Genomic DNA, 895330 nt, shown 5'->3' with positions numbered 1-895330 from the left:
GAGAGCTCTCACCAGGCACGGAATTTGCCGGCACCTTAACCTTAGACCTCTCAGCCTCCAGAGCTGTGAAAAATAAATGTTTGTTGTTTAAGCCACCAGTCTGTGGTATTTTGTTCTAGCAGCCTGAACTAAGACTGAGACTTATGACACTTAGCAAATTTTTATAACACAGGCAAAACTAAATTGTAGTGCCTAGAAATGCACACTTGGTTAATCAAACCATAACAAAATGCAAGGGAGTTTTTACCCTGACAGTCAGGATAGTAGTTTTTGTTTGGAGGAGAGGGGCTGTGTTTGGGGTAGGGCATATAGAAAAGCTTGTAAGTTTGATTTCATGACCTGTGTGGCAGTTACAATGATATTTACCTAATAATATTTCATTAATAGATGTTTTTATTGTTCTATAATATAAGTTTTTTTAATGAATACAGAAAATGTAAATAAAAACAAAAAAATTGTGGGATTCAGAACTCAGGACACGTCAGAGGTAAGAGTTCTCATTTCTCCCAGGTGCTCTTTTTCTTTTTTTAAGTTTATTTATCTATTTTGAGAGAGGAAGAGAGAGAGAGAATGAGTGGGAGAGGTGGGGGGAGAGAGAGAGAGAGTCCCAGGCAGGTTCTGCACAGTGTGGAGCCCCACAAGGGTCTTGAACCCACAAACCTTGAGATCAAGACCTGAGCTAAAACAAAATCGGATGCTACACCGACTGAGCCACCCAGGCACTCTTCTTTAAAAAAATTTTTTTTCAACATTTATTTATTTTTGGGACAGAGAGAGACAGAGCATGAACGGGGGAGGGGCAGAGAGAGAGGGAGACACAGAATCGGAAACAGGCTCCAGGCTCTGAGCCATCAGCCCAGAGCCCGACGCGGGGCTCGAACTCACGGACCATGAGATCGTGACCTGGCTGAAGTCGGACGCTTAACCGACTGCGCCACCCAGGCGCCCCAGGCACTCTTCTTTAACTTCAAATTATTGCTGTCAAAAAATTATTTGTGCTTCAGGAGCACCTGGCTGGCTCAGTTGCTGGAGCATGCAATTCTTTTTTTTTTTTAATTTTTTTCAATGTTTATTTATTTTTGAGAGACAGAGACAGAGCATGAATAGGGAAGGGGCAGAGAGAGAGGGAGACACAGAATCCAAAGCAGGCTCCAGGCTCGGAGCTGTCGGGAAAGAGCCCGATGCAGGACTCGAACCCACAAACCGCAGGATCATGACCTGAGCCAAAGTTGGACGCTTAACCGACTAAGCCACCCAGGTGCCCCTGGAGCATGCAATTCTTGATATTGGGATTGTAAGATTACTTAAAAATAAAATATTGGGTATAGAGACTACTTAAAAGTAAAATATTAAAAAAAAATTATTTGTGTCTCATTAGGATATCAGAAGTGTTCTTTGAAGTTGAGAGAGCCCTGAAACAGTATCTAAGGACCTCAGCCATTAGTTGTACTTTTCCATTAACTAGCTGTGTGACCTAGGTTAAGTGACTTAACCTTCCAAAGCCTCAGTTTTTCTCTAGAAGTTCTGATTCTGTGTCTGTCTCCCAGAGTCAATAAATACTCTAGGAACACAGGAAGTGCCATATCACACAGTGCTGACATACTTTTCTCATACACAATATGCATTTAATAAATGGTCAACCTTTCCAGGATGACTGAGAAAACCAGGAGCAATTTAATTAAATCACTTGTGCAAATTATAAAAAATAACATGTTTAGAAACTGTTGTACCAGGGGCACCTGGCCGGCTCAGTTGGTAGCGTGTGTGACTCTTAATCTCAAGGTTGTGAGTTTGAGCCCCACATTGGGGGTAGAAATTACTTAAAAATGAAATCTTTAAAAAAGGCGGGGGGAAACTGTTGCACTGATTTCTCTATCTACTTATAAACTGTGTAAGAGCATATACAAATTAAGAGGCTTAATTTTCCTTGAAAACAAGGGAGGAAACTCCTCCTCTCTCTACTTCACTTCATTCTTTTCTTTCAGAATTTTTTTCTCTTCTTTCCAGCTCTTTTCAAATACATGTATATTTTTTAAAAATAAGCCTCTTGCCAGTTTTACAACTCGGGAATTTTTCTTTAAGGACCTGGGAGCCATCTCTTTGTAACAAAATCATCGCCAAGGAAGATAATGCTCAGTCGCCCAATTTCTGGGGAGGTGGACCTAACTTGTCACCTGACTCTGAATTGCAAAACCTACCTAATATAATGGATTATAGCCACTTGGCTATTGTTAAGTTAATTAAACAAACAGGCCATGAGACTGAGGTGGCTCTAATGCCTTGGTAGCCTTCCTAAGCAAATCAAAATCTAAGTCTGGTGAATGCCTGAAGGTCAGGAAATCAAAACACTAAAGACAATCACAAACAGCCAACCCAGCTTTGAGCTATAGCAAATCCAATTCCTTTCTTTGCATCTATACTTTCTGTATAAATGTTTCTCTGGGCTTCTGTCACAGAGTACTACTTCTGGTTTAACACTGCCCAATTTGGATTGATTTTTGCTCAAATAAACCCTTAAATTTTTATTTTATTTTTTCTATTTTTTAAGTAGGCTCTGCACTGTTTGTGGGGCTCAATACAGGACTTGAACTCATGACTCTTTGATCAAGACCTGAGCCGAGATCAAGAATTGGATGCTTGGAGTGCCAGGGTGGCTCTGTCGGTTAAGTGACCGACTTCGGCTCAGGTCATGATCTCACAGCTCTTGAGTTCAAGCCCTGCATCAGGCTCTGTGATGACAGCTCAGAGCCTGTAACCTGCCTTGGATTCTGCATTTCTCTCTCTCTCTCTCTCTGCCCCTCCCCTGCTTGTGCTCTCTCTCTCTCTCTCTCAAAAATGAATAAACTTAAGGACAAAAAAAGAGTTCGATGTTTAACCAACTGAGCCACTCAGGCAACCCAACTCTTTTTTTTTTAATAAAATTTTTTATGTATATTTTATTTATTTTGAGGGAGAGAGAGAGAGAGAGAAAGAGAGAACAAGCAGCAGGGGAGGGTCAGAGAGAGGGAGGGACAGAGGATCCAACGCAGGTTCTGTGCTGATAGCTCAACTCACTAACAGTAAGATCATGACCTGAGCCTAAGTCAGACACTTAACCCACTGAGCCACCCAGGCACCCCTTCCCCCACTCTTAAAATTTTTATTAAGCCTTGGTGTATCTTTTAACACTATATAAAAGGGTGAAATTTCTGTCTTTGCAACCTCTTTAGGGGATTGTCTGTGATGTGCATCACATTCTGGTTTTATGCTAATTCAGTAATAAAATTGTTACCTTTCTCTGCCTTCATGGAGAAATTTTCTGGGTTTGGAAGAGATTTTGTTTTTAATTGTTTTCCCCAACAGCTGTGATTTCATATATAAAAATTTTTTAATGTTTATTGTTGAGGGGGAGAGAGAGAGAGAGAGAGAGCACCAGCACGAACAGGGGAGGGGCAGAGAGAGAGAGAGACAGAGAATTCAAAGTAGGCTCTGAGCCCTCAGCGCAAGCCCAGCCCCACAAACCTGGAGATCATAATCTGAGCCGAAGGCAGACGACACTCAACTGACTGAGCCCCCAAGGCATCCCGTGATTTCATACATAAAACAAGCGGTCACATTGAGAATTAGAAGAAACCAAGTCCCTCTCATCATTATTTTCAATAATGAATTCCTTACTAAATTATCAGTTCCTTCCATAAACATTGACTACCCAGTTAGCTTATTCAATACCTACTATAGACCTTTCTTTATTCATATTTAATAGTAAATGTCCATAAGAGGCAAAAAAAAAAAACTCTTTCTCTCTCAAGATTTTCTGGTTTCAACTGTTCCTAATTCTCATACTCAATGTAAAGATGACAGACAGGGGCCCAGACCTTAAGGATTCTCAGTCTTATGGTGAAGGCAGACACCTAAGGGATAGTATCACAAAGGGTTCCCATAGAGATTTAGGGAGAAGGTGCTATGAGAATACAAATAGGGTATCTGCCAAGTCAACCTGGAAAACAGCAAACACTTCTGGAGAAAGTGGGATATGAGCTCAGGGTCGAAAGTAATATAATAGGTTTTATCACAGATTTAGAGAAAAGTCAAAGAAATTACACATTAGATGCTATTTCTCTAGTAAGCTTTTCATGGAGACCCTTGTTGCTAGCCCTATTCCTTTATGTCTCAATCACTCTTTTCTCTGCCCTGCTCTGAGAAAGTCTCCTCCATCAAGTGAATCTCTGTCTCTTCTGGGAAAAGTCCATTCTTTTTCCACAGAGCCTCACCTATGATATGTTATGTTTCCAAAATATCTGGGAGAATTTCCAAAGCATATTAATAGCCATGCATTTCTCACAGCCTGAATTCTTTTTTTTTTTTCTTTTTAATGTTTATTTCGTTTTGAGAGAGAGAGAGAGAGAGCATGAGCAGGGGAGAGGCAGGGTGAAAAGGAAACACAGAATCCAAAGCAGGTTCCAGGCTCTGAGCTGTCAGCACAGAGCCTGACATGGGTCCTGAACCCATGAGCCGAGCCATGAGATCATGACCTGAGCCGAAATTGGATGCTTAACCGACTGAGCCACCCAGGCACCCCTCTCACAGTCCAAATTCTTTAACCAATTACCCCCACGTTTACTATTGTTAAAAACAAGACAACAGACTGACTCTTGGTTTCAGCTCAGGTCATGATCTCATGGTTTGTGAGTTGGAGCGCCACATGGGGCTTTGTGCTGACAGTGCAGTCTGCTTGGGATTCTCTCCCTCTCTCTCTGCCCCTCCCCTGCTCGCTCTGTCTCTCTCTCAAAATAAATAAATAAAAACTTAAAAATATTTTTAATTAAAAAAAATTTAAAAAACCAAGACAACAGATCCCAAAATGGAGGTGCTTATGCAAAGCTCTACTTTACTAAACCAAGACTTAATTACAGTTCAGCATGCCCAGAAATGGAGTTTTAAACCATTCGGTCAGGATTAGCACTAGTAGCTAATCTGCCTGATTAGCACTAGTAGGTAATCTGCCTGAAAGACTCCTGCCAATCCTTGAGGAAAGTAACTGCAATACCCATTTGATTTTTTACCAGTACAACTTCCTTGTTTCTACTCTCTTTTGCTTATGAAAGTTCTTCATTTTATATAGCTCCTCGGAGTTCTTTTTCATTTTCTAGATTGGATGCTGCCTGACTCAAATAGATTTTTGCTTAAATAAACCCTTAAAAATGTTAATATATCTCAGTTTATCTTTTAACATTATCAATATGACCATTGATTAGTTTCGCCTGGTCTTGAACTTCCTATAAATGAAATCACACAGTATGCATTATCTGTGTCTGTTATAACACAATTTATTTTTTTCTTTCTCTTATTTTTTTTAAATGTGCTTTTTCTTTTTGGGGTGCTTGGGTGGCTTAGTTGGTTAAGGATCGAACTCTGGCGCAGATCATGATCTTGTGGTTTGTGAATTCAAGCCCCGCGTTAGGTTCTGTGCTGACAGCTCAGAGCTTGGAGCCTGCTTCAGATTCTGTGTCTACCTCTCTCTCTACCTCTTCCCCACTTGCAATGTGTCTCTCTCTCTCTCTGTCTCTCTCAAAAATAAATAAACATTTTTTATAATAAATAAATAAATATCAAAAAATTTTTAAATAAATATACTTTTTCTTTTAAAAATGTGTATTTTTAATTTTTGTGAATTAAAAACAATTTTAATGTTTGTTTTTGAGACAGAGGCACAGGGTATGAGTGGGGGTGGGGCAGAGAGTGAGGGAGACATAGAATCCTAAGCAGTCTCCAGCCCCTGAGCTGTCAGCACAGAACCCCATGAGGGGCTCGAATTCATGAACTATGAGATTGTGACCTGAACCCAAGTCAGATGCATAACTGACTGAGGCACCCAGGCGCCCCTAAATGTTTAATTATTTTGGGGGGTGGGTAGAGAGCAGGGGAGTGGCAGAGAGAGAGGGACAGAGGATCCGAAAGAAACCTCTGTGCCGATAGCAGACTTGGGGCTCGAACTCATGAGCCGTGAGAGATCATGACCTAAGCCTTGAACTCATGAACTGTGAGATCATGACCTGACCCAAAGTCAGATGCTTAACCAACTGAGCCACCCAGGCACCCCTTTTCTTTCTCGTATTGATGAACATTTAGGTTGTTTCCAGTCACAGCTGTTATGAATACGAATGAAGCCTTTATAAATATCATGATATATGCTTCTTGATGTACAAAACACACATAGCTCTTGGGTATATAATCAAGAATGGGATTGTGGGGTCGTAAGCTGTTTTTTTTTTTTTTTCCAGACTGAGGTTTTTTTTTTTAATTAATTAATTTTAAAAATTTAAATCCAAGTTAGTTAGCATACAGTGTAATAATGATTTCAGGAATAAAATTTAGTGATTCATCACTTATATGTAACACCCAGTGCTCATTTCAACAAGTGTCCTCCTTAATGCCCATCACCCATTTAACCCATCCTCCACCCAATGCCTCACCACAAACTCTCAGTTTGTTCTCTGTATTTAAGAGTCTCTTATGGTTTGTCTTCCTCTCAGTTTTTGCTTCCCTTGCCTATGTTCATCTGTTTGTATCTTAAATTCCACATATGAGTGAAATCATATGGTATTTGTCTTTGAGTGACTTAATTTTTAATGTTTATTCATTTCTAAATTTTTAAAAAATGTTTATTTTTGAGAGAGAGAGAGAGCGAGCAAGCTGGGGAGGGGTAGAGAGAGAGAGAGAGAGGGAGACACAGAATCTGAAGCAGGCTCCAGGCTCTGAGATTTCAGCACAGAGCCCGACACAGGGCTCACACCCGTGAAACATAAGATCATGACATGAGCCGAAGTCAGAGGCTCAACCAACTGAGCCACCCAGGTGCCCCATAATGTTTATTCATTTCTGAGAGAGAGAGAGAGAGAGAGAGAGAGAGAGCACTCGAGTGATCAGGGGAGGGGCAGAGAGAGGGGGTACAGAGGATCCAAAGTGGGATCTGCTGACAGCAGTGGGCCTGATGCAGGGCTCAAACTCACAAACCGCAAGATCATGACCTGAGCCGAAGTCAAACGCTCAACCGACTGAGCCACCCAGGTGCCCCAAGGCTGGTTATTTTAAACACAAGCTGTGGTAAATAATGTTAAACAGTTTTCCAAAATGGTTGCAACAATTCTCACCATCATTAGGAAAGTGTGAAAGTTTCAGTTATTCTGTTTCTTTGTTGATACTTGTTATTCTCAGACTTTTTTTCCCCCTTATAACTTAAACTATTTATTTTCTCTTTATTACATATACATTTATGGAAAAGGATGTTGATTATATACAAGTGTCCTCATTTACAGTCACACCATTATCATTAGTTTCTCCTTTTCTTCTTTTCTCTGTTCACTAGTACAGTCTGTAACACTGTTATGTTAACTGTGATTAATAACATTCTGAGCAAACATTGTAGTCCTTAATTTCCACTGGATCCTTGTATCTTTATTTTGAAAAATATGCATTTATAAATTTTAAGATCATTTCTATGTGTCTAATTTCCCACAGTAACAGAAGTTTTGTATTTATTTATTTTTTTTTTGGAATTTAAAAAATTTATTTATTTTTTAATTTACATCCAAGTTAGTTAGCATATAGTGCAACAATGATTTCAGGAGTAGATTCCTTAGTGCCCCTTACCCATTTAGCCCATTCTCCCTCCCACAACCCCTCCAAGCAACCCTTTGTTTGTTCTCCGTATTTAAGAGTCACTTCTGTTTTGTCCCCCTCCCTGCTTTTATATTATTTTTGCTTCCCTTCCCTTATGTTTATCTGTTTTGTATCTTAAAGTCCTCATATGAATGAAGTCATATGATAGTTGTCTTTCTCTGACTGACCAATTTCGCTTAGCATAATGCCCTCTAGTTCCATCTGCGTAGTTGCAAATGGCATGATTTCATTCTTTTTGATCGCCGAGTAATACTCCATTGTATATATATACCACATTTTCTTTATCCATTCATCCACCGATGGACATTTGGGCTCTTTCCATACATTGCCTATTGTTGATACTGCTGCTATAAACATGGGGGTGCATGTGTCCCTTTGAAACAGCATACCTGTATCTCGTGGATAAATACCTAGTAGTGCAATTGCTGGCTTGTAAGGTAGTTCTATTTTTAGTTTTTTGAGGAACCTCCATGCTTTTTTCCAGAGTGGCTGCACCAGTTTGCATTCCCATCTCAGACTTTTTTTAATTTTAGCCAGACTGGTTGGGTTGTAGAGGTATCTCATTGTTTGAATTTGCATTTCCCTGATGAGCAAGAATGTTAGTATGTCTTCAACTACTTAGTTGTCATATGGGTATACTTTTGGTGTAGTTTTTTTTGCCCATTAAAAAAAAATTGGGTCGTCTTTTTGTTATTGATTTATGGGTGTGAGTGTGGCTTGTTGTTTTGTTTAGTATTCTGGATTTAATTCTTTGTCAGATATATGTATTATAAATATCTTCCCATGGTTGGTAGTGAAGAAGCCTAGGACATTCCACCCTAAAATATACTGCTCTGGTATATTGATTATTTTGAGCTGTAGGGCACTTGAAAAACAGTAAATGCAGGGAGAGGCTTTCTCTGAACTCCCTTTATCTGCCTAGAGACAGATCCTCCAAAAGGAACTCAACTGTCATAAATCCCCTTCCTGGGAGTTTCATCGGTCAGGGAAGATTGAATCTTAACACAGAAGAGGAGACTAGAAGTCTACACCATACCCAGATACATTTTGTCACAAACTACCCTACTATCTACTACTAAGGGTTTATTCATCTTTCCTAAAACTCATTGACTCTCCCCTAAAAGTTTACATACCCCTTCAACCTTCCCCTAGTAAGATGGTATACAAGATTTCATAGGGTGGCGACTGGGTGGCTCAGTCAGTTGAGTGTCCATCTCAATTCAGGTTGAGGTCAGGTCATGATATCACGGTCTGTGAGGTTGAGCCCCATGTTGGGCTCTGTGCTGACATCTCAGAACTTGGAGCCTCCTTCCGATTCTGTGTCTCCTCTCTCTCTGCCCCTCCCCTGCTTGCTCTCTGCCTGTCTCTTTCTCTCAAAAATAATAAACATTAAAAAAAAATTTTCACAGCTCACTGCTTTTTTGGGTATACAGTCCCCCCCCCCCACCGTGATGACACTGTGATGCATATGATATTAAAATCAGTGAGTTTGTAATAAATAAATAAACAAATAAATCTGTATTCCTTTTATCCTGTTAATCTGCCTTTTGTCAGTTTATTTCATAGATGCAGTTATGAACCTACAAGGTAGAGCGGAAGACTTTCCTCTCTTACAGTAGCTTCCCTTTTTACTATCTTAATGATATCTGTTGAACTAAAGTTCTTAATTTTTTTAAAGTTCATTTATTTATTTTTGAGAGAGAGAGAGAGTGAGAGAGAGAGAGCATGCACGCAAGCAGGAGAGGGGCAGGGAGAGAGGGAGAGATAGAAAATTCCATGCAGGCTCCGCACCATTAGCACTGAGCCCAACATGAGGCTTGATCTCATGAACTTCGAGATCATGACCTGAGCCAAGATCAAGAGTTGGCCAATTAACCAACTGAGCCACCCAGGCACCCCCTAAAGTTCTTAATTTTTAGTAAAGTTCATTTTAATAATGTTTTATGGTCAGTACTTTCTTGGCCTGTTAAAAAAAAATCTTTGGCTACACCAAAGTCATTAAATCATAATCCTTCTATTTTTTTCTAGAAGCTTTATGATTTAACTTTTACATTTATTTATTTATATTATTATTAAAAAATATTTTTTGTGTTTATTTTTGAGAGAGAGAGAGAGTGTGTGTGGGGGTGGTGGGGGGGGGGAGGAAGGGGCAGAGAGAGGGGGAGGCATTGAATCCAAAGCAGGCTCCAGGATCCCAGATGTCAGCACAGAGCCCAATGCGGGGCTCAAACCCATGAACCATGAGATCATGACCTGAGTTGAAATTGGATGCTCAACTGACTGAGCCACCCAGGTACCTCTATTTACTTATATTAAATGTTTATTTATTTATTTTGAGAGAGAGAGTAGGGGAGGGGCAGAGAGGGAGAGAGAGAGAGAGAGAGAGAGAGAGAGAGAGAATCTCAAGCAGGCCCTGTGTTGTTAGTGCAGAGCCCAGTGCAGTCTTGATCTCACAAAATGGTGAGATCATGACCTGAGCTGATATTAAGAGTCAGTTGTTTGGGGCGCCTGGGTGGCGTAGTCGGTTAAGCGTCCAACTTCAGCCAGGTCACGATCTCGCGGTCCGTGAGTTCGAGCCCCGCGTCGGGCTCTGGGCGGATGGCTCAGAGCCTGGAGCCTGTTTCCGATTCTGGGTCTCCCTCTCTCTCTGCCCCTCCCCCGTTCATGCTCTGTCTCTCTCTGTCCCAAAAATAAATAAACGTTGAAAAAAAAAAAAATTAAAAAAAAAAAAAAGAGTCAGTTGTTTAACTGAGTGAGCCACTCAGGTGCCCCAATTTTTACATTTAAATCTATAATCTGTCTTAAACTAATTTTTATGCATGGTGTGAAGTACAATACAGTAAATTTTTTAACATTATTTTTTTAAGTTATTTATATGCCAAATGGAACTTGCTATCCCAAGATCAAGAGTCTCATGGTATACTGACTAAGCCATTCAGACACCCCTTTTTTAAAAATATTTTTTAAAAGTAATCCATGGTTTATTTCCATATAGATATCCAGTTGCTCCCCACCTTTATTGAAAAGACACCTTTTATTTTTATGTAAAAGAATAAATTCTTGTCCCTAGGAACTGTAAAGACTATATACATGATTTGGAAATGAAACTGCACTAAACAATGACCAAAGAAGAATCGTCCACTCTATGCCTTGTCTTTGGTCTGATCTCTCAGAAATAGAATGTTATCAGTTATATTTATTGTTGCTTGTTGCCTCACATTATTTTTATCTGTATATTCACCATAGTCTACTTTCCCTTCGACATAAATTCGGGCCCTCGTTTTCACATACTGATATGCCACATCACTGAGCCCTGGTCAGAATACTGATATTCTGCGCCATGGTGTCTTTTGACTGACATTACTCATTTGGTATGTTTCACTTTCCCCTGATTGCCACATCTCATTCATTGCTGGAGAAACTATTGTGGCTGGGTTTTTCTCTCCCACTTGGAAGATAATCCTTTATTGTCTTTATCATAAATCAAGTAACCCTGTATGTGTGGCTCTGTTCCTAGACTCTCCATTCTGTTCCATTAGGCCATTTGTCTATACTTGCAGTAATGCCACATTGTGATAAATATTGTAGCTTTATATTGAGTCTTGAAATCTGTTGTAGTAGTCAAGATTCTCCAGAGAAACAGAAACAATACAAGATGCTTATGTATAAACAAATATTTCCTATAATATCCTATTATATATATTTGACATATATGGAATTGACTCATGAACTTACAAGGTCTAGGAAGTCCCATGATCTACCACCTGGAAGCTGGAGATCCAGGAAAGTTAGTGATGCAGTTCTAGTCTGATTCCAAAGACCTGAAACACAGAAGCACTAATGGTCTAAGTTCTAGTCCCAGAGCAAGAGAAAATCAATGTTCCAGATCTAAATCAGAGTAAATTCTCTCTTCCTCCACCTGGTTGTTCTATTCAGACCTCCAATTGATTGGATGATACCCACAGTGGTGAGGGCAATCTACTTTATTTATTTATTATTATTTATTTAAATGATTTTTTTAATGTTTATTTTTGAGAGAGAGAGAGAGAGAGACAGAGTGAAAGTGGGGAATGGGCAGAGAGAGAGGGAGACACAGAATCTGAAGCAGACTACAGGCTCTAATCTGCCAGCACAGAGTCCAATGGGGGCTCAAACCCAAGAACCACAAGGTCATGACCTGAGAAGTTGGATGCTTAACCAGCTGAGCCACTCAGGTGCCCTATTTTTTATGAAAAAAAATTTTTTTAGATTTTTTTTACTTTAGAGAGAGAGGGGGTGAGAGACAGAGCAGTAGTAGGGGAGGGGCAGAGAGAGAGGGAGACACAGAACCTGAAGCAGGCTTCAGGCTCCAGCCGTCAGCACAGAGCCAGATGCAGAGCTCAAACTCAAGAACTCGTGAGATCATGACCTGACCCCAAGTCGGATTCTTAACCGACTGAGCCACCCAGTCCCCCTGAGGGCAATCTACTTTATTCATTCAACCATTTCAGGCAGAAACATTATCACAGACATAACCAGAAAGAATATGTAACCAAACATATGGGCCTGTGACCTAGATAAGTTAACACATTAAATCAATCATCTCACTGCTCACTAACAGTGCAAGTCCTCCAACTTCTTAAAGAATGTCTTGGTTAGGGGTGCCTGGGTGGCTCAGTCAGTTAAACGTCTGGCTCTGGATTTTGGCTCAGGTCATGATCTCATGGTTCATGAGTTTGAGCCCCACATTAATTTATTATAAAAAATAAAAATAAATAATAAATAATAAAATCTTTAAAAAAAAGAAAAAATGTTTTGTAGGGCCAGTAGGAAGCATAGTGCCTGTGAGGGAGTACCAAGCGATGAGACTTTAAAGCAGTGTCAGCAAACGACAGCCCATGGACCAAATCTTGCTCATTGACTGGTGTTGTACATTTTGGTCTATAAGCAAAGAATAGCTTTTACATTTTTAAGTGGTTGGGAATACAAACAAAAGAAGGATAATATTTTGTGACAGGTAAAAAATATAAAATTCAAATTTCAGTCTCTATAAATAAAGCTTTATTGAAACACAGTCATATTAATTTGTTTATATGTTATCTGTGGCTGCTTTCACCAAGTATCTTGGTTCCTAAAATTATTAACATATTACACACTTCTTTATCTTATAATATACATGAAATAGTTTCAAAATTACAATATTGAGACTAACAATAAAACTACTGCATAAAGTATAAGATTTCTTTGCAGTCCTTTTTGTGCTTGGAATATATCCCACTAATGATGTATAGTCAGAGCACTGTGTTCAAATGTCACTTATTATTGGTTTGAGTGGTTACATTTCTCTCATTTACACAGTTTCATTTATTTCAATTTATTTTCAATTTTTGCATTTTTTCCTTCGGATTTGATTCAGTTTTTGAATATATGAAACACTTCTGTGATTCAAAAGCAAAAGGTTATAAAAAGGAAAACTCAGCACTTTACATAGGTGAAATATATGGTATGTGAATTATATGTCAATAAAGCTGTTATCAAAAAAAAAGCTGTCTTTTTCCCTGAAGAATTACCCTTTTTAAAATTTTTTTATTAAAAAAATTTTTTTTTACGTTTTATTTATTTTTGAGAGAGAGGAAGAGACAGAGCACGAGTGGGGGAGGGGCAGAGAGAGGGAGACACAGAATCCGAAGCAGGCTCCAGGCTCTGAGCTGTCTGCACAGAGCCCAATGCGGGGCTCGAACCCATGAACCATGAGATCAAGACCTGAGCTGAAGTCAGTTGCTTAACCCACTGAGCCACCCAGGCGCCCCACTTTTTTTTTTTTTTTTTTTTTTAAGTAGGCTCCACACCCAGCTTGGAGCCTGACATGGGTCTTGAACTCACAACCCTGCGATCAACAACCGAGCTGAGATCAAGAGTCAATTGCTCAACCAACCGAGCCACCCAGGCACCCCAAATTACCCTTTTATTAAGTTCTAATTTACCCTTCAAGTGTTTTTTTTTTACACTATTTATTTTTGAGAGAGAGAGAGAGAGAGAGAGCACAAGTGAGGGAGGGGCAGAGAGAGAGAGGGAGACACAGAATCCGAGGCAGGCTCCAGGCTCTGAGCTGTCAGCACAGAGCCCAACGTGGGGCTCGAACTCACAAACCGCGAGATTATGACCTGAACCAAAGTCGGACACTTAAACGTTTGAGCCACCCGGGGGCCCCTACCCTTCAAGTGTTTTTTATGCAAAAACAAGCAAATATATGTACTGCATTTCTTTCACTCATTTTTTTCTTATACAAAAGCTAGCATACCATACTGTACTTTTTCCTTCCTTAACACTATCCCTAGGAGATTACCCAATATAAGTACATATAGACATCTTCAGGAGTTGCTTTTTTTTCCTGTTGTTATTTAAGTAAGCTTTATGCCCAAGGTGGGGCTTGAACTCACTACCCCAAGATCAAAGAGGATCAAGAGTCACATGCTCTACTAAGCCAGCTAAGTGCCCCTAGAATTTGTGTTTTTTTAATATAATCTTTTTTTAATCTTTATTTATTTTTGAGAGAGAGACAGCATGTGAGCAGGGGAGGAGCAGAGAGAGAGGGAGACACACAATTGGAAGCAGGCTCCAGCCTCTGAGCTGTCAGCATAGAGCCAGATGCGGGGCTTCAACTCACGAACTGTGAGATCATGACCTGAGCCGACTGAGCCACCTAGGCGCCCGGAATTTGCTTTTTTTTTTTTTTTTTAAGCAACATTTGCAATTGTGAGTTCAGACTTAATAAAACATGTAACTGTGTTACATTTCTTTGTTTTCTTAAAAAAAAAAATACCTTCAGTTGACTTCTGTTCCGTAAGTATCCCAAATTCCCAATTTGGCATTGGTTGAGGTCTTTCCGAGCAAATACATTTTTTAAAATGTTTATTTTTGAGACAGAGAGAGAGAAACAGAGAAAGAGGGAGATTGATTCCAAAGCAGCGCTGTCAGCACAGAAGCACAGAGCTCTACACGGGAAAGAGGGAGACATAGATTCCAAAGCACAGCTATCAGCACGGAGCCCTACTCTGGGCTTGAACTCATGAGCTGTGAGATCATGACCTGAGCTGAAGTCAGAGGCCTAACCAACTGAACCACCCAGGCGCTCCTGAGCAAATATTTTTAAACCAATCACTACTTTCTAGTCAATGTAAAGTTTTTAAGAAGTACTAGTAAAATGAGAGGCTTTGTAAGTACATCAGTAATAAGGTCATTCTTCTCTGAAAGATAATTTTGGGGGAAAACTTCAGTTATTTTTGAGATATATATTTTATGTTCTCCATTAGTATATATATTTTTAATTTTTTTGACATTTATTTATTTTTGAGACAGAGACAGACAGAGCATGAATGGGGGAGGGTCAGAGAGAGAGGGAGACACAGAATCCGAAACAGGCTCCAGGCTCTGAGCTGTCAGCACAGAGCCCGACGCGGGGCTCGAACTCACGGACGGCAAGATCATGACCTGAGCTGAAGTCGGACGCTCAACCGACTGAGCCACCCAGGCGCCCCTCCATTAATATTTTTTGGTGAATGTCATCATTATGCACCTATGCTGAAAACCAATATTCAATCAATTGCTAAATTTGTTGATTTCATCTCCTAAATATTTTCAAATCTATCCTGTTGCCTACCATTTCCTTCAGATCCTCATTTTCTCTAGCCTGATCTCTGTAATAACATCTGAAACTTCTTCTCAAGGCCAGAGGATTTTAATAATGCAAATCAGATTACCACCGCGCCAAGCATAAAATCCTTCAATGCCTCATCATTTAAAGATAAATTCCAAGTTCGTTGACATATATATACATACATGTATATGTGTATATAGGTATGCATATATAGCCTTTCAAGTTCTGACCCATAGCTTCCCCGCCAGCCTCATCTCACACTTCATGCTCCAGCAACAATAAACGCCTTATGGTTGCACACCCTCTACTCTTTCCGTCTACACTACCTGGAATGCTTGCCTGTCTGACTGACTTCTCCGAAACAAAGCGATTGGGAGAGAATCTGGGAAATTGGTGTTCTCCCAGAACATATTCTGCCAAATGGAGGTCTTTCCAGAAAATTTAAAAATATACGAGTCGATATGACAGTTACAAGTTATTAAAATGGACAAACAGGAGGAAACGGTTAGAGATCAAGAGGAAGATCCCCAGATCAGGTAGCAGAGGAAGTTGTTTTTGGTTTACTTCCCTACCAATCAATGGCGTAGGCCCCGCCCCCGTAGGCTAGACCCTAGGGGCACCTCTAGTTCCTGTATGTTCTATAAGACAATTCAGGTATTCTACCCTCTAAAAAGCTCTCCTGTTCCTCCTACCCCACTTTACTTGGTATCCCCTCTTCAAAGCTCTCAACAACCTGGCCTAAATTGTTTGCCTATTATGTAGGAAAGTGTCTGAGGGCAAGGAACAGTGTTTATTTATCATTATCGAGCCAGTGTCCAGCACCACGTCTAGCACGCGGTTCATACTCAACAGAATTTATAGAATAAAAGACCAAATAAATGACAGGGCCTTAGAGTTTACTTTCCCTTTCATTAAAGAGCTTCTCCCAGACTCCGCCCTTAACAGCTCCAAGCCCCGCCCCTTCCTGCAACAGCGTAGGCCCCGCCTCTTTCCCTTAAACTCCGCACCAGCTTACGCGAGTTTGGCGCCAATCGTGTTTTTTTTTTTTCGCCCTCCTAAAGGCGGGAACTAGTTCTGTGCGCCGGGACGTGCTGTACGTCTGGTCTGATTGGCCATGGGTGCTCGGTCCCGCCTCCCCGTCCTGAGTGCGTTCTGGCATTGGTGGAGATGCCTGGGAGACCTCGGTGTCCAGAAAGGAGCCCCAGCTATCTTGGGCTGGGCAGGGCGGGTAAGTTGATGTGGGGGTCCGGTCCGCTCGGGGCTCTTGGGAATAGGCTGTATGGCACGGTAGTGCTCCAAGCGGAAGCAAGCGGTTTTCGGGGAGCCCAGGCGTCGAAGAGAATCACGGAGTCGGGGAAGGGGGGGGCGCGCCTGATGTCCGGGGCCCTTAGGTAGCCGCTTTCCCGCTGCCCTCGGGTGCAGTTTCAGGGCTAGCATTCGCGTTCCTCTCTGGTCCCTCGAGAGGATCCAGGGGGGAATTGGGGTGAGAGCACGTAGGAACTACGCTTTCGACCGCTCCTCCCGCCCCTCCCCCCAAAACCAATCTTGTCTTGGAATGCACTTCTTGAGGCTTCCGGATGGGATTCTGGAGGAATGGGTCTTTCGTTAAGTGTAAGGTGATCATTGATGTTGGTTGTTTTCGCTACTCTTATACCCAGAGAAGTTATCTCCACAACGCCTAGAACCATACCTGACACATAGTTGGCCCCAACTCAGATGTTAATGTAGAATGTGCAGAATCTCAGGATTTGTGCTTCGGGGATCGGGTTGGCATTGACTGATTCTTCCCTGGTCTTTCCCAGATTCCTCCCTGGTCTTTCCCATTCTCCGCAGCTATAGCTCCAAACCTCTACCCTTCCTCAGTGCCCCTCCCCCATCTCACTCAGCGCTTCTTTGATTGGAGGACAGAGACCAGAGCAAAAATTTCCCCACCCCCACCCCAATTATCTTCTAGCATTTCTTCCCATTTCACAAGAGGTGGCCCCCTTTCAAAGAAAAAAATATATACTTTTCTCACGAATATTCTTGATTTTGTTATTTGGCTTTAAAGACAGTGGGAATCTAATCCCAAATATTCCATTTAACACCTGTTTGACCTTGGGGCAAGTTTCTTAATCATTTGTTATATGTTTCCTCAACTGTGAAACGGGAAAAAGAATAGTATATACTTCTCGGGATTTTGGGAAGATTTAAAATAATGTATTTGGAACATTTAAGGCCCTGGCACGTAGTGTTCAGTATATGTAGTGTTTGTTATTTTCTCTTTACATTTTCTTTGGGGATCTTGGTGTATTAGATTTAACCTTTCCCAGGAACCTTAAAAGACACTCTCCTCCTCCCCTGGCTTTTTCGTGTTTTCCTCTATAAATGCTTAACTTCATTCCTTCAATTTTTTTTTTTTTAAGGAAAATTTCCTTTAGACTGTCTTTAAGACATTGTCCTATCACAAAAGGCTAGGTAATCCTCCTTTCATGTGCTTTGTTCCTAAAATGATTATGAGTGAGCTTTCAACTCTTTTCTTTGATCATCATGGTTTTAAACATGTAAACCTTTGCCTTTACACTGTTTAGGTGCAACACTCCTCTGTCAGTAGTCCCTCTAATTATATATTGAGGTCCTCATTTAGGGGAAAGTGAGAGCAAATGTGAATAAAACCCCTCTTTCCAAGAGATTCTGATACATAATCCTTCCTCTTTTCCCTCCTCCCTTCTATTTTAGGAGAATCACTAGCCTTTGTGATTTCAAGACAGTAATCTCAACTCTCAATTCTACCAAGTATGTTTTGTGCTACATACTCCTGTTTCCTGTTGTCTATTAGACATCTTCACCTGGATGTCATACAGATAACTTATCATGTCTTCTTTGGTTCTCTGTTTCAGTTAAAAGCATGACTACCTTGTTACCAAAGCTAGGAACTTTGGAGTTATTGTTAATAAATTGGGGATTTCAGTAATTCAACAAATATAATTTTTTATTACCTACTAACTTGCAAGGCCCTGTCCTGAGAGCTGGTGATACAGTGGTGAACAGAACAGAGTCAGTCCTGGTCTTCATGGATCTTACATTCCAGTGGGTGAGATGGACATTTCTGTAGGAATCGCACAAAAATGTAATTATAAACTGAAAAGAGGCCGTATCGAGAAAGGACACAGTGGTATAAGAGTTTGTAACAGAGGGCCTGACATAGTGGAGAGAGAGAGTAGCCAGGGAAGGCTCAAACATTACTTAAGACAAAATACCAGCGAGGAGTTGAGTGATGGTAGAGCATTGAGGAAAGAACATTCCCTGCAGAGGCCCTGTGGTGGGAGGGAACAATTGGCATGGCCGAAGAGCTGAAAGAAGGTCAGTATGATCAAGAGTAAAGACTGCCTGCTGGGAAATGGGGAAGAAGGATACAGACTATCTCTGGAATTGTGGGCAGAGGCCAGGTCTCCCTAGACTTTGCAAGCAGAGTTGTGACAAAATTTTTAAATCTAAAATCAGCAGGAAGCACTGAAGGGTTTTAAGTAGAGGAGGGAACATGATCAGATTTGCATTTTGAAAAGATAACTCAGGCTCTGGTTTTGAAGTGGTCAAGATTGAACATTCGAATACACTTTCCATTAAATCTTTGATTCTGTCACAAATCTCAGATCTGCTTCTTATTTCCACTACTGATGACTTCGTCACCCCTCATTGTCTCCTGCACTGTTTTAATAGTCTTTATCTTTTGGTACTAATATTTTCAATACTTTTCTTGCTAGAGTTAAATTCCTGGAATGCAGATTTGATCGTGATATTCTCTTGCTTTAAAAACCTTCAGTGGTTTCTCTCATTCTCTACTGGATGAAGTCCAAGTATCTTAATCGTGTAATATATCACCTGACTTCTAAAACCTCATTTCTCTCTTGCCATTTGCAACTCTGTGGATGGAACTAGAGGGTATTATGCTAAGTGAAATTAGTCAGAGAAAGACAAATATACGACTTCACTCATATGAGGACTTTAAGATACAAAACAGATGAACATAAGGGAAGGGAAGCAAGAATAATATAAAAACAGGGAGGGAGACAAAACATAAGAGACTCTTTTTATTATTTTTTAATGTTTATTTATTATTGAGAGACAGAGACAGACAGAGTGAGCAGGGGAGGGGCAGAGAGAGAGAGGGAGACACAGTCTGAAGCAGGCTCCAGGCCCCAGCCGTCAGCACAGAGCCTGATGCGGGTCTTGAACCCATGAACTGTGAGATCATGACCTGAGCCAAAGTCGATGCTTATGCTTAACTGACTGAGCCACTCAGGCGCCCCTAAGAGACTCTTAAATATGGTGAACAAACAAAGGGTTGCTGGAGGGGTTGTGGGAGGGAGGATGGGATAAATGGGTAAGGGGCGTTAATGAATCTACTCCTGAAATCACTGTTACATTATATGCTAACTTGGATGTAAATAAAAAGATAAATTATTAAACCCCTCATTTCTCAAATTCTAATCTGTAGGTATTCACACACATACTTCCTTGTGAGCTCATAGATGTAGTGGGGAGATGGTATAGGAATTGTGTTTGCAAACGGGAACCCAGTTTCACTGAACCTTGGGATTTTGGAAACCTTGGGATAGTGAATGATGGAGCTAGAAAGGTAGGCATTAGTGTGTATCATGGTAAGGCGTTTGGGCTTTATTCAGTAGACATTGGGAAGTAATGGAAAGTTTTTGAGCAAGAAGTGATAATGAGCAGGATTGCTTCTGAAAAACGAATCCAGCAATTGTGTGTGGCATATATTTGGAGAGAGGAGGTAATTAGATAGGTATAGTGGAGCCTGAAATAAAATTCAGAAGGAAAGAACGAGGATAAATGGGAGAAACATTGTGGACTTGTATCAGAAGGCTATTAGGGAATGCTAGTGCCAGTGAAAGAAGTAGAGATGTCAGGAGGCGACAGATGTTGATGATCTCTTTTGGTTTTGGTCTTGGTGAATTGGGACTTACAGGAATGTGTTTATTAACTTTAGCATCTTATTGCTGACTGTTGGTTTGTGTTTTAGTACAAACAGTTCCTAATTTTCCAGCACTGTGAGGTGGCAGCAGAGGGGTCTATAAATCTGATCTGGTATCCCTACTTTTTGTGGCAGTATTTACTCTTTATCCCTTACCCCCTTGTGTTTGTTCATCAAGTGTTTAACACAACGTAATAAATTTTGCTTTTCAGGTATAGAAAATAAGATACTGATGTCCAGGAGTTCATTGCCTTAGTACAACATTCAAAAGCATTTTTATAAGAGCCCAATAGCATTTAGAGCTAGTTAGGTGTTATTGAAATGGTAATAACCACAGCTCTGTGAAATCCTTTCTGTGAGCTTTTCGTGGCAAATGAGATTGTAAGATAATATGTGTTAAGACACTAAGTTTGTGGTAAGTTGTTAGAGCAGCAATAGGAGACTAATGTACTCAGTCACACTATGCATATTTTATGTACTCAGTAGTCACATGTGGTTAGTGTTATATTGGACAGCTCAGATATAGGACATTTTTGTCATTATAGAAAGTTCTATTGGACAGCACTAGTCTAAAAAAGGTAGTTCTTAGGGCATCTGGCTGGCTCAGTCGGTGGAGCATGTGATTTGTGGTCTTGGGGGTTGTTAAGTTCAAGCCCCACATTGGGTGTAGAGATTAGTTAAAAATAAAATCTTTAAAAAATAAAAATTAAAAAATTAAAAAGGTAGTTCTCAAAGTGTCGTCCTTGAACTAGCAGCATGACCTGAGAACTTTTTAGAGTTGCAGATATTCATGTCTCACTCTAGACCTACAGAATCAAAAACTGGGGGAATGGGACTCATCAGTCTTATGTTCTAACTCCTTCAGGTTAGAAGTCTAAAAACATGCTGAAGTCTAAAAACAACTTTTTTTTCTTTTCTTTCCCTTTCTTCCTTTCTTCCGCTCTTTCTCTTCCCTGCCCTGCCCTGCCTGGCCCTGGCCCTGGCCCTGGGAGTGAACAGAGAAGGGGCAGAGAAAGAAGAGAGAGGGAGGATTCCAAGCAGGCTCCGCACTGACAGTGCGGAGCCTGATGCAAAGCTTGAACCCACGAACCCTGACATCATGACCTGAGCCAAAACCAAAAGTTGTATGCTTAACTGAGCTACCCAGGTGCCTCTAAGAACAACTTTAGAAAGCAAATGATTGCAATGGAGGTAGCTAAATGTAATGATGTATTTAGTATGTCAGTACAATAAGGGAATGAGGGTTGACTATGTCTCCAGAAAAGGGGGTTCTCTTTTATGGTAGCTGGGTTGGGGAGAGGATGAGCAGACCAGGCAGGGCAATAGAATGAGCAAGAGATTGTGGAGTTGAGGTTCATGGCATAATTCAGGAACTGCAAGTACAGACATTTCTGCTTTAATGTATGCATTTTTGAAAAACCTTTAGTTCTGTAACTCACCAAAACAGGGTTTATGGGAAAAATAGGGGCAGAATACTCAAAACCTGTCTACTCATGTTACTAGAGCACCAACAGGAACAATAACAATTTTAATTAAAATGTTGGCATAGTTAAGGCAAGTAAAATTCCTAATGAATATCTCAGTCAATATAGATTTTTTCTCAAGAAAGAAGAAAGATGAAATAGGCTGATGGAAGGAGGAAAAGGAAGAATTGAAGCTGTTGATTTGTGGAAACAAGAACAGAGGGACATAAACACAGGTTGCAGGTTTGATGTGAATACTGTGATGGCAGACTGGATGGCTTTGGCTTATTGCCTGGTATTTGGGTTATTTCTACCCTGACAAAGATTGAGGAAAATCATGCTTACACCCTTGCAAGACAGAGCCTGTTACTGTACTGAGACAAGAGGAAGAAAGGAGAGTGATGGGCACCTAGGGTAAGGGCATCAGTGTAGGACTAGATTCCTTCAAGAGTTGCTGCATTTAGGGGCGCCTGGGTGGCGCAGTCGGTTAAGCGTCCGACTTCAGCCAGGTCACAATCTCACGTTCCGTGAGTTCGAGCCCCGCGTCAGGCTCTGGGCTGATGGCTCAGAGCCTGGAGCCTGTTTCCGATTCTGTGTCTCCCTCTCTCTCTGCCCCTCCCCCGTTCATGCTCTGTCTCTCTCTGTCCCAAAAATAAATAAACGTTGAAAAAAAAAATTAAAAAAAAAAAAGTTGCTGCATTTAGCTGCTGTTAATGGTGCAAAACTGTAATGATCTGGGAAGAACCCTGTGTGAACCAGTATAGTTTCTGCATTACACTAACATCATTTCTCTATTTCTCAATAATGTGTGTGCTGCCTCGCATTATAGAAACATGCTTTGGTAGGGGCACCTGGATGGCTCAGTTGGTTAAGTGTCCGACTTGATTTCAGCTCAGAGCATGATCCCACGGTTCATGAATTTGAGCCCTGTGTCAAGCTCTGTGCTGACAGCATGGAGCTGGAGCCTGCTTGGGTTCTCTCTCCCCACCTCTCCCCCTCCCCCTCTCCCTGTTCTCTCAAAATAAATAAATAAATAAATAAATAAATAAATAAATAAGCATTAAAAAAATAGAAATATGCTGTGGTAGTACAGAATATCTCATGTGGCTGAATAGGGTAGGTTAGAGTAGCAGTGTGAGAAAAGTAGTGATATTTCTGGAAAGGCCTTGTAGTTCTGTGCTAGGGAAGCTTAATTCAATAATGTTGTTTTGGGTAGTTCTTAAAGGCTTTTTGACCTGGGAGTAAAACAGGTTACAAGTCAACAGATTTTGGCTTTAGTGTGGAAAGTGGTAGAAGGAAAAAGGTGTTGGTAGTATGGAAACTAGTTAGGAGACTTTGTAATAATTTAAATGAGTAATAATTATTTCTTTTTTTATTTAAAAAAAAATTTTTTTTTTCAACGTTTATTTATTTTTTTGGGACAGAGAGAGACAGAACATGAACGGGGGAGGGGCAGAGAGAGAGGGAGACACAGAATCAGAAACAGGCTCCAGGCTCCGAGCCATCAGCCCAGAGCCCGACGCGGGGCTCGAACTCACGGACCGCGAGATCGTGACCTGGCTGAAGTCGGACGCTTAACCGACTGCGCCACCCAGACGCCCCTAAATGAGTAATAATTATATTGAAAACTGGAATGACTGAGTGGAAAGGAGATGTTAAATTTGAGAGATTTAAAAATAAAATCACTAAGAATTTGTGATCACTTGAAAGTGAGTGTGGATGTAAGGGACGAATCAAAGATAATGAGAGTTTGTAGCTTGAGAATGAGTTCAGGCAGGAGATAATTGTTTATATTTCCCATATCTAGGCATCTACCCTATTTGCTTTCTTTCATTATTATGCCTTATATAAATATCCTTTTCAATCTCACTGTCTCCATCTTGGGTTATTATGTGGACTCTTATATAAGCTCCTTCCCAGTTTCTTTTCCTACACATTTGTCTTTCTAGTTCATTCCACATATTAATCTTTTCTCTTTATACCAGTGTTTCTAACTCAGAAACCTTCAGTGCTCTTGTCTTCTGAAATTTCAAGGCCAGATTCCTTAGTTGGACATTTAGTATCTTCTGTTTGACTCTAATGAAATTTGACAGTCTTATCTCCCAGTCCTCTTCTGCCTGAGGTTCATATATGCCTTCCTCCAAAGTTAATGGTGTTCTCATTTGGAATCTACCTATCTCCACTCTTCCTCCCACTCTTCCATTGATATGCAGGTCCTTCTTCTACAAACCAATCATTAGCCGTATGCATGCTTTTATTCTCCACACATCTTTGCCAACATTTGGGAGTGGATAGTGGCTACAAGAGGGCATGAGTAATACTTCTAGGGTGATGATAATGATCTGTTTCTTGATCTGGGTGGTAGTTAGATGGATGTGTGTAGGTTGTCAAAAATCATAGGACTGTATACTTATGATTGGTGGGTTTTTTTCCTATATGTTATACTTCAATAAAAAGCTTACTTCCTTTTCTCCAAAATAAAAAATGTCCTGCCTCTCCTAGGCCCTTTACATTTCAATTTAATTTTTATGGTCAACTTGTTAAGTTTGAGTGGGATTGCATTGAGTTGGGGAGAATTGCCAACTTTGATATTGAGTTTTCCTAAATATGATTGAATTATGTTTTGCCATTTATTTAGATCAGAAGCAAATTGCCTGTTTTTGTAAGTAAAGTTTTATTGGAACACAGTCAGACCTATTTGTTTACATGTCGTCTTTGGTTGCTTTTGAGCTTCAGTGGCAGGGGTAGGTGGTTGTGACAGACCAGATGGCCTGCAAGCACAAAATATTTACTTTCTGGCCTTGTAAGAAGAAAAGGTTTCCATACCCCTGATTTAGGCCTTTCTTTTTCTTTCTTTCTTTCTTTCTTTCTTTCTTTCTTTCTTTTTTTGATAATTTATTTATTTATTTTTTGAGAGAGAAAGTGCATGGGTAGGGAGAGGGACAGAGTGAGAGGAAAGAGAATCTTTTTTTTTTTTTTTTAATGTTTATTTATTTTTGAGAGAGAGAGAGAAAGGCAGGGAGACAAGCAGAGAATCCTAAGCAGGCTCTGCGCAGGGCTCAAACCGATGAACCATGGGATCATGAACTGAGCTGAAACCTAGAGTCCGATGCTTAGCTAACTGAGCCACCCAGGCACCAAGAAAGAGGGGAAGAGAGAGAGAGAGGGGGAGAGAGAGAGAATGAGAATATAATTTCTGTGTACTTAATGGTTTTGTTGTTGTAAATATCTTTTTATCAGTTACGTTTTAAAACTCTTGCGGGGTGCCTGGGTGGCTCAGATTCTCTCTCACTCCCTCTCTGCCCCTCTAACGCTCTCTCTCCCTCTTTCTCAAAATAAATAAAGTTAAAAAAAAAACACCTTAAAATTGTTTTGCTGGCATACAGGAAAGTGTTTTTGTGTGTTTATCTTACATTCAGGAACTTAAAAAAAACTCTTATTCTAATAATTTGTAGATTTTCTACATTGGTGGCCATAGTGTAAATAATGTCAGCTTTGCTTCTTTCCAGTTCTGTCTCAATTCATGCCTTACTCTTCTTTCAAACAGAAGCAAGCTTGACTTTAAAGGAGATGCTTTTGTGGTGTCATCATCATGTATGATGTTTGAGGGTTTTGTTTTGTTTTGTTTTGTAGTAGAAATATATCCTTTATCAGTTTAAAAAAGGTCCCTTAAATTTTCATAAACTCCCAAGTTTGCTAGGAGTTAATATTGAATTTATCATATGCTCTTCCTGAGCAGATGTTAGGATACACATATTTTGTCTCTAATATGAAATATACAAATATTTTTTTTACTGAGAGACCATTTGTTAGAATGGTTTTTGATTTATGGTAAAATTCAGAAGCACAGGGGTGCCTGTCTGGCTCAGGTATAGCATGTGACTCCTCATCTCAGGGTCATGAGTTCAAGCCCCACATTAGGTGTAGAGCTTACTTAAAAAAAAAAAAATCAGGAGTACAGAGAAATCTTGTTTATCATGCTACATCTCCCTCCCCAGTTTTCTCCGTTGTTAATGTCTTATTACGTGATATTAGTATGGTACATTTCCTGTAATTATGAACCAACACTGCTTTATTTTTTTGTTTTTTGGTTTTTTTTTTAATTTTTAAAAATTTTTTTCTTAATGTTTTTATTTATTTTTGAGACAGAGAGAGACAGAGCATGAGCAGGGAAGGGGCAGAGAGAGAGGGAGACACAGAATTGGAAGCAGGCTCCAGGCTCTGAGCCATCAGCACAGAGCTCGATATGGGGCTCGAACTCACAGACTGTGAGATCATGACCTGAGCCGAAGTCGGACGCTCAACTGACTGAGATTTTATTGTATTTTTAAAGATTTTATTTCAGAGACAGGGAGAGAGAGAGGGTTCATGTGGGGAAAAGGGGCAGAGGGATAGAAAGAGGATCCCAAGCAGGCTTCACGCTCAGTGTGGAGCCCGGTGTGGGGCTCATCCCGTGGGATCATAACCTGAGCCAAAATCAAGAGTTGGGACACTTAACTGACTAAACCACGCAGTTGCCCCATCTTTTTTTTTTTTTTTTTTTTTAAGTAATACCTGCCAGTAGTAAAAACTAAAACTGTAAAATGATATGCAATGAAGACTTTGATCTATTAGATTTCTGTTTAACCAAATCATTATCACCATTCTGTAAAAAACCCATTGACTGATTTTCCCTCCTCCATATGACAGTTTATTTATTTTTAAATTATTTTTATTTTTTATTTTCATTAAAAAATTTTTTTTAAATGTGTGTTTATTTTTAAGAGAGAGAGACAGAGAGCGAGTCGGAGACAGGCAGAGAGAGAGGGAGACACAGAATCTGAAGCAGGCTCCAGGCTCTGAGCTGTCAGCACAGAGCCTGACAGGGGGCTCAAACCCACGAGCCATGAGATCATGACCTGAGCCAAAGCTGGTTGCCTAACGACTGAGCCACCCAGGCTCCACTTTTATTTTTTTTAACATTTATTTATTTTTGAGAGAGAGGGGGAGACAACACGCATGCATGTGAATGGGAAAGAGGCAGACGCAGAGAAGGGAGGCAGATGATCCAAAGCAGGCTCGTCACTGTGAGCCCAGAGCCCAATGCAGGGCTCAGACTCCTGAACCTGTGAGATGGCCTGAGCTGAAATCGAGAGCTGGCTGCTTAACCAACTGACTGAGCTACCCAGGCGCCCCCATATGACAGTTTATAGCTGGTGATAAGTTACTGTTAGAAAGCCTGTGAGTTTCTGCTGTGTCAGTAGTTTTGCTTTACCAAGAGTTAGTTCTGTTATTTGACAAATATGATTATGCCATTTGTAATTATTGTACACACTATATTATAACAGTTAATCAATTCAGCTAATTGGAAAAAGTGTTGCACTGGGAAATGTGAGTAATGAACAAAACGATATACTTTAGGGGTGCCTGGGTGGCTCAGTTGGTTAAGCGTCTGACTTGATTTCTGCTCAGGTCATGATCTCACTGTTCATGGTATTGAGCCCTGAGTGAGGCTCTGTGCCAACAGCGTGGAGCCTGCTTGAGATGTTCTCTCTCTCTCTCTCTCTCTCTCTCCCTCCCTCCCTTTCTGTCCCTGCCCCACTTTCAGACGAACACTGTTTCTCTCTCTCTAAATATAAAATAAATAAACGTCTTTAAAAAAAGATATATACTTTGATTGTATTTAAAAGTAGTAACATAAATTGTATCTCTTGTGATAGAACCATGACTTTTTCTTTGAGAATGAGTCCAGTGATCAGAGTTCTGACTTCTTTCTTTCTTTTTTTTTCTTAAGTAAGCTGTATACCCAGCGTGGGGCTTGAACTCATGACCTCGAGATCAAGAGTCAAATGCTTTACCAGCTGAGCCAGGTGCCCCCTGACTTCTTTCTTGCATAAACCACACCTATAAGACATTGCTTATGATTTCCATCCCTCCCTTCCTTTCTTCTTTAATTAAAATGGAGTAAGAATTTAGATACTTGTTTTTTTCTTTTTTTCCTTTTTTAATGTTTTTATTTATTTTTGAAAGAGAGAGGAGAGAGAGAGAGAGAGAAAGAGGAAGAGGAAGAGAAAGGGAAAGACAGAGCACGAGCTGGGTAGGGGCAGAGAGAGAGGGAGACACAGAATCTGAAGCAGGCTCCAGGCCCTGAGCTGTCAGCACAGAGCCTGATGCAGGGCTCAAACTCGTGAATTGTGAGATCATGACCTGGGCTGAAGTCTGATGCTCAACCTACTGAGCCACCCAGGCGCCCCTAGATACTTGTTAATCAGTGTGAGTACAGACTAGGTTTTCTCTTCCATTATTTTGGATTATCTCACCTTCACTTGATTTGACAAGCAATCGTGTGTGTATCTTTCTGCTCACCTATGAATCTTTTCAAAGCATTCAGCTTAGTTTTTACTGGAAAAGAACTTCCTTTGGCAATATAATCTTTCATAATACTATTACTTAGAAAAATAAGGAAACCTGCATAATTGGATTTGGTAGTAAATGTGATCTGGCTATCGATAAGCCTATATCTCAGTTGGTGGGAGCAGAAATATACAGGTGCAGGTATTCTTAATGACTGTCCGTATCCACAGTGGCCATAGTTCATTGACCACAGGCATCATTCATCAGACTTTACTGGCAGAATGGAAAATGTCAGATAAGTCAGGTTTTTTTTCTTTCTTTCTTTCTTTCTTTCTTTCTTTCTTTCTTTCTTTTTTTAAGCTGTTTTGGATACTTCTGTTGCTTTTTTCTTGCTACAGATAGCACTACATTGAATTTTCCTGTATATATATTTTGTAACCATGTGCTTGTATATCTCTCAGAATGAGTTACTAGATATGATTTGTTGGGTCAAAGATTATGTGCATATAAAAACTTGATAGCTATGGTCAAATTGCCTCCATGGAGTTTGTGCAAGTATATACTTGGGTGATGTATGAGAGTATGTCTTTTGTCACATCTTTACAAACCCTAGTATGGTATCAAATTCTTTACTATTTACCTGTCTTACTCTCTTATTGGTGAAAACACGTATGTCTGGAGTTCCCCAGACTGCTCCCAGGTTTGATGATTTGCTAAGAGGACTCACAGAACTCATGTAGTTGTACTTATTTAGTATGATATTGGCTTATTTTTGTATAAAAATTAATTTGTATTTTGGTCTATTTTATAAAATTAGTATCATTTACTTTGTGACATGGTTTAGCCATAATAAGTAAGCTTAAGCTTTTGGAAAACAGTAGGCACTTTTTTTGAAGTGATGGTAGAGAGTGAACTTATTCATTGTGTCCAAATTTAAAAATTGCTGTTTTTAAAAACGATTTTTTTAAATGTTTATTTTTGAGAGAGAAAGAGAGGGAGACACAGTGCAAGCAAGGCAGGGGCAGAGAGAGAGGGAGACACAGAATCTGAAGCAGGATCCAGGCTCCGAGTTGTCAGCACCGAGCCTGATGTGGGGCTTGAACTCGTGAACTGCAAGATCACGGCCTGGGCCGAAGTAGGACACTTAACCGACTGAGCCACCCAGGTGCCCCTAAAAATTGCTTTATAACTGAAAGCTAGGTTTATTCTCTGAATTGTGAGGTTGATTTTAACAATGGAAAAATCTTTATATTTCATGCTTTAGATGGCGACTGTCAAAAGGAAATAGGATCATGGCAGCAGATGATGACAATGGTGATGGAACAAGTTTATTTGATGTCTTTTCTGGTAAGACCTGTCTTTCTGAACTGTCTTTCTAAGTGTATTTAATTGCAAAATCATTTATTCTCATTGAAAACACTATCAACTCTTTCTTCCCACACATAAATGAATTAACGTAGTAAGGTGCCTGGCAAATAGGAAATGTTTAGTAAATGTGAGCTTTCTTATTATTACAGGGCTTTTAAGCCTCTCGAATATAATGAAATTAACAACTTTGTCAATATGAGTGGTAATGATATTTATTTTTCTATCCAAAGAAATATAAAATAGGTATTTGTTACTCTTGAGTAAGTTGAATACATTATGGTCCTTTACTCCCAAATACTTAAGTGTGTATTTCATAAGAAAAACTTGGGTTTTTTAATATAAGAACAGCACAATTATCAAAATTTCAGTAAATTTAACATTGATATAATACTTTTATTTAATCTGCTATTTTTGTTCCTGTTTTACCAGGTAACCCCAACATTTTCTTTATTATTATGATTGGATTTTAATCTATCATTTTAATACTTTTAGTTTTTCTCATCTTTTTTTTTTCCTTCTGATTTTCTTACCTTCTTTCAAATGTTGAATATATTTTAGAATTTCATTCTAATTTATATATTAGCTTTTTGGGCTACAACACCTCTTTGCATTATTTTTTAGTGGCTGCTTAAGGGATTGGAGTATATACCTCTTTAACATTTTGTAGTCTACTTCCTAGTATTGTACTTTTTCACCTAAGATGTAGAATCTTGTATGTATAGTTTTATTTAACCTTCATCCATCCTTTTATGTTAAAGATGTCATAAACCTCATGATACAGAGCTTCAATTTTTACTTTATATCATTCTACGTATCTTTAAAAACTTAAGAGGAATTAAAAGAAATTAAGAAAAATTTATTATTTATATTTACTCTGTTATTTATCATTTCTAGTCCTAGTATCCTCTAATAGCTTTTCAGTATCATTTTCCTCCCCATTCTCTCTTTTCCTCTTGGACTGCAGATATACAGTATGTGAGAACTTTTGATATTACTAAGGTTACTAAGACATTTGTTGTTGTTTATTTGTTTTAAATCTTTTTCTCTCTATTCTTCAGATTGGGTAATTTTTATTGATTTACCTTCAAGTTCACTGGCTCTACTGTTAAGCACCTTCAGTGAAAATTTTTTTCTTTTTTTTTTTGCATTTGATATTGCACTTTTCAGTTTTAGGATTTTCATTCTTTGTTTGTTTTAGTTTGTTATTTTTTATTTATTTAATTTTAGTAATCTCTGCATCCATTGTGGGGCCCAAACTCATGACCCCAAAATCAAGAGTTGCACTCCACCAACTGAGGCTGCCAGGCATCCCTCATTCTTTGTTTTAATGGTTTCTGTTTCTCTGCCAAGATTTCCTATGTAGTAATTTTGGACTGCATTCTGGATGCTCAATTCTGTTATGTTCTAGAGACACTGGATTATGCTATATTGTTTTTACTTTTAGCAAGTATTTAACTTGGCTGAACTTAAACTTCTGTCTTACCTGTAGTGGATAGCAGCTAAAAATCTGTTCAGATATTTTAGCTTTATTTTAAAAAAATTTTTTTTTTCAACGTTTATTTATTTTTGGGACAGAGAGAGACAGAGCATGAACGGGGGAGGGGCAGAGAGAGAGGGAGACACAGAATCGGAAACAGGCTCCAGGCTCTGAGCCATCAGCCCAGAGCCTGACGCGGGGCTCGAACTCACGGACTGCGAGATCGTGACCTGGCTGAAGTCGGATGCTTAACCGACTGCGCCACCCAGGCGCCCCTGATATTTTAGCTTTAACTGGACATTTTGGAGTTCTCACCTTTACTTATGTAGTTTGGAGGTCACTTGGAGATTTGGGCACAAATTGGGAATATTCTTTCTGGATTTTCTTTCTTAGTTTCTTGTTGCTGTTATCATTCCCCATTTTTTTTCTGTCATTATTCAAGCTTTTAGGACCAGAGGTTTCCATCTAAGCTTTCACTGCTCATTGTGGCTCCAACTAGGGCTTATCCTTCTACAAAAAATTTTAATAAAGGGGGATAGGGAATGCATACAAGACTGTTTTCTCCTTTCAGGTGTTGTCTCCCATTCAGTTTTTGCCCTCTTTGGATTGTTTTTAAATTTTCAGATTGCCTTTTTTTTTCTTATTTAATTGAGTTATAATTATACTTATAACATCCTATTAGTTTCAGGAATACAACATAATGATTCAGTATTTGTATATATTGTGAAATGATCACCACAATGATAGTCTAGTGGCAGAGCATTTGACTACAGATAGCTTTTAATAATTTGCTTAGAGTTTATAGTTGTTATCAGCAGGAGGATTGGTCTGATAGAACCACTCTGCAATTATTGGAATTGGAACCTTCTCACAAGTTTGTTTTTGAAAGTGAGTTTTTAAGTCTAAATCTTATGTAATAGAGTCATAAATCTGTGTATTGAGATCTTTCTATTTATAAGGATGTTTAAAAATTGTAAACAATTGTGTTTTTTGGTATAAGACTAATAAAGTCTCTGTCTTTTCCTGGATTAGAAAAACTTCACTAACTGCATAAAGTCAGTTTTAATTATCTTTGATTTTCCTGCAGCTTCTCCTCTTAAAAATAATGATGAAGGTTCTTTGGACATATATGCTGGGTTGGACAGTGCTGTTTCTGGTATGTAAATTCTAAAATAAAAGTTTCATTTTCTTTGGTCAGTGTATTGGAAGTATTTATTTTGTTGTTGCCAATTTTTGGAGTAATACATAGTTCCTGAACAATTTGCCCATTCTTTGAAATGGTTATACTTAGGTAATTATTTTTTTGACCAAAGTTTGATCACTAAAACAAATTAGCACTCAGTTTTGCTATTCATCTAGGTCTTAGATTTAACTGGACCTAGAGCAGGTATATTTTGTACATTGAAATGCAGCTGCTGGTGGGGTCTATACATATATTACTGCTCATACTGTCATGGTTTACATATTAGAACTTTTGAAAAGGGTAGTTACTATAAATGTTTTCAAATGTATCAGTAAGAGGTGCCTGGGTGACTCAGTTGGTTGGACATCCAACTTTGGTTCAGGTCGTGATCTCGTGGCTTGTGAGTTCGAGCCCTGCATTGTGAGTTCGAGGCCCTGTCAGGCCTCTATGCTGACAGGTCAGAGCCTGGAGCCTGTTTCAGATTCTGATCTCCCTCTCTCTCTCTGCCCTTCCCCCATTTGTGCTTGCTCGCTTGCTGGCCCTCTCTCTCTCTCTCTCTCTCTTTGTCTCGCTCTCTCTCTCAAAAATAAACATTAAACAAACCAACAAACAAACAAATGTATCAGTAAGAGTGGTATGGAGAGAGTCTAATGACCTATCCAAATTAGAAACCTTTCCATAATCAAATCTCTCAAAGCTTTGAACAAATATGGTCCTCACATCTGATTTGTTGTCATAAGTATTTTAGGTAAATTGGCTTTCCAACCAATCAGTATAGATTTGGATGAAATGCAGGAGATGCAGAAATATATAGCCCTTTGATTTGCAGTAGACACAACATCAAAAAGCTTGACACATATTTTCTATTTTCCCCACCTTTATTGAGATATAGTTAACACGTAACATTGTGTAAGTTTAAGTATTGATTTGATACACTTATATGTTGCAAAATGATTACCACTTTAGCCTTAGCTAAATTATGTGACATAATTACCTGCATCAATTATGTGATATAATTAGCCTGCATCAATTATGTGACATAATTACCATCTCTCTTTTGTGGTGAGAACATTTAAGATCTATTCTCTTAGCAACTTTTAAGTATGTAATACACACAGTATGATTAACTATCATCACTCTGCTCTGTTTTAGATCCCTAAACCTTATTTATCTTATAGCTAGAAGTTTATATTCTGTTTTTTTAAAGTTTATTTATTTATTTATTTAAAAAATTTTTTTTAACGTTTATTTATTTTTGAGACAGAGAGAGACAGAGCATGAACGGGGGAGGGTCAGAGGGAGAGGGAGACAGAATCTGAAACAGGCTCCAGGCTCTGAGCGGTCAGCACAGAGCCCGACGCGGGGCTCGAACCCACGGACCGTGAGATCGTGACCTGAGCTGAAGTCGGCCGCTTAACCGACTGAGCCACCCAAGCGCCCCTATTTATTTATTTATTTAGAGAGAGAGCACAAGCGAGCATGAGTAGGGGAGGGGCAGAGAGAGAGAGGGAGAGAGAGAATCCCAAGTAGGCTCTTCCCTGTCAATACTGAGCCTGATGTGGGGCTAGAACTCACAAACCATGAGATCATGACCTGAGCTGAAATCAAGAGTGCTCAACCAACTGAGCCACCCAAGGGCCCCTGGAAGTTCATACTCTTTGATCAATATCTCTTCTGTCACCCCAGCCCCTGGTAACCACTGTTCTAGTCTGTTTCTATGTATTTGGCATTTTTATATTTCACATACAAGTTGGTGTCATGTGCTATTTGTCTTTCTCTTTCTGACTTATTTCAATTAGCATAATGCCTGCAAGGTCTGTCCATGTTAGTGCAAATGGCAGGAGGTCCTTCTTTCTCATGGTTGAATAATATCCTATTGTATACATATGCCACATCTCTTTTAACCATCTGTTAATGAACACTTAGGTTGTTTCCATATGTTGGCTATTATGAATAATGCTGCAGTGAACATGGGTGTGCAGATATCTCTTTGAGATCCCAGTTTGTTTTTTTTTTAAGTTTTTATTTATTTATTTTGAGAGAGAGAAAGAGAGGAAAAGAGAGAAATTGATTGGGGAAGGGGCAGAGAGAGGGGGGGACAGAGGATCTGAAGTGGGCTCTGCACTGACAGCAAAAACCCTATACGGGGCTCAAACCCATGAACTGTGAGATCATATTTATGACTCTATTACATATTAGTTTCAGGCATACAACATAATTATTCAGTATTTGTATATAATGTGAAATGATCACCATAGTAATAGTCTAGTGGTAGAGCATTTGGTTACAGATAGCTTTCTGTACACTGCAGAGAGCCTGATGCAGGGCTTGAACCCATGAACCACTTCCACTTGAGCCGAAGTTAGGTGCTTAACCAATTGAGCCACCCAGGTGCCCTAAGATCCTCTTTTTATATCCTTTGGATTAATACCCAGAGGTGGGATTACTGAATCATATTTCTATTTTTAAGTTTTTGAGGAACCTCCATAGTGTTTTCCATTGTAGCTGCACTGGTTTACATTCCCACCAATCTTGCACAAGTATTCTATTTTCTCCACATCCTTGCCAACACTTGTTATCTCATGGTTGTTTTTTGGTTTTTGTTTTTTTTTAATTGGGGAGGTCTCTGATAACAGCAGTCTTTACTGAACATTTACTTACTAAGTGTGGCAAGTGTTTGGTGCTTTTTATTTTTTACTTATTTATTTTATTGAAGTATAGTTGACATACAGTGCTATATTAGTTTCAAGTGTACAAAATAGTGATTTGACAATTCTGTACCTAATGCAGTGTTCATCATGGTAAGTGTAGTTACTATTTGTCACCATACAAAGTTATTACAATATTATTGATTATATTCCCTATTCTATAGCTTTTATCTCCTCTTTTTGGCGATAGCCATTCTAGCAGGTATAAGGTGTTATCTCATTGTGATTTTGATTTGCATTTCCCTAACAGTTAGTCAGGTTGAGCACTTTTCCATGTTCCTGTTGGCCATTTGTATGTCTTTGGGAAAATGTCTATTCAGTTTCTCTGCCCATTTTTCTGTCAGATTTTTTTTTTCTTTTGCTGTTGAGTGTATGAGTTCTTTATATATTTTGGATATTAACCCTATGTCAGATACTTAATTTGCAAATATTTTCTCCCATTCTGTGGGTTGCCTTTCACTTTGTTGATGGTTTTCTCTCCTGTGCTGCAGCTTTGTAATTTGATGTAGTCCTACTTGTTATTTTTGCTATTGTTTCCCTTGTTTTTGGTGTCAAAGCCAGAAAATCTTTGCCAAGACTGATGTCTAGGAGCTTACCCCCTTCCTTTTTTTTTTCCCTAAGACTTTTTGGGTCTCACATTTAAATCCCATTTGGAATGCAAGCTGGTGCAGCCACTCTGGAAAACAGTATGGAGGTTCCACAAAAAACTAAAAATAGAACTACCTTACGGGCCAGCAATTGTACTACTAGGCATTTATCCACGGGGTACAGGTATGCTGTTTCGATGGGACACATGCACCCTCATGTTTATAGCAGCACTATCAACAATAGCCAAAGTATGGAAAGAGCCCAAGTGTCCATTGATGGATGAATGGATAAAGAATATGTGGTATATATATACAATGGAGTATTACTTGGCAATCAAAAAGAATTTGCAACTACGTGGGTGGAAATGGAGGGTATTATGCTAAGTGAAATTAGTCAGAGAAAGACACAAATCATATGACTTCATTCATATGAGGACTTTAAGAAACAAAACAGATGAACCTAAGGGAAGGGAAACAAAAATAATATAAAAACAGGGAGGGGGACAAAACAGAAGAGACTCATAAATATGGAGAACAAACTGAGGGTTACTGGAGGGGTTGTGGAGGGAGGATGGGCTAAATGGGTAAGGGACACTAAGGAATCTACTCCTGAAATCATTGTTGATGATATATCCTAACTAATTTGGATGTAAATTTAAAAAAATTAAAAAAAAAAACCATTTGGAGTTGATTTTTGTGCATGGAGTAAGATAGGGGTCCAGTTTTCTCAATACCATTTATGGAAAGAGCTTATCTATTCCTCATTGTATATTCTTTGCTTGTCTGTCATACATAAATTTACTGTATTTATTTCTGGGTTCTGTATTCTGCTCCATTGATCTGTATATCTGTTTTTATGCCAATAGCATACAGTTTTGATTACTATAGCTTTGTATTATAATTAGAGATCAGGAAATGTGATGCCTACAGCTTTGGTCTTCTTTTTCAAGATAGCTTTTTTTTTTTTTAATTTTAAAAAAAAATTTTTTTGGGGCGCCTGGGTGGCGCAGTTGGTTAAGCGTCCGACTTCAGCCAGGTCACGATCTCGCGGTCCGTGAGTTCGAGCCCCGCATCAGGCTCTGGGCTGATGGCTCAGAGCCTGGAGCCTGTTTCCGATTCTGTCTCCCTCTCTCTGCCCCTCCCCCGTTCATGCTCTGTCTCTCTCTGTCCCAAAAATAAATAAACGTTGAAAAAAAAAAATTAAAAAAAAAAAAAATTTTTTTTTTAAGTGTTTATTTTTGAGACAGAGAGAGACAGAGCATGAACGGGGGAGGGTCAGAGAGAGAGGGAGACACAGAATCTGAAACAGGCTCCAGGCTCTGAGCGGTCAGCACAGAGCCCGACGCGGGGCTCGAACCCACAAACCGCGAGATCATGACCTGAGCCGAAGTCGGACGCTTAACCGACTGAGCCACCCAGGCGCCCCAAGATAGCTTTTTTATTTGCAGTCTTGTCATTTCATACGAATTTTAGGATTGTTATTTCTATTTCTGTGAAAAATGACATTGGAATTCTGATAGGGATTGCATTGAATCTCAAAGTACATGTTTTAATTTAAGGGCTTTTTGTATGTTTGTTTTAGACAGTGCTTCCAAATCCTGTGTACCATCCAGAAATTGTTTGGATTTATATGAAGAAATCCTGACTGAAGAAGGAACTGCAAAGGAGGCAACATATAATGATGTATGGGTTGCCAGATTTAAGGACAGAGTTATTTTAACCTTTTGTAGCTTCTGAAGTGCAGACATCAGCTTATTATTAAACATTCTGTGTTGAAGAAATAGCTCTTAGTCTAAAAGAATATTTAAGTTTCTGTCTTCAGATCTGCTTTTTAAAATCTTTTCTGAATGTTTGTCTAAATTTAGTTATAATTTGCTTGATTAAATTTAAGCGAATATATAAAACCTCAACAGGCAGTCAGTATGATAAAACATTTTATCTTTTCATGATTTGTACTAAGTTATAAAATGTCCCAAGACTTAATTCAGATGAATTTCTTTCTACCTTATTTGAATTTTAAGGTCTGGAGATTGAATGTGAAACTTAACAAGATGTGTTTTGGTTGAGACAATGTTAAAAACTAGTAGTTTTACTAAATATCTGTTAGTAGAAATAGACCTTGTCTATCCTTCGTAGGGGGTTGATTTTCTAAATTTTAAAATATTCTGAAGTGTCATATAAGCTAAGAAAATAATTTAGGATGATGCTTAATCTTTTTATATCTTACAGTTGCAAGTAGAATATGGTAAATGTCAGCTGCAAATGAAAGAGCTGATGAAAAAGTTTAAGGAAATACAGACACAGGTAGGATTATAATGAGTATTTTTGCCTCTCTGTTTTCTTTTACTGCTCCAGTCATTGAAGGGAAGTTTTATTGAGGCCCTAGGGCCTTTTGTGTTATTTTAAAATCAAAATGTAATAATTTTTTTTGTTAGAAATTAAAATGCTTAAGTGTTGGCGGTTTATAAGGAAATTCTTCTTTTTAGTGTTAAATGATATAGCAAATATGCAAAAACATGCATTATTTTCTGTGTCACTGAAAATGATATTGGAAAACTGATTTGTTAAATGGCACTGGCATAAAAATCTGTTACACTAGTTAACAAATAATAGAACATTAATGGAGATGATACCAGGTATTTTTTTGTTTTTTGTTTTTTTGTTAATTTATTTTGAGAGAGAGAACACAAGTTGGGAGGGGCAGAGAGAGAGGGAGGGAAAGAGAGGGAGAATTCTAAGCAGGCCCTGTTCTATCAGCGTGGAGCCCAATATGGGGTTTGAACCCATGAACTGTGAAATCATGGCATGAGCCGAAATCAAGAGTTGGACACTTTGAGTGACTGAGCCACCCAGGAGCCCCGATACCAGGTGTTTTAAAAGGGAATGGTTTGAGGAGCAAAGATTTAGAATGGCTGTCGGGGGAAGGTGGTGATACCTTCATATTTTTGCAAGAGTGACTTTTTTGGTGAGCATGCTGCAGAATACAGGAATGTCATGTCTTGTTTTGATTTTTATTTATTTATTTATTTATTTTTTGGTAAAGTTGTTTCTCTTCGTTTCCCTTTCCCCCCAAATAACTAGCCAATCCTAAATTCATTCTTTGTTCATTTGAGAATTAGTACATTGTTGTAAGTTAAACGTGAATTGTTAAATATAATAAAGCCTTATCGTTTTTATCTTCAGTTTTCAAGGTAATAACCCAGGCAGAACTTTTTTCTTGTTATTGTCTTTTCATTTTGAACCTGGCTTTTGTTTTTTTTAATGTTTATTTATTTTGAGAGAGAGAGTATGTGCACGCAGGTGTGTATGGGAGGGGCAGAGAGAGAGGGGGAGAGAGAATCCCAAGCAGGTTCCATGCTCAGTGCAGTGTCTTATCTCATGACTGCGAGATCACAACCTGAGCCAATATCAAGACTTGGGTGCTTAACTGACAGCCACCCAGGTGCCCCTTGATCCATGTTTTAAGTAGTTTCACTTGAAATGGCCTTTGTTTGGTGTCTGTTATCTTTGAATCTCAGCTGTATAATGAACATAATAGTACTTCTTTCTCGTAGGACTTTTTTTGGAATCACACAAGATAAAAAAAGTGATGCCTGGCTTGCAGTTAGAGCATTCAGTAAACATTAGCTGTATTATATAAGTAAAAGTTTAATAATCCTGTAGACCTATACTTTATTTATATATACTTTAAATATATTTTATGATGTTTAGAATTTCAGCTTAAAAAATGAAAACCAGTCTCTTAAGAAGAATATTTCAGCACTTATCAAAACTGCTAGAGTGGAAATAAATCGCAAGGATGAAGAAATAAATAATCTTCACCAAAGGTATAATTGAGGGGTGTGGATCTGTTTATGAATTACATGGCTGTTGATATGTGGAATATTTTAAACTTTTGAGTGGAAAGATGAAAATCATGCATTTTATTAAGTCTTTAAGGTTTTACTATGACTAATATTCTGTCTCTTTTTAAAATTTTGGTTGGGGGCAGTATTTTCCAGAGAATTTCATGTTTCCTTCCCTTGCATAGTCAAACCCCCAAAGCAGTTATCTAAACTTGCTGTCTTCATTTTATGTTTCTACTCACTCTTGACCCCCTTTCACTCTGACTTCTGCCTCCATTGGTACACCCAAAGAGCTGTCATTTTGCTCAACAGTGACTGCCTCTAAGTCTATCAAATAGTTTTGATTTCTCATTTTAACTACCCTCACACATTATATGACATAATTGACCTTTTCTTGAAAATAGTCTCTTGATTTGGCTTTCATGATTCTTAATTTTCTTCCTAACTTGAGGTTTATTCTTCTGTACTTGACTAGGTTGGAATTCTTAAAACTCAGACCTGTGTCTTTTCCTTTCTCTGTCAGTATATTCATTTGAAGTAATCTCACTCCTACTACATCAGTTCCATTTATATAGAAGTAACTACTTCACATCTATACAGAATTTTCAAAATTACCTCATTCAAAATGGAATTTATGATCAAACCTCTTCAGTTGTTTCTTACTCAGTGGGTTCTCCATCATTTATTCAGCTGGTGTAAACCAGAGACCTAGGGGTAGACTGGCCATTTAATTTATCACCCACACCAGCACCCTTTTGAGAGTAGAAGGGCATGCTATTAATAATTGCACTGAGATTACTTGGCAAACTGGGACACATAGTCACCGTGCCTAGAAGCCGTCATTGACCCTTACCTCTCTAATCATCCTTCAGACCTAATTTGTTACCATGTTCTGCTGATTTTTATGTCTTTATAATCTCTCAAATTATTCATTTCTCAATTCATTTCATCATTGTTACCTATCAACTCTCATCTGGCAGTAGTCTTTGTGCTGGTATTTCTGCATCCATTCTTACTCTTTTCCACCTCTGGTTCATCTCTTCTCAGTGTAAAAGCCCCACACAGGACACTTTTTAAACCACACTGAACATCTCACTATCATAGAATTACTCCATCCTACCCTCTTTCTTAATTAAAATACATCAATGGATTCTCATTGTTCTTAGGATAAAAGATCATAAATCTGAACGTGGCCCACAAGACTCTTCCCAATATGGTTCTAAACTACTTTTCAGGCCTTGCCTTTAGTGTTTACCTTTGCCCTAGGCATCATAGCTCTGGAATTTCTGCATTCTTTTGGTTCCTCTGATGTACCATGAGCTCTGCCTTTGCCACCTGTTTCCCATCCTCCACTTGCTAAAAACCAACCTATCCTCAGGTCTTTTTCACAGGGGTATTAGTCTGTTATTCCTCTTACACTTAGAATTTTTAAAGTCATTAATGGGGTTACTTGTTTAGTGTCTTTCTCTTTCTAATCTCCCTGTTATCTCTGTTAAGAGCTCTGTGGGTTAGAATTATCTTTTAGTATCTATCTTTTCACTAAACTGTAAGCTTCATGGGAGCAGTGACCATGTCTGTGTATCTTCACCATTTTATCAAGCACTTAGCTCAGAGTTTGGCGCATGGCAGATGGTCAATAAATGATTGACAGGTGAATGAAGGTAATTTTATATGTAGACTGTGTGATACTGTAAAGCACTTCAGGCCTTTTGGAAATGAAGATGGCTGTGTGTTTACTAAACTAAATCGCACCAGTGCAGCTAGTATGATTGCTTCCTGAAATGTTGGGGAAATTTTATACATATTTAAATCTTTTAGTGGATAGTTGTGATGTTTTAACAGGGTGGAGAGAGAAACTGGGTGAATAAATGATGAGACTTATGTCATTAGATTGATTCATGTGGTTATACCTTATCTAATAAACATTCTGCCAGTTATTTTCACTTTTTAATTGTGACCTGTATCTGGTATTCTACTGGTGTTTATCATTTGGCTGAAACCTCACGTTTAATAGAAAACATATAAATAATGTAAGGTGAAAATTTAAGAGTATAAATTCTGGAAAGTGTGTAATGTAAAGGTTTGTTTTAAATAAAACTTTTTTTTTTAAGTTTATTTATTTAACTAATCTGTACACCCAATGTGGGGCTCAAACTCATGACCCCAAGATCAAGAGTCACATTCTCTTCCAACTGAGTGAGCCAGGCTCCCCCTAAAACTTTTGATAGTATTTTATCTATCTAGTGTGCACATGCTGGGGAGGGGCAGAGAGGGAGAGAGAAAATCCTAAGCAGGCTCTGTGCTGTCAGTGCAGAGCCCGTTGTGGGGCTCGATCCCACGAACTGTGAGATCATGATCTGAGCTGATATAAAGAGCTAGATGTTTGACTGGGCCACTGAGGCACCCCCAAATTTCCCTTTTTTATAGGGATACTAGTTATAGTGGATTAGGGCTCACCCTAGTGACCTCTCTTTAACTTGATTCCCCTCTGTAAAGACCCTCTCCTCAAAGTCACATTGTAAGATACTGGGAGTTAGGACTTGAACATATGAATTTTGGGGAGAACATAACTTAACCCACTATAAGATCCATGTAAGATCTGTATATTGTTCTAGATTGTATATTTCCCATATCCTCTTTTGTTTAATTAAAATCTCCCCTTATTCTCCTGAGTCTTTTAAATTTTGGTGTTCTCTGTACATTTAGTACTGATTAGGATTAGATTTATGGAGATTTAGAGAAGTTACGGAAGTTCAGGAAAATGGACTGAGAACTAAAATGAGCTATTTGCATATTATTGTTAGGAAAACTGCCAGTTTTCTGAAACACTAATATAAAACCCTAAGACTTAGGGGCGCCTGGGTGGCGCAGTCGGTTAAGCGTCCGACTTCAGCCAGGTCACGATCTCGCGGTCCGTGGGTTCGAGCCCCGCGTCAGGCTCTGGGCTGATGGCTCGGAGCCTGGAGCCTGTTTCCGATTCTGTGTCTCCCTCTCTCTCTGCCCCTCCCCAATTCATGCTCTGTCTCTCTCTGTCCCAAAAATAAATTAAAACGTTGAAAAAAAATTAAAAAAAAAAAATAAAACCCTAAGACTTAGACTTTTTTTGGTTAAATAATAAATACACGCCATTTCCCTAAGAAAGAATCACAACTCTATATTTCTCTTTATTTTTGCATAGTATGTGGCACTTTAAGATGGCTAGTGATGCTTTGGTTTACTGTGGGATTGTATGTGAAACAGAAAACCAGGGTAGAGAGCTACGCAGAACTCTTATGATTGTGTTGTCTGGCAACATTTTACTTTTCCTTCTGTTTCAGTTGCACTAGAGTGAGGGCAAGAAAATAATGTTATTTGTTCTAAAAGAAATGAATCTGTGGTTAGTTTGGCAGTTATCCACCTGTGGTGAGGGAAGTCTGGAAGACCTTGGTAAGGCCTGGGATAGAACAGAGAGGTCCTCTAGTCTTTGTTGAACAAAGCAAATGAAAGGGAGTTCCTTGTTTTGAAAACAGGCCCATTTAGTTGGAAGCTGGTAAGCATCACTCACATCTTTATATGAAGTAAAACAGTTTTGCCAGTGTGGGGACCCCTGAATTTTAAAATGTTTTGCATGTGATTAAAATCTGGATCATTAAAAAGCAATTAACTTTGTTTTTTGTTGTGAATTTCTATCTCTCAACAGACTGTCTGAGTTCTCACATTTTCGAAATAATCACAAAACTCTAAGGACACCAGATATAGTTAAAACAAAAGATCTTAAATCCAGATCTCCCCATTTGGATGATTGTGCAAAGACTGATCTCAGAGTGAAAAGTGATGTTTCTAAAGATGTACATCATAGCACTTCACTGCCAAATCCCGAAAAGGAAGGAAAATCACATTGTGAAAAAAAGAGCACTTTGTATTTGTCTCCATTTACTGAAAAACACTGCAACAATGGCATTTGGTCACGTTCCCATTATCAGGTTGGTGAGAGTATCTCAAATGAGGATAATAGAAGAGGGAGAAAAGATATTAGACATAGCCAATATAGCAGAGGAACGGATAGAATACGGAAAGACTTAAATTCTAGTTGTGGTGATAGTGAATCAAGGAACACAGAGGCTAGTCAAAGGCTACAAGGACGTCCTGAGAAATATGGTAAAGGTGAACCAAAGGCTGAAAGTAAAAATTCAAAGTTTAAAAGTAATACAGATATGGATTATAAAAATGAACGCGTTAACTCTTGGGAAAAAGAGACCTTTAGAGAAAGGTCATATACTCGAGTAGAATCGCAAAGTGACAAAAAACTAGAAAGGCAAAGTGAAAGATCACAAACTATAAATAGAAAAGAACTTAAGTCGCAAGACAAAGAAGAAAGAAAAGTTGATCAGAAACCTAAATCCGTAGTAAAAGACCAGGATCATTGGAGAAGATCTGAACGACCATCACTTACTCATTCCAAGAATGAAATAAAATCTCATAATTCAAGTAAATACCATCTAGAAGAGAGAAGAGGAAGGGAAGATTGTAAAAGAGATAGGGGTGTAAGTAATCATAGTTTTCAAGAAGGAAGATGTCCATCCTTTTTTTCATCCAGCAGAACTCATAAACACACTGACTCCAAAGAATCTGATGCTGTGCACCAGTGGGAAAATACACCTTTAAGAGCAGAACGGCATAGGACTGAAGATAAGAGGAAAAGAGAACGAGAAAGCAAAGAAGAAAATAGGCATATAAGAAATGAAAAAAGAACACCTACAGAACATTTGCAGAAGACTAGCAAAGAAACTAAGAAAACCACTACGAATTTAAAGAGACAGAATGAGCCCAAAAGTGATAAAGGTGAAGTCTCTAACAATGAGGTTTCTGAAGGAGCGGATAATAAAGAGCCTGCAATTAAAGCTGACAGTGGTCCAAATGAAACAAAAAACAAAGACTTAAAGTTGAGTTTTATGGAAAAATTGAACTTAACCCTTTCTCCTGCTAAAAAGCAGCCTGTTTCTCAGGATAACCACCCGAAAATAACCAATATCCCCAAATCCAGTGGCATATGTGATTTGGAGTGCTTGGTTCAGGCGACAACAGTGACATGTGTTTCCTCTGTCAGTGAACATACCGCAGAGGAAACCAAATCAAAGTTATTGGAACCAAAGGATGCTCTTGCAGTTGCATCTGAACCCAGGACCAGTAATCCAGAAAGGAAAATGGAAGGAGAGAGTGTGTTGGTTAAATCTGTTGAGACTACTATGGGTTGTGATGTGCCCATTTGTGGTACAGAGACTTCCTTCTCAGCACCTGTGGAAATGGAACAAACAGAATCCTTGTTTCCATCATCAACAGAAATGGAACAAACCATTAATAGTGCCAGGGAAGCAGTTCCTGTGGTAATGGACATATTACAAACAAATGTTTCTCAAAACTTTGGCTTGGAATTGGATACTAAAAGAAATGTTGATTTAAATTCTTGTAGTGTTTCTGAAGGTATGGAGATGAAGGAGCCTTCTGCAACAAAAGTAGCTGAATCCAGTGACAGCATTTTGCAGCCTTCAGTTGAAGAAACTGAAATTTTGCCAGTAGCCCTTTCAGAAGATGGTAACCCCAAATTTGAGCCTTCTCTTGTAGATACACCATTGGATGAAAGTAAGTCTTGTCATTTGGAGCCTTGCTCACCTAAAGAGACACAAGAATCTTCACTTCAGCAGTCTGCGATAGTGGACAACAGAATGGAAATCGGTGAAACAAACTCAGTATATAATGATGATGAGAATTCAGTTTTGAGCATTGACCTCAATCACCTGAGGCCTATTCCAGAAGCCATCAGTCCTCTGAATAGTCCAGTGAGACCTGTAGCAAAAGTTCTTAGACTGGAAAGCCCATCTCAAGTTTCATTATGTAATAACAGTCATAAAGGTAATAGTTTATATTATGTTCTATAACTTTTTGTGAGATTGTAAAATATATAAGAAGAATTAGTGCTTTTTCTTTTTTGATAACATAGTTCACATATTGTTCAGACCCCTGTTAATTAGAGAGGTACATCGAGCCTTTAATCTAAATTTAGATAACTCTTATTTTTACAAACAAGGGAGTGGTAGGACAGGTTGTTTCAAATACTCTTTGCTTGCTTTCAGATATATTTTTTATTCCAAAGCCATCATCAAATGGTATAGAGTAAGTGATCCTAACATGACATAAAGATACCTGACCGGTTGGTTGATGGTTATCCAAATGACCAAACCACACCATCACTGAGTACCAACTGAGGCCAGGAAAGACATAGAATGTGATTAAGTATTAAACATTAACATACTACTAAGAAAAAAAAAGCTATTAAAAATGGTGACAAAAGACATATGACATGATTAAATATTAGGCATTAACATTCTACTAAAAAAAAAAGCTATTAAAATAATGAGTTGCCTCAGTACTTAAGTTTTTGTTATATTTAGTATGGAAATGTCAAATGACTAGAACTCAGTTGTCATGTGACTATAATACACTTTTCTCTTCCACAGATATATTTCCACCAGATTCGGCTCAATCTACCTCTAAGAGCAAGTCTGATCTCAATAAGGAAAATCAAAAGCCAGTTTGCAAATCTGACAAATTTACAGATGCAGACCACCATAAGAATTCATCTTTAGATGAATTGGAAGAAGGAGAAATTATAAGTGACAGTGAAAAATCTAAACCACAAGAAAGTTTTGAAAAAAGTGCCAAACCTAGAACTTCTACTGAAGTCCAGAATGCAAAAAGTAACCCAGGAAGTAGGAAAAGTACTATGCACTTGGGTAAAGACAGTAGGAAAACATCTATAAAAATTCATCAGACCAAAAGCAGATGGAATAATAATAGACAAAGTGAATCTAGCAGATCTTCAAAAACAGAGAGGAAAGATAAGACCATGAGTACCTCCAGCCTGGAAAAAATAGTTCCAATTATTGCTGCACCCTCTTCTGTACGAGAGATTATGCACATGTTACGAATGATAAGAAAACATGTAAGGAAAAATTATATGAAATTCAAGGTAAAATTTTCATTAATACAATTTCATAGAATTATCGAGTCAGCAATTTTGAGTTTTACATCACTAATTAAACACCTTGACTTATCCAAGATCTCAAAGTCAGTGACTACTTTACAGAATAATCTCTGTGATGTTATAGAATCCAAACTTAAGCAAGTTAAAAAGAATGGCATTGTGGATCGTTTGTTTGAACAGCAGCTACCAGATATGAAAAAAAAATTGTGGAAGTTTGTAGAAGAACAGCTGGATTATTTGTTTGGAAAGCTTAAGAAAATCTTAGGAAAGTTTTGTGATTCCATAAACTTTGGCAGTGACAGTGATGAAGGAAAACGTGAAAAGATAAATAAGGAGAAAACACAATATTCAAATTGTCAGAAGGGGAATGTGGACAACTCCAGCAAAGAAATGCTGAAAGAGAAATCCCCCAAATCGGAAGATTCTGTTAATCATAAGTCTGCACTTGGATGTAAAAAATCTGAGGAAAAACCTCAAGATAATTTCAGTATTAACACAGTAAAGCGTGACATTAAAAAAAGTTCTAACACTTGCTTTGATAACATTAAGAACTCTCAGTCTGAAGAACGCTCCTTGGAACCAAACTGTCCCAGCGTCCCAAAGCCAGGAAAAATGGAAGGCAGCACCATAGAGGATGCACAAACATCCCAGCATGCAGCTTTGAAGCCAGAACGCAGTTTCGAGATTCTTACTGAACAGCAAGCATCTAGCCTTACTTTTAATTTAGTGAGCGATGCACAGATGGGTGAAATATTCAAAAGTTTGTTACAGGGTTCTGATCTTTTGGATAACAGTGTTAATTGTAATGAAAAAAGTGAGTGGGAGTTAAAGACTCCAGAAAAACAGCTGCTGGAGAGTCTTAAGTGCGAATCTATACCAACTTGTACAACTGACGAGCTGGTTTCAGGGGTGGTTTCTCCATGTCCTAAAATGATTAGTGATGACAATTGGTCATTATTGTCATCTGAGAAAGGTCCATCTTTGTCTTCAGGACTTTCTTTGCCAGTTCATCCTGATGTGTTGGATGAAAGTTGTATGTTTGAAGTGTCCACTAATATAGCTTTGAGTAAAGATAATGGATGTAGTTCAGAAAAGAGCAAGCCCTGCATTTCCTCCATACTTCTTGAAGATCTCGCAGTCTCTTTAACAGTACCATCACCTCTGAAGTCAGATGGTCATCTCAGTTTCTTAAAGCCTGAAGTTTTGTCTAGTTCAACTCCTGAAGAAGTTATTAGTGCCCATTTTAGTGAAGATGCCTTACTTGAAGAAGAGGATGCATCTGAACAAGATATTCATTTAGCTCTGGAGTCTGATAATTCGAGCAGCAAATCAAGTTGTTCTTCATCATGGACAAGTCGGTCTGTTACTCCAGGCTTTCAGTACCACCCCAACCTACCCATGCATGCTGTCATAATGGAAAAGTCCAATGATCATTTCATTGTGAAAATACGGCGTGCTGCACCATCTACCTCCCCTAGTCTTAAACAGAATATGGTGGCTGACGAGTCACTGGCATCGTTGCCCAGAATGGAAAAAGAAGCAGATAAAGCAGTGGAGAAAGAATATGTTTCATGTCAGAATGGAGTTTTTAAATCTGTGGAGGAATTAAATTCCAACAACAATGTTGACAGCAGTAAATCAGCTCATGAAGAACAGGACTGTATGATACAAACACAGGTTCCTGATATATACGAATTTCTTAAAGATGCTTCAGGTAAAGTGAGTCATGGTAATGAAGTGGCTGATGAGTGTTTCAAGTTGCATCAAGTATGGGAACCAAAAGTACCTGAAAGCATTGAAGAATTGCCTCCAATGGAAGAAATTTCACATTCTGTTGAGGATCATCTTCCAGACACATATATAGACCTCACAAAAGATCCAGTCACTGAGACCAAAAACTTGGGGGAATTCATAGAAGTAACAGTTTTAAATATTGATCAGTTGGGATGCTCTGAAGGCAATTTGGATCAGAATGCTCAAATACTAGATGATATGCAGCCTGATACTGTAGATGCTTTCATTGATTTGACACAAGAGGTTTCAAGTGAGAGTAAAAATGAGAGTAACCATCCTGCTTTAGGTGTTGAACGCTTGGAATGTCAGGTGATATGTGTAGATGAAGATAACTGTAAGGAAGGAAAGGTGCAAGTGGCAAACGGGCCTTTGGAATGCATTGTTGAGAAAGCCTGTATCGATTTGACCTCAGAACCTCCCAGTTCATGTGAAGTAAAAAAGGATGACTTAAAACCAGAGTCGGCATCAAATTCTGATAGTTCAGTGTTGCCTGGGACTTTGGATAATGCTCCTAAAAAGAGAAAAAAACTTTCTGATCTAAATCATTCTCATAAAAAACAGAGAAAGGAAACAGACTTAACCAGTAGGGAAAAGACTAAGAAAATTACCCATGATTCTTCTGAGAATGGTGAACCTCACCGAAAGAAAGCCAGTAAGAAAAAGGCCCCTGCAGTGACTAAAGATCCCTCATCGTTGAAGTCAAGCCCAGGGATCGAGGAGCTGTCAGCAACTGCCACTTCTCCTATAAGCCTTTCTGCAAAGAATGTTATTAAAAAGAAGGGAGAAATTATAGTTTTATGGACAAGGTAAGAATCTTGAGACTTTTAAGTCACCAGGAAATTTTGAGAGGCCAGGCATCTGTTCTGTCATGTCATCATAGTTTTATCCCATCCTAAAATAAGGCAAGTGAGGACTGACTTCAAAAGTGGCCAAAGTTGGTAAAGAATGCATTCTAGAGTGCAGTCCAGCTGTAGTATAGAACAGTTTAGAGCAGTGGCTCTTAACCAGGTATGTGCATTAGCACCATGGACATAACTTTTCACTGTTCTTTTAAAATTTTTTTTTTTAACTTTTTCGGTTAAAAATTCTTTGTAAGGAACTGGTATAACCACATTTTAGAAAGGAAGAATATAACCACATTTTAGAAAGGAAGAATGACAGGTGGTGAAACGAGCAAAAAGTGCATTTGTAATTTGAGTTTTCCCCTAAACTAGGAGTTTCGAAAAAGTTTCATCAATTGGTTGTCCTCTTGACTTTCATGTAAACTTTTTAAGAAATGGAGATTTCAAGGTGACTACATTTGTGAACCATTGGACTAGAGGTTCATGCTCTCCAGACTTAACTAGAGTGCATAATGAGGGAAACTGAATCATGTTGAAATTGGTGACCAGTTTTGTTTATTTTACTTATTTAGTTTAATTTGTTTTATTCTATTTAATTAATTGCATTTAATTTTAAAAAATATATTTATTTTGATAGGGAGAACATGCATGTGCAAGTGGGGGGGGCAGAGGGAGAGAGGGAAGTGGAATGTGGGGACATGCACGTTTGGGGAACAGTTGGTGTTTGGATGCATGTGAAGTGCCTGGCTCTTTGCCCCATTTGAGAGTCCCACATCCTTTTTTTTTTTTTTTTTAAAGTTTTATTAATTGATTAATTTAGAGAGAGCACAAGTGGGGGAGGGGCAGAGAGGAGAGACAGAATCCCAGGCAGGCTCTACTCCATCAGCACAGAGCCCCATCAAACTCAACAACTATGAGACCATGACCAGAGCCAAGATCAAGAGTAGGATGCTCAAATGACTGTGCTACCCAGGCACCCCGAGAGTCCCACATTCTTTCTCCCTTGTCACCTTGAGCTTAGCTCAAGTCTCTAGAAACTGTCCCTTTGCTTTTGCTCTTAACCTCTGGTCCTGGACATGCTCAAAGGTCTAGGGGAACTGTATAGCAACCCCCTGGTAACCAGTTTTGTTTAATACCACAGTCTTCCATGCCTTCATTCCAGATAATTTATAGATGGCAGAATAGTATCTCAGAGATTATAACACGCACTGGTTCAGATCACGTAGAAAAACAAATCTGGGAATGAGAATGCCTGGATTCTATTTTACTTTTGGTTTTTCTGCTTATGAAGACTTTGATCTTGTTTGGGCCCTAATTTTAAAAGTACACATTGGGGCACCTGGGTGGCTCAGTGGGTTAAGCATCTGACTTCAGCTCATGTTATGATCTCTTGGTTTGCAGGTTCAAGCCCTGCATCTGGCTGTCTGCTGTCAGTGCAGAGCCCACTTCGGATCCTCTGTCTCCCTCTCCCTCTCTCTCTGCCCCTCCCCTGTGTGTGAACATGTGCACTTTCTCTCAAAAATAAACATTAAAAAGAAAGTACACATTAAAGGTAGATTAAGAAAAAAAAAACACCTTTAATTTTGTCATTAGAATAAATTGGTTTATTTATTTATTTTTTTTTTTAAATGTTTATTTATTTTTGAGACAGAGAGAGACAGAGCATGAACAGGGGAGGGTCAGAGAAACAGACACAGAATCTGAAACAGGCTACAGGCTCCGAGCTGTCAGCTCAGAGCCCGATGTGGGGCCCAAACTCACGGACCGCGAGATCATGACCCGAGCCGAAGTCAGATGCTCAACCAACTGAGCCACCCAGGCGCCCCTAAATTGGTTTATTTTAGAAAATTTTGGGGACCCCCAGGTGGCTCAGTTGGTTGAGCATCTGACTTCAGCTCAGGTCATAATCTCGTAGTGTGTGAGTTCCAGCCCCACGTCGGGCTTTGTGCTGATAGCTAAGAGCCTGGAGCCTGCTTCAGATTCTGTCTTTCTCTGCCTCTTCCCCACTCACACTCTGTCTCTCAAAAATGAATAAATGTTAAAAAAAATTTTTTTTTAATTTTTTGGGAAATATGTGTGAACTCAAACATTAAAATCATGCATACTATTTCTCAGAGATAATCATTGTTCATATTTTGGTATATGCAGTTTGTTTGTTTCTGTGGGCTTTTAAGAAAAATGTCACCTCCTATTTGTAGACATTAAGGCATTGGAATTTTTGTTACCTTCCTACTCTAATCTACAGAAACTAAAATAACATTTTTCTCTCTTCAGAAATGATGACCGGGAAATTTTATTGGAGTGTCAAAAAAGAGGGCCATCATTGAAAACATTTTCTTATTTAGCTGCCAAGTTGAATAAAAATCCATATCAGGTAACTACCCAATTTTTACATTTCTATAATTTTACAAGTGTTTCTACTATATTTAGATTTAACCTTTATCATGTTTAAAATACGTAGATATTATCCAATTTCTTTAAAAATTTTTTTTAATGTTTCTTTATTTTGAGAGAGAGAGAGCGCAAGTGGGGGAGAGGCAAAGAGAGAGGGAGAGAGAGAATCCCAAGCAGGCTCCACACTGTCCACGCAGAGCTGATGTGGGGCTTGATCTCCCGAACCATGAGATCATGACCTGAGCTGACATCCAGAGTTGGACACTCAACCGACTGAGCCACCCAGGGGCTCCTATTAACCATTTTCTTTAACAGTATGGCTCTTTACATAGGACTGTTAGAAACTTGGTAAGGGGCACCGGGATGGCTCAGTCAGTAGAGCATGTGACTCTTGATCTTGGGATCTTGAGTTTGAGCTCCACTTTGGGTATAGAGATTACTTAAGGAAATAAAATAAATAAATAAAATCTTGGTGATTGTGGACGTAGCTGGGAACAATCCTAATTTTTTCCTATTGTCTTACCATTTACTTATTTGATCTCATTTGTCTTATAATGATGTTTGCTTCTTTAAGAATGTTTAATATTGAACAATTAAACTAGCAATCACCTTTAGTATGAAGATATTTTATTTTTCCAAACATTATTTCATGTTTTTATTATTGAGGGCAACTTTCTTTGTCTTTAGATGTTTTGTGAAAATATTCATCACAGATAAAAAAATATATATATTGAGATGTTTGTAATTAACCGTCACTTAAAATTTTTCAGGTCTCAGAAAGATTCCAGCAGCTAATGAAGCTCTTTGAAAAGTCAAAATGCAGGTAGTTAATGGTTCTGCTACAGGACACCAGTAAAGTAAATATCTGACACTGTAACTGTGCAGTTAATGGCCTGTTAGTCACTGAAGATATGAGTAGTGGGTAGAGACATCCAGTTTAGTTTCTGCTTCAGTCACAGGTTGGAGGATGGTTGCTCGTGCAGGATTCAAAGGTTGCTTCATCCATAGAGACGTGGCTTAGAGCGAAGCCTGCTGCAGTTCAGATCAGCATGGCATCTCTCCTCAACCCTTTTTTTTTGTTTTTTTTTTGGAGTATAACCGACATATCATATTTCTTCTCAACCTTCTGATTGCTGATGAGTCTAAGATGCGGGGGGATAATCCATTTGATGATTAACAAAAAATTTTTTATAGATGAAGAAAAATAAAACATTCTTGAATAGCATACATTTCACAGGCAGTGAACTCTGTAGTCTTTGAAATTTAGTATTTTTCAAATTTTAATTAGGAGTACTAAATATTTAAAAAATTTTTTTTTTTTTCTCAACGTTTTTATTTATTTTTGGGACAGAGAGAGACAGAGCATGAACGGGGGAGGGGCAGAGAGAGAGGGAGACACAGAATCGGAAACAGGCTCCAGGCTCCGAGCCATCAGCCCAGAGCCTGACGCGGGGCTCGAACTCACGGACCGCGAGATCGTGACCTGGCTGAAGTCGGACGCTTAACCGACTGCGCCACCCAGGCGCCCCTAGGAGTACTAAATATTTTAAAATATAAAACGTACATCATTCATAAACATGAAATCCTTTGTCATCTGAATAGATGACATGATTTACCAAGTTAAATTATTAATAATGTTCACTGACATGTTTTCTTAGTTTATTTAAGCCATTCCTACAGGTTTATAATTATATAAGCCATTCCTGTACAGGCAATAATTATCAGCAGGTTTTTTTTCTCTAAGGCCTGAACCAATTGCTTAGATATTTTGGACTTTACATAAAGAAAGTTGTAAAGGTACTTAACCTATCACTGTTTTCACTGTATTTGTGTCATAATTACTTGAATGCAGAACACCCAATTTCAAATTCAGTTTAGTTCAAATTAAATTAAATCTGAAAAGAATCCATATTTGGACATAGATCTTAGTGTGAAGGGTCCTTATATTTTTGAAGTTTAAATCGACTTCTGGACCCAGTGTAAATTTTATTATCTGTGGATAACCTGTTAGTTTCAATATCTTCTCTAAGCAACTAGTTTGCTAATGAGATCTTCAGAAGATATTTAGCAGTTTACTGTGAAGTTAAAATCCTATTTACATAATTCAGAATGTAAGATTGAATAATGGAGAATTTAAATAGAAAAGCTTATTCTTTAAGAACCTTTTAAAATGGCCTGATTATTTTTCAGATTTATTGTGCTTTAAAATTTTTACTGCCTTTAAGAAATGAAACTGAGTTTTTATTTTACCTGAATGTTATGTTAAAATGTGAGTTCCATTCCCTTGTGAAGATAATATATACATTTATGAAAGAATTAACTTGTATCTGAAAGTGATGCGTATTAGTTTGAAATTTCCAAATTCCTTTACAAATCTAAAATCTTCAGTGGATTTGTTACTTGAAATTTTTTTTGCTTGCATGATAGCAAAAATAGTACGTTATTTTATTCCTATCTGTCTCTTAACTGATTTTTTTTCCATCCAAGTGCTATAGTCTCATAAGATTCTTGCCAGAATCAGAATATAGCAATAAAGTTACCAAACTGAGTCTGTAAAAAGCTAGTTCTTTATCACTGATATTACCTGAGTGAACTCATTTAAAGAACAACACCTTATAAAATGGTCATCAGAAAAATAGAATCATAACTTCAGCATTTTCTTACATTACAGATAAATTGCTGAATTCCTTGGAGTCTTGATTGATATTGCATATTTCACAGAAGCTTGGAATTCCTCATGTTTTAAATGGGGAAGTAGAGGGCAGTTTCATGGCATATTCGATTAGTAATAAAAATCTACATTTGTAATTGCTGACGCTTTAATCTCAAGTCAGCATGCTTGGCTTGTTCCAGTCATCAGTCTGATTTGCTCACTTGTTATTGGTCAAGATATTTATTTTTGAACAGAACTTGTTATTAAGATAAAAGCAACAACGAAATGGCATTGAAACCTCAAAGAAATGACTTTCTTTTCTAGATTTTTCAAAATAATTTTGTAGCATTTGAAACGATTATTTAGTTCATTTTCATCCATTTTTATTTGCTTTTCTAATTGCCTCTCATTTTGGTACATTGTAAAATAATTTAAATAGTGTATATGTAAATATGTATAATTACAGTGATGTATAATACTTTGTGTATAGGTGTGTTTGTGTGTACATACACACATAAATGGCTTTGCCTAGCCAAGGATTTTTTTTTATCTGTATAAAACTTTTTGTATAAAGTTTGTTTTCAATACCAGTAATGTATAAATAAAGCCATGTAAAGTTCTGTTATATTTTGATTAGAATGTTTCTTTTAGTGTGTTTAGATAATAATTACAAGAAAAAAAGGTAAAACTCACAGGGGATATGGGAGCTGTTTTGAAGTGGTTCTTGGTGGGGGTATGGCTGACTGAATGTCTGTGAGTAGATTCATTAGAGAAAACCAGTTGCCTTTGCCTGCTTTCTCACAGCAGGTACTAGTACAGTGAACCAGACCTCTGCTGCAGGTGTCCTCACAGATAAAATCTGGGCAGCACAAAACCCTTTTGGGTGAAGATTTGGGGAAAACAGGTAAGGACTGACGAGCTTGTGCATTATTTGTTCACTCCTCCCCCTCCAGACTTATAGGACTAATGGGTTACAGCGTAGGCCCTAGACTTTAGGAAATGCCTTAGGAAATTGCCATTTCTCCCACGGTGTCTAAAGAGGGAGCTATGGTTGAAGGGTTACTTCGTAGATAACAAACAAATAATTTACTGTGGTTTTTGTAGTGTTGGGGCTGTGCACCGTAGGGCTTTATCTTCTTCCCTGTCTTTGAACCCCCAACATAGCCCAGATTGCTGCCCTCAGCCTTTCCCCAGGGCATTCTATCACTCAGAAGAGCCCATACCATCAGGTAAGTGAGTTCACAAGCCAAAGTAAAGTGATTACCAAGAAATGCCACTGGTTCAAAAGAAAACTCAATTACATAAGATCATCAGAATCTAAAATTAAGCCTGTAAACAGAAAAAAAAGGGAAGAGTTTAGCAATGTGGTATAAGAATAAGAAATAATGAGCCAAGTTGAAATATAAAAAACATATTTAAAATAACATAAGTGGAATAAAAATTGAATGAGTATGGCTGATGAATGAGTTAGTGAGTTGGAAAGTCAAATTGAGAAATTCTCCCAGAAAGAAGCAAAAGAGAAAAAAGAAGACATGAATTCAGATTTAAGTGAGATGAAGGACAAAGTAGATGTGCCACCATTCAAGTAACAAAAGAGGTCCAGGATAAGAAAAAATTAAAGATTGAAAGGGCCGTGAAGTGCCAAACAAGAAGAAAGTACCCACATCTAGAGACATATTGATAATGAGAAAAATCTAAAAGTTACTCTTGTAAAAAATAAAAATTTTTCTTGTATAAAGGAATAAGAATCAGATTGATCTGTCTTTTCAAGAGCAAAACTGACTGTAAGAAAACCTTTTAAAGTATTGGACCTAAAGCTTTACATCCATTTAAATTGTTATTCAAATGTGAGGGCTTAATACAATCATTAAGATTTACCAATCATAAATCCACATCATAAACATTTTTTGAGAAAATGCTCAGCAACAATAAGTCCAAGAGATATTATCAGAGCTAGGCAGAAGGAGTGGTTAGATACCTGGGTAAAGTGTGACTAGGACGAGAAAGAAGAAATATCCATAATTAATTTTAGACAGTATCAACATGATGGAGGTCAAGGGACCAAGAAAATGTTAGAGTCCTTGCCTTGTTAGGATGAAGGTACAAATATAAAAACGCTGAACTTTAAAAATTAAAGTCTGGTGGGGCACCTGGGTGGCTCAGTTGGTTGAGTGACCAACTTTGGCTCAGGTCATGATCTCATGGTTTGTGTATTCAAGTCCTGCGTCTAACTGACTCTGCTGTCAGCATGGAGCCTGCTTTGGATCCTCTGTCTCCCTCTCTCTCTGCCCCTCCCCGCTCGTTCATGCATGCACTCTCAAAAATAAAAATAAACATTAAAAAAGACTAAGCTTAAAAAAAATTAAAGTGTGGCATTGAGGAAAAGTAGCTCTGTAAATTTCACAAAGTGGATACTTGTGTAACACCCATCCAGGTCAAGTATGAGAATAAAGGGGTGAAATTTTAGTAAACACTGCCAAACAGTTTTCTAAAGTGTGTTTATCCATTTATACTTCTTCAGTAGTGTGAGCTCCAGTTTCTGCACATGCTCTCTACTATGATAAGTCTTTAATCTTAGCCATTCTGGTGGAATGATACCTCCTGAATGTTTGTTGGCTATTTGAATTTCCTTTTTTGGTAAAGTCCCTGTTCAAGTCTCTGATCTCTTTTATTAATTTGTAAGAATAATTTATATATTCTGGATATGAGTTCTTTATTCTGTATGTGGAAATCCCTTTTCCCACTTTGTCGTTTGCCTTTCCTTGGATCACATATTTTTTGATGAATATACATTCTTAATTTTAATCTTTACTCTCCCACCCATCTCCTTCCATCAACCCTTACGTTGTTCTCTATCATTAAGAGTCTCTTGTGGTTTCCCTCACTTCTCTTCCTCCACCTTCCCATATCTTCATCTGTTTTGTTTCTTAAATTCCACATGAGTGAAATCATAATGGTATTAGTCTTTCTCTGATTGACTCATTTCACTTAGCATAATACATTCTAGCTCTATCCACACCACTGCAAATGGCAAGAGCTCATTCTTTTTGATGGCTGAGTAATACTGGTATTGTGTATATGTGTGTGTGTGTATATATATATATGTATGTATACGTATATATATACACATACACACACACTATCCCTTCGTTACCACCCCTTTGTTACCACCCCTTTATCCATTCATCAGTCAGTGGAGATTTGTGCTCTTTCCATAGTTTGGCTATTATTGATAATGCTGTAAACACTGGGGTGCATGTACGCCTTTGAGTGTATTTTTGTATCCTTTGAGTAAGTATCTAATAATGCAATTGCTGGACCATAGGGTAGTTCTATTTTCAGTTTCTTATCGCTCTCTTAATTACTGTAGCTTTATAATAAATTTTGATATTCAGTAGACAAGTTCCATCACTTTGTTTTCTTTCTTCACTATCCTAGTAGATATATTTGGTTCTTCACATTTCCACATACATATTAGAATCAGTTTATCAAGTTCCACAGAATCTGAATAAATTCGGGGAGAATTGACATGTTTACAGTGTTGAATTTTCCAGTCCTTGAGCATGGTATATTCCACCATTTATTGTAATTATTTAAATAATGATGTGTGTGTGCGTATAAGGCTTGTATATTTTTCATTAGATTTTTCTTAGTGTTTGATAGTATCTGATCCTGTAGTAAATGATTTAGTTTTCTTTTGGGGATACAGAAATACACTTGACTTTATACCTAGAAATTTGCTGAACTATCATATATGTGTCAAAAATTTGTAAATTCTTTTGAATCTTCTGTACAAAATCATGGTTTTCTTTCTTTATAATCTGTAAGCTTTATTTTCTACTTTTTTTTGCACTGTCAAAGACCTTTAATACAATAAAGTTTAGAATTTGATACTAGTGAACACTAAGGTAGTGAACTAGTCTTATTCCTGATCTCATAGTGAAGACTCAATATTTTATAAATATAAGGTTTCCTGTAAATTAAAAACAAAAATAAAAACGACTACAGTTTAAGGAAGTTTCCTTCTATTCCTAAGAATTAAAAAAAAATTTTTTTTATGTGTATTTATTTTTGAGAAGGAGAGAGACACAGTGTGAGCGGGGGAAGGGCAGAGAGAGAGGGAGACACAGAATCTGAAGCAGGCTTCAGGCTCTGAGCTATCAGCATAGAGCCCGATGCGGGGCTCGAACTCACAAACTGTGAGACCATGACCTGAGCCGAAGTTGGACGCTTTACCAACTGAGCTACCCAGGCGCCCCAGAATTTTTTTTTTTTTTTAAATCCTGAATGGGGGTTCCCAGGTGGCTCGGTTGGTTAAGTGTGGGATTTCTTGATTTGGGCCCAGGTCATGATTTCATGGTTCTTGAGTTCAAGCCCTGCACGGGGCTCCATATGGAACCTGCTTGGGTTTCTCTCTCCTCCCTCTCTCTCTGCCTCTCTGCCCCTCCCCCACTCACACTTGCACGTTCTCTCTCTAAAATAAATTTTTAAAAAATCATGAATGGATGTTTTATTAAAATTTTCTTTTATTTTGTAAATGTGAATTATGTTTGTTTTTTTTTAATTTTTTTTTCAACGTTTTTTATTTATTTTTGGGACAGAGAGAGACAGAGCATGAACGGGGGAGGGGCAGAGAGAGAGGGAGACACAGAATCGGAAACAGGCTCCAGGCTCCGAGCCATCAGCCCAGAGCCTGACGCGGGGCTCGAACTCACGGACCGCGAGATCGTGACCTGGCTGAAGTCGGACGCTTAACCGACTGCGCCACCCAGGCGCCCCTATGTTGATTTTTAAATACTAAACAAACCTTGTAGTCTCAGAATAAGCCTAAGTTTGGGGCACCTGGGTGGCTCAGTGGGTTAAGTGTTCGACTCTTGCTTTTGGCTCAGGTCATGATCTCACAATTGTGAGATCGAGCCTGGAGCCTGTTTGGGGTCCTCTCTCCCTCTCTCTGCCCCTGCCCTGCTCTCATGCGTGTATATGCGCATGCTCTCTCCCAAAATAAATAAACTTAAAAAAAAATCAGCCTCACTTTAATGTGATGTATTAGATCCTCTTTATATAATATTAGATTTGGTTTGCTAATGTTTTGTTTAGGATATTCTGTGGGTTTTTAATTTTTTTGTGAGATCTAAAGTATTTTCTTAATAATGCCTTCTCAGGTTTTGGTATTCAGGTTATTATGCTGGCTTCATAAAATGCATTGGAAATGTTCTTTTTTCTGTTTTCTGTGAGAGGTATATGATGAAATTGTGAAAGACATGAGCATAAACCCATTTGCTGAATGTATTTTGCTGTGAAATGAGTTTCTTGGACAGAAAATGTGTGGAATGTGATAATGGTGAACAGGTATTCCATAGTGTCATTCCAATAATTGCCTCCCCTCCATGGATAGTCAGTCTGCTATAATACACCTGCTACTTAGTAGTTGGTAGTCCCTATTTGAACTCAACTTTGACTTCGTGGTTGATAGGATAAGCCTTACACAATGGAGGTAACAAGAAAAGCTGTGGTGAGGGGAAGTCCATGTTGTTGAGCCCATACAAAGCTTGCTTTCTTGCCATATGGCCATTTTGTACATGGGTCCATTAAGTAAGCACTGAGTTTGCACGGGGAAGAGACTCATTTCCAGAATGTATTATCTTGTCCATCTCATGGAGATTCTCTTCTGCAAGGTGCCTTTTGTGAACATTCACCTGGGACACAATATTCATTCTTTGTTTACAATGTTAGAAGTCCATTCACATTGCTGCTTCCCTAAGACTTTGTCATATATGCAATTATGTTCTAAGTCTTTAACCATCCAGTCAAGCCTTTAACCACTGTCCTTGAATAGGTTCTAGCTTTGGCTCTCAAAGTGAAGGAAGGAGACAACTATATATATTGTTGTAAGTCCTATACCCTGGGGCGCCTGGGTGGCCCAGTTGGTTGAGCGACCAACCTTGGCTCAGGTCCTGATTTCACAGTTTGTGAGTTTGAGCCCCATGTCTGGCTCTGCACTGGCAGTGCAGCCTGCTTGGGATTCTCAATCTCTCCCTCTTTCTCTGCCCCTCCCCGATGTGTGCTTCCTCTCTCTCTCAAAATAAATGAGCAAACTTAAAAAAAAAAAAAAGTTCTATACTTCTTCTACCCCCCCTCCTTGGGGGAGAATTTCCCTTTTTTCCCTTTTTCATTCTGTCCTGATTTGGGTTGTAATACTATAGCGGTCTGCTTCTGGCTTGTGTTAGCATGTAATGCAGAAACACCTGGAAACCAGACCCAAATCTTTCTCCTCACCTAACTGGTTATAAGGAGCTGCACATGAAGCTATAGGTTTGGATTGAGTGAAAAGAAAGCAGGTATAGTATTACATACTAGAGTCTGAGCTACCTGCTTATGTCACTTGTATCTTTCAGACCTGCCTCAGCCTGCTTTTTTTCATCTTAATTGATGAATGCTGCATTTAGTACTTTTTGGTTGGGTGGTTCAGATAACACCCAATTAATTCTGGGCAGCTTGGGTCACCTGGTCACTTGATTTCCCATGGTCAGGCATTCAGTCTCCCACAAGGCATAGCTTTGGTATAAAACCCTGGAGGTATGCACTCTGATTGTTTCATTGAGGCTTACCAGGGACTTCATGCAACATATTAGCTATCATCTCTTTGAGTATCATCTGATTTGCTGGCATCTTGCACGACTTTTGTACTGCAACCTAAACTTGTTGCAGAGCCTTTTCTTTGTTCACCAGTGAAAGCTGACAGCTTTACAGGTTGATCATTTAGTGGGCCAAATAACACATCAAGTGGCCTCTAGAATTCATAAAAGCTTATCAAGCATTGTGGGGTTTTGTGTGTGTGTGCTTATTTTAGTGCAAAGGACAGCAACTTATCTTTCACTTTGTAAAGGCTGGACCTCCAGAAACCACTGAGGTGGCAGGCGCCTTAATTTTGGGGTGGGGGGAGTTTATATCCTGCCCTGTGGCTTGCATGTCTTATTACTAAAGCATCTACCATATTTGCTACCGCTCTCTCATCAGATCCAATCAGATTAATATTGTGGCCCAGTCTAAAGTTCTGGGAGATGTCAAGACTAGACTAGACTTCTGTGGCCTAGTTTATGGCAGAGGAGGAAAATTAATATAGCCTTCAGATAAGATGGTGACAAGTGTATTGTCTGTGATCCATTTCGAGTTAATTTTTGTGAAGGCTGTAAGCTTTATGTCTAGATTCAAAGAGGCAAAGGGAAAGGATAGCATCTAGAGAAATATAATTTAGTGTCAGTGTTCTAGTTTTCAGTTTGGTATGGGTTCATGGATATTGACTCTATTATTAGAAAATAAGTTTTGGGAGTGCCTAGGTGGCTCAGTCAGTTGAGCATCTGACTCTTGATTTCGGCTTAGGTCATGATCCCAAGGTCATGGCATCAAGCCCCACATGGGCTCTGTTGAGTATGGAGCCTGCTTGGGATTCTCTCCCTCTGCCTCTCTTCCTGGCTCGTGCACTCTCTCTCTCTCTCTCTCTCTCTCTCTCTCTCTCTCTTTCTCACTCTCAAACAAACAAATAAATAAAAACTTTAAAAGATTTCTTCCATGGAAGAATAAAGGCAGTGTGTGTGCCTTGATACAAGGATTATGACTGATTTGATTCAATGCACTTGAGGTATATTTTAAAAATTAAATGTATCTTGAGGTGCCTAAGTCCTGACATTGTGATAGGAGCTGGTGATAAAAAGATGAATCATTCTTCCTCTGAAGGAGTTCAGCTTCCCGGGAAGACAAACACCCAACTAACTGTGAGAAGTGGTATACTAGTGTTACAAGGAACAAGTTGGGGCAACATAGAGGAAGTGCTATATGATCTGATCCTTGAAGGACACCGAGGCAGAGAAGAGTTGGGGAAGGCATAGACTTAGCTTCTTGTGGGTAAATTACATATATTTAATCAAAATTTTTGTCTAGATAATACATTTATGTGGTTTAAAAATCAAGAAGGTTTGGCACAAAAACAGGCACTCAGATCAATGGAACAGAATAGAGAACCCAGAAATGGACCCACAAACATATGGCCAACTAATCTTTGACAAAGCAGGAAAGAATATCCAATGGAATAAAGACAGTCTCTTCAGCAAATGGTGCTGGGAAAACTGGACAGCGATATGCAGAAAAATGAACCTGGACCACTTTCTTACACAATACACAAAAATAAACACAAAATGTATGAAAGGCCTAAATGTAAGACAGGAAGCCATCAAAATCCTCCAGGAGAAAGCAGGCAAAGACCTCCTTGACCTTGGCCACAGCAACTTCTTAACACGTCTCTGGAGGCAAGGGAAACAAAAGCAAAAATAAGAATTGGGACCTCATCAAAATAGAAATCCTTTGCACAGCAAAGGAAACAATCAGCAAAACTAAAAGGCACCCAACGGAATGGGAGAAAATATTTGCAAATGACATATCAGATAAAGGGTTAGTATCCGAAATCTATAAAGAACTTACCAAACTCAACACCCAAAACACAAATAATCCAGTGAAGAAATGGGCAAAAGACATGAACAGATACTTCTCCAAAGAAGACATCCAGATGGCCAACCAACACATGAAAAAATGCTCAACATCACTCATCATCAGAGAAATACAAACCAAAACCACAATGAGATACCACCTCACACCTGTCAGAATGGCTAACATTTAACAACTCAGGCAACAGATGTTGGCAAGGATGCGGAGAAAGAAGATCTCTTTTGCACTGCTGGTGGGAATGCAAACTGGTGTAGCTACCTTGGAAAACAGTATAGTAGTTCCTCAAAAAATTAAAAATAGAACTACCATATGACCCAGCAATTGCACCACTAGGTATTTATCCAAGGGATACAGATAGGCTGTTTCGAAGGGGCACATTCACCCCAATGTTTAGCGGCACTATCTACAATAGCCACAGTATGGAAAGAGCCCAAATGTTCGTCGATGGATGAATGGATAAAGAAGATGTGATATATATTTACTTCAGTATTACTCAGTAATCAAAACGAATGAAATCTTGCCATTTGCAACTACATGCATGGAACTAGAAGATATTATGCTAAGTGAAATTAGGGAAAGAAAAATATTATATGAGGACTTTAAGATACAAAACAGATGAACGTAAGGGAAGGGAAGCAAAAATAATATAAAAACAGGGAGGGGGACAAAACATAAGAGACTCTTAAATATAGAGAACAAAGGGTTGCTGGAGGGATTACCCCTTGTGGGCAGTGGGGGTGGGAGAATAATAATAAATGAGAGTTTATTGTGTTTAACCATTTCTCTATTGATGGACATTCTGGCATTTCCTATCTTCTGCAAATGCAGCAGTACTGTAATGAATCACTTTGTACACATCATTCTTTACATGTGCAGGTAAATCTGTAGAACAAATTCCCATAAGGATATATAATTGAAGGCCAGGGTAGTAGGTTAAATTATGTTCACGAGCACACATCCTGGGATTGGTAGAGGACTTGCTGAAAGTGGTGAGAGTGAACTACTATGTTTATTAAGCTGTGGTGTCTCCTAAATATGAGACAGTCAGCTATGAATTTCATATATTCATTAATGTGAGGTTGACACTGTCGTAGAATGTTTTTCCAAGTGGAAGGTGGGATTTAATTTCATGCTTCTTGGGGCGCCTGGGTGGCGCAGTCGGTTAAGCATCCGACTTCAGCCAGGTCACCATCTCGCGGTCCGTGAGTTCAAGCCCCGCGTCGGGCTCTGGGCTGATGGCTCAGAGCCTGGAGCCTGTTTCCGATTCTGTGTCTCCCTCTCTGCCCCTCCCCCGTTCATGCTCTGTCTCTCTCTGTCCCAAAAATAAATAAACGTTGAAAAAAAAAATTTCATGCTTCTTAGAACTACCTTTATTTTACTTTTTTAAAAAGATTTTATTTTTTAAGTAATCTCCACACCCAATGCGGGACTTGAACGCATAGGCCGGAGACTGAGAGTTGCATGCTCTGCCTACTGAGCCAGCCAGGCGCCCCTACGGTGTTTTGAAAATCACTCACCTCGACCTTTTATTTTGCAGTTCTGTTTTTCTGTAATTGGTGTGGTTATCTTTTGGCATGGTAATACCTTTTATCTGAGGAACACCAAATTCTCTGCTAGGAACCTGATAGGTTAACCCAGTTCCTATAATTTCTCACACTTTCTTCTGGGAATCTCTTATTTTCTTATTGTAAGTTCCTCTGAATCTCAGCAGATGAGGACTTGACACAAATGAGCTTTCCTCTTCTGCTGCTGCTACCCTCTATGACTCGGAATTTCTGTTCACTGATGTTATGTCAGCCTTCCCAGTTCTAATGTTTTACAGCTGCTTACAGAAAACCAACAACCCCTCGTGGCCCTAGGGAGTGTATATCACCAGCTGTGAGTGCAGTGACATGGAAAGTATTGATACCATTGACTAGCACGGAGGCGGTAGCTAGTGGAGCTCTCATTCCAGGTGCGCCTTCCTCCATCCTGTTACGTTTGTTCTTTCTAAACTTCCTTTTCCCTTCTGTTTCTCTGAGTGTCTTGGGCCTGCCAGTGACTTCATAGATTCAACATCTCTTTTGGTGAGAGAGAAAGTTGGAACTTGAAAAAACAAAACAAAACTTGTTCTCTAAGGCACTGATTCTCATCCTTTAGTGTGCTAATTCCTGCTGAATTAGTGTGCTAATTCCTGCTGAGTCCTGTTGGGCTGGTGGGGATGAGGCAGTGCGTAGAGCTCCTCCCCCCCAGCAGCAGTGCAGGGCAGTATTACCTCTTGGGGACATTTCACATTATTACTATGAGGATATGGGAGAGTCGCTGACTTTGTGCCAATCCTCTGCTTGCTAAAACTCTTCAAGAATGATCAGATTGTTTTATCAGGGAAAAGTTTATTTTTATTTTTTTTATTTTAAAATTTATTTTTGAGAGAGTGAGTGGAGGAGGGGCAGAGAGAGAGGAAGAGAAAGAATCCCAAGCATGCTTTGCGCTGTCAGCACAGAGCCCCATGTGGGCTTCCAACTCACCAAATGTGAGATCATGACCTGAGTCGAAAGCAAAGGTCAGACACTTAACTGACTGAGCCACCCAAGTGCCCCTGCAGGAGATTTTTAAATACATCAACATAGGGTTGTGGGTTTTTTTTTTTTTTTAAACCTCACTTTCTGGTTTAAACGTTATTATCTTGAGTTAGGTAATGCATTTGCTGTTCAGATGATTCAGTATAAAAGTATTCATTCCACCTGTTCCCCAGTCACTCAGTTACCTCCCTTGAGGCAACTAACAGGAGTTTCTTGGGCGCCTGGGTGGCGCAGTCGGTTAAGCATCCGACTTCAGCCAGGTCACGATCTCGCGGTCTGTGAGTTCGAGCCCCGCATCGGGCTCTGGGCTGATGGCTCAGAGCCTGGAGCCTGTTTCACATTCTATGTCTCCCTCTCTCTCTGCCCCTCCCCCGTTCATGCTCTGTCTCTCTCTGTCCCAAAAATAAATAAACGTTGAAAAAAAAAATTAAAAAAAAAATAGGAGTTTCTTGCGTACCATTCTGAATTACTCAATACATAATGTATGATTTTAATGTTTGACTCTGACAAAATGCATTAAAGGTATTACATTCATTAGTCTTCAGGTGAATTTTAGAATTAAATGTCAAGGGCTTTTTGGGACAGTGTGCCCAGTACTATACAAATACATATATTAATACATCATGTGTTTTTGCCTCTAGTTAATTCTGGCAATTTGTACTTGAGGCTAGTGTGCGATATAGTGGAAATTTGAGCTCCTCACCTGTTTAGCCTTTATTATCCTTTTTTAAAAACTAAATATGTGAAAATAGAATAGGCGGGTGATAGGAACTATTAATAGTTTTTAAAAAATGTTTATTTTTGGGGCGCCTGGGTGGCGCAGTCGGTTAAGCGTCCGACTTCAGCCAGGTCACGATCTTGCGGTCCGTGAGTTCGAGCCCCGCGTCAGGCTCTGGGCTGATGGCTCGGAGCCTGGAGCCTGTTTCCGATTCTGTGTCTCCCTCTCTCTCTGCCCCTCCCCCGTTCATGCTCTGTCTCTCTCTGTCCCAAAAATAAATAAACGTTAAAAAAAAAATTAAAAAAAAAATAAAAAATGTTTATTTTTGAGAGAGCAAGCACACAAGTGGGGGAGGGGCAGAGAGAGGGAAGGACAGTATATCCAAAGTGGGCTGTGTGCTGGCAGCAGACAGCCCGATGTCGGTCTCAAACTCACGAACTGTGAGATCATGACCTGAGCTGAAGTTGGATGCTTAACCAACTGAGCCACCCAGCCACCCTAAATGGTTTTATATACTTTCAAAATTTAAGCAGAAAAGAGCAGGCTCAGAAATGTGCATAGGAGCTGTGATTTGAAGTCACCATTGGGTTCTAGTAACACCCTTGCTGTCACCCCTTCTAAGATGGCAGTAAGACTGTACTTGAGATGTGACTAATGTAGATGTTATGTAAGACTGGGAATTAGGAGGGGCGCCTGGGTGGTGCAGTCGGTTAAGCGTCCGACTTCAGCCAGGTCACGATCTCGCGGTCCGTGAGTTCGAGCCCTGCGTCGGGCTCTGGGCTGATGGCTCAGAGCCTGGAGCCTGTTTCCGATTCTGTGTCTCCCTCTCTCTCTGCCCCTCCCCCGTTCATGCTCTGTCTCTGTCCCAAAAAATAAATAAACGTTGAAAAAAAAAAATTAAAAAAAAAAAAAAAAAGACTGGGAATTAGGAGACCTAGTATCTGTCCACATTGGGCAAGTCATTTGACCTCTCTGGAATTCAAATACTTTCTCCAAAAAATCGGACAGAGCTTTCTAAGGCTTTCAGATTATCCACTTGGAGTTGGTTGGGGGGGCGGTGGGGATATCCTGAGCTGCCTGTTTCAGCCTAATAGAGTATTGGTAGCACGCATAATCTACAGACATGTACAGCCCCCTCTCTGGTTTATTGATCTCTTTTTGAGATGTTACTACTTGCAGCCTAGCATGATTTGTAAGAACACTTTGGGCTTGATTGTCACTCCATTTTTACTTGTTCACATTTCATGAGGCAAGACTCATCCCAGGCAGCTGTTGAATGAAATTGGACGTGACCCATTGATCTATGACATGGATTCCCAATCGGTTGGAAGAAATGCACCCAAAACTCAAATCACTGTGATCATCCACAAAAAAGATAGGAAAATTCTCATTTGTTTCACTTTTCATTTGTAAATATGATATACCAGGAGGGGCTCAGGCATGGGGTCAATTAGAGGAAAATATCACAAGAGAATTGCAAAGCCCCAGAGGACATTTTGACCTCTAGAGAGAACTAGGTTAGACTCCATTGATCAAAACTACTGTGCTCATTCTGGATCCTGCCCCACACCCAGCTGATTAGACGCTTTATATCTGCAACCAGCAGCAGTTTTTCACTAATTAGCCACTCACGGTCCAACTTTAAGGTTCTGTGAGCAGTTACTATTATTTTTGACCACCTATAAGGTAAGTGGTAAATATGTGGACTTCCTTGTTTATGAGAAATATAGGAAATCCCTGTGGGGATAGAAAGATAAGATCTGAAATCAAATTCAGGAAAGGAGCACCAGTTTTTACATGGGAGATGCTAAATTAGTATTTGATAATAAAATTCAAGAATATTTCTAGGACCTGTTTTCATTATTGACAAAAAGTAGTTACTTTTGGGAAACAGGAATATTTGTCTAAAGGATTTTGCTCTTGCATGTCAATATGCATGATTGTATTCCTGTTTTCCATGTTGGACCAGTTTTCCTTTACTTGTTATTTAAAGATAATAATTCCCAAGTTTTAAAGGGATACTGGCAATAGAAACATTAAATAGGTTAGGACTGCCAAGTAGAGGATAATTTAACAAATTGAGTTAACTTTCCCATTTCAGTGTTTTTATATAAAATAGAAGCTCTAGATATTTTTTTAAGTGCTAAAGGAATTATTATTTTTTATCTTTATTTTTTATTTTAGAGAGAGAAAGAGAGAGTGCACGAGTGGGGGAGAGGGGCAGAGGGAAAGAGAATCTTAAGCAGGTTCCATGCTCAGTGCAGAGCCTGACATGGGGCTCAATCCCCCGACCCTGGGATTATGACCTGAGCTGAAATCAAGAGTCAGATGTTCAACTGACTGAGCCACCCAGGCTCCTCAGGAATTAATTTTTAATAAAGAATAATGTCTAGTGGCGCCTGGGTGGTTCAGTCAGTTGAGTGTCCGACTTCAGCTCGGGTCGTGATCTTGCAGTTGTGGGTTCAAGCCCCATGTTGGGCTCTGTGCTGACAGCTTGGAGCCTGGAGCCTGCTTCGGATTCTGTCTCTGTCTCTGCCCCTCCCCCACTCCTGCTCTGTCTCAAAAATAAACATTTAAAAATTTTTGAAAAAAAGAATAATGTCTGTAGATTTTTAAAGGAATAATGAGAAGGCACCTGAACTCTTTAAGAGAGGATAGAACTTAGTAAATTGTTGCTTCAGCTAATAAGGCATAAGTCCAAAATTTTTAAATCTAATATTTTATTTACAAGTAGTATATGTAACTACCTTCTTAATTTTGAATTTCAAGCAATTCGCAAGCATATAGAGTAAAATAAAAGTCTCATTAATACCCCTCCCAAATTCAGAGAGGTATCTACTATTTATATTTTATTTAAAAAATGTATATATATGTATGCATATACAGGTAAATTTATATAAATGTTTACTTTGGATAAAAAATTAGTCGTACTTGCTTAGAAGAAGAGTCTTTATTCTTTTTCCTTTTTTTTCCCCCTACCCCCCTCCACTGTCATCACTTCCTAGAGACCTCCAATAACCTGTATTAACTTCCTGGTGTGTGCCCTGTATTTTTTTCAAAGTCATAAAGTCTCCGTAGTCATATAGTCATATAGTCCAAAGTCATATATATATATGTGTATATTTCTACATATATCTACTATATACACACACATATATATACATATATATATACACACACATATGTGTATATACATATATATATACACACACACCATATACATGTGCATACATATATATGTACATTTATAGGATTTTATTTTAATCTGATATAAAATCTCACATTGAATCTATCAATCAATTCATTTGGGGAGAACTGACAGCTTTACAAATACTGAGCTTTCCAATCCCTGAGCATGGTATATCCCACATTTAATTCATATAAATAGGAGTATGTGTATGTGTATTTGGCATTGTGTCTCTCCTTGAAACTCTATCCTTTGGTTTCAGTGATGGTTCTCTGTTTTCATAATCTCCCCCTGCCCCCCAACTTTCTTTGGCCATTTCTCACTTTTACTTTATTTGTATTCATTTTATTTGTATTTTATTTGTAGACGTATTCTCCTATGTTATTTTTCAGGGTTTTGTCATTGGCTCACTTTTTCTTGTCCCTGAGTGATCTCCTCTCTACCTATTCAGTGATTATTCACAAATGTTTATATTTAGTTTGTATTTTTTGTTGTTGTTTTTATTGTCTTCTAGACCCAAATGCCTTCTGGGACAGCTCCAGTTTTGCCATTCAGTTTTGCTGAGTAAAATCTAAAAATTTTTTCCAATGATGATTTCTGGCATTGATGTGCTTAAAAAAAACTTCCTCTATTTCAAGATTCTAAAACATTCTTTCATATTTTATTATAATACTTATATGGTTACCTTAAAAAAATTTTTTAATGTTTATTTTGAGAGAGACAGAGAGATGAGAGAGTTGGGTAGGGGCAGAGAGAGGGGGAGAGTATCCCAAGCCAGCTCTGTGCTGTCTGTGCCCGATGCAGGGCTCGATCCCATGAACTGTGAGATCATGACCTGAACCTAAACCAAGAGTTGGGTGCTTAACCAAATGAGCCAGACACACAGGCACCCCTATGGTTGGCGTTTTTACATTTAATACTTTATTCCACTTGGAATTTATTTTTTTGGGAGATACGTTGGGAAAATGTAATGATTCCATGTTGTGTGTGTGTGTTTAAAGAGAGAGACAGCACAAGCAGGGGAGGGGCAAAGGGAGAAGGAGAGAGAGAATCTCAAGCAGGCTCCACACACAGCTCAGAGCCCAATGATGTGGGGCTTGATCTCATAACTGTGATATTATGACCTGGGTTGAAATCAGAGGTGGATCCTTAGCTGACTGAGCCACCCAGGCGCCCCATCTCTTGTATTTTTGAGTTGATATTCATCCATTCTTTTCACGATTTGTTCATCTTATGTTAGTGAGATTCCTTACTGACCAAATACTGTGAGGGCTGGACCAGGTATATCTTGTTCACTGTTGAATTCCCTGGCATCTAGGACAATGCCTAGATGATAGTAAGATTTAGTAAATATTATTGAATGGGTGAATTATGGAAGAGAAAATTCTTTCATTATTGGTGTTTAACTTAACACTTTTCCTGTTTTTTCTTCATATCTTTCATATTGGGAAGTCTTCTACATCTTAGAAGCCTTTAATCTAACTTTTTAATCTCATTGAACTTTGAAAAACATTTTTTTTTTTTAGGGTAAACCAAATAACCTATTCATGTCAGCTCTGCTTTAATTCTTTCCTGGATCCAAGCTTGCTAGAAAAGCAGTTTATATTTACTTTTCTTCTAAGTTAGCAAAGCTTTCATGAAAACATGCTGTTCCAGATGTGGCGTTGTGGATGTAATCACATGTCTGGTACTGTTTCTGTGTCTGCTTAATCTTTACTGCTATCCTGTGCCAGTTCCAGAGGGTATATTTGGCTGATTTGTTTTCTTGCAGTGGGAGCATGGATAATATAATACATAATGAGGATTTACTTTTTTTTGTTGTATGTGTGATGATTATTCTAGTGATAAGGTCAAGAAACCGAGTTTTAAAATGGAAAGATGATTCATCCCACTATTATTTATTGATACCTTCTGTGTGCAAAGAACAAAATGCTATAGAATGTGTCCCTATCTGCAAAGAGTGTACAAGATGAGGGATGTAAGACACAGCCTTCACAAAACTCATTTTAGGCACAGTGCCAAATGAGTGGTATAAAAAATAGTGTGGGCATTTAGGAATGGGAAAAACCACTCTGACTTGGGATGGCAAGGGAAAACTTCTTGGAAAAGTTGAGACTCATGTAAGATCATGTAGGATGTCTGGTTAATGGGGCCTCTCATCTGGGCAGAGAAATGAACAAAACTTGAGATGGAATGCATTGTACAAATATGAGGGCCATTGCATATATGGAATGAGTCAACTTTGTGTCAGAGAGAAGGAAAGGATAGGCAGGAAATTGGATCAGATTGTGCAGGGTCTTGAGTTTTTTTTTTCTTCCCAAATCATATTCCTTGGAAGTATCCTATTTCATCAAGCATGGGCCATAAATAATTAGGGCTGGAAAATGCTTCATAGCTCTTCTGACATGAAAAAAGAACCTGCTTTATTAATGAGCCTGTGTCTTTATACATTATATCCATGGGTGCTATTAACTTCAGTACTTTCTGTATGTTTCAGACATTAATCTCTTACCATGGGGGATTGGAATTTACTGGGTGACATCCTAGAGGAAGTTCACTCCCACTCAACTATAGTGGGGAAAATCTGGCTCACCATTCTCTTCATTTTCCGAATGCTGGTACTGGGTGTGGCTGCTGAAGATGTCTGGGATGATGAACAGTCAGCATTTGCCTGCAACACCCAGCAGCCAGGTTGCAACAATATCTGTTATGATGATGCTTTCCCTATCTCTTTGATCAGGTTCTGGGTTTTACAGATAATCTTTGTGTCTTCTCCTTCTCTGGTGTATATGGGCCATGCACTTTATAGACTCAGGGCCTTTGAAAAGGAGAGGCAGAGGAAAAAGTCACACCTTAGAGTCCAGATGGAGAATCCAGAGCTTGAATTGGAGGAGCAACAAAGGATAGATAGAGAGCTGAAGAGATTGGAGGAGCAGAAGAGAATCCATAAAGTCCCTCTGAAAGGATGTCTGCTGCGTACTTATGTCTTACACATCTTAACGAGATCTGTGCTGGAAGTAGGGTTCATGATAGGCCAGTATGTTCTCTATGGGTTTCAAATGCACCCCCTTTACAAATGCACTCAATCTCCTTGCCCTAATGCAGTGGATTGCTTTGTATCCAGGCCCACAGAGAAGACAATTTTCATGCTCTTTATGCACAGCATTGCAGCCATCTCTTTGTTCCTTAATGTACTGGAAATATCTCATCTGGGAATCAGGAAAATCATGAGGGCACTTTATGAGAAATCTAGCAATGAGGACATTGAGGATGAAAGTGGCACTCCATTCCATTTGAAAAGATATTCGGTGGCCCAGCCTTGTATGATTTGCTCTCCCTTGCCTAAAAGAATCTCTTTACTTCAAGCCAACAATCAACAGCAAGTCTTTCAAGTCAATGTGCTGAAGTCTAAAACCACATGTGAAAGCCTACAGCCCAGGCAACTTGAAGTAGACCCTTGCTGTATTAAAAAAGAGTGGACTGAGAAGGATCAGCACAGCGGACAGCTCCATGTCCACAGCCCATGTCCCTGGGATGACAGTACTCGAATTCAGCACCAGGGACAGCAACCAGGCCATTCATTTGGCCTAGAAAATGTAAAGTCCCAGTCCTGGCTAGGTACAGAGATGGCTCCTAGACATTGCCCATCCTATGCAATAGGAACCTGGGAGCAGTCCCAGGATCTACGACCCTCAGGAGAGCCTCTTACAGAGTTGCACAGTCACTGTAGAGACAGCGATGGCAGCATGAGAGAGAGTGGGGTCTGGACAGACAGATCTCACCTGGATAGTCGCAAGGCCAGCTTTCTGTCCAGATTGCTGTCTGAAAAGGGACAGTTGCACAGTGACTCAAGAAGCTTCAGTTCTCAGAACAGCTCTTGCTTGGATCTTCTGCACCGGGAAAATAGTCCCTCGCTTCTGCCTTCTGCCACTGGGTATAGAACATCAATGGTAAGTAAGGACTGATCATAGAACTATTACAAGAGATGTTCCACTCTGGCTGCTTCTTAGTCGTCCCTTTCCAATTTCCTGGTGTGTATACGTGTGTGTTGAGAGAGAGGGAGAGGAGGTGAGGGAGGTTAATTTATAGAGAGTTGAATCCAGTCATTCAGTACATTCAGTTAAATTCAGTTCATGAAATAAAGTTACTGAACACTTACTTTATATCATTCAGTCTTGCAAGAGCTGGGTTTATAAATGGATAAAATACTGTCTCTCCCATCAAAGGGCTCAGAGTCTAAATGCGGAAGTTATACAGGTAAACATAAATGTGATCAAGTGTAAGGTGCCATGTTAGAAGGAGTGTGCAGGCAAAGGAAGGAGTGGACAATTCTTTATGAATGGGTCAGGAAAAGCTTCATTGTTGAAGTTACTTTTGAATTGAGTCTTTTTTTTTTATTGTTTTTGAATTGAGTCTTGAAAGATGTAGTGAATTTCTCCAGAACTAGGAGGACTGGGGTGCATGAAAGAAGGACATCCCAGTACAGGGAGCAGCATAGACAAAGGCTGAGAGGTGTGACACAGCAGGGATGTCTGGGGAGCTACATGTGGCTGGAGCACTGAGTGGTAGGAAGGCTATGGAGAGGGAAGGGTGGAGAAGGGTCATGGAGGCCTTGTGGGAAGGCAATGGAGAACCCATAGAGGGTGTGCAGCAGAGGAGTTAAGGGATCAGCATTACATTTTAGAAAGCTCTTTCTATCACAGTGTGGAAAATGGATCAAAAGAGAGCATTTGTAACCTTCAGCAGCCCTTGTCTTGCTAAAGAAGGAGGGTGTGCTCCATTGTTTTAATAGCTCTGGCACTTAAAGGTCATATACGAATATTTGGTGATATATTTCACAAAGACTAAAATCAATATAGTATTGATTTTAATTCTGTTCTCTGAAAAGCCAGTGTGGAATAAGCATTTCCTGGCCATTGTTAAGACATAATGGATATTTACTGTGGACTCTTCTCAGTTCTGGAAAAAGAAAAAATGACATTTGCTTTATCCACTGCTCCTAATAGCTTTAAAAGTTTTTTTTTTTTAATGTTTATTTATTTTTTTTTTTAAATTTTTTTTCAACGTTTATTTATTTTTGGGACAGAGAGAGACAGAGCATGAACGGGCGAGGGGCAGAGAGAGAGGGAGACACAGAATCGGAAACAGGCTCCAGGCTCCGAGCCATCAGCCCAGAGCCCGACGCGGGGCTCGAACTCACGGACCGGGAGATCGTGACCTGGCTGAAGTCGGACGCCCAACCGACTGCGCCACCCAGGCGCCCCTTTAATGTTTATTTTTGAGAGAGTGAGAGCAAGAGCAAGCGAGCGAGTGAGCAGGGGAGGGGCAAAGAGAGAGGAAGACAGAATACAAAGCAGGTTCCAGGCTCTGAGCTGTCAGCACAGAGCCCAATGTGGGGCCTGAACTCACGGACTGTGAGATCATGACCTGAGACGAAGTCAGGCGCTTAACTGATTCAGCCACCCAAGCACCCCATAATAGCTTTTTTCCATTAGAAAGAAATCCCCCTAGTTGAGCTCACTTGGTTGAACTTATACACTTGCTTTTTCCTGTTAATGATAATGATTAAATCTATGATGATTGAATCTCTATCCCAATTTCATATATCCTGTGAGTTTAGAGATATTTTTACCACACTAAAGCCATATCTTGAGGAGGCATCATCCTACTCAGAGTTTTCCTATAATACTTCTTTCAAGGGGCGCCTGGGTGGCACAGTCGGTTAAGCGTCCGACTTCAGCCAGGTCACGATCTCGCAGTCCGGGAGTTCGAGCCCCGCGTCAGGCTCTGGGCTGATGGCTCAGAGCCTGGAGCCTGTTTCTGATTCTGTGTCTCCCTCTCTCTCTGCCCCTTCCCCGTTCATGCTCTGTCTCTCTCTGTCCCAAAAATAAATAAACGTTGAAAAAAAAATTAAAAAAAAAAATACTTCTTTCAAACTGATATTCATTTCTTGGCAGTGACCGGCCATCTATTCAGGAGACTATGTTTAAATTTTTTTTTTTAACGTTTATTTTTTTTTTTTGAGACAGAGACAGAGCATGAACAGGGGAGGGGCAGAGAGAGAGGGAGACACAGAATCTGAAACGGGCTCCAGGCTCTGAGCTGTCAGCACAGAGCCCGACGCGGGGCTCGAACCCACGGACCGTGAGATCGTGACCTGAGCTGAAGTCAGACACTTAACCGAACTCATGGACCGTGAGATCATGACCTGAGCTGAAGTCAGATGCTTAACCGACTGAGCCACCCAGGCGTCCCCAGGAGACTATGTTTAAGATCAGAGTGTGGCTACTTGGAACCCCATAACAAACTACAGCAGGGTTCTCAGCCCTGGCCACGAGTTACAGTCATCTGGGAGCTTTAAAAAATTGTCATGCCCAGGACCCATCCAATTCCATTTAACCCAAAATCTCTGGGGTGGGGGGGATGCAGGATCAGTATTTATGTATGTATGTATATATATGTAAACTATATACATATATATGTGTGTATACATATGTAAACTGTATACAGTAAGACCTTGGATTGTGAGTAACTTGTTCTGTGAGTGTTCCACAAGATGAGCAAACATTTCCAATAAATTTTAACTTGATAAACAAGTGATGTCTTGCAATATGAGTAGTGTGTGATGCTGAATGTCACATGATCACAACTGAACCAATGGTTCTTGAAATTCACTTTGATATACAAGTGCTTTGGAGTACAAGCTTGTTTCTGGAATGAATTATGCTTGCAAACCAAGGTTGTACTGTATATGCATATATATGTGTGTGTGTGTATATATGTGTGTGTGTGTATATATGTGTGTGTGTATATATATATATATATATATATATATATATATATATATATAAACACTGATTCCAAGATCAAGAGTCACATGCTCTACTGACTGAGCCAGCCAGGTGTCCCTAGGATTAGTATTTTTTATTTTTTATTTATTTATTTATTTTTTAAAGTTTTTATTTTTATTTTTGAGACAGAGAGAGAGACAGAGTATGAACAGGGGAGGGTCAGAGAGAGGGAGACACAGAATCTGAAACAGGCTTCAGGCTCTGAGCTGTCAGCACAGAGCCCGACGCGGGGCTCGAACTCACGGACCGCGAGATCATGACCTGAGCCGAAGTCAGCCGCTTAACCGACTGAGCCACCCAGGCGCCCCGGATTAGTATTTTTTTAAACTCTCATGGTGATTGCAATGTGCAGCCAGTGTTGAAAACCACTATTTTAGAGTAACCTTGCCAGTGACTCGTGCTTCTTACCTACATTTGTGAAGTCAGCAAGACAGTTTTAATCATTTTCCCTCTCTTGTACCTGCTTCCATGTAAGAGGAACATTTGTTTTGTCAGAGAATTGAGGGAGACACGGTAGTGTTTAGTAGAGACAGATTTTCTTAATCTCTCAGATTATCTTTTGGGAGAGGCCAGCCATTTTTGTGAGTTTGGAGAAAAGATGATGAAGATGATAGGCCCCTTTCCTTTTTTGTCTTCCACTTTCTTCCCCCTTTTTTTTTTTTTAATGTTTCTGGGAATTACAAATAATGTCTTTGGACACAGAGCTTTACTACTTATGGTAACTTTCCCCCAGACCTCTTACAGGGTTGACAGGAGACTTCACTTCCCAAGTGGCAGGAAGACTTGGGGATTGAGGCCACAGCTGTCAACTCCAGAGCACGGTGGCTGACACATCATGCTTCTTGCCAACAGAGAGATCTTTAATTAGAAATTAGTGCAGCAAACAGGATTATAATCATCTAGGGTCAAAACATGGACTGTAAACTGCTTTCTACACTGTCTTAGGTCCTACATGGCAGAATTTTTAGGGCTCAGTCAGATGCATTTTGACATTTCAGAGCGAAATGACTTCTGGTAGGACCACAGTTGCTTTGTCACTTATGATGTGTCCCATAGAGGGAATTGTCCTGCAATAGAAATGCATTCTATTTTAGAAGGTTACAAAAGTCACTTGGAGGAGCCATGATTTTATGCTCTGACATTTCCCTTACTTTCACCCAACCCCACAGTTTCTTCAAGTCCAAGCTCATGGATTGCTAAATAATTTTGGTCAAGGTTGGTTTTTGGAGGATAGATTAAGCTCGGCATGGAAAGCAGACTTCCGGTCTGGCCAAGTGAGCCTGGGGAGGAGGGCTGGCTGAGTTTTAGGAACCCATGCTACCCTCTGAAAATGAGACGTTTCCTCATTGTTGAATGCAGAGATGCAATGGAGCAGTAATCCTCTTGCTGAGTTCCACATAAAATCACTAGGGAAGCTTTGAAATTTTCCCCCATAAGAATCTCTGCTGATGGAACCTGGACACCAGTATTTTTTTTAAGCTCCTAGATGATTCCAGTGTGCAGCCAGAGTTCAGAACCATGGCTATAGAGGAGGGAGGTTTTGGCATTAGGAAGAAGGTTGTCCTGTGAAGTTTTCCAATTTTCAGGGCATTCAAGTGATAAAGAGTGCTCTCCTTTTGTAGCTTCAAAAGCTGAGGATGCTTGCACTTCTTGGTCTTTCTGCCTGGGATGCACCACCCGCCTCAAGACTTGGCATGACTGATGGAGCCAGCTGTGCCAAGGCCCTGCAGAGTTCTCTTGGGCCATTATCAAGGAGGGGAGAGATAAGGGTGAGGTTGAAACAGTCAGGAGCTGATATATGGGGCTTTATAGGCCACAGAAAGGAATCTGGGTTGGATGGCAGAGGGGTGGTGGTGATCTGACACATACATTTTAAAAAACACACTTTCTGGAGAGTCTATTATAGGGCTACTATGGTCTGAATGTTTGTGCCCCCGCCCCCCCCCCCCCCAATTCATATGTTGAGACTTAATCACCAATATGATGGTATTTGGAGGTGGGGTCTTTGGGAGGTGATTAGGTCATGAAGGTAAAGCCCTCGTGATTAGGATTAGTGCCCTTATAAAAGGGGCCACAGAGAGTTCCTTATCCTATCTGCTATGTGAGGACACAGAAAAAAGACAGCTATCTATGAACCAGGAAATGGGTTTTTACGAGATAGTGAATCTGTCAGTACCTTTATCTTGGGCTTCCCAGCCTCCAAAGCTGTGGGAAATAAATAATCCACCCGGTCTACAGTATTTTGTTATAGAAGCCTGAATAGACTAAGACAAGGGGTAAGAGTACAATCAGGGAGGCCAGCTAGAGGCTTACACAATGACACAGGTGAAAGAGGCATGTGGCTCAGACCAGGGGTACCATCATTTATGGTTTGCATGGAAGAACAGTTTTTTTCTTACTTGTTGTATTTCAAATTAAAGTAATACATGCTCATTGAAAGAAATTAAAGCAATATAAAAGAACATAGAGAATAAAATAGGAACCTGACCATGTGAGGATTCATCTCTTCTCATCTAGATTCAGTTCTCACTTCTCCCTAAAGGCAACTGCTGTGAACAGCTTGGGAACACACCCCTACCTTTCTCAAGGTATTCATAATCCATCTTTGAGGACAAATATATGTCCACACATATATGTTAATTTTTAAAATATAGATGTGATCATGTAGAGATGTGGAGATGTCTTTGCAATTTGCTTTTTCTCAGTTCATGATACATCACAGGGATCTTCCCATGTCAGGATTTGTGGAAATGCCTCAGTTTTTTTTTTTTAAATGCTTATTTATTTGTGTGAGAGACAGCATGAGTAGGGGAGGGACAGAGAGAGGGAGACAGAGAATCTGAAGCAGGCTCTGAGCCATCAGTGCAGGGCCCAATATGGGGCTCGAACCCATGAACCATGAGATCATGACCTGAGCCAAAGTCAGATTCTTAACTGACTGAGCCACCCAGGTGCCCCAGAACTACCTCAGTTTTACATCACTTCATGCTTTTGTATGGTATTAATGAGCCATAAGACACTTGATGGCCAGTTAGCCATTCTAACTTTTTTTTCTCCTGCACACAATGTTGCAGTGAATGTTTCATACATATATCTTTAAGTGGAATTGTTAGTTTTAATGGGCATACATGTTTTATATTTTGATAGATGCTGAAAATTTTTGCTTAGGAAGGACCACACCAATTTATTTTCTTATCAGTACATTGGTACCTCTTTTCCCACATTCTTGTTCATACCAGCCATTATCTTTCCCCCCCACCCCTGCAATTTGATGAACTAGACATGTTCCCCTTCATTTTAATTTATATCTGTAATTACCGGTCAGGTTGTTCATGTTTATTGGTCATCTGTATTTCTACCAAGAATGATCCTTTCCTATCTTTTCTGTTGGGATATTTGTTTTTCTTCTGATTTTTAGGAGCTCTTATATGATATTATGTTAACTCTTTGTATGTATATAGAAAGATTTTCTCCCAGTCTCCTGGTCTCTTATCCCTGTTTATAGCATCTTTGAATTTTTAATATTATATTAAATCTAAAATCTCTATTACTTCTAGGTTCTTTGTGTCATTTCAGAAGGTCTTGAGGTGCTAGGGTGGCTCAGTCAGTTAAGCATCTGACTCTTGATTTCGGCTCAGGTCGTGATCTTGTGGTTATGAACTCAAGCCCTGAGTCAGGCTCCACACTGAGCATGGAGCCTGCATGGGATTCTCTCTTTCCCTCTCTCTGCCCCTCCCCTGCTCATGCTCTCTCTCTCAAAATAAATAAACATTAAAAAAGAGAGAGAAGGTCTTTTTTTTTGACTCAGCATTAACAAGGATTATTGGATGGATGTTTTGAGGATGAACTGTACTAATTTATCGAGCCCTTTGGCTGAGAAGTTTAAAAAATTTTTTTAAAAAACATTTATTCAGTTTTGAGATACAGAGAGAGACAGAGCATGAGTAGGGGAGGGGCAGAGAGAGGGGAAGACACAGAATCTGAAGCAGGATCCAGGCTCTGAGCTGTCAGCAGAGTCTGACACAGGGCTCGAACTCATGGACCGTGAGATCGTGATCTGAGCCAAAGTCAGAAGCTTAACCGACTGAGCCACCCAGGTGCCCCTGGCTGAGAAGTTTTATAGAACAATCAACAAAGCATCTAAAGAAGAGGAGGAAAGATACGCACTTCATTAAGAGCCCGATGGTGGTCTAGACACTGCCGTGGGCTTCCTTTTTGTAATTATTTCCATTTTATGGATACAGAAATAGATGACTTGCCCAAAGTCATACAATTAGGATGTGATGAAGCATAGTCCTTCGTACATAGCAGGGACATAAATTAATATTTACTGGATGAGTGAATGACCTGGAATTTTATCCTAAGCCTGTCTGACTCAACCCAAGTTCCGTCTTCTATACTTTGTTGCTACTTCTTGCTCTTTCTGCACAAGGGAGCCTAAGTGTAGCATATTTTTAGGATCAAAGATAGATTACTGCAAAATAGAATATGCCACAATGGATCACTTTCCACATTTTACAAAGTAAAAAATCTGGCTAATTGTAAAAGGGGCAAAGATGGAGCTTTGGAAAAGGTTGGCTTATAGTTTTAGACCGGGATTTTGGATAAAAACAACAACCGGAGAAGAATAAGAAGATGGCAGGTGGGATCAGAGGTTTCTGGGAATAGAAGCTCTTATGTGGGCATTCATCTCTGGGTCAACCTAGAATTGTCTTCTGCAACAGGGTTTGATTGGATCTCTGGTATCTGTGACATATACAGGGTCCCAGGTGGGTTGTCAGGACTGACTTTTACAAGCCCTTTGAGTCTATTTAGTTTTATTTGTCTTGTTTCCTCTCTCTTTCAGAACATGCTTCTAGAACTTTCGTCTATTATGAAAAAATAATTCATGCTTGGGGCCAGAAAAATGGACCAAGGACCAACCAGCATCTGCAGGAGAAAAGTTGCACCTTTGTTAGCTCAAACTGCAAGAAGAATTGTGGGAACCATCCCCTCCACAGAGACACCTGCCAGGCGATGGGTGTGTACAGGGTGCTCCCACCTGGGCCCACCTCCACAGGAGACCTCCCTTCCCTGATGGGGCTGGGATCAACCTCTATACTGCCCCACTTGGCCTCACTACCTGAGGCAGGTCTGATCTCTGGCAGGATTAGGCAGGGAGGAAGTGTGCACCCTGAGAGAAAATCCAGGGGTAAAAGCTGCTGCCACTCTGAGGGTAGAAGGATTGAGGAGCGGCTATCCTTCCCCCATCCAGCAGCCTCATAGGGCTTGTTGACCTGTTCACTGCAGAGAGCACCCCAGCTCTGCAGTGGCATAGCAGTGGCAGTTGGGACCATTGGATGGATGGATGGATGGATGGATAGATAGATAGATAGATAGATAGATAGACAGACTAGATAGACAGATTAGACTATTGGTTCTGTCTCTCTGGAGAACCCTAATACATTGTGTAACTGCCTGGGATATTGCAGAAGGGAGCCCAGCATTGGATGGGGCTGGTCTGTGTTTCTAGCCCAAATGGCTTCTGAGTCTTCTCTGTCCCCATACTTTGCAGAAGTGGAAATGAGGCGTGGAGATATGAAGAGGCATGATCTGTTCCACAGTGAGTTGGTAGAAGAGCCAGTGAAGACCAGGTGGATGAAAATGATGCTGGGGCCAAGTCCAAGTGGGTGCCATTAAGGGGCATACCATATTCCAGGTGCTTAAGACACATTATCTATACCTGTTTTATCTACAACTGTGCGAAGTTATTGTTTGCCCCCATTTTATAAACCAGAGAAGGCTCAAAGAGACTAAGTAACTTGCCCCACAGCTAAAGGTCACACAGCTAAAGTGCATGCATGCAGTGCAGCTGAATTGAAACCCAGATCCAGGTCCAGCTGTTCCAAGGCCTGGACTCCTTCCAGGAAGCTGTGAAGTCATGTTCTCTCTCTTGTCCATAACAATCAGCAGCCCCCGGGCAATGATTTATTTGCACATCCGTCTGCCCAACTAACCTGTGAAAGCTACAAGGATAAGGCCTGTGCATTTTAAGTCTCGGATGCCCAGCATGCAGCATAGTGTTGGTTGAATGAATGTATGTTTATGTATAGATGCCAAAGACAATATAGTACCCATCGCTTTAACCTCTCCAGTCTATTCCTTATTCACTAGTGTTCTGTCATGTCCTGTCAATAGGTTTATTATGAGAGATTCTTTCAGAAGAGTCTGTAGGGCAGCACTTTTTTTCTTTGATTTAAATTTCCTTTACCCTCAGAAGCCTTTATAATGTCATCAACTGTTCAGCACAAATAGAGGTTTAAAAAAAGGGGCACCTACCTGGGTGGCTCAGTTGGTTAAGCATCTGACTCTTGATCTCAGCTCAGGTCTTGATCTCAGGGTCATGAGTTCAAGCCCCAAGTTGGGCTCCACGCTGGGCATGAAGCCCACTTAGAAAAAAAAAAAAGTTAAAGGACCAGTGTAAAATGTAATGCTACCAGTAAATGCTGGTGTGTCTCTGACGGTTTCCATCTATTGCTTTAGGATGAGGATCACTGCCTCAGGGATGCACTGGTCTTCAAAGGGGGAGAATAAAATCTAGCCATGAAGAACCAGCAATGGCTTTTTTTGGCTGACTGAGCAGGCCAGTGGCAGGTATATGCTGGGATCTGTAGGAGTCAGAGGTGGTGAAAACAGAAGGTATCGTGTTCTTGAATCAAATGAAAGGAAAGACACTTGCATCATGGGATGTGGGATGAGTGGCTTTTTCCATCTCTCTGGGCCTTGATTCTTTGACAACAAGAAGTATCACATTCATTTATACCAGGAAAGCAAAGCTGCTCAATGGGGAGAATTGGAAACCCATCCCACTCTGGGCACTATCACAAGCTGATGTCAAACATCAAGTACAGTCTTGCTAGTGCATCCTAATTGAGGGGGTAGGGGTGACGGTCTGGAGAAGTAGAACTGTTTGAAAGAAGAGCCTAGTTATTTACAAACAGATACAACAAAACTGTTGGCAGCGACTGGTATAGGGGTAGTCAATCTGAGAATCCTCATTGTACCCTGGAAGTAGATATGAATCCCTTCAAAGGTGCACATTCAAAGGAAAGGAAATAATGGCTGTTGCCCATTTGGGGCAGGATGGTGTTTAAATGCTTCCCTTCTGCAACACACAATAGCTTTTTAATTCTATTTCCAACTATGATGGTCATTCCTGCCACAAGTGCAAACATCAGGGTCAAAGGTGCAAGTGGCCATCAGTTCTAAATGACCATGTTTTAAGTTTATTTATTTATTTATTTTTAGAGGTGGGGGAGAGGCAGAGAGAGAGGGAGAGAGAATCCCAAGCAGGCTCCATGCTGTCACAGTGAATCCCGACATGGGGTTTGATCTCAAGAACCATGAGATCATGACCTGAGCTGAAATCAAGAGTCGGAGGCTTAACCGACGGAGACATCCAGGCGCCGCTTAATGACCAGGTTTTCTTAACCAAATTTTGAGACAAAGATTCACCTACTTTTTCTAGAATGGATTAAATAACTTCATGTCTTCATGCAAATAACTATATTTTACCTTTCACACCTAAAATGTTACAACTGTGTTGTTTTCAGAACAGCACACATTTGCTAACCCCATTATATGCTCCCTGGAATCCCTTCCTCCTTGACTCAGTAGGGTGCCCAGGGAGTAGAATTCAGTAACCTTAAATTTCAGTTTTCCCATCTGGTGGATGGGGCAAGGCCATGTACTTCCTGAAGCTCAGATCTCAGCAGCACGGCGCTCTTCAGACATCATGAGAACATATTATTTATGTCCTGACAGCTTAGCCAGAACACGTGAGGCCAGCGTCGCTCGTGGTCATCTGGCCTGCCCTCCATTCAATACCTTGCTTTCTGTTTATATAAAAATCCAAGATTCAAAACGATCAGATATACTTTTCTAGTTGTAATGTATTTACTCCCTTAACCACAATTCTAAACTCCCTGTCTTGCTAATCATTGTATCTTGGTGTTGGTTTAATGTCCCTTTCTCTTGGCTGACTTTCATTTAGCTTTTTCTTTTAAATTAAACCTATTATTTTGAGATCCTTGTAGATTCACATGCCCTTGTAGGAAACAATACCCTTCACCCAGCCTCCCTCCAGTGGTGACATTTTGCATAGCTACCCACAACATCAAAACCAGGAAATTGCATTTAATGCCTATTATCTACTCTCACAGGCACTGGGGATCTGAGGAGTCACTTTAGCAGTATCACATGTTTTAGATTTCTAATCATATTAATCAGGTAGCAGGTAAAGGTCCAAACTAGAGGAAGTCACATGGCTTCTCTGGGAGAAAAGATTTCCTAAGGCCTCCAGCCCTGTGATCTGTAACAGGGTTCAGGGGCAGAGAAAGCCAGCCTACAATGCATAATGATATGTCTTTATTTCATCAACAGAAATGGTGTCGAGACAAAATTCAGTTAACACTAGCAATTCAACTGAGTGAAATTTTTTTTTTTGCACAATAGTGTATTTACAATGAGTAAATGAAGTTTCAATTCATTAGTTCATAGCAATGCTTTTTTTTCCCCAAAAAAGGTAAAAATTCTTAGTTACAGAGAATAAGCATCAACAGCCATTTCATTTTTACAGTAAAAACCACAACAAAAACCACAATCACTTAGAAAAAAAAAGACAAGCCTAAGAACTAGTACAATAAAATGATGCATTGAATTAAGTTACATTAATCGCATAGAATCTGTGTAAAAAGTATGTAGAAAAACACCTGATGTAACCTGTTACAGTCGTTGAGCAGTTATGAGAGGTACAGAGGGTTATACAGGTAGATATGTGTGAAACTGTCCGTATTGTTCGACCTGGGGAGGAAGAGAAGAAGGGCTGTGGCCCCTTGCATACACTGAGAAGACCCTGTTTTGAATATGGCCTCTGGAGTTTGTAAGGCATATATTAGAGGTGCACTTGTATCAGACTGGTTCTGGAACAAATTCTCCCAGGCCCTTTTGGCCTCACAAGCAAAGGTGGTGCTTGCCTTGAACGGCTGTGTCTAACCAGAGCCCAAAGTTCCCAAGTGCATTTGGAAGGTTCCTGTTCACTCACTAGAAGTGGCGGGTCTCTTGTGTCAGAGTGTGAATGACGGCATCCCAGCATTCACACGCACCCAATGCATCGTTAGGACCAGGTGGAGGTCACCCCTCTGCCTGCAGACATGTTTTGGTAGGAGACTTAGCATCATTGGTAGGAAAAACCCTCTTTGTCCAAGTCCCTTCCCTCTTTCCTCATCTACGTGTCCGTTAACCCCCCAGGAACACTTGGCACTGAATGGATGGTCTTGGTGCACTTCTGCTTCTAAGGAGGGCCACTGTTTTATCTGAGGTCAGTAAACTGGAATGAAGTGAAAGTCAGAGTTGTTTAGCCATTGCTTGATAGCGAGACGCATGCACCATGTCACAACATCAAACCAAAGCTACAAAGTGGGGCCTCTGCAACCAAGGGGTATTCTTCACAGAACGGCAGCGTCATTTTCATATTATGATTAAAATGCGTGGATATTCACTGGATATAAATATCACCTCCCAGGGTGGAGTGTAGGAAAATACTATACACTTCCTTTTCTTCGCAAGAAATGTGTTTGCACCGTCAGTTGAATAATTTATCCTCAATTTGCCACAATAGGTCCTTTCTATGTACAAATACTATCTGCACACACTATTTGTGCACAAATATATTCTATTCTACAGCATCAGTCCTTGATGCTTGGGTCAGGAGATGGCTCGGGCGGTACTGGAAACATACAGCTTGAACACAGATTGCCTCTATGCACACAGACTTCCTGCACGAAAACCAACTCCACATAGGGCACGGCACTGTGGACTGACTCGCCAAAAACTGCACCTACAACAAGATCCTCAATTTTGGGAAGAGATACTAACTCATGATAGAGTGAACAGCTTTATTCCTTAAAAAAAAAAAAAAAATTCTGTCCCTCAGTCTATTTACAGTAATTTGAGGACAAAACTTGATTCTTGCTCCCTTCCAGGTCTGCGACTCCTTCAAGACTGTAAGCGGTAGGGGAGCAGATTGAAGTCATTTATTAAGCAGCTGCTAGTTTAAATGGGGTGTAATGTAGAGGTCCAGCTAAGTGGGGTCTGAAAGCGCTTCACAGGCCTTACTCGCTCTGAGAGGGTTCTGCTACCACAGGGTGTGGAGCGGCCCATAGGGACGGGACGTTGCAGTTTCTTAAAAGGTGTATACTTTATACACCTTTGTTTCTTCTTTAATGGCAATCATAAAATATTAAAAGAGAAAGTGTAGGTATAGATCTTTTTTTTTTCTTAGAAGATTTTATTTTTAAGTAATCTCTACACCCAACATGGGGCTTAAACTTACAACCCCGAGATCAAGAGTCGCATGCTTTACTGACTGAACCAGCCAGGCGCTCCTAGACCTCTTGATAACAGCTTTGAACTTCACATTGTGCCCACTCGATGTCTGGCGGTTCTCTCATGCAAGTCCTAGAGCTGGTCCCTGGCCTCCTTTTTAAGGAGAAGTGGCAGCTGGCATTCTAATCACTAGCCTTTTTTTTTTTTTTTTTTACTTCCTCAGGAAAGCAATACAAGGATTAAATCCAAAGTCATAGTGCATCTTAAAAGCAGCATACTTTTAGAAAGACAGTTAATAAATTACTTGTACAATATACAAAATAATGTTTTATACTGCAGCATCACCTCTGACGCCTGAGTCATTGGTAGGGAACCCGGAATAGAAATAGCAGGATGGCCTAGTAAGTTTGACAGCTCTTTTGTTTTGTTTTCGCAACTGTTTTGTTCCAGAATCAGTATGTAATGAAGTTTGATTTTATTCAAGGCACCCCCAGATAACGCAGAGAAACAAACACATACAGCAAAGCACTCACCTGCCCAAAGCCTGACCAACCTGAATGAAGTGAGGTTGTCTGGACACACAAGTAGAACAAAGGTGGATCCAAGGGGAGGACTAGATCCAGGCGGATGTTAACCAGCCACAGGGCCACCTCCACCGCTCCTGCCCCAACGGCTCACGCCTACGTTTTTGGAGACCCAACTCGGCTGTGGCAGGGATCCTCCTAAGCAGGCCATGGCAGCAGGGTCCTTTATTTTTGTAAGGAAGGACCCTTAAAAGCACAATTAAATGCCACCATGCTGTGCAAACACTGTTCTTTGCTATTAACTTGCTTTTCTTTTTCATAAAAGACATGGGCCTCACTAAGGGATCCCAGGGAAAGGAGACAGGCTGGTTCTTAAAACTCCACTTGAGGCAATTTGGATTCTGGTCCCCAACTAGTCCTCCCTTTGAATCAACCCAGAAACAATTTGGATGAACACATGGTTCAGGGTAGTAAAAGACAAGACGAGTCACATAGACAATTGCACAAAGCCAGTCACTGTTTATGGTACATAGTGAACAAAATCATAACAACCTGTTAAAAATCTCTAAGAAATGGAAAGACAGTTTTCCAAGCAGTGTTTTTAACCAGACCCATTGTAGGGGTTTGATTGGGGAAGGGGGAGAAAAGCGAGGCGGGGGTGGGTGGAAGGAGGATGTGGGCTGAGTTAGGGTGGAGGGAAATAAGGAGACCCCTCCCCACCTGGAAATGGCCGTGGCACAGGTGTGTGTGTGCGGACCAAACAACAGACAGCGGGGAGACTGATGGAATGTGGTCAAGACTACCAGTTGCACATGAGTTGTCGCCAGGGTAAGTCATGCCAGCGAGCTTGTTTGGACCTGGTTATGATACTAGCAGAAAACATTCTTTTTTCAAAAGAAGAGGAGGTCACTTAAAAAAGGCAACACGAGAGTTAAACAATACTGTTGGCTGACTCCTCCACCATTAACACCTGTGGATGTATATCACCTGTGATGTATCACATGATTCACATTGAATTTAAATTCCAGCTGTCACCAGTTTTCCACAAAGGCAAACCCCACGGTGAAGCACAGAACCGTTCCACTAGGCCAAGAAATTCCAACAACCATAATAAAAATGGCAGCTCCAACGCTGAGCTTTACCAAAATCTGACTCAGACTAGCACACACACATACACACGCACATGAGAAAAAACAAAAACCCAGAGGCAGGTTTTAAAAGCGGAACTATTTTAAAAGAAAAGCCTTTTTTTTTTTTTTATCCTACCGCATGAACCAACAAATTTCTGGCATTCATACATATTTAAACATTTAGCGCTAATATTTGTACAGAAAAGAGTTAATAATACTAAAACATATGTTACTATGATTTCACTTTTCGCCTACATCATATACTAATTTCCCCTTTTACATGCAGCTTTAATATTGTCCAAACAATGGCACAAATAAAGAAACAAAGTCAACCATCTAGTCCCCACTGCCCACCACCCCATCCCCACATCAAACCTTTCAGGACTCTACCTGCAGCCAGGCTGGAGGGCCGACCGGAGGGAGGGAGCGGATTCCTCCTCCTCTTAGGCTGGCGGCAGGGTCTTGGGCACATCTTCCTGTAAACGTGGCCAGGGGCCAGCACGCCCCCAGAGCCAAGGGAAGCTGCTCTCTGTGGGTTGCAAGCCAACCAGTTTTGCAGCAAGAGAAGAAAATTATCATCAGGTGAGGGTAGGTGTGTGTGTGGTGGGGGAAGGGGATAGGGAGGGCTCCTTGGCCATACTGTATCCAAAGCCTCAGAATGAAATCTGCCTTTGGACAAGAGACGAGCAGAAAAACCTCAGAATTCAACTCAAAGCATTTGGAGAAGGGAGGGAGAAAGAAATGCTTTTGCCTGTATTAGGGACAGACCCCAGGCTTACATGTGCCCTGCTCTCTCCTACTCTGGGTGAACTGCATTAACCCAGGACGCCTGGCGCTGTGATTCAAACCCACTCAGGTGAGATGTCCTGGGAGCTGGGGCCTGGGCAAGGGAGTGGGGTGGCTGATCAGACAAATCCTTCCAAGAAATTCCTCCTGCACTGCACTTTCACGGGCAGGCAGGGGCCTGAGGATGGGTTGAAATGAATGGGACTTGCCCCCTGGGTGAGAAAATAGTTCTAACTTGATTTTTAGGAGCCAATGCCTGCTGAGTTCTGGTACAAAATCATGGGTTCCTGCTGTTTGGATGCACTTTTGAGTGGACGTCCAAACTCTCTCCCCACTTAGGAGTCTGAACATCCAGCATCAACTCTGAACTCTCTGCATTTAAACTTTGCTTCTGGGAAAGGTGGGGAGGAGGTGAAATATAAAAATATTCAAGCAGATTATTGTCTACACATCCTAGGATGAATTCATTATTTGGCAAGATTATTTTTCCTACATAATTATCACCTGAGTGCTTTTTAATTAGCTAAAATGTCTTACTTTTAAACTAAAAGCAAAGAATATACAGTATACTCGAGTTATACCGAAGTTAACAACTTCATTTAAGAAAATAGGTTTGACCCAAAACTCAGTGCAAGTGGCAAAGTTGACCATGACTGTACAGTATCTGCAAGAAAAACAAAAACAAAAAAACAACCCACAACACTCAGATGACACCATCTGACGGTGCCCAAAGCAAACCAAACAAACAAAAAAAGGGTCTGAAATAAAACCTCAAAAGAAGTTTCCAACATTGAATTCTGTTCCATAAATAAGTACAAATTGAAATTGAACTGTGAAGCAAGAAAAATGACCATGTTAACAGTTATCAAACTAGTTCTAGCATCGGAGACAAAAGAAGAGGAATGTTGGAACCTGTTTATAAATGAGAAATGAAGTTTTCCAGTTTTAGGATGAGAAAATTGAGGCATGCAGGACTTTTGCATATGGATATATATATATCTTATATATATATATTATATATAATATGTACAGTCTAGCTATAAAACTTTGATGTGTATAGAAGCTGTCTTCAATGAAAAAAATTGAACATTCAGAAGAAATTCCTGAGATAGGGTTTGTGACATGGGCCACTGAGAAAAAAAATCCGTGGTTGGGTCCTAGAGGTGTTCTAGTCTATCCCTGTTGAGACTGAAATTAACCCACAGACAGGCAGCGTCAGCACCGCCCGTCTTTCCTCGCCTGAGCAAGGGGTAGCACCATTGTGAAGGGAACTGTATATCACTCCCGCTTGAAGAGAGGAGGGAATACTCAGAAACAGTATTGCTGCTAAGAACGCTGTAGTGTGCACCAAATTCCTTCTCGGTTCTTCCAGACAACAGATGAGCAGCACCACAGGCTGACCGGAGAACACCTGGGTGGGAGAGGCGTGAGAACTGGGAGGCAGGCCGCGTCACTAGGTGTAATCTTTCCTGGGCTGTTCGTCGGTCGTACACTTATCAGTCATTTCCTGGCAGAAATCCACGGTCACCGTCTGGCTCCTGGATTCAAGAGGAGGCCCTCTCTCCGAGAAGGTTCCGGGGTCAGCGCCTTCCGGCCTCCTCCCGGAAGTACAGTTTTCCGAGGTGTTGCCGGGCACCCAGGGGGGCCCGGGGGGAGCCGCTCCCGGCTCCAGGCAGCAGGGGGCGCTTTCCCCCACCGCGCACTGGGAGGCGGCCAGGTTCTGCTCCACGCTCAAGGGCGCAGGGTTAATACTGGAGGCTGCGGGGAGGCCCACGGGTCTGAGGACGGGGCAGTACCGGTGCAGGGCCTGGATCTGCTCGGGGCTCTGGATGTCGCGGCACACTTCCTGGGAAAGGCAGGAGAAGTTGTCCAGCAGCTCCCCCATGCAGGCTTTCAGCTGGTTCCTCTCTGACAACAGCTTCTCTTTCTCACACACCTGGACAGCAGAGAGAAGAGAGGGGGCCTGATCAAGCCTGAACGGGAGGACAGAAGCCCGGTTTCTGGGGGTTTTCCAACTTTTGTTTTTGCATTTGGCATTGCAGTGTAACTCGTGAATAGCTAGGCCAGGACCTAGGCACCTATAAAATGTATATTTAAGGAGCCGGGGCTCAAGTGTCCTATCGGAGCAGCCTATCCAGATGTCCAGATGTGCTGGAAAGCCTCACACCTTGCCTGTGGCAGCTCTTCATCCCTCTCTGGGGTCTGTCCAAGTGGCCAGCAAAATCACCACCAACCAGAAAACTACAGGGAGTCAAAGTTCTGGTTTCCTGGATTTGGGGGTTTTTAGAGAATCATTTGGAAAACCCTCAGCCCCAAACTTTGGAGTTAAAAAAAAATCTCCCCCAAATGTGTTAGGTTTGCCATTTCTGAAGGTCAGAAATGGGCCAATTCCAACTTTATGACATTTTGGAAGAAGGCAAAGCTGTGGAGATGGTAAAAAGGCCAGTGGTTGCCAGGGGCTGGGGGAGGGAGAAGGATGAACAGGTGAAGCACAGAGGATTTTTAGGGCAGTGAATTTACTCAATGATATAGTCATGGTGGATACATTTGTCCCAATCTATAGAATATACAACACCAAGAATGAGTCCTGATGTAAATTATGGACTTGGGTGATTATGATGTGTCAAAATAGGTTCCTCAATTGTAAGAAATGCACTACTCTGGTGGGAGATGTTGATAAGGGGGGCTGGTGTGATGAGTGTATAGGGGCAGGGGGCAGGAGCATTCAATTGTGCTGTAAACCAAAAACTTCTCTAAAAAGGAAAGTCTCATAAAAAAAAAAACTGATGAAAAATCAACGAAAATCAACAACGAAAATCAACCATTGGCAATTTCATACGGTTCCATCAAATAACAGGCCTTCTGGCCTTTGCAGCATACAGACTGAACACAACAGATCCTCTTTAGTACAGGTGGGGACTGTGACATGGAAAGGGCAGACAGAGGCGTGGTGACTGAGCCCTAGCAGACTAGCCCATGGTTCTGAGATGCTGTCCTCAAAGAAAATCCCACACAAGCTCTTGTGTTACTAAAATTCATCATCCCATCAGAGAGATGAATTTCGCCACCAGAGGGGAGACTGGTTAAAGTTTCACTCGAACTATCTGCGTGAGGAGAGAAGATGCAAAGGTTCCAGGAGGCACACACAGTGAAAGAGATGAGGAAACTGGACATCACCACCAGATGGGAGAGAAAATGGAAGGCGGGGGGGGGGGGGGAGTGAGAGAGAGAGAGAAAGCAGGGGAGAGAAGCAAACATACAACACGGGGGCTCCGACATGGGAGCTGTACGTGCTGTAGCATGAATGCAATCTGGCAGGCAGCGTGGGCATGTGTATAGGAGACAGAGATTTACACGGGGAAAGGGCACCTGCTAAAATATTTATAAATTTATCAAGAAAACATGTTTTAAAAATGAAAAATAAACAGATGTACCAGTGCAAGTTGAGAGAAATACATTATGCAAGTTTGCAAAAGCTGAGTGGCGTGCCGGAGGCAGCATGGCGGTGGGGAGTGGGTGTGTGTGTGCGGGAGACTGGCAGGGCAGACTGGCCTGCCCCTGCCTGCCAGTGCCGTACCTGCCTCCCAGACTAGGTGAGCAGGCACGACCCCGCAGTTAGAGGGTGCCGGATAGGAAACAGAACATCCAGGAAGTCTCTTCGTGGAAAATATCTTACATTTGTGGCTGTGCAACCCGGACAGCCAGGAAGACCTGGAGGTCTGCAGAGTGGGAGGCAACACCACCCAGCCCCAGGAGGAGTGTCTCAGTCTCGATCCTGCCACATCATATTGGCCAAGCCACCAACCCCCTACTAATCTGCAAAATGTTCTGGGCCACTTTTAAGGGGAAGAAAATGAAATGCTGCTGTGACCGTGTTTTGGCTCTTCGCAGGAAAGGCAGTATAAATCAAGGCCCTGGTTACAAGCATGAAGCTCTAAGTCACAGATATACAGTGATGAGCACAGGAAACTCTCATGCGGCAGCAAAATGTAGCATATTATTTAAGAAGTTGCCAAAAAAGTGGGAGGAGAAGTAGGAGGTGCCCTCTCCATTTTTCAACTGAACAGTATTAAGCAAAGTGCTTTAGGTATCTGCCTGGTGTGTGGCTTAGACTTTATTGTTTGTTCGGTATTACACAAGTACATGGAAGGACAGAACTCTAATTACAAAAATCAGGTGTTTCTCAAACATGGGTGATGAGACTCATTCTACATAGGGCTGAATGATCATGGACATATGCCCAATGTCCTGATAAGTTGTACTGAGCAGGCTCAGCCTTGCCTGGGTCCCTCCCTAAGCCCAGTAGGCTTTCAGAAGACCCATATTCACCACCAACAATGTCTTGTCCCCTTATGTGGCTTTAATACAAATTTTTGTTGTTGTTAAAGCAACATTCAAGAAAAGTTTGAAAGAAAGAAGGAATTCATAATTCCACAATCTGGTCACAATTTCAAAGAAATTTCAGGGCAATAGACATTTCCTGAAGGCTTCACTGGGCCTGCACTGGAGACTGAGAGGTGATCCAGTCACTGTCCTTGTTGTGAGGAACCTACCATCTAGGGTGGGGGGCTGGGGAGACACACACAGACGACGCAAGACTGCGGTGATAAGCATGAAGCCAGAGGTCAGATCAGGGCTCCAGGGGTGAGTGCCCAGCCTCAGCTGGGACTCAGGGAAGGGGTTTCCTAGACACGTGGCAGTAATGTGAGTCTCAAAGGATGAAGGATGAAATTACAGAAGAAAATGGTCGAGAATCGTCCAAGGTAGAGGGGAGACAGCAGAGGCACAAACACGGAAGTACGAACATAGATGGCAGGAAGTGCGAAGAGCTTGATTTTATTAGGGGTCAAGTTCAAGGATAGGAGTGGAAGGTGATGCTGGAGATAGCTACAGACTGAACCTTGGAAAGCACCAATGTCTTGCTAAGAAGCTTGAGCTTTATTTTGTAGGTGACTTAACCACTGCACATGAGTAAATTTCCCCTGCTTGGTGGGCGTTAATTTATTTTTTATTTTATTGTATTTTTTTTTTAAAGTTTATTTATTTATTTGAGGGGCACCTGGCTGGCTCAGTCGGTTAAGTGTCTGACTTCGGCTCAGGTCATGATCTCATGGTTTGCAAATTCGAGCCCCACGTCAGGCTCTGGGCTGACAGCTCAGAACCTGGAGCCTGCTTCAGATTCTGAGTCTCCCTCTATCCCCGCCCCTCCCCCACTCATGCTCAGTCTCTCTCTCAAAAATAAATAAAACATTAAAAAAATTTTATTTGAGAGAAAGAGAATGTGCACAATAGTGGGGGAGGGGCAGAGAGACAAGAGAGAATCCCACGTAGGTTCCACATGGTCAGCGTGGAGCCTGATGAGGGGCTTGAATTCATGGACTGTGAGATAATGACCTCAGCCAAAACCAAGAGTCGGATGCTTAACTGACTAAGCCACCCAGGCACCCTGGGCGTTAATTTAAAAAAGAGAGAAAAAATACCCTGAAGTCCTTGATAACAGGTCAATATTTATTTATGCTTTTAAAATGTCTTATCTTATTCTGAGGTTCTCATTGGGACAGTGGCTTACCATGAGACAGAGGATTACTGTGTATAAAGTCTGGATCCACACTTAGATCATAACCACATCATGTGGTCTCTCTCTTCCTTAGCTTGACACAGGCACAGTACCTAAGATGTTTCCAGTATTTGGCCAGCTGAAAGGTCCAGCTAAATGAGGTTGCACTGGTTGCCTTCAAAGCTACAGTAAGGAGCCAGAGGCCACCTGGAGTTACCTCCTGAAGCTTAAGCTTGCTTACAAAGGAGAAGGGGGCACAGAGCTCCCAGTGAGGGGAGCCTGGGAGATGGGAGCTTGTTCCCTGAGATAAAATAGTCTCAGGCACAGGGAAGAGGTGCCAGCCACTTGGAGGCAGAATCACAAAATCAAGGACCCTGGGACTGCGAGGGGCTTCAGGAGATCATGTGGTGTCCTGTCTACATTCTACACTCTTCTGTGTGAGGCAGGAGAAAGCAGTGGTGTCTAGATTTGGAATCAGACAACTGGGTTTGCATTCAAGTTCTGCCACATAGTGGAGAGTGAGCACACTTCTCTGCGCCCCTCTCCTCCTCTGTAACTGGAGATAAAATAGCACCTAAGTCATTGGGTTGATGTGAAGATTAAATGTGATCATTTACAAAAATAGTTGAGAATAATACCTGGCCCACACATGCATGCAATAAATGTTAGTGACCAGTCCATGCTGAATGGAAAAAAAGAAAGGACTACCTCTATGTGTATTACTGAAGGACATAAAATACTGAAACATGATTATAGCTCTGCACAGACACACACAACTGCAGATAGAAAGCTATTCTTTTTTGTTGAGAAACTTGCTTAAAAATAAACCCAAACTTCCCCAAATTGTGATCCTTCTCTCCACTTCTCCAGCCTTCACTTCTGCAATTCTGCATCAGTCCTGGTCACTCCGGGTTGCTGATAGCAGTGAATGGGTCAACTCACCAATTTGCGGATTTCACATTCTAAATTCTGAATACAGTCCAGTTTCCTCTTGCGGCAGCGCTGGGCCGCGATGCGGTTCTTGCTGCGCCGTCGGACGTCGTGAATGAACTCTAACTGTTCTGAGGTTAGCTTGTGCATCTTAATCATCATCTGGAAATCATTCCTTGGAAGATCTGTGATTTGATCTACAGGAAAGGGAAGTTTGACCTGAAACCGAGAACAGCAGAATATGATTATGGTAACTGTATTTTAGTTTGAATTCCAGCTGGCGGAACATCAAAAAAATGGTCAAACCTCCTTTTTAAGAGGACCAAATAGTATGGAAACTACTCAAAGTAAGCAGTGATTAATTCTTTCTTGTTTCAAATATAAGTAAGATGTAATATTTAGAGTCAAACAGCACGTGAACACACAATTTATAATGTGGTTATTGTTCCTGAGGTTCTTGAAACAAACAGCACGAAAGATACTGGAAAATGTGTACTTTTTCACTGCTACAGCAATTTTACGAAAGACTCTACAGTTAGTTGAAACCTACTTCCATTGAGCCTCAGCTCAATAAAATAACAATTTACAGACAGATATCATTGAAGGAATTATCTAAAACATTTGAACGAGGACAGCATCACACACGTCAAAGATGCTGGGAAGATGAAACAACCAGTGTGGTTTTTCAGTTATAACAGCATAAGGAGGTACAGCGAGGGAACTCAGATGGGCTCCACCCTGGTGGACTAGAGTTCAAACCTGGGCTTTAGTCTTTCTACCAGCCATGAGACCTCAGGCTAGTTACCTTACTTCTCTGAGTCTCAATTTCCTCATTTTAAAGTGGGGCATGCTTTTGAGCTGCCCAAGGCTATACCAATTTGGGCCCTTTGGCCATTTTCCAAAAATTTAATGGTCATTCCATCTCACATTCTCTTTCACAGCATGTTGACCTTCCTCTATCAAGAGGTGGGATGTGTGTTCCTGCCTCTTGATCACCACAGTGCAGCCGGAGTAACAGTGTGTGGCTTGAGGCTAGGTCATAAAAGGAGCTGAGGCTTCCTCCTAGGCTTCTTAGACTGCTTTCTCCGGAGGAAACCAGCTGCCATGCCTAAAAGACTCTCAAGCCACCCTGTGGAGGGCCCAGGCCCATGTGGAGAAGAATGGAGGTCTCCAGCCAACAACCAGCATTGCCTTGTCGGTCACGTGGGTGAACCACCCAGGATGTGATTTTTCTAGGCCCACAGGAACCTTCAGATATGGAAGCCCTGGCCACAGACTTCAGCCTCATGAGGTATCCCAAATTAGAAGTGCTCAGATGGGCCACTCCTGAGTTCCTGACCCACGAAAACGGTGAGAGAAGCTAAATGATTTAAGCCAAGGAGTCTGGGGGTGATTTGTTACGCAGATAACTGATGCAGATACTGTCGGTAGCAAGATTCCAACTTCTAAACTCTTGACAAACAAAGGCAAATAAGCATTATACAAGGAGAGGACATGAGTCTCTGGAGGAATGGATCTGTGTCCTCCTTATATTCTGTTAAATGCACAGGCTTGAATCTTCCAGCAGCTTATCACTACCCTCTCCAAGATTCTTACTGATGGTGCAGGGATGTTAGGGTTCATTTCTGGTCCTGTTTCAGAAAAGGAAGGTGGCATGTTGCTTGACCAAGAGACCAAGTATCTCCTCCGGCTCAGATTCACTTAATTCTTGTTCACATTAGCGTCTGCTTTAGGTGGACCAGCAGATGGCGCTATAAACCTAAACTTTCTACAAAGGGCCAGCCCTGCGCTGTCCAGTGCAAACAAGAGATGTGATTTTTCCATTTCCAGGAGCCACATTAAAGGAAGTAAAAAGAAACATCAGAAATTAATTTTAATAGTATATTGAATTAAGCCCAATAGGCCCAAAATATATTCAACATGTAATTAATATAAGCATAATTGAGATATTTCACTTTTTTGGCACTAAATTTTCAAAACTGGAGGCATATTTTGCACTCAGAACTCGGCACATCTCTAGGGCTCGATAGCCACGTGTGGCGTGTGGCTACTGTGCTGGACGGCACAGCTCTAGAAGGTGGAACAGTCTCAAGTGAACTTGAGTCACCAGAAAAACAGGAGGGTCAGGGTTTAATTGATCAAAGTAGTTTAGGTTGAAGAAACCAACCCCTCGTTAATATTCAGGAGCTGCAGTGTTATATCTGTGTTGTTCAGGGAAGTGAGATGGAGATCCTTGATTCTGAGCTCAGGCCTTTTCTTTGATTGCATCAGATGCCGGAAGATGAGTCTAGATGCTGGCATTTATGGCTAGTTAATCCCCATGCACAAAGGCGGTCACACTACATGACTTTTCTGTGGCTGGATACAACTGCTTTGTCAGGCTGCTTCAGAACCCTGAGCCTGCCGGACGTGGCATTTGCTGAGGGCTCCCGATGGGGTCCTGATTCAACTTTCGCATGGTGAACTCTGTGTCCCATGACACCTGTAAAATTTGGGCCCAAGAAAGCAAAATCGCAACAGCTCACATTACACCACTTTCAGCCCAGCCCTGCTCTGACTGCGGAAAGGCAGGCAGCCAGGGAAAGGGCTTTGTCCATGGGTTGTGTTTGCACAGGGCTTATCATGATACGAAGAATGTTTGATTTCCTTTTATATCCTTTGGATAACAAACAGACACTCCAATCCTGGACAGTGCCTGACTCACACCGGGGTCTGCCTGGTGGGGACACGGATGTTTCCACACCAGGCAGAAGCCTTGTTTGCACAGCAGAGGCTGCCGCGCTTCGGGGCCTCGTGGAGTCCCCCCTCTGCTGACACCAAAGCCGGTCTGCTTCTGCTCTAAATCCTGTTTACTTACTTATTTCCAGAAAGAATACGTACCTACAGCTCAGGCCACAGGGAACGTCAAAGGCCTTCTAGACTAAGAGCTACTGTATTTAAAATCATCCAGACAACAAATGTAAAACACCAGGGAAACGGGACAGAGGTTGACAGGAAAAGGGAAAATCAACAATGCTCGTTTCAAAGTCCTTGAAGCAAAAGGTCCTATAGTTTCAGCGGAGCTGTTGCAACTCCGGCTGCTTTTTAAAGAGGTCAAAGGAAAAGAAAATAGTGATAGACTTTCTTCCATGTGGAAAAACAAAAAACAAACAAACAAAAAGCCAAAACCCAAACCCGACCACTCTTGTTTTTTTTTAAAAGGCTCTGTTACCCCTCAAGCAAGGGAGATCTTGCACTGTCTCCCAAGAGGGAGGTCCCCAAGCATTTTGGGAAGGCGCAGTGGTAACTTTGCCACTGATATTTGTTACTTTCGGAGTAGGAAGTAAGTTCCAAGCCAACGGGCATCTTCCCTGGGGATATAGAGCAGCCACATCCCCTTATGGAGTTGGGAGAATATATTCCACTCTCAAGCGTGCACGCACCAAACACTCCCTGAGTAGGACTCAAAAGTCAGCTAGTACCACATGGGCTTCGAAGGTTCAGACACTTCGAGAGGGCGGAGGCCCTTCTCCCTTTCTTCTGGCAAATTCTTATGACCCAAATAGGCCCGATAGGGCTTAACATCTTATTTACTGTCCCTCCACACACTTATTCTTCCAGGATTTTATTTCACTTCTCAGCAACAGTTTCATTGTCATTCACTGGACCCTCTGAAACAGTGCACAACACCCACCCTAACAAGAGGAAATGTCCTGCCAGCTCCCACCGCCACTTGTCTGAATGCTCGCTGGCCTGCACTTATTTTCAGCCTATTGCACACACAGGAGGCTAAGCATATCAGACATCTGAGGCTAAGCAGGCTGCACAGAAGGGGAGGGGCCCATGGGACTCTGGGTACTGATTTCTCATAGGTGCTGCCCATCTCCACCTCCTACCCGCACTGTGGTTCTCAGGAGAGACTCTGAAAGTCAGGGGCGGTCACTGAGTCAGCGAACCAAGGGCCCAACAGGGTAGCACGGGCCCGTGCTACGGCTTGCATCAGTCTGCTTCTGCTGATTTGCTACTCAGTCCTCTCTGCCCTCTGGAGCACAAGCAGAGGGACAGGACGGAGGACTTCCCAGCCCAACCCCTGCACTGGACTGCTAAGCAGTGACCAGAGTGCAGTCAGACCTTCTGGGGGCTCCAGTTCTCGAGATGTCAGTGAAATGGCGTGCTGCAGTGTGCTGAGGGACCTCTGGCCCCAGGGGCCGGCAAATGTGGGAAAAAGCTATGACATCTAGATGGTAAATAAAACCTAAATCCTCCTCCTCCAGGGCCTGAGCAGGGGAGCTAGGGCCCTGCGGTCCCAGCGCCTCCTCTCGCCCAACAGAAATCAACTGCTCCTCTTTTCTTTGTACCGACAACCACCCCATTCTGTGGCCCAAACCACCACCCCCTTGCTCCCATTTAAACAAAAATACCATTAAAAATTACATAAGAAATATAACTTCTTGCAGAAAATTCAAATATGGGACAGAAGAGGAGAAAAGAAATCCCACCTGCAAACAGTGACTGTCTTGCTCCCGGGGACTGCCCTGTGATCTCTGTTTTCCCTGCATCTTTATTACAGGGTTGCAGGCGGACCACAACCACCTCATCTCACCATGCCTCTCAGCACATTTCCCTGGCCTGGAGCTGCTGGGTGCTCATGGGAACTACTGGAGAGGCAGGACAGAGATGCGAAGGTTGTAGGAAAAGCTGAAAACAAGCATTTCCTCTAGAGATCCCAGCCACAGCTGGTTTGTGAATCTTTTTTCCTATCTCCTTTCTTGGCTTTACTACCAGATGTTGGGAATACAAGCTGCAGGAGTTGGATAATACTAACAGTACCCCGAGGCTCAAAGCCTTTAACACCTACGCTCTTACAAGACCCTCAGATCTCTGTACACTGTCAGGGGAGGAGGCAAGATGCCCATTGGGCTGATGATTCAGTGCTGTTGGCAGGGGGACAACCAGATCCATGCTACGCAGACGCCAGTGACAGAGTCTCCCCTCTCGGCTAAGAAATGTTTCCTGAACAATTGTCCTTCCACCCTCTATTCTCATGGTCCAGTTTCCAGAACAAACGCAGGACACCTGGGATTTAGTTGTACTGCAATTAATTAGCTGTGTGACCTCAGGCGAGCCTTTCATTCTCTCTGTCCTAAAGTTCTTTGAGGAGCTGTGAGTGACAGGAAGATAATACATGCCCTACTTAGCTTATAGGATTGCTATGAAGAATCAAATTGGATAATACATGGAGAAAGTGCTTTGAAAAGTCTGAGTCGCCTGACAAATATGAGGTATTATTAATTCTGTTTACTAGCCCTATCTTCCTTTGTCACATGGTTTCTTCTTCCAGACATAGAGTATGCTGTGCAATTACAGATGCTAGGAACATCTTTCTAGACAACACAAAAACATCGTTTTAATTAGAGATACAGCTGACTTCTATGCTGCCTAGCAAGGTTTTCTTTTAATTAAGCAGACCAATCACAGGCATTTAAAAAAAGATGCCTGAATCAATGAACCACAAGAATGACTGTAAAAATTTTACATACAACATACGTCTGGAAGTTGGCATGTGGGTGGAAATGTCAGTGTCAGATACAGGTCTTCCATTCTACTACGTGTCACACACGATTTTTCCCTGCCCCGCAAACTGCATGAAAACAAATGTACACACATTCAACTCTCACACACTTTTATCCCTCTTGAAATGAAACATGTTGATAAAGCAAGTCCAACCAATAAAAACTTTTGGCTACGCAACTAAATTGCCTTTCCAGTGCTTCCTTACCAAAACTTACAAGTAATTAGACATGTGTGTGGTATAAACCCATCTCACGAAGAAGGCTACTACCTGGAAAATGCTTGTGGCTTTTCTATAATTTTCAAATTTTAAAAATGAACCTGTGAATCAAAACAAGATACCATTTCACATCCACTAGAAGGGCTATAATAAAGAAGATGGACAATAACCAAGTGCTGCTGAAAGTGTGGAGAAATAGGAGCCTTCATACACTGTTGGCGGAAATGTAAAGTAGTGCATTTACGTTGAAAGACAGTCTGGTAGTTCCTCAGAAGGTTAAACATGTAGTTATTGTATGATTTAGCAATTCTACTGCTAGGTACATAATGAAGAGAAGTGAAAATATACGTCTGCAAAAAACCTGTACACCAATGCTCACAGTAGCATTATTGATAATGGCCGAAAAGTGGAAAGAATCCCAAATGTCCAATGTCGATCAATAGATCAACAAAGTGTGGTATATCCACAGAGTAGATTATTATTCAGCAATAAAAACGAACAAAGCCCTGATACATGATGTACCTATTGGTACATCAATGGCAAGAATGAACCTCGAAAACGTTATGTTCAGTGAAAGAAGTCAGACACAAAAGGCCACATAGTGTAAGATCCCATTGTTATATTCAGAAGAGGCAAATCTACAGAGATAGAAGGCAGATTAGTGGTTGCCTGGGGTTAAAGGGAGGACAATGAGGAGTGTCTGCTAATGGGTATAGTGTTTCTTTTTGGGGTGATGAAAATGTCCTGGAATTACAGTGATGATGGTCACAAGCCTTCGTGAATCATTAAAAATCCCTGAATTGTTCATTTTAACAGGGTAGATTTGATGGCGTGTGACTTGTAGCTCAATTAAAATAATAATTTTAATTAAATTAAAATATACCTAAATACAATTTAAACATTATAGAAATACATAGAAATAAAACGTTCCTTATACTCCTCCCCAACTTTGCCTCCTAGTTTTATCTTGTTTTCTACACTGCCTTTTTGTTTTGAGAGAGAGCAAGAGCATAAGCATAGAAGGGGGAAAGGGAGGGGGTGAGACAGAATCCCAAGCAGGCTCCCTGCGGGACTCCATCTCACCACCAGGAAATCATGACCTGGGCAGAAATCAAGAGTCAGATGCTTAACCGACTGAACCACCCAGGTGCCCCTATACTGCCTTTTTAATACTATGTAGATTCATGAAGCAAACTAGGACCTTGTTATACATATTGTTTGGTTACATTTTTAAATATGACCTGTTCATTTTTTCATCATAGGAAATAAGAAAAAAAATTCCCAAACTGACATTTTAATATAGCACACCCAAAAGTCACAAAGAAAAAGATTGAGAACTTGACTACGTGAAACTCAAAATTTTCTATACGCAAAAAGAATTGCCATAAAAATAGAAAGAAAGAGTAGGAGAAAATATGGGAAGCATGTCTAATAAAAGGTTAATATTCCTGTATTAGGGATTAGGGATCCTATAAATTGGTTTAACGACGAACACCGCGAGAGAAAAATGGGCAAATGTGTGAACCGGCAAGTCACAGGAAGGGAAATATAAATGGCACATACCCAGAAGAGAAGAGGTCAACCTCATCAGCGATCATTTTTTGCCAATCGGATCGGCAAAAATTAAAAGGACTGGTAACAGCCAGTACTGGCAAGAACAGGGGGAAAAGGATATTCATAAATTGCTGAAAGATATGTGAATTGCTACAACCTTCTGGGGAAGTAGTTAGGTAGTATTTCACAAATAAAGCACAACCTTTAACCACTTACGGGATTCTAACCGACAAAAATAAAAGCACCACTACTAAATATGTTCACAAAAATGTTTATTGCAGCAATGTTTATAAGAAGGGAAAAAACTGGAAACAACTGAAGCACTGGACTGTCTGTTGGTAGCTGACAGCTGAATAAATTGTGATTTATGGGGCCCATGGATATTAAAGAAGTATGTTTTAACCCTATGTGATTGGCGTAGAGGCACATACATAGTAGATAGCTCTGTGAGAAAAGCAAGTTGCTGAGTAATTATACAGTAAATGCCATTAAAATAAAACCCCTAGAGACAGGAATATGTGTTTGTATCCTGTTATAGGCACAGAGAAAGCCTGTTAAATTTGGTATGTTAGGGCCTGGGCATGCTGTGTTTGATTATTTCAAAAAAGAAAGTAATTTTAAAAGATGGTGGTTGAGAAAGGACAATGTTGTGCTAATTTGAGCTTTCTTCAAAGCTGGAGACAGAAAGGATGAGAGAAGTCCGTGTCGATGAGACGGCATAACTAGAACACCTTACAGGTTATAAGGAGTGCTAATACTTTTCTTCTGATCTATCATTTTTGGCTCCTTGCAGAGGTGAAGGAAGAGAGGCTGGGAAGGAGCCTGGCCCGTCAGACTGAAGCACTGGACAGGTGGCTGGCCGGAGGTGAGAACTCTTTGTTTGGTTTCTGACTGAGGTGTCTCCTTGGGGCTCAACTAGAAGAGAAGTCACCTGGACATCTCACCAGAGCAGATCAGGGCAAAATCAGACCAATAGATGTTGGCCTCTTCTGGATCAGTTCAGTTCAGGAAAACGAGTTACAATCCACATTGTGTATGACAGATTTACCTTCAATGTTATTACTGGGGAACACACTTCCACTGGGGTCAAAGTAACTCCTGGAAGCTAGTTATTAACTCAAAGAGACGCAGTCCTGCTGAGTCCCTGAGACCTAATCTCTATTCTAGGAAAACCAAAATGTCAAATTGGGAAAAACTTTAGCTGTACTCTAACAACCCTGTCTAAAATGCCCTTCTTTTTTTTTTTTTTTTTAAATTTTTTTTTTCAACGTTTATTTATTTTTGGGACAGAGAGAGACAGAGCATGAACGGGCGAGGGGCAGAGAGAGAGGGAGACACAGAATTGGAAACAGGCTCCAGGCTCTGAGCCATCAGCCCAGAGCCTGACGCGGGGCTCGAACTCACGGACCGCGAGATCGTGACCTGGCTGAAGTCGGATGCTTAACCGACTGCGCCACCGAGGCGCCCCTAAAATGCCCTTCTGAGAGGGACTAGATGTGATTCCTGAAATGGCAGTTTTGGTAAAGGTTTCTTCTTTCAGTGTTGAGAAATACAAATAATCTATTATTATTTTTTGGACAAGTCAAAATAAAAATATTTTTAAGGCGGTGGTATTTTTCTTTTTTTAAAATAAAGTTTATTTATTTTGAGAGAGAGGATAGAGCATGAACGGGGGTGAGGCAGAGAGAGAGAGAGACGGGGAGAGAGAGAATCCCAAGCAGGCTCCACACTGTCAGGGCACAGATCCAGGCAGGGCTTGATCTCGTGAACCATGAGATCATGACCTGAGCTAAGATCAAGAATCAGACACTTAACCAACTGAGCCACCCAAGCGCCCCTAGCGGTGGTATTTTTCAAGGGGACACTAATCCTGTTCATGATATTTTATAGGTTGAATGAATCATCCTTTTGATTGATTCATTTAGAGCTGAGAAGTTCTAAAGGCAGACAAGTGATGTGGCCCAAACACACAGGAAAAATACATGTGCTCTTGTTGGTGGCATTTGATTTGAAGAAGTGACTTTAAACTCTCTTTTGGGACATGAGAGAGACAAAAGGAGATTATCAGAAACTGACAGTTCCTAGAACATATGCAAATGTCAGGACAACATAACCCTTTTAGCTTCACGGTGGGGCTCCCCTTAAGGGAGCGTCAAAGACAAAGACATTTGTCCTTTTCTCGAGACACCAATCCTTGGCAAGATAAATCATTCTGCTGATGAACTGGACCCAGTGACCAGGCTTCTGCAGCAGGGGCATTTATGAACAATGTCAGGGGAAAAAAGAAAACCTCACCTCGGTTATGATCAGAGAAACAAATGAGTGAGGGAAGAGAGAGCATAAGGTTTCCCTGTTTTCACAAGAACTCAGTCCTCTCAGGTCAGGGGCACAGGCACAATCCTCCACCCCAAACCTGAGGGGATAGGTGCATTCAGACAGGAAGAGTTCCCATCTACATGTCTTTTCTAATTTTTAGCAAAATTAAATCCTTTCAGTATGTTTCTGTCTTTCTCCATTTTTCCCAGGCAGTAACAGAAGAGCAGGGACCAGGCTAGCTAGCAGGACGAGGAAGTGACCACAGGGCATCTCTGCAGTTGGCACAGGGAGCTTTGGGATCTATTTTCAAAACATGCCCTAACTAAAACCTCATGTGCTCCTTGCCAATCTCGCAGAGGCTGAATAAGCCGCACGTGGCTCTGTGAAAAGGCCCCTCACCCCGTGTGGCATTTCTGCTGTCTGGTTGGGTTAACATCCCTGCTCTACTAGGGGCTCCTATCCAGGGAGCGCAGACGCAAACCGAGGGCACTGGCCTAATGAGGACCATGCTTCATTTCCTCCTGTGGCTTTCAGATAAGCAGCTCTGAAGCGGGACTTCTCACTGGGTTTGCTCACGCTGCTGCTCCCGAGGCAGGTCTGAGACCCGGGTGGCAGTCTCAGGTTGGTTCCTTGTCAATCGGCCAGACAGTGCTAGATCATGACACGGGCTCCCTCAGACCTTTGCAGGGGCCTCTCAGGTTACGGCGGGAAAGGGGAACGTACGGGGTGTCTATTCTTTTCTCTCCTTAGCCACGTGAGTCTTGCCTACGATGTGGCTGGTGTTGTTCCTGCTCCATCCTCCAGCATTGGTAAGACGGATGGAGCCTTGGGAATTTTTATCTATGAAGCACTCTGCTTTCCGGGTGGGCAGAGACGGGTCCTCAACTCCACTACTCCTCAATATGACTTCTCATCATTTGTGGGGAGTTCGGGAAAGGGTATGTTACTCAGTTATGTGTGACTGACTACGGTGCTTCTGCGGTGACCCTGGGACCAGGATGGATGGTGAGCTGTCCGCTGCTCACCAGTGGACAAGGGATGGTCCCAGGGTCTCCTGTTGACAAGGAAAACTCAAAGGGTGCCGGGAGAGCACCTGTTACTGAGGGTCTGTCTAGTGTCAATCAGTCAGTTTTGAAAGCGATTCTATATTTTCTTTCACACTGATGGGGTGCAGGACGAAGATGAGGCTGAGGACTAGGGTATCCTTTCAAAGCAGATGGAGAAGGAGAAACGGAGGTGGAAGGGGGAGATCTGAATATCTCAAGCTTTCATGCATTATACTTAGCATTTTTTTTTTTTTTCTGAGCAGCTTGCCTCTGTTTGTTGAGTACTGAGATCTACATCAAATTTCAAGTGCCTTCTAGACAAAAGTGGTTAATTTGGAATGACTCTGAAGCATCCTGCCTCTGTGGATGGGGGAGGCAGTCCCTTTACTGGGACCTTTAATCTGGGAGTGGTGGGGCAGCAGGTAGAGTCCAGGTAAAGGACCGCAAGAGTGGACCACATGCTTGAATTTATGCGGGTTCCCTACCTCCTGGCCCCTGTCCTGCACAGGACACGACTCACTGTCTGCTTCCGAGAACGATCCGGATTCGTCGCTGGAGTTGGTTCCATAAGACTGCTCACATTTAATTTGGGGTCGGACTTGGTTGTACATTCCATCTCCCATCAGGCCTGGTTCCTGATGTTCTGTGGCAAGGAATCTGGCTCCCTGGGAACAGGGCGAGGAGGAGAACTCACAGAGAGGGAGGCTGCAGGGTGAGCCCCCACTCCCGTCCTCTGCGTAGGAATAGGAAGAGCACGAGCTGGAGGTCCTGGTCCTGGTCTCCAAGGGGGGCGAGCGAGGACAGACTTTGATTGGCACCGGGCAGCTAGTGTTGGGCCGTATCCTTCCTGGCAAATGGTCAGCCATCAGCCCACCGTGGGAGTAGGCCTGTGAGCTGGGGAGGGACTGGCCAGCCCCCACCCACAGACCCTTTGGCACCGGCTCAGAGAGGTCTTTGTCCAAACTGCTTACCCCAGAATATGAATGCACCGCAGTGCTCACTTGGTCACAAGCGCTCGAGGAGAAGATCACACTTCTCCGGTCCAGCTCTCCTTCCTGTTTACAGAGAGCCTCCAACCCAGGCCCCTTGAGGGGCGACCCCATGGTGAAGTTGGACACGTCCTTCTGGCCCAGGTGGGGCTGTCCATAACTCCCCGGGAAAGGGGTGTAGTCAGTTTTAAGGTCACCCTGAGTGATCCCCTTGTCAAAAGGGCACGCTGAACTCCTGGCAAAGTGCTGCTGAGAGGTACCGGGCAGGCCAGACAACTCCACACTTTTTGTTATGAACAGAGACCTTAAGCAGGAGGGGGAGGACACACTCCCGGATCTCTCCAGGCAGGTGGCCCCGGCAGGGGGGGCGGGGGCGGGGGCAGGGCTGGGCTGTTTCCGGTCCATTTCGACGTCCCCCGCTCTGTCCTTGATGTCAGGCTCATCTCCGGACAGGCAGAGCGCGATGCTCTCTTCCTCGTTCTCTTCACTGGGCGGCTCACTTTTAATCTGCCCCATGGCAAGCCCCGGCTTGAGGCTGTTGCCAGAGTTATCTTCACTGAATGTGCTTGCAAAACCTGAGGTACTGTGTGATGATGCATTATAGACATTCTTGGTACATGCAAGCTGGTATTTCTTGTATCTGGGGTACTGCCTTAACGCGTCCTTCTCGGAGCTCTCCTTGCTGTCGGGCGGCACATCGGACTCGGGCAGCAAAGCTTCTTCCTTCTCTGCTACTGGGATGGCAGCGGCCTCAAAGCTGATGGGGTCTGGAAGCATCTGGTCCCTGGGGCAAGCCACCTTGGCCGTGTCCGAGTCCATCGTCTCCTCCTCTTCCTCCTCCTCCTCCCCCGCGGAGTTCTCACGGTCCTCGTGCGCGCGGGGGCACGCAGCGTCCTTTCGGCACACGAAGAGGCCATCCTCGCTGTTCAGGAGCTGGGTCTGCAGGAAGCTGAAGCAGGAGTCCTCCAGGTTATGCATGCGCAGGAACTCGGCGCAGCGGATGACCTCGCGGATGTTTTCTCTGCTGAGTAATAGCTTGGCGGTGTAGGCAAACTGTAACAGCGGCCCGAAGCCCCTGGCCGTGACCTGCAAAACAAACAGGGAAATTGCCGACGTTACCATCAGCACCGCTATTGTCCCGAATCCCTCAACTGAAGCAAGATAACCAGACAGTGCTAATGTCCCAGAATAAAGACTGCAAAGGAGCAGTTAATCTCGTACTGGGTCAGCAATGATTCTGCTTCCAATAATTAGTGCCTGTCTCGTGCACGCCTGGGCTCCACTTCATCACCTGGCACACAGAATTGAAAATCACCAGGGTCAAGTGGCTAAACAAGATGACAAGGGGTTCAGTGTTTACGCTAATGAAATATCCTGGCAAAAATGCACGGTAACAATGGGAAGCCTATTAATTTCCCTCCCTGTCAGTGCTGTGGAGAGCCATTCTACATAAGGAGTGCTGTGACACTTGCTGGTCACTTGAGCCAAAGAGAGCAACAGACTTTCCTTGTCAACTGCAAAACTGGCAATATGGCCTGTTAAAAACCGAAAGTCTACAGGGGGTGAAGAACAGTGTTCCCTCACTTAAAAAGTTACAAAGTGGCATTGAAGCAATTTCTGTCTTTCTCATTCATCACGGTTCCTGGCTGGGACTTTTCAGTCATCATGTCATACCTGATCTTGCAATGATAGCAGAGATAATGACAATCCGAAGTGGTGTTCTCAACAAGAACTCAACTCCTGGCCCATAAAGAATGGGGGTTACAGAGCTACACAAATCAGCTGTCATTTATATGGTTGAAGTTTGCTGAGTGGCCCAGGACACGGGCTATTCCTTTCCTAATCATAAGCAGCCGCTTTGCCATGCAGCTGTCTTTCCCGACAAATCTTCAGAGGCTCAGCCTACTGTCAGGTGCTCCTCATTTCTTTACATTTTATAGATTGAAAATGTGCTATTTACGCACAGTTTTGCGTATGCACACACACCCATCACAGAGATTGACTTCAACAATTAGAAACGCATGGCCTAAGGCAAACTGTTTTTTCAGATGGAAGTGGGTCAAACTCGCTGGTGTTCAGGAAAGGCTTTCTCACCCTACATGCCAAACCTACATGCATCTTCTAGGTTCCTGCAAGTGCTGCTGACCCCATAGCAAGGAGAGGCAGGTCTACGGATCATGTGTACAAGTCAAATGGACACAGTAATCATGGGGTCCTTGCTGGAAGCTGTAGTAACAGTGATTGAAAGATGTCTGCTAAGGGAATAAGTGCAGAGCAAGTTGAATTGGCAAGTTCTGTAGCTGACTTCCACGTGTACTGAACTCACTGCAGCACACAGAGCCAAAACTCTGGTGAGGACTCAATCCCTTGGTCAATATTCAACTTGGACATCAGCTTCTCTGTGAGCAATCTCCAACGTCTTAGAACAAGTGATATGAGCCTCTCAGCCCCATTGCCAGAGTGAGGAGATGTCCTGGGTTGTCCAGGGCAGCACTGATTTTTATATGCTGCATTCTTTCCAGTAAGGGAAATTTCTTAGATATATAACTGAATGGGATTTAATTTTTTTATTAAAAAAATTTTTTAAATATTTATTTTTAAGAGAGAGAGGGAGACAGAATGCGAGGAGGAGAGAGGCAGAGAGAGGGAGGAAGACACAGAATCTGAAGCAGACTTCAGGCTCCAGCTGTCAGCACAGAGACTGATGTGGGGCTCCAACTCACGAATCCTGAGATTATGACCTGAGCCAAAGTTGGATGCTTAACAAACTGAGCCACCCAGGCACCCCGAGAACTTAATTATTAATAGTTTTGAAGGACTTGAAATAAAATTCCAAATTAAAAAAAAATCTGTCAGATGAGTCCAAGATATTTGGTGAATACACACACACACACACACACACACACACACAACAACAACAACAACAACAACAACACATGACCACTAGACCCACATTATAGTTCCACAAGGACAATCATTGCCATCTCACTTTTATTATACTTTATTGGTTCTGTTTCTACCATAAGACAGCAAGCTCCTTCAGATCAGGGATTGCTTCATTTCTCTTAATAACTCTGCATCTAATTAGGGTGTCTAACATAGTAAACACCTGGTAAAAGCTTGTATATTACCGGAATGTCATAAGTCTAGCTGGGCCCCTAACATACAATTACAGGTACAGAAGGTAAGAGCGCAGACTGTGTGCTGAGTGTTGTCTCAAATTACTTTTGGAGCAAGACACTGTGTGAACCAATAAACCACACCAACCAGCCGATCAAAGGTAGGCAACAGTCCTTATTTGTCCTATCTCCTAGTACTACTATTGAGAAGGAGCTTCTCTGACCTACCTTTGTGTCCTACTCAGCTGACATGGTAATAGACTCAGCAAACGTACCTACTATATTTCCTCCAGGAACCTTTCAAAGGGAGTGCAAGGCAAGGAAGTACATATTTAAAAGTAACCAAAGGAGGCGATGAATGTCACATGACCCATTTCTTCACTGTAACAGGACTTCACCACAAAGAGAAGAATGGCATGATCAAGGCAGAGTTGACCCCTTCATAAGGCAGCATTTTCTGCTCTGCTCCCAGGGAATGTGCCAGTTGCTGAATGGATAATACACGTCTCAAGTTTTGGTAGATGTGCTCAGAATATGGAAAATAGGGAAACTCACATCAGTATCATTTATATTTTTTATATAGTCCTTCTCCCTTATTGCCATTTCTTTTTTATTTTCATGCCATTGGTTTCAGTAAGTCCTGCCACTGTCCCCCACTATGGATGCTTTTAAAGACAATTCCTAGAGAAACCAGGAACACCCCTGGGGATCATTAGATGAGTCCTGGTATCACCACCTGCCACACGGCTACCAGGAGCTGGAGAAAGCCTCTCCATGCAGGGACAAGCTGATGCTTAAATGTATGCATGGGACTGAGGATGCCAATGAACAGTCTCCACATCCCAAATCAGATGGCTGATCCTTTTGGTCTTAGGAGACATGATGAGCTTGAAATGATCATCATACAGTCACAAAAGGTCATGATTGAAAACAGGATTGTAAACTGTCATTTAAGTTCAAGGTCAGAGGAAATGGTGTCCTCAGCATGAAATTTCAAGAGTCTGTAACTAGCTCCTCCCCCACAAGTTTAAATCTTGCTTTGTCATATTCAATTTTGCTGAATTTTACTCAGCTTCTGCGTGCAAGGCTTTGTCTAGTGAGTCAGAGTTACCATGTACCAAGTACCTCCTAGTGTCCAGCAGCAGGCTAGGGTTCTCATAATGCCCTGCAAGGCAGGCATGGCTGCCTCTATTTTGTAGACAAGGAAACTGAGAAGCAGAGAGGTGAAGGAATTTGTTCAAGGTCACAGAGCTGGGATTCCAACCCAAGTGCTATGAGGAATATTGGTAAGTACAAGACTAGGCCCTGTGCTTAAGAAACCTACAGTTTAGCTTTGTAGATATACCTTGACAATGGAAAGTTGATTACTATGTAACAACATCAGTCAACAAATGGAAAGACTATCACAAGATTACATGATTACTTGTCAATTGAGAAATCCCGACCAGTTAAGGAGAGAAGGTGACTGCTGAGGTCTGTGGGGATCCCCTGAACACTCATAAGCAGGACACCTGGAATGCAGTGAAATTGCCCTATATCCATTCTCGGTCAAGAGTTGCTTTGATAGGGGTGCCTGGGTGGCTCAGTCGGTTAAGTGTCTGACTGCGCGGGTCAGGTCATGATCTCACAATCTGTGAGTCTGAGCCCTGCGTCAGGCTCTGCAAGGACAGCTCAGAGTCTGGAGCCTGCTTCAGATTCTGTCTGTCTGTCTCTCTCTCTGCGCCTCCCCTGCTTGCACTCTCTCTCTCTCTCTCAAAGTAATAAATAAACAAAAAATTTTAAAAATATAAGTTGCTTTGATACAATGGGTACCTTCCAAAATGCCTGGTGTCTGTCCCAGGAGCCCATCTCTGGTCACTTCAGGCCAGCTGCAATAACTCTAGACACACAAAACAGAAAGCAAGTGCTCATCACACGTGCAGGCCAGTGCTAAACACGCAGAGGCTTTCTAACTACTGCTTTTAGCCTCCATCATCGGTAGCTTGCACCGTCTTCCCATTTTCAGGAGTCGTCTAAACTCACTCACTGTACTCAGAAAGCAAAATATCCAGGTACCAATGTAAAGCTGTGTGTCTATGAAACTGTGATCACAAGTCTGTGTTGTGATTTACTTTCTGTTTTTAATGAGTAAGGCTCTGATAATGGGAAAAAATAAGAAAGGGTGGGAAGTGGAGAATCACACACAAAACTAATGACCCATAAAAATGTTATTTAAAAAGGTAATGATCATAAAGTTAAAGCGGAATGAAGTGACTAGAAATAGCAAACCAGTTCCATTTCACTGATGGTAATGGACTGTGTTCCACTGCTCTCAGGGAAGCAGACACATCTAGGCTAAAATTCACTGGTCGGGAACGGCCTAAAGGAATGATAAACAAGTGCAAAATACAATATTACGGACACCTGGGATAACAGTCTTGCATTCTGAATGAAATATTTTGGTTGGATTGTTTTGAAGAGTCTTTTTCTACCACACTTAAGTATGTAACTGCCTGGTCCCATAATGTACAGTCCAGTATAGATGACACTGGGTCACACATTGGGGGAAGAATGGAATGTGCCATGTAGAACTAAGACGTACAAGAGGTCAGGAAGTGATACCCTTTTGTCCTCTGGTTGCTCCCAAGCAGGTGATGACCTTCTCCAGCGGCTGGCACACACAAGGCAAGTGGCATTGACCTCTGAGCCTTTGAAACAAGGTCACACTACCAAACTCCTGTGCCTGGTGTGAGTCCACAGGAGGATAATGTGTTGAAAATGTGACCCACTGAAACTATGACCCTTGACCTTTTGTTCCCATGGGTTCTGATGAGTCCTCTCTATGCTACTGATGAAAGGAGGAGGAGCTGATGGCAACTCAGCTGGCACAGGCACGTATGGGCACTGTTTGTAGAGCTCGCTCTCAGGATGCACCCTGACTGCTGCTGGACAGAGCTCCTGAACGGAAACATGTAACAGTTTCACTGCTCTGGATTACTACAGGGATCCGGCAGTTGGGCTTCAGGTGTATATGGAAAACGGGGTTTGGGAGTTTTAACGAGGCTTGGACCAGCATTCTGTACTTAAGCCATGTGTTCAAGGTCTTTTCAGTTGGTTCTGGCAGTATATACACACTGTTAGGGCACTGAGCTCATTTGCCGCAGGCTGCGGAGATCTCAGGACTGTTTTCTCTCAAGGCTGCTTGATGACAGTCTCACAAAACACGGAATCTTTTACCTTCAGCAACACCATGTATACTTCCCTGATGAGGCTGGATCTCTCACAGCAAGGCACTTGTGAAAGAAAACAACACTGGTGGGGTGCCTGGGTGGCTCAGTCAGTTAAGTGTCTGACTCTTCAACTCAGCTCAGGGTCATGAGTTCAAGCCCCGTGTTGGGCTCCATGCTGTGCACGGAGCCTACTTCAACAACAACAACAACGAAACCAACAACACTGGTGACAACTCCTCTTCCTTTCCACCCCCACACTGCACTGATACCATGGTGCAGGATGAAGACTGATTTAGTGATGAGGCATCACTTACTTCTAATCTTAATTTTCTATAATCAATATCCATATTATCATACTTTTCTCCCCAAAGCAGCATGCTATACAAGCATACTATATTCTGGATGTATTTGTTAAATTAATTAACTCCACTCTTTCAACAAAGCTTCTGGTCATTTTAGTATTAATGTAGCTAAAGACAGAGCCAAAGAAAGCAATCTTGTTTCCATTCCTAAAGGAACAACACACACAAAAATAAACATTTAAGTTGATTTACAAGTACATAATTGTTTTTTTTTCTCTAAAGAAAGTAATTATCTGTGCTAGTAAATGTGGTTTAAAAGCATAAAATAAAGTGTCTTTTCTCTTCTCTGCAGGCTTGATTTTTGGGTCTGTAGCCACAACATAAAATTCCTCTCCTATTTGTAAATCTGCCCCTGAGGTTCTCTACTTGATCATTTATTCACTTCCTATTTTTTGTTAAGTTTTTCATTCAATCATTCATTCACCAACCATTACTGGGCACTCACTGTGTACTGTGTGAGACCTGAAGGAACCAGCTTTCTGGGATTCAAATCGTAGCTCTACTATGTACCAGCTGGGTAACTTGGGCTGGTTACTTAACCTTTCTGTTCTTCAGTTTCTCCAACTGGAACACAGGGATACCAACAGTTCCTGTTTTGCAATAACACCCCTCTGGGACAGGGTCTGGCATTAACAACTATTATTGTTGCTCTTATTACAAAAATGAATAAAAACAGTTGCTTTCTCCAAGGAGCTAAGAGGGTGACCAAGGAGACAGATGTTTAATACAAATGTCACAATGTAATTTAAGTATGCAACAGCAAGTATTTAAAGGGTGCTCAGGGAAGACCAAGCTGGCGGCAGAAACTGCTAAGGGCATCAGTGTAAGCCTTCCTGGAAAAGGTGCCTTTGCCTCAGATGTTGAAGGCTGAGCTTCAGTTTATCAGAGTAAATCAAAGAATGGCATGGCTCGCTCCATCACCTCCTTCCGGCTCCTCCTCCAACGCCACTTCATCTGTGAGGCCTTTCTTGGGTCTCTGTTCACAACTGCCCTCCTCCACTCCACCACCCAAACTGGCTACATCATGATTTTCAGGAACAGTATAGGGTCCTCCTGAGCATGGGGCTCTTTGCAATTGCACAGCTTGTGTGCCCATGAATATGGCCCTGTCAACACACACACACACACACACACACACACACACACACACACACACACACCCTATCCCCTGCAGTTGAAATAGGCTCCCTGATTTCACGGGGGGGGGTTGCTGGGGAGGGAGGGGATGGTATCCAAACAGTGGAACTCTACCTGAGTTAAACTCCAAAGGCTAGCCGGCATGCCTACTGGGGTCAGCAGCCAAGATATCTTGGACTGAAATGCATGGTCAGCCTACTAAGGTACTTTTTGATTGTTTTTTTTTTAGAAAAGGGGAAGTCAGGTAGGTTCAGTGAACAAAGACCTGACTTGAGTCCTCTCATATGAGACTCTATGAGTCCCCATCATTGAGAGTTATGATCTCAAACTTGAGTGTGTTCACACAGACTTCCTGAAATTAATTCCTGGGAACTCTTGAGGAAGGATCCTACAATTACCTGCATTTTCACTAGAACTATTGCTGTCACAAGGGTTTGCAGAAACATATATCTTATAGTTTTTCCTAAACATAAACTTTTAATTAGAAAAACTTTCATGAAAGTTATTCAGAAATTGCTCAGCTCAGAACTAAATCTATGTATCTATTTATCTATCCATCCATCGATCTATCTCCATCTATGCATTTTTAAAAAAAGTTTATTTATTTTGAGAGAGAGAGAGAGAGAGAGAAAGAGAGAGAGAGAGAGAGAGAGCAGGGGAAGGACAGAGACAGGGAGAGAGTGAATCCCAAGCAGGCTCCACACTGACAGTGTATAGCCTGATGCGGGGCTTGAACTAGCAAACCATGAGATCATGACCTGAGCTGAGATCAAGAGTCGGTTGCTTAACTGACTGAGCCACCCAGGTGCCCCATCTCCATCTGTATATTAAAGTAATATTACTTTAATACAAACAGGAAAATATAAATATTTCTGATCAACTAACTTTGACTTCTATGATTCAGTTTACTTTTAGTCTGACATAAACTTATACACTGCTTATTTACTATTGTCCCTCAGCCTCATGCCAACTCTTTTTATGTTCCCGTCTGTAATGCTGTTTTTTAGGCTTCTTTGGCTGGTTGACTTATTATTGGACTCTGTCAATAGGGGGCACTGGTGGGATGTCAGAAGGTGGAAGGAAAGAAGCTGTGGTTCCTTCTATTTCTTGTTCTCTTTCCTTCCTTGGTGGTGAGTACTGGGGAGGCTGCCTCCTCGACTCCCTGCAGGAGTTTTGGGTAAGGGCTGTCTCCTCCACAGGTGCAGCTCCTGAGGCATCAGGTGCTTCTCCAGGCTTCTAGGTCTCTTTTATCCCCTCTGGCCCTAGGAGAGGTAGCTGCTTCCTATAATCATTAATCGCTGAGTTAATTCTCTTCCCCTTTCTGTTCTTCCAGTTTTCCAACACCTGTGTAACCAATTCCTTGTTTTATATCCCCTCTGTTTGAAACACCTGGCATGGTTTCTGTTTCCCTGACTCAATCCTCATCCACTTTACAGACAAGGAAGCCAAAAAAGGTGAAGCCCAGAAAGCCCAGAAAGGTGAAGGGATTTTCCCAAAGTCACACAGCTGGTCAGCCAGAGTTGAACTCAAGTATTCTGATTAGAGAGTTCAACTCTCATGCTCCTTTCCTATCTGTTGCTGTTTCTCTGAAGTGAACTAGAAAAGAAATGGTATTTCAAATGGAAAGACATTGTTGTAAATTTTGTAATTCAGTTGTATGTAGCTTATTCAAAGGAATCTGGACAACTTAGTGGTACTGCCTGGGCTATGAAGAAGGGTGAATCTCACACTTGGTTCTATTGTCATTCACGTTATTCAGATTCAGGGCCTAGATTTCTCTTGAAGAATGAAGACAATTGCTATGTTCCTCTCTTGCCCAGTGAAACTCAGTAAATTCTAGGAAGCCCTTTTATCACATAGGAATTTGATAAAACTAGCAGGCTGCGCTCAGTATCAGTCCTTGGAATCTGGAAGATATCAATGCAGGAATACCTTTCTCATGAGGATCCATGTGGCACCAAAGCTGGGTTCCAAATTAGAAAGGCAACTGATAAAACTGATGTTTAGAGAGAAAGTGGTATGTCCCCTATCTGTGTCAGTCAGCTCAGAATCATCATGGGACTATGTAACAGCTAAAACTGCCCTTTAGGTATTTCTTTGGTTATCTTAGAGTTGATGAACAGAGAAGGGGAAACAAATATTCATCACTATCTTTTCTTAGAACTGGCAACACCTTGACCCTGTGGAACCTTCATTTCAGCTGGGTGGTTCACCCTTTCTTCTCACCTCCTTCATGTGAGGCCTTAATTATTTTCTCATTCAGGTATGCATGAATATATTTCTCAGGTAAGTGACAAGCAAAATTTACACGTGATACAAATATAAGGTACTGTATTCATACTTACTCTAAAAGTATACAATGAAAACAGGAAATCTCCCTTCTGAAAGATTACATAATGAAGTTCATGGAATAATTTACAAAAAATTGAATTTCAGTATAAGTATAGATCCTAAAATAGGTATAAAATAGTAACTTTTTACATTTTTCAGTGTAAAATGAAAGTGAAAAGCATCCCACTCACTGGTAATAAAGTAGCAAAACTTGCATCTAGGTTTATAGTTTCATTTGAAAAACCGCCTCCAACAGAAAATTATTTTTTGAAAGGAGATTTTAAAAAAATTACCTAATTTCCATTTAAAATGACCTTTTCCCCATTCAAGAAACCAATGACCTTCCTTGACCAGAATTTTCTTGAGTCAGGGTTTGGTTTTACCTCCTCAACCCTTCTAGTGATTTCAAACCAACCATCAGCCACTCAATCTTCAACCAAAAAACACAAAACCTTTTTTAAGTCTTCCAATGGTGAGAGGTTTAGTCCCTCATCAGAGCCTTCTAATTGTTCCTCATATTAAGCCAAAATTCCCATCCTGGAAATCTAACCAGTTATGAGCCCTGATACCCTCCTCACTGCTCTCCTTTGGACCATCTTGAGTTTGACCACATCCCCAGCAGAGTATCTGGACTGAGTAAATACTCCAGTCACTGGTAGAGAGGACAGAACTATTACCTCCCTCAGTTCAGATCCTATTTCCAAGGAATGCTAAGATTTCATTGTCACTTATTACTTATGGTGCTCTCAATGAACATCTCTGAGCTTTTTTTTCAGTATAAAACCTGTGTCCATCTTAATGTTGCAAAATTGATTTTTTTGACCCAAGAGTATATACTTGTCTAGATATTCAGATTTATTGTCCAGATAAATTATTCTTGATACAAATTGCTCAATTTTTTAAAGATCCACTTTCTTCCCCTTTTTGAAAGTTATGTCATTTTCTGATCTCCAGACTTCTGATGCTTTTCTAGGTTCTGCAATTCTTCAAAGACTTTGACCATAACAAGCTGTACCATATCATGTCTGATTTTTTTTCTCTCATGTCTGATGTAGTTTTACTTCATCCACATTGGGAGTGTGGGTCTTTCTTTCTTTCTTTCTTCCTTTCGAAGCAGACTATTTATTTTTGAGAGAAAGAGACAGGCATAGTGAGTGGGGGAGAGGCAGAGAGAGAGGGGAGAGAATCCCAAGCAGGCTCTGCACCGTCAGTGCAGAGGCTGACATGGGGCTCGAACCCAGAAACTGTGAGATCATGACCTGAGCCAAAATCAAGAGTCAGACACTCAACCAACTGAGCCACCCAGGTGTCCCTTGGGTGTTTTCTTCATATTCATCTACCTGGGGTTTACATTTACTTCTTCAAGTTTTTCTTACTTTTCCATCTCATAGACATTCTCCTTGAAACACAATATGGAGGTAACTCTAGACCCTTTACCATCCTCAAGAGTAAAATGGTGAGCTCCATGGAGCAGCTGTTGTTTTCCTTGCCTTCTTATTCTAAACAGAAACATACAATTATTTTCCTTGTCGGTTTAAACCCACATGCCCATCAGGGGATGAACAGAAAACCAAAATATGGTATACAAATACAATGGAATATTGCAGTTTTAAAAAGGAAAGAAAGCCTGTCACATACTATAGCATGGATAAACGTTGAGGTCATTATGCTAAGTGCAATAAGCCAGTCACAAAAAGACAAATACTGTATGATTCCACTTATACAAGGTTATCTAACGTAGTAAAATTCATAGATACAGAAAATAGAATGGTGGTTACCAGGGGCTCAAGGAGAAAAGGGGTGATTATTGTTTAATGGGTACAGAGTTTCAGATATGCAAGATGACAAGAGTTCTGGAGATGTGTTTCATAGCAGTGTGAACATTTTTTTAAGTAAGGTGAATGTTTGATGGACTTTAGTAGAGTTCACTTAAAAATGGTTAAGATCGCAAATTTCATGTTGGGTTTTCCTTTTGTAATAAAGGAAAGGTCTTGAAATATTTCAGACGGTGCAAAATGTACTCTTTGACTATCATGTTCTCTAAGATCATATCTCTTTCTTTTATGGATCCTCTCATATGTGCTCCCATCAATTCCTTTTAGTTGGTCAGTATTGGACCAAAATAGCAATTCTACTCTTGTACTCTCTATCCTCTGGAAGGTGAGACCGCCAATATGGCAAATCAATAAGTACTCAGTATTCTCTTCTTAGAAGAGAATTCTGGTAACTATTCATATAGTTGAAGTTCTGCATTATGCTTCTCCTTTGCTCTAATTTTATAAACATGGAGTTCCTTCTCACAGCCCTATGTCAATGTGATATCCTTTTGCTCATTAGGTTACTAAGACATTCTATTTACCACCCTGGCAGTAATCTCCAATTCAATTTTTTAATTACTTCTGCTTCGCCCATTGATGCATAGACATTGGAGACTTTAAGTATTTCTTCTGTCTTCCCCTTCTCCTTGGTTTATCCAGTGATTCACCAGATACTTCACACTTTCACATCAATGTCAAACCTCCTTGTTTCTGCAATAATTGATGTCACAAGTTTAGCAGGATATTCATCTCCCTCCTTCTCTGAGCACCTTCAGTTTAAAGCATGAGCCTTGGGCACTGCAGGTGCTTTATAACTATTAGTTGAACTGAACTGAGCTAACCCTAGTAATGCCCACCAGGGCAAGCAGACGGTTTGAGTCCTTCCTTCACATGACAATCCATCACACATTTGAAGACATCTGTCAACCCCAGTTAGGGATTTTTTTTTCTTCAAAAACTGAAGTCATATTTTCCATCTGAAATCAAAACTGAAATAGTGACAGATCACACGCTTCTTATGGAAAATGTTATTTGTTACCTGACTACTGGCACAAGTGGGTTTATACCCCATGAATACTCCGGTAGCCATGAGGACCCAGTGCCAACAAGAGAGGACCACTGATCTTGAGTGAGGAAGGTAATTTGATCCTGACAACATGAGACACTCTGCTGCCATTTCCCCCCTTTCATTTGCAAAACAGGAATAAACCAGGACATGCTGAAGAAATCATATACTTGAAGGGCTTTTGAGACACAAACATTAAAAATTCTAAAAGATGTATATCATTTTCTCAATGACCTTCTTCACTGCCTTTGCAACGGAAGGGGGTGTTACTGTGGCTTACAGAAGGGACAAAGCTGTGGATTTTGCCTTATGGGCATGGTTTATACAACAACAGTAATAGTATTTCTACAATCTTTAGTTTCCTTCATCTAAGTCTTTAAAAAAAATTTTTTTTAATGTTTATTTTTGACAGGGAGAGAGAGAGACACACACACAGAGCATGAGCGGGGGAGGGGCGGGGAGAGAGGGAGACACAGAATCCAAAGCAGGCTCCAGGCTCTGAGCTGTCAGCACAGGGTCCGACGTGGGGCTCGAACTCACAGACCGTGAGATCATGACCGGAGCCGGAGTCAGACGCTCAACCAACTGAGCCACGTGGGCGCCCCCATCTAAGTCCTTTTTAACTAACCACCATATAACAGAAGCTGAGACACACTGACTGGGTTAACTGAGGCTCAGGGTTAATGCATACGTCAGGGCTAATGCATATATGGAAACCAGACTTTCCGCCAAAGGGACCGTGCACTGATTTTTCCTCCCTTCTCCTGTTTCTACAATGGGCTCTGCCAATGGAGAAGAGTTAATGCTGATGCAATGCAGGCACCATCTGTGCTCTGGGAGCATTTAACCAGTGGCCATCAACACAAACCCCCATATGGGAATTGGACAGTGACTGCCCTGGAGCTATGGGACTAGCAGATAGAAAGCGCAGCTCTGTAACTGTCCAGGCTGCAGAGACTGTACGACACAACACCCACACTCCTGCATAGGAGCCTGAAGTCAGGTTTGTCACTCAGCCACCTCCCCTCCATCCCCTCAGATTCAGGTCTTTTCTATACGTGATTCCTGCCATCAGGGAAGAGAATGAAGAGGGAACAAATTCGGTCCATCTCTGTGGCCACGGTGCATGTTTTGCCTGATGTGTTAGCCTCTTGCCCTGTCTTCCCTGGGACACTAGGTTGCCGGGTTGGCAAATGACATCAAAGAGGACAGGGAGCAGGCCTTTGCTGAGAAGAGCAGCGTGTCTGGGACTTCAGACGACTGGGCACGAAGGGATGGTCCTGTTTTTGACAATGGTGTCATTTCTGGCAGCGCTGCTGCTGAAGCAGGTGAGGCAGAAAGTTCCCATAGCGTCTGGTCGGTCGTGTCCAGTTTCTGTGGGGCCGAAACACACTTTTCATGCTACCTTGGGGGATGGTGAGAAAAGGAACTAAGTCATAGTTGCATCTAGAATGTGCACCATGGAGGAGTCTGTTCTGGGACATCTATTTTGAATGTGGCTTGGAGCTGTTATGAAAGACCTCCTTACTTACATCTCCTAACTAGGAAAACACCTTTCCTACTATGAATAAAGATAGCCAAACGCTCTTAAAAAGGAACTTTTGGGTTTTGACAAATACCCACGTCTCCACACCAGGTGTTCTTGGTTTGGGCTAATCAAACTACTCCTGAAGTATACGTTTAAAGAAGTGAGATAAGGCATCTACAGTACCCGGGGGTGTGCCAGTATTTTGATGGAAGTTCAGTCACTGAAGTTGGAAGTCAGAAACCTAACAAACCCTAATACAAAACAAGCCCTTTGGTTTCCTTGCATAATTACAGCCCATCCACAGCACATTACAGAGTGGTGTTGCTTTGAAAACCCCAACTAAGCTAGCAGGTGTCTGGACGGCATTGTCATTTCTTTCCTTACCAAGTGTAGGAGACAAGGGCTTAAGAATCTCTAGGTGACCATTGTGTTAAAAATACTGAGACTCAAAGCAAAAGGAAAAAAAGCCTCTCCTCTCTGTTGATACGATCTCTCCCGTCCCCTGCACCTCCAAGATCCCTCTGAATCATCAATCATAGGGAGGGAGGCTGAAGAGTCTTTGGGAGAATGTTCCTGACAGGGACTTTGTTTTAAACAGCAACCCCCTGCTTTAGAGAGCAAACTTTATTCTCTTCTGTCTGGTTTCCAGATTTTTCCCAGACTGAGTCCCCTTCCAGTCTCATTTCCAATTGTCTTCTTGAGCCAGAATGCCAGCCTTTCTCTTGCCGTCTAGCATGTGCTCAGGCTGTGCTCACTGGATGCATTCTTCACTTTGTTTTGCCAGTTCCAACTGTACCTATGATAGCTGTGAAGGACAGAGGTGGGGCTGTCCATCAATACGGAATGTAACGGCCAGGACAAACCCTTGCAAAGGAGGTGGCAATTTAACTGGACCCCATTCCCCCCAACTTGGATAATAGCTGTTGATTATAGATAACCAGTCCTGGCATTTCATCACACAAGTGCTATTTTGCATTGTTATCTAAATGTTCCATTGTGCCCATCTTGATTAGAAATCCCTGAAAGTCAGGGCAACTGGCTGGCTTAGTTGGTAGAGCATATGACTCAGTCTCAGGGTTGTGAGCTCAATCCCCACATTGGGCATGGAGCCTACTTAAAAAAAAAAAAGTAAATAAGAAAAAATAAAGGATCCATATGACCAATCACTAAAAAAAAAAAAGAAAAGAAAAAAAAAAGAGGGGCACCTGGGTGGCTCAATAGGTTGAGTGACTTTGGTTCAGGTCATGATCTCGCAGTTCATGAGTTTGAGCCCTGCATCAGGCTCTGTGCTGACAGCTCAGTACCTGGAGCCTGTTTTGGATTCTGTCTCCCTCTGTTCATGCTCTGTCTCTCTCTGCCTCTCAAAAATGAATAAAAGTAAAAGAAAAATTTAAATATAAAAAAAAAGAAATTCCTGTAAGTGAAGTACTAAGTCTTATACTTTCCATATATCATCTACATGTACTCTAATAAACTTTGTTAAATATCTGCATTATGAAGATGAGTTGGTTACTTTTTTTCTGTTTTAAAAAATTATTTTTTTAATATTTTATTTATTTTTGATTGACAGAGAGAGACAGAGCACAAGTGGGGGAGGAAAAGAGAGAGAGAAGGAGACACAGAATCTGAAGCAGGCTCTCGGCTCTGAGCTGTCAGCACAGAACCCGATGTGGGGCTTGAACTCACAAACTGCGAGATCATGACCTGAGCCAAAGTCAGACACTTAACCAACTGAGCCACCCCGGCACCCCAAGTTGGTTACTTTTTTCTAGAAGGCAACAATATTACAAAGAAGGATTAACAAAAATTCACATTTTCATGTCAATCAGATGGTATACTATTCAAAAAAGGTTAATTAATAGGAAATCATCAGATCGCAGAGAAGTGCTGGGGCCATGAGTAGTTCCGTGTATATACTAGGCATCTTGAACAACCAAAATGCCACTAAATAATCAATCCAAAAATGTTTACTTGAGCATTTGCTATGTTGGGTGCTGAGATGAACTTCAAAGAAGCAAAAAAGGATAGTTGTACCTTGGAGAAGCTCACAATGTATTATCCACAACTAGAGAATAATTAAATGCTAAACTCTACACTGTTGAAACTCTTGTGCCACAGACTTTGAGAGAAGAGGGGTGCGCATGGGCTGTCAAAGGGCAGTAAGATTGGATGGGAGCAGGCTGGAAGATGGGAGAGCATGAGACCCATGTGAGTCAGTCAACCTTTGCCCTCCAAATACTGTGGTCCTGTCAAAAACAGCCCCATAGCCTTCTAGGAAAGGAGTGCCTAGGATTTAACACTCTTCCCTACCCAAGAGAAACCGGTGCCCTCCACTCCATCTAAGTGAAACTTCAAAAGCACCTCATAAAAGGGAGCACCATGGTAGAAAAAGAAATAATCCATCAGGAAGAGGCCGACAGTACACAGGAGAAAACTGTAGAACACAACAGTGGGGCTTCAGGAGAGGACACAGACACCATCGCTGCAGGAGTGGCAGGACAGAGGGAACAAGACTGGAAGCTGGTTTGAAAATGAAGGCTGGATGTGTTCAGTGGTTGAGCAAAACTGGCTCTTCCTTGGCATACTAAGTTAGAATAACAGAAATTTAAGATTTGGGGGTGTGTGCTCTTCTAGATCGGCTTGAGAAAAAGCAAAAGCAAAATCCTCTTTTACACTAAAGTAGGAGAAATGACATATTTAGCAGGAAAGCTATTTTAGAAAGTCAAATGGGAAAAAAAAAAGAATATAAGGTAAATGGGTAAAATTATGAAGTGCCTAAGAAGCAATTGCAACGACAGAAAGATGTGGGCAGGGTCAGAGTTCAAAGGTAGCTCCAGGGGATGCTAGGAGCCAAGGAGGCCAGGTAAAGTCTGGAGTGTCGTCCTGTGAGCTCTGTGGCAGGACCTTGCACTGCCCTGTTCCCAGCCCTGTGCCCCTGATGTGAAGCACCGCCTCAGCCAGCTGTGAAGACCTTCTACGTTCTTACTCTGGGTGGGTAGAGAATACGTTGTGCCCCTCACCATGGTCACAGAGCAGATACCAGAACACTGTATCTGGCTTATGGAAGGAACAGAATGTCAAAAGGGTTTTTATTGCACCTGACCAGATAATTAGGTAATTAGCACTGTTCACTGATAGGGCACATCCTACATGCATCTGTACATCTCCAGGGAGGAATATTTTCAAAAATGTACTATCAAGTGCTTTTTATTATGTTTTTTTTTTTTTTTCTGGAGAGCATTTCATTTCTCAAAAAAGGATGCCAGGCACGTTTGTCTTCTGTGCCAGTATGGCGCTTTTTCACTTAGTCAAGCTGGACTGCAAACAACAAAGAAGTGACTCTGTTTCTGGTCCCCCGTGGATCTTACAACAAGCCCTGCAGTGCTGGTTAGCTTCTTTGTTAACATGCCAAGCCCCCACCTGGGGGGATGCCCAATTCTAGGAACATGGTCTTGCTGAAAGACAGAAAAGACCAGGAGAGGGAGCACAAGAACACAAGATATTTATATATCTGGATTGCAGGGCAAGTCACAGAAAGAGAGCAAGGCAAGGAGAAGCAAATTGCCTCAAAAAATATATGCAGAATCTGAATGGTATACTTTTTAGGGGTAAGAAGTGGGGGGATTTGAGACCTCTTATTTGTTCATCACATAGAAGAAATCTTTAGCTGATTATATTGAATGCCGACCTAAAAGGCCATTAGATTTGTTCTTGTTGTCTTCGATCATAACATTACTTTATGAACGGCTAAGTCTGTCAGCAGTTAATAACACTTTATTTATTTAGCTACCTTCCCTAGTCATTTTAGTTCACCTTCACCACACAGTGATATGGGAGCAAGTGCATCAAAATGGCAAGTGTGCAACCTCATGTAGAGACCAGTTAATCTCAGTTACATTGCAGTACTTAGCTGGGTTAAGTTTGGAGTCTGTGTCACCCAGTACAAGGTAGTGAGACCAGGCATTCCCCCCCCCCCCCGCCCCCGCCCCAGGGAATTCACTATACAGGATGCTGCTGGTGACCATCTTTGCAATGTAGGGTACAGCTCACTTTATTCCCTTAACAAACACATATTGACCACCTCCCATGGTTCTATGGAGTCTTAGGTGCTGGGAAGGTAAAACAGTGAATAAGGAGGAAAGGGTGCCTAGTCTGAGATGTTCTAGGCTGATGGGACAGAGACAAGTCAACAGGTAATTCCAGCACAGCATAAGAGCTGCAACAGAGCAAGTACAGGTGCTGGCAGAAGGGCAATCTAACTCTGAGGAAGTAAGATATAAGCTGAAGCCCAAGTGAGGATTAGCCAGGTATTTGGTGGGAACTGGTGTTGCACGTGGAAGAAAAGGAAGATGCAAAGACACATGAGAGAATCTAGCATGCAGAGCAGTGAGGCAGGAGTCCAGCTGTAGTGGGGTGCTGGGTGGCTCCAGTGACACTAGAGAGGTGAGCAGGGGGGCAGGCAGGAAAGCTGGTCTATGTCACACTGAGGAGGCTGGTTGGCAATGGAGAGCCATTGGAGTCTGCCAAGCAGGAGTACTGGGGAAATTACTCTAGCCACATCTGGGGACAACCTGGGCAGGGGGCATGTTAGTCACAGAGGTCCAGGCATCCAGCTGTGGCCTGAATGTGGGTAGTGGCGGTGGAAGGGAGGTGGAGACAGATTAGAGAGACTGTTAGGGGGATTAGCTGCCGATGTGTGAGAGCACAGGTCAACTCAAGACTAAGAATCATATACGAAGGGCCACCCTGCTTCTAACCAACCAACCAACCAACCAACCAACCAACCAACCAACCACCAACGAACCAACCAATCAACCAAAGCCATAGCTTGGATATTGGTGAAAGGAGGGTTCCAGTTGTCCACTGGGGACACCTTACCACATGACTGTTATGATAGGAATTATGTAAAGATTCAGAGGAGAAACCAACATAGTTTGGGATTCAGAGTCATAACTTATTAAGGAGGAAGTGGATCAGAATTCTGTAGCCTGGAGCTTTCTTTAAGGGAACACAATCATTGATGACAGTCAGTTGTTTTACCCACCGGATGATGTAGGATTTTTAAGAACAGCAAACTTGCCCAATAAATCATTCTGGCCTGGCAGTGAGAAAGAGGTGGAAGTTCCCACAGAATGTGAGGAGTTCTTTTCATTTTAAAAGAAAGATGAATGGAAGATAGATGAACTAATACAATGAGAAGACTTGCTGAAAATAGCTTGTCAGAGATGGAGAAAAAGCAACCTTTCTCCCACCACCTGTTCATTGATTTTTATACTAATTGTGGAGCAACCAACCATTTCTGTGGCAAGGATTTCTACCTGGGCCTCTAGAAACTTCTTCCATCACCCCCTGAGTGGACCTCAAACTTCAGAGTAGACTTTTTGACTCTGACCCTCCTCTTGTCCTCCTATAAGCAATCTTGTGATTACATTGTACCCAACTGATAATCCGGGATAATCTCCCCATCTCAAGATCCTTAACTTAATCATTTGTGCAAACTCCCCTTTGTCATGTAAGGTAACATACAAGTTTTGGGGGATCAGGACATGGACATCTTTGGAGGGCCATTATTCTGTTACCATACTGAGTTATCATAAAAAAATTTTTTTTTAATGTTTATTTTTTAAGAGACAGAGACAGAGCATGAGCAGGGGAGGGGCAGAGAGAGAGGGAGACACAGATTCCGAAGTAGGCTCCAGGCTCCCAGCTGTCAGCACAGAGCCCAACATGGGGCTTGAACTCACAAACCGTGAGATCATGACCTGAGCCGAAGTCAGATGCTTAACCGACTGAGCCATCCAGGTGCCCCCATACTGACTTATTATAAAGTCTCTATAGCCAGTTTCTTAAACACCTTGTGCCTCAAAACAGAGGCCCCAGACAAAGGCAAGTCCTATGTAAGTCAAGATGATCTAGATATTAAGATGTTTATTTGATCAAGTGGCATGAACTGAAGAATCATCAAGGGGAAGAGAGAAGAACAAAAATTTATTTACATTTCAAGTATTTTCTCTTTGCTATCATTTTATATTTCAATTTTTTTCCAGCATCTTTTTTGTTATTTCTTGCATACAGGCAAATTTCTATTGTTAGGCTCTTGGTGACTTCCGTGTGGTATAGGAAAACTATAGACAAGAGACGGAGATACTCGGGCACCTGGGTGGCTCAGTTGGTTAAGCCTCTGACTTTGGCTCAGGTCGTGATGTCAAGTTCGTGGGTTTCAGCCCCACATCGGGCTCTGTGCTGATAGCTCAGAGCTTGGGGGCTGCTTCTCATTCTGTGTCTCCCTCTCTGCCCCTCTCCCATTTGTGCTCTGTCTCTCAAAAATAAATAAACATTAAAAAAAAGGAGAGATGGAGACACTGGTTGTCTCCAATCTACAGCGGACTGGTGTGTCACCTGGGCCTCAGTTTTCCACCTGCTAAAAACACAGACGCCTGCATCTTTAATGAGTTTTCTGAGGCAAAGGATTAAGACTACCCTATAGCCTCCAGAACTGTGAGAGAATAAATGTCTTAAAAAAAAAAAAAAAAAAAGAATATGGACCCTGGAGTCAGGCTGCCTAGGCTTCTATCCAGGCTCCTTGACTTAGGAGCTGACCTTGGGACATGTTAATTAAGGTCTCTTGCTTCAGTTTCTTCATCATACAGAGAAATTAATCATAATAATAGCAATTCCATAGGGTCAATGAGTTAAACATGTAAAAAAGTGCATAGAGCAGTGCCTGGCACATAGTGAATGCTCAATAAAGGTTATTTTTTTAAACCACCATCAGCATCACTGTATTAGACACGAGGGCTATACAAAAGATAAAATATAGCCCATTTCTTTAGTGCTGGGTCAGATGAATTTTAAGACCAAGGTTTTATGATTCCCAATATATCACAGAAGAAAAAACTCCCTTGATGTTACTTCCCAAGCATCATGCTGTGTTAGCAAGATCTTTTAATATTTCTCCTTGCTGCCAATTAAGGGCACCAAGTCAAAGTTGATATGCAAAAATTACTGTTCCATTATCACCTGCTGGCCTTGCTAATAAATCTGAGCTTAATGAAGCATATGTATCTTTTTAGTAGCACCAAGTATAACCAAAACTAGAGGGATAGGAGCTCCAGCTTGTTTATAATAGTACCTTAAGAAAGCCCAGTGCATAATTGCATGCCCATAAACACAAACGCTATAATTTTCTTGGATCAAAGATCATTTTTCAAAAAGTAAGCACATACACATCTATACTCATGGTAGCTTCTGAAGCAGGTTCTACAAGGCCCAATAAGTCAGTTTTGAGAGGAGGCCTTCAAATAGCTCTCTTCCTCTTGAAATCTGAAGTGTGGAAAGTAGAGTGGATGTATGTTTTACTGGAAGAGTCAGCAACAGAAAACAGAGTACACTCATAGCTGTAGCAAGCCAGGATGAATTTATACAGTGAATTTTAAATCAGGCTCAAAATTGGCTTGTGTTATCCATTGAAAAAAATTCCATTGATTTTGGGCTTCCTGATGATGTTTTCTGGGTGAGGCAGACCTTTGACTGAGAGCCAAGCAAAGCTTCAGATGCAGACTTCTCTATTTTCAAAAGATTTTGAAGAGGCAGAAATTGCTAACAGAATTCAGGAGCAAAAATGAGTATTATATTTCTACTTGCAAGCAACTATCTTGGTATTTAACTTGACTTGATTCAGTTCTGTCCTTAGTGGCTGAAATCCTTCCACTTTATTATTACTTCTTTAGACAGCCTTTAAGAACTTCATCCCCTGCCCTTTTGTCTTTTCCCTTTTTCTGTCTTCTATTCAGATACTTCTGCAAGTGTTTATAATGGAACACAGTGTTCCATGGGAAAAAAAAAACCCAACTCTGGAAGTCCATTGATCTTTTTTGTTTCCCTGATCCTAAGATCTTTGTTATTTTGCTCAAATTATTTTCATATTTACTTGGTATAAAACCGGTGTTCAATAAATTTGGTTTCTCCCTTCGTTCTTTGCTTGGCCCCTATCTGATAACATATTTCTTCCTTTAGTCTTTGGTTTACAAACCATTTGCTAAATAATTGACTCTGAGAGCCCCCTTCAGAGTCCACATCATTTACTGGGAAACTTAGCCCAAACTGTGATAACTCTCATAAGATATCTTGGAAATGAAAAGGTTTCAGAGAAAAACAAAGTCCCACTTATCAAAAATGAAGTGCTTTTGTTCTCATTTCAGATCTGGTGGCAGAAGGGAAATACCAGCTTTCAGAGGTCCCAATGAAATATTTGACAAGATATGTGAAATGTTTTTCTTTATTTGGGCTGCCTGTTTCATAATACGGTTGATGTGTTTCACAAGAAAAACAAGGTCAATTCAATTGATCAAACATGGTTTCAGCGACAGACACACACACATACAAAAAGCTCACATTCTCCCACTTATAATGACACTGAATCTAATTTAAAACCACAAGAGCTAGGGAATTAAGAGTTAATACTTAGGCCCCCATCCTTAATTCATCCTGTCATGCCTGAGTATCACTTCTCCTATAGCAAGCAAGATCACCCACTGTTCTGAGGCCACTAGACAGAGAATGAAATCGGCTCCAACATTACTGTGTCACAACGGAGGTAATTAGGGATGAGCCTGGAGAACAAGCTTGGGTGCTCTTTGTATGTGAGAGCGGGAAGCAGGACAGGAGGAAAAGAAAGGAAGACAAAATAAGAAGAGTAAGAAAGCAGGCACATTAGCCGCGGGCAAGCTCCCGCTTGTCTTCCATTCCGTTCCTACCGAGGGCATCTTTAGGGCAGGGTGCAGGCTCTGCTCTCATTACACAGCACAGGCTATTAGCAGTCTAAATTCCCAAACAAACTTGAAAGAATATATGAACCACGATGATCAAGCTGATAAAATGCTATGGTCTAACGCTTTCTCATGCAATTGTGCATGTGGGCAGGAAAAGGGGGGGGTCTCGTCTCAGCTGAAATGCTCCTTGGTTTGCTTATTTGAGGAATGGTTTGGATTACTGCACTTTCAACAACATTATGGGTCATATACCCACTAAAATGAAACAATCAACTTTATTTCTTTTTTTTCCACACTTAATTTCCTTAACATGAATCGCTGTTTTAATTTTTAACCTGACCCAGCAGGAAATTATGTGTTTAACCCCATGTAACTTTCATTAGATTATGGAATAGAATCTTTGTTACCAAACAGAACCCATGGCACTATCTCAGGGCAACAACAAATTTAAGGAGGGAATCACCCACCCTCTTCTTCTCTGATGGCTTCTTGGTTCAGAGCAGGTAAAATTACACACAAACTAAGAAAAAGGAAATTTACAAACTTGCCTCCCTTATTTGCTACTTTACCATAAAGAGGTATGCTCTCTATTTATAAATTCATTTTTTCTTCAAGGCTTCCTTATCATATGACTAAGTCCGGCCAATAAGTAATACTCTTAGATTGTAATTTGCCTATAAACTTTTAGTGTTATGATTTTTTCATTTTCGCAATTTGGAAAATTTTATCACACAGTGAGGAATCACTATCTTGATGCTATCTGCTAATATACACAATGAACTTCCTCCTTATCCTGTTTAAAGTACACCTCTCTAAGAGAAGAATGATATCACAAAATAAGGGTTCTGCTTAGATTTATTCAGAAAATAAATACATATACTTGTTATTAGGACTTCCCAAATTTATATAAAAAAATACCTATCTGAACCTAAAACATGTGCAGAAGGTTAGCTATTATCTTAATCCTAAATTCTGCTACTGTACTTACATCACAGATGTTTTGTGCTGATAGAAGAGTCTGAGCTATTTGGATTTGCCAGCTTGGATTAATAACTACCCATCTCAAATCATTAATGGTGCTAGTTCCAGTTCAGGGATTGAAATGGGTAAAAAATTTTCATTTTATTCTTTCCTTATGAAAGGGCCCTTGGCTCTGCAATGCACTTCTTTCTAGAAAAAGTCCTTTTGAAAGGAAGAATACCAAAAACGGTGTAAGAAGCACTAGAGAAGAATAGAAATTCATTTTAAAGCAGTGTTCCATGTACAAATGCTGTCTTACAAATAGGATTATTTAATTTAAACCTTAGATCTGTCAAGCCCCATTACTTCAAATGGAGCCTGTCGCTTCTTGAGTTCATTATATATCGAGATTATATTACAATTTATGTTAGGTTAAGTCAATGCTGAGACACAGGGCGGTTACAAAAATAATTACACAGCAGTGTCAGTAAATAGAGCAAAGTCACTGCAGTGTTCGGAAAGGCAAAAAGTCATCTTGCTAAATGAGGATCCAAGCTGTCCTGTACCAAGACTGTTACTAATAAATAAAAGGCCTCTGGGAAAAGTGCTGAGCGTATGCTGGATCTATTTTCAGCTTGCATCAGCAGCTGCTGCCCCTGGGATCACATCTTTACGCATACTCTACACCATATGTAATCACTCCAGTGCTGCAACCAGTAAGATAATGAAAGAGCATGGCATAAATCTATACTTGAGTGGAATGCTAAATGAGGAAAATAATACAAAAAGGGGGGAAATAAACCACATTTTCAAGTCATTAGGAAGAAAGACTTTGACATATGAAGTGTTGCAACCATTAATAGCACTTATCATATAGAGTGGAGACAAAGAGACAAATTAATCAAACTGACAGAACTGGGACATTTTATGCTAATGCAGGCTCCTGGGTTTTAGTCTGTATTCCTCTGCGTCTGGAAAACTGATACCATTACAGGGCAGGAAATTGCATGAATAACATGCAACAGATCATAAAAATTCACACACCAAGTGCAGACACACTGCCAAAAAGCTCTGTAAAAACAAGCATGGAGACCTCAACAGAGAAATGACCAGCAAGTAATGAATGCAAATAAGTCCAGGAATATCTTCCATTCATGCACTGTAATTAACCATAGGCTTCTCGCTGATAATTATAGTGGCAAAACTGAAGCCCAGAGAGCGAACTCTTCAGCTCGCCAGAGAAGGCTGTCTGAGCCCTCATTCAAGGCTCTTTGCCGTCAGCTGGGGCAAGTGCTACTGTGAAATTTACTGGCTGGATTGTGTTAGTGTTAAAAAAATGCAAAATAAACATAAGAACATTAACTTAAGACTTTTTTTAAAAGGGAGGAGGGGAAGGAAAAATTGATAATGCAAAGAAAAGATAAGCAAAAACTTCCATGCATGTTTGTACAAGTGGCAGAAATAAAGAGAACCTAATACTGGAAATGTTTTTATGAAACACATGCTGTCCCCGACTTATAAACAGCTCCTACTTTGTGAATAAGCTGCACTTAAAAGTGAATGGCAGGCAAGTCCTCATTAAGGCTCATAGGAGAAACTGCCCTTTGTTCTCCAATCGTGAACACCCATGGCAGTTGGTAGAGATAGATCCACTGGCTCGTTAAGACCAATCGATAGAGATCTCTATCCCTCCCTGGAGGAAGCTGATGCATCCTTAATACTGCGAGAAGATGGGTTCCTTGGCTGGAACTCCAAAAAATATCTTCCCATAAAAACATAAAATGAATAGAACTTAGGTGTGGCTGACAAAGTACACCAGAACTACAATCCAACTGTATCCTCTCTGCTGGCATCCAGACTCTGTCACATTCTTCCCTCCTATTCCTATCTAATACACACCACACATTTTCCTGCCTCTAGAACTTTTCTGAAGGATGCCCTTCATTTATTTGACAAACATTAATCAAATGGCTATCATGCTGGCATTGTTCTAGATGGTCAATTTGCAGACTGAAGATATCACCACCACCAGACAGAAATCTTGCACAAGGATCTTACTGTCAAGATGAGAAGACAGACAAAAAATAATTCAGTTGCAATACAATGCCAAAGGTGCTGTGACAGAAATATAGAGAAGGTGCTACAGGCATATAATGGCAGGGGTGGGGGACACTAAACCCAAGATGGCCTTTTCCCACTTCTTGAAATCCCTAGAATGATTTACTCTTCCCTTGTACTTTAATAGCCCTTGACTTATTCCTAAAGAATTAATTTCCTTCTCTCTTTGCATGATGATAAATATCTGTTCACTGAATAAATTAAAAAAAAAAAAAGAAAGGCGATACAGATGTGAGATTTGGGAACTGATTTAGGGAACAAATCATGATTTATAACCTATTTCTAGAAAAAAATACATTCTAATTTGAAACAACTCATTTCTTAAGAAATTTTTGGAATGCAATTTACTCAAACTGCCTGTCCTAGCCTTTGTTCCTCGGACAATGGTCCACCAAAAATACAACCTGCATTTACAGGGACCAATGCATGAGACAATGGAAATGTTTCAAGCAGTGCGAACGTGAAGTGAAGATTCTTCTCATAGTCCTATAACTTGCATATTAAAAAAAAAAACAACCCTGAGTATTTCAGGGGAGGACTTCCACCCCATACTGGCCTTGGTAAAATGAAAAGTGAAAAGCACACCTGGCTCTACATATGAACACGGGGTTATGTTTGGACAAATGCAGTACTTTAGATACAACTGCCTCATAAGTACCCTAAGCTGATCTACTATTATGATTATAATCACCAGTTTAGGCTGTTCATAGTGGCAGATCTGGGAACATGACTAGCCCACAGGGGCTAACCCTTACTACCACGGTACCGATACCTAGTCTGATTGGTAACTGTCCAGAAGGAAAAGAAGGGCAGGGTGTGGTTTCTCTTTAACTGCTTTTTAGCCCTGAGGACACTTGCCTGAGAACCCAGACCTTGGATGTAACGATCACCTAACAGGACATTTACAGAACCCTGCTGGCTTCTGCTGGAAGGTGTTGAGTCTTGGACTTATACTGCTGCTTTTTCTTTTTTGTAAAGTCTGTATAACTTTTTCTTAATATAATAGGATTTTTAAACATATTATTTTCAATGTTTGCCTTTTGTATAATTTGAGCATGCTTACCCTTTTACCCTTTTATCAATACAATCAGTTGTCATACTATTGACTAGCTGACAGCTAGCAACACTATAAGGAGAGCTTAAGTTTTAGTATTTTTACTAATGGCGGGGGTTAGAGTGGGCTTAATCTTTATGTACTAGCCATAAAGAGATGTTTGAATCAGAATTCAAGTTTAAAGATGACAAGTGGTGTAAGTTCTCGTTAGTTTTATAGATGCTAATATTTTGGAAGGAAAAAAGAAATAACCCAAATGTAAGATGGAAATAATTATTTAAGCTTATTTATCATGAAAACCAGTAGGATTTCTAGTGATTCCTGTCTTTAAATATGGTTAGAAAGAGAACATGTTCCCAGTGGGGAAGAATGTTGGGGACTAAGATGGCAAAGCTTGAAAACTGATGCTTAGATTCCTGGAATTGATGAACAGTTATTTGGATTGTATACAGTTATGGCCCTTTATTTTAATAAGTATATTAAAATCTAGGGAAAAAATGATAAAAAGCTCAGAAAAGCAGTCATATTTACAAAAGCCTTAAAGAAATGGGCTTTATGTACTATGAGAAAATAATTCCAGTGGCAACTTAGTAACTATTTTCAACAGGAATCTCTTTACAAATCCTGGTTCTGAGGAACAGCATGAAATCATGACACACAGGCCAAGTTTTGAAACTTTCCTGTAAGCAGTTGTTACCTTCAGGAAGAGCCTAAGTCAACGTGATGTTATTTGATAGGGTTATACAAAGCTCTACATCTGTGGATGGTCAGCATGCATGGAATGGTGACCAACTCTTTGCTGTAATCACGGAGAGTGGAGAAAAGGAAATGGGGGTGATGGAGGGAAAGTGGTAGTCCTGGGGGACTTGAGCTGATGTAGATGTTTCTTACTATATGACTCCAGGTGCTGCAGAAGTTATGTTTGACAAGGTCAGCTCAAGGAGAAAAAGAGTCTAATTTATTGCTAAGACAGGGGCCAGAGGCAGGTGATGGAAGCATAGAGCAGGGGAGATGGGAGAAGTGTATGCAGGGCTAGAGGGGCAAGTGGGAAGTGGTCCTGGGCAAATGGGGAAGAGGAGGTGGCCACTGCATCCAAAAGGGCAGAGACAGGGTGGAAAGATAAAGAACTTCCTGGAAATAAGCACTACTGAATCATAACAAGCTACTACAAGGAGGTTGTAGTATCAGCTCTTCCAGAGGCTTTTTTGTTTTGTTTTGAATTTTGTTTTTAATTTTTTTAATGTTTATTCATTTTTGAGAGAGAGAGAGAGAGAGAGAGAGAGAGAGGAGGAGGGGCAGAGAGACAGGGAGACACAGAATCTGAAGCAGGTTCCAGGCTCTGAGCTCTCAGCACAGAGCCCAACGTGGGGCTCTAACTCACGAATCGTGCGATCATGACCTGAGCCGAAGTCAGACACTCAACTGACTGAGCCACCTAGGTGCCCCTGTTTTGTTTTTTTAATGTTAGAGATAAAAGTCTTTTTTGGATTGTTTAGGTTTCGTTTTGGATGTAGGTGGCTAGAATTTGATGACTTCTTATTTTTCTTTTTCTGGAAGGCACATATCAGAATTCTATTTTAATATAACTGTGTCTTCCAGACACATACTCAGATATAACTCCAGTCTGTGTGAATTATAATAAACATCTGAATGGAATTTTATGGATTATGAACCACGAATTTTCCTATTGCCATATCATTTCTTCCTCCCAACAACTTGGTAAGTGAAGTGTTATGATTCTCATTCTCATTTTCTATGTAACTGTGGTTTGAAGAGCTTAAGCAACTTGCCCAAGGTCATGGGGTTTAAGTCCTGAGTCCCTCCACTCCAGATCATGTGTGGATCTCCCTGTATTCCTACAGCCATTTTAACAAAGCAGCTCCAACACATTTTCTTTTTATCATTCCTCATAAAATATATTTTAAAAATTTTGATCATTGCCCATTTGCATTGAAATATGTAAATATTTCAAGCACGGGTATTGTACAATTCTACAATAGCCAGAAATGAAGACCAAGAAGTCAGGGGCCAACAGAACAGACGTTGGGCTTAGATATTCCCACCATATGGCTGACTTTCATCTAACCTTTTGGTTTGATCTTGGTCCACTTGTACATGCTGAGAGCTTCAGTTTAAACATTTGGGAAATATTCTAGATGCGTATGGGAAATCTCCATCCTCCTCCTTTAAGGGGGGACCAAAATTCTCCATAAAGGAGTATATTGATTTGAACAGGACATAATCTTTGCCTCTGTTTTATAAGGTCTCATTTTATTCACTCATTTAATAAATGTTTATTAAGTACCTACTATGTGCCAGACAACGTTAGGCTCTAGAGGGAGAATGGCAAACATGGCATGATACTTGGCACTTGTATTCTAGTCCTATACCATATTGGTTAGTCCAATATGATAGTCACTAGTCACATGTGACTATTTACATTAAAATTAGCTGAAATGAAATAAAATTTAAAAATTCAGTTTAATTAGTCACACTGGCCACATTGAGAGTGCTCAACAGCCACATGTGGCTAGTGGCTACCATATTGGACAGTGCAGTAAAACATTTTTATCATCACAGAAAATGTTATGGAACAGCACTGATCTAGAAGAATTACAAGAGACAATTAAGTCAATGATGTTTGAAAATTATGATACAATTTTAGATCTTTTCTGTCATTCTTCAGTCTTCAAAAGGAACCTCTATCTTTCTTTTCCAACAGACATGCCTTATTTCATGGCCTTATTACTTCTTGCTTAGACCATTGTAACAACCTGGTCATTGTCTCTTTTTCCTTGAATTCTTCCTTTGTATTGTCACCTGATTAATCTTTCCAATGACAATCACTTTATCGCCCTGTTTCTTGCAGAATAAAACCCAAGCCCCTCTCACATGGCATTCAGGCTCTTTATAATTGGGTTCAACTGATCTCATGCCATATGTCCTCTCTTTCTCCCACAATTTTAGCAACAGAAAATCAGATTATTGATATAAAACCTATTGTCCTCCATATCCATTCTTTGGAAGAACATCTAAATTATAAGGATATCCACAACAGCCAAATAAATAGACCTTCTTTACAACTTCACTGAGCTGAAACATGAGAAGGAAAGAAGGCAGAGGTATGTGATTACAGAATATTGACACAGAAGTGTAAATCATCTTAGCTAGTCTTGAAGACATTCTGCAACACAAAACAGTAGTCAGGTAGAGCATTATCCTCTATCCTCACCATAAGGAGGGCTACAGAAATAGGTGAGGAGGCAGTATAGATGCTTAGGAACCCAAGCCAGAGAGCTAGGGTATTTTAGAATACACAAATCAGATAACCAAGAATGTTGATTCAAAGAAACACACACAAACACTGTTTTCATCTAAATGTACTTAATACAAAAAGCTTGTTCTAATGCAAAAAGAAAATAGGCATGACCCCGTGTTTCCAATAAGATGCCATTGTGGCTTTCTCTGGGTAAAAATTGCAGAAGACAGACAGGGCTTGTGGACAGAAAAAGTACTGAAATATGAAGTGTTTCCTAAACTACAGACACTTGTGACCCACTGTCACAATTTTTAGTATTTTCTCTAATGCAACTCCCTGTCTTCCTTAAATAAATTTAGCTTAAAAAGAAACCTGTCCTAAGCAAGATTGCCTGTGTAATGTCAGGTTATACCTTTTCTAATACTTATTAAAACAAACACAATGATTCTGGAAAAAGTTCTATACCACTTGGGATCATTTCACTTCCACGTTGTGCTCCACGTATCCTATTTTGGGAAATACTTGGATTAGGAGATTCAACAATTATTCTGGCTAAGTACTGAGCTAGAAGACATTTGGACATGGCTTCTCCTACTTTCCAGTCTGAAACATGGGACTAGGACTGTGTGACACTCCCCTTGGTTGGGGGGGGGGCGTGGGCGCTCTAGAGTAAAGGAGCAAAAGGTGGTAAAATGTTGGTAGACGTGAAGTGAAGTGTTAATCACTGATCAGCAACAACATCATTATCCTTTTTGAGGCTAGTGAGAATCAATGGGCTAACATTTACAAGGAGCACAGAACTTTCCAAATGTCTATTGTCGTTATCAGTTGTTTGTAGGAAAGTAAACAACTGAGGAGGGGGCCACCCGGGCAGCCTCATTGGCACTAATGAGGCTTTAGTTCCTCAAGCTCCTGGAAGAGGCTGACAGGGTACAAGTTTGTGGGTGGTCTCAGGGGGTCCTGTTGTCATTTTCCAGCCTCTGTGGTGACAGGCTACCTCCTCTCTGTCTAGTCCAGAACTTCAGATGCTGTAGTGAGGTGGCAGCAGCTCAGTGAGGGCGGGAATGCTAAAATTCTCACCGCAAGGATGCATAGACTTCGGAACTCCTTGGCTGTGTCCCTGAAAATGGCACAGGGCTGCCTCTGGGGCCGCCGCATAAGATCACCTGAATTGGACCCTACAGGGACTCAGCTAGGCAGCGCCTCTACAGCTTGTGGCAGAGACTTATTTTTCCTGAAAAAAAAAAAAAAAAGGGAGAAAAACCTGACTCCCCAAATGAAGGAGATTTTATGTAACTCTTCTGCCATTTTTCTCTCACCTCTACAGTGTAGCTGAGCTCTTAGAAAACTGGTGTTAAAGCACTTCAGCAAGAAGCCAGGCAATTGAAAGCCCCTTCTAACAGCTGTTAATGGTTGTCGATGAGCAGGCAGGCACAGGGCTGGAAGGAAGGGAGCCAAAAATAACTCCACAGCAGTATTTTCCAGGTTTCAATAATTTCTGGTGCTGGAAAGAAGGAGCTTGAGGAACTGAAGTACAGCTCTCTGAAAACAGTGAAGAAGCTAGAGGGTTGAGGGCCATGGACTGTTGCCTACAAATCCCCGTCCTCATATAGCAGGACTTGTAAGGGCTTTCTCAGGAACCTGGTATCTGAGAAAGACTAAAACAGGAAAATGGAAAAAACAAAGTAAGGAAGACTGATGTTGGAAGTGAACTGAACTCAGCTTCTTGAGCGTTAACGTCTGGGCCATGTACTGGGGGAGTTTTGTGAGGCTGTTCCTTCTTAGTGTCTGTGTGTGTGTGTGTGTGTGTGTGTGTTAAAGTTTATTTATTTATTTTGAGAGAGAGACAGAGAGAGCAGGGGAGGTCAGAGAGAAGGAGAGGGAGAATCCCAAGCAGGCTCCGCACCACCAGCGCAGAACCCAATGTGGGGCTTGAACTCATGAACCATGAGGCCATGAACTGAGCCAAAACCACGAGTTGGACGCCCAACTGAGCCACCCAGGCACCCCTTGGTGTGTTTTTAACCTGTGTTTCATTCTGTGGGATTTACAAACCCATTCTATGGTCAAGGAGTCATTCTAGGCATATTTCTCTTTGCCCTTGATTCCTAGCCTGGATGGTGTTGCCTCCCTAATACCTTTCCATTCAACACGTTCTCTCTTTGATAGAGATTTGTAGCACTGTGGGCTTTAGGGACTCAAAGTTTTTTTTTTTTTTTTCCTAACATCCTGCCTCCATTTATGTTTTCCAATCATATCTCAATCTTATCAGCCATTTTCCCAAGAATTGTAGTCACAATACCATTATTTTTTTTGGTTTTCTTTTCTTTCCTTTCCTTTCCTTTTCTTTTCTTTTCTTTTTTTAAAAAAGATTTTATTTTTGGGGTGCCTGGGTGGCTCAGTCAGTTAAGCGTCTGACTTCAGCTCAGGTCATGATCTCCTGGTTCATGAGTTCGAATCCTGCATTGGGCTCTGTTCTGAAGTTCAGACTCTGGAGCCTGCTTTGGATTCTGTGTCTCCTTCTCTCTCTGCCCCTCCCTCACTCATGCTCTGTCTCTGTCTCTCTCAAAAATAAGTAAACATTAAAAAAACACTTTTTAAGTAATCTTTATACCCAACGTGGGGCTTGAACTCACAACCCTGAGATTAAGAGTTGCATGCTCCACCCACTGAGCCAGCCAGGTGCCCCATGGTTTTCTTTTCATTTTTATAATGTATATGCATAATGGAGGAGTCTTTTCCCTGACATTTCCCTGTCATTCAATTCAGATGTGCATGTGGCACTCTTAAATCTTTCTACCTGCTCTCTGAAAGTTTTGATACTCTTTGTGAGTAAAACTAAGTCTCTGAACAGCACTTCCCTTTGAACTGTGTACTTGATCTTTCTGGGCTTGGCAAACCATCACCCACTCAGATCCGAGACAGGAAGGTGGCAGATGATTCAAGCTTCATTAGGAACAAGTCATGCTAGAATAACTTCACTTCTGGTTTTGATAGGATTACTGCTCAGAGAATGCAGTAGAAAGAGAATTCCAGGATTTCAGCAAGGCAGCTGATATCTCTTAGGTCATTCTTTGAATAATATGAAAAAATGGGGTCTGGAAGATAGTAAAATTAAGTGATCAATAGCTCGGTGATGGATCAATGTCAACTTCAACCTGAAGGAAAGGGTGGCTATGTGACCCAAGCTTCTGTTGTCTGCTCTGTTATGTTTAAGTTTCTATATCTGACTTGGAAAAGATGTTGGTGGCAAGCTGGTAAGATACTTCAAGAGAGAGAATCAAGATCCCAAATAAAAACCACAAGTTGATATTATAGGATAAAGTATAAAGATTCACTTTAGCAAAAATAGAATCAAATCCTGCACTGGGATTAAAAAAGTCAACTTTGTAAGGACAGGATGGAAAGGTGCTGGCTTAACTGGGTGAGTCAGGACAGTGGCACAGACGCCAGGAAATTTAGCATAATCCTGGGCTACATCAAGAGATGTATAATGCATTGACAGGGTTATAGCTTTACTCTATACTGTTTAGATTACAGTGAGACTCTAGTATTTAGTCTTGGTGCTGTATGTTAAGAGCAGGCCTGACCAACAAGGATCATGATGAGCACTGAATCCAAGTGATATATGGAGCTAAGCTATTAAATTCTGAGAAAGCACGATTTATGGGACCCACATAAGAGCTATCTTTTTAAAGATTGTTTAGAAAAATGTTTATTTGTTTTGAGTGAGAGAAAGAGAGAGGCCAAGCAGGGGAGGGGCAGAGACAGAGGGAGGTAGAGAATCCCAAGCAGGCTCCGCACTGTCAGCACAGAGCCTAATGTGGAGCTTGAACCCACGAACTGTGAGATCTTGATCTGAGCCAAAATCAAGAGTTGGATGCTTAACCCACTGAGCTACCCAGGTGCCCCAAAGCTGTCTTTGGAGAGCTAATGGGCTATTATGAGGAGAAAAGATAGATTTTTTCCTCTTTAATTCCAGAGGACATAAATAAGATCACAAATAAAAATGTAAGGGAGGTAGATTTCTGCTAAAAAGGAAGGAGACTTTTCTAGTAATCACAGATGTACAAAATGGAAGCAGCTCTTGAGTGGTGGTGAGCTCCCGATTGCTGAAAGTGTTCCAGCAGAGACTGGAGAGCTACCTATGTCATTATCATAAAAGGATTCCAAATTGGATGGGAATTGGGTTAGATGACTTTTAACATGGCTTATTTTTTAACCTTTAATCCTTGGCAGTCCTCATTCCCCGCTCCCCCCTCCCCCCCCATGATAATCAAGAGGAGTTATGGTTCTTAGTATTCCTTAAATACTTCATACAAAAATTGACAAAGAAGGGTGCTTGGGTGGCTCAGTTGGTTAAGCATCTGACTTTTCATTTTGGCTCAGGTCATGATCTCACGGTTTGTGAGACTGAGCCCATGTCAGACTCTGTGCTGTCAGTGCGTAGCCTCCTTGGGCTTCTCTCCTCTCCCTCTCTCTCTCTGCCCCTCCTCTGCTCACGGTCTTGAGCTCTCTCTCTCTCTCTCAAAATAAATAAATAAACATTAAGAAAATTGACAAGGAAGAAAGACAAGGTTGATAGTAAATTCATTTACTCTGGATACCACTGCCAAAATATATGGACTTGTGAGTTGGCAAAGCAAACAAAGCTTTTTTGAACTTCCCCAAGTCTCCTATAAGTCAATGAATGCATATCCTTCAATCTACTTTAGTTTGGAATGCTGGCCTAGTCCAACCAGTCTGCTGAGATCATGAACAATTTGTAGAGAACACAGGGAGTCTTGACAGAATATAATGGAAGGCACTATTAAAAAAAATAAAGAAGTCAGTGATTTCCTAAGTATGTAAGTTTTCAGAAGCCATCATACCTATTCAACAAAAATTCAAGTGTATGGTTGCAGAACCTTGAAATTAAATAAATGCAGACTTAGCAGTCTGAGTTTCAGGCATTATTTCCAGGTATGATTTTCCCTTGCTGAATAAGTAAGCTCTTTCTATTTAGACCTGTCAGAGAAGCAAGTGTAATCAGTCACATGGACCTACAATTTTGTTTGAATGAATAGCAGCATGCCCCATCTTGTATTTTCCTGGGTTTGACATAATAACAGCCATTTAATAATACCATAAAAGTTGTACACACCCTGCCATTCTATACACCCTAAAATGGCAGGAGAAAATAGCCCGAAGCCTTTCCTCCCTCATAATCTCTGGGACAGGTTTTAGTACCGAACCAGGTAATCCTGAAATCTTTGCTAATTAGGGGAAAGAAACCAGAAGATATGACCCCAAGTAGAAGAGATGGAGGACACCAGGCAATGAAAGAAGTGAGATGACGGTAAAGGATATATTCTACAACATGGCAATAAGTACTGTGATTTACTTATGGTTGAAACTCATGGTAGATATCTCTAATTTATCAAGAATGGTCAGAACTTACAAGAGAACATAGCTCTTTACCAGCAACCTGAGGCAAAGACAAAAGAGATGCTCATGCAATGATGAGACCAACCAGGTTCCTGGAGATCACCCATTCTAGCGCCTGCTTACCTGTCTGTTTCCTGTGCCAATGCTTAGGGCTCTAATCTGGGTTGGAATTTTTTGGGTAGTTCTCCCAGGTCTGTGACCTTGCTATCTAATTAATGATTCTAACTCAAACTTTAGACACAAAGTTGAGGCGAACAATTGAACTAGGGCTTCCTGTTGTGGAGTTGGCAGTGGAGGGACCTTCTCTTGACACTGGCCTTTGATCACAGATGGCCATGCTGATACAGAGGCTGCCCCTCTAAGTTCTATTAAGATAGATCAGGAAGAAAGCCTTGGATGCTAAGATGATCATGCTCTTTCAGAAATCTTTAACTCAAAGCAAGTTACATTTTCAAATAATATCATACATTTTTTCCCCCAAAAGGATTGAAGTGAATCGTAAGATCCAAAAATAACCTTCTGACACAGACTGAGGAACCCATGGGGGCCAGACTCTATAAGACCCAGGGAATTATACAATTCAATAAGTGGTTAGAAAAGGGGCCCAAGTGTGTATGAACCATAAAAGAGGCTGAATTTCAGTGAGTTTTGGACCAAGAGACAATTGTATTTGAAGTAACAGTAGGAGCTGGAATAGAAATCTGTGCCAAGTAGAGCTGTCCTGGACTGCTGCTTGACATTAAGCCTAGCAGAGGACTACCCAGTGGGATGCTGGGTAACTCAAGGGTGATTCTGAAATCTTTTTCCTGTCATGAATGGTAAGGATGACCACAAATGGGAGACCCATGTGCCATGTGCAAGGTACTCACTCCCACCCTGCAGAGCAGTTGTATTATCCCCAGGAGCCAGGCTCAGAGGTTTAGGGACTTGCATGGGGCTAAACTGGTTGGTGTAGGAGCTGGGATTAGAACCCTAACTGTTGTTTTCAAGAGGCCACTCTCTCTACTCATCTTGCTACCTACTGCTTCATGAAATCCATGCTCTTTAATCCTGGCCAGAGCGGGAGGGTTGCCTGAGATAAAGAGAGATTCCGGGACCAGGCCTGAGGCAGACATAGGCATCCTGGATTTTCCGGTAATCCATTACATGAGCCTAAGTATTTCATCCTACTCCTTGGTCTTCTTTTTTTTTTAAGTGTTTTATTTTTTTTATTTTTGAGACAGAGAGAGACAGAGCATGAACGGGGGAGGGTCAGAGAGAGAGGGAGACACAGAATCTGAAACAGGCTCCAGGCTCTGAGCTGTCAGCACAGAGCCCGACGCGGGGCTCGAACTCATGGACTGTGAGATCATGACCTGAGCCGAAGTCGGACGCTTAACCAACTGAGCCACCTAGGCGCCCCTCCTTGGTCTTTCTTTAAAATGCATAATAGTATTAGGTCCATCGTGTGGATGAACCCCTCGAAGTAACTAATAAATATCTACAAAATGCTGGAGTGCTTACACATAGACACACAGACATACACACGATATGAGTGTGCATCTTGCAGAATCATAGGGAGGTGGGTAATAGAAACATCTATGGTTATAACATAAAAACCTTTACTCCATGGACTCTGCTTGTTTGCTATGTCCTAAGGCATTCGAGTTTTAGAACTTATATATTTTTCCCTCCATGGAAGTAATGCTGTTAATGTGGCTTTTAAAAATTGTGGTAGGGGTCCCTGGGTGGCAGAGTTGGTTGAGTTGGTGTCCAACTCTCGATTTCAGCTCAGGTCATGATCCCTGATTGAACCCTGCGTCAGGCTCTGGGCTGAGCATGGAACCTGCTTGAGATTCTCTCCTTCCCTCTCAATCTCTCTCTCTGCCCCTCCCTTGCTTGCACACACACACTCTCTCTCTCTCTCTCAAATTAAAAAAAAAATTTTTAAATTGTGGTAAAAAAACACGTACCATAAAATTTACCATAGTGATCATTTTCAAGTGTATAGTTCGGCAGTGGTAAGTATATTCATATCGTTGTGAAACAGACCTCCAGGACTTTTTAATCTTGATATCTGAAACTCCATAACCATTAAACGATTCCTCTTTCCCCTCTCTTTCCCAGGCCCTGGTAACCACCATTCTATTCTTTGAACTTGACTATTTTAGATACGTCATATACATGGACTCATACAGTGTTTGTCTTTTTGTGACTGGCTTATTCCACTAATATGGCTTTTGCAAGAAACCTAGGGAGGTGGGAAGAAAAGGCATGAAGAATGAGAGGGAAAGGGCAAATACACCTCCCCTCTGTTTCTGGTGTTGGCCAGAAAGGTCAGTGTCCTGGACTGTTCTCTGGGGCTGGTCCACAGCTGGCGGTGTGTACTCTGGCTGTGGAGAGAGGGTCCAGGCAGGGTGGGCACAAAGGCCTATCCTCTCTCCCAACGAGTGTCTACTGAGGGCCCAAGTTATTGGAGTCCCCGTTTTCAGTATACTTTCTGAAGTCCACAGAACTTCAGCAAGTTTTGAAGAAGTCTCATAAAAAGCCCTCAGCATCTTCCTGGAGGAGGAAGAATCTGAATAAATAAGGCCTCCTTATTTTAAGAGCAGCCTCTGTTGGAATCTTGGCGGGAGAGCAGAAGAGGCAATGGAATGTGAATGAATAGTTTCAAAGCTGCCAGAGCCTGCTCTTGAGGAACGAAATATGCTTAGAATGTGCGTCCCTCACGGACACAGGCGTAGGGCAGAGAAGGAAGGGAAATTTGGGTTCAAACTGAAAGGCAGTCTGTGAAATCTGGTCACATGTTGAAGGGGTCATTGGCAAAAAATGTCTGGGAACCACTGTTACACTCCGGCTGAACCTTGCAGGGCGGCTCCCACACTGTTGCCTCCCATGTCTCTGTGACTAGGGCCACATCTTCAGCACAAATTCCTCCTTTTCCCACCAAAACTGCCATCCAGCGCCCAGCACTGGGGAGGCCTCCTACAGCAGCTTCACATAGGAGCTAGACTCTTAGAGTCAGAAGACAGAATGAACTGGGAGTTAACCCTTTTGTCTGAACTGACAGCTCAACTTGCCAGTTAGGTGTATTTGTAAACAAAAAGAAATTCTCTGAAAAGATTTACACAAGGCAATCATAATTATCCTTGCACAGGCCTGCTGTGAAATTCTCAGCAGATCTTTAAGTTTTTGCCTTTTTCCTCCACCTGACTGCCGATCGTCCCCTGATCTTGCCATCCACCCACCCAAAGCCTTGTTTCCTCTCCTAAACCTGCTCCTCGGACAGACTTTGCTTCGCACCTCAGTTCCAGGCAACTCCTATCCTGGTTCTTGCAGCCAAAAACCTCAGTCATCTTGGATCCTTTTCTTTCTCTCATATCCCACTTCCAATCAGTTAGTGGGAAATTCTGGCAGCTTTGCCTTTAAAATAGAGTCAGAATCCAAACTTTTGCATTCCCTCCCTGCTACGTTCTTGGATAGAGCACCTCTTGCTTGGATTATTTCAGGAGATGCTTAACAAGTATCCCTTCCTCTGCCCTCCTCCGTTGGCAGGCCTATTCTCAAACCCAGCACCTGGAGCCATCCTTTAGAAAGATAAGCCGGACTACATCACTGTTCTAGCCAAAATCCTCCAAAACATTCCCAATTCACTGAATCAAAGCCAGTCACTTAAGTGTCCTGTCAGATGCTACGTGATCTGTCTCTTCCCAACCCCAGCTCTCGTCCTGGTCTCTGTGTGATGCTTGCTTGACGAGGCCTTTCTGAACAACTATATCTAAAATTTCAACTCCTGTCCTCATTAACTATCCCCTCCTTGCTTTATTTTACCCTGAACACTGATCACCAACTTACATATTCTTGTTTACTGTATGTAAACCCTAAAGGGAACATAAACTTTATGACGGCAGAGGGGTTTCTCCTGTATACACAATGCTCGATGCAAATCTGCTGAACAAATGGATGGCTCCTTCTGGCTATTAAGGTCTCAGCTCAAAGGCCCCCTTTTTGGGGAAGTCTTCCCTGGCCATCGTTACCTAATGCCACCTTTCCCTTGATGGCTGTCTACCATATCACCCTCTTTGTTTTGCTTCTAGCACTTACTACATTCTAAAGTTATCTTGTTTTCTTATTTGTCTTCCCTGCTAAAACGTAGGTCCACGAGAGCTCCAACTTACTCTGTCCTGTCCTTTGCTATATCCCCAGCACTAGGAACAGGGCGTGGCACAGAGCAGGTGCTCAGTGAATGCTTCCTAAATGAAGGGAGCACTTTCATGACAAAAATCAATTTTGAATTTTGAATTTTTTAATTTGAAAATTTCAATCTACAGAAAAAAATGAAAGAAATGTACATTCATATACCATTAGCATGAATCCACCAACTGTTTAATTTTGCTAGATTTGTGTGCTCTCTTCTCTGTACTATCTATGTATACACACACACACACACACATCTCTTTCTAGAACCATTTGAAAATAAATCATGACATTTCACCTCTAGATAGTTCAGCATATATTTCTTGAGAATAAGAATATTCTACATAACAAAAATACCATTTTCCTACCCAAGAAAAGTAACATTGATATAACATTATAAACTAATATTGCAGTCTGTCTATATTCAGGGTCTCTAAATTGCCCCAAGGATGTCCTTTACAGATATTTTTTTTCCAATTTGGGAGCCAAAGGTCACATATTGCATTCATCTGGGACAGTCCCTCATCATTTTTGTCTATTGTGACAGTGGTGTTTTTAAAAAGTTCAGTCCAACTGTCTTGAAGAATGTCCCACAGAGAATGTCTAGTCATAGGACCAGATGTAAAACTTAATATAACTTATTCTTTTAGTCTATGTGGTTAACTAACCAATTTAATATACAGTGAGTTCATTTTTTCTATTTCTTTAAAATTTTTAGGTTTGCAGCTTTTCATCTTTTTTGTCTAAATTTAAATTTTTTGACTATGTAAAACATTTATTTTTGGGGGGATTTTTTTAATGTTTATTTATTTTTGAGAGAGAGAGAGAGAGAGAGAGAGAGAGAGAGAGAGCACGAGTGGGGGAGGGGCAGAGAGAGAGAGGGAGACACAGAATCCAAACGTAGGCTCCAGGTTCTGAGCTGTCAGCACAGAGCCTGACGTGGAGCTCGAACCCACAAATGGAGAGATCATGACCTGAGCTCAAGTTGGATGTTTAACCAACTGAGTCACCCGGGTACCCCAACTATGTAAAACATTTAAATGGTTCAAAAGTAAATATCAAATAAAAATACACACTCAGAGAGTCATTTCCATCCCAAACCTTTTACTCTGTTTTCACCCCCTTTCTATAGGTCACCTTTTTCATAATTCCTTGTTTTTCTTTTCTTCTTCTTTTCACAAAATATGCAAATGTGTACGTGTGTATATACTTCTGAGTTATACATACACTTCTGTACATTATATATATTCTTATTTTCCATTTTTTTCTTGTACAAAAGGAATAATACTACATATACTGTATGTGCTCTTTTGCATCTTATTTTTGTTTCTAAAATATATTCTGGAAATTACTCCTTATCAGTTCATGGAGGTCTTCTTTTTTTCTTTCTCATGACTGCCTAGTACGTGGTTATGTGGTTGTACATCTGTGGATAATCTTGTGTGTGTGTTGTTTTATATTTGTACAAATCTATCATTTTTTAGTGGATTGTTAAGGACTGAATTACATCCCCCACCAAATCCACAGTTTGAAGGCCTAATCCCTAATGTGACTGTATTTGGAGATGGGGTCTTTAAGGAGATAATTAAAGTTAAATGATGTCATAAGGTGAGGACTTGATCTCATAAAAATGGTGTCCTTATAAGAAGGGACACCAGTGCTTTCTCTCTGCGCACAGAGGAAAGGCCACATGAGGATACAGTGAGAAGGTGGCCTCCTACGAGCCTCCAGCCTCCAGAACTGTGAGAAAATAAACTTCTGTTTAAGCCACCCAATCTGTGGTATTTTGTTATGGCAGCCTGAGCTAATACATGGGTATTACAAGAGTCAAATACTGGGGCACCTGGGTGGCTCAGTCGGTTAAGTGTCCAGTTTTGGCTCAGGTCATGATCTCAGGTTCATGTGTTCAAGCCCTGCGTTGGTCTCTGTGCTGATGGCTCAGAGCCTGGAGCTTGCTTCGGATTCTGTGTCTCCCACTCTCTCACTGCACCTCCCCCACTTGTGCTCGCTCTCTCTCTCTCTCTCTCTCAAATAAATAAATATTCAAAAAAAGAAGAGTTAACTATTATAGACCTCCCATGTAAACAAACTAAAGATTGATTTAAGAAAAAAATCACTTAAAAAAAAACTTTAAAAAAGAGACATTTCTGGAGGTCTCTGAGGAGGAAGTAGGGAAGGACCAGCATTCTGTTGGCCACAGAGTAGGTATCAGTATGCCTGTTAGGTAAAAGTTGTTTTAAACACCAGTGTGAGCCTTCCAGGTGCAGATCCATTAGAGCATCACTTTCTATTCTGACTCACTCTTCTGAAGTTTCAATCATACACGTATCAGTTGTCTTCCAGATTTTGGGCTTGACGTGGGGAAGGGAACTATCTTATTGCTGCTGGGCCCCCGTGAGCAGCCCCCCTGACACAAGGGAAATGTGGAGAGGAATGAAAACAGTGGAGGTTCTAGGGGCACCCAGGGGCCTAGCCTTCTCAGGGTCAGGCGGTAACTTCGTGACGTGTTCTTAATTTTAATAAAGCCCAGTTGAAGATGAAAGAAGCCTTTTACTGATTGGTTTTGTAAAACGTCATCATCCGTCTGATTAATATAAAGACATGTCCTTATCTCCAAACATTTTGACATATCCTGGAAGAAGCAACTACCTGGACATAATCTGTATACAACCAGAGCCTGATGTAAATACTAAGGTTATTGAGTGACCTCCCAAAGGATACCTTTATAGATATTTATACATGTTGGAAAATGCCTATGAAAAGACTCTCCTTTTCTTCAGTTTCAGTACTTGTACACCAGCTGACAGGAAAGGAGAGGAGACACTCCCCACATCCTCTCCTTCTTTCAGAGCTGCTCAAGATTTAACTACATGGTGAGACTTTCCTTCTCTTTCTGGGGATGCTAGGGTTAGAGACTTGGAAAACATCTGAGCTATTTCCATTTAAGATAACACTAGTAATTCCAGAGTTGTCACTCTAAAACACAGACAGGAAGGCGAGGGCATCGGTAGGTTTCAATGATCAAGGTAAATTTAAATATGAAAAAAGGTCTTAAACTTTTAATAAGAAAGAATGAGAAGAAATCAACTCTTTTTATTTATTGATTTTGGTTGATTTTCATTTAACCATTGAGACCATGAGTACAAGTTTGTTCAGCCCAAGTTAAGGACTTTAGTTTCTTAGGAGAATGCAGATCCCTGAGCTGGACAGAAGGGACCAGAAAGCCTGGGGGACAGCACTGACACTTTTATTATCTATCTACCTATCTATCTATCTATCTATCTAATGTTTATTTATTTTTGAGAGACAGAGTGTGAGTGGTGGAGGGGCAGAGAGAGAGGGAGACACAGAATCTGAAGCAGGCTCCAGGCTCTGAGCCATCAGCACAGAGCCCGACGTGGGACTTGAACTCATGGACCAGACAGCGAGATCATGACCTGAGCTGAAGTTGGATGCTCAACCGAGTGAGCCACCCAGGTGCCCCTAAAAATTTTTTTAATTAAAAAAAAATTTTCCATTTGCAACTACATGGATGGGACTAGAGGGTATTATGCTAAGCGAAATTAGTCAGAGAAAGACAAATATCATATGACTTCACTCATATGAGGACTTTAAGATACAAAACAGATGAACATAAGGGAAGGGAAGCAAAAATAATATAAAAACAGGGAGGGGGACAAAACATAAGAGACTCTTAAATATGGAGAACAAACAGAGGGTTACTGGAGGGGTTGTGGGAAGGGGGATGGGCTAAACGGGTAAGAGGCATTAAGGAATCTACCCCTGAAATCATTGTTGCACTATATGCTAACTAATTTGGATGTAAATTAAAAAAAAATAAAATAAAATAAATTTTTTGAGAGAGAGAGTGTGTGTGCATGAGTAGTGGAGAGGCAGAGGGAGAGAGAGAGAATCTTAAGCAGGCTCCATGCCCGGCACAGTGCCTGACATGGGGCTCAATCTCACAACCATGAGATCACGACCTGAGCCGAAATCAAGAGTCAGATGCTTAACTGACTGAGCCACCCAGGCGCCCCTGATTTCTATGGTTTTATCTTGATTCTTCAACTATATTAAAGCTCTTTGAAGGAAATGATCTTGCTTAATATTTTTAACTTAAGCCCCCAAAGAAGCAGCCTATGAAAGGGTCATGTGTTCCCTTCTCTGCTTCTATGAACCGTTTTACTTAAGCCACCCTGTCGTTTTGAGTATCTGCTTTAAACACACCACACAAACACACCCCAACTCCTCTGAAGGTAATTCTGTATTTCTTTGTACCTTATTCCAGTGTCTCGCGTCTTACGCTGTCCTTTAATATAGCTGAAATCCCTCACATGTAGCAGGGATACTATTTCTTCTGTTCTGTGAGTGAGAACATCTGGTCAACATTTACTGTAACAGCCTTTAGGTGGCACGAAGATCCTTTGTTAAACAGAACTTTGAAAGGTTATCGCAGTTCTATGAGCATCTTGTAAATCTGATGGATTTAACTCACCCCCAAAATCTGCAGAGTTACAAAATGTGTGCTTCAAGCATCTTTTAGTACCCTACCGGTTTCCCCAAACTCTGAAGCTTTTACCCTAAATCCTGGTGTTCTACATTCCTGATCTTCCTGCCTTCCTGTCGTAGGTCACAGTTCAATTCCTGGGCTACTATAGCTTCTTTAGGGAGAAAGAAAATTCTCACAGTCTTCAGTGTCTACTGGGAAGGAAGAAGGGCTGTGCAGACATGAAAACGGCCCTCGTGCTACTTACTGGGCACGAGGCAAGACCCTTAAGCGTCCTGTCTTTTAGTAACTTGTCTGTTCTCCCTACCCTTCTCTTTTTGTAACTAATAAGACAAAAGTAATAGATACGTTGGGGGGTGTCAGAGGCCTCTCTGGACAGATCTCTGAAGTGACTTTGCACACGTAATTCCACTGCAATCCATGTCACTTAACATGGCCCAGCGAACATGTGTGTGGCCGCTGCTCCCAGAAACCCGCTCTGCCCTACTCCGTTCTGGCTGCTGGTGCCACCTCCGTGAATGGTATCACCTCTACACTGTCTTTAGGAAGACTAACTTGTCATCTGCTTTTGCAAATAAAGAATTAAAAGAGAAATCTATAGAACAAGAATGAAGACTCAGTAATAACGAATCAGAAAAAATGAGTAGCAATAATATTTAATACTCTCCTTTAGAAAGCAGAAGATGAAATGAAATAGTTGTTACTTCAACTGTAATTGTGACCTTCTGTATCCTTCCTTTGATTTTCTTCTAAACACAGGAATCTTTTGTTGGCTAAATCCCAGCATTTTTTTTTTTTTTTTAACCCCTGGGCCAACTTTTTGGCTTGCTTGAGAACAGCTGCCGGTATTTCTTTTTGCTGCCAGTCAGTCAAAAAATGTGCTCACGTTGGAGGCCTGGCTCCGTCCCACCCAGGGTGCTGAATGCATTAACTTTTTCACACACAGTCTTTGCCAGGCTGCACACAGAAGTCCATCTCAGACAGTAAAGCTCACTGAATCATCAGCTAGCTTGGAGTTGGTGCCAATGTCGGTTAGAGAGACTGTCAACATATTTTAGGAGTCTATGTCAAAGTGATAAATTTTACTATATGCACCAAGTTAATAGGAAAAAGAACACTTCTGAAATATCAGGAAACCAAAAGTGCCATTATTTAGCGGCTCCACTCTTGAAAGCAAAAACAACCCAACCCTCCATCTAGCCTGTGATTTGGTTAAAAACCAAAACAAACAAGAATGTAAACATAAGGTATTAACTGATTACTGCCAACAATTTTATTTCACTTTCTTTGTGCTTCTAAGGGCAGCTTTTTTGTATTGACATCCACACACCACTCCAATGCCTGGATCTGATCCATTTTATTAAGAAATTCCTGAATCAATGTCCTGGTTTACAGCGTGTCCAACCAAGAATCCAGGTGTTCTCACCCTAAGAAGGGTGTCTTTCAAAAGCTGTCTGCTTGTACAACTGCACACCCAACAGAAATGTCACGGACACCCCAACAATAGAGCTGCAACCTGAAGCAGTTTGGTGACATTCCAAGTTTTTGAATGGAATGTGAATCCATTAAGATTATTAGGTAACTTTACTGATATCCTCCAATTTGTGCCAAGTGTTAAAGCTGCCAAAGAAAAGACAGAATAAAAACTGACTCTTGGATCCCAACTCTGAGTATTTTGGTATAGAAACTATATTTTCTTGTAACTCATTTAAAAAACACACCATGATTTCACTGTTTTAATTGCAATCTCAGTTTTCAGGAAGCAAAGAGAAACAAGATACATAATCGATGTTTCTCTTCCGTTCGGCTTTCAGCCTAAATGGTCCTGTGCTTTTATTGGCAAAGCAGGGCAGGTAATAACAGTGAACAAGAAACCTATTCTAAGAAGAACTGGCTCAAGTGAAGTACCACTACATCATGAGTGACTCAACCATCTCCTCAAGAGTGATTTACTCTGCAACGATGAAGCCATGCTAATTGGACAATGGCCTGCTGCCAGCTCATGTTGGCATGACCTACAATACCCTTGGCTGACTGCCATTGTGTTTCTCTAGCACACTTTTTTTTTTTTTTTTTTTTTGGTAATCTGGATGGGAAGTGGAAACAATTTTTAAAAACTCTCCCAAGTGCTATTTAACTTCTTATCATGAATTAAAAGTTTAATTAAGAACGCTGTTAAAGGCTCAGGTTCTATGATTAAATATGACAAAATAATAGTTATGATTACTGATCAAGTGAGGAACTTTACAGCTCTGAACTTTGTCTTTAAAGCTATTATTAATTTTAATTGAAATAGCTAAGAGACTCCATAATAGGGGAAAGAAAGAATTGTAAGGGACATTTAATTCATATATACAGAAGAGTTTTAAAACGAATAGGTATGCGGGTAACAATTTTATAAAATGTAATGCAAACAACTTTACTGTCAGAGGCTTTGTTTGAATCCATTAAAAAATGTTAACTACTGCGGTCATCTCATATAGCAATAAATAGGTAGAGTGAAAAGAATCCTTAAACTGGCTTTGAAATCAGGTCACTTAAAAATAATTTTTAAATATGTCTTAGTTTTTGTCAACTCAACTCCTTCTACTATGCCAAAATAGGAGCACGATTCTGCTAAGTTTCTTTAAATAGGACTTACTGGCCTCAGGATTTAAAAAATGTAAGAGGTTTGGAAACAGCTTATGCATTTCAGTTTTAAAATTAGCTATTGCTGTGGCTATTTTCACACCAGATTTCCCTCCCTCTGTATCAGCACCATTGAGCAGCCTTTGGAGATGGAATCACAATAGTATTAGCTCTTCTTTTCATGGCTTTGCTTTATTACACCCCCATTTGAGACTGAGGCCCAGATTTCAGGGCTGGAAGTCACCTTTACGTTACTATAAATAAGTTCTGCCTTCAGGCGTTTCAAAATTATCAGCATGATTCTGGGACTTGAAAACTTCTTACTTGCCAGCAAGTAGTTACCTGGAATATTTTGACTTATTATTTATTTGCTTTTTTTTTTCATCTGCTGCCAAGTCTCACTAACGCAACTTGGAAAATTGCACCACAGCTTTTAATGAGGATTCTGAGGTAAGAGCCATTTCATCAGAGAAGACTCTGCTTTCCTTTTATGGGAATAACAACACCTCCTGTTTATATAGCACCATCCTTCCAAGAAGTGTAACATACCACATTTCATTAATCTGAACAGCAGCCCCACAAGTCAAGCTGGTAACCAGTATCATTACTCCCTACAAACTCATGTTGAAATTGAGGTCATGAAATGCAACTGTTTTTTTCAAAATCCCAAGACCTTCTGAAACGGAGAGCAATAATCTGAATCTTCTGTGATTTGCTTGTGTTCCAGGCTATCAAACAGCCCTGTGGTTCTACAGCTCTTAACTGTCATCTTCTGTGAACTATTGTAATACCATTTCTGAAAAGTCCGAGAATTCATGAAGGTGAGTATGAGAAGTGAGCTCGTTCCTCTTGGTGAAATTCTACGGTTCTTCCTTTTCTTGACTGGTGTGACTCCCACGGCCTTTCTCTACCTTTAAATCCAAACATCTTTCCTCTCTTTCTGACTAGTAGGATGTATTCTGTCAGACTTCAGAGATCATTCAGTTCAACTCCATCATTTTCAGGTAAGGATGTGCCTTGCTAAGTTGAGTCTGCCCACTTGGTCGGTAGCTCCCATCCTCTTTAAAGTACCTAAGGGCATCTGTTTAGCAATTGGCCTTTATTATTAAGTTTTCTCTCTTTTGCAACATTCCCATCAGCCCAAATATTAATTAGGATGGGCTAGGCTCTGCTGAGGAAACAAACACCAAATCTTAATGACTTAACATAAGGGTTTATTTCTCATTCACGTCAGAGTCTGATTTGAGTCAGATGGATCTTCTCCAACAGTGACTCAGGGATCTGGGCTGCAGTTCCAACATCTTGGCGTTCTTAGAGTTCTTTGACACCAGTTAAATGGATGGGAAAGAACATGAAGAACTCATATCTACTTTTAACTGTCTCAGACCAGAAGGGACCCATGACTTCTACTCGTATTTCTTTCGCTGCATCTAGTTACACAGCACTCCTGATTGTAAATTTGGTCTTCCTATGTGTCCGGGAAAGAAAGGAAAATTGACTGATCATCTTTACCACAGAGTGCAAACATGCTGGCTTTCCTTCCTACTTAAAACACACACACACACACACACACACACACACACACACACCCCAAATAAAGCGTTTGACACCATTTACCTCCAGCTGCTGGCCCATTTCTCTGCTCCCTATAACTAGGAAGGCCTAAAAAACGTAGCCTGCACTAGCTTTTTCAAATTCCTCTCTTCCAATTCTCTTCAGAACATAATCACATTGGATTTTGATCCCTCTGTTCCCTCAAAATGCTCAATGAAATCACAAATGGCTTCCAGACTGCTAGGTGGTCAATTTTCAGCCTTCATCTTAGCTGACTATTGGCATCATTTGACAAAGTTGATTGCTCTCTCCTCCTTGAAATGCTTTCTTTATCTGGCTTCCAGCATACTATATATGTCTGCTTTTCCTTCTATCTTAATGCTTATTCCTTCTGGTCTACTATGCTGACTCCTCTTTCTCTCTCTGACTTCTTGATTCTAGAAAGCCCCAAGGCTCAATCCTGGGACCTCTTTTTTTTTCCTTCCCTATCTACACTGGTTCCCTTGGTGATTGTATTTTGTCTTGTGGCTTTCAATATCACCAATAATCTGGTATTAAAACTTCTATCTCTAGGCTGGAGTTGTCCCATGAATTCCAACCATGATATCCTACCGTATACTAGACATCTCTACTTTGATGTTAACACACATCTCAAACTTAATGTGTATGGAACAGAACTCCTATTCCCATTCCTACCACTTGAAACCTACTCCTTCCAGTCTTCACCAATTCCAGTTAATGGCAACTTCATTCTTTCAACAGTTCAAACCCCAAACCTTGGAGTTATCTTTAACTCCTTTCTTTTCTTTCCATCCTATATCCATTCTCTAAGGGAATCCCATTATCTCTTCCTTAAAAATATCACCAGGATCTGACATGGATCATCACTACTAGTATCACTCTGATTTAAGCCAATGTGTTGTGCCTGGGTTGTTGCCTTAGCATCTTGCTTTTGCCTTTGCCCTCTCTTTTAATCTATATTCATATAGCAGTCAGGATGATCTCCTGTGAAACCCTCCAATGGCCTCCCAACTCATTCCAAGAAAAGGTGATGTATCTAAGAGGTGCACAGCCTGGCACTGTTACTGGACAGGCCTCCTTCCACTCTACCACTTGCTTATTCTGTTACTTTGTGTAAATCATGCCAAGCCCATTCCAGCCTCTGGGCCCTTCCCTTGCTATTCCTTCTGTCTAGATCACCCAGATGTCAGCATGGCTGGCTCTCTCACCTCCTTCAAGTCTTTACTCAAAGTCATCCCCTCTAAAAAATTCCTTTTTTGACCATCTTTATCTATCTGTCTATCTATCTATCTATCTATCTATCTACTTACCCGCCTACCTATTTATCTATCTACTTATTGAGTATAGTTGACACACAATGTTACATTAGTTTCAGGTGTACAACATGATGATTCAACAAGTTCATACACTATACTACGTTCACCACAAGTGTGGCTACCATCTGTCATAATGCAATGCTATTGCAATGTCATTGTTGGCCACTATATTTAAAATTGCAGTGCTCTGACACTCCTTAACATCCTTCTGTTTTATTTTCCTTAATAGTATCTACCCAAGTACATATTATATTTATTTATTTTCCGTCTCTTTTCCTTCTCCCTCACTGGAATATAAACTCAGTTTTGTTCACTAAGTTTACCCAATAGCTAGAACAGTGCTTCCTGGTAAATAATAGGGCCCTGATAAATATTTGTTCAATGAATGAAAAGATGAGTGTGGAAACAGAAGTCCAAAGAGGCTGACTGGTTTGGTAAAGACCTTACATGAAGTTAGTGAAAAGGTTCAGACTGTGGTTTTTCCAGATCCTCAGGGCTGATGTTGCTTGAATCTAAAACTCTTTCTATTACTCTTCTTCAGAGGTTTGTCCAGGTAGTGAATGGGGTGAGGCTATAGGGCTGGCTCCGTGCTCTGGGGTGGGTGAGTGTTTTATTCTTCTTATCCTGGTCACATACCTCAATTACTGTTTCCCATCAATTCTGACCTCCCCCAAAGTTACAGTCAGACTAAGAATGCTGTTGACATCCTGTGCTATAGTGTTAAATACTTTCTGTAGTATTACACACTGAAAAGACTGTCCAAAGATAATCATGACTATCTTATTGCTTCTTTAAAAGACTGGACCTAAGCCATCCCAGATACATTAACAGCTTTCATCTCCTCTAAAAACTTTCAGACAAGAAGATTCCATAGTTTCCTTATTGTTCTCTGTACTAGGCAATACTACTGCAAGAACATTCTTTATTGTGCCCTGTGGTTAAGACTTAACAACAAATACCTTTGCTTCAGAATCCTTCTGGGTCAGTTTTCCTTTTTGTTTAGCCCTGAAAAAAATGAGATCTGCCCTAAAATGTTGAGAGGGAGGGAGATGGGGGGAGAGAGAGAGAGACTGAGAGAGAGAGAGAGAGAGAGAGAGAGAGAAGTGAAAGAGGGAGAAGGCAAAAGACAGAGATAGAAAGTGAATGAACCAAAGTTTGAGATATACTTATACCTAGGAAAGCATATGGTCTGCCTGAAAGGGCATACTGACCCCTACCCAATAGCTATTCTCTGCATGAACCTTTCCTCTTCTCTAGAGAGTGAAAAACACCATGGGTAGTAAACCCAAAGAAAAGTGGTGGCATTTTGGCAATAACCTTTTTTCCTCCCCTTGTTTTAAAAATATTTATTTATTTTTTTTACAAATAAAAATTATATATACTTAAGGTATATAATGTGACATTTATACACACACACATACACACTGTGAAATGATCACCATAATCAAGCTAATTAACATATCTGTCACCTTGCATGCTTATCATTTGTGTGTGTGTATGTGTGTACTGAGAACAATTGAGATCTATTGTCTTAGCAAATTTCAATTATATAATACATTATTATTAACTGGTCACCATGCTATATATTAGGTTTCCAGAACTTATTCATCTTATAACTGAAAGTCTGTACCCTTTGATCAATATTTCCACTTTTTCCCTCCCACCTCCCCAAGCTTCTGATAACCACCATTTACTCTCTGTTACTATCCTTTGACTTTTTTTTTTTTAGATGCCACATATAGTGAGATCCTGCAGTATTTGTCTTTCTATGTCTGGCTTTCACTTAGCATAATGTCCTCCAGGTTTACTCATGTTGCGGCAAACAGCAGGATTTCTTTCCTTTTTGAGACTGAATAAGACACACGCATACCACCTTCTCTTTATCCAGTCATCTGTCAATAGACAAGTTTTCACATCTTGACTGTTGTGAATAATGCTGCAGTGAACATGGGAGTGCAGATATCTCCTCGAGATAGTGATTATATTTCTTTAAGATATATATCCAAAAGTCGGATTGCTGGATCACATTGTAGTTCTATTTTTAGTGTTTTGAGGAACCTCCATCCTATCTTCCACAGTGGCTGCACCAATTTACATTTCCACCAGCAGTGCAAAAGGGTTCTCTTTTCTCCACATCCTCACCCATACTTGTTGCCTTTTGACTTTTTGATAATAGACCTTGGCAATAACCTCTTAACAGCCGCTCTTCCTCTGGCATTCTGGGAGGGAGCCAAGCAGCCCCATAAGGGCAGGGTTGATATGCAAACCCGCAGTGGGCTCCATGTCTTCACAGGAAGCACACCCCATCCCTGCCCTCTGTACTTGACATGCCATAAGACTGAACTTCATGACTGTGATGCCATCCAGCATGGTTGGCATCCAGCCCAAAATGGTCTCCAGGACTACAGCTAAAGAGGTGTTTGTTGAGCCAGCTTTAATACTAATGAGCAGTGGAGTAATGGCCTTGCAATGCTTGGCACATCGACCACTTTCTCTTCATCTGTAAGCACAAAATACACTTACTAATTATAAATTAAATGATCTGTTTTATTATTTAACTAAAGTACTAAGTACAATGCCTTATGTTCTACTATTTGCTGATACACATTCTTGGGTGTGTTTTTCAAAAGGGAGCCAACACTCAAGTCATGTAAACTCTAGGGACTATCTGTCATTCCATTTTTCGAAAAAAAAAAAAACAGAAAAGAAAAAGAGAAGAGCAAGACATTTCAATTACTTCTTGACTTCCAGAAGGAGACCTCTATTTTTGTTTCTCACCCTTTTATTTTAGAGGCTATACTGGGCACTGTGAGTGGCTCTAATTTGCTGGTAATCACATTGCCCATCAGGAGTCACGTTTTTGGGGTAGAACTGCACAACTGGACAACCAGAGACCAGAGCTGGCTTTGACCTAGACTGACCATGTAGAGGAGAGGGAGGGGCAGCAGTATGTATCTGGAAGTTTTGTAGTCCAAAAAAGAGCTTTCAGGCACGGCCATGAGGGGTCCCTGAGAAGCACAGAGGCTGGCTGGTCAGGAAGTGTAAGGTGGGCCGAGTGTGAACAAGGCTGGGACAGACCAGAAGTTGATTTGAACTTGGGGACAGGATTATGATGAGGTTTAAAAATTTCCAAGGAGCTAACAAAAAAAATTTTTTTTAATGTTTATTTACTTTTGACAGAAAGAGACAGAGCATGAGCAGGAGGGGCAGAGAGAGAAAGAGTCGCAGAATCTGAAGCAGGCTCCACGCTCTGAGCTGTCAGCACAGAGCCTGATGTGGGGCACGAACCCACGAACCATGAGATCATGACTTGAGACGAAGTTGGATGTTTGACTGAGCCACCCAGGTGCCCCTCAAATGTTTTTTCTTACGTTATATGAACCAAATGCCAATTAGTTCCAAGCAACTACTTTCCAAGGTAATGTTTGGGATGTTTGCTTATTCGCTACTTAATTCAAATTCTAAAGTCATTCACTGAACCAAGTGGACAATGACTATAGAGCCTGCAAGGACATTTCAGTGTGCACATAGGGAAGAAAAACAATGCTTAGCACTTGGGGCCACAGGAGGGTGCTCTGAGCAGAGGGAGCATGCGGGCTCTTTTGGAAGGAGGCGTTAGGAACAATTATAGACCCACAAAGGAAAATGCCAACTGTGGCTGGCTTGCCTGCCCTATCAGCAAGATACTCAAAGCTGGGTTACTGACAATATGAATCCATGTTTCATAGGAAGGAAAAAAAATCTAGTTATATCTGAAGGTTTCAGGTACATGAGCAACCAGAAGGTTTTAATGGTTTGGAAATGCAGATAATGTAGAAACAGCGATCATTTTCATGACTAAGAAGAAAGAAAATCAACACATAGCAAATTCCCACTTAGCTGGAATACAAACAATCAAAAAGGCCAAACAGCAGATTTTTGTGTGATGTCTATATAATGTACCTCTTGGTTTAAAGAGTCCCTAATACCAAGGAAATAAGTGATTATCAGGGATTTGATCTAAAGAAACTTAGTTATGCCATATGCATTTATATCCTGATTTCCTTTAAATTTCACTGTCTTGTTATTGTAATATGATAAATAACTCAAGGATTTCAGAGTGTAAGGAGTTTTTATAGGTAGAAACCGGAGCTCAGAGAGGTTAAGTGACGGGATCAGGATCCCATAGCTAACCAGGGGCAGGCCAGGGCTTTTGGGCACACAGTCAAGGAAGTCTCGAGATGGGGCTGTCAACGAAGAGAGACTAAATTACATAAAATATGATTTTCATTTATAAATATATTTTAATATAACCTTTTTCTTTAAAATTTTTTTTTAACATTTATTTATTTTTGAGACAGGGAGAGACAGAGCATGAATAGGGGAGGGTCAGAGAGAGAGGGAGACACAGAATCTGAAGCAGGCTCCAGGCTCTGAGCTGTTAGCACAGAGCCCGACGTGGGGCTCAAACTCACGGACCGTGAGATCATGACCTGAGCCGAAGTCGGACACTCAACTGATTGAGCCACCCAGGCGCCCCTTTAATATAAGTTTTTTTGAAAATCAGTAAAAAACATAAATGAAGTAGCTCTCAAAAAGATACAGATAATAAATAAACTATAAGCCACACCTTCTCCCCAAGACCATTCTGGATAACTGGAAGTTTCCCAAATATTTGCAGGGAAGTCCAGAGTTGGAATAAATTGCAAGGCATTCTTGGTGCCCATCTAGAGAAGAAAGAGTCTTACATTTGATGAATGCCTACTATGGGATAGAGACCATGCTGAGAAATTTTGTTTATCGTCTCACCTAATGACAGGTTAAGTGTTCACCCAATTGACCTGGATGAGGAAACTCCAGCTCAGGATCACACCATTCCTTGGCCTTCCTCCATTACTTGGTACATAAACTTCCCTCCCTACACCAGTCCCAATTACCAATTTGTCCTTTTGCTTCTAGTATTGGGATCTTTCTACTTAAGATTTCTTAGGGGTGTGAAGAGTGATACTGGAGCCTTTCATGTGGGTACATAAAAAAGAATACTAATGTGAAAATGTTGAGCGCTTATGCAATCCTTGCTATCAGCTGGCCACTCTCCTGCTCTGCAGGGTTAACAGCAGATGTTTAACAAGGGACTGGATCTGGTGACCACCCTCCCCTCCAAGCCCCCATGACTTGTTTGCATATTTGTTTCTTATGTTGAATTTGGATGCCTTTCTGTGGAGCAGGTGCTTGCTCCACTGCTTCCTAGTGTCTTATACACAACCTGCTTTTATTTATTTATATTATTTTCCAGGCCTCTGGAGGCATTTGGATTTGTGAGCCCTGGGATTTAATGCTAGTTTTACTCATTAGCACCTCACATCAGGGTCATAGGGTCTCTGGCTTCTTTCAGAGTTGCTGTGAAAAGCTGATGAGTTGCTGTGGGTCACTGCACAACCCTGGAGCTCTGTTCGCATACGCTGTGGATTTGAGTTGTACCTTGGGAAATTGTGCAGTGCACAGCCTGGCCCTAGTGTTACACACTGTGTAGATGCACAAGGAAAGATTCTGGACCTGAACACAAAGTGTAAGGCTGCTCAGTGTTACCCTTCGTCCCATGTAAATGAAGGGGAGGTACGATGATGGAGGCAGCGGGGTCCTTGGGTGGCTCAGCTGGTTGAGTGACCAACTTCGGCTCAGGTCATGATCTCATTGTTTGTGGGTTCAAGCCCCACGTCATGCTGTGCACTGACAGCATGGAGCCTGCTTTGGATTCTCTGTCTCTTTCTCTCTCTCTGCCCCTCCTCCACTTGCGCATGTGTGCGTGTGCTCTCTCTCCCTCTCTCTCAAAAACAAATAAACATCAAAAAAAAAAAAAACCCAACAGGGGGAATCAGTTGGACTATGTCCAAATTACTCCTACAAAAAAAAAATTAAAAAAAAAGACTATAGAAATAGAGGAATTGTATCCACAGTTCGAAGGGTGACCAATTTAATATTCTGTCATTATGAAGCCCATCTTTTGAGTTCGTCCAGCTTAGGCTGTCCAGCTGAATGAATGTCAACTCTCAACAGAATGAGTCCAGCTACTAGTGTCCCTAAAGTACAGACATAACTGTGCTCACTGAAGTAATTAAGAAACATGAGTAGGGTATTTTCAACAATGGTGAGAAAAGCAAGTTTACACTTCTTAGAATCCTACTATATTAACTGTGAAAATTACTGACTCCTTTAACTTTTCCCCCAAGCAAGGAATGCGCTGTGAATACTTTCATTCTTTTACTCTCAAGGGAAATCAAGTGCTCCTTCAACCATCTGAAAGAGAAAAATCATAGCCACAAGTCCCAGTGACTCAGATCGCACATCCAGGACTGTAACAAACTTTGGCTATACTACTCAAAACCTGAAGAGTAAGTGAACTAGAAACTATGAATGACTGTGACATTCAGTTCCCTTCAAGAAAGACACTCTGCTCCGATTCACGCCTCTGAGATTTTAAATGCATCACATAGAAACTGGCTACGCCACAAACCTAACAGTGTTGGTGACTTGGACATCAAGCCCTTGGGCAGGAATGTGGGCCAGGGTCCACCTTCTAGCTCCTACTTAGACAACTGTCTACAAGTCAGTAAGCCTCCACGAGCAGCCACACAAACAAAGCAAACTACTATACCTCCTCAGGCAAGCTGACCACCAAGTCATTTTTCGTCTGTCCAACCAGCGCCTGCCAGAAGTATTCACTGCATGCGGCCAGCACAGCCCGGTGGGCCCGGAACTCCTTCCTTTCCACGATCAGAGTCACGTCACAGAGAATATCCTTTTTCCGTTGGTCATTGAGGCCCAGGAGGATGTTGGTGCAGTGGACTGTGGACTCATACACATACATGGGGGAGTCAGGCTTCTCATCCACAGACATGCCGTTCACACCCTGAAAGAAAGAAAGGCTGGGTCAGCATAGCTACCTGAGTCGGATACAGAAGGTGAGAAGAACACCATGGTTCCTGTGTCTCACTGACATGAGCTAGGCAAAAGGGAGAATTGTCCATTAGCATATTCATGATCAGCATAATGAGCTCACAAAACATATCTGGAAAGTCACATTCAACAGCTGACTTTTATACTTTCCACTTACTGGATCCTTTTACTTTATGGAAAACAAAGCCAAGTCTCTTAAAACACCCCAAACATTTAAAACACATACGCACTCTAAAACTTGGTAGTTTTGATTTTGTTAGCCAACCGGAGAGGAACTTCCACATATGCATAGTCCCAATTCAAGTATTAATTGAGCTTTGTGTTAAGGGGAAATGAATCATTTTAAAGTATCTGCAATGCTCTCTTGATGAAGTACATGTAAGCTCCTAGGTTGATATTTGGCTCAGATGCCAAGCAGAATAGGTATCTGATCACAAGACACAATTTAACAAGTGAGGTAAACTGTATGTGTTCCAAAGTGTAGATATGGCCAGCTATTGCAATTGCCCTCTGCCACTTTAAGACAAAGCAGAGCGAACATCATGCTACTGTTGCGCATGAAAATCTCTTGAAAAGAATTGTGTGTCATTATCCCAGCAGACTGGATATTCATCCTGATGAAGGAAACACAATATATCACATTAAGAGTCACAATAAAGATGTATTCCACAGTGAAGATTACTTTTACAAAAGGGTTCTTTGCTGTAAGAAGTGTCCACTGATGCACTTTAAACAATAGTATCTGTAACTAATTTGCATAACATAGTTTTTCAGTAATGTCTTCTACTAGTATGGATTCCAATAAAGTTTTACTTTCTTTTTGGCTTCATTCTTATTTTAATAACTTTAACACACAATAAACTACATGTATTTATATTGGGTGGTTTGATTAAGTTTGGCATATAGCCACAACCGTGAAACCATTAATCACGATCAAGAGAGGGAACATAGCCTTCACGACCAAAAAGTCTCTTTATGCCCCTGAATAGTCCCTCCCTCCCACCTCTCTGTGGTCCACCCCCTTGAAACAACAGTTTTGCTTTTTGACACTATATATTAGTTTGCATTTTCTGTATCTTATATAAATGGAATCATACAGCTTATATTCTTTTATGTCTGGCTTCTTTGACTCAGCATAGTTATTTTGCAATTCATCCATGTTGCTGCATGCATCAAACATTTGTTCCTTTATTGCTGAGTAGCGTTCCATCGTATGGATACAGCACAATTTTTTATCCATTCATCTACTGGCAGAAATTTGGATGTTTCCAGTTTGGGGCTATTACAAACAAAGCTGCTCTGAGTTAGTGTATAAATCTTTGTATGAACATGCTTTCATTTCTCTTGTGTAAATTCCTAGGGGTAAAATGGATGGATCATTTGGTATATGTAACTCTAACTTTTTTTTAAGTTTATTTATTTAATTTGAGAGACAATGAGCAGGGGTGAGGCAGAGAGAAAGGGTGGGGGTCAGAGGATCAGAAACAGGCTCCATGCTGACAGCACAGAGACCAATGCAGGGCTCAAACTCACAAACCAAGAGATTATGACCTGAGCCGAAGTCAGTTGCTTAACCCAATGAGCCACCCAGATGCTCCTGTAAGTCTATTAAAAAGTGACTGTCCCTGTTTTATACAGTGGTTGTATCATTTTGCATTTCAACAGCAGAGTATGAGAGTTCCATCCTTGTCGCCACTTGTTATACTCAGTCTTTCTAATTTTGGCCATTCTAATAAGTATTCTGTTATATCTCTTTGTGGTTTTAATTTGTTTTCCTCTAATGACTAAAGATGCTGAGCATCTTTCATGTGCTTATTTGTCATCAATTTACCTCCTCTGGAGAGATGTCTATTCAGATTATTTGCCCATTTTCTATCGGGTTGTTTCCTTGTTACTGAGTTTTGAGCATTCATTATATATTCTGGATACAAGTCCTTTATCAGATATGTGATTTGAAAGTACTTTCTCCAAGCCTGTAGCTTGTCTTTTCTTTCTCTGAATAGTGTGTTTCAAAGAGCAGAAAGTCTTCATCTGAAGAAGACCAATCAAGCAATTTTTCTTTTATGGATCATGCTTTGGTGTCATATCTTAAAAAAAAAAAAAAAAACTTGGCTTAAACCAAGGTCACATCTTCTGTACCTAATTTATACCTAATATATATATTTTTAATTTTTTAAATGTTTTATTTATTTTTGAGAGATAGAGAGAGTCAGAGCATGAGTAGGGGAGGGGCAGAGAGAGACAGAGACACAGAATCTGAAGCAGGCTCCAGGCTCTGAGCTGTCAGCACAGAGTCGGATGTGAGATCATGACCTGAGCTGAAGTCAGACGCTTAACTGACTGAGCCACCCAGGTACCTCTATACCTAATATTTTTAATGCAATTACAAATAGTTTTGCTTTTTAGTTTAAATTCATGATTTTTCATTGCTAGTATAGAGTAATGCAAATGATTTTTGTGTATTGATCTTATATCCTGCAGCTTTGCCTAACTTATTCTCTTTCTTTCTTTCTTTCTTTCTTTCTTTCTTTCTTTCTTTCTTTCTTTTTTGGTACATAACATAGATTTTCTACATAGAAAATTATGTTATCTGTGAATGAAGACATTTTACTTCCTTTCCAATCTGAATGATTTCAACGTCTTTTTCTTGCCTTACTGCATTGTCTAGAACCTCTAGTGCAATGTTGAATAGAAGCAGTAAGAGCAAACATCCTTGCTGATGTTAGGGGAACACTTTGTCCTTTCACTGTTATTTTCGATGGTAACTATAGGTGCTTCACAGACGCCCCTATTAAGTTAAGGAAGTTTCTTTCAATTCCTAGTTTGCTGGGAATTAAAAAAAAAAGATCAGGAATGGATGGTGGATTTTGTTAACTGTGTTTTATGCATGTATTGAAGTAATCACATAGTTTTTCTTAAGATGTTAATATGAATAATATGACTGATTTGAGTATTAAATCGATCTTACATCTCTAAAATAAACTCCACTTGACCCTAATGTACTTGTCTTGCTATACATTGTTGGATTCATTTTTCTAACATTTTGCTAAGAATTTTTGCATCTATGCTCAGTAGGATATTAATCTGTAGTTTTCATATATATTTTTTTTCTTAAAAAATTAATTTATTTAAATTCAGCTTAGTTAACATACAGTGTAGTATTGGTTTCTCATATATATTTTTAATCAGGGTAATGCTGGTCTCACAAAATGAGTTGGAAAGTATTTCTTCCTCTTTAATTTTCTAGAAGAGTTCTTGTAGAATTGGTATCATTTCTTCCTTAAATATTTGGCAGAATTTACCTGTGAAGTCACCTTGACCTGGAATTTTAACTACAAATTCAATTAAAAAATTGTCATATTCATTATCAAAAAGTTGTACATAATATTTCATTATTTTCCTTTTAATATCAGAATCTATATTGATGCTCACATTTCTGATATTGGGAATTTGTGTCACCTTTCTTTTCTGATCAGTTCAGCTAGAGGTTTATACACTGAATCAATATTCAAGGAACTAGTTTTTTGTTAAGTTGATTTTCTTTATTGTTCTGTTTTCTCTAACATTGATTTCTCCTCTCATTGTTGTATCATTTCTTCTGCTTACTTTAGATTTAATTTGCTCTTCTATTTATATTACATTTATTATTTTTTTAATTTTATTTTAATTCCAGTATAGTTAACATATACTGTTACATTAGTTTCAGGTATAAAATATAGTTATTCAACAATTCTATACATTACTCAGTGCTCATCATGATAGGTGTACTCTTATCCTCTTTACCTGTCTCACCCATTCCCCCTCTGATAACCATCAGTTTGTTCTCTATAGTTAGGCATCTGTTTTTTGGTTTGTCTCTTTTTTATTTTGTTCATTTGTTTTGTTTCTTAAATTACACATATGAGTGAAATCATATGGTATTTCTTTCTCTGACTTATGTCACTTAGCATTATACTCTCTAGATCCATCCATGTTGTTGCAAATGGAAAGGTTTCATTTTTTTTTTTTTTATGGTTGAGTAGTATTTCATCACACACACACACACACCACATCTTCTTTATCCATTGATCTGTCAATGGACACTTGGGCTGCTTACATAATTTGGCTATTGTAAACAGTGCTGCAATAAACATAGGGGGGCACATATCCTTTTGAATTAGTGTTTTAGTATTCTTTCAGTAAATACCCAGTAGTGGAATTACTGGACCATATGGTAATTGTATTTTTAAATTTTTTACTAACCTCCATACTGTTTTCCACAGTGGTTATACCAGTTTGCATCCCCACCAGTAGTACATTAGGGTTTTTTTTTTTTTCCACATCCTCCCCAACACTTGCTGTTTCTTGTGTTTTTGATTTTAGCCACTCTGGCCGGTGTGAGGTGTTATTCCATTGTAGTTTTGATTTGCATTTCCCTGATGATGAGTGATGTTGAGCATCTTTTCATGTCTGTTGGCCATCTGGATGTTTTTGAATAAATGTCTGTTCGTGTCTTTGGCCCATTTTTAAATCAGATTATTTGTTTTTTGGGCGTTGAGTTTTGTAAGTTCTTTATATATTTCAGATACTAAGCCTTTATCAGATAAGTCATTTGAAAACATCTCTTATTCAGTAGATTGTCTTTTAGTGTTGTTGACTGTTTCTTTTCCTGTGCAGAAGTCTTTTATTTGGATTAGTCCCAATAGATTATTTTTGCTTTTGTTTCCCTTGCCTCAGGAGATATATCTAGAAAAATGTTGCTAAGGTTGATGCCAGAGAAATTACTGCCTGTGTTCTTTTCTAGGATTTTTATGGTTTCAGGTCTCAAATTGAGGTCCTTAATCCATTTTGAGTTTATTTTTGTGTATGGTGTAAGAAAGTGGTCCAGTTTCATTCTTTTGCATGTAGCTATTCAGTTTTCCCAATACCATCTATTGAAGAGACTTTTTCCCATTGCATATTCTTGCCTTCTTTGTCAAAGATTCATTAACCATTAATTTGCTCTTCTTTTCCTAGTTTCCAAAGGTGGAAGTTGAGATAATTAATCTGAGATCTTTCATCTTTTCTAATAAAAGCTTTAGTGCTATACATTTCACTCTAAGTAATGCTTTAGCAGCATCTCACAAATTTTGAAATGTTTTTATATTCATTAATTTTAAAAGCCTTCTAATTTTCCTTTTGATTTCTTCCTTGATGTATACATTATTTGAAAATGTTAGTTTCCAAATGTTTGAAGGAGATTTAAGATATCTTTCTCATACTGTTTTCTGATTTATTTATTTATTTATTAAAAAAATTTTTTTTAACATTTATTTTCGAGACAGAGAGAGACAGAGCATGAACGGGGGAGGGGCAGAGAGAGAGGGAGACACAGAATCGGAAGCAGGCTCCAGGCTCTGAGCCATCAGCCCAGAGCCCGACGCGGGGCTCGAAGTCACAGACCGCGAGATAGTGACCCGGGCTGAAGTCGGACGCTTAACCGACTGAGCCACCCAGGGGCCCCTGTTTTCTAATTTAATTCCCTTGTGGTCAGAGAACAAACTTTGAATGACTTCAATCCTTTTAATTTATGGACACTTGTTTTATATCCTAGAATATGGTCTATCTTGGTAAATATTCCATATGTATTTGGAAAAAAATGTGTGTTCTGCTGTTGTCTGGAGTGTTCTGTAAATGTCAACTAAGTAAAATTGTATGATAAGTATTGTTCAAATCTTCTCTACCTTTGCTAATTTTCTGTCCATGGGTTCTATCAAGATATTGAGAAGAGGCACTGAAATATCTAACTATAATTGCATATGTGCCTATCAGTTTTTGCTTCATGAAACTTAAAATCCTGTTATTAGATGCACACATGGCTAGAGTTTTTATTTTCTCTTGATGTATTTATTCCTCTACCACAAAATGACCTTTTAATTCCTGGAAATATTATTTGCTTTGAAATCTAATTTGTCTGATATTAATATAGTCATTTCAGCTTTTTCTGATTAGTGATAGCATACTATGTCTTTCTCCCTTCTTATCTTTTTTTTTTTTTTTAATTTTTTTTTTAACGTTTATTTATTTTTGAGACAGAGAGAGACAGAGCATGAACAGGGGAGGGGCAGAGAGAGAGGGAGACACAGAATCGGAAATAGGCTCCAGGCTCTGAGCCCTCAGCCCAGAGCCCGACGCGGGGCTCGAACTCACGGAACACGAGATCGTGACCTGGCTGAAGTCGGACGCTTAACCGACTGCGCCACCCAGGCGCCCCCTTCCTTATCTTTTTAACCTATTTGTGTCTTTATATTTAAAGTGTATTCCTTTCACAGTAATTTTCATCTCTGAAAACTGTGGTTGTCATCTCTAGAAATTCAGTATGGGTCTTTTTTAGATCTCCCATATCTCTACTTAAGATATTTAATCACTCATGGGGCACCTGGGTGGCTCAGTCAGTTCAGTGTCCAACTTCAGCTCAGGTCGTACTCAGGATTCATGAGTTCAAGCCCCACATCAGGCTTGCTGCTGTCACAGCACAGCCCACTTCAGATCCTCTGTCCCCCTCCCCTCTCTCTGCCCCTCCCTGGCTTGCGCTCTCTCAAAGATAAATAAAAATGTTTAAAAAAAGATATCCAATTACTCCTCTAACTTTTTGAACATTTGGAATGCTGTTATCATAACTAATTCTGTTAATTCCAACATCTGTGTCAGTTCTGGTTTAGTTCTGATTGATTGATATTTCTCTTCATTGTTAGTCATATTTCCCTGCTTTTGTGCATGCCTGGACAGTTTTGACTGAATGCCAGACATTGTGGATTTTACCTTGTTGGATGCTTGATGTTTGTGTGTTCTTATTAACATTCTTAAACTTTGTCCTTGGACTCAACCCCTTGAATTATGGGTTTTCTAGTCTGGCTGATAGGAATGTGTATTATTCCTGATCCTCTGTGAGCTCTGAGTACTGTTCCTTCTAACTGTTTTGGGTGACTGTTTTCCCATTTTTGGTATTTTTCTAACACACATATGCTAATGAGTACTCTGCAGAATATTTAAGGAAACCCTCTGTAGATCTCTGAAGTTTTCTCTCTGTGAAGCTCTCTCTTCTTTGCTACTCTGCTTTCCAAAGTATAGCCACCACACTCTCTCCAGACTATTAGTTCTGTCTCCTTAGCTCAGGAGTCAGTCAAGATCTTCTTTGGTTTCTCTTTCCCCTGTCATTGTCTGGAAACACTCTCAAAACAGTAAGCAGGGCTCAGCTTATTTTCCTTCTTTTAGAGATCAATGTCCTTTGTTGCTTTGTGTCCAATGTCTTGAAAAGCATTGTTTGATATATTTTATGTTTTTATAGTTGCTTCAGGTGGGAGTAAATTTAGAAAATCTGGTACCTGTTATTCCCTCTTGGCTGGAAGTAAAAATCCTTGATTTAGTCTTTATATTATAGGTACACCAAATATGTTACAAATAATAATTTATCACATTGCTAAACATACAGTGTAAACTTCACTTACTATAAATGAGGATTTGTAATACCTACTTACAAAAATATTTCTGCAAAAAAGAAATTTTAGTTCTTTGTATTACAATAAAAGATGAACTATCTGTAAGCTTTATTTTCTGGAATCATTTTTTGTGCAATAAGCACAGCTTTTTATTTATTATTATTTTTAAATGTTTATTTATTTTGAGAGAGCAAGCGCGAGAGAGAGTGAGCATGTGCATGCAAGGAGGGAGGGGCAGAGAAAGGGAGAGGGAGAGAATCCCAAGCAGGCTTCATGCTCAGTGCGGAGCCTGTGCAGGGCTGGATCTCACCACCATAAGATCATGACCTGAGCTGATATCAAGAGTCGGACACTTAACCAACTGAGCCACCAAGGCACCCCGAGAATAGCATTTTAAATGAGACAATTCAGTTACAATGACCATTAAGCCATGGAATAAACCTGAATTTACATGGCTTTTGTCTTTATGACTAGTTAATTGCTCCTAAATTCTTTTTTTAGTAAGAAGACAAATATTTCCTATCCTGGCTTCTTTTACATGAAATGCTTCCAGGATTTTCTTATCTCCCATATAGGGTCTCAAGTCTGATTTATTTTCTCCATTCTTAGTTCTCAAATTATTACTCTTTTTCCAATCACATTCAGTTTTCTCAATCAGTCTATGGAAATTTGTTTATTTATTTACTCATTTAAATCACAACGGCTTACATATAGCAGGCAGTATTCAAAACTAGGTGGAAAAATTAATGTTCTACAATGTAAATGTTATACTCAATTCATAAGAAGGAGGAGATTTATAAGAGATAGTTCATTTTTCCAATCCATTTGTTGTGTAATTGATATTAATGCACTTAACACCAAGAAGCCAGAAGCTTGCTATAAAGGATTCAAAGTCTTAAGCTCTTTAGTGAAACACAAAATGAAAGAAAATCCAAAGAGAAATGAAAGTGAAGTGCAGCAGAAAGAGGAATATACCAGGGATCCAGGTCTTTTCATCCGGCTCTGGCACCGACCAGCTTTGTGGATTCTGGATAAACTGTCTAAATTTCTCTGGACCTGCTTCCATATTTGTAAAATGAAAAATCTGAACTAGAGGGTCAGCAAAGTTCTTACATATCTACAATTCTAGGAGTCTTAGAGTCTATAAAATACCGTATTGGTCACACAAAGTGGGTCACTGTTATTGTAGTTGAGAGAAGCTAGCTTTCTTTGACCTTATAAAGACCATTTATATACCTTCTTTTATTGTTGTTGATGTTGCATGGCTTAAAAAAAAAAAAAAAACCTACCTCTGAAGAGGTGGTTACAGGGAATGGGGTAGACAATATGCAGGGAAAAAACAATGCCTTTTTGGAGAGAAGGAACCATAATCCCAACCCCTGCTCTCACAGGTTCCAAGTTAGGAAGGTCTGTCTGGATACACCATGATATCCCTGAATAAATGGAGGAGAACAAGTCCCTTGAGGTGAAATTATCTTTCAGAAATGGAGAATCCAAATCTAGGAAGACATTTGATGCAACATGTAGAGCTGATGCTATTAGCTCTTTCAGTTCTGGACATCTTAGCCCATAGGTTTATTCTGGGAACCATGGCTGAGTAAAGGAGTATAAACTAAAAGAATATGTCACCTGGGAACCCAAAGTGCAGTTTCACTGAGGTCCGAGTGGGGGCCTGACTGCTATAGAGCAGCACTGGGTAAGGGTCTACCCTACTAGGTGGGGAGAAGTCCTAAATAGTGGTGAAGCCAAGGCAGTGAGTGGACTCTCAGATTCCGTTTCACAAGCAAGATGGTTTCTTTCTGGCTTTAAGACAGCTGGGCAGAGGGGGCTCATGAAATGACTCAATATCCTGCTAATAGGGCAGGTTTGGGAAAATAAAGGGGTTGTAGCAATTTATGCTCCCCGAGTTAATGAAGACGCTATGAACATGAACTGCTTTTTGGGTTAAACCTTCCAGAGAGTTTTAAGACACTTAAAACAGATTAGATCTGTTCGTTAAATGGTATAATCTAAAATCTATCATTCCCAGGAAGCTGTTGCTAGACTTTAACCTGTCTGAGGATTTTCATGCTTTTATTACATTATTCCTGGATAATCCTTCCTTATGCTATGCCAGCACCACTCTCTTCCTCTTGGCCTTTACATTCCTATTGGATCTTATCACACCCCTCACTGTTGGCCCCTCTTCAAGCATAATGGAACATACTGTTTCTTCTTCTTTTAGAAATCAGTCAGCCTTTCTCATCCTCCAGTTATCATGGGTGCTCTTCTAGGAACTCCCTCCAATTTGTTTTTGACTCACCAATACCAACCTGAATTCTGTTTCTCCTATCACTGCATTATATCCCACTGAGTTTCTTTTTTTTTTCACTTGCCTTGCTAATATTAATTAAAAAACATCCCCCTGCCCCCAATGCAGCAAATCCTGAAATCTACAGCAGGACCCATGGGATCTAAGAATGAAATACTTTGTAGTGAGTAACTGAGCCCAGAATAGCATGTAGGAGTCTGACAGCCAGTCTTTACACTAAGCATTAGACAATGTGTTAAAGTGTGTAGACATTAGCTGAAATCAGATTGTAAGGAAGCTTTCCAAAGGTTCTGATTTGGGTTTTGGCTGGATCTCATTCTTCTTTCTGTAGGCCAAAAAACCCAGCTGCACATGTACATACACATATACCCCAATCATCTTATCATATGGTTCAGCAGTAAAAGTTAATTACTATTATTTTATCATAATATGCTCATTCCCTCAAAAAACTACACAGACCACAGCTCTCATCAGTCAAAGATGTAATATTAATGAATACAGACTTGCTTATTCACTTACTCATTCAGTCTTCATTCATTATTGGTTCATATTCAGAAATCAAAACATCTAACACTTAGTTCTGAAGGTTAAAAGTATAAATTGAAAAACCAAGAAGAAAAAAAAATCTACAGTGGGAAATCTGAAAAGCTAAAATTCACAAAAAAAGTAGTATGTTAGGTTTTTCAGACAACCTGTCATGTCTAGAATGGCTCAGATGAAAAGAAATGAATACACCTTGCAGGTAATGAAAAAGACCGAATTACAAACCATTTCACTTGAAATTCCAACCACATTTCCCATAGAAACAGGGCACTAAATAAATACTTTTGTGAATCAAACACTAAACTATTTAGTAATTGCTGACTAAATTCCTGCTCTTATCAAGCATGCTTTTTTAAAAAAAAGTTATTTACAATGAAACTATAAGGGTTAGTTTTTATAAAAGAAAGTTATCAAGTCTATAGAAATTTTAGAGTGCGTAGTGCCATTAAAATTACTAAGTTATTGCTTTTGGACTGGAAACACTTTTCAATCTCATCAAGACTCAAACTTCTTACTTAAAGTGGAAAGCAATCCAATTTCAGTATTTTATAATGGAAAACTGGAGTGCCTGTCATTTAATGTCTCTAATGCCTTAGATAGCTAAAGTAAGGGCCTGACATTGAGCAGCTAAAACGTTCTGTGTTCCTTATTTACTCAAACACTCCATCTGCGTGTGTGCTCGTCAGTGCCAAGGGAACTGAAATTTAAGGCTGCTGTTAGAAGGAAGCACTTGCAATTGTATCATCAAATCCTTAATAGCTCTGAATGGTTTTTGTACTTCAACATAAACTTCCATCTTCTTTGACCTTTCAGGAGGAAGTTCAATTTACTGACATAGTTTGTGACAATGGTTTTTACTGTACAGCTGAAAAAAAAAAAAAAAAGAAACCAAAAAACATAAAGAGTTTAGGGACAGTTATCATAAGCCCCAATTTTGGAGTGATTTTTGTTGATGATGTTGTTGTTTCACTCATTTTTAAAAAACAGACCAAAATAAAAAATAACCCAAGCTTTCTAAATATCTAGTAATAAAACAGTGACAACTACTTGCACGTCTGTACTTAAATGTGAACTATATGGAGAGGCAAGGTATGATACAGAGGCCGGGCTAGAAGAAGTATTGGAAGGCCGTATGTATTAACGTAAAGGTAATAAAGAATTAAAGATATTTTACACATCCGCCAAACTGGAAAGAATTACAAAGTCTGGCAATTTCAAGTGTTTGTGAAGATGTAAAACAACAGGGACTCTCATACATATGCACTGATTATGACCCAGTATTTCCATTTCCAGGTTACGCCTGAGACACTCCTGCACGTCTGTGACAGGAACTTTGTATAAGAGTGTTCACAGCAGCGTTCTTCAGCATTGCTCCCAACTGGAAACAGTATGATGTCTGTCAGTAGCTGAATGAACAAATACACTGAGGTATATTCATATATTCATATAATGGAAAGACACAAAGCAAGTTAGAGCCACATGCAACAACATGGATGAATCTCACTAATCTAATGTTGAAGACTGAGCTGGAGAAGCAACACACAAAATAATATACACAATTGGGTTCCATTTATATCAAGTTCAAAAATGGGCAAAACTTAAATATCTAGGTATACATATGTAGGTGGTAAAACTATAAAGGAAAGACTCAGAACAGAAGTTCCATTTGTGGGGAGAGAGTTATAATTGGACAGTGGTACTGGGGGGAGGGGCTCAGGGGTGCTGTCATAATGTTCTATCTCTTGACTTTGATATGCATTCACTTTGTGTTAAATTATGCATTTGTCTAATGCACTTTTCCATATCTACATTATATTTTGTAAGTAAAAAAGAAAACCCCACTCCAAATTAAAGATCGTAGGAAAGGATTAACAGTTCAAGTTACCTGCCTCACGTTCTACCACTTAATCATGAAAGCCCTAGGGTGGGCTTTGGGCTTCAAATGAAAACACATAAAATCTGCAAAAATGGGCCAAATGTGGGGATGAGGCCCTTCAGGAGAAGGTGAGAAATCTGAGGTTGGCTTTTGCTTTCGAACAGGACGCTTTTCAGAGATCTTATGTTTCATCTTCTCTTGTGAAAACCAAATCACATCAATGCACTTCCATGTCCTTATCTATAAAATGAGGAAATGGACTAGGTGACCTGCAAAGTATTTCTAGTTCTAATTTCTATGGTTCTATAAAAGTACAAAAACTTTTGGAAAAACTTCAAACATGAGCTTCTCTAACTACAGTTCTTGAGAAGGCTATTTTTGAGAAGCTAGAGATGGTCAAAATAACACAGCTGGCTGGAAGGGAGAAATGCCATCGCGTAACTTCTGGGAGTCATGAAGCAGAGAGGAAGACTTGCCCAATAATGCGATGTGCAGGACAGGTTCTCAGAGGCTGTCTTAGATATATGGCTACGGAATCAAGGGTGGGGGGTGGTTCATCAACTCCTCCTGAGTCTCCACCCAGTGATGTCACGTGAGAGAACACTGTTTAGGGCCTCAGGGAAAGCTACAGTTTGGGTTTAACAATAACATAGTACATATAGTGTCACCTCCAAAAGTAGATGAAAGAAATTACATGCTTTGGAATCAGTGGGTGAGAAGGACTCCATGCCAGGCTGTCCAAGATACGCCAATTATTGTTAGTGGAGGCTGGCCATGATGGGGGTGTGTGTATGGTTAGGGAGAAGAACGAGCAGGCAGAAAGTGTGGAATTAAGGACTGGCAGATTTGGATACGTGGCCCTGTGATCATCTACCCTGCTCCTCTTTTCTATATCTTGATGCTTGTTTTTGGTTCTTTTGAGATAGTCCCCCAGCTAAGGGTGTAGCCAAAGCCCCCATTTATTCTGCTGGGATAGGTCCTTTTCTACCCTTGACTAGTTTTCTTTTCTATCTTGTCACTTCCAGTTTGTCTCTTATACTACTTCTTTGTATCTATGTTCTCCATTTATATTCATTTCTCATACATCAATCTCTGCTTCCTATTAGCATTTGCTTCTTGCCTTATTAGGAGGTAGAGGACAGAGAGAAGTCATTTCGTTTCTACATTTTTCTTTATCAGGGCATCTGTGTGAAATATTCTCTCCCAGTATCCCCTTCCCTCCCCTTCTAGCCAGAGAATATTACCCTAGAGCTTCATGCTGCTAATGTGAGAAGAAATTATGAACAGTGATTAGGAGGCTAAATAAGGGTGGTGGAACCTATTTACTTCATTAGGTTCCTTCAGGGACAAAGCAAGGATGGGAAACTAAGAGATAAGGGTTAATACTAAAAGAATAAAGGATCCATTTGACTCAGAGCAATCTTCAGTCTGCCTGGATTCTATCAGACACCCTTCTCCATGGGGAAATCATTAGAGAGAAATGACATGCAAAGTACGCCATAAAGCATCTGAGTCAAACCAGAGGGAGGATGACTCAACGGATCATTTTACATTTTAATAGAAGGCACTGCAGATTTGTACCCAGTGCACAGTTCAACACAGGGTGCACATCCCCTCCCCAAAACTTCTCCATCGGGTGGGAGGGGAGTTCCCAGAACTGACAGAAATTATTCTGTCTTAGATAAGAACCAAGTCAAAACTCGCAACAGAGAATCAAAGACTAAGAAAAGACAACAGATAGTCAAATGCAGAAAAGAGGGGAGACTGCAAGTCTGTCTGATTCCAACTTCAGCATTACTGTCAAAACTAAGACTGTCAAAAACTGAACTCAGTAATTCGTGGACTTCCAATCTGATGAAGGGTGGGGGGAAGAAAAGGGAGTGGCAGAGGGAAGCAGGAAAGGAAGGGGGAAGAAAGGAGAAAAGAAAGAAGAGAACATCTAAGTGTTATAAGTAAAAAAAAATGCTCCTTGAATTAGCTTCAAAAGGTACTGTGTAATACTGCCAGAAGTTTACCCACCAGGTCAGTGCCCACGCTCGGCCTGGGTGTCCACACGAAGTCAAGAAACCATATTAGCGATGCCAGAGTTCCCAGCATATTTTCTGGGCTAGTTTATTGCTGGTAGGTTCTAACAAGTGCAACCTGCCAAAGGTAAATTCATCTGAAGAGGAGTCATAATGCTAGAGACTGGATTTTCAACTCTAACTCTTTCTCAAGGGGGTCAAGTCCAGATGAGGTTTGTGTCTGCCTGTACCTGAAGGGGATCTATGGTTATGTGGCTGTTCATCCCTGTGATCTTTATCAATGCTTGTCCCACTTCCTATGTGGGCACACTGTTTATGGGTGGGAAAGAAAACAGAAGTTAGTTTCCAAGCCTTAGCAGAAATACAGATTTCACAGAAAAGGTTCTTAATAAAAGGAAACTTGTTTCTTTCACGTATTAGGGTCTCTTGGACAACATGATTCTGTTCTGAAATATCATCTCTGCAGGGATGCAGGCTGGAATGGACAAAGTTTAGATTGCAAGAAGGTTCACCTGGTAACTAAAACAATCAAAACTCAGCACTCATGGCAGGCAGCATCTAATCAGGGCAGAGGAGTCCTCTGGCTCAAGGGTGATTTTGGGAAGTGCTTTGGGAAAGGTTTGCGAGTTTTCACTGAAGCCTCAACACCCTTACTCCTATTTTTTTCCATTTAAAAATGATTAAAACCATGAGACTAAGACCACTGGTCGGCAGTTTGTTAAATTCCACACCTGGTAATAAAAGCACTTGAACCATCTGTCACAATGCAGGAGACTGAATGGAGTTGGAATATTAACACACAGGTGAAATGTTCTCCAGGGAGTCTGAGGAAAAGGCAGGAGTTCAGAGGAGAGAGATGGGGGAAAGGAGTGCTTGGAGCCTTCCAAGTCCCTGTCTTGCCCTTGGCAGCATCTCAGAGTGATGATTATTGTTACCAAAAGGCAGGGACACAAATGCTTCAGGACATCAAATATGCTGTTCAAAATAGAAGTCCTATTACAGGCTTATACCACCACCAGTCACACACACCACTTGTACCCCATAGGATATGCTTCAGATAAAGCAAAGTGTACTGAAGAAGAGACTGTTTTCTAACTCACTCATTATAAACAGTCAAAACCGCACTGCAACGGGGGAGAAAATACCTTCTCTCCACATGGCCAGGAAGGGGTTTGACAAGGGCCAGCCCTTTAGCCAGGTGGTAGTGGACAAGCCCAGAGAAGCCCCCAGAATCACCAGGTGGGAAGAGACTCCTCAGCACTTTCTTGACTCTGTAGCGCACCAGTTTCCCATTTCTCCTTTTATCCCTCAGCAGAGGGGCCTCCTTTTGAGTCCTGCTCTTCCCATTCCTAGCTGTAGGGCTTTGGGTACATTAATTAGATTCTGCAATCCTTGTTTTTTCCATGTGCAAAATGGCTGTGAGGATTAGATGAGCTGAGGATACAAGGTTTTTAGGACAGCCTTTGTTTTATAGCAAACGCTCCACAAATAAAAGCTATTATGAGAGGAAAATTAATTTCTTTGTACATTATGTAAATCTGTAATTCTGCACAGGCTGAGGGGTTCTTATATTGAGGCAAACCTGACTGCGTGAGGAATGAGGCACATCTTCGTTTGCCAGATTTTTCTGCTTAAACTTGGGGAAAGGCCAATTTGCTTGACTTCCATCCATGGCCTATGAGAAAATAATAGGTCAATGTGTGGGATCTGGTGCTTTCTGGTCTTCAGCCATGACACCACTGCAGCCTTCCCTTTGTAACCTCCCACAATGACCGTGAAGGTCAAACAAGGCAATAGATCTGAGAGCTCTCAGAGAAGTACAAAGTACTTTGCTTGCATCAGGAATTATCCTCACCACCATTTGACTAATTCTACACATAATTATATCAAGAATGTCTGCTCTTATGGGCACTTAACCCTGATATATTTCTCTTTCATGCCAAGAGAAAGCATCTGGCAGATGGGGGACTTGGACTGATTCTCGTCTAATAACACTTCCAAAAGATTCTATCCCTTTATATTTGCTAAAAGTGCGTGCTTTGAATAATCCACCTTCCTATTACAGGCTTCTTCTGTTTCTCTCTCCGCTACCTTTTGCTGATGTTTCATCCAAATCAAACTCTTCCTCCATCATGAGATGCTGTGTGATGTAGTGGTGACAAACCAGTCTCTAGAGTCCGTCTGCTGGTATCTGAATACTGACTGCTACACCCCCTCAGACAAATTGTGTAAGCTCTCAGTAAGGATTCCTCATCCGCAATTCTGTTGTCATGAGGAGTAAATAATTTAAAGCACAAATATGCAAAGTGCCTAGAACAATTCTTGGAGTATAGTAAGCACTCACTAAATACTGTACATATTATGGTTTTTGGAGAGAGTATAGTGGAATGGTTGAGAATGCGGGCTGTGGAGCAGACTGTCTGGCTTTGAATCCTGACTCTGCCACTCACCTCTGGAAAACCTCTGGCAATGGGAAAAAGACAGTCTCTTCAACAACTGTTGCTGGGAAAACTGGGCAGCCACATGCAGAAGAATGAAACTGGACCACTTTCTTACACCATACACAACAATAAATTCAAAGTGGATGAAAGACCTAAATGTGAGACAGAAAACCATCAAAATCCTACAGGAGAAAACAGGCAGCAACCTCTTTGACCTCGGCTGGAGCAACTTCTTACTAGACATGCTGCCAGAGGGAAGGAAAAAAAAAGCAAAAGTGAGTTACTGGGACTTCATCGAGATGAAAAGCTTCTGCACAGCAAAGGACAACAGTCAACAAAATGTTGCCTACAGAATGGGAGAAGGTATTTGCAAATGACATATCAGATAAGCAGTGACCATCCAAAATCTTCCCAAATTCAACACCCAAAAACCAAATCATCCAGTAAAGAAATGGGCAGAAGACATGAATAGACATTTTTCCAAAGAAGACATCCAGATGGCCAACAGACACATGAAAAGGTGCTCAACATCACTCATCATCAAGGAAATACAAATCAAAACCATGAAGAGATACCACCTCACACCAGACAGAATGGTAAAATTAACAACACAAGAAACAACAGGTGTTGGCAAGGATGCGGAGAAAGGGGAACACTTTTGCACTGCTGGTAAAATGCAAACTGGTGCAGCCACTCTGGAAAATAGTATGGAGGTTCCTCAAAAAGTTAAAGATAGAACTATCCTACAACCCAGTAGCTGCACTACTAGGTATTTACCTAAAGGATACTAAAATGCTGATTTGAAGGGCACACGCACCCCAGTGTTTATAGCAGTGTTATCAACAACAGCCAAACTATGGAAAGAGCACAAATATTCATCAACTGATAAATGAATAAAGAAAATGTGGTACACAGACTCACACACACACAGACACACACAATGGAATATTACTCGGTGATCAAAAAGAATGAAATCTTGCCATTTGCAACAACGTGGATGGAATAGTGTGTATTATTCTAAGCAAAATAAGTCAGTCAAAGACAAATATCATATGATTTCACTCATGTGGTATTTAAGAAACAAAACAGATGAACACATGGGAAGGGAAAAAAAGAGAGAGAGAAAGAGAAACAAATCACAAGAGACTCTTAACCATTGAGAACAAACTGAGGGTTGATGGAGGGGGGTGGGTACGGGATGGGTTAGATGGGCGATGGGTATTAAGGAAGGTACTTGTTACCATGAGTGCTGGGTGTTGTATGTAAGTGATGAATCACTGAATCCTACTCCTGAAACCAATATTGCACTGTATGTTAACTAACTAGAATTTAAATAAAAATGAAAGAAAAAACCCTCTGGCAAGACACTAAACTTTTTTGTGCCTCAGTTTCCTGATTTGTATGAAAAGGGTATGATAAAGAGCATCTGTTTCATAGGCTGTGAGGAGTAAAACACTCCACATGATTGTTCATGAATTCATTAATTCACTCATTCAACATGCAGTAAATGTTATATAAAATTAGCTCTTCTTCATTACCATGCCAACTATTTCCATTCACCTTTCACTCCCAGACTGATAATGGCTTGTCCTTTCACATCAGTATCTTCTGCTTTCAGTCCTGCCCACATAACTCAGACTCTCTCTGCTGCCTTCCTAGCTCTTGGAATTACAACAGTTCTCAAACTGCATGGATTTAGGGTAACTGGGGTGGGGCTGGAAATCTACAGTTTAACCTCCACGGCAGCTGATCCAAGGCAGCCCTACAAACCTGGAATGTCTGCCCTGCCACTTCCAAGAACTACAGAGAGGACTACTTAAGTCTTACTTATGTACTCACTTCCTTCTCCATCTCCTTATATGTGCAAGGAAGGTAAGACATGCCTCCTATGAGACTGTCATGTGATTTCAACGTGATGGCTCACTTCCTGATCTCCCTCGGGTCGTTGCTCAGATGTTACCTTCTCAGGAAGGCCTCCTGGACCACCCTACTTAAATCCCAAGCCCAGATTCCTGCCTATACTTTTTGTTCTTCCTCCCCTGCTTTATGTTACTTTTATTTCTGCTGAGGTCTCCTTCGAACCTATTTTTTCGCACATCTTTCTATACACTCTGGAGCTGCCTGGTCTTTCTGGGCTTCCAGGTTGCCTTGCCTATCCATTTATCCACAGAAAACTCAGTCTATTGTGAGCAACGCTAATGTTAGAGGAAACTAATGATGTAGCCTACAAGACATGCAACTCAGATAATGGGAAGGTACAAAAGCTATAGGGAAAGATTGGACTGATAGACTGAAGGAAAAGCTAACATCTGCAGAGTTTCTCAGTGGAAAGGTCTTAAGTGTACTTTATTTCCAAAGCTTTCTGGGCCTAACCATTCACGAACAGTGAGACCTATTCTTTCTCTGTTGTTCTGTACAGTGTAGATTTGTACAGAGTATAATTTAGCTGTTCTATCCTGGTAACAGCCTCCTTGCTCCCACTTCTGAAAGATGGCTCTGATTTTCTGCAAGTTCACAGCCTCCCACCTCAAACTGCCAAGCCAATCATGCCTTCCCTTTCAGCAGTACCTAAGCCTCCAAGCCTTGGGGAGATTATGGCCGCACAGGACCCTTGATGGCATCCTCAGGACGACCATGTTTTTCAGAGTGTGACTGTTGCCCAGGCTTCTGTTGGTCTGGAACCATACACAGTTCTGGAGGGCTTGGGATTGAGAGAAGATGGGAAGAGGAGGTTTCTGATGTTCATTTCAAAGTCAGACAAGCAACTCTCCCTTGGAAACTACAGAAATAGGCCTTAATTCTACTTACAGTGGTGTGATGACAAAGTCCTCTTTAATAATTTAGAATTTAGAATTATAAGTCATTCGCGCCAATGCAAACCAATGTAAAAATAAACTACTCATGATTTTCCTAGGAAAAGTGGAGATACACAGCAATCCCCAGGAACAGTCCCCTGTGGATGTTTTTCTGATCAGCTTAGAAAAGCACTGATTAAAATACAGCATATGTATTATAAAGTTCCGTATCACAATCCTTCAAAATTCTTTGGAAAGAAAGATGTTCACCTGTTTAAAAAAATAAAAACAAACCGTATGTTTCTAAAGGAGACACTTTGAAAACCAACAAAAAAAAAAAAAAAAAAAAGCATCACCTTCTTTAAAAAACAAAATAAAGTGGCTCAGCAGAAGTTCACATAAAATGCCTGACAATGTTCCTTTTCAATAGAACTCAGGCTGAGTGAAAGACATTCTTGGATTCTGAGCTTTGGCTGGTTACCTAGGTTGCAAAGGATACCAAAAGAGACTCACACCAGGAATTCTTAGTTAGAATGCCAGTCAAGGAAAAGTTCATAATCCTTTCAGATTTTAAATTCGGTGTGTCTGTGAGGAGGAAAATCAGTTCGTTTTTTGGACAATTGGAAAAGAAGATTAGGCCAGACTTTGCCTATAAAGACTTTGTACACTATGGGTTATGCTCATCAAAGGTAGAAGAAAATGGCTTTTCAGGCTGTAGCCCTGTTATTCTCATTTTGAAATTGTGGTTATATGAAGACTGCTGCTTGTTTAATTAGAATGGAAATTGATACACAGGAAAACACATGAACTGTATCTAGTGTATTAACCCGGTATTCATAACCAACATCTGATTACTTAAAATTGACCAGATTTTTGAAATCTATTAAGATTTCTTAATTATTCATATGTGCTCACAGTTACTGCCTTCTTTTAAGGAAACATGAAAGGCTTAATGATTAATATAACAATTTCAAAAGCTTTTTCATACAGATTGGACTAGACTCCATGGTCTTTACAGAATGATCATTACTTGGTTAATGAACTCAGCACACTGAACATTTTTCAGCCACCTGAAACTCCCAAGTATTGTGTGAGTTTTGGGCCAATTAATTATCAATTACAACATCATAAAACATTAGCACAAAAATAGGAATAATGAAATTTAATTATATATTATTCTTCTGAGTTGCTGCAAATACTATACAAGACTGATTCTGATTAATAATTCATTCAGCAATAAAGTATCAGGAAAGATAATTATGCAGTGCCACAATTCTCACACTGATTTCTATAATTACAGATTACAACAGTGTTAGCAATTTAAAAGGTTAGAGAGCTGTGGTAATTTGCTATGTCATCCTCAGCTATATTAATGTCTCTCTTTGAGCATCAAAGATAATTGAAAATATAATAATGGACCAAATCAGATGGCTTGCCCATGCTCTTCTCACCTAAAACATCTCCAACCTAAGTACATTAGTAAAGTCAAGTCCTTGGTAATTAGCGTCTTTCATTATGTAAGTAGCCCCACAACTCATATTCGGTTTATAGTTAACTGAAAGGAGAAAATATGTAGGTGTATGTGCCAAAATATGCAAACATAGAAACATAATCTATAGAAAAGATATAACATGAACAACTACATTTGGTATATAACTCATATCTGGCTTGACTATGAGCACACATATTTATATCTGTATAATTACCCCTCAGGTAATTAGATCTGCCAAGAGACCCACATAATGGAAGTTGAGTTTCTGTCTTTGACAATACAGTTGAGTAAATAGTGCAGGAGGAGATACAAAGTTTATCCAATTGCCCTCTTTGGGTTGTTTATATATTGTGACACACCAAACTACTCTTGCCTTTGAATTCTATTATACCCTGAGAATGAAAATAGACTCATTCCTATAGGAATACTTACTCCGTTCTGCTTTAATTTCTTGGGAAAAACACCTGGCTAGCAATTGATAGTCTCCTCCTATAATCAGTATTTAAATGAAATTTTCACCTGGGGATAAGCCCAAGTAAACAAAACACACTGTTCCACAAATAGAAAAATCACTTTCTTCTTTGCATTTTTTTTTGATATTTTTGGATGAGATGCCCTCTAAGACATTGTAGCTTTCCTCTCCTGAGTGTCTTAAGTATTCAACTAGTTTCATGTCCAACTAATACGGAAAAACAGATAGAAAATTCACTGGGGCTAAAATCTTAAGCTATTATCTAAATGAGCTTCTAGCAAAGTCTTTTGTGTGTTTTGTTGGGATTGGGGGTCCCTTCCTCTATTTAGAGTTTGTCTGGATTCAAGATTTCATTAAAGCTGGCCCCAAAGTGATGATATAGGGTAAAACAAGCAAAGTTTCATTCCAATGCTAGAAGGGATTTGTAGATCATCTGATTGAATCTGTTCACTTTACAATTGTGGAAATTTAGGCTCAAAGAATTTAAAATCAATAATGTCAAGAGCACAGAACCATTTAGAGTAACAAAAACAAGAGAATGCAAGTGTTTCTGACTTCCAGGTTTCTACTATATTGTATTAAGGAACATATAATAGATGAGGAGGGGTATGGGTAAGCACTTAGAAGACAATTTTTGTTCCTAAATTAAATGCATTTATTTACATTTACTTTCCACAAGGGAGATAATTATGATATTGGGTGGGGGTGGGTAGAGGAAGAGTAATTCTAAGAGAATTCATAGAATTGTAGTTCTTCATATCTTTCTTCAAGTAAAAATAAATGGATTTCCTTTGCGTCATGAGCACAATTATAAAACAAGGCATTGTTTTTAAAGGAGCCTAATCAGCTTTCTTCCTGGGCCACGTGTAGGCGGCTGGCACAAGATCATATTGTATGATGCCACATTGAAATGTAAATGTCCTTTGCCCTTTTTCAACTATTTCCTTTTCAAAGCCTTACTCCCAAAAGGACAATAAAACAGGCTCCCTGTATATTCCTATGAATCCGTTGTTGGATTCACCAGGAGACCCCCTAGCAGGTGATACTGTTCCCTGTTTTAAGTAGTAGACATTCAAGTTTGTGACAGGAATAAAAATGGCAAGTAGACTTTGGTCCCACATGTGCAAGGTCGTGTATGGTTTTGGGTTTTGAATTTTCTAACATCTCATTATGAAAACTTTCAAACTTAACAGAAAAGTTTAAAGAATTTTATAGTGAACACCTAATACCTAACATCTAGATTATATAATTAATATTTTGCTATGCTTATCTCATTACACATCTATCTATATCCATCTCTATCTGTCTAATTCATCTTATTTTTCAATGCACATCAAAATAAATTGCAGACATCAGCACACTTTCCCCTAAACTCTAACAGGCATATCATTTGCTAGAGTTCAAGATTTGTTTAGTTTTTTTTTTCTTTTGATGTAAAATTTAACACAATGAAATGTACAAATCTTAACTGGACATCTACTGAGTTTAATAAATGGATACCTATATATTCTGAACCTCATCAACCTATAGAAGATAACCATCACCCCAGAAATATTCCCCATCCCAGCCAATTTCCTCTGCCAAAGTCAATCACTGTTCTACTAAGTTTTTTAACATAGACTAATTTTGCCTGCCTTAGAATGACTGAATTTTGAAATTGTTATTGAAGGCTTCATTTGACAGTTAAATGGTTCAGTGTTGTTCTATTTTTCTTCCTTCACTCGACAAACACTTATCGAACACATACAACAAGTCATGCACACTGGAAGCCAGTGACAACAAAATAGTTATTTCATTAAATTAGAAAAATCATTTCAATGGTGGTGAGAATTGTGGGATTAATTATACCTCAAGGGCAATTTGGATGCACAACCAAAAGGGAAGCCACACACCACACCCAGTGTCTGTTACTCATTTGGAAACTTGCTGACTCTTTGATAGAGAAATAAAACCCATCCATGCCCAGTGAAAAATGAAGGCTTTGCAGGATCCTTGGAGTAAATCTGAAAAATGAGGAGGCTTTTTACAAAAGCCCATCTTTAGACCAACATTATTGCTCTACGATGAAGATGAATGGTCACAGTGCGCCAAGCTGTATCCTATAAAGACACAGCCCCTAGTTTTATGGAACTGTAAAATCGTGAAGGAGGCTACCAAAGGAGCCAAAAAGCTCCTTGTTTATTTTCTTTTAATCTAACTACGGGTAGTCAGTGTATTAGGCCCTTATTTTCTAGTAACTGAATTATTGCTAAGGAGATGACACAATTGGTAGACACCATACTGGGCTACTTTTTTTGGTAAGAGCTCAGAAATGGCACACATCACACATCAGTCACTAAAACGGGACTAAAACATCCTTCTACAGCAACTCTTAATACTCTACATATTCTCCATGAATCTTTGTTATAGGTTGATTGTGTGCCCCTACCCTCCAAAAAGATGTGCTGAATTCCTAACCTCCGGGTACCTGAGAGTGTGACTTTATTTGGAAATAGGGTCATTGCATGTGTAATTAGTTAAGATGAGGTCATACTGGAGTAGAGGGAGCCCTAATCCAACATGACTGTTGTCTTTATACAAGGAACTCCATGTGAAGACCCTAGGTGGAGATGCAGGCAGAGATCAGAGCGATGCATCTACAAGCCAACAAATGCCAAGGATTAATGGCTGCTACCAGAAGCTAGGAAGAGGCAAGGAAGGATTCTTCCCTATAGGTTTCAGGGGGCGTAGGACCCTACTGACACCTTGAGTTTGAATTTGCAGAGTCCAGAACTGTGAGACAAGAAATTTCTGGTGTTTTAAGCCCCCCAGTTTGTGGTACTTTGTTAAACGGCAGCTCTAGGAAACGAATACAACCCTATGGAATTTTTTTCTTTTCGATACTTTTTAAAAATTGAAATATAATTTACATGCAGAAAAGTACACCAACCATAAGAGTACAGATCAATGAATTTTTCCAAGTGAAAATACTCATATAGCCACCACCCAAATCAAGAATATTATGAGCAACCCAAAAGTCTCCCTCATGCCTCACCTCAGTCATTATCTCCACCAAGACAACCACCATTCTAATTTCCTTCACCATTAGTTTTATCTCCTTTTGAAATTTAGATATGCACATATACTGTGTGTGTGTATTTATATTTAGGCATATCTGGTTTTTTTTCTTAATATTATGCTGGTAGGATTCACCTATGTTGTGTGAAACTGGTTTCTTCTGAAGACAAATTTAAAAACACAATTAAAAATTTTGTTGGTTGGTTCAAATTTCAAAAAATACAAATGGTATACAGTGAAAGTCTTAAAAATCTCCCCAGCACTGCATCCCAGCCACATGATTCCATTTCCAAAAGGCAACTAATATTTCTTGTGTACCCTTCTAGAGGGATTTTATACCTCTTAAAGCAAAGATAGATGCATTTATAGATAAATCTTTCTCTCTTTTCCTTTTTGCACAAAACTTAACATACCATACTAATATCATGCACCTTTCACTTTAAAATACATCTTGGGTGGGTGATAGGTATTAAGGAGGGCACTTGTTCTGATGAGCACTGGGTGTTATATGTAAGTGATGAATCACTGAGTTCTACTCCCGAAACCAATATTGGCACTGTATACTAACTAGAATTTAAATAAAAAAAAATAAATAAAATACATCTTGGGTAATAAACCATACTAACACATAAAAGCTTTCTCATCCTATTTTGTAGTTGCACAGTATTTGACTATAGGAATATAGTATATGTAACACACCCATACACACACACACACACACACACAAGCAATTCTCTATTGATAGCCATTTGGGTTATTTTCAATCTTATATTATTGTAAAGAAGGTTGTAATGTGTAACTTTGTAATTTTGCACATGATGGGCACATCCATATGTTTTCCCCAAAGAAGAACTGATGCATCAAAAAATATAAGCTTTTGAAATTTTGATATTGCCAAACTGTTCTCCACTGAGACTGTACTAATTTGAACTCCTACTAGCGAAGTACAAGAGTACCTTTTATGCATAGTCTTGCTAATAGATTATATGATCAAACTTAAAAATCTTCAAAATAGCATTTCATTATAGTTTTAATTTATCTTCCCTTTTTATAAATGAAGCTGGTTATGTTTCATATGTTAATAGACAGCTATTTATATTTCCTCTTCTGTAAACTATTAATAACCTTACTTCTTTTTTTTCTATTGCATTGTTGGTCTTTTTTCTTAGTGCCTTGTAGAAACTCTTTACATATTAGGGAAATTGGTCCTTTCTCTTATATCAGTTGCAAAATATGTTTCCTAGTTTGTCACTTGTCTTTTGCCTTTGTTATGGTGGTGGCTGTCTCTCAGAAAAATTCTGACTTTAAGTAATTGAAATCATTTTGTGGCTTTCCTTTTATGACTTCCTGATTTTGTATCATACTTTCACTCATGGATATAAAAAATTCCCCTTAAATTCTTTTAGCAATTCTAATTTTTTTTTAAATTTAAGCCTTTGATGTATTTAGAATTTATCTTAGTGTAATATTATCCATATCCAATATATCCATATCAATAAACTTAATTTTTCCAGACAGCTATTTAGTTATCCCAGCACCATTTATTCAACAATCTAGTTTTATCACACTGATCTGAGATGCTTATTGTAAAGTAAAATTGCAGATGTATTTAAAATTATTCCTGTATTACACTGTGTCATTGAACTATTAATACCCTAATTCAAATACATAAATATATTTGAAATATGTTTTAATATTTAAAAGGCAACTTTCTCTCATTGTTTTCTTTTTTTCATTTTTGACTATTCTTGATTAAAAATAATTTTTTTCGGGCGCCTGGGTGGCGCAGTCGGTTAAGCGTCCGACTTCAGCCAGGTCACGATCTCGCGGTCCGTGAGTTCGAGCCCCGCGTCAGGCTCTGGGCTGATGGCTCAGAGCCTGGAGCCTGTTTCCGATTCTGTGTCTCCCTCTCTCTCTGCCCCTCCCCCGTTCATGCTCTGTCTCTCTCTGTCCCAAAAATAAATAAAAAACGTTGAAAAAAAAATAAAAAAAAAAATAAAAAAAATAAATAATTTTTTTCACATAAACTTCAGCATCAGATTTTTTGGTTACAAACCATTCTGTTGGTATTTTTATTGGGATCATGTTAAATTTCTGATGCTGAGATTTTCTATCCAAGAACATAGACTGCCTTTCTATTTATTTATATCCTTTTTCCTTTGCATCTCAGGGAACTAAAGAAGCTTCATTCATTTATATAAATAAATATTTATATCTTACAGATTCTTTAAGTTAAATTCCTATATTTATATATGATATGTTTACATATATATTTATATTTACATTTGTATTTTCCATTTTTTTGCTACTGTAAATAAGATTTTTCTTGCATTATATCTTCTAACTAGCTGTTGATAGTGTATATGAATACTGTTCATTTTTACATAATAAATTGGTACTCAACCACCTTACTGAGTTGTTATTGTTTATAATAACTTTCCAGTTGATTCATAGAAATACACATACAACTATACAATTATATCATCTGCAAATTAATATAAACATTAGTTCAACCTTTTCCTTTTGGCTTTTTATGCTTCTAGCTTCTTTCTCTTGTACTGCATTGGCCAGCGCATTCAGAACAATAAACAATGTTAAAGAACAGTTATAATGAGAGAGCTCCCTTCTTTGACAATTTTTTTTAATGTTTATTTATTTTTGAGAGAGAGTGAGTGAGTGGAAGAGGGGCAGAGAGAGAGAGGGAGACACAGATCTGAAGCAGGCTCCAGGCTCTGAGATGTCAACACAGAGCCCGATGTGGGGCTTGAACTTGGGAACAGTGAGATCATGACCTAGATGGAAGTGGGACGTTTAACCACTGAGCCACCCAGGTGCCCTGAGGGGGCTCCCTTCTACTTGCTGGATGGCATGCTGCCTGATTCATGAATCATTTAATAAAGCCAATTAGATTTTTTTTAAAAAGTAAAGAAAGAACAGTTATAACAATGAATACCCTTGTCTTCATTCTTTCTGACATAATATGGCTTCTAAGTATTTCCCTATCAAACATGACAATTCTTGGTGAAATTCTTATTTTTATCATGTTAAGGAGGTGTCCATCACTTCCTAATTTATAAAGTGTTTTTTAATGAAAAATTGATATTGAATTACATCAATATCTTTGCAGCATTAATGAAGATGCTCAAATGAGTTTTTTTTAATGTTTTATTTTGAGACAGCGAGTGAGAGGTGGGAAGGGTAGGGGAGGGGCAGAAAGAGAGAGAAGGAGAGAGAATCCCAAGCAGGTTCCTGACACTGGGATCAAGCTCACAAACTGTGAGACATTGACCCGAGCTGAAATCAAGAGTAGGATGCTTAACTGACTGAGCTGCACAGGCACCCCCAAATTAGTTTTCTATAAAGATCTATTAAATTTTAAAAAATGGTAAATTATATTAATAGATTTCTCAATACTGTATCTTTCTTGCACTGCTGGAACAAACTTCATTAAGTCATGGGCACATTGTTCTTTCAAAATGCTGCTAGACCCTGTTTGCTAATATTTTATTTAGAATGTAACATTAGGGAGCACCTGGATGGCTCAGTCGGTTAAGCGTCCGACTTTGGCCCAGGTCATGATCTCACAGTTCGTGAGCTCGAGCCCCATGTCAGGCTCTGTGCTGACAGCTTGGAGCCTGGAGCCTGCTTCAGATTCTGTGTCCGCCTCTCTCTCTGCCCCTCCCCAGCTCATGCTTGCACTCTGTCTCTGTCAAAACTAAAGAAACTTAAAAGAAAAGAAAAGAAAAGAAAAGAGAAGAGAAGAGAAGAGAAGAGAAGAGAAGAGAAAAGAAAAAAGAAAAGAAAAGAATGTAACATTAGTAGTCCTCTATGGTAGTTGTTCTGATGGATTTTCCTTCTCTTTGGAAGTCAGGGTGGGCAAATTATATTATGCTTTTCATCTGGGTTTTCAAATTTATTTGTAAAAAGTTTAATGAAACAGATTTCATTGTTCCTTTTAAATATACCTTATATTCATCTCTTTTGCACTACTTGTGGGAATGCAAATTGGTGCAGGCACTCTGGGAAACAGTATGGAGGTTCCTCAAAAAATTAAAAATAGAACTACCCTACAACCCAGCAAAATTGCACTACTAGGTATTTATTCAAGGGATACAGGTGTGCTGTTTCTTTTCTTTTCTTTTTAACGTTTATTTATTATTGAGAGACAGACACAGAGCATGAGCGGAGGGGTGGGGGGTGGGGCAGAGAGGGGTAGACACAGAATCTGAAGCAGACTCCAGGCCCTGAGCTGTCAGCCCAGAGCCCGACGGGGGCTTGAGCTCACAAACTGCGAGATCATGACCTGAGCCGAAGTCGGTTGCCTAACCAACGGAGCCACCCAGGCGCCCCTAGGTGTGCTGTTCCGAAGGGGCACATGCACCTCAATGTTTATAGCAGTGCTATCGACAATAGCCAAAGTATGGAAAGAGCCCAAATGTCCACTGATGGATGAATGGATAAAGAAGATGTGGTATATATATACAATGGAGTATTACTCAGCAATAAAAAAAATGAAATCTTGCATTTCTAACTGTGTGGATAGAACTAGAGAGTACTATGCTAAGCAATATTAGTCAGAGAAAGGCAATGATCATATGACTTCACTCATATGAGGAATTTAAGATACAAACAGATGAACATAAGGGTAGGGAAGCAAAAATAATATAAAAACATGGAGGGAGACAAAACATAACAGACTCTTAAATACACAGAACTGAGGGTTGCTAGGGGTGGGGGGATGGGCTAAATGGGTAAGGGCCATTAAGGAAGACACTTGTTGGGATGAGCACTGGGTGTTCTACATTGTGGATGAATCCCTGGAATCTACTCCTGAAATCATTATTTCACTATATGCTAACTAACTTGGATGTAAATTACTTACCTTCACTGTGGATATCCACGATAACCTACCTTAATGCCAACTCATTGTACATAAAATAAAAATACTTGTTATGAAAAAAATATATATATACACCTTATATTCACCTTATTTTATTTCCCCTATTTTTACTAATCAAGTTGGCCAAAGTTTCCTCTATTCTGTTGTTTTCAAATAATATGATTTTTGCATTTATTAACTTATTTTCCAGTTTTTGAATTCATGCTTTAATTTTATTTCCTTCCTGCTGTTTTTCTTAGGTTTTACTGTTCTTTTCCTAACCTTTTGAATTGGATGCTTAATTCATCTACTTAATGTTTTTATTATTTACCAAAATAAGCACTTGTGGGCCATGACTTTCTTCTGACCATTGCTTACCTGCATCTCTTGGATACTGTAAGAGTAAGTTACTTCGATCAGGTTGGTTTTAGGTAATAGATGTTTACCTAACCACTGTATATAAAAAAAAATTTTAGGAAATTCATCATTTTATAAAAGGTGGTAGGATCATTAAAGGAACCCAGCAGTGAGTCTGTAGTAATGTGAAGAATAATTCTTTCATGGAGATGCATGGTGTATTGACCAATGCCAGCCACGGTGCTGGATACTGAGAACACAGATGCACACGAAGGGTTCTCTGTCTTTCCATTGCTAAGGGAAAAACCCCACACATGAACACATCATCACGTACCATAATGCCACAGAACCATTAAGACAAGGCATACAAATATAAAGAAGATACAAACTTTGATATTAAGATAATTTCATTCCACTACTCAAAACATGTATTAATACTCTTTAATAAGAACCCATTTTATTGATAATGACCTAAGTTGCTCTTCCAGTTTTAACTTCAAAGCTTTCACAATGACAATGTTGGGTTTTGTAGGAACATGGGTCATCGTGGGGTCAGAAGAGAAGCAGGGAGGCTTATGGGGAGGCTTCTGTAGTTGTCTAGATGAGCAATGATGATGGTCTGAACTAGGGAGGGAGTGGAGGGGATGGTGACTAGAAGCTGGATTCAGCATATAATTGGAAGGTAGAGCTGATGGGATTTGCTAACGGACTGGATGTGGAGTGTGAGAGAATGAAAAGAATTATCGACGAGTGAGAATTTCACTATAAGCAATGACATGAACTGGGTGTGTTATTTACTGAAGGGAAAACTCCAGAGGATGATGTTTGGGGGCTAGGATTAAAATTAATTATTGTTTCTTGGCAGCTCATCTATCTGAACTCATCTCATATATGTCTCCCACAAGTTGGCCATATTCAAGATCTTTGTCGACAGCTCCATGCTGTTTTATATGTTGTTTCCACACATGAAGTGTCCTTCCCTCTCTTCCCTATCTGGCAAACACCTGCTCATCCTTCAAGACTAATCTCCAATGTCAGTTCCTCCACTTACCTTCCTGACTCCTGCAGGCACAAGAGACTCTTGCTTGAGCTTCCCCAGCACCCCAGCCATATCACAATCACAGATTTGTTCATGCATCTGTCTCTGCTACCTGGGACAAGTCCTTCAATGGCAGAAGCCATGCTCTTTTTTTCCTTTTTCTTTTCCTGTAGCATAATGCCTGAAACCAAGTTGGCTGCTGTTTTAATTCACTCAATCAGTGCTGACTGAGTGCCTACCTTGTACAGTACACGATGTTATGCACTATTCTAGGTGCCTGAGGTTGCAGCAATGAGCCCAGCAAAGCTGTGTTGTCAAGGAGCTTACGTTCTATTGGGGGATACGGCAATACACAATCAAGTAGATATGTAATAAAATGTGCAATAGAGAAAAAAATAAGACAGAGGAAGACAACTGAAGGGTGAGAATTGAAAACAAAGGTCCTGTTTTAGACAGTGCAGAAATGGGAGGTCTCATTTAAGCAGACTCTAAATAAAATCTGGGAGAGAGCATTCCTGGTAAACAGCTAGCCAAAAATCTAGACTGCCTGGAGGGTAGTGGCCACAGAAGGCTGCTGAAGTAGTCGGGATAGTGAGGCTCTGCAGTTCAGGGTGGGTGTCTGGGTTTTAATCTAAGTACTACGGAAAGCCACAGCAGGCAAGGATCTGACTTACAGTTTTAAAAAGGGGACTTTGATTTCTATGCGGAAAATGGGATGTTGTGGGGTCAGACTGGAAGCAAGTTGAAAGGCTCTCAGCATCTAGGTGAGCAATGACAATGGATTCGACTAGGGAGGGAGCAGAAGAGGCGGTGACAAGTAGCTGGATTTTACACATGTGGAAGGTAGAACTGATGGACCTTGCAAATGGATTGGATGTGGGATGTGAGAGAATGTGTTAAGGATGGCTTTGAGGATTTCAGCCTAAGTAACCAGATGAATAGGGGTGTCATCTACCGAGATGGGAAACTTCAGGGGAGAATGAGGTTGGGGGGGGGATGAGGGGAGAAGAAGGGTTGCTTTGGGATGGGCTAAGTACGAGGACAGCCTTATTAGACAGGTTTTGAAGCTACCAAATAAGCAGCTGAATAGAGAACTTGAGAGTCAAAGCAGGGTTGATTCTAGAAATATAAATTTGGGAGGCATTGGAGACAGTATTTAAAAGCCACAGTACTGGGTGAGATCACCCAGGAAGAAAGCTCGTGTGGGTTGAAGGAATGAATAGCAAGTTTATGTGCAGGAAGGAAGATGTTAACAGGTTCATATAATCTGTATAGAGTTTGGATGAAGAAAGAATATATACAGGGATGACAGTGCACAGAATGAATTTTTCTGTCTAGGTGGCCAATTCAGATTTTTCCCTTGGACTCTCAGAGGAGCCTGGATCTCAAATTATTTGATGGTTAGTGGATCATAGGACTCCCTGGAGCAAGTTTCCATCATGCAGCATGTGGATAAGGTGTGTCAACCTTCAGGCTGTTTGGGAACTAAGCATCTCTCTGGGAGAGCGCCCTACTAAAGCATGAGGTGTGGGCTGCAATCCATGAGGGTGAGTCTTTCTGGAAAAAGAAGAGATTTACATATGTACACAATGTGTTTCAAATTAGAAAGGAGGGAAAAGATCGCAAATCTAACATCTGTAGACATCTTTCATGTGCAACATGTTGTTCCCACTGATGACACAGGCAGGCAACCTTCCACAATTCAGATAAAGTAATCTTTGCCATAAACCCAGGACAGGTTTTGTGGAATTTGAGATAGTTAAGTTGCATTTCTCAGAAGTCAAAAGCAGGTCAGTGGGTCCACCAAGTTCTTCTGGTTACTTCAAATATCGTATTACCCAATACCAATAGCTTCTCAGGCCCATGGGAATAAAATCACATTTAAAAACACTACAAAAGGATAATAATGTAGGAGATATCCACTGTGAAAAACCTCTTTTGCATACTTCCTAAGATCAATATTTCCTTCTAAGTACACAGTTGTGTCTATCTCTTGTTATTTTGCTTTTTAATCACAAGGCATTAAAAATTGTCATTTAAGGCTCCAGCTTCTTTTGACCTTTTTTTGATCTCCATTCAGTCCCATGGTATTCCAGGCTATTCTCACTTAAAAATTATCAACACATTGCTCATATTTGCTCCCCTACTCCACTGTGATTACAGCTATTCCTCAGTGTAATCCTCAAAATAGGAAATAAAGACCCAACATGAAATCTTATTGCTTGTGCCTTCTCAAGTATCCTATCCACATCCCAAAGAGATAAAGCATTGTTCTAGAATTATTGTTAACTGCTAGTGAAAGCCAGCCGTCTACTCTTACCTACCCAAACTACATAAATCACTGTGTTGATTTCTGGGTGTCTTGAAACAGACAAACTAAAATACTCCAAGAAGAGAAAAGTTGTGTGGAACTTTGGAAAGATAGAAAGGTTGTGATTTATGAAACCAGGAAATATTTAGTGATTGTCTACCACATGCCAGTCACTTAGGTAGGAGCTAGGTCATAAACACAAATAGCCTCTGGAGTGTAGAACATAGCGGTTAATCAGGCAAATAGATACTATGCCATAAGGGATGCTGCAGGGGTATTTCAGCATGCTATCAAGGACAGATGGGACCCTTCCCGGCAGTGACAATCTCTGAGCTGAACTCTAAATGACAAACTAGGAGTCAAGAGAATGAGGAAAGAGCAACTAAAATTTGCAAAGAAGAGTCCACTAATATTTGTGGATGTCTAACTATATTTTCCCTCCTAAGCTTGGTGCTAGGTATACAAAGATGGATATGAAGATATAGTAGCTATATTCAAACTTCTAAGGAGCAGTGTAGAAAAAAAAAAGCATCAGACTTTTCCGAGTGGCCCTATGAGTGATATCAACAGAGAAGATACCACAGAGGAGGCTTCTAGAAAGTAGGTTCAACAGGCTATTATGGATGTTTTTTCTCCTGAACTATAGCAATGAGTTTGTGAAAAAGATCACCTTTATGGGCGTTCAGAAACGGACGGAGCAGGGGAATTAGAATCTTTCACAATTGAGCTCAGGCATGATTATTAATGGGAATCAAGAAAATCTGAGTATCAGGTAACTAAGCCTTTTAATGTTAATATGAGACTATGACCCTGACCATTTTGCATCCCCAGGCAGAGATGGTCTGTACCATAACGTGTACGTTGCCAGCCTGGGGGCAGCCCTACAGTTTTATGGCTTGCTGCTTCTACTTCAGAAGCTAGAGACTCCTTAAGTCCTGGCAAAGATTCCAACACATGTTAAAGATGAAAAAAAAAAAAAAAAGATGAACAAGAACTCTACAATGGATTAAAGTCCCAGGAGAAGTAGATACTACGGAGAGAGAAGAAATATATGATACACACTACAGTAGTGACTCCATGGTGGGTACACATTGGCAGTGGGAGGAACATGTGTAGTCTGAAATAGGTTTGTGTTGCTGGTGGGGATGTACATAAAGGTGAGACAGTCCTCTAGGGAATTTGGGTTAAAAACCTCAACAGAACAATTATGTGACTGGTTTTCATACCTAATTGCAAGAATGAAGGGAAGGGTGAAGCTAAAGCATATCCTCAAGGCCAAGCAAATCGTTAGCAGAAGCCAAGCCCAAGTCTTGACCAACTAACCAAAGTAGTTCTATGATTATTATCCTCTAGGTGCCTTGAGGAAGTTCCAGGTTGGGGCAGTGGGAGAGGCCTGCAGTGTAGCTGTTTTGTGTTGGATAGGCCAGTTCCTTTCCCATTGCTGGTGAGAACCCCATGTCAGCTAGAACCACATTGGCACATCCACAGTCCACCCTACAAAAGACTCAGATAAGGCAAAGGCTTTTCCTAAGACACCCCCCTTTCCTCCTTCTGTCTCCTGGATGTCTGTGCTCCTTTGCTGACATATCTTCCCCTGCCCCCGCTCCCATTTTCCAAAATCACTTCCCCCTCCTCTCTGTTCTTCTCACTATAGTTTCCTCAGTGTGCACCTTTTTGTGTTTAGAGTTTAATTGCTTTTTGGAAAGTTGTGAGTGACTTCAAATCTCTCCTGAACTTGTCAGGAGTATTCATATTCTCACTGAATGTGAATTAAGGTAATAGATAACTGTGGACTTAAACACAGGTGGAAAAGAAAGGCCCTTTGAGTGCCTACTATATAGAGTCACACCATTAAACCCTGCAGGAAAGCTGGCCCTGAGTTCTCACTAACCATTTTAAAAACAGAACTTGGATAAAACACTGGCACCCCACTTTATTTTTTTTAAAGTTACAGGTCTCAGGGCTAGCAAACACAATCCTAGGGAACTGACTGTCAAAGGTTCTGTATGGTGTCTAATGAGTGATTCTAGGACCTCCCTTGAAAGTCTGTTGGTAAATCTCTCCTTGGTATTAAAAGATTTCACATAAAACTTGAAGCAAACAGAGCACCTGTCTAGACAGTAAGAGGGCTGACTTGTATTCCATGTTCTATTGTTGATTCTGTGTAGCCCCTAAAATCTGGTCATAGCTTCTCTGTGGCATAATCTATGAAGTAGTTATAATGGCTGAGCTAGGTTCAGGCCTAAGTCTCTGTGCTGACATGCATGTTATCACCTATTATTGGACCCTCGTTCCAGCCAGGAACCAGGTAAAGGAGAGATGTTCAGTGCGAATGTAACTTGAAAACTTCATGCTCATTTGCCATTGTTACAGTTCCTATGAAAGATCCTAAGAACTTCTGGGCAAAAGACTGAAGAAATTCAATGGTTTCTTGGGAATTGACGATTGAGGTAAACATTTCTAAAATGTGCAAATAAGTTAATTTTGAAAATCTGCTGCTCATTTGTTATAACTTCAGAGTTTCAATTTTAATTATTTTAAAAATTCCCTCTAACAAACACACTTTCTGAATGACTACTGCCTCATCATTTGGCAGCCAATTCTTGAAACCTTGGCACTCTGAGCAAGAATTATGATTATGTATCAATGTGCATCCATTGAGTTACTGTTTCACCTGGCAGGAAGATGGATATGAATTCAAGTTTTGGCTCTAACACTTACCATATCTTTAGGTTTGCAATAGTTTTTATTGATTTTTTTTTTTTTTTTGGTAAAAAGGGATAAATAATACTTAGCTTTCAGGGTGCTTGTGAGGACTATGTTAAAAACATGTAAAATGCAACACTCAAAAGTTCCTTCTGTTATTATCCATAGAATCTAGAGTGAGTACAAAATAGCTGTTGACAGCCATGAGCCCATCTGAGTGGGAAATGATGAGAATCCCAACTCCCTGTGCACCATCTCAACTTGATTCAATAACTCCTCAAACATTTACTGAGTACTTATTTTCCAAGTACTATTTTAGGTCTTGGAGATATAGTTGTACTGAACATGACAGACAAGTTCCCTGCATTCTCAAGTCTTATATCCAGTTGGGGGAGACAGATACTAAACACATAAATCGATAATAAATTATCAAGTAATGACAGTGCTATGAGAAAAGCCAAATAGGGTGATATGTTAGGGAGTCCCTAGGGGCTACGTAGGACAGTTCTTTCTGAGGTCATGGCATTTAAACTATGATCTGAATGACATGAAGGAGAGAGCCACATGAAGGTCTGTGGTAACTGATCTCAAGTGTGGTCTACAGAAACCTAAGGGATACCAAGACCCTTTCAGAAAGTCAATGAGGTCATAATATTAAGATGTTACTTGTTTTTTTCACAGGTTGGCACTGGAGCTAATGGTGCAAATATAATGGTTGGTAAAACTGCTGGTGCTTCAGCATGAAACAAGGCCGTGGCACTAACTGTACTAGTTTTCACTATCACACTCACAGTAAAATAAAATATTAGTTTCACTCAAGAATGTATTGATCAAGCAGTAAGAATTATTACTTGTATTAAATTTACATTAAATCCCAACATATCATGTTAACACTGGGTGACAAATGCGCATAAAATACATTTACTGCATACTGAGGTATGATTGTTGTCTCAGGGAAAAATATTTGTGGGGTTATCTAAGTTGCAAGTTGAACAAGCCACTTTCATAGAACACCATTTTTACTCGAAAGAATGCCTGACAAACTACGGTTATTCAGATTTAGGTATCTGGCAGATATTTTCCTGAAAATGAAAAGAAGTGAGCTGTCACTTCAAGGAAAACCACTGGTAGAATTTATTGCTAATGATACAATGCAAGGTTTTAAAAATCAGATTTTTAGAAAGTGTGTATTTGCTACTGTGAACTTGACAGCTTCCCAAAACCGAAAAACTGTTCTGATGAGATTGCTGGTAATATTAAGCTGTGATTTTTTTGGACATTGCAAAATAAAATGTGTTACCATTTTGAAGATCTGTAAAAACTTTGTTAACCAATATTTTCCGAATAACCAATCACGGTCTTAAAAAATCATGCTTTCGTAACAGATCCATTCAATATGCAAAGTAGACCAATAAATTTTAATGTAATAGAGTATGGGTCCATTGATTTGGTTTTAGATTCTGTTTTTCAACTAACCTGTAGGAAGTCACCACGTATCAATTCTGATGTAGGGTCAAAGAAGAGTATCCACAATTATTTGAAAAGGCTATTAAATGCTTTCCCAACTACAAATCTGTATGAAGCTGAAATTTTCTTCATCTAATTTAACCAAAACAACATATTACAACAGATTAAATACTGAAACAGATATTAGAATCCAAGTGTTTTCTATTATGATAGACAACAAAGAGATTTGGAAAAATGTAAAAAATGCCATTCTTCTATTTTTTTGTCTTGAAAGATATAGATTTTTCATAAATGTTTTTTAATGTTAACATGTAGTATGCTCATTATTTTAGATTAATTCTTTAAATGTTCAATTTTAACTTTTAATACAGTAAATATAGATTGATAAAACCCAAATAAACAAAAGCTCCTTAGTATTCTCAGTAATTTTTTTGAGTATTAAGAGGTCTGAGACCAAAATTTTGAAAACCTATTCATCTAGGCATGAGGCAGATTAAACAACATAGTTTTAATTTCTTTAGGTTTTACACAAATTTTATTAGATTTATTCTTAGGCACTTTAAATTTTTTGTTATTGTAAGTAACTTTTAAAAAAGTGATTTTTTTCTGTGTTACTGGTATATAAAAAGGCAACTAATTTTTGTATGTTGATCTTATATCCAGCCACTTTGCTGAACTTTCTCAAATTTTTTTTTACATCAGTCTTCTTATTAGGTCAGCAAATTATGATCCCCAGGCTAAAATTGGTTGGCCACTATTTTTGTAAATAAAATTTTATTGGAACAGAGCTACATCCATTCATTTTGTACTACAATGTCAAAGTTGAGTGACAGAGACTATATTGCCCACAGAGCCAAAAATATTTACTATATACTTTTTTCAAAACTCTGAACCCCATTCATAGAACCAACTCTGGCTCTGTTGATCCCCTATATGGTATTTTTATTTTCAATTTAATTAATTTCTGTTCTATTTATTCCTCCTCTCTTCCTTTGTCTTTTTCTACCTTCTCAAAGTTAGCTTACTAATTTTCACTTTTTTCTCTTTTGGTAAAACATTTGAGGCTACAAATTTTCCTCTAAGTACAACTTTCACTGCATCCCACAAGTTTTGATATGTACTATTTTAATTTTCATTCAATTCTAAGTATTTAAAAATTTCCATTATAATATCTTTGATCAATGAGTTATTTAGAAATGTTTTCAAATTTCCAAATATAAGGGGAAATTTGGGGGGTTTAATCTTTTAGTTATTGACTTCTAGTTTAATTGTACTATGATCATAGAATGTGGCCATTATTAGTTATTCTTGCAAATATGGTGAGACTTGTTTTGTGGCTTGGTATAAGGTCAGTTTTTTTTTTTTTTTTTTTAAATTTTTTTTTCAACGTTTATTTATTTTTGGGACAGAGAGAGACAGAGCATGAACGGGGGAGGGGCAGAGAGAGAGGGAGACACAGAATCGGAAACAGGCTCCAGGCTCCGAGCCATCAGCCCAGAGCCCGACGCGGGGCTCGAACTCACGGACCGCGAGATCGTGACCTGGCTGAAGTCGGACGCTTAACCGACTGCGCCACCCAGGCGCCCCTAAGGTCAGTTTTTATAACTCTCATGAATAATACACATATTTTAAATGCTTAGTGCAAGGTTTCTTATGTCCATGAATCAAGCTATTTAATTGTGATGTCTACGTTGTCTGTATTTTTACTATTTGTTATCTCCTTGTCCAAGCAATAACTTGGGAAAAATATGTGAAGTTTCTCTATAGTTTTATCAATTTTTGTTTTGTATATTTTGAGGCTGTTTTAGAAATGTTATACTTTTTCAACAAATTAAACTTTTATCCATATGTTCACTCTCTCTAGTGTATTTTGCTTGATATCAATAAAGCTACCTTAACTACCTTTTGATTAGTATTTGCTGAAATATATTTTTCTATCCCTTGTCTTTGTTTTTCCATGTTAGGGGTGTCTTTTCTAACACTGTATAGCTAAATTACTATTATTTTTAAAAAATTTTAATTTTACTATATCTGTCTTTTAGCAAGAAAGATTAGGCCCTTTACATAGATTGTGATTGCTAATATAGTTGCATTTGTTCTGATGATCTAACTTTTGCTATTTATCCTGCTTTTCCTATGCTTTATTTTTGTTTTTATTCTTGCTTGACTTTTTAAAAGGGGCTTGGAAGTTACATACTGTTTCTATTCTTTTAGTAGTTTCACTTGAACTCTAAAATTAGTATTATAATCTCCTTCAGAACAATAAAAGGACCTTATATTGCAAAACTCTGATATTTTCTTCCTTGCACACATGGAGTTTTACCCAGTATTTCAGTTTATCTTTTCCTCTATGTTAGACATTATCGTTTTAAACCATCAATATTTGTTTAGATTTACCTACAAGTTTACCAATTTCTTTATAATTTCTTTCTGTGTTTTAGACTTTTCTTTTGCTATCCTTGTCCTTCTTTCTGAAATATATCCTTTGAAGTTCCTTCAGTGTAAGACTACTAGTAGTAAACTTTTAGGTTTTTTCTCTTATGAAAACAGTATTTCATTCTCATTTTTGAAAGTTACTTTTCCCAAATGCATTTTATTATTCTCAGACCCTTAAAAATATCATTTCACTCTTCCTGGCTTCAATTGTCACCATAGAGAAGTCTGCTGTCAGTCTAATTATTATAACATAGAGGGTATGATCTGTGTTTTCTCTATGGCTCCTTTTAAGAGAATGTTGTCTTCAGTGATGTGCAGTCTTACTCCATTGTAAAAGGTTATGTATGCCTTTGCATTTGTCTGCTTAGTACATACTTCATCCTAAGTCTGTAGACCCACATTTTTCATCTTATTTGGAAAATTCTCAGCCATATTTTATTGTTTCACCCCCATCCTGTATATTCTTTCCCTTTGTGACCCTGAATCAGCATATGCCAGGCCTTCTTGTTCTACATTCTATATTATTAAGTTCTCTTCCTTACACTTCCATCTCCTTATCATTTGTACTCTATTGTATGAAACTACTTCAGTTTGATTTTCCAGTTCATGAATTTATCAATTATAAATGAACATATCCACTAATTTTTTTGATTTAATTTTTGTCAATTAATTTTTTTCATTTCATTTCTTTTTCAGAAGTGTCTGATGATTTTGATAGCCTACTGTTGCTGGTATTTTTGTATTCGATTTTAAAAGATGTTTTTTAAATATAGAGGTAGACTTTTTCTTTTTTTAATCTGATAATTCACACACCTAAAGTCCTTGGTGGGGAAGGGGTAATCAGTGTATTATTTGTTGCTTATGCTGACTTATACTCATGGGTTTGTTTCTTTATTTGATGATCTTTGAGAATATGTAAGATCTTAAAATGTGAAAAAAATGGAACTCAAGTTCTGCTTTTGATATGTTAATTTTGAAATGATTATCAAGCATCCCAATGGATACATCAAGTACACCACTGGATATATGAGCCTGATATTCAGGGGAGAGATCAGAGCTGGAGATATAAACTGAGGAGTCAGTACCATGAACTACTGGGAGCACATGAGGCAGCAAGCGAAAGTACAGACATAGAAAAGATGAAGTTAAGGATTGTGCCTCAGGCCATACCAATTCAGACACTTAACAGAAAAGAAGACAGCAGTGGTGACTGAAAACAAGAACAACAATCCAAAAAATGGTGCTGTCATGTAGGCCCAGAAAACAGTGAGTTTTAGGAAAAGTGAGTGGTTGACTGTGTTGGATGCTGCTGAGAAGCTGAGGAAGATGAGGCAACAAGGATGTTGGTGGCTTTGATATGAATATTTTTGGGGGAGCAGTAGGGTTAAATGAGGGAGCAGAGATAACTAATGCCTACAGATAAAAAGTTCAAGACATTTTGGGTGAATGGGAGCAGTAAAGTAGGGTAGAGGCTAGAGAAGGGTGTGGCAAAGAAGGTTTTTTTCATTGGGTGATATTAAATATTTTACATCCCAATGAGAAGATTGAGTACAAAGGGGGAAACTAATTATATGGGAGAGAAAGGAATATTTTCAGGAGCAACATTCTTGAAAAGGCCAAATGCCCGAAAGTCTTTTAAGCTGTGATGTGGAATATGTGTGTGGCATGAGTCATATACAAAACCGACAAGACAGAAAGGCTAGGACACCTATATTATATAAGGACTTGGGAACTGTTTAATCCTAATTACAGTCAAGTTCTCATAAGGGGTACTACATCCTAACTTCAAATTTACCCATGTCACAGCAACTAGTGTTAGAAACTATACAACATGTCTGATAATCATAATCCAAAAGTTGTTCGGGGTATTTATGAAAGTGGGAGATTAACTCAATCACAATAATGAAGGAGCCTTGAGAGATTTCCTAGTTTAGTCTCCTATCCACTCTAGGCAAGTGAATCCTAAAGGTCTTGGAATGGACACCTCACTGTAATATCCCTGGGGAACACTTCTAGAACTTTGTCACCATGTAATGTATCCAACAGAAATAAAAGTAAATTTCCTCTTATTTTGTGCTTAGTGGGCATAGAGTATAGCTGAACTGTTATTTTTTTTCACCAAAAAAACCCCTTAAGTATCTGAAGACAGAAATTAATTTCACTTTTTCTTCTCCAAGCTAAACAATCTTTTCCTCTTAATTTTCCTTCATAGATCTTATTTTGTATTATTTGGCTAGTCTCCCCAACATTTTTCCCTCTCTCCAACTGCTTTTTTAAAAGTGCTGTGACCAGAAATCAACAGGCTACTCAAATAAAGTCTGAGTAATCCTGAGAACAGTGGGGGGATTTCAACACGTCTCCCTTGGACAGATGAAAGGCTGAATTGACTCTGCCAAGCTTGAACACATTCCAGTTCCTGCTGATCTGGGGAGACTCTTCCACTTCCATTTTTCTTCTTTTCCCTAGCAATCTGAATAAAACAAAAATACAACCAGACATATATAGGAGAGAGTTTTTAGCACTGTTCACCTGTTCTTAAAAATAAGCTTGATACCTACATAAGTCAAAAACTGCACACACCAGTTCTTTCTAAAGTATAATAATTATTGAACTTGCCAAAAAAAAAAAAAGCTTTGTCTCTTAACTGTATATATTCCAGAGAGTGCTTCTTAAAATCCAAAAGGAAGTATTCAGATGAAGTAATTAATTAAGTGAAGTGTTGGGCAGGAAAGCTTTCTACTCTTTTGAGGCTAATGGATGGTTGAGAAACTCCTATGGGTGTGTGTGAGAGAGAGTCTGCCTGCTAATTACTACCCAAGAAAATATAAGCATCCAACAATCATTCTAATTTTTGCTAAGCAGCATGAAATATCACATTACATTACATTATGTTATGTCAAGCAACAGGATGTTCCTAGGGTAACATGATAAAACAATACAGCTGGGAAAAACAAATTGAAAGGCCAACTGATGTGCATATAATTTTGAAAAGAAAGAAAAAGGCCCACCTTGATAATTAGACTTAGAGCTAGCTGACTAAAGTGTTTTGATATCCACAGGTGATTTTAGGAAAGTAGCTATGTCTCAGCCATAAGATTTGGCTCTCTTATTTATAGTTATTTCACTGTGAAAAAGGATTGTAGCCTCTTTGAACTTTAATTTTTTCCTCTGTAAAATGGGAATAATGCAACCCATCTTCCCTCTCTTATATGACTGTTGTGAGATTCTCATACCTGGCACCATTAGGTGTTTTATGAATGTCTAGTTGGATACCTATATCTATATAAATTGGATTTAATATTTTGTATTTCACTGATTCTATGATGTATATTTTCCCACCTAATAATGTTTCAGAAATTAGGATATATCTTAAAATTGATAGTCTATTAAAATTTAATTGGTATTTATTTCTTTCTTAGTGGTATATAAAATCAATGGCCTTGAATCATTTAAATACACTTAAATCAATGGCCTCTTAGAAATATGGCAAATAAGAGTCTGAAAATGGTAAAAGTGATACCTAAATGTCAGTTATTCATTTACTCATAAAACAAGATTTTGCTAAAAGTCTCCTCTGTGCAAGGCATTCAAGGGGAAATGAAAATGAGTAAGACCTGATCTTTAATCACAAGTAGGGATGTAATGCATGAGAGGGGTAAATCAATGCCAGACAGTATGGGAAATGTACCATTTAAGATGCATTCCAAGCTCGGTACCCTGTGAGTGCAAAGGAGGAAATAACTTTCAATAAGGGTAATCAGGAAAGCAGCATGGAGGAGGTGGCAGCTACATCTGGCTTTGACAGATGAGTAGTATCTCAAAAGACACATTTGGGAACAGACACAAGGACACTCTGTGTATACTCAGAGAAGGGCAAGGGGTCTAGACAAGAAGGGGTTTAGGCACAGTGCTGGGGTGCTTCCTAAGGATATTAGAGTCTAAGCTCTATTTGATGAATGGACAAGGCTTTGGAGCAAGGAGCAAACTGATAGAAGTGGGGCATTAGGAACACCAGTTGGTTGGTGATGCTTAGGGAGAAGGGAGAGGAAGAGGCTGGAAGCAGGGGCATCTTAAATTAGTCCAGGTGTATGTTTGCAAAGTCCAGACAATGCATGGGTAGCAGAGGCAGAAAGAGGACAATGAAAGGATTGGTCATAATTAAACACTTAAGACCCTTAGAAAGAATCTAAAAGAGCATCCATTTCACACTGGACAGAAGAACACACAGAATCAATGTTTGGCTGCATGACCCTCGAGGACAGGAACTGCATGTTTTGTTCATCATTGTATGGCAGGGCCTATGGCAGTACCTGGCACACAACAGTTACACCATAACTATCAGATGTACCCCTTCCTTCAAAATTCAATTTATGAGTTTAATTCAATTCCACAAAACCACGTACTGAGTATCCACCATATATGCTCAATGTTGAACACTGGAGACAGAGGTGAAGGGGGGTGGTGGCTGGGGAGGAATGAGCTGGGTTGGTGGACTGTTTTCCCAAAATGGCTGAAATAATTTGTTCCTTTAATACAGGCTATTGGGTAGCCCCCTCTGCCCCCAACCCTGACTCTGGGCTTGGCTAGGGGATTTACTTTTACCAAAGGGACAATAGAAAATATGATGCAAGCAGAATTGAAAAATGCTTATGTACTGAAGCTTGGCCTCTCTTGCTACTTGTTGGAATCCTGACACCACCAGATAAAGAATTTCAGACTAGCCTCCTGGATAATGAGAGACCACATAAAACAGAAATGAGTATTCCAGGTGAGGCCTCCCTAGACAAACCAGCCTGCCAACCACTGGACATGTAAGTGAGGCCATCTTAGAGCAGTGTTGGCAAACCTTTACACAAAGGACCAGAAAGTAAATATTTTAGGTTTGCAGATCATATGATCTTTTGTTACAACTACTCAACGTGTGGTGCAGAAGCAGCCACAGACAATATGGGGGGTGGGTGTGTTCTAATAAAACCTATTTACAAAAGTAGTAGCAGACCTGTGGGCTATAGTTTTTGCCTACTTCTATCTTAGATTATTCAGCCCCAATCAAGCCAGTCTGGACCAGAAGTACCACCAAGTCAATTCACAGAATTGTGAGAAATCATAAATGTTTATTGTTTTAAGTCACCATGTTTGGGGGCACTTTGCTATACAGCAAATGCTAACTGAAAAAGCTGGTATAAAACATTGTTTTAAGGCGCTTAAAATCCACCTGTGGAAATAGAACCCATTTTCAGGACACACTTCAATAACAATATAAGGCAGGATGTTGAGTAAATGTCAAAGTGCGTGTTGCAGGGTAATTAGTATTATAAAGGCTTATGAAAGAGGCAAATTAATTTTGGACAGCAAATAGACTTGGGTAGATCTTAATGGATGGGTAGAATGTGACCAGCTTCCCAAACAGTTGTGTTTCTCTATCACTGACTGTCTTTGTGCTGTTTGCTTTTGTGTCTGTATACTTCAACAGACTGAGGTCCCCTTGAGGGCACAATGTGCCTTATTTTCTATTTTCTTTTTTTAATGTTTGTTTATTTATTTATTTTGAGAGAGACAGAGATGGGGGGGAGGGAGGGAGGGAGAGAGAGAGAGAGAGAGAACAGTCAGGGGAAGGGCAGAGAGAGGGAGAGAGAGAATGCCAAGCAGGCTCCACACTGTCAGTACAGAGCCCAAAATGGGGCTCAAAGTCACAACCTGTGAGATCATGACCTGCGGCAAAACCAACACTCAGACACTTAACTGAATTAGCCATCCAGGAGCCCCCTTATTTTCTATGTTCCCAGAGCCTAGTGCAGTGCTTGGTTCACAGCCAGGCTCAATGTACACTTACTGAACAAACAAATAAACTCAGAACTGGGGAGGAGGAAGGGCCTTTATGTCGAAAACCAAACCTCACAACTCAAGGGAGAGGCAGGAGTCTATGTGCTCTGTTCCAGAGAGAAAATCAGTGGTGCAAAGAGAGGATTTAGACTGAGGGGAAGCAGAAGGTACAGATGGACACATGATTCTGGAATCGGGGCAGGGAGGACAAGGCAAAGTAAAGGACCCTGAAAGCCAGGCATGGAGGTTTAAACCAAAGGTTACTGGAGCAAGGTGACCAAGTTGATATTTATGAAGATTAATTTGGTGGCAGAGAATATGGTGGAGTCTAGGTAAGGAGAACCAGGAGTGAGAAAATACACTAGTCCAGAAGTCAGTGGGGACAGTAAGCCTGTGTGATTCCATGATGAATATTCACCAAATGGAGCATATGCCTCAGTATAGACAGTAACAGAAAAAGGGGACATCTCAGGCATTTGTTCACACCACATTTACTGTGTATGCGGTATTAAGGTACATATCATGAGCACATGGAGAAACTCAGTAGATCTAGGCTGTCCTGGAACCAAGCTACGTGTAACACAGGACCTCTCCCTACTTGAGGGGAAGCATAAGACAACCCCTGTTATGAGTCAGGCTGCTGTTAGAGTGGGCAGTGTCCAGGCTTTGCAGTAACACAGACTAGGGGTTCAAAGCCTGGCTCCATCCTTACTTACTAGCTATGTGACTTTGGACAAATCATGAACATTGTTGGCTGGAGTAGAATTATAAAATTAGAAATTTTGTAGAATTATACAGTTAGAAATAAAAAGTAGAATTATAAAAAGGGCAGATGACTGCATGGTACCATGCCTCGAACAGAGTAGGCACTCACATGAACCCTAAGTCCGATAAAAGCAACATGAAGTAGGGAGCACATGAGTGGTAGAGACCAAGCGTTATAATAGTGTAGAGAAAGGAAAATCACTCTGGGCTGGAACAGTCACTCTGAATTTGAGAGTGAGAATAGCATTTTGTTTGGTAGTAAAAAATGACTATGATTTTGACAAGTAGGGGAAGGGGATGTTCTTTCCAGGAAAAGAGAGCGACATGTGGAAAGAACACAGATGAAAGGTAAAGCCCATCTGTGGAATGCAATGGAATTTAGCTTGGCTTGAGAGGTGTGAAGTGAGGCTGTAAATGTTAGTCAGGTAGTGGAGTGGCCTGAATGCCCGGGTGAGGATTTGGACATCATTCCCGTACATAATGAGGTGCTGCTGAAGGATCGCAACTAGACAAATGATGTGATCAAAGTGACATGTGAGACAGATTAAACCAAGGACAGCATGCAGAGTGGCATGGGGGTGAGAGACAAATCCAAGGACAGACATGAGGTAATGCATGCCCATTGTAGGGGGTGGCAAGAGCAATGGGGGGGGGCATGTGTAAAAGGCTATAGAGAAAGAACTGATCATGCCTGGGGAACAGTGTGGGTGGGCAGGGAGAAGGCGAGTTGAAGTTCATTATGAACCGTGAACACGGACTGATAAGATGATCTGCTTATTCATTCAGCCAAACCTCCACCGAGTTTTGTTTGCCACGTGCCATACACTGTTTCAAAGAGTGGGTATACACACATGCATAAGACATGGTCCCTTGTCTCCCATCTGGGGTCGGGGTTGGGGGGCAACAGACACACACAAATCATTTCCATAGAGTGTGATAAATGACTGGACATGAGGTGCGGACACAGTGGTGGCACACTGGGGGTTCATCAGAGAATAACACAAATATTTATGCATCAGTGAAGTTTCCAAATTCCAGTAAAGAATGGACCTATTAAGCCCAGAGTAAGTACAAGGTGAGTGGCTAAATCACTGCACTTTCAGCCTTGAAAGACCATCTGCAGGGAGGTTAGGTTAGTGGCGACCTCATATAGGAGGTGGCCTGCCAGGTGTCAGATGGATGAGATGGAGAGGGTCCAAGAGAGTGGCAAAGGCATGAGAGTGTGAAACCACAGGGTACATAGAGAAACCTCAAATCATTTGCTGTTGCCAAAGGGCAAGGTGTGCAAGTGTCCATCTATAGCCTCTGGTCTCCAGTCAAAATCCTCTGAGCCACTGGTCTCTCTTGAACACATTACACAGATTCCTACCTCTGTCTTCACTTGTTAGGTTTCTTACCTAAGTGCCCTTTCCTCGTCTCAGCTCTGGCTTGACTGGTTCATTCAGTAAACATGCATGGAACCCATGTAATATGCTAGACCCCTGGAACATAGAAATGAAGATGGAGTGGCGTGGCAGGAGATGAAACTAGAGAAACCAAAAGACGTTACAGGCTATGTTAAAGAGTTTCTAGGGGCGCCTGGGTGGCTCAGTCGGTTGAGTGTCCCACTTCGTTTCAGGTCATGATCTCACAGCTACTGAGTTTGAGCCCCGCATCGGGCTCTGTGCTGACAGCTCAGAGCCTGGAGCCTGCTTCAGATTCTGTGTCTCCCTCTCTCTCTGTCCCTAACCCACTTGCATTCTGTCTCTGTCTCTCTCAAAAATAAATAAACATTAAAAATTTTTTATAAATAAAAATAAAAATAAAAAAAAGAGTTTCTAATATATTGGTTCCTATCTGTGATTTAGAAGAATATCTCTGGCTTCATGTGGAATAGATGAAAGGGCGTGGGAAAGGCTGGAGACAAGATGGTTGGGTTGGCTGGTGCTGGACTGAAGCAGGGGACCACAAAGGACATGGTTCACAGAAGTTCAAGGTAGTATGGGCAGTCGAGGAGACTCCTTGGATGCAGAGCACGTAGGGGAAGTCTGATGGGTGGATATGGAGGGATTGTTCTTGACAGAGGGAAAAGGAGGGTGAAATTACGAGCTCCAGTCTGGACAGACTGAACATAAAATCCTTTCAGAATGTCTGGCAAGGCAGTTTCGTATCCAGCACCACTCCAGAGGGAAGTGGAGCCTGGAATAAGACATAGTCGAGTTCTCAGCATTTACATGGTAGCTAAAACTGTAGGCAGCTATGGAACACCAAACTTCAACAGGGAAGAGAGACTAAGAGGAACTGCAAAGGAGGCTGGACTAGGACGGATGCTGGAAAGAACAATTTCAAACCAGGAGTGTCTGTCTTTACACGGCAGGTGGCTTTGACTTGGAAGTCTGATGTGCATGTCTATTCTCTATGCAACTTTGAGCATAGATTGCATCCTGGAGCTTATCGTGGGTCTCTACCTCCCAAGAAGTTTGACAATTTAGGATAAAGGTTTATCAAACAAAAGGAAAGGACGGTGACAAAAGCTGATTGTTCTTTGATACTTCTTGTCTCAAGGTGATAACAACACTTAAATAATAGAAAATAAATTCTTTGCATATTTTTATCATTCCTTTTCGACATTCTATACTAATTATTGGCTTCGTGTGTTGTCTTCCTCATTAGATTATGGAGTTCCTGGGGCAAAGACTGTCCCTTACTCACCATTCTAGTCCTCAGAGTCTACCATAAGGCTTGACACACTCGCTCATTCAATAAGCAAATAATTATTAAGCACCTATGACATGCCAAGCATAGTTTGAGGCCCCAAGGACACAGGAGAGAATTTAACAAATAATTCTTCACTAGTGGAGCTTATAAATTCTAGTATAAATTCTAGTAAAGAATGTGGGAATCCAGCAAATCTAGCAATAAATATAATGTTAGTGGCTAAATCACTGTATCATGTAGGTTGCTAGGTAAAAAGAGTTTATATGATCTAACTGAACCTGCTAAAAGAGAAACCCAACTGCACACACAAACAGGAGCTCCAGAAGTCACTTTTCCTATTGCAGGGAGAGCTTTTTGAATTCTCTGTATTTGGTTTGCACTCCAAACATAAACAAAACTTTCCTTATTCTATGTTCTAGAATGTAAGACTATGTTCCCGAGGTCATCATTTGTTTGTTTTCTTCTGCGGAGTTAAAAAAAAAATTCTGAAAAGGTCCAAAATAGCCATTTATATACAGAATCAAGGTAATGAGCTTAAAAATGGGAATATTGACTTTGAGATTGAAATTAAGCACGACACAATACAGAACACACTTGCTCAAGCAAACATTCACTAAGATCTACTATTTATAAACACACCAGGCACCACTGAATATAGCAGTGATGAACTGAAAGTCCCTGTCTTCAAGGATCCTGCAATATAACAAGAGGGATAAGACAAATATAAGATACATGGTAAGACAAATCTAGGATTCTTAAATGTGTCTTGCTTTTTCTTTTCTCCTTATCCTGCTTAACAGGTTAGTTATCTCCACCAGATATGCGCTTCCTCCCAGCTCTACCTATGAAATAAATTGGCACCTGCTACCTGTGTCATAGCTATTTATGTATGTCTTATATCTTCTGCTGGACTGTGAACTCTGCTGCTAGGGACTGAGCTTTACACAACCCTGCATGGGCAGTGAAGACAGGAACAAAGTCTTATACAAAGTTAGAGGAATGGGAGTTTAAAGCTCAAATATCTTTGCATTGGTTTATGAAAAAAATACATATATTTGTGGACAAGACAAAGGTCCAGAGGACTTTCAGGAAAAAAAGGAGGAAATTATTTCTCTTTTAGGATGTTGCAAGTTTCTTTTAAATGGAATCTGGCAGGGGCTCTTGGGTGGCTCAGTCGGTTAAGCATCCGACTTCAGTTCAGGTCATGATCTCGCGGTCCATGAGTTCAAGCCCCGTGTCGGGCTCTGTGCTGACTGCTCAGAGCCTGGAGCCTGTTTCAGATTCTGTGTCTCCCTCTCTCTCTGACCCTCCCCCGTTCATGTTCTGTCTCTGTCTCAAAAATAAATAAACGTTAAAAAAAATTAAAAAAAAATAAATGGAATCTGGCAGTTGACTAAATCGCAGACAGCAAATGACCTCAAGTGTTGGGCTAAGATTTTAGAAATACATAAATATACTGTGAAATATAACTGACATTGTTATATTTCATAATGAAATTCCTTACATATCTAGCACCTTCATTTTCAAAGTGCTTTTGTATACATCTCTTCTCACTTGATTGTAAGGACAACCCCGGGGTGCACACAAGGCAGGTATTTCTCCTCCTGCCCCTCCCACGAACACCCGGAAGTCAATGGAAAGGAGTACATCAATCGGCTGCCACTGGTTGACTTGAGAACAAGAGCAATCCTCTTCCCACCAGGTCAAGGCACCCCCCCCCCAAACACTATGATCAGCAAGAGATGGGGGGGGGGAAATAGATTGTCTTTTTTTTTTTTTTTTTTTTTTTACTTTCCTTGGAAAGGAAATAATTCAGTTTTCTGATTTAAAAATTAGAAATGACTAGAGGGGTAAAGTCGCACTATTGTGCTAAATAACAAGCAATGTAGCTTAAAGGGAGAAAAATCAGAAGAAAGGTGTGTTCTAAGGGATGTGCCTAGAGAATGTGTAGCTTACATTTTGACTTCTACATAGATGAGGATAATTAGCATCACTTTCCTGTAAAGTTTATTCAAATTTCCATATGTAGTGATGTTTCCCTGGATGCTCATTGTAATCATTAAATTGCACTTACAGCATGTACCAATTTACACCCCTGGCACTACATATAATACAATTTCCTTTCTTCTTTGGCTATTTTCCTTCCTTCCTTCTTTCTCTTCCTCCATCTTGCAGCTTTTACTGTCATTCCCGCATTATTGCACTAGATCCTGTGAGGACTTCGGGGAATACAGAAATGCAGATGAAATGAGCCACTAGTCTAGTGGCTCAAATAGCAGAGGATAGAGAAGGAAGGCTGAGGGCAGGGATTCTAGCACTCACCTACTGTCTTCCCAGGACCTTATGCTGGGTTTCAGACAAGCACCTATTTCCTGAGCATTTAGTGGATGGCAGGACAGATGGATGGATGGATGGATAGATGGATGAAGGAATTGTCTGAATGTGGACAGCAGTGTTCTAATTTCTGACTCCGTAGAATGGTGGAAGGTTCCCCTCCCCTGCCCATTGCTTTTTCTGTTTCAGCAACCCCTTTCAATGGGAAAGGCTGGGAGCAAGAGAATCAAATTGGCATTCTGGAGCTCTTTATTTAGCAATTTGCTCTGTCTGAGTTAATATATGGGTTAGGTTCCCTGTGAACGACACTCTCCTAACTCTGGCAACGTCATAAAGACACTCAGCTGCTGTATGTCTGGCAAATTAATGACTACAAGCCCAAGGGATGGAGGGATGGGAAAATGTTAACATTAAAAAAAAAACCTTAAGCAAATTCAGAAGAAAATGAAACAGGCCTCACCCACCCACCCCCAGCTATATAAAACCTCTTAAACAAAATATTACAGAAAATAATACTTTAAACTTTGTGCTTATTAAAACAATCCCATCCAGAATGCAGAAAAAAAAAGACAGAAAGGGAAATTAGATGGGAAAAAGAATAAAAGAATCTTGGGAAGATATGGAAGTAGAAGAGGAAGGAAGAACAAGAAAAATTAGAGGTGGCTCCATGCTGAGATGACAGGGCAAAAGGAGAGGTTATGAGCAGTGGGTTGAGTCTCAGAGGCAGGTCAAAGAGAACCTTCTGAGGACCTGAGCAGCAGAGGTGGGTGAGGTGGGATGTCCTTTTCCGAGTCTCCCAGCTCCAGAGGGTAAAATGAGGCTGACCATTAGGAACGCCTCCTCTGTGGCAGGTGCTGTGCTTTTACACTTAGACATCCTGCTCACAGCAACCCTGCAAGGAAGGCAGTTATGCCCATTGTGTTGGGGACAACACTGAGTTCACAGGTTGTCAGTCATGGAGCTGAGGCTCTGGACAAGTACCCACCTGTGGACAGCACGTTGCTGTCCATGGAGGACTCCCTTATCTAACTTAAGCCTTAAGACAACATTGTGAAATGAACACTCTTTGTTTTGTATGGCAAGAAATGGAGACTTTGAGGCTTTGAGGGAGTCACTCACACTCACAGCTAGCAAGAGGCCAGGATGCATGTGAGCTGGGACACAACCTAGTGACCCTTCTATTTTACCATATGGACTTCCTAAGGAAGTAGACAGTTCCCTGAACAACACTCCATCGCCAATTTCAGCCTGTAACTTGTGAGTCTGTGTAGGCTGAGTACCAGACCAACAAGGTACCACATGGAGGTTGGGCTGATGTCCCACGGTCATCCTGTGACTCTGCATGGAATGGGGACTCTGAGCCTTAAAAATAACCATATGGTTATATGATGTAATAAGTCAACTACTGAGTATTTACCCAAAGAAATCAAAAGCACTCATTCAAAAAGACATGTGCACCCCTATGTTTATTGCAGCATTATGTACAATCGCCAAGATACAATCGCAACCTAAGTGTCCACTGAGAGACAAACAGGTAAGGAAGATGCGGTATATATATTTAATGGAGTATTACACAGCAATAAAAGGGATGTGATCTTGCCATTTGCGACAACACAGATGGACCTAGAGGGTATTAGGCTAAGTGAAATAAATCAGACTGAGAAAGGCAAATTCCATATGACTTCACTCAAGTGTGGCATCTAAAGACCAAAACAGGGGCACCTAGGTGGTTCAGTCAGTCAAGCATCCGACTTCGGCTCAGGTCATGATCTAGTAGTTTGTGATTTCGAGCCCCACACTGGACTCACTGCTGTCAGCACGGGGCCCACTTCAGGTCCTCTGTCCCTTTCTCTCTCTGCCCTTCCCCTGCTTGAACTCTCTTCCTCTCTCAAAAATAAACATTAAAGCAAACAAACAAAAAGCAGAATCAGATCTATAAATACAGAGAACAAACTGATGACTGCCAGAGGGAAGGAGGGTGGGAGATACAGGATTCCAATTATGGAATGAATAAGTCACAGGAATAAAAGACACAGCACAGGGAATATAGTCAATGATATTTTAATAGTGTTATATGGTGGCAGATGGTAGCTACACTTGTGGTGAGCATAGAATAATGTATAGAGAAGCTGAATCACTGTGTGATACACCTGAAACTAACATAATATTGTGTGCCAAATATACTCCAATAAAAAAGAAAAAAACAAACAACCCCCCACAATGGAACGGTTATTTGGTTTATGCTCCCAGACAGTACAGCAATCTTGTTTATAGCAGCCCCCAAATATGGCCCTAAAAGATAATGATTCTCATTCTAATAATGAGGGGGTTCACTGCTACCCAATGGGGCTACTGGTTCCACTGCCAGCTAGTTCTAGCCACAAGAAAATTACTGTTCTGAATCCAAGTCTCTTTCTCTATAACTTCTACCTTTTGGTTCTGCTTTTTCTAGAGTGACAAAGTCTTTAAACACAGCTGTTATGTCTCCCCTTCTTTTTCTCTTCTCTAGTCTAACCTTCCTCGGTTCCTTCACAAACTGGTTATAAGACACTCTCTCTGATGCCCTTTCCATTCCCGATCCCTGTTCATGAAGTATACTCAAGTTTGTCTGTTTCCCTTGCCACAGATACTATTAAAATGGTTTAAAACACAGTTAATGTGCTCTAAGGATTATGGAGTCCAATGAAATCATTACTACTCTTTCACTGCGCATGTGACTTTTACTGTCACAATTAGGAGAATGTTAGCTTTTTCAGCAACCGCTTTGTTGGGAAGAAAGATACATAAACAATCTCTTGCAGTAAGGCATGATGAGTGCTGTGAAGGAGGTGGGGACTGTCCTGTGGAATCGCAGAGAAGGAGCAGCTAATGCAGCCTGAAGGAAGCAAAGAAAGCTCTTGGAGAGGATACTGGAACGACTCAAAGTAAGAGTTAACCAGGTGGAGAGAGTGGAAGAGCTTTCCAGGTAGATGGAAAAGATTTTGCAAAGATGAGCTGGCATGAGAGAACACGGCAGCACTGCTCCCCTCCCCCGCCTCGCCGTTCCTCTTTTTTTCAATTTTTCTCTGGCTTCGCTTCCCTCTCAGATGTTCTTTTCTGTCAAGGCCTAGGATAAACTATGTTCTCTTGTTTTAAGAAGTATCCTTTGTATGGAGTTCAAAATTCTTCTTACAACACCTGTGTACCACGAGTATAAAGTGAGCGTTAAATAGCCTAAGCACTGGCAATGGTATGGTCATAAGTATTTTGAGCCTGCTCTTCTTTTCAGAGGCGGTACTTCTTTTTATCTTAAATTTTTTTTTTATTTTTATTCATTTTTGAGAGAGAGAGAGAGAGAGAGAGAGAGAGAAAGAGAGACAGAGCGGGAACAGGGGAGGGGCAGAGAGACAGAGGGAGACACAGAATCCAAAGCAGGCTCCAGGCTCCGAGCTGTCAGCACAGAGCCTGACGCAGGGCTTGAACCCACGAACCTCGAGATCACGACCTGAGCCGAAGTTGGACGCTAGCCAACTGAGCCACCCAGGCGCCCCTCAGAGACGGTACTTCTACATCAGCGGACTGTTTGATTGGGGTAGAAAAGCAAATGGCACCTCAAGTATTCAAAGGCAGCCAAGGTTCCTTCAGAGCTGTGAGGTGGACTATGGGGCTCGGGGAGACCTGCACGGGGGTCAGAGCTCTTTGCCCCTTTATCAGCTGACCTGTCTTTCTCTTCAGTGCCTCTAGCCGGCCATGTTTGAAATAAGGCATTTAAGGATCTCTAAAGTCTTGTTTCTAAGGTTATTATTCACAAACTCTTACCAAGGCTGTTTTCTCAGGCTGGAACGCAGACAGGCTAGGAACCTCACCTTGGCAGGGGAATTCAAGAAACTCAAGACGTGGTAACTCTCCCACCTGCTATTTCCTTCTGCTTGTTCCTTCTCTGCCTTCAGCCTCTCAGTCCTCCAGCCCCTCCTCTGGAAAGTGTACAGTAACTCAAGGCTCCCCTTAAACCTCTGACAGGTGAACAAAGAGAAACACCTCTCACAAATCCATAGAAGAGAGAACAGAACCTTTCATAAAGAACCCTAAACATCCCACCAGAAAGTCCCAAACAGCCCTGAAAAGTGAGAATAAAACTATCAAAAGCTGACAGAGGGTAACAAGCATTATTTCCAACCCACATTTGTCCTTCTAAAAAAAGCCAACCAACTACTGAAAAAACCCCTGAAATGTATGAAATCTAACATCGTTAACATATTTCCTGTCCTCACATAGCTTATAAAAAATGTTTCTGAGCTTTTCCCTGGCTCATTTACAATGACGAGAAGGAGCAAAAAGGAAATGCAACAGATGGGGCTACCATCTTCTCTTGCAGTGATTTATCTTTACTTGAGGTAGCTTGGGCAAGGTTTCAAACAGTTTTTAGATGTACCAATAGCTTATGCCTGGTCCAGAACAATGAAGATGAGGTTCTCTTGAAAAAAAAAAAAACACACACACAAAACAAAACTGCAGGTTATAAGCCATGTTTACTACTATCTATTTTTGTTACTTCTAAAAGAGATCACCTCAGCTTCCTCCCAAGCCTCCCTGTACTGACTCCATGAGGATCTAATCTGGTGCTGATTTAGAGCTGACAGGTGGTACATGCATAATTAAAGATGACCCAACACAGAATGCTCTCATTCCTGGCATATTATCAGACACTTAAGCAAAGCAATTATCAGTAGGCAATCTTTTCTGTCAACAGAGATAGAGATGAAACATTTCTTCAATTAAGAGGATTCTGCAAGGATGCTGTACATACATCCATCTGCAAATACTTGAAAGTCTTTACAGTTTAATAGTAAGCCAGCTCAATGGAGCACCTTTGACCAGTTAATTCGTGCTACTCCCTTCCCCGTTATCCTGGAAGGTCACATTTTAAACACCAGCATCAAAGTAGGAATTGTTCTGAGGTACTGTCAGAGATCCCGATCCAAGCTGTCACGGAGATCTCTGCGTCTTTCTGCCATAGTCCTATTGGGGTTTTGCAAATATACCAAACCTTCCTTTAAGGCTCAAAGCAAAAAAGGATAGGGTTCAAATAAAAGTAAATTCAATTAAAATTGCAATTTAAAGCAGTCTTCTTTCCTCCTCATGCTCCACCAGTGTCAAAGGATTTGAGAATTGTTATCAAGCCTTAAAACTTCATCAGGAATCTAAGTCATTTAAAGGATTTTTTTTTTCATTTTGAAGAAATAAATATTATTCAAAGGAAGAGGTGTCTTGACAAAATGATGGATTTCCTATTTCAGGTGAAGGGGGGAAGAGGCACTGCATTTCCTAATAGAGTACTGTATTTTTTTTAAAATAAATTATAGTGCATGCACTTTATATAAATGAATGCATTTTAGCTTTCCTTAGAACAGAAATTGCTTTAATGTTATAGTGAGACAAGTGATTTTCTTTTCTTTTTTTAAAGGGTAGTTTATACGTTAATGGGTTTTTTTTGAAGCCCATGTAAAAACTGCCTTCCACGAGACAGAGAAACTCACAACGTTTGTGGTGCATATTTTGCCACATTTCACAAGGGGTCTTATTGTTTAAATTCTTATATCCTGATGTCATATGTGAACAAACGACCTTATTGTTCATTTGAACACGTCTTTATAGGATCTCTGGTGGTAGAACTGGTGTTGTTGTTTGCCTTTTTTTTTTCCTCATCAAGTCAGAACAAAAGTCTCTTTTTCTGCAGCACTGGGAACTCGGGGAACACGGCTGTATGTGGCAGTGGTTGTCATTTGGAAACACCATAATGATAATGGAAGCGAAGCGCTAATGTAAATGGGGTGACTTCTGACAAGTAAATCAAGGTCTACAGGGCAGTTTCTTCTACATAGCAGACTTGAAGGTAATGTAAACTAGAAGCACTTAAAAAGACAACTAAGAATCACCCAACGAACTATTAAAGAGGCAGGTCTGCTGGGTAACCAGACCCAATTCCTTCCAAGGTGTGTTTCACTCAAAAGACACTCCATTCAGAATGTTAGGGGAAAAAAATAACCAGTAGTCTTTGGGGAAAATGTAATCAGGCAGAGAAGTGGTGATGACAGTGGCATTGTTAATGGGAGATTCACCAGGACTCAAAGCACAAGTTCATTATATTTCTCAGAACTAAGAATAGCTTCTGAATGAGTACTCACAATTCTCCACAGACCTATACCTCCTAAGGAGCTCCCCCTTCTCCCTTTCCAATTTTGATGTAGGAAAAAGAAGAGAATATAGTCAGACATGGGTAGGTAGGCAGGAACAAAGGAACCTCTACAGGATGGAGAAGCATCTAAACTAGTTCCATTCTAGATGCTGTTACACTTCTTCCATCAGGATTCAGTTCAGAAAAACTCAAAGATGTAGTTTGGGAGCACGCTGCACCAAGAGGCCAGGACAAAGAAATATGTTGCATGTGTACTACTGTGGCAAACAACAAAACACTTGTGAGTTCCCAATCGATGTCATGGATAAAAAGAAAATATGCGATATAAGGCATATACTACCATCAAAATAAACTTAAGAAAAAAGGAACAAATTCTAGTGAGTTTATTTAGGGATAGACTCTCATTTCCCATACAGCAGAGTCCTAGACTTTGTACAGCTTTAGTAAATAAAGCAAAGTCTATAAGCACAGTCTGTATGCTGAGGATAGCACATGGCACTAAGACATTTTATATCATGCTTTTTACACTGTGTTTTTATTTTAGAATCATCAACTAACATTTTTATGTAAGATGGTACCTTACATAAAACAGAACCATCTTATTGTTAACTTAGGTTTTTCCTATCCACCCTCAAAACTAGTTTCCCAAGTACCTTGGTTCTAAGTTTTATGCTCGGATGAATAAAATAAGACTGTAACTATGGCTACCAAATAAAGACTAAATCACACAGATGATAGATATGGATAGAGTATATTTCGGAAAGAATAAAAATCAAGTCTAAGGTATTATTATTGTCACCGTTACCTATTTGTGTCCTATTTCTGAAGGATTGCTTAAAACCTGTCATTTGGAAGTCTTACAGAGACATTCTGCAGAAAACGATGTGTTCTTCCTGCTAACACATGATCAGAGATGCTTATCAGGTTTATTTCACTAAGGACAAAGTATAGCATATTTAAGAAAGCCAGAATGGATGTTGTTCCAAATCTCTATCCATTGAGGAGAAGACACTTACTTTCTGGTTAAGAAGTGACCATGTTAATTCTAGAGTACCTTGAAATTGGGTTTTTCAAGAACTGGCACTGGAGGTCAAACCAGACAAAGGTGACGAGCACATCTTCAATGACTCCGAAGGCAGCAGTACAATCAATGCTCTTATTTTCTCCTCCTAATACTTCCCTAGAGATAGCCTGGCAGATGGACCAAAAAAGGGGTGGCCTCACTTCACTGCAGGGGGATGAAAGAAAATAGAAGTGAAAAAATAGTTTTTCTCCACAAACTGCACTCTAGGAATCGACTGTTCTTAACTCTGAGCTCTTTCACAAAACGAAATGCTATGCGCCAGTACACTTTGTCTCCCTTAGGGAGGGAAGGTGATGAGAGGAAACAGTGTTAGGAGAGGATTAAAGAAACATATGTTCTTATTAAAGCAGGGTTTGAAAAGAAATAATGTTACAGAGAGAATGATGATTACCTGGTAACAATGTATGCTGAATCCTCACTAAAAGAAAAGAAAGGCAAGCTTATATTGAATATCTAATGCACCCAGGTACAAATAACAAGAAAGAGAGTCTCACACCAACCAATTTATACAAATTAACTTACAGTTATTCCCTTGTGATCGACCACATAACATACACCCCAGGTAAATACGATGTGCTTTTACACGAACACATTTGTAACTTCTGTAAACTAATTAACAAAGATGAATACAAAATATCCAGGTAGAAAGGAGACCAGTGATTTCCATCCCTGCAGCCAGTTGTACTGTAATATCTTCCACTGGATGCTGACAGCCTTCTCTTCCCCTCTCTCATTCCGACACAATGCCGTCAGGTCTGTCTAAGTAATGTAATTTACTGGAGTGGAATTCCCCTGGTAGCCTGTGCGGCACTTGGTGACAGTGTCATTTATACTCCACAGTGTCGTGGCCTGACACTGATACATCAGCCTTCATCCCTCATTCACAGCAGAGCGTGCAATTTCACCTTCTGCTGTGCCCTTCTGTAGTATGCACGTACAAATTTACTCCATTCAGCCCTAATTACAAACCTTGGTTAAAATGCTCTCATTAGATTTATATTTCTCACTCCAAATGTCAATCTTATTGAAAATTCCGATTTTCCTGAGGATTCATCCATTAGCAATAAACTCTAAAGCATTCCATGACTGAGTGCATTAAACTGGCAATGCGGACATGCACTTAAAATACATCATTAGAGTAAATCTCCATTGCAAATGCTTTACATTATTCAACCAAAGGAATAATGAGCTCAGCCCAGCCAGTACCCTCAAATTGCACATGAAGGATAGGTTAAAACTGGCTGTTATCCAGGAAGAAGCACACGGTATATCAATGGGACGGATTTCAGAGTCTCCGTCACTTCTTATGAAGGTGTGGGAGGAAATCACAGTCAAAGCCTAACTTATCATCTTCTCTTGTCTATGGTCTTCACAGAAACATCAGTCTCTGGTAAAGTACAATATGGCAGGAAAAGATAATGGGGAGTGTATGTATGTGTTCATGGAGGGGACTAAAGCTATGACTGCAATGCCAAGAACTTTGTTAACTTACCCTGAATGATTTGCTCTGCCTAAAAAGCATTCTTCCATTCCATCCAACAGAAAAACTTTAAAAAGCAGCATTGTCTGGATACACTGTAAGAAGCTGGGTACCATTCTAATAAAAGACAGATCTTACTGGTGGAGTTGACCTGAGAAACATCTCCACCCCAGTCTGTTGGGTACTAACATTAAAAACCCAGGGGCGCCTGGGTGGCGCAGTCGGTTAAGCGTCCGACTTCAGCCAGGTCACGATCTCGCGGTCCGTGAGTTCGAGCCCCGCGTCAGGCTCTGGGCTGATGGCTCGGAGCCTGGAGCCTGTTTCCGATTCTGTGTCTCCCTCTCTCTCTGCTCCTCCCCCATTCATGCTCTGTCTCTCTCTGTCCCAAAAATAAATAAACGTTGGAAAAAAAAAAAAACCCAGAAGCCACAACGATAATGTTGATATGGAAATTACAAGCCAGAAGTTGTATCTGTGAATGGAATGACAGGACAGACCATAAAAAAAAATGTGGAGGAAAAAAAAAAGAAGAAGAAGAAGAACAACAACAACAAGAACAACCAACTAGCAAAATACATCAATTAAAACCTAGCTGGCACTGTTTATATCAGGACCATGTTTTAATTCCTTAGCTTATTGATCTCATTTATCACTCCTTGTCAGGTCCCAGGTGAGGCAAAGTCAAGGTACAGTCAAATTTCTTTTTTAATTTGGTAAATGAAAAAACTGCATCCCACGAAGGTCATGGAGGACGCTGAAGGAAGAGTCTGATGCCAACTCTTAGCATCTAATACTAAAGGTTAACCAAAGAAATTAAGTGATGCCTACACAATTATGATTCTATGATGAAATATACAGTATATTTACTTAAAAAAAAATAACTAAGATCTACATCCAGCATGGGGCTTGAACTCATGACCCTGAGATCAAGAGTTGCATGCTCTACTGACTGAGTCAGTCATGTGTCCCAATGTATTTATTTTTTTAATGGAAAATTTTCGTGGGCAGAAAGACTCTGAGAAGGGCAGGCATACACTCCATTAAACAGTAAATAACTTATTAAAAATAATAAAGTGAAAGAAGTGACAGTAATTGTTTTCTGCCTGTCAGTATCTGGTCATCTCTAGGACTGACCGGTAATCAGAATTATAACAGATACAATATTTTCTGTAGAGAATTACACCACCATGGAAGCTAACTGCTCCTGAAGTTTTGTCCAGTCCCACCTGAAATATTTAAAACTGCACTTGATTGGGGCGCCTGGATGGCTCAGTTGGTTGAATGTTTGACTTCAGGTCATGATCTTGCCGTTTGTGAGTTCGAGCCCCGCATCAGGCTCTGTGCTGACAGCTCAGAGCCTGGATCCTGCTTCGGATTCTGTGTCTCTCCCTCTCACTTCCCCTCCCATGCTCATGCTTTGTCTCTCAACAATAAATAAACATTAAAAAAATTTAAAAAATTAAATAAAATAAATAAAACTGCACTGGATTAAAACAGCACTCTCTCTTTCATAATGTACATCAGCAGGTACTACAATTTAACATGCACAGATGTTAGAGCTGAAATATCCATGCTTAAACAAAAAACATAGGGAGAAGGTAAAAATAACTGAATATGCTCAACACAGTACCAACCTTAAAAGGAAAGACAGGCTTACATTGTGCTGATTTAACGGCAAAATAAAGAAATGATCCCCCAGATGGCATCGGTAACCTGTGAAGAACCAAACTACTCTGTAAATGACCTGCAGCTTTCTGTTTGAGAAACACTGGACAAGAGGCTGATCGTGTGTCCATTTAATTCCAAAATCTGTACCCCAGGCATCCAGGGGAACCCCCAAATGCCCCGAAATTCTCCAGCACGTTCATATTTTACAATGGCACAAAGAAGAGTAACAACTCCATCCTTTCAATGAGTGCTGGTTTTGTACTTCATATATGGTATTTCATTTAATCTGCACAACCACCCTATGAGGTAGGTACTATCCCTGTTCCTTTTTTCAAATAAAGACATCCAGGCTTAGGAGAGGTTAAATAAACAGATCAAGGTCAGCAAGTAGCTAAGTTAAGATTTGGTCCTGAGTCCTCTTTCTCCCAAAGCTCTTGCCTTGCTTTAACCACCATGCCTCACCCTATCTGCCTCAGTTGGAGATGCCAGTGAGGAATGTGATCTGGAGTCTTCAATTTCCAGACGCTTCTGGAATGACTGCCCTCTTGACTCATCTCGTTTCGCAAATTACATCAAACTGAAAGGCTCAAAACACTTGCAGACATTCTCATTCTCTGGAAATGCCACAGCCACTCAGCCAGTGGAATGGGGACAGCACCATCACCGGGATCACCAAGGTACAAATTTCCCTGTGAACGCTGACGCCACCTCTCTTTGGTGTTTCTTCTAGCCACAAACTGGCACGTTATCACTGACTGTGGTTGCAGTAGACTCAGCAGTCAGATAAAGGGGAGTTTCTACTTGGTTAGCTGCTCCTCCAACATCTGTGTCCAAGGAGGGTCCTCCAGAGCAGGCACGCACTCATCCTTGTCCTCCCTCCCCACCGACCCCATCAGTCCACAAACAAGAGGCTTTGCTAATCTCTTGGCCACACCACTAAGAAATCCTCCCCTTCCCGTGCTGCGAGTCTTCAAGAAACAACTTTCTAACAATGAGTCAAAAAGATGATGTTTTAAAAGAGCATTTCAAACAAGGCAATTACTTTTTAAAAAAAGATTCAAGGATTCTATCACTTCTTTCAGCCTTCCATTGACACAATTTGTTTATGTATGAGTCGAGTCTTTCTTCCTTCAGAAGGGGAAAATGCTGATAAACTAGCACATGTAGACAAATAGCGCAAAAACCTGGCTGCCTCTTGCTGCTTAAACAGAGTCACATTTATTTCCCAACGCACCACTTACCAGACAGATGCAAAGATGTGGGCAAGCCAGTCATCAGAATTAACAGAGTGATTGTGCTTGCACTACATATTCTGATTTGTATGAATCTTATTTTTAGCCATGCACAAAGGGCAATAAATGGAAAATCTTATTCTAACCGCTACTTTTTCTGGGCCACCCACACTGCTCCACCTACCGCACAAGTTCACAAATGTAAAAAACCCAACGCAGGGTTTGTCCTAACAAGGGATGCAAAGAGGCTAAAACGTGTGACATTTTTTCCAGTTAGTGTTGGTACTTTCACTCTTTTTCTGTATCAGGACTTTCAGGGAAAACAACATTGACTTATCTATGGGCATTTTCCGAGACTCCACGTTGGTATGCCATTCAGCACACAGGCAGTTGTGATTCGCAAGGCACGGGCACCAACCTGCTGCGAGCCGCATGTCAACCAACCTTCAGCAAAGAAATGCACCCACAAACATTTCTGTATATTCAGGAAGGTGATACCTACAACATTTTGTTCTGAGACAATGCCAACGTCTTAAAAGTTCCTCAAATGAACAAAAATGGTATCAGACACATAAATGTTGCTAAAGCACAGCAGGCTCTCGGAAAGGATCTTACCCAAGTGAGGTCAATATTGCTGCTCCTCAGTCTGCCTTTAGTTTGCAGTTGGACAATGTTCACCGAGGCGGTTACCTCCTTGCCATCTCCCTTCCCTGTTGTGCATTCCCCTCCCTGCCTGCCCTGTCCACAGTCCCCACCGCATCTCAGGCAGCTCACCAAGCATTAACTCACACGGCTGCCACACCCGCCAAGCAGCCGATACTGAGAGACAGACACTTTGAGAGCAAACAACAAAAACACATTGACGAAGAGGATGTTTTCTAGGGGCGTAGAGAGGATAGAGATGAGAGTCTATTTTCGATGACTCTCTCCTTAGACTTTTAATGAAAAGTTAAATGATTAAGGTCCCAGGGTAGCAATTAAAATGCTTGTTCTTCTGAGCCCTCTGCAAACCTCAACAGCAAACATACGCAGGTAGTGATCAATATTTAAAAGTCAATTCAACAAAATAATTAAGACGCGAAAGGAGGCAACTCTGAGAAAGGCATCTTTCTTTACCTGTGTGCTTGCTCATTATCCAGAAACTAGAGGAAATGTTCCGTCATCCTCTGGTAGTTAACACATGCCCTGCAGAGCTAACACCTTCTTCCGATAACGCACGGTACGAGAGCAGCCCTGATGAGGTGTATCAGAAAATCTTTTTTGGGTTATAGTCCACTCTTGTCAGACCTTCTGACTAGTGCTGTAAAAACACGGGTAATTAAGTGTTACGAAAAAGTGGGTCATACACCACGGAGATACAACCACACCGCCCCCAAACTAGGCTCCAAATGACTGTGCTCTGAGAAGGTGGGAGGGGTCTGAACACAGCGAAAGCAAAACTTTTATGTGGTGAGGAGCATTTTGGTTTTCACTGGTTTAGGTTAGAGAAAGTTAATCTCAATGTCAACTACAAACCAAATAACTTTTAACGTGTTCTTGAAGTTTTATGACAAATGCTGGCTGTTAATGTAATGGGAAATTCAGATACAATGTCATAAACAGTCCAAGGGACAGTCTCAGGCTTAAATGACATGTCCATCACCGAAGAGTGAATGCTGTGTGACTCAGTGAAGCAAAGCGGTCAAACCGAAACTGAAGACAAAGAAGCAAATTCTTATTATCCACATTAGCATCTCCTTCTCCTGAGGAGGATCAAAGTACTCTATACCACTTCCCCACACCTGTAGCCAGCTTGGGCATTCAACAATCGCGGATATTTATCAAAGCACCCCTCGACTTCTGTAGCAAGAAGGCAAAATGTAGTACGTGAATTGAGCACATTCATTCATCTTTCAGTCACGAGCCACAGATATATTAATTCAATACATACGGAGTCCCGATTATAAACAAGGACACGAAGGATGGTGAAGGGATGCAGAGAGAAGAACCTAGAAGAATCTGCTTTCAAAGAACTTAAGTCTTGTATAAGAGATAAGACCTAGTCATGACCAGACCAAATACAGATCATTCTTTTAAAACAAGATCTTTTCTAGCAGCTTCTTACTATAGACTTCTTATTCTACTGACATAAGGCTTGTAGAAAACATTCCTACATTTTTCAGATGAATCTAACAATCCCCTTAATTTTTTTAAAAAGTGATTCATTTTAAAATTTTTATTGAGAGAGAGAGAGTGAGTGAGCGAGCATGAGTGGGGGAGGGACACAAGGAGAGGGACAAAGAGACTCCCAAGCAGGCTCCACTCTCAGGATGGATCCTGACGCTGGGCTCCATCCCATGACCCTGGGATCATGACCCAATCAAAATCAAGAGTCAGTCTCAACTGACTGAGCTCCCCAGGCACCCCAATCCCCTTAATTTTTTTTTAATCAGGGTTTTCTTTTAGTGCTTAAGATCCTTCCTCACCTTCGCTACATGTTAGGATTCACCCTGACCCAAAGTCCTAGCATTTCCCAAAGGGAAGCACAGAGCTATCAAGACAATCCCAGGAACTATAACACCACACCAGAGGAATTTGAAGAGAAGTCTCTTTGAAGGGGGATAAAGGATTCAACGTTGAAGGAAAAGCTCTGGTTCACAGCACAAGAAAGGATATATTTGAATCACATTTTGGTACCATCAGGTATAAAATCAGAATTTTACTGTAGAACATACTGTTTGGATTATGGCTGGGGATATGGCTAAGCAACGTTTCCCATTTCTGGCAAATTGCTATATTGTGTACTGATAACAAATTTCTTAAATAACTAGAATACAGTTAGTTGATCTAACACTAATACCATTTTACATATAATTAAATCGTTCTCTTATGATTCCAGAGGCCCATTAGGATCTTAAGGGCCTCTCAATAGTCCTTTTCATTGACAAGATGCAGAAATTAAAAAAAAAAAGTTAATACTGATTTCCACTTGATAAAGATAATGGTGTATCTACATAGGTATCTGTTCTTGTAAGAGTTGATTAATGTTATTTGTGAGAAAAAAATAAGAAACGAGGAGATCATTATCCTAGAAAATGATAGCCAAAGTCATCATTCCTAAGCTCCACCAAATTTGTGGGATGTAACCAGTCCAGAATACTGCTTGTAAATTTGGAATTATTTGATTAATTGAAAAGAGTCTGGAAAAATACACAAAAGTATGAGTTAATAGTCAGGTTTTATTCTGGGTAGCTGGATTACAGGTAATTTATTTTCTTCTTTGTTGTTTTATAAATTTTGTACAAGAAACATATTACTTTCACAATCAGGAAAATAAAGCTACTCCTGTTTTAACAAAAGGAAACAATTATTCTCTGATTCTGCTCTTCCTAGTAATTAAAAATACTTGATACACGGAACCCAGTATAATAATCTGGCCTGGCGACAAGTCAGACATGAAATACAGGAAAAATCTACTAGAAACAATAGATTACAGTTTCTAGTTAAGCTCTACAGGGACTCTAAAAATCCTCCTACACTCCAGAACTTTGCAAATACTGCTCTTTCTCATCATGATCCATGATTTGCACACTCTCCAGCTGCAGATGCCAGGGCCCTCACAATGATCAATGAGGGTGGGCAGGTGTCCTTGTAAGAGTGTGGTGCCACCACCTGGGTTAAATCACAGCTCACAGACAGGTGTCACTTTGCCAATGAAAGGTATAGTCAAAAGAGAGCACACAAATAATTTCTAAAAAGCCACAGATTGGAAATGATTAGAATTAGTTGATAAACTATTTGTGCTACAACTGATAACCACTTGGTAAAGTAGCTTCATAATATGCATGGTTGAGTTTCTTTGGAGATTCACAGAGAATACCATGTGAAATTTCTGATTTACATATTAATGTATACTACCATGCTGGTAACACTACCCCTATCTGTATGTACCACTAGTGTATATGCAGAGAATAAAAATTAATTTTGATGATGCTTTGAGCAGAACATAATCCTAACACTAAATGCTACAAATAAGTGCATCATACAATCTTTCTAAAAAAACACAAAAGAATTGGCTTCAAAACTGTTAATGCTGGGGCACCTGGGTGGATCAGTCGGTTAAGTGTCCGACTCTTGGTTTTGGGTCAGGTCATGATCTGTGGTTTGTGTGTTCAAGCCCTGCATTGGGCTTTATGCTGACAGTGGGGAGCCTGCTTGGGATTCTGTCCCTCTCCCTTTCTCTCTGCCCCTGCCCTGCTCATGCTGTCTCTGTCTCAAACAAAACAAAACAAAACAAAACAAAACAAAACAAAACAAAACAAAAACAAAAAAACTATGCCAATGGGTTCCCAATGACTATAAGAATGAAATATACATGTTCATAAAATTATTTTATAAATTACTCTTAATATCATTAATATTACCACTTTTAAATTTTTAAAAAAAAATTTTTTTTTAACGTTTATTTATTTTTGAGACAGAGAGAGACAGAGCATGAACGGGGGAGGGTCAGAGAGAGAGAGGGAGACACAGAATCGGAAGCAGGCTCCAGGCTCCAAGCCATCAGCCCAGAGCCCGACGCGGGGCTCGAACTCACGGACCGTGAGATCGTGACCTGAGCCGAAGTCGGACGCTTAACCGACTGAGCCACCCAGGCGCCCCAATATTACCACTTTTAAAGTGCTTCCAAACTTTAAAGGGTTCCAAATAATGAACATAAGGAGAATATCTGAAATTTAAACTCTGGCACTGGAAAGGTGGTAAAAGCTAAACCTTGGAGTTTTTCAAGAAGAATAAACACGGTGTGTGTGTGTATATATATATATATATATATATATATATATATATATATATATTTGTAAATCAACAGTTTTGGATTATTAATTAAGGCATGAAAATAAGTCTAATAAAACCTCTTTAACTGGACTAATTGAGGATAAGAAGATTTTCTTGTTTGTTTCAATTTTCTGGTTAATTGACAGCTAGAAAATGCTTTTTGTTGAAAATCTTTCAAAAGCAGTTTCTTTTCTTAATTATAAAACATTTAACCATTTTCAATGATTCAGCAGGTCAGTGTCATCAGTTACAGATATCCTCCAGGGTTTATTCTCCATCTTTACAAAACCGAAGCTATCTTGTTTTCTGAATCTCTATTTCTGAAAAAGGGAAGTGGGATGTGTGCAGTAGGTAGGGTGGGGTGTGCGGGAGGGGTTTGAGTGGGGGTGGGGAAGTATGAAGGTTAGTGAATTCAGGATTCTGGTTTGTTGGGTTCCAGGTAGCTAAGCCATCACTAAACATGAATTCAGTGTCTGGAACGAGGTAATCTGATTCCTAGGAGACATGAGAGCCTACAAGGAGGGCCCCCAAGGGTCTATCTTTGTTAGTATTCTCTATCTTATATCATTCCATCTGGGCGACTTGGTTTCCTGGTCTTCTCTGGGGAAAAACCGTGTCAGTGTGTCCATCTAAAAATTATGATCTCTGAACTCATGGGGCTGAATTTATTTTGATTTAATCCTATATCCATGTCATTTCAACTCAAGCTTAGGGAGCAGGTAGCCGCATGTGAATGTCAAGGATGAATGAGCACTGACTTTTCTCTCTCAGACTTGCTGCCCTGGATTTTCTTTTCTATAAAAACCTTCAATTCCAGTTTCTGATATCTTAGCAGCTGAAACCTTTGTTATTTTGCCCTGTCCTCCATCACCTTTGTCCTCTCTCCATCACCTAGAGAGTTCATTTCTAAGCAGGTTTGGAAAGTCAGGGTAGGAACAATGGGACTGATTTATACATATTGTACTTTAACTTTGATGACTTTATTGGTTATACGTTTCCCTTAAGCCAAATACCTACATATGTATGTATATGTATACAATATATAATGCATGCATGTGCATGCACACACACATAATCCCGATTATCCCGATTATTTCTTCCTTCATCCTTAAGAAGAAGTGGGAAAATTTCAGACAGAGGTTCCTGAGCTTTTTGGAACTGTGGGTCTTTACGCACTGCTCTTCAGGAATTATAAGCCCTGGTCAGACCCAAGGGCAGGGTCTGAAGGTAGTACAAGAGGTCTGAAGAAAACACGGCTACTGGGCCCCATGAGAATTTGCTAATTGTTCTCCAAGTCCAGCTTTCAAGAAACATAGAATAAAAAGCAAAATCCCCCCAAAGTAGGGCTCTAATGGACTAACCTAGTAAGTTCAGTCCTGCATATTCCCCACAGAACCGCAGGACTCACTAAGTTGATCTGTGATTTATGGGTATTACAGTGATTTGGTGATGAGGGGTAAATGAGACTTCATTTGGAGTATGTAAAATAGGCATTATAATAATTTGAGTCTCCATTGCAGGAGAATTATTTGCTATTAATTTTCTTCTACAGCTTTTCCTTTTTTCTACTAGGCTTCAATCAGTGGCTATAACATAATCAAGTCCATATTCTCTGGTTTGTGCCCCAATGTCCACCTCTACTGATGAAGACCTGTTATGTGTCACAGCTATGCATGGAGGGCCATAAGCACTATGCATTATGGTGCACTGTACTTAGACTCATTCATGAACACACAATTCAGGTGAACTGGAGCAGCCCTACTATAGGAGCACAGGTGGGTACACATTCCCTCCATCACAGTGGAACAGCTTTCCTGCATTTGTCAATGACATTTGGTAGAGATTATAGTCGTTTATGGCAAATTTCCCTGGCAGTTTCTGACAAATGTGTCCTTGCCCTGAGGGGAAACCCATCCCTAAGAGTGAAGTATATGTTCTGCAGATCCCTTATCCTTGCTCAAAGGGTGCCAGGGAAAGTGACGGGGCTGAGGAAGGTATGAGGGACACAGCCATCTATTCTTACTCCACCCTCACAAACTGTAACAGCTCCATTTAGTTATTCTGCACAGCATTCTTGGAAGGCAAGTGAGCTCCGAAATTCAGTTAAAAAATCATTAATTAACTGGGGCGCCTAAAATCATTAATTAGCTAGGTGTCCGACTTGAGCTCGGGTCATGATGTCAAGGGTCATGAGTTCAAGCCCTGCATCGGGCTCTGTGCTGAGAGTGCAGAGCCTGCTTCGGATCCTCTGCCTCCCTCCCTCTCTCTGCCCCCTCCTGCTCGTGACAGTGAGGAGCCTGCTTGAGATTCTCCTCTCTGCCCCACCCCCCCGCCCCGACACACTCTCTCTGTCTGTCCCTTCCCTGCTCACACTTTCTCTCTCTCAAAATAAATACATTTAAAAAAATCATTAATTAATTGTTACTGGGATGAAATATATATAGCATTTACCATTTTAAAGAGTATAATTCAGTAGCATTAAATTCATTCACATTGTTGTACTATCATTGCCACTATCCATCTCCAGAACTTTTTCATTTTCCCAAAGTGAAACTACCCATTTAATGCTAACTCCCTGTTCCCCTCTATTCTCAAACCCTGACATCCATCATTCTATCTTCTGGCTCTAAGTTTGACAACTCTAGGTACCTCATATAAGTGGGATCATTCGATACTCGTCCTTTTGTGTCTGACTTATCTCACTTAGTATCTTTAAAGTTCATCTCTGTTGTAGCATGTGCCAGAATTTCATATCTTTTTAGGACTGAATGATAGTCCATTGTGTGAATATAGCACATTTTCCTTATCCACTCATTTGCTGGTGGACATTTGGGTTGCTTCCACTTTTTGGCTATTGTGAATAATGCTGTAGGAACATGAATGCATAAACATATGTCCAAGTCTCTGTTTTCAGTTTCTTTATTTGTATTAAGAGAAAGAGAAAGAGAGAGACAGAGAGAGAGAATGAGAGAGAGAGAGAGAATGAGTGGGGAAGAGGCAGAGAGAGAATTCCCATGAACCATGATCCATTGAACCATGGGCCACGGGATCCCATGGTTGATCCCATGAACCATGAGATCATGACCGGAGCCGAGATTAAGGGTCAGACACTGAACCGACTGAGCCACTCAGGTGCCCCTGTCCAAGTCTGCTTTCAGCTCTTTTAGGTATATATCCAAAGGTGGAATTGCTGGATCATATGGTAATTCCATGTTCAATTTTTTTTTTAAGAACTGTCATACTGTTTGGTATTTAGGTTTTTTAAATTAACAAATAAATTAGTTTTTAATGCAGATTTAGGTTTACAGCAAAACTGAGTGGAAAGGAGAGAGGGTTCCCATACTCCTTGTCCCCACACATGCACGGCACTTTTACAGAGACGCTCTAGACAACTCGGTGACCTGAGGGCTTCACCCCAGGCTGCAGGGAGTGATTTAGGCAGGCTGTGTCAGATCTGGCAGGAGCTTCAAGCACTGAGTCACCTGAGGCGAGTCACCTGAGGTGTTGGAGCAGCCTTCTTCCTTCCCCAGGCCATGAAACTGACTGACATCAAAGGTGATCGTACAGGAAAACCTGATGTGTAAACATGGACACTCACAGGTGCCAAAGGAGGAAGGAGATTAAGGAGCATTTGATCCAACCTACTTCTTCCATATCATGGTGGAGATGCTTCGTAAACTGAAAAGCTTGCTTCCAAGGATGCTGTGCAGAATAACTAATCGGTGCGTGACAGAGATGTTACAGTTTGTGAGGGTGGAGTCAGAAGACATAATTATATCACTTACAACTCTATCAGCCCTCTTACCATCCGTGTTACCCTTTGGGCAGCCCCGAGAAGGCAGCTCTAGATTAAGTCCTTACAGAAGTCTTTCATCATCTATCACCTTTTTGCCTTATTTTTCTGATCCTGTGGTTTTTAGTTTAAATACATGCACTTACATGTACCTCCAGGATCTCTGGCTCTGCTAATGGTTAGGCAATAGATAAGCTCCGTCATTCTGTCTGCTTCAGAACCGCTTTATGAACAGTGATTATTCTCAATTTTTGAGAGTTCTAATAAAAGAACTGTGTGTTCTAAGTGCTCCTCTGAATGAACATTTACCATATCCAAGTAAAATGTTATAAATCACAATGCTTATCCACAGATTTAAAATGCCCAGAAATTTCTCATACATTTCCTGGACAGCATCACTCACACTATTTTTATCCTCACACCGACTCAATGAAACAAAAGAAAAAATGTTTAAAATTCTTACAATGAAAGCTAGAAATATACAAATGCATATATATTCATAGGCACATATGTACATTTGCATGTATGCTCACATATATCCAAATGTGCATTTGTTGAGCCAAAAGCTTCCACTTTTTTCTATTAACATGGAATAAATTGTTCTTGTCCTCAGTGGAGAGGTGATTGGCATGTTCCAAAGCCAATGCTGATCCTCAAAATGCTGATCCTCAAAATATGTCAGTCCTGAGAACTTAGAACCCCACAAGAACCTGAACTTGATGACCTGGACTATTTATTAGAGATGTGTCTCCCTTCCCACATGTGTTTTGTAAATTGAGTCCCATGTAAGTGTATGAGAAGAAAGATAATAGTATGATGATTCACTTTGAAAAGCAGCAATACATTTGTCAATCTGGGGGAAAAAAGACTTCCCTTTTGAGTGTATCTAAAACGTGATAAGCATACCGGCAAAAAGACTGTTGCTGTCATTTTAGCCTAAAAACAGCACAGTTGAGACCCTTGTTGCACTCCAAGGACAAAGAATGACCAGTATTATTGACTCTAAAGCTGGTACAGAATAACAGCATTTACTTGGCTGGACTTTCAAATGTGATGGTCCTAAGAAGACCTTCTCTCTCTCTTTTTAAAAAAAAATTTTTAATGTTTATTTACTTGTGGGGGGGGGGAGGGCAGAGAGAGAGACACACACAACATCTGAAGCAGCTCCAGGCTCCAAGCTCTCCCTCCACACACAGAGCCCAATGTGGGGCTTGAACGCACGAACCATAAGATCATGACCTGAACTGAAGTCAGATGCTTAACTGATTGAGACACCCAGGCGCCCACAATCTCTTTTCTTGAGACATGAGTCAATATGTTAAGTAAAGCACTAAATATCTTAATTTAGTGACATTTAAGAGTGAATATTTAATATATTTTTCTCCCTTTATTGTTCATCCTTTCAGTTACACGTGAATTAAAGCAGTGATTCTCAAAGCGGAGTCCCTGGACCACTCGCTTCAGCATCACCTGGAAACTTGTTTGAACAGCAACTTCCCAGCCTACCCCAAATCTACTGAATCAGAAATTCTGGGCATGAGGCCCAGGAAGTTGTACCTTAACAAGCCCTCCAGGTGATTCTGGTGCAAGTTAAAGACCCAGTGCATTAAGGAGGCACCAATATGAAGATTCTAATCCGTGCTCCCTTCCTCAGTTATCATTTTCGAGATACTCTGTTAAAAGAAAAGTAACCCATGTGGGTTTAGGCTACTTGTTATTATCATCTAAGAAAATTCTTACCATTGTTTGGTTCCAGGAAAGAAACCTCAGTCACAACTTACATGTAATTTTTCCAGGCTCTGTGCTGGCTTCGAGTCTTAGGATGCAGGGAACTGGGCGAAGGGAGAGATGAGAAGGCTACAGCAATCCATTCAGACATGGACCCCAAAGCTTTGCAGGGCAACCTTGTGACAGGTCAGTGAGTGTCCACCTGAATGGGGAGGGGGGAAGAGCTGTCCATTAGCAGAGTAAACCTCGCAGGTTAACATTTCTCCCTCCCCTCCTGCTATCCTGCCACACCGTGTCCCTCGCTTTTATGACAGAATCTGACTTGCTATGGCTCTGGCTGTTTGCCTTTTGACTACTCCACATAAACAGAACATGATAAAATGGTCCATAGTAATAATACTTGAGCTCAACCCACGGGGAAGCCCTGTTTGGTGAATATTTCCTGTAGGTAAGCGTCCCTCACTGGGAGCTCTTTGAACCCAAAAGCAGTTATGAGACCCATGTCCAATCTCATGAATGTTTCCTTTCAACAAATGAGAACACCTTGGTTTAAAAGACACATGCAGCTGCAATAACAGGAAGATACAGGAACAAAGGATACATTCGGGAATTCTGAGATGAGATGATTCTCTGATGCCTTAAATATGTTTATTCACATAATATTTAAAATTTATATTTATTAAAAAAATTTTTTTAGAGAGAGAGCATAAGCGAGGAAGAGGGACAGAGGGAGAGGGGAGAGAGAGAGAATTTTAAGCAGGTTCCATGCTCAGCATGGAGCCTGATGTGGGGCTTGATCCCATGACTCTGGGATCATGACCTGAGCCAAAATCAAGAGTCAGACGCTTAACTGACTGAGCCACCCAGGTGCCCCTAAATATGATTATTTTTAAAACATTTTTCTAATGCTAAATTGATACCAGCTGATTGCAGAACATTAGAAAAGCATAAAGAAAAAATACCAAAAAACAGACTTTTAACTACTATGAATAAAGGAGAGGGAAGGTAGGTGGGAGGGGGGTGGGGAAATAGGTGATGGGGATCAAGGAGTGCACTTGCCGTGATGAGCAACCAGTGATATACGGAAGTGCTGAATCACTATATTGTACACCTGAAACTAAGATAACTATATTTCAACTAACTGGAATTAAAATAAAATAAAATAAAATAAAATAAAATAAAATAAAATAAAATAAAATAAAATAAAATAAAATAAAGGAAAAAAAAGGATCAACTGTAGCCCTGGACCTGATAAATCACTAATGATATTTTGTTGTATAATTCCATAACCCCTTGACCGAAACTCCTGAACTTCAGAATATGTTCCTGAATTCAGAATTGTTCATTTCTAAAAACTATTTTGATGCAACTATGATTTATCACATAATATTCCATCAGGGTCTGGAGCAGCACTCCATAATCTGACATATTTTGTAATATTTTTGTAGCAAAACCAATGCATATTCCTATTAAGGTGGATAAAACAGAATCTCACATTGGTTCAGGCCAGGTTTTTCTACCAAAGAAGTTACAAAAAAACCCTTTTGATTTTTGAATGCTTTTGGATTCAGAATTGGGGATAAAAGCTTGCAGACCAGTATTCTTTTCAGATACACAAAAAAACTCAAGAGTTTTGTTTCTACTTTTCATTCAGTGTTACACAAATGTGAGTGTTTCCCCAAGTAATTAAAAACACTTCAAAAACATGCTTTTCAATGTCTATGTAATATTATATCCCACTTAGAAAAGGTTTTTTTAATGATTTCATTTTTGGAATTACATTTTTCGTTGTTGTTAATGCAAATAACACTTTGAGGGACATATTTGAGTATCAGATCGTCTGAATTTCTGAATACTTTCTTAGGTGGATCTGAGAACAAGAATTATTGGGTCAACTGGTGTAAACTTTAAGGGTCTTGATGATTTTCCAGAAAAGCCATACCAATTTACACTCCTAACACAGCATGAGTGCCTGGTTAATTTGTTTAATTACCCACATTATCATAGGCAAGGAAAAAATACACTTGCATCTCATACATCTTAACAAAGCTCTAATCAATGATAATCATACTTAGGAGATTTTATTTTTGTTTTTCTTTTTTTTTTTTTTAATTTTTTTTTTCAACGTTTATTTATTTTTGGGACAGAGAGAGACAGAGCACGAACGGGGGAGGGGCAGAGAGAGAGGGAGACACAGAATCGGAAACAGGCTCCAGGCTCTGAGCCATCAGCCCAGAGCCTGACGCGGGGCTCGAACTCCCGGACCGCGAGATCGTGACCTGGCTGAAGTCGGACGCTTAACCGACTGCGCCACCCAGGCGCCCCTATTTTTGTTTTTCTTACACAGAAGATAGTGAATAGCTCATAGTCTCTCACATAACAAAAGAGAAATGGGATTAATGTGAGTTTACCATCAACTGGAACCTCATTAGACCAGACTGAGTCAGATCTGGGCAATGGAGGAGCTGTCACTTGTCCATGGGGTCCTAAGTTTGAAAGTGGTACGGAAATAATTCACACATTATCATGAGAAGACAGACAATCATTTGCTAATTATTTGTGGGCTGATAAATTCTGCTTCCAGGCTACTGAGGACTTGTGTTTCCCTTCCTTTTGGTGTTTTTGTATTTCTTGGACATTTTGCTGCTACTCAGCATGGCTATCAGAGAACAGGAAGAGATGTGAAGACAAACTGAAATCAGACAAGCTAATAATAATGGCTAACCCTTGTGAGTGCTTAAGATGTGTCAACTCTGGTGCTGGGCACCTTGTGTGCATTACCTCGTTCAGTGTGCACTGGTATTAAAACTGGTAGCTGCAAAATTTGAAAGTATGTGCTCACTCATCAATCACTGTTCCACTCTAATAAGTTTGGAGCAGTTAGAAGTTTGGGATTTCAAAGAGTTATTCAAGCCTAGTGTCTTATTGTCACGGCTCCAAGTCTGGTTATAAACCACAGACTTTGCCTTTACCCTTTTTCGTTGTTGTTAGCACCCTCTCTAGCATCTACACAAAGCAGAGGAAATGACACAAATAAAATCCAAGAAAACTCTAGATAATAATTAATGCTTTGAAGGTCCTATACTTACAGGAGGGAGGCCGTATCTCTTAGAGTACCACAGAGAGTTGGGAGTCTGTTGTATAACACAAAACAGTGTATACACAGAAAAGACATGAGGATACACACAGGATATATACTTCAAAAAACAAACACACAGATACATTCTTCCCAAATGTGACTTCCCAAATGTGGTATATAAATTGGTAATGATAAAGTCAGGGCTCACAACCCCAAGTTCCTTTTCATTTATAGTTTTGTCTAATAATTTTTCTTTCTCTTTTCCTTTTATCCTTACAGGATAATTGGTGTAGAGAATACCACACTTTTCATATGCTAGTAAAAAAAAAATTGAAGTGATACTTCTTTGTTATATGGAATGAAATAACACCACTCTTTTCCTTGTCTATAAAGTCAATTTCTGTAGAGTAGAATATAGTATATACTGTAAAATGGCTAGGGTTCAGAGAGAGGGAGAGAGAGAGAGGAAGAAAAAAGAAAGAAAGAAAGAAAGAAAGAAAGAAAGAAAGAAAGAAAGAAAGAAAGAAAGAGAAAGAAAGAAAGAAAGAAAGAAAGAAAGAAAGAAAGAAAGAGAAAGAAAGAAAGAAAGAAAGAAAGAAAGAAAGAAAGAAAAAGAAAGGCAAAAGATTCCATTTTATTTTGGGAGTGAGTTGAATTGATCTTCTCAATAATCTTATCTAAAAGTAAGGGATGATTCTTAAAAATTATCAAAAAATCAAAAGACAAAAGATGTATCAAGAAGTGAATCATTTCCTTCACTGTGGCTTCTCTTTATAATTAAATAACATTCTCCTGACAATTAGGTGTCAAGTAAGTAGAGTGGCTCCAAAATGATTTTTCTTTGCCAGTCATATATGTGGCTAATTTTCTAAATATGCCAGGACTATAAGGTGTGAAAAATAAAGCAGTAAGAGGAAATGACCCCTCAAAGAACACACTTTGTTTTTTCCAAAATGCCTAATTGCTTGGGGGAAAATACAAAAAATAAAATAAGCTACCACTAATAACAGAAATGATTACCAGAAGCTCTTTATATACTCAAACTGCACAACCAGCATTTCTGAAGCTAATTACAAATTTGGATTCTCTCGTTTTAAAAATATACTTCGAAGCAGCCCACTTCTGTTTTAATGCTGAACCAAAGTCTGTGCAACTGGCATGTTATCAAAGTAAAAAAAATGCGTTGCTTGAACAAAGTTATCACTTTCAATGTCACTAAATCTTGAACTGCAAAATACCACAAACTAAAAACTAGTAATACCATGTGGTTATGTTATCTTACATTTACAAGAGCGTATAGTTTCCCAAGCCCTACGGGACTGAGACCTCTGGGATCACAGCAGCTTTGTTACCTTGGGGAGGCCATTCACTGCCTCTGAGCCTAACATCTTTCACGGGTTCTTGTGAGAATTAAATAGATTAAATGAGAATGTATACAAAAGGGTTTCTGCAAACTATAGGACACAATATCATTATTCTTTTTATTGGCAACTCTGTGAAGCATAAAGATATCCACCCCCATTTCATGGTTAAGGAAACTGACAGGTGGAAGATAAGGCAAAAAATAAAAAAGTACCAAGTTAGGAGACTCTCAGGTTTTATCTACAAATTGGCCACAAAATACCTGGGTAACTCTGTGACTTGCTTCTTTAGTAACAATGAATGCATAGGATGAGATGATTTTAAGGTCTTCTTGAGGCCAATGGTTCTGTGATCTGGGACTTGGCCATGGCGGTGAAAGACAGCCCTAATAATTCTTTGGGAGCAAGTCTCTCCTGGAGGCCAAGTGCAGCGCCCACCAATCTGAGGCCTCTGGAGCTGGGGTGGGGGTTTTTGAGGAGTCTCCCACTCGCAGGGATGGGACTGACATCAGCAAACTCGTTTCGCTAGATTAAGGGGAGGTTGGGGGATCCTAGGTGAATGGCCAGGGTCTCTTGGGAGTACTGGAGGAGCTTGAAACAGCAGCTCTGATTGATTGATTGATTGATTGAGTGATTGATTTGGGGGTGGGGACGGCTTCTAAATAAATTTTTATTTTTATTTACTTATTTTTTCCATTTCTAAAAGTAGGCTTTATTTCTCTATTATGAACAGTTTTTTTTAACTGTAGAACAGTACCTATTTTTATTATTATTGAAAAGGGCATCTTGCCAGCCCTCCTCCAGCCTGCATTCCTTCTTACAAACTCTCCAATTACAGATTTCTCTCTTATGATTTTCACAGTATTCCATATCCCAACCAAGGCACTGAACACATTGCATTGTTATTAGTTATTTATATGTTAGTTTTATTACCTTTTGCCATCTGAGCTCTCCCCATGAGACCATGTGCTCCAGGAGGCCAGGACTGTGCCTCTTCGTCCAGAATAGCCCAGGGACTAGCATACAGTAGGTATTCAATACATGCTTGCCAGCAGCTGTTTATTAACCAGTACAGATATTTCACACACTAACAAGTAGTGTAGACAAATAGGTATATACCACCTGAATGGTCAGTCTTGCTAACAGCCCCACTTTTGTTTGGCTTTCAGTTTCAAAGAGATAGCCACCTCTGGATTCCTACAGTGTTGGGGGGTGGGGGAGAGATGCGAAACAGCTATTTTTTTGTATTATGAGTGCACATCATGGTCACGTGGGAATTTCACTTTAAAAAGATTGGAGCCACTAACTTAGGCCTCTACTAATAATATTCTAGAAGCACTAATACAACTTTCTGTTATGTTCAATATCTGTGCTGTCCAATATGGCAGCCACCAGCCACATATTAATACTCAGTAAATGTACATGGTACAACTGGATTTTAATCCATGAGGAACTTGATTTTAATTTTAATGCATTTAAATTAAATTTAAATAGCCACATGCTATTAGTGGTCACTTTATTGGACAGTGCAGCTTTAGGCTGCCTTACATACTAGTTTTTTGGATACACTTCAGACCCCAGAAGCCCACAGGACAACACCCATTCAAGAAGTTTTTACTGACCTCCTGCTGGGTGCTGGGCACCAGTTAAGTGTTTTAAAACAATGGTGAATGAGAGCCATGGACACTTCCTGCCCTTGTGGCATCTCTTAGCTAGACTGATTTCTGAAGACCTCACAAAACCTTGAAGTGGTTCACAGGACTCTGCTTAGGAAAAGGTGGGTGAGTAGATATGGTAATGCTACACTAAGCACGAAAGCACGGCTTTTTCATTTCTTCATATTTACTGTTAGAGAAGCTGGGGAAAGTTTAAAAAGAGATATCTGAATGATTACTGTTCATTCACTTACAAGTAAAGTCACATATCCCAGATATGGGAAATTTTCTGTATGTAATTCCCTCTTGCACAAACATAAATCCACTTAAAAGCAAAAGTCAGTGGGACCTGCATTCTTAAGCCTAAGAAAAAGTAAATGGTATTTAATTACAGCAACAGTCATAAAAGCACAAGTGGATCTCGAGCTGCAAGCAGTGGGCAAAGGAACGCTGATACCAATTAGCAGTGAAATGATCAGGGTTTCTAGAAGGTACCTCTTGTATAAGTAAGGCTGATTGCATCTTTGTCTCTACAATTCAACTCTCAGCTAAGATTTTCCTAGTGGTTTTAATGGGATGTAATGAACAAAACCCTATTTGCTTTTCCCCAGGAAATTACAGGTGGAGGTATTTTTATCTACATATCTATTTTATCACAAATCTAATACCAACAACATAATTTCTAAGAAACATAAAAGTGGTTTGGTTTCGTGCTTTTCCAATTTCCAATACTGCCTCCCCTGTCCTCCTGTTGTCAATTCTTTGCTAACCACCTCTTCTTGCCTTACGGAAATTTTGAATGATACAAAGAAAAAAAAAAACAAACAAAGCATTTAGAATTGGTTTATGTTCTTGTTTGAACCTGAATCCAGGTTGGCTTAAGTTTAAAAGGACAAAGGCATCATACCCTCGGATACAGTGTTTTTAAATTGATTCTCTCCACAGTATTATCACTTGCTGAGCTGAGCGATAGATATTCAGCTGAGCTAAATATTCACTGAGCTAAATAATTCGGTTTTGCTCAGTATCCCAGTGGTGTCGTACTTGGATGATACCATCGAGGCAATCTGACCTCCTAACTTTAAAATGCCACTCTGGTGCCCTGCCCAAAGTTGGACTACTGATTTGAGGGGCTAATAAATGACTCTTACACATCCACACACACACAATGCACACTCCCATCACTTTTTCTCTCTGGATTGAGTACAAAGATAAATTACAGTGGTCAGAAAACAAAACAAGAGTTCAAAACTTAGTTCCAAAGCACAAATTTCATTTAGAGACTATCAGCGGCTAGAAAAGGTCAAATCGCAAATGTTCCACTCGTCCTATGCTGTACACAATACTAGTAAAAATTTGGTGACAGCATTAGCATTAAACATGTAAACTGAGAGTGGTTCTGGCATCCTTATTCATACTCAGAAACACTAAGTGGAGTAGTCACACACCATTTTATGGCCAGAGGGGCTTAAAAAGAAAGGGGTTAATTTTTGGAAACTACAGAGATGAATTTTTAAAAAAATCTACATTTCAAGCAATTTAAATAGTCACTTGTATAAAGCAGAAGACCTTTGAATCATAGATCTTGTGGCTTTTGTGTTTTGCTCTACTGGCATGGGAAGGTGATGCAAGGAAATGTGCTTTTTTTTCTTTTTTTTCTTGTTACAACCCAGAAAGACGCAGCCATTTCAGACAGGATGGAGAAAATTAAGATGAAAACGTCTCTGAAAGTTTCCACTTACATATTTCAGATGCTGGGACCAAGTTATTCTAGTTGGAGAATTATAACTAGAAAGTTCACTTCTTTGATATTCAAGATGAGTTTAAGTTCCCAAAATACAGTGGACTGTCCAAATTTTCACCTGAAATAATTTTGGGGTTTCTGTGGACTTTATATTATAAAAAAAGTACTGGCATCTATTTATTATTATTATTAGTAATAATAATAATAATAATAATAATAATAATAGGGGCTCCTGGATGGCTCAGTGGGTTAGGTGTCCGACTTCTACTCAGGTCATGATCTTGTGGTTCATGGGTTCTGGCCCTGCTTCAGTCTCTGTGCTGACAGCTCAGAGCCTGGAGACTGCTTTAGATTCTGTGTCTCCCTCTCTCTCTGCCCCTCCCGCACTCACATTCTCTCCCCCCTCTCAAGAATAAATAAACATTAAAATAATAATAATAATAATAATAATAATAATAATAATAAAGTTCCATTTGCTGAGAACTTCTGTGTGCTGGGAACTACACTAGGAATTTTGCAGGTATTACTAACTCATCTGTTGGATGAAAGGACCATGGCTCAGACAGGATAAATGTCTTGGCTAAGGTCACACTACTGGAGGGGATGACATGCAATGTGAATCTGTGTCTACCTGACTCTAAAGGCTCCTCCCTTCCTCTACAACACCATCATCCACTATAATTTGGGGAGATTATATCCTTCTTCCCAAAGGAAACATTATCAATTTCCCACATGCTACCAGTAAAATGTCAAAGTAACCTGATAAAGCTGTGGGTCCTACCATAATCTGATTATTTGTATAAAAAGAATTAATTAACTTGTTAGTTACATTTCACACATTAGAATTAAATTGGAATTAATTAAAATTAAATAATTTTTTTTCTACTGCAGTTTCTTTAAATAAAAGTACTACCAGGTAGCTTATTAAAAAATGACCCAGATCATTCTCTAAAGCTGAGTTAAATCATTGGATACCCGTCCTCAGTCATGGGACATGGCGGTGAAAACACTGTATGAGGAATCTCACTCTGGGTCTCAGTCTCAGAAGAGCATGACTATCCCTGGCAATACCCAAGCCGAGAAGGCCTGAAGCAGGCTACAATGTACCATTTAGGGCTCAAGTACTATATTTTCCCTCCTTATGTCAAAGATCATCCATGAAATCACACAGTCAATGATTAAGTTCATCTGCAAGAATGCAGATGGGTATGCATGTTGAGCCTGCTTCTCAACTTAGTGAAGGGCAGTTTCCTGAGAACTTGGATGGGCATCAATAGTGCCTCAACTTCTCCCAGGTTTGATACTGGGACCAGGTTTGGTCTGGGCTATCTGCCTCCTTTCCCTTGTCTGAGAACTTTGGCTCTGCCTGTGCTTCTTCTATCAGCCAGAAAAGCCTACAGAGTCCTACCCCTTTTGGGAGCTGTAAATGCCTGCTGGCCTCATCTGTCAAGGGCAGGGGTGCCCCCTGACTCCCAAGCTGCACAGGTGTCGGTGCCAGGAAGGTCTCACACAAGGCAAGGTGCTGGTGGGCTGTCCCCAAGTGAGGCTGGTGAGGTCCACACAGAGCTCACTGCGGATGTGAGGGTCACAACAAGTTTGGCCATCGGCCTTGAAGACAGGCGAGGCATATGTTGTTCAAGAGGGGTGTGATTAACCATTCTAGGAAAAGGCAAAACCACTGACCCAGTTGTTCCAGCTAAAAACCTAGGAGTTACCTTTGATTTTCCTCTCTTCCTCTCACTTCTTAACATCTAATCTATCAGCAAGTGCTGTGGATTCTACCTTCTATCTCTAATCTGTCCACCCCTCTCCATCTCTACTGCTAACACCGTCATTTCTCACCTGGCCCACTCCTACTGTGATGGTAAGTGGCTTCTGTGTTTTCAATTCCCTCTTGGCACTGAAAGTCCCCAGGATCACCCCAGATTGGGTGATGTGTAAGGAGGACTCCCAAGACTCAGCATATAGCCGTACCTATGCTTTGATTTATTATAGCCAGATCTCACCTGCTTCTAGCCTGAACCATGACTGGAGACTCTGGCCACAAACCTGCCCTTACCCTCCCCTCCAGTTGCCATCCCATACCCTCCCATAAGCCTCTTCCTCGGCCACACAGGCTCTGCTACCTGCTGCCTTTTCCTCACATGACAAACTTAGCTTCTCTCTCTGGATCTATAGTCTCTATGTTCCTGCCACCACATGCTTTATATAAAAATCATTGTGCTTAATCTCGCTGTGGTCATATACCCTTCAGTGAATCTGGGGCTGTGGCTCAGAATCCCATGGCACCCATAACCACATGGCACCATTGGAGCCAACTCTGGTCTTGTTGTGGTGTAGGCACTGCACCCAGCCTGACACCCACTGCCAGGCCCCTCATCCCAGCCCTCTGTCTTGGGCCACCTCAATCTTTTCTTCTTCTAAGCTTATGGATGATTCTCTGCAGGCTGAGGAAAAGATAAAATAGTGAGCAGAGGCCAGCGAAAGTCAGATGCTGCAGAAGCTGCTATGCCTATACACAGGGGACTGCAGTTATCTGTACAGACTGGATGCTGTTCTGCAGACCTATTTTTGTTTCTGTTTTTTCATAAAGCATGGATCAGCAGGGCTGAAAGGACCTTGGAGACCAGTGAGTTCAACCTCCTCCTTTTACTGATGAGGACACTGTGGTGTGAGGAGAGGCTGGGAAGGAGAAAGCAGCATTTACTGAGGACTTACCATCTGCTTTGGATACATGTCCCAGGTCCCACAGCCAGTGAGTGAGTGTCACAGTTGGGACTACACAGTGCTTCAGTGAGCATTTTCACCCCACATAAGCTTTCACTGATTACTTACATGCTCATATCACACAGAGGAAAGGGGTTAATATTTATCACATAAAGATACTTGGAATTCCCATCTCAAAGGTGAATGGCTTTTCCCTCTGTATCATCCAGTACATGTTTTTATTATAGCAAAATACACAAAACATAAGAGTTATCATTTATAAAAACAGAACTACCCTACGACCCGGCAATTGTACTACTAGGTATTTATCCAAAGGATACAAAAATGCTGATTTGAAGGGGCACATGCACCCCAATGTTTATAGCAGCACTATAAACAATAGCCAAATTATGGAAACAGCCCAAATGTCCATCAACTGACAAATGGATAAAGAAGATATGGTACGGGGCACTTAGGGAGTTCAGTCGGTTAAGCGTTCAACTCTTGGTCTCGGCTCAGGTCATGATCTCATGGTTCGTGAGTTTGAGCCCCACATCAGGTTCTATGCTGTCAGTGTGGAAACTGCTTGGGATTCTCTCTCTCTCCCTCTCTTTCTGGCTTTCCCCCACTTGTACTCTCTCTCTCTCTCTCTTTCTCTCTCTCTCTCTCAAAATAAATAAACTTAAAAAAAAAGATGTGGTATATAATGTATACAATGGAACACTACTCAGCGATCAAAAACGTTGAAATCTTGCCATCTCCAACAGCATGGACAGAACTAGAGTGTATTATATGCTAAGTGCAGTAAGTCAGTCAGAGAAAGGCAAATACATGATTTCCCTTGTATGTGGAATTTAAGAAAAAAAAACAGATGAATACAGGGGAAAGGAAGGAAAAATAAGATAAAAACAGAGCAGGAAGCAAACCACAAGAGCCTCTTAAATGCAGAGAACAAACTGAGGGTTGCTGGAGGGGAGGTGGCTGGGGGGGGGGATGGGCTAAATGGGTGATGGGCATTAAGGAGGGCACTTGTTGGGATGAGCACTGGGTGTTATATGTAAGTGATGAATTTGGGTTCTACTCCTGAATCCAAGATTACACTGTATGTTAATTTATTTGAATGTAAATAAATAATTTTTTTTAAAAGTTACCATTTTACCCATCTTTGTGTATAGTTCAGTGGAATGAAGTACATTAATTTTGCTGTGCAACCATCACCATTACTCATCTAATACATGAAAACAATTTTTAATGTTTATTTATTTGAGACAGAGAGAAAGTGGGGGAGGGGCAGAGAGAGAGGGAGAGAGAGAATCCAAGCAGGCTCTGCACTGTCAGATAGAGCCCTACACGGGGCTTGATCTCATGAACAATGAGATCATGACCTGAGCTGAAATCAAGAGTTGGATGCTTAACCAACTGAGCCACCCAGGCGCCCCTCATCCAATACATTTTTAAGTGTATTTTTTGAATAGTAAATTCAAAATGAGATGGATGAACGCCCCAAAACAAGACTGAAGGAAAAGACAAGTAGAAAATAAGCTTTGGGGGTTATATTTCATCTAACAAAACCTTTCATATATAGTAGGCTCTCTGTGGCATATTCTCCATGATTCTCCCAGTCTTGCAATCTGAACTGTGAGAATGCTGGCCTCCGGGTGAAAAGGTAGCCTGTTGTTTCTCTAGGTTCTCCACTAGCTGTATCTGCTCACAAAAATGTTATGCAACCCAGGAAATCACAGCCTTCCATGCTTCCTCCATAAAAGGACAAGTAAAACAGTATTTCTTGGAAAGATAGGCATTTACCAATGTGTTGCATCTAGATGGAGCTGTCTCCGCCACTCCAGTCTGCTTCTAAGCAGGGTTTAAAAGTGTTGGCACAGAGCACAAAGAACGTCCCTTAGCTATTCAGCATTTAGTTCAACTCCACAATATATTTAGCAAGACTTCTTTTTTTTTCCCCCCTTCCCTTCTTGGTTTAATGACCTCAAATGTACCAACATCCTGTCTTACCTAATCCCCTAACAAGTTCTATCAAATGCCAGGATGGAATCAGACAGCACTGCAGGCAGTGAGATCATTCACTAAGAATTCATTTTTATTCCAAAAATTAGGAGTGCCAGACCATTTAACACAATCTATCGCACAGCCAGAAAATTAGCCTGGCACTTTAAGAGAAACATCTAAACTAATTTTTTAAAACCTACTCCTGTCATAGGTCCTTTAACAAACCGATGACTTTCTCCCCATAAAAAGATGCATATACACAAAATATTTCCACAAACTGGGAAGGAGTCAAAGGATCTCCTATGAGCCTACAGACCCTAGGCAAAAATCCCCCACTGTAAATGAGCTCCAAAAAAGAATTCACTTTGTCTCCAGGCCTCTGTCTGTACTGGGTCCCTGGAGCATCCCAGAGGATTAACGTGACAATCTTTACCATTAATGTAACAATGTCTGTTTTGTATTTAATTCCTTTGCTTTTTCTCCAAAAGCATCCTTCAGCCTTTCAAACCTTCAACCCTTGGGAACAATGTGACCACCACGCTAAGCAGCAGGCCATGTGGTCTGTCCAGTCAGGGACAGGGTTTCTTCATTGGCAGCAGTATGGTGCAGTAGGAGGAGAATGAGCCTGAAGTCAGACAGACCTGAGCCCAATCCCAACTTGCTAGCTGACTGACTTTGGCCACTAATTTTAAAAAAGGCTCAATTTCCCAATATAAAATAACAAGGATGATAATACCTTTTTTTATTTTTAACTTGTAAGACTTTTTTTTATTTTTAACTACGATTGAATGAGCTGATACACACACACACACACACACACACACACACACACACGCACACACACAGTTCCTGAGACACAGAGGTGCCTAGAAAATGGTGGTTCCCATCTCCCCTCTCTAGCTTTTCATTTATGGGATTCAGCATATATTCTGCATTTTTTAAATTAATTAATTAATTAATTTAATGTTTCTTATTTTTCAGAGAGAGACAGAGAGAGAGAGAGAGAGAGAGAGAGACAGAGAGAGACAGAGCATGAGCAGGGGAGAGGTAGAGAGAGGGAGAGGGAGACACAGAATCTGAAGTAGGTGCCAGGCTCTCAGCTATCAGCACAGAGACTGATAAAGGGCTTGAACTCACGAACCGTGAGATCATGACCTGAGCTGAAGCCAAGATGCTTAACTGACTGAGCACCCAAGGTGGCTCCCATTCTGCATTACAGAAGCAACCCCTGCTGCTATCTATTTGGTAGCTGGGACCACATATGCTTGGAGTCTTAAGTATCTTTTTAACAGGTTTATTGCAATATAATTCATGCACCACAGAGTTCATAATTTTAAAGTGTATAATTCAATGGTATGTAGTATATTTACAGAGTTGTGTAACCATCACCACTGACTAATTTCAAAGCATTTCCATCATCCCAAAAAGAAACCCCATCCCATTCACAGTTATTCATTCTTCATTTCCCCTTCCCCTCAGCCCTTGGCAACCACTTATATACTTTCTGTTTCTATGGATTTGCTCATTCTGCACATTTTACATAAATGGAACCAGATACCATAGGCTTTTTCTATCTGGCTTCTTTCACTTAGTGTAATGTTTTCAAAGTTCATCCATGTTGTAGTGTGTTTCAATATTTCATTCCTTTTTATGGCTGAATAATAATCCATTGTATGTATATATCATATTTTGTTTATTCACTTATCAGTTGGTGGACATACAAGTTGTTTCCACTCTTGGGCTGGTATGAGCACTTAAGTACAGTTGATATGTGTGGACATATGTTTTGAATTCTCTTGGATATATACCTGTATGTGATGTCTAATTTAATGGATCAATTTGTCTAGGCAACGGTACACAGATATTAGTCAAATGTATCTTAATGTTGCTGGGAAGGTATTTTTTTTTTTTTTTTTACTGGAAAGTTATTTTTTATTTATTTATTTATTTATTTATTTATTTATTTATTTATTTATTTATTTTTATATGAAGTTTATTGACAAATTGGTTTCCATACAACACCCAGTGCTCATCCCAAAAGGTGCCCTCCTCAGTACCCATCACCCACCCGCCCCTCCCTCCCACCCCCCATCAACCCTCAGTTTGTTCTCAGTTTTTAGGATGATATTAATATTTAAATCATTAGATTTGAGTAAAGCAAATTCTCCTCCATAAGGTGGGTAGGCTTTATCCAATCAATTGAAGGCCTTAAGAAAAAAGACTGGCCTGACCTCTCCCAAGGAAGAGGGAATTCTGACAGTTGACTGCCTTTGGACTTGCTCTACAACATCAGCTCTCTCCTAGGTCTTCAGCCTGCCAGGCTACCTCTGAACTTTGGACTTTCCAGTCTCCGCAACTGTGAGGCGATTCCTTAAAATAAATCTTTCTGTAACAGACACATGAAAAGTTGCTCAACATCACTCATCATCAGGGAGATAGAAATCAAAACCACAATGAGATACTACCTCACACCTGTCAGAAGGGCTAAAATTAACAGCTCAGGAAACAACAGATGTCGGTGAGGATGCAGAGAAAGGGGAACGCTTTTGCATTGTTGGTAAAATGCAAACTGGTGCAGACACTCTGGAGAACAGTATGGAGTTTCCTCAAAAAGTTAAAAATAGAACTACTCTACAACTCAGCAATTGCACTACTAGGTAGTGCAAAAGATACAGAATGCCCACAGGATACACAGGATACAAAAATGCCAATTGGAAGGGGCACACGCACCCCAGTGTTTATAGTAGGACTATCAACAATAGCCTTATGGTAAGACCCCAAATGTCCATCGACTAATGAATGGATAAAGAAGATGTGGTGTATACACACACACACACACACACACACACACACACACACACACACTGGAATATTACTCAGTGATCAAAAGGAATGAAATCTTGCCATTTGTAACAATGTGGATGGAACTATTGGGTATTATGCAAAGCATAAGTCAGTCAAAGACAAATATCATACAATTTCACTCATATGTGGAATTTAAGAAACCAAACAGATGAACACAGAGGAAAGGAAGGAAAAATAATATAAAAACAGAGAGGGAGGCAAACCATAAGAGCCTCTTAAATACAGAGAATAGGAGGGTAGGTGGCTGGGGGGAGGGGGATGGACTAAATGGTGATAGGCATTAAGGAGGGCACTTGTTGGGATGAGCAGTCAGTGTTATATGTAAGTGATGAATCACTGGGTTCTACTCCTGAAACTAATACTACACTGTATGTTAACTAACTTGAATTTAAACCAAAAAAAATCTATATATACATATACTATATATATATATATATAGAGAGAGAGAGAGAGTATATATATATATATATATATATATATATATATATATATATATATCCTATTGGTTCTGCTCCTCTGGAGAACCCTGACCAATACATTGGGTCATGTGGTAACTTTATATTTAACATTTTGAGGAACTACTAAACTGCTTTTCAAAATGGCTGCACCATATTCCAATCTCACCAGCAACTGACAATGGTTCAGCTTTCTCCACATTCTCACCAACACTTATTACTATCTTCCTGTCTTTAGCTATCCTAGTGAGGGTAAAGTGGAATCTCATTGTGGTTTTGATTTGCATTTCCCTAGTGACTATGATATTAAGCACCCTTTCATGCACTTGTCGGTTATTTGTATGTATTTGCTGGAGAAATGCTTTTAATCCTTTGCCCATTATTTAATTGGGTTGTCTTTTGACTGTTAAATTGTAAGAATTCTTTATATATTTTGAAACCAATCATTGATCCAACATACAATTTGCAAATATCTTTTCCCATTTTGTGGATTACTTTTCATTTTCTTAATTTTTTTAAAGTTTATTTACATTGAGACAGAGATACAGAGAGAGAGAACACACGAGAAGGGGAAGGGACAGAGACAGAGGGACAGAGAGAATCCCAAGTAGGCTCTATGCTGTCAATGTGGAGCCTGATGTGGGGCTCCATCTCATGAATCATGATTTCATGACCTGAGCGGAAATCAGGAGTTGGATACTTACTTAACTGACTGAACCATCCAGGCACCCCTCTTAATGGTTTCTTTTGAAACACAGCAGTTTTTAATTTTACAAAGCTCAATTTATCTGTTTTTCCTTTTTTCTTTTGTGTTTTTGGTGTCATATCTAAAAACACTTTGTCTAATACAAGGTTACAAAGATTTATTCCTATTTTTTTCTGAGAGTTTTACATCTAGTTCACATTTAGTAAGAGCTCTTACATTTAGTTTTATTATATATTTTGAGTTAAAAATTTAAGGATATTTATGTTTATTCATTTTTGAGAGAGAGAGAGAGAGAGAGAGAGAGCGAGCACAAGTGGGGGAGGGGCAGAATGAGAGAGAGAGAGAGACAGAGAGAGAGAGAGGATCCCAAGCAGCCTCATGTTGTCAGCGCAGAGCCCAATGCAGGGCTCGATCCCACGATCATGAGATCTCAACCTGAGCAGAAACCAAGAGTCAGATGCTTAACCAACTGAGCCTCTCAGGTGCCCCTTGAATTAATTTTTGTGTATAGTGTAAGGTAGGGGTCCAATTTCATCCTTTTGCATGTGAATATCCAGTTGTCCCAGCACCTTTTATTGAAAAGACTATTCTTTCCCTATCAAATATTCCTGGCACCCTGGTTGAACAACTTTGACCACAAACATAAGGATTTATTTCTAGACTCTTAATTCTATTCCATTGTCCTATGACTACATTGTCTTGATTACTGTAACTTTGTAGGATTTTGAAATCACAGAGTGAGTTCTCAAACTTTGTTTTCAAGACTGTTTCAAGCTAATTTGGCTCCTTGCATTTCCATATGGATTTTTAAATTATCCTGTCAATTTCCACAAAAAAATCTAGCTGGGATTTTGATAGGGATTACATTGAATATGCATGTTGATCAGTTTGGGTAGTACTGCCATTCTAAAAATATTATGTCTTCTGATCTATGAACATTGGATGTCTTTCCATTTATTTAGTTCTTAATTTCTTCCCATAGCATTCTGTAGTTTTGTGTATAAGTCTTGCACTTCTTTTGTTAAATTTATTCCTGAATATTTCATTGTTTTGGGTGCAATTGCAAATGGAATTGTTCTTAATTTCATTTTAAGTGTTTCATTATTAGTGTACAGAAATAAAATTGATTTTTGTATATTAACCTTCTATACTGCAACCTTGTTTGTTAGTTATGTTTCTCTCTTTTTGTGGACTGGAGTCTTAAATATTTTTAAGTATTCCAAAGCACAGGTAGATCTCAGCCTATAAATTCGACCTTTAAATTGCACTGCAAAAAGAAGTCAATGCTAGTAGTCCCTCCTCCCTTGGCACTGGGTGATGTTCCTGCTTCTGGGTCATAGTCTTAGTGGCATTCCTATTCTCTGACAGACCATACAATAATTTAGGAGATAAATTCCTAGAGCTCCAGTATACACTGTGAAACATAAGCCTATTTTCCACAAAGGGTTGTTATAAAGACAAGTCAGGTTCTCAGTCTATCCCATTAGGTCTTTTTAGTGGGTATCATTAGGTAAGGATGCTACAGGGTCTAGCCTCACCATTCTCAAAGTAATAAAGTTTAAAGTTTTGTGTCAATGGGAAACCACATCCTAAAGGGGTTTCAAAGGAACCTTATAAAAGAACCGTCCTATCAGCAGAGACCTCTTATGGGTTTTCATGTAGATACTTCCTACCTACACCCTTCTACCTCGGGACAGACTCCCTATGTACATTTCTTGGAGGGACAGTGGTGGTTACTCACACAAAAACTACTAAACGTGACACAAATTAATATATATTTTTTATTCGACTATATTTGCTTCAGGTTTAAAAATTGATTTCCAGCCAACCAGCATTCAGAGACCTACTTAGCATCTTGATCCATGATTCACTGATTTAAGTATGCATTTGCCCAGAATACCCAGGCATGTGAAAGGATCAAAATATCACACTTTGATTGATTCAGAAAGTTATTTTCTACCACTACGCAGTCTGAGAATTTCTATGCAACGTCTGACTGAGTGGGGAGGTGTAAGAGAGCCAGGAGCTGCTGTGTAGAAGACCTTGTTCCTCCTCTCAGGCACCAAGATCCCAGCCCGTAAAAGCCCCAGCTCTCCAAGGCAAAACGTGTCCGTATGATGCTCCTCTGAGCATAATCTGGGTATCGGAGTCATCTTTTGAAGGGATCCTGGTATTTCGGTTTGACAAAAATCGAGAAACATTTAGAAAGAAAATCGGATTTGTGTGTAAATGAAGAATATTCCTGAAAAGAAACTCTGTTACGAAACTGAAATCTGGAGACCGCGGTGGTGCTAAGTTGAGTCATCAGTTCCCTTTACACCCTAATAATTGACGGCACTTTGATCACAATGACTGCTCTGGGTGATGCTTTTGTGTTTGCTTTTTTAAGTACTTCCTTGTGTAAACAGGTTGTCTCACTATCGTCTTGCAAACATGTTTACATTTGGGGGATCATGGGGAACATCTGTTAGAAACAGATTTCATGCTTTTCTGTCAACTTAGGGAAATCTGAATCATATTTATTGGTTAAATAAAAAAGCTCTTGGATTGTTAAATGAAGTTCTACTAAAAGGGGGCTTGATGGGATATTTTGATTGCCCTTCATATATATACTTAGAAATTTATCCTGAAAACATCCATTTGAAGTTCAAAGTCAGAAACAAGTATTAATTATTCTCCATTTTTATGGATGAGGATAGGAGATATAGAGAAGTTAAGGGGCCTGGTCAATGACTGAGAAAGTGGCAAGTGAGGGACCACACACACCACAGGCTTTTTGATTTGCGATCTTCAGAGATCAAGGGTCCTGTGATATTATTCCTCCCAAAATGTTACAATCCCTCACAATTTTATTAAGAAGATGACTTTTTCTGGAGAGGGCAAAAGAAGGGGTTGAGTGATGGGCACTAAAAGCAGTTTTTAAATTCAGGTCCCAAATTAGATACCTGGATGTTTGTGGAGAGATGGGGCATGCAGAATGGAACAGGAACAGAGGCTGAACATGAAGATTCAGGCAAAATTGGCAAAATGCTCTACTGAAATGTCGATGCTGCACATGCACCGGCCATGCCATGATGCTTCTCTTGGAGGACGTGCCAACTCTCGCCCTTAGAGTCTAGGCTGGGCCATCCACGTGCATGCACTGAGGTCCCTGCAGTGTGGGACAGTGGGACAGAGTGGGGGAGTGGGAGGAGAAGGGGCAGGAAAGAAGGGATGGGGTGTTCACAGGCTCTCCCTACACTACAATGTTCTAGCTTGGAACTCCAGGGAGCTGAAGAATTCTAAATTCAGACATAGCCTTCTGAAAGATCATAGTATCAAGGTAGATGGACAGAATATAGTTCATGCATCTAGTTAGCCCAATTTATCCTATTTTCATGTTTAGACATATGGCACATGCGTTTCATTTGTGCCTTTCCTTGTTCCTAGCCACACAAATGTTAGGGCCAGGTCTCCCTGGGGGTCATCAAGGTCTGGGCTGTGCAGTCTGCAAATCATAGGTGGGCACTTGTGGATTATACACACCTGTGTTGCAGACACTGACTGACCCTCTGGGTGAGGAAGTGGAGGTGGCTTCAAGGGGCTTTTAGAATATCAAGGTGTTGACACAAAAAGGTTTCCTTCACTGTTGTTTTGAGGAGACTATACTGAAAGAGGTTAGCCAAATCTTTTCCGATCTAGCTGCTCTGCAGCCAAATACATCAGGGTCTTGCTGTGGGCTACCTAAGCAAATCACATTTTTTTTTATTAACTTTTGTTTTTCATCTCTTGTGATTTCTTTATTTCATACATACTTTGTGACACATTTATCAGTGGCTAGTTTGAACAACTCTGTGGTACCAGTGGGAACCAAACCAACAGCAGTTAGACATGTCAAGGAAGAATCAAATGCAGCCAGGAAAAAAACGTTAGGATAATCTGTAAAAAATAATTAAGTAGCTACACATCAAATGCATAAACATGATTCATTTTAAAGGCCCACACATGTTACACCCACTTTCAGGAGTTTCCCGAAGTAATTTAAAACCATTTCATGTTGCTTCCTGTTTTTCAGTCCTTTTATCTGTTGATGGGGGTGGCAATTCTACTGTTACCAACTGAACAAGAAGAAAAGTGAAGGATGGGGCAAGTTTCCTGGTTTTAGTAATCAAAATCTGCTTCAAAAGGTCTCATTTCTAGATTTTAAATTCCAAAATTTGGGGCTCTGAGCCACAAAGGAATTAAGATTTATCATGCGTTATAACCATAGATTGCACCAACACTTTCTGCTGGTGTTAATAAACTTCTTGCATCAACCTTGCACTACCTGTTCTCTCCAAAGCTCCCCACCAAAGCAACAGATCTTCCGAGGAGAGAAGACAGGACAGAGGCTTACTGGTCCTGGTGTGTGGTCAGCACATTTCTCTGTTCTTCCTCCGGATAAGGACTGACCTTTTCACATTTTGAAGCTAAAGTTTCAGGAACATTAGACTGTTTCAAAGATATTTGTCCCATAAAATTATCCTCAGGTACCAACAGCAGAAGCTCTGGAGAAGTGGCCACCTCATCTTATTTGATTTTAATAGCTCATTATTTTAATCAAGTAGATGATTAATGAAAAGCTACTCCATTACTCTCCATGAAGGAAATACCTACAAATACCACAGCAGGATGAGAGGCATTTTGGGGTTGTCTAATACAACCCAGCCTGAAGGATTTGACCACCAAGTGGTTGATTCTGGTTCTGACCTTCAGTGAGAAGAAAGGTACTGTCTCCTAAGCAGCCAAGACAATTTTGGAGAAGTATATGCACAATTATCATTACATATATCATTAGAGAGTTCTCTCTTAGGCAAATATGTCTCCTGATAGCCTAAAAACACTGGTCTGCCCTCTAGAGAAGTGAGAGGAAGGATAACACTCATACATGTGTTAGGAAGCAACCATGATTCCATTTCTTTCTTTCTTTTTTTTTTAAGAGAGAGAGAGAGAAAGAGACAGAGAGAGAGCAAGCACACATGTACATGCAAGCAGGGGAGGGGCAAAGGGAGAGGAACAGAGAGAATCTCAAGCAGGCAGTGCAGAGCCTGACATGGGGCTCGATTTTTTGCACAGACTATATGATCATGACCTAAGCTGAAATCAAGATTTGGACACTTAACCACCTAGGTGCTCCTGGCTCCATTTCTTTTCACCCCAAGTCTTTTTTTCTGGGTAATTGTTTCCAGTTCCTTCAAATTTCACTTGGGATATGATTTCAAGTTCTCTATCATTGTCTTGGGCCACTGTCCTTAGAAAAAGGAAGCTCTAAATTGAAAAATAAGCATTTAAATTTACCACCACGGAACAGACAACGATACATTTGCCAACTTACCCATCAAAATATGACCTCAAATATAGCATAATTTTAATAGTGAGGGGCAGACAGGGTTATCTATCAAATTCTTAGTCCTACCATACAAATCAGGATTTCTGCTATGCAGTGTCCTGCCCATGGGGCGTGAGGACTGACACAAGTTCCAGCCTCATAACGAAACCAGACACAGTTCACTTCCTTTTTTTCTGAAACTACCCCCTCACCTGGGGGATGTCTTGAGATGACACAGAGTTAGTCATGTATCACTAACCTGAGATACTGGAGGGAATGATTGATACTCATTATCATTAACAATAATAATATTTAAAATACCATCCTAGGAAGATGGACAGCATTTGCTTGGGATGGAATAGAGCCCTGACCAAGCTTACTTGCTCCAGCTGCTAATTCCTGCAGTCTCAAAAAAAAAAAAAAAAAAAAAAAAAAAGGGCCTTTAAACTCCAGAGATGTTTCCTCTTATAACTGGAATAACAAGGAAAGGTTGAGGTGTCCAATTAGATGGGTGGACACTGGGCTACAGTCCTATGGCTTATTACTGAAAATAAATCACCAAGAAATCACAAAGTACTCTCTGTCCAATCCCCACCATGCCCCCAGGCTTTTGGGAGACAGCCTGACTACTGGAGATCAGAGAGAGGAGGCCAATCCAATCCACGGCCTGGCTGTTAACAATAGATAGGCTGGGGCAACAGATAATGTCTGCCATTTCTCCAGATGAGTGGGGAAAAAACAAAAAAACAAATCAGTGCAAAAAAAAATCTCCAAAGAAATGTAGAACCTAGACCCTTCTGGTCTCAGAGGCCCCCCCACCCACCAAGAAATGTCTTCAGTTTTGACTGTGTTCTATTGCTAACCTTTGTATTAAGGACATAGGGATGATTTGCCCCATTCTTGAGCTTCCTGTTTACTCTTCCTCCTATCAGGAATCCATCACTATTCTTGCACTCTGGATCCTATCCTCCCCTCCTCACCTAAGGAATTTGTTCCTGCATTTATCCTTACTCTCCTTGTGACATCGATTTCTCTCTCTCTCTCTCTCTCTCTCTCCTGGGCCATTGGCTTGCAAACCTGTTCAATAACTCCCATTTTATTTTATTTTAGAGAAAGAGCGCAAGTGGGGGAGGGGGCAGAGGGAGAGAGGGAGATTCTCAAGCCGACTCCACATGTGGAGCCTGATATGGGGCTCGATCCCATGACCCTGGGATCATGACCTGAGTGGAGATCAAGAGTCAGATGCTCAACTGACTGAACCACCCAGGTGCCCCCTAATATCTATCCATTTTAAAATCCCTCTTTGATTCACTGACCTCTCCAGATACTACTTCCTTTCTCTGCCGCTGTTTCAAAAGAAGACACTCAAAGGGGTTGTCTAGACTTGCTGCTGTTATTTTCTCATTTCTCACTCTCTCCTTAACCTGTTGCAAGTAGGTTCTGTGTTATTTCAGAGAAACTGCTTGTATAGAGGTTACCAGTTATTCCACCTTCCCAACTCTATGCTCAACTGTCTCTTCTCATCTTACGTGACTTCTCAGCATCATTTGACGCAGCTGTCTACTTCCTCCATGAAATGACTTCTTCCCATGGCGTCAAGTGGCATCACATTGTCTTGGCTTCTCACCTGCCTCATCTGCGACTCCTTCCCAGGCTCCTTGGCTGGCTCCCTCACTAAATGTTAGTGTGTTCCAGGCTTCTAACCTTGGACTTTACCTCTTCTTTAACTACCCTCACTCCCAGGCCTATGGCTTTTGTAACCTATATGCAGAGGGCTCCCAAATTTATTATATTCTTGCTCTCACCTCTTCCTTGATTTCCATATCCAGTTACCCACGCAGCATTTGAACTATATAACCAAGGCGCATCTCAAACACAACATGGCCAAAAGAAAGTTCTTGTTACTACCCTCCCTACCTCACTCTGTTGCTTGAAACCTTTCCTTTAGACTTCGTACTGTTCTGAGCATAGACTCTGAGGTCCTTACTCTGGTCTTCTGGGCCCTGGCCTGGCCTCTTCCTCATTTGTATCCATTCTTTTTCCTTTCCCTTCTCCAGACACTTTAGCTTGTGGGCCATTCCTCAATCCATATACTGTCTGCTTTGGCACTTTTGCATTTTTTTTTTTGCCTCAGCCTAGAAGACCCTTTTCCCAGGTCTTAGCATGGTAAGGTTCTTCTTTCCATTCAGGTCTTAGCTCCATGTCAAGTACTACCTGACTGACCTATCTGTATATGCTTCCCTATACATCATCTTCTTCCTCACAATGCTCCATTTTACTACCTTCATTCTTCGCTCTCTGAAATTATTTAAAAAAATTTTTTTACGTTTATTTATTTTTGAGAGACAGAAAGAGACAGAGCACAAGTGGGGGAGGGGCAGAGATAGAAGGAGACAAAGAATCCGAAGCAGGCTCTAGGCTCTGAACTGTCAGCACAGAGGCCGATGCAGGGCTCGAACTCACAAACTGTGAGATCATGACCTGAGCTGAAGTCGGATGCTTAACTGACTGAGCCACCTAGGCGTCTCTGAAATTATTTTTTAATGTTTATTTTTTTATTTTGAGAGAGAGAGAGGAGAGAGAGAGAGAGAGAGAGAGAGAGAGCGCATGAGCAAGGGAGGGACAGAGAGGGAGACAGAGAATCCCAAGCAGGCTCCATGCTGTCAGCACAGAGCCCAATGTGGGGCTCAATCTCATGAACCATAAGATCATGACCTGAGCTAAAATCAAGAGTTGGATGCTTAACTGACTGAGCCACTCAGGTGCTCCACTCTCCGAAATTATTTTGTTTATTAATAGGATTTCTGGTTTATAATTTATATTCCTGAAACAATGTGAATCTCCACAAAAGCACGAGTCTTGTTTCTTACACGTCACTATATTCCTGTATGCCATGTAGGGCAGTACCTGGAATACAGCAGGTGATTAATTAATATCTGCTGAATGGGTGCAAGCATGCGTGAGGAACAATGGGTGGTATGATGCTATGCAGGAAAGCCCTCTCCAGATTGCAAAACATCATGTACATGTAAGAGAAATAACAAGCTGTGACTAGGAATACTCTGCCTTCCCAGGTAAGTCATTGATGACATTATCACTCTATGAATGTTTGACATCTTGACTCCATTTCTGCAGATGAAGCAAGGTAAGAGTCCAAGCTCTCACTGTTTCTCACCAGTCCCTAAATTAGTCTCCCTGCCACCAGTCTTTTCCTCTCTGGGCTATCTTCTACAATGTAGGTAATCTTTCAACATGGAAACCTGATCATGTCACTTCCTGGCTTCCCACCAATTTTAGGATAAAGATTGAATATGGCGCCAAGGCTGCTCATGATCAGGATGCCACTCCGTCTCCAGCCCCATCTTTCACCAGTCCTTCTTACCCCACTCTATGCCCTAGGTGTCCTGAACTTCAGTTCTTTGAAAGCATCAGGCATTGGTTCTTCAGCATTCACGCAGTCATTTCCTCCTCTTCCTGCCCCCTTAACCTGGAAAACTCACTCTTGGGGTATAAGATTAGAGAGCACTTCCTCTGGGAACCTTTGCCAGTCCTCTCTGTCTGGGTTAGGTGTACCTCTTCTGTAATGCTACAGTATATTATACACTTCAGCAATCACAGACTTTGTCATTTCTGTGATGACTGCTCATTTATGTGTCTCCTCCAGCAACTGTAAGCTCCTCAAGGGCAAGGACTATGATCTCCAGTCCATCACTGTGCCCTAGCACCTAAAATGTTACTTAAGACACAACAGGTACTCAATAACAATTATGGAATTAATGAAAAAATGAACTAATGCGTGAATCATTCTCCTTTGTACAAACATGTGACATGACTGCATACAAAACGTGAAAACTTTATTTACGTGTAAGACTTTATGTGACACTTGTAAGCTTGCATGTCCATACGACATTTGAGAACTTTTACTGACATGCTGTGGAAACTGAATTTGTACCTGTAATGCAGATGCAGCTATATCTAATGGTGGTGATTAAGTCAAGATCCTTCCAGGGTCTCCTATGGGCCCAACCCTTACTGCCTTTACTTAATTATGTTAGTTTCAATCAACAACTAAAATATGAAGACTTAATGAAGAATATAAATAAGAATAATCCACACATATCAAAAATCAACTTAAGCAAATTAACCTCCAAAATTCATTTAAAATATGGTACACATTATAAACATGCTTAATGATAGTCCAGCCTACCACTGGATTTGTGATGTAGGCTTACTGAGCCATCAATTTAAATTAAAAAGCCTTAAATTTGGATATACAGAATAGATGAACAGCTGCAGAACAACCTTCTAAAAATATATAATATTACCCAGCAGATGAAAAGGCAATTATTTATTGAATATATTCAGAATTTGATATTATCCAATAACTGCAAAAATTATTAGAAAGATATAATTAACATTTACTGAAGATTCTTGGTGAGTAAAATGTTTTAAATAAAACATATTTAATAGTTCTTAGTTACTGGCAAAAGCAATCTCTTAAAATATAATGCTCATTCACCTTAAAAAGGAAACTACTAACTTGGACATTTCCAGATAATTTTGAAGACCCAAAATAAAAATGCCCAGATGTGTATGTGTGTGTGTGTGTGTGTGTGTGTGTGTGTGTGTGTGATAATATATATGATTTGACTATCACTGAAACACTAAGTCTGTCAAAATCAGGGAGTTGCTCATCTTGGTTTATATTATTTGTCACACTCTATGACTAGATAAATAAGTCTTGTTCAGGTCTGGGAACATTACGGACCCATGAAAGCTAGCAAAACACTAGATAGACACAAGATAAAGAGTCAGAACACCTGACTCTAACCACAACTGTACCTTTTGCAAGCTATGTGACCTATCTCTCTCATTCATTCATTTACCTATTCCAGGTATTGGGGATGCCAGCGAAACAAGAAAAATAAGCCCTGCATAGAGCTCATTCAGTAAGACCTCACCAGCACCTTAAAAATAGGGTGGAGGGACAGGGGCGCCTGGGTGGTTCAGTCGGTTGAATGTCCGACTTTGGCTCAGGTCATGATCTCGCAGTTTGTGAGTTCAGGACCCGTGTTGGGCTCTGTGCTGACAGCTCGGAGCCTGCAGCCTGCTTCGAATTCTGTGTCTTCCTCCCTCTCTGCCCCTCCTCTGCTTATTCTCTGCCTCTCTCTGTCTCTCAAAAAATAAATAAATGTTAAAAACATATTTTTTAAATAAAAAAATAAATAGGGTGGGGGGAGGACCACAAAGATGGCAAGGAATTTAAACCAAACATCACTATAGAAAGTCCATGGTGGGTACCATTTGCATGGAGTGGACAGTCTTTGGTTCTGTCTCTTTATTCATAGAACAAGAAAAGAAATATCTGCTTTCTCTACCTCAGTAAGGATCAAACTCTGTGAGCACTTATTTATTTTATTTTTTTAAAAATTACATTTATTTATTTTTGAGAGACAGTCTGTGACTGGGAGAGGGGCAGAGAGAGGGGGAGACACAGAATTTGAAGCGGGCTCCAGGCTCTGAGCTGTCAGCACAGAGCCCGATGCGGGGCCTGAATCCACGAACTGAGATCATGACCTGAGCCAAAGTCGGACACTTAACTGACTGAGCCACCCAGGAGCCCCTGTGAGTACTTATTATATTGTACATATTTAAAATTAAGAGAAAAGAACACTGCCTTATCAGAATAAACTATTAGGGAAACCAATCTCTTAAGTTCAGTTTTCTCAGAGCAAAGATTGCCTATTTCACAATATCTTCATTGATGTATTTATTGGCCCTTCAGAAGGAGCCAAGTATTTCCATAACTATAAGCCTCCTTCAAATATCTTGAGTCTTGGTGAAGATCTTAATATCCCTAAGTGGGTCCCTATGTTTGGCAGGACCCTTTAAGTCATTTAAAAACTACTTGCTTTTAGAAGTGGTTTTTACTGATGAGTTCTTGGAGGGGTTCAGAATATAACCTGTAGAAAGTCTCTTAACTGATGAACCTGTATCCAGGGAACTGCACGCTTAAACTGTTAATGCCAGCTGCATTTGTTATGATAATTACATAATTTAATTAAATATCATGTTGGCCAATGAAATAGGAGTGTTGAAATAAAAATAAAGTTATTTATCTGAAAATTTAGTGAAATAAAAGGCACTTAAGGAGCGAGTTGCTGAAGGAAATTTGTTATTGAATTAGATATGAATAAGACAACTATGAAAGATTGGGGAAATAATAAAAATTTTAAGTGGTTTTGCACTCAGACTGTGTTGCAAGTATCTTAAAAACTTCTTTCAATTTAAAGACACTGAAAACGGAAATCATGCAATTATGTGCATGAAAGATGACAGAGAATTACAACCAACAGACCCAAACTCTAAGAAAGGGCCTTGAGCTCACAGCAAATTATTGGCAAATAACTGCATTTGTGGCTTTACATTAAATACATTATTTAGATTTAGAATATGCAGTATCTTTTTATTTTTTTTTTTAATTTTTTTTTTCAACGTTTTTTTAATTTATTTTTGGGACAGAGAGAGACAGAGCATGAACGGGGGAGGGGCAGAGAGAGAGGGAGACACAGAATCGGAAACAGGCTCCAGGCTCCGAGCCATCAGCCCAGAGCCTGACGCGGGGCTCAAACTCACGGACCACGAGATCGTGACCTGGCTGATGTCGGACGCTTAACCGACTGCGCCACCCAGGCACCCTGCAGTATCTTTTTAAAAAAAATGTTTCTTTAACTGATTTTTCAATTAACCAGAAAATATCTGGTCCCAGTCAAGTTAGCTAAGAGAGACTGTACAACCAGCCATGGACCCTGGGAATCTCTAGGAATATGGAGTTTCTTCTTTTTTCTGATATTTAATTGTCTAACTTTCCTCAACAGTCATTCACTGCTTATTTAATTAAAATATTATTTAATTAAAAAACATACATATATATGTATGTATGTATGTATCTCTATATATATGTATACGTATGTGTGTGTGTATATATATATACATATATATATATATATATATATATATATATACACATACATACATATCCTGGAGCAAACAGCCTTTATGTATTTTAAGGGAAGAAAAGAAAGTCAAATGTTTTCATTCACATATAAATTGCTTACATAGTTATTTTGCCTTGTGCCTCAATTTCTGGTATGAGGATACCTACTTATTTGTAAAACTGGGTTAATTGGGGTTTAATTAACATGAATCTCCCAAGTAATAAAAGCTGGACCTTTCTAATGTATAGGTTCATTCCAGGGCAGCAGAACCCTACCATGAGTGAATGAGGTTTCCTTTAATTAATCTGGTTCTCCTCCTGTATGTTTTGGGAAATGACACAAGTCCAGGCAAAGCACATCATGGGCCAAATGCACATCTCTGCCTGGACCCTAAAGAAACTGTGACTCAAAGCATTTCACTGGGGATGCCCAGGGGTTGTGCATGACCAGACACTGGCCAAGCAATTTTGAGAAACCTCCTCCTCAAATGAAAAGACACTGTGAGAAACCTGTAGCATGTACTGAACAAGAATCGAGTCAGTCAAACACCAAGAAAGATAGGTTTGTGTCAGTCTCGGTATCAGACACACTTCACCCTCCCTTCCCAGAACAATAGCTACAACCAAAAAAAGGTTTACAGGAAGAGACTGCTTGAAAGCAGTAAGATGGGATGGCATGGCTAGGCTCATGTTAGCCTTTACTTTATCTTTCTCCCTGCGGGCTAGGATGGGGAAGACTGGCCCTGACCTTGTTCAAAGGCCAGTCAAACACAGCCATTAGACTTATGGTGATACTTCTCTAAAATTTCTACTTAGCCATTAGTTTTTTTTTTTTTTAATGTTTATTTTTGAGAGAGAGGGAGAGAGACAGACTGTGAATGAGGGAGGGGCAGAGAGAGAGGGAGACACAGAATCTGAAGCAGGCTCCAGACTGTGATCTGTCAGCATAGAGCCCGATGCAGGGCTCAAACTCAGGAGCCATGAGATCATGACCTGAGCCAAAGCTGGGACATTTTAACTGACTGAGCCACCCAGGCACCCTCCCTTGCCATTAGTTTTATTCCTCAGTAAACATATCTAATTTCTGCATCCCAGAAAAGTCTGGGTAAAGAATGAATGTTAGATCATACATCCACCAGTGCACAGGCAAGAAGTATGAATGTGATCGGAGAGAATGTTGGGTTTGCTTGGCTCTCCCAGGCCCTCTGATGGCTGGAAGACTGCTAGACAAGAAGGGGACCCTCCAGGACCAAATCCTGAGCTCCACAGTGCAGCTGCACTGCTAGTGTAGACACTGACTGCCTATGGCAACCGTTCAATTTTTTTCATGGAAGAACTTCCTAGAGCTATACCTAAAAAAGGGAACTAAAATAAAAAACTCAACCTCAGAACAAAATAAAATAATCAAGAATGTTCTGCTTAACTTCAAAATGGTTGTTGAACTTCCTAAAGGAGTAGTGAATTGAACTGTGGTCCCCAGAGAAGATACATCTTAGTTCTAGCTCCCAGGTGAATGTGACCTTATTTAGAAGAAGGGTCTTTGAAGATAATGATTATGTTGAGGATCCTGAGATTAAATCATCCCAGATTAATAGGGCGGACCCTAAATCCAAGGACAAGTATCTTTATAAGAGACAAGAGCAGACACAAGAGGCAGCCAGGTGACAATGGAGACTGAGTTGGAGGGTATGCAGTCACACACCATGCAAGCCCCAGAGCCATCCCAGAAGCTAGAAAAGGCCAGGAGGGAATCTCCCCTAAAGCCTTAGAGAAAAGTGGGACACCTTAATTTTAGTCTTCTGGTTTCCAGAACTGTGAGAGGAGAAACTTCTGTTTATTCACCAAGTTTGTGGTGAGTTTTTACAGTAGCCCTAGGAAAATACAGAAGGCTGGGTAGAACAGCATATCAGGAGACTGGAGGAAAACTTCAAGAAACATCTACTGAAAACAGAAGTCTTATGTGTGCAAACCAGTATCATCCCCCAGCCCCTAAAGCATGATGATTCTGAGAGAAGAACGGAGCAGGAGAGAAGGTAGAAACCTCTTCTAAATGCACACATGGGCCCCAAATCTGATGTATGAGAATCTGAAGGCTGGATCAGGGCCCAAACCTAGTTTGTGTCAAAATTACCTGGGGAACTTTAACCCCCAAAATGCTGACTTCTCCACTTAAGGGTGGTTGAATCAGAATCTCTGGGGATCATGCCCAAGAATCTGTGTTTTTCAAAAGTTTTTCATGTGATTCTGATGATCCATCCTCCTTAAAAATGACAGTCCTAGGTGGTCTGCCTCTCCCTTAAAAGTTTGAGAAGTAAATCTGAAGTCAACTTCTTTTAAAAAGACATGTTTTTAACAGGATAGTTATTACTTAAAAGCCAGTCCTATTGCTTATGTAAAGCTGATATAGATGCATGATATACAGAAAAGCACAAAGATGAAAACAAAATCATCCAGATTCATCATGTTGTGGAACATTCCATGCATTTATTCTGAGCATATTTATTCGCACACAGGTGTATGTATAACGTTCAACCCTGCATCTGAAACTTCGGCCCATGGACGAGCAATATTGGAAATACTGGGGAAACAGCTAATGGTTCAGGATCTCAGATCCTACCCAGGTCCTCCTGAGTAGTAATCTGCATTTGCATGTAAGCATTTGACAAACACTGGTTTAATATAACTCAAAACATACTACATTCCTTGTTCTGTAACTTGCTTTTTTCACACAAGAAACAGCTGTAAACATCTGTCCTTGGCAATGTAGAGAGCTATATGGATCTTTCTTAATGGATACATGGTGCTCCTTTATGTACCAGAGTTTATATAATCAGTCCCCTCTCGACGATCATTTCTATTTACCTTTTTTTTTTCACCATTGCAAACATCACTGACATAAGAATCCTTGAGAATATACCTTTCTGTTTTTTCATTATTATTTTTGGGTAAATCCCTAGATGTGTATTTCACAAGTCAGATGATGTGCATATTCATAATTCCAGGATGCCTTCCCACAATACTGCATCCACAGACTACACATCAATGCTGGCTTCCTGACACCCTTCCCAACACAGGAGCTTTCCCAATAATTCTAACCTTTGCCTATCTGATAGTTAAACATGACAACTCAGTGATATTTTTTTTCCTGCATTTTTCTAAAACCTATCAAAAAGCTGAATATCTTTTCATACGTTTATTGGCCATCTGTCTTTCTCCCTTTGTGATCTGTCCAGAGTAATTCTGGTGGTTTAAAATAACAGTTATGGAAGAATCTGCAGAATTACATAGTTTAGAAATACAGTTTAATCACAATGAAAAGATGAAGAAGAAAAAAATAAGGAAGGGAGAAGAAAATGTGCCATAAAAAAGGATAATCAAAAGATTAGTTTGTGTGTTTATTTATAGACACTGGTTAAAGCAATCCAGTGATTAGGCAAATTAATGCAGCTGTGATGATGGCAGTTCTGGGATCAGCCCCCACATCCTTTTCAGCTGATGCCACCTGTCATTTAAGTATTTTGCATTTGCCTTTTATGTTACATACATTTCGTGATGATTCCCATTTTAAAAACATCATTAGTTAACTCTTTGGAGTCTGGCATGATATGGATTCCTTTCTAGTATCTCTTTTACCATCAGGCAGGGTAGAGCTAACCTCCCTCCCAGGCAGGCAGGACAAACAGTGTGTTTGCCTCTGAAAGAGAACAACCCTCCCCCAATGTTCACTTTTTAGGAGAGAACAGTTGAATTCATTTCACTGGGTATAAAACTGGTTCACTGCTCAGAACCAACTGAAGAAATGGGGGTCAGCCACAGTATACTGGCTGGACTTCGGTACCACACGTTTCCCATGCCTCATTCTGCAGGGTGCGCGCTGTCCTCACACTTCCTGAGTAACCCCAGACGTGGTCTGACACTGAGGCATCCTTCACGGGCTCAATACCCGGCGTGCAGACCCTCTTTACCTAAGTAGTGGCAGGCTCTTCTCATAGGACCCCTGGAAATCTCTTTCAAACTGAGGATAATGCTGCAGGGCTGACAACCCACCGCATCCACCCCTGCCTTCCTCTGTTGCTACAACTTCATCTGTGAATGGAGACAAATCAGTCACCTTCATCTACTGGGCATTTTCCACCTAGAGCAAGAGCACTGTACCAGGTGCCGAGGAGGGAGGCCTGCAGAGAAATGATGAAGACAAGGGAGAGAGAAAGTCTCCAGCCTCTGTTTTTCAGCGTGTGGGGTGTGAACAGGCTGAACAAAGTCTTATTCAACACACTTCAGGATGTTACAAGTGGGCCTCATTATAAAGTCTGAAGAAAGGAATTTTAGGATAAAAAGATAAGCACGACCTTTTAGAGCAGGTCCTACGTAAACATACAAAGCACATAAACCTTGGGGAACGTGCAGGCTAAAATAGATTTCAGTAGCTGCTGGAATGGGAATGTTATGCACAATAGATTCTTACAGGTTTTAAAGGGACAGGAAACTCTGGAACCCATCTTTAAAAATGTGGGTCAGAGTCAAGGAAGCACATTGTTACAATGTCGTAAAATAATCCTCAGTGCTACAGTCAGATACCAAACAGCAGGGAGGAGAGGCCTTGGGTCTGCGGCAGGTGTGGAGAGGTGTAGACTTTAATATTTGGACACGGATGCAGAGGAAAAAGAATGGAGACCTTTAAGCAAAAAGAAACAAAAAGGTGAAAATGAACCTATCGATTTATCTATATAGATAGATATATACACAGTTTCTCTTGAACAACATGGGGGTGAAGGACACTGACCCCCCATAGAGTCGAAAATCCATGTGTAACTTCTGACTTCCCCAAAACTTAACTACTAACAGCCTCCTGTTGACGGGAAGCCTTACTGATAACACAAATAGTCAATGAGCACACATTTTGCATATTATATGCTATACTCTTACAGTAGAGTAAAGCTAGAGGAAAGAAAACATTATTATGAAAATCATAAGGAATAGAAAATACACTTACAGTACTGTACTGTATGTATTAAAAAAACCCCAAGACATGTGTAAGTGGACCCCTGCAATTCAAACCCATGTTGTTCAAGCATCAGTTGTGTATGTGTATCTCAACCTGAGTGAAGCGAGTGGCTGTTTTAACTGTGTGAATAAAATTCAATTGGATATTCAACCTCACAGCAATAAAATGTAAAGAAAGTAGTAAAAGAAATAATAGGAGTAAAAGAAGTATCTCACGTCGGTGTGTTTGGCACATGTGTGGAGTGTCTTTGTGTCTTGCTTTTAATGGTGATATCTTCTTTAGAAGTGACAAGGACCATACCTTCTAGAACCAAATCTAAAATAGTAAGAAGTAGCCAAATGCCTGGTGGTTTAGATGCACAAACACATTAAAGCCATCACATCCCGTCTGACTGAAAAGCTCACAGTGGAGTGGTCCAGAGAAAAGGCAAAATCACAAAATGGGTGTGGCAGCAAATTCCTCATACTTCAGCCAACCTGACTTGTCAGGGAGGAGGCATCTTCTGTTTCGTTCCCCCCTTAGAGTGGGGACAGCAAGCTGTCGACAACTCCTACTGTACAAAGAGTTGTTCACACTGCAAAAGTGTTTACTGCTTACAAGTGATGCTCAAAATTAATTCACAGCAGCAGCACCAGCAGAAAGCTTTGACAGACTGTCTTATGTGTTGACACAGTTATAAGTTCTTAGATAAAAAAAGTAACACACTTTCCCTCTTTTCCAGCCCATACACATCAAAGTTGCTCTTAACAGAGAACAAGAAACGTGTCTGAGATCGTGAATGCCATCCTGCAGGTGAGATTTCCGGTTCTGGGGTTCATGGATTTGGGCGTGAGAAGAATGCGGATCCCGGTTTTGAGGGGAAGTGAGGTGGTGAGCTTCTCACCCAGCCTCAGCTACAACTGGTCACAGTGGTTGTTTTTCCTTCAAGAGTACTTCCCTCTAGGGCAAGCCTCAGGCGCCATGGTGGGAATTGGGGGTAGAGCTGTTTGTATACCTCCTCAGGAGCAAAAACGTTGCTAGTCTAACAGCTTTCACAAGACACAAATAATTCATCTCCTTATTCCTTTTAAAACAGCAACCCTTTACTTACTACGGCTTCGGGGAAGCTAGGATGATATGACTTGCTTGCTCTGAAATGATTTATACTAAAAAGTCAGAAAGGATGCAATGTTATTTAATGATCCCAAGTCACTTGAGATAATTAGGGTGAAACAAAACAAAAAAAAAAAAAAAAAAAAAAAGAAGCCAGGTGGGATAGCAAATATTTGGCCTTCTCTTAAAAAGGTTCCACAAACTCACTGACTCAGCTCAGCTCTGTACTGGATTGCTGGGTAGAGAAGGTGTTGTGTTCAGAGATTTCCTATTGAGCAGAGTGTCCCCTCCATGAAAGCCACATTCCTTGGAAAGTGAAGATTACTATTTAACACTGTAGCTGTGCTTCCCAGGATCAGAATTTGCCATTCATGTCACAACTGGGCAGTGCAAGAGCTTTCTTTTGGAAGGCTATATTTAAGTAACTATTGAAAATAGTATAGTGCTCATAGTATAGTGCTTTGGAGGAAAACTGTGAATCAGGCAAATTCTCTGACTTCCCATGGACTTCTTCACATGAGCCCCCCCCCCCCATCTTCACTCACATTGGCCATGATCCCACAGGTGCTGGAAGAGCTTTTCTGGTTTTGCCCTCACCCCTTCCCTGGCCCATAATTCCCCCTCCCTCTCCTTCCTTATTCATCACTAAACTCCCCTTTCTTTTGGTGTTAGAGGACAGAATTCAAATACAAATGACTGGTGCTATGGGGTAGTCAACCTCACAAGGTGCTAAGAGTTTATCAGAGTGCACTGTGAGTTGGTAGAATGAGAGGCAATGAGTAGGCTTTGAACACCGAGGCACTAAGGGATAGTGGAGTGCCCTTAAAATCTGGGATTCAGGAAGTCTGCTTTACCTGCAGAGCCCTGAGCCCAGTATTCAGGTGTTCAGCTGCAGCCTGCAGGAGACTCAACCTGACCAAGAAAGCCATGTATTAGTAAGCACTGGTCCTGCCAATGATGGCGATAGTGATACAGCACTAACATTGACGGAGCCTTTCCCTTGTGTTGGGTATCACATTATGTGCTTTTAAATTTTTTTTTTCAACGTTTATTTATTTTTGGGACAGAGAGAGACAGAGCATGAACGGGGGAGGGGCAGCGAGAGAAGGAGACACAGAATCGGAAACAGGCTCCAGGCTCCGAGCCATCAGCCCAGAGCCTGACGCGGGGCTCGAACTCACGGACCGCGAGATCGTGACCTGGCTGAAGTCGGACGCTTAACCGACTGCGCCACCCAGGCGCCCCTATGTGCTTTTATATATGTGGTCTCATCTAATACTCAATAAGCCTGAGAATGAGTGCTTTGTTGTTCCCATTTACCCAGGTGGTAACTGAGGCTTAAAGAGGTTAGGTAACTTGCTTCAGGTTTAACAGCTAACAAAAAATGGCAGAACTGGAATTGAAAGCCAACTAAGTCTGGAGTAAGTGCCCTTCTATTACCTTCAGCGGTTTCCTCCCAATGTAAACCATCTACTGCAAACAACCAGCACAGGCCAACACCCCCGGTTTACCACAGTGGAACAGTAAGAGAACGACAGGCCACACTGAAGATGCAAAAGGCTTTTCTCGTGTGAATGTGGTGGAGGAAGAAGAACATGGAATTAGAATGCAGGTGGATCCGGTTAGAATCCCGGCCCCGCCTATGACCTAGGGTAAGTCGCTGACGTTAGTTTTCCCCTCCATAAAATTAATCTGATACTACCTGGTTCGAAGAGTTATTTGTGAGTCTTGAATAAGGTAATACACATGAAAACTGTTTTCGGAAGCATAAACTGTTAAATGTTATTTATTACTGTTAATGTGGTCTTTTAATAGGAAGAACAGTTCCTGAGAACAGAAGATCGACCTTCATGTAGGTGCCAGCTAGCGTGACCTCACAAATCCAGAAGTTTCTCAGGATGATGACTGGGGAAAAAGGAGTGGAAGCAGGCTATATTATGCTGGCATTTACCAGTAATAATGAAGTTTGACCCTAAAAACAACACATGAAGATGGATTCTGTAATGTATGACAAACGGTAACGTTCAGTGAATTCAGGGTAGGTGACCCTTTCCACATTCACAGCCTGCTTCAAGACCTGTGTGTCAGCAGCTGAACTAGAAAATGGGGTGCCATTTTCTTACTGGTGATTGCACGTACGCCTTTGTACACTGCAGACTGGGTTCAAAAGAAAGGGTCACCTTTGTGCAGTTGACTCCTCATTTTGTAACAATTCCAAAATGCAGTAGCTTCTCCCAAAGTATTTCAAAGACACCAACCTGCTGAGACCCAGGGGCATCCATCAGGGTAACAAACTTTCTTCTTCTAATGGCCTCCATCTCAGTGAATACTTTTGAATAGATAGGTGAGCTCCATAAGGACTGTCTGTGGTTATTAATCTAACCCTTTGTTATGGAGAGTCTCAATCCTTTTTCTACACATGAGCTCACCCTTCAAACCACCACATTCGTGACCATTTTTGGGAGGGTTGAACTAAAGTTTAAAGCATTATGTCATTGTAAACAAATAATCACATGTAGCGTGAGTCTGTGGAAAATACAGCATTTCGCTTTTGTGGTGTTGGTTCCACTACAAGAACAGGGAACCCAAATGATGAGGTCAGTGGGCCAGCTGCCACACAAAAGAGAACGCCAAGTCCATGGACACAGAGCAAGCTGCCTTCGTTCACAACTAAAAAATAAAGCTCATTATTCTTACACCAGCCGACGAAAGTGACTGCTTTCCTAAATTGAATGGAAATAGAGCTTCAGAGCCTGCTTCTCCTTGGCATTACACATTCTTGCCAGGAGGTCAAGAGGGCTGTTCCCCTTGCTGATCATGACATGATCACATCCAGGGTTGTTTCATTTAGACAATATCTAGGCACATTTCTGGCTAATAAAAAGTAAGTGAAAACGTGCTACCACAACTCAGCAGCAAGAATGGGGGCAACAGAATGGTAGGTGTTAAGAGACGAAGTTGTTTAAATCCTAGACATCTCACCCAGTCAAAGAGGGTAAACTACACACTTCTGCCAAGTGGCTGTGACTTCCAGTTGTAAGCAATGGGTGGACAGGTATGTATACTGCTTTGTGGGTCTTTGTCTTTGTCTATTTTGGCCTAAGGCAGAACATTATTCCTCCAGCATGCAATAGAGCTGGTCAGGACCCCTGCATCATTTTTTCTAGCAAATCTAATGGAAGCATTAGAACGAGCCTGGGTTATATTCTAGCCATACTTTTTACCTTCCTATGTCCACCAACCATTCTCTTGGGTGTCCAGGCTTAGAGCCCTTGGGTCTTCTCTGATTTCTATTTCTTTTGTTCAGTCCTGACACTATCAGTATTCATATTCAGTACTCACCAAAGTCTCCCCAATTACTCATTTGATATGTGCCTAGACTTTATCGCTATTCTCTATTCCTACTGTCACCATTTTTGTTCAGGGTCCTCCTCCAGGCCCCCTCTACCCATGGCTACACCATCACAAGAACTTCCTGACGATGTTGTGCCTTTGGTTTCTGCCCTCACCAAGCTGTCAAGGACATCACCACCAATTCATAGCAATGGCCTTCCAAGGCTTATAGGGGGCATGTTAAAAACTCAGCTTGTAAGGGAGCATGGGTGGCTCGGTCAGTTGAGTGTCCGACTCTTGATTTCAGCTCAGGTCATGAGCTGGTCATGGTCGTGAGATCGGGCCCTACATCAGGCTCTGCACTGACAGCACAAAGCCTGCTTGGGATTCTCTCTCTCCCTCTCTCTCTCTGACCCTCCCTTTAAAAAGAAAGAAAAGATTCTCCATTTCTGCCCTGCACAACCTCCCTGCACCCACACTCATGCCTTTGCACACAACCTTTTCCCTTCTAAAATGCCCCTTTTTCCTTCTGTCTGGCTATGCACCGTGGCCCAAGTAAAGCACATTACATATCTAGGAAGATAGCTCTGGCCACTCCAGGAGAACTTGTGGCCCTGGATCTAGAATGCTCACTTGATGATAAGCACTGTACCTCCCTGTGACCTCTTTTATAATATTTATTGCTTTTACTGCTATTCAAACATAAATCGGTTAATTTGTCTCTTCAATTAGACTTATCATGGCTCCCAGAAGACTGTTTTCTACTTCTTTGTATCACCTCTGCCCACCCCATCCTTTGTCCTTCTCCTCCTCCTACTTCACAACCCATGTAGCAATTGCAAAAATAAGGACTTCTTTTTATCTATGTCCTAAGGAGAAATCAGGAAGGGAACCTAAATGAAATGCAAGAATGAACTCAGCAGAGACGTAACTGGCCCTTTCTGGGTGGATGACACAACAGAATTGAATCAACCCTAAATAAATTAAGTGCAACTGCTGTCAGCAAATCTGCATCACTGCCAAATACCCTCACCTATGTTAAACTTGGTAATAACTCTGGGGTTGAGATATTTCAGGATGTAAGGGAGAGAGAGGAAGAAATAAAATAATTCCTCTACAGAAATGAATCCCCCCCCCCAAATGCTTTAAATACATGCCTTCATTTCTTAACCTATTTTTATTTAGAAATATTTCACACTGTACAACATTTTTTTTCTTATGATGCACATCACTGCCCTGTTTGGGGTTACTATCAGTCTGGGCATGGAGAGAGATGAGAGCAGTTCTTTCACAAAAGGATGGAGAGGGAGGAGTCTTTTCTGGTTGAGGGGGTTCAATGAGACAAGAGTAAACCTGGAACAACTGGTGGAGCTGGGATCACAGGATGTACACTGCAAGCGGTCAGGGCTCTGAGGTCCCATTTCTCCGGGACAGCAATATTATGCAGCAGGATAGGCAGTGCACGGGAGAATATGGGAATGGCAACCATCTCCAGAATGGTGGCCTCCAGAGTGAAGTATTTTATGTCACAGAGTCCAGATTTTCTTAACAAAAAGGAGTGGGAATGGGTTGCTGGATGAGTTGGTATTTATGTCTAAAGTGGAAGCTGTGCGCCCTGATGGAATCGAAGCCTTGTGCAAAGAACTGGTGTTTTTTTTTTTGGTCAAGGCCCTGGAGGGAGAGGAAAAGGGTGGGCCAATTTCTTCCCATCAGCCTAGTTGGGAGAGCCCCGTGGAGACTTGGGACCTTGGATTTCTAATAGTTAGTTATCGGGATATTTGGTAGATACAGACACAGAACAGATGGTATGAAATGTGTCTAGAGATTTACACCTTGAGAATAATTTCAACAGCATCTTTATTTCTGAATCATTTGTCTCCTTTCCCAATGGAGAGCATGGTGTTATAACACTATTGCCTCTAAGGTGGCATGCTGCATCCACCTTTTTCCAAAAATGAGAATAAAATTAAGGAATAAAGTCTACGAAAGCAGACTTGTCTTCCTTCAAAGTAGTTTTCTCATCCTACAAAACTTTTCTTTATCATTGCTGTCATTGTCCTTCAATCCAACACAACCAAATAAAACAGAATCTCTGCCTTCTTCTTCATAAACACGGAAGCTCTGCTCCCTCCTGTCACCTCTACCCACGCATCTAGGGAATCTACAACAGGAGTTCAGAAAGTGATGCCACTTCTGCACCAATGATCCTGGGCTACAAATGTCCCCCAAGTTTTACAGAATGTTTGATGTTGATCAGAATTCTGGTCACCATCTTTAAAACAGAGGGTTCAATGCTGTGATCAAAATTACCAGAAGCCTTGTATTCTCTCACATCAACCCTCCTCCCATTTAGTCCCTCACTCAGTAAGCATTTATGTGCCGATTGAGGATTCATGGCCAGTGGAGCACTGATGATGCACAGCCTCAGGACAGGCTCCCACATCTTCCACTGCCCCTGGTGTCTGAGCCCCTGCACTAGCGCTTCTAATCTTTACTACTGCCCACAGACCCTTCCCAACTTCCAGCCTGGCTGCTCCTTGCCTTCCACTGCTCTATTGCTTCTCTTCTCTCCCATCACTTCGCCCAAGCTTCTTGATTTCTCCAAGACGACTCTTCCACAGCCATCACTCTTAAAGAGGGGCCTCCTTTCCTGTGACCAGTCAGGTCCTGTGAGCATAATCCCAACCCCAGGCTGTAACTCCACAATACATTTCTGCTGTTGCTAAGGCTGTGCTTCTTCACTTCCAGAGATACCTACTCTTCTTCCTCCCTTACTTTCTCTCTCTCTCTCCCTCCCTCTCTCTTTTCTTCCTTCTCTTTCTTTCTCTCCTTCCTTCCTTCCTTCCTTCCTTCCTTCCTTCCTTCCTTCCTTCCTTCCTTCTTCCTCTTTCAGGGTTAGTTCTACTGCAGATAAATAGGACTGTTAAAGGAGGTAAGGGTTATGTGCACTGTTATGTGGCTGTGCGGAAAGAGCCTGGCTTTGGAGTCAGACAGATCTGGTTTCAAATCCTGATCACAACCACAGTAATAGTGGTAGTAACTTTGACAATTCATTTAACTCTTCTTGGCCTCAACTGTCACATACGCAAAATGAGGATAGCAATCTTACCCCATTTGTTTGTTCTGATAAGGATTCAATGTATAAAATGCCTTATACATAGAATGCACCCTAGAAATGTTCCTTCTCTGACCCACTCCTTCCCTCCTCTCTATATAGATGTTACAGAAGATGGCTAATAAGTAGGAACGAGAGGGGACATCCATGGTAAAATTAAGCAAAGCCTATAATAATTAGCAGAATAGTGGACAGTATTACTAAGGCTAGTTAGTCTATTATAAAAATCTAGAAATTAAGATTTGTGTTTTTTTAAACAAAGTAACAAACTTAGTTCTACAGGAGCAACAAACAGCAGAAGAAAGGGGCCGCTAAATGTGAACTCCACAGCCAGGCCCTACCACGAAATGAGCACTAAGGATGTTATTATATATATTTTTTTATCTTTTTTTTTTTTTTTTTTTTGGAGAGATGGAGACAGACAGAGTGCTCGTTGGGGAGGGGCAGAGAGAGGGAGACACAGAATCTGAAACAGGCTCCAGGAGCTGAGCTGTCAGCACAGAGCCTGACTCAGGGTTCGAACCCACAAACCGTGAGATCATGACCTGAGCTGAAGTCGGACACTTAACCTACTGAGCCACCCAGGCGCCGCTGTTATTATATTTTTTAAGTGTCCTACAAAGAAACAGGATATAAGGAAACCAGTGTGTGAGAAAGACTTGGCCTTATGAACAGAGCTGACAAATATGCAAAAACCTCGACCAGATTCCCATTTTAAAAAGGAACTTGCAGAGTGACTAAACGCATTCTGAAAGTGAGGCTGTTTCTGTGTGCCCAGGCACCCTGGGAACCTCGTGCGGTGCGACACGCAAAATATCTGCGTGAATGAGGCCACGAAGAGAACAATGTGCCACAGGCTGAACAAAGACTGGGCCTGTCTGGCCTCCACGTGCCGTCTTTAAACCCAAGACATAGTATCACCTAAGGAATACTCACACTAACATGCCATTCAATTCTTCCACTGCAAGGCAAGTGAAGTAAAGGACGCAGTGCGGCTGTCTCTAAACTATATGCTGTCTCAGAGGTGAACCTGACTCCTTGCAAATACCTCAGCAGAACGTTCAGATGTTATTGCTGGAGTGAGGAGAAGCATGTGTGTCTGAGTGAAACATGATGGCTTTCAACTGTTTAAAGATGCCACCAATCTGGTAGCTTGAACTTCAAAGAACAAATTCTGAAAAAGTTGGAAATCAGGGTGGGGTAAGTAGAACTGCATCTAAACCATTTCTTTGCTCTTTTCCAGAAAAACAATGAGAACCATGGGGCGCCTGGGTGGCGCAGTTGGTTAAGCATCCGACTTCAGCCAGGTCACGATCTCGTGGTCCGTGAGTTCGAGCCCCGCGTCAGGCTCTGGGCTGATGGCTCAGAGCCTGGAGCCTGTTTCCGATTCTGTGTCTCCCTCTCTCTCTGCCCCTCCCCCGTTCATGCTCTGTCTTTCTCTGTCCCAGAAATAAAATAAACGTTGAAAAAAAAAAAATTAAAAAAAAAAAAAAAAACAACAATGAGAACCAAAGCAGGCTCCAGTCTCTTCTCCCAATTTTTACTACTTGCCACACTTTTGAAAATATCTTCTACATAGTTCTGTCTCTGGACAAACAGATTTTTATTCAAGTTTGTGGTTAAACGCTACTCCATGAGCTCATTTTTCTATGATTTGTTGGACATTTTAATGTGGCTTTTACCGAGAACAGTTTAAAGAGAATTATCTTTGAGAAGCCTGTGGGATTCTGTAATTCTCTGGTGTTCTTCCCGATCAGGATGATTTATTCCAAGACAGTTCTAAACCAGGAAAGACTTGATGCCCAGATTTCTAATAAGCTTGGCTGCTGTCTTGCAAATCCAGGAAGTGTAGGACAGTGGGAAGGGCAAATGGGTCTAGGCTTAAATCTATTCTGTGTAGTCATCTCCCTGAGAGGTGACTATAAAATGTAAGAGGTGGTGATGACTTCTCAGATTCTCCAGCCCTAATATCTATGATGTTACGATGTCTACTCATACTGCATATATACATATGCAATGAAGCCCAGGATATGCTTTCTCATAATCAAAGGCTCATTCTAGATTTAATCAAAGAGACAAATGAGAGAAACATGGACATGAACAGGGTGGTGAGAGTCAGTTTAAGTCACCAGGGACATACAAAAAGTATAATAATGGGTAGGGGAAAAAAAGATCTATAAAAGTCTTTACCTTGAAAATCCTTGAAAAATCACTACCATAGCTTGGAGACTATATGCCAATATGAATAATTTAGATGAATTCATTAAATACACTAAAGGACACTTCCTAGTAGCTAGAACACATTAAACTAAGAAAACATTTCTAGGCTCACCCCTCCAGCTCCAACAAGTCCTTGCCACTAAATAATAACCCTGAACAGCTCTATCAGGAAGTGAAACATACAAGCTGAAGTAGGACATAGTAAACACAATACCTATATCCCACTTCAATGTCTGTATTAATTGATACACCACATGTTTTAACAATAAGAAAGCAAGGGTGGGGGACCGCCTGGGTGGGTCAGTAGGTGAAGCGTCTGACTCTTGATTTTGGCTCAAGTCATGATCTCACAGTTCATGAGTTCGAGTTCCACGCTGGGCTCTGAGCTGACAGTGTGGAGCCTGCTGGGGATTCTCTATCCTTCTCTCTCTGCCCCTCCCCTGCCCTCTCTGTCAAAATAAATAAGTAAACAGGAAACTTTTTTAAAAAGCAAGGGTGGGAAGAATGGTGGGGTGAAATAAACCCTGCCAACTTCAAGTAGGATGAACCTGGGGGCCAGTTTCGGATTTTGAAGGAATACGCTTTCTGCTCCACCAGCTTTCCCTACACACACTTTAACAAGGTGAATCAACAGGATATGTCAACTCTACATCCCCATCCGCTTTTAAGGTGACTTCACTGAAAAAGAGGCACCAAAGGCCTTTATTGCTAGTCACCAGGTAAAGTCTGTTTACATTTATTCTATATGTCCATGGCTGAGATCTGGAGTCATCTGATCTTATAACTTTTCTCCACCCTTTCTGTTTTTTCTCTCTGTCCTCTTATATATTCCTTGCCAAGTTTCTCATAATTAAGTTTTATAATACTTAATGTTTCATGTAAAATGCTGTGTGCCTCTTGCACTGTTGGTGGGAATGCAAACTGGTGCAGCTGCTCTGGAAAACAGTGTGGAGGTTTCTCAAAAAACTAACAATAGATCTACCCTCTGACCCAGCAATAAAACTGCTAGGAATTTACCCAAAGGATACGGGAGTGCTGATTCATAGGGGCACATGTACCCCAATGCTTACAGCAGCACTTTCAACAATAGCCAAAATCATGGAGAGAGCCTAAATGTCCATCGACTGATGAATGGATAAAGAAGATGTGGTTATATATACAATGGAATACTACTGGGCAATGAGAAAGAATGAAATCATGCAGCAACGTGGATGGAACTGGAAGATATTAAGCTGAATGAAATAAGTCAGTCAGAGAAGGACAGATTCAAATGTTTTCACTCATATGTGGATCTTGAGAAACTTAACAGAAGACCTTGGGGGAAGGGATGGAGAAAGATAGATACAAACAGAGATGGAGGGAGGCAAACCATAAAAGACTCTTAAATACAGAGAACAAACTGAGGGTGCATGGGGGAGTGGGGGAAAGGGGGAAATGAGTTATCGGCATTGAGGAGGGCACTTGTTGGGATGAGCACTGGGCGTTGTATGTAAGCCAATTTGACAGTAAAGTATATTTTTAAAAAATGCTGTGTGCCTTGAACTGTGCGGTGAAAGAGCTGGATAAACCTAACAAATATGCAGAAGTGCTATAAGAAAGAAACGTGAGGGTGAGGGTGGAGAAATGCAGCCTGCAGCTTACTGACATCCACAGTGACAGGTCCCGTGAAGATGCTCAGGCGTATTGTGTGGGGCTCAGTTACTAACTGCTGCCTCATGCTCCAGGATGCTGCTGCCTGACCTGCTTTCTGACAGAGCAGAACTTGCTGTTAGTTCTGTGTATGATCATTACTCCTTTTTTTTTTCCTGGGAGAAAGAGGGGGGAGGAAGGGAATGCTCAAGAAGCCAACAGGCCTCAACTAGTATTTGTAAGGAAACATGGGAAATGTGGTTGTGTAACGCAGTGTTCTGATGATGTCCTTATGTTCCACATGAACATCACTTGCCTTACTTTCACACTGGTGGGGATCCTCTGAATTTGTCATTTAGTTAATGAGATAGGGAAAAAGAAAATGCATGTAGGAAACAGAATAGGAAGATAGGAGGCCATAAGATTGGTAAGATCATTGTTTTAGACAGGCTTCAATCAGACTCCAGGTGATAGAGATCCCCCAAACAAGAAATAAAACAAGTTTATTTCTCTTTCCTATTAAAGAAGCTCAGGGCAAGCAGTCGAGGACTGTATGGATGTTTCTTATTCATCAGGACCCATGCTCTTTTCAGCTTTCTATCGGTCTTATCAGGTGGTACCCCCTCCTCTAAGTCCAAAATGGTATTGGTGCTCCAGCCCTCACACTTATGTTCCAGGGAATAAGATGGAGAAAGGGATGAAGAAGGGTGTAGCTCATCCCTTTTAAGACTTCCTAGAAGCACACACACACACACACACACACACACACACTCCTCTGTACATCTCATTGGCTATAATGTAGCCACATGGTCAGGGAGGCTGGGGAACATGCTTTTTAGCTAGCAGCAATGTGGCTTTTTTGGCTAGCAAATCAACTATAAAAGGGATTGTGTTAATTGGTGAGCAAGGAGATGGCTTTCTGGTGGCAAATAATCAGCTTCTCTGACAAAATGAAGGCTTTGCAAGCTTCCTTATTTTCTGAGGCTACATAATATGAAGATTAGCAACATACAACAGATAGAAAGATAAAAAGCACTACTGTAGTGAAGTAATAGTATTCTGCATTTAAGAAAAATTATATGACTCTCTACGTCATAAGACTCAGTGGAATCTTCAAATGATTTAATGTCATTCACAGGGAAGGGGTAATATATCCCACGGTGCTGCAGAGACACCTCACTGAGCCCAATAGTAGCAAAAATTTTTAATCAATAGGTTTGGACAATGCAATAGACATAAACCCTCTGACCTGTATTTAATACTAATCCAGTGGCATAGCTCATGAGGAAGGAGAGAGACAGAACAAACATCTTGGACAGCAATAAAATAATCTTGCTAAAGAGTTACTCAGAATTAATTAAGACACTGTCACAAGGGGACAATAATGGAGTAATTCCCTAAGATGTGATGAAAAGTATTACTGATTGGTGCAATCTGGAAATTTACATTAAATACCTTAAGATTCTAAAAGGCTCTCTGATCCAGCAAATCTATTTCTGGAAATTTAACTTAAGAAAAATAGCCATGGATATACCCAGAGACTTATCTATGCAGACATTCATCAAAGTTATTTATAACAGTAAGTGGGGAAAAAACCCTCTTTAATATCTAATAAAAGAGGACCAGTTAAATAAATGCTGGTCCATTCATTCTAATGGAGCAATCACAAATGAGATGGTTAAGAAAATTGTCACAGAAAAGCCATAAAGTAAAAAAAAAAAAAACAAAAAACAGTTACAAAACAAAACATACAGTGTGATCCTGTTTTCTATTTAAAAACCAAAGTATGTATATTACAGGCATGTCTGAATTAAGGTAGCCTCAAGTAAAAGATCTCCTATTTTACTAATGAGAATACAAAAACAAAAATATCAAAGTTTTGCTGACTTGACTTTATAAACTTTCACTCCATATTCGTATTTCAACTTATATTCATGCAAAGTAATAGATCAATGTGTAAATTTTTTGCAATCATATTTTATGAAGAAAATGTTATCCAGATGTTTCACTTTTATGTCCAATGTCCTCATTATTGTTAGACTCCCTTTTGAGTCACATAACACCTGTGATTGCGACAGTATCTGACTTTGCATGTGATGCTGTCACTGGGAAGTTGATCCCCAGTGAGAAATAACCATTTGCATCATATTAGGAAAGATGGTGTTATGATTTGATCTGTATGTGATCTTCACTATGTAACTACTTACTGTGTTACTTTTAAAAGTGCTCTTTAAAAAGACTTGTTCTTGATGGCATCCAAACCAGGCTGTGAGGTCATGCTTTTAGGGAGAATGGCAAAATTTCTGTTGAACTTCACCATCTATTTTTAGAGCAATTCCATCAGATGACTTCTACAAGGACCTAAAATTTACACTGACTGAGGTGATTTCAGCATAATGAATCTTTGTCCAAATTATACTTTGTTGTTCAAAATAAAATCATAGAGAGAATGTCTATAACTGGAGAAAACTTGTATGGGTTTGATCATAAGATGACACCCATTTTTATAATGGATAATATGTGGCCCAATGAAAGCTCTTTCTTGCCTTATATTCAAATGTATTTCATGTATACACAGAGAAAAAGAGACCAGAAGGACAATTTCCATAATAATGTCTGCAGTGGTTACTGCTGCTAAGGAGATTACTCCAGGAGATTTAAACTCTCTTCTGTTTACTTCCCTTTATTTTCTAAAGTTTCTTTGATGAATGAGAATAACTGTCATAATTAGAAAATAGTATTAAGAATAAAAAAGAAGTTGGAGTACCTGGGTGGCTCAGTCAGTTAAGCATCCAACTCTTGGTTTTGGCTCAGGTCATGATCTCATGGTTTGTGGGTTTGAGCCCCACATTGGGCTCCATGCTAACAGCACGGAGCCTGCTTGGGATTCTCTCTCTCCCTCTCTCTGCTCCTCCTCTGCTCACTCTGTCTCTTTCAAAAATAAATAAAAACTTAAAAAAAAAAAGAATAATTTTTTTATGTTTTTATTTTATTTTTGAGAGAGAGAAAGAGCATAAGCAGGGGAGGGGCAGAGAAAGAGGAAAACACAGAATGTGAAGCATGCTCCAGGCTCTGAGCTGTCAGCACAGAGCCCAACACGGGGCTTGAACCCATGAGCTGTGAGATCATGACCTGAGCTGAAGTCAGACACTCAACCAACTGAGCCACCCAGGCGCTTACCCACCCCTCCCCTCCCCGCCCCCCCCCCCCCAGAAAAAAAGAATAAAAAAGAAGCAAAGGAAGACACTATATAAATAACACACAGGGCATGAGCAGAGACAGGCTAAGCCAGCCATGGGGTGTGAGTTCAGCTCAAAAACAATTCCCTATTGGCCTGAAATTTGTCACTCCTTAGAGTGACAGCTAGCTAGCTGCAAGTTAGTTAAAATGTAGATGTGTTTTCTAGAAAGGTAACTCATCCATCTACTATTCCTCCCACCCCCCCTTCACAGCAGATTCATTTATCAGATTCGTTTCCATGCCTGGAGACAGTCCACAGGGAATGAGTCAGTGACAGGGACAGGTCAGTTTAATGTGAAGAAAGACAATCAAGAAGGTCACCCCTCCTCTCCTCTCCTACTCCCCACAAAGTTCTGATGGCAAGGGACTGGCTCATCTCAGAAACTGAGATGGTACAAGGAAGGGTAATAGCCGTAGCACGTAGAGGCAGTGTAACCTGCAGTTAAGCATGCAACCTCTGGAGCCTGCCTCCCCGGCTCACATCCCACCTCTCCCCATCATCAGGTATGCTACCTTGGGAAACTTACTTATTCTCTCTGTGACTCAGTTTCCTCATCTGTGGGGTAACTGTATCTATTTCGTTAGGTTTCTGTGAGTCCTAAGTAGTAAGTACGTGTAAAGCACTTGGTAGGAGTTTGATAAATGTTGGTCATCATTACATGCCAGGAGCCACACCAAGTGCTTAGACCATGATTATCTCAGTCAATTGTCACAACAATCCTGCTCAGTACATACAACAGTGTCTGTTTTACAGATGCAGAAACTGAAGCACTGGGAAATGAAGTGAATTGTAAAAGTCTGAATAGCTAGTAAATGGGGGAGTATGACTTTTTTAAAAGTGGCAGTCATCCTGCCTCCTCCCAGCCTCATCCTGGACACGAACTATGCCAGCAGTTCCTTTCAGTTTTCTTCTCACACCGACCCTGTGGTTGGACCCTCCTCAACTGTCTCCCAGGCTCCCTTTCCCAAGTTTCTCCCTACTCGAGAGGACATCCTATGCAGGGCAGGGCGGCCAGAGGGCCCTTCTAAACCCAGACCTGATGTAATTTCACCGCTCAAAAACGAATGCAGTCTCCCTGCCCCTCTGACCAACAGGAAAAAGGCCAAAGCCTTCAATTCTTTCACAGTGTGGCCCCATTTGTGCTTTCTAGAATCACCTGTCCAACACTTCCCTCTGCAGCATCCTGATGCTGTTCCTGTGAGCCCCCCTGGGACTTCCACATCTTCTCCCTTTGCTCATACTCTGTCTGGAACGTGCTTATCCTAGACCTTTTTTTTTTTTTTTTAATCCTTTATTAAACAGCTGAAATGTCACTCCCTTTAATACACCCTGACTGAAGGCTAACACCATTGGCTGATTAACAAATACTTACTAAGAAGCTACTATGTCTCAGGCACTGTCTCTGGAACTTTGGATACAACAGTGAATAAAACCTCGGTCCTCACCCTTCCCAATGCTCATAATCTCTCACTCCTCAGCATGCCCCCGGTGACATGCTATGGCTTTAATATACACTTTACAGAACTGTTTCCTCTGTACAATGTGAGTCTTTAGAGAAAGGGACCCTGTCTTCTCTAGCTTTATATATTTTGTGTCTAGCAAAGAGCTTGGCACTGTAAGCATTTATTAAACATTGGATCGATGAATGTTTTCTCCTCAAATCTTCATGCTAGAAAATACTCACCTGTAACTACTTCGTGAGCAACTGTTCTCTTTGGAAATATGGAGATGGTTCCTCTACAGATAATATTTTCCCCTTCATTAAAAAAATTATGCCTATGGTTTGCCTTTTGTAAAAACCCCATTTGTTACTTGTATACAACACAAGGAAAGGTCTATGTATTTAGTTCTGGATTCCTGGGACTTTGTACAGTGTGAGTATTCAGTAGGCACTCAGTAAATGTTTGTTGAAGGAATGGAATGGAGGAAGGCAGGTAGGTAGGTAGGGAGGAAGGCAGGTAGGTAGGTAGGTAGGAAGGGAAGGAGGGAGAGGAAAATGAGAGTTTGGGTGCCTAAAGAAGAGCTGAAAGTGAAACACTATTATCCCTGAGGTAAATAAGGCACAGCCAGCTGCTAGCAAACATGGGTCTGACCCCAAAGGGAGAAAGCAGTGCTGGCCAGGAAAGGGAGATCCTGGCTGGGCCTGCTGCACCTGGGGCAGGTTTCATTCACTCCTCAGGTTAAGGGGACACCACTGTTCTGGAATGACAGGCCTGAGATATTTAAATCCTGACTAGGTGAGTAAACTCCTGGAGGAAAGCAATAAAACCAAATTTCTTACAAATTCTCTAGAAGCAAGCATAAATAAATCAGGAATCCTCTCTGACATGCTCCATTTGGTGAGTTGAGTCTTCTATTCACCTACAATGCAGGTGAGCAAACACAGGCTTTTGAAAAGAAACAGAAACAAACTCATGTTGAAACTTCCCAGAGAGCCATCATCCTTGATTTTAAAGCCAATAACCAACCAGGGTTCTTACCAACCTACAAATAAAGATGAGAGTAGGAACACTCTTGTAGACTGAATCCCCCATAAAAGGAGCGTACCATCCAGAGATCACGACCTCTCTCCACTGCTCCCTCAACTGCCCCCTACTCCCCATCCCAAACCCAACGCACACTGAGGTTACAGTGATGATTCAAGGTGCAGATTCAGGGGAAGAAGAGATTAAATCAGACGATGTATGTGGGAGTGACAAGAGCATGCTGCCTGACACATAGTGGGTCCTCTTTAAATGTTTCTAACATAAAATAAAAAAGGCAGCAAGGGAAAGAACAGCTCATCTAATCTATACTTGGAATTTCTCAAATTACTCATAAGAGCACTTTAAAAATTCCAGAAAGACAGAGTATGCAACCCCTGTCAAAATAGTATTAAGTGCTAAAACACAGACAAAGATAGGTAATTAACAGCTACTAGCTTAGACGAAAATGTCTGCAATCTTGTTTAAGTGCTTGGGTGATAGAAAGCATTAGGAGATAAACTTAGGAAGATGTGGAGGCTGGGGAGTGGAAAGAAAAGGTGTTTAAAAACTAGCACGCAGTCAGTTTTTTACAAAACTAGTTCACACAAAAAACTCACATGCAAGACACTTAAAAACACAATCAGACCTCCCTCAGAATGATGGAAACATGCTTGACAAGGTTTTTTGAAGGTGTCTAGAGGGTCCCTTTCTGTAGGTATATATCCTTTAAAAACATCAGGGAATGACATTCTCCTAAATATGACTGATGTGCCAGGACTTTAAATAAAATCATTCATATTAAAATATATGACTTCATCATTAAGTCTCCCTCTGATTAATCTGGACCTTTTGATCCACTCAGCTGTAAGGGACGACAACCCCAAGAAAGAGGGATATCAACTTCCAAAAGGAGTCAATGGATTTGCATAGAGAGGCAAAACAGTTGGGTTTAAGCAAGAAGAAAAAAAGGGAGTGTAGAAGGTTGCTGGGGAGAAATAGGTGGAAAATGACAAGGTTCTTGAGCAAGTGGCTAAACCATTTTGTGACCTGTTCTCTTTGACCTCCAACAAATTTTCAGTTGTGGAATCAGGAACAAATTATACCTGAATAAGACTTATGTACACAGAAGGAGAAGGAGAATTCCAAAAAGTTGAAAGGTAAAGGATTTTTTTTTTTTTTAAAGATTCAATTTAGGGAGAGTGAATTTGGGGTTAAATTTTACTGTGATGGAAACAATATTCTCCTATCACTGTGTATGAATGACCAAGGAAGACCCACAGAAACACAGAAGTGATGCCTATAACACCACGCTCAACTCCCAATCATAGTACACTGATCCACATCATGACTCTGTGTGGGTGGAGGGAGGTGATCCTTGTTTTCCAATGGTATCTGCCATCAAGGACTAAAGTTGATGGTTTTATACTGAGGCACTGAATCTGTCATTGCAAGGGTGTGACAGTCTTCTAGAATGAGATATAAAGACAGAAGTGTCTAAAAGGGCTCTAACTACCCCATGATCCAAAGCTGATGGTCCACACTTCCTAAACCCTGTTCTAAACTCGATGGTCATACATACTTAAAGAGGCAAGTGGTCTCAACACAGAAAGAAATAGAAAACGGAAAAATTAGCAGATGAATTATTTCAACTTGAACAATTAAACACCTTCATATTTCCAGGGAAATCATTTTTGAGTTCTTTTGTTGTTTTTTAAGCACCTGGGATAGATAGTGCATTGAGATTTACCAGAAGACTGGATCATGTTACATTTACCACCTGTCTCATAATCTGAGAGTGACCAAAAAAGAAGGATGTATAAAATGAGTTCAAAAAAGTGGTTTGAGAATGAAGATGTAAAAATTTCAGAATTCAAAGGCAATGACAGTAGAAGAAATAAAAAGGGGCTGATATCAGAAGATAGAAGTCAAAGCAAACACACCATAAGCTTGTTCCCAGGCTCACATTTCAACTGTGCCTTTAAAAGAAAAAGAAACAAAAAACAACAACAAAAAAAGAATTTTTCCCGAAAGGGTAGAATACGGCAGAAATAGTAAATACCAAACCCCGAAAAAAGAGGAAGTTAGTCCCTTACATAGAAATGGGTGGCGTGCTTTATGTGATATTAAAAATTGCCATAACAAGAATGGGCAGTAATAAAAATAAATTATTTCCCTTTTTGCAAAGCATGTGAGGGTAGGAAATTGACCCAAACTGCCAGAGAAATGAGGAAGCACCCTTTTCACACTGTCCTCAGAATGCTATTTCATAATTTATCCCATCCCTCAGATGCCCTTTCTCGGCCACGTCCCTGCTCTCTGCTCTTCAGCTGTCCTCTCACCAAGCTCCTCAATTAAATTACCTCACATTTTTCTCTGATCTGCTGTTCACAGCTTGTCACATCACTATACCATAAGCCTCCCCACAAGCTGCTGAAACAGGACACGAAGAGAGCCGCTCCTTTCTCCCTTCAGCTGCTCCCTGGTGTCCTGGATCCTGTGCTCTAACTGCAGTTTCATTGTCCAGAGGGAGCATGCGCGTATCTGCAAGACTCTTGCCACAGACCCACAGACTCCTCCGCTAAGGAGCATATGTATTCACAGCCCTAAAAAGAATCATGAAATGTGGCATGATCAACCTACTGAAGCAACAACCTATGTCCATACAGTTGATTTGAAATAATATCAATCATGCTTGTCCTCATCCGGTTGGGGAAGAGAATGGGCAATTTTCTTCTGAGCACTTGGAATGATCAGAATCAAGCCGTGTAGTTATCACAAGTGCTCAGCTTTTTATCTTTTCATTTCTGCAAAATAAGTATAATGGTTAATCCTTTGAGTCTGTGAGACATCGTTCACAAAACAGTATTTCAAAAAAATTTTATGAAATATTCCATGTAGAATAGCATGAATTATCCAGAACAGTGATACAAAGAACCTATGTACCAAATTAAAGCATTAAATCAAAAGGCCAATAACCGAGAAAAGAGAAAATATTGTTGCAAAATGAGTTGAGATTAAAGAGAGAGAGAGAGACACAGATGAGATTCTCCAGGTTGATGAGGCAGAAGTGCAAAAAGGCTCTTCCCAGAGGGTCAACACTTCAAAGAAACAGTACATTGATTTAAAGATGGTAATTTAGATGAGGCAGAGGAAGCTAACATAGCCAATAAATAAGAGGAATCCCACATGAGCCAGGGAGACACCCTATTTCAAGGAGAGTTTGAAAACACAGGAAAATTGGAACCGGATGCACACATGAGTAGAAAAAAAGTGCCATTTTTTTCTCTTTTCCTCTCATTTCTCCCCTCAAGTAGGACTACTGGTCTGATTAAGAACCAGGTGGTCAAGGGCGCCTGGCTGGCTCAGTCGGTTAAGCGTCCGACTTCGGCTCAGGTCACGATCTCGAGGTCCGTGAGTTCGAGCCCCTCGTCAGGCTCTGGGCTGATGGCTCGGAGCCTGGAGCCTGCTTCCGATTCTGTGTCTCCCTCTCTCTCTGCCCCTCCCCCGTTCATGCTCTGTCTCTCTCTGTCTCAAAAATAAATAAATGTTAAAAAAAAAATTAAAAAAAAAAAAAAAGAACCAGGTGGTCAAAGCCTCATGTACCGTGCCTGAGGGGAGGAGATAAATAGATCCATCCTTTTTGAAGAATAGTTTGACAATATGGTACCAAAAACTTAAAAAATGTTCATGCCTTTTGATCTGGTAATTCCATTTCAAGGATGTGTGAAAAGTTATGTGTGTGAGGATGCCATTTGCTGCTCTCTTTATAATCTTCTGCTTTGTTTATACTAGTGGAAAAAAGCAGAAACAATCTCGATGTCCAGTGATAATACATCCATATGTGGCCTTCTAGACAGACATGTGAAATGATGCTGTAGAGGGATATTTGAGGATAGGAAAATATTCAGGAAATTATGCCATTTAAGAAGGATGTTTACCAAAAAGTAGAAGTGTAATAATTGTTTTACACACACACACACACACACACACACACACACACACACACACACTGAGGATTGGAAGATACATTCAGGATGCACACAGTAGGGATGGTAATATTATGAGTGCTGTCATTTTTTATTATATGCTTCTTTTTGAAAATATCTTTAATAAAAATATAGTAATTTCTGATAAAGAGAAAAAGCAATAAATTTTTTTTTAAGGAACAAAATCGGGGATGGTCTTGTGTATAGAATCCTATCAAATGCCAGGGCTATCAGGGCCTTGAGCTCCCTGAGTCACTCTCTTAACTTGACAGTTGAGAAACCAAATATACATATAGAACAGGAAGGTTCTGACCTCAGAAACACTCAGGAAAGGAATTAAGGCAGTCACAGCAAGAGAAAGAAAACAGCCGGCTGAAGACTGCTCCAACAGGTCTGAGTAGGTAAGTACAAAGAATCGATAAGCATGTTTGATTTGGGAGTGGCGGCTGTTCAAGAGAGTTGAGAGTCCCAAGGGATGCTTGGTTTTGGAACAATAATGAATGGGAACTTAAAGAAATGAGGAGATATGGTAAAGAGTAGGGGACTAACATTTTCCCAGCACCTCCATGTAAAAGGCTCATGTTAACTCATGTAATCCTCTAACTCAGAAAATGCCAGCACTCCCATTTCATAGATCAGGACACTGAAGTTAAAATAACTTGCATTGGCCATGGATGTAGCAACTAACAGAGCTATTATTTGCTCTGAGGATGGATTCCCAAGTCCTTCCTCATTTTACTGTGCTACTCATTGTCTCCTTTATTTTATCTCCTGAGAGAAAGACCTCGATTCGTGCTACTTATTAACTGAGGCAGTGGGAGTTTCAATGGCATCAAAATCTCAACTGGCTGAGTCAATAACATGGGGGATGCGCACAGCAAGCCCAGAACAAACTAACCATTCAAAGTGATATATTCATGAAACTCGGAAGGCCACCTCCCCCTGAGCCATGGCAATGGAGTGGAGAGAAAGAGTGGTATTTCAAAATTCCTATTTCTGGACATATAGGCACCTGAATGTCTTTTAATCCTGCTTTTACAGATATCAAGAAAATTGTGCTCCTTTCCTTCCAATACACCCCTCAGAGTTCCCATTGTGCTGTCCTTGAACTACCAGGAGTCTGCAGTTGCAGCACTAACAGTGACCTTATATAACAGCAGCGCTAGCCTGGCTATTATTTGGAGGAGAACATATCAGCAGGCACTGCAGTACCTTCCCTCTTTTGGCCTGGGAAATGGACAGCAGACAGTACAGATTCCATTAAATGGGAGATCTTGTCCACCTATTAGCTACTCACAGAAACCAGGACATGATCACTCTCTTTCAAGCCCTGAAGTACTTTCCTCAATGCAGGGTGAGTGAAAACATTAGGTCTTCTCATCCTTGTCTTATTGCTTTGATCATCTCAGAAGGGTTTTATTAGGACAGGCTTCTCCACAGTTATCCCTGACCACAGTGATCGATAACCAAGCCTACAGGCTTAGTTAAAAGTAAGTCATGTTAGTAACAGTCTTTTTTTTTTTTATTAAAAGAATATAATTTTGCAACCCCTTGCATGTTAATTATTTAGTACTTTTAGCCTTGGGTGATACTTCTAAATGGTAGCTACTAGCCACACGTGACTATTCAAATTTAAATTAAATGAAGCTAAAAATTTAGTTTCTCAGTCACACTAGCCACACTACAGGTGCTCGATAGCCTCATATCATTAGCAGCTACTGTATTAGATGGCACAGACATAAAACATTTCCACAACTGCAGAAAGTGCTACTGAACAAGGCTGCCACAGAGCAATGGGCAAACAAACTCAGAAACACTTAACTGAGTTCTTATGAGCCAGGCACTGTTCTAAATTTTTTGAATGTACTAGCTCATTTACTACTCACAATGATTCCACGAGTGACATGACTTATTACTGTCCCCATATCACAGATGATGAAACTGAGGCACGCAGTGATTAAACGATCTCTGATTCCTCTCTCTCCCACTGTATCCAAAGCATCAGAACTTTTCTGTGCAGTGTCTCTCATACTCACGGCAGAGTCTGTCATCACAGATGCGATACTCATGTAGGTTTTTATTGGACAATTGCTATACTCTCCTAACTGGTCTCCTTGTTTCAACTATCCTTCTCCATCATCGGCAGGATCAAATAATTAAAAGTTATTTTGTAGCAGATAAACCCTCAATGAAGTCCCCTGAATTAAGGTCAAATTCTTCAAAGCTGTTTTCAAGTTGCCTACAATATGGTTGCACTTTTTCCTTCTAACCTTATCCTTATTTAATATCTAACACTACCAATAACTATGGCCATGACGTTGGTGCAAGTCTGCTGAGAAGCAGATGCTAACACAGGATTAGATATGCAAGACGTTTCTTGAAGAAGGGAGCAAGACTGGGCCAGGAGAGCCTGTAGACTGAGATGTAAGTCCAGCCCTGTGGAGGAGAGGAAGAAGGAAGGGGGATAGGGTGGGAAGCATCTCAGAGTGCAGCACACTGCCAAGAAAGGTTTGGCTATGCCAGTGGGGAATCTGTGAGCCAAAGCTGGTCAGCGGAGGACCCCAGGTCTTGCTGGAATGGGCAAGCCTTAGCATCTTCACTGTGCACAATCACCAGGGGGGATATTCTGACCCATTCTGGTTATGTATTTTATTTCATTTTATTTATTTTTAAAATCTTTTTCAACTTTTATTTATTTGTTTTGAGAGAGAGATAGAGAGTAAGCAGGGGACAGGCAGAGAGAGAGGGAGACAGAGAATCCCAAGCAGGCTGTTCCTCGCTGCGCAGAGCCCAATGCAGGGCTTAAACTCATGAACTGTGAGATCATGACCTGAGCCAAAACCAAGAGTCGGACACTCAACTGACTGAGCCACCCAGGTGCCCCTGATTATGTATTTTAATTAGTTTGGAGTTACCTTATTCCTGTCATCAGACAGTAAGGGCCCTAAGGGCAGGGACCATGTTTTTCAGTTTTATTTTCCCTTTGGTGACTAGCACAATGTCTTGTACATACAGTGGGCACCAACAGAGGGTGTACTCTGAATTCTACACAGTGCTCCAATTTCAGCTTTCTTAGAGTCCTTCTGTTTTAAACAAATACTTATGTCATCTTGTATTTCTTAAATGCATTTTTTTCTACATCTTTATAGTTCAGAGAATTCAAATATCAGCCAACCTTGGTGAATTAATTCTTTTATGACTTGCTAATTACTTTGTCCTTTTCCTGCTCAAAGCCTACACTGAATTACTTCAACTTCACCTCCGAAGGGGACTAAAAAATTGCTGAACATAATTTGCACTTTACACGATAAAGTTACTAATGGCATTTTAGCAAGAACACCCATTATTTTCTCTGCAGCAATACATCAGCATTTCATCTGTTATAAATTGCTTGGTCAGCATCAAATGGCTTCAGAATAAATCTTTCTCCTTTCTGCCCCTGCTGTCTATGATAAAGAAAAGAGGCAGAAGGTAACCCTGTGTTCTGCATTCCCAGGCATATCATTTTCATGCTGCACGACTCTAATTTATGTCTAGTGATAAACCTCTTATAGTCCTATGCTGGCTGATGCTCACACATGTTCAAGTACACACAGGAAGAGCAGGTAACTCTTCAACATGAACACCAAAATGAAGGGGCTTCCAGGTGAAGGGTTTAGGGACCATGCACTGTAGAATTTTGATGCCTATTACAGATTTTGGTAACAGGGCAGCTGTAAAAAGAAACAGCAATATTCAAATAATTAGACTATTTTTTTTCAGCCTCACCTCCAGATATGGTTATAAATACCACAGTCATTAGATGGGACACAGAGTTATCTCTTTAAGATTAGGCTATTCTAGGAGAGCATGGGTGGCTCAATCGGTTAAGCGTCCCACTTCAGCTCAGGTCATGATCTTGCGGTTCATGAGTTAGAGCCCTGTGTCGGTCTCTGTGCGGACAGCTCAGAGCCTGGAGCCTGTTTCAGATTCTGCATCTCCCTCACTCTCTGCCCCTCCCCCGCTCACACTCTGTTTCTGTCTCTCTCTCTCAAAAAGAAATCATCATTAAAAATTTTTTTAAAAAAAGATTAGGCTATTCTGTCTTCACATTTCTGAGAAATATACCTAATAAGTTCTACTTTTTAAAAATCTCGTGCATCAAAATTTTCTCAACTCTATGATGTATCCGTTTTTGTACTTCTGAACATAGGCAATATCACAAAGTAGATGCCTACCTAATAAATATTTAAGTGAATGAGTTAATAGATGAATGCTTTTCATTTAGTCTGCTGAAGTCACATTAGTTAACAGTATTATTCATTCATCAAAACTAAATACTACTGTGTCATCTACAGTTATTATAAGCTAGTCCCTCTTCTCTATTTTAAATTATACCGATATTTGAGAGTTATGCTTACTGTCAGTTACAGTACTCACATTTCAAATATATGGAGGACTTTACGAATGTTATTATGAATAATGGTGATTAGTTGCTTTTAATACCGTAAGCAGAGTGAGAAAAAATAGACATAAGCTACAGCAGGAGAGATTTAAGTTAGACAAGAGTGTTCTGGCATCAAATCTAATTAAACACTAACGTGGATTATTGAGGGAAGTAATGAAATTTTCCTTCTTGGAAGTCTTTAAAAATAAGTTGGAACCTCATCAATGCATACATCATTAAATAAGCTCCCATATAAAGATGGAAGGATTGGTTTCAATGTTCTCTGAATGACAGGTATGTTTATTAAGGGTATATATAAAATAGTATAAATTTCTGTAGTATGGGCATTCATATAAAATCCTAGTATCAATTTATAATCAAAGACATGAATCAGGTACCAAAGAAGTGACTTCTGGTTCTAGTCCCTCATTCCACATGTGACTTTGGGGCAAGCCATTTTTACCTCTAAGATAAAGATTCTTTTCCAATTAAATAGAATAATCCTAATTCTAAGTATATATTCTTCAAAATAAATTACATAAGATCTTGTTGGGTAAGTTATATTCAAATAAATAAGCAGTAGGGATATTTGATTCCTACAACTTAAGGTTATTTAAGAGTAGGTACTTAGAATTAGGACTATTCTATTTAATTGGAAAAGAATCTTAGAGGTAAAAATCATTTGCCCCAAAGTCACATGAGGAATGAGGGACTAGAACCAGAAGTCACTTCTTTGGTACCTGGTTCATGTCTTTGATTATGAATCCTCATTCTATTGTCCTGAAGTAAATTATACTGTATATATAAAGAACAATGTTTAGCATACTGACAACAATTAGAAAAGAACTACTAATAGATAAACTTTAGATTATGGCAATTAAGTGATTAGCAACCTGACACAGGATTTATCTTTAAAATCCAGGTGCTTTAATGTATTTATACCAATCTTCTCTATGCCGATATTCTTATTGTATAACTTTATTATTATACCACAGGTGAATCTATCATTTTAAGATTCCCAGGCACAAGGCACTGAGCAAATGAAAACTAACACTCCCTTCATGTTATAGAATTTAGAGTACAATCCTTTCTTTTTTTTTTTTTTAATTTTTTTAACGTTTATTTATTTTTGAGATAGAGACAGAGCATGAATGGGGGAGGGTCAGAGAGAAAGGAAGACACAGAATCTGAAACAGGCTCCAGGCTCTGAGCAGTCAGCACAGAGCCTGACGCGAGGCTTGAACTCACAGACCGTGAGATCATGACCTGAGCCGAAGTTGGATGCTTAACCGACTGAGCCACCCAGGCGCCCCTAGAGTACAATCCTTTCTTAACCATTGGAGTATATTTTCCTCTTCAAGGTTGACAACTTTTGAAAAAATCATGGTACAGACTATGCAATTTATGTTTAAAATGTTGCCACTGCTTTTGTGTTAGGATTCATATTATGAGCAAATTCACATATATTGCCTTTTTTACTGCTTGGATATTGATCTATTTTGACTGTGGTCATCAGAGGCCATATCGCCTAAAAGGAACATATAATTCCATTCTCTGCTTTATTTTTAATTTTTTTTAGTTTGCTTATTTATTTTGAGAGAGAGAGAGAGAGAGGGAGAGAATACATGAGTGAGTGGGGGAGGGGCAGAGAGAGAGGGAGATGGAGAATCCTAAGCAAGTTCCACACTGTCAGCACAGAGCCCTACGTGGGGCTCAATCCCACAACCACAAGATCACAACCTTACTCGATATATCAAGAGTCTGATGCTTACTCAACTGAGCCACCCAGGTGTCCCTGTCTCTTTTAAAATAGAGACTTTGGGCTACAACATGTTTTTCCCAACAGCTCACCTCATCACTCAGAGATACCAATACAAAAGCAGTATTTCAGGTGGGAGTGCGGAAGGAAATAACCAGAGTTATTTGCAGGGTACAATCAAAGGTTCCAGTGGCAGAAATGTGCTACAAGTTGGGAGAATGTGAGTTACAAAGCATACAGAGAATGAGTAACAGTGAAATGGATAAAATGAACTCATGGGGAACAATTAGATAAGGATAAAAGGTATAGAAGTGGAAGAGCCCAACCATGTCAAAAGGACCAACTTTTAGGAGAAGGGCAGTCAATCATGTCTTTAAGAACATCAGAGGTGGAAGCCATGTTGAAGGTCATATGGAGACTAATCTCCCTTTACAAATGAGGAAATAGGCCTAATGAGAGTATGTGACTTTCTCAAAGTCATCTTATCCTAGGAAATGACAAATGCACCACACAATTCAGAATAATGAGTGGCAGTTTCAGAGCCAAAGACTTTGCACTGAGCCAGGGCTGCCTGTCCCCTCGGGGAGGACTGTCTCTCCAAGTGCCCTAGCCTTGTTCCTATGGATCACCACATTTTATTTTATTTTTATTTTATTTTATTTTTTTTAAGTTTTTTTTTTTTTAATTTTTCTAATGTTTATTTATTCTTGAGACAGAGACAGAGCGCGAACAGGGGAGGGGCAGAGAGACAGGGAGACACAGAATCTGAAATAGACTCCAGGCTGTGAGCTGTCAGCACAGAGCCCGATGTGGGGCTCGAACCCACGAACTGTGAGATCATGACCTGAGCCGAAGTCGGACGCTCAACCAACTGAGCCACCCAGGCGCCCCAGGATCACCACATTTTAAATCTAGTGAGTGATGGGGAATGATAGGCAAAGAACAAAAGGACATCTGCCAATGCTCAGAATGTATTCAGTCTGATGGTTCCAGTCCACCTTTTGACTAGCACTGTCCTAGTCAGTTCTGGACAGGAGGTGAAACAAGTGTTATTTTGACATGGTTCTGCCTATGGAGAGAGACCCACTGAGAGTCTGTAGTCGACAGGCTCAGACGATGGGAAGAGCCATGCCAGCCCCTCTCAAGGCTCAGCTACTTCACGGAGAAAACAAAGGCAGCATGCAGGAAAGGGGAGGTCAGATGAGCGGCCAGGGAGAGGGCACATACATGCAAAAGTCCCGAATTTGGAGGAGGATCATCCACACTTCAGATGCACAGCAGACATGAGGAAGGGGGCAGTGCACAAGGAGATCACACACAATGCTATTCTGGGAAGGGTTCTCTGTGATCTGTAACTTATATGGATATAATAAACTCCATGCCTGAGACACAAAAGCCCCAAACAACCACCACCAAAACACAAAACATGTGTTTAAAGGGGAAAATTACCCACAATGTTGGTTTTTTCCACATGGCTGGACCAGGAGGGTTGCAAAATCCATCATTGTTAGTGGCCAGAAAGCCAACCAGGGGAGCCCTCTTAGAACTTTTAAAGGGAAACATTTTGGATGAACCTCTTGGTCTTACAAGAAAGACAGCTAGTTATATTTAACTATAAACACATGGCAGTAGGTGTCAGAGATATGCTCCATTTGAAAACTATATAAAATAAATGCTATTTTTGGAAAAGGAAACTAAACTAAGAATAGATAACCTGAGACTGCCAGACAGGGGCTAGTGCACCTGGCTGTGCTTTCTCGAGCATTTAGCACTTAGATTTAGCCTTCGGCTGAACTGCTCTCACTTCAGCAATCTTTAATTTATGCAGATGATTCATTTGCAATATTAAATCATTACAACACTGTAACAACAACAACAACAAAAACAACAAGACACTAGAAATAGAGGAGGCCTGCTCTGACCACCTAATGTAAACCTGCAAACTTTCTCCATTGTGAAACAGACATTCCTCTTATTTTGCTCTACTTTTTTCTTCTTTTTAAAGCAATTCTCATCTTCTTTTTTTTTTTCTTTTGTAATTTTCATCTTCTAACATACTATAATTTTATTTGTTTAGTGCTTACTTTCTGTTCTCCAACAGGATATAAGCTCCAAGAGGGCAGGAATTTTTGTCATGTTGCTCATAGATGTATTCTATGCACCCAGAACGATGTGTGGCACACAGTGGGTGTGCAAAAATGCTGGCTGACGAATCAGAACAAGAACAAGACGTGCATGAATTGTAAATACTGTATAAAGCCCTTTTTCTCAGATGACAATGAAGCTGCCTCATTAGTAACTAGGAAGAATATATATTTTTCAATAGAAATCACCAAAATTAAAAAAATTCAAATTCAGAGGTTAGTGGGGGTATTCTGCTATCAGAAGAAGGAGGTGATTCACTCTAAAGATTCCAGGGGGAAGTGACCCCAGCATACTTGGGGCCAAGCTGATGACATGCTCCTGCATATCTTTGGGTATATAGAGGGGAACTGAGGTAAGTACTGAGCAGTGGGAAAAGATAACTCACAAGAGTTTGTCTTTGGTAGATATATATATATAAGTTGTTTTTTTTTTTTTTTTTTTTTTTTTTTTTTTTTGAGAAAGAGACAGAGAGCGAGTGAGCAGGGGAGCAGAGAGAGGGACAGACAGAATCCCAAGCAGGCTCCACACCATCAGTGCAGAGCCAATGCGGGGCTTGAACTCACAAACCATGAAATCATGACCTGAGCTGAGATTGAGTCAGACACTTAACTAACTGAGCCACCCACGTGGCCTGGTGGCTTTATAATATTAATACTTTTTTTTTTATGGCACTTGACTGGGCATAAGTAATACTTTCACAGTATCTCCCTCTATTTTGAGGCAGCCAAGACTATTTTCTGAACCTTGGAGAGTGTACTTGCCCACTACCAAAGTGGACCATTTGTTGCTCGGTTTAAGAAAGCATGTACAAATTCAGTACTTTTTCCACATGGCATGGATAAAAGTATTACTCTCAAAGATTGCTTAACTAGCTGCCCACCTCCTGTGTTTTATTACCAGGGGAGCATTGTACAGAAATGAGTGATTGCTTGGTCTTCACTGCCAAAGTGCCAGGAGATCAAGTAAATAATGAGAGAACGCCAAAGTCTCTGCTACCAAACAGACAGGAACTTCAGGTGGTATTTATTTAAGACCCTGTATTTCTTAGGTTATGGTGGGGGTCTATGAAAAAGAAAGGTAGCAGACACGTAGCCTAGATTTACAGGGATTATTCAAAGCTCTACCTTAGCAAAAAACCAAAAACACAACAACAAAAAATACTAAGAAACAAACAAAACTCCCCTCCTGTATAGAAACTATTCCATAACCATGGAGGAGGGGTCTAAAACACAACTCACCAAAACGTAGAAAAGACACAGAATGCATGGAGTGGGCAGGTCTTGAGAATCCTATCCCCTCACAAAGAGAAACTGTGCAGTATCCAGAGAGAAGAGATGGTATGGTAGCTGGGGAGAATTAGCAACCAAAGGGGATGAATCAGCTCAGCGTCTGAAAACACCTACAGGTTCTGTCAAACCTGCCCGCAGTCTTCAAGAGCTTCAAGGCTCACAAACAGGAAACTGCTGGGTATGACTTAATCTGACTCTCAACCTCCTCAGAGAAGAGCTTGCCCAAAAAGTTATGAACAGAGTGCGGAGCCAAAAGGTGAGAGGTGAAGAAGAATGTGAGTTCAAGTTCAGAGTATGGGGCATTTAGGTTCTCAATTCTCAAAGCATAGAGGAGTTATTTGGGATTTCAGCATTGCGTTCAAAACTGGTCAGCATCTCTACGAGCAGCCCAATGCTTTATAGAAATGAGGAGAACGAAAATTCAATTACAAAGGGACTTGTGAAGACGTGAGTTGAAGTCGTTCATTTATTCATCTGTTCATTTACTCAAGACATTCTGTATTAGAATATTTTCAGGAACAGAAAACTGAATTGACCTAAACAAATAAGAGGATTTATTATCTCACACAACAGAGTTGCATGGAGGTAGAACTGTCCCAGGACTGGTTTATTTATAGCACCTCAGCAACATCATTAAGCACCCAGGTTCTTTCCATCTTTCTGTCTATTTTGATTTGGTTAGAGTAACCAAAAATTTACCCCCTGGATCAAGAACTGGAGTTGGGGCCTGGGCCAGCTGCCCTAGAGCAGCTGGAGGAAAGTAAATACTTCAACCAAGTCAGGGTTGTGCTAGAAAGAAAGGGGCTAATGGCCACTGGGTGGGCCCCAGAGATATCTGTAGAAGGTCACTCAACAATATTCACTAAAAACCTACTATGTGTCCATTCCTGCACTGGTCACTGGAAACATGGAAAAAAGGAACTACCTGCCCATAGGAGTTTAGAGACTAATTGGTGAGACAAACATTAATGAAATAAACATGAAAATAAAGACAAAACAACAACAGCAGTAGTGTTATCCTGAAAAGGCACATGGTGCCAATGAAAGCATAATCGGGGGACCTAGGTTAATGAGGGGGAGAGGAGGAGTCCCTGAAGAAGGGAAACTGGAGCTGTTGGGATAGGGGATGGAGAAACATTTCAGGCAGAGGGAACAAATGGAGTGGCCAAGTGGAAGGAGTGAATATGGCACATTCAAAAACCATCCCCAGATGGAGAACAGACAGAGGGTGAGTTTGGAGCAAGATGATGCTGAAAAGGTTCACAGGAGCCAGACTATATGAGTTACATACAATGGAAGAAAATGTTAACAAATTCATATTTTTAAAAAGTTGATTTATTTCGAGAGAGAGAGCGAGAGTGAGAAGGGGAGGAGGGACAAAGAGAACAGAAGAGAAAGAATCCCAGGCAGGCCCCACACCATCAGCATAGAGCCCTACACGGGGCTTGATCCCACAAACCATGAGATCATGACCTGAGCCGAAATCAAGAGTTAGACGCTTAACCAACTGAGCCACCCAGGCACCCCAAAAATTCATATTTTTATTTTAAAAAACCTTTTTAATGTTTATATTTATTTTTGAGACAGACAGAGACAGAGCATGAGTAGGGGAGGGGCAGAGAGAGAGGGAGACACAGAATCCGAAGCAGGCTCCAGGCTCCAAGCTGTCAGCACAGAGCCCAACGCGGGGCTCGAACTCGTCAACCACAAGATCACGACCTAAGCCGAAGTCGGACGCTCAACCGACTGAGCTACCCAGGCGCCCCAACAAATTCATATTTTTAAACTTTCAAAATCTTAGACTTTTTGTTCACATCAAGTTTGACACAAAACAGGGCTCTAAAATGTACTACTACCCAGATGCTCTGAGAATATTAAATGGCCATCCCTTGTCCTTTCAAAATGAATACTTCTAGTCACTTCACATAAAAGTATCCCATAGGAAGAAAGGCTGGGCACAGGGGTGGGGAGGCAAGGCATGGGAGACCTGGAACCTGGGTTGAAAGATGAAGCCACACAGTTGTAACTGATTGGAAAAGGAAGGAAATAATTGAAGAGGCCAAGTTGGGAAAAGTATGTGGAGGAAGGCTGTGACTCTCAGATAGGGTCGAATGGGATCAGGGACCTGCCCATAGGAGTTCCTCGTGTACAGTAACAAGATAGGGTGCTTGAGCTGGGGGGTGCGGAAGGCTCAGAAGCACAGTGAAAGGAGGGACCCTGAGGAGGGGCAATCTTACCCCAGACCCGGCCTCACACCTTTGGGTGTTAACTCGCTCTATATTCTGGGGAGGTAACAAGAGTGAGACTGCAATATTCAGTGTGCTTCTGTGCTTTTTGGGGTGTGCCTGCTTACTTAGCAAGAGATTACACAGAAATTACTCAAGGTAAAGTGCACAGAGTCCTCTCTCAGCAAATGAGAATATGCTTTAGGAATAAACAACACTACCACTTCCTTACGGGGCAAAAAAATATTACCTCTTAAACTGGTTTCTTATCACTACAAACTAACTCATAATCTCTCAATAGCTGAGTATAAATGGTCTAATTAACCATCTTTTGCCCTTCAAACACTTGAGGATTTCCAAGGTGACTAACCACGCATTTCTTCTACCACATGGATGAGCATGTAACTGAAAGGATTCGCATCCTCCAAAGCAGACATTTAAAGTGTGACAAAGCCATCTCAGAGAAAGTTGGCCCTTTTGAAATGAGATAACTAATTATCCGGTGAAAAGGCAGTCTCTTCCCACTGGAAATCAGCTACGTGGTCGAGGAGAATGAAAGGCATGGACCATGGCAAATCAGATCTTTAAAAATGGTAAACAAAATAAGCCATAGAACAATTAACACATGTGGGAAAACACAAAACACCACCAGCCACACAGTTGATTTGGTTTTAAGAAAACTGAGTCTGTGTTTTAGAAAGAAAAAAGAAAAGAGTGAAAATACGTAAAAGTAAAAAATAAATCAGTAAGTAAATGAAACAAAACACCCTAAAAACACAACTAAAAGCCAAGTAAAACTCATACACACAGACCTTCACAGACTACACAAATTACTTTGTCTGAATCATCTACAAACTTAGGAAACAGTCCTTATACATGTATTTTATCCTTCAGGAATACAGCCCATGTCTCCTCTGGAATCTTGACTGCTAACACACACAAGGCAGTGAACCATGGAGACGGTCTTCCTTTCAAAATAAGGACACAGCTTATTTTCTCCAGATCAGATGTAGCTGTGACTGAGAACCTATGCATGCTGTAGAGACAGAGAGAAAAGGAAATGGATGGTGAAAGCAAATTTAATTCAGTGAGCTAGCAACATCATAATGCACAAAGCTGGGAAGGGGAGAGAGGTGGAGACACACACAGTGCCTACCTTGTTCCTTTCTAGTTTTACCAAATTGCATTATATATTTATGACTTTTACCCTAAAAAGCATGAAAAATTGACAATAAAAGGTTATCTGAATGGAACATTGGTCTTTGGTTAAAGTGTCCGGCACAAAAAGAATCAAATTTTTTTCAACGAGCCTTCAAACAAAGTGTACATACTCTTGACATCTGCTGATGAGCTATGGTTTCCTCTTCTTCAAAACTCAAAGCTTCTCTAAATTAAACATAAGCTTGTTTTGGGTATCTGTAAAATATATGTGGATAAAATTCAAAGTTTTAGAAAGGGAGTTGCCATAGAAACACACAACTCCCTAAAAGAGCAATCCGTTGCCTCTTAAGGGAACCCATCATCATAGATATTTATTGAGTGCTGCAGACAATGCATAAAGGACAGTTGGAATACACACACTGGACAAGTACACAAATTAAATAAGTCAAGTGCTTTAAGTAAGGGATGATGAGCCTGTTTGTATGTGTGTGGTGGGAGGAAGTATCATGTGAGCTGAACCCTGTGGTACAGCTGAAATGTAGCCATCATAAGAAGATTTATTTAAAACACAATTCTGTAACAAGCTGGGCATTGCACCCAGTTATCACTATGGACTGTTTTCTGTGAATTCTTTTAAAACGTGGATGTAAGTACTTGAAGTAGCACTTACAAAAATAGCCTTATTTTTACTAGCAGAGTAGACTCAAGCTAAAAATAAATTAAATGGGAGTTTCATACTGCAGACTTAAAAAACATAGTATCAGTATACCTAAGACCACCTCTTTATCAGAAGCTTCTGTGCAGCATTCCAAAAAGGCCACCTGATTTCCAGCCAGATTACTGTTCTTCAGACTTGGTCTTGAGACAAAGGTACCTCATGGAGATAACCTCTAAGCTGGAGTCTTGAATCAAAACCACTATTGGTCCTTAGAGAAGGATTTCTGCTCTCAGACTTTTGCCAGAAAAGGCCAAATTATCACACAGCCCTTTGACAATGGGATGGTCCTAACTGGGAGGAAACAAAATAAGTATTTTTTGAGGGGCTGTATTCCCAAAATACCTGCAATGAAAGTCTGGGATTAAAAAAAAGTTCAAGCCAGGTAAGTAATTATTTGTATGAAAATGTGATCTTTTCTTCAGTTCAATTTCTTTCAAGGTGACATATATACAACACCCTGGGCTTTGGGAGAATTCTCCAGTGGGGACTGAAAAGGAAGTATCTGGTGGCAGTGGAGAGTCACATGGGGACTTCCAATAGATATTCTCCATCTACAAGAGAAGGGAAGGGTCTCCATGCTGTAGCTGTTTGATAAACATACCACAGCAGCCTTTTGACTTCTGGTATAAGTAAAAGTGGCTTTTTGGTGCTATATTTTGAAGGCAACAGGTAAAGGCAATGAAGTGGTAAGTATTTACAATACAGATTTAATATTTCTAAAACAAAATTTCTGAGATTTTCTGCTTTAAGCAGGATCATCCTGCTTAACATCTTGTCTTACTAATCTTTACTTCAATTTTGAAGAGTAAAGTGTGAATGCCTAGAAAAATCCAGTCACCTTTTCAGAATCAGCTATCTAAACACTACCTTTTCAAACAGCTTTAATCTAGAGGGCTATTTTATTTGAGAGAGAGAGAGAGAGAGAGAGAGAGAGAGCCCGATGAAGAGCCCGATGTGGAGCTCGATCCCACGATCCTGAGATCATGACCTGAGCCAGAATCAAGAGTCAGAGGCTCAACTGAGTGAGCCACCCAGGTGCCCCTAGAGTGCTATTTTAATAAGAATGTTTATAAAATTATAAAATTGAATTGTTTAAAAATTTTATTCATCAAGATTAAAGGTATCTGCATTTAAAAAAAGGTAATACATTCAGAAACAGTATACACATTACCATGATGTGAAATTACAAAAAATCGCAGACATTCATGGTAACTCAGGAATGAGCCTTTCCATGCAGCTTAGTTTCCCAGAGAGCTGATGGGCTCCAGAGTTTTCTTAAAATAGAAGTATTTCCAAAATGTACCACATATCTTTGTGCATCCAACATCAGAACTAAGTGCATGATATACCTTTTTTTCTTGATAACTTAGGATTGAAAATACCAGCCCATATGTAGAAGTTGAATATAGTTCTTCAAAATGTAATACATATGTGGTTGTAGATGAAAATATATGTGCTGAGGACCATGGAACAGGAAGGATTCCATTTGACCCCCAAATCTGTCCTCTCAAAAAAAATTCCTGATATCAACTTCTATTCTGATCATTTGCCTCTCCTCACAGAGGTAGGGTGTAAGCTATGCAGTGCAGTATGACTTTCTGGGGGTGTACGGTGTTGTTTGGAAAAGCTAGTTAGTGAAACAAAGTCTAAAGAGGTTTCCTGACAAATGGTTTTTCTGTTCTCTAGGCGGACATCTGCTTGGATGTTGTTATTGGCTACCTATGACTTTGGCTGGAGCTTCAGCCTATAGTGGCGCTCAAGAGCTGTGGGCAGGTATGACCTTCCCCAGCTTTCTCACAGGCACTTTCAGTTACTCAATGGTTTCTTCAACGGTTGGGGAAGGGGAACACCCTTGACCAGTTCACAAATCTGAGTTCCCATGGTTGGGAGTTCTCCAATGCTTCACTTCTTTTTGCTGGAAAGAAAACAAAAAAAACAAAAAAACAAAAAACAAAACCTGTTGGTAGAAAAAAATTGGCACAATCCCTTTGAAAGAGCAATTTGGAGTGCTCTCTCTCTGGATATCAAAGCATAGGAAAGTACAAATTATTTCACTCAGCAAATTGCTTTCTAGGAATCTAGCCTAAGGAAATCATATAAACAACATGTAAACTTTGGATATGTAAACAAAGGACATGCGCAAAGAGGTTGACAGTACCATTGATTATAAAAATAAAGTTTTGAGATGCCTGGGTACGTCAGTCGGTTAAGAGTCCGACTTCAGCTTAGGTCATGATCTCATAGTTCATGAATTTGAGCCCCATGGGCTCTCTGCTGTCAGCTCAGAGCCCACTTCGGATCATCTGTCTCCCTCTCTTTCTGCCCCTCCCCCGCTTTTGCTCTCTCTCTCTCTCTCTCTCTCTCTCTCTCTCAAAAATTAAGATTAAAAAAATAAAAAAAAACATTTTGCTAAGCTTCTAGAAACCTAGTGTATTGCTTAATAAAATAATAAGAGTCAAGCAACAGGAGACTATTCTGCCATTAAGATTTTAAAATAACAATGTGACCTACATTAATTGAAACAAAGATTTCCACCATATATTGTTAAGTGAAAAATAAAAGATTTCACAAATACATATGGTATACATAGGAAAAATTCTGGAAGGATATATATTAGAGATTCCCAAACTATTCTGGAAGCTAGTAGAGTCTCAGTAATTTTTTTGATAGTGCCTCCAGACCAAAATAAATATCTAACAGTGCTGTCTGTTAAGTAGTTAGGTCCAAACAACTTAAGTATTTATGTCTTAATGACTTAGTAGCTATTTGAAAAAAATAACACACATAAGTTAAAAGAAAAGTATTTTTTTTCCTTTTTAAATAACCTTCTAATAACTTATTAATAGAATGTGTGCACCTGTTGAGCCATGCACAACTTCAGATCTTGGAATCAGGTTGAATACCATTTCCCTCATTTCCTGTTTCATATTGGTTTTCACATGGTACTCACTTTTTACCATTAAAAAGTTAGCAACCATTGAAAATTCACTTTTGCAAAGATATGATGTCATCAGAAGGAATGCAGTATGATCTTTAATGTTGAAACTATGAATTACCTCCAATGGTATTGGACAGATGCATTTCCCTTGATGCAAAATAACCTGCAGCAACCTCATGAATTTGCTGTGGTGCCCCAGAGCACCTTGGCATGCAGCTTGGGAACTGCAGATATATAACAATATTAACAGCTGCTTTCTCTCGGGTTACGGGTGATTTTTTTTAAAAAAAGATTTTCTGAACCTTTTCCCAATAAACATCTGTTACTTTTTGCAATGAGAAAAACCATTAAAAGGATTGACATATTTTCAGAAGTTTTTTCCCCCCTTTGGCTTAAACACAAACATTTATCTCTTACTATTCTGGAGGCTAAAAAGTCCAAGATCAAGGCCCCAGCTGATTAGGTATCTGATGAAGAGCCCTTCCTGGTTCACAGACAGCTGTCTTCTTGCTGTGAAAGCTTTCTGTTCTAAAAAAAAGATGGATATTCTATTCTCCTCAATTTTTTACTCTTAGAAAAGTCTGGGCATAAACAACATTAAAAATTGAAAGTATTGATTGGAAATAACCTAAGTGTCCCTTGATAGATGAATGGATAAACGTGTGGTATATATATACAATGGAATGTTACTCAGCCATAAAAAGAAGTAAATCTTGCCATTTGAGACCACATGGATAGACCTTGAGAGCATTATGCTAAGTGAAGTAAGTCAGATAGAGAAAGACAAATATATGATTTCACTTATATGTGGAATCTAAACCCTGTTTCTCTTTCTTTCTTTTTTTTAGTAGGTTCTATGCCCAATGTGGGGCTTGAACTCCTGACTCTGAGATCGAGTCACACTCTCTACTGACTGAGCTAGCCAGGCGCCCCCTCTAAAAAACAAAACAAATGAACAAACAAAACAAAACTCATAGATACAGGGAACAGATTGGTGAGGGAAAGAGGTGGTGGGGTAGGTGAAATGGGTGAAGGGAGTCAGTTACATGGCAACAGATGGTGACTAGACTTATTGTGGTGATTACTTTATATACAAAAATTGAATTATTATATTGCACATTTGAAACTAATTTCTTGTATACTAATTTTACCTCAATTAAAAAAAAAAACTACATGACAGGTACAACAAGACCTTAAAAAAAGCAAGAAAATCTTGGATGATGCTTTAATGATAGAAAACTCACTCCTGAATAACTTTCTGCAATAACTCTTACTATTCTGAATCCTTCCTTGATACTTGCACAGATAGGACTGATGAAGTCACCGGTGTCAGGACACTGACCCAGACATTCACCCTACTTCCTGTGGGTAGTCACTACAATTGTTTAACAATAGACTCTCTGTCCCTCAGCTGATGTGCCTATAACACAGCATGGTCACGCCATTGTGGGAACTGAGCTGCAAATGGTCCTTTGCTCTTGGTCTGCAGGGCTTCAGTCTCTGGATTAATGGTGTTCCTTTTAACACAGTGCCTGCTGATATTCACCCTGGTATCCCCTGCCACTGTCTTTAAAGGTCTCTACTACTCTCTTTGTTCCCTTCTGGTTATTTCTGCCCAGTCTGTCAGTTTTGGCACTAACGAAATGAATGGCCTTTTATAACTTCACCAATTGGGACTTTAAGAACCAACAGAGTAGTATAACAGATATTTAGCTTTCTTTGTAGTTAGTTGTTGGTGTTTTGTCTGTTTTATCCCTTGTGGGGGTTGGTGGAGACAAAGGAACATTTTCGCGTTTAAATTGTTTTAAATATTTATTTATTTTTGAGGTGGGAAGCAGAAAGAGGGAGACACAGAATTTGAAGCAGGCTCTAGGCTCCGAGCTGTCAGCACAGAGCCTGACACGGGCTTGAAACCACTAACTGTGAAATCAAGACTTGAGTTGAAGTTAGACACCCAACTGACTGAGCCACTCCTGAGCCTCAGGAAAATTTTCTAATTTCAAGCTATTGTTAAAACCTGAGGATTTTTAAAGTTTGGTGTTGAAGTTTTATTGTGGTCAATATTTTCTAATCATTTACTTTGTTACTATAGAAATGCCCATGGAATTATTAAAAACCATTTATTTTTCCGATCTAGCAATGTCTACAAATGCATATGTCAATTTCAACTTAACCTTTACAAATTTAAGTTAGAATTAACAATGCTGCAGTAGTAGGATATTTGAAGTAACTATCTGCATGAACTTTAATTGGAATGCCCCCAAGAGTCTTAAATATATTTGTTAAAAAATGAAGAATAGGATCTTCCAATCCTTTACTTGTCTAATTACTCCCTACAGTACTTGCCACATTATAACATACCATATACTTTGCCTATTTATCTTGTTAATGGTCTCTGTCCTCCAACAAGAATGTAAGCTCAACAAGAGTAGGAATTTTTGTCTATTTCAATCACTGATCTATCTCCACCACCCAAAATAGTCTGGCAAAATGTAGGCGCTCAACAAGTAGTTACTAAAAAGTAAGTGAACGAGTGACTAATTCTTAAAGACCTTTTAAAACTCCATTTTAGAGGGCCACAGATGAGAAAAATATTTTTAAATGAACATTAATGTTTATGGAAAACAACTACTGCTTTTTTGTGTAGGTGAAAATCAAAGTCAACCTTTGATTACAGTAAAATCCACAAATTACAAGGATTTAGCCAATTTTTTATTGCTTTCCTGTGGGAAACATTTTAACTTTCAAGTAAAGAGACATTTTGATTGTCGAAGTATGGCAAGTGCACGTAGAATACCTAAAAATGCTGAGGTGAATTAAAAACATTGTTTAAAAATCACAGCTAAACTTTGAGAAAGTAATAGTAATTGCTAAAGGTCAAAAATGATAAGAAGACTAGAAGCTAGGAAGATACGTACTCTGGAGACATAAGCCAATCCTTGGTGGGGGTTTTAAGAGACAAAAAGTCTATGGGACAGGAGACAAGCCTAATGCTCACACCCTTGAAAGGTAAAAATCCTCAGTGGTTAAGTTAAAAAAAAATATCTCCCAGGAACAGAAGAAAGGATAAGCCTTAGTGATGGGAATGGAGGGACAAAGGAAAAAGTTTCCTCAAAAAATTCTACGCCAAGGGGTGCCAGGGTGGCTCAGGTGGTTAAGCATCCGACGCTTGGTTTTGGCTTAGGTCATGATCTCAGGTTTTGTGGGTTTGAGCCTCAGGCTCTATGCTGACAGTGTGGAGCCTACTTGGGATTCTGTCTCTCCCTCTCTCTCTGCCCCGCCCCTGTTCGTTTTCTCTCTTTATCTCTCTCTCACTAAATAAATAAATATACAAATTAGTTAATTTATTAATTAATTAAAAAAAGAAAATTCCAAGCCTGGTCTTGTACTGTTTGGGATCAGAACTTCTACGTACTTTCTTAAACACAAACATTTAGGGTAGGAAAGTCGTAGAGAGACAGTGCCCTCGAACACATGACAGAAGCAAATGCAAAGGCTCTCTAGAATAATGAACTTTAGGGGCGCCTGGGTGGCGCAGTCGGTTAAGCGTCCGACTTCAGCCAGGTCACGATCTCGCGGTCCGTGAGTTCGAGCCCCGCTCAGACTCTGGGCTGATGGCTCAGAGCCTGGAGCCTGTTTCCGATTCTGTGTCTCCCTCTCTCTCTGCCCCTCCCCCGTTCATGCTCTGTCTCTCTCTGTCCCAAAAATAAATAAACGTTGAAAAAAAAAATTTAGAATAATGAACTTTAAATCCAAGTGTCAAAGGATTTTCATACGTGGAGTTCCAAGTAATCAAGTTCACAATAAAAAAATCACAAAACACACAAACAAGAAAGCTGTCATGAACAAGAGTAAGAAACAAACTGCAGAGTCAAGCCCTCGAAAGTTATAGATGTTGGATGTATAAGATACAGAATATAAAACAGATATGTTTAATATGTTTAAACAAAGACAGGATCTTAAAATATGAAAAAAGAAATAACATAACAAAAATAACTAGGCAGATTTGGGAAAGAACCAAAAATAACTTCTAGAAATGAAATATAACAACCGTAATTAGATATTCAATGGGTGAGTCCAATACCAAATTAGATACAGCTGAAAAAGAGTTCATGATTTGGTAGACAGATAAAAAGAAATTAAATGTAATCTTGTACAGAGATTGAAAAAAGATGAAGATATGAAAAAAAGATGAAAAGTTATGGAGCACAGAGTATGAAGGAAAATACAGAGAATGAGGGAAAGGCCGCGTTAGAAGTGATTATACTTATTTCATATCTGAAATGAATATAATATTGTATGTCAACTATACCTCAATGAATGATAATAAAATAAACTTTGCCTGAAAAACAAAAAAAAATGATTATAATTTAGACTTTCTAGAACTAGCAATCATTAAATTCAGGAAGCCAAAGGAATCCCAAGGGTGATAAAAAAAAATTCTCACCCAAATAGTGCCTGGTAAAAACTCCAGAACACCATCATCAAAAAAGATCTTCAGAACAGCCAGAGGAAACAGCAGATTACCAAGTACCTACAAGTGCGTGATAATTAGATTGAAAGCTGATATCTCAATAGAAGAAGAAAAATCTGGGGAAGATATATTTACAACACAGACATAAAATAATACTAAACATGGAACTGTATACTTAGCAAAACTAACTTTCACAAAAAAGGCAAATAAAGGCATTTTTGGCTAACAAAAAATAAGTTTATTTCCAAACAGCATTCACTATGAGAACTTCTAAATGACATACTTCAGAGAAAAGCAAGAGATCTGAGGGAAAGAGGGAATGGTGAGCAAATAGTAAACATATGACTAAACTGAAATAAATATGGACTGTATAAAACAAATGCTGACTGTATACAAACTGTAATAACATCTAATATAAAAATGAGATGAAACTGGAAACTGGATAACAATGTATATTAGGTTAAAAAAGAATGATTAGAATTAAAGAAGTCTAAGATTCCTGAGTGGTTTGGGAGAAGAGGAAGATACTGCGTAGTGTAAGCCTTCATTAAGTTAAATGGGATGCTCACATCTCCAGGGTAAGCACTGAAAGAGAACAGTGTGTACAATTGCCAAACTAGAAGGAGAAATAATATGGAATTACAAAAACAAAAACAAAGCAAATCTCATTCAACCCAAATTACAGCAATAAAGAAAAAACAGAGCGCAGAAAAAGTAGGACAAAGAGAAAGCAAAAAGATGGTCAAAATGAATACAAATGCATTATTATTTTTTGTTTGACTGAAAATGCAAATGTGACTGATGCAACCTACTAAACAATAGAAATGTACTACATTTTCTAGTTAAAAGACAAAGACTGTCTGATTGAATTAAAAAACAGAAAACATGTTCACATAAGCACTTGAATATGAATGCTCATAGCAGCCCTATTCATAATAGCCCCAAATTGAAAAACTAAAATCTCCATCAACTGGTGAGTGGTGAAACAAACTGTGGTATATCCATGTAATGGAATGATACTCAAAAATAAAAAAGAATCAAATATTGATACATGTTACAACATGGATGAATCTCAAAAGCATGACGCTAAATGAAAGAAGAGAAATACCAAAGACTACCTACTGTATGATCCCATTTATATGACATTCTAGAGGAGATAATACTGTAGTGATAAAAGCAGCTCAGTGGTTTCTTGGGGCCAGACATGAGGGAAAGAACCTGACTGCAAAAGGGCATGAGCAACTTTCTGGTGTGATGGAAATGATCTGTATCTTTATTGTGGTGGTGGTTTCATGACTATATACACTTATCAAAATTCATCAAACTGTACACTTAAAATGTGTGAGTTTTTATTGTATATAAATTATATCTTAACATAGGTAATAGGAATCCAGTTATGTGATTTACAAAAGACAAATCTAAAACCTTTTGTGTCCATGGAAAAAGCAAGTTGGAGAAAAACAGTAGGCAAATACGAACCCAGAAATCTGGTTTAGCTAAATTAAACCCATACAAAATTAATTTTGGGCAAAGACATTAAATGGGTCATGACATATTAATAAATATATTTAATTCACCAGGAAGATATAATAATATATGCCTCACGACATCTTCAAAACACATTAAACTTAAAATTCGCAGAATTGTGATGAAAAACTAAACAGAGGACAATTTTATTTGTAAATAAAAATGCAAAAATCTTGAACAAAATATTAGCAATTGAAATCCAGAAATTTATAAACAAGAATAAGATGTCTAAGTTTGAGTTATTCCCATGATGCAAGGTTTTTTCAATATCAGTTATTCTTCACATTAGCAAATTAAAGAAGTAGAAAACACATGACTATCTTGAGATACAGAAAAAACATTCAATAAAATGTAACAACTATTCATGATTAAAACTCTTAGTAAACAAGGAATAGAAAGAAACTTCTTCAGTTGGGTAGGGTATCACAAAACAATCCTTTAGCAAACATACGCAAGGACAAACTTTTGAGTAATTGCCTGTAAGGTCCGTGAAAAGGTAAAATTTGCTATTATCACTTTTACTTAACAGTGAAGATTCTAGCTAGGTATTCAATAAAATAAAATCTAACATTACATAGATTGGAAAGGAAAAAAAACCTCAAAGCTATCATTTCTTATTGATGACATAAATCTAGGTAGAAAACCCTAAGGAATCTACAAATTATTTTTATTAATAAGGAAGCCAATAAGGTTACCATATACACGATAAAACTCGGCACTTTAACAGTGAAATGGCTAAATAAATTGTCATATAATAAGTACAAAAAATATGATACAACAATAAAAATGAATGAATTAAGTTATACACATCAATATGGACGAATCTGAGAACATAATATTTTGGCAGGAGCAAGTCACAAGATAATCAGTATAATTCCATTTATGTAAAGGTTAAAATAGTACGTATATTGTTTAGGGTATATTCATATGTAGTAAAACTTGGGAAAGGCAAGATAGTGGTTATCTCAAAATCTAAGAAAGTGGTTGAGAAGAGAAGAATGTGATCTAGGAGAGAGATACATATAAGCCTAAATAGTAGTGATGATGTTCTTGAGAGAAGTAGAAGAAATGTGGATGTCTCCTTCACTTTATTGTTTAAAATGTACCAATAAGAAAAACAAAAAACAAAAAATCAACGAGCTATATAGTCCCTTCTGTATGGATGGGGTACTTTTTTTTTTTTTTAAGTTTATTTATTTATTTTGAGAGAGAGAGAGAGAAAGAGTGAGAGCGAAAGCACAGACATGCGCGAGCAGGGGAGGGGCAGAGACAGAGGGAGAGAATTCCAAGTAGGATCCGTGCTGTCAGCGCACAGCCCTACGTGGGGCTCTGTCTCACGAACTGTGAGATCATGACCTGAGCCGAAATCAAGAGCTGGGATGCTTAACCGTCGGAGCAACCTAGGCGCCCCAAACGGTATACTTCTTATTTTTTTTTATTTTTTTTTAACGTTTATTTATTTTTGAGACAGAGAGAGACAGAGCATGAACGGGGGAGGGTCAGAGAGAGAGGGAGACACAGAATCTGAAGCAGGCTCCAGGCTCTGAGCTGTGAGCACAGAGCCCGACGCGGGGCTCGAACTCACAAACTGTGAGATCATGACCTGAGCTGAAGTCGGCCAGTTAACCGACTGAGCCACCCAGGCGCCCCCCAAACGGTATACTTCTTAATTTAAAGAAGTAAATGAACCTGAGCAAACTCTGTCAAAATGTGTAAAGTATTGTGATACTATTTCAGGAAAACGTAAGCATTTAGGAAACAATTTTCCTATAGCTAAATTTTAAAATTAATATTTATTACTTTTTCTTACTCATTATAGGAAAGTTTAGAGTCCTCATTCATATAACGATTTTCCTCATACACTGAAGTCATAAGAAGCTCTCTTGGTAGGGTTTTTATTTTCTGGATTGGCTATTTTAGTTTGTTTTTAATTTTAACTAAGGTATAATTGACATACAACATTATATTAGTTGCAAGTATACAACGTAAGGTTTGATATATATATTGTGAAGTGACCACCATTCTCTTGATAGGTTTTAAAGGTACATAAGCAAAATCACTGTGTTTTCATAACTGTCTGTATTAGACAAAACAAAAAACAACAAACGAACAAATGATAAGGAAAGAACATTCAGTAAGAAATGCCCAAAAGGGTTGAGTTCTTACATTAAAAAACAACTTTTCGGGGCGCCTGGGTGGCGCAGTCGGTTAAGCGTCCGACTTCAGCCAGGTCACGATCTCGCAGTCCGTGAGTTCGAGCCCCGCGTCGGGCTCTGGGCTGATGGCTCAGAGCCTGGAGCCTGTTTCCGATTCTGTGTCTCCCTCTCTCTGCCCCTCCCCCGTTCATGCTCTGTCTCTCTCTGTCCCAAAAACTAAATAAATGTTGAAGAAAAAAAAAAATTAAAAAAAAAAAAAAACAACTTTTCAGTGGAAAAGACCTAATCTCTTTGTTTAGAAGTTAATTCTTGCAAAGAGAAATTTTGCTCAGGCAAAAAGAATGAGCTGATCAGTGTCTGAAAAAGTTGAAAACATTTTCCTTTCTCATAAAAAAAGTTGCCAATATAATTAAAATAATATTGATGACCCAGCTATCTGGATACCCTACACAAAATATCTCAAATGGTATTCATTACCTACCCTTCCAAAACAGGGTTTTAAAATATTATTTAAATCTGGGTTAGTTAACATATAGTGTAATAATGGTTTCGGGAGTAGAATTTAGTGATTCATCACTTACATATAAGTGCTTATCCCAACAAGTGCTCTCCTTAATGCCCAGCACCCATTTAACCCATCCCCTCCCCCAAATCAGTCTTGGGTGGCAGGATCCAGTCACCCAAGCCAGACTCAATGCTCTCATTAATTATACCAGTCCTCATGCTCCCCCTCCTCCAATACTTCTTCCACCTGTCCACTGAGCAATCTTTACAGAACATAAATATTACATTATTTCCCAGCTTAGAAACCTTTCAGTATTGACCTACACTCACACCAAATAGCTTCCAAGCCACTTAGAAGATGGCCCCCCATCTGGCTTTTCTTTGTATGTACTTTACACCACAGCATTGTAAACCAATTGCAAGTCTACGTCAGTATTCACATGTTAATGTTAAAATATTATTTCATGCGTCTATACGTTAGCATGCTGTATGTTCTTTTCTTGAAAAATTCCTGCCGGCCTGAAAATTATTATTCACCTTCAAAAATCTGTGAGACATCTCTATTCTGAAGGCTTCCCAAATCACTCTAGTCTGCACTCCTTATGTACCTCATTGCTATCATTTCACTGAACACACACTGCTTTATTCATCTGTATTTATTTATGTCTGTCTTGCTAACTACACTGCAAGCTACATGAGTACAGGGATGGTACCTTATTTTCCTTGAAGTCTCCTGTGTGCACAGCACAGCACCTGGCCCATAAAGAGCTATCATCTATTGTATGCTAGACTCTGCACCAAACTTTTCACATGTTACCACACTGACTTCCCACAACAATTCAGTGAACTATCTATTACCATCCTTTTTTAAGCAAACAAGTAAACTGAGACTTAGGGTTTACATCACCAGGATCTTCCAGTTAGTAAGTGGTGGGATTCCAATTAGAACTTGGGTCTCTTGGGCGCCACTGCCTCCATTAACATCTTGTAACTCTGGTTGAGATGCAATGCATAAAATGTGAAACAGGTCATATGAGATCTCACGCAACTTACGCCCTGAGTTAGAGGCTGTAAAGGTTATGCAGAATACTGGAGGAGGCATCAGAACCCCAGGATTCTCTGGTTCTCCCACTGATTAAGTGTGACTCAGCTATCCTAGGCTTTCTCTGGACCACACTTTCCTCACAGGGGGGGATTCCACCCGTAACAGATTTGACATGACATTGTTACAATACTCTAAAGCTGATGAGAAAGTCTTCTGGGTTATAAATCTAGGTACTCTTTCTAGTCACACAGGCCTCGAAACACCTCTTACTTTTTCGAAAAACTGTTTCTGAAGAAAGAATGCCAGAAGCCATTTTGGGTAGGGTCAGGAAATGTTCGCTCTTGTTCTCAGGCCACACCAGGCACCTGTACTCTCCCTTTCCACAAGTGCCGTGGACCAGAATAGTAGTATGCCAGCAGTAAGTCAACCAAAGACACACTTTCTGTAACCACGCTTCTCCGAAGAGAAAATGAACAGCCCTGTGTTTAAGTACTGTGCTGGGTGTGATACCAGTAGAACCTCCACCCTCCTTCCTGGGGAAATGCAAAGTTAGCTGTGGCCTTTTCACAAACCTCGAAGAGGATGAAATGTCAGCTGTAACTGAATTTCCTGGTTTCATTCCACTTACCTTGCCACCTTACTATTATCTGCAATGACATGTTGGATATTAATACACTACGTCTAAGCACCATCCCTCACTCAGACATCGTGTTACAAACAGCCAAGTTCTACAGCTGTTCCTGCTAGAAACAAAAAGATTCTTAGCATTTTTGAAGGGAAAAAATCTGTTTGTTCACAGATGTCTCCTGAGCCACATTTCTGTGGCTTGTCTATGAGCTATATAGTTAGTAAAAACTAACTACTCTTGTCCTCCTATTTACACACACTATTGGTTTTAAGTAACCACTCCTTCCCATCTCCTAAAAAAGACAGCTAAGAAACCAATGTTCACTTGGAGGAAGAGAAACCAAAAATTCTTTTTGCTGTTCCTCTCAATCAAACCCTTGCAGGAACAAAAGTATTCACTGTGGTTTATACACTTGTCACTCAAAAAAAATGGTACCTATAAATGCCGTGAGCCCTCCTATAATTTCACTTTTACTTAAGGAGTTGCACTGTATCAATGCTTGATTTGGGCACAAAATGCAGAGCAGCTGATTGGCATTTTGGCAACAGTATAGACGAAAGCTATGAAAAAAAAAAAAAAAAACACATCCCACCCCTTGTGTTCCTGGGAGACATTGCTAAACTCTAGTATGTTTCTATAAGCAGGGTCAGCCGGGCTCCATATGGGGGCTGGACCACACATGCACATGCATGTTCCAAGCCTTGCTCTGAGCTCTGTGCTATGATAAGGAGGGCACATTTATAACCCCCTAATATAGCCTTAGGAAGTAGGTATATTCGCCCCTATTTTACAGATAAGGAAACGGAGTGCTATGTGACCTGCCCGGAATCATAGTTAAGCTTGTGAAACTGGAATTTGAGCAGTCAGGATTCTAACAGAGAAGAAGTTCTTTAAGGGCACAAGGAAACAATGTTCATTCTTTCACAACCTTTTAAGTACACTCTATTGTGTGCTTTTAATTTTTTTTTTTTTTTAAGTATCAGGCGAAACTGATCATTGATGAAATGTAACCATCAAATCTTAATAAAGATTTCAATGATCAAACAAGTAACCCCAAACTAAAATCAAGACATTACAAATGTCAAACTAACTAACTAACTAAACTAAATAAAAGTATGTCCCTTAAAAGGGTCTGGGGGTGCAAATATTTAGGAAATAAATGTATTTCAACTACTGCCCTCTCCTGGTGGCATAACTAACCAAAGGTATGTGTCCTTTTCATAATTCAATCAATTTAGAAGATTTTCATTTAACTCATCTATCAAAACCAAAATTTAGGTAGAGAAAGGCTGTAAGGCTCTTCTTCAGGATGGGACTTGGTTCTAGACTATAGTCAAGAACTTTCTACCTGGGTAACTATCAGAAACCATTCAGCTTCTCTGTGCCTCTATTTTCTTATCAGTAAAGTGGGAACAATAATATGTACTCTATGTACCTCAAAGGTCATTGTGAGTATCACATAAGATAATGCATGTGAGTTTTCAAATATAGTTGACCCTTGAGCAACACGGGTTTGAACTGTGTGGGTCCACTTTTGCACAGATTTTTTTTTTTAATGTTTATTTATTTTTTGAGAGACAGAGACAGAGCATGAGCTGGGGAGGGGACAGGACGGTGGGTGGGGAGTCACAGATTCCGAAGCAGACTCCAGGCTCTGAGCTGTCAACACAGAGCCCGACGCGGGGCTCAAACTCATGAACCACGAGATCGTGACCTGAGCTGAAGTCGGACGCTTAACTGACTGAGCCACCCAGGCGCCCCTATGATTTTCTTAATAACATTTTCTTTTCTCTGGCTTACTTTATTGTAAGAATGCAGTATATAATACATATAACATACAAAATATGTGTTCATCAACTACTTATATTATTGGTACAGTTTCCAGTTAACAGTAGGCTATTAGTAGTTAAGTTTTTGGGGAGTCAAAAGTTACATGTAGAGTTCTGACTGCATGGGGGAGGGGCTGGTGCCCCATGTTGTTCAAGGATCAACTGTACTCTAAGTGTACAACCTAAGGCATTAAAAAAAAAAAAACTAACGCCATTTACAGACACATACATTAAAATTAAAATTACATTGAGTTTTTAATCCTGCAGTTCCCTTCCTGGGAACCAGTGCTAAGAATTACCAGTACTTGTTTGCAAGGACATGTACAATGATATTTATGGCTACGGTGTTGACAATGGCAAAACGGGGGGGTGGGGACCAAGGTAAACATTCATCTATAACCTATGAAATAAATTATAATATAGAAAATTATGCAGCCACTAAAAAGAATGAATTAGAGCTTTATCAGTGGAATGAAGAGATTTCAACAAGGTTTTTTTTTAAGGAATGCAAGATATAAAAAGAAATGTAACAGGGAGTCCCAAACATCTTGGTGCATTTTTAAACTTCAGCAATTTCAGAAGCATAAATGCTATATATTTACAAAAACAACATTTGAGAGATTAATCATTTATAATTTCAAAATGTCGATGTTTCTTACTAAAATTCAACATAACAGAAGCTGCTGTGCACAAAAAAATTAAGAATAAAATGTGCTATTCAGAATTTACAAAAGTAAGTGTAAAATAAATATAATTATTCAAGTGTTTCTTTTGTAAGTGTATAGCAATTACAATTCTGAAGTTATTAAAACTGCAGTGATGCTGTGAGAATGCCCATATAACACGTTTTCATTTTTATTAAACAAAATAACAATCTTCCCCACCCCACCCCCACTCTCACACGTGTGCTGTGTGTTTCTATGATTGTACATTTTTATAGGTGATTATACAAAAATGGGAAAAAATATGGAAGACTACCCAGGCAGTTAAAGTGGAAAAAAGGGGGAAAAAAATGAGAGTGATCCAGGCAAAAAGAAAAAGAAAGAAAGAAAGAAAGAAAGAAAGAAAGAAAGAAAGAAAGAAAAGTTAAAAAAAAAGGGAAGTAAAAACTATACAGTATATGCTATCTTTACACTTAGGCACTTGCAGACAATCATTTGTATTACAGAGATATATAAAATTACACTTTTTATTTTTAAAGGGAAGAAATTTGCCCCAAGTCCCACACTAAGTAAACAGGAGGAGAGCCTGAACTTGTATCTAAGTCTCTCTGACCATGAGCCTGGGCTTTGAACCACTTTAACCCAAACGGCTAACAGGGTGAGTACACTCTGAACTACCATGACTGTGGATCACACTGGCAAGATTCAACCAGCCCTGTGACTGGCAGCTTTAAGATGGGGCTGCAGGGGCATCTGGGTGGCTCAGTCACTTGACTGAGCATCTGACTCAGTCAAGCATCTGACTCTTGATTTCAGCTTGGGTCATGATCCCAGGGTGGTGGGACAGAGCCCCACATCGGACTCTGTGCTGAGTACAGAGCCTGCTTAAGATTCTCTCTCTCTCCCTCTGTTCCTCCCATGATCTCTCTCGCTCTCTTTAAAAAAACAAACTAACAAAAAGATGGGGTTCCAGACCATTACTCGTGGACGTCTGGAGCTCTTTTCAAAACAACTGTTTTTCCTTCAAACTTCTCATTTCTAGTACAGCATGATTGATGCTGTAGACAGAGCTTAGTTACAAGTCTTTTGGTTGAGGCTGATAGCAGCCCTCTGTTTCATAGATACATAATTTTAATCACCACTGCTATGAAAATTCTTATTGATCTGTTCATCTTTGAGTCAAAGACACCTTTTTTTTTTTTCCTGTCTTAAATAAATTAGAGGTGGAAACATGTTGACAATCTCTGAGCAAGCAATGCACTTCCCCCCTCTAGGCCTGTCACACACGGGTCCCTCTCCCTGGAAGCCCCTTCCTCTTTTTCTCTGCCTGGGAAACTCCTCTGCAGTCTTCCTTCAAGATGTAGCTCAAGTGCCACTTCCTGCATCAAGGTTTTCCTGCACTTCCTAGGCAGAACCCGCTTCACCTCTGCACACCCACACTGGTTCGGATAGGCATCTCTCAGCACTTCTTACCTCTGCTTTGATTGTGATGTTAGAGGCTGACCTTCCCATTGGACTCCCAGGAGTACAGTGTCTTATTTATCTCTATACCATTTCTCAACCTCACCTTGTCCTAGTGCTTGGTGAGCATGGAGTTTGGCATATCGAAGGCCTTCAATAAAACATCGGTTCCGCGGAACCGTGAGACTGGGAGTTTATTAATTCACAAGGTGAACGAATAATAGATCCAAGACACAGGCAAATCAACATGTAAACTTCTATGTACAAGGCCAAGAATCTTGCCTTTAAATAATATCTAACTAAATCTTTACTAGGGAAGATGATACAACTCATACAGGTATATCTTCATCCTTGCCTCTTCCCAACTCAGGAACAGCAGGATAAGCTACCCAAAGTTCCAAAAATCCTTTCAAATGTTGGCTTTAAGTAATCTCTGCACCCAAACGTGGGGCTCAAGCTTACAACCCCAAGATCAACAGTCGCATGCTCTACCAACTGAGCCAGCCAGGCGCTCCCCCAAGTGTGAGATTATATACGGAAATAATAATGGGGGACATTTTACTTTTCAAACACTTTGAGAATGCATTTTCAAATATTTCGAATGCATTTGCTTTCAGACACATTATCTGATCTGTGGTATGAAGCAAACAGCAAATCAATTACCCTGATGTATGTTTACATTGATACTGATTTTGCAGTAGATCATTTTTCGTGGAGTTTGTGACTTGATTACATGTCCATATCAAAAAATGCTCACTGTATGACCCTGTAAGAAACAAGATCTGTGACACGTGAACATCCTAATAATACCTCTATGTCTTATTTCAATAGACTTAAGCGAGCCAAAAAGTTTTAACAGAATGTAATAATTCTTGTCAATAAACATGAACAGTACCCAGTTAAGAAAATGGTCATTTATTTGTTCCTACTGCCACCACTGAAAGCAGGAAAAGCATGTGGTTAACCCATTTTCAGTCGTCCTTAGGTCTGAGAAGGATAAGTTCAAACAGAGGAAACTGATGTACTGAAGTTAACTCATTCTACTCTGCAACTTATCCTGACCAACTCCTGGGGCTCTGTGAGCTGCCCGTAATCAAGGATGTTTGGCTGAATTCTGCTAGCTGTCAAGGTTTACTAAGCTGAACCAGTTAATGAGTGATGGCTAGTTTTCATTCCAAGACTTCACATCATCCATGAAGCAATTAAGCCTGTACCTCATGGTCTCCCACAGGAGTTGCAAAGTTGCCTTAGTCTCCTGAGAAACTAAATTCAGTGTATTTGGAGGGAAAAAAACCTATTTAATCATGAGAGGTGGCAGAAAACGCCTTCCCTCAGTGTCTGTGTTAGGAGAGGAATGTTGCCAATTTCTTTTTTTCCCCCTCCATGTTACTTGTATAGCTATTGCTTCTCGTTTTACCTGTCTTTTTGAAATTATAAAGGGCTCCTATGAGTTGTTTATATGAAACCAAGTACCCCGACCCACAGGCAAGGTATTCCTGGAACTGCTGAAACAGCAAGCAAGATAATGATATCATTTTAGCAAGTGCCAGGCAAAAAAGCTCTGATTAACCACTGAAACATGCTCAGTGGAGATATTTGTAAATAGAACGAATGTCACTTTAACATCTCCTCTGTATCCGGGCTCCCCCCTTCCTGGTATGCTGTTATTGTGAGTATTTCCTCTTTTGATTCCTGCATATAAGGAAGGTTGTTTGATGTAAGGGAGTAAAAATCTTTTCTGGAAAAAAAAAAAAGGTGAGTGTTTGCAGAGATAATGGAAAGATTCTGAACCTCATCCAATATTCATATGCAATCTTACTACTTTGCATAACCTCCCTCCATCTGCCTCTTCGTATTCCCTCGCTACTACTTAGCCAGCCTGGGCTTTCTCTTCTGATGCTCATTCTCCACAAGAAACAGAAGAGGCATGAAGAAGGGCAGGCTTCTGGGGGAAAGTGGAAGGACCAGATGAAGTTTTCTAAAGCGGATGGTTTTAGGGACGCTAAAACAACTCTTCCTAACACACAGGGTGAACCCCAGCCCAGAGAGCACATCTATCCGCTGGGAGGTGAGGATTGGTCCCTGTCACTCCTTAGAAACCCCTTCAGATTCCATCTGCTTCCAAGGTGCTTCAAGAAGCATCATCTTAAACTTGAAGGAATATGGACTCAAGCAGTTGTTTATGGTGTGGCTGAGGGGGTGGCAAACAGAGTTGGTGATATTTACAAGTGACCTCAATCCTTTCACAATGCTTGGGCCAATATGCCTCTTTTCCTAAGTGTGCATGAATATAAACACCCAGAGAATTAGTGGGTGTGTTAGATCTGTGGTTGGTGGCACTATAGGGTGAACTCTTCGGAGATGGAAGGAGTTAAGAGTATCCAATTAGCTACCAGAAGCTGAATGTCAGCTGGTGTGAATGGTATGTAACTAGGCAGTTTTCCAAAACCCACGCCGTGGCTGCATATCAGGAAGACTGCTATAAACAAATGTGCATGTGTGCATGGAGCCTGATAAGTCAATGAGGAAAGACAGACATGGAACAACAACCCAGCCCGAGGAAATATGCAGAACCGGGTGAGTTTCTACTTTAGGTGAACAATAGCTGTTTCGGAAACAGGTCTGGATGGGCTGTGAACAGTTAGATTGGTCCTCTGACTTTTTATACATTAAATGACTGTTTCAGGGCATCAGAAGCTGGAGTCTCAACTTTCAAATTATACTCAATCACAACACTGCTAAAACTAGGTTTTAGAAAATATTTAATAGAAAACATGCAAAGATATGGTAAGTGAAAATAGCACAAAGCAAAACTGCACACGTAGATTCTGTTATGGAAAATATATAGATACATTTTAAAAGATACATCAAAAATGCCACTAAAATATAACACTGGATAGTCTACTCTAGGTGATAGGATTATATGTGATTTTTGTTTTTTCTTTATAATTCACTTTCTACTTTTTCTAAATGAACTTGCATTAGTTACAGAAACTAATAGAAAAACACAAGTTATTTAATTAAAAAAAATATCTCATGAATGACTTGACATGGATAATTCATGAATGGGTTACCTAGGTTGGGGAGTGGCTGCAAAGGTACAAAACAGAACCATCCATAAGGCTTAAATATTAACATGAATTTGTCTTCATGTACACACCCATTAGTATCTTCTGTCTTACATTTAAACTCTTAGAGAGCAAAGGCTGTATCTAATTCTGTGCAGTGTTTGGCTTAATTAAAAATGCAGATAGAACATAATTTTTATGATAATTATACAAATGCACGTGGTTCTTATTCACTCTGGTAGCCAGCTTGGAAAATTCCTTACTGTCACTGATGCCTGGACAGGAACGCAGAATAAGAACATACATCCTTTCTCCAAATTTAAAACCTCTTAAAAAAAAGACTTTTTATGCAGCATGTACATTCATAGGGAAGACTGGCCTCTACTATATTTAAAGTGGAGAGAGAAACAGTACTGGAATTTTCTCTGTTCAAGCCCACTTCAGTGTTACATAATGGATGTAATCCTCAGGATTAGAGTTTGATTTCAATATTAATTCAACTACTGTACTCAGCACTGACTCAGCCCCTGGAATTAATATAAAATAGAGACACAAAAAAGTTTTTCCACTTAAGAAACAAAACCAAACCCAAACAGAACTAAGTCAAACCACTTGTATAACACTGGAGCCATAAACAATGAAGAAGCTTCCACTGACAGTGTTTTATAGACCCCTCAAATCCTTTCCTAATGATTCCCCCAAAATATAAGCAAGGTTACTGTAACATCTGAAGTCACTCTCAAGATATACCTTGCTATCTAAAAATAGTAGCTTCTTATTTCTTTAGTGTAGTAGCTGCAAGAAGATACAAAGGACTGCCAGTATTTGGAGTTGATATTCTTACTAGAAATTTAAAATACAGTGTATCAAATTTGGCCCAAATGAGTCAGTTCCTTTCAAGGTTATCATGAAATAGACAAGCAGGCAAATGTGAAATCCCAGGTGTTTATTAACTTGAAACAGAAAAGTCACTTTTGAGAACTCTGCATCACCCCTCCCTCATTCCCATCACAATGGCTAACATTTGTCAACTTTTCACCAGATGCTTAATGTTACATTTATATGGTCATGATCTTCAAAGAACCTCCAGGAGGTAGGTGTTTTCATCAGTATTGTAGAGGTGATGGGTTTAGGAAGAGGCTAGGGAGGTTGTCCAAGATCTCACAGCTCCTCTGTAGCAGAGCTGAGATTTGAACCCAGGTGATGATGCCCAGGGTACTAACTCTTAACCACTAAGGACATGTTGACTTCAGGGAGCTAATGAAGTCAGAAATCAAAAGTAAGACATAAATATAATTGCATCACTTTTAATTTGAGCTTGCTGCATATACATAGTTGGTCTTCCCCTATATTAAGCACGATATCTTATTAAAACGATTACAAATTCTGCCAACAAAAGTCTCCTGAGGGAAAAACTAAGATCATTCACTGAAGTAATAACTCATGTCTCTTATTAAGAACATGGCAAAACTGAGGCTTGGGTGTGGTCACCTGAGAGATCTGGAGGAAATCTAGAGGCAAAATTTACCGAATTTTCTATTGCACAATACAATCTGCCTGTGGAAAGCACCCCCTAAACGGAAGTATCTGTCAAAGTAAAAATAAACCCGGTTAACAGCATCTGAAAAATATATTGTGAGTGGGATTCATATTTCCTTCATTTGCTATGGTACATGCACATATTTAGTTTTTTGGTCTTATTTAAACACACACACACACACACACACACACACACACACACACACACAACTGTTCAACCCAATCTACAAAACTCTGACAAGGACTAACATCCATTTTGTAGGAATTAAGTAGAGGCCAGCCGAATAATGCTTCGGACAGTCTCTTCTTCGTGATTTCCTCCTGCAACTCACAGGTCATAAGGAGGCCAGGCCCACTGAGGTCTCAGGTTTGCATGAAAGAAATAGTTTGTATCTGTTCACATAAAGACTGTTCATTCTACCCAAAGTCATAAAAGGCAGACTGACAGATTACTTGGAATGCTTACTTATCAGTTTGCACTGAGAAACAGAACTTCCCAGAAGAATGTGATATTGGGGCAAGTTTATTATTATTACTTAATTAAAACATTTACTGAGAGCCTACCATGGGTCAGAATCTGTCCTAGGCACTTTCACATTAGTGATTTCATTTCACCCTTATGACAAACCTTTGAAGTACCTTTGTGTACATGTTCAAGCTGAGGAGGCTGTAGCCTGGAGAGACTCAGGGCCTCAGCCAAGGTCATACAGAGGACCAGGGGAGTTTCTGGCAGAGCCCAGTCCTCAATGCTGAGGTCAGGAGTCTCTGTGGAAAAGTTAAGTCCAGAAGAGCTGGCAAGGGACCTAGTGATCCTAGGTTGATTTCACCAAACCTATGGACTTAAAATGTATTGGCAATACATAGTGGCCAATTGGTCTGCAACAATCAGGGACATCTCTACAACTTTCAGGTCCCCCAACTTCTTTTGGTGGCTGCCACACAGACCCAAAGCTAAGGGTGTGCTTCTGATATTAACATGTTATAATCTCCAAAATGTTAAATTTAGTTAACATTATCTACATTCATTTTGATTTGTGTCGATGGGATATGAAAAAATGAGTAGACAGGCCGTGGGCTTGTCTCAGTGTGGATTACCTTCTGGGAATTTTACACATAGTTAATCTCAGCCATTTTTATATTGATGTTTGAGAGTTTCAGTTTCAAGTGAGGATATTTTCTGCCACTGTTCCTTGAAATTCAAATTTTGAGGGTGTTCATTATTTGGTACCTGGGCACTAATATATTTACATCTATTAAAAATACATACACAAATATACATTGTAGAAAACTATGTGCCATACTGTGTACTCATTCATGACTAAAACAGGCACTGATACTTTGTAAACCTATCCTAATAAACTCCAAGAATATAGTAAATATTTTATATTTTTTTCTGTTCTATTGAAAAATTTGATAGTTACTTCATACTACCAATCCAGCCCAGACAACTCTAAAAAGTGATTTATACTCATGAAAGTTTCAGGTTAAATAGCTATAATAAGAATTGGTGGTCCTAAAATGGAAAAAAAAAAAAAAGCACTAAAAGGAGCCTCTCTGAGTATGCTTTTAGCATTAATTAACAAATAAATAAAATAAAATTAGCTTCCAAAATAAAATCAGCCTCGCTGTGAACATCTGGCCTCCTTTTGACTTTGAATTGCAGGCCTGGCCCAGAAAATAAATCTTAATGTGATTGTTCGTAGCAACTTTGAAGACAAACAATATTACTGTGGCCTACCATTATTATTCTCTTTTTAAAAAGTTTCTAAAGAAAACACAGCTAAACTTTAAACAGAAGTTGAGAGAGTAAATGGTTGCCACACAAACACGCATAGACATTCATGTTAAGGAGTGAAATGCAAATTTTTAAAATCCACCAACAGAAAAAAAAATGAAATACAATTTCTGGACAGAAGTAATGTAGGTAAACATCACTAATTTTTTGAAAGGCATATCTAAGCATCCAAGAAATGCTGTTTTTATTTGCTTTAAAGGAACTGGAATTTTCTGGAGAGAGAGCGTGTTGTTTCAATACAGTGAATGCATGAGTCATATTCAAAAGTGGACTTCCTTTAGATTCAAACTGAACAGCTGGACAGGGATGCTCTTTAATTCTTTCTCTTCCCCACCAAAGGAGGAGGTGCTAGAGTGCTTTTCTTGCTCTCCCCTCTGTTTATTCGCTGAGCAATAGGGCTCTTGCTTTAGGCAGGTGAATCTGCTGAGCCATGACACATGAGAAGGCTCTCTGGGAGGACAACGTGCTTATACTGAAGGTGTAACCACCTTCAGTGGTGGGACCACCTTTTCGGTGGGACCACAAAAGACCCGAAGCAGGAGCAACTGTACGGCATCATACCTCTGGGCCTCTGCTTCCTCACTGTGGGAATCACTCTAGCAACTCTGCACATCCTTTGGGCATAACAATTTCAACTGAGATTCCAAATAACAAGGTGCTATTTCATTTATTTTTATTTTTTAAATGTGTATTTATTTTTGAGAGAGCATGTGTGCACACACTCGCATGGGGGAGAGGGAAAGAGGGGGAGGGACAGAGAGAGAGGGGACAGAGGCTCGCTTGGGGGGGGGAGGGGGAAGCACAGAGAGAGAGGGGGACAGAGGATCTGAAGTGGGCTCTGTGCTTACAGCAGAAAGCCCAACGCAACTCGGGCTCCAACTCAGGAACTGTGAGATCATGACCAGAGCCGAATTCAGACGCTCACTCAACTGGCTGAGCCACCCATGTGCTCTAAAAAAGGTGCTATTTTATATGATTCCCTAAACTACCACTGCAGATGACTACAAAAAAATGTTCATTCAACACTGTAACTCACTTCTAACTAATCGACTATTCTGCTAATAACAATTCTGTCAGCATCCACAAACATTTATTGAACATTTACAATGCACAGAACGTTCATCTTAGAGAACAGAGAAGCAGGAGTCTACAATAAAAACACTCCAAGTTTCCCTTACATGTCATACTGTAGATAGACAGAATACAGATTTTCTCATCCAAACTGTCCACGATAGCCTGTGCACAATAAAATTTATAGAAAACCAGAATGCTACAGTCCCTATAGACTTCAGAGATAATCTGGCCTATAGATTTCTTTGTGTGCTGAGGCCCTGGAGGATATGATGTAATAATAAGCTATGAACCATTCTCTCCAGAAAAAATGTATATGCATGCCAAATATGGGACTCAATTTTTAGCATTTTACAGACACCCAACTCCTGGTCCACTCCCACTGCTTCCTCATACATACCTGTTTCAAACAGGTGATATGACTTGGCCACAGTCACACAGCAGAAACTCTGAACAGTATAAATGGCATGAAACTGAAAATGATATAGACACCCCTCAAAACTCTAAATCACCCTTTTCATCAGAAGTCAGGCTTATCATGTTGCTAGGAAAGGTGAAAAGGTGAAATGTTTTCAGAGGAATACACCTTTCTTTTATCTTAGGGTTCTAGCTGAGCTTGTCACTAGAAAATAGGCAGCTTTTCTTTATCTTGCCCTCAGGCCAGGCCCACCCTTGGTTCAAGGCTGCCTTTTTCTGTGTTTGCCTCGGCAAATCAATAAAACCTGCATAACGTGGCACATTCAGAGAGGGAGCAACTGTGAGAGCATGAATTAGAAACTAGTTTTCAGGAACCTAACTTGAGTTCTAAAGAACTCTGTTAGTCACATAATGGATGTTTAAGAAGTATTCTGAATCATATATAGACTGCTCATTTATTTAGGAAGTGGTAGTCTACTAACTAAAGTGCTAGCAAGTTCTAGAGACCTGCTTTAATGATTAGATGGAGCTAATTTCTAACTACTACATTAGTTTGTTCACATGCAAATGGCTTTTTTTCCAAAACTAAAACATTCATTCTGGGATGTTGCATTTTACTTTTAGCTTAGCAAATTCATCTAATATTGTTCAAATTCAATTCAACAAATATTCTCCTACAAGGCTATGTGACAGAATGAAAATGTGCCTATGTTTTGGAGTCAGTAAGATCTGAATTCAGAAACTGGATCTTCTATATCTAGACGTGTAATATTGGTCTCGTTACTTAAACACCTGAGTTCCTCCATCTGCAAAGTGGGAATAATATCAAGTTTTGCAAATTGGCTGTGAAAATTAGTAATAATATAGTCCATTATAACAAATTAAAATAATGATTAGTTGTCAAAAATCTACAAAGGATACACTTCATCCTAGACCCTTCTCCAAAATCTGAATTTACAATGTCTAAATGAGCAAGGATTTAATTCATTCTTTTTTTTTTTTTAAACGTTTTATTTATTTTTGAGACAGAGAGAGACAGAGCATGAACGGGGAAGGGGCAGAGAGAGAGGGAGACACAGAATCAGAAACAGGCTCCAGGCTCTGAGCCATCAGCCCAGAGCCTGATGCGGGGCTCAAACTCACGGACCGCGAGATCGTGACCTGAGCCGAAGTCGGACGCTTAACCGACTGAGCCACCCAGGCGCCCCTTAATTCATTCTTAAAATGACTCCAATACTTGTTTTAGTTTATTTTGGCATATTAAAAAGCATTACCACTAAAAATTAAAAGGTCATCATTCAAGTGATTACCTTTACTAAAGTACCACGGTCATGTTTTTTGACCAAAAGGAAATCTATAGTACCACTTATGGGTTTATTTAAGTCTTTAGATAACATCAGTGTTTTAAAGTACCAGAACAATAAAACAGTAAAAGAATGGTTTCTTGACATGGAACTTCATGACTAAAAGCCTACATTAAATATTATGCTTCAGCGGTTTTAATGTGTTTTCACACTACCTACCAAGTTTTCAGACTGCATTCTACTTATCCTTTTCAAATTGCTATCAGTATCTTTTTCGTGGGAAATTTCTTACAAATTACTTTGAGAAGCCAAAAATTTACAGTGGAAATTTTTTTCCTGAGTCCTTTTTTAGAAGAAACCTATTCAACAGGCAAATCTAAATAATTTTTAGCAGTTCTAAATGTAGAGAATTCATGACTTCTTACTGTAATTGAAAAGGAACATACAAAGCAATTACTTAGTCACTTATAAAACCCACGTTCAACTTTTGAAATAATGACTAACCTGATAGGAGAGACAAGACTTTTATAATTAAATACTAAAGTCTAGCCATTTGAGATTGGTACAGCAGGTTATATAACTGTCCTCTGCACTCACAATATCCTTTTTTCCCCTTCTTGGATGCATATCATTTTTCAGTAATAATAGAACATGTAACAAAAAAAAAAGTTACTGTAATGTAGGAAATCATTCTAACCACAAGTTAAATTTTTTGGCTGAGAGTAAAACCTCATTAATTTGGATTTCACTAGTTTCATAAGGAAAAGAAGGTGCCCATTAATACTGTAAATAAAATTCACTGAAGAATATATTAGATTCTTATGAAAACAAAACAGTAAGCCTTAGGTACTCATTTATTTGGACCACTAATTGAAAAGCATTCATAGCCATGGCAGAATGGAATTTTCAAACCTGGATACTCTTGAAACCTCTTTCAGTGCCCTATGATGGCCATGCTCAAGAGCACTGGAAGAAATGGGACACAGACGACATCTTTTCCTAGAATGATGGGATGGCTCATGTGCACACACCTGTGCCTGGAGCCACTTAGCCCAGTCACTACTCAGCCACAGACCCCAAGCCCCCTGCATTCAGGTGGGGTCATGTGACTCATTCTCATCAACGGAATATGAAGAGAAAAGCACCAAGTCACTTCAAGGCTATGGCGATTAAAAAGTGAATGTTCCTTCTTTGTGCTTTCTCTTCCACCAGCCAGATGCAGACAATCAAAAGCCTCCATAGATGACATTATGGGTTGAATTGTGCCCTCCATCTCACATTCATATGTTGAAGTCCTAACCACCAGAAAGTGCCCTTATTCAAAAATAGGATCATTATAGGTGTAAGTAGTTAAGATGAGGTCATACTGGAATAGGGTGAGCCCTAATTCAATATGACCGGTGTCCTTATAAAAAGGGGAAATTTGGACATGGCAGGAATAGAGGGAAGATGGTACAAAGGGACACAGGGAGAAGACAGCCATCTGCAAGCCAGGGAAAGAGGCCTGGAATAGATCCTTCCCTCTCAGCCCTCAGAAAGAACCAGTCCTCAACTTCGACCTTGGACTTCTAGCCTCCAGAACTGTGAGACAATAAATTTCTGTTATCTAAGGCACCCAGATACAGCATTCTAGAAACCTAATACAGATGGTAAGGCTGGAGGATGGAAGGAGTCTGAGTTCAGGATTCCTGAATAATTGCTGAATAAAAGCAATGCACTGACCATAAGGACCTGCACTGGATTGATACTTTAGTAAGAAAGCAAACTTTCATGGTGTCAAACCATGAATTTTGAGGGCTTATTCATTATAACATCTAAATTACCTGATATAATATTTAACTAAGTAATTTAACTTGCAAGTAATTTTTAAAGTTATTTTACATGAAAAAAAAAACCCCACCATGGACATATCACAGAGAATATAAAATCCATGTAAATTTTTAGGATAAAGAGGAACTTCAAAAAAATTGTGAGTTTACAGGAAGATATTTTGGGGTAATTTCCCCAAATCCTCCCCAGGGTACAAATGTACTCTCCTCTGCCAGTAGAAGTAGAATTGCCTCAAGAATTTTAAATAAATCACAATGTCAAGGTTGCTATACATAGTGTAAATGATGTTATAATTCACTTAATTTTTTTTTTTAATAAATTCAGAGGGGCATTTCTTCCAAGTGGCCCAAGTGTATAGAGTTTTACTTGGGAACCAAGGACAAGAATGAGGGCTCAGTTTTTTCCACAGTTCTCAATTAATATTATTTGTAATCAATCTGAAGAGAAGTCACTATGTAACCAAGACCCTTTGTCCTCAAATACAGACAAAAAATGTACTTCCTTTATGATAAGGTAACTAACATGGCAAAGTACATCATTTTCCATTTTTTGATTATGTTTTTTTTTCTTGTGTGATGAAAAAGTAAAAGGATATCTTACCTAAGACAGAGTTTTAATTCAAAATGCCTCAAAAGCTGAGCTGGCAGCTGGATTCTTGTGTTTACAGAAAGCTAGGATGATTCAGCCTGAGCTCAGAGCTCAATTTAGATCACAGCATCTGGATTCAAAACACATGTGAGCTGTGGCAGCAGGTTTCCAGGTCATGACTGATCCAAGACAGAGACCTGTGACCATTCACCAGAATAACTCCAAATGGAAAAAAGTGCCTGAGGGAGAGAGAAACCTCAGGGGTGTTTGGAAGGCCTGGCCATAGTCAGCCCCCTCCAAATTGCCCAGTAATATAAGCATTTCCTGCAGCTGACAGGTGCTGGGGAGGCCAAGGTAAGGCAGTGGGGGGATGACACTGAACAGTCCCCGAGTCCGCTTTGTCATGGTCAGAAAACATCTCTCACAAATGACTTCTTTCCTGAAGCAGCTATTGTTCAGATTAAACCATGGGAATCTGGTCAATGGAAAACCTTAGAGAGCAAGCATACATTTCCTGCTAAGATCTGTGCTTAACTTTGCTTTGTTTCAAAGAGAAAAACTGGGGTAGGCAAAGGGAAAGGAATATTTTAATAGCTTTTTTTTTCTTGGTGAGAAGAAATCATAGCCACAGCCAACTATAATGTAGGCTACACACTGAAATCTAAGAGGGAAAATATAGTAGCACAAAATCTTCCCAGCCTAATTTTATCTCCATCAGAATTCACCTCGCTCCTTCTTTAATTTTCCTTGGATGTGATATATCCAGAACACTGGTGGTTTTGCAGCTATGGGTTTTATGTGCAAGAAAAACTACTTCCCCTGCTGCTTTTCCTCACCTTCCCCCTCCGAGGTCTCTCTTTCTCTCTCTCCTTCTTGTCTCTTTGTTGTGAATGTCAGGGCTGTCAGTGTCACAGTCTGACATGATTAGTGTTTCTGACACTACACCAAGAAGCAGACGGAGAGCAAGGAGAGCGGGCGGAGGGGACAAGAGTTAGGATGCACGGCCATTTAAAGCCAAAGGGAAAAAAAGAAGCCCAACCTCCTTTTCTCTGAGGTTCGCTGATTACAGGGCAACTTATAAATCACCCTGGGTTTTTCTCATTTATCCAATTAGTCCGTGTTCCTGCTCTTGTGGAGATTCCCTAAGGTGTGGATCCATTCTGTGAGATCAAAGTCGGTGGCTCCAATAACAGAGAAGACAGAATTCGTGATTCAGCAGATTCTAAGGCTGTGAAGTATAACAATCGGCACACTTTGGGAAGATAGCACCAGTCCATTTCGAGTATCGATTCACTGCACTTTGTCACTCTAATGATGTTATCTCATTAAAAGAGATAAATGCCCCACTGTTCTTCCCGGAGCATCTGCTTCTTACTCTCCTCTCTTTTTCAACAGCATGGCTCTCAGCAGCAGCACATTAAAATCAAATTGAAATCCAATGCAAGGCTTGGCGACAGAGCTGCTTACCGAGGCTTCTTTTTAATTGCTTTTTCTTACTCTCGCCCCCTTCCTGCTCTCCCCTCCCCAACAACTATCATCCATAGAAACAAGCAATGTAAAGAGAAATAGATGTAGAAAGTAATCATAATAGGAAGCCATTTATTGAATGCCTATTATATGGAGCCTCCACCACGTCAACATTTAACTTCTCTGACCATGACCTTCCAAGGTAAGTAGAGCAATCCCCAGTGTGCAAGAGAAGAAATGGAATTTGATGGTAAAGTACGTGCCCAAGATTACACAGGTAATGGGAGGCTGAGCCACAATTTGAACAAGCGTCCATCCAATGCAAATACTTTTTTTTTTAATCCCCATTTTCATTCATGGAACAAATAAGTAAATATAATTGCAACTTGATTAGAATAGGTAAAAAAAAATGTAAAAAAGATGGTAGCAATTATTCTTCAGTCTGCTAATACCCAGGAACATAATGCCACAGGCAGTGCAATAGTTTTGTTTCAACAGATTTCTTATTAAATAAAAAAGGTAGCAATTTTCCATAATGAATGTTTTATACATTATTCCTTTGTGTATCAGGCCTCTAAAGTACACACTATTAAAGTCTATTAAAGTCTGTATTTAGCAGCATTACTAATGTGCCTTTGGGGAAATTATTACAATGAACCAGCATCCGTCTTTCACAAAATTTCAATTGTTAATATTCCTCTTCTGATCTTCAATACACACGTCTATTTTTAGCTATAATCAGACCCCATCCAAAATGCCATAATCCCAGCCTAGAGCTGTCACAACAAATTGTTTATGGATTTCAGAAAAAACAAAAGATGCAGATATTGCTAACTTCAACCATCCTTTGTTTTCCTGCAAAACTCATTGCAGTGATTCTATTGTCCTAATTAACAGGTGCTCCTTGATCACTGTGACATGTGATGACACTTTATCTCTCTGGCTAGGGCTGGGTATCTTAATCAAGTGCTTATATTTATATCTAATGGAGACTAGCCTCTCAGGATAATGCCATTTTGTGAAAATCTGAGGGTGGTAAGAAGTTACAAAACTATTCCATAAAAAAAGGACAATCAAATAAATAACCTAGAAGAACATATAAGCTGTGATTAGTAAAATCTAATTTTTTTCATTAAAACCTAAACATTGCCATTTATGAGAGACTAGAAGTATGTCTTCTGAACACTAACTGAGGAATGTCTGCAAAATAATGTAGTTTTATATACTCTAAACAGGCATCTCTCCTTCTCTAGCACATTTATTAATTTTATCACCCATTATGTGGTTTTTAAGAATGAAGCCAATGGTGCACATATATTCAAAAGCACAATGTTCTCTGGAAACATCTTATAGAAAAAAATGTCAGGCTTATGTTACAGAGACAAAAGACAAAAAAGGGAATTGGAAAGAATATGAGCAAAGAGCTACGTGCTGTAAGACCACTGTATGACAAAAAAAAAAAAAAAAAAAGAGAGAGGGGAAAAAAAGGACAATTTGAAGTATTAGGTACTGAAATTAATAAGCTGGGTTGGAAGTAACCTCTCAGTTATGCATTTCGCCAAATACACAGCAATTGTTTGAGATGAGATGTTCGCAACATCAGGCAACTCAACTTGCTTGTTAATATTCTAAAGATGGACAAGCCACAGATTAAGTACCTAAATAGTTATGGTTCCAATCACCAATTAACTAAATAGGATGTAACTTAATTGTACCCATTAAGACCTACTAATTGAGAGAAAAAGGGCAGGGTTGAGGACTTGGAAGACAGATTCACAAAGGTCAGAATTCACTGGCCTCTTTGTTACAGGAACCTGGCCACCAACAGCATCAAAGAGAGAGGTCCCAGCACACATCACATGTCCAAAGGACCTGTCTAATTATGCTGTGGGCTTGTGTGGGCTTAGTTCACTATGGTGATGCAGAATGAGAACCCACCAGTTCTATCAACATTTAATTAAAACTCCACACGAAGGCTGGCATGGGGCAGTTCGTCAATTAAGAGTGCAAAAACTTGTAATACTCAAGAAAATCCTAGGCGCTATTCCTTAAATCTTCAAGAAATAGGGATGAACAAGATCCCAAAACCAACGATCACAATGTGTGTGAAGTGCCACTGAAGAAAAGGTGAAATTGAATAGCCTCTTTCCTTCAGGTGAAACCTATTTTATGGTCAGTAACTATGGCCACATTTCAATGGGCTTATCATGGTTCAAAACTAGTCTTCTCAGATTTGAAATTATATTACAGTCATGTCAAAACATATCACTTCTCCTGCTGTGGGGCCATTATGATCTTAAACCAGAAGTCCAGCCTTTCCACTCCAAAGCCTTAATTTGCCTCCTACCTGTTCAGATGCTCCTTCATCTTTTCTGACATGACTGGGAGTTGTTAAGTCAGGCCACTGACACCTCCACCCTCAAGTCAAGGTACTGTCATATCCACGTGAATCCTGCGGTGGGTGAGCGTGGCCTTAGGGCTGGCGCTGACTTCCAGAGGCACCAGAGCATTATTCATCTGGTGCTCAAATTCTCTGGACAGAAAAGTTCAGATTCCCAATGTATACCCTGGACCATGAAGACTGCTTCTCAGAGAATGGGCCACGAACGCTGTTCCACCATGAGCTCCTCTGAAATTCAGAGGTGGGCTGCACACCTAGGAGACCAACTGAAATGTGCTTCTGTTAAGGAGAAAGGAGGCGAGGCCTTGGTACTGACATAAAAACGTCAGTGTTGTTTCCATGGTGGAAATGACTATATCCAGAGATGATTCTACGTGTAACAGGAAGCATTTCTCAAATAGCATGTATGTTTTATCTGTATTTACATGCACAAACAATATACGTGCAAATATTTTAACAACAAATAAGCATAAGCATATTCAGTTAATTCTTTTACATTTGTCTTACTTCCTACTTCATATCCAATCGACTATCCACTACATTATATTGAAGTTTGCACTCCCATACCTCTAAGAAGGGAATTATATTCCTGTTTTCTTCCTAAGAATTCACTGAATCTGCCAGTGTGATGCACATGAAAGAGAACAGAGGTCCAATTTCATCATTTCTATACACCCCACATTTAGCAGAATTTGACTTACATGTAACACAGGTGCTACACTGGCCTTATGCCAACAATGTTCCATTTAGCCTCACCAACTCTATAAAGCCTTTTTTTTTTTTTTTTTAAATAAGGACTAAGGACATTTTCTCCTTAAAGATGTAGAAGGTGAGAACAGATGTGCTATAATGTCCAGGGCACTTACTGCTCACAGTCCAGGGTCCAGCTTCTTAGAATAAGAACTACCAAGGGGCACCTGAGTGGCTCAGTCAGTTGAGCATCCAACTTTGGCTCCGGTCATGATCTCATGGTTTGTGAGTTTGAGCCCCACATTGGTCCTGCTGCTGGCAGCCTGTCAGCACAGAGCCTGCTTCAGATCCTCTGTCCCCCTCTCTCTGCCCTTCCCTCAATTGCGCTCTCCCAAAAAATAAATAAAAAATATTTTGAAAAAAGAACAAAAACTGCCAAATACAGGACATAGGCACAGTCTAGCTTACTGGGTCTCAAACTCCTATCTCAGGACATGCTTAAAAATTACTGCAGACTTTAAGGAACTTCTGTTTATGTCAGTTATTTCTATCAATGTTCACCTTATTAAAAATTAAAACTGCGATATTTGGAACATGAAAACACAAGCATACATCTCAACAGCCACCACAGGGATGAATGTCATTGCATGCCATGTAGCCTCTTGAGAAACTGTATTGAATGTATACTCAAGAGAGTGGAAAGGCCAAAAAAAAAAAAAAGTCTTAATATTATTATAAAAGTAGTTTTGACCTTGCAGGTGGCCTGTGAATGGGCTCCCCAGGCGTTCCCAAACCATAGTTTGAGAACCACTGGTCTAAACTTGTATACATCAGCAAAGTCTTTTGAAGAGCTGGATGAAGAAATGACGCATAATGAGTAAGATGATGTAATGCCATTTAAAAGTTTTGAGTCACTGAATCAAAGGACAATATCTTTTTCTAGAGCATTTCTCTTTTTACTATTGCCCCCAAACCATTAGCACATTAAAAACCTCCTTTCTGGTAAAACAGAATCATTCCCAAGTTCAAACCTCTGTTTTTCCCAAGGGCTCTCTCTTTTTTTCTTTTCATCTGTCACTAAATACCTTCATCCATTCATACCTCAAATGCAAAACAACTAAAGTGGTATTTCCTTTAAAATCCTTGCTTTTTTTCCTGACTTACAATCATATATACAACTACTTATGGTGGGAAAGTTGAAAATACAGAAAAATATTTTTAAAAATAAAAACAAATACATACCATGTACCCACCCTCTGAGAAAACCATTGCCAACTTTCTGGGCAATATCCTTTCGGCCTTTTTATCATGAATATTTAAAAATATAATGAAGTTTGGGACACCTGGGGTGGTTCAGTCAACTGAGCATTTGACTTCGGCTCAGGTCATGATCTCACAGTCCATGAGTTCAAGCCCCACGTCGGGCTCTGTGCTGAGAGCTCAGAGCCTGGAACCTGCTTTGGATTCTGTGTTTCCTCTATGCCCCTCCCCCATACTCACTCTCTCTCTTTCTCTCTCTCAAACATAAATAAACATCAAATTTTTTTTAATATAGTGAAGTTCATATCTTAAATATAACTTAATGTCTTTTTATATATTATTTTTAGTATGAAAGAAAGTACATTGCAAAAGAAATTTAGAACATACAAGCAAAAAGAAGATAATGCTCTTAATATTATGATGTATCTGCAATTTTCTTTTCTGTGGGCAGACATGTATGTTTTTTAAAAATGAAATAATGAGGGGTGCCTGGGTGGCTCAGTTGGTTAAGCATCTGACTCTCAGTTTTGGCTCAGGTCATGATCTCATGGTTTGTGAGTTCAAGCTCTGCATCAAGCTCTGTGCTGACAGGGCAGAGCCTGCTTGGGATTCTCTCTCTGTCCCTCTCTCTCTCTGCCCCTCCCCTGCTCTCTTTCTCTATCTCTCTCTCAAAAGTAAATAAACATAAATAAATAATGAAATAATAATAAAACTATACATATTGTTATATAACCTGCCTTCTCCATAATTTATTTAAAACATGTTTTTATGTCATTAAATATTCCTTCATCCCTCCCTGGTATTTTTATTGTATGGCTGTACCACAGTTGTTACTTTTACAATTACTATTATCATAATATGTGATGAATATCTTAGCTCAAATTTTGCACACATCCATGGCAATGGTCTTTGGGTAACTGTTATAGAAATGGAATTTCTAAGCCGAAAGGTGTGTGTATTTTTGAGGCTTTGATACACATTGTCTAAATTCCCTTGAGAAATATGTTCTTTCACTGCGTCTGGGAGAGCCCGAGAGTCTCATTCCTACTTTCACCGAGTACATTTTACAAATCCTCATCAATGTGTAGGTAGAAAATGCTACTTCATTGCTTTAGTTTGCATTTCTTTGATAACTGTTGAGGTTGAGCATTTTCTTATGTTATTTTTTGATTATATTTTTTCATTTACTGGTTTTTATCTTTCTGTTCTTTGCCCCTTTTCTATCAGAGCACTCATCTTTATCTTAACTAATTTGTAAGAACTCTTACTAAATTAGCTAATTTAACTCTGTGTCGTACATGTTGTAAAGATTGCTCTGGCATGTCTTTTGTCTTTTTTTTTTTTGTTTTTTTTGTTTTTTATTTATTTTTGGGACAGAGAGAGACAGAGCATGAACGGGGGAGGGGCAGAGAGAGAGGGAGACACAGAATTGGAAACAGGCTCCAGGCTCCGAGCCATCAGCCCAGAGCCTGACGCGGGGCTCGAACTCACGGACCGCGAGATCGTGACCTGGCTGAAGTCGGACGCTTAACCGACTGCGCCACCCAGGCGCCCCGGCATGTCTTTTGTCTTTAGGGTAATTCAGAATGCCTTGTGGTGGAAAGAAATTTTGAGGCTATAGTCAAATACATTCTCTTCCTTTATAATTTCTACCACTAGAAATTAATAAGGCCTTCTTTATTCCAGGGAGGAATGACTTAATTTTTATTTGCATTTTCTTCCCTGTCCCTAGTTTCAGACGTGTGCAATATTTCTTCAAAGTCTTCCACAAAGGGGACTTGGCCATTGCCTGCAGCAAAACAAGGGTGGAGATGCACTCGATATAGATGGGCCATTTGGTGATACCACCAAGAGTGTCCTAGAGAAGGGAAGAGAAAATCTTCTATGTTTATTAGTCACCAATTCCTTGTATCACATCCAGTAGCTCTGTCAACTTGCTCAAGTGAAAGAAGTTTAAAATGGAAAAAGTTTTAATGTTAGGTGTGTGTTGAAACGTTAAAACCTCCGAAGTAAGATGACTCTCCTTACTTTGGGCAGAACAGAAGCTCTGGATGGAAAAGACCTTTGTTTTGTTCACTGATGTCTCACAAACACAGTGCGTGGTACATAATACACACCGTAAGGGTGTGATGGGGGAGCTGATGTTTAATCAAGAGTCATGTGTATGCCAGGTGGAGAGCCAGGAGTGACGAGTTCTGAATTTCACTGCTTCGTATTAAGGAGGTGCCAAGAAAGAAAAACTTTAAACGAAGGCAGAAGCTCAATTTCAGTTTTACTCTTTAGTTGACTGTAGAGATATTGATCTGAGTGTAAAGGTGAAACTGCCTCAAACTTGGCACAGTAAAATATTCAGAGAAAAAATTCTGTTGGGTAGATATTAAGCAAAACAATAGCATCCACCCACCAAGAGAGATAAGAGATACTACTCAACGTCATTTGATGCTATGGCATTTGTCCAAGCAATAGCAATCAGATCTGGCTTTATTTGAACATAAGAAGGAAGAAACAGTTCTCAAGAAGATTCATTTTCACTGTGTGTGTGTGTGGGGGGGGGCATTCTGTATAATAACGGAAAAATCGATTAATTTTCAATCAGATGGAGTGTCCTCATAAATTCAAGGCAGACAACAGCATGTGATATGCCTTCATGAAAATGACGACCATGAGGGAAAGAGTTTAAAATTGTAATTCCAAGGTTGCTGCTAGGAAGAGATATCTTTCAAGAGCAGAACACTGTTTCCTGTTAGTGTGGTTTTGGGAACTAACATAGTGGTATGTACTCAATGTACATCATTCTGCCCAATTTGCCTCTACAAAATCCCATCCTGTCTAACTTGCCTCCCATTTGGCTATCATTTTTTAAGTAACACCCTAAAATTCTTTCTTTACAGCATGATAATATGTAAATAACATAGTCCTTCTTACTAGCAAACATTTGTATTATAAAAGCTGTATTTATACATATTAACTAGGGAATGCCTGAGAAAGTAGAGAGGATAGAAACTTCTGACAAAACTTAAAGTTAAATCCTTATTACAAAGTTTTGGGTCAATATAAAGATTGGAAAGTCAGCTCTCACAAAAAGATCCATGGAGAATATGGAACTTGGAAAGATGGGTCTTCAAGATTGGATGAGAGCTAGGGAGAGTGAGTGGCCTGGGAAAACCTGTGCACCCATAATTCCTCTAACATGTTAGGCTAGAACATGAAGCCCAAAATGTACAACTATTAAAGCCTGTTTATAACATTAAAAAGGTGAATAAATGTGGGGGTATCCACTATCCACTCTGTATTAATCTTATTAGGATGCACCAGTGCTAGCTGTCTGAGGGTTGGAATTGTACCCCTTCCTGGTGTGTCCCCAGACTCTGCTACACATAGAAGTTCAAGAATATGAGTAATGATGGCCCTACCTGGTGGACAGCAGTTCACTATCAGGTTAGCCTGATTATATTAGGCAGACAAAGGGTTAATTCATTTGACCAATGGCCATGGGGGCAATTCCTGTTGTTTTCTAGAGAGATCATCTCTAAATAACCCCAAAGAGAGATAGATGTCAATGCCTCACTGTGATCAGAACTGCCCTGTCACTTCACAGCAATTACACTGGACCCTAGAATATTCTGTCATGCTGCATCCTGACACCTCCCCAGTTAAAGTGTCCCGTAAGCTAGCAGGGGTTTGGGAAGGAAAAAGAGTTATTAGAGTGTATGTCCAAGTAAGTGGAAAGTGCACAATTAAAATGTCTCCAACTTTCTAGGAACAAATCTACCTAGAAAATCAATCACACCCACAAAAATATTTCCAGCATTCTAACTTACATATCCTAATTGATGAGATGATTGTCTGGTTTTACTTACACTGAGAAGATCTATTTCCTCCCCAGAGGGTAATCTATTCTTTGTCTTATGCCAAGAAACCCATAAGAAAAATGCTGACCTATGAAGGTTACACATCATGCTTAATCACTACTTTAAATTAAAATAACATAAAATAAAGCATTCATTGGGCCACTTAGACGGAACATAACTTCCCAAAAGCAACAGACACACCTACTGAGACACTTGAAATGTCTGAGGAGTCTGGTTCCCAGCTGTGTATCAAGAGCCAAACCATGACATCAGGCCTTGAACTGCTCTGGAGAAACTCAGGGCAGGGCCATCATAGCAAGCTGTGCCTGCCAATCAGAGATTTCCCAAGAGTTGTCTTAGCATTTCAGTACACCAAACTCTAACTAATAGAAGCCAAGGTCTGCAAAGACCACAGTGATGAATCCCCTCTCTTCCCCACGCTCCAGTCATGACCTTGGGGTGGAATACCTGCTACTTTCCAGTGTTCCAAGAGCTCTCTTCTCAAAAACTGCTTAAAGGTAAGTATTTAAGCCAATGGGGGCGGGGGGTGGGGGGTGGGGGGTGGTGGGTGGCAGGTTTCCTTCTCTTAGGCTTAACTCAGCCAAATGAAAATCCCTGAAAAACAATTGCTTATTATTTTCTGGTCTCTTCTAGTAGGGTTATGCAGCCACCCTGAGAAGACTAAACAAATGGCCATGAGAAAAATTACCGCTGAAAAGGGTTCTTAGTAAAAGAATCTCAACAAATAAAATGGGCTTTCTCCATAATACCTTTTGAAGGCCACTGTCTAAAAGCGCTGTCCAACTGCATCACAACCCATAGCTAATGTGATAAATTAACCTCTTCTTGTAGACCTCTGGAAATGTCTCTCCCTTGTTTTGGATCCTTCAGTGGCTCTCAGAATTGGACACTTAACCTCCTTCTCTGGACTCATACCTACCATCTTCCACCACTGCAGTGATTCTCAACCAGGGGTATTTGTGTCCCCCCAAGGGATGGACACTGGCCAATGCCAATGTGTGGGTTTTTTTGGTTGTCACAACTCAAGTGGGAGAAAGGGGATGCTACTGAATATCCTTCAATGTGGAAGACAGCCTCTCACTATAAAGAATTACCCAGTCCAAATGTTAACAGTGTTGAGGTTAACAGTGTTGAGGAGAAATCCTGCTGTACCAAGCTCTTTGTTCTCTAAACACACCAGACTTTCTCATATGCTTCTGTGCCTAAACATAGCCTGTTTCCTTTACCTGGAATGCCCTGCCCTACTTCTTTGTCTAAGAAATGACCATTTATCAATCAGGATCTGACTCAAAATGTCACCTCCTCTATGCTGTCCCTTCCATATCTCCCAAGGTTGGATGTTTCTTCTGTGCTTCCAGAGTTTCTGGTACATATTTAATTAAAACCACTAGCCACACTCCCCTCAAGCCTGTCACCTGCCACAGGCAAAACCCAAGCCCCATTCATTGTTCATCCCTCAGGGCCCATCTGGTAATCACTTGCTACTTGCCGAGTCAAACAAGGAATAAATGGAAATGTTGTAGATACACCTAAGACTCTCCTGCAGAAATGTCTAAGGGACAACAGTGTCCCCAACATCAAAAACAACAACAGTAAATATTTGTCAAATGCTTATAATGTAGATAGGTACTATATGAAGTTAATATGGTGCACATATTAATTCATTTCATCCTTCTGACAACCCTACAAGGTAGGTACTATTATCGTCAGCATTTTACAGATGGGCAGATGGGGAAATTGAGGCACAGAGAAATTAAGCCCCTTGTCCAAGACCATCAAAGCTAGTATCTGGAAGGGCTGATATTTAAACCCAGGTAGTCCGGCTCCAGAGCCTCAACCTTCCAACATTCATGCCAAGGCAGTTATATTAGCAACCAATATTTCAGTCAACCAGAAGCCGCTGACAAACACAGTGACATATCCGTAAGACTATACAACCACAGCATGGCCGCCACCTCCTGTGACCCTGCCTATAAACACCACTTGCTGGGGTCACACAAGTCTCCAACCTCTGGAATATCTGTGGCAGGAGAAGCAACCTCCTCACACCATGGGAAGACATTACATACCCAGAAAAATCAGGGTACTGTAAAGAAGACACAAAGGCTGATTCCCAAAAATATCTCTTACCTTGTTCATGTTGCAGGGACTGGAGCAAGGGCTCAGACATGTCACAGTGCGAGGCAGCTCTGGAAGATTCTCCTCGTTGCTGTAGACCTCACTTCCCGAAGCAGACAGCTGCACTGCAAACACAAAGAGGAAATCCATCAGCTGGCTCTCAGGAAGACACAGAGCAGTTCTGTGTCCAGTGGAACTTTCTGCCATGATGGCAATGCTCCATGCCTGTACTGTCCACTATGGTAACCACTAGCCACATGTGGCTAATGAGCATTTACAGTGTGGCTAGTGCAGCCAAGGGCTGAATTTTAAATTTTATGGGAGTTTAATTAAATTTAAATGTAAATAGCTACATGTGGTTAGTGACTACCATATTGGACAGCACAGGTCAGAGAATCAAATTCTAGATTCTAGAGAATCAAATCAAAAGTCTTAAGGTCACAGATATTGGACGTGCCAGTGGCCAAGGAAAAGCTGGGTATTATATGCTCAGAGTAACTGCAGATACACAGAAACAAGAACATTCATTCAACTACTATTTTCTCAGTACTTACTAGGTGCAGGGTAGTGAGGATATAGTGATCAATAAGCCAGAGAGGTCAGTTATTTAAGAGTTTCTAGCTCAGGCATGTGCTTCCTTGGGAGGAGAAAGGATCTAGCATGTAAGCAGCACTTACCTTGTGCCAGACCTCAATGCCTTCCTTGCTGCCTACAAGGAATAAAGGAACAGACAAGCATTTGCTGAAGACTGGTTGTACCACGGTCAGGGCTTAATAGATAGGACCTTCCACAGAGCCCCTACCATAAGGGAATCCAGGAGGTCAGTTTCCCATGGGCCAAATGAACCAGATGATTTAACATCCCCTCAAACGGAATAAGGGTCCCTGTTTTTATCCATGCTATTGGTTCTTTAGGGAGGTTTTTTGATTCACTTGAATTACATTTTAGAGTAAAACAGTTATTGTACTGCTCCAGGGTTCTTACTTTATCAAATATTAAGGAAAAATAAGAAAGAACATATCTTCAACCCCTTAATTAGACCTGTAGCCTTTTCTTTGAAAGATGTTTATGGGTGAATTTGATAGGGGAACAAACATTGTAAGGTTCCTTGTAATCACCTTATTTCTGTGTTGCTTTTTCCTGGCTGCATCTGGGAAGTGTTTATGTATCTGAACCTTTCCATAAAGACTAGAATTACAGGTTTAAAGGCAACTGCAGGGCTTGAAAATACATTTTATTTTTATTTTTTAATTTTTAAGGTTTATTTCTTTATTTTGAGAGAGAGAGAGAGAGAGCAAGCAGAGGAGGGGCAGAGAGAGAGGGAGAGAGACAGAATCCCAAGCAGACTCTGCACTGTCTGCACAGAGCCAGACGCAGGGTTCGAACTCACAAACCATGAGATCATGACCTGAAGTGAAATCAAAAGTAGGAGGCTCAAACCACTGAGGCACCCAGGTGACCCCAATTTTTAATAATAATACAGTAACAATATAGAAAGTGTTCAATAGGAAAAGAAACAGAAGTCATAATCCCACTAATCATAATCACCTTCAGTTCTTAGCACTCAGCCTTTGTCTATCGGGGAATGACATGAGGCCCTGGTGTGTCTGCTGAATCGAGGACACAGAGAAGTCCAAGGCTATATTTCCTAAGTGAACATCTTTCACCATTAAGAAAATGGCTTTGTAATCTGTATTTTCAAAAGATAAACTCCTACTCCACACACATTACTATTCTGTGAACATGATATTATTAAATTCCTTTACAAATCAGAAGATAGGGAGAGGAAATTACAAATCACTCCTTGACTGTTTGAGACATAGGGATTCCAAAGAAAATACCACATTCAGTCATAGCAATAACATATTTTAACAATGATGTACAACATGGAGAGACCCTGGAATTCTGACTTTATAGCCTAAAGACATCCAAACACCCCTGTATGTACCTGACGCCTGGGTAATTGATGCCTCAAAGTCAAGAAAATTCAGTATCTAATTCTAACCAATCTTATAATGACTGAAAGAAAATTATGCATATAACTTTTACTCTTTGAGTTTCCAGAAGCAGATACTAATAAATTTATTTTTATTTTTTTTAATGTTTACTTATTTTTGAGAGAGAGAGACAGAGTGCAAGTGGGGGAGGACCACAGAGAGAGGGAGACACAGAATCTGAAACAGGCTCCAGGCTCTGAGCTGTCAGCATGGAGCAGACGCGGGGCTCAAACCCATGAACCGTGAGATCAAGACCTGAGCTGAAGTAAGATGCTTAACCGATTAAGCCACCCAGGTGCCCCTTCTGTTTTATTAAAAAAAATTTTTAATGTTTATTTATTTTGAGAGAGAGAAAGAGAGATGGAGAGAGTGCTCACATGAACATGAGTCGGGGAGAGGCAGAGAGAGAGGGAGAGAGAGAACCCCAAGCAGTCTCTGCACTGTCAGTGCAGAGCCCAACATGGGGCTTGATCTCTTGAACCATGAGATCACGACCTGAACCGAAATCAAGAGTCTTGGATGCTTAGCCAACTGAGCCACTCAGGCACCCCACATTTCTGTTTTAAAGTAGAGCTCTACACGTGCTGTTTCCTTTTTAATAAATGTAATTCAGTACCTTTAAAAACTATATAGCCTAGCACGTAACTGGGAAACTTTTCCAAACGCCTTGCACAGATGTCTGATGTCACAATTCCATTCAAATGTACACATTGGTATCAACACAGGAAAGGTGGGCACAAGAAGATAATAGCAAACAGACAAGGATTCTTGAACACAATTTCCCCAAGGAAATTCCACCCAGCTCCAATCATGCCACAATCCACTCTCCCTCAGAGCTTGGGTATATAGTCTGCACTAAAGCAATTACGGATTCTCCCCTGTGACCCCACCACCCCAAGTGTTCTTATGTCATTTTCATGTATATTGGTTCTACAACAAAGTCAAAATAAAAACTCTTTGAGGGAAATATTAGTCACATAGAAAGTTCTTAATAAATATTATGAATAGACTTTTTTCCTTGCTCTCACTCACAGAGCCTAGGATGATGTGGACTCTTAATGGAGAATCTTAAACACAATGTTGATAATCACTGCAGACTGCCTTTGGGTTTTTTTTTTCTTAAGGAAAATCTTTTAATGTCCAGGATTGTAAATATTTTAGGAAAACATTGCTAAGAATATTTACAGCTATATAGTGCTCAAAACTGTACAATGCACTTTTATATTAATACTCTCAGTTAGTACTGATATTGATCTGAGTGGTAGTTTTTTAAATGATGAAACCAGATTCAGAGAAGAAAAAGAATTCTTCTTAGTCATGCTGTTATAGGCAGTAGACTCTGGCTAGAAGTGACTTCATTTCAAGATACTACAGAATTAAAATATGTACAAAGCCCACAAATAAAATAAACCTCTCCTAATAACACACACACACACCACCACCACCACCACCACCACCACCACCACCACCACCACCACCAGAAAACACCTCAGCAAACAGATAACAGTTTTAGAAATTGGGTCAGTTCACTTCTGGCCAGCAACCAAAAAGACTGGCCTTGTTCTATCAAGTACTTTAAATCTTCTTTGAAACAGAGAGAACCTGGTTGTTCTGCAGCCAATTCCATTTAGAAGCTTAGAGAAATCCACAGCTTAAAAAAGGAGAGTGAATCTTAAATATAAAGCATTAGGGGAAAAGATACCTGTGTTACCATGGTGGAATTAAGGGAGTTTTCTTCTTTATTCAATTTTTAATGTTTCTTTTTAATCATCCTCAAAGTTGGATTCCCGTGATACTAAACAAAAGGCAAGTACAGATACCTTCAAAGGATGCCTGGAGAACGTCGATCCCAGAAGCTAACGTGGGACTTCCACTTTGTTGATCCTAACAAAGTTGGCTGAATGGGCAACAAAGCCTGTGGTCAACCTTAGGCTTCGGAAAGGTTAATGAAATGTAATTCATCTTTCCAGGTGGGTAGGAGTGTGAGTAAGCAGAAAAGTAGAGACAGGGTAAGAAGAAGAGATCAAAGAGAGAATGAACAGAAAAGGTGAAGGCTACAAAGAGAGAAGAAAACGAAAGGACAGGTAAGTAAACAAAGACACCTAGAGACAGGATCAATGATGCAGCCTCTCACCAAGCACCCCTCACCATCCAGGCCCTCACTAACAGAAGGGACGGAGAGGTTCAGGCTCCTGGTGACAGCACCACATCCTCTGGCTTCTCTGGGTGTCAGCAAGTGGGGCTGGAGTCAAGTAAAGACCGGGCTTACCTGTTTCTCCACTATTTATTTACCACCAGCCTCCACCTACCACAGAGAAAAGTCTATTTTCCCTGGATCACTGATAATGTGGTATAGAGGTATGGTGGGAACAGCATAAGCCAATTTTATTCTAGTCTCCTTACTCTAATGAGAGTACTCTTTAGGATACTTACTCTTGACACTCTTAAACATGTCGAAGGCTATTTGTGTGTGCGTGTGCGTGTGCGTGTGTGTGTGTGTGTAGTGCTATTTCTTAGCCTTTGGAAATACAACTAATACTTATTGCCAATACAGAATGGAGTATGATGAGCTGGGCTTTTCTCCCCACTCCAACTCCTCCATCCCCTTCCAAGACATTCATTCTAGAAGGCTTCTGTAATACAACTCAAAGCTGCGTTGCTCAGGCACTCCTATGGGAAACAGGCCCATAGGAGCAAGCAGCAGATCACTTGCTGGTTTTTAGATATAATGCACCCTGATGTCAGTCTGTGGAATGGCCTCTTGTTCCTCCCCTCCCACCACCAAATCCAGCAGCCTAGGCAGAGGGCTCAAGCATGAGGACCCGAGAACTTGTGAGGAAGGATTAAGCAAAGTCACAGAAAGACAAACAGGGTTTGGAGAGAAAGGGGGAAAAAGCAAGATGACAAGTGTAGAGGAAATTCTCTAAAACTAGGACTTAGGAGCTTGGGAAATCAGACAAACAGATGAGAGATATATCCCTAATTCCCTTCCACCCCTGTTTTTACGAGTTGGAGTAATTCACATGTCTCTGAAGTGAAATCTTACAACCTTCAATTGGATGGAATCCTTGTACAAGACTAGATAAATTTTAAGCCCATTTTATTACAGACAGTCCAATCCTTCTCTTCCACAATAAGGGGCATGGTGCTGGGATTAATGGATCCAAAGGTAAAGCAACAAACGGACCCCTCTCCCCTTCCCCAAATATACACACTCCTTGTAAGTGGCTGGCTCCTTCCTTCCTTTCTGAAGAGGCAGGGGGATCAGAGCAGAGCTCCCTGAGGAGCTCCTTGCAGGCCTCTCTCCATCCTCAAAGTCACATCAAACATGTCTCTGGTTCTTCAGGACCTTGGTATCCTTGCTACCCTCACATTTAGGTAGCAAACACACCATAACATGGTTTTGCCCCAAGAGACTGAACAATGTTTGCCAATCTGCCTTGCCCCCCATGCCCTGCCTTCACAGCATGCCATGGAAAACAAACAACCCAAGGATGAGGGTGTCTTCCCATCAAGCATCATTAGAGGCCTTCTTCCCCAAGGATAGGTCATACAGTTTGAAAATTAACGTTCTGAAATTTCAACTAGCATATGACCAATGGTTCAGAGAGAAATTGTGATAAGGAAGAAGAAATGAGAGCATTACAAATTGTAAAGAGAGTCACTGCTGGTAGCACAAAAATATTGCTCTGAGAGCCAGACAAGGTACAGTAAGAACACCAAGTGATAGCGTGTCCGTTGCTTTCAGAGGACTACCTCTGGCACACCTTCTGAGGGTTTCCCCCACTTCACCAAATCATACATAAGGATATCTAATGTTTAGATTAAGGGCTATCAGTCTGTTAAGGGTCAATTTCAGTCCCCCAGTAATTTAGGAATATCGGTTTTTAAAAATGTTTATTTATTTTGAGAGAGAGAGCACGCATGCAAGTCCAAGTGGGGGAGGGGCAGAAAGAGAGGTTCAGAAACCAAAGGAGAGAGAATCCCAAGCAGTCTCTGTGCTGTCAGCATGGAGCCTGAGGTGGGGCTCAATCCCATGAACCATGAGCTCAAGACCTGAGCTGAAAGCAAGAGTCAACAGCTGAACCCACTGAGCCACCCAGGCACCCCTAAGGTTATCTTAATTAAAGGCACAATATAGAAGAATTCCCAAGGCCTATTCTTCTTGCCTGGGTGACTACCTAAACCATGAGACACAGATTCAGATGCTTACAGGAGTCAAGAAAGAATAAGATGAAGGAATGGTCAGGCCAGAGAAGACAATGAGGAGTGGGGAGGCCTGGAGAGTCTGCCGCTCAACTGTGGCTCCAGAAAAATAGGAGTGAGGCACATGTTCCCACGGCTTCTGATGTTCAAGAAAGCCAGAAAATGGAGAGACTACGTAAAATCATGTGTTTGTTTAATGTTGGCAATTTATGTTAGTATTTTGGAAATCCCATAGGGGTTGGATTTGGTCATCCAGGTGTATCTTCCAGCGTACACTTTTTGTGTAAGTCAGGGGATTGTTTCTTTTAAATTCCAGGGCTGGAGGCTCCCAGTCTGTCTCCTGACCCCTCTAGGGCTGTACGATGTGGCTTCACTGGGCGTAGCAAGCCCTGCAGAAGAGTGGGCAAGGGATGGCTTGGGAGCCAAGTCACTCCATCTGAGTATCTATATCTAGTCTGACTCTTCACATGTAATTTCAGCAAGCTACTAACCCTGCCTGAGTTTGTATTCCTTCATTCATAAAACTGGGGAAAATTCTTTATACCTCCTAAGATTGTTCTGAAGATTAAAAGGAGTAACTTGAATAAAGTATCTAATGCATGGTGTTAAAAAGAGAGAAGCCCTTTCCCATCCCTGTTTCCTGCCACTGTTTAGCACCACCTCGTTCTGCTTGTAATCGAACACAGGTGCTTACTCTCAACCACCCTCCTGGATTCTAAGTATTTCAAGGGAAGATAATTTATCTGTTTTATGCCCAAACAGCCAGCACCTATCTCACCACCCTACACATAGCAGGCTTTCAGTAAATGCAAAATTTAATTATAATGTTGTTATATGAAGTTGTTATGGACTGAATGTTCATGTCTCCCCCTCCAAATTCATACATTGCCTAATCCCCACTGTTATGGTACTCAGAGGCAGGGCTTTGGGGAGGTAATTAGGTTTAGATGAGGTCAAGGAGCCCTCATGATGGGATTAGTGCCCTTGTCAGAGAGACACCAGAGAATTTGCATGTATACTTTCTCTTTCTCTCTCTCTCTCTCTCTCTCTCTCTCTCACCTCTTCTCCCTGCTATCTGAAATCATATCAGGAACTCAAATGTCTGCAAGAGATCTTTCACTAAGACCAAATGGACTGGCATCTTGCTTTTGACCTTCCCAGCTTCCAGCACTGTGAGAAATAAACTGTTGCTTAAGCCACTCAGTCCATGGTATTCTGTTATAGCAGCACAAACTAAGACAAATGTTTAGGAAGATCTTCCTTAAATCTGGCACCAAATGAGCCTATTTCCACTTATCCTCTCCTGATGCTTTAATGTCAATATGTATAATCTACGCATTTGGCCAGAATATTTTGAGACTAAAAGAAAGAAACCAGGTCCAAATCAAGAAGAAAATACTTAATGTTATTAAGTATTAAAAATAAGAATTTTCTCTCGAGATGTATGACATCACGTTTAAGTCAGGAGGGCACTTTTTGGTACCCTCAACATGCCTCAGCAGAAAAAACTGAACATAAGAGATTTCATCACCCTATTAATAAACAAAGGATCGTGCTTTAATTCTGGCATCCTCAGTTCATGTTTGCCAATAGTGCATGTCACTGCATGGGTTGTACTTGGTGGCTGTCCAGAGTTCTACGCAATCCCCCATCCATTTGTCCACCATGGACTGAGAAGGCCTAATTGTATTCATCTAAGATGGTTTACCAACCCTGCCTGACCACCCGTGTTTCTTTGATTTTACTCTGAAAGAATCCCAGAGACCTTCAAACAATCCTAGCTTCCTTCTCCCTTGAGGGGTTTGCTTAACAATTCAGGCAAACACATTTCCTGTGATTTGCTGAGAAGCTAAAATAATTTAACACAAAGCCTAGTTAAGGGATTTCTTCAGGATGACCCACTGAAAAGGAACAAGGGAAATTGCTAGAAAGGTATCCCTTTACAGAAGCTCAAGGGGACCAGCTATCTCGCCAATAAAAGGTTTCCAACGAAGGAATTTAAATATTCTCAAGGATAACTTGAGGATAAGTGTAATGAGGGGCGACTGACTTCCTGGGGGCTAGTGTTTACAACTGAAACTCATCTGCTTAGTAAGCCAGATTGGGTGTAATGCCTTGTTCCTCTGGGAAGAAATTTTCATTAATCCTCAGAAGAAAGCTGAATTTGGCAGGATGGGCCCTTGTTGAAAGCAGTCTCAGGGATTCGCTGTTAATCTCTGCTTTCTTGAGGCTCTAATTCTGTACTTCCCAATGCCAGCCTCTCCTTAGTACGGCTTGTTCTTTGTGAGGGTGTCCCACGTCCTGGCTTGTTAACCTTTCCAGAGGGATCTAAGGTTTGCTTCTACCGCAGCCCTACAGCTTTCAATGCTTTCAAACCAGTTTAGTGTCTTTGTCAAAACAACTGAAGTTGCCATACTGTGCAGGTGGTGGAACTATAGACCCCACAGCTATTCAAACAGTGTAATCCTGGATGCCCATCTCCCATCCCTGTGCCCCAAACACATGCACTCAAAGCCTGACATGGGCTCTGGGGGGCATTCTTCTTGCCCCCTTTGGCAAACAGTTCCCATATGAGCACAAACATCACAGCCCCTAGAATCTAGAGCCTATGGCCAGGTCAGGATCACTCACAGGCCTGTGGCATCAATGTCTTCTGGCACATGGGAATTTCCCTTGTAAGTTCTTGCTATTTTCTACTTTATCCAACACACCTAGGGATTGTTCTGGGTGGGTGGGGTGGGCATAGAGGGCTAGAAGTGGGTCAGGCTGCACTAGCTCAGTATATACTATTCTGCCAGAAGTATCTAATTTGGGGTTCCCTAAACTCAGTGTTGCTGTATTTAGGGTCCCCTCCATGGCCATTTGGCTATAATTCAGGCTGGAGCCAGAAATGTGTTCTTTGTAGCATTATGCTGTATTGTTGTGACTCACACCCAAACTCTTCTATAACAGAGTGATGCCGGGTAAGGAAGAGCCTAAAGGTGGCCCAGGTGATGAGAGAGGGACAAGTGGGCAGCATCAGCAGTGCAGGCATTCTCCCAAGGAGGCAATCACCTCCCGTACGAGGCCGTACTTTCCGCACACAGCCAGGTCTGTCCTCGGTGAGGAGGAAAGGAATCTGCCTCCCATGTGCTTTTCCATGATTTAGAATTGGACGACTGCACGCTGACGTTTCAGTAGCCTCAGAGAGGCAGGATGGCAAGGAAAGAAACAAGGGCACCACGACCTCCTCACATCATAACCGAGGTCTGTGGAGTCACTGCGTTCTTCCACAGCAGCCAAGAGAACAGCCACAGAAAACAGCTCCAGCAGCCGACCTGGAGGCCTCGTCCCTGGGGTATCCTCTGATCTCATTACAGCAGTCGACACTAGTCCTCACAAAACAAACAGAGGAAATTTATGCCTGCCTTAGCCTGTGGAAAGCTCCGCATTCCTTGTTTAACGAGAGTTCCAGCTTCTGAGACCACAGCCATCGGGGATGGGGAGGATGTCTGCTTTGCTCCAGAGAAAGAACTGTTGTGGCTGCCTTTCCCTCTTTCTGGGGCTGGATATGAAGGCAGAGAGCCTGCAGAGAGCCACTGAACTTGTGGCCTAGGCTCTCTACTCCAGTCCCTGCAGAGAAGTTCCCTTTCTTCTTATGTCAACATCCCCAGGCTCAGTCGGTGGGGCCACTTCCTCTTGAACAGCTCTGGGAAAGTCGCTGCACTGCAGCCTTGAAGGGTTCCACCTGCTAAGGCCAGAATTCTGAGAGAGAGACTGCTCTGTGCGACAAAACTCCAGGTCTTCTGGGGGGAAAATTTTCCCCTCAAAACACCCTTGCTTGAGGTTTGGAAAATTTCACCTAATTTGGGGTTCCCACTTTTAGGATAAATGCCAGGAGGGAAAAATGTTACTTTATACCCTTGAATTCAATCTCAGAAGTAAATGAGTGGCCAGCTCATGAGGTGAAGAGTGAATTCCGAACCAAAATAAGAATACGGCATTCATTCTGAGCCAGGGTGACTCTGCCCCCTCCCCAGGGGACACTTCAATGCATGGAGACTTTTTTTTTTTTTTTTTGTCATTACTGGGGGGAGGCTGCTACTGGCATCTAGTGGGTAGAGGCCAGGGATTCTGCTGAACATATTACCATACACAAAACAGCCTCCATAATAAGGAATTATTTAGTCCAAAATGTCAACAGTGCTGAGACTGAGAAACCCTAATGTAGAGGGAACATTCAAGGACGTGGGTAGGTTTAAATGATAAATCTTTTTTTTTCCCCCTTACAGAAATGGTTTTTAGTTTTTAATGAACTTGTAAACAAAAAGGCTCCCATTTCAAAATAAAAACAGAATCCCAGATCATATAGATGTTTACAGTGATTACATTTATCTAAGCAACATACATACACGTTCAGTTATAAGATGTTAACTAAATTTCTGTGACGAATATCCTTTTTTAAAATATCAAGGATATTACAGGGTTAATGCAGAGCCCTAAGGAAAATCTCAACACCTCTGTGTTTTTAAGTCTTCACTTTAGATGCTGTCATTTATAGCACAGTGAAGAAATCAGGGTCATCCAAAATACTGACAACTGTTAATCACATAACACTAATGTTGATATCCTATAGGTAAAATGTGCACAATTAACAACCACAAAAATTCACCAGTTCTCTCTTGAGTAAAATAAATGAAAACTGCCTTTAACCCGTGCAGAGTTAGATCATGAGAGCTGCCTGGAAGACACTGGAGCAGCTTCGCTATCAGATTATACTAGGTAAAGGTGTGATCTGAGTGCTTACTATCATTAAGTCAATGGTAAGTACTAATAGAAGGAATTTATGAGCTAAAACCATATATATAATCTGAGTATATCTAGGGCTGGAAAAAATGGCAGAACGTTTCAACTTTTAAAATGTCAACAAGAGGGGGAGGTGCTCCTGGATGGCTCAGATAGTTAAGTGTCCGACTTCGGCTCAGGTCATGATCTCATGGTTCATGAGTTCGAGCCCCACGTCCGGCTCTGTGCTGACAGCTCAGAGCCTGGAGCCTGCTTCAGATTCTGTGTGTCTCTCTCTCTCTGCCCCTCCCCCACTTGTGCACATGCTCTCGCTCTCTCTCTCCCCCCCCTCAAAAATAAATAAAAACACTAAAAAATAAAAAAATAAAATAAAATATCAACAAGGTATGAGGAACAGTAGTGATGCTGACCTATATTCTAGGGAGGCTAAGGAAAACAGGTGCATAGTAGGGCTCTAAATAAATGCAGATGTGCAGAAACATGTCACAATGAAAGTAATCATGGTGCATATTTTGAAATTCTCCCATTTCTAAGTTTCTGAACCTGTTTCAAAATATTGCTTTTGATCTACATAGCACTGTCTCATTACATCTAGTATAAGAACATACATTTAGATAACCCAGTCATTATTCTCTCATGAACTCTTTTTTTCCATCAAGAGAAGGAAAAATCCACACCCAAGCACAGCTAATACATGTAAGCAAATTAGAAGAAGAAGAAGAAGAACAAGAACAAGAACAAGAATTTCATGAATGAGCAGAAGACAAATTTTTAATGGAATGTTTTAGAGGCTTGTGGTATAAAAAGTAAACAAAACTGATTCACTAACTGTTAATACTGTTTACCATGATGCAAGAGTTGGGCTTTTTTTTAATGTTCCAGAAGCCAGAGAAGGAATACTGTGGTAGGGAAAAATGATACCTTCCGTGGCATTTCAAAAAGCATTGCTCAATTCCTCTTGAGCAAGGAGGCCATAGTAATGACTTTATTTTACCTACCACAATTATGGTACACCTCGAAGTAATTCTCCACATTATACCACTTTCCTCCCTCCACTCAAGTGCTGCTAAATAATCTCTGGAAACCATTAACCAAGAGTCCTGTTCCAATTTTCCTCCCCTCCCTCCCCTTCTGCCTCAGTCATGCTGGAGTCAGGACAAAGCAAACTTGTATTACATCACAGAGCAAACTCATTTTCTCGAAACCATTCTGTTGGTAGTTTACTGCTACTGGAACCCAATGCTGTCAACAGTGTGGTCTTTGTTTGGTGGATGTTGCTTTAAAAAGAAAAATAAAAAGTTTCCCCACACCCCCTTCTTCTTTTAATACAGGCGAGTAGTTTGAGGAGCCTCCCCGGCCTGGCTCCACCCCGCTGTGTAAACTAGACATTACCTTATACACAAATGAATCTACAGCATTCCTCAGTCTAGCTGCCTTGCAGAATTCCTATGCTCCCAGCAGCCACGGCAGCACACACTCCCCCTGGCTTCCCTCCTCCTCTTCCCCCACCCTCTTTTTTTTTTTTTTTTTTTTTTAATTTCCACTGCCTCACTGTGTTTTTGTGTAAATGATCTCACATGACTCAACAAATCCATCTGCCTGAAGCAGGCCAAGTCTGGAGCCCTCCCAGGAGGGAGGAGAAGAATTGCTTTGTGGAAAGGACCTGGAGCTCTGCCCTTTCTCTGGCTCGAATTACCCGCCTGTCAGGCCTGACGGATTTGGCTAAAAATAAAAGGAAGCGGGCCGTGAAAAGCAGATGAATGGGCTCAGCAGTTCCTTAGATAACACAGGCCTGCTGTTGCCTACAGCTCCCCAAACAGAAACTTCAAATGCAGGCCCTGTGAGTGCGGTGATGTGGCTTCCAGGTGAAAGGGGGGGGGGGTGTCGAGTCCACTGGGGTTGGGGGTGGGGGCACATAGCCTGTGCTTTAGATTTCTGTGTCAGAACTTGTGTGTGTGTGTGTGTGTGTGTCTGTGTGTGTGTGTCTGTGTGTGTGAGACAGACAGAGAGACAGAGACAAGAGAGACAGACAGAGAGAAAGATTCTTGTATAAAAAGGTTCTCAGAAAAACAGTAGGGTTCAGTGGAGTGAAAGCTTGGGCTTGTAAAAAAAAAAAAATGTTTCCACTACAGAATTACTCTTCTCCCTACCTCCCAACACCAGACATTTTAAGCCTCCCTATGATGTCACTTCTGCATTCAGAGCCAGCAAAGAGCTAAAAGTCCTTCTTGTAAGTGTATGCCCAGCGCCCGCAGTGGGTATTAAGCACTTAGGTTGGCAATGTAATGACACACTGTAACAATCTGTAATATGAAGCAGTCAGCAAAGCCCTGGCTCTGAAAGCTATTTCTCCCGACCATTAACCATATGTTTGGCTCCTCAGATAGCCAAGCGGGTGTTCCAGCTTACCATCTGGTTTCTATCCACACAAGCAACTGCAAAGCACAGACTATCTCCCTCTGGAGCTGCGTGTTTCTTTTTCTCTCTCTTTTCCGTTCTTCCCTTCTCTTTTCCTCCTCCCAGCTCCTTTGGTTCCCTCTGCTAAAGAATTCTTTGCCATTCATCATGTGCAAAGAAAACTTTACCTGGCATGGCAGGGGCAGAGCCATTAAGGAAGCACAGCTGTACTGTAAACATGCCAGAGGGCCGTTTACCATCCGCTGGATCCGTAGAACAGTTTCTACCCCCTTCTTCATCTCCTATTGAGTGCTGACACTTGATCCAGTTTGTTAAAAATAGGTACATTCTTGACAGATCCAGGGTTATTGTGGCGCCCTTCACACTCACTTCATATTCTGGGAGTGGGGCTTTAAAGCACACGCGTGCGCACGCGCACACACACACACACACACACACACACACACACGTTGGCCTCTGCATTCAATCTGCATGACATCAGTCTCACACAAATGACATACCGACTGCAAATAACCAAGTTAACTAGAGGATTCTATTCCTTTTTATGCCCTAAAGGATTCCATCCCAAGTGTATATTTTTCTTTTCTTTTTTTTTCCCCTAAAAAGCCAGCCATTTCAACAAATTGATGAATTGCAAAACTTGTGCTTATTTACATCTGTATTTTAATTTTTTTTAATGTTTATTATATTTTTGAGAGAGAGAGAGAGACAGAGTGTGAGCAGGACAGGGGCAAAAAGAGGGAAACACAGAATCTGAGCTGTCAGCACACAGCCGGGCACAGGACTCAAATTCACGAACCGCAAGATCATGCCCTGAGCTGAAGTTGGACGCTTAACCCGCTGAGCCACCCAGGCGCCCCTCCATCTACATTTTAATAGCATACACCAGTGACATGGGACATGCTATCAGAATTCATAGGATTTTCTTACAACGTCTCCAGAGTATTCACCTCAGATTTTCTTCCTTTCAAGATTTCAGGTACTTTATAACTTCTTAAAAATGTATGAAGAGACCTTTAGTAAACAGAAATTAGGTCATTTTTTCCTCCTGTTCCCACAAGGATTATATGTGTATTACCAACCCATTTTACTGAATTAGGAAATGGAAGTTAATCTTTTCCCACGCCTTAAAAAAGCTGCTAGTTTCTCACATACCAAGAACAAAAGGAACAATATCATTAAAAAGTGATTAAGCAGAATGTCAGATTTTATCAACACGGCAAGGCTATTGAGGTTCTGTCATGGGAGTACTGTTTACTCAGGCTAACAAGGATGCCAGGGAGGCCACTACCTGGGCAATCTCCTTACACCCACTGCCCTTGTCAGTTCTCTTAACATGATCTAAAATAGATCTTCTGTTAGCTATTTCTACCAATAAGGGACAGGAAAATTCTGCAGCACGTAGGTTTTAGAGAATGACAGAAATGGGAAATATTAACTTCAGGCAACTTAGAAAATTGTCCACAGAAGTTAGGTTTAATTAAATTTTGCTTTTGACCCTAAAATCATACACTAAGAATAACATTACATTACCTTTACCACAATATCATTAATAAAAGGAAAGAAAAACAATCAACTAAAAACTTCAACATTTTTATACTTTTTTTTTTTAGGGAGGGAGGGAGAGAGAGGAAGAGGGAGAAAGAATCCCAAGCAGGCTCCATGCCCAGCGCAGAGCCTGATGCGGGGCTCGATCTCACAACTGTGAGATCATGACCTGAGCTGAGATCAAGAGTCAGAGTCTTGACTGACAGAGCCACCCAGGTGCCCCCAACATTTTAATAGTTTACCTGGCTCTTTAAGTACTTGTGGAATCCACTTATTACAAGATATTTATGCTTTTCATAAATACTAGTGTCCAGGCCCTCCTCCGCCAGCCCAATTATAGCAGGATCCCTGGGAGTGGGTCTGAGCATGAGTACTTTTGAAAGCTTCCCAGCTGTGTCTACTGTGCAGCCAGTGCTTAGAAGTCTTACTCTATATGAACTCAGATGATACTAGAAACTACCTCATCAAAACCAAAAGGAAACCTTTGGGATGGAAATGTAAATGAAATTTAGGATTAGAACAGTGATTTTCAATCTTGTTTAGAAGTGGAATCTTCAGTTGAAAAAATCTTATATGAAATCCCTATAAACAAAATAGTAAAAGTGTCATTTATACTGTCATTTAAAAAAAATTTTTTTAACGTTAATTTATTTTTGAGACAGAGAGAGACAGAGCATGAACGGGGGAGGGTCAGAGAGAGAGGGAGACACAGAATCCGAAACAAGTTCCAGGCTCTGAGCTGTCAGCACAGAGCCCGACGCGGGGCTCGAACTCACGGACAGTGAGATCGTGACCTGAGTTGAAGTCGGATGCTTAACTGACTGAACCACCCAGGTGCCCCTATACTGTCATTTTATACTTAGTCTGTACAATATCCATAGATTTCATAAATTCAAATTTATAATTTTTGAATTATTATAAGTCAACCAGTGAGGACAAAGAGGCCATTTTGTTGAACATAAAAATCTGAAATTGGGGTTATGGCTGAAAGGTCCAGTGCTATCCACCTCAACATCCAATTTTTTTCCACGGCCAATGGTTCTGATGATCAAGGCTGGATAAATGTAAAAATAGCAGTACGTGCAGCAGTAGGATTAAATTAATGCATACATTTGAATAAATGTTGATTATATATCTAATACACACCAGGTACTGCCCTCAGGGGTCAGGACAGAAATGAGGTGCAGCATTCTCCCTTGAGAAGCCTGGTTAAGAAGACACCTCATGGCAGAACAGCAAGGTCAGTACAATAATGGAGGCACCAAGGTTCTGCTATGAGGAGAAGTAGTTAACTCTGTCTGAGGAAATAGGACATCACTTCACCAGCATGGGACTTTTAAATCAGGTCCTAAAAATCTGAGTAGGATTTTTAGAGCTATCAAAGAAAGGGAAAGACATTTCAGGAAGAAGGAACAGAATATGAAAAAACAAAAAAACAAAAAAACCCTCCACAAGTATAAATAGGCCTGGTGAGATCTGGGAGTTAAGAGAAATTCTGAGGAGGTCAGAAAGGGCTGGGATACAAGGCTGAAGAGGTATCGGAGGCTGGGTCATAAGAAACTTTAAATGTCATTATACAGTTAAGACCAGCACTGACCAACAGAAATGTAAGATGAACCACACACGTAATTTCAAATATTTTAGTATCCACATTAAAAAAATAAAAAGAAACAAGAGGGGTGCTTGGCTGGCTCAGTCGGTGAAGCATCTGACTTTGACTTAGGTCATGATCTCACGGTTCATGAGTTCAAGCCCCACGTCGGGCTCTGTGCTGATATTGCAGAGCCCGGAGGCCACTTCACATTCTGTGTGTCTCTCTCTGCCCCTCCCCTACTTGCGCGCTCTCTCTTTCCCTCAAAAATAAATAAATAAATAAACATTTAAAAAATATTTTAAAAATAAATAAAAAGAAATAGGAGAAATTAATTTTGATGTTACATTATTTAGCCCAATTTATCTAAAATATAACCACTTCAACATAACCAATATAAAAATTATTAATGAGATATTTTACATTTTTTTCCTAAGTCTTTAAAATAGGGTACGGCCTTCATATCTATAACATCCCAATTTGGACTAGCTGCATTTTAAGAGCTCAGTACCCACATGTGGCTAGTGGATGCTGTATTGGACAGCACAGGTTTCCCCCTTATCCTGCAGGCAGTGAGGGCTGAAAAGACTTGCAGGAGATGCTGTGGAAGCAGTGTGGAGGAGACAGAAGATTATGTCTGGGAGAAGCTTGTGGGCTGCTTCCATAGTCCAAGCAAAGGATGAAGAGAAGGATGGCACTTGAGACCAGGCATGGCATGGCAGTAAGAAGGCATGGATGGGTCAGAGTCAAAAAACATTTCTAGAAAGAATTCAGAAAACTACAAATGACTGTACATGAGAGATGATGGAGAAGAAATCATGGAACCACTGAATAGATTTTTTGGTGCTAAAATCTGTGCTTAGTGTAAAAAGTTCCCGATTGTGTATTTAATACGAGGTTGTGTTGTTCCTTTCAAGCTTGCTTCCCTCTGCTGTGGAATGCAATGTCGTTTAATAAACATGTTCTGAGGACCCACCATGTGCTAATGCTAATGCTAGCAACTGGCATGAATGAGACACAATTCTTCCTTTCAAGGAGCTAAATATAGTGTGGGAGACAGACAACAAACTACAATGAAGTATTAAGTGTATTATTAGTAGGATGTGAAAGGAGGTCTACAAAATGTTCCATAGAGTATAACTTATAACTATTTCCTACAATATAGTAGTGGAACTTTAGAGTTATAGGGAGAGGGGCTTTCAGATAGTGGTAGGCTTATTAAATAACTTAAAAAAAATTTTTTTTTATTTTAAATTTTTTTTTTCAACGTTTATTTATTTTTGGGACAGAGAGACACAGAGCATGAACGGGGGAGGGGGAGGGGCAGAGAGAGAGGGAGACACAGAATCTGAAACAGGCTCCAGGCTCTGAGCCATCAGCCCAGAGCCTGACGCGGGGCTCGAACTCACGGACCGCGAGATCGTGACCTGGCTGAAGTCGGACGCTTAACCGACTGCGCCACCCAGGCGCCCCATAAAAGTTTTTTTTTTAAACAAAAAAAACAGTTCACCCATTTTACCCATCCCACCTCTTGCAACCACCAGTCTGTTCTCTGTACCTATGAGGAGTTTCCTTGTTTGTTTTTTAACATTCCACATATAAGAGAGACCATATGGTATTTGTCTATCTCTGCCCGACTTATTTCACCTAGCAAAATGCCCTGAGGTCCATCCATGCTGTTGTAAATGCCAAGATTTCATTCCTTTTTATGGCTGAATAATATTCCACTGAAAATATATTTTATACACACACGCGTGCTCCCATAAATATATGAAATTATAAAATATATGAAATTTATAAAATTATAAATATATGAAATTTAATTTCATATAAAATTTATATGAAAATATAAAGAAATTATATATGTTTTGAGGAACCTCCATTTGGTTTTCCATAATGGTTGCACCAATTTACATTCTTATCCACTGTATATATACAAGGGTTCATTTTTTCCACACCCCAGCCAACACTTGTTATTTTGTCTTTTTGATAACAGCCATTCTAAAAGGTATTAGGTGACATTTCATTGTAGTTTTGATTTCCATTTCCCTATTAATTAATATGTTGAGCATCTTTTCATGTACCTGTTATCTTTATGTCTTCTTTGGAAAAATGTCTATTCAGATTTTCTGCTCATTTTTTAATAAGATTGTTTTTTGTTTTTTTTTGCTATTGAAATGTAGGAGTTCTTTATATATCTTGAATATTAGCCCCTTATGAGATATAGGACTTGCAAATTATTTTCTCCCTTTCAGTAGGTTGCCTTTTCATTTTGTTGATGGTGTCTTTTGCTGTACCAAAGCTTTTTAGTTTAATGTAGTCCCACTTATTTATTTTTGCTTTTCTTGCCTTTGCTTTTGATGTCAGATTCAAAAAATTATCATCACAGGGCACCTGGGTGGCTCAGTTGGTTAAGCATCTGACTCTTGATCTCAGCTCAGGTCATGATCTTGTGGTTTGTGAGACTGAAGCCTGCATCAGGCTCCATACTAACAGTGCAGAATCTGCTTGGGATTCTCTCTCCCTCTCCCTCTCCCCCCCCCCCATGCTCTCCCCCCGTCTCAAAATAAATAAAACAAATCATCAAGACATGTGTCAAGGAGCATACCATCTATGTTTTCTTCTAGGAGTTTTATGGCCTCAGGCCTTTCATTCAAGTCTTTAATCCATTTTGAGTTAGTTTTATGTATGGTATAAGATAGGGGTCCAGTTTCATTCTTTTGCATGTGGTTTTCTCATTTTCCTAGCAGCATTTATTGAAGAGACAGTCCTCTATCCACTGTATATCTATGGCTCCTTTATTATAAATTAATTGACCAAATATGCACAGGTTTATTTTTGGGCTTTCTATTCTATTCCACTGATCTATGTGTCTGTTTTTATCCCAATACCATACTGTTTTGATTACTATAGCTTTGTAATATAGCTTGAAATCAGGAAGTAGAATGCCTCCAGCTTTGCTCTTCTTTCTCAAGACTGCTTTGGCTATTTGGGGCCTTTTGTGGTTCCATACAAATTTTAGGATTCTTTGTTCTATTTCTGTGAAAAATATCTCTGGAACATTGATAGGGACTGCACTGAATCTGTATACTGCTTTGGATAGTATTAGACATTTTAACAATATTAGTTTTTCCAATCCATGAGCATGGAATATCTTTCTATTTATTTGTGTCTTCTTCAGTTTTTTCATTAATGTCTTAAAGTTTTTCAATATAGAAGTCTTTCACTTCCTTGGTTAAATTTATTCCTGGGTGCTTTGTTCTTCTTGATGCAAATGTAAATAAGATTGTTTTCTTAGTTTCTCTTTCTGAAAGTTTGTTATGTGTAGAAATGCAATGATTTTTGTGTAGTAATTTTGTATCCTGCAACTTTACTGAATTCTTTTATTAGTCCTAACAGTTTTTTGGGGAAGTGTTTAGAATTTTTTATGTATAATATTATGTCACGCAAATAGTGACAATTTTACTTCTTCTTTTCTAATTTGGATGACTCTTATTTATTTTTCTTGCCTGACTGCTCTGACTAGGGCTTCTAATACTATGTTCTTAAATGTAAATAGACTGAATTATCCAATCAAAAGACAAAGAGTGGCTGAATGGGTAACAAAACAAGATCCATCTATATGGCTGCCTATAAGAGACACTCTTTAGATGGAAGAGTGCACTGAAAATCAAGGGATGAAAAAAGATATTTTGATATTTCATACAAATGGCAAACAAAAGAAAACTGGGGTACCTATAGTTATATCAGATAAAATAGACTTTAAATCAGAGACTGTAATGGGACCAAAAAAGGTGTTACATAAGGTCTCAATCCAACAAGAAGATATAAAATCTATAAACATATATGTATCCAACATAGGGGCACCTAAGTATATGTAGCAAATATTAACAGATCTAAAGGGAGAAACAGACATCAATACAGTAATAGTAGGGAACTTCATACCTTACTTACTCAACACATAGATCGTCCAAACAGAAAATCAATAAAGAAACAGTGACCTTAAATGACATGTTAGATCAAATGGATTTAACAGATATTTACAGAACATTCCACACAAAAGCAAAAGAATATACATTCTTCTCAAGTGCATAGGAAACATTTTCTAAGACAGATCATTTGTTAGGCCACAAACAAGTATTAATAAATTTAAGAGAACTGAAATCATATCAAGCATCTTTCCTAGCCAGAATGGAATGAAACTAGAACTTAAATGGGAAAATTCACAGATATGTGGAGATTAAACAACACACTACTGAACAACCAATGTGTTTTTTTCAAAATCAAGAGAAAATTTTAAAATAACCTCAAATGAAAATGGAAATGTATCATACCAAAAGTTATGGGATGCAGCAAAAGCAGTTCCAAGAGGGAAGTTCATAGTGATAAATGCCTACCTTGAGAAACAATAAATGTTTCAAATAAACATTACATCTCAAGAAAATAGAAAAAGAAGAACAAAGGAAATAATGAAGTTTTAAGCAGAAATAAATGAAACAGAGACTAAAAAGACAACAGAAAAGATCAATGCCACTAAAGCTGGTTCTTTGAACAGACAGACAAAATTGGCAAACCTTTAGGGAGACTCAACAGAGAAACAGAGCTAGAGAGCACTCAATAAAATCAGAAATGAAAGAGGAGGAGATGTTATAACAGATAATACAGAAATACATGATCATAAGACTACAATGAACAATTATACACCAACAAATTGGACAACGTAGAAGAAATGGGTAAATTCCTAGAAACATACCACCTAATAAGACTGAATCATGATGATACAGAAAACCCGAACAGACCAATTACTAGCGAGGAAATTGAATCCGTAATCAAAAACCTCCCCAAAACAAGTCTTGGACTAGACAGCTTCATGGTGAATTTTACCTAACACTCAAAGAAGAATTAATATAAATCCTTCTCAAACACTCCTACAACACAAAAGAGGGAGGAACTCTTCCAAACACATTTTAAGAGGCCCTCATACCAAAACCAGACAAGGATGACACACACACAAAAAGAACGTTATAGGCCAATATCCCTGATGAACAAAGACACAAAAATCCTCAATAAAATATTAGCAAACTGAATTCAACAATACGGTAAAAGGATCATATACTATGATCAAGTGGGGTTTATGCCAGGGATGCAAGAATGGTTCAACATCCACAAATTATTCAATGTGACACACATTAACAAAATGCAAGATAAAAATCATATGATCATCTCAATAGATGCAGAAAAGCATTTGATAAAATTCAACATCTATTTATGACCAAAACTCTCAACAAAGCAGATACAGAGGAAACGTACTCAACACAATAAAGACTGTGTAAGCCCACAGATAACATACTCAATGGTGAAAAGCTGAAAGCTTTTCCTCTAAGATTAGGAACAAGACAAGGATGTCCTCTCTTGGCACTTTCATTCAGCATTGTATTGGAAGTCCTACCCATAGCAATTAGGCAAGAAAAAGAAATAACTGACTTTTAAAACTGATGCAGCATATGATTTACTTCTGTGTTTGTATTTGGTTGCACAGTATTCAGAAAATCCTGACATTCACAGGTAATCCCTACTCTACTAACTCAGGGACCAAACAGATTCAGACAAAGTTTCAGATAACTGTCTTGCTATCTGCTACTCTTATTACTTACTGTCTGAAATTTAGAAACCAAATTGACAAGAAAAACACTGCATCCTTTTCTATTGGAGCTCACTCTGGCAAATTTCTGTATCCATACTCTGGAAATGAACAGATTGGAATAGCAAGGGATAGTTATGCTGGAAATGATACAGTTCTTTAGCAATTCATTGTGTAATCTTGCGATATGCTCAAACTAACCCAAAAGCTTGAAAAATTGCAGTAGTTAAGATATTTTTATTTCAAATTTTAACATGAAAGATAATCTGAAAACCACTTGATTTCTTCAATAATTGGTCAAGGAGCATCCACAATGTAGACTGGATATAAAGAACCCTATAAATAACAGAATATATGTCATTAAATGATGTGTGCTTCGTTTACTTATTATACAACTGGCCGTTAATCCACACAGAAACCTACACCCAACCGAGAACAGGGACCCCCCACTTCCTGCCTGGCATGGAACTGAGTGTGGTACATATGCTTAACAAGAGAAATTTCCTTGTTCAATTCATGATTGGGCTGGAATCTGAAAAACATTGGTACAGAACTTCCTTATCAATGACTAATTTATAGGAAGTTCAAATATATAAGCCAAAACAGCAGAAAATGCTTAATTTAAGGTTAACTTGATAGTCTAATTCAATGCCTTGGTGGTCCCAATGTGTTAAAATTTCACATGTAACATGTTTAAATATGTGTTTTTATTATGGTTATAAAATTGTTTAAAATATATTAAAAATTAAGGGCAAATTAAGCATTTGCAGAGCTCCTCAAGTATCCCCAGGTAATTTCTGTAGACCAGAGTTTGAAGACTACTGGCTTATAGTCTTTGAGGTTAAAATGTAAAACTAAGAGCAACAATTTGGTGCACCTACTACTTAAAACTCATCAGGGTGTTCCTAAACTTTAGCCAAGAACAGATACCATCCCTCGTTATCCTAAAAGCAATAAAGCTGAGAAACAATACCGCAGAAACTGTTTTAAGATTCTCTAGTGAGTTCGAATTAAAGCAGCTGGGACCCAAACCTGAGATACATTATTCATTTCTCAATGTTGTTCATCCAGCGATTCTTTCAACAACATTTACTGAGTGCCTACTATGTGTCGGGCACTGTTCTAAGATTTGAGATACACAGGTGAAGAAAATAGACAAAACCCCTACTTTTATGGAATTTAGGGTCTACAGGGGGGGGATGGACATGAAACACAAATAAGAAACATAATAAGTTATTTTTGTTATGAGGTGATAGGTACAACGAAAAGAAAATGGAAATAGAATGGAGGAGAAAGTTTGCAACTTTAAGATGGTCAGGGTGGGTGAGGAGGTGAAAGGGGGTCAGTGAAGGAGGTAAGGGTTAAACCAAGAGGAGATGGGTTGGAGCAGTAGGTCTCAAAGTGTGGTCCCAGGACCATCAGCATCACCTGAACACTTGTAAATGGCTCAGAAATGCAGGAGGGGTGAGCAGCAGTCTGTCTTAACAAGCTCTTGGGGTGATTCTGATGCACACTAAGTCTAAAGACCACTGTCCGAAAAAGAAGAAAGGCCCTAGAATAGAAGCAGACCTAGGACATTCTATAGAAACAGGGGTGACATCAGGGTCTGGTTACAGGTGCCAGGAGAGCAATGGTAGAGGTGAGGAAAGAGAGGTGGAGGGCAGTCAGAGCACAGACAGCTTTTCAGGCCAATTTTAAAAATGTTTATTTATTTTTGAGAGAGAGAGAGAATGAGAGAGAGAACGGGCAGGGGAGGGGCACAGGGAGAGGGAGACAGAGAATCTGAAGCAGGCTCCGCTCTGTCAGCACAAAGCCTGACATGGGCTTGGACCCACAAACCATGAGGTCATGACCTGAGCCAAAGATGGACACTCAACCCACTGAGCCACCCGGGGGCTCCCACAGTGAGACTTTTACTCCAAGTGAAATGGGGAGCCATGGGAGGAGGAGCCACATGGCCTGGTTTATATTTTAAAAGGTTCGTGTTGACTATCGTGCTGAGTGGAAACACTACATCATTTGCCTCAGGAGAAGACTCCTTAACTTCTAAATTCCAGAGCAGTGGTGCGCTGCTAAATGTTGAAAAACAGGCTCTGACAGCGGAAAGCTCCCATGTGTTGTGTTTGCTGATTTCCATGGTGTAAATACTCCCACCATGACTGGAAATGCCAACATGACTCACTGAACATGGTGCTATGAGATGTGTACAATCAACTCACAACACTGACTTTAGGTCCCAGTGTCACTGCTATCACCGAGAACATTTGAAAATGATGGGGAATGTTGTAAATCTGACTGAAAATGTTAACATTATTTAAGATATAAATGTAGTGTGTTCTACTGGCATATTACTGTTGATCAAATACAAATCCTAATTCCTCAGAAGTTAACATTAAGACAATACACTAACTTCATTTATGAAACTTCATTCATAAAATAACCTCATTAACATGAAATCCCAGTGTCCTTTACTAAAAAAAGAAATCTATTTATCTTTCAGCTGGGGTTCCTCTGCTATTGCTTTTCCCCTCCTACTGTAATTAATATTTTGGACACTCAAAAGCATGCACTGATTGGGATTTGCCATCTAGAATATGCAGGGTTGCGACTCCAAGAGCTCATATAAATCCAGGACAGACCACAAGGAGTGTGTATTACAAGAACGAAAGTTTGCATCTATCTGAGGATGAAGTGAAATTTCAATTTGCTTTGCCATTAAGAAACTTCCCTTAGCCTCAGAGAACGTTCCTATTTCTGTCAATCAGGACAGACTGTAGTTTGTGAAAAGTATTTTAAAAACACGGCGCCATCTATGAAGAAAAAGCCACTCCAGAAACTCCTGATAAACAAAAAGTGTTTGCTACTACGAGGAATAAGCTGCATACATTCTCCAGTCGGCACAATCCCTCAGCCGTGTCCCACCCACACGCAGACCCCAGCCGGCCAGATCAGCGAATGTGCACGAGCTCGCGCTCCTGGAAAACAATGAGGTCTTTCAGGCCTTCCAATCTTGTGAAGAAACAGGCTGAAACGTCATGGGAAAAATTAGGAAATATCGGAGGAAAACAGCTCACAAAATGAGGGGTGGAACCATTTGCTCACATGTTCTAATTCCCGAACAAAGAGAACAGCCGTGACAGCCCCCTGCCTGCTCTGACCCTTCCATTTCAAAAGAGAGGCATCCTAACCTCCTTTTCTTTTCTTGGGGATTACAGCAGCAAGACATAGACATCAGAAGGAGAACTTTTTAAACCTAAAGCAGCCAAGTTAATTTCAAAAGCTTTGCCCTCAAGAAAAGTATAAAAACCAACCCAAACTGCCAGCCTTGTTCAGCAATCCATAATACCAACACAATTACAGACCAACTGGATTTCAACAACTGCACAAAGAAAAACACTACTCCTTCTAATATACATATCTATTCATATGTTTTTGGCTCTTCCTAAGTGTTCTTGCTATTAAACCTCACACAACTAGCTCTACCTCAGCAATCCTTCCTCATCACCTGCCATACCCAGTTTACACCTTTCACACCACATCAGTGGTCACCAATGCTCCATTCTCTATCTACCAGCCTTTGCCAAAAGCTGTTCCACTTGCAAATTGCCTGTCTCCCCCACCAAACAACATCTCTCTCACCTGATAAATCTGAGTCTAAGACCTAGTACGTACGGCACAATGAATTTCTAGATTAATCAAGTATATCTGCGAACTTGCCAACAAGTGGACCCTTCTACTTTAATATGCTTTTACAATCCAACTCGATTTTCCAATTGGTTAAATGAATCAATCTTTTCTAAACCCTCTGAGGATACAGCCTGAGTCAATTCTTCCCTATGTGACCTCCAACTTTCCACCATATTGCTATCTGTAAGATTTTATCAACTGTCAAGCATCACAGACATGTCAGCTGTTGTCTCCCCATAGTCAATCTGATGCTTAGCTGTTTGGGCAAAGGACCCACAGGTGACTTATTATTATTAAAGCACTATGTGAAAGAGGTGCTTATTTTGCTTCTGGGAGAAAAAGGCAACACGTATTGAAATCATAAAAGTGTTTGAAAAGGCAAAACAATTTAAAGAGTCAAAAAGGCGTATCGCACAGTGAAGGTTAAGAGTCCAGGGAGGCTGGGAACCTTACAAAGGTATCTCACCGACATGTCGCCAATATCACTCCAAGTGCCTAAGCAGAAGGACAACCCGTGGGGAGAAACCATGACTTGATGTCGAGATAGAATTCTGGGTCAGGTAGTGAGCTGAGTGGAATTAAGCACAAATTGATCATGCTAGCTAAAATGCAAAAGGAGACGGTGGTGAGGCACTGTCAGAGAAGTGAAAAATGAGTTCAGTCCACAGTCAGCACCCCTGTGAACTTACAGACCATGTCCTTAAACCAGGGGTTCAAACTCTGCTGCATGTCAGAATCACCCGCAGCGCTTTTTTAAATCCCATTGCCAGGTCACATCCCATACTAACAAAATCAGAGTGTATGGGGTGCGAGCCAGGCAGCCAGTTTTTAAAGACTCCCAGGTGATTCCAATGTGTATCCAGGTTTTGGAACCACTGTCCTAGACTCTGCTGGTGAAGGTTTTGCTCAATGAGGAAAGAGCACAAGAACTTACATTAAAGATGGTAATGGTGATGAGTCAAAGTAAACTTTGATACTTTTAGGTGGGAAATCATTACTTTGGTTCAAATAAGAAGACACAGTTTTTAGAAAATCTAGATGAACTTGTGGCCTTGGGAGTTAGACTAGGAAAGAGAAACTGGGCATGATGGTAGGTACAAGCCCCGTTAACAACACTAATGACTGGAATGTAGACCAGTGTGCTATCAAGGTATTTGGCTTTACCGAAAGCAGCCTCGGTGCAAGGCCTAGGCCGGTCACCTGCTGGCTGTGGGGCTACAGGCAACTGCCCAACCAAATAACCCTAGTGTTCTATCTGAGCTGTTCTAGCCTGGCTGCTTATAAGCATAGCAAATGCAGGCTGCAGCCCCAGACATTCCGACTGGTCTGTAGAGGGACCCCAGGATCCATATATTTTAAAAGCCCCCTAGGTGGCTGTTATGTCACAGGAATGTGGAGAACCAACAGCAGAGAGATTATGAAAAAGCAGTCTGAGGCCATACAGCTTGGGCTCAAATCCCTGCTCCACCAGTTACTAGCTATGGCTCAGTTTCCTTATTTGTAAAAACGGAGTTAATGGATAACACATTTGTTGTGAGGCTTAACTGACAATCCATTTATCCACCTCACTGGATTACTGCATTTGGTGTAACACCTAGTACACAGCAAACACTCAATTCTGTACATATCACATATACACATGTACATGTGTATTTGTTACAGAGATTAAATGGCATGACGTATATAAATTGCTTAGCACTGTCTCCACACAGAAACACTGAGCAGGGAACTAGCTGGGCTGGTGCAGATGACAGTGGTCACGGTTAAACTGGCACTGGCAGAGAGGAAGATTTCATCCTCTATTCATTATACGGCAGCCTTTGCTTCGGAAAACCACAACCATAAGACCTAAAAAATTATGGGGATGGGGAAGAATCCTTTTGCTCTCTTAATTGTTAGGAGGTCCCACCAACCATGGAGTGGTAGTTCTGCTTCAAAGTACTGATGGAAACGTGGGCTAATGGCAAAGAAGAGAAATGTGGAGACTTAGCCTTGCCCCACATGATGGTAAACAGCAGAACTAGACATTCAGGGGAAACTCATCACCCTCATTCCTAGGGGAACCCAGAGTCGAAATGTGTTTTGTCCCAGATCACACTGTTAGTGGCAGAACTGGAATCGGACTTCAGAGTAGAGCTCTCTAGTTTCCAGGTTCCTTCCATTGATCATCCCTGGCAAGGAGCATGTCTGAGCATGTACAGGAGATGTGGTACGAGCACTCAAAGCCAACGTGAGATGAGGAATGTGTTGCCCTGTTTTCCAACCACTTCCTGCCTTACTCTGCCCAATTCCCTTCCCTGGTCCAAACTGCACACCCTGCAGGCCATTTCCGGCTGAGATGGAGCATATGGAACACCAGAGAGCAGCTGTGGTTTGCTTTGTGGCCAAATTGTTTTCTTGGGGATGTTCAGTCCCAATATTATAACACATGACAACTGTAAAAAGGGTTTAATTTCCTAAATTTTCATTTACTTATAACTGCTCAGGGGTGTGCATATATTAAGGGATACTTGCATGTTTGTTATCCACCAACCTAGGACAGGAAATCCTGTCTTTCAGCTGCTGAGTCTCAGACCACTCCATCTGAATATTCTCGCTGACAAATGTGACCTTGTCTAGGTTTCGAAGAATTTAAACATTCCCTCAATGTCATTTCTACGTGACCTTAGCAACATGACCAAACTGCAAATTCAATACCATTTAGTAAAGGTACAACATCCACATCCTGTCACAATCCCCCCTCCAATTCCAGTCCAGTGACCCTGGGCTAGAACCTAATCCAAAAGATTACAAAGCAACATCCTGATGAGTTGTCATGGCAACCCCTAGATGTCAGATATCCCATGTCCCAGGGCTGTAAATTCTCATTTTTAGTCTACTCATATCCTACTATTTCATGTATAACAACCAACTAAAATGCAATTTGGTATGTCAGCTGCCAAGCATAATAAGAGATGTCATTTGCTGTTATAGCCAATAATAAAAGATTTCTAGTTGCTTCTGTTTTCAAAGATTGAGCAAATCACTGTGTATTCTAAGTCCATTGGGCTGCCTTAGAAGACAGGCTATTTAGCCAGGCTTCCTCTATTTTTACCTGATTAGTCAATATTTAAGAGAGTCTTGGAAATGAAAATAACTCTAGTGAAAGCTACACATTATTATTTTCTGAACAGGAGGAAACACACTTATCTTCGAACTTTCAATAGACACTGTATATTTGATCCAAAAGACAGACAGACAGACAGACACGCGCGCACGCGCACACACACACACACACACACACACACACACACCCTGTGATCCAAGCCTTCCAAGGACATAAAGATACAACAAGGGTGCCTTGCAAGACTTTCAATTCCTTATAACTGGAGAAAAAAGAAATACATATCATTAAAATCCAAGTAATTCAAACATCTTGTTTTAATCAACAGTTTTGTTATGGGCTGAATTGTGTTCCCCCCAAATTCATATGTTGAAATCCTAACCCTCAGTACTTCAAAATGTGCCTATATTTGGAAATATATCCTTTAAAGAGGCATTTAAGTTTAAAAGAGGTCACTAGGGTGGGCCCTAATCCAATATGATGGGTATTTTTTTTTTAATATTTATTCTTGAGGGAGAGAGAGAGAGAGAAAGAGAAAGAGTGCTCGCCTGCATGAGCACGGGAGGGACAGAGAAAGAGGGAGACAGAGGATCTGAAGTGAGCTCTAGGCTGGACAGCAGAGAGCCCAGTGTGGGTCTCGAACACATGAAACACGAGTTCATGACCTGAGCTGCAGTCAGATCTGAACCGACTGAGCCACCCAAGCTCCCCAAATATGCTGGGTATTCTTATAAGAAGAGTTCAGCATACAGACACACACAGAGGGAAGATCATGTGATCTTCAGCCACCAGTAAGCCAAGGAGAGGGGCCCTCAGAAGAAACCTTACTGACACCTTGATCAAGGACTTCTAGCCTCCAGAACTGGTTGTAAAAATAAATTTTTGTTGTTTAAGCCACACAAGTCTGTGGTACTTTGTTATGGCAGCCCTTGCGAAAGAATACTGGTTCCACCCTTTTCACATTCTACATCAGTTCACCAGGAATCACCTTCACCTTGAGCATAATCAAGTCAAATTTAACCTCTTCAGGTCTCTCTTCTTGTCTGCCTTCACCTTGTGGCCCAGGTGGGTTCCCTAAGCACACACAGAGGCAGGTTTAACTCTAAGACAGTCAGGAGCTCTGTTAGTAGGTTGATGCAGACCTCTCTTAAAATTCTCATTAGCTAAAAAAGCATTAATATCACCTCTGTAAATAGAAAAACTGATTGCTAGAGTTGTTTTTATTTCCCCCCTGCTTATCATTTATCAGAAATGCCGATGAGAAATGAGATGAACATGTGGGCTGAGAAGGAAAGAGCAATGAAGACACAGATAATACATAAACCAGATTATCACTCCTGAAATAATCTAGAGGTAGACATATGATAAATCACACAATGTGGGGTTTTTTAATCCTAAAAATAAGCAAATGCAGGAGGCTGCATGTCAAGAGCTATAAAGCAACACTAACCAACACCTGTGTAGAGTTGCAAATGGTATTTCTGCTAAAATTCCAGGAGAACTTATCTCCTTTTGGGTTTTGAAAGTCAATTTCCACTATGCTTCTTTTTCCATCTTCACAATAGCTGCCAAAAGGTGTAAAGCCACACTTATGGCCTGTTTCTAGCAAGTCTAGAAATGGTCTTCTTGATATCTTTTATTAATTTCTAGCCTTTTTTCCCCCCACTTTTTGTCATCAGCCTAAATAGGGTGTATCTTTGGAATCAAATAATATTTCTTTGCCACAATGTGGGGTATTATTAAATACATAACCTTCATTAAGCCTCAAATATTTATGGGTGCTTTTCTTCCAGCGCATTTCTTTGATCTGTGAGATGGGAGATTTCACGCTTAAACAAAAATTTGTTTCAGTTCACGGAGAAGCTGAAACAATATCAATTTCTTGTTTTAATCACAATTTGAATTTAGAAGCTGAAATGGAGAAGAAAGCTATATACTAGGAAGCTGGACCATGATGAGCTGAGAAGCCACCTTTTGTGGGGGTGGGGGGAGAGACTTATACTCATGATACTGGCCAGCGCCCAGAAGACACAAAAATTCCCTGTGGTAAAATATTCCCTGGACTACCCCCCAATCCTTTTTTCCCACATGACTGTGTCACCACAGCAGATACACAGCCCTGGGTATAAGTCTTCAGCCTATCTGGATGGATCCTGCCTGCTTTCACAGGCTGCCTGCCCTACTCCACTCCCAGTAAAATCTACTTGACTATTTTTAGTGCTGGCCTGGAATTACATAGGTCTGGGTTTAAATTTTGTACCTTTTACTGGATGTGTGATCCTAAATAAGACATTAAGCTGAGTCTCAGGTGTCTCACCTGGAAGTTCGGGTGACAAAGAAAAGTACCTCTTGAGGTTTATGTGGGGATTAAATGTAGTAACACACATAAGGTCCTAAGTAAAATGTGTGGCATACCACAGTCTACACTCAATAAATATTAGCTGTCGTCATCGCCATCATCATCATCATCATCATCATCAGGCTAATGTGAGAAACCTCCCAGGATGATTTCATTTCTGTATGATCAGAGAGGGTGCTGGCCACAGCCCTGCAGGCCAGGTGGCAGGTACCACAGCAGAGCAGAGAGAGCGAACACTGGTCAATGGTCTGGTTTGGAATTATACCTCACTTCACACATAGCATTTACACGTTCAGAAACTGAGTAAAGAACCAGATTTATTAATTTAAAAAAAGGGGCACCTGGGTGGCTCAGCTGATTGAGCGTCTGACTCTTGACAGTGGCTCAGGTCGTGATCTTGTGGTCGTGGGCCTGAGCCCTGCGTTGGGGCACCGTGCTGAGCACCAAGCCTGCTTGGGATTCATTCTCTCGCGCGCGCGTGCACGCAAAATAAGTAAGCTTAAAAAAAAAAGCAGATTTAGAGTTTTCCTGTTAGTCTGAAGAGTCTGCCTTCTTCAGGCTTTTGCTGGTAGAGCGGCAGAATGAGAACCCTCTCTGGCTCCTTATGACCACTTTATCAGCGATGCCAGTGCCTCTGCACCAGGCTTTTCTGGGCTGTGAGGACTGGGGAGTTGATGAGGTAGTTACATTTCCTGGAAATACAGGCAGCAATTTCCTGTGGCTTCCTCTGTTTTTGATGTAGAGATGAACACACGTAAAAAATAAACACATCAAGGATCAGAGAGCTTCAATCAGTGGTAGCGCACATGCTGAAAATACTGTCATTTCCTCATAAACAGATTCAGAAGTGCAAAGTATAGGCCCTCTCCCAAGACCACACTCCCTGCTAAGGAGCTACACAGCAGGACTGCAAGGCAACAGGGAGAACACAGCTAACCTTCCATGGCTGTACGGTATCTATGACCTGCTGCTGGAGGTGATGAACGTTTCCATAAACTGAGACCCAAGTGAGCAAGAACCAAATTTTCCATGAAGGCCAATGTTTTGCATAAACCTTAGCCTGAAAAAGCTCTGGTCTAGTCACAGGGCTTCAGTAAAGATTTCTCTAGAATTTGGGGCCTGGTCAAAAAAAGCTCACCCTCTGAAGTGGAAAGTAGTAAAATTATTAGTGAATTTAACTGTTTACATAACTATTCCCCCCACCAAAAGAAACATTTAGAATTAAATAAAGCAATGCATACTACATTTGGGAAACAGCCAGGTTCATGGAACATGACCACAGTGTGTCCTTAGAACCAAAATGAAGCAAAGAAAGAGACACCTTGGTCAATGACATCAAAACCGGGTAAAGAAGTGACAGAAGGATGTGCAGTCGCCAAAAGGTTCATGCAAATCAAAGTGGACACAGAATGGTTAGGGAGGCAGGCAGTGTAGTTCCAAATTCCACCTGTGCCATTCACTAGCTGAGTGCCCTTGGGCAAGTTAGCTAACCTCTCTAAACTTCCGCTTCCTCACATGATTTCTGTTTGTCCATCACTGGCTCCACTTCCCATGTGAGGAGCTGCCACCCCACACCAACTGGGGCACCCATCACGGTAGCCAGTCACATGACACAAAGACAGCTCAGTTACAGGACACAGTTAAATCTCTTTTGCTCCAGTTAGTCTGTTGCTTGGACCCAAAAAAGTCTTGGTTAATACATCCTATTTGCAAGAGTTGCAACGAGAATTAAATTTTAAGTATCATAAAGCAAACACAAGAAATGCTGGCTGCTTGCCTAGAAAGGCGAGTCAGCCTAAGTGCTAGAGTCTGACCATACGAGTTCAAATTCCAGCTCCCTGCACAAGGTCCCTCCTGATGAACTGCTTAACATCTTTGTTCTCAGGTTTGTAGTCTGTAAAATGGGCTAATAATAGTACCTATATCATAGGGTTGTGAGGATCAAGTTTATGTAGAAAGCATTTAGAGCAGGTCCCGACACATGTAAACATTCAGTAAATCATAGTTATTATTATTACAAAGGTGGAGCTCTTCTGACAGCTGGTAAGGACTGTGTGAAAGTCACTGATCTAGAGAGGAATACCCTTCATTAGGAAAAGAATCATTCTTCTAGATAATCCTGCTTGATAGAAAAATACCTTATGGAAAATTAGAAAGAATTCAATTACTCATATGAGAACTTAGCAAGCTATAATATTTGGCCCCCTGAGTGGACCTACTGACCAAGAGGATGTGGCCTGTGCAAATGAACCCATGTCAGTTGCCTGATTTCCTTCTCTCTCGTTGTCACAGATTACAAGAACATCTCAGTTATGAATTAACCTGCCATAAATTTAATGATAAGTCAATTCTTACAAGTCACATCTCTCTAAATCAACTAATAAAACTGATCTTGGTCCCATGCTATCTCCCATGGCCATGTCCTTGTGAAGCCCACCCTGAACAACCAGCTAGCCTCACTCTTGTTTAAATCTGTATTAACTTCAGGTGGCTCAGTGGGTTGAGCTTCTGACTTCAGCTCCAGTCATGACCACACTGTTCATGGGTTCAAGCTCTACACCGGGCTTTGCGCTGACAGCGTGGAGCCTGCTTTGTATTCTCTGTCTCCCTCTCACTCTGCCCCTCCTCTGCTTATGCTCCCTCTCTCTCTCTCAAAAATAAATAAACATTAAAAAAAAAGTAAATCTGTATTAACTTCAACTCAAGCCTATTTTACATACTAATTAAATCCAGCTTCTCCTTCACCCATGCTTCCAATGTGATAAAATCACTAACTCACTTACTCCCCCACTCATTCATATAATAAACTATTATTGAGCACCAACTATACCTCAAATGCTAGACTGGAAGCTGGATACATAAACACAAACAGTCCTCAGGATTCTTAGAGTCTAGGGGCCCCTGAGTGGCTCAGCTGGTTAAGCGTCTGATTCTTGGTTTTGGCTCAGATCATGATCTCATGGTTTGTGAGTTTGAGCTCCACGTCAGGCTCTGTGCTGATGGTGCAGAACCTGCTTGGGATTCTCCCTCTCCCTCCCTCTTTGCCCCTCCCCCACTTGTGCTATCTCCATCTCTCTCAAAATAAATAAAATAAAGTAAAAAAAATAAAATAAAATAAAAAATGCTTAGAGTCTAGTGAGGAAGGTAAGTCAACTAAGTATCAGGACAGAGATGTACCTAAGGCATGAGGAGAGCTCAGGCCTGCAGGGTGAAACCCAAAAAAGAATTAATGCATTCATCACAAAGCATTTGAGAAACCAAAGGTTTGTCTAGAGTACAGAGGGAGTAAAGGGAGAAAGGGAGGAAACTGGAAAGATACCCAGGTCCTAGACCCTCTGGGATATTAGGTGCTTTGCAAAGGAATATGTTCTGCTAAGAAGAGAAGTCTTGGAAAGACTTTAAGCAAAGTCATGACAAGATTCAATTTTGCCTTTAGAAAGATCATTCTGGTTGGCCAGATGAACAAGGACACCATATGTGGAAACTGGGAGGCCAGTAAAGAGGTTACTGTGTTTCTCTGGAAGAGAAATGGCAAAGCCTGAATACAGAAGGAACAAAGAAGGGAGCAAGAAAGGAAGATTCTGGGATTTCACAAAATGGAAGAAACTGTAGTCCATGAAGCTATTCTATTTTAGCTCCACTGGACAGAATGGTGGATTTACCACTGATTAGCTACTTCTTGAAGGAATGGAGACTACAGATTAAGCCTGCAGACTACATAGGTTTGCACTACGTCAGCGACATTTGTGAAACTGCAAAACCATTCTCCATGACCCAGTGGTGCCAACGCCCTTATTCTAGGAGTCTAGGAGAACTTGAAAACACAGAAAAAGGGTGCTTTAGTTAAATATTCATTCCTGCTCCCCAAGCATTTAAAAGTTATTACGAGCAACCATGATTTAACAGGCTCAGAGACATCCGGCTTCTCTGTCATCCTTGTGAGCTAATTGAAATTCCCCCCATTGTCAGACCAAGTGTAATTTTATTTCCTTAGTACCTACTTCCTGCCACTTTACCTTCCAAAATGTTTCCCTTTGAATTTACCTAGATAAATGCCATGAGCCCTGCCTTAACATTAATACTCTCAGTGAGCATTCATTTTACATCACAAGAATAATATCTGACCACATCTGTTTATTTTGTGATGGTATAGGCCTTGAGAGAGGTGGGGAAATTCTCAAAACAAACCAACTGTTTCTCTTATATATTTTTTTTTAATTTTTTTTTCAACGTTTATTTATTTTTGGGACAGAGAGAGACAGAGCACGAACGGGGGAGGGGCAGAGAGAGAGGGAGACACAGAATCGGAAACAGGCTCCAGGCTCCGAGTCATCACCCCAGAGCCCGACGCGGGGCTCGAACTCACGGACCGCGAGATCGTGACCTGGCTGAAGTCGGACGCTTAACCGACTGCGCCACCCAGGCGCCCCTGTTTCTCTTATATTAAATACAAAATGCAATGGAATCCCCTTCTGTATCACTGGTTACATAGTAGTCAGCTTTTCTGAATGAACCTCTTGGGAAATACTGAGATCTCTACATAAATAAGTTATGATTTCCATTGTACATACCACATACAACCTTTGACAAGAAAGAAGAGTCACAAAGGGCGTTTATTAAATCCAGGTCAGAACTCCACCAGGGCAGACTCATGGCCTGGTGAATATCAAAGATAATGGTGGAAAAGGGACAAAGGAGAACATCAAACATTCCATGCAGGGTCTTGTAGGGACAGTCAAATGAATTTGAATTTTAAAGGGACACTGGTCATTCTAGAAATCAACATGTGCTGAATCCCACTATTCCAGATATAAATAGCAGAAAACATTTAGGAAGCAAGATCAATCCCTTTCTTAGAAATCAGAACTTACCTGGTTCCATTATTAGCTTAAGCTAAATTTATAAAATAATGGACTTGTCTCTTAGCCAAATATTTTCATGCATAATTTTGAAGCTATATTCTGTATGAATCTAAGGGAAATTTACAATAGTCTGAAATCCCCATTGAAAAAATATACATATTTGTCTCTCTGTATCTATCTGCCTATCTATCTACCTATCTATGCCATCTATGTCTCTGATGAAAAAGTATATTTAGTGAACTCCCTGAAACTCTTCAGAGAAAAATTATAGGAAGACACACACTGGCTAGACATATTTCAATAATGGTTACCATAGAAACAAATTGGTAGGTTTCTTTTTTGGAGTTGTGCCTTTGGATAAAATATTAAATTTTGTAGAGTAACTTGCATATACCTACAACAGCACAACTGTTGATGTCCACCTAATATTATATTTAAAAAAATTAAACTAGTTCTACCTTTAGACTAATGTCTATAAAGAAAAAATTCATTCTTAATAAGTTGATTTTTCAAAGTCTTTCTCTGCCTCTCCACTGTTTCATACTGGGAAAAAGCTATAGCGAGGGTGGTAAAGGCATAAAGACAGGAATCTAAGGAAACCAGGTTGGTCTTCCTTGTGAGACGCTCATGATAGCTTTCAAACCATTGGTGCTAATGTTCTCTAGGCCAACTAGACAACAACTCTGGTAAATTGCTTTTAATTAAACAGATCTTTGTATCTCATTTTTTTTACGATAAGATGGCTCTTTCCCATCATGTGAGAAATGATATGTTTCCTCCCTGAGGAAGTAAGAGTTGTAATACTGCCATATGTAGAGCTCGCCAGGTGTCTCCTTTTTATTTATACTTAATAATGTACTTGCTGGGAGCCTTAGAACCCTATAAAGCACACACTACACTTCCTATTTTAAAAATTAAGAAAATATATACATTGTAATATAAAGATCAGAATTGCAAAGTGTAACCACCACTTACTCAAATACTGTCTTTAAAGCATAAGAAACAGCAGGTTAGTTGCTGCACTAAATTGTTTTGACTGAAAGCCATGGGGTGTTTGCTGATCAATGCTGTAATGATACTTGGATTATAATCAATAGATAACCCAATATGTATGGGAGGTGCCAGGAACAAAGCTAACAATTGCTTAATCTGGGATCTAAGATGTCCATGAGTTACAAACCCAGTAATCTTTAAAATAACGGTTGGCGGATTCAGTTTTCTGTTAGCAGGGACTATCCTGGCATTAAATCAAGAAGCTCAATCCCTTTGAAACAATGAATTCAGCAACAATCCTGACTTCTAGACATAAGAAGTAAATCACATTAACATCTGAGAAGAGGCTATGAACTTTTTGTTTTGAAGGTCAACTAGGAAGGAAACAAGAGAAAGATCAACTGAAAATGTCATGAGTGAACCTGAGCCAGGTGTTGGCACTAGAATTACAGCAAGGTCCCGATGAGACATTAAAGGGACATAACGACTCTATATAATGATTTATAGTTCTCTTCTTGATTTAAAAACTACATATATGTATGGATGTACATATTTCAAAATCTGCAGATAAGCATATGTTTCTATCACTTTATATTACTAAGACATAAATCTTACCTATATGACTAAGAGATGGACCTTATCTTTATATGACTGAGAGATGATGGTTATCTGTGGTAGGATCAAATGACATGTTTGTTCCTACACACACACACACAAACACATATACACACATATACATATATCTGACAGTTAAAAATTAAAAAAAAAAAACCATCATTATTCAAGAAGTGGGATGACTAGAAAAACAAATACGTGAATCAGCCCCAGAGCAAACTTTTACTACTATTTCAGATTTGCTAAGTAAAATAAAGACATAAAAATTAATCTTACAAGTCACAGTATTCCTAACCTTAAAAAGTTCTACTTGGGGGCGCCTGGATGGCTCAGTCGGTTGAGCGTCCGACTTTGGCTCAGGTCATGATCTCACGGTCTGTGAGTTCAAGCCCCACGTCGGGCTCTGTGCTGACAGCTCAGAGCCTGGAGCCTGCTTCGGATTCTGTGTCTCCCTCTCTCTCTGCCCCTCCCCCACTCATGCTCTGTCTCTGTCTCTCTCTCTCTCTCTCTCTCTGTCAAAAATAAATAAACATTAAAAAAAAAAGTTCTATTTGTACTAGTTATACCCTAGGCCAAAAAGAAGTTTATTCAAAATATTTTGGAGTAAATGAAAAATATTATGCTTTTTAATACTATGATTTTTATCAAATATTAAAAAGTTTAAAACACACTAATCCTTTCAAAGTTTATTTTGCCTTCATAAAAAATGTAGATTATAAAATAATTCTCTGATCAATGAGTGTTTTATCCTTCAAGGAGGCAAACTAACTGAATCCAAAAATTTTAATTTAAATGATATGAATTTTAAATATAATTTATGTAACAATGAATTTTTCAAACATTCAGAAAATATTTTGTTCTGGTCTAGGATTAAATCCATAATATTTAGTTAGAATTTTTTAAATACTCTGCCTCTGTCTGCCTTACAAATTCTTATATTATAAAAACACACACACACACACTAAAGAAAAAGAACACAAGAAAAAGTAATCGTTCCCCACTGCCCACTATAATAGAACCTTACAAAAATCACAAATTAAGTGGATATGTAGTATGAAAGTCTTACATATTCACCACAAAATAAGAAAGCAAATTGACTTTCAAAACCATGGTCTATACAAAATCAACTCTTAATCGTCAGCATGCAGATTACCTGCTATGTGGATTAGTTGGAGTGAGCACTGACTACCACATCAGCTTTATCCTGCCAGGAACTAAGTCCCTATCTTTGGCATCACAAACATTTGCAGGCTACAGAAGACAACCAAATGTTAGTATTGCCTCCAGCCAAACATAATTAAGAAGCTAAATCTGCTAACTCCCACTACAATCATATAATGTTATTTCCAAAGGCAAATAGACATTACATTTGATATATATATATATCAAATATATATATATAATATATAAAATAATAATAAATTATATTAAATATATTACATATATTTATAAATATAAATAAATTATATTAAATATATTATATATTTATATATATTTATAATATATATTATAAATAAAAGTGGTAATAATGGATCACTTAATACTGGATTAAAAGTGCTAAGATGACACTTCTCAATGGCAGCTGCTGGTCTGTGCGGTGGTTTTACTGACCACAGTTAAAACCAACCAAGTCCCGCTGTTCGATCACTTAAAAGGCACCCTGACTGGGACCCACCTCTCCAAATGGCTCCCTATCCCACCTATCCCACAGCTGGTTGCGGGGACAGGTTAGGACAGAGACTCATACACATTCAAGTTCACCTAGTGATCAATTGCAGTCAGACTGTGTGGCTATGGATCTTCTCTCCTCTTGTGATCTCCTCTCTTCATCTGCAAAATGGGAATTGCTGTGAGGTTTAAAAGATATACAGAAATAAAGCATTTAGCACAATGCTAAAAGCATACTGGTTACCAGCCCCACCTTCACCTTCAGTTCCTGTCTGCTGTCAAAAGCCAGGTGGGACCCAGCTAAAGCTAAAGCTAGGGTGAAAGGAAAAGGGGGTATGATGTGGGCAGGAAGAAGAGAACTTGTCGCTCACAGGGTGGGCAGTTCTCCTGCTGTCTACCTGCCCCTCACGGCTGGAAATGTTTGTGTGCCACAGAGATTGCCAAACTCACTGTTTATTTTTTTAACCACCCACTACTAGCTACAGGTTGATGAGATAAAATGTAAGATAAATGAAAAAAAATTTAAAAACAACTAGAGATACAAGGGAGGGGAAGATTATTTAACCAAAGTTATACACAGGGGTTTTTTTGTTTTGTGTTTTGTTTTTGGTGGGTTTTTTGTTTGTTTTTGTTTTTTTGCTTTTGGATATGATTCTGTTGTATCTAACTACAAACTATTTTTAAACTTTACTTGGTAGTTTTATGAGTAGACTTTGTTTTTTTAGAGAAGTTTTACCTTCATAGAAAGATTGAGCAGAAAGGTACCCCTCTTGTAAGTTTCTCCTGTTATTAACATTGCATTAGTATGGTACTTTTGTTATAATTAATGAAACAATATTGACAAATTATTACTAACTAAAATGCACAGTTTACATTAGGGTTAACTCTTTGTATTACACAGTTCCACAGGCTGACAAATGCATACTGCCAACTATCCACCATTATATTATTATATTATTAATTATTATAATATTATACAGAATGGTGTCACTGCCCTAAAAATCCACTGTGTTCCACCTATCACCGTGCCCAAGACACCTGCTGTTCTTTTTATTTTCTTTATAGTTTTGCCTTTCCTGTAGTTGGAATCATACAGTATATATAGCCTTTTGGGGCTAGCTTCTTTCATTAACAATATGCATTTTAAGGTTCCTCCATGTCTTGATAGCTCATTGAATAATATTCCATTGTCTGGATGTGCCACAACTTAATCCATTCATCTACTGAAGGACACCTCTTAGTGTCCTTCCAGTTTTTGGCAATTATGAATAAAGTTGCTATAAACATTCATGTGCAGGTTTTTGTGTGGATGTAAGTTTTCCACTCATTTGGGGAAATATCTAGAAATGCAATTGTTGGACTGTATGGTAAGTCTATGTAAGAAACTGCCAAACTATTGTCTATAACATTTAAGTATCCATCTACCAAAGTGTATCTTATTCTATCTATATAATGTGACCTTGAAACACTCCTAGTTTCTTTTGTTTTATTTTGTTTTGTTTGTTGGGGTCGGGGTACTGTTTCAGTAATAAATGTCCTAGAACAGTGACCTAAGTGAAGGACAGTTAATTTTCAATTAATTTAATGATCAAACTTATAAGTAATTTGACTGAAAAGTTTGGGAGTTCCAGCCAGTGATTTTGGGCAAATTACTTGACTTCTGCAGCCTCAAAAAATGTAAGTAGTCATGAAGATTGTCCTTAAAATTCCTTATTAGTTATTAAATTTTATGCAATTCTTAAGAAGGCAATTACTATTTTTGTGAGGTCAATAATTCCATTTGACTTTTAAACTAATTTGTGTTGGTGTAATTTTCAATGAAACCATAACAAACTGTAGTTTAGACTTTGGAGAAAATGTTTAATGATCAAGATGGCAGAAACCACTTGGACAGTTGAGCTGTTGTTTTTGTTTCTGTTTTGGTTCTAGATCATACAAATTTTGTCCCATTAACAGAAGAAAACTGTACCTTTCCACTGGAGACATTTTCTGACTAGTATTATGGTCTGTACATGATGTTCATCCCTTATTTCTACACCTACCCTAGTATTATACAGTAATTACTGTGTCCTCTTGCCCACAATTTTTTTTAAAGTTTTTAAATTTATTTTTTTTTAATTTTTTTTTTCAACGTTTATTTATTTTTGGGACAGAGAGAGACAGAGCATGAACGGGCGAGGGGCAGAGAGAGAGGGAGACACAGAATCGGAAACAGGCTCCAGGCTCTGAGCCATCAGCCCAGAGCCCGACGCGGGGCTCGAACTCACGGACCGCGAGATCGTGACCTGGCTGAAGTCGGACGCTTAACCGACTGCGCCACCCAGGCGCCCCTAAATTTATTTTTGACACACAGAGAACAGAGAGGGGCAGAGGGAAGGGGAGAGAGAGAATCCCAAGTAGGCTCTGTGCTGTCAGCACATAAACCCTTAAGATCATAACCTGAGCCGAAGTCCAGAGTTGGATGTTCAATGGACTGAGCCACGCAGACACCCCTTAGTTTGGTCATTAACAGATTTACAACTGAAACAGTGCCCCACCCCCAACAAACAAAATAAACAAACAAAAAAACACCTCTAGAAATCATTTACCTATAATGTAGTAAAATGTCACTGAATTGAAATAACTGAAGAACTCAATCAGTTACAGGACATTTAAAAAGAAATACCATTTTATTACTTTCATGTAACTATAGTAACAGCTAACATTTTCTAAATACTTACTATGCACCAGATGCTATTCTAAGATCTTCACATATAACTTTTCTATTAGCTTACAACATAACCCCATAAGGTAATTAATATTATTGCTTCCATTTTCCAGAATCAGAAACTCACAGTCTAAAAAGTCAAGCAGTGGTACTGCTGTGATTTCTCCCATATTCCTCTCAGGAACTGTAGCCCTGACCCTGAGCCCCTGGATAATGGCTGGTCCGAAATTCTTGTGGATAGACGCTGCTGCCTACTTGGACAGACCAGTATATGGCTTCTGGGTTCTCCATGTGTTTATACTGTCACCCCTCCCACACACACACACATACACATGTACACACATACACACATAAAAACATGTCCATGTATGTGCTCTAGCTTGTGCCTCACAAATGCTGCCTGTGCTATAGGGACCACTGTCTGGTACATCCCATGTTCACCTGATGCATTTGATTCCTCCACAGAAGCTGTTCCTATCTCCTCTGAGCCCTCATCTACTCTCATAGGTCTTTCCAGCTCCAGGTAATCTCCCTTAATCTGCTGAAATTAAACAAGCAACACCATGAAGGATAAAACAATGCCTAATAGAGTAGCCTCCAGGGGTATGTTCCAAGACCCCCGGTGAATGCCTAAAACCACGGATAGTACTGAATACTATGTCTTTTCCTATAAATAAGATACCAATGAAAAAGTCTGATATAGAAACTAGGCACAGTAAGAGATTAACAACAAGAACTAAAAATAAAATAGAATAATTACAAGTATATACTGCAATAAAAGTTATGTGAATGTGGTCTCTCTCTACCTCTCTCAAAATATCCTATTGTGCTGTACTCATCCTTGTGAGGATGTGAGATAACAAAATGCCTACGTGAGCAGACGAAGTAAGGTGAATGACATAAGCACTGTGACGTAGTGTCAGGCTCCTACTGACCTGCTGATGATAGAGTATGTCTGGAGGATCATCTGCTTCCGGGTACCTGAAACTGTGGAAAGGAAAACCATGGATAAGCGGGGACTACTGTATACATTTTGCTTTAACAGTGAATTTCAATGATTTTTTAATAAACTGCCAAAAACAATTGCTTAAGCTATGCAAACTCCTCCTTAAAATATAATTCATTTTTATTTTTAGCTTTTTTTGAAGTTTATTTATTTTGAGAGAGAGAGGGAGGGAGAGGGGCAGAGAGAGAAGGAGAGAAAATTCCAAGCAGGCTCCACATTCACAGTGTGAAGCCTTATGCAGGACGCAAACTCACGGAACCGTGAGACCACAACCTGAGCCGAAATCAAGAGTCGGACACCCAACCAACTGAGCCACCCAGGCACCCCAAATAGAATTCATTTTTAAAGATAAGTGGACATTTCTGAACTGGATGGAAGTAATTTGTTCTCTTAAGTTAGGAAAGTATATCTTCATATCTTCATTTACTTCATTCGCTTGTTTAATTAACTCCATTCCTACACAGATGAACTTCAGACCTAGCTATGAGGTAACTAGAAATAATCCGAATTTGAAATAAATTTTAAAAATCTTTAGTATTTGTATTAAAAAAAATCTTTTTAGGGGGCCTGGCTAGCTTCAGTCAGTAAAGCACGCAACTCTTGATCTTGGCGTCGTAAGTTCAAGCCCTATGTTGAGTGTAGAGCTTAAAAATTTTTTTTTTAGGAGGCACCTGGGTGTCTCAGTCAGTTAAGCGTCTGACTTCGGCTCAGGTAATGACCTGATTTCATGGTTTGTGGGTTTGAGCCTCGCGTCGGGCTGTGTGTCGACTGCTCAGAGCCTGGAGCCTGCTTCAGATTCTGTGTCTCCCTCTCTTTCTCTGACCCTCACCCACTCACGCTGTCTGTCTGTCTGTCTCTCTCTCTCAAAAATAAATAAACATTAAAAAATTAAAAAATAATTTTTTTAGGAGGTGGAAATAGAATTGAGAAAAATCTCTGAAGTCTTGCTCTCCAGGAATCTGTTGCAAGGGCCTCCAGGCCCAGATTCTCATTCCATGACAGGAAGCTGGCAGTGACAGAATAACGAGGCACAAAGAGGTGGAACAGATGACAGCTAAAGAAGCCATCAAGGGAAGAGAAGTGGGAAGGAAGTGACAGAAGTTAAATTGGAGTGATAAATTGGTAGGTTGAGTCTGTGTGGTTATTGTTGGAACAGAACGAACAGAGGATCCTTTACTCAATCTAGAATGGTGAGCACCAGGAGCCACTAAGTTGTAATTAATCTTAAATGTACATAAATTCTGGGTTTCAGTTTTATTGTTTTTCTCTGCCTCTACCAAGTGCTCTTATCCTTTAAACAATCTTCACAGAATAGTTATAAAGCAGAGTGAATTGCTGTACTTTTATATGTATAATGTGCCAATGGAGATGATCAATTTCTAAAAGTTATTATGAAGTATCCACTCTAAATACCGCCACAGTTTTACTATTAATGTCATCCACTGAAACAATTTCTTCCAAGTATTCCAAAAACCTTAGGTTCACCCTTCAATTTCTGCTCAGAATTCTTTAGGACAGGCTTCAACAAGTTTTCATACAAAAGAAAAAAATCAGTTATGTTAGTGTCAAGGTTCCTCTGCCTCCCCCCACCCCTCCCTACCGGCTGATGCAGCACAGTATATTAACTAACATGTTCACCTGAAACAAAATAACACACATTCTCTTAAAAAATACAGATTGAAAAAGAATCATTGACTTAGTTTACTATTTTCAGGGTTACCCTGCAAGTCAAGAAAAATGGGTACTTATTAAAATTCACATTTGTAAAAGATGAACTAGATGATATAAATGGATTTACTGAAGGATTATTTTAAGTAAAAGATGATCAAGTATATCACAATTTGTAACACATGGTTTATAAAATCATATTTCAGGGGCGCCTGGGTGGCGCAGTCGGTTAAGCGTCCGACTTCAGCCAGGTCACGATCTCGCGGTCCGTGAATTCAAGCCCCGCGTCAGGCTCTGGGCCGATGGCTCAGAGCCTGGAGCCTGTTTCCGATTCTGTGTCTCCCTCTCTCTCTGCCCCTCCCCCGTTCATGCTCTGTCTCTCTCTGTCCCAAAAATAAATAAACGTTGAAAAAAAAATTAAAAATAAATAAATAAATAAAATCATATTTCATAACTAACTTTCTAGGAACACAGAAACTCCATAAAGCAGGCTACTTCTGCTTGAACACCAATGTGGTAGTTAAAAAGAATTTGATCAAGAAAATGAAAATTTACCCTGAAATTATTAGGGATAGCATGTAGAAGTATTCAAAAGGAAGCTAACCTTAAAAGTCTATAAAAGCTTCCTTTAAATATACATAAAAAAGGGGCGCCTGGGTGGCTCAGCCAGTTAAGCGTCCGACTTCAGCTCAGGTCACGATCTCGCGGTCCGTGAGTTCGAGCCCCGCGTCAGGCTCTGGGCTGATGGCTCGGAGCCTGGAGCCTGTCTCTGATTCTGTGTCTCCCTCTCTCTCTGCCCCTCCCCCGTTCATGCTCTGTCTCTCTCTGTCTCAAAAATAAATAAACGTTAAAAAAAATTTTTTTAAATATACATAAAAGGCATATTTGTCAGTTTAGGATACCTATTAAGAGTCAAGCTTTTGGTATTACAAGTGTGAAAAGGTTTCAAGTGTCAGGTTACTATAAAAATGTTTTTACTATTTTTCCTTTTTGATAAAGATGAAATGAAAGACCATGACCTGTGTTCTATTATAACAAGAACGTGGATATCGTTTAAAAGTATGTAACTTTTAATTCTCATTTGAAGAGGGCTATTACAGTGCATCAGACATGCAATGTATTTAGGCAAGTGCTAATTTATTAAGGGCTACTGGACAACAATATTAGAATCACTGCATTAAGGTAATTAAAATCATCCTTTTCTGAACTTCAAGAAAAGTTTCATTCCTCTAAAGTATAGCCTCCACCTACTTTTTCAGCCTGATATCTCTCTATTCACCATCACCTACCTTATCCTTCAGTCAAAGGGGTCTAACTGGGTATTACAAAGAGTAGACAAAGCAGCCATGATCCTGATGGGGCTTATTGTCGAATGGGACAGAAAACCATTAAATAAACAAACCCAACGATAAGTATGTAACTAAAATTCTAATAAGGGCTAGAAGAGTAAGGAGAAGGGAAAATATGAACTAGGGGTTGCTCATTAAGGGTGGAGATCAGGGAAGGCTTCTGAGAAAGTGATATTAAGATAAGACTGAAGGGGGGCGCCTGGGTGGCGCAGTCGGTTGGGCGTCCGACTTCAGCCAGGTCACGATCTCGCGGTCCGTGAGTTCGAGCCCCGCGTCGGGCTCTGGGCTGATGGCTCAGAGCCTGGAGCCTGTTTCTGATTCTGTGTCTCCCTCTCTCTCTGCCCCTCGCCCGTTCATGCTCTGTCTCTCTCTGTCCCAAAAATAAATAAACGTTGAAAAAAAAAAATTAAAAAAAAAAAAAAGATAAGACTGAAGGATGAGCCAGTGTTAGCAAAATGAAAAATGTTGGGGAGAACAGTTTAGGCAGAAGCAGCAGCACCAGGAAGAGACTGTTCTCTAGTTAGAGTAGCTGATGAGCATGGCAGGGGCTGGGTCAGCAGAACCCTGTAGGCTCCACGGAGGAGGCTGGGTTCTCTGTGTGACAGGAAGCCAGGGTAGGGTAGGTGGGGAGTAGCGTGAGCTGACTCCTTCACTATTACTGTCCTCAGAGTGCAGACCATTGAACTGATCTTTTATTCATTTTTTGTTCCTCTTTAGGTATGGAGTTGAAAGAGAGTTCAAAAAATTGGGAAGATTTTACATACGTTGCTGCTATCAGAGGAATACAAAAATATTAGTAACTCAGAAGCAACAGAGACCTTTCGGAAGATTTATGGTCTCTGATTCAGAAGTAAAGTCTGCTTGTGGCATGGGGAAGAGTGATTAGGCAAGATCATTTTTCTTCATCACTTTTCAGGTGACAGGCCAGAATAATCATGGAAATGACTCAAGATGCCATCTTTTGGAAGATGGGGTGATTTTCTCTGCCATGGGAACAGAGTGAGGGTTGGCCAAACAGCAGCTGAAAGGAAAGATGCACTCTTGCTTTTGGTTACAGCCAGGCACTGTGTTGGAATGAGGCCCAATAAAAATCTGGACAGGTGACACGGTTTCCTACATCTTCCCCCCGCCCAGGACTGCAAAGTTCATGGCAATGCAGGGTCCCTATTCCTTGGAAGAAGGAAGTGAGCCTCTGTGTAAGCCACATTTTGTGCCTATGACCTCATGGTAATACTTAAATATGCAATAGAATGTTCACTGGAATATTTAATGTCATAAAAACAAAATCTAAGGTTGAACAATAAGAAGTAACGCTAAGTATTTCATCCGGAAGCAAATAAACCTTGTCAAAAATTTACATTTTTCCAACAGAATTGATCATTTAAATGAAAACTCCACAGAGCAAAACTATAATTTATTTCATACGTGGTAGGTTTTTAAGTGAGAGACAGGTTCTTCCTTCCTTTCTCCCCACCCACAGAGTTTGGGCCATTTCTAGACAATATTCAGCTGACCTTCTTTTAAAAGACCCAGAAAAAAAAAAAAAGGTGATGCTTACTCTCAGTGGAAAGGTAGTGTTCCACCGATTTTGGTAAACACTGATCTAGACCTGAATCTTTGACTTCTGAAAGCAAGAGCAAGATGACTCACATATGCCTAAGGAAAAAGTAGGTCTGGTGGTCAGATCTGAAAGAGAATAAAAATGCTAGAAAATGTACAGTAAATCCTGTTCAAATTTTAGACAAATCATTTAACATATCCTTTTTCATTTCACTATGTCAATACTAAGTATACTATTTTTCCCAGTTTAAGAAAAGCTGAGCCCGCCAAAATCAGAATTTATAAATAATTAAGAAACATTTATTTTAAAAATCACTTTACTTTATGAAGAGTCAATTTTCCATGCATATTTAAGATCACTTTTAAAAAGTGTAATTTGTTTAAGAAATACTTTTTCAAAAACACTTCTACTTTGTTAAAAGAAGCCTCACTGTTCTCCATCCATTTATCCATCCATCCATCCATCCATCCATCCATCTACCCATCCATCCATCCATCTAACAAACGTTAACGGAGCCCTTGCTACCCCAGGCATGGCTCTCAGCACTCATGATACAGCAGCGAAGAGAACAGTCTAAACTCCTACCTTATGGTGTGCATTTTCATGTTATGCCTATAGCGCTGTGGAACTGACTATGAAGGAAAATCAGCTTTTAAAAAATAATAAACTGTCACACAACAATGTAAATATAGTTACCATCATAGAACTATAGACTTAAAAATGGTTAAGAGGGTCAATTTTATGTGTTTTTTACAACAATTAAAAAACTAAACTAAGTTAAAATTTTAAAAAGTCAAAAATGGACAGAGCCAATTATTTACTGAGTAGTTACATGCACTAGGTTCTACTCTGAACAGAACTCATTTAACCTTAACAACCTTAGGAGACAGACAGGCACTCTCTATTTTCCAGAAGAGTACACTAAGGCACAGAGAGTTTAAGCAACATATCCAAGATCAAATATACATGGGATGAAGCTGAGATACAAACCCAAGCAGTCTGACACCAGCACCTTGTCTCCTAAATCCATACAAAAATTTTGAAAAGCAATACCGTTCTCAATTGGAACTACAGTTCATAGTATGAAAAGTGGTAACAGGACAGTAATAGTAAAAGTAATTGTGATCACCTGTTCTCATTCTTGATTTGGCTTTTAAAAGCTTGATGATTTATAACCCAACTTACTGCTCTTTTGACAGCTATTTTTCCTAAAAACTTAAGCATTGAACAAACTGCTTTCGACCACTTCTCTCTAAGCCATAATATTCTTTTCCTACAAATGGAAAAAAAAAAACCACACAGGATGGTTTCTTTTAAAACAGACATTACTGAAACTGTAAATATTTTTAGCCTTTTGTACTTTTCATCCAGCAGCTTGGCTGAGAATAATATAGAAACATTTAAAAATAGCCTTTCAGTACTCTGAAAACCATTAAATAGTTTAGCACATCCCCAGCACCTGCTTGACTTGTCTTAATCAACACTATTTTGCTAGTCATATAAAAAAAGAAAACCCTTTCGGTTTCAGAATTTTTCTCCCTTAAAAACCAAATGTGTCACCAGAGTATTTTGGGCTAGGTTGCCCTCTCTCTCTTCCTAACTTAGAAGGTGACACCTGGACTAAGTCATGGGTAACTAATGAAGATGCAACTTTCCCCTCAGTGCAATACACATCACAGCATGTGAGAAAAACTTTCCCAGGCAGGGGCCTTCATAACAATTGTTGGGATTCTAATGGAAAGTTAGTTTTGTTCTATAATTTCCAGAAGTTATTCAGAGCGATATGAGGACACGTGGTAAATCTGTCCTGATGTAGGAAGGTGACAGTGGTGATGCAGGATATACTCTCTGTCCTGTTTTTCTAGAGGTGAGAAAGTACAGCCCATAGATTTTGGAAGAACAGGAAGAAGGAAGAAAGAGGAAGGAGGGAAGAAAGAAAATAATCTATTTAGAATCTACTGTGTTCAAATACTTTGTGCTTAGCGTCAAACTTTCAACAATGGTCTGAGCAGCACTATGTTGTGGCAAAATTGAAGTACCAACCTGGACAGACACAAACATCAAGTATTAAAAGCCCAAATTAGGGGCGCCTGGGTGGCGCAGTCGGTTAAGCGTCCGACTTCAGCCAGGTCACGATCTCGCGGTCCGTGAGTTCGAGCCCCGCGTCAGGCTCTGGGCTGATGGCTCAGAGCCTGGAGCCTGTTTCCGATTCTGTGTCTCCCTCTCTCTCTGCCCCTCCCCCGTTCATGCTCTGTCTCTCTCTGTCCCAAAAATAAATAAACGTTGAAAAAAAAAAAAAAAAGAATACAGGGATCAGCATAATTTGGTGCCAGGCAGCTTCCTTCCAGTCACATTTGATGAAGACTCTATAACATCACCTGCTATAATCAAAATTTCTTGGAACATGAGAAGGGCTCTGACCCAAACCAAAGAGAGGCAGTTATAAAATATCATGTGTTAATAAAAGGACTCAGCTAAGGCAGGGCTTTAGGCGCAAATACATTCTGTATTGTCTAAATGGGACACTTGATGAGCGAGAGTATGATCAATTAATCCAGGACAGAGGAGTAAACTGGGACACTCCTAGGCAAACCAAGACATACAACTGCCTGTCTGTAATCCACATCTCACAGCTACGGGCCCCCACCAGGCTCCAGTGGAAACCATTCTGTTTCCTTCGATAGTGTTAGGTCTACCAAGGTATAGGAGACAATGCTAACAGACAGGACACCTTCTTCTGGCTTTACCATTCAGCTTTCCCAGGCACACATGATACAACAATTAGATTCTATCTAAAGCAAAAGTAAGTGGATATCATTCTGGACAGAGGTCTATAATTAGCCCATTTTCTTCAATGATTAAAACAAAGTCCCAGAAGACATGTGGGTACGAAAACACAGTAATAGGCATGACAGAAACAGGATTCCAAAATTCTCTCAAGGTTAAATATGTACTGAAATGAATTTGGTAAAGTTTACTAGGATTCAGTGTAAGGTTCCACACAGTCAGTCCATAGCGTCTGGCGGCTTCCTGATTCAATAAAGACAGTGTGACAGGGCTGCCCAAATGCCCTCTTGGGCTGCATTAACAAAGGTACTGTTCTCAAGGCCAAGGAAATAGAAGTCTCACTATACTTGGCTCCAGTCAAACTACTCATGGAGAATAGCTTTGAATTTTGCTCGCTACATTTTAAGACACCTTCTCATAACCTGGAGAGTGTGAAGAAAAGGGAGACCAGGATGATGAAGGAACTATACTATACTATACTATACCATACTACACTACACTACACTGAAGGGAATGGAATATAACCAGCTTGGAAAAAGAAGACTTACAGAAGTCACTGTTCTGTCTTTATCTAAATAACTGAAGATTAGCCATGAGAATTGATGATTAGACTCATTTACCACACAGAAATTAGGATCCCTTAGACAAGGCATCTGTATTGGATGATGTTGAACTTGAAGGTGTATAAGGCCTTGCCCAGTCTAACAGTCTGTAATTACATGGTGGAAAGTGTCACATTCTTCATGAAATCAAGCACCAAGAATTGGCCTGGGCCGCAACAAAAGATTTTCTTCATCATGTATTGTAGGGTTCCTCTCTACCCGAGCTGAAGTAAGGATGTCAAAGCATTTTTAATATATCTCACGGATAAGTCCAAGTCTACTGGAAAGAGAAAACACCACAGTAGTTACACCATATATTTCCTATTTGACCTAAAATCAGCCACACAGAAGCCCTGGTCATCGTAAAGGACTTCTCTGTAGTCAAACACAACGCGTACATAGAAATAAATAAAAACATCACCGCCAAACTATTTTTTAACAGTGATCATGGCACAAGTTGCTCTTAACATACAAAGACTTCTTATTCCAAAAGACCTTTTGAATACAGTAATGCAATAATATATCTTTACTTTTATCTTATTTATAATCCTAAAAACATGGTTTCCAAAATATGTATATCCATTTATAAAAATTTAAGTGTAGGTAATTTGGCAACAAATCACAGCCAGCTAAAAGACCTTAAGTAAAAGAACTCTAGGTCCAGAAATGAAACCAAAAAGATAAGACATCTTAGAAATATACAGACAGAGAAGCAAATCAATAGACCATAATCTTGATATCTAGTGCTGAGCGTGGCAAATGGTTGGTGAATAGAAATAAATGCTCCCTACAGACAGACTCAATTAAGTACAGAGCATAATTTATTCGTGAAAAAATAACTGACTGTGACTCTTCTTAGATCTTTTCAAAATTACTTGAAAATATTCACTAAATATAAAGAAAACTGATATGTTAAATCATGGTAATAAAATGAAATGGACTAACCTAGGGAGCAGTGATAACATAATCTGATGTGTATAAGTCCCTTGGACCACCCAATGGTGTAATGCCCTGCAAACTGAGTAGAGGAAGGGAGATTTAATTAATTGTTCTCCACCTCTTTGAACTGACAGTATGTTTGGTTTTAAGAAAATAAAAGGACCTAGAGCAGAAAAGGAGTATTATCTTATGTAGACCATCTATATCCTATAATGTACTTTATATTTAAGAAATATTTCCTATCAGATTTTTATCCTACAATAAACAGCTACAAACAGCAAAAACAATAAAAAAATAGTAACAACAAAAATCAGTCTGCTAGGGGATTTATAGAAAAGTAACAATGAAACATTCTAGCTATAGCAAGAAGTCTCTTGTCAAATCATTATTTTCCCCTCACAAGTATTTTTACATATATTCTAAAAGGACTGAGGAGGTATTGCAATGTTGTAAACTCAAAACAAGTCTCCTGAGCGTTAACATACCATATCCTCCCCACAGCCAACCAAAATCTCACTTTTAAATCTCAAGTTTATAAAAATAGTGGGTTCCCAATCAATTGACTTTTTCAACATCAGATGACTGGATATATCCTTCACAGACTTCAGATCCCTTGTTTAGCCCCCATAATAATATAAACTATATCCCTCTGATTCCATTGGAATTACAAGAAATCACTATATATCATTCCCTTCCTTCTAAGACATTATCTGAGGTTTTGGGTTTTTGTTTTTTTTTTTTAACTTTTGTAATCCTCATGTGATTTGTGGCCATATAAGACTGATTTTCCAAACTAAACATTACTATCTTTCTACTATTGTCTCTCCACAGTCAGCAAACTTTATTCATTTTCATTCAACACTTATTAAAGTTTCACTCAGTCCAAGACACTGTGCTAGGGGTAGGTGGTACTAGAAATTCACAGTCCCATCAATGAGTTTTAAATCTAGTAGGTGAAAGACTCACACACAAGTATATACAAGGCATCCAAGTGACACCCGAATGGTGAAACCAACACCCAAGGAGGCCAAGGAAAGAAGAGGTGTTTAGCTGTGGTAAATGTGAAGAAACAGTGGAGGAGGTGTCATTTGAACTGAGCCAGAGAGTATAGGAGGTCCAGGATTTTGACTGTCAAAAATTAAAGAGAAGAAAGGAGGAATGGAGTAGAAAGCCAACTTCAGGCAGAGGAAACAAGATGAGCATAATTTGCAAAGGCAAAAATTGCAAAAAATACCGCACGCTATCAGAAGAGCAGGTAGGGAAGGTTACTAGCTAAAAGCAGAGTTAATTTATCCATGTTGGAGAAAGTTATGAGAAATGGTTCATCTGAAGGATCAGTAGTTTCACAGGATCTGAAAAATAATCTTCCTTTCTCTATAAGCCATTCTCTCTGAGTGCTCAGCTTCAGAAGGGTCCAACATGAAGGAAGGAAGAAGCAAATCCTGGCTGGTTGTCCAGGTGCAGGACCTAAAGCCAGCAACCCATGGGGTAACAGATGTTGTAATTAGGACTTTCTCACATCAATCCAAAATGTATGGAAATTTTGAAAAGACTTTCACCAATAGAAACTTGCCCTATTCTTCTTTTAAAACCATTCAGTTTTGAAATAAGAGCAGAACCTCCAAATTCTGAATTAACCCAACCTATTTTCTCAGCTCATTCACAGGTCACTGTGAAGCGGTGTGGAGGTTGTTAGGGGGGAAAAATCACATAATTGTAGGATTTAGTACCTCCAGGTTCCCCTACTAAGCTGGTCCTCCCATTTCCTACAGAGGCTATTTTACCAAGCTTATATCCTCCTCTTGCTGGCACACAAGTAGGTCATGGCACATTTCCCAGCTGTGGTGAAATATGACTGAGTTCTACCACTGAACTGTGAGCAAAAGTGATTATGCTAATTTCCAGGCCTGGTGCATAAAAACCTTCTGTGTGTGATCTTCCATGTTCTTTCCTTCTCTTTCTTTAAAAAAATTCATTATTTATTTTTAAGAGAGAGAGAGAGAGCACTCAAGCACATGTGCAAGGGAAGGGCAGAGGGTGAGAGAGAGGGAGAGAGAGAGAGAGAGAAAGAGAGAATCTTAAGCAGACTCAGTGCAGAGCCCTAAGCAGGACTCAATCCCATGACCCTGATCCCATGATCCCTCAGGTAGGGATCATGACCTGAGCCAAAATCAAGAGTTGGAAGCTCAACCAACGGAGTCACTCAAGCACCCTTTTCCTTCTCTCTTGATGTGACACAAACAAGTACAGAACTATGGAAGCCATGCATTGAAAATGAAGAAACTGCAAAATGGAAGTGATCTGGATTCCTGAAGGACTACTGGGAGGAATGCCACCTATCATTCATCAACACTCAGTTTGAATGTTATGCCAATAAGGAAGAAACTTCTATTGTTTTAAATGATTGAGACTTGAGGGATTATCTTTACAGCAGCTAGCATTACCTTAATAATACACAAATTCTGACCATGTTTTTTTACATTAGTTTGGGTCTACTGAGAAGTAGGCACCAAGACAGGATTAGACATACAAAAGATTTATTAGGGGAGTGAGCAAGAGAAGCTGATAGGTCCTTCAGACTATACTTCTGGATACAAGAGGGAAGGAAGGAGGAAAAGATAAGAAGTCTCAGACTGCAACACAGTTCCAAGCAAGGTCTAGTCAAGACAATGGGATTTCTCAAGTCAACATGGCCCACTAGAAAGATTCTGCATCCCACATGAATGAAGTAGCAATAGGAACCCCCACTGTGCTCAGTCACTGACTGGGAGGAGCCAGGGGGCTAAGTGTGGCCTTAATGCCAATGCCAACACAGAGGTGGCTCCAGAGGGGCAGCAGTTGGGCCCTGCTGTTCCCAGCTACAGATCTGGGCAGTTCATATTCACGGACACTACACTGCTCAAACTTTCAACTTTCAAATCCTATATTCCTTTCCCTCCTTTTTTTTTTTTTTTTAATTAATATCCACACCTTGCCTTTCTTCTTTTGCTCCTGTCTGCTAAGAATTGTTTTTTCTCTGGTCCAAAGCTAATCTCTTCATGTGTTCCAGCTAATATGTATCCTCAGATCCCCTTTTCTTTGTCTCTTCCAGATTTTATCTATCCTCTACTATGTAAACATACTCAAGATTTTCAACCTTAAAAGCTAAGATTAAAAAAACAGTTTCTTGACCTTATTGTTCTCCTTCCCTTCACATCTAAGTTTCTTGCAAGAATGGTGTAAGTGGATTGCCTAATTTTTAAATTTTATTTGCTCACCAATTGCTCTTTACTAGGATTACATGAACCTACAAGTTGACATATCCTGGAATCCTTTCTTGACATCTCTGAAGTGTTTAACACTCCTGTCACTCCTTCCTTCTGGAAACTCTTGCATTGGGTCCTGGGATACCCTATGCTTAGGTTTTCTTCCTCCCTGAAGTTCATTCCTTCTTTTTATTTTCCTTCTCCTTAAATGTCCACTTCCTATGGCTTCTACCATTAGTTCTCTCTGTTCTGTCTTGCACATTAACCTGATGGCTCTCATTACTTAATGAAGTGCCCATTCGCTGATGACATCATTCATGCAGTCACCCAAACCTGAAACCTGGGAGTTGTCCACAATTATTTCCTCTATTTCCTTACCTATATTCAATCAGTCACCACGTTGTGAAGATTCCACTTCCTAACTCACTCTCAGCACCATCATTTGTTGGTCTTGATCCCTACAGCCACTGGCCCATCACTTGTCTCACAAACTTGTGGAGGAACATAGTGACAGATCCTCTGACCTCTGACTGAGTCTGTTCCCCTTCAGTCACATCTCTGTACAGTGATAAGACAATATTTCTAAAGCACAAATTTGATCATGAGAAGTGGCTCCCCACTGCCTACAGGATAAAGGTCAATCTCCCTAGAATGGTATGTAAAATCCTTCATAATTAGGCTCTCATCCATGTTTTAGCTTGATCTTTTTCCACTGCTCTATGTCTCCAAAGTCTAGTCATACTGAACTGTCTGCAACTCACACAATGTGTTACATGTTTTATGCTTCTATTGCTTTGTACATACATACCTTTTGCCCTGAAAGTTCTTTCCACCATCCTTGTCCTACTAGGGGAATTTACTATACATTTTTCAATAATCAAATGAAATTGAATTTTCAATAATCAAATCAAATTGTGGGGCCCTTACCATCAATACTCTCAATCCCACCCCAGAGCATTGAAGAGCTCATGTAAGGTGAGTACCTGTTCATGACACCTGACACAAGATTCCAAGGCAATTTCATCCTGCTTCTTTTTGAACACCATTGACACAAAATAGGCACTTGATGAATGTTTGCTGACTACAAGAATGAATGATGGACAAATCTAATCTTCCATCTTGAGTTTGGCTCCATAAAATTCGTCTCTTAAAAACAAAATTTTCAGTGGTCAAAAACCATTATGATGCCAGTCACCATTACATGCGCTCACTGGTGGCCAAGTTAAAGTAGTGACATCTTCAATTTACATGTGAAAAGTGAGTACTTGGCATTAGAGGAGAAAGATACAAACACTCTGCAGAAGACAAGCAGCAAAGATAGCTCAAGGGCTATTATCCCAAGGGACTGAATTCATTCTTAGTAATTGTGTAAACCAGAGTTCACATTTCACACAGAACTTTCTAACAAATTGGAAACAGGAGATGGTTAAGCTAGGCAAAGAAAAAGCATGGCTTTGATACACAAGAAACTACACATGCATTTTACATTAAATGCTGTTGTAATTTGCTCACAGAACACAGTACAAAAATTATTCTAAAAGTCATAACTTGTAAATTTGATATGTAAATAAGAATTTAAAATTAGAATCTCCATGGCCACTGAATACTAAAAGAGTAAAAGGAAAAAGGAAATGAAAGATAAAATACACCATTTCAGACTCTCTGGAATGCATCTCCTTCCAGCCTGATCAGCGGGAGGCCAGTTATCACATTCAATGCACTTGGTAAACACAAGAGTTTACTGAAAACGGACCTTTTCATAAAAAATCATGGGTCAAACAATCTCTACGACATATATTGCTGTTAAAGGAAACACACTTTTTCTCATTCTTGACATGATGATGCATGGTGTGCTTCTTCAGAGAGACAGCTTAATATGGTTCCAACCCAAAACCTAGTGAAAATAGCTTTTTTTTTTAATTTGAAAAATAAATCCCCAAACAAAATTCTTTTAAAATATTAAATTCTGCCAAAGATAGATGTTTTCAGGGAACCAGTCCAAAGAAAGGTTTTAATTTATTTAATGTTCTATGAGCTAATGGTATCAAGAAAATGTATATCTTTGTTTAAAAATACACAAATCAGTGATGCTTATATATACCATCCACTTGACATAGTCCCTGCTGCTCAGCTTTATAAGAGTAGCATTTTTCCTGGAGCTAACTCTTGAAGCCTAAATCCGCAAAAAAGTCTTGTGATGACATCAATCTTAATATTTGGCCAGGCCAGTAAAATTATTCTTCAAAATGGGTGCTAATGTATCACTTTTACTCAAATCTAAGTGAAATGTCAGGAAAGTACTCCCATGTTTACTTCAACTACCCACTAATAAACATTTTTGACTGTAATAACTGAAGGTCCCATGTTCTCAATGCAATGACACCAGCAAAATTCCCTTGAAAACTTGCTCATAACCACAAGTGTTAGTAGATGTGACCTCTCAGGTTTTAGATTGATGACACTAAAAAAAAATGCATTTACAGGCTGAAAATCATATAACCCTGGCCAAAGCACTCAATGACTTCGGAGAACCAGGAGAACCTACTTGAACAAAATAAATATTTGGGGAAAACCTGCATCGGTTGGATGGTTCATTGGTACAAAATTTATCCTTTAACAAACTAAATAGGATTTCTAATTATCTTCCTATATTTCTCCTCCTTACGCCTTTCAAATTTAATCACAGCATTGTTTAATCTCTTGCCTTTTTTACTCTTTGCCCTCTGTCTGAAGTTTTCAATTAAGAATTACTTTGTAATAGGGGCATCTGGGTGGCTCAGTTGGTTAAGCGTCCAACTTTTGATTTCGGCTCAGATAGTGATCTCATGATTTGTGGAATTAAGCCCCATGTTGGGGCTCTGCTAACAGTGTGGAGCCTGCTTGGGATGCTCTCTGGCTCTCTGTCTCTGCCCCCTCCCCTGCTCTCATGTGCATGCACGCTCTCTGTCTCTCTCAAAATGAATAAACTTAAAAATATTACTTTGTAATAGCATTGTGGTTATATAGGAAAATGTTCTTAATTTCAGAGATGGATGATGTTGAAGTATTTAGGGGTACAGTGTCAAGAGGTCTGCAACTTGCTTTCAAATGGTTCCTAAAAAATGAACCCCTTTTCCTAACACACTATACATAAGGAGATAAAACAACAAATACTAATAATTGGTGAATGCAAACTTAGGGTATGGAAATGTTCCTTATTGTCATCTTCCCTCTAGGTTTGAACTTTTCAAAAGAAAAAGAAAAAACGTTTTAAAAGAATAACTTTACCTAATAGGTTCCAGCTTTTCAAATTGTAAATGCAAGTGGTTAGCATCACGAGTCTAAAACTTGAGGGACCTTGTGCTAAAAAATACCAGGACTGACAAAAGACACATTTGATTGTCTTCTACAGGCATGATATTGATTCAATTTGCACATCCTGGAAGTGGCTGTGATTTGAGTCTGGGATGGAGGTAGAGAGGCATAATGAACACATCCACAGTCCAAGCATTTCCCTCCAGAAGGCCCTGAAAGCTGGCCCCTCAGGGTCTCGTGGTTTCTACCTCCCAGTGAGATCCTGGTTTGCTTACCCTCTCCCAAGCACCCACCAGTGACTCCTGGGAAATGCCTGGGAGATCAGTAAGGGTCTGGGAATAGATTCTGCACATTAGACCTGTTAATTTTAAAAATGTAGAAGTGTCATAAGTATTCTTAAAGGTTTTCAAAATTGTAGCGGAGTCTAAAATGCATTTTCAAATATTTATGTGCAAATCTTTTGCAAGAGATTTGCTATTACAGTCAGTAGCGATTTGGTCAGAGAAACAAAAGACTACCTAAAGGCATGCTTCATATCTGACAAAACATGAACTATTTTCCTACTGCAGTTACACTGGCATCTATGACAAGGAAACATTTTAAACATTTCCTTGCATCAAGCACTTTGGGGTGATCTATCTACAGTGACTATTTACTTATGTGGCAGGCAGGGTGCTAGGAACCTTGCTGTGCATATTACCTCATTTCATTCTTAATGCAGCACTGTGGAGTAGGGGATGTGATAGGCACTGGACAGGAAAGGATGAAGAATCTCTGAGAGGGGAAACTGAACATTTATCAAACGCTACCATGTGGCACTGAACAGTGCTCTTCAGGTGTTACCCCACTTAACTGTCTACAACACTATGGTGTAAGTATCAGTAACCCGATTTTATGGAGGAAAAAACTGGGAGGTACATAACTCGACCAGGATTGCTGATCTGGGAACTGAAGCCACTTATGCCAAGTGAAACATGGGCACAATTCCTCCCTCTGGTCACATTCCACGGCTCTAAGCCAGATGCTGGAGGAGGAGGTAACCACCATAGAAGGAATAGCTGTGAATATTGCCTCTTAGTCACCGCACCCACTAGGGATAGAGGGATGCAGAGCGCCAAGGGGGAAAAGCAAGCAACCATCCCCTAGAAATGGAAAGGAAGTTCCTTTTAAAATCCAGAGCATGTGTGAGTGGGGGGACTTCGTGTTCCAATTTAATCCAGTTCTCAAAGCTAAATGAACACAAACTCCCAACCTGACCCCAAGGCTGACCCAGCTTTCTAAAGATCCTGTAAATGACCAATCCCCAAGAGAGAGGAAAGCTCTAGAAGACCCACTAGAAGGCTCTTCTCAGCTACTCTCCTTGTCCTTCATACCTCCCTCTGTATGACTAACTTGAAGCCTAAATTTACATGTGTGATTATTCACAACAGCCAAAAGGTGGAAACTACCCAAATGTCTATCAACTGATGGACAAACGGATAAACAAATTGTGGTATATCTGTGGCATACAATGGAATGTTATCCAGTCATAAGAAGGACTGAAGTACTAATACATGCTACAATGTGGATGGGCCTCAAAAACATTATGCTAAAATGAAAGACACCATGGGGCACCGGGTGGCTCAGTCGGTTAAGGGTCCAACTTCAGCTCAGGTCGTATCTCATGGTTCATGAGTTCAAGCCCCGCGTCGGGCTCTGTGCTGACAGTTCAGAGCCTGGAGCCTGCTTCGGATTCTGTGTCTCCCTCTCTCTCTCTGCCCCTCCCCAGCTTGCACTCTGTCTCTCTCTCTGTCTCAAAAACAAATAAATGTTAAAAAAAAGAAAAAGAAAGACACCAGGCACAAGAAGTTACACATGATTCCACTTATATGAAATATTCAGAAAAGGTAAATCCATAGGAGTAAAAAGCAAGATTAGTCATTTCCAGGGCATGAGGAATGAGGGGGAATAGGGACTCCTTAATGCATATAGGGTTTCCTTTGGGGTGATGAAAATGTTTTGCAACTAAACAGAGGTGATGCTTGCACACTAAAGTATATACTTTAAGGGGATTAATTTTTATGTTATGTGAATTTACTTCAATAAAAAAACTTGTACATATATGAACACACATTTCTTGGGCAGTCTTGAATAATGATGTACAGTATGCCAAGCCATAAAGATGCCCCACCCTGGGCTCTTTTTACATTACACGCAAATAGAGACGGATTTCCTGTAAGTTGATCTTGAAGAAAAAAATGTTAGAGAAAGAAAATGAGAACTAAGCCATCTTAAGAAAACAAAACTCAACACTACAGCCTTGTCATCTTCCTATCTTCTCTATCCCACTAAAACAAACATAAACCCAAATCATTGAGTACACCATATACGGAAAAGCTGGTACTTAAAAGACCAAACAAAACAAATTAAATCTACTGTGGTTTGTTCCCTCAAAATTAAATAGAAAGATCCAGCAGGTCCTTAAACATCTGAAAAGAGTTGCAATCTCTCTGGTAATCAGGGTTTCAAACTAAAACAACTAGGGCTCTCTCTTCATCCAACAGAGTTGGAAAAATTTTAAAAGATTCCTAATACTTCGTTGCAGTGAGGCAACCAGGTACTTTATTTTTCGCTGGTGGGAATCTATATTGATGCAACCTTTTTGGAATGTCACCTGGCATTATCCTTGATTCAGCTTTTAGGAATCTGTCTCTCAAACACCAAAGTGGATACATAAGAATATATGTACATAAATTTTAACTGCAGTGTTGTTAAGAATGACAAAAACCCAGAATGTTCCCGGATGTCCATCAACTGAGGGATAATTGAATAAACTATGGTACAACTATAACCATACAAGGCATTAGATTTACATCCAAAAAAAGGTATTAGATTTATATTTGTTGGTAAGGAAAAATGTAAAAAAATATAAAGTAAAAAAATAAGCTGCAGACAACTGTTTATAATTTCATTTTTATAGGAGACAAAATACCTTATATATGTATGTATATATATTTCTATATATATTACAGAAAAGATAAAGATAGGAAGAATAAGAAAAGAAACAATAAGAGATAAGAAGAAACAATCTGAGAAATTTGGAAAAAGACATTGAACTTTCACCTTTATATTGTTTGAAATATCATAACAATCATGTATTGCCCTGTGATATGTTTAAGAGTAGAAAAAGTTTAAATAAACAAGATTTTCTTCTGTACCTGGCTTTTCTGAGTGATAAACATATATGCAAGAAATATGAAGGTGACAGTTCCCCAAAAACCTACTTTGAGGGGGTGTACTGAAGTTAACAGACTCATCTTCAGACTCCTGAAATGGTCTATATTCTCTCCAAGACAGTGCAACTCAGAGTGGAACCTGCACACCAGCCCCAGTCCCAGCACACAAAACTGGGAGTTGATACATAGAGACTTCTACAGCCGTTTGCCAGAGTGATTTTATGTCTATTGACTCTGATAATTTAAAAAAATTAATCAGGCTACCATTTTTATCTTTTTAGTTCCATTTTTCTATTCATTGACTTAAAAAAAAATTTAATGTTTATTTATTTTTGAGAGAGGGAGAGACAAAATGTGATGGGGGGTGGGAGGAGAGAGGGAGACATAGAATCTGAAGCTGTCAGCACAGAGCCCAATGCAGAGCTTGAACTCATGAACCGTGAGATCATGACCTGAGCCAAAGTCGGACGCAAAACCGACTGAACCACCCAGGTTCCCCTCTAATAATTCACTTTCATTGTATTTTATAAAATCATCAGCCCATGATTCTAAAAAAACAGAAGAGCACAATTTTAAACAATGAAAGCTGATGTTCAGGATGATAAAACATAATGATATATTCAGGTAACTGTAATAATGAAAGATTAAATTTTATTAAACATTTTTGGACTATGTCAATACATTCACACACTTATAAAACGATACTGAAGAGATGAGGAGAAAACCTTCTGGTAATCAGAACAGATTCCTAACAGATCCAGCTGGTTCTCTTGCTAGGAACAATGAAGTCTAGATTATATTTACAAATGAAGACTAAGAAACTGGAGAATAAACAAAACCCCAGACAACTTGAGAAACCAACTGACACAAGTTCAACCAAAGACACTTTGACCTTTGCCAAAGCTGTAGATAAAAAACAATGTGAATTTGACTTTCATTTTTCTCCCCTCTCATACTTCTGAGTCAAGATGTTAAAGATGAGAGAAGACAGGCAATAAGAAAGAGAAGCCAGGGGCCTGAGGGGGTAGAGGTGGGGGTCTGACTTTCCTGAGCTGACTCTGTTTGAAGTTTCACTTACCAGTACTCTATGACAGTGGTGGGGGGGGGCGGGGAGAGAAAAGAGTTTACCATCAGCTAGGAACCATGTCTTGTAAGTGTTCCTGACAGACATATTTTTTTAAAAATCAGAACTCACCATGTTTTAGTTCCCAAGAAAAACTGGCTAGAACAATAAAGCACCAAACAGGCTTCTAGCTAAAATAAAAAATACGATCATTTGTAAATGCAAATTTCTTCTCTCCTCTCTAAAAATTTTAAACCAATGTTGAAGTGAAGTGCACTTCCATCCACATCTGGAAGCTTACATGTAAATAACCATGAGTGCCACTGTGGCAGATCAAGTGCTCTACAATTCACAGCTGTGGTGCTGAGACAAGGGAATCCTGGTTTCTCACCAAAGGGTGAGCAGGCACTGGAAAATCTATAACACATTTTGGTATTTTGAGGATTTCTGAGAAGTCAGGAAAAAAAAAAGCAACTTAGGTTATTTTCCTATCAGTTGGACTTAAAAGACAAAGGAGCTCTAAAACAAAAAGAAGCCATGTGTGTATGGCAGTGCTATAACACCATTTGGATTACCTGTAACCATCAGTGCACTCAAAAGAGCCTTAGAAATAAATTAACCCACCACACTGAGGGGTGCAGCATGTGGTAGGGGGCTGGGTGAACTTCTAAAGCATGATTCCAAGCTGAGGGTCTCCTGTTTCACCTGCTCTCCTTTAAGGGCTCATCACCTTGGCCCCCAAATGATGTCTTCAGTAGATGGTGACCAACTGAACACCTCCACAGTCAGAAACAGCTACATGAATGAATGCACTAAAGACACAGCGCAATAGATCACACAGATTAGCATAACAAAATGCAGCATCAGGCAACAAGGTGGTATTTACCAAGCTCCTACTCTGCTTGGCACTGAACTACCTGGAAGGTTAGTGCTTAGGAAAAGTCCTTTGAGGAAGAATTCAGCAACACCAAAGTCTTGAGTCCAACTGGATTTCACCTTCCCATTGCACCAAGCCCACTGTACAGGGTACTAATGGTCTTCTCCTTTGTCAGATTTTACACCCCCTTTTCACTCTTTGTGGCTCTTGACCTCTTTGCAGCATCTGACACTGTTAACAGCTTTTTATTTTCTCTTTTAATTAACCTCTCTCCCCTGGCTAGCTGCTTCTCCTGTTTCCTTCATGGTTCCCTGCTCCTCCTCCTCCTTCCTCTGCTTGACTAAGAGCCCTTTTCAAGGCCTTGGGTTTCTCTCCCTTTGAGGAATCATCTATCTCCAGGGCATCAGTTCTCTCCTATCCTTTGCCTTTGACTCCTCTCCCTTATTTTCAGCTCTGTATCAAACCATTTTTCTCGCATGTGGGGCCTTGGCTGCATATTTAACCCATTCAACATTTCTCCCACCTTTGCTATTGCTCTGGACAAAAAAAGCTTCTCTCTTGACCTCATTCATTTCTTCAACAGGAGAATTGTCTTCCCAGCCACCCAGGCTCTAAATCTTAGAGTCTCCTTTCTTCAATTCCAATCATCCAAGTCCTGTTCATTCTTTATATCTCACCTCTGTCTCTTGCTACCTGACCAGACCCTATTCAGCTCAGAATAACTGCGTCTCCTCTTTCCAATTTGGCCAAGATGATGCCACATTTTGACCCTACCATCACTGTCCCCAGCAATTCAAGAATCCTTACCATCACCCCATAAAATCACCTGCCTCTCTAGTAATGAGGGGTAAGTACAACAGAGTCACCAAGAGCTTGGGCTCTGGGGAATGGTGGCTGGGCTTCAAACTTAATGGTGCCTCAGTCTCTTCATCCCAAAAGACAGAGATGATAATAATATCTCCCTTAGAGGATAACTGTGAAGACAGAATTAAAAGATGTGAAGAACATGGGGGCACCTGGGTGGCTCAGTCGGTTAAGCGTCCAACTTCAGCTCAGGTCACGATCTCACGTTTTGTGAATCTGAGCCCCGCTTCAGGCTCTGTGCCGTCAGTTTAGAGCCTGGAGCTTGCTTCGGATTCTGTGTCTCCCTCTTTCTCTGCCCGTCCCCCACTCACACTCTGTCTCTCTCTCTCAAAAAATGAATAACCGTTAAAAAAAAGTTTTTTTTTTAAAGATGTGAAAAATGTGGAATAGTGCCTAGCATAGAAAGTGCTCATTTACTGTCAAATTTGGATGGCTCTGAGCCAGACTGGCCTCCAAAGTATGTGCCCATTCTCACTTTATTATCACCCCTGCCCTCATCTGGCTTGTACCGTGTGGATGACCCTTTCTCCTCCTGGCTATTCTATACAAATTATACCTATTGTCAAGGCTCTCAGGTCCAACTCCCACCCAGCCAGTGGGTTTTCTCTGATTACCCCAGCTACACCCCTCACTCCTGTCTCTGGATTCTACAATACTTACTGGATGTCCCTAAATCACGCTGTTCTCTAAATTACCAAGTATAAGGGGCAGCCCAGCCTCTGGAGACAATATTGGTATTGGTGCCAGAGGCCTGATCCCTTACTATGGTTTTCCCTAAATCAGTGCTTAATGTCTCTGAGGCTCAGCTTCTTTCTCTGAAAAAGTTATAATACAACCTCATTCATAAGGTTTTCTGAAAAATTGAATAAAATCATGGAAAGCTCCTACCACCTCATCGGGCATATTAATAAATGCTTGTTCCCTTTCAGTGAGACTATACACCTCCCAAGGGCAGCTCACGTTTCTCCCAGCTGCAAGGCAGTGCTATACAGACATTAAAAAGACACATAGGTGAATGGCGGGCCAAATCAATGAACACCTTCCAAGTCTAGCGATTCTAGGACAATATTCTGAAATGGACTTTTCCATATCTGCTCTAAATAACTGGCAGTGCTTCCATCATAAAATGCATTTTAACATACTCAATCTGCCAAGAACATGAACTGATTTTATTTTTGCTCTAATGAGGGAATACATTATCCACTTAACCTTTCTCTCTTACATGATATTGAGATTTTTTTCTTAGGACTCATTTTTACAAAATCCAGAAAGTCCATGGCAAAAGAAGAAAGAAAGGAAGAAAGAAAGAAAGAAAGAAAGAAAGAAAGAAAGGGCAACACTAAGTAATTTGAAAGATTATTCATACCTAAAAAGGGAATTTTTAACCACAACCTTAGTCATAAACCTTCAACAGGCAAATGAGAATCAGCGAAAGATGAAGTCCCAAGGAGAGAATTGGGTTGAAGTGCGACTCGCGTTCAGGCAGCGGGTGACGGCACTCATAAGACAAGCTGACGGAAGTGGGTGCTGTACCTTTATCACGGCCGCCCCCACTTGACCACCTGGAGCACCCTCAGAGGAAGCAGACACCCCCACACACTTTCCAGCTGCATCCTGGCGGCCACAAAGTGCGCACACATAATCAGCCAACGTATAAAATTATATCAGAAGCATCAATGTGACGGGGAAAATCTTCAACTTGTGATGAGTAACCTGTGTTATTTAGATTCTGTCACCAAGACCTGAAGCTGAGCTAAGGGGAGACTCCTCTCGACACACCCACACAACCCTGATAACCGTCTACACAAGCGCACAATCTTAACATCAAATATTTGGGGCACTTCAAAGGCTGAGACAGCAAATCCCCTGGTAGAGGGTCAAGGTCCCCTGGGGTACTGTGGGGGCTGGAATTCTCCCCTCCCTAGTGTTCAATGACAAATGGAAATATTTCACTGGGTCCAAAAGCAAGAGGGACTGTTCCCCGTCTTAGAATGGGGTTAGACAAAGAGGATCTATAGCCCTGTGACACTGTATTGTCTTACAAATGAAGGGCTGAATTTTATTGAAAGAATACAATTCATTGTTTGGAGCAGTGTTCTTTGAGAAGCCTGCTTCAGAAATCATATTTAAGTCAAGTGGAGAGAAAACAGGGGAAAAAAAATAAGAGCAACAGTTTACAAGTCGTTTTTAAAACTTCGCTTTGTTCCACTTGAGTCATTTTAATCGCCATTTTAAGCAGTTAAATTAAAATGCACCTGCATTGTAAATCATGAGAGAACACACCTGCTCTCCAAACATGACTTGAAAATAATTTGATTCCCCCCCATGCTCTCATTTTATATTTAATTTGGAAAGTGAGAAGAAAACTTGAATAAGCTCAAATTCTGACCCATAACTGATAAATCCTAAAGAAATCAATGGGCATTAAAGAAAAGTGTCACTTTTAAACATATACCCATAATCCAAAATACACCCAGTACTAGAAAGTGGGAGTATTCACACTTCATCTGGCATCACAATAACAAGGAGGGGCTTTACATAATAACAAGGCTGTCCACCATAGCAATACATGTACAAAACTTTTAGTCTGTAAGAGCTATGTCTTAAGTTGATGTCATATTCTCTACTCTAAAGTAAGTTTAATATGCTATTAATAATAGCAACAACATTCTTTGTCCACTGGGGCCAAAGAAACTATCAGAGTATTTACCCACATGCTTTCCTTTCCCATGTAACTTGCCTAGGGCCATCCTGAGTCAGAGCACAGAAAGAAACAGAGCATTTCTCCCTCTGTCCAGTCTGCTGAAATTCAGCAACTCTTCTAAGTCTAAATATAAAATACACATCTTTAAATAATCATCAATTTTAATAAGCTGCAGAGGTAGACACTGAAGTCTTCTGTGTTGACAAATCCTAGAACTATATACTTCCTTCACACAGGATGCTTCTGGATAAATGTCTGCCTTAACATTTATTCCTAAAAACGGGTCAGCAAAGCTACAATTGCCTTCTTTGCAAGAATGCAAATTAGACTGCCAGCAGATTACCCTAAACAAAAGAAAGAGGGGTGGAGGAAAGCTCAGTAAAATGTTGAGAACTTTCATTATAGATTTTGGGAGATAATTTCCTATCATTTACCCCCATCTTCCTTTCCTCATCCCCCAATAAATACACCACCAGTTACTCCTCCCTTATTGTATCCTAGTATGACAGTGGCCCACTAATAATCTCATCTTATTTTCTTTTTTTTTTTTTTTTTAATTTTTTTTTTCAACGTTTATTTATTTTTGGGACAGAGAGAGACAGAGCATGAACGGGGGAGGGGCAGAGAGAGAGGGAGACACAGAATCGGAAACAGGCTCCAGGCTCTGAGCCATCAGCCCAGAGCCTGACGCGGGGCTCGAACTCCCGGACCACGAGATCATGACCTGGCTGAAGTCGGACGCTTAACCGACTGCGCCACCCAGGCGCCCCTCATCTTATTTTCTACTGTCATCTGCTAGAACATCTCTCGGAGAAAAACCATAAGAGAAACCTGAGTGATACAAATTCAGTATTTCAGTATCTTAACCTTTTCAAATTATATCTAGATGAAAAAGTTTGCCCTCTCCTCTTCATTCACCCTTCCAAAAATGTTAAGGCAGTAAAATTCCTCCACCTTGGATCCTTTTGTAATGGCTGCCTTCATGTTTATGTTCATATAGTATTTGAGGTATCAAAAGTGAAATTTTTACTTTCTTCAAGAGTATCACAAAGCCAAATCTGTGCTGCATCTACAAGAAAATTTAATAATTAGGCTGCTTTCATTAATTCTACTCCTACATACACATCCCAACAGAAGTGCACATGTGTGTTCATCCAAAGATATGTTCTGGAATGTTCAAGGGCAGTGCTATTCATAATGGTGAAAAACTGAGAACCACACAATGAATAAACAGTGGTACATTCACAGAGTAGAGTATTATATAACACTGAGAATCAAAAATTGACCATTATATGCAGCAACATTAACATTTCACAAACCTATGATTGAATGAAAGAAGCCAGACACAAAATAGTATATACCATATGATTTCATTTATACAAAGTTCAAAAGCAGGCAGGCAAATCCATGCTTTTAAAAAGTCAGGGTAGTGGTCACCACAGGTGGGGTAGTCAGTAAAAGGCAGCATGAGAGATTTCTGGGGTAATCGGTAATGTTCTGTGTCTTAATCTGCGGGCTCAGTTCCATCAATATTCACTCTGTGAAATTCATCAGTATAATGAATGTGTGTGGTAGTTGCACTTTTCCCAATTTATAATTGAAATTTAAGTTAAATAAGACAAAACTAGCTTCTCTCAAGAAATAGATCTAAAGGTGTGAAAATTAGAGTAGCTCAACATAGTAAAATGGAGCTAAAAAGCTAGATTCGAATTTAAGATTTTACTATTAATTATGCAATCTCGCTTCTTCTGGCTTTCACTTCTATAAAATGGAGTGATCCACAAATGTCAAATGACATAACAGTGCATTTTTAGCAAAAAAGATACACAAATGTTTATTATTGTTGCCTGAATAGTAAATTATATTATTCTTATCCACAAATTTTTTAAGTTATAAGGTTGTATACAAATGTCAGTATAAATGTAACTGACAATATAGTATTACCAATTTTCCTATTTGAAGAACTTCCTAACAATTAAAGATATGCAACAATTATTCTACTTAGACAGACACCTTATACTCCTAAATCCTCTGATTTACCTCTTCTTCTCACTGACCTCTCAACTGTCTAATGCTTTCCTATCCTTCCCTCTTGCTCCCACTCTAACCCCTCTTGCTAACTGGCTATGCCCCCATTCCCTCTGCCCATTGGGATCCTACCCACTCTTCAGTTAAATCTCTCCTGGTTGAATCACTCCTCCTGTAGGACATCCCTCCAGGCCACAGTGACTTTTCTTTCTTTTTCCATTTAGTGCCTCTCCCATCCATTTGTGACAGTTCTTAGATAGGAGCATTGAATAGCTATTTACTTCTCAAAGCATGATTTAACAAGTTACAGGTTCATATCTTGGCTCCTCAGTAGGCTATATTTTTTTGCTAAAGGCAGAGACCTGTGTGATATTTATTTTAATCCCTCTCAATGGTCTGTACATTGTAGATATTAAATAAATGCTTGCTATACCAATGCTTTTTTGTGGATTCAGGAAAGCAGGCATCTCTGAAAGTAGGGCAAAGGTGCAGACTGGGATTTCTTCTTAGAGTAAGTGGATTCTGTCAGTGGTCTCTCATCTCTAAAACTCTCTGCTAAGCTCTGATCTTTTTTTTTCTCTGAGAGCTCTCAGTCATTCCACACTTTAACGTCTAGACCAGCAATATCAAATAGAAATATAATGTGAGCCACATGTGTAATTAAAAATGTTCTAGGAGCCACATTTTTTTTAAAAGTAAAAATAAACACGGAAAATTAATAGTATTTTTATTTAACCTTATATACACAAAATACTATAATTTCAACATGCAACCAATGTAAGAAATTATTAGAACACAACGTTAATTTGGACTAGCCACATTTCAAATTCAAAAGCCACATGTAACTAGTGACTGCCATATTGGACAGCACGGGCTGGAGTCTAGACTAGAATATATGATTTTGAACCATTCTGAGAAAACCTAAGATTAGGTAAACCCTATAGAGATATGTAATACTCTTCCTAAACCTTGCTCTTAAAAATTGAAGAATATACTTTAAACAATTGTATTTTAAGCTATTAAGTTCAACATCAATCCATATTTACTCAATATTTAAAATGGTGATCTAATAATCTAAAATTCAGTAAGGTGCTATGATGATTAAAAATAAATTTATAAATTAAAAGAATTTTGGACACTGGGACTATCTTATTCATAGCACTCAGCCCAGAGCTTTCCACAGAGGAAGAGCTCAGTATATATTCACAGTGAATGAATAAATGAACAAAACAGATAAGCAAGCAAGCTGGGAGAAAAAAGTCCAGCCTTCCACCTCACAGCCAGTTACAAATATGGTACAGTATGGTGACGTTTGTTCACATTTATTTGTGGATTAAGAAATCAAGGCTTGAAGAATCTCACCAAGGTGGAATTTAGATTTATTTCAACAGCCAGTCCTATAAAATGAGGGGAAACCCTGGTGAACAAAAATTAAAACATAACTGTAATGCACAAAAGTTATTAAAATGTCTATAGTGCCTGGGGCGCCTGGGTGGCTCAGTCAGTTAAGCATCAGACTTCGGCTCAGGTCATGATCTCACAGTTTCTGAGTTCAAGCCCTGCATCAGCTCTGTGCTGACAGCTCAGAGCCTGGAGCCTGCTTTGGATTCTGTGTTCCCCTCTCTGTCTGCCCCTCCCCTGCTCACTGTCTATCTGTCTATCTCTGTCTCTCAAAAATAAATAAAAATGTTTTAAAAAATGTTTAAAAATGTCTATAGTGCTTTATCATTTTGTAAAGCCATTTGTCATATATTATCTAGATAACATATATACACCAAATATTACCTAATCCAACTATCAAAGTATAGTTTCCTTTTCCTATATGCCAAAAGAAAATAGATGGGGAAATATGTGCTTAAACCAAATAACTCTTGGTTACAGGGCCTTAAAGAACATTTTTGATCCATGAGATCATGTTTTCCCATTCATTTTTGCCATACACTGTGGCATACTTTATACCTGATTATAAGTCATTTATGAACCTCTTTATTTTGGAATTTTATAACTATCATGTTAAGTATTCATTTCACTATGGACATCAAAAGAATAAGTGACTAATTACATTAAGGGGAAAAGATGAAATGAATCATGGATTCCACCTGAACTGTAGCAGTTAAAAGGGTAAGTAGAAACATATTTAAGGAAAAAAGAGATAAGCTTAAGTTAGTCATGGTCGTTTGAAATAAAAAAAGGTAAAAGCAGGGGTGCCTGAGTGGCTCAGTCAGTTAAGAATCTGACTCTTGATCTTGGCTCAGGCCATGATCTCATGGTTCGTGAGTTCAAGCCCCATGTCAGGCCTTGCACTAACAGTGTGGAGCCTTCTTGGGATTCTCTCATTCTTCCTCTCTCTCTGCTCTTCCCCACTCATGCTTGCACTCTCTCTCTCTCAAAAATAAATATTTTTTAAAAAGGTAAAAGTATTTTACTTGCCTGATCTCAGATCTAGATTCTTGAAGACAAGAGTTATCGTGGAGAATCACTATAAAATATTCAGACTTTGGAGGTTCCCATAAGGTCAAAATATGGAATACAATACAAGCAAAAAGTAGGCTAAGTATAAAATCAAAGAATTATAAGATAGTTGTATTATTTAAATGTCTCTTTTGATATTCTTTTATTTCTTTATTTATTTTGAGAGAGCAAGTGAACGAGCATGTACGAGGGAAAGGGGCAGAGAGAGATGGAGAGAGAGAATCTCAAGCAGGCTCCATGCTCAGCACTGAGCCCAAGGCAGACCTCGATCTCACAACCGTGAGATCATGACCTGAGCTGAAATCAAGAGTCAGATGCTTAACCGAATGAGCCACACAGGCGCCCCCTTGAGTATTCTTAACAGGTATTCAGAACCTTAACCTAGTGGAAATCTTAATAAATATAGGGGGAAAAAAACTTGAAGAAATCAACAGAATTTTAAAGCAAGAATCTAGTCCTATATATTAAAAAGAAAAAACAGTTCATTGTTATAAGCTGCCCCAAAACATAAGCAACATAACTCTCTCTTTAGTAGAAAAATGGACAAATCTACTTCAAACTAATTCAGCAACAAATACTTGTTTGAGTTTATACACATACAAATACTTAGGCATTTTATTTTTTAAACATTTAAAAAATTAAGATATAATCGACTTATAACATTAGTTTCAGGTATATGACATAGTGGTTTGATATTTGTATATATTGTGAAATGATTACAACAAGTTTAGTTAATATCTGTCACCACACAGTTACAAATTTAGTTTTTCTTGTGATGAGAAGTTTTAGGACCTACTCTCTTCACAACGTTCAAACATGCATTACAGTTATTATTAATTACAAACAGGCATTTAAATTAATAATGTTACATATAAACTGGTACTTTTTAGCTGAGCAGGCAATTTACTAAATAAAAATCACTGAATCTTAAGAATTATGAAGAGAGGTGTTAGCAACATTTAGCTCAGTGCCTCTCATACTTTAATGTGTATGTGACACAGATTGTGATTTAGTAGGCACGGGGTGGGTGTAAGACTCTGCATTCTAACAAGCTCCAAGTGATGCTGATGCTGCTGGTCCAGACACCACGTGTCAGGTAGCCAGGCTCTAGTGAAGCCTACAGAAGGTCCCCCAGACTCTGCTGCTTGGGCGTCTCTGGTAACTAGAAACTAACTTCAGGAATCAGGCTTGTGCAGAGAGCAGCAAAGAAATCTGCTTCCTCTCCTAATGATGAAAGACATCCGTTCTCTCCCTACATCTCTTTTCCATGTTAAACATCCCCACTTCCTCGGCCACTGTTAGAACTGAACACTTTCTGAATCCGTAAACATCTTGATCCCAGAGGACCCTCCCGCTGTAGTCAACATCTTTCTCAAAATAGTCCCTTGGGACCAGGCATAGTATTCCATGGGACAACCAGACCTAAGAACAGTTGAGCAGGACCACTGGATTGCCCAATCTAAATAGGACGGCTCTCAGGGCGCCTGGGTGACTCCGTCAGTTGAGCATCCAGCTTTGGCTCAGGTCATGATCTCGAGGTCCGTGAGTCTGAGCCCTGCATCAGGCTCTGTGCTGAAGCTCAGAGCCTGGAGCCTGCTTTGGATTCTGTGTCTCCCCCTCCAACCTGTCATGCTTGCCCTCTCTCTCCCTCTCTCTCTCTCAAAAATGAATAAAACATTAAAAAAATAAAAATAAATAGGACAGCTCTCTTAATGTGGTTCCAAGGTGATGTCATCTTCCGTTAGGAACCAAAGAACCATACTGCACTGGTGGCTTGTGGAGAAGCTGGTACCAAGCAGGTGTACAAATTCTGTACTTGAACAACTTATTCTTTTTAACCCAAATGTAGGAATTTGCATTTATTCCTGTTAAATGTCATTCTCTGAGGTAATTTTAAAATAACAGACCAAATAAGAAATATTTTCAGAAAATAACAACTCACAGCACTATCAACAATAGCCAACTATGGAAAGAGCCCAAATGTCCATCGATGGATGAATGGATAAAGAAGATGTGGTATATATATACAATGGAGTATTACTCAGCAGTCAAAAAGAATGAAATCTTGCCATCTGCAACAATGTGGATGGAACTAGAGGGTATTATGCTAAGCGAAATTAGTCAGAGAAAGACAAATATCATATGACTTCACTCAATATGAAGGCTTTAAGACACAGAACAAATGAACACAAGGGAAGGGAAGCAAAAATAATATAAAAACAGGGAGGGGGACAAAACAGAAGAGACTCATAAATATGGAGAACAGAGGGTTGCTGGAGGGGTTGTGGGAGGGGGGATGGGCTAAATGGGTAAGGGTCTTTAAGGAATCTACTCCCGAAATCATTGTTGCACTATATGCTAATTAATTTGGATGGAAATTAAAAAAAAAAGAAATTAATAACTCACAAAATTCTTTTAACAATGAACTAATATGTCATACATATACACATATGCAAAAAACACACAGTTAAAAATACCAATTATAAAAAAGAACATCCTTGGGTCCACTATTCATTTTGGAAACTAAAACATTTCCAGGCTCTTGGAAGCCCCTAATGAGCCCTTCCCCATCATGTCCCACTCCATCACCTCTGGAGGGCTATATTGATTTTTTTTTGTGACAATCATTCCCTTAATTTTCTTCATAGTTTTATCTTCTATAAATGCATCCCCAAATGATGTATTTAGCTTTACATGCTTTTGAACTTTACAAAAATCGAATCATACTATATATATTCTTCTGTGACTTGCTTATTTTATTCAATGTTACATTTGTAAAACTCATCCACATTGATGCATTTTTTATTTGTTTAACAAACATAGAGAACTTATGACATGCCAATCATTCTCCTGAGCATGTCACAAATATTAACTCATTTAATCCTAACAACCCTATCAGATAGACACTATCATTTTCCTCAATGTGAAGAAAAGGAGGCTGGGGTTAAGATCTTTCCCAAGATCACAAAATCTTAAGTGTCCAAACCTGCTTTTGAACCCAGGCAGAATTCTTGACTTGAGCCATCAAGAAAAGCCTCTGTACACCCTCTCCTCTATGTGGTGTTATTAGCTCATTTCTCACTGTCAAATAGTATCCCAGTGCATAAACATAGTGAAATGTATTGATTCAATCTGATGTTGATGGGCATTTGGGTTGTTTCCAGTTTTGCTTTTATAAACAACGCTTCTTTTAATATTCTTGTCTTGTGTTTCTTAAAGCACATGATTAAGCATTTTTCCTAGATATATACCTAGTACCAAGACTGCTAGGTTATAAGTTATTAGCAGGCTGAGCTGGTTGGGTAAAAAACTGTTTTCCAATGTAATTGTATCAAGTTATACTCCTACCAGCTATATACAAGATCTTCCATTCATCCATAGCCTTGTCGACACATAGTATTGTCAGATTTTTAAACTTCTGCCAATCCAAAGAATGTGTGTGGTATGTTGTTATGATTTTAATTTGCATGTGTTCAATTATTAAACTAACCATCTGGGTTTCTTTTGCCAAATGCTTAAGCATATATATGTACAGTATTTTATTTTTTAAATTGGGTTATCTGGGTTTTTCTTATTGATTCATATGTGTTCTTTACATATGCTGGACCAGTACCATATACGTGTGCCACAAATAGCATCAACTTCTTTGAACTTATTTTTTCACTCTTCATTTTTTAAAATTTAGGTATAATTGACATACATTATATTAGTTTCAGGTGTACTCAATCATCACCATGATGAGTGCAGTCCCTATCTGTCACAGAAGAACATTGCTACAGTATTATTGACTTCATTCTCTATGTTGTACTTTTCATCTCCATGACTTATTTATTTTAAAACCGGAAGCTTGTACCTCTTACTGCCCTTCAGCTACTTCACAGCTGAAATATTGTCTTCGAGTTCCTTCACCAATATCGTATAGTTTTCAGAATATAGGTCTTTTACATCCTTGATTAAATTTATTCCTAAGTATTTTACTCTTTTTGGTGCAACTGTTATGGATAGTTTTCTTAATTTCCCTTTCTCCTACCTTGTTATCATTGTGTAGAAACACAACACCTTTCTGTACATTTCTGTACCTGCAACTTACTGAACTCATTTATTCTATCTAATAGTGTATTTTTTGGTGGAGTCTTTAGTATTTTCTATATATAGTGTCATAGCATTTGCAAATAATGACAGTTTTACTTCTTCCTTACCAATCTGGATACCTTTTATTTCTTCTTCTTTTGTCTGACTGTTGCAGCTAGGACTTACAGTACTATGTTGAATAAAAGTCATGAGAATAGGCATCATTGTCTTGGTCTTGATCTTAGAGGAAAAACTTTCAGTTTTTCTCCATGAAATATGCTGTTAGCTGTAGATTTTTCATGTATCACCTTTACTCTGTTGAAGTATGCTCCCTCTAAGCCGATTTTATTAAGAGGTTTTTGGTTTTTTTTTTTTTTAGCATGAATGGATGGTGAATTTAGTCAAATGCTTTTTCTGCATCTTCTGAGATGATCACATGGTTTTTAGCCTTCCTCTTGTTAACGTTGACTAGTATGTGAATAATTAACCACCTCTGCATCCCGGTAATAAATCCCACTTGATCATGGCGAGCGATCCTTTTAGTGTGTAGTTGAATTCAATTTGTCAACGTTTGTTGAGGATTTTTGCATCTATGTCTATCAGGGATATTAACCTGTAATTTTGCTTTTTTTGTTATGTCTTTTGTTTTGGTCATTAGGGTAATCTGGATGTTTTCCTTGTAGAATCAATCTGGAAGGTTTCCTTCCTCTTCTATTATTTGGAAGAGTTTGAGAAGAAAAGACATTAACTCTTCTTTAAATGTTTGGTGGAATTCACCTGTGAAGGCATCTGATCCTGGACTTTCATTTGTTGGGAGTTTTTTTTTTTTTTTTTAAATACCAGTTCAATTTTCTTACTAGCAATTGGCCTGTTCATATTTTCTATTTCTTCCTTTTTCAGTTTTGGAAGATTACATGTTTCCAGGAATTTATCCATTTCTTTCAGGTTGTCCAATTTGTTGGCATATAATTTCTTAGAGTATTCTCTCATAATTTTTTATATTTCTGTGGTGTCAGTTATTATTTTTCCTCCTTCATTTCTGATTTTACTTATTTGAGTCCTCTCTCTTTTTTCTTGATGAGTCTAAGGGTTTATCAATTTTGCTTATCTTTTCACAGAAGCAGCTCTTAGTTTCATTTATCTTTCTTATTTTTTTTTTTAGTTTCTTTTTCATTTATTTCTGCTCTGATCTTTATTATTTCCTTCCTTCTACTAATCTTGGGCTTCGTTCACTCTTTTTCCAGTTCCTTCAGTTATACAGTTAGATTGCTCATTTGGTATTTTTCTTATTTCCTGAAGTAGGCCTGTATCACTACAAACTTCCCTCTTAGAACTGCTTTTCCTGCATCCCAAAGATTTTGGATGTTGTGTTTCCATTTGTCTATATGTATTTTTTTAATTTCCTCTTTGATTTCTTCATTGATCCATTTGTTGTTAAGTAGCATGTCGTTTAGTCTCCCCTGTTTGTGTTTTTTTCCAGATTATTTCTTGTAATTGATTTCTAGTTTTATACCATTGCGGTCAGAAAAGATGCTTGATATGACTTCAGTCTTCTTAAATTTGCTGAGACTTGTTTTGTGCCTAACATGTAGTCTATCTTGGAGAATGTTCCATGTGCATTTGTATGTGTATTCTGTTTTTGGATAGAATGTTCTGTATGTATCTGTTAAGTCCATCTAATGTGTCGTTCAAAGCCATTGTTTCTTTGTTGATTTTCTGTCTGAATGAACTATCCATTGATGATGGTCTATTTATTCAGGTGTTAAAATCCTGTTATTGTATTACTGTCAATTTTTTCTTTTATGTCTTTCAATATCTGCTTTATGTATTTAGGTGCTTCTTTGTCGGGTGCATAAGTTATTTACAATTGTTATATCTGCTTGTTGGATGGATCCCTTTACCATTATGCAATGCCCTTCTTTGTCTCTTGCTACAGTTTTTGTTTAAAAGTCCTTTTGTCTGTACTGCTACCTTGGCTTTTTTCTTTTTCTTCCATTTGCATGGAATATCTTTTCCATTCCTTTACTTTCAGTTTGCCTTTAGGTCTTGTTTTTTTGTTTTTTGTTTTTTGTTTTGTTTTTTATCTGTTCAGTTATCCTATGTCTTTTGATTGGAGCATTTAGGCCACTTACATTTAAATACTGATAGGTATGTATTTACTGCCATTTTGTTCACTGTTTTCTGGTTGTTTTTGTTTCTTTCTTTTCTCTTCTTTTTTGAGAGAAAGAGAGAGCATGTATGTGAGCAGGGGGAAGGGGCAGAGGGAGAAAGAGAGAGAATCTTAAGCAGGCTCCATGCCCAGTGTGGAGCTTGATAAAGGGCTCGATTTCACAATCATGAGATCATGACCTGAGCTGAAATCAAGAGTCGGATGCTTAACCAACTGAACCGCCCAGGCTTCCTATGTTTCTTTCTTCTTCTCTTGCTTTTTCCTTGTGTTTGATGGCCTCCTTTAGTGTTATGCTTGGATTCCCTTTTCTTTATTCTTTGTGTATCTATTATAGGTTTCTGATTCATGGTTACCATTGGGTTCATATATAACATCCTATGTGTATAGCAGTCTATGTTATGTTGATGACTATTTAAGTGCATTCTAAAAGCACTAAATTTTTATTCCCACTCCAGGTTATGTATATGATGTCATATTTTACATCTTTTTAATGTGTGTATCCCTTGACTAATGTTTGTAGATATAATTGATTTTACTTTTATGTTTTCATCTCCATACTGACTTTATAAGTGATTAATCTACTACCTTTACTATATGTTTCCTTTCACCGGTCAAATGCATAATTTCCTTTCACCTTTCATAATTTTCTTACTTCCAGTTATGGCCTTTTTCCCCTCACTTAACGAATTCCCTTTAACATTTCTTGTCAGACTGGTGTGGTGGTGATGAACTCTTTTAGCTTTTGTCTGGGAAACTATCTCTCCTTCAATTCTGAATGATAACCTTACCAAGTAGAGTATTTTTGGTTGTAGGTTTTTTCCTTTCAGCACTTTGACAATATAATGCCACTCCCTTCTGGCCTGCAAAGTATCTGTTGAAAAACCAGCTGAGAGCCTTTTAGGGTTTCTCTTGTATAATAACTTTTCTTTTCTCTTGCTGCTTTTAAGATTCTCTCCTTATCATATTTGTTCAAATAAATTTTCTGTCCCCTTCCTCTCTCTTCTCCTTCTAGAATCCCTATAATGTGAATGCTATTGCACTTGATGATGTCACAGAGTTCCCTTAACCTATTCTCATTTTTTATTTTTCTTTTTGCTGTTCATCTTAGTTGTTTCCCACCACCCTGTCTTCCAGACCACTGATCTGTTCTTCTGCATCCTCTAATCTGTTTTTAAGTCCCTCTGAAGAAATTTTTCATTTCAGTTATTGAATTCTTCAGCTCCAATTGGCTCTTTTCTATATTTTCTATGTCTTTGTTGAAGTTCTGGGTTCATCCACTCTTTTCTCAAGTCCAGTGAATATCTATATGGTGATTACTTTAAACTTTTTATGAGGCACATTGCTTATCTGTATTTCATTTAGCTCTTTTATTGTGACTTTGACTTTTTTCCTTTGGGACACATTCCTTTGTCTCTTAATTTTGTCTCTGTTTGTTTCTATGTATTAGGTGGGTCAGCTCTGTCTCCTGGTCTTGAAAGTAGTGGCCTTGTGTAGAAGGTCTTGTGGTGCCCTGTAGCACAACTCCTGCCCCCGTCACCAGAACCAGGTGCTCTAAAAGTGTTCCCTTTATGGGCTGCATGTTCCCTCGTGTTGTGGCTGAGCTGCAATTGCTTTCATACTAGCTGGCTGCAATGACTTGCTTTGCCTACTCTTGGTACACTAGAGTTTTCTCCCTGTCTGTTGAGAGGTTCAGCTGTGGTTGCTGTTGGCTCTTTGGTCAGAGAAGCCAGCACTCAACCTAACTGTCTGCAGTTAAACTCTCTGCCACAGCTACAGGCAGGGTTTGCTCCCTGTGTGGCCAGCTAAGAGGCCTGGTTGCAGGAACTATGGACCTGCTGGTGCATGGGGTTATCTCTCCCCATCCTAGGGCAGGAGTCAGTCCCAGCCAAGGCTGCCTACTAGGTGTGGTGATGCTGTAGCCACCTTGGAGGGATGCTTGACGAAGCAGCTGTGGTGAGTGGGGCAGGTCTGCAGGAGAATGCCGGGCTAGGGCTCATGGTGCTACAGGTTCGATGGACAGTGTTAGAACGGATTGGCCCCTGCAAGTCAGTCTAGTCATCTAGGTTGAAAAGGGGCAGGAAAAATGATGTCTGCTAGTGCTTTTGTTTCCAGAGAAATCTCCTACAGATCCCTGTACCTCCAGCACACATTTTGAGATTAGTCAATAAACCTCCTACAGGTATGTCCCTGGCACTTTCAAACTGCTATTTCTGTACTGTGTCTCAGGCTGAGTTATTTAACGTGCTGGCTCTTGAAGGGCAGGGACTTAGTTTCCCATCACACTCCAGTTCTTCCAGAGTTAATTAAGTCTGCTGGTTTTCAAAGCCAGATGTTAGGGGATTTATCTTTCCAGCGCGGGTCCCCAGGGTCAGGGGTGGCCAGTGTGGAGTTTGATCCCCCTTGTTTTCCCTTCTCTATGGGAAAATGTGTTCTGTTTGTAGTTTGGTTCCTAACCACACTTCTACCCCTCCTACTCTCTCTGATGTGGCCTCCTGTCAACAGTTAGTTGAGGAAGATACATTCCGCCAGTCTTCAGGTCGTTTTCAGAGTTAGTTGCATAATGTAGCTGTTGCCTTGATGTGACTGTGAGACAAGGTAAGCTTGGGATCCTATTCTCACACCTTTCTCAAAAGGTCTGGGTTCATGTTTTAGTGAACAGAGCTCTATTCATTTTTTTTTCAAACAATAAAAGGGAAGGACTTCTCACACATTTTAAACTTTTTGTGCTACCATATGAGAATTTTGAATGTCTGCACTTAGAATCCTTCATATACGTCCGTTCATTACATCTTAAGAATGGTCAAGAAAGGGACATCATGCTGACAATGATCAACAATAAAGCTGATGAACCTGACATCTATAAAATTGTGAAGGTACCAACTGGAGAAATAAAAAAAAAAAAAATCCCAGAAAATCCCAAAATACTTTAGGGACATATACAGATCCAACTCCTCCTTTTAAAGCTTCCCAGTCCTCCAATCCTCACTCTTTTCTCCCAATGTCTGCCATACTTACCTCGACTCTTCATTCTGGCCCTTGGTCACATACCGCCATGCACTATACTTCAAATGCTTCGTGTTTACATGTGTCCTCTCCAAAACAACTTCTCTATAGACAGGGAACATATTTTATACTGGTATTGCGTCCCACACACCATATCCTGTGCCTAACAGAGTTCTCCACAAAGAGCAAATCCTCAATAAGTACTGATTTGTCCAAGAAGTAATTTTAGGATAAATTTTTAAAAACTTGGGTCAACAAAGATAACTCATACATTAGGAAACTGTACAAAATAAAGACATAAATTGTTCAAGGGGGCATTTAACTGAAGTTCAATGTAAAAGAAACATTGGTGAAAAAGAGATCTGAAATGGGAGGGTGGGAACAGGTTATAAGGAGCTTTAAATGTTCTACCGAGGAGTTTAGACTTCTGTAGGCTGCAAGAAGCCACAGCTGATTTTTAACGAGGGAGAGTCAACGAGTCCATTCATTCAATCATTCAACAAATATATATGTATTGAACACCTTGAGTGCCAAACACTTTGCCAGGCACTGGGAATACCACAGTGACCACAGGAGACAATAACCCCTGAGCTTATGTCACAGTGAGGGAGAGAGATAATAAGCAAGCAAGCAACACATATAGGATGTCAGAAGGTGATAAAATCTTTGAAAAAAGGGGCACCTGGGTGGCTCGGTCAGTTAAGCGTCTGACTTCAGCTCAGGTCATGATCTCACAGTTCATGAGTTTAAGCCCCGCATCAGGCTGTGCTGACAGCCTGGAGCCTGCTTCGGATTCTGTGTCTCCCTCTTTCTCTGCCCCTCATCCACTCGCACTCTGTCTCTCAAAAATAAATAAACGTTAAAAAAAAAAAAGATCTTTGGGGAAAAGGAAGGAAAGGAAAGGAAAGGAAAGGAAAGGGGCACCTGGGAAGGAAGGTGGTCCCTGCACTCCACAGGGCAACAGGGAAGGCTTTCCTCAGGGAGTGGGAGAGAGCCCTGAGGCTGCAGGGGGGAGACCTACTCCTTACTGTGTGTACCATAGGCTCTCCTGCCTGTTCCCACAGTCCCACAGACCTACTCAGGCTGTACAAGCATTTTAATGGCCAGAAGGCAATTCAAAGATTCCAGTCCTCTTTCACACTCTGGGTTCTGGGCCTCTTCCTCCCCTCATTCTCTTGGCTACCCCACCCCATCCAGATGGATTTCTGACGCCATCAGGATTCTCCAATTTAAGGCTGGGTGGCACAGCCATCTCAACCTCTCATCTTCCTTTGCTGATTTCCCTGAGCCTGGCCTATCCCCAGTCTGGCTTCTGAAGCTCAGGCCTCCTTTGGAGTTTTCTTTGGTTCCTCAGAGTCCAGCCTCCTCCCCAGGAGGTGCTCTCAGTCGCAGGTAGAAAACCGGTTCTGGCTCCCCTTCTGATTTCCTTCCCACCTGAACATCCCCTCCCAGAAACAGGCTGCTGCCATGGATGGCAACAGCAGCACCCAGGCCACCGTAGGGGACTCCATGAGCCAGACAGCAGGATCAGGGAGCAGCATCGGGTAGGTGCATGTTGCACATGTGGGTGTACATGTAAATATGTAATCATGTATGTGTGTGTGCATGCCCGGGTGTGTCCAAGAATGGTGTGAGAAAGGCGTGTGAGCATGCAGGCAGAAGCAAATGGAATCTAGAAAAGTGGGAAGAGGTGAGTGTTCACAGAGACAAAGAAATGCAAACATTTGCCGAGAGAGAAGGAAAAAGAGTCCCAAAAGAAAACTCCACAGGGTAGCAAGGCACAAGGGTAAAAAAAGTAACAGGGAGGTATTAGTATTAAAAACCCAAAATGCTGAGAAGACGGCAGGAGACAAAACAAAAAAACAAAAAAGCAAAACAAAAACAACCCCCCCCCCAAAACGAATCTGCCTAAAATGAAGTATGAAAGAGGTAAGACTGACCCAAAATTTGAACTAATAAAATTCTAATTCTGTGCTTCCCTCTTAAGCCTTCATTTCCCAGATCAAGCAAGGCTCTCGTAGCAAGAGTAACTAGGAAACAAATGACAGAACATTCCTAAAGATGAAGTTCAGAAGGGAACAACTGGAAATTCTAGAAATTCAGTTGCCTTCACTACAAAATGCAAAAGGGGAAGGCTCTCGGGTAAGACCGCTGTGGAACAGAGCCAAGATACGGATCCTGAATGGCCTGGCCAAACTGCAGGCAAACGAACCAAAACTAAACAGGAAAACAAAAATGTTCACATGTACAGGCACAGGTCAAGAGGCTGCAACACAAAAACACACACTGAAACTCCCTGGGACGCTCAGGGTCTCCAGGCAGCTCCTTGACCATGGAAATGAGGCAAGGCCCTTCCTCCTGCGATAACTGTCCCTTCTCCACTCTGCTGTTTCCTCTGACTCGCATTTTCTGTTACCCTTCCTCTTGGAATCTTTTAACAATGACTCACACGGCAATAGGGCTAGTCAGCAATACCACGGCCCTCCGCAGTCGATGCTGTGTAGGAAGCAAGCAGCTCCGTGGACTGTCGTCAGTACCCGTTTTTTCCTTTCTCTGTTCAGGGAGGATTTGCTTTTCAGCCACGTTTCCCTCAAAACACAGTCCTGACAGGAGATGCTTACTACACAGATTTCTAAACGATGAAATGATCTGACTTTGGCTACTTGGTCATAACGAAACTAAAAACACTAACATGAAAAAACAATAGTGTGATCATCTCACCTACAAAAAACAACTTGATACTTGGGTGAAATCATGAGACCAGAAAAAAAAAAAAAAAAAAGCTCAAACTACTCAAACTAATATTTTCCAACCTTTCACTAACAGCTAGGGCTAAAACCACATGTTGTGAAGGTCTTGCACTGCGTTATTATTAGAAGTCACAATTCTATTGATACTGATGAGTCATTTGTATCGGCGGAAACCAAGAACTTCCATCAACATCATGTTACACAGTCGCTGTGGCTTGGCTTTTTCTTTATTACTGGTCAGAGCTGCTTCAGAATGCTTACTGACTGAAAAAAAAAAAAAAAAAGAAAAAGGAGGAGCACTCCTTAAGGATGTGAAAGCTTTCCTTCCCCAGCTGATCTCGTTATTCATCCTTCTCAGGATAGTTTAGGGTGACTTGATCAACTCGTGTCTACAAAAAAGGAAGTTTATTTAGAAACCTCAAAAAAGGTAACATTTCACACTTTCCGATGAAAATAAGCAGAACTGAACTCCAAAAACAAACAGTGAAACCATCTTTGAAAACACATGTCAGATTTAAAATGACCTGAGGTCAGGTTTCTTTCTTTCTTTCTTTCTTTCTTTCTTTCTTTCTTTCTTTCTTTCTTTCTCTTTTCTTTTCTTTTTTGTATAACCTTAATAACATGCAACGGATATAAACAAACTCTGTCATCACTGAAGGGCTTGCACCACACAAAACCATGTCAGGCTAGCCACTGTGCACCCACTCCCCTACTTCCCCACTCAAGGCACATGCTCCTTACGGAGGGAGAAGTAGGTCAGGTTTCAGTTACACCAAGAAAACCTATGCTAAAGGTTTATGAAAGTTCCTTCTGGTGCTAAGGAAGAAATAACAGCATATTCCTTCTCCCCTATTCTCATCCCCTCACCCTTCTCCCCTTAAAGAGTCTCAGAAAATTAAAATGAAGTAAAAATCCATTTCCCTGAGGGATTCCCAGAAATGCCACGGTGCTTATGCAGTCTCTACAAAGGTAGAAATATGCCCAGTATTCTGCCCTGCAACCAAAAGGCTATGATGGGCTGCTGGAAGGAGGAAACCCAGATCAGCAGTGACTACAGATCTGAAAATAGCCTGCCAGAAACTCAAAGGCCCGGTGCTCTCCAAGGGCAGCACCAGGGCTGTGGGCAGTTTACAGTGCGGCCAGCTGAGTGCCACAAGAGCTCCATGAGTCAGCAAGCGCCTCTGGTAGGAAACTGCTGACATGCTAAATTACTCTTGCATACATAAGGTGCACACACCTACCCAGCAAAAATCAAAACAAGGTACACGCAAATTAGCAAACAGGAACCTCTCTACCCTTGCAGTTCTATTTTCTAAGGTTAGACCAAAAATATAAATAACCTATATGCCACTGCCCCAAAAGTAGTGGCAACAACCAATAATAATTAATAGCGGTAATAAACAAACAACTCACTCTCAGTGTTGTGATGTGTGGAACAGCTGCATTCAAATCTTACAAGCCAGTTAATTTTAACTGGTTTTAATTTTAACTGGATTTAACTGCTTTTCCTCCCTTCTGAAAAATCAAAATAGTTGGTATATCGACCACAAAAACTGGTAACAGACAAGCACAGTTCCTGTTTTTCAGAGGGGACTTACTTTCAAACCCACAATATCAAGATGCTTAACATAAGTGGAAATTTAAAATTTATTGTTTGATGTGGGAGACTTAAACCTGTATACTAATTCAGATCCCACAAATGTTAGAGTAATTACATCTCAGGTTTGTCCTACGCGTCTTTCATCTCTGTTCTCTCTTTTAATACAGGATCCAAAAATCTACAGGAAAACTGTTTGGAACTCAGAACACATTTTCCCATAGAGACAATGCCATGCTAGTGAGCTAGCATTCCAGGATATTCCATGAAACAGTTTCAAATGTAAAATACGAGTGAGATGTTCAATTGCAATTTAAAAAGAGAAAATAATACTATAATAATTGTTCCAAAACCAATTAAAACTTAAAAAAAAAAAAACCCTCTTGACTGACTGTGTTTGAGGAAGCATCTAATTAGAGGAAGATAAGGGACAGTCTTCTAAATAAGACTTTTGGTCTTCATCTTGTCTCACTCTGGTTCTTTCAACATGGTTTAAAAGATTAATTTCACTTTGAAATGCATGGCATTCTCTTACTTTGGCATAATGTATCATTAGAAAAATCTTTATGTTTATCAGTTGTGAGCACTGATTTTTTTTTTTTTTTTTTTTTTGCTTCAAAAGAAATGATCAAGAGTTGGAAGAGGAAAAAAAGAAGGGAAAATGGCTATAAGAAGGGGATACTAGTGAGTGAGGAACAGAAAGAAATGGAGTCAGGGAGAAAAGCAGGCATGGAGGCATAACTAAACTAGGGAGACAGAGGAAAGGTAGGAATTGGGTGCCCCACTAGACAGTGAAGTATTCCACCCAGCTACTCAGTGATCTGACCCACAGTGAAGGAAGGAATCCAGCAGGATAGTTCCACAGACTGGCACTAGATGGCGCCATCAACTCAACATAGCATGGTTGCTGGAGGACTTTGCCTTGGCGGATGGGTAGTTCAGAAGGCAGTTCAGACTCCACAACTGGGTATTTAACAGGTAACAGGTCTAAACTAAGCATTGTTTCATTAGTCAGTCAACTTCTCCAAACATTCAGATATAATCACCATGCTAACAGCATAGGGCATGCCAATTTTTAAATAAATTTATCAACTCAATTTTTAGTAATAAAATAGGATGTGGAGGCAGGTGAGTGGGGTCCACTGCTTTTTTTTCCTCCTAAAATTCAACATTTAAGGACAACAGCATACTTTGAGTTCACTGCTACTGAATGACAAGAATTCCTAATTATAAACCAACTGGCTTTCTCTTGTAGTTCTGTTTAAATGTCAAATAACATACCATCTTGCTACACAGGTTTATGTGATCAGATCCAGTGTTTGTCAAGAGGAAGGTGGTGTTCACTGACAAATGTATTAAAACATTAAAAATCATCACCTCCTTATATTTTTAATAATACAGTGGTTTTTATCCTTTAATCTGCTTATCTATATTCTCTGTCCAAGACTGGATTTATAAACACCTTCTCTTCACTCAGAGATGTCCTCCCATAACCAGGTTACAAATGTGTGAAATCTTACCACTCCCAGCGATAGAATTTTGTTTCTTTGGCTTTGTCTCCTATTAACATGCTGATGATTCAGAAAGAAGTGTACTAGGTATGCTGTTATTTACACCCTAGTAAAATTGTTTTCATAAAATCTCTTTCTGAGCTTGGTTTTGAAAGGGAACAAGGGGACTAGTTAAGGGCACTGGTGGCCAAACGCAGCACAGCAAAGACTGCAGAAGGATGGAATGAGGCCGGTGGAAGGAAGAACTGATCGCAAACCTTGCTTAGCTTTACAATTGCAGAAAGGATCATCATCCCTGACACTGATCTTACTAAGGAGATAATATGAAAAGTAAGGGTTAACTCTAAGTATGTCTACATTTTCCTCTTGCTGAGAGGGTAATAATATCTTTATAGTTAATTTCTTTTTTTTTTTTTTTTCATAGCTTGACTCTTCAGGGCTCATTCATTTGCATAATATGGAATCTTGAACCCATATAGATATTCTACAAATCAATGCAAGTAATTCTTACACGAAATCAGCTGCTTTAATTTAAGCTCATCATTGTTTGCATAGAAATCTTTATGCACTCATCTGCTTGATTTTTTTAATCACTTAAAACCTCCAACAGTGACACACTAAGCATCTCCTCATTTAGCCATCTCCAAAATTTGAACTAAATACTGAAAAATAAGCACAGTACATTCATATGCTAGATCATTTTCCAAATTGAGCTTCAAATGTGTGCTTGATGTCCTAGTAGCTCCCAAGAATAATGCCTCTTGACTAAGGAAGACCAACTTAGATGTCCAGCCCAGGGCAAAGCTGAATCAGCATTCCAAACAGTGACCCTGCAAACCTGAGTAATCAGGGTCACTGCCAAACCAACTGCCTCTCTGAGTCCTTTAAAACCATTCAAATCCCCAGTTGAGAGTTGCAACATGCTAATCTGGCAAGATAATCTCTTCCTAATAATAAATTAAAAAATAAATAATAAATAAATTGGGGAGAATGAGAGCAAAGGTTACCTGCTTTTATCTGTTACTACTAGCTAATATTTCTAATTAGGAGCTCTAATGGAATTGGTTCTGGATGAAATTCTTCCTCCTCAGTAGAATCATTTACCTATATAGGAATAGTTTTCCTTCACCTTTCCTACCCTCATTTAAAACAATGCTAAAAACAAAGTCTTCACTTAACAAGAGGTAGAAGCTTGTACTACAGGAAAATCCTGGGGACAGGGCCATGGGATTCACGTTGTCTAGTTCTTCTTTATGTCACCACTTCTGCTCTCTGATCCCCAGTGGACACTTAGACCTGAGGAATGAAATTATTAGAAAGTGAATCATACGAAAGACAAAAGATGTATTCATTAAAGTTCACTGACACATGATTTTTTCAGTTTTATCGTTCAGATAGACATCAACAAAATATCCAATATTTCAGAGTGAGTTGGCCTATATTTCTACTTCTGAGAACGGCTAGAGAGCAAAAACGAAAAGCGGGGGACGGGGGGCAGAATAGCATGGCAGTTAAGAGAACAGGCTGTAGCATCAGATACCTAGTTTCCAATCCCAGCTCTACCTCTCATTAGCTGGTTGACATCTGTGCCTCAGCTTCTAATGATCACACCCAGCTCTGGGTTGTTATAAGGATTAAATGAGTTAATATGAATAACACACATAGGAAGCTCCCAACACAGGCTAGCTATCATCCAAAGAAAAAGAGTTTTAGCATACAGTACAGTAGTTTGTTTTAAATAGATACCGTCAAAACTCCTAAATTGTGCTAAGAATGGTCTAAATAATCCTTCCTGGGCTGCAGAGGCTAGAAACCTTCTTGCTTTGGGGTAGGCAGGGGGTTCATACAGAAGCTGGGCTCACATTTTCATTGAGGATCCTTGCCTAGGTCAGACACTTACCAGCCAACTGGGAGGAATGTCTGTGTAACTTCTAATCATTTAAATGTTGTCAAAATGACCCTAAATATGTTCAAAATAAAAACGCTAACTTGCATTGTTTTCCAACTATGGAAATGAACAGTATTCTTGGCAATTAATTCTGTTTTTATCAGGTTCTAAAGACACAGGTAAATAAATCAATTCTGGACTCTGTATACAGGAATCATTATTTGCCAAAATGGCCCCAAGGGTTATATCATGGTTTATGCAATACTCCAAAGGGCCAAAGATAGTAGTGAATTAATAGGATTAGGAGGCTAGGAAGAAATAACAAGCTCCAAATTTCAGATGGGCTCGGATAGGCAGCTCATTCCATAATTCCTCAGGAAGGGCTGCCCCAACTGCCCAGCCTGGTCACATTCCCCCATTACACCCCCCCTGGAATGGAATACCTTTCCTTTACAGAACGTGCAGTGGGTGATCTGTTACTACCTAATTAATGTCATCTCTATGGCACATTCTTCACTAGGGCAGGGACCAGAACTGGATCTATGACCCCTTACTGCTTTCCACCAAGAGCACTATGATCACCTAACACCATGCCTGCCACATAAGAGATGTTCAGTAGATATTTATTTATGGAATGAATGAGGCATCTATCCCTAAAGAACGGCACTTCTGAACACCTGGCCCATTTTGTTGCAACCCTAAGGTTCTAATACAGAATGGGAAGAAAATTAAAACTGCCACTAATGTGTGGATACTGGGATACTAAGGAAACTTCTAGTCTAAGCCTTCTGGGTCAGACTCATGAAAAGTCCTGAGGAAACTCCTGAAGCATCTGCAGAAAATGACAGGGGAGAGAGAAGAACAGTGCAAGACTGGAAGTGGAGGACCTGGAAGTTCAAACAGATTTCTTCTGAAACTAACCTGGAGTTTGTGACACGCTAGCTGCAGACACAGGAACAAACGAAAACAATTACGAGAAGAATAGGAGGATTGGACAGTGGAGGATTTAAATGCTTGGGGAAGGAGAAGATGAAAGCAGACACAAAGACAAGAGGGAGCTAGCAACCGAGCGCCAGTTCTCAGGGGCATCAGCGGTGTGTCCTACAGCCTTCAGGAGATGAACAAAAAAGTCAGGGAGGAAATGACCCATCTCAGAACCAAAGGACAATTTATTATCAGGCTAAGGAACAAAAGAGAAGTTAACCAGGGGAATATGCTGGAGAAATGATGATTATGAAGTCACTGGGGAAGACTGAGAGACATCTTGGCTGTAATTCCAATGACTAGAATGAACGAGTACATACGTGAAATGCTTTCAGATTGGGGAGATTTATTATTTTGGAAAAGATAGCTCAAGGAAAAACAAAGGCAAAAATCCTGCCTGATTTGTGAGGTAGTGCCACTGGTATGGCAAGGTTCAATTTCCATATTCTTTAGAAAAGAAATGGTCCTTGAAAAGGACAGAGTGGTGATTCTAAGGATACTTCCAGCTTTAGGGAGGCTAAGCAGCATGCTGATGGTAAGATTAGGTTTCAGGTTTAGGTAGACTAACATTTTAAATTAATAAGAAAGAAAAAAAAGGGGGGGGGGAAGAAAAGTAAAAGGAAAAACCCTGAACTGACAAAGAAAACTACTTTGCTATGAAATGTTGTTCCAAGCCAAAAAATTTAAAAAAAGGATATTCTGGGCAACCTTTCTAAATTTACAAAATGTTTAGTTCACAGCAGGTTTCACTTTGGACTTGAACAATCTGTAAATATTTACATAAAATTTAAAGATGGGCCAGGAGTAGGTCACACACTCTCACTGACAAAACAGGAGCGATTTTCTATGATTCCCAGGGTCTTGGTGCTGCTTTGCGTAATGTAGCTCTAGCTGTGCCAGAAGTTTATGCCCTTTTCCCCCAAAATGCAAATTTTTACAACCAGCCTTGGCTTCTGATCCTCCAGTGCCTCCGCTAGGGTCCTATGTCACTGGAACTTCTGTAACATCCAGTTAGTAAGAGAGGAACAGGAAGGTAGATGTAGCGTCTGCTGTATAAATGCAGGTTTTGGCAAATATGTTGCATCTGGTACTGTTCTATGTTCCTTGTCCATGAGAGTAGGAGCCGTGTCCTCTGTTTAATATGGTTCCTGTGCACACCTAGTCATTGACTCAGGGCTAGACTGTACATACAGGATGGGGAATAACCTTTAGATAGTCCAGAAAACACATACAGCATTCAGGTGAAATTCTTTACAACATAAAATGAGAAAATTCCTCTTCTGCAGAATGGGCACAATGCCTACTTCCCAAGGTTGCTTTGAGGAGTCATCGAGGCAAGTACAGAGAAAGTAGTTAACACTGTTCCTGGCACATATTGAGCCTTCAATAAATCACAACTATTATTTTAGTTGGGTGTTCTCAAATGTCAAATTCTCATGTAGGTCCTCAGGCATTTAATAGCCAAGTTACCCCATCTGGTCAATAACACCTAAGAAGATGACAGGTTATTCAAAAGGAATGGATTATTTACCTTCAGAGGATTGCCATGGCACCCATGATATTCAGTACGTGGCTCTTCATGTTGCATTCTCCATCAGAAAGAAAGTTATGAATCCCTGAGTGGGACTCAGTTTTGATTTCAAGTTTTGTTTTTCTTATATATTTCAATTTTCTGGATAGCTACAGACATTTACTTGGTGGAGACTCATAAATCATCTACTATGTGCCAGGCCTTTAGAAAATAGCCAAATACAGCAATATTAAACAATAAGAAGTTTTAGCCCATTCAGTGGCAGAAGAAAGGTTACCTAAAAGAAAGGCAGAAGAAAGGCCAGCTCTAGCTATTGCATACATCCTCATCCAGCATTTAAAAAATTTTTGAGGGGCGCCTGGGTGGCTCAGTCGGTTGAGTGTCTGACTTCGGTTCAGGTCATGATCTCGTGGTCTGTGAGTTCGAGCCCCACATCAAGTTCTATGCTGACAGCTCAGAGCCTGGACCCTGCTTGGGATTCTGTGTCTCCCTTTCTCTCTGCTCCTCCCCCACTCAAGCTCTGTCTCTCTCTCTCTCTCTCAAAAATGAATAAACATTAAAAAAAATTAAAAAGTTTTTTTTGAACTAGTATTTTAAACTTAGAGCTTCCACATAAAAATGCAGATATCCTGCTTATCTTGGATAAACCAGGCGACATCGTAACACAAAGCCAGTATTCCCACCTATTCCTGTGTGGCAACAGTCAACAAGAAGCTAAGACAAAGTAGTGGTTGCCCTTCCCTACTATGCCCCCCTCCTCACCAGGAGAGTGAAAAATGAAAATGAAGGGCCCCGAATTCAAGAATTATTAACAATTTCAAGATGATTAACAACAGATGATTCAACCAAGTGTGAGATCCTTCTGAGCAGGGGGGGAAGGGTACAACAGAGCACACACATGCCCACGAAGCTGGTCTTGCACCACACCCCCTCAGCAAAACAGGAAGGGTATTTATTTCTCTAAGTAATTCTGTGATTCATTCAGTAATGAAGCCAGCATTAACAACAAGCCAGCTACCATACCCCCCCCCCACCAAACCTGAGGCTCAAAAAGTAGGGGAGTGAAGCCCAGCACACTGAGCTAGAGAGCCTCTAGGATCTCTCTCCACCCTTGTTAAGGCTGGATCCATACCAGAGATACTAAGCGTGAGTTAATCCAAATAAAATTAAACTGCTCCCAACGATATAGATTGGTCTGAGCCCTATTGTTGGCATCACAGGAGCCCCGATCAACCATTCTGAGGAACAGCTCACAAGCGCTAATGAGTAAGTCCTGTTGGCTGTGCAGACAGTGGGCCCAGAAGTGAAGGGCCGGCCTAGGAGAGATTTGAACATGAACCTGACCATCTGGCTCTCCGTGACTCACTTTGATCACAAAATGAATTGCAACAAATTGAAGAGCACATGGCTAGAGTTAATTGTCTCATCTGTAATCTGAACCCACTTTTAAGCAGTTGTTATTACCGTCTATCAGGTGGAAACGTTTCCTACCATCACTGCAAAGTGCATTTCCTGATGAACTGTAATGGATCATTAAATTCCATATCTGAATAACAATACTTTGCACTTATGCAGTGCCTTTCATCCAGGGATTTCAAGGCAGTTTGCAAATAATTAAGCCCCTCATACAGCAGCCAGCCAGAGGTGAGTGACTGGAAAGAACTTGCCTGAAGATACCGAGTCAAAGGCATGATTCAATAGAAAGGGAATAAATGGCTTCCTCCCAGGCATTAGCAATACTGAAAAGTGAACTGGGGTGGGGTGGGGGTGGGGGGGTTGTTCTGATGACCCCCCTCCCTTTCTGCCTAACCCCCTCTTCTCTATGGCAGATCCTCACATGCAACCTACAAGGAACAGAAAAATAACTAACAAGGGTATTATAATTTAGCTATGAGTTCAGACACACACATGCATGAAGAGAATGTTTTCCCATATAATCCTGGCATATACAAAATGAACTGACATTTCAATCCACCTGCAGAAGCAACAGATACCAGAGGAATTAACTCAACACACTTATGATTACCAAATGTCAAACCCAAAGCCTTCCAAAACGCAAAATGAAAATATTGCCCTGCACAAATTAGACTGTGTTCTAACAAAAGTACTTTTTATTCCATGGTTGTATATTCCATTTTGGGGACCCCCCCCCCACTTTGAATGACATTCAAGTTTCAGGAACAGCAAATAGGACAGAATTGGGCAATCAATGCATTCTCTAAACCAAAACGCTACAAGGGAAAAACATTTCAGTCACCACAACTTTTGTGGTGAAATTATAAACTCCTGAAAAACTGAATTTATAATGGAAATGCTGACAGACCTTTCACTGGAGCAGTCTGAGTGCAACACTGTAATTTAGCAATCTCTCTTACAGACTAAAGACTAATTCTAACAAGATGTCATTTTGACTCACGTTTATTACTACCTGCAAGAATGAAAAATGCCATTTACTCGGGAGCTGCCGGAGAACCGGGGTGGGGCAATCTCACATTTTAAGCAAGACGCCCGCTGCCTTACCAAAATAGCCCTCTCCACCGAAAGAGTGGCAGCCTTTCACGCTCAGCTTCCTTCATGTCAGCCAGAGCCTTCGCAGCTCGACATGCCTTTCCTACATGTTACATTTTAATGATCTGAGAAAACCGTTATCGGAGTTAACATCTCTAATTTTACTCTAAACAGACAAAAGCAAAATATCTCATTAGGCATCATCTCCGCCAAGGTTCCCACTAGGCAGAAAAGGATTTTTATCTAAAGTAATTACCCTTTTTAGTTAAACACACGCAACAGATGAAATTTACACACAGTGCGACTACAGCACTAGACAGCAAAGGTGGAAACCAAGGAACGCCGCGTCTCGCTACCCGCGGATCCGCGGGGAGTCTGCGGCGCAGTAGGGGGTGGGGCGCCCTCGTCCCTCCCATTTCTCGGGGGCCACGGGTCGCAGCGACCACGGTCACCGGGCGCGAGAGCTGCGAGGCGCGCCTTCTCCGGCCACAGACAAAACCATCGGGACAGCGCCCACACTGGAACTTCCCCCAAGTTGTTAAACTCGCCTACACGCGAGAAGGTGCTGAGGATACTCCGCACGTCCACAACCCCCGAAGCCAGGGGTGCGCGGCCCCTTTCACGTGCATACACTCGGCCCTGCCCGCTTCCTCCCACGGTTCGAGTTCCTGCAAATTCTCGGCCAGATCGAAGTGGACGAGATGCTCACTCGAGTCCCCTCTCGCGGGCAACTGGGGTAGTCCATGAGCGCCGCCCGCCGCCCTCTCCAACGCCACTGGGCTACTAAGCACCCACCCGTGAGAGGAGTACGAAGCGATCACAGGGAGACTCGGCATGGGGAGGTGGGGAGGTGTCCCCTGGATAAACTCCTCTCCTAGGTGAAGCTTGGAAACTGAAGTGTGGGGAGGAAAAAGAGGGTGTGTGTGCGTTGCACTTTGATTTCATGTAGAATCTTGGGGAGGGGGAGGTATAAGGTTTCTGTCTCTGAAGGCACGAGCCCCTCGGTTCAAGCTCCCAGGGACGCATTCCCGTAACGCGGTCACTGGATAGGAGGGATTCCACCCAGCGCGCTTCCCTTGGTCTGCGCTGCGAGTCTCCCAGCTTGCCTCTTCCCGGGACCCTAAACTTGGGCTTTGATGCCGCGCCAGTCGCGGAGGTCTCAGCTACCCAGCGGCATCTGACAGCTGAGCGCGAAGGCGCGGTGGCCGCAGTCCCCGCGGAGCAGCCCCAGGCGCGGACGCCGCCGGCAACTAGGAGGCCGCCGGGCCTGGCGCGGGGATCGCGGGCTGGGGGCCGAGAGCAGGGCCGTGGGTCTGACAGCTGCTCCGGCTTGCGCGGACGCGCGCCTCCCTCCAGCCCGCCCTCCCCACGCCTGACTTATTACCCTCTGCTCCTCCTCCCCCTGCTGTTCCAAAACACCCGTCGACGCGAGCAAAATACAATGCCGCCTCGCCTGCCGTAAACAGCCTGGCGAGAGAGCTCACATTCGCCGCGCCGCGTCCGCCGGCTCGGCTCCCACCCCCTTCCCGTTCCTAGAAAATGCCATAAAAGCGGGCAGGGCGCTCGACGGGCGGCTGCGCGCCGGGCGGCCGGGCTCCCTTCCCGCGTCGCTTCCCCACGCCTCCCCGCCTGCCCCGCGCACCCGCTCCCTCCCCCCGTTAACTTGCCCCGCCGCCCCACCCGGTGCCGGGCCCGGGACCCAGGGCCGGGGACTCACCTCGCCAGAGAACTTTGCGTCCTTTTTCGCCTCCTCTTCCCAATGTCTTCCCAGCCTGCAGCCCCCTCTCGGGAGCTGGCGCGGTGGGCGGTTCGGGGGTCACCGAAAGCTCTCGGAGAAGACGCGCATCACATGGCAGCTCGTTCCCAGCCCCCCGAGTGTACCGGGTAGGGGGAGGGGAAGGGTCGAGGGGAGGCCGGAGAGAAAGCAAGAGCCCGGCGGCCGCGGGAACAGGCAGGCGGGGTGGAGAGGGCGGCGGCGGGCGCTCACGTTAGCGCTGCTGCGACCGCAGCCCGGGTGTGCACGGTCGCTGCTGCTGCTGCTGCTGAGGCGGCGGCGGCTCGGCGCTGTTTGCTCCGCGCCGCGCGGCTCGCGCTCTCCCCGGAACGCCCACACTCTCAATCGCTACATTGTTGACATTCGGCGCTGACGTCACCCGCTCCCCATTCACAATAACTTTACGGGAGCCGGGCAGCGCACCTCCCCGGCCGCTGGGGCGCCGTACGCCTGGCGACTAGCGTAAGCCGCTCCGCGAATGGCGCTCCGGGGGCTAGGGTGGGGGGCGAGGGGCGGGGGCGGGCGCGCGCGCTCGGCCCGCTCGCGGGAGGGGGCGCGCCTCAGCCGCCGCTGCACTCCCCGCTTTGTGCAGCCGCGCGGTGGGGAGAGCCCCGTGCTCCCGGCCGGACTGAGCGCCTGGCCGGGTCCGGCCTTGTTCGAGACTCGCAAAGGCCTTGAAAGGCAAGGGTTGGGGGCTTGTGGGGGGGAGGGGAGTGGTGAGGGCTGGTATGGCACGTGGGGAGGGGTGCAGAGCCCAGGGCCCTGCCCCCAGGAAGAGGAGCCAGACGTGGAGACCTGGGATTCCTGGGTTGTCTAGCGTATCCCAGGAGGGGAGGGAAAAGATGTTCCACGGGCCCCCACCAAGCTAACCTGGCCCCCTCATGAGTGGGGGTGGGGCGAGGAAGAGTAGTTTCCGACCCAACAGCGATTGAATCCTTCACCCGAGGGCCTGGGCCCGTCCCACTGAGCGAGTCTATAGCCCCCACGACTTGGTTTTGGAAGGGGCGAGAGCAATTGCTAAGTGTAAATGGAAAGCCTCGCTTTCAGCTTCAGCCCCAACTCCTCCTGGGTTCCAGCCTCTCCCCTGCCTCTTACTCCGGAGGCTGCCAGGGTGTTGCTGCTGTACTTTAAGGCCATCGTGTGGCTGCCCTGTCAGAAGAAAGCTTGATGGTGGTGAGGATTTTACAGAAAGTAATTAGGACTTAGAGTGAACGAACATTTGCAATAAAAGAAGGTTGTGTTAGTGCAGTGCTGGTGCCTGCAACTTTACCCCTGCCAAGGCCAAGAAATTCTGCCACGTTTCCCCGAACACCTATAACTTGGCCCCCTTGTGTACAGGCAGTATTCCATATTATTACATGTGGTGCTGATTTTTAATGAATATTATAAAACTTTGGCTCGCTCTACTGAGAGAAGGATCATAAATCCCCCCCTGTAAAATGGGCACTGGCATATGCTGAGGAAGCAGTGAAGCATGGCCCTGGGAGTCTTGTGATACCAGCCAAAGTGTTACTCTGAACCACCTTCGATTGAGGGCAGAGTTTTAAAAGGCCCTCATTTTGACCGTCTGTGTGGAAAGCTAAGAGATGGACCAAAGGAAGCTCAAAAGGCCAGGCTAATTTTTCTAACAGCATTGCAGAGCCTCTCATGTAGGTCTAGAACCACACGGGGAGTTTTTCTCTGCTAGCCTTTATGGTTTTCAGACGAAGAGAAGCCTAAGAGCTAGGAGCAGTTCTCAGTCTCCTGACTTTGGGTCTGGTGCCTCTTTTGATAAAACACCCTGCTTCTTGAGGTCCCTACCTGGTCTTCTGGCAAGGACAGAAAATACTGAGCTCTGATCTGCCCTGGCAGGGCCAGTCCTTAGTCTTGTGGATGGTGATGTTTCTGCATTCCTCATTCCTGTAAGTGTATGAGTGTCAATGTGATAACTTTGTGCATTTTAATAGCACCAGGAAATTTTTTTCTAGAGCCAGGCTTGAGAAGATCCTTGTGAAGGTCATGCAAATTCATTTCTTTTCAAGCAGGCCATGGCTGCCGGCTGTGATGTGGAGGAGGGGAGGAGAGGGATGTTGCTGGAAGTTGATCTTGCCACCTTGCTTCTAGTCCCAGAGGGTACAACAAAGGCTATTAGGTCATTTCAATTAGTCTACCTGCCAAAGACTCACACTGGAGTTTTCTTAGTTAGAAATTCTCATGTATGAGATAGGACAGCAATTCAAGATGAAAAAAACCAAATGAAACTGTGATAGGTTGTATTACCTAGTCATTCAAAATGATTAAATTCGAACTAGTTGACCTCTATAGTCATGTCCAGCACCGAAATCATGTGCCTCTGTGGCAATGAATAAGACAAAACCATTGCCTTGGAGGTGCTTGAAGCCTAGTAAGGAGTTAGTTATTTCCTTTTGAATAGTTAGAAGTAGGTTACTTGAATTAAAGCCTAAGAAACATATTCAGAATTGTACGAAATTAGTACTGGACACTCTTTTAACAGTACTGCCTCAGAGATTAGTCCATGGACGGCTTTAGCACCCTTATAGTGAATGTTTGCTGCCATTCCGTGAGTTTATGGTTCTGTTCTGGACGCTTCAGGCATTTACAATGTGAAACAGATGCAGGTTTTTCCTTCTGTATATTCATGATAGTAACTGGAATAGAGGTCAATTTATTTTCCATGTATGCAACATTCAACCTTTTCTGATACACTTTTTTTTCTGTATAATTACATGTGTGCACTGATCCAGAATATGGACTTCATCTGTGATACATTTCTAAGCAGGATATGATTTCCAGGGATAATAGCTTTGTACCATATTATTGAAGTCAGTGAACATTATTTCTGTAAATCTCCCTGATTTTATAAAATAAGATAGGAAAAATTATTCAGGAAACAAACAAAAAAATGAGCAAAGACATACATGAAGAAAGAATTGAGCAGTTCACAAGTTTTTCATTTTCTTGCTCTCCAGCACCCTATTAGAGGATCTGATGGTGCTGAGAAGATATAACGGTTTTCTTTAGGCAGAACAGTAGGCAGATTTTTAAATGTGATACCTTGAATAAGATATAGCAGTACAAAGTTAATGTCCAGTGGGAGAGAACAGAGTAAGATGTTTAGAGGGGGAGAATGCCAAAGCCAGGAGGAACCAATGTGGTGAAGGAAGTTCTGTTGAGAAGAAACTGAGTTCTACTTGTTGGGCAAATTCCTGAGAATTATGACTAAGGTTTACTATTTCAAAGTTAGATGTTTGAAAGTGTATCTAACCCATAAAACTTCAGCACAGCTGAAACACTGCACAGATGACACTTGTGAGAACTGGTGAAATTTGAATAGCTTTGGTAATCTGTTCAACAATTTTTGAGCCACCTATTTTGTGGTGGGCACTGTTCTACAAGCTGAGAAGTTGAATTCTTTTTTTTTTTTTAATTTTTTTTTTCAACGTTTATTTATTTTTGGGACAGAGAGAGACAGAGCATGAACGGGGGAGGGACAGAGAGAGAGGGAGACACAGAATCGGAAACAGGCTCCAGGCTCTGAGCCATCAGCCCAGAGCCCGACGCGGGGCTCGAACTCACGGACCGCGAGATCGTGACCTGGCTGAAGTCAGACGCTTAACCGACTGCGCCACCCAGGCGCCCCGAGAAGTTGAATTCTTATTCTAGTGGTGAGATGGGGATGGGAGAGGGAGACAGACAATGAGCCTCTGTGTGTGTGTGTGTGTGTGTGTGTGTGTGTGTGTGTGTGTGTGTATGATATATAATATGCAAATATATAACTATATTCAATAATATATAGTCAGTATTATATAATATCAAATTATGTTATAATATCTGGGGGTGAAGAGTGTTGTGAGAGCAAATAGAGTAGGTAAAGGAGTTCAGGAGTGGTGGTTGGGTCAAGGAAGGCATTCCTGATGAGGGGACATTTGAGCAGAGATATAAATGAAGTGAGGGGGCAAGCTCTGAAGCATTCTTGGGGAAAAGCTTTTCAGATATGGAGAAGAGCAAATGGAAGGGCCCTGAGGTTGAGTGGACTTGGCATCCTCCAGGGATAGCAAAGAGGCCAGGAATGCCTGATACAGAGGAATAGGAAGGAAAATAGCAGGAGATGATGCCAGAGGGATAGCCAGCAGGGTTATAGTTTGGTAAAATGAGAAGACATTTTTAGGGGTTCCTGCAGAGAAAGGACATGACTGGCCTCAACTCCTAAAAGATCATTCTGTTTGTAAAGTAGAAGGGGAGGACAAGTGTGGAAGCAGAGACTACGAGGAAGCTATTGAGATGGGCTAAGAGAAAGGTGATGTTAATTTGGACTACAGTGGTAACTGTAAATGGGATTCTAGATATATTCAGAGTAAGCCAAACAGGACTTATTGATGATTCAATTGCAGGATGGGAGAGAAAGAGGACTCAAAGAAAATTCTGGATTTGGGCATGAACACCTGGTTAATGAAGACTCATTTAGTGAGATAGGAAAATCTATAGGGGGAACAGGTATGGAGGGAAAGCTCAAGTGTTTGGGTTTAATTTAGTACATTAAAAACATTTTTTTAATGTTTGTATTTATTTTGGGGAGAGAAAAAGAGACAGAGCATGAGCAGGAGATGGGCAGAGAGAGAGAGGGAGACACAAAATCTGAAGCAGGCTCCAGGCTCTGAGCTATCAGCAGAGAGTACAATGTGGGGCTTGAACTCATGAACCATGAGATCATGACCTGAGCCAAAGTTGGATGCTTCACTGACTGAGCCACCCAGGCACCCCTGGATTTAGTACATTTTAGGTGCTCATCAGACATCTAAGTGGAAAAGTTGACTAGACAATAAGACATGAGAGCCTAGCCTTCAGGAGAGAGGTCTGGACTAGAGATAGAAATCTGTGTATCATCAGTGTCGAGAATCTGGGAACGTGGGTGGAGAAGAGAAGAGGTCTAAGAATTAAGACCTGGGGCACTCCCAACATTTAGAGATCAGTGAATGAAGATGAAGAAGATCTGGCCGATGTGACTGAGAAACAGCAGCCAATGAGGGAAAGGAGAGAGAAATAGAGCCAAATGAAAGACAATGTTTTGAGAATGAGGGAGTAATCAGTTATGCCAATGCTGCTGATGGGTCAAATAAGATGAGAACCTATCATTGACTTTTCAACTTGGTACCCTGGAGGTTATTGGTGTCTTTGACAGAGGGGAGTGCTGGGGACTACCCTTGGCTGGAGTGGATTGGAGAGAGAGTGCAAGGAGAGTAAGTAGAGGCAGTGGATATGGACCACACTCCTTGGAGGAGCTAGACTGGGAAAGTAAAGATGGGGAAATGGGTACGGTCTATGGGAGAGACAAGAGAGCTCATTGGAGGGAATAATCCAGGCAAGAGGGGAAACAGTTAATGCACAGAGAGAGGGGATAACTTCTAGAGGGAAGTTCTTGAGTCGGGTAGGGCCCGTTCATTACTATCAATAGGAGAGAAGGCAGCTCAGATAGGGGTGTGTGGGGAGGCTGGACTCTGGTGGTGGGCTATCCCTGTCTGAGTGATTCTGTCCTTGATTCTGAGTGGACTCAGAAGCCAGATGATCAACTAATGATGGAAGAGGGAAAAGTGTGGAAGGGGAGGAAGGAGGAGAGGGGTGGTCAAGTGCAAGGCAATACAGCAGGATTGCTGGGCAGCACAGAGGAAGTTTGAGGGCCACCACGGGAATATAGACATAACACTGTCAGGAAGAGTTATTTCTCATTGTACAAAATCTCATACAAATTTTGAAAAATAATCAGTGTATTCCAAACTAGAAATCACTGTAATTTTCCAGAGTAAGATCACGCAAAAATTTTACTCTAGTTACCATGAAAATTTGGCTGGCAGCCTTTTTTCTTTGTAACCACCCATCCCTCTTGTTTGTCCCATCTTTATCTCCCCCAAAGATCACCTCAGTTCCTAAGAAGGACTTTGGAAATATTCCCTAAGAGGAAAGGATGTTCTTACATCATTATCTATAGTGACTAGCCCAAGATCTGCTTCTACAATAAAGAGTTGAGGCAACTACTATCTAAAAATTTAAGTGACATAAAGCAATTCTTTAACATGCATATCTGTTGTGCTGATGAGAGATGAAAAATTGGAAAACATTGTATTCTATCCTCAAGGAACTTAAAAAAGTCTAGACAAGTAGTCGAAACTGGTATAAATTAAACAATTGACTATATGATGATTTTTAATTTTATTATTTAATGTATTACTTATTAATAATACTTAAAATTATTTACAGAGAAATTTTCTTTATGGCATTTATACTAATGAAAAAGAAGAAAATACAGAAAGATTTTTTAATAAATGATAGCAAAAACAAAATAGAGAATTTTAAATGCCTTACAGCAGAGAATTGGCTAAATAATTTGTGGTTCATATATAAAATGGAGTACCACAGATTCATCAAAAATTATGTTGAAAAAGGATGTATATTGGCATTTTAGTGTTTTGTTAGTACATTTTAAAAACAACTTGCAAAACATTATGATTCCAGAAGTGGAAAAACTAAGCCTGAATAGAAAAAAGTCTGGAAGGATATACATAGTGTTAAAGTGGTTTTCTCAAGATGAAGAGCTTATGAGTGGTTTTTCTTTGTGCCTAACTGGTTTTTAAAAACTTTTTCTCTTAATATAAATGTATTAGTTCTCTAATAAAGAAAGCCAATAAAAGTTATAAAATTCAAGACATGTGTAATTAAATTCTAATAAGAACTTAAGTGTTGTAGGTGTTAAGAGGGGAAAAAAAATTTATGAGGGCTTGAGCAGCCAGGAAAGGTTTCACAGAGAAGGTGGAATTTGAGTTGAATGTCAAGGCTAGGAAGGATCAGAGAGGAGAAAAATGTGGTGGGCCATTCAACACAACTTTGCTCAAAGAAACTTGAAGAAATTTTGCTGTAGACAGAAGTAATCTGACAATTTTAGAATTACTGTGAAAAGAAAGTCTTGATGATTTTATTCTAACAAAAATGAAGTTGAAATTGAATTGTTTTTCTCATCCCACTTAATGATTTTTTGAGGGGCACAGAATTGAGTTCACTAGCTCTATAGCAATTTCCTCATACAATATATGACCCTACTTACCATTTCTAATCTATTAAAAAAAACCCACCTGTTTATGTGATAGAATTACACAAGGGCATCCAACCTGAACACTGGTAACAGTCCTGTCCCCATGGGTATGCATCAGGCACAGTGCCTCTGTGAGTGGCAGAGACTGGGGCCTCATCCGTCTCTTCTTTTTCCCAAGATGCTTCCTACATAGATCTCCCACTGCACCACACACTGAGAAGCTCAGTTCAGTGTGTTTCAGGTGGTAGGTGTGTGTGGAAGGAAACCCAATGACTCATGCTTAGACTTGATTCAGGCCTTTGGTGATCTTGCAGACGGATGAAAACATGGAGGCGTGCTGTGTTCCAGTTTCACTTCATCACCCTCTGGATTTACAGCTCTGCCCAGTTCTGTCGTCATTGCAGGCAAGATCCTCTTGGTAGGTTTCCTCCATCCTCAATTTTCTGAAGCTGAAAAGAGCTGTGTCAGGGAGGGGGGTTGGTATATAATGTGTCTCAGGATTTGTGCAGGGCCATGATTCAGAGAAAAGGACCTGTAGTCCCAGATTTGATGACCAATTCATGCTACCCAAAGCGGGTGCTGAATCGGAATGCTTATTAATTTATTATAACCACTAGTGGGTTATTTGCGGGGTAGCATACTTCATTCTGGAGAGAGCTAAATGAACACCAATTTTTTTTCTCTCAAAGTTTTCTTTTTCAAATTCAGTGATAGATTAAATGTGTATCTTCATTTCTGATCTCAGCTCTGCTGCTTACTGCCTCACCTGTGGGCTCATTTCAATCATGGGAGAAACATTTGAAAAGTAACTTGTCTTGAATTTCAAACTTTTGGAAAAGTTGCCAGAGTAATACACAGAACTCCCATATCACCCTCACCCAGATACCCCAATTGTTAATATTTTAACACATTTGTGTTCTCTCTTTCTTCTGTCTATATATACTACTTACACCATCATCATTATTCTTATTCTGAATATTTAAAAGAAAGTTTTCAACAGGATGTTCATCAACCCCTGAATGCTTCAGAACATATTTTCAAAAGGTAGCGACACTGTCCTACATAATCACAATATAGCAACCAAATCAGGAAGTTAGCATTGATCAGAGACCCAATTCAAATCTCACCAACAGTCCCAACAATATCTCTGTTTGCTTTCTGGCCTGAGATCTCGTTCAGGATCACGGGTGACACTTAGTTGTCATATCTCTTCAGTCTCCTTCCACCTGGGGCAGCTCCCTGCAGATGTCTCCTCAGCTCCCAGCCTCACCACTGGGTTCAGGGGAAGGGAAAGAAAGCGGGAAAGGAAACATGGCAATCTCTCTCTTGACCGTTACTTGATTCAAAGTGTTGGTGCTAAATTTATTGAGGATTCATTAAGGATTTGTGCAATCTTTGTAAGTTATGTCTCCAAAAAGGGGGGAGGGCAGAAATAACCAGGCAAAAACAAGCGCTTGTACTTGGTCAATAATTAATAAAAAGCATCCCAAGTAAATGAAGATCCCTCACCTCACAAGGACTTTGCATATACTGTTTTCTTTGCCTCTTTTCTTCCCCAGAAAATTTGTATCTTACTCACCTTGCTCTCCACTAAGTGAAGCTTCCCTCACCACTCCCCAGGTCAGATCCACTTTAAATGAACCTTGGGCCTAAATCCTTTGCAGCATTCGTAGCAATTATATTCCCCTCTCCTTTTTAAATTTATTTTAAAAACTATAGTATAATACACACCGCATACAATTTACCATCGTAACCATTTTTTAGGTGTGCAGTTCAGTAGTGTTCAGTATGTTCTCATTGTTGTGCAGCCCATCTCCAGAACCCTTTTCATCTTGTAAAATGGAAACTCTAGACCCATTGCACAGTGGCTCCCCAATCTCCCTTACTTTCAGCTTCTGGCAGTCACTCTTCTACTTTCTGTCTCTATGAATTTGACTATTCTAGGTACCAGTTTTTCCACATCCTTACCAACACTTATTTTTGTTTCTGTGTTTTGATAGTAGCCATCCTGATGGGTGTGAGGTGGTAACTCGTTGCGGTTTTGATTTGCATTTCCCTAATGATTACTGATGCTGAGCACTTTTTTCACGTACTTGTTGGCATTTGTATATCTTTTTTTGGAGAAATGTCTATTCAAGTCCTTTGCCCACTTTTTTTGATCAGGTTATTTGGGGTTTTTTGTTGTTGTTGTTGTTGAGTTGTAGTTCTTTATATATTCTGGATATTAACCCCTTATCATATACATGATTTGCAAATATTTTCTCCCATTCTGTACGTTTCTTTTTCACTCTGTTGATTATGTCCTTTGGTGCACAAAAGTTTTAAATTTTAATGTAGTCCAATGTATCTATTTTTTAAAAACTTTTGTTACTTGTGCTGCTAGTGTCATATCCAGGATATCATTGCCAAATCCAATGTCAAGGAGCTTTCCTCTATGTTTTCTGCTAAGAGTTTTGTAGTTCTACCCCTCATGTTTAGGTCTTTAATCAATTTTGAATTAATTTTTATATATGGTGTAAGGTAAGCATTCAACATCATTCTTTTGCACGTGGATATCCAGTTTTCCTCACTATTTATTAAAAAGACTGTTGTGTCCCCATTGACTTCTGTTGACATCCTTGTCAAGAATCATTTGATCATATATAGAAGGGTTCATTTCTGGGCTCTCTATTTTATTCCATTGGTCTATAAGTCTGTCTTCATGATAGTACAACATTGTTTCAGTTACTGTAGCTCTGTAGTTACTTTTGAAATCAGGAAGTGTGAGACCTCCAAATTTGTTCTTCTTTCTCAAGATTGTTTTGGCTCTGCAGGGTTCCTTGAGATTCTGTATGAATTTTAGGATGGACTTTTCTATTTCTGCAAAAAATACCATTGGGTTTTTGATAGGAATTGAATTAAATCTGTAGATCACTTTAAGTAGTATTGATATCTTAACAATATTAAGTCTTTCAATCTGTGAACATAGAATGCTTTGCCATTTATTTGTGTACTCTTTAATTTCAGCAACATTTTATAGTTTTCAAGTGTAGAAGTCTTTGCCTCCTTGGCTAAGCTTATTTCTAAGTATTTTATTCTTTTGGTGATATTGTAAATAGAATTGTCTTCTTCATTTCCTTTTCGGATTGTTCATTTATTTTTTCTTTTTTGAGTGGAATGGTTTGTTCAACTTTTATCTCTTTTTCTGTGCTGGAAGCTTCAGAAATGTAGAAGCAGTGTCTGGTTTTGCCCACAGTTGTACCACAAGCCCTTTGCATAGCAGTAGTCACTAAGTACATGTTCAATAAGTACTTACTAAATTTTTCTAATAGTGTCAGGCTGATTCAGTAGATTATTTTTATATGTAAATGAAGAATATACTGATGCTGAACCATTACTTTGACTGTCTTTTCAATCCTCCCTTAAAAAAAAAACTAATAATTACTTAGTGCTTACCATATGCTAAGGGTCTTTTTATGTGTTACTTTATTTCTCGTAGCAATTCAGTAAGGTAGGCATAGAGTCAGAATATACTTTGTTGAGAGTCTGAGTTCTGGAGCCAGACTTCCTTTGAATCTGATTCTGTCACTTGCAAGCTGTGTGACTTTAGACAAATTACTTCATCTCTCTGTGCCTCAGATTCCTATAATATGGGATTCCTGAAGTGCATACTTCTTTGGTTTGTTGTGCATATTAATTAAGATATTGTATGTCATTTGCTTAGCACATAGCTACATCATAGCAATCATTATCTCAACTTTGCAAATATAGGAACTGAGGTTTTAAAGAGGATAAGCTGCCCATGATTACACCTAGGCAGTCTAGAATCCCTAATTACTTAAACCCTGCACTAAAGTGCCTCTTATGTACACTGTTTTCCCCTATATCTGAGAATAGGCAGTAAGGAAAGTCGTAAGTCCCTGAGGGATAAAATGTTTGAGGAATTTGCAAGAAATAGAACCTCCCAGGATGCCAGATTAGATGTGCCAGGAAGGCTCTTTTGTTCTTCAGAATTTCAGTTGGAACTCCTGGGGAGACTCAGGGTGTCCTGAAGGGAAATCTGCCTCCAAAGATCAGAAGTCTTCACTCAGTAGATCAAGTTCTGTCTATGGACCTACAGTGCAACCAGCCAGATGGCCAGCATGGCTCAGGTGGACCCATAGAAGAGTGGGGAGGTCTTTAGGGAAGGGGAGGGAGACTATTCCATGAGTGAAGAGGAGACTGGAGTCTGGCTCATCTTCCCTGCGTGCACAGACCACTGTCATCACAGGCACACCACCCTCATCTTTGCCCTGTTCCCAGTGATTCCAAAGCTTTGGAGAAAGGGAAGTGGTCTTGCCCTTCAGAAAAGACTGGGACCCTAGTCCCAGACCCCCAGGGGAAACAGTGATCATTACAATAGTCACATTCTCAGTAGATTTACACATCCATGGCTAATGTTTGTTGAACACTCACTCTTCTTAGTGCTTTACCTACAACATTTTAGTTTCTTCTTGGGTGACCAACTCATCCCAGCTTGCCCAGGACTTTCCCAGTTTCGGCACTGACAGTTAAACATCCTGGGAAGCCCTTCAGTCCTAGGCAAACCAAGAGGGGTGGCCATCCTGTTATATCTTCACAACCTCCCTGTGAGTGGGAGACTTGGTATAGAGGAGTGGAGCATTTTCCTAAAGACGTGTCCCCATCAAGTATCAGAGGCAGGATTTGAACTCATGAAGACTGACTGTAGGGCTTGTTCTCCTAACCAATATGCAATGCTGCCAAAACCAGTGAAAGCAGCCTCTGCCAGTAAATGCTTGGGTTTGGTCCAGATACCAAATGGATGGCAAATAGTACTGGCAGCTGTGGGGGAAATAGTAAATTGTGCAATATGAAATTTCCCAAAATTAAAAGTGGAAACTCACAGTCTATTGCTGACAAAATGCCAAAGAATGCTTTCGAGACTCAACTGGCTCTTAGATTTGATGTCTCACTTTATTCTAATTTTGGTTGTGCCTTTTATTTTGGTGAGAGTGGGGAATAGGGACCAGATCAGCACTGTTGTTGGGTAGCTTTAAGGTGGGGAGGTGCAATATGAGACTGTCATTCTCTTTAAAGGGCTTCCTTATCCTCGACTTCATCTGTCACCCCTATGGAACATTGCCTGCCCACTTAGCTGCCACCTTATCTGCTAGTCTTCTTTTGCTTCTTTGCTTCTCCTTTTCTTCTACTTCCAATGCATTTCTTCACTGCAGTATTTTTACCTCTTTTTCACCTCCCTCTCCCACCCCCAGGTAATACAACACACAGTCCACAGCACGTGGGTGGAAGTCATCCATGGTCAATCTAGATCCTTCCACTCCTGAGGTTACAAGCAACCTGGTACAGTCAGCTCCCGCTGTGGCCTCGTAAAGTCCTGTGTTCTAACTTCTGCTCTATAAGTTCCTATACAACTCATTTAACTTTGATGAACCTGTTTCTTCATTGATAAAACTACTCATAACTCCACTTGGGTAGTCACCCAAGATCCAATGAGGTGACAAGTATGACAGCAACCAACAAAGTGTCTTGAGCATTGAGAGTGCTTGATTAAATATACGTCTCTCAGCTCTGGGACCCATAGGAAACTTGATTCAGACTGAAAGTGAGCAGCATGGCACATGCCAGCTGAAGAAGAGTGTGAACCAATTATCAGGACAGGCCCAAGGATAGGGAAGGAGGGGATACAGGACAAAAAAAAAAAGAAAGGGCAAGAGTGCCAGTGACACATGCAAATGCCAACAATTTGGTGATTTCCTGGAAGTCAAAGAAATGTAGAGTTATTTCTACCTCGAATCTTTTAATTTTGTTGCTTAATTATATTTTTTTTCACTTGCAAGAAATAGAGACCTAGTCAAGGCAATGCAAGAAAGGCATGGGGGAAGTTATTTTAAGAAACATATGGACTCAACTGAAAACTAGAATTTCAAAGCTGTCAATAGTCAGGGTCAGTCTCTCAAGGGCTGTGTGGTCTCTGCTTTCCTCTGAGAGTCTCTGCTCCTTTCTCCTCACTACTGACCAGCTTTCTTTGCCAACTCAGAAAATCCCAATGTCCCCCTCTGCTCTGCTAGCCAGAGTCTCCTTGAGTAATTTTTCCCTGGATTCATTGTGTTAATAGTTACCACTTGCCAAGTGGCAAAATCTCAACTCTGTCCCTTCTCAGGATATGTGTGGGGAGGTGGCTTATTTAGTTTCTGTGTTCATCAGGGTTTTCCAGTGAAACTGAACCAATAGGATATATATGAGGAGATTTATTCTAGGAATTGACTCACATGGTTATGGAAGCTGAGAAGTCCCACTATCTATTGTCTGCGAGTTGGAAAACTGGGAAAGCCAGTGGTATAATTCAGTTGGCATATGATGTTTGAGGGCAGGAGAAGATGGCTGCTCCAGCTCTGTGGAGAGAGAGCAAATTCCTCCTTCCTGCATGTTTCTGTTCTATCCAGGCCCTCTTCCAGAAATACCCTCATAGACATACCCAGAAATGATGTTTTACCAGTTACCTGGGCATCCCTCAGCCCAATTAAGTTGACACATAAAATTAACCATCACAGTTTCTTGGCTCTGCCCTCTGGATGCCACTTTAGCCTTCACTGAGGTTTTCCATTGGCATGCCCAAGCTTCTCCACAGTGGAACTGACCAGCTCTGATCCCTATATATCATAGGATATCTACTCACTACTCACTACTCAGCACTTGTGTGCTGCTCTGTTCTAGGGAAATGCTTTCTCCTTCTAGTCTCCTCTGGTCTAGGCAATTTGGAGATGGGTGTTTACCATGGCAAATGATGCATCTATTTCAGTTGTATTATATATACCCCTCTGGAGGTAGATAGACCTTCCCTCCAGGGAAGGGAGATTGTGAAGGAGAGCCTCAGACTGTACCTAAAACCACTCTTCTCTCCCAATACAAGCTCTCGTGTCTTCTTCCAGCCCACCCTACTGGATTCCTCCATTGCTTATGAGTTGTATGTTGTTGTTTTTTTTTTTTTTTTTTCCATTAAGGGATTCTGAGGTTGCTCCCTGCAATACAGCCCCCATTATTCTCCTTCTCTCCTTCCTTGGCTGGTTAGACATGCTTAAACATGTGCAACTCCAGGAAAACTTGGGGATGTTGCCAGATGTTTATTGAAGGGTCCTTGCACATTCTGTGAACAGGCAGAGGATCTCTGAGGCCCCTGATACCTCACATACAAGCCTGTCTGAGTCTTAGCTTGGAGCCCAGCCAAGATACCCCCAAGGCTCATAACTTCCATTGCCTAACAGTTTCAGGAGTAAATGTTGCCCTTTTAAAGGTTCTGACTCTTCCTCATGACACCTTTACACACATCTTTTCAGTTTAAGCTCCATTGCCTATTTTCTTATTTGCAGGGTCTTTCTTAGCTCAAATTTGTGAGAGAAGAAATCTGATTGACCTGATTTATCTTTTTGCATAGGTTGATAGCCAGGCAACAGGCTTCCTTGGGTGGGCTAGGGGCCTACCAAGTTGGGTGGGTGCTGGATGGAGAGAGGGGAAAGGTGTCACAAGGAACAAATCATAGTCACCAAGGCCTTCCCCTTCAGTGTGTAGATCCTTCTTTCTTTATAGATGCTATTGGTGGGTAAACACAGTAATCAATACCTCAAATGCATTCATATTTTTAAAATGAGCTGTTCTGTGAAATATCAACTTGAGACCCAACTCCCCCCAGCACACACAATAAAACTTTCAACCCTGGTGTTTTTTTTTTTTCTTTTTCTTCTCAGGGTATGAAAAGTAATATAGAGGACAATAGTGTTTGGGGGACATCCTGTGTTATCATCTAAGTCTGTATTTTTTTTGTTGCATCGAGGACCCCCATATCGATTTAAGTGTCATAAAATTTCACACAGATAAGTAATGATTCACAGCTTCAGAAGAATACTGCTGAGTCCTTTTATGATGCCTTTTATAATGAGAATTCAGCTGCTGTTTTTAAAAATTTTATTTAAATCCAAGTTAGTTAACATCTAGTGTGATAATGGTTTCAGGAGCAGAATTTAGCGATTCATCACTTATATATAACACCCAGTGCTCATCCCAACAAGGATGTGCCCTCCCTAATGCCCATCACCCCATTAGCCCATTCCCCCACTCAACAACCCTCCAGCAACCCTCAGTTTGTTCTCTGTATTTAAGAGGCTCTTATGGTTTGACTCCCTCTCTGTTTTTATCTTATTTTCCCTTGTTCACCTGTTTTGTTTCTTAAATTCCATATATGAATGAAATCATATGGTACTTGTTTTTGTCTGACTTATTTCACTTAGCATACTACATTCTAGTTCCATCTACATTGTTGCAAATTGCAAGATTACATTATTTTTGATTGCCAAGTAATATTTCATTATATATATGCCACATTTTTTTTAACGTTTATTTTTGAGAGACAGAGTGTGAATAGGGAAGGGGCAGAGAGAGAGGGAGTCACAGAATCCGAAGCAGCCTCCAGGCTCGGAGCTGTCAGCGTATAGCCTGACATGGAGCTACAAGACCATGACCTGAGCCAAAGTCAGATGCGTAACCAACTGAGCCACCCAGGCACCCCTATACCACATCTTCTTTATCCATTCATCTGTCGATGGACATTTGGGCTCTTTCCATACTTTGGCTATTGTTGATAGTGCTGCTATAAACATGGATTTATGTGTCCCTCCAAATCAGCATTTTTGTACCTTTGGATAAATACCTAGTTGTGCAATTGCTAGGTCATAGGGTAGCTCTATTTTTTAATTTTTTCATGAACCTCCATAATGTTTTCCAGAGTGGATGCACCAGTTTGCATTCCCATCAACAGTGCAAAACTGTTCCCTTTTCTCCACATCCTTGCCAACATCTGTTGTTTCCTGAGTTGTTGATTTTAGCCTTTCTGATAGGTGTGAGGTGGTATCTCATTGTGGTTTTGGTCTGTATTTCCCTGATGATGGGTGGTGTTGGGCATTTTTTCATATGTCTATTAGCTATCTGGATGCCTTTTTTGGAAAAGGGTCTGTTCATATCTTTTGCCAATTTCTTCACTGGATTATTTTTTGGGGGGCAGGGTTTGAGTTTGATCAGTTCTTTATTTTGGATAGTAACCCTTTGTCTGATATGTCATTTGCAATTATCTTCTTCCATTCTGTCAGTTGCCTTTTTAGTTTTGTTGATTGTTTCCTTTGCTATGCAGAAGCTTTTTATCTTGATGAGGTCCCAATAGTTCATTTTTGCTTTTGTTTCCCTTGCCTCTGGAGACATGTCTAGTAAGAAGTTGCTGTGGCTGAGGTCAAATGTTTTCTCCTCCAGGATTTTGATGGTTTCCTGTCTTACATTTAGGTCTTTCATCCATTTTAAGTTTATTTTTGTGTATGTTATAAGAAAGTGGTCCAGGTTCATTCTTCTACATGTTGCTATCCAGTTTCCCCAACACCACTTGCTGAAGGGACTTTCTTTTTCCCATTAGATATTCTTTCCTACTTTGTCAGAGATTAGTTGGTCATACATTTGTAGGTCCATTTCTGGGTTCTCTATTCTGTTCCATTGATCTATGTGTCTGCTTTTGTGTCAGTACCATTCTGTCTTGTTGATTACAGCTTTGTGTAATACAACTTGAAGTCCAGAATTGTGATGCCTCCAGCTTTGGTTTTCATATTATAGCCAAACATTACTTTGGCTATTCAGGGTCTTTCCTGGTTCCGTACAAATTTTAAATTATTTGTTCTAGTTCTGTGAAGAATGCTGGTGTTATTTTGATAGAGATTGCACTGAATGTGTAGATGGTAGATAGCTTTGGGTAGTATCAACATTTTAACAATATTTGTTCTTCCAATCCATGAGCGTGGAATGTTTTTGTTTCTTTGTGTCTTCTTCAATTTCTTTCATAAGCTTTCTATAGTTTTCAGTGCACAGACATTTTGCCTCCTTCGTTAGGTTTATTCCTAGGTATTTTTATGGTTTTTGGTGCAAGTGTAAATGGGATTGATTCCTTGATTTCTCTTTCTGCCACTTCATTATTGGTGTATAGAAATGCAGCCGGTTTCTGTATATTGATTTTATATTCTGTGACTTTGCTTAATTCATGGGTCAGTTCTAGCAGTTTTTTGGTGGAGTCTTTTCAGTTTTCCATATAGAGTATCATGGCATCTGTGAAGAATGAAAGTTTGACTTCTTCCTTGGCAATTTGGATGCCTTTTATTTCTTTTTGTTGTCTGATTGCGGAAGCTAGGGCTTCCAGTACTATGTTGAACAACAGTGGTGAGAGTAGACATCCCTGTTGTGCTCCTGACCTTACAGGGAAAGCTCTCATTTTTTTCCCCATTGAGGATGATATTAGCTGTGGGTCTTTCATATATGGCCTTAATGATGTTGAGGTATGTTCCTTCTAGCTCTATTTTCTTGAGGGTATATTTTATCAAGAAAGGATGCTGTATTTTGTCAAATGCTTTCTGCATTTATTGAGAGGATCATGTGGTTCTTATCCTTTCTTTTATTAATGTGATGTATCACGTTGATTGATTTGCAGATATCTTTTCAACACTAACTAAATCTCATTAACATTATCTCCATCATGTTAATAGGGAAAACAGGTCTGCAGAACAGTGACATTTTATGATTAAAAACACACTTATTTAAATGGTTGAATTGCCTCCATTTGAATATTGTCCATTGCTTCCATAATAATAGCAGAAGTTTTTCACAGATGCTTTTTAATAGGTAACCTCTGCTATATCTCTACTAACAGCATAGAACCTTGAATAAAAACGGCTTGATTTGATATGTGCTAATTGCTTACCAGAAATTACTCATTTGTAGCCTATCACTGCTAAAATTACTTCCATGGAGAAAAATGGGCAATTTTGGTAGGTTTGTTAATGCCACTAGGCCACTAGTGTTACATTTAGTATTCTAAAAACTGTCATGGTCTGAGTCAGCGCTGATCCAGAGGCCTCCTATGTTTACCCAAAGAGGAAGGTACAGAGAGAATCTGGCCCCAAATGTATAATCAAATGCAATAAAATTGCTTTACTATATTATTGGGGTCTTTAAGTTTATTTACTTATTTTGAGAGAGACAGAGACAGCGTGAGCAGGGGAGCAGCAGAAACAGAGGGAGAGAGAGAGAATCCTAAGCAGGCTCTGCACCATCAGTGCAGAGCCCAGAGTGGGGCTCAAACCCACAAATGCATGAGATCATGACCTGAGCCAAAACCAAAAGTCAGACACCTAACCAACTGAGCTACCTAGGCACCCCATTCTGTTATTAGAGGCTACATTTTGTATCCAACTCTGTGGTGTAATGGTGCCATATTTTGTCTTGAACAAGACTCAAAATACTTTACAGTTAATTGGTCCTATTTAGGGTTGAAATAATCCACTGGGGAACACCAAGAGGGTGGTAGTTTGATGACTGGGAGGGTAGAGCCAGCAAAATAACTGCATGAACATCCCAAAGCTCCAGGGCTGGGATGGTTGGGCTGGGCAGAGAGGAGCCAGGACTGCTGCCTACACAGGTCTCCTTTTGCAGGCTCAGAGGTATAGGGAAAACACAGCCCCCTCCTGGCTTGAGTAGAGGCGCAGGGCTGAGGTGAATGGCTCTGGAGAAGGAACACCACAAAGGCAAAGACAGGGTAAGGTAAAATGAAACATGGATGCACTATGATGAGAACAGTGGGTTGGAATGATTTACATTTCCCTTCTCTGTCACCATTCTTATAATTTCCATTTGGCTTGTGTAACTGGAAAGTCCAGGGGCACTGCCTGGCCCAGACTCTGATGATATGGTTTCTGACTCTCTCACAGCTCCGTTTTCCACTTTGCTGTTCTCATACTCAAGCAGGTGCTATTGCTGTGAAGGGAAAAGTGGTCACCAGCAGCTTCAGGCTCACCTGGTCCTTACTGTGCAACATTTCTAGAGAGGGACAACAACACTTTCTCTCTTCCACGGTCCATACATCAAACATTTAAACAGCCCTCCTGGGTCATGTAGCCATGCCATGGACCCATCATTTAGGAAAGGGAGAGAAAAACCATGATTGGCACATTCCTATCTTGAAAGAAAGAGGGGGGCGCCTGGGTGGCGCAGTCGGTTAAGCGTCCGACTTCAGCCAGGTCACGATCTCGCGGTGTGTGAGTTCGAGCCCCGCGTCAGGCTCTGGGCTGATGGCTCAGAGCCTGGAGCCTGTCTCCGATTCTGTGTCTCCCTCTCTCTCTGCCCCTCCCCTGTTCATGCTCTGTCTCTCTCTGTCCCAAAAATAAATAAACGTTGAAAAAAAATTTTTTTAAAAAGAAAGAAAGAGGGGCGTTGGGCAAACAAAAACAACCAATGTCTGGGGTGCCTGGGTGGCTCAGTGGGTTAAGCGTCTGACTCTTGATTTCGGGTCAAGTCATGATCTCACGGTTCATGGGATCGAGACCCATGTTGGGCTCTGTGCTGACAGCACAGAGCCTGCTTGAGATTCTCTCTCTTCCTCTCTCTCTCTCTCTCAAAATAAATAAATAAACTTTTAAAAAGTTTTAATTAAAAAAATAGCCAATGTCCACCACAGTTTCCTCAAGGCACTTCTCTTGAGCTGGGATATGTGTAATTCTGATATGAGCTAAGTTTTTTGAAAGACCTTCTCGAAGAGGAGTGGCTCTTAGTTTATGTGGACAGTCCAAGCACAGTGTCATATTCAGTCAGCTTGTGTCCAACCAAATACCTATTCCCTTCTGCCTATTCTTTTCCGAGGTTCACAATGTCACACCCCCTCTGAGGATAGTACTCCCAAAATGTGCTAGTGTGTGTGTGACAGGGAATCTTGAGTGCCAACATAAATGCTTGCAATTAATTTCTTCATCAGTAGGGAAATATTGATAATTTCTGAGCCTGGGGTGAAATTACTGGATTTTTTACTTTTGAGAGATCAGTCAGCAAGCAGTGTGCAGGACAGATTAGGAGCAGAGACAGGTGGTGAAGGAACGAGGTTGAAGACTCTTATAGTAGTCTAGGCAGGAGGGCAGGGGCCTGAATGGAGATGGGAAAAGACAAGGGGATAGAACTAATGATAGTTTGAGAGGGAAACTCTCAGTTCTTGGAAACTGACTTGATGTTTGTTAGCAACAGAGAAGGATGTAAAAATTTAAAAACAATATAATTTCTCAACTTTTGAAATTCAGAAAAAGAGGAAGGAGATTTGCATTTGATGTACAGTGGGTGATTGGAAATGTGCGTCTGGGATTCAGGACAGAGGTTAGAGCTGGAGAGGAAATAAGCTGAAATAATAGGAATAAGGAGATTATATCCAAAAGACTGTAGAGAAATAAAGGATGGCAAACAGCACTCAGTCAGTCATTCATTCCAGAATGACTAGGAGTCATCCTTGATCCCTCCCTCCTCCTCACTTCCCTGCATTCATCTTTTCAGTCACATTTGACAATTCTGTCCTCAACATTTATATTGGATCCGTGTTTCTCTGCCCTTCCTCTCTTTCCACCTTAGTCCAGGCTATAGACACTCCTGCCTGGGCTCTGCAAGTGCAGTGGCTCCTTAAAGTTTTCTTTGCTTCCACTCATGCCTACCTCCAGTCTATGTTCACATGGCAGTAAGATGATTTTCTTAAATGTGAATTGTTTCATGTCACTCTGCTGTTCAAGACCCCTCAATGGCTTCCCACTGAGATTGGAGTGCAGTTCAAGCATCCTGTCATGGTCTACGATGCCTTGCATAACCTGGCCCTCACTCTTCTCCCAAACTTGATATCATTCTTTCCATCATACTCATCTATTAGTTTCTCAAACATGTCAAGTTCTCTACCAGTTCTGCTGTAAACTCCTTCACCAACCCTAGCCTTGCTTCTTCTCCTTACCTTCCATCTCTCAGCTTGTCTCTTCCCACTCTCTTAATTGTCCCAAGAACACAAAGTTTTGTGGGTTTTTTTTTAATTGCCTAAAGAGTCATGTTTCAAGAACACACCCCTCCATGACCACCTCACTCTTTCTTCCCAGCAGCACAGCGTGGAGCTGAACAGGAACAAGGTGAATATTCAGAAACCTCTTTAGAGGCCAAGGGGTAGGGAACCCTTGGACCCAATCCATTACCTAATGCCTGTAAAAATCACCATGCTTTCCCTTTTAAAAATGTGTTCTAGTTTTAAAGAATATAAAGCTAAAAATTGAATTTATGTAAAAAAAAAAACCCAGGGTATCAAAGAATTCTTTACTTGACAAAAGGACCCATCTCGAGGTTTCTTAAAATATTGATTTTTTCCTAATATATTCAAAGCTTGTAATTTTATTTTCCACAATTCAGTTCACACAAGTTTTCAAGGGTACAGCAATTACAGAAGATAAAGCATGCTTGTATTATTCTGTGTCATAGATGGCAAAATTGAGTCACAAAGGCTTGCTGAGAATGACAAAGATGCAATAATAGAGTCAAGGTTAGCAACCAGAGAACTATTAGCATTGAATCTTTGCTCAAATCAAAGACTAATTCCATCTCCCAATACTTTCCCCTTCAAATATAGATTACACTCCTGCCATTGTTTTCTAACACCTGCAGCAGACTTGAGTATTAAAATCTTGGTGATTTTTTTGTATAGCACTGATAGGGGATTCCCAGATACTGGTTATTTCATTCCTTAGAGCCCCTCTTAGCCCACGATACTGGTTGTGTTGAGTTGCCTGCACTGAGGCTATTTTTGATAATACACGTGTGTTTTATCCAGTGAGCAATCAGGCGGAGAGGCAGCGCTGGGACAGTTAACTTACATTTTAGTGTAATTTCAAAATGTGAATAACAAGTTCTTTTTTTAAATAAAAAAGGAAATGAAATTAAAAACAAGACTTCAATTTAATCTGGGAGACTTGAAATGGCAAGTTTGCCCCTTGTCAATTTCGTTCTGGTTCACCAAGTCTCAACTATCACAGCAGCAGGGCAAATGAAGAAGAGAGTGTCGCTCGACCCTTGACCTCCTTGCATTTGTGGGTAATCTGGACTCCAATGTTATTTTAAAGGGTTTTTATATTCATAGATTTCTGCTTATGTTAACAAAGTTTTTTATAGATATAGATCTGTTTGATGCTAACCAGAAAGCATCTGATTACCGTAGAGGTAATTTACAGGAAAGAAAAAACATCCCAAATTCTTAGATATTTATGTAAGTATACACAAATAAAATTAAGATCTGGGACCAACCCTGTCTGTACACAACATCATCATACTGTGATTTCAGTGTAAAAATTAAAGTTAGTCCTTACTCAAAAACATTTTAACATTAAGACAGGCTAACCAGCTTGACTATACATTTCACCTTGTCTATCCTCCTGTGTGCACCAGGACAAGGGTGATAAATCCTACTTAGGCAACTGTTGTGAAGGAAATTGAAGGCCATGTAAATCCAGGGTTTATATTAACTGCCGGGAGCTTAAACGCCAACAGTCAGTACCTACTTAGAAACCTATGTGTTCCACATCGTTCTCAAAAACTAGAAGGGAAAAATGCAAAATCACACTTTCAGCCCATAGAAATCATAGATTGGTCCTAAAAATGTTTTTAGTGCTAACATGGAAAAATAAAATGGTTTTTGACCAAAACATTCAGTTTTGCCTTTAAAAAATGTAAGTAATTCTAAATGGAAACATAATTTTTCCTTAAAATGTTCACATCTTGGGGTAGGAACAATAATAATTACTGTTATTTGAGGTAAACACTAGACCAGTACTTCATATATATTATTTGGTTAATCTTTAAAACAACCCCACAAAGTAGTATGTTTTATTATCTCTTCTTTACAGATGAATAAACTCAGAGGGGTTAGGTATGCCTAGCATTCTACAGCGAGTAAGTGGCCAGTTCAATATTCAAATCCTGCCTTCTATGATTTCACACCAGTTCTCTTGGAAATGGAGTTCCAGTATCGTGGCAAGAGAAATTACATTGCTTTTATTTTTACCTTCATGGCCCAAATCTGTATCTTTATTAGTCTTCTTTAAATAAAGACGGTCAGCTCTGACATTTGACTTTACCCTAAAAATGGCCATCTTACATGGCCATGCCATTTTGTTGACATTCAGTTACACTTGACCTTGACTTGGTCTTCCTTCTTTCTTCCTATGGACCCATTTGAACTCATACAAACTAGTTCTATCCTCTCCTTTTTTACCTCACTCAAGAGTTTTCTAACATGCCATCTACGAAAGGTATAGCAGACTTATATCCATGTACACACATTGGGTTATTTACAATGAATGAATTTTTAGGTAAAGTTTGTACTAAATTATAACATACTTATTGTAATGGGCACAAACCGTAAATTCACACCTCAACGAATTTTTACAATATGAACACACCCATGTAACCAGCACCCATATCAAGAAACATAGTATTATCAAACTCATGGTATTTCAAATGCTGAAGGGGACATTCCTATTTCAAAGTTTATGTAAATAATCTTTTTGTAAAGGTAAGAATGCATTTGAAATGTGTTTCATTATGCCCCACTTTATGTTTTATGCATTTTGATTTTCATACCTTGTGTTTTCTTAAACCCCTGATACATTGAAAGAGAACCTATGTTGAACAATATAAGCATCAAGATATGAACACTTCTCCCATCCCAACCCTGGATCAAAACTCAGCACCATATAATCCTTGAACTGCTTTCTTCTGGTTATTAAATTAAATGTGGTCTTTTTACAATAAACATCTAGTAAAGACATGTCTGTTTTGAATTTTTAAAATTTGCTTATCTTCAAGAAGCAACTCCTCTATGAGGGTTTTTCTTTTTTGCTTACCAGTGGATCCTAGTTTCATACTGGGAGAAAGAAGTTTCCAGTGAAAGCTGATATAATATATAGATATTATATATAGATATTATATATAGATATATTATATATGTGTATATTATATATAGATATAATATATATGGTATACATATTTATGATGGTATGTGTATATATGATGTAATATTATATATACATATATGTGATGTAATATATGTATACATAAGTGATATATGTATATGATATACACCATATATCATATATATATATATCATATATATATTGTATATATATATAGCTGACCCTTGAATAATACTTCAGTTAGGGACACCAAACCCCTGTGCAATAAAAAATCCATGTATAACTGTTGACTTCCCAGAAACTTAACTATAAATAGCCTACTGTTGACCAGAAGCCTTACCAATGACATAAAGAATTGATTAACACATATTTTGTATGTTATGTGTATTGTATACTATATTTTTAAATACAGTATATTTAGTGTATTACTGGGATAGGAAATTTTTAAATAAAGTAAGATAGAAAAAGAAAATGTTATTAAGAAAATGATAAGGAAAAGAAAATACATTTACAACACTGTACTTTAAAAAAATCCATGTATAAGTGACTCGCAGCTCAAACCTGTGTTATTCAAGGGTCGTCTCTGTATATATATCACATTTTCTTTATCCATTCATCTGCCAGTGGACTTACCAGCCAAATCTTGGCTATAGTAAATAATGCTGCAATGAACATGGGAGGTGCAGATGTCTCTTCCAGGTAATGATTTTATTTCCTTCAGATACATACCCAGAAGTAGAATTACTGGATTATATGATGATTCTATTTTTAATTTTTTGAGGAAACCTCATACTGCTTTTCATCGTGGTTACACCAACTTACATTCCCATCAACAGTGCAGAAGTGTTCTCTTTTCTCCACATCCTCACCAATACTTGTTATCTTTTATTCCCTGGTGGTTTTCATGCTCTTCAGAGTCTGTAGACTGCTCCAGGATTGGGCCATCCCACAACATAAAATTATGGTGGGAAAGTAAAATTATAAAATCATTAAATTTTAGGGTTCCAAAGAAACTTAGACATCATTTTTCATGGGAAGAGCATGCAGGCCAGGGGTAAGGGGTTAAGTGATTTGGGCTCTACCATCCAGTAATGTAGTCATGAAGCTAGAGTGAGAAGACGGCAGTCTGAGGCTCAGCTTAGAGTTTATATAATACTTCCATTCTCTATCTCTAACTTAAAATCAAATTATATTGTGTTTAGAGTTACTTTTTTTTGCATTAGATTTATTTTGTGCACAAAGCAAAAATTGAGAAAGTATGGACATGAAGAACATAATTTAATATTTTAGTTTATTTCTTTGAAGTCTTTTTGTGTTTTGTACATATGTTATTTTGTACATATTGCTATTTACATGTGATTTTATATCCTGCTTAAAATGTGGTTTTTTAAAATCATGCTATGGTAAGCTTGGTTTTACGGTAACAATAAGCTCCTAGTGAAAGTAGTTTCATGTTGAAACCAAGTTTATCAATGCTATAAAAGCTACAGTGGTTGCTAAGAGAAATTGATACTTTGTTCCCATAGGAACTGTCGTTTTAAAATACAGAATCTCTAGATTCAAAAGATAGAAAACTTAAGTTTGGGATGGGAAATAGTTTACCCTTCCTAGAAAAATGTGAAAATTACTATCCTTTGATTGAAAAGCATGGTCATTTGGTTGCAATCTCCTGAGTGTTCTAGGTGGGTATTTCTCTCTCAGCTTTCCTTGTGTTGGAGGTGATTCAGGGTGATCATATGATAGGAGAGTAAGGGAAATGAAACTAACTAATGGTCAGCCACTCCTAGAGCAGAGAAGTTGTTAGAAAAAGCAAGCCTGCACCTTGCATTTGATAATATCTAAACTGGTGTTTAGGTGCCCTTATTAGAGAGGGAACAAAGGGAAGAGATTTTTATATCAAGTTGCTCTATAGTATTTAGGCACCAGTATGACTTTTACGTCCAGGCATTGTCTCTTAACTTTAAGTTAAAGATAATGATTTTGAGTGAGTGGAAAAACAGTTCTACCTAATTCTTCTCAGAAACCAAGGATGAGAATGAGATGGAATTGAGAACAACTGTAAATGTAAAATCAGCAGCAAACAGTTCCTGGATGGGCACTATTCCCTGAATCCCTCTCTGAGTAGCACTTGTCTATGATGCTATGGGCAGTGACTCAACTGCCTTACCTTCACTGTCTGACTTCTCTATTCCTCTACTGGTGTGTTCTACATCACACACACACACACACACACACACACACACACACACTCCCATGGTTGTCTCAGAGTCTGCTTCTGAAATTATATAAGCTAAAACATATTGAAAGATTCTGAGAATAAAATCTACTGAGTGGTATTATGAACTGGAATTACCACTGGAGCAGATGCATACAAACACATTTATTTAATTAGTCCTTGTGATGGATGCTATGTTGTTTGGCCCCCACTCCTTCCCCTTAAAGACCTACTACCCCAGCTTTTGGGAGTACTATTGGCAAACAGCCCTCACTAGGGGTACCACTATTTAGGATTAGTTTTGGCTGAAGATACCTACTTCCCTCAAGGTCACACCTCCTTCCTGGGTTGGCTCCCATCCAATGACAGATCCAAGTGGGAGTTTAATGGCCTGGCTCTCTCAATTCATTTGGAGAGCTCCGAAGGGTCACCTCATTTTCAGAACTCCCTGCCAGTTCAGGTGAGGCATTTCATTGAGACCACACCAAGGCTTGACTTCTCCTTCTGCCCCATGCTGCTCCTTCCCGTTTCTCCGATGATCCCAGCAACATTCCCTAAGAAACCTCCCACCTGCTAATCTCCATCTCAGAGTTCATTTCCCTGGAAACTCAACCTGTGACAGAATTGAGGAGCACCTACTGTGCACTAGACAGTATTCTGAGGGATACAGTGAAGACCAAATAAGCTTTCTGCCTTTGCATTTTATTTGGAAGGAGCTCACATTCTAGAGCAAGAGTCAGTAAACTTTTTCTGTAAAGGGCCAGAGAGTAAATACTTTAGGCTTTGTGGGTCATATGGTCTCAGTCACAGCTATTCAGCTCTGCCACTGTACCATAAAAGCAGCCTTAGAAATATATAAATGATTGGACAGGGCTGTTTACCAGTAAAACTTTATTTACAAAATAAGAGGTGGGTTGGATTTGGCCCATGGGCTATAATTTGCTGACCCCTGTTCTAGAGAGCAGGGCACAAGGAAACCAATAATTAAGCAAGAAAAATCTCAGGCAGTAATAGTACAATAAAAGAAATAAATTAGGGTGATATGATAAAGAAGCACTATTATTGATTTGTAAATTTAAATTATTTTTTGATAAATAATATATTCATATGAATCAAAATCCAAAAGGATCGAAAAAGTATTCATTTGCAAGTATATGTCCTGATTCACTTTGACCCCAATAGAAATAAATTTATTTACCACTTTTGTGTTTCTTTTCAACATAAGCAATTACAAATACATATCCTTATATACATCCTTATCCCTCCTTTCACGCAATAGTTAGCGTATGATGTGTCTTGTTTTGCACCTTACTGTTACTCACTTAATATGTCCTGGAGATCGTAGAGATCATCTCCATTTGTTTTTCTGTATCTGAGTACTATTCCCTAATATGTGTATGATGGTTTATTTAACCAATTCTCTATTGTATTAGGGTTCTCCAGAGAAACAAAACCAATAGAGAGAGAGAGAGAGAGAGAGAGAGAGAGAGAGAGTGTGTGTGTGTGTGTGTGTAGGAACTGGCTGATATGATTTTGGAGGCTGACAAAGTCCCAAGATCTGCAGAGTAAGTTGGCAAGCTGCAGACCCAGGAGAGCTGATGGTGTAGTTCCAATCTGAAGGCTGGCAGCCTGAGAGCCAGAAAGAGCAGATATTTCAGTATCAGTTCAAAGGCAGGGAAAAGCTGATTGTCTCTTATTGCAAGGTGGGGAGGGCTGAGGAGGGTCAGCCTTTTTGTTCTTTTCAGGCCTTCAACTAACTGGATGAGGCCCATGCACAATAGGGAGGGCAATCTGCTTTACTCAGTCTGCTGATTTTTTTTTTAACATAGCCTTCACACCCAGTGTGGAGCCCAGTGCAGGGCCTGAACTCATGACCTTGAGATCATGACCTGAGCTGAGATCAAGAGTTGGATGCTTAACCAACTGAGCCACCCAGGCACCTCTTAGTTTACCAATTTAAATGTTAATCTCATCCAAAAACACCCTCACAGAAACACCCAGAATAATGATTGACTAAGTATCTGGGCATTCTGTGACCCAGTCAAGCTGACACATAAAATTAACCATCACATGCTCTTGGGTTGTTTCCAAATTTTTGCTATTTCTGCAATAATACTGCAGTGGGTGACCTTGTATATATATTGTTTCATAGTGTGCAGATGTATGGATCTGTAGGATGAAGTCCCAGAAGTGGGATCACTGGGTCCAAGCAAGTAACTTTGATAGGGATTGCCATGTTGCCATCCATGAGATTTATTCTAATTTGCAGTCCTTCTAGCATATGCAAGTGATTGTTTCCCCACAGCCCTGGCAACAATTATATTATCAAACTTTGAGAAATGTTTGCCAATTTGAAGTGGTATCATCATATAGCTTTGATCTGAATTGCTCTGTGTGTGAGATTGCACGGTTTTTGGTGTGTTAAAGAACCATTTGTATTGCTTTCTTGGTGAATTTTATGTTCACATCCTTTGTTTGGTTTCTGTTGGGCTTTTGGACTTCTCTCAATTTGTTAAGACTCACTCAACATTGAAGAGCTTGACCCACTATGATTTAGATTGCAAATATTTACTTAGTTTGTCAGTTGTATTTTGTGCTAATGTTGCTCTTGTATCAGTTTGCATCAATCTTTTCTTTTATGGTTTCTGGATTTTGAACCCTGACTAGGAAGACTTTTGAGGGGTCTTTCAGATGGGGTGCTCAGGGATGATAAGGCTACCCTAATTATTTACTTGTGTGCTGGGGAAACATTTGGGGGCAAGGTAGTAGCTGTGGAAAATCAGAATGTAGATAATTCAACCCAAATGAGAAAGAACACTAAAAATAAGTTTTGATCCATTGTAAACATTTAAAAAGTAAGGTAAAACAAATAATATCAGAGAATCACACATAATAAAAGTAATTATATTGATTCCAGACTTAAGACACATAACCTTTGGTGGGGGGGAAAGATTAGGGTTTGTAATAATTTCTCCATCTGAACCAGAAATGCACAGATTTGATGTGTTTTCATAAATACAGCTTGACTAATTTAAAATTGATTTTAAAATCTTGCTGTTTCATCTTCATAAATTGAAAAGCAGGTTTGCTTATCCTGGTAGCCTTTTATGGTACTTGAATAGTGGTCTGACTACTTTTAGAAATGAATAATGGATTAAAAGTACACTTTGCAGCTTACATTAGTTACTTTTGTAATGCAAAATAGAAGCATGATAATGTACTATTCAGCATGCTTTAATATGATTTATACATACACTACACAGCATAAGTAATTCATTATGCCCTTCACAGTGCATTTCCTGGGCACAGAAGCTCATGTTTACCAGTATTTCATCTCATAATCAGGTTGTCTAACGGAGGGGGTCTGCGACTATGAGTGGGGATTCCGCACTCCACTCGCACCCTGACTCCTTCAATGACCTTAGGCAATATTCTTCTGGGTCTGGGCCTAGGTGCTTATAAAAAAATGAATGGATAATACCTTATGGATCCAACTCAGAGGAAGGGACTGTGGACTAATAACTTTAAGGCTGTAAACAGCTTTGAAGTCTGGAATTAAACAGGCTTCATGGTATGATTATTATTATTCCAGGAATTATCATACTTGGGAAATAACACTCTACGATGGTCATTTAATAAGGCAGCAGTTCATCGCTCTGCATTTGAGAAGAAATCATCTATTGCTTCATTAATAGCACCTTGTCACACACTGTATTTTTCTATTTGCAAAGTGTAGATTTACTGAATAGCATAGGTGATGGCCCTCAACATCAGCTGCCTTTAAAACCAATTGCATTCCATTTTTAGAATGAACATGTACAGATTGATTGAAGCTAGTGAGTTGGAGGTGGGGGAGTGGTTCTGAGAAGCAGACCTTGCCCTAACATTTGTGGGGCCTGGGGCAAGAGTACAAATGGAGGCCCACATACCATATGTTTAAATATTTAAATGGTATAGATCAAGCTAACAGACTGTTAAATAAAATATGTTCTATCCTCTTTCCTCCACAAATATATCTTCATAATGACCTGGAAGGCCAGGTTTGAATTTTAGATTTCTCTGAAGGTCTCTGAAAACTTATAAATCACATTTCTCTTTTTTTCTCCCCTATTGCCTGGTGTCAGTATGATAGGAACCAGTAACAGTCACCAGACCAGAATTTGAACACACACATCCTTAAGGTATGTTTCAAACTCTGTACCTATTTATGATATGCAAATTGTGTTTCTTTTTTGATAACGCTGATGACTGTCTCTATGAAAATGGGAATCCATTAGAATAACTGAAACCTCTAAAATAGTGATATTTGTGCCTGTGAAAAATGCTTTGACACAATATGATTCCTTTGCCAATCTAGATTTTGACCTGGTCTATTTAAATTCTGCTGGGAACATAATTTTCACATCAAACTTCCATTGTAAATTGTAGGATAAGTAAAATATACAGGTTTTGCATAGAAATATTATTATTATTATTATTATTATTATTATTATTATTATTTGCCTGACACATAAACTGTTACTTCAGATTCGAAGGAATCTTCTTGGTCAAATAGATCTAATATGGGGGATGATATAATAGAAAAATTTATATCCTTAGAGAATGCACCTTAAGCAGTTTTATTTTATAGCTGATATTTTTATTTTTGCTTGGGTATACGATTCTTGTTTATCAAGACTCCACTTTCTTTGTTAAAATGTAAAATGCATGTTGGGCAAATGCTCCAGGGCAATTTGCATAAAAAGTGATGACAAAGAGCAATTAGTACTTCATTATTATGCAGTGAAATGCTACTTTGCTCAAAAGTGACTGTAGTTTCTCCCCCCCAGCCCCCTTATAAATCTGGTACAGCATTGTTCTAAAAATAGTACATAAGAACCCTCTGTTTATAAATCAGTGTCTTTGACTTTCCTGTAGAAATCCAGGGGTGGGGGAATGCAAGCACTAAATAAAGTTATTACCCCAGATCTTTATAATGAAAAACAAGCACCAGAATTCTGTTAGATAAGACAGGTCAGAAGATTTTAATGTCTCCTCAGATTAGTGCCATATCTTATTTTACCCCTTGGGATCAGCTTTCAAAGCAGGCTCAGATCATACATTGATAGCAACATCCCCCTTCCCCCAACACACATACTGCCTCACATGCACACTCAGAAAAGGGTCATGCCACACACCACTACACTGCAGAGAACAAACAGTCCCAAGGTATCTCTAGTTAGGAAGGCTTGATTTTTGAGTACAGATTTCATTACCATGAAATTCCTTTAGGGCAAAAAAAGAATTGCATCAAAGAAGCGGTGTGGGGAGGCAGACTTTGTAAATATTCGCCCCATCACCTGTGTTACCAGGCTCTGCCTCTCTTTAATTTGGCAGGAAAAGCTCTTTTTTTTTCTCTTGTTGAGCCAACATATTATCTAAAACTCTAGAAGCCAAAATGTGCCAACACTGTGTGTGTGTGTGTGTGTGTGTGTGTGTGTGTGTGTGTGTGAGAGAGAGAGAGAGAGAGAGAGAGAGAGAGAGAGAGAGAGAGAGAACCTAGTAATTGGATACTGGCAGAGTGAGAAGGAGACACGAGAAACTATAAAACCTTTGGAAAATGACCTCATGAGGCTGGAGATGGTCATGGATTACAGTATTTCTCTTTGGAAGTCCCCAGGCAGACTTGGGGAGGAGGGAGGAAAAAGGGATAGAGGTGGGAGGTTGGTAGGTACTACACTGCCTTATTTTTGGTTCTCCCTCTACCTGACCCTCTGTGGCCCAGACCAGATCAATGAAATTCCCACAACCACAATCCTGACTGGCATGGCTCCAAGAAGGCTAACCTAACCTGCTTTGCTTGCATCCTAAGGGGTCTATCAATCCTAGGAGGCTGGGATCAGCCTCATTACCTGCAATTTAGGCTCAGGGGCTCAGGGCTGTGTGGCAGGTCTCAGAGAGTGAAGGAGTGGGGATAGACACTTAGGCACATGCTTTATAAGCATAAGTAACTCGGACAGTGGAATACCCTTCACCCAGATTTTACTTACTCTCTCCTTTGTTCCTGTTCACCTCAGGCCACCAGTGAAAAGACTATAGGGTCACATAGCTCATACCATTTCAAGGATTCATTGTCTAACTGCAGGTAATGTATGATCATTTTATATACTGCCACATATTCATTATTCATACAATTTTCTATTAATTTTTAATGCATCCAAGTTCCTAGTTATTTAACATATAATGCAATCGGCCAGACATCTTCATAAAGCTATGAAAAGTGGCTCTGAGGTACTCTTCCATAGCATCTCAATCTATTAACCAGCTGATGAGACAGTACTGCTCTTAACCATGGGCAAGATCCCTGCCTTGGGTCACCACACCACAGAAGTCCTCATGATTTGGATGGCGTTACTTGAAGTCCCCAGCTGCAATGCTATTTGGGTTTCAGTGTCCAAGTCAGATCTCATTTCTCCCCTTTAGGGCAATGTGCTTCTCTCTAGCCAGCCTATGAGGTTGACCAGATATCTACAGGAGCTCCAGAATTCATGCTTATGTATTTTCTTGAAGCCAAAGTGGGGCCTAATTCAGGAGAGCAGCTTGGTCAGCATTTGTTCCCACTGACCCTGGGCAGCAAGTTATTTCTTTTGTAATATTGCATGACATTGGACCACTAGAATGGTGCTGACATGCTGATTTGGAGTAACTCTCGTTCACAGGGGATGAAGAAGGTAAGAATGTTCACATCAGGCAATAAATACCATTATTTTAAATCTTCATCAGTAACATGGGTTCATTTTCCAATAAAATTATTGATACACATATGGACCTGCGAAATACATTTGCCTAGGGCTCACACTCCCCAGGGATAGCCTTATCCTAGGGAACCACTGTAGGTTCTTGAACAAGGACTGATGTGGACTGAGTATTTAGAAAAGGAGATGCTGGGGCGCCTGGGTGGCTCAGTCAGTTAAGCGGCCGATTTCGGCTCAGGTCATGATCTCACGGTCCGTGGGTTCGAGCCCCGCGTCGGGCTCTGTGCTGACAGCTCAGAGCCTGGAGCCTGTTTCAGATTCTGTGTCTCCCTCTCTCTGACCCTCCCCCGTTCATGCTCTGTTTCTCTCTGTCTCAAAAATCAATAAATGTTAAAAAAAATTTTTTAGAAAAGGAGATGCTGGTGCTGGAGAAGAGCAGGGAGAGGGCTATGGCGTCCGCAAGGCTAAGAGGAGTCAGTGCAGAGAAGTGAAAGCACTCAGATTAAGTACTTCATTTCCCTTAGGAGTCTCCTAGCTCTATTTGTTTGGGATTCTAATGTGGCCTGAGGCAATAAGGGCCTTGATGTGATGCTGCTGGAACCTACAGTGGAAAGAAGTGAAGAAATATTTTAATGTAATGCCAGCGCAGGTAAAAATGATAGTGTGTGTGTAACTATGTGTCAGGTGTCATTCTGAGCACTTTGCACACTTGGGCTTTTTCAGTCCTCATGTCAATCTTTATTATTCACATTCTCCAGATGAGGAAACAGAATTAGAGAAAGTTGAATAACTGGCCAAGGTGACATGCTACTGTTATTGGCAAATTGTAGAGGATCTGAAGATGTGGGAGGGATCACAGACTTCTCCATGTGTTCAAGGCTGGAGGTCAGGGAACACAATTTGGATGGTTTTGTGGTTAGTTTGCTTGCTTTGTTTTGTTTTCTCACTGGTTATGGCAGTGAGGGCATTGGGACAATGAGTGTCTTAAGTATCTGTGATAGTGAGTCACCAGCATAGAAATGTCCTGCAGAGATTCGGAAATACCCCCAGAGATCAGATGAGAGGTTGGCCTGGAGATTGTGGATGTGGAATCATCAGAGATGAGGGGTACAGTTATGTGAATGGGAGAGGTGAACCTCCAGGATACAGTGGGCAGAATTTCTTAAGAGAACCAGCTTGGGAGGGAGAGCTCTGTGGGCAAGACTCCAGCATCAACTCAGCAACTAAAATCCCCAGCCACTTTTGAAGAACTGTTCTATTATATAGTTTGGTCAGCAGCTCAGCTCCATATTTTCACCCACCACAATGTTCAGATCAATACTCTCGGTCCTCATGATTTACTGAACCTGAATTTCTCTAACTGCTCCATTAACTCTTTGGAAAGGTTTCTCCCTTTGTTAGCACTGGATCATGATTTTCCATAAAATTTGCCCTTGAGCAAGCAATTCTCTCATCATTCTCACTAGGGAAATTGTCTTGCTCCTGCCCCACCCCCCCAACTCTCCAGCCTTCTTCGCTTTCTTTAGAACTTTGTTTCATGAACCTGCATTTTGCCTGCTAATTAGTGTTTTTGAATATACACTTGCTATTGAGCTTGGAATCTATGGGGGTTTCTCTGAAGCCAGTTTGTGACTTCCAAATTCTTTGTGTCAGTTAATATTTCCCTAACTTGGTTATTAACTTTGGATCTTATTGTTTCTATGTTTTGGTACTAACGGGCTTGGTGCCATGGCCCCAGTCTCTGCGTACCCTGTCCTGTGTTCACGTTCATACTGTTGTTTCCCTTCATCCTGGGCACACAGGGGTCTGGTGGCCAAACAGCCCATAATAAAAGGTGAATTCACTCACAGTGTGCCCCTTTGTTCCAGAGAATATTTTGCCCCTCTGATCCTCAGCTTCAGCATCATGGAAAAGCATTTGTCAAGCCCCTAATTGCCAGAGTGCTGCAGTAAGCACTCCACAAAGAGTTCCACCACCACGGTAGGGCCAAGTGTGACAGAGTCAGGCCTGGGTGTAGGAGGAAATTGCTATGGTTGTGGCCCTTGGACACAGAGTCTTGCAATTTGACAGAAAAAAATGATGTCTTCCCAGGTATGCCCAGCAATGCTGAGATACCTGACTTGGGCTGGGGGCATGGAAGCAGCAGTATATATGCCGCGGTGGGGATGGTGTAGAGAGATACCCCAGAAAAGAGGAAGGGGGAGCAAGCTGTTTTTTCCTCAGGAAGCCTGAAGGGTAAGCTCCTGAGATGAATCTACAGCATCAGCAAGTGGCACCCTCCTCAACAGTTTGCCAGGGAGGGGACAAACATCAAAGTCCCTACAAGTCATAGCATTTGGACAAGTGTTGGCCTATTGGAGCCGATAATCCATCTGGGGAGGACACAAACACATAAATAAGAGTATAACACAGAATCACATAAAAGGCACAAACAAATAAAGAAGTGACACACATGAAGAGCAAGGGATGTTTTGTGTATGGAGGGGGAGAGGGGTGCTGAAGCCATACAATTGACAGTGTTGTGTGGATTAAATGGGTTAATCCATAAAGTGCTTAGAGCAGTCCTGGGTCCTTAGTGAGTGGTATATATGAGCCTGTTGAATGGATGAATGGAGAATCAAGTTCAAGTTGGGAAAGTTGGAGAAATATCAAATCAAGGTAAGTGGATTCCTCCTTCCTACACCAGATTGGCTGACACAGCCCTGGATTCATAGTTCAGGATTAGAGAAGGTTTAGCTGCACAGAATGTCCTTGAAAGTCTGCCTTTCAATGATATAGGAACATGATTCATCTTCAGATATGTGCCCCTGTGTGGTGTGGTACACTGAAATGCAAATAACTCTCTTAGGATAATTCCTAAAGGTGGAGAAAGGGAAGGGGGGATCCCCATTTTCTTTGCTTTGCTCCAGACCCTGGAAACCTAACTCTAAAGGTAATGACCACTGGGCCCAGCTATGTATAAATAATGATACCTTAAAAGGATGTTTAAAGTAGAAATTTTATGAAGGGCAAAGAATTTGTTTAAAAAGCTTGACTTTGCCCTGTCCTAGGATTGCACAAACGTGCAGATATTTATGTCAGGCCTCAGTCTGTCCTCACACAGGAATTGCTGGAAGCCTCGCTGCTCCTGTCCAATATTCAGATATGCCCATGTTGTTCTTGTCTCTGGCTTGTCTGCCTGTTTTTGTGGACATTTGCTTCTTGACTCTCCTCGTTGCTACCAGAGAGTTCTTGGTCTTTGCTTGCTTAATTGTGAGCTGGAGCAGGATGCTTTGGCTCTCTAAATTCCTAACCTGGGCCCTCTTAGTGTGTGGTTTCTCTGGCATTTGTATTCTTTCCCATACTGTGGCCACCGGAGGGCAGTTTTAATGCCCCTCAGGAACTACTTGGATCAGATTTCTAGATGGGCCAGCCTTGAAATACTTTCTGTATTGTGTTAGGAAACATTCCCCAGGCAACAGGAGTTTAGGGAATTACCATTTACTACTCAGTGGCCAATGACAGATGATTTCCAGGACCCCAAACTCTCCTCTGACGGGTAGAGCTCCACTGTGGTTCACAAGAATTCCTGGTCTCCAACTTCAGTCACCTAGAGAAATTTGAGAAGGTCATGCTCATCTGGGATCACAGAATGGGGGGATCCTGTTCAGCCCTGTGGCAGATACTCTACAAACATCTGTCAAGTTTATTGACCAGTTTGTCTCTGCCCTCAGACAAACATGAGTTTTGGAAAGGTAGAGGTGTGTGGGGTTTGTGTGTGGTTTCTGACGGGAAGATTACCCTACGGATTTTCTAATTCCTTCCTCTGTGCCTTGTTGAATATCAGAGCCCTTTCTCTGCTATCACCAATACATGTATGTAACTTTTCTGGCTTAAAATTCACCTCTCTAAAGTTTTCCCTAATTAATTCAAACATGCTCTGATGACTTTTGTATTTTTTTTTTAATTTTAAAATTTGGTTAATACGTTTTTTGGTACTTAAAAATTTCCTAAGTATTGTGTAGTATGATGTTTATCACACAATAAACACGCAACTAATGGATGTGACTTAATTAGTGATATACCCAATACACATTATTGATGACACCAGTGAGCCATAAGACTAAACAAGTAATTTTGTGAAGCAAACCATTTTATCCAAGGAATGACAGGGAAAGGGGAAGACTAACTCTGTTAGTTCTCCTTACTGTTAGATGTGTGAAAAGTGGCATATTAATATAGCACTTGCCTAGAAATAGATATTGGTAGGAAGATCACAATGATTTTGTAGGAAAATACTACCACATCTGCTAAATCCTTTCTTTGGAATCTCCTTTTGCTCTCTAATATGCAATATCTATCCCTTTAAAGCTCTCAATTACCTGAAAGGAAGCTTCATGCCCAGGGTGTAAGGGCATTTGCTAACAATAATTGCTTGAGAATAAATATGAGATAAGAAAATGTACTGGAAAGGACACTATTCACCTCCATGAAGGGCCAGTTTTTGCAGAACATTGGCAGGAATGATGCTCTGAGGGCAAGACCCGTATATTAATCATACGTGGAGTACCAACAACCAATTCAATGCCTTGCTCAGAGATGTGCATGGAATAAATGAATGGATATTTTAATTAGCTTGGGTGTCATCTTTTTGGTGCCTATGAGTGTAATATATAGAGCATGATCTCATTAAAACAGAAGAGAATGATTAAGCCAGAATGAATTTTGTGCTGTTATTTTTAAAAATGCCATAACTTAGCTGTATAAGTGGTAACAATTTTAAATTTGCATTGTTGGATTTTTGGTAAAAATAGTATAACAATAATAGTACTAGCATGTATGTGTATATATCACTTATGGATGAGGTTCTGCTTTTAATTGAATTAATTCTAACAGTAATCCTATGAACAGATATTCTCATTTTATAAATGGGGAAGCTGAGGCACAGAGAAGTTGTGATTTTTCCAAAGCTAAGTGACAGAGGTGTGACCTGAAGCCTGGCAACATAGCTCAAGAATCCATGCTATTAGCCAGTAATTTATATAGCCTCCCATGCTGGTGAGAATCTGTCCAAACCAAGTGCTGATAGGGACTGGTTCCGTGCCCAGGAATAAAATAAATGTTTCGTCCTTTATCAATTAGGCACATCAACAGTATGATGGTGATAAGTTGGAAAGGATCAGGGACTCCCAAAGTACTTGTTAAAGTCATTTTAAAAAAATATGAAGAACATCAAAAAGAGAAAGGAACAATGGTTGTTTATAACCTGCCAAATTATTAATGTAGGACAATGTACATCTTTTTCCTGGTTGCAGATAAAAATCCTAGCTAATGGACAAAGAAGACTTGAGCTCCAGGAGGAGCTTAAATGGTAATCCTCCTAGAAGATAATAACCTGGACACATTGTCCATTGTGGGTGAACTAAAATCATAGAATATGATCTTTGAATTAACCAGGAAGTGAATACATCTTCTTGAACTGATAAATTTCTGAGCTAAGGTAATCAGCAAGATGGGGCAATGAGACCATTAGAGGTGCCACTTTCACATTTCGTAGGTGAGAGAGAATGCCCTTCCCTTGAGCATGTGAGAAAAACATAGTTTTGATAAAGAACAAGATGTTTTGCAATGCATTTCAGTTAAGTTTTATTAAAGTGTTCCAAGGAATAAATATCTATAAAAGTTATAGGAAAATCTGGAAAGGATTTCATCCTGCAAAATTGTGTGTAGATAAGTTTTAGCACATCCTATCATTTAATGGGAGAAATTGCAAGTATTATAGATGTTATTTTTGATTTTTTTAATTCTCCAAGTTGTTTCTGATACCTTTTAATTTCAGTTTTAATAGCCATAAGCCTTTTTGAAATAATAATACTGTCAGCTCTCAGGTGTATGTGTTAAAGGGAATGGCAAACTTGAAAAAAATAAAATAATCCTTTCCACTGTGCTACGGCCGAGACCTCACTCTTGGAGTTAAATAACTGACAAGGGATTAATGTCTGTGGTTTAAGGAGTCAGTGGTGTAGTGTGTTGTTGGGCTTGGGTGGTGGGGCAGGGTAGTGTCTGGGGCTTTCTTGCATTTGACCACAGTTTCTCCTGTTGGTCCTGTTAGTGAGATACCAGTTTGTTTTGGATATGTTCCCTCCCCTAGAGTGTGCCATTGTAATACTGTTGTAAAAAACATTTTTTCTTCATGGAATTCCTTATTAGTCATTTCTTTGGTTGACACATTAAAAAACAACAACAACAACATAATGGTAACTCTGATGTGGTGTGATGGACACTTTACATGCAGACTCTGGTTCAGGACTGAGGCACTCATTCCCCCAGCTGCTGGGAATGATGGTGGACAGCTTGCAGCTGAGTAGTAACCCTCCCAGCAATTGCCTTTGGATAAAGAGCTGTTTTACCACTTCCTGGGGACAGTCTGTACCTGATGACTGACAGGTGGTGATACAAAGGCCCTGCCTCCTGGCTTTGCTTGGGACAACCCTGCAGGCTCATCCAGCTTAAGAGTGTCCTTGTGGGATCAGTTGAGGCTTTTGTAAATGCAGTCCAAGGTCTCCTCCTGCCCAGTCCAGCTTTGTTCACTCTCCCACAGGTGTGGTTCCTAATGTGCTCCCCAGTCAACTTTCTGCACCCACATCTGTTTCTGGGAGACCTGATCTGTAATCCCCAGCAATATATTCTGCATGCTGAAGATGAAGGTACACTTTGGAGAAAGGGTCATACAAATTTTCATAAATGTTTTGATAAGGGTGATGTTTTTCTTCTTTGCTTAAACTCTTTCCCTAATCCCTACCCTTTCCATATTTTCTACCCTTGATTGATCCCTAATTTGCACGTAGGGTTTTCTAATGGGAGATACAATTTGTGTTTAATATAAAAAATTCAAGTTTCAGAAAAATATGCATACATGCATGAGTTGCCACTATAGCATGCCCACCAGATAGCCATCATTTAGAAGGCCCAGGGTAACCCTCTGCATCCCTACACAGCTCTAAGTGTTGGATAGTTGTCCTTTGTACACGAAATTTATACCTTGATTAAGATATCTGAGATGGGCATTGGCAATTAGAATAATAATACCCTTTGGGATATTTACCAAGCACTTTCCACCCATTATATTGATTTATTTCTTCGCATCTTTGAGAATTTGGTCGTGTTAGCTCCATTTTATAGATGGAGAGTAAATTTCTGAAGACACTGGGGTTTCGGGAAATTTCTTTCTGACAAGCTCCAATTTCTACGATCAGTCAATGGGCTCAAGCCCGTCATTCAAAGAGAACACCAGAAGAGATGTGGTGTTTTGTGAAGTGGCACATTCTGAAGTCTCTGTCACTGAGAGAAGGATGTAAGCTCAGGATCAAAGCATCATCTTCAAAGAAGGGCGAAGTACTTGTTAAATAACTCCTGGCAACTGCTTAAGCACTAAGCATTGTAATTGCAGAGAGCAGGAACAGCACTAAAAATAGAAAAGTGGATAAGGACAGGACCAAAGACATCATTGTCACTCAAACTTGAATGTCACTTTTTGACAGCATTTGAGCAATTGATTCTTGGTTTTCCATGCTAGGAACTCAGTAGTCACGCTTTGCTGTGACAGCCGTAGGAGAAGGGAAGGGGCAGGACCCTGTAGGAGCCTGGGATTAATAGGAAGAATGGAGGGTGAGAATTGTTATCAGCCTATGCTGCCTCTTCTCTAGTCAAAGTTCCTTTGAAGGCAAAAAAACAGAAAGCCACTCAAGCTAGCCCCAATTTACTGAAATGTTAAAGGAGGATCTCATGGATAAGAAACACAACCAGACCCTGCTTAGCAAAAGACTGGACCTGAGAACCAGAAGGCCATTAGGAGCTAAGTCTCTCATTCCATTTCCTGGAGCTGCACGATCTGTCTCTGAAAATCTCCTCTCTTGACCTCTCATCTAAGCCAGCATCCTCTGCATTTCATCTTGTTTACTTCCTCCAGCTCAGCTGCTGGTCCAACTCTACATCATGAGCTCCAAGCTCCAGTAACCACCATTAACTGACAACAGTGTCTGTGTCTCTTCAGGCAAGTTCTTATACGGAAAAGACTTATCAGGTCATATCATGCTTTTCTCACAGTGGAGCAGCCATTTTGGATTGGGGGCATCCATGGGGTGTAGAGAGATGCAGAATGAATGGGAAAGACAATGAGACCTATTTATTTTATCTTCACTTATCTGTGTTTCCATCATGTTCTGTATCATGCTCCATGATCTAGTCTAGAATATACAAAAGGTTGAGTAATCACAGCAGTGAATCACTGTGTAGAGAGTGGTGTCTGCTCTAAATAGGTTTATAATCTGGTTGATGTGATAAGGCACAAGCCCAAGAAAAGGAAACAAGTCAGACCAGAGAGTGCCTGATGAGCATCAGATGACTAGCATAGACATTAGGGGTTTTAAAGATTTAGAAGAGGGAGAAATCATTGTGTGTTGGGAAGTTAAAGGAGGATTTTTTACGAGAGGTAGAGACAGAAGTGGGTCTTGAGGGATGGGAGAAAGATTTGGAGAGAAAGGGAAGAGGAGAGGATTCTAGATTGAGGCAGAGGGAAGGAGAGTGGAATGCATGATGCCTGTCCAGGGTACAATGAAGAGGCCAACCTATTCTGAGCATAAGATGTGTGTTAGAAAGTACTAGAAGGTAAGTTAGGAAGAATGGGGAAGAATAAAATTGTGTAGAACCTGAATAACAAACTAAATAGTTTGGATTTATTCTGAATATTTTATTAGTGATGTTTGAGCAGGGCAGTGCTCAAGGATGACTCCATGCCGTGGAGGAGACCAGAGGCCGGAGATGACCGAGAGGCCCTTAAATTGTCGCTAGTGACATGGGATAGCAGGCTTGAAGATGAAGAGGTAGACTCGAAAATATTAGAAAGAAAATGGAACTTCTCCTATTTAAAGTCTTCGTTGCCTGCTGATTGTGCACTTCCAGGAAGAGACACAAATTCAGGGAAGAAACTGACTGGACCTATTGCTTTTAGCTACTGGCGACCTACATGTCTCTGGCTTCAGCCAGTAAATGCAAATGCTACCACATTAAAATTAGTACCCAGATAGTAAGAGGTCTGAGCTTCCATTTATACATAGCAAGTGCAGTCTTTCATAGAGTTCCTCTCTTGACTAGTCAGGGAGCTTGGCAGAAAACTCTAGTTAACTTAGGCAGAAAATGAGTTTATTGGAAACATATTTTGTTGCTCATAAATGAGTTGGAAGGGTGGGAAAACCAGCTAAGAAAATAATTCAGCCAAGGTCACACCATGGGTTGGGATGCTACCATTGGGTCCTTATCACTCTTCCAAATCAACCCTGACTCCACTGCCACAGCCATGATTAAATTCTTCTAGAGGCAAGTCCCTGGAAGGTATTTGATTGCCTGAGTGTAGGTCTTGTTCCTGATCCCTGGATTACAATGAGTTACAAGAGGGAAACCAGTTCTGTTTTAACTTCTGTAGGATACAGGGCTGTGTCTCCTAGTAGGACACACATACTAGGTGATATTCTGAATTAGGAAAGGGGTTCAGATGCTGGGCTGACAAATTATGCTTATTCCTCATATTTCCAAGAGTCCCAAGATGGGGATATGCCCATTGTTGCCCTGAGTTACCTCTTTACTCTTATAGCTGGTTGAGAAGGAGTCCATGGCTATGGCTTTTATAGTGACCCTGTGAGCTCACCCATGCATTACTGAGTTCTGCCTTCAAAATAATTCCCACTACAGGTCACTTCCTCCATTCCACATTAGGGTTTTATCCCATCTGTATTAGTCTGCTCTGGCTGCCATCACAAAATGCTACAGAGTGGGTTGGTTTAAACAACAGAAATTAATTTTCTCACAGTCTGGATGCTAGAAAGCCCAAGATCAAGGTGTTAGTAAGATAGGCTTCCTTGTGAAGTGTAGGTGTAGGTAGCTGCCATCTCTCTCAGTGTTCATGACCTCTTCTTTTTACATGTGTGGAGAGAGAGAGGGAGGAAGAGGAGAAAGACGTCTCTTCTTTTTTTTTTTTTAATGTTTATTTATTTTTGAGAGAGAGAGAGACAGAGCATGAACGGGGGAGGGTCAGAGAAAGAGAGGGAGACACAGAATCTGAAACAGGCTCCAGGCTCTGAGCTGTCAGCACAGAGACCGATGCGGGCCTTGAACTCACGAACTGCGAGATCATGACCTGAGCCGAAGTCAGACGCTTAACCGACTGAGCCACCCAGGCGCCCCGAGAGAGGTCTCTTCTTATACCACTAATCCTATCGGATCAGGGCTGTGCCCGTAAAGTTTCACTTAACCTTAATCACTTCCTTAGAGGCCCCATCTCCAAATCCAGCCATACTGGAGGTTCAGGCTTCAATAGGAATTTCAGGGAGACATGAAAACTTTGTCCATAACACCTCTATTTCCATACCCCTAATCTAGAGGTTCTCAAATGTCAGTGTGCTTTAAGGATCACCTGGAAGTGCTGTTAACACATATATTGAAGGGTCCCACCCCCAGGGTTTCTGATTCAGTGGGCCTGGGGTAGGCCCTCAGAATTTGCATTTCCAACAGATTTGCCAGGTGATGCTGCTTCTGCTGGGTTCAGGGACCCCACTTTGAGAACCACTTCCCTCGTCTAAGTAGCCATCATCACTTATCTGGGTTATCGTTGTGACTTCCTAACTTCCATTTTTACCTCTATTCTCCTCACAGCAGCCAGTGAACTTTTAAAAATGTAAATAAAATCATGTTATTCTCCTGTTTAAAACTCTCCAGTGGCTTCTGACCACCCCTACGTGGTCTACAAGGCTCTGCAAACCTATCTGCCAGCTCAGCAAACCTATCTTAGGTCATAGTCACCACCTCCAGTCACTCTACCTTTTGTCCTCCATCTTGAAGTTGTGCTCCCAGACACATGTGTTCCTCTGGGATGCTCCCTCCAACCCCCCCAAGGGGAGACTGGCTGGCTCGGTCTCCTCCTTGATGATTAGGCTCAGATGTCACCCCCTTCGAAGGACATCCTTGAACACCCTATCTGAAGTGGCCTTCTGCAGTTTCTATTTACTTCCTCACTCTTCTTCTTTCCCTTCGTTGTCGTTATCACAGTCATTAATTGTCTTGTTTACTTATTATTCTATCTATTGTGGTCTCCTCCATTAAGACTGTAAGCACCTGGGGTGCAGGGCTCTTATCTTCACAGCTCTGTCCCCAGGACTTTGCACAGTGTCTGGCACAGTAGGAAACACTCGGTAAATATTTGTGGAATGAGTGTATCTGTATATACCTGAAGTGAACAAGGTTCAAGTATTTTTCTTAAAAGGCCCCCTAAGTTCCATGGAGTCAGTGGATGTAAATAGATGTTTTGGAGAGGAAAATCACCCAGCTCCAGCTGTCAGATTGATCTAGTTTGATGCAGCACAGTTACGATTTCCTGTATATGTAACACTTGGGCTGATGAAGGCCAAGGTGTTTTTTTTTTTTTAATTTTTTTTCAACATTTATTTATTTTGGGACAGAGAGAGACAGAGCATGAACGGGGGAGGGGCAGAGAGAGAGGGAGACACAGAATCGGAAACAGGCTCCAGGCTCCGAGCCATCAGCCCAGAGCCCGACGCGGGGCTCGAACTCACGGACCGCGAGATCGTGACCTGGCTGAAGTCGGACGCTTAACCGACTGCGCCACCCAGGCGCCCCAAGGCCAAGGTGGTTTTTAGCAAGCCTCATCCCTCATACCAGTTCCGACACACCCATCCTCTCTTCTCGGTCTTTCTACTTCTGGGAGCCCCTCACTGCAGCATCCAACAGACTGATGCCTTCAGCACCTGCCTTGTTGTGTCGGACCTTCTCCTCATTATCAAACATACGTCCCGCTTTTCCCAGTATCCGAAGACTCTGCTCAGCTACTATGTGACGATGGGTGGGCAAGTGGGGTAAACAGGTCAATTGCTTTAACTTCATTTGCAGTTAAGAGGTACCAGGGTCCCTTGGATAATAATACACATCTAAGCTCTATCTAAGGGAACAACAAACCATGGAATTCAGGCTTTTACATAAGTGTCTACTTTATTTTGGATTTTATGTAAAGAATTAAAATAAATTGAAATAAAAATATTATTGGAATGGCAGGGTTATGGAAACATAAAAAGTGAAAGGAGATCCTGAAAAACAGGTTGTAAAGTGGTTTTTGTATTGATCAGCTGAAAGTCTGACATGTCTTTTTGTCAAAATATATAGTTATGCAATAGGAAACATTACAGTAATGAAAAAATTATTTACAGATCTGAGTTTCATTCAGTAACGTTCTTGGTCAAGATCAAAATATGGAATGTTTTTTTCCATTCAGAAAAAAAGAGTCACTTTGCCTGAGTCATGATTGCCCACTTCTTCCCATATGGTTGAGTACTATTTATTGGCTGAGGTTGACAATTTTCTAAAGACTTTGTGGTTGATGAGCTCTATTTATGGCAGCAATTGAGAAAAGTAAACTTAGGTAATATTAGGAAGAAAATACTTGGCTTGTTAAAAAATAGAAATCAACCACTGTAGCAAATATTTTGTGAGACAGAAAGGGCTGAAATCATGAAAACTGCCTGGCTCTCCCAATGCCTCTCTCCCCATCCAATAATCACAAAATTCCCCTGATCCTCCCTTTGTCTGGCTTATACAGTTACCGCCTTCTCACTGGTTTGAAAATTCACACCTTAGGCCAGGGCTTGACATTGGTTCAAGCTTCTCTACCTCATGGCTATCGACTAGTTTTCTTAGAACAAAATTTGATAGTCTTCCCTTCTGATCAAGACTTGTGTCTGGAGATAGAATGCAAATGTTCACTCCCAAGTCTAGTGTCATAATGCTACATCACAAGTGACTTGTTAAAAGCTAAGGTGAGGGGCCCCTGGCTGGCTCAGTTGGTTAACTGTCTGACTCTTCATTTTGGCTCAGGTCATGATCTTACAGTTTGTGAGATTGAGCCCCGAGTCGGGATCTGCACTGACAGCATGGTGTCTGCTTGGGATTCTCACTCACTCTCCCTCTGTCCATCCCTCAAAATAAATAAATAAACATTTATAAGAAAAATTGAGGTGAAACATATATAACACAAAATTTGCCATTTTAACAGTCTTTAAGTGTATAATTCAGTGTCATTAAGTATATTCACAGCACTGCGCAACCATCACTGTTATCCTTTTCCAGAACTTTTTCATCACCCCAAACAGAAACTCTACCCATTAAATAACAACTCTCCCTCAAGCCCTGGTAACCTTTTTAATGCTTTCTGTCTCTATGGATTTGTCTATATTAGGTCTATATTAGGTGCCTCATTATAAGTGGACTTATACACTATTTGTCCTTGTGTGTCTGGCTTATTTCATTCAGCATAATGTTTTTAAGGGTTATCCATGTTGTAGCATGTATCAGAAGTTCTTTCCTTGTTAAGGTTGAAAAATATCCCACCGTACACACACACACACACACACACACACACACACAAATATATTTTATATATTTTTATATTTATTTCTATATATAAACTATGTTATATGTATTTATTTATATATATAAATTATGTGTTCTATATGCTTATTTATTTTATTTTATTTTTTAATTTTTTTTATTTATTTTTGAGAAGAGAGAGAGCATGAGTGGGGGAGGAGAGAGAAAGAGGGAGACACAGAATCTGAAGCAGGCTTCAAGCTCTGAGCTGTCAGCACAGAGCCCGACACGGGGCTCGAACTCACAGATCGTGAGATCATGACCTGAGCCGAAGTCAGATGCTCAACCGACTGAGCCACCCAGGCGCCCCTATATATTTATATAGAACACATTTGGTTTATCCACTCATCTATTGATGGTCATTTGTGCTGTTTCTGCTTTTTGCCTATAGTGAATGATGCTACTATAAACACCAGTGTGCAAGTATGTGTTTTGAATCCCTGCTTCTAATATTTGGGGTCTGTACTTTGAAGTACAGAATTGCTAGATCATATGACAATTCTTAACGTTTTGTAGGAATCCATCACATGATTTTGACATACCCACACCTTTTATTCTAGCTTTTCTTTCTCTTTTTTGGCAGCTCTTCTGAAGGTAGGCTAGTTCCCAGCACAGTCCCTGGGCAGATCCATCCTGTGTATTCCTTCAAACTGAACTCAAAATGCTTCTCCTTTTCCCCCACCACCAGCCAGTCTTCACCAACTCAAGCCCTTCTTCCTAATGATAATAAATTCCAGCTTCTGCAACCTGGAAGTGAAAAAGTAGTTACAAGAATGTGCCTTACATCTTTGCTTTTTCTTTAAAGAAAGCACACACCATCCCACTTGAAAAACCCTCTTTCCTGGCCACTCTCATGTGGATTGGAACAGCTTCCTGAATCTCTCCCTTTCTCTTCAAATTCCAACTATCAAGCTTCAACACTCAGGCTTACTGTCTCTCTCCCTGCCCATAACCCAAACCCTTCTTTCTAGAGATGGATTTGCCCTCTCAAGTTTTTAAAGTTTTGTTGTGTTTTCCCTATGACCTAGACTCTGCACAATTCAGAGCACCTAGCTGCTGATGCAGAAGGAAAAGTCACTCTATAAACATCAGGGATGTAAAGATGCCTGAGTGGTTCAGTTGGTTGTGCATCCAACTCTTGATTTTGGCTCAGGTCATGATCTCACTGTGGTGGGATCAAGCCCCATGTTGGGCTCTGAGCCAGGCACAGGGGCTGCTTGGGATTTTCTCTCTCCCCTCTCTCTCTCTGCCCCTCTCCCACTCACTTGTGCTCTCTCTCACAATAAATAAAATTTAAAAAAAAAATTAAAAAAGGATGGGCAAAAATTGTGAATACCTATGCATTAATTATTTCCCCTCTTCTATATTCACCTTGGAAATGACTTTCACTTTCCTGCATTACAAAAATATTTTTCCCTAGATAAAATCTAAGCTATGTGAAAGTAAATTTGGGGGCTCTTCTTTGCTTGAAAAACCTTATTATTAAGAACACAAATTACTTGCATTGGTATTTGTAATTCAATAAGTTGATCTCAATGGGCCTTTCCAGCCTTATTTCCCACTACTATCCTTTGTGCCCTCTAGGTCTCAGTGAATGGGACTGCCAACTATTTGCTCACTGTTCCTGCATTTTCCTGTCTCCATTTGTTCCTCTTTCCACTTATCCTCTTTACCCTCCTCTCATGCCTGCCCAATTTCTACCCATCTCTCAAGTTCAAAGTCAAATGCTTCTAGTTCCATAAAAATAACTGTTCTGAGGATTAAACAAAACAGTATGTGCAAAGAATTTTTGCAGTGGCCAGCATGTAGTGAGCCCTGGATAAACAGTATACAATACTTTGTCCTATACTATTATTATTTGTGTAAACATCTTATTTATAATTTATCAACTTTTTGGTCTTATTGTTTTGTATGTCCTACACAGCCTAAATCACTTTGGATCCGTTCGGCAACATAAAACCAAACTCAACTGGCTTACACAAAAAGTGGGATTTATTGGATCACACAACTGAAAAGTCCAGGGATTGGGCTGGCTTCTCCCTGTTTCTAAACTCAGCTCTCCTCTACATATTTTAGTTCTTAGGCTTTTGAGGAGATTAGATGGCTGCACTAGCTCCAGCCTCCCAGGCTCTTGGGAGAAGGGAGGACTGGCTCTTCAGCAAGCTCAAAAACAATCCCTTGAGCTTCACTGGTCCTGACTGGGTCATGTTCCCTTTCCTAAACCATCACTTTTGACAGAGCACTCAAGATGTTTTGATTGGCAGTGCATAGGTCACGTGTCATGTAGTAAACTCCAGCAAAACCACACCAAGAGGGCAGGTAGGTGAACAAACCCACACGTAAAAACTGGGAGACATACCAAAAGTAGAGTGAATGGATGCTGGAAGCTAAGAAACACCAAATACCCTCCCTAGTGCTTTACAGAAAGGAAGTGCTCAATAAATCTTTAGTGGGTGGATTAAATTAGTATTCTCTTTAGTGGTCAAAGAATGTGCAAGACGAACTGCTCATCAAGTGGTGGTTTAAAACAGGGAGGAAGCTAACATTTGTTGAGTACTTACTACGTACCAGGTACCAGCCTAGGAGATTTATATATGTTGTCATTTGATTTGATCCAACAAAAATCTGTGATACAGTTGTCATTATGCCCATTTTATAGGAAACTAAGAGTAGAAGAGTTAAGTAATCTTTCAGGGGTTGTACAGAGTTGGAATTCCAGAACAGGTCTGCCTGACCCAGATACCTGTGCTCTATTCCAGTGGTTCCTGGCCCCCGCATTCTGGGTGGCAATTTATTTCTCTTCAAAGATCACTGGAGATGGAAATTCTATAATCAATCCCTGTAGACCGCTCCATGTTGTATAAATCTGAGGTTTAAGAAACTCCTTGATCTTTCCATTGGTAACTAGATTGCATTTCACCCTTTCTGTCTTCTATAGAAAGTGGAATACCACTGCACATTCTCTTTTTTAAAAATCTTCATTGTTTGATGGTAGTAATTAAGCAGCCACTTAATCTTTTCTTCTTTTATGTTAAGTGGTTCAATCCTGTTAACCTTTCCTTGGGGAGCCCATTTTCCAACTCTCTGACATGGGACACATTTTGGGTTAAGCTCTGGACCTTACTTTGAAGCTAGAATATGACTTGAGGCAGCTCTCAGACTACAGTTACCCAGACCTCCAAAAGAAAATGGACTCAGCTGTGTTGACTATCTGCTTTCCCTCAGTGGGACCTCTGGGCTGCTGCCAAACCCTTTCTACTGCTGTGATCCCCTACATACACACTCACACAACAACATACACAAACAACAGCACACACATACAAACACACAACGTCACATACCCCCAACAACATACACACAGAAACAACACCGCCCACACCACCACCACACACAGACACAGAGCCTGACGCATGCCCCAGGCCTGTGGGGAAGCCAAGGTTTTGCTTCTCAGTGGCAGTCACTGGAATCACCTTCTCTGAAGTCCTGACTCGAGAGCTGCCCGGGCTTCCTCCTCCTCTGACCATAGCAGATTCATGCCATTCTTGCTTTGAATCCCTGGCAATCTAATCATTATATTTCTTCACTCCCACGGTAGACAAGGGAGGAGTATGATTTGCTAATTCTGAATTTCAAGAAATGAAACAGAAATGAGAGCTAGTTTCCTGATGACTTTGTCTCGCCATGCTCTGGACTATGAAATGATCCCATTTCTGGTTCAGTTGGTCTGTGACCGTAGGCTCCAGTGTAGACACTTCTGGCTTCCTTTGAACATATCAAAGAAAATTTAAAAAAGAAAAGGAAGAAAAGAGAGAAAACTCTGCATACTGGGTAGTGGATGATTTTACATGTGTGTGTTTTTCTATAGTTGCCAGAATTTCTGTCATGAACATGAATTCAGTTGGAAATTAGAAAAAATATCAATAAATGTTAAAATTAACTCTAAATAGTTAAAAGAATAAAATCATGGCCAAATCTTTATCAAGCAGATGTAAATGAAAAGAAAACATGAATGGCAGTAATAAAGTAACATGGTAGAATTTATCATAAAGCAGTCTTTGGAATAAAGGATCCATTTTGGCATTTTTATGTTGATGTAAGGCACAAGGCAGAATGAAAATATCTCAGTAATAAAAACCCAACATTAAATAGAAAAAAAAATAAAAATTGACAGAAGGAGAAATCAACAGGAAAACTGTTGTCTTTAGGAGACCTAAATTTTGGCCATCAAAAAAGAGCAAAAAAGGATGTTGAAGTTAGAAATACTATAATTTTTAAAGTCAATTTATAGGCAAATAATGAATTATTTCCCTAACAACAAAGAATAAACCTTCTCAAAAACTATTATTTGAAACCCTGAGCAAAACAAATAATATATAAGACCACAAAGAAAACTTTTGTCTAGAATACAACAAAACTAGAAAAAAATTACACAAGTTTAAATAAGAATAAACAAATTTAAACTCTCAATTACTTAGAAAAACATTTTTTAAAGTGGTTCATTTTTTTAAAGTTTATTTATTTTGAGGGAGAGAGAGAGAGAGCAAGCATGTGGCAGAGCATACATAGGAGAGAGGAGGAGAGAATCCCAAGCAGGCTCTGCACCATCAGCATCATCAGCACAGAGCCTGATGTAGGGCTTGAACTCACAAACTATGAGATCACGACCTTAGCTGAAATCAAGAGTTGGACACTCAACCCACTGAGCCATCCAGGCGCCCCTACTTAAAAAAAATTTTAAACTCTTTATTAGAATGTCGTAAAAAAAGAAAATCAAAACCATAATGACAAACTATTTAGAAATTAATGAAAATCAAGAATATTATATATAAGTGCTCATCAAGTGTGGTCAGATCAGTACAAAGGAGTATGTTGGGGGCCTTAACCATTGTCATTAGTAAACCAGAAATAATGAAAATAAATAAACTAAGCATATGAGTAAAAAATGAGGAAAGTCCAACTTGATGAATAAAATCCAAACAAGCAGAGGGCACCTGGTGTCTCAGTTGATCAAGCATTAGACTTTTGATTTTGCCTCAGGTCATGATCTCATTGTTGTGGGATCAAGCTCTATGCTTGTGATTCTCTCTCTCCCTCTCCCTGTTCCCATCCCCAGATCTCTCTCTCTCTCTCTCTCTCTCTTTCTCAAAAAAAAAAAAAAAAAATCCAAACAAGCAGAAATAGATCAGAAAGATAAATACAACAATTTATAAATTAGAAGATAAAGTATAATTGATTAATACAAGTGTCTTAAATATTTTTAAAGGCTAAGAAATTGGAAATACTTTTTATTTTTCAAATCCAGGAAAAGGATAAATACAAATACCATTAGAAATGGAAAAGGGAAATGGACATATTACAGAGAAGATTTAAATGGAATAAGATAATACTGTATGTCGATACACATGAGAATACTAATAAATGAATGATTTTTTAGGGGAAATTGCTAAAATTGACTAAATAAATTATACATGTGAAAAAATCAATAACCTTGGGAAGAAATTGACAAAATTATCAAGAAACTCCTTTGAAGAACTCTCCAGGTCCAGATAGCTTACCAAAGAATTCTTTAGAAGTTTCAGAAAACAGGATTTCTATGTTATGTAAACCATTCAGGAACATAAGTAAAATTTGTGATCTACCAGATTTTGTTTATTCATCTAGTTAAAAAACTAGAAGACCCAGCAATTTCACTCCTAGAATCTTCCAAAATACTACATATAATTCCATTTCTATGAAGTCTCCAGAAAAGACAAATCTATAGAGACAGAAGCATATCAGTGTTTGTCTAAGGACAGGAATGGGAAGAGGGATTGACTATAAATGGGCTCCAGGGAATTGGGGGCATTATGGGGACTGTTCTAAAACTGGAAAATGCCCTAAAATTGTTTTAAAATTGGTCAGAGTTACACATCTCTATAAATTTACCAAGATTCTCTGAATTGTGCACTTACAATGGGATTTTATGGTGTATAAATTTTAAGCTATTAAAAATAGCTAGTTATCAAACAAATGCAAATTAATATCAATAAGATGCCATTGACAGATGTAAATATCTATCCAACTGGTAAGATTTAAAAAAAAATAGTGTAGCAAAGATTCAGTTCAAAGGATACTGTCATACATAACAATCAGGATATAATTGATTCAATGCTTTTTAAAAACAAATTGAAGGGCAACCTACAGAATAGGAGAAGATATTTGCAAATGACATATCCAATCAAGGGTTAGTATCCAAAATATATATAGAACTTATAAAAGTCAACATCCAAAAAACAAATAGTCCAATTAAAAATGGGCAGAAGACATGAACAGACATTTCTCCAAAGAAGACACACAGATGGACAACAGATGCATGAAAAGATGCTCATCATTACTTATCATCAGGGAAATGCAAAACTACAGTGCCTTATCACCTCACACCTGTCAGAATGTCTAAAATTAACAACACAAGAAACAAGTGTTGGTGAGGATGTGGAGAAAAAGGAACCCTTTTACGCTGTTGGTGGGAATGCAAACTGGTGCAGCCACTGTAGAAGACAGTATGGAGATTCCTCAAAAAGTAAAAAATAAGAACTATTCTATGATCCAGCAATCACACTACTGGGTATTTATCCAAAGAATATAAGAACACTAATTCAAAGGGATACATACACTCCTATGTTTATAGCAGCAGTATCTATAATAGCCAAGTTATGGAAACAGTCCAAGTGCCTATCAACTGATGAATGGATAAAGATGTGGTATATATATACAATGGAATATTATTCAGCCATAAAAAAAGAATGGAATCTTTCCATTTGCAACAACATGGTTGGAGCTGGAGAGTATAACGCTAAACAAAATAAGTCAGAGAAAAACAAATATCACATAATTTCATTCATATGTGGAATTTAAGAAACAAAAGAAACCAGCAAAGGGAGAAAAAATAAGAAAGAGAGGGACAAATCAAGAAACAAACTCTTAACTATAGAGAACAAACTGCTGCTTACCAGAGGGGAAGTGGGGTTAAGTAGGTGATGGAGATTAAGGACTGATGAGTACGGGGTGATGTATGGAACTGCTGAATCTCTATATTGTACATCTGAAACTAATATAACACTGTATGTTAACTAACTGGAATTAAAATTAAAACTTAAAAAAAATTTTTAAAAAGAAAACAAGCTGAACACAGATACTAAGAATTTTCAAAATGTTAATAGGCTTTGAGTTATTAGTTTCATTTGAGGAGTCTGACTCTCCAAAAATAAAGAAGTGTGCTACAAAGGGATGAGCATTACACAATTCTTTACAACTACAAATTAGAACAACCTTAATGTACAATATTAGGGAAATGGGTATGTAAATCATAGTACATCAAACAATGCAATTGATGTGGTTGTTAAAAATCGTATTTTCAAAGACTACTTGAGGACATAGAAGAATGTTCAAGAACTAATGTCAACTGGGAAAAAATAGGGCATAAACTCTCTGTATATACTAATCCTAAATGAAAATTGAAGTGTCTATTTATGATTGGTAGAGCCTAAGCCAAAGGTTCACACTTATAATCTGGGTGATGTAATTATGGGTGATGTAATTCTCTTCTGAATATGGTTTGTCTTGTTTTATCTAAATTCTTGGAAATAAACATTTATTGCTTTATCATTTGCAAATCAGAAATTTTATTGGAAAACTGTAAATGTTATAAAAAATAACAAAAGTAAATGGTAACTAATTACATTTCTCTCCACCTGCACCAAATGCAGCTTTCAAATAGGAAGTAGAACGTCTATATAATAATTCTAACTAGTTGAGCTTCCATTAGGCAAGAGAGTTAATAGTGAGTCCTCCCTCTCTCTGCCTTCTTCCCTATTTTAATGGAGGCCTAGGAACAACTGAGTCAACTTGGTGTGCATCAATGAGGGGTATATTTTGGGCAATGGTGGATTCTTAGGACTGAGAAACACTTTCCCACCTTAAAGTGAGGGACCTTTTGACAACCTACCCCCCATAATGGTCCGAAGTTTGTCTTCCTATTTTCAGTGGTGCTGTCCTGTCATAAAGAACCAGAGGACCTATGTTTCAAAACATCACATATATGGAAGACACACTCCACCAATCACTAATCATCCATGGTGGCTCCTAGACCCATGAGTATCCAGAAGCCCTGGGCTCTGCAACAAAAATCTTCCTTCTGGATTCCTTTTTGCTTTGAAGATTCAGCCTTTTGTATAAGTAACTAGGTGTGATTTGACTAGGGGAGGCAGATTGGAATCAGAGGGGCAAATGGCACAAACCACAGAAAGAGAAATTAGGAGACAGCACCTAACTGAGGGAAGTGCAACGGTGAAGCAGCCTCAGAGCTAATGAGTGGGATGTGCCAAGCCTTCCTCTCTGAAGTCACATTATTAGCTGCTCCACAAACATTTTCCAAACTAACTTTTAAAATAATTAAACAAATGAAAAAGAAACCAGATTCTCATATAAAAGCTCTAGGGCTTTGGTCTTTATTACTAATAAACTTACACCAGCACTCACCCCCACCCCACCTTGACAAGTGTGGGAGAAGCTGGCTGGTAACAAGACTGTGCCGCCCTGATGAGTGTGCTCATTAGGGAAGCCACTCGGTTTGAAGGCCCACCCCAGCCAATCTGATTGTGAACTTTATTGAAATAATTTTATAAACAAGTCTTCAGACAAGGTTTAGTCCTGATGAATCCTCCGAGCTCATTACCACCCTCAGGAAGAAATTTGAAGAGATAAAAATAAAAGTCTAGGATTAAAACAACCCTTTCACCTTAGGCAAAACAGTCTCCCTGCACTTCAGATTTCTCCATCTGTAAAACAAGGATAATGATATTTCCCTCTCCAGCTCATCAGAAGAGCTAACGCTAAGTTCTGGAGAGCATCTTGGCAGTTGGGAAAGAAGGTAACACATAAACCGGATTATTTTTAATAGCATGAGAAACATAACGGTGATTAATAGATGTCTGATCTCTCTCAAGACAGGGTGAAAACAATGCAAAAGGGAGGTATACATATGGTGTGATAAATCAGCCAAATATCTTGGAAATTTATCTGGCTTCAATTAGAAAGCTGCTCTCCCTCCAGTATTTTCTTTGATAGTAATGACTTTTTAGTCCAACAACGTGTCACCATAAAATCATTAAATGTATTTGTGGCGGCAGCTACTGCAGAATCAGAGTGACCTCAGGAAGATGTTTGTGCCGGAAAGCACCCAGGTAGCTGTCATGTATTTCCAGGTGGTGGGAACAATTTCAAAGCAACTTGGCTTTGCCACACCTCACCAATTGTCTAAGTCAAAAGACCGATGACTTTAAAATCCCCATTGACCCACAAGCTGCACGAGCTCAACAGAGCAATGTGCCTGCATTTTAGCATAATGCCACAGAGCCAAACTCAAGAGTCTGCACAGAAGCATCACGTTTGAAAAGTGTGAAAGAGCTGGATGGGGCTCAAGGATGATCGACATATCCCTTTCAGACATAAGTGACAGCATCTTCGCTTCTACCTGGTTTCTCATTTTTGCATCAACATAAATAGTAAGGGAAGAAATGCAATTCAATGGCAGAGCTTCAGGTTCCTGAGATTAGATGAAAGGTATCCTTAGCACAGAGGCACAAAGACTTGAGGAAAAAAGGCAGAGACTAAAGGAGTAATAAAAGGCAAACTTCAGTCAGAAAATCTTGTGCATCTGAGTGGCTGATCTGAGCTTCACAGAGTCGCCTTGAGCACTTACCACACTGGGTTCAGCCACTCCATGTACTAGCCGATATTTCATAGAAATAATTTAAAAGTCACTGGCTGCCAAGGCTTGGGTCACATGGACTGAAGGGGAGTGTGGGTCACCCATGTTCAGGCTGGGAGACTTACTGGGAGGGTGGCTCTAGTGATCCACTGACACATGACCATGGTCTAGTAAAAGATTTAAGGACAGGATCCATCTCCAAGTCTCTGTGCCCACCCCACCCTCCCCCAGGCCCACCGTTTGAGCTCAGGGTCTTTCGTGTGTTTATTTTATTCTCCTTTTTCACTTTGTGGCTGCCATGTGGACATACTAAGGGACTGAAACTTGCCTTGAGAGAGTGGAATGCCTAGCCGGGTCCTATGCTATGGCCTCTCTTTGGACCCAAGCAGGCTGGGGTGCTTAAGATAACAGCATTGCAGAGTGCAAACGGCCCCCACAGTGGAGCCAGAGGAACCTATGAGATCATTTGGAAAAGCTTGTGAATTCACTGCCATTTGCCTACTTGGCTTTGGATGAAAAGCAAATCTTAAAGCTGCTCAAAATGTGTCTGATTCATCTGTAACTGAGAATGAGACCAATCAGGGATAAGAAGTGAGTAAAATCCTTGTGATCACAGAGCCAAGAGAGCCTATTTTAAAGCACTTAATGTATTTTTTTTCTTAAAGATATATACACCAACTGTAATTAAGCTCTCCCTTTCCTTATGATCTTGGCAAGATGTTAAAAAAGAGATAGAGGGAGGGAGTCGACTTGCCAAGTGGATTTTTCTAAGCGTTCTCAGCCCTAATTAAAAGTCCTTTGTGCAAGGCCAACCAGCAATCAGATTCCTAATTAGAGTTGAGCAAACTGCCTTGGTGAACCGCGGGTTTCTCCGAACCCAGGAATCTGAGGAGAAAGTCTGTCCATTTCAATGGGGCCATTTTCTGAAGCACATACACACTGGCGTCCTGAAAGGTGGGTTCGAGAAGGCAATGGCCCAACCCCATTCCTGTTGGGTCAATTTGTCTTTGGCCTTGACATAGCTCAGTGGAGTCCTATATGTTGTATCGTTACCTCTGTTTTTTTGTTTTTTGTTTTTTTTTTTTGTCAGTTACAGAATTAGTAGGAATTGTACCTTTTTAAAGAAGTTTATGTATTTATTTCGAGGGAGCGAGCGAGCAGGGGAGGGACAGAGACAGAGGGAGAGACCGAATCCCAAGTAGGGTCTGCACTGTCAGCACAGAGCCTGACATGGGGCTCAAACTCACAAACCTTGAGATCATGATCTAAGCCAAAATCAAGACTCAGACGCTTAACTGACTGAGCCACCCAGGTGCCCCAAGGAGTTGTGCCTTTGTAAAACCTGTCTTCCAGATCTGGGATTATGTGACTCTGAGATTTCAGTATATTGAATGCCGGTATTTCGTGGTTTATGTCTGATAAAGGAGACCATTCTGCCATTTACTGGATTTCCCCTGAAGTCTTGGTTGTCATAATAGTAAACACACTGCTTACTACACGCCTAACACAGCTCTAAGAACCCTGTAAGTACTAACTCACTTAACCCCCACAAGGGTCCCATGAGACCGTTTCTATTGTTTTCCCCTTTTCACAGGGAGGAAACTGAGGCACAGGGAAGTTAAGTAATTGGTCCAAAGTCACTTTAGTTGAGTGATGGAGCTGGGGCTCGCTTGCTGTCCATCAGGTCCTAGAGTCTGCCCGTCCCCAACCCCTGAGAGCTGTAGCACTGCCTCCAAGCAGGCCTCAAGCAGAAGAGGACCCCAACTGACCTGGTGCCATGGGTCAGAGCACCGCACGTCTACATGAGCATGGTTCAATCTCCTATGCCCCCTGGGCTTGCTTCTTGATTACTAGACGGGGTTTTCCAAGAACCACATTTCAAATTGAGACCTTCTGAAATGCTGGCCTTGAATAAAGAGATTATACTGGGATGTAAAAATAAAGAACGTGGCTATTCTTCGTTCCCAGAACTGTGGTGAAAGCAACAATGGTGTCCTTGTCTCTCCCAGTTAGAGACAAAGCACCCGAAGCCACAGCACCTGAGGGGGATGCCACAAAACATAGGCACACCCTGGGCTTAGCTCAGCGCCTGCTGAACTCTCTGTTTTTTGATTTTTCCAGAAATGTGTATACCCTAAAACAGGGAGGACGTTCTGATAATTATGTCGTTTTCTTTTCCTCGTGGTTTCATTTGGGTCAGGTTCATGCACACACAAAAGTAAAGGGTCTTTATGGGTTTTCTTCAAATTACTGTTTGATATTCTTAAAAGGAAATATATTTTACCTCTAGAATTAAAAGTACAAAATGTAACTGTGATAGTGTCTTAGTTTAAATGTTATATGGCAGAATTACCTACGTTGCAGAAGGAATACGTACTGCTGTGTATTTCAGGGAGCTGGCTGTTTACAAGATATCACATGGGAGGGCAGCATGATAAGGGGATGACAACATTGGAACAATGGAAGAGGAAGGAAGTCAAAGACACCGAAGGACATGGACAGGGGTTAGAGAAAGAAAGAACTAGACTAGAGAGAGAATTGAGGGAAGGGTGAGAGGCCCCAGTGAAAGCCTTGGGTTTTTTTTATTTGTTTGTTTTCAGAGCCACAGGAACATTCTATGGTTCTCATGAGAAAGGATAAAAAAAAAAAAAAAAAAGGGCTCTGTGCAAGTATGGGCAGATGAGGGTGTCTAGCTGTTGGGTTGTATCTCTATCCATTGCTGGGAAGGACTTCTACTCTGGGTGATGCTGAACTGGTGCTCAAACTCCTGTCCAGATTCTGCAGGAGGTTCTCAGACATTGCCACCAGATCTGTTCACACGTTTCAGCAGGAGGGGTCAGAAAAAGTGGAAACTCACTGATATACCTGTAGTTCTTCACTTTTCACATTGTGTTGTATTATTTATGTGCCTACATCCCTCACTTGTCTGTAAGTTAGAGCATAAGAGCCTGGCTTTATTCAAATGTACACCTTCAGTGCTTGGCATACAGGTGGCTCTCAATATAGTTTGCAGAAGACTAGGGATTTACAGTATCAGCTTCACTGCCCAATATAATGCCCTTTGGATAGCAGCCTCTTTTTAAAAATTTTTTTTTGATGTTTATTTATTTTTGAGAGATGGAGTGTGAGCAGGGGAGGGGCAAAGAGAGAAGGAGACACAGAATCTGAAGCAGGCTCAAGGCTCTGAGCAGTCAGTGCAGACCCCAATGTGGGACTTGAACTCATGAGCCGTGAGATCATGACCTGGGCTGAAGTCGGACACTTAACTGACTGAGCCACCCAGGCACCCCAGCAGCCTCTTAATAAATGTTAATTGATTGAATAAATTTCCCATACAATAGCAAGTAACATGTTTGAATGTCGAAGTTCTGAAAAAAATAAAAGCTGATGGGTAGCAAGCCCAAGATCTGAATCACACACTCCACGAGACCTCCCAGAGGAAAGAAAAGAAGTAAGAGGAAAATAAAATGTTTGAGAATGATGAACAAATTTACTTCTGAAATGTTAAGGAACAAGACATTGTCAAGCACTTTAGGACCCCTCCATTTGCATCCATCTTCCCCAAGTTCAGGTGCTTCTCCTCTCTGAAAGTCGCTGGGACTTCTCAGGGTTTGGACATTCCTTAAAAGCAAGTCTGAGGAACTGGCCCAGATGCCACAACCATCCCGAACATAGGTAAACAGTTACCATTCATGTGAGTGTTGATATGTGTAATTTATATGACCCTCAGGCAATACGCAAAGATATATAAATTCAGATGATCTAAGTTATAGAAAAATGCAGTTAGCTGATTAAGAAGTAGTGTTCATAACCAGAGACTGATGAGATTTTGAGATTAGTTTGTGCTGGTGTTTATTCTTCTTTTCCTGTTAAAACATTCTTCAAAGCTATGATCAGACATTAGTCCAATCTGGAAGATACCTTGTTACTTTTCTCTTCTATCCCAACTTACAGTAAGTGCCAATTAAATGTCAGGCATTTTGCTGGTTTTTTACATTCCTTTACTTACTGACAACTAGAGCTGACTTTTTCTAGTTAGTACATAAAGTGATTTGTTCTTTTTTTTATGTTTATTTATTTTTGACACACACACACACACACACACACACACACACACACACACAGAGTGTGGGTGGTGGAGGGGCAGAGAGAGAGAGGGAGACACAGATTCCAAAGCAGGCTTCAGGCTCTGAGCTGTCAGCACAGAGCCCAATGTGGGGCTTGAACCCATGAACCACAAGATCATGACCTGAGCTGAAGTTGGATGCTCAACTGACTGAGCCACTCAGACACCCCTAAAGTGTTTTGTTCTTGTGTGTGTTCATAAAACTTGGTTCCATAATGGCCAAATATCTTTTGAAGTAGCACTGTGGTACTGCCCCTCTTTTGGGAGGAACACTGAGGTGTGGAGTAGGTCAGTTTTGTTCCTAGATATCAGAAAGGAAGTAATGTAAATATTCTCCAACCAAATCCTACACTCTAGTACAGTAGGAATAAAAGGGGCAAACCATGCTCAATGTTTGTCTGTGGACCAAAAATGTTAACTTTGCAAAACTCAGGGTAAGTGGAACTCTTCCAGAAAAATCTTTTGAGAGTATAGAGTTGAAACTGCCATGGGAGCAAAGAGCCTGGGCAGACAGGATTATAATATGGAATCCTTGGACTCCTTTGGATTTTGCTTGTCTGCTTATACTTGTGCTAGAAAAGGGCTGGGATCAAATGTGAGTGGCTTTACTAACGACATTTGTGTGTCCATGCACCAACCAGTGTGCTAAGTGCTTAGCATGGATTATCTCCTTTAGTGTTCAACAGTCATCTCATGGGCAAGGCTCTGGTAGCAGCCTTGTTTCACTGATAAGGAAGGTGAGCCTTAGAAATATTAAGAAACTTGCCTGAAGTCAAACAGCACACACATGTTCTTATTCGCTCTGTGGTATAACTCCTGAAGGAGGGATTTGTATAACCCTTTATGATTTAACCCTCCTTCACTGACACCATCTAATTTTACTCTTACCTTATCCTATGGGGCTGGGGGGCATTGTCCTTATTTTGCACATGAGAAAACAGAAGCTCAGAGAAGTTTTGTGGCTCACTTTGCTGTCCTCAGCAAAGAGGAGTCTAATGGTAAGTTAACTGGAGAATTCTTGGTGGCAGATGGCTCAGCTTCCTGTCCTGTCTCCAGCCTTCACAGGACGGACAACAAAGAGAACTGAGCCAAGAGCCCCTGGCTCCACCACCTTCCATATAGCCGGGGGGCTTCTGTTTCCTCAATGGTAATATGTCTGGTCCTCCAGGCTGTTTTGAGGATGAAGTGGGTTTTTTGAGAGTTGTGTATTGCATGCAAATGTAAGTTATGAATAATACTATTAAATAGTCACTCTTCAGCTTGTTCTGAAAAAGCATCCCCAGCCAGCACAGAAGTTTAAGATGTGTCTCTCTCATTCATTGGTAAGGTTATGGAATAGGGCAGCATAGTTTAAACGAATTTAAAGAACTTTTCTTCCATTTCTTTATTATTATTATTATTATTATTATTATTATTATTATTATTGAACTATAACTGATATACAACTTTATATTAGTTTCGGGTGTACAACACAATAATTCGATATTTGTATATATTGTGAAATGATCACCACCATAAGTCTAGTTACCATCCATCACTACACAGTCACAGAGTGTGTGTGTGTGTGTGTGTGTGTGTGTGTGTGTGATGAGAACTCTCTTAGCAACTTTCAAACATGCGATACAGTTTTAATAACTATAGTTGCCATGCTATACATTACATCCCCATGACTTATTTATCATATAACCGTAAGTTTGTATCTTCACCAGTTTCACCTACCCTCTACCTCTGCTTCTGGCAACCACTAATCTATTCTCCAAATCTATGAGCTTTTTTTTTCCTTTAAGATTCCACATATAAATGAGATTCTGTGGTATTTGTCTTGCCCTGACTTGTTTTAGTTGGCATAATGCCTCAAGTCCCATCCATGTTGTTGCAAATAGCAAGATTTCATTCTTTTTTTATGGCTGAATAGTATTCAATTTATATACCACATTTTCTTTAGCCATTCATCCATTATTGGGCACTTAGATTGTTTCCATATCTTGGCTATTGTAAATAATGCTACAATAAACAACATGGGGGTGTATGTATCTTTTCAAGTTAGTGTTTTCATTTTCTTTGGATAAATACTCAAAAGTGTAATTGCCAGATCATATGGTATTTCTATTTTTAATTTTTTGAGGAATCTCCATACTGTTTTGTATAGGGGCTATACCAATTTACATTCCCATCAACAGTGCACCTTTTTTCCCCACATCCTCATTAATATTTGTTACTTCTTGTCTTTTTGATAGTAGCCATTCTATCAAGTGAGAGGTGATATCTCATTGTGGCTTTGATTCACATTTCCCTGGTGATTAATGATATTGAGCATCTTTTCATGTACCTGTTGGCCATTTGTGTGTTTATTCAGATCCTCTGCCCAATTTTTAATTGGATTGTTTGGGTTTTTTTTTTTTGCCATCGAGTTATATAATTTTTTAATGATTTTGGATATTAACCCTTTATCAGATATATGATTTGCAAATATTTTCTCCATTCAGTACATTGCCTTTTCATTTTGTTGGTGGTTTTATTTCTCCAGTTTCTATCTCCATGGTATTGGTACCCACTCACGGAAGAATAAAAATTGCATAAGTGATTGAAAACATAAGAAAGAGAAAGGAACTCAAGAGCTGGCCAGATACTAATTTAAAAAAGTTCTCCTTAGAAGAAAATGTTACAAATATTCAAAATGTTTCAATCTACCAGCACTGGAGAAAAAAAAAATACCTGGTTAAAGAACCAAACATATCGTGGTTATAATAAATTGATAGGAAGACTATCTTAAAGACACAATTTTTTTAAAATGCAAAAATAAGCTCAGAGGTTTATTTGCTTTAAACTTTAATACTAGAAATAGTAAAGTAGCCTTTGGTGGTAGTTTTATTACATTCTTTCTGAAGAGTAAATATCTGGAATGTTCAGTAAATTCGATGTATTCGACCTTTCCAGTGATGCAGGCTTAGTCTCTGTGTGAGCCCAGGGGATGAGGGGTGTGGGGGGGGTTTGCAAGGGGGGCTCTGCTCTACTGTCCTCCTTCCTGGAGCATCATTCTGTCTCTTTCCTTTTGTTTTTCCCCTCAATTGTTTTTTTTTTTTTAAAGACTTCTGGTTGGGGGGGGAGATGGTTTTAAATTTGTTATTTATTGCTTCTTGGCCAGTAATAATGCCACATGTAGCTTAGCTCAGGGTATGAGAAAGCTTCTTAAAAGTTAACGTTTTGGTTCTTGATGACCAGCCAGTTCATACGCTGCTGAGTAAGCAAGATTCATCCTTTCTAAGGATTCATAGTGAATCCTCACCCCCACCCTTAAGAAAGCATTAAAGAACTTCCGCAGAATGGAGCAAAACAAAATGCACAACCAGAGACACTGTGTGTGCTGTAGGCAGCAGGCATGTACTGGTCAAGGAATTAGATTACTCAAGGTGGTGACTCATTCAGCAACTATGTAGTGTTTGCGGTTGAAGAGAAACCTTTGCCAGAGAATGACTAAAATCTATTGGCAGCGTCTTTAAAGAAATCATGACTGGGCCTAAACCAGTGAATACGCAAGTGTGCTTTTTTTCTTCATCTTTTACTTATTCAAGACTGAGAGTAAGAAAACACCATCCCTGTTGACGTCTACTGTTACAGCATGGTCTCTCCGGGGCATTCCCAAAAACCACTCTCAATGGGGCCAAGTCCAGACACATGTCTGTTTGGGCGTGGTCACGTAATTGTGTGTGTGTGTGTGTGTGTGTGTGTGTGTGTATGTGTGTGTGTGTGTGTGTGTGTGTGTGTAGTTAGCAGAATGAGTATATCAGACTTACACAAATTGTTAGAGGCATGTGGTCTTGGTAATTTAAAGAAAAGCCTAGAGGAGAAACTTCCCAAATTTCGTTGTTGTTTTCATTTTCTAGGGCTGATACAACAAAGTACTATAAATTCAGTGGCTTAAACAACAGACAATTTATTGTCTCACAGCTCTGGAGGCTAGAAGTCCAAGGTCAAGCTGTTGGCAGGGTTGGTTATTTCTAAGGGCTGAGAGAGACTATTCTACTCTTCTCTCCTACCTTCTGGTATCTGCTGGCAAACTGTGGTGTTCCTTGGCTTGTAGAAACATCACCCTGATCCCTGCCTTCACCTTCCCATGGTATCCTCCCTGTGTGTGTCTGTCTCCAAATTTCCCCTTTGGATAAGGACACCAGTCATATTAGATTAGGGCCCCGCCCTACTCCAGTATGACTTCATCTCAACTAATTACATCTGCAATGTTCCTGTTCCAAGTAAGATCACATTCTGAGGTACTGTGGATTCCAACACAGGAATTTGGAGGAGGGGGACAAATTCCAATCCATAACAATTGCCTATCTATTAGCCAGAGATAATTTATTTAAAAAATAATGGATTCATTTAAAATTCTTTGGTAGTTCATCTTAATCTGTTTATTAAACCCAGAAGAAAAGTTGAGCATCTTAAAAATGTTTAAATAGGGGTGCCTGGGTGGCTCAGTCAGTTAAGCCTCTGACTTCAGCTCATGTCATGATCTCATGCTTTGTGGGTTCAAGCCCCATGTTGGGCTCTGTGCTGCCAGTTCAGAGCCTGGAGCCTGCTTCAGATTCTTTGTCTCCCTCTCTCTCTGTTCCCTCCCCACTCATGCTGTGTTTCTCAAAAAAAAAAAAAAAGTTAAAAAACTTTTTAAAAAATTTTGAATATATTTCACATACATAAGGAGTAATTATTTAAAATGAGAGAGATTCCTTAACCTGAAAGAGTCTTTCAGCTAAATAAATGTTTTTTAAATCACTTGGGTACAATGCCAGGTAAGTACATTTGCATTTATGAATGCAAATCCCACACAGATATCCCCCCACTAACAACAGTGCAAAACATGAAATATTAATTTAACAAAGTTTGTAATAGAAGACAAAATTAGTACCTAAAACTTGAAGACTTTAGTTTTGAGGTTGCCAAGAAGCTTATGTTTTTTACAATAATCCTTGAAAAGAGAAGAACATGCACCTGTGTGAGCACATCCATGTCCGCCCACATCCGTGAGAGCAGTGTGCACATTTATGTCAGTGCTGTTTCCAACACTTAGAAGCCCATCATGTAAATGAAGGTGAACATAGACAGCCAAGGGAGAGAGGGACATTTGGGTCACCATAGCTAAAGAGCAAGATGAGCAGAAACATAGATCCAAGAATAAATGGAGTTCTGGGTGAGTTCTAGCTCCTAGGAAGGTGTCAGACTTCCAGAGGGAGGCCCTTTATCTCTGCATAAAAGAAGAGCATATTGTCTTTGAAAGTGCCTGACCAGCCAATGTAATGACCCTTCCCTTCAGTAAGGATTCATTTCTGTCCATCCCTGGGCTCTACACATTCATATGTGAAGTAACAGCCTGTCTCCTGGCTGGATTAGAGGTTTAGTAAGGGAGATCCAGCATTCTTGAGACATCCTGTGGGTGACATCACTGGGGAGGTGAGTGAAAGCACTAAAGTTGAGGCTGTAACCTTTCTTCGTGGAAGCTTGTCTTGCTGGGGCCTGGTCCCAAACAATCTACCATAGCTAAAGGCTACTATCGTGTCTCTATTCCTTACATAGCGATGAATTGTGAGCAAATTCGTTCATTAGGATCCTGGCTACCCCTTTATTGTCAGTTGTCATAGTTTGTCACTTTAAAGTCTTTTTAGCTCATTATAGTGCTAAGTATAGCAAATTCATACAGGCACAGCCAGATATGCTTTTTCCAAGAGGGCTAGAGATTCAGAATCATAAAATTTTATAGCAGAAGGTGACCTTGGAATTCATCTAGTTCACAACCCCTCATTTTACAGATAAAGAAATCAAGTTCTGTAGAGATTAAGTCACTTGTCAAAGGTCAGCAACCAGGAAGCAGCAGAACCAGGGCTTAAACTCATTTCCTGACCCTTCTTTCTCTACTGAAACTGCCGTATATGATAATCCCAGCACTAGGTTAGAAACTAACAGAGAATTATCCTACAATTATTTCAAATAGAATCCTGTCCAATGAAGTAGCTGTTTGTTATTTTTTCCCTGTGGGCATTGGACTCTGGTATATATTTTCAAAGCAGATGCTAATGATCTCTTTAATTTGTGGTCAGTTCTGTTTTCAGAGAATTGAAAGAGCTGCCTAAAGACATAAAAGACGCAAATGTGGATTATTAATGATAAGGAAAAAGAAAGGTAGATCCTTGGATCTATCTCAACCTTCCTTTTCTCCAGGTGGTAGTCCTCAAACAAAAAACATGATCAGATATTTACATGATATGAACGGTTACTAATATCAACAGGCCACCTACTCCATACTCCATTAAGGTTTAGTTTACCAACAGAAGAAATATGGAACATATTTTAGATTTCTACCACCCACCTAAAAGTAGTTGCATGTTCTGTATATGAGCAGTTCTCTTTGATTAATTCTGAGACCCCCAAAGCTTATGCCTTAAACATGTATCATCTAAGAAGAAAGTATATTTCCTACTGCAGAGATTTAGTGCGCCTTCTGCCGTCAGCCAGTGAAGTGTTCCGTGGTCAAGCAATGTAGGGCTCGGGTCTAAAAGAAATTAATTTGAGCGTATTTGGTTGATTTTAATAGCCTGACCTCTGAGTGTGCATGCAGCAAGGCCAGGAGGTAGCGGCAGGCCATACACAACTGAATTAAAATGAAGCACTGGCATCGCTCAGGGAAGCCTTCCCACACCTGCTTCTCATTTCCTCTGGTTATTTCTGGTAATGAAAATTGGAACCGTTGCTGTATATTTTGGGGTCTAGAAGGTCTATACATTTTTCTTTCATACAATATGCTTGTGATTAAGTATATGTCTCTGTCTATGAAAAAACAAGACCTAAGTGTTCCTGGAAGAATAAGGAAAATATCTTAGAGTGGTCCCTTAAAAATAGATTTTTTGTTGTTCGTTTCTTCCCAATTCCAGCTGTAAGGCTCTGCCATGCTGCAGCCTTCTTCATACCTGACTGCTGACATTTTCATCTACTATTCTCTTTACCTTTTTGCACACTGGCTTTGCCCTTCATTAGGGACCTGAATGGCAAGTGGAATAATAATACTGGCTTGTTTTATTTTTTTTTTTTCAACGTTTATTTATTTTTGGGACAGAGAGAGACAGAGCATGAACGGGCGAGGGGCAGAGAGAGAGGGAGACACAGAATCGGAAACAGGCTCCAGGCTCTGAGCCGTCAGCCCAGAGCCCGACGCGGGGCTCGAACTCACGGACCGCGAGATCGTGACCTGGCTGAAGTCGGACGCTTAACCGACTGCGCCACCCAGGCGCCCCAATACTGGTTTGTTTTAAAGAAGCTGAAGGATTTCTTAGGAAAGTTGAAAGCATTTGGATAGGGGAAACAGCCCTTCCCGAATTCATTTTTTGCTTGGGCTTTTTATTCTCCAATCATCTCCTAGGCAGTCCTGATGTCTGTATCAAAAGAAAGGGATGTGTGGCTCAAAAATGCCAATTGGAGCCTTCCCTAGGGAGCTCTTAGCATAATTTGTGATGAGTTTAGGGCTGGAATTTGGCCCAGTCCCTAATCAATCCTTAGGTGGTCCTGGCTCTTATTTTCATGTTGCTAGGGACAGCCTTCCCATCTTATCATTGTCTGCCTTCAATTGACATTCCGAAGTGCAGCTGTATTGATTATGACTTTTCCCTCCCCTCTCTGGTAGCTTGGAATCTCATTGCTGAGGAGTAATAACATGATATATATTCATATGCACATATGCACGAACTACCGTGTTCAGTATTTGCATTTGCCTACACGTCTGCTGTGCAAGAGTATGCCATGCGAGAGAGTCAGCCTCTTCCCCCTCCCTGCCATGTGATGTCTATATATTTATGAGTAGGAGAGAGAGGAGCACTTGGATATATGAATCTGCTTGCAATTTCCTAATGGAATCTGGCAGAAGAGCTTTGCAATACGACAAGTTCCAGTAAAAAAAAAAAATGTGTTCATGGAAGTGCTTTCCCCTTGTGCCTGTCACCTATTTGCCCTTCCAGACCATTGAAAAGATTAATCATGGAATGAAACAGACTCTCTTTCTGGTCAGAAAAGAATAAAATACTTTGTGTTGAAGGAGGGGAGAATGTTATATTCTTAACAGGGCAGATCATGGGGAAAGAGTCCAGGTGAACAGGATCCTGAAGGGGGAAAAGATCTTGTTAACAATGGCCTGATATTCTGTAGCTGACTGGGCTTTGGGTACTGTCATTTGGGAGAAGAAGTGCTAGGAATGTTCTTTAAGGAGAGAACACCAAATTGTGAGTGAGGTTAGAGGTGAATGGGTCTGAAACGCAGTAGGTTATTTCTTCTGGGAGCTGCTGCTGTGTTGGTAGGGCATCCTGAGGTGAGAAGCCCTAACTATTCAGAAAAGGCCTCCATTAATGTCATGATCCTTTGTTGCTCTATCCTGTGCCTGAACGGACTACTTAAATCATGAGTTTTAAAGAGAACATTTGCAAAAGTCCTATCCTGCCCCATATCCATACTCTCTAGACTTTCTACCTTCCATAATGGCCTCAGCATGGCAAGGGCTGTTGGATGAATGGAAAGCTGGGAAAGAGATTTATGGTGATTGGAGATGCCAACATATGGAATCCACAAACCTTACCTTGGAAATTTCTATGTCTCTACATACAGACTTTTTTTTTTAATATTTATTTATTTATTTATTGTGAGAGAGAGTAAGAGCAGGGTTGGGGCAGAGAGAGAGAGAATCCCAAGCAGGTTCCATTCTCAGCATGGAGCCTGACTCTGGACTCAGTCCCACAACAGCAAGACCATGACCTGAGCCAATATCAAGATTCAGACACTCAACCAACTGATCCACCCGGGTGCCCCTGCATGCAGACTTTAACTGAAACATTATGGACCTGAGGTCCATGTCTTCAAGTGAATGAAAAAGAAATTGCTTATTTGGAGAAGACTTTGCTCAATTCACCTGGGATAATAAGGCATTCTGATCACATACATCTCATTCCATAGACACTCCATGGAATGGAATGCTGCAATGTACTACACAGCCTTGGGCAGAAAGGAGGCAGGAGAACATATTTCTTAGGAGCAACCTGATCTTTCACATTCTTCAAAAGGACAATTTTTTTGTCATTTATTTTTTTCCTTCAAACACAATCTTCAATTGTATCTGAGCAGTTGCTAATAGATATAAAGATAAATGAGGACTATAATTGTTTAGAGTTCACATAAGGGGCAGAGTCAAAACATAAATTCTTTATAGTGCTATGGACACTATCAAAGGATTTTAATATTCCACATGACCTCCAGTATTCTCCTCATGTGGAGGTCTTGTCTTAGGCAACATGTATGAAATATGATGGTTAGGCATCTTCTGTGGCAGATATTTTAGGGAAGATTCTGAGAGCTCCAGCAATGGCTATCAAACCTAGCAGATGGCAGGATGGCTGTAGGAACAGACTGGTGATTTTAGAGTTGGTTCATATAAAACAGGCTAAGGAAGAAAAAAAAAAGACGTAGCCACCTTGTAGCATTCAGAAGCTTCTTCTGCTAGGAGGGACAATGGCCTCAGCGGATCCTTGCTGGGGTGGAGAACCAGAACTGGCAGCTTTGCAAGTGTCTGAAATTCTGAATAAAAGGAAGAGAAAATTATGGCTGATATTTATTGATAATATTATTTAAATCCTCTACACTTTAATGGAGGTTTTTTTCTTTTTTTGGTCTAGTTATTCTATCAATTGCTGGGGGTGGGTATTAAAATCTCCAGCTATGATTATATAGAACTGTCTATTTCTCAGTTAGCCTATTTTACTACATGTATTTTAAGCTCTGTTATTGAGTGCATATACATTTGTGATTGTTATGTCTTTCTGTTGAATTGTGAAAAGTCCCTCTTTTCCTCTGGCAAACTCTTTGTAATGAAGCCTACTTTATTTAATATTACTATAGCCACTCCAGCCTCCTTATGCTTAATGCTTGCATGGCATATCTTTTCACATCCAGTTCATTTCAACCTATCTGAATCTTTATCTTTAAAGTGTATCTCTTATGTAGCCTAATGTATAGTTGGATTTTACTTTTTATCCATTCTGACCATCTCTGCCTTTTAATTAAAAATGTTTAATACACTTATATTTAATGTAATTTTTGATATGGTTGGATCTGGGTCCACATTTTCTCATTTACTTTATTTGTCCCAACTAATATTTATTATGCACTGCTAAGAAAAGTTACCCAAAGCTTGAAAATTAGGAAAGATGGCTGTCATCCTAAAGCATTATCTAAAAAGACTGTTAAAAAGACTCCTAAAAAGGAGAAGATAATTTTGTTTGACTTGCTATCTGCTATTAAGGAAACTAAGGTGCAGAGAGGTTAATTTGCTCAAGATCATCCAGCAGTTAAGTGTTGGAATTGGAATTCAGAGCCTCAAGCCCATAAATTTGATTACTTTACCATACTGCCTCCCACTGGTAATTGCCTCATTATTGAGTTTATGGACAATTACCAGAGGAAGTTGGGAGGAGTACTATTGCCACTTGCTAGCTGTGGTATCTACAATGGCATTTTCTGTTAAAAGGAAGGGCAGCTGTGTGACATCTTGAGGCACATGTGAACTAAGCCCAGGGGTCCCAGGGCAGTGAGGCTCAGCCTGAATGTATGGGTGTTTTTTCACTCTGTTGATCAGGAACCCCTCATGTTTACCACTGCTAAACACATAGAGGCATAGAAACGAAATACCATTTTCAGGAATATTGCTGAGCATTCTGGTGATATGCATTTGTCCTTCTGTTTGATATGGGAGTGTGGCTGAGGTGAAAGAAAGAGTAGTTTGACCAGTCAGGAAAACACACTGATGTAGCAAAATGTTAGTGATGTTTTCGCACTTCCTCATGAAGCAGTGTGACCTCCTGCCACCCAGACAGACTCTTTCTTTAGATTTTTCTTGCTCATTTGCCACAGCTGTTTGTTGTTTTCTTAAATGTTAAGCTTTTTATAGCTCTTCAGTTACTTATAAAAAGTATCAGTTATTCAGGCCATACGAGTACTGGTTCAGTGCTAGTCTAATGAGCAGTGAGAACACTGAAGGCATATTTTTGTTGCTTCTATTTTCTCACTGCTCCTCCCCACCCCCTTGCAAGTTTCCCCTTTGGACTCAAATGACTCCAGATTTTTGGAATTCACTAAAAAGGTGAGCCACCAGTTGGTCTTTGCTGCTTAAGTATAATTCACTGCCTGTGTTAATGTTACTGGCTTTCCATCATTTTGTGAAGAGGAGAGAAATGGGTGGCACCTCACCCACAGGTGCTCCTAGGCATTCAGAAAGGATGCAAACCTGTACAGATGCACCTGTGATCTCTAGGGAAAAGAAGTCTCATCTTTGTTATGCAGGGGAGAAAAAAAGCCCAGGACTTGGAGTGCCTTCACTGAGTAAATAGGACCTGTCTCTTCATTTTGCCTCCACATGGAAAGCAGGACCAGTTACAGAAGAGATCCTGATAGAATCATAAGGAAGATTCCAGAAACCACAGTCAAAAACACAGATGCCATTTATGTATTTGAAGAAATTGAACAGTCTCTCCTGGGCTTGGAGGCATTTACAATGATGTCTCAATTGTACATATGTTCTACATGTTAGTTACAAAACACTCAGAGAAATTGTTGTGATCTTAGTGCAAGAGGATATCATTGAACACGTCATAGGAGAATCTACTCAGGAGAGCTAATATTGAGAAAATCTGCATGTATGATCTGCCATTGAGGTTGCTCATCTCGGAGCTTCAGACATTGGGGGTCTTGGAGTGATTTGCAAAGGTCGTCACCAAGCCTTTTTAGTTGATTTAATAAGTAACTATCCTACATGTATATGTACTATTTTCACAAGTAGGTAGATACTAAAATGATTAGTAAAATATTAATTTAAATATAATATCAAACTATTAGCACTTTAAAAAAATTGTGATTGTTTTTATATATTTGTTTTTATTTTAATCTAGCTATAGGTTAGAAGCTGCTGTTCCAGCAAGTGATTGGCCTCTTATCCAGAATGTCTTACAAATAAACTCCTTAGGAGCCACTGGCCAATTATTTGGGTGGAAAAGGATCAAATTATGGGTTTGTTTTCAGGTAGCCATACCCTCAGCTCTTCTTTCTTGGTGCTGGAAGAGGTGAAGCCTTCCTTTTAGAAAGACAACTCACCTAGCATTTTTCCTGGGATGATTTTGCAGAAACAGGTCCTCATTAAACATATTTTGAGATGGAAAATAGACCTCATTCCAACTGGTGATGACCTTAATTGTTCTCAAGTGTCGATCTTCGAAAAGGTCTACTTATAGAGGAAAACGTATATATTTTTTAGCTCAGAGGTTTTTATGTGTACCTATTGCAATATCATTTTTTAAGTGTCTGTGTAATAATAACAATGACTAATATTTACTGAGTGAGCATTTAACACCAGCCAGACACCTTTCTAAACATTTCACATGTGTTACCTCAACAAACCTCTGTGGTGGCTATTATTATTTTTATTTTATACATAAAGACATTAGATTCAGAGAGCTCAATAACCTGGTTTACCAGCACATACATGATAGAGCCAGGATTTGAATCCAGACTATCTGGCTTTTGAGCCAACAGTCTAAACCACCATACTATATTCACTTTGTATAGAAAGCCAGACCCAAAGCTGAGATTTTTTTATTATGATTTAAAGATTTTAAGGGGTGTCTTTTTCCTCGTTTAATTGAGGATTTAATTTTTCTTTCTCATTTGAAAATTGTTCTGCTATGTTAAAAAAATCTATTTGTCCAGCTAGGTTATGAAATATAAAGACTTATGGAAATTCACATGAACCAGTTTTCCTAATTCTGTTTAATAAAACTTCTTTCTTTCTTGAGGATATCGTCCCCCCTTATTGTGCTCTGTGGCATAAATGTGGGAGCTTACATTTTCTTTCCTTGGCTTTATTTCATTAATCTTTGTATTGGGCCATCTTTAATCTAAAAACATTGTAGACAATTATGAATTAAATAAGATATAAAACATATTTGACATCATTAGTCATTAGGAAAATGCAAATTAAAATAAGGAGATACCACTACATATACACTGAAGTGGCAAATGAAAAGAACTGACAATACCAAACACTGGTGAAAATGTAAAGCAACTAGAACTCTCATTAATAGCTGGTGGAAATGCAAAATGACACAGCCACTTTCAGAAAAGCAGTCTGACAATTTCTTATGAAGTTAAGTATCCACTTACATATGATTCACCAAACCCACTTCTAGGTATTAACCCATGGGATATGAAAGCTATGTCCAATACAAAGACCTGTACACAGGTGTTCATAGAAGTATCGTTCAGGGGCACCGGGTGGCTCAGTCAGTTGAGTGTCCAACTTAGGCTTAAGTCATGATCTTGCGGTTCGTGGGTTTGAGCCCTACTTCGGGCTCTGTGCTGACAGCTCAGAGCTTGGAGCCTGCTTCAGATTCTGTGTCTTCCTCTCTCTCTGCCCTTCCCCGACTCATGCTCTGTCTCTCTCTGTCTCAAAAATAAATAAAACATTTAAAAAATTTTTAAAATAAGAAGTATCGTTCATAATAGTCTCAAACTAGAAACAACACAATGTCCATCACCTGCTAAATAGATAACACATTGTGATATTTCCAAACAATATTATTCCAAAAATATTATTCAACAATAAAAAGGAACAGACTACTGATAGATAGATACAGCAACATGGATGGATCTCAAAAGCAACATGCTAAGTGAAAGAAGCTGGACAAAAAGAGTTTATGTATTATATAGTTTCATTTATGTAAAATTCTAGAAATGGCAAAACCATAGTGACATAAAGCAGAGTAATTGTCAGAAGGGCAAGTTTGGGAGTGGGGTAGGTATAGACTATCTGAGGGAATGAAGGAACTTTGGGGAATAAAACAAATGTTCCATATCTTGGTTGTAGTGGCAATTTGTCATAATTCATATATGTTTATCACACTCATCAAGCTGCACACTTTAAATCACACCTCAATAAAGGAGATTAGGAAAATGTGTAGAGATCTTTTCGACTGAGCTGCATGTGAGACAATTCCATTTTTAAAACTCTGGGGTTATCTTCTGTTGTGTTCCACTTAACCCATTTCATTCAGTGTTTAATAAAAAGATTTGTGGTTTAACATGTTTTTTATCTTAAGTTGACGTCATTTCTTCAATTGGAAAAAGGGGTGAACTGAATGTATAACAAATATTCAGTGAAAGAAGGAAAATTGAAATAAATGTGTTCATAATCAAAATAACTCCGTATCATTTATTCATCGATTGTACGGCCCTCTGATGGTCAGTGCATCTTTGTATTTGTTGGTATTGTTGGTATTCTGTCACACTGGGTCAGTGTGCCTTGTTTCTTTAAAAAATTTTTTTTAATGTTTATTTATTTTTGAGAGAGAGAGAGCGCACGAACAGGGGAGGAGCAGAGAGAGAGAGGGGGACACAGAATCAGAAGTAGGCTCTGGGCTCTGAGCTGTCAGCACAGAGCCCGACGTGGGGCTTGAACCCACCAACTGCAAGATCATGACCCGGGCTGAAGTTGGACGCTCAACTGACTGAGCCACCCAGGCGCCCCATGATCAAGTGCCTTGTGAAGATCTTATTTAGAGTTTTAGAGTTTTGATGGCCATAGGTGACATACTGGTTGCAGTGTGAACCCCCTACACCAGAAATTTTCCATGTGGAACAGAAGCTAAATCCAAAGAGCTACCCAGTAAAGTTTAAGGCCGAATTTCATTACAAGAAATCAATTGATGGTTTGAGACAAAATAATGAGTTATCCAGTTTATTTTGTAATTTTTCTATGAGAACCAATAAAAAATAGTGTTTTTCCAATCACCTATCCTTCAGAGATATGAATATGTATCTACTTACCCTCTCCTTCAGTCAAAATGTGTTTATCCAGGGGTTTACTTTGAGCAAGGCATTGTGCTAAGTACCATGGGAAATGCAAAGTTGCTTAACTATGATGATTGCAGTCCTACTCAGTTAAAACTCTGCACTTGAAAATTGGCTGAAATGTCTATACAATTACATGCAAATATTTGTTTTTGGCAGTTTCAGTTATAGGACTCAAAAGACATATATTCTGAAGGTCAGAATATTTGAAAGTGACTGTGGGATGCTAGAAAAGGCTGAACCCCCAGATGGGTCTTCCACCAACGTGCCCGGAGGCCTGAAATGACGCTATTAGAGGAATATTGTGTTAAGCATTCCCTTTTCCCTCCAGCCGACATCACCTGGGAGCTTGTTAGAAATGCAAAATCTCAGCATCCACCCACAGACTGACTGAACTAGAATCTGCATTTTAACGAGATTCCCAGACATCTAGACAACATCATAATGTTTCTTCCAGCCCTGAAGCTTTTCTGCTGCTCTCTACCTACCAGTAGCACACACATTTAAGGGCTTAATTCCTTCTGCTGCAATATTTTGCGATGCACTGAAGGTCAGGTGTCTGATCCCTTCTACCAGGGAGAGACTTGAACAATTCATCAGGTTTCCTGTGAGACCTCTCCTGATGTTTACTTACCTCTTGTAGTTCAATAAGCATCTTTGTAAGTAAGAGGAAGAAATTGCAGGTATCTGAAAAGCTTATGCACACAGCCAAAGGGGCTCAGATTATGAGAGCCTGCTCTGCAACACTCTTTATTTAATAAATGTTAAATGAAAATAATAAGTGCCCTTCCTGTTGGCTTGGAAATGGCTTTTGCATGGCCCTGGTACAAATACATTTTGTAATCCTTTCAAAGCACCTGTTGTTTTGTTCCTACCTGGTTCCTATACGGATGACTGTATTTACTCACTGAGGTGTGCACAGATTACTTTAATGGATGAAGCTTCCTTCCAAGCTCTGGCTGATGTCTGAAGCATAGCCTTTTCTCTTTTACACAGAGAACGCACTTAGGGTGCAAGCTGACTAGTGTCCTGACATGGTGCCCGCTCTGCCTCCATCCTTTCAGGAACTGCTTGTCCACAGAGGTGGCCTGCACCCTGTCTTGTAAGAAGCCACCCAGAACCTGGGGCAAGTAGAGAGGAGTGAGAACAGGAGTTAGGAGTCAAGCCCCTAGAGAAGTCATCTGACCTCCCTCAGCCTTTGTTTTCTGACCTGTAAAATGGAGGAGTCAGACCAGAGGATGTAGGATGTACTGAAAACTCTAAATCAGGAGCAAGTTGACTGGGAGTCAGATTTGTGTAACCATGACACCCCTTTCATATTCATTCCCCTGTGTAATCACCACAGCTCCCAACTGGAGCTCCTGTTTTACAGATGAAGAAACTGAGCCCCTGGGAGGATAAGTGACTTCCTAAATCACATTCAACTTGGATGGCAGGGGCTGATTTCAAGACCTGAACCCAAGCATTCTAAACCCTGAGTCCTCTCCACTCCACCTCAGCTATCACCAACTCAGACCATTTGCTTTGTTTCATGATGTTCTGTAAGGCTGTGCAAAGGTCAGACGTTCCAAATCTACCTGCTGCTATAAGTAGGTTACAAGAAACTAGCTTAGGGGTGCCTGGGTGGTTCAGTTAGTTAAGTGTCTGATTTCGGCTCAGGTCATGATCTCATGGTTCATGGGTTCAAACCCCACGAAGGGATTTGTGCTGACAGCTCAGAGCCTGGAGCCTGTTTTGGATTCTGTGCCTCCTTGTCCCTTTGCCCCTCTCCCACTCATGCTCTCTCTCTCTCTCTCTCAAAAATAAATAAACATTAAAAAATTTTAAAAAAAGAAACTAGCTTAAAAATAGTCTCGTGCAGGTATACAGCAGCAGAAAATAACAACAAAGTTGGATTCTATTTGGATTATACATTCTAAAGAGAGCAAAACACTTTTCTAAACATTCTTCCGTAGTCTCAAAACTCCCCTCATAAGGTGGGCAGACATGAACACTGCTAATGCCATTTCCAAGAAAAATGAAGGCAGAACAATTAAATGAGCTCCCTAAGGTTTCTTAGTCAGAAGTGGACGATAATCACAGCTGCCCGACATTTCCATGATCTATTTTCTCATCTAGCTGCTTGTCCTGCCCACAGCCATCATGCCCCCTGTTCTCATGCCCAGGTGCTGTTAGCCCCAGAAAGTGGGGGGCGGGGGAGTGTCTACAAGGAAACAACCAGGAAAATGCAGAATGGAACTATCTATGGATATCCTTGGGTTTTGATAACACAGCAAAGGATCTTTATACCCATTCAGGACATCATTGACCAGCTTCAACTAAACCTTCTCAAATTTTTAGCCCTGCTAAAAAGATACTTATTTATCTGGAGTATAATTACAAATATAGCTTTGTTCTGCATGGATAAAATGCAAAAAAACTCAAGAACAGTTAGCTAGAGTCAGAACAAGCGAGAAAAACAGCTGCTTCCTTTTTTTTTTTTTTTTTTTTTTCATTTTTGACAGTCATAACACCCAAGTAGCACAGAGGCTAAGAAGGTAATTTAGTGTTGTGGTTAAGAGTGTGGGCATCAAACTGCATTTACATCTTAGCTCTGCCATTTACTAACCTTTTGACTCTGAGAAAGTTGTTTCTCAGGTCAGTTTCCTTGTCTGTAGGTTGTGGATAATACAGGAGCTACCTCTTAGGGTAGTCGTGAGAGTTCAGTGAATTAATACCTGCAAAGTGCTTATAGCAGAACCTCGGTAATAGTAGGAGCTCAACACATGTCAACTATTATCGTTATTGTTATTAGTTTGAGGAGGGGGAAGTTAAGCATTTTGCTTTTATTTAAACCTAGTACTATATAACTGAATTCTAACACACCAAGCAAGGAACATATGAGAAATTCTGTGTGGTTGTCCAAATCAAGAAGTGAGTTGTAGATGGACTGGGAAATAGCCAGTCCATTGTTGACCAAACATAGAAGATAATGTGCAAATAACCTAATGTAGGATTAGTAACCTTATCCACTGTAATATCCACTGTCTGAGGTGACGGTGTAATGAGAAATGATCAAGGGCCTTCTTGAACTCCAGAAAGAAAGAAATGAGTTTTAACACACTGGAGAAATACATTGTGTTTGGTCACAATAGGTTATATGGTTATGGGAAGGAAAATTCCCTCATGGCAAATAAATACATGTCTGCTCTTGTTTATACATCAATCTCTAATGTGTATAGTTAGTGTAAGTCAGTTTCCCTCATCCTCATTAAGTAACTCTGCATGAACTAATCAATTAAAGTCCTAGAGTCAGCAATACTGACTCCCTGGATTTTGGGAATTCCCAGAGTACTACAGCCTGTAAAGTCTGGCCACTGAAATCATTTTACCTCTTTCTGGCATACCAGAAAGAGGTAAAATGGATACCAGAGTTTAAAAGATCAGGATCCCTGTTTCAATCCCACAGAGTCATTAAACTGACTACTTTTTCTGCTTATCAGGAAAGACAAGAATGCTCTAGATGCCTTTGTGGGAAAGCTGAAGTTACAAAAGCCTATACCAAAGATAAATATTATAGTTAAGTGGAAAGCCTCCTTAGACCTGGTGAGAAGTGGCAGAGTCTAGAATTGACTGTGAAATGATCAAAACAGGCAAACTTCTCAGAAAGATCCAAATGACACTTGCATGCAGATTTTGGTAATGTACCGTTGCCTATAACATACATGGATCTCCTCTTTCAGTCCTATCAAAGCAATTCCCAGGCTGCACAAGGAAACTAGTTGCATGACTTCACTATCATCCATTGTTTTTCATCTAAAAAATTATTATAGAGCTCACCTCATTTAACATGCATAGTTCCAATTTTCGGCTGTTCTAAGAAATCAAATCCACTCTCAAGAAGTTAACGATTGACCACCACTGAAGCGTCAAAGGAATGCATCACAGGTACAGGGGTGACCCAAGGGCTGACCAGTGGCAATGTCTTTAGGATAAAGGCAGAGCCTCTCCGGTGACTGGTGTGCTGGGGTAGCACTAACATGGCAAGTTCTAGTGTACTTGTAAAGGAGTATGGCATACTGCTAAGTGCATGGACTCCTGGAGCCATTCCTGCATCGGAATTCTGACTCTGCCATTTTCTGGTGGCATGACCTTGTGCAAGTTTCTTATCCTCCTTTTGTCTTAATTTCCTCATCTGAAAATGAGTTCAGATCTCATAAGGTTGTTGCAAGGGATTAAAGTAATTAATACATTTAGAGTGCCTGCACATAATTAGCATTATTTTAAGGTTGATTATTCTTACATCATCAAGCATCTTTGGTCTCATCTTATGAGAGCCCATTGCTGCCTCAGCACGCAGGGGGTCATGATGGAGACAGGTGCCTCGGTGCAAACCATTCTTCAGCATAGCCCCCCACTCTGGCACCCTGGTGGCTGATTTTTTTTTTTTATTTTTCTTTCTCTTTCCTGCCTTCTCTTCTTCCTTCTTCCCCTCTGTCTTCTGTATCTCTCTCTCTCATCTATCTTTCTTGAGATACAGGTGAGAAGTAATAATGAACTTGACATGTATCTTTTTCATTTTATGGATTCAGTGATTGATATATGTGCTTCTTTGTCTATTTGGCTTTATAATTCAGGAGAGTTATAAAGAATCAGGGCCATATGCTCTATTTGTTTTAGTGTTATAGTGGTAGCTAGCATGGTACTTCATGCCGAGTGAATATTTGCATTTCAGAAGTATTAGCATTTGCAACTTGTAAAAGATAGTGTTTGCAAAAAACTATTTTGAATGAAATTTACCATTTGAAAATATCCACTTCCAAATTTTGAGGAAGAAAACAACTTTTGAAACCAAACGCAACTTAAAAATTTTATTTATGTTACGTCTAAAGCAAAAGTAATTTTTAAAAATAGCGTCAGTGACAAAAAGCCACATTTCCACATATCTATTATAGAGGTTGTCACAAGGACTGGAATAGGTATAATTTCTTACAGCTAACACTAAAATTGGTCTATTCTCCTTTAGCCAGATGTTGGCGTTGGAACAATGTAAGGCATTGCTTAACAGCATGAGGCACCCACCAGGCTAATTTATGGGATTTGGAATGTTAAGGCCAATCAAGTGATCTAATTGTTTCAACAGTACTCAAGGATTTATAATAATCTTCAAGATCAGGGTTTTGCTAGTCTGAACTTCCTCTTTCCCACCTCCACCCCCTGCTTCCTTCTCTCCCTCCAAACAGTTATGTTCTATTGTGTTTGCCAGTTTTAAGTCAGGTAGGAAACAGTTGAAGTAGGAGCCTGGGTTCAAGTCCTAGGGTAAGATTACATGTGAAAATTCATGGGGGTGGGGGTAGTCTTTCTGTAATTACCCTTTGTGCATTTTATAAAAACCTCTGCTGGGTTGGGAATGACTGACAGCCTTGACTCACGTGAGGTTTGGATGGAAAAGTGTGTGTTTCTAAGTTTGGGGTGCTCAGGGAGAGCCCCAGGGGAAAATGGCACCACTTTGCCAGTCTCCCATCTACTGAAACACCTTCATTGGGCCCTCACACTTGCTCACTGACTTTAACCTGGACGACATATTAAAAATCCATTTTAATCAATGTGCTGTGAAATGAACTTGGACAACAAGAACATATACAGCCCCCAAAATTTCATTATTCCAAGCCCTGTAAATGCATAGAGGGCAGTGTGATAGATGAGAGATGCCAAGCTTTATCTGACAATCACTTATACAGAGCAGGCGTCTGTGTCCCAATAACATTACACTGTTGGTTAGATAAAAAGAGAAGCAGGGACATATGCAGTTTACTTTTTTCCCCAGTGCATCCAACTTGCTAAATTTTATAGTGACTGTAAAGAAAATATCAGCTTTCTAGTAGGCAAGAAGATTTTTGCTTGAGTTTAAAAAAAAAAAAAAAGAACAGAGAGGGAAGACAGGGATTTATCTCAGCCTTTATAGAGGGGTTAATGTTTTTCAGACCATTAACAAGTTACCACACAAAATCTTTAGTTGTAAGTGTTCAGGTTATCGTCCTGGCTTTATAGACTGTAGAGGAGAGTACTTAAAGTTGTATGCAGGCAAGTAATCAGCCGGGGCTTGGGTTTCATGGGGTGAAGGACTCTGTTGTTAAGGAGCGAAAAGAGACAAGACAGAGGTCTCCTGGTGAGGTGTCAGGAAGAAGCAAGGCTGGTCACAGCCAAACCACGTGGACTCTGAGTGAACTCTGACAGTCGTAGGTTCCCTTTAGGAGTCAAATCTACAGGATAAAGATGAGGGCAGGGGAGGTCTTGGGATGCTGCCACAACCTTCTATTTGCCAGCCTATGGATGTGGTTGGTGCCATGAGGAAAACAGTGCTTTTAGTCTGGTATAAATTGCCTGGGCCTTAAGAGTTGACTTTTGGTGTTGCTTTGTGAGGGGTGTGGGGAGGGGGGTTCCCTTCCTCTGTATCTGCATCTGTTTTTCCTAATGGACCTTATCTCTTTCAGTCTCAGTTTCCTCATCTGGAAAATAATATAATGGCTTTGGGAAAGATTAAAGAAGCCACTGCCTAGTATAGAAGAGGCATTCACTTTACATTTATTTCTCTCTCTCCTTTCCAAAGTGCCATCAGAGGAAAAACTTACAGAGGTCATTAGCAAAGGATGTCAAAACACACATCTCTGCTGGAGCTTAGTGCTCAAGGGAGCCCTTGCAGCTGACACCTTAGCTGTCACGGGAGACAGTAGTGCCAGCTTCTCATTCCCCACCTCCCAGGGCCATTGAGTGGGCCCCCTCACTCACCTTCACAAAGGGGGGGGTGGTGAGGACCTACTAATTAGCATGCACTCAACATTTGGCAAAGCCACGCCCAGATAAGGGCGTGAGACATCTGTAATTTCGTCTTGGGTTTCAACACAAGACGACCCATTTTCCAGAAGACAATTAAACCTGTTTTGAGATCATAAACATCAACGCTTACCGTCACCAGAAATATCTGGTCCGGACTATTCTTAGACCTAGGTTTAGGCACCAGTTTTTTGTTTTTTTTCTTTTAAGTTTATTTATTTATTTTGAAAGAGACAGAGAGCAAGTGGGGGAGGGGTGGCAGAGAGAGAGGGAAAGAGAGAGAATCCCATGCAGGCTCTGTGCTGCCAGCACAGAGTCCCACGAGGGTCTTGAACTCATAAAACTCTGAGATCATGACCTCAGCTGAAATCAAGATCATGACCTCAGCTTAACAAACTGAGCCACCCAGGCACCCCTAAGCACCAGTTTTGAGCTGTGTTCTCCTCCTTCCCTCCCAGGGAGTGGGCATAGGGAGGGTAGGGTGGTATTCTTAATAAACCTCCCCCAGAGAACTAGAAAGATGGAGACGGGGAGAATCTGCTTCACTTCCCTTCCTCCAGTTAAAGGGCTGCTTGATCAGAAGTCTTAGCAATTTCCTACAAACAGTTTCCATTAAATGACAAGCTTGGATGGCTGCTTTAAATAACATGACTTGAAGAATTTCGTTAAAAATCATAATAACTTTGCCCAGACTGAAAATTCTATAGGTGACAAGGGATTTGGAGTAATGATGATTTTGGTTTGCACCTTCAACACTGGTGAGAGCTTGTTTGTTCTCCTTTGTTATTTGATATCAGTAGGAAAGTGGGCATGGGCTGTTTTGTGCATGATGCTGAGTCCATGTGGGAAGGGTAGGAGCCAGGTGGAATTGAGGGGTGAACCATGGCACAGGAAACGAAGTGTGCCCTGACTGACTGAATTATTTGCAAGGTTGGTTTAGGGAAATCATTTCCTTCAATCATGCAGATCAAAAAGCAATTATCTCTGGAACGCCCAGACTCCCATTCATAAAAGCACCGACTTCTCTTTCATTCGGGAACTTACCTTGGTGTAAGTAAGCACACTTACTTCTCTCTTTACACCCAGACCTGAAATGGCTGCTGTTGGCAAGAGAGGTGAACAAGCAGTATGCTTCTAGGCCGGCAGCAAATTTAAACTAGCCCAGAAAAACCCTGGTTTTCATCCTCCGGTATTCAATGAGCATTCATTTTTGTGACTGGCTTAATATTAGCTAGACAGCATGTGTAAAAAATCCACAGAGCAAATGCTTTGGAATTTGATTCATATATAAGAAGAAACCTTCATAGAAAGCCTAACTCTACATTTCAAACGTAGTTTAAAACCCACCGTCTGTCTAGAAGAATGGCACTTCAGCAGAAATTAAAGGTCTTGTCCTCAAAATAGGGTAGATTCTGACGCACATTCCTGTGTTGAGGTCACCTTCTTCACCTTTAATCAGTTAGTCAAAACTGCCTCTTGTTGAAAGATGCTCCTGTCCTTAGGTCTGGATGGAGAATGAACAGGTGTCTTAACTCCTAACCTGGAAGCCAAGGCCTCCCATGAGCCTCTTTGCTTCACCAAGTCACTGTCTTACAGCTGGGGGGCACAAGGAGTGTCAAATTCAGGTCAATGTTTTGCCAGCACACATTAGTAGAGCTGTAGTTATTGTAACATAGTGTAATATTTTTCCATCGTCTGATAAATAGCTGTGTTCTGAGTCCCTCGGGTACCCCTCTCTTCCCCTCCTCTGGGACCACCTGGACCACCCCTGTGATGTAGCAACTAGAAGGGTAACACCTGTGCAACTGGGGCCTTCAGGGAAGCTGGCCTGATTGTTTGACCCCCTTTACTTCTCAGCTGTGAACTAATTTGAATGTCACTCCTGGCTTGTATTCTTCATGTTGAAAATGACTGAGCACACAGCTACCTTCCTCAGGATTTCATGAAAACTCTTAAATTTTACAGTGACATCAATAGTCCTTTGCTACTTGGGTAAAGAAAGACCCACTAATTAGACATTACTCCTAGGAATTTGTCTCAGTCGATGCACTTAGCTTCTTTCCTCTTATTCAACTGGGATTTGATCCCTAGGGACACAGGCATTTACTCAACAATTTAGACCAGTTAATTAAAACTTCAAGGCCTCTGTAAATACAATCCTTCCTCTGCAGCACCAGAACACTTGGTATGCACACATGGTAGGAGCATTAGTAAAAGCACAAAGACATTAAAAAACAGAGGTGGCCCCATTGCTTTGTATTGTTGGGGCCTTCTAAGTGGAGCAAAGTTGTGAGGCATGAAGAGAAAGCTGGAGCAGCCATGACCTTGGACTTGTTACGGCAGCTCAACTCTGGCTGAACACTCACATTACTTAGAGCTGGAGGTCAAGTTTGTATAGTTGAATTCTCCTAGCTGAATTCTCCTCCTGAAAAGCATAGGCTGCTGGGTGTGTAGACTATTTTTTATTTCTTTAGGACTGTGCTCTACAGTGCTGCTGTTTGCTATTTTGTTTGTATAAGTTTGTGCATTTGAATGAATATATAGTGTGTAAGACAAGCTATTCTAAGTAATGGGAACATCTTCAAATGTTAAAAGTTAAATGACTCTGAAATTAAATAAGTAAGTAATATCAATAAGGGAATGGCCTTGGTATATTAGCAGGGATATATATGCTTCAAATTTCACATGAACAGGAGGCAATGTTAGGGGCAGAGCAAAACTGGGACCTAAAGGAGCTTGGTTCATTGATGGTTTACCAACCAAACCAAAGGGAAAGACTGTAGCAATTAGTACAGTGCTTTTAAACTTGAGTAACATAGGATCCTTTCAATGAAAAATCTTCAAAGAAAAAAATCCTCTGGAGTCCCAGTATTAATCTAAAATAATGTTACTTAAATATGTGAAACAAAAAGGAGATACAAACTCATGCTTAAAGCTCTCATATAATTCTAAAAAGTGATTTACAAATAAATACAAATAAAACTAAACAAAGAAAATTTAAATTCATAACATTAATTTAATACTGACAGATGAGGTTTCACTGACAGTAAAATGCCTCTTGCCATATGATTTACATTCCTTTGAATTCAGTATTTCTGTACCAGTGTGAGCTTTGAGGAGTAACTCAATTCTTCCACTCTTTTCTCCATCTAAATTCCTAAAAATCCATTATTATATAGTATATTGTGATAGCACTTGGACTTCACTTGATGTGAACATATCATTTATATGTCCAGGCTCCTTCTTGTCTCTCTCGGCTCTAAAGTTCAAATAGTATTACTTGGGGACTATGTGATTATAAATACACAGGCAAACACAAACCTTAAAATCATATGGCATTTCTTGCGAATAATTAAAATAACGACTGACATTTATAAAGTGCTTACTCTGCACAAAACAAACACTGTTCCAAGTGCTTTATATGTTTTAATTCATGTATCCCTTATTACTATTTTATAAAGTAGCCTCATTTTACAGATGAAGAAGCTGAGGTACTGAGAATTTCCAAGCTCACACAGCTGGTAAGGGGCAAAGCCAGGTTGTAAACCTAGGCAGTCTATTTCAAAGCCAAGCCTTTAAGCACTATACTTTACTACCTCTTAGAGGCAACCATAATCCAAAATATGTTTATATTAATTTTTCATGAAATATAATAAAAACACATTAAAATTCCACCTATACAACTCTAGGATCTCTGAGAAATTATCTATGAGCCCCAGTTTGAAAAACCATAATTTAATTCTCTACTCTTAAACTCTTTACTATTTCTAGACATTATGACAATATAGCATTCTTTAATTCTTTTTTTTTAAACTTACTTATTTTGAGAGAGAGAGCAAGCATGAGTGGGGGAGGGGGAGAGAGAGAAAGAGAGAGAGAATTCTAAGCAGGCTTTGTGCTGCCAGCATGGAACAGAGCCTGACGCAGGGCTTGATCTCATGAACTGTGAGATTATGACCTGAGCCGAAATCAAGAATTGGATGCTTAACCAACTGAGCCACCCAGGCACCCCTCTTTAATTCTTTAACATATAAAAATATGTCCTAATTCTATCCATGATTCCCTTAGTCAACCATAAGGTACTTTTTAAGGCTATAGCACTGTCTCAGCTAATTGGCATAAAAGCCCTGCTAGTAATAGAGATGATAAAAGGGATGACATGTAGACACACGAAAATGTATAGTCTTACAAGGATAAGAAATCATAGATAGGCAGCGATTCAGTCTCATTGCCTTTGAAAGGAATAGGGATGAGGTGAGTGTTCTGGGGTGAATGGCATTAAAACCTAAGACATACTAGGAGAGGCGCAGTTGGCTGAAATCTTGAAATGGAAGTCTGGGTGCAAAAACCCACCCAAATTCACTCTGCCCTGAAGGTGGCATCCAGGAAAATTCTGGAGATAATAATCCAAAGTTGTCACTAATTTGGACTGTAATGGAAGGTTTTGAGAAACCCGGGAGGAGCACAGTGGAAGGTTAAAGAAGCAGGCATAGAAAATCATCTTAGACTTTTGCCCTTGGCTTATATTTATAATGTAAATATTGCATCCAGTTAGGTTTTAGTTCAAGTTTATTTCTTGTCTATGTTTTCAACAGGGTCATCTGTGTCCCTGCTGCTTACTTGTAAGCTTGCTTAGGTTGTAAATGAAGATAAACTAGGCAGGATGCTCAACCTACTCCACACATCACAGTACCATACAAAGACACGCTAAAGCATTTTTGAACGATAAATCAGTCAGACTTACTTATTCGTCACCTACCACATGCAAAGCCCTCTGCTAGCTGCAGATGACGGGAGGAGGGGTAACTTATGTCCCCTGCTGTCAAGAAATTTCCTAGAGTAAGACAACAAACAATACATGTGAATGCACAAATAGTAAGGCCTGCCGCTGGTATAGCATGATGGCTAAGCTCTTGGGTTGTAGATTAGAACCAATCCCAATGTCAGCTCTAGCCACTGGCTGGGTGCCCTTGGGCAAGTTAACCTCATTTTCCTCATCTACAAATGGAGATGATGATGACAATAACAGTACCCATATTATAGGGCTGTTGAGAAGACCAAATGAGATGATACATATACAATGCTGAGTATATTTGCTATGTACAACCTAGCTTATCAAATGTGAACCTGTAGCTACTGAGGCTCTGCTAACAATGACCATGTCTGATCAAGGATGTGCTTTTGATTTTGCCAGAGTCAGGGCAGCATGGTCTATTGGAAGGGGAGGAGAGAAGCCTGGAGAGGCAACAGTAGTATAGTCATGCCTGGGATCAGTGTGTGTGTGTGTGTGTACCACTGCCCTCTACTGGGCGTAGTTCTCACAGATTTATAAGAACTACCCAATCCATCTCAGTCTCCTCTGGTTCCAACACCTTGTGTTTATAAAAAGTCTCCTTTGTAGAGAGCTTCACAGCCCATCTGAGGTAGTTATTCCTCCTTCCAGATACTTGGGAGCCAGAGGAAATTCTATTGTCTGCCAGCCTCAGTTCCTCACCTGCTTTTAACTAATATGGAGTCTGGACAGGTATTGATTTTTCTGCTTTTCTCTGACTGCACTCATCAGTCATTTTATATTACTGGAGAGTCCATTAGCAATAAAAATAAAGGATGGAAGTTACAAAGCCCATTAGAGAAACTTACTCTCTGTATCTTCAGGGTGAGGAAAACAATTAAAAGCACGTCATCCTATAAACATTCTAATAAAGGTATGAGAAAAGTGAATAAACTGAGGATATGGCTTGTCAGGAAGATGAAATGGAATCCTCCTTAGAGTAACTAGAAGGGAGTGCCCGACTCTCTGCCACATCGGAGTAGGCATGGAGCTCAAATGCTCTACGTGGGTGAGATGAAAAGAAGATTAAATAGGAGAATAAAGGAACATTACACAACAGAGATTCAGCTATAGGCTCACGCATGAGTGAATTTCAGAACTATAATGGCAGCTCAAAGATGAGAGAAAGGAGGAGTTTCAGTACAAAGGAAGAGGTGACAATATAACCCTGACTTTGAAATTTAGGTGAGTTGGGGAAACAAAGACATGTCTCTGCTAGGTTAGGCAGCCTTGCATCGGTTGTGCAGATGGTCACTGAAATTCACTTAATTCCCCCACGGGGAGCTGAGAGGGGAGAACAAAGCAGGAACAGACCGTGGAATTTGATGCTTGTTGACTGGAGAATGTAATTGATGATGCAGGGGTCCTCACACTCCCTGGGTTGGTATCAGTGACTAGCAGCATTCCTGGCACATGTTGGCACTCAAAACATGTCAATTCCCTTGCTCCCTTCCCTGTAAATGAGACAGTGTGTGGAATCTATTATGAATATTATGCTGCATTTAACTGAATTTCTATTTATTTTCAAAGCTTCCAAGAAATAAGTATCCTTTTCATGCTAAGGGTTTTTTGGACATTTATTCTCTTTGGATGAGCAGTGAGTATATATTAAGGTGTCTGTCCCTCTTGGGCCAAGAAAGTAATAAATATTTCCACAAAACCCTGTTGTAAGTGGAAAAATTTATCTGAGATTCTCTTATTCTTAGACTGCACGTTGTTTGGCACTGTAGTGGGTTTTTTTTTTTTTTTTTACCTATTATCAAGTTGCTACATGGTATGTTTCTTTTTCCTGATTACAATCAAGTGTCTATAAACAGTACAGTAGCAATACTGGGAATAATTTGAAAAAATTCACAATCCCTTTTTTCTAACATTTGAAGTTTTTACACTTTCCATGTTATCCTTATGCATATTGTTACACAGACTCTTGCATTTTGCTTTTTGATTTAATGTTATTTTATATATTTTTTAAACATTTATTTATTTATCTTGAGAGAGAGGGCACACAGAGGGAGGGACAGAGAGAGGGAGAGGGAGAATTCCAAACAGGCTCTACACTGTCAACACAGAGCCCTACGCAGGGCTCGATCTCACCAACCATGAGATCATGACCTGAGCCGAAATCAAGAGTCTGATGCTCAAATGACTGAGCCACCAGGTGCCCCTATATGTTTTAATATTGCTTCATGGTAGTCATAATTATAATATTTAATGGTTGCAAAATATTTCATTAAAAGTCATTTTTCTGTTAGAGGCATTAAAGATTTCTTACTCTCTATTTTTTTTACCATTATAAAAAATATCATCATAGTTGCATAAATAGGTTTTTTTTCTCCACTTGAATAAATTCCCAGGAGTTGGGTTATGGTTCTTGATGTACATGGCCAATTATTTTCCTAAAAGACTATTATTTTACTCTGCAAGGGGTCATGGATCAGACCTCTCTTGCATATCCTCTGACCGGCATTTGATTCTGTCTGCCCTAAGGTTCCCTAGGTGCCATCCTGTTGTAGTTTTCCAGCTACCTTTCTTTGTCTTCTTTGTAGGCTCAGGGGCTCAGGCCTGGGCCTTCTTCTCTTCTCATTTTTTTACATTCCCTTTGGAACAGCCCTTTCCAGTGGGCTTTGGTTACTGTATCATTGGTCACATCATATCCCTGGGCCAGACTTACATATCCAAATGCTAGATGGATATCCTGATTTCCCAACATGTAAGTTGGATCATGTCATCTGTGAAAAAAGCTTCAGTGGATTTCTGTTGCTCTTAAGAAATAATTGAGATTCAAAAACATGGGACCCAAGACTCTTCATGGTATGACCCCTGCCCCTTTCTCTTGCCTCTCCCATTCCATACTCCTCCCATTTCCTTGTATGTACTAGGGCTTGCATCCATACATACCTATGTGGCTATCAATACCCTTATTTTACCTCTTTTGTCTAGCTGACTCCTCTACATCCTTCAGGGCTCAGAAAGTTCTTTTCTGGGCACTAGGCAAGTTTCGGTTTTTCTGTTATATGTTCTCCAAGCTCCTTTCCAAATCAACCACTTGCTCTACTTTACTGAGGCCCGTTTCAGGTGCATCGATTCTCTACCACCTCTGGCCTGCCCTATGCATGGGCCAAGCACACCCCTGAGTCCACTCCAGGCTCTCAGCAGCAGGTGCTCACAAGAAGAGGCAGTGCATGTGCACAGGGGCAGCCGGTGCTGAGGGCCTAAACAGCTTCTGCTACGGTTTACCTCTTACATGGCTCACATCCACTCATGTTCCATATTAAGTTCACTCCAGCCTGTCACTGATTCTTCAAGGTAGTTGCTCACCTCACAGTCACGTGGCTTTCTTCTAAATTTCTTTAGAAAAAAGATTTACAACAGGAGGGCAAGTGGGACAAGCTACAGTCCCTGATTCTGCCCTGAGGCCACAAGTGAGATTCACCTCCTTGGAAGGCAGTTTTGCTGGTCTAGGCTGCTTGCTCAGTGGAGTAATCCTGAAATTCCTCTCTGAGGATCTGAGCCTCTTGTTACATTTTTGTCAAGCTCTGATTGCATCTGGTTATTGTGCCTTTAAGGACTAGGAAGAACAAATTCCTCCTAATCAGATCAGTTAGATAAGTGATAAGAGTGGCCACTTCTGCCATGTTTTCAAAGTATCCAAAGTATGCCATGCATCTTGAACTATGACTTTATCACCAACCTGGCACCTTAGTTGGGCCCTTTAGAGACCTTTCTGACACTACCAAGCTGGCAAACTCCAGACTGTGCAGTAGATGAAAAGTGTAATGGATCCTGAGTCATAGGCCATCATGGCACGTCCTTGCTGTAAAGTGGGTCCCTATTTCATGTCAACAAATCAGCCACTCTGGGAGCTCTCAGGCCATAGGGCTGGCCAAAGCATTGTGGACAGTGAAGGCACACCCATACTTGGAACATATCTCAGTTTCAGTAAGGACAAATTACTGTCCCACCCCCACACCAGGATGGAAGGGATCTGATATAATCAACCTGACACCAAATGGCTGGTTGATCCCCGCAAGGGATGGTGTCATCTTAGGCCCCCTGGTGTTTCTTTCTGCTGCTCAGATCAGATACTCCTCAGCAGCAGTAGCTAGATGAGCCTTGGTGCTTGATCTTTCAGCCCTCTGCTGATTGCTCCCTCTTCACTCGTAGGTACCTGACCATAAACAGGCAGAGACTTTGCATTAATGAGATGTCTCTAATGATCTTGGTTCACAGACTAGGTGCTCTCATCTTCTGCTGTGTCTTCAAAAGACAGTTTTCCAAGATGTGCTTGGGACCCAAGCTGAGCAGATCATATTGTACATCAGATAAGCTACAAGAAAAGAGTTGGATCAAAGTGAAACTAAAACTAAAATTTTGGTGGGAAGAGGCAGGAGATCCTGCCCTGGAAGAACAAGCGGACATGGATGGCAGGTATGTGAATCAGGGAAGAGGGGCAGCTGTCCCAAGAACCTGATTCTATTTAGTCACTAGTCTGCTCTAAGCAATTATCCTTGAAGATCCATTTTTGAGCAAAATCAATTAGCACCCTTATATTTCTCTTGTAGTGGTTGTGTAATGATCTGAAACCCATACATACAAGAAAATGTCTTACCCCCCACCCACACACCGTATTCTCAATGCCTGATCCAGTGCCCTGTTCAGAGTCCTGAATAAACATATTTGTTGAATGAATGAATGAATGAATGAATGAACAAATAAATGAATGAATGGAACCTTTGATAGATAAAGGATACTTTATAGGAATCATTTGAATCACAAGCTTCTCTGACCCATTTAAGACAGGACTTGATTTATAGAAGATTGTTTAGACACAGCATTTCAAGGGTATGCTTTCTGATAAAGGGAAGTATGACTATAAATGAACAATGCTTTTCACAGTGTCTGAGTCACCTCACACCCCTCCGCCTCATCTGATAACGGTCCTTGGCAGATCTGCCCTTTTGCCGGGGATTCCCCTGGGCTATCACCTCTTGCCTACCTCTGTGTGTTCATGCATAGGGTTGCCAGGCACCAGAATGTAAGCACTGAGCAGGAGGAAATGGGGGGAATGTGAAGGCAAGTTTATGGCAGTGAAACCTCCTGACAGTATGCATTTCTGTGGATATCATGCACATTTTACCTCACAATGGTATTTTTTTATGCTGACAGGAAGATAAAGCTGGGCAATAATGGAAACATTGACTGCTAAAGTAATGCTGAAAAGGAAATAATTTGTTTCGATGAGACTTTGTCATTATGTGTGTTGGTTTAGCCCAAGCATCTGCCTCCTCTTCCCACCCACAAAGGTTATCTTCTTCTAATATATTGTGGAGGAGGGTGGGGGTTGTACAATTGCAAGCTGCAGCCGCCTCTCCCAGGCGGCCTTCTTCCACATCCCCCAACCCGACAAGGAGACAACAGATATGTGACAGATGGGGTTCATCACCTAAGCTTTGATATAACAAGAGTGTCTTTATCTTCAGCCAGATAAAAATATTTAACCAGGGCTTTCTCCCTCAAGAATCTTTCTATTAAATAAAGCAAAAGCAGTAGAGATCGAACAGCAATTCAATAGAAGCTAAACAAAGGGCAAGTAAATTAGTAATCAGTGTATGACATGCCCCCTAAACACATGTGAGCAAAACTAAAGCAAACTTTAGCAAAACTAAAGACCTTGGTATCTTTGGTCAGAGACAGTAACTTTGGACGTGCGATGGGAAGGCCACCTGCACGCCTGTGCCAGCTCTGTGAAGCTCTTTGGTTCTGGTAAGGCTTGTGGCCTTCCTGGACCTTGGTCTCCTCCTCTGCTGAAAACTGATTTGGACTCTCTCTCTCGCTCTCTCACTCTCCCTCTTAATATAAGAACCTTTTTTTTCCCCCCCAAACGAGACCTCCCAAGAAAGGAAAATTAATGTATATAAAGAATATTACCATAGGTCTTCTCTGGTTGAGTGAAGCAAGAGTCAGAAATGCCCATTCCTAGCAGCCACTGAGACATATCTCAGGAAGCCCTGGGGTCCAACTGGAAAAACCTTCTAGCTCTGGGAATTTATGATGTGCAATCTTTCTGAAGAGCCGCTTTCCTACTCTTACCAGTCAGAGAAGAGGGAGATTTTTCTGGCCAAGAGGACCGAGAGTTTGGGAGTATTCATTCTAGCCAGTTTTCTAACTAATCCTATATTAATTATTGTGAAAAACATTAACTTGAGTATGAATACCTATTCTTTTTTTTTTTAATTTTTTTTTCAACGTTTATTTATTTTTTGGGACAGAGAGAGACAGAGCATGAACAGGGGAGGGGCAGAGAGAGAGGGAGACACAGAATCTGAAACAGGCTCCAGGCTCTGAGCCATCAGCCCAGAGCCTGACGCGGGGCTCGAACTCACGGACCGCGAGATCGTGACCTGGCTGAAGTCGGACGCTTAACCGCCTGCGCCACCCAGGCGCCCCTGAATACCTATTCTTTAAAGGACTCCTACAGACTTGGGATTCCCAACTGCAGAGAGAATTATTCTAAATGATTTACCTTCATGATGTGGTTAACCTGATGGCTAGTATTTCTCTGTACAAACTCTCTTCTGACAAGCCCTCAAAACTAAAGAGAAAGAGAATGGCCAAGGGAGGGAAGGTTTCCCTTGAGGGCATTTGAGGAGATTGCCAGGGCCAGATTAGAGGCAGAACCATGCACCTCATTAAAAAAAATAGCACAGGGGCGCCTGGGTGGCTCAGTCAGTTAAGCGGCCGACTTCGGCTCAGGTCATGATCTCACGGTCCGTGAGTTCGAGCCCCGCATCGGGCTCTGGGCTGATGGCTCAGAGCCTGGAGCCTGTTTCAGATTCTGTGTCTCCCTCTCTCTGACCCTCTCCCATTCATGCTCTGTCTCTCTCTGTCTCAAAAATAAATAAACGTTAAAAAAAATTAAAAAAATAAAAAATAAAAAAAAATAGCACAAAAGCTCAGCTCTAAGGCAGCATATCCCTTCTGTGGGCTGGCATACCGATCTCTTCAGCTCTCAGGATCCAGGCAGCCTCCTCTGGGCAGGGATCACCTCCTGTTTGCCCCACTGTGATGTCAAAATATTACAGCTTCTCCTCCTTGATGAACATGGAGAAGTATGGCAAATACTGTCCAAATCCCAGTTGGTACAACTTGAAAAACAAAGATGAGAATCCCCCAACCACCAAGTACAGTGTCAGGTATACAGCAGGCACTCCACAAGTATCTGTCAGTAAATAAAAAGACAAACGAACGAAATTCCTCATGTTGGAATCCGTTTTGGAGACCTGCTGGTGAAAACCCAGTTCTGAACATCTTCAGATCCATTCAGTCAAGTTATGAAAAAGAAAAATAAAAGTGACAACACACATGAAATCAGAAGCTGGCAGAGAAAGTGTGATCGGCTTCGGCAGCCCTGGTAATTAAGGGTACCCGATGCCTGCTGACTGGGGCGATGACAGGGTGCCACTCGCCTGCCTTCCGTGGGTGCGTGGGCCCGTGGGCCGGCGGGCCGCCCTCAGGATGCTGCCGCTGCAGGGTGCATTCGTCACCTTATCAAGATTTCCACAGCTACGGAGGATTCCTCAGCGCTGCCTCACCCCTGCGGGCTGCCCTGTGCTGCGGTCTCCCTTCCGGGCTAACCACACGCTGGCTGTCTCCTCCAGACAGCCCAGCATCTTTCCCGTGCCTCCGTGTTTCAAGAGCTGCCCCATATCCTCCCTGCTCAGAGAGGGAAAGCCACTAGGGAGGCCCTCCGGCAGATATATTACCAGTTCTCCAGGACAGCACGGGCTTGATCGAGCCTGATTATTTCTGATCGCTGTCACTAACTAAGCCTAGAGCCCAGCGTAGGTAGGGAAGATGTGGCCTCGTTAGTGCCAGTCAGGAGCGGTAGAGGTGGAGGACCTGCTTTTGTGTGGGCAGGGAAGACAAGGGAAGGACAGGGTATCTTTTTTTTTTTTTTTTTTGGAGATATTTTGAGGTTTCTACTTTCTCCACTCATTTCGGCAGCCCCTATTGGTTATGCAGGTTCCAGAGAGTTCCAGTCCCTGGGCAGGTAGCTAGCGACTCATAGCTTTTCATAGAACAAGCAAAGAATCAAAACAGCAGCAATAACAATAACCTGGCAAAAGTCACCCGGTTTAATTATTTTGAAGCGTAGACCAAGAAGTTACGTGAAGATTAATTTGATATTTTTAAGACCCTCTACCTCTATGTTTTCCTCAGCTGTCTGTCTCTCTCTTTCACCTGGGATAGGAAGTCAGTGCAAATGGCCGGCTCCCGGTGTGACATCTGATTCCCAAAGGTCGGCCAGCTCGTGCCCTCCTCTTTGAAGCCTTAAGTTCTCTGTCGCTTCCTTTCATGATGGGCTTCTCCCACGGGTGGCATCCTCAGCCCAGGGGCCATGTTTGTCCTCCTCTTGATTCAGGTGGCTGCCACCCAGGCAGTCACAAGCCCTCTGGTGCACTTTAGAAGAAACAAAACAGTTGTTGAATAGCAAATTAGTTTTTCAAAGAGCTGAGATGCCATTAAGGAAGATGGGATAACGGCAGCTCATCTCTGATCTTCTTCCCTCATATTGTCTCTCCACTCACCCTCTCTTTCTCCAAATCCCCTGCTCTCCACAACCTTCCCCCTCTGCCTGCTTGTGTTTCTCTCCTCAAGAACCTGCCTTTGCTTTCTGCCTCCCCTCCCCTGTCCACCCTGCCTCCTGCCCCTACACCCATGGTAGCAAGTAATACAAGTGGCAGTTTTGACATTTTACTTACGAACCAGGTTGCTTCACTCCTAAAGTGAGGCGGGAGAAAACTCTTATATTATTTTTTCAAAAAAGAAAATGAATCCTCAAAGCAGCCGCTTTGCCACCCTCACGGGACCTTTAATGGGAGTCCACTGTGGAGAAGAGCATCCTCCCCCTGGTTGGGCTTACAGGAGGACCTCATGACTGCCTCCACACTATGCTCGTTACGGCTGTCCCTGTGTTAGGAGAGCGAAGACTGCAGAACAGGTGAGAGTCCTGGATATAGAAGAGGGATCCCCTGAGCATCAGACTTGACTGAAAAGCACCTCCATTATTCTAGGCTGTGCCACCAGACGTTTCCTCAATGGAGGGTACCCAGTCCTTAGCACTTTGCTGAGTAGAAGGGGTTGAGGATTAATTGGGCCACACCTCCAAGGCTCAGCTGTAGCCTAAGATCACTATTTCCAGCTCTCTGTCTTCCTGACTTGTAGTACTGTATTCCCAGACCCCTTGCACCTGCATGGAGCCAAGTGATGATTCCAGACAATGACTATGCATGGAAGGGATGTATGTGACTTCCAGACTAAAGTTTCTAAATGCAAGCCTGCAGTCTTCTTTTCGTCTACCACAGATACATGGTGGTTGCTCTGTTAGCCTGGATTCCAGAGAAAGGACAATGGAGAGTTAAGCCTTCAGCCACTTGGTGATGGATAGGTAGTATGAGTGAGAAATACACCTTAATTTTCAGTCACTGGGCTTTTGGAGTTGTTATCATAGCATAAATGAGCCTATCTTGACTATAACATAAGGTACAGACCTCTGCCCCCCAACCTCTTCCCCTTGACCATAATACCAAGGGTGTTCCAATGTGGGGAGCAGGGGCAGTATTTGTCTGAAGAGAGGGAGGCGCCATTGAGCTCCTAGTGTGGTATTGGGTTCACTGAGCAGTGAAGGACTTACCATTGTGTGTTAAACCAGCTCACTGGTCGGCTTGTATTTTGAAGACTCCCAGGTCCAGAGGTAAACTCCCAGGCAGCTGTAGAAAACCATAGAGACCTCAGAGACTGACTTAGTGTACCACTGGATGGCCCAGAAGGATTGGGAGTTGGGTGCAGGCTCCCCAAAACCTACTTAGTGCCTTGCTATGCACACCCTGAGCTGTTAGGCCTTCTTTGTGTGTGAGCAGGTGGCATGGGACTGCTGTGTGTGTGTAGGGAGAGGAGGTGGAGAGGCAAGCAGAGGCAGGAGGCCATTTGTTATGCACCCTTCCTAAAGATGGTCGATTTGGCTAGCCAGACATAGCTTGCCATCCCTGGGTCTCACCTTCCCTTTCCCTCCTTCTTTCCTTCCCTCCTCTTTTTATTCAAGGAATATTTTATTTGAGAAATATTCATTGAGCACATAGCACATCCCGGGCATTGTGCTGGGTCCTAGAAATAGTGGTGAGTAAAATCATCATGGTCTTCAGGCCAGTGATATTGGGAGCAAAGGCACCCGATCATATTTCCGATATGGGCTCAGGAGTGTTCCCCTGTAATCTTGTGAATGTGTCCTGTCAGAACCATGTTACGCATTAGCAGACCTCACTTGGAGATTCTTTTCTTTTCTCACCTAATCGCTCTTGTCTCCAGGTTTGCTCTCCCCCCCCTCCCCCCACCTCAAGAGAATCATCTCTTGTGATCCCTGCTCATCTGTTTTCACGTGGTTTTCTTCATGACCCTTCCCTGGTATTTACTGACTTCTCTTTACCATTCTGCCTTTCTCTTTCTGTTCATTTCAGGAGGTGGCCCATTTCTGACTGACATTTCTACGCAGTCTCTTGGCTTCTGCCACAACCTCATGTCCTCAGCTTTGTATTCTCCATGGACTTGATTCTTCACTACATCCTGATGGAATCCGCAGCCCACTCTCTTGGCAGCCTGCTGGCTTCAGCTCACCTAGCATCTTGGGTATCTTCGGTCATCTCCCCTCTGCCTGTGTTCAGCCGGGGGAGCTGGGCGATGGCAGATGTCTCCTCAAAACTGACATCCTGCTTGTGTTACGAGCCTGCATTATTAACAAGGCAGTCGTGACACTGAATGTCCAATATGAGTCCGCTGCAGGAGAAAGCGGCAGCTGCTGGGTCTGGCCCAAGTCTTACAGCTGGAAACAAGGGAAGACCTTATCTCTGCTCCTCATATTTGGCCTGGAGTTTGATGCAATGTGTAACATGAGCCTCCCAGCCTACCCTCCAGCTCCCCAGAGGCCGCCTAGACCTTGCTTGTTTGGCTTTCTCTCATTCTCCTCTGCCACTGCTAGGTCACTCTCACTAATAGGTATTACTTTGTAGAGGCTGTGTCACATGGGCTTGGCTTAAATTCTGATTCTAGCACTCATTAGGCTGTGTGATCTTCACTGAATTATTTAACTTCTCTGTGCTTACATTGTTTTCTTTAGTAAAGAGGACATTAAGTAGTACCTGGTTCATCAAGGTGCTGATGGTAATATAATCTACAGGAAGTGCTTATCACTCAAAGATGTGAGTTTATTGTATATCGCAAAAACAGTTGTCAAGACTTCTCTCTTGAATTTTTTGTTTTCCCATGATACTTTGTTTCATTTTGCCAAGAAACTTTTGTTTTGTTTTGCCAGAAAACTGGCCAAGTCCATTGACCACAGAACCATCTACTGATAAAATCAACCAATTTAATGAAATTACCAACTAAAGAATAATTATATATAAATAATAATAATAAACCATTGTCTAGAAATCCAAATGTAGAAATGATGAAAAATATTAGGATGTTATCATGCTTACTGATCCTAATAGCAATAGAAAAAAGAACAGAAAATAATACAGATGAATTAATTTTGTAGTATCTTTTCTTTGTTAGTAGTAATTTGTCCTGATTTAGGAAAGATAAAAGACTGCATGATTGATGATTTTAGGAAAAGTATTTTTAAAAAGGACTTAGGTCATCTGGTGTCTAATTGAGAACTGGGAATTGCACTAGATTTATAATTGAATTTTCTGGTAAAGGCATTTGGATAAATTTCAGAGGAATATCCAAAAGTTGAGGCATATTCACCCATACTCGTTAAATCAGGTGTCTTCGATCTTCTTGGAAATCTAACTTTTGAAATAGACCTGTAACTTATGTCTGTTACTTATACACAACACTGGGCAAAGTTTCTGTCGACAAACTGACCTGTGAAAGGCTGGCTCCCTAAACATTAGCAACAAAACCTCTTGCTAAGACAAAGCAGAATGTATTACTCACCCTGGTAAGGGAAAACACACCTCAACAGAGCTTGGGAAGTGTCTCAGAGTAGGGAAGGTGACATCAGAATTTATTGAGAATTGTAAGTTGGTTAAAGGTAAGATCAGTGGAAACAGCAAAGTAAGGATTCTGAGAGAAGGATCACAGAACCTTAGGGTGAAAACTGCTGATGCTTTCCACTGAAGAATCTGTGAGTCTTTTGTGAAGTCAGGTGAGATAGCTTTAGAAGAGTAGAGTCATACTAACAAAGACAGTGACAGAGCAACGTCATGTGAACATAGACGGTAAAGGGTAGTTTCAGTTCTCAGTGTCCAGGCTGGGAATGAGGTACATAGTTTTGGTTGTCACACCCAAGAGGGAAGCTTCCCCAAGGCTGGGGTCCTGGGCGCCTCTTTTATCAAAGGCTTCAATTTACAGGCTCGTTTCAATTGGTTAGACTATGCCTGTTTCATTTGGAGATGGCCTATTGCTGCCACGAACAAACTCAAGCTTCTGCCAACAAGGAAGGAGAGAATGGACACTGATTAGGCTACTAGCTGTATTTGCCATAATGAATAGGGAGAGAGATTGATGGCCAACAGAGAGGTCCTGACTTTTTGAGGTCACGGTTGCTCTGAGGCTAGGTTGTGTGGTAAGTCTCTGCCTCAGCAGCAGCTGGTCTTTCCTCTACTCTCAGAGCCCTGACTCCTGGTGCCTTTCCTCAGGGTCACACCCTGCTGAATTGTAGTCTCCTTCTAGCAGGAATGTCCCATCAAGATTCTGACCATTTGCATCTTTGTCAGTCCAGCCTAGTGCTAATGATTTTTCCCATCTCATCGCCTCTGATCTCATCTCGCATCATTTTCTTCCCCTCTCACCATGCTCCAGCCACACTGCATTTTCCTGCCTCTAATACTTCAACTAACACTGAGTTCTGCCTCCGGGCCTTTACACTTGCTGTGTATCTGGCCTGGAATGCCCTTGTTAGGGTTCTTTGCATGTCTCCCACTATCTGGGTCTCAAGCTCAGCTTGACCTCCTCAAAGAGGTCTTTCCGACTGCCCTTTTGACTGTGACCTCTGACCTCAGGAACACTCACTCCCCTCCATCATCCTTTGCATCTATCATTCTTTGAAATGATGTTGTTTGTTAGTTTACTTACTAATTTCTCTCCAGCTTAACTGGAATAGAAGCTTCATGAGAGTCCTATCTTGTCTGTCTTCTTCACAACTGGAGCCTCATTTCCTAGAAAGGGCCCAGGATATAGTCATAATAAAACATTACAAATTAATAACAGCTAACTTTTCTGATTTCTCATATTGGACCAAGCAAGGCTTTTAAGAACTTCAATGTATTATTATCTATTTCATCTTCCTGGCAAGGCTATTATCCCAATTTTACTGAGACACAAAGAAGTCAAATGAGATCATAGACTTAGGAAGTAGCAGAAGTGGCATAAATTAAGAGCCCAATAAATATTTATTAGATTTGTTTTAAATGAACCTTTCATTTTTTGTCCTAACTTCTCTGCCCAGGTGGCATGTACTGTTTGGTAACACATAACAGTCTCCTGGCAGAGATAGTTTACAGAGAATGATGCTTCTCTGCTCCTGCCTTATTAATTTTCTAACAGTGCTAGGTCACATTTCCTTCTGCAGGTTTAACAGACAACGACGACATGAACATCATACATCTTGAGATTACATAACAGAATTATCCACAGCAAGCCCACACCACATCTTAATTTAATATGTGATACATATCACACATGTTAGAAGCTCTTTGATTAGATCGTAAATGCTTATCCTCAGAATTCATCTGTGTTAGAAAATATCACCTGGGACTTTCCACTCCATTCTCAACTAAACAGCCCAGCCAAGCAAATAGCTATCTACAAATGCACTGTCCCATGACAGTGTCTCATCCTACTTCCCCTTATCGGTGTGGTTAGGCATGGTCTCACCCTGCTGCTCTCCAGGCTTTTGTCTACACATTGGGATGCCATTTCCCTTGGAAGTTCCCCTGTCCATTCTCTTTCCTCTTCCCTGGTTGTCCCATTGCCCAGGTGTTGCTTGCCCACCTGAATCCCTCATGTCTACAAGAGCTTATCCACTTGGCAGGAAACATCAAGTGTTCATTGCTTTATTCTACAAATATTCATTAATGCCCACGGCCCATTATATAGCAGGCCTAAGTGCTAAGGAAACATGAATGAGAATAGTGAACATGGTCCTTGCCCCCCTGAAGCTTCGTTTCATGGGGGACATAGATATTAATCAAAGAATCAAGCAATGGCACTGAGTATGATGAAGGGCAGTTACTGGGTACTGTGAGAGTATGACATCATGGCTTGATGCAGTCTGGAGGAGTAAGGCAAGGCTTCCTGGGCTTTCTGTCTGAGATCTGAAGATGATTTGGCGGGAACTAGGTGAAGAGAAGGAGTTGAAGAAAGGAGTAAGGCCAAGGCCCAAGGGGAACGAGCATGCCCCTTTCAAGGAAGTGATAAGAGGCAGGTGAGGGAGCTCAGGGAGAAGGGGAAGAGGCCTAGAGATGAAGTGGGCAGGAACACTGGGGTGTTGGGATCCACGTTCTGATTTTGGACATACCCCATGGGATGGTCTTGGAAGCATTTGGGCAGATCTTATTTGTGTTAAAAGCTCAGCTGGGTGGGGCACCTGGATGGCTCAGCTGGCTAAGCGTCCGAATTCAGCTCAGGTCATGATCTTGAGGTTCATGGGTTTGGGCCCTGCATCAGGCTCTGTGCTGACAGCTCAGATCCTGGAACCTGCTTCAAATTCTGTGTTTCCCTGTCTCTTTGCCCCTCCCCTGCTTAGGCTCTGTCTCTCTCTCTCTCTCTTTTTTTTTTTTTTTTTTAAATTTTTTTTTTCAACGTTTATTTATTTTTGGGATAGAGAGAGACAGAGCATGAACGGGGGAGGGGCAGAGAGAGAGGGAGACACAGAATCGGAAACAGGCTCCAGGCTCTGAGCCATCAGCCCAGAGCCCGACGCGGGGCTCGAACTCACGGACCGTGAGATCGTGACCTGGCTGAAGTCGGACCCTTAACAGACTGCGCCACCCAGGCGCCCCCTCTCTCTCTCTCTCTTAAAAATAAACATTAAAAAAATAAATAAGAAAAAAATCTCAGCTGGGTAAAGTGTGGATAATGGATTAGATGGCCCTAGGTTTTTCTCTTGTGCTATTTGCTGTGATAAGAACAGAGGAGGACAGCTATTTGGGGAGAAGAGGTCATCATTCAGGATATATGTGGCCAGCCTACGATGGCTTGGAGACATTCAAGTAGAAACACTGAGTAGGCTGATGAATATATATTTGGAGCTCTAAGCAAGACTTGGGTTAAAGCTACAAATATCACATTGCGACTAAAGCCATGGTATGGCTGAGATTGCCACAGGAGACAGAAAGAGTAAAGGGAGGAAAAGACCAGTCTTAGATGGATTATGGCATTTGAAGTCTGAGTAGAGCAGGATTAGTCAGCAAACGTGATTGAGAAGGGACAACGAGGAGGGAGGAAGAGAGTGAAATAAGAGAGTGTAGTGAGAGTACAGTGTAGTGTCTTAGAGGCTGAATTTGAACTCTTTCAAATGCATGTTGCTGAAGTCTATCTTCAGTTGATTTAAACAAACAAAAAGCAAATTAACAAACTAAAATCAAAAAATAAAAAGGAGGAGAAGAAGAAGAACAGAACAAGAACACGATGAAGAATTAGAAGAATTTGTTGGCTCAGGGCACCTGGGTGGCTCAGTCAGTTAAGTGTCTGACTTCGGCTCAGGTCATGATCTCACAGTCCGTGAGTTCAAGCCCCACGTCAGGCTCTTTGCTCACAGCTTAGAGCCTGGAGCCTGCTTCAGATTCTGTGTCTTCTTCTCTCTCTGCCCCTCCCTTACTTGCACACTTTCTCTCCCACAAAAATAAATAAACCTTAAAAAATAAAAAAATAAAAAAAAAAGAAGAAGAATTTGTTGGCTCTTACAACCTGAACTCAGAACTAGTCAGACATGCTCAGATCCACATGCTCAAACAGGTCCTTGAGAACCTGCCTCTGTCTCCATCTCATTTTTGCCTTCTTGTTAATAAGCATTTTTACCAAGTGGGTTACTCCATGTGGTGGCCTGATTAGGTCACTAGCAGAAGCTTCAGGTTTACATCCTATCTAAGCTAAAGAAAACATGTCTCTTCTATTGGTTCTAGTAGAAAGACTGGGTATCATTATTGTTGGTATGTCTTAAGGTTATATGCTCAACTTCTGATCTGAGGTTGGCATCAGTTCTACACATACCTCAGGGATGGAAAGTTCTTTAAAATAAAAATCAAAGTGCTGTTACCTGAAGAAAGCAGAGAAGAAGCCAGGCAGGCAACCCCCAGAGGTGTATACAGATACCAAAGGGTTCAATATTCCAGAAAGGAAAGTATATTCAAGAGTATTAAATACTATTAAGAGATCAAGTAAGATGATAACAAAAAATGTCCATGGGATTTAGTCACCTGAAAGTCACAGTAACCCAAGACCCACACAAATGGCTACATCACACAGTGTGATGTGGTAGGAATCATAATGCAAGTAGAAATGGCCATGTAAACTCGGGAGAGAAAAATCACTTAGAACTGAGGCAATCAAGGAAGGCTTCATGTTAGAGGTAGTATGTTGGGTCCTAAAGGATGGGTGGTATTTTATAAACTAAGGCCAGAAAAGTAAAGGAAGGAAGGGCACCCTAGCTAAATATAGCATGAGCAAAAAGATGATGGTGTATTCACCGAAGAGTCGAACAGTTCATATTTGGTCTGAGGGTTAGCGGCTAACTAAGGAAAGGGGACTTTCTCTTTTTTTTTTTAAATGTTTATTTTTTATTTTTGAGAGATAGCATGAGCGGGAGAGGGGCAAAGAGAGAGGGAGACATGGAACATGAAGCAGGCTCCAGGCTCTGAGCTGTCAGCACAGAGCCCAACATGGGGCTCGAACTCATGAGACGTGAGATCATGACCTGAGCCAAAGTCGGATGCTTAAACAACTGAGCCACCCAGGCACCCCAGGAAAAGGGACTTTCTTTGTTCAATTTGAAAGTTATTTAGCTCTAACCAACAATCCCTCAGGTGGCCTGCCTGAATATATAAATGAGGGACAGCTGTCACTGTAATGGGACTGACTCAGATCCCTCCTAGAAGAGTGCCTCCTATACTCTTGCTTTCCCTTTAAGGGGGTCTCACATGTGAACTCAACAGCAGTCTCTTTCCTCTCTTTCTCCTTTGAGACTTGGTCTTTTCTATGAAAGAAAAGAGAAAAATAAAAAGAAAGGAAGGAAGAGAAGGAAAGAAAGAAAGAAAGGAAGGAAGGAGTCGGAAGGAGGGAGGAAGGAAGGAAGGGAGAAAGAAGGAAAGAAAGAAAGAAAGAAAAAGAAAGAAAAGAGAAAGAAAGAAAGAAAGAAAGAAAGAGAAAGAAAGAAAAAGAAAGAAAGAAAAAAATGTAGGGAGGGAGGAAGGAAGGGAGAAAGAAAGAAGGAAAGAAAGAAAGAGGAAGGCAGGCAGGCAGGAAGAAAGACATTGAAATCTCTATAGGGCAGGAGCAGAGTGAGGAAACAGCATGGTGAGGAAGGCCTGCGAACCTGTGCCCCAGGACTCATGCAGGCAGGAAGGGCTGGTCTGAGAACAGGACTCAACTGACACCAAGAGCCTGGGTCAGGGATCAGATGTGAATGTGGGCCAGGCACCTACTCCCCATTAGTGTCTGGGGCTAGAAGAGCTGCGGCTGACTGCCTGGGTTGGAGTGGAAAGAGGCCCTTGTCCAGAGGGCAGAGAGGAAGTGACCCCTGTATGAGAATGGGACCTAGTTTGGCCCTGCCCAGTGTCTTCCTGAAGACTCAAGCTGCCTATTGCACTGCATAGGGTGTCCATCTTTGGGGGTGGGGGTCCTGATGCACCAGGGATGCCTCATTCATAGGCACCCTGACAAGGCTCCTTGTGAGCCTCTCCTCTGAGACTCCTCATCTATTCACTCCACTCTGAGGGGCTCCTTGGCCTGCCACTTAGTTTCATCTGATTTTTCCATTTTATGGAACTTGGGACAACTTTGCTGGAACCCTCTAGAGTGCGAGGGCTCCCTTGTTCGTTTCCTTGAGGTCAGACATAATGTACCATGAGGGTGATCGAATCTCCCTGGTCTTGTCAACTCCACTTTGCAATGCATGACAGAAGTCCCCTTCTGTTGTCATACCAGTCCCAGAAGGCTGATGTCTTGCCCCAGGAAAGGGAGACCTTTCTCATAGCCCTGCTTTCCAGCAACATGCGGAGCTCTCCTGAGTGAAAGCCCATTGACTTTAAGCAGCACACAAGGATTGGGGGCAGAGTAATAGGGTGGTGACACGTGGTTTGTGTCCAGGGCCTTGGGTGACAGAGGGATGACAAGGCTGTAATATTCCTTCCCCAGCTCCTGGGAGACAGACTGAAGAGCGTACCCATGATGGGTTTCTGAGTCGCTACCACAGAAACAAACGAATGCATCCTTAGACAAACCGTGGTAATTAGAAAAGAAACATAATGATAGTGAAGTTACCTTTCTCCATTCATTCCACAAGCATTTTTCTGAGTGTTTATTTTTGGCACAGAGCTATTTTAGGGGTGGGGGAGAGCATGTGGGGAAAGGAAAGGGAATTGGTCCAACGTGGCAGCTTGAGAGGAGGCGATGGATGGTGGGGGATGGGCAGTATTAGTGTTTGGTCTGTGGAAGATGAAACGCAGCTCTGCTCTGTGGGCGGGTCTTTGATCTTCCAGTAACTGCTAGAGTAGCAATTAGCATCCTTAATGCTGAGGGGAGTCTCTGAGAAACCCTTTAGCCTGCTGATTTAGGTTGGCAAATCTGGAAGTGTGGGTGCCTGTGCTTGCATGTGTGTGCGTGTGTGTGTGTGTGTGTGAGAGAGAGAGAGAAAGAGAAATGGTTTTTAAATTAGATGTTTGATGTTTATAATTGATTCAATTTTTACTTTTTAAATGACAAAACATTTTCAACAATCGTAAAAGTCTCTATCACCCAACTGTTAGTATTTTGCTATATTTGCTTCAGATATGTATTTTAATATAAAAAAAGTTACAGATAAAATTGAAATCTTCTTTTTCTTCCTCTCCAGAGCTAACCATTCTCTTAAAGTTGGTTCTTGTTTCTTGTCCATGCTTTCATATTTATGGCATATGTATGGATTCACAAACAGCACACCATATAGTGCTGTTTGGGGTATTTAAAATGTTTTCATACATAGTATTTTGCTGTTTTCACTCAACATTGCATTTTTAAAATTTACCTATTTTGATGCTGTAGAGCTAGTTTGTTCATTTTTAAAATCACTATATAGTGTTCCATCTAGGAATGTATCATAATTACGTTTCTATTCCCCAATTGGTGGACATTTAGGTTGCTTCCAATTTTTCCTTCTATGACAACAGTGTGACTAGAAATGTTAGTCTATGTATGGTATATAAAGCTTCAACTTGCTGGCTGTTACCAAACTGATCTCCAAAGTGGTTACACACGCACCTACCAGAATTGCATGAGAGTTCTCATTCCCTCACAACCTTGCCAATACTTAGTAATGTGTAATTAACATTTGCCTCTGTCTTAATTTGCATTTCTCTGATTACTGTTTAAGGTTGAAAACCTCTTTCTGTGTGTTTTGACCATTCAGGCTTTCTTCTTCTGTGAATTTTTTTTTTCTTTAATTTTCTCTTCTGAGTTTTCTTTATGCTGTTTCTTTGTAAGAGATCTTCAAGTACTCTGGGCAGTGATACTTTGTTGGTTATATGGACATTTTAAGATTACTTGGGAAGAACAGGGATGATGGCCTTCTCTGTGTCAGACACAAATTAGTTAGTTGGTTCTTTGGTAAAGTAGTGAGGTATAAATTAACACAAGGGACAAAAGTCAACCCAAAGGTTTTCAAACAAATCATTTCTGTTTTCTAACCAAGATAATATTAGATCATAATGGCTATTAAACACCCTGTTTTCTCACCTTCTGCTGTTTAAGTTACTTTTTGTATTTCAAAAGTCTGCACGGTTAAGATCCACCCCTCCTGCCCCATCATAAAAGAGATGGACTAAAAGGAAGCTTGTCATTCTGTAGACATGAACTTGCAACTATTTCATAGTTAAGGAAGGTGTCCAAATACATTCTTTAGGAGAATGTATTGAATGATTGAAAGAGATGAAATCCAATTGTAACTGTTCTATCCTTATCAGGGGCACTGAGAAGTGGGCTTTTCTTAATAGAAGCATTATTGGGGCGCCTGGGTGGCTCAGTTAAGTGTCCGACTTTTGATTTTGACTCAGGTCATGATCTCACGGTTGTGAGATTGAGCCCCATCAGGCTCCATGCTGAGTGTGGAGTCTGCTTAAGATTCTCTCTACCCCTTCCTCTGCCCCTCCCACTTCTAAAAAAAAAAAAACAATTATAAAGAAGCAAGCATACACTATACTTCTGAATAAAGAGTGAGTTGTGAGAATGACATGCCCTTGGTCTTCCTCTGCTTGCATTTTGTATGAATTACATTCATCCTGGAATGAAATAGTGAGGGCTTTATATACATTGCTTCTAGAAATGGTAGTTCCAGTGTTTTATCTCCTTCCAGAAGAAGGAAGGCAAATGTCTGACAGCCTTGGGATGCAAAGCAGGATTTTCCAAAGGTTTTGGGGATACGGATTCGCAAATGTTTCCTCCAGCTTGTTGGTTATCTCTTGTTTTTGGTGTTCTTCCTTGAACAGAAGTGGATGATCTCATTCTTTGTGCCTATCTACATGTCTCCCCTCAGGTTTCCTCAGGCCATTATTTTCATCTTACTTCTTTCAGGACCCTGACTAATCAGCTCAGCCATCTGCCACTGCCAATGAGTCCATAAATACTTTTATCTTAAGTCACTTCTCTTTCCATACAAAGTAGATAATGAAATGCATTATCTGAATCTATTCATCAGAAGGATTCCCCCTCAGGGGTGCCTGGGTGGCTCAGTCAGTTAAGCTTCCGTTTGGCTCAGGTCATGGCCTTGCTGTGCTGTTTGTGAGTTCAAGCCCTGTGTCGGGCTCTGTGCTGACAGTTCAGAGCCTGGAGCCTGCTTCTGATTCTGTGTCTCCCTCTCTTTCTGCCCCTCCCCTGCTTCTGCTCTGTCTCTCTCTCTCAAAAATAAAATGAAAAAACATTAAAAAATTAATTTTAAAAAAAGGATTCCCCCTCATCACTGTCCTTCTGAGACACCCTGAGTTGAACTGCAGTACAGAAGCATTCCATTTTCAGCTTGTACCAACTTACCAAACCAATCCACCATGAATCAAGCTCAGGGTATTCCTTCTCTATAAACTGCATAGGGGACCCCTTCCCCAAAGGATACCATGAGGTAGAAATGTGACAGAGGAAAGCATCAGAGGGGCCTGGGTCACCTGCCCATGCAACATACTTGTGACTTCTGTGTCCTCGTTTTAATTTTTTTTTCTTTTGAGGGAGAGAGAGAGAGCATGTGCAAGTGGGAGAGAAGCAGAGGGAGAGAGAGAGAATCTTAAATAGGCTCCACACTGAGCACAGAGCCCAAATGGGGCTTGATCCCATGACCTTGGGATCATGACCTGAGCCAAAATCAAGAGCCAGATGCTTAACTGACTAAGCCACTCAGGTGCCCCTGGATCCTCTTGAACCTGATCCCAGATATACCATTTCCATGTTACAACTGATTGTTTAGGCCTTATTATGTCTGATATTACCCAGCTTCAAGCTGCATGGTCAAACACCAGTTTCAACACAGCCCAGTAGCATGTCAGGAGCTCCTTTTCAAATAGTGCACGAGTCTCTGCTGTAGACTACATGGCCTTGCAACAGAACCCTGAGTGTCTCCTGTTAGCACTTGCCTGAGGCTCCACACAGTGTCTTTCTCTGCCACAGACACCTATGAACAATGAATGATCTTTTAGGTCATGTGGCCCAGGTGCAAGCCTGATTGTCCTGCAGCCTGGACCTGCTGCTGAGCCCTTTCTTGCTTTCAAAGCTGGCAGCTTCCATATCACCTAACATAGCACCTTTAGACTCTATTATGACAGAGACCAGAATAGTTAACACAGCCCTGGGAAAAGGCCGTAAATATGTACTCTTGTCTATCCCATGTAAGTGCAAACTGTTTCTGACCCTCCTTTATACCAAACCAGTGACCTCATACTATGCACCTGAGGCCGTGTTAGTCTGCTATAGCAATGATACTGCATTTGGTGCAGAGGCTGCAATCAGGGTATTGCCTGTTTAAGTGATAGCAGTTCACTGTCGGGTGCCTTCATCCGTCAGTTTTTGCAGGGACAGACTGTTGAATTAGATGGGGACATATAACGAGGGTCAGTACCCCTGAATCCTCTAAGTTTTTGAGGACAACAGCGATATCTGTTATCCCCTCCAGTGCTGATATTGTTTGGATTTACTATCTTGGCCAATGGACAGTTTCAGGGCTTCTATTTGGATTTTTGTACCTTTTAATAGTGCTTAATTTCAGCATCAAAGAACAAATGTGAGATTTCTGCCAACTTCTAAGGAAGGCCATTCTGAATAAACATTCGGGAACCAAGGAAATGACCATGAGATGTTTCTGTGCACCTACTGAACCCACTGTGAGAGCCAGGTGAGGACTGCATTTATTACCTGACCCCAATTTGCTTCTAGTCTAACAGGAGGGCCATGATGGTCCTTTGAGTGTTCCCCTTTCTCTAATATATGTTTACCCTCTCAAGTGAACATAGATATTATGGGAGAAGACAGAGGAATCACTGGAGTATATACTTTCCAAGTGGCGTAAGGCCCTTCCTTATGGAAACCTGGCTCTTCTTTATTCAGCGGGTGCTGGGTCATAGAACTGGTTCTGATCTGGGCACTGGGAAAGGGATCGTGTTCTTCCACGGGGCTGGCTGACCCTAGTTTTCTGCTTATCTATTCCTTTTTTTAAAATTTATTTATTATTTTTGAGAGAGAGAGAGAGAGAGAGAGAGAGCACTCCCAAGTCAGGGGCAGGGGCAGAGAGAGAGAGGAGAGAGAGCATCTTGTGCTGACAGTGCAGAGCCAGATGTGGGGCTTGAACTCATGAGCTGTGAGATCAAGGGTTGGACCCTCAACCTACTGAGCCTCCCAGATGCCCCTGTTTATCTATTCTCGATCTCTTTTGAATATACCCTTGTTGGTCGCCCATCTGTGTTGCCCCTGGGAATACCATGTTCTTTGAGCCATCTTCGTAGGTCCCCATAGTTGAGGCTCCCTGGCTGCGGATCTGTTCTTGCTGCCTGTTAGGGAAATCATGCTGATCTTGCTTTTGATAGTTAGAAGTTGCCATTGGCCTCTGCTCTTCTGGGGTCCTATCATTTCCATTGCTATCAGGGGGCCAAGTTGTGCAATGGCATCTTTTATGTCCATGCTGGCCACAGAGGGCAGTCTCATCTTGAGTTTCTCAGTGATGCTGGTGACCCCCCACCAGTGTGCTCTTTTTTGCCCTGGTACATGGAGTGTCCTCCAGGTTGGACTCACCACACAGTGGCCAGCTGGTGGAGTCAGACCCATTCTAGCATGCCTACTTCTCTGAGCCCTTGGCCCTTTCTCCACAGTTCACCACTATAGTACTGGCATCTCCAGTTTATTTAACGTGTGTCATCACTCTTTCTAAGATTTTAGAGGCATCTAAGTAAAGTGCTAGAGCTGTCACTCGGGGCCCTTAGCAGGGTGTTAAATAATGTGTCATGGCAGAACGTCCCCATGTCAATAAACTTTCCCGTATTTATGTTTCATCCATCTTGATCCTTCACCCTGAGGATCCTCTCCTTGCATACTCCCCCAGTTCCTGCCGTTCTTGTGAACCAGTCCTGCAGTAGCTTTGGCTCATCTCTCTCCTCCCTTAGCAAGCCCTTGTTCCCAGTTTAGTTATGCTGAAATTTAACCCTAACTACACACCCAAGAAAAGAGGTGGGGGAGGATCCCTGAGGGCAAGCTTTCTCTTGTAAGTCTCCTGTTTTATTTGAGGATTTCTGCATAGGTTTTAGGAAAGCAGAAGGAAGGGGCATCTATATTTCTATGATTCCAGAGAGTTCAGGAGAACTTAGAGATTCAGGATTTTCAATGAAACCTATGCAGATATCTCATCCCAACTGTCAGGATCCCTCTCATGCTCCATCAGGGTCCTGATGTTGGCATAGGAGATTGGGCTAGGCAGAGTTCGGTCTTCTCTGAAGTTCTGCTACTCTTAAGCCCTGTGCCCTTTTTTGGGGTTGCATTTGCTCTCTGGATGCAGAGGATAAGAGTATCTTTAAAGGCTATTGAGGAGACCCCTAACCCTCCCATTTTGCTTTAAGCTGTTGGTTAATAAAGCTAAGCCTGTCATTTTCGCTTTTCAGTGAATCAGTGGTACTTAGCAACAGCCCTTATAATGACATCCTTCATATTTCTCAAATGTCTGGGACCATGCAGCAGCTGGTGCTTCCCCTTCCAGCCATATCCATCCCATCTTAGTTCATCACAGGTGAATGCTGCTTACTTTCTATATCACACACAGACTGATTTAAATATTTTAATCATATTTATTTATTTTAAATGTTTATTTTTTTTGAGAGAGAGAGAGAGCAAGAGCATCAGCGGGGGAGAGGCAGAGAGAGAGGAAGAGAGAGAGAATCCCAAGCAGGCTCCCCACTGTCAACACAGAGCCCGATGCAGGGCTTGAATTCACGAAACCATGAGATCATGACCTGAGCCGAAATCAAGAGTCAGACGCTTAACTGACTGAGCCACCCAGGCACCCCCATATTTATTTATAGGCCTTTCCACATTGTTGTATTACCTTAAGTTCCTGTTTCTACGTGGCCTGGCTCTTCCTTATGGCACTTTGTTTCTTTCCATGAGTGTAATATTGTACTGTGAACAAGCTGCTATCAGGTTCTTTTCTGTGGAATTCTCACCTGAGCTGGGCTGTCTTCATGTCTTCCTCTGCAGAGATCCTAAGATTCTTGTCTGTCCCGGACCAGTTTTTGCCAATACCATGCTGGTGTTGCAAATTCAGATACTACAGCCTATGGCTTAGGTTTCTGACTATTCACAGGTGATTCTCTTCCCCTAGCACCTAGGAGGTGCTTCTTCACATTTGCAGGTGGAGCTCAGTAGGGTCCTACTGCACACGTGACTTGTAGAAAAGTGGCTCTCTGTTCCTCCACCTTGCCTGCTGTTGATCTGAGGCTTGACTCTTGTGTTCCTGTAAAGATATTAAAACATTAGCCTCGAGCCTTGAAGGCCCACACCTGGGTCTGCTGGCTACGTGGTCCTCTACACTCCAGTTCTTGCCGCTGTAGGTTTGGTGCCTGTGTCTTTCTCAGCGCCTGGAAATAGTCCTTTCTTTAGTTTGAATTCAACTGTACATTAAATAAATCATTTTTGCTGTATTTCATCCAGCACTTTTAGGTGTTTTTATCAGGAATATGGCCTGAACTTGTCAGCAAAATCTACCATATTTACTGGAAATTATTCCAGTTTATTTTCAGAAAGCATGCTGGTGCATCCACTGCTGTCACAGAGGGTTTTATGGACAAATTCAAGGGAGAACTTCAGACATTATAAACACAAATGCAAGGTAGTTTCTCTCTCTCAGCTTAGAGTGGAGTTTCCATTACTTTCCACTTAATATGTGAATTTTAGATTTTTCTTTATGGTGGAAGGAAACACTGTTTCTAAGGGAAACAGTTGGTGTTTGTATATTCCTTAATCCTAAAGTTCATAGGATCATTGATGTGACAACATCATCTTGCTAGCAGGGACTGTTCAAGCTGCAGCAATATTATGTTGAGCTGTTGCCTGGTGATTATGGGAAACTTCAAAATGATAAAGTACTGGACAAAGATATATAAATAGAAACAGTTGGAAATTTCCAGATAATCTTGCTTGATAAATGGAGAAAGAAGAAAAAATAGATGCATTTCACTTAGATTTCAGAGAGATGACTTCTGGTTGCATTTGAGTGCTGAGCTTAAACCTGTCTTCAGGCACTAGAAAGTGGGGGAGTGGATACCTGTGTAACAGATCACAATGGGACAGAGGTCATGTGTGGATGTGTGTGTGTGTATAAATTTATTTATTTATTTATTCATTCATTCATTCATTTATTCACTCATTCATTCATTTATTATTCTCCATCACTGATGTTCCCAATGCATAAGGCAAGCGAAGGCACATTGTCACTCATCTGCTGGCCGATATGTCTACAATTGCCATCCTTTCCATCTTGCTTCCCACACACAACATAATTATAGGCCTGTGAGGTAAGGGCTGGACCACAATATGCCTAGAGGGGTCTAGAGAGCCTGGGGAAGTAGGTGATGCTTGAAAATAAGAAAAAAACTGTCACGTAAAGACATGCTGGGAGCAGAGCTGTGGCCAAAATGATCTCATGTGAGACAGCAGCTGAGGCAAGCATCCAGGAGAATTGTATTTGATATTCATTTTTAAATATCACATGTGTAGTTTTAGGGTTGAGAAGCTAAAAATAGGCACCACTCCATATAACCCACTCCCTCTAATTTCTTATAATTAATTCTTCAACAGCTTGTATTTTACCACCATCACGTAAGAGTATATTCAGGACAGTACTAATGTCCCTAAAGAATTAAAGTGGAGAGTTAAAGTCATATACTTATATGAGTAATCAATCCACTAGTATCTCTTCTACATATGTCAAAGAACATTTGTTGTTTCTTGCATTCAAAAAGTGTTTAAATACAATATTCCATATGCCTTGATAATGGAACATTATTAGTTACAAGTAAAATATGGTGACCATTTATTTGAAGGCTGTGTACATTTTATTTATTTTTATATACAGCGTGCAATTCGTGATTGTGTGTAATATTTTGGTAGGAAATCTTCATATAAAGCAGAGCAATAAAAAATGTACAACACATTGTATTATTTTTCTTTTCCCACTACCTTTACTGCACTTTCCCTTTGTCAAACTTAGTTGGTTTCAATGATTTGATCTTTTTTTCTCTCACTTTGTTTCCTATTTAAGTTCCCCTATGTATTTCTATTTCCTTCATTCCTGAATTCTTCATTTTCCCATGTCTTCATCCTTTCCTCTTCTTTTTGGGCAATTTATTTACTTTGTTCCTACTCAGTAAGCATTGCCTTTCCGTGCAGGACTGATTTACATTGTTCCCTTTTCAAAATTGTGATCCAGAGCAACACTGGACAGTAGAAGAAAAGCACCCATAGTACAATTTTCCACTAGGAGCATTACCTTCTATGTGTGAACTCAGCTACCAGAACACTTAAGTCCTTCATGTCTTCTAGTGCCCTGGCACCATGCAGGACATGACACTATCTCCAAAGCACCACAGAAAAGCTCTGGCCCATTTGGTCACCATCCTTATGACTCAGGAACAGTTTTCAAGTGTAGGTCATAGGGCTGCTAGAGATTTGACTCAAACCCCATTATAATCTGTAGGCTTTTTCTGTTTTTAATTGACAAGCTGATTCTAAAATCCATATGGAAGGACCAAGGAACTGGAGTTGCTAAAATAATTTTTAAAAAAAGAACAGAGTATCCATACTTCTTTATTTCAAAACTTGGTAGAAAGCTGCAGTAATTAAGAGAGTGTCAAACTGGTGGAAGGCTAGATAGATGATCAAGGGAACAGTATAGGGAGACCAGAAATAGACACACACATCTATGGTCAATTGATTGTGTTTACAAAGGCACAAAGGAAATTTAATGGAGAAAGCATAGTCTTTTCAACAAATGCTGCTGGAACAATTGAACCTCGTATGAAAAACAAAAACAAAAACAAAAACCTTGACCCGTACCACACACCTTACACAAAAATGTACTGCAAATGGTTTGTAGATACAAAGGTAATACCTAGAAAACATAGAAATCTTTGTGAGTTGGGTTTGTCAACTTTCTTTTTTTTTTTTTTTTTTTTTTTTGAAAGAGAGAGGGCGCAAGTGGGGGAGAAGGGCAGAGAAAGAGAGAGGGAGTTAAACAGACTCCACACTGAGCGTGAAGCCCAACACAAGGCTTGATCCCATGACTCTGAGATCATGACCTGAGCTGAAATCAAGAGTCAGAGGCCCAACTGACTGAGCCACCCAGGTGTCCTGGCAACTATCTTTTGATACGACACCAAAAGCAGGATTTGTAAAAGATAGTGTTGGTAAATTGAAAACTTCTTCTCTATGAAAGACACTGTTAAGATAGTGAAAAGATAAGCTACGCATCAGGAGAAATTATTTGCATAACATATATCTGTCAAAGAACTTGTATCCAGAGTATAGTTTTTAAAAACCACAGAACTTGATAATAAGAAAGCAACCAACCAAATGAGTGATAGGTAAAGGACTTAAACAGATGCCTCACCAAAAAAGACCTAGAAAAAAAAAAAAAAAACAACTCTTGAAAAGATGCTCAACATCATTAAGTATTAAGGAAATGAAAATTAAACTACAATGTGATACCACTGCAAACATAGGTATTAAATTGGGCAATATTGTTTGTTTGTGTTTTTAATGACATCGCCAATAGCTGCAGAGACCAATGAGCACCAGAACTCTCATTCATTACTGGTGGGATACAAAATTGTAAACACTTTGGAAAATAGTTTGGCATATTCTTACCATAAGCCCAGAAATCCTACTCCTACATGTTGATCAAGAGAAATGAAAATTTATGTTCACATCAAAACCTGTACATGTATACTTATAGAGGATTTATGTCATAGCCAAAAACTAGCAATAAACCAAATGTCCTTCAACTGTTGAATGGATAAACAAACTGTGGTACATCCATACAGTGGAATACTAGTCAGCAGTAAAATAGAACAATCTACTAATATATGCAACAACATAGATAAATCTTATGTGCATTCTGCTTGGTGAAAGAAGCCATACAAGCTGTATCCTCTTTGGTTCCATTTAAATGATGCTCTGGAAAGGCAAACTGTAGTGACAGGAAAGAGGACAGGTTGCCAGGGGCTGTGGGTGGAAGGAGTGGATGAGGGACAATTTGGGGGTGGTAGAACAATTCTATATCTTGATTTTGGGAGTGGTTATATGGATGTATGCATTTATACAAACTCATAGAACCACATACCCAAAAGGGTGAATTTTACTAAATATAAATTGCATCTTAACCTTAAAGAAATGAAAAAGGGGGCAATAGAAGAAATAAGCAACAAAAAACAAGCAAAAAAAAAAAAACAGGATACTTTTAAAAGTTGAGTGGTGAGTTCATAAAGATACAGAATATTATCCTCTGGTTTTGCATTTGTTAAGTATGAAAGTTTCCATAGTGAAAAGTAAAAATAAGAGCAGCAACAAAGCAGACCTCTTGAGCTAACATCCCCTCTCACCACCAGACCACTGGGCTTCCTCTCCCAGCAAAACTTCCTGAAAGATTTGACTTGAGACACACTTTTCACTTCCTCACTGTCCATTCAGGCTTCTGTCCCCAATAATCCGTGGACTTATGTCAAGGTTCTAGTCAAGGTCACCCACGACCTCCTGACTTCACATAGCCAAACAGGAGATGATTTTCTTTTCTCATTTACCCCACCTTTTAGCAGTTCATGTCAGTTTCTTTTCTCAGTTTCTGTGACATCCTTTTAGTCTTGGTGTTCCTCCTCTCTGTCACACCTTTTTAGTTTCATTTGCTGCCTCTTCTTTGTAAAACCCCTGAACTATGACATGTCTGAGGGTTAGGTCCGCAGGCCCAGTTCTCCTATATTTACATATAATCCCTATATGTCTCTAGGGATTTTCACTGGAGCCTCTGACTTTAAATACTGTGTGCTCATGATTCCCAATCTGCACCCGGACCGTGACCTTGCCCAGAAATGTCAAAGCCATGTATCTAGCGTCCTCCCTGACATCTTCATTAGGAATTCCACTAGGCAGCTCAAAATTAAAATGCCCACAAAATTAGAATGGTCCCATCTTCACCTCTGACCCTGGTCCACACATCCCAGTAAATGGCATCTCATCTCTGCAGTCACTTGAGCTAAGAACTTAAGAACCATCCTGCCTGGGGGCGCCTGGGTGGCTCAGTCGGTTAAGCGGCCGACTTCGGCTCAGGTCATGATCTCACGGTCCGTGAGTTCGAGCCCCGCGTCGGGCTCTATGCTGACAGCTCAGAGCCTGGAGCCTGTTTCAGATTCTGTGTCTCCCTCTCTCTGCCCCTCCCTCGTTCATGCTCTGTCTCTCTCTGTCTCAAAAATAAATAAACGTTAAAAAAAAAATTAAAAAAAAAAAAGAAAAGAAAAAAAGAACCATCCTGCCTCAAGTGCCGTCATCTCCTACCCTACCCATGATTACTCATTTGCTTCCAAGACAGATACTGAAGCCTCTCAATTTTCATTTCTACTGCTACGATCCCTATCCAAGTCATTGTACCCTAGCCTATTTGTTTCTTCTGCCTATTCCTTCTTCTCTTCCAATTTCTTTGATAAATGTTTATATCTAATTTAAGTTCTAAAATTCATATATAGTTTTATGAATGGTGCCTGTATTACACAAAACTTTAAATTTCTATGAAACTACAATACTCTTTCATTTCTTAGAGACAGAGTCTGGATTTTTAAAGCCCTACTGAAGAAAGTCAAACAATTTTATAAAAGTAAAGACGGGGGAAATTCAAACATCTAGTTTGAAATCATGCCTGTGTAGCTAAATTTGAAGATGGGTTTTAGTAGCAGGTCACTGACAAGAAAGTACACATTATTTATTCAGGAAAATGTAATACTTGAAAACTATAATATTTGAGCCGGTTGGTACAGATTAAATCTTGAAAGTAACCTTATTATTTTGCTCTGTCAACTGTCTTTAGAGACCTAGAGATAATCCTAAGAGAGAGAACACCGGTTCCTTTCAGAATTTGTTTGATTTCATTTGGACTAATTTATTAGGAAGTCATTGGGAACCTAGCCTGGGAAATTAGTACATGGACAAAGCAGCAAAAGTTAATTGATTAAAAATGAGTAACCTCTAGTGTTATATCCATTGATCATGCATCTATGTTCTTTGGCTGGTTCAGATATAAACAGAAGAAAAAAATGTTCTCTTATCTTACTTCTGACTTAATAGATCAAACTCTTTTAGTTTTCCTCTTAGGAATTATTTACCAAACTGTTAGAATCTTGTCATCTTTCTTCAGATTTTCTAGAATCTCCTTAAATCAAGGGCTGTAATTAAGTATTACTGGAGAAAGTAATAGCAGTGGGGTTGGAGCCAGAAGAATTAGGAGATTCCAAGAGTAGTAGTAAATATCAGCAGTAAAAATAGGAAAGTTTGTAATTCTCCACCTGGCTTTGGCTAAGACAACAGTTCAGGGCAGGTAATGCATCTATGTCAGAATCTGACGCGTACCAGACCTAGTGGGCTTCACATAATTGTTGCATAAACCATGGGAAATTTCCTCCATCATCTTATGTTCTTTGTATATGCTTCTTTTAAAAAGGTGAAGTTGAATTTTTATTTTAGTCAATCTGTTTTTCATTTATAAGGTAATCCAAGATTTTCACCAGTGATCTTAATATACTGTCATTTCTGTATTTTATGTGGGTATCATTTCTTCCTACATACATTTGCTAACCTTCATCTGCCATCACTGAATTTAATGCTATTGGTAGTTAGTGGTTTGAACTAATTAAGAATTCTTTAAGGGGCGCCTGGGTGGCGCAGTCGGTTAGGCGTCTGACTTCAGCCAGGTCACGATCTCGCGGTCCGTGAGTTCGAGCCCCGCGTCAGGCTCTGGGCTGATGGCTCGGAGCCTGGAGCCTGTTTCCGATTCTGTGTCTCCCTCTCTCTCTGCCCCTCCCCCATTCATGCTCTGTCTCTCTCTGTCCCAAAAATAAATTTAAAAAGTTGAAAAAAAAATTTAAAAAAAAAGAATTCTTTAAGCATGAGTTTTTGTGAATATACTACTTTCTCTCTGGTAAATATCCAAATAGCAAGCAAACATGCTTTACACATTTTCCCAACTTCTCTTAAAATTAGGCTATTGGCCTGAAACCCTTTTGTTTTCTACTGAATGAATAATAAATCCTCTGAAATTTTAGTGCATACAATTAGGAGGAAGAGGGAGTTTCTCTGATGCTTTCAAGCTGTGAATAAGTTTTTAAAAGCATGAGTCATTTGTTGTATCTTCCTCTACCTTTCAAGATCCTTTGTGGCTGAGTGAATACTAGCTTTGTTGTGTGTTTTGTTTTAACAAAGTAATACATGTGTATAGTTTAAAAAGTCAAATAATACTGGGGTGCTTATATTAACCAACCGTGGCTAAGTTGCTTAAGCGTCTGACTCTTGATTTCAGCTCAGGTCATGATCTCACAGTTCATGAGATTGAGCCCTGCGTCCGGCTCTGTGTTGATGGCCCAGAGCCTGCTTGGGATTCTCTCTCCCTGTCTCTCTGCCCCTTTCCAGCTCACACACACACACACACACACACACACACACACACACACATACACACACACACTCTCTCTCTCTCTCAAAATAAATAAATAAACATTTTTTAAAAAGTCAATACTAAGAGGTTATAACAAAATACTGCCACATGCATTCTACAGAGGCAACTATATCAAATACTTTTAGATATTTCTTTTGATATTTACCTATATATTTCCCTTAACTAATACATATATATTGCTATCTCTTTATACTTTTAATTATCTTTTGATTTACTATGTAGATGAGAGTTTTAGCTTTCATATAGCCCCTTTACCCTCTCCTCTCCCCCCATATGTTTGAATTACAATTATTAGTTAAATCCATATTTAGTGTTTCCATTTTGTGACTATGCAACTGTTATTCAGAAAGTTGCATTCTTTTATTTAGAGTTAATAATTCCTCAATTTTTCATTTGCTTCATTTTCTTTGTACTTTATAGTTTAGTTTCCTTATACTTCCTACAGTTTCCATATGGTTAAACCATCTGAATAATCTTTTATTTCCATTCTTTATCTGAAAAATCTTTAATACTTCCTTTTATCTCTCTGTTCCAAATGAACTAGTTGCTCTCTAGACTTACTACATACCTGTCACCCTGTGCGTGGACAGCTTGAGAGCTGTATTAGTCAGTGTTCTCCAGAGAAACAGAACCAACAGGGTGTGTGTGTGTGTGTGTGTGTGTGTGTGTGTCTGGGGGGGGGCAAAGAGGGGGTGAGAGAGGGAGAGAGAGAGGGAGACAGAAAGGGAGAAGGAGAGATTTTACATTTTTATTTTATTTTTTAAGCTTATTTATTTATCTTTGAGAGAGAGGGAGACAGAGATAGAGAGCATGAGAAGGGGAGGGGCAGAGAGAGGGAGAGAGAGAATCCCAAGCAGACTCCACACTGCCATCACAGAGCCCAACAGACATGGTGCCCGAACCCATGAACTGTAAAATCATGGCCTGAGCTGAAACCAAGAGTCAGATGCTTAACTGACTGAGCCACTCAGGCACCCCCAGGGAGAGATTTTAAAGAATTCGCTCATGCAGTTTTGGGGGCTGGCAAGTCCAAACTCTATAGAGCAGGCCAGCTGGCTGGAGGAGGAGTTGATTTTGAAATTCGAGTCTGAAGGTAGTCTAAAGGTAGAACTCCCTCTTCCTTAGGGGATCTCAGTCTGTTTCCTTTTAAGCCCTTCAACTGATTGGTTGATGCCCACCCACATTATGGAGAGTAATCTGCTTAAAGTCTGAATCCCAGTGTATCTCATCCTCCCCCACCCCAAATCTTCAAAACTACATCTACACTGGTATTTGACCAAATATCTGGGTACCGTGGTTCGGCCAAGTTGACACATAAAATTAACTACCACAAGAGGTAACTAAGAACATGGAAGATTGTTACCCAAATTTTGAAGGCTCTTTTTTTGTGTGGGAGCCCTATCCTTTCCAGTACCCTACCTTTCAAATGCTGGCCAGTTTAGCAGCCTCAAATTTCCATCTTTGTTTTCTTTTTTCAATGAGACCACCACCGTTTGCTACTTGGGTTCCATTTCTGTGTGCCAGTTTGGAAAATGCCCTTAGGGAGAAAACCATGGTGAATGTCAGGTGCGCCTTGTGTGTGTCTCTTCATCAGTGCTGTCCAATGCCTGTAAAGAGTTGTTCTATATATTTGCTTGGGGTTTATAGCTCTTTCTGGTCGGAAGAGAAGTGTAATACCAGCTACTCTTTCATAGCCGGAACAGAAGCCTGCTTGGGCTTCTTAACAAGCCCTCAAACTGCTATTCTGTTCCCACTCTTGCCCTGACAATCTGTTCTCCACCCAGAACCAAGTGGTCCTATGAAAATTAAAGTCAGATCATAACACTCCCTTGCCAGCACTCTTCAATAGCTTCTCATCACAATTGGAATGAAATCACAGCTCCTTACTCTAGCCTACAAAGTCCAGAACGACTACACTCTGCCTTTTTCTCCATTCTTATCTTTGCCACTCTCCTTCTCCTTTCCACCCTTCACCACAAGACCATTCTCTCTGTTCCTTGAACATGCCAAGCTGCTTCCTGCCTTAGGACTTGGCATCATGTCATAGCTTACCTCATATACTTTTCTCCTCATTGTCTTGTTGATTATTGTCATTCAAATCTCAGCTTGAACATTACCTCCTCAGAGAGTTTTTCCCTGACCAGCGAATTTCGCAGCCCTCGGACATGTTCCAACACATTACCCTGCTTTATTCTCCTCATAGGACTTTATCAGTAATTGTTCATTTCTGAGCAGTTTTCAGAAACTTTTCTTGTTCATTTTCATGCCAATTTTCAATGTCTCTGCAGTACAATGCACTGGAGTGCTCAGCACTTAGGACGGTGCCTGGCACACTGTGGATTCTCGGTCAAATTAAAATTTGTTGAGGGGCGCCTGGGTGGCTCAGTTGGTTGAGTGTCTGACTTCAGCTCAGGTCGTGATCTTGTGGTCCGTGAGTTTGAGCCCCACGTCGGGCTCTGTGCTGACAGCTCAGAGCCTGGAGCCTGTTTCAGATTCTGTGTCTCCCTCTCTCTCTGCCCTCCCCCCCCCCACAACTCACACTCTGTCTCTCTCTCCTTCAAAAATAAACATTAAAAAAAAATTTTTTTTTAATTTGTTGAATGAATGAGTGAACCAAAACAGATCCAGAGCTGGGACGACTACCTGTTGTCACAAGCATGTCAATTAACAGGAATTTTGTTTGGCTGCTACTCGCGTGGCCCCAAATTTTGATTGAAACTCTAAAAGACTTCTGTGGCTTGTCATTAAGCAAGCATTTTTGGTGTGTGTTTGCCATGTGTCATGGCATTTTTTGAGTGTCTGCCGTGTGTCATCACCAGAAAAGATGCTAAGAGCACAGCCATTGGAGTCAAACAGGAAGGGGTAAGGGAAGGGTAACAATCTTATTTTGCCACATCCTAGCTATGTAACCTTGGACAAATTAATTAATCTAAGTCTCAGTTTCTCCATCTGTGAAATAATTCTTCTCTTGTAAGAGTTCTGTAGAGGTTAAATTAAATAATTCATCTAATTATTTAGGGTTGGATTTGGCACTGTATTTTGAATGTTTAAAATATATAAGTAGGGGCTCTTGGGTGGCTCAGTCAGTTAAGAGTCCAACTCTTGATCTCAGCTCAGGTATTGATCTTAAGGTCGTGTGTTCAAGCTTCACCTTGGGCTCCATGCTGGGTGTGAAAACTAGTTATAAAAACAAAACAAAACAAAATATAGTTAGTGTTATCATTAAGTATTAGTTTATATGATGGTGCTGGCTATTTCGTAGGATTAATAGAAATCTTACCGGAAGGTGGTATTGGGTAGGGATGAAGTACTATACCTAAAAGTCACCTTTTCCAGGAACTTCCTGATAAACCATCCCCTCTGATTACTTCTCGGCTTCATGCACTCATTACATATATATTGAGTATTGCTACTTTGTTCTTCTTCTAAGTTATTTTTTGTTTTCCTTAAACATCAACATCAGTGCTGCAAGGTCCTTCTCTCTTTTTAAGAATATATAAATGTTTGATTTAATCATATATTCCCTTCCATCCCAGTCCCCTTTTCCACCTTTTCCACCAGCAACCATTCTAAAGTATTTAATGTGTAGCTTTAAGTGTTGTCATAAAATGTGTGCTAGTGTCTTGTGTGCATGTACTTCTAATTTCCATATATGTGATTGTGTTACTATCTATCACACTCTTTCTCACATTTGTTTTACGAAGTACGGTTTTTTGCTATGCATGTATCTACGGTGCTTCTTAAGGATGCAGAGCACTCCATGGTGGGCATTTATCACATTTTACACATTCACTCCCCCATTGATTTTCAGATTACCTTCTGTTCCCCACCACCACCAACTGCAAAGAAATGTATCCTTGTGCATATCAGTTTAAAATGTGTGTTGAAGATTTCTTTAGGACGTATTTCAAGGTGTGGAATTGTTGAGTCAGGATATGAAATTGTATCTTCCTGGGTAACTGTTCTCACGTATCTCTTTCAAGGTACATGTTGTATATCTCTAATTAACTTGTGAGCTATGGCCCAACTCTTAGATCTTGAAACAAAAAAATGGAGAAATCAGGTCCAACACTGGGTAAGTAGAGACTCAAAGTGGCAAGTAGAACACAGGAAGAATTATTCCATTTCTGTGTGACTATAGACATACGAGTAGAGAAATTGGCTGCTTATTTGCTATTTTTACAGCTTCATCCACAAGAGGATTTGCTGGCATTGCTTGCACAGCATGTGGAGAGTCCAAAATACAATTATCCAAAGGGAAAAAAAATTAACACCAAAGAGAATCTAGGCACTAATGGGTTGTAACTGGTTGGCACACTCCCTTTGCAGGCCAGGGAGGGCATGGTCTTATCCTTGATTTGGATACTTTATTCTAATCTGCAATCATATAAAGTCAGAAAATCACCAGTGTGCAAGAAGCTGCAGAAGACTGGAAGGAATTGAGCCCTCAGGGTACATTTGTTTTTTTTTCCTTTTGTTTTTATTCTGACAAACGTCAAACTTTAGAAGAATTGCAAGAATAATACAGTGAACACCTTTCTACCCTTCAGCAAGATTCACTAAGTGTTACCTTTTTGCCATATTCGATCAGTCTGTCAATCTGTTTATCTATCACCCACTGTTTGAACATTTCCCCATAAATCTTCAGCATTCCTGTCCTAAGAACAAGAACATTCTCACCAATCACCACAAATTGAACATCGATACATGCTGTTAGCAAAATATGCTCCATATTCAAAAGTTTAGAACAGGGCTCAGCGAACTTTTTCTATAGAGGGCCAGATAGTAAATATTTTTGTTTTTGCAGGTTAGACAGTCTCTGTGTCTCAGTTCTGCTGTGGTGGAGTAGAAGAAGCCACAGGCTAAAAAACATAACACAAGTGGGTGTGGAGGGGTGCCAATAAAACTTTATTTACCACAACAGGTGGCTGGCTGGTCTACACTTTTTTTTTTTTTTTTTTTAAGAATTGGTGCAAGATTTACATTTTACAGTCAGTAAATATCACAATTCAAGGTGTATTACAGAGATCACTCTTGGTTTCAAAAAGGTTTTGCCATGGATTGGACTACTCAATTATATATGATTCTATTGCTTACATTTCTTCATTTCTATGAATCTAGTTCCTACAGATCTACTTCTTAATTCATTATTTGGAAAACATCAATCCCTACCATAAATATTACACAGCCTTATCTTCTTTCAGTGTTCTTTTTTGAAATTGTGGTAAAATATACATAACATAGAATTTACTATTTTAACCATTTTAAGTATAAGGTGCAGTGGCATTACGAAAGCTCACGTGTTGTGCGGCCATTACCACCATCCATCTCCAGAAAATTGTCATCTTCCCCATCTGAAACTCTGTCCCCGTTAGAAACTTACCTTCCCATTCTCCCCTCTCCCCCAGCCCCTGGCAACCACCATTTTACTTTCTGTCTTTATGAAGTTGACTACTCTATGTACCTCAAATAAGTGGACCCATACAGTGCTTGTCCTTTTATGTCTGGTTTATTCAATTCACATAATGTCTTCAAGGTTCATCCCTGTTGTAGCATGTGTCTGAATTTCCTTCCTTGTTAAGGCTGAATAATATTCCATTGTGTGTAAAAACCACTTTATGTTTATCCATTCATCTGTTGATGGACACTTAGGTCATTCTTATCTTTGGCTATTGTGAATAATGCTGTGATGAATATGGTTCTAGACTGATTCTTAAAGCCCTAATTTTCTTTCTGTCCAGGCAATAGGATCTAACAACAGATATGAACCTAAAATGACACCCTCAGCATAATAGTGTCACTTCGCTGAATGGAAGACATGTATGCAAACAATCAAGTCATCTCCCTTTGTCCTTTAGAGAGTCAGCATCTCTTGCCTAGATATTTCAATAGCCTCATCAGGACAAATAGTAGATTTGTCCTGACCCACACCGGCACTGGAGTGACCTAAAATACAAAATTGGTCTTTATCACTCTCCTGCACTACACTTTTCCATAGCTCCTTATTACCTACAAGACAAAGTTTATAGGCCTTAACTGGCCTATCAGGCCCTTAGTCTCCTAGCTCGTCTTTATATCCCCATCCTTACTTCCTCCTAGTCCTAGTCTCTCCCTTCATATTCCAATTGTACTGTGCTGCTTCCTATCATCTCTTCCTCTGAAATAAATAAAAACAATAAATGATGCTATTTGGTGTCCCTTTGCCTTTGCTCACTGTGTTTGCTCCATCTGCCTGGAAAGCGTTTTCTCCCTTTTCTTTGCTAGCTTATACTCACTCATTCGTCAAAATTAATTCAGCAGTGGGGGCACCTAGCTGGCTCAGTCGGTGGAGCATGGGACTCTTGATCTCAGGGTGGGGAGTTTGAGCCTCACGTTGGGCATAGAGATTATTTCTTTAAACAAGATCAGTTCAACAGTAATGCTTCCAGGAAGCCTGTCTCAGACATGCCCCGCCAATTCTCCTTCCAGTCTGTGCGCCCCAGAGCACCCTGTGTTTGTCTCTGTCATCACATCATATCATAGTGGTCTCTGTAAGTTTGTCTCCCCAAGTGATTTAACCTCCTAAAGAATAGGGGTCATCTTTCCACTCTCAGTGCTTAAATATCTAGTAGGTGCTTAAGGAATATTTCTGGATTGAGCAAAATTACAGCTTCTTTTTTTTTTTTTTTTTTTCAACGTTTATTTATTTTTGGGACAGAGAGAGACAGAGCATGAACGGGGGAGGGGCAGAGAGAGAGGGAGACACAGAATCGGAAACAGGCTCCAGGCTCCGAGCCATCAGCCCAGAGCCTGACGCGGGGCTCGAACTCACGGACCGTGAGATCGTGACCTGGCTGAAGTCGGACGCTTAACCGACTGCGCCACCCAGGCGCCCCAAAATTACAGCTTCTTAAAAGGGCATACTAAGCTCTTCATAAGTGGCTCTAATGTATCTGGACCAGCTTCATTTCCTGCTATTCCAGTCTTTCTTTTGCCCACATGCCTCAATCACACCTAATTCCAATGCTTCCTCAAGTAAGCAATGAAACTCCATGCCTCTGGGCCAATGTTTATTAACAACTCCCTCTGGAATTCCTTACCCTTCCCTTCCTAATGTACTCCTATTCATCCTTCAACACCCAGCCTAAATATCTTCTACTTTGAGGAGCTGTGATTTCGCCAGACAGAAGGAATCTTCTGCTTTTCTGCTGTTCGTAGAATGGAATAGCCCTATTACATACAATACCACAACATTATATTGTCAGTAACTTATGTATCAGCCTTTTCCCATAGCCTGTACCTTGTTTTATTCATCTTTGTGTTTCTAAAGCCTAGTGCAGTGCCAGGCACATAGTAGGTGTTCCATAAATGTTGGATAAATAAGTGGATGAATGAATGATGTAGACATTTGATAACCATAGTCTGAGTGGACACAAAGAGCATCTGATTCAGTCTGTTTTCATTCCAGGATAATATGGCCTAACTTAGTGTCTGGGGTTCAGATGCTAAAAGCATTATCTCTCCCTCAACATAGCTATTTGTATTTGAGGCTTTATGTAGCCCTGTCTTTCCGTAATTACATGGGGAGTAAGGAGCCTACTCCTTGGCTCTACAAAGGAGAAATGAAGACATAAAACCATGACTGGTAGTCTGAAGTGTCCCAGATCAAAGTTTGAGGAAGAAAACAATAGGGCCTTTGGTAAGAAGCTCACCATAGGGAAGAGGTGAGTGGGACTCAGGTTCAGGTTCTACATCTTCACTGGAAAGTGCTGACCTGGGGAAAGATTCTAACAACTCTGCTGAGGGAGCCACCTGTCACCATGGGAGAGCTTTGAAGAAAATAGCTGCACACATGACAAATGAAAGAGCTGTGATATTAGTCAAAATGCTGTAATACCTGGGGCCCAGGCAACCTGCTGCGGGTCATCTTTGGAGAGAATAACAGGAAGGAGCCTCTAACTTCTTGCCACCAAGAACCACACTGGGCTATTTGTCAAAGGGTCCACCCCGGGGTAGGTGAACGTGGATGGTTCTGTGTTTGTGTTGGTGGTGACATCCAGGCATGAGGGTCAACAGACAGGTGGCTTGGTCAAGCCTTATAATTGGGCTGCTAGGATTTTCAGCCTGGATCTCAGCAAGGGTGGGCTTCTGGCTTTATGTCCACGGAATGCTGGCAGGCTGCCAGAGTGGGCCAATGATGGTGGCAGCAGGCATGGAGGCTTTGTCTGCATTACTATGGCTACAAGGGGGTGATAATGAAGACTAGTTCATAGATACACGTAAGGAGCTCTGGAGAAGTTCTGAAATAGAGACAGCTACTCTGGAAAAGACTGGAAACAATGGGAGATTGAAGCCCTTGTTATTTAGGTCTAATTGTAAATATGACCTCTTTTGTTTTTGTAGACTGGTGGAACCAGGGGCACAGTGATTACATTGATAAATATAAGCCTTTTACTGTTTAAGTGAAAAGGTGCAACTACAAGAGGAAATTATTGCCCATGATGGACAGGACCAGGGTATCCTCATCGACTTGGACCTTTTCTCATGGTGCACAGTAGTAGATTATCCTGTTTTCTTATGGTTGATTGGCTATGCTGTTTGGTCCTGCCAATGCAATTTTTTAAAAAGTAATCTCTATGCCCGATGAGCGCTTGAACTCACAATGCCAAATCAAGAGTTGCATGCTCGGGGTGCCTGGGTGACTCAGTTGGTTAAGCATCTGACTTCAGCTCAGGTCATGATCTTGCGGTTCATGAGTTCGAGCCCCACATCCGGCTCTCTGCTGTCAGGACAGAGCCTGCTTCAGATCCTCTGTCTCTCTCTGTCTCTCTGCCTGCTTGCTCTCTGTCTCTCTCAAAATAAATGCATAAACTTAAAAAAAAAAAAAAAGAAGAAGAGTTGTGTGCTCTACCAAGTGAGCCAGCCAGGTGCTCCTGCCAATGCAGTTTGAAAGGGCCCTCCATGCAGAGCTCCTCAGTCTGGTGGGATCTTTACTTGTAGGTGCATCCCAAAGGTTGCCCCCTGACCCAGGAAGCCTTGGAACATGACTCTCCTCTCCCCAGCCCAAGACCCCTACTCAGAGATTGGCCAGTTCCTCCATCATTCTCTCCTCTTGTGTCAGCTTTGCCCTGAGATCACCTTCTTGCCATCCATTTCCCTCACACCCTGAGCCCTGTGAACTTGAACTGCAATAAGCTTGAGCCACAGATGAAGAGTCTAAATGTCCTGACCAACAAAATCTCATAAATTGTGGGCTCAGCTCCTTGGGAAGTGGTATGCATGACTTCCTTCACCATATTTAAGATCTGATGGAATTAATCGCTGAGGAACATATTGAAGGAGACAGAAACAGAGTGGAACAGAGACCCAAGGAGCTGTTTTCCTCCCCAGGTTCCAGGATTTTTGCAACAAATCATGTAACCTTGTGCAACAAGTACAAAAAAGGAAAAGAAAAGACGGAGAAGAACATTTCCCTTTGTGTCCTATAGTGGGGCTACTTCATTTGTAGAGATGTAATTGTAGCCTGAAGCATGCACTTGGGAATCTGTGTTTCTGGGAAGATTGGAGCTCCTCCCATAAAGAGCTGGAGGAGACTGTGACGAGAAACAATCTTTCCAACTAGCGACTGCGACTGAATGAATTGAAGGAGATGCCTTTTTGCTTTAATTTTTCGCCACCCCCAACTCTGCATTTAAGAAAAAAAAAAAACGCTTTTTTTTCTTTGAGACTATACCAGACTAGTTAATAGAACAGGATAATTCTGGATACAAGGCTCTGCAAAATAGGAGAGTATAATGAGAGGCATTTGAATGGATGTCATTGTCTTTCACAAAGCATGCTTTTGTCTCATTGTTTTCACCTAAGACTTCTTGCAAAACAACGGGCTTTGAAAGTGCAAGATAGGCTGCTTCACTCTTGAAGAGCTGACAGACATCCCACCTTTTCCAGGAGGATTGTGACTGGAGCTTCAATCATTTTTCTCCCCCGTTTCTGTGCAGTAGGTGCGACAATTAGAGAGAACTGTGAGCTGACTATCCTATACCCAGTTCCAATCCTGTCAGAAGGAACTAAAAATACCCTGTGGTCAAACTATAGTGAGTCCTGCTTCTAACGAGCTTGGGCTGAGGGTAGCCAGGGGGCGGTCATGTCACCCACAGAAACAACAGCCAGATGACACAAAACCATCGCATGAAATTTCCTTCATCTGAAAGCCTGCGACCTTTTTTATGATGCTGCACTTTAGTGAAACAAACAAACAAAAAAGTCCATTTCTAAATATAGCCAGCTTTTGTAGGCTGTAGTTAGTCACGTTCCCACTTTGTAAAAAATATCAGAACGCATTTTGGCAGAAATTTTCATCATGATACGTTTTTTTTTCCTTTCAGTTCCCCATATTTAAAACTCTGGTGACACAAACATTAAGGTATACAACCAGAAAACCTCTTGTGTGTGGGGAATTCTTCTGGAGTCATGTGGTTCTTTACTTGACAAAAATTTATTGAGGACCTGAATCAGGGGTTGTTCCAAGCCTCTGCTTTGAATCAGTTTTCACTATAGTCTTTTGTTCTTGGAGCTCTCTAGGAAATCCCCACATAGTTGGAAAAAAGGTGACTGCTCTCTCACCTGTATATGTGCCATAGCAGAGAGCATTGGAAACAAAACGGAGGTCATCAAACACCTGCCTTGTGGGGCTCTGGTGGATTTCAAATGCATTAATACCCATACAACATCTAATCGGAGTCTGTCAAGAGGTGAGTGCTCACTAAATGCTAGCTGTTTTTATTAGTAGTAGTAGTATTTGCATATAGTACGTGCAGATAGATTTATGTACACGTGTACGCTTTCCGTTGTAAAGGCACAGACTGGAAAAAATAGGCTTTGTCTTTCAGCATCCAAGTATCCAACGATGCTTATAATTGGGCAGGTCCAAACTGAAGCAAGAGTCTTTGCCTTCTCTTTCCCCCACTGTGGTGAAACACACACAACATAAAAAGTACATTTTAACTATTTTTTTAAGATTTTATTTTTAAGTAATTTTTACACCCAACGTGGGGCTCGAACCCACAACCCCAAGATCAAGAGTTGTAAGCTCCACTGACTGAGCCGGCCAGGCGCCCCCACTGGAGCCATTTTTAAGTGAACAATTCAGTGGCATTAACTACATTCACATTGTTGGGCAACCATCACCACCATCCATCTCCAGAACATTTTTATCTTCCCGAACTGAAACTCCGTCCCCATTAAACACTAACTCCCCGTCTTCCATTGTCTCCCCCCAGCCCCTGGCAACCACTGTTCTACTTTCTGTCTGTATGAAGTCGACTGCTCTGGGTACCTCATATAAGTGGAATCATACACTGTTTGTCCTTTTATGTCTAGCTTGTTTTCCTTAGCATAATGTCTTCAAGGTTCATCCCTGTTGTAGCATGTGTCAGAATTTCATTTCTTTTTAAGGCTGAATAAGGAGCTTTCATTTTAAAATGGAGGTATTTTGGGAAGACCATATGGCTATAGCTCTCACAGGCGATTTCCAATCCTCTCCTCTCTCCTAGGCCTCATTGTATGAATATTCTAATGAGATCTAATGACACGGCTTCCCGGCTTCCCGGCTTCCCCCATGGTGTCCTTCCACCTGCAATGGCTTTGCCCTTGAACTTGGGCTCCAGAGTCAGACAGCCGTGCACTTGCAGTCTGCATTTCTGCTGCTTAAGAAATTTATTATCTTGGGCACACAGTTAGGTTAAACCGTATGATAATGCTGATAATTGATAATTTTTATGTACTAAAATGACAATTTCACGTGGCTCAACCTAATTCTTTAGCTCTCTGTTCCTCAGTTATCTTACATAAAAGATAAAGTTGAAAATAGTGCTTGCCTCATAGGGTTGCTGTGAGAACTGAATGGCCGCATGTGGAGCAGTGTTTAGTCTGAGCTTGGCCGAGAGCCCAGAGGGCCAGGGCTGCTGTGGGAGCCAGGTGCCACGGCCTCCTTTGTGGGGGAGGAGCCTCCTCACAAGTCCAGGCTTCCAGAAGTCTCCTGTTCCCCTCTTTTGCCACCTCTCCTACACCTGACTGTACCTTCATCATCAGCTCAAGGCAGGAGAGTCAGCCTGGAATAAGAGCAATTTTTCTGACATTTTAGATGATATAGCACAGTGAACAAAATAAATACTATTCCCTACCTTCACGGAGTTAAAGTTCCAGTCAAGGAGGAAGAAAACCAGGGAAGTAAGAGAAATATACGGCATTTTCAGAAAACTAAAGTAGAAGAGAGGGATCTGAAATGTCAGGTGGTACTTTAGGTGAGAGAGGACACAGTGCCCTTGCTCTGTACCTGAAGTTGGTTTGGCATTTGACCTTCCTTTTAGGCCTTCCCCATATCTTCCTCCTCCCTCTCTTTCTCCCTTCCTCCTTTCCTTCCATCTTCCTTTCTTCCCTTCCTCCTTTCCTTCATTACCTCCTCCCTCCTCTCTCTCATTCTCTTTCTGTCTTCCAATTTGGATCCTGGGCAGCTCTCTTGGCTTACTTGAAACTGGCTTTCAAGGGTGGCTGTGTGCTGACTCTGCAGAGCTCCCTAGATCGGGAATTCCGAGAGAATTCACCCCAGGCCTGTTACAGGTTGCTTTATGCCGCTGCCGGCTCAGCGTCCATTATTAATTGGGCAATCTTGGGATTTAGCAGTGTTCTCTCTGCATTTTACCCCTTCATAACCCCACGTCTTCAAATGTCTCCCACCTGAGGCCTTCGGTCTCCTTGCCAACCAACTCCACGTCCCGAATAGCAAGGAATTACACAACCACATCATCACAAAACCATAATGCCTTCTCATCTGAGCTGTTTCCCCTGGCTGCAGCCAGGCCTGGGGCAGCCTGTTAAAAGGTAAACTGAGGGGGCACCTGGGTGGCTCAGTCTGTTAAGTGACAGACTTCAGCTCAGGTCATGATTTCGCGGTCCATGAGTTCGAGCCCCGTGTCAGGCTCTGTGCTGACAGCTCAGAGCCTGGAGCCTGTTTTGGATTCTGTGTCTCCCTCTCTCTGACCCTCCCCCGTTCATGCTCTGTCTCTCTCTCTGTCTCAAAAATAAATAAACGTTAAAAAAAATTTAAAATAAAAGATAAACTGAGGCATATTAAAAAATTTGAACAAAAACCAATTTGAACAGGGCAGTATCCAACCTAGTGGAGAGAAAGGAACTCTGAGGAGCTGCACACAATGAAAGACTTTTATAGGCAGAAGGGGGCAGAAACAAGGAGGTTATACTGGCAAAAAGGCAGACTGGTTATTGCAAGGTTACTTTCTTTGAGGGGATGGCAGGGATGTATCACGCAGATTACCTAACTGGTGCTGATGGGGCAATTCCTGATTGACTGGTTAAGATTCCGGTTCTGGCAGAGATGAGACTGTAATTGAGTTAAATCTCAGTTTGGTGACATGGAGCTGAGCATAAGCAACTCCATTTTGGGCCTGTCGTCTGGTTTTTAAAAGCCCAATCCAGGGTAGTTTATAGGAAGGGTATTCTGCCTTTTCCTCTAGAATGTACATGAGACTCTCCACGGCCAAAAAAATCCTTTATGAAATACAAAGATAAGATCATAAAGATTAGTCTAGTAAAATACATATATAGCAATATTGGTGGGTGTTTTTTTTAATTTTATTTTTATTTTTTATAATATGTGTGGTTTGCACTCTTTTGTTTTGAAGCTCATAGTTAGGGCAGAAAATGTGTCCGTGGGCCTGTGGGAAGGACTGGGGGGGGGTGGCTGACCATGCTCCCCTACCCTTCCCATCCCGTGGACTTGTATGTTGTTCTTGGATTTGAGGAAAGCCGCGCTGAGTGCTGGCCACTGTCCTTTTGATGCCGCCTCTTAGGTTCACCACTGACTCAAGCTTTTGCTCAGAAAATGCTACCTCATCCCTAATGGCTGCACAACCGGGAAAATATTATTTTCAGATGTTTTAAATTTGTGCGGTGAGAAACATATGTCCTGCCATATGGAGCACAATAGGAGCTAGTTAAGGCCAAAGTGGAAACCAGAATTGGGAGGTCTCTTTTTTCTGTTTTTGAAGTCAGACCTGCGGGCCAGATTTCCCCAACCAGCAGCCGAAGCCGTGCTCTGAATTGGAGTACGTGTGCATCAGAGAGAAACCGTGTACACAAAAAGGCAAGCCCCTCTCTCTCTCCAGCAGTGCATCCAATTAGGGGAGCTGTATGGTGCTGCTGTAGCCCCATCCGGAAATCAAGTCGCAGACAACTTGGCAAAGACTCCAAATTCACATGCACCATGATATAAGATGTTAAAATATGTTTGCACAATAAGATAGTTGCACTAAGGCTGCACATGTGAAAATTTGCAACGATTAATTTTGAAAATAAAGCTCTTAGAGTTCTAGTAGTAACAGGGTTGGACTTTCACATGAAATGTGAGAAAGAAATGAAAAGAACACTAGAATATGAAAAACAGCATTAGCCTATCAGTCACTGACTCACTCAGCAAGTGCCGCTTTTGTGTGCCATCCAGAGCTGGGCTCTGCAGAGGGAAGATACGTAAGAAAAGCTTCCAATCCACCCACTCCTCCCCTGGCTTCTGCTTTCAGAACTGCTTGGTTTCATTCACTGAACTGCTCCACGTACCAGGCATTGTGTGATGAGTTCTCACAGAGCTCTCTGATGGAGGAAACAGGCAGGGAATCAGATAACTGTCTTATGTGAGCGAAGATTTAGATAATGGGGGATGCTAAGGGAGCTCGGTGGAGGTCATTTGGACGGGTCGTAAGGTCAGAGAATGCTTCCCAGAGGTCATGGCACCTGAGGTGCAACTGAAGTTTACCTGATGTATATTCAGTTATGGCCTAAGGTGACGCTTAGCTTCCTACCCCATGATTCTGGTTTGGCAGCTGAGCTAACATCATACTTGACTTTCCTGGAGACTATGGGTAGTGGAGGATGTGCCCTAACTCTACTCTGTGCCCTGGCCAACAGAAGGCTCAGCTTTCAATCTCCGCCCAAACAGAACACCCTGCTGAATTACTGTTTCCAGTCTGGGAGGTAGGGATCTCTTACTCTCAGTCCTTGCAGAGCAAGGAGAGAGTGAGAGAGAGAGAGAGAGAGAGAGAGAGAGAGAGAATGTAAGTGAGTGGGTGAGGGACAGAGAGAGAGAGGGAGAGAGAGAATCCCAAGCAGGCTCCACACTTAGTGTGGGGCATGACTTGGGGCTTGAACTCACCACCATTATATCACGACCTGAGCCAAAATCAAGAGTGAGATGCTTAACTGACTGAGCCACCCAGGCCCCCTGAGGTCTGATGATCTTAAGTTCAATGAGTGGCTGCTTTTTCCTAGCTCTAGGTACCAGTTTGACACCTCTGTGGGGACTTGTTGTCTTTTTCCCCTCTCACCTATCAGAGGTGATCACTCAGAACCTTAACCTGATAGGCTTACAAGAGAAAGATGTCTTTATGGAAAACCGGGGGGGGGGGGGGCAGAGACTGTTCCCTCAGAGGGAGTGGTGGGGAATTCTGTTGTAGGAATGAAGGCAGAGCCAGATGGAGGGGAGTTAGCTCCCCTATGGATAATAGGAAGCCAAAGCTGTTGTTATCCATGGAACTAACATGATAAAAAAATGGAGTTTTAGGAAAATAGCTCAATGATGGGGTGTAGGATTCATTGGCTAAGAAAAAAGTGTAGAGGCAGGCAGACAAACTAGGGCAATAGAACAATGGTCCAGGGTTAGTGTGGTTTTAAGTATTGGCCTTAGAATAGGAAAAAAAAGAATAGGAGGGAGATGGGGGAGCATGTAATAGAGAAAACCAACAATCAATGGTGATGAGTTCATGAAGATAATTGATCTGATTTAGTATGGATAAAGGGATTGTGGCTATTGACTTGCAGTGATACTGGTTTCATTATTCTTTCAAAGCCCTATCCTAAAAATAAGTTCTGTACACTGAGTATGGCCATATGCTTTAAGATTGGGCATCTGTCTTCCCCAGTTTCCCTTTTCTTCCTGTCTTATGTTTCACTGGTCTTGATCCCCCCACCCTTAAGTCCAAGGACCCTACAGTCACAGCACAAAGGAGAGCATACCTATTCTCCACCTCTGCTTGGTAACAGGCAGTAAGGCTTGGATCAGAAACATGTAAGCAAGCAAAAGCAGATAATAACCTGGATACAACACTTCAGCTTTTATATAATCTTGATTACATGTAGTTTAGTAAAATACATGACTTTGTTTTAATGCAGAGCTTGAAGAGAAAATTTTTAAAGTCCCCTACTCTTCTTTGAAAATCGGAATCAAATGAAAAAATAATTTTGAGTTGAATTACGGAAAAAACAGTGATTAAGTCTGAATTCATGAAAACCTTGTTTTGAATGGCCAGATTATTTTGTAAATGTGTTGGTTTCTATGGTCAGGATTTTTCTAGTCTCCAAATTGTGTGACATTGAGGTTTTTAACATTTTTCATTGTGAAACAACAAGAGTGAATCTTTTCAAAAAAAATGTTTAATGTTTATTTTGGGGAGAGAGAGAGAGAGAGAGATTGAGTGCAAGTGGGGCAGGGGCAGAAAGAGAGGGAGATACAGAATCAGAAGCAGGCTCCAGGATCTGAGCTGTCAGCTGTTGAACCCAGAAACTGCGAGGTCATGACCTGGGCTAAAGTCGGACGTTTGACTGAGCCACCGAGGAGCCCCCAGCAAGAGTGACTCTTGATGTTTGCTGGCCATTTCAAGTTTGTCTCTTGACATACCTTGGACAAGGTTCTTTCAGAGCACAGAGATGGACCCTCACAGAACTCCAACTCCAGCTTTAATTTGAAAGGAAACTCTTCCAGGCCAGTCTTCTTTAAGAGCACAGTCCATTGCCTGGAATGCTTTGAGATATTGCATTCCATTCTGAGTGCTTAAAAGCCCTCAAGTGGAAAACTCAGATCAGTCTCAAAGAACTAGCCATGTGTTGATAGGCAACTTCTCTGTGCAATTTCTTTCTGTTCCTTACTGCTAGACCAGCATGATGTCAGTGCTGGAAAAAGTAAGCTTTATGTCTTTGCTGCTTTTTCAGTTTCTGTTTGGAGCATTGGTGTTGTGTTAATCAAAGGCTCATGGGAAATATAATGTCTGGTGCTGGTACTCAGAGCAGAAGAGCTACAATTGATTAGAACATGGAAGGCTCCTTGTAAATGCTATAAATTGCATTGTTGGGTTAGTGTAAAGCTACAAAATAAAATACCTAAGTCTGTTTCCTCAAACAGTTAATATCCATCTTGTGTAGAGGAAAAATTGAGGTGGAAGAGAGGGGAAGGCAATGAATGTTCAGCTGGAATAAAAAATACAATAGACTCCTCTGAGTAAGCTGATGCTTTTCTCCCCATAGAACTCATTTAGGTTAATCTTATATTTAAAGCTTTTAATATTAAATTATAGATAAATGGTCACTTGGAAACATTCAAGATGGCAGAATGAAACAATTTGAACACATATTTTTATTACTCTACATTAGCATAACGAATTTGAGATGTTCAGTCAACTCCTTTAAAAGAGAGAATAGAAAAAGCGAAAAAGACAAAAGCAACGTTTTCAAGAAGCAGAATTAAAACAGAGAACACCTTTCACCTGGTCAATTATTTCAGAGCAAGAGATAAGGCTCCTCATTAAGAACTGGCATCAGAAAAAGTACTTTGTATGAGGAAATTAAACAAGAAAGAAAAAAAGGTAGAGCAGGAAGCAAGGACTGTGGAAAATGTTTCTACATTTTTCTAATTACTCATTTCATTTCCTGGAAAGAAATGGCTGCCCACCGGTGGGTTGATCTAGTTTAATATTTACCTCAAAGTACAATTTTATGGTCTAACCTTTATTAACAAAGTCAAAGTTACTGAAGAAAAGTGAATGAACTTCAGAAAAATGCAGACTTTCTGATAATTAGTGGCTGTGTTAGAAATGTTGTCTAATTTTTCTCATCCCTTGTGCTGGGTGATGAGAGGTTAACTTGGACAGATAATGCAAACAAAGAGAACAGAAAAATCCAGCAAGCCTGGACATTTCAAACAACCCCTCTCCCCACCTTTTTTTTTTTCTATTTTAGAAAATTGACTTGAGATTTATATAGAAAATAAATGAGGTCCTCTGCACTTGACCTCAGCTGGTGGAAAATCACCTAACTCCCACCTCCCCAAATCCTTGCACTTACTTTCACGTTTCTTCTTAACACAGTTTCTGTAGATCAGAGGAGTGATCACTCCTGCCCACAGCCACCTTCGTGAAGTGCCTAGCCCCCATAGCAGAGGGACATATTTATTCACTCTTTGAGCTCTTGGGTGTGGGAAAGAGGAAACTTCCATCTGACCTTTCAGCACATTCCTTTTCTAAAAGTGACTTTTTCAGTGTGAAATCTCTGATGTGGTTGCATTTGACCGAAGTTATTTTATTTTTAACCCATCTAGCAGTGAACCCACATTTACTATTACTGCCTATGTATGTAATAGGGGGTGAGCAGAGAGTGGTTTGACTGGTCGAACTATTATTGAGGTTCAATCATGACTGTCATCTCATTGCAGGTGTTGGTTTTCTGGAAGGTAAACATACAAATAATACCTGACTCTTAATATCTGGCATAGTATTTGTGAATAAATGGTTACCTTGATCAATGTAATTGCTATTGTTATTATAAACTACTAATATTGGGGCGCCTGGGTGGCGCAGTCGGTTAAGCGTCCGACTTCAGCCAGGTCACGATCTCGCGGTCCGTGAGTTCGAGCCCCGCGTCAGGCTCTGGGCTGATGGCTCAGAGCCTGGAGCCTGTTTCCGATTCTGTGTCTCCCTCTCTCTCTGCCCCTCCCCCGTTCATGCTCTGTCTCTCTCTGTCCCAAAAATAAATAAACGTTGAAAAAAAAAAAAACTACTAATATTACTTCTAGACCATGTACATGTCTAGGATTAAGAAACTTATGAACTCTGGGGTGCCTGGGTAACTCAGTCAGTTAAGCATCTGACTCTTGATCTCAGCTCAGGTCTTGATATGGTCATGAGTTCAAGGCCTGTGTTAGGCTCCACAGTGGGTATAAAGCCTACTTAAGAAAAAAAATAAACTTATGATCTCTAATTGCAGTCTGGAATAATAGATTTAACCTTCCTGGAAATATCTTTATACAACAAATACAGCAAATACAAATACTTTTAACTTAATTTTAAATAGATTATTTTGGAGTGCCTGGGTGGCTCCGTAGGTTAAGTGTTTGACCCTGGATCTCAGCTCAGGTCATGATCTCACAGTTCATGAGATCGAGGTCTGCATTGGGTGCTGCACTGACTGCACAGAGCATGCTTGGGATTCTCTCTCTCTCTCTCTGTCTCTGCCCCTCCCCCACTTGTGCTTGCTCTTGCACTCTCTCTCAAATAAACATTAAAAAAATACTAATTAAATAAACATTTAAAAAATAATAAAATAAAATGGATTATTGTACCAGCCATTGAACTTAAGGGCTGGACAAAATTAGGCATCATTAGCAAGAGGACATCAGAACTAGGCAGGATAAGCTTATGACCCAACTCCCTGCTTGTTGTGTCTATTTCCTAAGTGGAAATCACTATACTTCCCTAGCACAGGACGGTGTACTGAATTCATATCTATCTATGCCATATTACTCAATAATAATGACTGAGGCTCATATCAATTGACATGTGAGTTAACACCCCTAAGTACTATTAGGGATGGTCTGTCATCACTCTTTTGCTCTCATTCAGAAAATCCAATTAATTGCCTCTGGGTTGAAACATTGGGCTTATGGAAGAAGCAGCAGAGAAGCCAGGTGAAACTGTAAAATGCTGATTTGGGCTTTTGGAGGCAGATGTTCAGATTGTACAGGGGCTGGGAAGTCAGAGTGACAGACCCAATGGGGTTAATTTATTACCTTTGGAATTGGTGGAGGCTTTGTCCAGAAATAGGCAAGATCAGTGTTTCTCAAACCTTAATGGACTATGTATCATCTGAAGATCTTTTTAAAATTCCGATTCAGATTCACAAGGCAGAGGACTTGAGATTCTGCATTTCTGACAAGCCTCTGGGGGATGCCACGAATCCTACTTTAAGTAGCAAGGGATATAATGGCTACTAGGAGATCTTTGGTAAAGGAAGAAAGAGTGTGTGCCAAGAGGTGAGGAGAGAAAGATAGAAGAAGGGACTCTGGATGGAAATTTGGATCACAGTGCCTGAGGCTGCTGAGGGTCAGGGGAACTGGGTTTTCAGGAAGCAGATCCAGTGCCAGGAGAGCCAAGGGACCTGTGGAGGCAGAGTCCAGGTTGGTTCTCTAAGCCATTTTTCTGGGGAGGCAAGTTGTATGAGACCAATGTTTCAGGATAAGTGTAATGACTCAGTGTTAGTTTTCTGAATGGCCTCTCCTGGTTAGAAAGCTCTTTCCATAGGTGGAATAGGATCTGCTGTCCCTCCAAATTAATGAGACAACCTATGTTGAAAATCTCTATGCCAGTAGAGGATTATAGTTAAAGAGAAGCACTCTTGAAGCCAGGCATGGGTTCCACACCCAGCTCCACTAGTTACAAGTTGTTTCTTGCAAGGTTATCCTCTCTAAAACTCAATTGTCTCATTGGCACAATAGGGCTAACCAACTGCTTATCTAGATACAGTTCTCTGTATGTCCAAGAGATCGTAAGCACCTTGCTTGGTCTGTCAACTTTATAAAACTGATTTCCTGCTTGCAGGCACTGAAATCCAAGATGTTCTATATTAGGAAAGTTTATTTCCTTCTATCAATATATTCTCTTGGACCCTGTACTTGGAATTCGGTCTTTGTTATATTGACTATTACACTCCTTACTGAGCAAATAAACATGGCATATAGGCCTATTTTTCTAATCTATAGAAAGACGTTAAGATGAGAGTGAATTTGGTATGTTTCAGGGACAAAAAGACTTCTGCTGTGGTTCAAACAGGGTGACCAAGAAAGAGTGATATGGGGCGAGATCTGAGAGACACAGGGCCAATTCACAAAAGGCTATGTAAGCTTCAGAAAGGATTTCAATTTAATTAAATCAGCAGTGATGCAATGGAGGTTACTTAGGTGCCTAATGATTAAATAAAAATAGCAATGATACCTACCATTTATTGAAGGCTGACCCTGTACCTTGGTGGTGTTAAGGATTTTTGTATATGTTAACATTTAACTCTCACGTTAACCATATGAGATCCTATTATTGCCTACATTTTATAGATGGGTAAGTTGAGGCTCAAGAGGTTAATTAAAATGCCCAAGGTCACCAGCTGGTAATTAATAGGAAACAAGATACCACCACACTGTACCCTTCTAAGTCCACTGTTTATTTCTATCCATTGTTTCCATTTGGGTTTGTTTAATTGCCAGTGATTGCCAACGGTCATGGCACCTCGAGGCTGCTAGTCACACTGGCTCCCATGCAGCAGCGTGTGTGGACGTGAACCTGATGCAGGTGGAGCTCTCTTGGCAGTTCTGAGAGAAGCACGAGCGTCTTGTCCCCTGGACCATCCTGTCATTTTCCCATCTGCGCATCTCTGCATTCACACACGTCCAAGCCCCTGTATCATCTTTATGACTCTAACCTGCCTTCCCTCAGGCCACAGCGAATCACTGCTTTTCATTAGGTGGTGTAATGAATCCATCTGCCCAGTGGTACCTCCGAGCAGCAACCCTCACCACACACATCTGCTCCCACGAAGCTGCAGCAAGCGGCGCGACCTCTCGGGATCGCAGACACTGGGAGAGACTTGGTTTTTATGCCAGGACACATCTCTCCCATCCTCCCTGGCGGAGCTAGCTCCCTTTATGTGGCTTAACAGGGAGATACGATATTCCTAAGCAATTGGGGACAATTCTGAAGGGCAGTCCTATTGACAGGCTTCCTGGAGTGGATGAGAGATGATGACAGGGATGAATTTTATGGATCAGATCATGTCTCTTTTACAACACATTGTCCTTAGAGTTTCACTGCAGCTCGTGAATGTGACTAACACAGGAAATTGTGAAGACTGGTTACCAGCAGGACGGAGGCCCAGGTTTCTGATTCTGCAGGCCCCATGCTTCATTCACAAAGTTGAAAGAGTCACTCTAAATTCAAAGGGAAGCAGCTGCCACAGAGAACTCAAATGGCAAATCAGAGACCCCACTCGGAGTTGGCAGGAGACAGCAGGATCAAACTTCTCTTCTGGTCCCTAATTTATGACAACTATTGCTATTGCCTGGCTTTTAGCAATTGGCATAGGAAGATATTTCATCAGTGGTGTCAAAACAATGAGGATAAAAATAATCACCGCATACTGAGGCCCTGCCATTTATGAGATGCAGGCATCGTTTCTGGGAAGTGTAGGAGCACATAATGCCCATTGTCCTCTTAGTAATTGCCTTGGTCCCCAAGGGTCCTAATGGGGAAGGGGCTTAATGAGCTTTGGCTCCCTAGAAAAAAGGAACAGAAACAAAATATCTATTGCTCAGAATATGACCAGAATGATCCCCAGGACAGAAAACTCTGGAGTTATGTAGGAAAGAGTACTCGCGACTGGTGAGAGGAAGAATCTCTCTATTGCTAGGAGACTTATTTTAATATGGAAGGTAGTATACATAATTTTTGAAGTACATAACAAACACTGCTTTGTTCAGCAACTATTTATTGAGCCAGTACTTCCTAAGCATAAAGGATACAGATATGAATGTGGCAAAATATCTGCTCTTGGACTAACAGCTCAGTGGAGGCATAAGATAAACGAAAAAAGCATGGAGAGGCAAGTGGGTCTGTGTAGAATTACTACTGGGTGAGGGGCACCTGGATGGCTCAGTTGGTTAAGCATCTGACTCTTGATATCAGCTCTAGTCTTGATCTCACGGTTCGTGGATTTGAGCCCCACATTGGGCTCTGTGCTGACAGTGTGAAGCCTGCTTGGGATTTGCTCTCACCCTCTCTCTCTGCCCCTGCCCTGCTTGTGTGCTCTCTCTCTCAAAGTAAATAAATAAACTTAAGAAGAAAAAAAAAAAAAGAATTACTACTGGGTGGGATTAGAGAGGAAGAGAATGGGGTGGTGAGGAAAAGCTTCCTTGAGGAGGTGACCTTGAAGCCAGTGACTGAATGTCAAGGAAGAGCCAAGTATGCAAAGTAGAAGGGAAGAGCATTCCAGGTAGAGAACCAGCTTCCAGGCTATAAGTTGACCATGAGTTTGGTATGTTTTAGGGAGAGAAAGACCCCCCGGCCTGGGTTTGAGCAGGATAAGTGAGAAAAAAATGATAGGATGTGAGATCTGAGAGGCAGGCAAGAGGCCAGATCGTATAGGGATCTCCAAACCACGAGAAGGATTTGAACAAAGCAAGGAGAACAGTTAGGAAGCTATTGAAGTATTCCACAAGAGAGGTGAGGACAGCTTGATTCCAAAGTGTGTCAGCAGAGGGATTGGGAGAAATGGATAGATTCAGGCTATCTTTTACAGGTGGACTTAAGAAGCTATGCTGATAGGGGCGCCTGGGTGGCTCAGTGTCTGACTTCGGCTCGGGTCATGATCTCACGGTCCATGAGTTTGAGCCCCATGTCGGGCTCTGTGTTGACAGCTCAGAGCCTGGAGCCTGCTTCAGATTCTGTATCTCCCTCTCTCTCTGACCCTCCCCCGTTCATGCTCCATCTCTCTCTGTCTCAAAAATAAATAAACATTAAAAAAAATTAAAAAAAAGTTCTGCTGATAGGTTGGATGTGGGGATGATGCAAAAAAAAGTTATCAAGGGTAATTTCCCGATTTTTTTCATGAGCAAGTGTTACCTTTTAATGACACCAATTGGTGATACCATTATGGTACCATTTACTAAGAGAAGACTGGTGGAGAATTGGAAGGGAAATTCAAGAACTGTGATGGGCCATAAGTTTGAGAGGCCTGCTTTGACATCTGTGTGGCAGTGCTTAATAGTCCAAATAGTTGGTGCAGGCAGTGGCAGGTGCATGAATGATATTTAAAGCCCTAATACTGGATGAGACCATTTAGAGAGTGGGTGCAGACATGGAAGAGAAGGGATCATTGCACAAACCCTAGGCCACTCTGACACTTGCAGGTCAGAAAAATGAAGTAAATTTAGTGAAAGAGCTGAACAAGAGGCAACTGGCAAGTGGGAAGCAGAACCTGGAGAGTGTGTTGAGAGTCAGAAGAAGGTGTTCTAAAAAGAGGGAGTGATGGACCCTGTTGACGTCTGCTGAGAGGCTGAGTATAATGAGGGCAGGGATGCTCATTGGCTTCTACAACATGAAGCACAGTAGAACAGGAAGCGAGCAGAAGTGGGCTGAGGAGGGAGTATGGGAGGAGGGAATGGAGGCAGTGACCATAAGAAACTACTTCAGAAAGTATTGCTGTTAAGGAGAGCAGAGAAATGGGGTTGTGGCTGTGTGGGGATATGGGGCCAAGAGAGGACTGCTTTTCTATCTATATTTTTAATATGGGAATTACAAGATCATGCTTTGGTAGAGGGAGTGAAATGGATGATGCTGAAAAGAAGGAAAAATTGGAGGAACAAAGTCCCTGACACGGGTGAGGGAGGATGGGAGCCGGGGCGGGGCGGGGGGACAGTTGGTTTGAAGAGAGTGGGACACCTGATCCTTGGTGATCTGAAGGAAGCCATTGAAGGCTTAGGGCAGTAGTTTGGGTGCTCACATGACAAGGGAGGCCTTTCTGGTCACTTCAGTTTTCTTGAGGAAGAGTGAGGCAAGGTCACCGGTTAACACTGGGGTGGGGACAGTGTGAAAAGAGATGTACAACAGTCACTTAGAAGAACGGGAGAGCAAACACTTGGAGAGTGTGACAGAGCTCCCAGGTGGTGCTAAAGGGCACTGGAGACTTGTGACCATGAATTAGAGTGAAACTAGTCAGGAGAGTTGTGTTGAAAGAAAGCTGCAAAATATGGAAGTGTCCCTATAGTTCTCACAGCGCTTCCTACCTGCACTGACTTGAGTAGCCATCAGCATAACCCTGGGGGGCAAGAAGGCAGTGTGAATACCTCCCGTTTAGAGATGTTCATGGTGTAGCTTAAAGAGATTAAATGTCCAGCCTGGGTCACAGAAGCAAAGCATCTGACTCTAAAACTTATGTTCATTCCATCACACCAGCATCTGTGGAACTGACTTCACAGCTGGCGTGATCATAGAATGAAGTATGACAACAGACCCATGGCCGTATCTGTTTGGAAAAGATTTTTAAAGTTGATGCTGGAGCAAAATATGGCTAAAAGATTTGTTGAAGGTGATTTATAATAGAAGAATTGTTAAAAATTCTTACAATATGCCCAAAGAAAAATATGGTTGATAAGTGTGGATGAAAAATGATGCTAACACAGCATGATGGGTAAGAGGGTGGGCTTTGGTATAAAAAATTACCTAGGTTTATAACAAATTGTTTTGAAGAGAGAGAGAGAGGAGAGAGAGAGAGAGAGAGAGAGAGAGAGAGAGAGAGAGAATTCCAAGCAGGCCCCATGTTCAGCACAGAGCCTAATGCAGGGCTTTATCTCATGACTACAAGATCATGACCTGAGCCAAAATCAAGAGTTGGACACTCAACTGACTGACTTATCCAGGTGCCCATAACAATTTTTTTTTAATTTAAAAATTACCAATTTTCAAAGCCTGGCTCTACCAGCCTCGGGCTTTGTGACTTCAAAGTAGTTTAACTTCCTAAACTCAGTTTACTCATCTCTAAAATGATCATGATAATATTACTTTCCCTCACTGGGTTGCAGTGAGGATTAAATAAAATAATGCCCAGAAAGAATACAGTACATATATTGTTAGGACTCATTAAAGTTTTACCATTATTATTACTAGTGAAAACTAAAGATGCAGTGTGAGGAAGGGCTGCTGTAAAATTGTGTCAACAGTAACATAATGTGGACTCCAACCGTTATTTCTCAAAGGTGGTTGATTAAAGAATTAACACGGTACTACTCTAGATAGGAACCTAAGATTATTTATTTTATTTAATAAATTAATTTATTTTTTAATGTTTATCTATTTCTGAGAGAGAGAGAGACAGAATGCGAGTGGGTTAGGGGCAGAGAGAGGAGGAGACACAGAATCCAAAGCAGGCTCCAGGCTCCGAGCTGTCAGCACAGAGCCCGACGTAGGGCTCGAACTCACGAGCTGTGAGATCATGACCTGAGCCAAAGTCTGACGCTCAACCGACTGAGCCACCCAGGCACCCCAGGAACCTAAGATTATTTAGCAATAACTTGCCACCAAGTCCTAGAATAGAAGCCTAATTGAAAAGCTAACAGATTTGGCTGATAAAACACATGTTTTGCTGTTGGCTAAAAACAAAAACAAAAACAAAAAACTCAAGACCTTATGCATATTAATTTATGCATATAAATATGTCATTTAAAATCTATACAGGAAATTCAAGCAAATACGTAATACTGGCCAAAAAACTACATATAATTTGAAAAATTACAAATTCAAAGAAGACATGTTGGGTCAGCAATGTGAGTGACTCTGATCATACCATGTGGGCACTTTCTATCACATTATAGCAACATTTCCAAAGATGAGGAGCTAGCTGACTGTCTTCTCATCAGAGGAGCTCTAGTCTGTCCATATGTGGGACTTTGCTGATGAACCCCATCCTATTTTATCGAGTTTCTATCATGGTCATCCAAGTTATTTAAATAAGGTCATAATGTAGTAGTTCTGGTATTTCTGGTCCCTATGCTGGTTGAATGCTGGCTTATCCAGACCAAATATTAGACAAAACTAAAGAGGAAGTCTGTGCAACTTACAGTAGGGGATCATACATAAATCCTGTGTTTTATGGAGTCTGACAACTTTTTAAAAATTTATGTATAATAATTCTATTGAATTAAATAGTAGAGCTATGCCATGCTGCTCGAAAGGCTACTTTACCCTTCTGGTCTGACTCTTGGAGGTGTTAGTAACTAAGAGATTGGATTTATTAAGCTTAGGTCTCTGCTAAAGAAGGTTCTGGCATAGTTCTCACTTGGTCCTCTCCCTCACAGATATCTGTGTAGCTTTAAACCTTTGTGATGCTCTGACCTCATCTGAGGGGCTGTCTCCAGGCAAGGGCATGTTTAAAGAGATCCACCATGATTGTGATGTACATGTGTACTCTCAAAGTCAAGAATTGCATCTAAAGCAAACCTCTCAGGTTTTATAAGCTACTATATAAATATGTGTGTGTGTGTGTGTGTGTGTGTGTGTGTGTGTGTGATACATTCATAGATATATGTGCATTTTGTTAAAATATTTAGGATTTTTTAATGCCTACAAAGCTTATGCTTCTGAGAAGTTGATTAGGAAGTCAAAGTGATTGTGAATCTTTCTGCTACGTCAGCAAGGTATTTCAGAAGCTTATCACAAAACTCTTTATCAGATAAGAATGTTTTCAGCAGTAAACAACAGAAAACCCATCTGAGTCACTTAAACAAATAGAAGGGTATTTTTCTTATAAAAGATGTCTATAAGAAGGTAACCCAGGACTGGTACAGCAGCTAAATAATGTCAGTGAGAACCAAAAATGTTTTTTTTTTTATTCTCTCCAGACATCATTACCACGTGGCATGTTGCTTCATGGCTGCAGTATGGCTGCCTCTGCTCCAAGCATCACGTTCACATTCAAGGCAAAAGAAAGGAAAGGAAGAGTGGCACTAGCGATGTCTTTATCAGGGAAAAAACAAACAAACAAACAAACAAACAAACATCATTGCTCACATCTCATTGGCCAGGACTGTGCCTTATGGAAATCTTTTGTTGCCAGGAGGTTTCCTGGCCTCCACAGTAAAGGAACAAGGAGGAAAGAGGAATAGGAATGGCCAGCCAATGCCAGCTGCCATATTTTGTATATCCATATGGCTATTCCATCAACTTCCCTGGCATTAGGGAAGGAGCGGTTTTTTATTGTTGTTGTTTGTAATTTAAGTAAGCTCAATACTCAGCATGGGGCTTGAACTCACAACCCGAGATCAAGATTCACATGCTCTACCTATTGAGTCAGTCGGTCCCCCAGGGAAGGAGTCTTCTAATACACCTCCCCAAATCATTCAGCTTTTAAAATTACCTTTACTGTCACTGTTTGTATTAAAAATGGCAATAGCAGCTGTAACTATCATTTACTGACTTACTGTGTGCCAGGCATTGTGCTAGCTGAGTTTTCTACCTTTCCTTCAGTCTGGTTACAGTAATCCTCCCTACAAGAGGATATTCGCCCTGTCCCTATTTCACAGATAAGAAAGCAAGCTCTCTGAGGCTGGAGAGGATAAATGGTTTGCCCAAGGCTACATACTAAGAAGTGATGGAGTTCGTGAACTTAAGTCCATATGGCTCTACAGCTTATGCTCTTCCCAATGCAGGTACTGTGCCTTCATACCTGGATCAAAACTGGCCTTGAGTGATCCACACACATGAAGGAATATGGATTTTTTCATAATCACCAAACATTCTTTTTATAGCAGGCTGCATCTAGTCCCTACTTGCTGTCCCCTTACAACTCTTTGAAGTCACTCAAGTGAAAAAAAAAAGTCATCCTCATGTTGACCACGTCTCCTGAGTGGTGTTGGTAATTGGGCCGGGGCAGCCAGCTGGCCCTGGGACTCTGCCGACCTCGCATGAGCACCTTCTCCCTATGCTGTCTGGCTCAGCTTGGCAGCTTCCTGTTGCCATCTTTCCAGGAATTCAGCAAGGGCTCTGGGAAACCCAGGGGCCACGCAATTTGAAAAGAGGAAGTGCTATGGTCTTGTTACTTCTCAACGAGAAATGGACTTTTCAGTGGCAGGGCCAAGCCTCGATTCCCCGGGGGAGACCACGACTGAGCAATGGTGCTCTGGGAAAATGATCAGGGAGCTCCACAAGGCCATTTGGCAGCCCTTGGATCCAAGTCTGCGAGAGACTGGCACCGGGAACGGACCCATTTCAGGCAGAGCGGGCCGTCCTTGTTCAAGTCTGATTTACAGGAGATGTGTCAACATGCAGTAGAAAAACTAACCTCTGGCGCTCCTTAGATGGAACTTTGTGTAAAAAGAACGGCCTGCTGTAATTGTGAGGCTTTCCTTCTGCTCTAGAAAACCCCTGGGGACATTTCTGTACTGGATTTATATGGCCAAAATTCTCAAGCTTTATAGACCAGCCTCTAATGGCCTTAGGGTTCTCTCAGACACTTTTGAGGTCCTTGCTGTGTGATCCCTTGAATAATCAGGGGGCTGGTGGGGGTGAGGAGGTCTCTGGGGGATCTATTTCAAACCATGGAAGTCCAGGTAACTATAATAATAGCCTGTAGATACAGGCTAGTCAGTGCTTAGAATTCCCTCGAGACTCAAAGGTAAATCAGAAAAAAATTTTTTGATTTTGAGTCTTGCAAATACTCAGTTTTGCTTGTAAGGATGCATTGGTTGCTTACTCTGAGGAGGCAGATGATCAAAGGTAACCCAGGGACAATACCAAGGGCTCCAAATAGCCTCTGGCTTCTTTGGTTGGGTGCAAGGCAGAATCAGGACTTTCAGTCAGGTAACCCACTTTCTTGTCAGGCTTGTCTTAGGCAGTCAGCCCCCATAAAAGGCCCCCAGGGACCAAAAGCCACAAATGCACACTTATTCTTCTTTTGGCTATGGCAAACAAAGAAAACTCTGGTTCAGCCATCTCTCTACCTTACCTATGGCATCTTCATCCATTGGCAAGAAGTCTCACATATTGGGGACTCAGTCTCCACCATGTACAAATGCTGGTGGATTAGGGTGCATGGTGTGGAATCTCTGTACTCAAAGTCAGCCTAGAGCTCTGCTGTGATTTCACAGCCACAGATGAACTACATTCTGCTTTTAGACTCCAGAAGATTCCTATGTTACTTGGTTCTAATAATGGGACCCTGAGGTTTCTAAATTCATAATTTTATAAATATTCCTTGTCTCCTTTTCCAAAGCTAACAATTCAGATAAGGCTGTAAACATCTGAGGAGGGTCCTCTGAGGCAGCCCTCCAGGCTTAAAATTCTCTTAGACTTTTCTTGCAAAGCAGCAGATGACTTGGGGTTTATCAAATTTTCCATGTCTATTTTTGTCTCCCTCAGAAGGAAATAACCTGAATCTCATGGCTTCTACCATTATATCATCTAGTGTGTCTCTTGTCTTATTCCCCTTCACTCCCTTAATTCTTTGTGACTTTTTGCTCTTTCAAGGGGAAAATCCTTAGGGTAGAGAAGGGAAACGGGTCTGCTTGTCCTAAAAATGGGCAGCCCTTCCCCAGGAGGCAGAAACAAATCTGACAGTTGGGCATGAGGTACATTATTTTCTCAGTCAGTTCGCATTCAGCAAGTTTCTTTGTGATATCACCATCTCTGTCTTCTTGTTTTTGGGCAATTCAGCAGGAAATGAGCAGCACAATGCCTTCCCACAAATGTGCCAGAATGGAGGGACTGGTTTACCACAGACCTCCAACAGGTGAGGTTGCCTGAACAACTCAATTAGATCGGGATTGTTGTTTTAACTGTAAAGTCTACACGGGCTCTCCAGTGGCGTGAACAGAGGGCCCCTCAATCCCTTCAGTGGAAGATGTATTTGAAGATGTCTTTCCAGCTCAAGGTAGTTTCCCCTTCTCTGGGGATGACCTTTACTTCACCATTTCATCCTGAGGAATTGGCCTCCAGAAACCATGCTCTTTTTTTTGGCCTTGCCTTTTGATGTCTCCTTTGTGGATTTAAAAGTGGGTTTCTGACTAACTCTGTGGTGATTGGAGGCCTTTTCTCATATTTTATCCCCTCACCGGAGTCTACTGTGATGAAAATTCAAAATTGCATCCTGCCTTCCTCCCACATGTCCCAGGTCCCCCGACCCCCTTACTCGGTTCTCCTTTTCTTTCCCCATGTTCTTCATATCTAACATGCTTTGTCCTTTGTCTTTCCTGCTAGAATGTAAACTCCATGAGAGCAAGGCCCTACTTTGTTTACTGATGCAGCCTGAGCACCTAGATCAGTGCCTGACATGTACTGTACCCAACAAATAGTAGTTGGCTAATGAATGGGAGCTGAGGGGTGATCATGGTCTGTTACATGGTCTAGAGAAGCAGAAAAAGCCAGCAGAGAGAAGAAAGAAGCAGACTTACAGGGAGAGGTAAACAGGAGAACAAGAGCGTTCTCACTGAGTTCCAACCCCTTATTTTTAAAAAAATTTTTTAACGTTTATTTACTTTTGAGAGAGAGAGAGAGAGAGAGAGAGAGCGAGCGTGCGTGTATGAGTGAGGGAGGGGCAAAGAGAGAGAGGGAGACACAGAATCTGAAGGTGGCTCCAGTCTCTGAGCTGTCAGCACAGAGCCTGATACAGGCTCGAATATCCATGAACCAAGAGATCATGACCTGAGCCGAAGGTGGACACTTAACCAACTAAGACACCCAGGGTTCCCAGCTCCAACCCCTTCTTGAGGCCAGGCTTCCCTCCTATCCTTGGGTTTCATGAGTCTTTGTAGTAAATTGCCACCCTTTCCTTCAAGTTAGCTGCAGTTGGTTTCTAGGACTTGTAACAAAAGGACCTTGACAACTTACACAGACAAAAACCCCAGCCTTCCTAGCGCTTGCTCTCTAGTGGAAGGAAACAGACAATGAAAAAGAAGTAGAATATATGGTCAGTCACATAGTGAAAAGAACTAGGGAAAATTAAATCAGGATAAGGGGAGCAGGGATTTCTAGAAGGAAAGTATTTAAAATTCTTAGAGCTCCCTGGGTGCCTGGGTGGCTCAGTTGGTTAAGTGTCCGACTTCAGCTCGGGTCATGATCTTACAGCTCATGAGTTCAAGCCCTGCCTTGGACTCTGTGCTGACAGCTCAGAGCCTGAAGCCTGCTTTAGATTCTGTGTCTCCCTCTCTCTCTGTCCCTCCCTTGCTCATACTCTCTCTCTCAAAAATAAATAAAACATAGAAAGAATTTTTTTTTTTTTAATTCTTAGAGCTCCCACTTAAAATTCTCAGGGAAACCACCTCTCCCCACATACCCCGAGAATGTGATGTTTGAGCCAAAACCCAAAGCAGATGAGAATGTAAACGAGGACTGTGTGTGGGGAAGAGCTTTCCAGGCAGAAGGAACAGCAAGTACAATGGCTTTAAGACAAGTTTCAGAAAGATCAAGAAGACCGGAATGGCAGAAACCCAGTGAGCCAAGAGGGAAGTAGGAACACAGAGAGGCAAATAGGTGGTGAGGGGCCCTGTGGGCATTGTAGGAACTTTGGCTTTTACTCAAAATAAGATAGAAAGCCACTGCAGGTTTTGAGCATTATGTTTTAAAAGGATCTCACTGACTGTTGTAGATCAGTGTGGGGGGTGTGGTGAGCAGGGTGGGGGTAGCACCCCTATAAGGAACTACTGCAGTAATCCAGGAAAGAAGGTGGCTCTGAACAGGACGGTGGTGGAGGAGGTGGTGAGAACTGGTCTGATTCTGCAGATCGACGGCAGAGCTGTGCCTCCAACATTTGAGGCCCCTTTCCCTGCAACAGTAGGGTGTCTTCTCTGGGTTGTACGAGACAGCCGGGCTGTGTATCCACTGTATATCCTCCCAGTCCCCAGGCCACCCCTCATGGAGCACCAGCATGGCCTCTCCTGCTGGGGGAGGCTGTGACCACCACTAAATGAAATCCTGGAGAGGCTACACACCCTTCCCACCTTGAATCCTCTGCTGGGCTGTTTGCTGAGAGGGAAGCATTTTCATGCTAGTGGTCACGGCCTTAGGGAAATAGACCAGGAGGGGGAAATGCAGATCCAGTCCTGTGTTTGGCTCTGATTCAGACCTCAGTTTTCTCATCTGTGAAATGAGGGGGTTGACTCCCAAGATCACTCATGGTCCCTTCTAGTTCTAATGGGCTATAATTCTGTGGATCTGAAGACTGAGTGAGTCCATCACTGAAGCCAGATCCAGACCAGATACTGCATCATAGGTCATAAAATAAGTGACGAATCACTCCAGCAGTTACTGGAAGGATGTAAGGAGCTCAGCCCTGCCTAAGGCTCTTAGCTACTACATGAAAATGGTTTGTGATAAATACTACTAACTGGAAAGAGAACAGGATACAAAACTGAAGCTTAGATTACATTAATGTAAGAAACAGAAGAGTGAAATATACTGTAATGTGAGTAAGAGTTCTCTCTGGGAAGTAAAGTTATAGGTTTTATTTTTTTCCTAGAACTATTCTGCGTTTTCCAAATCTCTTAAAATATTTTAATATAATTTAATGTATGCATGTATTCATAAATTTATATATATTCACAAATGTGGTCTTTATATTCCTTTTCCTGTTTTGATTGCCTCCATTTCTATTCCCCCCCCCCCACACACACACACACACATATCTGGGCACACCACCCCATAGCCCAGAAACCCATTTTCAACAATGAACGTCAGTATTACGTTGATCATCATCCATTCATTGCTTTAGAAAACAACTCCAAGGCACAGTCTGAACCCTCTACCTACCATGGGAACCATCTTGGCTCTGACCTGTTCTTGATGGGCCAGGGAAAGGAACATGTGACAAAACTAGACACAAGTGCATAGGGTGGGGATTCCTGTTTCTGTTTCCTGAATGAGTGTCAGAAACCTTAGGACTAATAGGATCTTTGTTAAACAATGGGCCAGCTTTGATAGAAGAGTAGCTTTAGACTGTCCTGTAGACTTTAACTTAGGGCAGATTTTCGCTGGACATATAGGTTGTTTACATGTAGCTCTTGTTAAGGGACCAAGGATCCTGCATGTGTTTATCTGGTAACGCGCCCATTCTTGAGGTAAACTGCCCCATAACTTGACATAGAAATTGCAGTTAGGAGATCCCTCTTTGGTCATCCAGCCTAGAAAGCAAGTCTGTGGCAGGCAAGCCTCACCCACCAGGAACAGGATGTATGATGGGCCCCACGAGACAGAGCAGGAAGTTGACAGGGTCACTTCCTGCTGAGAATCACCTTAGAGACTCAGAACACTAAGCTCTGGGCTACCTCAGTCCTTTGACTCTTTTCTAAGAACACATATTTGTATATATGCATATGTCAATATGCACGTGTCTGTGTATATATTTTTCTTCTTCCCTTTAACACCTGACTCGGACTTTGATGGGGCTGAGAAGAAAGGCTCGTGAGAACCGCCATATGTGGACAGTGAATGCGAAGCTGCTCGGTTCCCAGAGGAAAAACGGGCCCCAGAGAAGGTCTGGGCAGCTGGGGTAGACACGCTGAAAATCACGGAATTACACAGTTCGCTACCAGAAGAAAGTAGCTATAAACAGATATAGTAGCCATGGAGGGACCTTGGAGGATGTTCATCGTGACCCCGCTCTCTTGGCAGGAGAGGAAGCTGCCCACAGACATTAAAGAGAAAAACCGGGTTCTTCGGCAGCTCAGTGACAACTGATTTAGGCACATTTGCCTGCCTGCATCTCAAAGTGACAGTTCCCACTAAGGAGAGAGGAAATAAGACTTCTATTCTTCCTTTGTCATGGTAAAACCAAACGTTCTGGATCCTCCAAGGCTCAAATCATTATGACTCCCTAATTTACCCTGGCTAAACTGAAAACTAAATGGAGCGTCCTTTTTCTGTGTGTGAGGAAAGGCTGACAGTGTTTGCTCAAGATATTTGCTAAATTACATGAAAATTTTATCCTTACGGTCTTCTGAATAGACTGCAAACCTTACCTTGGGGTCTGAGTTTCTCATTCTTGGTGACTGAGTATTATTTTGGGAAACCCTAAGGGAGTGGATTGGCCTGAATATAACCTCTCAAAACACCTTGAAGGACTGGTTTAGGGACATCCATGCCGCAAAACTGAGACTCCCAGCAGCCACAGTGGCAGGAGCACATGTTTACGGACCATGAGTCTCTCTCCTCTGAGGTTATAAAACACCAGAGGATTTCCTCCTTTTTTTGAGAGAGACAGAGACAGCATGAGCAGGGGAGGGGCAGAGAGAATCCCAAGCAGGCTCCACACTGTCAATGCAGAGCCTGACGTGGGGCTGGAACTCAAAAAAACATGAGATCATGACCTCAGCCGAAACCAAGAGTCAGACCCTTAACCGACTAAGCCAGGCAGGCACCCCTCAACAGTTTTTTTAAAAAAAATAATTCATATACAGGAAAATTTCCTTTATTTGGGCTAATATCAAGGAAGGACTGACTGAATTAGGAGCACAAATGATTTAAAGGATAAGTTGAAATAAAAGGAGTTTAACCCCAAATATGTGCCTGTATTAAAATAAGGCATGTCCCCAAATTTGTAAGTAATACACCCAACTCCTAGTGCACATAATATTCAGCAGAGGTTCATTAAAAATATTTGGCATCAGGGCATGTGGGTGGCTCAGTCAGTAAGCGTTCAACTCTCAGTTTGGGCTCAGGTCACAATCTCACGGTTCCTGAGTTCGATCCTGCATGGGGCTCTGCACCGACAACATGGAACCTGCTTGGGATCCTCTCTCTCTCCCTCCTTCTCTCTGCCCCTCCCCTGTTCATGCTCTTTCTCTCCTCTCTCTCTCAAAATAAATAAATAAACTTAAAAAAATATTTGGCATCAATGGCTTAAAGTACAGGTGTTCTGAAATGCTGAAAAGCCACTGTGTTCTCAGTGATAAAATACCTCTTCAGTTTTATTAATTGGAGAAGAAACTCCCAACTTGCTGCTGAGTGATTCTGTTCTGACGGATGGACCGTGAAAGGGAACTATGACAAAACCCCAAATGTGTTTGGGGCATGTTTTCTTGAGAGAGCATTCACATGATCTCCACCGTCTGAGACACCCTTGCTTCTTGCACAGTGGCCAACATATGAAACGTGTCTTTTTTATGGAAAAAAATTACAGATCCTTTTGGAAAATACATAATTGGTGGAATACTAAAGGAAACCACACTTGCGAGTGACCCTTGGTTTTAGTTTTTTACCTGGATGCAGAAACACATTGAGGGGAGTAAGCACCATGAGGAGTCCGATGGAAAATGGTGCATCTGAAATGCTTCTAATGCAAAAATAATGCCTCTATATCCTTCTGTCGGCAAAGGAAGGTCACTGGATTGCTCCCACCCGGTGTGAGCCTCCCTCTTGGCTTTTGATTCCCCTTGTTACCCATGACATCCGCCGGCCAGGAGGAGAGCAGAGTTTGTGGCTGCACGCACAGTCCTGTCTGAGGCAGTTCAGGCAAATGAACTGAAGAGGCATCGTTTTCTCAGAGCTGTCCCCACCATCACTTTTGTCTAAAAACTGTATGTTTTGTTTGAGTATTGTTTTAAAAAACAGTTCGCCCTAGAAGAGATATTGGCCTTTTTAGAAAACCGCTTCTGGCACCAACCAAGAGATTCTGTGGCTCTAAGCTCTTTGAGAAGGCAGCGTACGGAGAGCCGAGAGCCGGCAGAAACAGCGATGGTTGCTAAGGGAACAATTGAATTGCTGACACAGAGACAGATGATGGGGCTGAAAACTCTTTTTTTCTTCTCCTGCCACATGGAAAAGAAAGCAGATGAGTCAGAGGGAATGGTGGACGCTCCTTTCTGCCTGTTAAGAAAGCTAAAAGGCCGGCATTGCCTACTAGCCTGAAGGGAAGAGTCTAGTGGTGGTTAAGGCAGAGAAAAGCTGAGAACAACTGGAAAGTTGGGGATAAGCCCGCGAAGCCTGCGGAGAAAACACCACCTACTAATGAGAAGAAGCGCAGAAGGCGCTTAATCACATGTGTATATATGCTTCTCTGAACGTCCTCTCCTAAATACTTGGAAATATTGTTGATCAGTTAATTTATTTACTCAGGTACCATTCTGTTGCCATTTTCGAGAGCCTGTTGTTTCTTTAAACACCTTTTTTTGAGGTATAAGTACGTACCTTAAAATCCATCCCTTGTAGCCATTGGAGTTTAATGATTTTTAAAGTAATTTTAGAGAGTTTTGCATCCATTTTCCCAATTCAGTGTTAGAACATTTCCATCTCGCCAAAATGTTCCCTTCTGCTGGTCCACAGTCAATTCCTACTCCCAGCCCCAGGCAAACTAATGATCTGTTTTCCATCTCTATAGATTTGCCCTGTCTAGAAATTTTATCTAAATGGAATCATATGATCTGCAGTCTTTTGTATCTGGATTATTTCATTTCACAATGATGTTTTTGAGGTTCATCTGTATTGTACCATGAATCAGTAGCTCATTCTTTTTTAATATTGAATAATATTCCATAGTATTACATATCGCATTATATATATGATTATATACATGTGTTTTATGTATCACGTTTTGTTTATCCATTCACCAGTAGATGTTTGGATTGATTGGATTGTTTCCAGTTTATGGTGTTTATGAATAATGCTGCCATGAACATTCATTCATGTCATACAAGTCTTTGTGTGGACATACATTTTCATTTCTCTTGGGTACACACCTAGGAACAGAATTACTGGATCATATGGTAAGTATATGTTTAACTTGTTAAGAAACCACTAACTGTTTCCAAAGTGGTTTTCACCATTTTACATTCCCATCAGCAATACCTGAGGGTTCCATTTTCCTTATGTCCTCCATCTACATTTGGTATTGTCAGTCTTTTTGATTATGGCTCTTCTAATGGGTGTGTAGTAATATCACATTGTAATTTTCAAGTGCATTTCCCTAATGACTAATGACATTAAGTATCTATGTTGTAAAGGGGTTTATTAGGAAAAATATTTGAAATAATAGAATTTTGAGTGGGAAATCTGAAAACCAAAAGACTATGAGTTAAGGCAAATGTCTGAATATTTGCCACTAGGGCCTATAGGACTGTTTCTCATTGTAAATTGCTTGCATCGGAATCACCCAGAGTGTTTGTTTAAAATGCACACCCTCCCTCACCTGCAGAATTGATGCCTGTGTAGGGGTTCCAAAGCCTATGTTTTTAACTGCCCCTTCCCTGGTTGATTCTTTTTTTTTTTTTTTTTTTTAGTTTATTTATTTATTTTGAGAGAGAGAGAGAGAGAGAGAGAGAGAGAAAGAGAACAAGCAGGGGAGGGGCAGAGAGAAAGGGAGAGAGAGACAAAATCTCAAGCAGGCTGTCAGTGCAGACCTCAATGTAGGGCTCGAACTCACGAACCACGAGATCATGCACTGAGCTGAAATCAAGAGTGTGCCGCTTAACTGACTGAGCTACCTAGGTGCCCCTCCCTGGTTGATTCTTATGCACATGGGAGTTTAGGAGCCAACAGCCTTCACCCAAGGTATTTTTGCTCATCTGGTGACTGTTACATGGATTGTAGGTTCAGGAATTTCCACTGCTATGTGAGGGCCCGAAGGAATGAGTAGCCCTTTAGAACTTTGGCTCAAGCATCATGAACTCAGTGTGTAAACCTTCAAGAAAACCATCTTTCTGACTCTAGATTTCTTCTCCTCGACATGGAAAAATTACAACTTATCAGACACAATGTACATAATCGTTGCGTGTTATTAGAATTGCAAGAACCTGGTTCCTACCTCTTTCATAAGGTAGGATAGAAGAACACAGACCCGAGATTGTCCATAGAATTAAGTGCACTGAGCTCAAACATAAAAATACAGTCTTGACCAAGCTCATAAAAACGTTAGCCGTTTTCAACAAGGAAAGCCCTGTTTTAGGAACATTTCCAGAAGGAATGTTTTAGCTTTGTCATTGGGTCAAATAAAAACTCATTAGTGTATGGCTTCAGTCTTTCCCTTAGAATCGAGTCTGGTGGTCCAGGATGGATGCAGCGTCCTAATCAATGTCACCAATTCCTCAGATACCGTGAATGCTGGCCGACCTAAATGATTTAAAAACTCTCTTAGGGGTGCCTGCCTGACTCAGTTGGAAAAGCATGTGACTCCTGATCTCAGGGTCGTGAGTTCAAACCCCACATTGGGTGTAGAGGTTGTGTAGATAGATAAACAAAGTTCAACAATAAAATAAAAACTCTCTTAGGCTTGGGGTTCTTTATCATCACTAGGTCATGTTGTATGCATAAGTTTGTAAACACTATTGGTGTCACCCAGGAAATAAGAACAGAAGTCAAAAATGCCACAGCCAGGCCAGGCTTTGGCAGGATATTTCACTTTAAAAGGACGGTTTGGGACTCAACAGGACACATTCTTTGTACACTGTGATAATGGCTTGGAGCAGAGAGTATTGATAAAACTGGTAGAAAAAGGTTCAAAGAACTTTGAGTGGAGGTGGGGCTGATGATTTGGAATTTTACCAAGAAGCTGCTTTTCTTTCCATAAAGGGAAGGCTAAAAAGGGAATCATCCCATTTGTACTTCAAACTAGTTTTAAATATATTAGGAAAAAAATACATACACACAACAAACCTCCTACCCAGACACCCTCCCACTGGCTGGTAATTCTATTTAAATGATCCGTGGGTGGCATCCTGGGCAGCCAGTACATCATTGTGCTACTCTGTACCTCCAGGGACATTCGGAGTGTGTGCACGTGACAGCAGGACTGAGTCCCGCCTCTACCCATGCTCTCTGTGGGACCCTTTCCCTCCAAGTGGCTACTTAGAGGCTTTGTGCAAGAGAATTCCTTCGCAGGAACCCAGAAATGAAAACATTTATGGAATTACTCTGCACAAATTACTTGGCACTGAAAATTGGAACAATTAGCAAACCTTTGTGATGAAGGAATGTTGAACGTGAAACAACTTGAAAATGGAGTAAAAATGGACCTATTATTCTTTGACTCAATTAGAGCTCACAAAATCTATTCAATATGCTTTTGCCAAACCATATATTTATCTGTGCATTTGGAGAGGAGAGGCTACTCCCAAGCAAGGCCCATTCACTCCAGCCCTGCCCCTCACCAACCTTGGGAGGAAAGGAACAAGCAGTGCCTTCAAATGGATGAGAACTGGCTCGGGGACACGATATCTTGTACACACGTAAAACCATGCCAGTAACCCTGGGTTATTTTTTGTAATGGTCACAGATTTTTAAAGAAATTAACGATAGAGAAATGGATCATCTGAAATAATGCAATTTAGTAGTGTGACTTTCTTTTCTTTCAGATAAGTCCAAATTATGGCCATACTGTTCCCTGTATTTGTCCAGATGGTAAACTAGAGACGTTGGTTGGAAGTGAGCTTTAAAATTGGCACAAATTTAAAATTTCTGTCCTCCTAAAACAAAAATATCAAGTGGCCTGGTAATAATTTCACATTTTCAAAAGGCTATGAAATCCTTTTCTAGCTTGTCGATCCATATTATTTTTAAAATGTAATCCGTATAGTTATCATTAACGTCCACCCTCTGGGGAATGAGTAACCAGTGACTCAAAGCTGCCACCAGAACTTGAGGGGGCTATAAAGGCGCTGTGGGCCTCACTCCTTCTGTGCAAGTCGGGGATCCCTCCTCTTCCAACTTCTTGTCAGCTAGCCCGAAATCACTGCATGTCAAGTATGTGCAAAAAAATGGCACTGGAGAGCTGTGTCCTTGCCCTACAGTGATCATTGGCCAGGGACTTCTTTTTGGTATTGTTTTCTTCTATCACTTCTTTCTCTATCTCTTTAGCTCTCTGTCTCTGTCTCTCTGCATTTGTTTTTCCTTTGAGAGTCATCATTGCAGTAATGCAAATACTTATTTTTATCCCTCAAAATTTTCTGATTCTTAGAATATACAAATTGGCAGTGTCTTGACATTTATGTGTATAAAGTTTTTTCTGTTTCAGCTTTGAGTATCTTCCATGTTAGGACTCTCTTTTTGGGGGGAAGGGTAATTTTTAAATTTTGAAATAATTTCAGAATTTCTGAAAAGTTGCAAGAATAGTGCAAAGAATTCCCATACACACTTTACCCAGATTCTCCAATGGTTAACATTTTCCCACAGTTGCTCTATCATATTCTCTCTGCGTCTATACATATTTATTAGTTTTTGGCTGAACCATTTGCGAGTAAGTTGCAACACGATGATGCCCCTTTACTCTTACATACTTTAGTGTGTATCTTACCATGAAAAGTACTGCACTTCAATGCTGAAAAAAGAAAAAGCAGATAAGCAAAAAGAAGGAAATTAAAATCCATCTGGATTCTTTCTACCCAGAAATAAGCATTTTGCTGTATATTCTTCCAGTTCTTTTCCATGCACATATTCAAATTCCTTACACAAATGTGACATTATGTATACAATTTTAAGCCCTGCTTTTCGAGGCTACATAGCACAATGGAAGAGCTCTGGTCCTGGAGTCAGCCTGGGTTCAAATCCCCTGTGTACTACTCACTATCTGTATTCATTTCCTGTGGCTGCCATAACAAATTACCACAAACTGGGTAACAGAAATTTATTCTCTCACAGTTCAGAAGTCCAGAAGTCTAAAATCAAAGTGTAAGCAAGGTTGGTTCCTTCTGGGGCTCTGAGGGAGAATCTGTTTCATACCTCTCTTTCCTAGTTTCTGGCAGCTGCCTGCAACCCTTGACATTCCTCGGCTCATAGAGCTGATTCCTCCAGTCTCTGCCTCCATGTTCATGTAGACTTCTACCCTGTGTCTCCACATGTCTAAACTCTCTCCTTTCTCACACAAGGATACCAGTCATTGATGAATCCAGTATGACTTCATCTTGCGATCCTTAATTAATTACCTCTGCAAAAACCCTATTTCTAAATAAGGTCACTTTCTGAGGTTCTGAGTGGACATGAATTGCAGGGGGCCACTATCTATCTCACTATATGAGCACTGTGTTCATGGATAAGAAAGTTTACCTTTCTTAGTGTAAATTCCTGGGGTGTTTTAAGGATTAAATGTAATGGGGGTGCCTGAGTGGCTGAGTTGGTTAAGCATCCCGACTCTTGGTTTTGGCTCATGTCATGATCTCACTGCTCATGACATCAAGCCCCGAATCTGGCTCTGCGCTGACAGTGCGTAGCCTGCTTGGGATTCTCTCTCCTTTTCTTTCTGCCCCTCCCCCACTTGTGTTCACGCTCTCTCTCAAAATAAACTTAAAAAAATGTATTTACACACATAAAGCAATTAGCACAATGCCTAGAACATGGTAAGCATTCAATAAATGTTAGCCATTGATTTTGGCAACATAACATGATTATAACATAATTTATTCAATCAGTAACCTCTTTTCTATTTAGATTTTTTCCAGTTTTTTGCTATGATAAGCTCCTAATAAACATCCTTGTGACTTAAATTTTTGTAAAATTTTCACACATTTATGATTCTTTCCTTAGCATAAATTCGTAGGCATAGGACAAAAAATTATAAGCCTTTTGATTTAACAATTCCTTTCTTGGACCACATGGTTTTATGACTGACTTTCATTGTCCGTTTTGGGAAATCATCTTTTGCACAACGGTCTGGAGACCTAACTCAGTTTTTCCCTAAATTACCATTCCTGGAAATACACCCTATGCTAAAGGTCTGATAATGTTGGTGCCTGTTCACTAGGTGACTCTCTTCCCCTGCGAGCACATGTGGCCTTGGAGGAGAAGCAGAGCAGGACGTGTCCCTGGGGCAAGGCTGGGTGAGCATGAGAGGTACCAAATCTGAAGCAAAGCCACTGGATTCTGCAAAGCAGTTTTGAACACTCAGGTAGACGGTAAACCACAACAACCGTGGCAGGAAAACAGCCTGCCACAAATAAAAGCCTAAAGCTCCAGCTGACACTCTGGTGTTCACGTCTTAATAAGAAATTGCTCAGCAGTTCAAACATCCTAGTTCAAAGCCCTCACCACACGTGGAGGAGCCTGAGAGGCCATCTTTCCGGGGTAACCCTCAGGCCACAGGTGACTCCCGGCCGACTTGTCAGCCCCCCTCCCTCTTCCTCCTCCTCCCGGGCACAGGGGGAAGTTGGCAAAGCAGAAAAAGGACAGGGCCTTATGCAGTGTTTCCTGCTGCAGCTGGAGGATTTAGGTTTCCAATTTTAATTCCACTCTCCCTTTGGTCAGCACACAGAAAGAGGTTCATACAAATGCACCTGCAAACCAGGTCAGAAATAAAATGATTGCAGGCACGCTAAGGCACCCATATTTGACAGTTTCCTCTTGGAGCAAACACACAAACCTTTAGTCAGCTTCTTTTGACCACAATTAGAAAATATTACCAGTGTAGGTGGCCACAAATGGTATTTAAAAACATCTTGACAGTTTGGTGGGGGGCGGGGGGTGCAAAACAGAGAAATACTCCCCTCCACACACATGCATACATACATACACGCCCAGCTTTACTCCACCTCCCACACAAAACTACTTTTGATTGATACACTTTTTTAAAATAATGTTTGAAATAGTTCTAAAGTCATAAATTTGGGGGTGAGTGGATCTATCTGAAAAATCTATATTTAGCTTTGCAAAGGGTTTATGAAAACTTGTTTTTATTTTGATTGTTGTGGGTTCACGCCCCTGGAGTTTCGTTTTGACTTTTTGGGTTAAATGAGTTTCAAAATGAAACTCTTCCAGTTGTCAAAATTTCCCCCAAGTTTTAATTTAAAAACTGGAGGCTTTCTTATTCCATAGGTTCTGATTATTAGTCTTTCTCCAGAAGTCCTCTCCTCTCCTGGTAGCAAGCTGACCATATCCTTCATGCTGTGTGTTTAATGCCTTTCTCTTTCTTAATGCCTTGGGAAACAGCAACCAATTGCCAAGGGAAAGCCCTTGGTTGAAGTGTCAAAAGAGTTGAGCTCATATTCTTTCTTTCTTTCTTTCTTTCTTTCTTTTTTTTTTTTTTTGAAGATTTTGTTGTTAAGTAATCTCTACACCCAATGTTGGGTCAAACTTACAACCCCAAGATCAAGAGTCACATGTTCTACCTACCGACTGAGGTATCCCAGAGCCCCTTGAGCTCTTATTCTTGTCGTGAGTGGCAAAGCAAACTTTATCAGAGCCTTGCCTCAGTTTTCCCACTGGAGAAATGGAATGCAAATATCTCCTCTCTATTTTTAAGGGTGCTGTGACCAGAAAACCGGGTTGAGGGGCGCCTGGGTGGCGCAGTCGGTTAAGCATCCGACTTCAGCCAGGTCACGATCTCGCGGTCCGTGAGTTCGAGCCCCGCGTCAGGCTCTGGGCTCATGGCTCAGAGCCTGGAGCCTGTTTCCGATTCTGTGTCTCCCTCTCTCTCTGCCCCTCCCCCGTTCATGCTCTGTCTCTCTCTGTCCCCAAAAAAATAAATAAACGTTGAAAAAAAAAATTTTTAAAAGAAAACCGGGTTGAACTTTAGTGTCAGTCAAGGAGTAGTATTCCTCCTACTTGAAAGTTGTTGTCATAGGAAGGGATTCATCCACCAAATATTTTTACAAGCATTTGAGGCTTCAGGACTTGATATCGGAAGCTACAAAGTGTGAATTCTTGCTACTCCAGAAAGGTACAGCCACACACAGGTCCTCTGGTTGGCAATGAGAAGGATGAATTATTAAGCCAATCTAAAAAGATAATAAGGTGAATGAGCTAAACAACACTCTATACTTCCCTCTATTATCACAATTTATTAGGATTACTTTTTTCATGCCTGTTAAACATTATGCAAAATGTTTAATAAGCTACAACTATATTCAGCTAAATACAGCTATATGCATTTCCTATTGCTGCTGTTATAAATTACCATACGCTGAGTGGTTTTAAGCACAAGGAAATTTATTACCTTTCAGTGTGGGAGGTCAGAAGTCCGAAATCAGTGTCACTAGGCTAAACTCAATGAGTCAGCAGGGCTGTGCTCCTCTTGGAGGCTCCGGGGGAGAATCAGTTTGCTGCCTTTTCAGCTTCTAAAAGTTGCCTAGGTTCCTTGGCTCCTGGTCCTGTATTTCTGTGACTTCTCATAAGGACCTTTCTGATTACATTGGGCCCACTTAGATAATTCAGAATAATCTCCCTATCTTAAGATCCTTCACTTTGTTACTTCTGCCAAGTCCCTTCCTTCATTTAAGGTAACAACATACTTGCAGGGGTCAGGATGAAGACATCTTTGGTGGGCCCATATAAAAGCAGGAACCCAATCTCCCCTGCTCTGTGTTGATCCCATTACCTAGCACACACCTACGTCACAGCAGGCACTTACTATATACATAGAATGAACAGAAGAAATAGATTATGCCTCCTGTTGGCAGTTCAGTCCATCAGATGCTTATTGAACACCTACTATGAGCCAGACCCAAGGGGCACAGAGCTGTCCTGGAGCGCACTGCCTGACAGGCAGACCGTCAAGGAGGAAACTGAAAGGAGCAACAGCAAGCCTGGTTGTCCAGAGCCAGAAAGAGCAAGGGCACCTTAATAATTCTGTCTGTATCCTTGCAGTTTCCTCCTTTAGCTATTGGCTGCTGTCTTCTTGAAGAATTCTTTGAACACATTCCCCTTGGCAAACGTGATTAATTATATTCACATTCATTTCTTTATTTCTAGTCCACCCCCCCCCACCTCCGGGTACTCTTCTGATGTGCCTAGAATTTCTACTGAGAGTTATTAAAAGAATCAATGATCAAGTCTCAGCAGAACCTCCCCATCCCCACCCATGTGCCCCACTCAGGGAAAGCTCAGGGGGCTTCAGGGAGGTCTGAAGTGCAGCTCAGAACCACAGAATAGGTTAAATGGGTTTCCTGAGCCAGGCTGGGAGCCTAAGCACTGTAGCTTATTGGTTTTATGTGTAAATGCATTTCAAATTTCAAATAGTGCGGATACACATGTGACCCTTCAGAATATACCTGTTAGCAAGTTACAGATGCCTGCTCATGCACCAGTGTCCAGAACCTGAATTTCCCTGACTCATTTCAGAGCAACTCAGGTGAGTTACAGAGTACCATATGGTTTAAAGCCTTTTCTACAGGAGGCCTTCTGGTTTCAGAAGGACTGTGCAGATGCAGGCCTTCTAAGGATCCAATAGCCATCATCCGTCTAACTTAAACTTGGGGCTTTTTGCATTTCTCCCCTTTCCCCTTCTCTCTCTCTCTCTCTCTCAGTATGAAAGGGAGTCCAGTTTATCTAATATTTAAGCAGCAAGTTTGGAGGAGAAGTCAATGGGAGGCTGAGGACAGAGAGCTCCAGAAGCTCCAGTGGCCACAGAGGACAGAAGTGGGATATACCAGTGGCTGGTGGGGCCAGGTCTAGATGCAGGTCACTTGAAAGATGAAGACTTTCTGGTATTTGCAAACGCACATCTTCCCTCCCCTAAGGGCACTGGGTTCTTGCAGAAATACATATTTACCTATTTTTGAAAGGTTGATGGGTCTTCCTGGAGTTTGAAAAGATGCCTCTGTTGTTCAAAAGGTATGAGTTACGTTGTGAACACATTTGGTTCAAGTTTAGTCTTGAAAGCTTTTCCTCTACAACTTCTCATGTCCTATTAGCTGATAGCACTCCTGAGCATGAATGTTTTTGTGCTGCTGCCCTTTCACTGGTGGAAGTTGGAAAAAATACAGAGTGCTAATCCCACGCACCTGCTTTCAATTCTGCCCACATGGTTTTGGAGTAGGAGGTCTGTTCGCTCCGAATATTTCTACACAGTTTTCAAAACCTGCATTTTTCCATGCTAACACATCTCCGCTTGTCGGCACCTAATTGAACACACACACCCACCCCATGTGTTCACATGCTTACCCTTTACCGTCTCAGAGTCTGTGAGTGTGTGCTAGGATGACCACTAGATGGCAGTATTTGAAACACTCCCCACGTGCTCAGGTGAAGGAAGTTTGAGAACTACCCAGAGCTGGGGTTCCCAGATATTAATCTGTAGAATTTTTTAAAAAGAAAAAGGGGAACACTACATAGGCTTGTCAAGTTTTTGTTTTTACAGGGAACATGATTAAGATATAAATCAACTTCCACTCTTTCCTGAGAGAAACATTTTAACTATAAATAGGAAAGATGGAATCTAAACATTGGGGATTGTTCTCTAAACCTAACAAATGTAGCTTTACGGAAAACTGACCACATTGTCCTTTTGTCTTCATTTTGATGCCAACCAAGGAAAGTGTCATCATGGACAGCATTTGGGAAATAAACCTAGAGGACAATTTACAATTCCAGAATTGTTTCCTTGAGTGAAATCAAGATCCTTGGGCTGCACTATCTTATCTCCAAATTGACCCTGAGACCTAAGGATTTCCATCGAGAGGCACAAAAGAGAAGCAACAATTGCACTTGATCAAACCAGATTTGATAAAAGTAAGAAGCGTGTATCCAGATGACTACCTAGGAATCCCTTCACATATGCTGGCTGTGTTGCTGAGCTACCTGCCTGATCATCTGGACTCCTTCGGTCTTCCTTTGCTTGTCAGGATCAAAGAGGATCAGTGTCAAGCCTCCCTGGCCTTTGGGATGAGCCCATCTAGGCGAACTTCTGCTGAGACAGGCCTGCAGGATCTTCATGCCGGTCCCAGGTTGCTGTGTGAGGGCGGCACCAACCCAGACCCTCCATCTTGGCATCTTGCTCTTACTCACCAAAGAATTCTGCAATAGAACACGGGGCCCTATCTGCGTGCCCCCTCTTCTGTGGCAGAGGTAGGATGAGACACCATGCACTGTGAAAGGAGGTGCTAAACACAAATATAGTGAGACAAAGTATAGGCTTTCAATCAGAGAGATCTAATTCTAGGGCATAGACAAATCACCTCACCTGTCTAACCCTCAGCGTCCTGAAGATCAGGAGAGTAATAGTGTATACCTCTCAGTCACAGTCTGACTAAATGAGGTGATCTGTGTTAAGTGTGTAATACAGTACTTACTGTGTGCTTAATATGCATTAACAAATATTAATCATGTAATCAATTTCGGTGCAGGGTGATCCTTTCTAGAGACAGGCAGGCTGCTTCACCCCCAAAGATGCCTTTCTTCGGCGTGTGAATACAGCACATACTGTTTTGGAAGAAATTTGCTCCTGGTAAATCTCGACTTCTGAGTCTCCGATTCCCTTTGAACAGTCCTTTCTCCGTAGCAGGTCACATCACTGAGAGTGACTGGGACGTTAAGCAGCCTGAGGATGCAGGAGACCCGGGATGTCTCCTTCTAGGACCCCAGGCAGCTCTGCCTACTCACAGGGATGGCAGCAACTTGGTATTCAGAGTGTGGGGAGTCCAGTTAAGCTTTTCCCTCATTCACTGTACTTTATTCAGTAGAAAGTCCCGCAGCTGGTATCTCCCCAGCAAAACTATGCAGCCTCTGGTAAGGTTGGAGAGCTCAGAGAAAACTCCAGATAACCAAACACACTGAAACTGATACTGCGACACTGGAGTTGTGGGTTGACTAAGCCCAGCCTGGTTAGGAAACCCCTGGCTTGTCACTGCCACAGTAGTGGATGGAAATTGGTCTCTGGAAGGCTGTGCTTGTACTGCCACCTAGTGGCTAAAAAAAGCCAGACTCCGTCTGGGGAGGAACCCGGACCCCACAGTCAGACCCAGCTGGGCAGTTACTACCAAGAACTAACATCTTCCTTAAGGAAATTTTGTTCACAGCTTTGCAAGCTAATCCCCTAATTTAATTTAATTTAATTTAATCCCATCGTGCCCCTAAAGCACTGCAACACTATGAGATTCAAGGTAGAGCCAAAAGACCAGCCTGGGAGTCTAAAGGCTCATTTGAGTCACTAGCTTATTGTATAGCTTTGGAGAAGTGGCTTAAACCTTCCATTTCCTCTCAGAAAAGTGGAAATTAACAATACCCAGGTTTAGTGGCTGTGAGGTTTACACCCCTTTATAAACTGCATGATGTTCTCCCCTGACATCCTGCTCCCCCACTACCTGGATTCTGCCTTTGCAAACCCCGATGCCCATGCCCCACCCTTCAGTAAAACCAACCAGCCAACCTCCTCTTATTCCCCAGGAAGTGGAGACCCCTCTCCCTTGGTAGTGCTAAAACAGAAAATTAAACAAACAAAAAAAAGTGGGAAAGATCCAGTCCAGGATGTGCTCATGGAAAGAGCTCACAATAAAAAGAGTCAAGGGCTACCCCTGCCATTCACAGCCACCCATTTACCGGGACAACACTTCATTTAGAGGACAACATACACTCTGAGGTGGGTTGGCAACAGACAGGACATACTGAGTTTATATGTAGTGGTGGCCCCCTAAGTGGACACCAAGGACTCTGCTTGTCTTCCCCAGCCTGGGGGCCTGGGCCTGGGCATCCATGTGTGACCTGGAAGGGAGGGGGCATTCTCAGAACAACTTTCTGCCTGGCTCAGCCCATTTGATCTCTGAAATTCTCCCAGGATCTGAGATTCTTCAAACCTTTCAGGGCTCCCCTAGGCTCAGTCCCCCTGCCTCTCGTTCTCCATGGGGCTGGCTGTAGCTGTGAGTGAGTCCTGTGTCCCTGGCTGACCTCTAGGGCAGAAATCTCCCAAATTACTTGATTGTCCACCCCATCTGTAAAATCATTTTCAGCATGCACCTCACTATGAATATTTGTGTGTGTAACTATATTAATATATCATGCATATTGCAGGACATTTGCAAAAAATTGATAATCTAAAGGGGTGGGAAATTAATACATAATGTATCATCACTCCTATGCCCTAGAGTGCATGCAGGTCTGGGTGGATCTGGACCCTTTCTCTGACTGGAAGAGCTGTAGCCCAAGCATAGGGAGTTTATATCTCATGAGCGGCATTAGATAAGAAAAGCTGGACACACAAGACAGATCCTTTCCTGAAGTCCCCATATAAACTGAAGCTTAGGAAGACATTTGCTGGGAAAGTTGTCAAGGTATGAGGAGGAAGCACAATTCTCCTCCTAAAATACACGGTCCTCAGGGTGTCTCAGAAGAGCGTGGCCATGCAGGATGGAGAAGCCTAGACACAGGTCACTAGCTTTCTTGTCCTGTCACAGGATCTTCTGATTCTCCTTAGAGGACTCTTGCCATGACTTGCTGAAATACAGATAAACAGCTCTCCAGCATCTACTGGATACAAGAATTAATGGTTCATTTACATACTCTGTATCATTTAACCCCCAAAGCAATCCTGAGAGATCAGTGAGAGATCAGTGAGGCCCCATCGCATAAGGAAGCTGAGGCAGGGAGAGGTGAAGTAATGCCCCAAAGACCCCGGATCTCGTCAGAACCAGGGTCTCCCAATTGCTAAATCCCCCAGATTCATTGTACAAATTCAGAATAGTCACCTCTTGATAATAATATTAATATAAAATCAGTTAACATTTATGGATTGCTTAATCTTTGTAAAGGCTTAACTGCTGCATTTGTTCCTCACAAAAGCATTATGAATTGGTTCAATTATTTAAAAAGGAAACTCAAGCTTCGTGAGGTAATTTGTTCAGAGTTGCCAGTTCTGTGAAGTTGTGAATATGTGATGTCTGACCTCAAAGCTGGAAACTGTAACCATTACTTCCTTCCCTAAGTCAGTCTGGCTCTGCTGACTGGGAGATGGGAATGCCAGACCCAAAAAGCAGCATTCAGAGATTGCGGAAGCTTCTCCCACCCCTGAGTACTGCCTGTTCTGGGAAGGGTTTATTGGAAGGGGTTTCTATTAAATAGAATTAGTCTATCTAATTAGAAGGCAGGGCAGAGCCAGGAGTTCCTGTTCAGAGTCCATGTGAATCTCTCAACTTGTTTTCTTGCTATGAAATGGAGAGGCTGGACAAAATATTCCCCAAGATCACCTTTACCTCTGGGGCACCTGGGTGGCTCAGTCTTTAAGTGTCTATCTTCAGCTCAGGTCACGATCTCACGGTTTGTGGGTTCAAGCCCCACTTCAGGCTCTGTGCTGACAGCTCAGAGCCTGGAGCCTGCTTAGGATTCTGTGTCTCACTTTTTCTCTGACCCTGCCCCACTTACATTCTGTCTCTCAAAAATGAATAGATGTCAAAAAAAAAAAAAAAGATCGCCTTTACCTCCAATTTCTATGGTTCTAGAAGACAGAAATGGACATTTTTGTGTGGAGAGGGGACATCTGAGAACAAGGATACTCTCGCTGTTTAACATGGAGTCAATTCTGCTCCTTGCCTGGAGGACAGTAACCCCCCAACCATGTTCTCTAACTTCTAAGCACATGCTGTTTGTTCTTTTTAATTTAAGTATCATGTAAACAAAATCAGTCCTTCATTTAATTCCTGAATTTTAGGGAAATATTCTTTATCTTTGGAGACTCCTTGGTTTCAGAGTATGGGACTTAAGAATATCAAACAATACTCACATGGCCTTGTCCTCTGTGGGTGGTTTTTTCTTCAGCAACAATGAAACCAGAGTTTTACCCCAGAATGTACCAAGTCCCCGAAAGACAAAATTTGGGAGATATATTGAAATAACAGGTTCAAAAAGCCTTCCTAAGAGTTAATAGTCTGTAAACATCCTTTTAGCTAATTTTTGAAACTTATCAAGTGTTGTATATGCTCACGAGGGAAACGTTTACAAATATAAAAATCTAAGCTGGTTTAGAAACTTCCCGTGATAGCTTGCTGCCTCTAACCTATGGCACAGGACAGTGAATTTGCAGTCATCCCCCAGACCACACCTGCCTGCAGGTCAGGGGCCATATCTCATACATCTTATTTTTCCACAGCCATGGTTCAGTGCTGTCCCTGTTTGTTGAATTGAATGGATTTTTAGGAAAGAGGAGTTCACAGGTTCGTTTAGTCCTGCTACTGGACAGATTTAATAGAATGTTATTTGCCAGCAGAGCTAAGATATTTTCAGGCACTGTACTCCTCATAGGCGGGCAGATGTAAGGAGAGCTCACTAACTCCTCACTCACAGGCAGCAGGAAGGAAGAGCAAGATTATTGGGAGCCTCTGCAAGCAGAGGCTAGTTTGGTTCTGGAGGCTACTCCCTGCTCATTTTTTGGTATTTCAGCATGCCCACATCATACCAGAAATAGGCTGTAGGAACTGGCCACCCGTGAACATGTAACTGGGCCCAGCCGCCACTGTGGATAGAAGAGTCTTCTTACACCATCGTCCACCTAAAAAGCAAGATGTGTTGCCTTTAGTCTCTAAGAGCTTGTGGTCTTCCATGTTGCAGGATATAAGGGTCATTATTAGGTCCTACCTACTCCCCCATCTTTCCAACTAATCTCCTCTCATATGAGCTAGAAGTTCCCACCTTTAGATTTTATTTTATATAGAGCTCTAGAGAGGAAAGAGGCTTAAGAGATCATATGCCTGCTTTGTTCAATATAGCCATTGGCCACATGGGCTAGTGGCTACCTTATTTAAAGTACAGAATTAGAACATTGCCATCATCACAGAAATTTCTATCAGTGCTAGCAGACAAAAAGCACCCATTTTAAAGGCATAGAAGAGATTAAATAGTCATCCCAGGTCCTTGGCAGAACTATGAGTGAAATCCAGTTTTCCATACTTGAAAGCTACTTCTTTCTTCACTACACTAGAAGAGGTGTCATTTAAAGTACCCAGGGAGAGGGGTGCCTGGGTGGCTTAGTTCGTTAAGCATCCAACCTCGGCTCAGGTCATGATCTCACGGTTCATAAGTTCGAGTCCCGCATCAGTCTCTATGCTGACAGCTCAGAGCCTGGAGCCTGCTTCGGATTCTGTGTCTCCCTCTGTCTCTGGCCCTCCCCCACTCACACTCTGTCTCTCTCAAAAATAAATAAATATTAAAAAAAGTTTTAAAAAAAACCTAAAATGCCCAGGGAGAGGTATTTTTTTTCCTTCCTTGATGGCATGTTAATTCACGTCATCACAAGTTAACAGGACCAGCTAGTCCTCCCTGGATACAGTCAGGGCAGACAGTGTGGAGAGCCAGGTAGGATGAGTCACAGGAGATGAGGGTCTATCATGACTCAGGACATAGGACAGGCTAGCTCAGACACAGGATGTATGTTGTCCGTGTCTGTATTCCCAGGGCTTGGACCAGAACTGGGACTTCACTGTGCCAAAGGACATGAGCCAGGGGCAGCACAAGTTGCTGGGTATCAAGCAAAGGGACAGTAAAGGAAGACTGGAGAGCTCTCACCAGTGTCTTCAATAAGAAGTAGAGTGTTGCTGGGGCACCTGGGTGGTTCAGTCAGTTCAGTGCCTGACTCTTGATTTTGGCTCAGGTCATGATCTGTTGAGTTTGAGCCCCAAGTTGGGCTCTGTCCTGACAGTGTGGAACCCGCTTGGGACTCTCTCTCTCTCCCTCTCTCTCTCTCTCTGCCCCTCCCCTGTCCATACATGAATGTGCTCACTCTTGCTCGCTCTCTCTCAAAATAAAAAAAAAATAAACAAACAAACAAAAAAAACAAACAAAAAAACAAGAAGAAGAAGAAGAAGTAGAAATAGAGTGTCCCTGGTCAGTTTTTCACTTTGTTTTGTCTTGGCTGTCCAAATTTATGCTTTACTTATTGGGATGTGTGACACCATTCTGGAGCTGTTAACCTTTGCCTTAGTTCCTATCATATGATACTTAGTAATGAATTTCAACTTATTGTGAAAACATAGGCCAGACATAGGTTGAAAGTTTTGTTTTATTTTGTTTTGTGTAGCTATAGAGCTGAGCCTTAAGAGTGTAGGATTAGAACTGGGTCTAATCTCCAGCACTTTTTGATCCTGGGCACCTCACTTAACATTCAGTATCCTCATCTGTGAAATGGGAGAACAGTAAGGATTCCTTGTCAGGATTGTTGAGGAGATCAACTGAGGTAATATTTAAGACAATGTGCAAAGCAGAGAGCTCAGTACAGGTGTTAATTAGTCATTATCTTTATTGTTCCCTCATTTGGCACCTCCTTCATAGCAATTATGGTACTGAATTCTGGGTGGCCAGCATTACCTTAGGTTTACCAGATGTACGTTTCCCACCCCCCACCCCCAGATTTATTGTGTTTAAACAATGGATGGATCTACCTTATATCTTTATTTGAAGATGATGTAGTCACAGTCTGGTTTTTGTGAGGCAGCACAGAATAGTTTAATGGTTCAATTAGCTCCTTGAGGAGATACATGGTGCTTGAGATATGCCAAATAAGCAGCATGCAACCTCTGTGGGGAGAAAAGAAGTCAGCCGACTTCTTGTGAAGACACAGCTTCCTGCAGAGCCAGATGTAGTTCACATTTTCCTCTTGCTTTTTCCCAATAGAAGTGCTCAGGGGGGATAAACTTTACTTAACCTAATTAATTTTAATCACAGCTTTCAAATCTCATACTGTGAAAAGAATTACAAATTGGAATACATTAATAGAAGCCATAGTTTATGCTGTAAGCTAATCATGAAATGTGCATTTACATTTTCTGCATGAGTTTGCAATTACCATTAAAATAAAATTCCGTTATGTCCTTTTAAATTACCAAAATGTGAAGAGCAGATTGAGCCAGGCCCATTTTTGTGCTAAATTACTAGAAGAATGTCTAAATTTCCAAGAATCAGACAGCTTCCTTCATTTGAGTTGCAGCAAGGAATGATTTTCAGTCATCTGCTCCAAGCTATTTCTGTTTTTAAATAATAATCTTTTAAACTAATTGTGCAAATGCTTCACCTGCTTTCATAGGTGGTCCATTGAGTTTGGTACAGAGGACAAATTATATATATTACATTATTATATATACATCTGTATAAATATCTGTGTGACTGTGTGCATACATACATGTGTCTATACACATACAGGTGCATTTAGATCTATACATGTAATTTTGCTTTTAGGTTCCATGTAGGCTTTTATTTTATGGAGGTATGTATGGAAGCAAATGCTTCCTGGTTCCTCAAAGGATCTGAGGCAGTTTAGAGGAAACACAGAAGATGCAGTAATAAGATTTTAATAAAGAATAAATTCCCAAGTCAGAAGACAATGGCAAGACGTCGGCAGAGTAATGTCATTGCCTCTACGTGTGTAGGGCTCAGCAGTCTTTTACCTCCTTTCACACACTTCCTCCCACTTGGTCCTGTGGTAGGCTGCACAGAGGGGATCGTCTCCATTTCACACATGAGGAGACTGAGTGTGTCAGTGAGGGAAAAGAGTGGGTCTTTCAACTGCAGTCTGAGGCTCATTCTACAGGAAGGCTCTGGGAATCTAGAATCACAATTTTTGAACTATGAGGTCAAGGAGGAACAGGTGGGCATGAGTGGTGACCACATGCCAACAGCATCCTGGTATCTCGATATTAGTGATGGTGAGGTGCAGGCTCCCCAGGGTACTTTATGAAGCTTCAGCTGGTTTGTTGGCCGTTTGGGTGGACTCATTTAGGCTTTAGTTTCCTGGGAATATTTTATATTGAATTATCCCTGGGGATGTTGCTAGTAGCTCACTGGCTGGTTCTCTAGCAAGGCACAGAAACAGCATCCCACAACAGCAGCAATAATTATAATAGCAGCTTCCAGTTATTGATTACTTACTGTGTCCAAGACCCTTTGTCATATTATAGTCTTCCCCTTCAGTGCTCTGTCTCCTTTTTTTCAGGTAAATATTCCATTGCTGCCAAAGTTTCTATTCAAGATGGCTTGAAGATGCCCACCAACCAGTTTGTCTACCTGTGCACATGCCAAGATCATGAGGGCTCTTACCCCTGGCTGGGCTACATGGAGGCAGAGGTACCAAGAGAGCCAGGACTCTTTTTCCAAGAGTGGTCCAATTCCAGATACTAGGTCTCCTTTAGATGCCAGCTTCTGACCTGCTTCCTCCTGGCCTAGGCCTTCCTTTATTCATGGCTAACATTACTTGCTTTGGAAGCAAACATCAAAAGAACCGGGGCGTCCGGGCGGCTCAGTCAGTTGAACGTCTGACTCTTGGTTTCAGCTCAGGTCATGATTGCACGGTTCCTGGGATCGATCCCCACATCGAGCTCTGTGCTGCTGGTGCGGAGCCTGCTTGGGATTCTCTCTTTCCCTCTCTCTCTGCCCCTCCCCCATTCATGCTCTCTCAAAATAAATAAATAAAATGTAAAATATATATGTATCAAAAGGCCCTACCCTAGGATACCTCTGGCCCAAGCACAGAGCCTGGATCTCATTCATCATCATAAAGGACAGTGGACAGTGTAGGGTACCTGAAGGCCTTGGGCTTTCAGATCATGCAGACCTGAGTGCGAACTCTGGCTTCACTGTGCGCCCACTGGGAGGTTGGGTGATTTAGTGAAATGCTCTGCACTTCAAGTTCCTCATTTGTTAGCAGGGATTTATAGTCTGCTTTGCACAGGCTTTGGCTGAAGATGAAATGTGACAGCTGTGTAAAGCTTAAATATGGTCCCTGGCATATAGTCAGTGATAAGTACCCCCCCTGACTCTGAGGCTCTGCCCGGACCCTTGCCTGAGCTCCTGCTTCCTTTTTCTGTGCCCCTTAGTATCTTAATTCCTGTCACAGGAGGTATTTGGGCCTATTTTCTGAGCAAGTGCCAGCCCCACACCACCATTTCTACCTCCTTCTGCCCCACTTCCACCCTTCACTTCTAGATCTGTGGAGCCAAACCTGAGGGTCCGGACTCCTGCTGGATGGGACCCTATGTCCCAGGGACATGGAAGATCCAAACACAGTCCTCTGGCAGACTCTGCACTATTAACTACTGATTTGAGGGCAGTGAATCCCCTGTGGTCTGTCTAGGGGGCAGGTGATCAAGACTGTGGCAACAAGGGCGTTAGACCTTGCTGCTCAAAGTGCGCTCCGTGGACAGCAGCACTGGCATCACCTGCGAGCTTGTTAGAAATGCAGAATCCTGGGCCACTGAATCAGAATCTGCGTCTTAACAAGATCTCCGGTGATCCATTTTTCGGTGGATATCAAGGCTTGAGAAGCCCTGGACTGGACCCCAGAAGACAAGGGCCCCGGGAATCATTTCTACAAGAGAACGTGGATTCTTCATTCCAGGGATGAGCATTGGTTTCTAACAGAGAATCCAATAGGTATGTTCAAAACATGCATTAAAGTCAAACTTATCTGTGTAGGAGTCAGTTTTGTCTTCTTTCTAGGTTGTCTAAAGCAAACCTTTGAATCTTTCTCTAAGACCCACAAATAATACAGGATGCTGCTACCTTGCTTCAGATTAACTTGCTTGTCCTCATGCCATTCAGTTAAGTCTCCCAGACCATACCTACCCCAGCCCTTTCCTATCATGGAAACACAATCACACACACAAAGGCTTACACATATACATAGATGCATACACATACATGGACATACATTACACAAACGCACGCACTCAACAGGGGCCATACCATTTCCCACTCTGGGACCTAAGCTTATGTTGTCTCATCTGCCTGGGATGCCTTCATGCCCTCATTTGGCTGAATTTTAGTCTTCCTTTAAGTTTCATTTAAAGTGTCAGTTCAGCGGTGCCTGGCTGGCTCAGTCAGAGGAACATGTGACTCTTGGTCTTGGGGTTGTGAGTTCGAGCCCCACGTTGGGTGTAGAGATTACTTAAAAATAAAATCTTTAAAAATAAAATAAAAAGGTGTCAGCTCAGCCACAGTCACCATTTTGCTCCAGCAAGGGATTTTATACGACGGCTGTGTGATGGTATTTCTATCATCACCACATTGCATTACAACTGTTATGTTTATGGCTTGATCATGTCCTGGAAACACTGAACCAAGTGAGGGCAAGGGCCAAGTTGTATTTATTCATCTTTGTATCTCCAACACCTAACGCAATGTTAGGCACATTGTAGAATGCCCTGAAAATGCTTATTGCATAAGTGAAGTGGTAAAAAGCTTAGATTGTTCTAGTGGCTTCACATTTTGTCCTTTGAAATTTAATAAGAATGGAATAAAATTACTGCAGACTCAAAGCATTTGGGGAAAATTCTGTTAAACCTTGCAACCCAAATGGAAAAAGCAGATCAAAGGGAAATTAGATGGCAATTTGTTTTTTTAAAAAATCTGCAGCGGCATTTTAATTAGAGAATATTCTTCTCATTGAAATTAAGAACTCCCAGGGAAATACTTGGTATGTTAGAAGATCTCTCCTCACATTTTTCCACCAGCCATTGCAGGACCTGCTGAGCAGCCTTTGTGAAGGAAAGCTCCAAGGAGGACAGGACACAGTACAATGAGACGCTCAGCACTGACACAGCATTCTGCACTTTGCACAATTAAGGCTCTCACCTCTCCTCACCCTGCAGGGAGAAGGTGGCAGTATTGACAGGTCTTGATGGCTGAGGTAAGAGGCTCTGAGCATAACTGACCTGCTTGATGCACACAACTGGACTGTCACAGGCACAGCTCAGCATTCTGGATCCCTTTCTCATGTCAACCAGTCTTTCCCTTACCTTGGAATGTAATCCCTTTTGACATATACATCACACTCTAAGGTTCTTCATAAGGAGGCAGTCTGGACTAGATCAGTGTTTCCTAGAGGTGGGATGTCACAGAGCAGTAAAATAGTTGAAACTAAATTTAAGGGTGACTAAGTTTAGAATCGCCAGTTTTATTTTGCTGACCGGAAATGCTAAGAAAATCTATGATCAGAATTATGTCATAAAAGAAAATAAATGTTGACATTAAAAAAAAAAATGATCCTGGGGTGCCTGGGTGGCTCAGTCGGTTAAGCATGTGACTCCCGATAGCGGTTCCGGTCGTGATCTCGCTGTGGTGAGATCGAGTCCCATGTAAGGCTGAGCATGGAGCCTGCTTGGGATTCTCTCTCTCCTTCTCTCCCTCTCTTTCTGCCCCTCCCCTGCTCGCACTCTCACTCTCTCAAAATAAATAAACTTAAAAATCCCAGAAAAAACTCAACTTTTAAAAACCTGAATACATTTAGCTTTATGAAAAACTCACCGCGTTTTTATTTTTTTTCTCTCATTTCACAGCAGGCCAGTGACAATGAGCGATAGTTTGGAATAGTGTTTAGGAGATATGGGCTTTGTCAATCTTTAATATGCTAGATTCATGTATTTGTTGAAATCCTGAAGCCAAGCTTTCAGAGCAGAAAAGTGAGTGAAAGCTTGCATGCTGGCATTCCACACCCAGGCCAGTCACTAGTTTGCTCCTTACGTAACTGTGGCCTGAGGCACAACTCACTCAAGCCATGACTTTTCCAGAATCGGTGTGTCTCAGCTTTCTGTTCATTAAAGAAGATGGGGGACTTGAAACCTTGGTGTGATATTTCACAATGTGTTTTACGTAGGATTAGGCTAAGCAAATGGTCTGAGCTGAAGATTTTGTCCCGTCGTGTACCCTACTCTTATTTTTGCTTTGTCCACACAAGAAAAATAAAGAAGATAACTTAGTACTGAGATGTGAATTTGGGGGCTTATATGCTAAGGGAAAATAAAAATGAACACAAAACTCTGTGTACATTATAAGAAAATTATGGAATAAAAAGACTAAAAATAATTACAGTGATTGGTTGATGGAGGGGGGTTGTGGATAAATTTCTCTTACATGTTTTCCAAGTTTTGTTACTATATTTATATTACTTTTGGAATTGAGAGTAATTTTGTAATTATAAATAAGTGAGAAAAACTGAAGAATGACATCTTTTCTGACTTTTGGGGATGCCACTGAAATGCTGTAAAAGCAAGCTGCAAACTAATGAAAGTTGTGGCAGACTGTGTTTGCCAAAGATGGCCACAACAACATCGTCCCTCCCACAGACTCCTCTTACAAAGGACCTAACACTCCTCCCATTGAGCCCTTACCCTTGAACGTGGAAAGATCTTTGTAATGGCCTCAACCAACTGAATATAGTAGGACTCAATGTGACCTTTGAGGCTAGATTATAAAAATGCCACATACCTCTGGTCTCCTTTCGTGGGACACCACCGCTTGAATTCAGCTTCCATGCTATGAGGAAGTTCAAAGAAGCAGCCCATGTGGAGATGCTCCAGTTGACAGTCCAAGTGAGGACTGTCAACTGCCAGACATGTAAGTGAAGAAGCCTCCAGATGATCCAAGCTCCAGCCTTTGAGTCTTTCCAGAGGCCTCAGACACCATGGAGAAGAGATGGCTGTCCCTTCTGTGCCTGGGTTAAATTCCTGATTCATACACTCCCTAATTCTAAGCAGACTTAAATGATTGCTTTATATCTTTAAGGTTTGGGGTTTGTTACATAAGGAATATATGTGTAGTATAATTCTCTTTTAGTAAAATTAATAAGAGCAAAAATGAAATCCCTGTACATCCATCTATCTATCTATCTACCTATCATCTATCTATCTAAGACATCTATACAGTTGACCTTTGAACACTGCAGGGTGCTGGGGCACCACTCTACCCACCACACAGTTGAAAATCCAAATACAATTTTTGACTCCCCCAAAACTTAACTACTTAACTACTAATAGCCTACTGATGACTGGAAACCTTATTGATAAGACAGCTGATTAACACATACTTTATATGTTATATATATTTTATATACTATTTTCTTATAATAAGCTAGAGAAAAGAAAATGTTATTAAGAAAATCATAAGGAAGAGAGGGGCCTGGGTGGCTCAGTTAAGTGTCTGACTCGTGATCTCGGTTCAGGTTATGATCTCACGGTTTGTGAGTTAGAGCCCCATGTCAGGCTCTGAGGTGACAGCCTGTTTGGGATTCCCTCTCTCTCCCTCTCTCTCTTTGCACCTCCCGCTTGCACATGCACTCCCTCTCTCTCTCTGAAAAGAAAGAAATAAACTAAAAAAAAAAATGAAAATCATAAGAAGAGAAGATACATTTATAGTACTGTACTGTATTTACTGAAAAAAATCCACGTATAAGTGGACAAGCATAGTTGAAACCTGTGTTATCCCAGGGTCAACTATATATACAAAAACAGCCCTGTACATGACACATAACTACAACAATTGTTATCGTGTTAAAATAAACATAACAAAATTTACAATTTTAACCACTTTTTGGACTTTTTAAAAAATATAATTGACACACATCATTTTAACCATTTTTAAGTGGACAGTTCTATGGCATTACGTATATGCACACTGTTGTGTAATCGTCATCACCATTCATCTCCAAAACTTTTCCACCTTCCCAAACTGAAACTGTACCCACTTTAACACTAACTTCCTCCTCCCACCCTCCCTTGGCTCCTGGCAACTGCCCTTCTGCTTTCTGTCTCTATTAGTTTCACTCTTTGAGGCACCTCATACAAGTAGAATCATATAGTATTCATCCTCTTATGACTGTATTTGTCTTCTTATGACTGGCTTACATCGCTTAGCATAATGTCTTACAGGTTCAACCATATTGTAGCATGTGTCAGTAGTTCCTTTCTTTTTAAGGGTGAATAATACTCCGTTGTATGTGTATACCGTAATTTATCCACTCCTTTGTCAATGGACACTTGGGGTTGCTTCTACCCAAGTGTTGTAAACAATGCCATTGTAGCGTAACGTACAGACTTGTCGAATCACTGTTGTACACCTGACACTAAGGTAGCATTGTGTATCAGCTACACTTCAATTAAAAAAAAAAATAACTCAATAGTAAATAATGTTGCTATGAACGTAGGTGTGCAAATATCTGTTCAAATCCCTGTTTTCAACTCTTTTGGTTATATACCCAGAAGTAGAATCTGGGGAACATATGGTAATTGTTTTACATTTTTTGAGGAAGTACCATACTGTTTTTCAGAGTGACTGTACTGTTTTACATTCCCACCAGCAGTGCCTAATAGTTCCAATTTCTCCACATCTTCAGCAATACTTGCTATTTTGGAATTTTGTTTTTTATTTTTTTATAACAGCCACCCTAGTAGGTGTAAAGTGGTATCTTATTGCGAGATCTCATTTTAAGCATTTTTTAAAATGTTTATTTTTGAGAGAGAGAGAGAGAGAGAGTACGAGTGGGGAGGGGCAGAGAGAGAGGGAGACAGAGAGTCCCAAGCAGGCTCTATGCTGTCAGCACAGAGCCCGATGGGGCTTGAACTCACAAGTTGAAATCCTGACTTGAGCTGAAATCAGGAGCCAGATGCTTAACTGACTGAGCCACCCGAGCATCCCATGAGATCTTATTTTCATTTTCATTTCCCTAATCATTAATGTTGAGTATCTTTTCATGCGCTTACTGGTCATTTGTATATTTTCTTTGCAGAAATAGCTATTTAAGTTCTTTGCCCATTTTTAAATTGGGGTTTCTGTTTGTATATAATCTTTTTACTGTATATATCCATGAACAAGGCAGAGGCAGAGAAAAACAGCCAACAGAGTGTTACCTCAAGAGTGTGTGCTGGGAATAAGGAGACCAGGAAAAGTGAGTCCTCTTTGCCTTTTATGTCATGTATTGCCATTGTTTTTCACTTGTCACCAACATGTGTCATTAATTGAATAAAGAAAAAAAATTAAAGAAATGATCAATACAATGTCATTTTGCTTACACATCTTAAAATATCTGACTTGAGGTTTTTTGTTTTTTTCTTAAATAGTACAGCCAAGAAAATGAAACAGTCTTGAGCTGACCCTCAAAGCAAATTTCATAGGTAGTATTTCAATAATGAGAAGAAAACTTCATTGTTCTTGCTGAAGATCCTTGGCCTGCCTTTCCCCTTCTCTCCCCTCCTCCCTTCTGGAAAGAGCTCAGACTAAGAGAGGAGCCTGTCTCTCTTTAAAGAGAGTATTTGTTTCCATGGTAACTTGCCTTCTTCATCTTCAGAGTTGTAAACTGGGAAATTCTATTACAGGCTTACCCAGGCAGTTGCTTTTGAAATGGTGTCTGATATTAGCTATTTGTTTCATTCACCTTTGCTGCTCAGGAATCTTTTGAATTTGGTGATTCTGTTTCTATCAAATGAAGGAAGTAAAATAAAGCAATATGAGCTGATTATAATTGGTCTGATTGGGCCTGCTGTGCATTGTCGTCAGGAACTGTCGCTGGCTGTGTTGGTGGAGCCCCTGGGTGACTATGTGATGTGTGAGGCCCAGGCCCACCTCCGCACTGATGCCCGCCAGTGGAGCCCAGCACACAGAGCTGCTTGGGGATGCACTGCAAGGTCAGCTGGAGAAGAAACAGAAACTACCTCTGTGGTCAAAAAATGATGTCTTGTTAATGGATTTCATGTCTTATCTATGAGATTCTGATATAGGCAGGTGGAGTTATTACACTCCTGCTGTGAAAGCAACTGTAGTTCAAATAGGTGCAAATAAAGCAAGTAACCAAATTATCTGAGGCTGGTGATTTTCATTTCTGTAGTAGCACCATAGTATGCTTGGAAAGCTTCAATTATTGACTCTTGGAATAGAAGGTTTTGAGGGTGTTTATTGACCACTGTGATTGCTATGCATGAAATCTATATGGTTTTTAATCTTTCTGAACCCTCAAACAAATGACATGTAAATCAGTTTACAGACAGAAAATCTCTTGAAAGCACCTTTTCTACTCAGGAAACTCAGCTACTTTATTTCATAGGAAAGCAACTTCATGAGATGATCCTGGAAAAATGACATTCTATTGGTTTTCCTTTCTTTAAAAAAGCTAATTGCTAATCAACAGTTTACCTCCAGCTTCTAAACAGAGTTCTTAGGTGACATATTAATATTTAAAAATATTTAGATTGGGATGATGAAAAAGTTCTGGAAATGGAACGTTGTAAAACAATGCAGATGTACTTAATGCTACTGAACTGTACGCTTAAAAATGGTAAAATGGTTAAAATGGCAACTTCATGTCATGTGTATTTACCACAGTGAAAATAGTATTTAGAATTTTCCAATTGGAAAATATAAAAGTTTTTGCAATTGCTAAAGAGAAGTACATTAAGTAAAACACAATTATCTGACTCTTAGACTCCTAGCTTTTTTTACCAACTTTTTTGAGGCATAATTCAAAAATTAAAAAAATTGTATATATTTAAGGTGTACAACTTGAGGTTTTAATACATGTGTATATTGTGAAATGATCACCACAATCAAGCTAATTTTTTTTAAGTATTAATAATGTCTTTTCCTTTTATAAAATCATGTTTATTTATTTTTGAGACAGAGAGAGAGAGAGAGAGAGAGAGAAATGAATGAGGGAGGGGCACAGAGAGAGGGAGACAAAAGATCAGAAGTGGGCTGTGCACTGACAGTAGAGAGTCCGACGCAGGACTCGAACTCAGGAGCCATGAGATCATGACCTGAGCTGGAAGTTGGATGCTTAACGGACTGAGCCACCCAGGCGCCCCAATCTAATTAAGATATTTAGCATCACATAGTTGTCATCTTCTTTTTTGTGTGTGTTGGGTGTGGTAAGAACACTTAAGAACTACCCTCTTCACAAGTTTTAAGTATACAATACATATTCTTAACTACAGTCACCATGCTGTACATTATTAGATCTCCAGAATTTACTCATCTTGCCTGAAAGTTGTACCTTTTGACTAACGTCTCTTTATTTTCCCCATCTCCCCTACGACCCTGGCAACAACCATCCTACTTTCTATTTCTGTGAGTTTGACTATTTTAGATTCCACGTGTAGATGAGATGATGAAGTATTTGTCTGTGTCTGGCTTATTTTGCTTAGCATTATATCCTTCAGGTTCATCCGTGTTGTTGCAAATGGCAGAATTTCCTTCTTTTTCAAGGCCAAATAATATTCTATTGTACACACTCTCTTTCCCTTTCTCTCTCTCCACATTTTCTTTATTCATTCAGTTGTTGACATTTAGGTGTTTCCATGCTTTGGTTACTGTGAATAGCCAAATATCTGTGGGAGTACAGATATCTTTTTGAGATTTGGGCTCCTCACTTTCTATGAAGCTTTCCTTCATCCTTAAACTCAGGCTCCTCAGAAAATTCCAAATTTCAGTTTCTTTCATCATTTTCAGTTCTGAAGCATTTAAAATGCTTTCATTTGCCCATGAAAGATGAGAAAAGTACTATGTTCAGTAGCCCCTACCCCTACAGACATATTTGTATTACTCTGTTCCCAACTCATGCCTTGGAGGAATCTGCTGTCTCATAAGGATAATCAAAAGACATAAATGATCCCAGAATTGCAAGGGATCTCTGTGGCCACCTCAACTGTTGTCCTGCCAAAGTAGGCTTTCCTCTCCGGCATCTCTGCCAGGTGGACAGTTTTTGCCTACTTCCAGTGATGAACAGCTTTTCACCTCATAGGCTGCCCACTCTACCTTTGATCAGTCTCACTTACCACACAGTTGGTGGATAGTTTGTCTTGGCCCTGTGTCAGGCACTGGAGACACCAGAGGGAACAACATGAATGTGGTCCTGCTCTCATAAAATTTACATTAGAATGTTTTTCTGTCATTTAGGCTGAAATCTTGTTCCTTTACCTGAAGGTCACTTGCTCTAATTATGTCTGCAGTCATAAAGAGTGCATGATGCCACTAGTGAGGGCCTGCCATGGGCAGCCCAGTGCCAAGAGCCCTGGTGGCTTCATTTCTTTTACTCTTCACAGAAATCCTATGAAGCAGAGCCCATCACTGTGTCCATTTTGCCACTGAAGAAACTAAGACTTAAATGGTTATGTATCTTGGGGCGCCTGGGTGGCTTAGTCAGTTAAGCATTTGGCTTCTGATATCAGCTTAGGTCATGATCTAGCAGTCGTGAGATTGAGCCCCACATCAGGCTCTGTTCAGCAGAGCCTGCTTGGGATTCTCTCTCCTCCTTTCTCTCTCTCCCTCTCTCTGCCCTTCCTTTCAAAATAAATAAATAAATAAATAAAAGTTATGTATCTTGCCTCACTAAGGTCATATGGTTACTATCTGTTTCTGCATTTGTATTCACTCATGCATTTATCAAACACTGGTTGGGAATCTACTGTGCAACTACCTGGCAGTAGAGAAAAACTTGGTGGTAGCTGTCCTAAAGAACTCATGGACAGGGGTGCCTGGGTGGCTCAATCGGTTGAGTGTCTGACTTATGCTCAGGTCATGATCTCGCTGTCCATGAGTTCAGGCCCCGCGTTGGGCTCTGTGCTGACAGCTCGGAGCCTGGAGCCTGTTTCAGATTCTGTGTCTCCCTCTCTACCTCTCCCCCGCTCATGCTCTGTCTCTCTCTCTCTCTCTGTAAAAGATAAATAAACATTAAAATTTTTTTTTAAAGAACTCACGGACAAATGGGGGAAGATATCAAGCAAATGAATAGGTATAATGCAGTGCACTGGGCTGTGCTCTGGTGGTGATGACAACATGGAGGAAGGTCTCTCATTGAGTCTATGGGTCCAATCAGGCTCCTGATCAATGCAGCCAGCCCCTGCTGGTTTCTGTCACACATCTGGCCCTCCAATCCACCCATCACCTGTACCCTGAGTGATTTGTTCAAACCGTGAATCAGTTTTGTCATATTCACTCATTTCTTTGTTCAGCGGACAAATATTTTTGAGTGCATACTTTGTTAGCTTCTGGTAAATAAATCAGATATGGTCAGGACATTTACAGAGTTTGTAAGGTAGGTAAGAAAAGGATATAGGCAGATGAATAGGATTATTAAAAACAAAACAAAACCATACAACCATGGAGGGAAACAGTTTAACAGTTTCTCAAAAGGTTAAGCATAAAATTACCATATGACCAGCAATTCCACTCCTAGGTATATACACCCAAAGGAATTGAAAACAGGTACTCAAATACCTGTATACAAGTGTCCGTAGCAGCATTATTCACAATAGCCAAAAATTGGAAACCCAAATGTCCATCAGTGGAAGAATGGAGAAAGAAAACATGGTAGTATCTATACAATGGAAATTTACTTAATCATGTAAAGGAGCTGAACAGAAGCTAGGCACAAAATATTACATATCATACAATTCTTTTTATATGAAATATCGAGAATAGGTAAATCCATACAGACAGAAAACAGATTGATGGTTGCCTGCAGCCACGAGTTGGGAAGAATAGAGAGTGACTGATAATGGTACAGGGTTTTCTTTTGGGATGATGAAAATGTTTTGAAACTAGACAGAGGTGGTGGTTGCACAACACTGTGAATGTAGTAAATGCCACTGAATTATATACTTTAAAAGTTAATTTTCTGTTCTGTGAATTCCACCTAAAAAAAAAAAAACAAAAGAAACCCCAAAACCCCATAAAAACGTAACAAAGGAGCCTACTGGGATCAAGGAAGGATTCTCCTAGGAAGCACAGTTCAAGCTGAGACCTAAAGGTCCCAGCTGAGCAAGAGTTAGCTGGGAGCAGGTTGTTGAGAACATGCCACTGGCAAGAAGTGGGTGTGGATGGAGCTGAAGGGGAAAACAGTGGCCAGATGAGGTAAGGATTTGTAGGCCTATAAGTGTCTCAGATCTTATCGTAAATGCCATGGGAAATCTACTGAAAAGTTTTAAGCCAGGGACAGTTACAGTAGTCTACATGTTATGACTTTTGATTTCTGCAGGAATGGATGGCAGGGGAATACGAGGAAAGCAGGGATGCAGGAAGAATGCAACGCAAAACAGTGACTTGGACGAAGGCTCCCTGGGGCTGCCAATTGGTCCATATCCCCCCAGGGACATACCTGTCACCATGACCTTGACCCTTCTCAGTTTCCCTGGCCCACCTCACCCTGTCCACCTCACAGCCTCTGCTCCAGCCCTAAGGAAGGATCCTCGGTCTTGAACCTCAGGAGTTCAAGAGGTACTGTAGTCTAAGGGTCGCCTGGGTGGCTCAGGTCATGATGTCATGGTTCATGGATTTGAGCCCTGCCTGCATCGGGCTCTGTGCCCATGGCTCAGAGCCTGGAGCCTGCTGTGGATTCTGTGTCTCCCTCTCTCTTTGCCCCTCCCCTGCTCGTTCTCTCTCTGTCTTTCAAAAATAAATAAACATTAAAAAAAAAAAAAGAGGTATCACAGTCTCTTTCACTTGAGGCCACTGAACATTGTACTTCTATTCTGAAACATTTCCCCGTAATATTTGCCTGGCCAACTTCTCTCCAACCTTCAGTATTCAGCCAAGGCATCCCTTCTCTCCATATGTGGTTCTGGCCCCAGGCTACTATATATAGGGCCCCCCTTCAGAATTCCCTTTAGTACTCTGACCTAATTCTATGATGGCACATATCACAATGGGTGGCAGTTGCCTATTTTACCCCTTTGTTTTTTTTCCATTAACTTATGAATGCCTTAAGGCAGACTCATGTGTCCTGATGCCTCGCATCATACACTAGGATAGATGAATTCTTTCACGAGAAAGGAGTCAGCACTCAAGATGGCTCCCCTCGAGGTCTCCTTTGAGTTTTCGGTTAACATCATTCCTTTTTTTCTCTGAAAATCTCCATTCCCACCCTCCCCACAGATACTATCCCTTGTTGAGATGCTTGCTTCTTTCCATTTTTCAGAATATCTACATTCTTATACAATATTAATCATAGTTCCATAGACTTCTCAATGGTGAACAAGCCTCTCACCGTTGCTTTTGTTCATACAGAGCACAGAATCGAAAATGCTGACATATTTTTCAGTAGGAAATTTTTCAGTATGAAAATTTTTCATATTTTCCTTCCTTTTTCACGACACTTCTAGCTCTTTAATCTGAACACTAGCAATTCACAAATAACTTATTTTTAAGTAAAGATGTATTATTCTAATGGACATTTCACCCTCATTTTGCAAGTACTGGTCAAGTTTTTACTCTTGAGAATCCAATTTTTAGAAAATAATGCGCCTGGGTGGCTCGGTTAAGTATCTGACTCTCGATTTTGGCTTAGATATTGATCTCATGGTCATGAGATTAAGCCCCGAGTTAGGCTCTGCACTGGGCATGGAGCCTGCTTAAGATTCTCTGTCTCCGGGGGTGCCTGGGTGCCTCAGTTGGTTGAGCATCTGATTTCAGCTCAGGTCATGATCTCATGGTTCATGAGTTTGAACCCCGCATTGGGCTCTCTGCCGTCAGCACAGGGCCCACTTAGGATCCTCAATCCCCTTCTCTCTCTGCCCCTTCCCCACCCATCCTCCCTCCCCCTCCTCTCTTTCAAAAATAAATATTAAAAAGAATTCTCTCTTCCTCTGCTCCTCCCCCTCTCATGCACGCTCTCTCTCTCTCAAAATAAAAATAAAATATATTCATTTCAGTGTTACTCAGGACCTTATACGTTTCCTGAAAACATTCACCTATTACATCCCTGAGTGATGTTCAGACTTCAGCATAATGTTAAGAGCCCAAGCTGCTTATACTGACTGAGTCCCACCTCTGCCATGCTATAGCTACCAAACCTCAAGCAAATTATTTCACCTCCCCATGCTTTTGTGCCCTCATCTGTAAACTGAGGATAATAATGGTACCTACCTTAGAGGTTTTGTGAACATTGGACAAGTTAACGCTTATAATACACTCAGAATAGTGGCTGGAATTTGCAGCAGCAACAAATACCTTCTGAGGAAGGGAAAACAGAACAGGAGTTGCTGTGCATACCACAACGGCTGAGAGAGACCTCCTGTCTGCACAGCTCCACCTGCTTCTTTCTGCTTTATGTGCAGAGTAGGGACAGGCTGGATGTACCTGCCTGGGTAGTGAACTCCGGCAATACACCCCACTGTGAAACACATCTTTCTAAAGCCACAACAGCCTTAGGGACCTTGGTCTGGTTGTCATGGTAACTTCCCACTTATCAAACTGATAAAAAAAAAAAAAAAAGCATTCTTTTGAATGCTTAGACTGAAAGAATCATCCCCTACCGAAAGAAAAAGAAACAACATTCTTGATAGCATAGCTTTAACTTAATTTTCATATTAAAGACTTAATCGATAAGAAAAAGCTAAAGACAGTCTGAGGTCTAAATCTCAGCTAAATCTAAGACAGTCTGAGGAAAACTTAAAAAATGGAAAATACTTCTTCGCTTTTTTCTTTAGCTAAGCAAAATCAACATGACTGAACCATTGCTACTTTTTGACTCTATCAACTTTCTGATTAACCTTTAGTGAGCATTTATGCCCCATTTGCCTCAAAAAGTAGAAGCAGTTTTTAATTCTATAAGAATAAAAGGGAATTAAATACGGGATTAAAGAATATAAGAATAAGAATCCCTTTTAAGAATAAGGGATTAAAATCCAGACTAGCAACCATGTAGAGGATGTAGATGGCCTAGATGTCATCTACTTGGCACATGTGTTACTCAGGGGACAAGACATGGAGCCAGACACCTCCTTGGGGTTGGGCAAGGATTGAGAAAGGAAGGATCAGCAAACTCCACTAAAGGTCAGGAAGGTGGTTCAGCCAGGCAGGTGGAGCTTGGTGTCCAGTAGAAGGTAACTGGCCATTCAGGAAAGCAGCTGACCTTGGAAAGTTCTAGCAGGGTATCATGGGCTACAGTATGGAACACCTGGCAAGAGACCATATTTGAATGCCAGATAGGCAGGGAATTGGACACCTTGAGTTGGATCAGTTGCTAACATATTTGATGGTGGTGTTGACGGAATTAGGGCCTACAATCGGCAAGATCAAGGCAGGACTCCAGTCCTAAAGGGAAGCTGTTATCCTATCAGGGCATAAGCTCAGAGCCAGATGGGCAGTAAGGGGAAACCTTATGTTGAGTCCCTGAGTGGCCCACAGTCCCAGTGTGTGGACAGGACTGAGCCAAGTCACATGGAGGATCATGGCAGAGATACAGTAGTAGGAAGAGGCTCTCCCTGACTGGTGGTATCAGGCATGCTATCTGCTCCAAGTGGCTGGAAATCCAAGTTGCTGTGGCTTGCTGCATTGGGACATTTACTAATTAACAAGAAGTCCAGAGAGTGTGATCTCAGGGCTGATGGGGCAGCTCATCAAGGTCATTCCCATCCTTTGCTCCATCACCCTTACAGGTGGGCTTTTTGTCACCATCATCACATGATGGCTCTATGTATGTATTAGGTCCTCACAGTGTCCTAAGCAGGAAGGATAGATGGGAGCAAAAGTCTGTCTGAGAAAAGAAGTCTGAAAAAAGACTTTTTCAGGAGCCCCTCAGCAGTCTTCTGCCCACTGGCCCCATGTAGGTGACTCAGCCACCCCAACCTGTAAAGGCAGCTCAAAATGCAAATCTCCCTCTCTTGGGGCGCCTGGGTGGCACAGTCGGTTAAGCGTCCGACTTCAGCCAGGTCACGATCTCACGGTCCGTGAGTTCGAGCCCCGCGTCGGGCTCTGGGCTGATGGCTCGGAGCCTGGAGCCTGTTTCCGATTCTGTGTCTCCCTCTCTCTCTGCCCCTCCCCCGTTCATGCTCTGTCTCTCTCTGTCCCAAAAATAAATAAAAACGTTGAAAAAAAAATTAAAAAAAAAATGCAAATCTCTCGTTTCCAGCCGCCACAGAGGCAAGGGAGAGGGCTGGTAAAGATGGAAATCTTTTTTACATAAATCTTCCTTTTAAATCTTTTTCTTCCTTCCATTTCCCCTTAATTTGAGCAGCACCCTAGATGCCCCTTCCCTCTCCCTTGTCAGAAGAATATCAAATTGCTTTGACTCCTTTTAGGAAAAAATGGTGTTGATTTCTTATGGACAGTTCGTCCCTCTGAGACTGACCAATCCTTATTCTTTAGGGTCAGGTGTTAGAACATGTGAGCCTTGCACCACAACTTGTAGCCCACAGTGAGGTGCGGCACTAACAGCTGGACAGATGGCAGCCCAAGAGAATACTACCCTACATTCTTTGTCTTGGACAACTGCCAGACTCTCATGGGCCAAGGAGAGTCAATTTCAGGCCGTTGAGTTTTTGACTTCTTCCCCTCAACCCAGTCTATGTCCTTGGACAGAAAAGCCCTAAGCATATAACAATTAAACAATTAAAAAAAAAAAAAGAAGTATGTAACTAAAAGATGAGTTCTCCCAGTGTAAAATGTTCCAGAAAACAGTTGAGCAAGAAGACCATTATAGGGTCTTCTGACCTGGAGGTGTCAGCCTTCCGAGGATGAACATACTACAGAACTGGGTATATCTTGGGGAGAAATGTAGAGGCCACTGGGCAGCTAGACTGGAATAAAGACATAGACATATCATATTCATGAATCAGAAAGTTTACCTCACTTGTGCCTCTTCTAAAGAAGTTGCTGGATGACATAGCACAGCCACAGGATGACAGCTCAGAACTGGCCTGGAGAGCACTGAGTTTGTATGGGAGCTCAGGGAATTGTACTGGGTGTCTACAGAATGATGGCTTCAGAGAGTAAATAGATCTGCAACTGTTTGAGAATATGAAAAATTATTAATAGGTGTGGGTGATGAATCTGTTGGAGCATTCATTTTTAAAAGGTGATAAATCTAGCTATTCCTTGGCATTGCCTGTGGAGGTGGCAACCATCTCCTACTTGGTATCACGGCTGCCCTCAGACCTCTGGTGAAGCACTAGGTTGTTAAAAAGAGGACCAAGAAGTTCATCTGGCACCAGTCAGACTGATCTATCAGAATGAAGCACAACTGGTGGAAACCCAGAGGCATGGACAATAGGGTGTGCAGAAAAATCAAGGGCCAGATCTTGATGCCCAGCATTGGTTAGGGGAGCAACAGGAAAACAAAGCACATGCTGCCCAGTGGCTTCCGGAAGTTCCTAGTGTTAGAAATAAGCCCATCAACCCAAAGGAGGGACGCAGAGTCTCAGAGCACAGTGAAGTGAGGCTTTAATCAACATTCTTGCAAGAGCAGGTGTCTAACAGGCACACTTGGGCCAGTTACAGCAGACAATTTATTTCTTAGCCTGAGTCCCTCTCCTGGTTCCTCATTGGCTGAGTACTACAGAGGTTACAGCCTTACCCTGATGTCATCTATGTCCACATAAGGCAAAAAGTAGTCTGATTAGAACAAATGCACATTCCCGGAGGTGATGCAGAGACTTTCAGTCTCTTCTCCCTTTGTTCTCTGGCATATGCTTATTGCAAAGCCCATGAAAATAAGCCCACAAAACAGAGAGGGAAAGAACAAGGAAGTGTCTAAGAGTTTGGGACTCCATTGTGGCCGGGGGTTCATACATATTTCCAATAGGTTGTTAAACCTATTGTTAATTAGCACAGCTTTTATTTGGTATTTCCGAAAATGAATTATCTCCCCTACTTCTCACACTAGTCCATAATGTGAGGGAGCTTGAAGTGCTGCTGATGTGCAACAAATCTCACTGTGCAGATTGCTCACCATGTCTCCCCCCAGAACTGCAAAGCCATTGTGGAAAGAGCAGCCCAGCTGGCCCTCAGAGTCACCAGTCCCTATGCCAGAATGTGCAGCAAAGAAAATGAACAGACAGCTTATGTGCATGTTGTATTTAATAAAACCATAAAACTACCAAAAAAAAAAAAAGTGATCATCTATCGACAAATGAAAAAAAGTACTAGGAGAAACAAATGGTTTTAAGAGAAAGGCAATATAATTACAGTCAGACCTTACTTGGCTTAGTTGTGAACACTAGTTATATAGTCATAATGCGATACTGAGTGATTTGATCCAAAATTGATCTAACTATATTGGGATGAAAGGGTAGGGGAAATGGGAGAGGTGTGCATAATTGGTTAAATCCTCCACTACAATATGAAGTCGAAATTTTGGTGTGCAGAATTCAAAAGTAAATAGCAGTATAAACATATTATTTACAAGCATGGGGTTGTTAAAAAGAAACAGACCCCAAAGGGAGTCACCTGTGCTAAGCCCCATTTCAGCTAAATGGGTTAATACCTAACTTAACTGTGGTTGTTGTCTCTCCCAGGAGTGGAATTTGGAACCAATCTGTCAGAAATTCCTGGTCAACACTAGGGAGTTAATCTGCCTGATAGACTCCTGCCCTCCCCCCAAAGGAAAGTGACGTTGCCTGAAATAACCTTTTTAAAAATTACTTCCTTGTCCATACCCCCTTCTGGCTATAAAAGCCTTAAATTTTGTAGAGCTCCTCAAAGCTCCTTTCTACTTGTTAGACGTGATGTTGCTCAATTCATGAATTGCTGAATAAAGCCAATTAGATCTTCAAATCTACTCAGCTGAAAATGGATTTTAACAAGGTAAATAGACTGATAGTGAGAGGTGGGGCAAAAGTTGCTCATTTTGCTGGAAGATAAATTTGATTTTGAAACTAGGTGCACATATTACCTTAAAAAATTAAAATCCATCTTTAAAATGCATTTAAAAAGTCAGGCAAATTGTTAATTTACTTGCTGAGGTGTATTCTGCTTCTTTGCTCTTGAAGCTCGCACCCCCCCCCCCCCCCAACCTGTGGTCAGGCCACCATGGATGTGCTATACAATCAAGACCCTTAATGAGCTGACCCAGCAGGCAGAAATGGAGGAGGCGTCAGCATTTCAGGGCTTGTTTGGCCCTCTAGTTAAGCCGAGCTGAGTTCTGAGGAGTTTTAATTAAGCTCAAATTGGGAATGAAGGAAGGGGAGGAATTGGGAGAAGAGGGGGAAACTCCATGCCTTGTTCCAGCTTGCCTTGTCATACATTATTGCTTACATAGCAACGATCAGCCCTACTCAGCTACCACCAGGGAAATTATCATATGTAAATAAGAAACTCGGGATTACAAAAGGTCCTTGAATGCTCAAAGTGATTAGTGTTCAACTTAATCTTCAGGGATTACTATTTATGCCAAGTTAATAACTGAAAGGATATTCTGTAAATGACTCATTTAGTCATAGCGCACACTTACGGTTTTACACAAATAATCACTACAATTTATGATGATTAGAGTATTAAGTTCAATTTCCACTTATGTTTGGAGGCAGCTGTTTCTCCTGGCGTCCCTCAGGTTTAATACAGCAAGACTTACAAGGGGTCATATGCTGTATCTGGGAACGCTACCCTGCCATTTTATCGGAGACAGACTCTTTCCATTATGCTGGTCTTGCAAGCACATTCCTTGTGCAGAGCAGCAGTGATTTGGCCCAAATCCAGGACTCTCCCTACAGTCTTAAGAGATCTTCATTGGGAAGCCTGACTTTTACATCTGTTCACAGAACATTTACTGATTCCTAAATCAAGGTAACATTTTTAAAAGGACTATGAAGAATTTCTGTTAACATTGTTATTACTGTAAGCGAGAGGACTTAAAATCTTTCCGGAAATGAGGAATCTACAAATACACATTCAATCTATTTCCCCTCCCAATATTTTGATTCATTCTTCCTTATCAACACCTTGGGTCCATGTACTAGAAGAAGGGAATTTGCCCTAGTGGAGAAAGGAGTAGGTAACATTAATAATACTGAGGGTAAAGGCATTTAAAATCTGGTCTAGGCCATCCTGTGTATGGAAAGCAGGACCAGCACCAGGGTCTGCCTCCCAGATCTTTTTCCTCCAGGGAATTGCTATTCCTTCACACAGTCAGCTATAACCCTCTCATTTTCAGGCTCCAAAGCGAAGCACGTCTGATGACTGCACTTCCTTCCTAGCATCTGGGAGCAATCTGATGAATGCTGATAGGGGAGAAAGCAGAAATGTACTTGTTACCATTACACCTACATTACATCCTACAGAATAGGATACCTATCTTGGAATTACAAATAATAAAAACTGGAGATTGTCATGTCAGTTAGTAGTATGACCTTGTTCTCACTACTATGGTTCTCTTCCCTCCATTTCTCTATATATTAAAAAAAAAAAATCACTGAAAAAGCAAGATGGCTATTCACCAAAGTTAAGAAGTGTATCCACGTTTTCTTGAAATCAGTTTGTAGAGGACAGTCTTATGAGATTAAATGTCACATTTTAATGGATAATAAAATGCCCCATTCCTAACAGCCAGCAGACTAAGAGAATTTGGAAGAAAAGTGGTAAAGGAAATCTTTTAAGGAACAAATATTTAATACTTGTAAGTCCCATTTGACTATTTTTAAGTATAAAATAAAACATTTCCCCTCAAATAACCAAAGCACTGTGTCTGAGTAGGGGTAAATTTTATTCTTTCATTTTAACGAACCTGCCTCTTGCTCATACATGGGCTGCAACAGACTACTTTTGCATTGCGGACCAACCACCTACACATTTGTCACTGTGACAGGTTGTTATTTAAGGGAAATGGCAGGTTGTTCAGCTCCCAAACAGTTTTAAGGAACAATTATAGCAATGTTTAAACATTTCAGGCAGCAAAACTGGCTCAGGTACTAGCCTGTTTAGGCAAAGAAAACTGTAAAAGCAGATTTCCTGTATTTTTCGATATATCAACCTACACGAAGGGTACGTGCATTCTGTTGCTTTTAAGATAGTCACTTATGTTAGCAGCATGTAGTTCTAACCATGATAGTTGGCATGGCTAGTATAGGAAAAAGTAGACTCATCTGATGCTTCCTAAGTGTGAGAATAAATGAAAATAGCTTTAAAACTAAGGTATTTCTCTGCAGTATTTTCTCTGGTCTTTTGTCACACCCCCAAGTGGTTGACAAGTATCATCCATTGGCAGGGCTTGAAGGACAGCAGGAAACTCCCCCTTTACCACTTAAAGGAAGAGTAAGCAAAGTTAAAGGCCATTTCATTGCTAGTAAAGATATGTGCTCATGAAAAGGAACCAGCTCCTTTGGTTCCTGGTTTCAGAGTCTGATCACATAGGCACAAAGGTGCTTTATCTATGCAAATTTTTTTGTCTACACCTGTATTCTGTTGATGGAGTCTGCTCACAACTCTATAAGCTGAGTGTCTCAGTGGCAGGCAGAGATTGGGATTTATTCCTCATTGATTTATGAATTTGCCTTCATTTCTTTCTCCCAAGGGAGACAATACACCATCCTGACGCTTTCCTCATGTGCTTCAAACCAAAAACCTTATTGGGGTGCAGAGAGATTTATGATTCATTATATATGTGGCTGCAGAAGTACTCTGAGAAACTGCCAGTTGTAATTTGTTCTCTTCTAGATGGTTATAGACCAATTCATTATACTGTGCTTTTTTAAATACTTTCCTTCCTTCCCTCTTCATTTATTAGACTTTTTATCACTATTTATAGACTGTGGTAATCACAGAAGATCAATTAAAAAAGAAAAGAATATTCTTGATTATCTAAAAATAATTATCTTTGCAGGCCTTCCTCAGGTTGGTTACCTTATATATGCTATAAATGCTTATGTATACACTTTATGAAGCCCTATAATCATCTGATACAACTACTTTTAAAAGTATTATAATTTAAGGGGATCCAGAGTGGCTCAGTTGGTTAAACATCCAACTCTTCATATCAGCTCAGGCCATGGTCTTACAGTTCGTGGGATCCAGCTTGCACTGGGCTCTGTGCTGACAGCACAGACCCTGCTTGGGATTCGCTCTCTCCCTTTCTGCCACTCCTGGGGTTGCTCATGCTCTCTCAAAATAAATAAACACTAAAAAAAAAAAAAAAAAAGTGTTATAGAGGCACCTGGGTGGCTCAGTCAGTTGAGCTTCCAACTTTGGCTCAGGCCATGATCTCACGGTTCAGGACTTTGAGCCCTGAATCGTATTCTCTGCTGTCAGCATGGAGCTGGCTTAGGATCATCTGTCCCCCATTTTCTCTGCACCTCCTTTGCTCGCTCTCTTTCTCTCAAAAATAAACAAACATTAAAAAAAAAAAGACTGGATTAACGTTAATATTAAAAAATTTAAAAATGAGGTATAATTTAAAACATTTAAAAAATGTAAATCTGGGATGGAGAACCATCTCTCATGCTAATGGTCAACAAAAGAAAGCCAGAGTAGCCATACTTATATCAGACAATCTAGACTTTACAATAAAGACTGTATCAAGAGACGCAGAAGGGCATTATGTCATAATCAAGGGGTCTATCCACCAAGAAGACCTAACAATTGTAAACATTTATGCGCCAAATGTGGGAACACCCAAATATATAAATCAATTAATCACAAACATAAAGAAACTCATTGATAGTAATACCATAATAGTAGGAGACTTCAACACTCCACTCACAGCAATGGACAGATCATCTAATCAAAAAATCAACAAGGAAACAATGGCTTTGAATGACACACTGGACCAGATAGACTTAACAGATATATTTAGAACATTTCATCCTAAAGTGGCAGAATATACATTCTTCTCCAGGGCACATGGAATGTTCTCCAGAATAGACCATATACTGGGACGCAAATCAGCCCTAAGTAAGTACAAAAAGATCGAGAACATACCATGCATATGTTCAGACCATAACGCTATGAAACTCGAAATCAACCACAAGAAAAAATTTGGAAAGGTAACAAATACTTGGAGACTGAAGAACATCCTACTAAAGAATGAATGGGCTAACCAAGCAGTTAAAGAGGAAATTGAAAAGTATATGGAAACCAATGAAAATGATAACACCACAACCCAAAACCTCTGGGGCGCAGCAAAGGTGGTCATAAGAGGAAAGTATAAAGCAATCCAGGCCTTCCTAAAGAAGGAAGAAAGATCTGACACACAACCTAACCTTACACCTTAAGGAGCTGGAAAAAGAACAGCAAATAAAACCCAAAACCAGCAGAAGACAGGAAATAATAAAGATTAGAGGCGAAATCAATGCTACCAAAACCAAAATAAACAGTGGAAGATCAATGAAACCAGGAGCTGGTTCTTTGAAAGCATTAACAAAATTGATACACCACTAGCCAGTTTGATCAAAAAGAAAAAGGAAAGGACCCAAATAAATAAAATCAAGAATGAAAGAGATCACAACCAACATAGCAGACATAAAAACAATAATAAGACAATATTATGAGCAATTATATGCCAATAAAATGGGCAATCTGGAAGAAATGGACAAATTCCTAGAAACATATACACTACCAAAAGTGAAACAGGAAGAAATAGAAAATTTTAACAGACCCATAACCAGTAAGGAAATCAAATTAGTAATCAAAAATCTCCCCCAAAACAAGAGTCCAGGGCCAGATGGCTTTCCAGGGGAATTCTACCAAACATTTAAGGAAGAGTTAACTCTTATTCTCTTGAAACTGTTCCAAAAAATAGAAATGGAAGGAAAACTTCCTAACTCTTTCTATGAAGCCAGCATTACCTTGATTCTGAAACCAGAGACCCTACTAAAAAGGAGAACTATAGACCAATTTCCTTGATGAACATGGATGCAAAAATACTCAACAAGATACCAGCCAACCGGATCCAACAATACATTAAAAAAATTATTCACCATGACCAAGTGGGATTTATACCTGGGATGCAGGGCTGGTTCAATATCCGCAAAACAATTACCGTGATTCATCACATCAATAAAAGAAAGGATAAGAACCATATGATCTTCTCAATAGATGCAGAGAAAGCATTTGACAAAATACAGCATCCTTTCTTGATAAAAACCTTCAAGTAGGGATAGAAGGAGCATACCTCGAGATCATAAAAACCATATATGAACGACCCAACAATAATATCATCCTCAATGGGAAAAAAATGAGAGCTTTCCCCCTAAGGTCAGGAACAAGACAGGGATATCCACTCTTGCCACTGTTATTCAACATAGTATTGGAAATCTTAGCCTCTGCAATCAGAAAACACAAAGAAATAAAAGGATGCTAATCGGCCAGGAGGAGGTCAAACTTTCACTCTTTGCACATGACATGATACTCTATAGTATTTCACCAAAAAACTTCTAGAATTCATCCATGAATTCAGCAAAGTTGCAGGATACAAAATCAACGCACAGAAATCGGTTGCATTCCTATACACCAACAATGAAGTGACAGAGAAATCAAGGAATCGATCTCATTTACAGTTGCACAAAAAAACATAAAATACCTAGGAATAAATCTAACCAAAGAGGTGAAACATCTATACACTGAAAACTACAGAAAGCTTATGAAAGAAATTGAAGAAGACACAAAAAAATGGAAAAAAGATTCCATGCTCCTGGATAGGAAGAACAAATATTGTTAAAATGTCAATATTACCCAAAGCAATCTACATATTTAATGCAATCCCTATCAAAATAACACCACCATTCTTCACAGAGCTAGAAAAAGTAATCTGAAAATTTGTATGGAACCAGAAAAGACCCCAAATAGCCAAAGCAATCTTGAAAAGGAAAACGAAAACAGGAGGCATCACAATCTTGGACTTCAAGCCATACTACAAAGCCCTAATCATCAAGACAGTATGGTACTGGCACAAGAACACTCAGATCAGTGGAACAGAATAGAGAACCCAGAAATGGACCCACAAACGTATGGCCAACTAGTCTTTGACAAAGCAGGAAAGAATATCCAATAGAATAAAGACAGTCTCTTCAGCAAGTGGTGCTGGGAAAACTGGACAGTGACATGCAGAAGAATGAATCTGGACCACTTTCTTACACCCTACACAAAAATAAACTCAAAAATGGATGAAAGACCTAAATATAAGACAGCAAGCCATCACAATACTTGAGGAGAAAGCAGGCAAAAACCTCTTTGATCTTGGACACAGCAACTTTCTTTCTTTTTCTTCTTTCTTTCTTTCTTTCTTTCTTTCTTTCTTTCTTTCTTTTTCTTTCTCTCTCTCTCTCTCTCTCTCTGGCTGCAGCAACATCTTACTCAACATGTCTCTGGAGGCAAGGGAAACAAAAGCAAAAATGAACTACTGGGACCTCATCAAAATAAAAAGCTTCTGCACAGCGAAGGAAACAATCAGCAAAACTCAAAGGCAACTGAAAGAATGGGAGAAGATATTTGCATACGACATATCAGATAAAGGGTTAGTATCCCAAATCTATAAAGAACTTACCAAACTCAACACCCAAAAAGCAAATAATCCAGTGAAGAAATGGGCAAAAGACATGAATAGACACTTCTCCAAAGAAGACATCCAGATAGCCAACATATGAAAAAATGCTCAACTTCACTCATCATAAGGGAAATACAAATCAAAACCACCATGAGATACCACCTTACACACCTGTCAGAATGGCTAATATTAACAACTCAGGCAACAACAGATGCTGGCGAGGATGTGGAGAAAGAGGATCTCTTTTGCATTGTTGGTGGGAATGCAAGCTGGTGCAGCCACTCTGGAAAACAGTATGGAGGTTCCTCAAAAAACTAAAAATAGAACTATCCTGTGACCCAGCAATTGCACTCTTAGGTATTTATCCAAGGGCTATAGGTGGCTATTTTGAAGGGACACATGCACCCTAATGTTTACAGAGGCACTATCAACAATAGCCAAAGTATGGAAAGAGCCCAAATGTCCATCGATGGATAAATGGATAAAGAAAATGTGGTGTGTATACAATGGAGTATTACTTGGCAGTCAAGAAGAATGAAATCTTGCCATTTGCAACTACTTGGATGAACCTGGAGGGTATTATGCTAAGTGAAATTAGTCAGTGAGAGAGAGACAAATATCATATGACTTCATTCATATGAGGACTTAAAGTGAAAACAGATGAATATAAGGGAAGAGAAACAAAAATAATATAAAAACAGGGAGGGTGACAAAACATAAGAGACTCATAAATATGGAGAACTGAGGGTTACTGGAGGGGGTGTGGACTAAAGGGGTAAGTAGCACTAAGGAATCTACTCCTGAAATCATTGTTGCACTATATGCTAACTAATTTGGATGTAAATTAAAAAAAAATAAATGGAAATCACTTTTTTGTAAACTAAGAAATTCATATTTTTGTTGCAGAATCCTTTAGAAAATACAGGAATACAAGGGCGCCTGGGTGGCACAGTTGGTTAAGTGTCTGACTGTTAATTTTGGCTCAAGCCATGATCTCACAGTTTATGAGTTCAAGCCCCACGTCAGGCTCTGTGCTGACAATGCGGAGCCTGGGGTGGGATTCTCTTTCAAAATAAGTAAACATTAAAGAAATACAGAAATACAAACCACCTGTAATTCACCCTCCAACAGCAACCAGTGTTCCCACAGACCACTGCATCTTTTAATGCATGACTTCCCAATGTTGTCACTTCTGTCTCCTTCTCCTTCAAACTTGCTGAGCTTTTTAAATTATAAAGTTATCTATTCTCATTAAACATGTGAAACAATTCACAATTACATAAAAAAGGTAATAATCTGTCCACTGTCATCTACCTTTTCTGGGATCACTACTTGTTAAGAGTATCCTTCATTACTGTTTTCAGTATTCATATGCATGTCATATGATACATGCAGGCTTTTTGTTTCACTTTTTTTTTTTTTTTCACTCAAACAGCATCATATATCTGCTCTTCAGTGTCCTATTTTCATGTAGCAATAGGTCATGGACATTAATCCAGATCAACATATATAGACTTAATTCAGTCTTTTAAAAAAACTACATAGTTTACCATAACTTAATGTTTTCCCTATTAATAGACATTTTTGAGGTTTAGGGTATTTTTTAAATTAAAAAATATATTTGGTCATTATACAGTATTTCAAGTAACTTCCTGGTATTTATATTTTTATGTACAAGTGTTCTTAATCCTGTATTTCTCAAAATGGGAATGTTCTAAGAATATGATTTTACTTTTCATAGAAGCTACTAGACTACATGTCCAAGATCTCTACACTAAAAACTATAAAAACACTGCCTAGATAAATTAGAAAAGGTCTAAATAAACAGAGAAAATCACCGTGTTCACAGATTGGAAAATTCAATATTGTTAGTATGTCAACTCTCCCAAACTTGGTCTATATATTCAAGGCAATCCCAATCAAAAGTCCAATAAGCTAAATTTTTTGGTAGTAAGTTTTTTTTAGTAAGTTGATACTAAAATTTATATTAAAATTGTTAAAGCTTTAATTGTAATAAAGAACTAACCTTGATGATTTTAGGACTTGTTCTAAGGCTACAATTTGATATAAATCAATGGAAAGGAATAGGAAAACCACGAACAGATTTGCTTATATATGGTCAGTTGATTTCAACAAAGGTGCTTACTTAAGGTGATTCAATGGGGGAAGAAAAATCTTTTCAAAGAATAGGGCTAGAATACAACTGGATAGCTGTATAGAAAAATATGAACATGGATCCTTATTACACAATAGTCAAAATGGATCATAGACCTAATGTAAAAGCTAAAACTGGGAAACGTCTAAAGCAACACAGGAAGAAAAATCTTTTATTTAAAGATACTTCATTTTACTTTATTTAAGTAGGTTTCATGCCTAGCACGGAGCCCAGTGTGGGGCTTGAACTAATGACCCTGAGATCAAAACCTGAATTGAGATCAAGAGTCAGACGCTTAACTGACTGCGCCACCCAGGCACCCCCTTTTAGATTTTTCAGAACACAGAGAATGAAACATAAAATAAGAAAATTAATAAACAGACTTCATCAAAATTAAGACACCGAACAGCCAAAACAATCTTCAAAAAGAAGAACAAAGCTGGAGGTATCACAATCCCAGATTCCAACATATACTACAAAGGTGTAGTGATCAAAACAGGACAGTGCTGGCATAAAAAGAGACACACACATCAATGGAACATAACAGAAAGCCCAGAAATAAACCCATGCTTTTATGGTCCATTAATTTGCGACAAGAAAGACAAGATTTACAATTGGAGAAATGTAAAAAAGTCTCTTCAACAAATGGTGCCAGGGAAACAGGACAGCTACATGCAAAAAAAAAAAAAAAAAGAAGCTGAACCACTTTGTTACACCATATGTAAAAATAAACTCAAAATGGATTAAAGACCTAAATGTGAGACTTGAAACTATAAAATTCCTAAAAGAAAATAGGTAGTAATTTCTTTGACATCAGCTTTAGAAACATGTTTCTACATAGGTCTCCTTTGGCAAGGGAAACAAAAGCAAAATTAAACTGCTAGGACTACAACAAAATAAAAAGCTTCTGCAAGTGAAAGAAACTATCAAAAAAATAAAACAGCAACCTATTGAATGGGAGATATCTGCAAATGATATATCCAATAAGGGATTAGTATCCAACATATATAAAGAACTTAACACCAAAAAACCCCCAAATAAGTAAATTAAAAATGGGCAGAGACCTGAACAGATATTTTTCCAAAGAAGACATACAGATAGCAAACAAACACATGAAAAGATGCTCAACATGACTAATGATCAGGTAAATGTAAATTAAAACTACAGTGAGATATCACTTTACATCTGTCAGAATGGTTAAAATAAAAAACACAAGAAATAACAAGTGTTGGCAAGGATGCAAACTGATACAGCTACTGTGGGAACAGTATGGAGGTTTCTCATAAAATGAAAAAATAGAATCATCCTTTGATTCAGTGATTCTGCTACTGGGTACTTACCAAAGAAAATGAAAACATTAATACAAAGAGATATGTGCACACATGTTTATTGCAGCATTATTTATAATAGCCAAGATATGGGAGCAACCTATGTGTCCAATGATAGGTGAATGGATAAAGATTTGGTGTATGTATGTGTATAAATACACATGTATACATATACATAGACACACACACACATGCACACACACACACGTGCACACACACACATACACACAGAATTATTACCTAGCCATAAAAAAGAATGAAGGCTTGCCATTTGCAACAACATGGATGGACCTAGAGTATATAATGCTAAGTGAAATAAGTCACAGAAAGACAAATACCGTATGATTTTACTCATATGTGGAATTTAAGAAACAAAACAAATTAACAACAACAAAAAAAGAGACAAATAAACAGTCTCTTTAAGTACAGAGGATAAACTGGTGGTTGCCAGAGGGGAGATGGGTGAGAGGATGAGTGAAATAGATAAAAGGGATTAGGAGTACACTTATCTTGATGAGCACTGAGAAGTGTACAGAATTATTGTTTATATTGTACACCTGAAACTAATATATAACACTATTATATAATAAAAACTAAAAACTTTTTCTCTTTGACAAATACTAAGAAAATGAAAAAGGCAAACCATGGACTGGGAGAAAATATTCACTGCACAAATATCAGACAAAAAACTGTAACAAGACTATGTAGAAGTCTTACAACTCAATATTAAGAAGAGAACAACCCAATTAAAAAACTGACAAAGGATTTTAACAGGCATTATGCAAAATAAACTATATGAAAGCCCAACAGGCACATGCCAAGATTAGTCATCAGGGAAATATTCAAATTAAAACTGCAGTAGGAGGGGCACCTGGGTAGCTCAGTCGGTTGAACGTCCGACTTCGGCTCAGGTCATGACCTCCCGATTCGTGGGTTTGTGCCCCACGTCGGGCTCTTGGCTGACAGCTCAAAGCCTGGAGCCTGCTTGGGATTCTGTGTCTCCCTCTCTCTCGGCCCCTCCCCCACTCATGCTCTGTCTCTCCCTGTCTCTCAAAAGTGAATAAAGATTAAAAAAAAAAAAACTGCAGTAGGATACCACTAGACACTTATTAGAATGGCTAAAATTAAAAAAGACTGATCATACCAAATGTTGACAAGGATGTGGAGCAACTGGAACTCTAATACTGCTCTACTACTGCTGGTGGAAACATGGAATTGTACAGCTACTTTGGAGGTCTGCAGTTTCTTAACATGTTAAAACATATACCTACCATAAAACTCAGCTGTTACATTTCTAAGTATTTACTCCAAAGAAATCTACGTGAAGACTTGTACACAAATGTTCATAGATGCTTTCTTTAAGAGCCAAAAAGTGGAAACCAAAAATTATCCATCAGTAGTTAAGTGCATCAACAAAATTTGCTGCATCTGTACAATGGAACCCTGCTGAAAATAATAAAGGGACAAACCATTCATATATGCAGCAACTTAGGTGAATATCAAAATCATTATGCTGAGTGAAAGCCAGCCAAAATAGACTATATTCTATAGGATTAAATTCTAGAAAATGCCAAATAATTAGTTATAGCAAGCTGATTAATGGTTGTCTGGGAAAGGGGGTAGAGGAAGGATAGATTATCTAGGGGTACAAGGAAATTTCTGGAATTGTGGAGACTCTCAGTACCCTATGGTGATTTCACAGATGCATTTATTGTAAAAGTTATCAAACTGTACACTTAAGTATGTTCAATCTGTATAAAGATTATATCTTAACTATTGAGCACTTATTTCCTAAGAACTTTAAAATCACTTTGTCCAGTTCAAACCAAACATACTCTCAACTCCACTGGATTTTTGACTAAAACTACATTAAACAAATAATCTGTAAGTACATACAGCTATGTAAGAATTTATTTTTTATTTTAGAGAGAGAGCGCACTTAGGGCTGAAGAATCTCAAGCAGCCTCCATGCTCAGCACAGAGCCTGACTTGAGGCTTGATCCCACATTCTGGGATCATGACCTGAGTTGAAATCAAGAGTTCAATGCTTAACTGACTGAGCCACCCAGGTGCCCTTATGATATTGTTTTCTCATTTAGGAAAATGTTAAGTTAATGTCTTATTTATATTATTAAGGCTATAGTGTTCATCGGCCCTATTTCCTTTAAATGTTTTCTTTGGTATTTTGTAGTATTATTGACATTGTCAGTAGGGCAAAGGAAAATCTCATTTCTACTTCTGGTTATTATAGAAAAACTACTAATTTTGATACATATCAGATACAATCTATCAAATTAGTTTTGTGGGTTTTCTATATAGTTTTACATTCTGCAAATAAAGATAATCTTTCTTATTTTCTAGTTATTATACTAATTATTCTATTTTGGGGTCTTTTCATGAGCTAAAACTTAAAAAAATGTTGAATAATGACAGGGCATCTTTGCTTTGTTTCAGATTATAATGTTTCAGATTCATTAAAATGACAGTAATTTAACTATTTAATATGCTGTTGGTTTAGAGGAGTGATCTTTATCAAGTTTTGGAAATTCCATTTTAATCCTTCTTTTATTTGTAAATATTATCAAATATCCCTTAGGCATCTATTGGTAGAATTGTACAGTTCCTTTAATTATATAATGAATTACACTGGATTTTTTAAAATGCTACATTTTTGCTATCAGTACTACTTCATGTGCCAATCTTTTAATATTTTGAAGCACTCAATTTGGACAGCTTTATATACCAGTTGTAGAACTATATTATACTGTCAACCTTAACACAGTTATTTTGCCAGCAAAAGGATTTGGGAATAGTAGAGGAATTGCAATTTGGGTCATGTAAGTGATGGCAAACCATAAATAAGTCAGATTAAAGGAAAATGATACTTCATAGAGAAAAGAAGGAAGTTGGGAGGGGTTGTTTTGAACCAGTCTATTGGAGGAAAGTGAGAGTTCAGGGTCGTGAGGGTTTCTCATTGGCTGAGTTGTGGTATTTTCTTATTGGCTGGGGTAGTTGCTGGCATGAAGAAATTCATTCTTCCTCCTACTGAAGTAGTCAAGTAGGCCTCTTCCTATTGGGAATGCAAGGTATGTCTCTCCCTGTTGGGGTGTGCAATTGATGGTGAGTGGTAGGGAATAAGAACACCCTCTTCTGGCTTCCCAACTTTTGAAGATTTTAAGTGATATCTACACCCTATGTGGGTCTTGAACTCACAACCCGAGATCAAAAGTCACATGCTCCACTGACTCAGCCAGCCAGGCACCCCTCCCAATTCCATTTTAAATGAGGTCTCCTTTATTCAGTTTCACAATACTTTTAAACAGACATATAGTATTACATGGTATAGATCTACTACAGTTTACTTAACACTGATTAACAGCTACTTAGGTTGCTTTTTAAAAATTAAAAAAAATTTTTTTAATGTTTATTTTTGAGAGAGAGACAGAGACAGAGCATGAGCAGGGGAGGGGCAGAGGCAGCAGGAGACACAGAATCCGAAGCAGGCTCCAGGCTCTGAGCGGTCAGCACAGAGCTTGACGTGGGGCTCAAACCCACGAACTGTGAGATCAGTGACCTGAGCCAAAGTCGGACGCTTAACTGACTGAGCCACCCAGGGGCCCCTTAGGTTGCTTTTTAAAAACTCGATGCTGTGATAAACATAATTGTGTAACAGTATACCTCTAAAATGATTTCTGATTTCACCTTTACTTTTATGCTTCCTCTATAGAGAATGGAGTGGTGGAAAAGACAAAGTTCATATATTTAAAACTTCTTGAATTTCTGATGTTCAGATATCCCTCCTTATATAGAAAAGGCAGTTTTCTCCCCCAGGCTCAATTTACCTAAAGACATTCTGAGTTGACCTTCTATAGTTTTTGAAGCTCTGTCTCTACATCTATCCTAATCATTTCCTTATCTCCATGTAGCTATTTTTTGTGAATCTCAGGGATATGGCACATTTTATCTTTCACAGATTCATTCATGATTGTGAGTCCAATTATAATGTGTGGGCGTTTCCCCTCATGCCAAACAATTTGACACCAGCCAGGTATCCTACAATTCAACTCAATTGTGATGTGATCTACTCAAGAGACAGTATAAGACTCCACAGGTTAAGGGTTTGGTCCTACAAGACTGCCCCCGCCCCCCTCCATTTCAGGCACAAATTGCAAGTCCAGGTTGTCACCTGTGCTTCTGACTGGCTATATAGATCAGAGGTTCCAACAATCTGTTCCCTGGATTTGATTAGTACGCCAGGGCAGCTCACAGAACTTGGGAGAAACATTTTACTTATTAGGTCACCAGTTTGTTATAAAAGACATAATCCAAGAACAGCCACATAGAAGAGATGCACAGGGAGAGGTATTTGGAAATGGTGTAGAGTTTCCATGCCTTCTGTGTGCATCACTCTCCCCACTCCCACCCCGTCTTCATATGTTTACCAACTCAGGAACTCTATGAACCCTGTTCTTTTGGAGTTTTTATGGGGGGCTCCATTACACAGGCATGACCAATTAAATCATTGGCCTTTGGTGACTGAATTCCATACCTCCAGCCCTTTTTCCCCTCCCTGAAGGTGGGTGTTGGGTGGGGCTAAGTTTTCTCACCTTCTAACTGGGTAGTTGGCTTCTGGGGCAACTAGCTCCCATTCTCACCTAGGGGCTTTCCCAAAAATTGCCTCATTACCATAACAAGACATCTTTATGGTTCTCACCACTTAAGGAATTTCAAAGGTTTTAGGTGCTGTGTACCAGGAACAGGGAAGAAGAACAAATATAGAATTTATTATAAATCACAATGTCACACTCCGCCTCTCAGCTTTCACAACACTAGATGGGTTAGAATCTAGAAAGCTGACGATGGCAGTACCCCTTCTATCCACTCTATGGTATAGGTAATTCTCAAATCTGTCGGTGTAACAGAATCACTTCAGGAACTGGATAAAAGTTTATATCCCTGAATGATAACCTGGCATTGTGAAGCAGAATTTCGAAGGTTGGGGCCCCTAGAATGTGCATTGATAAAATAATAATAATAATAATAATAATAATAATAATAATAACAACAATAAACTTAAAGCCATTAAAGTTCTGATTTATTTATTTTTTTACTCCTCTTGTTGAGACTATGCTTCATCTTCACCAAATCCATGGGACAACCTTTGGAATCACTCCCTTTGGGTCCACCCCTACCTGCAGGGATCCAGGTTGGGGCCAGTAGTGGGAAGGGAAGTTCCTGCCCCTGTAGGATTCATGCAAGGGCTCCAATGGTTGTGCCCATGGCAAAGGGCCCTGAGTTCCTGCCAAAGAAACATGGTTTGTGTAAGGCTTTGTCCTCCTGGTTTTAATTTTTACTATGCAGAAAACAATAAAAAGGTAAAGAACTCTTAAAAGGAAAAAAATTACCACAATGTCAATACCTGAAGACAACCACCATGTCACTTTAGTATTTTCTCTCATAGTCTTTGTTGGAATTGTTCCATTCAACAGCATTATGATTTCATTTCCATTACAGACCAGACTTTTATAAATATGCTTAGGAACCTAGTTTTCCTCCCCTTTATTAGGTCTATAAGAAAATGTATTCCAAGTTAAACTATTAAAATGAGATTTTTGTGAGCCTTGAAGCTAAGAAGACCTGGGTTTGAACTGCAGCCCATCATTTACTAGCTGGGCAAGTTTTAAACATCTCTGTTCATCACTTTATTTCTAAAGCAAGAGTAACATTTACAAAATGCCTAAAACATAGTATACACTTAGTGTTAGTTACTTTCTTTATGATACCTCCAAGTTTAAAATTTTTTTCCTCATAAATTTTGTTTTCTCATAATTTGTTCTACCAAAGTTTCTATTACTTCTTTCATTCGAGATATAAAGTTTCTTTTCTTTTTTTTTTTTTTTTTTTTTTTAAATTTTTTTTTCAACGTTTATTCATTTTTGGGACAGAGAGAGACAGAGCATGAACGGGGGAGGGGCAGAGAGAGAGGGAGACAAAGAATTGGAAACAGGCTCCAGGTTCTGAGCCATCAGCCCAGAGCCTGACGCGGGGCTCGAACTCACGGACCGCGAGATCGTGACCTGGCCGAAGTCGGACGCTTAACTGACTGCGCCACCCAGGCGCCCTAAAGTTTCTTTTCTAAGGTGGATTGTCATTACTGAATATCTAAATTACTTCAAGTCTGATTTCCAACCAGTGTTCTAACTAAAGTGCTCTAACTTCACATTTTGAAGTTTTATTTTTCTTTAAACATATTATTTTTTTAATTTTTATTTTTGAGAGAGCGAGCAGGGGAGGGGGAGAGAGAGAGAGAGAGAGAGAGAGAGAGAGAGAGAGAGAGAGAGAGAGAATATAAAACAGGGTCCAGGATCCAAGCTGTCAGCACAGAGCCTGACACAGGGGTTGAACACACAAACTGCGAGATCGTGACCTGAGCTGAAGTTGGTGCTTAACCGACTAAGCCCCCCAGGCGCCTCTGAAGTTTTATTTTTCTAAGCTGCATCAACTGTAAATATAGGGAAATCTTTAAGTATTATACACCATATTGATTGGGTTTTGACATTAATGTCCATTCTTGTGAGGGGCCAGCTTTTCCTATTTCCATTTTTATTGTGGAGAACAGGGGCAGAGAAAATGGGGGAGGCAGTGGTCTATTTTCCTTTCCAAGAGTGTGAAGAAGGCTACTCATTGTCCTCTAAATCTTTTTGATCCTTCGTTTGTAACTGAATTCCCCCCTTCCAGTTAGGCACACAGCTGCCCATTCATACAGACATTTCAGGCCTCAAAGAGGGTAGGGTTAAGGTGTGTGATTAAATTCTGGCAAATGGATGTGACCATAAGTGACTTGAACCTTTGCTGCTCTTGCCCTTTCCCTCTCCTCTTTGGCCAGGATGCAGATGAGCAAAACTATCATAGAAGCCATTATTTTGGGCAGCATCCAAATTTATGTCATTATGAATCATAGGCTACATGCAGCAGCACCAAGACTGGGGAATTTTCTGATATTGCTGAAAAAAAAAAAAAAAGTGAAAAGGGAAGAAATATTCAGCTTAGGTCTAGGAACTTGGTACCACTTCCTCAAGTCTCCTATACATAAAATGTGGAATCATGAATGGGAGGACAGAATTAATGTGGTCAGACATGAGTTTTAGTATGAATTTTGAAGTTAAGACTATTGTCCAACAATGTACTAGTATATATTAGCCCTACTGTGTGGAAATTGTTTGTGAGCATATAAATTATAAACTGCATATGTGGCTTACAGAATACATGTTTCCAATCCTTAAATGATATCTGTTAAAAGGTTCTCATGGTATATGCAAAAGAAACAAGCGGTACTGATTTTTGCAAGTAATATGCTCATGACATATGGATATTTAGTAAGTATCTTTGCAGGAAATGGATTAAAAGTCAAAAAGGTGTATGAGGGAATATCAGCATTTTTTCTTCAACCACAAAAAATTACACCCGTTTTTAGGTTTCTTCATTCTCTAATTTGAATTTGGTAGTTATCAATGATTAATATAGTCATTCCTTTAATAACTAAAGAAGAGATTCCACAAAGAGAAACAGATAGTAAGTCTGAGAAGCAACTGCATTTTGCAGATGACTTTTGCTTTTCAGAAGATTTCTGGTGTACTCAAAGCAATTATCGTAATGCTATGTGGCATCTATAAGATATCACTGACCATTAAATTACAGGATAAAAAATGCATTTCATTACTTGGAAATGATTTCACTGAAAAAACTGACATCAAGGGCAGGTCATTTAAACAAACTCAGTTTTTGTGGGACCTCATGGCAGGGATGAGAAGCTCTGAGAGCAGTTACTCATTACTGATGGAAAAGGAACACAGGTCCCGGCAGTAAGCAGTACATGATCTACCAATGTCATCTTAGTTATTCCCATGGGCACCACAATAGTACACAGGACCACAGAGAGCATCAGTATGAGAGATCCCTATCAAATACTTTTTACCAAAGACTGTTTTGTTCAGTTAGAATATTGTCTCCCAGGTTTTTGAACAAGCAAAAAAGCAGCTGCAATCTAAATAAAAATGAAAAGCAGGATTTTTTTAAAAGTGACACTGACCAACGACTATTTCCTGAAAACTACCATGAACCTACTAATGTGCTACTGTCCATGTCCATGTTGCATTTCTAACACCCAAATACAGAGATAAATGGGCTTACTTTACCAAACAATGCAAGGGATTTTGTAAGCAAAGTGTTAAGGTTCCCTAAAAACAAAAATAAAGCAATCTTAAATGTTTCAGAACCTGACAACAATGCACAATCAAGCTGGCCACAATGGACACATCTATAGCCTCTTAAAACCTATGTTTCCTCTTGAAGACTGATACTGAAAGGTTTTCAAGTATCACTAAAAGTGGTTTAATTAAAATTTCCTGTCAAAGGAATTAAAACAACTGTTCAAGAGGAGGAAAAAAAGCTTAAAAAGAATACATATTGAATGATTTCATTAATGTAACTAGAAAATGCAAACAAATTTATACTGTTAGCACATCAGGGTCTGGGGCTTAGGGCCTAGAGTGGAGGGAGGCAAGGACTACAAAGGGGCATGGGAGACCCTGGGGAGGCGGGAAGGAAATGTTCAGTATCTTGCTTGTTGGATGGACTCCCAAGTGTATACACATGTCAAAACTCAGTAAACTGCACTCATTAAGTGGATGCAGTTTAGTGTGTAAATATTACATCCCAATTAAAAGACAAAGAACAAAGAGGTAAAAACAAAAATACAAAACAAACCAAAAATGGAAAAGCCTGAATTAAGCCTTTCCTAAGAGCAGAGAACATATCTTTCTAGACCAAGCCTCACAATATCATTATTTGTATTTCCATTTTTAGCAGGTCTTTCAGCTGAGGGGAGTGAAAGAGTGACAACACCCCACCACATTGAATAAATAATGTGGAAACTGAAGCACTCAGCAAGTTTTAAATTACGGCAAAGTGGTATAGAGCACAGACTTGGGTTTAAAAGTGCTGGCTAGAGGACCTGGGTGGCTCAGTCTGTTAAGCGTCTGACTGTTGGTTTCGGCTCAGGTTATGATCTCATGGTTTGTGGGATGGAGCCCTGTGTCGGGCTCTGCACTGACAGCGTAGAGCCTGCTTGGGATTTTCCTTCCCTCTCTCTCTCTGCCTCTCCCCTGCTTGTGCTCCGTCTCTCAAAATAAATCAATAAACTTAAAAAAAAATAAAGTGTTGGTTTTGTTGTGATCTATAGAGTGGTCACAAAGCCTCTGTGCCTGCAAGTTACCTCAAATCCCCCCCTTCCCCCACTGACCATTTGCTACTCAGTTTACAAATTTTCCCATGCTCTTCTTTACATCATGGGCTTATAGTGGCTACAGAGTCCCTTTGCATGAGATTCTGCCTAAAACAGCTGACGGGGGAAAAGTAGACTCAGGCACAAGTCTTAGCATTTAGGAGCCCTTTTTCCATCTGTGAAATGGGAGTACAATTGAACTACCATGTGACTAAAGAGAACATGTAACTTGGCATTAGCCATATGGGCTTCACTTATAATACATGCTCAATAAATATCTGTTAAAGAAATAAGTGAATCAATGAGCTGATTTACTAAAATGAAGATCGAGTTTATAAGAATGTGTATATGTGCACACAGGTGCTGGTTGGGGGGTTAGTAGGTAGATAATGGAATGAAATGCTTAATGTAACTTAGATATACTACAGGAATCCAGTTTCCTAATGAGAAGAATCACTCAGTGATGTATATGCCATTTGTACCTCATATAAATCATGATTTAATGAAATTGTGAAGAGCACCCATTTAACAAAAACTTTGAATGGTTAGATAATGTTAAATGGCCAATCATCTAGCTTCTCAAAAATCATGATTATGTTACAACAGTGTTGAGTACTGTAAGAATACTCACTACTCAGTTTTTATTTGACTTTGTGTGAGGTAAACATATTGCAGAGCAGAACACCTCACAGCTTATTTGCTGATATAAATCATTAACCATTTTTGTAAACAAGTTTAGAATAACAATCTGAATTTTATTACAAACAAAAATAATCTAGAAAGCTTCCTTCAATTATACAGTATGCACAAGGATTTCTGCATTACATGGTTTTACATAAAATGTTTTGAATGATACAAGTGGGACTTCCTACCATTTGAAGAGGAGTTGACTGCTGAAAACCATACACTTAACAGAAAGAAAAAAGTTTCACAGGCAAAACCTATGATCTCTGGCTACAGGCAGGAGCGGAAACTAGGAACATAAAAGAAGCTTGGAGAAAAAAAAAGACAATAAATACTCCAAAATGCTTTAGCAAAAAGAGTCAAACATTTGTAAACAACTTTTAAACAAATCTCTTTACTATGTGGTGTTGCTATAAAGTCAAGTCTTAACTGATTTTCATTTGACTCAGAAAAGTTACTTTTACTGCTGAGTATTTCTCTCTAGACTTTGTTTTCTTTCCCTGGAGAATAAAATATAATTAGGTATTGTTCGAGATTCTGAATTTCTTAGAGGGGGGCCTTTGAGCCACTTGCTTGTCTTTTTGCTATTTCTACCCAAAAATGAGGGTTAGAGTGAAAGGTAAAACCAGAATCAATAAAAATTTTGGCTCCTTATTAGTCTCTGTTTGGAGGTTTAATGGGTGAGGATGCTGATAAAACTAGCTGTGGATTTTAATTATCCCTGCTGCACTTTTATCCCATCAGGGATAATCAGGACTTAAAAAGTATGAGCTTTGCAACACAACTACTTACAAACCATGTAGGCTGAGCTGCACTCAGTGTCTAGGACAATTACTGTTTGAGAACCCCCAGGAACTTACTGTAAACAAACAAGCAAGTGTTCAAGAGCCTGTTTTTGTACTTGGTACCATGACGTAACACTACTATTTTCTTTCGTTTTCCTACTTGAGACTTTTATGAAGTGATTACATGTAACAATAATAAATTTTCCCTTTAAGTATATATGATATATAGTAAAAACACATTAATGACTAAAATAAAATCTGAAGTCAAGCATTAGCATCCACACTTGAATGTCTTGTGCTCTGAGATAATCAGAAAAGTCTCTAAACACTGACTAGGTCCCTCTTGGTGAAGTGACACATGTATGTAACAAGCAGCAATGCTAGGAGTTATACTTTTCCTTAGTCTACAGGTATTTTCTGTGCCAATTTTATTTTACTATTAATGTGTTGAGACCAGTATCACTTTCAGCTAGGTAATCAAATTATTTGGGAATGATAACCTTTCTTTCATTTAAATCAAGCAATGGTAGACATTTATTTACTGGAAACTTTCTAATAATAGATTTTGAGGAAGCTAAAAATGACACAGTTTAGTACAAACTGTCCTTTACCTTTATTGCTTGTATACACAGGAATACATTATAAAACTCAGTGGAAGGAGGAAAAAAGTAACAGAAGAAAAAGTTACCTGCTTTAGCATTTTTTAAGAATAGTTTTGATAACTTCTTAGATCAACTTGCTTATCTGAAACAGAGCAGAACTACAATACAATCATGATATAATTCTAATAATCACAGAAATTATGCTTTCATTTTTAATTTTCTCTTCATAAAACATTAATGCTATAAAAATGAGGTTGATGACATCCTTATTTAAAAGACACCTTGTACTGGTATCAAAATGTGATTTAATACCAACTGAAAAAATAGAGCTTATATAGTCTATTATTTCAATGAAGTTTTTTTATTACTTTTATTTTCAAAGTTTACGGTAGCAAAGTTATTGTTAACAATATAAATTTTCTCTTTATAAGTGTTGAAATTCCCTTAAAAGTGTTGAAAGGCAGCAGGCATTCTAGGATGGGCTTGTAAGGAAAATTAATTATTCCAATGTTGATAAAGAGTATACTTGATGAATTTATATTTCCTTCTTTAACTTCCTTACTAAACTTCTCCTGATTTGCCAGGTTTTTTTTTTATTTTTTACTCTTTTGGTATCATAAAAGAAATCTAAGCCCAAGCCTTTTAGTTGGAGCAATTATTTCCATTTTCCATCATTTCTCTTCAGTTTTTCAAATATACACTACAACAATCCAATAATCATTGCAGGAAGGAATGATCATTTAAGCTGGATCGTGTTCATTTACCTTTTAATTTCATTTAGGAAATATTAATATTAGAGTCATAAAGTCTTTACAGTCTCAACACACATACACACAATCACAGAATTAAAAATCTTTATATCTTAAAAAAAAGGGTTCCATTTTGTTCAATGTATCATAATTTCAGTCCAATGAAATATGCTTTTATTAAATACAGCAGCCGCCACTTACCTTTAAATATTTTATGGATGGAACTAAGTTCAGTACTGATTGAAGGATGCTGGCATCAGAGCCCTCACTTTGGAACTATCTCTAAAGGTTCTGCATTTCTATAATGTACCACTGATTATTCTAGATTTTATAATACCCTGTCTTTAACTTGGTATATACCATCTTTTGGAAAAAAAAATTATTTGTTTTTTGAGATGAGATACAAGAACAAAATCATTCTTGAGGTTCCACCTCGAAAAAAGGCGATGTTTGCACATAGCAGCTAGTTTGATACCCCGTTTTGTTAGGCTAGCCTTCACACAATGAGCATGCATATATAGCCATGGTTCACTGCATCTGTTTTGAAGTTGAGAACTGCTGCTTATTCAAGTCACAGATGCCCCCATGTTATGCAAGGAGACAGTTGAACTGCATGTCCACCATGAGAAAAAGAAAATAAACGATGAAACAAAATGCAGCAAATATAGGCAGTTGGCATTCAGAACACGCCCAAAAGCTAACACTCACGAATTGTCATTAGAAGGGCTTTTCTTTCCTTAAAAAAAAAAAGTCTTTCTTTGCATATTTTAAAATTTGAAGGTCCCAGAGAATCATGAAGTGCCTTGTCGTTTTTGCTGCTGGCTTCTGATGACCTCTAGTTGTTTTTTACATTGCTGGTAGTAAGTAGAAAGGCTTTTGTTTTCATCTAAAAGCTTTTTATGTTCCTGTACCAGACGAGATGTATTTTGCTGGTCCTTTTCATCCTGGTCCAGTTCTGCAACTAGTTCTTGCCTAAAAACAAATACCACATAATAAAATATAGTAAAAGATACATGATAGAAAAAATTTATACACTAATAACCAATGAGCTCAACTAATTAGAACTTCTATTCTGGCTCTGTCATTATGCATCTCAGGGACACCATGCAAATGTAACTGCGGGCTAGAATGGAGACTAGCATCCACTCTTCTGGTTTACCCATACAAACACCATAATCCTTTTATTTTAATAAGTAACTCTACTTAGACAATTAGTGAATACAGATAAAATGGTATAATTAAAGTTTCAGAAAATTTTATCTGGTATCCTTTTTGTGTAGGAAGAAAAAGGCTGGGGAAGGGCTCTGACCACAGGAAAATAACATGATGTTTTTACCATTCACATTCCACTTTTACACTCATGAACTTTTATTCATGTTTTGAAGTCAGTTTTATTTAACCACAGTGCCAAGTGGGGGCTAATACAACATTTGCAAGCTAATTAAAAGAGATGCTATCAACTTAAATCTGTTTCTTATTTTAAAACAGTGAGAACAATACAAAGTACCACTTTCAAATGAGTTATTCACTTTTTTTTTTTTTTTCAACGTTTATTTATTTTTGGGACAGAGAGAGACAGAGCATGAACGGGGGAGGGGCAGAGAGAGAGGGAGACACAGAATCGGAAACAGGCTCCAGGCTCTGAGCCATCAGCCCAGAGCCTGACGCAGGGCTCGAACTCACGGACCGCGAGATCGTGACCTGGCTGAAGTTGGACGCTTAACCGACTGCGCCACCCAGGCGCCCCTGAGTTATTCACTTTTAAGAACATTTTCAGGAATGACCCTCAGAGACTTTCATAGCCTGATAAACTTTTTTAAGCCCCTTTTATTTGGGAGATGTTCAATATTAGCTCTTATAGCGAAGTTACTGGATATAACTGAATAACTAACAAAAAGCCTCCAAATGGTTTTCTTGTAATACTTCTCATTTTTAAAGTATTCAAGGGGTGCCTGGGTGGCTCAACTGGTTAAGCTTCCGACTTCAGCTCAGGTCATGATCTCATGGTCCGTGGGTCCGTGGGTTTGAGACCCATGTCAAACTCTTGGGTTTCTTTAAGAATTTCAAATAAAGGAGTATGGGAATTGTAGTTCTTAAAAAAGCAAGGAAGGCAGCCTCCATAACTCTTAGAAAGACACATGTGAGTATAAAACTCCCAAGAAAAACACTCACAGGTATAAAATAAAGTAATTCTATTCTCCTAAACAGATACCTGGAGAGAACAGATCTACAAAATGTTTCTAAGATAAAGCACAAGTGAACATTAGTAAATCAAATTATTTCACTTATGTCCAAGGAAATAATAAATCTTTATAATTATAAATCTAAACAGCTTTTAATTTTAAAATTCTTAGAACATAAAACATGTTTATGTAGCACCAGTTTATTTTCCTTAGTTTTAATGTATGTAGTCAAAAAGGTTTAGTTTTGCAAGAAAAATAGCCAAAAGGTGCTACAAACCGAAAGGTAGAACATATGTAGAACCTCCAAATTACAAATATAGTTGAACAACATGGGTCTGAACTATATGTGTCCACTTATACGTGGATTTTTGTATAGTACTGCAAATGTATTTCCCCTTCCTTTTGATTTCCTTAAAATTTTCTTTTCTCTAGCTTACTTTATTGTAAGAATACAGTACATAATACTCATAACATATAAAATATATGTTAATTGACTGCTCATGTTATTGGTAAGGATTCTGGTCAACAATAGGCCATTAGCAGTTATGTTTTTGCAGAGTCGGAAGTTACATGCAGATTTTTGAATGAGTGGGAGTTCACAACCCCAACCCCCAAGCTATTCAAGGAAGTCAAGTGCATGCTTAATGATTAATTCTAAAAATTAATACAGTTTTCATGTCTTTAAACAATATTTCACCTTACATATTTTAGACCCAAAATACTAATGTGTTTTATTTTTATTCATAACAGTCAACTTACTTTCTCTGTAATAACAATGCAATTTCTGTTTGAACTTTCATATATTCTTGTGCCATTTTACAATGCTGCTCAAACACTGCCATAGATTCTTTGGAGTTTGGGCACGGTGCTAGAGGCTGAAAATAAATAAAGAAAGTTAAACCATAATTAAATCAAATCTCAATATCAAGCTGAGAGTTAATATGGTGACTGTGATATATTTTTATAGCACTAAAGCAATGATCTTTTAAAAATAAGTGTTAACCCATGGCCTAGAAAATTTCAGTGTCCTTTTGTCAGAGTTAACTCACAGCTTAAATTCACACCTGTGGTTTTAACACTTTCATTGTTATAGCGGTTCATAACTAAAGTGATCACTGGCCTCTGGTTTTACATTTCAGGTTGCCAACCGTATTATACCAAGAGGGTTTATGGCTCTCATACTCATGAGGAGACACTGAAGTGTATTACTTATATTTTCAGTCACAATGAACGTGACAGTGTATTACAAAATCTACTAAGTAGAAATGAGCTTAAGTAAATTTTATATTGTAGTGCACTGAAAGAGCAAAAATGCTATTCTTGGCATCCTTAAACAAAGATATGGGAGTATTTTAAGACAACTGTTAAGAACATGATTTTGCCAATTTTAAACTTGATTAACTTAACTGAATGAATTATTTTAACTTGAATTTAGAAAGTTTGGGGAAGCCAACTAAAAGCATAAATAAATGAATACACGATGACAAGATATGAACACTTTCTAGGTAGATTCTAGAAAGATTCTCTAGCTTAGATAGCTTTCTAGATAGATTCTCTAAACCTTTTCTATAAGGAAAAAGTAAAAATGGTCACTGAGAAACTACTCCTTTACCTGTAGTTGGTGATCCAGTGTAAGATAAGCCATTGGGATGGAGTTATCCGATCCATTGGTATCTGGAATTCAAGTATGTGTTTATTTATTTTCTATCATAAATAATTATAAACAAAAAGCAAGAAAGCTTCATGAGATATTGGCATTTTGTTCCTAAAGTAAGCAACACATAAAATAAAAGTTATTGCTACTGGTAATGAAGAGTCTATTTCTGAATTTAAAGGTAAACGCAGAACCTCCAATTACCAGATAATCAGAATGCAATCATACTCTCATACAATTTAAGTTGGCTATAAATTACATAATATTAAAGCTTACAAATGCTTGTTCAATTAAAAACAAAAACAGTGGTATGGGACCTTTTTAAAATTTGGTCTTCACTGACCCCACCTAATCAAAGCTCATATCTCTTTCTTTCCTTGATCATGCTAAGTTTGCTATAAGGCTGTGTCAACCCCTTGAACATTTGTGCTCTTTAACGAAGAAAGAGGGGAAAATAAGAGATACATTCTCTTCCAATGGATTACCTTCAATTTATATATATTCTAGTGTGAACCCTCAACCCACCTCCCCTAATGAGAATCACTGCAGAAAATGAAAGATGTTTTTGATGGGAGTATGTTAAACACAGGTATAATGAACAGTTAGGTATATGGAAACTGCAGTTCAGTGTCCTGTGTGAAACAGTTAAATGGATTAAATCAAACAACTAGTCGATTTTACCAAATTGTTTGGATGGCTTTTGTTTGTATTTCATAAGAGGTAAACTGTCATAACTTGCATGAGTCACATGGGATTAACATTTATGCCTCCAGAAGCAGGCAGGATAACTGTGAAGTAATACGGACTTTTTATTTCAGAAGTAGCTGCCTTCCCACAGTTAGGAAAGAGTAAATGAGTTACACAAGTGAACTGTTCAGCCCTTTTCCTGACAAGTGACTCCTTGAAAGAGTGGTATAGATAAAGACAAGGTCAGGCTGACAGTAAGGCACTGTATGCAATGCAATAAAAAACTAGGACAGTTTGATGGTTCACTAACCTCAATAATTTATTGTTGACTGATGAATATTCTAGTTTCCTTTTTTAAAGCCATTGAGAATGTGCTTGCAAGTAACTCTAAAAGCCAAGCTAAATCAGATGAAATAAGATAATGCATGTAAGAAATACCATGCAATGCTGGCATATGGTATGCAGTCAACACATGGTGGTGATGGTTACTATTACTGTAGTCGTTGTTGTTATTGATATAAAATGGGAGCATTAGAAAGGACAGGCAATTTAAATTCTAAAGTTTGTTTTTCCGATTGAAAAAGTAATGCTTATTAAATACCGGAGTGCAATAAAGAAAAATAACAGCATATTGCCTAGTAGAGTCCTACCTACCTTAAAATCATATACACTATCATAAATGTTTCCTGAAATGGTTAAACAAGAAATACACTTAATTTGTTATTTCCCTCACCAATTCTTTCCCCCACCCACAACAAGACTTTCAAACTATGCTCCCATGGAACACTATTTTCCACAAAATTACAACTGATTGGGGCACCTGGGTGGCTCAGTTGGTTAAGTGTCAGACTCCTGATTTTGGCTCAAGTCATGATTTTGCAGTTCGTGAGTTCGAGCCCCACACTGGGCTCCATGCTGATAGTGCAGAGTCTGCTTTGGATTCTCTCTTTCACTCTCTTTGACCCTCCCCTGCTCACACTCTCTTTCTCTCTCTCTCTCTTTCTTTCTAAATTCATTCATTCATTCCTTCCTTCATTCCCCCTGGGGCACCTGGGTGGCTTAGTCAGTTAAGCACCTGACTTCAGCTCAGGTCTTGATCTCACGGACCGTGGGTTTGAGCCCCACGTTGGGCTCTGTGCTGACAGCTCAGAGCCTGGAGCCTGCTCCGGATTCTGTGTCTCCCTCTTTCTCTGCACCTCCACTACTAGTGCTCTGTCTCTCTCTGTCTCTCAAAAATGAATAAACATTAAAAAAAAATTTTTTTTTTAAATTATTTCCCCCCGACTTTATAGGAAAAATTAAGTGTCTTGAACTCTTTTAAAAACACTTCTACTACTATTACTCTTTCTTAAATCTTTGATATTTGAGGGCGCCTGGGTGGCTCAGTTGGTTGAGCATCTGACTTTGGCTCAGGTCATGATCTCGCGGTCTGTGGGTTCGAGCCCCGTGTCGGGCTCTGTGCTGACAGCTCAGAGCCTGGACCCTGCTACAGATTCTGTGTCTCCCTCTCTCTCGGCCCCTCCCCCGCTCATGCTCTGTCTCTGTCTCTCTCTCTCTGTCAAAAATAAACATTAAAAAAATTTTTTAAATCTTTCATACTTGATGTATCTTATTAAATAAATACCCTGTATCTGATATGTATTTTAGAATTAAGTATATCAGTGTTTCACAGTATTCAGGGAATGGAAAAAAAAAGCCAAGGACTGTTATTAACTATTAAAGTACTCAGCTTATACTGCAAATATAGTAGTTTATTAAATTTATTAAATAAAGCATGCTAAGTTTATTTTTATTTTTAATGGGCCAGTATTCTGACTCTAATAATATTACAAGGAATGGGCTCCATGTCTTATACTTCTGTCTTTGCAAACATTGAGTGTTTCCCCCCTGTGGCTCCCTCTACTGTGTCTAGCCATCTCTGTCACTAACTGCTCTTGGGTATGTGTCTTTCTTTATCCCCACTATTATAAATAGAAACCCAAAGGCCCTCATTATGTGCTGTGATCATTAAACCGATGTATGCTTTTTACTTTTCTCTGAAAATGCCTAGAAATCCCTTCTCTTTTGAAGTAAAAACATCTGATTAATTTTTTTTAACTATGTATGTATGCACTTGTAATTTTTTCCTAAATCAGGGGCCTTCAAAGAAAAAGGATTTGCCAGTATCTCTTCCCTGTAATTTACTGTATTAGCTTGATCATCGATACTTTTCTTAGAAACAGTGCAAAGCTGAACTTCATTAAATATAAGGCTTAAACCACTCTCAACTTTTAAAATTATATTAAAAATTATTTAAAAATGCCAAAGACAAATTTCAGTTGAATTCTGGACCCAAGTACAATTTCTAACTATTGGCATTTTGTGGTATCTTAGGTCCCAAAAAGAAAAAAATGAGACTGGGGTTGGAAGGTTGGAAGAACATGGGAAGTAGAAAAAACGCAGCAGTTAAGTGAGAGGGACGTAAGAGGATTTTTATTTTACTTTCATGAGTTCACATCTGCCACATGATGACTGGTATGTCTAGATCAGTCTAGGCTGAAGTCAGGAGGCCGAGTTGAGTACCTCCCTCACCAGAGGGCTGAAGACCCAAAAAGAGCTAACAGTACCTGAATGTTAATGATCAAGTCTGTCAAGAGCATTTCCCTATGTACCTCTGAGGAGAAGCACACAATGATGAATTCTGCACATGTGCTGCTGAGTACTGGTTAATGTTCTGGACAGTCCTAGGTTGGGCAATGCTAGGGGTGAGACTTAGAGGAGTTTTTGCCACCACTAAATTTAAACTTGCTAAAACTAGAGAGTACACCCTTGGCTAAACATAGTTGCATCTTACACGAAACAGAGAAAAGCTACTCAGTTAATTTTTTATATTAAATTATGAACTTGACTAAGCCATGCCAATTATCTATAAATACTTGTAAGTAGTGTTTTTGTTTGTAAAGACAGAAAGCTGACTTTTTAATTTGGATTTAATTGCCACTATTAATAACATAGTTGATCTTATACAAGATCCCAAATGGTCTGATTTTCTAAGGTCTAAGAGATCATCTTTCCTTCTCTGACATAATAACATATAAATAATAAATTTTTATAGAACCATACTGCTGAGTATTTATTAAGGAATTCTCTTAATGCTAAGGAAAAGTTAATTCCACTATGGCACATAATTTCCTGCTTGCCCATAATAAACCTATTCCATCATTAGATTTTAATACTAATATTTTAACCAGTTAGTCATTCATGTTAAGGATTTTAGTAACTCTTCACAGGCTTTTTAAGGTCTAGTTAAAAATTTAGAGATTTATTTATTTAAATTTAGAAATTTAAATTTCTAACTAGAAATTTATGTATCTGAAATGAAGTCTCCCTACCAGTTAAAAATGATTCAAAAGGTCAATGGTCAGAAATTTTTTTTTTCACTGAAGTGAGGTACTGGCATCTTGTGTCTTTAAAACAAAAGACTGAGATGAAGAGGATTATTATTCTGATTTTAGTTCTTTAAAAAATAATGACTTTACTACTATCATATAGTAGGATGGATCAAAAATAGGAAAATCAGAGATGTAAGTTCAAGAATACAATATCTTCCTGTCTGTAAAAACCCCAAATCAAACCATGTTCAAAATACATGTTTAGTATCTGGGGGGAAATGAAGTATCTGGGGAAATAAAGAGGGCAAGACAATCTCAGTACTCAGAAAGTCATCTTTAAGTTTATTGCTAAATATTTGATTTTATTAGTATAAAAATCTAACCTATTGTAAAATGTCTGCCTTTATTTAAAAAAATTTTTTTTAATGTTTATTTATTTTGAAGAGAGAGGGAGAGAGCGCGTGAGAAGAGCAGGGGCAGAGAGAGAGGGAGACACAGAATCCAAAGCAGACTCCAGGCTCTCAGCTGTCAGCACAGAGTCTGACGTGGGGCTTGAACCCACAAACCATGAGATCATGACCTGAGCCGAAGTCGGATGCTCAACCGACTGAGCCACCCAGGCACCCCCCAAAATGCCTGCCTTTATAAAGATCAGAGTCATAACAGAAAGAAATGAAAACAAATATGATAAATTCAGCTTCATAATTATAATGAGGAAATACACTGGTCACCTGTGGAATCATCAGGAGTCCATGGATGACTTCGACTTGGCTTTTCTGAGGTTGGTCCTGAGGTAGTGATCATTCTGACACTAGGACTGGATGACCTACTGCTTACCTGTAGGAAGAAGTAATAGAAGGAACAAAATGTGATGTTTATGTGGGAATAAAAAAAGACAAGAGAAAATTTTTATTATAGAGCAAAAGATAGGCTTCCATTTCTATCAGCAGAGGTCCTAAAACATTCTTGCAAAAAATATATCCTCTAAAAAGATACCTCTTAAAACTTGGTGAGCTTTCAGAGCACCCAGGTGGCTCTGTGGGTTAAGTGTCTGACTCTTGGTTTTGGCTTAGGTCATGATCTCACAGTTCATGAGTTTGAGCTCTGGTTCGGGCTCTGTGCTGCCAGCACAGAGCCTGCTTGGGATATTCTCTCTCTCTCTCTCTCTCTCTCTTTCTACCCTACCCCTGCTTGCACGCTCTCTCTCTCTCAATAAATGAACTTAAACAAACAAACAAACAAACAAACAAACAAGAAACAAAACTGCTGAGCTTTCAAGAAAGTAAGAGAAATGCTCTGAGACCAGAAATAAAGCAGGAGTAGGAGTCTAGTAAGTGCTTAAGCTATTAGACGGGAATTTCAGTTGAACACCAATGACCTAGAGCTTTTGTTTTGCTTACTTTCTGTACTCAGAGGAATAAGCATTAAGTCTTGGGCCTTTGTAGGATGGGAGTGAGACCAGAGAACTGCCTTGCTTAAAGCTAAAACCCAAGAAAGTCTTCACTCTTGGGGAAAAAGTAAACTAGGAAAAACATCTACCCTATAAAAGCAGATAGCAAATAAATTTGTCTGCATTGGTAGTGGCTCTGGGTGAAGGGGAGAAAATGTATACTGTGAATTCATAAAATATTTCCATAATTGATAGAAGATACAACAAATCCCAATGACAACCAATCCCAAGCAGAAAAAATAACAGAAAAGCTACAATTACTGAGTTAAACATGGGTCATATCATCATCAAATTCTAGAAAACAAAGACAAATAGAAGATAGAAGGAGGCAGCCAGAGAAAGATTATCCACAAAAGAATACTAGTCAGATTCTCAACAGCAAAAAGGAAGCCAGAAGCCAGAAGAAAGTGGAATATCTTTAAACTGCAAAAAGAGATTAACTGCCAACTTAGAATAGGTTAGGCAACAAAAATGTAAAGAATGAGGTCAAAATAACGTTCTTAGACAAGCAAAAAGGGAGTCTACTATCCATATACTCTTATAACAATATCTAAAGCATGAACTTTAGGGGTAAGAAAAGTTTTTCTCTGATGGAAGGGCCTAGTTACAATCAGGAATGTTGGTAAACACAAGGAAGAATCTATACACAGAAAATATTAAACAATGGAAACATGACTAATTTACAAAATTACCAAGCAAAAAATAAATAAGATGGAACTAAAAACTGAACAAAAGCATAAGCAAAATAAGGAATGCTTTAAAAATGCTTATATTGTTGAGAATAAGAATAAAGATGTTAACTTTAGGTTCAGTATGAGTGTTAAAGTTTCTCAGGTAGTTACAAAACATAATACATATGACTCCAAATAAGAAAGACAAATAATGGAATGAGAAATGTATTTGTTCAATTCAAAGGAAGGCAAAAAAGGAGAAAAAAAGAGAAAAAAGAAAGCATAAAATAAGGAGGAGCAAACTTATCGATAATATAAATGGATTAAACTCTTCAGTTAAGATATTTAAAAAAATCAGAGTGTCAGGCTAGATTAAACATTGTTTATGAGAATTAGATCTAACAGAGATAGAGAAAACAGGAAGTTAAAGGATAAAAAAGGATAATCAGGCAAAACTACCCAAAATAAAGTTTTTCAGCTATATTATATGAGAGAGGATATGTTTTAGGGCAAAAAAAAAAAAAAATGATTAGAGAAGGAGATAAAATGATAAATGAGTCAATTCACTATGTAACAACAATTCAAAACTTATGTGCTCTACCTATTATACTACATGCTGTATCTATATATCGCTTCCAAATAGATAAAGCAATAAAACTGCAAGGAGAAAGGGACATATTCACCATTATCATGAGATATTTTAATACTCCTCTGTAAATATTTTATAAAAGCAGACCAGGGGTGCCTGGGTGGCTCAGTCGGTTGGGCGGCCGACTTCAGCTCAGGTCATGATGTCGCAGTCTGTGAGTTCGAGCCCTGCATCGGGCTCTGTGCTGACAGCCCAGAGCCTGGAGCCTGTTTCAGATTCTGTGTCTCCCTCTCTCTGACCCTCCCCCGTTCATGCTCTATCTCTCTCTGTCTCAAAAAATATAAATAAACATTAAAAAAATAATTTAATAAAAAAAAAAAGCAGACCAAAAAAAAAAAAATACATATAACACTAGTGAAACCTGAACTCCAAAAAAAGCAAGCTTGATCTAAACAAAAAGATATGACTAAAAATTGGAGAATATGCATTCTTTTTAAGCACCATGGAACATTTATGAAAACTGATCATGTACTAAACTATAAAGCAAATCTCAAAAAAGTTAAAAAAATTATTATATAAACCATGTATTTTTGTACTGATTCAAAATTAACCTTAAAAATCTCATGTTTAGACATTAAAAAAATTTTTTTTTAATATTTTTATTTATTTTTGAAACAGAGAGAGACAGAGCATGAGCAGGGGAAGGGCAGAGGGAGAGGGAGACACAGAATCTGACGCAGGCTCCAGGCTCCGAGCTCTCAGCACAGAGTCCGACACAGGGCTCCAACTCACAGACTGTGAGATCATGACCTGAGCCGAAGTTGTACGCTCAACCGACTGAGCCACCCAGGCGCCCCTGTTTAGACATTTAAAAATACTTCTAAATAACTCACTGGTCAAAGAAAACAAAGTGGAAATGAGAAAGTAAGTGATTTTTACCATGGAACACAGTAAAACCTGTGGGATGCAACTAAAGATGCACTTGGAGAAAAATATTTAATTCTAAATATTTAGATGAAAAAAATCAGAAGTAGTGACAATTTACAAGATAGACATTTAACTTACAAAGTTAGAAAAAGAACAAAGTTATCAGTCCCCCCCCCGATAACAAAATAAAAATGAGAATACTACAAAAATTTGGTGGTTAGTAAATTAAAAATAAAACAAAAAAAATCAAGTGTAACAAATTCCAAAAAATATATAAATCACCAAAATTTCTACACATTAAAGAAAACCCCAAACACAGAAGATTTTACAGTTGAGTTCTATCAAACAATCAAGAAAATATCGCTTTCCATCTTAAAGAAATTATTCTAGAAAAAAGAAACACTTCTTGACTCATTCTGTGAAAGCAATAAACCTGATTAAGAAACAATAGAATAAGAAATACTACTAGCTAACCTCACTGATGAAAATACGTGCAAAGTTAAAAGTCCTAAAAATTACACTAGCAAATGAAATTTGGCAATGTAAAGACAATAAAAATAATTTGAAAAATTGAGGGTATCCCACAAATGCAAAGGCCACTTGATGATAGGAATTCTATTAATCCAATTCATTATATTAACAGATTAAAGGAGAAAATTCTCAATAGATATATAAAAAGGCATTTGACAAAATTTAACAGCCATCTATGAAACTACATTTAACAAACTTAAATTCCATTTAAGAGAAGATAATTTCTTAACCGGAGATATTTATAAAAAGTCTAGAAACGTGGTCTGAGAGAAAATGGTACTGTAGGCTGGTAGATGACAGGGAGGCCACAGGCAAGGAATACAAAGAAAAGACTCCTAGGCATCGATCATGTTACATTTCCTAAGCTGTATGGTGGATTCATGAGTGTCCATTTTATTATCAGCTCTCGCAACTTACATATTCATATATTCTTATCTATGTATTGTTATTTCATATATTAAAAACTCTCAAAGGACATATGAACTAAAATGGATTTTATAAGAATCTTTTTTTTAAAAGCACCTGTTTTTCTTGAAGTGTTAGTGAATACCCTACAGAAGACACAAAAAAGAATATGGAGTTATACATATACAAAGTAAAACATAAAAAGCACATACATTCATGAAGAACCTTATGTCCAATTTCAATATGTAAACACAGAAAAACACTCAAAAGGGCTGCCTGGGTGGCTCAGTTGGTTGGGCATCTGACTTCGGCTCAGGTCACGATCTCACGGTTTGTAAGTTCGAGCCCCACATTGGACTCTGTGCTGGCAGCTCAGAGCCTGGAGTCTGCTTTGGATTCTGTGTCTCCCTCTCTCTCTCTGCCCCACCCCTGCTCACACTCTGTCTGTCTCTCTCAAGAAATGAATGAACATTAGAAAAAAAAAAAAAAGTAAAACACTCAAAGACTGCATTAAGTAAAACGAGGGGCAATACAGCAGTGGAAAGTACCCTTGAGTAGAAATTAGCAATGTGAATTCTAATTATAGTACAATGTCTGATTTAGTTTATTTCAAGAAGCCTCCTTTATCTACAGAGGGGTTGGGGCTGGGTTAAAGATGTGATGACTTTTAGTGTATCATTCACTGCTAACGTTCTGTTATTTTAAGTTTTGACAACTCACAATGAATTGAGGGTACTAAAAATAAAAGGCACTTTTATAACAAGTTCGGAAATAATCATAAAATAATTGAAGAAATGACTGGTGGAATGTTACTCTCATCTTGGGTACCTACTGAAATTCCAAAAAGCTTTTCTATACCATAAACAATTTTCAACTCAATTATCTGACCAGTCTTTTCCAAAACCTTAGTTTATGCATGCCACACTTACAAAGGTGCCCTGTGTACAACAATACTCATTCTGTTCTCTCCTCCTTGCTAATTCCTCTCCATTCTGTAAGGCTCACCTCAGAGTCCCTTCCACAATAAATGCTCATTCTTGTTATATTCTTGGTTCTTTGAGCACAAAGCCAGACCCTGTGTTTGAAGATTGCTTTATTCTAGCAGTGTGTAAAGTACAAAATGTTCATTTACTGGTTGTTATGGAATAATTCTGAAATTTTCACCCTGGCATTCCTGACCCTCCACTGGCAGGTTTTACCTTATCCAGATGATCTCTACTCTGACAATTCCTTATGCCCCTCTTTCTCTCCCTGTTTTTAATCTTGACTCCATATTCATCCAAGGATTATATGGTCTAGTGCAAAGACCAAGTATGAAAACTGGACTATATGAAACTGACTTTTTAAAAAAAATGTTTATTTTTGAGAGAGAGAGAGCGCAAGCGAGCAAGCGCACACAAGCAGGGGAGGGGCACAGAGAGAGGGGGACAGAACCCAAAGCAGGGTCTGTGCTAACAGCAGATAGCCTGATGCAGGGCTTGAACTCACAAACTACAAGACCATGATCTGAGCTGAAGTTGGACGCTTAACTGACTGAGCCACCCAGGAGCTCCAAAACTGACATTTTTAAACATCAAAATATCAGCAAACTCACATGATTTAGTCTAAATATATTTTGCAGACCTGGGCTTAAATCCCAGTTCTGCCATTGATCGCTGTGTAAACTTGAGTAACTCAGCCCTTAAGCTCATTTGTCAAGTGTGGATGAGAAGTAGTAGTAATAGTTTAAGAAGTCAGACACTGGAGACAATACAACCCAGAACTGGAGTCTTTAGCTTGCCATTCATTAGCACTGTGGCTTTAGGTTATTTAACCTCTAAGACTCAACAGTAAAATGAGGACAGTATTACCCACTTCATCAGTTTGTAAAAAATCAAATGAAATAAAGTACCTGAAGGGGTTCTTGACACGATAAAAATGCTCACTAAATGAATGATAATTAGGTTGTATCACAAGATAGGAATATATGAGTGCACTTGCAGCACCTAACAATTCCCTCTCAAGATCAAAATCACAGTTCTTTCTATAAAACATATTTAGTGACTAATTCCTATCACAAAGACATTCTTCTCCTTTGAAGTTTGGCTGTATTTATAGTCTGCTACTACATAAACTTAAACTTGAGCTGGAAATAGTTTATATTACCCTCAAAGGTTGCTATTCCTCAAAAGCATTATAATATCCTAAGGGGAGAAATCATGTATACTTTTATTTTGTATTCCCCAGGATTTAGGATATTGCTGAATATACAGTAACTACATAATAAATACTCACTGAATAAAATGATAACATAAACTGTTAGCACTCAGATATAAGATGGGTGTTTAGACTCGTTTACCTTTTGTACTCAGGAGAATTAGAATACACACCAAAGAGAACCAGTGATGAAATATGTAACTCTTCCTCTTAGGAAGTTGTTACCCTTGGTAAAACAAGTACAGACTCTATGACATTACTCACGAGTTCTTTAAACCTTCTGTGACTAAAAGAAAGTTTTGATGACTTAAGGATAAAATGATTTGACCATAGTTATAATTTCTATTATAAACCAAGAACAATTTTTCTTCAAAATGCTGGCAGAGGGGGGTTTCAGAGTCAATCTAATTTTGTGCTAATATTCTTACTTTAACATTTTAAGAGGAGAAATAAATACAAGTGCTTGTGGACACGTGAGACTCAATATAAGTTATGAGAAATTAAACAAGATACAGTATAAGTAAGACTTGGGCTTACAAAAGATAAGAATGAATTTGTATTAAAAAAAAAAAAAAAAAAAGCAGGGCACCTGGGTGGCTCAGTTGAGCTTCCGACTTCGGCTCAGGTAATGATCTCATGGTCTGTTGAGTTCGAGCCCTGTGTCGGGCTCTGTGCTGACAGCTCAGAGCCTGGAGCCTGCTTCGGCTTCTGTGTCTCCCTCTCTCTCTGACCCTCCCCTGTTCATGCTCTGTCTCTCTGTCTCAAAAATAAATAAACATTAAAAAAAAATTTTTTAAAAAGCCACTGACCATTTGTCATGTTAAAACACATATTCCTATCTGGACCTAGTACAAATTATAGTACCGTATTCCTTAAGTTTAAATCTTTCCCAGGAGAATCCTTTGCTACTCATTTATTTTTCACTCTCTACTTTCCAAGAACATTTAGCACCCTAGGTGCATAATCATTTGTTCTACTTGAGATTTCCTATGGCTATAAAAACGAAGAAATAAGACTAATATTCTTAAGTCAAGTTTCAAAACTAGTCTTTCCTTAAAACTACAAAAAGACATGAGGTAAATTTATATCCTTAAATTAACTAAGTAAGCCTTCCTATTTCAAGAAATTGGTATCTCAAAGAATAACAATATGCTAAAATGTTCATATTAAAAAACGAAAGAAATATTTAAAAACAAGCCATAACTGTACTTTTTGAACACCTGAAAAATACAAGATATAAGTAAGAGGATCAGGTAATATTTGACAATGAAAAAAATCAAACGATTTTATGGATTAAAGTTATGTTACTGCTTGCAAACTAAGGTATAGTCTTATTTTATAGTAGCTATTAAAAAAATCACTGGTGAAATTCTTACGATTATATATGCTCTCAAACTATTAAAACTCATTTGGGTTCCTCCTTCCTTCAGGATATTTACAATTACTTTATTCTTATACAAACTATAAAGTTTAAGCGAGATAGAAAAACTTGACTTACCACAGGATTGGATATGAAAGTGGTTACGGGAGTTCAGAAATGCCACAGTGCAATTTAAGGCAGCAAAAGAATACTAACCCAAAATTAAACCAGAGGGCAAATTACCATCAGTGGATATGAAACAGAATTGGACTTTGCCCAGAACTTTATCGCTATATTTATAAAAAGGAATTGGGAATTATTTTACAGACAAAAATAAAGCTTTGCTTTTTATGTCTCACCTGAACGACTGGGAAAATATTTTTATAAGAATTTATGGCCAGAGATACTATTTAGACTGAAATTTAAAAGCTATTTAAAACTCTCAGAACTTTTCTTACTTGCTAAGATTATACAAACACAAAACACAGAGATTAAATAGTGATTTATACAATAATTTTGCTGAACTAACATCTGAATAATATAAACATTAAAAAGAAATGGGTATCAAGTTGGTGATGTGGTTTTACAAGGGTACTTCCTCCATTATAGCAGTCACAGATAATTCAATTAAATCCATACATGACAGGTGATACTGATAACATTCTTTCTAATCTGAAGGTATAGGCTCAGTCTAATTCTAGCTTCACTATAAGGAAATCCATTAAGGAAATTTTAGAATTTTATTATTCTTATATGGTCTTTTGGTCTTTAAATTCTCCAAGAGAAAGGTGTACTATGAACCAGGAATTATTTAAAATTTTTTAAACATTTATTTATTATTGAGAGACAGAGAGAGACAGAGCATGAGCATGGGAGGGGCAGAGAGAGAGGGAGACACAGAATCTGAAGGAGGCTCCAGGCTCTGAGTTGTCAGCACAGAGCGTGATGTGGAGCTCAAACTCACAAACCAAGCAAGATCATGACCTGAGCCAAAGTCAGACGTTCAACCAACTGAGCCACCCAGGCGCCCCTGAACCAGTAATTATTTAAAACTATTAAGTAAGTCTCTGATTTAGACCTTTAACAGAAAATTATCCTGACGGAGATGCAGACTGAGGATAAAGAAGTAGTATAATAAATTATATCCCTTGAATAAATAACAATTGATATGTGATTAAATTAGGTCTTTAAGGCAAATACTTTCTATGATCCTTAACAGAAGCTTCTCTTTAATATATAAATAATTGAATGCCAATGGGATTTTACTTCTTTCTTAGTGCTATTTTTGTTTTATTTCTGGATAGTAATATACTATAGTGAGACATGTATGGAATCTGAGAAACTCAACAGATGAACACAGGGGAAGGGAAGGTACAATAAGATAAAAACAGTGAGGGAGGCAAACCGTAAGAGACTCTTAAACACAGAGAACAAACTGAGGGTTGCTGGAGGGGCGGTTGGTGGGGGGATGGGTTAAATGGGTGATGGCCATTAAGGAGGGCACTTTTTGGGATGTAAGAGATGAATCACTGGGTTCTACTCCTGAAGCCAAGACTACATTGTAGGTTAACTTAACTTGAATTAAAAAAGTGCCCCCCCCCAAAAAAAGCCCCCAAAACCAAAAAACTAAACCAAAACAAAAATATACTATAGTAAGAGCAAGGAAGTGGTAAGTACCCTGGGAAGTATACTATGGGGAGGTGGGTATACATTACTAAACATCTACAGTGTGTCTGGTACTTTCGCATGTTGTAAGAACCGCATGGGGTGAGTGTTATGGTCCCCGCTGGTACATAAGATTGCTAAACCTCAGGAAAATTAAAGAGCTTGCCTTGAGGTATATATCTGACTAATAAAAGTAGATTTTAAAGTCCATATAAAAATACAGCATGCCTAGTTCTCTAAGTATCATAATCACATCATCTTGCAGTTGTGATTTTTACTGACTGCTGCCCCCTCCAAGAGACATCTTGAAAACAGATCTATATTGGATACAACTCTAGAAAGGACATGCAGACATACATGAAAATATTTAATTTTAGTAAAACATAGAAAGGCTCACCCAGATGTATAAAAAATAAATTTGTGCAGCCATCTGTAGAAATTTATTATCAAGGTGGACTGACCTTGCTCAATAATATGGTAAAGCTAAAACTCATCATCACTGAAAACTACTTAAATTAGTAATCATGATGCAGACTACTGGAAGTCAAAACACTTGAAATGGAAGAGATGTAGGATTACGTTAGCACACAATACATGCAGTTTTGCATGCAAGACAGAAGGCAGCGTAGTTTGTGTGTTCTGGAATCAATCTGGATTCATAACTTGGTTATACCCATTACTGGCAGTACAAGGGAAGACATTTAGGAATGTTTCTCTAGCCCTCAGTTGATTCATCTGCAAAATGAGGAAAATAAAAAGTACCAAATTTACAGGGTTAAGATTTAAATAACATAAAGGCCTGACTGGCACAAAGTTGGTGCACAACAAATAAATGGTGGCTGTTACTACTATAGTTCTCTAATTGATCTGGGCATAAGTCTGATGTGCCCAAAAACATCAGGGGGCTAGGCCTTCTTAGGATTGTCAATGTTTCCTAGCCAAAGACCACCAGGAACATACCCATGGTGGGATGCAATGGGCTTAACATTCATTGCAATGAAGCACAGTGCTCACTATAGGGGACTGTGGGGTCTCTCTGAGAGGGTTTGAGAGACAGCTTATAGATTTGGGGGCAGGCTCCAAGGAAGGAGGGGTTCACTCTAGATTGGCTACTGTCAGAAAGCAGAGGCAATTCTACAGGGAAGGCAGACTAGAGTGAGGATAAAGCTGCAGCTGGTAAAGTAGTCACTCACATCAGCTAGAAGGCAATGTTTGGTATTTTGTGTGTGCCACAGCGACCTTGGTTTTGTCTGTGCTGAGACAACATTATATGTTCTTGTTTTGCCTCATCTTATCATGGTCTCAGCATAACACTGTCTACTGGTGTTCTGAGAAATTATTATGTCCAGATTCTATAACAGTACTTGAGGCCTCAGTGTCAGATCAGTCCCTAGACATCCTGGGGCTGCTGATTTCCTTCTCAGTATGTTTTCAAAGTATCTAAGATGCCAGATCCATTATACGTGCTTAATAAGTTTCCTGATTTAATACAAACCTGAATTAATTTAAAAGTAAGTTGTAAGGATGCAATATTTTACACAAATACTCACAACTACCTTTAATTCAGAAGCTTGCTTCATTCACTGTTCCACTCAAGAGAAATGGCAGTATGAAAAAAACCAATTTAATTTTAATTTACGGATATAAAGTCTAAGTGATTTTAAGTTGTTTTTTTTTTTTTTTTTTTTTTTTTTTTTTTTTTTTTTGAGAGAGGGCACAAATGAGCGAAGGGCAGACAGAGAAAAGAGAGAGGGAGAGGAAGGGAGGGAGAGTGGGAGGGAGAGAGAGAGATAGAGGGAGAGAAAGAGAGAAGTGGGGCTGGTGCTCATCTGATGCAGGGCTCGTGCTTACCTGAAGCAGGGCTTACTCGAAGCAGGGCTCGAGCTCACCCGATGTAGGACTCAAATTCACAAACCATGAGATCATAACCTGAGCTGAAGTCAGATGACTGGGACACCCAGATGCTCTAAGGTCAGTCTTGAATCAAGCTCCAAAGTATAAACTCTACTCACTTTACTTTTCTGTATAAGATGTAATCTTAAATTTTATTAATAAGTTTTCTCTCTTCCTCTGATGACTATACGGGGTGGGCAAATTCTTTTCTTCATGTTCTTTATCAATTTCCATGGCTAAAACCAACCAACCAACCAACCAACCAAAACCTCCCATGTATGTTTTATCACTGTGTAGCCAGACTTTAAAAAGAAGTATACCTTCAATTCTGAAAATCCAGATTGTGCATACTTTTCTTTTCATATAATGAATGTTATTTTCATGAGTAATTAAAAACATTTAATGGTCATTTGCCATTAAACATTTCAGGGGAAAATGTTTAGGATTTTCTAATCATTAGGATTATTATTTGCCATCCTCATTCCAAACTGACATTTTAAGTTTATAACACTTAAATAATTTTGAAAGAGTTGATCAATATTAAAAACTGGCTGTACAATGGCTACATATCATCTGTCTTAGAACAGGTTGCACTGCCACCCCAAATTCCCCCTCACTCGAAATCTATAGCGGTCTGTGACAATTCAGGCAAATGACTATCAAACAACCACAGTGTGTCTCAGTTCCAGGGTTTTCCTACTGAAGGTCTTGTAAATGAAAAGGGTTAACAATCATAATCTCAAGAAATATAAAACTTAAGAGGAAATAAGGAAGGCTTGCTGTTGGTGAGGTCAGTCCTGAATTACAGCCAATGCCATTACTGTTGAGCACAGAGAAAAGCACTTGCACTAGCAGATGCTCCTGAATTGCCTTAGAGCAGGCTTCTCATTCCCAGTTGAAGGGAGAACACTTGGCTATAATTTCTCATAACTGGAATATCAATGGCAATAGTAAACAGAGTTTAAAAGGCTGAGCTCATCAAGCCTCTGAGGAATCAAAGCAAATACCAGAGGCTGAACTATCTGTTACTAAATGCCCTCATTAATACTTGACGTATTTGAGGGGGAGAAAGTGGGAAATTTCATCCAAAAGTTCTGGAGTTTCATAAAAGCAGATATACAGAAAAAGTCATAAAATAAAATAAAATAAAATAAAATAAAATAAAATAAAATAAAATAAAATAAAATAAAATAAAATAAGATAAGATAAAATAAAATAAATTAAGTAAAATAAAATGACTGTATTCATTTACAATACCTTCAGATTTAGGGTCACTTACTATCATATATAATAAGTTAACATATATGTTTAATGTATGTGTGTGTGTATAGGCATTGTGAGAAATAAAAATATTTCCAGATATAAATGAAGATCAAGGATCTTTATCATTTAAATATCTCAAGTGGTTTGTGTTAGTTAAGTTGATGGCTATAAAGGGCTTTCAAATTTTTATTAATGACTACAAAGATTCTCTAAAATTTAAAAGATTTATAAAAAATGAAGTAGTAATAAAACACCTTTCTGGAATGAAAGGTACCAGTACATTTTACCATAAGTTAAATCACTTTGTTTATAATATATAATACTGTAATTTTACATAAATATGCACTATGTGATTATTTTTATGACTTCAGATATATGGCATACTCATAAAATTTATTTGAACACAACTGAAAACAAATCAACAAATACCTCGTAATTCTCGTTCATTTTAAAAATATATAAATTACATATGTCAAGTCTATTGATCTGAATAACAGAAAAAACAATGGCTGAGCTGCCACTTTTATATACTTGTTGGTTAAAAGTCTGTACTAGTCACTAATGGTTTAACTTATAGCACTGTCTGGATCATTTTGAAAGAAAGTGATAAAAAGGTAAGAGGAGTTCAGAAGAGCATCCAGAAATGTAAGATGAAGAAACTCTTAGCAAGTGTGATAGAAGCCTTTCTAGAATTTACCCATGTGCTTAGTAAACAGTCTTAAGCATATTTCACAAAAATAAAAATCCAGTGGATATTACAAAAATGAAAGATGTTAGAGTCATCTAGGTATGTTAGTGCCTTATGTGATGCTACAGGAGTGACATTTTGTTGCGGAAATATTTATTAGTAAGTATTAGTAATTATAGTAAAATAATTAGTAAAAAAAATCTTTTTGACCTTATTGCTAAAAAGGAGTCACTATGATTCACTTTAGAGACAGGGATAATGACAAAGTGTTGTATTACACAGTTGATACTTCCTTATTAAATCATATATAAAAACCATATAATATACATGGAGCACTATTGAATTAATTAACTTAGTTTGATAAATTATCCTTCAAGTTAACCTAATAATGGGATCTATACTTTTTTCTCCTAAGTATTTAAATTCAAGTGCCAATGAACTTTTCTACCACAATTTTAGGTGAACTCATAAAATTACTTTTGCACTGTATATATATTATAGTTAATTCTTAACTTCTGCCCATTATTCTCCTTCAAAGACAGAGAATTCAAATGTCAAGTCTTACCTGACCAGGTTCTGTTCCAGTAACAGTCAAGTCTTGGATGGACCTACGTCTTGGCTGTCCGTTGCCTTTTAAAAGATTAAAAAAAAAAAAATAGAATACTGAGATCTATTCAAACAGATAACAAGGTTGCTACTGCTATGTAGGAAGTTGGAATTTGTTGCTCCTTGGATCTACACAAAATGTTTGTGGGAAAAATAATTAAGTGAGTTTATTGCTTAAAAAAAAAAAGAGAAAAGAGAATGATGTAAGGAAAGGAAGAGAAACAGCTGTAGAGTTTTAACTCAAAAATTGCCGGTCTACAATAAAGTAGGTTCTAATACAATAACCACTCCTACCACACGAATAGCTGCTGAACTCTCTTGCACCATCTTCTGTCATGTATTTAAATAGATAAATGCTTGTGGGCCAGGGCTGATGATGGCATCTATTTCAAGGGTCTTACGTTACAGTTTCTACAGCAAGACAGCTAGCCAGCAGGTTGTATGATGTGACTGACTTTAACCAACAGCAGTACCTTGTTCATTCAAGGCCAAAAAAGATGCTTAGGCTTAAACTTATTACAGAGTCACACTTACTTAATCCCATTAGTCTTTGTCAGAACCCAGCAATTTATTATTGGAGAACAACTCTTAATTTCCTACTGAAAATCAATGACTCTCATTCCATTTTCAAATATACAGCTTGTTGAAAGTTGTATATTGGGCTATTGTGTTAATCTTGCTTTAGGAACTTCCATGCAAATAATAATTTAATCTAAAAATCAGCTTATGAAAAAATTCTACAAATGTAAGTTTTTAGCAAAATAGAATGAATTAAGCAATAGCTTCACTCAGCACTTTTATTTAGGAATAGGGCTGTTTATATGGTATATCCAAGATGAGAGATCAGCTGTCTAAAAGGAAACACCAAAATATTGTAACAGCTGACACAATACTCAAAATTCTTTTGACTCTGAAAGCTATATTATATAATTTCTTAGCGAGGAGGCAGCACTCAGAACATGCGCTCTAACAGTTCTGGCCTGATTAGCAGACAGAATTTGTTCTTATAATTTTATATTTCTCTAATCCTAAGTTTCTTATTTTAAACCAATCAGCAATATAACTTAGCATCTTAATCCATACGACTCCATTATTATTTTGCATGTAAACTAAAAGGACCTTACAAAAGAATAATGTTTAATGCAGTAATACATGCAGTAAGCATAAAAACTCAAGTTTATAGCCAACTCAAATTTATAAGGACATCATCACTTTTTTTTTCATTTTAAGCTATGTTTTAGAATTCTTTGCATAATTTTAGCTCAAATTTACTCCAAATTCCATTTTATTCCAAGTTCCAACTTTTGAATACGAATTAAAATAACAAAAAAAATAGCACTTTTATTGAATCAGGCACACTAATATACTTTTGTGATAATTTTTAACTACCCCCTTTTCCCGGGGACAAAAAGATCCCACCACCATGAGTAATAAGCAATTTTAGGCACATTTCATTCAACACAATCATTCTAAAATTAGCCTAGATGAGACAGGCTTGTAAAAGTGTCTGGAATTCTCTTTTCAGATTAGCAACATTTGTGAATCTCAGGAACCACCCAGCACATGTGTCTAAAAATCATTACATCACTACTACAATAACACCAAAAACAAAATCAAATCTAGGTGGGGGTAGAAGGGGAATAAAAACTTTTAAGGAAGTAGGGTAAATAAGAGGTGACACAGTTAACAAATGCCATAAAATGAGAAATCTTCAAGCTAAAACATGAGTCAAAGCAAGCAATATTAGGCAATGCATTTTAATTAGCATAACCATGGTAGAAACCATCTGGCAAATAGTTTAGACAAAGCAAAAAAGGACTGCAATCAATAAATACTTGTTGCTCCAATATTGTTTTTAAGTTTTAGAAATATGAATGTAAAAAAATAAAACTATTATTGCAAATGAACACTGGGTGTGTTCTTAGTAAATTTAACTTAATGCTGAATTTTCTTTGCAACTAAATACTAATTTAGAAACTCTCTTATTTTACATTTTTTTATGGTTCTTTGAACTGTACATACCTATATTACACATGGTAGTATTAATGAAAAAAAAGTAGAATCGAGGGCCAATATGATGTCAACAGATGCCTGATCAAGGAATCTGAATCCTGCCAATGATGTCCTGAGTATTCATTGTGTAATAAGTTCCGGAACTTTCATGACTTATGATAGAGAACAAGTGATATTTTTTTAGAACAACTTTTCTAAGTAACAGCAACAAAACAAAACAGCTACATCCCTAGCCCATCATAAGACCTACATTCCCCCCCCCCAAAAAAAAGAAAGGGCAGTTGAAATAGCTTATAGGTCAATTCAGTTGTTTTTACAATAATGTCACAAAAACAGAATCAGTCTCTTCAAAAAGCTGCTCTTATAAGTACAACTTATTTCCTGAACTGGTATTTGAACAGAGTCCTTCCCAGACAGCCACTTCTGTGGTTTTTCTTAATGGTTTAAGTAAGCTCAATGTTTTCCTTATCTTAACTACTCTTATTTTTCTATCTCCCAAACTTCCTGAGACCCTTTTCATGTAAAAATCAACACTACATTTTCCTGGAGACATCTCTTAACCAAATGTTGGAAAATTTGAGATTCATAAGTTTTGAATATTGAAAATTGTGGGACACTGTTCTCTTGATGTGTAAAATACATAAGATTTTAAAAAATTGTATAGCACTACACTGCATTATATCACTGCTTCATGGTAAACTGAATATGTAATTTAAAAACATATGTTCTCATTTAGGCTGCCACAAATTTCATTTTCTTTTACTTATTTCTACAAATTCTGGCTTATTCCTTAGAAGGAATGCCCTTCAGGGTGGGTTTTTTCCTCCTATCAAAGGAAAGTATTATTGATGAGTTTTGCTTTCTGATAAACCACCATTATTAGGTTAGAGATCAACTTTTTATATTACAAAAAGTGATCTTGATACAATATAAAGAGACTACCTAAACATTCTCTTTAGGGTTGGTTACATGAACTTTCCTATTTAATTAGGCACAAATACAGAATTTCATTGAAGGTGAGGTGGCTACACATGGAGAAGCAGGTATATTTCAGCATAGCTCTCCTTGGGCCTCAGAATCCCTAATTCAAAGGTTTACAGCTGTTAATGACACCATATGTCCAAGGTAGGTAGGAACTTGAAAGATTTAGAAAAGTTTACTTCTTTTTATCTCACTGTTTCTACACATTAGCACTACACTATTCGGGGGAAAAACTACACCAATAATTTATGTACTACGTACAGTTAAAGGATTAAAAAAAAATTTTTTTTTAACGTTTATTTTTGAGACTGAGAGAGACAGAGCATGAACGGGGGAGGGTCAGAGAGAGAGGGAGACACAGAATCTGAAACAGGCTCCAGGCTCTGAGCTGTCAGCACAGAGCCCGACGCGGGGCTCGAACTCACAAACTGTGAGATCATGACCTGAGCTGAAGTCGGACACTTAATCGACTGAGCCACCCAGGCACCCCTAAAGGATGTTTATAAACATTAGTACCTACTGATTCTTCAACCAAATACAGTATTAGAAAGGTTATATTCTTAACCTGATGGGAGAAAGCAAGATAGTGCCTAAGGGTCCTTGAACAGTATCAGCCTCCAGCTGTCCAGCATTCTACAAAACCCTTACTGCACCCTGCCTCATCTGTTTGCCAATTACCTAAGATATTTGAAACTTCTAAAAGAAAAAAAACTTTACATTAGTATTAGAAACTCAACTACCCATTTATGTTTGTTAAACATATTTGAGCTTTTCCATACTCCTCTTATGCTACTTAACTACTCATCATATTCTTGAAAAGCAACTAATAGAGGACTAAATGTGTCTGATTGAAGTTAAAAGTGAATATTCATTAAATTTTTGATATCTGAATGCAGCTGAAATCATAAGGACATCTAAAATTTCACTTTTAAAAAATTAAAAAACAAGTTTAATGTTTATCTTTGAGAGAGAGAGAGACAGAGAGAGAAACAGAGTGCAAGTGGGGGAGGGGCAGAGAGGGACAGAATCTGAAGCAGGCTCCAGGCTCTGAGCTCTCAGCTCAGAGCCAGATGCAGAGCTCGAACTCACAAACCATGAGATCATGACCTGAGCCGAAGTTGAATGCTTAACCGACTGAGCCACGCAGGTGCCCCCCCTCTTTTATTAGTGTTTATTTTTGAGAGAGAGAGAGAGACAGAGAGAGAGAGAAGAGAGTGAGAGAGTGCGTGTGCAAGCTGTGAGCTCAGAGCCTGATCTTTCAGCTGTAAGAATAATATTACAAACAAAAAATATCAATTAAGTTCAGGCTCTTCAAGGACCTGGGTAAAAACATTTTATGTGATTGACTAAAAGACATTTGTATATTCAATATTCTTTATTATTTAATATATCCTTAAAAACAGTATGTAAGAAAATCATCTTTGGTCAAAGCATTCTACGATTCTAAAATGTTACGCCGTATTATTTTAGCTTTAAAATACATATACTACTAAAGTACCACTGTTCAAGGTTCTCAAATAGCACATTAAGGCAAATTCTTATTTACAGAATAAATGAGAATTTTCAAGTGTTTAAAATGAAGTCAAGCTGTATAATTTAGTCTGAACTAAGAAATTCAGAAGTACTGAGTAAAACAGCATAAAAACTGTTTATTTGGAAAAATTTACTTTTGTCAGTCTCATATTGGAAACATATATCATTTCAGGGTAGCAATTAATCTGGTATAAACTATGTATAAGGAATTTCATATTAGAAAGGAAGTGCAGAAGACTAATGTTTCAATTAAATCTTTTACAGGTGGATATATATGTATGGATTTGTTAGTACCTTTTTCAGTGGCTTTCAAAATGCATTATCACAGGTGATTTCCTGAAGTGCTCTAACTACTCACACAAGGACTCCAGAATAGTTCATCTTTTTTGATTACCAAAGCTAGAGCCACAAACAAAATTTGCATAACTATCAGAGTCTCCTCTCCTACTCCATGCTTTATTTTTGTTAAATTTTTTAAAATGTTTATTCATTTTTTGATAGAGACACAGAGCACGTGGGGAAAGGGCAGAGAGAAGGGGAGACACAGAATCTGAAGCAGGCTCTAGGCCAGGAAGAGGTATAGAAAATTGTGTAGCTTGATCCATAGGAACTCGTGAGGTATTAAAGGTCCATTTCTGCATGACCTGAGTGACTACTAAATAAATGCTAGCCATAGGTTGCTTGCTCCTCCTCATTTGAATGATGGCAAGTATAAAATAGTGCTGAAGAGCAAGCAAACAACATGATTTGAATTTGTTTACCTGTGACTAGATTAGGGGTTTTAGTCACTCTAAAGATGTATTTAAAAAAAAAATTCTTTAGACTAACAGTGTGTATTTTACAATTTTAAAAACTTGGTAACTTTTAAAAAAATTCAAGAAGCAATATACACTTTAAAAAGATAGATTTGTATATTGCCAATAAGTACACATAAAAATTTTTGTGATGCTTAGATGAACACTCTTACTAAAAGAGGCAGTTCAGGAATGCCTAGATAGCTCAGTCAGTTAAGCACTCGACTCTTGATTTTGGCTTGGGTCATGATCTCATGTTTTGTGGGATCCAGCACAGAGCCTGCTTAGGATCCTCCCTCTCTCTCCCTCTCTCTCTGCTCCTCCCTGCTCATGTACTTTCTCTTGCTCTTTCTCTCTCTCAAAATTATAAACTTAAAAAAAAAAAATCAGAATTAGAAAAAGAAAAAGAGGCAGTTTATTCCAAGAAGTACATCAGACTCAGTATACTGCACTTGGCCAAAGGAAAGTTATTATTCAAACTACTTATTCATAACAGATAAGATAAAAAAAAATCTATATTAAAAAAAATGCTTACAACTGGGATCCAGTGCTAATGAATACCAGATTGGGTATATCAAGAGGCACTGTAATACCACAAAGAACTTGTGGGAAACTGACTTCGAGGAAAAAAAACATTCTAGAAGGTACTAAGAAATTTTGGGAATTAAGTAATGCCCTCCTTTATAGTTAAAATGGCCATGTAAGACATTTGAAATATTCCCAAAGCATGGGTTATATTTTCATATTTAATTCAATTTAAAAATAAACCTAAGAACACATTAATGTTTCGCTTTTATGTCCAACTGTAGTTAATTCCAGTGCTTATATTCTTTCATTAAAGAAAGCGAAGCTGATTAAGTTAATATTTGGATATCTGGGGGGGGGATCAACAAGAATATTTAATAAAATGTATTAATGAATACCATTTCTATTTGAACAGCATTGTTGCTCTGACAAATTAAGAGCAGAATTAAAGTTTCCTGACTCCATAAGGACTCAGTTACCATAAAAGAGGGTCTGCTGGCCAAAGAGCTCTCTTTAATGTGAACACTAAAGAGGAGCAAGGCAGAATTGCTCTATCTTCTCTGACTCAAACAAAAGAGGAGAACATTGATGTGATTTGGTGTCAGATCTAAGTTGGGACCCTAGCTATGTGTTTCTGGGAAAACCACACAAAACCCATTTGATCGAAGTTCCTCATTTGTAAAATGGCTGTAATTTTATCTGGTAATCCAGTTATAAGACAGCTATGGACATCAATTAAGATGATGTACTTTATTTAAACTACTTTAGAGTCACATAGAGCATCTATGTGAAACCAGTTTCTCAGCCTTGCCACTGTTGACATTTTAGCTGGATAATTCTTGGTTTGTGGAAGATAGGTACATTGTAGGATGTTTAGCAGCATCCTGGGCTTCTGCCTACTATATGCCCCCTGCCACTTGTGACAACCAAAAATGTTTCCAGATGTTGCCAAATATCCTGTAAGGAGCAAATTCATTCTGGTTGAGAACCACTGAGACTATTCTTTCTCTTCATTCTCCCTCATTATTGTGTACAGTACTGGCTACATCATTCGTTATGTGTGTGTGTATTTGTTAATGCTTATTCGTTAAGACATGGATTAAGATTATGTTGCCATTTACCTAACTTCTCCTGATTCACTTAAACATTAATGATAATCACAGTTTAAAAGTTTAAATGTTGACACTTTTTTAGTCAAAATATTACTCCCTTAAACATAGCACCTTTTAGTATGGAGGTAAAATGATTGCAAGTTCTGCAAGCAGGCCATGACTCAATAAATAAAATTACTATGTGAGAAGTGGGTTAACTCCTCTCTGAACAGCAATAGTGGTATTATAAAATAAATCACTTTGAAAAAATAAACATTAATTACTCTAATATAGTCTTATACAGACCAAATGCCAGGATCCTAAGAATTGTGTAATTTCTGTATTATACATATTTATAATTTATACAGATTTTATATGTATCCTAGTTCCTAGCCATGGGAGGTCAATAATAGTTTGTTCAGTTAATAGGCACATATTTATTAAATGCAATGTGTGAGGCACCGTGCCAGATAACTCTGATACAATCAATAATAAGTAACAAAGGCATGGTGTCTATTCTGTTTTCATTTTACTATGGGAGAAAAAGACCTCTAGATATTCAACCACAATGCTATGCTAGAAATACAATCACAAGCAATACACACTGCTGAAGAATTCACCAAAATCACATCCATGAAAGTGTGTAGGGAAAACTGTGTTTCTTTTTGGGAAGAGGTGGAGGAAAACCTAAAGCAGAGGAATAAATAAAATATATATATTATTTTAAGTTTATATATTTATTCTGGGGGGGGAGCAAGGGCATGTACACATGAGGTGGGGAGGGGCAAAGAGAGAAGGAGAGAGAATCAGCACAGAGCCTGATGTGCAACTCGATCTCATGAAACCTGCACTGAGATCAAGAGATGGATGCTTGCCTGACTAAGCAACCCAGGTGCCCGAATACAGGATCACTTTGGTGACATACATTAACCGATATATGCCATTTAAATTTCTATCAAAAATGGTGATTTAGATTCATCTATGAAATTATCACCATGAGAAGAAATAAAAGCAATTTACCAATTTTAAGACACTGAAGTACCATGTGTGACTTAGGTATAAAAACACGTAATTTGCAAAAAGATTCTCCTAATAACACATAAGAATCAGAATTGACCACGATTCTTTGTCAAGACACCATGCAAAACAGCAAATCTCATTTAATTTTACTCTGTTTCTATTTTCTATGTCAAGGCAACATGGTATTTAGCAATTCTCTTTTCTCAACTTCGTATTTCACTTGCTACCAACAGAAAGAGGCTTGGAGAGGAAGCCTCAAGAGAGTCCAAAAAGGAGAAACCAAGGAAGGAAAAGAGCCCAGGACATCAAATATTTTTAAATAGTTGTTTCCTCTTTCTGCTGAGAGAAAACAACGTCTTGGTTCAGCTCATGTGCTCACTTAAAAGCAGGGAGGACGATGGCAGAATTCAGGGCTAGCATTCTCCCTTCTGTGAAAAGGTTTACTTTGCCTTCTATTTTACTCTCATTTTTGGAGATTTAAGGTATCCTGTCAAGCCTGCTTCATTGTATACAAATGTATAGTTTTCAATCTGTCTCCCTAGTTACTGTATGCAGGTGTCTATTTTCATGTCCTATAAAGATTGGAGCAAGAAGCATTTTATAAGTACCAGGGATCATTATTCCGGTCCCACAGCTATTAGACCAACTCAGGTGGTCTTTGATACCTGATATGACGATCTCAGGGACATCCAGAATGTTGCCAAATGAAGCAGTTTTACGGTGGCCCCGTTTAGGCTTGGAATAGGCTGCAAAAACATATATATACAGTATACATGCAAACAACCACAAACAGTAACACAGAAAATGATTAACTATAAAAACAGAATAATTTTCAAATAGCTATGTTAATAATACTTCATGCAGAATGGCATGCAGGACTGTCTAACTTTTCATCCATGCTTGGAAAAGGCGTGATTTAGGAGAAAACTATCAATAAAGACGTGTCACATACTGGTTTTAATTAGGAGAAAAAAAAAAGGACAAAGACAAACAAAGCTGCAGGATAATGAGGAAGCAAAATTTCAAACATGTTCATAGAAACAATCTACCTAAGTGAAATCACTGATAAGCAATGGGGAGCTAGGATGAAAGTGGGAAGGGAGAGAGGAGTTAAAAAGAAATAAGCTGCCATATTTTTTTAATTACACAAACACAGGAATATATATTCCAGATAGACGTTTCTTGAAGTGTGCTATAAAGTAAAATTCGGTGATTAAATAGTAATTATTGAATCAAAGAATGAAATGTATATGCTTTTATAAATATAAATATTTACACATACTTCTATTAAACTGAATGTTTACTGTAGTTTTCAAAGTTCAAGGTGCATTCCCATTACATGTGAACAGTGTTAGAAGCTGGAGAATTCGAATCTTTCAAAGTAAGACAATTCATTAAAAAAAATCTGAATTGTATGAATCCAATGGATGTTCAACAGCATCTATTCTACATTTAGAGAGTGAGATAATCTAAATGTGTGTGGTTGTTTTTTAACTAGTGAAATATCACTTCTGTAAAGAATAATAATAAATCAGTACCTGACTAGAAAACTGACACTAGCAAAGATACAAAACTATAATAATGCCACTTATTTTAAGGCCATTATCTTAATAATGCCACTAGCCATCATTACTTAGCTGATCTAACTTGAATGACATCCCTGAAGGGAAAAAGGTTCCCCAAGAGTGAAGGTATGTCACTGTGTGCGCTATTCACCTGACACTACACTGAGAAGCCCTCACTTGACAGAAAAAAACTTATGACGCAGGGACCAGGAAGGCTTGTTAGTGGCTAGTGAGCTCCATTCAACTTGATTATTTATGAAGATTCATCCATGTGGCAGAGACTCCGAGTCCCCTTCCAATCTCTGTCTTTCCCATCTTTCTTAGCAACAGAACTCTGACTTTACTCAAGGCAGCAATGTTCCCAGATAAAAGATCACAGATCCTTCTTTCCCGTGCAGCCATCTGATAGCCATCTGACCATATTATGATGGCCAAAGGCATATATGGAAGTTGTTAGGGGGAACTTCTGATAAAGATCTTTGAAAGAGCTTGGGCATATACCCTTTGGCATTCCCCTAATTCTCCTTTCTTGCTGCCCTGACTGTGGATGTAATGACTAGAATTGTAATAGTTATTCAGCAACACAAAGTCTTTGAGGAGACAAGTCACGCAATATGGCTTGTGGCACAGAGACAGAGAAATTCAGCTGCCTAACAATCACGGAGCCTACCTTCAAATTTCTTTATTTAAAAAAAAAAAAAAAAAAGCTTAGGTGTTAAAGACATAGCTATTTTGAATATTCTGCTATATCTAACTGATTCTAATGCTGATACAGTCAGTGATCATAATTAGATGAAGACAAGTACAGTATGACATTCCTCTGGAAAACTTCTTTCTGAAAAAAGCTCCACACAAAATGAGAATATTCCATTTAGAAAAAAAAAATGAGAAAAATACCTAAAAAACAAAACAAAACAAAAAACACACGAACCTGGTTAGCTAAGTTAAAGAATATATACGCTAATATACATGAAAATACACATGTATACACATATATGGCTTAAAAGACCAGAGGTAAATATATAAAATTGTTAAATGCTTCTCTCTGAGTGGGACAATTATAGAAAATTGTGGGTTTTTTGTTGTTTGTTTACATTTCCACATTTTCCACAAAAGAAATGTATTTACTTTTATAATTAGCTCCCCTCTACTCCTGGAAGAATTGGAAAGAAAACAAATTAAACCAGTATTACGACCCTTGAACAACATGAGTTTCAACTGCATGTATCCAATTACATGTGATTAAAGAAAAGATACAGTATAGTACTATAAATGTATTTCCCTTATAATATTCTTAATAACACTTTCTTTCTCTAGCTTATTTTAAGAATACAGTATATAATACATATAACATGCAAAATATGTGTTCAGCAATTGTTTGTATTATTGTAAGGCTTCAGGTCAATGGTAGGTTATTAATGGTTAAGTTCTGGGGTAGTCAAAAGTTACATGTGGATTTTTGACTGCATGGCGGGTTAATGTCCCTAACTTCTACAATGTTCAAGAGTCAACTGTAACTGTTTTTGTGCTGACCAGTACCTCTGTAATTAATCATTTTAAGAAGTGAAAAAATGGAATTCAAATGCTAACTTTTCCAAGATTGAATGAAATTACCGTGATCTTTTATATTACACTCATCTATTTTTGCTACCGGAAGGAGAAGGAGCAGACAGTAAAGCCAAACCACACTTGGATCTATAGTATATTTTTCTGCTAATTTCAAAACAAAATATTTGCCATTATGTGAAGTTAGCACAAATTCTAGTAGAATCACTCAAAATCCTCTGAAACATACTAGTTTTGGCAAAATTTCAATTTCCCACTTAAATGTTCAGCTCATGTTTGAGTTGAATTACATTTGATAAAAATATAATTTATGATCCAAATAATTTTACAAGTCATACCTGCCTTATTTGGAACTGGAGAAAAACATAAATTATTGTTAGTAGCTTAGAAAGTCTACTGTAAGCCCACTTCCTGCTTTAAAAAAATTCATAACACAAAAAACCCCTGACATCGCCATAGGTGAAACAACTGAAACTACTCTTTCCACTCCTCTGCAGATTTTTACTTCCTTTTTACCTGTTGTCGCAGCAATCCTGGCTTCTATTTCAGACATGTCAGCACTCATCCTCTTGCCCTCAGAGGTGGGGGGCAAGCTCTCCACGCTGCTCCCACGGGAAGCTCCCAGGCTTAAACGTCCCGATTCACTCTGTTAAAATTACAGGTCAATTTGAATTATTGAAATTCTTTAAATTTAAAAATCCTGGGCAACCTAGGAGGAGGAAGATATCAACTGAGATTCTTTTTTTTTTTAAATTTTTTTTTTTCAACGTTTATTTATTTTTGGGACAGAGAGAGACAGAGCATGAACGGGGGAGGGGTAGAGAGAGAGGGAGACACAGAATTGGAAACAGGCTCCAGGCTCTGAGCCATCAGCCCAGAGCCTGACGCGGGGCTCGAACTCACGGACCGCGAGATCATGACCTGGCTGAAGTCGGACGCTTAACCGACTGCGCCACCCAGGCGCCCCTCAACTGAGATTCTTAGAGATTCTGTGCTGTTCTGAAGGAAAAAGGAGGTTCTAAGGAAGAGCAAGCTACAAACACTGCCTTTAGGAAACGGCAGTCACTAGAGTTGGAAGTTAAATGCTACGATTATTCTTTAACCTAAATGTATCATGTAAGATGAATAAAATCACTACTTAACATACTTTTAAACCAGTAACAGCAAAAACATAATAAATCTGAACAGTATGAAATGACAGACTGAGGACAAACTCCTTTAACTGAGTAGTAGAACCAAGAAATAATCATCTTACATATTTAACCATTAAAGTTAGGGAACATCACAGGGAGGGAGTTGCGCTGTTGGCAAAGGCAGCCATAATCAGAAGACAAAACAATTTGATCGGTAATAAACAGTAGGAGAATCTCATTTTATGTCTCTATTCTTATCTGCTTCAAGAATAAGACTCAGTACTTGTATAATGGAAGATGCCAAATAATTAATTTTAGTTAGCATAAAGTTATGACTACTAGTAAGGTCATCACACAATTTTACTTTTAGTAACAAAACAAACCTGTTGCTTTGCCTGATTTTTCAACAATTTTGATTCTAAGCGTTTAATAGTATCATTTGTTGCAGGAATTTGCTCCATATTAGTGTCACTTTTATTACTGGTATTTGTAGAAGTGATGTCCATGAATGAGCCTAGGAAAGCAGAAACATTTATGACTACAGGTTGGAATAATACAGATGCTTTATTCAATAATATGTAACGTAAATTATTTTCTAAACTAACAAGACATGAATATGAACAAAATAAGACTTTTCAAGTCAATAAAGATATCCAAACAAATCCATTTTAAATGGAATTTTAAGGATAGCACAGAAAGGGAACCAAAATGCTTATTAGTCTTCTAATAATAGTACAAGGATGACTTTAAGGTTCTTAGCCTGAGCTGGTAAATCAGAGTGGCTATTAATCAAGATGGTGAAGACGATGGGAGAAGTAAGTTTGAAGGGACTATCAGAAGTTTAATTTGGAAAACATAAGTTTGATTTCCTATCAGGTATCAAGCAAGTAGGTGGATATAGGAGTACAAAGGTCAGGTCTGGGATGGAGCAAAATACCAACAAATAGATAGTATATAAAACCATGATACTGGATGAGATCATGAAGGAGATGAGTGTAGAGAAATAAGCGAAAGGCTCAATGACTGAGCCCTAGGAATACTGACATGTGTAGGTTAGGAAGATAAAAAAATAACCAGCCTAGGAAACCATCAGAAAAAGTGGCCAGAGATGGAAGATGAAATCCAGGCTACGATGGTATCCTGAAGATCAACTGAAGAACATGCTATAGAAGGAGAGAGTAATGAACTGTGTCAAATGTTACTGAAAGTCAAAAAAGAAGAGAACTAAAAATCATTCATTTTGATTTAGTTATGTGGAGACAACTGGTGACCTTGACAAGAGCAATTCTGGAGTAGCGGTATAATAAAAGCCTGAATGGACTGGGCACAGGAAAGAATGGGAAGAGGTAACAGAATGTAAGTACAGACTATACATGCCTTGGGAATGATTCCAGTAGAAAGACTAACACTGATGAGGCAAGAGACTGAGGGAAGAACAACTGGGAAGAGCAGATGGGATATAGTGCACAAGTAGACATGTGTACCTTTGGTGAGAGCATGGAAAGCTTAGCCATTTTAACAGAAGAGCATGGAGAGCAGAAGGGCCCAGATACAGGTAGGTGGGCAGATGTAGCGGGGCAGCTTCTGGAAGCTATCTTTTCTGATTACTCCAATTTTCTCAAAGAAATAACAAATGGGATCAGCTGAAAGTGTGTAGTGAAGAGATGTTTGAAGTTTGAGGAGAGAGGCTAAAGTACACAATTAAGTCATCTAAGAGAGAGGAGATAGACTAAAATATGGCACAGCTATCCAATGTCATTAAATCACTAAGGCATTTGAAGACCTTAAACATGAGTTGTCTCCAGACACATTCAGCTGCACTGCTATAGCCAAGGGGAAACTGAGTGTCAGATTTAACAAATTAAGTTTAGCCAAACAAGCTTAAGATAAGAAATTATAATAACCAGCTGGAATTAAGTGAAGGGAGGATGAAAGGAAGGACCTAAGAGAACTGTGGCTCAGTAAACAGAAGAATCAAAGGACTGAAGGTCACAGCACTTAAACAGAGAGAGGGTTTGGAAGCAGTGGTAGAAACACATGATGGAATTTTAGAGAAGTGCATTTAAGAATTCAGTGCAACTCAAAAGATTTTCGGTAAAAATGGAATTTGGGAACTATTAAACCAGATTAAAATAAATGCAATTATTTAGATCAGTAAAAATATTTGTCGGTAAAAATACAATTTTAAGTACAGGATAAATATTGTATATATACACACACAAGCCCTTTTGTTTTAATTAAATTAACAATGAATGCTTAAAATGCCATATAATTTGAGAGGCACAATTTTTCTAAGAGAGTTATTTCTATGGTCTTTTTTGATGATCACGAACTTCAATCCCACTACTACTTGATATTTAGAAAAGTAAGGAACTTTGAACTAAAAATAAGAGTTCTTAAATAAGAGTTTCTATAGACTCTTCTACAAAGACCAAAAAGTAGGGTGTTCATGATGAAGAAATACGTTGTTTTTTATATTTACAATAATTTCTAATATTCTTTGATGTAGCAGTATCTGTGTAAAAACGATTTTTATTTTTCAAATAAAGAATGACATTCCCAGCAATACAATATCCCATCTTTTTATATATAACTATGCAAGAATTCTAAGACTTGGAAGCAAGTCTTTAGTAACTCCTTAATCTCGGTACCTTCATGAAGAATGATGCACCAGGAAACTCAAATTGCAGTCAATCATATGAAATGAAGAAATTAAAATGCAAATAGAGACATCATTCATTGCCTCTTGATTATAATTTCATGGGAACAGAGACACAAAAAAATTAGGTTATTACTCTTCCAATCTATCCATTTACCTGTACTGGTGGCAGAATTGCTCTGTCCTTCATCTGAGTACTGACAAGGATACTGTAATGGCTCATCTGCTCCTGGAAAGTACTATGTATGAAAAAGTAAATTACAATTTAAAATTTCTTTAATACAAATTAAATCCTGTAAGAATTAACTTGCAGAATACACATTAATTATTTCTTTGTTCTGGGATTTGAAAGTAGGAAAGTGCTGCTTTATTTTCTGTAAGGTATACACTGAATTTACAGATACCTAAACTCAGTATGTTCCTTAAGTTTTTGATTTTACAAAGATGATGATAATGTGCTACTCTTTTGAATTTCCACTATGATCAATGCCATATATCTACTTAAGTATCTATTTTACATAGAGCCTAGATAGTTTTGAAGAAAACAGCATACATTTCTGTAAAGGAACACAGGAAATAGTATGACTCCTCACAATGATATAAAACGTACTTATGTTCTCATAGTAGTGATATAAACTTCCGAACTGCTGAAATTATTGTTAGTCTGGCAACTGAGCCTGTTGTGTCATAGAATAATTGTTAGAACTAATATTTTGAATATCAGAGATAGATTATGGCTGTTTCTCTATAAACTGGAGATGTAATATTGGAAATTTTTGCTGGATAAATATTAGAACTTAGGGGAAAAAAGGAAGGTCTTCTTTTCAAATCAGACAAAGCAAATATAAGTACAATTATAATTTGAACAATTTATGTATCCCAATGTTTTCAAGTATCTGACTATGGCGACCAAGTTGTTTTATTATGATCATATCTTTAGGGCCTGATGTATAGTTGGTATCCACATATGATGGGAAGTTTTAATCAGAGTAGTTCATGCTTGGTTTCAATAGAATAAACAGATCTTTGGCCATTTAGGAAGTATATATTTAAGGAGTTTGAAGGGTTCTTCTAGTGAGCAAATTGTTCTGAAATCCAGGGACTTTTCATAAGTATGTGAACTTTTTTTTCTTTTTTTTCCAACGTTTATTTATTTTTGGGACAGAGAGAGACAGAGCATGAACGGGGGAGGGGCAGAGAGAGAGGGAGACACAGAATCGGAAACAGGCTCCAGGCTCTGAGCCATCAGCCCAGAGCCTGACGCGGGGCTTGAACTCACGGACCGCGAGAACGTGACCTGGCTGAAGTCGGACGCTTAACGGACCGCGCCACCCAGGTGCCCCAGTATGTGAACTTTTAAAAGTCAAAGTAGCGCTTGATAGATTTTGCTAGTGCACCAAAAACCAGAGTCCTAAAATTATTCAAATAATTCTAAAAGTGTTTGTTTATAGCCTAAGACATTTTAATGATCATTTAACAGGGTTCTTCTAAATTTAAAAATTCCATAAATCCTAGAAGTTTAACTTTTTAATGGCAAATGAAAAGCTAAAAATATGCAATGAAAAACCAGAAGGTAAAAATCATTTAAATAAAGGTGTCTGGGAATGCAACCATTCTATTGCCCTGCAGATAAATGATTGTTTGAAGAAGATCTGCACTCAAGAAAATTTAAAATTTAGTTTGGCAAGTATTAGAGTCAGAATATACCTAAGTCCTGTAAAGACATTTAATTCAGCTTCTCTCACATTACAGATGAGGCAACAGGCCCCCAAAACAAACACATTTGTCCACTAAGTTACACAGGAGGAAAAACCAAGTCCAGAAACCTAGTCTAGCTATCTTTCCAGTATAAAGAACTAGACTTTTTTTCTTTTCCAAAATAACATTTCTTCCTTTGATTATAGGAGTGATAAGTACCCATTCTAACTTGGACAATACAGAAAAGTATAAAGCAGAAAAAAGCAATAATGTCTCTTTACTTCAAAATCCCATTCAAACTCAGTATATACCAAATTCCCCTAAATCCAAAGCCCCTCAAGAGAAGGATTATACCCGCATCAAGTGAGTCATTATTTTCACAATCTCCTCCATTGAAGGGCGCTGAGAAGGATCTTTAGACCAACAACGAGTCATCAGGCTCTCAATGGGCTTAGGTAAATTTTTGATCAGTGGTGGTCGAGTACCTATAATTGAAAATTAGAGGGGGGGGGGGGAAAGAATGTATTTACCCAAAGAATGGTGTAAGCTTTTTATATGTATTTCCAATACAGTAGTTATTTTATAGTTCTTGTAATTTAAGATTTATTTTGGAATAATAAAAGTACATTTTTTTTGGTCTATTAGGTTAACATATTTTCATAAAGGGGAAGCTATACTTTTTGCAAAGTTAAATTAAAATTTTTATATGCATTATGGTTAAGAGTGAGACTGAGAAATAATATTTCATTTGTTCTAATATTGTTCTTTTAACAAATAATAATGGCTTAGTGTTTTATTAAGAAAATAAAATGGTGGCTTGAGGTAATCTTCCTTGAACTGTATTTTCAGATTTACTGTAAAAATTTCAAATGTGTTTGAAAAATCTTCCATAGCAGAAAAGTCACATCACTGTGGTATCATACTCACTGACCTCCAAATGACTCTTTTGTTGGTGGCAGACATTTTTTGGCTGCTGTGAATCTGTCATTTCACAAGCTGAAAACTATCAACTTTTACGTAATTACCAAGACTGTAATATTATTAGTGAGGTCCCTATCTTAAAGAAAGCCTCAAATATAATGAAGTTTTTGTAATTTCACCAACTAATAAGTTAGTTCTTTTATTCCTTACTTCACTGTCAATTATTTACTGACAACTGACAGAGAGAACATGAAACACTGTCTTGTCAGTGCTCTAGTACTCTCTACAATGACATTAAAGGTAGTAAAATGAAAGGTAGTACAGGAAACTGGTAAAAACACTTAAGATTACTCAGATGATGGCACTGTTTGACAAGTCTATTAATGACCTAATTAGGCAGGTATTTGTATGATTTGTGGAATAGTGTATTAAAATGCCAATAAAACTAAAATGCCATAATCAGAATGATTACAGCCAAATGATAAATTAGAGAGTGATGTAAAAATTAGGAAGGTTAAACAAGGTTTCCCTTCATGAAGAGTTTATTTTTCCAAATAAAATGTGAAGTAACTAGATTATGAAGAACATGTATTTTAACATCATAAGTGGTTAGAAACATAACTACAGGTCTAAAAGGAGCAGGAGGGATGCAAAGAAAGAGTTCATATATCAATATAATTTAAAAATATGGGCACCGAGAGTCACAAAGATCTGGATATGAATCCCAGCAATACCACTTACTAATCTAGTGACCTTGGGCAACTTCCTTTTCCTGTTTAGGTCTCAGTTTCCCAACCTGTAAAACTGTAAAATGAGGAATAGTACTCCCTTCATAAGGATGGATGAGGAGATAAAAAGAAAGAGTATGTGAGGAACTCTGTTTTGTCTTTACGAATGGCTTAAGTAACAACTCTTATTATTATTCTTTGCTTCCTCAAGAGAAAGCTTATACCTCCCTCAACTACCTTGATCATGAGAAGAGATTTTACTTATTTATTTAATTTTTAAATTTTATTTTCTCCACAGAGTCCAACCCAATGCTTCTCTATCCCCTGGAGAAAGCCATCCTAGGTAGCTGGCTCTGGCTGTACTGATGGCCTTTCCCAAATCAGCAGAATCAGCAGACCTCCTCAGCCTTGTTCTAAGGATAGGACCAGTCTCGGCACTGCCCTGACTAATTTGGGGGGTGTGGGGGGTGCAGGAGACTGATGGCAGCAAAGTATTCTGGCAACAAAGAACTGGACGTTTTAATGTTAGGGATAAATGATTTTCTTTGAGGTAGACACAATTTTCCAGACAGAAAATATGCAAAATAATTAAAGAAAAATTTCTTTTTACGAACCATTATGAACAGCCCACATGATACGGAAAGCTGGGCCACCAATCTCATCAAAGGGTTTCCGACGTGTTATTACTTCCCAAAGGATAATACCCCAGCTGAAGACGTCACATTTTTCACTGTAATTGCTACCTAGAAAAAAAGGTGGTATAATTTCAAGACTTTTTTCCACATGACTTACAGAAACAACTGTTTTCATAAATTTTAAGAGTGAGCACTGTGTACAGGAGGATGCTGCATGTAGAGCTGAGAAATTACTCTTTGTGAAATAACTTAAGTCTCTGCAACAAATATATTTATTTAATGACTTGAGTGTTAATGCACTAAAAAAAAATCACCTTAGAAAGTTGGTCATTTTCTACCTTTTCATTCAGAGGCATAGGACCTTTCTTCTATTTCTTTAGACTTATACTTTCCCTGGGACACAGTATGAAACATTTGTACATTACTTTCTGTAATTTTTTAATCTTAAATTTTCTTCTCCCATTCATTCTTTTGATGGATAGAACTACCCTACTAGCAAAGCAGAAGAAATTTCTAATTTAGTGATAAGATTTTCTTTTCAATATCTGGCAAGAGAAAATTTAATTTGCAAACTTAAAAGTTGTAAGCAGTGAAAATTATGCATAACAAATTTATAGTAAGCAGATTACGCTGCCAAATTTGTAGGATCACTAAATTGGTGGGTGAATCAGCACAATAAACAGCCAAAACCCACAAAAAACCCACTGTAACAACGAACAATTATTATAGTGATAGCTACACATGTACTTAGCACGTGCATTACACATGCAACTAATCTGCACACTGTAAGCATTAAAATGAGATTACAGTCGGACTTGGGCTACAGGTGCTGACATCTTTCAGAAATGAAGAAGTCTAGCTTAACAGTATGAGCTTTGTTACTCTAAATATTAAAAGTAACTTTTATTTCTGGGCTTTTTTGAATAAACAAATCTTTTTGCTTTCCATACTATAGTAATACTATGTTATTTTAACACACAAAAAAGTATTTTAAATAGTTTTAAAACAATGTATTCTGTATATGAACTTAAAAACAGGAGGCATTATTTAATTTTGTATAATTTAACATTTGCTGGTCCATTCGCTTTCTGATTGAATTTTAGGGCAAAATAGGTCCACTCAAGTGACCATGTGCACAGCAAATTTCTCTTTCCCTCAAGTGGCTATAAACAAAGAAACAAAAATCTTTAAATTCATCAAAAATAAAAGAAATAAGACATAAGCAGAACCTGACTGATTACTAAACACATCTAAATTTTATGGACAGTCTTACTTCCTAATATACAAATCACACATCTTCAGTTCAACTTTACTCATTTAACAGATAGCTTGATTTTTTCATACAGAAACCTATCATGAATTTATAGACCATTCTTTTAGAACTTGCGTGAAATATGGAGATGTAAAAGAAAGCGAACAGGGGTGCCTGGGTGGCTCAGTCAGTTAAGCGTCTGACTCTTGATTTCGACTCAGGTCATGATCTCACGTTTCTTGAGATTGGGCCCTGCGTCCAGCTCAGTGCTGACAGCACTGGAGCTTGCTTGGGATACTCTCTCTCCCTCTCTGTCCCTCCCCCCACTTGTTCTTTCTCTCAAATACACTTAAAAAAAGAAACTAAACATAAGATTTTTCTTTACTTGTCTTTCTTAGTTATCATATTTCTGCCAAATTACTTGTATTCCAAAGGCATGCTCATTTCAACTTTAGATGTCAATTTTTAATTGCTAGGAAACCAATACAAAAGTACAGTTGAGTCTTACTATTCCTCGTATATATGTTCCATAAAGTTTCTGTGAAGACTGAAATTAGTGAACGCTGAATCATTTGCTCATAGGGGCAATAAGAGTTGGGTTCCTGTGAGGCTCTTAATGTCAACTGGTCAAAACATGGAAGTCTAGAAAACCTCCAAAAGCATGGAGGTTAAAGAACACCCTACTAAAGAATGAATGGGTCAACCAGGCAATTAGAGAAGTAATTTAAAAAAATATCGAAACAAAAATGAAAATACAACAATCCAAATACTTTGGGATGCAGTGAAGGCAGTCCTGAGAGGAAAACACATTGCAATCCAGGCCTATCTCAAGAAACAAGAAAAATCCCAAATACAAAATCTAACAGCGCACCTAAAGGAAATAGAAGCAGAGGAGCAAAGACACGCCAAACCCAGCAGAAAAAGATAAATAATGAAGATCAGAGCAGAAATAAACAATATAGAATCTAAAAAAAATGTAGAGGAGATCAATGAAATCAAGAGTTGGTTTTTTGAAAAAATAAACAAAACTGATAAACCTCTAGCCAGGCTTCTCAAAAAGAAAAGGGAGATGACCCAAATAGATAAAATCATGAATGAAAATGGAATTATTACAACCAATCTCTCAGAAATACAAGCAATTATCAGGGAATACTATGAACAATTATATGCCAACAAACTGGACAACCTGGAAAAAATGGACAAATTCCTAAACACCCACACACTTCCAAAACTCAAACAGGAGGAAACAGAAAGCTTGAACAGACCCATAACCAGCGAAGAAATTGAATCAGTTATCAAAAATCTCCCAACAAATCAGAGTCCAGGACCAGATGCTTCCCTGGGGAATTCTACCAGACATTTAAAGCAGAGATAATACCTATCCTTCTCAAGCTATTCCAAAAAATAGAAAGGGAAGGAAAACTTCCAGACTCATTCTAGGAAGCCAGTATTACTTTGAATCCTAAACCAGACAGAGACCCAGTAAAAAAAGAGAACTACAGGCCAATATCCCTGATGAATATGGATGCAAAAATTTTCAATAAGATACTAGCAAATCAAATTCAACGGCTTATAAAAAGAATTATTCACCATGATCAAGTGGGATTCATTCCTGGGATGCAGGGCTGGTTCAACATTTGCAAGTCAATCAACATGATACATCACATTAATAAAAGAAAAGATAAGAACCATATGATCCTCTCAACTGATGCAGAAAAAGCATTTGAAAAAATTAAGCATCCTTTCTTAATAAAAAACCTCGAGAAAGTCGGGATAGAAGGAACATACTCAAACATCATAAAAGCCATTTATGAAAAGCCCACAGCTAATATCATCCTCAATGGGGAAAAACTGAGAGCTTTCTCCATGAGATCAGGAACACGACAGAGATGTCCACTCTGACCGCTGTTGTTTAACATAGTTTTGGAAGTGCTAGCATCAGCAATGAGACAACAAAAGGAAATCAAAGGCATCAAAATTGGCAATGATGAAGTCAAGCTTTCACTTTTTGCAGATGACATGATATATACATGGAAAATCCGATAGACTCCACCAAAAGTCTGCTAGAACTGATACATGAATTCAGCAAAGTTGCAGGATACAAAATCAATGTACAGAAATCAGTTGCATTCTTATACTAATAATGAAGCAACAGAAAGACAAATAAACTGATTCCATTCACAATTGCACCAAGAAGCATAAAATACCTAGGAATAAATCTAACCAAAGATGTAAAAGATCTGTATGCTGAAAACTATAGAAAGCTTATGAAGGAAATTGAAGAAGACATAGAGAAATGGAAAAACATTCCGTGCTCATGGGTTGGAAGAATAAATATTGTTAAAATGTCAATACTACCCAAAGCTATCTACACATTCAATGCAATCCCAATCCAAATTTCACCAGCATTCTTCTCGAAGCTAGAACAAGCAATCCTAAAATTCATATGGAACCACAAAAGGCCCCAAATAGCCAAAGTAATTTTGAAGAAGACGACCAAAGCAGGAGGCATCACAATCCCAGACTTTAGCCTCTACTACAAAGCTGTAATCATCAAGACAGGATGGTATTGGCACAAAAACAGACACACAGACCAATGGAATAGAATAGAAACCCCAGAACTAGACCCACAAACGTATGGGCCACTAATCTGTGACAAAGCAGGAAAGAACATCCAATGGAAAAAAGACAGTCTCTTTAACAAATGGTGCTGGGAGAACTGGACAGCAACATGCAAAAGAATGAAACTAGACCACTTTCTTATACCGTTCACAAAAATAAACTAAAAATGGATAAAGGACCTGAATGTGAGACAGGAAACCATCAAAACACTAGAGGAGAAAGCAGGAAAAGACCTCTCTGACCTCAGTCGCAGCAATTTCTTACTTGACACATCCCCAAAGGCAAGGGAATTAAAAGCAAAAATGAACTATTGGGACCTCATGAAGATAACTTCTGCACAGCAAAGGAAACAACCAACAGAATGGAAAAAGATATTTGCAAATGACATATCGGACAAAGGGCTAGTATCCAAAATCTATAAAGAGCTCACCAAACTCCACACCCGAAAAACAAATAATCCAGTGAAGAAATGGGCAGAAAACATGAATAGACACTTCTCTAAAGAAGACATCCGGATGGCCAACAGGCACATGAAAAGATGCTCAACGTCGCTCCTCATCAGGGAAATACAAATCAAAACCACACTCAGATATCACCTCTCGCCAGTCAGAGTGGCCAAGATGAACAAATCAGGAGACTATAGATGCTGGAGAGGACATGGAGAAACAGGAACCCTCTTGCACTGTTGGCGGGAATGCAAACTGGTGCAGCCACTCTGGAAAACAGTGTGGAGGTTTCTCAAAAAATTAAAAATAGACCTACCCTATGACCCAGCAGTAGCACTGCTAGGAATTTACCCAAGGGATACAGGAGTGCTGATGCATAGGGGCACTTGTACCCCAATGTTTATGGCAGCACTCTTAACAATAGCCAAATTATGGAAAGAGCCTAAATGTCCATCAACTGATGAATGGATAAAGAAATTGTGGTTTATATACACAATGGAGTACTACATGGCAATGAGAAAGAATGAAATATGGCCCTTTGTAGCAACATGGATGGAACTGGAGAGTGTTATGCTAAGTGAAATAACTCAGAGAGAGAAAGACAGATACCATATGTTTTCACTCTTATGTGGATCCTGAGAAACTTAACAGAAACCCATGGGGGAGGGGAAGGAAAAAAAAAAGAGGTTAGAGTGGGAGAGAGCCAAAGCATAAGAGACTCTTAAAAACTGAGAACAAACTAGGGTTGATGGGGGTGGGAGGGAGGGGAGGGTAGGTGATGGGCATTGAAGAGGGCATCTTTTGGGATGAGCACTGGGTGTTGTATGGAAACTAATTTGACAGTAAATTTCATATATTAAAAAAAAACAAAAAACAAAAAAACCCCATAACCTTGTTTTAGGTGTGTTTCTGTTTAAAACACCTTATTTAATATATATTGTGGTTTCTTAATATTGAACTCATGGAACTGCACTATAAATCATACCGGAATAAAGATTAGCTAGCATGCATTTTTCTCTCTGTAAGACATACCAGTCTTGTTATACTTAGGAACACTAGAACACTTCAATGCTGCTCTTGGAGGCCATCTTAAACAGTAAAATCACCAACAAAAAGCACATAAAGAACGAAAAAAATGTGGTACTATGTAGATCATAAAAACAACACAGTATGAGAGCTGAAATACGAAGGTGGTGTGCTGTCTCGTTCCTTAGCCGGGAACGTGTGTTGGATGACTCACAATTTTTCCCTGCTCCATACATGACCACAAATAACCATGAAAGCACCATGAATACTGATTTTAGGGTTACAAATAGGTGATTTTTACAGTTGCAATAGGTAGAATATGAAAATGAGGATTGAACATATACTTGAATTTGCATAGAATGTTGCTAGACAATATAAATCTTACTATGATCTAGGACTGTATTTGTTTACTACCTTCTTAGACTTTAGTACAGCTGACCCATGAATACTGGATTTATACACACATTTTTTTTTTTTTGACAAATACAGTTTAACACCATAAATGTGTTTTCCTTATTATCTTAATAACATTTTCTTTTCTTAGCTTACTTTATTGTAAGAGTACAATATATAATACATATATAAAATATGTGTTAATCAAATGTTTATGTTATTACTAAGGCTTCTGGTCAATAGTAGACTTTCAGTAGTTAAGTTTGGGGGAGTCAAAAGTTACACGTGGATTTTCAACTGCATGGGGCAGTGGTGCCATTAACCTCTGCATTGTTCAAGGGTTAACTGTATACTTTATGATATATACTGTGCAGGAGTAAAACCATGGAAACAGGGTAAAGCCATAAACACATACTGGATGTACATGGAGTAAGAAGGAAGATTATCAATCACAACATGCTTTTGTCATTTTACCTTCAAAAACTTCAGGTGCCATCCAAGCAGCACTGCCCTTGTTATTGGTCATGTGTGTCTGAATGTCACAGGCTGTACCAAAGTCACAGATTTTTAAAACTGTCCCCCCTGCAACCAGCAACAAGCTGTTTACAAAAAAACAAAAACACAGGTTATTAGACCAATACTTGATTCCTACAAAAAAAGAAGAGACATCTGTGGAAACAGAAAGTGTTAAGCAAAATGTCACTATTCAACTTCTGTCAAATGCTTCCTGGTCACTCTAACAGCTTAACAGTTCAGAGGAATATTAGCAAAGATTAACTGACCTTAACCTAGTTCTCTTAGGGAGACTGCTAGACCCACATTTTGATGTCTCCATCTCTATCTCTATAATCTTTCCTGACTATATGTCTCTCTGGGCCAAAATTAAACATGGGGTTTTAAAAAGTTCTAGGTCAACGTTATGGTGTCCTGAAACGAAAGTGGATGGATTTCAATACCTTCATAAATCACTTGCACCCTAAACTTAATCTACCCCTTGCAGTGTTTTTCAAGCTGCAGGCAGAAACCTAGTCATAAAATATAGATCATAAAATCTAGCCCAAAGATCTGGAAACCTAGGTCACAAAATTGATTCAGCAGACTATGACAGCATTTTAAAAAATAGAATAGAAAATACCAAAGTGTGTCACAAACAGATTAAATACTGTTTCATGTATGTCGTTTCAGTTTTATACACATTAATATGTACACAATAGACTATGAAGTATGTCTTACCATGGATCATGGTCCAAATGTTTATAGACTTGTTATTAATCTTACGGCGAACAGATATGAATCTTTAGCCTAATGTATCCAGACTGGTTAACTGTTCACTGACCCTATTTCCTTTCCCTCCTGGGCAAAAAGATTAGATTTTTTAGATTTCTGAGCAGTTAGATGGGGCTGTTCGTCCATTCTAGCCAATGGATTGTGGGTAGAAGTTATGTACTTCACTTTCAAGCCTGGCCATAAAGATCTCCCACAGACAAATTTACTCCTTCTTCTTTCCTCGTATGCCACTGCATGCAGAGGATTTTGAATTACAAGACAGAAGCAGCCTGGGATTCTGAGCCACCAATGTGAAAAACTCACTAATCAGAAACACTCATTTTGGACTTCATACGAGTGAAGGAAAAAAAAATATTTTGTAAAGCCATGAGATTTCAGAGCTTATCTATAATAACTGCCACTCTAACCAATACGAGAAAATGGTACAGAAGTGGGTGGTGGTGTAACAAAAATCTAATATACTGTATTTGATATTAGCTTAGTAGTAGGCACAAGAAAGCTAAAATTGGAGGCTGGAAAAATCCATGTAATGACATGGCAAAACATTTGGTAAAATCTGTCTCCTACGATAATTTGTGGTCCTAAAGGACTACAAAAGCTGGCTGCTTCTAGATTCCAAACAGAAGGAAGTAAGACTGACAAAGGTCCACGAAGACTCAGTACTGCAGCAAAAAACACATTAAAAGAGAGTAGTACTTCCCACCGAAACTTAACGGCTTCAGGGTGCCACTATTCAGTTGAGAAAATGCGATGTGGCCAGAAATCAAATAAACCAGGTTCAAGATTTTGCCTAACAAAAAATTCTGGTAATAGTTATAGGCACATGAAACTGACTGGAACCAGAGATCACAAACCTACTTTTGAAGAAATTAATATTGCCAAAGGAGCAAGTTTCTAATTAAAAGTTTGATTGTTTTGAGTCTTAACAACAATCCTCAGGACCCCAGATCTACATAAGCAGGATGTAGGTTATATAAACTGTAGGGCTTCTGAGGACAGTCTATGCCAAAACCCACGTCTGACGTGGTATGAAAATGCACAAGGAGTCTAGATGAGGGTGAAAGTTGGAGTCATGAGCAATGGATAAGGGAGTTCCTTTCCAAGGGTAAAATCAAGGTTGGATCAAGACCAACGCTCACAAATCCAGGGCAGAGGGACCAGACAATGCAGGACTTCATTCCTACACACCAGTAACTGCTATATGCCTCCATGCTTCTCTTTTCCCAGTGGAAATTTTACTGATTGTCCTGTCTTTCTGCCGTTATGTATTGTGTGAGTTGGGAGAAAGAGGTGAAGAGGTGACAGATAAACTTGTCCTTTTAATTGCTTTCCAAATGAATTAAACGGGCCACACCCAGACCAGTTGGAGAGCATGGTATGTCATCCTGAGATCCTGGATGGTGAACTAGATGGTGACTGGAAGAGCCTTTGGGATGTTTAACTGGCAAAGAACAGTAAGTGGTTCTAACCTGTGGTTAGAGCAGTAAATAAATACTTTGGGGGACCGGGACTGGCCAACTGCTCATAAAAGCCACCCCCAACTTCCTCTGGGGCACACAACACTTTTCTGAACTTCTAGATGTAGCTAAGACTGAGTTGTGCCCACTGATATGTGGGTAGAGGGAGGGTTACTTCTAGGTGTGGCCCAAAAAATCTCTCACATGATCTCCATTCTCTTTATCTGCTGGCTGAATGCCTACGTTCCCAAAGTCCTGGAGGATAGCAGAAATACAAGATGGAGGGAGCCTAACTGGGTCCTTGAATGACTACATGGAAGACCATCTGCCAAAGAAGAACACCTGTTTTGGATTTTACATGCACAAAAAATACATTTCTACTATGATAAGCCCAGTATGAGCTACAGCAGCTGGTGTTAAAATAGCTAATATTCTCAGCTATTAAGATTCCAAAGACCCTGATAGTCAGAGTCTTAAGCTTCTTATATCCCAATGTAACTTGTTAGTCCTATAAGAACTGAAATATATAAAGCATTCTGGAAGTGTAAAAAGACAATTTTTATTAGTTTGTTATTAAAGAGTAATTAAACATTTAAAAATAAATGTGTGAGACACTCTCTAATATCCTTACCTAAAAGACTTATAGTCATGTTGGTTAATCTGTAAACAAGTAGAAATAATTCTTTATTTTGAATCCCCTTCTTACACGCAAAAAGGTATTCTTGTTTTATATGGCCAACATTTATCTTAATGTATGTTTACTCATTTTGTTTCACCACTCCTTCTTGAACCTTATACTTGTCTACATAATCATTTTCTTTCTTTCCCAAATACCTTCAATTAAGGCCCATGTATTGTAAATTCTCTCAGGTTTTCTATCAAAATGTCTTTAACTTGCACCTTTCTCCTTAAAAATAATTTAGGGCAGGTACACAATTCTGCGTAACTATTTTTTCTCAGCTCTGTGAAGTTATGATTCTAGTTTTCTAGCTTCCATTAATGGGATTGGAAACTATACTTCAGTCTACCTGACAATCCTTTGTAGGTAATCTCTTTTCTGATAAGCTGATTTAAAAATCTCCCCTTTGTTTTTGTGGTTCTGTAGCATCCTTAAGGTGTGTCACAGGGTAGACACCTTTTCATTTATCCTATTTACAATTCATAACTTTGCCCAGAAAATTCTTGGCCAATACCTCTTAAATTATAATCTCTCCCCATCCTATTTTCTTCACTGGAGTTCTATGTTGTTAGTCTTTTCCTTTTTCCTATGTTCCTTAACCTATCATTTTTCTCATCTATTTGTGTTGCATTCTGGGTAACTGCAGATATTTTACAGCTTACTGATTTTCCTGTCACCTATTCCAGATCTATTGAAATTTTTTAATTATTCCTAAATGTTGTGTTTAGTTCTTTTGGTCATTTTGAATAGTTTTTACTCCTTGAACATTTTAATTCCTTTTTTTAAATTAGCATACTTATTTTATATTCCATATTGATAATTTCTAATATTTGGAGTCTTAATATTTGAGGGCTTAATTCTGTTCTATGTTATTTCTACTGACATTCACTCATGGTAACCTGAATGCTTACGGGTGCGGTAATTTTTTTTTTTTTTTTTTTTTGAGAGAGAGGGAGAGAGAGAGGGAGAGAGAGAGAGAGAGAGGGCATAGCACGCGTGAGCATAAGCAGAGGAGGAGCAGAGGTAGAGGAAGAAAAAGAATCTTAAGCAGGTTCCAAGTTCAGCATGGAGCCCGACACAAGGTTTAATCCCACAACCTGGGGATCATGGCCTGAGCCAAAATCAAGAATCGGACGCTCAACCGAGTCCAGCAGGCGCCCCACAGGTGTCGTAAATCTTTATTGTGGCTTTACGATTTGATCAATTTTAATCTGCAATAATTAACAGTCTGGACTGAAAGAATAAGACTTTAAAATGGAGTTTCACTTACTATTAGATGCCCTCCCTGGTAGACTACCAATCCCCAAAACAATTTTAACCTGTCTTGCTGGGATTTTTCTTGATTGTGCAAGTAGGGCAAATTCAAACTCACGACAGCAGGAAGGGAGAAAGCTCTGTTAAGAAATAAGAAATAAAAGCTCTGCCTAGTTAGAAAACTGATTTTTTTCCTAGCCTACTTTTAAGTTGTTCTCTCCAAAGACACTGACTTTATAGAGAGGTCTCAGGTCTGCTACTTTACCTGGTGCAGAACAAAGGACCTGTCTCCAGTTACATAAGAGCCATTAAAACTGGGGACTCTACATTTTTTATACTGAAAGAAGCTCACAGTAGAGTCCCTGGCTTCCAGGCTTGGTTTAGTTCTTTCAGGATTCAGTTCTCTCCATCTTTTGCCCTGATGATTTCCCTCATCTTCTTGTGAGATCACCTATGGATGTAAAAAGATGTTTGTTGCTGGGGCTCCTGGGTGGCTCAGCTGGTTGAGCATCTGACTTTGGCTCAGGTCATGATCTCATGGTTGGTGGGTTCAAGCCCCGAATAGGGCTCTGTGCAGACAGCTCGGAGCCTGGAAACTGCTTTGGATTCTGTGTCTCTCTCTCTCTCTCTGCTCTTCCCCCACTCATGCTCTGTTTCTCTCTTTCTCAAAAATAAATAAACATAAAAAAATAAAAAAAAAAAGAGGTCTGTTGTAATATGTAGTATCTCTGGGTGTTTGTTGTAGGATGATTTTTCAGTTGATCTGGTTTGCCACATTGCTGGAGGGTCAAAATTCTTACCATGTGAGCATAAGAATCAAAGCCACATTTGTATACAATTTCTATCAGCACACATAGGTTGTCAGGATTTAAATGCATAGCTTTAAAGGCTTCACTTTATGTGTTTTTCAAACTAGGGTATGAAACCTTGCAAGTATGTCAGTGTATGCCAAGGTAAGTGGTAGGGAGCCCACAGAGCCCCAGGTCAAAGCTAGCACTTCTCTCTGGACTATCACTTTTACACAGCTGTGAGTATTTCTAACATCCCAAGATTGACTTGAAAACAAACCACACAATATATGAAGTTGAATGCAAAATTTGCACGCAATATTCCTTAAGAAGGCTTATTGGGCTCTGTCCCTAGTAGAACACTGAAGTTATATCATTACTTTGTTCTAGGGAGTGGGAAAGTTTGAGAAGCACCAATTTTGGGCATTGAAAACTATACAGAATCTCAAAATGTCAAGTGATTCAGTAGCATTGTATTTTCTAAAAACAGCTCTATAAATCAAGTCTTCCAAGTCTAAGATTGCTTACATGAACAGAAATAGTTTCAAATACTTGCTTAGAAAGTAATAAGAAATTCTGTTTATTAAAAATAAAGAGGTAAATATCTGAATATACTGACATGAAAAGATGTCCACATAAGTGAAAAAAAGCAACATTATATATAACATAACCCATACATGCTTAAAAAACGAAATAAGACCGAGGTTACCTTTGAGGAGCAGAAACAGGAAGCAGGAAAATATTGCTTTATATTTTTCTGTGCTTTTTGAATTTGTTTTCAATCATGAATATATTTATTTGAAAATAACAACATACACTTTAATTAAAGAAAAAAGGTAAAATAAACCAATATAGAAGGAAAAATGATCTTTATTTTAAATGTCCTTATTATTAAAAAAAATTTTTTTTTAACGTTCATTCATTTTTAAGAAACAGAGACAGAGTGCGAGTGGGGGAGGGGCAGAAAGAGAGGGAGAAACAAACCAAAGCAGGCTCCAGGCTCTGAGCTGTCAGGACAAAGCCTGACGGAGGGCTTGAACCCACAAACCATGAGATCATGAACTGAGCTGAAGTCAGATGCTTAAGCAACTGAGGTACCCAAGCACTCCTTAAATATCCTTACTTTTAACGTCCTTCTAAAAAATTTTTTTTATGTTTAGAACGTGTGTACAGGAGGAACATAACTCTATTACCGTTAAAATGACCTAATGAAAGATTTCCAGAAAAATTTTCTGAACTTAAGATTCTGCCTTTCCTAAGTGCTTTATTAACCAAGTACAATCACCAAGTAGCATGCTCTTACTTAGGTTTTCCTCTTCATAACAAAGAGAAAATAAAGATAATCTGTACCATCACATTGTAGTAATATTCGAAAGCAGAAATGGAATTCATTCAAATTATAAATTTTATAAATTCTTTGTATATAATTTTATACTAAAATTCTAACTGGAGAGTTTCTTTTCAGTCCAGCATGACTAGGATAAACCAGATAAACTACTATATACATCTCCATTAGGTCACAAATACTTCTATGCTAACTGAAGTGGAAAGAATGTTAAATGCAATTTATCTGTATATGTCCTTCAACAGAAAGTTTCCTGTTTTACTGTTCTTGTTCCAGCTCTACTCTTTTTTTTTTTTTTTTAAATTTTTTTTTTTTTCAACGTTTATTTATTTTTGGGACAGAGAGAGACAGAGCATGAACGGGGGAGGGGCAGAGAGAGAGGGAGACACAGAATCGGAAACAGGCTCCAGGCTCTGAGCCATCAGCCCAGAGCCTGACGCGGGGCTCGAACTCCCGGACCGCGAGATCGTGACCTGGCTGAAGTCGGACGCTTAACCGACTGCGCCACCCAGGCGCCCCCCAGCTCTACTCTTTACCCAAGATAAGAACTCTAACTGGTTTCCTTGTTTCATATTGGTATATCAAGGTAGTTTATTCTGAATGACTTTTATATTATTATTATTATTATTACAATTAGTACTCCTTTACTCATAAGATTTTGACAGGTCATCAGCCATGAGCATGACATTCAAGGTTCACTGAAATATGAACCTAAGTGATCTTTGCAGGCTTATATTCATTCACACAGCTGGGACCAAAACACATTTTTATTTCTGAAGTATTACACAAATGAACCTGCAAAAGAAGAATAAAATAGGGGTACAAACACAAGTCGATATTCTATAAAACACCTAACCAAATCATCAGTTGCCTTTTTTTTTTTTAAGTTCAATTATTTTGGGGGGGGGCAGGCAGAGAGAGAGAGAGAGAGAGAGAGAGAGAGAGAGAGAGAGAATATCTCAAGCAGGTTCCACACCGTCCATGCAGTTTGATGTGGGGCTTGAACTCAACGAACCATGAGATCATGACGTGAGCTGAAATCGAGTTGGAAGCTTAACCGACTGAGTCACCCATTCTGTGGAACTCCTCTCAACCAAAGAATTCAGTTTTCCAGTGATAATAATAGAGCATGTGGACTTGTATATATAATTATTTATGTAAGCATAGCCATTCCAAAGAATTTTCTTCTCCCCACTACATTCTGAAAAATCAATTCTAACTCTAAAGCCCAATTTGTGCATTAAGTGCCCCAAAGACAATCTGCAATACTATAGGATGAGTACAATCAGAAGGATGACCAAGAGGAATGAATGACTTAGGCCAGACTTCTTGTAAGTATACTGATGGTATTTAAGACAAAAAGAAGAGTTCCTATACACAAATGATTCTAGTAGGACACATCCAGTCTAAGTAGGTTGGCTAAATAAACCTAACATTTATGGATTTATGGGGTATAGGGAGATGGAGAATGAAGGCAGTCACTTAAGTTGTATAATTATGGAATAGAAAAGATATTGGAAAACTGAAAGGACTTCCTTTTGTATTTTCATGTACATTGTTTTGTTATTCCAAAGCCAAAACATGCCCTAATAGAAGAAAAGGGATATTTTTGGAAGTTCCATCTGATGGTCTCTGGCTTCTCCAGAAAAAAGATGCTTTGTACCTGATGCCTGCCTGGATCCTTTGAATCAATAGTCAATTTGTTGTTGGATAAGAGCTATGATTCTCATGAGTTTGTTTTGATAATTCAGCTGTATGTTAATTAAGAGAGGAAAAACAGGACTTGATCTTCATAAACAGGAAAAAAAAAAAGACAAAGTGATTTCTTCTTCACTAGGCAAAACAGGTTGCTAAGGTACTAGCCTCTGGAGTCAAGTGAAAAAAATTAAGGTGTCATGAATCTGGGTCTTAAACATTATTTGACCAGGGACCCGGGGAAAGAGAAATCAGTTTAAGCCTGGGAGTAGAAATAAGGTACACTAGTGAGAACAAGTGATTCCAAGAGCTGAAACCTATGTAGAATGTATCAGATTAGACATGAGAGTGACAAGTTGTACCCAGAAGGGGCACTTTAATGCTTTAAACCTGCATCAAGAGAACAGAATACTTGAAACTGATTTCCTAGGGGAAACCTCTTATATGAGGCTGATGTGGTGGCTGGGGGGTAGAGAACGAGAGAATGGCATGTGGAGACTCTGTCACAAGTGGATAAAGAAGAAAATAATCAGAGAGAAAAGGGGACAATACCTGTATGTTTTCTTTAACTGAATACCTATATAAACAAAAAAAAAAAAAACCCAAAGTTTCACCCTTTAAAATACTTATTCAGGGAATTGTGATCCTAGGATCCTCAATATGGAGAAATCCAGAAGATTTTCAATTTCTACCCAGATGCCAGAAACGTTCTTTTGCCTTCCTCTAAAAGGGCAAATGATAACCACTCTGTAAATTTTTGTAAAATGTCTACTATGTGTGGACATTGTGCTAGCTGTTAGGGATATAGTAGGGAACAAGACAAACTTGTCTCTGATCTCATGGAACTGTCTAGGGGCAATGATATATACAGCAGGCACAAAATAAATTTATAGCCTTACCAATTCTAGAAGTTTGCAAATCCATAGCAAGAATTATTAAAAATAAAAATTCAACTAAAATTAAAATCCTACTAAAGAGAACATTTTAAAATGCAAGCTTAAATAACTAAATAATGAAGGTGAGTTAAAAATAAACACTCTCAAACAAGCCAAAGGGAAGAGAAAAGAGAAAATCATGTGCAACAATTAGCCTGAATTAGAAAGTGGTGGTGGGGGAGGGGGGGAGTGGTGTGGTGGAGGGATGGAGAGAGAGAGAGAGAAGGAGAGCAAGACACTGCACTATTAGAACTTACTTTGGTGGTTTCAGGTCCCTGTGAATTAGAGCTTTGGGTTGCATGCTGTGAAGATAAGCCACTCCTTGGGAACACTGTAAACACCAACTCATTGCGTGGGCAGCAGTGTAATATGGCAATGGTTCAGCACCATGCAGCACTGCAAAAGAAAGGCACAAACTAAAAAGAACTTTATTGCATATAACAAAAGACACAGGGTGAATGCAAGCACTGTCAGAACACATGACCAGGTCTATTTCTACATATGTTCCCATCAGTCCTGCTTTTAATTATTTTCTAAATATAAAGATAGAAATATCTAGTAATTTCAAATGGATACATACCACATAAGTACCTAAAATCTAATAGTACTTCTAGTAAAGGTTATATATATGCTCTATCTAGCAAAATCAATATATATTAACACTTTTCCACTGATAGATACTGTCTTTCACAAAATAATGTAAATTATAAACAATATGATAGCATACTATTGTAACAGAGATATAGAGAAGTAGTACAGAAGGAAACAAAACAATGTAAATCAAGATGTTTACAATTATGCTTTCTACAATAGCTAAAAACTAGAAATAGTTCAATCAAATAAAACAATGGAGTATGAGAGCTACCCATTGACAATGATGAACACGGTAAATATAAATAAAAATTTAAATAAAATACTAACTTAAAAAATAGAATGCAACAATTTATTTTATATAAATGCAACAATATATTTACTACACAGTGTTTTGCAAGAGTGAAAAAGTTAGCTCTGTTCTATAAAAATAACTAAATGACACAGTGTCCTTCATTGTTAAAACATTCTGTGAAGGGAGTTTTCACAATTTTATTTTTCTAAAGAGAGCAAATTATGCAGAATGAAATGGAAGTATGGTTAAAGAGTTCTCAAATGAGGAGGCTCAAAGCTAAGAGAGGGCAAAAAACAAAAACACTAAAAGTATGAAGATATTTTAAAATCTGTTTAAAAAGCAAATTTTACCTTACTTAAATGCTTTTAGTATTATGAAAAGTACCACTTAGACTTCTAAATTTCATATACCAATGCTGCAGCATTTCATCTTTTCATTTCTAATCTTTAGCAGATTTTTTTTTTAATTACCTCCTTTTGGGATTCTGAGGGTAAACTGTGAAGAACATTAAGCAACTAACAGTGTATGTTAAGATCTCTTCAATGATTTTATTCTACTAGATAAAGACAAGTCTAATGACACTCACCATTATATAAAGAGCCCCCTTCAGCATATTCCATCACAAGACACACCTAAAAGAAACACATGTCAGAATAATTAACTACAGTGTTGTGGCATCTTAGGTGATTTGGGCAAGATAGTTCAGTTCAATCTTTAATTTTATAAATGCATTAAAAATTCTTTTGGTCTCTAGTATGTGAATGGTATTAACGGAAAGAAAAGGGGACCCAAGACTCTGTCTTCTATACAAGGGGCCCATTGTCTAAGAGTGGAAATGAATGTGAACACATAATCACAAGATCTTTGAGAACTTTCTCCAGTGCTGAGTAGATGCTGTCACAGGATGTCGTAAATCTCATAACACGATGAGTTTACTGGATGAGACCACCTAAGATAATTCCTCCAATATACTGTGTTGTTAACAGACTAGAAACAAATACATAAAATACAATTTTTTTGAAATAATCTAACAGATCAAAACAGCTTCAAAAACTACATCCCCTCAAACATTTACCGTGTCACTGCTTACAGATGGGTGACAATGAAAAAGTGACAAACTTACTGGATTCAAGCAGGCCCCATACAGCTTTACAATATTAGGATGGTTCACGCGGGATAACTGTCGAAGCTGTAACAAATTAAGGTTTCTTTTAAAAGGTGCTAACTTATGAGAAACTGATTTCACAGCATCATTGTAATTTCATGGTTGTACAAAACATTAGTTCAATCACTCAACAATCATCATTCACTATGTAAGCAGGCACTGTGGTCATAAATGCCTGCCCAGGATGGCAAAGATTCCCTGCCCTAGAGCTCTCACGCTTTAGTTGAGAGATGGACATGTAAACAAATAATTAAGGTAATGTGCAAAGTGCTGTAACAGGAGTTATGAACAAGTAATGGTAAGTACAAATAAGAATAAACTTTGCCAAGAAATGTTAGGACACTATCCCAGAGATGGCACTGAGCTGAGTTACTGAAGCCAGAAGAAGCCATATCATTGTCATCATCTTCATAACTATGGCTGAATAGTCTATCTACTCTGTACCGGGCATTGGGGGGGGGGGGGTACTTTATAGATACCATATAATTCTCACAACTCTGCAAGGTAGGTATTGTCATTTCTACCTTAAAAGAAGAGGGACCTTTAAGATAAAGCTCAGAGAGGGTTAAGTGAGCTGTTAAATATCGTACAGCTAGGAAGTGGTATAGCCAGGGTTTGAACTTTGGTTTATCTGACTTAAAATCTGCACTCTTTCTGCATATGTGTGCTGTCTTCCCTATTTCCTTCTCCTATCTCTTGAATTAATTGCTTCCTCTGCATTCCCACTACCATTAGTAACATGACTGCTGTAGTAATTGCCGTGTGTTCTCCTAGCTATTCTTCCTACTTCCAGCTTTAATCTTCCCCAATCCAATGAATCACACTAAGGTCAGTGAGAGGTTTGGCTATGCTGTTTCTCTTGCTCTACATCTCAAACATCTGTTTATGTGTCCCTCCAAACTGCACCTTACTCTCTTTCTTTTCTCTTTTATGTCTTTTCCTTTCTCTTCCTCTTATTATTTACATTATACTGCTGGCTCATATGAAGTCCAAAAAGATAAACCTTTTTACTATATGCTAGTAGAAAGCTATATTTTTCTACAGCCAACATCTGTGTATTTTCAGTCCTAACACAAGAATATCACTATTTATTATATTCATTTATTATAAATGCATATTTATTATATTTCATCTTAAGGTTCAGGACTGAGCTTCAGATAGCAGATTATGTAAGTATTCCTGCTCCCTCCTCAAATCCTACTAAGACATTAAAGGTATTTTTTCAAGGCACAAAGAAGTATAAAGACAATGTGAAATGAGAAGACAACACATTTTTGAAGTTGGAAAGCAAATGATTAGCAGTAATGGACACAGCAGATCTACAAAAAAAAAAAAAAAGAAAAGAAAAGAAAAGAAAAGAAAAGAAAAGAAAAAATGAGAAGCAATGAGATTTACCTCATAAAATCTCCAAAGGGTTGGGAGTACCAGGTACCTATGCAAATAAGGCAATAATGGAACAGAGAGACTGGCTGAAAGGTAGACCAAAGATTCCCTCCCTTCCTGACTTCAAACAGCTTAGTGATGCCTCTGTATCATCCCAAAGATTAGAGGCTGTTTCTTTGATATAGCAAAGAGTCTCTGGATTGGGGGATACCAAAGAAAAGTAAGGAATGAGCTCAAAGTAGTTGCCTCTGAGAAGCAGAAAACTTGATGGGAAGGAGGGTAAGGGAATAAAAGTTTTCAAAGTAAGAACATGTAGAGGACTCACATCCAATGTGGCTGATCCAAAGCCCAGTGTGCATCTCTCTCCTCTAGTTTCTTCCCCTCCTTCTCTCCTTGGTTTCAGAAAGTCTAGGCTGTGGTTGTTGGGAGCCTAGGCCTTCAACCAAAAGTACTGTACCCACTTGTTGGGGTAGAGGCCAGGGTGATGACACAAAGGAGTCTGAACCAGGCTCTCTGTCTGGGTCTTACTGAAAGTTTGTCTGAGAGACATAACTCAGTGGAAGGGATGACAGATTGAAGGTAGCAGCCTGTGAGAACACCTATTGCTCTTTTTAGGTAGGATGATAATATATAAAGGAAGAGCCAAGGTCTTTCCAGAAGTGACCTGACAGAATTCATCACGTGGTTTTCATAGGGGAGGTGCGCACTGGGCTAGTGCTATAAAGTCTTTATTAATTATTTATTTTATTTTTACACTTAAAATTTTTTTTTACTTATTTTTGAGAGAGAGAGAGACAGAGCACGAGCAGGGGAGGGGCAGAGAGACAGAGGGAGACACAGAATCCGAAGCCGGCTCCAGGCTTCGAGCTGTCAGCATAGAGCCCAATGTGGGGCTCGAACTCACGGACTGTGAGATCATGACCTGGGCCGAAGTTGGACGCCCAGCCAACTGAGCCACCTAGGCGCCCCTATGTATTTTATTTTTAAATTCTGATGTCTGAATGTCTCTCTGGAAGAGATGTGTCTCTGATAAACTATCTGGAGTTGAGAGATGGGATTAGAAGGGATTGGCTGCAGGCAAGGGAGTCAAAGATCTGTAAATGAAAGAAATCGAATTTGAAGGTGAGAGAGACACACAGAGGAGGTGGGGTAGAGGGAAGACCAATTGCTTTGTGGGAGACTGGAGCCCAAGGTCTCAGAACTAATGAAGGAAGAAGTGTGTCCCAACCTTGTGAATCTTTTAAAAACCATTCAGTTGTACTTCCAACAGATGAATTTTATGGTACATAAAATAAAGCTTTAAAAAAAGAAAAAAAAAAAGAATATGTGGACTATTTGACAGTCTCAATTATATGTATATATAACCTTGATAAAAAATTTTTATCCAAGCTATTATAATCTTTTCAAGTCCTGATTCCTAGTGTTTAACACATATGCTTTTACCTAGTTTTGTGAAAGTGCCAATACACTTTTAGACCTTATCTAAACCATAAACAAATATCATGAGTAAGGCAAGGCTGAGGCCAGACTCTCGAAGCATACTATTAGAGATCATCTTTTCTTCATGATGACCCCAAACTATCAGCATTTCTCAACTCATTCAATTAATTACAAAAATCCACTTCGTCATATCCCAACTAGGTTCTCAGTCTCCATGCTATACATTTAAAAATATCATAAAGTATACTTTGAAATTATAATTAAATATAATCACAAACATAAATTCAGAAAGGTTTGTAAGATAAAGACCACTTACCCACTGGTTAAAAAGTGATAAAACCACTGATATTTTTTTAAAGTTTATTTTTGAGAGAGAGAGGCAGAAGAGAGCTGTGCATGAGTTGGAAAGGGGCAAAGAGAGAAAGAACCCAAGCAGGCTCTGCAAGAACGTCTCAGAGCGTGACATGTGGCTCTAACCCACAAACCATGAGTTCATGACCTGAGCAGAAACCAGTCAGACCCTTAACCGACTGAGCCACCCAGGCACCCCAAAACTGGACTTAATGAACTACTATAATTTAATATACAACATAGTACAAAATTAAGAATAAATCTGACAATAGAATAATCTCAATTACTGAATTCTCCATCATCAAATCTGTAAGAGAATAGTTGTAGATTTTCATGCTAAATGTGAAATAATCAAATTTGAAATTTTTCCCTGTAAAATGATCTCATTTGAATTTCTAAAAATATTCAGTCAAAAATGAATGCATAAAATTTCCCTTAATTTTAGATAATGGGAGAAAATATCATTTCTTTTCTATTTTAAAATTTAAATTCTGTGTCTTGAAATAGATCTGAATTACATGGATGAGACTATATTTTAATAAAGGGATGATTCACTTATGTAGTTAGTTAAGAGTCTTTTCCTCTACTTTTTAATCAGAATTAAGAGTGTGAATGAAAAATGTTTCCATGGCATTATCTTTGGATCTACCAAATTGCTGAGGTTGAAGTATACAGAGAAGTGACAACTGAGAAACAACTTCTTTCACAATATTAAATTCATAGAGTATCTCAGGTAAAGAATTACACAATGGAAATAAGATCTCAACTTACCTCTACAATAAAAGCTTTCCTCTCAGATTCACTTTCTATTTGTTTGATGGCAACATCTTTTGCTCTCCATTTAGCTTTGCAGACTACTCCAAAGGCTCCTCTTCCAACAACCTGAGTTAAAAAAACAAAAACAAAAACAACAACAACAACAAATCACCCATGAGAATCAGAAATAAATAGATCCAGCCCAACATATAACACTGAAGCTGACTTGAAAGATTTGGAAATGATTTTAGAAATCATCACTCTCTGGATTTGTCACTGAGCATGTATGAAGTTTCACTGAAGTGAGAAAATAATGAATTTGTCTCTATCTTTTGAAAGTTTATGACCTAGACAGCTCTTCATTGTCAAGTAAAACCAAAACAACAAATAAAAAAGACTCCTGGAACAAGAAGAAAAAAAGAAAAGAAAAGAAAAGAAAAGAAAAGAAAAGAAAAGAAAAGAAAAGAAAAGAAAAGAGACAAGATGAACAAGGAGAGAGAGAGATGGTTTGGGAAAAGAAAAATAAAAAGCAGGAACATACAATCGGTGTTTAAGCTATCATACTTATGAAATTAAAAATAGCTTTTGAATAATTCAATAGGGGTATGAAACAGAGGGAAAGGACAAAAATACAGATGATAAAAGACTGGCCCTTGTGACGGTAGACAAAACTTAGTATTACCTATATAATGGAATACACTTGGAATCCATCAAGAAAAAGAAATGAACTGCTGATTGATAAATGCTACAACATGGATGAACTTCAAAAAACACTGTGCTAAATGAAAGAAGCTACATACAAGAGACCACACACTATGATTCCACTGACGTGAAATGTCCAGAAAAGGTAAATCCATACAGATAGAAAGTAGATCAGTGGTTGCCTAGAACTGAGAGTGAAAATTGGGATTAACTGTAAATGGGTAGGAGGAATATTACCAAGGGGGTGATAATGTCTGAAAACTGATCTATGATGATGGGTGCATAACTTGGCATATTTGTACAAATGACCGAATACTTCAAATTGGTGAATTTCATAACATGTAAAATATTTCATTAAAGTTATTTTTTTTAAGTTATAAAAGGTTGGCCACGTATTTTATTATTGTTGAAAGCTAACTGATAGGGACCTCATGGGTTCATTGCTCTCTCATGCTATTTGCTTTACTTTTACAAATGTTTGAAATTTGCCATAATATAAAAACAACAGAATAGCTTTTGAAGCTTGTTAAGATTTTATTATTGTAAACGACCTTAGTTAAGTGCCATCTACTCCAATCTTTCAGCTTCCAATGTATCTAAGTACCTTGTGGCAATGCTTTTTCCTTAAGTGAAATATCTGTCTACACCTCTCATTTATGTACTTTCTATGTTTTGCTTTCATACATTACCTCATTTACACAACCATAGGAGGTACATATAATGTTATTCTTATTTTAAAGATAAAGCTTCTAGCTTTAAAGAGGTAAACTAACTTGCTCAAAGCTGTATTAGTTAGTAAAGAGCAAGTACGTATTGATCCCAGAGAAGTTAACACCAGAATGTGAAGGATCCTAATATGTACACATGTAACTCTATTCTATGCCAGAACAGGGGGCACAGAGAGAGGGAGACACAGAATTTGAAGGAGGCTCCAGGCTCTGAGCTGTCAGCACAGAGCCCTACGTGAAGCTCAAACCAATGAACCGTGAGATTGTGACCAGAGCCAAAGCCGGATGCTTAACCAACTGAGCCACCCAGACACCCCGAGGAGCTTTCACTTTAGACAAACTTACAAGAACAAATCCATGGGCACAAAGCTCTTCTGTAACAAAGTTGGCTCTAGCTAGGCAGATCAGATAATTTATTATTTACATCAGAACTCTTTTTAGAGTAAGAAGTAAGTGCCAATAATAACCACGAGGACAGTAGCTGTAAATGGGAATGTATGGCCAGTTTAGCAATAGCTCAAATTCTATTTCATACATTACACAAAACAGTATGGCTATTTCTCATGTTACATAATGTATAAAAACACCCAAATGGTTAACATTTATTGAATGTTTCCATTTTATTTTATTTTGTCATCTCTAAGTATTTTTTGTTTTCAATTTTAATTCCAGTGTAGTTAACATATGGTGTTATATTAACTTCAAGTGTACACTACAGTGATTCAAGAATTCTACACATTATTCAGTGCTCATCATGATAAGTGTACTCTTTAATCCCCTTCATAAATCCACCTCTCCTCTGGTAATCATCAGTTTGCTCTCTTGGTATTTCTCTTGTTTTTTCCCTTTGCTCCTTTCTTTTTTTTTTTTTTTTAATTTTTTAAATGTTCTATACATTTTTGAGAAGAAAGCACAAGTGGGGAAGGGACAGAGAGAGAAAGAGAAAGGGGAATAGAAGATCTGAAGCAGGTCTGTGCTGACAGCAGCAAACCCAATGAGGGTCTCAAACTCACAAACTGTGAGATCATGACCTGACCTGATGTCAGATGCTCAACCAACTGAGCCACCCAGGTGCCGCCTACATTTTGTTTCTTAAATTCCACACATGAGTGAAATCATATGGTATCTGTCTCTGACTTATTTCACTTAGCATAATACTCTCTAGCTCTATCCAGGTTGCAAATGGCAAGGTTTCACTGTTTTTTTTATGGCTGAATAATATTCCATCACGTGTGTGTGTGTGTGTGTGTGTGTGTGTGTGTGTGTGTGTGTATCACATCTTCCTTATCCATTCATTTATCAATGGACACTTGGGCTACTTCCATATCTTGACTATGGTAAATAATGCTGCAATAAACATAAGGGTTCGTGTATCCCTTTTTAGGGTAAATACCCAGTATAGTGCAATTACTGGATCACAGGGCAGTTCTATTTTTAACCTTTTAAGGAGCTTCCATACTATTTTTCACAGTGGCTATACCAGTTTGCATTCCCACCAACAGAGCATTAGGGTTCCTTTTTTCTCAACATCCTCACCAATATTTGTTTTTTGTTTTTGAGTTTAGCTACTCTGACAGGTGTGAGGTGATATCTCATTATAGTTTTGACTTGCATTTCCCTGATGATGGGTGATGCTAAGCATCTTTTCATGTGTCTGTTGGCCATCTGGATGTCTTCTTTGAAAAAATGTCTGTTTATGTATTCAGCCCATTTTTTAATTGGGTTCTTTGTTTTTTGGGTGTTGAGTTGTATCTCTCATATGAAAAAGAAACCAACATCAGTCATTTGCACTAGTCATCCAGTTACTTTAACATGAATGGGTTATTGACTAAACCTGGCACCATCAGAGTAATGGAAAGAGAACACCCGGGCTCTGAAATCCAACAGACTTGAGTTTGAATAAAGGTTCTACCTATTAGCTATTAGTGCTGGGCAGAGTAACATCTCTGAGCTTCTGTTTTCTCAGCAGTAAAGGGGAGATGCTTACAATCTCCTCAGTGGTATCTACAGGATTCATACTCAAACCAAAACCATGTAGTTTCTTATATCCTACAAAAGAATAATAAGTGCTTAGAGTTAGGTATGAATCAATGTAAGGAGCTGTACAATTAACCATGATGAATAGCAAACAGGTCTTTAAAACAAATTTCAACTTTACGGCAACATTAGACTAAGAAGGTATGGATGGAGAACAGATTACCTATTGATATGATAATGAAATAATGATTATGAATTCAAAATATTCTTCAACCATGTATTTACAAAGCAACTGTACTTAGTAGGTGTCCTCCTGTTTCATTTTCCTATTTTAAGTAAAGTCCACATAGGGATTCCAAACATTATATTTGTAGATCATTTGCTTGTCACAAAAACCGTTAGGTGTTATATGACTAGGTGTGATGCACAAGTGCCATCTAGTGCTGAGATGATGGTTGACTCTGAGTTTTCAACTTAAAATCTTGGGAACAAAATGTGGAGAAATAAGGACATGATAAACCTTCTTCTATTTGCTCAAGAAAGCAGCAATTTTTTGAAACACTTTGAAATATAAAATAGGCACATTTATGTAAGAAGAGAGCCAATGGCTTTAAGAAGCCTCCATTCATGTTAGGGGTCTAAGATATTTCACATGTATGGTGAAACAACAGATATAAAATGATAGTAAAGAAAGTACAAGATGCCTAAGGTTGTACACATAAAGTGAAATGCATGATTAAAAAAAATAGTAACTGAATTCAAAGGAGTGAGGTTAGAGGCACTGGGTGTTATATGTATGGGATGAATCACTGGATTCTACTCCTGAAATCATTATTGTACTATATGCTAACTTGAATATAAATTAAAAAATAAATAAGTACATTAAAAAAAAAAGGAAGCAGAGTCAATGCTTAAAGAATTAAACCTTTGTGTATCTAATGATTCTGAACACTAATTCCAATGAACGAAAGGGGTTTTTCCCAACCACCAAAGAAATTCTCAGATACCAACCAGCTGGGTGTCCTACAATTCAATTCAACTCTGACACTATCTACCTGGACACAGTATCAGATCCTGCAGGTTAAGGGCTCAGGTCTATAAGACTGTCCCTCCTTCCACAACTTCAGATGCCAGTCACAAGTCCAGGATGTCACCTGTGCTTCTGACCAATGGCTACAGATTGGAGGTTCCAATGACTCCCTCCTTGGGTTCAATCAATTTGCTGGAGTGGCTCACAAAACTGAAACATTTTCCTTACTGCATTACCAGTTTATTATAAAAGGACATAACCCAGGAACTGCCAGATAGAAGAGAACCAGAGGGCAAGATATGCAGAAAGCGTGCAAAGCTTCCATAACCTCTCTAGGCAAGTCACTCTCCTTGAACCTCTATGTGTTCGCCAACCTGGAAGTTCTCCAACCCTGGCCTTTTGGGTTTTTATGGAGGCTTCATTAGACAGGTATGATTGATTACATCTTTGGTCAATGGCAAATGATCTGACCTCCAGCTCCTCTCCTTTCTACACTCCCCTCTTTGGAGGTCAGGAGGATGGGACTGAAAGTTCCAACCCTCTAACCAAAAAGTAGGTTCTCCTAGCAACTAGCCCCCATCCTGTGGTAGGGTTAAAAAGTACCCTCAACAGGGGCGTCTGGGTGGCTCAGTCGGTTAAGCGTCCGACTTCGGCTCATGTCATGTTCTCAGTTTGTGAGTTCGAGCCCCGCGTCAGGCTCTGTGTTGACAGCTCAGAGCCTGGAGCCTGCTTTGGATTCTGTGTCTCCTTCTCTCTCTGCCCCTCCCCAAGTTGTGCCCTGTCTCTTTGTCTCTCAAAAAAATAAGTAAATGTAAAAGTAACCTCAACATAACGAGAGAGAGAAACAGAAACATTTTAATTTTTCTTCCCTTAGGAAATTCGGAAAGTTTTGGGAGCTGTGAGTGAGGAACTGTGAACAAAGACCAAGTATATATGACAGAAATACACATTTGGTTATTCATTTTTTATAATTGTATTCTTTTTTTTTTTTAATGTTTACTTATTTTTGAGAGAGACAGAGTACAAGAGAGGAAGGGGCAGAGAGAAGAGGAGGAGACACAGAATCTGTAGCAGGGTCCAGGTGCTGAGCTGTCAGCAGAGCCTGATGCGGGGCTTGAACTCACAAGCCATGAGATCATACCTGAGCTGAAGTCAGACACTTAACCGACCAAACCACATAGGTGCCCCTATGTTTGGTCATTCAGATGACCAAATGTATATTCCTTATAAATCATCACACTGCAATATATATATATAAAAAAAAAATGACTTCCCATTTTTTCAAGTGGCATAAATGTAGAGATATTAAGAGTAAAAAAATATATATATACAAAGAATTGACTTTTGGGGCTCCTGGGTGGCTCAGTCGGTTAAGCAGCCGACTTTGGCTCAGGTCATGATCTCTCGGTCCGTGAGTTCAAGCCCCGTGTCGGGCTCTGTGCTGACAGCTCAGAGCCTGGAGCCTGTTTCAGATTCTGTGTCTCCCACTCTCTGACCCTCCCCTGTTCATGCTCTGTCTCTCCCTGTCTCAAAAATAAATAAAACGTTAAAAAAAAAAATTAAAAAAAAATTGACTTTTGCCTTCATGGAATAAAAGTGAGGTAGAGAAAAAATTCAAGACAACACAACAGTACTTAAATAATTTAAAAAAAAAAATTTTTTTTTCAACATTTATTTTTTTTGGGACAGAGAGAGACACACAGCATGAACGGGGGAGGGGCAGAGAGAGAGGGAGACACAGAATCGGAAACAGGCTCCAGGCTCTGAGCCATCAGCCCAGAGCCCGACGCGGGGCTCGAACTCATGGACCGCGAGATCGTGACCTGGCTGAAGTCGGACGCTTAACCGACTGCGCCACCCAGGCGCCCCAACAGTACTTAAATAATTTTTTAAATACTTACTAGCTTAAGTGAGCCAAAGGTAAGTCTATAATGGTGGTTAAAGAAACACCTCATCCCCTTCAGGGATAGGCTTAGAGATTCAGGACAGGCTTAGGAATTTGAGGGCAGAAAGGACTTATCCTTCCCACTTCTCAAAGAGATTTTTAAGAGAGGGCAGCCTCATACAGCTCAGCCACCCTGAAAAGCTACAGATGATTAAAAATGCAAGGGGAGAGGGCCTAGATGGCTTAATTGGTTAAGCATCCCACTCTTCATTTTGGCTCAGGTCATGATCTTGCAGTTTGTGGGATCAAGCCCTGTGTCAGGCTCCAAGGTGACATCACCGAGCTTGCTTGGGATTCTCTCTCTCCCAACAGAATATGGAAATGATAACAACAACAACAACAACAACAACAACAAAAACCGCAAAACAAAACAAAAAAAACTCTTGCCAAAAATTCTTGCCAAAAGAAAAGTGAAGAAACTGAAATTAGAGTCTCTTGGACTATAGGGAGGAGGCTGTTTTAGGGCAGAATGTTGGAACCTGTATCTCAGGCTGTGGGATAGTAGACAGCTCAAATACAGGGAGCTAAATACAGAGATCAGCTGAGTTTTGGAGAATCAATGAAGGCCAAAGGGGAAGGCCTAGTCAGTAAGCAAGGGAGAAATGGGTAAGTTCTCCTTTCAAAGGTGTGAAGGTAAGGATCATACCAAGAAAACAATGAACTTCATTTGTTTACTCCTTAAATCAGTAGTTTTTGAACATCTACTATATTCAGCTACCATTTAGCTTATCAGAGATATAGCAATAAATAAGACAAAGACTATGATCTACATGGAATGTGTTTTCAATTAATGGAGGGGAAAGATAATCAATAGGCAAAAAGATGAATAAGAAGAATATCAGATTGCAAAAAAATGCTATGTAGAAAACAAAAAAGGAGGATGATAGGACAAAGAGACTGGTGGAAGCTTTGGGACAGATAGTATGGGAAGGCCATCTGAGGAGGTTACTAACTTGATATTTGAATGATACAAGGAACCAACCAAAGAAGAAGAAACAAGTAATCTGAAGGCCCTAAGGGGAAAAAAACCCTCATTCCCTATTTAATAATATTTCAACCTCAGCTATAGATTAAGTGCTACCTTAGACACTCAAGATATAGAAGTGAACAAAATAAACAATAATCTTTGTTTCTACTGCTTATATTCTTGTGGAGACAGACAAAGTAAAAACATGTAATATCTGGTAAATAACCAGTGTGCTAAAAAGTAAAGGAACAAAATCTTGTGTGTGTACACACATGTATGCACTACCCCCACCCAATTTTAAACAGTCGTCCTGTAAAGCCGCACTGAGAAAGGAGACATTTTAGTGATGACCTAGAGAAATACTTGGAGTGTTTCTTTTGGGCAGTGCATAGTGGGAGAAGGGAAGAGAGATACAAGATAAGACTGGAGAGACAGGCAGAATCTACATCCTGAATGGCTTTCTGCATCACAAAAAGGAGTTTGGATTTCAGTCTAAGTGCAATAGGAAGCAACAGGAGAAATTTAAGAAGGAAAGATGTGATACGATTTTACATTAAAAAAATGATTCTAGCTCTTATGTGAAAAATGGATTTTAGGGAAGCTAGAATATATACAGAGACCAGATAGAAGGCTAATAGCAGCCCAAGTAAGAAAGAATAGCTGTGAGGACAAGGCTGAAGGCAGTGCAGAAAAACGGGCAGATCCAGGATATGTTTTATAGGTAGGGTCAAAAGAGCTTGCTGATGGCATGCATGTATGCAGGAGGGGCAGAGAGGAAGAGATGAATCAAGGATAACGTCTAGGTTAGGCAACAGTTTAATGAAGGAAAACAAAGAACAGAGCAAGCAGATTTTTTTTTTAATAACACAGAGGTGTGTTTTAGTCATACAAAGTTTAAGATGTCTATTAGATATCCAAGGGGAGATATCAAGAAAGAAAATAGAAACATGAGTCAAGGAGAAGTCAGGCAGGCAAATCATCAGCATTTAGTTGATTATTTCTGGTCAATCAACTGGATGAGAGATTACCAAAAAATACTATGGGGCACTGGAACTGAGCTCTGAAGAACTTCTATATCTAGAAAACAGAGGAGAAAGAACCAGAAAAAACTGGAAAGAACAGTCAATAATATAGCAAGCAAACCAGAAGAGTATCTCAAGAAGCCAAGGGAAGATTTCCAAAATGAAAGCAAATGCAAAAACAGCAAAAGCATTAATCCAATGGCTCTCAAAATGGATCAAAAGCATCAGCATGACCTGGAAATTTGTGAAAAATATAAATCCCCAGGTTCCAACCCAAAAGTACTGAGTCTGAGGGTAGGGCCCAGCAATCTGTGTTTTAAGAAATTCTGCAGGTGATTCTGGTTTGAGAACAATATTAGGTTATATTAAAAACATAACTAACGGTGAAACAAGGGACTTCGGTGGAAACCATCACATAGATCAGTGAGCCCTCAACTGCTGTGGATATTATTTTTTCTTTTTTTTTTTTTTAAATGTTTATTTCTGAGAGAGACAGTGTGAGTGGGGGAGGTACAGAGAAAGAGAGAGGGAGACACAGAATCTGAAGCAGGCTCCAGGCTCTGAGCTGTCAGTACAGAGTTCAAACCCATGAATGGCGAGATCATGACCTTAGCTGAAGTCAGATGAGAGTCATTACCTGAGCCGAAGTCCAACTCTCAACTAACTGAGCCACCCAGGCGCCCCTGCTGTGGATATTACTTATCAAAGTTTTCCAGAGCACTAAATGCCATCTTGGGCATGAAGAAAGAAAAAGGGGGATTCTTGTGAACAACCCAATGTTTTTCTTGAAACACAGATTGACAGAAACGAGTGACACAGAGGGCAAATTGAGACACACTGGCATCTGAGGTATGAAAATCCTCATATTCAAACTAAAAACAAGGAAAGGAAGTTACTTTTTACTTACTATCTAACTTCTAATTCAAGTTCACAAATCAAATATGCTTTTTGGATTGCATTCATATCTGAATAACCTAAGTTTCTTTGACACATTGTCATTAACAATTATTTTGAATTTACTGCTTTCCCCAAAGACCAATTTCCACCAAGAGTGTAAAAAAGGGCACACATCTCAATTATAAGTATCTCCCCATCACTTGCATCCATACAAAACGATGAACCTAGAAATAAATATTAGATATTTTTCACAGTCCCTCATCTGTAAAAATAGAAGAACAGAGGAATGCGAAGAGGACTTTGGTTTTAAAAGGGAAGTCAACCTAGAATTATTTCCTTCTAAATTTATGAATGCTTTCTAAATTATTCTTAGATTAATTCTCTTATAATGTGCATCTTTCCCCCTGTGGTGTAGTGATTTTGGGTCCACGACTTTAATCTCAAATTTTAAAGCAGATTTAAATGTATTTTTTAAATAAAAATAGAACAGAAGAATATGAGATAGTATGTAAAATATTTCCATATAATTAGTATTAAAAAGCACAAGTATCAAAATCAGAATTCATTTGTGTGTTTAAAGAAAGCAACTCCTTTAAAAACTAATTTCTTGATGATGAGTGATGTTGAGCATTTTTTCATGGGTCAGTGAGGACTTTAAGATACAAAACAGATGAACATAAGGGAAGGGAAGCAAAAATAATATAAAAACAGGGAGAGGAACAAAACCTAAGAGACTCTTAAATATAGAGAACAAACAGAGGGTTACTGGAGGGGTTTTGGGAGGGGAGGTGGGCTAAATGGGTAAGGGGCATTAAGGAATCTAGTCCTGAAATCATTGTTGCACTATATGATAACTAACTTGAATGTAAATTTAAAAAAATAAATTAAATTTAAAAAAAAGCTAATTTCTTCAGGATGGAAGACTATTCTTTCATCCAAGTCATGTTATTAAAAACAAACACAAACCCACCTGAACTACACTAAACGGGAAAGGATGACCTTGTGTTCTTAATTTACTATGAAATAATTCTTCTTAATTGTCCCCAATTCATGTTATTTTTAGTTCAGTGACTATAGTTGTCACTTTGGTTTGGCCCTGCTCTTTGGACTATGTGAATGGATCCTGGCTATGTTGCGACTGCTCTGGCTAGAAATTTGGAACATGACAGAACAAGCATAGATCATATATTTATTTGTTAGAACTCAGAGCCTCCAACTATTTCAGAACTTAGAACTTCAATATCTATTAATACACTGTGGCAGAGGAGAACTGCCATCTGCTGACAAGACAGACTTGATAACATGAAAGTAAAGCTTTTATTATTCAAACTTACTTTTGAATTTTTGTGCAATCTTTTAAAACCTGCCATTGACACCTGACACAGTTAGTAGGCCTTTCTTTCAAATACATGCCCATGTCATCTTCTAAGCTACACAGGCACAATTTAAGAGTTATCGTGTGACTATCTCTTTACTGTGGTAACAATTCCAGATTTCTAATGAAATCAATGATCATTAAGTTTCACATGAAGAGTTTATTAATAATTTTGGATATCCCACAATTAAATACTGAGTATAACAAATCTACAGACTCAGTTTAAGAAGACCACTATAAATAAGGTTTTTCTCCAATATCAGATGCCCATTTACCTCTAAAAACTACAAAATATCATGGCCAAAATTCTTTCTAGATTTCCCTTTAAAACAAAACCTTTGGGTCTCTATAATGAAGCTTAAGAACACATAAACAATGCAGTGATTATATGTGCCTTGCTTAGATTACACTTGAGGTCCACACTGTGGGTCTCCCTTTTAAAAAGCATCCATGCCAAAAATAGGGTCTTTGTAACATTTTAGTAGAAGCCCACCAATACATGGTTTACTTACAGCACCTGCCCCTTTACAGCATTTTTTACCCCAAATGAACATATTTGCTAGGTATAATAGTAATGGAATCAACATTTGGAAAGAGAATCAGATTTCATTTCTAGTGTAAATGCTGCCTTAGCCAAATCACAAACTTACTGCAACCTCTGGTTTTATCACATGCAATGTAAAAGAACTAGATGAGCACTAAATCCTCACAATTATGCTGTGATAACTTCATTTACTCATTCAACAAATATTTATTGAAAAACATGGTGCTAGACATTGGGGTTACAAGTGTGAATAAGGCACCTTACATTATGCTGCGGGATACACAATTTTGCTTACTGGTAAGTGCCACAAAGGATAATAGAAGTGACAAAATCTAGGTTGCTCAGGGAAAGTTTCCCTGTGGAGTAAACATCTGAGGTGAGACTTGAATGGTGAGAGGTGCCAGCCATGTGAAGTTCTTGAGGGAAAAGCATGCTGGGCAGGGGAGGGAACAACTGCAAAGACAATTCACCTTTGTGCCTTTCCCAATCTATGATGCTTACTTTATTCAAAATCTATTTTCAAATTATTTTCCATTCAACAGTGTTCTGTGATTAACCCTACTTTCAAATTATAGCTTCAGTGCTCAGTTTACATTATAGTCATAGTTCTAAATTAGTGGTTCTGAAAATGTTAATTATTAACTGTTCTGTGTTTATTCTAGTCTCCTAATAATAAAAAATTTCAAGGAGAGAATCCTAGAATTCTTCTGTTCATCTTCCACAGTACCTTAGCAATATTGTGCACAGAAGAGAATGTTCATTACATGCGTAGCACCAACTACTGCAAAGGAAATCAGTATTTTGTTTCTCCATTTTCAGAATAAGGTTTGGTCAGAGTGCTTCAGAAAGAAACAAAGCAACACTGTAAACTTAGTAGAAAGAGTAAGTGACTCATGAGTAAGAAATCTCAAATTCAATTCTCAGCTCTACCATTTACTTACACAAGAGGTTTCTAGTAAATCAATCTCTATGACCACTGTCAATATCTGTAAAATGGGGATATTTGTCTTGTCTAACCAGGATTAGTTGGTTACCAACTACCTTCCACAAGAGATCATATGACACTTATTGTGGAAACAGAGCATTAATACTGGAATAAATGTGTTTTCATTTCAGACCTGGAAGAGACTTTAAATAATCATGTTTAGGCCTTCACTTCACATGAGAAATCAGACCCAGAAAAATGAGATTACCTGATCCAAGTTACTTAAATATATTATGGCACAATGAGTATGGCATCCAAATTTTTTAAATACCCAGCCCAGTACACTTTTTACCACACCACACTGCCTTTACCACTTCTTGCAACCTAGTCCTCAATGTACATACTTCACAATTTATTCTAATGTTCTCTACACTCAGCCCCAGAATGGTAAAAACTAGGTGATTTTTTTTTTTTTAAGTACCTACCTAGGTTTCTGAGGCCAAGGTCTCACATAATTTGCTATCAGAACTGAATTTAGGAAGTGCCACACTAATTAGGAATATATGGATTAGAATCAGCTGATACCTTAAAGATACATATCTACTAAATGACTACATATTTGGCCTGTGGTTGGAGTAGTTTTCATACATAGTTTCTAACTGAATCAGTATAATGCTGCTTCAGTTACACTGTTATTTGGGAAATACAGAACATGATTTTATTTATAGGCAACATATTTGTACTATGTAAAATACTGAAAGCAATATAAAAATACTTTTTGTTTCTAGCCATCTTTCTTCTCTTATTTATGATTTTAACCAAAAGTAAAATCTAAGTTAAGAAACAGTTATTGAAGGGGCGTCTGGGTGGCTCAGTCAGTTGAGCGTCTGACTTCGGCTCAGGTCATGATCTCACGGTCTGTGAGTTCGAGCCCCGCGTCGGGCTCTGTGCTGACAGCTCAGAGCCTGGAGCCTGCTTCATATTCTGTGTCTCCCTCTCTCTCTGCCCCTCCCCCACTCATGCTCTGTCTCTCTCTGTCTCAGAAATAAACATTAAAAAAAAAAAAAAAGAAATAGTTATTGAATGCCTATAGTGCACTCTGGATTATATAACACTGTTTTAATGTGCACAAATACAATGGGAATTATGTAGTACTTTCAACATTAGAAAGGTCTGAATTCAATCGTTAAAGTGAAAATAAATTGGGTACTCAAAAATAAAAACTAAACTAGAGAACCAGCTAATACTAGAAATTCTCATTTGAAAACAAAAATTTACTCCTCAGGAATGTCTTAAATATACTTAAAAAAGGTTGAAACAATATCTAAACTGAAAGAAAAATCTTTAGAAACATAAAAGCCTAATCAGAAGTTAAGTGGCTTTCCAGGAAGAGCAGTAAAATGATGACTCTCTCCTCAGTAACTTCCATTCTTCCAAGAAGAATGTAAAATGCTTTAGAAAGTAGTGTGAGAAAATGAAGGCTGTAAGAATAAATGATGTAAGTCTGTGGAAGCATTTGTTAGACCATGAAGTACAAGTTATTATTACATAACAAAATGTAGTCTACAAGCAGAGCAGTTTGTCACAGAGTAGACGTAAATGCTTATTTAAAAACTGCAATTCTTTTATACTGACTCACTGAATTTTTATTCTTAAAAAAGAAAGTTAGCCATGAAAGCTGGATCAACTATCCATTTCTGAAAAAGGAATTTATCATAGCCTCAATAGAAAACACACACCCACACATAAATAAATTCCCCTCTCTTTTCAAAATATGGGTCCTTCTTCTTTTAGCATGTGACCTTAAAGCAGGTTACTGTTCTCTGGAATTCAGTTTCCTAGTCATAAGTGTCAGGTACTGTGTTGGGTATTTTGATCATATTGTCTAATAGGATGTTATACAGGTAAAATTAAATAGAAATTATTATCCCTGTTTTATAGTTAAGGAAACTATAAAGCTTAAAGGGGTTAGTTAGGAAGCTCGCTTCACATCACATGGCTAATAAGTGGTATGTATACCTGATATACTGAACCTCCCTCTAACTCCAAAGGCCTTGTTTATGTTATCTTGTAAAATGATGTTGTTTTCAATGATTACCTTATGCAATAGAAAGACATGATTTAGGAATCCATTATTCTTCCAAAATATGCACAGAAAAAAATGTATTTGTTGAATGGTAATTATCTGACTACTTTAGCTTGCCACAATTTAAAAATAATTTTGGATTTTTAAAGTAAAGATAATTCACTGAAAGCCTGTAACATGGGTCACACATTGTTCTTTGTGGCATATGTAATGCAAAATATTTAATAAATTTTAAAAATGAGTAAGTGGTAATTGATAGTATTTTCTTTTTAATGTTTATTAATTTATTTTTGAGAGAGGGAGAGAATGGGGGAGGGGCAGAGAGAGAGAGAGAGAGAGGGAGACAGAGAATCCAGAAGGAGGCTCTGCACTCTCAGCGCAGAGCCCCAGGCAGGGCTTGAACCCCAGGAATCATGAGATCATGACCTGAGCATAAGTCGACACTTAGCCAATTGCTTAAATGACTAAGCCACCTAGGTGGCCCATGATAAGTATTACTTTCAACCAAAGTTTGAACACTTTCTAAAGTGTGTGCTTAAAACACAGTTTTTACTTTTCTACATTTTATGATTTTTAGAATCAATCTATTATGTATATTTGAAAAGAAGCAATATATTAAAAGCATATTACTACCTTTCCCTAAAATAACTTACTACAGAATAAAGAATGGATTTGGGTTTTCTAACAGCGATTTCTGTTATACTGCGGTCGTCACAGAAATCGTAAGTTTCTCTTCGGAATATGCTGCTTGAGACATCTTTTCACTGTAGTCTACATTACTAATGGTAAGAGTTATCCAAATTAGTCCAACTGCAACTGAAGGCAGAATATTTAATATTACGACTACTGCTCTATCGAATCGGCGAAACTGAGAAGCATTCAGTACTGAGGCGGACACTTCATTAGACATGATGATATATTTGCCAAGTATTTATTGAGCACACACTACATACCAGACACTGAGCTAGAAGTCGAACATAATACAAACTTTGGCCCTTAAGAACACCAAGTGTTAGTGAACTTAAACTCCAGAACGGTCATGGTGTTTGGTGAATTTACTATTTACATATATAAGAACTGGTGCTCCACAACATCTCACCAGTTCATCTTGGTATTTGAGATGACCGAATTCCGGTAACAGACCAAACTCAAGAGTGCCGAAATGAGGGAAAAAGAAAGCTTCCCAGAGCATTTGAACGCAGAGTCCCCTCTATACCTGGCCTCGGTGGGGACTCCCGGGTAGACTCCGCAGGGCCCCGAGAATCAGAGAGGCCGGGGAGGCACCTTAAGAGTCGGGACCAGGCAAAGGCGGAGACAGGCGCCTCCGTGCCGGGCCTCACTCACCTCTTCCACTTCGATCTCCTTGTAGTCAATCTCTTCAAAGTTGAGGACTTGGGAGGGGGCTTCGATCATCTCACCGGCCGAAGATGAGGAAGAGGAGGAAGCGGCGGAGGCTGTAGACATGATCCTTCGCGGAGCCCGGGGGGCCCGGGGAGGCTGCCACCCGGACACTCCGGGGGAGACCCGCGCCCACCCGCCTCCGGACCGACCTTCAGCCTGAAGCCACGGCGCTCCGTGGCGGGGACAGGGGCAGTGGCCACAGCCGAATCCCGGCTCCGGCTCCGCAGCGTTTTCCGCCGCCGGGCCCCGCCCACTGAACTTCCGGTTCCGGCCTGAAATCGGAAACAGAAGGAGAGCTGTGAGCTCAAGAAAGGGGAGGGAAGAATTTTGTGATTGAGACCGGGAAAGGAAGGACAGGTTGGGGGTGGGGGAAAGTGAGGCTAGCTTGGAGCTGTAGAACAAATTTCGCGAGATCTTTATTAAGGGACCTCAACATCGGGTGATACCGCGAGAGCTGATATGCTGACGTAATTAAAATGCGCAAACGGAAGTGGCGCGGAGCTTGACGGAGTATCAGTGCGGTTGGTCGGTCGGAGACTTGCGGGAAAGTTAAAAACTAATGTTTCAAGTCTGCTTCGTAAACTGTTGTGACCCTGCTCCCTTTTCTCTCAGAGACCTTCAGACGGGTGGAGTAGAGCTGGACTCAGTTTTTGTGACGAAGCTTACTTTTCATTTTCACCTCTAAGCTAAACTGAATGATTTCTTTAAGAAGCCGTGGAAAATGTGTTTCCCTCAATGCGGTATATGGAAGGAAGGAGTTGCTACTGTTGATTTGAGCCAGTCCCTGACGCTATGAGAGATTCTAAGGGAAATAATACTGAGCGAGCCAGCGCATGTAACCTGAATAACACTATGTAGACTGAGTGCTCAGGAACAGAAGTTAATATTAGGTAAGGTAGATATTTATAACTTGGCATAATTTGTATTCATGTGAAGTTATGAATTGTGTTAATTGTATGCATCGAGTGCGGAGCACTTAGATCCTTTACATTTATAATGTAATCATTAATAATACCCTTGCAAATTAAATATTTTGGCTGCCATTTTAAGGTCATGAGAAAACAGGCTCAGAGATAGGAAAAAAATTATGCATTTCAAAAGCTAGTAGAACCTAAAGCAATGTAGCTTCAAGGTGGATAGTGTTGCCTGTGTTGTACTATCAACACAATTTTTAGTTTTAAACTAGCTTTTAATTAAGCTTTATTTAGTCGGTTTGACCTGAAGCCTAACTAGAAAAATTGGGAGTTAGAAATGAAGGCTTACCGACCAAGGATGAAAACCCTGTAAATGTCAAATTCTAAGACTCTTGTAAGAGACAGAAAAGGAACAGAAAGTGAGGGGAATGGTGATCAGAATATCACTGGAGGAGAGCTTTCCAATTAAAGACCAGCCAACCCAATAAATGCTGTACAAAAGTAAGGTAAACACATTTGGGATTGCACAAAGGTCTTTGGATTTGGCAATTAAGTTATAAACTGAAAAACATCTCTTTTTTTTTTTTGTAATTCTAGTAATAATGATAGTTTGATGAATGGATATAAAAGAATGAAAGAAACATTTCTCACTATACACTCTGGATGATACAGTATCTTGATGACACGTCAGTGACTACTGCCGATCTCTTCCGATGCTCAAATACTTCCTGAATTTCCAGCCTGTTGGACATCTTTATTTAGGTGCAACATAAACACCTAAACTTCAAGATTCCTAAAGTCAATGCAAAGGTTACCCACCACAGATATCTTTTTCCATGTGCGTTTTCTGTCTCTCTAAAGGATACCATCATCTACTCCCTTGTCCAAGTGAGAAATCAGAGCTTTATTTGTACATTTAAAATGATGCTTAGTGCACTAATAACTAAATAGAAGCAGATTAAGTCAATGAGATAACCATTTTCACCTGTCATTTCTCTACTTGATTTCCCAAACCAGGATGGTCATCTCTTAACCTCATGCTATTTACTCTGTAGGTCATTTCTGATTTCTCTTTAACACCTTGATCTTAATTCAGTGGATGCTACCAAGTGGAAATTCAAGGAACATTTGTTATATGCTCTGGATGAATGAAGAGCTTTTTGCCAGTTCTCTCTTTGCCTGGAGTGTAAGGTCTGTTTTCTGTACCTTCAGTTTAGAACTAGAATCCTGCTGATGGACTAATCATTACAGCCATGGTGCTATTCTCCTGCTTGATTCCCCCCGCCCTGCTCTGCCCCAGCTCAACATTTTGTTAGAAAAATATCAAACATACAGAAAAGAAAGAATTTTACAGTGAATACCTATATACTTACCAAGATTCTAATGTTAACATTTTGCCACACTTGAGCAAGTGTGTATTTGTCCATCTATTCATCCACCCATACACACATACTTCTATCATTTTTTTGTTGGATACATTTCTAGGTGGATTTCCTACAATGATTTTGAAATCTCAATTATTTCTGCTTCTATATTTTATCCACTGATTTGGACTTACGATATTGATACTAAAGTCAGTTCTCCCATTTGCTTGCAGACTGCTTTTTGTTTTGGGGTGGGGTGTGGTGGTGAGATCTGCCTGGCACCTTTTCACTAGCTTCTGATGAAGTCCCAGCGCTGTTCATGTCTGGATCTAGTCATCCCCAAGGTCCAATCCTTCTCTCCTTCCCTCTCCTCCCCTCCCCTCCCCTCCCCTCTCCTCCCCTCTCCTCCCTTCCCCGCCCCTCTCCTCCCTTCCCCGTCCCTCTCCTCTCCTCTCATTATGTGAGGTGGTAAATTCCCATTTTTCATTTGAGTCAAGTTCTATTTTTGTTACTCACGACCAAAGATTCCTAAGTAATACAGTTTGAACCCAGAGAAATGAGGAAGGGGTGTGCTGAACCCATCTTAATTCATGTCAATTTTTACTTTGCATTCCCTTTAACTTCCTTAATTTTCATGAATTGAGAATGGAAGGTTGGGCCTCATAATTTCATGTCAACTTCAGTTACCAGGTCTATTGTGTCTACACAGATTTCCAGAGATACATACAAGGTGGTCTCCTTGAAGTCCCTCCAGTCTGAGCACTCTCCCCCAACCACCCTCATGTAAACGTCCCAATAACTATTCTTTAACCTTCACCCCTGTCTTCAATTTTGTCTTCTGCACTATCCATGGATGAGGACCAAGAGTTTTGAAATCCATTTCCCACTATCTCTTTGCATGGTTTTTTTTTTCTTTTTTTAATGTGTGTTTATTTTGAGAGAGAGAGAGAGAGAGAGAGCAAGGGCCGGGGAGGGGCAGAGAGAGGAGAGAATCCCAAACAGGCTCCATATTCAGCACAGAGCCCGATGTGGAGCTCAGTCTCACAACTGTGAGATCATGACCTGAGCCAAAATCAAGAGTCAGATGCTCAAACAACTGAGCCACCCAGGCACCTCTTTTTGCATGGGGTTCTCATCTTACTTGGCTCCCTTTGGTTATGAGGATATCTGGCACCTATATTCATGAAGGCTTAACAGAGACAGACTAAAATAGTCCCACTTTAATGTTCTGTTGCATTGGCCATGTAATTAGATAAAGAGTTCCATATTTTGTCAGTTAATATGACATTTGTTATGACTTACAGGAAACAATACAAAATAGCTTCAACAGTAAAGGGAATATATTTGCTTAGTTAAATGGAAAGTCAAGAGCTAGAACAGGTTTTAGGTGTCGTAAACTTTGACTCAAAAACTTAATGATAGCATCAATAATTTAGTTTCCATTATTGTCTTCTGCCTTTGGTGGTATCTGCCATTGCTCTAGAATAGTGATTCTCAACCTTTTCATTATATTGCTCCCTTAAGGAGCCTTTTAAGATTTTTTTTCTCAATGCCCCCCCTAAGTCTTAATACCACAGGTATTGTGCATATCTGTTTATATACTGTATGTCTATTTTATGCTTTATACATAGAAAGTATGATTTTTTTTCCTCCCCCCAATTTTCATCCCCTCAGAGGAGATATCACCCCCATTGAGAATATAGGCTCTAGCAGTTTCATTTTTCATGTGACATACATACTCCAGTACAATGGCAGAGAGTGTGTCTTTTGGGAGCTATTTCAGATGAGCAGGGAACTTTCTTTTACTAAAAGCCCTTGGCAGTTGTACCCTTGAATGAGCAATAGGGCATAGGAAGTTTGAGGTTGCAAATATCTTGTATAACTTATATTGAAGACTCGTGGGATCATAGGCTTTGAGAAGTAGGAGCTCCCAAGCAGAAGAAAAATCTGGACTCCCACAAGGAGCAAAGCAGGGAATGGTTGTTTGCTTTGCAACCAACAATTGTTCATTATTCATCTGTCTATTCAGGTTGAGCTGTATACCTAGAAAGTGCTATATTTACTGCCTATCCTAGAACCAAACTAGCCCAACCTGATCAAACGTTATTCTTTCCAGGAAGTTCAGAAATAGTTTTCTGGTGTACTGTATTCAAAACTGCAGTACACAGAGGATAGCCAACTCCTTAGCAGTTCAGTGACACTGCTGGAGAGCAGCTCCCCAAATTCATGCATTTCTCAAATATCTGAGTTTATTCCATATTTTCTGCTCCCCACATCTTCATCCTAAGTCTTTTGCAGGCAATGGAGCTGCTGTTCTAGGCGTTCACAATGTGGATGGTGAAGATAGGCCTTTGAGAGGGGAGTAGAGGCAGGTGCAGCTCCAGAGCATTCTCTGACATTACATATAACTGACATTTCTGTTTGCAGATAACTCATGTTTTATTTTTTACTCCCTCAGCTGAGCTAGCTGCAAGGCAGCTGCTTTGATGGTGCCTGTGTGTCCTGCAGATAAAATCTCCATTGTTTTTGAAATATTTGATGTGAAAACGTTCAACTGGTTTCAAAATTCATTCATATTATCACGAGAAATTTGAACATCACATTTGCATTTAAAAGGGAAGAGCTGTTAGAGTCTTAAATATTTCAACTGTTGCAAATTTTAAAATGGTTCTGAAAGTATTTAAACACTTTTTTCATTTCTTTTTGTGAGCGAAGTTTCTCTTTGATCATGACTATCAAGAGTTTAAAGAGAACATCCTTAAAGGCCTTGATCAGGAAGTGATAGTAGGCATTTTAAGCAGAAAATCTTATATTAAAAAAATTATGTTTATGAAGGAAAGCTTACTGAAAATTCCTATTAAACTTTTGAAAAATATACTTGATATTTATTTTTATTATTATTTTTTGTTTATTTTTTGTTTTATTTTTGAGAGAGACAGAGACAGGATGTGAGTGAGTTAGGGGCAGAGAGAGAGGGAGACACAGAATCTGAAGCAGGCTCCAGGCTCTGAGCTGTCAGCACAGAGCCCAATGCGGGGCTTGAACTCATGAGCTGTGAGATCATGACCTGAGCAGAAGTCGGACGCTTCACTGACTGAGCCACCCAGGCGCCCCTATACTTGATATTTATATAAGTTCAGTGTTTAACATGGTCTCTATTTTGTGTTTATTTTTCAAAATTACATACTATGAGAAAAGCAATTGTGTATTTTTTATTAAGGCCCAAATAGATACCTCCAGATCCTTGACAGTTCATTTCAGAGTATCTTACCATGTTATTCTCTCCCTGTCCCATGACATGAAAAAGTTTAAGAAGCATAAGGTTAGGGGCTGTTGCAGTAGTCAAGGAAAGAATTAATAGTGGTTTGAACAATATAGATAGTGGCCTTAGGGGTCATAGATAAATGGATAGATTTGAGAGATACTGGGGAAATGGAACTGGTAGAATTAGTGATTGGATGTGGAAAAAGGAAGTAAAGAAAAGGGCAATGTGAAGAATTCCCAAATTTCTCACTTGTGCAACTTGGATAGGGAGGGTGCTATTTACAGAAGCAGAGAAAGATTGGAACAAGGTTGGGGGAGAAAAAAATAAAGAAATAAGTTTAGACGTGTTGAGTAGAGGGACTTGAGAGACTTCCAGGTGTAATTATCAAACAGTCTTAGGGAAAAACACGGCATTAGGGAAACAGATACAGGCCTGCTGACAATAAGTCCTGGAAATGAATTAGGTCACGTAGGGAAGATGTGCAAAGTAATAAAGGATAGGACTTAAAACAGAGCCTTAAGAAATAAAATATTTAAAGCATGAGTGGAGGCAGAAGAATTGTTAAAGAAATTTGTGGAAAACTAAAAATGTTGATGTGGAAACCAAGGTAAAAGGCTGTTTCAGTGTTGAATACTTCCAAGAAGTTAAACATAAGGTATACACATGTGGGTGGGTAAGGTTCCTTACAGTATAGACTTGAGCCCAAGGAGAGGAGGAGGCTAGGTCAGGAGCTGAAGGCAGACTGCTCACTCATATCACTACATTCTGGTGAAGGTAATATTGTCAAAGGAAGAGGTTGGAATGTATTTCCTTTACCAGCTTGTTATCTCGAGTTAGAACTTATAAATATAAGGCCTGTCGTATGTGAGCCTTCATTTGTATTCTTGCCCTGGACTCCATAAATGGTAGGGGAAGGTCTATTTTTTTATGTTAGATTTCTATTCCTATATACTAGTGGTCTACAGGTAAGCTGTTCTCAACTTGGATTTGCATTTCTCCATTTTCCCACGGATGTGTCAGCTCAGTCACCACCCTAGAAGTAACGATGTTAGCCTTCCTTCAGCAACTTTCCCCTTCACTTTCTATCCATTACTCAATTTTATTTTTTTTCTAACCCTTTACCTATCTGACATTATTTTATTTAATTATTTGCTGTCTTGTTTATTTTCTGTCCTCCCACCCCTCCCCACTCCTGCCTTTGGTTGTTAGTTCCACTGGGACAGGGATTATAAGTGATTGTGCTCAGCAGTTTGTCGGGATTTACAACAGTACCTGAGCTGTACCAGGCACTTAGTAATTTTCTAAAATGTAAATGAGTATCTTTATCACTAAGTAAATACTGTTTAATTTATTTCAGGTATAAGGAATGGGTTAACCAAGTATTTTTTATAATCATTGAGATAAGATTTAATAAATTGCATATCAAGTGTTTATCATACAGATTTCTTAAGTATTTGAGAGTTTTGAAATGCTTTGTTCTCCTGGTCAATTTAAATCTTTCTCTAACCTTAAAATTACTGATTTTTAACATATTTCTCTTTCTAGAATTTGCAAGGATAAACTTTAGTTCCTCTTTCCAAACACACATTATTATTTAATGCACTTAAATTGCTTATTGAAATTTATTAATAAGGTGTTATTGTGGTGCTAATAATTGCTTTCAGAAATAATTGGTATTTTAACTAAAATAGATGTAAAATTAGGGATGCCTGGCTGGCTCAGTCAGTAGAGCATGTGACTCTTGATCTCAGGGTCCTGAGTTCAAGCCCATGTTGGGCCCTAAGTAGGGCTTACTTTAAAAAAGTAAAATAAAAGAGATGTAAAATCAGACAGAATAGGCGGATTTTTATTTTCTAAGCTTCTGAGGCAAGCTTAAAACTCATGATATACTTCATCCGTTTTTATTTATTTTTTTTCAACGTTTTTTATTTATTTTTGGGACAGAGAGAGACAGAGCATGAACGGGGGAGGGGCAGAGAGAGAGGGAGACACAGAATCGGAAACAGGCTCCAGGCTCCGAGCCATCAGCCCAGAGCCTGACGCGGGCTCGAACTCCCAGACCGCGAGATCGTGACCTGGCTGAAGTCGGACGCTTAACCGACTGCGCCACCCAGGCGCCCCAACTTCATCCGTTTTTAAAAGCAAAAACTTAATCAGATAAGAACATACTTCAGAAATAAAAATAATCTTCATAGAAATAATGTTGTTCACTACAAAAGTGCATTCATTAAATGTTTTATTTCACAGACTAATATGTCAAATCAGTGTTCTTAGATGGTCTTTCTCAGAAGAAATTCCAGAAGCAATTTGGCTTCATTTACGGGAATAAATAAGAGTGTTTTATTTCACACAGCCTCAGGGAATCACAAATTAAAACTTTCCACTAAAATGGATGCCATCTACTATTCATTATTTTAACAAACAAACCACTCCACTCTGCTGAAGTTGCAATCAGGGTAAGGGACACATAGTGCTGGAAACCTGCAAGGCTGAGAGGGCCTACTTTGCATTCTTATTCGCAAGCAGCCCATTTCACGTCTTTCTCTGAGTTCCCCAGCACCCCACAGAGCTACTCTCAGTGGTGCAAAGCTCCACTAAGTAAATAGAGGCTCTGTATTTAGAAGCCATCTCTGGGAGTTCAAAGTGTTGAGAGGGAAATTGGTACTATCAAGATTAAGGTATTAATGAAAAGTTCTGTTAAATTTCTGTTGGGATGCTAATTAATCTTCTAAAAATTGTCAATCAATTCAATTGTGTAATGCACTTAAACTTTAACACATGGTACAGGAAAAAAAAAACAAAAAACAAAAAAAACCCAGGATTTTTCAGTTATGCCCAGAGGCTTTCTGAAAGTTAAGGGAAATAGTCTAAACAAAAATCACCTCCAAATGGTGTTTTAGTTTGATCTTCAATATTCACTTGTTTTATCACATTTGATAAGTTTGGGAAATCAATATTTAAAGCTCAGATATTTGAAGAAATATTGGAAGTATTAGAAGAATTCAGGAAATGGAATTATGACAATTATTCTTTAAATGGAATCTCCTACTTGTAGTGCAGAAGACAATTTTAGCCTGGATTATTAAACTCATGCTGATAGCTTTAGCTTGAAATGTTAAACAGTAGCATAATTGTTTAATATTTGAAGCCTGCCTACCTACACTGTCAGTATTGAACTAAATAAGTAACACTGTAAGTTATAGTATATTCCTATTAATATTAAAACATTTTGTTTGTGTCTTATGAATCATATCAAAGTTGTTAAATATTAAAATGTCAATCCAGATCTTAATGTATATGAAACTGTATGTAAAAGTGTATATAGCACAGTGCTTAGAGAATATGTGGTGTTCAGAAATGTTAATGTGACTGTAATACTAGATAGAGGAACAAAAGTAGATGACATGATGTGACAACAAAAGTTAGCCACAGCCTAAAGATCTGTCAGTGAATGTCACTCCTGGAGAATCTGATTGGGTAGGTCTAAAATGTGTCTGAGGCAGCCTTAGTTTCTATTTCACAGACTTGTCAGAGTGAGAACTGTTAAGGTCACACGTAAGACAGCAGCATGCATTTTAACAAATAATTTTCATAATTCATTTTGAAGAACTAAAAATTGTAACATTTTAATCTTGGGCCTATTTTTCTATTTAAGAGAAGAAAGTTGATGTTAGTGATTCTGTTCTGATTTGTAATACATTTGGTTTGGACACAGTTAAAGACTGTTTCTAGAAGTGTCTATGGAACAATTCACCTTGATTACAGCACATTGATCTTTGCTGTAATCTTTGGTTTTATACATTCAGTAACTCACTTTTATTGGTTCACTCATAGGATGATTATGCTTTAGATTCCTGCTTGTCAAAACCATTAGTGACCATATGAATTAAAAAGCCAATACTATATACTAGTTCTTTGCAGTGAAGGGCTGGAGAAAGGGAGCCTAGTTAAAGCAGGAGATCATTATACTAGAGTAGATTAACAAAAGGAGGCTTTAAAGGGGTGGCGTATCAATGCAGGTTTGATGAACTCACTTTTGTCCTATAAAATCATTTTATCAACATTCTCTGAACACTTTTGAAAAGACAATAACTAGCTTTGTAACCATAGGAGGACATCTTATTGTAGTGGACCAGTTGAGGTTCTTTGTAAAATCACCAAAATCTATTTACCTGAAAGCTTAGAGCCAGATTAGTAGTCCTATCTTCTGTTGAGCTATTGAATTAGATTCCACTACTAGTTCTAGCTGCTAGACAATCAGGTTCTGGGCTTTTGCCTATTAAGCTATCAGATCAAATTGCTTCTGGGTATATTGGAGTCCCTTAAGAAAAATGATTAATTATAGCCTTATTTGTTTGCAGGATGTTTTTTGAATAGGGCCTTCTCCAGAAAAGTATGGAAATTTTCTATTTATTTATTTGATGAGATAATTATACATTAGGATTGTATCATCATGATTTTCCTAATAGTACTTTCTTTCTTATCATTTACTATGAATTTAGGGCCAATTATGCTTAAAACTTGGGGATGGATGGTGTGGTAAGATTCTTTGTTTTCAGGGAGAAGAAATTAAAGTTGGAATTTAGGTAGAGTAAAATATTTTAAGGAGCACAAGGTCAATCATTAAGAATGAATCTTCAAGGATGTTCAGGAATGTAAATGTTTATGTTTAGGAATGTCATACTGTAACGAGTGCATCAAATGTAATATTATTATACTGATGGCGATTAGGTAGAAGTTGGTAATTTGGGGAGGATGAAGAATATTATCATTCAGTTTATATTAGGGTTTTAAATCTCTAAATTTTTTAACTTTCCTGGTAAATAGGAAATGGCAATGTCCTTGAGAAATAGCAATGTCTTAAGGTGAGTATGTCATTATTCTCATCCAAACTGGATTCACAGCCTAAAGGGAAATTTCATTCTGATATCAAAAGAAGCAATTCTTGATCAATCTAAACGAGAGTAAGTTTTACACCTCCCCATATCCAGACAATTCAAAAGTTTATAAATATAAGGTATCTTCCTTAAAAGAAAAACAGTAGCATATATGAATTGACATATGGTGTTTATTAAACTTATAAAAATGGAGTTGTCTTTGGTTTCAATTTCACATAATATTGCTTACCTTAACTTTCTTGCCCAGAATTGATTTCTTTTTCTTTTTTTTTTTTTCAGTCTTGCGTACCATTTTATTTTCTCCCTTCAACCATAATAATATGATATCCAAATTTTGTCTTAACCGGAGGGTCTGTAAACACAGGCTTATCCAGCCCACTTATGGGCAAGGCAAATGCTGCTTCCTGAAATGGTCCCACCATGGTACCTCTGGTCATCCAACCCAAGTCACCCCCTTGCCTGGCTTTATCTTCACTATACTGTATGGCCACTTCATTGAATCTCATTCCAGACTTCAACTTTTCCATGGCTTCCATGAGTTTCCCATGTTTTTCACACAGAATGTGTCTGACCTTTACTGCATTGCCACTACCTTTGGGATCCTGAGCCTTCTTGTCAGAACTGTCGCTCCCAAAGGCTGCTCTCCCTTTCCCCCCTTTCCCGGAATGGCTCTTTCCCTTGGGCGGCATCTTCGAATCTTGGGGCTGTACTCGATTTCTGCTTTTTCTAAAGGACTCATTATCAACTTTAATAAACCTCAGATTGATCCCTTTTGGAAAACAAAGAATACCTTACTTCCTGTGTCTCTAGCTTAATTTACAAAAAACAAAACAAAAAACCAAACATATATCAGAATTGATAATTCACCTCTAATTGAAGAATATTGAACTGACATATACAATATTTCTGGGGGCGCCTGGGTGCCTCAGTCCGTTAAGTGTCCCACTCTTGGTTTTGGCTCAGGTCATGATCTCAGGTTTAGGAATTTGAGCCCCAAATTGTGCTTGGTGCTGATGGCGTGGAGCCTGCTTGGGATTTTCTGTCTCCCTCTCTCTCTGCCTCTCTCTCTTATTCTCAAAAATAAATAAGTAAACTTAAAAAGTTTTTTGAAAGCAAAATTTAGCTGTAGGACTGTATGTAATAAGATGTGAAATCTGGGTTAAAAATTTAGTCTTGAAATGCCATTAGATTTTGAGAAAGAATGTGGGAGATTTAGGATATGCAGAGAATAAGAAGTTAAATGACTGCACTTCTTTCGAGATGCTTTTTTATTTTAGATTTTTAGTTGACTTTATAATTGTGTTTATATTAGGAGAAATTGTTAGTGTTTAATCTATCATCTTTATTTTTGGCATTCTATGGCTAAATGGAGTATATAACTATTTGTTAGGAAAAAAGTCCTATGTGAGAACCATCCCCTCATAGCTAGGTTGTCAAGAGTGAACTTTCAAAAATAAAATACAGAGCTCAGTGCAAGTGGGCTGCTTTGGCTATGTGTGCTGTTCTGGTGTATCTGTTCCTGGATAGCTCGGTCTTAAATTCATTTATCCACTCTTCCATCAAGCAGCAGTGATTTACTGAGTGTGGACAGTAGTAGGCTGTTTAGCATGGTGCTATGAAGTTACAGTTTGATTTTATTATCGTCTCTTTTCACTCTAGAGGCTTTTCCGTTCACATACCAATTGCCATTTCTTGCCTTTTGTAGCAGACACTATGAGTGCCACACTCATATCCTTTCAGATTCTCTTAGTATTTCCAGGCATGCCCGCTTGATTTTTAAGGGCCAGCAAATACATCTTTGTTGGGGGCTAACTTTGGGCTACCAAAACTCAGTTTGTCTACATGTTTGTGCAGGCTGAAAGTATGTGAGAAGTAGTATTCCTTAGGCGATGGCCCTTAACCCAGTGACTTATGGTTATAGAGGTATAAATACCAGGCTCCTCACCCCTTTACTGGAATAATTACAGAGCTTCCCTGTGGTGTCCATTGTGGTAGTTGGCTTAAATAATGCACCCTGTAATAGCTGCCTTTACTTTTCTGTATTTTCATTTCCCTGTCAAGGTCACTATTTCAAGTAAACAATGTGTATTCAGTCCTTGTCTCAGAATATGCCTTTAGGGGAAACCTAACATAGAACTTGGTATTCTGTAAACAATACAGATAGAATCTTGGTTGTAGCCATAAAAGTCTACGAAATACAAATAGTAGGTATGATTTTTGTTACTTTCTCAGACCTGAAAACTTATATACCCCAACATATGACTGGCAGAATCTTACTGGGTATAGTTAATTGTAATTTCACATTCACGTAAATTCTGTATTGGGTTCACCAAATGAGGGGTGTCTGGGTGGTTCAGTTGATTAAGCATCAAACTCTTGATCTCAGCTCAGGTCTTGATCTCAGGGTGGTGAGTTCAAGCTCCATGTTGGGATTCTACACTGGGCATGAAGCCTATTTAAAAAAAAAAGACAAAGAGTGAATGGATTCACCAAATGATATGCCAAATTGTTCTCTTTTAATTAATGAAAGTAACTGGGCAGAGTGGTTACATATTCTGTTTTTTAATTGAACAAAACACATTGAATGTCCACTGTATGCCAGGTACTATTCTAGGCTTTGGTGATATAGCAATTAATAAGACTATTGATTACTTAGTCTTAACTCTTTCTTAGTCACCCTTTTATGGAAGCTTAAAGTTGAGCTTATTTTGTTGTTTTCAGCTATATTGACATACTATTCTTGCAAATCTTAATAGTTGTTAATAGTATATTATTGGTTTTACTCAATGTGTTTAATACTTTTCCCTGTTACTAGCATTGCAAGACTCAAAAGTTGTATTATATTTCCTCTGTCGGGCTTTTCCATCTTGATTGCAGCTCACTGATTTTGCATATCTGGTAGTTGCAGTTCTCCTTAATCAGTTCTTTTTTTTTTTTTTCCTCTTCAGTTTCAGTCATTCTCTTTAAAGAATGACTTCATTATTGTAGAATTTGTTTCAAGGTCTACTTTATTATTCCAATAATGTTTCACAGCAATTAGCATTTTTCAATGTTCTCATATTTGGTTCAGCCAGATTTACTCTTAAGATTTTTGAAGCTTTTTATTAAGTATAAAGATTCTCAAAACTGAGTACATTTTTGATTAAGTAAATAAGTGGTCCAAAACACAAGTAATTCTTAATACTATGCAGATAGCATATAGCAGTTTGAGATAAGTGCCACATTTAGCTTTTCACATTGTAACAATATTCAGCTTAATTTTAAAATATTAATTTAAAAATTCCTTAGAAATGCATAAAATTTTTATAAATGGTTATTGCTTTCCTGTCACATGTCAGGATAAACATAAATTGAAAGCTGTGGTTTTTTTTCCAAGTGCATGCATTGATTGGAGTGTTCACTTGAAATTTGCACCCAGCTGAACCTTGAGAAAATAGCAGGAAGTTTATATACATAGAGTCTGTTATTTAAAGGTTTTTACTCATATCATATGTGTGTTCCTTTGAAAAAACCAATTGTTTATTAGTCATTCTTTGCCTTCCATATTTTTTCGCATAGAAATGATTCTTAACAGTATGTAGTTGGCTTTTTACTTGTCTACCCAACATTCGCTTCCCTTTGTTTTGGCATTAGCATCTTGGTTTTCCCTTAGAGAATGACCCCTCTCTGTACGTGGGTTTCAGGTGAGGTTGACTGCTCTCCCCTGCTTCAGTGGTGGGAAAACCATCTAGTTGTGGCCACAAAGTGTAGTACCTTCCTTTGGTCACAGTGATTGGTTCAGGAGTAGATATGTAAACCAAATCAGGCCAATCAGAGCCAATTGAGTGACTAAAACTATGGGAAAGAGGCATTCTCTTTTTACTAGGGTTGCTAGACTGGTAGTCTGTATACCCAGAGCTACTACCAGCTGACCTTATGACCATTTGGGAAGACCTTATTTGAGAATAAAGCCTGTAAGGGGAATTGGAGCATGGATGGGAAGAGACAGGATCCTAATGACAATGCCTGAACATCTTGGCTGGAGATCTACCTCTGAACTCTTACTTACATGAACCATTAACTTTCAGCTTTCTACCAATACTCTCCTACCACTCCTTCACAATTTGCATTTTTTCTTACTTGCAACTGTAGGTTTCCTAATACTTACTATATACACTATATGAAACCATTGTTCTCCCTCCCCAACAAGACTGTTGTGACCAAAACACCAAATAGATAGACTTCTATTTTAAAAAGCTTTTGGCTCTTGGGATATATGCTTGAGGGTTAAACTTTCTTTTTGGTGAAGCTTTCTTTTCTATGATGCTGAAACCATAGTTAGATGCTTAGAGGAGAGCAGAGCCATTGAAACTGAGTATGAGCTAAATCTGCAGTCGTAAAGAAGGCCTATTGTCCTTAGAGACAATACTGCTTACTCAAAAATGTATACCAAGTTCCTGCTATTTTAGGCATGGGAATAGAGCAGTGAGCAATAGAGATAAAAATCTGAACTCTTGGAGCTGACATTCTTGTGTTGTTCCAGAAGACTTGGTACCCAGAACTGGAGCCATTTCTGGGGCAGATGGCATTCAGGAAGACTTCACGCCTCTGCCTAAAACCCAGTGGTTTCCCACTGTACTTAAGTCCAGAGGCCTTAACACAGAGTAGTACTGCAAAGGTCTGGCCCATGTTCACTTGTCTAAAACCTTATCCAAGAACTTACACTCCCTTTTTCATGCTGCTACAGGCAAACAAGCTCTCTTCCCTTCTTTGAACATTCATCTCTCTCACAAATATTCACATCTTCTGCTCTCCATCTTGTCCATCTCTATCCCTGACACTTCACATGGTCACAGCTTAAATGACACTTCTTCAGAGAGACATTCTCTCCCCACCCAGTCTAAAGTGGACCTCCTTAATATTGGATCTCTTTGTCATAATGAATTTAATATATATGTATATGTATTTCTATATATTTCTTTTTTAGTGTTTATTTACTACCTCTCCCACCAATGTAAGCTTTGTGAGGTCAGAGACTGTATTTGTTTTGTTCACCACTGGATTGCAATAGTGCCTAGCACATTGTAGGGACTTAAATATATTGTATAACTGTGTGGCTTGACCTCAGCCTCTTTAGATGTAGCTTCTACTGTCTTAACCCTTTTTTCAGCCTCATGCTTTCCAAGTCAAGGACCCTTTGTAGCCCTCTTCTTTAAGCTGCCTATCCTAGAGGTAATTCTGGTACAGCAGTCACCATCTATTTATGTTATAGGCTGGGCCACAGGCACCAACTGGGAGAGTGACCACAGAAACCTGATGAGATAACTTGAACCAAAACAGAAACTCTGCCCTTTCAACTAGAGCTTTTCAGAGCCGGAATCGAAAGGGGCAGGGTAATCCCAGAAACCCAATGGTGATTATGGGAGCACTGAATCCCAAACTGACTGTAGGCTAAAGAGACTCAGGCAACAATGTGGAAGCCAGTGATGAGACTGGGAATATGGGCAAGTGTGTCAGCTTGTAAGCTTGTTTGTTTGGAGTGTAATGTTTGTGTGAGTTGGGAGTGGTATAGTGGACAGCTGTAACTTTTTGCATACTGACTGCCTGACACACACAGAATGTCTGGATAACCAGGCAAAGTAGACCCTCCAGGTGGGAGAATCAACATAACCTGAGGTGCTGGGGGGTGCTGGGGAGAATTGGAGGCAGTGGAAATGAGATGAGCTGACATACTGCTCTTGCCTATTCCCATTCCATACTGGTTCTTTGTTGGTTTGGGATGAGGTATAAACAGATCCAGTCAGCCTACTCTGGTCCCTTTTAGACTTCAGACTTTTTTAGAGCCAAGATATTAATTTTTCTCCCTTATGTTTTATTATGAAAGTTTTCAAATGTTCAGCAAACTTGAAAATATTTTACTGTGAAATTCGAATATTTTCCACCTAGATTCTAACAGTAACATTTTTATTTTGCTTGTTTTATTACAAGCATCTATTTAGCCCTTTATCCACCTACTAATACATCTTAATTTTTGATACATTCATTGGTGAAAGTAATCGTAGACATTGATATATTTTCCTTTAAGTGCTTCAGCATTCATATCATTAGCAAGAGTTCAATATTTTTTACAATTTTTTCTTTTGAGGTAAATTTTATATATAAAAAATGCACAAATCTTTAGTATCCATTTGCTGGCTTTTGACAAGTGAATACCCTTATATAATTCAAACCCTATCAAGTTGTAAAACATTGTCATCATCCCTGTAAATTCCCTTATACCCTCTACCAGTCAATTCCTGCCCTGACCCTTGGAGGCCAGGGCTGGCTCTTCTGTTTTGTTTTTTTGTTTTGTTGTTTTTCCCTATCATATTTTGAAGACATCAGCTTATACTGGTTAGGGTCGTTAATGAACCCTTAAATAATCTTTCTATAGTATCTGTTCTTCTCATGATTCAAATAAAAACTCTACTTCTAAAATGAAAAATCAACCAAAACTTGAAAGAAAGAACTTGGTACAGTGTCTTCTTCATAATGGATTTCCCTGGTTAGGGCCTAGTGTTGTGTTATCTAACTCACATTTCCACAGGGTGCACCAGATACAGAATAAAAGTAGGATCAAGGGTCACAAGTTCACTTTAACAGAAACAAAACAAACAGTATTTCTGTGGTATTACCTCCTCTCTATTTTCCCCCCACTACCTAGGTCACTCCAAGGTCACTCTGGCCTCTTCTTACCAGTGCTTTGAAGAAGTCTCCATGCATGTTGTATATAATCTTGCTAAATTGACCAAAATCATAGCTCTGTGAACACTAGGTTTTTACCCTTACTTGGGTTAAACTGGTACTCCTAAAGTCTCTGCTAACCTAAAGATGTATTTCCCAGGAGCATGCTTGGCCTTTTTAAGAATAGACCTTCAGTGGCCAAATCCCACTTGTTTTCTAGATATGTATACTCAGACACGTCTGAATTTTCTGTGGGTTCATAGCTTAGCTTCATCCTTGGTGTCTGTTGCTATAATTACAGATGACATTTTTGAAAACTAAACCACTGATAAGGACCACACCTTTATTCTAGCTGTTACTCCAATACAGTGGAAAGAACTTTTTGTTTTATGTTGGACTTTAGCTTTCATACATTCCTTTTCATATATTAAAGTGAAGATTTTAATACATTAAACATTAACACATGCAGACTACCTTCTGTACCTTGAATTTGGACTCTTTTACACCATCTTCTCATCAATGATTTAGAAACAGTGCAGCCAAAAATTTAGCTTCACCTATCTTCTTGGCTGTAGCAGTGTTTGTTTAATTCTTTGATATCCTACTATATTTTATCCTTATTTGAAAAATGAATTCACAATAGAAAAATGAATGGGCTGGTTAAGAAACTAGGGCCTAAATATCTTAATACATTTAGGACAAAGACTAAAATCATTGAATGAGTTGAAAGGACTGACTTGTCAATCTCAGCCAAAGGTTTGTTAGATTTGAAGGGATTTGTATGTTGAGGTATATTTTTTAAAAAAGAAAGAACATATGTGGGACACTTTAGAAATACACCACCAAAGATTGAGTTTAAAAGGTAAGCATAGCATTTTTTAGCTCTTTAAGAAGAAAACCCAATGTTAAAATAGTTTATCATAATGTAATTTTCCTATTTATCAAAATTAATAATGACAACATACTATCTGATTATTTATCCAGTGTGGATTTATCCCAATACACTATAATCTCCCTAGGCTTTTTTTTTTTCTCCTTCTTTTAACTACTCTTTCATGAGAACCTAGAAAAATGACTAGCATTTACATGGGTTCAATAAATGTGTTGAAAGAATTAACAAATTTGTGTGAATATTCCTATAGAAAAGCTACAGGGCTATTAGGTTGAAAGATATGCACATTTAAAATATTGATAGGTGCAGCCAAATTGCTCTCCAAGGGGCATAAATTCCGTTCTTGGGGTAGTAGGAAAATCTAAAAAGGATGTAGATTTATTATTCTCATGGGAAGAAATTAATATGCTTAAAAAAATCCTGTATTGTTGTTTAAAATGTTCAGGTAGAGAAGTATGTTGTATTGAGAAACTTTTAAAATTTCGAAGTTGTTGCTTATAGGTTGGTAGTGTGGTTATGCAGAGGTAACAAAAAACTGAAACTTGCATGTGTAGATGTTGGCCAGGTGTAGTGTAGGAAATGTATTTTAGATAGAGGGAAGAGCAAGTGCAAATACATGATATACAAACAAATATCCAAATATTCAACAATTGAGATGAGATTAAGTATATACATCCATAACTTGAATGATAATGTGGAGAAATTTATAAATGAGGTGGTTCTGTAGGTAGTGACACTAAAGGATACTTTTTAATTTAAGGAGAAACACAGGTGATTAGCAGTTGTTTTGAAACAAATACTGTGTGTGTTTGTGTGTGTACCCACACACGTTTGTATCTGTCCTCACAGAGATAAAGTATCTGGGAGGTTACAAACCAAATTGTTAACTATGTTTTTCCTGGGGAAGTGAGCGGGTTGAGGTTGTGATACAGAGATTTTTTATTTAATATACTTAGGTTTTAATTGAGTTTTTTAAACAGCCAAACTGTATACATTTTGTAGTGAACTGTTTTTTAAAGAAAAAGAATGTGTTATGTGGAAACCTGGTGGGCTGTTCCTAAAATACAGTTGTTAATAAATGTGCAGGAAGCATTAGGACATTTCTTGTAGCAATTCTTTACTAATCTTTCACAAAATAGGCTAGGTTAGATTAGTGATTTTTTGGCATTTCTAAAGCCATGGAGTCTATTGTTTGAACTCAATCCTAGGCAGAATTCTTGTATGTGAAAATGATAAAATCAGAGTCAGTTGGTGGAACCTGAGAGTGAGGGGCCTCTGTCAGTGTTCCCCTCCCCTTATAATCTTTTGACAGACCCTAGGGCTTGCTGAACACAGTTTGAAATACACTGTTCTCTTCCCGGGATGCTTTTGATTTAGTCCTTCCTGAAGGTCAGAGGGATATACCAGCTCTGTGATTCTAAAGCACAGAGAATAAAGAATGCCTACAGGTAACCCCAGAATTCTCTCTTGCCTTGCAGAAAACACGTTTAGAGCAGGAGATATTCATGTCATGTAAGATAGTTCCAGATGTACAATAAGAGACCGTTTTTATTTTGCATTTCTTGGCTTTGGAGTCTTATAATCTTCTTAAAAATCCAACCTTTATGATCTATGCCCTTTTTATATCCACAAAGTGATGAGAACAGTTGTTAAACTAACAAATATAGCTTCTATACATGTCTGACTTCTTTGCCAATGTTAAACGTAATGAAATAAACAACTTTAAAAAGGAAGATATTATTTTGTATTTGTCTAAGAATATTCCTCTTTCAGGTCCAAGCAACTGAACAAAGAAATTAAAAAGCATAATTAGTATTTAATAGTGAAATTTAAACCAACTTTTGAAAGAATTATTCTTCTTTTGGGATGCATACATAATTTTATATTTAGTGTTTCATGCCTAACATTTGATTTCTGGGCTTAGTATTAGAAGCAAAATTTCTTAATGCCATATATCATTATGCTAGTTTGTTAATAAAAGTTATTTTGATCTAAACATGCTAGTGTGTTTAAAATAATAGAGAAGCATATTGTCATAGTTTATTCACATAGACCCAAGTTTTTGTTCTGTGCTTTAAATGGTTTTATTTACTTTTATTTAAAATTTGTGCATGTACATATGACTATATAGTAGAGGAAAAGAAAACAGCCATAATATAGAAGATGAAAAAAATCTCTTTTCCCCACAAGGTGGTACTGTGGTTCTTTTACTCTTGCAAAAATCTAAGCACAGAATTGATATTTCTGTACTTGTCTTCTTTCCCCCAACATTTTACAGGTGATCTACAATTAGATTCTAATAAAAATGAGAAATAATTTCAAAGGAAATTTGATACTTTTAAGTTTGAGGTAAATGGCAAGCAACTAAAAATTCTCTAGCCTTCTAATAAGAGTTTCCCCTCCTAACTTTTTGCTGCTTTTTAAAAAGTTCGTGTACAAATTTTGGTTATAGTTTATGGTATTTTATGTACACTCTTTATACTATATATACTATGATAGTGTAGTAGCAGTTTTTGCTATTATAAAAAGTATTAGCAGACATCTTTAAAATGGTTCAATTAATGAGCATAAATGCAACTTCTCATTTTTAGGCAATTCGATTTTCTCCCTCTTCTAAGCAATATCAATAAAGAACTTCCTCAGTTCTATAAGTAAAAATTACAGAACATGGCTTTAAAAAAGACAAAACACTTGAGTAGATATTGTGTTATTTCTTTTTACACTGTATCTTTCAGCTTATTTGAAGATTAAAAACTATGTTCGTATATAAATATGGAACATCATATATGTTTGTTTTTCTCTGTAGTAAGAAATCAAGGCAAGTCATTGCATGATTGGGTTCCAGCCTCAACTTCCTGGTTCTGCCCCCTGGTAGCTTGTGACATTTGTTGAGACCTTGCATAGATTTCTGGGCCTGGCAGAGGGAACTTATGACAGAGGTGCCACAGCGGCCCTTGCCCTCAGGGCAGCGGTGGTCTCAGGGGTCCTGCATAAGAATTAAGTGGGGCGAGAGCAAGTGTGTCTTGAGACTGCATTCACAGAGTAAGCAGAGCTCTTCCTAGACTGCCCGATTATTTTGGGGTGGCCCGGGGAGCGGGCTGATGGAGATTATGCGGATTTGCCATGGGAATCCCAGAGTCTAGGAAGTGGAAACAAATCTTTGATGAATTTGTTGGCTACAATAATGAACATGGGAGGAAAAGAAAGGAGAAAAGGTATTCTACGAGAGATTGGGGAGACAAAACCAAGGGAAAAAAAACAGGATCAAAAATGACAGTAAACGCCGGGGAAGAGAAAAGGCAGAACATAGAAAAGAAGAGCAAGAAGCGGAATTGAACGAAGACGGGGCAGGACACTAGGAGCCGGAGGCTGGGCATCCGGCCTCTCATTTCATCCCACAGGGAGCCCGCGGAGAAGGCGTCTTCGGTCCCGTTTCACGGGTTGGAAACATCGACCTTAAGAGGTTAGATAACTGCTCAAGGTCACCGAGCTAAGTAGCAGAGCCAGGATTCTCACCCCTCCTCAACCCAGATCCAGGGTCTGGCTGGATCGTGCCAGCCGCTCAGGGAAAGGGCCCGCAGGGCGGGCAGAGCGCAGGACGCGCCGGGCTGGAGTCGCAGCTCCATGAGCGTGCAGCAGAGGCGGCCGGGCGGGGATCGGTCATTACCTCCCCAAGCAAGGGCGCGGCTCGGGGGCCTCTCTAGACATCCTCTCCACAGCGCGAGTCTGGGCAGAGGAGGGAGGGCGAGCGGCGCTGGGCTCCCGCAAGGGGAGAGTCACCCCATCCCTCCGCTCCCGGTCGCATCCAGCCTCTTCTTGGCTCCGCGCTGGGATCTCCCAGCCACGCCAACGCGGGGGCCCCTCTGTTCGCCTCTCCCGGCCAGCACCTCCAGACCCACACAAGTCCACCAACGCGCCCTGAGGGCTGCGGGCGGGCGCTGCATGGGATGCGTGCAAAAGTTAACCATACGCCTCAAGCAGGGCTCAGAGGACAGTGTTTCCAGGCGCCTGGGCTCAAGCTTTGTGGTGGAGCGTACCTGCCAGTGAGACCAGACTCAGACACAGGGAAGCCGGGGATGTTTACTAACCTAACTGTAACTTACATGAACATACACAAGTACGTTAAGGGTAGAGATGTGTGCACCCTCACAGGAGGTAAAAACAAAACAGTCACAGGGAATAATGCCTAGTTTGTATTGTAAATCGGTGCAGTTTGGATGTTATGAGCACCCCATTCGACGAATAGCTCCTGCCAATTCTTAGTGATTATTCAATGATTATTAATTGACGAGACACCTTTCACCTGCAAAATGGCTCGTCTGCATTGTCTTTCTTCTCAGAGAACTGCGAATTAAAGTTTCTTTGTTAGGGAGAACAAAGAAGAATCCAAATTATTTTAAGGAGGCTTTAGCATTTGACTTGGCAAACCCTTTTGCTAAAAGATCAACCTTCCCTCTTTGACTCGCCCCCTCTCTGTCACAGCCTCAGTGTGGGGTTGTCTTTGCAACAAGGCTAATGCTCCCAGCTGGTTTGGGGCCCCTCTCTTTCAGAATTTAGCAGTTTAGAAGTAAGAAGAGATTTAGAAGCCTTCTACCACATACAACCTTTTACTTTCACATCGGAGGTAAAAGAGGCCTGGAGAAGTTAAGGGCATCTTGCAAGTTTGTGCCAAAGCACGGGCCGACTCCCCGTCCCACCCTTGTTCCTTGGGGGTGGTGGCCACCTGCTCCCATTTCCTCCCTTCACTTGGCCCCCATCCTATGTTCATCTTCCCTCTTGGGAGCCCAGGAAAAACTCCCTTCTTAAAAGTTTGTCAAGCAGGCAATGTCTTCTTCCTTTTCATCTTAAAAATTATTTTCTTTTGCTGTCAGATTCATTCTGACATAGATCAGGGGTGGAAAAGTGTGTGGTATAGAATAGAGTCATTAGTAAATCCATCTCGTTTTTTGTTTCATTTGACAGCAACACATTAAATTAATCCCTGTCCAAAAGAATCACATTAAGGGAGCTGTCAATGCTAATCCCCAGCTCATTGTTGCTACCTAGCTCAGGGTTGACTTTAATAGGTCGCGCTGACATTTGTTTCTTGAGAGGCACATCGGTGACTTCATCCAGACCCAAATCTGTTCTCATCAAAAAGTGGAGGCACTGGCAAGTTTTTACAGACTCTGAATTCTCTGGGTTTCTAGTTTGGGGTTTGGGCTCTTGTTGGAAACATTGATTTACATTTAGCTTTTAACAATGAAAAGAAGATAAGGTAGAATCCTCTTTGAGAAAAACAAAAAGCTGACTAAAAAAACCAAAACTAGAATATTATTGTTCTTATGCTTATTTGTATCATCCTATATTAGCTACTACTGTTATCTATAGATCTGATTGTATACACGCCAGATTTAAGGTGAAAAACAAATGAGAAAAAATAAAATGTTGAGAAGAATAGACTGCATAGACTAATGAAAAGGGTAGAAGCAAGGATGAGAAAACCTGGAATAGAAAAGACCTATAGAAAAGCTGGAGGGAAAAAAAGGGAATTTACTGGCAAGGAAAAGTAACATTTAAGCAATAATTTGGATAGAAAGAATTCGGGCAGTATAGAAACTAGGAAAAAATACATTACAAAAAGGGCAAAACATTCCTTTAACCAACATTTAGAAACTATGATTATAAAATGTGTGTTTTTTTTTAATGTTATTGCTCTGCCTCTCTATCCTCTGTTTTCCACACCTTCCCCCAACCCCTGCACACTGATATGGATTATCCAGCTTTGTGCTTATGACGTTTATGGATTCCAGATCTGACAATCATATATTAGCCTTTGTCTGGGCAGCTAAGAAAAAGCAGAAGACTGATCCGATCTTAAATCATTTAACCTGTTCTTAAAATATGCCTCTCACCTGGTTATTCTTATTTTTGTGGATATTTGGCAACGTTTTGAAGATGAAGTGGGAGCTAAAAACTGAGAAGTGGGTATCCATTATTTAACAAACATATTGAGTGAAGCGTACAAATACTACAGATTTGCTATATCCATATATGCCAGAAAATAACTATGTATATTCTATTTTTACTAATTGAATCATACTTTATTCATATTGCAAGGTGATATTATACATCTTTTTATTAACTGAAAACTCACCTCTACCTCAATTTTTTTCCTCTGAAAATCTGTATTTTCAAGTAAACATGGCACATTTAAACCTTTTACTTTCAGGATTTTTGTTATTTCACTTTTATTATAGTTTTTATTCCTTTTGCTCCCTTTATGTCCTCAGAATTACCTCTGGACATAACCATTTAAAAAATTACTTTTCTATAATCTCTGGAAAACACAAAACTATCTATTGAAGGCAATTTCATTTATTTGAATGATTGAACAACTGAGGCTAATTCTCAGAAAATGGGCTAGGGTTTTTGTGGTCCACATAATAAGACCAGTAAGGATCAGTAAGAAAAGAACTATGCATGCATTCAACAATCTCCAGACAAATGCCAGGAGTATGAGGAATAAGAATTTAGCTTCATAGTGCATCAGTGGACTAAGACCTAGTTGACATTTTAGAAATTGGTGGGTTAGAGCAGACATGAATGGAATGCTAAAACTCTAGGTACTCCAAGGCTTTGTACTCAGCATGATCGATGTCTTCTACATAGTAGGCATTCAGTGGACAATTTTTACACCAATAATGAATGTTTGTGTAACATGCATGGAGAAAGAATGCAGGACAGAAAGAATACAGATAGGAAACAGAAAGGAGAAGGCCAGAGGAGGTGGCAGAGTGGGACATTGTTAGTTGTCGAAGGGGGCATAATCGGTGGTGCTTTGCTGGGTTGCAATGACTGAGGAACCGGATCTGGGAATTAAAGCAGAAAGGTGAAGCCAGTAGGCAATTATGCAGTGGAGATAGGAGTACTTATCCTTTGGAAATGCATCCATATGCACTGTTCACTATATTATGCTCAGATAAGAGCTTTACCTTCAAGGAATATGTATTTCAAAGGGAAAACATATGTTTTTGAATTTAGATAAGTTGTTATGTGTAATGATGTATCAGGAAATAACTTTCAACGATTGTGAACTTCTGTGTGCACCTCATGGTTCTGCGCAATCAGGAAGAGCTCCTCCCTTTCTTCTTTGCTGAGATGCTCTAATGACAAACCATTGGTAGTGGATCCCAAGGCCACTGGTGGAGGCTGGGGTGGGACCTGGGGGATGGGAAATGTTTTAGTAGAGTGAACCCCCAGTCACTCTCTGGAGGCTAAGACCATATCCTAATCCCCCATCCCATCCACCAGTCCTCCTACTGTTGTTTTCTTTATCGGCCCGAGGGTTGGTCTGCCTGCTTTCCTTCTCCACATCTGTCTCCTATGGTTTTTGTGTGGGCTTTTCTTCATCCTGTTGTGGAATAGAGCCCCGATTCACTGCTTTTGCCCTATCACCCATCTGACCTTGAGGCAAGCACAGCATTTTTTTATTTTTGAAAAGGATTATTTTCAATAGTAATGATGGGAAAAGAGGGGATAAATAGAGGTGTGAGGGTACCCCCATTTTTCCTTTCTTTTATACAACTAGATTTTTATGGAATCAAAATATATACAGAAGGACCTAAATCAGAGGGTAAGCTTCAGATTTCATGTTAGTTATTTGTCACAGGAGGGGAGGCACAAGGCTTCTGAAAAGATGGTGAAGATTTGCAGTGGGGGTGTGGGCGCTGCTGGCAATGTCACACCTTGGACTGGGTGGGGTAAGGACAGGGAAGAGAAAGTCAATTCTGGGGCTTTACTCTCCAGTCAACTCTCCTCACTTGCTACTGCTTCTGAACACAGGCTCCCCAGTGCCCATCTCCCTGCCCCCTTCAAGTCTAGGACAGCAGGGAGCAGCAGGGTGAGAAGTCAGACACACAGGGTTGTTTCTAAGTGTTGATAATTTTCTCTGAGCTCTTGATGGCCTCTCATTACTGACCTGTGGCATGCTTCCACAATATTGTTTTCTGGGTTAGTAGACCAAGCTACTTGGAATATAAAGAAGACCCAAGGGGAGAAAGGGATGGATAGGAACTTATATACTTTTAGTTTTTGTTCTATTGCTTCTAAGCCTTTGGAAAAGGCTGTAACTGACAACTACAACCCATTTTCAAACTTAAATTATATCTGTGCAATTTAGGTAGAAAGCCCCTGGGCCGATATGGTACCTTTTTTTCTGTGCCTGCCAGGGTACCAAGCACATTGAAGGCATTTAACAAATAATGATAATAATTTAAAGCAATGGGAGCATTGGGTGTATAGGGAGATAAGAAACTGGAAGACTAGGGCCCACTAATAATTAATAATGTCTCAGGAGGTGGTCCTACTGTTTTTGGATTTTAAATCCCCTTGTTCAATTTCTTGCTGGAGTGAATTCCACACAAAAAAGAATAATCTTTAATTTGATACTTAGTCACTTCAGTGTCCTGTGCTGAGCTGGCTAAGATTGCATATTCTTATGAAAATATATGCATTCATAATCAGTCTGATAATGTTGCTCCCCAGGGCTTCTAAATGCAAAAGCAAGAGATCATATATTCAGATATGTGTCTTCAAAGTCATAGGATCATCTGAGAAGTTTGCATTTCTCATTTTTCACTTTTTATTCTTGGAATTGAAAAGAAAACAACACCCTGAAAACTTCTAATTAAATACATAACGAAACAAGGCCCAGTACCCATGAGTTAAGGCCTCACCAGGAATGAATTCTTGTCCTTTAATGTGATAGGCTGAATTGACAGACATTGTCATAAAATTACAGGATAACTAGAGTATGCTTTTGATTAAGGTTTGATTAGCAATTATTTTCTGCTTCTTGTGCTTATATTCTGAAGATTCGGAGTCTGCATTTCTTTATGTGGTTGAAATATTCAGAGACCATAGGAAAGGCTACCCCCCCAGGGAAAGACTGGAAAGAATGCAAAGCACGTCTTCTGTGTCCATCCCTTCTTCCAATGTGTTCTTTTTCTTATGTCTAGAGCATCCTTTAGCACCTGTCTTGGTTTGGATTTAGACTTTCATTCTCTTCTCTGGGTCAAAGCTTGTTATTCTTTGCTTTTCTGAACTGACTCCATTTCATATTAGATTCTGCTTTCATAATATTCTTGAATCCTTCTTCTCCTCTATATCCTCTTTACCATGGTCTTATTTTGAAACTACACCATCTCTTTTGTAGTAGCTATTGAATTACTCCAATAGCTTCTTTCCATCCTTCACCTGCTGTTAGAGTTTTTGTTTCTTTTCTTCCTTTTTTCTTTTTTTTGGGAAAGAACAAGGAATCTTTAGTGTTCATTTATTTTTGAGAGAGAGACAGAGTGTGAACAGGGTGAGGGACAGAAAGACAGGGAGACAGAATCTGAAGCAGGCTCCAGGCTCTGAGCTGTCAGCACAGAGCCCAACGTGGGGCTTGAATCCACAAACTATAAGATCATGACCTGAGCCAAACTCAGAGGCTTAACTGACTGAGCCACCCAGGCACCCCTATTTATTTTTTTTTCCTTAAAACACAGGTCTGCTTTTGTCTCTCCTCTGGTTAAAAATTTTGACACCTTGGGGCACCTGGGTGGCTCAGTCGGTTGAGCATCTGACTATTGATTTTGGCTCAGGTCATGATCCCAGGGTCCTGGGATTGAGCTCTGCATCAGGCTCCGTGGTGAGTGTGGAGCCTGCTTAAGATTCTGTCTCTCTCTATCTCTCTCTTCCTCTCCTTCTGGCCCTCCCCAACTCACTTTCTCTCTAAAAAATTTTTTTGGACACCCCACTCATCAGTTCTCAAATAAAAATCATAATCTTTAGCAGAATATAAAAAGAACTTTGTTGTCTGGTCCCTGGCTATCTTCCCAGCATCATCAGTTGCTACCTGACTGTGGATCTTTGTACATGTGTCTTTATAAGCTATTTTGCTCCGTCCATACCTTTGAACATGATAGTCTGTCTGCTTGGATTGCATTTTTCCCTTTGTTTCTCTGAAAGATGCCTGACTTTCCTTCAAGGCTCACCTTGAAATTACCTTATTGTATTGAAGATGGCAATTATTTCCTCTTCATTCCCACACTTCCTTTTAGGAGAATCTGTCCTTGGACTGGGGTAGGATGAAGTTAGATTCTCTTCCAAAAATTGATATGGGGATAGAGAGAGAGTGAATTAGCTGGCTATGGATGTTGGATAAGTAAGGTCTTAGGGTCTCAAGCGTTGATATGGTCATATGTACAAGCCAAAAAAGTTGATCTATGGCAAAAGGTAGGGAAATGGGGCAAATTGCAGGAAAAAGTATATATGAAAGATACGCTTAGAAAGGGAACACCAGTAGGTTCTCGTTAGTTTATCGACTCTTATCAGAGTCCCTCTTGAGACTGCATTTTCCTTTTAGAAACTCTTATCTATTTGTGCTAATATATTCTTGTTTTATTTTATTTTATTAAAAAAAATTTTTTAATCTTTATTTTTGAGAGAGAGACAGCGTGTGAGCAGGGGAGGCACAGAGAGAGAGAGAGGGAGACACAGAATCGGAAGCAGGCTCCAGGCTCCGAGCTGTCAGTACAGAGCCCAACGCGGGGCCCCAACTCACAAACCATGGGATCATGACCTGAGCCGAAGTCGGATGCCTAGCCGACTGAGCCACCCAGGCGCCCCTAATATGTTCTTTATTTAACTTGTCCAACTGAGTTTCTGTTTTTTGTTATAAAATGATTCCTTATTAAGACTGATCTAATATATGCGAGAAAATTATTGCATACATATCTGTCTTCTCCACCAGACAGTAAACTCCCTGACAGTTAGGACACTGTTTTATTTATCTTGAGATTCCCAGCAATTAGTCTAGCTGTGGTAGATTGACAATATATGTTTGAATGAATGAATACTAACCTCATTTTTTCACTGCCTTTTCTAACAAAGAGCTTAGGAAATTACAAAGTTGGTGTTGCTATCATAGTGGATGATAAAGTGTTAGGTCTTCCAGTAACATATTGTATTTTAATAAGGGTTTTCTGGAATCAATCCTTTGAGGTACAGGAAAAGCTGTAAAAGTGGGAATTTATCAGTATTGGATTTCATGGGGAGGTATTTAGGATCCTTTCAATGTCTGAAATTATACCTTTGTTCAGGGCCAGTGGGGAGTAGGGCTAACAGCAGGAGGAACTGTCTGAGGGACAGATGGACACCCTTCCTGCAGGGACTGATGAAGTGGGAACAGGAGTGGGACCTTACTTCCCAGAACTGCATTTAATTCCTTTCTAATGGTTTCCTATAAACACAGATCATCCAGGAAGAACAGAAAATAGTCTTAGAGGAACCTTTCAAAATACTGAGTTCCTTGAGGTTATATCACAATGTGGAAACTTCGCTTTGTGAATTAGTATATTGCTCTTTAAATATTTTAATTTCTAATAATACATTCTCTTCCACTTTCTGTGTTAGTATTACTAATCAAATGGCACTTAACAGACATCAAATAAACAATTATTTTCTATGGCATAAATTAAAGATGATGTCATATTATAGCTGAGACCTCACTATAGGAAAATCAAATGTGATGGATCATTGAAATCAGCCTGAGATGAATGTTTCCCTCTCCCAAATGAACCTTCCAAGATTTTTAGGTCATAGAATTGTTGATCTCTCCTTTTAATTGTGAGGTGTACATTTTTACCTTCTTTTCTTCCTAGTCTACAGTATTAATAAGCCTTCCCTTTCTTTGGCTATACCAAGACTCTTCTTGTTTTTTGTTGTTGTTGTTGTTGTTGTTGTTGTTGGTTGAACCAGGGCAGTGCAACTATTGTCCTCATTAACTGGCATTTCTCTTGGTGCAGATACATTTGAGAACATCAGCATTAATCAGACCAAAGCCTATTTTAGCAAGTCCCCCTTCTAGACAAAACTTTAAACAGGGAATTCATCCTTTTTTTTTTTTTTTTGAAAAAAAAATTTTAATATTTATTTATTTTTGAGAGAGAGAGAGAGCGAACATGAATGGGGGATGGGCACAGAGAGAGGAGGACAGAGGATCCAAAGTGGGCTCTGTGCTGACAGCAGAGAGCCCGCTGTGGGGCTCAAACTCATGAACCGTGAGATCATGACCTGAGCCGAAGTCAGATATTTAACCAACTAAACCAACTAAGCCCCAAACAAGAATTCATCTTTCTTAATGCTGTTCTGGTAAATGTGCCAGGCATTAGAGGCTAGCTTTATTTGAGGATTTAGTAAATTCTACATGTGGTTTAAGGTGATGTTTCTTTTAACATTAAATGTAATTATAATAGGGTAGAGGTGCAATGTAGGCATGTTGTTGGATAAACACATAAATTTATGGGTGCTCAACAGATTCTGTGCTTATTCCTGCCTAGTGAAAATGTTTCTCAGCTCCAGTAAAACATATATATGCTATCCTCTAGAGAATCTAAGAACATAAATGGAAGTTAAACAGCTGGACAGAATGCCAATGTTTTAAAATATAGCTAAGAATCAGAGTTAGAAAGCAGAAAGACCTCTTTAGCTTCAAAGGTAGCCAATTAAGTTGCAAACACTATTGGTAATAGTTGCTGTATTCAGAGCCTTATTATATAAAACACCATGCTGTCTTGAAACTGAAGAGGTTGCCATGCAGTTGTCTCCATAATCCATAATTGAAAGAATCATAAATGTAACAATTATTTCCCTCTATGATTGCTTTCACAATTTCTTGTTCTCTGCAGGATCCTTGTGTTTTTTTTCTTTCTTTCAGCTCATTGCAACGATCAAGCAATTATAGTGTGATTCATATTTAAGATTAAATTTTGCATGTCTACTGAGGTATAATTGTGAACTATGTTTACATAATCAATCAACTTTTTAAGTAAGTAGTATTGATTGCAACATATCCTTTGTAAGTAATATCTATTTGGCCTAAGTTTTACAAGTTATATCAATCAATGACTTATAACAAAACAATGTGATTAAAGATGGACATAAATAGTATAATATTCAAATTGGAAAAGCTACTCTGAATGATGGAAAAGAGATAAGAAATAAAAGCAATTCCCATATGTTGTATTTTAATCTAATCTTAAGAAGTCCTGTCATCCTCCAGAAGATATTTCTAGCTTTAAGTACTTTAAAATGTTGGTAATGAACTAAACGAAGATGTTATTACTTCTCAGGTTTGATATTGCCATTCTGTACCTATCACACAGTGACAGACAATGCTTACAAATCTATTAATCAAATCAGTTAATATCAGTTACAAATCAGGCAAATCAGTTACTATTTGTTTAGGAGTGATTGCTCACCAGGCGTAGATTGGAGACTGGCCAGCTTCTGTAAGAGCCCTGATTTAATGGGTGAGTTTAACGACAGCAGTTAAGTTCTCTTTCTCCTTGCTCACTCCCCACTCCACCTCATGTCTACTGGGAGAAGAGGGAGTGAGACCACCTAGGGAAGAGGAGAGGAAAAGTTAAAGGGGAATGAGGGCACAGTTCCAGAGGGGTTCTCATGCATTTTGAACGAGTGAAACAAAAGTAGCTCCCTACATGTAAGTTCAAACTCTTCTGTGAAAAAAGAAAAAAAAGCCATCAAAGTATGTCATCTTAACCAAAGCTAATAGCACTTTATAATATTTTAGACTTAATAAAGCATTCAAGGGGCGCCTGGGTGGCGCAGTCGGTTAAGCGTCCGACTTCAGCCAGGTCACGATCTCGCGGTCTGGGAGTTCGAGCCCTGCGTCAGGCTCTGGGCTGATGGCTCGGAGCCTGGAGCCTGTTTCCGATTCTGTGTCTCCCTCTCTCTCTGCCCCTCCACCGTTCATGCTCTGTCTCTCTCTGTCCCAAAAATAAATAAAAAAAAAAAGTTGAAAAAAAATTAAAAAAAAATAAAGCATTCAAATATTTCTTTCCATGTATAACCCATCTATTTTAATGAAAACTCTCACATTTTACTTAACTTCAGAGGCCATCTAATTCATTCTTCTGATTGTACAGGAGAACTGACTTTCTATATTATAATTAGAGTGGTTACATACTTTATTGTCCAGATTTGGACACTGAAAATAAAAGAGGTTGCTATTAATAATTACCCCAGGACAACAGGTTTGAACTGGGGAACTAGGACTTATGAGCACGTTGACGTTGATTATAAAAAATAGAATAGTTGAGTCTTTAAAATTAATTGTTTTTTTATTGTTCTGCCATTATGATGGAGGAAACAGTTAAATTAGCTATTCTAATAATAGTTAACATATTTAGATCAGTTATTATATACCAAGCAATATTATGAGTATTTTATTTGTAAAAATATGATTAATCCTCATAATAACCCCATGAGGTTGCTACTTTCATCCCTATTTCATAGATAAGGGAACTGAGGTCTAGAGAGGTTAAATTGCTTGTCCAAAGTCACAAAACTAGTACTAAAAGAGGTGGGATTCAAACCTAGTTATTTTGCCTCCAGAGTTTATGCCTTTCATGAATCTAACACTAATGGTTGTGGAGGCAGGTCTTTAAAAGCAGTAATGTTTGAAGGGCTGAGCAGATCTCATAGGTTTGCAATCCTGGGGGCCATAAAAAATTAGAAGCCTGGGGTAGGAGGTTGTGAAGTGGATGCTTAGGGATCTGGTATTATAAATGAGAAATTACAGAATGAAACTGCAGTTATGGATGACCCTTGGTGTGCTTCTTAAGGTGTGGATTTTACACATGCTTCAAGGAAGTAGGAATGATAATCCATGGTGAACCCACCAGGGCAAGCAGAGGCAAAAGGAACATCTGACTTAGGTGAGGAATAAAGGTAGGGAATGGAGATTCCTGACCATTCTTTTGGGCTACGTGAGCTATATACATAACCTTGGCTTCAGTTTTTGTTGATAGAAGGGAACGACTTGCTCTTACTTCCAGGGAACAAAAGAATGAAAGATAGCTGGGTGGGACAAAGGGAGGTTTTTAGTCAATGCACTGAGACCACTTGGCTCAGCCTTCAATCCTGGCTACCATTAAACTGCTGGAGACCAAACAGAAGTTCTACAATGCTGAGTTTGTGCTGAGAAATCACAGAGAAACCACTGGATCTATTCATTCCTTGATTTTCAGCTCTCTTTATAGTACGAAATTGTGAGATTCAAGCACTGGGTGCAATATGCTGCCAGTTCTAATGTGGGTTGTGTTGGTCTTTTAGGCAATTATTTTCATCCATATCAACCAAGATATCTTTGGTTCTAATCATTTATCATCATATTGATTTTGGGGCAAACATGTACTTAACATATACTTTTAATCTCTTTGACATATTGTTTCTAAGTTTTCCTTTAAGAATATGAGACTACATTCGTTCACTTCTTTTATTGATAGTTTACTCACCTGGTCTCAGTTATTTGTATTCATTAAACTGCCAAACTTAATCTTGATTGTGTTGGTCAATCTTACTGAGGATCTTTTTATTGAATAATGATACCATGAGAAGAAAATAATTCTTGTCTTCAAAGTATACGAGTCCCAACGCAAAACAAAACAAAAACAAAAGATAACGTAATTGAAAGCAACATAAACAAGGGCAGATGATAATAGGATTCACTTATATTAACTCTCAGTGGTTATAGTTTAAAAGGGTATTCATCAGATATTTTCACCTATACTCGCCTGTTTGAGTATTATCGAGTGTTTTTGCAAAATGGTCAAGTACAATGATAAAAATACTAAAGAAAAAGTTATAGTATCTTTAAAAAGCTAAATAAAATCCAGAATTTTAGATTATATTCATAAAATGCCTGCATATTCTTTTCATGTGTACTGTTTAAAAAAAAACCCTTTAGTTTTAAATTAGAAGAGAGATCAGAGGTTACCTAATTCAGTCTCCTTTATAGGGCGAGCAACTGAGGATCAGAATCTTTTATGCCTTGCTCAAGTTTGCTTGAAAGCACAAACAGAAACAGGGTCCCTTAGGCTGCATCCCTTTTAATAGTTTTGTATTCACTTAAAATTAAAAAATTAATATCATATAAATAGAATACAGAATGTACTCTATAAAGCTAGTACTGAAAGATAAAGGCAGAAATCTAATTCAGGAAAATGTAATTTTTTTCTCTAACAAAGTAACACATTCCTGTGTGCCAAAATCAGCAAACTGCATAAATAATTCTAAATTCTAATCTTGCTTTTGTCACTGTCTTTGGATAGAATTTGGTAGGACAGTTCACCTCAGTGACAGTAACCCCATGTATATAATAGGCAAAGTATTGTTTTTACTTCTGAGGCAGAGAAAATGCTGATATCTCTCTTTTTTAATGCATCAACAATTGAAAGGGTTAAAAATTCCACATTATGAACATACTGTCATGTTTTGATAAGAAGCAAATTATTTGAAGTACTAAGAATAATACTTAAGCAAGGCTGAAAATCATTAAGTTTGATATTCTTTGTTTATGCCCATGACTTTAATTTTACTCTTTTAGATAGAATTAAATATATTTTCTGTATATATGTTTTTCTGTCTTGACCAAATTCTTGTCAGAAATAAATTGTGTTGTAAAACTACAATAACTTTCTGGAACTTAGTAAGCCAAGCCAAATCATTCAAGCAATTTCTTCTCCCTGAATTCCTGCCTTAGCTCAATGGACTGTTGCCGTTGGTCACATTAACTGGGTAATTACTGAATCTCCATTACTTTCTGACATTACAGCTGAACCAAAAATAAGAGCACAAACATTGAGGGTAAGTTGTGAACAAATAGCACAGCTATTTAAATCTTTTTGTGTACATGTATTTATATTTTTTTAGAAGTTAAGGACAGGCTTTCATTTTAGGTTAGAAAAATAAAAATGAAGGAAGAACCAAAATAATCTATTTTGGAGTAATATCTTTCTTAAATGCTTAAATTATAATATTAGAAGAGGCATAATCCCAATCCATAATTCAACTTCAGTGCATGCAAAGACTTAATTATAGACATTATTAAAAATACCTGATGCCGGGGCGCCTGGGTGGCGCAGTCGGTTAAGCGTCCGACTTCAGCCAGGTCACGATCTCGCGGTCCGTGAGTTCGAGCCCCGCATCGGGCTCTGGGCTGATGGCTCAGAGCCTGGAGCCTGTTTCCGATTCTGTGTCTCCCTCTCTCTCTGCCCCTCCCCCGTTCATGCTCTGTCTCTCTCTGTCCCAAAAATAAATAAAGGTTGAAAAAAAAAAATACCTGATGCCTTTTTATGGGAGCTAATGTTTAAATCTATTTGACAAAGTTCTGTTTGCTGCACCTCATTTGCATTGCCTATCATACAGAACAGATAAAATGCATAGTCGTCTTGTTCTTTATTAAAGGCATATCCATTTTCATCTTGAAGACATAGGTTTGAGTCAAAGAATTATCTTTTAAATAGAATTAGTCCTTGGAGTTAATGTGTTGGCACTTCTTTTATGGTTCTGATTATATTTTTATTTTAACCATTAGAGGGCACGTTAGTCCAAGAAATATTAAACAAAAAGCACAGCAACAAGAAGGAAATAGAAGTAGTAGGCAGTGAAAATTTATATATTTATGCTTATTTTCCCTCACTGTCATTTGCAACATAATTTACCAGATTTTTTTCTTAATCTGAAAATAATTCAGGTATATATAGTTTCTTGCGAGAAATAACTCTAGGCTTTTTATTGCTAGTTACTTCTCCTAGGAGAATAAGGTTGGCCTAGTTGAATTTGGCAAGGTTGACTATTATGTGACCAAGGAGGACAATAAATCATGGCATTTGAAGAACATCCTGAGTTCAAAGTTACATATGATTAGATTATTATAAAGTAAGTAAATGCCAGCCCCTGGTTTTGTAGTTAAAAAAAACAAAAAACCAAAAAAACCTATGTGTGAATGAATGTAGCTCAGCAACTATGCTTCACTGTGAGTATTTATAACCTTTAAAATTTGGTGCAAATTACAGAGAGAACAATAGATGGCCCCAGAGTGAACACAAGGCTTTATTTCACTAGAAAGGCTTGGCTGAGGTCATAAACTACGAGAGGGCAGGCAGCTCAAGAGGCTTATGAATGACTGTGGAGTCTCAGAATGAGTTCATTTGTTTTCAATCTACAGCAAACTGTTATTATTTCTAATGTTCAGTCTTTTGCTCTAAAGGCTGCAGGTTTTAATCTGTAAGGCTGAAATAGATACCAGCTAGTATTTAACAATAATGCTTTTATGACGTTAAGTTAAAGGAATACTTTAAATGACTAATTCATTAATTTATTTAATAAAACAAAGTGAGCACCTGCTAAATTTCAACTTCTGGGCTAGGTGCTAGGGAATAAAGATAGATCAATACATTGTCCTTGGCTTGAAAATAAGCTTTTTTGTTTTAAATACCCTTTGATTTACAAAGAAATAAATCAGCAAATAGCTGTAGTATATGATAACTTTATATATTAGTGGGAAAAGAGAAAAGAGACTTACCAAGCCTACCGCAAAAACTATTTTACATTACATTTTTAAGGGAACTAAAGGTATAGGCAAAGTCATTAGTATATATTATCTTCAGTTTAAGACTGCGGAACTGCTCTGGTAATATTTTTTTTCTGAAAGTCAATTATACAATAAATCGTAGTAATTAGTTGCATAAAACAAGGTAATAATGTAATTAAAACCAAAATATTTACTTGCTATAGAAGATACTTTTATGCATCTTAATTCTGCTCCTTGCAAGCTAATAATACTCTATAGGAATTTCTGTGTGGCTTTTACATCTGCTGGCTGTGGAATTAGCATGTACAAAGAGAGCTCAGAATTATGCTTTAATTATGATTTGAATGATGATTTGAGTCTGAGCATGAGTTGTCAACAGAATTGTGAGCTGGGGGAAAAAGAGATAAGGACTGTTAGTGGGATTAAAAAGTATATTTGCAGTCACTTACTTTAAAGTGCCTTTTGTTTTAAAAGAAGTAATTAATGTTAGGAATTAATTGGTTCAGATTCTTGATTTTAAAGTTATCACTTGGTTGCTAAGATGAAGCCTTTTCGGAATTACTACACGATGTGCAATGACAGGAACATTTCAGTTGAAAGGTAGAAAACATAATTGAAAAGCTAGCTTTTGAGTGCCTGCTTATCACCCTAATTGATAGCAGATGAGCCCAAGGAACTAAATGCTGTAGTTTAATAAAAAATTTATTTAGTTGGATTTCACATTATGATGTACATCATACATCAGCTTTCCTCTAAGAGCTAAACATTTTTGCTGATGTTTTTATATAATAGTAGGCTTTAAGTGGATCCTGGTCAGTATGCATTAACTATTATGAAGCAATTAGTCAAAATTATATGCAAAAAATGGATCTAGGTATAGTATCTAAAAATCTTTTAAGGTTAGGAAAACCAAATTTAGGGTATTCATAAAATGCAGCCATAAAGAATGATGTTTCAGGTATGCATTTATTGACATAGATATCATGTTACAAAACAGGCTGTATAGTCTGAGGCCTGCTACTGTAAGAAAAAAGAACATATGTAGGAATGGGGAAAACCAGAAAGGACATATACTAGTGTTAATAGTGGTCATCTAAGGCAGTGGATTTGTAAGAGATTTTTATTTTCATTAGGCATATCTGTACTTTTTAAATTTTTTTTACAGCAAATATATTTAATAATGCAATAAATTATGATATATTAATATCACATATTATTCTGGTCTACCTAATGTTTAGCAGCAAAATCTTCATATGACTTTAGCTATGTACACTTGTTGATATTTAGTTGGTCCTAACATATATTTACAATTCCTGTTTATTCATTTGTCTTCTGCTTTTGTATTTATACATTTTACTATAATGAATATTAAACATTTAGCAAAATATATCATAGGTAATACCTAATTTTTCTCATACAAATGAGAATATAGAGTGAATTCATAACTAGAAAACAAAAAGGACAGTTGAACAATGGATCTGAATTTAAGCTTTGTGAATATAGGAGAAGGGAATACTTAAGATCATATGAAGGAATTATGTACTGGATGTGACCTGGGCATATAGAAAGAATGAAATGAAAGGAAATAGATCCATATTATATCACATTTTGAATCTGCACATGGGGAGGAGGATAATAGAACTATTGGTAACGATTGATCAAACCAGTCAGGAAAGAAGGTGTGACTATTTGAAAAAAGATGATGGATGGGGCGCCTGGGTGGCTTGGTCGGTTAAGCGTCCGACTTCGGTTCGGGTCATGATCGAGCCCCGCATCGGGCTCTGTGCTGACAGCTCAGAGCCTGGAGCCTGTTTCAGATTCTGTGTCTCCCTCTCTCTCTGCCCCTCCCCCGTTCATGCTCTGTCTCTCTCTGTCTCAAAAAGAAATAAACGTTAAAAAAAAAATTGAAGAAAAAAAAAAGAAAAAAGATGATGGTTTGGCTAACACCTGCCTGCCTTTCTATAAGGTTAAATCCCTTTGAGGAGGAAACATGGTCCAATTGATCTGCTCAAGAAGTTTATTTTCTTACTTCTATTTAAAAGCGTAGCATTTGGCAGGTGTATTCTCAGGGTACTGTAATTCAGGCAACACATCAGTGTAAACAGTTGAACCACACATACAAAAATCAAATGAGATGGGTGGATTTGAGTGGAAGCTAAGCAGGAATTTCTATTGTAGGAAGAGCAGAAACGACCTCTATGTGAATTACTTGGGAAACACACACACACACACACACACACACACACACACAATGACTTTAGGTCAAGAAGGATCAAGCTATAAAAGAAAAAGATCGCTTTTGGGGCTCTTGGGTGGTTCGTCCGTCAGGCGTCCGATTTTGGCTTAGGTCATGATCTAGCGGTTCGTGGGTTTGAGTCCCACTTCGGGCTCTGTGCTGACAGCTCAGAGCCTGGAGCCTGCTTCAGATTCTGTGTCTCCCTCTCTCTCTGCCCCTCCCCTGCTCATGCTCTGTCTCTCTCTGTCTCAAAAATAAATTAAAAATTTTTAAAAATTTTTAAAAAGAAAAAGATTGCTTTCCTAGTTTAGTTTAATAGTTAATCATGAGGTAAGTATTTATTAATTTTTTGCAAGTAAATGTTATAAAATCAAAGTTTAAGGGAAGAAGTTATGTTTCTGGGGACACAGTATTAAGCTTCTTTCTTTCCTTTGTGATTAAACGAGATACTCTAGTGTTTTATTTTTTCTGCTTCATAGGCTGTCTTCATTCTGATATGTGCAAAACAGCTTTTAACTACTAGCGAATAATCAATTTCCATTACAATTTTATTAACAGTAAGTAATTAACGAGTCTCACAATTTTATTTAGAATGTTGGTTCAAATATCCGGCTGTAATTTTTTTCAGCCCAAATGATAATTTGTAAACCAACCATGTTTCAAATTGGTCCTTTATCCGATGAACTGATTTTCTTGGGAGGGAAAGCTTAGAAAAATTTCTAATTAGTGCTAAGACCTGATTTTCTGTGGCTCACTGCTTCATGTATTCTACTTCTTCAAATTATGCTGTAGGAAATGTCTTTAGAGGTTGGTGTTTTCTATTGATCTCTACAATTGTCTTCAGTAATTTAGAAGTTAACTGTGCAGTGATTTTTCAAGAATGTGCCGGAGCTTTGAGTCAGCACACACTCCTCTCCACCGAGCCAGGGGACAAAGATCCTTGTAGCCCCTCATTGGCTCCAAGCATAAGAGTGGGACGCCTGGACTCCAGCTGTCAGTTCATTTCCTCTGTGTAACTCTCCTGTTCTTTCAGCTTGCAGTTCACTTCTTAAATGCCTCTTTCCTTATAAGCTGAGAAGGGATTTGTGCAGCATGAGCTTACCTGAGAAACTAAAGATCATTAATTAGAAAGGTGCTTCTGGGCAACAGGAAATTTTTCATTGGAAAGGTTTCAAATCTAAGAAAGTAATTAATTTCTCTGTGGAAGAAGATCACATTTTTCTCTTCTGATGTCCTTCCCAATTGCAATTGAATGGTTTAAGGCACAACAGAGGGAATATGACTCCTCTCTCATTAACCCTCACAGTTTGGCTTCCTCTTTTCTATCTCTTTCCTTTCCTCTTCCATTTTGGCATTAGTGGTGCCTTCTAGGGATTTTGGATGACATTTTATTTTATTTTTGTGAGGAAAAGTTAAAGAATATGTTTGAAGGAATATAACACAGTAAGTATTTTTCTTAATGTGTATATAGTGTCAGAAGGAGTTTTTAAACTAAAAAGTTCCTGTTTATTAAAAATGACAAATTAGGAAAAATAGTTGCAGTAAATATGATGAAGTTTTGTTAAAAGGAAAATAGCAAGTTAGGAAAATAGTTGCAATAAATACAATAAATCTTCGCCATCATATATCTATCTGATATATATATATATATATATATATATATATATATATATATATGGAGAGAGAGCTTATAGTCTTATAAAAGATACTGAAGTTTTGTTAAAAGGAAAATAGCAAGTTAGGAAAATAGTTGCAATAAATACAATAAGGCTTCGCCATCATATATCTATCTGGTATATATATATATATATATAGAGAGAGAGAGAGAGAGAGCTTATAGTCTTATAAAAGATACTGAAACTCCAATCAAAATAAGAAGAAAGAACATGGCAGGCATTTCAAAGAAGAAATAAAAGGATCTAAAATTTATTATTAGTAGTCATCAAAGATTCATATTGAAACAAGATATACTAGAAAAGTTTATGTATGTATGTATCTGTCTACCATCTATCATTATCATTGTCATCTAGTACCAGTATGGACTCAAGGATCCCTATTTTATTCATTGGATTATAATTCTTACTATGTTTATTTTCATGCTCAGATTGCCCCAGATTTGGTGAGTGGGAGGCCCTTTAAGCTGGCTTTGTGTTTTTCTGACATGCTTCCATCATTTTTTTGAGTGCTTTCTTATTTTCTGGTATAAAAAGATGTGTAAGACTGATCTCAAACTTTTCCTACCACAGACCTAGAGTTAGCATTTCTGCAAAGAGCTATTGTTCCGTTTAGTAGCATTTAGAAACAAAGATGAGATGTTCAATGTGCTCAGTCCAAATTCACAAAGTTCTTTACTTGCCTTTCTCTCTTTCATATTTGCATGTTTCTTCTGCAGGGAGAACTCTGGCTCTGGCCACATCAATACATTTACTCATTTGGTTATCCCTTCAATGCACATAAACTAGTTTAAGAATTCATGTACCTTTACCACCACAAAAACAAACCTGTTAAGATGAGATCCAGATTTGTTTGTAGTTCTTTTATTTGCTAGCCAGTGCTCAAAAGTAATTTAGATCAGTTCTGTTTTTCTCACACGGTATGCTTATATTATTTATTTAAAATACACTTTGGATCATTTATTTATGTTTGGATTTAATTTTATAGTTTTCCTTATATCTGTTGATTTATGTATATTTTTTAAATATATTGAACATTAACATGCTTTCAAAAGTATCCAAATAGATATACTTAGGTATCCTCAATCCCTCTTCAATCCCTTTCATTCCATTACCCCTCACCTCTTTATAAGCAATCAGTTTCATGATTTTCTAGTTGATCTTTTCTGTGGCTTTTCTAAAAACAAGCATATTCCTGTATATTTCCTACTTTTCCTTCTTAAGCAAAGGTAGTGTACTGTATATGCATTTTTGCATTGATATGAAAATCAATGCATATCAGTTCATAGATATTCTCTTTATTCTTTTCTTACTGTTACATGATACTTCATTGTGTTTTTGTACCATAATTAATGCATTCAATCTCTTATGTTTGGGTTTTGGATTTTTTAATTGCAAATAATGTGGAAATGAATAGTCTCATATTGTTGTAACTTCTCAGTAAAAATTCTGGAAATGGGATCATTGGATTGAAAGGTAAATGTGTTTGCAGTTTTGTTATGTATTATTAAATTTCCCTCCATAGGCTTGTATCATTTTGCATCCCAGGAGTTTGTATGAAAGTGCTTTTCTGCATAATTTTATGAAAAGAGTATATTGTTAAGCTTTTGAATTTTTGCCAGTTTGATGGGTTAAAAGTGGTATTTCAGTGTACTTTTAATTTTCTATTATGAGTGAAGTTGGACATCTTTTCATATGTTTAGAGTCATTAAAAACTTTTTTTGGTGAGTTACTGTTCATGTCTTTTGTCTACTTTTCCAGAGGATTTTTGTCATTTTTTATTTCTTTTTATGTCAGAGATATCACCCCTGTATCTGTGATACATGTTACAGATTTTTCTCCCGTCTATCATTTGTCTTTTGTTTTTGTCTTGTGATGTCTTATGTCAAACAAATGGCATCTTATTTTTATGCAGTAAGACTTTTCAAATTTTCTTTTATTGTACCTGGAGTTTGTCATTATTAATAAGTCTTTACCTATAGCCAGATTGTAAAGGAATCTACCTGTGTTTTCTTATAGTGCTTGTGTTGTTTCATTTGTTTTAATGTATGTGTTAGGGATGATTTAATTTTATCTTTTCCAAAGGCTATTAAGTTGTCCCAATACCATTTATTAAGACATTCATCATCATCCCAGTAATCTGAGAAATCACCTTTATTATATACAAAATTTCCATATACATGTGGCCCTGTTCCTGAACTTTTTATTCTAGTCAATTGGTCTGTCTATTCATGCATTAGTAGTATACTATTCTATGGTGTCTTTTAATATCTGGTAGGGATAGTACCCTTTCATAGCTTTTCTTTTCCTGTGTTTTCCTGTGGTAATCTTTCATGTTTATTTGTTTTAAGTTTTTATTTAGATTCCAGTTAGTTAACATATAGTGTAATATTGGTTTCAGGTGTATAATATACTGATTCAACACTTCCATATATCACCTGGTGCTCAACACAGCAAGTGCACTCCTTAATCCCCATCACCTATTTAATCTATCCCCCCACCCACCTCCCTTCTAGTAACCATCAGTTTGTTCTCTCTAGTTAAGAGTCTGTTTCTATGTATATATATATATATATATATATATATATATATATATATATACATATATATATATGTATATATATATATATATACACATATATTTTACACATATATATGCACACCCACACCACATCTTCTTTATCCATTCATCGGTCAACGGATTCAAGCTGCTTCCATAATTTGGCTGTTGTAGATAATGCTGCTATAAACATCAGAGTTTGTGTATCCCTTTGAATTAGTACTTTTGTATACTTTGTGTAAATACCTAGTAGTGCAATTGCTAGATTGTAGGGTAGTTCTATTTTTAACTTTTTGATGAATCTTCATACTGTTTTCCAGAGTGGCCACACCAGTTTGCATTCCCACCAATACTGCAAGAGGGTTCCCATTTATTCACATCCTCGCCAACACCTGTTGTTTGTTGTGTTGTTGATTTTAGCCATTCTGACAGGTGTGAGATGATATCCCACTGTAGTTTTGATTTGCATTTATCAATGATAAGTGATGTTGCACATCTTTTCATGTGTCTGTTTGCCATCTGTATGTCTTCTCTGGAAAAATGTCTATTCATGTCTTCTGCCCATTTTTTAATTGGAGTATTCATTTTTTGGGGGTGTTGAATTTTATAAGTTCTTTATATATTTTTGATGCTAACCCTTTATCACATATGTACTTTGTCAATATCTTCTCCCATTTTGTAATTTGCCTGATGTTTATTTTTCCATGTGAATTTTACCATCATCTTATTTAGCTCTAGAAAAGGAACTTGTAGGTATTTTTATTGGATGGCATTAAATTTGTAAATTAACTTTAGTAGAGAACTGACATCTTGGTGATATTGAAATGTTGTAACCCAGAACATAGAGTATCTTTCCACTTACGAGTGTTTTATAGTTTATTCATACAGTTTTATAGTTTTACTCATATTTTCACTTTGAACATTTCTTGTTAAGTATTTTTGTAAGAATTTTATCCTTTTTGTTGCTATGGTAAATGGGTTTTTCTCTTCCATCATATCTTCTATTTATTATTTGTGCTTTTGAAGGTTGCTGATTTTTACATATTAATTATGTATATTCCTATCTTGATTAATTCTTTAATTTCTTGAGATAGTTTTATCACTGATTCTCTAGGGGTTTCTAGATGTATTCAAATGTCCTTTGTGAGTTCCAGTTCAAGACTGCAATATAGGAAGCTTCTGAAATTACCTCTTCCCATAGACACATTGAATTTATAGCTATAAGTAGAGAAATTTCCTCTGAAAGAAATCCAGAAACTAGCTGAATAACTACTACATATTGGCAAATAAGAAAATATACACATTAAAATGGACAGGAAAGGCTGAGACAAACTCTTACCACAAACCCCACTCCCAGCAAAATAACATACAATCAAGAAGGAATTCACAACTCCTAGCTTCTCCCTGAGGAGCAAAGGATTTGAATTCAACATCCAGCACCTCAGTTTTTAAAAATTCCACCTAAGGGATGGGCTGCTAAAATATCTAGTTCTGAAAGTCAAAGGGGCTTGCATCCATGAAACATATAAGATGGTAGCAAGCTAAGAAATAGTTCTTAAAAGAGGAACTCCTTTACCCTGCTGGTGGGATGCAAACTGGTGCAGTCACTTTGGAAAACAGTGTGGAGGTTCCTCAAAAAATTAAAAATAGAACTACCCTATGACCCAGCAATTGTACTGCCAGATATTTCTCCAAAGGATACAGGTGTGCTGTTTCAAAGGGGCACATGCACCCCAATGTTTACAGCAGCACTACTGAGAATAGCTAAAGTATGGAAAGAGCCCAAATGTCCATTGACAGATGAATAAAGAAGATGTGTACACACACACACACACACACACACACACACACACACACTAGTGTTACTTGGCAATTAAAAAGAATAAAATCTTGCCATTTGCAACAAAATGGATGGAACTAGAGTATATTATGCTAAGAAAAATTAGTCACTCAGAGAACATAAGGGAAAGGAAGCAAAAATACTATACAAACAGGGAGGGAGACAAAACATAAGAGACTCTTAAATATAGAGAACAAATTGAGGGTTGCTAGAGAGGTTGTGGGTGGGGAGATGGGCTAAATGGGCAAGGGGCATTAAGGAAGACATTTATTGGGATGAGCACTGGATGTTATAAGTAGGGGATGAATCACTGGATTCTACTCCTGAAATCATTATTGCACTATATGCTAACTAATGTGGATGTAAATTTAAAAAAAAATATATATATATATTTTTTTTTTAAAAGAAAAAGAAACAGTTCTTAATGGATTTAAGAGGACTCAGTGTGGCTCTTCTTCCCAGGGCTCAGCACAGAAGGAGCAGACAGAAACACCATCTCCCAATCTTCCTCTGAAAGAGGTCTGTTTGTATGCTGTAATAGCTGCTATCTGAGGGTCAGGATTCTAATTTAGTATACTTTTAGGGGTTGATTGTGATCCTCCCCTGAGACATAGGAGGCTGGTGTATGTTCTCTCCATGTCTTCCCTCCTCTCTGCTCCAGGTTGCTGGTGTCTCCCTAGAAGGAGCTTATACACATGTCTGAAGCTCTGGCTTTTGTGGCTGCCACCAGAGGATATACCCCTTGATCATCTGGCTCTGGTAGCCACTGGGGCTTATGTTCTCTGGCCCCATAGGACTGTAGCCAACAAAGAAACAGTTATAAACTGGCTATTTCCCCAGGGTTCAGTGCAGAGGGAACAGACAGAAACACCCAGCTCTCAGTCTTTTTTTCCATGAGAGAGGTCTACTTGCATACTTTAAAAGCTACGGTCTGAGTATTTGGCTTCCCATCAGCCTGCATCTAGATGCTGACTGAGATCCTCTGCTTTGGTATACTGACAGATTTGTGCATAACCTCAACTACTGGGAGCCACTAAGAACAAAGAAGTCAACTTGGACAATCACAACGGTTTGAGAGACAACCAAGGGCTAGAGCTGAGCTGAAAGATAAGATTCCTTTCCCATACAGACCACTCCATCAAGATGGGAAAGGTGGCTGTTTTATCTACTGCACCAAATCCAATACAGGGAGTCAAGAAAAATGAAGAAATAGAGGAATATGTTCCAAACAAAAGAATAAGATAAAACCCTAGAACATAATGAGATGGAGATAAGTGATGTCTCTGATAAAGAGGTGAAAATAATGGTTGTAAAGCCGCTCACTGAGGTCAAGAGACCAATGCATAAACAAAGTGAGAATTTAAACAAAGAGATAGAAAATATAATACAGTACCAAACTGAAATCACAGAGCTGAAGAATATAATTGTACTAAAAAATTCAATAGAGTGATTCAAACTATATTACACAGCTATAGTGATCAAAACATTATGATATTAACATAAAAACAGATGCATAGATCAATGGAACAGAATGGAGACCCTGGACATAAACCTACACATATATGGTCAACAAATTTTTCACTAGGGTGCCAAGAACACACATGGAAAAAGGATAGTCTCTTCAATAAATGGTGCTGGGAGAATGCAGCTACATGCTAAAGAATGAAACTGGACCCCATCTTATACCATACACAAAAATCACCTCAAAATATATTAAAGACTTGAACATTAAACTTGAAACCATAAAACTCCCATAGGGAAACATAGGGGGTAAGCCTCTTGACATCTTTCTTGGTAATGAATTTTTGGATTTAACCCCAAAAGCAAAAGTAACAAAAACAAAAATAAATACATAGGACTATATTAAACTAAAAAGCTTTTGCATGGCAAAGGAAACCATCAACAAAATGGAAAGGCAGTCTCTGGAATGGGAGAAAATATTTGGAAATCATATATCTAATAAGGGATTAATATCCAGCTCAATAGCAAAAAACCCAAACAATCTGATTAAAAAATCTGCAAAGGGGGTGCCTGGGTGGTTCAGTCAGTTTAAACATCTGATTTGGCTCAGGTCATGATCTCATGGTTTGTGAGTTGGAGCCCCGTGTTTGGACTCTGTGCTGTGCCAACAGCTCGGAGCCTGGAGCCTGCTTCAGGTTCTGTGTCTCCCTCTCTCTCTGCCCCTCCCCTGCTCGTGCTCTTTCTCTGTCTCAAAAATAAACATTAAATTTTTAAAAAAATAATAAATAAATAATCTGCAGAGGAAGTGAATACATATTTTTTCCAAAGAAGACATACAGATGGCCAACAGGTACATGAAAAGGTGATCAGCTTCACTAATCATAGGGAAATGCAAATCAAAACCACACTAAAGTAATACCTCACACTTGTTAGAATGGTTATCATCAAAAAAGATAAGAGATAACAGGTGTTGGTGAGGATGTGGAGAAAACAGAGCACTTGCACACTGTTGGTGGAATGTAAATTGGTGCAGCCACTATGGAAAATAGTATGGAGATTTAAAAAAAATTAAAAATAGAACTATATATGATATTCAACTCCATTTCTGGATATTTATTCAAAGGAAATGAAAAAAGGATCTTAAAAATTTATCTACACTGCCATGTTCATTGAAGCATTATTAACAATAGTGAAGATATGGAAACATAAAAATTTATGGAGAAACAAGATGTATTATATATACACAATGGACTCAGCCATGAGAATGAAGGAAATTCTGCCATTTGCAACAATAAGTATGAACCTTGAGGACATTATAGTAAGTGAAATAAGCCAGATAGAAAAAGACAAATAGTGAACAGTTTGAATTATATATGAAATAAAAAAAAAAAGTCCTCCTCATGGACACAGGAAGTAGAAAAGTGGTGGCTATGAGCTGAGGGATGGGGGAGATAGGGAGAGGTCAGCAAAAGGATGCAAAATTTTAGCTATAAGATGAGTAAGTTCTGAGGATCTAATGTAAAACATTGTAACTATAGTCATTAATGCTGTAATATATAATTGAAGTTTGCTTAGAGAGTAGAACTTAAATGTTCTCACCACCTGCCCTCCCCAAAAATATATGTGTGAGATGATGGATGCATTAATTAACCTGATGGGGGAATCATCTCTTAGTGCATACATGTATCAAGCCACCATGATGTACATTTTAAGTATTTTATGATTTTATGTCAATTATACCTCAACAAAGCTGAAATACTAAAAATGTGCCCTGTAAGGTGACGTTGTTTTCTTTCTCTCAGCCTCCTCCTCTTCTTTCTACTTCCTTTCAATTCTTATGCCTCTAATTATTTTTCTCTTGTTAAATAGCATTAGCTAACACTCTAGCACAATATAAAATAGCAGTGGAAATAGTGGGCATCTTTACCTTCTTGACCTTAGTGTTAATACCTCTAGTCTTTACTCATTAAGATGCAGACTTTAAATAACATATATTTTACCATGTTGAGGAAATATCCCTCTGTTTTTATTTTCTCAAGTTTCTACTAAGAATCATGTTAAATTTCTAAATTGTGTTTAGCATCTATAGGGAGAAATATATTATTTTTCTCCTTAAAACTATTAATATGGTGAATTATGTTAATAGATTTTCTAATATCAGAAATCTTTGTATTCCTTGTATAAATCCCATTTAGACATGCTGTATTATTTTTTTAAGCAGTATTAGAATTTGTTAATTAATATTTTGCTTAGGATTTTGCACTGATATTTATAGATAGTATTGGTCTATAATGTATTTTATTTATTTATTCATTAAAAATTTATTTTTATGAATAAATAAACATAGAGGAAGAGAGACAGAATCCCAAGTAGGCTCTGCACTATCAGTGCAGAGCTTGATTGGGGCTTGAACTCTTGAACCCTGAGATCATGACCTGAGCCAAAATCAAGAGTCAGACGCTTAACTAACTGAGCCACCGAGGTGCCCCATATTTTTTAGTGTTTTTTTTTTAATAAATGCAATTTCAAAGTTTTGTTATCTTTTATTCTCAGAAATAATTTATATAGCCTTGGGACTACCTGGCCTCTAAAAGTTTAGTAGAATTGCCTGTCAAACCATTATGCCTGTTTATTAAAAAATTTTTTTTGGTGTAGAATTCCCAAATAATGAGATTTCTTTTATAAAAATAAGTGCATTAAACTCTTTATCTCTATTGGAATCAGTTTTGATAAACTGTGTTTTTCTAAGAAATTTCCCAGTTTGTGCACTTATTTACATAGGGATATGCAAAACCAATCTTTTATCAATAGGTATTTCCTCCTTTTCCCTTTTTAGAGTGTGTATTTGCGCTATTTTCCTTCTAAATTAAGCAGTGGTTTGTCTAATTTGTTAATTTTTACCAAAGAATCAGAATTTTGTTTTTAAAATTTTGATTTTTAAAAAATTCTCTGAATTATTTATTTCTACTTTATCTTCCTTTTTGGTGCTTATTTATGGTTTACTTTGTTGCTTTTGGGAATTTAATTTATATATTTTAATTCTTTTATTATTTTTTAATGTTTATTTATTTATTTATTTTTTTGAGAGAGACAGAGACAGAGTGCAAGCAGGGGAGAGGCAGAGAGAGAGGGAGACACAGAATCTGAAGCAGGCTCCAGGCTCTGAGCTGTCAGCATAGAGCCCAGCATGGGGCTTGAATTCATGAACCATGAGATCATGACCTGGACTAAAGTCAAATGCTTAACTGACTGAGCCACCCAGGTGCCCCTCATTTTAATTAATATGGATGTTTAAGGCTATGGGTTTTCTTCTCATCACTGCCATAAATATATCCAACAGACTCTCTGAGATGTAGTATTTTCATTTTTAGTATTATTCACAAGCTTGACAATTTCTCTTGGTATATTTTTTACTTTTCAAAGAGTTGTTTGATAAAATTAAAAAAAATCTAAGTTGAAAGGCCTTTTTGATTTTTTATTACATTTTCACTTTTAATTTTATTATATTTCTGATCAGTGTGTTATTTGTAATGTTTCTACTATATGCAACTTTATGATGTTTTCTTTGTCATGTAACATCAATTTTGGTGGATTTTTCATGAGTACCCTGAAACAAAGTATTTTTTATTTTCAGGAGTAGTGTTGTATTTCACTTATATTTATAAGACATATTCTATTGATTATATTGTTTAAATCTTCTATGTGCTCACTTATATTTTTCTATCCGATTGGTTCTGTACTAAGAGTGGTGTTAAGGTTTGTAAAATTTCAAATACAAATATTATTTGTAAATTTTCATCTCTTTCTTCCTGCATCATCAATCATTTTTGATTTGCTAATGTATGTGTTACTTGGGGCATAGGTATCCACAAATATTCTATTTCCTTTGTGAATTCTGGCTTTTGACATTACATAGAGTTTTTATTTTTCTTGCTTATTGATTTTTGGCTTGAATTATGCTTTATAGTAGGATTACAAACTCTGCTTTCTTATTGTTTCCACTTTCTTTATACATCTATGCCCATAACTTTATGTTTAACCTTTTAAAATCACTGTTTTAGATGTATCTCTTCTATACAAATTAGCTGGGTTTTGTTTCATGAACCAGTTTGAAAGTGTTTATGTTTTAACAGGCAAGTTAAGCTAATTCACATTTATTGATATGACATGTTTAGTGCTGTGTCATATTATTATTATTTTTTTATTTTTTAAATGTTTATTTATTTTGAAGAGAGACAGAGAGAATGAGTAGAGGAGAGGCAGAGAGAGAGAGAGTGGGACAGAGGATCTAAAGTGGACTATGCGCTGATGGCAAAGAGCCTGACCTGGGGCTCAAATTTACAAACTGCAGGATCATGACCTGAGCCGAAGTCAGCCACTTAACCAGGCACCCCTCATATTATTTTATATTGTACTTACTGTGTGTATTATGTCATATTTACTATATTTCTCTAATTTGTTTTTATTGCTACTTTTAAAAAAGTTTCTTTCAGACTTTAACAAAAGTTATTTTTAAAATTTATTACCATTATGTTCATTCTTATTTTTTTAATATTTACTTATTAAATTTATTTTTTAATTTACATCCAAGTTAGTTAGCATATAGTGCAAAAGTGATTCATGAGTAGAATCCAGTGATTCATCCTCTATGTATAACATCCAGGGCTCATCTCCACGAGTGTCTTCCTTAATGCGCCTTACCCACTTAGCCCATTCCCCCACTCACAACTCCTCCAGCAACTCTCAGTTTATTCTCTATATTTAAGAGTCTCTTATGTTTTGTCCTCCTCCTTGTTTTTATGTTATTTTTACTTCCCTTCCCTTATGTTCATTTGTTTTGTATCTAAATTACACATATGAGTGAAGTCATATTATATTTGTCTTTCTCTGACTGACTAATTTCACTTAGCATAATACCCTGTAATTCCATCCACGTAGTTGCAAATGGCAAGATTCCATTCTTCTTGATTCCCAAGTAATACTCCATTGTATATATGTATATATACACCACATCTTCTTTATCCATTCATCCATCAATGAACATTTGGGCTCTTTCCATACTTTGGCTATTGTCGATAGTGCTGCTATAAACATTGGGGTGCATGTGCCCCTTCGAAACAGCACACCTGTATCCCTTGGATACAGACCTAGTAGTACAATTGCTGGGTTTTACGGTAGTTCTATTTTTAATTTTCTGAGGAACCACCATACTGTTTTCCAGAGCTGCACCAGTTTGCATTCCCACCAGCAGTGCAAAAGAGATCCTCTTTCTTTGCATCTTGCCAACATCTGTCATTGCCTGAGTTATTAATTTTAGCCATTTTTACTGGTGTGAGATGGTATCTCATTGTGGTTTTGATTTGTATTTCCCTGATGACGGGTGATGTTGAGCATTTTTTCATGTGTTGGTTGGCCATCTGGATGTCTTCTTTGGAAGTGTCTATTCATGTCTTTTGCCCATTTCTTCACTGGATTATTTGTTTTTTGGGTGTTGAGTTTGATAAGTTCTTTATAGATTTTGGATACTAACCCTTTATCTGATATGTCATTTGCAAATGTCTGATCCCATTCCATTGGTTGCCTTTGAGTTTTGCTGATTGTTTCCTTCGCTGTGCAGAAGCTATCTTGATGAGGTCCCAATAATCATTTTTGCTTTTGTTTCCCTTGCCTCTGGAGATGTGTTGAGTAAGAAGTTCTTGCCTGCTCTCTCCTCTAGGATTTTGGTGGCTTCCTGTCTTACATTTAGGTCTTTCATCCATTTTGAGTTTATTTTTGTGCATGGTGTAAGAAAGTGGTCCAGGTTCATTTTTCTGCATGTTGCTGTCCAGTTTTCCCAGCACCATTTGCTGAAGAGACTGTCTTTCTTCCATTGGATATTCTTTCCTGTTTTGTCAATGATTAGTTGACCATACGTTTGTGGGTCCATTTCTGGGTTCTCTCTTCTGTTCCATTGATCTGAGTGTCTGTTGTTGTGCCTGTACCATACTGTCTTGATGATTACAGCTTTGTAATGCATCTTGAGGTGTGGGATTGTGATGCTTCCAGCTTTGGTTTTCTTTTTTCAGGATTGCTTTGGCTGTTCAGGGTCTTTTCTGGTTTCATACAAATTTTAGGATTGTTTGTTCTACCTCTGTGAAGAATGGTGATGTTATTTTGATAGGTATTGCATTGAATATATAAATTGCTTTGGGTAGTATTGACATTTTAACAGTATTTGTTCTTCCAATCCATGAGCATGGAATATTTTTCCATTTTTTGTGTCTTCTTTAATTTATTTCATAAGCTTTCTATAATTTTCTGTATATAGATTTTTCACCTCTTTTGATTAGGTTTATTCCTAGGTGTTTTATGGTTTTTTGTGCAATTATCAGTGGGATCTATTCCTTGATCTCTCCTTCTGTTGCTTCATTATTTATGTATAGAGATGCACCTGATTTCTGTGCATTGATTTTATATCCTGCAACTTTGCTGAATTCATGGATCAGTTCTAGTAGTTTTTTGGTGGAATCATTTGGGTTTTTCACATAGAGTACCATGTTGTCTGAGAAGAGTGAAAGTTTGACTTCTGCCTTGCTGATTTGTATGCTTTTTATTCCTTTGTGTTGTCTGATTGCTGAGGCTAGGACTTCCAATACTATGTTGAACAACAGTGGTGAGAGTGCATATTTCTGTCGTGTTCCTGACCTTCGGGGGAAAGCTCTCAGTTTTTCCCCATTGAGGATGATATTAGCGTTGGATCATTCATATATGGCTTTTAAGATCTTGAGGTATGCTCTTTCTATCCCTACTTTCTTGAGGGTTTTTATCAAGAAAGGATGCTATATTTTGTCAAATGCTTTCTCTGCATTTATCGAGAGGATCATGTCATTCTTGCCCTTTCTTTCATTGATGTGATGTATCTCATTGATTGTTTTGTGGATATTGAACCAGCCCTGCATCCCAGGTATAAATCCCACTTGGTCTTGGTGAAATAATATAGAAATAATATAGAAAGAGAGATAAAAAGTTTCCTGGAGAAACAAAGACTAAAGGAGTTCATGATCACCAAACCAGCTGGCCAAAAATTTTAAGGGGACTGTCTGAGAGGAGAAAAGATGAAACAAAACAAAAAACACCAAAAGCAACAAAGACTAGAGAGGACAAGAGAACACCATCAAAAACACCAACTCTACAGGCAACATAATGGCAATAAATTCATATCTTTCTGTATTCACTGTAACTGTCAATCGACTAAACACTCCAATCAAAAGACATAGGGTAACAGGATGGATAAGAAAACAAGATCCATCTATATGCTGTTTACAAAAAACCCATTTTAGACCTAAAGACACCTTCAGATTGAAAGTAAGGGGATGGAGAACCATCTATCATACTAATGGTTGACATTCTTTTAATGCATTATTCAATCCGGTTGGCTAATATCTTGTTGAGGATTTTTGTATCTATGTTCATCAGGGAAATTGGTCCGTAGTTTCCTTTTTAGTGGGGTCTCTGTCTGGTTTTGGAATCAAGGTACTGCTGGATTCATAGAATGAGTTTGGACGTTTTCCTTCCATTTCTATTTTTTGGAATAGCTTCAAAGAATAGGTGTTAACTCTTCTTTCAAGTTTGGTAGAATTCCCCTGTAAAGCCATCTGGCTCTGGACTTTTGTTTTTTGGGAGATTTTTGATTACTAATTAGATTTCTTTACTGTTTATGGGTCTGTTCAAATTTTCTATTTCTCTTTGTTTCAGTTTTGGTGGTTTATATGTTTTTAGGAATTTTTCCATTTGTTCCAGATTGCCCAATTTATTGGCCTATAATTGCTCATAATGTACTCTTGTTATTTTTTATATTTCTGCAGTGTTGGTTGTGATCTCTCCTCTTTCATTCTTGATTTTATTTATTTGGGTCTTTCCTTTTTCTTTTTGATCAAACTGGCTAGCAGTTTGTCAATTTTATTAATTCTTTCAAAGAACTGGCTCCTGGTTTCATTGATTGGTTCTACTGATTTTTTTTGTTGTTGTTGTTATTTTGATAGCATTGATTTCTGCTCTAATCTCTATTATTTACCATCTTCTGCTGATTTGGGGGTTTATTTGCTTTTCTTTTTCTAGCTCTTTAGGTGTAAGGTTAGGTTGTGTATCTGAGACCTTTCTTCCTTGTTTAGGAAGGACTGGATTGCTATATACTTCCCTGTTATGACCACCTTTGCTGCGTCCCAGAGGTTTTGGGTTGTGGTGTTATCATTTTCATTGACTTCTATGTACTTTTAAATTTCCTCTTTAACTTCTTGGTTGGTCCCTTCACCTTTAGTAAGATGTTCTTTAGTCTCCAAGTTTGTGGTCTTTCCAATTTTTTTCCTGTGGTTTATATCAAGTTTCATAGTGTTGTGCTCTGAAAATTTGCACTGTATGATCTAGATCTTTTTGTACTTGTTGAGGGCTGAAGTGTGTCCCAGTATGTGATCTACTCTGGAGAATGTTCCCTGTGCACTCGAAAAGAAAGTGTATTCTGCTGCTTTAGGATGAAATGTTCTGAATATATCTGTTAAGTACATCCGGTTCAGTGTGTCATTCAAAGCCATTGTGTCCTTGTTGATTTTCTGTTTAGATGATCTGTCCATTGTTGTAACTGGAGTGTTGAAATCCCCTACTATTATGGTATTATTATCAGTGAATTTTTGTATGATTGTGATTAATGGATGTATATATTTGTGTGCTTTCACATTTGGAGCATAAATGTTTATAATTTTTATGTCTTGGTGGCAAGACCCCTTAATTATGATATAATGCCCTTCTGTCTCTTGTTATGGTCTTTATTTTCAAATCTAGATTGTCTAGGGGCGCCTGTGTGGCTCAGTTGGTTCAGCCTCCTCCTTCGGCTCAGGTCATCATCTTGCGGTTTGTGGGTTTGAATCCTGCATTGGACTCTGTACTGATAGCTCAGAGCTGGAGCCTGCTTAAGGTTCTGTGTCTCCTGCTCTCTCTACCCCTTCCCTGTTCATGCTCTGTCTCTCTTTCTCAAAAATAAATAAACATTAAGAAAAATTTGAATCTAGATGTCTGATATAAGTATGGCTACTCTGGTCTTCATTTGTCGACCATTAGCATGATAGATGGTTCTCCATCCCCTTACTTTCAATCTGAAGGTATCCTAGGTCTAAAATGGGTCTCTTGTAAACAGCATATAGATGGATCTTGTTTTCTTATCCATCCTGTTACCCTATGTCTTTTGATTGGAGTGTTTAGTCGATTGACAGTTACAGTGAATACAGAAAGATATGAATTTATTGCCATTATGTTGCCTGTAGAGTTGGTGTTTTTGATGGTGTTCTCTTGTCCTCTCTAGTCTTTGTTGCTTTTGGTGTTTTTTGTTTTGTTTCATCTTTTCTCCTCTCAGACAGTCCCCTTAAAATTTTTGGCCAGCTGGTTTGGTGATCATGAACTCCTTTAGTCTTTGTTTCTCCAGGAAACTTTTTATCTCTCTTTCTATTTTGAATTACAGCCTTGTTGCATAAAGAATTCTTGGCTGCCTATTTTCTGATTCAGCACATTGAATATATCCTGCTACTCCTTTCTGGCCTGCCAAGTTTCTGTGGATAGGTCTGCTGCAAACCTGATCTGTCTCCCTTGTAGGTTAAGGACTTTTTTTCCCTTACTCCTTTCATGATTCTTTTCTTGTCTGTGTATTTTGTGAATTTGACTATGATACGCCTTGTTGATTGTTGGTTTTTGTTAAATCTAATGGGAGCTCTCAGTGCTTCCTGGATTTTGATGTCTGTGTCTTTCCCCAGGTTAGGAAAATTTTCTGTTATGATTTGCTCTCATAAACCTTCTACCATTTTCTCATTCTCTTCATCTTCTGAGACTCCTATGATTTGGATGTTGTTCCTTTTTAAAGAGTCACTCAGTTCACTAATTCTTATATCGTGCTCTTTTGCCTCAGTTTCCCTCTTTTTTTCTACTTCATTGTTCTCCATAAATCTATACTTTCTATCACTGATTGGTTGCTCTGCTTCATCCATCCTGTCTGCTGTGGCAGCTATTTGAGATTGCATCTCAGTTATAGCAATTTTAATTTCTTCATGACTAGGTTTTACTTCTTTTATCTCTGCAGAAAGGGATTTTATGCTTTCTTCAACCCCAGCTAGTATTCTTATTACCGTGATTCTAAATTCTGGTTCAGACATGTTACTTGTATCTGTGTTCATTAAGTCTCTGGATGCCATTTCTTCCCGTTCTTTCTTTTGGGTTGAATTCCTTTGTTTCATCATTTTAGGGAAGACAAAGAATTAATTTAAGACAAAATGAAGAAAAATTTAAAAATAAAAAAACACAAAAAAATAAAAAAAATGATGCTAGATCCCGTGTTTGTAATGGTCTGGTTGTTGAAAGAAGCTTGATAGAGAAAAAAGAGAAAGAAAAGAAAAGAAAAGAAAGGAAGAAAAAGGAATGTGTTTGAAAATTAAAAAAAAAAGAATATAATTAAATAGAATAAAATGAAATGATTAAAAGAAAATAGAATTAAAAAAATTACAAAGAAGTAAAAAATATAGTAGAGAAAAAGTAAAGAAATATCTTAAATTTGTTTTTAATGTTTATTTATTTTTGAGACAGAAACAGAGGATGAGTGGGGCAGGGGCAGAGTGAGAGGGAGATGCAGAATCTGAAGCAGGCTCCAGGCTCTCAGGTGTCAGCACACTGCCTGACATGGGGCTCAAACCCACCAACCATGAGATCATGACCTGAGCCAAAGTCAGACGCTTAACTGACTGAGCCATCCAGGTGCCCCAAGAAATATCTTTTTTATAAAAACGGAAAATAAAAACATTTTTTTTCTCTTTCTGTATCCAAGAATAAGAAAAGAAAAAAAAATTGAACAGGTGGACCAGCAAACAGCATGTAATACAATTGAAATTACATCCAGTTTCCCCTAGAAGTCAGACTATTAAGCACTTCATAGGCTGTAAACTAAGCAGGTGGAGAGACTCATGGTGTTCCTCCAGAGCATGCTGAGCTGTGTAACGGCTCTGTTCTTCACTACATGGCGCTGCTTAGTTTACTGGGGTGGATCATGTGGCATGTGTATGCGTGTATGTGCATGCGCAAGAGGAGTGAAAATGCATCACCCAGCTACCCAGTCTCTAGTGTAAGAACTCTTCTCTTGCTGACCATCAATCAAGTACACCTCCTTTGTCTCCAGCTTCCATCCACTCCCTGCTTCTACACTGTCCATGGCCAAGCTGTCAGCCTGCCAGGTGGCATCTCCCCCCTGAGTTTTTATTTCAGATGGAGCTGAACTCCTCACTTCTGAGGGTCCTGCAGCTTTGACCTGCTCAGGCCCTCCAGGGGTAGGATCTCACTGAGCAATGGCTGGGTGCTGGTCCCTCCCAGGAACATTCAGGTGACTGTGCTGCTGTAGATGCCCAGAGACTGTGGGCAGATGCCAGCCCATTCCAGAAAAAGTTCAAAGGATCATGTGGCAACAGCATTTCAGGGATTATGGTAAATTACAACACACATCTGGTGCCAGGCTTCACCCTTAATATCCTTGTTCCAATACCAGCACTGGGACCTTTTCCTGTGGGGAGGATGCATAGTCTCTACCAAATGTTCCTCAGCAGGGGAACCACCTCTTCTTGTGTGCCCTGAGGACCTCTCAGACATCACTGCTCCTGGGGATTCACTCTTCCCAAAGAGTCCCACCAGGTATCTAGCTGCAGAGTCCCACCAGGCTCTGCACTCCTCTGCTTATACAGTCTTAAAGGTATTTAAACCCCTCTCCTTTCTCCTTTCTCCCTTTCTTGTTAAGTCCCTTATGGGTGTTTCCACTCTTTCTCTTTCTCTCTAGCTGACTTAAGGGGGAGTGTTTTTCCTGTACTCTCCCCCCTGTCTTCATTCTCTCTCTGCAAGCAAAAACAGCTCCCTAACCTCCGTGGCTTCTCTCTTCCCCAGTTCTCCTTCCATTCAGTGCACCTGCCAAGTTCTGTAGTTCAGTTTGTTCAGATTGTTTTGGTAATCTTCAGTTCAGTTTTCTAGATGTGCAAGATGGTTTGGTGCTTATCTAGTTGCATTTCAGGGGTGAGAGAGGCAAAAAAAAAAAACCTTCCATGCTGCTCTGCCATCTTGGCCCTGTTCATACTTCTCATAGCTCTTTTATGCTTGTCTTTCTTTTTTTTTTTTTTTTTTTTTTAAATTTTTTTTTCAACGTTTATTTATTTTTGGGACAGAGAGAGACAGAGCATGAACGGGCGAGGGGCAGAGAGAGAGGGAGACACAGAATCAGAAACAGGCTCCAGGCTCTGAGCCATCAGCCCAGAGCCTGACGCGGGGCTCGAACTCACAGAACGCGAGATTGTGACCTGGCTGAAGTCGGACGCTTAACCGACTGCGCCACCCAGGCGCCCCTATGCTTGTCTTTCATACTTAACAATTTGCAATCTCTTTTGTCAATTTTAAAGCATATCCTTTCATTCCCTCTTATTACCTGTATAATGACTTTATTCTATTTTCCACTTCTTTATCCTCCTGTTAGTTGCATTTATTCTACTTTGTTAAATACAATGTTTACATGTTACTTTTTGACGAAAGTCCCCACTCTTTTTTTTTTATTTGAGTTCCACAATTAAGGATATTTAATGTTCACCAGAGTGTCTTGCTGGTTTTCCCAGTTCTCTATTGGTTGGATAAAGATCATTCTCTATTTTATTCCTTAAGAAAGGCACATGTATACAATATTCTCTGAGTTTCTGCACATTTAAAACTGCTTTCTACAGTTTAAAGGACAACTTGCCTGGATATAAAATTCCTCACTCTTTCCTTTTTACAAATTTCTTGGGAATGTTGTTCCACTGCTACCTTGCTTTTTATATTGCTCTCAGAAAGTCTCATAACTGTCAAATTTTCTTCCTCTTGTAACTAATTTGACCTTTTTGTCTGTAGGTTCTGAGAATTTTCTTGTTTGTTTTTGAAGTCAAGTAGTTTTAATAGGACTGTTTTATCTAGTTTTCTTATGCATACCTTTAAGTATGTAAAATTCGTTATCCCTCATTTCCAGAATATTTTCCTTGATTATACTTTAAAATTTTAGTTCTGTTTTATTATTTTGTGTTTCTTATTCTGGGATTCCAATTACATGTATGTTGGACCTTGTTTTCCTGTTTTTCCATGTTAAGCATTTTTCCCTGAACTCTTTCACTTACTTCTTTATCTTGCTTGTTATTCTGCCTTTTTCAACATACCTCATTAAATATTTATTTAAATTTGTTTGGGGAAGTTTTTAATTAATTTTTTCCTGAGATTGTGTGTTCTCTATATCAATTTCTTTATTTAATCAGTTATGTTTTCCATTAAAAAAAAACCTTTAAAGAAAACATTTCTCATTAGTTTTATTGTTTTTAATTTATAAACCTAATTTAATTTTCCAAATGTTTATTTGTTGTTACTCAATTTAGTTATAAGTATTGTTACTGTTTTCTTCTGTCTCATGACTTTTTTTTTTTTTTTGAGGGATCTTTTCTTTGTACAGTAGATTTACATGGAGTTAGTTTTATTTTTGCTATTCCTGGGCTTCTTTTTTTGTATCTTTTTTTTTGATAGGGTTTCTAATTTAAGAGCACTGTTTCCTCAAGTTCAGTCTGTTTAATCAGTGATGTTAGTAGTACTGGCGCAGGTGGAGGGATTGGTGTTTCTTTTCTCTTTTTTTGTTTCTGTGGACTTTTATTCCCCCTTCTTTATTTCACTTCAAGAAATAGATGCCATACCTCCCAGAGGCACTATCCTTTCTCTATTTAATATGATTCTCCCCAGAAGAAATGTTCTTGGAAGTTGTCACTTTCTATCCTTCTTCCTTCTTTGCTCCTTCCCTGTAGCAAGCCCTGTGAACTACCAAGTCCTGTTTTCTGAATTTTGACACTTAGTGTTGGACTTTGTCCCTCTAAAGATAATTTGTTTGTGCTTAGTCTTAGTCCTTTGTTCCCCTCTGCTCCTTTTCACTGAGTCTTTTATGCCTCCCTTTCCCGTTTCTCATAGCCACAAGCTTGCAGTGATTGAGGGAGTTTTGTTGGAATGTGGTGTTTATTTCTCATAAGTTATGGTAATTTAAAATTCATGCTATTCTTTGTCCCTTAGTAATGTTGAAGGGACATGTGTGGCTTTATTTGTGTTTTTTGTTGATTTTATGTTGCTTATTTAAAGAGCATATGCAAAGAGGCTTGAGTTTAGATGACTATGATGATTTTCTAGAATTTCAGGATATTTTATTTCAGAAGATATTCTGAAATGAACTATTCATATAAGGATGTTAAGACCTGGTCCCTTTGCTAGGGAAAAAAGCCTTTTTATGGGCTAGGGGAAAAATAAGATTCCACCAAGACTCTCCCACAAGAGGTTGAGCTTATTTAGTAGAAGCAACATAGAGCATATGGAAACTGCTGGAACTGGACAATACTTCTCTAGGATTTCTTTGAAAACTTCCTTCTGGAGGTGCTCTCTTTCTTTTCCACACTCAGCAAATGGGGTCTGGGGATGACTTGTACAAATACTGATACTCTTGGGTGGCCAGTTAGAAAACAAAAAACAGCCTAGGTGTCAGATAATTTTAGTTTAGGATCAGAAGAAATGAAAATTTCTTTTTTTTTTTTCTTTTCTTTCCTTCCCTGCCATTGAAATGATAAGCCCTATGATGCCAACCTCAAGGTATGAGCTTGGGGAAAGGGATTGTGGATTAGTATGCATGGGCCGTTGGATAAAGAGAAGTCTTTGAGGTTTATATGTGGTCTGTTAAAACTCTCTAGAGAAGAGGTTTACGTTGAGAAAAATTAAGACCCTTTTATTGCTCCCTCCTGCCCCCACCATGTAGGTACTTGCTTTCATCTTTACCCAATTCCTATTTTCTTTCTCCTATTCTCATAAGATAAGAATTGCCTCATCCTGCTCAAGTTCAGTTCTTTTCAGCTGGACCCTGATGCTCCCCCTTTTCCATCCCCTAGAACCTTCCTCTCTCTCAGTCTTCCATTTTCTCTCCCAAATCCTAAACATCCATTGTATATAAACCGCTTGCCCTGCTTCCCCTTAGATTGCAAGTTTTTATCATCCTTAAAAATTCTTAAATTCTTCCTTCATGTTATGCTATAGCTATTATACAAACAATTTTTTCTCTTTTTTATTTAAACTTCTCAACAGTGGTTCATATTTGCTGCCTTAAATTCCTCTCATCCATTTATGTCTCTACTGTCTGCTCTTGCATCTGTGTCCCTAGCAGTTGTCAAAATGTTTCTCCCTAATGTTACCCATAACTTCCCAATTTCCAATTCTAACATTGGTCAGTCCTTCTGTGACTGGAATTCTGTAGTTTCTTGGCTTCTATTCCATAGTACACACTAGTTCTCCTTTTGATTTTCTGATTGGGGCTCCCTAGTTTCCTCTGTGAACTTTTTTTCAGGGGACTGGCCATAGGCATGTATCCTTAATAACTCCTACTAATAATTTGCCTAACTCAGTGCCTGGAACGGAGCAGAAACTCACATTTTTAAAAACACTGAATAAGTGAAATAAAACTTTCAAGCTATGACCTTCAATGTATGACCTGCAGTAATTAGGCCCAGCTAGAACTGTAGGCCCCAATTACTCTCTAATATCATCATTCACTCAAGAGACATTTAAATTGGAAGATTTCACAGATAAATCTGGATTTCTTCCTTCTCTTGCTTAATGTGAAGCTGTGGCAACACTGAGTTGGCATTTCTTTAGAGCAACCTGTCATGGAATAGAGTAGCTACTGTTCTCTTATGGACAGGCATGTGCTTTTAAGCTTGATTCGATTCGTTAATTTACCTTGCCTGCCTGGGGCATTTTAATTTGGCTCTCCTATTTCAACCTATTATCTACACCCAATCCTTATCTTATGATATCTCAAGGAAGTAATGATGGCCCCAGGTGGGTGGTTAGGAATAAAGGGATCTGGTATTCTGAACGCTTTTACTTCTAACAATTAGGTCTTCCATATATATTTGTTGGTTGACTTAACATGCAATTGACTTATAAAGAACTTTTGGAAACTTTAATCCAGGAAACAGAACTAGTAAAGTCAAATATCAGTTATCTGTGTTTTAAATAGAGGGCCATCACAGACGTAAAATAACATTATATTAGTTAATACATGTATGCCTTATTTAAAAAAATATAAAAATTTGAACTTAAAAGCAAAGACATCATGACTCAATAATTTTTGTTATACATTGTTTCTTTATAGTGCTATATACTTTTCAAGTAGGAACTATCAAGCCGAGGTAAGACATGATTTTATTTATAAATAAATAACCTTTTTTATTGAATTTAATACTGATAACACCCATTATTTAAAAAATTAAACTTTCAAAAAAAATTAAACTTTCAAATGAAACAAATATTTCAGAAAAAAATCTATTTAATTCCCTTGTTTTAGTGCAGTAACTATGTTAATTAATCTTCAATTTTTAAGTTTATTTATTTTTTATTTATTTATTTATTTATTTTAATTTTTTTTTTCAATGTTTATTTATTTTTGGGACAGAGAGAGACAGAGCATGAACGGGGGAGGGGCAGAGAGAGAGGGAGACACAGAATCGGAAACAGGCTCCAGGCTCTGAGCCATCAGCCCAGAGCCTGACGCGGGGCTCGAACTCACGGACTGCGAGATCGTGACCTGGCTGAAGTCAGACGCTTAACCGACTGCGCCACCCAGGCGCCCCTTCAATTTTTAAGTTTAAACCCATATTTCTTTACATGCTTATAATAAATGAGTTAGGCAACATTATCTGCTACTTTTTCATTTAACATTGTTTTACATGAGCACTTACCTGTCTGTATTTCATATTTAACTCTTTATTGGAATCATATATTCTATCAAATCAATATGTCAGGATGTGCCCTTTTTTGGAGATTTGGATTGGTTTATTTTACACCGCTATACTAATTATAAATCTATTTTATAAATATAAATATAGCCTTATAAATGTCTTTTAATATTTTTAACTCCCCTTTAAGTGATTTCCTCCCATTTTTTCCTTAAACTCTTTTCTTCCTTGCCTTTTTAGAAAGTTCTTATCATTCCTTGTCTTTTTTTATGGCCTCTTTAGCTGTTGTCAGCCCTTAAGTGTCATCTAGCTCTCTGAAGCAATCTGTTTGGAAATTTTGCACTTTCAGTCTCATTCAAGTGGTCAATATCTCAGGTGTCTATATATAATGCATAAATGAAGACCTTTATGAAGTACATACTGTTAACCAGGCTCTCTTTTAGGAGATATAGTAATGAATAGGTTATGGTTTCTGCTCTCAAAGGCCATCCAATCTAGATGAAGATATAGCATTCAACTATACTCGTAATACAACGATATGGGTTATGTACAAAGGAGATGTAAAGGAGAAGCTCATCAGTTCTACTGAGTGAGGCAGTATCAGGAAAGTTTATATAGAGATGGTCGTTTTTGAGTTCAGTTTTGAAATAGGGGTAGTTGTTCAATAGCTAAGAGGGGTGGAAAGTATGACTAGGGGGAATGTGGAGAGAAGGGCAATCCAAGAAGAGAGAGTTATCCAATCAAAGCTACCGAGTTGTAAACCAGATAGATCATTCAGAAAATTCCATATATTCCCATTGTTTGAAGCTCTTAGAAGGAAACAAGGATAAGATTATGAGGCCTAAAACTCCATATATGAGAATAGAAATTAAAGAATTATAAGTAAAGAAGTAACATGATGATTTGACTTGTATTTTAGAAGACCATCCTAGTAATTACATGGAGGAAGGCTAAAATGGGATCCAGAGCAGACAATGGAACTATTGCCATAAACCAGGCATGAGTTGACAAGGGTCTAAACCAAGATGGCTGTAGTAAAGACGGACAAAACAGCAAGGAGATAAATCACCAAGAATTTGGTTACTGAATGGCTGTAGTTAGTGAGGTAAAAGAAGGAGATGAAGATGAGTCTCAGGTTTCTGAGTTGAGTGACAATAAATATTTGTCCAGTGACCTGGAGAGAGGTCTGGGTAGGAGCTATAGAATGGGGCTGTCAGCCCTGAATAGTTCCTTATTTTCAATTATTGTAAGAATTGTCCACCTAGGTATTCTACCATCATCTGAAATTCAGCATAATAAAATTCTAAATCATCAGCTGTTCCCCCAAGCAAGTGTTCTTATTTCCCTCATGGTTAATTGTAGCACTGTTAAAGCATTTACCTCTAGATTCTAAGTCATAGAGGTAAGCTTTATGCTTTCCATCATTATTATTGTCAAACTTGCCTATAATCAAGTCCTGCAATTTCTTTCTTCAAAATTTATTCAATTTTCTAGATGTTCAGAAAGCTGGGTTTCAGTCCTGACTGCTGCTAACTGGAAGATGATTGACTTTTGCAAGCCACACAGTTTTCCTTTTTACCCCTCAATTCATCATGTTTTATTCCAGTAATATTAAACATAAAAATAATCCCTGTTCTGTGTGGATCCTTCTACTTCTTTCCATGCTGATGCATTATCGATCTCAGAATTTAACTGCACTGTCTCTGTCCAACTGAGACACGCAGACTGTGCTGATGTTCATCATAGCACATGGCCCTGTTATCACAGCATTGTTTGCTTGTCTCCTGACACTACAGCTCCCTGAGATGGGGGCATTTTATTTAGCATTGTTGAGGGAATCCTCTTCAGCTGTCCTGGCTAAGACCTGCATTGCTAGTTAATAGAGGTCAGTGCCAACCCCAGACACTGACCTTCAAATTCTTCTTTCCTGGCTGACTTCTGGAGAAGATCAGTCTTTTAGGAACCTATTGGCCACTCCAAGAAAATGTTAGCTCTGAATTCTTCATGGTATTTTAGAATGATAGGATCTATACAGCACAGTAAGTGCTAAGATGGGGGAGACACTCTTCTGTTGTTTTTCTATTTCAAATTTTACTGATTGCTGCTCTTTATTATTTCCTGCCATCATCTTGCTTTGGATTTAATTTGCTCTTCCTTTTTGTGATTTTTTTAAAAAATTTAAATCCAAGTTAGTTAACATGTAGTGTAATAATGGTTTTAGAAGTAGAATTTAGTGATTCATCACCTACATGTGACACCCAGGGCTCATCCCAACAAGTGCCCTCCTTAATGCCCATCACCCATTTAGCCCATCCCCCCCAACTCAGCACCCCTCCTGTAACCCTCACTTTGTTTTCTGTATTTAAGAGTCTATGATGGTTTGCCTCCCTCTCTGTTTTTATCTTCTTTTTCCTTCCCTTCCCCTATGTTCATCTCTTTTGTTTCTTAAATTCCACATATGAGGCCATACAATCTTCCAAAGCCCTAGTTTCCACATTTGAAAAAAGGAGGCCTTTGAATTAGATAGTCAGTGAATTCTCTTACAGGTATTCAGTCTTGTACCTTTTCTTTCTGATTCTGATACTGCCATCTAGGCTTATATAAGTGCCTCCAAACTGGTGTCCCAGCTTTCAGTGTCATTTCCATTCAATCCTATGCATATAATTGTTACCTAAAGCTTCCTTAAATACTAATCTTTCATGTTACATCCTTTTTCATGAACTAGCTTAATGGCTTCCTTTTGGCTTTTTGCATCAAGCTTGATTTCTTTGTTAAGTTTCAAGATTCTGTAAAATGATTTTTCTACTTAGCCAAATTTATCCTTCTTTACCTTCTAACATCATCTCTTACTTCCAAGCAGAATGGACTTTGGGCTGATTTCTTCAAAGAATTTTATCATAATCTTTTCCCAAGTTGAAAATCCAGTAACTCTCCCTCTGATCCTAAATTATCTTCCAAAGATCAGTTCAACTCCTCTCCTCCAGGGAGATTATATTGAACCATTTCATTCCTTAGTGTTCTTTTCTTCTAGAGCATTTGTATTCTGTGGCATAGCTTAGTGCTCAATTATCCATAGGCTTGATATTTGGCTGATTCCTGTGTGGAGACCATCTTCTGTGTCTGCTACTGCCTAACAGAGTATGAAACCTAACACATTGTAAATACACATTGGTTTATTAGCTTTCAGGAGCACACACGTTTTTCAAAATAAGGAACAGACTATAACCTCAATGTTTGAAATAGCAAGGCAAAATAATAAAGCCAGGCCTCTGTTGGAGGGATAATCTAAGATGATTAAAAATCATATACCAGAATGGGTATGGGTAATTGAAGAGACTAAATAGTCTCTTAAATAGAAAATTAGCCCTTGAATTATTTTTGGTGTATTTATATGCAGTTGCCAATTTGAGCAATATGGGTTCAGATATCATCAATAGAAATCATGCATTTAGGTGTTGAGTCATCTTTGCTATCATAAAAGCATCTTCATTTTAAGGATGCCTCTTTTAACTACTGGAGAAATGTAGTGCAATTTCAAGTTATATATTGTTTTAATGGTCAAAGTGTAAAACAGATTCAATGAATTTTGTGAAGAAAGAAGCCACAAAATAGACCATAAAGTACTTGGTTATGTCCACAGCTGAGTTTTGAAATTTGAATGCCTCTTTGGACTTTACAATTTATTTCTATTATATTAGACCTCAAAAGAAAAGAGAAGTTATCTGCCACACCTCATCTTTTTTCCATATCTGTCATCAAATACTTACCTGTTTTTGCAATTATTATGTAGTACTTTCATATTTTGCAAGGCACCTTGAAGTAATTTTAATTACTGTGACAAGTGCATTACAGAAATGCTGTGTGATTCTATATGAATTTCTATATGAGTTTCTCTGATATCTCTGGGGTTTTGTTATCTCCTAATTATGAGAAAGTTTATTTTTCCAGGCGACTGCATTCAAAAAGTTTAAAGCCTTTCAGATTAAGAGTGCACCACGGAGCAAAGATAGGCCAACCTACATTCAGAATTTAAATGTAGGCCCTTATGGGCCTAAGACAGAGAGTCATGATTCATATTCTATGTTCTCTAAGGTCAAACCAGAGTCTAGACTCCTGAGAGCTGGATGTCAGTAGGCTTTAGCACAGTGATTCTCAGTGTATCAAAAGTGGTGGAAAACCATATCAAGGATTGAAAAGCTGAAAGGGACAAATCTGTCTCCTAAAACACAGGAGACCCAGAGAATATGAAGTATGGCAGAGACCTTGTGATTCTCATCTGTTCAATAACAACTTGAGTAAACACTTCAGTTGGTTTTTGTTCCTTGCCCCTATTCTGTTGGTGTTTGCTTACTATTCCACTGAATCTGTGTTATATCTTCTTATTAACTGAGCACAATCTGCTTTTCTGTGATTTGGATGTGATTGTACAGACACTTGTCATGTAGTGAAAGTGACACCATCACATGACTTACGTTTTGCAGTTTACAAAGCACTTTCATAGACATTACCTGTGATGTAGGTAGGGAAGAAGTTATTTTACTCATGAATAATTTGAGATTAGAGCAGTTAATTGATTTATTATAAGATCACACAGCTAGTAGAGTGGTGTTGAAATTGGAACCCAGATCTCTTGACCTAGAGTCCAGAGATCTTTCTTTTATTCTTGGATTTCTGTTATCAAGCTTGTTAATAACCACATTTATGGGTGATTTTTAAAAACTTATTTAAATATAAGTTAGTTAACATACAGTGCAGTATTAGTTTCAGGAGTAGAACCCAGTGATTCATCACTTATATATAACACCCAGTGCTCATCCCAACTAGTGCCCTCCTTAATGCCCATCACCCCTTTAGCCCATCCCCTCACCCACCTCCCCTCCAGCAACCTTCAGTTTGTTCTCTGTATTTAAGAGCCTCTTATGGTTTGCCTCCCTCTCTGGTGATTTTGATTAATGGGAAATGGTGTTACGATGTGAAAGGTTTTACAGTTTATGGAAGAAGGAGGATGAGGACTAAGTTTCCCCATGTTGCTTTTCTGATTTGATCATAGTATTGTAGGATCTGATAATCTATAGAGCAATGAATAGATACAATATTTTTTTTGTTATTATATACCTCAGCTCTTGATTTGTGGGATCCTGGAGAAAAATACATCTTGTTTTCAAGTCATTTAGAGAGGTGGGGGAGGTGTCTCTAGTCTCTCTCAATATGACCCTTTCCAATATCTTAACTTCCCACATCACAAAATATTTATTTCTATCTAACCTAAATCCTGACTGCTGTCATTTAAGCCCAAATACTTTTGTTCAGTAGGTGGTAGTGTACAATTTTTATTTATAGCTTCGGGAGGGTGCAGGAAATATATCTGAATGATTTCTGACTGCTGACAAGCCCTAATAACTGATAGTTCCTGGCATCAAACTGAATGTCCTTTGGCAGAGATGGCTATTTTGAGGGGAAAAGACAGAAACTGGCAAAAACTTTTTTCATGCAGGTGTGATTTTATGATGGAATTTTATGACAGAAACCAACCAAGTGTCCTTTACGTAGTTTATGATGTTATCAGCTCCTAGGCTGAGATTTCTTTCTCATTATTCATGTTTATTTGGCTTGAAGCAAATTAAAAATCAGACAAGAATATTGGGATATAATTTTGATTTTGCAGATGTAATCTGACACCCAAGTAACTTCAGAGAAGTTTGGTTCTTTTATTGTGCTCTTTCGTGATGTTCTGAAAAATGCTTTTTTCAGAGGCAGCTATTATGCTTGTCAGTATGGCTTGTACAATATTGAGCACTCTATCAGCACTTGATTTTAATGGCAAACAAGAAAGTCTCTGCATATTATATTACTTTTCTAGCCTCAATGGTTTTAAAGATAAGATTTTAAAAATTAGCCCACTACGAAAAAAAAATTGTAATTAGAGTTCTCTGATTATGGTATATTATTGATGAGGTTCTTTGATTGTTTTTCTTCAGTCCATACAGCAAATGGGAGTAAAATTCACGGAAGAAGTTTATGTTTTCCTCTCTGAAGTTTTACTTTGTTATCGTCATGGTAAGTGCCAGAAGCAGGTCCCTTTAAGAGGTGTCTTAGAGCAAGTCACCTTCATAGGTCACCTTTCCATTGCAGTATAAGCCAGGCCCTGACCAAATCTGATTGTCCTAGTTGTGAGTCTCAGGCCCAAAGGCAGCATTTATAGGCTGACCAGTCTATCCCTCCCAATGTTTATCTCCTAATCCCCTTGGCCCTTACACTTTATAATCAGCATGTATATGTATAGATGTGTGCGTGTAAATTCTCCCCTTTTCTTACATCTCCAGGCCTTCCCTATTATCTCTTTGTACCTCCATTCCATCTATTTACTACCCAGTGCTTGATTTTCTGCTTTTCTTTGTGGATTACCCATTATTCATACTGCATTGGTCTCCTTCCAACACTTTTCTCAAGTCACTTCTTTCTTCATTACAAGAATATCCAAGTTTAATATAAATAATTAGAAATCAGTATCTATGTATTTCATTTTAAATTTGAATAGCAATTGTGAATGGATAACATCTCTGTTTGGCACATAAGTGTTAGATATGATTCCATCTTAAGTCATGATATCTGGAAGCCATAAGTTAAACACTGGCTTCTTGGGGGATGTGATCAGTGGCCTATGCTTCTTAGTTATGCAAGATAAATAGGTTCTGAAGATCTGCTGTACAATGTTGTGCCTATATATAATAATACTGTATTGTACGCTTAAAAATCTGTTAAGAAGATAAATCTCATGTTAAGTATTCTTACCACAATAAAACAAAACAAAGTGATGCTCCCCTCCTCCCAACTTGTTCAAAATTTTAGCTAGGACACACTCTGGGATCTGTTTTTGTCCTAAGTACTCTGTGTCCTGAGATCTAAAGTATTTCAACCTCTGACTTAGGACTAATATTGATCAGAAACTATAAATATTCATGACCTAGGACCTTACTTAAGAGGACAAATGGTATAGTATGATCTATTTAGCTTGGGGTTTTAAGATGGTTGTTGATGATCACTCCATTAGTAATTTGTTTTTGAAACTTGAATCTACTTCCTTAATTTAGCTGATGCATAGAGAGCACATATTGAAAATTAGGCTCAGCTTTAAAAATTATAAACAATCTTAAAAAACAAATTGTAAGTTTCATCTCCCATGACACAAATCAGAGATTTAGGCAGATAATGTTGGTTTAAGTTTGTGGAACTTGGTAACAGACAGTAGCTTGTGGCTGTGAATCCTGCACATGTGCACAGCCTCACGTGTGTGGGATATGCCTCTATAAAGATCCTCTGCAGGGGACCATATCGGTCAGGGTTTAGTTAGGAAGCAGAGGGCACTATGAGTATTAGGGGAATAAGAGATTTTTTAAACAGGGATGAGACCTGACACAAATGTGGGAGGAAAGGGGGAAGTACAGTCGTGAAGAGGAGTTGGAGGATCTGAGAAGGAGTTGCTAACCATTATGCCTGAAGCATGGGCCAAGATTGTCAAGTTAGAACTTTCAGGGAAGTCTGTGTTGCCTGATCTGAGAAGCCAAGCTCATCAAGCTGCCCAAGTGAGACCATGGAAAAGTGTTCGGGAAGCCATTGCTTCTGTGTGTCTGTTACCTCTGAGGGTCTGTAGCTGAGTCTGGGGGTCACTGTTGGCCAGCATGGCCATCTGTTGTCAAGGAGAGCTGGGAACAGGGCAGAGGAGAGGAGAGGAGAGTGATGATAAGCTGGACCCTACCAGACTCTTCTGCATCTCTTTGCTACCATGTCTAACTATGACCACCTTCCAAGAGCAGAGTTTGTCACTTCACTTCTGTCTTCCAGTCTTGTACAAACTTCTCTTTGGGTGAACTTTAATCTGGAAGCTTCAGGGTGTCTCAGCTTAACTGAGCTGACAGCACAGCACAATACAGGATTGTCAGTGTTCTCAGGGCTCTGTAGGACGGAAGAGTTACTGTTTGTGTTTTAGAATCAGCACATTTTCTAAGAGTGTCATTTGAAGGTTTTTGAAAGGTACACCTGCTGACAAATATCCCCCCATCCACTTATCTGTCTTCAGTGATGGTGAGGGTTCTCATCATTAGTCTCTATTTTGATTAAAGTATTGTGTTTATAAACATTTCCAGTAAAAATGCAAAATCTGGGAGAATTAATACACTGAATCTTGTTAGTTTATCATTTATATAAGCATTACTTTATCACTTTGCTGGCCTAACATCTGTAAAGGTTTGGGTAAAGAAGACGGAGAAAGCTCCAGTGTTATCCTAGAAGGTAAGAATGGGTTGAGTATATTGGTCAAAAATCTCTAAACATATAGGGGATACATATGTAAATGGAGAAGAAAGAGTGCAAAAGTGGAATTTTCCTACTTAACTGTATTTTCTAGTAGTAAGTCTGCTTAAATTAGCCTCTTCACTGTATTGCTCAAGGATGAAATTACAAACAGTACTTGTGAGATGTTAATATTCATATTTATGTTTATGAAGTTAACACTAGAATATTTAGAATAATTTTCAGTTGGAAATGGAATGTAACTGTGCAATAAGTTTTTTTCTTTAGTATCAGGAAAAATCAACTTATTATCAGTTTGCCTGGTCTTTACCCATGCTATTTTAATTTAGCATTGATTGATTCCATCACAAATCTTGGGATGGAACTTTAAGACAGGGGTGTTTATTAATTTTTCATTTTCCTTCCCTTTCCCTCCATTCCTTTCCCTTTTCTTCCTTTCTCATCCCTTCCCTTCTTTTCCTTTTCATTCTCTTCCTTTCTTCCCTTTCTTCCTTCTCCTCCTCCTCCTCCTCCTCCTCCTTCTTCTTTCTGATGTGGTTCTTTAAAAAATAATCAGTGGTGATTTCTGGCTCTGACCTCTGGCAAACTGTGATCTCCTGAAAATTGGCTTGAGTGCTTTCCTTCCAATGGGCAAGATTTCAGGCACAGATAGGGAGGGACACCTGGAGGCACTACTCATTTTCTGGTTATGGGGAGATGTGATGTACAACATAAAAATTAGGCAAACATGATAGATAAACATTGAGGACATTCAAAGTGAGCAATTTCTTCTAGTTTATACATGAGACAGGAAAATAAATTAATAAGGGAAATTGGCAGTCAATTATATGGCCAGCATCAGCAGGCATCTCAGGTAGTCTGCTGACAAAAGGTCACAGCTCACCTGTCATGGATACAGCCAACAGTGAAGCTAAAAATGATTTGTTTTCAAATATTGTTTAGATACTTTATGCTCTGGGGTGACAGAGGAATGTCTCCTTTTCTCTCCTTCTTCCTCTCTTGCTCCTTGACTCTAACTCACTTGTGAATGTGCACGTGCTCTCTTTTTCTAAAAACATGCAGAAGCAATAAATCAGCCAGTTTAAGAAGATCCAGCCAGTCCAACACAGATCGATTTCACAGGGAAGTCGATGGGCTGCTAATAGAATTACAACTACCTGTCAAAACAGGGAAAACATATCTGTGACAGTGACAAAGGGCAAATCAATTTAATAAGAGGTTTTTTCTTCCAGAGACATAGATGTGGAGTACATGGGTGTCTCTAAGAGTCTGTAATTGTGAATAGAAACCATATACTCTAACTGTTAAAGCTGAGGTTATGTCAGTGATTCTGGGAGAGCATACTGACTCTTCTTTTCTAGGAGGTTTGTCTAGTAGCTGTAACAATTTGCTCTGTAATAGAATATAACAGGGAGATACTGCCTGGAAACACATTATTTTAACTTTGTTATCCCAAATAAGTTGGTCTTGACCATTAAATAAGTTATATTCCCATGAACTTTGCATTTTCATGTTTCCTGTTGCGTCTCATTTCAACAAGGAACTGTGCATTGCCAAGGACAACTCTCTGGCAAATCTTTCTCTTCTAAGCTAGCTTGATCATTTTCAGAGGCCTCATAAAACTGTTAGCAATGTGACTTTTAGTAACAGCAACTTCTGTGTTCAGGCTTAGTTTCTTGCAAAGTGAATCTTAATTATGAACACAACTCTCAGCTTAAACCCATTGTGTATCAACATGAGGCTCTGTTAGGTCAAGGACTTGATTTTTAAAAAGAATTTAATATGCATTAACTTAGTTCAGCACCATGGGTTTTCTGTAAAACAAAGAAACAAACAAACAAACAGTGATATAATAAATATATATTTGGTCTCTGCCCCCATTTCCTGGCCCATGCTAAAACCCTTGGAATCTCTGAAGTGACAAGTGTCTTTTTGTATACCAATAAGATGACTAGTGGCTGGGAGTCTCCTGATAACCTCAGGATGGGGGTGGTTGCCAGGGGAAACCAATCAAATCTTTAAAAGGTTGGAAGTTTGGGGCGCCTGGGTGGCGCAGTCGGTTGGGCGTCCGACTTCAGCCAGGTCACTATCTTGCAGTCTGTGAGTTCGAGCCCCGCGTCGGGCTCTGGGCTGATGGCTCAGAGCCTGGAGCCTGTTTCCGATTCTGTGTCTCCCTCTCTCTCTGCCCCTCCCCCGGTCATGCTCTGTCTCTCTCTGTCCCAAAAATAAATAAACGTTGAAAAAAAAAATTAAAAAAAAAAAAAAAGGTTGGAAATTTTATTGGGGCGCCTGGGTGGCGCAGTCGGTTAAGCGTCCGACTTCAGCCAGGTCATGATCTCGCGGTCGGAGAGTTCGAGCCCCACGTCGGGACGGCTCAGAACCTGGAGCCCGTTTCGGATTCTGTGTCTCCCTCTCTCTCTGCCCCTCCCCCGTTCATGCTCTGTCTCTCTCTGTCCCAAAAATAAATAAACGTTGAAAAAAAAAAAAAAGGTTGGAAGTTTAAGCCTTACTCCTTGACCTCTGGGGAGAGAGAGGGCTGGAGTTTGAGTTACTCACTGATGGCCAATGATTTAATCAATCGTGCCTATGTAATGAAGCCTCCATAAATGTCCTAACTGAGGGGGTTTGGAGAACTTGCAGGTTGGGGAACACATGGGGGTTCTGGAAGGGTGGTGCACCCAGAAACATCATGGAATCTTTATGCACCCCAACACCACCCAAGACCTTGCTCTATGCATCTCTTCCATTTGGCTATTCCTGAGTTGTATCTTATAATAAACAGGTAAAGTGCTTTACTGAGTTCTGTGGGCTGTTCTAGTAAATTATCAAACCTGAGGAGGGGGTTGTGGGAAACTCCAATTTATAGCTGGTCAGTTAGAAGTACAGGTGACTACCTGGATTTGCAGTTGGTATTTGAAGTGGCAAGAGAGGGCAGTTTCCTGGCACTTGTGATACCTTGTGGGGTCTGTGATAATTCTTGGAAGTTGGTGTTAGAAGTGATGAGGGTGAGGAGAGGAAAACAGGACAGTTTTCTCTTTTAGAAACAAAAAGTAATTCTTTGTTATGGGAGAATTTAACAGTGTCATTGTAATCAGAAAACATACTAGGTCTCATACTCATCGAAGTTCAATGATACTAATGTACCTTAATTGCTGTTCCTTCACTGAAGAATAGTTTCTGTGTTGCAGTATAGACAGGAGTTAGGAAACATGGTTCTAAAATCAGAAACATCTGCATTTTTGTCTGCTACCTGCCACCTATTAGCTCATGACTTGGGTAAGCTGCTTAGTTTTTTGAAGCCCACATTTACCATTCTGTACAATTGGGCTGAAAGATAGTGCTTACCTCAAGCAGTTGTTACTGAGGAATAAATAAGCTAATATGTAAATCCTGTGTTTCTCCTATGTAGAAGGGAGGATACCAGTGACATCACTCATTCCTGTAATCTGCTTTCTACTCTATGACTGGGCCAAGGAACAAATGATCCATTTGGCCTCCCCCCGCCCCCCTTCAGGAAGCTGGGGGAAGTCTGCCCATGATGTATTTAAATTAACAGATATGTAAGAAGAACTATGTTTACCCCCAATCCCTCCATGTACACACCCCTTACTTGTTGTGTTTCTTAAGAACCTTATATATATTCTGTACTATAGTTTTCATCTCTACCTAAGACACCAGTTTTATCTGTGCCTGGGAAACTAGATTAAGAGGGCCAGGAAAATGCATTCTGGTATCTCTGGTACCTCATGTTTGCTGGGTGGTGGCTTTGACACCTGGCAGTGGGGGCCATTGATTAAGTCTCCTGCCTCAACCTGGCTTTGCCAACTATACTTTTCATTTACATGAACTCATTTGCATCCCCACTTCCATGGAAATGAAGGCAAGAACAAGATTTTAAATACCTCTCAGGAATGTTAGATAGTTACCAATGACGTTTTTGGGGTTTCTCCTCTTCTCACCCAGACTGAATGCTGATTGAAGCTGATTAGAATGATGTCTGGTAAAGGGTGCAGTGACCTAGTTTGATGCTTTGGCATCAGCTTCTATCAACATACTTCTCATTTGGACCCTACATCCATTCACATTTTCTACTTGAGTTCCATGAAATTCATCCTGGAGCTATTCCAGTTTCAGAGCAATTGTATTTGCATCATTGCTTAATATGAACCAATATTGACTGTAGCCTTAATTTCTCTTCTTCCTTACTACCTGCCCCCACCCCCCACAAAGAAACAAAAAAGGCATTATTGTTCATCTATGTGGATAAAAGCAAAAATGCAAATTTCTCGTTATTGATAGAATACATGGATGATTTGAATTTATAATTTGGATAATTATGTGATGACTCTAGACTTAGGACATTTATATGTTGTTAGCCTGGAACTATATCTTTCTCATCATATTGGAACTGTTTCATTCTCTGAGTGATGAGGAGCACAATAACCTGGGGGTTCAGTATTGGATGTTTTAAGTATGATAGAGCTGGAGGAGGAAGAGTGCTCAGTGGTTTAGGATCTCCATGTCGGCCCCTCCACTGAAGTTCTTTGTGTAAGTCTACACTCTCTGCCTCAAATTCCTTTTGCTCTTGTGTGTATGTGTGTGTGTGTGGGAGAGTGGGGGGAGGTGAGGAGAAGAATCTAAAAATAGTGCTTGAAAGAGATGCCAAGATCTCAGCGTTGTGTTGGAGAAACCATCTGCTAATCTCATTGCCTGAAACCGGAATCAAAGAAATTGTACTGAAATGAAAGTTCAGAAGAACAAATGTTTCCAGGCTGATGTCCTACAAGGCATCAGACCTTCTACCTTGTTACTGAGGAGATAAGGTGGGTGAGAATGAGACTGTGGCTTGGCCAGGCCAAGGGCATTCACCTCCCACCTCTGTGCCTTAGTAGTCTGTAACTTAACCCAACTCTGTCTTAAGTTTGCAGGATGGCAAATGGAGGAAAACAATTTCTGTGTTGCAAATGGTAGTATTTTTTAAGCTTAATAAATGTATGGTATGATTATTATTTTTTAGAGCCACAGGCAAGAAGCCTATGAGGCATCAATGTTCTGCAGCCAGAATGGTAATTTCCTTCTTGGCAGATTCTGTCCCCTCTTTCTCCACTCAGGGACCTGTTGTGGCTATCTCCTCTAGTGCAGAGTTAAGACTGTCTGGGGAATACTAGTTAATTGCTGAGTAGATAATCAGAATTGTAAAGGTCAGTGATAACAGGCAACAACTGACTCATGTTCACAAACAGCTGGATGTGATAAAAGCAATTTAGCTTGAAAAAAGCTCTTCAGAAATATATTGACCTTACTTTTTCTCCCTTGGGCTCTGTCTGTCCATCTTTATCTGCCCCTTTCAGTTTCTGTTTCTATCCCCATTGTGGGTTTCATTTCTTGATATCCCATGCTGTTGTCTTGTTCCCTTTGTTACTCTTCCCTCTTAGTAACACTCATGCAGAGGGGACCATGAGTACATTTCCTCTTTGTGTCTGTTAGTCTCTCTTCCTTTCTTTCTCTTCTCATCTTTTCCATTTACCTTTCTTTCTTCATCCTCTTCTTTTATGCCTTAACCCAAATGTTTGTCTTTTCCCACTAATGGAACTGAAGTACAGCTGGTACTATTAACCACAGTTTCATGGCTTGCATTTCCCCTGCTTCCACAAAACTTCTTGCTTCCCCCTTCAAAGCCCTAGCCAATTGTTTCTCTAAATACCTGGTTTGGGGAGGACAGGGAAGGTGCCTCACTTGAGATGACATGCAGCACCCTATGTTCCTTGTGCTGGGCCCTACTTGAGGTTCACTGCTTACTTGTGCAGTCATGTGGAGCAGAATGCTACCACAGTGCTGCCCATGGCATTGGGACAGGGTCAGGCTTCTCGTGCTCTAGAGGCTGTGAGCCCTCGCTATGCTTGAGTGATGCACGCTCCCCATGACTGCTGCCATTCTGTGTCCTTCTCAGAGGTAGAGATAATGTCCTGTGCTCCACCTTGGGCCACATATTTCATTCCAGGACTAAAACAACTCAGTGGCCTGAATCAGATAGTCCAGAAGGAAATAGAGGGCACAATCAAAAGGGGTTTGGGGGGAGACTTTGAAGGAGGGATTATTTTCAAAAGAGTTATTAGTTATTAACAGTTCACAAAATATTTTTGCTGCCCTCATTAATAATTACATAATAACATTAATCACACTGACATCTATATGTTGGATATACAAATGTGATCATTGAAGAATATTCAAGCCTTCCTTTTGGGACTTAGAATGAAATCCCTAAAACTTTACATGTCCTATGGGGTCTCTTGATCCCTCCCTATCTATCCAGCTTGATCTGCAAACTCTCCCCCCTCCCACAAACTCTGCCTTCATCTTGTTTTGCAAGGTGAACCAAACTGTTTTCCTCCTCAGGGCCTTTGTGCATGTTGGTTTCTGTCTGGAACACACTTCTCTCTCTCTTTTCTTCCTTTACATAGCTAATTCATTTCTGAGGTTGTAGTGTCACTTCCATAGAGCATGCTACACACTCTCATACCACCATCCGTGTTTTCTTCATAGAATGATGACAAATCAAAGAAGGCAGCAGAAGAGATTTTCATAGACCTTTGATGACAGTGATCAACTTAAGTCTGAATAAGTGAAGTTTGGTGGGAGTTGGAGGGTGGGTGGGTTTAATTATATAATTTGGGTGATTGTTTAATATCCATCAACCCTCCCCCCCCCATGCCTGCAGGGATAATGTTTGTTTTTGTATACTGATGCTTCCTCAGGCCTACAACATAATAAACTAAGTACCCCCTATATGCTAGGTGCTTTACTTACATTGTGCGAGTTACTTTTTATATTCACCACAATTCTATAAAGCAGATATTAACAAACTATAGTCCATGAGCCAAATCTGGTCCATTAATTATTTTTTTTAATTAATTAATTATTTTTATTTTTAAAATTTATTTAAATTCAAGTTAGTTAACATACAGTGTAGTATTAGTTTTAGGAATAGAACCCAGTGATTCATCACTTACATACAACACCCAGTACTCATCCCAACAAGTGCCCTCCTTAATGTCCCTCACCCATTTACCCCATCCCCTCACCCACCTCCCCTCCAGCAACGCTCAGTTTGTTCTCTGTATTTAAGAATCTCTTATAGTTTGTCTCCCTTTCTGTTTTTATCTTATTTTCCCTGTTCATCTGTTTGGTTTCTTAAATTCCACATATGAGTGAAACCATATGATATTTGTCTTTCTCTTACTGACTTATTTCACTGAGCATAATATCCTCTAGTTCCATCCATGTTGTTGCAAATGGCAAGATTTCATTCTTTTTGATAGCTGAGTAGTATTCCATGTATATATACCACGTCTTCTTTATTCATCAGTCAATGAACATTTGGGCTCTTTCCATAATTTGGCTATTGTTGATAGCACTACTGTAATCATTGGGGTGCATATACCCCTTTAAATTGGGATTTTTGTATCCTTTGGATAGATGCCTAGTAGTGCAACTACTAGGTGGTAGGGTAGTTCTATTTTTAATTTTTTTGAGGAACTTCTATACTATTTTCCAGATATAGCTGCACCAGTTTGCATTCCCACCAATAGTGCAAAAGTGTTCCCCTTTCTCCACATCCTCGCCAACATCCGTTGTTTCTGAGTTCTTAATTTTAGCCATTCTGACAGGTGTGAGGTGGTATCTCATTGTCGTTTGGATTAGTATTTCTCTGATGGTGAATGATATTTGCGCATCTTTTCATGTGTCTATTAGCCATCTGGATGTATTCTTTGGCAAAGTGTCTATTCATGTCTTTTGCCCATTTCTTCACTGGATTATTTGTTTTTTTGGTTGTTGAGTTTGATAAGTTCTTTATAGATTTTGGATACTAACCCTTTATCCAATAAAATAGAAATGGAGTTTTCCAAAATATATTTATAAATATCTTCTCCCATTCTATCAGTTGCCTTTTAGTTTTGTTGATTGTTTCCTTCACTGTACAGAAATTTTTTATCTTAATGAGGTGCCAATAGTTCATTTTTGCTTTTTTTCCCTTGCCTCCAGAGACATGTCTAGTAAGAAGTTGCTGTGGCCAACGTCAAAGAGGTTGTTACCTGTTTTCTCCTATATGATTTGATGGTTTTCTGTCTTACATTTAGGTCTTTCATACTTTTTGAATTTACTTTTGTGTATGGTGTAAGAAAGTGGTCCCATTTTATTCTTCTGCATGTCACTGTCCAGTTTCCCCAACACCATTTGCTGAAGACTCTGTCTTTTTCCTATTGGATACTCCTTCCTGCTTTGTCAAGGACTAGTTGACCACATAGTTGTGGGTCCATTTCTGGATTTTACATTTTGTTCCATTGATCTATGTGTCTGTTTTTGTGCCAGTACCATACTATGCTGGTGATTACAGCTTTGTAATACAGCTTGAAGTCTGGAATTGTGATGCCACCAGGTTTGGTTTCTTTTTCAACATTACTTTTGCTATTCAGTCTTTTCTGGTTCCATAAATTTTGGAATTGTTTGTTCTAACCCTGTGAAGAATGCTGGCATTATTTTGATAGGGATAGCATTGAATGTGTAGATTGCTTTGGGTAGTATCAACATTTTAACAATATTTGCTCTTCTGATCCACGAGTATGGAAAGTTTTTCCTTTTCTTTTTGTCCTCTTCAATTTCTTTCATGAGCTTTCTATAGTTTTCAGAGCACAGATCTTTTACCTCTTTGGTTAGGTTTATTCCTACATCTCTTATTGTTTTTTGTGCAATTGTAAATGGGATTGATTCCTTGATTCCTTTTTCTGCTGCTTGATTACTGGTATATAGAAAGGCAACTTATTTCTGTACATTGATTTTATATCCTACAACTTTGCTGAATTCACGTATCAGGTCTAGCATTTTTTTTAGTGGAGTCTTTTGGGTTTTCTATATAGAGTATTATGTTATCTGCAAAGAGTAAAAGTCTGACTTCCTCCTTGCTAATTTATATGCCTTTTATTTCTTTTTGTTGTCTGATTGCTGTGGCTAGGACTTCCAATACTATGTTGGACAACAGTGGTGAGGGTGGACATCCCTGTCACGTTCCTGATCTCAGGGAGAAAGCTTTCAGTTTTCCCCTATTGAGGATGATATTAGGTGTGAGTCTTTCATATATGCTTTTATGATGTTGAGGAATGTTTCTTCTATCCCTATTTTCTTGAGGGTTTTTTTTTTTAATTTTTATTTTTTAAAAAAAAAATTTTTTTTTCAACGTTTATTTATTTTTGGGACAGAGAGAGACAGAGCATGACCGGGGGAGGGGCAGAGAGAGAGGGAGACACAGAATCGGAAACAGGCTCCAGGCTCTGAGCCATCAGCCCAGAGCCCGACGCGGGGCTCGAACCCACGGACCGCGAGATCGTGACCTGGCTGAAGTCGGACGCCTAACCGACTGCGCCACCCAGGCGCCCCTTGAGGGTTTTTATCAAGAAAGGATGTTGTATTTTGTCAAATGCTTTTTCTGCATGTATTGAAAGGATCATATGGTTCTTATCCCTTCTTTTATTAATGTGGCGTATCACGTTGATTGATTTGTGAATATTGAATCAGCACTGCAGCCCAGGAATAAGTCCCACTTGATCATAGTGAATAATTCTTTTAATGTACTGTTGAATTTGATTTGCTAGTATCTTGTTGAGAATTTTTGCATCCAGGTTCATCAGGGATATTGGCCTGTAATTTTCCTTTTTAGTGAGATCTTTGTCTAGTTTTGCAATCAAGGTAACGCTGGCTTCATAGAATCAGTTTGGAAACTTTCCTTCCATTTCTATTTTTGGAACAATTTGAGAAGAATAGTATTAACTCTTCTTTAAATGTATGGTAGAATTCCCCTGGGAAGCCATCTGGCCCAGGATTCTTGTTTGTTGGGAGAGTTTTGATAACTGATTCAATTTCTTTGCTTATTATGGGCCTGTTAAAAATTTCTATGTCTTCCTGTTTCAGTTTTGGTAGTTTTTGAGTTTCCAGGAATTTGTCCATTTCTTCCAGATTGCCCAGTTTGTTGGCATAAATTTTTTCATAGAATTCTCATAATTGTTTGTATTGCTATGGTGTTAGTTGTGATCTCTCCTCTTTCATTGATGATTTTATCTATTAAGGTCCTCTCTTCTTTTTGAGAAGTCTGGCTAAGGGTTTATCAATTTTGTTTATTCTTTCAGAAAACCAGCTTTTAGTTTCATTGATCTTTCTACTGTTTTGTGTGTGTGTGTGTGTGTGTGTGTGTGTGTGTGTGTGTGTGTATGTTTTGTTTCTCTATCATTTATTTCTGCTCAAATCTTTATTGTTTCTCTTCTGCTGGGTTTAGGCTTTATTTCCTGCTCCTTTCAAACTCCTTTAGGTGTAAGGTTAGATTGTGTATTTGGGACCTTTCTTGCTTCTTGAGATAGGCCTGAATTGCAGTGTACTTTCCTCTTTGACTGCCTTTGCTGCATCCCAAAGGGTTTGGACTGTCATGTTTTCATTTTCATTTACTCCTATATATGTTTTAATTTTTTCATTAATTTCCTGGTTAAACCATTCATTCTTTAGTAGGATGTACTTTAACCTCTTTGTATTTGAGGGCTTTCCAAATTTTTTCTTGTGGTCAGTTTCAAGTTTCATAGCATCATGATCTGAAAATATGAATGGTATGATCTTCATATTTTTTTATCTGTTGAGACCTGATTTGTAATCCAGTATGTGACCTATTTTGGAGAAAGTTCCATGTGCACTTGAGAAGAATGTGTATTCTGCTGCTTTAGGATGGAATGTTCTGAATATATCTGTTAAGTTCATCTGGTTTGTTGTTTTCATTTCCATTAATCATTTAAAAAATTCTGTAAGTTTATTTATTTATTCATTTTGAGAGAGAGAGGGAGAGAGAGAGCAGGGGAGGAGCAGAGAGAGAGAGGGAGAGAGAGAGAAGGGGAGGGGCAGAGAGAGAGGGAGAGAGACAAAATCCCAAGCAGGCTCTGTACTATCAGAAAGGAGCCCAACATGGGGCTCAAACTCCTAAACCATGAGATCATGACCTGAGTTGAAACCAAGAGTAGGGCACTTAACATACTGAGCCATCTAGGTGCCCCTCCATTAGTCAGTTTTATCAATAATGGTTTATTAGAAAACAACCATGTCACTTTGCTTGTGTATTGTCTATACATATGTATTGTGCTATGAAGGCAGAATTGAGTAGTCACAAGAGAGACTCTTTTGTCTGCAAAGCCAAAAATATTTACTATCTGGCCTTTTACAGAAAACATCTGACAACTCTTGCTATAAGGCAATGCAGAATCTCCATTTCATAGAAGAGGAAAGATCAACAAGTTTCAGTACTTCCTCATATCTATCTAGAAATCAAGATATCAAGTTGTGGAGCTGAGATTCAAGGTCACCCTTCCCCCTTTTATTATCTTTCCTCACAAACCAGATCTCTTTGCTGACATATTTTTAGGGGAGTGTAGAATATTTCTGCAGGAGAGGTAATATTTAGTCTAGGTATTAAAGGAAAAGTTGGAATTCTTAGTGGACAAGAGAGGACAAAACATTCTAGGTTGAGACACAGAGGTATGAGAGAGCTTGGTGTGTTTAGGAGATAGCTAGTCAGACTGACCAAAACATGTGCTGGTGATCATGGGCACAATGGTGGGGGAGGGGGGAACTGAGAGGAAAAGAGGCTGCTAGAATGAGAGGAACCTGTGCCAGACCAGGAAGCCTGAACTTTAGCTCCCAAGCCTGTGGTTTCTGCTTTGTTTGCACAAAAAAATCTTTTCTCTCAGTAAAGAAATTTGAGCATTTGTCTTAATATATTTATATTCCATAAATTATCTACATTAACATTGTATTAGTACTATTTGTATATATTATAAAATGTACACATATGGAAATTCTAAAAAGATAAGTTAAAGTAAAATGAATATTTAGGATAATTTTTATTTTAGTTATTAATGATTCATAATACCTTTTGGCTGTCTTATAATAATGATGGTGCTTAATGAGAGTGATGTTAATTAATATGCCTAATTATATTTGAAAATCTTGGCTTAACACTGATACTGCTGTTTGAAGTTATCATTTCCAGATTAGCTTTCTTTAATATGCAGTTTTGATGGTATCGCAGCTGAAAATGATAACTCACAAAGATACATGGATTCAAGTGGAAGAAGTACACTGTTGGTTTCACTTATAAATTATTTTTCAAAACTACCCACCAATTATGCAAAAGTTTTTGTTTTAATTCATCTGGTATGTTTACACCTTCCCTGCTGTCAATTGCTTGTCAATATGCAAATGAATTGAAAGTGCATTGTTTTCATATTTTACACAATGTGTTCACAATGTGTTCATGCCACTGAAACTGTTCACCTGGAAACTTTTAAACAGTTTAGGAAATTGTGAGTTTAAATATCCAGATACAGGGGCACCTGGGTGGCTCAGTCGGTTGAGTGTCTGACTTTGGCTCAGGTCATGATCTCATGATTTGTGGGTTTGAGCCCCGCGTTGAGCTCTGTGCTGACAGCTAGGAGCCTGAAGCCTGCTTCAGGTTCTGTGTCTCCCTCTCTCTCTGCCCTCCCCTGTTCAAGCTCTGTCTCTGTCTCTCTCTCAAAACTAAATAAACATTAAAAAAAATCTAGATTCGGCAGTTCTTGAAGATGATATATACCATTTCCAGAAAAAATCATATAACAAAATATTCTAAACATTTGTTTTCAGAATGCTTTCTCCAAAACACATGTTTCTCCTGGAAAGAAGCTATTTCCTCTTTCTCTCTCTTACACTGTCACTTTTGCCTAGAAGGAACAGATTTTGTACTTATTTTTGTAAGTAAACTCATGTCAAGTAAACTCATGATAAGTCTGACTATCTCCTTGTTTCTTCCACCTTTTACGGGTGACTGAGAGTTCAAACGGGGAATGGGAGAAATGTTTGTCTTGTCATTTTTTGGTTATTCGTTGGATTTATTAGTATTTTCTTTAATCCACAACTTCTTTGAGAGACCTATAAGTCATATTTCCACCTTGTGATGGTTATTTTAGTAAAAGTATTCCATATAACCTGTAAATCCATTTCACGTGGAGTATGTAAACTGAAGTGTGTTATAATGTGCTCATGTAAATGGATGATTGAAGGCTCCACTGTCAAATCCTTGAAATCAGTGGTATTTAAAATATTGGAGATCCTTAACTACTTTCTTATATTTTAGGTATCTAAAAATAAAAGTTGTGAAAGTAACTTTTTACTCTCAGGCCCTTATGAATCATCTTGTTTATCCCCTGGGCTCACACACCTTATTTTGGAGACCCCTGTCCTGAGTAATGGAAAGCAAACCACAAGCTATTAAATGGGAGGCAGGTGACATGATTAAGCTCAATTTGTCTTTGGGTTTATATCTTGTGGCTTTGTGTCTAGACACTTTATGTATTTCCCTAAGGTTTTTACTGTGTGTGTATTCAAATAAATAACTTCGCTAGTTTTAAATAATACTATCCAAGCATCTTCATAATAGGCAGCCACTCCAAGCCTCATGAACTCTTGTCCAGCCTCATTAGTATCTAGATGCCCTCTGAAGTTCTTTGATAACTCCAGGGGCTTTACCCTTTAGGTTGGAGAATAATGTGCTGTAGGTACAAGGGGAGGACTGAGGTGACTTAAGCACCTCAATGTGGAAAGAAGAATAGTTGTGTTCTGCAAGAGTCAGGGCAAATGCTTTTTGTGACCCTATTAAAACTGAAGAATTAAGAGAAAAAATTATTAGCTCTGATTCCATATTAAAAAAAGGAAGAAGAATTTAAAAAATGAGAAATGACTCTAGGTTAAGAATTGCTTGAGGAGTTATGCCCTTTTTAAACCTTAATGAATTTTTTTAATGTAAACATATGAAGATAAAGAACTAATCACTGACCTTGAAACAAGGAGAAAAAAATGGAGTTGGTCCCTGAGAAATAGAAGTTGTCAAAACAATACCTACCTAGGCAAAATTTAATAGCCATTTTGGATAAAAGCGTTGTGCTAGTTTATTTTGCAGAACATGTACCCAATACATGAGGGACTTCATCCCTTGTTAAACCTTCAGGTTTACGTTTGAGAGAAGAATTTTCATTATCTCTTTAGGAAATAATTATGTAAAAAGTTTATTGCTTTCTTTCATATTTTTCCAATTACTGTAATTGTGTGAGTTTAGAAGACAAAACAAATTTAAAAATTTAAAGACTACTTTGCATAGCTGCAAATGGCTTATGGCATGGCATCCACGTAGAACCATGCCTTTGAAATTCTTGAGTGGTTGGAAAATACATTTTATGTCTTGGGAAAAAGGAATATATATGTATACAAAACGTTAAATTGGAATCTTAACTAAGGTACCAAGATATGATCGATATCAGACACCAGAATGAATTGTGAGACAGAGCATCTGTTTGGAATTTCAAAGTAGGTGCTTAAAACCTGGTTTTATGACTTTTCAATCCTTTACTCACTTTGCGTATTGAAAAGAGTTGAGAGGTTTGATGTTTGTAGGCAGGGTTTGCTTGTTTGTTGTTGTTGTTTTGTAAAGGATTTCTTTGGAGAAAGGTGCTGGATGAGTTGTGAGCTTTGCCCCCTCTATCATCTAGGGAGGGGGTTAGAAGGTGCCTGCTCTTGCTTCTGACCTTCAACAAGACTACTTGGAGATTTTATTTTATTTTTAATTTTTTAAGTTTTTAAAAATTTACATCCAAATTAGTTAGCATATAGTGCAACAGTGATTTCAGGAGTAGATTCCTTAGTGCCCCTTACCCATTTAGCCCATCCCCCTTCCCACAACCCCTCCAGTAACCCTCAGTTTGTTTTCCATATTTATGAGTCTCATTTGTTTTGTCCTCCTCCCTGTTTTTATATTATTTTTGTTTCCCTTCCCTTATGTTCATCTGTTTTGTCTCTTAAAGTCTTCATATGAGTGAAGTCATATGATTTTTGTCTTTCTCTGACTAATTTCACTTAGCATAATACCCTCCAGTTCCATCCACGTAGTTGCAAATGGCAAGATTTCATTCTTTTTGATTGCCGAGTAATACTCCATTGTATATATATACCACATCTTCTTTATCCATTCATCCGTCAATGGACATTTGGGCTCTTTTCATACTTTGGCTATTGTTGATACTGCTGCTATAAACAGGTGGTGCATGTGTCCCTTCAAAACAGCACATCTGGGGGCGCCTGGGTGGCGCAGTCGGTTAAGCGTCCGACTTCAGCCAGGTCACGATCTCGCGGTCCGTGAGTTCGAGCTCCGCGTCGGGCTCTGGGCTGATGGCTCAGAGCCTGGAGCCTGTTTCCAATGCTGTGTCTCCCTCTCTCTCTGCCCCTCCCCCGTTCATGCTCTGTCTCTCTCTGTCCCAAAAATAAATAAACGTTGAAAAAAAAAAAAAAAAAAAAAAAAAAAACAGCACATCTGTATCCCGTGGATAAATGCCTAGTATGCAATTGCTGAGTCATAGAGTGGTTCTATTTTTAGTTTTTTGAGGAACCTCCATACTGTTTTCCAGAGTGGCTGCACCAGCTTGCATTCCCAAAGACTACTTGGAGATTTTAAAATGTGCCCCCTGAAGTTAGCCAGGTACCATGGACAGATGTCTGCTTTCTGCATGGGGAATCTAGAATATGATGGATGGGCTGCCCAGCTGTCTTGGCACTGGAGGAATGAATTGTTTCTGATACACTGGGATTAGCCTATATACTCTGAATTTGTTCAGATAAAAAATTTACAAGGATTTCTCATGGTATGAATCATGCACGAGAGAGAGTTGGCATGGATGACTGATGGCACCTCAGTGGACAGAGCAAACTTTTGGTCATTGATGGAATCCTTGCAGCTGCAGAAGGAATCTGGTGACCAGACAGATTGGAGATGCATTGCTTGAGTCAGAAGTGGCAAGAACAGAGGATCACAGTTCTTGAGAATCCCCAAGGCGTTCTCAAATGTGCCTCAAAAATAAGTGTGTTAAACACTTGACAGACACAGAGAACATGAAGATGTGTTGCAATGTTATCAAATAAAAGCTTTCTTTCTACCTTCTTTCTCTTACCTTCCCCTACTATAGCCATGGCAAGACAGTAAGATGGGGACGAGGTTTTGGAAGTGTAAGACAGGGACAGGAAGGGAAAGATAGGACAAGATAATCTGATTGACAAATTGAGCCTGTTCTTGTGACCTAACATCACTTGGGGTCATTTTGTAATCTGACATCGAACTGAAAATGTATGGTATTGCCCAAGGTTGCATCTGTGAGAGGAAGAACTTTCCGCCACTGAATAAAATTTAAAAGTGTAGTGGAAGGCAAAGCAAAGATCCTTGCTGATTGTATTTCATGAATGCTGCCTATTCAACATCCTAGTTACATCGTCATTCCTTACTCAGGGCTCCCAGAAAGATGAAACAACAGGACATAGGGAGAGCACTGCCCTCAGTGATCTAGGGACCTGGAGGGAGGGCTGATGTACTATATTTCAGTCTCTTTCCCTTTCCTTCTGACTGCAGCAGTGGGGCTATGGATAGAGAGAGATATTGTTGTGGAAGTAAACAGTGAGTACTTCTTTTGGTCTGCAAGGAGGAGGGATGTTTGGCAGCGTTCTTGGTCTTCTTACCAATGAACTATTAAAGGGCTGATGGATGCTGTACATCTGAGGCTTGGAAAGCAATGCAATGTATATAGGCTCCCAGTTTTTATATATGTCTAATGGAAAAATAACCTCTCATAGTATTATTGTGTGATTTTTTTTTCACAAAAAAAAAAAAGGAGGGAGAGAAATGAGATAATAAACACCAAAGCTTTCAGGCATGGGTTGTTTGTGATTCAGGCAAAAGTCTTACCAGTTCAGGGTGGGAAAAGTAGTGAGACTCCATACAGTGCAGGGATTAAGATTATAGGTTTTGGAGTAAGGCTGTTAGAGTTTGAATTCTGGGACCTTAGATAAGTCTAAATCTTTACATTTTTTATTTGTTAAAGGGGTAAACTACTGGCTTCATGGGATTATTATAGAAATTAAAGAAGACAATCCTTATAGAGTGCCTGCTATAATTCCTGTTGCTTGATAATTGTGCAGTAATTGTCAGCTAAGATTATTATTGTTTTTTAATTTGTAAAGTTAATTTTCACAGTTGAGGTAGTTATGTTCTGTATAGTCATCATGAACATTGAATTAGCAACTATTAAACCCTTGCTCCTAGGTAAAATAAAAGGTTAGGTTCCTGTGGACCTCTGTTAACAGTATTTTCATTAAGTGATCAAAATATAACTTTGTTTTATATGTATTTCTGTTTAAAGACACCTTATTTAATAAATATTATTTATTCATTAACACTCAACTCATGGATATCAGCACTAAAACTCATGCCTGAATAAAAATTATCTAATGCTCCTCTTTGCTTTGTAAGAGACATTGTGCTTAGGAATACCAGACAATACTTCAGCACTACACTTGGGGGCTATTTTCAACAGTGAAAGCACCAACAAAAAGCACACAAATGTGAAAAACGTGTCACTAACTAGACTGAAAAAGGACATGTGTTTATAATATAAAAGCTGAAATAAGAAGGCAGTGTGCCAGCTTGTTTGACCTCAGCTGAGAACATGTATGTTGGGCAACTCAAATGTTTTGCTTCTCTGCTTATGTCTGTGAATGACCACAGAAGCACAAGAGTATTGATTTGGGGGTTAAAAATAAATTTTAGTGAGTAGGCAAATTCACAAATACAGAATCCATGAATAATGAGGGTCAACTGTATCTGGGCAATCAGCAACTGGTGATTCAAGGTGTGCTTGAACATCTCCAGTAAAGGGAGAATGACATACAGAGGCACTGCATTCTGTCCTTGGCCAGATCTCGCTTTTACAAAACTTGCTAAATTTTACCACATGGGACCTTGAAGTAGAACTTTAACATTTCTTTTAAGTGACAGTCATTTATATGCTGGAAGACAGCTACCGTGTCTCCTTGGACCCATCAGTAGGTTAACTATTTCTATTTCCTATAGCTATTCCCCATATGATAATATTTTGGCCTCATTGTTCTGTTGTCCTCCTTGGAACATGGTTCAGTGTTTCAGAATCTTTTTTAGAGTGACTAAAGCTGAGTATCTGAGTGCCAGGTGAGGCCTGATCAGAGCCCCAAAGAAAACTGACAATTACCTCTCTCATTCTGCATGCTATATTTTGCTAAATATTTTTAGAGTTTATGTGGCAGAGATTGTTAGTGCTTAGGTAATAAATATACATTTATGAACATTTCATTGTCCTGTGCTACTAAATGTGATCATGTGATTAATTCTTGCCAATGGAATATGAATAGAAATGATGTAAACCACTTCCAAGTATGATCCATAACAATATAGTCCAAAGGCCTCACCTTGGGAATCATGCAATTCAGATGATACAGCTACAAAGTGGAGGCAGCTCTAGGTCCTGAGTCACCACAGGACCTAGAGCTGCACAGAAAAGCCTTTCAACACCTCATCAGCCTTGGCATGACTATGAAGTACAATTTTATTATTTTAAACACTGTGATTTTGGCAGCTTAAAGTGTCAATTATAGTGAAAAATATAATCTGTAATAGCTTTTGTGGCCGTATTGTGCTGTTGATGCACATAGAATAGGCTACAAGCTAAAATCCATTGTTCTTTTTAATACAGGTTGCTACTTAGTACATACACCCATCATGAACTTGCTGATTCTTTTGGACTTAAGTCCAATATATTACATTTTCCCTGTTAGGTTTTATTTTTTAGATCTAATAATATTCTCAAGATTGCTTCTTAGATCATGATTCTTTTTTTAATTTAATTTAATTTTATTTTATTTTTAAATATGAAATTTATTGTCAAATTGGTTTCCATACAACACCCAGTGCTCATCCCAACAAGTGCCCTCCTCAATACCCATCACCCACCCCCCTCCCTCCCACCTCCCATCAACCCTCAGTTTGTTCTCAATTTTTAAGAGTCTTTTATGTTTTGACTCCCTCCCTCTCCAACCTCTTTTTTTTTTTTCTTCCCCTCCCCCATGGTCTTCTGTTAAGTTTCTCAGGATCCACAGAAGAGTGAAAACATGGTATATGTCTTTCTCTGTATGACTTATTTCACTTAGCATAACACTCTCCATTTCCATCCATGTTGCTACAAAAGGTCATATTTCATTCTTTCTCATTGCCATATAGTACCACACTCAGATACCACCTCACACCAGTCAGATTGGCTAAAATGAACAAATCAGGAGACTATAGATGCTGGCGAGGATGTGGAGAAATGGGAAACTCTTGCACTGTTGGTGGGAATGCAAACTGGTGCGGCCGCTCTGGAAAATAGTGTGGAGTTTCCTCAAAAAAATAAAAATAGACCCACCCTATGACCCAGCAGTAGCACTGCTAGGAATTTACCCAAGGGACACAGGAGTGCTGATGCATAGGGGTACCCCAATGTTTATAGCAGCACTTTCAACGATAGCCAAATTATGGAAAGAACGTAAATGTCCATCAACGGATGAATGGATAAAGATCATGATTCTTTTAAGCAGTCATCCTTTTGAATTTTGGGTCCTCCACAAGTGTGTAAGCTTTTAAACTGCTCATGGATGAACACTTTATTATCCGATACCCTGGGCCTTGGTATTCAGACAGTGAAGATACTAATATTGCTTTTAGCCAAATTAACAAATTATTTTCCCATGAGAATTACTGGCCAGTTCTGGCATTTTTCCTTTTTCTTTCTCCCCGCCCCCACCTCTTTTATGCTTTCTGCTCTTCAGTGTAACTACTTATTAGTAGTAACTTACTGTAGTAAGCTACCACAGTAACTTAATGTAACAATTTATCTGCATTTTAAAAATCTCCCTTTGAGTCTTAATCTATCAGTTTCTAGAAAACACATTATTCCTTCTTCTTGAGAAAATACCTGTCAAGAGTCAAAGTTATATCATTCTGGAATTTGATGCCAGGGCCTGGGATAAAACCCCTACCCTTTGCCACCATCCGCAAAGCAAAAGATTTTCCCCCTCCTCCTTCCAAAACTTGGGACTGTTGTTTGTATAAAACATACTATTGTGCCCTCAAGCTGTTTGTTTTCCTAGTGCAGTGGAAAATCATTGCCCTCAAAATTAGAACACTTTGGTTTGATACTTTGTTTTTCTAATTACAAGCTTAATGACCTTGGAAAGGTGTCTTAACTTTTATGAACTTCAGTTGTTTCTGTTTTTTTAAAAAATCTGTAAATAGGGTTAATAGTTTCTATCTTGGATACTCCTAAAACTGTTTGAGGATTTGAATGAGTGAAGGATGCCAAAATGTTTACAGCTAGATGAGTGTTAGTGTAGTTGCTATCTGCTCCAAGGATGCTCCCTGGGTCTTTTCTTTGATGATCCTTTGTCCGCCTAATGGATCAGTAGGAGTGTATGGTGATCAGTAGGTCTGGTATATTTTGGCAGGCCCTCACATATTACCCTATATATCTGTCTGTCCCAGGAAGAGACAAAAACTGCCCACTGATTATGTTGGATCTTTGCCCACTGATTTTCATCCCTCAAGGGTAGATGAGGGCACCAGCTCTGAGACTACAGGCACCAGAGTTATTATCAATGGGCACTACTGAAGAAATCCTCACTGTCCCCTCTAGATGCAACATGAAAAAAAAGTGTTTTATGGTCACAGAGATCTGGGAAATAAGGAATCCATCTTGGAGATTTAAAATACAGCATTAACATATTGAGAAATATGGCTCTGAGAAATCCTGCAGTAAGGAAGCCTGTTTAAACTTTGTTTAATTCAGTGGTTCTTAAAATTTTCTGACCTGGGAACCCTTTTCATGGGATTTCTATTAATGTCACATTAAGCTAGTTTTCAATGGACATCTATACTGGAAATGTTGGCCTAGGATAGTTAACAGTTAAATATCCCTCAATGGATAGTAATATGGCAATTTATTTTAATGTGATCTTCCCTCTACATGGCCCTGTTCCAGCAAGGTTTTGGAGAGAACCCACAAGACTGTCTGTGTATCAGATTGTTAGATACCCTCACACACACTGAGAGAAGTAGTTCTTTACTTTCATTCCTCTGCCCTGCCACATCTCCCAAACCAACATATTTCCTCCCTTGAAGTCGTCCTGTAAGTAGTGTGGCATCAAACACTGGGGGGGGGGGGGGGGCGGGGGCCTGGGTGGCTTTTTCTGTGTCGCTGAGAATAGGATCTAAAGGCTGGAGGAAGGGACACAGAAAGTATACTGGGTAGCCTCCTTGTGGCCATCACTTCTTCTTCATACACAGACGATATCATACCTGGTACAGACATAGTATCTAGATTAAACACAGCCCAGCTCGGGAAACATGAGGTTTAGGCAAATTCTCATTTATTTCTGCAGTCCTCATGTTTTCTATTATTGTCTACTTCTGAGGACTTTACTATGATCTCTCATCAATTTTACCAAAAAGAAACCACTGAAATCTTGAACTTTAGGTTTTCATTTTTTTTTTGACAGTGCTTCATTGCTCACCCTCCTTCCTTCCTCATTCTGCCTTTGAAATTCAAATTCAGCAGGTTGTTAGCTCTGATTATATCCTCCTTTGTACACTGGGACATCATTTCTTACCATTTTGCTGTGTTTCTCTTCCGCCCAGATCATTCTTTTCCATGACATCTTAACACTTAATCACTTCATGTCTGTTTTATATTTGTTATTATCCCAGTACATTGAGTTTCTCAAAGATTAATTATGATATCTTTTTCCAGATCTAATGAACTTTCCTCAGTTCTTACCCACTTTGACTCCTTTAGACATTTGATAATGCTGATTATTGATTTTTAAAAAACTCTCCTCATTGACTTCTATAGCAATGTGCTTTCCTGTTTTCTTTCTTTGCCCTTTTTCTGTATCATTTGCTAGCTCCCATGCCACTCTTTAATCCCATTCCCATTCCTGTTTGCCAAAGCCAAAGCCACATTCTCTGCTCTCTGTTTCCCACATGTACCTCTCATGATGTCAGCTAGTACTTCTATATTGAATGACTTCCAAATCTGCATTAGTCATCTTGTTTTTGCCCTTGCCACAATTACACATTTTCAACTGTCTGTAGCATAAGTGTACTTGAACAGAAAATCACAGGCTTTCACTTACCTCTAAAATGGGTTCTTATAACTGCTTTACTTCTGTTAATGGTCTAACTAATATTAGTCTTCAAATAACTTTACAGTTATGTTTCACATTTACCATCTCCTTTATGCAATCTACATTAACTTTGTCCTTTTATATCAAAGTGTTTTTCATGTTTTCTGCATGTCCATTTCCCCCACCCAGTACCCTGGTTAAAACTGATACCTGTGAAGTTTGTTTTTGGGACCCTCAATCAAACAATTCTGTATTCTGAAAGTTTCCACTGGTGTCTGTTTCCTGTTCCCTTGAATTTAAAGTGCCACCAGTCTACTTTTTTTCCTCTCATAAAAACTCTGTCAAAAAACAAAAACAAAAAAGCCTATAAACTTATTCTCTCTGAGGTAGGAATATTTGAAAATAGTTTATCACATTGCCTAGTCCTATTACTGCAACTCAAGTTTCTTTAAAGTGGAATCAAGCTTTGCGTTAAAACAATGAAGGCTCTAAATCTTATAGACAATGAATAGGGACCTTTGAAAATCAGTAGCCTGTATGATTACTTACTTTACTTATATAAAAGTCCAATACCACTATCCGTTCTGAAGTCCTAATTTTTAAAAATTCCAGTATAATGAACATACAGTGACATATTACTTTCAGCTATACAATATAGTGATACAACACTTCTATACATTCCTGAGTGCTCATGATGACAAGTATACTCTTAATCCCCTTTACTACTTCACCCCCTCCCCCCAACCACCTCCTCTCTGATAGCTACCAGTTTGTTTTATATATTTAAGAGCCTGTTTTTTGGTTTCTGTCCTTTTTTCTTTGTCTGATTGTTTTGTTTCTTTTTAAAAAATATTTATTTATTTTTGAGAGATAGAGAGACAGAGCATGAGTGAGGGAGAGGCAGAGAGAGAGGGAGACACAGAATCCAAAACAGGCTCCAGGCTCTAAACTGTCAGCACAGAGCCTGACATGGGGCTCGAATTCACGAACTGTGAGATCATGATCTGAGCCGAAGTTGGATGCTTAACTGACTGAGCCACCCAGGCGCCCCTGATTGTTTTGTTTCTTAAAATTCCACATATGAATGAAATCATATGGTATTTGTATTTTTATGATTTTGCATGTATGTATTTGTATTTGTATTGTACATATGATTTGTATTTTTACATATTTTTATGTATTTTGTTTAGTGTTATACCCTCTAGATTGATCTATGTTGTTTCAAATGGTAAGATTTCATTCTTTTTTTATGGCTGAGTAATACTCTATTGTATATATACACCGCCTCTTTATATATTCGTCTATCAGTGGACACTTGGGTTGCTTCCATAATTTGCCTATTGTAAATAATGGTGCATTAAGCATAGAGGTATGTATATATTTTAGAATTAGTGTTTTCATATTCTTTGGGTAAATATCCTGTGGTAGAATTACAGGATCATATGGTAATTCTATTTTTAATTTTTTTGAGGAAACTCTATCCTGTTTTCCACAGTGGCTGCACAAATTTGCATTCCCACCAACAATGCACGAGGGTTCCTGTTTCTTCACATCTTCACCAATGCTTGTTTCTTGTGTTTTTCATTTTAGCCATTCTGACAAGTGTGAGATGATATCTCATTATGGTTTTGATTTCCATTCTTCTAATGGTAATGATGTTGACCATCTGGATGTCTTTGGAGAAATGTGTTTGTGTCATCTGCCCATTTGTATTGGATTATTTACTTTCTTTGGGTGTTGAGTTGTATATGTTCTTTATATATTTTGGATATTAACCCTTTATCAGATATATCATTTTCTAATATCTTCTCTCATTTGGTAGGTTGTCTTAGTTTTACTGGCTGTTTCCTTTGCTATGCAGAAGCTTTTTTTTTTTTAAGATTTTATTTATTTATTTTTTTTAATGTAATCCCTATCCCCAATGTGGGGCTCAAACTCACGACACTGAGATCGAGTCTCATGTTCTATCACCTGAGTGAGCCAGATCCCCCTGCTGTTCAGAAGCTTTTTATTTTGATGTAGTCTAACAGTTTATTTTTGTTTTTGTTTCCAAAGCTTCAGGAGATAAATCTAGAAAAATGTTGCTATGGCCAATGTCAGATAAATTACTGCCTGTGTTCTCTTCCAGGATTTTTATGGTTTCAGTTTCAGTCTTACACTTGGGTTCTTAATCCATTTTGAGTTTGTGTGTGTGTTTGTGTGTGTGTGTGTGTGTGTGTGTGTGTGTGTGTGTGTGTGTGTGTATGGGGTAAGAAAGTGGTTCAGTTTCATTCTTTTGCATGTAGCTGTTCAGTTTTCCCAGTACCATTTTTAAGAGAATGTTTCCCACTGCATATTTTTGTCTCCTTTGTCAAAGATTAATTGACCATATAATTGTGGATTTATTTCTGGGCTTTATATTCTGTTCTGTTGATCTGTTGCTGCAAATGGTAAGATTTGCCACTGTTTTGATTAGTATAGCTTTGTAATATAACTTGAAGTCTGGAATTGTGATTACTCCAGTTTTATTTTTACTTTTCAAGATTGCTTTGGCTATTTCGGGTCTTCTGTAGTTCCATACAAGTTTTAGAGTTGTTTGTTCTCATTCTGTGAAAAATGGTATTGGTATTTTGACTGAGATTGCATTGTATCTTTAAATTGCTTTGGGTAGTATAGACATTTTAACAATATTTGCTCTTCTAATTCATGAGCATGGAATGTCTTTCCATTTCTTTGTGTCCTCTTCAATTTCTTTCATCAGTGTTTTATAGTTTTCAGAGTACAGGTCTTTCACCTCTTTGGTCAGGTTTATTCCTAGGCATCTTGTTATTCTTGGTGCAATTGTAAATGGTATTGTTTTCTTAATATCTCTTTCTGCTGCTTCATTATTAGTGTATAGAAATGCAACAGATTGGGGCGCCTGGGTGGCGCAGTCGGTTAAGCATCCGACTTCAGCCAGGTCATGATCTCGCGGTCCGTGAGTTCGAGCCCCGCGTCAGGCTCTGGGCTCATGGCTCAGAGCCTGGAGCCTGTTTCCGATTCTGTGTCTCCCTCTCTCTCTGCCCCTCCCCCGTTCATGCTCTGTCTCTCTCTGTCCCAAAAATAAATAAATAAACGTTGAAAAAAAAAAAAGACAAGAACCTTAAAAAAAAAAAGAAATGCAACAGATTTCTGTGGATTGATTTTGTATCCTTTGACTTTACTAAATTTCTTTATCCATTCTAGCAGTTTTATAGTGGTGTCTTTTGGGTTTTCTATATGTATAGTATCATGTCATCTGCAAATAGTGAAAGTTTTACTTCTTCCTTACTAATTTGGATCCTTTTTATTCCTTTTTGTTTTCTGATTGCTGTGGCTCTTATAATTGTTGGTATTTCTGTCGTGTTGGTTGTTATTTCTCCTCTTGCATTTCTAATTTTGTTTACTTGAATCCTCTGTTTCTTTTAATGAGTCTGGCTAAAAATTTATAAATTTTGTTGATTTTTTTCAAAGAACCAGCTCCTGATTTCATTGATCTGTTCCATTGTTTTTTTTTAGTTTCTATTTTGTTTATTTCTGATCTAGCAGAATGTATCTGCAAGATCCATCTGGTCCAATATATCATTCAAAGACACTGTTTCCTGGTTGATTTTATGTTTGGGTGATCTGTCCATTGATCTAAATAGGTGTTAAAGTCCTTGCTATTATTGTATTCCTATTGATTACTTTCTTTATGTTTGTTATTAACTGTTTTTTGTATTTGGGTGCTTTCATGTCGAGTGCATAAATATTTATAATTGTTATATCTTTTTGTTGGATTGTTCCCTTTATGATTATTTAGTATCCTTCTTTGTCTCTTGGTACAATATTTATTTTAATTTATTTTAATGCTTATTTATTTTTATGAGAGAGAGAGAGGCAAAGAAAGAGGGAGATACAGAATCTGAAGCAGGCTCCAGGCTCTGAGCTGTCAGCACAGAGCCAGATGCAGGGCTCTAACTCACAGACTGCGAGATCATGACCTGATCCAAAGTGGGATGCTTAACCCACTGATCCATCCAGGTGCCCCATACAGTCTTTGTTTTAAAGTATCTTTTGTCCAGTATGAATGTTGCTACTCTCTCTTTATTTTCACTTCCATTTGCATGATACTTTTCCATCCCTTCACTTTCAATTTTCATATGTCTTTAGGTCTAAAATTAGTCTCTTGTAGACAGCATATAGATAGGTCTTTTTTTTTTTAATCCGTTTTGTCACCCTATGTCTTTTGATTGCAACATTTAGTCCATTTACATTCAAAGTAATTATTTACAGGTATGAACTTATTACCATTGTGTTACTTATTTTATGGTTGTTTTTATGTTCTTCTCTGTTCCTTTCTTCTCTTGCTGTCTTCTCTACATTTTGCTGGCTTTCTTTAGTGATATACTTGGATTCCTTCCTTTTTATTTTTTGCATATCTATTAATAGGTTTTGATTTGTGGTTACTATTTGGTATATATAACATCTAAGGCATATAGTAGTCTATATTAAGTTGCTTACGCTTGAACCCATTCTAAAAGCAGTAAAGTTTTACCCGTCTATCCCATCTTAAGAATATGGTGTCATGCTTTACATCCTTCTTTTTGTGAATCCCTTGACTGCTTTTTATAGATATATTTAATGTTATTGCTTTTGTGCTTCATACTTTTCTTACTCTTGCTTACAGTCTTTCCTTTCCACTCAAAGAATCCTTTCAACATTTCTTTCAAGGATAGTTTAGTAGTGATGAATTCCTTTAACTTTTTTTCTGGGAAACTTCTTATCTCTACTTCTATTCTGGATGGTAGCCTTGCTGGATAGAGTATTCTTGGCTGCAGGGTTTTTTTCTTTCAGCACTTTGAATATATCACAGCACTCCCTTCTGGCCTGCAAAATCAAGTGATAACCCTACGGGGTTTCCCTTGTATGTAACTGTCTTCTTTTCTCTTGCTACTTTTAGAATTCTATCTTTATCACTACTTTTTGCCATCTTAATTACTAAGTATCTTGAGGTGTGGGCCTCCTTGGGTTGATTTTGTTGGCGGCTCTGTGTGCTTCCTGGATCTAGATTTCTGTTTCATTCTCCAAATTCAGAAATTCTTCAGCTATTATTTCTTCAAATAAAGTGTCTGTCCCCTTTTCTCTCCTCATTCTGGGATCCCTACAATGTGAATGTTATTATGCTTGATAGTGTGACTGAATTCTCTTAATCCAGTCTCATTTTTTATTATTCTTTTTTCTTTCTCATGTTCAGCTGGATTACTTTCCATTACTCTGTCCTCCAGGTCACTGATCCATTCTTCTGATTCCTTTAGTCTACTATTTATTTCCTCTAGTGCATTTAAAAAAATTTTTTTTAACGTTTATTTATTTTTGAGACAGAGAGAGACAGAACATGAACGGCGGAGGGTCAGAGAGAGAGAGGGAGACACAGAATCTGAAACAGGCTCCAGGCTCTGAGCTATCAGCATAGAGCCCGACGCGGGGCTTGAACTCACGAACCGCGAGATCATGACCTGAGCTGAAGTTGGACGCTTAACCGACTGAGCCACCCAGGCGCCCCTAAAAAATTTTTTTTTAATGTTTATTTATTTTTGACAGAGAGAGAGAGAGAGAGAGAGAGAGAGACAGAGCATGAGTGGGAGAGGGGCAGAGAGAGGGAGACACAGAATCTGAAGCAGGCTCCAGGCTCTCAGCTGTCAGCACAGAGCTTGATGCAGGGCTCTAACTCCCAGACTGTAAGATCATGACCTGAGCCAAAGTCAGACACTCAACTGGCTGAGCCACCCAGGCACCCCTCTAGTGCACTTTTAATTTCGGTTATTGAGTTCTTCATCTCTGATTGGTTCTTTTTTATGTTTTCTATTTCTTTGTTAAGGGTCTCACTGAGATCCTCTACTCTTTTCTCAAGTCCAGTGAGTATCTTTATGACCATTACTGTATGTCTCTATTAAGAATATTAGTTATCCCCATTTTGTTTAGCTCTCTTATGGTGATTTTTGTCCTGTTCTTTCTTTCTTTTTAAACATTTTTTAAAATATTTATTTTTATTTTTGAGAGAGAGAGAGAGAGAGAGAGAGAGAGGGCACAAGTGGGGGAAGGGCAGAAGAGGGAGACACAGAATCTGAAGCATGCTCCAGGCTCTGAGCTGTCAGCACAGAGCCCGACGCAGGGCTTGAACCCACAAACCATGAGATCATGACCTGAGCCAAAGTTGAATACTTAATCAACTGAGCCACTCAGGCACCCCCTCTTTATTTTTTTTTTAATGTTAAGTTTTTATTTTAATTCCAGTTAGTTAACAAACAGTGTTATATAAGTTTCATGTGTACAATATGGTGATTCGACACTTCCGTACATCACCCTGTGCTCATCAACAAATTCACTCCTTAATCCCCATCACTTATTTAATCCATCCTCCCACCCCTGGTAACCATCAGTTTGTTCTCTATAATTAAGAGTCTGTTTCTTTTTTTTCTTTTAATTTTTTTAATGTTTATTTGTTTTTGAGAGAGAGACAGAGAGACAGAGAGACAGAGTGTGAGTGGGGGATGGGCAGGGAGAGAGGGAGACACAGAATCTGACAGGCTCCAGACTCTGAGCTGTCAGCACAGGGCCCAAGGCGGGGCTTGAACTCATGAACTGCGAGATCATGACCTGAGCTGAAGTTGGACACTTAACTGACTGAGCCACCCAGGCACCCCAAGTCTGTTTCTTGATTTGTCTCTCTCTGTCTTGTGCTTTCATTTGGGACATATTTCTCTGTTTATTCATTTTATCAAATTCTCTGTGTCTGTTTCTACGTGTTAAGGAAGTCTGCTATGTCTCCTGCTCCTGAAAGTAGTGCCTTATAAGAGGAAGTCCTGTAGTGCCCTGCAGTGCAGTATCCATTTACCAGAACCTGCTGCTTCAGGGGTGACTGTATGTGTGTTGCATGTGGCTTACTGTTATGGCTGAGCAGGTTTTGCCTTCCGTCCAGTTGTCTGCAATGGCTCTCTTTGCCTGTTGTGTGCAGGGTTTGGTTTCTGTGTTATTAGTGGGTCAGTCTGGGGCCACCTAGGGCTTGAGTTGGGTCAGACCAGGCATTTTTCAGGGCTGCAGTTGCTCAGAACTGCAGGGTGCTCTCCCTGTGTTGTCTCCTGAGAAGCTTTCAGTGGTGGGCAGAACATGCAGTCAGACCCAATGTCTACCCCCAGCCTGCTGTTGGGGCCACATGTGTGGTTGTCTTCCTCTATCCCTTGGGCAAGAGTCACTTTGCAGTGGTGCTGGTCCCTGTTATGGGGCTGCTTTCACACTGCTACACTTGTGGTACTGCCTGGACCGGGTTGGAGGGGGCAGGTTGGCAGAGGAACATGGGGTGGGGTATTAGCCAGGTTTGTGGTGGTCTGCTATGGGAGGAAAACTGGAGCAGCTCTCAAGAACTCTTGTGGGAGGTGGGTTGGAGAGGGTGGCTCAGCAGGAGAATGTAGAGGTGGAGAATACAATCAGCAAACTAGGCGAAGACTGTTTGTTCTGAGCTTGTTCCCATAAGCATCTTTGGGGAGGGGGTGGGTGGCAGGGAGAAAAATGGCACCACCAGCTCTTTTGTTCTTGAAGAAGTCTTCCAAAGTTCCCTCCCCTCCAGCATATGCTCTGAGATTACCAAATAAATCTCCCTGCCATATGCCCTAGGTATTTTTCAAACTGCTGCTTCTATGCTATACCTCAGTGGGGCTGTTTGTTATGTTGTTTCTTTAAGGGTGGGGACTCTGCCCTGCTGGCTCTCCCAGAGTGGAACCCACTGATTCTTAAAGTTTCAGATGTTAAGCCCCAATGATTGTGAGGAACTTGTGAAGTTAAGCCCATCTGGTTTTCAAAGCCAATGTTATGGGGATTCAACTTCCTGGTGCAGGTCCCCCATGTCTGGAGTGCCTGGTGTGGCATATATTCCTCTCCCTTCTCTGTGCCTACAGTGTCCACCCCCCTGCGCCATGCACTGTCCCACTGTCCAGCCTAGTTCCCATCTGTATCTCTGCCCTTCCTATCCATTTTCACATGGCCTCTGAATTTAGCTGTGGAGAGTCTGTTCTGTCAGTCTTCGGGTTGTTTTCTGGGTTATTTATGTTGATGTGGGTTTTATCTAGGTGTTTCCATGGGATGAGTTGAGTTTAGGATCCTCCTACTCCACCATCTTCCCTGGAAGTCCATCCCTGAAGTCCTAATCTTGTCAACTCCTTGTTTTAGCTCTTTAATTCCAGGGTCTTATTTTTCCAAACAATCCAGCTACCAAGTTCCCACAGTTATAACTCTCCCTTATTGTTTCCAACATTGCCTACTTTACCAGGTTTGGTCCATTTGCTCACTTTTGACATTTCCTATGGACTATTCTTTCCCACTATTTTTTCAACATTATTCTTGATTAAGTATTTCCTCCATCAGCAAGTGGGCCTTTTACTCTTGCTCTTCCTTGTGCTTTGTTTTTGTTAGTCTTTTACTCTTCTCTTCATCTACTAGAATCATACTGTTAAGGATAATGTCAGTGCTTCTGTCTCTAAGGTATTTTTTCACTTTTTCTGACACCAATTTCTCTCTCTTCAATTGCAATGGTAGTGACAGTCAGAACTACTTAAGTCAGCATATGACTCTTCTTTACATTTTTCATTACTATTTATTTTACCTTTCTAACTTGTGGGCCAGGGTGACATCTTACGTGTCTTGAACATGTATACATGATAAGCATTTGTTAAATATATGTGAACTGGCAGCTTATTCTTCCATGTTTGTTATATGTTGACCTAAGTTGGTAACTACATGACTATATTGTTGAAGTTAGTCCTTTGATTCAGTTAAGAATGAATTTATTTTTCTCACCTAAAGAGTTAAAATATATCCCCATCATATTACAATATTTGTATGAATCCCTCAGATGTTACTACAAATACTTAGCTTATAATAAAAGTTTTGGAATTCAGTTCTAAATGATAGGGAAGTGTTTAAAGAAGTTTGATAATGAAGGCATTTAAAATAAAAATGTAAATGAATGTATGAATATGCCTCAGACTGAGTCCCACAGCCTTTTCAAAATGAATTGCAAAAATAAGGATTAAAATAATTTCTCAGGCTCTTACTGTTAAATTATAGTGAAATGAAAGCATTTAGACAGGGGTTATAGGCATTGCATTGTTAATTATAGTGGTTGCATTTGCTTTTGTTCCAGTGCATTGTAATTAATGAAGATCTACAGCCCTGTGCTTTGTCTTGGAAAGCATATACTGTTTTCATAGGCACCAGTACAACTATGATATTCTTCATTTGTTTCTCAATAATAACTCTTTCTTAACACAGGGGAGCTCATTGTTGAAGCAGCAACATGGCAATCACAGTGTGATTTGAGCTTGGACAGATCAGAGAGCAATTGACTCTATTCACATATGCCTAATCTTGTCTCGACACCCACAAATGTGGTCTATAATAACAATGTGGCATTGTGTAGACCAACTCAGTAATGATAGTCCAATCATGCTTTTAAAAAAATTCTCAAGTCCTAAGAATGACTTTAGGGTACAAGTGAGAAGTTAACAATGACATAAATTAAAATCTCGACCTGAATCTTGAGACCGCCCTTGTGATCATGTGTTTGTCAGTTTGAACTGGAGAATATAACAAACTATTCTGGGAAGGAAGATAGATAGATAACTAAAAGGACCTCAATCTTAATGATATTAATGTTTTGTAAGCACTGAATAGCCACAAAAGGGAGCCACAAAAGGGAGGTGAGGGTAAGATTTCTGCCTCTTACTAGAAGTATTACATAAATGTAGAATTAATGATAAAGACAATAATTCCCATCTTTTGCTCTGTCTGTTCTCATTTACTAAGATTCTTCTGCAAAGGACACTAGCTCTAAAAGAAAAAGCAATGGATTAGACTTGGCACATGGCCCAGCAGAAACCTGACAGTTACCTCCCCACTGCCTTCATGAGCATTTGAGGGCTTTGCGCTGCTATTATTTTGAAATAATCAGTGTACACACAAGAGTGAACATACAAATTGTGCCACTTGATCCTTCCTCTCTGCTCTGCAGGGACCAACAGGGTCCCCTATGGAGATGTGGATGGCAGAAAAATCCTTCTCTAACTCCTCCCAAATTCCCTGTTGGAGCTGGGCGTGCAGCCTAGTAGGTGTTGGGAAGTACCAACTGATCACTAGCACCTTTCTGTGAGGCCACTGGTTCATATGTGAACCAGTGGGTGAGAGTTGGGCAACAAGATGGGCAACTCCTTTAGTGCTGAGGAACTGATGGTCCCTTGTGACTTAGGGGGCAGAGACGATTGCACCCTCTCCTCCACATCTATAGAGAGTTGCAAGCTATGAGTTGATAAGAGCCCAATTTCCTCTATTGGTGTTGAGAAATTGGGCTGATTTTGGTATTTTGAAAAGGAGTGTTAGAATTTTGTTGTAAGTGCCACTTAAGGTTTTTCAAAAAAGCACTTCCCTATTTATAGAGGAAAACACTCCCTACATAATATGAAGAACAAAATCTCTCAAATCTGGAAAAAGCTAATTGACTTTAGATTGTCTTATCAAAATATGAACTGATATCGTAGGACTCCAGCAGATTTATCCACTACAGATCTTTTACTTTAATTTATTGGTTACTTCACAGAATTGCCAACTGCATTACAGTCCTGTGTGTAGTGGGAAAAGCACTATCATATAACTCTTGAGCAGATGTGCTACAAGAGTCTTTTCATTTCCTTTCTTAAACCCAAAGAATAATGACACTGCAATATCATGTGGTGAAAAGAGCAATAATTTGATAAACATTGTCTTTCCATTAGATTAGAGCAATTAATCTGATTCTAATTTGGCTGAAACATTATCATACTGGAGTCCCAAGAGCCCTGTGAATAATCTCTAAACACATTGGCACACTCAGTAGACAAACATTATCTCCACTCGCACTGTTCTTCCATATGGTCTCCTCCCATGGTGATGGAGGGCACCCTGCTGTTTCAATCAAATAAATGTCAATTATCTGAGATAGATTTTTAGTTCTCGAGCCCAGGCTTGCAGTGCAGCCAGAGTGACTGGGTAGAATGGTCTGAAACTGTTTCTTGCACATGCTGCTTGCATTTTATAAGGAATTCACACCTTGCCACATCATCCGGTATTCCAGGAACTCCGTAAATAAAATGAGTGCTTTTAGAGGCTGTGTGTGTGTGTGTGTGTGTGTGTGTGTGACAGAAAGAGAGAGAGAGAGAGAGAGAGAGAGAAGGAGAGAGAAAGACAGAGACAGAGAGATAGAAACAGAGAGAGAGAAGAAGAATTCTTGACCTTCATTTAGTTTCACTTAGCTTATTTTGGGCGGTAGAGTATTTATTAAACTGAAAGAAGGATACTCTACCCTGCATGATCTGAAGTGAAGTTGCTATGAATGTTTATGTCCTAATCAGTCCACCCTTTGTACCAGCCCTCTCTGTCCCTGAATGGAAATCTGGACATAGAGTTCTCAGAAACAAAGATCCATATTTGACTGCTGGTTCCTTTTGTAGACCTTTTCCTAGACATATTTGTTCTGAGTATCCTGGGCCTTGGTGGTAAGAGCTACAGGGTTTTCCTACCAACCTTGCAGGGGCTGCTGATGAGATCAGCTGTAGTTCCAAAAGGCAGTGGAGGAAAGGAGGAAGGGAGCACGACTTTTCTGTGTTTGGGGGAAGGCCCTATGAGGGCACTTCTGGAGCCCAAGAGGAAAATCTGTCTTTTAGAAAGAGGGCTCTGGGTATGAGGCTGACATCGTCAAACCAAACAAAAGTAGACAGCGTGAAATAGTATGACATACTGAGAAGACTGTCAGTTCTATGTTTTTTTGCAGAGCTCTCTATCTTTAGGGTGTCAATTATCAGGTGTTGGTTTTGTTATCAGACAAGCCCTTGTCTCAAAAGCTTGTAAATTTGCCCAGAGACCTGAGGGCCTCTGATGACTATATGTCTAGACTAAAAGCACTAGGTCACTCTCCTTGCTGCTGCTACTGTGACAAGCTGGCACAAAGAGAAAGGCAGTCCACGGGGATCTGGACTAATACACTGTGGCAATTCAGCAAACGTTGTCAGAAAGGATTTCAGTTTTCGCATTGGCTGTGATCCTGAATCAAGAAGGAAAGCCACCAAATGCTCAGACTGAAAAAATACAGTAGCATCAAACCCCTCCTGCCTCTGAAATGGTTTAATTGGAGACTGTCAGTCATTGACATCAAATGTCAAGCCCCAGGTCACCCAGTGCATTTAGAAGGCAGGGAGTTCCTTAATCCAGAGGTGTGCCCTGTGCACCTGCTCTGTAAAGTGGGAGGTGTGGAGGATGGATATTTTAGCAACAGCTGGAGCATTTGCTGAAGAGAGCAAGCATTATGCCAGGCTGACATGTGGAGGAGGTTCATGAAGAGAAGAGTGAGATGAATTAGAGGTGGTAAGGCACAGGCTCTGGAGGGAGGTGGCTTGGGCTCAAAGCTCAAGCTTACTACTTATTATATATATGATCATGGGAAATTCCTGTAGAATTCTCAGTTTTCTTATCTACAGAATGGAGATTGATGATAGCACTTAGGCCATGGGTTTGTTATGGGGACTAAATAAGATAATGAATGTAAAGCATATAACATGGTGCTGGAATATAGTATGTGCTCAATGAGGGGTTCAGAAGACTTGCCTTTCAATTGTGTGGCTTCACCACTTACTGGCTTTATGTCTCTGAATAGGTCACTAAATCAGTCTAAGCTTCGGGTCATGATCTCAGTTCATGAGACTGAGCCACATGCCAGGCTATGTGCTGACAGCATAGAGCCTGCTTAGGATTCTCTCTCTCTCCCTACCCCTCCTCTGCTCGTGCCTGCACTCTCTCTCTCTCTCTCTCTTCCACCCCCCCTCTTAAAATGAATGAATAAATAAATAAATAAATAAATAAATAAATAAGTAAATTAAGTAAACAAACAAACAAAAATTTTAAAAAGTCAGTCTAAGCCTTAATGTCCTAAGTATCTTGATGTTACACAGTCATTTTGAGACTCAAGTGATAGAGATGCAGTGTTGCAATGAGTACATTCTAGTGTCTATCATGTCCATGGCAACAGTAGCTATAGGCCTCTCTATGCAAACCAGAGAAAGTACCTTCTTCAGTGCTAGAATACAAAACTGCTGAATTAAATAGATTAAACATAAATTATATGAGGAAAGAGCCCTGAGTCTGTACAACTTTGCTATGGTTGTCATAACAAAGTACCACAGACTGGGTGGCTTAAACAACAGAAATTTATTTCTTCACAGTTCTGGAGTCTAGAAATCCATGATAAAGGTGTCAGCATGGTTGTTTCTTCTTTGGACCTTATTTAAAAAAATTTGTGAATCAAACTGGTATAGATGCTGAAGATTAATTTATAGAGGTCAGATCTCTGTCTTATAATTCAAATTTCAGTTTTCCTTAAGGGGCAAAAATTGCAGTAACCTTACTGAAAGCCTAAGCAATCTTGTGCATATTACAGAGAATAACATCCACTAGAGTCTGATGGCTCTAGAATGGAGTAGAATCATCAATTGTCTACTTACTTACTTTTAAAAGATTTATCATGATTGCGTGATGATTGTTTATTATGTGCCTGTGTGTGCATGTACACATATGTGTTCTCATTTAGAGAGGCAATGAGATGAGGGAAGAGATGATTACAGATGTGTATGTGACAAAATTACTTATTCCCCCCCAGTTTAACTGAGATATGATTGACATATAACATTGTATTAGTTTTAGGTGTATAACCTAGTGATTTGATACATGTGTATATTGAGAAATGATCACAATAAGTTTAGTCAACCTCCATCACAATTTTTTTCTTATAGTGAGGACTCCTAAGATTATTCTATTAGCAGCTTTCAAATATAGAATACAGTATTATTAATTGTAGTCACCATGCTATACATTATATTTCCAGAACTTATTTTATCTTCTAAGTGGAAGTTTGTACCTTTGACCACTTCACACGTTTCACCCATCCCCTCTCTTGTTTAGCTTGTTTAGCATGTCTTCACATGCTCTCTTACCTTTGTATGCATCAGTGTCCTAATTTCCTCTTAGGACGTCAGTCATATTGGATTAAAGCAAGCCCTAGTAACCTCCTTTTTTTTTTTCTTTTTTTCAATGTTTATTTTTGGGACAGAGAGAGACAGAGCATGAACGGGGGAGGGGCAGAGAGAGAGGGAGACACAGAATCGGAAACAGGCTTCAGGCTCCGAGCCATCAGCCCGGAGCCTGACGCGGGGCTCGAACTCACGGACCGCGAGATCGTGACCTGGCTGAAGTCGGACGCTTAACCGACTGCGCCACCCAGGCGCCCCAGCTAGTAACCTCCTTTTAACTTAATTGGCTTCTTAAAGGCCCTATCTCAAAATGGAGTTGCATTCTGAGGTAATGGGATTAGGATTTATACATATGAAATTGGGGGGCACAATTCAGCCCTTGACAGTCCCATACAAAAATTATATTTTCATCATGATACTCTCATTTCTATCAGATTTGAATAAAAGGAAGTTGAAAGAATAGGAAGTAGAAAGAATATTGAACCATATATCATGGCTTCTGTAGTGTAGTCAGGATTCACACAGATTAGCTGAGTGACCTTGAGAAAATTCTTTACTATTTTAGAGCCTCAGCTTCTTCTTCTCTAATGTTCATTTTGACATTAAGACCTTATAATGATTTAAATAATATCTATCCATCTCTTCCTCTCTCCATCCCATCATCCATTCATCTCATCATCCCTCCATCCATCTGTCTTCTCATTCAGTCAACAAACACTTATTGAGCACTTATTATGTTCCCAGCACCAAGCCAATTTCTGGGAATGCAGTGATGGATGAAATGATTTCTGTTCCCTCAAAGCATTTGTTAGTATAATGGGGAAGACAGACAAGTAAAAGTATTTAGACTTTCTCTATTCCCTCTTCTACATAACAGTCCTTCAAGTATTTGACGAAGGCTGACATTTCCCACTTTTTCTCTCCTGGCTTATTTCTTAGATTAAATTTACTCTAATTTCTTTATTCCTCACATAACACAGTCTCCACACTCTTTGTTCTGTTAAATTAATGTTCTGTGGAATTTTCTAGTGGTTTTAGAAAAACAATTCAGAAATATATAAGAGCTACATGAAGATTAAGAAGCAGACAACATGAGACTTTATTCATGCTGGGGCCTCACATTGATTTAATCTGGATCAAGATGTAATGTTACAAATTACATTGGTGTCTCAGACTATACTTCTCTCCCACTTTCTCCAGTTGTGTCACTCAGCCACATTCATTGAACTCTTATCGTAGAGCATTGTATTGAGCAAGGTTAGCATATACCTTTTAGTCAAACCCATAGGTCATGATATTGACACAAGGGCCACAATATTAAAAAAGCAACAACAACAAAACCTATTAATCATGCATCAGGCACTTTGTGAATTTTATCTCCTTTAGTCATTGTAACAGTCTATGAAATATTCACCATTTCATGGTTGGGGCTCCTGGGACTTGAAGGTTAAATGACTTGCTCAAGGTCACACAGCTGGTAGGAGGAGCCAAGATGTATCCCCAGATCTCATTTATTCTGAAGACGTGGCTCATAACCCCTATGCTTAGGCCTCTCTCTCAGAGCTCTCTGTTCAATTAAATGACAGAGGACTGCTTAGTGGATTTTCTGTTGGGCTGCTCAGATATTAGAGTTCCCATGTAAGGGAGATGTTAGCAGCAGATTTAGGTCAGGCCTCATGGGAATTACACCTTGATGGAGACATTATAGTCTCCAACTGGGTCTGGGCCTCAGTTTTTCCCTCTTGAGATCTCACTTTTATTATTTTGTCAGGGTGATCAGGCTTTGCAGGATAGAATTTTTCTAGCAAATCACAAAAGGGAATGATTTATAAGCCATAGTGCCTACTTATCATGGGAAATATAACTGATTTTTAAAATCAGGAGCATTTCTTCAATAGGCATTCCTTTTATGTGGGGGTCAGTCACTCAGAAAGACAAATAATAGTTCAGAAGTTTGTTTGGTGAGCATAGGATTTGCAGAAAAGAGATTAGGTTTTGCTCAGGGGAAGTCTCCTCAGGCTAATATAACTTGGAGTTAATCCTTCTCTGCCCTACAGTTATTTCTGCCTAAATTACTGGAATCCACCTTCTAGAATCAAAACATAATTTTCTTTGGTCACTGTTAGACACACTAACAGTCTCCCAATTCTCTTTAGGCAGTATTTTTCTTTTGGAAATACCTATTATCAAAAACATCCCTTTTGACATTCTTCATGTTATAACATTCTAGATTACTCTTTGTCTTTATTAGTTTACACTGTAGGTTGTCTATTCATTAATGAGGTTTGTGTTGGACCTTGTATTGGATGTAGGCATTGAGTCATCCATTTCACAGTAGGTAAGAGGTTTGGGGTATTGACCTCAACTAGAAGGATGAGCCCTAATTAGTTTAAGAAAATCATAGTAAAGCTTTACTGCCAAGCCAGTGCCAGTGTCTGTTTTAAGATGCCAGATGTAAACTGGCATAAGAGATATGGCCCAAGAATTGGCCCATATACCAATTTGGGCAAATGGGACATGAAGGGAGATTTGAGGGAGGGACACTTCTGGAAAATGCTTCCCCACTTATCAGAGGGAGCCATGGAAAGAGTAAGGGTGTAAGGTCAGAATAGTTGTGATTACTTTTCTGCCAGCTAAGGGTGAAATCCCTATGGAGGAGAGAAGAACCTAGAGCAATGCAGGGGAATGGGGCTGGACTCATTGTATTAAGTCAAGACCTACGCCCACCCTACCTCTAGACTTTTACTTATGTGAGCAAAAACATTCCCTCTTTGAGGGGGCCAGTTTGATTTAGGTTTTTAGATATATGCAGCTGGAAGCATACTAACTGAATGATGACTTTCTGAAATCCATTTCATATTCACAAACCATCAATAAAAGTTCTGCAGGTGGCCAAACCAATTTTTTACATATTTTTTTTGATACTTGCAGTTCAGGAAGTAAGATGTTTTGAACAGCCATTGGCTTTTATGGAGTTCAATTTACCCATTTTTTCTGGCAATTACTATAGTTATTAATCCAGCCACAGGTCACAGAAATGTCAGCATAGCCATTTCTCTGGGTTCAAGATAAGAACATTTCCACAAGTATACCCATATATCAATCAAATGAATCATTCCTCAGAACTATCGCAGTAAGTTCCAGAAGTCTGTCCTAGACCACCACCCTGACACCAACATCTTCTTTGTTTAGCTCTGATCCCATAGACAATGTCAGGTGACTTTACCACTTCTGGGTCCCCAAATGATGCAAATTTAGTTACCTATTGTTCAGGATCCAACCAGAATCATACATATTTTTGAAGTGCTAGTGCCTAATGAAATTAACAGATTATGCCAGAATGTGAGTAAATGTACTGTATTCTTCATAGGAATGTTAAAAATATCTGCTAAATTAACAATATGATTTGTGACTAATTAATTTACCTTTTAGAGTGAACTTATCTTGTTATGGATCAGTAACAAACAACAGTTTGACAGCTGGTCTGTAGATGGCCTCCTTTGAATAGTAGTAAATATGGTTCTAAACAAACCATTCATTCATTCATTTAATAAACATTTACTAAACTAATATGTAGGAGTAACTCAAGAATAACTCTGGGAGTTATTTAAGAAAACATCTGCCTTACCCTTCATATTCAACCAGATATTATGCCTTTCTCTACATTCCTGCTGGCATTGACTTGATTCAGGTTTCCATTACTTTCTGAAATGTTGCCGTCTCCCTGCTGCCAGTCTTGCCCTCTCCAGGCCACAACATGCTGTTAAAATATATATTTCTGTGCCCAAGGTGCTTCTTTAACTTCTGTGTCAATGAAACCTGCTGTATTGGATTCTTTGCTGAATACACTGCAAATAGATGTTAGTGCCTTGTACTGCAAATGTTGTTTTTTAATGAGCCTTCCACCATGCTTTCTTGAGATAAATGTGTTTACAACTTGTGTAGTTTCCTCTGTGGCCTCTCTTTATGCCATCTGTGTTTTGGAGAACATTTTTGACTCATCATGGTTGACACATGGTGTGCAAATGATAATGCTAGACCTGTGGCAAAGAGACAAACGAGGTATATCTTATTGGATGTTATAATGCAAGTTCTGTGACAGTTTAGCCATCTTCAGGAAATGATTCAGGAGAGAGGGGCAGTAAATGGGTGGGGGACATTTTTTGAAATTAAGAAGGGCTATCAAAGCTATCAACCTGGGAGAAAAAATTAGTTGTAGGAAGGAGAGTGGAGAGAAACCATAGTCAGAAGAATTTAATGACTTCAGATGATTTGATGAGAAAGGAAGTACAACAGTTATTGGAGGATTCTAAGACCTCAAGTCTTGAGAAAGGATGCTTTAACTACCCTAACTGCTAATTGCATTTTGGCTCGATATCCACCAATGTATCTCTGTGCCTAAAGGATTCTTTATTTATTTTTTCCTGAGATAGTAATGCTTTTATTTATTTATTTATTTATTTATTTATTCATTTATTTATTTACGTTTGTATTTAATTTGTTTTAATTTGCATCCAAGTTAGTTAGCATATAGTGCAACAATGATGTCAGGAGTAGATTCCTTAAAGCCCCTTACCCATTTAGCCCATCCCCCCCTCAGAACCCCAGTAGCCCTCTGTTTGCTCTCCATATTTAAGAGTTTCTTATGTTTTTTTTTTACTTTTTATTTTTTTTATTTTTTATTTATTTATTTATTTTTTTAATATATGAAATTTGTTGTCAAATTGGTTTCTGTACAGCACCCAGTGCTCATCCCAACAGGTGCCCTCCTCAATGCCCATCACCCACTTTCTCCTCCCTCCCACCCCCATCAACCCTCAGTTTGTTCTCAGTTTTTTTAAAATTTTTTTTTTTCAACGTTTATTTATTTTTGGGACAGAGAGAGACAGAGCATGAACGGGGGAGGGGCAGAGAGAGAGGGAGACACAGAATCGGAAACAGGCTCCAGGCTCTGAGCCATCAGCCCAGAGCCCGACGCGGGGCTCAAACCCACGGACCGTGAGATCGTTACCTGGCTGAAGTCGGACACTTAACCGACTGCGCCACCCAGGCGCCCCTGTTCTCAGTTTTTAAGAGTCTCTTATGCTTTGGCTCTCTCTCCCACTCTAACCTCTTTTTTTTTTTTTTTTTCCTTCCCCTCCCCCATGGGTTTCTGTTAAGTTTCTCAGGATCCACATAAGAGTGAAAACATATGGTATTTGTCTTTCTCTGTATGGTTTATTTCACTTAGCATAACACTCTCCAGTTCCATCCACGTTGCTACAAAGGGCCATATTTCATTCTTTCTCATTGCCACATAGTACTCCATTGTGTATATAAACCACAATTTCTTTTTCCATTCATCAGTTGATGGACATTTAGGCTTTTTCCACAATTTGGCTATTGTTGAGAGTGCTGATATAAACATTGGGGTACAAGTGCCCCTATGCATCAGTACTCCTGTATCCCTTGGGTAAATTCCTAGCAGTGCTATTGCTGGGTCATAGGGTAGGTCTATTTTTAATTTTTTGAGGAACCTCCACACTGTTTTCCAGAGTGGCTGCACCAGTTTGCATTCCCGCCAACAGTGCAAGGGGGTTCCCGTTTCTCCACATCCTCTCCAGCATCTATAGTCTCCTGATTTGTTCATTTTGACCACTCTGACTGGTATTTTTTTATTTTTTTAATTTTATTTTTTATTTTGAAATTTACATCTGAATTAGTTAGCATATAGTGCAACAATGATTTCAGGAGTAGATTCCTTATGTCCCTTACCCATTTATCCCATCCCCCCTCCCACAACCCCTCCTGTAACCCTCAGTTTGTTCTCCATGTTTATGAATCTCCTCTGTTTTGTCCCCCTCCCTGTTTTTATATTGTTTACTCCCCTTCCCTTATGTTCTTCTGTCTTTTATTTTAAAGTCCTCATATGAGTGAAGTCATATGATATTTGTTTTTCTCTGACTAATTTCGCTTAGCATCATACCCTCTAGTTTCATCCACGTAGCTGCACATGGCAAGATTTCATTCTTTTTAACCGCCGAGTAATACTTCATTGTATGTATATATACCACATCTTCTTTATCCATTCATCCATCAATGGACATTTGAGCTCTTTCCATACTTTGGCTATTGTTGATAGTGCTGCTATAAACATTGGGGTGCATGTGTCACTTCAAAATAGCACACCTGCATCCTTTGGATAAATACCTAGTAGTGTAATATCTGGGCTGTAGGGTATTTCTATTTTAGCTTTTTGAGGAACCTCCATACTGTGTTCCAGAGTGGCTGTACCAGCTTGCATTCCCACCAACAATGCAAAAGAGATCCTCTTTCTCTGCATCCTCGCCAACATCTGTTGTTGCCTGAGTTGTTAATGTTAGCCATTCTGACAGGTTTAAGGTGGTATCTCACTGTGGTTTTGATTTTTATTTCCCTTATGATGAGTAAAGTTGAGCATTTTTTCATGTGTCGGTTGGCCATCTGGATGTCTTCCTTGGAGAAGTGTCTATTGATGTCTTTTGCCCATTTCTTCACTGGATTATTTGTTTTTTGGGTGTTGAGTTTGATAAGTTCTTTATAGACTTTGGATACTAGCACTTTATCTGATATGTCGTTTGCAAATATCTTTTTCCGTACCATCGGTTGCCTTTGAGTTTTGCTGATTGTTTCCTTCGCTGTGCAGAAGCTTTTTATTTTGATGAGGTCCCAATAGTTGTTTCCCTTGCTTCTGGAGACGTGATGAGTAAGAAGTTGCTGCGGCCAAGATCAAAGAGGTTTTTGCCTGCTTTCTCCTCGAGGATTTTGATGGCTTCCTGCCTTACATTTAGGTCTTTCATCCATTTTGAGTTTATTTTTGTGCATGGTGTAAGAAAGTGGCCCAGGTTCATTTTTCTGCATGTTGCTGTCCAGTTTTCCCAGCACCATTTGCTGAAGAGACTGTCTTTCTTCCATTGGATATTCTTTCCTGTTTTGTCAAATATTAATTGGCCACACGTTTGTGAGTCCATTTCTGGGTGCTCTGTTCTGTTCCATTGATCTGAGTGTCTGTTCTTGTGCCAGTACCATACTATCTTGATGATTACAGCTTTGTAGTATAGCTTGAAGTCTGGCATTGTGATGCCTCCTACTTTGGTTTTCTTTTTCAAGATTGCTTTGGCTACTCGGGGTCTTTTCTGGTTCCATACAAATTTTAGGATTATTTGTTCTAGCTCTGTGAAGAATGGTGGTGTTATTTTGATAGGGATTGCGTTAAATATGTAGATTGCTTTGGGTAGTATCGACATTTTAACAATATTTGTTCTTCCTATCCAGGAGCATGGACTCTTTTTCCATTTTTTTGTGTCTTTTTCAATTTCTTTCATAAGCTATCTATAGTTTTCAGCATATAGATTTTTCACCTCTCTGGTTAGATTTATTCCTAGGTATTTTATGTTTTTTGTGCAACTGTAAACGGGATCGATTCCTTGATTTCTCTTTCTGTCACTTCAATGTTGGTGTATAGGAATGCAACCAATTTCTGTGCATTGATTTTATACCCTGCAACTTTGCTGAAATCATGGATGAATTCTAGCAGTTTTTTTGTGGAATCTTTAGGGTTTTCCATATAGAGTATCATGTCATCTGCGAAGAGTGCAAGTTTGACCTCCTCCTGGCCAATTAGCATGCCTTTTATTTCTTTGTGTTTTCTGATTGCAGAGGCTAAGACTTCCAATACTAGGCTGAATAACAGTGGTGAGAGTGGACATCCCTGTCTTGTTCCTGACCTTAGGGGGAAAGCTCTCAGTTTTTCCCCATTGAGGATGATATTATTGTTGGGTCGTTCATATATGGCTTTTATGATCTCGAGGTATGCTCCTTATATCCCTACTTTCTTGAGAGTTTTTACCAAGAAAGGATGCTGTATTTTGTCAAATGCTTTCTCTGCATCTGTTGAGAGGATCATATGGTTCTTGTCCTTTCTTTTATTGATGTGATGAATCACATTAATTGTTTTGCGGATATTGAACCAGCCCTGCATCCCAGGCATAATTCCTGCTTGGTCATGGTGAATAATTTTTTTAATGTATTGTTGGATCCGGTTGACTAGTATCTTGTTGAGTATTTTTGCATCCATGTTCATCAGAGAAATTGGTCTATAGTTCTTCTTTTTAGTGGGGTCTCTGTCTGGTTTTGGAATCAAGGTAATGCTGGCTTCATAGAAAGAGTTAGGAAGTTTTCCTTCCATTTCTATTTTTTGCAACAGCCTCAAGAGAATAAGAGTTAACTCTTCCTTAAATGTTTGGTAGAATTCCCCTGGAAAGCCATCTGGCCCTGGACTCTTGTTTTTTGGGATATTTTTGATTGCTAATTTGATTTCCTTACTGGTTATTGGTCTGTTCAAATTTTCTATTTTTTCCTGTTTCAGTTTTGGTAGTGTATATGTTTCTAGGAATTTGTCCATTTCTTCCAGATTGCCCATTTTTTTGGCATATAATTGCTCATAATATTCTCTCATTATTGTTTTTATCTGCTGTGCCGGTTGTGATCTCTCGTCTTTCATTCTTGATTTTATTTATTTGGGTCCTTTCCTTTTTTTTTTTTTTTTTATCAAACTGGCTAGTGGTGTATCAATTTTGTTAATTCTTTCAAAGAACCAGCTCCTGGTTTCATTGATCTGTCCTACTGTTTTGTTTTGTTTTGTTTTTTTTTTTGGTTTCGGTAGCATTGATTTCTATTCTAATCTTTATTATTTCCTGTCTTCTGCTGATTTTGGGTTTTATTTGCTGTTCTTTTTCCAGATCCTTAAGGTGTAAGGTTAGGTTGTGTATCTGAGATCTTTCTTCCTTCTTTAGGAAGGCCTGGGTTGCTATATACTTTCCTCTTATGACCACCTTTGCTGCATCCCAGAGGTTTTGGGTTGTGGTGTTATCATTTTCATTGATTTCCATATACTTTTCAATTTCCTCTTTAACTGCTTGGTTAGCCCATTCATTCTTTAGTAGGATGTTCTTCAGTCTCCAAGTAGTTGTTACCATTCCAAATTTTTTCTTGTAACTATAAGAAACATTTCTAGTTTCATAGTATTGTGGTCTGAAAATATGCACGGTAGGATCTCCATATTCTTGTACTTGCTGAGGGCTAATTTGTGTCCCAGTGTATGGTCTATTCTGGATAACGTTCTATGTGCACTGGAGAAGAATGTATATTCTGCTGCATTAGGGTGAAATGTTCTGAATATATCTGTTAAGTCCATCTGGTCCAGTGTGTCATTCAAAGCGGTTGTTTACTTGTTGATTTTTTGATTAGATGATCTGTCCATTACTGTGAGTGGGGTGTTGAAGTCTTCTACTATTATGGTATTACTATCGATGAGTTTATGTTTGTGATTGATGTATATATTTGTGTGCTATCACATTTGGCGCATAAATGTTTACAATTTTTAGGTCTTCTTGGTGGATAGACCCCTTGATTATGATATAATGCCCTTCTGCGTCTCTTGATATAGTCTTTATTTTAAAGTCTAAATTGTCTGTTATAAGTATGGCTACTCTGGTTTTAGCCTGATAGATGGTTCTCCATCCCCTTACTTTCAATCTGAAGGTGTCTTTAGGTCTGACGTCTTTAGGTCTTGTAAATAGCATATAGATGGATCTTGTTTTCTTATCCATTCTGCTACCCTATGTCTTTTAATTGTAGCATTGATTGCATTGACGTTTAGAGTGAGTACTAAAAGATATGAATCTATTGCCATTGTGATGCTTGTAGAGTTGGAGTTTCTGGTGGTCTCTGGTCCTTTCTAATCTTTGTTGCTTTTGGTATTTTTTTTTTTTTTCATCTTTTCTCCCCTCAGAGAGTCCCCTTTAAAATTTCTTGCAGGGCTGGTTTAGTGGTCACAAACTTCTTTAATTTTTGTTTGTCTGGGAAACTTTTTATCTCTCCTTCTATTTTGAATTAAAGCCTGCTAGATAAAGAATTCTTGGCTGCATATTTTTCTGATTCAGCACATTTGTATATCCTGCCACTCCTTTCTGGCCTGCCAAGTTTCTGTGGATAGGTCTGCTACAAACCTGATCTGTCTTTCCTTGTAGGTTAGGGACTTTTTTTCCCTTGATGCTTTAATGATTCTCTCCTTGCCCGAGTATTTTGTGAAATTGACTATGTTGTGTCTTCTTGATGGTCGGTTTTTGTTGAATCTAATGGGGGTCCTCTGTGCTTCCAGGATTTTGATGTCTGTGTCTTTCCCCAGGTTAGGAACATTTTCTGCTATGATTTGCTCACATAGACCTTCTACCCCTATTTCTCTCTCTTCCTCTTCTGGGACCCCTATGATTCTGATGTTTTTGCTTTTTAATGAATCACTGATTCTTAATCATGCTCTTTTGTCTAATCTCTCTTTTTTTCCTGCTTCATTATTCTCCATAAGTTTGTCATCTATATCACTGATTCTCTGTTCTGCCTCATCCACCCTTGCCGCCACAGCATCCATCCATGATTGCAGCTTAGTTATAGTACTTTTTATTTCATCTTGAGTAGTTTTTACTTCTTTTGTCTCCTCAGAAAGGGATTCTAATCTATATTCAATTCCAGCTAGTATTCTTATTATCGTGAATCTAAATTCTGGTTCAGACATCTTGTTTGTATCTGTGTTGGTTAAATACGTGGCTGTCATTTCTTCATGCTCTTTCTTTTGGGGTGAATTCCTTTGTTTCATTATGTTGAAGGGAGAAAGGGAATTAATGAGGTAGAAAAATTAAAATTATAAAAAAATTAAAATAAAAAGTATTGGGGCGCCTGGGTGGCGCAGTCGGTTGAGCGTCCGACTTCAGCCAGGTCACGATCTCGCGGTCCGGGAGTTCGAGCCCCGCGTCGGGCTCTGGCCTGATGGCTCAGAGCCTGGAGCCTGTTTCCGATTCTGTGTCTCCCTCTCTCTCTGCCCCTCCCCCGTTCATGCTCTGTCTCTCTCTGTCCCAAAAATAAATAAGCGTTGAAAAAAAAAATAAAATAAAATAAAAAGTATTAAAATTAAAAAATTAAAAACACACACACACAAAAGTCGAATAAATGATGCTAGATCCTAGGTATGTTTTAGTCTGGGTGTTGAAAGTGGTTTGATATATTAGAGAAAAAAGGGGGAAAAAAGGAAATCATTTGATAATTTGAAAAAATGAATACACTGAAATAGACTAAAATGAAATGATGGAAGTAAAATAGAATTTGAAAAAATTTACACAAAAGTAGAGAATGTAGTGGAAAAAATTGACGAAAAATATTTTTAATAAAAATTAAAAATAAAAATGAATTTTTTCTCTTTCTGTATTCAAGAAAAAGAAAAGAAATGAAAAAGAGAAAAAAGAAAAAGAAAAAAAGGAAATCATTTAAAAATTTGAAAAAGTGAATACACTGAAGTAGACTAAAATGAAATGATGGAAGTAAAATAGAATTTGAAAAAATTTACACAAAAGTAAAAAATATAGTAAAAAAATGAAAGAAAAATATTTTTAATAAAAATTGAAAATAAAAATGAATTTTTTCTCATTCTGTATTCAAGAAAAAGAAAAGAAGTGAAAAAGAGAAAGAAAAGAAAGAAAATTGAATAGATGGACCTGCTAACAGATTGAAATACGACTGAAATTACTTTGCTTTCCCCTAGAAGTCAGACCATGAAGCGCTTTATAGTCCATAAACTAAGCAGGCGGTGAGACTTGTGTTCTTGAAGAGTGAGGTGGGCCCAGTTGGGCAGGGCTTGGTGTAACGGCTCTGTTCTCCACTTGTCAGTGCTGCTAGCTTACTGGATTGTTTTGGCGCTTGTGGGTGTGTATGCACATGCGCGAGGGTGGTGAAAATGGCGTCACCCAGCTACCCAGTCTCTTGTATCAGAACTCTGTTCTCCCCGATCAGCAATCCCACAACCGTCCTTTGTCTTCAGCTTTTGTCCACTCCCCGCTTCTTCACTGTCTGTGACCAAGCCCCAGGCAGTGCCTCTCTCCTGAGTTTTGTCTCAGATGTGGCTGTTTTCCCTGGCCCCTTACTTCTGAAGAACTGCAGCTTTGACCCATTCAGCCCCTCTGCGGGAGGATGTCACTGAGCAATGGCTTAATGAGCAATGGCTGAATGTTGGCTGCTCCCAGGAACGCTTGATGGACCCTGCTGCTGTCGGTGCCCCGAGACTGTGGCCAGGAGCCAGCCCACCCCCCAAAAAGATCGCGAGATAGTGTAGCAGAAGGGTTTCAGGGATTATGGAAAATCACAACACACATCTGGCACTAGGCTTCACCCTTAACAACGTTGTTCCAGCACCAGCGAATGTGGCCGTTCTCTGTGGTCTGCTGGGCCCTGGTGGCCTCACAGCCTCTACCAAATGTCCTTCCAGCAGTGGAACCGTTTTTCCCTGTGTGGCCTGAGAACCTCCCGGACCCCACTCTGTTCCCAGGGATTCACCATTCCCACCAGAGCACTGCCAGGTATCAAGCTGTGGAGTTGCAGACTCTGTGCTCCCCGTTTACAGTCTTTTTTTTAAAATTTTTTTTAATGTTTATTTATTTTTGAGACAGAGAGAGACAGAGCATGAGCGGGGGAGGGTCAGAGAGAGAGAGGGGGGCACAGAGTCTGAAACAGGCTCCAGGCTCTGAGCTGTCAGCACAGAGCCCGATGTGGGGCTTGAACTCACGAACCGTGAGATCATGACCTGAGCTGAAGTTGGATGCTTAACTGACTGAGCCACCCAGGCGCCCCCCCCTTTACAGTCTTAATGGAATTTAAACTCTCTCCTTTCTCCTTTCTCCCTTTTTAGTTTAGTCCCTGCAGCTATTTCTAATTTTCCACTTTCTCTGCAGCTGCTTTTGGGGAGGGGTGCTTTTGCCGTATTCTCCCCACCACCCTCAGTCTCCGTCCTCTCCTCACCTGCAAAAGTGGCTCCCTACCCGCTGCAGCTTCTTGCTCCCCAAGTTCACCTCTCCGCGCCACGTACCTGCTGAATTCTGTGGTTCAGGTTGTGCAGATTGTTTGTTAATCCTCAAATCAGTTTTCTAGGTGTGCAGGATGGTTTAGTGTTGGTCTGGCTATATTTCATGGACGCAAGACACACAAAAAAGTTCCATGCTGTTCCCCTATCTTGGCTCCCCCCTAAACAAATAAAAAAAAATTTTTAATGTTTATTTGTTTTTGAGAGAGAGAGAGATAGACGGACAGATAGTGTAGGGGTGGGGGCAGAGAAAGGAGACACAGAATCTGAAGGAGGCTCCAGGCTCTGAGCTGTCAGCACAGAGGCTGATGTGGGGCTTGAACTCACAGACTGCGAAATCATGACCTGAGCTGAAGTCGGGAGCTCAACGGACTGAGCCACCCAGGCTCCCTGAGAAAAGCCTAAAATATTTTTTGATAAACAAGAGTAGTGAAGAGAGACTGGTCCTACCAGGTACTTTACTGCATTATAAAGCTACAGTAATCAACATTATTTTTATAGTATAGAAACAGTATGTACTTTAGAAATTTATTTCTTTATATAATCATTCAACATATAATAAATACAGAGTTTCAAACCAACTGAGTAATAATAGATTATTAAAAATGACATTGGGACAATTATCTAATTATTGAGACCAAAGAATTAATGTTTAGCTTCTCCTTCATATGATTGATCCTAGATAGATTAAAGAAGTCCTAAAAAATGTAGTAGAAATTAATGTGTATATAATTTTGGGATGGTGAAAAATTTTGAAGATATTAAAACCTTAAAGATTGATAATTTATCTACAGGAAAAATTTTAAACTGATTAATTTTTTTTTTAATTTTTTTTTCAACGTTTATTTATTTTTGGGACAGAAAGAGACAGAGCATGAACGGGGGAGGGGCAGAGAGAGAGGGAGACACAGAATCGGAAACAGGCTCCAGGCTCTGAGCCATCAGCCCAGAGCCTGACGCGGGGCTCGAACTCCCGGACCGCGAGATCGTGACCTGGCTGAAGTCGGACGCTTAACCGACTGTGCCACCCAGGCGCCCCCTGATTAATTTTTTTAAATGTTTATTTATTTTTGTGAGAGCACAAGCTGGGAGGGGCAGAGAGAGAGAGAGAGAGAGAGAGAGAGAGAATCCCCAGCAGACTCTGTACTGTCAGCAGACAGCCCAACGTGGGGCTCAAACCCACAAATCGTGAGATTATGGCCTGAGCTGAAGTCAGACAGTTAACCGACTGAGCTATCCAGGTGCCCCTAAAACTTCTGAATTTTAAACACACTCCAAACACATAAATTAAAAGAAAAATGGATGGCTCTTATAACAAAAAGAACAGAAAATAACAAATGTTGGTGAGGATGTGGAGAAACTGGAAACTTTGTCCACTATTGGTGGAAGTGTAAAATGTTGCTGCTGCTATGAAAAACAGCACAGCAGTTCTCCCAAAATTCAGTATCAAATTACCAGGGTGCCTGGGTGGCTCAATGATTTAGGCATCTAACTCTTGATTTAAGCTTAAGTCATGATCTTATGTATCCTGGGTACAAGCCCCATATCAGGCCCTGTGCTGACAGCATGGAGGCTGCTTGGGATTCTCTCTGCCCCTCTTGTGCTCTCTCTCTGTCAAAAATAAAGAAAATAAACTTAAAAAATAAATAAAAATAGAATTACCATGTGATCCAGCAATTTTACTTCTGGCATATAGTCAAAAGAATTGTAAACAAGGACTTGAAAAGATATTTGTATACATAGCAGCATTATTCACAATATCCAAGGGGGTGATGGAACCCAAGTATCCATTGACAGATGAATAAACAAAGTGTGGTGTATACTTTGGAATATTAGTTACCTTAAAATAGAAGGAAGTTCTGACACATGCTACAATATGGATGGACATTGAGGGCATGTATGTGGGTGAAATAAGCCAATCACAAAAGCACAATACTCTATATATTATGAGATATCCAAATTCATGGTGACAGAAATTAGAATGGTAGTTGCCAGGGGCTGGATGAGGATGAGGGGAATTGGGAGTTATTGTTTAATGGGCACAGAATTTCAGTTTTGTAAGGTGAAAGTCTTCTGGAGATGGATGGTGCTGATGGTTGTACAACAGTGTGAATGTACTTAAGGTCACCGAAATTGTACACTTAAAAATGGTTAAGATGGTAAATTTTATGTTATGTGTATTTCACCAAAATTAATAATAATGATAATAATAATAATAGGAATGGTGACACTTATCTGGATTTTATTTACACTCATCTTTCTTTTATTAGCTAAATGACTTTAGGCCAATTTGTTAAACTCTCAGTGTCAAACTTTTTTCATTATATGGTTACTTTGAAGACTCAGTGAAATAATTCCTGTAAAGTGGGTTTTACAGTGCATGGAACATAGTAACTGCTCAATAACTGGATGCTGCCTACTATTATGTTAAAAGTCAAATGATAAACATATATTATAGATGCATAGAGTTGATATGTAAAGAACTTTTAACAAATGAGTGAGAAAATGATACTGCTCCCAGAGTTTGTGGACAAAGGACATGTTAGGCATTTTGGTTTTCAAGGAATAAAGACATTTCCAGGTTAGCTTTGATTAAGGACTTTTTGAAGAATAAATAAAAGAGAGTCGCACAGAAATCCAAGAATAGGAGAAACAGCTCAAGATTAGAAATAGATCTAAGGTCGTTCGGGGGATTCGGATAGTAGAATCTCCATATATCTCCTCTTGTTTAATCTATGTCTCATTTCTTCTTATCTAATAAATCGTTGCTTCGCACATTTATCCATTTTGTCAACATCACAGATTTTGCTCACTCTTGGTTTGTGCTTCCTTATATCTTTGATTTTTTTTTATGACTCCAATTTGCTTTTAGTTGTTCATGGATCTTAGAGCATTTTCAAGCTTCATTTCCTATGGCTAATAGCCTAATTTTTCTCCCATTTATTCAAATCAAATTATTAAAAATGGAATCTGATTGGAATTTTGTTTGTTTTAAGAATCTTATTGGACATTTCTTTGTTTCTGGCAAAGTTTTTTCTTACCATGTTGTCTTCAAGCTCACTGTTCAGCTGACTTTTGGCTGCCTTTATATTACATGATCAGCTGTAGTCTAATCAACTGTGGTCTGGGTGGCAGATTTCTGTGTGGAACAAAACAGACCATCTAGGGCTGTCTCTTATGAAGTGGCATTTTTCTTTTTTTACTTTTCTTTTTATTAATCACTTTTGTAATGACCAGATTGTTGAGCTTTTCTAGTTGACGATGAACTCTTCCTTCAGTGTTTATGTCTGCTTTTGATAGTTTCTCCCTAACTGTTTCCATCACCTTGTTCGCAAGCTGCTAATCTGTTATCCAATTTTCCATCTGTAAATCAGAACTGGGCAAAAGTGCAGTGGGAATGTAAGATAACCAAAATAGCAAACTTGATTTACCATAATTTATAGAAAACAATAAGTCAATGAACTTTGCATTGGGGTAATTTTTGTTTTTGTTTTTGTTTTGTTCATTTGTTTGTTTTTTGAATATGTACATGATATTGGTGCAGGGGCTTTTGAATTACTTCAGGTTTGTTCTGGGTTCTGGAAAAATGAGGTGGCTAAAGTCTATTAGATTTAGCGTAAGTTTCTCATACATTTGAGCTGATGTGACACCTTTATTCACAGTGTAACATATTCCTTTATGTATTATTTTCTAAGGCATAGTGCCTTTGCTATGAATTGTTTCCTCTTCAGTTAAAAAAAAATAAGCCAAATTTTCTTGTTATCTTTTGGTTAAGGAAGGGAGTACTTTCTTTCAGGGAAAACAATTAAAAGTAATATAGAACTCTACAGTGTGAAAGCAAGATGATCTTTTTATGCAAATACTACCTTAAAGTTTTTAACCATCTGTTCTTAATTGTGCTTGTGGGAGATTATTCTCATATACTAAGAGACGTATTGTGAATGCTTAGGTATGTATCTAAGACAGCTCAAGAAAGTAGGGATCAGCATCATGTATGTTAAAAAAAATTTGTCAAAGGAAAAATTTTTACCTGTATTTGTGCATGAAAGATGGAAATGGAAAGAAAAATACATAAATTTTCTATTTCAGTGGTGGAAAGGTAAACCATTGTGATTCTATTCGGGGGCCCACATACATGCATATCATGTAGTAAGACAATAGCAATAAACTATTTCTATTTTTTCTTGTTTGTTATAAATTAAGCCTTGTTGTTTTCCAGGACCTTCAGTGATTTTAAAGGAAGATAACACAAAGATGGATAGGGGCATGTGGTTGGCTCAGCCAGTAAAGCATCCAGCTCTTGATTTCGGGGCAGGTCATGATCTCACCATTTATGAACTATAGCTCTGCATCAGGCTTTGTGCTGACAACGTGGACCCTGCTTGGAATTCTCTCTTCCTCTCTCTCCCTCTTTCTGCCCCTCCCCCACTCCCACCACACACACACACACACACACACACACACACACACACACAGACACACACACACAGACACACACACACACACACTCTCTCTCTCTCTCTCAAAAAATACAAAGATGGACAAAGTATAGCCTCTGTCCCACCTATACCTGGGGAAGTCAGTATATTTTTAATGTAAAAGATTGGTGGTAGCTTGCAAAGGAAGACTCCCCGAAAACTCTCAGAATGAATCTTGAGTCTTGGAGTGCTAGTACCAAGTGGGTAAGATGCTGGGACAACAGAGTCAACGGTATTTCTGGATTGCACATTAAATGCAGAATACAGAAAAGGATATAATACTGGTTCCAGTTTTGGGTCATGTGATTTATGTATAGTCTGATGGATTTATAGATGGGCAGAGAAATATCAATGTTATCAAATATTGTTAAGATTGTCAGTTTGACTGCAGACAAGCAGCATAAATAAACCTCTGTCCAAGTAGGAATTTGTTCTGTGGCTTTTTCTCTCTTTCCAACTCAGCAAAATCACAAGAAAACCATAAAATCCAAAAAGACCTTGGAGATCAAATACACACATTTTATAAATTAAGAAATGGGGGGTTTAGAGAGGTTGAACAAGTTGCTCTAGGTAACCCAGCCAGAGAGTGGTTGAATCAGGATGGGAAGCCAGATTTGTAGTGAAATTGACATTTTGATATACCGCATGGAACTTTCACCCTGTTGTGCTTGTGGAAATAGTAAATCATTCCACATTGTACTACTAAAATAACTCTTTTGAAGTTTGTTACTATTTCTTGAGGCTTAAAATTGTTGTTTGTTTGTATTGGGCAGCCTTAATGGTTCTTCTCATACGTAGAGAATTTATGACCGAGTATTCTCCTTGTATGTTTTAAAAGGTGATCAGAGGTTATTAATGGACATATTGTGGGACCAGCATCTTGCTTTGTGTCAGAGTAAGCAGATGAAATGTGGTTGTGTAATTGCTGTGTGTTGGTAATGACTCTAGACTGCAAGCTAAAACATCTGGATTATGGTCCCACTTCTGTATTAATTAACTGTGTGTTCTGAGTCTTAATTTCCTCATTTGACCAAAGAAGCCTTCAGTTAAATAATCTCTAAGGTCCCCATAAACTGAAATATATAATATTCTAGATCAGGAAAAATTTAGGGAAATTTTAGTCTACACTTATAACAGGGCTGATATGGGCTAAAGATTTGAAAAATGTCTAAGTCTACTTCATAACAATTCACTAAAAAATTGTCCAACTCTTAATTTCATACTGGATTTTGGACTTTCTTACTCACAAAATTATTAACTTGAACTTTCAAGCAGTAAGAAGCAAGTACATCTGTCTTTATAAATGCATTATAACTATACTGAACTCCCTGTACCACTAATAAACGTGCTCCCATGCTTACTGGCCTTTGCACATATTGTTTTCCCTGACTACCATTCCTTCTACCTTATCTTGGCTCTGGCCTAGCAAACTCCTACCTTTCCTTTAAAATCCATCACAAATGTTACCTCCTTGAGAAGAGTCCTATAACTATCTTGCTTGTCAGTCAAACCAGTATTTATTGTTTCCCTACTATGTGCAAAGCATTCTGTCAGTAGCTAAGGATGGTCACAGCTCCAGCTCTCATACCTTAGTAAGGAAGGTTGACATCAAGTAAATAATTATAAGTAAACAGTAATTACAGCAATACAAAATAATGTGAGGGAAAAGCATGGAGTGCTCTTGGAAGGTCTATTGGGAGGAACTAAAGTCAGGCAGCATTGGTGTCTCTCTTCTCTGGATTCCCAAAGCATTTTATTGCATATCTCTACTGTGACACCAGTATTAGAAGTTAAGTATCTATCTCTTTTAAGCCTGTGTTGTAGCTACTAGCCACATATGGCCTTTTAAATTTAAATTTAAAAGTAATTAAAGTAAAATAAAAGAAAATAAAAATTTATTTCCTCAGTCACAGTAGTCACATTTCAAGTGCTCAGTAGCTACATTTTCTAGTGGCTGTCATATTGAACAATGCAGATAGAGAATATTTCCATCATCACAGAAAGTTTTATTGAACAGTGTTGCTCTAGCCTACGAATTCTCCAATATCAAATATTGTGTTTCATTTGTCTTTGTATCCCTAGGGCCTGGATCAGTTATTTACATAACAGAAGCTCAATACTGATTGATTGATTCATTTACTTAAAAAAATATTTGTATATATGCCTATTATATGGCAGGTACAATTCTAGGTATTGAAGGTAAAATAGTGAACAAAAAATAGTTTCAACTTTCATGGAGCTCACATTTTAGTGGGGTTGAGAAGAAAAATGGACAACAAACCAACAAGCAAATATATAATCTATCAGATAGTGATGAGTACTATGGAGAAAAATCAAACAGGTTAAGTTACATATCAAGTAGCAGGAGGACAAGGGTTGGGTGTGATGGGTTGACTTTTTATATAAAGTGGACAAGAAAGGCCTCATTGAGGGAATGAGTCATGTAGAGGGAGCAGCAAACGATGTCCCTGAGGTAGGAGTGTGTTTGACTTGTTCCAGGAACAAGGAGGAGACTGGTGTTCCTAGAGTTGAGTGAGTACTGCAAAGCATCATAGAAATGATAGTGGACAGCAGAGTAAGGAGCAGGGCTTTTGATACTCCAAGTGAGATGGGAAAATATGGGAATTGTTGAGCAGAGGAATGAAGGGATCAGAATTATGTTTTAAGTGTGATTGATCCAGCTGTTGCATTGGAAATAGACTGAAGGGGTTAAAGCCGAAGACCAGCGAAAGGTTTTAAGGCAGGGGAAAATAGCAGCTTGAATGGGTGGTGATCATGAAGGTGGTTGAGTAGTGTCCACATTTTGAATATACATCAGGCACCGTATGCTGATGGACTGGATGGGAATTGGGAAGGGAGGAAAGAGTCAAGGATGACTTCAAGCATGTTGGCCTGCGCAAGTAGAAGAATGGACTTTGCATCAACTGAAGTGAAGACTGGAAGTTGTAGATTGGGTAGGAAAATCAGGAATTTGGTTTTGGAAATATTAAGTTGAAACATCTGTTGGGCATGAGTTATATACTGGTGTCTGAGGTCCAGCTAGAGGTATAAATGCTTGTTGACTGACTGAATGAGTGAATGAAAAATTACTATCTTAAAATAGCAGTTCTGAATGTGAAGCTGCAGGGTTTAGATGTGGGGAATAGTTTGTACACAGACAAGACAAATTTCAAAGACGAGGCCTTAGAATGTGAACAAGCTGTAGATGTGTGGCCAAATAAGTAAGATTGATTAATACATTTCTATGATTATTATTTGAACAGGGATTTGGGGATCTTAAATCCAAAATATCCTCTGGTTCAGAAGATGGGGCAGGATGTGTTAGTTTCCTATGGTTGCTATAACAAATGACTACAAAGTTAGTAGCTACAATAATGCAAATTTATTATTTACAGAGGAGCAAGTCAGAAATTTAAAGTGAGTCTCAGGCAAAATCAAGGTGTATGCCAGGCTGTGTTTCTGTTTAGAGGTTCCAGGGGAGAATTTGTCTTTCTCACACTGTAGCACTCTCTGGCTCTCCTGCATCTCTCTTTTACTTATAAGAACCCTTGTAATTACATTGAGCTCACCTGAATAATCCAGAATAATCTCCCCATCTCACAGTAGTTGATTGGCAATCTTAATCCCATCTGGAACCTTAATTCTCCCTTGCCATGTAATATAATATATTCACAAATTCTGGGGATTAGGATGTGGATACCTTGGGAGAGGTGATGTCTTGAGTTCTTTCTTTTACTGCCAAAAGATCAATATACAATAATAGAAGTGATTGAGAGGATGTCTAAAGTATAAACAAACTCCAATTAGACATTCTCTCAAATGCTTTTATTACTATAGATTGATCTTTTGACACTAAAAGCCAAAAAAGGCTGAGAAAAGCTAAGCAAAGAACAATTTGAACAGGAATCCACATTTATATGAAGTTCTGTTTTCAATTAACTTAAGAATATTTATGGTATATGTAAAAACAAACTCAGACCTAAGAATATCATGCTGGAGGGTGTATATGTGTGTGCCTGTATTTGTGTAATTACTCCATATAAACATAATTATTGGTTATAAATTTTATGTAAAATCATATTAAATGAATACTAGAGTTTGTTCTATGCTACTCTCAGGATTTATTTTTGGTCATTTATGTATACCTTAGATTTATAAGGGCCTTATGTTCTGAACTTAATCTGTAAAATGCAAATGTCCTTATGGGTCATAGGATTGAACATTTGAGGCTGAGAGTATCCTGGAGTAACTATTGTATTTTGTTGGTCTCAGCAGTGTTAAATCTTATTCTGAAATGTCTCTCCTAGTCATTGTCACCAACATTCTCATGGCTGCCTTTTCAGCCCAGGCCAGGATGGCTGTTATCAGTTTTCTAACTGGTGTTACTCAGGTGAATCTGGAGGCAGAGAGTACAGTGGGTTAAGAGACTGTTCTGGAATCAAATTATCCGAGTTCAGTCTTATTTTGGCTACTTTCTAGATGGATGGCTGTAGACATTTACCTCACCTCTGTAAACCTCAGTGTCCTGTCCTATACAATGGGGATAGTACTGATTGCATAGAATTGTTATGGGGTTTATATTAAATTAGGAGTTAATGAACTTGACTAAGACAGCAAATTGTGAACTTAGTGATTCTCAGATCCAAATCTATCTCTTGTTGTCCTGGCTTTTGATAATTGAACTGGACCCTTTGCCAACTGATGCAATGGTAGGTTTGTTAATAGAGTGTGCTAGAAGGGTCCTGCAAGGCATAGTAGAGGATGAAGCTTTTCTTCCCAGTTTTTGGGTCTTTTTTTTCCTCCTAAGGCCCAGCTATCGGTATGTGGGAAACTCAGTGGAGGTCACCCTCTAGTGAGTTTCTCTGGCACTGCAGTGGGCAGTTTTCTATATGCCATCTCTGACCTGCCCATATTCCAGCAGGCAGCTTCCATTAGACGAGCTTTGGCCTATGGTATTCCAGCAAATGTTACTGGCATCTCAGTGAACAGCTTCCTATGAAAGAGCTCTAACCCATGTTATCCCAGAAATCCCTGCTATCCAGCAGGCTCTAACCACCTTCTCCAAGGCTGAGGTGTGAATCTCAAACTGGTATTTAATAAATACCAGTAGGGTTTATTCTAGGATGACAGAGACGGTTTAACTTTATAAAATCTGTAATTAACCATGTTAACATATTGACAGAGAAAAATATGCTCATCTTAAGTTAACAAATCTTAAAAAAAACTGTGAATAAAAAAAAGATGTCTACATAAAACTTAATGTGAACTTCACATTTAATGGTGAATTAATTAGAAGCATTCTCTTAAAGTCAGAAATAATTTAAGATGCCTGCTGTCACCACTTGGATTTAGCATTGTACTGGATGTCCTAGCTAGCTCAATATGACATGGAAAATAAATAAGAGGTATGGGGAATAGAAGAATAAGAAACCAAATTGCCATTGTCACAGATGATATAATTATATACATATGAAATTTAAGGGAATCTAGTAGAAGTAATCAGAATTCATCAAGGAAAATGCTTACAAAACTGTACATTAAAATTAATGGCACTTGAGTACCATCAGATACAATAGATTTAGAAATGTAATTTTAAAATATCCTATTCTTTTAGTCACAGAACTATAAAATATGCGAGATTAAATTTAACATAATATACATATGACTTTTATAGAAAAATTTATAAAACATTATTGAAGAATATATACAAAGACCTAAATAAATGGAGAATAAAGCCATGTTTTTGGGCAGGAAGTCTCATTATTTTAAAATTTTGATTTGCCCCAAAATAATTTATAAAAGCAAAGCTAGTTCAATCTAAATCTTAAGTTTTTTCAGAACCTGTCAAGCTGTTTCAAAAATTTATGTGGATGAATAAGGGGCCACGAATAACTAAAGGAAAACACTTGAAGAAGATTAAAGAGAATGAACTTACTCTATCATTATTAAGAGTTGTTATAGGGGCACCTGGTTGGCTCCGTAACCCAAGATGGGTTAAACATCCAACTTTGGCTCAGGTCATGATCTCAGGTTCATGGGTTCGATCCCTGCATCGGGCTCTGTGCTGACAGCTCAGAGCCTAGAGCCTGTTTTGGATTCTGTTTCTCTCTCTCTCTCTCTCTCTGCCCCTCCCCAACTCATACTCTGTGTCTGTCTCTCAGAAATAAATAAACATTAAAAAAAATAAAATAAAAGAGTTGTTATAAAGATACAGTAATTAAAATGTGTTGTATTAACAGAAGGTTACACAAATACATCCGTGTAAACAGAACAGGGAGCCTAGAAACAGCCATGTGTGTATATGAAAAATTAACCTATGAGAGTAGTGGCTTTCTGGTCAATGGTGAAAGATAAGATGATGGTGAGGCAATGGACTAGTCATACAGGAAAAATAAATTTGTAGGCCTACCTCCCACCATACACAAAAATTCATCCTAAATGGATTAATAACATAAAGACACATTGAAAAATATAAAAAAGTAATGAAAACAACTATGATGTTGGAAGTTAAGAAAAGAGCTCTTACACAAGACTTGAGAAGCACAAAGCTTAAAAAGATTATTAACTTTAGCTATTTAAAACAAAAAAGATCTGGGGCGCCTGGGTGGTGCAGTCGGTTAAGCGTCCGACTTCAGCCAGGTCACGATCTCGCGGTCCGTGAGTTCGAGCCCCGCGTCGGGCTCTGGGCTGATGGCTCGGAGCCTGGAGCCTGTTTCCAATTCTGTGTCTCCCTCTCTCTCTGCCCCTCCCCCATTCATGCTCTGTCTCTCTCTGTCCCAAAAATAAATAAACGTTGAAAAAAAAAATTTTAAAACAAAAAAGATCTGTACATAAAAGGCCATAAAATGAAAAGATAAACCCCATACTGGGTGAAAATATTTGTAATCCAAGCAACCAATAAAGTATTAATAAATATATGTATTAAATAAAACTTTAAAAGCAATAAAAGGGAAATATTTCAATAAAGAATGACAAAAGATATGAAGAGTCAATTAATAGAAGAAAATTTTAAGACCAATAAATAAAACAGTTGTAAATTCTCACTGATAGTTATGGGTAATGAAATTTAAAACAAAATGGGGCAACATTTCATTAACAAGTAGATTGCTAAAACTTAAAAACTGATCATATGATGTGTTTTGCAATAATTCAGAACATAAGAACTTTCAAAAACTGCTGGTCTTAGGATACATTGGTGCCTCTGCTTTGTTTTGTTTTATTTTATTTTTACATTTCAATTTTTTTCTTTAAGGGGAGTGAGTTGCATATGGGGGAGGGTTAGATGCTTTATAGACAAGGAAAAAAAACTAATAGAACCAATTTATTCATCATAATCTTCATATTCATCTTCTTCATCCTCCTCCTCCTCTTCATACTCTTCATCCTCCTTGTCTTCCTCCTCTTCTATTTTTTTCTTGCTTTTCCCAGCCTTGATGACTTCCTTTTTTGCCACATCAGGCTTTCCTTTTTAGCTTGATATACAACAATATCCTTTTCATGTTTTTCCTTCAGCTTAGCAGCGTTCTTTTCATAAAGCCACTTGTCATCTGCAGGAGAGTTACTCCATATCTCTCCCAGTCTCTTTGCAATGTTGCCAACAGATAGGTCAGGATGCTGTCCTTTGAGTTTTGGGTGATACTCAAAACAAGAAAAAGGTTGAAGGAATCCCCTTGGGTGCATCGGGATCCTTGATCTTCTTTATTGTTTCCTCTTTAGGGGGGGACATGAGTTTTCATTTCTCTTCCATAATGGGCCCTGTTTGCTTTTGCCACGTCTTCAAATTTTCCTTTCTCTTTGGAACATGGTCTTCCATCTCTTTGAGCATTTAGAAAACTGAGAAGTTGGCTGAAGCATCTGGGTGCTTCTTCTCGTGTTCCTCTCATCAAGTTTGCATACAGAACGCATATGATGACATTTTGTATCTTGGCTTCTTAGGATCTCCTCTGCCCATGTTTAATTATTTTCCTCAGCCAGGCACTAAGTCACCCAGTGCCTGTCTGGTTCTCCCTTGCCCTGTCACTGTCTCTATGGAGCTCAATGTACTGCGGTGTCTGTGTCTGGTGAATGTACTTTGGAAAGTAATTTAATAATCAATGTCTATGGACTTGAGAATGTATACATACTACAAGATTACATTTCTACTTTTAAGTTATATATTGTGGTTGAACTCTCAAATGAAAAGGCATTCTCAAAACTATCATTGCAGCCTTGTTGTACTAACAAAAATTGAAAGGATCATAATTGTGCAAGAATAAGGAAATGGATAAATTAAGAAGAATGTATTAGAATATTAACAATTTTAAAAATGTACTGGAAGAGTTCATGTCAGCATTCTGTGATTCTCTTACGGAGGTAAGGAATGGTATCTCTAACACTTTATTCATATCTTTATTTGTATCTGCTACATTTTGTTTTATAAATATCTGAGGCAGATATTGCCAAATATCAACATTTGTTAAATTGGGGGAAGGGTGCTTCATATTTTATTATATGGTTGACACTTGAACAATGTAGTTTTGAACTGTGCAGGCCCACCTTTATGCGGACTATTTCAATAAACACAGTACAGAATGTAAGTGTATTTTCCCTTCCTTATGGTTTTCCTAATAACATTTTCTTTTCTTTAGCTTACTTTATTGTAAGAATACAGTGTATAAGACATATAACATGCAAAATATGTGTTAGTCAACTATTGCTGAGGTTTCTGGTCAGGATTAGGCTAAAATCATTAAGTTTTTGGGGAATCAAAAGTTACGCATGGAGTGCTTGCTTTGGCAGCACACATACTAAAATGAGAACAATGCAGAGAAGATTAGCCCGGCCCCTGCACAAGGGTGACACACAAATTCTTGAAGTGTTCCATATTAAAAAAAAAAGTCATATATGGGTTTTTGACTGTGTGAGGGTTGGCACTTTTAACTCCCACAAGTTTCAAGCGTCCACTGTATTATTATCTGTACTATTCCATATGTATGAAATAGTTCATAGTTAAAATTAAAATATTTATTTAAATGAAGGCAATACTCAAAATGTTAAGGTGTTTACCTATTCCTTATTTTGCCCCACTGCATAAGTTTGAGACTGTGGCTGTAATTTTAGATGGAGTCTTAAGTCTCAGTACTAAGAGAAGATATCTTGCTAATGATCATAAAAGAAGGGATTCTTAATCTTGGTTTCATTAGTGCTGTGCTCTAATTAACTAAGCTAACTGTCCACAGGTGACGACATTTATAAACAAATAAAGACCTTTGCTTGATGAGTTTGGACACTCATATGATTAAGATAAGGAACAGCTGTATTGCTTGTGGGACCAAGAACAACAAGATGCTGTTAACATTGCTAGTCAATCTGACATGAAAAATGTTACATAGTATAGAACATTTGGGCTATTAACATCTAACTATCAAATAAAATTTTAAGTTGCATTTTTTATTAAGAGGATAGTTAGCAGTGGTTTGTTTTAATTTTTATAAAACAACTATGTGTGTAGAGTTGAAAAAACAGTAACTTTGAAGAGAATTTGAGGACTTTGAAAAGAAGAAAAGAATCTCTTCTGCATTTACAGATATTTCAGAAATCCCATTTCATTTGTGAGGGTTAGGTTTCTAAAAATCTCATGGCAAGACAATTTCTTAAAGTTTTATTTATTTTTTGGTTATGGACCTAAGAGAAATATAGGGTAGGAATAACAACATTTATAGAGTAGATACGTCAAAGCTTATATATACATACGCATGTGTGCATATACTTATGCATATAAAATATGTATAATTTAAGTGATACTAAAATATAAAATGCAATAAGAAAGTTAATGATATTATTCATAGTTTTTTTTGAGTAATAGCAAATATTGAATTGGTTTCATTTATTTTTTATTGGAAAGGGAGGGAGCTGGCTTCTCCTACTCAAACCATGGTTCTTTACTCTCTCATCATTCAGATTGAGGTTTGAATTTAGTTGTGCATTTGTGGCTTTGAGGGATTTTGATGGCTAAGCATGGCTAATTGGCCCTGTTGAATGGTTTAGACACTTCAGAAGACATTTTCTGAAGTAACTTTTGGTTGTATAAAGTATGATCTTTGGGTAAGGTTGTGTTGGATTGATTTTAGAGTATGCTAAAATGCTACAGTTGGAAGTTTTTAGAATAATTTCCCCATCATTATTCCCCCAAAGCAGTAACAGAAAGGAGAATGAGGAAAGAGAGATCTGTGCCTTCTCAGAGACAATGCTATGGTTCTTGATCATCTGATCGATGCTAGTTACAGAAGAGGCCCAGCAATGCCCACATATTAGATTTGGAATTGTCATGGTCACTGAAAATGTTTAGAGAAGGAAATTCTCTAAACTTATGTAAAGGAACATAATGTAAAAGGAACTTATGGTCAGAGAGGGAGAACTCTAAACATATCTGACTGCATTAAACCATAGAATTATAGAATCCTATGTTATTAAAGCTGGAAGAAACCTTAGAAGTTTTCTAGTTTAACCTTTTCATTTTTCATCTATCGTAGAGATATTTAAAACTGTGTCTAAAGGCACCATTGGCTCAATTCTTTTCTAATTTATTTTGACAGTCATAACAGTCAAACCAATTGTGTGTAAAAGAGACACAGAGACAATTTCAATGGGATATTAACCTCTTGATACATTATTTTAAATATCAGTCATAAAAAAGCCAAGGTTTAGAAGCCCAGCTTATGGCTTATGTCATCCTGCATATTTTAAATGCACCATAGTTGGAATTTAAATGCCAAATTGTCTAGATATCTTATACTGCCAAATATGCTTTAAATAGACAAGAACTATGCTATTTATAACCTCAGAACACCATGAAAAACCTCATTTTCCTAAGTGTGAAGTGTGGAAGCTAGGATGAAAGAGAGTGTTTCACTTGATTTATAAGCTTTAAAATATTAAAAATAAGGAACTCCAAACCACGACCTGGCTTCCAACATTTGATGAGTATTTATTTGATGAGTATAAACTATCTCTCTGGAAAAACTGCCTTATTCTGGTTAAAAAATTTTTTTTCAAAGTGTTCTCAAAAATGGTCTTCCAAGTAGGTGTGAGTAGTTCACAAAGTGGGAAAATTCACCAAGAGAAATTTTTAAAAGCCCACGAAGTTTTTCTGGAGAAAAATGGAGAGAACCTCTGGAGGATGTAGTAAAATAGAACTTATAGGAAACACAGAAATCCTTTCAGGCTTCCAGGTCACTGCGCACTTTTTTCTGACAGAAAGCAAGATGGAATTTAATATTCAAAAATTTTGTTAGGGGAGATGGCTATGAAAAGAAATAAAAGAAGGTGTCCTAAGAGGCCGAGAGACTCATTAATTATGAGGCAAACCTGGGGCTCCTGGTGGCTCCGTCGGTTAAGCGTCTGCCTTCGGCTCAGGTCATGATCTTGCGCTTTTGAGTTAGAGCCCCGTGTCGGGCTCTGTGCTGACAGCTCAGAGCTTGGATCCCACTTCAGATTCTGTGCCTCCCTCTCTCTCTGCCCCCTCCCCCACTCACACTCTGTCTTGCTGTCTCTCTCTCAAAAATAAATAAAGAATAAAAATAATAATAAAAAAGAATAACTATTAAAAAAATATGAGGCAAAACTGACTTTAGGTGAAAGGGAGAAGAAAGGTCAGCAGAAGCATCCTAGATTGCTGTGCAGTCTGAGGAAGGTTCATCAAGGCCTTGAGCCCAAGTGGGACAATAAAGGAGTCTTATTATCTCCCAGGATCCAGGAACTCATCTGCCTGAGTAGCCCTGCTGCACATGGTCAATGGGAGATAGTTGCCTGTGGGAGTACAGACTTGGGGCAAGGACTCAGAAGGATTTCATAGAATAGCAGCTGGCGCTGTGGATCAATTTCACTAATAGGATGTCTGCATGATGAATTCTTATAGCTGCTACATCAAACCAAAATTATGGGCTAAATTATGAAACAGTTTAATCTGCTTTCTCCCCACTTTTCTTTCTTCACCACATCTCTTTTCCTTTATAGAGTGTTTCTTCTTCCCTACTCCTCTTAGACATTTAGTTACAGCCTTTGAAATATCTTCTACTCTGGGAAAATGGTTTGTTCCTGCAAAATATCTAATATTCACAGTAGGGCAAAATTCCATGTTCCTTAAATATTTTGCTTTTGTATCCCTTAAAAGAATAAAAAAATGATCAACTTGCTCACAAATTCTTGGTTTGGAGTGCTTTCTTTTTAATATTTTAAAGCTTATAGATTAAGTGAAATATTCTCTTTCATCCTACCTTCTCCACTTTGTACTTAGGAAAATGAGGTTTTTCATGGTGTCCCGTAGATTATAAATAGCATAGTTCTTGTCTACTTAAGGCATGTTTGGCAGTATGTGATACTTAGACAATTTGGCATTTAAATTTCAACTATGGTGTATTTAAAAGATGCCAGATAGGAGAGTGTCCCAGATGGCAATGTAGAAAGACCCTGAACTTATCTCCTCCACTGTCTGAAGAAGAACTGAGGGCTGACTGAACAACTTCTCACAACGAAAGAGAGGCCGTATAGAGAATGGCAAGAGACAGAGAGAGAGAGAGAGGGTAACAAAGGGAACCTCTACACCCAATTCTGCAAGCTGCAATACAGAGGGATAGTACTGAGGGGCTGTGAGAAGATTAGTCATCCTTGGAGCACAGAAAAAAGCCACAGTTTAAGAGAGAAGATAGAATGAATATAAAGTTTCTACCATTAGAACCTTTCCTGTCAAACCTTGGAGGAGGTGGTGAGCATGATGGTTTATGATTCCCTTCCACCTTGACAGTGTGGATGAGAGCATAGTCTGGGCACACGAGTTGGCTCACTGCCTCACTGAGCCCCAAGTCCCTAGCTCACACCAGCACAAGCCATCCCACCAAAGTGGCCTCAGTGCAGCACACACTGAGATACCCCTGGTGAGCTCTCATTATAGCTCTAGTCAACATGTCAAGGTAACACAAGAGCAAAATACCCTGGAACATTCCAGGCCCATACCAATTTGGCTCCAAATGACTCACCAGGGTGTCTCTGCATGGAATATCCCAATACCTCCTTGCCCATTTGCCTTGGCTCTAGCTTCCCTGCCAGGGTGCACCTATGTGGAGCAACCTGGGGCACACTGACTTGTACCCATTTCAGCTTTAGCTGTCTTGCCAGGGTGGGTGCCTTCTGTGTGGAGAGTTTTAGGACCATGTCAACCCATGTATGCTTCAATTCTGGCCATCCCACCAGGGAAGCCCTATCATGGAGTGCTCTGATATTCCCAGCCCATGCAGCCACAACTCAAGCCAGTTAGCCAAAGTCACCAGGCACACATAGTCTACATAGGGGATGGCCAGATAAGACCATTCCTTCAAGTTTAGGAGGGATAGCTGTTCCACCTAATTCATAGAAACAAGCACAGGAAGTCAAGCAAAATGAGACAGAAAAATATGCTCCAAACAAAAGAACAAGACAAAACCTTGGAAAAGGAACTAAATGAAACAAGGATAACTCATCTATCTAATAAACATCTCATAAATCTACTTAATAAAGAGTAATGGTCATAAAGATGCTCATTGGACTGGAGAGAAAAATGGATAAACTCAGTTAGAACTTCAACAAAGAGATAGAAAATATAAAAAAGAATCAATCAGAGTTGAAGGATACAATAACTGATATGAAATATATACTAGAGGGAGTCAAGAGTAGAGGATGCAGAAGAATGGATCAATCTGGAAGCTATCTGGAAGACAGGGTGTGAAAAGCACCCAAATTGAATAGCAAAAAGAAAAAAGATATGGGCACCTGGGTGGCTCAGTTGGTTAAGCGTCCGACTTTGGCTCAGGTCATGATCTCACAGTCCTTGAGTTTAAGCTCTGCACTGGGCTCTGTGCTGATAGCTCAGAGCTTGGACCTTCTTTGGATTCTGTGTCTCCCTCTCTTTCTCTGACTTCCCCACTCTCTCTCTCTCTCTCTCTCTCTCTTTCTTTCAAAAATAAATAAACATTAAAAAAATAAAAAAAAAAGAAAAATGGTAAAAAAATTAGGATAGGTTAATGTATCCCTTGGGCAACATCAAACAAACAAACAAACAAACAAACAAACACTTGTATTATAAGGGTCCCTGAAGGAGAAGAGAGAGAGAGAAGAGCAGAAAACTTGTTTCAAGAGATAATAGCTGAAAATTTTCCTAAGCTGGGGAAGGAAACAGATATCCATGTTCAGGAAGAACAGAGAGTTCCAAACAAGATGGACCCAAGGATATCTAAATATAGTAATTAAAACATCAAAGATTAAAAATAAAGAGAATTTTTAAAGCAGCAGGGCTTAAACTCAAGGACCGTGAGATCATAACAAAAGCTAAAGCAGTTTGCCACCACTAATGATAAAGGGATTTCTTTAAGTGGAAAAGAAAAGGCCATAACTAGAAGCAAGAACATTTATAAGAGGAAAAATTTCATGAGTAAAAGCAAACATACAGTAAAAGTAGTAGAGCAAGTGCTTATAATGCAAATATGAAGGTAAAGCACAAAAATAGTAAAATTGATTACATCTAAAAATTTGTTAAGGGGACTCACAAAATAAAAAGATGTAAAATATAACAATACAAATGTGGAAGGGGGAGTAAAAATGGAATTCTTTTAGAATGTATTTGAACTTAAGTGACCATTAACTTAATATAGACTGCTATATACTTAAGTTGTTATATTATATAACAAATATATAACAAATATTAACAGACATAAAGGGAGAAGCTGACACTAATATGACAATAATAGGGGATTTTAACACCTACTTACATCAATGGATAGATCATCTAGGCAGACAATCAATAAGGAAACGATGTCTTTGAATGATACATTAAACCAGATGGGCTTAACCGATGTATGCAGAACATGCTCTCCCAAAACAAAACATTCTTTTCAAGTGCACATGGAATATTCTCCAGGATAAATCACATGTTAAGTCACAAAGCAAGTCTTAATGAATTTAAGAAGATTGAGATCATATCAAGCATCATTTCCAGCCATGGTATGAAACAAAAAGAATCAATCACAAGAAATAACTAGAAAGAACTAAGGAGGCTAAATAACATGCTACTAAACAACCAGTAGGTCAATGAAGAAATCAAACAGGAAACAAAAAACACATGGAGACAAATGAAAATGAAAACACAATGGTCAAAAATCTCTGAAATGCAATGAAAGCATTTCTAAGAGGGAAGTTTATAGCAATGCAGGTCTACCTCAAAAACAACAAAAATCTCACTTCAATAATCTAAACTTAAAGCTCAAGGAACTAGAAAAAGAAGAATAAATAAAGCCCAAAGTTAGTAGAAGGAATGAACTAATAAGTAGTAAATACCAGAGTGGAAATAAATGAAAAAAGAACAATAGAAAAATTCAACAAAAACAAGAGCTGGTTCTTTGAAAAGATCAACTAAATTGATAAACCTTTAGCCAGACTCATGAAGAAAAAAAGAGAAAGGACCCAAATAAGTAAAATCAGAAATGAAAAAGGAGAAGAGAAATAACAACCAGTATCACAGAAATACAAAAGATTATAAGAGACTACTACAAAAAAATTGTATGCCAACAAATTGGACAACCTAGAAGAAATGGACAAATTCCTGGAAACATGCAATCTTTTAAAACGGAATTAGGAAGAAATAGAAAATATGAATCAATTGTGAGTAATGAAATTGAAGTGGTAGTCAAAAAACTCCCAACAAACAAAAGTTTAGGACCAGATGAATTCACAGGTGAATTCTACCAAACATTTAATGAAGAATTAATACCTACTTTCCTCAAGCTATTCCAAAAAGTAGAAGAGGAAGGAAAGCTTCCAAATACATTCTACAATGCCAGCATTAACCTGATACCAAAACCAGACAACACTACAAAAAAAGTGAACCACAGGCCAATATCCCTGATGAATAGAAATGCAAAAATCCTTGACAAAATGTTAACAAGCTGCATTCAACAATACATTAAAAGGATCATTCACCATGATCAGGTGGGGTTTATTCCAGGGATGCAAGGATAGTTCAGTATTTGCAAATTAATGTGATACACCACATTAACAGAATGAAGACTAAAAATCACATGATCATCTTAATAGATGCAGAAAAAGCATTGACAAAATTCAACATCTGTTCATGGTAAAAACTCAACAAAAGTAAGTTTAGTGGGAACATACCTCAACATAAAAAGGTCGTATATGACAAACTCACAGCTAACATTATACTCAGTAGTGAAAAACTGAGAGCTTTAACAAGACAAGGATGTCCACTCTTTCCACTTTTATTCAACATAGTACTGGAAGTCCTAGCCATAGAAATTCGAAAAGAAAAATAAGAAAAGTTCTTTGAATTAGAAAGGAAGAAGTAAAACTGTCCCTATTTGCAGATGACATCATATTGTATATAGAAGAGCTAAAGACTCCACCAAAAAAACTGTTACAAGTAATAAATGAATTCAGTAAAGATGCAGGATACAAAATTAATATATAGAAATTTGTTGTGTTTCTATACACTAATAATGAAGTAGCAGAAAAAGAAATTAAGAAACAATTCCATTTATAATTATACCCAAAATAATAAAATACCTTGTAATAAATTTACTCAAGGAGATTAAAGACCTGTACTATGAAAACTATAAAACACTGATTAAAGAACTTGAAGATGACACAAATTGAAAGATATACCGAGCTCATGGGTTGGAAGAATTAGTTTTGTTAAAATGTCCATACTATTCAAAGCAATCTAAAGGTATAATGCAATCCCTATCAAAATACCAAGAGTAGTTTTTACTGAACTGGAACAAATAATCTTAAACTTTGTATGGAACCACACAAGAACCCAGATAGCCAAAACAATCTTGAGAAAGAAGAACAAAGCTGGAATTATCACAATCCCAGATTTCAAGATATACTACAAAACTATAGTAATCAAAATGGTATGTTACTGGCACAAAAATAGACATGAGATCAATGGAACAGAATAGAGAGCCTAGAAATAAACCCATGCTTATATGGTCAATCTATAATAAAAAAGGCAAGAATATACAATGGGGAAAAATCTCTTTAATAAATGGTGCTGGAAAAACTGGACAGCAATATGCAAAGGAATGAAGCTGGACCACTTTCTTACACCATGCACAAAAATAAACTCAAAATGGATTAAAGATCTACATGTGAGACCAGAAACCATAAAACTCCTAGAAGAAAATATAGGCAATAATTTATTGGATATTGGCCTTAGCAACATTTGTTTGATTTGTGACCCAGTGTGTAATCTATTCAGGAGAATGTTTCATGTGCACTAGAAAAGAATGTGTATTGTGCTGCTTTAAGATGAAATATTCTAATATATCTGTTAAGTCTATCTGGTCAACTGTGTCTTTCAAAGCTATTGTTTCCATGTTGATTTTCTACTTATATGATATGTCTATTGCTGCAAGTGACAGTCCCCTATTACTATTGTATTGTTATCAATGAATTTCTTTATGTTTGTTATTAATTGATTTATATATGTGGGTGTTTCAAGTTGGGGGCATAAATATTTACAGTTGTTTGATCTTATTGAATAGATCCCTTTATTATGATATAGTGCCTTATTCACCTCTTGTTACAGTCTTTGGTTTAAAATGTAGTTTGTTTGATATAAGTATCCAGTCTGGCTTTCTTTTGATGTCTATTAGCAGGATAGATGGTTCTCCACTATGGTGAATCATGATCAGTAAAGATCAAAGAGGTTTTTGCCTGCTTTCTCCTCGAGGATTTTGATGCCTTCTTGTCTTACATTTAGGTCTTTCATCCAATTGAGTTTATTTTTGTGCATGGTGTAAGAAAGTGGTCCAGGTTCATTTTTTCTGCATGTTGCTGTCCCGTTTTCCCAGCACGACTTGCTGAAGAGACTGTCTTTATTCCATTGGATAGTATTTCCTGCTTTGTCAAAGATTAGTTGGCCATATATCTGTGGGTCCATTTCTGGGTTCTCTATTCTATTCCATTGATCTGAGTGTTCTTGTGCCAGTACCATACTGTCTTGATGATTACAGCTTTGTAGTATAGCTTGAAGTCTGGCATTGTGATGCCTCCTGCTTTGGTTTTCTTTTTCAAGATTGCTTTGGCTACTCGGGGTCTTTTCTGCTTCTATACAAATTTTAGGATTATTTGTTCTAGCTCTGTGAAGAATGCTGGTGTAACTTTGATAGGGATTGCATTGAATATGTAGATTGCTTTGGGTAGTATTGGCATTTTAACAATATTTGTTCTTCCTATCCAAGAGCATGGAATCTTTTTCCATTTTTTTGTGTCTTCTTCAATTTCTTTCATAAGCTATCTATAGTTTTCAGCATATAGATTTTTCACCTCTTTGGTTAGATTTATTCCTAGGTATTTTATGTTTTTTTGTGCAACTGTAAATGGGATCGATTCCTTGATTTCTCTTTCTGTCACTTCATTGTTGGTGTATAGGAATGCAACCGATTTCTGTGCGTTGATTTTATATCCTACAACTGTGCTGAATTCATGAATCAATTCTAGCAGTTTTTTTGTGGAATCTTTAGGGTTTTCCATATAGAGTATCATGTCATCTGCGAAGAGTGCAAGTTTGACCTCCTCCTGGCCAATTAGCATGCCTTTTATTTCTTTGTGTTTTCTGATTGCAGAGGCTAAGACTTCCAATACTAGGCTGAATAACAGTGGTGAGAGTGGACATCCCTGTCTTGTTCCTGACCTTAGGGGGAAAGCTCTCAGTTTTTCCCCATTGAGGATGATATTATTGTTGGGTCGTTCACATATGGCTTTTATGATCTCGAGGTATGCTCCTTATATCCCTACTTTCTTGAGGGTTGTTACCAAGAAAGGATGCTGTATTTTTGTCAAATGCTTTCTCTGCATCTATTGAGAGGATCATATGGTTCTTGTCCTTTCTTTTATTGATGTGATGAATCATGTTAATTGTTTTGCAGATATTGAACCAGCCCTGCATCCCAGGCATAATTCCTGCTTGGTCATGGTGAATAATTTTTTTAATGTATTGTTGGATCTGTTGGCTAATATCTTGTTGAGTATTTTTGCATCCATGTTCATCAGGGAAATTGGCCTATAGTTCTCCTTTTTAGTGGGGTCTCTGTCTGGTTTTGGAATCAAGGCAATGCTGGCTTCACAGAAAGAGTTAGGAAGTTTTCCTTCCATTTCTGTTTTTTGGAACAGTTTGAAGAGAATAGGTGTTCACTCTTCCTTAAATGTTTGGTAGAATTACCCTGGAAAGCCATCTGGTCCTGGACTCTTGTTTTTTGGGATATTTTTGATTACTGATTTGATTTCCTTACGGTTATGGGTCTGTTAAAATTTTCTATTTCTTCCTGTTTCAGTTTTGGTAGTGTATATGTTTCTAGGAATTTGTCCATTTCTTCCAGATTGCCCATTTTATTGGCATATAATTGCTCACAGTATTCTCTTATTACTGTTTTTATTTCTGCTGTGTTGGTTGTGATCTCTCCTCTTTCATTATTGATTTTATTTATTTGGGTTCTTTTCTTTTTCTTCTTGATCAATTTTGTATCAATTGTATCAATTGATCAATTTTGTATCAATTGTGTATCACTTTTGTTAATTCTTTCAAAGAACCAGCTTCTGGTTTCATTGATCTGTTCTATTGTTATTTATTTATTTATTTTTGGTTTCAATAGCATTAATATCTGCTCTAATCTTTATTATTTCCTGTCTTCTGCTGGTTTTGGGTTTTATTTGCTGTTCTTTTTCCAGCTCCTTAAGGCGTATGGTTAGGTTGTGTATCTGAGATCTTTCTTCCTTCTTTAGGAAGGCCTGGATTGCTATATACTTTCCTCTTATGATTGCCTTTGCTGCGTAGTTGGGGGTACTTTTTAGTGTAGGTCCACAGTCCTCTGTTATCTTACCCCACATATCTTATAAAAGAACTGCTGAGGATGGCTAGGGTGGCCTAAGGCTTATTTTAATTGAGTTGGGAGTCTTGGCAAAACAGATGCTTCCTAGCTAACCCCCACTCAGCTGCTAGGGCATATAGTGGCACACAATAGTGCCATTTGCCATTATATGCCCTAACAGTTGAGTATTAATTAACACGGAACACTTAATATATTGCATTTCCTCTTAGAATATTCTCTCAATTCTTGAAGTATACTGGTATCTTGAGATGTTTATTTGCTACAGATTGGCTGCCACTTATCACTCTTAGGCTCATTCCCACTCCTACCCCCCCTCAGCAGAGGCTGTTGCATTTTCACTAGCTGATTTTATTAGTTTGTCTGTCCTTAGTTGTGACCCAGGGAAAAATGGATTGTTTTCAATATGCTGAAAGCATTCCTAATTTTCTCCGGGTGAGTGTCCACATGTAGCTTCCAATTGGAACAGTGATGGGATAATACATTGTTAATTATGGTGGAAATTTGAAATTGTGGGATTTGTGGAATTAAAATAGAGAGAAACTCCATATAGAGAATATATATCATTTTTCCTCAGACATTATTATTTCAATCTTTAAAAATTTTTTTTAAAAAATGTGTATCTATTTTTGAGACAGAGAGACAGGGACAGAGTATGAGCAGGGGTGAGGCAGAGAGAGAGGGAGACACAGAATCCAAAGCAGGCTCCAGGCTCTGAGCTGTCAGCAGAGATCCAGACATGGAGTTGGAACTCATGAACCATGAGATCATGACCTGAGCTGAAGTTGGGTGCTTAACCCACCGAGCTACCCAAGCATCACCATTATTTGATTTTTCATCAAGTGTTTCTTGTTCTCTTCTATATTGGTTATGGTTTATACAGATGGTTTATTCAGTCATTTTGTTTTCATCTGTGGCTCAAGGACATCTTGGCATTTGCTTCTATTTTCCACTAATGCTGCATATTGCTATTACTAAGTTTATAGTCTAAGCTTTTGTTTGGGCAAATGATCTGATTTTTCAATAGAGTAGGATTCAGTGCCACTAATATACTTTAAAATAACATTTTAACATTGCCTTTTTCCCCCTACTTAGACGTTTAGTTGCTTTACCAACATACAATTTCTTATGGATAAGATTTCCATTTAACACCATGATTTAGATTAAATTACTTTCTTAAAATCACATCACTCCCATAGTCTACTTAGTTTTCTAATTCCCATATGCTCCACTATTGCTGAAGCAACTTCATCTATATAACGTGACTGAAGAGTCAGCCTTCATTCACAACACAGTACAATCTGTTAAAGTGGTAAATATTACCCATTTCTATTATTAGAGCTGAAATGGAATTTTCTCTTGCTGCATTTTCAAGATGTGACATAATTAGATAGCAAACATAGAAAAGTCAGAAATAGTGGAAGCTAACGGATGTCATCAGTACCAGGGAAGCTTGAATTCAGCCTGTCTTGCTTGGCTCCTGACTTCACACAACGCCCCCAGGCCATCTCATTCTCTGTTTGAATTATAGGGTGCTATGTGAGCTTTGCAGGTACTGGGGTAAGGAAGCGTGAAGCAAGGTTTCCAATTCTATATTGGTTTTCAGACTGAATGAGAACAGGGAAATTCTCGCTTGATGTTTCAATTCCCTTCAGCTTCCTACAGACACCCTTTCCCAGCTCTGAGAAGTAGCTGAGTAGTTCTTCATTTTATCTGGAGAGGCTTCTGACTTCTCCCTTCTTTATTAACTACAAATCAGAATTGTAAACAAACAAATAACTGTCCTTGTTGCAGAATTGTTATTGTAATTAGTGCAGTATACAATTCCTGGCAGAAATGAGGGTGGAATGGGTGAATGTGTTTGTGTGTGTGTGTGTGTGTGTGTGTGTGTGTGTAGACCTCACAAAAGTGATTGAAGAAGGAACTGGGCTAACTGGAGAAAACCTAAAATGAATCATTTTTTTAAACAAAAACTTATAAGAGCTTTATAGTTAAAAATCAAACTTACCCGGGGCCTAAGAGTTTATTAAGGGAAAACTTTTATATCTTCAACAGGGCTATTAACATTGTAGTGTACCAGCTAATGCCTACATTGAGTGCATCAGTGGAATTAAACTCAGGTCCCCTGACATTCAAGTTGTGCATTAATCACTGATGCTGCGTGGTCTGGCTTATCTCATTCCTTAAATAGTTTCCTACTCTTTATGTTATTATTAGGTCATAGTATATTGAGAATTCTAGGTAAACTTAATAGGGTAGCATGACTTGATTTGTTTTAATAAACTTTAGATAAAATTGCTGGTTTCACTAGACTGGTCTGATTTGCAATTCCCCATGAAAATCTTCCTTTTGACTCACACATTTTGGAGTTAGGAAAGATGCAAAACTCTTGTTTTCCTTATAAGGTGTATGTGGGTAGTGAAAAGAAGCCTGAATAGACTTTCATGAGCCAAACCTTCTCATAGACCTTTGCCCATAATGAACCTTCTGACCTCAGGTGGATTATGTAATCTCTCAGCAACCTGTTTGTTTCTATCATATGCATAATTATAGAGGATGGAATTTATGATCTTTCTTTACGATTTTGGTATGGCTGAAAATCCATAAGATCTGAACAAGAAACACCATTGGAGTTCTGTATGTTTGGCATTGTTCTTTGACTTACTTTGTGAGTGAATAACAGGAACACCAAAGATTTTTCATTTCTTTGTTGATGCTCAACAAACCATGTTGAGATTATGTCTCTTTTGGTAGGAAGAGGAATGACTAAATGAATGATTTCCTTATTTGTTGAGATGTTCCCAGCATGTTAACCACACATGACAGTAACCTTTTCAAATTGTCTCTGTCTTTCTTGGTGACAAAGTGACTTCATTTTATAGGTAGTTCACAGGTATCTCAGAGGCCTCTGGAGCAACCATTAGTAAAAAGACATGATGACTCCTTTCTAGATCTGATGTATAAGGGTTTGTATTCCCAGCTCTTTTCCAGAGTTTAGGGCAATGATCAAATCAAACATTTTATGTGTGGTTATAAGAACTCACCTATAAAAGTATACACTAATATCTGAGAATGCTTGTATTGTTGCTAGGTAAATGATTCCCTACCTTAAACCTTCCTCGTTGCACAAAAATGTTTTGACCAAAGTGTTCATATCTTGAGCTTGATTCAGACCTAGTCTAAGATGAAACTTTCAAGGATGAATAATGATGTGACAGATTGTTGTATTTACTGGATGCTTGTTACATGCCAGGCACTGTGCACTGTATGTTCATTACTATTTATAGGCATTATCTCATCTTAATGTTTAACAACAGTCTTATGAAAGAAGGACTAATATTGTGCGTATTTTGTAGATAATGTGACTGAGGCTCTGAGGGATTACATGACTTCTCCAGCTTCAACTCAATTAGGAAGTGTTAGAACTAGAACTCAAATCCATGTCAGCTTGACCAAAAAAGTTTGTTTTAACCAATACTGCACAATTTTATCTCACCAGGTCATCTTTCTTCTGCCCAGGAACAAATTCCCTCACTGTCAGCAGGTGATACCTTAAGTGCAAAGATACTTTCTTTAACACAGACATACTTTGATGGACATGTATTCCTGCCCTATTGATTGAGTATTCTGAAATTTTCCTTCCGGTGGAGAACCACTGAAAAATACTTGAGAAGTCACATATTCCTATTTACATAGAGACATTGCTATTTCTTAAATTCAAGGAAATTCCTCCAAATTTAAATGAACATCTTTCTTCCCTTTGAAAACAAAAGTGCCTCTCAGCCAACAAATGAGTGAAAAAAGACCCCAACAGGTCTTTTAATTCGCAGATGCTTGAAATAAGTGAAGATCAAAAGCTTTTTTGCAGACTGCTTTTCCCTCTGGGAGACATTTGAGCATGTTAAGAATAAGCATCATTTAAACAAATTAATAAAACAAGTTGGATTTTAAATATGTTCCAAAAAATAGGTTTGCACAAATATTGTGCCATCTTGTGCTATTCATCTTATGCTTTTAGACACCCAATGAATAGTTCTTTCCTACATCCAACCCGTGCTGTTTGTACATACAGACTTTTGTAGAACATCTTAATTTAACCAGAAAGATCATTACCATGCAACACATTTATATATTGCAGAAAGCCCCACAAAAAGGTATCTGTGTCCTTGCAGATAAGAATGTCCCCATTTAGATTAACTGAAAGAAAAACAAGCCTAACGATAGATGCTGCCTTTAAAAAATAAATAATCTGATTTTCAAATAACATTCCAAAGCCACTATGGGAATAGCTGTCATTCTGTCAAATAGAGTTGGCCTAGTTTGCAGTGGAGCATCTTAAATGGCAAGGGCCAAATGCGTGTTTAAAATTCCCAGTTGAGTTGTTTCTTCTGGAGGCATATGGACTGTCTGACCATCTCTTTCACTAAGATTACAGTCAGTATCTTCTGTTTTGTTTTTTGGAATTACTTACACCCAACTAGGACCATCTTTAGATAAAACTATGAAGGAGATAAGGCTTGTTTAAAGTATCCCCTAATCTACCTTTTAGCATCCTCCTCTGGGAAGCTTGTTGTGTGCCCCACTTCTGAGAGGGAGTACCTGGTTTATTGCCTGTCACTCTAGCTGATGACCCCAGTATACTCTGTTTAGCCACCACCACTCACATCTTTGCTCCCCACACATGTTCTGGAACATCCCTTTCACCTTGTCTTTCATTTGTGCTTACCTGACTGAGTTCCATTTTCCCAGGGTGATTTGAGGCTAATGTGATAAAGTAATGACTGATATTGGGTGAGCAAAACATTAGCATTTAAATAGGGACCTTCTGGAGGAGATGCACTTAACAAGGAAGAGGTCTTCAGAAGGAGCAATTTCAGACATTATGACAGGACCAGGTCAGAGATAATTTTGTCAGATGGGGCCTTGAGGTTATGAGCAGGGGCAGCCCTAGTTTCTAGCCTTTCTCTCAGTCAGGATTTCAAACATTTATGGCAGGATCCCAACAGCTTTTACAAGACTTTTGACATAAGTACTTTGACCCAAGAACATTTCCCCCTGCTCCTTGACAGGCTCCACCTTTCCTCCTTCAGAGAGGTATACTGTTCTTGAAGCAATTGAAAATAGAACCTCTCTAGCAGTTGGAAAGGAAACATGAGTATAAACGTAGCAAATGAATGTTTTCAAAAGGCCCTAAATCCAGGGCCTCTGCATCGCATAGCTCCAGGGTGCTATCCACATAGAATCACAATGATCCTTGTCTCCTGGAGATCTGAACACAGAAGGCTGTGCAGGAATCCTGATTTGTGCTTGGGGCTCCTGAACAGAAAGAAGTGCGTTCTGCTCAGCCTAATCAGGACTACGGATAAGTTTTTACTCTCCCTTTTTCTGTAGGTGCAATGTAAGTATCCTGATTTAGGGCTCAGTGCTCACCATCATCCTTTTACCCCCTGAAATACTGAGAAAGTAAGAGGTTGCTACATGAACCACAAACTACAAGGGGTGCTTTGGGACCATTTAACAAGTCTGCCTAAAGAATACCTGTATGAAAGGGGCACTGACTTAAGGCTGGTTACTTTATTATCTTTATTAATATATTCAATGTCCTCTCCCTGGTTCTTTGGATAAAGATGATGGGTGAGACATCTGTTCCAAAGCTGTTCCATTGAATGGCGATTTTGATGACTTAATGCCTTTTCAGACTTCTGCTGCCACTGCTGTTCTTCGGTTTTGATTTTCAAGCAGCTGAATGGAATCTCTAAGCCTTCCATTATGTCTGCCTTTTTTTTTTTTTAATTCTGAAGAAATAATTCAGAACACGTCAAGGACAAATGCTTGAGTTATAGAAACATTTTTTATTACCATTATTATTACAAAGCAACCCAAAAGATCCTTTAATTTCTTTGATTGTTTAAAGTAGCTCTGTAGAAACATGACGTCTTAGATGTGAAGAGAGTTTATAATTGAGCACAAGTCTGAATGCCCGGACAATGTAGTGGGTTGCTGGGATTCCCAGGGACTCTGGAAAGTGAAAGAGGTCAGTAAAAGTTTATCAGAATTTGATAGCAGCCTCCATACAAACATCCAGATAAAACTACAGCCAGTTACTATGTATGGCTTATTATGCACACACACCCCCCAACTCCTCAAATTCTGTGGAGATTTAAATCTTTCATCTAGAATAAAGATTTGTAGCATAATGACCCGATTTAGCTACAAAGAAGAAATAAATCTGACAGCTGGGACCAGAAGAAGTATTAATCTCCAAAGTTCACGTGAGTCTTTGTTTCCCCCTTTCAGTTTTTATGCAGCAGGGGCAAAAAAAAAAAAGAGTGAGCAACTCTGTTTGTATTTCAGTTCAAATTACATTGCTTGGAAGAAAAAGGACAGGGAAACGGGGAGTGGGTGTTAGACAGAGTTGAAAGAAAGATTTTCCGTTCTTTAGAGACAGAGTAACTGACAGGAAAGTGAAGAGATGGAGCTGAGCTAGTCCGTGCCATGGTCTGTCCAGGGCTGCAGAGAGAAGCAGGTGGATAAGAAGGTATTCAGTAGAGGAGCACCGTGGGCACCTGGATATGGTTTCAGTTTACCCAGTCATACTTTAGTGGGGCGTTTCACTATGTGAAGTCAGAAACTGAATGGATAATTATTCTACTTTGCAGATTCAGGTTTGACCCCTGTCACACACTGACCCCAGGTGAAGACAGAGCCCACTCCCTAGTTGACCAAAGGATGGGCTCTGATCTAAGCCCTCTGAAGCAACCTTGGCTTCTGGATATATGACCTCTTCAATTAGCTTTCTCTGTGTTTTATATATATGGAGAGTTTTGGCTCATTTCTCCACTTCTGCCTTTGCTCGCTGTGAAAACACATTATAAAATATAATCGTCTGCGAGTGATTCTAACAATTCTAACTGACTGGCTATTATGTAAGAGAAAAATCATACAGTTTTAAAGAACTTTAACTTTTGAAAGTGAAGTGAGTACCACACGCTGCAAGAGAGTGTATTGATTTAATGGTCACACATAATCCTGTAAAATTAGTCATGAAACAGACACTAATTTTAAAGAATAGTGCTGCTATTAAAATGTATCTCTGCACAGCTGTAGGGCAAACAGATTTGATTCCCCCAGGGGGAAACTGAGAGGTCTGTACAATTTTTGCCAGTCTCTGAACTTACTATGTGTGTTAGTGACAGTTTGAATACTTCAGGTCATATGACTTGGATTCCTAAGCAAATTCTCTAGGATCCCAAAGAAATAAGCAATAAAAATTGCCCTCCTGTGTTTTTAGTTAACTTCCTTTAGATCTCATTGAGCCAAGAGTCAAATCCACAATGAGTAAATGTGTTGAGCATTGTCAGAGAGCTGTATTAATGTACAAAGGCCCACTTTAAAGGTCATAAAGTATTTCTCTCACATGGGTGATGAATAGCAGTTTGGAATTTCCTTGGCTCTGTTATACTGTGTACTGAGGTGATGGTAACGTTCATCATGGACAGCCTGTCTTGGCTCATTTGACTAAATGAGAGGCTAAGAATTGAATTCTCTGCTATGGCAGGGTCTTATAGATAAATCATGAGATTTTCTCTAATGATGTTTGCAAAGGATCAGTTTTAACATTAGAAGCTATGGCTACCAGTTGTAACAAGTGTTCAAAATGGAGGTTTGATCTCAGTGAAACTGTTACAATTTCATCCAAGACCTGTATGACTAGAATAGGAAATCTAACCCATAGGGCTACCAGATGTCATAGGGCAGTACTTTGAAGGTATAGGTTAGGATTTAAAATCTTATTGGTAAACTGTAAAAGTAGAAAAAAGCAGAGGAGGTCTGGTAACGACAAGATCATAATATCAAATCTGTACAGAAAAAAATTTGTACAAAGATCAGATAGGAAATAACAGCTGGTATACATTACCAGCAGAAAACAATTTGCACACTTGTCTAATTATTTTCTGTTTTGTTGTTCCATCGTTTTATAATTTAGCATGCTGTCTGGTAAGCCTTCTTCCAAGCCAGCTGGTGGCCCAAACTTATAAGGAATTTGCTTATTTCCCCATCTCTGCTTTTGAAGCAAAGGTTGTTTTGAGGTAGGGCTGTGAGAATCCAAATCCTGCAAAATGACAGCTCACAGTGAAAGGTAAAGAAGGCTGATGCTATAGAATCTCCCATTATGAAGCAGCCTGGGGCTATTTAATGTAGGGGCAAATGGCCTACACATCTAATAGTCATGAGGTTACTACTATATTAAAGCATAGAACAATAATTAATTATTTTTACAGTGTGAACACAAAGTCATCATGAAAATGTGAAATGTTCAGTAAAAGTTTGGGCTCTTAAGAGAGTAAATATATCTGCATAGAACTTATTCTCTAATGACCCTGGATAAATGCACTGACTTTGCAGTCTATTATTACTATTATTTTTTCATAGATAATACTAAAGTAAAGTTTAGGATAGCTCTGACACAAACAATCATACACCTTAAAGTAGTAGGGACTAAACTGATAATTAAAAAAATTTTTTTAAAATATGAAATTTATGTCCAATTGGTTTCCATACAACACCCACTGCTCATCCCAACAGGTGCCCTCCTCAATACCCATCACCCACCTTCCCCTCCCTCCCACCCCCCATCAACCCTCAGTTTGTTCTCAGTTTTTAAGAGTCTCTTATGTTTTGGCTCCCTCCCTCTCTAACCTCTTTTTTTTTTCTTCCCCTTCCCCATGGTCTTAACCTGATAATTTTGAAGGCAGAAGTAGTTAGATGGCTTTAGATGTTTTAAGTGTTTCCTACCTTTATCACTTCCATCTTTATATGGCAAATTTAAAAATTTAAAGCATGCACAGAAATGAGAGAAAAAATAACTTCCTGTTTATTGTACTGATATGTTGAATAAAAAAATAGGTAAAAATGATTCTCCCAGCTGGTTAAGTGATTTCCAACTTGTGTCATCTCCTTCAAATGTGACCTTTTCCATAGTTTCTGATAGGATAAATAATCTTGGAACCTCATTTTGAAACAAGTATTTCAAGCAAAATAGAAAAAAAAACCCACTCTAGGATAACTATTTTAAAAATCTTGATCTGTATGGTTTGCTGTTGGAAGCAGTTCCTCACTTTAGGGAAAACCAACCAGTCATACACATCCATGAATAAGCTGCAGCAGCATGGTATCACGTTGAATATAGCAAATGTTAGTGACCATTCACAGTGGCAATTATAAATAGTTCTTAGTAACTCTTGTGCTCTCTGTGCAAACAGTTTGTTAGATTAGGACCAAGTGTGTTGGTGACATGAGTCAAGAAAAATGGGATGTGCATTCTAACACAAGGGAGACTTCTCCAGCCCATTACAGAGAAAGAACACTATTTTTCTTTGGCTTTAGCACAAACTTGTCTTTGACAAAATAACCAAAAGAACTTCAAATCCCAGCTAACTGAAAGCCAAAGAAATAACAGTTCACTACTGCCCCTATATTTTGGCAGTTTCCTTGTTCCATCTTCATAGTGTAGATTCTATTATCAGAATTAAAGCCTTCCTTTGTTCTGAACCAAGGACTTGGAACTGTGCACTGGGTCAAAAATGTAAGCTGATTCCACCTGCTGTCTTTCATCTTGTTGAAAATTGCTAATGAATACCCATATTCCTTCTCTTACGGTGGAGTTAAATCCTGATAAACCCATTGTAGGTTGAAAATATTGTAAGTCAAAAATGCTTTTAATATACCTAACCTACCAAACATCATAGCTTAGCCTAGCCTACCTTAAACATACTCAGAACATTTAGCCTACAGTTGGGCAAAACCATATAACACAAAGCCTATTTTATAATAAAATATTGAATATCTCATGTCATTTATTGAACACTGTACTGAAGGTGAAAACAGAACGGTTGTATGGATACAAAATGGTTGTGTGTTGGTGGTTTACCCTTGTGATTATGTTGCTGACTGGGAGCTGCAGCTTGCTGCTACGGCCCAGCATTACAAGAGAATATAATACCACATGCTGCTAGCCTGAGAAAAGATCAAAATTCAAAGTAGGGCTTCTGCTGAATGTGTATCACTTTTACACCTTTGTAAAACTGAAAAACCAGAATTCAAACCATCTTAAGTAGGGGACTATCTGTATTCTTTAAATATTGAGTGATCGTAATCTAAGTTTTTTTTTTTTAATGTTTATTTATTTTTGAGAGAGAGAGAGAGAGAGAGAGAGAGCGTGTGAGTACAAGTGGGGAGAGGCAAAGCGAGAAGGAGACACAGAATCCAAAGCAGGCTCCAGGCTCTGAGCTGTCAGCACAGAGCCCATTGCGGAGTTTGAACCTACAAACCGAGATCATAACCTGAGCCGAAGTCAGACACACAACTGACTGAGCCACCCAGATGCCCCTTGAGTGATCTTAATCTAATCTAGTACAGAATGTGTTTCAAAGTGGTAGGTTGTGAGATACTGATAATGGGGTCCTTATAAAATAAACACTGGAGTAACAGAGCTAGTGTTTTTTTCCTTTATGTTCTCTGCAGGCACCAGTTCTTTATGAGTATTCAATAAATATTAAGCAATTAGGTTTATAGCTATGGAAGCACAGCCAAAGGCTAAGTGGGTTTTCAAGGTTGTAAAACATGTTAGCAAGGAAACCTGGGATTGAAATTAAGAGTTTTTAGCCTCTTCCTGGGGCTTGGGTCACTATGTCCCTCTATTTTCTTAATCACATATAACCATTGGGTTCCTTAGCAAGTCCTAATCCAGAGCTCAGTTAGGCAAAATTTGGCAACCTCCAGGCAATGTCCTATTTTTCAATGGGAGAACATATTTACTTCCAGCTGGATCACATCAAGACAAGCCATTTCTCTTATAGCTCCATTCTTGCCAAAAGACTGGAAAATAACTTATTAGTGAGTCTAACATGTCAAGAGCCACAACAACAGCTGCACTGAATATAGCACACACAGGATGACTGGATGCTGTGAAACTGGGTTGACTGAAACCAATGCAATGATAATTCCAGGACTCACTTTGATCTTTTCAAGTGGAGGGCAAGTCAGAAGGAAACTAATGCCTACATGATCAGATTGACTAAGCTTTCCATTTGCGTTATCCTCGTAACCTTTGTGTATGTACTACTTGAGATCATATTTAAATTAATAATAGAGGCTTATGACTGAATCTTATTTTTAGGACCTCTCTATAGTTCACATTTCAAGATTTTTAATTAGGCCAAATAGCATATTAGGAATATAAACTCAGTTTAAAAATATATGTATATTAGTTAATAAATTCAAATATTCTATAAGATCAAAGTGAAACAAGTTCAAATAGTACACTATTTGTAATATGCACTGCCATCACACTGCTGAATGTTTGGTGATTTAATGAATTGAGTAACTTAGAATTTATATCATTTACTAAATATGCATAAGTGGTACAGTTTTCATACAATGATAATTGCTTTTCAGCCAGCTGGCAATAGCATATATGGAAAATCTTCAGTGTCCTGGACAAAAGTAAAGAATGAAGAGGGAAAAATTCCAATACTTTACTATTTCATTTTTTTTTTTTTTTTTAGAAATTGTTGTTGCTTGTTTAACAAAAAGATTTAAAAGTAGAAAGTAAATGCTGCACCCAATCACGTAAGTGCTTACATTCAAACTTTTATAGTTTAGAATAGGAAAATCTATTACCTATTATTAAAATTTGAATTTATTTCTAATTTGGTCCAATTATGGGAACTACTATACATCTTCTCAACAGTGTTTCAGTGGCATACACACAGTCTGAGTGTTGAGCAGACATTTAGAAATATTTATTGAAATATAATGATTCATATTTGTGTGCCATATAAGCACTAGTCCTGGATGTATTGTATAGCTAAACTAATTATAATATAAATAAATAAAAAGAAATTAAAATTCCAAAATAATTTTTGATGGCCTAGTAATGTAAGTAGTTTTGATTTTAATTGTTATTGAAAAACAAAAAGAGAAATTAACTGCAGTAATAATAGTATAACAAAATAAATGAATGCTATTATTTAATAGATGTTGTACTTTATACACACTGTCTCACTGAATAGTACAGTAACCCAATGAATACTCTTAATGATTTTTTAGGTGATAAAACAAAGTGCCAAAGAGAGTAATATCACTTAACTAGAAACTGACAGGGACAAGCTTTGAGCTCAACCCAGTATGACTCTAAAACCTTTTTAATGCTCTCCTATGTTAAATGTTGACAGATATTAGAGAGGTGGATTCCAGTCTGGAGCACGACATATATATCAGAATGAAAGCTTTCATTTTATTATTAAGCACAAGTGTATTTAATAAGTTGGAGTAGATGTTATTTGCTCACTCATTTGCCTGAAAGATGAGTAGAAGGAAGATGAAGTACAGAAACAATATCTATATGAGTCTGTAGGTAGTTTTATTCTTAAAAGTACACAGATGCCGGCGGGTACTTATTTTGTAAATTTGTTTTCTGAATATGTGCCATTAAACTCTAGCACCCCTTTCATTGAAAAAAAAGTATGGCTGTATTTATATGTCTTATAGAAATACTTTGGAGTAAAGGTTATCCCCCAAAAGTGTGATTTTAAGATTGATAATAAATGACTATACTAATTTTGGGTTGCTTTGTACAATATTGAGAGGATCTTGAAGAAGAAACGAAATGCCCTGCATAGCAACTCTTAATATGTTTATTTTTTTTTCAGTTAAAGGTAGAGCATTGCCTGGAAATTACAGCTTTTTTAAAGCTTGTCTATTAAGTGAAAATGCCTGAAAAATTATTTGTCATGAAGGAAGACTGCAAGGATAGCAAATGAGTTTCAATTCTATTGCCAACTCCAGTTCATTAATAGTTGCTCTCTGGAAAAGCATTGTGTTGAGAAGGATTCTGAGTCTATGTCTGAGCTCAGGAAAGAAGGCTGTGACCTATTAATGATGTGTACCATGGGTGAAAGATTTGGGCATGATCACATGTGTGCCTTATATTACTTTGCTCGACCAATGTTTTTTTTCTCCCTCTACTAATTTATCATGTTCTCATTAGATATGAGATCACTGGAGACAGAGATAATGGTTACTTCATTTTATAGGGTGGTCAATTGTCCTGCCTTGGTAGGGTTTGATGGGTTTTCCAGGATATGGGAATTTCAGTGCTAAAATGGGTAGAGTCTTAGGCAATTGGTAACCCTAATTTTTTTTTGTGGGGGAGGGAGCTGTAAATACTCTTTTAAAAAATTGTTAAAAAACATTTTTAAAGTTTTTATTTAAATTACAGTTAGTTAACATACAGTGTAATATTAGTTTCAGGTGTACAATATAGTGATTCAACTATCATCCATTTTTAAAAATTTTTATTTATTTTTTAAAATTAAAAAAAATTATTCATTTTTGAGAGAAAATGAGCCAAGGAGAGGCAGAAAGAGAGGAAGACACAGAATCTAAAGCAGGCTCCAGGCTCTGAGATGTCAGCACAGAGCCTGACATGGGGCTCAAACTCATGAACTGTGAGATCATGACCTGAGCTGAAGTTGGACGGTTAACCAATTGAGCTACCCAGGTACCCCCATCATCCTATTTTTAAAAACTATAGCTGAACCTTGAGCAACATGGGATTGAACTGCACAGGTTCACTTATATATGGACTTTTAAAAAATGAATACAGCACACTACTGTAAATGTATTTTCTCTTCCTTATGAGTTTCTTAATAACATTTTTTCTCTAGCTTTATTGTAAGAATACAGTGTATAATACATATACAAAATATGTGTTAATCTACTGTTTATGTTATCAGCAAGGCTTCTGGTCAAGAGTAAGTTAAAGTAGTTAAGTTTTGGGAGAGTCAAAAGTTATATGAGAATTTTCAAACACATGCGTGGGTGGTGCCCCAACCCTTGAATTGTTCAAGAGCCAATTGTATTTAATTTGAAATAATTATAGGCTCATAGCAAGTTGCAAAAAATAGTACAAAATCTCATATACTCCTCCCCTAGCTTCTTCCAATGGTGACATCTACTAGAGCTATATTGCAATACATACCCTACTTTTGTATACCTGTCAGTGTCAAGTGTCTATAGAGACACTCAGCAAAGAAAAAAGATCCATTGATGGATATGTGGATAAATGAATACTGGTATCAGATGAGATGTTCTCTATCTGTATTTTTACTAGCTATATTCACCTCCTTTCCATAAAGAAGGAGGATTAAGTGTTCCCAAAGCTTAGAAATTATCCATAGATGGGGTGCCTGGGTGGCTCAGTCGGTTGGGCTTCCGACTTCAGCTCAGGTCATGATCTCAGGGTCTGTGAGTTCAAGCCCCATGTTGGGCTCTGAGCTGACAGCTCAGAGCCCGGAGCTGCTTGGAATTCTGTGTTTCCCTCTCTCTCTGTCCCTCACCCGCTCATGCTCTGTTCCTGTCTCTCTGAAAAATAAATAAACATTAAAAATTTTTTAAAAAAATTGTGCAAAGACTGCATAAGAAGCACTTCATTTAGCACAGGAAATGTGGGGAAAACATAAAATCCTTTTTAAACTGGCCTGTGCACAAAGGAAGTTAGGATTATAAAATGGACATGGAACTGTGACCTTTAAAAGAAAGGCCTGGCACAGTGGTTCAAATCTCAGTTCAATAATGCAAAACGGGGTTTTCTTCAATTTGTATGTAGGCAGTTGAAAACATACATCCTAGTAGATTTGAAAGTACACTCAGTATGGTATAGTGTACTATGTAGTATAGAAGATAGAAGCAGAGAGAAGATGGCATCTTTGAGGGTGCTAGTGAATCAAGGTTCAGTGTGATATGGACAGACAGTGGAATTTTCTTATCTTGGTAGGAGTTAAGTAGACTGCAAGTGATCTGGGATGCTTTTTGCAGAGTACAGTCATATATTTGTTTTGGTCTTTAGAAAATCTCAGTTTGGAAATTATCCATGTAGGAATAGCACGAGTCAGTAATTTAAACTTATGGCAAAATCGTAGTTTTATTTCTCTGAAACCATCATGTGCAAACACATGCACACAAAAACCATCCAGGAGACTTTAGTGCTATAGGCAAAGTTTGCTTAAAACTTAGAGCATCTAAAAAATGTGTTGTAAGAAAATTGATCACTTTTCTCCTTTTTCTGTTGATATTTAATTTTGAGCTCCTTTATCTAACTTCCAAGCTCATCCTGGTTCTCATTCAAAACCCAAATCCATATCCCTTGGATCTTGAGACTTATTCTATCTTGTCTTTGACCTCACAATGCCCTTTGACCTCTAGTATTATTCATCTTCGCCTTTAATTTTCCTTTTTAATTTGTTTCCCTGCATTTTATCTTCTCTGTTCACCTCCCCA

The 895330-nt window shown here is 39.6% G+C and overlaps 5 protein-coding genes, 1 long non-coding RNA gene, 1 other non-coding gene and 1 pseudogene across 14 annotated transcripts; 4 read left to right on the top strand and 4 right to left on the bottom strand.

The window, feature by feature from the left end:
* Positions 1–16462: 16462 nt before the first annotated feature.
* Positions 16463–56772, top strand: CASP8AP2 (caspase 8 associated protein 2). The gene is made up of 11 exons (XM_047102246.1): positions 16463–16523; positions 29331–29413; positions 31999–32067; positions 36972–37072; positions 37619–37693; positions 39101–39216; positions 42914–45123; positions 45729–48855; positions 51166–51265; positions 52056–52108; positions 54743–56772. The coding sequence occupies exons 2-11, from the start codon at positions 29359–29361 to the stop codon at positions 54750–54752; spliced, it is 5916 nt and encodes a 1971-aa protein (XP_046958202.1). The 5' UTR covers positions 16463–16523; positions 29331–29358; the 3' UTR covers positions 54753–56772.
* Positions 54777–73096, top strand: GJA10 (gap junction protein alpha 10). Its single transcript, XM_047102247.1, is given in 4 exon segments — positions 54777–54842; positions 71401–72863; positions 72866–72931; positions 72934–73096. Coding segments are annotated over 3 exon segments (1620 nt in total). The 5' UTR covers positions 54777–54842; positions 71401–71416; the 3' UTR covers positions 73041–73096.
* A 13008-nt stretch (positions 73097–86104) lies between these two features.
* Positions 86105–442565, bottom strand: BACH2 (BTB domain and CNC homolog 2). 3 transcript variants are annotated; one of them, XM_047101755.1, is made up of 9 exons: positions 442234–442565; positions 389765–389816; positions 386130–386284; positions 346662–346774; positions 237328–237476; positions 163716–163970; positions 106218–107807; positions 95059–95265; positions 86105–90495 (listed from the first exon to the last, which is right to left on the bottom strand). In XM_047101755.1, the coding sequence occupies exons 6-9, from the start codon at positions 163956–163958 to the stop codon at positions 90013–90015; spliced, it is 2523 nt and encodes an 840-aa protein (XP_046957711.1). In that variant the 5' UTR covers positions 163959–163970; positions 237328–237476; positions 346662–346774; positions 386130–386284; positions 389765–389816; positions 442234–442565; the 3' UTR covers positions 86105–90012. The 3 variants fall into 3 exon arrangements, with proteins under 3 accessions (XP_046957711.1, XP_046957710.1, XP_046957709.1); XM_047101754.1 differs by lacking the exon at positions 386130–386284; XM_047101753.1 differs by lacking the exons at positions 386130–386284; positions 389765–389816.
* A 6912-nt stretch (positions 442566–449477) lies between these two features.
* On the top strand, positions 449478–617106 carry LOC124528742 (uncharacterized). Its single transcript, XR_006966228.1, has 4 exons — positions 449478–449789; positions 472540–472596; positions 608383–608916; positions 616757–617106. It is a non-coding gene; the product is annotated as an uncharacterized LOC124528742 (long non-coding RNA).
* A 33225-nt stretch (positions 617107–650331) lies between these two features.
* On the bottom strand, positions 650332–735428 carry MAP3K7 (mitogen-activated protein kinase kinase kinase 7). Of its 6 annotated transcripts, XR_006966144.1 has the most exons (19): positions 735060–735428; positions 719533–719643; positions 715546–715611; positions 715009–715054; positions 713794–713932; positions 704571–704695; positions 698337–698465; positions 696428–696558; positions 694533–694614; positions 692100–692230; positions 691100–691229; positions 688118–688198; positions 679455–679519; positions 665983–666088; positions 661152–661213; positions 660299–660414; positions 657558–658328; positions 656694–656749; positions 650332–650552 (listed from the first exon to the last, which is right to left on the bottom strand). XR_006966144.1 is itself a non-coding variant. In XM_047101801.1 (17 exons), exons 1-17 carry the CDS (start codon positions 735177–735179, stop codon positions 658148–658150), a joined length of 1821 nt encoding a protein of 606 aa, XP_046957757.1. In that variant the 5' UTR covers positions 735180–735428; the 3' UTR covers positions 655271–658147. The 6 variants fall into 6 exon arrangements, 2 of the variants coding, with proteins under 2 accessions (XP_046957757.1, XP_046957759.1); XR_006966141.1 differs by having other exon boundaries at positions 656694–658328; XR_006966142.1 differs by lacking the exon at positions 650332–650552 and having other exon boundaries at positions 655271–656765.
* Positions 735429–745850: 10422 nt separating this feature from the next.
* Positions 745851–746264, bottom strand: LOC124528980 (peptidyl-prolyl cis-trans isomerase NIMA-interacting 4-like). The gene has a single exon (XM_047102866.1). It carries the CDS (start codon positions 746244–746246, stop codon positions 745851–745853), a length of 396 nt encoding a protein of 131 aa, XP_046958822.1. The 5' UTR covers positions 746247–746264.
* Positions 746265–867399: 121135 nt separating this feature from the next.
* On the bottom strand, positions 867400–868029 carry LOC124529124 (high mobility group protein B1-like; annotated as a pseudogene).
* An 811-nt stretch (positions 868030–868840) lies between these two features.
* Positions 868841–868947, top strand: LOC124529457 (U6 spliceosomal RNA). The gene has a single exon (XR_006966354.1). It is a non-coding gene; the product is annotated as a U6 spliceosomal RNA (small nuclear RNA).
* Positions 868948–895330: the final 26383 nt, after the last annotated feature.

This window comes from Lynx rufus, unplaced genomic scaffold (genome assembly GCF_022079265.1).
Source record: "Lynx rufus isolate CCGP_SWC_20201006 ecotype Redwood Valley unplaced genomic scaffold, mLynRuf1.p SCAF_6, whole genome shotgun sequence".
In the NCBI taxonomy this organism is placed as follows: domain Eukaryota; kingdom Metazoa; phylum Chordata; class Mammalia; order Carnivora; family Felidae; genus Lynx; species Lynx rufus.
Note: the sequence above shows the minus strand (reverse complement) of the source record. Positions and strands in the feature narration are given on the sequence as shown.

What these genes read in the sequence shown, in the direction of transcription:
- LOC124528980 (XM_047102866.1), bottom strand. Translation starts at nt 746,246, where the DNA reads ATGCCGCCCAAGGGAAAGAGCCATTCCGGGAAAGGGGGGAAAGGGAGA.
- CASP8AP2 (XM_047102246.1), top strand. Translation starts at nt 29,359, where the DNA reads ATGGCAGCAGATGATGACAATGGTGATGGAACAAGTTTATTTGATGTC. An exon ending in TTTATTTGATGTCTTTTCTG is followed by an intron (nt 29,414 to 31,998) that starts GTAAGACCTGTC and finishes ATTTTCCTGCAG; the next exon opens with CTTCTCCTCTTAAAAATAAT. An exon ending in TGAATAAAAATCCATATCAG is followed by an intron (nt 51,266 to 52,055) that starts GTAACTACCCAA and finishes AAAATTTTTCAG; the next exon opens with GTCTCAGAAAGATTCCAGCA.
- MAP3K7 (XM_047101801.1), bottom strand. Translation starts at nt 735,179, where the DNA reads ATGTCTACAGCCTCCGCCGCTTCCTCCTCTTCCTCATCTTCGGCCGGT. An exon ending in GGAAAGCTTTTATTGTAGAG is followed by an intron (nt 715,612 to 719,532) that starts GTAAGTTGAGAT and finishes AATTTGTTACAG; the next exon opens with CTTCGACAGTTATCCCGCGT. An exon ending in GCATTGTTATTACAGAGAAA is followed by an intron (nt 658,329 to 660,298) that starts GTAAGTTGACTG and finishes ATTTGTTTTTAG; the next exon opens with GCAAGAACTAGTTGCAGAAC.
- BACH2 (XM_047101755.1), bottom strand. Translation starts at nt 163,958, where the DNA reads ATGTCTGTGGATGAGAAGCCTGACTCCCCCATGTATGTGTATGAGTCC. An exon ending in TGGTCAGCTTGCCTGAGGAG is followed by an intron (nt 107,808 to 163,715) that starts GTATAGTAGTTT and finishes TTTGTTTTGCAG; the next exon opens with GTCACGGCCAGGGGCTTCGG. An exon ending in TGCAGGACAGGGGCCAGGAG is followed by an intron (nt 95,266 to 106,217) that starts GTAGGGAACCCG and finishes TCTCGGTTTCAG; the next exon opens with GTCAAACTTCCCTTTCCTGT.